At 39.5% G+C, this 1,153,433-nt stretch overlaps 1 protein-coding gene and 1 pseudogene across 3 annotated transcripts; both read right to left on the reverse strand.

Moving 5' to 3' along the window:
• Positions 1-23,754: 23,754 nt before the first annotated feature.
• On the reverse strand, positions 23,755-969,967 carry GRM7 (glutamate metabotropic receptor 7). 3 transcript variants are annotated; one of them, XM_044934327.2, is made up of 11 exons: positions 969,093-969,966; positions 675,467-675,683; positions 496,847-496,988; positions 489,709-489,863; positions 383,501-383,641; positions 341,568-341,768; positions 328,039-328,178; positions 224,917-225,852; positions 77,791-78,037; positions 72,086-72,177; positions 24,815-24,943 (listed from the first exon to the last, which is right to left on the reverse strand). In XM_044934327.2, the coding sequence occupies exons 1-10, from the start codon at positions 969,609-969,611 to the stop codon at positions 72,107-72,109; spliced, it is 2,769 nt and encodes a 922-aa protein (XP_044790262.2). In that variant the 5' UTR covers positions 969,612-969,966; the 3' UTR covers positions 24,815-24,943; positions 72,086-72,106. The 3 variants fall into 3 exon arrangements, with proteins under 3 accessions (XP_044790263.2, XP_025128611.3, XP_044790262.2); XM_025272826.3 differs by lacking the exon at positions 72,086-72,177 and having other exon boundaries at positions 24,745-24,943; positions 969,093-969,965; XM_044934328.2 differs by lacking the exons at positions 72,086-72,177; positions 77,791-78,037 and having other exon boundaries at positions 23,755-24,943; positions 969,093-969,967.
• Positions 530,156-530,684, reverse strand: LOC102392258 (annotated as a pseudogene).
• Positions 969,968-1,153,433: the final 183,466 nt, after the last annotated feature.

A 1,153,433-nucleotide genomic window follows, 5' to 3' on the forward strand; every position in this document is an offset into this window, starting at 1 on the left:
AACAGAGCAGACCCTGGCAGGAGAGAGAGGGGCCCACAAATAGCACAAGCACAGGTCTGGTAGGTCTCCTCAGAGAGGCCCTTTCTATGACCCCAAGAATTTTAAATACAGAAAAGAAGTGTCCAACAGAGAGGGAAGAAAGGAAAAGAACAAAAGGAGACAAGGGAGCACATTTTGCCTTAAGATACAAGATAGCAAGCTCCTGTTGGCATTTTGAGAGAGAATTGTAGCTTGGGTTTGTCATAAAAGATTCATTCACATTTCAGTTCTCAACCTCCTCTGTCATAGGCAACTTTGAGCAGGTTTTTAATTTTATTCTTAATTTTAATAACAGTGTCAGACTTTATTTTTTTGGGCTCCAAAATCACTGCAGATGGTGATTGCAGCCATGAAATTAAAAGATGCTTGCTTACTCCTTGGAAGGAAAGTTATGACCAACCTAGATAGCATATTCAAAAGCAGAGACATTACTTTGCCAACAAAGGTACATCTAGTCAAGGCTATGGTTTTCCCAGTGGTCATGTATGGATGTGACAGTTGGACTGTGAAGAAGGCTGAGCACCAAAGAATTGATGCTTTGGAACTGTGGTGTTGGAGAAGACTCTTGCGAGTCCCTTGGACTGCAAGGAGATCCAACCAGTCCATTCTAAAGGAGATCAGCCCTGGGATTTCTTTGGAAGGAATGATGCTAAAGCTGAAACTCCAGTACTTTGGCCACCTCATGCGAAGTTGACTCATTGGAAAAGACTCTGATGCTGGGAGGGATTGGGGGCAGGAGGAGAAGGGGACGACAGAGGATGAGATGGTTGGATGGCATCACTGACTCGACGGACGTGAGTTTGAGTGAACTCCGGGAGTTGGTGATGGACAGGGAGGCCTGGCATGCTGTGATTCATGGGATTGCAAAGAGTCAGACATGACTGAGCGACTGAACTGAACTGAACTGAACTGAAGAAGTCATCAGGTTTTTAAGGCTATGTTTCTTTTGATTTAGTTCAACTGCCATTGACCATAGATACAAACTGAGTCATCATCTACAAAGCTGAATACAGATTCATGGAATTATATGATCTGAAGGTGCCCCCCCGGAACCCCATTTGGGAATGTGCTCATGCAATAGTGGCTGCCCTGTTGTGCTCTCACAGCCTATTGCTACTTCCCATAGAAATGATCTACATTTATTAAAAAAAAATTTTTATTGAGGTATTGTTGCTTTACAATGTTAGTTTCTGCTGTACAGCAAAGTGAATCAGCTATACATACACATATATCCCTTCTTCCTTGAATTTCCTTCCCGTTCAGGTCACCACAGAACACTGAAGAGAGTTCCCTGTATACAGTCTGTTCTCATTCAGTCGCTCAGTCACGTCTGACTCTTCACAACCCCATGGACTGCAGCACGCCAGGCCTCCCTGTCCATCACCAACTCCTGGAGTTTACTCAAAGCCATGTCCATTGAGTCGGTGATGCCATCCAACCATCTCATCCTCTGTTGTCTCCATTTCCTCCTGCCTTCAATCTTTCCCAGCAACAGGGTCTTTTCAAATGAGTCAGTTCTTCACGTCAGGTGGCCAAAGTTTTGGGGTTTCAGCTTCAACATCAGTCCTTCCAATGAACATTCAGGACCGATCTCCTTTAGGATGGACTGGTTGGATCTCCTTGCAGTCCAGGGGACTCTCAAGAGTCTTCTCCAACACCACAGTTCAAAATCATCAATTTTTTGGTGCTCAGCTTTCTTTATAGTCCAACTCTCACATCCATACATGACTACTGGAAAAACCATAGCCTTGACGAGACAGACCTTTGTTGGCAAAGTAATGTCTCTGCTTTTTAATATGCTATCTAGGTTGGTCATAACTTTCCTTCCAAGGAGTAAGTGTCTTTTAATGTTCTCATTAGTTATCTATTTTATACATAGCAGTGTATTTATTGTCAATCCCAATCTCCCAATTCATGCCTACCACCACTCCTTCCCTCCTTGGTGACCTTATATTTGTTCTCTGGTATTTGTCTCTATTTCTGCTTTGCAAATAGGTCCACCTATGCCATTTTTCTAGATTCCACATAGGAATGTAACATTTAAATGTTTGTCTTAGAAATTGCATTCACTGGTATTTATGGCATAAAAAGGAGAGATTAAACTGTTCAATAGTTTAAAAATCTGTGTGTCCAGCTTTGCAAACAACACAGTTAAAGGGGTGAGGTATTCATGAGAGATGAGAGGAAGGCCTATTCCCAGGTAGATAGAAAATCTCACTGGCTAATCTGGGATCAAGGAGGACAGAGACCAAGAACCTGTGAATCCCATGCACACTGATGCAGTTTCCAATTTTTGTTCTGCATTTGTTCACTTTTGGGTGCAATCCTTTGGAAAAATGGGAATGAACAGAGTAGGGAGAAGAATCAGACTGAGTCTTAGGAGTGATTTGTCACTCACTAGTTGTGTACAGCCTGGGTTCAGGGACATACCGCTTACTAGTGGCAGAACTGGAATTAGGTTTTGTCTGAGTCTCCCATTGCCTATATGGAAAATATATATCATGTGGGAGTTGGACCAGCCAGTGTGTGCGTGCTAAGTTGCTTCAGTCATGCCCAGCTATTTGTGACCCAACAGAATATAACCCGCCAGGCTCCTCTGTCCATGGGATTCTCCAGGCAAGAATACTGAAGTGGATTACTATGCCCTCTTCCAGGGGATCTTCCTGATCCAGGGATCAAACCTGCATCTCGTCTCCTACATTGGCAGGCATGTTATTTACCACTAGCACCATTTCTTCAGTATTTATTGTAACAAACTGATCTCCCTGACTTTTGTCTCCTATCCTTTTAATCTCTTCTGGTTTTAAAACAATCTATGGGATGATATTCATGAAGCTCTGTCAGCTAGCTTTTGAAGAGTTTTAGATACTCTCCAACTTTGATCGTTGCCCGAGTGTTATGGGTGCTCCTGGCTCAGGCACCAGTGCTGTATTTGTGTGTGAAGCCAAGGTGCCTGCAGACTAGGAGAGCGTGGCTGGCTTTGCAGACTCTCCTTGGCCCCGAGAGCTTGTCGCGTACTGCCTGGGGTGCTGCCATAGGTGGGGACCAAGCACGCCTGCATGAAAGGAAATGCGCTGGATTTCTTAAGGAAGAGGGGGCCTTTGTGGAGTTGGATAGCTTCCAGGAACTCGATCATGTTGAAAGGATGAAACAAGGTTTTTAGAAAGAAGTGATATCGTTAACATGAATGGGATGGTAGCAGTGGGGACCAGCATGAAGAGACAAAGCCGGCCAGAGCTGGGAAGACAAACTTGTGATCTTAGCATTTCTGACTGCCTGTTAGAGGCTCCCACCCGGACTTCACCCCGTATATTGAATTATAAATTCATTTCTCCTCTTGCCTCACCTCAAAGATTTTACCTCTCACCATCCAGCTCCTCAGTACATGCCTAGATTCCTGAGTGAATGTTAATGTCTCTCTTCACAGCTCTTCTGGAGTCCCACATGCTGTCTGGAGGCAGGCAGACCTCATGTTGAACTCCCACTCTGCTGCTGGGAAGTTTTTACCTGTTTTTCAATTTCTTCATTCATAAAGAGGAAGAGAAGTCAATTGTAAGGATGATCCTAGAAGAGGATGCCATTTATTAAATGCAATAATTTAGAGTGAGCAGGGCACAAAGATTACCATTTTATTTATTAAAAAAAAAAAAAACAAACCCAAAACTGTGTGGTCGTAGACAGCATTATCTGCCTCTTATAGATGAGGAAATTTGAGGTTTACTACACCCCAAGTAATTTACACACATAATTACAGAGCTGGGATGGAGACCCTGGTTCCATAGGGCTTTAGAACCTGATTTTTGGATGTTGTATTAGCTTCCTATGGCTGCTATAACAAAGAACCCCAAAATGGGTGTTTTTCTGGGCAACAGAAATTTGTCCTCTCTCTTTATTCTGGGGGCTGGAAGTTCAAAACCAAGATGTCAGCAGGACCAGGCTTCTTCTGAAACCTAAAGGGAGAGTTTTCTCTGCCTCTTCCAGCCTCTGGTGTTTCTTGGCTTGGAGATGGATGGCTCCAGACTCCGATTTCCTCATCACATGTCTATCTTCTCCTTTTGTGTCTGTCTTATTGTAAGGGCAACAGCAGTCCTTTTGGATGAAGGGGCTGCCCATCCTACCCTAGTACAACCTTGTTTTAACTAATCACATCTGCAGTGACCCTCTTTCCAAATAAGATCCCACTGAAGTGGTGAGAGTGAAGATTTCAACACAGCCTTTTGGGGGATATGATTCAACCTGTTCCAGTTATTATACTGTGGAAATAAACCCCATGTCATGGGAAAGAAATTAAAGAATGCACATGAAGTATCTGACGTGTAGTAGATGCCAGGAAATGCTATTTTCCCTAATAAGGTTATTTTAGGAGATAATACCTTAATCCCATGTGTATATATACACATTATATATACATCATATATATATACACACACACACACACATTATATATACATTATACATATACACATTATTGTGTATTATATATACATTATATATATGTAATATATAATATATAAGTATGTTGCTATTAGTTGCTAAGTCGTGTCCGACTCTTTGCGACTCCAAGGTCTGTAGTCCATCAGGCTCCTCTGTCCATGGGATTTCTCAGGCAAGAATACTGAATGAGTTGCCATTTCCCTCTCCAGGGGGATCTTCCTGACCCAGGGATTGAACCCAAGTCTCCTGCATTGGCAGGCAGATTCTTTACCACTGAGGTACCATATATGGGCTTATATATTATAGAATTTTAGATATCTATTGTTTTTCAAAATGTGGGAATAAGAGGTTAGATGAGTAGACATTGAGGAAACATTTTGAGGGTATGGAGCTTTTTGGATCACTTTAAAATACAATTACACCAGGAAGGCAATAGCCTATTTGATCTTCACTTTTTAAAAATAAACTTCAGACACTGTAACTATTGAACCACAAGTCCATTTCTCATGTTTCCTTCAGCAGTATTCTTGGCAAAATTAAAAAAAAAAAAAAAAAGAGTAAAAGCAAAGGTGTGAACACTTTTCTTCCACCAGAAGATGAATTGAAATGGAGGCATTCTATAAAGGGCACATATATAAAAGTTAGAGATGCGTGTGGTTCAGGTTGAGTTCTGCCATGGTCAAGGAAGCATGGACCAAAGACCAAAGGACTATTCCAAAATAATTGAAAAATTTCACCTGCGATTCTGACTTATTAAGAAAGAGGGAAATAGTCCATTGCGCTATTTCTTAGAATTTCCGTTAATTCCCCTTACAGCCCAGAACTGTCTGTCCCTTTCTCTCTCAGCTCCTGTCATTTCCTTCCCTGCGCACTGGCCTGATGTCTCCTGTCCCCACCCCTCTGCCTTTCCAATTTTGTCATTTTCTTTTGTGACTCCACGTCACAAACTCTAAAAAGTTCAATCTGATGATGGCAGAAACCTGAGTGAAAGTTCTGGTTTTCACTAGAAACAAATTGGGTGACATTTACAAGCTTTTTGAATAAGCAGAAGAAAGGAAGCTTGGCAATAATCAGGCTTGTTTTGTCTCCTTGCACATTGAGTTATCGTGAAGTGGAGATCATGTTCAACTTGATTCATGTATCAGTTGTGCTAATTTCCCTGGAGGCAAGAAATAGAGGACTATGTGGAGCACCACTTTGCAGGCTGTTGGAGTGTTTGCTCTGTGCAAGGCACTGTGCCAATCACTGGGGAATGTTGTGTACTTTATACCCCTTCACAGCTGCTCATCAAGTTCAAGGCTTGCACACACAGTGGGTTTCCAGAGCCTCCTGGGCATGCAAGTCCTCAAGGCCAGCTCAGAGCAATAGGAACCGGGAGGCAAATGTTGAGGTTGGGTAGATCATTGTACACAAGATTCACTGTTTAACTTGCAGAGATGTTCTTTATGTGTGTGTCACAGGCTCTTGGATAGAGTTCATGAATCACAAATTGAGATAAATTTTGAGAGAATTATTTAAAAGGTACAAGAATCAGATTCTAAAATAATTTTAACTGCCTGGAATAATTGGTCTAATGCAAGACTAAATTTAGGAGGGATGACTGTAATTTCTTGAGTCCAAAGAAAACTTGGTCCAAAGAAAACTTTTAAGTGCCACGTCCTGGGAACAGGATGGGGAGCATCCGTTAGAAGCAGCGCACTGAACCACGGTGTGAGCTTTCAATTTGCAGTTGGTTCAGTAATGTTTATTCATTGGTGTCATGGCAGCACACGTGTCAATATGATCTGAGGCATCCTTGGTACTCACAGGATGGATCAGCTACTTCTGGGATGTTTTGTTCTCTTTGTGCTTTATTATTATTTTTTAATTAATTAATTTTAATTGGAGGATAATTACATTAATAATATTGTGATTTTTTTTTTTTTTTGCCATATGTCAACATGAATTGTACATAGGTATACATGCATTGGAGAAGGAAATGGCAACCCACTCCAGTGTTCTTGCCTGGAGAACCCCAGGGACAGGTGGGCTGCTGTCTCTGGGGTCGCACAGAGTCGGACACGACTGACGCGACTTAGCAGCAGCAGCAGCAGCATACAGGTGTCCCCTCCATCCTGAACCCCACTTCCCACCTCTCTACCTGCTTTATCCCTCTGGGTTGTCCTGGAACACTGGCTTTGGGTATGCTGCTTTATGCATTGAACTTGTACTGGTCATCTGTTTTACATATGGTAATGTACACGTTTCAGCACTATTCTCTCAAATCATCCCACCCTTGCCTTCTCCCACTGCATCCAAAAATCTGTTCTTTTTTTTAAAAAAAATAATGTATTTATTTTAATTGGAGGCTAATTACTTTACAGTATTATAGTGGTTTTTGCCATACATTGATATGAATCAGTCATGAGTGTACATGTGTTCCCCATCCTGAAGCCCCCTCCCACCTCCTTCCCCATCCCATCCCTTAGGGTCATCCCAGTGCACTGGCCCTGAGTGCCCTGTCTCATGCATTGAACATGAACTGGTGATCTGTTTCACATATGGTAATATACATGTTTCAATGCTATTCTCTCAAATCATCCCACCTTCACCTCCCACAGAGTCCAAAAGTCTGTTCTTTATCTCTGTGTCTCTGGTCAACCACTTGTAAAAAAATGAAACTAGAACACTTTCTAACACCATACACAAAAATAAACTCAAAATGACTTAAAGATCTAAAATAAGACCAGAAACTATAAAACTCCTAGAGGAAAACATAGGCTAGAATGAAACTAGAACACTTTCTAACACCATACACAAAAATAAACTCAAAATGGATTAAAGATCTAAATGTAAGACCAGAAACTATAAAACACCTAGAGGAAAACATAGGCAAAGCACTCTCTGACATAAATCACAGTAGGATCCTCTATGACCCACCTCCCAGAGTAATGGAAATAAAAGCAAAAATAAACAAATGGGACTGAATTAAACTTAAAAGCTTTTGCACAACAAAGGAAACTATAAGCAAGGTGAAAAGACAGCCTTCAGAATAGGAGAAAATAATAGCAAATGAAGCAACTGACAAATAATTAATCTAAAAAATATACAAGCAGCTCAATGCCAGAAAAATAAACGATCCAATCAAAAAATGGGCCAAAGAGCTAAACAGACATTTCTCCAAAGAAGACACACAGATGGCTAACAAACACATGAAAAGTCTTTTCTTTTTGTCTGTGTCTCCTTTGCTGCCCTGCATATAGGATCATAGATAACATCTTTCTAAATTCCATATATATGCATTGATATACAGTATTTGTCTTTGTCTTTCTGGCATATTTCGCTTTGTGTAATAGGCTCCAGGTTCATCCATCTCATTAGAGCTGACTCAAATGGGTTCCTTTTTATAGCTGAATAATATTCCATTGTGTATATGCGCCACTACTTCCTTACCCATTCATCTGCTGATGGGCACCTAGATTGCTTCCATGTCCTAGCTATTGGAAAGAGTGCTGCAGTGAACACTGGGGTACATGTGTCTCTTTCAGTTCTGATTTCCTTGGGGTGTATGCCTAGCAGTGGGATTGCTGGGTCATACAGCATTTCTATTCCCAGATTCCCAATTTTTTAAGGAATCTCCACACTGTTCTCCATAGGGACTGGACCAGTTTGCATTCCTACCAACAGTGTAAGAGGTTCCTTTTTCTCCACACCCTCTCTAGCATTTATTGTTTGTAGACTTTTTGATGATGGCCATTCTGACCCGTGTGAGATGATACCTCATTTTGGTTTTGATTTTCGTTTCTCTGGTGTTGAGTGATGTTGAGTATCTTTTCATGTGTTTATTAGCCATCCTTTTGTCTTCTTTGGAGAAGTGTCTGTTTAGGTCATTTGCCTTTTTTGATTGGACTGTTCATTTTTCTGGTATAGAGCTGCATGAGCTGCTTATATATGTTGGAGATTAATTATTTGTCCGTTGTTTTGTTGCCATTATTTTCTCCCATTCTGAGGGCTGTCTTTTCACTTTGCTTATGGTTTTCTTTGTTGTGCAAAAGTTTTTAAGTTTAATTAGGTCCTATTTGTTTATTTTATTTTTTTTATTTCCATTAAATAAATTGAAATATGTAGTTTGTCTGCTGGACAGGAAGCTCAGTGTCAAGAGACAAAGCTGAGTCTCTAGTGAGAGAGGCCAGCTTTACCTGGAGAGAGAAGGCCGTCTGTTGGGTGGCCATGGTCAGAGGGCATATTCTGGCTTCCTGTGGGTCCAAAGGAAAGGACTAGGCTAAATGGTAGACAACATGATAAAATTTCAGTTCAGAAGGTCACTTACCAATGTGACTTGTATCACAACTAAGATCTTCCTGCCAGTTCAGATGTTGGGAGCTGTTCCTCCACCTGTGGAAATGTGATGTTCTCCTTGAATTTGTATACATGTATTCCTCTGGTTCCAGACAGTTCTCTTACTAGACTTTTATAATCATAAATGACTTATGATTGATAATGATGAAGATATTTATACCGCAGCATTTAAAATATACTTAAAGTTCAGTTTTACCTATTTCTGTTTTTCACTGTTCCTCAGTCACTTCCACTGCTGAGAGCCCAATACTCCACCAATTTTTTCAGCATTCTTTTCTTCCCTATTCTGGCTCATCCTCTTTCTCTCTCATGTAGAACTATCTAGCTGTGTCTTTTCTTATCTTGTCTCCCAACAGATCCTGTCTACAGGTTCCCTCTCCTCACATAACAGGCTTATCAAGTGTCTAAGTCCATTTGTGCTGCTATGAGTGCTGGAAGGCTGAGTGGCTTATAAATAGCAAACATTTATTTCTCAGGGTTCTGGAGCCTGGGAAGTCTAAGATCAAAGTGCTGGCAGATTTGGTGTCTGATGAGGACCAGCTTCCTAATTCATAGGAAGCCACTTTGTCTGTAAGCTCACAGGGTGGCAGAGGTGAGGAAACCCTGTCATCTTATTCCCAGGGTTTCCCTGGTGGCTCAGAGGTAGGTAGAGAATGGCCTGCTATGCAGGAGCTGTGAGTTCTATTCCTGGCTCGGGAAGATCCCCTGGAGAAGAAATTGGCAACCCACCCCAATATTCTTGCGTCGGAAATCCCATGGACAGAGGAGCCTGATGGGCTACAGTCCGTGGGGTCACAAAAGAGTCAGACGCAGCTTAACAGCTAAACGATAGCAGCAGCAACCTCATTCCTGAGGGTTCTACTCTCATGGTCTAAGCCCTGGGTAGTGTCCCTCATGACCATTTGTTCTGACAGACTGTTATTCTCTCATGCGCACTGCACTGTGAATGGTCTCATAAGAGCTCAGTGTGGACCCAGCCACTTGACTGGGGCCACTGTTAATGCGATTTGCATTATTCACTTAACAAGTATGTGTTGATGCTTCCTGTGTGTCTTCATGGGGGTTGGGATGTGATTCAGGGCATAATAAGATAACACACATTCCTCATGGAAATATGTATACTAAACGTGTGCTATTGTTCAGTCAGTAAGATGTCTCTGACTCTTTGTGACCCCATGGACTTGCAGCACACCAGGGCTTCCCTGTCCTTCACTGTCTCCTGGAATTTGCTCACACTCATGTTCATTGAGTCCATGATGCCATCCAACCATCTCATCCTTTGTTGCCCCCTTCTCCTCCTGCCCCCCTCAATCGTTCCCAGCATCAGGGTCTTTTCCAGTGAGTTGGCTCTTCACATCAGGTGGCCAAAGTAATGGACCTTCAGCTTCAGCCTCAGTCCTTCCAATGACTATTCAGAACTGATTTCCTTTAGGATGGACTGGTTGGATATTCTTGCAGTCCAAGGGACTGACTTTTCCAGCACCACAGTTGAAAAGCATCAATCCTTCAGTGCTCAGCCTTCTTTATGGTCCAACTCTCACATGTGTGCATGACTACTGGCAAAAGCATCACTTTGACTATATGGGCCTTTGTCTGAAAAGTGATATTTCTGTTTTCAATATGCTGACTAGGTTTATCATAGCTTTCCTTCCAAGGAGCAAGTGTCTTTTAATTTCATGGCTATAGTTGCCATCCACGGTGATTTTGGACCCCAAGAAAATAAAGTCTGTCACACACTGAACATGTGTTTCCCCCCACAAATCCATATGTTAAATCCTCACCCTCGGTATGACCGTGTTTAGAGATGGGTCCTTTGGGAGGTGATCAGGTGATGAGGGTAGAGTCCTTATGAATGGGATTAATGCTCTTATAAAAGAGACTCCAGAGTTCTCCCTTGTCTAGCAGAGCAAATAGCAGCCATCTATGAATTGGGAAATGGGTCCCCACCAGATACCATATCTGCCAGCACTTTGATCTTAGGCTCAGAGCCTCCAGAACTGTGAGCAATTCCTTTTGTTGATAAGCAGCCTGGTTACTAGTATGTTTGTTAGATTGCCCCAAACAGACTCAGACAGCATATGTCAACGGAGCTGTTCATTGTGCGTCTTTAAGAAAGGCCTGTGGTGGATGGTGGGTATTTGGTGAAAAAGAAATTTAGTGGACACTTTGCCTTATTCCATGGAAGGATCCAGACTTAGGCGATTTGAAGCATTGCCCCTTAAAGATATGTGTGTCTATATTCCTTTTCTTCCCTGGTGGGTCATAGCATTAAGACCACACTGGTTAATGTATCTCAGTGCTTTGGTATCCTGCTGGTGTTCTGCTCTGTGGCTATTTGGTGATTATGCTTTCATGTTGTTTAATTAATTACTGACAGCATTCATGCTCACAGAGCCTGCAGGAGATCTCAAGAAAGCTTGATGATTCCCAGACCTTACTTTTCCAGGAGAAAAGGCAAGCAAAGCAGAAATATGGCTCTCAATTGTATTTTCCAGTTATTGTTATGCAGTGCCCCCTCTACGGCAAGAGACAATACTAGAGATTATAACTCTGGTAAACTAGAGTTACACTAGTTTTCTTTTGGTTGGCCATTCTCCACTTGCATTTGTTTCTTAGAGCATCTGTAAGACATTAACACAGATGTAGTTTCTTAAAAGGCTTCCCTGGTGGCTCAGAGGTTAAAGCGTCTGCCTGGAATGCGGGAGACCTAAATTTATTGTCTCACTGCTGTGGATCCCAGAAGTCTGAAACCCCTGGCTGAATCAAGGTGTCAGCAGGGTTGAACTCCCCCAAGAGGCTTTAGGAGGAGAATCCCTCCCAGATCCTGGTGGCTGCCAGCATCCCTTGGCTCGTGGCTGTATCACTCCAGCTCCTGCCTCCTGATCTCACAGCTTTCTCCTAGTCTGTGTATCAAACACTCCTCAGTGTCCCTCTTACAAGTATACATGTGATGGCCTTTAGGTCTCACTTAGATAATCCAGGATAATCTCCATATCCAAGGATCCTTAATTCATCTACATCTGCAAAAACTGTTTTTCCACATAAGGTAACAGTTCAGATCCCAGAGATGGGGACCTGATGTCTTTGGAGCCACCATTCAGCCCAGTCTATTAGACTTTTTTTCCCTTTTTTCTTTCTTTCTTCTTCTTTTTTTTTTTTTTAAACCATATATCCATTGATGACTTTGTAAAAAATATTTATTTTTATTTTAGCTGCGTTGTGTCTTAGTGGAGGCACACAGGATCTTCATTGTGGCATGTAGGATCTTTCATTGCAGCTCTTGGGCTTCTCTCTAGTTGTGTCACATGGGCTTAGTTGCTCCATGGCAAGTGGATCTTAGTTCCCCCACCAGGGATTGAACCTATGTCTCCTGCATTGCAAGGCAGAATCTTAACCACTGGACTACCAAAAAAAGTGTCTCCCTTAGTCAGCAACCTTTCTGTGCTTTGAATTTAAGGAATATCTCTTGTAAGCAACTTAGTTTTTCTTTAAAAAAAAAAAAAAGTCTGACAGTTTCTGTCTTTTAATTGGCATATTTAGCTCATTTATATTCAATAAAAGTGCCCATTGAGGTATAAAGCAACCATCTGACTAGTTGTTTTCTGTTTGTCCTACCATTTTATTTTTTCCTCTCCTTTCTTGCTGCCTTCTGGATGAATAAATTATTTTTTATTATTCACTACATTTCCTTGTCAAAATCCCCTGTGTGTGCCTTTGGAGAGTGAAAACTAATTTAGATCCAAAGTCATAGTTGCAAGGGCATCTGGGAAATGTATCTAGCTTTTCCTCCCATTTAGAAGTTTGGAAGGGACTTGAGAGAGGAATTCCATAGTAATCAACACACAGATTGGGCTGACAGGGGTGTGACACTCTGACTTTCCCTGTCATCATTACACAGCAAGAGTCACTCTGTGTGTTCAGAGTCTTCCCAGAATGGGACAGGTGCTTGGAGGTGATGGATGGATGACTATAAGCCTGGGAATTGAACTTGCCAATGAGTAAACATTAGCATTAGGATACCTTTGTATTTTTTACAATATGCCAGTAGTGTGCTGAGTGGGCTGAACTATTGAAATGACTGTATGGCTTCTGTTTTGATTTTGAAGGCATGTCAGGATGTCTAGTCTAGTGAGGTAATTAAGTGGGAAGAGGGAACACAAGTCAGCAAAAGAAACTGAAAAAATCTTTTCAATCAGTAGGTAATCTGGGCAAAGGCTTTTAAAAGGTATCAGTCTGATATCTGATACCTCCCGTTCACTACTGATTTGATGGGGTTGAAAATACACTTTCTTTATTGTATCTGGGATGAGTTCTGCCTCCAGTTTGGATGGAAACAACATACCTCCACAAGTTGGAAATGCACTTAATTTTGGTATATGGCAGATGAGAGTGGACTAAAGCAGGGAGGGGAAGAATTAGATCCAGGCTCGGTTCTGTTCCAAGACCGCTTGGCACTGAAATTGCAGCCTGATATGGAGCTTCTCATTGTGATTCCTCATGTGCAAGCAAAGGAGTCTGGCTGAATAGATAATTTGCCTTCAAACACAGCCCAGAATGAGAACGAATATGCGGACAGTTGCTGCTACCCAGAGAGCAAGCAGGCTTCTGAAACAGCCTAATGAGCTATGCAAAATGGATCTGAGTGGTCCTCGCCAGCCCTGGTATTTCCCACGGTGAGTTTTAGTTAAACAGCTCTCAGGGTGGCACGCAGTTAAGGAAGCTTCCAAACACAGATTTGTGGAATGCCGCCCACCTGGATCCTCTGCTCTACGGAATTCTCAGTGAGGCAGTCCCCCATCCAAATTGACACACAAGTCTCTCCTTACCCTAAACTTCAACATTTGGGGTAGGTTTTTTAGAATTTGATGTTATTTGAAGATTTTCTGGGCTTCCCTGGTGGTTCAGAAGGTAAAGAATCTGCCTGCAATGCAGGAGACCCAGGTTAAATACCTGGGTCAGGAACATCCCCTGGAGAAGGGAATGGCAACTTACTCTAGTATTCTTGCCTGGGAAATTCCTACGTTTGTCTTATTGGTCGTAGTGATTTTGTGTCCTTAATAGTTGTCACTACTATTTTATGAGATGTTGCTAGAAGTAGGGAGAGTTTATATAACATTTCCCAGGACATAAGCTTGACAGATCCTGTTTTCTCAGTCAAAATGCATTCCCAGTCACTTACTCCTGTTCTCTATTCTGTATGTTGGAAGAGCCCACGTTTCAGAGGGGGGCTAAGTGGTATGTTTCTGGCCAAGAGATTGTAAGGACTCTTGGAGAAAAGTTTCACTTACTGAATAAAAGGCAAATCTCAAAAACTTTATAGCTTTTCTGTTTTTACTGCTTAGAGAGTATGTGTATTGTCCAGAGATGTAGTAGCCATTTTGTGACTATGTGGATTAAAGTTACACACATCAGGAACGCAAAGCAGGAAAAGGAAAAGAACTCTGGTTCTTAACATCATTTTTGACCAACTGCAGCAGACCTCAACTGTTTACCTAAATAATTTGGTTTCTTACAAAATAAATCTATATATGTTGAGTTTTCTGTTGGTTGTAGCCAAATGCAGTCCTGTTTCATCCAGTTTGTTGAGTATTTTAAACTTTTTTTGTATTCCACCTCTTTCATGTGGAGAGTCCATCAGTGACAAAGCTCCTCGTCCATTTTCTCCCATACATCTCACTTGCACACACATACACACATGGGCACATGGACCCATTGACAGATCAGTCCCCAACCCTTACCATCCCAGGGCTTAAAATATTTTAAAATGTGTATCAGGCATATGTTATTTATGTAGTCCCTTAAAACATTTTGGGGAAAAGTATAATACATTTAAGATCAAAGAGTTTTGGGGTCATGCTAGATAGGACTCAAAAATTGGAAATGAGATTGGGTATTACTTTTTTAGTATGATATTTTGAAGCATACACAACTGGAAACATTATACAGTGACCTCCCATTTACTACTTCATAAAATCATCCACTTAGATTTTGCTTCATCATATAACTATTACCGCTTGAGAGCTAGGATCATGTCCCATGTGCCATTTCCAACAATGGAATATAGAATCCTGTGCTAGTGAGTATTAAGGAATCTTTGAGAGAGAGTGATGTGAAGCTATGCCAAGCTCCCTACAAACATATAGACTTCTGTTACCAAGTCCAAGCTCGCTCTGCTTATCACACTACAGGCCAGTGAATCCAAGAGGCAAGGTGTTGAGGCAAGGAAAATGACTTTATTTGGAAAGCCACCTGACTGAGAAGATGGCAGACTAATGTCTCAGAGTAACCATCTTGTCATGGTCTGGATGCCAGTTTCTCTTGTGGAGTCAGAGAGAAAAAAACAAGGAGGAATTAAAGTCAAAAGGCAGAATAGAGAGGAAGAGGCAGTGGGGAAGCAAAGTGAAAGGGTCTTCAATCTTGAAAAACATCACCTCACCAGCCTTTGGAAGGATTATGTTAATCTCTTCTATTCACAGGTGGGCAGGGTCAGATTATCTCTCTTTGAGCTGAGCAAAGGCACTTTAGTTTACAGTCAGGCAGAGTGGCAGGTCCTTTGAGGCAAGCCATTCTGCATGATTATAATAACAAAAGCAATGAAAAGCAACTCAAAGAAAGTTTTCAACATGGAGTCAGATTTGGCTTCTTTGCCACACTTGGACTTGTCTGGGTGTGGGAACAACTGAGTTTAGAGATGGATGTGGCTTTCCTGTGTTCCTGCCCCACGTGTTTCCATAGTCCTTCTAAAGCCCTGTGCTCTAAGTGTGGTTCTTCCAGAGCAGGATCAGCTGGACTTGCAGATTCTCAGGTTCCATTCCAGCATATCAGAGATGCTGCAAGTGAGCCCTCCAATCTGCCTTTAGCTAGCCTTCCTGGAGGGGTTGATTGTAGTTAGACACCTAGTATTCTTAAAAAACCAACCAAACAATATCAGGTGGTAGTGACTCAGAGGGCAATGGCAACCCACTCAAGTACTCTTGCCTGGAGAATCCCATGGACGCAGGAGCCTGGTGGGCTGCTGTCTATGGGGTCGCACAGAGTCCGAACGACTGAAGTGACTTAGCAGCAGCAGTGGCTGAGAACTTATATTATGTATTCCTTCTTATAATTTGACTTGAGATAGACTGTGCACATTTGTTCTGCTAAAAGCAGAATCATGGAGGATAGTTTATGGCATACCACTAAAAAAGGAAAGTGCAGTCCTATGGGGGGGCCAGAGGATCTGTTGTAGACAATGTTCAACTCGACTGTCAGGTCTTCTTGAGTGTCGATTGCCATCATGAGTGTAATTGTGCTGGTTGTCTCATAAAATGAAAAGCAGCAGACTTGCTAAATTAATATTTACCTCTGCTACCTCTGCACTGCTGATGAGCTGGCAACGAGTGTGGCATTCTACTCTATATGTGACAATTGAGGGGAATTCTTGTTTACATATCATTTGTCTTTCTCACTTTTTAGTTTCTTTCCAAAGAGAATGAGGAAATGAACTGTGTGTAATTCTAGAAGTCAGTTCAGTTCAGTCGCTCAGTCGTGTCCGACTCTTTGCGACCCCATGAATCGCAGCACGCCAGGTCTCCCTGTCCATCACCAACTCCCGGAGTTCACTCAGACTCTCATCCATCAAGTCAGTGATGCCATCCAGCCATCTCATCCTCTGTCGTCCCCTTCTCCTCCTGCCCCCAATCCCTCCCAGCATCAGAGTTTTTCCAATGAGTCAACTCTTCACATGAGGTGGCCAAAGTACTGGAGTTTCAGCTTTAGCATCATTCTTTCCAAAGAAACCCCAGGGTTGATCTCCTTCAGAATGGACTGGTTGGATCTCCTTGCAGTCCAGGGGACTCTCAAGAGTCTTCTCCAACACCACAGTTCAAAAGCATCAATTCAAAAAAAAAAAAAAAAAAAAAGCATCAATTCTTCGGCGCTCAGCTTTCTTCACAGTCCAACTCTCACATCCATACATGACCACAGGAAAAGCCATAGCCTTGACTAGACGGACCTTTGTTGGCAAAGTAATGTCTCTGCTTTTGAATATGCTATCTAGGTTGGTCATAACTTTCCTTCCAAGGAGTAAGCGTCTTTTAATTTCATGGCTGCAGTCACCATCTGCAGTGATTTTGGAGCCCCCCAAAATAAAGTCTGACACTGTTTCCACTGTTTCCCCATCTATTTCCCATGAAGTGATGGGATCGGATGCCATGATCTTCGTTTTCTGAATGTTGAGCTTTAAGCCAACTTTTTCACTTCCACGGTAAGAAGTCAGTAATATCCTCATTCCAAATGTTTGAAAGTCAGACACTTTGGCCCAGAACATTTTGTTCAAGGAAGGTGTATGTATCCCAATAAGTCATACAAGTCATTTTTAAATCGAAATGAGGGTTTTTGTATGGAGAAAACATACAGATGAGTGGTAACATGAGTTGTTGTTTAGTTGCTAAGTTGTATCCGACTGTTTGCGACCCTATGGACTGTAGCACTCCAGGCTTCCCTGTCCTTCACCATCTCCCAGAGCCTGCTCAAACTCATGTCCATTGAGTCAGTGGTGCCATCCAACCGCTCATCTTCTGTTCCCCCCTCTCCTCCTGCCTTCAATCTTTCCTACCATCAGGGTCTTTTCCAGTGAGTAAGCTCTTTGCATCAGGTAGCCAAAGAATTAGAGTTTCAGCTTCAGCATCAGTCTTTCCAATTAATATCCAGGATTGATTTCCTTTAGAACTGATGGGTTTGATCTCCTTGCTGTCTCAAGAGTCTTCCCTAGCACCACAGTTCAAAAGTATCCATTCTTCAGCATTCAGCATTCTTTATTGTCCAACTCTCACATCCGTACATGACTAGTGGAAAAACCATAACTTGAACTATACAGACCTTTGTCAGCAAAGTGATCCCTCTGTTTTTTAAAATGTTTTCTAGGTTTTTCATAGCTTTTTTCCCAAGGAGCAAGTGTCTTTTAATTTCATGGCTGCAGTCACCTTCTGCAGTGATTTTGGAGCCCAAGAAAATAAAACCTGTCACTGTTTCTATTTGCCTTGAAGTGATGGGACCAGATGCCATGATCTTAGTTTTTTGAATGTTGAGTTTTAAGCCAGTTTTTTTCACTCTTCTCTTTCACCCTCATCAAGAGGCTGTTTAGTTCCCCTTCACTTTCTACCATTAGGGAAGTATCCTCTGCATATATGAGGTTATTGATATTTATCCTGGCAATCTTGATTCCAGCTTGTGCTTCATCCAGCCTGGAATTTCTTATGATGTACTTTGCATATAAGTTAAATAAGCAGGATGACAATATATAACCTTGTTGTACACCTTTCCCAATTTTGAAACAGTTAGTTGTTCCATGTCTGGTTCTAACTGTGGCTTCCTCATTGGCATGCGTAGCATTAAGAAATCTTAATGCTAGGTTTATACATAGCTCTGTCAAGTTCCCTCTGGAAATATACACATGACCTTACCCAAGTATGAAATCTGAGAGTTATTCTGACCTATGGTCAAGATTTCTTCTGTTGAAGAAGGAAGGAGCAGGAGGCCAGTAATATCAGAATTAAATGACTTGCTCAGAATTACTATTTAATAGAATCAACCATCTCAATTTCCCTGAGATGGGGCTTCCCAGGTGGTGCTAGTGATAAAAAAATCTGCCTGCCAATGCAGCAGATGTAAGAGACCTGGGTTTGATCCCTGGACCAGGAAGATCTCCTAGAGTAGGAAATGGCACCCCACACCAGTGTTCTTGCTTGGGAAATCCCAGGTACAGAGGAGCCTGGCAGGCTACAGTTCATGGGGTCGCAGAGTCAAACACGACTGAGTGCACGTGCATCTGCACACACGCATACATAGCCCATATTCACACACACTATGTCTCCTACATGTGAATGAGTTTCATTCCAGAAGTTCATTCTTAAGTCCAATTTGTTCATAAGTCCAATTAAGTTAGCCTAGGTATCCAGCTAACACATTTAGCTATATATCACCATACTGTAATAGGTGTATAATACTTTTCACATAAATAATACATTAAAAAACAGACAAACATAAAAAATAAAGGTTATTTCTCTTATAGTTCCTTGAAAAGTGGAGTAGCACAGTACAACAGTCAGCACATTCATAGCTTTCAAAATTCACAACTTGAAGGTTCATGTGTAGGTTCCTTAGTGTAGTCGAGGGCTTCCCTGGCATCTCAGTGGTAAAAAATCTGCCTGCCAATGCAAGGGATGCAAGGTCGATCCCTGGGGTGGGAAGATCTCTGGGTGAAGGAAATGGCAACCCCCTCCAGGATTCTTGTCTGAGAAATCTCATGCACAGAGAAGCCTGGTAGGTCACAGTCCATGGGGTCGCAAAGAGTCAGATATGACTTTGTGACGAAACCAGCTTCTCTAATTTATGGAGGGATGGTCAGGACCTACGCTTAACCCCACCCTCTTGTTGCAGTGACTAGTTCATCAACAGGTATCTTTTTCATTTCATCCAGTCATAGTGAAGGTTAAGACCTTTATTTGATTGTTGTTGCTGTTCAGTTGCTCAGTCATGTCGACTCCTTGCAACCCCATGGACTGTGTCATATCAAGCTTCCCTGTCCTTTACCATCTCCCAGAGCTTGCTCAAACTCATGTCCATTGAGTCAGTAGTGCCATCCAACCATGCCATCCTGTCGCCCCATTCTCCTTCTGCCCTCAGTCTTTCTCAGCATCAGGGTCTTTTCAAATGAGTTGGCTTTGCACATCAGGTGGCCAAAGAATTGGAGCTTCAGCATCGGTCTTTCCAATGAATATATTTCTCATATATACCTTGTGTATATGTAGATGTATTCCTAATATATACTTATAATATTAATCCTTTGTTGGTGTATGTATTGTGAATACCTTCTTACAGATAGTAGATTGCTTGAACTTGCTTTAAAGTGTTTTTTAATGAATAGTACTCAATTTTAATATAATAAAAAGGAATTGTTCCTTTCACACTGATCCTTCTTTCTGTCTTCTATAAGAAAATGTTTTCTACACCCAAGGACAGAAGTATACTCCTCCAAATTTTTTTTCTATAGGCCTTTAAAAATTTTTTTTGACATTTTTATCCTTAATCACTCTGGAATTGATTGTGTAAGATATGGGTGAGTGTACTGTTTTTGTAAAATTTTGTCTGTGAGAAAGATCCATATGCACAACTCCATATCTGGACCCTCACTCTGGCCCATTGGGGTGTTGGCTTTTCTGTTCAGTAATCCATGCTAGGGGACCATGGGAGGTGAGTGATGTGGTGGGTGGGGACAGTTCATCATTCAGAATTCCTAGTATCCATTCAAGTCCTTATCCCTCATATCCACAGTTTTCTTAAAACTATGTGTGGGGAGATTTAAAAACTACATCAATGTCTAAGTCTTCCTCCAAAATTTCTGTTTTAATCAGCCTGGGGTAGAGGCTGCAAATCAGTATTTTTCAAAAGTCCCAGGAAATTCTAACATCAGTGCAGAGTCCAGAAGAGGTGCTGTAGAATTTACATCCAGAGATGATTTTAAGTATGAAGCCAGGACATGCTGTGCTAGCTTGCCATCTTAGCAGAAATCCACAGGATGGTTTTAAAATTAGCATTTCCCGCTGATTTATAAATGTAGTGTGTGTGCATTGCAAAGGAAACAACAAGTACAGGAAAAACAAATTGAGTAAAAAATAATCATTCATATTTGCCTAGTTCATTTTGTATATTTTGTTCAATTTACCTTGGCATATGAATGTGTATTGATATAGTTAGAATTGTATTGAAAATAACTGTATGGGCATTTTTCTATAACATTCTTAATTACTATAAATACTGTTTTAAGAATCTATCCTTATAGTAATTATTATAGTGTATATTTCATACAAATACTTATCTTGTAAAATCTTATTGTAGTTAGAGATTTATTATTTTATTTAGGGTGATTGTACTTGCTGTTTCAGGGAGAACAGGACAGCATGTTCTGGGCATTACAATAGAATGTTTTGTAGTATTGGGTCCAGAGTCAGTGAGATCTGGCTTCTAGTCCCAGCTTTGTGTGAGTGTGTGCTAGGTCACTTCAGTCATGTCTGACTAGTTGTGACCCTCTATGGACTGTAGCCCTCCAGGCTCCTCTGTCCATGGGATTCCCAGGCAAGAATACTGGAGTGGATTGCCCTTCTCCAGGGGATCTTCCCAATCCAGGGATTGAACCCATTTCTCTCATGTCTCCTGCTTTGGCAGGCAGGTTTTCTAGCACTAGCACCACCTGGGAAGCCCTCCAGTCCCAGCTTTGCTACTTATCAACGGTAGGGGAATCATTCTCATTTTTACTCTTGAAAATGAGCATAATATTAATCTCTCCCACATAGAGCTGTTTTTAAGATTAAGTGGGATGAATAAAAATCAGTTAACACAGTTCTAAGCCCATACCAAGTACCTGATGAATTTATGCATGAAATGTCCAGGCAATAGCAAAGGCAGCCCGCCTCCCTTGGCTCAAGGGCCAGTACGGTTTGCCTGACCAGTTTCTCTGGTAGTAAATGTTCACTGGAGGGGTGACAGTCACTGTGACGGGCTCTGTCATTGTCCTGCTCAGTAGCCAGTGCAGAACTTGCTGGAAAGCCCTGCTTGTTTGAAGAAGGTAAACAGTAATGTGCCAATTACTCTAATAGTGGATGTAGCTTGCTGACTCACTCAAAGTTAGAATAATCATTCCCTGGGATTTCCTTTTCTTGTCCTAAATAGATCTCTGCAGTTGACAGGCAAATGCAGTTTCTCAGCTTTGGAACCAGGTGTGTACATGGCTGGGCATCTTCCTCCTTGGCTCTCCATGTGCTCTTGGAGCCCACAGGGTAACAAACACAAAGGAACAGCAAGCAGAATAAAGAATTGGCATGGTCTGACTTTCTAAGTAGAAGTGAGGGGGCTGTGGAGAAAAAGAAGAAACTCAGTGGAGGAAGAGAAAAAGCTCACTGAGGAAAGGCCAGCTCTAAATTTGTGTATTTCTACAGTGAATCTTACTGTAGTGTCTCTTCTAACAAGATCACCTCCGGGTCAAAGTGCCGTGCTGTGCTGTGCTTAGTCGTTCAGTCGTATCTGACTCTTTGCGACCCCATGGACTGTAGCTTGCCAGGCTCTTCTGTCCATGGGATTGTCCAGGCAAGAATACTGGAGTGGGTTTCCATGCCCTCCTCCAGGGGATCTTCCCAACCCAGGGATCGAATTCAGATCTCTCTCATTGAAGGCGGATTCTTTACCGTCTGAGCCACCAGGGAAGCTCGGGGTCAAAGAGCAGCATCCAAGAAATGCTTGGTAATCAATGCAAGCTTTTTGAGGGCAAGGGGTGTGACTTCCTGTCTAAATGCTGTTTCCCTAAGAATATAGAACAGTGTCTGATACACAGTAGGCGCTCAAATCATTTGTTGACTGAATGCTCTACCACTGCCTTCACACCCAAGGGGGTGCTGAAGAGAAGATAAGTGTTTCTTGAACCTGATGATTCGGACCGGCAAGGAGGACCTGGTCAAAAGGAAGCTTAGGGGAAAACACCAGTATCATCTGGGCTCTGGAGTCTGGGGCAGAAGCCTGCATGTAGCCTGGTGGCCACATGAGACTTCGGAAAGACAGATTCCAAAAAGTTAAAATATGGTAATAAGCCTGAGACTGGAAACAAAAAGATGGCAATTCCAAGAGCAGGGGGAGACACTTAAGAATAGAATTCTGAGTTGTCCGGTCCTGACTCCAGAAAAAGAGAGGAAAACAATTTAAACAGACCCAAGTGGGTACATAGAAAACTTTGCCTGAAGTTGATTTTAAAGAATTCTAGGGAGCAAGAACACAGATGTCCATGAAACAATGATGGGAACCTACAACCATAACCCTTAGTCCAGAATGAGTGAAGGTTTGCAAAATGGCAAAATTTGAAGGGTGTTTGAGGGATAGGAGAACCTGGGGGGTAGATTAGTTTTTTTCAGCTGATAGTGAAATGAGTTTTCTATTCTTTGCATGTACCTTACTTGGGCCGAGAGAGCTAAGGGGTGGCAGGAAGAGGTCAGAAGATGCCAAAGGTGGATTAGGTGTGGGTTTTATTAATCAAAGTTGAAAAGGAGTTACACTTAGATGCACAGTGGTTTCTTGAAATTCACTTGATTTTGCGGTCTAATCCTGAGTTCTAAGGACCAGTATCACTCTCTGCAAAGGGACGTTATTTTGTGCTCTGAAACCCAAGATACTACAAATTGATCTATGAGGCCATTCCCTCTTGTTGAACTTTGGTAACCCCAAATCTTAATCTTATCATCTGCATGGCCAACCTATTTATTTGAAAATAAAGACAAATGCTGTATACTAGTTATCTTTATTTACTTCTTTGGTTAAGTTTTGGGGATATGTTTATCATTTTACTCCATTGACCTAGACTGCTGTTTATTGAAGCTTGTGTTCCTTCTTTATTTTTCTCTTCTCTCTCGCATTCTTGCTATTTTGGATAGATAACTCTCTAAGAAAGTGTCTGAGATGGTTAGGTCTCAACTTCAATTATGAAGAAATGGAATGTGTGGGCTTAGAAGCAGCTTTTCTGTGAGAGAATTTAGCACCTTTGGGTTAATATATGGGCTTCTCTGGTGGCTCAGGGGTAAAGAATCCAACTGCCAGAAAGATGTGGGTTTGATACATGGGTAGAGAAGATCCCCTGGAGAAGGAAATGATCCACCTGCTCCAGTATTCCTTCCTGCGAAATCCCATGGACAGAGGTCCCTGGTTGGGTACAGTCCATGGGGTCGCAGAAGAGTCAGACACAACTTAGGGACTTAAATGATGACAACGGGTTAATAAATGTCTGTCAGCTATATCTTCATTTGTGGGCTCAGATATGAGGTTTTAACAGGCTTGGCTGTCCATGTGGTTCCCTAACTTAAAATAAGTATGGAAGCAGCTGTCACTAAAAAGGGATAAACAACTAAAAATATTTATTGCAGGAAATAAAAAAGTTAACCAAAGTATTTTATTGATACATTCTTGGACAATATCACAGAATTGAAAGAGAATGGAAAGGGGGATTTTTCAGCAAGGGTGTTTCTCCACTAAATTGGCACATGAGCAGCAGGATTAACGAAAGTACTTCTTACAAACAGTAAAAAACATACATGCTCTTTTTTTTAAAGTCCTTATCACACTGATCAGTCATAGGGGGGCATGAACCAAACCTCAAGACATGAAAAATCCATATTCTTTCCTTCAAATAGTTTAATCATTGTTAAAATTATTGCAAAATACCCATATCCTAATTAAAGTAACAAAAGGGAACACAAATACAAATATTGAACATAAATGAGTAACGTGTACTGTAAAATACATTACTGGCATGCATTCCCAAGATCAAGACCTCTATTCCGTTCAGCCAATACCTTTTTCCCTTGTGACCTATCTCATACCAAAGACAGGTAGGGTATACTTTTCTCAGCACAGTTTTTGGTCTTTAAATATCTTTTTTTTTTTTGTCTTAAAAAAAAAAAAACATGATTTGCAGCGGTACTATAATCATAATTATACAGTCATGTACACACATTTTTCCTTTTTGTCTGCCGAGAGCCTTTTAAAATTTTAATCGTTTCAAAGTTTTTCCCAAAGATCCCGCTGTCTGAAAGAATAGGGTTCTATGAAAACAGGGCATTCGAAAACAAACAGTGAACCGAGGTACAACATGGATGGCAAAGTGCAAAAGTCCTCACAAACTGTACAGAAAATTTCAAAACCTTGCAGCCTGGAAGTACAGACGTAGAAAGACTGGGCAGCCCCAAAAACGGTCATTGAGGCTCTCAAGGGGTTCGCCCTCAAGAGCCTGAGTGGGACTTGAGTCTCAATGCTCCCTTTGGTAGGGAAAGTCCAGAGTTGCAGCCGAGTTGGCAGTGCTGATGCCAGTGACTTATTAAGCCAAGATAAAGTAAGAATATTTCATAAAGCAGCTGTGTAGGACACTTGGATCCTCTACCGTTGGTCTCCTGGCCGGGGATGCTCCTCCGATGATGGGCAGCAGGCTGGACCAAAAGAGTCCAATGCCAGGTTGGGTGACAAAAGAACTGAGGGTCGTCCTCCTCCATTGTTCCATGGAATGGAACAGGTTAGATAACCAGGTTATTATAACTGACATACTTCTTTTTTGCAGCAGGGCCTGAAAGATAAATGTGAAAGAATCAGTTGTGACAGCGACTCTATATACAAGGGTAGAAGCAGAATTAGATCTGTGATGACTTTGGGTGTCAAGTCAAGAGGGGACTGTGCAAATGGCGCTGGATTCCTCTGCCTAATTGTAGGATTTTATCTGCTAGAATCTGCTATGCCCAGCAATTCTGAAACCAGCTGGGTTCTCTAGTCTGACCTATTTCCAACCTTTTTTATGGTTAACACCATTAGTAAATTTATCAGTGGGTCTCATGCTTTCCAATTAGCTTAAAGGACCCACCCATGTTGTAGTAAATTTCCTTTTGTGATCTTCTCCCAGACCTTCTCATAAGAAATGGCTCTTGCTTGGCAAAGGTCTGTCCTGGGTCATTGGAATTAATTTAAATTGACAGGAGGCTAGACCAACCAGAGTGCCTTCTCTGGTTTTGATTTACACAATCAAATTACTATAGATTGACTTTTATAGTGTTCTCATTAGTAAGTTGTAAATGGTAATTTGCAGGATTGTTTCCATCAAGGTTTGAAGCTTACTTAAAATCTGCCAGGAATCTCAACGTGCATAGACTACTTGGTTTTCCTTAAATGTAGACTACATTCTTTTTGTATTTGGTGCAGTGAATTTAGGACTCATCTTCACTAATTCACTCATTCAGTTAGTTATTCATTTTTTTCAGTAGGTATGCGTCTGTTGCCTACCATACGGCAGACAAGAGGCAAGGCACTGGGGAGCAGCTGATGAGCAAGTCAGACTCTTTCCTGTCCTCCTGATGGAAACAAAGACACTGAGATCCCAAGGTATGTCTCTGCTCTATATTCTAGTTCCCAATATCAAGTCATACACATTGCTGTCAACTGATATGGTCTTTATTCATTAAATCTTTGTGGTTTTGCATCAGCTTCTGCTGGACACAAGATAACAACCATGTAGCATTTACTGATGACTTTACTTCCTGTTCTTAAGTTGTAAATCTTTTGCTCATTTAACACAAACGTGTAGCAAGAATTCTTCCAGAACTTCGTTGTTGTTATTGGAGTATAACTGTTTTACAATGCTGTGTTAGTTTCTGCTGTACAGTGGCGTGAGCCAGCTGTACGTATACATATATCCCTAGCCCCACCCCACCTATCTAGGCCATCATGGAGCACTGAGCTGAGCTTCCTGTGCTTTATAGTGAGTAGGGATTTATGTGTGGATTCAGAGGCAAGGAAGAGCCACAGTGACATACCAAAAGAGACTCTGTACTTTGAGTAAGGCAGTCAGTATGTTACAGAAGTATATACGCTCATGTACAGCCTACAACGAAGCTGATCTTAGGTTCTGGATTAAATATTGAGAGTCTCTTGACAAATTCTGGTTTGAAGACACAGGCTTATTTCCCTATTAAATCATGTTGCATTTATTAACTAAAACTAGAGGGAAAAGTATTATGTTGCTATATATAATAAAGATTTTCAATGTAATTATATGAAATTGGGGATCCCCCAGAATCGGGTCATGAGGCTGGTCGTTGTGCATCTTCAGTCAATAAATGCATGACTCCATTAATGCCTCAGTCTTCTAAAAATGTTCCTATTGTTATCACGGCCTTCACTGTCTTCAACAGTTCTTGGTTTGCGGTCTCATAGGAAAACTTTCTAAATATATGCATATATGTATATACATATATATATTTTAAAACTCTGAAGCTTATTTACAGTGTTGCATCTAGAAAACCCCAGCTTACAGTTGCAAGAAATAGCGACAGCATGCCTTGTCAAACGCCCACATTGTAATCATCCTCAAGACAAAGGGAAGAAAAAGAAACAGGAAGCCCAGAAACTGATCCTGACCTAGATACCTGAGACTACTTCTTTGCATGGATAATTAAGATTGTTTTCTGCATAACTGTAGCCGTCTAGTGGAAAAAGCCCAACATATTTGAAATTCCTCAAGCTTTTTACTATAAAATGCACATTATTCAGGAGGAATATTCATTGTAAGAGTCTTAGTACAAAGAGTAAGTAGGCTAGAAGGTATTGTCCATGAGTTGCAAATCTGAGCATTCATTTGCATTTAAAGATGAGGTCATAGTAAAAAAAAAAAACAAAAAACAAACAAAAAAAATCAAACATTAAAAAAACCCAGAAGTGAGAATGATCATGGGAATTCACTGTTGCCTGGAGTGGATTGTCTGTTGTGTTCTCTAGTAACCTTGAGATGAGGGCTCCTGATGCTGCGTTGGGCTCACCTGACCCAGGGTCTGATTGAGCTCTAGCCCTTACTCGAGGTATAACTTAGACCTGTCCCATGACACACTGAACTTCTCCAAGCCTTTGGAAAGTAGGTAGAATAATTATCACCCTGCAGGTTGTTAATGGCACAAATGTATGAAATATTCCAGTTTCTTGTCTGATAACATAATACGTAACTGTCTCTTTAAATTGCAAAGTTCCGTACATATGCTTAGTACCCATGCATGCTTTCTCTGCAGAACAGCTTAGAAACTTGGCAGCAAAATCATAGAGTTGTGTAGATCCTACCATGAGTATTTTTTAATTTTATTTAAACTTTTTGTTTTATATTGAAGTATAGCCGATTCACAGTGTTGTGAGAGTTTCAGGTGCACAGCAGAGCCACTCAGCCATACATATACATGTATCCATTCTGCCCTAAGGTCCCCTCCCATCCAGGCTGCCCTATAACATGTAGAAGAGTTCCCTGTACTGTACAGTAGATCCTTGTTGGTTATGCATTTTAAATATAGCAGTGTGTACATGTCTATCCCAAACTCCCTAACTATACCTTCTCCCCATCCTTCCCTTCTGATAACCATGAATTCATTCTCTAAGTCTGTGAGTTTGTTTCTGTTTTGTAAGGAACTTCATTTGTAACATTATTTTTGATTCCACATCTAAGTGGTATGATATTTGTCTTTGTCTAACATTGCTCAGTATGACGATTTCTAGGTCCTTCCATGTTGCTGCAAATGGCAGTTTCATTAGCTTGTGCTCACAAACCTTAAACTCCTAGAATGACAATTTCTGTACTTTTCAGAGCACTGTCCAATTATTAGAATGTTTATTTTTAAGCCATTCTAGCCTTATAAGTAAATAAAATAAGTGCCTATGGTATCTGATAATTCCATTTATTTGAATAGCAATGTGGTTTATGGCCTAGGAAAGAAAATTGCTTAGTTCAAAATAGTCATGCAGTGAAGTACTCAGTAAGGAAGTATGCTTTTTATTGTTAAATAAGAATTTTTTTTCTTTTATAAGATTATGAGTTTGAAGGAACAATGAGTATTAGGCATGGTCCCTATGGAATTTTTAAAGCCATCTGTATCAGAAGTTCTGAAAGCAAGAGAACCTTTAGGAGCTGGTATTCACAGTGAGACAGTGCTGCAGACACTGGTTTGGGAATGAATTACTAATTCACTTTTGCTAGTTAAGCAAGCTCAGACATCCCAACTTACTCTTGGTGTTCTGTCAAAATCAAGTTCAATTAACTTCAGTGAACTAGTTGTTTTCTTTTTAATTTTCTCTGAGCCTTTTTGTCCCACAAAAATTTCTCAAAGTGTTTTCTGTGAAATGTTTGTCACTCAGACTATAGGAGATAAAGGATAAGGGACAAAAATGGAGAAGACATAATCTAATGGATATAATAGGAACCAATGAATTATGGGAAACAGGGAGTAAGTAAAATTAAATAGAGTTGTTTTCTCTCGTTGACATTTAATTTCTTATTTTTCTTAAATAACAAGCAGTTCAATATGTTAGTAACAAAGACCATGTGTTTTACTGAGCACTTTAAAAAAAATTCAAATGTGTGTGTAGATGTACGTACCTGTCACTGTCAGGAAGGTAGAGACCTTCTCTTCCAAGTGCCTAGGAAACGGGACATCCAACATCACTGGTCCATGTTTACTAATGTGTGTAATAATGTATGTATTACTTAATGTGTGTTGTTATAGAAGGGCCTCTGCTCTCTGAAGTCCCTGTCAGCTCTGGGAGGATCTTAGGGGAAAATGGAGCACAAAAAAATACGTGGAAACCTCATGGACTTGGCCACCATTTTTCTTTTCCTCCCCACAGCGTCCCTGTGGTGGTGTTATATACAAAGCTAACCGTTGTTCCAGCTCCTCAGATTTCATTTCTAAGTTAAACCATAGCACTCTTTTTCCCCACTTAGCATCCAAGAAGGGCCAAAATAGCCCAGCTAAAATTGAGAAATCGATTTCCAATTCTGACATGAAAGGAGTCAATGAACATTTTAGTGTTTCTTTGGAAAAACCTAATTGGTAACTTTAAGATGTAGAATGTCGAGTACAGGTTTACACAGTTCTTAAAATGTGCATTTAAGGTGAAATATACAAAGTCTCTGTTTTGAAACAGGTTTTTGCTTAGTAAAGCTGATATCTAGGTAATTTGATTGAGGCCAAATATGTTTGGCCTTGGAAAAGAAAGATGCACTGAAATGCTGCATCACAGATTTCTACTTTTTCATAGGCACTTTGCCCACGCAGTGAGCTCCTTTTGTGTATTGGCGGTTTCAGTATATCCTGGATCCCAGAATTTTGGAGCATGATTTGAATGCAGTGCAGTGATGTGTCGAAGACTGAAGATGTGCATTAAAGCCCTTCTTAAGGGTACCATTACAAATAAGGCGATAGTGATAAAATAGTAGCAGAATAGTACTAGTGATCCTGGATGAAAAGCTGGACCTAAAATCCAGGCCTTACTCTTTGGGGACAGTAGTTTCACAAGTCTATTTATCCATCCCTTTATTTCATCAGCTGTTACCAAAAGTTCAACTGTGATAGTGGTTTGGCTAAAAACTGGTGGCACAGAGGCAGAGAAGAGTAGTCTCTGTTCTGAAATAGTTTGTGGTTCAGTGCAATTCAGCACACATTTAAGGAGCGCCTGCTGTGTGTGGGACACTGTTACAGGCAGGGACAATATAGATGCGTTATGCTGAGGTGCACTCTCTCCTTTGAGAGAGGCACTTACAGTCTACCGCAGGAAGGCAGATTTTTTTTTACAAAAAATAGATACAGCCAATTCTTGTTAATGGCAGTTGTATCCTGTGAAGTTACTGTAAACATTGAGTTTGTAATCCATGCCTGAACAAAGCTTACCTAACATGTTTCTTTTTCCCTAGAACGCACATCAAACCTTCCCTTACTTAAGGAACCCTAGACAGCACTTCCGGCTTCCCTGGTGGCTTAGATGGGTTGGGAAGATCCCCTGGAGGAGGGCAGGGTAACACATTCCAGTATTCTTGCCTGGAGAATCCCATGGACAGAGGAGCCTGGCGGGCTACAGTCTGTGGGATCGCAACAATCAAAGGGGTAACAAAGAGTCTGAGCAACCTTCACTTTTCTCAGACAGCACTTTACTCTGCTCAGTGAAACAGTAAAACCACCCAAAACAGTACAAATACATAAAGTATAGGCATTCAATAGACCAGGAGCACACTGTTTTTTGGTGGTTTTTTTTTTTTTTTTTTCACATTAGAGCTGAAAAAAGGTAAAATATCGTCCTGTTGACCTACTCTGAGACTTCATATGTTCGGTGACAAATATCCCCCTGCCCTGCACAAACACTTGCAAAAACACTGCAGTGTTGCTTTCGGTCTTACAATCAGTTTCAGCAAATAGTCGAGTCTGCAAATGGGGGATCCATGAATACTGAGACTCAAATACCATGATAAGGTCAGGTGATCTCAAACACCAGGGAAAAGGTGGCCAAAGTGAGTAGAGAGGGATTCGGGCAAAGACCCCTGCCTGTCCTCGGAAAGGTGGCCGTTGAGATTCAGAGGGGGTTGTCATTTGAGCAGAGTTTGAAAGGAGATGAGAGAGGAGCTATGCAGATATTTGGGCCACAGAGTGATGGCAGGGGCAAAGCCCTGAGCGAAGCTGGCAGCTGACAGGCCAGGGTGGCTGGAACAAAGAGTGAAACGTGCGTGGAGAATTCCAACCCTGCCAGGAGGTGACATCACTAATGTGTGCACCGAGGAAAGTGGAAAATCTTGCCTGAGACACTCGAGAGAGGTTTCAAAGTAGAGGGAATACGGAATTGTGTCTTGAACAGTGAACTAGAGATATTTCCCTGCCTGGAGACATGGGTGTCAGGGCATTCTACCTGGAGGGTGCCACATTAGTTTTTTCTGTGAAAAAGCTCAGGGTTTTGAGAGAAGAGAAAAAAATTTGAGGAGTTTGAGGAGTTTGGCGAGGGTTCACCAAGAGAAGAAAGAATGCTGGGAGAAAGATGGAAGGGAAGTTAATCTGATTGCCAAGAGCATTTTATGCTGGGTATAAGGTTCTGGATTTTTGGATAAACTGTGAGCATCTTACCCATATTTGACAGAAGGAGAGAGGTGAAAGATGGGAAGTGCAGGAAGGGAGATCAGCTTGGAGTTGACAGAGAGATGAGGATTGTGTTTGTAGTGAGTGGGATTCCAAGATGAAACCACAGTGGGGCCATCTGTGAGCAAGCAGCTCCTAGGCCCACCTGTGCCCTCAGCAGCACCATGCTATCCTGGGGATGAGGACGTAGGCGAGAGCTTGTTTGGTCACTGTGGTGGGGAAGTATCCTTGAGGCCAGAGCTGTGCTGTTTGTTTTAATTTGGGAGTGGCTATATGTGACATGACAATCAAGTTCTGTTGTGTTTGGTTCAGCTGACTTGTTTGGCAGTGGCAGATCTTAGAGGACCAGTGTGCTCAAAGGAGGGGAAACCAGAGAAGACTCTTAGTCTTGGCAAAGGAAAGAGACAAAGGAAGCCTTCACTTTTCTTCCTTCCTTGGAATCCAACTCAGCTTAACCTGTGGGTAAAAAGCAGGGCTTGACAACTGAAGCTCTGTACAGGTGGGAGCATCCCCTGGACTGTATATCTGGATCCTGGCTTTGGAAGGTGGAAGGATTAGATTCTCTTTCAGGTGACAGAAGTCAGGCAGAGCTTCAGTTTACAGTAAATGCAAAGCACATGTCTGCTAGGTGTTAAACACGGGCTGCCTGGGATGCAGAGGGACTAAGACATGCCCCTGTCCTCAAGGAGTCAGGTAGACCAGGTGCCCCTTAGTATGTACACACATACATTTATCACAGGATGACTAAAGATGATAGGTCTCTGGTTGGGGTCAGTTGAAACTGATGACAAGGGGCCTATTCACATCTGTTTGATAGCCCTTAAAACTTCTGCTTTTGGCTTTAGACTTTCTGCCAGGCTTTTTTCTCCTTCTTTCTGAGATAATAGGGATCAGGAACCTGGTAGCCCTGACCCAGTTTGTTCCCTGCAGCATGAAAGTCCTCTGATCTTCATAGCTATTGGGCAGTCATTCTAGTCCCCCAGTCAGAGGAAACTGAAGGGTTGTTTATTACAGAGCATGATCAAGAGAAATCACAAGTATTAGTTGAGGGAAGAGAAAAGAGACTTTGTGGTCACATAAAAGATGGATGGAGCAAACCCCTAACCATCCTTTCTCTGAATACAGACAGGGGCTCCTATTGACGAAATGGAAGGAATGCACTGGAATTTGGTCATGGTTGGGGTCTAATGATAGTGAGCCTGGTTCTCTAACTGTGGACTCCCATTACCAATCATAACCACACAAACTGTGCTTAACTACAGTGCTTCCAGATTTTCTACCTTCTTTGCTCTGTGTAAAAGTGCTTTCTCTCCTCTCCTTTTCTTAAACACATTGCAAATCTGTTCATTTGAATAGGGTGAATTGCAATTGGCATTGAAGTTTAACCCCTTCAGGATCAAGGTATATGAATATATTTAACAATCCCTTGGGATTTTTCAAATTATCAAATTCCTAATTTTAAATGGATGGTTTACAGTCTTTCCTTCAATGTATTCTGTTTGCCCTGAGGCTGTCTAATGGATCTGTCCACAGTGCCTGTTCCTCTTTGAAGTCTTGGTTAGAGCACTTGGGGTATAACTTGATTGATTCTGATAGGAGACCAAAATTTCCTTTACTAGAAGTCAGTAGGGGTTTGTGGAAGTGGACACTGAGTTGGATTCAAAGCACTGGGTCTGGAGAGACTTGATGTGGAAGCTGAAAAGTTGCTTGCTATCAGGAGGGATAAAGAGACTGAAGCTAGAAGACCAGGCACTGAGCGTTAGATGCTATTAGAGAATCATGTTGAACTTGGTTAGATGTGATAATGAGGTAATGGTAGAGTTGGAGAATGTCTGCATTTTGTAATAAGCTAAAATATTTTGGAGTAATGTCTCATGATATCTGATAACCAACTTTCAAATGGTTCAAGGCAGAGATAGATAGATATGCATGAATCAAAAATGGTAAAATATTAACAGCAACTATCTCAGTAGTGGATTATACCACCACTCTTTCAACTTTTCTGAATGTTTGAGAAGTTTCATGTTCAAAGCAAAATGTATGCTTTAGCACTTTGCTCAGAGATAGTTCTACCTTTATCTTATAATATCTGCCACTGAGAATTAATACTCTTGACAAAGTCATGTATCTCAGAGAAAAAATAAAAATAATTGCAGTAGTGTCCATGGCCTGGTGTAGAATTCTGTTGGTCATAATTCAAGAGTGATCATGAAAACCCCTACCAGAGTAAAAGAACAGTGGGAAAATGTAAGGACATAAGAAGTACAAGGATAGCCATTGATCAAGTATGACCTTGGGCAAGGGACTATCATCTCTGTGGCGTAGTTTCCTCTTCTGGAAAATGGACCTAACAATAGTATCAACCTCTAGGGTCCTTAGGAAGATTGAAGGTGGTAACATATGTAAGACACTCAGAATGGGGTCACATGTAATTTTACCATGTGTAGCTGTAATTAGTCTTCTCTCTGAGTGCATGTAGAGAATTCCTCTCGCATAGATAACACTGACTTGTGTGTGCATATTCTTTCTTGGAAGAAAGAATCCCTCCAAAGCAGGTCAGGCTGCCTGTACAATGAGACTAAACTCACTGATGACTGGATGCTTGTTAGGGTGCTCACAGCAATCCCTGAGGAGGTTTGATGAGTGGTCAGAGCACCTGTAGATTTCATCTGTTCATTGGGAAAGTGATCTGTCAAGTCATTGTCAACACGTTGCCACTTCCATCCGTTCGCACCCCTGTCACCAGCCAGCATTTCATCTCTGAAGAAGTGTGATATTGAAATCCTGAGCTATGAGAGGTTTTGTGGGTCACCTGGAGGGCATGGTGTTTTCTATTGTGGCAGCAGTGACGGGTTTTTACTGTGCCAGACAGACATGTACACCTAATCAACGGTTGTTGCTACTCCTACAGACAGTCTCTGTGTGCAGTATTGGAGCTGGTAATCATTGATTCCAGGGACACTTATTGCTGGGTTTTTGGCAAAATCAATTGCTGGAATTTTTAAACTGTGCATCTGTTTATATATACACCATTTTTCCATGTTGATTGAAAAAATTGGATATCTACTGATGAGTGTCTTAAGACTGTCAGTTAGATTAGTTGAGATGAGTTCTCCTTTATTTATTCACTGCTCAGATTTGCAGTTTGGAATTGAGCTATGTCTGCATTGATAAAGCGAAGATTGGATCAAGAATCAAGCCAATTCTATCAGAGAGACTGAGACCAAAACTATCCTCGGGTGACCGTGACATATGAATGTTTGTGACCTCTGGGTCCATGTTACCCAGGTTAGTTATGAAACAGACTGAGCTGTTATCACTCCATCACATTTTTTTCCAGGCAGCTTTTATGTATGCAATACCACAAGTGACCTATAATATCCCAAAGGGCATTCCAACTGAGTTGACTAAAAAGGGAGTGGGGTGAGTCCTTGTGGAAACAATCAATACTGCTGAGTTGACGGGACATGAACATTTTTTTCTCTTGATAGTTCTTCTTTCCAAGAAGTTGAGAAACATATGATTCTTGGACAAGGCATCAATGAGTCCAAACTTGGGCTCTGAATGTAGTAGCATTTGTTAAACATGTAATATGTTCAAAAAAATCTCAAGCACCTAATATTTGCAAACTCTTTAATCCTTCCAGCCAGCCATATGAGGCAGGTACCAATATTATCCCGACTTTACTAAAAGGCTGATGCTGGGAAAGACTGAAGGCAGGAGGAGAAGAGGATGACAGAGGATAAGATGGTTGGAAGGCATCACTGACTTGATGGACATGAGTTTGAGCAAGCTCCAGGAGTTGGTGATAGACAGGGAAGCCTGGCATGCTGCAGTCCATGGGGTCACAAAGAATTGGACACGGCTGAGTGACTGCAGATGGTGACTGCAGCCATGAAATTAAAAGACGCTTACTCCTTGGAAGGAAAGTTATGACCAACCTAGACAGCATATTAAAAAGCAGAGACATGACTTTGCCAACAAAGTTCTGTCTAGTCAAGGCTATGGTTTTTCCAGTGGTCATGTATGGATGTGAGTGTTGGACTGTGAAGAAGGCTGAGCGCCAAAGAATCGGTGCTTTTTAACTGTGGTGTTGGAGAAGACTCTTGAGAGTCCCTTGGACTGCAAGGAGATCCAGCCACTCCATTCTAAAGGAGATCAGTCCTGGGTGTTCATTGGAAGGAATGATGCTAAAGCTGAAACTCCAATACTTTGGCCACCTCATGTGAAGAGTTGACTCATTGGAAAAGACCTTGATGCTGGGAGGGATAGGGGGCAGGAGGAGAAGGGGACGACAGGGGATGAGATGGCTGGATGGCATCACCAACTCGATGGACATGGGTTTGAGTAAACTCTAGGAGCTGGTGATGGACAGGGAAGCCTTGCGTGCTACGATTCATGGGGTTGCAAAGAGTCAGACACGACTGAGTGACTGAACTGAACTGAGTGACTGAACTGAACTTACAAAAGACATCACAAGTTAGGGAGACTAACGAACACATCCTGTACCCCCACCTTTTTTGAACTTTAGTTATTGATAGGGTGAGAGAGGTGAAACTGACATCAGGGGTCATAGATCTTTCTCACTCAAATGTTTACCAACTATCTCCTTTCTACCAGGCAGAGCTGGACAGGAAGTTCCAAGGAAACTTCTCTGCAGCTCACTGCTTTCTGATCTTCAGCATCCACCACCCCTTGATTTCTTTCCTGAAATTCCATGCCCCAATTCCCATGAGTGTTCTGCCTGTTGTAGGAGGCAGTGACTCTTGCAGGAGGTCTCGGTAATGACTGAATAGGCATTCTGGATACATAGATTTCAGGAGACTGAGAAGTATTCCTTTAAGCAGTGAGGGACTCTTGACAGCAAAGCCTGGTGGGCGAGGTTGTTCAGTAGCCCCCTCCTTCTCCCCAAGGAAGCCAGTGCAGAACAGATGTTTTGAAAAAAAGAAATGGGATATTTGTTCAGGCTTAGAGGGAAGGTTTGAAATAGACGTTGTGATCACAGATCCCTCTTTAAATTCAGGGAATAGACAATGACTGAGGACAAATGCTGAAGATCATGCGGACTTTGCCTTCCTCCAAAGATGAGAAAGATCCACTTAGTGGTGTGGGAGGTGATGTGAAGTTGGGGTTAACAAGACGACTCTCATGTCCGAGTTCTGGGACTGAAATCCCAGCTGTGCTCTATAAGCTGTGATCTTGTGACAGGTCTCTAAGCCTCAGATTCCTTGCCTTTCAATTGTTTACAAAATCAAGATGGTGATACTGACGATGTTTGGAGGATCAGATGTCATGTGTTCATTAGCACATGTTGGACCTTAAAGAAAACGCAATTGTCACCACGAGCACCACTACCATCCCCTCCATTGCTCAACGATCTTAAGATCAGCACTGAAAGCTAGTCAGCTCTACACGATAATGAATTCAGGAAAACGGTCATATCTAAACTCAGCTGGTGTCCTGTATTTCATAGGGTAAACTTCCTTCATAGGATGTCATTTAAACAAGAAATTGATGTGACACTTGGAATTGCCCACTGTGCTGTTATGTACTAGAGAGCTTTAAACTCTGAACTCAGTCTTCATTTCAAACCCTTAGACCCTTGGGGAGGTAGCTTTCTGAGTCTGTTTTACACTGTGCAGGAGACTGTATTGTTGCAAAGAAGACACAGAAACACAGCAGGTAGATTTTCACATCATTTCAGAAAACAACAGTGGGCCCTGAGAGATAGGGTTAGGCTAAAGAACTATTTTAATTTCTAGGATATTCCTTTACTTCTGGCGACAGCAACACAGGAAATTCTTAAAATCTAGGCTGCTGCATTGCTAAGGAGAACAGAACTCTTTTTTTTTTTTTTTTTCCTGACAAGTATTTCCTGTTAACTGTTCTCTGCTGCTGCTGCTGCTAAGTCGCTTCAGTCGTGTCTGACTCTGTGCGACCCCATAGACAGCAGCCCACCAGGCTCCCCTATCCCTGGGATTCTCTAGGCATCTGTTCCCTGGGAGATGTCACCTCAAACTACCGTGACAGTCACACTATTGCGCCACCAGGACTACCTGTCTCTTTGGGATAAAACAGCAATTGGTCGATAAACATTTCCCAGATTCCTAATGTGAGCCATATTTCATTCTAGGTTCTAGGACGGTGATGGTGTACTGGCATAGAAGGAATCCCCATAACCTTCAAAGAATGTCTGCTTTGGCAGAAAATCTAAACTATGTAGGCACATGCCAAGGCTGGAGACTTAAGCAAAATGGTCGCCAAAGACTCCACTGCTCTGAAAGCCGTCACTTGCCATTAATCTGTCCTCCGTGACTTTCTACTCATGGCGTTGTTTCCTGGAGCAGATGTAAGCACCAGCCTGTCAACCTGGAGGTCCAGACCATTGATGTGGTCAATAGGCCTTGCTCAAATTTCCACCCCGGGTCTTTTATGTGGGTGACTCCGGGCTTTTCTTGTCCCCCTCCAGTCTTGGTATGCTGGTGGTATATTGTCTTAGTTTTCAAATCCCCAGTGTCTACGTGAATCATTTCTTTCTTTTTTGGCTACCTTCCATGAATGCCATGTGCTCATGTCTGAGGTCTCCTGGAAGCTTAGGATAACTGTTTCCTACTCTTTTTAGTGTTGTCTTATGCTAAGGCCTTCTCTTGTTACCTGCCACTCCCTTACAGTGATCAATCAGAACCAGTTAACTATTAGGATTAAGGCTCTTTTGTCAGTTGTGAGAAAAGTGGACAGGGAGGGAAAGTATGGGATGGAGTTGAACAAGAGTCATAAGCTGTTAGACATTGGAGTGAAGGGATAATTTGAAATGGTTAATTAACGATAATTTGTTTAATCAGTGGTAATGGTTAATATTTGTAGAGTGCTTGCTGTGCCCAGCTCATCACATGAGTGGTCTGAGAAGGTGCTTTCTTTCTTCCCATTTTTCAGATGGGAGAAAAGAGGTAAAGTAGGACTCCACAACCATAGGGCTAGCTAAGCCAGGCCATCTGACTCCAGAGTCCATGTCTGAAGCACTGTGAACCTCCTCTTGTGATGGGCTTTGTTCTTGCTCACCTACTTCTAGAAAATTCTAAGAAATGGAAATATTATAAAGCTGGAGAGTGGAGAAAATGAATGATCAGGGTTCGGTGACAGGTCAGGCCCCTCCAGCTGGCCTGCTTTAGCATCTCTATAGTTCCCCCATAAAAGAGAACTGAGAAAATGTAGCAGGTTTTGAAAAGTGGAGAGCAAGATTCTGTTCCTAATGGGCAGAATTTGCCATTCTAAATACTCTTATCCTTTCTCCTGCTTCTGAAAAAGCTCATGCCTGGAAATGGAATCTCATTTCTGTCCAGCACCGAGGCTTCTCCCTTGCTGGTGGTAATGAGCCATTGTATCTGGTGAGCTACAGGTTGCCAGCAGATGTCCAGAAGCAAAGACATATCAGTTTTCAATGGGACAAGTGTTTGATTTGTCTCAGGCCCTTGTATTTGAATCCAAGTTTCTAGCTTGTTATAATTTCTGCATTGGGATAATCTATCTGTTGCCTCTCTGAAGACCAGTTCAGAAAGGTCATGGACTGAAACTCTATGATAGGAAAAACCTTTGGCTGAATGGCTGACTCTTTTTGGTCTCTCCCAGGGTGGGGTGGGGGGACAATAAATATACCAGCAGTTGCTGTACATTCTATCACTGGCTGTAAATTTTCCAATCAACCTGATCCTTCCAAATCTGCAGCCAGCAAGAATGCTGTGCTTTGCATTTATCTACTAGGAAAGACGTTAGTCTTATTTCAATTATATTTTTAAGATCAAAGTTTTGGAAGTATTTTCTATACATTTTTCTGATGATTTCAAAATGAAAACTCAAATTGGCCCACTTCTAGTTCATCCATTTTTAGATAGGGAAGAAGAAAACAGTCTTCAACCAGCATTTTGAAAAGAGTGATAGAAAAGAACGATCCATTTTCAAGAAATTAAGAGAATTCCAGGAAGATAACCAATGTTCTGAATTTCTACACTTTCAGTCTTTCTACAGTTAGCACCAGCAATCTGAAAAATGAACCCAAAGCCCTTTCAGAACTCCCATCTGAGCAGAAAAAGATTAAATCATGCTCAACATGCTTCACCAAATAAACAGAATGAAGTGATATATTTTTGAAAATAAGAATTTCAACGGTAAGGGATGAAACAAAGAGTGGTTACCAGGTAACCCCATCAAACCAGAAAATTCAATAAGCCTTGCGCACCCCTTCCCTTGCCCACTACTTAATCAGAGTGTTACTGGAATCAGTTTGAATGAATCTACTTACTTTTAAACTGGCTGTTTTGATGTCCTGTAAATACAGCCTAAATATCCATTTCTGCAACAGAACTGACCATAAAAAACGAAATCATTCAACCCATGGGATTAGGGTATCCAAATTAACTATATTATGTATTCAGCTTGGACGGGGGCTGTTTATTTCATTGCATCTCAGTGTCCTCGGCGGCACTGCATGAGCAAACTTGGCTCTGTCCATGCCCCCTCTATTCCCTTTTCCATAAAAGCTTACAGATGTTCTCCTCTTCTTAATGTACACCCTGGGCCTTGAGATGTTGACATATGAAGTCCTAAATATTAGTATCACTTTTGTGGGAAATGGTAGTGGATAATGGTCAATTTCCAGGCCCCCGTTCATATTCTGAAAAGCATTATTTTCTCTGTAGGCAGAAGAAATGGAAATGAGGGCAATCAGTGCATCCTAGCCCTTGGGTGGTTATGGAATGATTGTGGGGAATTGTTGGCCAGAGGAGCAGGCATTTTAGAATGGATCATAAAGAGGAGACAGCTTGTGGGCCATCAGTGGGATGAGAATGGGCGGGGTGGGGAGTGGGGAGGTGTGTGTCTCCATTCCTCACATCTCTGAATTAGGAAGACGTCCCCCACAGCATGTTGGAAAGCTCTCTACTGGACTTTTGAACTAAATCTTGAGGTTTTGCTTGTACTCTAGCACACAGGGTAGGTTCAGTGGAAGGGCAGGGACAAGTGGGTCAAGGGGAGATACTGGTGAAGAATTAGGTGGGAGGAATAACACTGAGGAGGAGAGCCTGGCCCAGGGCAGTCCCCTGAAGTCCTTCAGTGTGTTTGTAGGAGGAGGTAGAGATGAGCAAATGGAAAGGGCACACATGTGTGTGCTCGCTCAGTCAGTCGTGTCCGACTCTCTGCAACCCCATGGACTGCAGCCCACCAGGCTCCTCTGTCCATGGGATTCTCCAGGCAAGAACTCTGGAGTGGGTTGCCATTGCCTCCTCCATGGGATCTTCCCCACCCAGGGATCAAACCTGTGTCTCTTACATCTCCTGCATTGGCAGGCAAGTTCTTTACCACTAGCGCCACCTGGGAGCTCCAGGTGTGTACACACACACACACACACACACACACACACACACACAACATGGTGAGAGATGATGAAAAAATAGAGAAGATTGTGATTAAAAAATTAAAAGAGAGCTGAATTTGTAATCTCTCGCGTCCTCTCTTCTTTCTCTCGGCATGTATAGGAGGGACGAGGTAGTAACTGAGACTCTGAAATGGGACTGGGAGTCTGAATCCTTGCTCTGCCACTTCCTGTGTGATGTCGGGCAGTTCAGTTCACCTCTCTGTGCTTTAGTTTACTTAACTGATCACTAGGAATACCAACAGAAGCTATTCATTGAGGGGTTCTAAGGATCACATAACACTGGCACTTAGGAATCATTGAAAAAGCATTCGCTATTAGTATTTTATCAGTTCCTGATGAACAGGCAAGTAGACTTCTGTCTCCTTCATTTCAGCTGGAAACATAGTATAGAAATACATTACTTCAATCATAAGAGACAGGCTGCTCATTTAGTAGGAATTGTGTAATGAATTCCTTTGTAAACTCATTTTGGAGCCATAAGCGATTCCGAAGTTCAGGTTTGCTTACTAAGGGACTAGATGTAGCTTTCGGTTCTGGACTGTTCTTTACTTGTGTCCCCAGCCTTTGGCATGTGTGGCGTTTCACTTGGCAAGTTAAAGTGCAGAGAGTGGTATGGGTTGTTCTGCTTGGGCAGCCGAAGTGCGTCTCTGGAGCGTCCTCCCTACAGATGCTCTGAGGGTTGTGTGTTGTTAGAGCAATGCGAATGTTTATTCAGATTTAACAGGGAGCATTTGTTGAGGACCATGCTGTTGGGTTTGACCTCTGTAAGTAGCCCTCTGTTCCTCTCCGTTTGCTCTCAATACTACCAACCTCCCCAGGAAGACTGGTACCATTTCTGGGCCTTGCACAGACCCACCACCCAGGGGGTAGAGCTTCCAGAGGCTATTTCAAGATCATTCACTGGGAAGGTGGCAGTTTCGATTTTTCTCTTCCCACAGACCCAGAGGCAGGAACCCAGGTTCATCTTCCCTGCTCTGTGGCTTGTCTTACTCTTCCTCCATGGGGCCCAGAGAAACCAGACCAGGGGCTGCTGCCCAGGGAGTGCAGCAGAGCCAGTTCTTAGAAGACACACCTCACTGATCTGTTTTCCTCACCACCATCTTTGATAAAAGGAATCTCCCTTGTGTCTTGACCTCAGTTCCAACATAAGACTTGGTGATGAAGACCCAGCTGTGTCAACAAGCCACTGCCCTGCTGTTCTGGTGAGCTCTAAATACTTACTTCCCTCAGCGACCTCTCAGGGAGTCTAGGTGATCCTCACGTGGCCTCCATCTTTTTCACTAGCCATCACTCCTTTTTCATTCAGAGGTAACAAATATATTTTCCTTACTCTAAAAGATCTTATTGTCAGTCAGTAATCTTTAATCATTCTTATTTATTCATGGTCAACTAAGTCATTATCCCTATAGCAAAAACAGTCTTTTCTTGTCACAGTCCCTTAAGCTGAATAGCACGCCGTGCCACCTCTGAGTACCAGGAACACCAACACTGAATGTGTGGTGTATCAGGCTCCTAGAACATTAAGATGCTTCCTTAGAAATGGGTATCAACCGTATTTTGTGTGCTGTAATCATTCCATGGATATAGCCACTTCACTACTTTTACAAATTACATAATGGCTCTCCTTAAGTCTCCTTAAGACTCTTCCACCTAAGAAAGTATTTACCGCCGCACAGAGCAGTTGGGTCCCAAGTAACGCTTACAGCTGAAGCAATGTATGTATCTTCAGAATTGAGTAGACATTCCCCAAAAGATTTCAAAGGAGAAGGGTATGCAATGTCTTTCTGATTCCCTGAGGTAAAGACTTACTGTCTAACCCGCCCCCGCCCCACTGCCCCTCCTCTAAACACACAGTTTCCTTTAGTTTACAAGGAACTTTTTTTTTTTAATTTTATTTTATTTTACAAGGAACTTTTTTAAAAAAAAGAAATAGTCTTCTTATAAGCATGTTTTAAATTTGAAAACTTTTTTTTTTTCTCAAAACGATTGTATAAATTAGTGAGAAAAATATAGAATGGAAAGGGCAGGACTGACTACAGAAGAAATGGATAAAAATCACAAGAAGCGCTGAAAGCCACACTAACTGATGGATCCTGTGCGTTCTAGTCAGCCTGCTGGCTGTTGGGGTGTAAAATTTGAAAGTCCATGTTCTACCGCTCCAGTCCTTAGGAAACAGAATACTGCTGTGGGGGAGGCGTGGTATGTGATATCTATTTATTTCACCATAATCCAGTTTGGGCTGAAACAAGTTCTTTTCCCACTGAAGTGGAACAAGGAATCAGCACATTGGGAATCATACTGTCTTTAATTTGTAGGTGCTCTTGTTTCTTAGGGCTGTTTACATCAACTTCTACAAGTGAGAGTATCAGCTTAGTCCATGGAAAAGTGTCCAGTCTCTACAGATTAGATGTGAAACATTTTGACCCTTGAATGTCCGGATCACACTCGGCTTGAAATATTGTCAGCGAGGGTGACAAAATTCCTGGTTGGGACGTTCAGCGATGGTCTCTTCAAAACCCACAGCAGCAGCAGGTGCGAGGAGTGGGTCATTTCTCTCTGAAATGGAGAGGCATGTTTGTGGTCCTGTGAGAGCCTGGAATGCCCATGATTTTGGCAAGGAGAAGCCTGTTTTCAGCCGGTGCTTTGGCCAGAAACAGAAGCCACCAGCTGGGTAGCTGTTCCTCTGCTCTTGGCTTGGAACCAAGACTGATGTAGTGTTTTTCCACCTGCACGTCTCATCGGTGGGAGCTAAGCCAGGCAGCACCGTTACCTCTGCTGGACAGTGTTGGCTCTGACTGGTGATGGGGTCTCTCTGGACTTGGGAATGAATGGACTCAGTTATAGCCTTTCAGGATCCAAGCAGCTCTTCACCAGGGGAGTTTCTGCACAGAGGGAAGGATGTGTTGGTGGCCCTCGGTTGATGCAGCCAGGCTGCAGGTTAGATAAACAAACAAATACACACACACATGTACATGAGCATGAGGCGGACTGGGCAAGCAGACTGGTGTCAGAGAGCACTTTTCATATTGTATTGTGCCTGTGAACCCCGTGGAGATCTTGTTAGACTGCAGATTCCAGCCTAGTTAACGTGGGATGCAGCCTCAGTGTATGCGTTTCTAGCAAGCCTGAGGTGATGCTGCTGTTGTTGGCCCACCACCAGACATTTCTGGAAATGTACAGCCCTGTCAAGTTCTGTTTATCAGGCTTGACCTTGATGGCACATGTAATTAAAAGGAGAACTTGCCTTTCACACCAGACTGTGCAATTCATAAAAGTTGGTAGATCAGACATGGGACCCAGGTCAGATTTCAGTCTTAAGTTTGAGGTACCAAAATGGTTGCCACAATTCTCTATTCTTTGCTTCATATGTTTAAAGAGAAGCTGTGCCATCATCCCATCCCCAAGTCTCCTTGGTTTGGTACAGCATTCAGGATGAGTCCAAGTTTTCTGCAGGGCTCAGGTTCTAAGATGCTTTGTGCTGCTTTCCGACTTCATTCACATGGGGAGTTGGGAGAGATGAGACAGGCTGATATCTTACAAGGATTTTGCCATCCCAAGCTGATGAGGCTGGACAAACATATCTTACTCAGTGGAGAAGAAGCCTGAGTCGGGGAAAGAAAGAGCCCAGAATCTTCTACTAAGCGTTGCTTGTCTTGTAGGACCAACACCCCAGATTCCACCCTGTCATTTAGGGAGATGTTGTCTGCTCTGGAATATCCAGGTTTATCCTTTGGGTCTGGGGCTCTGACTGGCATCCTGAATTATTCCTTGTGGTGCCATCTGGCAAGGACCCAGGAACATGAGTGACCAGGTGAAATGCAGCACCCTGAAATTACCTTTAATGAAAATGACGTGTAATCTCCAGCGATTGCTGTGTTGGTGAGTGTCAGGGTTGTACTGGGTGCAAAACCTTTCACTGCAGCAAAATGCATCCTGGGAAGTTCTCAAGTCAGAGAGTCTTTTTTTTTTTTTTTTTTTTTAATGAAAATAGCTCAGATCTGTGCCATTAGGCATTGTTTTGCCCAGATAATGAGGCTAATTATGGTTATTTAAATGTACTTCATAAGGAGGTACACTGAACCTCTTTGAAAAATGTATGCCTAAGTTAGAAATGAATGCAATAATATGATTCTTATACTTCAGTGCAGCTGGTCAGCATTTAGAATCCAGGGGTCCCATCCTACGGTTTGTCTGGATTCTTAGAACAACCACAGGTGACAGAAAAAAGGAGCTTGGGGCAGGCAGAAGGGAGTAGCTAATGTGCATCCCAAGGCTGAAATATGGAGAGTGAGAGTAGAACCCAGAATAGTCCAGTGGTCCATCTGCACTGACCTATTTACCGCCCTCTGTGGACACCAGCTCCCTCTTATGGGGAAAAGGGGTTCAGAAATTATAGGGTGAGTGCCTGCTCAGTCACTTCAGTCATGTCCGACTCTTTGTGACCCCATGGACTGTAGCCCACCAAGCTCCTCTGTCCATGGAATTCTCCAGGCAAGAATACTGGAGTGGTTCCCATGCCCTTCTCTAGGGGATCTTCCCACCCAGGGATCGAACCTGCATCTCTATGTCTCCTACATTGACAGGCAAGTTCCACTAGCGCCACCTGGGAATCCCAGAACCCCTCAAATAAGTGTCTCTAAACCAATGCAGGGAGTTTGAGAAACACTGAGCTGCTTATTGAAATCACAAGCTTTCAAACTTGTTTAGAATCCTAACTCAAATGAATCCTACCTGGGAAGCCAAAAACAAACAATGACAACAAATATGTATACACACACACACACACACACATATGTATATCAGAAGATGGAGAAGTTGCTCTGGTTGATACAGAGGGAGAGGGGCCCATGCAGCAATCTCCACCCCCCACTGCCTTACTCTCTGGCTACTTCCTGATGACCCAAGGCCATGTTTAAAACATGATTTGCAATGTTAAAATTAGATGTTTTTTATATATATCATAAAATACATAAATAATAGACAATATAAATTATATGTAATGTTTTCCTTGAGAAAGAAAGCTCAACCCGATGTACCCTGTGCTAGGCACACCTGGTCCCAGGTACCCTTCTTAGGTCCACTGGAGGTTGCTGAATAAGCTGGGGAATATTGTCCAACCATAGGACATCAGATGTCACGTAGATGAATGTTTTCCAACCATTACTACTGACCTCAAAGCCTTCATCCCAGTTAACCCTCTAGGTGGACTCCTTTCCTTCAAGGAACAAGTGTCTTTTAATCTCGTGGCAGCAGTCACCATCTGCAGTGATTTTGGAGCCCAAGAAAATAAAGTCTGTCACTGTTTCCACTTTTTCCCCATCTATTTGCCATGAATTGATGGGATGGATGCCATAATCTTAGTTTTTTTAATACTGAGTTTTAAGCCAGCTTTTTCATTCTCCTCTTTCACTCTAATCAAGAGGCTCTTTAGTTTATATTCACTTTCTGCCATTAGAGTGGTATCATTCTCCATATCTGAGGTTGTTGATATTTCTCTTGGCAGTCTTGATTCCAGCTTGTGATTCCTCCATCCTGGCATTTCGCATGATGTATTCTTCATAGAAGTTAAATAAGCAGAGTGACAATATACATCCTTGACATACTCCTTTCCCAATTTGGAACCAGTCCATTGTTCCCTGTCGGGTTCTAACTGTTGTTTCATGACCTGCATATGTAGGTTTCTAAGGAGATAGGTAAGGTGGTCTGGTATTCCCAGCTCTTTAGAATTTTCCCGAGTTTGTTGTGATCAACACTGTCAAAGGCTTTAGTGTAGTCAACAAAGCAGAAGTAGATGTTTTTTTTCTGTAATTCCCTTGCTTTCTCTATGACCCAACAAATGTTGGTAATTTAATCTCTGGTTCCTTTGCCTTTTCTAGATCTAGCTTGTGCATCTGGAAGTTCTCTGTTCCCATACTGCTGAAGACCAGCTTCAAGAATTTTGAGCGTTACCTTATTAGCATGTGAAACGAGTGCAACTGCACAGTAGTCTGAACATTCTTTGGCATTGCCCTTCTTTGGGATTGGAGTGAACACTGACCTTTTCCAGTCCTGTGGCCACTGCTGAGTTTTCCAAATTTGCTGACATATGGAGCATAGCACTTTCACAGCATTGTCTTTTAGAATTTGAAATAGCTCACTTGGTAGTCCATCACCTCCACTAGCTTTGTTCATAGTAATGCTCCCTAAGGCTCACTTGACCACACCATCGTGGCTTTCTGGGTCATTAAGATCTTTTTCGTATAGTTGCTCTGTGTATTCTTGCCACCTCTTTTTAATCTCTTCTGCTTCTTAGTTAGGTCTTTACTGTTTCTGTCCTTTATTGTACCCATCCTTACGTGCAATGTTCCCTTGATCTCTCCAATTTCCTTGGAGTTCTCTAGTCCTTCCCATTCTATTGTTTCCTCTGCTTCTTTGCATTCTTCACTTAAGAAGGCCTTCTTATCTCTACTAGTTATTCTCCAGAACTCTGCATTTAGTTGTATGTATTGTTCCCTTTCTCCCTTGATTTTACCTTCTCTTCTTTCCTCAGCTATTTATAAGCCTCCTCAGACAACCATTTTGCCTTCTTGCATTTCTTTTTCTTGGGGATGGTTTAGGTCACGACATCCTGTACAATGTTACGAACCTCCATCCATAGTTCTTCAGGCACCCTGTATACTAGATCTAATCCCTTGAATCCTTTTGTCACGTCCACTGTATAATCATAAGGTCATACATAAATGGCCTAGTGGTTTTCCCTACTTACTTCAATTTAAGCCTGAGTTTTTCAATAAGCAGCTCATGATCTGAACCAAAGTCAACTCTAGGTCTTATTTTTGCCAACTGTATAGAGCTTCTCCATCTTCCCCTGCAAAGAATATAACCAATCTGATTTTGGTATTGACCATCTGGGGATGTCCAGTCCTCTCTTGTGTAGTTCGACAAGGGTGTTTGCTATGACCACAGACAGCTTGCTGTCTGTGACCAGTTTGCTATGACCAGTTCTTCATAGATCAGTTCAACTTCAGCTTCTTCAGCACTATTGGTTGGGGCATAGACTTGGATTACGGTGATGTTGAATGGATGCCTTGGAAATGAACCAAGATCATTCTGTCATTTTTGAGACTGCACCCAAGTACTGCATTTCAGACTCTCTTGTTAACTATGGAGGGCTACTCCATTTCTTCTAAGGGATTCTTGACCACAGTAGTAGATACAATGGTCATTTGAATTAAATTTGCCCATTTCTCTCCATTTTAGTTCACTGACTGCTAAGATGTTGATGTTTACTCTTGCCATCTCCTGTTTGACCACTTCCAGTTTACCTTGATTTGTGGACTTCACATTCCATGTTAAGAGATAGCAAGTGTCAGAGTACTTACAAGGCATGCTCTGGAGGCATCTGGCCTAAATGGTTCTGGAAACTTCTGGTGGCCATAATGGTTCCACCATCTGCTGGTATCTTGTAAATAACATTTTCATCCTTCTTTAAAATTGATGATGTCAATTAAACAAATGAGATCGAGTATCAGTGACTGTGCCAACTTACTGTGGAAACTGTTGGATGTTACTTAGTGGCAAAGTGTCTGCAGTAGTCCTTCTAAATAGGAAACCATCCTGTCTCTCTGTTTCCCTGTGGTTTTTCCTCAGCCATTGAAGGAAAGACCTTAGAATCTGGCCCATTAACCGATACAATAAGCAAGAAATGACTAAATCAAGAAACTCAGAATTTGGAGAAATAAGATAAAAATGCTAAAATGGACTTCCCTTTTCAGCGATTTAAAAAACTGCACTTTCCCTAGTTGGCCACAGGAAGTAGGATTTTGAGGTCAGTAAAGAAAAACAGAGAAATTCTTATGGGAAGCTTTCTAACAGATAACAAAACTCATTCTGGGTAACGTGGGATCTAACCTTGGTTTGTGTAGTCTACTTTTTATAAGAAAAAGAGCATATTTCTACAAGTTTATCCTCTCATTTCAATGCAATATTAACTTGAACTACTTTTCTACTGCTAGTGGCGTAAATCATTAGCTTTAGATGTTATTCACATGTGATAAACAATTAAGCCTTTCCAAAAAGAGAGGTCTGACCTTTTGTTATTGGATCCTGGGATGAAACCTTTATTTGCCTGGATGCCTCAGGCTATCCAGATAGTAACAATGTGATTTAGGGAACCTTGGGTCATATTAGTTGACCTGGAGACTGAGTTCAACCCTACAGTCAGTCACAGTCATTCAGATAGAAGGGAGCCCTAACTGAAACTCTGAGGCTGGAGTGAACATCTTTTGTTGTGATTGTGGTACATTCATGCATCTTGACTCCATCAGGGAGAGGACAGTGAAAGCTTCCTGTGTGGCTTGTCTCCTGGACTCTGTGCTATGCACTTCTTCTCTTGCCTGATTTTAACCTGTGTCCTTTTCACGTAATAAACCATAACTGTGAGTCTAACAGCTTTCAGCAAGGCTTTCTAGCAAATTAACAAGTCTCAGGGTGGTTTGGGGATACTCCAGGATTGCATTTTGTGTAAGAGCAGGAGCAGTTTTGAGGACTGCTCCCCCTAAACATTGTAACTGACCTAAACTCTTCACAAATATAAAGTAGTGCATAGAGTCATGCATATAATATACAGAGGCAAACATAAAGATATTTTCATAAAGTTCTTGAAACAACTGGCCTTATGAATTGGGGAGATTACCCTCCACTTCAAAGCACAGTTAAGTGATAACAAATCCAACCAACTGAATCCAGGCACTGCGTTCTGTGAATATGGCACCAGCCCACTTTGTGGACGCATGTCCGGGGCTGCAGCAGTCAGTGTGTGAGTTAGCACTGGAGTGCAAGTCAGTGGAATTTCTTACAGGCGAAGAAGTGGAGTTGAAAGCCAACTAATCTTCAAGTCTTGTTGCTTTCACTTTTGAAGCATTATCTCCCATTACTTTAATCTCCATCACCACCTCTATAATCAAAGCTAACATCATCACCTCAATCAATGAAATTATCTCCAAACCAAATTCTAGATGTCTACATGTACCTATTACTTCACACACTTACTGAAGTGATTTATATTAAAAAGATATAATCTTTTTAGTCTTTTAAGTCTACAAGTAATAAATGCTGGAGAGGGTGTGGAGAAAAGGGAACCCTCTTACACTGTTGGTGGGAATGCAAACTAGTACAGCCACTATGGAGAACAGTGTGCAGATTCCTTAAAAAACTGGAAATAGACCTGCCTTATGATCCAGCAATCCCACTGCTGGGCATACACACTGAGGAAACCAGAAGGGAAAGAGACACGAGTACCCCAATGTTTATCACAGCACTGTTTATAATAGCCAGGACATGGAAGCAACCTAGATGTCCATCAGCAGATGAATGGATAAGAAAGCTGTGGTACATATACACAATGGAGTATTATTCAGCCATTAAAAAGAATACATTTGAATCAGTTCTAATGAGGTGGATGAAACTGGAGCCTACTATACAGAGTGAAGTAAGCCAGAAAGAAAAACACCAATACAGTATACTAACGCATATACATGGAATTTAGAAAGATGGTAACAATAACCCTGTGTACGAGACAGCAAAAGAGACACTGATGTATAGAACAGTCTTATGGACTCTGTGGGAGAGGGAGAGGGTGGGAAGATTTGGGAGAATGGCATTGAAACATGTAAAATATCATGTATGAAATGAGTTGCCAGTCCAGGTTCGATGCACGATACTGGATGCTTGGGGCTGGTGCACTGGGACGACCCAGAGGGATGGAATGGGGAGGGAGGAGGGAGGAGGGTTCAGGATGGGGAACACATGTATACCTGTGGCGGATTCATTTTGATATTTGGCAAAACTAATACAGTTATGTAAAGTTTAAAAATAAAATTAAAAAAAAAAAAAAGATAAACTGCATTATCTGCTCTTTGTATTCTCACTTCCTTTGCTTAAAACTTTTCAAGGATTCTGCAGCAATTTTAGACCGAAGACTGATGTTTCTAATTTGTTCTACACATTTCTGTGTGACTTGACAATTATTCAAGGATCTTTATCAAGAACTACATTTGCCCTTGATCTTTTCCTTCTAGTCACACTGACCTTGGTTCAGTCTTTTGTATTTGCCATGCTTCTACCACAGGGCCTTTGCACATGTTCTTCTCTTTGCCTGGAGGCCTTTCCCATCACTTTGTGTTACCAATGCCTACACATCCTTCATGTGCACATGTGTGCTCAGGAGGCTGACTCTTCTGTGACCCCATGGACTGTAGCCCATGAGGCTCCTTTGTCCATAGCATTTCCCAGGCAAGAATACTGGAGTGGGTTGCCACTTCCTCCTCCAGGGGATCTTCCTGACCCATATCTCCTGCATCTCTTGCATTGGCAGGTGGATACTTTACCACTGAGCCACCTGGGAAGTCCACACATCCCTTAACCAAGCCTTAAAAAAGCTACTGTAAGAAAGTTGTGGTACATATACATAATGGAACATTACTCAACTATGTAAAAGAATGCATTTGAATCAGTTCTAATGAGGTGGATGAAACTGGAGCCTATTATACAGAGTGAAGTAAGTCAGAAAGAAAAACACCACTGTAGTATATTAATGCATATATATGGAATTTAGAAAGAAGGTAATGATGACCCTAAATGCAAGACAGCAAAAGAGACACAGATATAAAGAACAGACTTTTGGACTCTGTGGGAGAAGGTGAGGGTGGGATGATTTGTGAGAATAGCATTGAAACATGTATATTACCATATGTGAAATAGATCAGCAGTTGAAGTTCTGTGCATGAAACATGGTGCTCAAAGCTGGTGCACTGGGACAACTCAGAGGCATGGGATGGGGAGGGAGGTAGGAGGGGGTTCGGGAGCAGGGGACACATGTACACCCGTGGCTGATTCATGTCAATGTATGGCAAAACCCACAGACTTCCCTGTAGCTCAAACGGTAAAGATCTGCCTGTGACACAGGAGACCAGGGTTCGATCCTGGATTGTGAAGTTCCTCTGGAGAAGGGAATGGAAATCCACTCCAGTATTCTTGCCTGGAGAATTCCATGGACAGAGAAGCCTGGTGGGCTACAGTCCATGGGGTCACAAAGAGTTGGACATGACTGAGCAACTAACACACATAATACATACATGGCAAAAACCACCACAATATTGTAATTAGCCTCCAATTAAAATAAATAATTTAAATGAGAAAAAAAAGCTACTGTTGATCTGTGTAGCTAGTACTCCTTGATCTTCCTTAGTTCCCTGTACTTCATGTTAGCAAAGTATTCTCATAGTTGTAGTTTCATATCTATTAGCCATAAGTTGATCATCTGCATCCCCAGCTAGACTGGGTAATTTGAATTTGGGTGTACCTATGGGTCTGAACTTTTAGGAAGAGCTTCAGGTCACTTTGAGGCAGGTGGGCTTCAGACCGAGCTTTATTCAGATAGTGATGGTGAGGCAGGATGCTTGCAGCAGTCCTTTGGGGACAAATATTAGTCGGCAAGAGTTGATGGTATAATAACATAGCCATCCGAGATCATGGTTTGCACCTGGCAGGTGCTTTCATGTGTTCTCCTCCTAGTGGATTTTTCCTGAGTCATTCCTTTCAGTAAAATGCGCTTGATGTCCAAGGATGACATGGGTAGGACAGCTGACCAAGGTGTTGCCATCTTGGGCTCCAGAAATGCAGTGTCATGATGCAATACTCCCTTTTGCAGCAGCTAGCTGAGGCCTGGGATAACCAGTAAAGTGTATCAAGCCAAGGACAGGAAACCTGTCTGGGAGTCAGGGGTGTCCTTTAAGGCTTTCTGAACAGAGAAGGAAATGTGACTTGTCTCAGGTTCCCAAAGGTGAAGCGTGAAGTAAATGAGTAACAGTGCTCCCCATTCTTCCAGGAGGCTTGGCCAGGGTGCTCCCCTACCTGGATATAAGGTTCACTGTATCATGTGCCACTTCCTGGGGAGGGCAGGAGCCCATAGAGCTCCGAGAGGGGGTCACTGTTGATGTGCCCAGGGAACCATGCATTGGGATCGACCGAGCACCATGGTTGGTGGGCCTCCTTGTAGGTCCACATCCGTATATTCGACCCCTTTATTTGCATTCACACATGCATCAATACTTCCGTCCATTTGTGACTGATGCACATGTTTGGAGGCATGCCTACGTGGTAACTGCTCTAACCATACAAGTGCATCAAAGAATTAAAACATCATGATTATTTAAAACACGTGAGAGGAAAAACGCGTGAACTGAATTCAAAATGTGTTCACAGTATTGTTTGCAAATAATGTGTTCACAAAATGTGAACACATTATTGTGTTCACAAGACATTTTAGTATTACTTTTTTTAAATTAAGAAGCAATTGTAGTCTTTAAATATAGATTTGACTGTTACACAATTCTGAATTCTTGTAAAAAAAATGCTTTCAAACTTTCTATCATCTCCTTATACAAAGTTTTTCATTTATATTCTCTATTAAGAATTTGAAGAGATCATCATCAAAGTCTTAACTGGGAATTGTTCATAGCCATTTTGTGTATTTAAGTTGCTAGGAACTATCTTTTCATGAAAGGAAGCCCCAAATTTCATTTAAAAAATGGAAAATGTTGGGTTTTCAAATTTGATATAAATTCAGTATTTAACCTCTTCTTTAAAGCTTTTGATTGTTGAATAATATACTTATAAATAATATGGATTTTTAAATAAGTTTTATACAGATTCCCCCAAATCTTCTTCAGTTTACCAAATATGCCTTATGAATATTATCTTTTTTTACATGTGCCAACAAGACATGGACAAGTATCATTCTAATGTATACATGGAATGTGTGAATAGTCTACTAATAGTCTTGCTGTTTTGTGTGCTGATCAATTGAACCCAGCAGGGATAAGAGTCCTAGATACAGGGTATGACGAGCAAAGGACCTGCCTGAAATGCAAGAGACCTGGGTTCGATTCCTGGGTCGGGAAGATCCTCTGGAGAAGGAAATGGCAGTCCACTCCAATTTTCTCGCCTAGAGAATCCCATGGACAGAGGAGACTGGCTGGCTACGTACAGTCCATGGGGTCACAAGAGTCAGACACGACTTAGCGACTAAACCACCACCAGCAAAGGATATTTATTTTGGAGACAAGAGAATGGAAAGCATCGGTTTGATTTTCTAACAGCAGCTTTTAAGTTATTGGGGCTGAAAAATGAACTTTCTATGTGTTCTCAAGACAAAGAATTTGGTGTCTGTTTTGTAAGAAACCACATGACCCTCGCATATCTCAAAACCTCCCTGAAATGCATCTCGTACAGGGGTCAAATTCAGATTACAGCATTCATCGTGAGAGACCATGGCCAAGTGTAAATGAGTCATCTTTGTAAATACGTTAAGTAGAGAGTGTGTACCTCGTGAGCATCAGAAGATGAATAGGAGTAGACTGGATGCTGGCAAGTTTCTTATCATAAAAGTATTCAAGCCTGTTATACAAGATCATATTTTAGGGGTAACATCAGATCAGATCAGTCGCTCAGTTGTGTCTGACTCTTTACGACCCCATGCATTGCAGCATGCCAGGCCTCCCTGTCCATCACCAACTCCTGGAGTTCACTGAGACTCACGTCCATTGAGTCAGATAGTAGCCATTAAATCTTTAATTAAGTGACTTTAGGTTTCCTTCCTTTACTGAGACTCCCAGACTGGGGGTGGTGGTACCCTCTCTGGAATTAACACCAGAGCCCAGGCTGTAAGCTATCCAGCAGGGAGGTCTCTATGTGAGATACTTCAGCGGCCCCACATAAGAATCTCTGGGTGAGAAGCACAGGGCCCTCAGAATTCTCAGGGAGAAACTTCCAGGAGCATGCACCAGACTCACCCTAAGAACAGGTCGGAGTGCAGATGGATGGGCCCCAAGCCTAGGACCTCTGCTGCGGCAGGTCCAGGGTGAGGCCAAGAATGTGCACTTGGCCTGCATCCCCAGGTGATGCGGATCTTGCTGGTTGGGGACCACAATGGAGACATTCTACAAGAGAGCAAGGGTCTCTGCCCCGGCTGCCAGTAGACTCATTGGGGGAGATGTTTAACTCTAGCTGCCTGCACCACATCCTAATGCAACAACCTAGAACCCGGGGTGGTGGGGTCCAGGCATGGGTGTAGGTTAAAAGGTCTCCAGGTGCTTCCAGGGGACAGCCAGTGCTAAGAACCAAAGCGTCAGAACATCTGTATTTCAGCCAGGGATCATCTGAGCCCCCTTTCCTCGACTTTGATCTTGGACTAATATTTGCATTCACATTGTTATTACTGTCTTTCTCTGCTGAATTTTTTTTAATGTCATAGTGACATTTGAAAAAAACAAAAGTGTTTTCATACTCTGCTCCAACGATGATAAGTCTTCCTCTTCCTAATTATTCCAGAGCTGACTTACTATTAGCAATTAGAAAATGTGCAGTCTGTAATTAAGATCAGTATATAAGACAGTACAGATGGGTCTTGAATATGCTATTATTTATCTTTTTATTACTTTAGCTGCAAGTGCCATTATCCATGAGAGATTAACCTCAAACACCTTGTAAGTGAAATTACAACTTGCCATATTTTTATGTTTTCTGCTGAGAGAGACAGAAACACTTTCACGTAACAATAGCCAGTTGAATGACACCAAGTTTTCACATTCACTATTTAATTTAATTATAAGGTGACTCCATGAGGCTAGATTAAATGCTGGTGTCTAGTGGACTCACATCTTTCATAAGAGTTAGGCTTTAAAGTCAGCATGTTTGGGGAAATTTGGGCATGATCGGCATTTTCCTTCAGCATCCCTTCAGCCCACGCAATCCCAAATGCAGTCCAAAGACCTTCACTGAGGGTACCGCCCAGGAGCTTGTTAGACACGTGCTGAGCTGATGCATCTCTGTAGCTGCAACTTCACAGTATCCTTGGGTGATCGCATAGACATTAGAGTTTGAGAAGCTCTTCCATTATTCCTTAACTGCTAGGACCTGGGACTGCACAAGCAGAAGTGTCCAGAATGAGTTACTTGGATTCTCTTTGCATTTTTGCTGAGGCTTCACTTTCCCCTCAGAGCAGAAGCTTGGCTCCCAGTTAAATAGGAAGAACAAGAAAAAAGTTTTTTCCTTCTCTTCCTCTTCTGCTCTTACCCTCTGCTTCTACAGAATCCACGGGGTGGTGTTAATGTTAGTTGAAAGTACTCGCGTCACCACGCCTGGTGTGTTTTATATATTAGTTCTAAAAGTGGACAGCCCAGCTACCACCTGCCAGAGACAGTGCTCAGCGGGGAACATGCAGCAACAAGAAGGAAGAGAAGAGCTCCTATCACCATAAAGCTCAGCATCTGGAACTCTTTAACCAGAGATGGTAATTAGCAGACTGGGTTTTCATGAATCGTTCTGTGCTCTGTTCAACCTAGGGTTTGATTTCTGATGCACAAGGAGGCCTGGTGTGCTGCGGTTCATGGGGTCACAAAGAGTCGGACATGACTGAGCGACTGAACTGAACTGTTCTCTTTTCAACCTAGGGTTTGATTTCTGAACAATTCTAGTGAAAAGCATCTTCCTTTAGGGATCCCTGTTCACTGACCATTCACTCTTCAGGCTAAGAGGCAGCTTGCTGAATGAAGTTCATACCACTGGTTGGATTATACTCCTCCTCTAACTGTTATTGAGACCAGAAGGGATGATGTGAAATAGAGACAAACATATGTCATGTATCTTCTGTGTGAGCTCCTAGGCCAAGGAGGAGCCTTGGTGTTGAGAAGGAAAAGCATCTTCAGGGCAAGGCTGGGCAGCATGCCAACAAATGTCGCAACTGTGCTCTGCCTAAGCCCCTCACTACTGCACAGCCCTAAGCACGCAAGCCCCACCCCACACCCAGCAACCGAGTCCCCAGATGGTCTGAACAATTTCACGCTCCTGTTTCTCTGGAGGAGATGGGGTTGGGGAGCCTCATTTTTACTGCCCTCTCGGGAGTTTATCCATTGCTCTTTCTGGCAGCTTGCCTTCTGTTCTGTTAACATCTGTCTTAGAGAAGAAGAAAGTGTTTTCATTTTTGAAGCAAAGGAAGAAGTCACCTATGAAATGAGGGCTGATCCCCTAATCCTGTGATCTGAATTTCTTCCTGACATCTTAAAACTGCTTACACTCACACCAGCTATCTGCTGCCCTTAAAATGTCACGAGGCATCACACAGTGTCGCCTTTCCCAACAGGGCCTTGCAGATGTTTGAGTTTTGATGTCTTTACATGCCTTTCATCAGTACAGAAGCTAAACTTCTTGGTAACTGTTTTTCCGTTACAATGGCTGCTGTGTAGTAATTTATCCTGTTTAATTGGAAATTTCAATTTGACTCCAAATAAAAGGAACAAAGCACATATTGCAGGGTATTTATGATTAAACCTATTTAATACTTATGAAGAATCTAAAAGCTTAGCATTTTTACTCAAAGACAAACTGTAAAGCTTGAAATTTAAAATTTCAAAGTATTAGTCTAATGCCTGAACTTGACTTCACCATTCTACCTGAGAATCTTTTTTTTTTTTTTTTTTTTTTAAACAAAGCTGTTGAAGAGATAGCATTCTCTATTACATCTTTTTCCACTATAGTGCAAGCCAGGAGTCTGAGATTATTCCTGGGAGCACTGGTATTGAGAGAGAGGCTTGGATCTCACAATTCCAGCATCTCACTGGGACCAAAGTGAGATGGGTTGTGGGGGCAGTTTTATGCCTTAACCTGTGAGAGGTTCACAAAGTAACTGGGATGTGCTCTTATAGAAGGTAGGTCATTTCCTTATCTCCAAGAAACACAAGAAACATCTCCAAGAGATTGCAAGGTTGGTGTGATCTCCCAAAGTCCTAAATGATTCTCTTATAAGTTCTGGATCAGAAGGGATACCTAGGACTGAACGTTAGCTGTACTCCTGATCATATAGTTCAGGCCAGCCACCTCATGCAGACTTGAAAGAACCTGATTAATGAAGTTATTCACATCCCTGCATTGCCAGATAAGACAGCTGAGATGGGAAGATGTTAGCCTCAAAGTTATGCCATGTCTGATTCCAAAGCCCTGGGCCCTGACCCTCGGATGGCTTTCTGTCAGAGATGTGCTGTTGGCTGTCTTAGAGATTGGGTTACTTTTCTTTAGGCAATCAAGTTATTTTTTCCCCAAGAGAATTCCATCTTCAAAACTATGAAGTAAGCCAGAAGCCTGCAACTATACTAGGTTCAAAACGGTCATTGCAGCTTTGTAAAGAGGGCTAAGAAAATACTTCTGTATAATCCTTCCCAATGACATGAAAAAGAACTCACTAGAAATCAAAACAGGTAATAGAAAAGAAGGAGGCTTGAGGAATGGATGTAATTGTTTAATTAGGTGGGTGTTTATCATGAAGTACAATTCTGAGTTAGATCATTTTAAAACCATCTTTGGCTTTACAAAAGTAGTATGTTTATTGTAGAATATTTAGAAGGTTCATACCTTTTATTCCTGTTTATAAAATTGCTGTTCTGATCATAAAAATCCTTGGTTTGCAATTGTGTGGCGCTAGTGGTAAAGAAACCCGCCTATCAGTGCAGGAGACATAAGAGACATATGTTCAATCCCTAGGTTGGGAAGATCCCCTGGAGAAGGAAATGGTAACTCACTCCAGTAGTCTTGCCTGGAGAATCCCATGGACAGAGGAGCCTGGCGGGCTATAGTCCATGGGACCTCAAAGAGTCCGACATGACTGAAATGGTTTAGCACACATAGAAACTTGGGGAGAAAATGTTTCCATTTTTTTTCCCATGGTGGCCAAGTGTCCAGTAAATATTTATGCAAAAATGTACTCTCTGAATCTGACAGAACCACAACTGTGTTCACACTTATATAGTGCCATGGGATCTGACATTGCAGCCTCTTAGGAAAACTGAGTGGTTAGTTTTTCTTTTTCCTCCCAGATCCAGGAGCTTTCTTACCTAAAATGAAACTTGGAGTTCTGAGGTTTCGGGTCAGAGATTGGCTGCATTCCAGGGACCAGTGGGTGAAATGACTGTCTGGACTTGTCCTCTGTTCTTGTATATTATCCTTTGCTATCTTTAGCTTTAGGATTTTTGAACATATAATTTATAAAGCCTGAGAACACATCCTGCTCCTAACCTGAGAAGTCAGAAGTCTGTATTGACTCCCACAGGACCTCCTGCCCTGATGCTTTGCAAGTTCTATCTTTTCTGTAGCTCCTCACTTACTATACCCCAGGTGGCACCTTTCCTTCTGTAGTCTGCATTCGCACAGCCTTCAGCATAGACCTGGAGGATATTCACAGTGGGGCTCTGATAACGTTTTCCTGCCTCTCTCGGATCTCACACATCATACGTCTGTCCAGTGATTCTTAACTGGGGCAGCTGTGCCCCTGAGAACACTGGGCAGTGTCTGGAGGTATCGCTGATGTGCACAACTGCAGGATGGAGATGCCACAGGCATCTTTGTCTAGTGGACAAAGGCCAGGGATGCTGCTAAACCTTCTACGAACATCGCCCCTGACAGACAGCCCCCCGCCACAAAGAGCTGTCCAATCCCAAATGTCACTGGTGCCAGGGTTGAGAAGCTCTGCAATCTAACTGAACTGGAAAATGGATCTTCCTCAAACACACCACATACCTATCCCTGGAAGGCACCGCATTGGTCAGAATCATAGCCCCGGGGCCCAGACGGCTGAGCTTGTAACCGAATTCTCTACTTCCTGGTGGCTTTGGGGAAGTTACTTAACATGTCTGTGCCTTACTTCCCTGATCTGTAAAACAGGCCTAGTGATGCCTATCTGAGGAGGTTCTTACGATTAAATGAGCTAATAGATGTTAAGTATTTGGAACATTGGTGGGTCCATGGAAAACATTCAAGGTCTGTTACCACAGCACTGCTGATAATACTGCTACCATTTCATCACTTGTCTGTCATTTCCATTTCCCCTCCCTCTGTCTGGAACACCCTCTCCCATACTGCCCCATTCTTTAAGCCACAGGGAAAATGTCCTCCTGTCCCCCTCATGAAAGCCAAGGGCCACTTTGAGCCCTCTTTTAATATTTATTTATTTGGCTGCAGGTCTTGGTTGCAGCACACAGGATCTTTACTTGGGGCATGTGGGGTCTAGTTCACAGCCTTCAGTTCACTGACCAGGAATTGAACCCAGGTCCTGCCTTGGGAACCTGGACTCTTAGCCCCTGGACCACTGGAGAAGTCCCTAGCCCTTTTCACACACTTCTATCATGCATCTGTGTATCGTGTTTAATAAGGCTAGCTGTTCTCCCTTCTCCTGTGGACGATATAAATTCCTGGAGGAGTGGCAGCTTGCTGTGTCTCCACTATATGCACCCAGACCCTGACAGCAGTAAGCACTCCATAAATCATGTGGGGTGGATTCAGTCAGGCTCCATTAGAATCAAGATTAGTCGATGCCAAAAAGTGGAAATGTCTCCCTTTCTTTTCAGACTTAATTTAATCTCTTTAATCAGCCTCACAAGGCTATTTGATTAAATATAAGACCCTTGGATTTAAATTGGGCTTCTGCGGTGTCTTTATCACCCATGTAGTAACTGCATCGAAAGGTACCAGCTAAAATAGTGCCAACAGAACCCTGTTTCCTCCCATCACACACAGTACACGCATCTCCAGCCGTTCCAGCCTCCTGGCCTTGGAGAGATAAACGACCTGCATTTTTATCTGGTGTTAATAATTCTCTCCTCCTCCTATAGCCATCCATCTTTATTCTCCATCCTGGCTGAGCTATATACCTTTTTGTAGATAAGGTGACCCAATGGCTACTCAGAGCTGGTGATTATCTACAGGAAAAACAAATTTTTTTTCCAGATTGCACTATAATCTAAATCTTCTATAATGAGGGATTTCTCTCTCTCTCTCTTTTGCTTAAAGATGAACTTGTCAGTCCTAAGGTATTGCACTTCTTTAATGAAAGGATGCAGGGGTGTTATGGGGTCAGAATGGCTTCTAACGCCTCTTCCATCAGTAACACCTTGGCCAAGTTTTGTAACCCCCGGACCCGTTGTTTATGCACCTGTACGTGAGGGTGAGGCCACCTGCTGCATTGTGCCGCCTGGATAATGAAATAAGATGCTGTCTGTGTAAGCGCATGTTAAAACCCAACTATGAAATGCTGAAATGTCATATAAGCATGAGCTGAATGTAAGCATTAGTTGTTGATGTGATTTCAATTGTGTGGATTTTAAAAAATCTTTTTCTGAAACATAGACGCATTGATACTCTTCTATTGAGAGTATTTAGTTACCCGTAGTATCAATTTTATTTTGTTTTGCTTTATTGGATTGGCTAAAAAGCTCATTTGGGTTTTTGTATGATGTTACAGGAAATCTGAATGAACTTTTTGGCCAATGCAATTTAGAAAATTCAAAAATAGGAAGGGAAAGATTTTGCTTTCCCTCTCCCTATGCCGCCCTTTTATATCTTGAGGTCTGGAAGAGCATTGGAAATACTGGGACACGTTTCTCTGCAGTAGAGCTGTAGTGTATTCAACCAGTTTGATAGAACTGGCCTGAGATTAAGGACATTTCACTGGCTATTGTTCCTAACTTCCCAAGCTAGTTTTATAGTAGAAGTTCTCCCAAAATATAAACCGGCAGCAAAGACTCCTCTGGGTCATGTATAACATCACTAACTGTCCATGATGCACATAAAACTTTTACTTGTTAGAAATGTTGGACATCTTTTGCTTTGCCTATGTTTTTCTCTCACTCTCAAACATTCACAAAGCACCTTCCAGGCAATGATATCAGGGCCTAACCAGACATAGGACAAACAAGACATGGCAGTTTGACTCTAAGGAAAAGGACCAAGCATTTTCCAGCCAACATTAGAATCCACAATTGACCATTCACCAATGAAACTTGCTTCCTGAGATGGGAGCGAAGGCCTGTGTCTCCATCTCTAAATATTTAGCTTTGCTTCTCTTTCCGAGCAGCACTGACCTGACAGGTAAACATTCCCATCAGTCCCCTCTGAGTGGTGGTGAAGAAAATCATCCTCTCCAGTAGCCACGGGGTTCTACTGCAAGACATGCAATGGCCATGAAGTTGCCACCTGACCTGCTTTTCGAGAAGTATGTGCAACTGTAGAATTAACAGATACAGCAATTAAAAGAGTGTATGAAAGGACTGGGGAACTGTGCCAACTGAGAGAGAACCGTTTTAAGTAAACTTTTTTTTTTTTTTTAAACTGACAATGATGATTGCATATTTCACACTGGAAACCACTCTTGACTAGATGCTACAAAAAAATCAGCCCCACTGCTCCCAGAGAGTCTGAAGACTGCACAGTCAACAGAGACTGCTGAGAACAACATATCTCTCTCCTGTAAAGGAAGATCTTCTCCTCTATTTTTCCTGAGCTATGGCTCAGCTGTCCAGTAGACTTCTGTGATGATTTCAGTGTACCGCATCTTTGCTCTCCAGCAGAGTAGACACTAGGTCACAGGTACTCACTGAGCACTTAGAATGTGCCATTGCAACTGAAGAACAAGTTTTTCAACTTATTTACTTCAAGTTAATTCATTAGCCACAGGTAGCCAATGGCTACTGTATAAACTGAGCAGTTATTGTTTCATTGGTGATGCTCATAATAAGAATATCAACTAATTATTTGGCCATTATATACCAAACATTGTGTTAAACATAGGAACTAATTTAATCCTAATAACAACCCTACATGTATGAGGTAGTTAATAATATTATACCCATTTTGAAGATGAGAAAACTGATGCACAGAGAGTTAAGCAATCTAGAACAGGGCAAAGTAGGGTTTAGCATCTAGGCTGCCACTCCATAAAATCACGGTGCATTTTTAACAGCAATGGCCATTGTAACAGTGGTTATTCTGACAGTTTTCACTTCCTGATCGGGTAAGAAGGCATGAAAAACATCAAGAAAAGTTTGAAAATAGTTTATCTCTTTGAGGACCTCCCAGCTACACAAAATCAGAGTTGCCCTGCTGAGCAGTTTGAAAGGATTGCATAAGGATGTATCAATTCATTTTGCCCATGAAGGGCATGACCTGTGTCTCATTAAGTGCAGGAAAGATGACTGTTAACCCAGCTTCTTATCTGCTGTTGTCATGGAGACTCAGCCTTAAACAAAGATGGTGCTATGTTTTCTGCTCCAATAATAGAGCTCAGCAATTAGCTTCATCTTTATTTAGTCTGTGGTACCAGTCTGGAAGAGTCTCTTGAGAGAAGACCTTGAAATAGCTTCTCACTGTGCTAGCAGACGGCTAGAGATGACTCCTGGGAACGCACGTGGTGGATGCTGCTGGTGTGATAAACCTGAATATATGTGTGTGTGTGTGTATATATATATATATATATATGTTTTTAATTAGTCTTTTTAATATTCTGGAAAACACTCCGCTCTGTAAGTGTCACCATGGCACCAGCGCCACATTGCACATGTTGATTATAAGAAGGGATTAAAAAAGGAGAGTTCCCAAACCTGAATGTGTATCAGAGTCCCCGGGGAGGACTTTTAAATACAGGTGACATTTGATGAGCACCAGGTTAGGGAAGAAAAGATTTAAATTGGAAGCATAAACTAAAATGCATTTCAGATCTCTTAACGGCAGATTTTCTGTTATACACTAGATATTTAAATTGGTCCCTGGTATTTTCTTAAATATCTATCTGAGTATTAACAGGTGGTATTATCAATGTAAACACCGCTGCAATGGTGACCGTGTTGAATGCATTTATGCCAAAAGTTGGGAAGTAGTTTCTCTGTTATGAAATGAAATGAAACTAAGTGTGTTTGAATGTCCATTCCCAGGTAGCTCCTCTGGTCTCTGATAGTGCAGTGAAATTTTGGCTTTAAGGCACAGTTGCTCATTAAACAGTCAATACTAAATATGACAAGAGAAGATGTGGCTTGATAGCGCAGTCGGAAAATCTGGCAGGTTTTTCCAAATAAACATCAGACACACGTGGATTATTTGACGGTCTTGAATTTTATTGTGTTGGTGTACAGAGGGAGAGGGGTACAAGAGATCACAGGGGAGAGGATCAGATTGAAATCTCCAAGTTCTTTCCTAGAGGGAAGACACAGAGAAAAGTTCAGTTAATTGTAGGTAATGTAATAACACTCATGGCTAACTTTCCAACAGAGCTGACCATGGTGCCAACGCTGTTCTCAGTGCTTTACTATCTATGAGGGCTCCCCTGGTGGTTCAGTGGTAAAGAGTGCATCTGCCAATGCCGGAGACGGCGGGTTTGATCCCCGGGTTGAGAAGAGCCCCTGGAGAAGGAGATGGCAACCCACTCCAGTATTCTTGCCTGGTTAATCCCGTGGACACAGGAGCCCGGTGGGCTACAGGCCACGGGGTCAAAAAGAGTTGGACATGACTGAGCGACTAAACCAGACCGACTGTCGTATGCAGGCGTATGTTACAATGACAAAACGGAGGCAGAGATAACCTTTTCCGAAGATCATCTTTGCCTGCTTGGCATAAATGCCTCCCTTTTGTCATTTATCTTGCCTCCTCCGGGAGTTGGGATGATGCCCCACTGACACTACCATCCCTGCTTCTAGAACACAGAAGGCAGAGCATCCAGCCCCCAGGAGGAGACTGGCTTCCTTGGTAATTGATAACAGTAACTCACGGTAGGGATCTTTCCTACTTAATGGCACTGATGTCTCCCCTAAATAAAGCCCCATGATGTGATCCTAGTAGGCCAAGATCCCAACTTCCATTTATGATAATTTCCCCTTATTTGGGAATGTCAAGAGGACTGGTTAGTATGTAGTGAGGACCACCCAGGACCAAGATGGTTCTGGAAACTGGACAGAGTCTCTTCCACTCATTAAATGCATTGGCGGGCTAGGTGGCGAAGCTCCCTGGGGACCCTCAGAAGTAGGCAGCAAATACTTGCCTTGGCCAGTTGCCTGACTGAGTGCCACTGCAGATGCTCCACTGTGGTCAGACTTTTCACCTGAACAGAAACAACAGCTCAAGTCTCAGTCTGGACTTTGGCAAACCACGGGAAATTAAAATGCAAATGAAGTTTGCAAACATGACAGAATCAAGGGAAAGAAGAATTAAGCTTCGAGCATGAAAATCTAACATTTCTCATGCTAACCCTAGGAAGCCAGCTTAATCAGATTTTCAGCTAACACGGACGGTAATGACCCTGGTGGCCCACTTCTTTGTAGAGCTTTGTGGTGGCAGAAGCAGAAGAGAGAAGGAGCAGGTGATGAAGCTGGGGAGGGAATTAGCTCTACACCTTTGTGAGCCAGGAAAGTGCCATTTTTTTAATGCTAGCAAATCCTTTTCTGAGTTTAATTTCCTTCACTTAGGTTCCCATGCCAAACTCGATCACCTGATACAGAGGTAGAGTCTGCTTATAGTCATCAAAATACATGACCTGTGATTTTTACTCTGAACAGACTGCGTCCTGCCCAAGTATGTTATTCTGTGGAGTTTGATGCAGTCTTAAGAGTTAGACATTTCTAACTCCAGAAGGCCATGTTCTTTGAGGCAGAAATAATAGTCTTTAACTTTTTTTCAGACCACCAGAAGAATTCAGTAGTAGGAGACATGACATCAAGAAGCCTTATTATTCAAAGTACCATTAAGGAAAAAAACAAACCAAAACAAAACACATCTTATTCTAAAATGGCCCTGGAAACAGATTATGATATCTGCCCTGAAGGGCCTCTCTCATCTTCAGGAAGTTGAAGACTTCTAGAATCAACTAATGAGAACAATACATGCTCATTTGATAGATTATGGTAGACTGAAACATTCTGTCCTACTCCACTCAATTTTAGAAAACTTTATGAAAAAGAATTCTGGCCAGGAAAGCCAAGTTCAGGCACATATTCATGGTGTGTGAGTCACTTGAAATTGCTTTATGGTTCTGAGTCTCAGTTTCCTCATTTGAGGCTCCCCATGTTAAGTGGGGACAGTAAGACCTGTCTCACTGGATCACCGAGCACTTTGTAAGTCTATAGGCATAACATGGTGCAGTTATAGCAACCATCAGAATGGATATTATTGTTATTGCTTTGAAGCACAATTCTAGGCCCTTTGATAATGAGATGAATGAGCCTGGCCCTTTGGGTCAGTTTTGTATTTGATGTAAGCTTGATAAATACCAAAGTATCAATGGAGATCCTAGAGATCTTATTAATTGATGTTGTTGTAATATCTCAGCCTAGAAAGGAAACCAGATGTGTTTCACAAGTGAAGACTGAGTGATTCTGTTCCACTCAGCCATTAGTCTATCACTCAAGACATACCCAGAAGTATTGTTTGTACTTAAAATGCACTTCAGCTTGCCAGTCGGCCTGGAGTGACCTGTCAGAGTTAATCACGTAGAGTGGTTCTTATATCAGGTGGTATGAGCCCAGCTGTCCCACAGCAGTCTTGCTGAGTGACTGATCGCCTTCTCTGTCAATTTCACCTAACCCAAAGACTATTAATAACCCATCAGAGACCACCGTGACCCATCTCAAAAACAGAGCTTATGGTACTTAGAGAAAAGGTTCCTGACTTCATAGTAATCTAGATGTCATTCCTTCCAACTCTGATGGTTCACAGCAGACCAAAAAAAAAAAAAAAAAAAAAAATGTAACTATGAAAGAAGAGGGGAAAGAAAAGCCAATTACGGTGACACAGAGAGATGATCACAGACCAAAAATGCTGCCTTATACATGCACAGCCCTTCATAAAGGAAGGTTTTCATGTACATGGTTCCATGCCATCTCCATAGTGTCTCAGCAGGGAAAGCTTCCTCCTGTTTCACAGAAGAGGAGACTGAAGGTGATAAAGGACATGACTTATTCAAGGTCACAGGGGTCCATGAGGTGATGAAGCTTATGCCACTCAGAGTATCAGGGCCATGGTTAGGACCCTGGTGTGCAGGTTTCCTTATTCTTAGCCACAGAAAAGAAACAGCACACACAAGGTCATAAGTGATATCAGGACCACAACTTACAGAGAATGGGATGGCTGACTCCTGTTATGTCCTCTAAATGCTTGGATCAGCTCAACAAGAAGAGGCTTTGGAGTGATCTTCTCAATCCTCTTTGAGCAAGCTGGGGTCTCCAGAGGTTACTCTGAAAGAGCACAGAGATATAAAAGGAACTGAAAAATAATCTTATATTTGAAAAGGAAAAAAAAAAAGACAATGATAATATTCATGTGGATCATAAAAAGAAATAATGATTACCTTTGATTCCTAGAGAAAGTTAATTTAAAATGCATCCGAATTCCATTGTACAGCCAAAAAAAAAAAAAAAAAAAAAATCTGCGGAGCTGAGACATGTCTTTAGTAGCAGAAACCAGAGTCACCATCAGCTTGTGTCCTGAGAAGATGCTCATTCACAGTAATTGGAAGGAAGAAAGATTGTAGAGATTAACTGACCTTGGTTTAGGACATGCTGTTTTCTTTTCAAATGCAAATTAAATGGGGGGGTCTAAAACACAAACTCTGTCCTGAATGCCAGTCTCTAAGAAAATGCACTGAATATTTAGAAGAAAAAAAAAAATTACATTGATCATGTTTCTGTTTTTACCAAATTAGAAGCTATAACCATTTAACTCAAGCACTTTAGGATTCATTTCCAGAGATAACTTTGTTTTCTGTTTATTTTATTTTTATTATTATTTTTTAAATATAAATTTATTTTGAAGTTGATGTTCCCTTCCAATGAAAACTGGTCTCCGCAGTCCATACAAGGAAACAAATGGGCATAAAACTTGGCTGGTTTCATCCACAGGGTAGCTCATCAGTAGGAACGGTATTTATGCAAGTGTGGGTATAGCGCTGACCATCAGTTTTAAGGGTTATCAATAAAAACAGTGTTTTGAGACCTGTGACAACAAGGTCAAATACTACCTTCTGTGACTTTAGAAATTTTATCTGGAAGACTACACCTCTGCTTGCTGAAGCTGTAGACTTGGTGCTTTCTTATTGTTAATAACTCCTTTATGCTGTTCTCAGTCAGGGCTGACTCTTTGCGACCCTATGGACTGTAGCTTGCCAGGCTCCTCTGTCCATGGGGATTCTCTAGGCAAGAATAAGGGTTGCCATGCCTTCCTCCAAGGGATCTTCCCGGCCCAGAGATTGAACCCAGGTCTCCCACATTGCAGGCAGATTCTTTACCATCTGAGCCACCAGGGAAGTCTAAGAATACTGGAGTGCCCCTTCTCCAGGGGATCTTCCTGACCTAGGAATTGAACTGGGGTCTCCTGCATTGCAGGTAGATTCTTTATCAGCTGAGCTACAAGGGAAGTGCCACTTGGTAGGTATTTACTGTTGCCTATTGCATCCTGGGTGAGGCTGGGAGCCTTTGATATGTGATATATATTACACTCCATTCATGCCACAGACATTTTCTGAGGCCTCAGTGTTTGCAGGCACCGTATTCACAGCACAGAGATAAACAAGTTTCAGTCCCTCTCTACACAGCTTCTGTCATCCTCAAAACCCTCTGCCTCAGGACACAGTAGTAGCGCAGTCTCGCAGAACTGTGATACCACCCCATGACCCAGCACGTTCTTTGTATCTCAGCTTGTTTGTGCTTCCTTGTTTCCTGCCTCCAGCCTTTTCTTTATGGCTGCCTGGAGGCCTTCATCTAAGAGCAGCTCAAACAAACCCCCCTGGGTGATGCTCTCCACACTCCCTCCTGCTACTTTCTCCTAAGATCCCCCATCACCCTGAATTGAAAATGCTTACCTGCAAGTCTTGTTAGATCTGAGGTCCCTGAGGGTACTGTCTGCTTCTCTCCCCCATTCCTAGTCAGTTTAGGCTGACTCAGGGGACCGGTGCTTGACAAACACTTTTCTGACTGACCCAACTTAAAAACACTCTTCTGTTTCACAGACTCTGGCCAGACGGTGTGGTGCCAGATTTCAATGTAAAAGTTGACATAGTTTTCAGGACTCGGGGGAATGACGTATATGTTCCTTTGATGTCATGAACTAGTAGACATCCTGGCCATGTGGACTTTTCATTTCATTCTTTAAGTCCAACCAAAGTTACAGAATGGGGAGGGCAGATATTAATTGGTTTTTGAGGATGCCGAGATCAAACCCTGATGAGAGAAACAGGGGTACTTCACAGAGCACTTAGGCAGAAAGAAATATGCTGGCAAGATTTATAGCTGCATTTATTTCTAAGGTGGTTCTATGTCAAAGGCCAGGAAACATATATTCCTTGCTAAGCTGTACTTATAGAGTGTTCTTAAATGGAATTTCAGTTGAAGGCATCTTCAGTTAACTCAGGGTTACTGCCTTGAATGTCAAAGAGGAAGGGGGCATCTCAACACATTACAAAAACTGAGATTGCACACTTCTGAAAAGCTGAAAAATGTGAAACAACCCCAATGCAGAAATGATAGACAAGAAATTATAAAAAACATAAATGATGTACAATACCATATAATACATTAGTGAACTGTCCATAATATTATAACCAATGTACTTGCTCAGAACCTGGACAAATACCTGGACAAAACAGGATTCAGTACTGTTTAAGCAGACTGTAAAATCAGACTTGGGACTGTCCATATTTGCAAGGCTGAATTCAACTCAAAGTTTTCCAATCAGAAAAACCATCCTGTGGTATGAAAATACACCTCCTAACACAACAACCTGTTTCCTGATCTGGTGATGATGCCAGATTAATGGAGGATTTTTATTTATATGTGATCAGTTTTTGTTTGTTTTTTGCTTCAATGAAGTTTAAAATAAATATCACTGGATTGATAACACTGCAGAATTTCAAAATTTAACACCATTCAGACAAGAGATGGAGGCAGTGCTGAATCAGGTGATATCTAATCTACTGTATCTGTCAAAGGAGAGTGGGTTTCAGGGAAAGTGGTTTCAAATCGGGTTATTCTGTTCTGTCTTAATTTGAACCTGCTTCCTCTAAATTCCCCAAAAGCAGATGTTTGATTTGCTCAGTATCATCTGCCTTTGTTGGGGCATGGTGGCCTACACTGAAGTTTTACAGAATTACACTCTAGAATTGATAGGTTTTTCTTTACTGTTTTGTGGCCCCGAAAATAGGCACAGAGATGGATTTGAAGGAGCAACATGACAGGCCTTCTTTCACTCTTTGCCCAAGCTGTCCAATCTCACTGGAACTTGAACGTGGTCATATACTCCCCTCTTTGAATACCTGTAACTTAGACCAACTTCCGTTCTCAATTATTTTTAAGTAACTGTGTAAGATGTTTATCATTAATTTATGAAGCCACTTCTATAATCTTTTAATATTCTTTCTTTTTTAGTTTTTAAATTATGAAACTATGATAACACATTTACAGAAGATTTGGAAAATACAGAACAAAGTTACATATAGTTCTACTATGTATTACAGTTATTTTAAAGTAGATGAATATTTTTGGTTGGAGTTTTAGTATCAAGGTCTCAAAAATTAATAGAATGAATAGATAGAAAAGTAGAAGGATGTAGTAGACCTGAAAAGCACTGTTAACCAATTCAACCTAATTAAGGTTTATACACTTTTAAATTGGCAGAAAAGGTGAGCACCTAATCAAACTCTTTGAAACAAGAAAATCCTAGAAAAAAGTTTGTTTCTAAGCAGCAGATCCTAAAAGTACTTTTTAACCGGAAGGTTGACTTAAAACATTTTCATCTTGCACCCTTTAAACCAAAAGGCATCAACTGAGAATGGAGCTAGGGAGAATTTTTAATGGATTTGGATTAAATCTATCATTTTTACCCAGGGAAACTTTCTTCCCGTTTATGCTCAGGCAGTTTCATGTAAGAGGACTATTAAAGTGATGAGCTGCAGTGTTTTGACAAGCCCTTGTACTGGAAAACTTGAAATCTCACTGGAATACAGTTATAAATTCACTGGGACAAAAGAATGCCCTATTTAAAAACTAGGACAGACCGTGTTGATATGGAAAAAGGGAATAGCTATGTGAACAATACATCTCAAATTAAAGACTGAGTTGCTGGCATCCATCTAAATCAACAGTAAATGTAATTACACTTTGAAAGTACTCTTGTCCTGTCTTACAGTTCTAAATGGATTAAAAGGAAAAAAAATATTATTTGTACTCAGAATACCATTATAAAAACAAAGATGGAAAGAAGCATAGCAATGATCTGACAAAATGGTCCTCGTTAGGAAAGAGGAAGACTAGCCCACATTATGACGCAATATTTCCCCCTCCTGTGTCTGCTCTCTTACTTGATATCTCTAGAGAGAAGTGCTTCTGTTGATTTTATAAGTATAGTAGGAGGTTTAGAGGAAAACAAAAGGGGGCCTTTTATTCACAGCCACCCCCTGAATTTAATGACACTATTCCATGTTTTCTATTTGTTTTCCTTCAGTATGAATTGCCCTGACCAGTTGGACAAGGATGCTTGCCAAAGCAAGTGTTACTTTTCACTATTCTATCATATTGCTTAGGTTGAAACAGGGAGGTACTATTACTACTACTTCTACTATTTCATAGCATATATACTTTAGTAAGGGCTCAAAGTGATACATTGGTCTGGGCAAAAAGTTTGTTCAAGTGTTTTCCATAAGATGTTACAGAAAAGCCAGAATGAACTTTTTGGCCAACCCAACATAATCATCAGTGGTGAGTCAGTAACAACTCTCAGAGCAGACCATTCCCATTCCTGTTCACACATCACACAATTGACCATTTGTTCTAGGGTATAAGTTTGAATACCTGAGGTATTTATTGGTATTTCTTGCATTTGACTAATGTTGAAATTTATCTTTAGACTCTTTAGGTCTTTCACTGAACCTCTCCCTGCTTTCTCAGATAAGTGAAGGTGGTTCCTTGTTTCTCTTAGGCAGAATTATGAGTCCCATATCCTCTTTAATTCATCATCAAGCCCAGCCAGCCAATCTTTTCTATTTCTTTGTTGCAAAAAAGGTACCATGACCATTTTGGGTTTGAGATGGTAGAGTCATTCATTGATATTTCTCAGTATATATTTAATAAAAAAGTAAACCAGGACAAACATTTTTACTAAGCTTTACCTTCTCATCCAAGTTTTCCATATTGTCTTCTCAAACCAGAGTATGAACAAATACATATAAAAATAAGCTCTCACCATTGAGACTTTTAAAGTAGAGTGACCAGCACCAAATCTGCCATTACTGAATCTGGTTCAGGAAAGACACATATGCACACACCCAATCACCTGTTCTCCAGAAAATAAACCAGGCACGTGACCCACAGCAGCCATCTACACTAAACTTAGCAAACATCATCTTTGAAAATGTATTTCTTTGTGTACATAGATTTTGAGGTCATCATGCACAGTTTTCATGGAAACATTTCTAATTCTCAGTGGAGACAAGAACACACAAATAAACAAAAAGTAGATTGTTTCTTACCTTTTGGAAAGCAGGCAAAAGCTATACTGTTGGTGGAATAGTGTACCAAGTAACAGACTTTTGTACACTCTTTCTTACTGGTGGTATACAGTCTACAGGAAAAGTAAATATATAGGTATGTATAAAATAAATGTGCACACAATATTCATTTTTATTCTTTTTTCTCTCCTTTTGGAGAAGAGGCTGCGATAGAGACCACAGACATTATGCCCACTCTCTCAGTGGGTTCAGTAGCTTTTGGTAGACCAGTTGACCACAATTCAGGTACCTCTGAACATGGGAGTATGGGTGTCTTATGGTTTAAAGCATTTGGACTTTATTTGAAGTGAAGCAGGTGAGGGAACCAGCTCCAAAATAATGTATCTACCTGCTCAGAAGGTTATTTTTCTTCTTGTTGATATCCTATTTTTGACTCAGCCTAGACCTTTCATGCTGACCTGCATGATTAGTCCAGAAGAATGAGACAAGTAACATAATGTAGAGAATGTCAGGGATCCAGACAAATGAACAAGCAAAACAAAACAAAAGCCATCACTAATTGACACAGCACAGGAACATGTTCCAGAATTTTCTTGGCATTGTTACTTGGGAAGATTGTGGTCCCCTCATCCATTTTCTAGCAGTTGAGGGATTTATTGAGCAGCACAAGTTTTTATTTATATATTTTCCTTAAGTATATGCAAAATGGTAATTTTCAACAAAGGACCAGAATACAAACTTATATTTAAAATCTTATTATTGATTTTCTGTTTTGGTGGTAAAAGGCCATTCTTCTAAAATGTGCTTCATCACAATATGCTCACTGTCTTAAACTAGTCTTTTGCACAGTGTGTGTCCAGCTCCTCTCTCCAAGCCAGTTTATCAGTCATATTGCCCCATGTCCAAAAAGGCGGTGTGCTCCAGCTGTCCACATTCCTGCCATCTCTAATCGCTAGGAAGGTCCAGAGTAAACTATTTGTAACCAGTCCGGGTACTTGAGCAGCTTCTCTGCGCTGGCTGGGGCACTGGCTTAGAAAATGGATGGTTGTTTAGAACCAGGTAGCTTAGGGCTGCTCATTCTATTCACTGCAATCCTTTACAAGGAAAGCATCTGATCAGAGGATAATTCACAGAGCATCTTCTGGTTCTGACCATGCCAGGCGAGGAAGGTAGCAGTTCCTACCCACCATCTCAAGAAAGCCATGCTGCCTCGGTTCATATTATTCATCCAACTGGAAAAAGGTCTTGGTGGCCATAGATAAGCCAAGAGCCAAGTCTTCCAGTTGATCAGCATCTTCAAGTTTGCCATGAACATACATCTGCCCAGTCAACAAGAGATTGGGAGAAACGAGCCTAACTCAGGACGCAGGTGCGAGAACCAGTGGTTGAGGTGCCCTTCTTTGTAGAGAAGGAGTGTGGAGAAGTCTTCAAGGTGGCCAGATCTAAAGCTCCCCACATTAGGTCAGGCACTTGTGGTCCTCTAGCAGCAGAACTATGGTTTGTATAAATCAAAATACAGTAAGTGGCAGAGCTACACCCTTAGACCCCCTGCTGTTTTTCATCTGAGCTCAGAAACCAACCAGCATCGACCCATTTCTGGATATTCAATATGGCAGCAATACAGAGATGCATGACCATTTTTGAGATTTACTTTTTGTTGAATCCATGCAGAAATAACTTTTTCTTTCAAGCAATGAAATTTGAACTGAAGAGGCAACCTAAGAGGAAAACCAAACTTCTTGGGGAAAAAAATCAAGCAGTGCAGGGGGCAGCTTTAATTTCTGCCCATATTATGCCAACAAATTCATTTTTATATGGATGTATGCTTGCTGTATGGAGTTGGATGATTAGAAGTGAGCATGCACCAGATGATACACTGCAATGATTAAAAATGAAAACAGTGGAGACTGAAATACACTGAGACTAAGTGTTTAGGGAAACAAGAAGGTAGCTCATCCTATAAATTCAACATCCTTCCAGACACATTCCCTCTGAGAACAGGAGGCAGAACTCTCCCTTTGGAGAGAGTCCTTCTTCAGGCCCATGGTCTGTGCTTTTACTTGTTTCTTTTTAACCAGAAAGTTTCCTTTCAGCCAGTAATTTATTTGTCTCTGTTACCAAAGTTCAGAAGTTTGACATGACTTGGAGCTACATATTGTATTAAGTAATGCAATAATAATATTCTCTCTCATCAAAACAGCCTTGTCTGTTTTCATTGATTGAATTTTCACTACTCTTCTTTCTCTATATATACTCATTTTTCTATTACTAGGGACTGGTTTTCCGGATATAATGGCTATCTATAATGTCACCATTTCCATCTTAGTGGCTCCTTAGGGCTCATTTAAAATAACTATAGGTTTGCATTTTTGTCTTACCTCACATATTTCATTCTGTTAAGTTGACTTTGTCCCAGTTCAGCATCATTGCTAAAACCTTGGGAGGTATTTCCAGAATGGGCTCAAACTGAGTGTCCCAGGGTGAAATCCTTGCTTTTATGATCTCTGGCTCTGCTCTCCGATGGAGTCCTCGGAGTCATGGATAGCTATTTAAATTTATTTAAAATGAAGTAAAAATTTCAAGTGTATTTCATCAGTTAAGTAGCCATATTTCAAGTTCTGAATCACCACATGTGACCAGTGGTTTCTACAGTGGACAACACAGATAGAGAACATTTCCATCATTGCAGAAAACTCTAATGGACAGATTTTGTGCAGAAAAGGTCTTCTGACTTTTCTTAGGGACCTTTGAGAGCTGGGTGATCAGAAACCCCAATGTTTGGAGGTACATGAATCTCCTCCTATAATTCAGATGATATCTGGGCACATTATTGATGGTTACTTTCAGGGAGTGTCTACACAAAGCCAAAATAACTAAAATAAGTTTTAAAACATCTTTTGGATTTATTGTGAGACAAAGGCTCTTTTGGATTTCATCTCTTTTTTTTTCCCCTCCTTGAACTATTTATCTTTGTTCTGTGTAGACACCAAAATATCAACAATGACAAAACCCAACAAAACTTTTTCAAGGGGAAGGCATCAGATGAATCCCAAATAGAACGATTGTCGTGACTGACACAGGTAATTACGATACTTGGATTTTTGAGTTGTCAGATGAGGCCTCTACCCAGGCAGCCTTCTTTGAGCTCCTGTCTTTGCAGACAACACAGCAAACAGCGATGCATGTCACAGCACATTTCACCAGAGTTGGCCACCAGACATCATTATATTCTGTATATGCAAGCTGGAGTACCAAACAGAGAAGCCCAAAGAGGAATTTCTGCGTTAGGATTATCACATATCAATCATGTTGTGGGAAACAGAGCGGCAGAGAGCAGCAAGCATGGGTTTGGGATCAGACCTGGGTTTCAGACCAAGCTGCCCTGCTATGTGGTGTAGGACTTTGGTGATAGTCCCTGATCTTCCTGAGCCTAGGGTTCTTCAGTAAAAGGACAACAATGGTCACTGGCCTACAGAGTTATCAGGAAGAGTAAGAGAGATCTCCCACCCAGAGCATTCTATTTAATGTCTATCTCAAAGGATAGCAGATGTGTTTTTGTTATTATCAGGGTCATGTGAATATAAACATTTTAACAGCCAGTAGCATACTCCACACAGCCTCAACAAGGGTAGACCCTCATCATTAAAGCTAGAAACAGTAGAAATGTTGTTTGAAAGCTAGTTATTTTTAAGTAGCGCAGTATTAGATTAATTATCTCAATTCAAAGTTGCTAATTTGATCATTAATTTTCAATACATATAGACTTTTGATCATGTTTTCTTTTTATCGGTATTGGCCATATGTTGTTAAATGTGTATGTCTGCACAAATATAAATGTAACACTGCTATTAGAACATCTTCAGGGTAAGGGTTTTGTACAATGCAAATCCTGCAAGGGGTCCTAGAATCAAATGCTATAGACGTATAACCATGTAGTATATTTAACAATACATATAAATAGATGCATAAATATGTTCACAGAAGTATGTTTATTGGCCAGTTTCATCTACCTTGTGGTGTTTGGTATGCCTTTAACCTTTTTACCTGTTCAGAAGTGGAAGAAAATTAACATGCAATTGACATACATATCTCTAGATGCCTGAGACATGATGATATGCATATGACCTAGATAGTATTATCTCCATTTAATACATGAGCATGCTGAGCTTGAGGAAAACTCAGTGATTGTCAAAGCCACACAGCTGGTGAGTGGAGTGGCTGGGCTTTGAACTGAGTTCTGTCTCAATCTGAAGTCTTCCTATACCACAGTGATTGTCACGGTGATTCTCTCTCTATCCCCCTTCCTGGAACTGACCATTTGTTCTGCACACATAAGAACAGAGCCTGTACCTCCATGGTTTCTCCCTCCTCTCACTTGTCCCCAAATCTCTTATATTGAAACATCTAAGTGAAGCCCATGTTGGTAATGGGCCTTTGTTTCCTTGTCTACAGACTCTCAAGCATTCACTGTATTTATTCAGCTAACTCTTGAGAAATGGATTGGGCTTAGATCATGGATCTTTGAACAGCTATTGTCAAAAGCTATCAGGGCCAAACTCAGTTGTTTGCTGGTTTTTAAAGATCTCAGTTGTAGAGCATCAAGGAGTACTTCAGAGTATCCAGAACAGGAATTGCTTTCTGCTTGGCAGTAAATCTTTGGGTACAACAAAATCAGGTCATAACTGGACAGTGAGTCTTGAATGGCTTAATGGCTAGCCCGAATCCTCCTCTACATAAAACAGGAAACATCATGAACATACCAATCTGCTTCATTCTATACGCACTAAGTTGGTTCAGCTGTGTCCAACTCTTTGCAGCCCTATGAAGTGTTGTCTTGGAAAACAAATCCTGGAAGTGGTATGTTTAATCTGCAATTCAATCTTACCACCATAGTACTAGTAAAGTTAGCAACTGGGAATTTTAAGCATTTAAATCCGGCTAAAATTGTCTTTCTTTTTTCTTTTCTTTTTTTTTTAAACAAACTAGTGTCTTTATGTCCATCTTCTTTGCAGTCTTTGTAGGAATGGCTAAAGGCCATGCAGGATTTGCAGACAGGCCACAAAGATCAAATCTGGCATTTCATCCTTAATCTCACCTCTAATACTTTATTTTTCATGGGCTAAAATTCCTCTGCAGTGATCTGGTAGATGCTTTTCCACATGGGGAGGCCATTAGCATGGTGGTGTCTGGGCCTGTGTACCTGGATGGAAGTTTGCCTGTTCTATTAAATATCTGATGTGCTTTTTGTTTCTAAAAGGCTTCCTTAGTAAAGAATCCTAAGTTTCTCCACATTCATGCTCCAGTGGAAAGAAGTTATGCTTCCATAGTTCTTGAATATTTCAACTTCATCTCTATTGCTACAGTTCCATGGGGTGTCCAGGGTTCCCTAGCAAGAAGTTGATCCCCTAAGAGGAAAGGAACAAGGAAGGTGGCTCAACAGCTGTGCTGATATCAGCTGGAGGGCTTGGGACCAAAGGATAAGAAGCCAGGGATGGGGGAGATTTCACACATCTGAAGCAGAGCCTCTGAAAGCTGCTTCCCGACAGGGAGCAAAAAGGAGGTGGTGAGCACACTCTTAGGAGCAAACGGCAGCATTCACCAAGGCAACCCAGCCCAGAAGACAAGAGCGCGCACGGCCTTTCTCCAAAGAAAGGCAAGCATACACCACATCTGCCAGAGCTTCCAGATGCAGGATGAGGAGACGGAAGGAAAGGAGAGGTACTTACTGTTTGGGTCTACGTTTTCACAAAGCTCTGTCTTGGCCTCACCGTTGGGTCTGTCACTGGGCTTGTGCGACAGCCGTGATGACATGGTGGCTGCCGTGACCACTGCCTTGAAACTTCGCTTCCGTTTCTGGACATTGAGTTCAGGGTGGAAAATGATGATGTACACTTTCGGCATGTATAGCATCCCCAGGGCCACTGATGCACTTAGGTTCATGGAGATTGTAAGCGTGGTGGTTTGTATGTAGAGCTAGGAGACATAACACACAAGACACTATTACAAATAAAATGACTGCAGAGGGAGGCCGAACACCTAACATGATGCCAAGCACGACCATGACAGGGAGAGGAAGCATAAACCCTGGGGAGACAGAATGGCTCTGCACATTTCTTGGTGAGTTTACACATAAATATCATTGACTTAAAGTCATAGGGTAGCTCTGAGTGCAGATCTATCCTGGAAAGTCTGCTTCATAGAGGTTCAGCATCAACCTTGCATCAGATCTGAAGTACCTTTATTCAGAATGGCAACTGGATATGAAACCAGGAAGGTCATATTTGCAATCTCGAGTAAAGGGTAGTTTTTTCCTACCCCCCATACATTCACAAAACAATGAACATTACATGATCTCTTACTGCACAGATACCCTGGGACCTTATTTGAAAAAGTCATTATGTCAACACATGTATCTTTCTGTATTTTTTTTTTTTTTGAAAGGATTCACCTTCATCATGCCTACAGAGTAGTGAGCTGAGTTTCCTTGGAAAGTAAGCCCTTCTTGCTTCATTCTGGTTTACAAAGCATCAATGGGCAAGAGACCAAGACCTAGTGATGTTGGCTTATACAGTTGCTAAGGGGCTACAAAACCTTGCCCTGACATGTGTTATGTGTAGTTCAGATGGTGCTCACAGCTGTCCATGTGTCCTTTTGCATCTTAAGAAATCAGCAGAGCCACCCATTCACTCATTCTTCACTGTGTTAAAGCATTGTCTTGCCTAAAGTGGAAAAGATGAGGGTTGAAGCCCGTGAGGAAGAGTAAGATCAGTAAGGGGAAAGCTACAGACAGCTTGACTTGGTCCGTTTGCATTTATGAAGTGCCTTGTCATGATTCATAGCCCACCATTCACTTAGATATGTCTGTGGTTTTCATGACTTCTAAAGCCTAGACTCACTGTGAGGTGATGGGTGTGTTCCTTAACTTGATTGTGGAAATTATGTCACAATATCTACATATGTATATTACATCATCACAGTGTACCTCTTAAAAAATGTTATATAACCTAAATATATGCAATTTGTATTAATCAGTGATAACCTCAGTAAAGCTGAACATAAATGAATAAATAAATAAACAGGTAAAAAATAGGTAGGTAAATAAATTAGTACATTTCAAGTACATTTAAAAAGAAAAGTTCAAGTGACCAGTTCCTATAGCCTTTTACATCAGTGAAAAACCTAGCCTCTTGACAATGCATTTGATCATGGTTTTCCACAATGATGTCTTCCTATGTGTTTGAGGATAAAATCCCCATCTTTAATGGGTTTTACAAGGGCCCACGTGGTCTTTCCCCTTGTCTGGTTTCTCAGACTAATTGTCCACCACACTCCTCACCTCTCTCCTTCCTCTCTCCCTAGGATTTCATCCACATGGCCCTCCTTAAGTTCTTGAAGATGCTATGCTTATTCAACCACAGACTTTTCTACAGGCAGGTGTGTGACTTTTATTTATTATTGTTTCCTTCTGTGTGGAATGTTCCTCTACATTTTAGAACATCCATTCCAGCCTGCCTCCCCCACGACCTTAACTCTCAGCCAGCTTCTTTAACGACATTTGTTGTTCAGTCACTAAGTCATTTCCAACTCTTTGTGACCCCATGGACTGCAGCACGCCAGGCTTCCTGGTCCTTCACTATCTCTTGGGGTTTACGCAAGTTCATGTCCATTGAGTCGGTGATGCTACCTAACCATCTTGTCCTCTGCTGCCCTCTTCTACATACAGGCCCTCAAAACACTGTTGTTTTTAGGTCATGGCTGCCTGTTTGTAATCCTCTACCCACTAACCTGATCGTCTGAACACCCATCTCCCAGCCACAAGTTCAGTGAAGGCAGTGATGTTGTGTACTGGTGTCACTGTGTCTGCGGTGCTGACGGACAGTAGGCACTTAAGAAGCACAGAGTGGATGAGCTCATGTGTTTGGATAAGGGGCACCTTCTTCCTCCTGATGACTCAGTGGTCAGACAGCCTTTCTCTAAATATACAGGGACTGCCATCAGATCTATTAGCTGCCTGGCCATTTCTGACTTTAGTTCTTCAATCTGGGTCTCTGGAGAAGAAATTAAAAGAGACTTTGCTTTTCATCTGGAAGGAATACTGTTTTCCAGCAAACATTAATTTGAATGTGCGTGTTTCTGAATGCTTTACAGGAGCTGGCAGCCGCTAACTGTATAATGCATAATAAATGTATGTAAAATATAAAGACAAAACAATATTGAATTAATGATCCTTTTGGTTGTGAACTAGACCATATGTTTAAAGCTCATCTTTTCCTATTAGAATACCTTTAGACTTTCATCTCCATTCTACCTTGCTGCCCACCCTGTCCAAGAAAGTCTTAGCCTGAAGCCAAGGTTTATGAACTTAGACGCTGTCATTTTGTCCTCCATGGTCACTGCCATCATCCTGCTAATGAGGGCTTTGCCAACCATGGATTAGCCAGTCCAAGAAAGAAAGGGATCTAAACTGACCCATGGGATCTTAAGCTTTCCTTCTATTTCTCCACTCAAAAGCAAATTTTGCAGTTGAAGAAACCATCTGTAGTTTATTGAGTTTATGATTTATATACATACTTTGTATACTTTGTGCATATGTAAATATTTGTGCTGGTCTGTGTATACATACATGCTTTTTCTCAAGAAAGACAACTTAGTCATTTAGGACTCTAGTAGCAAAGTTGCTTATTTTATGGAGTCTGTAATTTTGTTCTTGTCAAGCTAGAATCTATCAAGACTTTGATACTTGTTTTGACATTTTTGTAATTTTGGGGGACATTTCAGGAATCTGTGAAAACCAACAGGAACATCATTGACCATTAAGGGACAAATTTCTGTCCCTTAATCCTTTATGTTGCAGAGTGGTTAGGAATGAAGACTCCAGAGCTAATCTGAGTTCAGTTCCTGTTTACTAGCTTTGTGACCTGAGACAAATTATTTTGCCTCTGTCTGCCTTAGCTTCCACATCTATAAATGGGGATGATAACATGAGCCCCCCTACCTCATGATGTTGTTGTGATGATTAAATGAGTATTTGTAAAGTAGGATAGGACCTAGCATGTAGTAAGTATTATGAAAGGATTTTTAAATAAGTTACATACGTAGAAAGACAGGAAGACCCCAGTCTGCAGAGAACCCAGAGGTACTTGTTCATGGGGATACAACCCAGCTCAGCCCCAGGAAGGGAACTCAGTTGCTCTCTTCTTGGCCTTTGGTGGGATGCTTGCTTTTTGACTCTGAGTTTTCACCCTAGCAGCCCTTTTAGTACAATATTTTTTTTTAGCAAATTCCAACAGTTAATTTATTTTTGATTAGAGGATAATTGCTTTACAATATGTTGTGTTGGCTTCTGCCAAACAACTATGTGAATCAGTCATAAGTACATATATGTCCCCTCTCTTGAACCTCCCCCTGCCCCTCACTCCCCACTTGAGTGAGGTGGATGAATCTAGAGTCTCTTATACAGAGTGAAGTTAGTCAGAAAAAGAAAAACAAATATCATATATTAATATGTATTTATGGAATCTAGAAAGATGGTACTGGTGAGCCTATTTGCAGGGCAGGAACAGAGACGCAGACATGGAGAACAGACTTGTGGGGAAGGAGAAGGTGAGATGAATTGAAAGATCAGCAGTGAGACATAAACATGACTGTATGTAAAACAGGTAGCTAGTGAAAAGTTGCTGTATGAGGCAGGGAGCCCAGCGTGGTAATCTGTGGCGGATTACAACATATTTATTTTTTAGTCTCAAGGCTATTCCTGTTTTATCCAATGCTTATTGTCAAATGAGCAATGTGGATTGTAGAATTACCCTGTTTGATTTTGGATATTTTATATCATTTTATCTTCCTTTATAATTTCTTGAGAGATGTAAAGGTGTTAGTGGTTGATTTTGGTCTCTCTTACCAGCACATAGGGGTCTGGCACATACAGCTTTACTGGGGTCAGCTCCTCCCCCCGACTCTGTCCCAGACTGCCCTTGTCCCATCTTGCTGTCTGAGGCTCATTGCCTCACCATGGTCCATCCTTGATGGCCTGAGCTGGTGGGAAAGATGCTCCCTGCCTTGCAATGTTGGGATACTTAAGCCTGAATTTTATTATCAACTTCAATACATTTCCAGAATTCAGTTTCTTTCCCTTGGTTGAATGTGGCTTTCCTCCCAAGCATCATGTGTAACCCAGCTTGTACAACTAAGGAAAATGTGGGCAAAGGGTTCCAAGTCAGGTGGTGGTTTGCGCATTACTCTACCAAGCAGTTTTCTTCAAGTCTGATAAACAGAACCTCTGGCTCTCAGTTTCCTTATTTGCAACCTGAAGATAACAATAGTTTAGGGTTCAAATGCTGACTCTGATGACCTAATTAATTTTATATATGGAAAGTGCTTAGTACAATGCCTGGGAAACACGTATATGTGAAATATGAGCTGCTAATATTTATATTCTGCTGAATATTTATAGCAGGATACTGGTATGTAGACCTAAGATAAGTCTTCTTAGTATTTGCTGTCATATATTTTAAACTTTTAATGTACGTCTTAGTAATTAACTAGAATATAGGGTCTAAAAAGCCAGGCCTATTCATGTCTGGTCTGATTGACATGTGCCAGCAAGTATACCATTAGAGACACAGCTTTGTGCTGAGTTCAGGGCCAGGCAAAGCCCAGCTAAATCTGCCCCGTGCATTTTCTCATCTTGGTCTAAAAGTTCATTGTCACATAAATGTGACTGCAAAGCCCCAAGAGATGTCATTGTTGCTTTATAAATAGATGTGGCACTAAGGGTTATTGGAGTTCTCCTTCTGTAAGTATTGATTGCTAAAATACTAAGAAATTCAAAAAGTCTAGATTGCTCCTGAACAAATTTTGAAAGTTGCCAACTCTTGCATCAAAGTTTCAGAATCAGTTTAATTGAAGATGGTTTTGAGAGATTCCAGGGCAAGTTGTTAATGACCACATGCCATAAATACACCGGTAGCTGTATTTTCCCGATAGGCTATGTGAGAGAGACTTTTCTTTTCCAGTGTTGGTACATCATCCACTTAGCACTGGCATTTTCAGTGAGATTAGTCACCCTCGGCATCCATGAGGGATTGATACCCAGACCTCCTGAGGATATGAAAATCTAAGGATGCCCAGGTCCCTTATATAAAATGATGCAGTATTTACATATGTGTTACTCTCATATACTGTAAATCGTCTCTAGATTAATTATAATACCTGATGCAGTGTAAATGCCATGCCACACCTGCTGCTCAGTCATGTCCAACTCTTTGCAATCCCATAGATTGTAGCCCAGTAGGCTCCTCTGCCCATGGGGTTTTCTAGGCAAGAATACTGGAGTGGGTTGCCCTTTTCTTCTCCAGGAGATCTTCCTGACCCAGAGAAAGAACCTGTATCTCTTGCATCTCCTCCATTGAGGTGGATTCTTTACCACTGTCCCACCTGGGAAGCCCAAATGCTATGTAAATACTCATAAATACTATGTTGCTGCTGCTGCTAAGTCACGTCAGTTGTGTCGGACTCTGTGCAACCCCATAGACTGCAGAATCCCTAGGATTCTCCAGGCAAGAACACTGGAGTGGGTTGCCATTTCCTTCTCCAATGCACGAAAGTGAAAAGTAAAAGTGAAGTCGCTCAGTCGTGTCCAACTCTTAGCGATCCCATGGACTGCAGCCTACCAGGCTCCTCTACCCATGGGATTTTCCAGGCAAGAGTACTGGAGTGGGTTGAAATACCATGTAAATGCTATGTAAATAGTTGCCAACATGCTGAAAATTCAAAGTTTGCTTTTTGGAGCTTTCTGGAAAATTTTTTTCCCAAATATTTCTCACCTGCAGTTTGCTGAATCCATGGATGTGAAACCCATAGATACAGAGGTATCCACAGTGGTGAATAGCGCTAGGCCACTACCAAGTAGCCACACAGAGCGCTGTGACAGTGGCGGAGCATTCTTTCTGCAGTCAGGGAGCCACATTCCAGTGGCAGAAGGAACACAGCCTAGAATCAAATATGCAAGGTGTCGACACTGCTCACCAGTCCTTTTTCCCACAGTGTGTACTCGGCCTGCCTGCTTGTCCCCTGGGCATGTCCTTTGTTCACCTGTTTCACCTCTGATTCCCTGTTTTGCATTTGATGTTCAGTCCAAAGTCTCCTTGTACTTAAAGCGTCCCTATAACCCAGTTTCCCCCATAAATCTAGTACTTTCATTGTGCAATTTTGCATAGCATGATGACGTCTAAGAATGCATAAGTCATATTATAGCAGAGCTGATTGGATAATAAACTCACTGCCTGCACTTCACTAAATTCTGGTTGCACAGTAAGTTCTACACTTGAAGCAAGTGTTGGATATTAGAAATAGCCTTGGCATTCATGGAGGATTGTTCTAAGGAAAGCGATTATCTGTAGTCTGTTAATCATCATCATCGTCGTCGTTGTTTTGCTATTACGTGCGGGTCTCTACGGAGAAGGCAATGGCACCCCACTCCAGTACTCTTGCCTGGAAAATCCCATGGATGGAGGAGCCTGGTAGGCTGCAGTCCATGGGGTCACTAGGAGTCGGACACGACTGAGCGACTTCACTTTCATTTTTCACTTTCATGCATTGGAGAAGGAAATGGCAACCCACTCCAGTGTTCTTGCCTGAAGAATCCCTGGGACGGGGGAGCCTGGTGGGCTGCCATCTCTGGGGTTGCACAGAGTCAGACATGACTGAAGTGACTTAGCAGCAGTGGGTCTCTAGCTCTTTATTTCTAGAGTTGAGGCCGTAATGCTAGCTGTCTTATAAGGTTGTTGGGATCGAATTGGTGGGCCATTGTGAAATACATAGGAGGGTGCCTAGCATGTAGGAACCACTCAACCAAGGCTGTCAGTATCGGTGATTGATTTATTAGCTATAACATAAAATGACTTGTTTTCTATGTTGTTCTCTTTCATATCATTTTAGTATTAATACACTTTGAAATGACCATCTTTCTTATGGAATCCACTGAATGACAACCTATTTTAGGGAAAAACATCTCATTAAGTTTGCTTCTATTTTGTTTGAAAGTCTGTTCAAACCCCTATCCTGTCATTGACTATTATGAGAAATAACCAATTAAATACATTCCCAGGTGACCACTGAAAACTGGGACAAGGAGGCTTTCATAGGGTCTTTGGTAGGATGGGAGAAGTTTCACAGTTCTCATGACATCCCAAAGTCTGTACAACAAAAGTGAAAACTGTGTCTGATGTAAGCAGAGTAGAGATAAAGCATGCATTATTATCTGACAAATGTCTGGAACACCCATGTGTCTAAATTTAAATGCAAGTTCTTAGCAGTTAAGACCAGTGTTCTTGATCCTTGCCACCTGGACCCCTTGGTTCCTAATCAGAGTCACCGTATTTGTGAGAAATAATAATGACACATGGCTGGAAATGAGACAGGGTGTTTCCAGTAAGACTTCCTCAGTTGTCCAGAGGGTCAACATGCTGAAGGCTTTTGCACAGTAATGAAATAATGCCTGATGATAAAAGAATTCAGTATAATGATGAGGAAAAATACTTGCATCTTCTGGAGGGATGGTGTAATGGGAAAACAAGATCTTTCTTGTTAGAAGTGATTTCAAACTCGGCCTTGGATTATTGGTTTGTGACTGTGGGCAAACTACTTCACCTCTGACAAACCAGTCAAAATTCAAACCAAAGAAATTTGTTACCAGAGTGTCTGATATAAAAACTCTCATTCTACCATGACCATAGAGACCTTCTGACCATTTGGAATATTAAAAGATAGTATACTGCCTGGTGGCATGCACAAAAAATGGAAAAGTCTTTATTAGAGCACATGGCCCCATCTTTGGCAGATGATTTTCATGCTGTTCCATTCAAACCTGTTATCTTTGAATAGGCAATTTGTAAAGAGTAACAGACAATATCTATAAAAGAATACAGACACACATTCCAAATATTTTGGGACACACTCTGTGGACGGGTGTATGGCGTGAAATTATAAATAATGGAAGCAACTGGATGGTTATTCAGAAAACGAAGATCATGGCATCTGGTCCCATCACTTCATGGGAAATAGATGGGGAAACAGTGGAAACAGTGACAGACTTCATTCTTTTGGGCTCCCAAATCACTGTAGATGGTGACTGCAGCCATGAAATTAAAAGATGCTTACTCCTTGGAAGGAAAGTTATGACCAACCTAGATAGCATATTGCAAAGCAGAGACATTACTTTGCCAAGAAAGGTCCATTTAGTCAAGGCTATGGTTTTTCCAGTGGTCATGTATGGATGTGAGAGTTGGACTGTGAAGAAGGCTGACCACTGAAGAATTGATGCTTCTGAACTGTGGTGTTGGAGAAGACTCTTGAGAGTCCTTTGGACTGCAAGGAGATCCAACCAGTCCATTCTAAAGGAGATCGGTCCTGGGTGTTCTTTGGAAGGAATGATGCTAAAGCTGAAACTCCAGTACTTTGGCCACCTCATGCGAAGAGTTGACCCATTGGAAAAGACTCTGATGCTGGGAGGGATTGGGGGCAGGAGGAGAAGGGGACGACAGAGGATGAGATGGCTGGATGGCATCACCGACTCGATGGACGTGAGTTTGAGTGAACTCCGGGAGTTGGTGATGGACAGGGAGGCCTGGCGTGCTACAATTCATGGGGTTGCAAAGAGTTGGACACGACTGACTGAACTGAACTGAACTGAACTGGATGATTATTGGACAAGACCTCATTTGACTGTTTTGTTTTTCTCATTTAGTATCTCCAGGCAGACATGATAAGTCGACACACAATCACAATATTTTTTTGGAGGGACATAAGGACACACACTCCAGGTGAATGCAAATCAATTCCTGGAGCATGAAATAAGTGATTATGTCATGCTTGAAATCACCTACATCTCAGTTCTCTGCTCTCCTGATCAAAAGCCTGATGCTTTGTCTATTCCTGTGTCACATCATCAGAGAGATGCTGTTATTCCAGTTGACCACATCCTTGGGAAGACCGGGGTTTCACTCCCCATGTCATCCTAACGAGCTGTGGGTCGTCCTCATAGCTAATTCTTCCAGGCAGTCACTTCTGATTTTGCTGGGCACCTATGAGCACAGCCTACACACACTGATACACAGGATTTTTCCCCCCTCACTGGCCCTGCAATCCCTCAATTTTGATTTCAAGCTTTTTTCCTCCTCCAGCTACAAGGCAGGAGTTTCACTCTTATATAGCCAACACTGGCTCTGTCTGCTCTGTTGTGTTATCTAGAAGGTTATTTACCATTCCTGCTGGTTCAAGAGCCCCACAAATGTTAGGTCCCCGCCTTGTTGTGATTTAACATACAAAGGTGAACCCCTTCACCCTCCCCCACCCTGCTGTCAGCCTGCAGAGACACATTTCTGCCAGATTCCCTGGCTCTCCAGGAACCCTTGGCCGTATTCTTCAAGACTGAACCTAGCAGCATTTTGTAGGAGGCAGTGTCGGATCCTGTCTTATAATAAGAAAGTACTGACATGTACCTCACTGGGGAACACATTAGGTAACATAGGATGATGTTCTGTATCACTCTGCAAGTAAACCAGGGCATTAAAAAGAAACATCTGAACTTAATATATTCCACTTCTAAAGCTGTCATTTGAAATATTCCACTTATAGAAGTGCAAAGCTGTCTCATCTTGCCAACTTTTAAAGTCATCTTTCGGGTTCTTGTGAACATAAAAAAGACAGGAATCCAATGAAAATACTGATGCTGAATTAATGGCTGAGAGAGAGAGACAGTTTTGGCATCTCTTGGGAATAGTTCACGTGTTTTAAATTGGGCTTGTAAAGTGTTCATTGAGACCGGCCTGGAGTGTCACTGACAAGAAGACAGTGTCGGATCCTTATAAAAAGAGGGGTCTTCTCTCAGTTTTCAGAGACATTGGCAATGACTTTCTGATGAACTTTGGCAGGTTTTGATCATCATCCAGCAGCTGTCTTTCCTCCTCTTAGTTCTAGCTGTTAATTTTGTCTGTCTTCCTCTGTCCGCTCTGGACTGTACCTTCCCCATCTTACTGCTGACCTGTGGCAGCTCCCTTCCTTCCCTTCAGATTCGCCCTTCCCCTTGCATTAGCTCATACTTTTTTATGTATCATTTTTGCTTCCCTGCTTTTCCACTGTCCCTGGTGCAGCACTGTGGGTGTGGACAGGCACAGGCTCCTCAACTTCTCTCCTGACTCAGTGGGCCCCACTGTGTGCTGTGGGACCCATTCAGCCAACAGTGGCCATGGCTGATGGGCAGAGCGGCCAACAGCTAGACCTCAGGGCCAGAATTGCCCACCCAGCGGTAACTTGTGCTCTGAACTCCTCAGCGAGGACCTCAGCTGAGGTTTAGTTTAAATCCAACAGGAGAAAATAACTACAATCCAGCTGCTCAGAAAATTGTAGATAAAAAGTTGCTCAGCCTGTGCCCTTTATTGAAATGGTGAGGGCTCTGAGATGGGGGCAGAGAAATAACACTCATCCTGTAGGAAGAAACAGAACAAGAGGGAGTGAGGAAGGCTGAAGAGGAGTGGCCCACTGGTTCATGCTTTGATCTTACTGTCACCAGATCCATGTTCCTTTCTTGTTGTTTCTGAGGTCCTGGATCATGGATCTCAAAAGTATAGTTTCTTACCCACTAACTCCTGAGGGCCTAGAGTCTTGCCTCCGTCTCTACCTCCTGAATCTGCCCTCTGAACCTGCCCACACTTCTTAGCAGAGCTAAGAGGGATTTTTAAAGGCCTCATTCCTCTTTAAAACTCAATGCTGAGGCCTATAGTGTTGGGGGCTCCAGCTGTCTTACTGCATTAACTCAACCCTCCATGACACTTTGGATGAAGAGACAGTGCTTCTGGCCCCAGGAACTCTGCAGGGTCCTCCTTCCACCTTCCCTCACCTTATCTAAGTGCTTCCAGTGCACTGTCCATCTGCAAGATTTTTTCACATGCTGTTCCCTCTGCTTCACATGCTGTTCCCTCTCATCTTTTCCTGGCTCCCTCCTATCTGCCTTTTGGGTCTCAGTCTCACTTCCTTGAAGAGGGCTTCTCTGACCCTCAAATGGAAACTATGTCCTTCCTCTTCTGCCTGCTCATAGAACATACTATCGCCCTTCATCACATCAATCACAAATTAGGATTATTCACTTGAGTGTCTATTTAATAAATAAGTATCCCCTCAATAGACTATCCTCATGATAGCACAGACCATATATTTTGACCTACTCTACAGAGCTCCTGGAACTTAGAAGTACTCAGTTCATAGCAGCTGGACAGATGAGTGAATACAATCTAGGACATATACACTGTGCAGCCAAGAGCAGTGAGACATAGGACAAGTGCACTCACACTGGAGTCAAAAGTTCTGGGTCTGGAGGCAGGATCTGCCACTTACTAACTCCCGCAGTTTCTCAAGTAGCTCACGTAGCATTTGCAAGTGTGGATAGTGATGCCCCATGAGGTCATGATGGGCTCACTTCCCAGAGCGGTGGCAGAGGAGATGACTTATAAGTGGGCCTACCTCTTAAACCCTGAACCCATGGTCTAAATGCCACCCCGGTACAGTTTATGTGCACTGGATGGTGTACCCACATCCAGAGGCTGTTTGCTTCCAAACAGCTGCCTTTCTTCCCATCTTTCCAGATAATTTTTCCTCTAGCAGTTGCATTAGCTTCCTGTCTTCCCCAGTCCTATAACTAGAGGCATCCTCTGATCCAGTCAAAGCATTCAAAGCTAATAAACAGAAGATGTAAAGCACAGAGATAAGTTGTCCCCTACGCTAGGAACAGAACCAGAATACTTTGTGCATGTCAGGGAGGGAGAGAGCATTCAGAAGTGAGCAATTGAGGGCAGGGGACTATGTTTTAATTTATCTTGGCATCCTCATGCCTGGTACAGGGAACAAGTTGCATATATGATGAATGAGATGGTCTTCACTCATTTGCCAAATCCAAGCCCAAATCAATGTCATGGACACCCGTCTCCATGTCACAGTTCATCATATGCCCCCAGCCACACTGGCCTCTTTCACTTCTCTGAATCTGCCCTGCTCTCTCCTGCCAGAGTGTGTGAGTGTCCGTTGCTCAGTCATGTCCGACCCTGCCACCCCATGGACTGGAGCCCACCAGGCTCCTCTGCCTGTGGGATTTCCCAGGCAAAGATACTAGAGTGGGTTGCCATTTCCTCCTCTAGAGCATCGTCCTGACCCAGGAATTGAACCCAGGTCTCCTCCCCTGAAGGAGGATTCTTCACCACTGGGTCAACAGGGAGGCCCATCTCCTGCAACAGGGCCTTTGCATGTATGGATCCCTTTCCCTGCAGTGTTTCCCACACTGCCTCCCTCATCTGTTCATTCTTCAGCTCGCCACTCCAGCATCAGTTTCTTATCCAAGACTCTTCTATCCAGGACCAGGTCTTTCCATCCTGTTACAGGCTCCCAAAGCAATCTCAGTAATTCACATCTAAACACGTGTGTGTGTGTGTGTGTGTGTGTGTGTGTGTGTGTGTGTGTGTGTTTGTATGTGTGATTAGCATCTATTTCTGCCACCAGGAAGCATCTGCTTAGCTCACTGTCGTATCCCCAGTACCTAGCACTGTGGGTGGCAAATTCAAGGGGCATCATTGATACTGGTAAGGAAGGAAATATGGGGGACACAACGATAAGAGGTTATATTTGTGGTCTTTGGCTTTGTCTCTGGGTGATCCCAGAGAACAGACTCAGAAGGGTACCTGACAGAAAGAAGTAAATGTGCAATGTTCCTGTGGATTCCCTGTAAAGGGGGTTCTTCTCATTTGGCCAAGGGGAAGGATGGACTGTGTTGTCCTGGGGCGCTGGTACTTAACCTCTTTACTCCCATCATGTATTCACTAGACAAGAAAGTGTAACTATCAAGAGTGACCCTTTTAGAGCCTGAAGCAACACTAAAAATCAACAACCCTGCCCTTCTGGAAGGATGGGAGCTTTTTTTTTCAAAAAGCATAGGCTAATGCTTAGGTCAGCACCCAATTGTCTCCTCACAATAGAAAAAAAAAAAAAAAAATGAAATGGTTGCCATGACAACCCAATGAAGTGTTCAAGCATTGAGTTTTGCTTTTTTTCTTTTGACCAAAAAATGCTGACTTTGACTTAACTACTAATGTATATGCATTTTGTTTGTTCAATTCAGATCCCTCCTGGAGCTTTTCTGAATCATCAATAAGCATCACTTTAAAAATTAACCTTTAGAAAGTGGAATGGCTCAGATTAGGATAATAGTGATCAGGGGGGCTGAAGGAGACAAATGAGAGCTACGTTGAGAGAAAAAAATAAAAGAACATGTGGATGGACTGGACTGGGAAGAAAGAAAAGTAAGGGGAAAACCAAGGACTCACTTTCTTAATATTCTACCTCATTTTATGCAAACCCAGAGCAGGTTTGAGCTCTTTTAAAAAAATAAATGTGGTCTCCCTTTTCCAAGCAAGGGTGACCTGACTACAAATATTTGCAAAGGCTTTCAATTGATATCAGCACAGTTCAATCCTGCTACTCTTGTGGAGTGCAAGGCACCAGAAATTTATGCCAGCTTCATCTCCTCCAACCTTCATGAGCTCATATCCTAATCTAATCCCAATCACCCAAAGCTAATCCTTCACCATAATTTACATCTATGGTTAAGAGTCTCTTTCCAAGCTTCAACCCTGCATTTATTCCTACTTGGAATTCTCAACCTTCCCTTCTTAAGAAAATAAGCCTACTTTCTCTAGAAAGTGCTAAAGAGATCCACAAAATGATTAAATGGCAGGCATGCAAGTAGATTCTCTCAACAGAAACTGCCCAGGCTCATGTATCGAACCATTATAACTTATGAAAAAAAGAGGTCTATTGTTTCATCTGACTCTTGAAACCATGTCAAACTTTGATATAAACTAAGAAAAATGCATGAATGAGTCTTAAAAAATAATTTTAATGGCAAATTTTCTATTCCATCTTGACTTATGAAATCACCATACATTATTTATGGGAAAAAGATAAAGCATGAAAGGTCTTCATGGTGTGGGAGTACTATCTACATAGAGTCCAGGCCCACAGAGCAGAGTGCCCTTAAGAAGTTTCTATAAAGGTTATTCTCAGTTATGTGCAGGTACATAATTATCATCTTTAATGCAAGGCTTATCATCTTCATCAACTTCATAGGGCTGCTGCCACAATCAAATCAGCATCTCAAACCATGTTGAAAGTGGAGATTTTCTTGCAAAACCTGGCTTTGTACTTATACTCTTTTTTAAATTTACTGAAGTGTCATTGATTTACAGTGTTGTACAAATTTCTGCTATACAACAAATGATTCTTTAATGTTCTTTTCCATTATGGTTCATTGCAGGATACTGAATGTAGTTCCTTGTGCTCAACAGTAGAACCTTGCTGTTTATCCATTATATATAGAGTAGTTTACGTCTGCTAATCCCAAACTCCTGGTCCATCCCGTCCCCATTTTTCCCCTCCCTGTAACCACAAGTCTGCTCTCTGATGTCTGTGAGTCTGTTTCTGCTTTGCAGATAAGCTCATTTGTGTTGTATTTTAGATTCCACGTGTAAGTGATACCATATGGTATTTGTTTTTTTCTGGCTTACTTCACTTAGTATGATAATCTCTAGGTACATCCATGTTGCTGTAAATGACATTATTTCACTCTCTTTTATAGCTGAGTAGTATTCCCTTGTTGTGTATGTATGTATACAGGTAGGTAGATAGATATAAATATGTACATAAATAATACTAATATTCTTTATCTCAGGATTGTGACTTCCATCTACTTGGTTGCACAGATTGGAACTTTTAAGGGTCGTTTTTAAAAACCTGCTGTTCCTTCACATTTTCCCTTTATATGTAGTCTATTACTCCATTAGCTAGTATTATCTGTAAAATACTTATGGAATCTATTCTCTTCCCACTGCCCCAGCCCTTGTCTTAAGTATGATTAACCAGTTAACACACTTAAGCACAGAGGACAGAGGGTACTATTTGTAAGTTCTCAGGTGGGAGCTGTTCATGGTTGATGAAGATGACGGTGATGGTGAAGATAATGATGCACTTGGACACTGTTCCTAGGGTGCTATTGTGGCATCCCATCTGGTTTCATTTCTTCCATTTCTTGCCTCCCTCTAAGCAGGACTCTTCAGAGTAACCAAGATGATCTCTATAAAAACTGAAAAATCAGACAACCTGGTCCCCTCTAAACAGTCTTTCAAAGATTTCCCACTGCCCTATAGTCTCTGGACCAGCTGCAATTCTAGCCTCTTGGTTAGTCTCTTGACTAAGATTTATCTGTGCTGGCTTCTTGGGTGCTTTAAGTTTATTTCCAACAAAGGGACTTAGCACACACCATACATACCAGTCTGTCTGCCCACAAGGGTATTTTGCCTGAGTTCTTCATCCAAATGACTCCTGTCCCATCTTTGAGGTTAACTTCATGTATTTTCTTGAACAGACTTTCTATGGCCACACCACTGCTCCACCAATTTCAATTTTCTCCTTCCATGATTCTCTCACATAGCAGCCTGTTTATTATTATTATTATTATTCATAGTGCATGTTACAATCAGTGATCAGCAACATAATCATGGATTCATTTATCTCAACAGTTTCTCTCCTACAGGAATTTAAGGTTATGATGGCAGGAATAGACCTGTAACAAATGACCTCAAAAATATTATTTTAACTAATAAGGGTAACAGTCCAGAAAGTAATTTTAAAGTGATGTACAAATAGAAGCATCCCAATGAGTAAAACTCTCTTTCTGAGCCATAAATACATTTTGAGTAGAAGTTGGTTCTTAGAGTGAGTACATTCAGAGAATGTTAAGTTGAAATCCTGAGTTAGCAGAGCGCTCACATGACTTGTGCAGGGTCACAGTAATCAGGAACAAAGCTAAGATGTAAGTTGAATCCTTTTGATTCTGCAGCTTATTTTACTACACTGATTTTCACATTCAACTAAAAAGCCTATCTAATAAAAGAGCAAATCACACAACTGTTTAATTTTTCATTCTCCGAGGCTTTAATTGCCAATGCTTAGAAAAACAAACAGCTCTAACTATTTCTAAAGGGAACTGACAGAAAATTCCCTTTCTTGACCACAGATTGCATATTTGTGTAAGTATGTTTTCTATTTAAGTCTATATTCCCTACTAAGAATAATGAGCAAACACCCTCTGCACACGATTGAAACTGTGTCCAATTTACTTGCCAAATCCAGCTGCTTGTCAAGAGGATTCAGTGTTGCTATCTTTTCCCCAAAGGTACACAGACTTACACCAAGGCAGATGCCCCAATAATAAAAGTGTGCTTGAGCAGGCAGAAAAAAAAGGACAAAAATAAGTAATACATAGATGGAATGTAGATATTGTCTGAAGCATGAACGGGTTGCAGTGTCTGATGGTTCTGTCAAAGTGTTTATGAGATGATTACTGACTGACTGGAGAAAGTCAAGGGTAGACCAAAGATACTAGGTGTAGGGGAGGAGGGGGGATTAAGCCTCACTGGGAAGGTACATTGAGATTCTGTGATTTGCCAGTAAACATCGACTACCCCGGTGTCCTTTTCTTTGTGTGGTGAGACAGTACTCTGTCTCCCTCCATCCACCTTCTAGCTGTTTAGCTAATACAGAACATGGGATGATAAAGGACACTTGGCAATTCCTCTCCAGGAAGAGACTCTTTGTGCATAATACCCATAAAGAGACAGGCTGAAAGGAGATCCATCCTTGCAGTGGGAAAGGTCTAATCCTTTTTTGGATGATCAGAACAGATGGAAAATGCGGACCTCACAGACTAGGGGATGAGGCCCAGAACTAGCACCCTGTGGAAGGTGATCCAAGTCAAGGAAGAGGACCAAAGGGGGTTCATTCTCCAGTGACCACGAGAGAGAGACAGCCTTGGGGGTGGCTTCATATGCAAACACCTCTGCCCGTCAAGGAGCTGGGGGGATTAGCTGGCCAGGGGAGAGGAGACTCTGTTCAGACTTGGAAAATAGCTGTAACCATAAGGAACTGAGCAGTTATACATCTTCCTGGACTCTGGGAGGCTTGGCTTACAGGGTGTTACAGGGCAGACTATTCCACTTGTTCCTCCACTAGAAAGCCTCAGTGTGGAGCTAATACCCACCCAGCAGTGATGTTTCAGGACAAGCTTCCCTTGTGGTCGGAAATGTGATGCTGTCTGTGTCACTATTAGGACTAAGACAGACATTAATTGTGTAGCGATGAGGTCACTGGACTCAGGTATCCAGAAACCCGAATTTTCATTTTTCTCTTCCACTTCATGGTTGTGGAATTTGGGCAAGGCCATTTGTAAAGACATTTGTGACAATGTATTGCAGTCTTTACCCTTGAACCCCAGAAAGTGCCTACTTTCTCCAGCTAACAACAGGTAAGGAAAATAAAACCTATATTCTCCATTTTATGACATGAATTGAGGAAAGTTAAGACATGACTTGAATAAAATTTAAATTTTGAAATCAGTATACCACAACGTATAGAAGTGGTTGGATAATTATTCATCAGTTCACAAGCATTGTGAACATCCAGTCCTGTGCAACTTGTACAAGTATGAACAACAGATACAAGAGCTGGGGGTGGGGGCAGGGTGTTAGGGATGTCACACTGTCCTGTAGCAGGATCCCCTTTCAGGATCAGTGGGAATCTGGATTTATTCCCCCAGATGCTGGGGATTCTGCTCTCAGCTGGTGGCCCTCAGTGGGAATTGCCTTGTCTGAGGAGACTCCTGCTGCCTAAGGCTCACCCCCTTCTCCTTCAACTGAGACCCTGTTGAGTCTGCATCACAGCACCACCTCTCCCTTGGCCCGGACCTCTTTCCTTCTGCTGGTTGGTGTTGATACTCCTGAATAAACTTGCACCTGTGCTCCTAAGAGGCCAAGCTGAGACTCGGTGTATCACTTAGAACTGTAAAAACGCATCTCAGTTCTGATGCAATCAAGAACATTTGTAATGCAACTCAGTCTGTAATTCCTTTTGCAGCATACACCCTCAAAGACCCACTGAGAACCCTACAACATTCATAGTACATACTATCTCACACAAGACCCAACTCTCTCCCCAGAGCAGTTTCTCCAGATTCTCTGTTGACTTTTTCTTTCTTTTCTTTTTTTTTTTTTAATTTAGTATAACTGCTTTACAATGCTGTGTTAGTTTCTGACGTACAACCAACTGAATCAGTTATATGTATACATATATCCTCTCCCTCTTTAACCTCCCCACTGTGCAACCCCTCTTGTCATGACCTGTAAACAGGTTCATCTGTACTATTTTCCTAGGTTTCACATCTATGCATTAATATATGATTATTGCTTTTCTGACTTACTTCACTCGTATAATAGATTCTAGGTCCATCCACAGCTCTACAAATGACCCAATTTCATTCTTTTTTATGGCTGAGTAATATCTTTTTGGACTATCTATTGACTGAAACTTTTCCCTCTTTCTCATCCAGATACAATGTAAGCACATACACTACACATATTTCCCCCCAATTTTAAAAACTTACAAATGTTCAGAAACTAGGACAAGAATGAAGAACATCTGTACAGTCCCCACTGAGATCCCACCACAGTGTTTTTTACTTTCTCTCTCTCTGCTAAACAATTTCAAAGCCATATACATTGTATTTTTTCTCTTTTTTATTTCTGTTCAGTTCAGTTGCTCAGTCGTGTCTGACTCGGCGAATCACCAAAAATTGGGTATTTTACTGTATAACTACAATACTGTTACCACACTTAAGAAATCTGAAAGTAATTCCATAGTGTTATCAAATACACAAAAGTCAAGTTCCCCAATTAAAAAAAAATGTTTCATATGATTTTTCTCCAGTTGAAAATTCAACCTAGGCTCATGCAGTACAGTGGGTTATATTTTGTTAGATTTTTCCAGAGTGGTCCTCATCCTTTTAGTCTTTAAATAGCTTTATTGATGTAAATAATAAACTTCACATATTTAAAGAGCAAAATTTGATGTTCAGATACATACAGCCAGTGAAATCATTGCTATGATCAAGATAATGAACACACACATGATCTCCAAAAGCTTCCTTGTTGCCGATGTTTAATCTGTCCTCTTAACCCCTCCACACCCAGCCCCATCTTCAAACTACCACCGATCTGTTGTTTAGTCACTGTGAATTAATTGTATTTTCTAGAACTTCATATAAAGAGCATCATAATATGTACTCTGGTATGTTGAGCTTCTTTAATTCAGCATCATTGAGATTCAACCATATTGTTGAAAGTTGAAGTCTAGTGCTTTTTAATCCTGAGTTGTATCCACTGTATGGAAGTACTGCATTTATTTAACAATTCATTTGTCCATGGACACTTGGGTTGTTTTCAGTGTGGGGCTACTATAAATAAGGCCCTTATGAACATCATACATAAGACTTCATAAGGGCATACGTTCATTTGATTTTGCATGAACACCTAGGAGAAGGGCTTCTCAGGTGGCACTAGTGGTAAAGAATCTGTTTATCAGTGCAGGAGACGTGAGGGACTCGGGTTCAATCCCTAGGTCAGGAAGATCCCCTGGAGAAGGAAACAGCAAGCCACTCCAGTATTCTTGCCTGGAAAATCCCATGGACAGAGGAGGCTGGTGGGCTGCAGTCCATGTGGTCGCAAACTCAGACGTGACTGCACGCACGCGCGTGTGCACACACACACACACACCCCCTAGGAGAGAAGGGGCTGGACCATATAGTAGGTATAAAATTAACTCTTTAAGAAACTTCCAAAGTATATTCTCAAGTGGCAGTATCGTTTTAGATTCTTAGCAGACAATGAGACTTTCAGTTCCTTTAGACCTTCTCTGACACTTGGTATAGTCAGTCTTCTTAAATTTTAGCCTTTATAATACATAAAGGACAGAAATGGTATGCACCTAACAGAAGCAGAAGATATTAAGAAGAGGTGGCAAGAATACACAGAAGAACTGTACAAAAAAGATCTTCATGACCAAGATAATCACGATGGTGTGATCACTCACCTAGAGCCAGACATCCTGGAATGTGAAGTCAAGCGGGCCTTAGGAAGCATCACTATGAACAAAGCTAGTGGAGGTGATGGAATTCCAGTTGAGCTATTCCAAATCCTGAAAGATGATGCTATGAAAGTGCTGCACTCAATATGCCAGCAAATTTGGAAAACTCAGCAGTGGCCACAGGACTGGAAAAGGTCAGTTTTCATTCCAATCCCAAAGAAAGGCAATGCCAAAGAATGTTCAAACTATCACACAATTGCACTCATCTCACACGCTACCAAAGTAATGCTCAAAATTCTCCAAGCCAGGCTTCAGCAGTACAGGAACTGTGAACTTCCAGATGTTCTAGCTGGTTTTAGGAAAGGCAGAGGAACCAGAGATCAAATTGCCAACACCTGCTGGATCATAGAAAAAGCAAGAGAGTTCCAGAAAAACATCTATTTCTGCTGTATTGACTATGCCAAAGCCTTTGACTGTGTGGATCACAATAAACTGTGGACAATTCTGAAAGAGATGGGAATACCAGACCACCTGATCTGCCTCTTGAGAAATCTGTACGTAGGTCAAGAAGCAACAGTTAAAACTGGACATGGAACAACAGACTGGTTGCAAATAGGAAAAGGAGTACATCAAGGCTGTATATTGTCACCCTGCTTATTTAACTTCTATGCAGAGTACATCATGAGAAACGCTGGGCTGGAAGAAGCACAAGCTAGAATCAAGATTGCCAGGAGAAATATCAATAACCTCAGATATGCAGATGACACCACCCTTATGGCAGAAAGTGAAGAGGAACTCCAAAGCCTCTTGATGAAAGTGAAAGAGGAGAGTTAAAAAGTTGGCTTAGAGCTCAACATTCAGAAAACGAAGATCATGGCCTCTGGTCCCATCACTTGATGGGAAATAGATGGGGAAACAGTGGAAACAGTGTCAGACTTTATTTTTGGGATTCCAAAATCACTGCAGATGGTGATTGTAGCCATGAAATTAAAAGACGCTTACTCCTTGGAAGGAAAGTTATGACCAACCTAGATAGCATATTCACAAGCAGAGACATTACTTTGCCAACAAAGGTCCGTCTAGTCAAGGCTATGGTTTTTCCAGTGGTCATGTATGGATGTAAGAGTTGGACTGTCAAGAAAGCTGAGTGCCGAAGAATTGATGCTTTTGAACTGTGGTGTTGGAGAAGACTCTTGAGAGTCCCTTGGACTGCAAGGAGATCCACCCAGTCCATTCTAAAGGAGATCAGTCCTGGGTGTTCTTTGGGAGGAATGATGCTAAAGCTGAAACTCCAGTACTTTGGCCACCTCATGTGAAGAGTTGATGGAAAAGACTCTGATGCTGGGAGGGATTGGGGGCAGGAGGAGAAGGGGACGACAGAGGATGAGATGGCTGGATGGCATCACCGACTCGATGGACATGAGTTTGAGTGAACTCCAGGGGTTGGTGATGGACAGGGAGGCCTGGTGTGCTGCGATTCATGGAGTCGCAAAGAGTCAGACATGACTGAGCGACTGAACTGAACTGAACTGAATAGGTGTGTAGTAAAATCTCATTGTACTTTTCATTTGTAATTTGCTAATAACTAGTGACACAGATTCATGGGTAATTTTTCATTTGTATATCTTCCTTGGTGACATCTGTTCATATCTTTTACCCATTTTATTATTGTCTTGTTTTCCTGTTGCTAATACTTGAAAGCTTTGAAATCTAAATCTAAGACCTTTACCACACACATACTTTTCAAAGAGTTTTCTACTGCTCTATGGCTTTTCATTCTCCTGATGCTGTCTTTTGAATAGAAGTTTTTAATGATGGTGAAGTCCAAATTGTTATTTGGTTCATTTATAGATTGTGCTTTTATGTGGTATTTAAGAAATATGTTTCTAGGCTAAGGCCACAGATATTTTCTCCTATGTATTTTAGAAGTTTTATAGTTTTCAATTTTATGTTTATGCCTATAATTTAGTTTGCATTATTTTTTCTTTTTGGATATGACTGTCATGCTAGCGTAGTTTGTTCAAATGGCTCTCATTTCTCTGCTGCCTTACCTTCATACTTGTGTAAAAATCAGTTGTCCATACATGTGTGGATTTATTCATGGACTCTCTGTTTGGTTCTATTGATCTGTCTTTACACCAATATCACCCTTTAGTTTTACAACAATTTTTAAAATCAGATGGAGCTACCTCTCCAAGTTTGTTCTCTTTCAGAGTTTTAGGTGTTCTAGAGTCTTTGCACTCCCATATGGATTTTAGAATCAACCTGCCAATGTCTATAAGAAGTCTCTTGAAAGTCTGAGTAGAGTTGCATTGAATTTATAGCATAATTCAGGGAGAACTGACATCTTGACAATATTGAATCTTCTGTCCCATCAACAATGTATATTTCCCAATTATTTCAGTCTCCTTTAATTTCTCTCAGGAATATTTTGTAGTTTTCAATATACAGGCCAGTCATACGTTGTTGTTTTTCAAGACAATGACTTTTGGGAAAGCCCACCCCGACATTTTATAAAACACCCCATGTTTTGGTTTATTTTTCTTTAACCAAGTTCAGGTCAGATGTAGCCGCAAGGAATACTTCAAGCTGGTGCTGTAGGCAAGGGAGTGCGCCTGCTCAGGGGGTCCCTGTTGTCAGGCTGTCCTGCCACTGGTGATGATGTCTGATCCCACAGTTCAGACACCTGGTATCACCATTATACAAGTGCAGTTGACCTCTGTAACTGGAAAACTGTCTAGGAGTGTACACTGGGACAGATGTTTGCTATGCTATGCTAAGTCACTTCAGTTGTGTCTGACTCTGTGCGACCCCATAGACGGCACCCCACCAGGCTCCCCTGTCCCAGGGATTCTCCAGGCAAGAACACTGGAGTGGGTAGTTTTTCAAAAAAGCTCAACCATAAAGTTTTATACTCATCCCTCAGTATCTGCAGAAAGTTGTTTTCAGGACTCCCACAGATACCAAAACCTATGGATGATCAAATTTCTTAGGTAAAGTGGCATCGTACAGTCAACCCTCTGCATCTCATGGCAGCACCATGAAGGACAGACATTTTATATTGTATTTAATACTTTGGCTCTGATGTGATGTTTTATCTGTATTGTTTCTTGGTGAACCAGAATTCCAATATTCTCTTTAGATTAGAAAGAAGATGCTAATAGTTCCCTTACCTTTATTCCCTAAGATGATACACCACTAGGATAACTCCACCGCTAGGAAATGTTACCCTCACTCTAGTAGCAAACACTATGTGATTGATTAGGGGTGTGGGTTAGTCTGGAGGAAACCTGGGGTGAGCCCTCAGGACATCAGGATACAGGAAATGGAAACTTTCACTCTTTTTGAACTGCCCCTCAAAATACAATATATGTTCAGTTCTGATCTCAGGAAGATGGCATTGTTATGGAGTTGGCTGTTGCTTAGTTTTATAGGTTTGTGAGCTGTGACCTAATCTGTTTTATTGGCCCCCAGTCCTCATTAAATGCTGGGGACTGTCTGTGAGTAGATAGGGCTTCCAATAGGTGATCAGTTTCTCTCCAGACAGGATGAAATTTACACTCTCTGAGATCTGTGGGGAACTCATGTCTGGTACTCTTCGCCAGGTTTTGTGCTGTGGGACATTACATATGTGATTGTCTTTAAAAATTAAAAAAAAAAGAAAGAAAAAAAAACCAGTCACAAACTGGCTGTTGCTGAAGTCACAGAGGAATTCTTTGACTGGACATTGGACCCATCTTCCTCGCTCCTCGGACATCATGCCCCATGGCTGAAAAGTCCATTTCTGCAGCTAGTCTGTTCTCAAACTGCATGCTACACAGTGTTCCCAGCACACAGCATTTCATCCTTTTCATCCATGAAGACCTGAGTCAACAGCTGTACTGAAAATTGTGGGGAAGCTGTAATATTTATTTTTTGCTCATGGGGAAAATTGCCAAGATTCAGCAAGTGACGGCTATTGTTCACCTCATTTGACTTGAATCAGAGCAGGTCTTGAAGGGCGACAGCTAGACAGAATTATGAACAATTCAGACAAGAGAGAGGAATTCAGTTACTGGATTGATGAATAGAAATTCCTTTGACTATTTAAAAATTTCAGTTCGTAGAAATTTAAAAATCTTTGCTATCAAGTATACACCAATGTTATATTTATAGACAATGTGAGTGTGAATGTTTGTAAAAACTTTTTAAAAACTTGCATGCCTTATTATCTTTTCATGAATTAATAAACAGCACTAGGAAAAAGCTAAAATGAATGTAAATAGAAAATAGATGGTAGTGCTGGAAGAATTGAAAGACTCAAATAGATCTAGGTCACATATTTTATAGTAACTGATGATTTCAGTTTATTTTTTGGTGTTTGCCATTCTGTGGACTATATGATAAACAATGATATGGATTTTCCTAAGATATGTTAAAACTGTTTACAGACTCCTTTTTCACCCCATAATACTCTTAAATTGTTTAGGCAGCATGTACCACAGAAGATATCATTAACTTTCTTTATATTAGCTCTCTCTCCAAAAATTGACTGTGAGTCAGTTTCACTGGATTTCATACATTCCTACTGCTGGGAACTCTCACTGTGGCTAGGTTTTTTATTGAATGTCACAGATTGAATAAGTTGACAAGATAAGATGAAGCAAACCAAAATTATTGCCAACTTCTATCCGGGCAAAAGGCTACCACATAATGGCATGGAGGCAATCTTTCATTTCCTAAAAGTGAAGAGTCCTGGGGTCTTACAATCAAGTGTTTTCCTCTCCTACTCTTTAGAATATTGTCTACTTAAAAGATGTATGTGTGCACGCGTGCTCAGTCATGTCTGACTGTGACTCTCTGGACTGTAGCCAGTCAGGCTCCTCTGTCTGAGGGATCCTCAGGCAAGAACACTGGAGTGGGGTGCCATTTCCTACGCTAGGGGACCTTCCCAACCGAGGGATCAACCTGGTCTCCTGCATTAGTAGGCGGATTCTGTACCTCTGAGCTACCTGGAAAACCCATAAAAGATATATAGTGAGCATTTATTGGGGGGTGGGGTCCTTAATACCATGCTGTCTAAATTCATTAGGAATTGACTAGTTTCACACTCTGAGACCAAGCAAGACGTAACACTCCAGAGATTCACTTAAAGGTTCAGTTCAGTTCACTTCAGTTCAGTCACTCAGTTGTGTCCAACTTTTTGCGACCCCATGGACTGCAGCACGCCAGGCCTCCCTGTCCATCGCCAACTCCTGGAGTTTACCCAAACTCATGTCCATCGATGGTGATGCCATCCAACCATCCATCCTCTGTCGTCCCCTGTTCCTCCTGCCCCCAATTCCTCCCAGCATCAGGTCTTTTCCAGTGAGTCAGCTCTGATACGGATGGTGCACACCTGCCCATTCTTATTTCATGCAGTGATGAGGAATGCCTTTGATGCACATGGGCTTGAGAATGGCAGAGAAACATCAGGAGTGTTATTTGGCCTGAGCATCTCTGGCTCAGTCATCATTCTGTGGTTAAAGTCCTCGGAAATCTCGCAGGTGGATGAGGAGCAGCATGCTTTCCCCAAGTCTCCCTTAGCTGTTGAGCTGGAGAGATGCCTGGAGAAAGAGTCTGCTGTAACTGCCGACCTGGCCTGTGTATTGAGGCCAGGCTCTTAGTGGTCAGGGTGTCCTCAAGGACCAGATAATGTCAAGATTTTCCAACTGTCCCACAGAGTAAGGTGTTACCTCTCCTGTAGTTACTGGACGGAGCAGTTGATGTCTTGGTCTCTCCTCCCCTCCACCACCACCCTGGACTTCAAGGCTTTCTGAAGCATGAAATCTTCATTCTGAAATTTATCCCTTTACATTAGTGACTAGCAAGGTAGTGGATACTATGTATTTATTTGAAAAAAAATGGAGGAAATTCTTATCTTTTTCTTTGCCTTGATATTTCACAACTCCACCCTTCCTCAATAGAAATTACATTGAGTGAAACCCCTTTTCCTCTTCCAAGAGCATGTTCCAGCTACTTGAAAAATTTCTTTTGCTATCAACTGAGTACAGAGCAACATATGACATCACTAGTGACCCTGCCCATGGGTTATACCTACGTTTACACGTGATGGGAGATTTGTCATGCCCGTTGGTTTCTGCTCAAGGATGACCCTGCCCATGGGTTATACCTACGTTTACACGTGATGGGAGATTTGTCATGCACGTTGGTTTCTGCTCAAGGTATTCTGATATCACAAAGGCATGACCCAAATAGTCACTTTTTTGGGAACACCATATTTGCCCCAATTCTTTCTATTTTCCTTTCTACTTTCAGAACATGTATTTCTCATGTGTGGGAGTCTAGTGATAGTAGAATGGGGCAATTCCAGAATAACACTACCCCTGCAAGGGGACTTTGATTTGTAAATAACACATTCTGTTAACACAGCAGGAAGCATGGAAAATGGGTTTACTTCCCTAAACACAGACATAGCTCTTGCTGGGCAGCCATTACCTGGTTAAGTACATTCGTTCCCATAAAAACACTGTAGATCTTCCTCTGTCAATTTCAAAATAACCTTGTACTTCACCCAAAGTAAATACTTACTATGTTTTCACAACCACAAGTGTTCAAATGCATTAGTCAATGCACATTCATTTATCAGCTCAATCACTAGAGAATTATGCCCATTTTAGAGCATCTGTTACTTCAGTTGCCATCCTGATATTTTAGGGTAGAGTCTGAAGGCCCCCAATTATTTTGTGTTTCTAGAACCTCTTCTAGACCATTATTTTTTATGCTTCACTTTTTCAAGAAAAAATTTACTTTGCCTTCAAACATGGTATTATTCTCATACTATGGATTATAAGTTGAGGTTCTTGATGTAACACAGGTATGGTCAGATAGTATGTATATATAACCCAGATCTGTGTTGCCCATCGTTCCTTTATAAGGAAACCATGCAAATGGATGCATTTAGTTTTGGACCTCTGCACATGTCCAGATGTTCTGGAAAGGGCAAAGGTGAGTGTACTTCTGTTGAGGGTGAAAAGTTGTCCCTCTGGTTAGAATTCATATGGTGCTTTGGAAAAGCAGAAGTTCATTCCTAGACTCTTTCCTGTTACAAAATCCTTAGTATCTGATAGTCAGGGCAACTGGCAAACCTAAACTGAGGTGGAAACAGGAGGGAAGTCTTACCCCTAAATCCTACCCCATTGGTACTGCCCTGTCTTAGTGAGGCTGAAGGCAGAAATGTGCACTCTGTAACCAACCAAAAAGTCAGTTGGAAGTGGCCAGGCCAGTGGACTGAATTGTGTCCTACCCCCAAATAAGGATGTACTTGAAACTTTAATGTTCACCTGATTTGGAAATGATCATTAATGATCATTTAATGAATGTTAACCTGATTTGGAAAAAAGGTCTTTGCCCATGTTAACATCAAGGATCTCAAGATGTGGACCCTAAATCCAATGGCGAGTGTTCTTAGAAGAGAATACACAGGGATTCTGTTAATATGAAAGCAGAGATTGGGGTGATATGTCTACAAGTCTTGGATTCAAAGAGGGCTGGTGGCCTTCAGAAGCTGGGGAGGGGTCAGAAACAGACCCTTCCTTGAGCTTCTAAAAGGAACCAGCCCTGCCAGCACCTTGATTTAGAACATCTGGCCTCCCAACTGTGGGAGAGTACATTGCTGTTTCTATTAAGCCACCAAATTCCTGATAATTTGGTGGCAGCTCCTTCATTTCAGACTTCCCTGGTGGCTCAGACCATAAAGAATCTGCCTGCAGCGTGGGAGACCTGGGTTCAATCCCTGGGTTGGGAAGATCCCCTGGAGGAGAGCATGGCAATCCACTCCAGTATTCTTGCCTGGAGAAGCTTGGACAGAGGAGCCTGGTGGGCTATAGTCCATGGGGTTGCAAAGAATTGGACACAACTGAGTGTACATACAACCATGCTAGGAAACTAACACAGCTGACCTGGGGACTTATGCAAACCACAAGGGTCTCCATGGACACCATGGCCCTGGGACAGATTTCTCTTCCTCCTCCTTCTTGGTGCCTTTCCCTTTCCTTTATTTTCTCTTCCCTCTCCTTCTTTTTTCTTTGCCATAACAATACCACCAATTGGGTGGCTTAAACAAAAGAAATGTATTTATCAGAGTTTGAAGGCTGAAAAGGTGCTGGCATCCAAATTGAGGTGCTGGCATATAGGTTTCATTCTTAGACCTTTTGTCTTGGCTCACGTGGGAGTTCAGGTCCCCTGTTCTCTGTGCAGGTAGGGAGCGAGAGCAAGCTGTCTTCTGTAATCCCATCATGATGGCCCCGCTCTTGAGAAGTCACCTACCCCAAAGGCCCTCATTTCTAAATACCATGACACTGGGGGTCAGGGCTTCAACATGTAAATTTTGGGAGAAAGCACAGATACTCCAAACTCATTTTCCTTCCTACATCCTTCATTTTTCATCTTTGGGTCAACTCCATTGAGATATAATTATATACAGTAAAAATCACCAATTTCAACTGTATAATTGGATGGGTTTTCACGTGTGCATGCAGCCATGTACTCCCACTACAACCAATATTTTCATCATCCCAGAAAGTTCCTCTGTGCCTGACTGAAGTCAGTTCTCTCTCTCTCCCTACACCCTGGGAAATGTCAATTTGCTTTTTTATCTCTGCAGTTTTGTCTATGCTCTGATTTCATATAAACAGGATCACGTAGCCTGCTGGTTTTGGTGTCTGGCTCCTTTGGTTCAGCATAATGCCTTTGAGATTCATCCATTTGCTTGTATGGATCAATAGTTACTTTTATGGCAGATTAGTATTCCATTGTAGGGGTAGACCACCATTTGTCTATTCATCCACCAATTGGTGAACATTTGGGATATTTAGATTTTGGTGATTTTACATAAATCTGCTATGACCGTCTACGTGTAATTTTGTGTGGACATATGTTTTCATTTGTCCCTTTAGTCTGGCGGGTCTGGAATTTTAACAGTTCCTGTAATATCTAGGCTGATGGCCCTTTGGCTGTATTTTGAAAGAAGCTTGCCTAAATCCTCTCAAGCTTATTCTAACTTTGATATTCTGTGAAGAACATTAAATGATCTTGATCTGGTATGCAGACTTTCCTCAGTTTGTCAATAATAGGTGTCTACTAAATATAGGCTGACAGATATCATTGATGAGAAATCAGTGTGAGAAAATCATTCCTGCTCTTGGATCAGGGCAGCCATCCCCAGGAAACCAGCCCCACAGTATGCATAAAGTGCGAGGCTGCTGTGTCTTTGGAGTCCAGCTCTCCAATTTCCGTTAAGCATGACAACATGCCTTTCACTGAGCTCCACCACTCTGCTGCTGTTGGGCCTTGGCCATGTGACTTAATTCCTCTGAGCCTCATTTTCATAAAATGGGGGTGATGGTAACTCTGCTAGGATTGTTGTGTGTGAAATAAGACATGATTGAAGTGATGCATATGATGGGTGGGTGAATACATCAGTTGGCATTTAGAAAATGGTTCACATACAGGGGATCTTGTTGTTATTATTTGAGGGAAGGGTGATCTCTCTCTTCCCTTAGCTGTTCCTGCTTCCTTCCCCTCTTTTCCTCCTGCCCCCGCTGCATGGACTATACACAGACAAAAGAGAAGACTCAATGGAGTCTGCAAAATACCACAGCTTTGGGAGTTCAGAGGGGAGGAAACCAAGCTTGCCTGCTAATGCTGCAGGCCCACGTCTGTGAAATTTACTCTTTGGTAGTTCAGCTGTCAGCCAACAGGGTGGTGGTTCATTAGAGAAGTTCAAGAAACAGGCATGGTCTTTCCAGTTTGGAAGATGTTGATGAAAATTTCCTGCTCTTCTGCATCAAAGTTAACTATATATCTCATTCAGGTTTTTGACAACAATGAACCTCCTACACACACAAACACACACACACACACACACACACACACACAATATATTTATTTTTGTGTATGTGTGAAATTTTAGCATCCATCTACTGGTTTTTCTACATTACTTTGAAAGAACCTACCCTGTATGTTCTTGGGATGAGAAGGGTCCAAACTTGGCTTAAGCTGGGTCTTTAGCCATTTCATTTTACTTAAATAGGTTCATTCACAGAAACAGAAGTAGGAACAACTGAAGCAGTGGATAAGAATGTCCCTATTTAAGCCCATTGACTTCCATCTACGCTGTAAGAAGAAACGAGAGCGACAAAAGTGGGGAAAGGAAGTACATTTCTGGTCTTCTCAATCAGTAGAGAAGATCACAATGAACATAAATGAAGGCAGTCCGGTGGGATTATTTTCTACTACTGAATCAGGAATAAAGTAATGGACAATATTTCATAGGAACAACAAATAGTTTGTGGCTATAATATTTGAGCACTTACAGGGCTGTGCTCTGCATAGTGTATAATAATGTATATATTAGCTCATTTCAGTACCAGCAAATCAGCCTCAGATGTTTGATCCCCATTCCTATATTGAGACCTATAAACTCAGTAGGGGGACCAAGCCAAGCTCTCCATTTCCAAAGCCCTTTCAGCCTCTTTACTTGGAGGCAAACCAAAATGAGAAAAAACAGTGTCATACCTGTAACTCATCCACAAACAAACAAACAAACAAACAAACAAAAACCTTCTGGTTCCCTCCAATAGACACCTTATTAATTTAAAAAAAAAAAAGGTTTCTGGGGCCATTCATTCATAAGGTAAAGACAGAAGAGAGAAATAATGATTGGCGTTGGTGATGCTGTAATTACAGAGATTGCACAAGGACGCAACATAACTGCAGCAGCTGTGGGAGTGATGGATGGAGCTGGTTCCACCGTCCTTTGTCATTCTTGTGTCGAGGAGGCAAGTTTGTTGAAAGGACAGACCCAAGTCTGTCCTGTGGCAGTCTTATAGTATTAATTATCTTGCAACTTATTTATGCGTTCCCTCTATTTCCACAAAGGTCTTTTTCAAAGATATTTTTCAGGGGCTTACCATAAAACTATGTAACCTTAGAGGGAAAAGCCCAGAACACATCAAAATAGAGAATGGGAGGAGATGGTGAGAAGGAACCAAAGTCAAATGGAGGTAAAGTTGTGAATTGTTGGAGAAATATTGGTGACACCACCTATCCAAAGGGCCATGGGAAGTAGTGGCTTAAAATGTAACTATTATTTAGCTCTATTTTTGCTATATTATTTGTAACATTTTGGTACTATTTATGTTATTTTTAAAACATGTAGATTTCAGAAGCTATTGTGAAATGATCTGGGTTCTCATCAGCCCCGCTCCTTGAGCTGAGCCCGGGGAGGGTGTGTGCTGTATCAGCACTGAGGCTACAAGATGGGGGAGATGATGCGTGTGATCCCCAAGAATGCCAAGTTGAGAAGACACTGTTTTGAAAAAGGATTCATCACCATGTCTCTGTTTTGCTGTTTTGGGAATATAAAATGTGATAAAAGTGCGGCAGCCATGAATTTGCAGAAGTAACTTTATTTGTGTGCAAGCCAACCACACACAGTGCCACATGTGCATATTCCCAAGGCTGGTGTGCACACACCGCTGGGTCTTTGGGCACCATCACTGGACACACCTAGAATCATCTCACCATCATCTTTCCCCTTGTTTTTCTCTATTGTTTCTTTATCTTCTTTCCTTTTGCCTTTGTTTGTATCTCATCCTTGAACACCTCACACACTCCCGTTCTTCATAGAAACAACAAAAAGAGAGACAGAAAAGAAGCCTAAGGAAGGATAGGCACAAGCGATGAGCGTTAGAGCACAATTCTGAGTTTCTGGGCACAGAAGAGAATGAGGGAAGCCAGGAGTGATGTCACGTCAGGAAGATTTAAGGCTTATTATCCCCCCCCCCAAATGTTGATCAAAGTGTGCTATTAAGATCTTGTCCAATTCCAAAGGGACGTGAGGCAGGCAGAGGCAGACAGGCTATGCCAAATATTTACCAGTGCAGGCCGGGGCTCACCGGTTGAGGAATATGCTGGGCGAGTGTGCTGCTCAGAGGAAAGAGTCCTCTCTCAACCCCGAGTCCCACTCGTGTGGGCTGGAGATGAACTTGCCACGTGATCATCTCCTCCGTCTGAGTTGCTATTTCTTCTTTGAAGTGAAGGGTTAAGCTCTGTTATCTCAGCCTCCCACATGTTCACAGTGGCAGCCCATGGAATGGACACCTCTTTGGACCAAATGTGCTTGGTTGAAATTCCCTCTGTGGAAGCAAGTAAGCATTCTTCACACAGAGCCAGAGCCAGGACTGGATATTCTTTCCTGAGGAGGTCTAATGAAATGTATGTAAATAATTCTCCCCCACCCACCCTCTCTGGCACTGGCCTCAATTATGCAATGGGAGCCTTGCCAGTTCTCCCAGTTTCTAGAAATCCACCTCTCCAGTCCAGTAAGACAAACAGTAAGAAGCCTATAAATAATCATCTTATTCCCACGTGTCCATAATAGCAGAGAAGCTGCTGTTACAAGCATATAAACTGGCAGTTCATAGACAATGCAAATGAATATTGAAGGATGTAGCTTGCATGATGCCTTGGGAAGCAAAGGAAGTATTTAATTTCTTTCTTTCTTTCTTTCTTTTTTATTTTTGGAGGATTCAAAGGATTCCTGCCTCACTCCCCACCTTCCTTCTTGTTGTGGCTGTAATTCCTTTCCCAGCACAAGATCCATGGCTAGATTTCTCTTTTTCATGTACTTGAAGGTAAACTCCATTAGAGAGAAGGAAACCCTCTGGGTCTCTCCGCTGTGGGATCCTGTCATTTATCCAGAGTAGACCTGAGCTGTAGGAACACCCTGTGCTATTTGAACTTCGTGTGTTGAATGAAAAAGAAGCTACTTTTTTTCCTTCCCAGTTTTCTTTCAAAAAATAGGAACTCCAGCTGGAGTTGGGGTGAGATCAGAAGACCCTGGCTTTCAATTTTTTGGCATCCCTGCTACAATATTTTAAGGACCCCCCAACTTTGTTTTCATGATGAATATTAATACGGACTTTGCATTTTCTCAGTCTGTTCTTAGAAAGTGGCTTCTGCTCAGTCTCTGTGAAATGGAAATGAGTGCCACACATCACCAGCAGCGCTATAGTCGTTAATATTGTTACATGTTTGAAACCAAATTAAGGCCAGGGCCTCAGCAGGTGACCAGGCGAACACCTTCTGCAGGGTGAAAGAGGTATTTTCTTTGTTGGCACAAAGAATTATGGTGACGTCGCCTATGGTCTGATGTGAAGAACTGTCAGCTTTCTTGTGTAATAACCAACAGGCTCAGTGTGGTGTGCACTGTGTCACACTTAAACTCTGCACCGCTTGGGAGATGGGCAGCTGGGGCCTGTTAGTACCACCAGAGGTCAGAGGAGAGAGGGAGGCTCAGAGAAGTCAGATCCTAATGGAAGGGCCTGTAGCCAAGGAGTGGCAGACCCAGAGCCACATGGGAGTCTTCACTCCATAGCCTGCGTGCAAGGGAGGTCCTGAGAAACACTGATAGTTGCTTAGGGTCACTGGCTTCAAAATATGAAAACATTTTTCAAACTGCCATATTTTCCTTATGCAGGGTAAAAGGTTCCTCTCCTTATTGAATAAGCAGGATATGCAGACGTAAGCATTCAAATCAAAATAATGTAGGAGCAAACATAACAACAAATAACTCTCCTCACATTTTCTGGCTGAAGCCTGGATAATGATGTGCTGTAATTATTATAAAAATAACAATCTATTAGCACCACTATGAAATCAGTGGCGATAACAGAATTCATCTTGGCTTGGAACATCTCTCCTTGTTAAGGTAGCGCTCCCTCATCCCCACTCCCCCTTTATTTTTTTTAACCAGTAGAAGAAATAAAGTTGTGCGGAAAATTACATAGGCCATATTATATGATTAGCGATAGTTTGGGGCAGGAAGAATGTCTGCAGTCTTTTTTGTTTAATTGAAGTAGAATTGATTTGCAAAGTTGTGATAGTTTCGTATATACAGAAAAGTGATATTATATGTATATACATATCATGTATATGTATGTATGATATAGATATATAGATATATCAATAGTTATTTTTTACCTAAATAGCAATGCTGCTTATTTCCCCATAGAAGGGCAAACTGACTGTATGAAAAACGTGATGGTGTAAAATAGTCATTTCATGCAGCTAAGCAAGGGGCCGGTGTGTGTGGGGTAATACTGCAGTGCGCACACACTCACTGCGTTGGTATTTCTCTGCCCCTCTGAACCTCTTAACAACAAGCGTCCTCCACAAGAAGGCAGGCATTTTGTGTCTACTGAAAACTTTACAAGAAAGGTTGATTTTCCCACGATAGTCTAATGAAAGGCAGGGTAAGCTGAAGAGCATCTTGATTTCTTCAAGAAGGTTACCTTCTCTGTAGATGGAGCCTGGCGCTGTCAGACAGACACATGATCCTGAGTGGTTGGGGTGAAAGGAAATTAACCAGAGACCCAGGCCCCTCTGGCTTCAGTTCTCAAAACCCTGGGACAAGAATGAGCAAAACCCACGGCAATCCACTTGTCTGTGGACACCACACTCTGGCATGCACATCTCCCAGGAGACCTAGTTTTTGTGGTGTCTCTAAGCCTGTCACCTTGGAAGAAAGCATGCTTTGTGCACAGCTTAGCTGAGCTGAATCTGAAAACCTTTTTGATATCTTCACAGGAGGAAACTTCTGTGCCCCGACTGTGAAGGGAAACAGCCTCTTCTTGATCCTTATTGTGTCCTGGATCTCTCTGCCTTTCTTTTCTCTATTAAGTTTTTTTCCCCCCTCTTTTCTATCCCTCCCCACCAAAACAACTCTCTTTTCTGGTACAGGCATCAGAAGTAAAGCTACACATAGTTAATAATTTACACTTATAGTCACACTAAAAATAAGTTAAAGGGTTTTCTCTTTCTTTTCTTTGTCAGAACCTCCTCTGGGAGCTCTAAACACACTTAGACTCAAAGGATAGAGAAAGATTACACATGGCTTTGGATTTCCTGCCATATAAATAAGTCGTGTCCTATTTTATTTCTCAGCTGGCTGGTGAGCCAAGCTCATAAACTTATAAAATGGAGGTTAGGCCTAGTGAGCCTCAAAAGCCAGAGAACTCCCCTCTTGCTGAAATCCTCTATTTGCAGGGCTACATAGATAATAGGAATACACATTATATGAATAACATAAATGATTAAAATCCCAAATAGATTTGGAGACTTCCAATCTGTCCCCGCTCCCAGACCCATTTCTTCCTTAGTCTGCCACTTCTCCTTCAACAGCGAGATCATCTGTTAAAGCCAGTCATGGTCCGTCCATCTTCCCTTCTCTTTCCTCACCCCCTTCACCATCCAGCAGCTTGTTCTGTGATTCCAGACCCATATCTCTGTCCACTTAATTCTGTCTCCACTTGCCACCATCATATCCTGGAAGACTCCTGAGGGGTTTCCATCTTCATTCTTGCTTCCTCTATGATGCAGGGGGAGGTTGTTTATTATTATTATTAAATTATGTAACCCTTACACTTAAAATCCTTCACCTTTCCATTGTGATTGAGTTAAATTCCAGAGACCTCAGTAGGGTCTGCATCATGCAGCCTGGCCCCTTCCTTCTCTTTGCCTGCGTGTCTCAACACACTGTCCTCCATGTTTGTGTCCCTAAAGAGTCCTTCTCTTCTCTGGTTGAGTTAGTTGGACAGGGAGGCTCAGGTGGATGTGCTGTGTCAGTGGGCAAGGTTAGCAGCAGTAGAAAACCGCTTTCTGAATAATGGGAGGGAAGCAAAGGGAGGGGTATGCACCCACTCTCCCTAAGGTCAAGGATGGGGCTTTTCCAGAACTGACTGAGTAGGAGGCCAAGGTCAGTCAGGGACCCCATGATCTAGGAGCAGGAGGAAAAAGAAGAGGTTTGCCCGGCTGTTCTGAGGGGACCCATGTCCACACCCACCTCATCACACAGATTTAGGTTCTTCTTTCTTTCCGTCTATGTAGTCATCTGTCCATGTGTGTGGCCAACTCTCATAAGGCAGTGACTATGGGTGGATGAAGTGAAATAGCAAGGAAACAGTGAGACAAAAGAAAGAGGCAGAGGAAGAGCACTTGGGCTGGAAACCCAGCTCACCTCTACAAGCATCAGCTAAGAATGCAGGGACACGGGCTCTTTTCCTGCCTCACCCCTTAAAATGAACTCTGGAATATAGACTTCCCATGGCTCCCCAAGGAAACCCCACTCTGATTAATGAAACAGTTTGGCTGTGCAATTATATGACTGTAGCCTAAGAAAGTGTCCTTCTGACCAGAAACGGGGTTTCAATCCACAGCTATTTACTGTCATTAGAGATTCTGAGACCCCCCTTCTTCTGATAGATACACATACACACAGACTCATCTCCCCCACCAAAAAAAAAAAAAATCATTCTGAAGCAGAGAGAACTCTGCACGCGGCTTTGTTGGGCTTGGGAAATAAGGCAGAAGAGGTTGACGGAAAATTACTACCATGTGTTTGGCCCCAAGTGTCCTGCATGGCACTAACAGGGCCTGTCAAGAAACTGGATATTGGATCTGACAGGGCTAACTGCCAGGTGATGCCTTGAAAATGGACTGTGGCCCACCCAAGCAAACACATGTGGAGACAGGAAAAGCAACCAGTGTGAGAGCTGGGGCTCAGGGACCCTGCATCGCTACAAAGACTTCTCTTTTCTCATTAGATTGGAACCTGCTCATTAGATTTAAGTCCAAAAGCAAGAAAGAAAAATGAAGATGTAATATTCTGATAGCTCTTTAACAGGGTTTATAAGGACTTTAGCAAAAAAACCCTAGGATTTAGAACAACCAGTTAGATACTTCCCAGACATTGGCAAAAAAAAAGAAAAGCTTCCTTAGGCAGGAACTGAGGTTGTTAAAATCTGCCTCAATGTCCTCCTGAATAGCAGGAGGCTTTGGACACTGAAAGGAAAATTGAGGTCAAACTGGGGAGGATGACCACCCATAGAGCTACTGAGCTCATCAAGGAGTCCAGGAGGGTTCAAGTTCAGGGCTGTCTCCCAGCAGCACACACCACCACAGGGGCTGCTTCCAACATGGCACTCTGAGAGCCAAGTTAAGACTGCATGTCTTACAACCCTGCCTTGTAGAGATCGGCTTGTCCATTGGGTTTCCAGGGTCTAGAAGACAGAGAATGTAGACTGGTCAATTTTATTTCATTTTTCTGGGGGCTGACAGCAGGGGATCCAATTTCTTTGGAATTAGCTTTGATTCCTATTCCTCAGGTCAGGAAAGTGTGAGGCACAGGGAAGCAGTCAGTGGTTCCCAAGGCCATGCCTCAGTTATTCCTTCTGCCTAACAGGACGCAAGGGTCATTTAGGGGAGAGAGAGCTGGACTTAGTGTGAGGAGCTCAGCCTTCGGGGGATGGAATCTCCCTCCCTTTCGTACCCCAGTTCCAGGCTGAATCAACATGCAGAATGAGGCTTCTGCAGAAAGGCATGCCTGATGAGAATGATGCTGAGGGGACTTAGACTGGAGTCTGGCTAGAAATCCAGGCAGGAGGTGGACATGTATGGAACTTGGCCAAGACTAAGCAGATGTTTCTTCCCTCTGGACCCGACCCAGAGGGAGTAGTTCAGTCACTCAGTTGTGTCTGACTCTTTGCAACCCCATGGCCTGCAGCACATTGGGCTTCTCCGTCCTTCACTGTCTCCCAGAGTTTGCTGAAACTCATGTCCAATGAGTTAGTGATGCCATCCAACCATCTCATCCTCTCTTGTCCCCTTCTCCTCCTGCCTTCTATCTTTCTCAGCATCAGGGTCTTTTCCAATGAGTCAGCTTTTCACACCAGGTGACCAGAGTATTGGCGCTTCAGCATCAGTTCTTCAAATAAATATTCAAGGTTGATTTCCTTTAAGATTGACTGGGTTGATCTCCTTGATGTCCAAGGGACTCTCAAGAGTCTTATCCAGTACCACAATTCAAAAGCATCAATTCTTCGATGCTTAGCCTTCTATAGGGTCCAGCTCTCACATCTGTGCATGACTATTGGAAAAACCATAGCTTTGACTAGATGGACCTTTGTCAGCAAAGTGATGTCTCTGCTTTTTAATACACTGTCTAGGTTTGTTACAGCTTTCCTTCCAAGCAGCAAGCATCTTTTAATTTTGTGGCTGCAGGAGAGTGGAAGCCAAGCCATTTCCTCTGGGGGAAACAAGAAACCATTTTCTCGTAAACCAACAAAATTATATAGACCACTTGGGGACTGGCAAAGTGTTAGGGCAATTTCCCAGATAACATGGGACTAAAGATTTACCTGGAGAAATCCAGATCATTGAGAGCAAGGGAATTTCTATGGTAAATGATGATGATGTGGTTCACACTGTCACCGTCTCCTGCTGGCGTTCTAATGACTGTCCTTTCAGAGAGTGTGCGGTGAAGTGTCATTTTAGATTGTACAGCATCGGGAGGGATAAAGACTTAGGAGTAAAGAATGTTCCTCAGTTTCCATGTCTGTTAATATTCTGGGAACAAGTCTGGAAGGCAATTCAATTATTTAGCTAGCTTGACAAAAAGAATTAAGAAAAATCATGTTACTCTTTGACATAATATATATCAAATGGTGACCGGGAGATAAGGGAGGGATTGAGTCTGTGCTATTAAGACCATTTCTGCAGATTATAGTGTCAGTGGATCTGTAGTCATGGAAACATGTTCAGGCATGTCTATTGCTGTATCCTCATTCTTTCTGTCTTCTATTGCTATCTCAGTCATGACATATACTTAACTGTACTTACAGCCATGATGAGGGTCATGTATATATGTATCTATACATTATATATATGTGTGTGTGTGTATGTAGGAAAAATTTCTCTCCAAGGCCAGATTCTGAATCACCAAGACCAAGGAATGGCACTGCCCATTAGATGACTATCCAGTCACTCCTTACACAGGAAGAAGCTGATAAGGGGAGGGATATACAGCACCTGTTCTCAGTGGGTAGATGGTCTTGAAAAAGAAATCTCACTCTCTCTCCTCCTCAATGTGTAAAAGACTTAGACATGGAGGTGCAATGATGGTCATGATGATACTGATATTAATAGCTTCTTACTTTTATGCTTTATGCAGTTTAAAGTGCTTCCCACTCACATTATCTGACCCCTGCCACACAATCCTTCATGGTGTTATTAGCCTTTTTTGACAGTTAAAAAGATAGACAAAAGAGCAAAGCTTTAAGAGAGAGTACGTAAGCCAGCGGACAGATCCTGACCCAGAGAGCTGCATGCAGTGTGCTGAAGAGTTGTGAATGAATTACAAACATTTAAAAGTCTCATTTTCGTGTAAAGCTCTGGATTTCCAATCTCTCCTTAAAAAATTCAAGGCCAAGCCACCACTTCTCTGGAGCTAGGTAAGGGTGACTTCTTCTAAGCAGGGCACGTGTGTGCTAGCTTATCACAGCCCCACTGTACCCCACCCTTTCTTAAGCTCTGTGCCCAATTCCTGTGATCACTAGAGTTTGTCACCAGTTCTCTAGAAGGACAACACATCTACTTAAGATCAAATGGCCAATTAATGGTAGAAGTGAAAATTGAAATCAGAACTCTGGTACCAAGTCCATCTCTACTTCTGTCCCTATGGAGTAGGTCTCAGAATGACCTGGAATCTAAGAATTCTACGTATGAGGTCTGAAAATCTGCCTTTTGAACAATGACCCAGGTTGCAATGTGACTCAAACACTAGACTGTTTGAAAATACCCAGGGCCCTGTCGAAGGAGTCTGAGACCTAGGGTCCCCTTGGTCCTTTGATTAAACTAGTCTGCCTCTCTGTTATTGAACCCTCAAGTCTCAGTCACACAGAAAGCACTCTGCTTTCTGACTCTGGGTGGGGTAACATTTTGGGGACCCTAGCTTCATTCACTCTCTGTGAAATGGTTGATGATCATTATATTCTCTATGCCACTTGGGTACTGTGAAAAATACCCTGTTTATTTATTCATCAAACATTTATTCTTTTTTAAATTTTGTATTTTGTATTGGAATATAGCTGATTGGCCTTCCCTGATAGCTCAGTTGGTAAAGAATCTGCCTGCAATGCAGGAGACTCGGTTCAATTCCTGGGTCAGGAAGATCCTCTGGAGAAGGGATAGGCTACCCACTCCAATATTCCTGGGCTTCCCTTGTGGCTCAGCTGGTAAAGAATCTGCCTGCAATGCAGGAGACCTGGGTTCTTTCCCTTGGTTGGGAAGATCCCCTGGAGAAGGGAAAGACTACCCATTCCAGTATTCTGGCCTAGAGAATTCCATGGACTGTATATTCCGTGGGGTTGCAAAGAGTTGGACATAACTAAACAACTTTCACTTCCCTTCACATAGCCAATTAACAGTGTTGTGATAGTTCCAGGTGAACAGCAAAGGGACCCAGCCATACACAAACACGCATCCATTCTCCCCCAAACTCCCCTCCCATCCAGGCTGGCACATAAACTTGACCAGAGTTCCCTGTGGTATGCAGTAGGACCTTGTTGGTTATCCATTTTTAATATAGCAGTGTGCACATGTCAATCCCAGAGTCCCTAAATATCCCTTCCCCCATCCTTCTCCCTTGGCAACTGTTAAGTTCATTCACTGTCTGTGAGTCTGTTTCTGCTTGGTAAATAAGTTCATTTGTGTATTTTTTTTTAGATTCTGCATATTAGGGACATCATACAATATTTCTCCTCCTTTGACTGACTTCACTCAGTATGACAATGTCTAGATCTATCCATGGTGCTGCAAATGGCTGAGTAATATTCCATTATATATATTCTTCTTTCTAATGGCTGAGTAATATTCCATTATATATATGCATCACATCTTCTTTATCCATTCATCTGTCAGTGGACATTTAGGTTGCCTCCATGACTTAGCTGTAACAGTGCTGCTATGAACGCTGAGGTGTGTGTGTCCTTTTGAACCATGTTTTCCTCTGGATATAAGCACAGGAGTGGGATTGAAGGGTCATATGGTAGCTTTATTTGTAGTTTTTTAAAGAACCTCCAAACTCTTCTTCATAATGGCTGCATCAATTTACATTCCCTCCAACAGAGGAAGAGGGTTCCATTCTTTCCTCACCCTCTCCAGCATTTATTATTTGTGTATTTGTAGATGATGGCCATTCTGATTGGTGTGAGGTGATACCACATTGTAGTTTTGATTTGCATTTGTCTAATAATTAGCGACATTGAACATCTTTTCATGTGCCTCTTGGCCGTCTGTATATCCTCTTTGGAGAAATGTATATTTAGGTCTTCTGCCCAGTTTTTGATTGGGTTGTTTGTTTTGATGATGTTAAACCACAAGGACTGTAATGCTTGCCTTAGTCTCTAGAGTATAAAGATGCATGTACCTAAGTTAGGTTGTATGTACGTGCTCAGTTGCTCAGTCATGTGTCTTTGCAGCCCCATGGACTGTAGCCCGCCAGGCTCTTCTGTCCATGGGATTTCCCAGGCAAAAATACTGGTTGCCATGCCCTCCTCCAGGGAATCTTCCCGATGCAGGGATCGAACCCACATCTCTTAATTATGTCTCCTGCATTGGCAGGCGAGTTCTTTACCAGTGAGCCACCTAGGAAACCCAAGTTAGCTTGTATGTATACTGCCCCTATTTATTTGAAATCCTTAGGGAAACAAAAGGTATACATAAACTCTAGCACTCTGTAAAATTTTTTAAAGATAACTAAGTACTAGATACTCAAAATGTGGTCCCAGGACCAAGTGTATCAGTCAGTACTTTCAAGGTGTTTGCTCATAATATAGTTTCTCAGGCTCAAAGCTACACTCAACAAGATCCCCAGGTTACTTCCACGCACATGGATGTCTGAAAAGCCCTGAGTAAGATTTTGTGTTACCAGTCCCAGTGAACCTTCTTGTGGTCATCATTTCCATATATGTACTTAAGTTGTCACACTGTACAACTTCAGCTTACAAACTGTTATGTCTGTTACATCTCAAAATGGGGTTGGTGATGGAGGGCATGTCCCAAGATGTGTCTGATTTGGTTTATGGGTTTATATCATAAGGATCTTCAGATGCAAATGAGCTTGGAAGTAGGGAATATAAAGTATTTGGGATATCTACACGATGGCCTGCTTGGAAAATGTTGGTGTTTTTAATGACATTTTCCCCCATCTTGATTTAAAATAAACACAGTGGGGAAGTGGTAGAGTGTGGGCACGTATAAAAGTTTTTAAAAATGCAAAACATGTTGTCTTCTGCCGATTCTTTATGCAGTAAGGACGTTAACACTTTGTCTTTTACATGTGCTGTCAGTATTTCCCTGGTTTTTGTACTGTTTATAAAAATCTTCTTGTTTTTATGTAGTCAAGTTGTTGATTATTATTTTCTTTATGTTCTGATTATGCTGAGAGCAGTGAACAGTGATCCTCAACTTTGATTACACTTGGGAATCACCTGGAAAGCCTCGAAAACTACTGATGCTTGAGTTTCCCCCTTTTCTCTACCCACAGGTACCCTGATTTGATTAGTCTGGTGTCCTACAAAGGCATCAGGGTTTTCAAAAGCTCCCTGGGTGATTCGACTGTGACATCAGAGTTGAGTACTACTGCTTCAGAAAGGCCTTCCCTGTAGCAAGATCAGATGACATTCACATTCACCCATATGAGCTTCTAACTGTTTCATGGTTTTATTCTATATCTGTTTCTTTAGTTTATGATACAATCTTGGGGTCAAACCAGGATATATTTGAACTCTTTGAATAATACTCTCAGCTCACCTTTCTCTTCTATTTTTTTTCCTTTTAATTCCAATAGATAATTTGGTCTCACAGGCAAACTCAAGATGACTTTTCACTGTAGTCATTAAGGGTCAGAAAGTAACACCAGAGAAGTAATATATTCTGGCCTCACAGTTTGAGGAGGAAGCAGGAAGAATTGGATTTAGAACTGCATTTACTGCTTCATTTGCAAACAGGCACTGTTGGAAACTTAGCTTTTCACTGACTAAACTGGTGAATATAACCGAGTAAATTACTCAGTTTAGAGAGACTCAATGACAGTCTTGATAATAATCACCCAAATGGCCCAGAGGTAATGTCCTTCTCTCCAGAGCCTCTAAGAATCTATTCTTGAACATTTGCTCTATAACTGATTCCTCTCCTGAGTCTAAGGTGGTTTATGAATGGACAGAGGGGCTATCACCAGCGGAGGCATCTCGTGTAGCCATTGTCATGCTCTACTTGAGAGGCAGACGTCTTGACCGTGCATTATGGAGTCCTGACTTCAGCTTGGAGACAAAGTAATATGCCCTTTGTCCATGAAAGCAGATGGCGTCACTGCAGAAGGCTTTTAAGCCTTTGCAAAAGTTCTCTTGTTTTCTTTGTCCCATTACATTGCCACTCCCTCCTAAGACTTGAGTAGCTTGAAATCCCAGGCTCTAGCTATTGCTATAAATAATACCTCTGCCTCCCTTTAGGTTCACTGTCTACACAGACTAAAAGGGCAAACAATATATTTCCTTTCTGAATATTTGTTTGAGTGGCATTCAGACTTTAAATTCTTGAACTTCATCATATTCTACTATTTGAGAATAAGGAGAATTTTGGACATTTTAGTTTCAAATTTGTGATTGTAATATAGAACTTCCCTGGTGGCTCAGACAGTAAATAATCTGCCTATGATGTGGGAGTCCTGGATTTGATCCCTGGGTTGGGAAGATCCCTTGGAAAAGGAAATGGCAACCCACTGCAGTATTCTTGCCTGGAAAATTCCATGGACAGAGGAGCCTGCTGGGCTACAGTCCATGGGGTCGCTATGAGTCAGACACAACTGAAGCAACTTAGCATACAATACCCACAGAATCCAGGGCATGGTAACTTCTCTCAGGCATACGGTCATGTCACAACACAGAATTTCATTGCATGAGGTGTTGAGGCTTTGCTCTCAGTTCTGACCGAATGTGATAAAGTGCTTCAGATATTGCTTCGCCTCCGTCTTCACATCATGCTTAGTAAACCCATCATCTCTATAAAATAGCTCTCCAGTGGTTTATTGTTTCACAATAGGACATGCTATTCTGCTTAGATGTGATCCTTTCTGCTGAAGTGATCTGGCAACCCAATAAAGGAATTGATCATTTACTCAGTTTCATTCAAGAAATATGTATTGGGCATCCAATATACCTCAGAACCCAGTGTGGGTATTGTGGGAGACAAAAGATAAACTGGTTGAAAACACTGCCTATAAAGGGGTAATTTGTTAGCAATGGGACAAAAAGGATGAAGGAAGGTGAGGGTTTCTTAGAAGATGTGGCAGCAAGGTGCCCTAGGAGTTCAGACCCAGATACATAAACAACGACAAGATGAAATCTCAAAAAAAAAAAAAAAAAAAATTCTGGGGGGTTAAGAGAGACTAGACATCAAAGAGTACGTATGGTATAATTGCATTTGTATGTTCAAAAATATGCAGAATGAATATGTAAGTCAGAATACTAGTTATTTAGGTAGGGTGCTAACTAGAAAGAGGGCTTCCCTGGTGGCTCAGATGGTAAAGAATCTGCCTGCAATGCAGGAGACATGGATTCAATCTTTGGGTTGGGGAGCTCCCGCTGGAGAAGGGAATGGCTACCCACTTCAGTATTCTTAACAGAAGAATTCCATGGACAGAGGAGTCTGGTGGCCTGTGGCCTACAGCCCATGGGGTCACAAAGCACTGGACACAACTGAGTGACTAACACAGTGAAACTGCAAAATAACTGCAAAGAGACAAAGGGATTTTCTTGGTTCTAAAGTCTCTAGCTTGCTGTGAATGAGTGTCCACATATGTGAAGTTCAGTTCAGTGCAGTTGCTCAGTCGTGTCTGACTCTCTGCAACCGCATGGACTGCAGCACGCCAGGCTTCCCTGTCCATCACCAACTCCTAGAGTTTACTCATGCTCATGTCCACTGAGTTGGTGATGCCATCCAGCCATCTCATCCCCTTCTCCTCTCACCCTCAGTCTTTCCCAGCGTCAGGGTCTTGTCAAATGAGTCAGCTCTTTGCATCAGGTGGCCAAAGTATTGGAGTCCCAGCTTCAGCATCAGTTCTTCCAAAGAACACCCAGGACTGGTCTCCTTTAGGATGGACTGGTTGGATCTCCTTGCAGTCCAAGGGACTTGCAAGAGGCTTCTCCAACACCACAGTTCAAAAGCATCAATTCTTCGGAGCTCAACTTTCTTCACAGTCCAACTCTCACATCTATACATGACCACTGGAAAAACCATAGCATTGACTAGATGGTCTTTTGTTGGCAAAGTAGTGTCTCTGCTTTTTAATATGCTTTCTAGGTTGGTCATAACTTTTCTTCCAAGGAGCAAGCGTCTTTTAATTTCATGGCTGCAATCACCATCTGCAGTGATTTTGGAGCCCCCCAAATTAAGTCTCTCGCTGTTTTCAGTGTTTCCCCATCTATTTGCCATGAAGTGATGGGACCAGATGCCATGACCTTAGTTTTCTGAATGTTGAGCTTAAAGCCAACTTTTTCACGCTCCTCTTTTACTTTCATCAAGAGGCTCTTTAGTTCTTCTTTGCTTTCTGCCATAAGAGTGGTATTGACTCCATATCTAAGGTTATTGATATTTCTCCCAGCAGTCTTGATTGCAGCTTGTGCTTCCTCCAGCCCAGCGTTTCTCATGATGTACTCTGCATATAAGTTAAATAAGCAGGGTGACAAGATACAGCCTTGACGTACTCCTTTTCCTATTTGGAACCAGTCTGTTGTTCCATGTCCAGTTCTAACTGTTGCTTCCTGACCTGCATACAGGTTTCTCAAGAAGCAGGTCAGGTGGTCTGGTATTCCCAACTCTTGAAGAGTTTTCCACAGTTTGTTGTGAACCACACAGTCAAAGGCTTTGGCATATATGAAAATTCATCCCCAATACACTTAAAACTTGTGTATTTCACTTTGGTGTGTGTGTTTATGTGTATAATCATTCCTTTAAAAACAGCGCTATAGCAGTTTGAAGGCAGGAGAAGTGGTAAACTTGCAAAGACTTAGGAGGCAGTGACACTGAGATGGGCCAGAAAAGGAATAGCGTTTAAGAAGATCACTTCCATGGGATGACGCAGAGAACCACTCAGGGAGTGTCCATGGAAGCCTCAGCAGTTCAGTGAGTCTTGTGAGCACAGGGCGGTTGTTAAAGTAATATTTGCAGTCGAGTTGTGGGAGCTGTCTGTCAGGTCAACGGAGTGCCGTTACCTCTTTGCAGGCAGCAGAGAGATGTGACTCTATCTGCGCTTGGGCATGATGAGTCAGGCCCCAGGGTGTCCCACGGCTGGGAGGAGGGTGAGGAGGTTGATAAAAATGAGTGAAGAGGCTGCTAGAGTTTCTGAATAAGCAAAGGTTAGTGCTGCACCTGTTTAATGAGAACTAACTGCACGGAGAGAAGGAACAAGTGTAATATGCTGGCATAGGGGCTGTCTCTGAGTTGTCTGATTGTGGGAGGTCAGGGAGACAGGTCAAAGGTTTACAAGTCGCTGGAAGGAGGCATCAGCAAATGAGTAACACAGGAAGAAAAAGAGGTCAGAGAGGAACTGCTGGGCATCTTAAGTAAGAGAAAAGCCAGGGCTGATGAATAATTACATTAAAAAAAAAAGATGGATAATTCTCATTGAATATTGTTAGTTTCAGGTGTTCAACATAGTGACTGGATAGCTGTGTGCCCTGTGAAAGGCTCACCACAGCAAGTCTAACTAACATCAGTCTACTGGTTGCTGTGTTTTTTTTTTCCCTTATGAATAGAACTTCTAAGATGGACTCTCTTATCAACTTTCCACTGTGTACTTCAGTATTAGTAAGCATGTTTTGAATACACAGTCAGTTGTCAGCAAAGTTGAGCAGCTCAGACCAGAGGCTCCTAGGAGATTCTGCCACATATTTTGCTCTCTTGTTCCTTGGAATTCTTTGGACTTAAATTCCTTCACTGAGCCCTTGGATACAACTGATCTAAGAAGCAAATACAGCTGCATCTGTTGTTTCAACATTATCTTTCTGTGCTGCGCTCCTTCTGATATCCTGAGGACTCAGCTTTTAAACTCTTCTGGGTGATATGAATGTTCCTTCAAAGATCATCCCCTGAAACGGGCCTCCACCTTGATGATGAAGGCAGTCCCAACTCAGTGATGATGGCATGATGATCTCAAAAACTTGAGACACCCAAACACCGGGTTCATCCTTCACCAGAAAAAAAAAGGGGCTTCACTTCCTGGGAAGCCTCACTGTTTTGAGGCCGGGGGAGGGGTGTTTTGATGGGAGTGGGGGAGTTGTGTGGGAGGAACTTCAAGAATCGAGGCCACTGATCTTTATCATCGTCAGATTGTGATCTTAGGAAAATCTTTCCATCTGGGCTTTAGCTTCCTCTTCTGACAGAGATAACAATGTCCACCTTAAAGAGTTATTTTGAGTATCATCTAATTAGTGTCAAAATGCATTATAAACCCCAAACCATGGAAGAGGTTGAATACTTGCTATCCTGTTTCATCATGACTAAGTCCTTGTATTTTGTGGTGCCGCTACTTCCTCTATCACTGAGTGGGTTCCCAGGACAACAAGGCAGGTTAGTCTTTTGCCAAGATGAAATTTGTGAATCTGGAACTTGACCTCACCTTCCACCGAAAGGGCCTTAGTAGAGTGAGGAAGTGTGGAAATGAGTGGGAGAGAAGTGGATAACTGTTGAACTCATAATCAGATACACTTTGGGGGTGGGGGTTTCTTTCTCTGGGCTTCTTATACTGTGGCTGAGTTCTTTGAGATTTTCCTGGGAGAAGTCATCGGGCTTTGCTCAGGGGGACATTCAGCAGCTGTACACTGCAGCGCTGTCAGGGGCAAACACAGCTTTACAAGTCTGATGAAGTTGATGTCAGAATTGTCAGATCAGGTTCTGTGAATAAAGACTGCCCTGAAAGCAGTTCCCCGGGGGAGAAGCTACTCAGAAACGCAGCCCGTCAGTCTGTGCCTTTGAGTGTCACTGCCGGTCTTGTAGTAGCTGTTTGCTGTCACTAGGACTTCAGGTTCACATGCCGCAGTGACAGGGCAACACTGCTGCTCAGGCTGGCCAACCCTGTCGCCTCAGCAAGCGGGCCACGGAGGGCGTCCCCACCCCTTTAGGTGTATTTATGTCAATGAACTTCCAGGCATGTTTGAAAAGCCAAGGCAAAACCATACCAGAGACAATTTCCGTGAACTGAGTTCTGTCTTTGTGGGTTTTCTTTGGAATTTGAGAGAGGCATCATGTCTAACTTATTTGCTTTTTTATTAAAGTATAGTCATCTATAGGGCTTCCCTGGTAGCTCAGCTAGTAAAGAATCCGCCTGCAATGCAGGAGATCCCGGTTCCATTCCTGGGTTGGGAAGATACACTGCAGAAGGGATAGGCCACCCACTCCAGTATTCTTGGGCTTCCCTGGTGGCTCAGCTGGTAAAGAATCTGCCTGCAATGTGGAAGATCTGGGTTCGATCCCTGGGTTGGAAAGATCCCCTGGAGAAGAGAAAGGGTAGCCACTCCAGTACTCTGGCCTAGAGAATTCCACAGACTGTATAGTCCATGGGGTCGCAAAGAGTCGGACATGACTGAGTTACTTTTACTTTCACTGGAATATGGCTGACTTAAAATGTTGCAGTAGCTTCAGGTGTACAGCTCAGGGAATCAGTTATACATATATCCATTCTTTTGCAGATTGTCTTCCCATATAGTTTATTACAGAATATTTGGTAGAGTTCCCTGTGCTATCCAGTAGTGCTTATTAGTTATCTATTTTATCTGGAGTGGTGTGTATATGTTAATCCCAATCTCCTAATTTAGCCTTCCCAAAAGTTTTCCCCTTTGGTGACCATAAGTTTGATTTTGAGATCTGTGAGTCTGTTTGGTAAATAAATTCATTTGTATCGTTTTTATTAGATTCCACATTCAGTTCAGTTCAGTTCAGTCTCTCAGTCATCTCCGACTCTTTGCGACCCCATGAATCTCAACACGCCAGGCCTCCCTGTCCATCACCAATTCCCAGAGTTCACCCAAATTCATGTCCATTGAGTTGGTGATGCCATCCAGCCATCTTATCCTCTGTCGTCTCCTTCTCCTCCTGCCCCCAATCCCTCCCAGCATCAGAGTCTTTTCCAATGAGTCAACTCTTCGCATGAGGGACCAAAGTATTGGAATTTCAGCCTCAGCATCAGTCCTTCCAATGAACATCCGGGACTGATCTCCTTCAGAATGGACTGGTTGGATCTCCTTGCAGTCCAAGGGACTCTCAAGAGTCTTCTCCAACACCACAGTTCCAAAGCATCAATTCTTCGGCGCTCAGCCTTCTTGACAGTCCAACTCTCACATCCATACATGACCACTGGAAAAACCATAGCCTTGACTTGATGGACCTTTGTTGGCAAAGTAATGTCTCTGCTTTTGAATATGCTATCTAGGTTGGTCATAACTTTCCTTCCAAGGAATAAGCATCTCTTAATTTCATGGCTGCAATCACCATCTATAGTGATTTTGGAGCCCCCCAAAATAAAGTCTGACATTGTTTCCACTGTTTCCCCATCTATTTCCCATGAAGTGATGGGACTGGATGCCATGATCTTCGTTTTCTGAATGTTGAGCTTTAAGCCAACTTTTTCACTCTCCTCTTTCACTTTCATCAAGAGGCTCTTTAGTTCTTCTTTGCTTTCTGCCATAAGGGTGGTGTCATCTACATATCTGAGGTTATTGATATTTCTCCAGGCAATCTTGATTCCAGTTTGTGCTTCTTCCAGCCCAGCGTTTCTCATGATATACTCTGCATATAAGTTAAATAAGCAGGATGACAATATACAGCCTTGATGGACTCCTTTTCCTATTTGGAACCAGTTTGTTGTTTCACATCCAGTTCTAACTGTTGCTTCCTGACCTGCATATAGGTTTCTCAAGAGGCAGATCAGGTGGTCTGGTATTCTCATCTCTTTCAGAATTTTCCAGTTTATTGTGATCCACACAGTCAATGGCTTTGGCATAAGTGATATCGTATCTCAGTTCCCTTAGTATGACCATCTTTCAGTCCATCCATGTTGTTGTAAATAGCATTATTTCATTCTTTTTTATGACAGAGTAATAATTTCATGGTATACATGTACCACATCTTCTTTATCCATTCATCCATTCATCCTTTGAATGGACAGTTCAGCTATTTCCATGTCGTGAATATTGTAAATAGTACTACAGTGAACAGTGGGGTGCGTGTGTCATCTTGAATTATGGATTTCTCTGGACATATGCCCAGGAGTGGGATTGCTGCATCATATAGTAGTTCTATTTTTAGTTTTTTAAGTAATCTCCATAATGTTCTCTACAGTGACTGTACTAATTTACATTTCCACCAACAGTGTAGAAGGGTTCCCCTTTCTCCATGCCCTTTCCAGCATTTATTGTTTGTAGACTTTTTTTTATGCTTCATATTTCATTTAATGCTGTTTCTTCTTCTGACCTTTTCTTTATACAGTGTAAATTTTAACCTCGAGTCTACTTTTTTACATGATTAAAAAAAAATTAATTGGAGTAGAATTCCTTTACGATATTGTGATGGTTTCTGTCATACATCAGCATGAGTCAGCTATAGGTATACATATGTCCCGTCCCTCATGAACCTCCCACCCCCACCCCATCCTACCACTCTAGGTCATCACAGAGCACAAGGTCGCACACTCTGCATCATACAGAAAATCCCTACTGGCTATCTGTTTTATATATGGTAATGTTTCAATACTACTCTCTCAGTTCATCCCACCCTCTCCTTACCCCACTGTGTCCACAGTCTATTCTCCCTGTCTGCGTCTCTATTCCTGCCCTGCAAAAAGGTTCCTCAGAACCACTTTCCTAAATTCCATATACCTGCATTAATATGGATATAATATGGATAACTTATAGCTATCCTTACAGCTCAGTTGGTAAAGAATCCACCTGCAATGCAGGAGACCACAGTTCAATCCCTGGGTTGGGAAGAACTCCTGGAGAAGAGATAGGCTACCCAATCCAGTACTCTGGCCTGGAAAATTCCATGGACTATATAATCCATGGGGTCGCAAAAAGCCAGACACAACTGAGTGACTTTTACTTCACTCCATGCATTAATATACAATACTTGTTTTTCTGATTTACTTCACTCTGTATAACAGGCTGTAGCTTCATCCACTCCACTAGAACCAATTCAAATTCATTTCTTTTTATGGCTGAATAATAATTGGAAAAGACTCTGATGCTGGGAGGGATTGGGGGCAGGAGAAGAGGACGACAGAGGATGAGATGGCTGGATGGCATCACTGACTCGATGGACGTGAGTCTGAGTGAACTCTGGGAGTTGGTGATGGACAGGGAGGCCTGGCATGATGCGATTCACGGGGTTGCAAAGAGTCAGACATGACTGAGCGACTGCACTGAACTGAACTGAATAATTGCACTGTATATATGTACCACAGCTTCTTTAGCCATCTGTTGCTGCACATCTAGGTTGCTTCCATTCTAGCTTTATTTAAGAGTGCTGCAGTGAGCACTGGGTCTTGTTGAATTACGGTTTTCTCAGGGTATATGCGCAGTACTGGGATTGCCGAGTCATATGGTAGTTTTATTTCTAGTTTTTTAAGGACCCTCCATACTGTTCTCCACAGCAGCTGTGTCAGTTTATATTCTTACCAACAGTGCAAGAGGGTTCCCTTTTCTCCACATCCTCTCTAGCATTGTTTGTAGACTTTTTTTTCTTTTACAAATTATTTTAATTGGAGGATAATTACTGTACAATATTGTGATGGTTTTTGCCATACAAAAATGAATCAGCCACAGGTATACATGTGTCCTGCCCCCCATCCTGAAACCCCCTCCCACCTCCTTCCCCACCCTATCCCTCTGGATTGTCTTTTTGATGATGGTTATTCTGACCAGTGTGAAATGATAACCTCATGGTAGTTTCTATTTGCATTTCTCTAATAATTAGTGAGGTTGAACATCTTTTCATGTGCTTCTTGGCCATCTGTATGTCTTCTCTGGAGAAATGTCTGTTTAGATCTTCTGCCCAGTTTCTGACTGGGTTGTTTGTTTGTTTGTTTTTGATATTGAGCTGCATGCGCTGTCTGTCTATTCTAGAGATTAATCCCTTGTCAGTTGCATCATTTAAAAATATTTTGTCTCATTTTGTGGGTTGTCTTTTCATATTGTTTATGGTTTCCTTCGCTATGCAAAAGCTTTTAAGTTTAATTAGATTTCATTTATTTTTGCTTTTAATTACTGGAGGAGGTGGATCCAAAAACATATTGTTACAATTTATGTCAGAGAATGTTCAGCCTGTGTTTTCCTCTAAGCATTACACTATCCAACCTTCCATTTAAGTCTTAATGCATTGTAAGTTTATTTTTGTGTGTGTATACCACATCTTCTTTATCCATTCATCTGCTGATGGACATCTGGGTTGCTTCCATGTATTGACTATCATATATAATGCTGCTATAAACATCTGCTGGTGTTGTTCAGTCACTAAGTCATGTCTGATTCTTTGTGACCCCAAGGACTACAGCACGCCAGGCTTCCCTGCCCTTCACTATTTCCTGGAGTTTGATCAAACTCACGTCCATTGAGTTGGTGATGCCATCCAAGCATCTCAGCCTCTGTTGTCCCCTTCTCCCCCTGCCCTCAATCTTTCCCAGCATCAGAGTCTTTTCCAGTGAGTCAGCTCTTCACATCAGGTGGCCATAACTATTGGAGCTTCAGCTTTAGCATTAGTCCTTCCAATGAATATTCAGGGTTGATTTCCTTTAGGATTGACTGGTTTGCTCTCCTTGCTTCCCAAGGGACTCTCAAGAGTCTTCTCCAACACTACAGTTGGAAAGTGTCAATTCTTTGATGCTCAGCCTTCTTTAGGGTCCAACTCTCATATCCATACATGACTACTGGACAATCCATAGCTTTGACTACACAGACCTTTGCTGTCAAAGCAATGTCTCTGCTTTTTAACATGCTGTTTGTGTTTGTCATAACTTTTATTCCAAGGAGCAAGTGTCTTTTAATTTCATGGCTGCAACCACCATCTGAAGTGATTTTGGAGCCCAAGAAAAGAAACTCTGTCACTACTTCCACTTTTCTGTTTCTGTTTGCCGTGAAGGCAGGGACTGGATGCCATGATCTTAGTTTTTAGAATGTCGAGTGCTAAGCCAGCTTTTTCACTTTCCTGTTTTACCTTCGGAGAAGGCAATGGCACCCCACTCCAGTACTCTTGCCTGGAAAATCCCATGGCCAGAGGAGCCTGGTCGGCTGCAGTCCAAGCGGTCATGAAGGGTCGGACATGACTGAGCGACTTCACTTTCACTTTTCACTTTCCTGCATTGGAGAAGGAAATGGTGACCCACTCCAGTGTTCTTGCCTGGAGAATCCCAGGGACAGGGGAGCCTGGTGGGCTGCCGTCTACGGGGTTGCACAGAGTCGGACATGACTTAGTCATGTGACTAAGTCACTGAAGTGACTTAGCAGCAACAACAGCAGCAATTAGTGATGCTCAGCATCTTTTCATGTGCCTGCTATTCATCTGTATGTCTACTTTTGAAAAATGTCTTTTCACATCTTCTGCCCATTGTAAACAACAAAATTTTTTAAATAATTATTTTTGAGTTTTTTTATATTAACAGAGTTATATGAGCTCTTTATATATATTTGTTTATATGTCCAACAACATATCAACCTCTTGTTGGACACGCCATTTGCAAACATTTTCTCCCATTCTGTAGGCTATCTTTTCATGTTTTAAATGGTTTCCTTTGCTGTGCAAAACTTTTAAGTTTAATTAGGTCCCATTTCTTTATTTTTGCTTTTATTTTTTTGGCCTTTAGGAGACATCCAAAATGTATTGGTACAATTTGTCAAAAGAGTGGTCTGCCTATGTTCTGTTCCATGAGTTTCATGGGTTTTAGATCTTTCATATAGGTCTTTGATATATTTTGAATTTATTTTTGTAGATGGTGTGAGGAAATGCTTGTTGGGTTGTTCTGTATGGAACTGTCTAGCTTTTTTACCACCACTTAATTACTGGAGAGACTGTGTTTTCTCCACTGTATAGTCTTGCCTCCTTTGTTGTAGATTAATTGACCATAAGTGTGTGGGCTTATTTCTAGACTATGATTTTTGTGTGTGTTAGTATGGTTGTTTTGATTACTATAGTAATGTTGCATAATTTGAAATCTAGGAGGGTCATACCTCCAGCTTTGTTCCTTTTTCTCAATTTTTTTTTTTTTTTTGGCACTTTGGGGTATTTGGAGTTCTGTATGATTTTAGGATTATTTGTTCTTGATCTGTGGGAAACATATTGGGTATTTTGATAGGGATCACATTAAATATCTAGATAACTTTGCATGGTGTATCCATTGTTAACAATATTCTTCTAATCCAAGAGCATGATTTAACTTTCCATTTCTTTCTGTCATTTTCAATTTCCTTTATCAGTGTTAACATGCTTTTCAGAGTATAAGTCTTTCCCCCTCCTTGGTTAAGTTTATTCCTGGTATTTTATGATGATGTTATTTTAAACTGAATTTTATTTTTACTTTCTTGTTCTGATAGTTTATTATTAGTGTATAGAAGAGCAACAAAGTTCTGTATAGTAATCATGTATCTTGCCCATTTGCTAAATTCATTTATTAGTTCTGATAGTTTGCTACTGGGAACTTTAGGGTTTTCTATGTATAATAGCATGTCACCTTCTTTTCTTGTCTGATTGCTGGGGCTAGGACTCTCAATATGATGTTAAATAGAAGTAGCAAAAGTGTACCTCCTTGTCTTAATTCAGAGTTTAAAGGAAAGACATTCAGCTTTTTCACTGTTTAATATGATGTTAGCTGTGGGTCTGTCATACACGGCTTTTACATAGGCATGTACCCTCTATATCAATTTTAATAAGTTTTTATCATGAATGGATGTTGTATTTTGTCAAATGCTTTCACTGAGTCTATTGAGATGATAATGTGGTTTTTATACTTCTATTAATGTGGTGTATTACATTCATTGATTTGAACCAATTGATTTTGAAACGCCCTGCACCCCTGGAATACATCCCAATTGATTCAGGTATATGACTCTTTTATGTATTATTGAATTTAGTTTGCTAATATTTAGGACTTTTGCATATGTATTCATCATAGATTTGACCTGTAATTTTTTTGGTAGCATCTTTGTGTGGTTTTGATGTCAGTGTAATGGTGGCAGCATAGAATGGATTTGGAAGTATTCTAGCCTATTTACATTTTTGGATTGATTTGAGAAGGACAAGTGTTCATTCCTTTTTCATATGTTTCGTAGAATTACCCTGTGAAGCTATCCACACCTGTACTTTTGTTTGCTGGGAGGTGTGTGTGTGTGTGTGTGTACACCAAATTCAAGTTGTTACTAGTGATTGGTATGTTCCAATTGTCTAGTGCTACTTCAGTCTCAGCAGGTGGTATATTTCTAGAAATCTGTCCATTTCTTCTAGGCTGTCCAATTTGTTGGCTGTCTTTTAGGTTGTTTGGCATATAACTAAAATTAGTATTCTTTTAAAATTTTTTGTAACTCTGTGGTATCAGTTACTTCTCTCCTTTCATTTCTTAATTTGTTTTTTTGGAGCCTCTCTCTTTTCTTCTTGGTGAGCCTGGCTACAGTTTGATCACCTGTAGTTATCTTTTTACTCTACCGGCTCTTGGTTTCTTTGCTCTGTTCTATTATTTCCTTCTGCTGACTTTGGGATTTTTATGCTCTTCTTTTTCAAATCCCTTTAGGTGGTAGGTTAAATTGTTTGAGATTCTTCTTGTTTCTTGAAGAAGGGCTCTACTGCTATAAACTTTTCTCTTAGAACTGCTTTGCTGCATCCCACAGATTTTAGACTGTAGTATTTCCATTTTTCTTGAGGTATTTTCTGACTTCCTTATTGATTTCTTCATCAACCCATTGGGTTTTTAGTAGCACATTGTTTAGTCTTTTCGTATTTGTTCTCTTTCCATTTTTCCTTTCTGTAATTGAATGTTACTTTCATATTACTGTGGTTAGAAAACCTGCTTAATATCATTTCTGTCATCTTCAGTTGTTAAGGCTTAGTTTGGCCTAGCATGTGATATATCCTAGAGAATGTTCCCTGTGCACTTGAAGCCAATGTGCATTGCTTTTTTTGGATTGATTTTTTTTTTATATTTAAAAAAATATTGCTTGTGGTGCCTGGCACTTTAGAGTTGCTATTCTCAGGGACAGCTGCGCAACAAAGGAAACCAGACATTCCTTGACCAAGTGGCTGGTGGTGTATGATCATTTTTTTACAGGATATCCTATCAAGAACCTTTCTAATACATCTCTTTTAGGAGATTAGGTCTTCTTGTTTTTTTGTTTTGTTTTTGGGGGGGGGGCGCAGATACTTTATTCATAATCTCTGTAGCCCCTTTACACATGGATTTCTGCTCACCATTCTTTTGTAGTAGCTATTTGAAAAACAAGGGATCAAAAATTTGGTGTGCCTCAATTCATCTGGAATATTGTGCTGTGACCACCAACTTAAAGGCTGTTTCCATATCAAGGCAAAGGAGCATTTCAGAGTATGCTCTTTAAGGAAATTATTGTATCTTCTAGAAAACATTGGTTTTAGGAAAAAAACCACTACAATATTGTAAAGTAATTAGCCTCCAATTAAAATAAATTAATTAATTTAAAAAAGGCATCCAGAATCTATCTTGAATGCCAAGGGTCTACTGCATATTTTTTAAAGGCAAAGCTCCTCAAGACCATTTATAAAAACCTGCCTGGTCTATCTTTCCAGTTGATGACTTTGATATATAGACAAGCAGATGTCTACTTATCATCTTGACTGAGACCTGACCCTTGAAATTGTTCTATCATTTCTCATGGCATTTTTCTCAAGCAATTGTTTATGTAACTTTTAGAGTAAATGTGTATTAATCTGCCATACATTTAGAGTGTGTTTATTGTGCCCAAGCACCACTGGGTTATAAGGAAAACAAAGATAAATATGACAGAGACCTTGGCTTCATGTAGTTGAAGTACAGTGACAAAAAATGTAACCCCTGCATCCCTGCCATCTCATCATGATTGAGAAAAAGTCTAGGAACTGGGGAGTGAGGCAAGAAAAGATGATACTAAATAAGTGAGGCTCAAGTTAAATACTGAAGGATGGATAGGAATTAGCCAAGTGGACACGATAAGGAAGGGCATTTCAAGCACAAGTTAAACATGCATCAAGATGAACCTATAGTTAAAATTTTCTGGGTGTGATAGTGTAGTATATATTCAGAATGATAAAGTTGTCAGATGTACTTTGTGGCAGAGTGAATTAGCTCATACATATCTGTAGCACCACTGGCCTTGGATCAGGACGCTGTTAGAGGATTCTTCTGGGCCTTAGATCAATCCGCATGAACAACTCCCAAAAAGGATCTGAGTAATTATCTTCTAAAGATGCTCCATCGAAAGGCAGCTAGGAAATCTATAGGTTTCAGCTGAGAAATAAGGAATCTCATCCTAAACACTAATGACAGTATCATCTGGGAGAGTTAACTGAAGATGCCATTTCATTAAAGTGTGATGGCCCCATGCCTCAAAGTTCTTGATGAAACAGACACAGTGCCTAACATTTGTCAAGTAAGTTCTGCTTGACTCCAGCCAAAGTTTTCTTTAGTAATTTCAGAGACTGAATCTATGTATATCTGCCGAAGTAATTTCTCAGGCTTTCCAAGTCCCATTACTCGTTGCCAGTTGTTTTAGGATTTACGAATTCCTGGCTTCTTCCTTTCACTTTTATTCCAAGAAACTATCTATAGCTGGGCAGTCCTATATGGTAGCCACTACACAGATGTGCTGTTTAAGCTTAAAAATTCAGTATTTTATTCCACCGATCACATTCTAAGTGCTCAATAGGCATTTGAGTCTATGGCTACCATACTGGACAATTCATTTGTAGAAAATTTCCATCTTCATGCTTGTATGCTCAGTTGCTCAGTCCAGCTCAGTTGTCCAGCTCTTTGCAACCCCATGGACTGTAGCTTACCAGGCTCCTCCAGGCAAGAATATGGAAGTGGGTTGCCATTTCCTTCTTCAAGGGATCTTCCCAACCCAGGCATCGAACCCATGTCTCCTGCATTGGCAGGCAGATTCTTTACCACTGAGCCACTTGGGAATCCCACCTACCCATATCATAAGTGAAGTATGTTATGCACTTCAAGAGATCATCTATATTGATTTTCGTGGCTAGTATATTCAAACGCCTGGACAATTCACCAGTTACCTTGCCAGATAGCAGATTCTGGGGCAGGGGGGAAGTACAACATTGGATCCCAACAATTCTCACCCTTCATGAAAATCTGACAGTATGTTTTAATAGCATATTCTTTCACTCTGCAATGGCAAAAAGACTGGAGTGTCAATATTTTCTTTGCTGTTGTTGAGGACACAGGTTCCCAACTGACCTAGGGAAGAATAAGTTGATATGTGACAATTTAGTATATTATAAGCAGTTGTTGGTGAAAAAAAAATTTTGATAAACTACCTGGTGTAGAATAAGATTAAACAGTTCTGAGCTGAAACCTAATGTTTTCTTAAGATTACTATTACATTATTGACCAAGTCATCCAAATGTCACTCTACACTCAAAGGGAAACGGACCTCTGAGTATGATACCATATATGCTAAACACAATGTTGGAGTTTCCAATATATGATTTTATTCCAGATGAAATGAAGTTTACAAGGCTTTTTGAACACTAAATTAACAGCAGCATCTTTGTGAATGAAAAGGAAGCATAAGATGAACTGGGATATTTTTTTCTTAGGCTGCTGGCAATATCTATTGTTATGCATATACCCCAAGGTCAAGGAGGAGGACAAAGCTAATTAAGAAAGAGCCCTACTTATTGAGGTGTAATTGAGTTGGTGAGAATGAGCTGTAATGAAAGAAGAAGAAAAAAAATGAAGAAGAAAAGGTCAGCCCAAAAGGGTCTTGTTGGTAAACCTTGGGGATCCATAGAAAAAAAGAAAGAAAGAATGATGCCTTGTGGGGAAAAGTGCATCAAGCATCATTTTGGAATTTTTTGTTAGCATTTGCTAATAGGCTACTGTGCTTAGAATGGAACTAGTTCTGTCTTGCTTTCAGAAACTAAGCAGTGGAGAAGCAGAAGGGGCTTCAGTATCTGGGGCACCAGCAATTCTGGTTGTAGCCTTCCCTCCCCCTAAGCACTAAATTGACTAGGTCTTCAGGCCCAGTGTATGTTTCTCTCTCACCTGTTTTCCTAATTTGCAGATGTGTGTGTGTATATATATATATATATATATATTTCTAATTATTTTTTGTTTGAGTATAGCTGATTTATGTTGTGTTAGTTTCAAGTCTTATGCAAAGTGAATCAGATATACATACTCCTATTTATTTACTCAGTCTCTTTCAGCTTCTCTTCTCATATAGGTTACTTAGTAGAGTTCCCTGTGTTATGCAGTAGGTCCTTGTTAGTTGTCTAATTTTACATTGGTTTTCTTGGAGTATAGTTGCTTTGCTATGTTGTGTTAGTTTCTGCAGTACAGCAAAGTGAATCAGCTGGTATGTACACATATATCCCCTCTTGGGATTTCCTTCCCATTTAGGTCACCACGGAGCACAGAACAGATTTCCCTGAGGTATACAATAGATTCTATTTTGTACATGGTATCAGTGGTGTATATATGTCAATCCCAGTGCCCCAGTCCATCCCACTCCCACTCTTTCCCCCCTTGGTGTCCATACATTTGTTCTCTATGTCTTTGTTCTCTATGTCTCTATCTCTATTTCTTTTTGCAAATAAGATCATCTGTACCATTTTGCTAGATTCCACATATATGCATTAACATATGATATTTGTTTTTCTCTTTCTTTTTCACTCTGTATGATAGACTCTAGGTCCATCCACATCTCTACAAATGAACCAATTCCATTTCTTTTTATGGCTGAGTACTATTCCACTGTATCTTGTACCATATCTTCTGTATTTATTCGTCTGCAGATGTGCATTTAGGTTATTTCCATGTCCTGGCTATTGTATTTAAGCAGTTCTGTGACAGGCATTGGGGTGTGTGTGTCTTTTTGAATTATGGTTTTCTAAGAGTATGTAACTAGTGGTGGGATTTCTGGGCATATGGCCGTTTCTATTTTTAGTTTTTTAAAGGAAACTCCATACTGCACTCCATAGTGGCTGTATCAATTTACATTCCCACCCACAGGGTAGGAGGGTTCCCTTTTCTCCATACACAGTCTCAACTATTTATCGTCTGTAGATTTTTTAAATGATGGTCATTCTGACTGGAGTGAGGTGATGTCTCATTGTAGTTTAGTATTTAGTCATGTTCAGCATCTTTTCATGTGTTAGTTGGCCATCTGCATGTCTTCTTTGAAGAAATGTCTATTTATGTCTTCCACCCATTTTTTGATTGGGTTCTTTGTTTTTTGGATATTGAGCTACATGAGCTCTTTGTATATTTTGGAGACTAATCCTGAGGGTTGTCTTTCCATCTTGTTTATGGTTTCCTTGGCTGTGCAGAAACTTTTAAGTTTAATTAGGTCTCTCTTGTTTAGTTTTGCTTTTCATTAGGTAGGGCAAGAAATATCCTGCTGCCACTTATGTTAAAGTGTTCTGCCTATATTTTTGTCTAAGAGTTTTATAGTGTCTGCCCCTACATGTAGGTCTTTTCTGCATTTTGAGTGTGTTTTTGTGTATGGTGTTAGGGACTGTCCTTTCACGCTCTCACAAGTAGCTGTTCAGGTTCCCCTGCACCACATATTGAAGAGACTGTCTTTTTTCCATTGTACGTTCTTGCCTGCTTTGTCATAGATTAGGTGACCAAAGGTATGTGGGTTTATCTCTGCAGCAGTGTATTATAATGGTTATGATATTAAGATACTGACTCTGAAAGAAACTTCTTAATTTTCAGTCCTGATTCACTGTGTAGCTTTGGACACATGACTAAATCTTTCGAAGTCATCAGTTTCCTCTTCTATAAACTGATACCTACTCCATCAGGTTCTTATGAGTATTACATGAATAAGAGCATAATTATGACTATTCTTAGGCACACAGTAAGTGCTGTATTTGTATATGTCCTCATCAGGAAAGCCTGGCAGTACTTTGAATCCTGGTGATCATTATGTATACATGTGCCTCCTGCACTTTTGTACTGGTCTGGACCATTCTAGACATCGATGCCCATCTTACCCCAAGATCTGGCAAGTAGCCCCTTCAGAGTAGCCATCAGTCCAGCTTTGTGGATGAATGACTGCTTGGTTCCCTGGGTGATCCATCAGGACACAGTTTGGTCCTGATTCTGTTTCTGTCAAAGTATAATGCCCTTTTCTACGTGGGGGTGTAATTAGGTTCATCTGTAAAACTCAAGACTGGGTATCAATGCTATGATATTGAGAAGCCAGATTGTTCTGCTGCAGGGTTTTCTTTTATTTATATATATATATATATATATATATATATATATATATACAACTTACTATGTAGTCTCTTTAAAAAAAAGTTTAAAATGTGTTTCATGCAAACTTCCATGATTAAGTCCAGGTTGAGGAAGGGAAAGATGGTGGTCAATAGAGCAGATGAATTTGAGAAATATGTAGGAAATACAATATTCACTTGTAAGAAGTTGTTTAAAAAAAACAAAAACAGTCCCATTAAGCTCCACACTTAACTGTGTTAGTTTTAGCCCTCCCAGAAACAGAATTTTATACCAGAGAATTGGGCATCTCTGGACCAGCACTAGTTAGGTCAGCTGCCAGACAGACCCCTGCCATCCCCTAAAGGAGAGCAACCTCGCAATAGCTGGCCTACTTTTCTGCCTAGTATAACGTCTTTGTTCTTGCTCCTTTCTGCCTTCAGAAGTCTTTCATTTTCTATAGCTCCTTGGAGATCCTTTTATCTTCTAGACTAGATGCTGCCTGATTCTTGAATTATTGAATAAAGCCAATAAGAGCTGTAAAGTTTACCTAGTTGAATTTTGTTTGTTTACAGTTTGATGGCAGTGGTTGAATCTGAAGAAGACTACCAATGGCTCTGAGGACAATGGGAGGCACAGACGTCTGTCCCCATGAACCTTTCAACTTCGCTGGCTTCTCATCATTCCTAAGTGCACTGTGTGAGTTCCCCTGAGGTCTGAGCTCCTTATGCAACTGGCCTTCCAGTCCTGGGTCAGTCTGGACAGGCTGTAGCAGAGTGCTAGTCCTCAGCCCTTGTCAGTCCACAGTCACATCAGTTCCCAGTTATACTTGGCAGCCGATGTTGGTGCACACCTCAGGCCTACTCTTGGCCAGTCCCCAGGACCACCTCACTGGTGACTGCTGGTATCCACACTTGAATTTCCTCAGCTACTACTGGATTTTGTTAATGTGTACATGCAGGAAGGGAATAGTCCTCCTGCTAATGGGAATCTTAGAAGGCAGAGCTGCAAAACCAGTGGGCATGGATTGAGCACTAAAAAGCCATTAGAGTGCTTGCCACCCAACTCGGACTCGCATCCTAGGGTCAGGTGTTCACAGAATGACTTAGAGTGACGATACATCACCCTAACTTCAAAGAGACTTTCATGCGACCAGGTACACTTTATTTATCCCAGCTGCCTTCCCCTCTTGGTATCCACACATTCATTCTCTATGTATGTCTCTCATTTCTCTTTTTCAAATAAGATAGTCGATGGTGTTTCTGGCTTTCCTGGTGGGTCCGATGGTAAAGAATCCACCTGCAATGCAGGAATGTGTGTGTGTGTGTTAGTCACTCAGTTGTGTGTGTCTCCATGGACTGTAACCCACCAGGCTCCTCTGCCCATGGGATTCTCCAGGCAAAAATACTGGAGTGAGTTGCCATTCCCTTCTCCAGGAAACCTTCCTGACCCAGGGATCGAACCTGAGTCTCTCACATTGCAGGCAGATTCTTTACCATCTGAGTCACTAGGGAAGCCCCCACACACATCGTTTTCCACACTCCACATATATGTGTTAATATACAATATTTGTTTCAATGTTTCTGACTTACTTCACTCTGTGACAGAATCTAGGTCCATCCATATCTCCACAAGTGATCTAATTTTGTTCTTTTTATGACTAATACTCCATCGTATATAGTATATATCTTCTTTATCCTTTCTTCTGTTGATGAACATTTAAAACATCATACCCTTTATAATCCCAAACACAGGAGCATTAATTGGGTATTAATTTGGCTCTAGTAGAACCCAGGCTTAGGCAAAGAAGTGAGATCCACACATTTCAAATAATTGAGTGCACCCCCTTTGGGCACAACGGCTTATTATTTTACATCTAAGAACTGAGGTCCTAGAAGTTGTGAGTATCTACAAAGATGGTAAAACCTTCCTGACACAACCTAGAATTACAGTGGCCATGCTGATGAATGTTCCGGGTCAACACCACCATTCACTTAAGTGCTCCTGAAAGCAAAGACTCCCAAGTAAGTCAGGCAGGATGGGGTACTTGTTTTGATTGTCTTGCAGAGGTCTCCAGAAGACTAGTGAGAAATCAAAGATGCAAGAGTACCTAGAACAAAGGGCGGGAAGACTAACATGACTCCTGCTTTCCTCTCTAGGCTCCTTACCTGAGCGTTCGCAATCTGCTCATCTTCCACCTGGACTGACTTTCCACTCTGAAGAGGCTCCAAGACTGAAACCAAAGTCCTCCAAGTAAGTGGCCGCATGGACATCCCCACATCAACCCTGGAAGGAGGGTCCCTTCCAGGGGTGATGGGACTCTGAGGGATTCTCAAGTAAACCGCTACCAATTGCACCTTTAAAAACCTAATGGAAAACTAACATTAGTGGACAATCTTGTAAAATTCTGGTAGATATTGGGGCTATGCTCTCTGCTTTAAATCTCAGTCATCTGGAGCTACAGATAGGGGCCTAGGAAAACTGACAGAAGCCAAGCATCCTTACTAGGGTCTTCTCTCCTGAATGTGTGCAGTGGCCAGTTGAGGGAGCAAGGAGAAATTTCACCTGTCCCTTTCTCTCTAAATCTTGGTTATCACATCTATATACATAAACACACAATGCAAACCAAGATCTTAGTAGATTTTGTTGTACAGTTTTAGCCATGAGGTAGGTGTGATACTGTAAAATTCATTAGTTTATAAAAAAACAGTTGGATACATATCTTCCCTCTTGTTTGTCTAATTTCCTGTCCTGAGAACATGGCAACTGTCAGGTTGGAGCCCTGGAAAGTAAGATCAGACAAAATATGGGTTGTGCTCCATTTTTGGTCGGGGCCTACTCATCATTGCCAGCCCTCAGGGGAACTCAGTCTTGCTTTTCTTTGGTTATCTATGGGAGTGGCTCTGAAACCAAAGTTCTAGACCCTGGTGGGCTTCCCAGGTGGCGCTAGTGGTACAGAACCTGCCTGGCAATGCAGGAGACATTAGAGACATGGGTTCAATCCCTGGGTCAAGAAGATCCCCTGGAGAAGGAAATGGCAACCCACTGTGGTATTCTTGCCTGGAGAATCCCATGGACAGAGGAACTTGGCAGGCTACAATCCGTGGGGTTGCAGAGAGTCAGACATGACTGAAGTGACTTAGCACACAGCACTGGGTCTTGGGAGGGTGGTGTCTTCTGAACACTTCTGGGGGACACCCCTCATGTCCTCGGGGTGGGATCAGTACTGCCGGGGATACCTACTGTTTGTCCCAGCTGAAACCTGACAAACATATTTGAAAGGTTTCTATTTTTAAGCAGCTTCTTTGATCAGAAGTTGCCAAATTGGAAGCTGGTATCAGAGTTAGTATTCTTGCCTGCAGAATCCCCATGGACAGAGGAGCCTGGCAGGCTGCAGTCCATGGGGTCACAGAGAGTCGGACATGACTGAGTGACTAAACATATACACACACACACACACCAGAGTCAGAGGAAAATGCTTTTTAGGCCCTCTCCCCTAAGCCAGAATGAACCTAAGTACCTCGAGGGAAAGAAATCATTCCAAAAACAAGCAGCTCTAAGTCTAGAATACAAGTGTTTTTTTTTTTTTTTTTTGCTTGTTTGTTTGCTTTGTTTTTCCTTCTTAGTTGAAGGTCTTCTCCAGGATACTCAGAGGTGATTTGAAGATAATGTAGTTGGGTGGGTGGGTCAGCCTAGGATGTCATTCAGGCTGCAATCCCAGGTCTATGAAGAATTAAAAAACGACTGTTCTTAAGTCTTTACAACAACAGAAATGCAGTTCTAAAAGCACTTCAAGGGCCACCCATCCTCCTTACCAATCCCCAAACCTCCCCTAGCCATGGGGATGCACAGAGCCAGAAGGCCTGTGGAGACTGTAAAAGATCTGGACTTAGGAGCCAGGCCTTCTCAGGGGGACTTACGTCCTTTCCCTGTGCCTTCTGAGATGCGGATGTTTTACCTGGTCTTCTCTAGGAAGGAAGATACTTCTCATCAGAAAGAAAAAAGAAAAAAAAAAAACAACTCGAAGAAATAATAGTAGAACAAGAGCTATTTGAAACCTAGGCCTGGTAGAAAATCTTTGATTAGTGAAAAGGCTTTATCATCTGAGTACATAACCTTACTTTACTCCATCTGCTAAATCCAGAATTTGTATCTAATTGTTTTTTTATAAACTAGTGACTTTTGAATGATCATACCTGCCTCATGGCTAAAATTGTAAAACAAAATCTATTAAGTTTTCTGTCTGCATCCATCTGTGTGTGTATGTTATGTGCTCAGTCGTGTCTGACTCTGTGCGACCCCATGGACTGTAGCCCACCAGGCTCCTCTGTCCATGGGTTTCTCCACTTGCCATCTTCCCAACCCAGGGATTGAAGCCAGGTCTCCTGCATTGCAGGTGGGTTCTTTACTCTCTGAGCCACCAGGAAAGCCCATGTATGCTATAGATGTGTGATATTTTCCTACATGCAGATGGTATTACCAATGTTAATATGTAAAGAGCTCTGCTGAATTGGCCTAAAGACAAACACACATTCTATTAATCAAATATACTTCCAGAAATATAAAAACTCACACAAACACTTTCCAAGATCATGTGATCTAGGATAATCTTCAATAAACAAGCTAGTTTAAGCTTGTTGATTTAATTAAAACAAGCATGCTTTACAGTTACCAGTATTAAATATAATACTTTTATTCTACCTAGGCTTACTAAAAGTCCAATAAGCTCATGTAATGTATTATGGAATTTTTTTTGCAAGAAAGGTAACTTAAGGTGATAGTTAGCTGTTTAATGTCTCATGAACTTTTCATCAGTATCTAAATGTAATTAAACAGAAATTTATAAATACACTTTTCAACAGTAACTATGCTTTATGGTCTTTTCCAAGGTCTTTTCTGATAACTTGGAACCCTAAAGTTGTATTGAAATAAGTCAAATGATGGATATTTATTTAATATCTAGATTATTTTCAAATACCATAAAATACTGAAACTATTACTGAACATAAGTTTATCAAACTTATTTTTGGCTTCCTTTTACTGAGGAACTAAAGATATTTGGATCTAGTAGTAAACACCACATTGAAAAATGTATTATGATAAATATACTTCGGGAAATTATGAAATGTTACACCAATCCCCATAATGCTTGTTTGACAGTCTACAATTGCTCACTTCTTAGTTTATACCAGGAAGGAAGGATTCTAAAGGATAAGACTTCTAATCACTATATGGAATTATAATGACTTAGTAATAATAAGTATGAAAGGAAAAAACTGGTTGTTCCCAACTGAAAAAAAAATAGGACACAATTTGAATGAACACAAGAAAAACTGTAGAAGGTTTGCAGAAAAGAACTCTTGGGAAAGGAATTTTATGTGTGGTCAAGCTAGTTTGGAATGGATTAAGTTCACTGTAGAAAAATCAGAATTTGGTTTCCTCTCCATTAAAATAGCAAAGTGTTGTACTCTTGGTCTTCTTTTTATAAAGACTATGAAAATTTACCTTTTAAAAGTAATCTGCCTGGACTGAAAAGTTTTATATTTGACCAAATTAACTGACTGTGCTTCATGTTATCTCTATTAGGTCTTGAATTCCTTAAGAAAACTCAACCTTCTTAATATTAAAAGAGGAGGGTTTTGCTTATAACTACATAATTGTTTTTACCTTTACCATCTTTTATTGTAACTTCAGCTAAGTAGATAATGACTAAAGCATTATCTAATAATGATCTGTGATCCTATTTAATCAAATGTTCAAACTTTCTGATATTTTCCCCAAATCAAATTTTATGTACAGTCTTTTTGACCTCAAACTAACTTTGATATTTCCCAGAGGATTCCTGGGAAATGCCAAGGGATTTGTTTCTCCTATGGTAAGATGTTAAAATAAATTAGGTTTATTTGGTATGTTAAATTATGCAGGAAGCATTATCAAATAAGAAGTGATGCTAAACCTTCTTAGGTTATATTTGTATGGGTGCATGCAGGAGAAGGGGACGACAGAGGATGAGATGGTTGGATGGCATCACCGACTCAATGGACATGGGTTTGGGTGGACTCTGGGAGCTGGTGATGGCCCGGGAGGCCTGGCATGCTGTGGTTCATGGGGTTGCAAAAAGTCAGACACGATTGAGCGACTGAACTGAATTGAACTGATGCTGTTGATATTAATGTCCTGAAACTGTGTAATGTCCTAGAAATTTGATGTGTTCTTATATAATAATGTTATCATATTTTCCCAGCAATTATCTTGATTAACCATGGACATTTTTATATCTTCCCTGGTGGTCTAGTGGTTAGGATTTGGCACTTTCACCACCACAGCCCATGTGCATTTCCCGGTAAGGGCTTCCTTGCTAGCCCAGTGATAAGAGACATAAGAGATGTAGGTTCGATCCCTGGGTTGGGAAGATCCCCTGGAGGAGGGCACAGCAACCCAGCCCAGTGTTCTTGCCTGGAAAATCCCACAGACAGAGGAGCCTGGAGGGCTACAGACCATGGGGTCACAAAGAATCAGACATGATTGAAGTGACTTAGGATGCATGCAATGCAACCATGGACATTTTTAAGTCTATTTTCATTTCACTCTGTGTTTGCAAAAGTCAACTTCATGAAAAGGATCCTACCGTGTACTCTTGATCACTGACACCACTTGCCAAATTACTAGCTATTGAAACTTGGGTGCATTTTCACAGGTGATGTAGGCTCTACCTGACATCTGGTCCTGTGCCAACATGGAGACCTCAAAAATCACAGTGAGAAGAAAGAGAATTAGCTGACATAGAGGTAAGAAGTCAGATCAAGAATGTTTAATTTCTCCTTCCTCCTCTGATCATCCTTTTCCTACATCTTACATTATGAAGGTCTTTACGATTCTTTTGTCTACTTTTATTGCCTGGCTCTGGCCTGGAAAGATAATGCCATTGGTCCTGTATCTCAGCCCATTACTAGGGTGAAGAGGATATTAATCCAGCCTTCAAACAACTGCCGGATTTGCCAGGATTCTGGTACTTCTGTAATTCCGTCAAAGCCTCAGGTTTCTCAAAGAAACAAACTCACCCTCTTTATCTTTCATGTTAGACTCCCAAGCCTGGAGAACTTTGCATCTAGGCTCTGTACAAAGAAAGGGACACGAGGCAAGGAGAAGCACAATAAATCCACCTGCCGTTTCACAGACCCTTATGCTTCACTGGCCTCCATGGCTGTCATCTTTCCAGTCCAGAGCCACAGACTCAAATGGGAATGACCAGGATGCCTTCATGAATCCAACTTGACTTCCTTCAGCAGATTCCTACTAAACAGACTAGTATGCTTACCTTTACTGCAAATGAGGCTATGATCAGAAACTGTTCCTTGCTCTTGGAGAGATGACAGAATCTGCTGCTAAAGCAAGAGCTGCCTGACAGAAATTCCCAGATTTCTCTGCTCAAAGTTGTTCTTGATAATGAGACAGCCTTTCATTACTTCTTAACTAACCAAGGTGTCCATGCCATGGGACATGAACACCGCTTGCTATTGGTGAATTGACACTTTGAGGAAGTTGCGACTCAGCTCCATAACTGGGGTCTGTCTTTGGCTTTCTCTGATAGGTTTGGGACTTGGGGAGCATGTCTCTGCAGTGCATAGACACTGGGTATTCTGCTGATAGTCACAGTGGTCTCCCTAGTGAGATGTACTCTCAAAAGCTTTTACATGCATGTTCACAGCTGATAACCACCACACAAATGATCACCCTGAGACTGGAACATGAGGAAAGGATCGAAGAGCCTGAGCAACATCAAGAATGCGGATCTGACCTTGTGACCTCCGAATGCCACGGAGATTCAGCAAAACACTGTAAGAGCCATCACTGGTGGGGGTGGGGGGGAGTGCTGAAACCTTAAATTTTTATCACATCTCTCAGACTGAGAGTCTGATTTCAAAGGGGGAAGTAGTTAAATACAAGAAAACAGGCACACAGTGGAGTTTCTTACGCTAAGTTCCACTTCAGCAAACCAAGACCTAACCTAAGGAAGGTTTTGACTCTCCTAGAAATGAATCTTCTTCAACAAGTCCATCAGGAATTGCTGGATCCACTAGTTAGGTCATCTGCCTGACTGACCCCTGCCAACCTCTAGAGGAAAGGAACCCCGCAATAATGAACCCACTTTTTTGCCTAGTGTAAACTGCCTTCTTCCCACGCCCTTCCACCTATAACATCTTTCATTCTATTCTTACTTTTCTGAGGAACCCTTCATGCTGTTTTCCATAGTGGCTCCACATTCCCAGCCACAGTGTAGGAGGCTTCCCTTTTTTCCACATCTTCTCTAGCATTTGTTACAGACCTTTTAATAATGGCCACTCTGACCAGTGCGAGATGGTGCCTAATTATAGTTTTGATTTGCAATAACTGTAATTCAAAAAGATGTGTTCACAGCAGCACTATTCACAACAGCCAAGGCATAGAAACAACCCAAATGTCCATCAACGGATGGATGAAGATGATGAGATGTGTACGTATAGATACACATAAAACTACAATGAAGTATCACCTCACACCAGTCAGAATGGTCATCATCAAAAAGTCTACAAATAACTGCTGCAGAGAGTGTGGAGAGGTGGGGGATGTAAGTTGTTGCAGCCACTATGGAGGAGAACAGCATAAAGGTTCTTTAAAAAAAAACTAAACATAGACTTACCAACTGATCCTGCAGTACCACTCTTGGGCATATATCCAGAGAAAACCACAACTAAAAAAAAATACACACACCCATGCATTCCTAGTAGCACTATTTACAACAGCCAAGCTATATAAATGACCTAAATGCAGATTGATAGATGAATGAATAAAGAAGAGTGGTACATATATACAATGGAATTATTACTCAGCCATAAAAAAGAAGGAAATAATGCCACTTGTAGCAACATGGCTGGACCTAGAGAGGATCATACTAAGTGAAGTAAGTTGAAAGAGAAAGACAAATGCCATAGGGTATCACTTATGTATGGAATCTAAAATATGGCACAAATGAACCCATCTCTGAAACAGAAATGGAATCACAGACAAAGAACTTGTGGTTACCAAGAGGGAGGGGCTGGGAGTTTGGGGTTAGCAGATACAAACTATTACATTCAGGATGGATAAGCAACCAGGTCCTGCTGTATACAGCGCAGGGAGCTATATTAAATATCCTGCAATAAACCACAATGGAAAAGAATATAACAATTATGTATATGGGTGAATAACTGAGTCACTTTGCTGTACCCCTGAGACTAACCACCCCAACATTGTACACTGACTCTCTGTCACTGAAAAAGTCACCGTGTACAGCTCCTCACAGTTCCTTCCCATCTTATTAGACTGGATGCTGCATGATTCAGAATCACTGAATAAAACCAGTAAGATCTTAAAATTCACTGGGATAAATTTTAAACAGGATTAATGTTAAATTGTTCTCATGGGCATAATTACTTCAATTACTGTTATTAACTGCCATTTGAGGGATTCCCTTCTGTCACTGGAATAAAGCTTGACTGACCTCAGTCTTCACTGGTACATGTGTAATCTCTGTCCCTTATTGATGAGGTTCTTCCAGATTGTTCCTGGTCCTATTCCTTTACGCTCTCCACCCACAAGCACCAAACTTAAGAGAAACTTCACACAATAGAATGAGAATGACGATGGTGACTTACCCTCTATCCTACTTCATCCCTGCCAGATATATATGACATCACAGAAGAAAACCATCGCTTATAAGTTCCGTCATCTCTCTCCCTTGCTCAAAATTCTCCAAAGCCTTCCCACTACACTTACAATAAAAGACAAGTTCCCACCGTGGTCCACACGGCCCCTGTGGCTCCCTCTAGAATCTCCATGTGCACCCACCTGCTCTGGTTCCCTGAACAGATCGGGCTCTGTCCTCTGCAGGGTTTCCCCACTGTTCTTTCTCTGGAACACACCAATGTTATTCACCGTTACCTTCCTGAAGGTCTTCCCTTAAATATTATTTCCTTAAAGATGTGGTCCCTAACCAGCTAAACAGCATCAAAGCCCATTCTTTGCATTTCTCTATCAACTAGTGCCACTTTGTTTCCTTTGTGGTACTAATTATCACTTAAAATATACATATAAAACATGTGTATATATAATTATTTATTTTTTATATTTTAGCCTAGTTATACCTACCCACAACTGGATTCAGGGGACATGGGATGGTATTTGGCCATGTCCGGAGACAGTTTTGGTTGGTATGACCAGGTAAAGGGGGATGCTAATGGCAAATACTGGGTACAAGCCAGGGATGTTTCTACATATCCTGTAATGCACAGGACACCTCTCCCCCTCACAAACCTATAAAAGTATTATCCAACATAAAATGTCAATATTGCAAAAGCTGAGAAACCTTGGTCTAGTTTTACCACTGTATTGAAATGCTTCATGAAGGCAGTGCCTTCCCTAGCTTATTTATCTGTGGTCCCAGAACCTAGAAAATACCCGCTTGGATGCATGAATGGATAATATCAAGGAGAAAAAGGTAAATGAAGTCCCTCAGAGCAGAAACTATCCGAACACAGAGACCTCACATTTTACCTGGAATCCCATTCTGTTGGGATGGGCTCCGTCAAAATAAGCATCCTTGCCCTAGATTCTCCAGTTCTCCCCTTTGAAGTATACTTATACCTGAAGCACCAAGTATTCCTCTGTTGGAATCCTTGTCATGTACAAAACTAGAGACCTACAGCAAAAACAGACTTAGCCAAAGGTGAGGACTGTCGGGCACAAAGCACGGTGGGTACCAGCCTGCTGACTGCCCCCTAGTGGTCCGATGCAGCAGTGCAGCACTGTGTCACCGGAGGGGCCAATTGTATTCATACTGCCTGGCCCCCACAGCTGAAAACACGAAACATCTCTGACTTAGCCGCCAGCATTCGCCTATGAAACAGACTATGGATCCAGAGGTGACCCAGATGAGAGCTTCACAGTCATTTCCCCTTCTGTACTATCTCAGGATTTCAGTGGCGATTATATATGGCATTTCTGCAGAAATCACATCATTAAAAAACAAAATTCCTCTAGAACAAAAGTTTAAAAAATTTTTATGAAAACACAAATGATCCTGGATAGCCAATGCAATCCTGATAAAGAAAAATGGATCTGGAGGAAGCAGGCTCCGTGATTTCAGTCTATACTACAAAGCTATAGTATTGGCCCAACAAGAACAGAAATATAGAGCAAAAGAACAGGATAGGAAACCCAGAGACAAATCCATGCACCTATGGGTCCCTTAATCTACCAAAAGAGGCAAGACAGTCTGTTCAAAAATGATGCTGGGAAAACTGGCTAGCTACATATTAAAGAATGAAATTAGAACACTCCCTAACACAGTACACAAAAATAAACTCAAAATGGATTAAAGACCTGAAGGCCAGAGACTATAAAGTTCTTAGGGGAAAACATAGGCAGAAAACTCTTTGACAAAAATGGCAGCAAGATTTTTTTTTTGGATCCAACACCCAGAATAATACAAATAAAAGCGAAAATAAACAGGACCTAAGTAAACTTAAATGCACAGCAAAAGAAACCATAAACAACACGAAAAGACAACCTACAAAATGGAAGAACACATTTGCCAATGAAACTATGAACAAGAGATTAATCTCCAAAATATACAAACAACTCATGCAGCTCAATATCAAAGATAAACAACCCAACACAAACTGGGCAGAAGATCTAAATAGACATTTCTCCCAAGAAGACATACAGATGGCCAAAACGCACACAAAAAGATGCTCAACATCACTAATTACTAGAAAAATCAAAAATACAGTGCAGTATCACCTCACACAGGTCAGAATGGCCAATATCAAACAGTCTAACAAACAATACATGCTGGAGAAGGTGGAGAAAGGGGAACCCCTCTACACTGTTTTGGGAATGTAAATTTGTGCAAGACACTAAGGAGAATAGTATGGCGGTTCCTTAAAATAAAAGTAGAATTACCATATGATGCCATATGAAGCAAATCAGACAAATATCATATGATAACACTTATATGTGTAATCTAAAAAGAAAAATGTATGTGTGTGTATATATATATATATATATATACACACACACACACACAGATGAACTTATCTACAAAACAGAAAAGAATCACAGACCTAGAAAACTTATATTAACAGTTATCAAAAGGGAAATGTAGGAGGAAGGGATAAATTAGGAGTTTGGGAGTACTATATACAGTCTAACACATATAAAATAGATCATCATTAAGGATCTACTGCAGAGCACAGGGAACACTGCAGAACACTGCTATAACCTATATGGGAAAAGAATATGAGATGGAATAGATATATGTATATGTGTAACTAATTCACTTTGCTGTACACTTGAAACTAATATTGTAAGTCAAACTATCCTCCAGTGAAAATTAAACTAAAAAAACCTCAATTAGAAGCAAACCCTCCTCCTTCACCTCCTGGACTGTGCATTTGGTGGCAACATAGATGACAGGACAGAGATTAAAAAGGAAATGACATACATCACATACCCCTGGCTGCCAAGTAACAGTGAATGTGAGGTGCCCCCTCAGGGTCAACAGGATTCACCCAAACTTGCAAGTCTATGAAATTCAGAAAGGGGACATGTACTTAACTCTTCTTAGAAAGTGTCCTGCTCTCCTTTCTATAAGGAGATCACTTGGCTTTCATGATAATGTCAACAATTCTCAAAGGACGCAGAGGTCAGCTTCCCAAACTGGAGAGTTAGGATGGGCCCACCATCTACTATATTCTAAGGGACAAGGCACATTTGCCTTCCCAGTTCCAAGTGATTTGTAAACATCATCAGCAAAATGAAAGAGAGGACATTGTTGTCAAAGGAGCAGCCCCTGTTCCCCCAGCTTCTGCGCTCTGGTCAGGAGGATGTGTAGCTAGTTCTGGCAGTGTGAGGGGAGGTTCACCCGAGATGCAGGTCATCACTGAAGTATGGCTGGACGGTCAGCAGTCTTTGTAAACTGGTGTGGATTTGGTCAGATGCTGAAAATGCTGCGGCAGACCAGCCCATTCTATTGTCACACCTCCTTGTGGCTGAGCAAACATCCCGGGAGGATTCCTTAGCTTGAAGAAGAGGTGGAAAACCCTCCACTCTGTCGTCTGTGTTCCTGAGGGGCCTGTTCATGTGTCTCCCCTCACCCTCAAATTATTAACCTTGAGCTTGGAAATCATCCTTGTCATCTAAAATTTGGGGGACAAAAATTAGGCAGACTATCAGGCTTATGTATGACTGCGCACCTCAGGCTACACGTTCCATGTCAGATTATACTAACAATATAACTTACTTTAAATACCACTTCATTTCTAACTCTGAAGAGAGTCTAATGATTAATTCAAATTAAACTACTCCAAAGCCAAAGTGGTATGTGTTATAAAACACGAAAGTGAGCTGGCTGAAAATTTTAATTTTCCCTACTTATTAGCTTTCTGCTCTGGGAATAAATTGAAGGTGTTAATTTCCTGGGTTTCAGATCTATTTTAAAATGCACCAGGCTGAGAGAGAGGCAGGGGGTGGGGGTGGGGTGGATGGAATGTAGAATAATTTTCTCATCTTTGAGAGAGAATTAAGAAACTTGGTTATCTTTTCAAAATTGGCTTCTGAGAGACTATTTTAGACTTTAGATGATGCGCTCTGGTTACCTGGTCCATATGGTACTTAACACAAGGCAGATGCTTACAGCTCTATCAGTTTTCTTTGGACTGAAGTGGACACATACTCCAAAAATTCATAGGCTGAAGATCTAACTGCCACCCTCCGCCCCCCTGCACTGTGACTGGATTTGGCGATAGAGCCTTTAAGGGGTAGTTAAAGATAAATGAAGTCATAAAGGTGGGTCCTAATCAGATAGGGATGGTGCCCTTATAGGGAAAGGAGGAGAGGGCACACAACTCTCTCTTGATGAGCAGAGGAAAGGCCACGTGAAAACACAGCAAGAAAAGAGAACCCATTGGAAGTTATCCCTGCTGGAATCCTGAGCTCAGAATCCTAGCTCCCAGAACTGTGAGAAAATACATGTCTGTTGTTTAAGCCACTCTTCCGGTATTTTGTCCTGACAGCTTGAGCATATTATACACAACTCTACCAATTTCTCTTATATTAAACAGAAGAGACACTACTTTGCCAACAAAGGTCTCTCTAGTCAAAGCCATGGTTTTTCCAGTAGTCACATATGAATGTGAGAGTTGGACTATAAAGAAAGTAGAGAGCCAAAGAATTGATGCTTTTGAACTGTGTGTGGTATTGGAGAAGACTCTTGAGGAGACTCCTTTGGACTGCAAGGAGATCAAACCAGTCAATCCTAAAGGAAATCAGTTCTGAATATTCATTGGAAGGACTGATCTGAAGCTGAAGCTGCAATACTCTGGCTGCCTGATGTGACGAGCCGACTCATTAGAAAGATGCTGGGAAAGATTGAAGGCAGGAGGAGAAGGGGACGACAGAGGACGAGATGGTTGGATGGCATCACCGACTCGATGGACATGAGTTTGAGCAAGCTCCAGGAGATGGTGAAGGACAGGGAAGCCTGGTGTGCTCCAGTCCATGGGGTCGCAAAGAGTCGGATGTGACTGAGTGACTGAACAACAACCTACTTCTCTGGTTTGATCAGATAAGCACTGCACCATATAGGGCAGTGAAATCTCATTTACAGGATTAAATAATGAAAACAGTCATCCCCAAATCCACATATTTTAAGCTGTTAGAGTCAAGTCTCTTTCCTCCATAACAGAGACTTCATAAGTAACATTATCTATTAGCCTACTAGAATCACTGTTTTTTCTAGATTGTTGCTATTTCTAGGTATAGGGTTGCTGGAGATGCAGACTATACATCCTCGTGTCTACTCGAAACAGGACAGCAGTTGAGGGTAAACACACACACACAAAACACTAAGTAAAGGCCGGTAATCGAACGAATCAGTGGAGATGCACAACCAAGTGGTCAGTGTATAGCTGGAATGACGCCTCTGCCTCTTTCTAGAGGTGAGCAGTGATCTTTAGTGGCTCAGTCGTGTCTCACTGTTAGGGACCCCCTGCACTGTAGCCCACCAGGCTCCTCTGTCCATGGGATTTCTCAGGCAAAAATACTGTAGTGGGTTGCCATTTCCTTCTTCAGGGGATCTTCCCGGCCCAGGGACGGAACCCACATCTCTTGCACTGGCAGGTGGCTTCTCTACTGCTGCGCGACCAGGGAAGCCCCGTGTCGTACCCTTCCCTCCTCATGAATTCTCACTTCACTGCGGTCAGTGTGGGACGTTTCGCAGCATCCCCGGCTTCTCCTCCCTGGGTGGGCAATCCTGCCCCATGTGTGACAGCTAGAAGTGTCTCCTGTGCTTGTGTGCTTGGCTGCGTCTGACTCTCTGCGACTCCACGGACTGTAGCCCGCCAGGCTCCTCCATCCATGGGATTCTCCAGGCAGGAGTACTGGAGTGGGGTGCCATTTCCTCCTCCAGGGAATCTTCCTGACTTGGGCTCAAATACCAGCAAGGTGGGGTGGTGGGTCAAGCTCTAGGAGCTCACTGGGACCACTGTCACTCCTGATCCTGCCACCGCACAGAGTGCCCCACAACCAACTCGCGCTAACATGTGGGGGTGGATCACGAGCGCCTCCTCCTCCAAGACTCGATTCTACACACTTGAGATAAACATAGGATTATTGAGTTGCACGTGCACTTAGAGATTTCTGATCCAAATGACATTATTGTACAGCTGAAAAATGTAAGGTGAATGAGTTCACAGGACCGGGACTCCCAGTCCACACTTTACCTCTGCACATTAAAATATTTACACCCGGAATAATTTTAATATGTACCTGAAAGGAGAAGAGCCAGTTGGTGATAAGTACTGAGTGCCAAGCACCGAGGATAGGGAGAGGGAGAAGAAATAGGTCCAGTTCTTTGTAAAATCATGGCCTCAGCAAGTTGTGAAACACCCCGGAGGCAATTGGAGTAAGGACTAGATTTGAAGTTGCTGGTACACAGTAGGCCTTCAGGAAAAGTGTGTTGGCTACTTCAGCTCATACCTATACTATAATGGATGTATGTGCTAAGTCGCTTCAGTCGTGTCTGACTCTTTGTGACCCCATGGACTGTAGCCCACCAGGCTCCTTTGTCTATAGGATCCTCCAGGCAAAAATACTGGAGCCGGTTGCCATTTCCTTCTCCAATAATGGATGTATACCCCACCTATTTTTAAGAGGAAGGAACAGCAACCCTTGATATTTCGAGGAAAAGTTGCCTCCATTCATTTAAAAAAAAAAAAATCTTGGGAGGTGTGCTTTGGGGTTCTAAAGTAAAATGGCAGATATATTCTGCCTGAGAGGAGGACATGAATTTGGAGGGGACAGAGGGCTGAGTGTTATTGCCTGAATTGTACTCCCCCAAATTTACATGCTGAAATCCCAACCCACAATAGATCCAAAAAGTGACTGTATTTGGAAAAAAGGTTATTAGAGAACTAATTAAGTTACAACGAGGTCAGTAGAGTGGCCCTCATCCAATATGATGGGTCTCCTTAAGTGGAGGAAATCTGGGGACAGACATACACATAAAAAGAGAGAAGACCATGTGAAGATAAAGGGAGAAGATGGCCTTCTGCCAGCCAAGGAGAGAGACCTCAGAAGGAACCAACCCCACACCTTCCTTTCCGATCTCCAGCATCCAGGTCTGTGAGACGATGCATTTCTGATGATGAAGCCCCACCCCACCCATAACTTGAGACACAAGTGTTTCCAGCAAGTTACCTCAACAAGCTTCTGCCTCCGACTAGTTGAGATCTTGTGGTTTTAACACTGTGTGTAGATCTATCATGCTGACCTTTCTCACCTCAAAAGGAACATTTCTCACTGTCTTGACTATGAGCTGCTACTCTTCCAATAAAGAACAATTATTTCCTAAGATATCTAACTTTAAGGAACTAACCATTTGAAACAGAGGACATGATCCCTGATCCACATCCTCTGAAAGCCAGAGCATTCATTTGTATTCCAGGTAACGTTTTTGAGATGAACTTGCCACCTTAGGTGTGTGCGTGACTTCAAACATACTTTGACCAATGTGAGAAAAAATTGAAAAGACCAGATTTCATCTTGGTTTTGTATGCATTAACTGTAAGTGCCAAAAATAACATGGAGTATGCTTTATCGCTTTTCCAATCTGTGCACTTGATTTGATCTGAACCACAACACTCAGACTTGGAAGGATGAATTTCCAATTTATAGACAAGAACGCTGAGGCTCAAAAGGTTACTCAAAACTGAAGAGCCTGGTAACAGCTGAGATAGAAGAGTAGTCCAATGATGCTTCTCTCCCACTCAACCACTGACCCTTTTAAACCAGCCAACGGCAGGCAACAGAGTTATTACTTCAGAGTGTCTAGAAAAGGCAAACTAGAAGAACTTCTTGCTTAGGCCCTTGGACTTGGTTACTGTAAGACATTAGTAAGGTTAGATCCTGATATGACCAACTATTTGATTGTTCTTATGGACTGAACTGCATGCACCCCAATCCACACACTGAAGTCTGAACCCTCTGATGCCTCAGAATGTGATCTTCTTTAGAAAGAGGACCATTGTGGATGTAATTAGTTATGATGCAGTCATCCTGGAGTGGGTGGGCCTGTAATTCAGTAGGACTAGTGCAATGGCACCCCACTCCAGTGCTCTCGCCTGGAAAATCCCAGGGACGGAGGAGCCTGGTAGGCTGCAGTCCATGGGGTCGCTGAGAGTCGGGCACGACTGAGCGACTTCACTTTCACTTTTCACTTGCATGCACTGGAGAAGGAAATGGCAACCCACTCCAGTGTTCTTGCCTGGAGAATCCCGGGGACGGGGGAGCCTGGTGGGCTGCCATCTATGGGGTCACACAATCCCTGGGTCGGGAAGGTCCCCTGGAGAAGGAAATGGCAACCCACTCCCATATTCTTGCCTGGAGAATTCCATGGACAGAGGAGCCTGATGGGATACAGTCCACGGGTCTCAAAGAATCAGACAAGACTTAGCCATGTGCACAAGTGCCCTCATGCCAAGGGGGCATCTGCACACAGTCACGCATACAGACAGGATGCCAGGTGAAGAGGAGGCAGAGGGTAGAGTGTTGCTTCTACAAAGAACACCAAAGACTGTCAGCAAAATCTCGGAAGCTGGGGGAGCGGCAATGAGCAGTGCCTGCCCTGGAGCTCAGAGGACCCAGCCCCGCCCACACTGTGGGCCCCCCGCCTCTGGGCTGTGACGCAGCACACTTCTGTGGTTTAAGCCACCTAGTCTGTGCTCCTTTGATTCAGTGTCCTTGCAAATGATACAGTCCTCATACCAAGGATCCTCAGATAATGGTGTTAGAACTGATAGAGGGGGTCTGCCTTCTGGACATTTCATCCTGGAGGATCCAGTCTGTCCACTTACCTCACAGAACTACTTTTTGCTACCAAACAGGATGGCTTGCTTCCACCCAGTACAATTAGGGAGCCACATGTCAGGTAAGGCCTGGAAGCGAGGGGCCCAGGGTGATACTAGAGGAGTCCCAGAAGAGAGAGCTGCCAGAGAAACTGGCCTCTGAAATGGGCCTCCTTCCTCTCCTGTGACAAGATCTCTGGATCTCTTGCTCTCCTAAAATAGCTCCCCTTCTCCCCAGAGAACAGCTCTACGATGACCAACAGCACGTGCCCCTTGAAATGACCCTTCTTTGGGCTCTAACAATATATAACCTGCACATCCTCTGCCTTCTTGTTCTCTTTTAACTCTGTCTTTGCTCACCTTTTCTCTCCTCTCCCCTTTGCTGATATTGTTCGTGAAGTGCCTTGATGCCAACAGGTAGAAAATATCTATATCTATCTAACCCCTGTACTTGTTGCCCTGTTTTATGCTAGAATTTCATCATTTTCTCTGGCCCTCCAGATGTGGAATTTGGGATTCTTCTCATTCCTACTTTCTCCAACAAATCTTGTTCGTTCTTTGAAAGGTCCCTTGCATGGACGTGACTCAGCATTCCCAAGGCGCCACTTCAGAGCCCGCCCTCAGCACAATGGGTGGCTACTAGAGGATTGGAAAGAGTCCTCCTGTCCTGGAAGTGTTCCCACTGCCACTGTCCGCACTGATGTGTCTAAATAGGCCTTCCTAAAGCCCGACTTTCCCTTCCTGCTCCAATCTTCCCAGGGTTGTTAGCCAGGGGAAATACAGACTTTGAAAAGACAAAGAAGAACAGTCGGAAGGTTATAACTCAACCTATCTGCAGTAAGAAAAAAAAAATTTAAGATACACTCATGTTCACTGAGGCCCCCAAACTTTTCAGACCCTGAGTTAGGTGCTCTCCATACATGATTTCATTAAAACCTCATGACAATTCGAAAATAGTAGGTTACATCACTGTTGAAGTGAAGTGAAGTGAAGCGAAGCGAAGTGAAGTAAAAGTCACTCAGCTGTGTTCAACTCTTTGCGACCCCATGGGCTAAACAGTCCATGGACTTCTCCAGGCCAGAATACTGGAGTGGGTAGCCTTTCCTTTCCCCAGGGGATCTTGTCAACCCAGGGATCGAACCCAGGTCTCTACAGATAAATTGCTAATAGCTTAAGTGGAAAACCTGCAAGCTACTATAAAGCACTTTCTAGACATTAATTTTTTTAATAATTAAATTTATTTTTAATTGAAGGATAATTGCTCTACAATATTGTGTTGTGTTCTGCCAAACATCAACATGAGTCAGCCATAGTTGTACATTAAAATTTTATAATGTGCGAAAAAGCATTCTGTAAACTGAACTCCACTTGTAGGTTTTGCCCGTGTTCTTAGCAGTTCTTACAGGATACTAGGGTTATCACAACCAAGTGTAACGGCATTGTTATTCCAAAGCCAGACATGAGAGATCTGCAGTTTTGCAGTTGCTGAGTGTGTAGGCACAATTACGGTTTTCTGTGCAGGTCCTACTTCACACCCCAAGTCGCTGACCCTCACATGGCATGACTCAGAGCGGCAGTCCTCAGCCCACGTGTGAAACAGCAACCCTCCGCTCTGATCTCTCACCTGCTTTACTCTTCCTCACAGCAATCGCCGTCAGCTCACTTTTTGCATTTTTGTCAAATGTGAACTCTGATGAGTTTGGTGTGTTGCTGTATCTAATTCTCAGAGTCTTGTTTATTGGACTTGATTACATCTCCTTATAAAGGGCTGCAACTCAGAGGGGTTTGTGCCTGTCCTGGGGGCTTTGGGTTTTCAGCATCAAGTTCCTGTCTTACTGACACTGCTTCGCCAGCTCCCACAGCCCCTAGTGGTTCTGCCGCTCTTGCTGAGCCTGCACTAGTTTGCTTTCAGATTTCACCTCCATCCTTGCTCAAACTGGGTCAGTTGCACCCTGCTTTGTGCCCCAGAACATCACATCCATCGCCATAGCATTTATCATCACTGTAATTTTCCACTTATTTGTGGGATGACAAAAAGAACCTCTGCGTCCTCTACCTTCCCACAGTTCCTGACAACAAGGGCCATGTCCATTTTGCTCACAGCGGGACCCTTCCTCAGGGTGTGCATTCAATGGATATTTGTGGAAAGTACGAGTGAGAAAGCACATGTACAAAGCCAAGGTGCCCTCCTGCACTTTGAAAGAAAGGGTGGCATGGCACAGGCAGGATGATGTGGGTGGGCACGTTTCATGCCTAGATTTTGCTCAGCTTTCTACCCCATGTGCCTACCACAGAGCAGGTGCTTAATGAATATGATCACTGAATGACTGAACAAGCTGACGCCCTAAAATCCATCCCTGAGCTATTTATGATTCTCTGCTTTGCAGTTTTCAGGACAGGAATGATTCTGGTGTCTGATTTGGGGTTACTCCTTTCCAGGCTTCAGCTCTTTTGTCTGAAAAATGGATATTACCTAAATGGGTAAAGGAGATGTGGTACATTTTTTTTTTTACAATGGAATGCTACTCAGCAATAAAAAGGAGCAAAAAGGGGTTATTTGTAGTGATGTGGATGGACCTTGAGTGTCATACAGAGAGAAGTCAGAAAGAGAAAAACAAGTAGTGTATACTATCACATATACATGGAATATAGAAAAATGGTACAGATGCACCTATTTGCAGGGTAGGAATAGAAACACATGTAGAGAACAGAGGTGAGAACAGGGAGGAGGGGAGGGTGGGGCAAATAGGGAGATTAGGACTGACATATATCCACTATCGTATGTAAAACGGATAGCTAGTGGGAACCTGCTCAGCACAGGCTGCTCAGCTTGGGGCTCTGGGCTGACCCAGAGGGGTGGAATAGTGGGGTGAAGGGAGGCTCCAGAGGGAGGGGATATATGTACATGTAGCTGATTCATCTGCAGTAGAGTAGAAACTGTACACAGCGTTGTAAAGCAATTATACTCCAATAAAACAAATAAATGGAGGTTATCATACCTTTTTTCTAGAACTGCACATATTAAGTGACATAATGGATCCAGACATAAACTTACAAAGTCTGATGAGGAGAGAGGGCTGCCATTCTAGGCTCTCCCCCTGACTCATCAGCAGAATTTAACCCCCTCTGCTGCCGTCTATGGGGTCACACAGAGTCGGACACGACTGAAGCGACTTAGCAGTAGCAGCAGCACACCCCTTTATCTTGAATTCAACTATCATGTCCCGGCTTCTCTTGGTGAAAAGTCCACTGGGCTTCCCCTGATGTCAGCACATAGCAGGCTGCCACAGTTAGGCCTCCGTCAGCTTTTTCCATTATAAACTCCTGTTTTCAGGAGCTCAGTGTGCTAGTGGAGACTCTCTGGCTTCATCATTTTCTGTAATTGCTGTGAGCTGTCACCTTCCAACACGTGAATGAAATCTCACATATTTCCTTGGTCTGAGCAGCCACAACCAAGAAACCATGTTTCATTGATATGAGCTGTTGTCTTTCATTTGAGAAGGCATTATAAAACTAAATGATGAAGAGAGTCCTGTGACGGCATATGGGTAAGAAAGGCATGTTTTGAATATCCAAGTACATCCCCTCCCTCTCACCCTCAGCTGCCAGGACTAATGTGATACACATTTTACAGGTACATGCAGGTGGACATGAATTTCATCCATAATTCTGGCAGAGTCCACGTCCTGTGTTTAATTAACTAAATGACTTGAGCCATCCAATCCTTGTTTCTACTCATGTATCACAATTAGAGCAAACGGTAGCCATGGAAACCATTGGCTCCATCATAATTCTTAAAACGAGGATGGCTTTATTTTGGAGCCCATCAAGCACACAACTCTGCACAGCATGTGTTTATGGTTATTGCTAAATGGGGATTTGGTCATTTTCAAATGAAACGGGAAGCTCCTCATTTCTGACACATGTCATTAAAAGGAGTCTTTCATTTCACTCAGGTTTGCCAAGTTCTAATCATTTCCAGGTCCTTCCTATTTATGTTCAATTAGAGAGATATTGAAGTTCATAAAAATAGATCTGAATTCACCATGGGGATGGTGAAATGAATCCCTATTCTATGGTCTAACAAGGAGAAGATAAAAATGTGTTAGGCTAGCGCTGTGACAACCAGGAAATTAATTATTCACCTGCTTCCTTGAGATGGGTTGTTCTCCTTATTCCTGTGAGGCAAGAATATTCATTTTGGTCATTTTACCACCAGAGTCTGCTCCACTGCTGGAAACACAGGCACACTATTTGAATTCTGGAAAGGCTGCTGTAACGCAACTGGCAAGAAGATGGAATCTGTTTCCTGAACAGGAATTGCTAAATGGGAGTTTTTACCTTTTGGGTCATTTTAAAGCAATTTCTGTGCTCAATAACTGGATATCAGAATGAAGAGAAAAGTAACAGGCCACATGCCTCCACCAGCATATAAAAGTCATTTTAGGACCAACGTCACATACATACGGGGATGGGGAGCATTTATAATACTGGTGCTGGGCCCATGTGACAGTACGCTGCCTGCTCTGATACAGACATCCGTCTTGAGGAAGCCCTCCACACACTCAGTGCTGCCTACGTAGGCACATCATCTACAGCTAGAACGGTGTCTTAAACATCAATCCCTGGATAACATCCATGTTTCAGTGCTTTGGCTCAGAAGACATGGCCAGCACAGTGGCTGACAATGAACCCCTGCTGGATGGGTCCCTCTGGAGTGGCTTCTGGAGTCACACCTCACACTCTCGCTCTGTTCTAAAACCAACCCCCTTTACTCTACTAAGTCACACTGGGTGACACGTAGACCCTTGATATCTTGCTTTTTGTCTTCTTCATCCGACATCCTGAAACCAGGTGGCTCTTTCCATGCAAAGGCCAATGTTTTCTGAAATCCACCCCTTTCTCCCTTCCATGTAAGTGCCCACAGGCAGACTCTGCCACGGTGTTGCACAGTCTAATTCAGACATTTACTGACACCTGACATTTGGTGACCGAGAGCGCCAGGCTGCGACAGCACAGGAGCGGCTGAGAGGAGCTACCCCACGTCCAAGGTCAGGGGTGGTAGCAGAGAGGAGCTACCCTATGTCCGAGGTCAGGGGCAGCAGCTGAGAGGACTCCACACGTCCAAGGATCAGTGGTTGTGCAGGCAAAGGAGGGCCGAGAGGAGCTACTCCATGTTCAAGGTCAGGAGGGGGCGGCTGTGAGGAGATACCCCTCATCCAAGGTAAGGAGCAGCGGCTGCACTTTGCTGGAGCAGCCGTGAAGAGATACCCCACGTCCAAGGTAAGAGAAACCCAAGTAAGATGGTAGGCGTTGCGAGAGGGCATCAGACAGCAGACGCACTGAAACCATAATCACAGAAAACTAGCCAATCTGATCACATGGACCACAGCCTTGTCTAACTCAATGAAAGTAAGCCATGCCGTGTGGGGCCACCCAAGACGGGAGGGTCATGGTGGACAGGTCTGACAGAATATGGTCCACTGGAGAAAGCAATGGCAAACCACTTCAGTTTTCTTGCCTTGAAAACCCATGAACAGTATGAAAAGGCAAAATGATAGGATACTGAAAGAGGAACTTCCCGGCTCGGTAGATCTACTGGAGATCAGTGGAGAAATAACTCCAGAAAGAATGAAGGGATGGAGCCAAAGCAAAAACAATACCCAGTTGTGGATGTGACTGGTGATAGAAGCAAGGTCCAATGCTGTAAAGAGCAATATTGCATAGGAACCTGGAATGTCAGGTCCATGAATTAAGGCAAATTGGAAGTGGTCAAACAGGAGATGGCAAGAGTGAACATCGACATTCTAGTAATCAGCGAACTAAGACGGACTGGAATGGGTGAATTTAACTCAGATGACCATTATATCTACTACTGTGGGCAGGGATCCCTTAGAAGAAATGGAGTAGCCATCATGGTCAACAAAAGAGTCTGAAATGCAGTACTTGGATGCAATCTCAAAAATGACAGAATGATCTCTGTTCATTTCCAAGGCAAACCATTCAATATCACGGTAATCCAAGCCTATGTCCAACCAGTAATGCTGAAGAAGCTGAAGTTGAATGGTTCTATGAAGACCTACAAGACGGTTTAGAACTAACACCCAAAAAAAGATGTCCTTTTCATTATAGAGGACTGGAATGCAAAAGTAGGAAGTCAAGAGCTACCTGGAGTAACAGGCAAATTTGGCCTTGGAGTACGGAATGAAGCAGGGCAAAGGCTAATAGAGTTTTGTCAAGAGAATGCACTGGTCATAGCAAACACCCTCTTCCAACAACACAAGAGATGACTCTACATGGGGACATCACCAGATGGTCAACACCAAAATCAGATTGATGATATTCTTTGCAGCCAAAGATGGAGAAGCTCTATATAGTCAGCAAAAAAACAAGACTGGGAGCTGACTGTGGTTCAGATCATGAACTTCTTATTGCCAAATTCAGACCTAAATTGAAGAAAGTGGGGAAAACCACTAGACCATTCAGGTATGACCTAAATCAAATCCCTTATGATTATACAGTGGAAGTGAGAAATAGATTTAAGGGACTAATCTGATAGAGTGCCTGATGAACTATGGATGGAGGTTTATGACATTGTACAGGAGACAGGGATCAAGATCATCCCCATGGAAAAGAAATGCAAAAAAGCAAAATGGCTGTCTGAGGAGGCCTTACAAATAGCTGTGAAAAGAAGAGAAGTGAAAAACAAAGGAGAAAAAGAAAGATATAAGCATCTGAATGCAGAGTTCCAAAGAATAGCAAGGAGAGATAAGAAAGCCTTCCTCAGCTATCAATGCAAAGAAATATAGGAAAACAACAGAATGGGAAAGACTAGAGATCTCTTCAAGAAAACTAGAGATACCAAGAGAACATTTCATGCAAAGATGGGCTCCATAAAGGACAGAAATGATATGGACCTAATAGAAGCAGAAGATATTAAGAAGAGTTGGCAGGAATACACAGAAAAACTGTACAAAAAAGATCTTCATGACCAAGATAATCATGATGGTGTGATCGCTCACCTAGAGCCAGACATCCTGGAATGTGAAGTCAAGTGGGCCTTAGAAAGCATCACTACGAACAAAGCTAGTGGAGGTGATGGAATTCCAGTTGAACTATTCCAAATCCTGAAAGATGATGTTATGAAAGTGCTGCACTCAATATGCCAGCAAATTTGGAAAACTCAGCAGTGGCCATGGGACTGGAAAAGGTCAGTTTTCATTCTAATCCCAAAGAAAGGCAATGCCAAAGAATGCTCAAACTACCGCACAATTGCACTCATCTCACTTGCTAGTAAAGAAATGCTCTAAATTCTGCAAGCCAGGCTTCAGCAGTACATGAACCGTGAAATTCCAGACGTTCAAGCTGGTTTTATAAAAGGCAGAGGAACCAGAGATCAAATTGCCAACATCCGCTGGATCATGGAAAATCAAGAGAGTTCTAGAAAAACATCTATTTCTGCTTTATTGACTATGCCAAAGCCTTTGACTGTGTGGATCACAGTAAACTGTGGAAAATTCTGAAAGAGATGGGAATACCAGACCACCTGACCTGCCTCTTGAGAAACCTATATGCAGGTCAGGAAGCAACAGTTAGAATTGGACATGGAACAACAGACTGGTTCCAAATAGGAAAAGGAGTACGTCAAGGCTGTATATTGTCACCCTGCTTATTTAACTTCTATGCAGAGTACATCATGAGAAACGCTGGGCTGGAAGAAGCACAAGCTGGAATCAAGATTGCCAGGAGGAATATCAGTAATCTCAGATATGCAGATGACACCACCCTTATGGCAGAAAGTGAAGAGGAACTGAAAAGCCTCTTGATGAAAGTGAAAGAGGAGAGTGAAAAAGTTGGCTTAAAGCTCAACATCAGAAAATGAAGATCATGGCATCTGGTCCCATCACTCCATGGCAGATATATGGGGAAACACTGCAAACAGTGTCAGACTTTATTTTTCGGGGCTCCAAAATCACTGCAGATGGTGATTGCAGCCATGAAATTAAAAGACGCTTACTCCTTGAAAGGAAAGTTATGACCAACCTAGATAGCATATTCAAAAACAAAGATATTACTTTGCCAACAAAGGTCTGTCTAGTCAAGGCTATGGTTTTTCCAGTGGTCATGTATGGATGTGAGAGTTGGACTGTGAAGAAAGCTGAGTGCCGAAGAATTGATGCATTTGAACTGTGGTGTTGGAGAAGACTCTTGAGAGTCCCTTGGACTGCAAGTAGATCCAACCAGTCCATTCTAAGGAGATCAGTGCTGGGTGTTCATTGGAAGGACTGATGGTGAAGCTGAAACTCCAGTACTTTGGCCACCTCATGCGAAGAGTTGACTCATTGGTAAAGACCCTGATGCTGGGAGGGATTGGGGGCAGGAGGAGAAGAGGACGACAGAAGTTGAGATGGCTGGATGGCATCACCGACTTGATGGACATGGGTTTGAGTGAACTTCGGGAGTTGGTGATGGACAGGGAGGCCTGGCGTGCTGTGATTCATGGGGTTGCAAAGAGTCGGACATGACTGAGTGACTGAACTGAACTGATCTGACATTTGAGTGTCATTCTGACTCCTCAATTTAACCGTTAGGGCCAATTTAGCCTTCACATTAGGTCAATAACCTAAACTGTTAGCAGGAGCTGCATCACAGCACTCAAGAGGAAAAATATTTGCCTTCAAATTATGTTTAATTACCTTCATTATGCGTAATAGCATTGCATGGCACGTGTTTCCAAAGTAGGCAGACTAAGCTAGTGCATCTCATTTCCTGAACATCCTGGGCTTTCTCGTGCCTCTGCTTTGTCACCTTGTCCTCACTAGCATTAGGGTTCAAGGAAAAATCATCCACATACTCTCCAGTCTGATACATGACCAATTTCTGAAAATACGGTCTCTGGACCGCCAGAGATGAACTTTTTACCAAGCACCATTCATTATAGGTTTGCATTCTCCAGCTGAACGTGGGCAATTTCTTCTTGTAGATTGTTGCCCATGGTCAGGAGGACCGAACCTTCCAATGGCTTTTCTATGTTAATATCATGAAGGAGCTGTGGACATGCCTGTCCCACTGTGACTGACACCCGTCAAGGTGTGTTGGTCTACAAAAGTGAGTGGATGGAGCAGTTGCTGACAGCTCCCTTGAAAGGTGTGAGGATCTGTGTTGGTGAGTTATGCAAGGGATTCTAGGTTACAATCAAAATAGACTCTGGAAAATAATGTTCATCCTGATTCAACAGTCTACTCTTACTCTATATGCAATATTTAACTGGGCTCATTAAGTCACTTTGGAAACAGAAGAGCTTAGAGATTATCACACTCAGTGAGCTTGTCAGAAAAAGACAAATATCATATGATATTACATGTGGAATATAGAAAATGATACAAATGAACTTATTTATAAAGCAGAAATAGACTCACAGGTGTAGAAAACAAACTTCTCGTTACTAAAGGGGAAAATGGGAGAGGGATAAATTAGGAGTTTGGTATTAATATATACACTCTACTGTATACAAAATAGATCATCAAGAAGGACCTACTGTATAGCATAGGGAATTCTACTCAACATTCTGTAATAACCTGTATGGGAAAAGAATCTGAAAAAGAATGGGTATTATGATATATAGCTGAATCACTTTGTTGTACACCTGAAGCTAATACAATATTTTATTTTTCCCCAACTTTAAACTTTTTATTTTGTATTGGGGGTATAACTGATTAACAATGTTGTGGTAGTTTGAGGTGAACAGCGAAGGGACTCAGCCATACATATGCATGTATTCATTCTCCCCCAACACCGCTCCCCATCCAGGCTGCCACATAACACTGAAGAGTTCCATGTGCTACTCAGTAGGTCCTTGCTGCCTATCAATTTTAAATATGTGTACATGACTATCCCAAAGTCTCTAACTATCACCTCCCCATCAACAGCCGTAAGTTTGTTTTCTAAGCCTGCTAACACAATATTTTAAATCGACTATATTCCAATATAAAAATTAAAAAGAAAAGAACCTACTTGGACCTACTAACAACAATAAAATCAAAAAACAAAAGCCTTGCTCCCCTGTCCCTACTACTTTGAAAATGGTAACTAAGTGTTAAATTTCCTAACTGTTCCCTTTGACATTTAACCACACAGCCTTTGCTACAGTTATTTTTGGCTAGCTAGAGCCAGCATTTTTCTTTGAACAAAAGGCAGATACACAGAGCAGATATATGGGCACAGAGTGGGAAGGGAAGGGTAGGATGAACTGGGAGAATAGCACTCACATATGTACACTACCGTGCGTGAAACAGCTAGTGGGAAGCTGCTGTGTAACACAGGGAGCTCAGCTCAGTGCTCAGGGATGTCCTACAGGCATGAGGGGCGTGGAAGGGAGGTCATAGAGGGAGGGCATGTATATATACTTACAGCTGATTCACTTCCTTGTACAACAGAATGTTCCTAATGCAACATTGTAAAGCAATTACACTCTAATAAAACAAACAACAAAAAAAAACTTAAATAGGATCTAAGGAATGCTATGGCAGTTCCAAAACGAAAGTGCTTTCTCAGTTCAGTTCAGTTCAGTCACTCAGTCGTATCCAACTCTTGGCGACCCCATGAATCGCAGCACACCAGGCCTCCCTGTCCATCACCAACTCACGGAGTTCACTCAAACTCATGTCCATCGAGTGGGTGATGCCATCCAGCCATCTCATCCTCTGTCATCCCCTTCTCCTCCTGCCCCCAATCCCTCCCAGGATCAGGGTCTTTTCCAATGAGTCAACTCTTCGCATGAGGTGGCCAAAGTACTGGAGTTTCAGCTTTAGCATCATTCTTTCCAAAGAACACCCAGGATTCTAAGTATTATTTAATGATCATGGAACCCTACTTATGCAAACAGATACCAGTTTCTCCATTTTACAGATGAAGGAACTGAGGCCAGAAAGGTAAACGATTCACTCTAAATTATTTCTACTTCTTTCAGGCAGAGATGGGGCTTGATTTTTGGCAGTATATAAAATTAAACAAAGGAAAGGTAATAACCATATCAGCCAACAATTACAATGCACGCACTGTGTGCCTGTCACCAAGATAAGCATCCTGCGCTACAAGTGTTCCCCCCGCCCCCTCCACTGTGCACCTAGTGGGGCCCAGTGGGCGTTCAGGGATTGCCCAGGGTCTAATTCTGCATCCAGCACAGCAGGGTAGGACCAGCACTCTTAACACCAACACTTGGACCCCCTCCCCTGTCCTGCCACCACTGTGCCCCCACCTACTGGGGTATTTGTTACTGAATTGAAATGCTTTTGATTTACTTTTAAAAATCCATATCCTTTAATAAAGGGTGAATATCTGAAATTGTTTGCCCAGAAGATTTCCCCTCAAATCTCTCCAAGATCTCGATTTCCAGTAAGTTTGTATCTTACTGATCTTCCGTCATTTTGTTCTTCTGACTTTACTGAGCCTGTCTGCTCTGTCTCAGAGTTGTTTTATGTTTCATTTTTTTCCTCTCCTTGATTTATGTTTTTTCCTTACTTACATATATATGGTTTATGTAGATGTATGTATGTGTGTGTATATCTACGTACAGCTTCTTGATTATTGCTTTTCTGATAAAGTTACTGCCTTCAAATATTTCTCAAATTTATTATATTTATAAATTTTTTCTTTTAAATTTTAGCTGCTTTATTTATCTAGAGTTTCTTTTTTGTATAAGACATGAAATATGGGTTGAAATATTTTCCCTTTCATAATGGATATTTTAGCTCACTTCACAGTTTGTACTGAGCAGAATATCCTAACTTCATGATATGCAATGACACTTTTATTATAAAACAGATTTTCCCATAAACATGAGTCTCTTTCTGGGCTCTCTATTATGTTCATGTGAACTATTTATCACTCTTACAATAATACCACAACAGTTTAATTACATCTGCTTGGATGTATACCCTGACATGTGATATGTAAGTCACTAACACTCATTTTTCCAAAATTATCTTTCTTATTTTTTTCCAGATTGTCTTTAAATCAGTTTACCTAATTCATTTACAATTATCATCAGAATTACATTGAATCTATAGGTGAATTTGGAACGAATAATCAGTTCTGCTTTCCCTCCAAAAGCTTCTCTCTCGATTCATAAGGCATCTTTTTAAGTTTCCCCTCCTGAAGTCATTCATTATAGCAATAAAACAGAACATAAATATTGTCTAAGGCAGGGTTTCTGAGCTAATCAGTGCCTTTAATTAGTAATTTTAGGCTTCCCATTGTGATGATCAAAACATTTTTGAGGTTCTCTTGTGTGTCCTATCTATTCCTTAAGAATTTTATTACACATACGTAGGAGAAACCAGATGTACGTATTTTCTAAGAAAATAGAAACATACAAGAAGAAGCTGCAGGATGCAGGAGTTCACGAGTGCTGGCCTGTTGTGTGAGGTGAGTTCAGTGTGGCTGGAGTCCCAGTGGGACTTGGCAGAGGTGGGGAAAGGAGCTCAGTCCTTACAGACCTGCTGCAAATCTGGAGCAGCCTGTGCCGTCAAGGCATTAGCTCCCACATGCACAGGGAACTCTGGTTTAGCATCCCAGGCTTTAAGGTTTCGGGAAGGATGGTGTATGTTGTGTGTAACAAGCATACAATACACAGATTTCTATACTTGAAAATACTCTAAGTCATGAAGAAAACTTTTTTTTTTTGGTGGGGGTGGTCTTTAGAGTTCAAAGAGCTCTGTGCTTTTCACTTTAGAAATTTAAAAAAATGTGTGCAAATTGTTGCCAGTGGTAAAGTCTGTTAGTGCAAGATATTACATTTTCTACATAGAAAGTAAACTTCTAAAATTTTATCATAAATTAAAATAATATCCAAGTAGAATACCATTAAAAATTTAATTTTGGGACATTTCTGCTAATGGCTTACAACCTACTTCAGAGCAACCCTTCCACTGAGGACACAGAAAAAAATGAAAAAATTAAATATATTTTTACCCGTCTATCTCTCTAAGATATATCTAAATATATTATCTAGTCAGTTTTAAGCACTGAAGAGCTAACAAGGCAGATAAGAATCCCAGGTGGATTATTTGAAGCCAGAAAAAAAAAAAATCATAGTGAAGCAATCGTGGTATTGGGGCTGCCTTTCTCCCCTTTCTATTTTGCTTTTTCTCAACAAGGGTATGCTTATTCTGGAAAATCCTCCGGTACATCCAGGCTTTAGTTTGAGACCTCTTAGTGTCATAAGGATGCCTAGGGAATCAGCTTAGCAGTGCTTAAAAGCAAAAGTCAGTGTTCTCTGGATAAAGTATTAGTATCTACTATGTCAACCTATCTATACAATTTCTTCCATACAGTGTCAGCAGGCAGGCATTGATTATTAGGTATCCAAGGTCAAGGTAACGGGATTGAAAAGGGATGACAACAATTTTAGAGCTTTTTCGGAATTTAGTGCATTAGAACAGAGCTCAAGAGAAAACAGACTTAGAAGATTTGTCAGAAGAAAATAACCAAAAGCAGAAAATTATGAAAAAGAATGGTTGCATTAAATCATTCTAAGTTACTTAGAATTTCAGTATTAATTAAAAATGAGCATGGGGAAGACATAATACGTAATTAGATAATGGGTCAGAATGTACAAAACTGATAACATGATGGAGACAAGTGATACACAGATTTAAAAAGTGCTGCAGAACTCTATGGCAGGATGGCAACACATACCCACACACATGCTGCACGCACACACAACACACAATCGATGAAAGCCAAAGAGGACATCTTAAAAACAGAAAAAAATTAATGCATATTACTTTCAAAAAGGAGAAACTATGGCTGACTTCTCAACAAAAACAATATAATTTATATATCATAAAACACTATCTTTAAAGTGGAACTAATAAATATCATAGGATGTCATTTACATGTAGAACCTAAAAAATAAAAATGGTACAAATGAACTTATTTACAAAACAGAAACAAACTCACAGACATAGAAAACAATCTTATGGTTACCAAAGGGGAAAAGGGGGAGGGATAAATTAGGGGTTTGGGATTAACATATACACACTATTATACAGGGACCTTGAGACCCATAGCACAGGGAATGGTACACAATACTCTGTAATACTCTATATGGGAAAAGAATCTGAAAAAGAATAGAGGTATAATGGATAACATAGTAAGTCATGTGTATTTCCGTAGAATTAAAAAAAAATAAAGTGGAATTAAATTTCTCAACAAAAACTGAACTGTCCAATAGTATGACACAGACAAAAGGAAGAATGAGTTCAGATCATCATTCAGAGATTTAAGAAGAAAAGAAATGCCAGAAAGAATACATAAATTGGAAGGTATAAATGAATCTTAAATCTAGTATACAACAATATTGACTTTTGTGGTATAAAATGCATGACAACAGTGACCTATAAATAAGGACAGGAGTTTATGTAATTAGTTCATGTAACTAGTCCAAGACACAGCAGTATGAGAAAAAAAAATGGTAAAGGTAATTATTTCTATTAGAATTTGACTCAAGATTGCCTGTTGTACTTTTAGCGGTCACTGAAAACCTGCATAACAGATTAATGCAGGAGAGGGTGATGAAAAAAGTATACATCTGTTTTATGTTCCTTTCTTGCTTTCCTCTGGATTAATCAAGCGTGACAGAGTAAAAGATCAAGCCTGCTAGATTAAGTAATAAAATAAAATCCAGTGATACACTGATACTTTAAATGCAAGAGGACAGAAAGTTGAAAGTAAAAGGGGAGAAGAGATATTCCTCTTGAACTTGGCCATTTACTCTAAGCCCCCTGAGAAGGGGCTAAGATTGGGGATTCTGGGTTTTTACCTTCCACCAGCTTCTTCAGTTTCTGCCATCACTACGTCTACTAAGGAGTGAGTGACAGAAAGGGGGGGACAAAAGGGATTTTTAAATGCTGATAATTAATCTGATTACCTATTTGGGCCAGGGTTATCTGTAAGTACTCATTTCATGAACATTCTTTGAGATGTCCCTATATGGTTCAGGCACTTTCTTTAATCAGCTTGTTGATTTTCTTTTTTTAATTAGGGCTTTCCACAAGTTAAATAATCTTATCAGAACTTCTAATACTAAAAAAATTTTTCCCAGACTTTTCCTGTACTAGAACCTATGTAGGGTGTGTAGATTAATCAAAATTCCAACACGGGATATTCATGTCACAAGTTAAGACTGAATATAACCATCTTCTGCTGTTCATGCTGTTTCAGATCAGATCAGTTGCTCAGTCATGTCCGACTCTTTGCAACCCCATGAATTGCAGCACGCCAGGCCACCCTGTCCATCACCAACTTCCGGAGTTAACTGAGACTCACGTCCATCAAGTCGGTGATGCCATCCTGCCATCTCATCCTCTGTCGTTCCCTTCTCCTCCTGCCCACAATGCCTCCCAGCATCAGAGTCTGTTCCAATGAGTCAACTCTTCGCATGAGGTGGCCAAAGTACTGGAGTTTCAACTTTAGTATCATTCCTTCCAAAGAAATCCCAGGGCTGATCTCCTTCAGAAAGGACTGGTTGGATCTCCTTGCAGTCCAAGGGACTCTCAAGAGTCTTCTCCAACACCACAGTTCAAATGCATCAATTCTTTGGTGCTCAGCCTTCTTCACAATCCAACTCTCACATCCATACATGACCACAGGAAAAACCATAGCCTTGACTAGACGAACCTTTGTTGGCAAAGTAATGTCTCTGCTTTTCAATATGCTATCTAGGTTGGTCATAATTTTCCTTCCAAGGAGTAAGCGTCTTTTAATTTCACGGCTGCAGTCACCATCTGTGGTGATTTTGGAGCCCAGAAAAATAAAGTCTGACACTGTTTCCACTGTTTCCCCATCTATTTCCCATGAAGTGGTGGGACCAGATGCCATGATCTTCGTTTTCTGAATGTTGAGCTTTAAGCCAACTTTTTCACTCTCCACTTTCACTTTCATCAAGAGGCTTTTGAGTTCCTCTTCACTTTCTGCCATAAGGGTGGTGTCATCTGCATGTCTGAGGTTATTGATATTTCTCCCTGCAATCTTGATTCCAGCTTGTGCTTCTTCCAGCCCAGCGTTTCTCATGATGTACTCTGCATATAAGTTAAATAAACAGGGTGACAATATACAGCCTTGATGAACTCCTTTTCCTATTTGGAACCAGTCTGTTGTTCCATGTCCAGTTCTAACTGTTGCTTCCTGACCTGCATACAAATTTCTCAAGAGGCAGATCAGGTGGTCTGGTATTCCCATCTCTTTCAGAATTTTCCACAGTTTATTGTGATCCACACAGTCAAAGGCTTTGGCATAGTCAATAAAACAGAAATAGATGTTTTTCTGGAACTCTCTTGCTTTTTCCATGATCCAGCGGATGTTGGCAATTTGATCTCTGGTTCCTCTGCCTTTTCTAAAACCAGCTTGAACATCAGGAAGTTCACAGTTCGCATATTGCTGAAGCCTGGCTTGGAAAATTATGAGCATTACTTTACTAGCATGTAAGATGAGTGCAATTGTGCGGTAGTTTGAGCATTCTTTGGCATTGCCTTTCTTTGGGATTGGAATGAAAACTGACCTTTTCCAGTCCTGTGGCCACTGCTGAGTTTTCCAAATTTGCTGGCATATTGAGTGCAGCACTTTCACAGCATCATCTTTCAGGATTTGGAATAGTTCAACTGGAATTCCATCACCTCCACTAGCTTTGTTCGTAGTGATGTTTTCTAAGGCCCACTTGACTTCACATTCCAGGATGTCTGGCTCTAGGTCAGTCATCACACCATCATGATTATCTGGGTCATGAAGATCTTTTTTGTACAGTTTTTCTGTGTATTCTTGCCATCTCTTAATATCTTCTGCTTCTGTTAGGTCCATACCATTTCTGTCCTTTATCGAGCTCATCTTTGCATGAAATGTTCCTTTGGTATCTCTGATTTTCTTGAAGAGATCCCTAGTCTTTCCCATTCTGTTGTTTTCCTCTATTTCTTTGCATTGATCGCTAAAGAAGGCTTTCTTATCTCTTCTTGCTATTCTTTGGAACTCTGCATTCAGATGTTTATATCTTTCCTTTTCTCCTTTGCTTTTCACTTCTCTTCTTTTCACAGCTATTTGTAAGGCCTCCCCAGACAGCCATTTTGCTTTTTTGCATTTCTTTTTCATGGGGATGATCTTGATCCCCGTCTTCTGTACAATGTCACGAACCTCATTCCATAGCTCATCAGGCACTCTATCTATTAGATCTAGGCCCTTAAATCTATTTCTCACTTCCACTGTCTAATCATAAGGGATTTAATTTAGGTCATACCTGAATGGTCTAGTGGTTTTCCCTACTTTCTTCAATTTCAGCCTGAATTTGGCAATAAAGAGTTCATGGTCTGAGCCACAGTCAGCTCCTGGTCTTGTTTTTGCTGACTGTATAGAGCTTCTCCATCTTTGGCTGCAAAGAATATAATCAATCTGATTTCGGTGCTGATCATCTGGTGATGTCCATGTATAGAGTCTTCTCTTGTGTTGTTGGAAGAGGGTGTTTGTTATGACCAGTGCATTTTCTTGGCAAAACTCTATTAGTCTTTGCCCTGCTTCATTCCGTATTCCAAGGCCAAATTTGCCTGTTACTCCAGGTGTTTCTTGACTTCCTACGTTTGCATTCCAGTCCCCTATAGTGAAAAGGACATCTTTTTTGGTGTTAGTTCTAAAAGATCTTGTAGGTCTTCATAGAACCGTTCAACTTCAGCTTCCTCAGCGTTACTGGTTGGGGCATAGACTTAGATTACTGTGATATTGAATGGTTTGCCTTGGAAACAAACAGAGATCATTCTGCCGTTTTTGAGATTGCATCCAAGTACTGCATTTCGGACTCTTTTGTTGACCATGATGGCCACTCCATTTCTTCTGAGAAGGAGCCATAGAGAAGAAACCCAGGGTGGGTCATTTACTTCCCCAGTCACAAATCACACATCCTGGGGAAAACATTTAAGAATGTCCTCCCTTGTTAAAGTTTCTATAAAAAATGCTGAGTGCCAAAAAATTGATGCTTTTGAACTGTAGTGTTGGAGAAGACTCTCAAGAGTCCCTTGGACTGCAAGGAGATCCAACCAGTCCATCCTCAAGGAGATCAGTCCTGGGTGTTCATTGGAAGGACTGATGCTGAAGCTGAAACTCCAATACTTTGGCCACTTGATGTGAAGAACTGACCAATTGGAAAAGATCCTGATGCTAGGCAAGACTGAAGGCAGGAGGAGAAGGGGATGACAGAGGTTGAGATGGTTGGATGTCATCACCGACTCAATGGACATGAGTTTGAGCAACCCCTGGGAGTTGGTGATGGACAGGGAAGGCTGGCGTGCTGTAGTCCATGGGGTCACAAAAAGTTGGACATGAATAAGCAACTGAACTGAACTAAACTCTTTAATTAAAAAGCCAAAATCATTCTGCAACTCCTAGAGAAAAACAGCAACTCTGTACATTTGGAAGAGGAGGACCTTTTTCTTCTCTGCTTCCCTGCCCCGGGAGAAATGCTGGCCTTATGTTTATTTTCTGAGTGTCAGGGATGAATAATGCCACATATTGGGAGTGTTCATCAAATGCCCAGTCACCATCTGGGCTGAATTTTAGCTGCCTTTACAAATGTTTTGTCAGCTATAATTGAATCCTATTGAAATATGCCTGACATGTGGATGCTCTCTGCTCAGGACAATGACTGCATAGGCTGAATGCTCTCCAGAAGGTGAAGGACAAGAGTCAGGGCAGGTCTTTCATGGTCAAGTTAACCAAACGCCTTCACTGTCTAAGCAGACTCTCTCGCATCCTGTAGCCCTCGATTTCAAATCCACATTCATTCTGACGAAGCAAAACTGGCAGAATTCAACACCGCTGATAAAAAGTATTCTCCAGGCAAACTGAAAGGGTAAATACATTGGGAGATTGTTTATAAGGTCTTTACATCACATAAATATGTGAGAAAAGACTTTGAAGCAGTAATTATATATTCATATTGCTGATAATTATATGTTCATATTATCTGTTCATTAAAGCAGCTCATTAATTTGCTCTGAAAGAGTAATTGGTTCAAGTTACTGTGCATATTTGAAAAGAAATGAAATTCTTCTTCCTTGAAGATAAGCAATGGATCTTTTACTGAATCTCATTGGTCCTCTCCACGAACTCATTCAAATTCATGCAGTTTTACTGAAGTTGTCTTCAAGATTCTTCCTTGGTGCCCAAATAAAATAGCATTCTCTCCTCTAAATCTAAGCCTTCCCAGGTATTAACAAATCTGAACAGCTATTTCCCAGATCTTTCATAGTCACCCATCCACAACTGCTTCCACCTTTTATCTTCATTCTGCACTTTGATGCCACAGGGACAAATCTGAGCCTCTGCTCCCTGAAAACCCGCTGTCTATTTTAAGAAAGCTATTATGTCTCTTTGGCTGAGTTAAATATATCCTATTTCCTCCCTGAGTTAGAGCTTAGTTTTTCAGTGATCCTCTTAAACTCGGTCATTCACTTTAACCCAGCCTTAACCTGAGTCCAACCTACCCAAGGAGTTTCAGCTTGGAGTTTCCTGCTCAAAAGCAGGGGCTTCTCTTCACTTCTGATCACCTTAACTTAGCTCAGGACCTGGCATGTGAAACACATGTATTTCAATGGTTTTAAATGCTTAGTAAACACTAATTTAATTCTGAAAACAGATTCTAGGAAGTAGCTACTGTTGTTAACACACCCAATTTACAGACAAAAATACTGAGACACAAAGTGGTTAAAGAAACCTGAGTAAGGGCATATAACCCAACAGTGGTAAGCGAGTATCAGGGTGTTTGAGGTATGACTCTGGAGTCCAGGCTTTTTGCTGCTAAGCTACTCTCTAATCATCTTATTATCCTATACTCTTAGTACCATGAATATAGAATTATAATCCAAGTCTTTCAGAAGGCTATTAGAAAGCATCAAGCAAAGCCACATGGGTAAAGGAGTGATTCTAAGAGAGGTCAAGGGACTTTAAGGTAAAAAAAAAAAAGTTAGGATCAAAATTCCAGGCTTTTAGGCTGAAACTCTTTCTATAAAAGTCTTCATGAGAATTGTGAATATCTAAGAAAAATATTGTCCATTGCTTTTAAAAATTATTATGTATGATTGAGTATTCTCCAAGCCTAAAGAGCAGATAGTAAAGAATCTGCTGGCAATGTGGGAGACCTGGGTTTGATCCCTCAGTCAGGACAATCCCCTGGAGAAGGAATAGCAACCCACTCCAGTATTCTTGCCTAGAGAATCCCATGGACAGAGGAGCCTGGTGGGCTATAGTCCATGGGGTCAGAGTCAGGAGTCAGGCTTGACTGAGTGTCTGACACTTTCAAGCCTAAATTATCAATAGTTCCTTTAAAATCAGCAAGAGAAAATCAAAGTGTTACCTAGAGAGGGACAAGCATGATAGCAGATTTCTTGTTGGAAATGATACAACTGAGAGGATAGTAGAGAAACCAGAGTGCTATATGCAGAAACTAAGGCAAAAATATTTTTAAGTAAACATACACAGAAAAAAAATTAAATCACCAGAATGTCCATACTATAGAAAAAGTATTTTTTGAGAAAATTCTCTTAGCCATATGCTAATGATTTGTGTCCTTCCACGGTTCACATGGAAGTGTGAAGGACAGGGAGGCCTGGCATGCTGCAGTCCATGGGGTCACAAAGAGCCGGACATGACTGAGCAGCTGAACAACAACAGCGGTCCACATGTCTAGACCTCTCAGGGCCTAGACCACAGAACTGTGCTTTTGTGCCTTTCAGGGGCACATGCAGATTCTGATGCAGCAAGTCTGGAGCCAGGCCTGAGATTCTTCATTTCTCCCAGGTTCTCAGAGGATGCCAAGGCTTTGGGTCCATGGGTCTACTTTAATAAGCAAGGACACAGCTGTCTAGTCCTGTGGGCTCCATTTCCATTTCCACCTGTTGGGAGGCTGGGCCTCAGGAATCATGAAGACCCTGTCCAGCCTTCCTAAGTCTATGACATCTTCTTTCTCTTTGGCCTTTTTTTTTTTTTTTTTCTTTTGGTTGACTCTTTGGTATGTTAGGTGTGATTCCAATAAGTGTGTTAGGGATGAAAAAGGCCTTAGAAATGGGGACATCCCCAACCCTGTTTGCCTTCTCTATAAACACAAGTAATCCCTAATCTACACTGGGTGGCCGAAAGGATCCCATGGGTGGTTTTTACACTTTGACCCATTGTAGAAATTCAACAGATGCTAGTTTCTGTCCCCTCCTCACTGACACCACTCTCAAGTAAATTACAGGTTCAAGCACATAACCTGCCTTCTCAAAAGTTATTTAGAGCTTACCAGCATCATTTTTCAATCCCACTGTAACCGTTATTATTATTACATGGAAGTATATAGAGTCTTCTCTCACTACTATCCCCAAAATAAGATGCTTCTCTTCAATCTTTAAGCCCACCATAAGGGATAAGTATATGCAAAGCCACCTTAGAAAGAGAAGACCAAGCCTAGAAGTCTAAGGCCAAAGATGACATGAGGCCAAAAGACCCTTAGGGAATAAGTGAGGGGGTTGGTCCACCAGGTCAACTTAGAGACAGTACCATCTAAGAGCCAGGTACTGACAGGTGTGTCCAGTTCTCTCCGCAAGAGTATCTGGACTGAGGAGAGAGTTACTAGGTTAACTCAGCTGAAGCCCTTAACCATTCAGCCATCTGCTGCCACATTATTTGACTATAAGAAAAAGGACTCTTCATATTGAGCTGGACGTGCTGGTTTCCATGACAATTCTGTTTGACATTGCAAACTAATAGTCTGCTAGTTCTGTTTTTATACATCAGTCTCCTGAGCTAGGATAATTAGAGTGGACTTATTATAGAGGTGGGAATTGAATCAGATGGTCCCACAACTGACACGAGTGAGCCTAATTACACCCACTGATGAGTCCTGTGGAGATGACTAAACACAACCATGACCTACAGGGACCCGGGAGGCCCTGACCGTGGGAGAAGGAGAGCCATTCTCCACAGCGCAGCCATGGAGGGCTTCTCTGAGGAGCAGGCCTTCGTGTTTAGCCTGGAGGTATGACAGCAGCTGAAGAAAGCAGGTTCTGTACTTATCAGGAGGTGGTACAGAAGTAGTCAAAGTATAATAGGGAATGAGCATCATGTGTCCCAAGAAATGGAAAGAGAAAGCTTGGGGATGAAGAAAGTGAAGGCTTTGACAAGACAGTGGGTGAGCTTGGTTAGAACGGAGATACCATGTGTCCTTTTGGTCTTTGAAATTCTAGACTTTCTACAAAGAATAGTGGATGCCTGAGAAGCCATTAGAAAATTGTACCTGGGTAAAAACATAATCTCTTGTGTTAAATTAAAAAAAAAAAATCTCTCTCACTCTTTTGTGGAGAAGAGAGGATGTTAGGATGCAAATGGAGCTCCCAGTCCAGAGGGTGTCATCAGTCATGGGGAAATGGCAGTGCATATTCAGGTGGTTGCAGTGGACATAGGAAGAACAGTGGGATTACAGACACAGATTTCAGAAAGGACTTTATTAGAGGCTATTTCACTGTCCTCAAAGGACCTTCTGCATCCCCATGGGTCCTTCCCAACTTCCTGTTTCCTCCTCATCACACAGATGGCTTTCATCTACATATCACAGCACAATGATCTCACACCCACCCTTCTCTACAAAGTAAGAGACTCCTTGGTACAGTAAAGGAACAGTTTCCTGTAATTACTATTAGCACTCATTATTGGCCAGGCACTGTTTCAAGGAATTTGGGTGGACTGATTCATTTAATCCCAGCAACAGGCCAAGAAGATAAGTACAATTAGCATCTCTACTTGATAGATGAGGAATACAAGGTTCAGCAAGCTTAAGTAACATAAACATTGTAGAATTAAACTGGGTGTGGCCTATGAGGAAATGTACAAGTCCTTTCTACATAGTATCTAGGATGCTTTGCATTCAAATGCTATCTGAATATGTGAGAGTTGACAGTACTCCTTTGGCTCAGCTATGTCTAGGGAACAGAACACTATCCTTGCATATTAAAAGTCTTTTTAATAAAACACTGGTGAAAGAAATCAAAGAGGACACTAACAGATGGAGAAATATACCATGTTCATGGATTGGAAGAATCAATATAGTGAAAATGAGTATACTACCCAAAGCAATCTATGGATTCAATGCAATCCCTATCAAGCTACCAACGGTATTTTTCACAGAGCTAGAACAAATAATTTCACAATTTGTATGGAAATATAAAAAACCTCAAATAGCCAAAGCACTATTGAGAAAGAAGAATGGAACTGGAGGAATCAACCTACCTGACTTCAGGGTCTACCACAAAGCCACAGTCATCAAGACAGTATGGTCCTAGCACAAAGACAGAAATATAGATCAATGGAACAAAATAGAAAGCCCAGAGATAAATCCACGCACCTATGGACACCTTATCTTTGACAAAGGAGGCAAGAATATACAATGGAGAAAAGACAATCTCTTTAACAAGTGGTGCTGGGAAAACTGGTCAACCACTTGTAAAAGAATGAAACTAGAACACTTTCTAACACCATACACAAAAATAAACTCAAAATGGATTAAAGATCTAAACCCAAGGCTAGAAACTATAAAACTCCTAGAGGAGAACATAGGCAAAACACTCTCCGACATAAATCATAGCAGGATCCTCTATGACCCACCTCCCAGAATATTGGAAATAAAAGCAGAAATAAACAAATGGGACCTAATCAACTTAAAAGCTTCTGCACAACAAAGGAAACTCTAAGCAAGGTGAAAAGACAGCCTTCAGAATGGGAGAAAGTAATAGCAAATGAAGCAACTGAAAAACAACTAATCTCAAAAATATACAAACAACTCCTAAAGCTCAATTCCAGAAAAATAAATGACCCACTCAAAAAATGGGCCAAACAACTAAACAGATATTTCTCCAAAGAAGACATACAGATTGCTAACAAACACATGAAAGGATGTTCAACATCACTCATTATCAGAGAAATGCAAATCAAAATCACAATGAGGTACCATTTCACGCCAGTCAGAATGGCTGCAATCCAAAAGTCTACAAGCAATAAATGATGGAGAGGGTGTGGAGAAAAGGGAACCTTCTTATACTGTTGGTGGGAATGCAAACTAGTACAGCCACTATGGAGAACAGTGTGGCGATTCCTTAAAAAACTGGAAATAGAACTGCCTTATGATCCAGCAATCACACTGCTGGGCATACACACTGAGGAAACCAGAATTGAAAGAGACATGTGTACCCCGATGTTCATTGCAGCACTGTTTATAATAGCCAGGACATGGAAGCAACCTAGACGTCCATCAGCAGATGAATGGATAAGAAAGCAGTGGTACATATACACAATGGAGTATTACTCAGCCATTAAAAAGAATACATTTAAATCAGTTCTAATGAGGTGGATGAAACTTGAGCCTATTATACAGAGTGAAGTAAGCCAGAAAGTAAAACACCAATACAGTATACTAATGCATATATATGGAATTTAGAAAGATGGTAATGATAACCCTGTATGCAAGACAGCAAAAGAGACACAGATGTATAGAACAGTCTTTTGGACTCTGTGGGAGAGGGAGGGGGTATGGTTTGGGAGAATGGCATTGAAACATGTATAATATCATATATGAAATGAGTCGCCAGTCCAGGTTCGATGCATGATACTGGATGCTTGGGGCTTGTGCACTGGGACGACCCAGAGGGATGGTACAGGGAGGGAGGGGGGTTCAGGATGGGGAACACGGGTATACCCGTGGCGGATTCATGTTGATGTATGGCAAAACCAATACAATATTGTAAAGTAATTAAGCTCCAATTAAAATAAATAAATTTTTATTTAAAAAAGTCTTTTTACTGATATTTGTTTTTTGTATTGTTTTCAGAGCAGGATGGTCCAAGAACTGTTTCTGCTAACGATATCCTATTGGTTATAATTTTCCACTACACCAAATAATGTGATGCCTATAGGAGAAACCAAAAAACAAAACCCAAAATCCTTCACATCTAAGAACATGTAGCCTTGGGGAGGATCTGGAGGTTGTGGGAGACTAAAGTTTAAATTTCTACAAAGACAACAGCATAGACCAGACCTGAATCATGAAAATAAGAAACAAAATTTAAAGATGCTTCTTCTGGACTCACACCTCATCCACTTTGTCTCCTTTGCAATAGCTGTTTTGCATTTTTCTAGTGTACTTCTTTTTGGTTAGGCCAACCACCCACTGAAAACTAAAAAAAATTCCCCAAATACAGAACAGATCATTTAATTCTAAGTACTAGTTTCATGGCCATTGCTGTGTATTTTAATAGAAATTAGAACATAAAAGAAAATGCCTTATGACATTGGAGAGATTAAAAACATACTATCTGATTGTTTCATCTGCAAGGTAATTGCTTCATTTGACTAGATTAAACCAGTATCAGCACGGCTGTTGGAAATTCCTGGTAATGAACCGACATGTCAACTGGCATTCCCATGGAGGGGGTTCAAATTACTTGGAAAAGCGTCTTTGTTATAGTTAATTCTTTATTCAGTAGACAATTCATGAGTGACTTTGCACATTTTTAAAGAATTATTCCTAGAGCTAACTACCACTTTGAGGCATTAGAATCCTACGCTATTGTAGACTTAAAATTCAAGCTCAAGGCAGTTAGCCAAGAACTTGTCAAAGTGCCTTTTATTCAGTGAGAGAAATGCCCAGTCACACTTGCTGGATGATCACCTCTCTTCTCATAAAGGTAAAATATATGCACCAGGCATAGGACAGCAGTACCGAGTCTATCTTGTATAAGTAAAACCAAAGTCAACTGAGGACCAGTGTTAACAGACTAGGAATCTTGTGGTGTGAACACATAGGTATAAATGGGCCACTTATATTCTGAACGTGATTCCTTCTGGCATCAGTTATTTAGTATTCCTGGTTTAAGGGAGGTGTTCTTCAAGTGGATTCCCCAAGTTGGCTGTTTTTACTTGAAATTCAACACTAACAACTCTACGGTGTTCTGGACATGACCCAACCATCAGATTGTATTGCTGGTGCTAGGCGTTCCAATTCCCTTGACCATTTTATATACTGTCCCCTCTCCTTAAGACCTCAGCACCTCCACCCCTAGCCTTCATCCTCATCTGATGACTTTTCATTCTAGTTCACAGGATGTGAAGTTGCTCAGTCGTGTCCACCTCTTTGTGACCCTGTGGACTGTAGCCTTTCAGGCTCCTCCGTCCATAGGATTCCCCAGGCAAGAATACTGGAGTGGGTTGACATGATAGATGCCACCAAAAAGAAATTTCCACCATCTTCCAAGTCCACATTTACTCAGTGATATACATCTGTGCCCACAGACACTGCCTCCCTCCTGGCGACAGGATGGCCCATCTATCCTCAGTTCAGTTAATTGTTCCACTGGTGCTCCGGGGCTCATCTACTCTCCCCTACTCAAGGAAATATTTCTGGCAATTTCCACTACCCCCCTCCACCCAGCCTGCCTCAACATCACTTTTCATCTGTCCACTAAATCTCCCCATCCACATACATATATGCCAATTCCCTCACTGCCTAAAATACCATTTCCCAGCCTCTCTGGAGTTTTGGATATCTAGATCATTTCTAATAGAGAACACTGTACTGCTAACTTAATTATGTTTGCTTCCTACTCAGAGACTCTATTTTCAAGGGAAGTGGAAAATCACTTTTTTGTTGTTGGTTTTGTCTCCTTTAGACTCTAAACTTTACACTCTGTACACACCATCTACTCTTACATTCTTAAAACTTACTGAAGACTCAAAGGAGGTTTTATTTGTAGATTGAAAATATCAATATTTGCCATGTTGGAAATGTAAAGGAAACCATTTTTACAAAGCTTATATAATGATTCAGGTGATGATACCACATATGACAACACTGTGTATTAAAAACATCTTAGGGATAATATACAGTTAGTTCTGACCTCATGGACCTTTTGAGATCTGTCCTAAAATGAAGTGTTGGTTTATCCAGAATGACAAAGAGCATGATTGACACTACTTGGAGGATAACTGTATTTGCCCTTGTTTATGAGATCTGAATCTAAAAAGCTATAAATGTATTCAAATATTAATAAATTTCTTCAGCTATGGTGCACTACTTTTTTTTTCATGTACTGATTAACTCAATAAGCTGCAATATGAAGACTTACATTTTTCCTGTCTAATCTACCTAGGTAACAAATATTTCATTTTGCAAGACTTTCTATGCTTTCTGATGACCTTATTATGCCTTTGAAAGAAAGTGAAAGTGTTTGTTGCTCAGTTGTGTCTGACTCTTTGTGACTCCATGGATTATAGCCTCCACCAGGCTCCTCTGTCCATGGGATTTTCCAGGAAGAATACTGAGGTGGGTTGCCATTCCCTTCTCCAGGGGATCTTCCTGACTCAGGGATCAAACCCATGTCTCCTGTATTGCAGACACATTCATTAATGTCTGAGCCACCAGGGAAACCCTAGTATGCCTTGATTATTAAGAAAACAAAGCTTTCTCGCTTTTATAAAGACGCTATATTTCTTTACAAGTGGTATCAGTTTGTATGCTTACCTTGTGCTTTACTGTCACATCAAGAGTGCAAATCATCTCTAACAAAAAAAAAAAAGAAAAATTTTCCACAAGTGAGATTCTTAATGTAGGAAAAAGAGTAAAGCTCTCAGGTTATCTTTTATGCCTAAAACTATCTCTGAGACTTCATACAGAGCATCTAGAATCACAGAGATTTGCTCTCTCACCTTGTAAAAAGAGAGGAGCTAGAAACAGATCCATTTGCTGTGTTACTATTTATGAGTCGCATGGGGGAAAGTTAACTTAGAAAAGCTGATGAGCCTTCCCCAGATGAAATTTGTATGAGGTCAATGTTACAAATATAAATAATCAGAAATTACATGGTTTGTGGGCATTTCCTAGAGAGTCACCAGTGTCTTCACTCTGTCTGTTTCTTTTCTTCAGACTTTTGCTTTCTCTGATGATAGCTTTCTCTGATTATAGCAGGCAAAAACAGCACAGGACAGACACTGGTCAACAATAGCCCACTGCCTGTTTTTATAAACAAAGTCTTACTGGAACATAGACAAGCTCATTTGTTGACATACTGTCTATGGCTGCTTCTGCACTATTATAGCAAAGTTGAGTAGTCGGCAGCCACAGAGAACTTATACCCCACCTGCAAAAAGATGTACCAATTGACCTTCTACCAAAAACGTGTGCAATTTCCTTGTACAGTGTTACCTTCCATAATTTCATTTATTAATCAAAAGGCTTAGTTGGCCACAGCATCACTTCTTTCATTTAAATCTAGCATTTTCTAGAACAATGGATTTTAATTAGGGATAAACAGTAACCTTACCTAAGGAGTTTTATAAAAGTGTAGACATCTATGACCTACTTCAGAACTACTGAATCTCATTAGTTGCCATCCCTGCCATATTCTTGGTACATCATTGGTATCGTATGTAAATGAGGTCTCAAAATTATTATGTTATGCATTCACATTGTTTCCTCTGTAAAAATTATTTTCATTTATTGTATATGAAAGATAGGCACCGCAGCCATTCTCTTCTTTAGGAGTAGCCTTAACCATGATTCTTAGAGATATCCTGTCTAAAACTTTTCCAGGATTAGCTTTTTCATCTGGCTTTACATGATACAGGAACAACCACATTTCCTTGCAAGTTGCATTATTTTTGATTGAACTTTCAGTGGACCTTCAGGTTAACCACAGCTACTATAAGTCTCTTCATTTCTTTCTGCCTTTTCCCTGAAGGCTTTGTAATCAGCTACAGACCTTTTCAGAACCCCGAGGGAAAGGGCTCTATCTGACCTGGACAGTATCATCAGCACAACTTTCAGACCTTATCAAGATTTCCAGAATTCATCAATTACAAAAAAAAAAAAAAAAAAGAGGCAGCTTCTTAAAGGTCTTACCCAACAGTCCAAATGGAATAAAAATTAATTATCTAGGACTGAATGGACCAATGAGATAAACTGTATTGTTACTTGCTTGATGTGGCCTAAAGTCCTACTTTTTGAATAGATAAGGTGACTCTTTCTTCTTCCTTAAGCTATCTGTAACTCAGAACAGATTCAGTAGGTTCTGCTTTTGTAAACGGAAATGAAACATTTGAACTGCTCTCTGAGTTGTGCTTCTTTACTGACTCTCCCATCCCCAGTTCAGAAACTTACTGAATTTACATAACTGTATCATTATTTGTATAGATTAAATAAGAGTCTGTGCCCCTTTTTTCCCCAAAATATATAGGAAATCCTAGTTTTGCAACCAACACCTTGCCTAGTATATTATACTTGAGGATAATACTTGTTTAATCGAGTAGGGCGAGCCACATTTAAGGAAATAACACTGACTTTTCTGGAGTCCTGGGGCTTCCCTGGTAGCTCAGACAGTAAAGAATCTGCCTGCAATGCAGGAGACCTGGGTTTGAACCACGCAGAGGGAAGATCCCCTGGAGAAGGAATTGGCAACCCACTCCAGTATTCTTCGGAGAAGGCAATAGCACCCTACTCCAGTACTCTTGCCTGGAAAATCCCATGGATGGAGGAGCCTGGTAGGCTGCAGTCCATGGGGTCGCTAAGAGTCGGACACGACTGAGCGACTTCACTTTCACTTTTCATTTTCATGCATTGGAGAAGGAAATGGCAACCCACTCCAGTGTTCTTGCCTGGAAAATCCCAGGGATGGGGGAGCCTGGTGGGCTGCCGTCTATGGGGTCGCACAGAGTCGGACACAACTGAAGCGACTTAGCAGCAGCAGCAGCCAGTATTCTTGCCTGGAGAATCCCATGGACAGAGGAGCCTGGTGGGGGACACTCCATGGGGTCACAGAGAGTCAGACAAGACTGAACAACTATCACTCTCATTTCTCTGGAGCCCTCACAAGAAAAAGAGTTTGGTATCTGGCTTTAGGGGTCTCAGCACTGCAAGTGATAAGGAATGTCACTTTCTGGCAGGCCAAGAGTCCTGGAATAATTCAGGAAACTCAAGAAGAGATAAGCTTACCCAAATTTATAAATACTGAAGGGGAAATCTGGCAGGCTTCCTCTGCAGTATCGGAGCTGGCCTTCTGGCCTCAGAATGGTGAATGGTAGAGCCTTTCAAGGTCCAATCTTGGATTCCTTACAAAGACTTCCAACAGAGCAAACTTAAGCTGTTGCAGACAGTAAATTAACACTAGCTGCACCTATGTCAAAAACCAGGCCAAGTCTCATGAGCCCAGGCTTATTTGCAGTCAAGAAAAATTGGATAAACGGCAAGGTCCTCCTATGTAGCGCAGGGAACTATAGTCAGTATCGTATGATAAACCATAATGGATAAGAATATTTTAAAATAACATACGTATATAGGTATACCTGAATCACTTTCTTATACAGCAGAAATTAACACAACATTGTAATTCAACTATACTATTTTTTTTTAAGAATGAATTTTGAGATTTCTGTGATCCAAAGGGAAGAAGACTAAGAAAACTGAGATTATGCAAAATGATGACAAACTATGGAAATGTAGTGGAAAACTATGCATTTTTAGAGCAAGCCTTTCTGGTCACCTGGTGTGGCCTTTCATTGCCTTTCAGGTACCGTACACTCCATAACTTATAGTTAACTCACTAATGTAAAATAGTTCTTGTTTACAGACAAGGAGATAAGTCTGTGCAGTATTTCCAGGAGTGAAATTGACTTTTTCCAACCACCCTCACCCCGACCCTAAAGCAAAAGCCAATTTTGGATCTATTTATACATTCATATCAAGTTGTCTTTACTCCATACAAATTTGTGCTTCTTTGGTTTTCTCTTTTCAGTTGCTTATGCTATCTGGGTGGAGCAGCTATACAATAAAATAAGAAGCATACACAGGAATGTTTGTTGGAAATTGCTGGCAAAGTTGGGCTTTTTTTCAAAAGTATCAAATTAACTTCCATCCCACCTTCGTGCTTGATTAAAACATATGACAAATATGATAATCAGGTGGAAAATAGACAAAATCCTTTCACTATAACTTACACTCTAAAAGAGGGACAGGAACAATGAATAAAGTAAGTATGTAAGTCCGATAGTGCATTTGAATGTGACAGTACCGTAAGGAAAATACAAGATGCCACTGCCATGAACTGCTATTCTGGAAACAACTCAACTGCACAGTTTTATTCTCTGGGAGGCACCAAAATTCAGAAGGATGACTCTTTCATTCTAGTGCTATTTCTGCCCTATTAGGGATCCTGGTCTCTGTGACACGTATTATGTTTCTCTTGTTGTTTAGTCGCTCATTCATGTCCGACTCTTTGTGACCCCATGGACTGTAGCCTGCCTGGCTCCTCTGTCCATGGGATCTCCCAGGCAAGAGTACTGGAGTGGGTTGCCTTTCCCTCCTCCAGGGGACCTTTCCTACCCAGGGATCAAACCCGAGTCTCATGCCTTGGCTGGCGGGTTCTTCACCCGTCACCTGGGAAGTCGACATGTATCATAAAATAATATAAATTTGGCAGCAGAGGGCAGCTAGAAAAACAAATAGGCAACAACTACAACTTCCATTAAATGGCACACCGCAGTAACCAGCAACGACCTGCCTTTTCCCAGGTTACAAAAGGCAGTTTCAGGCTTGTGGATTCAACATCTGACTGGACAGATTCCCACCCCCACCCCATTAAATAAGTAAAGGTTTGCACTTGAGCAAGGCGTATGTCTGGGTCTTCAGGAAAGAGATTTAAACTCTTGTGTATTAACTGAAAATAGACAAGTTTGATTAAAAGGTACACATCTCGGCATTGGGATTCCCAGGTGGCTCAGGATCTACCTGCCAGTGCAGCAGCCACAGGAGATCCCCTGGAGAAGGAAATGGCAACCCACTCCAGGATTCTTGCCTGGAGAAGCTCAAGGACAGAGGAGCCTGGCAGGCTACAGTCCACGGGGTGGCAAAGAGGCGGACACAACTTAGTGCCTGAACAACAACAGCAACCTGAGCATTACTGCCATATTCAACAGTAGTTGTATCAGAAAGTTTCTTTCTGAGGTACGCATCTTTTTTTAAAGGAAATTGGATGCCTGTGATTTTATGTCTCATTTCCTACTATAAAAATTTCACAAGATAACCCCTCTTTTGACAGTAGACGCTTTGCTTGTCAGAGAACCTAAAACTTACCAGCTTAACTCACTCATTCATACCCGGCTGCCAACAAGCCTCTGGAAATAGTATATAGGTGGCTGGAATAATTACTCATAGTTGGCAACGATAGCAGAATACCGATTTTCTACCAAAAAAAATATCAAAGCACAAAACTTGCAAGCTTCAAAGAATTTCACACTGACTACCAGCCTACCTTAGAGAATTCTAGCCTATAAAAGCATAATGTCTCCCGAAGTACCTTTCTTTATTATGAAACAGTAGCAGGCAAATTACCTACAATGGCATCTTTATAAAGATTTCTACTCCAAGAGTGGAAATTTCAGGAAATCAATGGAAGGCTAATTATGCATGAGTCATTCCCTGATGCTGAATGCCAGGATGCAGGGGACAAGACTGGAGACATGAGAATGGTCACTTCACATGTGAAACAGCATCTCCCCTTCAGGGGGCAGGCCTGCAAATCTGTAGGTCATTATGGGGAGGAGCATGCTGCCTTTCAGACTGGCTCTCCCTGTATTGTCCTTGACAAAAATGAGAGTTGAACATACATAGAATGGCAGGGTTTTTTTTTTTTTTGTTTTTGGCCTGCTAGTATGTGTTCTCTGATGAGCCTTCCTGAAGAGTTATGAGTCTCTGACTCTGCCTGTTGCCCACCCAACCTGTCTCCTTTCCTCCTTCCTACATGCCCTATTGTTTCTTTCCTTAATCTCCCCATCTCGGCTGCCATGCTGGGTTCTGTGTGGTCTTACCCAACTGACATGTGACATTCCCCTGGCAGCTACTGTTGGTCCAGGGAATGGCATGAATTCTACATTAGCTTCACAAGACTGATGGGAGAATGTATTTCCTGTAAATGGGATGAGGATCTCTCTTTGCTACTGGACACAAACAAAGAAGCTGTCACCTGCAGCATCCTGTGATCTAGAATGCAGAGAGCAGCACACAAACATGGACAGAAGCTGCACTCTCGATGGCCTGTGGAGACACTGACCACATTCTACCTGAAGCCTGGCCACCTCTGGACTCATGAACACACATCTCTGGTTTTCTAGGCAGCTTGAGTCAGGTTTCTGTTCTTTGTGGCCTAACCATTTTAAATATACAAAAGGCTTAATGTACCTTTTCTCCAAGAATTAAACTTCAGCAAGTTAAATCAGGGCTTCCCTGATAGCTCAGCTAATAAAGAATCCACCTGCAATGCAGGAGATCCCAGTCTGACTCCTGGGTCAGGAAGATCCGCTGGAGAAGGGATAGGCTACCCACTCCAGTATTCTTGGGCTTCCTTTGAGGCTCAGCGGGTAAAGAATCTGCCTGCAATGCGGGAGACCTGGGTTTGATCCCTGGGTTGGGAAGATCCGCTGGAGAAGGGAAAGGCTACCCACTCCAGTATTCTGGCCTGGAGAATTCCATGGACTGTATAGTCCATGGGATCGCAAAGAGTCGGACTTGACCGAGCAACTTTCAGAGGTTATATCAAATAACTAAATCTCTGAATACTTTTCTTCTCCAACCTTCTATCTCTGCCTTTTTTTTTTCTTTTTTTTTCTTTTTTTAACTCAGTATGCAATTATTTAGCACCAGTAGTCTGCCAAAAACTTTGATGCATGGAGCCAGACACAACTCCCACTCTCCCTAACTTCTGGACTCATACAGATTTTCTTCAGCTTTGAGGTACCCAAAGGCCTCTTTGGCAACCTGGGGAAACCTGTGGACCTTTTCTCCTAATACTGATTTTAGATGCATAGGATATGATACAGGGCATTACAAAGGAAGAAGATATGTTAAAGTTAGGAAAGTGCTTCTAAAACTGTGATATTATCATATACATGCTTCCCTATCAATGCCTTGAATAATAAGATCATGGTGGAGGGTTTAATAGCCAGAAGAATTACAAAGCAGTGATGAACATCAGTGATACACTTAGGTAGCTGTAATGAGTATAATGTGATCTGAATATGTCTGTGAGTTTTTAACATGTGCAAAGACCCTGTGGCAGGGCGAAACGTGGCGAGTACTGGGGATTGAGGACGGAGTAACAGGATAACAGAAAAACAGCAAAAGGTGATAAATGAAGTTGCATCAGTGAAGATGGGTTGCTCCTCTCTGTCCCTCTCATTCACATACACACACTCGTGTGCGTGCACACACACAGAGTCATGCACACATGCACACTTAAATAACTATAATAAGGAAATAGCATAAGAATTGGCTGAAATAGGACAGGAAATGACAACGAAATAATTATAGAAAGGAAACTGCAGATGCAGCCTTAGAAATGAATGGGTCTATTCATCAATTCAGTTAAACACCAATTTTCCCAGAGTCACTATAATCTATAGTCAATTATCGTCAAAAAACCTTGATTGAGATGATATGGGCAAATTAGAAGACATTTTCTCCATTAACTTAAGAATCTGAGACTTAAGATGATGGCAAAATCAATTTAATGAATGGGGAAACTGATGCCCCGAGAAGAGAGATCAGTTGCTGGAGGCGACACAGGTAGACCAATGCAGAGCCGGCTCGAGGCCCTGGGCCTTTAATTCATTGTATTCTGCTGCTTCTGAACACCCAGTTCAACAGGAAAGGAATAACTAGGTCATTTGTGTTGCTAACTAAGACTTTTTATTGACAACTAAGAGCTCTAAGGAGAAATTCAAACAGAATTATCAAAATTTCAACTCGTCCTCCTGTCAGGTCCATCTCCCCACCTCAGCCCCTGGGATGGAGAATGAGAGTTTTATTTGGTGTGTCTCTCATCTAGTCTACGCTTTGCTCTGTGATAAAGAAAATCCATTTCCCACTAAATTAAAATTGCTTTTTCATCCTAACCAACACTATACCCTTGGTACACACCAGAATAAAAATAAATTGATTTTTAAGTATCCATTGGAAGAAAAAAACAATAAGAAGCATAAAAATCATGGTGCCGTTGTGTGCCTTTTGAACAATTTAACTATGAGAACGAATTCCTTTCCTGGAGACAGCCGTTGTATCTCTACGGTGGCAACATTTCTGGGCAGTTCATCAGCTTCAGTAAAAACTTGAGTTGTCCAGATATGTATTTTGTATGACCAATGCTAAGTGACCTATTTGCTTGAACTGTTGCTAAGGTGGCAAAACAGTGGATGAAATATACCACTCTATCATTCAAAAACAAACAAAAAAAACCAGGAGGAACTTCCAAAGGGTCGGAACAACCTTTAACTTCTCACTAGAAACACATATCCCTAATCATATATGTCAGGGTCTAAAAACCCAGCCTCCAACTGTGTGACCCTGAAATCATAGCAGGTAGGTGAGAACCTTACCTAGGGCTGCACAGGTTCAAGGTGCCAGTAATCTACCGGAACTTCGAGACACCAAGATCCCTTGTCAGTTGCTCCCATGTGTCCTTCAGACAATCCCTTCCCAGCTTTCCCAGTCATGTAAAGACTGCTTCTCCATGTGGCGCTCCGCTAGTCACTGAGCCTGCATTTTCCTTCTGATACTGAAGCAAGCAGAGATGTCCCTGTGCCAGCCACCGTGTAGAGGAGAAGAGCAGGCTCCCAACTACGAGAACCCACACACCAGGTGTCAGTGCAAGAACTGAATGACAGTCTTTCGAGGACCAGATTTTTCATCACTCATTCAGGATACAGGGACTAAGGTGTAAACATATGCCCATAATACATCCTCAAGTGATGCTCTGAACCACTCTGGGCAGGTACAATAGCTAGTAGGAAGTAAATGTGTTAAAATACATGTATTTGTATTAATAAATATATTATTATTAAAACACATGTACATTGTATTAATACATTTGTATTACCTTACATAAGGTATTAATTAATACATTATATTAATATAAATGTATTAAAGTACTCAGAGAAGGCGATGGCACCCCACTCCAGTACTCTGGCCTGGAAAATCCCATGGACGGAGGAGCCTGGTGGGCTGCAGTCTATAGGATCCCTAAGAGTCGGACACGACTGAGCGGCTTCACTTTCACTTTTCACTTTCCTGCATTGGAGAAGGAAACGGCAACCCACTCCAGTGTTCTTGCCTGGAGAATCCCAGGGACAGGGGAGCCTGGTGGGCTGCCATCTATGGGGTTGCACAGAGTTGGGCATGACTGAAGCGACTTAGCAGCAGCATTAAAGTACTAAGGTTTCACAGTAAAAAGAAAAATAACAAAAGACTATAGAATTTCCAGTGTTTAATTTTTAGGGCAAACATTCAGTTCAGTTCAGTCGCTTAGTCGTGTCCGACTCTTTGCGACCCCATGAACCGAAGCACACCAGGCCTCCCCATCCATCACCAACTCCTGGAGTTTACCCAAACTCATGTCCATTGAGTCGGTGATGCCCTCTAACCATCTCATCCTCTTTTGTCCCCTTCTCCTCCTGCCTTCAATCTTTCCCAACATCCAGGTCTTTTCAAATGAGTCAGCTCTTTGCCTCAGGTGGCCAAAATACTGGAGTTTCAGCTTCAACATCAGTCCTTCTAATGAACACCCAGGACTGATTTCCTTTAGGATGGACTGGTTGGATCTCCTTGCAGTCCAAGGAACTCTCAAGAGTCTTATCCAACACCACAGTTCAAAAGCATCAATTCTTTGGTGCTTAGCTTTCTTTATAGTTCAACTCTTACTCCATACATGACTACTGGAAAAACCATAGCCTTGACTAGACAGACCTTTGTTAACAAAGGGATGTCTCTGCTTCTTAATATGCTGTCTATGTTGGTCATAACTTTCCTTCCATGGAGTAAGCGTCTTTTAATTTCATGGCTGCAATCACCATTTGCAGTGATTCTGGAGCCCAAAAAAGTAAAGTCAGCCACTGTTTCCACTGTTTCCCCATCTATTTCCCATGAAGTGATGGAACCAGATGCCATGGTCTTAGTTTTCTGAATGTTGAGCTTTAAGCCAACTTTTTCACTCTCCTTTTTCACTTTCATCAAGAGGCTCTTTAATTGTTCTTCACTTTCTGCCATAAGGGTGGTGTCATCTGCATATCTGAGGTTATTGATATTTCTCCCAGCAGTCTTTATTCCAGCTTGTGCTTCTTCCAGCCCAGCGTTTCTCATGATATACTCTGCATATAAGTTAAATAAACAGGGTGACAATATACAGCCTTGATGTACTCCTTTTCCTATTTGGAACTAGCCTGTTGTTCCATGTCCAGTTCTAACTGTTGCTTCCTGACCTGCATGCAGATTTCTCAAGAGGCAGGTCAGGTGGTCTGGTATTCCCATCTCTTTCAGAATTTTCCACAGTTTATTGTGACCCACGCAGTCAAAGCTTTGGCATAGTCAATAAAGCAGAAATAGATGTTTTTCTGGAACTCTCTTGCTTTTTCGATGATCCAGCGAATGTTGGCAATTTGATATCTCGTTCCTCTGCCTTTTCTAAAACCAGCTTGAACATCAGGAAGTTCACGGTTCATGTATTGCTGAAGCCGGCTTGGAGAATTTTGAGCGTTACTTTACCAGCGTGTGAGATGAGTGCAATTGTGTGGTAGTTTGAGCATTCTTTGGCATTGCCTTTCTTTGGGATTGGAATGAAAACTGACCTTTTCCAGTCCTGTGGCCACTGCTGAGTTTTCGAAATTTGCAGGCAGATTGAGTGAAGCACTTTCACAGCATCATCTTTTAGGATTTGAAATAGCTCAACTGGAATTCAATCACCTCCACTAGCTTTATTTGCAGTGATACTTCCTAAGGTCCACTTGACTTCACATTCAGGGATGTCTGGCTCTAGGTGAGTGATCACACCATCCTGATTATATGGGTCATGAAATCCTATTTTTTGTATAGTTCTTCTGCCACCTCTTCTTAATATTTTCTGCTTCTATTAGGTCCATATCATTTCTGTCCTTTATTGTGCCCATCTTTGCATGAAATGTTCCCTTGGTATCTCCACTTTTCTCGAAGAGATCTCTAGTCTTTTCAATTGTTTTCCTCTATTTCTTTGCATTGATGGAAGAGGAAGGCTTTCTTATCTCTCCTTGCTTTTCTTTGGAACTTTGCATTCAAATAGGTATATCTTTCCTTTTCTCATTTGCTTTTGGCTTCTCTTCTTTTCACAGCTATTTGTAAGGCCTCCTCAGACAGCCATTTTGCTTTTTTGCATTTCTTTTTCTTGGGGATGGTCTTGATCCCTGTCTCCTGTACAATGTCAGGAACCTCTGTCCATCATTCATCAGGCCTCTGTCTACCAGATCTAGTGCTTTAAATCTATTTCTCACTTCCACTGTATAATTATAAGGGATTTGATTTAGGTCAAATGGCAAACATAACTTCTATAATAAATAAAATCAAGAATGATTTCTAAAAATGATGAAAAAGGCCATTAGTAAAGATATTGAGGTGTTCTCAGTGCATTATGGGAAAGATAATTTACATGAGCCCCAGTTAGATGAAATCAAGGGTGCCAATGTTGATGGGACCCTTGGACAGGTCATTTCCAATCTGAGTTTCTGTCCTCAGATCTGTAGAGACTAAAATAACTGCACCGGATTAGATCTATATTTCCTTCCAGTTCAAATATCCTGTGAGTGAGAATTCTTTTCCAAGACGCAAATATGAAGATTTAAGAAAAAAAGCCCGTGCATTCCTGTCCTTTGCTTTCATTAACTCTAGATATCTTCATTATATTCAAACTGGTAGTTCTTCTGGAAAATCAAATGCACATTTCAAGTCATCGCTGATCCATTTTTAATACACCAAAGTCAATTACTGATTATTTCACTATTGATGCAAATACGTATTTTTTTCAGCACGGAGCAACTCTTCCACCCTGTCAGGAAGTACGTGTGTCCAGATCACTTTGAAGTATGCCTGATTAACTACAGAACCGCCAACAGAATTTTCAGAAACTTGAACAAAGGTCACAACTTCTAAAATTAACTTTACAGTTGTTCCAAGGATTAAAAAGTTCTAGTTGGTATAGTGTCTTCTGAAGGACAACCTCTTGCTCAACTTTCTGAAAATCCTATTAGCGGGATGGGGGGTGGTTGGGAGGGAGGTCCAAGAGGGAGGGAATATATGTTTAGATACAGCTGACTCACCTCACTGTACAACAGACACTAACACACATCGTTAAGCAATTATACTCCTATTTAGAAAGACCCCGTAATCAAAGTTCATAAGCAAGAGACTCCTTCGATGGTACCATTAAAATGTTTGAAAGAAAGTATCTTTCTTCTGTTGGAAGGCTTGGGGGCACTGTGTCTTCACTGAGGATGCTGGATAAGTGGGTGGGGAATATGACCGAATTGTACCTGTGACAGGTGGGGGTGACAGCACATCCTGGCGGCAGAGCTGCAGCTTGCCCAGTTCCCAGGTCCTCCCTTGCACCTCCCAGACTCGCCATGACCCTCCCCTGCTACTGCAACCTCTGAAGTCACGTGTTCTAGAAAGCATCCCTAGAGGATAGAGAGTCTCTGCCTAACCTTTATCAAACCTGACCTCGTCACCAGCCACTGGGATGTGTGGATTGGTCTTCATTCCCTAGGCTGGATTGACTAGGTCTTTACATCTTTACATTAGATATTGATGACTGTAGAAGAGAATCTTGAGATCTAGAGAAGGTCCTGATATGCATGCAGATTTTACTGTTCATGAGGCTAAAACACCTGGCGTCAATGGTCAAGAGGCCTGTGTCCTCTGGCCTTCCTGACAATGAAGCTCTCTCTCACTCGCCAGCTGTTGGGAGAGTAGGAGGCAGAAAGAGAAGGGAGATCCCTACTGTCTCGGATACAATAAGGGCTCTGTCATCCATCCCAGAACTTGCCCTTTTCCTTATCTGTGAACGTCCTGGGCAACCAGAGCGTGTGCTGCTTCCATCCTCGCTGTCCTCCTTCCCTGGCTTTGGCCAGCGCTATGGGATCAGTTTATTGACAGCTGCAATTTTAACTTCTAGTGATGGACATCGTTCCAGCACATAACACAGTGGAAAAATCTCATCCTCAGGGAAACACAAAAAACGAGCCATATCGAGAAACAAAGCGATCTGAAGCCTTACTATGAACACTGTCTAATGCAGAGGTCCCCAGCCTTTTTGGCACCAGGGACTGGTTTTGGGGAAGACAATTTTTCCATGGAAGGGGGCAAGGGGGTGAAGGTAGATGGTTTCAGGATGATTCCAGCACATCACATTCATTGTGCACTAATTTCGTTGTTTAGTTGCTAAGTCCTGTTCAACTTTTTTGCAACCCCAGGGACTGCAGCCTACCAGACTCCTCTGTCCATGTGATTTTCCAGGCAAGAATACCAGAGTGGGTTGCCATTTCCTTCTCCAGGGATTGTATATTAGATTTCTAATCCAACACCGCTGCTGATCTGACAGGAGGTACTCGGCAGTGGCTTGGAGTTTGAAGACCCCTCCACACATAGAAGTAATGTGCTAAAACCAGAGTATCTAGTTCCAGTCAAGGAAGATAACTCACTAGTCCACTGGATTGCAGGGGTCGGCAAACCATGGCTCATGGGCCAAATGTGACCTGTACACCTAGCCTGTTTTTGTATGACCTGAAAACTGTAAAAACATTTTTTAAACACGTTTACAAGATTGTAAATAACAAATAAGCAAATGACAACAATCATGTCAGTCTTATAATGGTCCCCTCGCTCTTCTGTTCTTCTCAGTTTTCTCTCTCTGCAAGATCATTGTCTTTTCCACACAAACATTCAAAGACACCCTCCCCTTCAAGCCTACCCCATTCTCCACCCACCATTTGGGTCTTTACAACTATCCTTGGATGTTCTATGGAATCATTGCAGTAAGGCCCTTTCATAGCATTTACTACGCTCACTGATGTAACTCTGTCTTCCCATTCTCCCTTGCATCTACTCTAACTTTTCATTTCTGCTACTCCATCAGACCACTCTCTGAGGTCTCCATCGATGACCCCACTGTTCAATCCAATGGGTGAATCTTGGTTTCTATCTTACTCCACTTCTCCACAGTATCTGACCTTTGACTCCTCTTCCTGATCATTTCCTGTCCCTTGGCCTCTGGCAGATGGTTCTCACCCAGTTCTCTTCGCCTCTACCTGGATGTTCTTGTTCTGCTACCTCCTCCCCCTCCTCATCTTCCTTAGTTGTAAATATCAGCACATCTTCAGGATCATTCCTCTGACCTTTCTGCCTAGACTCACACCTAAATGATCTCATGGAGGTCTCAAGGTTTAATGCATCATTGGTAATTCGATAACCCCCAGCATCTCTCCTGGATTTCAGAATCGTATATCCCGCCCTTCCTGACACTGTCACCATTTTTCGTGGGCATCTCACATGTCCAAGGGCACCCCACACTCACCACGTCCACCCCTCCCCTAGTTGCTTCCATTTTAGAAAGTGACACTGCCATTTACCCAGCTCTTCACACTGGCAGCCACACAGCCATCTGGATTTCTCCCTTTTGCTCATTCCCCATACAAAACCAGGGGCTTCCCTGGTGGCTCAGATGGTAAAGCATCTGTCTGCCTGCAATGTGGGAGACCCAGGTTTGATCCCTGGGTTGGGAAGATCCCCTGGAGAAGGGAATGGCTACCCACTCCAGTATTCTTGCCTGGAGAATTCCATGGACAGAGGAGCCTGGCAGGTTATAGTCCATGGGGTCACAAAGAGTCGGGCAGGACAAGTGACTAAGGCCTAAAACCAATCACCAAATTCTGTCTGGTTCATCTTCACATCTCCCCATCAAATGAAATTTTGTCAGCTCTTCCAGTTTTCCTCCAGAACCAGGTTCCTGTCATCTCTCACCTGAATTATAGTAATTGCTTCCTCATCTTCCTACCTCATCTCTCTGCTTCTACTTTTACCTCTAGAGTCTGTTCTCTTTACAACAGTCAGATGGTCTGTGTAAAATGTAAGTCAGGTCACATCATGTCCTTACTCAATATTTTCCAGTGACTTCCACACCATGTAGAATAAAATCAGACTTTCTCACCATGGCCCATACAGTTAAACCATCTGGTTCCTGCCCCTCTTGGGCCCTTCCTGCCCTCTCTGCCTCTTTGCTCCTCCTCTAGGAAGTGATGCTCCTGTCTCAGCTCTTGAGCTTGCATTTGCTCATTCGTCTCCCCCACCTCCATCCTCTGCCCTCCACATCCAGGAATATTCATAGTTTCTTCCCCTGCCTTTTTCTCTGCTCAAATGTAACCCTTCCCCCCCACCAAGGCCTCTCCTCTCTCAAGCCCATCATATCACAGTATTTAAGCAACTGGCATTATATTACATATTCATTTGCTAAATTTAATATGTTTCTCCTGCTCTAGAACTGAAATACCATGAGAACAGGTAATATAACTCTTTAACTCTTTTATGCCATAAAGTAGATGCCCAATGAATATTTAGTGAACAAAGGAAACAAGGGTATGGGGGGGGAGGTGGGCGGCAGGGAAGGATAAAGGAAAGTATTTGGTTCCTTAGTGTGAGTAAGCTGAATAGATCATGTTTACCCTCTGGACCTTCTCATCACTGATTCATCTTAAATATCAGGGCTCCTCTGTGAAGCCTTCCATGGCCATCAAATCTGAAGTTGCACTGCTCTCTCTATTCCCCCTTTATCTGTTTTACTTCTTCAGAATACCCAAGACTCTCTGAAATGGTATGTTAAGCTTTCTCTCTCACTAGAATGTAAGTTTTGTGAAAACATGAGCCTTGTCAATTTTGATCACTGTTCCCACAGCCTAGACAGTGCCAGGCACAAAAGTGACGTTCCTAAATACATAGTGAAAGAAGGGATGGATAAATGAATGAATGAACCAACTGACTGAACAGATCATTTCTTTGTAATAAAAGGCACCAGAGCACGTAAGATGAGAAAATGAGGACTACATCAGAAACACACATGTATACACACACAAACACACACACACACACACACAGAGAAAGGTCCACAAATAGATGGCAACTTTACCCCTCCTCCCACAATGATGTTGAGTTGACGCTTTTAACCCCCGAGAGAGATGAGGCAACTCGCCATCTGCTGGTTTCTCCTAGATCATATATCTCATCTTGTTCGTGGTGGGAGGGCCCTGAGCATTGAGGAGAGACTGCAGATGCTCCAGCAGAGGCCCAGATGGTGCTCAGGGATGTGTCTGGAATCTCCAATCAGCCAGGCTGAAGCTCACCTCTGCTACCTGCTTTGATATGACACGCTTATGATGGGTTTCCAGGCCTGTCTAGGAGACAGGTTGGGGAGTTCATTTTTTGGGAAATGCACCCTGCTGCTAGTCCAGCCACTCCTATATTTACATAAAAGACATTTATAGGGACTTCCCTGGTGGTCCAGTGGGTAAGAATCCACCTGCCAACGCAGGGGACATGGGTTCGATCCCTGGTCCGGGAAGATAAAATATGTTGCAGAACAACTAAGCCCATGCACCTCAACTCCTGAAGTCTGTGTGCCCTAGAGCCTGTGCTCTGCAACAAGAGAAGCCACTGCAATGAGAAGCTTGCGCAACGCAACTAGAGAAAGCTCACATGCCACGACGAAGAGCCAGCACAGCGAAAAATAAATAAATAAAAAGATTTTAAATGTTGATAAGTGAACTCATTAGAAAGTCAATACTGTGTAACCCCTAGGAAGAGAAAAGATGATGTCTTTGGTCAACTCTGTTCTCTCTGCCTAGCACAGAGGCAGGACGCGGAGAACTGCTGGGCAGGCTGCTCACTGTGCAAGTCCACAGAAGCCTCCTCACAGGCTGTGTGAACGGCAGCCCTGGGCATGCGCGGGAGGCAGTCACATGCCCCCTCCTTGTGGTCCTGATTCATGGCCAGCAGCTGCACTAGAAAATGTGCTGAATCGGCTTCGTGGCAGGAAACCCTGGGAGGCTCCCCTGCTTTCTTGGAACTATCTCAGGTGGCTCTGTGCAGGTGGGAGGGCCTGCAATACTTGCATCTTTTTTTTTTTTTTTAATTTTATTTTATTTTTAAACTTTACATAACTGTATTAGTTTTGCCAAATATCAAAATGAATCCACCACAGGTATACGTGTGTTCCCCATCCTGAACCCTCCTCCCTCCTCCCTCCCCATTCCATCCCTCTGGGTCGTCCCAGTGCACCAGCCCCAAGCATCCAGTATCGTGCATCGAACCTGGACTGGCAACTCATTTCATACATGATATTTTACATGTTTCAATGCCATTCTCCCCAATCTTCCCACCCTCTCCCTCTCCCACAGAGTCCATAAGACTGTTCTATACATCAGTGTCTCTTTTGCTGTCTCCTACACAGGGTTATTGTTACCATCTTTCTAAATTCCATATATGCGTTAGTATACTGTATTGGTGTTTTTATTTCTGGCTTACTTCACTCTGTATAATAGGCTCCAGTTTCATCCACCTCATTAGAACTGATTCAAATGTATTCTTTTTAATGGCTGAATAATACTCCATTGTGTATATGTACCACAGCTTTCTTATCCATTCATCTGCTGATGGACATCTAGGTTGCTTCCATGTCCTGGCTATTATAAACAGTGCTGCGATGAACATTGGGGTACACGTGTCTCTTTCCCTTCTGGTTTCCTCAGTGTGTATGCCAAGCAGTGGGATTGCTGGATCATAAGGCAGGTCTATTTCCAGTTTTTTAAGGAATCTCCACACTGTTCTCCATAGTGGCTGTACTAGTTTGCATTCCCACCAACAGTGTAAGAGGGTTCCCTTTTCTCCACACCCTCTCCAGCATTTATTACTTGTAGACTTTTGGATCGCAGCCATTCTGACTCAGAGAAGTGAGAGGGTAACAGGTAGGAAGGCCAGAGGTCTCCAAGTGGCAGGAGGAAATAAACTGCAAGTGGCAGACTTTTTTTCTTTTTTTTTCTCTACACAAAATTAAAAGAGACTTCTTTTATTTGTGTTGACACAACTGGTTCTGCCTTGAACTAACCAATGTGTTTTTCGTGTGGAAATGTTTCTCTTAAGCTATGTTAATGAACCTATGTATTTGCTTTGGAATCTGCCTTTCTTCAAAATGGCTCCTCCTAGGACTAACTTGTTTTCTTTTCTCAAACCTTAGGCTGATAATGGCTCAACAAACCTGTATTCATGTCAATTGTTTTAAGGCTGGGGATGACACACCTCCTGCCATTTTATCTCAAAAATGCATATTGTGGGAGAGGGGCCTGGTGAAGCTCCCTCAGCCTTGAGGTGTCTCTCTTATCTGATTAATAGCTTGCTAACAGACATAAAACATCTTGCTAAAAACTAGCAAGGGGGTATTCTTTCTGCCCCCTTCTGATGTCTGTATCAGAAGGTTTCTCTCTCTTATACTTTAATAAAATTCTGTTATACAAAAAGCTCCAGTGGTCAAGCCTGGTTTCTGACCCTAGATCAAAATCCTCTCCTCTGGAGGTCACAAATCCCAGGGTAGCACAGGACTCGAATTGGCAACCTTTCAGAAGGGAGGACCAATTAGGGTCAGGAACCCTGGGAAACTGCCCACAGGATTTACGACTTGAGGGAAGCTGTAGAACCTTGCCTGCCTGATTGTGCTGATAAAAATGGGATCCCCAAAGGTAGGAATGTGTGATGCTTATGTTGTAGGTGGATCACTGTCTTTATTCATTCCATGGATTGTGTTAAGGGTATGATTTCAAAAGTTCTATCAAATGTGCAGGTGATTATGAAACCTCTGTCTGGCCTCTCTGATCCTCTCCTTTCCCCTCTACAGGCAGTAAAAGTTGTCTTTCTACAACACACATCAGACAACATACTCTGAGGCCTCCTGTTGTTAGCCGTCCTGCTCTGAATGGATTCTAAAGTCCCAGCGCTCTCCCTGACTCTGCCTCTTACATTCATCCTCTAAACCCCCCATTCTATTTTTCAAGCCAAGTCCCTCTCCTCTGAGGGACCCTGTCTATGCTGTCCCCTCTATTATTTCATTTCATGCAGGTTGGAAAGTACCTCCTCCAAGAAGCACTCCCTGATCAGTCCTACCTAAAACAGAGTTCTTGAAAAGTCTATTCCAACCTCTCCTGTGTTTCTCCAATTTTCTTCTCATCATCATCCATTTGTTTGTTTGTGGACTTTCTTACTATTCCACCAGAATGTAATTTCCATGAGGCCAGAGAATAGTCTTGTTTTCTGTTTTATTCCCCCAACACCTGGAAAAGTTACCTGCCACATAGTAGGCATTCAATAAATATGTGTGGGATGGATGAATGAGTAATGTTGGAAACTGGAAACGGTCAAAAGCAGCAGAGTGAATAAACAGAAAATCACAGGAAAACACGGCTGTGGATTTGGAACCATTCTCTCACTATAGCTACCTGATGAAGCTACACTTAACAAAAGGCCAAAGGAGAAATACAGTGGGGCAGTTGCCAGAGCAATGATTGCATCAAAACAGTATTTGAAATGCCAAATTCTTATTGTCAGATCAAAGCTGTAGAGATGAATGCGTTGTAAAAAGACTCTCCAAGCTGTTACACTGTATTCAAATTACTGCATGATTACACGTAGGAGCCCCAGTGCCTGGTCCTAGGAATGAAGTCACCAGTCTGCCCAGCTTCATTTGGGTTTAACTGCTTCTAGGCTGAGTTCCTGGGCAGGGCTGGTGCAAGAATTCGGTGTCTTGTGTTTCCCACCCACATTTGCTTTTCACCCACCATGGTGGGACCATGGTGTGAGTATAGGTGTGTAAGGGAATAAGGGAAGATGAAGGTTTTCTTATTAAAAAATAAAAATGTATATGTGTATGTATATGTGTGTGTGTGTGTGTGTGTGTGTGTGTGTGGCTCTTGGTAAATTTTAGAAAATGTATTCAAGCTAGATGCTGCTGCTGCTGATGATGACTCTAATTCTTCAACAAAAATATCTAAATTTTATGGGGCATATTAAGAAGAGGTAGCAAGAATACACAGAAGAACTATACAAAAAAGATCTTTATGACCCAGATAAGCACGATGGTGTGATCACTCACCTAGAGCCAGACATCCTGGAATGTGAAGTCAAGTGGGTCTTAGAAAGCATCACTATGAACAAAGCTAGTGGAGGTGATGGAATTCCAGCTGAGCTATTTCAAATCCTAAAAGATGATGCTGTGAAAGTGTTGCACTCAATAGGCCAGCAAATTTGAAAACTCAGCAGTGGCCACAGGACTGGAAAAGGTCAGTTTTCATTCCAATCCCAAGGAAAGGCAATGCCAAAGAATGCTCAAACTATTGCACAATTGTACTCATCTCACACGCTAGCAAAGTAATGCTCAAAATTCTCCAAGCCAGGCTTCAACAGTGTGGGATCTGAGAACTTCCAGATGTTCAAGCTGGATTTAGAAAAGGCAGATGGATAAGAGATCAAATTGCCAACATCAGCTGGATCACTGAAAAAGCAAGAAAGTTCCAGCAAAACATCTAGTACTGCTTTATGAACTATGCCAAAGCCTTTGACTGTGTGGATCACAACAAACTGGAAAATTCTTAAAGAGATGGAATACCAGACCACCTTACCTGCCTCCTGAGAAATCTGTATGTAGGTCAAGAAGCAACAGTTAGAACTGGATATGGAACAACAAACTGGTTCCAAATTGGGAAAGGAGTATGTAAAAGTTGTATATTTAACTTATATGCAAAATACATCATGAGAAATGCTGGGATGGATGAAGCACAAGCTGGAATCAAGATTTCAGGGAGAAATATCAATTACCTCAGATATGCAGATGACACCATGCTTATGGAAGAAAGCAAATAAGAACTAAAGAGCCTCTTGATGAAAGTTTCTGAAAGAGGAGAGTGAAAAAGCTGGCTTAAAACTCAACATTCAGAAAACTAAGATAATGGCATCCAGTCCCATCACTTCATGGCAAATAGATGGGGAAATAGTGGAAACAGTGACAGACTTCATTCTTTTGGGCTCCAAAATCACTGCAGATGGTGACTGCAGCCATGAAATTAAAAGACGCTTGCTCTTTGGAAGAAAAGTTATGGCCAACCTAGACAGCATATTAAAAAGCAGAGACATTACTTTGCCAAAAAAGTCCATCTAGTCAAAGCTATGGTTTTTCCAGTAGTCATGTATGGATGTGAGACTTGGATTATAAAGAAAGCTGAGCATTGAAGAATTGATGCTTCTGAACTGTGGTATTGGAGAAGACTCTTGAGAGTCCCTTGGACTGCAAGGAGATCCATCCAGTCCATCCTAATGGAAATCTTTCTGAATATTAATTGGAAGGATTGATGCTGAAGCTGAAACTCCAACACTTTGGCCACCTGATGCACAGAACTGACTCACTGGAAAAGATCCTGATACTGGGAAAGATTGAAGGCAGGAGGAGAAGGGGATGACAGAGGATGAGATGGGTGGATGGCATCAGCGACTCGATGGATATGAGTTTGAGCAAGCTCCAGGAGTTGGTAAAGACAGGGAAGCATGGAGTCCATGGGGTCACAAAGAGTCGGACACGACTGGGTGACTGAAATGAATTGATGGAGCATTTAATCTACTTAATATGTACCAGGCCATGACTGCATTTCACAGAAAATAAAATGGATGTCAGACTGATCCTTTAAAAATCTAAGTGAAATGAATTTGCTCTCATACAAGACCCTCTAAGATTTTCCCATTGTTTTGCAACCTGATTCCCACAGGAGTCAGTGCTGTGTTCTCAGTCCTTCTGTGCACGTCTCCTACTATTCACCTCCTTACAGCTACTGTCCTCCCTGTTCTCTCAAACATTCCTGACCTCCTTCTGCCTCAGGTCTGTGCAATGTTCCTCCCTCAACCTGGAATGTTCTTCTCCCAGATCTCATAGATTGCTTCCTGCTCCCAGTTCATCTTCCTGGTAAGGCCTTCTTTGAGTTGTTGTTGTCCAGTCACCCAGTTATGTCCAACTCTTTGTGACCCTATGGACTGCAGTACACCTGGCTTCCCTGTCCCTCACCATCTCCCAGAGTTTGCTCAAGTTCATGTCCATTGCATCTGTGATGCCATCCAACCATCTCATTCCCTGATGCCCTCTTCTCCTTCTACCCTCAATCTTTCCCAGCATTAGGGACTTTTCCAATGAATTAGCTGTTCCCATCAGGTGACCAAAATACTGGAGCTTCAGCTTCAGTATCAGTCTTTCTAAAGAGTATTTGGGGTTGATTTTGAGTACCTATGTAAAATCTCAAATACTGCCCCTCCCCTGATTCTGGCACTTACTTTCCCCTTTACTTTGTTCCATATTACCTGCCAAAGTCTGACATTTTCTACATGTTTCTTATATTTATTCAAAGTCTTTCTTCCATGCATTGGAATGTAGACTGATAAATTAATCTCTTCTGTTTCCTGCTATTTCCTCACCATATACAACCATATCTGGTGTGTGTATGTGTGTGTATATATGTATACATACACACACACACACACATATATATATGTATATCCCATATATATGGAATGCATATATGACATACACATACATATATGAAGCTCTAATACTTTGGCCACCTGATGTGAAGATCTGACTCATTGGAAAAGACCCTGATGCTGGGAAAGATTGAGGGCAGGAAGAGAAGGGGGCAATAGAAGATGAGATGGTTGGATGGCATCATCGACATGACAGACATGAGTTTGAGCAAACTCCAGAAGATAGAGAAGAACAGCGAAACCTCGTGTGGTGAAGTCCATGGGATTGCAAAGAGTCAAAGATGACTTAGAGACTGAACAACAAAATACACATATAAAATGAGTTAACCAATTCAATCCTCCTGATAATCTTTTAATATAAATATTATTGACATTCTCATTTTATAAATAAAGGAGTTGATACAGAAAATGGTTAAGTAATTAAACCAGGGTAAGGATCATAAGAGACTACTATGAACAAGTACATACCAATAAATTAGACAGCCTGGAAAAAATGGAAAATGCCTACAAACATACAACCTACCAACAACAAATCAGGAAGAAATACAAAACCTTAAAGGATAGATTACTGGTAAGGATATGACATCAATAATCAGAAACATCACAACAAAGAAAATTTCAGGTCCGTATGACTTCATTGCTGAATTCTACCTAACATTTAAAGAAGAAGTAATACAAATCCTTTTCAAACTCCTCAAAAAAACTGAAAGAGTAAACACTTCCAAGCTCATTTTACAAGGCCAGCATTACTCTGATGCAAAAGCCAGACAAGGACACAACAAGTAAAGAAATTGTAGGCCGATATCCCTGACGAACCTAAGTGCAAACATTTTCAACAAAATTTTAGCAACCTATATTCAACAGTATGTGAAAAGGATCACATACCACGATTAACTGGGATGCAGAAATCAATCAATGTGATATATACCACAGAGACAAAATGAAAAATAAATATTGTATTATTATCTCAATAGGTGTTAGAAAAAGTATGTGACAAACCATATTTGACATCCACTTATGATAAAAACTCTCACCAAACTAGGTGAGAGAAAACATCTCTCAACATAACAAAGGCCACAGTGACAAGTCCACAACTAACATAGAGAAAAAGCTACAAGTTTTTCCTCTAAGATCAGAAACAAGACAAGGATGTCCACTCACCACACTGTTATCCAACACAGTATGGGAAGACTTGCCAAGCACTTAGGCCAATGAATAAAAGGAATTCAATTTGGAAACAAAGAAGTAACTGTGTCTATATGCAGATGACATTATATTATAGAAAATTCTAAAGACTTCAACATAAAAACTATTAGAATAAACTAATTTAGTAAAGTTACAAGATACAAAATCAATATAGAAAAAATTGGTTGTGTTTCTATACACCACCATCAAACTGTCAGAAATAGACATTAAGAAAACAATCCATTTATAATTGCTGGGGGAGAAAAAAAATAAAGAAATACCTTTGGATGAATGTTACCAAGCACATAAAAATCTGTACATGGAAAATTTCTTCAGCTTAGAAAGCCTTTCTCTGTCCAACAATGCCTGGTCATCTTTGAAGATTTGCTTTGTCTTCATGCATATATTCCTTCAGTGAGGCTGATTTCTCTCATTTCTATCTATAAACCAACTTTCCTATGGTTTTATATTTTAGCACTTCTCATAGACATTAGTTTACATGACTTTCCCTACTTTAAAACAGTTTACTGAGGTCAGGACTGTATCTTTCTTCAAAAGAGATTCATTCCTTTGATTGGTTATTCATTCATTCAACACACAGAGATTCACTGATTGCTTACTAGGGCTAGTTACTGCCTGGGGTCCCAGGGATTCAGAGAAAAACTGGACAAACCAAGCATTTGGGTGAAAAACACATAAACAAAACAATAACCGACAGCAGGTAGTGATGAGTGCCAGGAAGAAACAGAATATATCTGGGATAGAGAGGACTTGAACTTGGATGGAGGAGAGTTGAAAGACCCCTCTGATATGTCTATAAACTGAGAGATGAGTGATTAAAAAGGCAGCGTGAGAAGGTCCCGGTGACAGCATCTGAGACAGAGGGAACACCTGAGCAAAGGTCCTGGGAAGGAAATGGTCTCAGAATGTTGAGGAGAAGAAATAATATCAGCAAGACCAAAGGGATTGGAAACCACTACGGGTATTCCTTTAAAAAAAAAAAAACCTAGGAGTAAAACTACCATATGACCCAGGAATCCTACTACTGGGCATATAAGCTGAGGAAACCATGATTCTAAAAGACATGTGTACCCCAATGTTCACTGCAGGACTATTTACAACTGCCAAGACATGGAAGCAGCCTAGATGTCCAACGACAGATGAATGGATAAAGAAAAGTGGTACACATATACAATAGTGTATTACTGAGCTGTAAAAAGGAACAGATTTGAATCAGTTGTAGTGAGGTGGATGAACCTAGAGCCTGTTATACAGAGTGAAGTAAGTCAGAAAGAGAAAAACAAGTATTGTATATTGACACACATATATATGGAATCTAGAAAAATAATACTGATGAACCTGTTTACAGGGAAGGAATGGAGATGCAGACATAGAAAACAGACATGTGGACACAGAGGGGAAAGGAGGGGGCAGAATGAATCAAGAGAGTAGCATTGGCATATGTACAGTATCGTGAGTAAAATAACTAGCTAGTGGAAAGCAGCTGTATAGCACAGGGAGCCCAGCCTGGTGTTCTGTGATGACCTAGAGGGGTAGGGTTGGAGGGCAGAGGGAGGCTTATGAGGGAGGCGATACATATATATAATTATGGCTGATTCACATTTTTGGACAGCAGAAAGCAACACAACATTGTAAAGCAATTACCCTCCAATCGAAAAAAGAAAAAGTCAATGAGCATGAAACGCGTAGGACACAAGGATCAGAGAAATACGAAGGCACGAGATTATCTAAGTCAGAGACACAAAATGTTTTGGTTAATAAATCAGATTACAAAGATTTTTGGCTTTGCAGACATACTAACTCTGCCACATCTACTCAAGTCTGCCCTTGCAGCATGAAAGCAGTCATAGGGAATATGTAAATTAATGAACACGGTTGTGTTCCAATAAAACTTTATTTATAAGAACAAGCAGCTGGTTGGATTTGGCTCATGGGCCATAGTTTATGGCCCTTGATTTAAGTCTCATAGGCTCTAAGGAAGTGCTTAAATACTATTCTAATTCTGATAGTGGTAGGGAGGCAGTAATAATAATTACTGTAATTATTATTATTATTATTATCAATGAGAAGCCACTGAATATATATATATATATATTTAAAGGAGGTATATGATCCTCAGTTGTTGAGGTCTCTGGGCCTTTCATGTTATAGGCACTTAAATTAATTGTTAAGTAACAAGGGACATTGTAAAAGAAAAGGAAACCACTTTAAAGTTCTCTCTCCTACAATATCTAGCTCAGAAGTAGTAGGCATGGAGGGAAAAAAAAAATGGTGCCACTGTTGGGGGAAAAAAAGAAAAACAACACCAAAACAACAACTTTCGTATTTTCTGGTTTCAGTACATCTACTAAACTGTTTTTTTCAGACCTGTGCAGTGGGAGGCATTGCATCCAAAAACTGACTGTTGGTTACAAGCCAAGCATTCAACTGGAACATACAGCTGAATGGAATGCACAGACACATTAGAGACACAATTTTCAATTTTAGGTACCTGAGGACCCGTTACAGATACCGATGCTTCTGTATCAGGCAGACCGATTGCCAGCATCACCATTAAAAAATCATTTTCTTACATTTTCTTTTTGTAGTGTGAAACTGGATTTCTATGACAAAATTATAGTCCCTTCCATTCCCCAATGCTTTTTTATTAGGATTGAAAATTGAACGAGCTTTCTTACAAATCTTCTGCACAGCTCATAATCCTGAAATTAGATGGTGATGACTCCTCCTCTTACATGGGTATTCCTAGAGTGTCCAGTTCAATTCCTGCCCTTTTTCTTCATAAGCTCTTGTGCCCTATTTTCACTAATGGAAAATCTGAAGATTTTGAGCCCATGTCCCACTACAATATAACTGAGTAATGTCTCAATTTCAAAACATACGAAAATACCAAAGTCCTATACACTAATCTCTACTCCTAAATTAAATTTTTAATTTTTTTCTACTCAAAACATGTGGGTGGTTCCTTGCCTCTAGTTAAATTTCTTAAAATAGAAAAAAATTGCACAACATACTTCTAAATCTCAAGATCTAGAATGTTAAACAAGGAGATAATTATGTGATTACTGGGTTAAAACTAAGCAACTCATTCATCTGGCATGAGGGTCAGCACCGGCAGCAGCCCTCACCACATCTACAGAGCAGTCTGGCCATGGTACTCCAATCTAGTCACTTTGACGCGGCACTGGGAAGGTTGCTGGAGAAACCCAACAGAATTGATAGAACTGGAAGGTAGATTTAGCTAGCCTACATATCCGATCTTGGAGGTGAAAACCCAATCACCACAAACTGATTTGGGGCTTTGAGTCTGTTAGCCAGAATCTCCCAGCTGTGAAAAACTGACTCCTTATATATAAATCAAGCCTCTTTGGAAACAGTTTTTAGCTTCTTGCAAGAGAGAAATCAGAAAAGTTAGATGACTGTGTCTACATTCACAGTGAAGAATGAATACAGAAAAGAAGATAGGATTTTATGTTTCATTATTCAGCTGTCCACCAAATGATTTTTACTGATGATCTATTGTGTCTGAGGTTCTTCCTTCACATATAAAAAGGCTTTTTTTTTTTTTTCTTTTTTCCCCTGTTGGAGTACAATTGCTTTATAATGGGTAAAGTTTAAGTTTTGTGTAAGTTGCCACTATACAATGAAATGAATCAGCTATACATACATCCCCTCCCTCATGGACCTCCCTCCCACCTCCTCCTCCCACCCTTCGAGGTCACCACAGAGAACTGAGCTCCCTGTGCTATACAGCAGTTTCCCACTAGCTATCTGTTTTACACATGGTAGTGTATATATGCCAATTCTTATCTCCCAAGTCATCCCCCACTCCCCTTCCCCCACAACGACCCCAGATCTGTTCTCTATGCCTGTGTATTTAGACTTTTGAAAACCTCACGGGACTGCTAATTGAGAGGCACGTACTTGTCCTTTAAATTCCTTGCCACAGCATACTCTCAGCCTTGCCCCCAAATTTCTCTTTGACTATTTGCGGCCCTCCTCCCTTCTCTAATACCTGTATCTGCCTGAGACTCAAATGGTGAAATGTGACTTTTGTTCAATCAGAGGTGAGAAATTCCACATGAGCTTCTTTGAAGTCTATAAGTGGTATGTCATTTGAGACTATTTGCTTCTTGATGCACTGACTTCCCAATGGTTTTATGTCCAAACCCAGTCAGACCTAGAGACTCAAGTGCAGAGCTGAGCTGGGGGAGGGGGCAACCAAAGGCATAGGATAATAAGCTGCACAATCAGAGGGTGTGTAACTCCACCCTGATTCTCAAGACACAGGGCCAATCAGCTGAGGACAGCTTTATTCATTAGGAACCACTGCTTACTGAATCTGTTCAAAACCCATAGAACCATTATCTTCAGAAGAAAACAGAGTAGTGGCAACATGCAGACAGTATTTCTAGTATGTAGATACTCTTCAAAATAAACTCTTACTAATGCCCGAAATATGTATCAGCTACCATTAGGCTTCCCTGGTGGCTCAGTTGGTAAAGAATATGTCTGCAATGGAGAAAGCCCGGGTTTGATCCCTACATCAGGAAGATCCCCTGGAGAAGGGAATTGCAACCCACTTCAGTATTTTTGCCTGGAAAATTTCATGGACAGCAGAGCATGGCAGGCTACAGTCCATGGGGTTGCAAAGAGTCAGACACAACTAAAGTGACTGAGTGTGGCACAAGGCACGTGCCATAAATGGAAAGAAGATCAAATATGTATTTCATTTTATAAATCACCATATTACAACTATCATGCAAACTACTACTCACAAGCCATGAGTAATCGCTCTAAAATATAAATCCAACAAGGTCACAGCTCTGTCCTAAAAATCACTGAAGCACACCTCCCTCTTCCCTAGAAAACAAGGTCAAGCGTATAGGATCCTTTAAGATTTCAGCTCTACCCACGTCTCCTGAGTTAATTCTTGATTTCCCTCTAATCCACACAACGGCCTCTACTTACAGTTTCCCCAAATACATGACTATTTTACCTAGGTTCACCCTCCTGCCTTGACTTAAACAGAAATTTTTGCTACGGGGAGCCAAGCATGGGAGGACACAGTTGTTCTTTATTGAGTACTTATCATAGAGTGTTAAAGTGCTCTCTATACTCTTATTTATATAATTCTAGTTTTATTTCCAATGCAATTTCTAGTGTTGGCACTGGGAAAAAAGGCCAATAGGTCTACAGGCCAATATCACTGATGAACATAGATGCAAAAATCCTTAACAAAATTCTAGCAAACAGAATCCAACAACACATTAAAAAGATCATACATCACAACCAAGTAGGCTTTATCCCAGGGATGCAAGGATTCTTCAATATCCGCAAATCAATCAATGTAATACAGCACATTAACAAATTGAAAAATAAAAGCCATATGATTATCTCAATAGATGCAGAGAAAGCCTTTGACAAAATTCAACATCCATTTATAATAAAAACCCTCTAGAAAGTAGGAATAGAAGAAACATACCTCGACATAATAAAAGCTATATATGACAAACCCACAGCAAACATTATTCTCAATGGTAAAAAATTGAAAGCATTTCCCCTAAAGTCAGGAACAAGACAAGGGTGCCCACTCTCACCACTACTATTCAACATAGTTTTGGAAGTTTTGGCCACAGCAATCAGAGCAGAAAAAGAAATAAAAGGAATCCAAATTGGAAAAGAAAAAGTAAAACTCTCACTTTTTGCAGATGACATGATCCTCTACATAGAAAACCCTAAAGACTCCACCAGAAAATTTACTAGAGCTAATCAATGAATATAGTAAACTTGCAGGATATAAAATCAACACACAGAAATCCCTGGCATTCCTATACACTAATAATGAGAAAATAGAAAGAGAAATTAAGGAAACAATTCCATTCACCACTGCAATGAAAAAAATAAAATACTTAGGAATATATCTACCTAAAGAAACAAAAGACCTATATATAGAAAATTATAAAACACTGGTGAAAGAAATCAAAGAGGACACTAATAGGTGAAGAAATATACCATGTTCATGGATCGGAAGAATAAATACAGTGAAAATGAGTATACTACCCAAAGCAATCTATAGATTCAATGCAATCCCTATCAAGCTACCAAGGGCATTTGTCATAGAGCTAGAGCAAATAATTGCACAATTAGTATGGAAATACAAAAAACCTCGAATAGCCAAAGCAATCTTGAGAGAGAAGAATGGAACTGGAGGAATCAACCTGCCTGACTTTAGGCTCTACTACAAAGCCACAGTCATCAAGACAGTATGGTCCTGGCACAAAGACAGAAATATAGATCAATGGAACAAAATAGAAAGCCTGGAGATAAACCCACGCACCTATGGACACCTTATCTTTGACAAAGGAGGCAAGAATATACAATGGAGAAAAGACAATCTCTTTAACAAGTGGTACTGGGAAAACTGGTCAACCACTTGTAAAAGAATGAAACCAGAACACTTTCTAACACCATACACAAAAATAAACTGAGAATGGATTAAAGATCTAAACGTAAGACCAGAAACTATAAAACTCCTAGAGGAGAACATAGGCAAAACACTCTCCGACATAAATCATAGCAGGATCTTCTATGACCCACCTCCCAGAATATTGGAAATAAAAGCAAAAATAAACAAATGGGACCTAATTAACATTAAAATCTTCTGCACAACAAAGGAAACTCTAAGCAAGGTGAAAAGACAGCCTTCAGAATGGGAGAAAATAATAGCAAATGAAGCAACTGACAAACAACTAATCTCAAAAATATACAAGCAACTCCCGCAGCTCAATTCCTGAAAAATAAATGACCCAATCAAAAAATGGGCCAAAGAACTAAACAGACATTTCTCCAAAGAAGACATACAGATGGCTAACAAACACATGAAAAGATGCTCAACATCACTCATTATTAGAGAAATGCAAATCAAAACCACCATGAGGTACCATTTCACGCCAGTCAGAATGGCTGCAATCCAAAAGTCTACAATCAATAAATGCTGGAGGGGGTGTGGAGAAAAGGGAACCCTCTTACACTGTTGGTGGGAATGCAAACTAGTACAGCCACTATGGAGAACAGTGTGGAGATTCCTTAAAAAACTGGAAATAGAACTGCCATATGACCCAGCAATCTCACAGCTGGGCATACACACAGAGGAAACCAGAAGGGAAAGAGACACATGTACCCCAGTGTTCATCGCAGCACTGTTTATAATAGCCAGGACATGGAAGCAACCTAGATGTTCATCAGCAGATGAATGGATAAGAAAGCAGTGGTACATATACACAATGGAGTATTACTCAGCCATTAAAAAGAATACATTTGAATCAGTTCTAATGAGGTGGATGAAACTGGCCTATTATACAGAGTGAAGTAAGCCAGAAAGAAAAATACCAATACAGTATAATAACACATATATATGGAATTTAGAAAGATGGTAATGATAACCCTGTATGTGAGACAGCAAAAGAGACACAGATGTATAGAATAGTTTTTTGGACTCTGTGGGAGAGGGCGAGGCTGGGATGATTTGGGAGAATGGCATTGAAACATGTATATTATCATATGTGAGACGAATCGCCAGTCCAGGTTCGATGCATGATTCAGGATGCTCAGGGCTGATGCACTGGGATGACCCAGAGGGATGGGATGGGGAGGGAGGTGGGAGGGGGATTCAGGATGGGGAACACATGTACACCCATAGCGGATTCATGTTGATGTATGGCAAAAACCACTACAATATTGTAAAGTAATTAGCCTCCAATTAAAATAAATAAATTTATATTAAAATAATAAAAAAAGAAAAAAACAACTATTACATTTGGAGATAAAGAAGGAAAAGGAGAGGCAGAAAAGGGTTTCTGTGCAAAGCATTTTTAAAGGCTTTATTGATATATAAGGACAGCAAGGAGATCAAACCAGTCATTCCTATAGGAAATCAGTCCTGAATATCCACTGGAAGGACTGATGCTGAAGCTGAAGCTCCAATACTTGGGCCACCTGATGCAAAGAACTGACTCATTGGAAAAGACCCTGATGCTGGGAAAGATTGAAGGTGGAAGGAGAAGGGGAGAACAGAGGATGAGATGGTTGGAAGGCATCACTGACTAAATGGACATGAGTTTGAGCAAGCTGCAGGCGTTGGTGAAGAACAGGGAAGCCTGGAGTGCTGCAATCCACAGGGCTGCAAAGAGTTGGACATGACTGAGCCAGTTAACAATGAACTGTTGCATAATAAACTGCACACATTTTAAGGATGCAATTTTATGAACTTTCACACACACACACTAAACCATCAGCATAATCAAGAGATGAACACATACATCACCCTTCAAGTTTCCTCGTGCTTCTGGTAATTCTTCAGTACCATCCTCACCCCCAGCCCACAACTGATCTGTTATTACTATAGATTCATTTGTATATTAAAAAGAAGTTGATATAAATGGAATCATGAATATGTATTCTTTTTTTAGTCTGCCTTCTTTCACTTGGCATAATTATTTCAGATTTGTACATGGTGCTGGATGTATCAACTGCCCAATGCTTTTTACTGAAGAGTAGTATTCTATCTTATGGATAGAGAGTAATTTGCTTATCAATTCACCTCCTGATGTTTACTTGAATTGTCTTCAATTTTGAACAATAAAAAATAAATCTACAAAACCATTCACTTGAACATCTTTGTATACTTATTCATTCATGCCTCATGGGTGAAAACAGGAGAAATGGCTAGGAGTATGGTTGGTGCATGCTTTCCATTTTAAGAACCCGCCAAACTGTTTCCCAAAGTGATTATCCTATTGTTGACACTCCCACCAGCAGAGTATGAGAGTTCCTGCCCCACAGCCTCACTAGTATCTGGTCTCTTCAGCCTTTTGAATGTTTTGCTCATTTGGTCTTAAACAAACCTCGGAGCAGAAATAATTATACCCATTGTGCAGATGATAAACCCTAGGACCAGAAAGGTTAAATGACACACCTCCAGATGTGTGATGATTAGATTCAGAGACCCACAGGAGGATTGAGTAGGGAGGAACGGTCTTTCAGGATCAGAGGGCAACTGGGAATTGAAAGAAACCCTAATGGGACCAGTAGTATGATCTACGGTACGGGGACCTCAGGCCCCCAAGGCTGGATTTGGCAATGCTCTGACTGTTCATGAGTAGACCATGCTTCGTTGAGATTTCCAACAAAAAAGAGTTGGAAGAGTTGCTTTGAGAAGAGTTGTTTGTAAAAATGGTAAGTGGTCTGTGACATTTTTAGATTTGCCTAAGAACAGAGATTTGTCTGATTCTCTTGATCCTAGTTATAAAGATGAGGCCTTGGTCTCTGTTACCAAGTGTTTCAGTGGCTGAGGTCTCAAAATGAAAGACTTCTAATGGGGAAACTAGGCTCTAGGGAGCATACTATGGGGAGGAGCAGATTCAAGACTCTTGCTGAGTCATCTTTTCAGCAGAAATGTTTTTCTTGAGTAAAACAAGGTTTGGACGCTGTGTTCAAACCTTCAACAATTGGGGCCTTTGTTTTAATGTACTAAGTTATTTCTTTATTAGTTCTAGCTCAGTTCAGTTTTACACAGGCTCTTGGGTTTTACCTGTCAAATGACCTTTTCTGGCTAAAGGAAAGGACGAAGATGGTGAAGGCACCGAGTGTCCTACCTTTCTGCTCTTGAAATTAGCTGATGCGTCATGAAGGGAGACAAGAGGACTGTCCTATCCCATGCTGTTGGTACTATCAGATGTGCAAACAGCCGGCTTCAGAGGACTGTTAGGAGAGAAGCTCAGCTACCACCAAGGTCACAGTAGGAAGCAGAGAAGAGATGGTTTCACAAGCTTTTGATAAAGATTTGAATGGACAAGACTAAAGGGCAGAAGTAACATCACGACCATGAGTATCCATGCCCATCACAGTGTGGGTGGACGAAGAGAGGGCCTCAGCATTGTCTGTTCCCTAGGATAGTTCCCTCCACTGTGTTTGGATGTGAGGTGAAGGTATTAGTGAGCATTTCAGAAGGGAAAATAATAACTTTTATTTTAAAATGTGTGTGTGTGGGCGGGGGAGTGTACTCATACATCTAGAGGTAGAGCCATTAGGCTGTTGACAATGATTGTCTCTAGAGGGCTGGATGGTAAGAGCCCTTTGTTTCCTCACTTAGTTGCTATTTGAAAAGATTAAAAGTGGGCAATGTTATTTGCAAAAACCTACATACACAAAAAAGTCCATATCTCTTATTTCAGCAATAAAGCAGAATAACACAAAAAGAAAGATAAAATAAAGCCTATTTACATATTCTTTTAATGTTCAAACCATTCAAAACAGCTTTTAGACCTGCTCTATCTTTTCTAGTCCTTCAGGCTTCCTTCAAGGCAATGCCATCTTTTTATCCATGCATGACAATAGCTACTTACCTAGTCACCTAGTCGCCTCACCTTGGTTCATCCTCCAGTACTATTGCTGGGATTTACTTTCCAAGATATCCTATGCTCACATTCCTCCCACACTTGGAAACTTTTGATGGATCTCCATAGCTTTAAGGACAAGGTCCAAACACGGCCCTTCACAGTTTGGATTTCTGAATCTTCCACTTCATCATTATCTCTGTTTCAGAGTTTAGGCCCCCCAAACTGGAGAAGAAGGTGGTGGTTGCATCACAGGGAACAAGTGTTAGTCACTCAGTCATTCATGTCTGACTCTTTGCAACGCAATGGACTGTAGCCCACCAGGCTCCTCTGTCCATGGAATTCTCCAGGCAAGAATACTGGAGTGGGTTGCTATTCCCTTCTTCAGGGGATTTTCCAAAGTCAGGGATCGAATGCAGGTCTCTTATATTGCAGGCAGATTCTTTACCATCTGAGCCACCGGGGAAGCCCCACATCACAGGGAAGACCATGCCTAACTCAACATATGCATAAGGGAGTATTTCATCCTAAGAAAGAACACTGGGGGTTTCAGTTTACATGCTATAGTATTTAAAATTCACTTGGCCCACCCAAAAGATGTGATTCTTGCCAAAAGCTTGATATGAGAAGGAAACATGGGATTCACATCGCATCAAACTTTGCCCATATGATGAGGTTTTAATTAAATTTTATTATTACACCCTCTCAGATTTGCAAAGTCAAAATATCCTAAATGCAGTCTTAATTCCTCACTCCACAGACCATATGTTGAAAGCAGCTTCCTTTTATTTATTCACACTGGATATAATTTCTTACTGGATTGTCTTAGCATTTCCTCTGCTTGTTAACTTCTGGTTCTTGATTGCATTTTTCCTGACATGTAACTGGAGGTCCCTTTCTCTGTGTCCATCTTGTACTTTTTGTGTGATAACTATAGTTTATCCTACACTAGGTGATGTGTTTTAGAGGCCTGTGTGGACCACTAGCTTCCCGTTCCCATCCTACAAGGATGGTGTCGTCTTTACATCTGCATCAGAGACCTTCACAGAGCACTAGGGACATACTAGGTATTTCATAATAGTTCTTTCAATTGCTTAAAGACCAGGAGAAGTTTTTAATCAATTCAAATAGCGTTGAAGCATAAAGTGATATATTACTTTCCAAGAGAACTAGGTCTTTTCCTTCCTGCATGGCACTAGGCAATTAAAAAAAAAGAGATGTATGATCAGAGACAAAAGGAAGACTAATTAAAGCACATCCCATTTCCCTGACTATTCTTTGCCTTTAATCAGATTAATCTTAATGAAAACTGTTCAATGTCTTTAGCACAGTAACAACAAACAGCTCGATGGGAAGAGGTATCAGCAGTCATTCGTTGGAACCCAACACTAAGTCAGAAATAGCACATGGATGTCAAGTTCCTTCCAGTTCAGATGCATTGGTAGTGGTTGCCTAAACACTGTAACGATAAGGACTTTAAGACCACTCCAGGGTTTCAGGGGAAGCGTGCCATGATTGATTAGTGATGTCTGCCTTGGGCATAGATTAGGGGATGATTACCTCCCTGCCTAATATTTCTGATCCTGGGCTGGTCTTGCTTTGTGTTCAGATTCTGGGGTGTTATCTGCTATCAATGAAAGATCAGAAGGTCTGTTGTGTAGTCCCAGTCCTTCAGGAAATACTCCTGGGGAACACACCTCTCTGCCTGCTCTCTTGTTATCTCTGGTTCAGAGCCAGTGCCTTGGGCGTAGCTTTTAAGAGCTCCAGTCCAAACTATGACGTTGATGCTTTACTCAGACCTTCTGACTCTATACTTTGTCTCTGACCATGGATAGTATCTTTCTGACCTTTTGGTTCTTTGATGGAACCCCCATTTCTTTGGCATGATAATTAATTTATTCCCAAAGGTGCTTAAATTAGAAATCAGGACATATTTAGAAAGTGTCATTTGTTTAGTTCAGTTCAGTCGCTCAGTCGTGTCTGACTCTTTGCAACCCCATGAAGCGCAGCATGCCAGGCCTCCCTCTCTATCACCGGAGCTCACCCAAACCCATGTCCATTGAGTCGGTGATGCCATTCAGCCATCTCATCCTCTGTCGTCCTCTTCTCCTCCTGCCCTCAATCTTTCCCAGCATCAGGGTCTTTTCAAATGAGTCAGTTCTTCGCATCAGGTGGCCAAAGTATTGGAGTTTCAGCTTCAACATCAGTCCTTCCAATGAACACCCAGGACTTATTTCCTTTAGGATGGACTGACTGGATCTCCTTGCAATCCAAGGGACTCTCTTATTGCCTTTGTAGAGCCAATGGGTACAAAACTTGTCTTCTTGACCATGTGTAAGAAACGAAATATTGGCTTACCTAGAAAGTTCTCCAGACAACTGGCTAAAAACCCCAGATAAACACACCATCTATAGGGTTTCCCAGATTTGGGCAGGGTAACCTGTATTCTCCGTCCCTGGGTGCACACACAAGTTTTTGTAAAGATATGCCCACAAGCCAAGCCTGTTTTCCATGAATCTGTGAGACTGCTCTCACAGATTGTACCAGTGTGCAACAACAGGATATCAGAGCACTTCTCTAGACAAGCTAGCTCTTGCTGTGCTATTGTTCTACCATTTACAGTGTTTCCTTGAATCATTTCAGTCACATAAATTTAATCCTTAGATAAGGAAACGTTATTTTATGGCTAGAGTTTCCCTCTTCCATCCCTGGCCACGTCACAAGATCCTCATTCTAGAAGTCACAAGGTTAGCAAGGATAAGAGAAGACAATGATCATATTCTGTGCCCTCCTTAACAAAAGCAAAAATCAAATTCATGAGGGCTGATGTTTTGCAAGACAATACTTCTCATATTGTGCTAATGTACGTACTCGTACTTGATGCTGTGCTAATGAACTCAACTGATGAGAAGTTTCACAAAGATGTCGTTAATCAAAACAAATTCAATTTCCTGAAAGAGTAAACAGTTATTACTGAGCTCATTGCTTAATCTGTCTTTTTTTGTGTGTCTTATAACAATGGAATTCTTCTATTCTTCTATGAAATACTTCAACTCTTAAATCTAAACAAAAATGGAAGGACTGTGATTTTGTATGTTTTAGGTTGGCAATAATGCCTTCAGTGTGATATCTTTTTGCATTTTGCAATGTGCTGCCTTCCACAACTCAAATTTCATGGTTTCATTTACAGAAGAAAAATATTTTTAATTGATCACTCATGCTTCTCTAGCCATATGCCTACCACAAAGGCATGCACATTTTCATACAAAATTCACTGGTTCCATTTGGCAATTGAGTACCTTTAACTGTGTGAATCGACAATGCAAAACATCATAGTCCATTGAGAATACACTAATAGAAATATATGCCTTCTAAACCCTGGTGTACAAAGCACATTGCTTAAAGCCAGCTTAATTATTCCTGTAATCCTGTTCTCCCAATGCAATGTCTTTTAGAACACTTAGAATCAGTGAATTCAAATCCTGAAAACTTCTATACTTCTCAAGTTTTTTTTTTTTTATTTTTATTTTTTATTTTATTTTATTTTTAGACTTTACATAACTGTATTAGTTTTGCCAAATATCAAAATGAATCCGCCACAGGTATACATGTGTTCCCCATCCTGAACCCTCCTCCTTCCTCCCTCCCCATTCCATCGCTCTGGGTCGTCCCAGTCACCAGCCCCACGCATGCAGTATCGTGCATCGAACCTGGACTGGCACTCGTTTCATACATGATATTTTACATGTTTCAATGCCATTCTCCCAAATCTTCCCACCCTCTCCCTCTCTCACAGAGCCCATAAGACTGTTCTATACATCAGTGTCTCTTTTGCTGTCTCGTACACAGGGTTATTGTTACCATCTTTCTAAATTCCATATATATGCGTTAGTATACTGTATTGGTGTTTTCTTTCTGGCTTACTTCACTCTGTATAATAGGCTCCAGTTTCATCCACCTCATTATAACTGATTCAAATGTATTCTTTTTAATGGCTGAGTAATACTCCATTGTGTATATGTACCACAGCTATACTTCTCAAGTTTTTAAGTGGGTAAATTATACCCCTGATCTTAACTGACAAGATTCAAAGTCATGACCAGAAATAATAAATGAAATGGTAGAGACCTATATTGCCAAATATTCATTAAAACAAGGCTCATCTATAGAACAATTGCAATGATGCCTGCCTTTCACATTTCTCAAGCATAAATTTCCAAGAAAAAGATTTCATGTTTTTAAGCTGTTGCATGGGTAATAATTATCACGTCCATAGACTTTGATGCTGCACATCATTCCCCATGAACATGTCCATGGTTATCAACTTACTGGCATACACTGCATTTCACTACTCCAACTGGCATGTCACTATTCCTCTGGCCCAAGGATAGATAAAGTAATGAAATGATATTCAAGTTGGTTTCACAGTACACATGTGTTATGAATTTGAAACACATTTCTGACACATACTATGCTCCTTGAGCATATATTTTAGAAGAACTTACTCTAAGGACTTCCTTTTATGACTCAAATCATAATCTGGAACCATTCACAGTCCTTGGTTTTAGAATACTATGTGGTTTCATTTTCATTTTAAAGACAGCCCAAACTTCTAGCTGCTGAATCAAACCATTTAGGGGAAAGACATATTTTCAGTTGGAAAACTAGCCAAAGTCCACTAATCCCTTCTATGATTATACAGAGAACAGAAGTAACAATGTAAGCAGTCAGATTCAACTAATTTGAGAAGCAAGGATATGTAAATTTGTAGACATTTCGACTTCAGTCCTTGTTTTCCCCATTTAGGGCACGAAGTCCTTGAATGTTTAATAGACTTCTCCAAAGTAGCATGGAATCAGGCTCCACATCTGATGTGCTGACCTCTCATCAAGCTACACTTGCACTCTCTCTCTAGAGCATGCCAGTGAGGGCTTAGTCCCAGTTCTGGTTTCAGCTGTACCAGCCAATCAGAGCCAACGTCAGTGAGGAAAGGACAAGACAGCTCATTAAGATCAACCTGTTAGGACTGCCCAATTTGCATATACCCACAACCATACAGGGGTAAGCACAGAACTCAGATATATATAAATCACGTTCAGAATCAACACTGTAGCACTGCATGATCTGCCCACATTCAGATCTCCAGATAGACACACACTGATTGCATTAAGATTCAACATATTACAACTGCTAAACTTACTGACCCATATAAAACATGTAACTATATGATGGGAGCATGTATACCAAACATACCTTGGACCAATATAGTAAAGCCCAATCATTTTGAAAACTTTGAACTTTTATGGCTGAATATAGCTAATCCAGCTACATTAATTCCATCATTTGAGACAATTAATATACATCCAGCTGTTAGGAGCCTAGAGTAGAATCAACATCAAAGTTCTCCTATATCCACCAATTTAGAGATCCATGTAAATATACATGTTGTATAGCTCACATACATGACCTAATCCACAAGGAGTGCCTACACAGCTGCTACGAAGAAAGAGAGCTGGCAACGATCACCCTCATCCTTGGGAATAATGGACTATGTCCCTCCTCTCTTATCCTGAGGAAATAGGTATGAAAGAAGAGGGAGTGGGTAATGAATGAATACGAAGGCTTAGTTGAGACAGATTATTTTATGCTGGATAATCTCTTGCTACAATGAATCACTCTAATAAATTAACTTGAAAAGACTTACCTTTGGTTGGTTTCCAGTGGAATGAACGTAGCTCAGCTCAATGCAGGTTTTAGACTTCTGCAGCATCCATCTGTACTAATTCAGGATTTGTCTAGGCTTGGGAATATCATTCTACATTCTAAAACCTCTCGCTCTATACATTCAATCTGGTTTCAATATTTACAAAAAGAAACACGTCTTTGAAACGTGTGGTGTGGTGTGCATTTTCACTTACCTTTTCCGCTGATTGAGCGGTGCCAAAAAAAATTGGAATGAAGGCAAGCCAAACTATACATGTCGTGTACATGGTGAATCCGATGGGCTTGGCTTCATTAAAGTTCTCTGGGACACCCCGAGTCTTGATGGCATACACAGTGCACGTGACCATGAGAAGGATGCTATATCCCAAGGAGCAGATGATCTGTAGGTCCGTAATGTCACACTTGAGAACCCCCCGGGCCTGCTCGGGGTTCATTGTCTTATGTTCATCATAGTCTATGATGATATTAGGTGGGTCAACACCGAACCATATGAAAACGCCGAGAAGCTGAACTGATATTAAACTGGAAGTGATAGCCAGCTGTGACGTTGGGCTTATGAGTCTGGGGGCTGTCACTGATTTCTTGCCCTGTTCAAATATGCGATAAATCCGATTGGTTTTGGTCAAGAGGGCTGCGTAACTGATGCACATACCCAAGCCCAAGAACACTCTCCGGAAAGAACACACTGCCACGTCGGGTTTGGCTATCATCAGGAAGGTGATGATGTAGCAGAGAAAGATGCCCGTCAACAGAACGTAGCTCAGTTCCCGCCCAGACGCCCGAACGATGGGAGTGTCATTGTAGCGGATGAAAGTGGCCATGACGAATATGGTGGCGATGATTCCCAACATGGCAAGAAAGACGGGGATGACAGCCCAAGGCGAGTGCCACTCCAGTTTGATGATGGGGATATCCTGGCAGCCAGTTCGGTTTTCATTGGGCCGCTGGTCGTAGGGGCAATGCTGGCATGTCATCTCATCAAACTGGTACTGGTAGCCGTCACAGGGCTCACAGGTCCAGCAGCAAGGAGTTCCCTTCTGTGTCTTCTTTCTTTGCCCGGGCTTGCAGGGCATCGTACACACAGAGGCGGGGATCTCCCGGACTCCTTTACCCCACTGCATGTCCTCTATCTGTAGCAAGAAATAAGGAGGTGAAACAGGTAGGTTAGTTAAGAGGAAAAAACAACCAGCAATTACAGCAACATATGAGACCTGACGAGGTAAACTAATCCCAGCTGGTAGAAGATACAACTAAGATTCGACCCCTACCATTCACTGTAGCATCCTCATTCTTCCCGACCCAGGGATCGAACCCGGGTCTTCAGCATTGCAGGCAGATGTTTTTCCGTCTGAGCCACTAGGGAAGTCCTCCTAATTACTATAGAGTGTGCCGAACATGCCTGATTATAAGAATCCCTGTGGTAGCTTTCAGAAGTACAAATTTCCCGTTCTCACCTAGAACCCCAAAATAAGAATATCCTGAAAAGGAGCCTTTGGAGCTTTATTTTCAAGTACTCAGAAGATTCTTAAAATTAGTCAGTGATTACTGACACGCTCTCTACTGCCGTCTCCTGGATAAGAAGTGCAAATGTCCCAAGTTAAGTTAAAAATCTTTTATATGAAATGCTACATTCATTTCCTTTATTAGATGCTTTAAAAAAAAAGTGTTTTTCAGTTCTTTTGGAAGATATGTCAGAGCTGGCCACTTTTTCTAAAATTCTGTAAGCACCACTGCCATTTCATTGAGAAGTTTCGAACTGAATGAACCTATTCTATTTCCCACAGAGGAGTGATAAGGTTCATTATCAAAAGTTTTAATTGTAGCTCTGGAAGCATTTGATAAGAAAATAATACAGTCTGGAAACCTCTAAAGATTAGCCATGTACCTATTTGAAGATGAAATTTAAACTGAAACACTATATCCTAGAGGAAGATGAAAGTATGCTTACTTAATTAGAATACTGGCTTTCTGGAGGGGAATTCATAATTAAAAGTCTTCTGAAAAGTAAAGGCATTAGATACAAATAAGAGCTTTATCGCTGGGATGACATCTCATCTTTTCCAGCACAGCTTCTATTATTTTTATTTTCCTGATATCAGTCCTCTGAATTTCATCCCCACCACATGCTTACTGTGAGATATTGGGAAGTTCTTTGACAATTACCTGGAGGGGTTTTTACAACCCAGTATGCTGAGCCTGCTGCACTCAATATGCCAGCAAATTTGGAAAACTCAGCAGTGGCCACAGGACTGGAAAAGGTCAGTTTTCATTCCAGTCCCAAAGAAAAGGCAATGCCAAAGAATGCTCAAACTACTGCACAATTGCACTCATCTCACATGCTTGCAAAGTAATGCTCAAAATTCTCCAAGCCAGGCTTCAGCAAGTTGTAAACCGTGAACTTCCTGAAGTTCAACCTGGTTTTAGAAAAGGCAGAGGAACCAGAGATCAAATTGCCAACATCCGCTGGATCATGGAAAAAGCAAGAGAGTTCCAGAAAAACATCTATTTCTGCTTTATTGGCTATGCCAAAGCCTTTGACTGTGTGGGTCACAATAAACTGTGGAAAATTCTGAAAGAGATGGGAATACCAGACCGCCTGACCTGCCTCTTGAGAAACCTGTATGCAGGTCAGGAAGCAACAGTTAGAAGTGGACATGGAACAACAGACTGGTTCCAAATAGGAAAATGAGTCCGTCAAGGCTGTATATTGTCACCCTGCTTATTTAACTTCTGTGCAGAGTACATCATGAGAAACGCTGAACTGGAAGGGGCACAAGCTGCAATCAAGACTGCTGGGAGAAATATCAGTAACCTCAGATATGCAGATGACACCACCCTTATGGCAGAAAGTGAAGAAGAACTAAAGAGCCTCTTGATGAAAGTGAAAGAGGAGAGTGAAAAAGTTGGCTTAAAGCTCAACATCAGAAAATGAAGATCATGGCATCTGGCCCCATTACTTCATGGGAAATAGATGGGGAAATAGTGGAAACAGTGTCAGACTTTATTTTTGGGGGCTCCAAAATCACTACAGATGGTGACCGCAGCCATGAAACTAAAAGACGCTTACTCCTTGGAAGGAAAGTTATGACCAACCTAGACAGCATATTCAAAAGCAGAGACATTACTTTGCCAACAAAGGTCTGTCTAGTCAAGGCTATGGTTTTTCCAGTGGTCATGTATGGATGTGAGAGTTGGACTGTGAAGAAAGCTGAGCGCTGAAGAATTGATGCTTTTGAACTGTGGTGTTGGAGAAGACTCTCGAGAGTCCCTTGGACTGCAAGAAGATCCAACCAGTCCATTCTAAAGGAGATCAGTCCTGGGTATTCTTTGGAAGGACTGATGCTGAAGCTGAAACTCCAATACTTTGGCCACCTCATGTGAAGAGTTGACTCATTGGAAGAGACTCTGATGCTGGGAGGGATTGGGGGCAGGAGGAGAAGGGGATGACAGAGGATGAGATGGCTGGATGGCATCACTGAGAGTTTGGGTGAATTCCAGGAGTTGGTGATGGACAGGGACACCTGGCGTGCTGCAGTTCATGGGGTCACAAAGAGTTGGACAGGACTGACTGGCTGAACTGAACTGATGCTGAGCCCCACTCTCGTATTTTCTGATTCACTGGGACTAGGAGGGGACTTGAGAGTATGTATTTCTAACAAAATCTCAGATGGTATAGCTAGAGATTCTCTATCTGTCACATCTTGTAAACACTGACATGTTCCAACCTCCCAGTCACAGAGACTGCATCAGGAATGGGGTCATTATGGCATGATGCAGAATTTAACTTTGTTACTTTTACAGAGATTACATAGGACAAAAATCTTTGCTTTTGCTGGACTTGCAGTTTCCAGGATATATGGATGTGGTGTGCATGGCTACAAGAAGAAAGGCATTTGTCAGAGAAGGAAGCCAATGTAAAGGAAAGCAGAGCAGAGAGTTGAAGAGGACTCTCTATCCATGAGCTTGCTTAGGCTCCTGGATATAGCTGTGCCTGAAGCAGGTTTTCCATACATTGTGTCATTATGTGAGCCAGGAAATTCTGTGATGCTTAAATACTTTAAATTGCATTTATATTACTTATCACCAAACGTCCTGACTCCAGGAGTTGGTGAGGGACAGGGAAGCCTGGCATGCTCCCGTCCATGGGGTCGCAGAGAGTTGGATGTGACTGAACTGAACTGAAGGGTCTTGAAGAATATACCAACTAATAACTTCAGTATCTGTAATCTGCAAAAAAGATTCACTTAAAAGAGAAAAATACAGAATAAATTCCAATGAAAAAATTTGGCTGATAATCCCCATATCTAGTTAATTAAATTTTTATGATATTTGAACTAAAATATAGATTAGAAAGATACTGGAAAGTCTGAGACTTTTTAAAAAAATGCCTACTTTTAAGAGATAAGGGGGGGTTACTAATTTATTGCACAGTGAAATTCCATTGCTGTGTTAAAACAGGATGCAGTGTATAGCAGGGTGTGATATTTCCATCAAAACTTGAATGAGAACTACATTTAACATCCAAATCAAATGTAGTTAACTCTGGAAAAAAAGAATGGTTCAAACATTAAACTTTATAAAATATAACCTTCTAGTGGTTGAATTTAAACTTTAATCAGAGACCCAAGAATCTTCCGATGACTTCTATGAACTCATTTGCATGAACACAAAGCCCAAGTCAGCACTAATAAATCTAACTAAATTTAAAACGTAATCATTTCTTTCTCAACATCATCATTTTTGAGCCAGTCAGTCACTGGCAGCTGTCCCAAAATCATAAAATTAAGGAAATAATTTGTAATAAGAGAGAATGAGACATGCATTAACTTTATAAATGTCCAATTTCAAGAAGTGGGAGCCTAAAAAAATTGCTATTATTAATACAAATGTTTCCAAATGTCAAAGTAAAAGGCCCTACTCATGATCAGTAAGAAATATTAACAACAACAACAAAAAACTTACAAATAAATTTCGTTAGCTAAGCTTGAGATGGCCTGATTCCAACATGAGTGAAAACTAAAATGTCATATGATTAAACTTGATCTATGGAACAGATGTAGGGCTCAAATATAAAAACAAATTATCATTATATGTAATATTTTAAAGCCAATTTCAAGTGTTGCCAGCTTGCAACCCCCTCCTCCTTTCAAACAAAATGGTCAGCAAAGTTGAACAGATTTTCTTCCCTCAGACTTAACCAAATATATACAAAAGCTATAACCACAAACATTACATTGACTGATTACTTAATTTGTTTTCAATTTTCATTTAAAGTAGATCTCCATTCAATTTAATTGTATATATTAAAGCAGCAAAGTTGCCTCTTGCTCCAAATGAACAAAAGTCTAATTTACTTGCTTTGACAACAAGAATCATTATTGAAAATATAATCTATGTTCCATAAATGGACTGACTAACCTTTAAGAACTCCAGTAAGTGAGAATTTTGTTAAAGCAATACACATGATTTGTCTATATCTCTACCTATCCACACAAATTCAGAGCCTTGTTTAATAAGAATAAACAGCTGCAAATGGCATGGGCACCTATTTAAAAGAGAATAATAATTTAGGGCTATGGATTTGTTGTTGTTCAGTCACTCAGTCATGTCCAACTATTTGCAACCCCATGGACTGCAGCACACCAGGCTTCCCTGTCCTTCACTATTTCCTGGAGTTTGTTCAACTCATCTCCACTGAGCTGGTGATGCCATCCAGCCATCTCATCCTTTGTCAAATACTCGACTATAATGACAATTGACTTTGTCAAAAGGCTAGCAAGAATGCAAATTTGAAGTTTGCTCTGAACTATGCAACAAAACTGTGTTTCAGTTAGCCAGAAAGCAAAATAAAATTGTAGAAAGATGAGAAAAAAAAAGAAAATAGAAATCTCAAAGAGTGCCAGGTGACCAAAAAGGGAGGATTCCAAGCCCGGTGCCCACAGATGAACTCAAAAGGAGGAAGACTTCTCTTCCCTGGCAAGGACTCAGCCAATGAAGAGCCAAGGACCCTTTGCCCTCCAACTTCCTTTTCCCCACCGTAAAAGTATTCTCCTTCCCTTGCTGTGTGGGGTCTTGCATGTGGCTTGCCATAGTTTCAGATTTCAAATTATAATTCCCTTGTTCAAATAAACCCATCTTTGCTGGAACAATGTATATCAGTCTATTTCAGGTTGACAAAGACTAGAAAAAATGTTAGGATGGTCACCATTATCTTCTGTAGAAGACAGTTCTAAATTCCCTGATAAGGATGCATCTCCTTCCTGGGCACCCAAAGTTTATGGTTAATGGAGACTGGACCAGCTCAGTAGCTGGCTCACGGAGAAGGCCTGCTGAGATCTCAGTTCTTGGCAAGAGAGCTTGCTGTAGAGCTAGTACCATTAATTAGCACCATGCGTGGCACATAGATTTTTATAAATAAGCAAATCAAAAGTTTAATAAAGAGAAAGTTAGGCAATTCTGGCTAATGAAAGCAAAAATAAGTCTTTTGTGGTGTCCAAGCAAAGTGTTCTTTACTCTTTAAAGAAGAGACACGAAAAACTGACATGGTGTCATCAGTCTTTGATGTGTACAGATGTGAAACATGGAGCTGAAGCAGCCGTTTTGGCACCACAAAGACACAAACTGAAGGAACAAAGCCAACATGCTGAGGCTAGTAAAAGAAACCAAAATGGAATTTGTATCTTTGATGGGGTTGAAATAACTTTCTAGGGTCAACATGGAGCCACTCCTCTATGGGGTGTCATGCTAGTAAGCCAACACTTACACAACTTTCACATTCCTATAAACAAGCTTCATTCAGCCAGGAATGCAGTATGTCCACTTAGCCATTAGCCAATCTTCAAAGGCTGAGTGAATTCAGGAGCTTCTCACCCCAAAAAGACTATGTAGGCTGATCAGATAATTTTTATATGTCTTTTCCTTGTTCTTCATTTTTTATCCTATAGGAGCTTTCTGCTTTCCACTCCATTTTTCAGTTCTCTGAAAGAAGACTGTCCACAAAGTGTTAAGTGAAGTGTGCTGGTACCACCTAAATTGTCTTCTTTAATCATTTTTTAACAGTGGCATCATGATGTCAACCAAATGAACCAATACTGGTACCACCCAACCCTGAATTGTAAACATGAAATGATCAACTTCCCTTGGTTAACCAATACCTCATGGGTACCCCACTCCTTACAGTCAAACACTCTAACTAATACACTCTTTCTTATTTCTGCATCTGGTATGTGAAGGCCTGAGACTAGTGGACAGTTAGCCAATAATTCAAGCTCTTGCATGAGTAGTAGAGAGTTCCAGAAGAAAAGCAAACTGTAATTCGTGTGAATTACACGAAATCAGAAACACTTGGTTTTGTCTCCTGAAAGCACTCAGAAAAGAGGGTGGGGAAGACCTGGACTCAGAAAATCAGCTGTGACCCCACTGCTTCTGGCTCATACAGAGACAATGAAAAAGCACCTGTCAGCTGAAGTTTCTTAGCACGTGTGCTGGCAAAGAAAAAAAGGGTCTGGCTCTATACTCCATAGGGGGTGCAGAAACCTTATAATCACTGGAATTTTAAAATAAAACCCAATGAGTTTCTGTCTTACTGCCAAATGCAGGAATCAAACTGAGAGGATTTTTATAAACACTGTTCAGTGCATCCATTTTTATCTAGAAGAGATCTGTTCCTTTCCCCATACAGACGTTTTCTCTTTGAAAGAAAATTGTGTCACTCCAGAGATATTTTCTTCGGTGAAATTCCATTTGCATCTTTCCAGCGCATACTCGGTAGAGCAGGCTGGCTGGTGCTTTTATTGCACAATTCCCTGCAATATTATTTTTGCTTATTAAAACTGTAACAGAATGAGCTAATTTAAAAAAGAGCTTTCTATTAAAACTCCATTTGTTCATTAAAATATATTTGTCCCGGCTAATTTACGGGAAAATCTTTTCAGGAAAAATGCACAGGAATGTGGAACACTTAACACTAGAAAAGAACCAGCTTTAGGTTCCAGTGTGGAGTGGGTAAGGGGGAATGGCTTTACAGGGAGTTTTGTAGCATGTTTATGCCTTTTTTTTTTTTTTTTTTTTTTGAGACTCAGTCCTGATTGTTAAACCTTAGGCAGCACGACTGGACTATAAAACAGAATTTCAGGACTGCTATAAACACACTTAATTCGGATACTACGTATTCGAAATGTGTAATTACTTGTACAATTCATCATTTTTAATGTACTCAAGGAAGAAAGTACCATACACTTGCTTCATAAAACTGTACATAAAAGATTAATACATAAAAGAGTATGAAAAGATTGGCTTTTAACTACAGTAGTCACTGGGCATCCACAGAGGGACTCAGAGCTTCATCTCACTATCGGGTCCCTTGAGCTCTGAGATGTAGATAGTTCTGTATTGTTACTGAGACATTTTTTTGTGATGTTGTTCCCAAGCTTGCTTGTACATATGAATCACTTGGGGATCTTCTTGGGGCAGCATTGTGTTTAAAAGCTCCTTTGATAATATGTAGACAAGTTTGGGAACTGATGAACTATACTCTCTGAAGGGCTGGGGTTTGGAAGAAAATATTTGTGTTGTTTAGAGAACCTAGTGACCGCAGGCTTCTATTCTTGACCTTACGATGCCCTCGCTCTTTTAATGCACTTTTAATGAAAGTCTGAGAAGGTCGCCTAAAATGTACAGTTATGCTCTTTTTATGATTTAATGGGAAAGTATGGAGCTGTAGTGGAATTACAAATTTCCCCAGTTCAGAAAGGTCTCCAGACTTATGTTTCATAATGTTACTGGCCAAATAACAGAAAATGCCTACAGAGGCCCAGCACATAAACAAACGATGTGGGTGGGAGTAAGAAATAATTCTTGCTCCAAAAAACAAAGGCTAAAGGAACACAAATCAAATTATATGTCCATATAAATATATATATTAAATTACCCATCAAGAACAGATTTCATAACAATTCTGCCTAAATGATCTGCATTTACTGTTTCAGTGCCTGCATTTTCCTTAAACACAATGGAAAATGGGGTAGTTCTTGTTACATTTGCATAATTAAAAGCTCCCAGACTGACTGAACAGTCTACCCCTACAGTAACTGTAGATTTCTCTTTCTTCATCAAACCTTTCTATCCCTCTAATTACAAAGGGTTGACTTGACTTGGCTTGAGAACTTCCTTTTATTTATCTTTTCCCCAGAAGAATCAGCTTTCTGTGGAACCTCCAAGTTTTCACAATGTTGACATGCTTCAAAAATATCATACACTCAGATGGCCACACTGAGCTGACACTGGTCAGCTATCTCTTTTGGAAACAATACTGCCAGGAGAGGAGCCATTTCCTTATAATTTACATGCTAACCACAAATCATTTCTTATTTAGTCCCTCTCTGGGGACACAGTTCTCTAAATGATGCTTACCAATAAACATTAGGCATTTAATCGTGCTTTATTTATTAAAAACAACTGAAAGCAGTTTATTTTTTTTTTTAAAGCATAGACTTAAGGATAATGTATAAGACAAACATATTCACATATATGCCTCAAAAATACCTCAAACAAGCTTGGTCAAAACTGAACTCATGATCTGCACCAGGGACTGGCCAGCTATGGCCCCAGTGAGCCAAATCCTGCCCACCATCTGGTTTCATGAGTAATTCTATCGGACCCCTGTCACTACACTGTTCATTTACATATTATCTATGGCTGACTGTACGCTACAATGAGAATGGAGGAGCTGTGAATGCAAGGCCTGTAAAACCCAACTTATTTACTATCTGGTCTTTTGCAGAAAACACTGGCTGACTCAGAGGAAATGAAAAGAGAAGAACAAAGCCCTAGCACATTGCAGATTTATCAATCCATAAATCAGGAGTGGTGTCATCCTAGACCTCTTCCCTTCCTTTACTCCCCCTCCCATATCCAAGTGACCAACAACCTGTGCTGGATTTATCTCTTGTCATCACGTACATTAATTAGTTTATCCAACAAACTGTATAGTAAGTAAGCTTCCTGGGTCAGGACCAAAGGAGTCAAAAATGAACACTTTCGAGAAATGAATTCTCTTTTCTCACCTTTGTTATCACACTTCCTCTGCAAAAGCATTCTGTGGGGTTTCTTGGCCTCCCTTTCCTGCTGGCATTTTCTAATCCCATCCTCTGACTACAGCTAGACGGATTTATGTGGAGATCTGACCAGGTCATCTTTTTGTTTATTCCTCAGTGACTTCTTCTTGCTCTTAGACCTGCTAGCGAGTGTTGTCTGTCAGGGACACACAGTAGGTGGCTTCTCCCGGCTGGCTACGTGAGTCCCAGGAAGCATCCTGTCCCACAGAGCCCCTTCTGCTGTCACGGGATGTTCAGCAACTCCTCGACCCCCTCAACTCTTGCTCAGGACACCCACCCGCACTGGGTTGATTCCTCCTTTTATAACCCCTCATGGATCCCTCTTCAAAGACTCTAGCACCATTTGTAATTATGCAAATATGCGACTCATTAAAGTCTGTCCCCCAACTCCTCTGTAAACTCCATGAGGTCAGAGCTTCTGTCCATTTATTCAGTGATGGATGCTCAGTATCTGAGAGTGGACTCAAGGGCCCTGGCAGGTGAAAGAGGTGAGAGGAAAGATTGACCCCTCCTCTAGAAGGGATTTTTCCCCAGCCAAAATTGCAATTTTATGCACTTTTATTGTAATTAGACTTGATGAAAGGATCCATAAGGACTTATGTGAGTCTCATCTATTTTTTGTTCATTTAATACACACACATCTATAGAGTGTACATTTATACTTGAAATGTCCTTGGCATTTTGAGGGAAGAAAGGGAATTAAATCTGGAGAACTGAGTTGCTAGGTAGTGGAACATAATTAATACACCATGGAGAGTGAAAACAAAAACAAAAACAAAAACAGCCTGCATACAAGGACACAACTGGGTTTCAATAGGTCGCTGACTGTTCTCTGTACATTCTCCTCTGGTAAACTTTGCTACAGCTCAAAATAGAAAGAACAGGAGCTACGAAGTCAGCCTTTTCTGGGTTCAAAGGCAGGCTTCGTCTCTCCAGACACTGACCAAAGGCAAGTCAACAACTTGGAGCATCCATTGCCCAACCTTATTTGTTATGACTGAGACATTTGTTATAAAAGAGATAACATGTGCAAGGCAAGTGCCTGAGTAGCTTTCTAAATAATTATTATTTTTACTGGAATGTTATGGCTATGATATTTTGGTTTCAATGATCAACTTAATCTAGGCAAAACCTTCAAGATGGCCACTATCAGGCCTCACCTCTCTCTTGAGCTCTTATTCTTACAGTCACATAGTATCAGCAATTAATGTAATAATGGCATTTCAGACCTTGTAAGTATTGCCTTCCTTCTCATTTTCCAAATCTTACCACACACGCCTTGGACTCCAACAGACATGGGTTCAAATCCTAGCAGAGTGACACTGGTCAAGCCATTTGAGCTTTCTGAACCTTATTTTTTTCATCTGTGAAACACAGTTTTGATTTGTTCTTGTTCTTCAGTCAAGGCTGTATATTGTTACCCTGCTTATTTAACTTACATGCAGAGTACATCATAAGAAATGTTGGACTGGATGAAGTACAGGTTGGAATTAAGATTGCCAGGAGAAATATGCAGATGACACCACCCTTACGGCAGAAAGTGAAGAAGAACTAAACCTCTTGATGAAAGTGAAAGAGGGGAGTGAAAAAGCTGGCTTAAAGCTCAACATTCAGAAAACTAAGACCATGGCATCTGGTCTCATCACTTAATGGCAAATAGACAGGGAAACAGTGGAAACAGTGAGAGACTCTATCTTTTTGGGCTCCAAAATCACTGCAGATGGTGACTGAAGCCATGGAATTAAAAGACACTTGCTCCCTGGAAGAAGTTATAACCAACCTAGACAGCATATTAAAAAGTAGAGGCATTACTTTGCCAACAAAGATCCATCTAGTCAAGGCTATGGTTTTTCCAGTAGTCATGTATGGATGTGAGAGTTGGACTATAAAGAAAGCTGAGTGCTGAATAATTGATGCTTTTGAAATGAGGTGTTGCAGAAGACTCTTAAGAGTCCCTTAGACTGCAAGGAGATCCAACCAGTCCATCCTAAAGGAAATCAGTCCTGAATATTCATTGGAAGGACTGATGCTGAAGCTGAAGCTCCAATACTTTGGCCACCTGATGTGAAGAACTGACTCATTGGAAAGGCTCTAATGCTGGGAAAGATTGAAGGCAGGAGAAGGGGACAACAGAGGATGAGATGGTTGGATGGCATCACCGACTTGATGGATATGACTTCGAGTAAGTTCTGGGAGATGGTGATGGACAGGGAGGCCTGGCATGCTCCAGTCCATGGGGTCACAAAGAGTCAGACACCACTCAGCAACTGAACTAAACTATTCTTCAGTCACATGGTCCTGTCCAACTCTTTGTGACCCCATGAACTACCTCCTAGAGTTGAAACTGAGGATGACTCTATGGGGTCCTGGAAAGAAAAGCCTTTCTGTGTCCGTTCCCTGAAATCCAAAGGGCAGATTCAGATTATAAATAGGGAAGGGACACATTGCAGAGATATGGGAGCAAAGAATAGCATAATGACTTGCCTGGTGGCAAAACATGGTAAAACATCTGACTACAATGTGGGAGACCTGGGCTCAATCCCTGGGTCGGGAAGCTCTCCTGGAGAAGGAAATGGCAACCCACTCCAGTATTCTTGCCTGGAGAATCCCATGGATGGAGGAGCCTGGCAGGCTACAGTCCATGGGGGTTGCAAAGAGTCGGACACGACTGAGCGACTTCACTCACTCACTCACTAGGACAGCATCCTGGTTTCTCCTCAAGGGATACACCTAACAATCTCTTGAGCTCTTCTGCAGAACTAAATGTGAACATGAACGTGAAGTCGCTCAGTCGTGTCTGACTCTTTGCAACCCCATGGACACCAGGCTCCTCTGTCCATGGGATTTTCTAGGCAAGAGTACTGGAGTGGGTTGCCATTTCCTTCTCCAGGGAATCTTCCTGACCCAGGGATTGAACCCAGGTGTCCTGCATTGTAGACAGATGCTTTACTGTCTGAGCCACCAGGGAAGTCCTCAGAACTAAAACCCCCACCAAATGGAAAGTGTTGACTACCTGATGAAACTCCATTCATTCCAGAGAAAGTTCCAGTTCATGCATCATCATCTGAAGCCAGAAGATTTCCTGATTGAAGGTATTCAGGCCCTTCAGGCACCTTAATTTTTATCAACAACCCTGCCCTTTGACTACAAAATTCCTCACGCCATTCCCCTCACCCCCATTAGGACACACAGTTTTGAGGGTACTAGCCCGCTCTGCCCCTTTTTACCTGGCAAATCAATAAATCTATTCTTTTATACTTCATCCAAAACTGTCTTTTAGAATTAATTTGGTATTGGATTTGGCTTCAGAATTAATGATAAAAGTAATATATAAGCACACAGTATGGGCCAAAGTAAAAAGCTGAATGAGTTACATCTACCACAATTATTATTAGTGACTACACTGTCATCTTTGACACCCTTTCCACCTTGCTCCCCTGAAAAAATAGCATAAGTTGTTCCAATTTATTTCCATAAACCCCTTTCCTCTTTGTCCTTAAATGCTGCTCTATTAAAGTTACATTATTGTCTTCTCTTAATTACTCTCTGAGACAGTGCAGATGCCTCATTTTAGCCTTCAAGTTACTGCAGAGCAAACCCCTAACCCTTTCCTCCAGCCTCATCAGTCTCCAGCCCACAACATCCATTTTTCTTCTAGTAAAGGGTTATGTTTGTGCTTCTCTTCAAGACCCCATGGCTCCCCTATTGGCATTATTTAGTTTATATGCATCGTTTTATCTGTCATGTTTTTCCCCTAATTCTGCAACCATTCAAATAACCTGAGTCTTCTCTGATGCCTCCAAGCTGATGTCCTCTCTGATGTCCTTCTCTGATGTCCTCACTTTCTTTTGAAATCTCTTGGCATTTTATCTATACTATTCTACCTCTTCTACTTCCACTGGGATAATAGGGCTACTATGCTTTTTTTAAAATCTCCTATAGAGCCTGAAAGGTGGAGTGGAACTTGGACAAATTCTATTCCAAGAAAGATATAACGACATAAATCCTTAGGAGAGGATGCCTCCTTTTATTGCCGTTGAATGCTCTTTATTCTTCCTTTTTGTTTGAGCCTCCCAACTCTGACTTGCTTAAATATGACAAACTATACATGCAAGAACAAAAGAAGTCCTCCTATTCCTGCTACTAAATCTTCTTTTCTATCCAGCTCAGCCATTCATCGTAGGTTTCACACTCCAGACAACTTGCAAATTGCTTTTCACCCACTCACCTGGGCTGAGTCATGCTCTCTGTCAGGTAAGTGGGGAAGCATGCTGATCAGTTAAGTTTACCCACGGAGACAGGAAGAGCATTTGATTTCCTGTTTTCTTTTCCCTCCTTTCTAGTTTCTCCCCCCGCCCCTCCCCCCTCCGCCAAGCCTCTGAATCTCTTGGTTCCATTTTCTGAACTAGAGGATAGAAACTGTTTTTATACAGATTATTTAGCACCATTATCCTGTATTTCATTCTGATGAATACGAGCACTGAAACATTATCTTTTGAACATAGAAAACCACACGGTTCAATATCATAATGTCAGGGGAGCCACAATGCATATTAGTTTATTAAAGACCCTGAGAAGTAATGCTATTAAGGAGAGAACGTGCTTTGATTTAAGACAGTGCTTTCTATTCACTGGAGTCCAGACCAAATAATTTAGTCCCCTCTTGTAACATTTATTATCTCCACACACTGCAGAATCTGCACCCCTCCAGTAAGACTGTAGGAAACAGTGACATTGGTTAAGTAATATGTTGATTGGGATTCTAGCATTGCCTTTCAGATCTTCATTATAAGACAAAGAAGATCTTATTTCACGTGGCTTTCAGATTTCTCTTGCATAACGTCTCCATGCCTAGGTTCATGAAACCCTTACTCACTGGCATGGCCTCTCCCCTACTCAGTTCATCAAGACTAAGCTAAATATGTCTCCAGGTGAACACCAAGTGAAGTCAAACTAAAAAGACTACCTCTGTACTACAGAGACCTGGGTACCACTCCCTAAAGACTGAGTATAAGCTCACAAGTTTTGTTTCAGGGCACATACCGTCCAATGAAGAGCTGAACAGTCATCTGTTTGACACCTCCATGTTAATCTAAGGAAACAACACAAATAGTCGGACTCTTATGCTCAGTTGCCAGCTCAGAAGATGTGGTGGATGTGACATATTTGGGTGGGTGATTCTTTGCTACCCTTCATACTGCATCTAAGTAAGTAGTCACATACTGTTCCTGAATTCTTTCCATGCCCTAAGCAGTTCTGCAGAAAGCTCTTGAGATGTATGTGTGTTGATGTCTATATCCACAGGTATACCAACAACATTAGGCTATTTCAGAAATTGAGTCTACTCTCTCATACACTTAGTAGTCCACAAGCTAAGAGACAAGTGGCTTCTACCAAACAGCACATACTATGGACTGAATGTCTGTGTTGGGGGTGGGGGGTGCTGTTAGGAGGTGATTAGGTTGTAAGAGTGGAGCCCTCATGAATAGGATTCATACCCTTAGAAAGGGACCCCAGAGAGTCCCTGTATCAGTTAGGGAAGAGGGAGAATACAGACACCCATGAACCAAGTAGCAGGCTTCACCAGACACCAAATCTGCTGGGGTCTTGATTTTGGACATTTGAGCCTCCAGAACTGTGTGAAATCCGTTTATTTTATAGTAAGTCACAAAGCCTATGGCATTGGGTTCTAATAGCTTGAATGGTCTAAGACAGCCTATTGGCTTTTTTTTACATTGAGAAGTTAAGTTTTCTTTGGAAAGTGAGACAAATGAAGTGTTTATTTGATTCAGCTTCTATTTCCAGGACTGCTAGAAGACGAGGGAGATGAAAAGTACTTTTTCATCAAGAAAAGTCCACATGAGACCACAGGGACTATTCTCTTCCTTTTATGCCAGGATTTTGAAGTTGACACAGGTGGGCTTTCTTTCTACCACCCTTCTCACATCCTCTTATATTTCTCCTGGCTCATGATTCAAAGGCCATTTACTGAGCCATTCCTGTGTCTCATGCACTACATTAAGCAGTGACAATACAGATATGACAGACAATGATTCCATTTCCCCCTAGAGGATCTTGGTGCCATAGTAAAATATGCATGCAAACCCACTAAACTTCAGTATAATTCAAAATACAATTGTGGCCCAAATGATCCTTAAGCTGTCTTTTCTAGAATATTGGAGCAGAGTCTCTGAGGATGATTAAGTGTCCTTTAGTGGGAGTAGATGGGGAAAATCATTCAGGAAGAGTGAGCAGCTTAAGGAAATCCAAGAAGGCACTTGATTCAGTGATGGGGACGAGGATGAGGGGCTATAGGTAGTTTAAGTTGAGAGCAAGAAAGGAATAAAGAAGATTATGTTAGAGATGCAGGTGGGTACCAAATCATGGACTATCAGTTGACTCATTTTGAGACAACAACTGTTCACTGCCCACCCAATACACCAAGTGATATTCATTAGGAGACAGCTTATAAACAGGTTGCTTAAGACTTCTGACCTCAAGGAATTGAATTAGAATTGGTGGGACAGCTGAAGCAACAATACAACAAATTAATAAAATGTATATTGTAACAAGTGTTCAGCTTCAGCATCAGTCCTTCCAATGAGTATTCAGGGTTGATTTTCCTTAGGATTGATTGGTTTGGTCAATGATGCTGAAGCTCCAATAGTTTGGCCACCTGATGTGAAGAGCCAACTCACTGGAAAAGACCCTGATGCTGGGAAAGACAAAAGGCAAAAGAAGAAGAGCATGGCAGAGGATGAGATGATTGGAAGGAAACACTGATTCAGTGGAAAATGAACCTGGGCAAACTCCAAGAGTTGGTGAGGGACAGGGAAACCTGGTCTGCTGCAGGCCATGGGGTCGCAAAGAGCTGGATATGACTTAGCAACTGAACAACAACTAGTTTTCAGCAGGAATGCAAGTGCTAGAGTAACACTGGTGCATTTACTTTAAAGAGAAGACAAGAGAAGCAAAAAAGGTGATTTTTAAGTTGTGACCCTGAAAGGTGAGGACACAGGGCAGGTGTAAAGGCCCTGAGGCAGGGTAGACCTTGGGTGTTAGAACTGTGCTTCTCAAACTTGAATGTGCCAGCAAATCCCTTGAAAACCTTGCTAAAATGCAATTTCTGATTTACTCAGCCTGGGGTGGGCTTGAGAGTCTGAATTTTAAACAAGTTCCCAGGTGATGGTCCAGGTCTGGGAACCACACTTTAGGGCCAAAGTTGTTAGAGGAAACAAGTCACAGGGTTTGTCTGGAGCTTCGTGGTAATGGAAACAACACTCTCCAGGAGAGTGTCAGGATGCATAAGGTTAGCTCAAGACTGGCAAATGCCCCATTTGAAAGGATGTGTTTAGAAGAAGGCTTATGTTTTGTCCTCCTCCTTTCTTGGGGCAAGTGTGCAGTGAATGTGGGAGGATCTTCCAGAAACATAAAAGAAAGGTCGCTTGATCAAATGTCCATGGAGACCTTTGCTAACAACAGATCTCATGGAGAACAAACAACTGGTGTATTTTAACTTGAGATTTTGTATCTATGGAATGCTTTTAGCAGGATGTATGTAGTAGTCTGTCTGGGATGGATTTTGATAAATAAATCCAGAGTCAGTCAATTTATAGCATATGAGTCCCTGGAAAACATCATGAAGCTGTGTACCTAAGTTTAAAATAATAATGTTTCACGACTACAACAGTTCTCACTTTTGTATACAGACCCATACATTACTTAAAAATTTAATTTATTATCCTGGGCCAAAGTATGAACTTAGGCAAGAAAGGACTTGGGGAGTGATACTGATACTTCTGGACCTCTCCCAAATTTGCCTGTATCTACAATTACTTTCAATTCTGAAATTAGGAGTAACATTAATTACTGCGAAGGATTGAAGAGTGCCCTCCTCAAATTCCTACGTTGCAGCTCTAACCCTGCAAAACAACTAGAGACAGAGGCTTTAAGGTGATGCCTCCAGAACGATGAGAAAACAAATGTTTGTTATCGAAGCCACCCTGTCCATGTATTCTGTTACAGCAGTCCCAGCTGACTGGTACACTGGGTAAGATCACCAATGCAAATCACATTTGACAATCTAATCCTTTGTGCTCACTCACCTATGCAGACGAGCTGAGAAATGATCCCAGAAATGATGGATGGCTTAAAGCAATGGTCCTCTGCCCAGGACTTGCTGGGAACTTTAGAAACATATCCATGCCCAGCCTCCACCCAGAGGGATTCTGATTTAATTGCTTAGGGATGCGTCCCAGCCATTAGGCATATTCACAGATTGATGGTGATAGCAGTTTGCCATCTTTCTGGCATTATAAGAGCGAACCCCAGATTGCAATCTTTGAAATCTCACCCATGGAGCAGACACGCTGCCTGGGACTCTTTCCCAGCTGGGACTCCAGCTGTGCTATGACACAGGACTTCCCAGCGCCACTTAAATCTGGATGTTGGTCAAGACCCAATTTGGTGATGTATTCTCTGCTCTCTCTCTTTTCTTTTAACGTTAGTATATTGAAAGTAAGCTAGATAATTCTCTAATACATATTTGTATCATTTATTTGTATATAACACGTGGCTTATTGTGTTAACAAATCCTTTGAGACGAAAGTGAAAACTTTCCTCAAAACACACACACATCCACACACATGATTCTTAAATGCATTAAGAAGTCTGAAACAATGGGTTAAATTATGTTTTTAAAGATGCTTCTGGAGAACCCAGAGGGACAGTAAGTATGATGTCTATAAATAAAAGTGGGACATGAACCTTGGATTTGTCCTTCTTCAGGCTTGATAGGTGATAAATAAGAAGTAAAGCTTCCCTTTCCTTCAAACTTCCCAGTGTCCACTGTCAAAGCATCTGACTTTGCCTTGGATGAGGAGCCAAGCACTCTGTAAGGGCCACAGGATCCTATTAAGGCTCTGAGCACCAGGCCCCTTGGTAATTGCCCATTTGAATGCAAAAAGTAACTGTTAATAAATGGGAGTTACTGAAAGGCACTCTCCAAGCTTTTTTGCCAACCTACACATTTCTATGATAAGCTATTTGTTCACAGCTCAATTATTTTGTGATGTTTGATTAAACAAAATCAGCCCCCAAATAACTCTATTAGGGTTAATTGACATCTTCTCACAGGAAAATTAACCACTTTTCTGGTCATGCTTTTAATAACAAGCCTCCCAGATTGCAGTGGTCATATCTGAACACAATGCTTGAGGACTGCTTCAAAGATCGAAGGCAACCTTTCAGATTGCTTCTGCAAAAGAGTTACCGTGTCAGCAGATCAAACAATTATTCAGCCTTATAGACAGTGCTGCCATATTCATAAGACTTGGCAGCTAGGATTTAACTATTAAAGCGTTGTAATTAGTTTCTTAATCCGGGGCTTGAAAATGATAATAGTTTAATGCTCAGAGTATGTCAATAACATTGAAGCAACACAATTCACTGAAATATATGAACGCCTAATTCTCTTACTAAATACATGAGATGGAGATGAAATTAGGTTGGGCCTGTGTCAGATAAATAAGTCTTCTGGGCATAATAATGGGCCATTAATAACAATAACAGTAATGGCTATTGTTATTATTTTGTTGTCTTCCCTCCCAGCAGGTTAATTGCACTGAAATTGTGGAATTCTCCCATCACTCAGAAGCACTACATCAAAGCCAGGTGCCCTTTTTTTTTCCTTTCTGAACCAGATCAGTATTGCGACCTGCAAAACCTCTTGAGACCTAAAACTTAGCCAAAGAATGGTTTATTTAGCTACAAATTATCAAAAAGACTTGCATTTGTCAGTAGTAAAATCTTTATGATTGAACATTCACTCTGTGCCAGGTATTAAATACACTCTATCCCTAAACCTCATTAAAAACCATGCAATGGGGGCTTCCTTGGTGGCTCAGTGGTAAAGAATCTGCCTGCCAATGCAGGAGACATGGGTTTGTTCCCTGATCAGGGAAGATCCCACAGCAACTAAGCCTGCACAGCACAACTGCCTAGCCTGTGTGCTCTAGAGCCTGGCAACCGCAACTACCAAGCTCTGCGCTACAACTACAGAATGAAGCCCATGTGCTCCAGAGCCCTCGCTCCACAAAAACACAAGCCACTGCAATGAGAAGCCCATGCACTGCGACCAGAGAGTACCCCTGCTTGCCACAACTAGAGAAAAGCCCGCACAACAATGAAGACTCAGCACAGCCGAAAATGAATAAATAAACTTCACACACACACACACACACACACACACACACACACACACGAAACAACATGCAAGGTAAGAATTATTTCCTGTACTCTGTGAATAAGGAAACTCGGGCTCAGGTAGTATGACTCTGAGTCCATAACCTTTTTATTTACATCTTGGTGCCTTTCAAGCCACAAACATAATGGACTTTTAAAAGTGTATTTCGTTACTCGTCTTCTAAAAACTTAAGAGGTACATAATCACAGACAATGAAAAGCTGGTCGCCTTTCCATTCTTACAACCAACTTTGTGGAGGCAAATGCTATTAGCAGTCTCCTATATGTGTTTTAGTGGGTTTGTGAAAATATCTGCATTAATTGCATTGCTTATGTTAATGTGTGTGTGTGTGTGTGTGTGTGTGTGTGTGTGTGTGTTTTCCAGGAGATACAAGAAGAAAAATAAAGAAGAGCTCTGAGGGGTTCAAAATGGTAATCATTAAATCCAGCTTCTTTGTAAGAATTGTTTTCTTCCTCACCCAGCTCTGTGGCCCTCTGAGGTTATGTGCAAATAGGAAGAGAGTGGCTGGGTTTGGAAATTGCCGGCTTAAGGGAACACAAAGGAATTTTGCATATTCATGACCCTGTTCAGAATTCTTCTTAATATTACTAATTATAAATTATTTGAAGACTGTTAAGGAGTTCAAGTCTCTTACTGTTACCAAGTCTGTTTAATTTTGACTTTTGGTTACTGAGTTCATGGGCAAAATTAAGTTTCTCAATATAGCTAAGAGTTTTCACTACTCAGATATGTGTTTATATACTCTCTCCTCTCCGTTTCCCTTCTCTTCATCTCCCCTTCATCAATCTCTCCAGCCTGTATAGGCCAGAGCACATCTGAAGCTCTATATGTTCTTGCCCCTGGTCAGAGTAAATATCTTGTTCAGACACAGCTCAGATCCCGTCCCGTGCACATCGCAGTCCCAAAACTCTTCCTCCATAAACCCAAGACGTCTTGTTTCATCCACCACTGTGGGATTATAACCAACACCTTCCTAGGTGATCACTGTAAATTTCTCAAGAGCCAGAATTCCATGCTGTTTCTCAGAAAACCAACATCAAGTAGATACAGATGAAATATTTTGTGCTGGAAAAGCCTGTAGAAGATTGTGGTTTCACAAAAACCTGTGATCAAAACCATATTTTTCTTATCATTAATTGTATGTTCTCAGGGCTTCACCGATAGCTCAGTTGGTAAATAATCCAAAGGCAATGTAGGAGACCATAGTTCGATTCCTGGGCCTGAAAAAGGGGTAGGGTATCCACTCCAGAATTCTTGGGCTTCCCTGGTGGCTCAGTCAGTAAAGAATCTGCCTGCAATGTGGGAGACCTGGGTTGGATCCCTGGGTTGGGAAGATCCCCTTGGGGATGGCATGACAACCCACTCCAGTATTCTTGCCTGGAGACTCCCATAGAGAGAGAAGCCTGGCAGGCTAACTGCATGGAGTCACAAAGAGTCAGTAATCACTGAGCAACTAAGCATAGCATAGCACAGGCCAGTCAGCAGATTTTTCAGGACCTTTTTCTGAGCTGATAGATGAGTGTGGTGTCTGCCTTACAAGGCTACTAGAAAGATAAACCAAGACACATTAAAAGCACTCCAAATGTAGGAGATGGTGAAGACATAGTAATTTATTTCCTTTTCTTTCTTTCCACAATATATTTTTATATGAATTGACAAATGATGGCATATGATGGCATATGTTTTAAACTTCAAACTACTCCGTGCTATCCCTCACCAGATTTGGCACCATGTCTGTGGATGGAAAGGCTTTCCATGCCTGTGGATGGCAAGGCTTTCTATGCACATCAGGAAGTCAGAATCCTTGGAGAGTCTCATTGGACACTCCCTCCTTCTCGTCTTCCACATGTGATCCATTGTCAAGTCCTGTAGATTTCACCATCCAAGTACCTGCCAGAGCTGCCTACATTTCTCATTGTCTACCTCCATCCCCCAGACACTGAGCTCTCTTCATTTCTCATGAAGCCCTGACAATAGAAGAACCTCTCCTCTGGTCCACACACATCCACTCCACCCTCAAGACCCAGCAATCTTCTCTAGAGGCAAATCTGACCTAGTCACAGTAGTCCTGCACTTCTCTGCTCAAAAGTCCTTACGTGGGTTTTCATTGCTCTGTAGTGAAAGTCCATAATTCACATGGCGGCCTCCAGCAGCACCTGCCCTTCTGGCCTCACCCATATACCACAGTCCCCTGGTGTTCAGTCACTCAGTCGTGTCCGACTCTTTGTGACCCCATGAACTGCAGCACGCCAGGCCTCCCTGTCCATCACCAATTCCTGGAGTTTACCCAAACTCATGTCCAAGAGTCGATGATGCCATCTAACCATCTCATCCTCTGTCGTCCCCTTCTCCTCCTGCCCTCAAACTTTCCCAACGTCAGGGTCTTTTCAAATAAGTCAGCTCTTTGCATCAGGTGGCCAAAATACTGGAGTTTTGGCTCCAACATCAGTCCTTCCAATGAACACCCAGGACTGATCTCCTTTAGGATGGACTGATTGGATCTCCTTCCAGTCCAAGGGACTCTTAAGAGTCTTCTCCAACACCACAGTTCACAAAAGAGACACTGATGTATAGAACAGTCTTATGGACTCTGTGAGAGAGGGAGAGGGTGGGAAGATTTGGGAGAATGGCATTGAAACATGTAAAATATCATGTATGAAACGAGTTGCCAGTCCAGGTTCGATGCACGATACTGGATGCTTGGGGCTGGTGCACTGGGACGACCCAGAGGGATGGAATGGGGAGGGAGGAGGGAGGGGGTTCGGGATGGGGAACACATGTATACCTGTGGCGGATTCATTTTGATATTTGGCAAAACTAATACAGTTATGTAAAGTTTAAAAATAAAATAAAATAAAATTAAAAAAAAAAAAAGAGTCTTCTCCAACACCACAGTTCAAAAGCATCAATTCTTCAGCGCTCAGCTTTCTTCACAGTCCAACTCTCACATCCATACATGACCACTGGAAAAACCATAGCCTTGACTAGACGGATCTTTGTTTGGCAAAGTAATGTCTCTGCTTTTTAATATGCTATCTAGGTTGGTCATAACTTTCCTTCCAAGAACTAAGCGTCTTTTAATTTCATGGCTGCATGAAATCACCATCTGCAGTGATTTTGGAGCCCAAAAGAATGAAGTCTGTCACTGTTTCCACTGTTTCCCCATCTATTTCCCATGAAGTGATAGGACCAGATGCCATGATCTTCGTTTTCTGAATGTTGAGCTTTAAGCTGACTTTTTCACTCTCCTCTTTCACTTTCATCAAGAGGCTCTTTAGTTCTTCTTCTCTTTCTGCCATAAGGGTGGTGTCATCTGCATATCTGAGGTTATTGACATTTCTTCTGGCAATCTTGATTCCAGCTTGTGCTTCATCCATCCCAGCATTTCTCATGATGTACTCTGCATACAAGTTAAATAAGCAGGGTGACAATATACAGCCTTGACATACTTCTTTTCCTATTTGGAACCAACCTGTTGTTCCATGTCCAGTTCTAACTGTTGCTTCTTGACATGCACACAGGTTTCTAAAGAGGCAGGTCAGGTGGTCTGGTTTTTAGAATTTTCTCTTTTAGAATTTTCCACAGTTTACTGTGATCCACACATTCAAAGGCTTTGGCATAGTCAATAAAGCAGAAATAGATGTTTTTCTGGAACTCCCTTGCTTTTTCGATGATTCAGTGAATGTTGGCAATTTGATCTCTGGTTCCTCTTCCTTTTCTAAAACAATCTTGAACATCTGGAAGTTACCAGTTCACGGTATTGCTGAAGCCTGGCTTGGAGAATTTTGAGCATTACTTTATTGTGTGTTAGATGAGTGAAATTGTGTGGTAGTTTGAGCATTCTTTGGCATTGCCTTTCTTTGACTGGAATGAAAATTGACCTTTTCCAGTCCTGTGGCCACTGCTGAGTTTTCCAAATTTGCTGACATATTGAGTGTAGCACTTTCACAGCATCATTTAGGATTTAAAATAGCTCAACTGGAATTTCATCATCTCCACAAGCTTTGTTCATAGTGATATGTGCTAAGGCCCACTTGACTTCACATTCCAGGATGTCTGGCTCTAGGTGAGTGATCACACCTGATTGTCTGGGTCTTGAAGATCTTTTTTGTATAGTTTTCTGTGTATTCTTGCCACCTCTTCTTAATATCTTCTGCTTCTGTTAGGTCCCCTGAGCTTTCTTCAAAGGCTGACCCACATTTGAGTCCTTTGAGCACATTCTGCTCCCTCTGATGGACGGCCTTCCTTCCCCTTGTGCCTGGATAACTCCTGCTCCATCATTCAGCTGTCAGCTCCTGGGCCACCTCTTCAAGGAAGGTATTCCTCATCAGCCATGTCAGTGAAATTGCCTTGCAATGGACACTTACAGCCTCATTCATTGTTATGATGCCATTATATACTGTATATGAGTTAGCATTTGACCGTCATCTGTTCTTCCTGCCACGTGGTAGGTTCACTGAGGGCAGGGACAGTGTTTATTTCATCAAATGTCCTCATCAGCCAGCACAGTGCTGGGCATGAAACAGACAGCCAATAAAGACAAAAGTGAACCCTACATCATAGAGGTGAAGAAAATTCCAACATACAGCCTAGCCTATGATGTCTCAAATGCCAATGCTGCTTTAAGCACTTAATCTAGAGTTTAATTTTATAAAGTTTAACAATACTCCTGGCCCTTGCAGATTGTGCCTTTCATGCAGGTAGAAGGGGCAGTCTTCTGACTACATGGAGGCCCAGCTACTCGAGTGACAGGAGTCTAAGCTGGTTCTACTGAGCACAAAAGGGAAATGTTTAGCAGACTGATGACTTGAGGGGAAGCTAGTCATCCCACTGTGATAAGTCTCGATTCTACTCAACTCTTGGTGTGGTGTTTGCCTCCAATCTAAGTGCCAGTCCAGGAAACTATTTGCCCATTTAAGATTCCTACTGCCAAACACAAGACCTGGAATCCAGACAGTCATCATAATGTTTTAATTTCCTATGACAAGTTACACAGATTGTTAGTACAAAATGGAACCTTGGAGAAAAGTGAGTTGGAGACACTTTAAAGAGGGTAAAGAAACAACAAAATGAGCCAAATTTGAGTTAAAATTAAAACCATACATCTACCTGGATCCAGAGTGCTAGTTCAGAGCCAGGCATGGGGAACCTGATATAACCAGAGAAATTACCAGAAGGGAGGAGACTGTAGGCTTTTCCAGTACTAGTTAGCAAAGCGCCAGGTGAGGAGGGAATGGAGGGTATGACACCAAAGAGTTAGACCACAGTATTTTCTGCCGCACGGGCTTAACATTCTAATGCCTTCAGGTTTTGCCTTACCATTACTAATGATGACCACAATAATAATTTAACTGTACCAGTGTACTTAGAATAAATCAATGCACTAACTCTGTGCTAAATGTTCTTGAAGTACATGGGTTATTTCATTTGCTTTCTCAGAACTCTCTATTATTTTTGCCCACATTTCATAGGTGACAAGAGTGAAGCATAATTTACTGCCAAACTAAACACAAGGTCTCCAGCTGGCAAGTGGAAGAGCCAGGAGGGGACTCAGGCAGTATGCCTCCAGAATCTGGGGTCTTAACAAAGACTCTTTGGGCAATGACATCCCTAACCACCTGGTTCTCTCCTGCCATCTCCTCTGTGTCAGAAAACAACTAGTTTCTTCTAGGCACCTGGGTGGACCATGTTTCCGAGCCTCTCTTGAATTTACAATGTAAACTGTAGCAGAGTGAGCCACCGGCAGGCTTGTCTGCCGGCTGGACACAGAGAAGGGTACGGATTAGAGCAAGAGTCCAGATCCTGAAAAGATTGAAGTAGGACAAGAGGCCCTTCCATACCCACTTCAACCCAATTCCCCACTGTCGAACCACACTGGACTGTGACATAAGCAAGAGACACACTTTCATGATGCTCAGCTGCTGAGATTCGCAAGTGGGTTCCTTAACTCAGGCCTCCTTGCAGCTTCTAGAACCATGCCCTCCATTCAAAGCCATCGTGAATCAACAGTGCTGATCTCCTCCAGCAATCATCAGTTACAATCTTATTTCATTAGTATGTTACTTACTTAGTGGTGCTTTCTTTGCTCAGTTTTAAGCTCCCTGAGGGCAGGGGCCAAGTCTCTTTCCTCCACCACTGTAGCTAGAACATAGAAAAAGCCCAGCCTCTGGCAAACATGTGATCAGATTTTTCAGATCAAGGTTGGGAGACTAAGGAGTGACTGCAAGTGATCAGGGACACTGGGTCACAAAGCGCTTCCTCCCGCATGACATGTGACTGCATGGAACAGAACGTAGTTCAAGAATCAAGAGTGCTAGTGTCTGTGAACATTTACTTAAATGGAAACCTTAGGTTCAAAGAGAGAATATTCTTCTCGGAGAGGGGAATTTGTATGGAATTAGAACACAGCACCAAGGGCTGTCCCTAGATCTGGCAAAACTCTGTCTGGTGTGATTCACGACGGCTTTGAATGGAGGGCACAGTCCTAGCAAGCTGCAAGGAGGCCTGAGGTCCCTGTCCCCACCCTGTGGGGCCACCTTCCTTCAGCTGAGTTTTGGAAAAGAGATTAAGAACTAAATCCACCTTCAAGGTGGGTCTGCGGTCCCTTCCTGCTATTATAGCCTCCCTGATATGATACAATATATGAATAAAAAGAAAAATCTTGTGCCTGAAAGCCTACTGTGGGCCAGACATTATGCTAGTATTATTTACCTTAGTCCCCAGTCAATCATCTGAGATTATCTTAACATTAATAACAGGGAAAATACTAAGGCAAGCTCACATTTATTGTATAACTGTTATGAATGAGGCAAAGGCATCGTCCTATGTGCTTTATACATTTTTACATTTAATTATTACAACAGATCTATGAAGTAAATGTCAAGAAGCATAAAGCTTCTGGGATTTGACACTACCTGCTATCAAGTTAGCCTGCCACGGTCTTGTGGACACTGGCAGAAGATACTTGACCCCTGGGTTACGTCTTTACAAAGGCCGTTTACTATTCACAGTCATAGCAAGAGCTAGAGTCACATCATTTGCGCTGGTTTCCCAAGCCCCACTCCCACAGGGCAAGGTGTAGACAGCCTGATGGATGCTGCACATGCTCTGGATTGCATTCCAAGCACAGAACCCTAATTTCAGGAAACTCCAGTGTCTTACAGGGCTGACACACAAACCTGTTCAAACTCTGCCATGGACAGAGATGTTATTTTCATTATCTGGGGCAGAAAACAAATCCATCCCATGTTCCATATAAGGAGACTCTTATCACTACCTTCTAGAGTGTTTTCTATATAAATATCCTTGAAAAAAATAGTCTGAAACAAAGCTGAATTTATCTGTTCACAAAATGTGCTGAAATGTGAGAGATCCATGGAGATCTGTTTCAACCATTTCACAAATGTGTTAACAGGACCAGTGTCATTAAATAATTCACCCAGCCGACTAACTCATAACTAGGAAGATGATAAGGGATTTCAACCATGGTCAGACTAGCTCTACATGTCACACTCCTAGCCACTAAGCAACATTGCTTCCAGGTTTTTTTGAGCAGGAGACTAAGAATTAGAGGAACTGAGGTGTAAGTAGATGAAGGTTTTAAGTGTATGAGTGAACTGAGATTTGATCCACAGCATCCACCTTGAGACCAGGTCATCTCCCCCTCAAACCACAGCTACTGACCAAACACCAGACCCTCCATGAGTTTGTTGGGAGACCCAGGGCATTTCAAGAGAAGCAAAGAAAGTGAAGAAAGGCATGGAGAGAACAGGAAGCACCATTTGCTAAGATGAAGGGGGAAGGCCCTGTGTTGGAGGAAGTAGAGGAACACCAGGAGAGGGATGGATGGATGGATAGAGGGAGGGAGGGAGGGAAGGAGTAGCCAGAGCTGACTTTGGAGGCTGATTTTAACTTTATTATCTTCAGGCCCTGAGCAGTCATCCGATTCAAAATGGAGGTATCCAAATGGACAGACATTTTGGGGAGGGACCTGCCTCCTGTTCTCAGATTAGCTAACCTGCCTGCACCACACCACACTGTGACTGCCTCCCCTCCATCCATTTGAGAGCAGAGCATGATGGAAGAGCAACACAGATTAGATGGCGCCAGCCATCAGATACAGGCTCTGTCCTAGTAGACTTGTGAGGTGATGTCTACAGGCTTTCTAATGAATCAAACAACTCCCACAATGGACTTAAAACTCAACATTCAAGAGGTCATGACATCTGGCCCCATCACTTCACAGCAAGTAGAAGGGGAAAAAGTGGAAACAGTGATAGATTTCTTTCTTTGTGAGTTCCAAAAGCCTGTGGATGGTGACTGCAGTCATGAAATTAAAAGACACTTGCTCCTTGGAAGAAAAGCTATGACAAACTTAGTGTATTAAAAAGCAGAGATATCACTTTGCTGACAAAGGTCCATCTAGTCAAAGCTATGGATTTCCAGTAGTCATGTATGGATGTGAGAGCTGGACCATAAAGAAGGCTGAGCCCTGAAGAATTGATTCTTTCAAATTGTGGTGTTGGAGAAGACCCTTGAGAGTCCCTTGGACAGCAAGGAGATCAAAGCAGTCCATCCTAAAGGAAATCAACCTGAATATTCATTGGAAGGACTGATGTTGAAGCTGAAGCTCCAATACTTTGGCCACCTGATGAGGAGCACTGACTCATTCAAAAACACCCTGATGCTGGGAAAGATTGAAGCCAAAAGGAGAAGGACATGGAAGAGGATGAGACAGTTAGATAGCATCACTGACTCAATGGATATGAATTTGAGCAAATTATAGGAGATAGTAAAGGACAGGGACATCTAGGGTGCTGCAGTCCATGGTGTCATAAAGAGCTGGGCATGAATTGGAGACTAAACAACAGCAACAACACAAAGGAAAATGAGCAAAGGGTAGGAACAGATAACACATTGAGAATACATATATAAAGCAAGCCAGACAAAGAGAGATGAGAATGGCTACTGAACATATGAAAAGAGCTCCCTGACACTCAGAATGAAGGGAACTAGGAATTAAATCCCCTGGATACACCATTGTTCAGCTCTCAGATTGGCAAAACCCCAATCTCTGACCACTCATTCACTATGCTGGATTGTGAGGAAACAGGCACCCCTTAGGCTGCCAACATTATAAAAAGTTAGCTATCATTGTACTATGCAATAGCAGAAGACTGGATATAATCCCGGATCAACAACTAAGCAACTGATTAAATAAATTAGAGCTCATATGGTTAATGGGACACTATCCAGCTATTATTTTAAAAAATGAAGGAGCTCTGTATGCACTCATATGGGAAGGTAACCAAAAACTATTATTAATGGAAAAATAGAAAGATATTGAAGAGTCAGTATATCACTTGACAATTTGTGTAATAAGGGAAAGGATGACAGTCATCAAAATCTATGTTTATATTACTTATATGTGCAAAAAAAGAACCTGAAAGTATGTATAAAAAGAACAGGAACGATACTACTGGTGGGGATATTAGAAAGATGGCAGACACATTCATAATTTTCTATAAGCTCTGATTGTTTGGGCCACCTTAATACATTTCTTCTAAAGGTTACATTTAAAAATGCAAACACTAAAAATTTATGATCAAGGATTATCTGTTCTGTAAGATCAAGTCTCAGCATTTGAGAAAGCTGGTCTTCACTAGGCAACTGCAAAATTCTCTGGCATCATCACTCATGGAAACAGATTGATTTTGCCATTTGAAAGTAGAGTGTGGATTCCGCAGCTCGTTGTTGGATTTCTTTTCTCGTCTGGCCTTTTTAAAGTAAGGGGCTAAGGTTTTTTTTCACCGCCCCCCCTCTCTCTACTTGGTTTTCTAGACAACTTTGGGGAAAATCTTCCTCAAAGTTCTAACTTATGACTGTGCTTCCTAAAAATAGCAAAGATGCTTCAGCTGTACCTAAGCCTTCCTTTCCTCCCACACTTGCCTTTCCCTGGAGGTGTGCCTGCATGTTTCTGATAAGCTTTCGGAGGGAAACACCTCAGTTTGTAGTATTTGATGATTTCTATGCTATAAATAGACAGTCTCACTTTGCTAATATGATGCCATGAGGTGGCATAGCATACCCTTAAATAGTATTTCCACTATTCAGATGATATAAACAGTCCCAAGCACAGAGATAATGGTAAATGTAGTGAAATAACTAGAAATTATAAATTTAAGTATTTGTTATTTTTATTATAATTAATTGGAGAAGGAAATGGCAACCCAGTCCAGTATTCTTGCCTGGAGAATCCCATGGACTGCAGCCAGGGGTTGCAAGAGTCGAACACAACTTACTGACTAAACCACCACCACCATCACCACCAATTGAAAGTCTGTGTTAAGTTTAATAATGGTTGTTTAAAAACTAACCCACTAATTAGTAGAGAAATGCAAATCAAAAGTAGAATGAGGTATCACTTCACACCAGTCAGAATGGCCATCACTAAAAGGTCTACAAATAATATGTGCCTGAGAGGGTGTGGAGAAAGAGGAACCCTCCCACACTGTTGGTGGGAATGCAAATTGATATAGCCACTATGGAGAACAGTATGAAGATTCCTGAAAAACAAAACAAAACAAACTAGGAATAAAACCACCATATGACCCAGCAATCCTGCTGCTGGGCTATACCCTGAGGAAACCACAATTGAAGAAGACACATGTACCCCAATGTTCATTGCAGCACTATTTACAACAGCCAAGATTTGGAAGAAACCTAAGTGTCCATGGAAACAAATGGATAAAGAAGTGGAAACATACAGACAATGGAATATTACTCAGCCATAAAAAAGAATAAAATAATACTATTTGTAGCATATAAGCCTAGAGATTATCATACTAAGTTAAGTCAGACAGAGAAGAACAAATATATGATATTTCTTATGCATGTAATCTAAAACTTGATCTAAATTAACTTATTTACAAAACAGAAATAAACTCACAGAAATAGGAAACAAACTTATGGTTACCAAAGGGAAAAGGGAGAAGTGGGATAAATTAGCAGTTAGAGATTAAAATACACATACTACTATATATGAAACAAGTAACCAAGAAGGACCTATTGTACAGCACAGGGAACTACACTCAATATCTTGTAATAACCTATAATGGAAAAGAATCTGAAAAGAACATATAAAAACAAACTCACTAATATCCTAGAAATTTAATAGGCAGCCCTCATGAGCTGTTACAAGATGGTAAGAATAAGGTCTCCCATGCAACCGACCAGAGATCTCAAGGGCACGTGCTCTTTCTACACTCAGCTCACAAAGCGAACTTTGAAAATACTAAGACACCCACACAAGCTGACTGGATGATAGCCATCATCCTCATGTACCGAGTCCCACAAAGTTCTAGACACTGAGAAGTGCTTTTGGTCACGATTTCATTTTACCTTCACATTAACTGTGCAAACTTTCATCTCCGGGTTCCCCACACAAAAATGGGGAGGGCGTGGGGGTGGCATGGTTCTTTGGAAGGTGAACACCCAGCACTGCAGCCCAAGCCAGACGCAAGCCTGTTCTTAACTCTCCCGTTCTGCTTCTCCAGAAGGTCTTCAAGGTGTGATTTAAATTGAGGTGGACAAATGAGAGGTAATTCCAGGTGGTCAAGGTAGAGAGAAGAGTCAAAAAAATCTCAGACTGAGCAACAGCTAGCCTTGCTTCCCACACTCCCCAGAAAACACATTAAAAAAATTATGTAAAATATTTTTGCCTCAATTTTCCCATTTAGATAAAACCTAGATTTATTTTGGAATATTTCTCTGTCACGCTATGGCGTGCTGGTTGTGCTGGCTGGAATCACTTAGAATTCCAACTCGACACATCTTTACCTGTGCTGTTTCCCTCCTTCTTGCCACTTCCACCCATCTCCAGCACTGTCCTTTCCTGGGGTTTCCTTTTGGGAGCCACAGTCTGCCCTTTTTTCCCCTTCCAAACTAGCTCTTGAAGAAAAGATCTCCGGCTATCCAAATGACTAGGCTGATTGCAAGTCACCTGCATTTTCAAAAGCCAAAGGAAGGGCGCTTCTTACACTATGTATGTGCCTAGGGGGGCATTTATGCCTGTATTTGTTTGTTTTCATTACTGTATTTTTCCTTTGGGTACATGGGGGAACAGATGAAGGAGGAGGATCAGCTCCCAGGCCAGCATTTGACAAACTCTGCTATACTTGGGAAGCATTTGGGGGTCTCTAAGAGTCGGACACGACTGAGCGACTTCCCTTTCACTTTTCACTTTCATGCATTGGAGAAGAAAATGGCAACCCACTCCAGTGTTCTTGCCTGGAGAATCCCAGGGACGGGGGAGCCTGGTGGGCTTCTGTCTACGGGGTCACACAGAGTCGGACGCTACTGAAGCGACTTAGCAGCAGCAGCAGCAGCAGCAACAAACAGTGATGCCTGCCAACAGAGAAGGATCTTAGGGGCATCATGCCAAGTAAAACAGGTTAGAAAGAGAAAGACAAAAACGCTTATGGTCTCACTGACATGCAGAATTAAAAAAATAATAATAAATAAAAATGAACTTGCAGAGAACAGATTGGCAGTTGTCTAAGGTGAGGGGTGAGCAAAATGGGTGAAGAGAGTCCAAAGGAACAAACTTGAGTTATAAAGTAAACAAGTCCCAGGCATACAGTGTAGAACATGGTGACTATTGTCAATAACACTGTACGGTATATTTGAACATTGCTAAGACAATAAATCTGAAGAGTTCTCCTCAAAAGAAAAAATAGTTTGTAACTCCGTGTGAAGACAGCTGTTAACAAGGCTTACATGATGATCGTTCTGCAATATAGACAAATATCAAGGCATGTTGGACACTTGAAACTAATACAATGTCATATGCCCATTATATTATAAATAAAATAATACTAATACTGGGTTCCCACCCTTGAATTTCAGATTTAATTGGTAGGAAGTGGGGCCTGGGCATTGGGATGTTCTGAAATTCTCTTGGTGATTCTTCTGTGCAGCAAAATTTGGCAAACACTGTTCTAGTTATTGAAACTTCAGCCTGTGGACGTCTACGTTGGAAACAGCCCTCTCCTACGGGCTTTCTCATCAACTTCAGAAGGATAGACTCATTAGTTAACCCTTCAATTAATCAGACTTTCATGGAGCCCCCCCTTACTACCTGAGGTTTCATGGATTCACGAGGATTCAGATGTGTGAGATTCAGTCTGATTAAGTTTCCCAACAGCTCCCTGTTTTTAAACAAAATAAACAACCTTCCCCAAAAAAGAGTTGCTTTCTAAATAGCATATAACTCAGTTGGCAAAGCAGGATGTTTTTCAACGGCATATTAAGTTACTCTAACAGAGGCATTTACATGCAAATAATTAATGGACCAATTACAAATTATTTGTATTTGTTCATTAAGGCAGAACCACAATTTATTAAAGCAGAAACCCAAACAAATGCTCTTACTGTACAAATGATCCATAGTCATTATAGAAAAATTAGAATACAGAAACTCAGCATGTCTGTGGTGAGAAAAATAATGCTAGGTTTTTCAGTATTCATTCAGTGGAAAATATGCCTCATTCAAGGTCAGTGTTAATTCATGAATTCAGAAGTTCCTGGGGAGAATTTACTTCTTGGGCCGCTTAGCCAAGCCAAGGTCAGCCGAAGGCTTTGTTTCTGTGGAGGATACAGTAGCCTTGAAGCCGTGTTACCTCCATTTCCCAAAGCAAGCTCTTTTGCTTCTGTACTGCTGAGAGGTTTGGGTGGAAAGACCTGAATTATTCAATGCCACCACATGGGTAAGTTTATCCGGGACATAACCTGAACCCAGTGCATTGTTTTCCATACTAAATTTCCCTGGCTGTCTCCACCCCAGGGCCCTGGTCTGGTCTCTGCCAAAAGAAGCCCAATTACGGTCCAAGGGAAGGGCAGATAGATGGCTACATGAAAGAGCAAATCCAGTAAAATGTTGAGTATGAAAAGTCTATGCAAGTCCACTGTACTGTTCTTTCAATTTTTATGTGTGTTTGAAAATTTTTGTGATGGACTGCTGAAGAGAAAGAAAAACCTCATCTTACCCCGTTTCTGTATTTCGACCCTTCCCGCACGTGAATTAACAGTGATTGACACTTGTGATGTGGTCTCAATAAATTTGCGCTAAATGAATAATGATAATGGATACAAATGAATTAATAGTAACAAATAAACAAGGAACCAGACACCAGACACTCTGTTGACTGATTTGTATTCTGTTTCATTCAATCCTCACATCAAACCTGTGAGGGAGGTGCTGGCATATTCTGTGTTATAAAGAAGGAAACTGAAGCTCGGGGAAGAAAGTTCAGTTCAGCGCAGTCACTCAGTCATTTCCGACTCCCTGTGACCTCATGGACTGCAGCACACCAAGCCTCCCTGTCCATCACCAACTCCCGGAGTTTACCCAAACTCATGTCCATCAAGTCAGTGATGCCATCTAACCATCTTATCCTCTGCTGTCCGCTTCTCCTCCCACTCTCAATCTTTCCCAGCATCAGGGTCTTTTCAAATGAATCAGTTCTTTGCATCAGGTGGCCAAAGTATTGGAGTTTCAGCTTCAGCATCAGTCCTTCCAAAGAACACTCAGGACTCATCTCCTTTAGGAAGGACTGGTTGGATCTCCTTGCAGTCCAAGGGACTCTCAAGAGTCTTCTCCAACACCACAGTTCAAAAGCATCAATTCTTCAGTGCTCAGCTTTCTTTATAGTCCAATTTTCACATCCATACATGACCATTGGAAAAAACCATAGCCTTGACTAGACAGACCTTGGTTGGCAAAGTAATATCTCTGCTTTTGAATATGCTGTCTAGGTTGGTCATAACTTTCCTTTTAAGGAGTAAGCATCTTTTAATTTCTTGGCTGCAGTCACCATCTGTGGTGATTTTGGAGCCCCCAAAAATAAAGTCAGCCACTGTTTACACTGTTTCCCCATCTATTTGCCATGAAGTGATGGGGCCGGATGCCATGATCTTTGTTTTCTGAATGTTGAGCTTTAAGCCAACTTTTTCACTTTCCTCTTTCACTTTCATCAAGAGGCTCTTTAGTTCTTCTTCACTTTCTGCCATAGGGGTGGTGTCCTCTGCATATCTGAGGTTCCACTCCTTGGCCAGTGCAGAGGTCACCAGACTCAGAACTGGTCCAACCAAGGATGAGATGAGTGCTACTTTTCCATTCTTACTTGCATGTATTCACTTATCAAACAGTGAACAGATGAGGCAGGTGATACAGAGCAATAGGCAATTAATAGAGGCCCTCAACATTATCAGTAGGAGGGTTAGGCATTAACTCATAAAAATAAAGATCGGATGTGATTTTGATCAGGGTTATTAGAAGGTTCAGACTGGATTTTAGCAGAAGGAGCAAATATATGCATTTGTTACTTACTATGTAGCTGATATAAGACTAAGCATTTTCTTGACATTCTTCTCAATTAATCTTTTTGTCCATTTATTGACTCACACCTCCTCCCCATCCAATAAATCTCACTGTGCATTTCTTATGTGTCATGTGCTGAGGAAACTTGTACATAAGACATATATTTCTTGCTGATTTCTAGCTTACAATCTGAGGCACACGTTCTCAACAGGGGGCAATATTGCCCCCAAGGGGACAAGAATAGACTTAAAGGGGTTGGATTGATAAATCTTAGAAAGTTTCATGGCCTTTCAAAGGACCACAGTGTACAAACTGATATACAGAATACCTGTGGTATTAAAATATCATGGGGAAGAGAGAGTACGATTAGGGAAAAAAAGAAAAAGTCAAAAATACTCCATAATGGGTGGTTGTGAAAAACAGAGACACATATAGGCTAGGGGAGAAGACAGCAATAAAACTAAATCATGCAAATTAGAACAGAAGCCATCCAGGGGCCCCAAGAAGAACAAACTCTTAAGTCCTCATAAGTGGAGATGTGGACGTGATCTCAGGTTGCCACCTAAAGGGATTCTTGGAGCAATTATCATCTTCTGATCTACAAATGAGATACTGTGCTCACTTAGGTTTCTAATCGTCTAAGATTACTTCACTTCAGTTTCAGTTCAGTTCAGTCGCTCAATCGTGTCCGACTCTTTGCGACCCCATGAATCGCAGCAAGCCAGGCCTCCCTGTCCATCACCAACTCCCAGAGTTCACTGAGACCCACGTCCATCGAGTCAGTGATGCCATCCAGCCATCTCATCCTCTGTCATCCCCTTCTCCTCTTGCCCCCAATCCCTCCCAGCATCAGAGTCTTTTCCAATGAGTCAACTCTTTGCATGAGGTGGCCAAAGTACTGGAGTTTCAGCTTTAGCATCATTCCTTCCAAAGAACACCCAGGACTGATCGCCTTTAGAATGGACAGGTTGGATCTCCTTGCAGTCCAAGGGACTCTCATGAGTCTTCTCCAACACCACAGTTCAAAAGCATCAATTCCTCGGTGCTCAGCCTTCTTCACAGTCCAACTCTCACATCCATACATGACCATTGGAAAAACCATAGCCTTGACTAGACGGTCCCACCCGGTAAGCAAGCTGATCTGATTTCATGCCAGTTTCTCTTTTTAACTGATTTAAGCTCAAGTGAGCATTTGTTCTCCGGTCTTACAAGGGACAGATCTGGAATTCTATCTCAAGTCTGTCTTCTCTGGACACCAAACATTGACTTTACTCCATCCTGCCTGTAATCATCTAAGAACTTCATGTCTAGGTACCTTTTAGATGTAACCATAGAATTTATATGATTGGTCGTGAAAAGCTCTGATTTAAGGAACAGCTAAGATCCTTGCTAAAGAGCGCACAGAGACTCAGCTCTTACTGGGTCACTGGAAGGAATCTGTGCCTTTCATTTAAAGGGATCTCTAATAATGAGTGATGTTGAGCGTCTTTTCATGTGTTTGTTAGTCTTCTGTATGTCTTCTTTGGAGAAATGTCTATTTAGTTCTTTGGCCCATTTTTTGATTGGGTCATTTATTTTTTTGGAAGTGAGCTGTAGGAGTTGCTTGTATATTTTTGAGATTAGTTGTTTGTCAGTTGCTTCATTTGCTATTATTTTCTCCCATTTTGAAGGCTGTCTTTTCACCTTGCTTATAGTTTCCTTTGTTGTGCAGAAGCTTTAAGTTTAATTAGGTCCCATTTGTTTTCTTTTGCTTTTATTTCCAATATTCTGGGAGGTGGGTCATACAGGATCCTGCTGTGATGTATGTCGGAGAGTGTTTTGCCTATGTTCTCCTCTAGGAGTTTTATAGTTTCTGGTCTTACGTTTAGATCTTTAATCCATTTTGAGTTTATTTTTGTGTATGGTGTTAGAAAGTGCTCTAGTTTCATTCTTTTTACAAGATTCCTTAAAAAACTGGAAATAGAACTGCCTTATGACCCAGCAATCCCACTGCTGGGCATACACACTGAGGAAACCAGAAGGGAAAGAGACACGTGTACCCCAATGTTCATCGCAGCACTGTTTATAATAGCCAGGACATGGAAGCAACCTAGATGTCCATCAACAGATGAATGGATAAGAAAGCTGTGGTACATATACATAATGGAGTATTACTCAGCCATTAAAAAGAATACATTTGAATCAGTTCTAATGAGGTGGATGAAACTGGAGCCTATTATACAGAGTGAAGTAAGACAGAAAGAAAAACACCAATACAGTATACTAACACATATATATGGAATTTAGAAAGATGGTAACAATAACCATGTATACGAGACAGCAAAAGAGACACTGATGTATAGAATAGTCTTTTGCACTCTGTGGGAGAGGGAGAGGGTGGGATGATTTGGGAGAATGGCATTGAAATACGTAAAATATCATATATGGAATGAGTCGCCAGTCCAGGTTCGATGCACGATACTGGATGCTTGGGGCTGGTGCACTGGGACGACCCAGAGAGATGGTATGGGGAGGGAGGAGAGAGGAGTGTTCAGGATGGGAAACACATGTATACCTGTGGCGGATTCATTTTGATATTTGGCAAAACCAATACAATATTGTAAAGTTTAAAAATAAAATTAAAAAAAATAAAATAATAATAATAAATAAATAAATAAAGGGATCTCTAGTGCAGAGCCATCCCCAGACCTGCATTTTATCTCCTGTGCCCCGGGGCAAGTGCTCTCCCTTGGTTGCAGACTTTTGTGGTGTTTTATTGCCTCTCCAAGGTGTATCCAGGGCTTCCCTGGTGGCTCAGTGGTAAAGAATCTGCCTGCAATGTAGGAGCCACAGGAGATGTGAGTTCGATCCCCAGGCCCAGAAGATCCCCTGGAGGAGGTAATGGCAACCCGCTCCAGTATTCTTGCCAGGAAAATCCTGTGGAGAGAGAGGCAGGCTACAGTTTATGGGGTCTCAAAGAGCAGGACACAACTGAAGGGACTGAGCACACACCGACAAACGTGTACGCATAGAATCCCTTTCTTGTATTAAATCCTGGCTAATGTTCCCTTCATAGCCTCTTTTTTTTTTTCCTTCATACTATCAGAAGTATATGTAACTTTTCCAGTTCCTGGACTCCCATCTTCCTGCTTCAAGGATGTGAACTATCATCTGTGATGGATGGATTGCCAGACCTGCCAGCCTGATGGCAAAATTGTTGAAAAACCAAACAGCCGAAATGTGCCAGCAAAAGTGAAATGCACACACAAAGTAGCCTCAAGATAATTCTCTCTTCCAGATTTCTGGAGCAGGTGCATGACCTGAGGGAGACAGGACTGCTCCTTTGGGAGCTTCTGGGCTGGCTATGACTTACATCTCTGCTTTCTGATAAATTCCTCAAATCGTCCTTCCACCATTACCTCCTCCATCACCTATGTCCCCGCTACTCCTCCTGCTCCTTATTTATTGAGCTGAGTAGGTACTGTGATCAACCTTGCTCTCTGGACAATATAACAGAGACCTATGGAAAAGTCAGGGTCATATAGTAAGTGGTAGAAATGACAAGTCTGTCTCATTTTAACCTCGCTGCTCTGAACCTTTTATATAAAACTGACTTCCCAATAGAGCTATGTGTTTCAGAGAAGACCAACTATACTTGCTTGGTATAGTATGCAAATATATACTTGCATGCTATATACAAACTACTTGGTATTTATATACTATACTATGCACACTATACTTGTTTAGTATAGTATGCAAGTACCATATACAAACTAAATACAAACTTATTCATTTACTTATTTGTTCACTCACTGATTCACTCAAATAGACAAACAACAACAAAAACTGAAATTCTCATTGTGTGCCAAGCAGAGAGCTACAATCAAGAACCAAAGACTCAAGATTTCTGCCCTTCATAGCATTTATATTTGGGAGGAGAGGGGCAAGGAGCAGAAAATAAGCAGTAAATATTAAATATTTATAAACTGTTTTTAGTTGTAACTGACGTAAACTGTCAGAGAATATAGATAAATGGAATGATAAAGAGGAATAAGGGTCTGCTTAAGAGAGAGAGTAGAGCAGAAAACACATCTTAGAGGAGCTGTTATTTAAAACTAAGACCTAAAGATGGAGAACAAGAAAGTCAAGAAAAGCTGAGGGAATATATTCCAGGCTGAGAGTAGCAAATGCAAAGATCCTGGAGTAGAAACTAGTTTGGGTGGTCTAGGAAGTGAAAGATCAGTGCAGTACCATACTGGGGAGATGGGCACTGGGTCTTAGAAGACCACTGATATAGGTTGAATTGTGTCCTCCATAACCTTATATGGAACCTGAGAATGTGCCCTTATTTGGAAATGAGGTCTTAAGATCAAATTAGGATGAAGTCACACTTGATTAGGGTGCATGCATGATGAGTCGCTTGAGTTATGTCTGACTCTCTGCGACCCTGTGGACTGTAGCCTGCCCGACTCCTCTGTTCATGGGATTCTCCAGGCAAGAATACTGGAGTGGGTTGCTGTGCCCTCCTCCAGGGGATCTTCTTGACTCAGGGATTGAACCTGGGTCTCTTCTGTCTCCTGCACTGCTAAGTGAGTTCTTTACTGTGGTAGAAGCCCAAGGACAAAAGAACAGAACAGAACAAAACAAAACAAGGAGGGCCTTGGAATGCAGGAATGGAAAAAACCAGTCCCTTATTGTCCTTACCCCTCACCCCCGCACCCCTGTTGTAACTATTAACGATTTTTCAGGTCCTCCGGAGCAACATACCCTGTCTCCTCCTCCTACCCCATAGAGAGAAGGTATTTGCCCTACTCTTCCCCCACCCAGTATACATGCCTCATCCAATCAGCAAATGACCTGCAAGATCCCTAACCTGCCCCTTGTACGCTGGGTATAAAAATGGACTAAAGACCCCTGTTCAACGTCGGCTGTCCCTTGAGCCGGCCCGCGGTTCTAACAGCGTCTCCCATTCTAATAAACTTTGTTTTTCTCTCATCCTGCCTTATGTCTGTAAATTCTTTTCCAACCTGTGCACAGGCCATGACATTTACCACTAGTGCCATCTGGGAAGCTCCCAAATTTTTTATTTGGCTGTGCTGGGTCTTAGTTATGGCAAATGGGATTTAGTTCCTTGACCAGGGACTGAACCCTGGCCCCTTGCACTGAGAGCTTAGAATCTTAACCACTGCACCACCTGGGAAGCCCAGTATTTGGGCCTTCAGTAGTAAAGACTCAGTAGTAAAGACTCTGCCTGCCAATGCAGCAAACATGGATTTGAACCCTGGGTTGGGAAGATACCCTGGAGAATGAAATGGTAACCCACTCCAGTATTCTTGCCTGGGAAATTCCATGGACAGAGGAACCTGATTATAGTCCATGGAGTTGCAAAAGAATCAGACATAACTTAGTGACTGAACAATGACAATTAATCAAATATGATCCATGTCCTATGAAATGAAAATATCTCCTGCCATATCTATAAGCAAGAAATGTCACTGCTGCTGCTGCCGCGTTGCTTCAGTCGTGTCTGACTCTGTGCGACCCCATAGACAGCAGCCCACCAGGCTCCCCTGTCCCTGGGATTCTCCAGGCAAGAACACTGGAGTGGGTTGCCATTTCCTGCTCCAATGCGTGAAAGTGAAAAGTGAAAGGGAAGTCGCTCAGTCACGACCCCATGGACTGCAGCCCACCAGGCTCCCCCGTCCCTGGGATTCTCCAGGCAAGAGTGCTGGAGTGGGTGCCACTGCCTTCTCCAAATGTCACAGCTAACAGCAATTTCTGGCCTCCAAATGTGAATGAGGCCTCCCCAAACTGAGATCCAACAGATGCTGCCCCCGCCCCCACAAATGAATTCAGTGAGCCCAGAGGCTTGCATCTTCCCATACAAAGAATGCTAAATTCCTTAACTTGATACCTGATTTTTGATGTCCAGACTGCCTGCTCCCTTTGTTACAAACTAGTATATAGTTGGACTTCTCCTCCTGCCTTCTTGGAGCAGTGAGTGTCTCAGAACTAACTGAGGTGCTGCCTCCCAGGCTGCAGCCCTCATTTTGCCTCAAATAAAACTTAACTCATAACTCTCAAGTTGTGCATATATTTTAGTTGACATATTTTTTTAAAAAAAGATACAGGACAGACATACAACAAGAATGTCATGAAAGAGGCAGAGATTGGAAGGATGTAGCCACAAGCCAAGGGATGCTGAGAATTTCCAGCTGCTACCAGAAGCTATAAAGCAGCAAAGAAGATTCCACCCAGAGAGATAGAGAATGGCCCTGCTGACACCTTGATTTAGAACTTCTAGGTCCCGGAACAGTAAGAGATTACATTTCTGTTGTTGTTATATTAAGCCCTCCAGTGGCACTTTGTTATGGAAGCCCTACGAAACAAACACCAACTCAGAGATGCCAGGAAGGAATTCAGATTTTATTCTGTGTGACTGAAGACAGGACAAAAAGGCAGTGGGGAATACTGGAGACTTGCAGTAGCTGAGAGAAAAAAAAAAATGATGGTGCCTTGTTTGTTACATTAAAAATGGAAAGGGCTAGCTCGTTCGTTTGTTTGTTTTAATTGGAGCCTGTAGTTCTATGTTGGACTTCAGTAAAAACCTAGGATAATTCAAGAGGACACATACACCCCGATGTTCACTGTAGCCCTGCTTAGAATAGCCAGGACATGGAAACAACCTACACATTCATCAGCAGAGGAATGGATAAAGAAGAGGTAGGATATACAACATGTTACTACTCAGACACAAAAAGGAAAGAAATCTGGTTATTTGCAGAAATGAGGATGGACCTACAGACTGTCATATGGAGTGAAGCAAGTAAGAAAGAAAAAAACAAGTATCTTCTATTAACGTGTATATATGGAACCTGAAAAAGCTGGTACAGATGATCTTATTTACAAAGCAGAAATAGAGACACATAGAGAACAAATATATAACTACCGAGGGGGAAAGGCAGGGTGGGATGAAATGGGAGACTGGGAATGACATATACATACTGTTGATACTATGTATAAAATAAACTAATGAGAACCCACTGTATAGCACAAGGAACTCTACCCAATGCTCTGAGGTGACCTAAATGGGAAGGAAATCCATAAAAGAGGGGATTTACGTATAGGTAAAAGCAGAGACATTACTTTGCCAACAAAGGTCCATCTAGTCAAGGCTATGGTTTTTCCTGTGGTCATGTATGGATGTGAGAGTTGGACTGTGAAGAAAGCTAAGTGTCGAAGAATTGATGCTTTTGAACTGTGGTGTTGGAGAAGACTCTTGAGAGTCCCTTGGACTGCAAGGAGATCCAACCAGTCCATTCTGAAGGAGATCAGCCCTGGGATTTCTTTGGAGGGAATGATGCTGAAGCTGAAACTCCAATACTTTGGCCACCTCATGCGAAGAGTTGACTCATTGGAAAAGACTCTGATGCTGGGAGGGATTGAGGGCAGGAGGAGAAGGGGACGACAGAGGATGAGATGGCTGAATGGCATCACTGACTCGATGGATGTGAGTCTGAGTGAACTCCGGGAGTTGGTGATGGACAGGGAGGCCTGGCGTGCTGTGATTCATGGGGTTGCAAAAAGTCAGACACGACTGAGAGACTGAACTGAACTGGACTGATACCTGAATCACTTCACCATATAGTAGAAACAAACACAACACTGTAAAGCGACTATACTTCAAAACAAACAAACAAAAACATAGGAACTAGCACTCCAAATCACTTTGGATAAGTTCTTAAAACTGATCCACGGTTTTACCTGTGAAATATGAATAACAGACTTTCTATGAAAGTTTACTCAGTGCCTGGCACATAATAAGCGCCTAATAAAAAGTTGACTGTTCTTGCTAATGTTAACATTATTTCATCAGAACCTAACAAAGTCTGGTACAAAACTTAACCCCCAAAAGTGTTCAGTTCAGTTGCTCAGCTGTGTCCGACTCTCTGTGACCCCATGAATCGCAGCACGCCATGCCTCCCTGTACATCACCAACTCCTGTTGTTTACCCAAACTCATGTCCATCGAGTTGGTGATGCCATCCAACCATCTCATCCTCTGTCGTCCCCTTCTCCTCCTGCCCCCAATCCTTCCCAGCATTAGGGTCTTTTCCAATGAGTCAACTGTTCGCATGAGGTGGCCAAATTATTGGAGTTTCAGCTTCAACATCAGTCCTTTCAATGAACACCCAGGACTGATCTCCTTTAGGATAGACTGGTTGGATCTCCTTGCAGTCCAAGGGACTCTCAAGAGTCTTCTCCAACACCACAGTTCAAAAGCATCAATTCTTCGACACTTAGCTTTCTTCACAGTCCAACTCTCACATCCATACATGACTACTGGAAAAACCATAGCCTTGACTAGACGGACTTTTTTGGCAAAGTAACATCTCTGCTTTTAAATATGCTATCTAGGTTGGTCATAACTTTCCTTCCAAGGAGTAAGCGTCTTTTAGTTTCATGGCTGCAATCACCATCTGCAGTGTATACTAAGTTAAATTTAGGATCAGAATGTTTGAGCCCAAATTAGTATTCTCCTCTTTACATTTATTGTAAAAAACTGTATTTTATGAAATTGTTGATATTTAATCATTTTTGGATCAGTATCATTTCTTTTTATTGTCAAACAATATTCTATTGAATGGAAAGACCACATTTATCCACTCATCAGTTGATAACAATTGCACTGTTTCTATAACATCCATACTGTAATGAACAACAGTACTCTGAATATTCATGTACAAGTATATTTGTAGACACAAGTTTTTAACTCTCTTGAATATGTACCTAGGAGTGGGGATGCTGGGCCATCTGGTAAACCCATTGCTAACCTTTGCAGAAAATGCCAAACTATTTTCCAAAGCAGTTGCTTCAGTTTACATTCCCACCAGCAATATATGTGGTTTGTAATTTTTCCACATCCTTGCCAACACCTGTTACCATCCTGTCTTTTGATTACAGAGAGCTTTGTGTTTTTTAAATAGGGGTATAATAAGAAAATCCACTTTGCAAAGTTATTAAGAAGAGCAAATATGATAATAGATATGAAAATGCTTTCTAAATTGATAGTTGTCCTTATTACACCAATAGAAGCAAGGAGAGGAAAGAAAATACAGGGAGTATTTCTTGCCTGTGCTACAGAGACACACACGATATTTTAATAACTAAATAAGACAAGTGATCTTTGAAATTCAATTCAGTGCCAATGTTATTTACAATTCTAATGAACTCTTAAGGCTGAAAGAGCCCTAGCAATTTAAGCTTTTAACCTCTCCTCCATTTCTGTGGTCTGCCTTTCCCAGGCTATCAGTGACTGATGAGGGACTGGGTTTAAAAAAAATAAAAAATGTTCAGTAAGATGTTTAGAGGAACTTCCTGTAAGTTGTAAGATGAAAGATGTATTTTGTTTTTCATGGAAATGTGCACATTATCCATTCTAGGATTTTTTTTTCCCCTAGAAACTTGCATCAAACTCTGCCAGAGGCCAGGGAATAAATGTCAAGATTTGGGTTGAGTGGAGAGTCATGTGGCCTGCCCTTTTATCATGCCACTCATTTCTCTGCTGACCTGGACACAATGAATGACCTCAGCAGATACTTTTGACAACCTCTGTGTATTTAGAATCCCAGAGCTCATCTATAAGAATCAACCATCTGAAAGTTAATTTTAGAGGTCCATGAAGAGGAACCAAATTCTGCATCATTTGATGAAGGGACACTTAAATTGAGGGTGGAGGCTGCTATGCATTCTTCTCCAAAAAACAAAGGCACAGCACAGTGAAAATTCAGTTTTTCCTTCTACTAGCTGCAGGCATCTTTCAGTGTTATATCTTTTTGCCTTTTCATACTGTTCATGGGGTTCTCAAGGCAAGAATACTGAAGTGGTTTGTTATTCCCTTCTCCAGTGGACCACATTGTGTCAGAACTCTCCATCATGACCCATCCATCTTGAGTGGACCTACATGGTTTGGCTTATAGTTTCATTCAGTTAGACAAGGCTGTGGCCCACGTGATCAGTTTGATTAGTTTTCTGTAACTGTGCTTTTCATTCTGCCTGCCCTCTGATGGATAAGGATAACAGGTTTCTGGAAGCTTCCTGATGGGAGAGACTGACTGGGGGGAAACTGGGTCCTGTTCTGATGGGCAGGGCCATGCTCAGTAAATCTTTAATTTAATTTAATTTTCTGCTGATGGGCAGGGCTGTATTCCCTCCCTGTTGTTTGACCTGAGACTAAATTTTGGTGGAGGTAATGAAAATAATGGTGACCTCCTTCAAAAGGTCTTGTGCACCCACTGCCACACTCAGTACCCCGGACCCTGCAGCAGGCCACCACTGACCCATGCCTCTGCTGGAGACTCCTTTCTCCTGGGTCCTGGTGCACACAAGCTTTTGTTTGTGACCTCTAAGAGTCTGTTTCCCCAGTCTTGTGTAAGTTCTGGTGGCTCTGTGGTGGGGTTAATGGCGACCTCCTCCAAGAAGGCTTATGCCACACCCAGGTCTGCAGCACTCAGAGCCTCTGCCCCTGCAGTAGGAAACTGCTGACCTGTACTTCCACAGGAGACACTCAACCACTCAAAGGCAGATCTTGCTCAGTATGAAAATGCAAAAAGATATGACAATGAAAGATGAACTCCCCAGGTCAGTAGGTGCCCAATATGCTACTGGAGAAGAGTGGAGAAATAACTCCAAAAAGAATGAAGAAACTGAACCAAAACTAAAACAATGCCCAGTTCTGGATGTGACTGGTGATAGAAGTAAAGTTCAATGCTCTAAAGAACAATATTGCATAGGAACCTGGAATGTTAGGTCCCTGAATCGAGGGAAATTAGCAGTCAAACAAGAGATGGCAAGAGTGAACATTGACATTTTAGGAATCAGTGAATTAAAATGGACTGGAATGGGCAAATTTAACTCAGATGACCATTGTATCTACTACCGTGGGCAAGAATCCTTTAGCAGAAATGGAGTAGCCCTCATAATCAACAAAAGAGTCCAAAATGCACTTTTTGGATGCAATCTCAAAAATGACCGAATGATCTCTGTTCATTTCCAAGGCAAACCATTCAATATCACAGTGATCCAAGTCTATGCCCCTACCAGTAATGCTGAAGAAGCTGAAGTTGAATGATTCTATGAAGATGTACAAGCCCTTCTAGAACTAACACCCCAAAAAAAGATGTCCTTTTCATCATAGGGGACTGGAATGCAAAAGTAGGAAGCCAAGAGATACCTGGAGTAACAGGCAAATTTGGCCTTAGAGTACAAAATAAAGCAGGGCAAAGGTGAACAGAGTTTTGCCAAGAGAATGCACTGGTCATAGAAAACACCCTCTTCCAATAGCACAAGAGAAGACTCTACACATGGAAATCACCAGATGGTCAATACCGAAATCAGATTGATTATATTATTTGCAGCCAAAGATGGAGAAACTCTATACAGTCAGCCAAAACAAGACTGGGAGCTGACTGTGGCTCAGATTGTGAACTCCTTATTGCCAAATTCAGACTTAAATTGAAGAAATCAGGGAAAACCAGTAGACCATTCCAGTATAACCTAAATAAAATCCCTTATGATTACACAGTGGAAAGGACAAATAGATTCAAGAGATTGGATCTGATAGAAGGAGTGCCTGATGAACTATGGACAGAGGTTCATAACACTGTACAGGAGGTAGTGATCAAGAACATCCATCCCCAAGAAAAAGATACGTAAAAAGACAAAATGGTTGTCTGAGGAGGCCTTACAAATAGCTGTGAAAAGAAGAGAAGTGAAAGGCAAAGGAGAAAAGGAAAGATATACCCATTTGAATGCAGAATTCCAAAGAACTGTAAGGAGAGATAAACAAGCCTTCCTCAGTGGAAGGCAAAGAAATAGAGGAAAACAATAGAAAGGGAAAGACCAGAGATCTCTTCAAGAAAATTAAAGATACCAAAGGAACATTTCATGCAATGATGGGCACAATAAAGGACAGAAATGTTATGGACCTAACAGAAGCAGAAGATATTAAGAAAAGGTGGCAAGAACACACAGAGGAAGTATACATAAAAGATCTTCATGACCCAGATAACCACAATGGTGTCATCAGCCACCTAGAGCCAGACATCCTTTAATGTGAAGTCAAGTGGGTTTTAAGAAGCATAACTGCTAACAAAGTTAGTGGAGGTGATGGAATACCAGTTGAGCTATTTTAAATCCTAAAAGATGATGCTATGAAAGTGCTGCACACAATATGCCAGCAAATTTGGAAAACTCATCAGTGGCCACAGGACTGGAAAAAGTCAGTTTTCATTCTAATCCCAAAGAAAGGCAATGCCACAGAATGTTCAAACTACTGCACAATTGCACTCATCTCACACAGTAGTAACGTAAAGCTCAAAGTTCTCCAAGTCAGGCTTCAACAGTAAGTGATCTGAGAACTTCCAAATGTACAAGCTTGATTTAGAAAAGGCAGAGGAACCAGAGATCGAATTGCCAACATCTGCTGGAACATTGAAAAATTAAGAGAGTTCCAGAAAAACATCTACTTCTGCTTTACTGGCTACACTGAAGCCTTTGACTGTGTGGATCACAATAAACTGTGGAAAATTCTTAACGAGATGGAATATCAGACCACCTGACCTGCCTCCTGAGAAATCTGTATGCAGGTCAAGAAGCAACAGGTAGAACTGGACATGGAACAACAGACTGGTTCCAAATTGGGAAAGGAGTATGTCATGGCTGATATTGTCACCCTGATTATTTAACTTATATGCAGAGTACATCAGGCGAAATGCTGGCCTGGGTGAAGCACAAGCTTCAGTCAAGATTGCTGGGAGAAATATCAGTAACCTCAGATATGCAGATGACACTACCCTTATGGGAGAAAGTGAAGAAGAACTAAAGAGTCTCTTGAAGAAAGTGAAAGAGGAGAGTGAAAAAGCTGGCTTAAAACATTCAAAAAATTAAGATCATGGCATCTGGTCCCATCACTTCATGGCAAATAGATGGAGAAACAATGGAAATAGTGACAGACTTTATTTTGGGGGGCTCCAAAATCATGTAGATGGTGATTGCAGCCATGAAATTAAAAGACACTTGCTCCTTGGAAGAAAAGCTATGACCAACCTGGACAGCATATTGAAAGGCAGACATTACTTTGCAAACAAAGGCCCATCTAGTCAAGGCTATGGTTTTTCCAGTAGTCATGTATGGATGTGAAAGTTGGACTCTAAAGAAAGCTGAGCGCCGAAGAATTGATGCTTTTGAACTGTGGTGTTGGAGAAGACTCTTGAGAGTCCCTTGAACTGCAAGGAGATCAAACCAGTCAATCCGAAATGAAATCAGTCCTGAATATTCGTTGGAAGGACTGATGCTGCTGAAGCTGAAACTCCAATACTTTGGCCACCTGATGTGAAGGGCTGACTCATTTGAAAAGACACTGATGCTGGGAAAGATTGAAGGCAGGAGGAAAAGGGGATGGCAGAGGATGAGACAGTTGGATGCCATCACTGACTCTATGGACATGAGTTTGAGTAAGCTCCTGGAGTTGGTGAAGGACAGGTGAGCCTGGCATGCTGCAGGCTATGGGGTCACAAAGAGTCGGACGCAACTGAGCAACTGAACTGAACTGAGCTGCAGTCAAGCATAAAATCACATCTGATCTGCCAAGTCCCTGTTCTGGCAACCTGCTTCATAACGTAGGTTTATCCTGCATTTATTCAGTTGATTTTGTTAGGAAAAGAGGAAAAACAAAAGGAAAAACAAAATCTGTATGTAATGCTCCTCAAACAGTCAATAGTCCTTCTGAATCCTTCAAAAACTATTGTGCTGTGTGTAATTATATGTTCTTTCTGTCACATTTCTTTTTTTTCCCTATTTCTAGTTGCTACAGAGCCCTCAATCTGACATCTAGCTGCCACTATCTAACAGTTCCTTATTTGAATGTAAGTTTACCAATACTTCAAAAACTGCCAACACACTAATACGCTTTTACCAATCAACAAAGCTGACTCAATTCAACCTGGATACTTTTCAGACTTGTGGAAAGAGGGCATTTACTGACACAGTTCCTCAGGTCTGGCCTATGAGCTCCTAGCCCAGAGGCAACAGTAGCCAAACTGGGCCAGAGAAAATCTCCTAAATCAAAATGCATCACCCACATAGGCACAAACCCCTGTGTGAGTCATGCAAACAGCAGAAACAAGGAAACGATAAGCTTAAACACAGCTCAACTTTGGATGCTGCCACTGGGCACATTCTTTTGAAATACTCTTTTCATCTTGCCACGACTCTTCAAAAAAAATTAAAGCTCTGCAGAAGTTTTATTTTATGTTATGTTGATCCAAATTGTAGACAATACTGCCCTAGATCAGTGGTTCTTACACTTGGATGGGGGTCCTTAACATAATCTGTCAAAAGCAGTAGACTTTCTCTCTTAAATACGGACATCTACACCCTCAGGCGAAGCATTTATTTGAAACCGATCACCTCTGGGCCCCCTTCCCCACCAGCCTGCATTTCAGACAGGAGGAAGCTTCTGCAATCCATCTCTGGGGAGTAATCCTGCTCATGCATTGTCTGCATCTATCAGGCCTCCAGCACTTTCTATGGGGCTGACCTGAGGTCTGAGCCATGAGACAACTGTTTCCTGGTGGTTCAGACGGTAAAGCATCTGTCTACAATGCGGGAGGCCTGGGTTTGATCCCTGGTTCCGGAAGATTCCCTGAAGAAGGAAATGGCAACCCACTCCAGTAATCTTGCTTGGAAAATCCCAAGGACAGAGGAGCCTAGTAGGCTACAGTCCACAGGATCGCAAAGAGTCAGACATGACTGAGCGACTTCACTTCACTTCACAAGAAAAGCAAGGGCCTGAGGGCATTTGCATTGAGATCAAATGCAAGCAATCCACCTGCCTTTTTCATCTATTGTTTAATTTGTTGGAGAGTTACTCCCTTTGTCCTCCCAGTTCTCCAGCATCTGCCCTGGTGTACCTGGCTGCTTGCCTCAAGCCACAGAATCACACACTCAGTTCACAAACAGCTTTCTTTAGAGCTGACATCCACCTTCAGTCTGCATAGGTAGCTCTTCAGGGCTGGACTCAGCTGAGAGTCAAGAACCCTAGCTTTTGTCAAGAAAGTGGATGCTATCAGAAATCAATCTGTCAAGGATTAAATAGTCAGAGAAAAGAAAAGGAGAGGGAGGGGAAAGGGACATGCCAGAGTAGCTGGCAGAAAGTGGAGAGAAAGCTGAAGCTCAGAGGTATGAAGGTCACACTCCAGTTTGCACAGCTGACCTGCCTGTGTGCTGCCCTTACAAGTCCCCCAAAAGGCAGAGGTGCTTGTCGTCTCTATGGCCCCAAGCTTCCCTCTGACCTCTCTTGACATTCCCAAAGCCAGTAACAGTCATCCCACAAGGTCCTACAACTACCATGTGACCATCTCAGGTTTATTACTAAAAAAAAGCTATACTGTCCCCTTCCGGTGCTCCGAAACTTTCCCCTACTTTGTTTCAAACAGAATTTTCATTTTTCTTTCCAATATCCATCCTCCTCCAGTTATCTCAGTACTGGTCCACAAGTCCTCTAAGTCAGTACTATTGTCCCATTTCTTGAGACACTAATAGTTGGGAGTAAGTACTTCTGGCTGAAGAGGCTCTGGGGTCTCAGGGAGACACCCAGGAAAGGTTTTGTCACTCTTGAAAAAGAGACAATGGGAAGGGATGGCATGTGATCCATTTGTGGTCATTTCTGAATGGAACGCCTAATACTCACACAATGACCCTGAAACAATAAAGGAATCAGTGGGAAGACAAATGACAAAACAAAGGTGGAAAAGCAGAAAGGCGGAAAGAGCCTGTATCTGCATCTTAACAATACTGAGATGCAGAATGAATTCCCCCGGCCCACTTGCCTATGGTCTTTACATTACACTGCGAAGAAATGCATCTCCTATGCATTGAGTCAGCCTGAGTCATGGATTTCTGTTTCTTGCAGCCAGAGGCAGCTGATGAATTCACCACCTGAGCCATGTCTGGGTTCCCACATACTGCGTATTGTTTCCACTTCTCATATGGATGTCAAGTAGATCATACATTCTGTAAGGACAAGGACCATGTCTTCAACTTTATAGTCCCCACAGGAGTGAGTGTAGAGCCGTGTTCACTGTAGCTCCTTAATAAACAGGACAAATGGGACACTTGATATTTAACTTGTACTTCAAAGGAATGGACTTTCAAAAGTGAAGGACCAATTAACTAGCTCTGTGTGGCCTACAAAGTCATCTCTAAGACTCAGTTTCCTCGTCTGTAAAATGGGTGATAGCAAAGAATGGTGTTAAACACCCATGATGAGCAATTAGCCAGACATAGGCTCAAACATAAGCTCTGCGATATTCAGGGCAACTTTCTTTACCTCTCTGTGCCTCAGTTTCCTCCTCTGTAGACTCAGATAATAACATTTACCTCAGAGTGCAGCAGTGAGACTTAACTGAGATGGTGTATTTAAGGTACTAAATGCTAAGTCAACAAATCCCTTGTGGGAGTTATTGTGTGGGTGCAGTAAAATTGTATTCATAATGCCTGACACATACCAGGAAAGTAATAAATCACTAAGGAAGAAAGCACAGGGATAACTCTTGGGTATGAGGTGGAGATGGACCATCTCCTATTATCCTTTGTAGCTGGGGGAAGTTGGCAGCTGAATGTAGACCATGGAAGTATCTCTTACCTGTGGGAATTAACTATTGATTTCATCTTCACTTCATTAAGTCTCCTATTGATTTCAACCAGGCCAAGGGGAAGATGGCAGTCAACCCCTAAACAGATACTCAGTGCATATCAGGAAAGTTTGCTCTTCCTTCAGGATTGGGGTCTCCTCCAGGTTGCCAGGAAGGGCTTCCCAGTGGTAAAGAATGTGCCTGCAAGGCAGGAGATGGGATTCAATCCCTGGGTTGAGGAGATCCCCTGGAGAAGGAAATGGCAACCCACTCGGGTATTCTTGCCTAGATAATTCCATGGACAGAGGAGCCTTGTGGGCTACAGTCCACGGGGTCACAAGGAGTTGGACACAACTGAGTGACTGAGCATGCACGACACACTAGGTTGTAAGAGCCCTTTGGTGAAGCTATATAGATTGCTTGAGAGCCTGGCTTACCCGCTGTGTTGGGGTCAGTTTCAGTTGACTGTGGGCTTTAGATGCATTTTATCTTAATGGACAGATAATGGTCACTTGAATTTGGGACATTAATAGGATGGAATTTAAGAGAACTAAGTGATATACAAGGAAGATCAGAAGTCAGGAGGATTAATAAATGTAAGACCAGACATATACCTAGTGGACCACAAAAGTGGTTCTTAAACCTGTTAATTCAGTAGAAATGTATCTGCCTCTTTGCTGTGGTCTTGCCTTTCCTGCAGGGTTCTAACACCATGGAAAATTGATGACCCAGCTGTTATGGAAAGATGATGTGTCCCAAAGACAGCCCATCACAGAAGCTCTTCTTACTATATGACTGGCATCTTCTCCCTCAAGTAGTGAGATCTTTGTCCCCTCTTCCTGGATACTGGTCAGGGAATGGGATTGCCCAAGATGACAGTTCAGCGCGGTTGCTCAGTTTTGTCTGACTCTTTGCAACCCCACGGACTGCAGAATGCCAGGCTTTCCTATCCATCACCAACTCCCAGAGCTTGCTCAAACTCAGGTCCATCAAGTTGGTGATGCCATCCAACCATCTCATCCTCTGTCATTCCCTTTTCCCTCTGCCTTCCATTCTTTCCCACCATCAGAGTCTTTTCCAATGAGTCAGTTCTTCACATCAGGTGGCCAAAGTATTGGAGCTTCAACTTCAGCATCAGTCCTTCCAATGAATATTTAGCACTGATTTCCTTTAGGATTGACTGTTTGTATCTTCATGCTGTCCAAAGGACTCTCAAGAGTCTTCTATAACACCACAGTTCAAAAGCATCAGTTCTTCAGTGCTAATCTTTCTTCTAGATGACAGAGTATAGTGGAAATGGTGCTATACTTTTTTTCTCAAGGCTGGGTCCTTGGACTATAGCTTCCACCTGTCTCTCTCAATATCACTCTTAGGATGTTTTTCCTCAGTAACCAGCAACCAAACTGTAAGGAAGCAAAACCTAGCCACAGATAGATGACATGGACAAGCCCATGTGGAGCAGAACTGAGGCCCTCAAGCAACAGCCAGCATCAAAGAACACCCAAGCGAGTGAATGAGGCTTCAGAAGAGTCCAATGCTCAGGCTCTGAGCTACCCCAGCTGATGCAAAGTAGAGCAGAGATGAACTAGCCCCTGCAAACTCTGCTCAAACTACAGATTCATGAGCAAATTAAATGTATCTTGCTTTGAACCATGAAGTTTCAGAGTAATTTCTTATATTGCTTAGAGGTAATTTACTGATGAATAGGTCTCTTCCAAAATGGGGAGAAATATATCTCTGTTGTTTGAGCCATCCATTCTACAAATTCTATTATAGAAACCCAAGCCAACAAATGCAGGTGCCTAATATTACTCAGGCACAAAAAGGTACTAATAAATTGATCCCTGGCTCATCCAGAAATGATCCTATTTTTGCTTCATTGGTAACTTGGAATTATCTATGATCTTTGACCTCTGACCCTTCTGCCCCAATTAACCATATACTGTTAATTGAATACTGTTATCTGAATTGGATATTAAAGTTAACATCAAGTCCCACCCAACAACAAAGGCTCTAGACCCAGACTACATGATGGATGAACATAGTGATTTTCATAAAGGATATAATGGCAAAATTATAGTAAACCAGGTTTACTAATGCAAGGAAATACTATTAAGCTCTACTGAGAAGCCACTTGATCTCATGAAGAGTAGTACATCTACAGAGAGAAAAAGATGGGTTGAAATGTTTACAGTGTCATTTTCTAGCTGAGCAAGTCCCTTAATGTATCCAGACCTCAGTTTCCTGAAATTCAAATTGGGTTGAGAATAATGTCTCATAGCAAAGTTCCTGTGAAAATTTAATTAAGTGGGTTAATAGAGAGAAAAGTGCTCAAAATTATTACATGAATGAGAATTATGAGAGTTATTTCAAGAGATTTTTTTTTAGAAAAGGATTAATGTTAAAGATAGCCAGCTAAATTTTAGCATAGTCAGAGGTCTCGTTTTCACTGAGGGAAATTAAGGACTTACTTCATTAACCTATGTTCAGAGGTATTACATGACACTTATTTTCCATTTACTGATAACCGTCTTATTCATTTGTATTTAGGCAGCTATTATTTTAAATTCCCCTGGGTTCTCAGAGTTTGATGGGCTGATGTTAGGTTTTTAGTCAAAACATAAGCTACAGGAAACCAGGGCTGGTGGCTGCAGGATTGTAATTTCTACGTTTGATTAATCCAACTGGTTCAGAGGTATTTTACTTAGCATTTTAAAGTCAGTGAGTTAAAGGCTTAGTGAAAGGAGCCAGGTAAAATTAGGAAGGGCAGTCTTAGATATGGAATCTTTTCCTAGGAAGAGAGGAAAGATCAATGTGGCTAGTATCTTTCTGTACTCTTGTTTGAAGCTGATCATGCCTGAATTACACTATCTGACGGGAGCCATCTAGCTCTGACAGGCAGACTATCTCCTGGGGTCATCAGCCACCTGAAATCTGCCCTTTGGACAGCAGTCAGATCCCACCTCTGTCACAAAACCTCTGGGTACTTCACTTAAAACTTGGGGATAAAAGAAGTTCTGGGACTTCTATTTAGTCTAGAAGTTGACTAGAAGTCAGTCAACTTCTATGGGGACTTCTATGCAGTCTAGAAATCAGCATTCCAGTGCAGGGGGCTTGGGTTTGATCACTGGTTAGGGAACCAAGATCCTACATGCTGAGTGCTCCCCACACCCCACCCCCAAAAAAGACAAGAAGTTCTGATTCATTGGACCATTATGTACATGAATTAGGATAGTCCATGCAAAATGTGATTCACTGGGCCACATAAGCCCTAAAAAGAACCAGCACCTAATATCACTAAGTAATAACCAATGTTATAACAGTCCTACCAAACATTTGTTAATGGAGGCAAATAGCATTTATTACTCATTCCATCAATATTTATTAATGTTTCATAACTACATGTGAAGTGAGAATGAAACAACTTCTGTGCAGTTAACACAAAACAAAACAAAAAACAAGAATAACAAATTCCAGGCTCCCACCTCAAAGCTTTACCACCACGGAAGGCAAGGGCACAGCTGGGGTCTCAGTGTGATTCACACAGCCTGGCTAGTCCGCTGTCTCCCTTCTCAACATGTCCTGTGACTGTGATGCAAAGAGAGTCACAGAGTGAGAAAGCTATCATGGCCCCACTTGCAACAGAAATTTTGGATGGGACTGGCATACTTTGGGGAGGCTGTGGTTTTCCAGGTGGTAGGTGGAAGAGGGGATCTAGAAAGAAGTGCCTCCTAGAAACTTGGAATTAAGTTTCTCCAATAAAAACACATTAGATTCCTATAGAGATTCACAAAATTGTCTCAATGCAAATAACAAGGCATTAAGTCTAATAGGATAGGATTAAACCTTAGTGAAAAAATGTTGAAGTGGAAGGAGGACCATGGAAGCAGAGGAAGAGTCAGATGGCTGAGGCGGTGTCAGCTATACCCATCAAAGAACTTACAAGTGCCTCACGGGTAAACAGCCCCATCGAGGGATAGATTCATCAGGTTCCTACGTCTGGGTGCCACCCAACATCCCGGGCTTCTTACAGGCAGCTTTGGCTTTCCCTGCGACTATTTTAGGCATCAACTGCGCTGTGCACAGTAAGTTGAATGAAGCTATTCCTGACAGTTGCAGTTCTCTCTCCAGAGCAATGAAACAACCATCTTACTGCTATATCAGCCTCATGCCAGGGTCATCGCTCCCTAGTTTGTGCAATGAGAGACACCCAGCCCTAGTTCCCTAAGATCCAGGACATGAGAAAGTCTGAGGGCATGGCCTTTCAAGGCTGAGAATCTAGTCCTTTGCTGTGGCTAAGTCATTGATTGCTTGTGAGTCCTCCGGGGGATGAACTTGGATTCCTTTGCTACATCCTAATATCTCTACGAGTGTTCCACTGACATCCTGTGAGGAGAGACCAGGGACGCTACTAAACCTCCTACAATGCAAAGGACAGCTTCCGTCATCCCTGCCCCCCCTGCCCCTCGCCACCCCACAACAAACACATAAACAATTATCTTGCTCACGATGTCATAGTCCTGAAGTTGGGAAACCATTAGTTAAGAGAGAATGTTTTTCTCTTTTTTTGTCTTCTAACACTACTCCTGGGTTTCAGAACAAAAAAACTACCACCTCTGGGACTCTGCAAGGGTAGCAAGTACTTTTACATGTATTCTTAAGTCTCACAAGGTGCTTTGAGGTATCCATCAGCATTCCCATTTTATACATGGGGTGATTGAGGGTCAGAAAGGTTGAAGAACTTGCCTGAAGTCACAGAAGAACAAAATTCAAACCCAGATTTGTTTGATACACTAGATATCCTCTTTGAATTCAGATTCCTAATTCAAAATCAGGAAAAAAATATCCAGCTAATTCTCAAATGCCAATTTAGTTTTAGCGGTATTAGAATCTGAGCAAAGTTTCAGTGAGAAGGACTCTGGAGGATGAACTCAAGTGCTAGTGACTTATGAAAAGTACTCCACTGGGATGCAGTGGGAGAAGGGCCACAATGTCTCCTTCAATTGCAGTTCATACTCAGAGCAAAGCTGGGCTCACCCTGGACTGAGATCGTACCATGCCATTATGTATGTTCATTATTACATTCTACAAATGACCTGGTCTGATAGTTGTGACAGGAAAGTCCTAGGAGCAGTGTCCCAAAGCTTCAGGAGACTATCTGAGAAATCAATTATCCTCAGGGGAGTGGGCAGAAACCAATTAGGATGCTGACTGGCTATAGCCATCTCAACCGAGGGCCCTTTGATGAGAAAACAAATTGGCCCCTGTCATAGCCAGCACTCGGGTTTCACCTCTTAGTAAATTCATGGCTCATCATTTTTCATTGACAAAAATCTCCAAATTTAGCTTTCATCAGAATGACCTGGGTAGCTTATGAAAAATCCAAGTATTTTGGGGTCCCGTTTCAGGGATTCCTATTCAATAGGAATCGACAACGTTAACAAGTACCTCAGGTAGTTCTGTCGCAAGAAGCTCTTATAATTATTGCTTTCAGCCCATACTGAGCATCTCTTACAGTGAGCCTCTGTCTCCAACCTCTTATTTTTGTCCTTTCCTGGAATTTTTCAATAGGAAAATTATACATTTTTGTATGTAGTGGAATCCAAATATTTCTTCAAAGAAAAGGGACAAGAAGATAACTGAGCTGGTCTCTACATGCTCAGTCATGGAAGGGATGGTTTTGGCCCCCCACATGAAGTGGTAAACATTTTGTGAATCTGGGTGCTGGGTATGTGGTCATCCATTCCACCATTCTTAAGGTAGACACAGCACAGGAAGTAGAAGAAGGTGGATGAGGGGAAAGATAAGCCTTGAGTACATGCAACAGTTTTAACCTAGTGACCACTGGGGGAGGCCATGCTGGTTGCTTCTGTGATTTTTAATCCACGTGGAGACATAACTATTTCTGGGGGCTCGGTCCTCCTATAGAAACACCAGGCCGCAGGTGAGAACGTGCAAATCGATGATACCACGGACTGCAGGGTCCTAATGGAAACACCATTTTTCAGACTTTATAGGTAATCTGTTTTCTGGGCAATAACCGTCTTACGCAGAATTCTCGAACGGCTTCTCTGCAATACTCCCAAGAACTGAAAGCAATTCCCTACTCCCCAGACTCATTTATCTTCTCCAGGTACTGCCTGGCAGCCATCTGTAACTGTAAACAATAGTTCCATTTGGGACAATTAAAATTGATTTTCTATTATGCTCAAAACACTTAATTAGTATTCCTGCCTCTGTCACATTGATGAATTTTTTAAACATGGTGACCGCAGCTACTGTCTAGGTGGGGAAGGACGGCCCCAGGGTCCAGACCGACCAGTCCCATGCTCCCCATCCTGCCTCATCTCCATCCTCCCCAAGAATGTCTATCTTAGCTTCTCCCTCTCAGAGCAACAGTTGCTGGGGTTGCTCCCAAGTGAGCTCCTGGTTGGGTTAAAATGTTGTCCACAGCATCAATGGAAGGCATTTTAATAGAAACTGATGTCATTTAGTATCTTTGACTTGCAGGAAGTATACCCACCAGCACTTTGAAATTCTCTCCAAACCCTCAAATTCCCAAAAGACTCCTCAGTTCCAAAAACAATAAATGAATAAAAAAGAAAAAGATAAACACTACCTCCCTTCCTGCATATCCACTTCCTCCCAAAAAAGACTCCTCAAAACAGGTCTCTTCCTCTGGATCCCAGGAAGAAGGAAAATAAAGATTGAGTCACAACACGTTCATGTCAAGGCCATGGGAAAATGTCAAATATTTCACATCATTATATACAACACACACACATTCAGGCTCATTTTCTCTAACAACTTCACATCGGCTCTACAGAAGTTGAGTTTCTTTCAGAGAAACTTTGACTCTTATGCTGCTGCTGCTGCTAAGTCGCTTCAGTCGTGTCTGACGCTGTGCGACCCCATAGACAGCAGCCCATCAGGCTCCTCTGTCCCTGGGATTCTCCAGGCAAGAATAATGGAGTGGGCTGCCATTTCCTTCTCCAATGCATGTATGCATGCTAAGTTGCTTCAGTCATGTTCGACTCTGCTGACTCTTATACTGGAAGGTAATTATCAAACTCTCATCTTTCTATCACATTTAATATTTTTAATAAAACTTAATTTTTACATTCAAATTCAAGCCTGATTTTTTCAGGCTTGGAAGTAACCTACATCTCCTATCCTGTTTAACATGAGTCTCTGAGAAAGAACAAAAATAAAATGTTTTTTGCACTGAGACCTGTTGCTTATAATAAGCCTTTCCATGGTCACTGATTGGATGCTTTTAAACTTCATGTTACTAACTCCTGAGCGGGTAGGCTGGACACACACCAAAGACAGGATGCTGAGTAGGCCTATGCTTCCCAGTCTGCCTTCCTTTCACCTCTTGGGACAAGCACTGATGCCTCTGTGGTCTCATTTAGACATTGCCAGTTTAGCTCCATTCAAAACTGATTGAAAGCAGTTTTGAAATTTGGTTGAAAATCAAAAGAAATCTTTAAAACTGAAGTCCAGTGCCTGCCATGGTGCTGGGCTACGTTGGCATGAGATGGTGCATCTCTGGGTATGATCAGCTTGAACAGCACACAGCTGAAGAGATGGAAATTGACATTGTGATGAATGGGAACACACTCCATAATGAGGAGTCCACTCAATCTTAATGACAAGAGGTCACGGTGTCAGGTATGTACCCACCACCGCTCAGCAGCCTCTGAATGTGACCAGGTAGCAAATAGCTACTGTTTATCTTTGGAAGCAGAAGGCAACAGGCTTAGCTATGATTTTATCTTGCTGTCGCTGTTCAAGTAGTGAACATCTGCTCTTTTTGCTAAGTCTCTTGATGGGGATATTAACCAAGGTTCCCTCTATCCTCATCCCTATAGTCAAGGAGTGGGCGTGGACCCTAAGCCACACAAACCCAGCTCCCTCTTACTGGAATTTGAGATCTGAATGGAATAAAGTTGGGGGTGAACAGATTTCCTCTGATGGTGTCAATGCAACAGACACCATCTGTTCCTTTCTGCCACTTAAATTCCCAACAGTATTCTGGTTTCTGAATTCCCTGAGCTCTGACTGCCTGGCTTGAATTCCATAGGCTAACTTTGGAATCAGCAGACTTCTTTTGAAAATGACCAAGAAGAGGCTATTTTGAGCTTTGTTGGCCATAAGGTCTCAGTCACCACTACTCTGCTCTGCTATCACAATGCAGATACAGTCCCAGAAATCCATCGACAGAAGGCATGGCTGTGTCAAAATAAAACTTTAGTTAGGGACACTTGAATTTGACTTGTGTGTACTTGTCACGCTGTCAGAAAATTGTTTTTATTTTGATTTGCTTCAACTATTTGCAAATGTAAAAACTATCCTTAGCTTGTGGGCTATAAAAACAGGTAGAGGAACTGACTTGACCTGACCCCTAACTCCCTCTGAGCCAAGGCACTTCCCTCTACTAACTCCCTTCATTTTACCTAATCTAACTGCAGTCAGTTTCTCTTGCCTTCAAGGGAAGAAGTGTGACTATAATGTGCACTGAATTCATCTGGATCTAAAGAACATTGGCTACAAGGTTCCCCAGTGAATACTATTCAGTTCCTTCTTTGTTCATTCATGCATTCAATCTGTGTTGAGAACCTTTTATGCTCCAGGGACTCTATGTAGCAGGCACTGAAAATACAGCCATGATTTAGGGCAACACCATCCTGTCTTCCTCAGGGAGTTTTCTATACCACAGGCAGGGACCATCCTGATGGGAAACAAAGGTAGGGGTTTAAATTATCACCTGTGGCTGCACAGGACACTCCCTGGGGAGCTTGGATGTTCTAAAGGCATGTTCAGAGGGGGAAAAATTACAAAGTTTTAAATGGCAAGAGAAAGCCCAGATAATTGAGCTTCTAGAAATAGAAACAAGGTAAAGTCTACCAAAGAGGGACTTTGAAACACTAGTGAGAAGGTAAAGGAATAAACAATCAAAATTTCAAAAATCAATGTAAACAAATGCATTCAATTTAAGACATTTTTTAATAGTTAACCAAAGAAATAATATTAACAATTATAATAATATTTGACTAAATAAATATTAGTGATCACACTGGCTTACTTTCATGGTTTGCCAGGTGTGGACAGAATCACATATAATAAAGGGATCTTATCTAACTCTCTTCCAAGATGATATACAATTAAACAAGCAGAACCAAGGTTTTGGTTTTTCAAGTCCTTATTGATGGCTCCATATCTTTCACATTTTTTAATTTTATCCCTTGATATTTAGCTTTGGGAACATCTTCTTAATACTAAAGATAATCTCACCAGCTGAAGATATAAGCCTAGGCCCACTTGCCACATACTCAGAGGAAATGAATTGCAGCTGCCTTTTCTATCAAGCTGTTCTGAAGTACAACTAAAGACTGCTGCCGGGTTGACCTTAAGACATGGTAAACTAGATGATAAACATAAGCTAGATAAACATAAACATAAACTGCAAATTCCCATTGGCTATCTAGTTTACACATGATAATGTATGTTTCCATGCTACTATCTCTATGCCTCCCCCCCTTCCCCCTCCTCCACCAGCCAGGTCCACAAGTCTGTCTCAATGTCTGTGTCTCCATTGCTGCCCTGCAGATAGATTCATCAGTACCATCTTCCCAGATTCCATATATACGCATTAGTATAAGACCATTGTTTTTCTCTTTCTGACTTATTTCACTCTGTATAATAGGCTCTAGGTTCATCCACCTCATTAGGACTGACTCAAATGTGTTTGTTTATATGGCTGATTAATATTCCATTGTATATATGTACCACTGCTTCTTTATCCATCTGTTGATGGACATCTAGAATGGATGTCCATTCTAGATGTTTCCATGTTCCAGCTATTGTAAACAGAGCTGCAATCAGCATTGGGTGACATGTGTCTTTTTCAATTTTGGTTTTCTTAGGGTATATGCCCAGTAGTGGGATTGCTGGGTCATATGGTGGTTTTATTCCTAGTTTTTTAAGGAATCTCCATACCATCCTCCATAGTGGCTGTATAAATTTACATTTCCCACCAACAGTGCAAGAGGGTCCCTTTTCTCCACACCCTCTCCAGCATTTATTGTTTGTAGATTTTTTGATGATGGCCATTCTGACCAGTGTGAGGTGATATTTCATTGAAGTTTCAATTTGCATTTCTCTAATAATGAGCAATGTTAAGCATCTTTTCGTGTGTTTATTAGCCATCTGTATATCTTCTTCAGAGAAATATCTGTTTTGTTTTTTTGCCCATTTTTTGACTGGGTTGTTTGTTTTTCTGGTATTTGTTTTCTGGTCATACAAGGTATTGACTTGGATGAGCTGCTTGTATATCACATTTAAATAAAAGAAAAAAAACCACTATTTGAAGTAACATTAAAGTTACACAACTTTGTGGAGCAGATCTGTGTTTTCTCCCCAATATCTCAACCATTATTTACCACTCCCTAGTTTAATCCTCACTTTCCTTCTGTATTTCCAACAGGGCTTATTAAAAATGTGATTTCTACTTCTAGTGCTATTTTATCACTCACAGGCTAACATACATATTCTGATTTTGACAGTCTCACTACAGTTATATCCCTTACCACCTCCATTCACAATGATCAATTATTTGACTTTTTACTTAAGTATAAGAAATTAGTAATGCATTAATTAAATATCTGAGAAGGAAAAAATGCAGCCCAGTGTTTTCAGTGCCCAGACATTCATAGTATCACTTTGGTCTTTAATATACTTGATAAGCATATAATACATAAGGCATTTTTCTGCTTTCAGATACTACAAATCTACTCTTGGAAAGAGGATATGGGAAGAGGAGTGATTGCTCAGATTAAAAATCAACATACTATTACCAGAAGAATGCAAATAGGCATTGAATAAGCAAATGGTAACCAGAAATTATCTCCTTTCCAACCAAATTGAGACATAAAAATATTACAAATTATACCTTTTTTGAAGTACAGCCAAATGCTGCATGATCTATTATGAAATCATTAAAAGAGAAATAAAGTACAAAGAAGTCTGAACATAAACAGTGTTTCCAAGAATCAGAACACATTAGCGACTGAACAACAAGCCTTGTCTCTATTTTAATTAGTAATATTAGTTGCTCAGTTGTGTCTGACTCTTTGCGACCTCATGGATCCTCCATCCATGGAATTCTCCAGACAAGAATGCTGGAGTGGGTTGCCATTTCCCTCTCCAGGGGATCTTCCCAACCCAAGGATCAAACCCAGGTCTCCTGCATTGCAGGCAGACTCTTTACTGTCTAAGCCACTAGGGAGACCAAATAATAGTCAGTTCAAGCTTTACTCCATCTATCCTATGTAAAGTTAGTGGAATCAGTTTTCCAGTTGGACTCTACATTAAGAGAGGATGTGGCCTCAGCTTTCATCTGCTGCCAGGTTAACTGGCTTTCATTAGCATGTGCACCTTATTAGAACCATGGTAGTCCCTTTAGCCTGACAAATCTTTGGAATATAGCCAGTGTTTTCCCAGAAGCAACTTTCCCTAAAATACAGACACACAGGGTCGGAGCTGCTCTCTCTCAGGACTTTGTTTGATTCCTATCTCCTCAAACTTCTCAATGTAGAAACACAAATCTATGCATGTTCAAAGTTAAAACATGTGGTTGGTGTTTACAAACTCCAACAGCTGTGCCCTGAGCAGATGCTCCTTGCTGAGCCCTCTACGTAGTTCCTGCCTCTTAGTCCTTAAGACTGAGCTGTTTACTGCCTGTTTCCAAGCCTGGTTCTCCAACCTTACAAGAGAAAACACCATTTAATTCTCTTTTGCTTCAACTAACCAGAGTCTGTGTCTACTGCTAACAATAGAATGCTCCTAGCTGACAAACCATTTCTTCCACTAATTTTTTTTTTTAAATGCCCACATCTGTCTGGTGCTTTTGATTCACTGATGGGCAAACATTAGGTCTCTGCTCACAGAAGCACACAGCCTAGAGGAGGTGATTATGAAAATGGTGGTGAGGGCTGACTGGTAAAAGACAAGGGGTAGAAGACAAGGAAGAACAGCATGTCCCTTTGGATAGGGTGATGGAGAGATGAACCTGTGGGGGTAATGGTAGAGTTCAGACCCAACCATAGAAAGGGAGGCAGCCATGTGAATAGCTGGGACAACAAGAATCCATATGAAGGGTAGAATAACTATTAAATACAAAGACAGGAGGAAAGAAGTTGGCAATTTCCAGGTGAGAGGATGAAGGGTTTGATCCAGTCAATGGGCCCGGATTTCTCCAGTCTGCCCCTGTAATCACCCGAGGCAATAAAATGCCTGGGGGCAAACCCCACTCCAAAGAAACATCTCCTTTTCTCTAAAATTATTTTAACACATTTTTATTTATTCTAAACTTGTTAGATACACTTGAGGCTTGTTGCTTAGTAAAAATTATAAGCCTTTTCAGAGCTTGGGAGATGTCAGACTCTTTGTTTATATCCCACACATTGTGGTCATGGTAGGTGTCCCATAAAACGGGAGCAACTGAGATGCCAAGCACCCCTCCAGGCCATATCATTGCTAGTCTGTCACCACGTGTGGCAATGAAGCTATAAAGACGCTGCAGTGTTTCCCTCTATGGGTGGCCTCATCTCTGCATTCATTAATTAAAGCAATTAGGATGGAGATTCTTTATATATCCAATCTAGCCTAGAAAGGCTGACAGTTCAATTGGATTCATCAGCTAAGTCCCTAAAGTTACAATCTCTTATAATTAGCCATTGACCTCACAGTATTTAGCTAACAATGACAAACACACAGATCCTTCCAATCTCGGCTAACACCCAGAAATAACCACATTTAATACACTGCATTAGCACCAGACACAGAGGGTGTATGTAAAATACTACCAAGTGGAGGGTCCCCCTATAAGAGATGATTAAAAGATAATGTTTCCAGCACAACTGATTTTTTTTTTTTTTAAGGAATAATCAATAGAGATATGCCAAAGGGTGTGTAAGTGATTTGTCTGGTATGCTTCTAGAAAGTGATGGAACTCAGATTGCATATGATGTAATATACAAGGATGTCTCAGGCAAATCCTGGAAAATGTCTCTCTTTTTCCTCTTGGTGTGGAGGCCACAGTAGAGGAAAATGAGGGAGATGAACATTATCTTCATTTGTTAATGAATTTTAAGAATTCTTTAGGCTGTTTGACCTTGTTAGATATATTGATATGGGGGATGTCTTTACCCTAGGAAAGCAACCTTGCCACCCAGGATGATTCTCACCCTCCCTGCTTTTTAATGACAGGAACAGTAATATTCTACAGAACCAAATGGGCTTCCTTGGTGGTTGAGTGGTAAAGAACCCTCCTGCCAATGGAGGAGACATAAGAAACATGGGTTCAATCCCTGGGTCAGGAAGACCCTGGGAGAAGGAAATGGCAATCCACTCCTGTTTTCTCACCTGAGAAATCCCATGGACAGAAGAGCCTGTCAGTCTATAGTCTATGGGGTTGCAAAGAGTTGGATATGACTTAGTAACTGAGCTTGGGCATACAGAATGAGTTACATACATCAGTTATTACTAAGTCTACATATGGACAAAGAAACAGCAGGAATGTAAGGATCACAAGTCATAATTTAGTATAAAATTGAATGGAAACCACCTAGTTACGTGTTCTCTCTGAGTTTCATCATCTGTGAAACAGGATTTATCACACTTCAAGAGCTGCCTCAGAATTCAAATGGATATTGATGAATATTCAAACCACCACCACTTCAGCAAACAAAAAAATCTTGTATTTTGCTTTTGATTTATTGCAACCAAGATCCTCACCCACTTGGGTAGCAGCAGCTATTTAGTGAGCAGAAGAGAAGCATTTTTCTGGAGAAATACCAACATACCATACATTTCCTCAGAGCCTCTTGGGGCACAAAACATTTCACGAGACAGAGATAACAGTGAACCTATTAAAAAAGACCAATTGGAAGCATTCAGCCATGCATACATATACACAAAAACATGAGAATCAATATTCACTCAGATTTCCTCTTTGAATCATACATTTTGGTTTATTACTTGGTTTGGTTTTGTTCTATAGCCAGAAGGATCCCAAAGTTGACCTAATCCAAATGTTTTAATGTCAAAGAACTGAGGTCCCAGGAGAGGAACAGACTTGATAACTGCTTGGTGTCCACACACCCACTGCTGAAAATCAACTAGAAAAAGGTGTTCACTTTTGTAATGTTTTTAGGAGTAATGCCTTCAAATGAGGATATATTCCAATGAGAACAATCCAGACGGTGAGTGGCCTGGACAAAATTCCCTCAGAGACAATAGAGATTATTCATATACAATTTCTTGATTGTTTACTGGGGGCAGTCTTTGACCTAGGAGCTTTAGCACATTTCCACACTTCACTCTACAGCAATATGAGATGTGCTCTACATTTAAAGTTGCAGAGATAAAAGATGGTGAGGTTTAGCAAGGCGAGGTAATTTGCCCAAGTTCTTAGGTAGAAGCAGAACCAGTGTGAGCTTTCTCAATGGCTCAGTGGATAAAGAATCCACTTGCAATGCAGGAAACACAGGTTTGATCCCTGAGTTGGGGAGATCCTCTGGAGGAGGAAATGGCAACCCACTCTAGAAATCCTATGGAGAGAGGAGCCTGGTGGTCTGTGGTTCACGGGGTTGCAAAGAGTAGGACACAATTGAGCAACTAAACACACACACAGAGCCATTGGAAGCAGCTTTTGGCAGGAAAAAGCTATTTGCATGAAAGGGGTCTCTGCAAGAGGCGCCGCTTTGTCATGTCACTAACCTTCAACCAGGTACCCCCATGCTCTACTTATCTATGGCCCTAGCACACTTTTCACATCATTTGATCCGATAATACTCTGCCTAACTTCTTTCCATAGATCAAAGAAGTAGAAATGAAAAGTAAGTAAGCAATAGATGACAGATCTCTTCCTTAGCTTCCCCTTCAGTAATCTAGCAAACAAACCTTGTGAACAAATAGCATCTAAACACAGAGCACGAGGCATCGGCAAGCCTGCACACAGAGGTTGATGGCAAAGACTCCAAGCCCTTATCTCAGTGATAAAGTGAGTTGACTTCCCTGCTTCCTTTAAAAAGCTTTCATGGCTGAACAGAATCTTCAGAGGTGGCTTTTGGGGAAACACTGAGTCCACCACCTCCCTAGATTGTTAGCACTCTGTTTATTGGCACTTTTCTGTTCCACCAACATCTGTGGGTAGTGATTTTGTAAACTGGTGAGCAGTGGGACCAACTTGATAACACTAGAATTTATGTCCAGGGCCTGGCACAAAATATATTCTCAATAATTATCTGTGTAAGGAAAATTTGCAAAATAAGTTAATCATTTAAACAAAACTGTAACATTGATACAGAGAAATCATTGTGAGCAAGGTGGTAAATCATGCAGCAAAAAAATAGTTACTGTACTAGTTTTTGTTGTTCAGTCACTGATTTATGCCCAACTATTGGCAACACCATGGGTGGCAGCACACCAGGCTCCTCTGTCCTTCACCCTCTCCCAGCTTCACTATCTCCCAGAGTTTGGTCAAACTCATGTCCATTGAGTCAGTGATGTTATTAAACCATCTCATCCTCTGTTGCCCCCTTCTGCTTTCGTCTTTAATTGTTCCCAGAATCAGAGTCTTTTCCAATGAGCTGACTCTTTGCATCAAGTAGCCAAAGTATTATTGGAGCTTCAGCATCAGTTCTTCCAATGAATATTCAGGGTTGATTTTCTTTAGGATTGACTGGCTTGATCTCCTTTCTGTCCAATGGATTCTCAAAAGTCTTCTCCAGCACCTCAATTTGAAAGCATCAATTCTTTGGCACTCAGCCTTCTTTATGATCCAGCTCTCACATCTGTACATGGCTCCTGGAAACTCGTAGCAGTGACTATATGAACCTTTGTCAGCAAAGTGATGTCTCTGTTTTTTAATATGCTGTCTAGGTTTGTTGGAGCTTTTCCAAGGAGCAAACATCTTTTAATTTCATGGCTTCAATCACTGTTTAAGTGATTTTTGGAGCCTGAGATAATAAAATCCACTATGCTTCTACTTTTCCCCCTTCTATTTTCCAAGAAGTGATGGGACTGGTTGTCAGGATCTTGTATTTTTTAATGTTGAGTTTTAAGCCAGCTTTTTCACTCTCCTCTTTCACCTTCACCAAGAGGCTCCTTAGTTCCTCTTCACTTTCTGCCATTAGAGTGGCATCATCTGCATATCTGAGACTGTTGATATGTCTCCTGGCAACCTTGATTCCAGCTTGTGATTCATGCAGCCTGGCATTTTGCATGACAAATTCTTCATATCAATTAAATAAGCAGGGTGACCACATACAGCCTTGACATACTCCTTTTCCTATTTGGAACCAGTCTGTTGTTCCACGTCAAGTTCTAACTGTTGCTTCCTGACCCACATACAGGGTTCAGTTTCTCAGGAGACAGGTATGGTGGTCTGGGATTCCCATCTCTTTAAGACGTTTCCACAGTTTGTTGTGATTCACACAGTTGAAAGCTTTAGCATAGTCAATGAAGCAGGAGTAGATGTTTTTTTTCTGAAATTTTCTTGCTTTCTCTATGATCCAATGACGGTTGGCTACTAATAGGTAGCTAGTCTATTAGATAAGAATTTGGGCCTGTATTTGAGTTCCATTTTAGTTACCTATGGGCTTCCCTGAAAGCTCAGTTGGTAAAGAATCTGCCTGCAATGCAGGAGACTCCGGTTCAATTTCCAGGTCAGGAAGATCCCCTGGAGAAGGGAACAGCTAACCCACTCCCGTATTCTGGCCTGGAGAATTCCATGCACTGTATAGTCCATGGGGTGGAAAAGAGTCAGACAGAACTGAGTGAATTTCACTTTCACTTTTCACTTCAGTTATCTACAATTTGTGAGACTAAGTATATTACATAACCTCTCTGAACTTCAATTGTCCAGCTATAATACAGAAGGATAAAGGTTAGCAACCCCAGATGGCTACTGTGGGTTCATGAATATGATCAAAGCATCCACTCTGACACAAGCAATCAATAAACAGCAGTCTTGATCACTGCTCTTTTACCAGCTATGCCTATGACAGTGATTTGCTGAATGACTCTTCCAGGACCTTTTCTTACAAGGCTTATGCTGTCAATGTTCCCTAAGAATTTCAGAAGCGTTTGCTTTTCTGATCTTAAGAAGGATTCCCAAAACCCACTTTGTTTCCTTGTTCAAAAGTGAAAGTTCTGATGAACTATTTTTATGATTTTTATCAAAGGAAAAGTCTTCACTAAGACTAACACAGACATAATGATATTAACTGCTTTATAGACTTGTTTGAGAATTAGTGAATGACAGGCTTGGGTGGTGCCTGACACCACACCTTACATACTAAGACCAATTTTAAAAGAGCCAACACTTTATATTAAGACCCTGACGTACCAAGTCCAGTGTGTGGGGGGTTTTCTCTACACTCCCAAGCAATGTTTGACACCAGCTGGGAGTCCTACAACTCAATTCTGACACTCCCTACTTGGATAAATCATCAGATCCCACAGGTTAAGGACTCAGTCTTCAAAACTACCCCCATATTAGCTTCAGATGCCAATTGTAAGGTCAGATTATTCCCTGAATTTCTGATCACAGAGCTATAGATCTGGGGCTCCCATGACCTTGACTCTGTTTGGGTTCAATTAATTTGCTGGAGTGGCTAATAGAACTTAGAGAAACATTTTACTCACTCATGTTATTTGTCTATTATAAAAGGATGTAACTCAAGAACAGTCATATGGAAGAGATGCACAGAGCAAGGTACAGGGAATGGGGGAGGGGCTTGCATGCTCTCCAGAATCTCCAGGTGTTTCCTAACCCAGAAACTCTCTGAACTCTTTTGGGGTCTTTAAAGTGACTTAATTATATAGGCCTGACTGATTAAATCCTCCCTGGAGACTGGGTTTTGGAGGTTGGGTGGAGTAGGACTGAGAATTCAAACCCTCTAATCACATGCTTGACAGCTGGCAACCAGCCCCCAATCTTTGGTGCTTTCCAAAAGTCACCTCTTTAACATAACCAAAGGCACTTTTATTGGTCTCCTCACATGGGATTCCCTAATAGCTCAGTTGGTAAAGAATCTGCCTGCAATGCAGGAGATCCCTATTTGATTTCTGGGTTGGGAAGATCTGCTGGAGAAGGGATAGGCTACGCACTCCGGTATTCTTGGGCTTCCCTTGTGGCTCAGCTGGTAAAGAATCCACCTGCAATGAGGGAGACATGGGTTTGATCCCTGGATTGGGACAATCCCCTGGAGAAGGGAAAGGCTACCCATTCCAATATTCTGGCATGGAGAATTCAATGGACTATAGTTCATGGGGTCGCAAAGAGTTGGACACAACTGAGCGACTTTCACTTTCTTCACTTCACTTAGGAAGTTCCCAGGGCTTTAGATTCTCTGTGCCAGAAAGAAAGGGAAACCAAATATAAATGTATACTTCTTATTTTAAATCACATCACAACTATTTAGTTCCTAAAATGTTAATTGGTACATCAGTTATCTTCTGCTTCATTTATTCTATGAAAAAGAAGCTAAAAGAGAAATTCCTCAGTGGTTTACAATAACCAATATTTTCTTACTCTTATGGATCTGCAGGTTGACCGATTTGGTTGAGGTTGGCTGGCCTCAGCTGGGCAACTCCATTTCATGAAATGGGATGGCTGGACTTGGATGTAGGCTGTAGGCTGAGTCTGAAATTGATCTGTGTTTTTCTCATCCTCCTTTACCAGTGGATCCCCAACACATGTTTATCTTATTGTGAATTTCAGGAGTGTAGTCATTAGCCAAATCATGCCTCAGTCTAGTGACCACAGCAAGTCACGTGGCCCAAAGCAAGATGGTGGATAAGAGAGGTATATCTGCCTGAAGGGGTGAGGGATGGGAATGAAGATCTGATAACTACTCATCAAATTCATGATGGTTGGATTCCAAGCATTCACAAATTGGATAGACCAATGTAATCACTATCATCCAGTATCAAGTGAACTTCCCTCCAGGTCTCCAGACAGCTAAACCTTTAGGATTTGGAGGACTGGATAAGGGCAGGTTGAATTCCTCTCTAAAGCTTTTCCTGCAGGCTAAGTTGAAGAAAACTGACCTTCTGGCAGCCAGGATGCATTTGAAACTCCAATTAAGGAAAGTCAGAGCTTAGGGCACTGCACAGTGAAGGAAATGCCAATTCCCAACCCTGATTACCATCTAAGAGATGACACTTTCAATCTACCTCAAAACAAAACCCATTTCTTTCCAGATCAGATGACAGGAGATATAGGAATACCGTGAAATTGATTCAATAGACTGTTTAATATACAATAGACCAAAAGGAGGCCTAAACCCAAAAAGACACGAACTCACATGAGTTTCAGAGTGAATTTAAGGGGGCACCTTACCCTAGCTTGCCAAAATAGGTTTGCAAAAATAGCTCATAAGAAATAATGTGAGAGTGAAAGGGTGTGAGGTATAGGGAAGTGAGAAAGCACAGTGTCTAGCGCCTACTCTGTAATTAAAGTGTCCTATTTTGACTGGTGGCTGATTTCTCAGGCTCAGCAGTTTTACCTTTGCAGTGGTCAAGACTTGAGCTTTAATTCCTAACTGTGATCGTGATGTATGATCCTTTTAAAGTAATGTTGAATTTGGTTTGCTAACATTTTGTTGTGGATTTTTGCATCTCTGCTCATCAGAGATACTGACCTGTAATTTCTTTTTTTGTGGTCTTCTTTTCTGGCTTTGGTATCAGGGTGATGCTGACTTCAGAGAATGAGTTTAGAAGTAATTCTTCCTAGTCAATGTTTTGGAAAAGTTTGAAAAGGCTCGGTGTTAACTCTTCTTTAAATATTTGGTGAGAATTCACCTATGAATTCTTGTCCTGGACTGCTATATGGTGGGAGGTTTTTGAAAATGACTGATTCATTAGTCTGTTTATATTTTCCATTTCTTCCTGATTTTGTTATAGGGGAGTGCATGTTTCTTGGCAAAACTCTATTAGTCTTTGCCCTGCTTCATTCCATATTCCAAGGCCAAATTTACCATAGACCAATAAGAGGCAGTATTTGAGCCATCTCCCTTTGAATCTGGTGGGTCTGTGACTTAGAGGAACAGAACATTTTGGAAGCTCCAGGTAACTCTTGAGGCAATACAAGGTACAGCCTGCAGCTTCTGCTAGTTTCTGGTTGGGGTGCTGTCTCTGGGAAGTGCCAGGTGCCATGTAAAAAGCCCAGAGATCTTAAGGCAGCCACACAGAAAGGCCACATCCCAAGACCTTACAGAGAGTAAGAGATGCTCTAAGTGACCAGCTTTTTCATCCATACCCAGAATCAGACTTGGAGCAAAGAAGACTTCAATGTCTGCCAGGCCCAGGCACCATCTGACTGTAACTATATGGAGGAATCTGGAGACCTGTCTTACCAGACCTAGTCAACTTTAGATTCAGGGGCAAAGTCAATGATTTTTTGTTTTAAGTCACTGCTTCCCCATGATGCGTCATGGACCAACAGACCCAGATGAGATGGCAGTGATCCTATAGCCACTACAGCGGAAGAAAAGGGCCAGAGTGGCCACAGTGGGTGGGGTTCTGATTGACTCTATGTCAGTTAGGATACCTGGATTTCCTGCACTCGAATTCTCTGTTGCTGTTGTTCAGTTGCTAAGTCGTGTCTGACTCTTTGCACCTCCATGGACAGGCTTCCCTGTCTCTCACCATCTCCCAGAGTTTCGAATTATTTATACATTTGTTTTTCATTTTAAGGAAACAAGGCTTCTACTGATCAAAGAAAATGTGTGAAAGCTATTGAAGCCAGTAATACTTCCAATATTTTCTAGATTCACAGTTTCAAAATTGAAATTCACATTGAGTAATAGCAATGCCCGAATCTGAAGCTACACACAGAGTGCAAAGTGTTTTCTGGACAATGAATCATTATGTGTTCACCATCCCACCATCCCAAGATAAATCCACTGCAGAACAGAGGCAGGATCTGAACCCAGATATCCTGATCTCAGGGCCCACACTTCCAATTAGAATAACACAACAACACTCCTGGAGTGAACTATACTGCCTACCAAGTGACAGTGTTCATGCCGCTTAAGGACAACTGTGAACGAAGGCCACGTCCACTTGTAAGTTGAGAGGCTACTACATGATCCATCTGGCTTCTAAAATACTTCCCAATTCATAGAAAAGGGAACCCTCATACACCATTGATGGGAATGTAAATTGGTGCAGCCACCATGGAAAATAGTAGAGTGCTTCCTCAAAAAACTAAAAATAACTTTGCCATATGATCCAGAAATCCCACTCCTGGGATGACGTCTGGACAAAACTGTAATTCAAAAAGATACATGCACCCCTATGCTCATTGTGACACTATTTACAATGGCCAAGACAAGGAAACAACTTATGTCTATCAACAGATGAACAGATAAAGGAGATGTGGTGCACATACGCAATGGAATACTACTCAACCATAAAAAAGAATAAAATAATGCCATTTGCAACAACACAGATGGGTCTAGAGACCATTATACTAGGTGAAGTCTGTCAGAAGAGAAAGATAGATATAATGGCATCACTTACGTGTGGAATCTAAAATACAACTCAAAAGACTTAACTTTGAAACAGAAATAGACTCACAGAGAACAGACTTGTGGTTGCCAAAGGGGAAGAAGGATAAGGGAGGGATGGATTGGGAGTTTGGGATTAGTAGATGCAAACTATTATATATAGAGTTGATAAACAACAAGATCCTACTGTATAGCACAGAGAACTATACATATATACATCTACATATAGACATGTGTGTGTATGTATATAGATATATACACATAAATACATATATATACATGTTCTGTATCAATATCTTGTAATAAACCATAATGGAAAATAGTATACATATATATTATATATAATGCATATAAAGAATGAAAAAGAATATATATACTATGATTATACATAAGAATTATATATAAGAATATATATATTAATATATACAAAACACTTTAGTCTTCCATTTGATTTTTTTTTAGATGCAAAAGAAAATCATTTAACAAGGAGTATGTGGATATGCTCTGTATACTGAGTGCTACATGTAATCTGTAAAAAAAACATGATCCTGAGACCAAAAGATAAATCTAGATAAGCACTAAAATCTACAGACAATGGCTACATAGAGAGCAATCTAAGAATCAAAAGCAGCTGGGAGGAAGGAAAGATTCATGAGGCCTAACAGATCTTGACAAGTGGCTTCAGGCTCCACGAGAGACCTGTACGTGGTTTCTGATACACTGTGAGAAACCCCTGTCACGTTTCTTACTTATGGACTCATGTCATGGCTTGGCTGTGATTTGCTGTGTCTGGACAGCTTTGAAGCACCTCAGGGTTTATCTACTGAGGCGACATAAATTTCACACACCACTAAAAATAGTTCATACCACACTGTTAAACTTATATAAAAGTTGAAAAAAACAATGCAGAAAAACTTCAGATACTTTCCCACCAACTTTTAATATTTTGTCAAATTCTTCATCATATCCCTCATAGATTCATAGTAAGATTTAATAACTGAAACAAAAATTATAACACTGCCTGACATACAAGTCAATGATGTTTAAAAGTGAGGAAGATAAAGAGACCTAAACAGAAGTGAGACCTCCAAAATTCACTCAAAGGGGTAAATTGTTGATTCTAGTAAACTATAATAAGTCATGTATGTAAAATGGCAGAATGAAGCACTAATATATCAATAATTATCCTTAGTGTAAATGGCTTAAATATGCCAATCAAAAGATGGAGATTGGCAGAATAGATAAAAATATGACCAAAACATATGCTGCTTAAAAGAAACTCACTTCAAATTCTATTACATATGCAGACTGAAATTAAAAGGGGGGAAAATATAACAAGCAATGATTATTAAAAAATTGCTATATTAATATCTGATAAAGCAGACTTCAGAACAAAAATAGTTACTACAAAGGAGAATGTTATAACAATAATGAAAGAATCAGTCCACCAGGAAGACACAATGATCTGAAATGTACTATCATCAAAAAAAAATAGAGTATCAAAATACATGAAAAAAATATTGATATGGCAGAAAAGTGTTGCAGATAAATCCACAATTACAGCTGGGGGTTTCAACACTTCCTTCTCAGCAACTGGTTAAATAAGTAGACGAAAAAGCAGCAAGGATATTGAACATAGCAAAAATAAAGTCAATGAGAAGGATCCAGTTGACATGAATAGAATATTCAACAAGAGAAAAACAAATTTTTTTAAAAGTGTCACCAGAATATTCACCAAGGTAGGCAATATCCTGTGTCATTAAACAAGTGTCAATAAATTAAGAATTAAAATCAGAAAGAGAGTTCTAGAACAACAATGGAATCAGAGAAGAAAGCAATAAGAGAAAGACAAGAGGAAAATCTCTAAACATGTAAAAAATTAAACAATCCACTTCTAAACAATTCATGAGTTGAGGGGAAAATCTCAAAGAAAATTTTAAAATATCTAAGAAATGAATGGACATAAACCTGACATATCAAAATATTTAGGACATAGCTAAAACATTGCCAAGAGAGAAATCTGTAACACTAAATGCTTACTTTAGAAATGAAAAAAGTTCCAACTGCAAGGAACTATTAAAAAAAAAAAGAGCAAAATCAATACAAACCAAGCAGAAAGAAGAAGTAATATGAGTAGAAATGATTGGAAAATAGGGAATCTATAGAAACAAATCCATGAAACAGAAATCTGACTCTTCAAAAAAATCAATAAGGCTGATCAACTTTTAGCAAGAGTGATGAAAATGAAGGGAAAATGCAAGTTAACAACATCAGAAATTAAATAAGATATATAACAACAGATCTTGCAGTCATTAAAACAATAAGTGAAGACAACCAACAACTTTACATTCCTAAATTCAGCTACTTAAAAGAAATAGACCAATTCTTAGAAAACTATAAACTACCTAAGTTCAATTAAGATGAAATAGACAATCTGAATAGTGCTATAACCATCAAATAAATTGAATCTGTAACTTAAAATCTCCTGAACAAAGCAATCTTCAGGCCTGGATGGCTTCACTGAACAATTCTACCAAACATATAAATAAGAATTAACACCAATTTAATCTAATCTCTTCTAGAAAAAAGAAAGAAACACTTCCCAGCTCATCTTATAAAGTCAACATTGCTCTGATAACAAAATCCTGCAAAGGCAATACAAAAAACAAGAATTACAGACCACTATCTCTCATTAATTATGAGACCATGAATTGTTGTCAGTATCTTTGTATATGTCTTCAGTGGTCCCCAGCTCTTTTGGCACCAGGGACTGGTTTCATGGAAGATAATTTTTCCTTGGACCAGAGAGGTAGGAGGATGGTTTTGGAATGATTCAAGAATGTTACCTTTGGTATGCACTTTATTTCTATTATTATTACATCAGTTTCACCCCAGCTCATCCAGGATTAGATCCTGGAGGCTGGGGTCCCCTATATTTAAATACCATCCAAGTTTATGTTTCAGTTGGTCTATGTCGTTTCTTTTCCCCCCACCTCTGGACAAGTGGAACAGTTTCTATATTAGGCGTCTGTTTTGTGATTGCTGCCTTCTAATGGAGTACATCAAGGATGTATATTGTCACCCAGCTTATTTAACTTATATGCAGAGTACATCATGAGAAACACTGGACTAGAAGAAGCACAAGCTGGAATCAAGATTGCCGGGAGAAATATCAATAACCTCAGATATGCAGATGACACCATCCTTATGGCAGAAAGTGAAGAGGAACTCAAAAGCCTCTTGATGAAAGTGAAAGTGGAGAGTGAAAAAGTTGGCTTAAAGCTCAACATTCAGAAAATGAAGATCATGGCATCCGGTCCCATCACTTCATGGAAAATATATGGGGGAACAGTGGAAACATTGTCAGGCTTAATTTTTTTGGGCTCCAAAATCACTGCAGATGGTGACTGCAGCCATGAAATTAAAAGACGCTTACTCCTTGGAAGGAAAGTTATGACCAACCTAGATAGCATATTCAAAAGCAGAGACATTACTTTGCCAGCAAAGGTCCATCTAGTCAAGGCTATGGTTTTTCCAGTGGTCGTGTATGGATGTGAGAGTTGGACTGTGAAGAAGGCTGAGCACTGAAGAATTGATGCTTTTGAACTGTGGTGTTGGATAAGACTCTTGAGAGTCCCTTGGACTGCAAGGAGATCCAACCAGTCCATGCTGAAGGAGATCAGTCCGGGGATTTCTTTGGAAGGAATGATGCTAAAGCTCAAACTCCAGTACTTTGGCCATCTCATGCAAAGAGTTGACTCATTGGAAAAGACTCTGATGCTGGGAGGGATTGGGGGCAAGAGGAGAAGGGGACGACAGAGGATGAGATGGCTGGATGGTATCACTGACTCGATGGACGTGAGTCTGAGTGAACTCCGGGAGTTGGTGATGGACAGGGAGGCCTGGCGTGCTGCGATTCATGGGGTCGCAAAGAGTTGGACACGACTGAGTGACTGAACTGAACTGAATTCCTTCTTTTATATTTCTAAGGTCCTTGTTTATGTGCTTTGATGTAGGCTTCATGTAAAATGATAATCTCTAGATCCATTCATGTTGCTGCAAATGGCATTACTCCATTCTTTTATGACTTCATAGTATTCTTCTGTATATGCATACCACATCTTTCCAGCCATTCATTTGTTGATGGACATTTAGGATACTTCCATGTCTTGCCTGTTATAAATGGGGCTGCTATGAACATTGGGAGGCATGTATATTTTGAATTAGAAAATATTTTTCTGTGGGTGTGTTTGTGTGCTAGTAAGAGTATGTATGTGTTTGAGTTATGATGTAAGATATGTTTCTTACTGTGTACCAAAGTAAAAAAAAAAAAAAGCCTCCAAAAATATATCTGTGGAGACACTTTGATACTTTGAGGATGGTATCAGTATCTACTTCATATGGTTGTTTCTAAATGTTAAACAGCTAAAGTACTTGAACCAACACCTGCACAAGGTGAGCACCTGTTGCAGGTTAACAATTACTAGTTATTAGTTATTGTTGGTATCAGTGTTACTGTCCTTCTGTCTCCAAAAATGAGAAAGTGAAAGTCGCTCAGTCGCATCTGACTCTTTGTGACCCCATGGACAATACAATTCATGGAATTCTCCAGGCCAGAATACTGGAGTGGGTAACCGATCCTTTCTCCAGGGGATCTTCCCAACCCAGGGATCAAACCCAGGTCTCCGGCATTGTGGGCAAATTCTTTACCAGCTGAGCCACCAGGGAAGCCCAAGAATACTAGAGTGGGTAGCCCGTCCCTTCTCCCGGGATCTTTCTGACCCAGGAATTGAACCAGGGTCTCCTGCATTGCAGGCGGATTCTTTACCAGCTGAGTTACCTGGGAAGACCCCCATCTATGTGAGGAGTGTTATCTGATGTGACTCTAACTCCATTTGTCTACCACCGATGCCTCATTTTAGAGTAAAAAACAAAGATCTTTCTAGATCAGTGGTTTCCAGAATGTAGAACAACAAATGGTAGGGAGAGGAGTCTGAAAAAAAAACAACTAACTTCCTATTTTTCCAAGGGCATAAAAACAATTAAGACAGCCTATCATCACCATCATTACCATCATCATTTCTTAAGAAACAAGAAAATGTCACAAATAAAACGGGGAAAAAAAAACTAATAAAGTTAACCAGATACACTAAAATCGATGAAAATCTTATGTATTACTTGTATTTCATTAGAGCAGAGTGAACCATATTCTTAGATCAGGGTCAGATCAAGAAGCAACATTTAAAATCCACATTTTCACCTTGTTCTTGAACTCTCTCAAAAAGCTTAAAGCGTTTGCTTAAACTCTATGAAACTCTGCCTCTAGAAACTTTCTGGAGGATTTGATCGCATGTACCATATATATGTTTATACACATATGCACTTACTTATACATCTGTTGCTGCTGCTGCTAAGTCACTTCAGTTGTGTCCGACTCTGTGCGACCCCATAGATGGCAGCCCACTAGGCACCTCCGTCCCTGGGATTCTCCAGGCAAGAACACTGGAGTGGATTGCCATTTCCTTCTCCAATGCATGAAAGTGAAAAGTGAAAGTGAAGTCGTTCAGTTGTGCCTGACTCTTAGCGACCCCATGGACTGCAGCCTACCAGGCTCTTCCATCCATGGGATTTTCCAGGCAAGAGTACTGGAGTAGGGTGCCATTGTCTTCTCCGACTTATACATCTACTTACATCAAGATGTTAAAGGTGCCTCAAGTTATAGCTTCTATTAGCAGTTATTTGTGAATTGCTGGAGAAAAGCCAAATATTTAAGTATTTCCAATTCTCAGCTTCATTCTTACACACAGACCGTCTATGAACATGGGTTAATAATCTATGCCATTAACTTCTTACACAGAGGCACCAGAAGTTCTCTTGGTGTTGTACCGAGACAAGTGATATGAAATGACAAATACAATCTGAACAAATCTATCTCCCAGAAACTTAAGGACAGGCGATCTTAGAACTAAGCTCCTTCATCCTGCTGTATAGCATACTTCCCCAACGAGATGGATCTAATTGATGTGCCCTGGGCACTAGGTAAACTGAGAAGCTCATTAAGGAATATTTTGTTGGTAAGTTCTAATCCTCCTGAGAGTGTATGCATTAAAAGAATGAAGGTAAAGGAGGCTTATTAGTTATACCTTCTGCTGTAACAGAGCACCTCAACATTTCCTGACCTAACACAACAAATATCTATTTTGCCACATCTTCTGTGGGTTAGAAATTTGGACCCAGCTTAATTGGGTCCTCTGGCTCAGAGTCTGCTACACTGACTGCTACACCTGACAACTGGGATGTCTCTTCTGGAGTCTCAGATAGGGGTGGTCTTCCAAGCTCATTACGTGGCTGCTGACAGTACATGCTGTTGAACTGAGGGCCTCAGTTCTTTCCTGATTGTCAGCGGGAAGGCTCAGCTCCTTGTCATGTGTGTCTCTTCACAGCACAACTCACAACCTAGCAGCTAACTTCTCTCGGAGTAAGCGAGGGAGAGCGTGAGACAGAACACCCGAGGCAGATGCCAGAGTCATTATGTAACCACATCTCAGAAATGAACATCCACCCCTTTGTCTATTTTATCTGTTAGAAGTGAGTCTCTAGTTTTGGCTGATGCACACAGGGAAGGGAGTGCTCAAGAGCGTGAATCCAGGAGGTGAGGACCACTCAGTGTCACTGGAGAAGCCCTGCCACAAGAGACTGGAAGGCGCTATCTAATCCTAAATTTTTCAGCATTAGAGATCAGTGAAGTTGAGTTATAAGGAAATTGTATACACATATTACACGTGGGACTATTTCTCTTCTGTTTTGATCCTACTGAATCTCAGTTCTAAGCACAGTGCCTGACACATAACTTGAAGAAGCAATGCATGGAGGATGTTCCAAGCCATGCCTCCTGTCTGGGCCTCCCTTTAATCATCTTCACATCTAGGGGTTTGGAGTGTGTAATCCCTATTCTATGATTCTTCCAGATCTGGGCATTGGAGGAGATGTATTTTCACACATTATGAGAACTGCCGTGTATTCTACTTAGTATACTGACATTATTCAATGTAAAGTAAGCCTCACAATATGGACAAATGGATTCAAATGGGACCTTGGACTGAATAAAAATATTACTACTAGACAATTGAACATTAAGATAATACCACAACTGTCACATTTTTAAAATTCCTTCTTCAGTGCCATTTATGCCTGCAATGCAGGAGACCTGGGGTCGATCCCTGGGTTGGGAAGATCCCCTGGAGAAGGGAAAGGCTGCCCACTCCAGTATTCTGGCCTGGAGAATTCCATGCATGAGTCCATGGGGTCGCAAAGAGTTGGACATGACCAAGCGGCTTTCACATTCACTTTTCAGTGCCATTGAAGTGTATAAAATATTCTGATCCAATTAGATTGGACGAAGTTCACACATAAAAATCAAACATAGCAGGAAGGCAATCAAAAGTAAAGATTGCTCCACTACTGTTAGTAACACACTAAAGCCGACGCACGTCACATTTACTACTGCTTCTTTATGAAGTGCTTTCTCATAAAGAAATTATTCACTATTCAAAAGCAACTTTGGAAATAAACTGATTTAAGAGCCAGGTCTCTCAATCTCTTGATCAGAAGGTATTAAACCAAATACTGACTTTTTCAAAGGATGGAGCACATTCCATTATATTGAAAGCTGGTCAGTTGTGTCCACCTCTTTGTGACCCCATGGACTGTAGCTCACCAGGCTCCTCTGTCCATGGAATTCTCCAGGCCAAAATACAGGAGTGGGTAACCGTTCCCTTCTCCAGGGGATCTTCCCAACACAGGGATCGAACCCAGGTCTCCCACACTGCAAGTGGATTCTTTACCCTCTGGGCCACCAGTGCTTTTAATAAGATTTTAGCAAGAGTGATTTTTTATTTTTAAAACAATAAATTATTTAAAATGTTTCTTTCCTCTTTAGCAGTTTCCTAATATTTATTTTGTGTTTTATAATTTCTAAATAACATTATGGTACTTAATATATAATTTATTTTATACATATATGTTATATTATGTACATCTATATGCATATAATATATATATATTATATATACACATACTGATATATTAATATATGTGTGTAGACATAAGCATATACTGATATGTCTTTGTCTACCTACCTACCTATATAGAGAAAAAGATAGGATAAACTGAGAATGTTAAAAGATATTTCTGCTTCTTGGGATTTCCAGTTTAAAGTCATTATAAATCATTGTCTCACCTGGAATAATAAAAACCAAGTGGCCTAAATACCTTTCCTACTTCTGTTCTCTACTTAGTCTCAGTCTCCAAACCAGTGATAGAATCCTAATTAAAAACCTTATGACTTCCCACTGTACTTTGATGCAAGTATAGATACTTCCTCCCAGGATGCAAGACACACTGGTCCTTGACAACCACTGACCCTGTCACCTGTCCCTCTCCCTCCTGTTCACCTTCCACCAGCCCAGTGGCTACTTCAGCTCCCAGGACCCACCAGGGTCTGGCCTCCTTGAGAGTTCTGTTGCTTTCTCTTTCTTCCATCAAGTCTGCTCTGTACCCACATCAGTGTCTTCGCTTCTTTTCACTCCCATGTCAACTCACCTGTCATCTCCTCAAAGACATCTGCCTTCCACTCTGAAGTATTCCTCTGTGTTGGATCACCCCATTTTATTGCTTTACGGTGTCTATGGTGAACTTTTAATGTATTTACTGCTTTACTGCCATATCCTGCACATCGGACTTCCCAGGTGGCTTCAGTGGTAAAGAATACACCTGCCAATGCAGAAGATGTAAGAGACGCGAGTTCAATTCCTGGGTCAGGAATATTCTCCCGAACAGGAAGTGGAAACCCTTGCCTGGGAAATTCCATGGGCAGAGGAGCCTGGTGGGCTCCAGTTCATGGGGTTGCAAAGAGTCGGACATAAATGAGCAACTAATTTCTCTGACACACACACCTGCACACCAATGCTGTGTTGTTCACGACCAGAAACCTACTCCCTCCTGTTTAAGGTAGAACGCTCAGTATTTAGAATCTTGCTTAACAGGTATTCAATGAATATCTAGTGAGTGAATGGATGAATCAGTGAATATGCTGGGAAGGGATTCATATCATTCATTTTCTTATTGCTCATTTCCTTATTTAAGAACTGGGAAGTCAGGAAATGCATACTTCTTAACTTTGTTGGGAACACTGAGATGATTTAAGTAAATTTTCAATGGGAAGCCTAACACACAGTATGCATACAATAAATGTTAGTTCTTCCTTTTCTCTTCTGAAAGAATCCATCATTTGCTTAACGTCAGTTGTTTCAAAAAACATCCTCTGATAAGAGGGAACACAGGGATACTCAGAAACAGAGGAATCACGTCCTTAATATGTCCCCAGAGCACTTCTGGGAGCTTGCTGGTTAACCTCTCACTAGTAAAGGCTGCTCGTTCTGTCTGCCATTTTTCTCACTTAAATGTCCTCTATTCCTAGATCAACTTTCTACCAGAGAAGAATCCAGTCACCCTAATTGCTATAAATGGTCTTCACAGTTGTACTTTATTGTTGGCCTATACAGGGCACAGTCTCCTTGGCATCCTCGGCCTCTCTGATCACTGCCTCTCCCTCAAATCAGGGAGTACTTCATGACCGCCTAAGGACATGCTGTTCCCTTCTGGCACTGTCTTTCTTTAGGCCCTAACTCACATCTGTTCAGTTCAGTCGCTCAGTCGTGTCTGACTCTGTGACCCCATGGACCGCAGCACACCAGGACACTGACTCTCAATGACCTTTCCCAGTTTCTCCAGGCAGAGTCAAATTGCTGGTACCAACTCTCAATTTCTTCTCCTATTCGCAGTTCAACAAGGTGGCATGTGATGATACTTGGAGGCAGTCAAGTGGCAGATATTTTGTCTAGAGCAGTGTCTATGAGATTGAGACACATTTAATCAAACTCACTGGGTTCACAGGACCCAACTCACCTGCCATGGTGTGAAATATTAATTTCTAATTAGCAAAATGCTTTGACCTCTGAAGTGCATTCACAGCTCCAGTGCTTTCTGCAGCTCACAGCAGGGCAGTCTGCATGGCAGCAGCCTATACTCAGGCCAGAGACACTGAAAATCTTGCTTTCGGATTCTCTGAGAGCCTTGAGCAGGTAGTATGCATGGTCAATATCCACTGTAATAGACATAAGTCCTTTTCTCCCTCTGACAAAGCTTTCTGCTGCCAAATAATACTGAGAGCTTAGTCACAGTGATAACAATGATCATTAATCCTTTAAACAACCCTATTAGCTAGATATTATTCCCTCTTTCTCAACTGAGGAATCTAAGGCCCAGAGAGGCCATAAAAGTTGCTTAAGGCTTTGTAGTCATTATTTGACAAATCTAGGATTCCCAGTCCATCTCACTAGCTGCCTATCATATGCACTGAATTAAGGATGACTTTGAACTTGATTTGAAAAAGAAAAAGACTGATGCAACCCGTGGCCTTCTCTCAAGCTTACCCACCCACTCACACCCTTTGCACTACTCTAATCTAGGTAACCATTCTGGACCCTAATAGACATAGTCCCATTTTAAAATGTGTCTCCTTTTCTAAATCCATTTTTTAAATTTACATAAGTAAGTAGTTATTTGACATTATATTATGTGGGCCAGTGTTTCTCAAAGCGTGGGCCACAGCTCATCTACCTCTGAATTATCTCCATCACTAAATGATGTTGCTTTTAGTGAGTCAGAATTTTGAAGGTGGTTGTGGCCTCTGGTAAACTCGATTTCAACATTCATCCCATTCATTCACTCCCAGCAGCATGTATGGCAAAAATGGAAACTCTAAGACTCCCCTGGTGGTTCAGTAGAAAAGAATCCACCTGCCATTGCAGGAGACATGGGTTCAGTCCCTTGTCGAGGAAGAGCCCACAGGCTGTGGAGCAACTAAGGCTGTGAGCGACAACTCCTGAGCCTGTGCTTTAAAGACTGTGCTCTGCAGCAAGAGGAACCAGAGCTATCAGAAACCCCCACTCATCACAACTACAGAAAGCCTGTGCACAGCAGCGAAGATCCAGCACAACCAAAATAATAATAATAACTGAAACTCTAAACTCTACGTTTAACATCTCCTATACCCAACCAGCAATAAGTCTTCAACACTCACAGTGAATCACTACTTCCAGAGTGCAAGCAAGGGAAGAAACTAACATTGATGGACCACCATTTTGTGGGGTAGTTCTTTAGTTAACAATGCAACACATCGGTGAGTTGAATATTACTGGGCCAATTTCATACTTTGAAGCTCAATCTAAGAGTGGTTAAGTTGCTGTTAATACAGCTCTAAATCTAAAGCCCAGCTTAATGCCACTCACTGGGAGGCCTGATTATATGTAACTGCTTTCTTTACTGGGTATGAAGAGGCAGGCCCTTCCATTTTCCATACCCAACTCTCTGATTCCTTTTTCTATTATGTGGCTTGAAATCTGTATTTTCACCAGCTGGACCTTGGGGGAGACATTGCAGGGCAGGAGAAGAACCCAATTCTGCTACCTTGAGAGGCCTGGCTGAACTGCCTGTTTAGTTTTCAATTCTGCCACCCAGGGAGGTATCTGGGCATGTTTACTGGCCTGTTAGCCTCTGTGATGGATGATCCTATCTCCCCCACCCCGTCTGTGACTCCTCACAGTCCTGGCAACCACACTCTGCACACAGGAGACCTGAAGTAAATGCTCCTGACTAATGATGGCCTCTGTGTACCACAAGTCCAGTAGCCACTGTGTCATGCGAATGAAAGGGCCTGGTCCAAGTTCAGAAAAGTGCCAAGATCTTTATCCTAGAGGTCTGCTCCTGGGGTCATACACATTTCCTGAGCAGCAAAATAGGGGTAAGGTAAGAGTAAATTAACATTTGTGTGAATCTAAAGCTCTTTTTCAACCAATTTTTGTTTTCCTCTTACTCACAGACAGACCATGTACAACAGCGGTTATGAGTGCAGACTATGAAACCAGAAGGCCTGGTGTGCGTATCACTTTCGTTAATCACCCAGGCAACATTGACCGACAATGTAGTTGAAGATCTGGGGCTCCTCATCTGTAAAATGGCGATAAAAAAGTACCTACCTAATAAATTATCCCTGAGAGTTAAACGAGCGAGCACACAGCACAGTGGTCAGCATACAGTCAGTAATCAAAATGTTTCCTGTATGACTAATTGTTATTAATCTAAGATCTCATGATCCTATGTGGTAGACATGGAGCTAGCTCCTTTGCACAGATTATCACAGAAACTCTACAAAGGAGGTAATCATCGAGGAGTTGCTTGTTATTGGCCCACATCATCAGTCCCTGGTGGACAGTCCTGGTACACGCCAACTGCTCTGCCAACCAGCTGACCCTGGCATTGCTTGTCGCCTGCATGATGGTGGTTTCTGGCCACGAGTAGCTGGAAATGCTGGGCAGACAGTGTCCATGGAGCATCCCTCGGCCTGCAAGGCACGGGAGTTTGCAGAGGAAGTTCCCCAGCTTCCTCACTGTGATTCTAAGAATGTTCTAGACACTCTCTCAGAGTCTCCAGTGAGCTTTGGCTCCAGGCACTCGCAATGGTAGCCTGTCTGTGAACGCACTCTGTCTGGCCCCCCTTCCTCACCTATCCTCTTGCAAGTTTACTGCCATCATCTTCTCAACGCTTCACCCAAACCCTTGTCTCATAATCTGCCTCTGGGGGAAGTAGCTCAGGACAGGATTGTTGTCCCCACTTTCCAGGTGTATCCACTGAGGCCCAGAGAGGTTAACTGCCTTCCAGAGGCCATACTCTTTTCTCCTCCATGATGGAACTGTTCTCTGGTTCTGGGCATATGCCTTCAGTCATGGTTACAGTGCTCTGGGGATGCTGAGTAGAATAAGCTGGGAATTAAGGAAGGTTCTGCAGAGAGAGTGATGTTGGATCCACACATGCAAGGACATATAAGCAACAACATGCCTGGAGGAGGCAGGTTGAGACAGGACTCACATGTAATCAGATACACAGGAATGATCTTGTGAGTTGTTAAAATACAAACATGCCCTCTCCCAAGTTGGTGAACAGCACTGCCCTCCTCCCTCCAGGGTCCCCCTTCCTCCAGGGCTTTGCTAGGTCTGCCCATGATCCAGCGGCTTAAGGGTTAACAGCAGTAAGCAGCTCCCAGGACTCCTGTCCGGCAAGGACTGGTGACTACTGGTCTACTTCACTCATTACTCAATATTTGCAGTCGATGTTCCTGGAAGAAGGAGGAGCACAGGCAAAGACATTTACTGGTTAAACCCCCTGTTTCTTCCCCTCCTTTTCCTTTTCAAGGCCCCATTCATCCCACAGCTGAAAAATAAATGTCTGTGTGATACGTTGGCCAACATAAATTTTTAATGCCATGAGCAATTACCCAGTCAGAGCCTTCCCCGTAGCACGAGAGCTGATGAAACACAGCCCAGTGCTTAGCTGTGAAGACTTCCACCTAAGATGGCAGAAACATATGGTGTTTCAACAGGTCAGTAACTCCCAGATTTCCCTCCAGTTGGCCTGCGAAAGACTAAGCCTGAAAATTCACAGTTACTGAAAGGCGCTATCAGTGTGAGGCTCGGTGATCTGAGCAAAGGAAAATGACTGCAAGGGAAGCACCAGCAGAACAGATAAACAACAGCAGCCAAGTTCACGTTGAGACTTGGATCCAGCCCTATTTTTCACGTTAATAAAGTCACCTTTCCTGACACTTTGAGCTTGCTCTTCTGGGGGAAGGAACGAGGGCTTGTGATTAAAGACCAACACTTCCTTTGGATGCAACAACTGGACATCAGAACCCCTTTCATATCATGCTGTAGCTTAGAAACTGATATGTACTGAAGTCTCTTGAATATATTCATATGTGATTTCACTTTTTAATGGGAAGATACAGACTTTGCAGGGAGAAAGGGAAATTAGCAATCCCATGAGAAATGGCTGCAAAATAGGAGTCAAAGACGTTTAAATTAAATTTCAAAAGGCATCTTTTAGAAAGAAACCCGGGATGACTCTTCTTTGTGTCGATCACAGTGAAGAGGAGAACAGAAATAATGAAGATACACATCTCAGAGAGAAACGATCAACACGTGCAGCAGGCTGATGGGAGCCCCAGAGCTATGCCTCTGTGGAGGGTTTTTCATGCCTAAAGAAGTTATCAAACACAGCTCAGTCTATTATCTCTGGCCACATATACACGGGTGTCTTTCGAAAATAGCCACTTTGGATAGTAACTGGTCTCCACTGACTCATTCTGAAAGCCAGGTGGAATCGGGGAATTAAAGAGGTAAGATGTCTAAAGTATACCCCAGGGTTAGGAAGGATGGGGGAAGGGTAATTAACATTACCTGAGTCTCTGTCTATGGAAAAATTTCCTGTCCCCACTCAGCTGTCTCTTGGGGTGACATTGTGCTCTGAGGCTCTGGGAGCTGCATTTTTCAGGGCAGCTGGGCACCTTACTCTGTTGGGTGCATTTTATGAATAAACTTAGGCTCAAGGCACTTCAGCCTGCTCCAATATCCTTTCTCCCTACACTGCAACTGCAAAGTTCTCTGAAATGAAGCAAGTTGCTTCCAGAGAAGAGATCCAAGGTTGGACTATTTGATCATTGTGCAACTTAATTTGTAAGCATCGGTTCGGTGTCTAACATGTGCTGGGTGCTGGGAGGGCCAGGACCTCTGAGAACTTCATGGAGGAGGTAAAAGAAATGAAGCTGCCATAGGGAGAGGGGAAGCCCCTCTTGGGAGGAAAAGGTAGAGAAAATGTTTGATGCAGGTCTTTCCAAGGAAGCCGGAATGTCCTCCAGGGCCAGTGTTCAGTTTAGCAGTGGATTATGGCATTTTGACGGATGTGACAAGATATAGAAAGGTCAGAGAGCATGTGACAGATTCAAGACGCTTTAGGGTGGGCTGTGTGACGGGAGCACGGGGGCTGGGGGAGACAAAGGCCACAGGGGGAGAAGGCAGGAGGTGAGAGGAGGACCCTCCATGATCCCGGAGGAAAGGGAGACAGGCGGGGATGTTACCACCAAGGAGAAACAAGGTCAATCCAGGTTTTAAGAAAAGCAGTAACAAATACAACAGCAGTCCACACAAACACCAAGTTGGCAAAAAGTTTGGGTTATGTTATTGCATCAGTCATCATCCTAACCACTTTTCAGGTACTTGATTCTCACAACAGTCCTATGGGACAGGTCCCTATGAGTCCCGTTTTACAGACAGGGCAAGGGAGGCAAATTAAGTGAAGTGAAGCAAGTTGGATGGTGGCACTAGAGAGTGGTGAAGCTTGGGACTGACAAAGAGGCAGCCTGCTTCCCCAACCCTTGTGTTTTAACACTGTGTCATACCACCTCTTCAGAGATGACCTGTGTCAGCAGATATCATATCCGTTAACATTAGCCTACTAAATTCCTCTCCATTTTTCAGAAGGGAAAATTAAGGCAGAGAAAGCAGGTATGAGCCTAGAAAGGTCACACAGAGAAGCCCTAGTATTTTCTGTTTACAAATAACCCTCTCATCCACTTTAGCTCTACTTATCTCTAACGACAAATTTAAAGTCGAAAGAAAGAAAAGAAAGTGAAGTCACTTAGTTTTGTCCGGCTCTTTGCGACCCCATGGACTGTAGCCTACCAGGCTCCTCCATCCATGGAATTTTCTAGGCAAGAGTACTACAGTGGGTTGCCATTTCCTTCTCCAAGGGATCTTCCCAACGTAGGGATAGAACCTGGGGCTCCTGCACTGCAGGCAGACGCTTTACTGTCTGAGCCACCAGGGAATCCCCTGGTGGAATTTCAAGATTTCAAGTCGGGACAAATTAAAAAAACAAAAAACAAAAAAACTACAACAGACAATCCCTAAATCCTGAATAGTCCATTATCAAAATGCTCATAATATTGGTTATTCCTAGTAAGATGCTTGACGGTGAAAATTTGCGAGGCTTTCAGGGAATCTTCAATGGTTTCACTATAAAATGCAAGCTAATGGCTACAAAGCAGATCAGTTAGTCTTCTGCAGACAGTCACATCAAGTGGGATGACACTCATTTGTCTAACAATAACAGTGATGAGAGAGAAGAGCTACTGGTTCCACCCCTTCTTGCCAGACTCCTGTTATTATAATCTGGCACTCTTGATTGAATCCTGTAAACTGTCATTTATAGTCAAGGTGATCTATACTTTTAATAGAAAAAAAAATTAACTATCAGGAAATATACACACAAATCATGCAACTGACTATTTACCAACTTTGGTGCGAGCTAGCTTCTTGTTGGAGCATAAATGATTTCAGGGCAATTTCAAAGAACCACTTACCTTTCCCATGCATATCCATCACTGTGTTAAAGCTCGCTTCCACGGTGTGATTTCAAATGGAAGACATCATGTTCCTTGCTAAGATAAAGACCTTCGTGTCCCATTCAGTTACTGTGAAGGCTCTGTTATACTATTGCCACATGATAAATCAAGAATGCCTTTGTTATTTATGAGAAGTTTTGCCTTCTTGGTATTTTCCCACTGCATCTTTTCTGTCTTTCTTGCTCTCTGCTTGTTATTTCTTCCTCACTGTCATAGCTAAAAGGACTGTTAAGTAGGGAAATGAAAACACCCCCTACATTGATGAGTGGATGAATGTTTGTTCAGGAGGTTGTAAGGAATGAACACTTATTGACCAGAAAGCTTGTCTGAATAGCGGGTGAGATGATTCTGAGACATGAGACAGAGGGTGTGGTGAGATAACTACTTCTCCTAGGCTCCCCTCACCCCATTTTCCAAGGACAGAGATTTCTCTTTGGGCTCCAGAATCAATCAAATGAGAGAGGGTAAATTCTGGGGTCAGAAGTTCACTGAAGCCACTTTTATTCTTAACAATGGGGAACTGGTTGTGCAGCTGTGTAAAGACCAGCCAGATCCTGTTTCCAGGCATGGGAAACACACTCACGAATTTGTCCAACTGAAGGATGCATGGGGGTGGGGTGGGGGGATGCTGCTCATTTAGATTTTAGGGAATTGTTTACTACTCTCAAGTGAAGAATCTTTTGGAGAAGTTGTCTGTAGACAGGATCCTATCAAATTCATGACATTTAAAGATGGCGTGAGCAAAACATCCCCAGGAATGGCAGGGCTCACCTGAGAAAACTAGGGGTGGGGCCTTCCAGGTGCAGTAACCAGAAAAATGAATTCCCTTAGACGAAGGCCTCTACTTAGGACAGACAATGCAATGTAAACAGGAAGGCCGTAATAGCATCGATTACGGGGCTGGCTTGCTTAAGTAGCTGGAGTAGTTTAGGATGACATGTGCTCAGTGGTTGTGCTATTTTGGTTCTGAAGGGTGGGGGACAGTAGAAAAGGGAGAGAAGTTTCACTTTTCATTATGGCCCAAGACATTGGAACAAGAATGAACCTTGATGGTGGGGAAAAATGATGCCACCAAGTAGCCCACCACAAAGTGTCCCAGACCTCCATCGGGGATGACTCTGAACGCAGATGGTTTATCAGAGACTAAAGGATTCTAACTCTGTCTACCTCCTCAGAACAGATTGCCTGCAACTACCCAGCTTAAAAGAATCAAGGAAAGTAAAACTGTCTATGCTAATGTGATTTTACAAACTAAGAAATTCTTATTCAGGAAGATAAAAGTTACAAATATGTATTTTTTAAGGTTTGTTTTAGGAATTCCCTGAAAATCCATCCATATGCACAATATATCACTCCAAAAAGAATAAACTTCCATCAGGGTAAATAGCTCATTTTCAGGATCAATTATCACTCAATTGGGATATATTCTCTCATCAAACAAGAGTTTATGCTAAAAGACTTGCTTTAAAACCCTCCTCGCTGGATCTAATACAAAACAAAAATATCTTGGACTTTGCTCAATTCTGATCAAACCTCTGCCACTGAAAGAAGTGCCTTATTCCAGACCCCCAAAATTCAAAAGTATCTGCCCTTGACCTCCCTCTCCTGACACTCTACCAAGACTCTTTGGAGATGGTGGCCCCCTTACTGAGTAAACTACAAACTCAACTTTGCATTATCAATAGACAACTTTGGTAGCCATGTCAGGGAGTCAGCAGTCAACAGCTTCCAAATTCCAGGCTATTTACTATGATGTTCTACTGTTCCATGACCTTTAATACAGACCAGAGAAGGTCAGAACAAGGTATACATCCAAGAGTGGAATTTCTAGTTCATACAGCAATTTTATGTTTAACTGTTTCAGGAACTGTCAATCTATTCTCTTTCCCTGCATTTCTGCTTTGTCATTTAGAGAAATAATGCAATGGAAGCAAAATGCTCAGGACTGTGGAGGCTAAGCTAGGACAAGGCTGGAGGTTTAGCTAAGCCTCCTACGGTGTTACTCTTTTGTTCCTCTTCAATCCTGACTCATCACTTGAGAGGGATTATGTCTGTTTATCATTAATTTAGGATTCTTAATTCAGGGTTCTTCTCTAGGCTTTTCTAGGTATATGATTAGAACATTTATCAAACAGATTAGCTCAATTAGCTACTAAGTGTTAGTAGCTCAGTCGTGTCCTACTCTTTGCGACCCTGTGGACTGTAGCACGCCGGACTCCTCTGACCATGGAATTTTCCAGGCAAGAGTACTGGAGAGGGTTGCCATTCCCTTCTCCAAGAGGATCTTCCCAACCCAGGGATAGAATACTGGTCTCCTGCATTGCAGACAGATTTTTTTTTTACCATCTGAGCCACCAAGGAAGTCAAGATAGATACTAAAGATGCTTAAGAAAATCTCATACAAATCTTATCTGTTTACACAACTATATTATCTATTTTAGATAGGCTTAACAATACATTTATAACATGGGGAATACAGGCAACATTTTTAATAACTATAATTGGAAAGTAACCTTTCACTGCACAAAAATATTTAATTAAAATATGACAATGATAGAGGCATATTGAATTAAAGAAAATAAAAATAAAAAATTAAAAGAACAATGAAAATGTGTTGCAAAGACCTGATTCACTGGAAAAGACTCCGATGCTGCAAAAGATTAAAGGCGAAAGGAGAAGGGGCAGCAGCGATGGCTGGATGGCATTACTGACTCAATGAACAAGAATATGAGCAAATTTGGGGAGACAGTGAGGGGCAGGGAAGCCTGGTGTGCTGCACTCCATGGGGGTCACAAAGAGTTGGACATGTCTTAGTGACTGAACGACAATATGGATTTTATAGATTTCATAGAAAAACTAAGTTAGGTAGTAAAGAACAGTACTTAGGCAAAATAATCTGCCCCCTTTACCTTTCTCCCCAACAAAGATTTCCATATCTTAATTTCTTCATTTATCAATATGTTACAGCAAAAGAGACTTTGCACATGGGACAGATTACAGACTAAAAATAAGAAGATTATTCTGGATTATCTGAATGAGCCAAGGATAATCACAGTGGCCTTTGGAGTAGAGGAGGAAGGCAGAAGAGTCAGTGGGAGATACAACTATGGAGAGGAGGCAGGAAACAGTGGAAGCATGAGAGGGACTCAACCCACCATTGCCAGCTTGGAAGATGGAGATGTGGACACCAGCCAATGCACCAAGGTGGCCTCGAGAAGCCAGGGTCAATCCATGGCTGACATCAAAGAATCAGAGATCTTGGTCCCACAACCAAAAGGAACTAAATAATGTCAAGGACCAGAACGAGCAGGACACACACTCTCTCCTAGAGTATCCAGAAACAACTCTGTTGACACCTGGATATCAGCCCAGTGGGATCCCTATGGGACCTGTGACCCTCAGAGCTATAAGAAAAGAAAGGTGTGGTGTTTTACACAACCAAGTTTTTGGTAATTATTTATGGCAGCAAGAAATACGACAAGAAGTATGACCATGAATCCCATATGCTTACTTCTATCAGGAAGATTATAGCAATTCATTTTCAAAGTGTCCTTGTGAAGTAGCTGTTTTGCTTGGCTTGATTAGATTTTAAATAGACAAGGGGCTGAGGTTCAAGGATAGTGTATGTTTTGCTTTAGCCACAAGTGGCTGAGAACGTAGGACTCAAACTTGGGCTTTCTGATGCTATCCCACTTTATAAGACTATCTCACAGCATGTTGAAAACATTTCTAACCTAATCCCTACATTTCCATGTTAACATCATCATGTCACCCTTGGATTTTTGGCTTCCCAGAGCAAATGGTTAGGCAGAGGGTGCATAAGCTCATCTTTTCCCTTTTCTAATTTTGGATTGGCAATAGCAAGTGAGAATCCCTGTTATAACATCTGAGCTCTCTAAACTCCTCCTTATTACTTCTTCTTTCAAATGTATTTTGCCTGAGCTCCAAACATAGTAAGTAATGAAATTCAACAATTTCCCCACATAACATAGTTGTATATTAATAAACAAAAGTGATTTGCTGGAATACCTACAATGCAAACAAGAAATAATGGGGGTTCAGGCTTCTGTAATGCACATGCTTATGAAAACATATTGATAATTATAAATACTATGCATCTTCTAGACATTCATAGACAGAACACAATTATACACCATTGGTTACAAGAAGAAATGCTCATGACAAAGGGTTCTCTTGGTTTCTTTCATTTTTGGTATATTTCAAATTTGCACAAATACATGTCTCCAAACAAAAGCACTGTCTTCATTAAAGCAGTTCTCTTTAGAAGGCTGTACTTACTGACCATTTTTTAAAAAAAGCTGTTACATTCTTACAGCTGTTTTGAGTCACTGACGCTATTAGTATATTATTGAAGACTTTGAAAAACAATTCCTAGAGATCATTTATAAAAAGTCAACTATATCTGGAAACCAAATTAGTGGAAATAAGTTGAAATCTACATCTAGATTTAGTGAATGAAATGAGATGCCTATGGGCATAAGGAAACAGGTGAGGGAGCAGAGATCGGAGAGGGGGGTCAGGCAATGGGGGAGAGAGGGGTCTGTGGAGACACAGAGAAGTGGGAAGCCTTTCCTGAGATCCAACTAGCTATTATAGCATCGAATAAAGGCACATTACTGCCTGATCTGATTTTGAAAAGAAAAGCCAAAAAGTTATTCTTGAAAAATTTCTTGATTCTTAAAATATGAGCAAGGTATTACGTTTTTAAACACTCCTGCTGTTTGTATTCAGTTTGGGATCTGTAGTCTCAGGCTGCATCTCAACTGGAAAGCAGTATTACTGTACTGGATTTGTACATGTCCTGTGTAAAATGCCACACATTCAGAGATATTGACACATGGAAATAACTCTTGGCCCTCCGGTCTCAGGGTAAATGCCATTTTGTCAGAGAGGCCATTCTTGTCCTGGTTCACAGACCAAGGATCTGGGCCCAGCCATGAGAGCCATGATCCTAAATCCTTTGCTGTTTTGACTCTTCCTCCAATGAGACATTAAAAACTAGATAGGTAGGTGGTGGATGGAACCAGTTTCAGTGGTGTGATTATCAATTCATTTTCACTAACACAAATGTAGCCATTCACACCCTGACACAATCCCTCAAGAACAGTGGGACCCTGTGTTCTCAAATAGCAACAGGTCGGTTTCTAAAATGAAATATCAATTGGAAAAAATTAAAACCAATTCTTATATTCCTTTTCATCCCTCCCCGCCCTGCCCCATCATTCAGAGACTGAAAGAATCTATCTCTGCAATGTGAACTGGCTTACAGACCACATATACAATTCTTAAGAAACCTGTCTGGTGAACCAAGGTCTTAAGTGGATCCCTGAATTGTACAGAATTGCTGACTGCAGTAGATTTCTGGGTACATCTTCTCATCCATTCATGCAATAGGCACTGGGGATTCTAAATCAAAAAAGACCCCCTTATTCCTAAGTAATTTATAATATAACCCAACTGTTTGTCTCCTCATCCACTCATCTATTTCATATAGAACAATCATTTTATAAGCATCTCACTAGGTGCAGGGGGATAAAGAAAACAAAATGCAGTGGAGCACTAGAAACTGACATTTTCAACAGTTATGTGATAAACTAAGGATATTAAATTATTATTACTTTTGCTATTATAGCTAACATTTGTTGAATATTTACAATGTGCCAGGTACTGTTTTAAGTTTGTTACATATATTACTACATTTAATTCTAGCAATAACCTTATGAAACTGGTACTTCTGCAATCCTCTACAGCTCATAACTGGTGGAGCGAAGACTCAGTTCCCATTTAATCAGATCAGCTACAAAGCCTGTAGCCCTGGTTACTAATAACAAAACTATACATTATAAGATATGAGTCATTCATGATGATGATCAGTGGGGTAATTTCATAAAAGCAGCCTTTAAACTGAAGTTAAAGAAGTACTAGATTTTGACAACTTACACATTTTTCTCTTTGGCAACATTACTTTGATTATGGCTATCCATTACCCCATATCTCATGTAATACTTTGTAAATTATAAGCATGATTAGACTTCTAAAACATTTTTACTGCTGCAATTATGAAACAATAGAGTGATTAGGAGTTTTATAGGCAGTATAAGTAAGTATTGATTTGGGAAGAGATAATTTGATTCAACAGTGATTGCTGCAATCAACCATACTTTTTGTCTTTAAATGCCAGTGAAAGACAAAATTCTAACCGGGGTGAAAGATTCAAATATTTAACAAAATTACAATTTTTAAAATTAATTTTTAATCACCTTAGTTTAATGAAATTTAAAAAATTCTGCTTATTAAGTGTAGACTGACATTTTATTTACCCAAGTTTGGGTGTATTAAAACAAAAACTTTTTTTTTAAAATTTTTGATTGTTGTAAGTAGAAAAGTAAGACACTTAAGTTTCCTTCAGTTACTGATAAGGGAACAATCCAGAGAGCACTATAAATGCCTTCCAGGGCTTCCCAAGCGGCAGTAGTGGTAAAGAACCTGCCTGCCAATGCAGGAGACTTAAGAGACATAACAGGTGCAGGTTTGATCACTGGGTTGGAAAGATCCCTTGGAGGAGGGCATGACAACCCACTCCAGTACTCTTGCCTGGAGAATCCCATGGACAGAGGAGCCTGTCAGGATACAGTCCATTGAGTCACAAAGAGCTGGCGTGACTGAAGCGACTTAGCATGCATGCAAAGGTTTCCTAGGGCTTAAAGGATGTCGCCTCCAGCCTAGGTGCTCTAAGCTCTGCCTCCTTTTCCTTGGAGCTCCTGCTCTGTGGCCTCCAAATGTGTGCCTGTGGCTCCTGAGAGGCACATCCGCTTCCTCTAAGAGGTGGTGGAGTCTCAGATTGGCTGACAGGCATCCAGTGGTTCATCCTAACTGGATAGTTTACTGCCCGTCATCACTATGAACATGGGTGATGGGTTTAGGCTAAATCCAGTCTTGCCTCTGGATTTAGGAACTGTGCAAGGCAGACCACATGACTTAAGAGGACGCTTGGGTGCTCTTCCCAGAGGGAAGAAGTGTGGTTGCCTGTCGCAGAAAATGTCTACCATTAAAGAGATCATATTAATCTTACCACGGTTTTATATAGTAACAACAGTGACAAACACAAATGCTTGGTGAGTGTCAGGTAGTATGCTAGTAATTGTACAAAAAATAATTAAAACATGGATTCTATCTTTTAGGAGATTTCAGTCTCTAGTTAGAAAGTAAATTTAATGGGGAACAAATTTCTTAAAAAGCCCCCCATACACCTCAGAAGAGTATAAAGGTGGACTACCCTGTAGAGTGACTGACGACTAAGGTGCCAGTAAAGGTTAAGTGATATTTACTCAGTCTTCCATTTAAGAGTGTGTGCAGTTCACTATAGGAAGTTGCCTATTAAGGGTAGTTCCTAAAAAAAAAAAAAAAACCAACATTTTTTGATTTTAAAGAATTTAAGTTAATTAGAAAAATTTACATTGCAGGCATATCTAAATGTCCTACTAACTGCAAATAACCGAAAGATGACAGAAATTTTGTTTCTAATGTGCAAAATAATTGTGGAGCTTAATCACATCATAAATGTATAGCTTTTATAACTCTCTACCTTTCATATTATGCCCTTATCCCCAACATATTTCCATCCTAGTTTCTACATAGGATTGCATTATTCATTCTAAAACACTTTTTTTCTTCACCATCTTGGGAACTATGACTTATCCTTCAAATTCCAGTTCAAGTATATGTCAGTGCCTTAAATCAGCGCCTATCTAAACCCTGTAAATGTTGCAGTATGACCCAGGGAGCGCAAGCCTAGTGCTCCGTGACTACCTAGAGGGGTGGGATGGAGTGGGCGATGGGATGGAGGTTCAACATGGAGGGGACATGTGTCTACCTATGGCTGATTCATGTTGATGTATGACAGAAGCCAACACAAAGTTGGAAAGCAATTATCCTCCAATTAAAAAAAAAATATATATATATATTTAAAGTGGAAATAAATAAAATAAACCCTGAGATGGAGTTTATCTATTACAGAGCCCTGACCCTATCCTGGGAATTCCAAGTGCAGGGACATGTCCCCTTGTTTCTTCCAACATCTCCAGTAGTTCCATCCTTCCTGATACCCTGTCGGTAAGCAATGGATATTTACTGCATTATTCCCTTGCCTGTTTCTCTGCAAGGAATAACATTTTCCAGAATCTCTGCATGGTACTACACAAACCTGAGGCAAAAAGCAGAGTTCTTTCTGTAGGGGTGGCAAGTGGGAGAATGAATGGCTTTCTTCCTAATGACTTTCTTCTGATGAATTCTTGTTGGAGAAGGAACATTCAAATAGCAAACCCTGTGGTCATCTGTTGCCCAAGAAGAAGCAGGGCCTAGAGCTGTTACTCCAGCAGTGGGGACTCAGGGTGGCATTCTGTAACAGACCGGGCACTCTCAGACACCTAAATTCCAGAGGATCGGATACAGAATGCCAGGCAGTCTGGTCTATAACCCTGGGATCATGAGACTCTAAAATGTTCACCTCCTAGCTAAGAAATGTATTTGCAATTACTGACCACAGAGAAAGCTCTCCTGAAAACTCCATTTCCTTGAGATGATCTCACTGGGGCCTGAAACACTACTCTGTAGTCTTTCTAAATGATAAGCATACATGTTACTTAAAATACTTGTTTTATCTCATTGACTAGGAGCAAGAAAACCTACCAAACTAAGTTTGCGGAAAGTCCACTCTCACTAAACTTGGAGGTGAATCAGAATAATTAGAGCAGAAGTAACATCGAGAGCAGGATGGCCCTGAATGGACAGGACATGCACCATGGACAGACTAGCAGCTACGGCCTGGGGCTCCAGGTGAGATGGGTAGAGTACCCTCTGGGGACTGCATGCAAGTCTTTTCTTCGTGATTCCAATTAGATTTTACAGTATCTTAAGGAGTCTATAAAAGACATCAACAGGGTAACCTCTTTGCAAGGCCGGTTATCTCAGTGGTCACCCTCTGAATTAACTCGGCCTTTCAGGGGTCCAAAAACAGTCCTGCCCCTGGCTCAGCCATTCATAGTTTTAAGGTGCATGCAATAGCAAGCATCAGTCACTGGGTTCAGCTGAGGAATCGTGGTCCTGTCCGCTCTTCCTACCATAACCTCTCAGCATGACAAGGAAGAATCAAAGCTGTTCCTCTTTAGTGCTAAATCAAGCATATATGCCTGTCTGGCTTCCATAAACAAAAATAAAAATTCAAAGAATACAGCTTGGCCCAACTTTCCAGGCAAATGAGACAGACTCTTTTAAGTTGGGTGTTATTTGGAGTAGTTGGATTGGAATTGTGACACTTTCTATGAGGTTTTCAAGGCCTTGGGTTCTCTGCTATTACATTTGCTCTCTTTCTCTAATGCATTTCAAGGCCATTTATAGGTTAACAACTGCTTTTCTTTCTTTCTTTTTTTTTTTTTTTAAAAAACTATAGCCCAAAACTCTTTTCTGAGCTTCAGACTTATATCCATTTCATTTTGGTCCTCATGGATTTGGAAAGACTCAATCAGTGTTCTCAATCTTCCCCTCCTGTTCCAAGCTGTCTCCCTACTCTCTTGTTAGAGCATCCACAAGGTTCCTTAAGCTATAAACCTGGGATTCACTCTTGATTATTTTCCTCCAATCCCAGTATTACTCTTCCTTTGCCTCCAGTACTAAATCCCAATTATGTTATTCTTCCTGTAAGAAATGTAATTATAGCTGTATATGCATATACATACTATATATATATATATATATATATAGTACACATATAAATGTTTCCACTCATTTAATTGTATCTCTGCTAGTACCACATTCTCTAAACCAGTGGTTCTCCACGTACTATCAGCATAGCACAGGTACTCCTTCAAAAGACAAATATTTGGGCCCCCTTGCACTCCCAGATGTCCTGAATCAGAATCCCTGGGAGTGGGCCCAGCAGACGTGTTTCTACAAGCCCTCCAGATGGTTTCCGTTGCACACTGAGGTGGAGAACCCTTCACTAAGCCACCCTACTTTAGCTCAACAACTGCAGTATAGTCTTCATTAGTCTTTCTACTCCCATGCTTGCCCTTTACTATTCATCACCTTCTCAGTAGACAAAGCAATATTTTATTCCTAATTCTGAGCCAGCCACTCCTTTGTTTAATATTTCTTCATGGTTTTTAAATGTACTCAGAATAGAATCTTTAAAATATTTATCATGGTCTACGAGGGATGGCTCTGGCTCTTACCTACTGCCCTAAATTCTCTTCTCATCCCTCCTTCCCATCCTCTCCCTTAGCTACACCATCACTGTGTCTACTTCTAATCTGCTCTGTGGATCATTCATTCTCTCCCCATCATCTGCTCTTCATCTGCAAGGCCTCTCTTCAACTCCTCTCTTCACCTCCATCATTCTTTCTCCTGCCATGCCTCTTACCACACTTTGGAATTTCCACACCCATATCTCTTGTTTACCATGTGATGCTATTCAAGATCTTCAATTACGTACAAACAAGAACTATGTTTGTCTTGATTTCCATTATGCGCCCACTGCCTTGTACAATGCTTATTGCAGGGCAGGTACTTAAAAATACAAAAAACAAAACAAAGACTGGTTGAATGGCTGATAAACACAATTTGTATTAAAATACAAACCAAAGAACAACCTTCCCATCAGCTCACTGGGAAGGTGGACCTAGAGAGGGAAAGAACTGAACAGATACAAGCAGAACCAGGTGGGACAATGTTCAAAGGATGTAAATGGCCTATCATGGCTTGACCAACCCATCTCACGCACAATCCTCTCTTCTAAAAACCATAACCCAAGCTGTACCAGCCCCAAGACGTCCATTCTGTGTTTTATGGTCAAAAACCCATAGTCTCAATCATTTCCAAAGTGCCTCCTAAGGTCTACACAAGGAAAGGCTAATGGCATCATTTCCAGGTTTGGAAGAGACATTAGAAGGACTTCCCTGGGACAGAGCCTGTGATGGTTCATTTTAAGTGTCAACCTGAATGGGCTATGGGTGCCCTGGTATGTGGTTACAAACAGCAAGGGTGTTCCTGGCTGAGATGCACATTTGAACTGTTAACTGACTCAAGCAGATTGTCCTCCCCAATGTGTGTGTGCCTTAAACAACCTGTTGAAGAGCTGAACAGAACTGAAAGCCTGAGCCTGAGAGAACCCTTTCTCTCTGCCTATCTTTGATCTGGGACATCAGTCTTCTGCTGCCTTTGGACTCAGACTGGATCTTAAGCCATTGAGTCTTCTGGATCTCTGGCTTGGCAACTGCACATCTTTGGACCTCTCAGCATTTATGATAAATGTAAGCCAATTTCTACAACATATCTATTTATCTATCTATCTATCTACTTACCAGCCTATCCTATTGGTTGCTTCTCTGGAGAACTCATAGTAATACAGGGCTTGTAAGACAATCATGCATTGTATATATTACTATTTCAAAGTAGATCTCTGGAACTAAGGAGCCCTACCTGATTCATAAGCCCAACCCAAAGTACTTGTCCACAGCATCCCAGGTGAACATTATATGCGAGCTCAAGGCCACATCGAGGGATCTGCTGTAGAACTTCTTGAAGTACAACCCCCAGTTGACACATCTCAGAAAAAGAGGCCCTACAGCATCCCTGCCACAGCCCCCAGGCTCCAGGACCCCAGCCACCAGGCTTAGGCCTGGACAGTTTACATCCTGTCCCAGCAGGGGAGAAAGAGGAGCTGTACTGGGCCCAGCCAGGGTAGAAGGATCCTGGCCCAAGTGTTCGTTACTCCTCAGGAAGACAAGCATATTCATTTAGACTAAACGTTAACTTCAAATAGGGCATTGTAAGAATTATTATAAGCACATTATTGAATGTTGAACCTGAAATAGTAAGAAATTAAAACATAAATAAATAAAAAAAGGGGCTGAAGAGTTGTCAGTTAATACCTAGGCAGGCATCTTTCAAACTTCAGAAGAATATAAATGCTAACCAGACGAGGCCACCCCATGACTATGGGAGAACAAGACAAAGCAAGGCCACTCAGACATCATGTGTGAAACTAGATACACAGGACACTCTGCAGCTACAAAAATATCTAGACATCTCCTTTTCCAGTTCACATGAGGTCTAACCATTCCTTTGTTAGTGACCATTCTTACCCAGCTCTTATCCTCCCACCTCCTAGTTCAAAATCACCAAGACACCAATCATTATATTGGTCTCTACTTCCTAAGAATGGCCCAACCCAAAACTGGTCCTTGCTCCCCAAAACCTCCTTAGAATTCCCAACTCAACAAATCTCATCTGAATTCCTCCACCCTGAAGAAGAGGAGTGCTGGCAGGAGTTTGTTTTTCATGTAATGAGGTAAATAAACCTTACTGTGTTTGAGTACAGGTGAGTTCCTGATGGGCTGTGCCTGGTGAAGTCTGACATAACCTTGCACAAATAACTGGTTACTCACTCAAGGTCATGCTTTACAGAATGAAAGAGAGGTTATGGAAATTAACCAACACTGATATTACCCAGAGAACCTCAGTGTAAGTCAAAGTGACTCAGTAAAATGAATTAAAAGAAAAAAAAATCTATGAGCAAATAAAGGAAGGAAGGAAGGAAAATAATTTGAGCATGAGAAAGATCTCATGAAAGTAGTGAAGTATTAGCTGGTACCTTGTTGGTTAAGCAACTCAAGCCTCAGTTTAGATGAGATGATGCACAGATTTGCCCAGTTCACAGTCAGGCATGAACTCCACACACATGCCCATCACCACCATCATCATCAGTGCTCTCACTGTTGCATTATGATGGTTATCAGTCCCTACTGATGCTCTTAACAAGCTGCAAGTGCACTTGCAGATACTCATAAACATATCTGCCTCATGGAGCATATTAAAAACCTGCTCACTCATTTCACAGGCAAAGGAAGAGGGACCAGCAAAACTCACATTGAGCTGAAGTTCATCCGTCCACTGTCCAATCAGTCGGTAGCCGGGGTTGGTGGTGTTCGTGGTCTGATACTGGAAGATGTCGTAACGCCCAGGGGCATCCCCGTTCTTGTTAAACATGACTGGGGTGCCCGCGCTACCTGGGGAAGACAAGACAGTGACAGATTTTATAGTTAAACAAGATTCCGTCGATCTCTTGTGCCCTGGGGAATAGTCTGAAGACCTGGTGATGAGCCAGGTAGCCTAGAGGTAGCCCTGTTGTTTAACAGGTTCCCCCAGCACGCTCCCTGAAACTCCTGGACAAGTCATCACTATGCTCTGTGAATGATCAGTAGATAAAGTGGGAAAACAATTTGTTTCCTCCTTGGAACAGCTCAATTCTTTAACGTCTTAAAGCATTTTATTCTACTTTGTCTTCTCTTGTAAGGAATAAAAATTAAATGCATTATTTTTCAGAGAAAATCTTAAGCTTTATTGTTGTTGTTACTATTATTATTTTAGTTTCTACCAAAAACTAAATTGTGCTCAATAAAGAATCAAGACATAATAAATATATTTTTAAAATGAAATACAAGAGAAGTGAAAAACAAGCTCAAAAGTTCACTTAAATACATAGTTGAATACTGATTGCATTTAAAAGTATTTTTGGCTGATTATTTCTAATTGGCTTTAAACGATAAGCAGCTGAAATGCTTAGCAGTTTGCCTGGTGAATGCTTAACAAACAATGGATTCTTTCACAATTTTCTATTTGGGTCTTATTTAAAATGTCTATCTTAAGACTGTAAACAATTAGATAGTGAAGCCAATTTCAAAAGACTAATGCATTGTTTTGAAAAAACATATAACTTAAAAGTTGGATATGACTGAAAAGTTCCTTAATATTAACCATATGGAACAAGAGGCAAACCACATACAAAGTATAAAAGATGTGAATTTTAGTTACCTTACCAACAGTTAAAGAAGAATCACCAGAAGTTTATAACTGAGCATTATTTCACTCATGATCTCTGAGAAATAGGAAAAATATCACTGGCTTCAGGGTATGTGACTTCAGGGTATGTCTGCTCTGCCTATAAGTTAATACATGATCTATATTTCCAACAGAAAACAGTGCTCTATTTCCTGCTGTTTACAAGGAAGTTCATAGATCAATTACAGGCTGAAACAGAATCACTGAGAACATTTTGCTATTTTTAGGGGGAGGGGCCAAGTAAATCTTAGGTAAAGAGATGAAACACTTTCGATAATTCTCATTAAAAATTTTAAGATGCTGATGGTGGCAGAGCTTTGCATATGGCTAGTAGTCGTTAGCTTCTACAGAACTTGGGCCAACATGGTATTTGAATTAATGACATGGATGAAAGAACTAAGGCATGTTAACTGAAGAGGAGAGAGAATGCTTAATCCAGTATGAAAGGATGTCTTCTTCAGGAAGGGCTTCCCAGGTGGTGCAATGGTAAAGAATCCACCTGCCAATGAAGGAGATGCAGGAGACTTGGGTGTAATCTCCGAGTCGGGAAGATACCCTGGACTAGGAAATGGCAACCCACTCCAGTATTCTTGCCTGGAGAATCCCATGGACAGAGGAGCCTAGAAGACTATGTAGAGTCCATGGGATTGCAAAGAGTCGGACACGAATGAGCACACACACGTGTGTACACACACTTCAGGGAGCAAGCATGATGCTTAGAATGATTCTACACAAACGATCAATCAACACAACAATTAAGTTTAAAACAGTGTCCAGAAAGTAGGACAATATACCCGGTGACAAGAGGTATACAGAACTGCAATCTGGGCCTGCCAGTTACCCCTGCTGGAAGAGACGGTCCAGCTTGTAGACAGGGTACAGAGGCAACTAAAAGGAACTCTACACTATCCGACAAGTGTCAGGCACAGACTTTTATAATGCTTCTGCTTATTACAAAAAAAAAAAAAAAAAAAATCAGAGCTTGTGACAGGATGTATAATGGTCCCCAGGCAGGTCCAAGTTCTAACCCCTAGAACCTGTGAATGTCACCATACCTGGCAATGAGATCTTGCAGGTGTGATTACATGAAGGATCAGGAGATGGGAGGGATTAACCTAGATAATCTGGGTGGGCCCAGTCTAATCACAGTGGCCCTTTTAAGTAAAGCAGCTGTTGCTGCTAAGTCGCTTCAGTTGTGTCCGACTCTGTGCGACCCCAGAGACGGCAGCCCACCAGGCTCCTCCATCCATGGGATTTTCCAGGCAAGAGTACTGGAGTGGGGTGCCATCGCCTTCTTCAGCAGGAGTCAAAAGAGAAAGGAGGTGTGAGGATGAGAACAAGAGGTTGGGAGGACGCAAGGAAGGACTCCTGAGTCCAGGAGAGCAGGTGGACTTCAGAAGCTAGAAAAACCGAGGGAGCAGATACTCAGAGCCTCTAAAAGGATCCAGCCCTGTCTTCACCATAACCGAAGCTTAGTGGGATCTGCATCAGACTTCCAAACTACAGAACTGTAAGGCAATAAATATGTGCCATTTAAGCTGTTAATACCAAATATATGTCTTGAGTTTGAGCACACTCCGGGAGATGGTGAAGGACAGGGAATCCTGGCGTGCTGCAGAACATGGGGTCGCAAAGAGTTGAACACAACTTAGAGACTGGACAACTACAATCAAATATGTGGTAGGTTTTAATGGTAGCAATAGGAAACCAATATAGACGTGGAGGACACAGAACAATAAACTTCCTAACTTTACAGGTGAGGAAGGCTACTTTAGGTTCAGAGAGGGCAATTCACTTGCCCCAGGTCCACTGAGCTCATTAAACTAGAAGAGTACACAACAACTGGCCTTGGAATCCACCAGAAAGGCTGTAAATCCCAGGTCTAACACTTCCTATATGTGTGACTTGAATCAAGCTATTCATACTCCCTCTACTTCTTATTGTAAGTAATAACACCTTTGCCTACCAGGCTCCTCCGTCCATGGTATTCTCCAGGCAAAAATACTGGAATGGGTTGCCATCATTTCTTTCTCCAGGGGATCTTCCTAACCCAGGGATTGAACCTGGGTCTCCCGTATTGGAGGCAGACGCTTTAACCTCTGAGCCACCAGGGAAGCCCTCAAGAGGTTAGAGAGAATTAAATGTAATAATGTGCACAAGGTGCTTAATCTTATGCCCTAAATGCTCAATAGATGGTCATTTTTAAAAATAGCTTTCACTTTTATTATCATTTACTTTGCTGAAATGCATACAGACATGTGACTAATAATCTTTTGTGTGTGTATATATATATTATATATGTATGTGTGTGTGTGTGTGTATGTGTGTGTGTGTGTGTGTGTGTGTGTGTATATATATATTTGGCTGCACTGGGTCTTAGCTGTGGCACGTGAGATCTTCTATCTTTGCTGTGGTATGTGGAATTTTTTAGTTGCAGCCCGTGGGATCTAGTTCCCTGACCAGGGATTGAACCTGGGCCCCCTGTATTGGGAGCATGGAGTCTTAGCCACTGGACCACTAGGGAAGTCCTCCCAGACTAATCACTTTTCCCAATGCATCAAAGTTGTCTCTTCTAACTGGTATTTAATTTAAATTTCTCCATTGGTGTAAACATTTAAAAAAAAAAATCTTCCAAACAGCAGGCTAGAATCCATTCTGGGAATGGGTGTTCATCTATGAGTAACACTGATTTGGTCCTAATAACTTGAATCAGTGGCTGAATCTGTGTGTGGCCAAGGGCTCCATTTCAATGTGTTTCTTCTCTGCTTCACCTAGACACTAGCCCCACAGTCCACAGAGACACCCCCCAAGCCCTCCCTGTGTAGGAATCAATAGAAGTCTTTCTTATTATTTTTCAGAAAGACATTACTATTCAGATACAGCTCTTTTCTTTCACATTGGATACTAGGATTCATGTTGTGCTTTGCTATAATTCTGCAGCTTCTACTCATTAAATAATAGGATGGGAGCTTTTCAGAGTCTGTGAGAGGACAGAGGAAGAATATCAGAGGCCTGGGGCTCCAAAGGATCTCAGCCTACCCGGTAAATATTCATGAAAAAGGTACAGACTTCCTCATCTCTCTCCCTCCTTACAATCCTTTTGAGGAGAAATGATTCTTGTAGTGCCCTTTCCATGCTCATTAAAGATCATTCTTAAAAAAAAATATAAGGCAGAAGAGCTGAATATGTTGCCTAAGTGAGGTGTAATGTATGGTGTGGCTCTGACCTTTTTGATGGATTCTACAATGCAACTGGCATTTTTTTTTTTACAGTCCCCCCTCACCCTGCCCTCTCACACACAAAACTCCTTTTTAATATCACCCCTGAACTGTTTGAAAGAGAAAAAAGGAGATTTGTGTTCAATGAAATCTGTATCAAAAAAAAAAAAGGATCAAACAATTGCAGAGGAAATTTATTTGATCAATAAATTATCAAAGGACAAGTGATTCCCTACAGAAATGTCTACAAGGTATCAAGGCCAGAAAAGAAGTGTCCTAAGGTAAAGGAAGCAGGGACGCTTGATCAGGTGGGAGGCTGAAAGGAGAGAATAGGTGACAGAACACATGCAAGGAGGAAATCTTCCCAATGAGAGCATCAGAGTGAAACTTTTCTTTTTTTTTCTTGGATGGAGAATGATTTGGGATGTAGGCTGCTTCAGTGACAAAACAGCCTTTTGGCATCAAAGCACTGACCTGATAGGCTCTCTTCTCTTTTTGCCAACCCATACACAGGTTTCAAGCATCACTATGAACAAAGCTAGTGGAGGTGATGGAATTCCTGTTGAGCTATTTCAAATCCTGAAAGATGATGCTGTGAAAGTGCTGCACTCAATATGCCAGCAAATTTGGAAAACTCAGCAGTGGCCACAGGACTGGAAAAGGTCAGTTTTCATTCCAATCCCAAAGAAAGGCAATGCCAAAGAATGCTCAAACTACTGCACAACTGCACTCATCTCACACGCTAGTAAAGTAATGCTCAAAATTCTCCAAGCCAGGCTTCAGCAATACGTGAACCGTGAACTTCCAGATGTTCAAGCTGGTTTTAAAAAAGGCAGAGGAACCAGAGATCAAATTGCCAACATCTGCTGGATCATTGAAAAAGCAAGAGAGTTCCTGAAAAACATCTATTTCCGCTTTATTGACTATGCCAAAGCCTTTGACTGTGTGGATCACAATAAACTGTGGAAAATTCTGAAAGAGATGGGAATACCAGACCACCTGACCTGCCTCTTGAGAAACCTATATGCAGGTCAGAAAGCAACAGTTAGAACTGGACATGGAACAACAGACTGGTTCCAAGTAGGAAAAGGAGTACGTCAAGGCTGTATATTATCACCCTGCTTATTTAACTTCTATGCAGAGTACATCATGAGAAACGCTGGGCTGGAGAAGCACAAGCTGGAATCAAGATTGCCAGGAGAAATATCAATAACCTCAGATATGCAGATGACACCACCCTTATGGCAGAAAGTGAAGAGGAACTAAAAACCCTCTAGATGAAAGTGAAGGAGGAGAGTGAAAAAGTTGGCTTAAAGCTCAACATTCAGAAAACGAAGATCATGGCATCTGGTCCCATCATTTCATGGGAAATAGATGGAGAAACAGTGGAAACAGCGTCAGACTTTATTTTTTGGGGCTCCAAAATCACTGCAGATGGTGACTGCAGCCATGAAATTAAAAGACGCTTACTCCTTGGAAGGAAAGTTATGACCTAGATAGCATATTCAAAAGCAGAGACATTACTTTGCCAACAAAGGTCCGTCTAGTCAAGGCTATGGTTTTTCCAGTAGTCATGTATGGACATGAGAGTTGGACTATGAAGAAAGCTGAGGGCTGAAGAATTGATGCTTTTGAACTGTGGTGTTGGAGAAGACTCTTGCGAGTCCCTTGGACTGCAAGGAAATCCAACCAGTCCATTCTGAAGGAGATCATCCCTGGGTGTTCTTTGGAAGGAATAATGCTAAAGCTGAAACTCCAGTACTTTGGCCACCTCATGGGAAGAATTGACCTATTGGAAAAAACTCAGATGCTGGGAGGGATTGGGGGCAGGAGGAGAAGGGGATGACAGAGGGTGAGATGGCTGGATGGTATCACCGACTCGATGGATGTAAGTCTGAGTGAACTCCGGGAGTTGGTGATGGACAGGGAGGCCTGGCGTGCTGCGATTCATGAGGTTGCAAAGAGTCGGACACGACTGAGCGACTGAACTGAACTGAACTGAACTGAATATAGGTTTCAGAAACACTGCACTGATTTCTGTTCATTACCTTTTACTGCTCAACAAACCATCCTAACAGGGAGTGCTGAAAAAAGGACAATGTGTATTTTGCAATTTGGGCAGGGCTTGGCACAAAAAGGGCCTCTCTGGGGGCTTCTCTGGTGGCTCAGTGGTAAAGAGATCATCTGCCAGCACAGGTGACACAGTTTCGACCCCTGATCCCAGAGGATCACACTTGCTGTGGAGCAACTAAGCCTGCGCACCACAACTATTGAGCCTGTGCTCTACAGCCCAGGAGCTGCAACAAAAGGTGCCACCACAGTGAGAAGCCCGTGCACCATAAGTGGAGAGCAGTCCCCGCTCACTGCAACCAGAGAATAGCCTGCACAGCAATGAAGATCCAGCACAGCCAAAAACAAATAAAATTATTTAAAAAAAAAGAAAAAAGAAAAAAGGGTCGCTCTGTTTTACTCACATCAGCTGGGGCAGCTTGAAGGTCACATGGTTAAAGGCTGATGTTGACTATCAGCTGTAACCTCAGCTGGAGCCATGAAAGGAACAGTCACATGCAGCCTCTTTCTTAGCTTCTAGGCTTCCTCCTAACTTGCTAGCTGTGTTTGTAACACAGAAGTCACAAAAGAACCATGCAACGGCCCTATGACAGTTTATGGCTTAAAATTCAGACTGCAACTTTTGTATTAGACACAAGCTCACTCAGGTTCAAGGAGAGGGGACACAGATTTCACCCTTGATGAAGGAAAGGTAATTACATATTTCAAGACAATGACAAGAGATGCATCATCTTTACAAAATTTACCACTACCCAGTTTGTTTTCTGGAAAGTAATAACTAACTCTAGGTACCGACATACTTCAGATTAAATACTTCGCAATAGAGCAATTATCTATGATCATGTACCCATGAGAACAAATTTGGTAAATTTACAAATACTGACATCTGGTTGGATAAGCAAACGTTGAGATAACTAAAATTTAGGCTCAGGTCACTGCATTCATGAGGGATGCAGGAAAGATGGCTAGAAGTCATAAAGACAAAATCAGCCATCTTTTCTGTTGGTACACAAGAGGAGGTTAAGTGCTTGGTGAAGATGTAGCAATATTTTAGAGCATTCTATTATCACTTCCTAAATTGATGTTTCTGTAAATGTGAAGGTTGAGGTTATTAAACTGTACTGCAACAAAACTCCCAGGGGTATGAAAAATTCTGTACTGAAGTAACAGAAGAGCACAATTAAGCTTACTATGATCAAGAAACATCAATATTTTTCTAAAATATGCAAAAGGGAGGTGACCTTTTTCACAAAAAAGAATCTTAACTTATAGGTCTGTCTCTGTCATTTGCTAGCTGTGAAGTGTTGGACAAATATTTTCTCCTCCCTAGAATCTGATTTATTTGTCTAAAAATCAGGACACTGAATGAGTACAAAAAGTCAAATTTCTTTTCACCCTAATAATTGCTCAATTAAAGTGACATGAAAGCCACTTAACTAAATCTAACAGGTTTTTTTTTTTGTTTTTTTTTTTTTTCCTGCTTCATAAAACCGTTGAGCCCTGCTATTAACAAATGTCACACAGCCCTGGAAGTCTCCTGCCTGTCCATGTGGCAGAAAGAATTTCCTCAGAGAAAGGAGATTATGTTGACATCAGAGCATGATTACAATGACCACAGAGAAAGGGAACGAATTGGCCCTGTCTGTGCTCTCCCACAGAGTCCGTGTTCCAAGATGGAATAGCAGGAATAAGCCATTTCTCTCAAAGACTTAGTAAAAGTCAAGAAAGCAGGCCACGGAGTTAGGTACCCGAGGTAACAATAACAGCATGATCACTACAAAACCACGTGGCTTTAAACACCAAGATTCTTAGTTTCTCTATGAAGTAGTTTATCTGTTTAAAAAAAAAAAAAAAGAAGGAAAATAACCATACCTAAGCCATCTGGGATTATAAATATTAAAGAAGCCAGTATACAAAAAAGTACTTAGAACAGTTTCTGGCACATAGTATTTATCTGGGACATAGACCCTGAGTCCAGTCAGTAACGCAGCAATTCTGGCTCATCAGCGGGTAAGACCATCTTAACTAAATGAGTCTACAAGCACTCTACGGAAGAAGAATCAGATGAGAATCACCGAAAATATTCTCAAAATGACCTATTTTTTTTTTTGGTTACTGGCCTCTGAATGGTGATGTTTATCTATGGACCAGAATACAAAGCCCAGAAAATGACCCCAGGATATATGATGAAATTTATATGTACCTGGTTCTGGGAAAATTATATATTTTAGGAGATTCTGTATGATGAGCAAGAAAACTACAAAAAGAAGGTGATTTGTAGTTGAACTATTTTTGTGGTTGTATTCACAGTCAATTTTGTCTCCATCTCAGCTTGGAAACTGTTGGTTCCCAAACTGGATATGATTTTTCTTCACCCTGATGCTAAGTAACTCCTGAAAGATTGATCCAATATTGTGGGTTTAAATGGGTTATTATTTAAAAGAAGCAAGAAGATTTTTTAAACCATAATTATCTAAACCAGGAAATTAACATTGTTATCATGCTATTTAAAACTAATCCACAGATGTTCTTAAAATAACTGTCCCATTCATATCTTTTTTTGGTTTAAGATCAATGTTTCCACATAGCATTTAATAGTAATGTCTCCTAAATTCCTTCCAGTCTGGAACAATTCATCCATCTGTCTTTTTCCTGACCTGGACACTTTTGAAGGGTATGAGCCAGTTATGTTTTAAAATACCCTTCAATTTGGATGTCTGATGTTCCTTCATGATTAAATGGAGGTTATATATTTTTGGCAATAAGACCTCAGAAGTGATGCTGTAACCTTCTCAGGGTATCTTTTTAAAATTAATTTATTTTTGTTAAAGTATAGTTGATTTACAATGTAGTGTTAGTTTCAGGTATACAGCAAAGTGACTCAGATTTATATACATAGCTTTTTCCTCATATGCTGCTGCTACTGCTGCTAAGTCACTTCAGTCATGTCTGACTCTGTGCGACCCCATAGATGGCAGCCCACCAGGCTCCCCCGTCCCTGGGATTCTCCAGGCAAGAACACTGGAGTGGGTTGCCATTTCCTTCTCCAATGCATGAAAGTGAAAAGTGAAAGTGAAGTCGCTCAGTCGTGTCCAACTCTTAGCGACCCCATGGACTGCAGCCTACCAGGCTCCTCCGCCTAGGGGATTTTCCAGGCAAGAGGACTGGAGTGGGGTGCCATTGCCTTCTCCATATAGATAATTACAAAATACTTAGTTCCCTGTGCTATAGTAAGTCATTGTTCATTATCTATTTTATATATAGTAATATGTGTATATTATTCCCAAATTCCTAATTTATCCCCTCCATCACCTTTCCGCTTCAGAAACCATAAGTTTTCAAAGTCTGTCTCTGTTTTATAAATAAGTTCATTTGTATCATTATTTTTAGATTCCACATACAAGTGATATCATATGATATTTGTCTTTCTTTGTCTCATTTGCTTCACTTTATATAATAATCCCTAGGTCTATCCATGTTGCTGCAAATGGAATGGTTGCACTTTTAGAGCTGAGTGATATTCCATTGTACATATCAATATATCTACCATGTCTTCTTTATCCATTCACCTGCTGATGGGCATTCAGGTTGCTTCCATGTCTTAGCACTCTAACAGTGCTGCAATAAATGTTTGTGTGCATGTATCTTTTCAAATTATGGTCCATCTAGTCAAGGCTATGGTTTTTTCTGTGGTCATGTATGGATGTGAGAGTTGGACTGTGAAGAAGGCTGAGCACCGAAGAAGTGCTGCTTTTGAACTGTGGTGTTGGAGAAGACTCTTGAGAGTCCCTTGGACTGCAAGGAGATCCACCCAGTCCATTCTGAAGGAGATCAGCCCTGGGATTTCTTTGGAGGGAATGATGCTAAAGCTGAAACTCCAGTACTTTGGCCACCTCATGTGAAGAGTTGACTCATTGGAAAAGACTGATGCTGGGAGGGATTGGGGGCAGGAGGAGAAGGGGACGACAGAGGATGAGATGGCTGGATGGCATCACTGACTCGATGGACATGAGTCTGAGTGAACTCCGGGAGTTGGTGATGGACAGGGAGGCCTGGAGTGCTGCGATTCATGGGGTCGCAAAGAGTCAGACACGACTGAGCGACTGAACTGACTGACTGGATACATGCCCAGGAGTGGGATTGATGGATCATATATTATAGTAGCACAATTTTAAGTTTTTTAAGGAACTTTCATACTGTTCTGCACAGTAACTGCACCAATTTACATTCTCACCAACAGTGTAGGAGGATTCTGTTTTCTCCAAAAACTCTCCAGCATTTATTATTAGCAGACTTTTTGATAATGATCATTCTGACTAGTGTGAAGTGGTACTTACTGAAGTTTTGATTTATATATCTCTAATGATTAGCAGCATGTGATGCTGTTAAGTCTCATTGGTGACATTAACCTAGATGACTTGGTTAAATACTGTGTTCCAGGTTTTTCTACTTCAAAGTTGCTCTTTTCCCTTTTGTAATTAATATGTTCCATGATGAATGACACTTTGATGCTATGAAAATATCTTATTTCTCATCTTACTCTAGCCCCAGAATTTTAGCATCCATTGATGATTCTTACCTTAAGTAATTATTACTGAGGTCTTTGGTGAATTTCATATCTCCATTTTTGCATCCTCCCATCATGTTGTCCCTTCTCCTGCATGTGTGTGTTCAATTATTTATTTCTGTGAGCATGAACTCATTGATATTTATTATATCAGTTAAATCCATTATTGGTCTAGAATTGGCTGATGGGATCTTTAAGCTGGTTCCTTTGCCCCTTTGACATGGTCCCATCAATTTTTGAGCACTTTCTTACTTTGTGGCACAACACGTTTTCAAGCTCATCTTCTACTTGCCCTGCTCTGGCCCCCGAATTAAGAGTTCCACTAGAGATCCCTAGCTCTATTTCATTGGAGAATGGTATTTATAAATAAGATGTGAATGAAGGTGCAGTTATTTCTATCAGGATGTCATCACTCCTAGGCACTCTCAGTGGACAGAACTAACAGTAGAGATTTGTACGCATACAGACATAACCCTATCCATTTCTGTATCTCTCCAACTGTGTGAGTATACTGCATGTTGGTATAGTCAACACAGTGTTACTTTAATTTTCTCCCATCCTTACTAGTCATTTCTCTCCCTGACAATGAGAGACCTGATGCTCATTATCTGCAGTATCTTTTATTAAATCTCTCAGTTCTCTTATGCACATAAATAAGCCTCAGAATTGTGGGGAAAAAACATACTAACTTCTAGCTACTGAGCACTATCTGTGTACTGCTCTTCATATCTTCAGACTGACAGTGTACAGTGGAATACTGTCTTCAAAATTTACTTGCATTCTTTTTTTCCCTCACTCCCTGCAGTATGGTTACATTATTCATATGCAATATATTAGGTTTATTACTGTATAAAATTTTGCATTATCCCATGTCGAGATTACTTTTTTAATCAAGATATAATTGACGTTCAAGATGGTTAATTTTATGTGTCAGCTTGACTGCAGAAGCCCTGACAGCTGGCAAAACTTGATTTCTGTGTATATATGAGGTTGTTCCTGGAAGAACGGTTAAAGTGAACAAAGAATTGTTGAATTGCTGAACAGAATGAAGCAGGTGACCCTCCCCAATGTGGGCTGGTGCCACCCAATCCCTAGAAAGTATGACAGAAGGCAGAAGAAGGGCAAATTCACTCTCTCTGCTTGAGCAGACACCCATCCTCTCCTGCCTTCAGACATTGGTGCTCCTAGTTCTCTGGCTTTCAGAAGCAGATCAGAACTTACACCCCTGACCCTCTGACCCCAAGGCCTGTGCACTTGGACTAAAGCACCCCGCTGGTTCTCTGGTTCTCCAGCTTATAGGTGGCAGGTTGTGGGGGCATGTCAGTCTCCAAAACTGTGTCAGCCAATGCTCATAATAAATCTCCTATTATATTCCCCACCTATCTCTACTCATTTATTTTAGGTAACCTATTAATTTCTGGGCTTCCCCGGTGGCTCAGAGGGTAAAGCGTCTGCCTGCAATGCAGGAGACCTGGGTTCGATCCCTGGGTCAGGAATATCCCCTGGAGAAGGAAATGGCAACCCATTCCAATACTCTTGCCTGGAAAATCCCATGGACAGATAAGCCTGGTACACTACAGTCCATGGGATCGCAAAGAGTTGGACACAATTGAGCGACTTCACTTTCTTTCTTTATTAATTTCTACCAAAGTATTATACCTTGAGAAATAAGTTTCTAATATGAGATTTTGGTGTTACAGAAAATCATAATCATTATTTCATTTAACATGAGTACGTAGAGCAACTGGCCCTTCCTTTTCCTCTTATTCACTCCCATTCCTAGTGACGTTCACCAAGGAAAACTTTGGCAAAAAAAAAAAACAAAAACAAAAAACAAACTTATGTTTTAAGAAAAAGAGGCTAAACCATGAAAGTGAACGTGAAGTCGCACAGTCATGTCTGACTCTTATCAACCCCATGGACTGTAGCCTTACAGGCTCCTCTGTCCGTGGGGATTCTCCAGGCAAGAATACTGGAGTGGGTTACCATTTCTTTCTCCAGGGGATCTTCCTGATTCAGGGATCGAACCTGGGCCTCCCACATTACAGGCTGACTCTCTACCCTTTGAGCCACCAGGACAGCCATGGGTAAACTATAACCCTCCCCAATTTATTTATTCATCTGCTCACTCACTGCTAAATAATACATTTAGCATTTATACAATCGTTTGAAATGATATAATCCACATACTCAAGAGTAAACTGTAATCTGACTACTTAACCAATGAAACCAGAATATCAGCATTTAGGATTCCAAAAGAGACTGGAATAGAGACGTTTAAATATTTTTAATGAGCGCAAGCAAAATATATCACATGATCAAGATATTGGAATTTTGAAATATTTGTTTAAAAATATACCAGTTGATTATGACAAATTTCTGTCTTGCCAAAAGACTTAAATACCACCAAGTTATGTATCACCCAGAATTATACTATTGGATGTTCTGGTTATCTGGTTTACCACATGTCAGCATATTAGAATATTGGTAAATATATAAGAGCATTAAAATCATACTTGCCATAATGTGACTTCTTAGATTCATAAAGTACTTTGGTATCAATGCTTCACTGTCATTATGAGCAGTTTTACATATAATACTTTAGACATACTAGAGTGGCATGGCATTCTCTAGGTGTTGTTTTTCTAAAACATAAACTCCCCATGTCAGCCTGAGGGGGATAAAAAAACACGGAGACTCACCATTGAAATTCACATTGCGGATATACTTCAACAACTTCTTGCCCCCAGCTTGCTCCATCTCTGGACAGACACCCCGGTAGTCAGCACAGAGATCCTTGTTCATGTGGTGAAGGGCGTGAGCCATGGCATACACTGCGTCAATCACAAACTGAACTTTGCCCTCCTGCTCATAGTTGGAGTCTTTCCCAATTCTCTCCTGTCCTGCACATGGAAACAAGAAACACACACAAACTCTGGTGTTGAGGAGAATGTTTCAATTTGCATTTACCTTCAACTCTGCTTAAAGAAAGCAATGCTTTGAGGAACACAGTCCTGCAGGCCACATATCTACATTTGGCTACCATGTTAGGTTGCTTTGATGGTTTGGGGTGTTTGACTTTGGACTTCATTCCTGGATATTTGTTCATTACTGGAGTTCATTACTGGGAGTTCATTTCTGATACATTTGATAGATCTCAGAAGCAGCACTTCTAATGATCACAATCACAACCTTTGTAATAAGCCAACATTCTTTCCAAAACACAGTGGTCCCAGAGAGTCAAGGGATTAATGGGATTAGAAGCTGGGCCACCACATTCAAATCTTCAAAGCTCACTTATTCTAGAAGGGGATGGACCAGAAAAAAGTAAGAGAAAACTAACTAAATACTACCCCTGAAATCACTACCTTCTTCTATATACCTGCCCTTCTTCCTATGTTGTCTGTCTCAGGTTTTGGTATTACTGGCAACTCAGATGCTCAGGCTGGAAACCCTGATGTCTTTTTTTTTTTTTTTTTAATTCTTTCTTGTCTTTCAGTCCACCTTCCTACATACATATATCTAATGAATAGCCAAAAATCTCTTAAAAAGTGAACAGTTTTGGCCACACTACAAATGTCCCATTTATGCTTCCTCATCTCCAATCAGGACACAATGCCAGGTGTCCCTCTTCATTCACTCATTCTTCCATGTTCATATTTCCAAACCACAGAGCTAATCACTTCACCCTCATGCTCAGAATTCTGCAATGGTTCTTCACTGCCTGTGAAATGAAATCCAAATACTTTCCCTTGACAATGGAGGATATTCATCGCTTTGTTCCTCTCTGCCTATAACAGTAAGAACAAGCAGCGATTAAAAGCCCTCCACTGTGCTGAAAGCTTTATATACATGATTTTTTATTTTATCCCCACTTTGTGACTTAAATATCATTAGTCCTCACTATACAGATGGGAAAGCTGAGCCTCACAGAAATGAAATCACCTTCCCAAGGTCATGTATGGGAATAGCAATGATAAACCACCCTCCTTCCAGAACCCAGAAGCAACATTTCTCTGACTTCATTGGCCCTACCTCACCCTCTTCCTAGAATTCACAATCACACACACACACATTTTGGGAAGATTCCCTGAAGGAGGGTGTGGCAACCAACCCCAGTATTCTTGCCTGGAGAATCCCATGGACAGAGGAGCCTGGCGGGCTACAGTCCATAAGGTTGCAGAGTCGGACACGACTGAAGCAACTTAGCATGCAGGCATGCACACATATATTTTTTGCTCCAGACAAGTATGGCTATTTTTCCTGTAAACATCAACTCTAATATTAAGTTATCTTTGCTCAAGCTGTTTGCTTTGCCAGAAATGTCCCTCCTTGCTTTTGCTCATCATAATTTAATTCTCACTCCACAGCATAGTACAATTGTTGCTTATACTTAGCTTCTTGATCACAAAGATCTTCATAAAATGTTTCAAATCTTTATAATCAAATTAATAGTATCACTGCATTTTAATGCTTTACCAGACTTTCCTTTCCTTTTCACACCCGTTACATTCCCGGCACTGAACACAGAATTTATATCTGATAGATTCTAAACAACACTTGTATTAGTCATTTGTTAAGTACATGATAATACCAGGAACTCTCTTTAGACCTCCCGAACTTCTACGACAAATAGTTAACCACAGACTGAGTTTCACTTTCACAGCAGCACTGCCCAGACTATTTTCAATGACACACTTGTGTAGGAATGAAACAACAGGGATTCTACAATCCCAGTCCATTCCCCTACAAAACAGAGTGTTTCCCACAGCCACTGTGTTCAACGTTACTCGATTTCTTTACTGAGAGATTGTTTCAGAGTATTTAACATAAAGTATAATTTCCGAAGAGGAAGTTCAGAATTTCCCTAAATTATGTGAATTTATATTTTTCCTTTACAGAGCACACGTTAGTATCTCAAATGGCAGACACTTTTGTGTTTCATATGTATACCATTCAAGTACCAATCAACCTTGTGCTCACTGCTCTTCACTGGGTCTAGACCTGTGCAGTGTGTTTAGAGCAGGGATCTGTTTTGGAGAAGATAAAATCTGTCATGAATCCGCACTGCTCCCTCCAATTCAAATTCTGGACCACAGGGTTTTTGCTTATCTCGACACCCTTACACGTCTGCCTCTTTTTTTTTTTTTTTTTAATGAGGAAAATCCTGGTTCTTAATGACACCATTACAACTATTTATTTCCTCAATTCTGTAATAAACAGGTAACATTCTTAGAATAATAATCATGCTAACCAACAGTCTAAAAATGTAGTGCAATGAACAGCCTTGGAAAATGTGTGTTTCTCAGTTCTTATCTGAATATTTTGGTCATTTAGTCTGAGAAAGGCGATTGCTGTGCTCAAGAGTTTCTTGCTAAATATTGGCAAATTCCCCTCTAATGGGGTTGCACTAATTTGCTCTCCCACTAGCAAAAGGTGAGAGTTCATTTCCCAACAACTTGACAACTGAACATGTCCTCAAACTTGGATTTCCGTCATATAGGTGAGAAATGCTGTAACAGTATATTTTTATTTGCATTTTTCTTACTACAGGGGAGGTTGACTATATTTGCATATAGTACAAAGCTATTGTATTTATTTTATGCTATATGTTTTAATTAGTAGTTGGTAATTTTCTTCTGTTTTAAAAAATAGTTTATTAATAAAGTTATATTCATTCTTTCAGATTAATTTGCAAATATTTTTCCTAGTTTGTCATTTTTCTTTTACTCACTTTAGGTATTTTCTGCATAAAATTATATTAGATAAAAACACTTTTTCTTAAAAAAATCAATTTATTTTCTTATTACTGCCTCTGGATTTTCAATCATAGCTAGAAAAAATGCCCCACTCCCAGAGTACAGAATGCTTTTTATCCATGCTTTCTTCTAGCACTTATATAATTTTATTTTTTTAAACTTAGATGTTTCATCCACCTGGAATATATTCTGGTGTGCAATGTGCAGAATTAAAATTTTATCTTTTTTCATATAACTAGTTATTGTAACATACGTCAGTTCAACTTTTCTCACTGATATGAAGTGTATCCTTTATTATATACTGTTTCCATGTGTAATTAGATATATTTCTGGATTTTTAACATTTATTTCACTGTTTGATTTGTTTATTCATGAGCCAACACTACAGTTTCAGTTATAAAGTCTTTATAATGTATTTTAATAACTGGTAGATTTAACCTCTCTCTCACTATAATTATTATTCCTCCCCCTCCCCAAATGTTCTGGTAGTTTTTGTTTATGTACTCAAATGAGTTTTACTAACTACTTACCTATCTTGAGAAGAGGAAAAAAAATTGATATTACATTTACTGGGTTTACATTGTATTTATATATGCTGTAGCACTTAGCTAGAACAAAATTCTCTACAAAGGTGAGAATGCCCATTTGTGACTTTCCATTTGCTTCTCTATTTTTGTTTCCTTTAATGCTGTTTTAAAAATTTTTTTTTCAGATATAGATTTTTAATTTATTTAGGAAAGTGATGGTATAAGATGGATTAGAGTCAATCGTGATTCCCCTGTATTCCAACCATCTGATCTTTTTTTTTTAATTTTATTTTATTTTTAAACTTTACATAATTGTATTAGTTTTGCCAAATATCAAAATGAATCCGCCACAGGTATACATGTGTTCCCCACCCTGAACCTTCCTCCCTCCTCCTTTCCCATACCATCCCTCTGGGTCATCCCAGTGCACTAGCCCCAAGCATCCAGTATCGTGCATCGAACCTGGACTGGCAACTCGTTTCATACATGATATTTTACATGTTTCAATGCCATTCTCCCAAATCTTCCCACCCTCTCCCTCTCCCACAGAGTCCAAAAGACTGTTCTATACATCAGTGTCTCTTTTGCTGTCTCATACACAGGGTTATTGTTACCATCTTTCTAAATTCCATATATATGCATTAGTATACTGTATTGGTGTTTTTCTTTCTGGCTTACTTCACTCTGTATAATAGGCTCCAGTTTCATCCACCTCATTAGAACTGATTCAAATGTATTCTTTTTAATGGCTGAGTAATACTCCATTGTGTATATGTACCACAGCTTTCTTATCCATTCATCTGCTGATGGACATCTAGGTTGCTTCCATGTCCTGGCTATTATAAACAGTGCTGCGATGAACATTGGGGTACACATGTCTCTTTCCCTTCTGGTTTCCTCAGTGTGTATGCCCAGCAGTGGGATTGCTGGGTCATAAGGCAGTTCTATTTCCAGTTTTTTAAGGAATCTCCACACTGTTCTCCATAGTGGCTGTACTAGTTTGCATTCCCACCAACAGTGTAAGAGGGTTCCCTTTTCTCCACACCCTCTCCAGCATTTATTACTTGGAGACTTTTGGATTGCAGCCATTCTGACTGGTGTGAAATGGTACCTCATAGTGGTTTTGATTTGCATTTCTCTGATAATGAGTGATGTTGAGCATCTTTTCATGTGTTTGTTAGCCATCTGTATGTCTTCTTTGGAGAAATGTCTTATTTAGTTCTTTGGCCCATTTTTTGATTGGGTCATTTATTTTTCTGGAGTTGAGCTGTAGGAGTTGCTTGTATATTTTTGAGACTAGTTGTTTGTCAGTTGCTTCATTTGCTATTATTTTCTCCCATTCTGAAGGCTGTCTTTTCACCTTGCTAATAGTTTCCTTTGATGTGCAGAAGCTTTTAAGGTTAATTAGGTCCCATTTGTTTATTTTCGCTTTTATTTCCAATATTCTGGGAGGTGGGTCATAGAGGATCCTGCTGTGATGTATGTTGGAGAGTGTTTTGCCTATGTTCTCCTCTAGGAGTTTTATGGTTTCTGGTCTTATGTTGAGATCTTTAATCCATTTTGAGTTTATTTTTGTGTATGGTGTTAGAAAGTGTTCTAGCTTCATTCTTTTACAAGTGGTTGACCAGATTTCCCAGCACCACTTGTTAAAGAGATTGTCTTTAATCCATTGCATATTCTTGCCTCCTTTGTCAAAGATAAGGTGTCCATATGTGCGTGGATTTATCTCTGGGCTTTCTATTTTGTTCCATTGATCTATATTTCTGTCTTTGTGCCAGTACCATACTGTCTTGATAACTGTGGCTTTGTAGTAGAGCCTGAAGTCAGGTAGGTTGATTCCTCCAGTTCCATTCTTCTTTCTCAAGATAGCTTTGGCTATTCGAGGTTTTTTTGTATTTCCATACAAATTGTGAAATTATTTGTTCTAGCTCTGTGAAGAATACCGTTGGTAGCTTGATAGAGATTGCATTGAATCTATAAATTGCTTTGGGTAGTATACTCATTTTCACTATATTGAGTCTTCCAATCCATGAACATGGTATATTTCTCCATCTATTAGTGTCCTCTTTGATTTCTTTCACCAGTGTTTTATAGTTTTCTATATATAGGTCTTTAGTTTCTTTAGGTAGATATATTCCTAAGTATTTTATTCTTTCCGTTGCAATGGTGAATGGAATTGTTTCCTTAATTTCTCTTTCTGTTTTCTCATTATTAGTGTATAGGAATGCAAGGGATTTCTGGGTGTTGATTTTATATCCTGCAACTTTACTATAGTCATTGATTAGTTCTAGTAATTTTCTGGTGGAGTCTTTAGGGTTTTCTATGTAGAGGATCATGTCATCTGCAAACAGTGAGAGTTTTACTTCTTCTTTTCCAATTTGGATTCCTTTTCTCACATGAGTTTTGAGTGTTTTGTGGAAAGTTAGCATTTGGTATTTTACTTAGTTTTGCAATTATAAATATGGATTTCTTTCCTAAGTACTTCCACTGGTTTATGGTTGCATACAAAAAAATTATTCCTTGTTTTGCTGTGGTTGTTTATTATTTTCCAACTTTCTGTCATGGAAAAATTTAAATGTAGAGCAAGGATGAAAGAATTTTACAGTGAACTCACTAGGTTCTCATATTAACATTTTACTATACTTACAGATATAAGGCAATTCATTTTCTAATATTACTTTTATAACCTGCTACTTTACAAATTTCTCTTATTTTTTATAGTACTTAGAAAGGCAATCTTGAAGGTGTTATGACCATTACAAAATATACATTATGAAACAGGTTCAGACTAGTAATTCAAGACAGCAGTTTTTCAACTACTTTTATAAAGACATTCATATCGGATGGAATGCCTTGAAAAATAATTGCAATATTTTAAATAATGAAATACTTTATTATGTGTGAAACATTATAGGCTTTATCCCTCTTTTGAACAGTCACCAGAGAGATATATTAGCTTATTAAAGGCTGTGAGAAAAAGGTATACATTTGTCTTTGGGGCCACTAGGAGTTGAAAAATGTAGCCTCATAATGAAACTGTATACGGCCCCTGTGTCTTTATCTTCTTAAGTAAAATGCTAGCTGAAGAGTTAATGTTTGGTAAATGTGAAGATGTAGAAACAAAGAGTTGCTGTTGGCTGGAGAACTGGTAAGAATTTAGACTATAACTTTGCCACATGACAGAATCACTGAACTCCCAGTTACCCAAAAGATATTGACAAAGGTCTAAGCTGTTTTACAGGAAGCAGACCCCCTCCAGGGGAAAACTGCTGACCACAAGTACATAGACCCTAGACAGTTGAAATCAGAAGAACGAGGATGCTTGAAACTCCACCTTGATGCCAACCAGTCCGAGAATGATCCTCCTGCTGACCACGCCCTGTTTCTTGAACACTATAAAACTCCTCACAACCCCTTCACATGGTCTTGAGGGCATTAGCTCGCTGTGGCCCCCTCTGCCAGGCAAAGCGATAAAAGCTACTCTTTTCTACTTCACCCAAAACTCTGTGTCTGCATTTCTGTTCAGAACCAGTGATCAGAGGCTGCGTTTCGGCAACAACATCAAGTTCATTAACAACAACAAAAGGCTAACTTTATTTCCCCTACCGTAGTAAATGCAACTGTGCACCAAGTTCAGAGTCTCTGGTTTTTCATCTACCACCCTACTCCTCCTCCCCTAACTGAAACCTGGTCTCTTCTGGTTCCGGCGGCCACTGCAGGAGGACGGGCTTCTGGACATTTCCTGAGCCTCACTGACTCAATCCTCATTTATCTAAGACAACTCAATTTCCTCCTCAGCAAGCACTAATTTAGGAACAGGCCAGGGTTACAATTCTACATGATGAGATGTAAGAAAAGAGTTTATTGGTTCCACATATAAAATAACAAAAATGAACTTATTTACAAAACAAAAATCAACCCATAGACACAGATAACAAATTTATGGTTACCAAAGGGGAAAGTCAGGCAAATGAAGAGTTTGGGATTAAGTGACACATATTTCTCTATATAAAATAGGTAAACAACAAGGACCTACTGTAGAGCACAATTATGTATATATAACTGAATTGACTGTCGTATACCTGAAAATAACACAAAACTGTAAATCAACTATATGTCAATAAAAATGTTAAGTATATAGGGGAATTCCTAAGAAAGTTCATTTGCTCTCAAAGAGAGATGGAACTCAATTGTATCAGACGTTTCACACATCCCCAACACATACACATATACAGGCATGCACATATCTGCACATACACTTTCTGCAATTACTCTAGTCATTTTGTGGTCCTGAGCCAATTACCCAGCATACAAATAACAGCAGAATAAAAATGGGGTAATGATGTGAAAATACTACTGAGCTGTGAGTTAGCCAAGCCAAGAAATACTGTACACTTTTTTCTAAGTGACACATTCAATAGCTTATCTATTTTACTAAAAAGCTTGATAATCAATGTTTCCCAGGCTTTTTTGAACACTGCACTTCTTATCCATGTACCATTTTACAACATCTCAAGGGACAAGCATAAGAATGCTTTCTCCCCAACAAAATTGCAAAGAAGGGTAGTTTCAAGAAATATTTTTAACAATTTAGATTAAAATAGAAAAAAAAGAAAGCATTTTCAATCAGTTCACAGTTAACACCTCATTCTTAGGCTTTCTGATGAACTGAGATGTCGTTATATTCTTTTCTTGAATGAAGCTCATCCTTTTCATCACATTTCCCAGGAAAGGGTTTGAGGTTTAGATAAAATGAGGAGAACTCTAAAGCACTAATTATTTTTTTATTTCCCCAGCATGCAAAGAAGCTTTCCTTTTAAAATCTCCTGATTTTCTGATGTATTTTTATTTTTACCCAAACAGTCCAGTATTTATCTTTAAATGCACACTCCTGTAAGCTTTTGTTGAATAAACTGTCAGCTGCTCTACACAAACTCTCTCACAGCAGAATTTCTAGTGTTCTGCTAGTGAGGTCTTCTCTCTTTGAAAGACCTGCTTATCTTGCCGATTTTAATATACTATTTTCTCAGGATATATGCCTTAGGTAATCTGTAAGAGCAAACTATTAGGGAGAAGAAAAGAATAGAATATGTAAGAAGTTATGGATCTGAAATTATTAATAGAAACAATCCTATTGCAAAATTAAACTAAAAGAAAGAGGGGTTTGGGCTTAAGCAGAAAACAAACCAAAGATACTTGCCAGTGTGAACTGAGAAACCTACCCAAAAGCAGATATGAACAACTGGCCGAGTGTTTATCCTGTGTTTCTAGGGGATTCATAAATTATAATTATTATTTTGATTTCACATATTAGTGGCAGTCATTTGCATCAGAAAGACCTCTTGGAAGTAGACACGCTCGTGCAGACTGTGCTTCTAAACCCTGCACTATGCAAATACATTTTATTGACTGTAAAGCCACAAACTTAAAAATTTCTTGAGGCTAAAGTCCTTAGTGGTACTGTATATAATTAACTAAAATACTAATGCTTGGGTAGCTTGCAAATGATAAATGCTTTAACAGAAACAAGAAAAAGATATGTCACAGAGAGAGTCGGGGCATATTCAAGTGGTGACAGAACCGCTAGATGCTGGGTAAAGAGGACGTAGGGAACGCAGGGTGGGTATCCCAGAGCACTAGAAAATGCTGCAGGTTCTCAAAATACTACAGTGACCAGGCAAGCCTTATGAAAATGCTACTGTACTCCCTCCCATAATTTAAAAATATGTAAATAACTACCTCAGAGAGATTTTTTTTTCTCTCCCATGGGTACAGCTTTCTAAGATGAATGTCAATGGTAAAATAAAACTCTATTTTATGCAAATTTCTTTTGTGGCTTTTTTTTTTTTTTAACAATGACCTCCCCATTCATAGAATCTGGTAACAAATCATGCCAAAAAACACCAGTAGAAGAAAAGTCAGAAGTTCCGGATTGAGACCAAAGGCCTTCACTGCCACTATGCCTCTGTTTGGAGCTGAGGCTAAGTAAGAACTGAATGAGTCAAGCAACTTGTGCAAAGAACAATGGTGGTTTTTGTCATAGTGCAATAGGCAGCCTGCACCTACTATGCTCTTCCTGGGCAACAGCTCTGTGCTAAGCACTTTTCACAGTTTCACGCTAAAACGTCCCAGTGCTTTCGTGGGTACCATTTCCTATCCCTCTTACTTCATTTAGAGACCGTTCACTAAATGGTTCCGTCCACAGCTGCACATGGAAAAGCAACGAACCTGGAGCTTTCCCTTTGCTTATTTCTATTTCCAACTTGAGTTTAGAGCCACAAATAATCTCAAAGTTCATGCTAGCCTTGAGTTTTACATCCTCATACTCCAATGAATGTCTCACTTGAGCTTCCTGAAAGGAGAAAATGGACAGCTTGTCAACAACCATCATAGTTTCCCCTGACCTTTTCTTGAGTGGAAAAGTTAATGCCCAGAGACATTGCCAAAAAGCTGGCAGAGGAAGAGCAACAAAAGAACACAATAAAATAACTGATCCTCCACTTTGATGACTAAATTGTGACTCAAACCACGAACAGTATGTTCTGCAGTGAACTCAGTGAGTACCCTGCTATAGATGCAAAAACAACTCTGCTGCTGCTGCTAAGTCACTTCAGTCGTGTCTGACTCTGTGCAACCCCATAGACAGCAGCCCACCAGGCTCCACTGTCCCTGGGATTCTCCAGGCAAGAACACTGGAGTGGGTTGCCATTTCCTTCTCCAATGCATGAAAGTGAAAAGTGAAAGTGAAGTCGCTCAGTCGTGTCTGACCCTCAGCGACCCCATGGACCGCAGCCTAACCAGGCTCCTCCATCCATGGGATTTTCCAGGCAAGAGTACTGGAGTGGGGTTCCATTGCAAAACAACTCTAGCAAAGAATAAAAGAATGTCTGACCACAAACCCTCATTTCTTACCATTTTCCATGGAGAATGCTTCCCAGAAGACCACTTAATTGGCACAGCTGAGTTTTTCTCTGCACTTCCATTTTTTATTTCAAGATGGGTGCAGGCAATGATACATGCAGTGAGTCAACATGTTTTAGCAGGGGTATGTTTTATACAATGCATAGAAAGCGAAAGCAAAGTCACTTAGTCATGTCCAACTCTTTGCGACCCCATGGGCTATAGCCAGCCTACCAGGCTCCTCTGTCCATGGGATTTTCCAGGCAATAGTCCTGGAATGGATTGCCATTTCCTTCTCCAGGGGATCTTCCCAACCCAGGGATTGAACCCGGGTCTCCCGCATTGTAGACAGATGCTTTACTGTCTGAGCCACCAGGGAAGAACCTATATATACCTATTATACAATGCATACAAGGCACCAAATTGGAAGGAACTATAGTTCAGACCCAAGTTTCACCCACCCTCAATGTGTAGAAGGTGTTCTGAGAGACTCAATCAAGGACTTGACTTCCAAGAGAAGTCTGTTGTAGGTACTGCCAGCCAATTGAGCACAGGGAAGAACAGTGCTTCTGAAACTCGCATAAGAAACCTTGATATCCCAAACAAGAAGATGGGGCTTCTTACAGTGCACAGATTTAGTTTCTGCTTCTCACCTAGATTTCCTTTGTCACCTAGATTTCTGATTTCTTAGGCTAAGTTTCTGTTTATATGGGTTAGGCTGATTCTTCTACACAAACAGTAAATTTATTGGTGAAACAATCTTTCTGACAATGACTACAAGAGTAAGAAAAAGACACATATAGATGCCTTGTCTGCTAACTGACCCCTCAGCAGGAACCCCTTCATTAATGACATTCTACTTCTCTGAAATTCTGTTTATGCCATTCCAAGAATTATATTTAGGTTGAAATTTTAGAATACTAGTCAACTTATTAGAAATTTGTTTAAACATCAGGTGAAATACTGGGTCTCTACTATCATCACCAATAGCTACTAAAACCCTGAGGTGGCAGGCTGATGAGAACTTTAGAGACAGGAGGTCAGGGGGATGATGCTGGAACTATTGCTAATCTTTCCCTTTCTTCTTGTCCTCTTCCTTCTCTTCCACCATCCTCTTCTTTGTTTGTTTTAGAAATTATAAGTTATTTGCCTTAATTTAGACAATGACATTGTATATGTGAGTCTGCATAAGTGTATACAAAAATATAAATTTTCAGAGTAAAAATTAAACATCAATTTAGCTTCTTTGCCCCCAGTATTTGTTCCTCCCTAAATAGAAACATTTTCATTTGTGATCTTCACATCTCACAAAATTAAAGGCAGATATCTGTCTTTGGATATGAGGCAATGGTAAATGTACAGTACCAACTGGTAAATGTTTTGTCAGATCAATAAACAGATTCCCACACAAAGAAAGGGGAAAAGGGGGCAGGGTAGGGAGGAAGGAAAGTAAGGAAGAAGAGAGAAAAAGTATGAAAGAAAGAGGAAATAAAAAGAAAAGGAGAGGAGAGGAAAATAAAGAGAAAGAAAGAACAGCATGAACCCTGACTAAGCTTTTGGAGGTATTAACTAATTTACAGGAAGTACAGAAAATACACATGCAAGTCAACATTGCAGAGATGAAAGCAAAATCCAAATGTAAGAAATTCTACAAAAATAGTAAATAATCTATTTTTTTCAACAGTAAATTGCAAAAGTTAAAAAAAGAGTGGAAAAAACATTTTAAAAATTTTAAGAAGACTTCAAGAGAAAAAGGAGAGCCAATGGGATGATTGTGGGGAACTACTGTGTGTGTTTGTGTGTTATATTAAGAGTATCTCTTAGAAAACATACTGAAGTATAAAAAAAAAAAAAAATCTCTGGGTTTACTTTGAAATGGCCAGAGGTGAGAGAAAAACATGTGGAGTACATGTGAATATACACTGGCTGTATATTGACTATTGTTGCGATTCTGTGATGAATACACAGGGATTTACTGCAGTATCCCCTCTGTTTTTTATGTTTATTTGAAAGATCACATGATATTTACAAAAATAACAAGAGGAGAAGAGAAAAGCAGAGAGAGTAGGAAGAGGAGAAACAAAAGAGAAGGAGAGGAAAGGGGGAGACGGGGGTAAGAAAGAGGAAGACAAGGAGGGAAAAGAAGAGGATGGATAAGGAGATGGGAAGAAGAGGAGGAGAAGGAAAAAGAAGACAGTTGGGTTGAAGAAAAGGGGAAACAGGGAGAAAACAGAGGCGGTGAAGTCAGCTGCCTGGAATTATGTGCCAAACACCCAAGAGAGCCAAGGGACACAGACATGAACACAAAACCCTCTCCTGCTCTCCCTGTTCACAGCTCCACTCTGGTGTTTCTGCTGAAATGCGGAGCTTCCAGCTCTCACCTCAGGGCTAAGAGTATGACTCTGCTCCACAGGTATATAGGGAGGAGCACACAGAACCTGCCTGCAGTGCAGGTGGACGTAAGAGACGCAGGTGCGATCCCTGAGTCGGGAAGATACCCCTGAAGAGGGCATGGCAACCCACTCCATTATTCTTGCCTAGAGAATCCCATAGACAGAGGAGCTGGGCGGGCTACAGTCCACGGAGTCACAAGGAGTTGGACACGACTGAAGCAACTTAGCACACACACACGCATACACAGTACAGATACAAGCAGGGTCCTAGGGTCCAAAGTCATTTCCTGAAGCAAGGTAAACATGCTGTAGGGATGGAATGATTTCATCTCACTGGCATAATGCCTCTTTGCCTTGAGAGATGCAGAGAAAGGGCATAAGGGAATTGATCCCACTAGGGGATTTGAAAGGACTTGTGGGATCATCAGTCCAATTAAAGTATAAGTAAAAAGAAAGAGCCATGGCTTAGCTCCATTTGAGTTCCATATCCAGTTATGGTGACTATAAATAAAAAGGAAAAATGTATATATGTATGTGGAACTCCCCAAAAGCAAGTCTGATTTTTAAGCATTATTATATACCCAGAACTCCAAAAAAGGGCCTGGGGTATAGTGGGCATCCAGAAAGGAGGAAAGGATGAGTGAATATAATGGCAAGGAAAGGGAAATAATAAGAAAGTAACTTTTGTAAAAAGGTAGAAAACAAAGATTATAATCATTCACCATGGATAGCCAATGACTGAGAAGGAATACCTTATTTAGGTGAGTAGATGGCTGCAGACAAAGACGCTGAGAAACCAGGAGGTCACTGAACCCTGATATTTGGGATCTTTCTCTTAAACAGGGTTCTTAGTGCCTAAAAACTCTACTTATCACTGTTCTCACTGGTTTCAATTAAGTTATTCAAGTGACCATGATAAAAAAAATATTGAGTTAGCTTTCTTCAAGGCAAGATTGATTTTACACTGTTTTATACATATGTACACATACCTTATAATATATTCTATTGACCATTTAATCGTTATCATTCAGAAATGAAATAGATAGGTTTCTTCCTACTGAACCCTAACAACATTCATAACAGAAATAAAGTCGATACAGTTCTCAACTTGGCAGTTCTCAGCTTCTCAGACAAAGGCTCTGAGCTTCTAGGAATATCACATGTCATCTGTAATAAAAAACAAATATAGAACAGCTAAACTGGCAAGGAAAAAAAATCTTAACCAAGGAATAACTAGAAGCCTGAAACTGACAGTTTAATAGCCAGAACACACAGGGTGATTTGGCTGAGGAGCAACTAGCTACGTATCCATGCTATGGTGGAAGGAACTTAAGTAATGTTGGACGACACCCCTCCGTGGGCCAGTGAAGAGGAGGTTCTTGATGTAAAATCTAGAAATTCAGGCATAGTTTAAAACACATGTAGCCAGTATGATTTAATGAGAAAAAAGTTCTTCAAAAATCTCAATATTTTGAAACCAAAGTGATGGTACTTCCATCTCTCCTATCTTCAGACCAGCCATGGCAAGAGTTAGGAACATGCAGGCTGATATCAGGCATATCTGGGTTGCGATTCTGCCTCTGCAGGCATTGTGTCTGTGACTAAAGCATAGTTATATAACTCTTTATCAGACTACTTTACAAAGTTCAAGTTGTCTGGTATTTATAGAGAGTACTGCAATGAAAAACAATAGCTAAAGTTCATTATTTTCTATTCTCCAAAAACTATTCTAAGCACTCTACATGCATTAGCTCATTTAATTCTCATAATCACACAATGATGAAGATGCTGTTGTTATATTGCTGTTTACAGGTAAGAAAACTGAAGCTTTATTTAAATAACTTATCCCCAGAATTACACAGATAACAAGTGTCTAGTAAAGAGCTGAGTGCAGTTGTCTGACTCTCAGTTCAAACTGTGATATTTCTAATGGTCATACATTCTGAATATAGTGAAACACTGGGTCATAAATGAACTGTTTAATCAAATTGGACAAATGTGAAGCCCTATACAGAATGTTTTCCTCACTCAAGAAAGTTATCCTGTGTCCCTTTACAATAAACCCTTCTCCCTCCTCTATAAAGCAACCATTGACCTGTAACCTAAGTTAATTTTGCCTATGCTAGAATTTCATATAAAGACTATACAATATGCATTTTTCTCTCTCCTTTCTCTCACCCAGAATAGTAGTTTTCATATTTATTCAGGTTGTGGCGGGTATCAAAAACTCATTCTTTTTATTGCTAAGTACCATTATACTGAATGGACATATTAGAGTTTAATTATCCATTTTCCTCTGGATGGACATCTGGGCTATCTTTAGCTTGGGGCTTGTCAAGCCCTATGGAGGGTCTGAGAGTTTATTCTATGTGTAAGAGTTTAGCCTGCTACAGTTGTGTGGATACTGGCTGAAGACGCGAGGCCCCTGGTTCAGAGCTAGGTACAGTAAGAACATAACGTGTTCTCAGAGTCCTCTCCTTACCACCTCAAGTCCAAGGTGGTGTCAGAGCACAGTCCAGGTAGATGCTGCACGTACAATGAGCTTACAGTAACACTTTCAATCCCTGAGCTTAGGGAGTCTGAATCTTTTATAAAGGACTTCAAGCAAAGCTACCTGACCTTTTTTCCAGAGGAAGATATTATCTTCATATACTGAATAGTAAACAAACCATCCCTATGCTTCTTGATGATACGCTATCTGTATCTTCCAAGGCCATTTACTATATAAAAATACCTTGGAAAGATAATCAGTCCCTCTGCCCTCTGTATAGCAAAGGACACCAATAGAAGACTGTCCCCCAAAAGGTCAATTAAGAATAAAGCTTCTATGAGTATTTCAGCACAAGAGTTTTGTGGTTATATGTTGTGACTGTTCTTGAGTAAATATTTAGAGATATTTAGGAATAAGTGTTGCTATATTAGAAGCTCATGTTTAACATTTAAAGGTGTCACCATGTTCTAAAGAACTTATACCACTGTATTTTAATAGCAATGCAGGCTTCTCCATATCTTCTCCGACATTTGATGCTATCAGTCTTTTCCATGTTATCTGTGTGAATTAGAACCTCATTGTGGTTTAAAGCATTTCTAATGAGTAATGAGGAACTTCAATTTCTTTATATGCCTCTGACCATTTGTATTAGACATAACAGTTTCATGTTCTAAGTGTCTTAGAAGTTCAGCATCGCAGGCTATGCAGATTCTCTATCAGAGTAGTACAACAGTCCAGGAGAGCACAGGGTTAATGCCTGAATGATGGTTAAATGGTATTATTTAAGAAGAAGGTGTAGCCAAAATGCTTAAATAAGAAGACCCTGAACTCACTTCTTCCTATAAGAACACTAAAATGATTAGCTATTTACAGAACAATTATCAGTAAGGACAATCTGAAGATTAGCAGAAAATATTTTCTACAACTAAAGATATAAAGAAGGAATCACAATGAGACAGGTATTAGGGGTGGAGACAATAAGCGGGGTCAAGACACATATCCATCGGGAGGCAGCCTACAAATGGGAGGATAATCATAATTGCCTGGCATGCCACAGTCCATGGGGTTGCAAAGAGGTGGACACGACTGAGTGACTGAACAACAACAAATCATAACTGCAGAAAATTTTCACAAGGAGTAATAAGTCTGAGCCCCACATTGAGCTCCCCAGCCCAGGGGTCAGGAGGAAAAGCAAAGGCCCCCAGGGCATATGGCTCTGACGTTCAATGGACCTGGTGTATGGGAAAGCCAGAGGACTATAGGAAACATAGACTCTGCTCTCAAAGGCTGTGCACCAAACTCACACACTCCACGACCCTGTACAGACACAGTAACTTGAAAGGAGCCTTGATCAGAACCACTTACCGATTTTGGAAAGCCTCCAGGAGAGACTGGAGGTAAATGCAACTTTCCCAGGGATACACATGTTAGAAGGAGCCATTTTGGGCAGATGATTTTACCATGAGGCCATTTGGAATCCTGTTCTTGAACCTACTAGTGCTGGGGGATTACTTGTCTAGCAGCTAGTAGGTACCAGTCCTGGAATTCCTCAGACCAAGCAACCAGTGGTGTGGGGATCTGGCACCAGTAACTAGTGGGCCAACACCAGCCCCAGAACCCCAGACCTCACAGCTAGCCACCCTGGGACCCAAGCCACCAATGGCCTGCACCCAGCCTGGGATCCCCAGACACACAGTCCATTGCACTGGGGCCCAGTCTCATCCACCATCAGGGCAGTAGTCTCCACATGAAGCAGTTCCTGACAGCCAACCAGGTCAGGCTAGCCCTGCCCAACAGCATACTAATGGTAGTCAGCTCTTCCACAACAGAGAGGCCACCCAGTTCATACAATGGGCACCCTGAGAGCCCTGGTGACTAGAGGGGAGAGTGTAGCTCAATCCTAAAGAACATCTCCTACATGAGGCAACCTAGCCTAACATCAAAAGGATCTAGAAAAACAACCACAAACAAAACTCAGTCAGTAGAGGGAAAAAAATAATTAAGATCAGGGCATAAATAAGTAAAATATACATTTAAAAAGTCAATGAGGAATCTCCACACTGTTCTCCATAGTGGCTGTACTAGTTTGCATTCCCACCAACAGTGTAAGAGGGTTCCCTTTTCTCCACACCCTCTTCAGCATTTATTGCTTATAGACTTTTGGATCGCAGCCATTCTGACTGGCATGAAATGGTACCTCATTGTGGTTTTGATTTGCATATCTCTGATAATGAGTGATGTTAAGCATCTTTTCATGTGTTTGTTAGCCATCTGTATGTCTTCTTTGGAGAAATGTCTATTTATTTCCTTGGCCCATTTTTTGATTGGGTCATTTATTTTTCTGAAAAACTGGAAATAGAACTGCCTTATGAGCCAGCAATCCCACTGCTGGGCATGTGGAAACCAGAATTGAAAGAGACACATGTACCCCAATGTTCATCGCAGCACTGTTTATAATAGCCAGGACATGGAAGCAACCTAGATGTCCATCAGGAGATGAATGGATAAGAAAGCTGTGGTACATATACACAATGGAGTATTACTCAGCCATTAAAAAGAATACATTTGAATCAGTTCTAATGAGGTGGATGAAACTGGAGCCGATTATACAGAGTGAAGTAAGCCAAAAGAAAAACACCAATACAGTATACTAATGCATATATATGGAATTTAGAAAGACAGTAACGATAACCCTGTATGAAAGACAGCAAAAGAGACACAGATGTATAGAACAGTCTTTTGGACTCTGTGGGAGAGGGAGAGGGTGGGATGATTTGGGAGAATGGCATTGAAACATGTATAATATCATATAAGAAACAAATTGCCAGCCCAGGTTTGATGCAGGACACAGGATGCTTCCGGCTGGTGCACTGGGATGACCCAGAGGGATGGTATGGGGAGGGACGTGGGAGGGGGGTTCAGGATGGGGAACATGTGTACACCCCTGGCTGATTCATGTTGATGTATGGCAAAACCAATACAATATTGCAAAATAAAAAACAATAATAATAAATAAATGATAAATGGTTAAAAAAAATCAATGAGACTAAGAGCTAGATTTTTTAAAAGATCAGATTGATAAACCTTCGGCCATACTCATTAGGATAAAAAGAGAGCCCAAAGAAATAAAATCAGAAGTGAAATAGAAGTTAAAGCTGACACCACAGAGATATGAAGGTCATTACAGATTGCTATGAACAACTGTTTACCAATAAAAGGGACAACCTAGAAGAAATGGATAAATTGCTAGAAATATACAATTACACATGGCTGAATCAAGAAGAAATAGAAAATATGATGCAATGAAAATGCATCAGTAATTTTTAAAAACTCTTCCCACAACAAAAATATCAGGACTGGACTACAAAGATGAGTTCTACCAACATTTAAAGGAAACTTCACACCTAATCTTCTCAAACTTTTCCAAAACACTGAAGAGGAAGAAATGCTTCTGAATTAATTCTATGATTTATACATCACCTAGATACCAAAATCAGACAAAAGACACCACACATACACACAAAATAAATAAATAATAATAAGAAATTTATAGGCCAATATCACTGATAGACACAGAGGCAAAAATCCTTAACAAAATGTTAGCAAATGGAATTCAGCAATGCATTCTAAGGATCATATACCATCCTCAAGTGGGAATTATTCCATTGATGCAAGGATGGCTCAATATCCACAAGTTGATCAATGTTACATCCCACATTAACTAATTGAAAAATAAAAATCATCTGATCATCTCAATAGATGATGAAAAAGCTTTTGACAAAATTCACCATTTATGATAAAAATTTTTCAATAAAGTGGGTGCAGAGGGAACACATATCTCAACATGATAAAGCCCATTTATGATAAACCCACAGCTAACATAACATTCAATGGTGAAAAGTTGAAAGTATTTCCTGTAAGATCAGGAACAAAATAAGGATGATGGCCACCATCGCCTCTTTTATTAACACAGGAATTAGAAGTTCTAATCACAACAATCAGATAAAAATAGTAATAATAATAAAAGGGAGTAAAAGGAATTCAAGTAGGAAGGGAATAAGTAAAACTGTCACTGTTTGCAGAAGACACAATGCTGCAAATAGAAAATTCTAAAGATGCCATCAAGAACTTCTGTAACTAAAAGAATGAATTCAGTAAAATTGCAGGAGACTAAATTACTATAAAGAACTTTGTTTTGCTTCTTACACTAACAACGAGCCATGAGAAAGAAAAATTAATAAACAATTCCATTTATTATTGCATCAGAAAGAATAAAATACCTAGAAATAAATCTAATGAAAGAGGCAATGACTTGTACTAGGAAATCCATGATATTGATAAAAGAAACTGAAGATGACACAAACAAATGATAAGATACACCATGTTAATGGAATGAAAAAAAATAATATTGTGAAAGTCATCATACTACCCAAGGCTATCTACATCATCTGTGCAATCCCTATCAAAATAGCAATGGACTTTTTCACAAAACTAGAAGAAATAATTCTAAAATTTGTATCAAAATACAAAAGACCCCAAATAGGCAAAGCTATCTTGAAAAAGAAAAACACAGCTGGAGATATAACACTCTGATTTCAAGGTATACTTTAAAGTTACTATACCTTAAAACTATCAATTAAAACAGCATGGTACTAACAACAACAACATATAAATAGATCAATGGAACAAAATAGAGAGCCCAGACATAAACCTATGCTTATACAGGCAATTAATCTACAACAAAGAAAGCAAGAGCATACAATGTGGAAAAAATAAACTTTTCTATAAATGATGTTAAGAAAACTGGATAGCTGCATGTAAAAGAATTAAACTGCACTACTCTTTACACATATATAAAACTAAACTTAAATATATTAAACTCTTGAAAGTAAGACCTGAAATTAGAAAAGTCCTAGAATAAAATATTGGCAATACGCTAACTCTTTGACATTGTTTAGGAGCATTAGGAGCATTTTTTTGGATATACCACTCCAGGAAAATGAAACAAACCCCAAACTAAACAAATGATGCTGCATCAAACTATAAAATTGTTTTGCACAGTGAAGGAAACTGTTAAAAAGAAAAGGCCACCTACCAAATGGAGCAAAAATATATTTGCAAATAATATGTCTGATAAGGGGTTAATATTAAAAAAAAAAAAAACTCATACAGTTCATCAAAAACAAACAACCTGATTAAAAAATGGGCAGAAGACCTGAATAGATATTATTCCATAAAGACATACAGAGGGTCAATAGAATCATGAAAAGATGCTTAACCTGGCTAATCACAAGCATAATGAGGGATCACCTCATATCTATCAGAATGTTTATTATCAAAAGACAACAAATGCTAAGTGTTGACAAGGAAGTATGGAAAAGGGAATCCTAGTGTAAGGCTGGAAGGAAAGTAATTTGGCACAGCCACTACTATGGATAACAATATGGAGGTTCCTCAAAAATGATTCCCCTTGTAATGCAGGGACCACTGGTTCGATCCCTGGTCTGAGAGGGCCCCAAATGCCACGGGGCAATGAAGCCTGTGAGATGCAGCTGCTGAGTTCACATTCCAGGGCCCATGTGCCACAACTATTGAAGCCCACATACCCTATAGCCCACGCTCAGGAACAAGAGAAGCCACCACAGTGAGAAGCCCACACACCACAACTAGAGAGTGGCCCCCACTTGCTGCAATTAGAGAAAGCCGAAATGAAGACCTAGTCCAAAAAAAAAGTACACATTTGTTTAAACATATATATACATATACGTTTAAATACACACACATACATACACACACACAGAGGACTATTACATGATCTAACAATTCCACTTTGGGGTACTTTTCTGAAAAAAACAAAAACACTAATTTGAATACATATATGTACCCCTCCATGTTCATTGCATTTTTTTTTTACAATAGCAAAGATATGGAAGCAACGTAAGTGTCCATTGATAGATGAGTGAAGAAGATGTGATATATACACATACAAACAGGCACAGCCACACACAATGGAATACCATTTAGCCACAAACAAGAATGAAATCTTGCCATTTGCAACAACATGGATAAACCTACTAGATATTATATTAGTCAGACAGAGAAAGAAGATTAGTATATGATATCCCTTATATGTGGAATCTAAAAAACAATGAAACAGACATTACTAAACAGAAACAGACTCATAGATACATATCACAAACGTGGCTGTGAGAGGGGTGGGGGTATAGGGTAAATAGATGAGAGAGATTAAGAGGTATGAACTTCCAATTACAAAATAAATGTTTGTTGGGGGTGAAATCTCTAACTTGAGGAATAGAGTCAATAACACAATAACACTGTAATAACTTCATATGGTGACAGACGGTAACTAGACTTATGATGATCATTTTGTAGAGTATACAGATATCAAAGCATTATACACTTGGAACTAACATAGTGGTGTAAGTCAATTATAATAATTCAATTTAGGTATATGTATATAATTTGTTTTAAAATTATAATAAACTGCAGCCATTAAATTATACTTTGCAAGACCACAGTAACCTTCAAGTTCTAAATGTGATCCTTTGCCACTTCATACATCTTTCAAGGAGTCAGTTAGAATGTCAAGTCTCTATAAAGCAGCTTACAGGTTGTTTAAATCATATTTTCCTAAGGTCATAAACTTTTTACAGGAAAAAGTTATGCATAGTTTACGTTTGTTTTTTTTTTTTTTACCCCATTTTTTCAATGAAATGTTAGTCCTTTCATGCCAGGAGGTGCCACTTCTTGAGTCATTGTTTTCAAGAGTAAAGCAAAATGCTTTGGTTCAAATCCCAGTACTGCTAGACACTAGCCAAGTGACTTGGAGAAAACCACTCATCAGACCTTTATGAACTTTGCTTTTATCTTCCCTTTCACTTGACTATAAATATTACCAGCTCTGCCAACTCTGCTGAGTTGTAGGGATGATCAAATGACACAGGAGATACTAAAACAATTTAAAGACTCTAAAGTGCATCTCATAAAAAAGATAAATCAGTACCCACAGAGATGGAAAAAAAATATTTCACCTTGCAAGTTTTCCAAGAAAGGCAAACCAAAACAGAGGCAATATTTCAGTAGTTTTGCCAGTGGCTAAATAAATAAGTACAGTGCTTTCAAAAAAAATTTTTTTAACTACACTTCAATTGTTCAAAATTTTTTCTACTCTCAATCTGCAATGATAAAAATAGTATTTTCATTATTTACTATTGATATTATTAAACATACATTTACTATTGCTTGTCTAATGCTTCCTATATGTCGGGCATTGTACTAAACACTCTACTTGGACAGGTGACCCTTGAACCATGTGGGGACTAGGGGTGCCAACCCATCATGCAGTTGAAAATCTGCCTGTAGCTTACAGTCAACTCTCTGCATCCATGGTTCCTTGTTATCCTCTCATTCAACCAACCACACATCGTGTAGTACCATGGTATCTACTCCTGAAAAAAATCTCCATGTAAGTGGACCTGTGTAGTTCAAACAGGTCTTCAGCAAGGGTTAAATGTACAAGCTCATTTAGAACTTCTCCTCAAAACACAAAACAAAACTCTATTAAGTTCTTATTATCATTTACATGTTACAAATTAGGAAACAGGGCACAGAGATGCAAGCTCATGAGTGCTAGGCTTCATAGCTATTGAGCTGGCCAAAAAGTTTGCGTTTTTCTGTGACATATTACAGAAAAACCCAAATGAACTTTTTTGGCCAATCCAACAGAATGGGGGCAAGAAACACAATTGATTTAAGGTGATTTAGTTTCAAAGTCCTCATTCTTTACTACTCCATTTAATGATTTTTATAAATTCATCCTCAGAAAGTAATCCAAAAGAAGAAAAGAACAAGAGGTCTTAGAGATATTTATGAATGTGTTTTGTATATACTTGCCAATTTTGGAGAGCTTCCCAGGTGGCTCTACTGGTAAAGAATCCACTGAATCAATGAAAATGATTGAAATCCTCCAGAATCAATGCAGGAGATGTGAGAGATGCAGGTTTGATCCCTTGGTCGGGAAGATCCCCTGGAGGAGGGCATGGCAACCCACTCCAGTATTCTTGCCTGGAGAATCCCATGGACAGAGGAGCCTGGCAAGCTACAGTTCATGGAGTCACAAAGAGTTAGATGCAACTGAAGCACATACACACACCAATTTTGGGTGAGTGAGTGAGTGATATGAGTAAAGTGATGTGAGTAAAGTGATGTGAGTAAAGATTCAGCAAATTATGGCAAATCAAATCACTTGACTATTACATGATACTTAAAATAATCAAGAAAACTACCAATAAGTACAGTATTTATGATCCATACTTTTTTAAATTCAGATCAGATGAGTCGCTCAGTCGTGTCCGACTCTGCAACCCCATGAATCACAGCACGCCAGGCCTCCCTGTCCATCACCAATTCCCAGAGTTCACTCAGACTCATGTCCATTGAGTCAGTGATGCCATCCAGCCAACTCATCCTCTGTCGTCCTCTTCTCCTCCTGCCCCCAATCCCTCCCAGCCTCAGAGTCTTTTCCAATGAGTCAACTCTTTGCATGAGGTGGCCAAAGTACTGGAGTTTCAGCTTTAGCATCATTCCTTTCAAAGAAATCCCAGGGCTGATCTCCTTCAGAATGGACTGGTTGGATCTCCTTGCAGTCCAAGGGACTCTCAAGAGTCTTCTCCAACACCACAGTTCAAAAGCATCAATTCTTCAGCACTCAGCCTTCTTCACAATCCAACTCTCACATCCATACATGACCACAGGAAAAACCATAGTCTTGACTTTAATTCAAAGTTACATCAATTTCTTATCATCAGCATGTTAAGATTACAAGATTGCCAGAATTTCTAGTCCTGCCCATGCCAGTATTCCAAGTGTTCTCAAGGACTATAAAGGCCTCTTTCCTACAAATGACAAATCCAGGTCAGGAAGCCCAGCAACATCATCCCAAAGTCTTTCTTTCTATGAATGCCAATGAATAAGACAGAGCCAATGAGACAGAATTCACTATTTTAATAAAAGCTTACACATTCTTGTGTTAACATCAGAAGAAAGTCAGATATAAGTGAACAGTTAGATATGCTGTCCCCAGAGAAAGGAAGAAAGTTCTTATCAGAACACAAGCCTGGAGTTTATTTCACTGCAATCTGTCTCCATCAGAGGAGGGAACCTCTCTTTCAAGGACAATGGCTTTTCCTTTGGCCATGCCCTTTCCCTACTTATGTGTAGAAAAGTGGCTCAGGGATTTAAAGGTAGGCAGACAGACCTCTCTCATTTGGCTAAATTGACAAAAGACAAACCTGGGGACCAGAGCTCCTTTCAGACACCCAAGTTTAGAACAGACACTCAAGAAGCAAACAAACAAACAAAAAGCCCAGAAGCCTGGAGTCAGCCGGGTCACCCTTCTTCGCTGCCACAGTGGTAGCCCCTCCTGGGCTCTGAATGCTGTGGCATTACAACATATTCACCATGAAGTGCCTCTGCCCTGGAGGTTGGCACAGGACAGCAGAAACAAATATTGACAAAGCCTTTTCAGATGGCCAGACCTGGGTTTGCATTCTTTCTGACTGAATGACCCAGAGCTGAAGGCAGAATGGAGCTCCCTAAGCCTGGGCCGCCACTTCCTGCCATGTGAGCTTGGGCAAAGAGCAGCACCTCTGCCTGCCTCCATTTTCTCATTTATAAAACAGTGAAAAATGAAAACCCTAGCTATGCTAGAGAGTCATTGTGAGGGATAAAAGAGTTAATATGTGTTTCACTTTCATCAACTAAAAGTTGAGGATAGGGAAAAGACAGTCTCTTCAGCAAATGGTTTTGGAAAAGCTGGACAGCCTCATGCAAATCAATGAAACCAGAAGATATCCTCACCATGCACAGAAATAAGCTCAAAATGGCTTAAAGACTTAAATATAAGATAAGACACCATAAAACTCCTAGAAGAGAACAGCAGCAAAACATTCTCTGAAATAAGCAGTACCAATGTTTTCTTAGGTCAGTCTCCCAAAGCAATAGAAATAAAATCAAAACAAACAAATGGAAGCCACTCAAACCTAAAAGCTTCTGTACAGAAAACCATCATCAAAATGAAAAAAGCTATAGACTGAGAGAAAACACTTGCCAATGATGCAACCAACAAGGGCTTAATCTACAAAATATACAAACAGCTCATGCAACTCAATAACAACAACAACAGAAACAAAACAGCCCTGCAGGGAAAAGGGCAGGAGACCTAAACAGATATTTCTCCAAAGACAGCATAGAGATGGTCCACAGTCACATGAAAAGATGTTCAACACTGCTCACTATTATAAAAATGCAAACCAAAACTACAATGAGGTACCATCTCATACCAGTCAGAACGGTCACTATTAAAAAGTCTACAAATAATAAATGTTGGAGAGGGTGTGGGAAAAAAAGGAGTCTTTTTACACTGTTGGAAGGAATGTAAATTTGTACAGCTACCATGGAAAACAGTATGGAGGTTTTTTTTAAAAAAAACTAGAGTTGTTATATGAACCTACAATCTTATTCCTGGGTATATATCCAGGGAAAACCATAATTTGAAAAGATATATGCATCCCAACATACAGTGCAGCACTTACAATAGCCAAGATGCAGAAGCAACCAAAATGTCCACTGAGGGGTGAATGAATAAAGATGCGGCACATATGCACCATGGAATTACTCACTCATAAAAAAGAACAAAATAATGCCATTTGCAGCAACATGGATGGGCCTAGAGATGAACATACTAAAGGGACTAAGACAGAGAAAGACAAGTATGATATGACACTAATTATAAGTGGAATCCAAAATATGGCACAAATGAACATATCTATGAAACTGACACAAAGTCACAGAGAGAGAACAGACGTGGGTGCCACGGGTGGGGATATGGGAAAAGATGGATCGGCAGTTTGGGATTAGCAGATGCAAATTTAGGATGGACATAAACAGCAAATTCATGAACTGATCCATATTTTCTGGCTTCCCTCATAGCTCAGTTTGTAAAGAATCCGCCTGCAATGCAAGAGACCCCAGTTTAATTCCTGGGTCGGGAAGATCCGCTGGAGAAGAGATAGGCTACTCACTCCAGTATTCTTGGGCTTCCCTTGGGGCTCAGCTGGTAAAGAATCCACCTGCAATGTGGGAGACCTGGGTTCGATCCCTGGGTCGGGAAGATCCCCTGGAGAAGAGAAAGGCTACCCACTCCAGTATTCTGGCCTGGAGAATTTCATGGACTGTATAGTCCATGGGGTTGCAAAGAGTCAGACACGACTGAGCAACTTTCATTTTCATAAACAACAAAGTCCTCTTGTATAGCACAAGGAACTATATTCAATATCCTGTGATAAGCCACAATGGAAAATAATGTGAGAAAAGAATATATGTGTATGTGTGTATATACACACACACACACACATATACACACACACACTGAATCACTTCACTGTACATCTGAAACTAACACAATATTGTAAACCGATTCTACTTCAATAAAATTTTAATTAAAAAAGTGAGGCTAAAAATATAATTCCCATTTTGAGGATCATTATTATCTATGTCAAGTGCTTGGTCTGGCAGCTGGCATTTGGCAAGCATTCAATAAATATTAGTTACTATATTACTTGTAAGTTAAATAAAATAAAATTAAAAAAAAAGACTCAAAATGAAAATCTTAAGTGTAACACTTGCAAAAAGCTGAAGGTTTTTGTTCATTTAGATTTGTATTCATCTACTTTTTCTTTTTTTTGCAGGATGAGACTGTCATTTAAGTAAATACCTAATAAGCATTGATTATTTTGTAATTTTTATTACTAAAGTTTTAGTCCTAGATCTAATTTCTTCCTCATAGGATGTAAAATGTAACAATTCTTCATTTATGAGAATAACAATAATTAATAGAGGGAAGGATATGGTCAAACCTGGGAGGCTGATGCATTCCTTAGTCCTCTGTTCCTGTGATTCTTTTTTCTTTTAAGGCAGGGATGGCTTATACATCATATTTTATTGAATTTGGGGAATTTCTCATTTTTTTACTTAAAATGGAGCACGTCAACTCAAATAAATGCAGATCTTGCATTTTTTTTTCAGTGTCGTGTAAAAACCAACATAATGGAGTTATGAAACATTTAACATGTGCAGCACAATAAATCCTACAGAGCCCCCGATTCAATACATTTGCCCAGGTTGATTCTCAAACCAGAGATTCTGTTTCAGTACTTGAAAGGGGCAGCAAGCTGAGCACCTTCCGGAAAACACAGGGACATACCACCTGCCCCTCCTCTCCCAACCTAATCAACTGAATTGATAGGTTTTGTGCAGATTTTTAAGCACAGCAAGTAAAATTAATTCCTCAACACTGACTTATTAAACTTCTACTCTATGCCTGACCTGAGCTGGATATTAGGAAAAAAAAAAGTGTGTCCGGTGTCACTGAACCTGCAGCAGAGTACAGGAGAGAGGTGTTCACCACAAACTCACACTAAGGAGGATAACATCACAAACTGAGGCCAGTGACCTTCAGAAGGAAAGAAAGTGGGGAGAAGAGACAGCAGACTGACTTGATCATGGAAGGGAGCATCAGTGGAGTCTTACTGAAGGGGTGACACTCTGAGATGTGAAGTGTGAGTAGGTATTAACTAATCAAGCCTTGTATTGAGGAAAACCAGTTCTGGGCAGATGGAACAGCATGTACAAAGGCCCTGTGGTAGCAAGAATTCAGGAGCATTTACAGAAATAAAGGAAGGTCAGACCTGTAGCAACAGGAGATGGGGCCCTAGAGACATGCTCAGAGCTTGTTTTCTTCCTGTGAACGATGTATGAACAATGACATGTCTTACATATTGGCAGTAGCAGGATTAGTTCTGCATGCTAAAAATAGCCCTGATTTAGGTTTTGAGCCCTTCTTGAAATTCAATAACACTTCTGCAATCTCAAAACTTGTCCAAGGAAAGAGAATCTGTTGAAATATAGTCCATGCCTGAGGCATGATTAATGCAGTCAAATTAACAGGCGGGCTGTCAGACATTTGAAGTCCAATAACTATTTGTCCTAATGATTTTTGTACACTTGTATCCACAGAAAGAGAACCACTTCCGCTTCGCTCTTGGCATAGTTTTCCTTTGATTCTTTGGTGGTTTAAAATTTCATTCTAAAATGCAGCCATTTGTTACAAACTTGCCTGAAACTTGCTTGTGACAGTTGCATTTTTCTCAAATGAAAAAAAGCAACAGCATCTCGTGATTCCGACATTTTCCTACCATAGTAAATTGCCCATTCCTGCCAGAGCATCAGACCACTTTGGTAGCTCAATTTATAACTGCTACTCTGATATTGGTATGCTTTTCCTTAAAGGTATTATTTTGTACTTTATACGGTTTCTCATGATTTCAGTCTCCACCATCTGTTTTCATAAGGTGGCAGGACTGTTCGCCCCATCCTAAAAGGACAGAGAGTCCCACCGGGATGAGACACGTTCAGAGAGAACTTCATAGTTCAGGCTGCAATTCCCTGTTGTGTGATTAAGCTGCCTATGAGACAGGGCAAGGGTATTTGTGTCTTTTTCTTGGTACAAGCTACTAACTTTTCATCAACATAACAAAGTTTGAGCACAAACCGTAAAGCATTGCCCTGCTTTGAGCTCAGGAGAGGAGAGAAGAAACCAGGTCAACTCATTTCTTCATCACAGCCATTTCTAAGTGAGGACCAGAGGGATTCATCCAGGATCATGATCAGAGGCATTCTACTGAAGATCCTTTATGGGCTCTGTGTCAGCAATGAGGAAAATGCTGCATTAACAAAACCAAAAACTGATTCCCAAAGGAGAATGTGCCTATTTACATCCTAATGGTCTAGGAAGGCAATTAGGTATCAGAGGAAAAAGAGCACAGGGAGATATCAGCTGCATTTATTATGTGGTTGATCCCTTTGACCCATGCCTTCTTCGTCGGTATAATGGGAATAGTAACCTCTTACAAACAGTCAGGGCTGTGGCAATGGTTTCTGCCAACTATTTAAGTCGGCAGAACTTAAACACCCTTAAACACCAAGGGGTGTTTAAAGTTTCTTGGAACAATTCTTAACTGTTGTTTTCTAATTTAACCTCTTATTTATTTCTTTCACTGCACAAATCATAACTTGCAATGATTTTATTCATCTGCTTTTGGTTTTCCACCTGCCTGCTGGACTGGAATAGAAGCTCCCTGAGGGCAGAGCCTGTATCTTGCTTCCAGCTCAGTTGCTCACCCTATGCAGGTACCTGACACATATTTGCCAAGTGAATGAATGAGGGATAGAATGTGAGAGAAAATGAGTGTGTGTCACCAGTTACTGGGATTTTTTTTCTCATTAGCAAACAGGTTCTCAGATAGGTCACAGAATTGCTCCAAGGTTCACTTCTGTTTTAATCTGTAAAAGGAGGGTGATGCACATCTTGTTTATTTCACCAGGCTGATGGGGCACCACTCTGGAGGATATACACACATAAAGGTATACTGACCTGTGCATGCTACTGCCGCTGCTAGCCGCTTTAGTCGTGTCCGACTCTGTGCGGCCCCACAGACGGCAGCCTACCAGGGTCCCCCGTCCCTCGGATTCTCCAGGCAAGAGTACGGGAGTGGGGTGCCATTGCCTTCTCTGACCTGTGCATGCTGCATGCTGCTGCTAAGTCACCTCATTCATGTCCGACTCTGTGCGACCCCATAGACAGCAGCCCGCCAGGCTCCACCGTCCCTGGGATTCTCCAGGCAAGAACACTGGAGTGGGTTGCCATTTCCTTCTCCAATGCATGAAAGTGAAAAGTGAAAGTGAAGTCGCTCAGTCGTGTCTGACTCTTCGTGACCCCATGGACTGCAGCCTACTAGGCTCCTCCGTCCATGGGATTCTCCAGGCAAGAGTACTGGAGTGGGGTGCCATTGCCTTCTCCAACCTGTGCAAAGTGCTTTACAAGACCAAGGGTGTTTAACGTCAAGAGAGAAATAACACTGGGTATGAACATTAAAAAGGACAGGGGATTTCAGTCATGGGGGAGATGCTTTTTATAAAAACAAAGCCAAAGGTAACTTCAGTCACCACCATCCACCACAATAATGGCATATAAACCCACTGCACATAAACTATTCCCACCGGGCATCATTCTATTAAATCCTGGCAAGTGAGACCATGTGGCAGGGACTACTGTTGTCCCCATTTTACAGCTGAGGAAACATGGGGCTGAGACGGCCTCAGTGATGAGCCCATGGTTACACAGTATGGGAGAGAGCTGGGGCTCACACCTGGCACTGGGACTCTTCAGGTCTCAACCGTTTTTCGTGCGTCAATTAGTGTAACTATATCAGGCAGCTTGAATACTGTGTTTCTACATAACAGAGCTCTATGCACCAGGAGGGCAAACACACACTATTTGAGGATGAGGAAATGGGAAGCCTCCCCATGTGTTCACCAGATACCTGACCAGGTGTGGTTGGAAACACTAAACCAAAGTTAGAAGTACCCCTGGACAGTTCTATCTGGGTTAATATAAAGGGTAGATGTTTATTTTGTGAGCACAGTTTTTATTCTCTAGAAAAAATGAATATGATGCTGTACACATTGTAAAAGCCTAAAATGCTTTTAGTACCAATATTTCTCTTTGGAAGGAGTAAAAGGGTTGGGGGGGGGAGGGAGGAAAACTTGTATTACTAGAAATGCTTCCAAAGGAAAACTATATTCCAGTCTAACTTTCTTGATGATACTTGATAAGTCATGCAACAGCCCTTTCTTATACCTACTAGAATGAGTCTAAGCAGCCAATTTATAATACTTCTATTGCTTAGAAGAGGCTCTTTGTTTACAAGGACTGTTGCTGAGATGACACCGATGCATTAATTCCCCTCATTCGGGAATTCCTTCTCATTAACTGCGTAGCCTGACAGAGTTTACAAAATGTGGCAAGGCCACAACTCCAGTTTTTAAAGCCATCGCCTATGGAAGCTAATGAGAAAGAAATGACACACATTTAATTTCGAATAATTACCCCTTCTACCATTTATGGAAATGGTTTTTGCCTGGATCCCCCTGGGCTTTCAATATGGTGTTCCACGATCCGCCTGATTCTGCACAGAATTCAACCTGGCGCCGTCGATCCCATGGTGAGTCGTATGCCCTAAAGTACAATGGTGTGTGCTGGAGAACCCTTTTCATGCTTTGGAGGATCAGCAGCAGAAAGAAGAATCCATTTTTCTGCAGAGTCCATCTTTACATGTCTATTTGAGAAGGCTGAAGGCAGCTAGCCTCTACCTTACACATCTGGTCAAGACGTGGGAAAATGAGCTTTAAGAATTTAGTGCTACACCCGCACTGTTTAAACACAAGGGCCTGGCTTGCCATCCATGACTCTTCTAACTTTGCTTGTATGGATATAGTGCTCTCCAGGAATATTCTTGCTAAGGTAGGGGCTCAGCAGTAAAGAATCTGCCTATAATGCAGGACATGCAGGTTCGATCCCTGGGTCAGGAAGATGCCCTGGAGGAGGGCATGGTAACCCACTTCAGTATTCTTGCCTGGAGTGAGGAGCCTGGCAGTAATATCCTTATATATTTATATGTCATTGTAAGCTCCAAAGCTCTTATCCCTTGCTTTTAAGACGTTTATAACAGAACATGGAAAAAAAAACAAAAAGATTGATTTGAGTTTGCATCAAGTGGTCAATAGAAAGCTCTGAGCTTCAGAGGTTGGAGTCCTGGAGGGTTCAAGACATACAGGGTTGCCACATGCTAAAGAATTACAAGGACATGGCTGGACCTAAGTTAGCATTCTCTCTCAGCCTCTACTAAAGACAGTCAGGAATAGAAGATGAAAAGGAAGAGACTGAGTGGAAGCCTCTAAGTTTAAGGGGGTTGTGCACCCCTGGAAAGAGTCCTCGGCTCCATGCCTTCCCACCTCGCAGCCTCAGGAGAGCTGGACAAGCCATCATGATCAGAGGTGAGTCCGGAGAAGCCCTGAGGCGGGGCCAAGAGACCATGCTGTGCTCACCACCACAACTCCACTCCTGAGAGACAGTACCACGTTCCTGGGGATGGACTCCTGGGCAGGCGGGAGTCACAGGGAAATGTCAAAGGCCCAGAGCAAAGGGACCTCACAAACAACTCCAGTGCCCCCACCTTCATAGAGCCCTCTGTAACTAAGTCTCAACCACACTGATACGAAGGAAGGAGGGACTCTAAAAAGACTGGTTAAACTTTTACACATCACTGGAATGGAGGTGCAAAAACAAAATGATAGAAAACAATCAAAAGTGGCATTTTCTGCACTACTGGTTTTGTGGCCCTGAGTTGTGTTTTCTGTAACTTAGCTGGAGGAGAGGGTGCAGGGATCACCGCTCTCAGAAGCAGCCTCACCACGTGTCACTTATCTTCTTTCAAATTTGTCCAGCGGCGTAACTGACATATTTGATGAAAGATGTCCACTGAAATCAGGCTACCCTTTTCGTTCTAAAGTTCCTTTAGAAAGATAAACTTTTGTATCTAATTGAATTAACAGTAAAGCCACAGAATCAGGATGGCCTTTCATATGATTTAATGCTCCGCTGAAGTCTTTCTGTCACCTAGTACATACAGGGATCCAAAGTCATACCTATAATCATCTTTTATGAACGTGGGATTTTTATTCAACACTTCTATTCCAAAAAGTATTGAAAATATGTTTTCCAAGAACAATGATGACTTCAGATGTCACATTCAGGTAATTCTAATTTGGGTAATACTATAATGATTACCATTTCATCTAGCTAAATTTTATTAGTTAATTCACCCATAGAGTTGCTAAAAAATGCTGTCCTATATCCACAAAGCCATTCTGAGATGATTCTGAGACATTTAATACATATTTAATATTCATTTTAACAACAATGACAACATATAAAAATTATAATAATCTGGTTCATACTTCCAGTTTCCACACAGATAGAAACCAATCACTGTGGAGGGAGGTAGGGGAAGACTTAGGGGTGATGGTAGCAAGACAGACATCAAACAAGATGTTGATGTTCAGAGAAGAGGAAGAGAATTAAAAATTTAACAAAGAACCATATTAACACACAATCCAATCCATAATGGATGTTCTATGCAGATTAAATCACAATTAATCTGCATCGAACCTTAGTTTAACAAAGCAAAAGGGAATAAAAATACATTTTACTTTACTTATCATCAAAATGGCTTCAAAAAGTCTTAGAGCGACAAAGAGTAAGACTATTTGTCTATAGCATTTTGATGTGGATTCCTTAATGATGCTGAATAAATGAGGAATCACAATATAACATCTATATAACTATTAAAGGTCAATTCAGAATAGAATAATAAAATGACAGGGAAAACTAAGTAGTAGAGTGAAATCCTTCCTCTCCCCACGCCCATATGCTGCTGCTGCTAAGTCGCTTCAGTCATGTCCGACACTTCAGTCATGTGACCCCATAGACGGCAGCCCACCAGGCTCCCCCGTCCCTGGGATTCTCCAGGCAAGAACACTGGAGTGGGTTGCCATTTCCTTCTCCAATGCATGAAAGTGAAAAGTGAAAGTGAAGTCGCTCAGTTGTGTCTGACTCTTCGTGATCCCATGGACTGCAGCCTACCAGGCTCCTCCGTCCATGGGGTTTTCCAGGCAAGCGTACTGGAGTGGGGTGCCATCGCCTTCTCCGCCATGCCTGTATAGTCTCAGAGAATTTAACTTACTTTAGCGTAACTCCTTTGTCCTGATAGTTAACAAATTATATAGGCTCTCCTGGGCCCGGGTCTCAGGTAAAAACAAAAGACTTGAGAAATGCTTGCTTTGTTCTCACTAATAGCATTTTTTTTAACACGTGGGAAGAAAATTTTATTTTTTAAACTTTTTATTTTGTATTGGAATAGGCTTCCCTGGTGGCTCAGACAGCAAAGAATCTGCCAACAATGCAGGAGGCCTGGGTTTGATTCCTGGGCTGGGAAGATCCCCTGGAGAAGGGAATGGTTACCCACTCCAGTATTTTTTTTTTTTAATTGGAGGCTAATTTCTTTACAACATTGTAGTGGTTTTTGCCATACACTGACATGAATCAGCCATGGGTGTACATGTGTCCCCCGTCCTGAAACCCCTTCCCACCTCCTCCCCATCCCATCCCTCAGGGTTGTCCCAGTGCACCAGCTTTGAGTGCCCTGTTTCATGCATCAAACTTGGACTGGTGATCTATTTCACATATGGTAATATGCATGGTTCAATGCTATTCTCTAAAATAATTCCACCCTTGCCTTCTCCCCCAGAGTCCAAAAGACTGTTCTTTATATCTGTGATTCTTTTGCTTTCTTGCATATAGGGTCATCGTTACCATTTTTCTGAATTCCATATATATGCATTAGTACACTGTATTGGTGTTTTTCTTTCTAACTTGCTTCACTCTGTATAATAGGCCCCAGTTTCATCCATCTCGTTAGAACTGACTCAAATACATTCTTTTTAATAGCTGAGTAATATTCCATTGTGTATATGTACTACGGCTTTCTTATCCATTCGTCTGCCAATGGACATCTAGGTTGCTTCCATGTCATGGCTATTATAAACAGTGCTACGATGAACATTGGAGTACATGTATCTCTTTCAATTATGGTTTCCTCAGTGTGTATGCCCAATAGGAGGATTGCTGGGTCGTATGGCAGTTCTATTTCCAGTTCTTTAAGGAATCTCCACACTGTTCTCCATAGTGGCTGAACTAGTTTGCATTCCCACCAATGGTGTAAGAAGGTTCCCTTTTCTCTGCACCCTTTCCAGCATTTATTGTTTGTAGACTTTTGGATAGCAGCCATCCTGACTGGCATGAGATGGTACCTCATTGTGGTTTTGATTTGCATTTCTCTGATAATGAATGATGTTGAGCTTCTTTTCATGTGTTTGTTAGCCATCTGTGTGTCTTCTTTGGAGAAATGTCTGCTTGGTTCTTTGGCCCATTTTTTGATTGGGTCGTTTATTTTTCTGGTATTGAGCTACATGAGCTGCTTGTATATTTTTGAGATTAATTCTTTGTCAGTTGCTTCATTTGCTATTATTTTCTTCCATTCTGAAGGCTGTCTTTTCACCTTGCTTATAGTTTCCTTTGTTGTGCAAAAGCTTTTAAGTTTAATCAGGCCCCATTTGTTTATTTTTGCTTTTATTTCCATTACTCTGGGAGGTGGGTCATAGAGGATCCTGCTGTGATTTATGTCAGTGAGTGTTTTGCCTATGTTTTCCTGTAGGAGTTTTTGATCTTACATTTAGACCTTTAATCCATTTTCACTAACAGCACTTCTTACTAGGGTTTTGCCACCTCCCACTCCCAATAGAGTGGCCTTTACTTAAACTATTAATTTTGACAAGTAAGGTGTAAACACAGCTTAAGGATACTGACCTCCCAAAACGTGGACATTTACCAAAGGATACTCTCTGGCCCCTGATATACGTCCACAGTAAATATTGGTTGATTAGTGCCTCAGATCAAAACTGAATTTGCCTATTGTGTGACTTGAAAATGTGTGTGTGGGCTAAGTTGCTGCAGTCATGTCCAACTGAATTCCAGACATGGAATTGGAATACATTTCAATTGTATTCCAACTGAAATTGGAATACATTGTATTTTTGCCACAAAACAAAACAAAAAATATGTCACCAATTTATTCTTCCTCTGTCATCTCAAAAGAAGAACAAATCTCTGAAAGTCAAATTATCCCTTCATGGGATGATGGATTTCTAAATGCTGAGTTCCTTCTTTTCAACAAAGAGATAATTCTGATGAATCAGTATTTACAAAGTGACATTTGGCAGGACGATAATGTTAGTTAGACAAATGTCTGTGTGAGCCTTAAAATATGGCACAGTGATAATTTTTATGGACTGCCACAGGCAAGCACATTCAGATTTTCAGGACCTTCTGACTTTAAATAATGGGTTTAAAAGCAAAGACCTTGGGGATGCTACTAGCCACATAGGGATATGGTGCATCAGGGATAAATGGTACAGAAGTTGAGGCAGGAGGTGTTCAGCAAGTCCAAAGTCCAAAAATGGTTGGGGACACTCTACAGTTAGAGTGTGTGTGTGTGTTAGTCACTCAGTCATGTCTGACTCTTTGCAACCCAATGGACTGTAACCCTCCAGGCTCCTTTGTCCATGGAATTCTCCAGGCAAGAATACTGGAGTGGGTTGCCATTCCCATCTCCAGGGGAATCTTCCCAACCCAGGGAATGAACCCGAGTGTCCTTCATTGAAGGTAGATTCTTCCCTGAGTCACCAGGGAAGTCCTTCTAGCGCTGAAATTACATAATCTTTGAGCCTCATTCCATCATTCCATTTGTAACAAAGTTTAATGTTGCCTGCCTACAAACTGTTCAATGCCTCTGTACATCGCTGTGCAATGTGCACTCCAGTGAGAATCTCCTGTGTATACATACATGCTTATTCAAATCCTTGAGTTTATTTTCCTGTTAGAATTTTATATACACACTGATTTTCCATAGGACTGACATAAGGCAATAGGATCTTCATGACCCACCACCCCTACATCCCAGGTAACTGCTTTCAGCCCAGAACAGCAGACACTTGCCATTATTAAGCTATTACTATGTAATGATATCATTTTAGATCGCCTGTTTGAGTGATCTAATTTAATCCCCACAATAACTTTGGATGTAAACTTTTCTTATTCCCATTTCAAAGATGAGGAAAGGCTTTGAGAGGTTAAGCAATATTTTCCAATCACCCACAGGGATATGAAGATACAGCCCTGGAACACAGTCCTAGCCTCTTTCATGACAGACAGTTTCACAACCATTTTGGTAGAGTGATTTTTCTGATGTCAAGATGGCCTCAATCTCTTCTGCAGACACATCACTTTATGTTTTTTCCTACTTCCTTTGACCTTGGTATCTCCGCAAAAACATACTATTCCCAAAGAGATCATACGCTGGCTTAGTCTCTATGTCAGCAACATACTGGCGAGCATTAAGGGTGAACACTTACCCAGTGGGGCGGGGGTGGCAGAGTACACATTTAACCTGAAAAACATATCACATCTGCTCTTTCTTTTCACATGTGGCACATAATCTATAATGAACTATCTAAAACGACTTCCTCTATGACGTATGTAGCTGCCACTGCATGCATAAGGAGACGGAACTCTTCCACGAAGCAGCGTGAATGGCATTAGTGCCTGTCAGGTAGAGTTTGTGCTTTCTGTGACAGCTTAAAACACCAGCAAATCTCCTCAAGGACATGACCCCTTGGGGAAGGGCAGCCAAGACAACCAGCAAGCAGCATGGGTCCCTGGAGAATCTTAATTTATATCAGTAACAATTAGGCAACCTCCGGGGAAGGCGGCATGAAGAATGTCCAGTTCTCAGGGTTGAGAGATCGTGGAACTGGGTATCAGGGGGAAAGTTGGGATTTGTTAAAACACTGAGGAATGTGGTAGCTTTCCTTGTTTGAAGGTGACTTTAAGTGCATACGGAAAATTTACAGGAATAGAAATTATATGGTTGTTCACGTAAGTTCCTATAAGAATCTATGCACAAGTAATGCCACATTAAATTATAAAGCATACACAGTTTTTTTAATGATAATTTCTTGTTTAACAATTATTCTCCTTTTTGTGACTTTGTACCATCTTGGGTTTTTTAGAGCTCACTGTTTTCCCCTGATCTCAGTGACTTGCTCTCTCTAAATAGTTATGGATACCATACCTCATCTTTAAAACTCATCTGACCAGATAACTTATGTAATGATCTTGAATGATCCAAGACTACTTGGAACTAATAGATAATAAGTAGCTCATGATGGCTAAAGGAGATCAGTCCTGGGTGTTCTTTGGAAGCACTGATGCTAAAGCTGAAACTCCAATACTTTGGCCACCTCATGCGAAGAGTTGACTCATTGGAAAAGACTCTGATGCTGGGAGGGATTGGGGGCAGGAGGAGAAGGGGATGACAGAGGATGAGATGGCTGGATGGCATCACCGACTCGATGGACATGAGTTTGAGTGAACTCCCGGAGTTGGTGATGGACAGGGAGACCTGGCATGCTGTGATTCATGGGGTCACAAAAAGTTGGACACAACTGAGCGACTGAACTGAACTGATGGCTAAAGAGAATATATATAAAATATATTAAAAAAATTTATATATATAAAAAAATATATATATTATATATATATAAATTTATATATATATAATATATATAATATATATTATATATATTATATATATAATATATATAATATATATTATATATATATTTTATATATATATAAAATTTTTATATTTATTTATTTTTTATTTTTATTATATTTATATATATATTTTACATATATATTTTATATATATTATATATATATATTTTATTATATTTATATATAAAATTTATATATATATAAATTTATATTATATATATTTATATTATATTATATATATATTATTTATATTTATATTATATATTATATTTATATTATATTATATATAATATAATATATAATTATATATATTATATATAATTATATATTATATATTATATATTATTATATATATAATTATTAAATATATATAATTATATATATTATAATATATAATATATATTATATATATTATACATATATAATATATATATTTATATATATATAAAATTTATATATATATAAAAAGAGAATATATATAAAATATATATAAAAAAAAGGTGTGCATGCTAGTTTGTGTCCGAATACTAGGAATGGATATTTCAAGACTTTCTTCTTTTTCAGCAGAGACCAGTCACACACAGATATGCGAAGGGGGCTGTTTTCTGCAGTCCTCAGGTCAAGACATCTACTAACTACACTCTCTGCACTGCCAGATGATTCAGCCTGCCTCCACCTCTGGTTGCTTCCCCACGTGCCGATTCTCTTGATGCTTCAAAATCTGATACCAACACAAGTTTTGCCTCACATCTCCCCATATCCTTAAGTGCACCAATGGCTTCCTTCTCCCATCCACTCTTTTCTTTAATTAAAACAATTTCTCAATGCAAGAATTCTCATGAATACATTTATTATGTCATTTCTCTCCATGTTTTCTTTCCCTGTGATCTAGCAAATCTCAGTCTGTCCTTTCCCCCATTTTTCCAAGTTCCAAAGTGTCAGGATTTTTGAAATAGTATTTTGGGGATACTTTCAAAGAAAATACAAGTGTAGTTGAATTTGGGCAAAGAAAGTATAAGAAATAATAACAAGCACAGACCAGCCATGTTCTTATAGCCAATAATGGGAAGAACGAAAGCCACACTGATAGTGGTAGCATCTACCTTCAGGCAGGATGGCAGCTGCAAGGGAAGTGGGAAGTGAGAAAAGAGAAGGTATTTACATAATTTGGGGTCACAGGTAATTTAGCAGATGTGATCATGGACTCTTCGCATGGAGGAAGCATGATATGAAAACACAAACACTGCTGTTTGTATTTCTGAAGGTAGTGGTTTGGATAATGAGCTTGAACGTTTTTATAAACTTAAACTCTCGATAATCAGCACCAAAATATGACTGCAGACAAAACAGTCTGGTTAGAGTATCTACACAGACTGGAGATGGGCCTGAGAATGGTCCTAATGGCCATTAGAGCGTTCAGTCCCCCTTTCAGACTCTACAAATCATCAAATGTCAGAAAGAGCCAGAAACTGTCATCAATCATTTAGATACTTCCAGCACATTTGGATGTCCCCTGTCACAGAGACAAATTATCCACATGTCAAACTAATTTTTCGGTTTCCACTTGAAAGCTTTGTGTCACCTAGGTCTAGTCAACATTGAATTAATTTTTTTTTTCTCCCCAGCCCCTACAACGTTATAAGGATCCTATTACTGACAACACTGTTGTTATATACTATGGTCTAGAGAATGTGGTTAATCTAATATTCTAGGTAATGGAGTCACACGTCCTGTTGTGTATTATACAGATTTTTCAAATCATTATTGTAACTCATGTCTCTTTATATCTTATCTCCCCTTCTTCACACACATACACACACACACACACACACACACACACACACACACACAAACAACACTCCTTGAAGTAAAGGTCTAAATTTCAGCATCCTCACACCATTCATGGTATTTTAGTACTGTGCTCAATATACATTACTCTTCATTAACAGATGTTTGCTGAATGGGCAAATCTATAGTATCTGGATGGCCAATATTCAAAGACCTACATTGCAGAGAAAGACTACTCATGAGTGTATACAATATGAATGTCTCTTTCTTGATCATACTAAAGACATTTCAGTGTTTGTGCTACCTCAAGGTCATCACTGCAAATGTTGACACCCACTTAAGCATAAAATCGGTGAATGTTATGTAATAGAGGGCTAGGTGGTAAGATGGCAGGATAGGCTACACCCTGGTGCAAGATCTCCCCCGATTTCCAGTATCCGAAGGATAAAGACCCAAATCCACACATGTCCCATTACAGCTTATTCCTTTGTCCATATCTTTATACATCCAGCTTTGACTCACACATGCATCCTATTCTCTTGAGAGCATGTTTTTCTGCTTTTCAAGTCCTCTGAGGCACCATCATTTTTCCTGCTATGAGCCCTGCACCATGCTCTTCCTCTCTCAGAAACTCTCCAGTCTGTTCTTCTCCATTCCTAACCAGCCAGTGTCTACTCATCTTTTGAGAGAGCTTTTACCTTTAAGATGAGTAAAATTCCTTGATTATTATGCCCATACACCCTCAGAATATTTATTACAGTTTATAATTATGTATTCATAGAAAGGTCACTGGAATAATGTAGATTTCCCCCCCTACTTTCTCTAGCAGCATTAAAGCATGGTTTACTTACTTGGTTTACTCCCCATTGGATCAGGAGTACCTGGCACAGTGATGAGTAGAAAGGGGTCACTCAATACGTATTTATGAATGAATCCATGAATAAATATGTGATTCTGCTTTCTGATTATGGACTACACATAAATAAATGGTAAACACTTGTGTTTATTATTTAGAATACTTATATAAGGTTGTATATGAGGCTTAGTATCTTGAAGCATATTTTAAATAGCAGGTAACTCAATTTGGACATTATGAAAATCCACTGAAATCCTCATTACTCTGACCCCAACACACATTTTGTTTCCTTCATCAAATATGTTATTTTAGCATTTTTAGTCATGTCTCTGCTGACCATTCATTCTGATGCTGATATGGAATTGGTAAGAGATTTAAGCCTCTGTGAAAATGACTTTATACTCCTGGCTACAACATGAACTAATATTTATCAGTGAGAGCGTTCAAGGCAACATGACCCCTTTTGAATTCAAAGAATCAATGAAAATGTCAATTATCACTAGATGGAAAGGCAGAAAAGAATACATTCTTGTCTGTAGTGTTTTTGTCCTGCAAGACTCATGCTCCTGTTCCATTTTCTGAATAATCTAGTAAAATTCAATTTACTTTTTCAATTTGTCTCCAGCCAAGCTTCCTTCTGTCAGCTCTACAGAAATTTCAATGCTGGCCACGTAGAGTAACAGGAGAAGGACAACGAGAATGAGATTACCTGTGCATTTGCGATCTGTGTCTTCTTTCTTTGACCCACTAATCGTCAGCTTGCAGTTGAAGTTTTCCTCCCAGTATTCGGCAAACCATACGTTTCTTCGGTTGTTTTCAAGTGTGCGGGATGTAAAATAGGCATCGAACCCTAAACAGAGTTAAATGAAAAGGTCATTGCTTGTGGGGCACTAATGGAACATTTGGAAATAAAAATACCAGTAATAGTTTTTCTTTGTTTTAGTGGACTGGATGCTTGCTCTTTTGTGTCAATCAAAAAAAAAAAAAAAAGAATAAGAAAAAGGTAAAAAATTCTAATGCCAACACACATGGCTAAATCTTTACTTCATTCTGTCAGGCAGATGTGTGGCAGACAAATGACATTTCACAGTGAAATCTGAGTTACAGATCTTAGCGATAATATGATGACCACAGCATCCCTTGTGCCTCTTGGGAACTAGACCAGGGACAAAGCATCTTTATCATCACCAAGATAATAAGTGATCATTTCCGTACTTACTATGGACCAGACTCTGCTTGACATAGGTTCTTTCTTTCATTCACTGGGAAAGGAAAGGTCGTTCTTTCTTAACAACCTGTGTGGCAGCTGCTACCACTTCCATTATGCCAGTGAAAAAACAGAGCCTTAGAAGAAATAGGGGTTTCCCTGGTGGCTCAGATGGTGAAGAATCTACCTGTAATAGAAGACTAGGGATTCAATCCCTGGGTTGGTAAGATCTCCTAGAGGAGGGAATGGGAACCCACTCCAGTATTCTTGCCTGGAGAAGCCCATGGACAGAGGTGCCTGGCAGGCTATAGTGCATGGAGTCACAAAGAGTCAAACGTGACTTAGCAACTTAATACAGTCATATGAGAAGAAATAGCACCATGCCTAAGGTCAATCATTATGCCATATTCTGCATCCCTAATCATGTGAGTTATGACCTGCGATTATCATTCTAAGAACCTTCCTGCATTTAGTAAGGATCCATTATGAAACTGACTTTCCACTCAAAAAGTAAGTTTATGTAGAGATCATAGGTAAACTGACCCTAACATAAGTGTAAAGCTGTTTATGAAGAGCATTAGATGAACAGACTTGAGAGTATAAGTTCCTAGGAAATCTTTAGCTACCTCTTTAGTATGGTTCAGCCTTAAATGATCCAATGGTCCTTCAAGAATCAAATTGGACTCAGGATCAGAAGAGCGGGCATTGAATTCCAACTCTACAAATCTCAGTAAGTCATGGAAACATGAACAAGTACAGGCTGGAGTGGTCTTATTTCCCTTTCATTTACTTGTAGGATGAAAACCGCACTACCTGTTTCCCTCACAGCATCTATTTTCTAGCCATGGCAAGACTTTGGAAACTCACTGATTTTAAGATCAAGAACCACAGAAGGTGGATTTATTTTCACATTAATTAAATCATGCAAAGTTAAACTTATTTAAAGCCCTAAGGTGGGGGGGGGGGAGCTCCCAACTAAATTTCACAAGAGGAGCACATTGATTGAATTTTATCCACCACTATCTTCCTGGCTCAATACATAGTAACCCTACTATAAGTGGAAAACTTGAAATAAGTAAATGAGACAAAGAAACAGCAAAGAAAAAAGGAGACTGCATAATATTTTAGGAAAAATAAAAAGAATAGTCTACATCTCTTGCTTCTTTTCTAGGGTGTTGTCAGAACACGATCCTTGACCCAATATCTAGTCTTTCTATGCTCCTGACTTCATTGATTTGATGTAATCAAGCTATAGCGTCTGATCTCACCCTGACCTTGGTACTGACAGACTCATGAGTCTGCTGGAAGTCCCCTCCTGCCTCACTGTTCTCCCATAACCCTGAGACCAAATGACTGTTCAGTAAAATGACAATTCCTACATAAAAGGAATCTCTGTGGAAAACACAGGTGAGTCCCCCAAAGTTTCCAGGAATACTGCACATACACCCTTGGTCATGTAAATACACACATCCACTCACACAGGTGACTAAACTTTCATTTCTCTTTCCATCTTTGCCCCTCCATCCGAGAGAGGGGAGCAACAGTGGCCCTGGGGGCCCCGCAGACCATACTTCCTAAGCTCCATGCCCTGTGACATCCCCTCTTGTGGAGGTGGCTTTTTTGTTCATGCGCCGTTGGCATGTGTGATGCAAATAGTCTGGAAAACCCTTTCCTCCCTGCGTCCCTTCCTTGTGAGTCTCCTGCTTGGAATCCAGCTACCAGGCTCTAACAGGAATGCCTGGGGGACAGGAAACCATGTGCAAAGAGAGGAGCCCAGCCAGACCCCAACCCTCTCAGCCCAGCCTCTGTGGACTTCGCACCCCTGCTGCTGATGGTGGCAGAACCACTTGGCCGAGACCAGCCCTGGCTGCAGAACTGGGGTGACTCGTCTTCTCAATCACTGATAGTTGAGGTGTTTTATTTCTGCAGCCACAGACAAAGTGAAATGCTCCTGCCTAGGCACAGCACCCTGAGGCCTGAACAACACACCCTTAAGGAAGACACAGCCTCAAAAGAACACACATAGAAATAAACTCTCTGGCCACATGCCACAGGTCTGAGCCTCAAACCAGACTCAGAAGAGCAGCTTCTAAAATGGCTCAAATCATTGCATCCATACCTACATTCCCCAGCTCAGAAGAAAACATCTTCAGAGGAATCCTCATCACTGAAAAAGTCCATCACTTCAAAACACCTCTCTCTTCAGCCTGTTATCTGCTGGAAATGCAAAGACATGCTGGGTCAGGAAGGACCAAGGGGCAGCTAGCGAACATGCTGGCGAGTGTGAGAAAGCAGCAGGTCCCTCCCTCTAGAACCAACGATTCCCAGAAAGCCTGCACTCTAACAGAAAGAGGACAAGTAGCAGGCTTCCCTGGTCACAACCGCCATCCTTTCCTCACACACCAAGTTCACTCTCAGCTTCCTTCTCACAGCAGGGACTCACCTGTAGGCTGAATTTGGCTTTCATGCCCCCCCAGGAATGAGTGACCAACTTTGCTGGGCATTTCATAAGATGAGGAGGTTCTGGGTGAAACCAGAGAGGCTGTGATTTTAACAAGCCCCAGGTGGCTGTGCATGAAGCTCAGGTTTTGAGAAGCAGGGCTTCTCCAATCCTGGGTTTTTAACAAGCTCCAGGTGTTGCTTTTGTTGCCCAGATTGTGAGAAGCAGGGCTCAAGAGCAACTCCAGAGTCTCCACAGCTGGGATTCAAGTGGGTTCAGCCCAATTTGTTAACTCTCAGCATTGTTACCTTCTCAACCTTGAATGTTTGCCCTGGTTCAGATGCCAGAGTCTTCATTTTGCAGTTGAGACTTCTGCTTCGCACCAAACCTTGCTCAGCATTGCAGGAGCCCTGCTTTGCCTCCCGTGGGCTGCAGATGGCTAGGGGGAGGTGGAGGGTGCTGGGTGACCTATGAGTGAATTTTCCTACTGTCTTTGCTCCATTGCTGCCTGGAGCTCCTTTACAGCCTCAAAAACTGTGTTCCTTACCCTTGTCTCCAGTTAATGCCCTGGACTACCCACCTCAGGAATTTTCATCCTGGTGCAGTGTTTTAGTGATTCTCAGAAGCTAACCTGAAATAGCCTTGTGCCTTTGAAATGGAGCAGGACCCTATGGTTCTTCTCACCTCATGTCCTCTGCCTGCTTTTGCCTATAGAAGAACTTTACCCAAAGAGTAAGTTTAATCAGAGAAGTGAGAAAATGCAGAAGGAAAGGAAAAGAGTCAAGCAGGACAAAATAATAATAGTTTAGGCATTAAACAAAGTCAAGAGCCTTTAGTTCCTCCTTAAGGGTTACAGATAATATTCTGAGCCATGTCCTGTGAGCTGTCTTGTAGATACTGAAACCCCCACCATGTGGAAGAAGTTAATTACATGATGACCAGAGTGTAGCCATGACATACTCTGCCACAATTCTGAGAACTGGCCTCAACAAAGTGGGATCACATTGACCCTGGAACTAAAGGTTAACTGTACTCAAAACAGCTGAGATGACACTCTCAGACCATGGCATGATCAACTTGAGGATGACTGTCAGAGCTGGCTGTGCTGTTTCTACATGTAGCCCCTCCTCTGCCTGTGCACCCCTGAAAGTCCCCTTTAAAAGCTCTTGCCCGCTGATTGTCAGTGGAGGAGTTGACCTTTGGACACAAGTCTACCCTTGGCCCTGGTTGCTGACCTCTGAAATAAAGCAAACTTTTCTTTTCACCAGTTGCGCCTCTTTATTGGCTTTTGAGTGGCAAGCAGCCAGACCCCAATTTTGGTCACATGTTAATTACCTTTTCTGAAGGCCCATCGCCTTCAAGGAAAACTCAGAGCCCTTAGCCAGGTACCAACCTAGCATAAACTGGCTTTTGGATGGTTTTCTAGAGACTGGAACTGCTGACCCGTAGGAGACCTGCTACGGATCTGGGGGTCTTTACAATCCACTATGTGTCAAGCACTCAGCACTGTGCCTGCTCCAGTAAAATACGAACTGTTCTTCAGTAAACACACTCATCCATTAAACATTTATGGAGCACCTACCCTGTGACAGGAACTCTTCTCTGTACTCACAGACCTTGGGATTAAAACATACATGGCCCTTCATGAGATTAAGAGCCAGTCTGATGGAGAAGATAGACGTAACAAGCACCGTTTAAATAAATATAAAATTACAACTATGATGGCTTCTATGAAAGAAGGTACATGATGTTTGGGGAGCACAGAGACAGAACTGTGTTAGGGAGTCAGAGAGGGCTTGCTGGAGAGAGTAGATACGTAGGTAGGAAAAAAAAAAAAGGAAAACCAGGGAGCAGATAAGAGCAGAGATAGGACATTCATTCACATGGAAAGCTATGCCTTAGGAATATCCCCTTCATGGATCACTGCCTTGTCATGGCGAAGGGCTTGTGTAACTCAATGAAGTTATGAGTCATGCTGTGTAGGGCCATCCAAGACAGACGGGTCATAGTGGAGAGTTCTGACAAAACATGATTCACTGGAGGAGGGAATGGCAAACCACTCCAGTATACTAAACATGAGAACTCAATGAACTGTATAAAAAGGTAAAAAGATCTAACACTGAAAGATGAGCCCCCTAGATTGGAAGGTGTCCAATAAGCTACTGAAAAGAGTGGAGGAGAGTTACCAATAGCCCCAAAATGAAGTGGCTGGGCTAAAGCGGAAACAATGTTCAATTGTGGATGTGTCTGGTGATGAAAGTAAAATCCGATGCTGTAAAAACAATATTGCATAGGGACCTGGAATGCTAGGTCCATGAATCAAGGTAAATTGGGTGTGGTCAAGCAGGAGATGGCAAAAGTAAATAATTGACACCTTAGGAATCAGTGAACTAAAATGGATGGAAAATAGTGAATTTAATTCATTATGTCTACTACTGTGGGCAAGAATCCCATAGAAGAAATGGAGTAGCCTTCATAATCAAAAGAAGCATCTGAAATGCAGTACTTAGGTGCAACCTTAAAAATGACAGAATGATCTTAGTTCATTTCCAAGGCAAACCATTCAATATCACAGTAATCCAAGTCTATGGCCCAACCACCAATGCCAAAGAAGCTGAAGGTGATGAGTTCTATGAAGACCTAGAAGACTTCCTAGAACTAGCATCAAAAAATGATGTTCTATTCATCATAGGAGATTGGAATGCAGAGGCAGGAAGTCAAGATACCTGGGGTAACAGGCAAGTTTGGTCCTGGAGTACAAGATGAAGCAGGGTAAAGGCTAACAGATTTCTGCCAAGAGAATGCCCTGGTCATAGCAAACACTCTCTCCCAACAACACAAGAGACAACTTTACACATGGATATCACTAAATTGTCAATACCAAAATCTGATTGACTACATTCTTTGTTGCTGATGGTGTAGCAATACAGTCAGTAAAAACAAGACCTGGGGTTGACTGTGGCTCAGATCATAGGCTTCATAGCAAGATTCAGGCTTAAACTAAAGAAACTGGGGAAGACCACTAAACCAGTCAAGTACAACTTAAATCAAATTCCCTATGAATATACAGTGGAGGCAACAAATAGATTCAAGGGGTTAGATCTAGTAAACAGAGTGCCTGAAGAAATATAGACAGAGGTCCATAATACTGTACTGCTGCCTCTGCTAAGTCGCTTCAGTCGTGTCCGACTCTGTGCAACCCCATAGACAGCAGCCCACCAGGCTCCCCCGTCCCTGGGATTCTCCAGGAAAGAACACTGGAGTGGGTTGCCATTTCCTTCTCCAACGCATGAAAGTGAAGAATGAAAGTGAAGTCGCTCAGTCGTGTCCGACTCTTAGTGACCCCATGGACTGCAGCCTTCCAGGCTCCTCTGTCCATGGGATTTTCCAGGCAAAAGTACTGGAGTGGGGTGCCATTGCCTTCTCCAATAATACTGTACTGTACAGGGAGCAGCAAACAAAACCATCCCAAAGAAAAAGAAAAGGAAGGAGACAAAGTGTTTGTCTGGGGAGGGTTTACAAAAAGCTGAGGAAAGAAGAGAAGCACAAAGCAAAGATGAAAGGCGAAGGTACACCCAACTAAAGGCAGAGTTCCAGAGAATAGCAAGGAAAGACAAGAAGGCCTTCTTCAATGAACAATGCAAAGAAATAGAGGAAAACAATAGAAAGAGTAAGACTAGAGATCTCTTCAAGAAAATTGGAAATATCAAAGGAACATTTTATCCAATGACGGGCACAATAAAGGACAGAAATAGTAAAGACCTAAATGAAGCAGAAGAAATCAAGAAGAGATGAAAAGAATACACAGAAGAACTGTATAAAAAAAGATCTTAATGATCTGGATAACCATGACGAAGTAGTCTTTCACTTCGAGCCAGACATTCTGGAGTGTGAAGTCAAGTGGGCCTTAGAAAGCACTAATGCCAATAAAGCTAGTGGAGGTGATGGGATCCTAAGACATAATACTATTAAAGTGCTTGACTAAATATGTCAGCATATTTGGAAAACCCAGAAGTGACCACAGGACTGGAAAAGGTCAATCCCTATCCCAATTTCCAAGAAGGGCAATACTAAAGAATGTTCAAACCACCAGACAATTTCACTCATCTCCCATGCTAGTAAGGTTATGCTCAAAATTCAGCAAGCTAGGCTTCAGCATTACATGAACTGAGAATTTCCAGATGTTCAAGCTGGGTTTAGAAAAGTCAGAGGAACCTGAAATCAAATTGCCAATGTTTGCTGGATCACAGAGAAAACGAGGGAATTCCAGAAAAATATCTACCTCTGTTTCATTGACTACGCTAAACCTTTTGACTGTGTGGATCATAATAAACTGGGGGAAATTCTTAGAGAGATGTGAATACCAGACCATATTACCCATCTATTGAGAAACCTGTATGCGGGTCAAGAAGCAACAGTTAGAATCTTGTATGGAAAAACTGACTGGTTCAGGACTGAGAAAGGAATACAACAAGGTTGTTTATTGTTACCTTGTTTATTTAATTTATACACAGCACATCCTGCAAAATGCTGGACTGGATGAATTACAAGCTGGAATCAAGATCACCAGGAGAAATATCAACAACCTCAGACATGCCTATGATACCACTCTAAGGCAGAAAGTGAAGAGGAAATAATGAGTCTCTTGATGAGGGTGAAGGAGGTGAGTAAAAAAGCCAGCTTAGAATGCAATATTAAAAAATACACACACAAACAAAAACTAAAAGCATGGCATTTTGTCCCATCACTTCAAGGCAAGTAGTAGGGGAAAAGATGGAAACAGGGGCATATTTCCTCTTCTTGGGCTCTAAAATCACTGCAGATGGTTACTGTAGCCATGAAATTAGAAGATCATTGATCCTTGGCAGGAAAGAAGTGTGTTAAAAAGCAAATACATCACTTTGCTGACAAAAGGTCCATATAGTCAAGGCTCTGGTCTCTCCAGTAGTCATGTACAGATGTGAGAGCTGGATCATAAAGAAGGCAGAGCATTGAAGAATTCATGCTTTTGAGCTGTGGTGCTGGAGAAGACCCTTGTGAGTCCTTTGGACAGCAAGGAGATCCAACCAGTCCATATAAAAGAAATCAACCATGAATACTCTTTGGAAGGACTGATGCTGAAGCTCCAATACTTTGGCCACCTGATGCAAAGAAAACTTGACTCATTGAAAAAGATCCTGATGCTGGGAAAGACTGAAGACAGAAGAAGAAGAGGGTGACAGAGGTTGAGATGGTTGGATGGTATCACAGATTCAATGGATACGAACTTGGGAAAACTCCAGGAGAGGGTGAGGGACAGGAAAGCCTGGCGTGTTGCAGTCCATGGGGTTGCAAAGAGTCAGACACAACTTGGTGGCTGAACAACAACAACAGGAATATCAAAGTCACTCTCACATTACACAACACCCCAGGACAGCTGGCCTCAAAATCAACACATTAAAAATGGACCATCTTCTATGTATATGCTATCTAGTATTGCTACTAAATTCTAATAAACCAAGGCATAAATGTTTATCTAATGAATAAATATATGAATAAGTCTCCCAAGTAGTTGTTAAAAATCCTGATGTCACACAGATTTATATTTGTTTATATAGAAAGTTGTACCAATAGTTATAATTAGAAAAATAATAAGTATTATATTTTTTTTTCATTAAGTGTCACATAAATCCTAGAAACTAGGTACTAAATTTAGGTTATTTATACTTGAGAGATAGAAACTAAGGCTCAGAGGGGAATTTGGGGTCCAAGTCTGGCTAATACCAGACCCTGGTGTTTCTTCTCATGTAGAGCAGTGAATCACTATTCATTATATGAATGAATTATATGAATCATGAATTATATAAATCACTATTCATATAATTGGGTGGGTCTCACAATCACCCTGATGCTGGGAAAGACTGAAGACAAAGAAAGAGGCAGCAGTGGTTGAGATGGTTAGAGAGCATCACCAACTCAACGGGCAAGAATATGAGCAAACTGTGGGAGATAGTTGGGCTTCCCAGGTGGCACAGTGGGGAAATATTGGCCTGCCAAAATAGGAGATGCAAGTTTGATCCCTGGGTCAGGAAGATCCCCTGGAGGAGGAAATGGCAACCCACTCCAATACTCTTGACTGGAGAAGCCCACGGACAGAAGAGCCTGGCAGTCTACAGTCCATGGGGTAGCAAGAGTCTAACTGACTCAGCAACTAAACAATAACAACAACAACTGGAGAGCTGATAACACAGAGGTCAGGCTCAGTGAAGGTCAGATTTGGTCTTTATTTTATTTTTTCCCCCCTCAAGTTCATCACAGATCACTAAATTCACTGCAGAATTCCATGGACAGAGGAGCCTGACAGGCTACAGTCCATGGGGTCACAAAGAGTCAGACACGACTGAGCGACTAACCACTTTCACACTTTCATTACAATTACTACAGTCTCGCCATTTAACTTATATTTTTATTTGTTTATTTTTTTGCTTTTTACCATTGTCGAAGTATAATTGATTTATGATGCTGTGCTGATTTCTGCTGTAGTGCAAAATGACTCAGTTCAGTCACTCAGTCATGTCTGACTATTTGCAATGCCATGGACTGTAGCACACCAAGCTTTGCTGTCCATCAACAACTCCCGGAACCTACTCAGACTCATGTCTATCATGTCAGTGATGCCATTCAGTCATCTCATCCTCTGTCATCCCCTTCTCCTCCCGCCTTCAATCTTTCCCAGCATCAGGGTCTTTTCCAATGAGTCGGTTCTTTATATCAGATGGCCAAAGTATTGGAGATTCAGCTATAGCATCAGTCCTGCCAATGAACATTCAGGACTGATGTCCTTTAGGATGGACTAGTTGGACCTACTTGCAGTCTAAGGGACTCTCAAGAGTCTTCTCCAACACCACAGTCCAAAAACATCAATTCTGTGCTCAGCTTTCTTTATAGTCCAACTCTCACATCCATACATGACTACTGGAAAAACCATAGCTTTGACTAGACGGACCTTTGTTGGTAAAGTAATGTCTCAGCCAAATAAGCTGTCTAGGTTGGTCATAGCTTTTCTTACAAGGAGGAAGTGTCTTTTAATTTCATGGCTGCAGTCACCATCTGCAGTGATTTTGGAGTCCAAGAAAATAAAGTCTGTCACTGTTTCCATTGTTCCCTCATCTATTTGCCATTAAGTGATGGGGCTGGATGCCACAATCTTAGTTTTTTGAGTAATGAGTTTTAAGCCAGCTTTTTCACTCTACTCTTTTACTTTCATCAAGAGGCTCTTTAGTTCTTTGCTTTCTGCCATAAGGGAGGTGTCATCTGCATATGTGAAGTTATTGATATTTCTCCTGGCAATCTTGATTCCAGCTTGTGCTTCATCCAGCCTGGCATTCCGCATGATGTACTCTGCATATAAGTTAAATAAGCAGGGTGACAAGCCTTGGCCTACTCCTTTCCCATTTTTGAAAATGATTCTGTGGAACTTATATACACTTTTTATATTATTTTCCTATATTTTTTAAAGAACAGACTACTTAAGGGTAGTCACCATAGTTACCAAGGTGCAACAGAGATTCAGGAATTGAAGCAGAAATTAGAATAATTATAATCTAATAATATATGCATATTGATGTGTATCTGTGTGAATAACAGTCAATTGATATTTTCTTCTCATTTTCTGAAAGCTCAGAATAAAAGTGATCTGGACAGATATCCCTTTATTATTAGTAAAATTACCTGAATTTTAAAAGATTATGATTTCAGTTCACAGAAAACACAGTAAAATTATATTCAGGAAGAAAGGTCATCTTTTATGTGGAGTTGATGAAATGTTTTATATTAAATTCTTCTTTTGTTAGACAGACAATTTTAATTTCAGAAATTAAATCTGCAGGTGATGCCAAAGCAAATATCCCATTGGGTACATGGTGAACAATATTCCTATAATGCTGGAAGTAAACTAAGATCAGCATAGACATAATGAGCAAGGTTTTAGCTAGTATTACAAAACTACCTTTATCTGATTCTTTGTTCTTTTAACAGGGGTGCTGCCCTTAAACTCCTGGAATTTGCAGTCGAGACAAGAGTGTGCAAATCAATAGACACATAATTCATCCCAGGCAGTATGTTTGGGAGGTGACCTTTCCAGCTGAGAAGGAAGAAAGCTCTCACAAATGTGTAGATGAAAGGAAAACTATCAGTGTCAAGAGGGGGTCAGAGGACACAGCTGCCAGCTCAGCCAGGGTGAAGCTGAGCTTGTCAGGTACTAATGGAGCTTCACGAGGCATCAGAAAGTGACCAATAGCCTTGATTGCTGCCTTATCTACACAGCTCATGAACTGCAGGCTAGAATATCCCTGTTAGTCTACTTGGCAGGGAGGACCCAAAGCTTCCTATGCAGGAACCTGTAAACAACAGGTGCTTAGCTCTTCCTGGTCTGCCTCTGACTCAGGAAGGACATGGTCATGATTCAGAAACACCTTTCCTAGCACATCATAGGGACACAGCATTAAGAGAAGAATGAATTGCAAATAAAAAGAAGAGGAGAAAAGACAGATGGAGACAGAAAGAGAGAGAGGAGAGGAAGGAGAGAAAGAAAGAAAAGTGAGCAAGTAGAAGCAAGGGCAGGAAGTAGAGGATGAAGGATGGAATTCTTGAAGGATGAAGGATGGAGACATTGACAAGGAAAAACAGCAGGGAACTCACATTCTCTCCTGAGAGGATCAATCAGAATGATATATTCTGAAAACAAGTATTTGTTTTATACCTTCTTCTATTTCTATAACCCACTGTGTATTGCACATAGGTGTGCTATTGCTCAGCACTGTCCTACTCTTTGCAACCCTGTGGATTGTAGCCTGCCAGGCTCCTCTGTTCATGGGATTCTCCAGACAAGAACACTGGAGTGGGTAGCCATTCCCTTCTCCAGGGGATCTTCCCAACCCAGGGATCAAACCTGCGTCTCCTTTATCTCTTGCATTTGCAGGTGGATTCTTTACCTCTGAGCCACCAGGGGTTACATAATTCACTGTAGTATGTTAAACTGTGGACCCCAAAAGATATGTCCACTTATTAACCTCCTGAACTTGTGAGTATGACCTTATTTGGAAAGCATTTGGATAATGTCTACCTAACAAGAAGTTATACTACAAATGGAGTTAAGACTCTCGAGATGAGGTCATCCTGGATTATCTGTGTTGGCCCTGAAACCCATGACAAGTATCCTCAACAGAGACACACAGAGCAGACACCAACAGAGAGAAGGGCCATGGAGAAGACTGTGTGGGGATGGAGAAAGACTGAAATTATGCAGAGATGGAAGTGATGCAGAGACCGAAGTGATGCAGAGACTGAAGTGATGTGGCCAAAAGTCAAGCGATGCTTGGAGCCACCAGAAGCTGGAAAGGCAAGAAAAGATCATTTTCCAGAGCCTTCAGAGGAGGATTTGACCCTGTCAACACCTTAATTTTGGACATCTAGCCTCCAGAATTGTAATAGAATGAATTTCTCTTATTTTAACCAACAAGTTTGTGGTCACTTGTTTTGGCAACCCCAGGAAATTAATACAACTATTTGTTGCTTTTCACTTATCCAGTCATGTCTGACTCTTCGCGAACTTGCGGACTGCAGCATGGAAGGCCTCCCTGTCCCTCATCATCTCTCAAAGTTTGGCCAAGTTCATGTCTTTTGCATTGGTGATGCCATCCAGCTATCTCATCCTCTGACTCCCTCTTCTCCTTCTTTCCTCAATCTTTCCTAGTATCAGGGACTTTTCCAATGAGTCAGCTGTTCGCATGAGATGACCAAAATACTGAAGCTTCAACTTCAGTATCAGTCCTTCCAGCGAGTATTCAGGGTTGATTTCCCTTACGATTGACTGGTTTGATCTCCTTGCTGTCCAAGGGACTCTCAGGAGTCTTCTCCACCACCACAGTTCGAAGGCATCCATTCTTTGGTGTTCTGCCTTCTTCATGGTCCAGCTCTCATATGGTCATATGTGACCACTAGAAAGATCATAGCCTTGACTATATGGACCTTTGTGGTCAGAATACAACCATCAGACCAGATCAGATCAGTCACTCAGTCATGTCTGACTCTGCGACCCCATGAATCACAGCATGCCAGGCCTCCCTGTCCATCACCAACTCCCAGAGTTCACTGAGACTCATGTCCATCGAGTCAGTGATGCCATCCAGCCATCTCACCCTCTGTCATCCCTTTTTTCTCTTGCCCCCAATCCCTCCCAGCATCAGAGTCTTTTCCAATGAGTCAACCCTTCGCATGAGGTGGCCAAAGTACTGGAGTTTCAGCTTTAGCATCATTTCTTCCAAAGAAATCCCGGGGCTGATCTCCTTCAGAATGGACTGGTTGGATCTCCTTGCAGTCCAAGGGGCTCGCAAGAGTCTTCTCCAACACCACAGTTCAAAAGCATCAATTCTTCAGCGCTCAGCCTTCTTCACAGTCCAACTCTCACATCCATACATGACCACAGGAAAAAACCATAGCCTTGACTAGACGAACCTTTGTTGGCAAAGTAATGTCTCTGCTTTTGAATATGCTATCTAGGTTGGTCATAACTTTCCTTCCAAGGAATAAGCGTCTTTTAATTTCATGGCTGCAGTCACCATCTGTAGTGATTTTGGAGCCCAGAAAAATAAAGTCTGACACTGTTTCCACTGTTTCCCCATCTACTTCCCATGAAATGATGGGACCAGATGCCATGATCTTCGTTTTCTGAATGTTGAGCTTTAAGCCAACTTTTTCACTCTCCACTTTCACTTTCATCAAGAGGCTTTTGAGTTCCTCTTCACTTTCTGCCATAAGGGTGGTGTCATCTGCATATCTGAGGTTATTGATATTTCTCCCAGCAATCTTGATTCCAGCTTGTGTTTCTTCCACTCCAGCGTTTCTCATGATGTAGTCTGCATATAAGTTAAATAAACAGGGTGACAATATACAGCCTTGATGAACTCCTTTTCCTATTTGGAACCAGTCTGTTGTTCCATGTCCAGTTCTAACTGTTGCTTCCTGACCTGCATACAAATTTTTCAAGAGACAGATCAGGTGGTCTGGTATTCCCATCTCTTTCAGAATTTTCCACAGTTTATTGTGATCCACACAGTCAAAGGCTTTGGCATAGTCAATAAAGCAGAAATAGATGTTTTCTGGAACTCTCTTGCTTTTTCTATGATCCAGCGGATGTTGGCAATTTGATCTCTGGTTCCTCTGCCTTTTCTAAAACCAGCTTGAACATCAGGAAGTCCACGGTTCACATATTGCTGAAGCCTGGCTTGGAGAATTTTGAGCATGACTTTACTAGCGTGTGAGATGAGTGCAAATACAACCATAACAAGTCAAAAATCCCATCTATCATTCCTTCCAACTTCTCTCTCATCTGAATGACATCATTTGTTTCCCAAATATGATACACTGAAGGCTTGTGGAATATATTTAACTTGTAGACATGTCCTTTCTATTTTGCCTCAGAGTATTTTTAAAGCCAACTAGAGAATCAGGAGAGTTATTTTTTAAGTCCAGATTTCCAGCTTTCCTTGAAAAGACAGACAGTCTGGGAACACAGATCCCATTCCTACAGTGGCAGCTGTCAGCTAGTGGTGAAGAACATCTATACCTTCAGGTGGCCTGAGTTCTTCAGCTCACAGTATCTGTTCCCCCATCATTACCACCTCTGATGGTGTCTACCTGAGTCTCTTTTATCATAAGTAGGATGAGTGTGGTTTGGTAGACACTGAGTTTTCCACCACCAAGAAAAGCATCTCTCTCTAACACACATTGGCTGAAACTTCAGCAATATACAAACTCCACTGAAATTAGAAACATTATCTCAAGGATACATCCTTGAAAAAGCTACTATTGAGTAAGGAAAGCTGGAAAAGCATCAGGATATAAAATTGAGAGATTATTTTCATATACACAAAGAAAACCACTAACAAGGTGTGTCAGAGAGAACCACCACTAAAATAGCTACAAAAAAATCACCTATCCAAGAATAAGTGTATCTTTTCATTTAATTAGGTTGACTTTTGTCTTTTATTAGAATTTTAAAATTTCCCTTATGTCTACTCCCTTGAAGCTAATTTGTAAGTTTTCTGTCATCTTAATAGAAAAGATTCACATTTACTTTTTCTAGAGCTAGATAAGCTGCTTTTAGCATTTGTATGGAGAAAATATAAAAACCAAGAGAACTCTGAAAAAGAAGAGCAAATATGCATGAGTGTTTGGGGAAGCTGATGAATGGAGGTGAAGTAGAGGAAGACAAAGCCTACCAGGTATGATATTGTGACAGCAGATTATAAATATCCAGGAAGAAAAATAATGAATTTGATACAAGACCAAGGAGATCAATGGACTATTGGAATAAAACAGAAAGTTCAGAAATAGACCCAGTTGCATATGAAAATTTCCTATAATAAAAAATAAAGGTAGTAATTCAAATCACCACAGACAGAGTAACCTTTTAATAATAATGTAACAAACATCAACCTGTAGGATATTTGTTGGTTTATAAACTTGGGAGTTCCCTGGGTGAAATTTGAAACTGGCCCCTGTATATAGAGGACAAGGAGAGACCAAAGAAAGAGACAGAGCACTTCTGATGGGTAGGTGGCAGCTTTAATAAGCCAAGGAACTTATAGACGAGGCTAGTCTTGGGTGTCCACCTGCCGGAATCTTAAAAGTTGAGATACCGGCCTTTATACCATTCAGATGGTCTCAATTATGCCTTTCCTTCTCAAGTCTGCTTCCTGGAAAATGGCTCCCACTGTGGGAATGATAGGTCCAGCCTGAGGGTCAATCGAAGGTCAAATCCTCCAAGTAACCTCCTCCAACATAATTGTATAAGGATCACATTGGACCCCAGGCAGACATTTAGCACTGCATTAATCCATAAGAAATATGGGAAGCAGTGTATGGATTTAACCATGGTCAGTGAATGTGGAGTTTCCAGTCTTCACAAGAGGAGGACTTTTGCACAGTTGTATACACTGGGGATCCTTCACCCTTGGTTTGAGGTCACCTACTGCAGGATGTCTGCAGCGGGTTTCTGTACATGTGGTGTGTTCTTGGATACTCTCTGCACTGGCCCTGCTGGTACTGGGCCAGTGCTGTGGGCAGACAGCTCTTTGTCCTTTTCTCCCAGAAACTCGAAGTTCCTGGCAGACAAAAGACTGTGCCCTGCTTATCTCTGCCTCCCCGATTCAAGTTTTTGTAAACATTTACTGAAGTAAATTGAAGTTGGAGACATGTAAATCAGTTTGGCAAGAAAATCATTACTGATCTATTGGGACAAATTTAGACTCTCAGCAGCGCCCACAAATTTGCCGGCTGTATCTACTGATGAGAGTGCTAGAAACCAGCCATTATTTTTGAGAAAACAAATAAGAATTATTGCAATGGAAATTATTCCACAAAGAACACAAATCCCATGGGGAGCATTTATGGATGAGGTGGAGGGAATAATGTTTGCAATATTATCTCACAAAATGCCTCCAATGGGCTTCTGCATATTATTTCATGAGAGAATGCCTGCCATCTTTCATTCCTTTAAACTGCCTGGCAAACAGAAAGGCAATGTATATAATCTGAGTATACTTATATGAGAAAAAATATGGATGTAAACAGCACATGTTAAATTGATATTTTAATAGTTAAAATGATTAAAAGCAGATTCTGGAACTAGAATTTTAGGGTTCAGTTCCTGACTTTGTTACTTGCTAGCTAGACGGCCTTGAGCAAGTAACTTGATCGGTCTAAGTTTCTCCACCTATAATATGGATGATGATGGCATCTACTCCACAGGTGGACGGCAGGCTTCCGCGTGGGGATGTATACAGTGTTTACAACAAAGCACACTCATGGTGCAGAGTAGGAGTATAAATGTTAACTAAGATAATAGAAAATTAACACGTATATGCACACAGAAAAGGTGGTAATGGACAAGAAGAGGAAAATTAGAATTAAACACTAGGGACTATGCATGACATACTCAATTATCATGCATAGACCTGGCTTTGAAGTCACATAGACCTGAGTTTGAATCCTGGCTCTGTCAAATAAATTATTTTCTTTAACTTATCTTATACAAATTTAATCACTCAGGTTTCTATGACTTGTTCTTTGATGATGAATTCTATATTTGTTCACTTAGTTATTTTTTTCTTTCATTCATTCCAGAAAAGACTTTAAGCGACACTTCCATTTTCTCATGTATAAAAACGAGGATGGTAGTACTTTCTTTACAGATAGATGTAAAGATTGAAAAATATTAAGTCAAAAACCACTAACACTTTTGTGGTTGCAGAGTAAATGATGTTCATTAAATGATGGTAAATGATGGTTCATTTTCTCTTGTTAATTTGTACAGTTTTTTTTTTTAATTGAAGTATAGTTGGTTATACTGTGCTAATTTCAGGTGTACAGCAAAATGAATCAATTATGTAATTTTTTAATATTCTTTTCCATTGTAGGTTACAAATTATTGAATACAGTCCCCTATGCTACATGGTAGGTCACTGTTGCTTATCAATTTTATGTATAGTAGCATTTATCTGTTATTCCCAAACTCCTGATTTACCCTCCTCTCCCTTTTCTTTCCCCTTTGGCAACTATATATTTGTGTTTTCTAAGTCTGCAGTTTTAGTATCAGTCATAGACAACTAGAAAGTAAAGTCCCTCATTGTTCTCCTATGCCATGTGCAGTCATGTCAACTTCAAAACATGAGCATCTGTTGCTTTCGGGGCAGCTCAGGATGCACAGGTCAGTAGAGATGAAAGGTACAAGGGCATCCCTCTGGCAGATCCTTTAGGAAGTAAGAGTTGAAGAGGCCAGCTCCAGGAGCCACAAGCTGCTTCTGCAGTGTGTGAAATGAGTGGTGAGTCAGGGCATGTTAGAAGATCCTTGCTCTTCTTTCTGCTACCCAACCCGTACTATGAAGCTCAACTTGAAACCCTAACTTCACCATTTCAATATTCTGTACAGAACCCTGTTAAAGAACCTGACTCAGAAGCACCAGTCACTAAGATTACAGCATTACTCTTTGGTTTGGGTATTTATTGTCATTGTTGTAATTTCCTGCCTTCCTCCCATTCTGTCTTCCTCATCTTCTCCTTCCTACATCCATATTATTTTATTTTCAAGATGTCCCAAATTTCCATATCTTTCTTTCCTCCCCAGTAACAATGAATATCAGAGGTGTGACACTACCTTTGAGCAATCTTGACTGCATCAATCCTTACCATGACAGATACTGATACTACTTATCAAAAGTCATAAAAAGGTGCAAACTCTTTGCTCTAGCAATTTTACTTCAAGATACTATGCTCATAGAATGCATTTTTTTTTTTCAGAAAAAAATGTGTCAAGTACTGGGTGAATTAAGGAATTTTTAATTTTTTCAGGTGTGATATGTAGCATGGTGATTATAGTATTCTTATCAATTAGAAATGCATTCTGAAATATTTTAGGTAAGGAGATATAATGTCTGAAATTCAATCTGGTAAGAAGATATAATATCTGAAATTCAAATTCAATTGTCCCTTCACAATAAAAGTTCAGAGGAGACAGTTATACCTGATTTGCAGGATACTGATGGCATTTACAACTGGGTTATCAGTTCATGGGAGGTTATTTACACAATTTTCTATACTTGTATGTATATTTGATAAATTCTATAATAGAATATTTTAAAATTGCTATGAAAATGAGGATTTGCACACTGTTAATAACAATGAAAACTTAGAATCGTCACAAATACTCTGAAGACATGACAAAACAGTATTTATATGATGCAAGTATATGTAGGCATTAGAATTTGATGACAGGAAAGTATTAGGTTGGTGCAAAAGTAATTGCGGTTTTGTATTGTTGACCTTTGCCTTTTTATACAGGAATACATTCTTAAATAAATGTAGTTATATTATACATCATTTCAATGCCTATTTTTCACTTTATGTTTATTTTGCTAATGACTTATTACTTGCTATCTGTTAGTCACTCAGTCATATCAGACTCTCTGTGACCCCATTGGCTACTGTAGCCCTCCAAGCTTCTCTGTCTATGGAATTCTCCAGGTAGAAATACTGGAGTGGGTTGCCATTCCCTTCTCCAAGGGATCTTCCCAACCCAGGGATCAAACCTGGGTCTCCTGCATTGCAGGTGGTTTCTTTACTGACTGAGCCACCAGGGAAGCCCGTTTGCTGTTTATTTTATATTTATTTTGGACTAGGGAAATGATGTTAGATGAAAATCAAATTTCAGTGATTTTCATATTTGAGTTCAAAATGTGTCATAAAGCAGTGGTGGGTCACAACATCAACAACACATTTGGATGAGGAACTGCTAACGAACATAGAGTGTAGGGCTGGTTCAAGAAGATTTGCAAAGCAGATGAGAGCCTTGAAGATGAGCAGTGCAGTGGCTGGCCATCAGAAGTTGACAGTGACCAAGTGAGAGCCATCACTGAAGCTGATCCTCTTACAAGTACATGAGAAGTGGCCAAAGAACTCAATGTAGAGCATTCTATGGTCATCCAACATTTGAAGATAATTTGAAAAGTGAAAAAAGCCCAATAAGTATGAGCTGACTGCAAATTTTTTAAAAAAGTCATTTTTGATCAGATTGTGATGTGCGGCAAAAAGTGGATTTTATATAACAACTAGCGATGACCAACCAGCTCAGTGGCTGGGCCAAAAAGAAGCTCCAAAGCACTTCCCAAAGCCAAACATACACCAAAAAAAGGTCATAGTCACTGTTTGGTGGTCTGCTGCCTGGCTGATCCAATACAGCTTTCTGAAACCCAGTGAGGCCATTATATCTGAGAAGTATGCTCAGCAAATCAGTGAGATGCACCAAAAACAGCCAAGCCTGCAGACGGCATTGGCCAACAGAAAGGGCCCAATTCTTCTCCATGACAATGCCCAACTGCACTTCACAAAACCAATGCTACAAAAGTTGAACAAACTGGGCTACGGAGTTTTGCCTCATCTACCATATTCACCTGGCCTCTTGCCAACCAGCTAGCACTTCTTCAAGCATCTTAACAACTTTTTTTTTTTGAAGAGAAAACACTTCCATAACCAGCAGAAGGCAAAAAATGCTTTCCAAAAGTTCACTGAATCCTGAAGCATGGATTTTTAATCTACAGGAATAAACAAATATTTCTTGCTAGCAAAAATGCATTGATTGTAATGGTTCCTATTTTGATTAATAAAGATGTGTTTGAGCCTAGTTATAATGATTTAAAATTCAGTCTAAAACCACAATTACTTTTTCACCAACCTAATATAATTTGAAGAGTATACCTAGGAACCAAAAATTAAACTTAGTGTGCTATATTAAAATTTTAAAAATAATTTGATAGTATGGCTATTTTTCATATGTAATACTCATCAAATATCAATAGTTGGTTATTAACTGGAGAGCAGATGATGTTTATTTTACTTTAGCTCAACCATGTTTTCCATTTCTTTATATATTATGATACATTATATATATAAATAAAAACATACACACATATAAAAACATATATATACACATATATGTATATATACACATATACATATACTTTATAAATATATATTATCAGAATATTAATATACACCCATTCCCCATACTATTCAGTTTCCTGCAAGAAATAATACTTTGCAGAAGAACAGCTTTCCTCCAAGGTAAGTTAATTTCTGCTTCCATATATATCAGATTTTCACAAGTACAATTTATGAATCTGTTATTTATGACTTTATGTAAAGTATGCATAGTAAATATATTCATGTCATCATTTCCTGCATCTACAACCATAGCAGACATCACCAATCAATCATGATAATCAGTCATAAGGAACCTGGTCTCCAACTCCTACAGTCAGTGCTTCAGAAAGCTAATGTTTATCAGGCTTTTTATAAGACAAATTTATGTGCCATCCTTGATGAAGTGAAGTGAAATGAAGTGAAAGTCGCTCAGTCATGTCCGACTCATTGTGACCCCATGGACTATTCGGTTCATGGAATTCTCCAGGCCAAAATACTGGAGTGGGTAGACTTTCCCTTCTCCAGGGGATCTTCCTGACCCAGGGATTGAAGCCAGGTCTCCCACACTGCAAGCAGATTCTTTACCAGCTGAGCCACAAGGGAAGCCCAAGAATACTGGAGTGGGTAGCCAATCTCTTCTCCAGTATATCTTCCCAACCCAAGAAATGAACCAGGGTCTCCTACATTGCAGGTGGATTCTTTACCAACTGAGCTCTCAGGGAAGCCTGATATCCTTGATATGATTGTATATTTTCAAGCAATTGTTCCTGGAAATTTACTGTATATCAGTCTATTTTTCTTATATATGGATATTTAAATAAATTAATGATAATACAATCTAATACTTAATAGTTGACTACAATTCTAGAAGTTTTAGCCTGAGTACCTTGTATAGATTTCACATATTGGACATCACATAAAAAACATCATTATTTGCTCTCAAAGAGCTCTTAGTCCAATAATATATCTTAGAAAATACTAAGGAAAACCATATGGTGCTTTTGCCAAATATAATCTGCTAAGTACATTCACAAAATCAATGTGGCAGATTGTAGAGATTGTCTTTATGGAAAAACAAGAATGGTAGGGTGTGTTGCAAACATTGTTTATTGATTAGTCAGTGTCTTAGATTTGATTTTATTGTTTGCATTATAAAGGTGATTTTTTTTTCCTTATAGCTCTTCAAAGAGTTTAGATTTCCTATGAGTTTCTACTAGGTCCCAATAGGCTTTGTGGTAGGAGAGAAGAATTAGGTTGAATGTTTCTAAATTTTAAAGAACACATAACTAGATATTCTATCTCTGTTGCCATCAACATTGAAGACCTGCCTTATGATTATTAGATCTCAGGGAAGTTCCTTCTTTACCTTTTTTTCAAAAAGCAAATCTTCAAGAATCTACCAGAGTTCCTTGTCTGTCTCCTAAACTCAAAGACCCTGTCTTAATTTCTATACTTTCTCAATATTCAGGAAGAAACTGGAAAGTAAGTTCTCACAGAGGCGGTTGGCCCTATAACCTAGCTAGAGAGGATCCTATGAAATCAAAGACAATCACGAAGGATCTGCTAGAAAAGTTCCTGAATTAGATCCATCTTTCATAGAGGACAGCCTTTAAATTGGAAGAGCAGTGTTCGCCAGGACCTGAGGCTACAGACACATCCACCTTGGACTGACAACAACGCACAGATCCTTTGGCATTGCTCCTCTTTCCAGGAACTGCCCTCTGTTCTAAATGAGTGCTTGCAGAGTGTTTTATGTCTAGAACAGAATTCATATACCTGGCTATACAGTGGAACTCTACTTGGAGTCCAAGTCAGACCAACTAAATCAGAGTATCTATTAGTGGGCTTAGGCACTGACTTTCTAACTCCCCAGGTAACTCTTATGTGCAGTCTGGGTTGACAAAACCTGCTCTAGAATATTATCTGATTTGATCACTCAGATGTCCATTTTTACACACAGCCTCAGAAGAGTGGTCCAAGGGATACCAGAAACAGAAGACAAGGTACTTTGAGTGTATCCATTTTTGCTATATGTATCAAGATTACATGCTCAAATGTCTACAGAAACATCAAATAAGTATTGAAGCATGTTGCCATAATTGACTGCATCTCAGTGCCAGTCTTTGAAAAGTATACATTATATGAAAGGTTTCCAAGATTTTAATCAACAATACCTTGATATATAAGGAATATACATATGTTTAATCAAACTTCAAAATATTCTAATGAATGCAAGATCACGTTTGTTTCCATAGTAAATTTTGTGAACATTTGTCAAGCATATATGTATATATAATTATATATATATTTTAAATTATTAATTTTTTGCACTACATATATAGTACAGAAATGTTTAAGAATTTTCTGAGTCACACTAAATTGCCATGCTTACATTCATGTACATATGTATGATTTTCCAAAAATCATGACCTTAAATAATAAATTTAACCCAGATAAAGCAATGCAGAGTTCAACAAATGGAATTTCTACCTATTTTTCCAGCCAATGACAAAGCAAAAACCAGGCAAAGTTGTCAGAAAATTATTCTGCATCGTGGAAGCTTCACATTTTATTTTTAATAACCGTACAAGAACCACGTTGCCTGGTTACCATCTTCATTTTGTACTTTGATCTAAAAATGTCTCAGCAGCCAGAAGTTTTCGGTGAGCTCCACACCTAAACTTATATAATCAAACATCTATAACAATGCAGAAGGAATTTTATTCAAAATGATATTCCATTTTCTTCCTAGTCATAGATTTAGCCACTGACTAAACATTAAGTGAAAGAAAAAGGAAAAAAAAAACATTTTGAAGGAAGGCTTTAGTTATGCTGATTGGAGAGACAGGAAAAAAAAGAAAAGATGAAAATAAGGAAGAGAAAACCTGGTGGAATAATCATTCTAGTGTCCCAAATATGTGACCGTTACTAGTTGAATTATTTGGAATATAAATCAAAAGGAGAAGAAAACATATAGACCAAGAAAAGCTTACTACTTAAAATATTACCTAATAATTCATGACATAGGTGACTTTTATTTGGGGGTACTTTTCAGGTTTTAGTAAAACTGTTCAATATCTTCATTTTTTTATTTCTACCTTAGCAGCTCCGAATGCCTGCTATTTTGATGTATATTTTCTGTGTGTTATTTACCATACTAATAAAGACATCATACTTTCAGAAATGTAAAAACAACCTGAGAATAGCTGTCCCATGTGAATAAATGTCTTCATGAAGAGATTGAGTTCAGGAAGCAGATTCAGGTCGTTTTATCCTTTCACCACCCATTACCAAGGTATTTCTGAGATGGAGACACTGCATGAGTTACTACAATAAGAATGGTTATTTGTTCTGAACTCTGCTCTCCTCTGCTTTGGGGTTATATCCTATTTCTAGGAATCTACTTACACATTCATATGGTTATACTACATGTCCACTAACTGAGTTATGGTTGAGTGTCTAACTCAATCAGGGTCAGTCAACTTCCCTTTCTTAGGAACTCAAAATTGGAAAAGATAAAATTTCAGTGTCAACCCAGACTCCTTTAATAGTAGGAGGCAAACTCAGATACGTTCCTGACAGCAACCGAATAGACTGGACGGTTGAAACAGTTGGTTTGCTTTGCGAGAGCAAAATGAGTCCATCAGAGGCCAAGAGAGAAGAGACATGGAGATTAAAAAAAAGAATGTCAGGACTTCGTTGATGGTCCAGTGGATAAGACTCCACACTTCCAACAGAGGATGCCAGGGTTCGAAACCTGGTTGGGGAACTAGAGTTCAACTAAGAGTTCATTTGCCACAACTAAAGAACTGCATACCACAGGAAGATGGAAGATCCCACGTGCCACAACCAAGACCCAGCACAGCCAAGTAAAATAAATATTTTTTTAATTTAATTTTATTTTTAAACTTTACATAATTGTATTAGTTTTGCCAAATATCAAAATGAATCCACCACAGGTATACCTGTGTTCCCCATCCTGAACCCTCCTCCCTCCTCCCTCCCCATACCATCCCTCTGTGTCGTCCCAGTGCACCAGCCCCAAGCATCCAGTATTGTGCATCGAACCTGGACTGGCAACTTGTTTCATACATGATATTTTACATGTTTCAATGCCATTCTCCCAAATCTTCCCACCCTCTCCCTCTCCCACAGAGTCCATAAGACTGTTCTATACATCAGTGTCTCTTTTGCTGTGTCTTGCATTTTCTACAGGGCTCAAATATGTGCTTCTAATCTGTTTCTAATACCTAGATATATTCTTTTCCCTTGGGTTCTATAAGATACCTCTTTACAATAAATCATCCCACTTCCTTTGTGCTTGGACAAATCCCAATGGGTATCTTCCATCGATTGCCAATTACCAGGGTTGTAACTAATATTGATGTAGGGATAAGTCAGATATGGATCTTGTTCTCAAGGAGATTGCCAAGCAGGAGGATATACACAGATAATTTTAATCAAAGGGAGACAGTTTCAAAAGTTATAGAGATGAGATGATAGATAATTTCACAAGAACAAGCAAACATTCTGGCTCTGGTAAAGGTAGATCAGGAAAGTTTTTTAGCACAGTGATATCTAATCAATGTCTAGAACATGTCTAGAATGATAACAAACACTTTTTCCTTTCAGTTTTTTTCCTAGGTAAGTGGTGTTGCAGGAGTACAAGTTCAGTTTTCTGCCTTTTGGTTGAGGCATAGAAACTCTTGCTTTTCCTCCCACTGTGGAACACTGCTGGAGGGAGGGCCTCATGCTCTGCAGTTTAGCGTAGCAATGGAATGGACTTGGTATTCAAACCATATGGCAATATAATAAACATGGTGTCACCTTGAACATGATGCTTCCCACAACTAAGTATGGTCAGCACTGTTTGTACCAGAGCCCTGCTGAGGGCTTTCCCCTCCTCTAAGGAGCAGGCAGCACGCTGAGTGCTATGGGAGAGTTTTGTGACCATTACAGGCAAAGCCTGTGCTTGCTAACCCAGGTCTGCAGCATTATCCAAAGGAATATCTCCCCATTTTGGTTACCAGGGATTGCTCTTTTGTTATCTGAACTTCAAATGTGTCTTGGATGAAATCCGAAAATAGCATAATAGAGCAATTAATCACAGCAGACATTAATTAAAGCAAAAGGCCCCACAGCAGAGAAATTATGAAAACATACAATACACAATCTTCACCCCCAAGTCACTTTCAGTCTTTGAAAGTAGATAAGAAAATACAAACAACAATACCAGTAATACTGAGTAATGTTTACCAAAAAACTATAAACCATTATCCTGGGCTTAGTGTTAAATGTGTTACTTTAATCCTCACAAACACTGTATGAGTTCAGTTCAGTTCAGTTCAGTTGCTCAGTCGTGTCTAACTCTTTGCAACCCCATGAATCGCAGGCCTCCCTGTCCATCACCAACTCCCAGAGTTCACTCAGACTCACGTCCATCGGGTCAGTGATGGCATCCAGCCATCTCATCCTCTGTCGTCCCCCCTTATCCTCCTGCCCCTAATCCCTCCCAGCATCAGTCTTTTCTAATGAGTCAACCCTTCGCATGAGGTGGCCAAAGTACTGGAGTTTCAGCCTTAGCATCATCCCTTCCAAAGAACACCCAGGACTGATCTTCTTTAGAATGGACTGGTTGGACCTCCTTGCAGTCCAAGGGACTCTCAAGAGTCTTCTCCAACACCACAGTTCAAAAGCATCAATTCTTCGGCGCTCAGCTTTCTTCACAGTCCAACTCTCACATCCATACATGACTACTGGAAAAACCATAGCCTTGACTAGACGGACCTTTGTTGGCAAAGTAATGTCTCTGCTTTTGAATATTCTATCTAGGTTGGTCATAACTTTTCTTCCAAGGAGTAAGCGTCTTTTAATTTCATGGCTGCAATCACCATCTGCAGTGATTTTGGAGCCCCCCAAAATAAAGTCTGACACTGTTTCCACTGTTTCCCCATCTATTTCCCATTAAGTGATGGAACCAGATGCCATGATATTAGTTTTCTGAATGTTGAGATTTATGCCAACTTTTTCACTCTCCTCTGTATGAATTAGCCACCATTATTATACCCATTTTGTGAATGAATACACTGAAACTTACATAGTGTAAATAAGTTGCCCAAAGGTTCATATCTAATGAGCAGAACCTGAACACAATCTGCCTCATTCCGAAGGGTAAACTCCCAGCCACGATGCAAGAAGAAATGAGAAAAGAAATCCATATAAAATTTTGAAAAGTGCTCTATTAATGTTACAGGAATTCAGGGACAGAAGGGGAATGCCAGACTAGAGTTATCTGTATTTATACCATGGAGGAACTGTTATCTAAGTCCCACCTTGAAGATGCAGACTCATATACATGGGAAGGACTACAGATGGCAGAGGATAAAAACAATAATAAAGAGGTGAGATGGTTGTATCGTACATGTTTCTGGGTGATGAACAGACCAATTTGACCATAATGAAGGCTTTATGCTTTATGAATCTTACATAAAGATGCTATGGAATCAGATGCTGGAGGGTCATAAAGCCAAGGGATTGGATGTTATCTCACAAGCATTGTGAAGTCATTGAGGGTTGGTTCTTAAAGAGTGGATACCACGATAACAGAAGGACTTGAGGAGAACTAGCCAGAGCAGGAGAAGGGTTCTTATTTGTTGTGACAATGTGACAGAAGATTCATATGAGAGGTCTACCATAACTCTTGTCATACCCTGGAATGTAGAAACTATCATGTCCGTACTTGGATGTCAGGGAAGATGCCTCTTTTGAGGTCATCAAATGGCAAAGGTAGACACAATATTGTAGTCCTAGCCTGTTTACTTGAAAACCTAGACTCTTACTTAACTATTCAATGTGGAAAACACTAAGCAAAGAGACATTAGAAATCTGTAATAAAAATTAACACTGATGAGCATTTACCATTTCTAGGTTCTATGTGACATACATGAAATTATGTATTTAAATCTTCACAAACACCTGACATATGAACTGAATTAACCACCTTTTTCAGATGAGAAAAGTGAAGCAGAGATAGCTTGGGTCATTCGCCCATGGAGATGGGCAAAACATTCTATCATTTCTGGAGGAAATGGGGTTTCATCTAGATTCTCTGGTTCTAGAGTTTGTGCTCATTGTTCTCCTATGAGCCTTTCAATTACAGAGGCAACTGACCAACTATTGAGCATGTCAACTAGAGTAGAAAAATCTGATGGGTATAGATGGAAAACAAGAACCTGAAAGGAAGAAAAAACAGACACTTGGTAATTCAATCTAGAGTTTGGAAAAAAAATGGTTGAGGTTGAGCATAGCTTCAAGAATGACTTGAGAAAATAATTGGTTGGTTGGTTGATTGAGGATTTTTTTTTTTTTTTTAGAAAGATGGTGTGATTTCCAAATCACTGTGCTTTAGGTGATGGTTGAACCATGAAGGGAAATGCACTGAAGCTTAAAGCTATAGATTCAGAAGTCAAACAAATGCACATGATGCTTGGAACTGAGAGAAAGAATATGTTTAAGAATTAAAAAAAAAAAAAATGTATAAAGAAAGGAGAGCGGCATATGAAGAAAAGGAGCCATGAGAAAGGCCTGTGCTTAAGATCATCAAAGAGAAACACAGGAACCATCAATGCAGATCAAAGGAAATTGTCAGAAACAAGCCGAGGCCCTGCAGTACTTGTAGAATCTCACAGCTGAGTAAGATCCGGGGTCATCTTCATGAGTGTGTGATCTGCCACTCACGTAGGACTTCAAGTTTAGAAAGGCTCAGTGCTTCAATTTAATGCATGTGTCAGTTCAGTCAGTTAGTTGTGTCTGACTCTTTGCAACCCCATGGACTGCAGCACGCCAGGCTTCCCTGTCCATCACCAACTCCTGGAGCCTACTCAAAGTCATGTCCATCACGTTGGTGATGCCATCCAACAATCTCAACTTCTGTCGTCCCCTTCTACTTCTGCTTCAATCTTTCCTAGCATCGGGGTCTTTTCCAATGAGTTGGTTCTTTGCATTAGGTGGCCAAAATATTGGAGTTTCAGCTTCAGCATCAGTCCTTCCAATGAATATTCAGGATTGATCTCCCTTAGGATGGACTGATTGGATCTCCTTGCAGTCCAAGGGACTCTCAAGAGTCTTCTACAACACCAGAGTTCAAAAGCGTCAATTCTTCGGCACTCAGCTTTCTTTCTCATATGTCACCATCTTGAAATTCTATATAATTTTTGAACAAGGGTCCTGTTCTTACTTTACACTGGAGCCCACAAAAATATGTAGCCAATCCTAGGAAGATCTCAGGTCTGATCTTTTCCAATTCTCAGTCAATAAATTTTTCTTTAAAATTTTCCCATCTATGGGCTATCAAATTTCTCTATTAATATATCCATTCACAAGGAACTTGCTATATCTTGGGGCTAGCTCCTTGCTGAGTGGATTCTTGGGCTTATAGGAACCTTTTTCTGTATTCCTATATACTTCTTTTGGTAATCTAAAATTTGTTTCTCTATAATATGTATACAGTTGTCTTGGTCCTACATTGGAAGAAACAAAGTATAAGTTTGAATTGCATTGCTGTGTCACTTCTTTAGTGATTTACCTGATTTCAAACATTGTGCCCCATAAACACTCTATAATCTTTCCTGCCAACTGCCAAGAATGTGGTTAGCACATAGTAGGCACTCTGTAAATACTAATGAATGGAAGTGGTTCTGAACCACTTAGATGGTTTCTCAATGTATTAATATTTATGAGTCAAGCCATCCAACTTAACATTTCTGAATATGCATCATTTTAAATTGGAATTAATCTCCACATGGCAACCCCAAACGTTATTAGAAGGGCAATGGTCATTTTTACACAGAATCTTCTCATTTTCTTCAACTTTCTCTAAAATGACAAGGCAGGGAGATTTTCCATCACTCAGGTCATTTGTAACTTGGGTGTGTGCCACATATTTGAGGTCCCATCTAACTAGGGGGGGCTGTCCCGTGCATCGCAGGATGGTGAGCACCATCCCAGGCTTCCTACCCATGACATGCCAGCAGCATCTTCTCCACCATAAAGTGACAAACAGATGTCTCCAGGCATCGTCAGATGTTTCCTGGGGGCAGAATCACTGTTGGATGAGAGCCGCTGATTAAAACAAAACAGCTTTACACAATGTCTTTAATAGATATACAGTATTTGCTTCACTGAATTACAGGTTTCTTTAAATCATCTTAAAAATGAATGTAAAAAAATGTGTCTAGTGTATGACATCATGTCTCTTAAGTTACATATGAATTTTATGATGCATGGAAGGATGGTAATTAAAATTTCAATATGGTAAACCTCCCTGAATAGGGTGAGCTTCAGTTTCCTCTTTATACTTTTTGTTTGGGGGGGGAGGGGAGTTATTCCTTATTTACATTTTCCATGCTCTTTAAGTTGTTAATAAGAAAAAAGTTCTATAATCAGAGAAAAAAAAAGGTGTTTGAATTTTGAAATAAAAAAATAAACATGTGGATGGGAAGGGGGTAAAGCCTGACACATTCAAGGCAGATTAACAAGACAGATTCTTGTGTGACTCTGTGGTTCCCCTTTGTTTACAAAGAACTCACATCCTATAGTTTATAGGAGAGGGTCTATGAAGATCATAGATAAGGAGGAAACATGATGTTTTGGGTTTAATCTTTTTTTTTTTTAACTAGGTGAAAAAATGAGGAAAAGAAGAGATGCTGAATTAAACTCTGTACTTGACTTGGAAGAGAAAAAAACAAGCAAGAAAAGTTACTTTAAATATATTTTAAGAACAAACATGGACCGTATTTGGTGAATATGATGTGATTCAAATAAAAGAAAAGTAAATGAGGCTGTACAAAGTCTATTTTGACTTTGTTTTTTTCATTCAAAGAAAATTATACTTAGAGTAGAAATATATATACATATACATATACATATACATATAATGGGAACTAAATCTCCAAACAGCTGAGGACAGACTAAGAGGGTGTCCTGTCACTTTTAATGAGTTCAAATTTAGGTCCAGACCAATTATACTATGAATATGCTGGTAGGATTGAAGGAAGACTTCCAGAAATTGATGACAACTCTAAGAATTTGAGAGTTGCCATCTCAGACAGAAAAAAGAAAATATTTCCCCTGTCTTAAAAAGGATAGGATAAAGAAAAATGAATTGTAGAAAAAAAATGATGCCATTCTTTGGACAATTTCTACACTTAAATAACAAGTGATAGGTAAACATAATAAAATAATTTAATGGATCTTGACAAAAACAAGGTGCATGGACTTTCTCTTTCAGTGACCAGGCAAGATATGCAGGAAAAACATGTAGAACATTTTATGTGTCCTCATTGGGCATGTTCATTTCATTACCATCTTTTACAGATCCCACGAACAGACAAAAGAAATGCTGTGTAGATGCAAACTATTACACAAGACGGATAAACAACATTCTACTATATAGTTCAGGGAACTGTACTCAATACTCTGTGTTAAACCATAAGGGAGAAGAATATGAAAAACAATGTGTGTGCACATGTGTGTGTGTGTGTGTGTAACTGATTCACTTTGCTAACACAAAACTGTAATTCAACTATACTGAAATTAAAAAAAAAAAAGTAAAAAAATGCTGTGTAAATCTACCATGTGGAGAGATGTGAGTAGGTTGATTTACAGATGACTGAACTAAACACTATTTGTTGAATAATGATTCAAAACAGAGCACTAAGGCAAAGCGGTAGAAAGGACACAGCTTTTGCAATCAGGCAAATCTGGGTTCACGTTCAGGTTCTATTCCCTCAGAGCCCTGTGACCTTGGGGATGTTGTTTAAATTTTTCTAAGCCCGGGTTTAGCTCTAAGGTAAGGATAGCAATAATGACTTGGGATTTAAAACAACAACACTTGTCATTATATAAAATGGTACTGTAAAATATGTAGTGTCGAAGCTGAGGGAAATCTACCATTTGATTATTGCTCTAATTATCATTACTGATACTGAGTATTACCACTACCACTACATCTGAGGAGAGGTAGCTAAACGGTATGTTACTGCGACCTCTCCCTGGTCTCGATCTTTTCATGGTTCTCATCAATAGCTGACTGAATTAAGACTGAGTTCATACATTGAATGTATTCTTCTGCAGTTGGAAATGTAGAAGAAAGTGAAGTGTGTGCTAGGAGACACACAGAGTCAGAAATGAATGGGATGAAATTCAGTGGAACAAATATGCATACTCAAAAAGCCATTTTAATTGTATAATGCACATGAAGAAAACTGCATAAAACTTAACTGCATGGTAGAATGAATACTTATAAACCAAGCATCTGTGCAACCAACAAGCAGGTCAAGGAGGATAATGCTGCTCGCCCCCAGGAGCTGTCCCCTTACCATTGCATTCCATGTTTTTCTTTATCATTTTAGCCTACAGTACACACCAGGTACAATGTAGAAATGCAGGATAATATTTTGAACTTGATATAAATGAAGTATACTGCATGCACATGGTATTTTGCATCTTTTGATCAATATTTTGTTACAATATGAACAGTCATTCCTATAGATGCATTCCATCATGGCTCATTTATTTTTATTATATAGTTTCTAGGATAAGCATGTATCACAGTGTTTTTATCCTTTCTGTCACTGTAAATGATTTAAGTTGCTTCCAATCTTTGTCTTTTGGTGACAAGAATGCTATGGATATTTTTGTTCAGGTCTTACAGTGCATTTGTGTGCATGTGGAAGAATAATCATAAAAGTATATTACAGCTGTTCTTTAAATTATTTTCTATTTTCCATTGCCAAGACATACAACCTAAATCATGCAAGTTAAACCTATTCTTTTGACACCTCTGTATATAAAGATATACATAGAAAAATGATTCAAAAACTTTAATGATAACAGCTGAACATATTTTATATGAACTCAGGTTTACCAATATATCTTGACCACAAATAAGTTCTTTTATTTTAAAATCAATATATCTAATACATTCCTTTCAAAAAAAACATAAATTATATTAAAATAAAGTCACATTCTATATGATCAAATGGAACTCATTTTAATTTCCCAGAAATATTTTTTTCCTTACTTTGATACAGGACTTTTAGGGTATTTTTGCATTTTTAAAAGGTGTCTTTAATTTCCTTCTTTACTCCTGAGGGGAAATGTGAGCACTGAATATTAGTTTGAGGTTTTACAGATGCAACAGTTTCTATTTAAAGGAAGTTTACAAAGGAAGGTTAAACATTGTCTTTTAAAGTAATTATTAGTAGAATGCATTATTAAAATATATTTGTAAGATATTTGATTTCTGTAGTAAATTCCTTTCTGATGCTTACTGGAAAAAAAGAGAAGGAAAGTGAAGTCGCTCAGTCATGTCTGACTCTTTGTGACCCCATGGACTGTAGCCTGCCAGGCTCCTCTGTCCATGGGATTTTCCAGGCAATAGTACTGGAGTGAATTTCCATTTCCTTCTCCAGGGGATCTTCCAAGCCCAGGGATTGAACCCACCCACATTGTAGACAGACACTTTACCATCTGAGCCACCAGGGAAGTCCTAAGGGAAGGGCAATGAAAAGCTTTGATCAGGCAAAGGTGATACCCTCCTAAATGATCCCTTATATTCCAAAAGGCAGTGAGACTTTAGCTGTTTGCTGGCTGTGCAAACACCTGCACCATCCATCTAGGTAGCCACCCAACAACTGTGGCTATTGGTGGTTGAGCAATAATAATATGGCAAGAGAAGCTTAGGTGTGCTGTAAATAGAAAATGCATTCAAGATTCTGAAGACTTAGTTTGTTATATGTTAAGATGATCCTATTTTGATATATATGGGTTAAATAAAATGTATTATTAGAGATAATTTAGTTTTTACTTTTCTTAATGCTATAAAATTACATATATGCTTGTATTATATTTTTACTGAACAGCACTGGTAGAGGGAAAATAAAATATTCTAAAACTTCATAGTTCTTTCCCCATTCATATATTTATTTCATTATATTCCTCAAATGAATATAAATGTATTATTATTTTTATACTTACAGTAAGGTCTAGGTAGTTAACTTATTCCTAGTGAAAAGTCTTTATATGTCTAGGTATAAAAAAGAAACTCCACAAAGCTAAAGAGAGGCTAGGGAAATTATAGTTCCACTTAAAAAGGTAAACATTAAGGTTAATTAAAATAAATCTTGAGGTAGACTCCTCTATTCCCATTGTGGTATGGGTCTACTTACGTCTATTTCACTGGGCTAATTTTGGATGACTTAAATGCAGATCTGTTTCTGTTTGAATATCTTTGTCTTCCAATGTAGTGAAGAAAGCCAAGAGAGTCACTAAATAGTCTCTGGGGAAATCTATGACATTTCACATTGAACTGCTTCTTGATGGTTTATCTCAAATCTGTGTACTAAAGAGAAAACTTTGTTGGATTTCTAAACATTTTTATTTCACAGGTAAATACTACTCTACAATAATTCAGTAGGAAAGAAAGTGTATTTGAGTGAGTGAATTTGTATCATTTTAGTATGGTTATGTACACAAGGTGTTATTTTTTAATAGCATGGAAGTGGCTTAAAAGCTCATTTTTCACTTTTCCCTATTTGGATCATAAAGTTTATAGTTTCAACTCCTCCCCACACCATCATCCTGTCATTCCTATTTTTCCTATGTCCTCTTCACTACCACAGCTCTGCAAACCAGCCAAAGAAGCAGATGGAAAAAGAGACACAGCCAGCTATTCATCAGTCTGAGCAACTCTTAGGTGTCCAGAACTTTGCCACAAGTTGCAGGCATCTAGCTTTTTGTATATATATAAATTAATCACCTTAAATTATTTTTCATGGAAAATCACAAAGAAAAAGGGGATATGATATCTGTTTTAGGATTGATGCCTTGATAACCAATAGCTTCATGCTGAAATTTGGGGCACAATAACCTTGCTTATTTAACTTCTATGCAGAGTACATCATGAGAAACGCTGGACTAGAAGAAACACAAGCTGGAATCAAGATTGCTGGGAGAAATATCAATAACCTCAGATATGCAGATGACACCACTCTTGTGGCAGAAAGTGAAGAGGAACTAAAAAGCCTCTTGATGAAAGTGAAAGAGGAGAGTGAAAAAGTTGGCTTAAAGCTCAACATTCAGAAAACAAAGATCATGGCATCCGGTCCCATCACTTCATGGGAAATAGACGGGGAAACAGTGTCAGACTTTATTTTTCTGGGCTCCAAAATCACGGCAGATGGTGACTGCAGCCATGAAATTAAAAGACACTTACTCTTTGGAAGGAAAGTTATGTCCAACCTAGATAGCATATTGAAAAGCAGAGACATTACTTTGCCAACAAAGGTCTGTCTAGTCAAGGCTATGGTTTTTCCTGTGGTCATGTATGGATGTGAGAGTTGGACTGTGAAGAAGGCTGAGCACCGAAGAATTGATGCTTTTGAACTGTGGTGTTGGAGAAGACTCTTGAGAGTCCCTTGGACTGCAAGGAGATCCAACCAGTCCATTCTGAAGGAGATCAGCCCTGGGGTTTCTTTGGAAGGAATGATGCTGAAGCTGAAACTCCAGTACTTTGGCCACCTTATGCAAAGAGATGACTCATTGGAAAAGACTCTGATACTGGGAGGGATTGGGGGCAGGAGGAGAAGGGGACAACAGAGGATGAGATGGCTGGATGGCATCACTGACTTGATGGATGTGAGTCTGAGTGAATCCTGGGAGTTGGGGATGGACAGGGAGGCCTGGCGTGCTGCAATTCATGGGGTCGCCAAGAGTCGGACACGACTGAGCAACTGAAATGAACTGAACTGAACTGAGTCCTTGACATTGTATTTGGGTTGTTCTGATATGCAAGACCAGAACAAAACAGAGAACAGCACAACAGAAATCACTGCAAACCTATCACCGACTCAGCAGGGATAAAAATCCCAGTTAAGTTACTTTCCTTGAGACATGGTCTGTGTGTCGTAAGGGCAGGGCTTCAGTGTGTGAAATGAATAGTAAGTGATCTCTCCAAAGTCCTAGAGTATGCATTATAGTTTGGTTACTTAGACTTAAAGAATCCTGGAAGTGAAAAAGTGACAGTGTTGTTGCTCAGTCGTGTCTGACTCTTTGTGACCCCATGTTCTGTAGCCTGCCAGGTTCTTCTGTCCATGGAATTCTCTAGGCAATAATACTGGAGTAGGTAGCTATTACCTTCTCCAGGGGATCTTCACAACCCAGGGATCGAACTCGTGTCTCCTGCATTGCTGGTGGATTCTTTACCGTCTTCAAAGTCTGATTCCTTCACATAACTGAGAGGGAAGTCTTCCCAACCTTCAGCTAATGTTATTTTAAGCTGCCCACTTCTAAACTAAAGAAGCCATGGTGGTTCAGATAGTGAAGAATCTGCCTGCAATGCAGGAGACCCAAGTTCCAATCCCTGGGTTGGGAAGATCTCCTGGAAAAGGGAATGGCAACCCACTCCAGTATTCTTGCCTGGATAATCCCATGGCAGTTCATGGGGTCACAAAGAGTCGGACACGACTGAGCGACTAACACAACAATAACAAAACTAAAGAACTAAAGAAATACGGACAAATATCCATTCTTAGATCAGTTTGTTCTTTGCTATTCTGCTCTTGCTTTTGGTTCCCCTTTTTTATTTAAGAAACTTTTGATGTATGGCAAAACCATACAATATTGTAAAGTAATTAGCCTCCAATTAAAATACATAAATTTATATTAAAAAATAATAAAAATAAGATTGTAATAAAAAAAAGAAACTTTTGAGGGTCTTCTATGTGACACTATTCACAGTGAACGCAAATATTAGGGAATGAGACAGATGAACATTTTTGCCTCATAGCGTTTACATTCTTCTTAAGGATCCCAAAACAGGTTTTGTTGCTTGTAATAAGTTCTGAAGGTTGGATGAGGGATAAGGAAAGTTCAAGAGTAAGGCAAACGGACACAGCACCACGCCCTCCTCTGCACCACAACGAGTAACTTCTCTACCACAAGGAAAGAAGAAAAGGAAACCAGAGACAGACAGATTAGAAAGAAAGATACAAACGTATCATACTTTGCATCCAAAATACCTTCATACACGGAAATCCATGGTGATCTAGAGGTAATAAGAGTTCACAACAGTGCTTGGTAAATATGAACAAGTTGAAATTAACAACTTTCATTCATATCATAAGAACAAGGTAGAAATCTCAATAAATATCCCATTTTAAACAATAAAAGAAACTGTGAGTAACCGGGTTGTGGGGGGTGGGGGGCAGTACTTTAAAAAAAGAGAGAGAGATGAAGGATAATTAGGGAACATTTCACAAAACACTATTGAAAAATGTGTCTTGGTTTTCTTATCTAAGGACTTGATGGTCAATGATTTTTATTTTGAGTTGTAGATTAAAAAAATTGATATAACCTATGGATCATCATCCTAGAAATAAATGGACATACACAAAGTTCTATGGTATCTGATCACAGTGGTCTCTTCTGAGGTCCACTTATTCTCAACTGTATTACGTCAAATGTTCCTCTAACTCTGAAATTATTCTATTATTTCAATATGAATAGAATACAATAAAAATTGCCGCAGTACTGAACATTTATGTTAATAAGATCCTACTCTTCTAGGCATTATGCTAAACACTTTCTCCACAGTATCACATTAATCCTCACAACAAACACACACTCTAGTAACTCTTACTGGTTCCACCTTATGGATGAGAACACTGAGGCCTAATGAAATCAAGTAATTCAAGTAATTAAGTATGGTCAGGCTCTTTGGAAATACTTTCACAGAACCAACTTATTTATCATTTGCTTTTCTTCTATCTAGAGATTTTGTCTCAATTTATACTTATACCTCTTTGTATGATAAATTTATGCTTGCCTCCCCAATGGACTATAATCTCCAAGAACAGAGACCTTAGCTAATTTTGTTCACCACTGAAACCCCACTGTTTATACACTATGTAGGACTGAGCGACTTCTCTTTCACTTTTCACTTTCATGCATTGAAGAAGGAAATGGCAACCCACTCCAGTGTTCTTGCCTGGAGAATCCCAGGGACGGGGGAGCCTGGTGGGCTGCCATCTCTGGGGTCACACAGAGTTGGACATGACTGAAGCAACTTAGCAGCAGGACTTAGCTATCACTCAATAAATATTGGCAAAATAAATTAATGAATAGGTAAAAGAAGGAATGAATTAGGAGTGAGTCTGTCCAAATTTGCATAGCTTTTGAGTAGGAAAGCCTGGATTCCTATCCAGGTCTACTTGATCCCAGGGCCACAGATACTGCAGATGAAACAACAAAACACATATATAAACTTTAAAATATATAATATTTTAAGAGTAATGAGGTTGAGCATTAAAAAGAAATACACTAAATAATAGAATGAAACCAGGGAAGGAGACAGATGAAATACAAAAAAGTATGAGAGGCAAGTGAAATTGGCTCTGCATTTCCACTGGCCAGAGCTGTGAGAGGAAAATGAATCCTGCTTCCAAATCTGAGTTTTTCTGTCACCTTATCCCTCCTCAATTATAATGTGCCATTTTTGAACACCTTATCTTATGACCTCAAAACACACAGCCTTCCTTTCATATTCTTCGCCTTAACACATCTCTTTTCACAGAAATTTTCAATGTTACAATGGAAAAATACCAGTTTCCCAAAGGTTATACACTGCGAAGAGGAACAGAACAGACGGAGCAGAAACCTACCTGGCTGAGCAGTTCCGATGGGATGTAGAGAAATTCTGACCCCTGGGATTGAACCTTCATGGGCTAGATCAGTGCAGGGGGCACACATATTTAGTTGCATTCCCCTCCACTATCTTCAAGTTGAATTAGCATGGTCACAACTGAGCAGAACTCAAAAGACTGAATGTTACCACCTGACTAGGCTAGAAGGGGCCAGAGGTCCTTTGTACTTATCTTGGTACAACATCTCAGACCCAGACAGTTAATAATTCACTGACTTACCAAGTAGATGTTTATACTATCCATGTGGGATGGATCGTAAGCCAGAGAAAAAGGAATAGAGACATCAAGAGAGAATAAATGTGCAGGGCATCAACATCAGGGTATTCATCCATCAATATTTCAACTCTAGTCAATGCCTATCTGATACAGAATATCTTCTGAATAGAATATAACATGTTCTGAACAGAATATAATATGCATGGTACAAATTCTCTCTTTTCCTCTTGTTACTGACCTCCTAGCCTCAAGAGCACAGAGCTTCCACAGCAGGATGTTAAGACTGTGTCCAAAGTAGATCATTCAAAGCACTGCCTACATTCATGTGGGACACATCTAACACGCCTCTGAACAATACCATATTTTTCTCAAAGGGCAACCCACATTCATCTTTTTATCTGTGAATATGAACTCTCACATTTCAAGCCATGCCAGCCTTCCCTGCTTATTGCTCAAGTTTCTTTCACTAGTTTTGAAACCTCATTTAGAGCTGGTGTGGAACCAAAGTTAGGTGCAAGCTAACTTTGCACTGCTTTCTCTCAGTAGGCAAAAAATAAGGGGAGAAGAAGCCTTAGAGAACTGGAGACCCAGGGAGATGACAGAAGGGGAGGCAGCAGTGTGTGAGGTTGCACTGAGGAAACAGATGAGGAAGAAGACTCTGTATCAGCCTCTATGGAAACACTGAATCCCACACAGCTAAGGATGCAGAGAGCCAGAAAGGGCCAACTGGGAGACGCCGAACTAAAGATCATAGATTTTTCTGCAAATACAAAACTGTATTATTTAGTTAACTAAGTGGAAACTTCTGATGTCTTTGAGACTCTAAAGGCAAGATTTCTGTATTCCATGAACACAACTAGTGTTCAGTATTTTTAACTCTTATATAATTTCTTGTTATGTAAGTATTTCTATTTGGTCTTTTAGAGTAGCTGCTAGAATAATTGGACTATGTCTTGCATCAAAAGACCTAGTTCACAACTTGCAAGGGACAGAAACACACAAGCATGGCAGGGATTCCAACATCTGAAGCTCCTTTAATGGTTTTCAATCCTAACACATTACAGTTTTAATGTTTATTTCTGTGGCTCCAGGTGGTGCATGCAAGGACTAGTTTCTTCTGGCTCGCCTTCCCTCCTTCTTCTCCCTGCCTGTTCCTTCTTCCCCACACCACTCCCACCTTTCTTATCACTGCTACCCCTTGAGTGCCAGGCATTGTCTTAATGAGGCAGGAGGTAGATGGACCTCCTCAGAGTAAACTGATTGGAGATCCATTCCGTTTGGACTGAAACTCCAAGAAGAGCAGGATGGTTAAGAGAAGATGCTGGGCCTTGCCCAGACCACATATTTCTCATTCTCAAAGTCATAAGACCTACCAACCATACATGCACAGAAAAGCTCCTTGGAGGTCAAAGGGGTAGCAATGTCAAAGGATGCTTTACCCATATGCCTTTGCATTAGAATCCATCTTGGCTAAGAGCTGCAGGCACATACACAGGAGGATCCTGAGGTATACCAAATATGGACTGTGGACCAGGCAAATCAAAATAACTGGCCAAAGGATACACAGAAGAAATGCCCCATAAAAGCAAGTCAAACTGCTGCGAGGGAGTGACTCAGCGACTCTGAGTCTGCCCGTGTGTGTCTATCCATACATAGTATACTCTTTCTCCTCATAATAACACTTTACTTGTTTCACCATGTTCCATCTTTGTGGAAATTCTTTTCTGCAAAGGCAAAGCACCAGGGCCCTTGTCACTGAGCACCGGTCTAGTGGCTGGAATCCGGTGCTTTCACCGCCATGACCCGACCTCAGCCCCTGGCTGGAAACCCAAGCCCCACTTTAAGCCGTTGCAGGCCAAGGCCACCCGGGATCACAAAGTGCTTTATAAAAACTTGATCTCATGTAATTCTAGTAACATTTGACAAATGAGGAAATTCAGGTTCAGAGAAACAAAGCGAACTGCCCCGATTTGGACAGTCGGTGTGTTGAAAAGCCTCAGGCTCAAACTCAGTTTTTTTAGGTGTCACAGGCTGTGCTCCACACCCTGTGGCCAGGCTGCCAGTGCACACAGACTGCTTATCTTAAACTTCTGCTTGAAGGACAGTAATAGGGACCAGATTAGAAAAATCTCAGAGTTTTTCCTCTCTTGACCAGGCAAATAGGAAGATATTGCCCTAGGTCAGTAGGATCTGCATAATGAATTTGCCAAAGGAAAGAAAGAATGTGGTATACCTGACTTCTTTACATTTTTAAATGGATGATTTGCCCTTTCTGCTAAAATATATTTGGGTTAACTTATTCTAGAGCAGTGTTTCTCAATTGGGAGGCACTTGTCCTACCAGGAGGCATTTAGCAAAAACTAGAGAAGGAAATTGGAGAAGGAAATGGCAACCCACTCCAGTACTCTTGCCTGGAGAATCCCATGGGCAGAGGAGCCTGGCAGGCTACAGTCCATGGGGTCGCAGGAGTCGGACAAGACTTAGTGACTAAACCAATCAATCAGAGAAGGAAATGGCAACCCACTTCAGTATTGCCATTCCCACTTCAGTGTTCTTGCCTGAAAAAGCCCACGGACAGAGGAACCTGGTGAGCTACAGTCCATGGGATCCCAAAGATTCCACATGACTGAGCACACAAGCAAAGGAGACACTTTTAGCTGTCATACATGGGGTGGGGTTGTCCATCTAGTAAGTTATAAGCCAGGGATGCTACCAAACATCCATCCCACACTGAACAAGACCACCTCCACATCAAAAAACTATCTTGCCCCAAGTGGCAATATTTCTGAGGTTAAGAACTACTGCTTCAGCATCTATACATTAACCATGAATTATCTGAAAAGGAAATAAAGAAAATGATTCCATTTGCAGTGGCATCAAAAACAATAAAATACTCAGGAATAAATTTAACCACAGAAGTAAAAGACCTCTACAGAGAGTTCCTGGTTACAGCTCAGACGGTAAAAAAAAAAACCTGCCTGTGATATGGGAGACTCTAGTTTGATCCCTCAGTCAGGAAGATCCCCTGGAGAAGGCAAAGCAACCCACTCCAGTATTCTTCCCTGGAGAATTCCATGGACAGAAGGGCCTGGTGGGATACAGTCCAAAGGTCGGAAAGAGTCAGACATGACTGAAGTGACTGAGTGCAAACACATAATCAAAACAGTATGGTACCGGCATAAAAACAAACTCATAGCGATCAATGAGACATTATCGAGATCCTTGAAATAAATCCATGCAATATTAATATATGACAAGGGGAGTCAAGAATATATAATGGAGAAAAGATAGCATCTTTAACAAATGATACCAGGAAAAATGGATTCTCATAAGTAAAAGAATGAAACTAGACCCCCATTTCACATCACTTATAAAAATTAACTTGAAATAGATTAAAGACTTAAATGTGAGACCAGAAACCATAACATTACTAGAAAGACGATATAGAAAAAACATCTCCTTGACATGGATCTTTGATAATTATTTTCTGGATATGACACCTAAAGCAAAAGCGAATAAAATAGAAAATAATTAAGACAGACTACATCAAACTAAAAAGCTTCTACATGGAAAATAAATGATAAACAAAATGACAAAAAGACAACTTATGAAATGGGAAGATATAATTGCAAATCATATATTCAATAAGAGGTCAATATCTAAAATATATAAAGAACTCATGACTGAATAGTAAAAAACAAACCAATTAAAATGAGCAAAGACACTAAACAGATGTTTATCCAAGGAACAAGATGCTTAACATCACTAATCATAAGGTAAATGCAAAGCAAAACCACAATGAGATATCACTTTATTCCTATTATTATAGAACACCTATCATCAGAAAGACAAGAGATAAGAGATGCTGGAAAAGATGTAGTGATAAGGGAACTCTTATGCAGTGCTGGTGGTTCTTTGAGGTGATACAGCCACTAGAAAGAACAGTATGGAGATTCCTCAAAACATTAAAAATACATCACCATCAGTTTGGTTCAGTTCAGTCTCTCAGTCGTGTCCCACTCTTCGGGACCCCATGGACTGCAGCACGCCAGGCTTCCCTGTCCATCACCAACTCCTGGAGCTTGCTCAAATTCATGTCCATTAAGTCAGTGATGTCATCTAACCATCTCATCTTCTGTAGTCCCCTTCTCCTCCCATCTTCAATCCTTCTAAGCATCAGGGTCTTTTCCAATGAGTCAGTTCTTCACATCAGGTGGCCAAAATATTGGAGCTTCAGCTTCAGCATCAGTCCTTCCAAAGTATATTCAGGACTGATTTCCTTTAGGATGGACTAGTTGGATCTCCTTGCAGTCCAAGGGACTCTCAAGAGTCTTCTCCAACACCGTAGTTCAAGAACATCAATTTTTCAGTGCTCAGCCTTCTTTATGGTTCAACTCTCACATCCATTCATGGCTACTGGCAAAACCATAGCTTTGACTAGACAGACCTTTGTCGGCAAAGTAATGTCTCTGCTTTTTAATGTGCTGTCTAGGTTGGTCATAGTTTTTCTTCGGAGGAGCAAGCAATTTTAATTCCATGGCTGCAGTCACCATCTGCAGTGATTTTGGACCCCAAGAAAATAAAGTCTATGATACAGCAGTTCCCTTCTGAGAATATATCCAAAGGAAGCAAACACACTACTATGAAGAAATCTGCAACCCCATGTTCACAGCAGCATTATTAACAATAGCCAAGACATGGAAACACTTAAGATAAATGGATGAGAATTGTGATATGAACATATACACATGACTATTATTCAGCCATTTAAAAAAAAAAAAAAAAAAGAAGGAAGTCCTAGTATTTGTGACAATGTAAATGGGCCTTGAGGGCATTATGTTAATCAAGGTAAGTAAGACAGAGAACTGCAGATGCCATATGATCTCATTTACCTGTGGAACCTAAAAACAAAGGAACTCAAAGAGATCAGATTTGTGGTTAGGGATTTGATGGGGCTGGGGATGGGAGTTTAGGGATGGATAATTGGATTAAGGTGGTCAAAATCTACAAACCTCCAGTTATACAATGAATAAGTATTAGAGATGTACATGACCACTCTAGTTAACACTGTTGTATGGTATATATGAAGTTATGATAGTAAATCCTAAAAGCTTTCATTACAGGGAAATCTTTTTTTTTCTTTCTCTTTTTTTCTTTTTTTGTTTCTGTATGAGATGAAGTATGCTAACCAATCTTATCGTGGTGATCAATTCACAATATACACAAGTCAAATCATTATGTTGCATACCTTAAATATACTTATCTGAATGTCAGTTATATCTCAATAAAACTGAAAAAAAATAAGCTTAAAAAATAACCTGCTTTAAAACAGAAGTCAGGTCTTTTTTTTTTTTTTTTTTTCCTGTGAAGAGCTACACAGTAAGCATTTCAGGCCTTGCAGGTCATATAGTTTGTTAAGCTCAACTAGCTGTTAGCTCAACTATTTAAGTAAACCTCTGTGGTGTGAAAGCAACCAGAGACGATCCATAAACAAATGGACATGGCTATGTTCCAATAAAGCTTCACCATGCATACAGGCATACAAAGAAATGGGTGAGGTTTGTCCTGAGAGTCATACATTACCAATCTCTAGTCAAGAGGGGTTCTGAAGCTGCCTAACCTGGACTCAAAGGTGGCTGAAGGTCTACCTATTACACATATTCTCAGGAAGACTATTTTCCAGTAAGCAATCAATCCAACTCACAGTATCAGGGAATCCTAGCTTTTTGGAAATACTTCATTATGTTCTCCTTAAGAAACTCATGGCTGTTTTGTACAGGAGGAGGAAATATGTACCTGGCATGTATTAGGGACACAGCCTGGTTTGAGGATTCCAGCATTTATGAGTGGACAATAAACAAGAGTACTTGCAGCAATGGGCCATGAGGTAGCAAGTGAGAAGCAGAGGGCATTTCTGTTTGAAATGGAGTTGTCTGGCCCACCTGGTGAGAAACATTCAGACAGCTGGAACCATGAGGGGTGAGCTCTTGACTTGTGATAAAGCTGGTCAGCAGGAGACAGACACCAAGTCAGTGGGACCGTTTAATTAAAACAGTCCCACCTTTTATCTTTGGCATGCTTTGCCATTTTGAAAATGCTTCCACCTGCATTATTCCACAGCATCCCTGGGACAATCTCATCTCCTCAATAAACCTTTCTGAGCTAGAACTAACACATATTTAGGTTACAAAGGCCAGTGAGCATTGAGATTCTTTCAGGAAGATTTTGATCTCAGAGGGAAGAGAGAGAGAGAACAACGGTGTGTGTTCAGTCCAAGAGTCCTTCATCTGGAAGAAAATGAGGATGCTGCCTGGTTTGGGGGTGAGGGTTAGGGAAGATGGGGTCGCAGGGTTTTGGGCAGGTTGTCTTGCTTGAGTTGAGTGCTAAATTAGTGCATGAGAAGTCAATCAAAAGTGAGGGGTGCTGATGGCGGCAGAGAGAAGGAGGACTTTGCAGGCACAGGGACAGCAAAACCAGGGGTGAGAAACGGCAGGCCATGTGGTGTGTGATAGGAGCATGAAAGGAGGTCAGGAAGCCCAAGATTCCCTTTGGGCAAGGAAATAAAATAAAGAATGGATGTTTACATGAGAGCCAGTTCCTGGTTTGTCTTCTGTTGCCATTTGTAAGGGAACACACTTGAATCTTTAGATGAGGGACAGCACAGAGGTCAAATCTCAAAGCTCACGTCACAGTACAAAATTGGAATCTGAGGAGAGTGGAGGCAAGGAGGCCAGGGAGGAGACTGCTGTGTCCTCCACACAAGAGAGGAGACAGGGGTGGATGAAAGGAGGGACGGGAACAGATTCAGTGAAGGCAGGCGGCAACAATTTCAGGACCTAGAGATCCTCTCAAATAGGCAGGGCAGGAATTATCAACTCACTGAATTAAATAAGAGATGACAACCTCTGAAAATTTTACTTATTAATTACTATCTCAAATATAGATGCTGAGGTTGAATTCAGGTCCTCTATCTCATGCTCTCCTTTTTCTATTTGTAAATGACTATTTCCAGAGTGTCTTCATGTGCTGGATCTTCATGTATTATACCCATGTTGTGAGTGACTTATCTCATGCAAGGAAATGTTTTTACGTGGACTCTTTCCAGCAAGGAATTTGAGGTTCAGAGACACATGTGACATGCCTAAAACCCCAGAGATAATAACAAGAAAAGGCTGGATTCCAATCTACCACGCTGCTTCTCCTGAAGAGCATGCCACGAGATAACTACTTTTCAAAGTGCATTTCCCTAGCATGACAGCCACTGGGCACATGTGGCTATTTCAATTTAAATGGCCTAAAATAAATAAAATTGAAAAATGCAGCCCCTCACTCTTATAAGCAGCATTTCAGGTGCTCTGTAGCCACACATGACAAGTGGAGACCAAATGGTACAACAGAGAGAGAAGACACTTCATCCTGGCAGAAAGTTCTATTATTAATAAATAGTGGGGCTCCTCTGGAGTATGACATTCTAAAGATGCATGCCTCATTTAAGATTGTTAAAGGAGAAGATTCAAAGCAGACTTCTGATGTCAAAAGCCAGATCCAAGGGGCATTGGGTGCCATTTCATTTTCTGTCTCCGTCAGCAGCAGAGACCCATCTGTGGATATGAGCTCTACAGTAAAACAAGGGAAAGCAGAGTATGAATGAGAGAAAGGAGTTTAGGCAAAGATGTTCTGGGATTTTCTTATAAAGGTCCCGCTTCTTGGTGCTATGTTTATTAATGCTTTTTAAGGGAAACTGGAGATTAACTAAAGAAGATGGATAAAGAAGGTCTACCTAACAGACACTATATGGGGGGTTAAAGCTTAGTCTAAGTATTCACCTAATCTGATTTCTTTATATTAATATACCCATGTGTATAGAATAAAATAAAACTGGCCAAATGAACATCATTTGAGATAATATCACAAACAAACTCAAGCTAACCAAATCAGGCAGTCTTGGAAAGAAAATTAATGACCCATTTTCTGGGTACCAAGAATAAAAGCTACTTGTGATATTGAAAGAAAAACTTGGCAAACAGGATTTAGAAAGCAAGGTATCAGTAGTAACCAAGATAAGGTATCACAAATAATTAAGGTATTAAGCAGATAGAGGGAGCTTTCTTTTGAACTATGAGACTATTCAAAGTGTCCTTGAGAGAAAATGAAACAGTTTGAGTGCCTTCAGATTTCTTATATGGCTGGATCATAACTCCAAATTCCAGAAAGATTTCAAATATGCTGATCTAATTATGCTTTCCAAATGGCAATTTGAATTATGTTGGCTTAGTGGTACATTATATAAGGCTTTTCTTTTTTCAAGCAAAGTACATTAGAAGGAGAAAGTATCTTGCAACTGTCCTCCACTGCCAAGGACATGTTTCCTTGAAAATTAAAAAAAAAAGGGGGGGGGGCTTTCTGCTCTCTTCTTTTCTGTCCTGTCCTCCACTCTTAACACACTCCTCTCACATGCATCGTAGGTGTAATTTGATGTACATCAAAACTGCTGTGGGAAGACAGGGCATGCTGAAGATTCCAAGTATCAATAGTTATCTGTTTTGTATCAAAGTGCTGAATTCAGAAAGACCTGCTCCTCCTGGGGAGCTCTCATCCTGAGTCATTCTGATACAGGGTACAAGGATGATTAATTGTGGAAATATTACAGCCTCTAAACTGGGAGCAGAGTGAATGGCCGACAATGAAGGGCACGAGGGTGTCCAGTAGAGTTAAAGCCTCAAAGATAGGCTGGGGTCTGATGCATGCAGACTGCTTCCTACAATTCTGGTTCTAAGACCATGAGCCTTAAAGATAGGACTTCACTCCTGACTCCATACCTGGATTTCTCAACATATGTTCAATGTCAACAGCGTGTGAACAAGCTGAGGATACAAGGTGAATATTTCCAGCACCAGGAGTGTCTGAAATGCTTTAAGGGGCTTGAGAAATTCCACATATACATACATCTTTACATTACTGCCTTGCTAATATTTGAAACCCAACAAATTCTAATGTGAATCCTATCTTCTGCCCCCCAGTATGCTTTTTTCCTTAGTTATCCCTCACTCTCCTCAGCAGCAGCACCTCGCTCCTACAGCGCCTGTGCTTCTGCCCATCAGACGTGCCGATGGCTAAAGCTTCTACGGCATTAGGTGAGACCCCACCTACAGTGACAGAGTCTCTGAGTGGGTATCTCCTCCTTCAGACTCAGACATCGCCCCACACCTCCCCACCTCTGGCAGGTCCAATGACTTCTCTCTTCTTTCTGAGCATCTCTTACTTCTTTAGGATCATCTCCAACTGAAATCTTCAGGGCCTTCCACTCTAGAACACTGGTTGATATACAGCAAGCCCACTAACTCACTGATTTATACCTTGGTTGATTCTGTTTGCTAAGTCTCAGTAACATCATCCCTTTTCAAAACTCAATTCTTTAAACAAAGCATTATAGCAAAGAGGTTAAGTCCATGGACAGCTGACCTGAGTGTAAATCCAAGATCTACTGTGCGTGTGTGTGTGTGTATGCACACACTGAAGGTGGGATGAGGCAGAGAGAGAGAAATAGAGATGGAAACAGAGAGGGACAATGACAGAGGCCGAGAAATGTCCATTTCTCCTGTACAACACTGGGCTACCAGTAGCTGCCAGCTCCTTATGCATTGCTGAGAATTAAATGACCCAATACATGTAAAGAGAGCTTAATCTAGTCCCCAGCATACCATAAGCAATTAAGAATTATTAGCTACTACCATTAATCACATCTAGCTTAACAAGCCTCTATCTTGAAACACTCTTTCATGCTCAGGTCAAGGGTTATAAGCCACTTACCGAAATTATTATCTCTCTTAGTTATGAATTAATTATGGCTGTCTCTCACCAAGTTGTCAGCAACTGGAGAGGAGAAAAACAATTTCTCTGTTCCCAAGATCAGTGCTTTCAAAGTGTAGTCTGTCTGTGAACTGCTTGCTACTGAGGTCCACAGTGAGAGGGCTTCAAAATTCAAGAGAGCTTTCAGAAGCTACTTCAGTTCAGTTCAATCACTCAGTCGTGTCTGACTCTTTGTGACCCATGGACTGCAGCACGCCAGGCTTCTCTATCTATAACCAACTCCTGGAGCCTGCTCAAACTCATATCCATCAAGTTGGTGATGCCATCCAACCATCTCATCTTCTGTCCTCCCCTTCTCATCCAGCCTTCAATCTTTCCCAGCATCAGGGTCTTTTCCAATGAGTCAGTTCTTTGCATCAGGTGGCCAAACTATTGGGAGTTTCAGCTTCAGCATCAGTCCTTCCAAAGAATATTCAAGACTGATTTCCTTTAGGATTGACTGGTTGGATCTCCCTGCAGTCTAAGGAACTCTCAAGAGTCTTCTCCAACACCACAGTTCAAAAGCACCAGTTCTTTGGAACTCAGTTTTCTTTATGGTCCAACTCTCACATCCATACAAGACTACTGGAAAAACCATAGCTTTGACTAGACAGACCTTTGTTGGCAAAGTAATGTCTCTGTTTTTAATATGCTATCTAGGTTGGTCATAGCTTTTCTCCGTCATAGCCCATTGGAACAAGACCCAGTTTCCCCCACAGTCAGTCTTCCATCAGGAAGCTTCCATAAGACTCTTATCCTTATTAATCAGAGGGCAGACAGAAGCTACCTATAGTACTTTACTTCTATTTCACAGGAAACAGTAGTCTGCAATGGATTAAATTACTAAAAAAAAAAAAAAAATAGAGCTTTACTGAAGATTTGAGTTGCACTGTCCTAGACTATGTACATTCCACAGACAGATCTACAGTAGATGCTCACTGAATACTCACTAGGTTCTGAGTGAAGGAAAATTATTTAAAATAGTGCTTTACTTATAATCTCTGTTGTTGCTCAAGTTAGCAGCATACACAGATAAACAATGAGTCAGACTTCTGAAATCAAATTCAAGACTTGAGATTTAAACTTGGATTAATTTATTGGGTCCTGAATTTCAGAACCTTTTTTTTTAATTTTTAATTTTTTTTAATTTTATTTTATTTAACTTTACAATATTGTATTGGTTTTGCCATATACCAAAATGAACCTGCCACAGGTATACATGTGTTCCCCATCCTGAACCCTCCTCCCTCTTCCCTCCCCATACCATCCCTCTGGGTCATCCCAGTGCACCAGCCCCAAGCATCCAGTATCGTGCTTTGAACCTGGACTGGTGACTTGTTTCATATATGATATTATACATATTTCAATGCCATTCTCCCAAATCATCCCACCCTCTCCCTCTCCCACAGAGTCCAAAAGACTGTTCTATCCTTTTAAAAAATTAATTTAAAAACATCTTTGACCATGCGTAAGACACACTACCACACCACTACCTGAAGAATGAAAGAGGAATTACAAACTCTGATTTTAATGTTTGTAATATCAAACACATTCCCTGAAGTGCCAATCCTAATATTAACAGGCACCACACCTTCCATGAGGGAAAGTGAGCTAAGAAGGCAAAAAGGGATAAGACGGATTATTTCTGGCTTCATTTATAGCCATTTAGCTATTTGCCCCTCAGGTGCTGGGTTTTTCTGGGGACATCTTTAACCCTTTCCCTTCCTCCAACTTGGATTCAAATCACCCAAGCTTGAGATATATGTGGATCTGAGGAATGAGTTGCTGCTGCTGCTGCTGCTGCTAAGTCTCTTCAGTTGTGTCCGACTCTGTGCAATCCCCTAGATGCAGCCCACCAGGCTCCCCCATCCCAGGGATTCTCCAGGCAAGAACAATGGAGTGGGTTGCCATTTCCTTCTCCAATTCATGAAAGTGAAAAGTGAAAGTGAACTCGCTCAGTCGTGTCTGACTCTTCGAGACCCCATGGACTGCAGCCTACCAGGCTCCTCCACCCATGGGATTTTCCAGGCAAGAGTACTGGAGTGGAGTGCCATTGCCTTCTCTAGGAATGAGTTGAGGGAGATGTTATACTAACATATGACACTAATGGACATTGGGCAATTTATTATAGAACTTTCCATTGACTAATTTGGAGGGGGAAAAAAAATCCCTCATTATCAGCTATTTAAGTCTTGGCTTCAGATACCAAAATATCTTTCAGTTCTCTGAAAGAGCTAAAACATTTTTTTTTTTTTAACTCAGGAAAGTAGACCTTTTCACCAGAATTCATTTAATACATTATGTAGTCACCCCATAGACTATGCTAGGCACAGTGTCTATAATCAAATTTTGCCTTGTTGCTATTTCTCACAGAGAAATTTCCTATGAGGGATTTTCAGCTATTTCCTTTATCTACAGGATCCCTGATTAGTTCAAAATACACACAAGAAAAATGTGAGAACAGTTGTGCTATTCCATATGTATACTCTTTACCACATATTTCTGTAAGATGTACCTTGATCTTGGGATTGAGCACATATTGTGGAGTGGAAACTATAATCAGTATTAGTGATAAAATGATAGAGAAAGGAAGCATATTCCTTTTCTTCAAAACCTCCAAACTGTAGCAGGATACAATGGAACAAGATGAATTGACAACTTTTTAGGAAAAATGTGATGTAAGGGGGGAATTATAAAATTTCCTCTGGGAATGACTGAAAATTTTACCCTGACATCCATCCCCCACCGTTTATTAACAGATTTCCCATGTTGTGACTACAGACATGTCTACCCAGCTACATACTCTACTTCCCAGCTTCCCCTGTAATTGACTGTGGCTGTATAAAAAAGTTTCATCCAAGGGGATGTAAAAAGAAGTAAAGGTTGCCACTCTGGAAAGGAATGCACACATGCCCTTCTTGTCTGGACCTCTTTCCTCCTTCCTCCTCACTAAATACAAGAAGGGCCCATACATGAAAACACATGTTGACTACACCTGAGTCATTCACCAGACCTGACTCACTCACTTCTATCCAGCTATATAAAGGACAGAGAGCTTATCTTGTTTAAGCTATCTCTTTATGGGGTCTCTTTATTATAGCAGCTTAAAATATACCTTAACTAATATAAAGCCTGGGTCAGCTTTCTGGGTCTATTTAGTGTAAAGGATAATAGAGCATGCAGAAGCTTGTGGTGAAAGAGGAGATGGAAGTATGAGATAGGAACTGGGCCATATTGGATCCTAAAGCTATGTAAGACGTTAGGATGTCATCTTAAGATCAGTGTGCAACATCACTACTCATGTCCCTTAGAAAGAACTCTCCAGTTGAATTGTGGAATATGGGGGGAGCTCTAGGACAGATAAGTAAAAATAAGTGAGCACTAAAGATGCTTGGTACTTAGCAGAATTTTTGAAAATGGAAAAATAAGTTGGTGGATTAAGGGAAAACATGGAAAAAACTGATTATTAACATTATTTATTTATTTATTTATTTTGTATTCAAGAAATTTTTACCAGACTAAGCTATGCTAAACTCTGTGTTTGATGTTAGAAGTATAACTGGAATCAAGACTAGACACAGTCCCTGAGAGCAAAGGCTATACTTTTGCTACCAGAATAGTTCTCTTCCATGCACAGCCCATCTGATCCTTGAAAACACTGGTGAAAGAAATCAAAGAGGACACTAATAGATGGAGAAATATACCATGTTCATGGATTGGAAGACTCAATATAGTGAAAATGAGTATACTACCCAAAGCAATTTATAGATTCAATGCAATCCCTATCAAGCTACCAATGGTATTCTTCACAGAGCTAGAACAAATAATTTCACAATTTGTATGGAAATACAAAAAAACCTCAAATAGCCAAAGCAATCTTGAGAAAGAAGAATGGAACTGGAGGAATCAACCTGCCTGACTTCAGGCTCTACTACAAAGCCACAGTCATCAAGACAGTATGGTCCTGGAACAAAGACAGAAATATAGATCAATGGAACAAAATAGAAAGCCCAGAGATAAATCCACACACCTATGGACACCGTATCTTTGACAAAGGAGGCAAGAATATACAATGGGATAAAGACAATCTCTTTAACAAGTGGTGCTGGGAAAACTGGTCAACCACTTGTAAAAGAATGAAACTAGACCACTTTCTAACACCATACACAAAAATAAACTCAAAATGGATTAAAGATCTAAACATAACACCAGAAACTATAAAACTCCTAGAGGAGAACATAGGCAAAACACTCTCCGACATACATCACAGCAGGAACTTCTATGAACCACCTTCCAGAATATTGGAAATAAAAGCAAACATAAACAAATGGGACCTAATTAAACTTAAAAGCTTATGCACATCAAAGGAAACTACAAGCAAGGTGAAAAGACAGCCTTCAGAATGGGATAAAATAATAGCAAATGAAGCAACTGACAAAGAACTAATCTCAAAAATATACAAGCAACTCCTACAGCTCAATTCCAGAAAAATAAATGACTCAATCAAAAAATGGGCCAAAGAACTAAATAGACATTTCTCCAAAGAAGACATACAGATGGCTAACAAACACATGAAAAGATGCTCAACATCACTCATTATCAGAGAAATGCAAATCAAAACCACAATAAGATACCATTTCACGCCAGTCAGAATGGCTGTGATCCAAAAGTCTACAAGCAATAAATGCTGGAGAGGGTGTGGAGAAAAGGGAACCCTCTTACCCTGATGGTGGGAATGCAAACTAGTACAGCCACTATGGAGAACAGTGTGGAGATTCCTTAAAAAACTGGAAATAGACCTGCCTTATGAACCAGCAATCCCACTGCTTGGCATACACACTGAGGAAACCAGAATTGAAAGAGACACGTGTACCTCAATGTTCATCGCAGCACTGTTTATAATAGCCAGGACATGGAAGCAACCTAGATGTCCATCAGCAGATGAATGAATAAGAAAGCAGTGGTACATATACACAATGGAGTATTACTCAGCCATTAAAAAGAATACATTTGAGTCAGTTCTAATGAGGTGGATGAAACTGGAGCCTATTATACAGAGTGAAGTAAGCCAGAAAGAAAAACACCAACACAGTATACTAACACATATATTGACTATGCCAAAGCCTTTGACTGTGTGGATGACCATAAACTGTGGAAAATTCTGAAAGAGATGGGAATACCAGACCACCTGATCTGCCTCTTGAGAAATTTGTATGCAGGTCAGGAAGCAACAGTTAGAACTGGACATGGAACAACAGACTGGTTCCAAATAGGAAAAGGAGTTCATCAAGGCTGTATATTGTCACCCTGTTTATTTAACTTATATGCAGAGTACATCATGAGAAACGCTGGACCAGAAGAAACACAAGCTGGAATCAAGATTGCCGGGAGAAATATCAATAACCTCAGATATACAGATGACACCACCCTTATGGCAGAAAGTAAAGAGGAACTAAAAAGCCTCTTGATGGAAGTGAAAGTGGAGACTGAAAAAGTTGGCTTAAAGCTCAACATTCAGAAAACGAAGATCATGGCATCCGGTCGCATCACTTCATGGGAAATAGATGGGGAAACAGTGAAAACAGTATTAGACTTTATTTTTCTGGGCTCCAAAATCACTACACATGGTGACTGCAGCCATGAAATTAAGACGCTTACTCCTTGGAAGGAAAGTTATGACCAACCTAGATAGCATATTGAAAAGCAGAGATATTACTTTGCCAACAAAGTTTCATCTAGTCAAGGCTATGGTTTTTCCTGTGGTCATGTATGGATGTGAGAGTTGGACTGTGAAGAAGGCTGAGCGCCGAAGATTTGATGCTTTTGAACTGTGGTGTTGGAGAAGACTCTTGAGAGTCCCTTGGACTGCAAGGATATCCAACCAGTCCATTCTGAAGGAGATCAGCCCTGGGATTTCTTTGGAAGGAATGATGCTAAAGCTGAAACTCCAGTACTTTGGCCACCTCATGCGAAGAGTTGACTCACTGGAAAAGACTCTGATGCTGGGAAGGATTGGGGGCAAGAGGTGAAGGGGACGACAGAGGATGAGATGGCTTGATGGCATCACTGACTCGATGGACGTGGGTCTCAGTGAACTCTGGGAGTTGGTGATGGACAGGGAGGCCTGGCGTGCTGCGATTCATGGGGTCGCAAAGAGTCGGACACAACTGAGTGACTGATCTGATCTGATCTGAACGCATATATATGGAATTTAGAAAGATGGTAACAATAACCGTGTATACGAGACAGCAAAAGAGACACTAATGTATAGAACAGTCTTTTGGACTCTGTGGGAGAGGGAGAGGGTGGTATGATTTGGGAGAATAGCATTGAAACATGTATACTATCATATATGAAATGGGTCACCAGTCCAGGTTTGATGCACGCTACTGGATGCTTGGTGCTGGTGCACTGGGACGACCCAGAGGGATGGTACAGGGAGGGAGGAGGGAGGAGGGTTCAGGATGGGGAACATGTGTATACCTGTGGTGGATTCATGTTGATATATGGCAAAATGAATACAATATTGTAAAGTTAAAAAATAAAATTAAAAAAAAATAAAACACCAGACTGCATGGCTTATAACCATCACACGTTTACAGGTTAGAAGGACAAATCTCAGAGGATTTTTAAGTACCCTGAACCAAATTTGGCTTGCTTGTTGCTAAAGCCCGTACTTTCACAAACTAAATCATGCAACTCCCCATGGAATAACATGAGGCAAAGTAGGAGCTAGGTAATTCCTATTTTCCAACAGTAAATGATGAAGCAACCCAAAGGCATGTGCCTTATGAATGGAAAAGAATTAAAGTAAATGATCCATTACTACCAATAAAAAAAAAAAAAAAAACTATTACAGAGTTCCACTTTACCTGTTTCTAACAAACAAACTCTATTAACTTAACAAAATTAAAAAAAATACAAAAATAAACCCTATATAAAGAAAAATAATTTGCTTTGTGAAGTGTTGAGGAATATAATCATGTGTCACTCTAGCTTTGCAAATCACTTCCATTTTTTAATTAGTGGCATAATTATAAGTTGTAGCTTGACAAGCTCACTATTATATTCCAGGGAGCAGAACTCCCATAAACGTCTTCTTACTCTTCTTAAGCACACCTCCAGGAAGGTGAGAAACCCACTCAGGTAAAACATTTCCTTAAAGAGTGATGGTCTTCCATCTGATGTGAATCTCTTACACTTGTTCTACTTTCTACAAGTAGACATTATTTCCAAGTAGACATGAATCAAGGTAAACTGGAAGTGGTCAAACAGGAGATGGCAAGAGTGAACATCTACATTTTAGGAATCAGTGAACTAAATTGGACTGGATGGGCAAGTTTAAATCAGATGACCATTATATCTACTACTGTGAGCAAGAATCCCTTAGAAGTAATGGAGTAGCCCTTGTAGTCAACAAAAGAGTCCAAAATGCAGTACTTGGGTGGAATCTCAAAAATGGCAATATCCATTCATTTCCAAGGTAAACCATTCTCTATGACAGTAATCCAAGTCTATGCCCCAACCACTAAGGCTGAAGAATTGAAGTTAAACAGTTCTGTGAAAACCTACATGACCTTCTAGAACTAACACCAAAAAAATATATCCTTTTAATCATAGGGGACTGGAATGTCAAAGAGGGAAGTCAAGAGATACCTGGAGTAACAGGCAAGTTTGGCCTTGGAGTACAAAATGAAGCAGGGCAAAGGCTAACAAAGTTTTTCCAAGAGAACACCCTGGTCATAACAAACACCCTCTTCCAAAAACACAGGATATGACTCTACACATGGACATCACCAAATGGTCAATACTGAAATCAGATTGATTTGTATTCTTTGCAGCCAAAGATGGAGAAGCTCTAAACAGTTAGCAAAAACAAGACCAGGAGCTGACTGTGGCTCAGTTAATGAACTCCTTATTGCCAAACTCAGACTTAAATTGAAGAAAATAGGGAAAACCACTAGGCCACTCAGGCATGACATAAAGCAAATCCCTTACAATTATACAGTGGAAGTGACCGATAGATTCAAGGGATTAGATCTGATAGACAGAGTGCCTGAAGAACTATGGACAGATCTTTGTAACATTGTACAGGAGGCAGTGATCAAAACCCTCCCCAAGAAAAAGAAATACAAAAAGGCAAAATGGTTGTCTGAAGAGGACTTACAAATGGCTGAAAAAGATGAGAAGTGAGGAGAGATTAGAAAGCCTTCCTAAGTGATCAATGCAAAGAAATAGAGGAAAACAATAGAATGGGAAAGACTAGAGATCTCTTCAAGAAAATCAGAGATACCAAGGGAACATTTCATGCAAAGATGGGCACAATAAAGGACAGAAAGTGTATGGACTTAACAGAAGCACAAGATATTAGAAGAGGTAGCAAGAATACACAGAAGGACTATATAAAAAAAGATCTTAACAACCCAGATAACCACGATGGTGTGATCACTCACCCAGAGCCACACATCTTGGAATGCAAAGTCAAGTTGGCCTTAGGAAGCATCACTATGAACAAAGCTAGTGGAGGTGATGGAATTCCAGCTGAACTATTTCAAATCCTAAAAGGCAATGCTGTTGAAGTGCTGCACTCAGTATGCCAGCACATATGGAATACTTAGCAGTGGCCACAGGACTGGAAAAGGTCAGCTTTCATTCCAATCCCAAAGAAAGGCAATGCCAACAAATGTTCAGACCACTGCACAATTGTACTCATTTCACACGCTAACAAAGCAACGCTCAACATTCTCCAAGCTAGGCTTCAACAATATATGAACTGAGAACTTTCACATGCTCAGGCTGGATTTAGAAAAGGCAGAGAAACCAAATCAAATTGCCAATATCCATTGGATCATAGAAAAAGCAAGAGAATTCCATTAAAAAAAAATACTTCTGCTTCATTGACTATGCCAAAGCCTTTGACTGTGTTCAGTTCAGTTCAGTTCAGTCGCTCAGTCGTGTCTGACTCTTTGCGACCCCATGAATCGTAGCACCCCAGGCCTCCCTGTCCATCATCAACTCCCAGAGTTCACTCAGACTCATGTCCATCGAGTCAGTGATGCCATCCAGCCATCTCATCCTCTGTCGTCCCTTTCTCCTCCTGCCCCCAGTCCCTCCCAGCATCACAGTCTTTTCCAATGAGTCAACTCTTCACATGAGGTGGCCAAAGTACTGGAGTTTCAGCTTTAGCATCAGTCCTTCCAAAGAAATCCCAGGGCTGATCTCCTTCAGAATGGACTGGTTGGATCTCCTTGCAGTCCAAGGGACTCTCAAGAGTCTTCTCCAACACCACAGTTCAAAAGCATCAAATCTTCGGCGCTCAGCTTTCTTCACAGTCCAACTCTCACATCCATACATGACCACTGGATCACAACAAATATAAACTGTGGGAAATTCTTCAAGATATGGCAATACCAGACCACCTTACCTGCTTCCTGAGAAACCTGTATGCAAGTTAAGAAGCAACAGAACCAGACATGGAACAAAGGACTGGTTCCATATTGGGAAAAAGGAATATGTCAAGGCTGTATACTGCTTATTTAACTTATATGCAGAGTACATCATGTGAAATGTCAGGCAGGATAAAGCACAAACAGGAATCATAATTGCCAGGAGAAATAACAATAACCTCAGATATGCAGATGATACCACCCTTATGGCAGAAAGCAAAGAAGAACTAAAGAATCTCTTGATGAAAGTGAAAGAGGAAAGTAAAAAAGCTGGCTTAAAACTCAACATTCAAAAAACTAAGATCATGACATCAAGTCCTATCACTTCATAGCAAATAGATGGGGAAACAATGAAAACAGTGACAGACCTTATTTTCTTGGGCTCCAAAATCACTTCAGATGGTGACTGCAGCCATGGAATTAAAAGATGCTTGCTCCTTGGAAGAAAAGCTATGACAAACCTAGACAGTGTATTAAAAAGCAGAGATATTACTTTGCCAACAAAGATCCATATAGTCAAAGCCATGGTTTTTCCAGTAGTCATGTATGGATGTGAGAGTTGGACCATAAGGAGGTGAGAGTTGGATCATAGAGAAGGCTGAGCACTGAAGAATCAATGTTTTTGAACTGTGGTATTGGAGAAGACTGGAGAGTCCCTTGGACAGCAAGGAGATCCAACCAGTCCATCTTAAAGGAAATCTATTCTGAATATTCTTTGTGAGAACTGATGCTGAAGCTGAAGCTCCAATACTTTGGCCACCTCATGCAAAGAGCTGGCTCATTAGAAAAGACCCTGATACTGGGAAAGACAGAAGGCAGGAGGAGAAAGAGAAACAGAGGATGAGATAGTTGGATGGCATCACTGACTCAATGAACATGAGTTCGAGCAAGCTCTGGAAGATAGTGATGGACAGGGAAGCCTGGCATGTTGCAGTTCATGGGTTCACATAGAGTTGGGCATGGCTGAGTGACTGAAGAATAATAAAGATATTATTTCCTTGATTCTCTTAAGCCTTTTCATAATTCTTAATCTACTTCTTGTTTATTTCTCTCTGTGTTTGAGAATTGATGCTCTTTTATCATTAAGGGGCAGGTTTAAGGAATAATTAAGGCAAATAATGTAGAAAGTGAATTTTTGAAGAAAGGTTTGGATCAGCTACCAATAGGAACAATTCTATATGCCTGATTATCCTGACTCTCTTTAGAACTTTTTCAACTGTGAGTCTACTTTTTTGGTTTGCTTTTCCTCTCTTTTAGAACAATCATTCCATACTCTATGGTTAAAATACACTTGCATTTTGAGAAGCTAATGGAAGTGTTTTTTTTTTTTTAACTCAGGTATAATATTTATTCAGGGCCATCCCCCAATCCCACGCTTATTCTCCTGTAGGTTTCAACTTCTTCTAAAGAAAATACAGAATGGAAAGTTAGTGTAAAGATTAATAGCAGTCATACTGTAGTAAACACATTAAAACACTGTTCTAGTATTTTGTCAGGAATTCTCAATATTTTCAGTAATGGAGTTGGCATATAAAATAAATTGATTCTTGTTGCATTCAGGTTTTAGATCAATACTATTCTTATGAATAAAAATATCCTCCAAAAAGAGCTCAATAATACCAAAATCCATTTTCAAGATAAACTGTGAACAACAAATGTCTTTGGATACATAGCAGTGGTGTTGTGCATGCTGGGAAAAAAAAAGTTCAAAAAACAGAATGTCATGAAGGGGGAAAAAGAGTAATGCGTTATAATCCTAACTCTTCTTCAGTAAGATTATTCTTATCTAGAAAGCATATCGAATAAGCATGTCAACACTCTTGGAGTAAGAATAGACTCACGTAAAAATGGATGGACACACCCTAGGAAACCTTAAGTAGCACAACTGTAGAGAGCACCTACATGTCACTTTGAACATAATTTTATTATATTCCTACAAGAATCCTTAGGGAGATTCAGAGTAAAAGTAGGAAAACATACTTCCAAGATAATTTTGAAGTTAATTAGAAAAACTCATTAAATGTATAACATAACCAAGCACTATAATTTATCTGACCAGTTCCTATTACTATTTACTTTGATTAAATAGAAATCTTAATTTCCCATGGCTTTTGCTAATATCACTTTTAGAGGAAAGACTGAAATGATAAGACAGTCTTATGATATACAGAAATTCTAGTCAATGTGATTCAGAACCCATGCAGCCATCTTCTCTTGTAGCTTTCTCAATCTTTTCTTCCATTTTATACAGTAAGATTATGTCACAAATGATATATCTTAGATTATGCAAGGTCCTTCAACACCAGAGAAAGACTTAAGTATTATTAAATGGCATGCATTTATAGAAAAATAAAGAGAACGATTGTTGATAATTTCTATTCAGGCTAACATAGAACATGTTGAGAAAATTCAATTTCCCCAATTCATTACTTGTGTCTAAGCTAATTAAGAATGCTCTTTACTCAAAAAGTCTTTATGACAATGTGTTTGTGACATTGAAAAGAACTACTCCTATTTCTAGCAACATGGTGAGCTTGCAAAACAACCACTGAAAAGTATTTAGATAGTTTTTCTTTTTTTTTTACAACCATTACCTACTTTTCAGTAGTTGTAAAAACAAAACAAAACAAAAAAACAGTGTGGATGATATAAAACTTTACATTTTTCAGTTACATTGATGATTTTGATAAAGACAAAGTGACCATATGTCAAAAATATATAGAAAATTGAAGACAGACCTATAAAGCCACAGAGGCCAGAGTAGAGAGGCAGAGGAAGGTAATAGCAGCCAGATATAGGCCATGCTACTAAAGTCCTCTTGGGAATGAAGCTATGACTTTGGTCAACAGGAGGCAACAGATTACTGCATAGAGATAGAACTTGGAAAAGGTAGTTCCATATACTCAAGTAAAAGGAAACACAATTGGCCTCTCCAGTCCAGAAAAGTAACAAAAGTAAAATTTATCAAGCTTGTATCATGTACTATTTTGTAGCTTACATTCACTCTACTGATGGACTGTGAGATTCTCACACTGAGTATTTAACATTAAAACTGGTCCTAGACTGCTGATATTCCCAGATCCCTGGCAACTTACATACTAATCTGTTCTGTAGCCACTCTTTCATAGAGCAAGTTATCCAGAATCTCTGCACTTTGTGCATAGATTATCTAGCAAAAATGATAAACCATGTAAGAGAATGAGAATTGATGGAGAAGGCAAACAGTTACACTAGTCCTTCATGAATCACGTAATATAGTCATGTGAAACAGACTATAACATACTGAGCCTGCAAAGAACTAAATAGACATTTCTCCAAAGAAGACATACAGATGGCTAACAAACACATGAAAAGATGCTCAACATCACTCATTATCAGAGAAATGCAAATCAAAACCACCATGAGGTGCCATTTCACGCCAGTCAGAATGGCTGTGATCCAAAAGTCTACAAGCAATAAATGCTGGAGAGGGTATGGAGAAAAGGGAACCCTCTTCCACTGTTGGTGGGAATGCAAACTAGTACAGCCACTATGGAGAACAGTGTGGAGATTCCTTAAAAGACTGGAAATAGAACTGCCTTATGATCCAGCAATCCCATTGCTGGGCATACACACTGAGGAAACCAGAAGGGAAAGAGACATGTGTACCCCAATGTTCATCGCAGCACTGTTTATAATAGCCAGGACATGGAAGCAACCTAGATGTCCATCAGGAGACGGATGGATAAGAAAGCACTGGTACATATACACAATGGAGTATTACTCAGCCATTAAAAAGAATACATTTGAATCAGTTCTAATGAGGTGGATGAAACTGGAGCCTATTATACAGAGTGAAGTAAGCCAAAAAGAGAAACCCCAATACAGTATACTAACACATATATATGGAATTTAGAAAGATGGTAACAATAACCCTGTGTACGAGACAGCAAAAGAGACACTGATGTATAGAACAGTCTTATGGACTCTGTGGGAGAGGGAGAGGGTGGGAAGATTTGGGAGAATGGCATTGAAACATGTATAATATCATGTATGAAACGAATTGCCAGTCCAGGTTCGATGCACGATACTGGATGCTTGGGGCTGGTGCACTGGGACGGCCCAGAGGGATGGTATGGGGAGGGAGGAGGGAGGAGGGTTCAGGATGAGGAACATATGTATACCTGTGGCGGATTCATTTTGATATTTGGCAAAACTAATACAATATTGTAAAGTTTAAAAATAAAATAAAATTAAAAAAAAAACATACTGAGCCTGAACTATTAATGAGATAAAATACTCATTATTTTATTGGACTCATGTCCAACTTTTTGCGACCCCGTGGACTGTAGCCCATAAGGCTCCTCCATCCATGGGATTCTCCAGGCAAGAATACTGGAGTGGGTTGCCATTTCCTTCTCCAGGGGATCTTCCCGACCCAGGGATCGAACCTAGGTCTCTTGCATTGCAGGCAGATGCTTTAACCTCTGAGCCACCAGAGAAGCCCAAAATACAGATATACAATTAAAAACAAACACAAAACAGAACACTGTGGTGAACAAGAAAGACAGAATAGAGAGTGACAAGCAGATTATCTGAGATGACAATGAAAAATAGAGAAAATAATTTGAATAAATTTGAATAAAGCAACATATAATGAAGGGTTAAATATCAGATTGATGCAGAAAAAGAGATAATACACTAACTAGAAAACAGTTTGAGAAAACTTCATGGAATTTAGCACAATGAAATGAACAGAAGAAAAAAATGAAAGTAATGTTACCAGGCATGGGGATGGAAACACTATGAAGGACTTCCATAAGAAGAAACTAGGAAGAGTACAGAACCAATAGTCTAAGAGGAAATGACTAAGAGTTTCCTTAACTTTATGAAATATGTCAACTTCAATTTCAAAGAGCACACTCATTTATACATGTAAACTACTTATGCATTTATCCAAGAGAAATAACTCTAGGAAAACAAAGGGATAGGGTGTGCCTCAAAAAATAAAAAAGAAAAGCAGATTACTTCAATTTGAAAAAGAATTTGACAGGCAGCAAACCAATCACCATGTATACAACCAAAGAACTATAGAATTTTATCTCCAACGATGTGAAGAGGCAAACATTACCAATTGTTAATTTCTTTCTATATCTAACTAAATTATCCATCAAGGCATAGGAAAAGTAGGGGGGAACCAAGACAAAAATTACCATTCTGTTACCTTTACTGAAATAAATAAAAACTATACTTAAGGAAGAAAAAAAAAATGAGTGAAGTACGTGAGCAAGGAGGATGCAAAAGAAAAGATGAGAAAGGAATTTTCTCAGTTCAGTTTAGTTACTCAGTCATGTCCAACTCTTTGCTACCCCATAGACTGCAGCATGCCAGGCTTCCTGTCTATCACCAACTCCCAGAGCTTACTCAAGCTCATGTCCATTGCGTCAGTGATACCACCCAACCATCTTATCCTCTGTCGCCCCCTTTCCCTCCCAGCATCAGTGTCTTTTCAAATGAGTCAGTTCTTTGCATCAGGTGGCCAAAGTATTGGGAGTTTCAGCTTCAGCATCAGTCCTTCCAATGAATATTCAGGACTGATTTCCTTTAGGATGGACTGGTTGGATCTCCTTGCACTTCAAGGGACTCTCAAGAGTCTTCTCCAACACCACAGTTCAAAAGCATCAATTCTTCAATGGTCAGCTTTCTTTATAGTCTAACTCTCACATCCATATGTGACTACTTGAAAAATCATAGCTTTGACTAGATGGACCTTTGTGGGCAAAGTAATGTCTCTGCTTTTTAATATGCTGTCTAGGTTGGTCATAGCTTTTCTTCCAAGGAGTAAGCGTCTTTTAATTTCATGGCTGCAGTCACCATCTTCAGTGATTTTGGAGCCCCCCCAAATAAAGTCTCTCACTGTTTCCATTGTTTCCTCATTTATTTGCCATGAAGTGATAGGACTAGATGCCATGATTATATAAAAGGAATTTTCTATCATATGTTAATCAAAATTTTGGTTATAAATAACACTAGTCACAATAAAGGACATACATTAAGAGATTTATAAGCACTGGAATGTAACAGAAGTGGACATCGAGCATGGACTATGAAACTAGGTGGGCAGGTTACAGTCTTCAAAATATCTAGTATTATTTGATAGGAGAAAAGACGTAGCAAATGATTTAAAATTTTTAAACCAACATGTAGTTTCAGAGTAATCAGTAAAGAAAAAGAAATATAATGTATAACTTTCTAAAAGAGAAAAGGAAAAGGAATTGAGAAAAATGTTAATTCCAGTAGGAGTAGAAAAAGATAAAAAGACATATAAACTTTTGACTATAGAAAACACAAATAAAATAGTAGAAATTAAATCCAATAATCACAATAAAACGAGCCCAGTTAAATTTTCTACTAAAAGGACAGAGATGCCCAAGCTAACTTTTAGAAATCTAGATAGCTGTGGCTTAGCAGAGACCTACAGTAAACATAATATTGAACACAAAACTGAGAGAGCCTATATAAGGGACAAAACAAAATTTAAGGCAAAAATAGTTACCAAAACTAAAATTATTAAAGTGATATGAAAGGAAAGTTTACAAGGAAGAACAAATGTTCTCTCTCTCTTAGGTAATACTGATATGATTACATAGAGAAATTAAAACACACACACACACACACACACACACACAATCACAATGGATCATTTTACCACATCTTTCTCAGAAACACAGAGATTACATAAATGTACCTATTGGGGGAAAGAAAGTTTGAGTGGCATAATTAACAAGCTCTATCCAGAGTATATGTAGAACCCAACTTTTAACAATATTGGGATAATACCTTTCTTTTCAGTCATGAATGGGAAAAATGGTTTAGCAGATCTCATTTGTTTGCCTAGGAGATTATTGCTCCCAATGGACTGGAATTCCTGAAGCCGAGGTAAAGAACGGAACTGAATAATAAAGATACTGATGAGTAGCAATATTAGGAAAATATTTAAATATCACTGACTCCCCAAACCACTATTCTGTACAACTTTGGAAACAATTTATATAATTTTTACGATAATCCCAAATATTTTTCCCTGATACATTAAAGTGTATTTTAAAAGGTTCATTCTTTGTCATGTTTTATTTCTAAGAGTATATTTGTATATTTTATGATTGTTTACTAATTTTAATTGCCCTTTTTTCAGATAACCTAAATGTAGAGGATTTTTAAAGTGTAAATTCCAGGGTTTATTTTCTGAGTATTTGCTAATATCACTCTCTTTTGTGGTACAAATGATTTGTGAAGAAACATGTACAGGTTGATCCAAAGACGTATATCAAGTCATGGATCTACACTCTCTCTACATTCTGTCCCCCACTCCCCCATGCCACACACACACACATACTACAAAGGCATTCTCATCCTTGCCAATACTACACAATTGAAAGTTAAAGATAAAATTGAGTTTCTCCCCATGTCAGAGTGGAACACTGATCACTGTAAAACAGATCTCTAATAACAGCCAGATTTTTACTGGCAATTGATGTCTGCTAAAAACCTCAGTGACGGATAAAGACCTTATTTGCCTTGCCTACTAACTCACTTCTCATTGATTAGAAGAAACCGAGAAGGAGAATGCTGTTTGAGCCTGAATTCTGAAAAAGACGGAAATGGTAACTAATAGGCAAATGGCAAGAATCATGGGAATAAAAGCCTTACTTATCATGAGATTTATAATCTACTCTGAGTAGTTACACAAACGTTTTCTTCATGTCTATCATGGATCATGAGCTGTACTCATTTATGAGATGAGGATGCAAAGTCAACTTTAAAAATTGGGTTACAAAAAAAAAAAAAAAGTAACCAGAGAAGAGATGAGTATATTCCCTGGATAAAGACATTTAGTAAGAATGCTACTAAATATTTACTTCAGTTATTTTCCAGGAAATGTCTAATAAAAAGGAAAACTTGAGTAACAAACTGCAACACACACATACACAAGCATGCAGAAACACATACACACACACACACACACACACACACACACACACACACACACACAGGTAAAATGGTAAAAGCAAAGTCCCTACATGTAAGGAACTGCTCTAAAATTTATAAAACACCTGTACAATGTAGTAAAAGACAAGTTCATAAATAAAAAGAAGTGGCAAAAGGGATGGTCACCCATAAATACAATCTGTATTCAATAGAAATACATCACAAAAGGCATTATGTGGAACTTAAAGTCTGTAAGAAGTTAAAAAAAAAATTTGCATAGAAGAGTTCTATGCCAAAACAAGGTTTGAAAATAGGTTAAAGTTAATTTTTTTTTAATTACAGGACCTTTCAGAGTCTTTGCAGTTTTAAAATCTATTATGAATCTTCCAGAAAAAATAAAAAGTAAATACCTATTTTCCAAATTATTTTGACCAGGGAATTTTTAGAGCAGAGTTTTGAACACTAGAGCTTTATGAAAGACATTTAGGAAACTCTGGTCCACAGGATCACTGAATCCCTTCAACTTTTAAGAATAGTTGTTATTAATGAAATGATGAAGTCCTGAGACTCCATTCATGCATTCTTGTGTGTGGTCCTAACTAACTAGATTTCTGCTAATAATCTCAAGTCTGTCCTTCCTTACTTTAACATCATAGGGACTCTAGAATCATAATCTTCCACATGTGAAAGGTCCTTCCTTTTACTCCTGGAGGTCTTTATAGATTTGTCCCTTTCCCCAAATTCTCCAAAGGGCATCCCAAAGTGCTAATTTGGTGTTCAACTTCCAGCCCTGAGGAGTTTGTAATGTGTCATCTTGGAATGGGTTGAAGGAAGACTGATCCATGGAGGATGGGGACGAAGAAAGAGGGGAGGGATGGAGCAAAACATTATATAGATCTATATTTGAGGTTCTATTTTCATGTCTACAGGGCCCATGCAGGAAACCAACATGAGGTAAGCAGTCTGAACATTGACTTCTTGGATTGAAAGTGCTTTTTTTCCCTAGCCACAAACAGCTAATTTGCTTATTACCTGCAATCCTCCAAACTTCAAACCTCCAAAGTCACAAATGGTGACAGCCATGAAATTAAAAGACACTTGCTCTTTGGAAGAAAAGCTCTGACCAACCTAGACAGCTTATTAAAAAGCAGAGACATTGCTTTGCCTACAAAGGTCCATCTAGTCATGGCTATGGTTTTTCCAGTGGTCATGTATGGATGTGAGAATTGGACTATAAAGAAAGCTCAGTGCCGAAGAATTGATGCTTTTGAACTGTGGTGTTGGAGAAGACTCTTGAGAGTCCCTTGGACTGCAAGAAGATCCAATAAGTCAATCCTAAGGGAAATCAGTCCTGAATATTCATTGGAAGGATTGAGTCTGAAGCTGAAGCTCCAATACTTTGGCCACCTGATGCAAAGAACTGACTCATTGGAAAAGACCCTGCTGCTGGGAAAGATTGAAGGTGGGAGGGGAAGGGGGTGACAGAGGATGAGATGTTTGGATGGCATCACAGACATGATGGACATGAGTTTGTGTAGGCTCCAGTAGTTGGTGATGGACAGGGAAGCCTGGTGAGCTGCAGTCCATGGGCTTGCATAGTGGGACACAACTGAGTGACTGAACTGCACTAAAGTGCAATCTCCTTGGTCAGATTTACAATTTCCCATTTTTGATAAAGACATGAACACTGAAAAACGTTTCCTTATTGTAGGGGAACGTGAGAGTGCAAAATCTGGGACACCCAGTGACCAGTCAGCTTGAGCATGAGAAGGAATAAAAATGACTGGGTTTCTGATGCTCTGGTGGCACAGGCCTTGACCAAAGATGCTATTCTTAGCAGCAGGAAGCTATCCGGCTCTGTCACCAGCCAGGAAAACAGGCAGTGCAGCAAGCCATTCTTATTTGATTCTCAGAGATGCCAGGCATTCAGATGCTATAAGAAATCTCTGGCTTTTAAATATTGCCTCAATATTTTTGTAGCACCCTGGGAAAGAAAACATGTCTTCTCTAAGATTGAGATTTCAGGGTAAGGAAAAGATGAGAGGAGAAATATGTCTTAAGAGATGGAGAGGAATGGCAATTTTGGAAAAGTCTTTGTAATTAAGAAGTTCTGAAGTGTTTCGGGATGAAAGAAAACTGCAAGAATGGAAGCCAAGTGGTGTCACTGAGCTTCGTGAACTGCCTCCCCTTTTGTATTCTTCAAGGACTCTGTAAAAAGCATCAAATTCCTTGTTGCTTATGTTTGCCTTTCGGACTGTGTGAGTCACAGCTTCAGTGGGGGTTCCTAAAAGGCATACATGTTATTTTTATGATGATGGAGAGGACCTAGTTCAGTTTATAAAGGAGCTGAGGGGAAGCTGGGGAAAGGGTCCTTAACATGTCATGAAAACTGCATGTAGTCCATGGGATGGTTTGAGCTTCCTGGGACAGAAGATCAATGTCTTCTGTAAGCTCTGATATCCAAAGACAACCACACTATCCTATCACTATCCTCTGATGGAAGCAAGGAGCCTGTTCCCATTAAAACCTCCTTTCTCTGAGAAGAAGAAATAAATCTCATGCTCTTTAGAGTGAGACCAACCAGAGTTTGAGTCCTGGCTTCATTATTTACTGACTGGGAACTGTGAAAATCACTTAAGTTTCAGCATCCTCCTAACAGACAGGAAGATAAATGTAAATCTCATATGGCCGATAAGAATAAATGGGGTGATGTGTCTTCAATGATGAGGATTTAGTGCGATATCCTACAGATCTCTGGAGAAGGCAATGGCACCCCACTCCAGTACTCTTGCCTGGAAAATCCCATGGACGGAGGAGCCTGGTGGGCTGCAGTCCATGGGGTCGCTAAGAGTCGGACACGACTGAACGACTTCACTTTCACTTTTCACTTTCATGCATTGGAGAAAGAAATGGCAACCCACTCCAGTGTTCTTGCCTGGAGAATCCCAGGGACGGGGGAGCCTGGTGGGCTCCCGTCTATGGGGCCGCACAGGGTCAGACATGACTGAAATGACTTAGCAGCAGCAGCAGCAGCCTACAGATCTCAGAGATTATCCCTTAATCATTTGATCATAATTATATATATATATATATATATATTTACTTTTATGCTTTAAACTAGATGGAAATTGCTTATAATTGAATCCATATAAATCATTCATATAATTGTGCATTCTCTGGTTTATTTTGGAATGGCAGAACACCATCAGGGAAAAGTCTAACATGCAATAATATTAATGACAGTTTAGCGTATTATCAAGCTGCATGTAAAACAAAGAAGGCTTCCCTGGTGGCTCCATGGTAAAGAATCCACCTGCCAATGCAGGACACATAGGTTTGACTCCTGGTCCAGGAAGATCCCACCTGCTGCAGAGCAGCTAAGCCCATGCGCCAGAACTACTGATCCTGGGCTTGAGAGCCCAGAAACCTCATCTACTGAGCCCATGTGCCACAACGACTGGAGCGCTCACAACCAAGACCCTGCGCTCCACAGCAAGAGAAGTCACTGCAATGAGAAGCCCACATACCTCAGTAGAGTCGAGTCTCCTCTCTCTGCAGCTACAGCAAAGCCCACACAGCAACAAAGACCCAGGACAGTCAACAATAAAACAAGTAAATTTTTTTTTTAAAAGAAGAGCCAAAGAAGTGTAGTAGATAATTATGGATTACTCTTGGTGGGATGAATTATAAAGTGATATGTATTAGCAACCTTAAAAAGAACCTTTTCAAAGTCATTATAGAACACAATAGCACATGGTTATATTGCAAAGGAACATCAGAAACACTTGGAGTAAACTCTGAACAACACAAAACCACAGAGTCCTTATGTTTTATGGTTGACTATTTGTACCATGATCAATGGCCCAGCAACAGATTCATACGCTGATTGATTTAGGATGGTATTTTTGACAACACAGGTGGAAGTAAAGATAGCATGCTCTGGAAAACTGTAAGATGTTTAAAAAAGCCGCTCTAGAGAGGACAAGGAAATTGAACAAAAGATGTTCAGGAAACATTTGAACATAATTATGAAAAGAACAAGAAGAGTATGTGTGTACTAATAATATATTATACGTAGATTAAATACATATAGAGAACAAAGTCAGTAGATTAAAGTGTATAAATAGATATTTGATTAATTCCATCTATTCTTGACATTTACATATATAATTAGCAAAAAAATAATTTTTTGAATTGTGTTCTAGGGAACACAGAAGGGTATGTGTTATTAGGGGATTAATTACATATCTGATTTTGTGACGGGGTCATCCCCTAAGCCATTAAATGCTTTCTGTAGGCCACACCTAGTCACAGAAATGAACTAGACTTACCGCACAGAGCCAGAACGCACAAAAATATCGTGCTTCCTCTACTTTGATACTGTGAGTTAAAAAATGCCCTCTCTTGTCAATGAATACCTTCAGGACCTGAAAGGCAGTGAGACTCCATGTAGAACATGTGTGGAAAAGACAAATTCAAAATGAGAACCACCGCCCCTGTGCTTGAGGAGCTTATCGCCTCGTCCCCGAGTTCTGCAACACAAGCTCACCAGCTGGACCACTTTATGCTGACAGAAAATAAGCTGATGTGTCCCCACAACCTGCAGTGGGAAAGTTTGCAGTGGCTGGCCCATTGATGAATAGAGAAAATTTATGTCAAGCTTTCAGCAAGGATATGATTAAGCAAATCAAGCTACAGCAAAAAGGAATAAAAACATTCATTGTGAGGAACTAAGCTGAAGAAAACCCTGAAACAGACTTTAGCAGCCTGTCAGAAGGCATTCTGAGGGGGTGCTTTATGAAAATCAAGGGATAGAAGACAGTTTTTTTTTTTTTTTTTTAAAGGACCACACTCACATTTGTCCACCTGTATGTGACTAAGATGAGAGCTACAGGGATCGCATTTCCCATCTCACTTGCATTATGAAGGGCCATTTAATTAGCACTCACCAGTAAGACATGAAAGCAAGTGATGTGTATTGTTCCCGAGACAACACTTATAAGCAGCATGTATATCTTGTCCCCATTTTCTGAATTTCCACAGGCTGGATACAGATGGCTATGAGGCTGGACAGTAACGATTCTCAGACTTGACTGTGTATTAGAATCTCCTGGAGGGTTGTGCAAACAAAAAATGCTGGGCCTGTTCTCCATAGCTTCTGGTGTAGTAGATCTAAGATGCAGTGTTATAATGTGCATCTCTGTAAGTTTCCAGGTGATGTGGATGTTGCTGGCATGAGGACCACTATCTGAGGGCTGGAGGAGCCATGTGATGGTAAGAGGAGTCTGGGTCCTTGAGTACCTGCATCAACAAAACCACCTGCTGATCATGGACATATGTTTCTATTATACTTGCAACTTTATACACTGATAAAGCAGTCACTACCACTCTAAACAATATAGCAAGTGAATAAGGAATGTCCAAGCATGGTGTTCATATTTAACTGGGACTTGAGGTAAATAAGCAAGAGAAGATATTTCTAGGAAGAACAAATATAAGCAAAAAAAAAAAAATCAATGATGGGGGTGGTAAAAAAGGAGTGACTGACAGGTGACAAGGGCTTCCCTTGTGGCTCAGCTGGTAAAGAATCCGTCTGCAATGCAGGAGACCTGGGTTCAATCCCTGGGTTGGGAAGATCCTCTGGGGAAGGGAAAGGCTACCCACTCCAGTATTCTGGCCTGGAGAATTCCATGGACTGTATAGTCCATGGGGTTGCAAAGAGTTGGACATGACTGAGCAATTTTCACTCAATTTTCACTTCACTTCAACAGGAGACAATGGAAATGGAGGTCCTGGAATGGTTGGGACATGTCAACAAAGAGCGTGACTCTGCTGAAGAAAACAATTTGCATTAACAAGTGATGAGTATCTAAGTCTCCAGATATAAACTAGAGTCCTTGGTAATATAGCCTAGAAAGTCATAAATAGGAAATTTAACTCAAAAGAAGGAATGAAAAGAAATTTATAAGGAAATAGTTCAACCAGGCTGTTAAAAATTACTGTTTAGAAGAATAATGTCCTGAAGTTTAGATTAAAGGGCTGAGGATGGAGAGCTCAGTGGGCCATGTAGAAGCCCATTACCATGACTCAGAGCCATTCAGATTTACTAGCAGGGTGACTTTGTGACAAGATCACTTGCCATTCAGATTCACTAGAAGGGTGACTTTGTGACAAGATCCCTTGATCAATTAGAGCCTCAATTTCCTCTTCTGTAAAATAAGAAAATGGCCTTTCAGGGTTGTTTCAAGGATTAAATGCAAATGTGTATGAAAAACGTCTGGCACAAATGTTTTGCTGTGAACCTACAATAACTATGAGCTATAAGGCCAGAATTCAGATGAAAGAAATGGAAAGAATAAATTCAATATCAAAGCAGCATTTTGAGGATTCTATAACCAACTGCATGTTGGAGAAGGGATAACTGGGACACAGATTAAAATTTTTAACCTAGGATGCCTACAAAGAATATGATAAATGATAGAAAAGCTGAAGATGCAAAGATGGGAGGATGCAAAACAATGACCTATTGCATTTTTGTTTGTTTGTTTCTTTTTTTTATTCCTTTATCTATTGTTCGCATTTGGTCAAAAGTGGATTGGTAGACACCCCTGAACTTGGGATGTTTGTATTAAATATATTACACACCTCCAAACATCCATAGCCAAAACAGGCCATGGCTGGCATACTTACTTGGAAAAAGAACTCACTGCATGGTATTTGGATTAACAGATAATCACAGGCCTACCTTGTGCTTCCCTTGTAGTTCAGCCAGTAAAGAATCTGCCTGCAGTGCAGGAGACCCAGGTTCAATCCCTGGGTTGGGAAGATCCCCTGGAGAAGGAAATGGCAACCCACTCCAGTATCCTTGCCTGGAGAATCTCATGGACAGAGGAGCCTGGTGGGCTGCAGTCCATGGGGTCACAAAGAGTCGGGCACGACTGAGCGACTAACACTTACTTACTTACCTATGATAAAAGATTTACTCCAAATTTCACTCAGGGCACTGGAGAGAATATTTTCCACATTAAGATGACTCATTCCCAAGCATATGTTGTTGGCACATCAGCAGATTCTCAAGTAACCCAAGAAGGGTTCAGAAAGTGGGCATATCCACTGTGAGGTTACTGTGTGGTATACAGGAAGATCCAAATATCCATTTACACAGGAATCTGGCAGGTGGGACAGAAGTCCAGGCATGTTGTCATAAACTCAAAACTACTCTCAGGAGCAGCCGTGGAATATTTCCAAATGTGGGGTGATCACACTGTGGCAATAACACTCCATTTAAATTTCAGAGCCATCCTTCTCTCTAAACATACTTGAAGGCTTCTTTGGAACTGTGATGACATCTTATCGATTTCACTAAGTGACCTGGATTGATTGAAAACTTGGAGAAGCTTTAAACACTAAAAGTTCCTCAAGGGCGTTTTTCCCTGGTGGATGTCCTATTTGTTTTCAATGCAGTGTTTTTCTTCCATAGCCCATCTGCCTGATCATTTTGTCCATCTGGTTTCTTTCTAAAAGAGTATAGGCGTTGCAAGGGATCTCACTAAATCTGAAGTCAAAAGTCCCAAGGTAGGAGTTAGGAGCTGTCATTCAGGTTTAAGATTTCATGTTTTAAGATGGACAGTCTTTCTTGGTGCCAGAGCACAACTAGAATCCCCCATCTTAAAAGAAAGTATCATATTAGATACAAAGGATACAGCTTAAATGATAAAATTACAAAAATCGGGAAAGCTATTTTTAAAAAGGAAGTATATCCTGTGTCATTTGCTCACTGGCAATACATACCAGTGGGTGCCTTTATGGCTCACTTAATAACAGAACAAGAATAGGAAGATGAAGAAAAATACAACTCTTATAATTACCCATTTCCAGAGGAGTAATAAATGAAAACCCAGTACTTTTTTTTTTTGCCTTCTCTCCCACACCACTGCACCTGTATCTAGACATTCCAGGGAGTCATTGTTCTTTTTGCATCACTGCAGAATATGATTTTTCTCACAAGAAAATGATTCACTGGAGAAATCAAACTAGCCATCCTAGGGCAATTCATGGGATTTTTGTTAGTATTTCAACTCCTGGCTTAGTTTGAAAAATGAGAGTCATGTCATCTACTTTCTACACAAATTGAAACCCGAAGGTCTGATCACTCTTGAAATTCATGAAATCCCACATTGAGAAAACTGAGGCGGATTCTCAGAGCTGCTACAGCGGCACGTGGCAGTGGATATGGTAAAGGCTAGCTGCAGACAAATAAACCATCACCATCTGAAATCAGCGCTTCCACAGTATTGAAATTATGGAGGCACAGAGACCATCAGTGATAGAAAAGCATTATGAGAATGTTCCTCCCTCAACTATGGTCGCCGTCGTTTAATTCAAATAGAACATAATGAAGGTCTTTGCTGCATATTGCTATGTGTATAAATGGCTAGATTAGTGGCCAACCGATAATTAGTAGCTTTTGCAAAATGTGGTCAATCTACTTGTGGGAGAGGAATATGGCTTGATTTATAGTTTATAATTACTTCTCTATATTGATATTGCTAATTCTAATGTGTTTATATTCTGCTTAAAAGCAGCAACTGTACCTTGCATTAATACATCAATATTTTTAAGGTTTAAAACATCTTCCAACACTCTTTGACATAAATTGCAGCAATAATTTCTTGGCTTTTTCTCCTAAAGTAAAGGAAATAAAACCAAAAATAAACAAATGAGGCCTAATGAAACTCAAAAGCTTTATGAACAAAATGAAAAGACAACCTACTGAATGGGAGAAAATATTTACAAATCATATAACTTATATAGGATTAATACTCAACATATAAGAACAGCTGATACAACTTAACATCAAAAAAAAAAAAAACCAAAAAACAAAAAAAAACACCCAATTAAAAAATGGGCAGATAGACATTTTTCCAAAGAGAAAATGCAGATGCTCAACAGGTACAGTAAAAGATGCTCAACACTGCTTTTCCTCATGGAAATGCACATCAAAACCACAATGAGATACCACCTCATACCTATCAGAATTTGTTGCTATTTAGTTGCCAAGTTGTGTGTGACTCTTTTGTGACTCCACCAGGCTCTTGTCTCCTTGGGATTTCCCAGGCAGGTATACTGGGGTGGGTTGCCACTTCCTGCTTCAAGGGATCTTCCTGATCTGCTTCTTATATAGCGATCAATTTCTTTCTACAACAATCGTACATTCTAGATTCTTCATCACTTTCCATTTTATGCATTTTCTTTTCTTTTTTCTTAGTAAACATAATTTGGTAAACATACAACTACAGTTATGTATACATATAAAACCTCACAAGTCAGAGAAAAGAAGCTTTTGCTTATTTGTGTGTTCTGATTTTAGGTTCAGACAGTCACCCTTTCAGCTGCAGCCTCTGCATCAGGGCAGTAAATCCCCAAGTCTTTCATTCCCCGCCTGCTGTTGTTTGCCATTTGTAGCTGAGCAGCTTAAAAGGAGTATCATGGCCACTGCATCACTGTGGACACATAAGGAATGATGAAAAGAGCAAAGGATTTCAGATGACAGATTTCAATCAACATCATGAGAAGTGCCAGTCATAAAACAATGGTTTGGTTATTTTTTTTTTTTTTTTGTGACAACACAATTATTTTCAAGCTCTCCCACCATTTCTGAAAAGAAATATCCTGCTCTGCTTTTAACAAGAGGGCAGCATGGGAGAAGTTTCAGCAGTTTACTTTGTCTTCTTTACAACAAGTGCTTGCCTTTTTTTTTTTTTTTTTCTGAGCATCAATAACTTCCTCTCTTTGCCAATCAACTTCATAATCAAAAAACTCAAACAATGGGTAATGTAGTCTGTGAATTAACATTTCAAGCAAAAATAATCTCCTAAAATAGCTGTAAACTATGGTAACCTCTTAAATCTTAGTGTCCCCTGTGGCTGAAAGAAGCCAGATATCAAATGCATTTTCCTTGGAAGGAATGTTAATTCCCATAAACTGAGCATCTGAGTAAATGCCAAGTGCATTAACCACCATGAATAAATAATACTAGCTGACATATTTTAATGAACCTGTTAAGCCCCAGTCTCTTTAAAGCACTTAACATATTTGAACTCACTTAATTCCTACAATAACCCCATGGGGGACATTATTATTACCACATTTTACCTCTGAGGGATTTCAGGCACCCTGAAGCCTGATAGCTTGACCAAAGCCTCACACCTCGTAAGTGGTGGGGCTGGCAATGAAGCAAGTAATCTGGCTCTGGAGCCCATGACCTCAACCCTGATAATCCTAATTAAATAGCAATGGTCCTCACAGTGTGATATCTGGCCAAGAAACATCAGCAAAACCTGGTAACTTGTTGGAATCAGGAATTCTTTTGGCTCCAGCCCAGACATACAGTCAGGCAGAGTCCAAGCAGGTAATCTTGAGACAGGGTAACCAGTTGAGAAAAGACCTTGATGTGGGGAAAGACTTGATGCTGGGAAGGCAAAACGAGAAGAGGGTGGCAGAGGATGAGATAATCATAAGATAGCACCATCAATACAATGGACATGAGTTTGAGCAAACTGGGAGATCGTGAGGGACAGGGAAGCTGGGCGTGCTGCAGTCCATGGGGTCAGGATGTTTGGCTGTTGGTGAATGAACACACCATCATAGTTATCTGGGTCATAGGACCTTTTTTTGTATAGTTCTTCTGTGTATTCTTGCCACCTCCTCTTACTCTCTTCTGTTATGTTCTTACTTAACAGGTCAGAGATTGGCAGTTACTAAATCTATTGTTCATCATGCATGTTTACATTTCCCGTCTCCAGGATAAAACAATGTAAATGGTTGACCTAAAACTGACATAATATTGTGGTTGAAGGCAAGGGCTTTCACTTGTGAGGATGTCCTCCTCCTAACCAGGAGGAAATAAGAATTCACAGTAACAGATGTTTATGGAAAATGTAGAATATTCAAGTAGATTGAACTGACTTGGCATGCTGTTAAGACATCCAAAAAAGATGAGTGTAATGCCATTCTTTCTCAGAAGTAAGAGCTTATTATTTTACAGAAGGAAGATCAAAAGTTATCCCAGTGACTGTAATGTTAGACCGCTTATTCAACATATAAGGAGTTTGTCTTGAATGTTTGAATATCAGAAGAAATATAATCATATTACTTTTGTCCTGCATATTTAAAATTATATTTAGGAAAGTTATATCTCAGCTTCACAAAGATCCAGACTTTTGGATAACAATCTTTGAGCCAAAAATATACTGTTTTTTGGCTTCTGTCGTTCTTCTTTTGCTGTCCAAATGGACGTAAGCCGTCAGCTGTCACTGGAGGTGTTGTATACTTGATAGAACATGTTCTTCGAGGTAGCTGAACAAACTTGACTCCCTAGTTATTTAGGGAAAACAGTCCATAGGTCATTTTTCCAAACACCTTGGAAGTTCTCAGCAAAGCTCATCAATTCATCTTTCCCATCCTTGCTGAGATATGACTGACCTTGTTCCTTTCCATGAGGTAGCTCAATTTTCCTTTAAGTCAATTCCTCTGAAACATGGAAACTGTACACTAGGTAAGCTAATCTTATAGATGCCATAAACTATTGTTCCAGTTGATTCTAAAAGCCTAAGATGATAGAACTCAGAGAGGCCATCTTAAAATTCTGACAGAGCCCTCCAGAAATTAACATTACCCTAACTCCACAGCAGACGTTATAGATTCTATCAGAGACCGGTAAGCCTAAGACACCATATTTATGTGAAATGCCTATTTCACTGAAAGCTTATACCCTGTGGACAATTGCTATAATTACTGAAGAGATACCTTCCCCGTATGTCTCAAGCTTGCTTGGTAAAGGGAAAAGGTGGCAAGTCAGAAATGGAGTCTAAGTTGGCACCTACTAACTGTCTTGATCTTTGTCCTTTTTACTGGTTTCCAATCTGTTATAAGTCTAGAGGCTACTTGAGTGACTTCTGAACATTCACTATTACTCTAAAATTTCATAATAGTTGAAATGGATTTTTCCAGTGCTTTTTCTCAGAGATTCCAAGTATTTATATCTCTGCCTGGTGCATGTTAGAGATACAGCTCTTATGATCTACTGTGGATTATCAAACTATGATTTAAACACAATTTTCTGTGCCTTAAGGATTTTTTATTTTTAAAATGTTACTTTGTAAATTCTGATGTTTTTCTGACTTATAGAGATGTGGTGTATGGATGTGAGAGTTGCACCATAAAGAAAGCTGAGCACCTAAAAATTGATGCTTTTGAACTTTGGTTTGGAGAAGACTCTTGAGAGTCCCTTGGACTGCTAGGAGATCAAACTAGTCAATCCTAAAGGAAATGAGTCTTGAATATTCATTGGGAAGACTGATGCTGCTTCAATAATTTGGTAACCTGATGCGAAGAACTAACTCACTGGAAAAGACCCTGAAGCTGGGACAGATTGAAGGCAGGAGGAGAAGGGGATGACAGAGGATGAGAGGGTTGGATGGCCTCACCGACTCAATGGGCATGGGTTTGCATAGACTCTGGGTGTTGGTGATGGACAGGGAAGCCTGGCATGCTGCAGTCCATGGGGTCGCAAAGAGTGGGACATGACTGAGTGACTGAATCAAACCGATAGAGATTTGAAAAGATAATAGTATGGGGTGTTGATTATGGGGAGCTTTTCTGGCCTGGAGAAGAGTCTATGAAATGATGGCAAGATTGGTGTTCAGCTAGTGGAAGGTCAAGCTTCTAGGCCAAATTTTATTTCTACACTGATGAAAACAAACAGAGACAATTTGCTGGTTTTGATACTCAACTTTACAGTTGTGTTCGAGGGATGATGAACAATCATTCCCATGGTTATGTTCTCAAATGGAGAGTTTGCTAATTTTAACACCCATGGAACAGTGACTCCAAGCGATACTCATGCTTTTATAAAGCATTCATGATCATGAAATTAAAAGGTCACTGTTCTCTGGGTAGTCATAAGATGCTGTTCAGATTTCCTGAGTACCAACTACTGTGAAGATTCATGTGGAAGAAATGTATCCTTACTTGAAGGAAAGGATCTTTCAAAACTTTGTTGTTATTGATTCAGTTACAGATTCACAGATGACCCTGAGGGGAAATAGACAAAGACATAAATCTACAATTTCAAAGTGTATGTATGTTACTTAGAAAAGCTATTTGATATAGTGAAGATAGACTATTGCTTGTCTCAAGATGGATTATCTTTGACTATAACATATCTCCTTCTGCCCTAAGTCAATATGACTGATATAAAGGGACAGATTGCAGAAGGCTAGAAGATGAGAATGGAGGTCAGCTTATAATCCTCACAAATCAACACAGAAACTTGGGTGGTTTTTTGAGTAAAACAGAGGTCACTGGAGGGTTTCATGCAAGCTCTCCATTGTATTATTACAGAATCACTGGAGACATAAAGTGCATCTTGGACATTTGTTGTGCCTCTGACAGGACTAAGACAAGGCTGAAAAACAGTACAAATTCAATACATATTTGACAAAATGTAACATGAAATTTCCTGGAGAAGGCAATGGCAACCCACTCCAGTACTCTTGCCTGGGAAATCCCATGGACAGAGGAGCCTGGTGGGCTACAGTCCATGGGGTTGCAAAGAGTTGGACACGACTGAGTGACTGAACATAATATGACATTTATGAGACATTTGGGGGTTCATTTAAGAAGGACTGCATCTATCTAAAGTGGCTATTTCACGTCTCAATTTATGTGATTGGGTAATGTTAAAATTATCTTCTGTGTTGCATAATTACATTTCCTTTTCCTCAGTGGTATTCTTAGGGTTAATATTGGTTCTATCTTGTGTTTCCCAAACAGTATCATTCATGGACCTAAATTCATGTATCATCTGTACCATTGATTGATACATTTTTCTAAAACAAACCTCTTATTCAAATAAGCCTATTTTAAAGGAAATACATACATACATGTACATGTGTATATGTACATTCACACATACTCACACACATATAATCATGTGTTAAAGGGAAACAAACCATGCATAGATGCAAATACACTACTGAATATCTATGGAATCAGGAATGTAATATGCTCAATTCAGTGCAGTCGCTCAGTTGTGTCCGACTCTTTGCGACCCCATGGACTGCAGCATGCCAGGCCTCCCTGTCCATCACCAATTCCCAGAGCTTACTCAAACTCATGTCCATTGAGTCGGTGATGCCATCCAACCATCTCATCCTCTGTCGTCCCCTTCTCTTCTGGCCTTCAATCTTTCCAAGCATCAGGGTCATTTCAAATGAGTCAGTTCTTTGCATCAGGTGGCCAAACTATTGGAGTTTCAGCTTCAGCATCAGTCCTTCCAATGAATATTCAGGACTGATCTCCTTTAGGATGGACTGGTTGGATCTCCTTGCAGTCCAAAGGACTCTCAAGAGTCTTCTCCAACACCACAGTTCAAAACCATCAATTCTTCCATGCTCAGCTTTCTTTATAGTCTAACTATCACATCCATACAAGACTACTGGAAAAACCATAGCTTTGACTAGATTGACCTTTGTTGGCAAAGTAATGTCTCTGCTTTTTAATATGCTGTCTATGTGATATGCTAGATATATCTTAAACCACATAAAATGCATGTGTTTAAAACTTTTTAAACCTTCATTTATGTACACCTAAAATCATTTTATTGAAGATACACATTGTCCTTTCCGAAGCTATGGTGTGAATTGATTCACCTGGCTTTATTCTGAAAACCTGTCTCAATTCCTCAAAGCAGGACAAAAAAAAGAGTAGCTGACCTGTAAGGGGCTGTACATACTCAGAATAAATCAGACTGCAACTCCTCAATTACTGGCGGTACAGTTCCACGCATCCTGGGTCAAGTAGCCTCCGCAAGGTCCAATGATAGAGGGTGGCAGGTTATAGCACCTTATGGGGAAGCAGGGCTGAAGGGACCTATGTGTTGAATGATGGATGGAGCAGCTTTCTGTCTTGCAGGCTTACTTGCAATGAGCATCTGGGGAATCTGTTCCTCTCCTTGCAGAAGCAGTAGCCAAGTAACCAAGTCCAAGGGAGAATTTGTCATCAGAATGTTCCTCTAGTGACTCGTGGCTTTGGTTCGGATATTTTGATGATGTCTTTGGTGGCGGAAGACAGGATATGATTAATAGTAATGTCATGCAGCTAGCATCCTTAACACAGGCCAGGTTATAAATATAAGGGGGCCTGGGATCTGGTTTTAAGTTCTTTATCGACGCTAACTCCCAGTAAACTTTAATTTATGTTCTGAAGGAAGAGACTCTACAGAGAGACTAGCAGGCCCAGTGCATACGAGGCAGACACACTGAAACATCAAACAGGCACGACACATACCATCCCCACAAAAAAAATCTGCAGTGTTCCTACCACGTGGAAACCACAATCTGAGACACTGTAGAAATAAATCAGAAACGTGACCTATGAGGGGCTTACCATGTGGCTTTCTATATCTAATAAAATTCACATCAGAGAGAAATGCATTTAGCTAAAAGGCATAGAATAAATGGCTAAGAGGGCCATAAAAAGACAGCAGACTTTTTTTTTTTTCCTAACAAATATTCTGAAAACTTAAGTCTTAGGCCTGTGTTAAGGATCAACGATGTCATCAGAGATGGAGGTTTATTTAAATTTCTACTCTGCTGTCTTTACCACGTTGGCTTAAGGACTCACAGGAGAAAGATGGCAGGACTAGGCATCACGTCCATGTGTAAGGCATGGAGGCAGCTCAAGGTACAAAGGGCTGTGCTACTCACGTCTCCAGGAAAAACCTAGTTACCTGGTACCTCTATGCAGCATGGAAGCTAAAATATTTAGACGTGGCCTAACTGGGAGAGACTGGCAGTGATCTGGGGCACACAAGTCAATAGTTTCTGCAAAATTAAATCCTTCTTCAGGGATTTCTCAACTAGGCCAAATGATCAGGGTATGCATAGTGTCAACAGTATTTTTCTTTTTTTGAACTCGATCTGTTTTTTTTTTTAACTTTTTTTATTTTTTATTTGTTGTTGTTGAAGGATAATTGCTTTACAGAATTTTGTTGTTTTCTGTCACACCTCAACATGAATCAGCCAAAGGTATACATATATCCCCTCCCTTTTGAAACTCCCTCTCATCTCCTGCCACATCCCACCTCTCTAGATTGATACAGAGCCCCTGTTTAAAAACCACAGGATACAAAATCATGAAAGGGAGTTAGTAAATTTTTCCTAATTTGTTATCTTTGGTAAGTTGACCATGTACAATACAAGTCATCCCACAGGGAAATTTCTATTAACCCTAGAGTTTAATTCCATGATTGTGGTTTAGACTGGATTTTAGGAGGCAATGCTGGGGTGTGATAGAAAACTGGGGGTTTCAGCATTTCAGAGCCCTGGGTTCAAACCCTGTCACTGGCAGCTAACAGCCCTGACCAAAAATCACAGCCTCTCAAAGTCCTGTTTTGTGCATCTATAAGATACCACCTTCTTTTCATAGCTTTCCTGTAGGACTTACATGGTTCTTATACATTATTTAGAACACTGTCCAGCTCAAAACAGATGCTCGTTAAATGACTGCTTCTGGAAATAGATGTGAGTTTAAAATCAGTTTGAATACACATGAGGATGACCTGATAGATTTGTTTTAATGCAAATATTTATCACACTATATATATATATATACACACACACACACACACACACACACACATATAATAGTTAAAAAGAATGAAATAATGCCATTTGCAGCAACATGGGTGGACCTAGACACGATCACACTAAGTGAAGGAAGTCAGACAGAGAAAGACAAGTATCATATGGCATCACTTAAAATGGAATCTAATTTTTAAAATGATACAAATGACCTTATTTACAAAACAGAAACAGAAAACAAACATGATTACCAAAGGGGAAGGGTGAGGGAGGGATGTATTAGCAGTTTGCTATTAGCAGATACGAACTACTAAATATAAAATAGGTAAATAACAAGATCTTACTGTATAGCACAGGGAACTGAAAAACCTCAGATATACAGATGACACCATCCTTATGGCAGAAAGTGAAGAGGAACTCAAAAGCCTCTTGATGAAAGTGAAAGTGGAGAGTGAAAAAGTTGGCTTAAAGCTCAACATTCAGAAAACGAAGATCATGGCACCCGGTCCCACCACTTCATGGGAAATAGATGGGGAAACAGTGGAAACAGTGTCAGACTTTATTTTGGGGGGCTCCAAAATCACTGCAGATGGTGACTCCAGCCATAAAATTAAAAGACGCTTACTCCTTCGAAGGAAAGTTGTGACCAACCTAGATGGCATATTCAAAAGCAGAGACATCACTTTGCCAACAAAGGTTCATCTAGTCAAGGCTATGGTTTTTCCTGTGGTCACGTATGGATGTGAGAGTTGGACTGTGAAGAAGGCTGAGCGCCGAAGAATTGATGCTTTTGAACTGTGGTGTTGGAGAAGACTCTTGAGAGTCCCTTGGACTGCAAGGAGATCCAACCAGTCCATTCTGAAGGAGATCAGCCCTGGGATTTCTTTGGAAGGACTGATGCTAAAGCTGAAAGTCCAGTACTTTGGCCACCTCATGCGAAGAGTTGATTCATTGGAAAAGACTCTGATGCTGGGAGGGATTGGGGGCAGGAGTAGAAGGGGACAACAGAGGATGAGATGGCTAGATGGCCTCACTGACTCGATGGATGTGAGTCTGAGTGAACTCCGGGAGTTGGTGATTGACAGGGAGGCCTGGTGTGCTGTGATTCATGGGGTCGCAAAGAGTCGGACACGACTGAGCGACTGATCTGATCTGATGGTGGAAAATAATCTGAAAAAGATCATTTTATATATATATATATATATATATATATGTACATTTAAACACTTTGAATTAATTTGCTATACAGCAGAAACCAATATCATACTGTAAATCAACTATGTTTCAATAAAAAATAAAGAATCAATTATTATGAAACCTCTTTATCTAGTCAATCAGATAGGGATCAGGCATGTTTATTTTATAATAAGCTACAATGGAGATTAAAGCACAAAGCTTGATGTGAAAAATCAAAGAGGTCCAACTGTCTTTTCATTGTAAGAGTATTTTTAATGAGCGAATAGCAAGATGAGCTTTGGGGTTAAATGCAGAAAGAGAATTCTGCACTTAGATGACATTAAGGTCAAAGTTTCAATGAAGAAAGAAATAAAAATATGAATGTTATCCTGAAGGTATAATATTTATCATGTAGACCCAAAGTGAATTTTTCATCATTGAATTATATTCAATCTGAGGGGAAAGGTCCATAATAATGTTCTTTTTCTTCCTTCTTTTCATCCTTCCTTCCTTCTTTCTTTTTCCCTTTCTCTCTCCCTCTATCCCTCCTTTCCCTTCTTCTTTACTCTTTTTTTTTTCTTTCTTCCCTCCTCCCTTACTTCTTTCTCTCTGTTTCTTTTTCTGAAGGCAGAGGGGAGTTACCAGTATCTTTGATTGGTAAAATAGTAAGGGGGAAATGCACACCCAGGGGCTTCCCAAGTGGTGCAGTGGTAAAGAATCTGCCTGCCAAGGCAGGAGACATACAGATGCGGGTTTGATCCCTGGGTTAGGAAGATCCCCTGGAGGAGGCCATGGCCACCTACTCCAGTATTTTTGCCTGGAGAATCCCATGGGCAGAGGAGCCTGGTGGACTACAGTCCACGGGGTTGCAAAGAGTTGGATACCACTGAAGAGACTTAGCAGGCAGGCATGGACACTCAAGGTCTGGCAATGAGATACTCAATGCAATAATTTTTTCCCTCAATAATTTTTTTTTCCTTTTTGATAAAATGCAATTTAAGCAATTAACAATGAATTCACAAGCATGTTCAAGATTATTATGTTTTGGCCAAGAGGTATCAGAAAAGCACTTTAATTAATTAATTAAACGGTTTCTTAAGCACTTACTACGTACCAGGCCCCATGTTGGGAGTGAACAAGAAAGACCAATATGTATTCTCCTGAAGCTTCAACTCTAGCACAGAGAGTCAGTCAACAAATGTTTACACAGACAAGTCCTTAAATATAATGGAAACCACTATTGTGGTGAAGCAAAGCACAGGTTCCTTAGAGATACATCAAAGAGGGGTGGGCAAATGAGCTGTTAGAAACACTGGAGGCACAGGGAACACATGGACCAATGCTAAACACATTGACCAAGGCTAAATTGTAAATGTGTGAATATTAAAGATGAGCTGTCCTGGAACTTGGAAACACTTGCAACCTCGAGGGAAGGTCAGCACACCTGGAATTCTGTAATCCCAAGGGATGGGGCCAGATGTGGCCCAGAAGGAGGCAGGTCAAGTCATCCAGAGCTCTTGTGGCCTCAGGTAAGAAGGAGCCAAAATCTGACACCTCTCTTCTCAGTGACTTTCATGTCCCAATCAAATGTCATACAAATTATGGAAATTAATAAAAAAAAATTTTGCTTTTGCAGAAGGCAAAAAAAATGGCAAAGACTTCCCATCATTGAAAGTGCAAAGTGCATTTTAAATACTATTTATTTTGTGTGAATAGGTGGATACATGCTAGAAGGTCAGCTAGAAAGACAGAGCAGAGACAAATGAAGGGTCTTCAATCAGATACGAAGACATGCAGAGAAATGAAGGCTGAGCAACGATGGTGCGTGCTTGGTGTGTAGATAAGCGGCTGTAGAGATAAAATGGTGTAGTAACAACTTAGATAGTCCTGGTAACTGCAACAATAAAAAATTTACATTTGAATATTTAACATGTGCTAGGCACTACTCTTGCCTGGAAAATCCCATGGATGGAGGAGCCTGGTGGGCTGCAGTCCATGGGGTCGCTGAGTCGGACACGACTGAGCGACTTCACTTTCACTTTTCGCTTTCATGCATTGGAGAAGGAAATGGCAACCCACTCCAGTGTTCTTGCCTGGAGAATCCCAGGGATGGGGGAGCCTGGTGGGCTGCCGTCTATGGGGTCAACTGAAGTGACTTAGCAGCAGCAGCAGCAGGCACTATGACAAACTTAGTGTATTAAAAAGCAGAGACATTACTTTGCTGACAAAGGTCTGTATAGTCAAAGCTATGGTTTATCCAGTTGTCATCTATGGATGTGAGAGTTGGACCATAAAAAAAGCTGAGCACCAAAGAATTGATGCTTTTGAACTGTGGTGCTGGAGGACTCCTGAAAGTCCCTTGGACAGCAAGGAGATCAAAACAGTCAGTCTTAAAGGAAATCAACCCTGAATATTCATTGGAAAGACTGATGCTGAAGCTCCAATATTTTCGCCTCCTAATGCAAAGAGCTGATTTGTTGGAAAAGACTCTGATTGATGCTGGAAAAGATTGAAGGCAAAAGGAGAAGAGGATGACAGAGGATGAGATGGATGGTTGGGTGGCATCACTGACTCAGTGGACATGAGTTTGAGCAAACTCTGGGAGATAATGAAGTACAGGGAAGCCTGGAGTGCTGCAGTCCATGGGGTTGCGAACAGTCAGACATGACTGAGCAACTGAACAACAAGGCACTTTCTCAAGCAATTTACATGTATGAACTATAAGCATTTTAAATTAAAAAGCTACAATAAACAGGCTGTCACTGTAGGCAGGTAAGAGAAACTACTAATATTTCCAAAGTCCCCTCCGTCCCCCAAGTAGTAGGTCACAGTATTGCTTCTGCATAGCCGCCCAGAGGAGCCCCTCTCTCTGCATAATTAGGGACTATGCCCCTTCTCAGCTGGTGCACCGTGGTGCTGCTCTCACTGAAGACCATTGCAAAGCGCAGGACCCGGTCAAATGAGGGTCGCTTACGATAAGGCAAGGACCTGAGATGGAGAGTCACATGATCTTAGCCTCCCCAAGCAAGTTCCACAGTAACCAGGAAGGACTGGATTCAACATGAAAAGATAAAAATAAACATTCTGTTGCCACTCCAGTGGTTTGCCTTTGTTGAAAATGTTGCTCTGTGACTGGCTGTATAATGTATATTCACCTGGAAAGCTCCTCCTTCTTTCAAAGCAGACTTACACACACAACTCTCTTCCCTCCATCCCCAATCCCCACCCCATGTAATCTTGACCACAAGGTCATGAATCTGGAGCTTGTCTTAACTTTTTCTCTTTTATTTTCCCCATAGGTCTGTCTGCCTGTTTCTTTCTCCACATGTATCTGTCCAATTCCTCTCTCTATATTTGTTTCCATCTCCCCTTTGATCACCATTCAACCTCTTGTTTTCTCAACCCCTCTCAGTTACCCTGTTACCCAGACCTCAGTCCCAACTCCTCTTTCTAAATGTACTTTACTTCTCTCCAATGTCTCTCCCTTTCTCTCTTGATACACAGACCACTTAATTAAACCTCATTAACAATACAGCTATTTGAGCTATTTAAAATCCTGAAAGACGATGCTGTGAAAGTGCTGCACTCAATATGCCAGCAAATTTGGAAAACTCAGCAGTGGCCACAGGACTGGAAAAGGTCAGTTTTTATTCCAATCCCAAAGAAAGGCAATGCCAAAGAATGCTCAAACTACCACACAATTGCACTCATCTCACATGCTAGTAAAGTAATGTGCAAAATTCTCCAAGCCAGGCTTCAGCAATACGTTAACTGTGAACTTCCAGATGTTCAAGCTGGTTTTAGAAAAGGCAGAGGAACCAGAGATCAAATTGCCAACATCCGCTGGATCATGGAAAAAGCAAGAGAGTTCCAGAAAAACATCTATTTCTGCTTTATTGACTATGCCAAAACTTTTGACTGTGTGGATCACAATAAACTGTGGAAAATTCTTCAAGAGAATGGGAATACCAGACCACCTGACCTGCCTCTTGAGAAACCTATAGGCAGGTCAGGAAGCAACAGTTAGAACTGGACATGGAACAACAGACTGGTTCCAAATAGGAAAAGGAGTACATCAAGTCTGTATATATTGTCACCCTGCCTATTTAACTTATACGCAGAGTACATCATGAGAAATGCTGGGCTGGAAGAAGCACAAGCTGGAATCAAGATTGCCGGAAGAAATATCAATAACCTCAGATATGCAGATGACACTACCCTTATGGCAGAAAGTGAAGAGGAACTCAAAAGCCTCTTGATGAAAGTGAAAGTGGAGAGTGAAAAAGTTGGCTTAAAGCTCAACACTCAGAAAACGAAGATCATGGCATGTGGTCCCATCACTTTATGGGAAATAGATGGGGAAACAGTGGAAACAGTGTCAGACTTTATTTTTGGGGGCTCCAAAATCACTGCAGATGGTGATTGCAGCCATGAAATTAAAAGACGCTTACTCCTTGGAAGAAAAGTTATGACCAACCTAGATAGCATATTGAAAAGCAGAGACATTACTTTGCCAACAAAGGTCCGTCTTGTCAAGGCTATGGTTTTTCCTGTGGTCACGTATGGATGTGAGAGTTGGACTGTGAAGAAAGCTGAGCGCCGAAGATTTGATGCTTTTGAACTGTGGTGTTGGAGAAGACTCTTGAGAGTCCCTTGGACTGCAAGGAGATCCAACCAGTCCATTCTGAAGGAGATCAGCCCTGGGATTTCTTTGGAAGGAATGATGCTAAAGCTGAAAGTCCAGTACTTTGGCCACCTCATGCAAAGAGTTGATTCATTGGAAAAGACTCTGATGCTGGGAGGGATTGGGGGCAGGAGGAGCAGGGGACGACAGAGGATGAGATGGCTGGATGGCATCACTGACTCAATGGACGTGAGTCTGAGTGAACTCCGGGAGTTGGTGATGGACAGGGAGGCCTGGCGTGCTGCGATTCATGGGGTCGCAAAGAGTCGGACACGACTGAGTGACTGAACTGAACTGAACTGAACAATACAGCCAATAACTAACAAAAACATCCTCTGGAAACACTTTGCTGTTGAGCCCTTTGAAGAAAAAAGGCTAGAGTCACTGTGACATATCACCATTCCCAGGTAAAAAGACTATATTAGCAATTCACCTGCAGATACACTGAATAAGTATTCATAACAAAATTAGCCCAACATTGAAAGAAAGAGACTCTTATCTAATAACTATCATTTTAAATTTTAAGTAGACCTTCTTGTATAAAACTGCATGATTAAGCTCTTATTTTCCTTTCAAAAACAGTGAAAAAAGACTGGAGGGTCTTATTCAACAGCCTTCCCTGTGGCTCAGTGGTAAAGAACCCCTCTGCCAATGTAGGAAACTCAGATGATGCAGACTTGATCTGCAGAGTGGGGAGATTCCCTGGAGGAGGGCATGGCAATCCAGTCCAGTATTCTTGCCTGGGAAATCCCATGGACAGAAGAGCCTGGTGGGCTACAGTACATGGATCGCAGAGAGTCAGACACAACTGAAGTGACTCAGCTTGCACACACTGTTGTTCAACAGATGTTGGAACCCTTATAACTGTGGATGTCACTGAAATCTAATTTAAAAATTCTTTTCAGTGGTCTAATACTCTTGCCTGGAAAATCCCATGGATGGAGGAGCCTGGAAGGCTGCAGTCCATGGGGTCGCTGAGGGTCAGGCACGACTGAGCGACTTCACTTTCACTTTTCACTTTCATGCATTGGAGAAGGAAATGGCAACCCACTCCAGTGTTCTTGCCTGGAGAATCCCAGGGACGGGGGAGCCTGGTGGGCTGCCGTCTATGGGGTCGCACAGAGTCGGACACGACTGAAGAGACTTAGAGCAGCAGCAGCAGGGAGAATATAAGCACTAGTCTAGGGAGAATATAAGGGGTTGCTTGTTTTCCTTAGACAATGTAGATTTCATTTTACAAAAGATACAGTGAGCTGTCTGTACCCATGAGTTCTGCATCTGCAGATTCAACATGGTGTTGGATGTGAAGGGTTAACTGTACTCCTTTAAGCAATGATGCATTAGGATGTGGCACATGCTCCAGTCTGGTTTCTGTGTGGTTTCTCACCCATTAATTGGTTGAGGGAAATATTTCTTCATGGCCAAGAGAGAAAAAAAAAAATACATGTGTATATATATATATATATATATAAACTAAAGAAGTGAAAAGAAAGCCCACAAACACCAAAGCTTTCATTGCTACATCATTTGGAAGGATAAGAGTATCCATATTAATTTTTTATGCTACAAATATTTAAACGACTCAATATGTAGTGATTCTTACAGAAATGCAGACATTGTCTTATTTAGCTTGGAGCAAGTTATGTAACCCACACATCTATTGTCTTGATCTATAAGATGCAGATAAAAGCAGTTCATACTTTCAAGATTGTATTTCATAGCACCTGGCATATTACAAGGGTTTAAGAGGTGTACTAATGCCATTCCTGTTATCATCATCATCATTGTCACTGTTCAACTCTTGGCGACCCCCTGGACTGCAGGCTACCAGGCTCCTCTGTCCATGGGATTTTCCAGGCAAGAGTGCTGGAGTGGGGTGCCATTGCCTTCTCCAGGAGAGTGTTAAACTATGTACTAAAATGGGAAAAGAAAAATAAAGACAGAAAATAATATAAAACAGAGAGATCACAAGAACAAAAAAATGTTTTTCTAAGAAGGAAATTATTCCACCTTAAGTACTTATCAGAGGTTAGTTTCTATAGTCATCAAATAATTGAACTCTCTACTTAATGTACATTTGCTATGTATATACACAAGTCATGAGGCAAGTGAGTTTATACATATAACTACAAACAGAAATTCATCTGAACTTAAAACCTCTTAATTTTATCATTAATATCAGAAACTTATGAACTCCATAATACTTGTGAGACAACTCAGGCTTAGATCATAAATAATCTTTTTCTAATACAGCTTGCATTATATAGCTACCTCTCTCTGCATTCTCTGACTTCCCCATGATTTTCCATCCATCTGAATTGCTTTTCTTTGTAGCTTTTTTTATGACTGCATCAAAAGCTCATCAAGGGTGCTCAATGACAGTGAGACATAAGATGATGGAAAAAAGCAGTGGGATACTTTGTTAAAATGGTATCTTAGCTGAAAAATGTGCAAGAATATGGATTTACCCAGTAAGACATGTTCTTCAAAATTAATAAAACAGGGATATTTGTTTCTTAATACAGTCTTTCAGCTTGAAATAGGAAATATCAGGAATGACACTGGCAGAGCACCATCAAACAAATGTTTATGATGTATCAAGCCATAAACACTCTGTGCTATATTCATATACTGGAATATTCCACAGCAATAAAAAGAAGAAGCTACTATTATATATAATAGAAAAGATGCATTTCTAAAGCATTATACTGAGTGAAGGAACTCATGTACACGTGTACATGTACACAAAACACACATACAAAGTCTGATTCCATTTGAATATATGTGATTCAGTGAAGTTCAAAATTAGGCAAAATTGATCTTCTGTACGATAAATAGGGCTTCCCTGGGGACTCAGCTGCTAAAGAATCCACCTGCAATGTGGGAGACCTGGGTTCAATCCCTGGCTTGGGAAGATTCCCTGGAGAAGGGAACGGCTATCCACTCCAGTACTGTGGCCTGGAGAATTTCATGGACTGTATAGTCCATGGGGTCACAAAGAGTCAGATACAACTGAGCAACTTCACTTTCACTTTTCAAGATAAATAATTCTATTTACATTAAGTAAAAGAGAAGACAAAGTTAATCTATTAGTCATAGGAAATGGAAACAAGAGGATTTATCTTGTGTGACAAATATTTTTTTTGTTTTGATTTATGTGGTGGTTACCTTCATATGTGTACCCACATATATATACACACACACATATATTCACACACATGTAGCTGTGTGTGTAAAATCATTGAGTGGTACATTTAAGATCTACATATTTTCATCTATGCATATTATAATTCTATAAAAAGGTTAAAAAAATAAGCCAACAGGATAGAAAGATAAATTAGTTTTTATAGGAAGTGCACCTAGAGAACACAAGAAACATTCTTGTGAGAACACAAGAATGTTTATTATAGGTTAACTTGGTCACTTTAACTTATCTTTAGCTTATTGACTTTTGTGTAGAATTTACTAGTAGTTTTGGAAAGGCTGGACCTAGATACTTCCAAGTAGCAAGTCACTCTTGGAGCCTTTTGCTCCATCATAGGCATCCTGGTTATCTTAGGATATATTCTGGTATCCATTAGAAATCAAAGGAAAGACTAGTCTCAGCTCTACCTTGATATCAAGTCCTAGAATCAAAATTCTGAAGGCTCAGGTCAGTCCCTGTGCTCCCAGGAGAGCATGTTCAGAGCTGTTTATGATTCAGTTCCTGCCAGTCTCTCCACCACTCACCCAAACTCCTTCACAACCTCCAGCTCTTTTTAATATGTCGACATGCCATTTGCTGCTTTGAGACCTTTGTAAATTGTAAATTCTGCTCTCGCTAAATGCAACACCTCAACTGCTTCTTTACTAGGTCAACTACTATTAGTCCTTTAAGGATTAATTCCAGTGTCACCTATTTTTGTCAGATAATGCCCTCTACTTGTTAGTGTTCACAGAAACCCCTATTATCACAATTCATCCCCTGACATTATTGAGGTAGGAGATGGATGGGCCCCTGGGCTGGACAGCTGGTGTTTGTCGAGTGTAGTAAAACTGAAGCTTTGTTTTCCCAAGACACTTCAAGGACAAAGCTAATGGCAAGAGCTGAGCTCTGCTGAGGTAGAGATAAGAGGACCACTTGAAAGGTCAAAGAAAACTTTCCTGATTACACATGTGCAGGAAGGCTCCTTGGGGGTCAAAAAGGGGGTGGCAACGCTCCATAATAGGTGATGTCAAGCCCCCCATAGGTCTCTGCACTGGAATCCATCTTGGTGAAAAGATACGCTTGAAAATGGAGAAGGATCCTCGTACAGGTTGGATGTGGGAAAAGAAACAAGATAATTGGCTAAAGGTAAACAAAGACCTGGAAGAATTGCCCCATGTAAGTGATTTATCCGCCTCTTTACTGTGCTCCTTGTCATTAGAGGATGTCCACACACTTTCTCTCTGGGCTTGTATTTCTGCCTTGTTTCAATCTTAAAACTGTTTCTCTGTGTGCTCCCTGACTTGTGTCTCTAATAATAAACTGTGTACCTGTTTTGGTTTGTGTGTTTGCTTGGTTTTTTTTTTTTTTTTTTTTCCTCCCTTGAAACATTCTTGCTTTCAAATGGAAGCAAGAGCCAGGGCCACTCTGCTTCTAGCCTCCAACCCCTAGATTAGTGGTTAGAATTTCTGGTTTTCATTCAGGCTACCCAGGTTCAATTCCTGGGCAGGGAATTCAGCTCACTTACTTCAGGATTGCTCAATCTCTCTGCAAGATTATTCTGATAATCTGATTTTTTTTTTAAATTCTGATTTCCCAAATATACCAGGGATACTTTCACTATGGGGGTGGCATCTTATCTCTTATCACTAGCACTTATTAAGATTTCTGGGCTGTATTCAGCTGAAGTGTGTTGAATTTATGTTAAGTAATAACATGTTGTCTTGTTCCCAAAGCTCCTCGAATCCAAAAGACAAACTGGTATTTCTGTCTAAAATGTGAATTTTAAGGAAAAAAAAAAGATAATTTTAGCAATTTTAAAAGGCACAGGGTGTTAAGAGGTTAGAGAAGCAATTTTCTAAGTCAAGTGACAAGTGTGAAAAGTCTTCTTTTACAATTGATTAAGAGAAGAAAAAAGTCTCTATGTAAATTTGGAAGGAGGTAATTTTAACTTTAAAATCTTATTTAACATAATAGCACATACCTAACATCAAGAACATGCTGAACTGGAGAAAAAAATAAAGGATCTCTGCTCCTCTTCTTATCCAAGAAAGAAGAAATTATCAAACATCTAGTTTTTGTTAAAGAACATGAAAGAAGCCTCTTCAGTCTTCTAATTTCTTTAAATGATTTTTCTTCCAGCCACCCTTATGGCTAAGTTAATGGCCCTTTGAATTCTCACCACAGATTTGCTTTCATAGTTCTGCCTTTAATAGTTTCAAGGGCTTCTGTCTTACTATTAACACTTACTCAAACTAATGACATTTTTAACTACTGTAGACGCAGTTCTTCACAGACCACAGGTGAGTTTGTGGGCTCCTGGGATAACCCCTCCTCCCACCCCCACCCCCCAGGCACAAAGAAGGGAAATCTTATTCTCAGTCCATGGTAATAGAAGGAGGTAATGGATCAAGTCCATGTTCTCACAAATGGTGATGTACACCTATGGTGAATTCATATTCATGGATGACAGAAAGCAAACCAATATTGTAATGCAATCATCAATCAATTAAAAATAAATATAACAAAAATAAAGTATAAAAGATCATATACACATATAAGGATAATTTGAAAAAATAAAAATTGTTTCTTTTTCCTTGTGGTAAGGGGAAAAAAAGCAGTTAAAAATAGCTCTGAAAGGAGAAGAAAATTATGTATTAGCTTCATCAATTTCAAAGATAGGCTTTTCAAACTGTTAAGGTATTTGTGATTTTCTGCCCCTCCACTCAATTTATATATATCTGGGCTTCTCTGATGGCTCAGACGGTAAAGAATCTCTCTGAAATGTAGGAGACCTGGGTTTAATCCCTGGGTCGGGAAGATCCCCTGGAGAAGGAAATGGCCACCCACTCCAATATTCTTCCCTGGAGAATTCCATGGACAGGGGAACTTGGTGGACTACAGCCCACAGGTTGTAAAGAGCTGGACACGACTGAGCAACTTAATACTTTCCCTTTTCCTTACTCTCAGCTTCTGATTTTACAGTTTACCTCTCCCTGATGACTTTTCTGTTTTACTTCTTCTTCTTCAACTTTTCCTCTATTCATTTCATTGTTTTTTAACTGTCTTGTACTTGAATAAAACTCAGATGATGTTAGTTGCTTCGTTGTGTCCCAGTCTTTGCAATGCCATGGACTGTAGCTGACCAGGTTCCTGTGTTCTTGGCAAGGCAAGAATGCTAGAGTGGGCTTCCTTTTCCTTCTCCAGGGGAACATTCTGACCCAGGGATCAAACCTGAGTCTCCTGCATTACAGGCGGATTCTTTACCATCTGAGTCACCAGGAAAGCCTAGATGGGTACTTTAATTTTGTTTCTATCTATTTTACTTCTGTCCCTAGTGCTTTTCTTTACTTGTGATTTCCTCTCTTTCTTATTTTCCCTATTCCTCTCAGCAACACTCTTGCCTTCATTATCTTTAACTACATCACACACACATACACACACACACGTACTTTTTTTCAATAGCTTATAAGAGAAAACTAGAGCTGTAACATTTCTCACCAATCATTTTAATACTATCCACTCATTTTCAACGTGAGAAAACTGGACTGGCAGAAAAAAATTTCCCAGGCTACGTAGCTCCCTACCTTGATGGTGGTGAAATGTAACAATTGATGTTGGTCAGATTCATATGTAAATTCATTATCTCTGTATCTAGCGATACAGTTGGTGATGATTAAACCACATACACACCCCATATTTTCTATAAGCCAAAATATAATCAAATTCTGCAGTATGAAACAAATGCCTAGAAGGACACTGCATCATGTTGCTAGAACAGAAAAAATACATGCCTTAGGAAGTTCCCCTAAGGCTTTCACTCTATATGTCATGTCATAACCTCACGTCCAAAACCAGCTTGATATTCTGGAGGACAGGATTATTACTTGTCCTGTACAGTTATGCTTTTCTGTCATTTACCATGAAATATCCTTTGAAGATACTCAAAAGATCTGGGTGACCATGTCTTCCTTCCTTGAGGTCTATGGTATGCAAACTGGGAGATGGTAGTAGGAGTTTAAGGGGATGATACTTAACTATGAATACACTCCTCCAATTCTCTCTTAAACCAGGTTTTTGTTAACACCATTCAGATGAAACAGTTTGCAAAAAAAAAACATCACAATGAGCTCCACGCTGCCAGGTTAAATGATCAATTCTCCATAGTTCTACCCAACTATGCAGTAGTATTTTGGTGATGCTGATGAAAATCCCTATATTTTGAAGTATTTCCTTAGCCTGGTTCCAAGGAAACAGGCTTATGTTATTATCGTTTGATCTCACTGGTCAATCTACTTTCTTCTCTTTCCAACCTCTTAATGCTGAAATCTCAGAGCAACCGCTCTTTGGTTCCCTATTATTCTGTATATTACTTCTTTCAGTGCCATCTCTACGTCAATGACTCCAAGAAAATAATTCTATTTCTAAAAGCCTCTTATAAATTTGAGACTCACATTCTCAATAGTCTACTTCATTTCTCCACTTGGTTATCTAGTAAATATTTTCAGTTCAACACATCCAAATTTTTTTTTGTGGAGCTAAAATGGCTCTGCTGTCAGTTTTTCCATCACCTAATGACAATTTCATTCTTCCAGTTGCTCATGTAAAGAACATGCAATCATTCTTGACTCATATATTTTTTTATGTCCAAAATTCTGTTGACTTTATTTTCAAATTGTATTTTAAGCCCATACACTTCTCATAATCTTCAGTGCTACCTCCCTGTTTCACTCCATTATCATCTCTCACTTAGTTTATTTTAATAGCATCAGAACCATTCTCCTAGACTTCATCCTCATTCTCCTATATTTTAAAGTCAACCTAAGAGCCAGTACTGATAATCACAATGGTGTGATCACTCACCTGGAGCCAGACATACTGGAATGTGAAGTCAAGTGGGCCTTAGAAAGCATTACTAAGAACAAAGATAGTGGAGGTGATGGAATTCCAGTTGAGTTATTTCAAATCCTGAAAGATGATGCTGTTAAAGTGTTGCACTCAATATGCCAGCAAATTTAGAAAACTCAGCAGTGGCCACAGGACTGGAAAAGGTCAGTTTTCATTCCAATCCCAAAGAAAGGCAATGCCAAAGAATGCTCAAATTACCGCACAATTGCACTCATCTCACATGCTAGTCGGAGAAGGAAATAACACCCCACTCCAGTACTCTTGCCTGGAAAATCCCATGGATGGAGGAGCCTGGTGGGCTGCAGTTCATGGGGTTGCTAGGAGTCGGACACAACTGAGTGACTTCACTTTCCCCTTTCACTTTTATGCACTGGAGAAGGAAATGGCAACCCATTCCAGTGTTCTTGCCTGGAGAATCCCAGGGACAGGGGAACCTGATGGGCTGCCGTTTCTTGGGTCGCACAGAATCGGACATGACTAAAGTGACTTAGCAGCAGTAGCAGCACATGCTAGTAAAGTAAGGCTCAAAATTCTCCAAGCCAGGCTTCAGCAATACGTGAACTGTGAACTTCCAGATGTTCAAGCTGGTTTTAGAAAAGGCAGAGGAACCAGAGATCAAATTGCCAACATCTGCTGGATCATGGAAAAAGCAAGAGAGTTCCAGAAAAACATCTATTTCTGCTTTATTGACTATGCCAAAACCTTTGACTGTGTGGATCACAATAAAGTGTGGAAAATTCTTCAAGAGATGGGAATACCAGACCACCTGACCTGCCTCTTGAGAAACCTATATGCAGGTCAGGAAGCAACAGTTAGAACTGGACATGGAACAACAGACTGGTTCCAAATCAGGAAAGCAGTACATCAGGGCTGTATATTGTTATCCTGCTTATTTAACTTATATGCAGAGTACATCATGTGAGAAATGCTGGGCTGGAAGAAGCACAAGCTGGAATCAAGATTGCTGGGAGAAATATCAATAACCTCAGATATGCAGATAACACCACCCTTATGGCAGAAAGTGAAGAGGAACTAAAGAGTCTCTTGATGACAGTGAAAGAGGAGAGTGAAAAAGTTGGCTTAAAGCTCAACATTCAGAAAATGAAGATCATGGCATGTGGTCCCATCACTTCATTGGAAATAGATGCGGAAACAGTGGGAAAAGTGTCAGACTTTATTTTTGGCGGCTCTAAAATCACTGCTGATGGTGATTGCAGCCATGAAATTAAAAGACACTTATTCCTTGGAAGGAAAGTTATGACCAACCTAGATGGCATATTCCAAAGCAGAGACACTACTTTGCCAAAAAAGGTCCGTCTAGTCAAGGCTATGGTTTTTCCAGTATCATGTATGGATGTGAGAGTTGGACTGTGAAAAAAGCTGAGCACTGAAGAATTGTTCCTTTTGAACTGTGGTGTTGGAGAAGACTCTTGAGAGTCCTTTGGACTGCAAGGAGATCCAACCAGTCCATCCTAAAGGAGATCAGTCCTGGGTGTTCTTTGGAAGGAATGATGCTAAAGCTGAAACTCCAGTACTTTGGCCACCTCATGCGAAGAGTTGACTCATTGGAAAAGACTCTGATGCTGGGAGGGATTGAGGGCAGGAGGAGAAGGGGATGACAGAGGATGAGATGGCTGGATGGCATCACCGACTCGATGGACGTGAGTTTGAGTGAACTCCAGGAGTTGGTGATGGACAGGGAGGCCTGGCATGCTGCAATTCATGGGGTCACAAAGAGTTGCACACGACTGAGCGACTGAACTGAACTGAAGAGCAAGTATTATTCTTTTTAACATATTGGACAATACAAGCTATTCCTGTGCTTTAGTGCTGAAAAGATCTTCTACTTTAATCCTATAAAGTGATAACATTTTTTAATGGCCTTCAAGGTCCTATGTGACCCAACTCTCCCATTATCTCTTGTTGTAATTTAGATTAGATATTGGAGCTAGATATTGGAGTATAGCTTATTTAGAACACTGCATTCATTTCAGGTGTACAACAAAGTGATTCAGTTATATACACACATATATCAATTCTTTTTCAGATTCTTTTCCCATATACATTATTACAGAATATGGAATAGAGTTTCCCATGTTATATAGTATATCCTTGCTGATAATCAATTTTATATATAGTAATACATAAACATCAACCCCACACTTCAGATTTCTTTCTCTGTTCCAGCCTCATAAGCATCTTTGTTCCTTACACATACTAGAGATTCTCCAGTCCTAGCACTGCTTTCTATACTCTGTATAATCTTCACCCAGGTATTAACTTGGATGGTCCCTTCACTTAAGTCATTTACCAAATGTCATCGTGTTAATAAGGCTCATCCTGACCAGTCTATTTAACACTGCAGTGCTCCCACCACCACTGATGAGCCCCTTAGTCTTCTCTATTTTTTCTTTCTTTGTAGCACTTGCCAGGTGTGATGTGAGCAAAGGGGCAGAGTGGGCAGCTCCTAACTCCTGTCCCTCAATTCAAAAACTGAAAACAACGGAAACTGTCAAAAGCAATTTTGCCATAACTCTGGAAGATGATCAAAGTTTTACAGCAAACAGTGCTGAATGCTAAATTAAGAAAAAGACCAGCTTGAAAATGGTAGAAAAGCTTTGTGGATTTTTTTTTCTTTTTCCAACCCCTACCTTCTCTCAGTGGCAGTCTTGAAGACCACACCACAGCCCACATTCTTGGGGGAGACCCTAGTACATACCAGAGAGTGCACAGCAGACTTTATTAGCAAAGTATTGTTTTTCTCTATTGTGATCTTTCTGGAGACTACCTGAAGGATGGGTACAACATACTTCTCTCTGTTTTACCTAACCTGGGACTCATTCAGAGAGAGAAAAAGGCAGACATTGTTTATACACATTATAAAGTGATTGAACAACCTACAGTCACCTGGAGCAAACGATTATTATGGAAACATACAAGTGACACCTGAAACCCTGGGAGGAAAATCTGAAAGAGTATTTCCTTGGGAAATTAGGGCATTAGCAAATGCCTGTGTATGCTAGAGGAGGTGGGTTTTAGAAAGCCACATTCATACCCAGGGCAGGATGGAGGCTGAGAAAACTCATGAGAAGACTTTGATCTTTGATTAATCCCGAGGATCAGCACAAGCAGGTAGTGAAGGTTAAGGCAAAATTGCAAATAACCTAGCTAAGTGTTAAAGGCATGTTTCAGAACAGAGCCAAACCACCAAGACTGAGTGTTATATATTAAGTCTATCTCAAAATTCGTATGTTGAAGTCCAAAACCCCAGTACCTCAAATGTGACCTTGTTCAGAAATGGGGCCATGATGAATGTAATTAGTAAAGTCAGGGTGAAGTCTTCAGAGTGGATCTAACCCAACATGAACAGCATCCTTATAAGAAGGAAAAATCAGAACACAGAGAAAGAACATCATGTGATGATGAAGGCAACCCAAGGGATGCCAAGCTTGCCAGCAAATTGTCAGAAGATAGGCAGGAGGCAAAGAACAGATATACTTTCATGCCCTGAGAAGGAATAACCCTGTTAACACTTGCATCTTGGACTTCTAGCCTTTCAACCTGCGGAAAAAAACACACTTCTGTTGTCTAAGTCACCTAGTCTGTACTTTGTTATGGAAGCCCTAACTAATCAGGGCTGTGAAGGGCATTTGTTGTTGTTGTTGTTGTTGTTTTTGTTTATCTTGTTTTGATTTAGCTCCTGGCATTTAAGGAGATTTTTGTCAAAATGCTAACTGAATACAAGCTAACAGAGCAGGCACTTCAGTGACGACACAAATGATAAGGAATCGTGTCTTTTTAAGTTTGGAGAAATCTCTGAACAAACCAACAACTTCAGCCTTCCACAAACAGGCACATCAAACCCTGGCAAGTGGGGAATCTTAGTTCCAGAGTTCCCACAGTACAATATTCAAATGCCCAGTTATCAACAAAAGAATCAAAAGGTGTACAATAAAATAGGTAAGTCCAGTCCACTTCAAGGGAAAAAAATGATACAAACTATCCATTAGTATGACCTAATGTATGCCCTAATTAGTAAGATGCTGGACTTACCAGATAAAGACCTTAAATCAACATCTTAAATATACTCAAATATTTAAAGAAAATAATAAGCAAGGAACTAAACACTAGGAAAATGATGAATATATGGAATGAGAATATTCATAAAGAGATAGAATTTATACTGTTTACCAACAGTTAACACTACTATTTACTTATTTCTTATGCCTATTAATAATAATAAAAAATTATTATTATTACTCTCCTTTTGCTGTGCTTTAATCTCCACGAGGAGAGGAATTTTTGTTTCCTGGTTACCAGTACCTAATCAGTGCTTGACAGATAGGAGGCAGTCAACCTTTGTTAACTGATTGACAATAAATGGTCTTTTCCACATTAAACAGCCCATTATCTATAGTTCTCTGATACAAAGAAACATTAACTTTGATGTGGTGACAGTAAATACAACTTTGGAGTAGGTAGGTAAAAGAAAGAGGGAAGGATATTTATAAAGTGAAAGTTTCTGAATGTGATGAGGTACAGAGCGAGGCTGAGGTGATGAGGGAAGGACCAAACACATCAAAGGGTAGGGGAAACGGACATGAGACTGATGGTGAGACTTGAAGAATGTATAGTTTTTCTTAGAAGAGGGATACATAAGACAGGCAAAGGAAGAGAGGGGCATCTCTGTGAAGTAAATGACACTTGGAAAGAATGCAACTCAGACAAGATAAAGGGTGAAACAAGATGGCTACAAGAAAGTGAGAGTGTTAGTCACTCAGTCATGTTTGACTCTTTGTGACCCCACGGACTGTAGCCCGCCAGGCTCCTCTGTCCATGGGATTCTCCAAGAAGGGATACTGGCGTGGGTTGCCATTTCCTTCTCCAGGGGATCTTCCTGACCCAGAGATCAAACCTGTGTCTCCTGCACTGCAGGCAGATTTTTTACTGTCTGAGCTACCAGGGGTTATAAGAAGGACATCCTAATATTCAACCATATCCGTCAAGTCATATATATGCTAGGTCTATTAGTAAATGCCAAAGTTTCAGGAAAAAAAAAAAAAAAAGGATGGATAATCCCGTGGAACCCATGGGTCTCATACACTGCCCTGAAGGATCAGATTCCAGTTGGGTGTGAAGCCCGAGAGTATAATCTGTGTTGCCATAAGGGGGTATGTGATACCTTTTAAACTGCAGGAGTATTGCTTGGTTTTGCAGGGTAGGTTAATTCTGAAAAAAAAGGAGAAATTCTTTCAAAAAAAAAAAATTAATGATTTGATCTCTCACACACATACACAAAATACCTGTATTTTCCAGATCAACAAGAAATGGTAAAATGGGAAGCTCTGACATATTGTAGGCAGTGAAAGGATCTGATATGAATGTGTGCCAGGAATCGAGAACAGGTTAGAGAGGCTTGAGCTGCTGACCTCCCTACACATCCTCCAAATTGATATTTTTTCAGCCTGCATGGTATACTGGTGCTTTGTCTCTCTTCTTTCTTTGCCATCTGTATCTCTGATTTACAAGTTGGTTCTTAAGGAAATGCACTTGATAGTAATTATTCTAGTATGATATTTTCTTATTTACATTTTTATCACCTGTCACCTCCACATTAAGAGGGCAATTTCAGGAGTGCAGGGGTGTGATCTGATTGTCATCTGCTATATATCTCAGTTTTTAGATCAAGGGCTGATTACTGTGCTAAAGCTTATAAACATTTATGACAGATTTAATGAAAAACTTTGTCATAACACTGAACATGCAATATTCTCACTTCTCTTTCATCAAACAAGGTTATAGGTCTATTATTAATTATAGCATTGCTTAGAAATACTATTGTGGTTTAAGGTGATATTTTATTTCTTCGCATTTTCTGTCATTCCCCTAACAAAACTCTGTGATGTGTGTGGAACATTTCAGGTAATCAGAAAGACTAAAGTAGGGTATATATATATTGAAGCCAGAAATATTTTCATTCAGCTCTTCATAGCTTTGATCTCCGGTTTTGAGAAAAATATAGAATGTCTTTCTATCTTGAGTAAAAAAAAAATAAATGCATGAAATAACCAACTTTTTCATGCCAGATCTACAGCACTTTTTGTCTTTTCTTACACACATCACTGATTTAATTCAAGAACCAAGCTGTGCTATAGACCCACTGGAAAATCATCACCAATAGTCAGAGCTGTCAGAGTTGTCTTTGAAAATTCATCCTTTATTATGTTCTCTCCCTGATGCTAATGATTATGTCAGAGACAAAAAGAGCCTGGCCAATGATCCTTGCTGGCTATAATTAGAGGATGTTTAGGACAGCCTACTCTCAAAGAAGCTGAGCACCCTAAACGGCAGAGTCCATGGCGATTTGGCCATTTTGCTTTGAGGACTTGTTGAGGGCTGGAGAGGATGACTGGGGGACCCTACTAATGGGACAACAGAAAATAGAAAGATGCTAGGGACCCCTTGGCTCATCAGACAATACAGAAAGATTAAAAATCATGGAGCTGTTTTGGCTCAGGAGCTGGAGAAGTGCTGCCAAATCGAGAGACATTCTTTTATATCCCATGTAGAGAGCAGCCAAAGGGGCCAAGAGCTGACCTTTCCTGGGCACAGTTGCTATCATTGTCTCATTCAAAATAGGGGAAATGACCCCCTGGGCTGGCAAGCACTGAGGCCCTGTTTTCTATAAATGGAGAATAAATACAAATAGAAGACAAAAGTTGATGAACATGATTTTCACAGGACCCATGCCCTTGCTAGCCTTTTGGCCTAAGGCAATTTACTATTAATTGTTCATGCAAATATAGAGATGATGAGCCAAAAGTATAGATGTTTGCTAAATGTGTTTCAAATATGGATCTAAAGGGAAAAAAATCATGTTGATTATTGACTGGCTTTTTCTTATTTCCATTTGAAGGTACAACATTATACAACACAGTCAAAGATTAAAAGCGATGCAATAGTGTTCTGAGTATTTGGATAATGCTCCATTCCAGTAGAGTCCACTATGGAACATCCCCAAAATGAAAAAAAGATAAAAAGTAGGAGAGGAAAACATACGTGCCCATATGGAATATGCTCTGTAGTTTCATTTCATATATTTCACAGCTGTGTTTAGAAACCTTAATTCAACTGAAGGCATTTTTTTTTTCATTTCCTTAGGAGTGTGACACCAAATAAACAGCCACAATCCTGTGATCCCATCCTCTATATTAATGAACAAATCTCCACTCTGTATCAATGCATAAGACAACATGGGTAGACAAAAGCCACACAAGTCTTAAAGAACAAAATGAAAAGCCTCGTGTTCTTTCTGGGTAGCCATGCAGAATTTTGCATGAAGAGATGCTGTTTTGCCACATTTCAAAAGTACTTTCATTGATAACAGCATTTCCTCACCATCTTGCTTTTGAGGCCACATTTCTTGCTTAGCAGATTCAGGATGCTATCTTGTGTCTACTTTCACAACTTTGAGTATCCCTAGAAACATATGAAAATGTATTTTGTTTCAATAATTTGTATTAAGCTACTTAGTCATTTACTAAGACATGTTGAACCTGGGTCTTGCAACCATGGAGTTACTAATACGCCTATGACGTGTCTACAGCTTGGGAAGAGAGGACCTTGGCACAGACCCTGTAATGTGCTCTGCTTTGGTCCTCACCTAAATCTGACACTTCATCCCTCTACAGAGTCATCTGAGTGAGCTTCCTCATTCCCTTTTACAACATCCCATTTTCATCCTCAGACGCTGCCTAGACTTCAGAGTAATATACAAATTCCTCAGTGTAGTTTACAAGACCTTTCATGATCCAACCCTGGCCCACTTCTCAGCCATTTGTGCCAGGTCCTTATGTGGTATGTATTTCCTCCATCCAGCCAGGCATCCAACCACTTGAAAACCAATTTGATCACCTTCCAGTCCAGGCCAAGATCAAGGCATTTGTGGTTCGATGGCATGTAAAGGATAAGTCTCCAGAAAGAGACAAGTAAAGAGATGTTACAATGGTAGGAGCTATGGGAAGGTGCCATAAGAGCAACAGATGGAACCCCTAACCAGACCTGGCTGGAGTGCAATGGCTGTAGATGGCTTCCAAGGAAAAATAATATCTAATCAGAGACACGCATGTTAGAAAGGAGTTAATCAGGCAAACAGTGCAGTGACCACAACTGTAGGAGAGGGAAGAGCTTTCCCAACGAACATCAGTGAGAACATTTTTGGAGAGCTGGAAGAAGTTTAGGATGGCTACAAAGAAGGTGTGGGTTGCCGAATGAATGATTTAATGTTACCCAGTACGCCCTGCTCCATTGCTCCTGTTCCCACCACTTGGGTTGAGCGTAGAGGAGCTTCTCATGGTCCGATGAGCATTAGCACATCATTTTGTTCCATCTCTCAGGTGTCCTCCACAACCACAGCATCACCATCCTAGACAAGCTGGCACATTACCTTACCTAAACCATCTATTCTAAACTGTGTTTATAGTATTTCTATTACACGGTCAACAACTACATTCTGATACATTTACTCAGCTGTGTTTGCTTTGAGGGTGGGATTTTTGTCCTTATTTTTCCAACTTAGCACAAAGCAAAGCACACAGTAAATACTTAAATTTTTGAGTGAAAAGGAATGGAAATAGTTAAACTGTCTTTTGTTTTTGCAGCTCATCTGCAGATGTACTGGTCTGGTTTGGAAGATGGGCAATCTTCTTTGGACTTGTACTGCAATTAATTCAAAGGCTCTCCATGACCACATGAGTGACTTATAGGATTTTTATCTCCCCGAGATAACACAGAAAGGGAACAGTGACAAAACCATAACGTGGCTTGTTTAAAAAGCCCACATAGACCATGCAGCCTTCTAGGGAGAATAATTAATTAGATTGGGGTAGAGACAGAATAGAAAGAAAGACAAATATTTGATCTTTTTTGAGTGAGTGGATAGAGTTCTTTTAACATGCAAAGCATGCTTTATGAAATCTTCGGAGACCTGGCCCATCAGAAAAGGAAGACAAAGACCCAAAACCAGCAGAGGAGTTCCTTTTCTTTACAGTATCTTCTTTCAGAAGTAACTTATCTTCAAATTAAAGGAGAACATAAACTGTAATCAGCAACTTTTATTACATCAGAAAGATGCCAATAAATGCTCTCTCCTCCTTCTACCTCTCAAAGAATCTTTGTAGCTACAAGGAAGGCAAAGGGAAAGAAAAGGGGCAGGAAGCTTAAGAGAAAAAGAATGCAAGGACAAAAGAGACCCAGGAAGGAAAAATGATGGTGATGCCTGGGACAGGTGGTATGCCATATGATCCTGGGGACTGGAGGAGACCCCGAGAGGTAATGGGGGAAAGAATCCAGAGCCTAAGGCTCCAGGCTTCCTTTGCAGGGGGCCCAGGCTTGATCCCTGGCCAGGGAACTAGATCCCATATGCCACAGCTGAGAGTTCACATGCCACAGCTTAAGATCCTACATGCCACAAGTCAAAGATGCTGCATGTGGCAACTAAGATATGGCACAATCAAATAAGTAAATGCATTAAAAAAAAAAAGGTGTCCTGCTATGGAAGCAATGACAAATTACAAAGGGAAAATATTCTCTCAGAAAAAAATGCACCTCACTTACGCATACTTGGACTGTGTTATTATTTCACCTCTTATTAAAGATAATGATCTCACAGAAAGCTCTTGCAGCATAATAAAACAAAGATAAATGCTAATGGTGATATTATTATGAGAATAACATGATCTTTTCAAGAGAAGACTATCAACTAAAATAACAGACCAGATATAGGGCTTCATTTGTATTTCACAGCTGGAAGTTTGAACAGATCCTGCATAAATTATGTAAAAACACCCAACCCTCAAGGAGACTCATGCCCCAGCCACTCTCTCAGCAAATCCTACTACTGACAAAACTCATACCTTCCACAGTTGCTCGTTTGGGCTGAATGGTGATGGCTCCTTCTGCAATATCTTCATGCTGGTACAGCGGGTTGATTTTGGATCCCCAGCTGTCTGATCCCACCCAGAGAAAGTGGCCTACTTGGTCAGCTCTTTTGGCTGCTGCAAGGATCTGCCTGTGGAGAGGAACATTAAAAAGATATGTTAATGATAAAGAGCAGCTATTGTACATAGACATATTTGGAATCAAGCAGAAGGAAAACAAGCTACTATTTCTCAAAAAGCAAATAACTGGTAGTAAGCCAAAGGATTTTCATTCTTAGTATATATAGACTGTAAGCCAATAAAAAAATTCAAGGCAGCTTGAGGAAAATAGGCAGAGTATTCAAAGTCAAAAGATAAAAGGGGAAATATAATTAAGTAATAAGCTGCTTATTCACATATATTAAAAAGGAGGAAAATGTGAATGAGAACAATCTATCAAATTCACTCCTTATTTTGGCCAAAATGTTTGTTTGGTTTTATTTTGTGTCGTGAGTTTTGACATGAGGCTGGAGACGTGAGCACTCTCATTCACTGCTGGTGGTACATATCATTTCTGGAAAGCAACGTATCAGTCTATAGGAAGCATCTTAAATTACTTATTAAAATAAGCAGAGCTTCACATTAAGCTTGAAAAATGTACAATCCATATTTATAAATTAAAATAGTATATAAATAGCAAGGGCAAGAAAAAAAAAGGAGGAATTTTAAAAAAAAAAAAAAAGGAAATTGATTATTCATGAAGAAAAATTTTACCTCTGCTTACAGAATTCTAGAAATCAGGAGTGTGTTGCCCCAGGCAGAAAACAACTTTTCTGGAAAAATCTGAACTACCCTATGAAAAAGATTCTAGATACTGACATAGAGACATTTTCTAAGAGAATGGACACCTAGATACCTGACTGGCCCACTGAGAGGCCTATAAGCTGACAAGTTTTGCCCATGTATGTAGAATTTTCTTGTGTCTTACTCAAATGGGAACTGCCCGAAATGACCCATCATTGTGGAAAATCCACAATATAAAACAGAAACCAAATAAATAAGAAAAAGGAAATTGGTATGAGATATGGAGAAGAAATTATACCAAAAAAAAAAATGTAGCTAAATGAGAATCAGGATCTCTATTATCAAGAACAAGAAAGATTATCAAGAAAAAGAAACAAACAACAATAAAAAAGAGATCTTAGTTATTAAAAGTATGAAATTAAAATTATGTTAGAAGAGATAAAGTATAAAGTGAAGAAATATTTTCAGAAAGCAAAACAATAGCAAAAAGGTATAGTATATACAAGAAAAGTTGAGTATCTTAAAGAAAGAAACACAGAAGGACTTACATCCAACTAACAATATTTCAAGAACAAATATAACGAGAAATTAAAGTAATTTTTAAAATAATTCTTAATGAAAAAAAATCCAAGGAACTGAAAGTATGACTTCCCAAATTAAAGGGACTTACTCCAGTATTCTTGCCTGCAGGATCCCATGGACAGAGGTGCCTGGTAGGCTACAGTCCATGGGTTGCAAAGAGTCGGACACAACTGAGTGACTAAACCACACACACACACATCCAGCAAATTAATAGGGAAAAACCAAATGTCACAGAATTACAATTTCTGGATAAAGTGAGAATAAAGCTTTCAAGGGACAATTGGGACTCTTGGAAAGTAATAAGAAGCAGAATATTACCAACCTCTCCAGAGAGAGGAAAAAATTAAAAAGGATGATGGAGTAATGCCTTCCAAATTATGAGGAAAAAAAATTTGTAATCTAGAATTCTAATATTTAACACATATAGAATCTCTATGCAAATAGAGAATCTCTATACAAATAGAACTGGCATCTAGATAGATGGGTATGGATGGAGAGAGGGAGGGATAGATGGATGGATGGATGGATAGATAGATATCCAGGGGATATTAAAGATTTTTCTATCCAAACTCAGAATCTCAAATTCCTTGTAAGTTATGAGTTCTGTAACTTATTAGTCCCCATAGATAGTTGCTATAAATCATTTATTTGCCTGGGATGATGTATTTAAAAATAAATATGTGACCACACCTTACATATCCAACTAGTAATTAAGTATGGAGGCAGGTGAAGAATATTTTTAGTCATAAACACAAAAAATGTTTTTCTTTAATTCATCCTTTACTAGAAAATTACTGGAGGGTACATTCTAGCCCCTCCCCCCCCCAAAAAAGAAACTAAATGATGAATAAAAATAAAAGAAATGGAAAGAGAAAGAAAACAAAAAAGTTAAAATAATAAAGACCAGCCTAGTTTAAAACAGAAAGATGGAGTGGGAGGGAAATGTACAGAAAAACAATGGAACTCAGAGATTATTTTTTAAATATATATATATGTGTATAAACATATGAGAAAAGTGATAGACCTAGGACATTAATAATAAAATACTAAAGATAACCATGCAAGTAAAAAATCTGTCATATTAACTTGATGAACAAAAAAAGCTACCTGTAAAATCACATCATGGAAAAAATACTGCTGTAGTACATAATATTTACATGCTCATAATGTCAACTCTGATTTTTACTAAATGGAAATCTGATAGTATAATGCTAGGAAGATAAAGGAGGTATGAGACAAGTTCTAAATAACATAAGAGGAATTCATAGACAATATTTTAAATTAATGATTCCAAAATAGCAATACAGGCACATTTCGAGAAGACCTAAAGAATTAGTTTCAAGAATCAAAATAATTGCTCAAGAAGAACAGAACCAGAGAGTGGGATGGAATGGGAAAGGATACTAGGGCTTTGCATAAAAAGTATTTTAATTACATTTTTGTTCCTCTTAAATTATGTGCATTTATTATTTTCACACAATCAATCATTTGTACTCTTGAGTTAGAGATACCATCTCTATTAATCTAACCAAAGGGTATGATCACTGATGCTGTCAAAATCATATGTGCATTACTGGAGACCACCTAAATGCAGAGCAGCAGGGAAGTGGTTCAAGAAATGGTAGTGAATCTAAAGGATGCATCAGAGGCCAATGAAAAACACATGGAGTTGGATTTCTGCAGGGTACTGTTAAGAACAAAAAAAGTCAAATTAAAAATACTGCAAATGATTAGTCATTTCTTACAATAATGAAAACTGGCCTGCATAAATGAATAGATGCATATTAACATTCCATGAAAAAAAAAGTATAGGGTTGTATGAGAGCACAGAAAAATATGGATAATAGGTAATTCATTGTTAATGACAATTCATTGAGAACCTGCTGATGAAGTATGAACAGGATGCGGAGAATCCAACTGAAACAAAGTAAGAAAGACAAACCCATATAAAAAGAAAAAAAAATTCACCTTAATATGCTTACATAAAAATGTGGGTTAATTTATTAAGAGAAATAAGATTAAACTGTTTAAACATATTATAGTATTGAAAGTGAGATGTGAACTGCAAAAAATAGAATATCAAACTCTGTGTGAATCTGAATCTACTAGGGAAAATGTTTAGAATAAAATAACTGCAAATGTTAAACAGGAATTTTATTAGTGGTTATCTCCGAGTGTTAAGATATTAAGTGTTATAGGGGGTTACTTACAGTCATGGTTTGTGATTATTCTCTCTAACCTTTCATTTTTTTAGATAATCAGGGGGCAGAGTAAAGGTAAGAATTCCTTTTATTAAAGTGCAACAACAAAAATATTTCCATTATTTTCCAATGGAGTAAAATAGCCACGTAATATTCCTTTTATAATCAGAAAAAAAAGTATCTCAGGAACAGAATACACTCTTGTCTAACATTCAAATTATCAATACCCATAACAATTGAGCATTTATCTTAGCTTCAAAATCTAGATATTAATGTCTTCTCACTGGTATTCTCCAGCAAAGTATTTGAAGTTAATGTTCTAAGAAATCTCAAAATTTCCCATCTACAGTGTAAATCTTCTGAGAAAAGAAATAACACAGCATTGTGGGTTATCAGACATCAGGGGGCTTAAGCTCACGTTTTGGAAGATATGCACTTGATTTGTATTACTGTAGCCCAGCGCTATTACTATCACTTCTGTAAATCATAGTACACAATGGTTCCAACACACAAATCCCCATGCAAAAAATGATAAGCACAGCTATTGAGCTGACTATATACCTTTTAACACTGCCAATTAAAACCTCACACAATCTGCAAATCAAGGATATTACGACCAATTAGGCATCATAGGTATTAGTAACAAATTTTTAAGTGCCATGTACATGAAAATGAACATGGGGCCACCTTTATCAACATATGACATATTTTAAAATGTACAAAATATGTATGAAAATCATAGATGATTAAGAGAAGTATGAGTTGACAAATCTGGAGCAAAAAAAAAAAATAAAGTCATATTATAAAAACAAAGTGCCTTGAATAACTAAATCACAAAGTGTGGAAGAAAATGCCCTAAGAGCAACAGAATCAGTGTTTTGTAAGGAGACAAATACACATTTAAGGGGTGACAGAAATAGTTTCACAGAAAAGGGCATGTCTGAAAAACAGACAGAATTTCAACAGGTAGAGAAGGAAAGAAGAAACATCATGAGCCAAGACTGTGATGGAGGAGCTGTCAGGGTACACTGACGTGTCAGTCATGCATCTTAGGTGGAGAACTGGGTGCATGAAGGTGGGGTCTACATGCAAAAACAGGACCGTATTTTAAAGCATCACGAAGTTCAGAGAGAGAGGCTTGTACTTCAATAGCGGACACTGCACTGGGCATTTCATACATTCATTCAGTGATGTGTACTGAGCGTCCATCACTAACCGAGCAATGTGCTAGGGGCTAAGGATATGAAAGGAAGTCAGAAGGGGCATCACCTCCATCTTAATGATGCATGCAGACTAGTGGAGAATATAGACTCCAACTACATGATCCAAGAGTACAAAATGCCCTGAGTGACATTAACCATGCAACCAAGCTGTTATGACAAATTTTCCAAAGCTACACTGTTTGGAGACGTCTTTCAGAAGCAACGCTACCGACAGCACTGGGATGACGACGTGGGGAAGGGAAGCTCCAGCAAGCGGGGAGAGAGTGAGCAAAGGCCTGGGAAGGAAGACACACAAGGGCCCCCTCACCTGCACACACAGACCATGAGGGGGGCATGGAATGAAATGACGTTAGCAAAGTAGAAGTCCAGATTATCATAGAAAGAGTGCAAATGGATCTACTGATGAGAAAACTGAGACCTTAAAGAGCTGGAGAAATAGGGTGTAGGATGGGACTTGCCCAAGGTGAGACAGTGGTCATAGCAAAACAAAAAACAAAAAAAAAAAAGAAAACCTCAGGTGTCTTGACTTGAAGTTTAATGCTCTTCTCATTTAGTAGTCCTGCCACCCACGGTCAGAGCTCAGGGCTGGGAAGATGGGTGGACTCAGGGGCAGCATGGGGAACACACAACGAAGGGAGACACAGGACTGGCCGGACTGGTGGGGGGTTGGTAATGGCCTGGACCCTTCAACTTTGCCCTTGATATAAGATGCTCACTTTCAAATTAAATGAGTTATTATTTGAACTATAAGACAAAAAGTTAAAAAACCCAAACAGAGCTTTTCCATCTGCAGAGGTGTAAAGTGACACCACCTCTTTGGAAGACAATATTCACATTTAAGAAAGCACACATCTTTGTCCTGGAAGCTCCTTTTCCAGGAATTTATGTTTTAAATAGTTATTAATATAAAAAGTAATATATTCATGTATTATTATTTGCATTATGTTAATGCATCCATACATTGTAAAGGATGTGTACATTAATGTCATATTGTGGCACACACAGATTTGTGGAAAACAAAGGTTACCACAAGGTAATTTATAATTGCACAAGAAGAAGTAAAAGTGAAGTCACTCAGTCGTGTCTGACTCTTTGTGACCCCATGGACTGTTTAGCCTACAAGGCTTCTCTGTCCATGGAATTTTCCAGGCAAGAGTACTGGAGTGGGTTGCCATTTCCTTCTCCAGGGGATCTTCCTGACCCAGGGATCGAACCCGGGTCTCCTGCATTGTAGGCAGACACTTAACCATCTGAACCACCAGAGAAGCCCCTGAAAATCACACAAGTCTGTAACCAAATGTCAATCAGTAAGAGAGAGGTTATATAAATTACAGCAAATACATAAAATGAAATTCTGTGTGGTGGTTGAAAAGTACTGACGTTCGGAGACCTCCATGATGAAAGAGTAAGCCAAGGTGAGAGCAGGGGTAGAACAAGACAATACACAGTGTTCTACCATTTGTGTAAAAATGTATACACTGCTTCTAGAAAAAGACACAAATATTACAAAATACACAGTTGCATTACAAAATACAAAAATTACAAAATATACAGTTATTATTAGCATCTGGAAAGGAGAACCTGTTAGCTAGAGCTCAAAATGAATCCAACTTTTTTTTCATTTCTAGATTTCTCAACACTTTTTGATTTTTTAAATCAGTGGTAATTACTGTTTGTTCTAAAAAAAAAAAAAAATGTTAAGGATTTGGGACCGAGGCAGCAGTGGTCAGGAAATAACACAGGGCAAATCTGTATTCTATAAACAATTTCAAAGGTTAGCACCCCATGGCTTGGCCAAGAATGCAAGTCATGAGCTAAAAGGGAAAGTCAAGGTTGTACTCAGATTTTTTACATCAAAGAGCATCAAGGTAAAGAGACAGAAGAAAAAGTGGACTGGAGAATGCAGACACATGACCAGCTTGGCTTTGAACACACAAAGTCCAAAGCAGAAGCAATACTTCCAGAAATATAAGGCATTTTTCTTTTACATTAGAAGAACTATTCTTTAGATAAAAGACTGTCGCATGTGTATATATATTTTTAGCAAAAGAACCTTTGAAAGGTCCAGTGGTTTTCTCCCTTTACAAGTAACTGAAAGCAGTTCTTCAGCAAATATGAGGGGGAAATTCATGGCAGCAACAGGCTGCTGCTTCCACGGTTCGCTCTGACTTCTTCTGTAGGGGTAGAAAGCACGAACGGACCTTGCCACCGTGTAATTAGCAATTTGATTCTATGCTATCTTCTCCCTTTCTGTGCCAGCACTCTGATCTTTCTGTCTCCTAAACTACAACATGCATATTAAGGAATTTCACCAGGCAGCCTTACTTGATATCCTCATCGTTGGCAAAGAGGACGACGGCCCTGGAGTTGGGGGTGTCCAGGAGCTGCTTGATAATTTTGTCAAAGTCAATGGTCCTGTCTTTGCGTTCCTGGGGGATTCTCACGGACTGGGCAATGCAGAGCCCACCTGTTCAAGAAAAGAAAGCAGAATGTCAATTAAGTTCCTGAAGAGATACCAAAGGAACCAGGGAAAGTAGACAGGGAGGAGGGAATTATGAATCCTGAGTACACAGCTCTTCCTTGGTGATCTTGCTGAATGAGGAAGGCTTAGGCTAGTAAGCTGAGTCCTGAGCGGTCATTCATACTTGGCATGCTTTCCATGGTATGGCATAGCCTCAAGGCACTTGGAAACAGCCAGGTATGCCCAGGAATACCAACGATAGTGATTCTGGGGAGGTAGGTCTAGGGAGACAAACTGGATGAGAGGCCTTTAAAATGAACGTTATATGCTACAAGAAAACCATAGTCAGCTACAATATATATATTAAAGAAAAGTACTCAAAGAGATAAAACTCATGTCAATTTCTATTACTTTTCTGGTGTTTGCAGTCTCATAATTTTCTTCCTTCATATCCATCTCAACTTTTCAAGCTCACAGACAATGGAATAAATCAAAAAAATAAAACAACAATAAGAATAAGATCGACTATTATAAATCACAGTAATGAATTTTTTTGACTACATGCTATATACTCAGCCTACAAATAATGTGCTTTATGTATGTTACCTGATCTTAAAAACCTTAAAGGAAGTTAGCATTGCCCATTTCATGTTGGAAGAGAAGGGGATTAAATAAATAAATTGATGTATTTACTGCAGACTTCTCAAGGCTGTCATGCTATTAATTGGCTTATGATACACAGCCATTTATGAAGCAACTGATATCCTCCTCACTACCCCAACACTTGCTTAGTAGTTACTCCCTGATGTAGTGTTTTATAAAATACACCTTAGGAAAGGCTGGTATAGGCAAAAGGGGTAGAGCCTCAAAGGTCATCCAATGGGCAGAAGGCCTAGGGGCAGAGACAAGAGGAAAACTTTGTTCTCTTTGTAACCTGGAGATGCCCATAACCAACGAGCTTATATCCAAAGCATGGACAGCTGTGTGGATGCTCCCGGGTTTCCATAAATATAGAAAAACATAAACTCTAATCCAGAAGTGAGTGTCCATTACATTTTAATCCATTGTACTTAATCAGTGTCAGCTCTCTGTAAGTGGCTCTCAACCTTCAGTGTGCTTGAAGTCACCAATGGTCCTATAAAGTACAGCAACACTGTCAGCCAACTTGATCTAATTGACATTTACAGAATAATCCCCAGGACAACAGAAGAATACACATTATTTTCAAGTGAAAATGGAACATTCATTAAGCTGGACCATGTTCTGGGTCATAAAAGAGAAAAATACCCTCAAATTTAAAAGAACCTTATGACCTCAGACCATAAGAGAATCAAACTAGAAACGAATAACACAGAGATAACAGGAAAATCTCCAGACACTTGGAAATTAAACAGCACACATTTAAATAACCCATGGGTCAAAGAGGAAGTACCAAGAAATTTTAAAATATCTCTAAATGAAAACTAAACTGTAACATCTCAGAATGCATAGATTATAGCTAGACTGATGTTTACAGGAAAATATATATAATTAAACACTTAAGTTAGGAAAGAAGAAACACACAGAATCAGTAACCTAAGCTTCCACTTTAATAAATAAGACAAAGAGGAGCTAAATAACTCACCTCCCAAAAGGCAGAAAAGGCCACAATGGTATATTATTACATAACTAGTAAAATATCTTTTAAAAATAATGAAAATTTCAAATTCTGGAGAAGATGCAGAGCAACAGAAATGCTCATTCATCACTGGTAGAAACACACAAGGGTACAAATAGTCTGGAAAACAGTTGGCATTAAATGTTAAATATAGAGTTAACATATAAAGCAGTGGTTCCGATGCTAGGTGTTTTTCCAAGTGAACTGAAAAGTTATGTTCACACAAATGTGCTCAAAATGTTTGTAGAAACTTCATTCCTAATCACTAAAACTGAAAACAAGTAAGACATCTGTTAACAGGTGAATGGATAAATGAACCATAGTCCATGCAGGTGATAGGAAATTTTTGAGCAACAAAAGGGAACTACTGATTCTCAGAAGAACATGAATGGTTCAAAAATGCATTTTGCTAAGTGAAAAGGTCAAACCAAAAAGAGTACATATTATATAATTCTACTCATATGATATTCCGGGGTGGGGGGGAACAAATCATAGGGCTGGGAAACAGATTAGTGGACGTCAAGATTTAGGGGAGAGAGGAGGGGTTGACCACAAAGGGACCGCACAAGGGCAGCTGGGCAGTGCATGCGGTCTGTATGGTATGTAATGTAGAAATCTACTCTATCCACTTGTTAAAACCCGAAGAACAACGTGTCACAATAACCAGACTTTACTGTATGCAAAATCAACCAAGATATTACGAGATGTGGACTGTGACAAATGAGATGAATGGCATTAAGAATGTTCCAGAGCATTTCACTGAAGGGGATGGGTGGAAGGGGAGTTGGCCTAAGTAACTTTTTAAAATAGTGTACAACCAGCAACTAAGGATAAAGACAAGAAGAACTGCACATAAAATGGTACTTGGATTTGTAAAATTTTCACAGGAGTTAGCAATACTGGAACAGCTTTCCGTACTCAAGGTGAACAAAACAGGAAATGAATTGTAGCTAAGGGGAGGCAGGTTTCTCAGAGAGAGATAAAGAATTTATATATAAACAAGAGTGTGGCAAGAATGGACCATGTGGTGTGAGGAAGAGTCAGAGATAGTGTAAACTTATGGTTTATAGCGAGATCCTTCCACGGGTGGGTCATTTTATACATAAATTCATGTACACATGGGTTATATACATACATACACATGGACCCTACCACTATCCACTGAGAGAGTCTAGAAATAATGATACTCCACAGCAACAAACACACCTGGTGATACTGGTTTTAAAATACCATCTTTCAACCAAAGGTCTTTTGGAGAAATGGGTGATTCTCAACTTGAGGGGAAGCATATAAAAGACAATGTCAGGCAATAAGAAGTTCACAAAAGAGAAAAAATAAACAGTAAATGGGGAGTGGTCAATAGGACATAGGAGCCAACTTAAAAGAGATCCCAGTGAACAAAGCTAGAATAATATTAGCAACAAAATGAATTAGGATGGTAATGAATGACAATCCAAAAACTACAATACATGCTCGGCAATCCATACTATTAAAAATGACCAAGTCAATCAATAAATCGGAAAGATGGGATGAATCTTCTTCACAGAAAACTCCAAACTAACAAATGTTGAAGGATAAGGAGAATAGGATAAGGAGGATAGACTATCACTGTTAGAGCATTAGAGGAAAAACTGCTGCATGCAAAGTCCACTGATGAATGCTAAAATAAGGATGAGAAACTCTAAGAAGACAGTGAACATTTATACAGCTTAAAAGAATCTTGCTCCAAATCTTTACCAGTCATTCAGGTGGTTTAAACATATGCCTACAACTTCTTTGATACTCTTCCTTTGAAGAGGTGGAGAATAATGTTTTTGCCCTTAAATGTAGTCTGGACTTAGTGGCTCACTTCTTAAGAATATGGCAAAGGAAAAAGAATAACTGAATAGTGGAGAAACCCACTGTAATGGTCCACTAAGTTAACATCACTAGTGCTAAGTCACCCTGAGAGGGTGTGATAAGGGTGCCCCCACTAGAATGTCATTCTTCCCCCAAATCCATAACTTTCATCTACCCATGAGAAAATGTCAGGAAAATCCAAATTGAGGAGCATTCTACTTTTCAAAATTCCTGACTTGTACTTTTCAAAATTGTCAAGGTCACAAAACACAAGACTTAGACATGGGAAACTGGATTGGATCCTTGGACAGAAAAAAGACATTCGTACAAAAACTGGTGAAATTTAAATAATGCCTGTAGTTAGGAGTATTTTTGCATTGTTGATTTCTCAGTTGTGATAAACTAGTTATTTAAAGTATTAACATTTGTGAGATGCGTCTGTGGGAATTTTCTTTATAACTCTTCTATAAATTTAAAATTATTTCAAAGTAAAACTTAAATTTACATATATATGTGTGTGTGTGTGTGTGTGTGTGTGTGCGCGCGCGCGCGCGTGAGCATGTCCCCTTCATGGATCACTGCCTTGTCGTGGTGAAGGGGCTTACATAATTCAATGAAGCTATGAGTCATGCCATGCAGAGTCACCCAAGATGGACAGGTCATAGCAGAGGGTTCTGACAAAACGTGATCCTCTGGAGGAGGGAACGGCAAACCACCCTAGTATACTTGCCATGAGAACCTCATGGACTGTATAAAAAAGCCAAAAAGATATGACACCAAACAATGAGTCCCCCAGGTCTGAAGGTGTTTACTATGCTACTGGGGAAGAGCAGAGGAGAATTACCAATAGCCCCAGAATGAATGAAGCAGCTGGGCCAAAGTGGATACAACCCTCAGTCATGGATGTATCTGGTGATGAAACAAAAGTCTATTGCTGCAAAGAACAGTAGTGTATAGAACTGGAATGTTAGGTCCACGAATCAAGGAAAATTGGACATGGTCAAGCAGGAGATGGCAAGAATAAACATCAACATCCTAGGAATCAGCAAACTAAAAAGGATGGGCATGGTCAAATTTAATTCAGATGAAGATTATATCTACCACTGTGGGCAAGAATACCATAGGAGAAACAAAGTAGCCCTCATAATCAACAAAAGAGTCTAAAATACAGTACTGGAGTGCAACCTCAAAAATGACAGGATGATCTTGGTTTATTTCCAATACAAGCCATTCAAAACCACAGTAATCCAAGTCTATGCCCCTACCACCGATGCCGAAGTAGCTGAAGGTGATCAGTTCTATCAAGACCTAGAAGACCTCCTAGAACTAACACCTAAAAAAGATATTCTTTTTATCATCAGGGATTGAAATGCAAAAGTAGGAAGTCAAGACGTACCTGGAGTAATGGGCAAGTCTGGCCTTTTAGAACAAAATGAACTAGGCAAAGGTTAACTGAATTCTGCTAAAAGAATGCACTGGTCATAGCAAACACTGTTTTTCAACAACATGAGAGACGACTTTATACATGGACATTACCTAATGGTCAATACCAAAATCAAATTGATTATATTCTTGGCAGCCAAAGATGCAGAAGCTGTATACAGTCAGCAAAAACAAGACCTGAAGGTGACGGTGGCTCAGATCATCAGCTTCTCATAGCAAAATTCAGGCTTAGACCAAAGAAAACCAGGGAAAACAATAGGCCAGCCAGGTATGACTTAAATAAAATCCTGTATGAATTTGCAGCAGAGGTAATGAATAGGTTCAAGGGACTAGATCTAGTTAACAGTTTGCCTGAAGAACTATGGACAGAGGTCCATAATAATGCACAGGAGGAGGTGAATAAAGCCATCCCAAAGGAAAAGCAAAGCAAGAAGGCAGAGTGGTTATCTGAGGAGTGGAAGAACAAAGAGAAGCAAAAAGCAAGGGAGAGAGGGAAAAATACCTCCAATTAAATGCAGAGTTCCAAAACTTAGCTATAAGAGACACAAAAGCCTTCTTCAATGAACAATGCTTAATAATAGAAGAAAACAGCAAAAGGCAAAGACTAGAGATCTCCTCAGGAAAATTGGAAACATCAAGAAAGCATTGCACACAAAGATGGACGCAATAAAGGATAAAAACTGTAGAGACCTAGTAGACGCTGAACAGATCAAGAAGAGATGGAAAGAATATACACAGGAACTGTATAAAGAAGATCTTAATGAACTGGATTACTACGATGGTGTGGTTAGTCACACAGAGCCAGACATTCTGGAGTGCAAAGCCAAGTGGGCCTTAAGAAGCACTGCTGTTAATACAGCTAGTGGATGCGATGAAATTCCAGCAGAATTATTCAGATCCTTAAAGAAGGATGCCATCAAGGTTTTGCATTCATTATGTCAGCAAATCTGGAAGACCCAGCAGTGGCCACAGGATTCGAAAAGGTCAATCCTCATTCCAATTCCCAAGAAGGGTAGTACCAAGGAATGCACTAACCATCAGACAATTGCACTCATCTCCCAAGCTAGTTAAGTCATTCTTAAAATCTTGCATGTTAGGCTTCAGCATTATGTGAGCCAAGAACTTCCAGATGTTCAAGCTAGATTTAGAAAAGGAAGAGGAACCAGAGATCACATTGTTAACATTGGCTGGATTATAGAGAAAGCAAGACAATTTCAGAAAAATGTCTATCTCTGTTTTATCAACTATGCTAAAGACTTTGACTGTGTGGGTCATGACAAATTATGGAAAACTCTTAGAGAGATGGGAATACCAGACCATCTAACTTGTCTCCTGGGTCAAGAAGCAACAGTTAGAACCCTGTATGGAACAACTGATTGGTTCAAGATCAAGAAAGGAATACAACAGGGCTGTCTGCTATCACCCTGTTTATTTAACCTATACACTGAGCACATCATGAGAAATGCTGGGCTGGATGACTTACAAGCTGGACTCAAGACAAGCAGGAGAAACATCAACAACCTCAGATATGCAGATGATACCACTCTAATGGCAGAAAGTGAAAAGGCATTAAAGAGCCTCTTGATGAGGGTGAAGGAGGAGAGTGAAAAAGCCGGCTTAAGACTAAATATTAAAACACACACACACAAAACAAAGCCAAACACTAAGATCATGGCATCCAGCCTCATTACCTCATGGCAAATGAAGGGGACAAGGTGGAAGTAGAGACAGATATCCTCTTCTTGGGCTCCAAACTCACTGCGGATGGTGACTGCAGCCATGAAATCAGAAGAGGATTGCATCTTGATGGGAAAGCAATGACAAACCTAGACAATATGTTGAAAAGCAGAGACATTACTCTGCCAACAAAGGTCCATATTGTCAAGTGGACAATTTGGTCATCCCAGTGGTCATGTATAGTTTTGAGATCTGGGCCATAAAGAAGGCAGACCACCAAAGAATTGATGCCTTTGAACTGTGGTGCTGGAGAAAACACTCAATATTCCCCTGGACAGCAAGGAGATCAAACCAGTCAATTTTAAGGGAGGTCAAACTTGAATGTTCACTGGAAGTACTGATGCTTAAGTGCCAGTAGTTTTGGTCATCTGATGCAAACAGATGACTCACTGGAAAAGTCCCTGATGTTGGGAAAGATTGAGGGCAGAAGGAGAAGAAGGTGTCAGAGGATGAGATGGTTGGACGGCATCACCAATGCAAAGAACATGAACTTGGACAAACTCCAGGAGATCGTGAGGGACAGGGAGGCCTGGCGTGCTGCAGTCCATGGGGTCACAGAGAGTCGGACATGACTGGGCGACTAAACAACAACAAGTGTGTGTGTGTGTGTGTGTGTGTGTGTATCATCTGTTTATCTAACCAATCTATACCTACCTGACTGTCCATTCTTCTCTATAATGAATACTTATTTAGTAAGTAGTGAACCAGATGCAGGAATCTGAATTTTAAACTAGAGCTTTATCATGCTGGCTCAGATAGTAAAGAAACTGCCTGTTATGCAGGAGACGTGGGTTCAATCCCTGGGTCGGGAAGATCCCCTAGAGGAGGAAATGGCAACCCACTTCAGCACACTTGCCTGGAGAATCCCACGGACAGAGGAAGCTTGCAGGCTACAGTCCATGTGGTCACAAAAAGTCAGACACAACTGAGCAACTAACACACTTAGCTCAATGATTCCCATGTATCATTCACCTCCAGAGGTTCTCATCAGCAGGTTTGGGTGAGGCCTGTGAATGTGCATTTCTAACAAGTGCCCAGGTGATACTGATACTGCAGGTCAGGGACCATATTTTGAGATCACTGTTCTAGGTGACATGGCTGCAGGTAGCCAGGGGATCAGATTCTGAGAAATATTCTCTTCAGTTCAGTTCAGTTCAGTCGCTCAGTCGTGTCTGACTCTTTGTGACCCCATGGACCCTCCAGACTCCTCTGTCGATGAGGTTCTCCAGGCAAGAATACCGGAGTGGGCTGCCATTTCCTTCTCCAGGTCGCTTGGTGTTCAGTTCAGTCACTCAGTCGTGTCCAACTCTTTGTGACCCCATGAATCGCAGCACGCCAGGCCTCCCTGTCCATCACCAACTCCTGGAGTTCACTCAAACTCATGTCCATCGAGTCGGTGATGCCATCCAGACATCTTATCCTCTGTCGTCCCCTTCTCCTCCTGCCCCCAATCCCTCCCAGCATCAGAGTCTTTTCCAATGAGTCAACTCTTCGCGTGAGGTGGCCAAAGTACTGGAGTTTCAGCTTTAGCATCATTCCTTCCAAAGAACACCCAGGACGGATCTCCTTTAGAATGGACTGGTTGGATCTCCTCTTAGGTATCTCCCAATTGGTTGTAGCCAGTTTAGATAGAAGAAGAATTTATGCATGGGTATCCTCACCAAAAATTTTTAGGGAACTCTTAGGGTTTCCCTGGTGGCTCTCATGGTAAAGAAATTTGCCTGCAATGCAGGAGACCTGGGTTTGATCCCTGAGTAGGAAAGATTCCCAGGAGAAGGGAATGCCAATCCACCCCACTATTCTGGCCTCGGAAATCCCATGGACAGAGGAGCCTGGCAAGCTACAGTCCCTGGGGTCTCAAAGAGCAGGACATGACTGAATGACTAACACTTACTTACTTAGGATAGTGAGACAGAAAGAAGGGAGGGATGGATTGTTGCACTTTATCATAATGTTTCCACTGATGCAGAGAGAGAACTAGAGAAGTGTCCCTGGGTAATGGCGACTACAGTCTCAAGGCTGTAATGGCTCCAAATCTGGAAAATATCAGGCAGTAGAGATGGATGAAACCACCAGCAAAGTGTTCTGGGGCTGCTGTGGAGAAGAAATGGCCACTTTACCACCTTTTCGGCAGGAGAAGGGGAATAATTCTGGATGGAAACTCAGCTTCTCATCAGGATTCATTTATAGCTGAGTGATTAAGCAAATCAGAGCAAACTCCATTTGGCACCATGATTAGCAGAGGGGCGGTCTGCACTTGTGGGTTTTGGGCTCAGCCAATTCACACTAGGGGAACCCATGCATGGAGTTTCGTGACTACAGAATTGAGAGGCTCACCCTGTGGTACAGAAAACTGCCCACAGTGAGTAAAATCAAACAACTCAATAGAGGAGAGACACTGGCTATTAACGTGGTAATGAGAATGGATGTGTTCATAAAGCTAAAATGTAAAAGGCAAGGGAAATGGAAAAACAGAGGATGAGAGAGAGACATGCTGTTTTGATCATCTTCTCTTGGAAGACTTGAATGGTACCTGCTAGAAAAACAGTCATTTCATTTGCTCAGACCCACAAGAGAATGCGGCAGGATGAAAAATGTATGTATATCACACATAGATGACTTAAAGCAAGCACTCAATTCAGACCAACCATGCCCTGCCAGAAATGGGCCACTTGGAGAAAACAATTCAGGTCTTGTGTGTCTGCCAGCAAGAAAGGAAGTGGTCTAACACACAGGCACACACACGCACACACACATGCACTTCCGGTGTTTGAATATCAGTTACTTTATTTCTCATTCATGGTGATAACTCAGCACCCTACACTCTCCTGTGACATGTAGCCAACTTTTTCATCTTAAGCTACCGCCCTATTGGATGCGAACTTTCTATGGTTTGTGTTCTAGCTTGGTCGCTCACAGTGGATTCAGATTTCTCTCTCTTTCATACCTGATGTTAGTCACCACAGTACATAAGCAATCTATAGCTGAGAAAATATTGGTTCAGCACCTTGAGTTTAAGAATCTAGCATTTGAAGGATAGTTCATTTGTGTGTAAAGAGCACTTGGAATTTGGCAGTGCTGGGTGGCATTGCAACTGCCAATTCACATTTGTGGAGGGAACAAAGGTGTGGGGGAAATTGGACAGTATCATCATACATGTTGCAAATAGAGAGACATGTCACAGCCAGGACAGCTCCCTTCTTGACAAGTCAGCTCTGACTGAATAAGCCCACTGTCAGGAGCTTGAGGACTACAAGCCGTTGAGGTCATGGAAATAATTCCAGCATCCCAGGAATCAATCTGCTTCTCAATTTGGAGCTGCAAAAACTGGTCAGTTTTCTGTCTGCCTGCGGTAGCAAGTAATCTATAACTGCAAGAGAAACTTCAGGAGTCAGGCCAAAAAGTGGTTCCATTAAAAATAGTTTTCTCTCCCAAATGATTATAGATTCTCTCCCATCTAATAAGCAGAAGCAATAGGAAAGCATTTAAAGTTTGCAATTCAATCCTGTCAGAGCTTCCACATCATACAATCCCACTGAGGATTTGGCCTGCTATTTAGATATGCCAATCCAACTTAGCAAATATTTATTGAGACTCTACTCTGTGAAGGGTCCTCTAGGAATTATTTTTCTGAAGGAATATATAAAAGCAATACAAACAGACTTAGAAATGACCTTGTCCCATTCTCTATTACAAACAGGGAAGCTGAGGTCCATAGAGTTTGATAGCAATGGTATTGGTCACAGCAGGGGGACTGTCACTCACTGGGTCCTGTGTACGTGGCAGATGCCATCCTAAGTGCTTTTTCTCATACCAGCTGGTCATATAACCCTATGAGGCAGGTGTGCTAACATTCCCACTCGGACAGGTGGAAACAGACGCATTCTGATGTTACTCATCCCAAGTTACGGATTCAACAACAGAGGAGTGCGAGGATGTTCATCTTTCAAAATATACCTCACAAATTATGGAGAGAGGATGACAAATATCATACAAGCAGAAAAAGACATACCTGACACATCGAATTAGAGGAATCACCAGAGGTGTAATGGAAGAAATTTAGTCTCAGTTGGGAGTTTTCACATCTGTGCAGGGGGTCAGTGGAAGGACACTTAATGGAGGGAAGACAAAAGTCAAATTGGAAAAGTCATCATGGATAAGGTCACCCAGCCTTCCCTTGCTTTTTGGCTCACAGATTCCTGGTTTTGCTCAGGGTGGAGAGATGTCTGGTCCCAAGTAACAGTTCATCACAGATTATACATAAATGGGCAGTTCTGCTCCCTAATTTGCCAGCCTCTTCTTAAGGTAGAAATGACCATGAAATGCAGGTAGGGGTTGCTGAGGACAGCTCTGGGAAAAAGTTGCTCATTTTGAAAAGGAGAGAGAAAAAAAAGGCTGACATTCCTCCTCCTCCAGCCTTTAGGAGTTATGTCTAGAGCTCTTACTGCCTTCTTGACACCATCCAGCCACAAGGAGAATAATGAACAGCGATGCACTAAAAACAGTAAACCAGAAAGAACGAAAGAACTAGAGTCCCTGATCTTATGCATGGTTGAGCAGAAGCCATGCTGCCAGAAGTCACTGACCTCTGATATGTGAGAAAACAAAGCACGTTCTCATTTAATTACTAGCATTCTGTTTCCTGTTACTTGCAGCTGAACACAGTCCTAATTTATCCTTGCCTTTAAAGAACTTCCAGCCCATTAAAAAGGACAGAAAATTCCTGGCGGTGCAAAAGAGTCAAATAAAGGGAAGAGGCAGAATAAAGGCCAGGAATCACAGTGTGGTGGCGGGGGATGCTGTGGCAAAGGTTTGACTGGCACCTGCATGGATCTCTGGGCAAGAGGAAGACAAAGTGGAAGAAAGTAAGCTGCCACATGGAAAAATGAAATGGTACCCAGGGTCAGAGGAAGAGAGGGCAACAAGTTTGATGACAGGGACACATTTATTGGAAGCCTGAGAATAACAAGTTCAGGGTTCTTGATTTTTAAAAGTCACTAACTGTGTGCATAATCTTTCACATACACATATTCCTTTCTAGATTGAGAGGGGAGAGGATGGAAAGCAGGAAGCAAGGATACTCAAATAAAATACTCAGCAGCCAGAATGTAAGGAATATTGGGGGAGCTTGGATAGATGAGCTTGCCTGTAGCAAAGTGGAATGAAAATCAGTGGTTAGACTAATGGAGTTGGGGAGGGACTGCACAAGACTTCATGAGACAAACCAGAAGAAAATATATGCTTGGGTGAAAAATCTCTGTCGCTGTCAGGGAGCACTACGTGTCTGGCTGAGAGCAGAACTCACGTGGTGTCTGCACAAGATAATGACAGGTTAATTCATCATATCTTTCAGCCAAGAAATGTCAGACCTCAAATCTCACTTAAACATGTTCAGCAATTTCAGGAGCATCGTTGTACCTGAGAAGAATTTGCATCTTACTTTGGGAGACACTGGGATTTAAAGCAAACTTGAATGCAGTCATGCATATTCTAGTTGGCTTGATCTGAGAACCTAGGAGATTTAATGACACTTAGTACAACCCTCTGGACAAGGCGATGGCACCCTACTCCAGTACTCTTGCCTGGAAAATCCCATGGACAGAGGAGCCTGGTGGGCTGCATTCCATGGGGTCACTAGGAGTTGGATACGACTGAGCGACTTCACTTTCACTTTTCACTTTCATGCATTGGAGAAGGAAATGGCAACCCACTCCAGTGTTCTTGCCTGGATAATCCCAGGGATGGTGGAACCTGGTGGACTGCCATCTATGGGGTCACACAGAGTTGGACACGACTGAAGCGACTTAGCAGCAGCAGCAGCAGCAGCAGTACAACCCTCTCATTTTAAAAATGGTGACAAGGTCTGGAAAGGGCAGCTGAGCGGGCAACTTGGCAACAGAACTGATGCTCTGAGAGCAATGTGCTTTTCTTCTTAAATTTCAGATTTGACCCTCTCTCAGCTGGTGATATTACCCTTCGAGTTACCCTCTTTGCCATTTTATAGCCACACATTCACTCTTTAACAGAAAATTCACCAAGCACCTGCCTTGTGTGTACATCTTACTTTAAGTTGCTAGGGATAAAGAAATAAACATAAAAGACAAACATCCTATTCATTCTCATGGGGATGCATACAAATAAGACCACTTTTCTTCTTAATTCTCTTTCAAAACTGATGGCCTCTGAGAATGCTCTGAGTTTCATTAATAGCCAGTATGAAACATCAAGTTATTCTCCTCAACAGCTGGTACCTTGGCAGGTTGTGAACAGGTTAATCAAGAATGTGCTCTGATTCAGGAAGCCTTTGGAAGGCAAGCTGTTCCTTTCCCCAAACAAGAACTAAGAAATTGGCTGATTTTTTGCAGTCACTGGTTTTCCCTGTGGCTTGAAGAGCCTGGGCCGTCTGAAGCAATTGTCACTTGTCTCCAAGCAGTGACTCTGTGAGGCTGGCCCAGTACACATCCCTGGACAGTAAAAAGGAGGTCAGCCATGGATTTCAAACAGGACTGGTATTTCCAAACCACTGGTAGCATTTATCCAAGTTCTCACTTGGCTGTGTGTAGGGGAAATGGAGCAGACCCATTTTGTGATTCATTTTAAATCTTGAAAATTAGGGGATAATCAGATATTGTATCTCTGTGGAAATCCATCCAGAAAATTCAAATTCAGTGGGAATTTAGGGCATATATATATATATATATATATATATACACACACACACACACACACACACATATATGTGTGTGTAAATGCATATATATATATATATGTATATAAACTATTTTACTATTTCATTATATAACTAGGGCAGTGGTTCTAAAGATATGCTCTTACTTTTGTGAATTCTCTAGTAATCTGCGTGTGCATTTCTTGCAGAACTCTATTAGAGTGATTTTTAAAATAATCTCCACACTACTAGTTTTCAGAATAAACTAATAATTGATTTCTGTCTTCCGAGTCTTCATTGGTTCTTTCACTAAAGTAGTATATGTCCCCATAATGACTCCCTTTATTGGTTCCAAAGCCTTTTTAATTTTTCCATTCTTTTTATTAAGATATGGTTGATTTACAATATTGAGTTAGTTTCAGGTTTACAGAAAAGTGATTTACTTGACATACATACATATATATGTCTAAATACATCTATTCTTTTTCAGATTATTTTTCATATAGGTTATTACAGAGTGTTGAGTAGGGTTCCCTGTGCTATACTGTAGGTTCTTATTGACTACCTATTATAGGTATATTACTGCATATATATTAACCCCAAACTCCTAATTTATCCCTACCCCTTTCCCCATTTGGAAACCTCATTTGAACACTTTTGCTATTGTTCAGTCGCTAAGTCATTTCTGACTCTTGAACACCCCATGAATTGTAGCACACTAGGCTCCTCTGTCCTCAACTATCTCCCAGAGTTTGCTCAGATTCATGTCTGTTGATTCAGCGATGCCATCAACCATCTCATTCTCTGCCACCTCCTTCTTTTGCCTTCAAGCTTTCCCAGCATCAAGGTCTTTTCCAGTGAGTCCACTTTTTGTATCAGGTGGCCAAAGTTTTGGCTTCAGCATCAGTCTTTCCAATGAATATTCAGAGTTGATTTCCTTTAGTATTGACTGGTATGATATCCTTGCTGTCCTCAAGGAGGATTCTCAAGAGTCTTCTCCAGCACCACAGTTTGAAAGCATCAATTCTTCAGCACTCAGCCTTCTTTATGGTTCAACTCTCACATCAGTGCATGACCACTGGAAAAACTATAGCTTTGACTCTATGGATCTTTGGCAGCAAAATGATGTCTCTGCTTTTTTAATATGATGTCTAGGTTTGTCATAGCTTTCTTTCCAAGGAGCAGGTATCCTGCATTGCAGGCAGATTCTTTGCCATCTGAGCCACCAGGGAAGTCCTTGCAAGGAGCAAGTGTCTTTTAATTTCATTGCTGCACTTAGACAGTGAACAGTGATTTCAGAGCCCAAGAAAATAAAATCTGTCACTGCTTCCATTTTTTCCCCATCTATTCGCCAAGAAGTGATGGAATTGGATGCCATGATCTTAGTTTTTTGAATGCTGAGTTTTAAGCCAGCTTCTTCACTCTCCTCTTTCACCCTCATCAAGTTCCTCTTCACTTTCTGCCATCAGAGTGGTATCATCTGTGTATCTGAGGTTGCTGGTAGTTCTCCCAGCAATTTGATTCCAGCTTGTGATTCATTCAGCTCAGCATTCGGCATGGTGTATTCTGCATAATAGTTAAATAAGCAGGGTGACAATATATAGCCTTGTCATACTCCTCCCACAAGTTGGAACCAGTTCATTGTTTAATGTCTGGTTCTAACTGTTGCTTCTTAATCTGCATAAAGGTTTCTCAGGAAACAGGTAAGGTGGTCTGGTACTCTCATCTCTCTTTAATAGTTTTCCATAGATTTTGTTATCCACAAGTCAAAGGCTTTAGCATAGTCAGTGAAACAGAAGTAGGTTTTTTTCTTTTTCTGAAATTCCCTTGCTTTCTCCATGATCCAGCAAATGTTGGCAATTTGATTTCTGGTTCCTCTGCCTCTTCAAAACCAGCTTGTATGTCTTGATGTTCTGGGTCCACATATTGCTGAAGCATAGCTTAAAGGATTTTGAGCATAACCTTGCTAGCATGTGAAATGAGAGCAACTGTAGTTTTCTTCTAAGGCATTCTTGCCCACAGCTGTAGATATAATGGTCATCTGATAAATTCACCCATTCCCATCCATTTTAGTTCACTGATTCCTAAGATGTCAATGTTCAATCTTGCTATCTCCTGCTTGACCACATCTGATTTAACTTGAGTCATGGACCTAACATTCCAGGTTCTTATGCAATAGTTTTCTTTACAGCAACAGACTTTACTTTTACCACCAGACATCTACAACTGAGCTCCATTTCTGCTTTGGCCCAGCTCCGTCATTCTTTCTGGAGCTATTAGTAATTGCCCTCTGCTCTTCCCCAGGAGTATACTGGACACCTTCTGACCTGGAGTGCTCATCTTCTGATGTCCTATCTTTTGCCTTTTCATACTGTTCATGGGGTTCTCCAGGCAAGAATACTGGAGTGGGTTGTGATTTCCCCCTCCAGTGGACCATGTTTTGTCAGAATTCTTCACTCTGAACCATCTATCTTGGGCAGGTCTGCACAGCATGGTTCACAGCTTCACTGAGCTACACAAACTCCTTCACCACAACAAGGCTGTGATCCATGAAGGAGATTTGAACACTACCAAGTACTGAAAGAAGTGGGGAAATGTGGGGGCACTCATACATTTTATAGATGAGAGGACAGAAGCTTGGAAATTGATTTGTCCAACCCTGCATAGCTAAAATCAGTGCTGGGACAAAAACCAAGGTCAGCTGATCCTTAGTCCTGCTGTGTCCCCACCAGCTCTCAGTATTCTGATGAGATGAGGGTCTCCCCACTGCTCCGACCCTTACTCTTTCCTCCATCATATTTCTCTAAATGAATCAAAAAACCAGCACAGATGGAACACTTGTAACCCCCTTGACCTAGCCCATCAAACTTCTCTATACAGTGAACATTTCTGTTAAACCTTTTATAAGAGTGTCTCTTCATTTAATGAATCAGTGCCTGAGATTTTAACTCAATCCCTACCCCTTCCCCCCAAAAAAACCACATGTTTATTTGTATATCCTTAGAGGATAAAATTGATTGAGTCTTCATCCTCTCCATCGGAAAGGGATAATTGTACTCAGATCTCAAGGCTCATTCAACATTGCTGATGGAATATTTAAATACATGGAGTTTATCTTTATAAAACATAAAGAAATCATCAATTTCATATGATTAACTATCAATTTGGATAACAGTTTGCCATGGTGAATATCAAAATTAGACTTCTCTCATATGACCAGCTGTCATTGAAACTGTGACCTCTGCATGCAAAAAATGAAATTCAACTGAACTTTTAGTATTCTGCTATTTCTCAACATCTTTTTCTGTAGTTCTCTTCCCCATCCCCCTTTGGTGTCTCTGCTAAGATAGATTAGATTTGCAGCAAAATATTATTCTCTTGAGACTTGAAAGAGTACACATATCAATAAAAGACATTTTTGAAGAATGCGAGCATTTATCATTGTTAAAGGAACCTTGTTATTTATCAGTGTGTATGTCTGAAACCAAAGAAGTGGAAACAAATGGATCCTGCATTTAATGGCTTTAGAAATATGTCACTCCCACCATTTTTCACATACTCAGAAGAAAGTCTTCCCCTCCCTCACTGAGGAGTGTATATTTAAGGCTTTATGCCAGATAATGCTTCTTAAAAAAAAAAAAAATTGCAGTAGAGTTGATTTACAACGTTGTGTTAGTTTCAGGTATGTAGCAAAGCGACTCAGTTATTTGTATATGTCTTCTCTTTCAAATTCTTTTCCCCTGTAGGTTGTTACAAAATATTGAGTATATTTCCCTGTGCTCCACAGTAGGTCTCTGTTGGTGATCTATTCTATCAGGATTAACGTGCACACAGATAATGTTTCTTTAAGCACAAGACATAAGCAGGATGCTGGGTCACATGAGGGTTTTCATCTATGTGGCTAAAGCAGGTGGCTTTGTGTAAATGCTTCTCATGTCCCAAGAGATGACCGAATTATTAACAGTAAAGTAGTAAAGTGTTCATTGAGTTTTCCAAGGGCCTTGGGTAGAACAAGACATGTGAAGTGAATTCCTCCATCTTCCAATTTACTAGTCTGCTCTTGGAGAAATCCTGTTTGCATTCAATTTTCTTTAGAGCATTCTCACAAGAAGTCAAGTCACAAACTAGTCCATCAAGTGTGGGAAATCAGTACTTCCTGAGTTCTCAGGTCACTTAAAAATGTGAAGAATTTACTGCAATAAATCTCTCCCGATAGGTCAGTCTACCATTTGCAAATGAAATATGAGTTTATTGACAAGATTATTTTGACATATCTAATTCACCACCTTCCACATTATCAACCACTCTAGCTTTGATGGGGTGCAAGGCTTCCATCAGGAGTCAAGAAACAGATCCTTCTATAACCATTTCATAAGCTTTAGTCAAAGTTGTACCAGATAAAGCCTAGGTCCTGTTCTAAGACAGGGCTGTTAGTATTAAACCAGGATGACATTTCTTTTTCCTTCAATGCCTTTGCAAACATACTTGTTTTTAGTGACATATTCATTTTTTATTGTGATTTGATAACAGAAATGAACAATTTTTCATTCTTAAAGACAGAATATATTCAAAAGCTGCTGCTGCTACTGCTAAGTCGCTTCAGTCATGTCCGATTCTGTGCGACCCCATAGATGGCAGCCCACCAGGCTCCCCTGTCCCCGGGATTCTCCAGGCAAGAACACTGGAGTGGGTTGCCATTTCCTTCTCCAACGCATGAAAGTGAAAAGTGAAAGTGAATTCTTTCAGTCGTGTCCGACTCTTAGCAACGCCATGGACTGCAGCCTACCAGGCTTCTCCGTCCATGGGATTTTCCAGGCAAGAGTACTGGAGTGGGGTGCCATTGCCTTCTCCAGAAAGAGATATGAGTGACTAAATAAAACATGACCAGTTTTTAACATGACCGGATTTATGTTTTGGGTCACAAAGTGGAGAAAAAATGAGTAAGAGAGGATGAGGCATCACAGCCACCTATTATTGCATATGCAAAGGGCTACTGAAATTAAACAAATGAAATAATTAATGAGAAGTTTATGTTTCATGCATAAAAATAAAACTGAGGTTTTTGAAGCAGCTGGGCCTGCAATGTGATTGCTTTTGGTAGGCAGAGCTACAGGTGAGTGTTAGAGCAACACCCACAAGGAAAGAATGTAAGAGAACAAATGTTTCCACCCAGAGCATAGTAAGTCAGCAATCACACAAACCTCAAGTTTACTGATTGTCCCAACAATGCCAAATTACATCTTGAAATGTGATTATACAAAATACAGTGCAATCAACCAGTGTTTCGAAAAATATTAAGAAAATGCATGTAATCTTGTAACAATGAATAGGGATTTTAATTTAGGCTGAACCAAGCAATCACCTTTGTGATGATGTGAGCTCCAAGCTTTGAGCTAGCTCTATTAAATTTCCTTCCTTTAAGGGGAAGGTACATGCTGTATGTCACTCATATACCTTAATTAGAGACTAGGGTCAGATCTAGATTGCTACTTTTTTGACAGTGTTGAGAATTAGAATGGAATGAATGCACAGATCATTTGTATCTAAAGAGATGTTCTATATTCATACATAATGTGGATTCAACTCATGTTACTTGTGAACGACACATAGAGACTTCAGTTTTGAACCCTGTATCCCCACTGAAATCAACTGCAAGCTTCAGGAATTACTCAAAGAGATAAATTGGAAGAAGAAAATTCCATGAAACAAGATGATAAATAGAAGAGTGGCAAGACATTAAAAAAAAAATCAAGAATCTTCTTTCCTTTCAAACCAAAGTTTGAGTTGTCTTATCAAAAAGGGGTTAGGACTGACATATATACACTGATATATTTAAGACAGATAGCCAATAAGCACCTACTGTATAGCACAGGGACCTCTTCAGTATTCTGTAATAACCTAAATGGGGAAATAATTAGAAAAATAATAGATACATGTATATGAATAACTGAATCACTTTGCTGTGCACCTGAAACTAACATGATATTGTAAATCAACTATAGTTCAATATGAAATACAGATTAAAAAACAAAAGACGGTTGACATCACACTTCAACTTTAAAAAGCAGTGGACTGTGTGGAAGCTGCACATGTGCTCAGTTGCTCAGTACTGTCTGACTCTTTCTGACCCACTGGGCTGAGTAGCCCACCAGGTTCCTCAGATCATGGGATTTTTCAGGCAAGAACACTGGAGTGGGTTGCCATTTCCTCCTCCAGGGGATCTTATCCCTGGGTCTCCTCTGTCTCCTGTAGTGGCAGGCAAATTCTTTACCACAGAGCCACCCGGGAAGCCCCAGGTGGAAGTGAGGGTGATCTAAAATTTCAGCCGCTATCCAACATACACTGCGTCCTGCCTGGCCCTCAGGGATATAGGATTTACCTGGATGTTGTAAGCATATGTGCACTGCGCCTTACAACATTTCACCCCAAATTCTGCTACTATCTGTACATTTTTAGGCTCTCTCTCCTTATAATTTACAGTCATGTACTTTTGCAAGGGAAAGCACACTAATAATCCTAGGAGGTTTGCTATGCATTAGACCCTACTTGGTGTTTAGGTATGATCTTCATTCAATAAAATAACCCAAGAATACTACAGGATGAATCAAAGGAATACTGAAATGGGGTGGTACAAATGGTCAGGCAATAAGAGATTCACTATTTGTAGGGAATCTCAACAAGAAATAACTACAAGTTATCTGTTTGCCTTTTTTTTTTTTTTTACAACCTTGGGCTAGCAATTGTAAACAATAGCAGGAAAAATATGCTCCCCTCCAAAAACTTTGGTCAATCTAAACCAGGATCTGTCAAACTTTTTTTGTTAAAGGTCAGATAGTAAATATTTCAGACCATGTAGATCACGTGATCTCTGTTGCAGTTACTCAATTCTACTCAATTTAGCATAAAAGCAGCCATTTTCCCTAGACAAGATGTTAAAAAAAATGGTAATTTAAAAAATAATTATAAAAATAGACATCTGAAAAACTTTAACCCAAAGGTTGAAGTTTACTGACCACTCTTGGTCTAAGTTCTACACACTGCAGTAACTGTTGAGTTTTGGTAATATATACATAAGCTTCAAATGAGTGCAACTTTTATCATTTACTCTTTTTAACAAACATTGCCTACATAGAACTGAACTCAGAGAATCCTAAATTATGCATCCGCTCTGGACATAACGCAGATTCAGTCACACTTACACATACACATTTCAAGAATAAGTTCATTATAGCCAGGAATCAACCAAGTCACATTAGGCATAGTTCATGCCTCCAATTCCTCTGAAATGAAGTGAAAGTTGCTCAGTCATGTCCAACTCTTTACAACCCCATGGACTATACAGTCCATGGAATATACAGTCCATGGAATTCTCCAGGCCAGAATACTGGAGTGCATAGCTTTTCCCTTCTCTAGGGGATCTTCCCAACCCAGGGACTGAACCCAGGTCTCCTGCACTGCAGGTGGATTCTTTACCAGCTGAGCCACAAGTGAAGCCCAAGAACACTGGAGTGGGTAGTCTATCCCTTCTCCAGAGAATCCTCCCGGCCCAGGAATCAAACTGGGGTCTCCTGCATTGCAGGCAGATTCTTTACCAACTGAGCTATCAGGGAAACCCTCCAATTCCTCTAGCATTGCATATTCTCAGATTTAAAAAGTACATTTGTAATAATAACCGCATGATGATTGCAGACAGGAAGAACACTTAATACTTCAATTCTGTTAATTGTTGTAAAGCAATGGATTAATGTCAATGACTTATCAGTCACCATTTTATCTAATTTTATAGAAACAAAATTTCAGAAAGTGTTACAAAATATGAGATACATTAATGATTTGTTTTTGCAAACATATTTCAGGGGAAAACCCCCAAATGTGGAAACATTTGAAAAATTCATATCAAAGAAGTACAGACACTGATGTTCTGACAACTTATAGAATTTCATGAAGTTTGCATTTTATGATTATCTGTAAGAGTTTTGCTAGTTGTGTATTTATTGCTTCTTGTGGGGGAAAAATTCTTTTTGAAATAAAATGAGTAAAAAGGGCTCTCTGATCAACTGTGAACAAATTTAGATTAACAAATATGGTTAAGCTGTCTAATGAACATGAATATGCAAAAAGATCAACTTTTACAAAATAGTTAAATTCACCAAAGTTAAATCCTGCAAACAGAAACTGGGATGTTATCTGTTACTGCGATAGGCCAACAGATATGGACATTTAGGATTTTTCCTTTTAGTAAAAAAGATGATACATTTAAATTTTATCTTCTCTTACTGTTTTTCTATTCTATACTGTAAATTTATTTGTATATTTATTACAAGCCTGTGTAGACATATGATCTGCAATAAGTTAAGATTTTTACTGCTAGAATTTTTAAATTATTACTATTATTCATTTCATTTCATGATGAGTATTGAAAATAATTTTGTCATGTAGAGGAAAAAGTCATTAGAAATTTTGTGACAGTGTCAAATAGGCTAAGAACACCAAAGGTAAATGGCATGTTTCTTTCAAAAATGGGGGAAAAGATGAGAAAGTGATTTTTCCAAGAGTAGCTATGAGGTAAATTAAGTCTGATTTCAAAAGTAAGTTTATAGGTACTTGAAAAGATACTCAACATTGGTAATTATTAGAGTAATGCAAATCAAAATGCAACAAGGTACGGCCTCACACTGGTCAGAATGGCCATCATTAAAAAGTCCACAGATGACAAATGCTGGAGAGAATGTGGAGAAAAGGGAACCCCTCTTTACTATTGGTGGGAATTTAAGTTGTTACAGTCACTTTGCAGAACAGTATGGAGGTTCCTTAGGAAACTAAAAATAGAATTACAACATGATCCAGTGATACCACTCCTGGGCATAAATCTGAACAAAACCATACTTTGAAAATACATATACACCAAGACACAGAAATAACTGAAATGTCCACTGACTGATGAATGGGTGAAGAAGATGTGGCATAGTACATACAATGGAATATTACTCAGCCTTAAAAGAGAATGAAAATATGCCATTTGCAGCTACATGGTTGGACCTAGAGATGGTCAGAAAGAGAAAGCCAATACCATATGATAACACTTACATGGGAATCTAAACTATGACACAAATGAATTTATCTATGAAATAGAAACAGTCTTACAGACATAGAGAACAGACTTGCAGTTGCCAAGGTCAGGGATGTGGGGGGAAGGTTGAATTGGGAGTTTGGGACTAGCAGATGCAAACTATTATTTATGGAACAGATAAACAATGAGCTCCTATTGTAAAGCAGAGATAACTATGTTCAATATTTTATAATGAACCATAATGGAAAAAAAGTAGGTCTAACTATATAACATAATATCCCACTACATCATAAACAGACTATAAACAGAATATAACAACAGCTATGACTTGGAGCAAACCTGAGTTATAACATGGAAAGCCAGCCCTAGGTTTCCTAGCCAGTGCTCTACTGAGACTTGATTAAATATGAATTGCAATAAAGAGACAGAAAGAGGTCACAACTTATAAATTCACCTAGTCCAGCCTTTCCCAAACTACATCTCCCTATTCAAAGCAGATGACATAGCACTTCCTATTAATTACATAATACAGTACTGAGTTTTCAAAAATCTGTCCATTTTGACTGTTAGCATCAGTTCTATGCACTAGGGTGCCGATCTGAGTACACACACACACACACACACACACATGACATACCCACAAACACATATCACATACATGTACCACATACAATACACATCACACATATACACACACAGATATCACAAGTGCACACCTATATATCTCTCTCTCACACACACACACCACACATACTACACAAATATACATCACACACCATGACCACACACACACCACACATTCTCACTCCTGAAGCCAAATATTCTGGTATTTTGGTAATCAGTATTTCACGACTATGTGTATCTGTGATTATGAGTTTTGTGATTTCTACTTAGCTAATTAAACCTAGGGAAATTAGTGTGTTTCTCTCAATTTCCTTCAAAGTTCATTTTTCTATCACAACTTAAATGAGTTATTAGGCTGCAATAGAGACAAATTAAGATTTCCGATTATGTTCTCCTTTTTCAGAAAGATACTGACACCGTAGTTCCAGTTATATTTGAAACTGTCACTTTACAAAGGTATATACAGCACTTTTAATTACAAGACCTAATCTTCTGAATCGGTTTGATTTGTATGTTGCTGGAATCAGCTTTCATGTAAAATTGGTTTTATAGAATTTTAAAATAAAATATCATGTCAGGAACCCTATTTATTTCTTTTAGAAAAACTGCTGAAGTGGTTTATGTATGTCAATAATTCTCTTTCTGAAATTTTTAACTTCCAGGAAAAATCCATGTGTACAATTTTGAAGAATCTTTCAGTGATTTGGGCTCCAATAAGTTACATTTGTGTAGATACTGCTCTGGAATGATACTCTTGATAAAAGTATTTCTGCCAACTAATGTCCCAAAGCCTTTAAACTCAATTCTTATTTATACAATGAAATGCCTTTCCAAACTCTTCTCCCTGGTTGGTTTGCATTTAACAGTAAAGCTTAACTTCAAATTCTTTCTTATTTTAAAGAGTCAAAAGTGCTCTTTCATATCCATTAAATCAAGATCCCACAAACATGGGGTTTGTCCTTCTTATACTATAGTTTGCATACAACTTTGGTGTTTGTCTTTATTTCCTATTAATATTAATAATAATAACTGAAAAATAAGATCCTCATCCAAACTTGAACTGAGAACTTAGTGTGTGCTAAGCTTTGCATCTAGCATTTCATGGGCACTGTCTATGTTAAATTCACATTTTTATGAGGCTGACACCACTCTTGCCTTCATTTAACAGATGTGAAAACTGAAGCACAAAGAAGTTAAAGAAAAAGACTCTTTTTCTGTGTTGTAGTCTACAGTATTAACATCTAACCCCAGCTGTCTGACCCTAGGACCCATGCTCTTGACATTTCCCACAACTCAGAAGCTGGAATTAGAATAAAATCAAGGCCGCAAAAAGTAAATGGTAGGTCGAAGATGTGAATACAAGTTTTCCAATAAACCAATCAAAACTGGAACAGAAGAGTAAGCTAACTTGCCTACAATTTGAGATCAGATCCAGTGATGAAAACAGTCTAAAACTCCAAGCCCTCTGTCTGCTGGTTAATCCTTGGACAGGATAGAAAGGAAGAAGGGAAATTCCTTTGGTCCAGATTTCCCAAGTGACGCTCCCTCTTCTGGGAGATGTGAACAAAAGAGTAATTTGGCAAACGCATTTGGGGATTATTGCACAATATTTGTCACTCTCAGTGTTTCATAATGTGACTTTAATATTACAAAGATTTTGACAAGTCCTGCATAAAAGACACCTTCTTAATTATGTTTAATCAAATGTTGCTCAGATTTACTAGTTCACAAATCCTATTTGCGTAGGTAGCACAATGATGCCCCAAAGATGTTCAATGCTTACATCTCAGAAATGTTGATTAGGTTAGATTTTATGGAAGGGAAAGTATAAGACTGTAGATGGAATTACGACTGTTAGGTAACTGACTTTGACATGAGATTATCCAGTGGGCTCATCCTGGGCCACTGTATGAGAGAAAGAAGAAGAGTCAGAGAGAGTTTGAAACACGCTACACTATTTGCTTTGAAGATGGACCATGAACCAAGGGACGGAGTCAACCTCTAGAATCCAGAAAATGGAAGGAATCAAGTTCTTCTTCAAATTTCAGAAGGAAGACAGACTTGCAGACACCTTGGTTTTAGACACCTGAGACACCTTTTGGACCTTGGACCTTCAGTACTACAAGATAATGCATCTTGTTTTATATTGTTTTAAGCCGTTGCTGTTAAGGTAATTTGCTACAGTGATACACAGGAAACGAATACACCATTCTCCTTGCAACACCTAATGTCAAACTTAATTTTGGAAATACAGACCTAGTCCATTATCCTGGCTTGATGAGACACATCTTAAAAGCTTGTGGAAAATGGAATCCTGACATTTCAACGTAGTTTCTCTAAAATGTTAACGTGAACATGAATTGTGTGGGTGTGTTTTACAAATACAGATTCTGATTCTATAGGTCTAGGGTGGGACCTAAAATTTTGCATTTCTGAAAACCTCCCAGGTGATACTGGTGTTGATGCTGCTGGTTGATATTCACATTTAGAGCAGCAAAGTTAAAAGTGTATACCCCACCCCACCCCCAAAAAAAGAAAGAAAGAAAGAAAGAAACAAACCCAAAACAACTCTAGCCTTCTGAGGAAAACTTTGGTAAAAGGAATCCCATGAAGTTTCAAACAGAAAATGCCTACCTGAAGATAAACAATCAAGGAAATAGATTTGTAAGTATTGCTTCATCCATCAATGTTTATGACACAGAAAAATTTCTACACAAAGGGGGCAGAAGAGAAATGTCACAATTCACTGGTGTCTCCTATTTCTAACAATTTAGAAACAATCTGCATCACTAATAAGACAGAAGAAGCATGAGACACAAGAGGAGGTCTTATGAAATATTCTCAATTTGACCACAAAGCCACCTAAAATAATTGTTTAGCACTGTAAAAAGAATTAGAGTCACACAGAATAAAATAAATTATAAAATAAGACTCTGGAAATTTCTGCCTTATTCTCTTAAAAACTGTACTTTAAAACAAATTTTATTCCCGATGTTTCATCCTTGCTTTAGAAACACCCAAGAGGATGGAACCAGAAAGCCTCATCAATTATCTCACCTCTTACCTGCCTGGGGGAGGAAAAAGGGCTTAAGTAATAGAGAGGATGCCAAAGAGAACCATTCTCTGCTACCTTGCCAGCACAAAAAGAACAGATGCTTTTTTTCTCTTTTCTTTTCAGAGTAAATTTAGTGTCCATGAAAGGTGCCAAGTTAAAATCCCTAGAAATGAATGCATTCTCCTTACCTGCAAGTCTGGCAATGGTGATAAAAGCTTTTTCATAAAACTGCCCAGTCCCACAGGAGAGCTCATTTCTGGACCATTTGTACTTAACTGGTCTTTATATAAGGAGATAGAAATTACAAGCTCAACCATTAGCAAGCTGTCGATTGTAGGTAGTTTAAAGATTAACTCAAAATACATTGTTCCATGACTCGAGACACCTTTGTTTCAACATTACCACATGTGTACAGCACTGTAGAATTTACAAAGCACTCTATAATAGTCAACACTTACTGGAAACAATTTTCTGAGCTCTTGCTACGTGCCAGGCATGCTGAGGCTTTGTATCAGGGCTTTACATATTTTATCATATTTACATTTTGTGACAGTCTATAAATAGGTATCACCACAATTTTAACTTCGTAGATGCACAAGCCAAAACACAGAGTCACCATATCCATCACCACATATGTTGCCTATGGTCACACAGCTAACCAGCAGAGGAGCCAGGACTTTAATCCAGGATACGGTTCCAGAGAGAACTCGTTTCATAATTATATAACTGTTGTCACAATTAAAAAAGACACAAAGTTGTCTAAATGATGAAACTGATACATAGGGAGCATGGCATGCCAAATGTCATACACAGGAAGTCATATTTAAAGGCAGCGTTCTGCCTTTCAGAGACCAAGGACTTTCCAACTGTTCCAGATACAGTGAGTCAGCAGGCTACCTTTCACTGAGTTTTGCTGGTGTAGATAGGTTCAACTTTTGCCCATAAAAATAAGAAACGCTATGACTGGAAAAGGTCAATTTTCATTCCAATCCCAAAGAAAGGCAATGCCAAAGAATGCTCAAACTACCGCACAATTGCACTCATCTCACACTCTAGTAAAGTAATGCTCAAAATTTTCCAAGCCAGGCTTCAGCAATATGTGAACCGTGAACTACCTGATGTTCAAGCTGGTTTTAGAAAAGGCAGAGGAACCAGAGATCAAATTGCCAACATTCACTGGATCATAGAAAAAGCAAGAGAGTTCCAGAAAAACATCTATTTCTGCTTTATTGACTATGCCAAAGCCTTTGACTGTGTGGATCACAATAAACTGTGGAAAATTCTGAAAGAGATGGGAATACCAGACCACCTGATCTGCCTCTTGAGAAATTTGTATGCAGGCAGGAAGCAACAGTTAGAACTGGACATGGAACAACAGACTGGTTCCAAATACGAAAAGGAGTTTGTCAAGGCTGTATATTGTCACCCTGCTTATTTAACTTATATGCAGAGTACATCATGAGAAACGCTGGGCTGGGAGAAACACAGGTTGGAATCAAGATTGCCGGGAGAAATATCAATAACCTCAGATATGCAGATGACACCACCCTTATGGCAGAAAGTGAAGAGGAACTCAAAAGCCTCTTGATGAAAGTGAAAGTGGAGAGTGAAAAAGTTGGCTTAAAGCTCAACATTCAGAAAACGAAGATCATGGCATCTTGTCCCACCACTTCATGGGAAATAGATGAGGAAACAGTGGAAACAGTGTCAGACTTTATTTTTCTGGGCTCCAAAATCACTACAGATGGTGACTGCAGACATGAAATTAAAAGATGCTTACTCCTTGGAAGGAAAGTTATGACCATCCTAGATAGCATATTCAAAAGCAGAGACATTACTTTGCCAACAAAGGTCCGTTTAGTCAAGGCTATGGTTTTTCCTGTGGTCATGTATGGATGTGAGAGTTGGACTGTGAAGAAGGCTGAGCGCCAAAGAATTGATGCTTTTGAACTGTGGTGTTGGAGAAGACTCTTGTGAGTCCCTTGGACTGCAAAGAGATCCAACCAGTCCATTCTGAAGGAGATCAGCCCTGGGATTTCTTTGGAAGGAATGATGCTAAAGCTGAAACTCTACCTCATGTGAAGAGTTGACTCATTGGAAAAGACTCAGATGCTGGGAGGGATTGGGGGCAGGAGGAGAAGGGGATGACAGAGGATGAGAGGGCTGGATGGCATCACTGACTCGATGGACGTGAGTCTCAGTGAACTCCGGGAGTTAGTGATGGACAGGGAGGCCTGGCGTGCTGCGATTCATGGGGTTGCAAAGAGTCGGACATGACTGAGTGACTGATCTGATCTGATGACAAACCTAGACAGCGTATTATTTGGCAAAACTAATACAATTTTGTAAAGTTTAAAAATAAAATAAAATTTTAAAAAATAAATAAATAAAAAGCAGAGACATTCCTCTGCCAACAAAGGTCCATATAGTCAAAGCTACATTTTTTCCGGTAGTCATACATGGATGTTAAGAGTTGGACCATAAAGATGGCTGAGTGCCAAAGAATCAATGCTTTCGAACTGTGGTGCTGTGCTGTAGAAGACTCTTGAGAGTCCCCTGGACAGTGTGGAGATCAAACCAGTCAATTCTAAAGGAAGTCAACTCTGAAGATTCATTGGAGGGACTGATGATGAAGCTGAAGCTCCAGTACTTTGGCCACCTGATGTGAAAAACTGACTCACTGGAAAAAACCCTGATGCTGGCAAGGATTGAAGGCAGGAGGAGAAGGGGATGACAGAGGATGAGATGGTTGGATGGCATCACCGGCTCAATGGATGTGAGTTTGAGCAAGCTCCGGGAGACTGTGGACAGGGAAGCCTAGTGTGCTGCTGTCCAAAGTGCTGGACACAACTGAGTACCTGAACAACAATATCAACAAGCCTTTTTAGAATTAATGAGTATACAAAGTGTTAAATGTTTCTGACTTTCCAATTAGACAATAAATTAAGTTTTATTTTAACAGAGGAAACACATCTATTTCTGATGGGACCATCCATGCCTTGGAAGAAACTCAGGCTGGTGAAGTTCCCTTGTGGTCATGAGGTCCCCTTCATGGCACTGAACTAAGAGAGAAGTTTATAGGGAAGAACATGGGCCATGGTTTTCAGGACCAAGATAAACAGTCCAGATGTGACCATTTATTTCATAAAACTGATTCCCAGCAGGAAAAACCATAACCACAATTCAACAGGCATTTCATAGAAGCAGTTCTTTGGGTTCAATGAATATAAACCAACTAAAGCTTGCTTTTCCACTTACATACACCAGCACAGACACACACATCAGGAAGTATGAAGTCCTGGAGAAGCATTCACACCATGGAAATGGTGTTTAGCTGAGTTTTACAGGAGTGGAGCTAAAAAGGCATGAAGTCAAGAGTGGACACTCCCCACTTTCTCTTTGGGGCACACCTTACAGCTGTTTGATGCCTTACCTTTCTACCTTCTTTCAACTTTATACTCCTACCTCCACAGAGAACTTTCTCTGCTTTATCATGGTTTCTGGTCCCTCATAACATGAGCTTTCACTCTTCCACAGAAGGCACTTGGCCTTCTTTAGGGTCCTACTCTCTATATATAGTCATATAGCTTTGACTATTCCTTAGTCTTCCCAAAAAACTAAATGACAACTCTGTTTGATACATCTTATTTATTTTGAAATGACTCAGTTTATATTCAACTCATTCAGCAAAGACCTGAGAATTCCCTGTTTTCTAATTATATCTTTTCTCCTAACATTCTTGCCAATTCAACCTTATACTTCATCATGGCACATGCCATACACGCTCTGAGCTTGCTCATATACTTGTCTTACCAACTGGATAGTTGCCATATTATACCAGCTGTCACAACTTACTCATCATATGTCCTTAACACCAAGTAAATGCCTATGTAAATTGGTGTTCAATAGATGCTTGTCAGATCAATAGTAAATGAATCCAAAAGTCTATATATTAAATAATCAATAAGTAAGTTAGAAAGAATAGAAAAAAGGAAATGAGATGGTCCTTTAAGAAGCTTAACAAGATGAATTAAAGCAATGATGTCACTCACTTTTTAAACATAAAATACTATTCATTTAATAATTATATATATATTTTTAAATTTATCTGAACACTGGTTTGCTCAGGTAAGACAAATTGTAGTCTGGGGTTTATCAAATTTTCATTTTTATCTTATATTTAGTTTAACCATGATAAAATTAAAGATAACAAAATCAAACCAAGAGCCTAATACTGCTTAATTAACAATTTTTATTTGGAAATTGCTTTAGGGCATCTTCTATTAAACATGACCTTATCACTTTGAGCATATCTTAAATATAGCATTTATCAGAGAAGGCTATGGCACCCCACTCCAGTACTCTTGCCTGGAAAATCCCATGGATAGAGGAGCCTGGAAGGCTGCAATCCATGGGGTCGCTGAGGGTCAGACATGACTGAGCGACTTCACTTTCACTTTTCACTTTCATGCATTGGAGAAGGAAATGGCAACCCACTCCAGTGTTCTTGCCTGGAGAATCCCAGGGAAGGGGCATCCTGGTGGGCTGCCGTCTATGGGGTTGCAGAGTTGGACACGACTGAAGTGACTCAGCAGCAGCATAGCATTTATGCATCTTTTCACTGCTAACAATGTTTTTGCTAAGTAAATCAAATTCCCCATAATATATAAATGCTATTGTAAACTTAATTTAGAAATCAAAATGCTATTCAATAACAACTGAAAAGCAAATACTAAAAAGACAAGATATCAAAGAAAAAAGTGTTTGTCCTCACAATAATATATTACTTAGAATTCTTAATATCTTGAAAAATCATCAATTATTATTTTGTCTTATAATAGCCTAGGGGAAAAAAAGAGATTCAAATATATGTATCACAATCATCTTTCTTAGCTAGAAACTAAAAAAAATGCAAAACATGCCAATATCTTCCTGTCCATTTTCTTTCCTCTTCATCTTATTCTCTCTCAACTTATTCTTTTTTAAAGTCTTATTAAAAGAAAACCATAATAACATAGACAATGCAATGAAAATATTTAAAATGTATAGGACCAACTATTTCTTCTTAATGAACAGATATAGATCCAGACAGCTAGATTCATACCATTTGAACATTTACCCCAGGCCACTACTGACTGTTTCAGAATATCCATTCTGATCAAATGTGGCCAATAAGAGATACTCATCTTTTACAAAATAATGTGGATAGTAAATAGAAATAGATTCTGTTTTAAATGGTCATGGCAAAATAAAGCATTGGAAATCTCCTTCTAGCTCACACTTTTGTTCTGTTAGAAAACGGTCTGGTTCATGAAACCTAACATTCCAGAAGTCACTTATCCAGATTAGGGTGGCAAACCAAAGACTTTATGTGGGAGAAAACATGAGGATAAAATTGCACTCTAGGGTTGTAATGGTTCCTTTTATGTGTCAAATTGACTGGGCCCTGGGGTGCCAAGATTAAATATTGTAACACACACACGTGTATGTGCAGTGCTGTGTCTATATATTCACTGAAGCCCAAGCAAGCAGAGTTTGATCACGTGGTAGATTAAGCATCCTTCCTTTGACTGGACTGACTACGAATTGTAATATTGTTTTTCATTGGTTCAAGTTCAAACCAAACAACCCTCATAACAAAACCTAACTGTAAGCTAAGCTGGCAAGTTGCTGCACTTTTGTAAGGGAGCAGGACCCTATGGCCCTTGCCCCCCATCATGTCCTCTGCCTGCCTTTTGTCTGTGGAAAACCTTAGTGGAAGAATAAGTTTAATCCGAGAAGAGAGTAATGCAGGAAAAGAGGAAAACAGTGAAAGGAGACTCAATAATAATGTAGTCATTAAGCATGGTCAAGGACCTTTAGTTCTTTCTCAGGGTTACAGATAATATTCTGAGCCACATCCCTTGAGCTGTCTTACAGATACTAAAACACCAGGGGGAGAAGTTAACTACGTGATGACCAGAGTGTACCCAGGACATGAGCTGCCACAATTCTGAGATTCGGCCTCAGACAAATGCTGACTGTGCGGCCTCTGCTTGTAACATGCGCTCCCCCCCTTCCCACCCTCCCCAGCTCTATAAAAGCTCTTGCCCACTGGTTGCCAGCACAGGGGCTTGAGTGTTGGTCTTTGGACAAATGTCTGCCCCTCCCCGCCTAGTTGCCTGCATCTGAAATAAAGCAAACTTTCCTTTCCATCAACCTAGCCTGTTTATTGGCTTTTGAGCAGAGAGCAGCCAAACCCCACACTCCTTTTGGCAACACTTTTACAATAAACCAGTGATCCTTGAGCATAACGACAATATTACAACAATAATAATAACATATGCCACATTACTATACCAACAAAGTATTTTTCTATACTTTATACTGTATATGTGGTTCTCGCTGTACAATAAAAAAAAAAAGTCAAAAATACTTAGGCATTTATAAATCAAAAGGGCTAGGGCTAGATTTCAGTGGGTCAAAACGATGAGTAACTGATCATGTGGCCTCATTTTTGGTTTGAGCTAGTCTGAAATATAACCCATAAAGAACTTGACAATTAGAACTCTAAGGGTATATTCTAGCCCTGTATCTTAGCAATTGATCCTGCAGCAATTTTCATTTCAGATAGTTATGAAGCATGCACTAAGTCCTTCGTCAGACCAGGAGTCAGAGTACATTAAAGATTAAGTCTAGCATACAAAGAGGCTCCCACCTAGGGGAGCCTGACACAGGATACTCTTTTAGAAGTGCATCTTGGCAGGGAATCAAGGGAAAAAAAACAAACAAATTAGCCTTTTGTAATTAACTGTGTTGGGATGGAAGTCACACTTTTGTAAGGGAGATACTAAAATTTAGAGGTTGTTCATTTTCTCTTATATCAAGGCAATGTGTTTACAATAAAGAGAAAGGCATTTTTATACAGATATTTCATTAAAGAGGTAGTGGTTAAAATGAGAAATTTAGTAGTGTGGTAGTGCATCATCTTCTGCAATCACCTAAAACATGCCCTCCAATACAGTCCTACGACATAAGGTTACATTCTCAGTGGCAACTCATGGGAAGTTTAGATCAAACTCTTTTTTTTTTTTTTTCTGGCTACAGGTTTATTCAACACAAAACAATCCCTTTCAACTTTACTGAGGTGGCTGACCACGTCCTCAACCAAATCCGCCTCTAAACTGGAATTCAGTTGCTGACCCAACCCCAGCCTTGGGTTTCTTGTCGGTATCAGGGGGCATGGCGCTTTGCAGGTGTCTCTGTTGACCTCCCCTTGTGTGAGTCTTGCAGGATGTTCTCCCTCCAGACCTTTGGGCCATGGCCAGCCAGTCTCAGGACGGCTGTGGTGCAGGGTGGCAGGCACAATCTCAGGGGGGCGGGTGGAGGTAATTGCGGAGATACTGGATGCACTCATAGGTGAGCTACCAGTAGGGTCTCCAGGCAAACTGTTCCTTCACATGGCCTCGTGATTTAAAAGACTGCATGGCTTTCATGACATGAAGATTGGGCATGTTCTTGTCTGCCAGTTTGGGGTGCTTGGGCAGGTGGATATCCGTCTTGGTCACCATCACCCCCTCCTTAAAAAGAAGTTCATAAATGGCAATCTGGTTCTTCTTGGGCACCAACATTGTGATGACTGCTGTGTCCGGGGCTGGAGCTTGAAAGGACTAGGTCAAACTCATGATGTCCAGATAGTGCATCAGAAGGTTGCATCATTCTAGCCGTAGTTACTCAAGTGGAAATTGATTATGTGTGTTCTCTGGCCTATGTCATTTGGAAGTTGAGACTCCAAATGCATTGCTTTACATTATAAAATAATGTAAAAATGTCTGAGAATATGAGAGGAAAAAGAAAAAAGGTCATGGAGGGGAGAGAGGAAAGAGGTGGGGAAGAAGGACCAAAAAGATGACAGTGGAGAAATAAGATGAATCTGGGGTGTAAGAATAATGATTGTATCCTAACCAGTCAGAGATGGCTTTCTTCCGTAAAATGTGTATATGATTTAAAGCTCTCTATGTCTGTCTTCTCCATGAATCTGTCACAATATTTAAGAGTTCTGCTTCCTTAATTCTTTTAGATGGGGCTGAGAAAGACCCTGTTAAAACAGGAACACAGATCTCTCAGGAAGGATACATGAAGCAGTTATCAGCTGCCAAGAGTGCAGCACAAATGTGGTAAGATTCGAAAGGCACTCAGCCAAGACGGCCCTGAAAACAAAGGAAGCAACTAGCTCAAGAGGCTTTGTTTTGTTTTGTTTTAATACTAATACAGGGTAGACTGAGGATGCATTTAAGCTGATAAGAGTGTTTCTTGAATTTGGAAGTGTGGTCCTCTGTACTGCTCAGCTGGGGATTTTAATATAGTGTGATTTAGATTCGGGGAGCCCAGGGTGAGGTCTGAGATTCTGAATTTCCAACAAATACCAGGTGATGAGGAAGCTGTGAAGCTCTGAGGATAAAGAACATGCAACTTGGAGAGGGAACCATTTTTAAACCAAGCTGAGGTGTCATAGCTTATCTCTGAATAGATAAGAAGCCATGTAATAAACTGAGAATTGGAAAAAAGTAACTCAAAGAAAATGAGGAAGTGCTGGGAAAAACTGATGTCTTAAGATAACTGCTTCTTAAGCATTCATGTTTACCCACCAATGTCTTTTTTGTCCATGCTTCAGTACACACACTAAAGATACTATGGTCCCCAAAAGACCATCTTTGATCACAAGAGGCACAGTCTAGCTAAACGCCAGTGGAGAGCTAATTCAGTTTTCAAACCTTCAATGAAGAAATCACAACAAGTTAAGATTTAATGCAGTGGTTCTGAGCTTACGGTTCCATATAAGCAACATCAGCATCACACAGGAACTTGTCAGTGATGCAACTTTTTCTGGCTTTATCCCACATCTACTGGATCTGAAAATCTTGGGGTGAGACCCAGGGGTACGCACATTAAAAGCCTTTCAAGTGATTCCGAGGCATGCTACAGTTTGTGAAATATTAGCCTAAAGGAACGGTAGGAGTTAATCTGCAAAAGACCGAGTGGAGGGGAGGGAAGGTTAGAAAGAAAGAGGGGAGAAGATGTTTCACAGCAAGAGGACTTGGATCAGGAAAGAGCAGCCCAAAGGCTGATTTTGCTCTTATCCCTTTAGGCAGCAGAAAACTCAACTTTATTTTGAGAAGGAGAAGCAGGTCTTCTTCATGCATTTTCATCATCAGCCTGGTCCCTAAATGCATTTGGTTTTGCAACTTTGGCTAACTCATCACAGGAGAAACAGTTGAGAAATGGTACTCAACTCTTTAAGGAAGTAGTTCTCAGCCTGCTCACATATTACAAGTACCCTAGGAGCTCTAAACAGATGCAGGGGGTGAACAAAGAACAATTAAACTGGATATCTGGGGCTGGGTCCAGGCATCAGGTTTTTCTAAAGCTCCTCAGATGATTCTAATGAACAGCAAGGGTTGACTGATGCACCGTTTAGTTCAAAAGAATAAGAGTCAGCAAAGTTATGCTTCTGGTAGAATATCTTTGCTGTTGCTTAAGGCTATAAACAAAAGAAGAGGGTGGCTGACAATAAGATAGCTAGATAGCTTCACTGACTCAATTGACATGAATTTGACCAAACTCTAGGAGATAAGTGAAGGACAGAGGAGCCTGGCAGGCTTGCAGGCCATGGGGTCGCAAAGAGTAGGACAAGACTGAGCAAGTGAATAACAACAAAAAGGCAAAAAAGAATACACGAGTGTCCATTTTGGCTTTCTTGTTCAGATCCTTTCTTTTCACACTGGGAAAAGTTTTCTGTTAAACTCTAGGTGTATCTTCATGAGCAGAATGAATCATGGATCCCACCATAAAACTGTAGTATAAACCATATGCTTCCATGGAACACAGCCTAGTTGAGAGAACATCCTTCCTTCTAGGTCATCTGCTTCTGATTATACAGGGGTTTTGTGCTTTCATTTCTTTTGAGATAGGTCGCAATCTCAAATTGTAGATAACTGATGGCAATAGGAAATAATAATCTAGTCCATAAGACTGTTCTATACATCAGTGTCTCTTTTGCTGTCTCGTACACAGGGTTATTGTTACCATCTTTCTAAATTCCATATATATGCGTTAGTATACTGTATCAGTATAGAACAGTCTTATGGACTCTGTGAGAGAGGGAGAGGGTGGGAAGATTTGGGAGAATGGCATTGAAACATGTAAAATATCATGTATGAAACGAGTTGCCAGTCCAGGTTCGATGCACGATACTGGATGCTTGGGGCTTGTGCACTGAGACGACCCAGAGGGATGGAATGGGGAGGGAGGAGGGAGAAGGGTTCAGGATGGGGAACACATGTATACCTGTGGCGGATTCATTTTGATATTTGGCAAAACTAATACAATTATGTAAAGTTTAAAAATAAAAAAAAATTAAAAAAAAACAAAAACAAAAACAAAAAAATATATATTATCTTGTACTATCATAAAAAAAAAAAATAATCTAGTCCAAAGACATGCGAATATATGGACATTTTATCTGCTGGAAGTTTTATTGACTACCCCGCCCCCTAGTCAATTTTGCATCCATGTGCAAGTGTGTTTCAGTATTCCTAATCTCTAAATGTGTCTGTTCTTTGGTTCTCCTCTGAACTGGTTGTAACATCACCCAGGGTCGTCTGTTAATACTTAAATAAAAACTTCAGTGGGCTCATTTTAAATCTGTATGAGACTCATGATTTCACCATTATTGCAGGATTATATTTAAACACGACTGACTCTAAATTAGGGGTGAAAACATTTGAGAGACATGGGCTCATGAGGAGTCTCTATGGGGTCCAATGGAAAGCCTCAAGGGGTATTTATAACCAACGGGCCAGTGTCTATTTCTTTCTTTCCCAGACTCTGCAAAACTAAGCTCTCATAACAATACAATTTTAACCCCTTGCCTCTGGATTTCTCATTAGAATATCAACTGATACAATTTTCTCATTAACCCATTCTACACTTTAACATTTCAAGGCCTTGTGGTAACAGCATGGTTTCATTATGGGAGACAGAATATTCTTCCTGAATTTTTTTGCTAATAGAGAAAGAAAAACAAGGAAAACTTCAGCTTTCTTGTCTCCTTGCTAACCAAAGGTAGTGAGGTTGGCCTAATCAATAGTTACCAAAATCAGCGTGGGCCTTTTAAGTTCCTATAACCAGTATCGATCAGTGCATTTCAGTTTTCCACAAAGAAGCAATTTCCAACCTTTTTTTTTTTCCCTCAAAAAAAGGAAAAAATACAATTAACAAATTTCAGAGCACAATAAGTGTTATGAGTTTCCCTGAAACAACAGACAAAAGCACCAGAGAACAATACCCAATTTCAGCAAATACCTCCCCTCTGTTTGGAAAACTACCAACTGCTATTACAAAACTAATTAAATGGCCAGTTAAGACACTAAACGGGCCTCATACAATTCCAAAGTCAAAGGATCAGTTCAGGGGATGTAAAATAAGCTCAAGTTACATTTGGATATTGAATAAAACTTGTTTTCAGAAGAGTTAGTTACCTCTGTTGAAAAAAAAATGAATTATTCAAGTTTAAAAAGCGAATGTGGTTTTATGATTGGAGGTTCAAGTACATTCAGCAACTTGAAAGTGATACAATGCATGATTTCTGTTTAGACTGTCATAAAATAGATACATTTTTTCTGGGTTTCAGAGTTCATGCCAAAAATCCTGAGCTGAATATTTTCTGCTGGATTGAAAAAATGGAATAAAATAGAAATCATTTTGTTTGGTAAAAAAAAAAAAATAAGTAAGTAGGCACATTGTTTTCCTTACATAAGGTTTGCAAGGGTGAGTAATAACAATGTTCAAGCATTTCTAATTCACAGAGATTTGTTTATTGCATGTAATTTCTGGGTGCAACTCTGGTCACACACAAACAATCCTTTCTGATGTCACTTGGGCTTCCTTGCAAAAAGCAATTTCCAGCAGCCTCTGTCCCCACTGAGAAACTCCATGTTCCATGACATGGTTTTATTGTTCAAGACCAGTTCTTGTAATTTCATGCAGTAATTTAGGTGATTGTCAAGCATGGTGTATTCAAACTAAATGCTTCCTTTTGAAAAGTAACACTTTGCTGTACTGAATTTTTCAATTTTTAGCCAGAAAAAAGTGAGTTTTAATAGCACTGCCTTTAACTTGTATTTTAGATTCTGTTTTTCCTCTTGAACAACAGACTAGTATTTTTCATTCTTCTGGTGTATTATTATACCTATCACACCTTCCTTTGGTCATTTCATCATGGTGAGATATATCAGAGCTTCCTTCTCTCCCCACCCCTGTCTCTTTTTCTTTTCTATTTTTTTAGAACCATTTTTAACTTTTCACTTCATTGTTGTGGAGACAAAGGGCTCAGAGGGTTACCCAGTGGCCCTGGAGTCAGGATGGAAACAATGCCCCATACGTGGCACTGACCACTGTCTAGCTCAGGGGGTCCTAAAGCAACATCAGATGGCTGAATACCCTTCCCTGTAACCTCACCTGGCCTCCCGGAGCATTTCTTAGGCTCCAAAATCACTGTGGACTGACTGTAGACATGAAATTAAAAGATGGATAACATGTGAATAATAATAATAATATCCATCTAACAGGATTATCATCTAACAGGCATATGTCAAGGCTGTATATTGTCACTCTACTTATTTAACTTATATGCACACTACATCATGAGAAATGCTGGGCTAGATGAAGCACAAGCCGGAATTAAGATTGCCGGGAGAAATATCAATAACCTCAGATATGCAGATGACACCACACTTACGGCAGAAAGTGAAGAAGAACTAAAAAGACTCTTGATGAAAGTAAAAGAGGAGAGTGAAAAAGCTGGCTTAAAGCTCAACATTCAGAACACTAAGATCATGGCATCTGGTCCCATCAATTCATGTCAAATAGAGGGGGGTGTGGAAACTGATAGACTTTATTTTTTGGGCTCCAAAAATCACTGCAGATGATGACTGCAGCTATGAAATTAAAAGACGTTTACTCCTTGGAAGAAAAGTCATGAGCAACCTAGACAGCATATTAAAAATCAGAGACATTACTTTGCCAACAAAGGTCCGTCTAGTCAAAGCTGTGGTTTTTCCAGTGATCATGTATGGATATGAGAGTTGAACTATAAAGAAAGCTGAGCACCGAAGAATTGATGCTTTTGAACTGTGGTGTTGGAGAAGACTCTTGAGAGTCCTTTGGACTGCAAGGAGATCAAACCAGTCAATCCTAAAGGAAATCAGTCCTGAATATTCAATGGAAGGACTGATATTGAAGCTGAAACTCCAATACTTTGGCCACCTGATGTGAAGAACTGACTCATTTGAAAAGACCTTGATGCTGGGAAAGATTGAAGGCAGGAGGAGAAGGGGATGACAGAGGATGGGATGATTGGATGGCATCACCAACTCAATGGACATCAGTTTGAGTAAATGCCGGGAGTTGGTGATGGACAGGGAGGCCTGGCGTGCTACAGTCCATGGGGTCGCAAAGAGTTGGACATGACTGAGTGACTGAACTGAACAGAATTATTATGAGTTATGATTGTAGAAGAAGAGTCTGGCAGATTATAAACATTGTTTCTATTTTTTAATAAGTAAATCACAAATAGACTGTTGTTGTTTAGTCACTAAGTTATGTCCGACTCTTATGACCCCATTTGGAACGTAGCCCGCCAGGCTCCTCTGTCCATGGGTTTTCCCAGGCAAGAATACTGGAGTGGGTTACCGTTTCTTTCTCCAGATCATATAGGTACTTCCTTTAAAGGTCTGCCCTTAATTTAACCTGAAGTGAATTGAAAAATCCAGACTAAAATGGTTTCCATTCCAAATATGCCCAGAAATAGCTAGGGTGTTATATCCTAGCACAAAGGCAGCTGGGCTGTATCATTTCTGATCCCCTATCTAGCATAGGATTTATGTGAATGTGGCCTGAGTTCTTGGGAAAGAATTCACAAATACCCAACTGCCCATTCTCCTGGAAAAGGAAAAGGTGTCTGCTGAAATGCATACCAGTGATTTGAAAATTAAATTTGAACAACTGTCTCTTCACCAGTCACTACATGAATATTCTCAATACATACTGGGAAAAATACATACAGATCCAACAAAAAGCAAAAAAAAAAAAAATTAACTGTTCACTAATAATCAAGTAAACATTCACTGACTCTCAATTCACTGGCAGGTTTAATGCAAGCTGCCTTAAATACACTCACCACTTTGGGCTACCTTTACTTGACAGTCAGGGAACTGAGCCCCAAAGAGTGACTCTAATATGTTTTGACACATCTAGTGCCAAGAGCTTTTCATTTATTCACACACTTAGTCATCACAGTAACCCTCAGTTTATAGAGCTGTGCACTCAACTTCAAGAAGTCACTGAGCTAGAAGCTAGCCGAGTCTGGATTTTAGCCTCAGAGGCTCCACTGCTTATGGTATCCATAATCAGAGCAGACCCTTAGCCCCAGCCTTTGGGATGCAGAGAACAAGATGCAGCCTCTGTTCATGGAGACTCAGTTCATCTCCAAGTCTCACGTCTCCATCAGCAAAATGAGAGGAGCATGGTGGAGCATCTCAAGGGGCTTTTGTGCGGTTAACGTTCTGTGACTGCTGAAAATCAGAACTGCTGACCAGAGCTCTCCCCACAAAAAACAGTGAAGGATCAGTGCTGTTGACTACCTCCAATGACCACCTCCCTATAGATTTCCAGCCACAACCTTTCTCCAGGATTCCCCTTTCATTTCTAACATCCTATGAAGCATAAGGCTCCTCCATGTGGCTTGGGTGTTTCCAAGACATCTGTTTCACAAAAAAAGTAACATTCTTTAAAAAGTGCCAAATGTATCAAGCAACCAAGGTGGTCTTTAGAATTCCAATTAAGCAGTGCCTGCAATGGCAATCCACTCCAGTACTCTTGCCTGGAAAATCCCATGGACGGAGGAGCCTGGTAGGCTTCAGTCCATGGGGTTGCAAAGAGTCAGACATGACTGAGCAACTTCACTTTTACTTTTCACTTTCATGCACTGGAGAAGGAAATGGCAACCCACTCCAGTGTTCTTGCCTGGAGAATCCCAGGGACGGCAGAGCCTGGTGGGCTGCCATCTCTGGGGTCGCACAGAGTCGGACACGACTGAAGTGACTTAGCTTAGCTGCTATCCAAATGCTCTAGCAGAAAAGAGGTAAAAAAGAGATTCCAAATGAGTGGATGAAGAGCTGTGACCACAAATGGATCATTTACACTGTCAGCTTTGTCTGCTCTATCTGGCTCCAGCCTAGCAAAGACCAGTGCCAATACTATTTATCTGGAACCTGCTGCAGGGCACACTCATTCATTTCCACACATACCCTAAGTGAGTCTGGTAAAGTACTTTTACAAAACCCTTGGGGATTTCAGTCTTCACCTTGGATTACCATATTTCCATATCTTTATTTTCTGTTCTCTCAGCACCTGTGTCCAAGATCCAGACTCTCCTTACCCCTCAACGACCCTTTTGTCATATTCCTTTCCTTCTGACTCTTTCTAAGCTCTTAGAGTAGCAACAAAACACTCAACGTACAACACAGATTTCCTTGAAATGAAATAGGAGGATACAAGGAATGACGGCAAACATCCCTAGTCTTAGAGTATATAAAGGGGTAAACTAGGAGTTCACAGCCTAAGCTTAGGCTGCATGAATTTTTTGTTTATACTTTGTCTTCACAGATTCAAATTAGTGGTCACAACATCAAAAACTGGAATGTTCTTGGACAAATCTGGATTTATGGTTCTTCCTGGAGAATGAGAGGACTTAGCCAATGGGTCCCTTTGTCCAAGGGTGAATAGGAGTTTCATTTCTAACAAGGATGTGGACCCTCCAGCTGCCCTTGTTCACACTATTTCCCACTGCTTTCATTCTCTGTCTGCTTTTCTTGGCAGTATTATCTATTTAGATTCTAGGCCTTTACATTTTTGAATTTTTGCATAAAGCCTACTTTCTCAACCTGATCACCTGTTCCTTGGTCCTCTACACTCTAGGTTTAAGCATGCTTCTCTCCAACCTCCAGTGATGCTAGAAGACACAATACAAATGGATTGAGTAGAGAGAGCTACCTAAGAAACAGGGAAGTGCAAAGACAGAGCAAGAGAATAAGCTGGCAAGGAAATACTGTGTTAAATAATGGTTTAACAAAATTAAGTAAATAAAAGTGGTTAAATAATGGGCTTTGAATCAGGCCACCATGTCACTCACTGCATGTGCCTGAATACTATATTTTCTGGGCCTGAGTAGCCTCAACTGGAAAAATATATGATGCAAATGTGCACTACCTCACTTTTAGGGATAAACTGTAAGGGTTAAATAAAAGGTTTTGCACAACACTCAATACATGGATGACTCAATCATCAGAAACTAAAAAATGCAGAAGAGCAAGAAGGTAGCTGGATAATAGTCCTTGTGATTTCCTAAGAGAAGTCACTCAATTACAAAAAAGAAGAGGGGAAAGAATGAAATTATGTAGAGTATAAACTTTTCTTTTTTTAATTTAATTTTATTTTTTAATTTATTTTTATTATTATTACTATTTTTTTTTTTTTTTACTTTACAATATTGTATTGGTTTTGCCATACATCTGGAAATCCCTTGTATGGGTCAATGAATGACACTTAAAAGTTCACAGAACTGTGATGGGCTCTATGGAAGAGGCTACAGGTGGACATGTGAAATCCAATTAATACTAACATGAATGGTTTTGCAAAAGCATTGATTACCTTAGTTAATTTTTAGGTACAAAATTGGTTTCCTACTGCTGGGTTTTTATCTAGGCTTATTTGGATTTGAATAAATAAGCTCATGGAATAGATGTGAGACAACTATATTCATGACTCAATTCTTTATATTTTTTTAAGTGAAGTATAGTAGATTTATAATCCTTGTGTTAAGTTTCAGGTGTACCACAAAGTGATTCAGTTATATTGTGTGTGTGTGTGTGTGTGTGTGTGTATGTTTGTATGTGTGTATATATATATATATACACATATATGTATGATTATGCCAAAGCCTTTGACTGTGTGGATCACAATAAACTGTGGAAAATTCTGAAAGAGATGGGAATACCAGACCACCTGATCTGCCTCTTGAGAAATCTGTATGCAGGTCAAGAAGCAACAGTTAGAACTGGACATGTAACAACAGACTGGTTCCAAATACGAAAAGGAGTTCATCAAGGCTGTGTATTGTTACCCTGCTTATTTAACTTATATGCAGAGTACATCATGAGAAATGCTGGACTGGAAGAAACACAAGCTGGAATCAAGATTGCCGGGAGAAATATCAATAACCTCAGATAGGCAGATGACACCACCCTTATGGCAGAAAGTGAAGAAGAACTAAAAAGCCTCTTAATGAAAGTGAGAGTGGAGAGTGAAAAAGTTGGCTTAAAGCTCAACATTCAGAAAACGAAGATCATGGCATCTGGTCCCATCACTTCATGGCACATAGATGGGGAAACAGTGGAAACAGTGTCAGACTTTATTTTGGGGGGCTCCAAAATCACTGCAGATGGTGACTACAGCCATGAAATTAAAAGATGCTTACTCCTTGGAAGGAAAGTTATGACCAATCTAGATGGCATATTCAAAAACAGAGACATCACTTTGCCAACAAAGGTCTGTCTAGTAAAGGCTATGGTTTTTCCTGTGGTCATGTATGGATGTGAGAGTTGGACTGTGAAGAAGGCTCAGCGCCAAAGAATTGATGCTTTTGAACTGTGATGTTGGAGAAGACTCTTGAGAGTCCCTTGGACTGCAAGGAGATCCAACCAGTCCATTCTGAAGGAGATCAGCCCTGGGATTTCTTTGGAGGGAATGATGCTGAAGCTGAAGCTCCAGTACTTTGGCCACCTCATGCGAAGAGTCGACTCATTGGAAAAGACTCTGATGCTGGGAGGGATTGGGGGCAGGAGGAGAAGGGGATGACAGAGGATGAGAGGGCTGGATGGCATCACTGACTCAATGGATGTGAGTCTGAGTGAACTCCGGGAGTTGGTGATGGACAGAATGGCCTGGTGTGCTGCGATTCATGGGGTTGCAGAGTCAGACACGACTGAGCGACTGAACTGAACTGAAGTGAGCGTGTATATGCTACTAACTCTTAATTTATCCCTCCCTTCCTTTCCACTTTAGTAACCAAAAGTTCGTTTCGTACATTTGTGTTCATTGCTCAGTTCTTATTCTTGTGGGGGAAGGAGAAAGGAGTGGAAGCTAAATTGGAGCAAACACAGATTTACTCTCCAGATACTAGCATTCATGTGAGGTATTGAGCTTCCTAAATTTTTTGACAAGCAGTAAGCACATTTTAGTTGCCATTTATAGGAATTTGGTCTGGTAGTTAAAATACTAGGTTACTCTTGACCAGGAAGATTCTTAATCTCACTCGGTCAAGATATCCTCAGAAAATGCCTTTATGGATAAGACTGAAGATAAAATAAACACCATGCAGATGATATATTAATAATGAAATGGACATGGTCTCTTAAGAACACACTCTTGATAGCAGAGAGGCCGTCCATAAAAAACCATATAGGCCCCTCACACAACCTGCCCCTATCTCAAGGGCCTCCCTCATTTAGGACTTCCAAAAAAGAATCTGATAACTAATGAAGGAGTGACTTGCATTACTCGGTAGCCAGAACCTTAATATAAGACATGGGAAAAGGGGGAAATAATATCATGCACAATCCACTTCCACACTTCCAAGCCTTTGCTTATGCAGATACTCTGAAATCACACCCTCATCTTTTCTGGCAAAACCTACTGTTGAGGTCTAGTTATCTAGTTAAGGCTTCTCAAATTCCCTGAGAAATGTAATCACTCTATCTTAGATTATCTTGGCAACTTTTAGCAATCTTCACCAGAAATTTATCAAAGTAATACTGATTTATTGAATTGTCTCTAAACTAGATGATAAATTCTTCAAGGATAACTGTCACACTTATTCAGCTTTGCATTTCCAGAGCCTAGAATATTCCTTAGGACATGGTAGGTGTTCAGCAAATGGTTCCTGGGAACTTTCTTTAGGAACTTGATGTCTCTTATTGAGTGTGTGTGTGTGTGTGTGTGTGTGTGTGTGTGTAGAAAGTCTACAGTCTCAAAGACAAAACAACCATCATATTACATCAAGTGGGTCACCTCACTATAAAAACTTCCCAAACTTCTAACTAGAGAAAACCACAGAGGCACTCCAGTTATCACCAAACATTTTTCTCTGATACTGAAGTGATAAAATGGTGAGCAGGTAAGCTTTTCCACTTGTTTAAAAGTGTTCCTTTAAACAAACTCCAAACAGAAATAATTCTTATTCTTTCATTTATCCACTCAAAACATATGTATTTACTGTACACTTACCATGTATCGGGAAGTGATCGAGGGACTAAACAGGACAGTCTTTTTTTATGGTGATTTCCCTCTAACAGACGAAACTATACATTAATGAATGAAACAGAGAATTTCCTAGAGTAGTAAGTGTGATCTGATGTTTGAGCTTATCCCTGGAGAGTAACAAGGAGGCAAGCATGCAAAGATCTGGGAAAATACTGTTCTAGACGGAGGAACCAGCCAGGCAGGGGCCGTGGAAGCAGATAAACATGGCACGCTGGGGGAACAGAGAAGAGGTCAGTACACAAAGTGAGGGGCAGAAAGAATGAGGCAGGAACATCCATATTAGGCCTGTGACCTGGTGAGGGATGCACATTTTTGTGTGTTAATGGAGCAACTTACCCAGGGGAGCAGCATGCTTTGATCTGCAGTTTTATAAGATGACTTGTACAGCTCTGTAGAGAAACAGACTGTAGGGAAACAAGAGTGTAAACTCAGAAACCGCACAGGGGAAATCTGTGGTAAGTCATTTGGGGATAACATTTTATAACTGGTTGGTGTGCTTTGTGGAGTCCAGATAGAAGCTGACTTAATTCTTAAAAAAAAAAAAAAAAAAATTAAGCTCTCATCAACATTGTCTTTAAGGGGAAAATCAAGCTATTACTGCTAGAAATTTCACCCAACCAACTTCTCTCCATTATCTTTTGTATTTGAAAATTTATGGTTTAAACATGTTGAATGAGTATATAACTCAGTTTTGAAACCATTTGTGGTTCTGTTCTTTGAAAATATTGAAACAAAAAAACAGTGTTGCCAAAGCATGTAGTTTAAATGGAGACATTCCTGAGCACCCTCTTATAAAATACTAGCCCTAATTTAAAGTCATACTTGAATAGTCAAGGTAATGTGTTGATTTCTTATTTTCTACATGAAGAATCTGACAAACGAGAAGGAAGTGAGTAGACTATTTACTCCCAGAGCTGAAAAGGCAGTGGCCCCTCTGAGAGTTAAATGAATGTCACAGAATAGAGACTAGCGGAGACAGAATTTAAAACCAAATGTAGTTCCCGAGTCTAAGTGCTTAATGTCTACATTATTGTACCTCTTCCATTTCAAAAAGGGCCTTGGACACTTTTCTAGTGCGGCCCCTTCTTTAACTGGTGAGAAACTGAGATTCAAAGACAGTAGGCCTCCTGCATAGAAAAAAGGAGGTCTTTTTCTCCTCACTGACTAGTTCCAGTAAGCATGGATGCCTTATGAAGACCAAACTTATTACTTCCTCACCATGAAAAATTTTGCCGAGGAAAGTGGAGATAGGCTACTTCCTTGGAATAACTAACAGAATATTTGTTCTTCCCTCAAAACTGATCCAGGAAAGGATCAGATGAAATTGAGTCTCATCTGTTTATCATCTGTAGAATGTGTAGAGTTTTGAAGGCAAACCCATTAATAGCAATGATTATTATTATTTTTTTAATTTATTTTTATTTTTAAACTTTACAACATTGTATTAGTTTTGCCAAATATCAAAATGAATCCACCACAGGTATACATGTGTTCCCCATCCTGAACCCTCCTCCCTCCTCCCTCCGCATACCATCCCTCTGGGTCATCCCAGTGCACTAGCCCCAAGCATCCAGTATCGTGCATCGAACCTGGACTGGCAACTTGTTTCATACATGATATTATACATGTTTCAATGCCATTCTCCCCAAATCTTCCCACCCTCTCCCTCTCCCACAGAGTCCATAAGACTGTTCTATACATCAGTGTCTCTTTTGCTGTCTCATACACAGGGTTATTGTTACCATCTTTCTAAATTCCATATATATGCGTTAGTATACTGTATTGGTGTTTTTCTTTCTGGCTTACTTCACTCTGTATAATAGGCTCCAGTTTCATCCACCTCATTAGAACTGATTCAAATGTATTCTTTTTAATGGCTGAGTAATATTCCATTGTGTATATGTACCACTAGCTTTCTTATCCATTCATCTGCTGATGGACATCTAGGTTGCTTCCATGTCCTGGCTATTATAAACAGTGCTGCGATGAACATTGGGGTACATGTGTCTCTTTCCCTTCTGGTTTCCTCAGTGTGTATGCCCAGCAGTGGGATTGCTGGATCATAAGGCAGTTCTATTTCCAGTTTTTTAAGGAATCTCCACACTGTTCTCCATAGTGGCTGTACTAGTTTGCATTCCCACCAACAGTGTAAGAGGTTTTCCCTTTTCTCCACACCCTCTCCAGCATTTATTACTTGTAGACTTTTGGATCGCAGCCATTCTGACTGGTGTGCAATGGTACCTCATAGTGGTTTTGATTTGCATTTCTCTGATAATGAGTGATGTTGAGCATCTTTTCATGTGTTTGTTAGCCATCTGTATGTCTTCTTTGGAGAAATGTCTATTTAGTTCTTTGGCCCATTTTTTGGTTGGGTCCTTTTTTTTTTCTGGAGTTGAGCTGTAGGAGTTGCTTGTAAATTTTTGAGATTAGTTGTTTGTCAGTTGCTTCATTTTATTTCCATGTGTTGAGCTAGGCTTGGTGCCTTTTATACATGACTTCAATTTAATCCTCACAACCACCTCATGAAGAAAGTACTCTTATTATCCCAATTTTACAAAAAAATAAAGCTCAGAGAGGTTAAACAACTACCCCAGAGTCATAGAGTACATGGCATCATTAGAGTCAGAATCTGAGCAGTCTGACTCTACAGCAGAGCTCAGCTAACTAAGCCTGTTGACCACATCCAGCCTACTACTGCTGCTGCTGCTGCTGCTAAGTCCCTTCAGTTGTGTCCGACTCTGTGCGACCCCATAGACGGCAGCCCACCAGGCTCCCCCATCCCTGGGATTCTCCATGCAAGAACACTGGAGTGGGTTGCCATTTCCTTCTCCAATGCATGAAAGTGAAAAGTGAAAGTGAAGTTGCTCAGTCAGGTCCGAATCGTAGCGACCCCATGGACTGCAGCCTACCAGGCTCCTCTGTCCATGGGATTTTCCAGGCAAGAGTACTGGAGTGGGGTGCCATTGCCTTCCACTATCTACTAATCAACAGATACAGTTTGGGACACAGCTGAGCTCACCTCTTCCTTTGCTCTCAGGCTGCTTTTCGAGCTACAGTGGCTTAGTTGTGGAATTGCAACAGAGATCATATTGCTGCTGAGGCCAAGATATTCACTATCTTGCCTTTCACAGAAAACATTTGCTGAACTGGAGCGTGTACTCTGAACATTCTTTAAGAATGTCCATTGGCTGCTTACAGTGTGGGGGCACAATTCTGGGTGCTTTGGAAGTTCAGTAAACAGATGGATAAAGCTCCCTGCCTTTGGGAAGTGATACCCTAAGACCTACTGCCTCTTGATCAGATCTGCCTACAGAATTTGTGGAGCGCAGTACAAAATGAAAATGGAGACCTTAAAGAAAAAAAACAAAACAAAACATATTTATAGGTTCCAAATGGCAACAGCAGAGCCTTAAAGCAACCATGGGGCCCGGTGGGATGAAGACGGCCCTGCTCCATATACAGCCTTGATAATATCATCTGTGAAACTACTGTGCCCAAGAGAGCCTGGCATGGTGCTCTCCATGATTAAGGAAGGGACGTGATTCTTTCCCACACCTTCAGTGCTGGGTGAGCTACTGGGATGGGGGAGAAGGCCATCCATAATGGTCACATACCATAAGGGGTCACAATAGCAATGCCATGTTCCTTATACTCGGCAGTGCTCACTCACTGATCATCTCCCTTTTTAAAGCAATACTTACGTAGCCATCATTTGTCAGATTACATAAATGATGAACAATTTTGGTTTCACATTCTGATCCAGTCAACTGTCTTATAATAGGGGAATGAAATAACTCAATTTCCAGTTTCCATAATTGTCTATTTCATGATGAACTTTATGAGAGGCCTTTAACCCACTGCCCAAGAAATACATGTGGGGGGTCCCTCAAAAGGCTGGGGGCACTTCAGTCTAGTCTGAATGGTCAGCAAAATTATTAGAACAGTTTTAAAGCCCTACCTCTGGAGTCTAACGCCTGCACCTGAATCCTTACTCTTCCACATCTCAACACTGTGACCTTAGGCAAGGTCCTTAACTTTTGTGTCTCAGTTTCCTCAGCTGTAAAGTGGGATTCAAAATACAACTGACTCATAGGGATGCCTTAAAGGATTAAATGAACTTAAATGTGTACAGTTCTTACAATAACATCTGGCAAATGTTGAATACTACCGAAGTATTCATCACCACCACCATCCTCACCCTCCTCCTCATCATTTCCTGCAGCTGGAACTAAAAGCAAGAGATTATAAACTAAAATATCTACCTTAAATCAATAAGGTATGAATGCAAATAAATGAAGTTGGTACTTTAAAAATAGAATGGCAGGCAATGCTTATAATGAATAAAGCATATCTTCTGAAGGATCATCAACCACTCAGCTTTATAGCCAGTGAGACCAACTCTCTTTTTTCCTAGAAAGCCAGACATCTAGATATTTGCAGGAAATCTCCCAAGGAAATCTCCAACATTTCAATGTTGACAATGAATTCAATTTCATTTAAATACCCTAGGCAGGTCAAACATCTAACCTCATCCTCTAGTCAAACATTTTGCAAGCTTTGCTGTGTAACATCCATCATATTCTCAAAGGGGTGTAAGCTCTAGAAAAGAGTGAGAACTCCAACTCTAGAGCATCATTGGACCCTCAGCATTTCTCAGCCCAGGGAAAACTGTTCTAACTTAGAAGACCTTCTGAGATGGTGTGGAGCTCTACATCCAGAAGGACTCCAGGGCAATGGGGGAACCAGGTGAGAAGGAAAATACAACTTGTTCTCTATAATACAGTCATTTCTACTAGAAACATCAAAACCCTCTCAAACTAGCTTTAGCATCAGGGGGCTTCCTTTCTACTACACATTCTGTTTTCTCTGCCTGATTTCATACACATAATCTTTTCTTCTCTCTTTCAGTATCAAAAGTCAACTGAGGAAAGAGCTATAATTTAATCTGAATATAAGTCAGACATCTTGCATTGATTTTTATTTTGTGGGATGGAGGCAGAAAGCAGATTCCCTGTGCTTCCACCCTCAGTTTAAATATTTACTTCTGATAATTGGGGGGGAAAAAAAAGCCCTCTGTCCTTTGGCTAAGGGAAATTATTCATCCATTTTGGGCCTCTCACTTCTAGCAACAGAAATGGAATAGTAATAAATCTCTTTGATAATTCATTCTTGAAGGCAGGTTATTCATATGACTTTTGATACATACAAGGGGGTTAAAGGTCTTAAATCTTAGTCCAGGGATATTGTGAGGGAGTCACTCTACTTGCAGGATCTATTAGAGGATCAGGCATACGAATTGAGTTCATGGAATAAAAAAGTGAATGTCTTGGGAGTGAATTCAACTAGTGGCCAGTTTGCTCTGAATATTATTGTGCTGCTACCATCTAAACCAAATAGTGGCCTACAGTGGTTCTCTATTTCACAACAAGGTATCACAATTAAAAGGACCATAGTAGCCTAACACTACTTTAACCTAAACATCTATTTGCTCTATTATGATTATATTTAAATGATCAAAGCATATAAGATTTGAATCCCATTTAGTATTTTTTCCCATACTTGTATGCATATTGTCATTCTATTGCCACGCTGTCTTTGTGAAAAGCATAACAATACCCTCACATTGACACTGAAACCCTAAAAAAAAAAAAAAAAGGAGATGATTTAAGGTCAGGCTTTGAGAGAATAATCATTCTCCTGACTCCTAGCTAAGTACACTTTTCTCAGTAAATGAATCACATTCCTTTTACCCTTTCTTTGGAAGCATTAAAATTCTCCTGGCTTCTTACAATTTTAATAGCCCCTTGTTGAACTCCATCAACCCTGCCTAACTCCCTCTCAGTATATCATTAGCGAAGACCTAATAACATAACATTTACCTTATGTCTCCCAATTGCCTACAGAATAATATTCAAATTTCCTACTAAGCTTTGGAAGGTACTTCACAATCCAACCTGAGTCAACCTCTTTACCATAATAGTCTCCAACATTTTGCTTTCAAGTTCCTTCCAATCGTGCCATATTGATTTTCTCTCCATCTTTCTCTTTCTTAAGCTTCCCTAATTGGACTCCCTTACTTGTAATCAAGTGTATCATCTAATATGTTCATAAGTACTAGACTTACTCCAACTTCCAAAGTGCATATCATGAAAGGGTTTCCATTTCTTTTTCCAGTCTTCCAAATTGTTGTTTTTTTTTTTTAATTTTTTCTGAATATCAGCAAATGTTTAGTGTTTACATAAATGCTTATTTCTACAGTTAGTTTTAGAAGATAAGTTCATTCTTTTAACTACTTTTAAGTGCTTCCTGTCAAAATACAAAAGTAAAAGTATATCCTCTGGTTCCTGATCACAGTCATTACCAATTATAAGGAATGATATAATCCTTTGAAAGAATCAGCATAAAGGAAAAAAGAGTGTTCTGATTTTTTATTTGTAGCTGTAATTCTTTAGGGATATTTAGTTTCAGTGTATTGTTCCATCAGTATCCACTCTCTTTTTCTCTGTAGAATATTTAGCTGAACCCTTGACAAAAAAGAATAATGTGACTAACTTTTGGCCAAGATATACGAGCATGATGATGCCCATAATCTCCGGCCATGTCATTAAAGGGAAAGAGTATTCTTTTTCCTTCTCATTTCCTCCTTCCTGGCTGGAATGCAGACATGTGGTGTGCCATCCTGATTCTTGCTCGTTTGGGCAATGCCCTTGGTATAGTAAACAAGGAAGAAATAGAATGAGTCCTTAATGACTTGTACACAGAGCCACTCAGACAGCAGCGAGACAGAAATATACCTCTCTCTCTCGTGTTTATTATGTTATTTTTGAACTCTCTCACATACAGTTGTATTTATAACAAATACAGAAATACCAGTCCTTGAGTATTTCCACATATTTTTCACATGGAAAATTCAGGAGGGAGCAACCACATTCTAATGTCTGTAACAATACTTTTAATTTTGGTGATTAAGAAGTGATATGTTCAGTCATGCTCTTTTCTGCTTTTAAATCTATTTATATTTCCCTTATCAGAATTGGTTTCTATTTTATTAAACCATATTTAAGTTTTAATATCATAAAACACTATGATTTTGCAGATAAGCATTCAAAAATGTCCCCTACCCACACTTTCTAATTGTCTATATGTGTGTGGCTGATAACACATAGGCTTATTCTGTCCATAATAATATTGAGATACCTTTCTCTCTCCCTGCTCATTTACCTTCACTCCAATAAATGATGGGTAACTGTAAAAGCTAAATGGAGCCCAAGAAACATATGTGAGGAGGTCTGCAGGTGAAAAACTAACTGTTATTCTCCAGAGTCTTTCTGCCTTTATTTTCAAGAAGGCTGGGGGGAAGGGACGTTAGGGAGTTTAACATCAACATGTACACACTGCTGTATTTAAAATGGATCATCAACAAGGACTTACTCTACAGCACAGGGAACTCTGCTCAGTGTTATGTGGCAGCCTGGATGGGAGGGGTTTGGGGGAGAATGGATGCATGCATATGTATGGCTGAGTGGCTCTGCTGTGCACCTGAAACTCTCACAAGACTGTGAATCGGTTATACCCCAATATAAAATTATTTTTTTAAGCTGGATAACTACTTGGAATAAAATAACCTAATGACAGGTAATTCCATGAATACATATAATTTACCTTTTAGTGGAGGTCACAAAACCTCTTTGAAAATTTCAACAAAGCTATGGAAGTTCTATCTCTGCAAAAGTACATATCAATACACACATGCACTTAACATTTAATTTCTTAAAGTCACTTCACAGACTTGTAGAAGACCAGATGTGAATTCCAGAGTAAACATCTAGACTGACATTTATTTAAGTATCTGTATCTCTATTTTTATCACGAACTATATATTTGTCTCCTAGATTTTTAATAACTTAGTGCTTAATAAACTATTGTGTTCTCCTTCTGATCTTCACTTACATATGATGATAAAGGTGATAAAAGCAATAAGAGGAGCAAAGCTATCAGTACTGATGACCTCCTATGCCCTAGGTACTAAGTACATCTTATCTTATTTGACCTTCAAAATAAATATCTTATGTAGTTAATTTACACACAGTGTATGTGAAGCATAGATCATTTCTATCACTGGTCAAAGCCTTCACACTACAAAAAGTGACATATTTGAAACTAAAATCATTTAATATGGAGCCAGAATTCAAAACCCCCTTATCATGTTGGATAAAATTAACCTTACTGGTTAATTGTATGTCAAAAAACTTTTCTTAATTGAATGATTTCCATGTTATGTGATGTACAGAATTGTAAGTTTCAACAGGTTTTGACAAACATAATCAAGACCAGGAGCATTTCTATCAATCTCCCAAATCATCTTTATACCCACTTCCTCCTCCAAAGTCAGGTATTAACACAACTTTAATCACCACATTTTGGGTTTCTCTGTTCAGGAATGTAATAGAAATGAAATTATTCAGTATGCCTTTTTTATGTCTGACTTCCTTTATCCCACAGGTTTTCAAGATCCATCCATCTGGATGAATATATTGGGAGTCTGTTCCTTTCTACTGCTAAATATTATTTCCATGTACGAGTATAGCACAATCCTTACTGTCTTTTTTTTCTTAATGAACATTTGACTAACATCTAATTTTGATGATTAAGAGGGTGGGAAGATTTGGGGAGAATGGCATTGAAACATGTGTAATATCATGTATGAAATGAGTTGCCAGTCCAGGTTCGATGCACGATACTGGATGCTTGGGGCTAGTGCACTGGGACGACCCAGAGGGATGGTATGGGGAGGGAGGAGGGAGGAGGGTTCAGGATGGGGAACACATGTATACCTGTGGCGGATTCATTTTGATATTTGGCAAAACTAATACAATTATGTAAAGTTTAAAAATAAAATAAAATTAAAAAAAAAAAAGAGTAAACCAGCTAGCAGCATCTTATGTTCAAGTCTTTAAGTGAACACAGGCTTTTGTTTTTTAAAAAAAACATAAACCAGCAGTGACACAGCTGGGTTATAGACCAGGTATTTAACTTTGAAAGAAAGTGCCAGACATATTTCTAACACAGCTATACCATTTTATATCCCCACCAGTTATACATGAGTGTTCCAGTTTGATATTGTCAGAACTGTTTTTAGTATTAGTTTTACTATTAGCCATCCTGGTGGTAGCAAGGTGGCATCTCACACAGTTTTATTGGCCTTCCCCTGATGATAATGACATTGTGGGTGCTTTTCACATGCTTATTTCCCTTTTGTATATTTTCTTTTGTGAAGTTTTCAAACTTTTCTCTGGATTATGTCTTTTTTTATAGATTTGCAGGCATTTGTTCTTCCTAAGACACAATATAGACAAGATATTAATACACAAGATTTCCTCCTAATTTGTGATTTGCCTTTCTGTTGATCAGAACTTTCAGCTTTGACAAAGTCAAATTTATCTATTCTTTCTTTTCTTTTATAATTAGTGTTTTTTATATCCTAAGAAATATTTGCTTACCCTTAGGTCATGCATGTGGTTTTTTTTTTTTTTTTCCTTTGTTTCAAAGAGCTTAATAATTTTAATGTTTTTGCTTCTGTTTAATTTTTATGTATGTTGAGAAGTTAAGAGTTGAAGGTCATTTTAAAAATATATAGAGATACATAGTTTTTCAAGCAATATAGGTTGAAAAGACTTTCCTAACCCTACTGAACTATCTTGGGGCCTTTGTAGAAAATCTATTGACATATATGAGTAATGGCAATTTCTGGACTCTATTTCATTGATCTCTTTTTCTATCTGTATGTCAATGTGATAGTCTTTCAATTACTGTAGCTTTATAATAGGTCTTGATGTCTGGGATTGTAACTCTTCCAAGAATATTTTCCCTTGTTAAGAATGTTTTGGCTACTGGCTGTTGTAGTCCACTTGCATTTTTATATAAATTGTAGAATCCGTTTTACAATCTCTGCACAAGAAAGTCCTTCTGGGAATTCAACTGGGATTGCACTGAATCTATAGATGACTAGAAAGTTGACAGTGATATATACCAGGAAGGATTTAATGTCTCATCTGTGTCTCATTCAGACTCATATGGTCCAAACTGGCCACACCTGTTACCAGTCTATGAGAAAGGATTTAGATTAGGTAAGAACTTGTCAGCAGGGTATAGTTCTGTTCAAAGTAGAACTTAATGTCTGTTTAAATAGCCATCCAGGAATGACTGTCTTTGATCTACAAAGTGATGACAGCTGGGGTGAAAGGAGACACAATCCCCACTGTGGACGTGAGGTTCACTTTCCTTAGAAGCTCTAAGCACACAGGAGCCAATGTCTCTTGTAATAACTTCATAGACACAGTATCTAGGGCTCCTTCCAGAGATATGCCACTCACTAAAGGAAGTCCATTCTGAAGGAGATCAGCCCTGGGATTTCTTTGGAAGGAATGATGCTAAAGCTGAAACTCCAGTACTTTGGCCACCTCATGCGAAGAGTTGACACATTGGAAAAGACTCTGATACTGGGAGGGATTGGGGGCAGAAGGAGAAGGGGACGACAGAGGATGAGATGGCTGGATGGCATCACTAACTCGATGGACGTGAGTCTGGGTGAACTCCGGGAGTTGGTGATGGACAGGGAGGCCTGGAGTGCTGCGATTCATGGGGTCGCAAAGAGTCGGACACGACTGAGCAACTGAATTGAACTGAAAGGAAGTCCAAAGTTAAGGCTTTCCTGCAGCAATTTATAATACTTCTTGGGTAGAGGCAATAAGCTAATTGCTTGGGGTTACAATTATCAAAAACAGTCGCTGGTGGCTCAGATGGTAAAGAACCTGCCTGCAGTGTAGGAGACCTGGATTCAAGTCCTGGGTTGGGAAGATCCCCTGGAGGCAGAAATGGCAACCCACTCCAGTATTCCTGCCTGGAGAATTCCATGGACAGAGGAACCTGATGGGCTACAGTTCATGGGGTCACAAAGAGTCAGACACAACTGAGCAACCAACACTTTAACGTTCATAATCATCATATCACCGGTGCTTCAACTCTTCCACATTTCCAAGAGAGAAGAGCTAGAAAACTGCAGAAATCTCATAATTTTTTGTATTTCTAATAAAGTTTCATTGTGGTTAGATACATGCTCTGTTTTGAGAACAAATGTAGGTTTTAACACAGGAGAAAGGATTTTACTTAAAATGCATTCAAGGGCACATGAATAATATTAAGTCTTTCTAACAATGAGCGACTTCAATTTCTCCAGTCATTTATAGTTTCTTCCATTTCTTTCAGCAATGTTTGAAATCTTCAGGGTAAAAGTCACACACATAATGTGTTCAATTTATTACTAAGTAGTTTATTATTTTGATGATATTTCAGAGGACACTAACAATTTAAGAAACTCACAAGTGAACAATTTACTACCACTGCCATTTGTATCTGCCCATATATCAGAAGCCCCTAAACAACTGCTATCAATTTTGTTTTCAATAATTAATTGTAAAGAATTTAAGAATATAACAAAATCATAATTTTTATCACTGTTTACATTTTTAGTGTTCTTCACTCCTTTCCAAAGATCAAACTTTCTATTAGGCATTATTCTCCTAATGCTTATAGAATTTCCTTTGTCATATCCTCTGGTGCAAGTTTGTTGAGATTAATTCTCCAAGTTCCCATGTTTATTTTTAAAGTACACTGTATTAGCCAGGGTCCTCCAGAGAAACAGATCAATATGATATGTGTACATATATGAGACATATATACATATATAGACGTGTACATATATGATGGACTGGCTTATGCAATTAGGGAAGCTAAGAAATTCCATCATTTGTCATCTATGAACTGGAGGCCCAGAAAAATCTGGTGTTGGAATTATAATCCCAACCTGTAGTCCTGAGAACCAGGGGAGCCCAGCTCAAGTCCAAAGGCTTGAGAACCTAGTGAGGCTAATAGTTTAAGTCCCAGTTCAAGGGCAAAGGCCTCAGAAATATGAGCACCAATTTTTGAGGAAAGAAGACAGATACTTCAGATCACGAAGGGAGCATAGTGCCCTCTCCGCACTTTTCTGTTCTTTCTGGGTGCTCTTGGAACTGTGTGATGCCCACCTGTGCTCAGGGTTGTCACCATTACTCAGTCGACTGATCCAAATGCTAGTATCTTCCAGAAAACCCTCAGGGTCACACCCAGAAATCACATTTTATCAGTTTTCTGAGCATCCCCTAGCCCAGTCAAGTTGACACATAAAATTAACCATCAAAGATATTTCTTCTGGATCTAGGAATCAAGGTTTATGGGTTTTCTAACATTTTTAAATTTTATTTCCAATTCAACATTTTAAGGATGTTTTATTATTCCTCACAAGAAGTCAGGCATCACTGATCATGTCTTCTTTTTTTTCTCTCATGTCTCTCTTCTCTCTCTCTGTCTACTTTCAATATCCTCTTCTTTGGTTTTCAGCAAGTGACCATGATATGCTTAGATATTATTTTCTTCTTCTTATCCTGCTTGAGGGTCAGTAAGAGTCTTTGATGTGGAAGGTATTGTTTTCTTCATTTTAAAACATCTTTGGCATTATTTATTTTGATATATCTTCAACCTCTTTTTATCTCTCCTCCCATTTTGGAAATCTAAACAGATATACATTATGCAACTGGATATTATCTCATAGCTTTTTAAGGTTTTATTCAGCTGTTTGGTTTTTTTTTTTTTTTCAATCATTTGAGCTTCCATTAGTTGACTGCTGTTTGCATTTTTTTAAAGCTCGTTGAACAAAAGATCTATTAAGTCCAACATTCTGCTAATCTCATCTAATAAATTTATGACTTTAAATATTGAATTTTTCAGGTCTAGGTTCTCATTTAGTTATTTTAATTGTTTTGTATTTCTCCTGATTATAATACAAAGTTTAAGTGATAAAGAAATCTGAAAATCCAGGTTTCAGACTACAGAGAATATCTGTTATTTTTAGCAACCATCCACTTCTTCTTCTTTGGGGCACTGTAGTTTTGCTTTGAAAAATTATTTTCCCGTTTGAGTCAGGCTCACACTGTCTCAAAAGGCAGTCATTCACTCTCTGAGCACACTGATTGATTTAGGGCTGGGCTCATGTTCCATACAGAACCAATGAGATATGAGATTTTCTATAGGAATCCTGGGAAGGAGCTTCTCATTCTTGTGGAAGTTTAACCTAGGAGTCTGAAAAGTCTGGAACTGCTGATGCCACTTTGCTGCCATCAGGACACTATCGACCTCCTGAGAATACAGCCAACAGATGGCTGGCACACTAGACAGGAACCAGTGCAATTAAGGACTAAAGATGTTCCAAGGGAAGTTGGATACACAGCACAAGTCTCAACTTGATCTATGTTACATGAGGCAATGCTGCTGTTGCTGCTAAGCCCCTTCAGTCGTGTCCGACTCTGTGCGACCCCATAGATGGCAGCCCACCAGGCTCCATCCATGGGATTTTCCAGGCAAGAGTACTGGAGTGGGTTGCCATTTCCTTCTCCAATGTATGAAAGTGAAAAGTGAAAGTGAAGTCACTCAGTCATGTCCCACTCTTCGTGACCCCATGGACTGCAGCCTACCAGGCTCCATCCATGGGATTTTCCAGGCAAGAGTACTGGAGTGGGTTGCCATTGCCTTCTCCGGCATGAGGCAATAAATGCCATTTTAACCTAAGCCAATAGACACTAGCCTACTGGTAGCTTTGTTACCAGGCGAATTTAGGTCAGAGCTTTGCGAATGAAACATTATGAAGTGTTAGTTGCTCAGTCATGTCCAATTCTTTGCAACCACATTGACTGCAGCTCACCGGGCTCCTCTGTCCGTGGAATTCTCCAGGCAAGAAAACTGGGTGGGCTGTCATTCCCTTCTCCAGGGGATCTTCCTGACCAAAGGATCAAACCCAGGTCTCCTGCATTGTAAGCAGATTCTTTATCATCTGAGCCACCAGGGAAGCCCAATGTATTATGAAATGTGTCATAAATGAGTGAAAACTATGCTTAATATTAATCTTTCCACCTGTAGGAAGGCCAGAAAAGACTTTCAGTCACTGGAGGCCCTGGGCTGGTCAGTTTTAGCCACTAATAGTCTCAAAAGGTTGTTCAGTTTTCTCATATGCATATCATTATCTTCTGTCTGCGCACTGCTATGAAAATGTTTATAAAGCACTGCCTTAAGCAAACTGTTTAGTGTATCTAACTTCACTTTTATAATATGAAAAATGAGAAAGAGCTCTTTAATGGATTTTTAATCTATACCATTTTGTGACTCCACATTGTCAGCTCTGTCTGCAAAATTCCAAGGGCAAAGTCTGAAGACATATTGTACAAGCATGAAGGGAAAGGGGTTATGTCAACACTGAAAGAAACAAATTAAAAGGCATAATTAACAAATGGAAAGACATTTAACATGCAACCCTGGAACACTCAGGGGGACTAGAGATTGAGTTTGCAGAAAAATAATTTCTATAACGTATCGGTGTCTTTCAGCTGAAACCTAGATGATCTGTGGCAGAGTCCAGGTTCGAGAAAATCCTACACCCCAAAGTCTTAAACTTGCCAAAAGTAGATACTCAGTCTAAAGCCCAGTGAACACTAAGGTTTCCATCATTGAATAATACTCACCATTTTTTAAATAATTGCATTACCATGTGTAAAACAATTGCAAAAATAAAGGCAACAGCATTCAAATAGTCTACTGCATAGGGCAAGGCATAGTTTGAAGGTGGTCATATCAAATTTCATGGAGAAAAACCCACTGCATGATGTGGGAAGAGATTTTAACCTATACGCTTACTCAACTCTGTCATTTTAAAGATGAGAAGGGCCATTCGCAATCTGATCATTTTCTGATGCACCATATAGGTTCCCTGGCCACGTTACCCTCACCACGGCTGTCATACACATCCTGTAAGAGATTCCATATTGTGAGCAGAGGGGTTCCTTGGGAAGTAAACAGCATGTCCTATTTCTCTGGACTGTTTAGCTCTAGCCAGTCAGAGAATCATGATTTAAGTTGACATCTTTGTTTAATCTTCTTCTGATGCTAAGATATATCCAGCAGGGAATCAGATAAAAAGATCAAGCACAAAAAGGGGTTATAACAGCTCAGCTGGTGGTACCAGTGTCTGTTCACTTTTCTCAGAAATAAGGACATTGTTTCCATCCCATTACACTGAAGCTATAAAAAAGTTCCATAAGTAAAAACTAGGGATTTCAGCAGGGGATTTAGGGGAAAAAAAACAGGCATAGTGATTGCCGCTGTAAGCCAGCACTGCTGAGAAACTTGCTCCCAAAGGCACGATGATAGAGCTGGGACCCTTAAAAGCCGACAGATCTCGGAAATGTTCTAACATGTAGCACATGCATCTGTGCCTACACAGGAGTCAGGAGAGATGCCCTGGAAAGCTGGTTAGAAAAACCACATGACTTACTCAGCTGGCAAATCTGAAGTACCACCAGCTTCCTACATCTCCCATTTTTCATACTGACAGAAGATTGGAACAACTTTAGAAATTCAAGATCTGCTTACACCTTCAATAACCAGCTCATAAAACTGTGTAGTCTGGTATTTATTCCAGCATCCAGCTCAGAGTAGGTAAATAATGTATCTTCATTGAGTATATTTAACACAAAAGTAAATAGTCTTGCCTTTAAGTTTTCCTTTTCCTTGCTTTATCTCAGGCTTATGGGATGGTCTTATACAATAATTTCACAGTTTATAAAAATTCCTAAATTGAACTTAAAAAAGCAGCTTCCTATATAGGTAGTTATTGTATAGGTAACCTTATCGTATAGGTTACCAATTGTACAGGAGACAGGGATTAAGACCATCCCCATAGAAAAGAAATGTAAAAAAGCAAAATGGCTGTCTGGGGGTGGGGGGCTTACAAATAGCTATGAAAAGAAGAGAAGCAAAAAGCAAAGGAGAAATGGAAAGATATAAACATCTGAATGCAGAGTTCCAAAGAATAGCAAGAAGAGATAAGAAAGCCTTCCTCAGCGATCAATGCAAAGAAATAGAGGAAAACAACAGAATGGGAAAGACTAGGGATCTCTTCAAGAAAATTAGAGATACTAAGGGAACATTTCATGCAAAGATGGGCTCGATGAAGGACAGAAATGGTATGGCCCTAACAGAAGCAGAAGATATTAAGAAGAGGTGGCAAGAATACACAGAAGAACTGTACTTAAAAGATCTTCATGACCCAGATAATCACGATGGTGTGATCACTGACCTAGAGCCAGATATCCTGGAATGTGAAGTCAAGTGGGACTTAGAAAGGATTACTACTAACAAAGCCAGTGGAGGTGATGGAATTCCAGTTGAGCTCTTTCAAATCCTGAAAGATGATGCTGTGAAAGTGCTGCACTCAATATGCCAGCAAATTTTGAAAACTCAGCAGTGGCCACAGGACTGGAAAAGGTCAGTTTTCATTCCAATCCCAAAGAAAGGCAATGCCAAAGAATGCTCAAACTACCGCACAATTGCACTCATCTCACACACTAGTAAAGTAATGCTCAAGATTCTCCAAGCCAGGCTTCAGCAGTACGTGAACCGTGAACTTCCAGATGTTCTAGCTGGTTTTAGAAAAGGCAGAGGAACCAGAGATCAAATTGCCAACATCCGCTGGATCATGGAAAAAGCAAGAGAGTTCCAGAAAAACATCTATTTCTGCTTTATTGACTATGCCAAAGGCTTTGACTGTGTGGATCACAAGAAACTGTGGAGGATTCTGAGAGAGATGGGAATGCCAGACCACCTGACCTGCCTCTTGAGAAACCTATATGCAAGTCAGGAAGCAACAGTTAGAACCGGACATGGAATAACAGACTGGTTCCAAATAGGAAAAGGAGTTTGTCAAGGCTGTATATTGTCACCCTGCTTATTTAATTTATATGCAGAGTACATCATGAGAAATGCTGGGCTGGAAGAAACACAAGCTGGAATCAAGATTGCTGGGAGAAATATCAATAACCTCTGATATGAAGATGACACCACCCTTATGACAGAAAGTGAAGAGGAACTAAAAAGCCTCTTGATGAAATTGAAAGAAGAGAGTGAAAAATTTGGCTTAAAGCTCAACATTCAGAAAACTAAGATCATGGCAGCTGGTCCCATCACTTCATGGCACATAGATGGGGAAACAGTGGAAACAGTGTCAGACTTTATTTTTTGGGGGTCTCCAAAATCACTGCAGATGGTGATTGCAGCCATGAAATTAAAATACACTTACTCCTTGGAAGGAAAGTTATGACCAACCTAGATAGCATATTCAAAAGTAGAGACATTACTTTGCCAACAAAGGCCTGTCTAGTCAAGGCTATGGTTTTTCCAGTAGTCATGTATGGATGTGAGAGTTGGACTGTGAAGAAAGCTGAGCACCAAAGAATTGATGCTTTTGAACTGTGGTGCTGGAGAAGACTCTTGAGAGTGCCTTGGACTGCAGGGAGATCCATCCAGTCCATTCTAAAGGAGATCAGTCCTGGGTGTTCTTTGGAAGGGATGATGCTAAAGCTCAAAGTCCAGTACTTTGGCCACCTCATGCGAAGAGATGACTCACTGGAAAAGACTCTGATGCTGGGAGCGATTGGGGGCAGGAGGAGAAGGGGACAACAGAGGATGAGATGGCTGGATGGTATCACCGACTTGATGGACATGAGTTTGAGTGAACTCCGGGAGTTGGTGATGGACAGGGAAGCCTGGCATGCTGCGATTCATGGGGTTGCAAAGTCAGACACGACTGAGCAACTGGACTGAACTGAACTGAAATGCCATTTATGAGTATTACATTAACTGATATGTGTAAATCAATCAAATAGTGCATGACACATATATAAGCATAAATAATTATTATAATCACAATTATTATTGACAGTACTATTATTATTATTCATGTTTGTAATTCATATAGATACCTTCATTCACAAACCACACAGAAATCAAAGCAAACCTTTCTGATCAAATGAAGTCATGTGCTATGTCATTCATTGATTAAGGTCCTCTCAAATTTGAAATCAAATAAGGAAAGTCAACATTAAGCAAACCTTGGCTGAATTAAATTTTAATGAATTCAATAACCATATACTGATTACTTATGTTCTAGACACTGTGCTAAGAACCATTTGAGAAAGAATGAGTGAAGGACTAAGCAGTATGAGATGAGACTGAAGTTTTCTAGAAAAGTACTGGGAAAAGGTAAAATGTTTTTTATTTGTTTAACATCCTGTATCAACACCAGAAGTGGGAGACTTAGGTATTTTAGGTTTGAGAGCTGAATGAGATATATTGTCCTTCTAACAAGCTAGACCTTCAGTATATGCCAACATTTAACCATATATTAATAGTTACGTATAATTAATTATTATATATAATTCCATCATCCATATTTCAAACTACTGCAATGTCTTCTTGCAAATAAATATTTTTTGAGGTTGGAGACTATAAATCGTAGGTTAAATTTACTCCCAACAGATATATTTATTTGGTGCATCTTAAAATTGGGAGCTTTAAGATTTAAAAATAATAACCTAAATGTCCATCCACAGAGGAATTGATAAAGAAGATACAGAACATATAGACAATGGGATACTACTCATCCACACAAAGCAACAAATCTGTGTCACTTGCAGAGATGTGGATGAACCTAGAGACTGTCATACAGAGTGAAGTAAGTCAGAAAGAGTAAAACAGATATTGTACAATATTGTTTATATATGGAATTTATAAAAATGTTCCAGTTGAACTTATCCACAAAGCAGAAAGAGAGACACAGAAGTAGAGAAAAAGCTTAATGGATACGAAGTGGGGAAGAAGGGGTGGGATGAACTGGGAGATTGGGACTGACATATGTACCCTACTGATACTACGTGTAAAATATGTAACTAATGAGAACCTACTGTATAGCACAGGGAACTCTACTCAGTGCTGTGTAGTGACCTAAATGGAAAGGAAATCTAAAAATGAGTGGATATATGTGTAGGTATAGTTGATTCTGCCTTCAATCATTCTTCAGTCTTCAAGACTGAAGGCAGGAGGAGAAGGGGACAACAGAGGATGAGATGGTTGGATGGCATCACTGACTTGATGGACATGAGTTTGAGCAAATTCCGGGAGTTGGTGATGGACAGGAAAGCCTGGCGTGCTGCAGTCCATGGGGTCTCAAAGATTCGGACATGACTGAGCGACTGAACTGAACTGATAGCTGATTCACTTTGCTGTATAGCAGAAACTAACAACATCATAAAGCAACTGTACTTCAATTAAAAAAAATTAATTAAAAAAATATGTCTAGATGCTTTAAAAAAAATTCCAGGATGTGGCAGTAGAGGGCTTGCATGGCCACAATCAGCTGAAGGGGAATTTTTGTCATTGTTTAGTTGCTAAGTTGTGTCCAAATCTATTGCAATCCCACAGACTGACTGTAGCCCTCAGGCTCCTTTGTCCATGGAATTTCCCAGGCAAGAATACTGGAGTGGGTTGGCATTTCCTTCTCCAGGGGAATCCTCCCAACCCAGGGATTGAACCTGCACCCCTTGTGTCTCCTGCATTGGCAGGTGTACTCCTTACCACTGAGCCACTAGGGAAGCCCTGAAGAGGACTAGCAGCCCCCTTATTTAGAAAAGGTTTGTCCTCTACAGGGTGTCAGAGCCCTACCGCTCCCCCCATGAATGTGCATACACTGAGCTCATTTCACTGTCTTATATTACTTGTTCAGCCCATCCAAACATCAGAGACTGTGATCTCTGCCCTATATCCATAGATTTCTACTACCCACCTCGATGACCATGATGCAATGCAAAGTTAACGAATGTTCAGTGCAGGGCTTCTCACTAACACAGATCCTTGCAAGGTCCTACACCTCATTTTATATCTGTGTCCATATCACTATCAGCATTTATTTTTTGAGGCCTCCCACCACCAGAACTAAGTTTCAGTTCCATACCACCAATATCTGCCTCTGCTGTCTCTAAAAGATTGTCAGACTAGAATGAAAAACTCACCACCACCAACAACAAAAAAAAACCCATGCTAAAAGATTGCTGCCCCTCCTACCTCACAGATGTTTGATGGAAATCCACTGGGAAGAGTGGATATCTGCTCTTATTAGGCACTATCTCTAGTAGGGTATGGAGAATTAATTGATAAAATGATAGTGTCTTTACTAAGGATGCTTGTTAAAATCTGGGTGATTGCTTGAAGCAAAAAGTAATTGAAAATGTGATCAAAAGTTACAGTCAGGCTACTTGGTACTGTGTGTGATGCTCTGATTTCAGAAGAAGGGCAGAACTAACTTGTGAATTGAAGCCTTGAGAGAAAGCCTCATGCTGGAAGAAGTAGCACAAAGCCTTAACCCCTGTGTTTCTTGCTCTCAGACATTGGCTTTTGAAAACCAGTTAAATGAACAGTATCTCTTAAGAGTCCTCAGGAAAATTCTCTAGATTAAAAAAAAAAAATGTTCTCCTCTACCTATAACACTCAGGGTCAGAAATTATGTTCTTAAGAGATGGTGGTGTGACTTATAGATATTTAGGAGGATGTTTGTAGAAAATTCAAGGGCTAAGAAGGGAGACTCCTAGAGTAGAAATTAACCTAGAGGGTTAAGTCTCAGGAAGGTTCTGCCTCTGTTGAACTCCACAAAACCTAGAACCAAGCCAAAGAAGAAAAAGCCAAAATAAAGGCAGAACTGATACAAAACGTAACACAGACTTCAGATCAGGGGTTCAGCAAACCATGGCCCATAGAGTCTTGTCTGGATTCTGTATATAATGTTTTCTTGGCACAGCAACATCCATTCATTTAGATATAGACCATGGCTATATTTGCACTGCGACAGCACACTCTGGTAGCTGTTACAGAAGTTGTGTGACCCTTTGAGATGAAGTCTGCCCACACAAACTCCTATTCAGATCACTGCTGCACTTAAATTTGGACAGGTATGAGAAGAATAGCATGGAGAGATAAGAAAGCTTTCCTAAGCGATCAATGCAAAGAAATAGAAGAAAACAACAGACTGGGTAAGACTAGAGATCTCTTCAAGAAAATCAGAGATACCAAGGGAACATTTCACACAAAGATGGGCTCAATAAAGGTCAGAAATGGTATGGACCTAGCAGAAGCAGAAGATATTCAGAAGAGGTGGCAAGAATACACGGCAGAACTATATAAAAAAAGATCTTAATGACCCAGAAAACCATGATGGTGTGATCACTCACCAGACATCCTGGAGTGTGAAGTCAAGTGGGTCTTAGGAAGCATCACCACAAACAAAGCTAGTGGAGGTGATGAAATTCTAACTGAGCTATTTCAAATCCTAAAAGATGATGCTGTGAAAGTGCTGCACTCGATATGCCAGGAAATTTGGAGAACTCAGCGGTGGCCACAGGACTGGAAAGGTCAGTTTTCATTCCAATCCCAAAGAAAGGCAATGTCAAAGAATGTTCAAACTGCTGCACAATTGCACTTATCTCACACACTAGCAAATTAATTCTCAAATTTCTCCAAGCTAGGCTTCAACAGTATGTGATCTGAGAACTTCCAGATGTTCAAGTTGGATTTAGAAAAGGCAGAGGAACCAGAGAGTTCCAGAAAGACATCTACTTATGCTTTATTGACTACACCAAAGCCTTTGACTGTGTGGATCACAACAAACTGTGGAAAATTCTTAAAGAGATGGGAATACCAGACACCTTACCTGCCTCCAGAGAAATCTATATGCAGGTCAAGAATCAACAGTTAGAACGGGACATGGAACAACAGACTGGTTCCAAATTGGGAAAAGAGTATGTCAAGGCTGTATATTGTCACCCTGCTTATTTAATTTATATGCAAAGTACATCACGCAAAATGCCAGGCTGGTAGAAGCACAAGCTGGAATCAAGATTGCCAGGAGAGATATCAATAACCTCAGATATGCAGATGAAACCACCCTTATGGCAGAAACCGAAGAAGAACTAAACAGCCTCTTGATGAAAGTAAAAGAGGAGAGTGAAAAAGTTGGCTTAAAACTCAACATTCAAAAAACTAAGATCATGGCATCTGGTCCCATCACTTCATGGCAAATAGACAGGGAAACAATGGAAACAGTGAGAGACTTTATTTTCTTGGGCTCCAAAATCACTGCAATGGTGACTGCAGCCATGAAATTAAAAGGCACTTGGTCCTTGGAAGAAAAGCTATGACCAACCTAGACAACATACTAAAGAGCAGAGACATTATTTTGCCAACAAAGGTCCATCCAGTCAAAGCTATGGTTTTTCCAGTAGCCATGTATGGATATGAGAGTTGGACCATCAAGAAACCCTGTGTACGAGACAGCAAAAGAGACACTGATGTATAGATCAGTCTTATGGACTCTGTGGGAGAGGGAGAGGGTGGGGAGATTTGGGAGAATGACATTGAAACATGTATAATATCATGTATGAAACGAGTCACCAGTCCAGGTTCGATGCACGATACTGGATGCTTGGGGCTGGTGCACTGGGACGACCCAGAGGGAGGGTATGGGGAGGGAGGAGGGAGGAGGGTTCAGGATGGGGAACACAGGTATACCTGTGGCGGATTCATTTCAATATTTGGCAAAACTAATACAATATTGTAAAGTTTAAAAATAAAATAAAATTTAAAAAAATAAAAAAAAAAGAAAGCTGAGCATCAAAGAACAGATGCTTTTGAAGTTTGGTGTTAGATTAGACTCTTGCAAGGCCCTTGGACTGCAAGGAGGTCAAACCAGTCAATCCTAAAGGAAATCAGTCCTGAATATTCATTGGAAGGAATGATGCTAAAGCTGAAGCTCCAATACTCTGGCTACCTAATGAGAGGAACTGACTCACTGGAAAAGACTCTGATGTTGGGAAAGATTGAAGGCAGCAGGAAAAGGGGACAACAGAGGATGAAATTGTTGGATGGCATCACCGACTCGATGGACATGAGTTTGAGTAAGCTCCGGGAGTTGGTGATGGACAGGAAAGTCTGGCGTGCTGCAGTCCACGGGTTGCAATGAGCTGGACATGACTAAGTGACTGAACTAAACTGACAAGGAACAGTGATAGGAGAAATTTCCCTTATTCAGAGCCTATCATATTTTGGATACTGGGCTACATGCCAGATGAGAGTTATTCATTTCATATTTACAATCAGTCTATAAGGTAGGATTGGAGAAGGAAATGGCAACCCACTCCAGTGTTCTTGCCTGGAGAATCCCAGGGACGGGGGAGCCTGGTGGGCTGTCATCTCTGGGGTTGCACAGAGTCGGACAGGACTGAAGCGACTTAGCAGCAGCAGCAGCAGCAGCAGTCATATTGATATTTTATAGAGGAGCAAACTACCATACCCAGAAAAAGAAACTTTCCACACAATTTGAAGAATGCTGTGTTGGACATCATTTTGATCCACTTCTGTAGTGTGAGCAATATATCCTTTAATACTGTAGGGTTGGATTTTCAAGAGAAGAAATGGAGTTTTATGTTTTGGGTTTTTCCCCTACCACCTGGAGTGGCCCCAAATTGCAAAGGACAGAAAAAAAAAGAGTAATTGTCTACCAGACATTCTGTGGAATCCCCAGCAAAGACATTTCTTAAGACAACTGCTAAACATCAACATCAGAAAGGGATTGCGGACAAGAGACGTGTCAAAAGGGAAAGGACAGGGGCCTCAGGATTCTGCTTAAATTCAAGCACTGCCCCTAATGACCCAGTGACTGGGGCAAGAGGCCTCCTCTGATCGTGAATGGAGATAAAATACTGTTCTCTGACATTCACTGAGGAACAAATGGGTAAACTTTGGTCCTCACAGGCTTATACATGAATAAGCCCTTAATTATTCCTTTTTAAAAATTAACAGCATTGATGCCATGTGTGGCTGAGAAGGAAGAATTAAAGGATGAGAGCTCCCTGTATCAGAGAGCTGTTGCTGTGTAATGAGCCACCCCAAAGCTAAGCGGTTTGAAACGACAGGCATTTATAGTTGCTCAGGAATCTGTGAGTGGTTTTGCCAATCTGGGTCGGGCATGGCTGCCCTTTTAGGGCTGGCACATGGGTCTATAGTCAGCAGATACAGGCTGGGACTGGATGTTCTAGGAAAGGTATGGCTCATCTGCCTGGTGGGTGGCTGGCTCTTGTCCTGACAAGTGTAGTAAGTGAGCTTTGGATCTCTTATCATCTAAAAGGCCCATCTATGCTGCTAAGGCATCTGGGCAGAGTTCAAAGACAGAAAGTGAAAGAAGGCACTGCCTCTTGCTAGCACTGGAAACTAGCATAATGTCTATATTTCCAACATACTCTAACGGTCAAAGCAGATCACCAGGGCAGCCCATATTCAAGCAGTGGGGAAAAGTCTCTCTCGATAAGAGTTGCTATCGAGTCGCATTGCCTGAGGCATGGCCAGGGGAAGGACAAAATATTATAACTACAATCAATCCTCCACACCTCCTCTTTTTCCTTCTTTTGAAAAAGGAAAATGCTAATATCCATCCACATCTGTAGTAAGGATAAAATGAGACAAGATATTTAAAAGATCTAAGTACTGTGTGGCACATTCTAGGCACCCAGTAAGGAAATCTTGCTGCCTTTGCTGTATCGATCTAATTTATGCACTATGATTCATTCAAACATTTTCTAAGTAGGTTGTATTTTTCTTTTCAAAGAAATTCTGAGCTCCAGATAGAGTTAATTCTGGGTGAGGAACAAATTATATGTATATTCTTCTCACCTAGTTGAGAAATGATGACTATTATCTGTGTAGGCAGCTCAAAAATAGGCTGTGTTTCCACTGAGAGCTGAATGCATTTGCATCTCTCCTGTGACACTGGTATGCAGAGCAGCAAGATGGGAATGCAAGATCAGGAACGCACTGTGCCTTGCTGGGAAGGGTCTGCTTGGCGGCTGAGGTCGAATGTCTGGAGGCGCGGGTGTAACTCTGTGTCACAGTCCTTGAGGACTGGAGACGAAGCGCGGTCAATACTTGAGCAGCATGGACAGCCGGGGAGTGCTGACCGGCACTGCCATCTACGTAGGTGGTGGCCAAGTTACTAGCATAAATGTTTCTTCAGAGAAGCTTAAGAAGCAAAAGAGTCTGTACCCGCCCATGTACAGAGAATGCTGTCTCAAATATACTGAGCGACTTGGCTTACATATTAGGAGCTGAAAAACACTATTTACAGGAGCAGAAAATTACAGAAGCACAATGCATGAAGGACTATTACAAATACCCAGGACATCCACATTTAAATAGAAGGGAAGAAAAGCACTGGCTGTTCCTGCTGTTCACTGCCTAGTTGATTAGTAGCAACAAGCCAGGTAACATCAGTTTAAAGCAAAAGGCTTTAAAACCTGGTTATCTAACTTAAAGACTGAAAATTGTATTCTAATAACTGAGGTGCTTAGATACTAATTAGGTATCAACATGGATTTAGAGTAGGGTCACATAAATGAATATTATGAGGAGTGCAGTCTCATTATAGGTAGTACAAAGAAAGATGAATGTCATATTGCAGGGGCCGGGCCTCAGACGGGTTTAAAAGAAAAAAAAAAAACTTCTATGAGTTTAATGAAAGAATCTTTGATCTGACTTCTTTCAAGAATATTAAAGAGGAAAGCAAAACATCGTTTCTAATGGAGAGTATATATGGAAACAGGTCACAAACCTTTTTCTTATCTGTTAGGTTAACAGTTACCCCTCCATAATTATTTTAGGATTTTTTGAAAATCCCAATGGTTGCACTATTTTGCAACCAGAGTGTCTGTAACCTAATGTTTAATTTCCTCAAAACATAAAGAAAATATCATCTTTTAGTGTTGCCAGGAAAAAAAAAATGTGGAAAAAAGTATTTTCCCCCGAGAAAGGTTATCACAATCTGTCATATAAAGAATCAATCTTAGATACTTGATACATGTGTCATTAATGGACATTTGTTAAAGGATGATTTTATTGAGTGTGGTCTTATGGACTAGGTCCAATGTTAAGTATTTTATGAGCATTATCTTATCACAATCATACAAGGATTCTATGATATGATACTGAGGCCCAGAGACATAAGTAACTCATCAGAAGAGGTGCTGATGGTAAATGGTAGAGAGGGGAACCCAAACCAGGCAGTCAGAATCCACTTTAACCACTAAACTTTTTTTTTTTTTTTTTTACATTTTAATTTTATACTGGAGTATAGTTGATTATGGGCTTCCCAGGTGGCACAGTGGTAAAGAATCTGCCTGTCAATGCAGGAGATGCAAGAGACCTGCGTAGGTTAGATTCCTGGGTCAGGAAGATCCCCCGGAGTATGAAACATCAACCCACTCCCATATTCTTGCCTGGAGAATTCCATGGACAGAGGAGCCTCGTAGTTTACCTACAGTCTATAGGGTCACAAAGAATCAGACATTACTGAGTGACTAATACACACACACACACACACACACACACATACACACAGTACATTTATAGGATAAACTTCTGGAAATGGAATTAGTGGGTCATCCTGTGTGTGCAGTTGCAGTTTTAATAGATATTGATGAACTGCCTTGCAAAGAGCTTGTGTGATTTACTCTCCCCATCCACAGTGTTTGATGATGCCTGTTCTTCTAAATCTGGCCAACACTGTGACATTAACCTCTTTGATCTTTGCTAACTTACAATAAGCACCAAATGGTAACTTCACGTGTATTTTTGAATTATGGATCACATAAGCATCGAATTCACATGCCTGTGTCCTCAGTTGTATTTGACCCTTTGCGACCCTGTGGACTATAGCCCACCGGGCTCCTCTGTCCATGGGATTTCCCAGCAAGAATACTGGAGTGGGTTACCATTTCCTACTCCAAGGGATCTTCCTGATTCAGAGATCAAACTCATGTTTCCTGCATCTCCTGCACTGGCAGGCAGACTCTTTAACACTTGAGCCACCTGGGAAGCCCATGAACATCTAAACCAATAATTGAAAGCCACTTAAAAAAAAAAATGTGTAACAAATACTAAACTATGGTGAAACTAAAATTAGGACCCGCAGGGAGCAATTGCAGGAAGAACACTTCAGTTCAGTTCAGTTCAGTCGCTCAGTCGTGTCCGTCTCTTTGCCACCCCATGAATCGCAGCACGCCAGGCTTCCTTGTCCATCACCAACTCCCGGAGTTCACTCAAACTCATGTCCATCGAGTTGGTGATGCCATCCAGTCATCTCATCCTCTGTCGTCCCCTTCTCCTCCTGCCCCCAATCCCTCCCAGCATCAGAGTCTTTGCCAATGAGTCAACACTTCGCATCAGGTGGCCAAAGTACTGGACTTAGCATCATTCTCTCCAAAGAAATCCCAGGGCTGATCTCCTTCAGAATGGACTGGTTGGATCTCCTTGCAGTCCAAGGGACTCTCGAGAGTCTTCTCCAACACCACAGTTCAAAAGCATCAATTCTTCAGTGCTCAGCTTTCTTCACAGTCTAACTCTCACATCCATACATGACCACTGGAAAAACCATAGCCTTGACTAGACGGACCTTTGTTGGCAAAGTAATGTCTCTGCTTTTGAATATGCTATCTAGGTTGGTCATAACTTTCCTTCCAAGGAGTAAGCGTCTTTTAATTTCACAGCTGCAGTCACCATCTGCAGTGATTTTTGAGCCCCCAAAAATAAAGTCTGACACTGTTTCCCCATCTACTTCCCATGAAGTGATGGGACCAGATGCCATGATCTTCGTTTTCTGAATGTTGAGCTTTAAGCCAAGTTTTTCACTCTCCACTTTCACTTTCATCAAGAGGCTTTTTAGTTCCTCTTCACTTTCCTTAAAAGTATCACGAACCACTTTAGGATATGATAAATTGCTCATGGTGCAAAGTATTCAAGAAAAGACGACGTAGTTGCCCAAAAGGAATGTTGAAGATAAGAAGATATTAAATAATAGTAGGAAGGGATTTGATGGCTTCCCTTCAGCCAAGATATTCCGTGGAAATCCCATCATTGGGTTTACTCACTGCAGTTTGGAGTCATTTTGTAAAAGGAAGGTTCTGACTTGATCAAAAGTCATGATACTTGTGAAAACTTAACAGAGCAGTTTAGCCATTTCACACTTTTCTTTCCTCCAGGAAAATGTCTCCCACATAATGGATATTCATTAAGTACCCATTGCTCTATTGCTTATAGTTTGTACAATTACAAAAAGATCATAGAGTCTTTCAAAACTCCTATTACAAATTTTTATTCTCCTTGCACAGATTAAATAAGGTGGAAGACTTTAAGAAACTTTAATTACAATAGCTGGTACAATCTGATATCATAATCATAACTATATTTTTCTCCAAATTCTATCCACACATTTTCCAGCAATTATGGCAGTGCTTCCTTCCCCCTGTATTAGAGAATTAGTCATTGATGTTTAATCAGGGGAAGGATCATAATTAATCAAAGTGCCCATTTAGAAGAACTTGCCAGTGGTCAGGAAGACTTTTTAGCCTTCCGACAAATCTTATCTTGGAAAGCTGAAATAAGCAGATTAAATAAATTGCGCTTTCTCAATTCAAAATGTAATTCTCTAACTTCAATTACAAAGTTTTCCAGAATTCTAAACTAGGACATATATATTCTAGTCTCTATTTCAAGACACATAATCAGATTCTGAAGCAAAAAAAAAAAGTCAGAACCAAAACTTGGTAACAGCTTTATATTTGTTCAACACAGAATTATTTTAACATTACTCTCCCTATAGTTGTGAAAATAAGAATCTATATTCAGACAAGCTCTTAATTTACTGAGTAATCCCATTAGGGTACTCATATTCCTCCATAAATATCCAGATTCCACTATCATCTGAAGATTCACAGAAAGGAGTCACCTAGAAAGGACTGTGATAATGCTAAGTCAGGAGGCTGAAAGTCCATCCTAAGCAACCAAAATTGAGTCCATCAGGCCTCAAGTTAGAATCTTAACTTGGTTTCTTAGTGGTTATAGAGTCTTCATCTGCAAACTGTCTAATAAAAGTAGCTACTGCAGTCAGGTAGGTGAGCAAGTAGATTGAACTTTAATAATTATAAGTGACAAACCACTCAACATAGTGTTTGGCACATGGCAAATGCCTCCACATACTAGTTTTTCACCATATCACTGTAAAAGAGTCCCACTTACATCTCTCAGGAATTGCAAGAGCTTCAAAATGACTGATTCATATCCCTTTCAAACAAACTGACTCTGAGAAATCCTTCCCTCTTTACTTCTCCTCCTACCCTCTGATACTTCAATCCACTTTCTTCCACTTGCATCTAGATTACTGTCATCTGGTCTGGTCTAGAAAAAGTCTATAGTAGGCAAAGGGAAGGTAAATGCTCAGACTTTATCTCCCTACTTTTTAATCATATCTCTGCTCCAACTTCTATGATAAAAAGCTTACTCTGTTATGATGAATATATGTCAGTATGCATTTGTTCAAACTCATAGATTGTACAGTATTAGAATGAATGAATCATCATGTAAACTATGGACTTGGGGTGATTATAATGTGTCATTGTAAGTTCATCAATTGTAAAAAGCATACCACTCTGGCTAGGGATGTTGATAATTGAAGAGGCTACTCATGTATAAGAGCAGGGGGTAGATGGGGAAATTACCTCTTCTCAGTTTTGCTGTGAACCTAAAACTTGTCTTTATAAAGTCTAAAATAATTTAAAGCACTAATCAAATAAGAAAAAAAGCTCAGTCTGACTTGGGAAAGTTGCCCTATGTTTTGTGAAAAATTGATGCATATTTTGGTTCAATCCAGAGCCAACATTGTGAATTTGGCATTTTTTTAAAAACAAGATCTAAGTGAGAAAAGATGTTGGAAGAGTGAGAAAAGATGTTGGAAGAGACTCTCCCCATGTTCAGGAGAGAGCTTTCTCATGTCTCTGCACTGTGCCCATATGCTTATGTCTCCCTTCTGTATCATCACTTCTTGAACGTCTTACTTGTGCATCAAAAGCATCTCAAATACAACCACATGCAGAAAGTCTTTCCTTTCCTGCTTCCTTACAGTCAATCACTTACTCCTCTGTCTGACTTGATTATCTATGATACACTTCTGTTCAGTGGTGCTGTAGTTATCGGCTCACATCTGTCTCGCCCAGCAGCTCACAGGGGCTTGGGGTTCTTTTCCGTCATGGGCACCCGGTGCAGCATGTCTGGTATAGACTGGGTCCTGATAAATGGTGAACTGAGGCACTGCCCCACTAGAGGGCAGTATTAAGGGGGGGTGGTGCAGATTTAGAACCTGACTGTTGCTTACATCCAAATCTGCCTCTTCCTAATTGTGGAATCTTGGGTAGTTACTCAAATACCAAATGCCTTGGTTTTCCCTTCTGTAAACAGATGATCGTATCTGTCTCACAGACAGGTTGTAGGATTAAATAATGAGTGCACGGAGAGTCCTCAGCTCAGTGCCGTCCACGTGTAAGTGTTCAGTATACGCTGGAGAGTCCTCGGCTCAGTGCCGTCCACGTGTAAGTGTTCAGTATACGCTGGAGAGTCCTCGGCTCAGTGCCGTCCACGTGTAAGTGTTCAGTATACGCTGGAGAGTCCTCGGCTCAGTGCCGTCCACGTGTAAGTGTTCAGTATACGCTGGAGAGTCCTCCGCTCAGTGCCGTCCACGTGTAAGTGTTCAGTATACGCTGGAGAGTCCTCGGCTCAGTGCCGTCCACGTGTAAGTGTTCAGTATACGCTGGCGAGTCCTCAGCTCAGTGCCGTCCACGTGTAAGTATTCAGTATACGCCACCTGCTATGGTGACTGCGGTCGCTGCAGTCGTTACGGTGATTCGCCTCTACAGATCCTCACGTCGCTGCCCAGGAAGATCCCAGCAAAGATGCTTTCATTGGTGAGCCTTGGAACTTGGCCAATACACAAGGTGTTCCAGAAGGGAAAAAAAAATACACTCCCAATTAAAAAATGACTTCAGATAAAAATATTTTAGAATGCCATCTGTTCATATGCTCATATGGCCAATTTGATGAAATTCTAAGGAAATATTTAAGTGCTGATATTGTATTATGAAACACCTTTCGATTGGTTGCTGAGCTTATCTGAACAATTTTTGTAGGGCACATGTTCTTTGGATGGGTTATGTATGGAACAAGAAAACTGACTGAAAGCCAAGAATCACTAATCCACTTGCCAAATGCTTAATTCAGGCCTCACTCCTAGAATCTTCCAAAAGAAGGGGCAACATCCAGACATTTTCTTTTTCCTTTCAGTACTACCGACCAGAGTCCTCCTCTTCTCCTCCGTCTTCCCTCACCCCATTGCCCTCCCCATACTACATACACAATTTGTGACAGGTCCGTGTTGAAGCCTATTGCTGGGAAGGTCTGCAGTGCTGATGCTCATAAGGAATGAATGGGTGGGTATAAGTACTATTTTGTGTAGTCCAGTTGAGGTGGTAATGACCCATATCACCATCTCCCCACTAAGAGATTCATAAATGGACCACAAGGGTCTTGAGCAATAGCCATGTCCCAGAATTACTCCTACATTCACAGCCTTGTTCACTCCATTATTTTTTTCCCCTGAGGCATGCTTAATGCTGTCTGTAAAAATTTTTAACACATATTTTAAGTTCTTTCAGACTACTGTCTATTCACAAATGCTGTTCAGAATATATATATATATATATATATATATATATATATATATATGTGTGTGTGTGTGTGTGTGTGTGTGTGTTCTTACATAAACAAAATCTCTTTGAAAGTTCCTTCAAGCACTGGCCCATATCCAACTTCTATTGTATGATTGAGTTTTTCCTTACCTTCCACTGCTCTCATTAACTTCAGAGGAATCTTGAACATTTACAAGAGAAGAACCAAAATTATACCAAGTGCCTCCTACTGAAAAATGAACCTTAACTCAGAGCTGAACACTAAAGAGCAGTTCTGGCACATACTTAATCAGATGACAATGATTCATGCAACTTCTACAGAAAAGCAACCTGGTGACCTCTGAAAGAGGATGCAAAAAAAAAAAAAAAAAACCTGCATTATATGATCTTTGCTGCTCTTAAGATATGTATTACTTTAAAATGATAAGCATCTTCATGGTGCCTTTTCTATATTAATTTTTAATTCAAGTGCTGGGTATAACATTGTGCTTGTTTTGGTTATTAAATCTGTGAACCTGTATTTATATCATTATTAATTTAATCAGTTTGAGTAGGTAATTTCTTTGCTACATAAGGGTAGAAGGTGGGAAACTGCTGATACATGGAGTCTAGAAACATAAAGAAGCATTAAACATCTGTCAACCAGAGAAAAAGTGTGTCTAAGGGGAAGCTGAGTGGGGAATGGGAAGACGCTCATTTGTTTTCTCTCTTTCTCCCACTGCTATTGTTCTTCTCCAGAGAGAATTTCCCATTAAAATTCATCCACTCTTCATTATTTTTTGCTATATTCAAGCCACCTCAACATCTTACAAAAATCCCATTGAGTCTACTAGTCAGTATAGTGGATAAATGATCAGTATTTTCGCATGTAGATGGATGACTGTTTACAGAATACTTATTGAGTGTTTGGGTTTGAACCCTACTTTGCCACTTCTACATGGAAGAAGCTGGACAATTTTATTAACTCTCTGTGTCTCAGTTTCCTCAGTTCTAACAAGGAAATGATGAGTCTACCTCATATGGTCATTATGAAGACTGAACGAATTAATACATGTACATGTTTAAATGAATATCTCTTAGTCAATGCTCAAAAGGCTATCTATGGTGAAAATATTGATAGTTCTATACAGTAACCTGTCTCTCATTTGTCTGTTTCACTGTCATAAATTTTAAGGCTAGAAGGTAAATACAAGACCATGCATTCTCCCACACCACCCCTCAGATTAATAATTGAGCCCAGGGATATTATGAGACCTCTTCTAAGGGGTCATATGAAGTGAAGGGCTAGTCACTCAGTCATGTTCAACTCTTTGTTACCCCATGGACTGTGGCCCTCCAGGCTCCTCTCTCCATGGAATTCTCCAGGCAAGAACACTGGAGTACGTTGCCATTCCCTTCTCCAGGGAATCTTTCCAACCCAAGGATGGAACCTGGGTCTCCTGCATTGCAGGCAGATTCTTTACCATCTGAACCACCAGGGGGTCATATAGCTGATCACAATCTACCTCAGGGAAATCATTCAATCTACTCATTCTCACCCCATGGATCCTTCCAGTGAATGATGCTATGAAGCTAAAAGAAGATTCTGATTTCTATTCCTTTGGTGTAAAAATACACATTCATTACTATGTCAACATTGTCAAATTTTTAGATAAAAGTGTTAATCTGTGTGCTTTGTGCTTTATCACTCAGCTGTGTCCAACTCTTTGTGACCCCAAGGACTGTAGCCTGCCAGGCACCTCTGTCCATTGGGATTCTCCAGACAGGAATACTAGATTGGGCTGCCATGCCCTCCTCAAATTATTAATATATCACCCTAGTCAACAGGGGGTTGACCACATCTTCATCATTATCAAAGCTACTATCATTTCCTGTTCTAGATATTCAAATCATAGATATCAATACCATCCACACCGAGAAAGCCAAAATATAGAGATATTAAGTGATACAACATACTTTGTAGCAGAGCCATGATTAAAAGCCAGAATATATGATTGTAAATTCCTTGAGCATCTTGTGGAAATGACTCCACCATGAGAGTGGAGAACATGGCTATGGAGTCCTCTGTTATTCTTGCCTGTCAAGTGTCCGTTTTCACTTTTTTTGGGAAAAGCCCATTCGATTATGATTTGGGAAACTCCCCCCTCCTTGTGGAAACATTCTTAGTGCAGTCAATGCTGGGCATGGTGGCCTCACAACGACCTCCACTGCTGTGCAAAGGATGGGAATATGATCCAAGCTGGGTGAATCATTCACACTTGCCCAATAATTTAATTTTTTTATTTCAACAATGCAAGATTTAGAGGACATTCTCCTTAAACAAGGGCTCAAGACTGGATTCCTGAAAATGCTGAAATTCCTAAATCCTGTTTACCCACTAATAAATTAAGTTTTTGCTAGTGTTAATTAGAATCAATATCTATTTCTTACTGCCAAAACCCCTGTAACTTATATATATACCTGGGCATTTACCTTAAACATAGCTATAATGAATGTCTGCTGTGTTATTTATTGATATAATATCCAGCATTAACCCTTTCTCCCTCAGGTTATCAGCACTTCTCCTCATCTATTCTTGGTCCATGTGCTTCAGCTATGAGATCAGTGATGGAAATATGACATAAATTTGTAACATCAGAGTTAAAGACAAGTATTTTTTTAAGAAACATATTAGGAAGGAATACCTTTCTGCTTATTGTGGTAAACGGAGTAACTGTGACTAAGTGAAGACTACTTATTGTAAAGTATATTCAAGACAATGGAAGAGACCTAAATCTGGCAAAGTATTTGAGCCCAGAGGTCCAACAATCCCTAAAACAAGGAACCACCTTGGATTTTTGTATTTTCTAAGAAATTATATTCCCTGTCTTTTTTTGTGAGTTGTATTTATGTCACTTACAACCAAAAGAGTCTTATCTGATGATAGCCAGTGAAAATTTCTTTCACGATTTGGTTCCGATGATAACACGTGGCAGTGATGCTGCCTTTTAGGAATAACTGTGACTTAAAAAAAAACAGCTCCCGTTTGTTGAGTTCTTTGTATTTTTTCAGTGATAGGCACTTTATTTTGACATTTCACTTTAAGAGCAGTCACATCTGCAGGAAGAAGGTAGTATTACTATTCCCATGATGTATGTATTACTATTCCCATGAGACTTTCAAAGGAGAGAATAGTATTTTACTTAAAGTTGTACTGAAAGAGGTGGGCACAATCCTAGGTCTCTGTGATCTCAATGACTGTACTTTCTGAGGGACAACATAGTGAATTAAATGAAAAAATGAAAAAGATGTCAGACACACGAGGGGAGGCACTCCAGAGGCAACAGCTAGCTATACCACTGTCTGCTAGAACTCCAACAACCATGTTGTACAGAGTTGCCCGATTATTCTAGAATGAATGACTGTCCTTTGCTTCAAGTGCCTGAATTATAAACATTCACTCACATAAACTGAATTTTCATGATTTCCCATGGATTAGTATAAGTGGTAAAATCACAAATGGCAAAATGTAACTCGAAAAGAAATCATTATATCTAATACAGAAAATGATTAATACATGACTAAATAAGACTTCTACAGTTAAATAGGCTAAATATTGTAAGATACACCTTAATAAATATTAAAATAATTTAAATAAAAATTACAACCAAATACTACAGTTGGAATCTATTTTCTTCTAAGAATGGATAGGTAATTCGTTAACTTCCAGCAAGTCTTAGTTAAATCAAAATGACCTTGAGAGTGCCCTTTGAGTATGCTTAATGATAAGTGAAATTTATTTATGGGAACAAATTAAAGCAATGCCACTCTTAGGCTTTGTATGGTTTGATCCTGAAACAAATGTTTGTGATGAAATAATAAAAACCCTTAAAATAGAGTTTTATTATCATGCAAATTCCCCAAGTACAGACTCAAGAGTGTAACACAGCAGGAGGACTTTCACAAAAACAAAGTAGATAAATGAGAGAATCAATTGAACATAAAGAAGATCAGGGCGGGAGGCTCTTGTTTTATATAATTTCAAAGAGAAAAATTCAAACTCTCTTGATTACCTTCTGTTTTGGATACACACTAAGGTGACCTGATGATATGAAACCTTGTATAACCACTTCCCCTTGAGTGCAGAGAGAGAATTTTAATCGCTGGACTAGGGCACAGGTACTGGGCATATCTCGCCTATGTTTACATATTATGGGACTCCTTCTTAGCACACTGGAGTGAGCGAGTCTCTTCAGCTGGCCTTGAAGAAGTAATATCCATGGAGAGATCAACATGGGAGGGAACTGTCATGAGTCTTAGACTATGGTGGCCTCCATCTGACAGCCAGTACAAAGCCAGGACACTTAGTCACAAAGCAACAAGGAAATGAATTCTGGCATCAACTTCAGTGAGCTTGGAATTGCCTTCTTCCCCAGTCAAGCCTCAGATGACACTCCAGCCTAGGCCGGCAGCTTGAATGCAGACATGTAATTTGCCCTGACTTGTAACTTACAGTATCTGTGAGGTAATAAGCGTGTGTTGCTAAATTTATGGTAATTTGTGACACAGTGACAGAAAACTGACCTACATTCTGTTCTGAAATTTGTGTTGTTTTATAGGCTGCATGAGTCTGAAGACCTGACATATAATGGGTACACAGCAAATATTTAACAAGTGAATGTCATTTTTTTTGAAGCCATAATTGAGAATACAACCTTACCAAGAGAAGGCACTGGTACTCTTCATTTCAAAAAAGTCCATGAAGATCTTAGGGCATGATATAAACTTTCTAAACTGCTTACCAGTGATTTTGCTATTCTCATAGAGAGCCATATAAATAGTTATTACAAGTGGATTATCAGATGAAGCTGATGTTCTAGGTACCATTTGTAAACTACTGTTTGAGCTCCAGAAATTCAGAATCTCCCTTCAAATAGTTCATGGGACATCACTAGCACATAAATGAGATAATTAAATATATGTATTAATTTTTAAAAACTATTCTATATACGTTTAATCTACCAGCAAACTTATAATAAGCTAAGAAAATAATCACCTTGCCAATTTGGACATGTCCATTTCTTGCTAATTGATTCAGTTAACATATAGAAGACATTACACCAGATGCTGCTAAGTTTGAGTAGAAAGCATGGTTACATATTGCTAAAGATGTTGCATAAATAAACTGGTAGAAATATCTTGAAAAGCAATTTGAAAAGTATGAGTGAAGAATCCGATAGTAAAATTACATTATAATACATTAACCCTACTCCTTCTTAAAATATTTGTGAATAAAAAAGCCAAAAGTAACATTAAAATGAAAATATTGTTCGTTCCCGGGTTTTGGCACCAAAAAAAAATAAAACCAAAAAAAAAAAAAAGAAAATATTAATTTCAGTATTTCCTATTAATGCAAAGAGTAAACTATAATGAGTTAGCAAGGAAGCAATTTATATATTATGGTGCACAAACTACCGGAATATTATATTAAATGGCTATAAAATTATAATTATCAAAACTAAAAAAAAATTAACATTTTAGTACACAATTTGTAATATACAAAGCATAACAGAAGGACACATAAGGCTGAGCAAAACTACTGAGCATGGGATATATGAAATGTTTGATATTTGGGAATAAGTGGTGACTTAGGTGTATGTGCCCACCCCTCTGCATGACTTGTCCCCTACCTCCCACACTATACACACTGCATCAAATTCACATCTACCACACTGTCAAAACTCTATAAACATGCTTCCCAGGTGGCATTAGTGGTAAATGATCTGACTGCCAATGCAGGAGATGTAAGAGTTGCGGGTTCAGTCCTGGGTTGGGAAGATCCCCTGGAGGATGAAATGGCAACCCACTTTAGTATTCTTCCCTGGAGAATCTCATGGACAGAGGAGCCTAGCAAGTTGCAAAGAGTCGGACACAACTGAAGTGACTTAGCACACATGCATGAACAGAAAAAAAAGTTCCTCCATAATTGCTGGCACTGAAAACATATCCACAGATTTTGAGGTACTTTGCTAGGATCAGTGGTTTAGAGAACTAAAGAAATATAATTTCCTTAATAAACACACTCAGTAGTCTCTCTTCTTCTCTTCCATTTCTTAAATAGGAAACAAACAAACACTGGTCAATAGGATTAGCTGTGGAATCCACAAGGGACCACTACCCTGCAATTATCTCCTATTCTCAAACAGCAATTTTTGAATGTAGTTGCTCTAGGATGATCCAAGCCAAGAAAGATATCAAAGAGAAAGCCAAGAAATATTCCCTGAGACAAAAATAAAAGCAACAATAAAGAGATAATGACTAGCCATACTCTATAAAATAATGAAGACCCGGTTAAAAATAAAGGTATAAAAAATAGATAATAGAGTAACTTTACTAACTTAAAGAAGAAACCATGAAGAGATCAAATTCCTTTGCACAGTAACCTGCAGCTGCCTCCTCAGTCTCCCAGCTAGAAATCTCCTACAATGGCCATATGTATTTCTATTATCGGTCTCTCCATATTAAGTTGCAACAATAACAACAAAAATTCAAGAGTGTCCTTGTGGGCAATGATACAGAAAAAGGGAGTTTTCTTGCCATGTTTATAGAGAAGATCAGACCAGAATAGACTTCTCCATGTACAGAAGAATAAACCAAAAATATCCAAACCACGAAAAGCTTCTGTAAAAAGGGATGACTATATATAACTCAAGAAAGAGAAATTTATTTTTGAAAAAACAATTCCTTATGGGGAAAAAGAATATTACAGAGACTATACCCTGTGATTACAATAAAATTAGAAGATAGAGCATGAAATGAGAGATGAACCATGGGACAAAATCTGCTGATACTTTGCAGAACTAAAAGTAGTAGCCCTGGAAGCAGTGAAGAAAATAAGCAATATGGTGGTGGAGATGTAAGCTTAAGCATTCATCCAGTTCCATCCAGAAGGAAAAAAGACAAGGGCCCATAAAATAAGAGTTATGAAACTGAAGTATGAACATCAGAAGAAAACAAAAATTGAGATGTTGGCAGTCCTCAAAGACTAAATAAAAGGAAGTCAGATAATCATTAATGAATAATACAAAACATTTTCTGAGTATAGATGCAAATTGGAAATATTAATAGCAAAAAGTCATATATACAATTATATCAGCATTATTTTGAAGAACAAGTATCTAAATAGACAAATACCATAGATGATAGGGAAAAATAAGTTGTTTCCCCTCCAACATTAGTTTAATAATAGGAACAAAATTATGAGAAAGAAACTGACTCCAAAATTCACTGTCCAGATACGCTGTCATTTATGTTGATGGCAAGAAATAAATATTCGTACATGTACACATCCAAGTGCTAAGAAAACAAACTGGGTAAAATTACTGAAAGACTGGCAATGAACCCAGAAATAATTTAAAAATAAAACGAATTCTAATTAACACTTGTGAAATGAAATGCAAATTGCAAGATCACACCAACAGATCTAGGCTGGAGTAGTGTGGAGAAGGAAACTGAGATCAAGCTAATTCACTGCCTGCTGTATTAATTTCCTATTGCTGCCACAATAAACAATCACAAATTTAGCATTTTAAAACAATATCCCTTTATTATCTCCTAGTTCTGTAGGTCAGGAGGCTGGTGGCCTGCACTAGTTTGTCTGTTTTGAGTCACACAGGCTGAAATCCAAGTGTCAGCAAGGCTGGCATTCCTTTACGGAGAGTCTGGGGATGACTCTCCTGCAAGGATGTTGGCAGAATTTGGTTGTAAGACTGTGGTCCTGCTTCCACGTTGGTGTCAACTGGGGGGTCAGTCTTAGCTTCTGGAACTGCCATATTTCTTAGGTTATGGACCCTCTCTCCATCTTCAAAACCTTGAGCTGAATTGAGTCCTTCTCATTCTTCCCTCATAGCTCAGATGGTAAAGAATCTGCCTGCAGTGCAGGAGACCCAGGTTCGATCCCTGGGTCGGGAAGATGCCCTGGAGAAGAAAATGGCAATCCACTCCAGTATTCTTGCCTGGAAAATCCCATGGACAGAGGAACCTGGTGGGCTTCAGTCCATGGGGTCATAAAGAGTTGGGCCCGACTAAGCGACTAACACACACACATCCTTCAGATACTCTCCGATCTATTTTAAAGATTTCCCTTCTGTCTCATCTCTTCTCTTCTTCCAGACATGTCTCCCTGACTAACTCTTCTGCCTTCCTCTTCCGTATGTAAGGGCTCACATAGATACATGGGACCTCTTCAGATAATCTTTGACCATCTACCTAGTTTAATATCAACTCATGTCATTTGCAAAATCTCTTTACAGCACCACTTAGTGTTTGAATGATCAGAGGACAAGAATCTTGATGGGGGAGGCGGCAGTAGCTTGAAATCCTGCCGATCACATCTAGTAAAGGAAGTATTCAGATGTATTATCATATTGTTGGTGATGATTCAAAAATATAACTTCAAGATTTTTTTTAACTTAAAGGTAATTATTATGAAATTTAAAAATAGGATGTGTCTCCTTCAAATCATTGAAGAGAAATGAGAAAGCAAACCAGATACCAACATAGATAAAGGAGAACAGAAGGAAGTAAATGTGTAACAAAAACATTAGAAAGAAATAAAATTTAGTATTAGAGACAATGTATGAAAATAAGTGCAGAATATAAATATAAAAATACTAGATGAAAATGTGGAAGGCTATTTAAATAACCACAGAGTGAGAAGCACTTATGATATAAAATACAGAACCCATGTAAACGGAGATTGGCTATGCCAACTAAATAAAGAGAAAACATCTACATATCAAGAAACAAAAATAAAAGACACAGTGGAAAACTATTTGTTGCATGGTTCCTACAAATCCAAAGGGGGAAAAAGAAACTCAGTGGAAAAATAAGCAAAGGAAATGGATGGAGCATTGACAGAAAAACATACAAAAATTTTTTTAAACATTTAAACAGCTGTTCAGCTTTGCTCATTAGAAGAAAAATAAAGTTTGAACCAGAGATTCTATCTTTAGCCTGTCAGAATAGTGAAATGAAAAATGCCTGATGTGTATTTTGTAAAGGAAATATCTCTTACATTGCTGCTGGGAGTTAAGATGCATAAAACCTCAGAGCAGGCTGACTGAGCAATCTCTCTCTCTCTTTTTTCTCTTTTTAAAAGAAACTATTTTAGAGCAGTTCTGAACTTATAGAAAAGTTGTGAAAACGTCTGCAGACACCTCTCACCTGATTTCCCCTGTTATTAGTATCTTATATAAGTATGGTTCATGCATCACAACTAATGAACCAGTATTGATGCACTGATGGAAGTCCACACCACACATTATTAAGATTTCCTTATTTTGTCTAACATCCTTTTTTCTGTTCTAGATGTATCAGCTAACAATTTTAGTTAGTCAGCATGCCTCCTTAGGCTTCTCCTGGCTATGGTGTTTTCTTAAAACTTTCCTGGTTTTTGATGACTTTGGCAATGCTGAAGAGTACTGAACAGGTATTTTGCATAAAGCCCCTCAGTAGGGACTTGCATTTTTTTTTTTTTAATTATTAGTCTGGGTATGCATTTTTGGAAAGATGATTGTGAAGGCAAGAAGTGTCATTCTCATGATCTCATATTAAGGGAATGTACTATGAACACAACTTACTACTGCTTTTCACCTCAATCACCTGACTGAAATAGTTGGTCAGGTTTCTCCACTATGAGTTACTCTTTCCCCTCCTTGTCATACTGTGTTTTTTAAAAGAAAGTCACTTTATGCTGCCCATATTAAGGAATGGAGACTGATGCTCTTAACTCCTTAAAGATGGAGTAGTTATAGAAAGTACTGCATTTGGAATTCTTTAGTGTGGGAGACTTTTCTATTCTTTTCCATTTTCTTATTTAGTAAGCCATTTATTTACATCAGTACAGACTGATGGATATTCATTGTACACTTCAGGTTATAATTTGATACTGCTTTATTCATTGTATTGATAAGATGTTTACAAATTTGGCCATTGAGAACTCTCTTCACTGGTTCCTATGTCCCATTTATATACTCCTATCATTGCAGCTTTTTAAAATTTTGAGCACTTTTTTAAATTTTTACTTTCTAAAACTATAAAATGATTCAGACTCATTTCATATATTTTCTGCCCAATCATAAAATCAGCTATTTTCCCAAGGAGGCTTGGCTCTATTTATTGGAGAATGGTATGGAAACCAAGACTTGGGTGCCAGGTACATTGATGCTACCGTTTTGGGAAGCACATGGATTGAAACCGCCCACCCTGGCCAGGCACCATAGTAACCATTTGCATGAGTTGTTTTACGACAGGAGGTCCTGCTAAGGAACAGGGAACTAATAAGCCTCCACCAACCAGAAGAGTTTGGGAAAGGTCAAAAGGAGACACCACCTGTCTGACCAACTCCCAGAATCCCTCTCTCTGGCATCCATCTTGGCTGAACAAGGCGTGTACCAACAGGAAGGACTCTGAGTCAGAATGATTGGCTAAGGACAACCCGGAAACTAATCCCATCACCATAAAACCCAAGACTGCAAGCCATGTGACAGAGCAGTTCTCCTGGGCTCCCTTACCCTCCTGCTTTCCCAATAAAATCCCTTGCTTTGTCAGCACATGTGTCTCCTTGGAAATTCATTTCTGAGTGTTAGATAAGAGCCTAGTTTTGGGCCCTGGAAGGGGTCCCCCTTCCTACAACACTACTGAGGTGTAGTTGTTTCCAGGTCCTCTCAGTTGACACGAACACTAACTCACATGTATAAAAATACCTGTAAATATTTCTACGTGTAACCATCTGTGACTACAGTAAACTAAACATGAATTTATACTGATGTCTCCAACTGTACTCAGTTATCATGTTATTTACCATAACATCCTATTTTATCAGTGACAACAATGCCATTTAAAAATAAATACATATCCAACAATTTCAGTCATACAGACCGATTCATACATGTACAAATGACATGCAAAAACACACTGCCTGTGGCACTGTGATAACAGTCAAGATGTGAAAATAAGAAATATTTTTAATTTCAGTAGAAATCAAAATAATGCTAATTGAGGCAGTATCTTGTGTTACCTAAGACATTTTTGAGGCTGAAAAACACGGATAATACTCAGTAAACTGATGTTATCTGTGCTGTTCAGACTGTAAGTCCATAAGAGACTTCTGTAGGAATGTGAAAATGTACATCAAATATTTAAACATACATATGCTTTTCAATCAACAACTGAATTTCTAGGAATTTATGTTAAGGAATAATCTGGGGGTTTTGAAGGCTTACCTATAAAACTAACTGCTACAAAGTCAGTCACATCTCAGTCACACATGGTCACAATAAGATACAACCTTGGGTTCAACAATAGGATTTGGCTAAATATATCCTGGTAAAGCCATATAATAGGTGTAATACTATGGTACTTAAATCACAATTTTTAAAGAAATACAAATCTTGGATAAGAAGGATATCAGAGGATGACTGCATTATTCTAAGTCCTAAGAGAAACATAATTACATAATGTAGGGTTTATTTTATTTGTAAAAAAAAGTATATGTTTTATATATACACATACATACATACACACACACCTACATATATATCCCTATGTACATATGAACAACCATTACCTTTAAGTTTAGGAGTTATAAGTCATTTTAAATATGAAATATAATTTTATGTTATAAAGTATTTTTTCATCTTATAGATACTTGTTTATAAATTTTTAAAGATTTCATCATGTGCACATATTACTTTTGCAATGGGAATACCAGACCACCTGATCTGCCTCTTGAGAAATTTGTATGCAGGTCAGGAAGCAACAGTTAGAACTGGACATGGAACAACAGACTGGTTCCAAATAGGAAAAGGAGTTCGTCAAGGCTGTATATTGTCACCCTGTTTATTTAACTTATATGCAGAGTACATCATGAGAAACGCTGGACTGGGAGAAACACAAACTGGAATCAAGATTGCTGGGAGAAATATCAATAACCTCAGATATGCAGATGACACCACCCTTATGGCAGAAAGTGAAGAGGACTCAAAAGCCTCTTGATGAAAGTGAAAGTGGAGAGTGAAAAACTTGGCTTAAAGCTCAACATTCAGAAAACGAAAATCATGGCATCCGGTCCCACCACTTCATGGGAAATAGATGGGGAAACAGTGTCAGACTTTATTTTTCTGGGCTCCAAAATCACTACAGATGGTGACTGCAGCCATGAAATTAAAAGACGCTTACTCCTTGGAAGGAAAGTTATGACCAACCTAGATAGCATATTCAAAAGCAGAGACATTACTTTGCCAACAAAGGTTCGTCTAGTCAAGGCTATGGTTTTTCCTGTGGTCATGTATGGATGTGAGAGTTGGACTGTGAAGAAGGCTGAGTGCCGAAGAATTGATGCTTTTGAACTGTGGTGTTGGAGAAGACTCTTGAGAGTCCCTTGGACTGCAAGGAGATCCAACCAGTCCATTCTGAAGGAGATCAGCCCTGGGATTTCTTTGGAAGAAATTATGCTAAAGCTGAAACTCCAGTACTTTGGCCACCTCATGCGAAGAGTTGACTCACTGGAAAAGACTGATGCTGGGAGGGATTGGGGGCAGGAGGAGAAGGGGATGACAGAGGATGAGATGGCTGGATGGCATCACTGACTCGATGGACATGAGTCTGAGTGAACTCCGGGGGTTGGTGATGGACAGGGAGGCCTGGCGTGCTGCAATTCATGGGGTTGCAAAGAGTCGGACATGACTGAGCGACTGATCTGATCTGATGTGTAAAGAAGAAAATCCTCAATAAAACATAAATAAAGGACTATGAGTGATTATGGTTTTCACAATTCTATTTTTATTTCAATGTCTTTTAAAGGAAATAAAAAAGTATAACAGCCTTGGTGATTTATAATTTTTCCTTCAAATTTTAGGTTTGGATAATCATTTCCATTTTAAAAAGTCTGTAGTAAGAACCTGAACCTGAATGGAAAAATCAGTTGCAGGAAATAAGGCTGAAGAGGACAACCAGGAAGCCATAGGGAAACAGTCATAACTCCATACTCTGCCAGCTGAGTGGGAATTAGGTCAGTCAGCACACACGCAAGTCAATACTCCATTGGAGCAAAAATCTAACTTGCCAGAATCCCATCAGCAGGCTCACTGGTGGCCCCTTTGTAATGCTGTAGAGCCTCTTTGCTTCCTATCTCAGTCTGGCATCTCAGTCCCTCATTTCTCTTTCAAATGAGCTCTCTTTTGTTAAGAAAGGCATTTTGACTTTTTATTTTTCCTTTTTTTCCTTTTTTTTCTCAATTTCAGCAACAGGAAAGCAGACAAATGACCCTAGGTATACCAGCTTGCCTAAAGAGAGGGAACCATTCCCTCAGGATGCAAAAAGTAAAGGATGTGACTATATAAATTACTAAAAACATCATTCCATCTAACAGGCTACAGGGATGCCTGAATCATGTATCAAAGATTGATGTCTGCAATGACATGAATATCCTAACACGTGGTGATGGAGCAGAGTTTAGTAGTGGTATATCTGATACCTTCTCTAAAGCTGTCAGTTGGGTCACACACACACACACACCCTTAAACATACCCCTAAAGTTGAAAGATGCAGACTTTCAACTTTAGCAGAAACATTTGTTATCAAATTTCTGCAAGAATAGGGAGCATTTTGTTTTGGGTATTATTGGTATTAGTACTGCATATAAAAGAATGTGGCCACAAAAAGATATGTTATTTTTTAATTCTCAACAGGACTTTCAAGCAATCTCAAATTCTATGTATCATTCAGAACTGAGGCAATCTCATCCCTTCACAGTGTTGGCAAGGACAGCATTAAAATACTCTGTCTTCAGTTGTGGTGTCTACTTATTTTAGAGAAATAATATTTTTAAAATTCTACACTCAAAAGTCTATCAGATACACATGCACACATCCATACACACACACACGTTGGTTTCCTATTACTAACAGTACCCTTGTTATTGCCAGGAGAAATATCAATAACCTTAGATGTGCAGACAACGACAACCTAATGGCAGAAAGTGAAGAGGAACTAAAGAGCCTCTTGATGAAGGTGAAAGAGGAGAGTGAAAAAGCTGGCTTAAAATTCAACGTTAAAACACTAAGATCATGACCTCTGGTCCCATCACTTCATTACAGACTTTATTTTCTTGGGGTCCAAAATCACTGCAGATGGTGACTGCAGCCATGAAATTAAAAGATGATTTCTCCATGGAAGAAAAACTATGACAAACCTAGACAGCATATTAAAAAGCAGAGACATCACTTTTCTGACACAGGTCTGTATAGACAAAGCTACGGCTTTTCCAGTGGTCATGTATGGATGTGAGAGTTAGAACATCAAGAAGGCTGAGCACCAAAAAATTGATGTTTTCATACTGTGGTGTTGGAGAAGACTCTTGAGAGTCCTTTGGACACCAAGGAGATCAAACAGGTCAACCCTAATGGAAATCAACCCTGAATATTCATTGGAAGGACTGATGATAAAGTTAAAGCTCCAATATTTTGGCCACCTGATGTGAAGAGTCAACTCACTGGAAAAGACTCTGATGCAGGGAAAGACTGAGGGTATGAGGAGAAGGGGACGACAGAGGATGAGACAACTGGATGGCACCATTGACTCAATGGACATGAGTTTGAACAAGTTCCAGGATATAGTGAAGCACAGGGAGGCCTGGAGTGCTGCAGTCCATGGGGTCATAAAGAGTCAGACAGGACTGAGTGACTGAACTGAGCTGATGCTAACATATGATAATAGTGCGAAAACAGAAAAATCACACCTTGTGCTTTTCCCAGCTTCTAAATGACAAACATTGGCACTCAACCACCCATTAAATAAGTTGTGTTTCTACAAAGTGAATAGATTAGCAGAAAGAGATAAGTTTCCAAGGCCTTCCTAAAACCTTTTGGAAATAAAAACAGAATCAGAGCAGATCAGGGAAAATACTCACTTTGTTATTTTAAAGAGATCAGAAAAATTTTAAACCTTTACACAGACATAGGGCTAAACTTGTTTTTTTTTTCTTTAAATGGTGACTATTTGACAATTCTTATTCTTGTCCCGTGATATGGGATATCTTTGCAAGGTTTTCCAAAAAAAGACAACTGGATGGGAATCTCCCAGTTGATATTAGACATTCACTTGGTGGGAAAGTTGAGCTTTGGCTAATTTTGCAACAGCTGTGTTGAGGGTGAGTTAGAAGCATCATGTCTAGTTCTTTAGCACTTCATTCACAGGGTCATATGCGTAGTTTTTAAGGTTTATAAAACACTTCTATGCATACTCACATCTTAAATATATGCTAACAAACTTCCAAGAGTAGAAAAGACATTTAACATTAATATCACTTCAAACACATCGAGGAAATGGAGGCACGTGTAAGCTCCTGGCTGGGGCTTGCCTGGAGCCAGGAAATAAGCATCAGAGTCAGGACACAGGCTTCACTTTTGACATTAAAGAATCTGTTCTTTCCAATGTATTAAACAATTCTGAATGCTCAGCAATGAATGATTACAAGGTCTTGCCCAACTTTTAAAATCAGAGCTTTAGGGTAAAATCTTAGGGAAATATGTATTTAATTAATTTTACAAGGGGGCTTATATAAGACTAAGCACGTTACCATGTGATAAAATCATTTGTCTTTTTTTTTTTTTGCAGAGGTCTTTTTAAAAACACATAAAACATGAGTTTATGAAAGAGCAAATATGTTTACTCACTTTGAAAGAAGTTCCAATGGGGGCATATTTTATAATCATTGACAAATGTGGCTTCTAGGTCTTTCTGAACACTAATGTCAGACAAGTCCTGGGATGTACAAGAAATTTAATGTTACAAACTCTGAAACCTTCTCAGGTAAAGTCTGTAGGCGTTTGAATAACTATGTCAAGAAAATGAGAACAAACAAACAAAAAATATCAAAGCCAAGATTTCTTATTTCAATGACTAGCAAATCATACTCTTTTCTTCTGCATGGATTTTTCAAACCTGGCAGCATTTCCTTTCCTTCTAGTCCACCTCAGGATGATTTATGAGATGTCTGAAATCTGGGTCAAGATGAAATACTTGTTGGGCAATTAAATATTTAGAAGTGTGAAGAAGTTTGAAGCTCAGGTACTTGTCTACACGTGTAGAAGAGCTTGTGACTCATTTCATTTAACTTGTTTCGTTCAACAAACATTTACATGCCAGACACAAACTCAGGCATTTGAGATATAAAGAAAAATGGAACACAGCTCCATCCTTCAGAAATTCACAACACAGGGCAAGACATGTAAAAACACATAGAATGACCTATAAGAGTGGAGGTTCTAAGGGCAGGGACTTTGACTTTGCTTGCTGCTGAATCTTGGAACCTAGAGCAGCACCAGGAACAGAGAGGGGCTCAACAAAGATTTGTGGGATTAAGACTTTGAGAAACAGTAATTTCTTGTCCAATTATCTTTTTAAAGTGAGATAAGCTTTTCTCACTTTCCTGTATGGTGTATACTTTTGACCTCTACATTCATTGTAGAGCCTTGTAGGTGAATTTCCAAAATGCAGTTCAAATAGCGTTTGACTCTTTTGACTGTGGGCTCCTATCCCCAATAACTATCACTAAGTGTTTCTTCCTCCTCTTTCATATGATCTTTATGAACATCACAAACTATTACTGTATGAGGTTTTCAGGCAAATGGATCTTCTTCAAATAGTACTCTTTATTTAAAAGACAAGAATGGAGATATTGCCCAGTAATGGGACACTTAACTAAGGAATCAATTATAGGCTTTTTGCTTCTCTTTACTGGAAGATAAAGTGATGAAATTATGCTCATCCTGTATGATGGATGCTGTAGTGAGCCTCCTAGATTCCTTTCAGGACCAAGACTCTCATTCCTCCAGTGGCCAGAACTGTTGGAAACTCATGGCATTCCTAGAATTGTCCTTGTCCAAGGTCATGTCCGCTCCCCAGAGACAGCCCACACTTTGTTGCTTGTACATGCATTAAGTTGGTGCAAAAGTAATTTCAGTTTTGCATTGCTGAACTTTTCCATTTGATATTTGAATACATTCTTAAATAAATGTGGTTATGTTATATATAATTTTAATGCATATTTCTTGCTTTATTTTTTTTGCTAATAAGTTATTACTTGCTGTTTATTTTATATGTATTTTAGACTATGGAAACGATATTAAACAAAAGGCAAATTTTGATATTAGATGATATGAAAAACAATTTTCTTTTTCAAGTTCAAAATGGGTCCTAAAGTAGCAGAGACAACTTGCAACATTAACAGTGCATTTGGCCCAGGAATTTCTAATGAACTTACAGTGCATTAGTGGTTCAAGAAATTTTGCAAAGGAGACATGAGCCCTGAAAATGAGGAGCACAGTGGCTGGGCCATTGGAAGTTGACAACAATCAACTGAGAGCAATCACTGAAGCGAATCCTCTTACAACTACATGAGACGCTGTCCAAGAATTCAATGTCAACTATATTATGGTCATTAGCATTTGAAGCAAACTGGAAAGGTGAAAACTTTCCATACATGGTTGCCTCATGAGCTGACTGCAAAACAAAAAACCTTGTCATTTTAAAGTGTCATCTTCTCTTATGCTGTGTAACAGCAACAAACCGTTTCTCGATCAGATAGTGACATGAAATGAAAAGTGGATTTTATAAGACAGCCAGAGACAGCCAGCTCAGTGGTTGGACTGAGAAGAAGCTCCAAAGTACTTCCTAAAGTCACACTTGCACCAAAAGGTCACAGTCCCTATTTGGTGGTTTGCTGTAGCTCTGATCCACTACAGCTTTCTGAATCCCAGCAAAACCATTACATCTGAGAAGTATGCTCAGCAAATTAATGAGACACTGAAAACTGCAATGCCTGAAGCTAGCATTGGTCAACAGAAAGGGCCCAATTCTTCTCCAAGACAACGCCCGACCACATGTTGCACATCCAATTCTTCAAAAGTTGAATGAATCGGGCTATAGAGTTTTGCCTCCTCTTCCACATTCACCTGTCCTCTCACCATCACTTCTTCAAACATATTGACAACTTTTGGCAAGGAAAATGCTTCCACAACCAGCAGGATGCAGAAAATGCTTTCCAAGAGTTTGTCAAATCCTGAAGCATGGATTTTTATGCTACCGGAATAAACAAACTTATTTCTCATTGCCAAAAATGCTTTATTGTATTGGTCCCTATTTTGATTAATAAAGATGTGCCTGAGTCTAGTTAGAATAATTTAAAATCCAGGATCTGAAACTATAATTATTTTTGCACCAATCTAAGACCTCAAGGTAGGATGTCTTTGAAGGGCCATCCTTGCCCAGAGCCCACTGTGGGACCATATGAGGCTTTTACTGGGACTGCATGGATGCTCAACCTCTTCCTCTACCCTCCTGTTCCCTTCACTTCCTCACAAGTGTTCCAAAGAGTTCTTCCCAATAAACCTCCTGCACACACATCTGTAGGTATCCCATACCTACATCCCAGACAATCCAACCTTGTATTAAGGTTGTATATGGTTTTTGTATAACTATAATGAAGTCACTTTATACCCCTGGACTTGGATTTTATTCTAGGTGTAACAAGAAAAGATTGAAGTGGGTGAACTACAAGGACTTCCCTACCCATACAGTTTTATGAGTCTACCATTCAATAATGTTATTATGAGACAAATGAGTGGTAAAGTCCATAGACTTTTTGGAAGAAAGAAATCATGATTATTATCAATCTTGTAGGGGAGGGAATATTTGGCTAATACTGTTCAAATCCAATTTTCATATCAAGATGACACAAAAAATACCTCAAAAAGACAATCCTCTAACAATTTCATTTCTGATTTGTTGAGCTGATATATAAAGGAGATTTCCTTGACTTGAGCAAGAAATGACGGAACTGGCTAGTAAGTATCTCACTTGCAGCTTAGCGAAAGCATGGGGAAACAAACATGTAAAAATGAAACAGAATCAAATGGTGAAAATCCTAAAAGTCCTCTAAACAGTTAAATGCTTTGGACCAAATTGTGCAATGTAACTGCAATTATCGCTGTTATAATGCCACCAACAGTCTGCTCACCCCCAACTATCTTTCACTGGACAAGCACTATGTACTAGGCACTACTGAGTCCTACTTAATCATGAAAAATAACTTGGCAAGCTTGTTTTCTTCTCCATTTTTGAAGGTGATAAAAAGGGAGTCGGAGAGGTTCAGTCACTGGCCCAAGGGTCCATGACAAGTGACTGCTTGAGCTAGGATTTAAGTTGAATCTGTCTCCATGACTTGTTCTCTTTTCTCTTAGCTGTGCCACTTCCTGGAGGGCAGCGTCTAAGCCAAGGAAATATACTGAGAGACAAGTAAGTACCAAAGTAAAAATACCATGTCACAGAGGATCCTAAAGGGATTCATTTAACCAAAAATACTGGAATCTCAGTAATCAAATACTATAGTCTGGTTGGGATAAGCTATGACAGCCCTTTTAGACAGTTTAGGTTGGATACACTACAGACTTCATAAGATCTTCATCAGAGAAAAGGTGGTGTGTCCCTGCAGGGATACACATGTGTGCATGAGGAATGGAAACTCAACCTGCAGTATCTTCTCAGTGCCTGGCATGTAATAGATATATGGTAAATAGTGATTGAATTGTTGAAGGTATGGCTTACCACTGAATCTCCAGGTATTAGCACCATAAAGATATTTACCCAAATAATGGTTTCTACTTGACTGATGAAGGAATGGATAAATAAAAACACAACACTGTAGAATGTTCTTTAATCGTTCATACTCAACTTTAGCCAGGTAAGTTCTCCTTGTCTTTTGGTCAGAAAGTATCTTTCTCAGAAATATCCTCCTTCATCCCTTCCTGAACTCTCAGGAGATCAGGTTATTCATTCATGGATTCCATAGCATTCTGGACATTTGTCAGTGCTCAAAGTTTGCAATTATATATTTGAGTCAATATTTCACTAAACTTTTAATCTTTAAAGTTCCTTTAAAGGCTGCACACACCATTCTCTTTTACCCATTATATCTCTGGAAATGAGCACAATTTCTATCACATAGATTGCACTTAAATATTTATTGAATAGTGTATGGATGGGTGTATAAGTACTGAGTGGATACATGGAGAAAGACAGAAAGAGACAGAAAGGAGGAGGAAATGAAGAAAGAGGGGAAAAAAGAAGAAGAAGAAGAAGAAGAAGGGAGAAGAATCAGGGAAACCAAGCAGGCCTATTGCTTTTCTTACCACTTGGTAAAAATGAAAAAGTTGGAAAGGATCTAAATCTCAGTGTAAAAAATAAATAGATAAAATAAAACAAAACACAGAAAGAAGATGCAAGACAATGAAAGAGGACAAAGAGGAGTTTGGAAAATGATGCTTCATTGAGAAAGGGGGGATTAATTTCATTGTTTGATATACAAGAATGCTTCTTCAGTTGGGAACCTACATAATTTGGGAAGTCAAGATTATGGGCTTCCCAGGTGGCGCAGTGATAAAGAATCCACCTGCCAATGCAGGAGATGCAAGAGACATAGGTTCAATCCCTGGGTCTGGAAGATCCCGTGGAGAAGAAGATGGCAACCCACGCCAGTGCTCTTGCCTGGGAATTCCCATGGACAGAGGACCCTGGTGGGCTACAGTCTGTAGGGTCACAAAAAAGTCAGACATGACTGAGCAGCTGAGTATGCATGCACAAAGTCAAGTCTAGGGAGGTGGTTTAGAAGGGGATGTGCCTGCCTGTAATAGTGGATCCTGTTCACAAACAAATGCTGATGTGGAGGGACTGACATTTGTTAATTTGGAAAGAACAGTTGCCAGCCCCCCAAAAGAAGTTAGTCAAAAAATGGTCAGAGATCCAGGGAGGCTAAAGAACAGTCAGGGAAGCCAAGAGTGGGAGAGTTTTAATGAAAGCAGCCATGCTTAGTGATGGCAAACGCAAGAGCGGGGTCAGGAAGAAGAGCCGGCTCCCTCACATTCCTCATTAATCATGTCTGCTATTAAATTCAATGGGAAGCCTAAAATGCAAAACGAGTTTTTGCCCATATTTATTTTGTATAGCTATTCCCAGCTGATATGCAAAATCATATCATATTTTCTCCTGGGTGCCTTTTTTTTTTTTTTTTTTTTTTTTTTCAGAAATTCAGAAGGCTAATTTGGAATACTGGGAATTTATTGGCCCTCTTTAAAGGTTTCCATAAAATTCAGTCTTCAAAATAGATCCTACCTCTGACACTCACAGGTGGTGGATTTACCTTACTCTGCCTGGAAAGAACTACAGCCAGGCTTTACCAGTTATGGGTTCAAGGCTCTAGAAGTTCCACTCAGAAACACACAATTATCATCACCAAACCCAGTTTCTCTCAGTGTCTGTTTTTCTTCCAACCTGCATCAGAATTCCAGAGGGACTGGGCCTTCCTGGCAAAGAATCTGAATGGGAAGTCCAATCGGAGCTTCTGCAAACACAATAAGCACCCCAGGAGCTCTGCATGTGCATTGCAGTTTGCAAAACCACAATCGGCTTTATGCAGAACTCACATTTGTGCGTTTCCCTTTTAGAAAGCTTCATCAAATCATACACGTATTTTATCAAAGGTGAGGTGCTCTCATCAATTGTCTAGGAATAAGGAAAAGTCTACTTTTTTCCTTATTCATGCTAAATACCATACCGTGTAAAAGCCTGAACACCTCAATAATGAGTACAAATAAGCACCTAGTGGATCATGTATTTTTTTGTGGAGCTGCCTTTTCACTTGGGAGTAAAACTGGTGAATAATATTTCTGTCCTGATTCAGCACCACCAGGGGCAAGAAACTTTTCCATTTAATACTGGAATGGTTTCCATTTTTAATATTGTATGGCCTCAATTTTATTTACTACTTATTCAATTATTCATCACATCAGCCTTCCACCAAAGTAACAATGGTTTAAACTTTGTAAGGTACAAAATGGAACTGAACACTGTAATTCCTCAAAAACACCAATGCACAACATGTGCATAACTGTCTATCAGCTGTATCACTGTGTCTTGTCACATCACACTCCTGGAATGTGTGAGCCCAAAGCAGAGTGGTCACGGAAGGCTTTTGTGGTGATTATGGTCCTCAAGTTTCACTTTGATGCTGAGATATTCAGATACTTCATTTTATACTATATTTCTTGAATACTCCTTTTATTTTTGGAGAGTAGGATTTTAAATTAGAAGGGAAGTTCCATTAAAATCCCATCTGGGGTGCTTTCAGCAATTTTGTTCTTGCTTCTTAAAAACATATTTGTTCCGTAACACCTGGCCTATGCTTCCACATCCCTACATTTCCTAAAGCTTATCAGTTAAAGAACATGTATATAAATATGTGTGTGTGTATAAGGGCTCTACATTCTTGATAACAAATCCTCTGAAGATAACCCAAGCCTCATTTGTATGCTGAATGGCACACTAAGGTTTATAAGACAGTGGTGGGAGTACTTTTTTGGATACATTTCTAATGGCTGTGAAGCTACCACAGCTAAGAGATGAGAACAGAGCAAATCCTCCATTTGTTTAAGCTGATAATACTTGTGCTGCCTCGGTGCAGCCAAAGCTCATTGAGACATTTCTTAGCTAGGATTCCTTGACTCAGCACCCAAGCCACTTCTAATTATCTCCAAGAATGTGGCAATAGTTTAATGCAAAGAGGTGTTGGATGTGATCGGACAGTGAATGGCCTGATGAAGAACAGGCTCCTGAGTAGCCTGAAAGGAAACACTTCATCAGCATGCCTAAAGGATCCTCTCTACAAAGATAGGAGTGAGTTAGTACACATGAGGCCATCTTGCTGAGAAGTTTTACTCTCTGGGTCTTTTCGCTTCACTCCTCTCATCCTTGTTCCTTAAAGTGAGATGACACGTCTCTCCTGCCAAGTTTAAACTACTGTTTCTCTGTCCTCCTGCAAAGCAGTAAAATGAGCATTATCCTTTCAGTCTCATGCCAAGCAATTATACCTTCCTCTGTCGGAGAAGGCAATGGCACCCCAATCCAGTACTCTTGCCTGGAAAATCCCATGGACGGAGGAGCCTGGTGTACTGCAGTCCATGGGGTCACACAGAGTCAGACACGACTGAGCTACTTCACTTTCACTTTTCACTTTCATGCATTGGAGAAGGAAATGGCAGCCCACTCCAGTTTTCTTGCCTGGAGAATCCCAGGGACGGTGGAGCCTGGTGGGCTGCCGTCTATGGGGTCACACAGAGTCGGACACGACTGAAGCGACTTAGCAGCAGCAGCAGCTGTTTCCCCATCTCATCTCCTGCCCTGTATTACAGTTCTTGGCTCATCTCTTTCCCAGTTCCATGTTCCCTGAACATGTTACATCTGGTTCATACTCTGCCTCTTCAATCCTGAACACTCACTCCCAGATGACTTCTGTCTGCCTTTAAATTACCCAGTCAAGAGGCAGTTCTTTAGTACTATAGATTTTTTTTTCTTGTACATAAAACATTGGCTATACATGCCACAGTGCAGTCACTAATTGGCTTTTGATATTTTTTCAGCTTCAAATAAAACACCTAGACCTCTGACAACCAGCTTCATGTTCTCCAGCTTTCGAACTCCCTCGCTTACAGCATACTGACTCTGGAGGTCAAACCCCTCCCCTCATGTCGTACTCTTTTATCTACCCCACTTAGGCCCCTTATTTGATTCATTTACTCATTCAACCAATTCTTTCCATCCTAGTGTTTGCCAGACATCACTCACCCCTGGGAACCCAGTAGTAAGTAGCATAGATAAGATACCTCAACTTGCAGAAGGTACATTCCACCATGATAATGTAGAATCCTGGAATCACTTGATTTCTATCTATCACATCCTCCTGGAAAAAAAAAAAATTTATCCAAGACTATGCTGAACATTTGTTCTTTGTTTCCAACCCTGATGCCTGAGTGCTGTTAGAGAAGACACACTTCAGAGCAGTATGGAGTGAGGTCACCATTTGGTTAAACAAAATCAAAGAAAATAATTTGTCTAGTAGGACTGTCATAGGATATAACAGTAATCACCCGTGATGTCCTGAATCCCTCAAAAGAGTCCTGAGATGATATAATGATGGTGGTTTGTATTCATTTCAGTGAGAATTGTGTAACAGATGCCCTGTGGGCAAGGTTCCCTGTTGCTATGCCCTTCTGTGTCTCCCTCACCTAGCACCATGCCCGGCACCCAGAAGGCGCTAATGGACACTTGATAAATAAATCTGTACCTCACAGATGAGAAAACTGAACCAGAGAGAAGCTCAGTAACTCTCCCAAGACCACACACTAGCAAGGACAAGCCAGCAACCTGAGGACTGGAGTTCTAGACCACCTTGGCCTTCGGGCCACTGTCCTGAGTTCGTGTTTCTGCATCACCTCATCACAGCCACCACTGAGAAGGACGGGAAGCCCAGGGAAGCCCAGGGCTGTGTGAACTTTGCTCTTTTCTAGTATCACTACCATTTGAAAGGAAAGAAAAAAGAGTAAAGGAGTGAACCAATAAATAACATGAACAACTGAATCTCTGGAGAGAGTGAAAATGGGGAAGGAGTATTAATTCTCCCCAATTCTGAGGAGTAATTGTGGCTAAATTATCTGCCCTCCAAGGCCAATGCCCTGTTCTGAGTGTTTTCTCTATCTTGCCACATTTTAAGGCAGTTGTACTAAGCATAGGACTTCCCTGGTGGCTCAGACGGTAAAGCGTCTGCCTGCAATGCGGGAGACCCAGGTTCAATCCCTGGGTTGGGAAGATCTCCTAGAGAAGGAAATGACAACCCACTCCAGTATTCTTGCCTGGAAAATCCCATGGACGGAGGAGCCTGGTAGGCTACAGTCCATGGGGTCGCAAAGAGTCGGACACGACTGGGTGACTTCACTTTCACTTTCTTTCACTAAGCATAGAAGGTCCAATATATCTAAATGACCCACTTAAGAGCACTTATCCTTTGTGTTTTAGATATTTCTATAAGAAAGAAACACGTTTTGAGTAAATAAATAACCCATTTTTATGGTTATAATTGCAGAGACATCTGAAAGATAAAATGTGCAATTTTCATTGTGTTTTTGAAGAGACACAGCAAAGCTGGTGTGATCTGGAAAGAGAGCAACATAATCTGAAATGTATGCTATGAATGTCTTAAAAATGTTAAATATCCTCTATAATTCTACTGCTTCAAATTACAGAGTTTAACGTCCTACACATTTAGTGTTCAAAGCTGAAGCCAAGGAGACAGAAGTCTCAACCTGAGGTAGAAGCCTCAATTTATGGAGATGCTGTTATAAAGAATTTGCTTCTTGAATTTGGGTGTTAGAATATTTTATCAGTTTATGTGGGTCCGTGATGTGGCTGAGGTGATGTGCGCAAAGAGGATAATGGACAGGATATAAAAAGGAAGCCTGTGGATGGAAAGGAAAGTGTGGTCAGAGAAGAAGGCGTGAAATGAAATCTTCATTTTTCAGAGCAAGAGTTGGCCAGCTTAGCTATATATTACATCCACCTGGGCCACTGCAAAAACTCCAGATAAACAAGCCCTGCCCTAGGCTTGTGACTGCTGAACACAGACTCTCTAGGAGTGGGGCCCAGTCATTAGTATATTATCAAACTCCCCAGGAAATGTCAGAGTTAAGCCAAGGTTGAGCCCCACTGTTCCGGCACCTCTAATGGAGACGGCTGTTAGAGAGTGGGGGTTACAGGAGCTCATTTATGCAGTGATGAATGTATTCTTGCATCTTCTGCATGCTCCCTAGACAACCTTTTGTTCTCCCTTACTTTCTTCTATTTCTCTTTCAGGTTACATTTAATTTGCTCACGCTCACTTTCTTCATCGGTTTTACTCTCTCTCCATGCAAACAGTCCATATGGAAATGATTTCTAAGCCGAAATTTCTACTTCACTTTACATAGGATCTTGTCCAGATTTTCAACCAAAAAAAACTTCTCTGGCACTTCCTCTACTGAAGCCTTTCCTGGCACCTGGGGCTTCTGATTCTATTACAAAGCCAGCTGTTTGGAAGCAAGCATCCATTAGAGCACATCAAATGATAAAAGAAGGCTGAAATAGCTTCAAATTTCCTTTACATCACCTTGTTCTTGAAACCAATTACAGTCACACTATCACAAGCTGGGCCCTGAAATCTACCAATAGTTATGAATTTTCTCTGATGCTATCTCTCCCTTTTCTTTTCTTGCAAAGGTTTAGCAGATATATAGACTCTCTTGTCTTGCTCCTCAGAATCTACAGGGTTATTTTTCTTTTTCTGGTCCAAGATGATTCACCGTCACCATTATTGGCACTTGTTATACATGCCAGGGAATAAAAGAGGTTGGCTTTGCCAGGTCATGAACCTTGTTTTATGAAATCTATGGCTTATTAACTATATAAAACTTGATTTCTTTTCCAGGAAAAAATTTTAACCATGGGCAGAGAGAAAGTACACATGATGTAATTTAGTTGTGCAATAAATTAAGTTGGCTTAATTCAATGATCAATTATTAATGAATTAGTAACAGATAAATACATTCCATAGATTATCCCTAAGCTTCCTTTTAGCTAATAATGATAGCGTCTTTCCTACTGAACATTTTATACGAGCTGCTAACAAGTTGCCAAATTAGCAGATTTAAGTTTCATTACCTTTTGATTTCCCTATCTGCCTTGTAATGAGAGATCTAACGAGCAAAGAAGTGGCCAGGAGTAGGCAGTGAGAAAGAGAAGGAAAATAGAGCAAAAAAGACTAAGGAACATAGAAGAAAGTACATTCCAAGCCCCACAAGCCAAGTTACACCAATGAGGACTATGTCGCAGCCTTCTCTCTTTATTAAAAGACTTCAGTGTATATTCCCCTCATGAACCAAGACAATGATGTCTGATACACTAAGGGAGCTAGGGGAAATTTAAGAAGGATTTAAAGATACATAACATAACTCTAGCCATTCTTACTTTCACCAGGATGTTTAAATAAACAAAACAAACAAAAAATGTAGGTCCTTCAAATGAGTCTTCAATGCGGTGAAAATGAGCAGATTATCATTTTACTTCCCTTTGCAGAAATCATCCTTATGGCCAATTTACTAGCCCTACATGAAAATCACAATCACTACTCTGTGCTCATACCTTGGTTTGTCCTTCTCTGCTTCCCTGCAATGGGTCACCATACTCACGTAATTAACCACACACCATGCTGGTTGGCTTTGTTGTATTTTCAAATACTGAAGTCATCCTCAAAGATTTACCATTTTAGAGAACATTAAAGTCAATGAGTCTTGTTATTGGGAAGCAATTTAAGAACAGAAAAAAAAAAAAAGAAACATGATGTAAAAGTATTGCATAAAAATAGCACAGCTTACCAGTCCCACTTAGTGTCTGGCACCTGATGAATTATGTGTCCCTGAACTAGGAAGCATCCCTCAGGGCTGACTCTCCATTCCCTAATGGCACTAGGAGGGTATGTTAACTGGTTAACCTAGCTATGAAGTTGAAGTGAACAATTTTATGGCCCTATTTAAAGATCTTTCCAAAATTATTAATTCAAAATTATAAACTGCACTGGAAAACGCTGACAATAAACTGAACGTAACATTTGCAACCTAAGAGTCTCAGATCAGGCCCTTTGAAATGATTACACTATTATTTTTAATATGTTTCTGAAGACCACAACCAATTCACCCACTTTGTATGAGCATTGATGTTAACTCAGAAAGATAGAACATGGTGTTTGCAAACAGCTATTTTACACAGTTGGGCTTCCCAGGTGGCACAGTGGTAAAGAAACCAATGCAGGAGATGCAAGAGACGTGGGTTCGATCCTTGGGTTGAGAAGATCTCATGGACTAGAAAATGGAAACCCACTCCAGTACTCTGGCTTGGAAAATTCCATGGACAGAGCAGTCTGGTGGACTACAGTCCATGGGGTTGCAAAGAGTTGGACATAAGTGAGCACATGCACACACACACACACACACACACACACCCCTTACAGAGGTAACACAATAACAACAAAAAAGAGAAATTAACACTGTTGGGAGTCTAAAACCCTAGTTTCATATTCTCGTGACTTAATCTGAATATACAGAACATACATCAACATCCTTCCACACTACTTTCTTCTTCCTATGTTTAACTTTAAAGACAATATTTAAATAAATCACCCAGAAAGCAAGCTGATTATTAATTATTTACTTATCAAGAGCCAAACCTTTTTGATTTTCACTGAATTAGTTATTCACAGATGAAAAATGCCTCAGACATCCCCAACATATTGACCCAGAACATACATTTCATATATTTTCCCTCTTATAAACTTAGATTTAATATGAGTAATTATTAATGAATTCATTTATAAATGGCATAAGAAACACTGCTCTACAATTAATGCAGCACTAGATGTAGTATTTTTCCATTTCTATTAAAAAGCAAGGGAGCTTCCAGCAATGGAGAAGTCAGTTTATGATGTATGATGCAACCAAGAAGACTTCTGACTTGGCCAAGTCCTCGATACTGGTTATATCTTCCTGGAGCCCATTTCTCCATGTTTTCATGTATGTGTCCATCCTTCCTTGTGAGGTAGTCTGCACACTTTAGGGAGACCTGCCCTGATATTCTGACCTGATAAGGCTAAGGGCATCCTTTTCCCGTTGCCAGCAATGGGATGCAGAGCTAAGCCAATGGATTTCATGAAATTTTCCTGGCTAAGGGGACTGGTTAAATAATTGGCAGGCAATCCAATATTGGCCAATATAACTTACTGAACTTTTGCTCCAAGCACTGAAGAATACATCTCCTTGTTCCTAAGAGAGAACTGTTGGGAGTGACCATCTCCTCTCAACTTTGTCTCCTGGCATGAGGCCCAGATATTTGAACTTCTTCCTTTAACTGAAACAATATATTCCCTATATTGGGTGAGTCTGAACCTTCTTCTTTCCCACCATTCATAACCCAAACACTGATACCCTGCCTTCCTCTAAAATTAAAAAGCCTGGACCTTAACAACTGCATATTTCTTTCAGCACAGTTCAATTTCATCCATCCAAGCAAGTCCCCCTGCTTGTCCTGAAATCAATATAACATCCAGTATAAAAATTTACAGTGGTAAGAATAAGAGCACACAACAGCATCCATTTCCTGTGTATGAGTACACAATATTTGGTTTATTATATAATGCCTAATATATTAGATGGTATTACTATATTAACTTTTTTAAAGTCTGGACTCAAAAAGGAATGCATTTTGAAAAAAAAAATTAGTAAGAATCGCTTCTAAAATGCCACTAGCCTTCTAAAAAATTGCAGCTCAAACCCAGATTGTGGAAACAGAGATTAATGTACAAGCTCAAAGTTCCATAAAGCTTCAAAACAATTTTCTAAATCTTTTTTATGAAGATTTTGATTCAAAAGGTCTCAGATATGTTTAGGATGGTGATTATATCTTTGATGTCACTGAGAATCAGAAGTTATATTTTTTATAAAAGCAGCAAAATAAACTTTACATGTGTGTTTTTGTCTTAAAATGTTGTATTTTGACTTGGGAATATGGACCTGACAAATGACAACAGCAAAAGTCTGTCTGAAACTTCACCTGTGTGCAGGTATTAAGTAGAAGAGGGTAGCATATAGCCAGGAAAACATTCACCTCCTACATAATCAGAGAGTGGAGAGCAGGATAACCCTGAAAACTATGTGACTTGACACAAAATGACTATGAACTTACTTAACTAACTGTGCCAACAAGTTTAAAAGCACTACTGAAAAACACACATCCTCAAAATCTCACTCCTAATATCAGGGTAGGAAGAATATATGAACATATTAGGAAAGACTAGTACAACAAGAAAAACAGATGCTTGTATCTTATCTCTTATCCATCTACCAGTTAGCCTATTAGTTATGCATTAGACCAGGTGAAAAATTTTGACTTTGATATCATTAGATTAATATTATTACTGATATTGATATTATTAACAACTAGCTATAGATTCCTAGGCAAGTATCTTAAACTTGGCATGCCTTCATTTTCCCATCTATTCAATGGGGATAATAAGTGCATATGAAGGGATTATCTAGTGTATCATCTTAGACAGCACTGGCAAGAGACTGACATAATGTCTTCACAGCAAAAATTCAAGAAAGTTGAATTGCAGTCATTATTCTTAATGCCTTGTTTCTAAACTGGCAGCAGCATCCCACTTGTAGCTGCTACAGAGAATCTAGGTACAAAAAACTGAGTGACTGCCCCAGGGAGAAAACATCCTTCCTAAGACAGGACTTCTGGTTCTAGTATATAAGCCATGGACACCTTTGATAAGCATAAAAATGTCCTCTACTGTTTTAATAGTTTCTGATATTTCAAAATAAGTTCAGAATGGGAATTAGATGCAAATTAAACCACTTATAAAATCATACGCATTTTTCCAAAATACCCATGCTCCTCCTTCAAACTCTAGATATTCTAACATCCCTCTGAAGTGTGGTCCTCTATTACAAATACTAGAATCACTCCAGGTGAAGCACCTTATTAAAATGTGAATTATTTCATTTCTTCTGAAGGAAGATATATAGTATGACATGGGGAGAGTTCTGAGAAACTTCAGTGTTTGTAGTCACTTAGGTAAAACTTTATACACACTTAGATGTGGTAAATAATAATCTGGGGCATTGGTTCTCAAAGTTTCATTCCTGGCCCAGTGGTATTAGCATCATGTAGAAACTTACTGAAATTACGAATTCTTGGGCCCCATCTCAAACCTGCAGAATCAAATTCTAGGGGCAAATCCAGCAGTGCCTACTTTCCAGGTGATCCTAAAGTTTGAGGAAAGCTAAAATTTTGAGAACCACTGCTCCAGGGTCTTCTTATGCAAAGTGTGGTCCAAAAGTAATGCTTGGGCATCACTTGGGAGATTTTTAGATATCAGAAATTTGGGCTTCATCTCAGTCCAAGGAAATCAGATTCTACAATTTAACAAAATGCCCAGATTTTTTTCTACACACATTGAAATCTGAGAAATCGGGGACTAAGGCAATGTTTTTTTTTTTTTTTTTAAACTTCCATTAAAGTAAAAATATATATAACTTCCCAAGTCCCTTCCCTAGAGATTCTGGTTCTGAAAGTCTGGGATGATTTTAAATTATATACAACATTAATACCAGATAATTATATAAGAAATGTTTAAAAAAATATAGCTTTAGAGAAAAATTCCTGGGCACTACCTAAGTGATGAATCATTGCTCTGCATCAAGACTTCTCAAGCTTCACACTGTAATGACTTTGAGCTAGGGAATTCTTTGTTGTGGGGATATTCTGAGCTGTGTAGGAAGTTTAGTGATGTTCCTGGCCTCCTCCAACTAGGTGTTGGTAACAGCCTTTCCAGTTATGACCACTAAGAAGGTTTTCAGACATTGACAGATGTCCCCTTGAGGACAAAATCCCCTCATCCTCCATTGAGAGCCACTGTTCTAGAAGAAAATGGTGGCATTTATCTATTACTGTGTGATACTCTACTCCAAAGCTTAGGAACTTAACAACCATGCACTTGTTCCTGTGGGTCAGGAGTTCAGTAAAGGGATGGCTGAGTGGCTCTTCTCTTCCATGTGGCATCAGCCCCCAACACTCCCTCCGTTGCCTTCTAATAACAGCTGAACTGGAAGATGCATGAATACCTCATGCACACATTGGGTCTCTCAGAGCTCTCTCTGTCCACGTGATGCCTCAGCATTTGTCAGTGTAAATGAGATTGCTTTCTAGCACCACGGACAGATCTCCCAAGAGACTAGAAGGTTCCAGCTCTCTTAATGGTTAGGCATGGAATTCTCACAGTGTCTACACTCATCATCAGCTCTACTGGTTCTCTACTACTTTCAAACTAAATCCATGGCTAGCCTCCACAATATCATACCAATCTATTTTTAAAATCTTACATTGCTCAACAAACAGAATACTCAACTGGGTCTCCCATAATCTTCAGCTTTCACCAAATTTTCATTTTCATTCAGCCTCCCTGGGTCTTAGAATGGAGAAACTGATTTCCATGGTCCTGAGTTGGTTGGGCTTTCGATTCTGAGTTTTTAAAACTTCAGTGACTATATATTCTGTTAGCTGATTAGTAAAGAAATCATAACACAAGAAAGTTCATGTTGTTTCTTGCTAATCTGGAAGAAACACTGAGGTATAAAGTATTTTCTCTTGAGGTAGAGGTATTACCTCAATTACAAGCAGGGATTTTGAAAACATAAAACTCGACTGAGATTTCAAAGATATAAACTGATTCACTTCAGTTCAGTTCAGTCGCTTAGTCGTGTCCAACTCTTTGCGACCCCATGAATCGCAGCACGCCAGGCCTCCCTGTCTATCACCAACTCCTGGAGTTCACTCAAACTCATGTCCATCGAGTCGGTGATGCCATCTAGCCATCTCATCCTCTGTTGTCCCCCTCTCCTCCTGTCCCCAACCCCTCCCAGCATCAGAGTCTTTTACAATGAGTCAACTCTTCACGTGAGGTGATTAGGAACAAGTCAAAGAGCAGAAGTCAAGGGGAAAAAATACTAAACAGAGGTCACTATGAATGGGACTACATTACCTTGAAGAAACTCTCATTCTTCTATATTAGGAATACCTCAAGAAAAAGAGTACTGCTTAAGTCTCGTAATTACAGCTTTGGATGAACCATGTATTAAAGAACTGAAGAAATAAGAGAAGGTTAAGGGTCCAGAAAGGAGCAATCATCATTGAGGTAAGTGTAAAATCTTATTTTGAACATGAAGAAATAGAGGCAATTAGAGATGTTTTTAATTATTTGAAAGTATGCTCTCCATGTGCTCCCATCACCAGTGGTGGGAATCGGCCTGACTTAAAATTTGCTCTAATAACATATCTTCTCAGGCAGGTGGCGCTAGTGGTAAAGAACCTGCCTGCCGGTGCAGGAGACATGAGAGACCTGAGTTCGATCTCTGGGTCAGGAAGATCCCCTGGAAAAGTGTATAGCAATCCACTCCAGTATTCTTGCTTGGGGAATCCCATGGACAAAGGAGACTCGTGGACTACAGTCCATAGGGTTGCACACAGTTGGACACGACTGAAGTGACTTAGCATGCATGGACACTAATAACATAGTTCCCAGATGCTGGTCATCATTACCCCTACCATTGTTTGGCCTCAGGCTAAACTACAGGGAGGGAACACAGCCCCACCCATGAGCAGAAAATTGGATTAAAGACTTACTGAGCATGGCCCTGCCCACCACAGCAAGACCCAGTTTTATCCACAGTCACTTCCACCAGGAAGCTTCCACAAGCTCTTATCCTTCAAAAGGCATACAAAATGAAAACCACAATCACAGAAAACTAACCAATCTGGTCACATGGACCACAGCCTTGCCTAACTCAATGAAACTAAGAGCCATGCCATGTAGGGCCACCCAAGATGGATGGGTCATAGTGGAGAGTCCTGACAAAACATGGTCCACTGGAGAAGGGAATGGCAAACCACTTCAGTATTCTTGTCTTGAAAAACCCATGAACAGTATGAAAAGGAAAAAAAGATAGGAAACTGAGAGATGAACTCCCCATGTTGGGAGGTGTCCAACATATTACTGAGGAAGAGCAGAGAAATAGCTCCAGAAGGAATGAAATGGCTAAGCCAAAGCAGAAACAATGCCCAGTTGTGAATGTGTCTGGTGGTGAAAGTTAAGTCTGATGCTGTAAAGAACAACGCTGCACAGGAACCTGAGATGGTAGGTCCATGAATCAAGGAAAATCGGAAGTGATCAACAGGAGATGGCAAGAGTCAACATTGACATTTTAGGAATCAGTAAATTAAATGGACAGGAATGGGTGAATTTAACTCAGATAACCATTATATCTACTACTGTGGGCAAGAATCCCTTAGAAGAAATGGAGTAGCCCTCACAGTCAACAAGAGTCCAAAAAGTGGTACTTAGGTGCATTCTCAAAAATGACAGAATGATTGATCTCTGTTTGTTTCCAAAGCAAACCATTCAATATCACAGTAATCCAACTCTATGCCCCAAACAGTAATGCCAGAGAAGCTGAAGCTGAACGGTTCTATGAAGACCTACAAGACATTCTAGAACTAACAGGAAAAAAATATATCCTTTTCATCATAGGAGACTGGAATGCAAAAGTAGGCAGTCAAGAGATACCTGGAGTAACACGCAAGTTTGGCCTTAGAGTACAAAATGAAGCAGGGCAAAGCCTCACAGAGTTTCACCAAGAGAACACACTGGTCATAGCAAACACTGTCTTCTAACAACACAAGAGATGACTCTACATATGGACATCACCAGATGGCCAATACTGAAATTAGATTGATTATATTCTTTGTGGTCAAAGATGGAGAAGCTCTATACAGTCAGCAAAAACAAGACTGGGAGCTGACTGTGCCTCAGATCATGAACACCTTATTGCAAAATCCAGATTTAAATTGAAGAAAGTAGGGAAAATCACCAGGCCATTCAGGTATGACCTAAATCAAATTTCTTATAATTATACAATGGAAGTGACAAATAGATTAAAGGGATTAGGTATAATAGACAGAGGGCCTGAAGAACTATGGATAGAGGTTTGTAATATTGTACAGAAGGCAGTGATAAAAAACATCCCTAAGGGGAAAAAATGCAAAAAGGGGAAAATGGCTGTTTGAGGAGGCCTTACAAATAGCTGAGAAAAGAAGAGAAGTGAAAGGCAAAGGAAAAAAGGAAAGATATACCCATCTAAAAGCAGAGTTCTAAAGAATAGCAAGGAGAGATAAGAAAGCTTTCCTTAGTGATCAATGCAAAGAAATAGAGGAAAACAACAGAATGGGAAAGACTAATCTCTTCCAAGAAAATTAGAGCTATCAAGGGAACATTTCATGCAAAGATTAGCACAATAAAAGACAGAAAAGTTATGGCCCAAAGAGAAGCAGAGGATATTAAGAAGAGGTGGCAAAAATACAAAGAAGAACTATACCAAAAAGATCTTCATGACCCAGATAATCATGATGGTGTAATCACTCAATTAGAGCCAGCCATCTTGGAGTGTGGAGTCAAGTGGGCCTTAGCAAGCATCCCTGCAAACAAAGCTAGTGGAGGTGATCGAATTCCAGTTGATCTATTTCAAATCCTAAAAGATGATGCTGTTGAAGTGCTGTACTCAACACACCAGCAAATATGGAAAACACAGCAGTGGCCACAGGACTGGAAAAGGTCAGTTTTCATGGCAATGCCAAAGAATGTTCAAACTACTGCACACCTGCAATCATTTCACGTGCTAGCAAAGTAATATGCAAAATTTTCCAAGCCAGGCTTCAGCAGTATGTGAACCGAGAACTTCCAGATGTTCAAGCTGGATTTATAAAAGGCTGAGGAACCAGAGATCAAATTGCCAATATCCACTGGATCATAGAAAAGGCCAGATAATTCCAGAAAAAATTGACTATGCCTAAACCTTTGACTGTGCAGATCACACAAACTGTGGAAAATTCTTCAAGAGATGGGAATACCAGACCACCTTACCTGTCTCCTGAGAAATCTTTATGTAGGCCAAGAAGCAATAGTTAGGCCCAAACATGGAACAATGGACTGGTTCAAAATTGAGAAAGGAGTACATCAAGGCTGCACATTGTAACCTTGCTTATTTAACTTACATGCAGAGTACAACATGCAAAATGCTGGGCTGGATGAAGCACAAGCTGGAATCAAGATTTCTGGGAGAAATATCAAATAACCTCACTTATGCAGATGATATGTCATATGCCATCCTTATGGCAGAAAGTGAAGAGAAACTAAAGAGCTTCTTGATGAAAGTGAAAGAGGATAATGAAAAGGTGGCTTAAAACTCAACATTCAAAAAACTAAGAAGATCATGGCACCCAGTCCCATCCCTTCATGGCAAACAGATGGGGTAACAATAGAAAGAGGGACAGACTTTATTTTCTTGGGCTCCAAAAACACTGCAGATGGTGACTGCAGCCATGAAGTTAAAAGACGCTCCATGGAAGAAAAGCTATGACAAACAAGGATAGCATATTAAAAAGCAGAGACATTACTTTGCCAAAAAAGGTCTGTCTGGTCAAAGCCTTTGACTATGTGGATCACAATAAACTGTGGAAAATTCTTAAGGAGATGGGAGTACTAGACCACCTGACCTGACTCTTGAGAAACCAGTATGCAGGTCAAGAAGCAACAGTTAGAACTGGACATGGAACAACAGACTGGTTCCAAATACGAAAAGGAGTATGTTAAGGCTGTACATTGTCACCATGCTTATTTAACTTATATGCAGAGTACATCATGAGAAACGCTGGACTGGAAGAAGCACAAGCTGGAATCAAGAGTGCCGGGAGAAATATCAATAACCTCAGATATGCAGATGACACCATCCTTATGGCAGAAAGTGAAGAAGAACTAAAGAGCCTCTTGATGAAAGTGAAAGAGGAGAGTGAAGAAGTTGGCCTAAAGCTCAACATTCACAAAAATAAGATTATGGCATCCAGTCCCATCACTTCATGGCAAATAGATGGGGAAACAGTGGAAACAGTGGCTGACTTTATTTTGGGGGGCTTCAAAATCACTGCAGATGGTGACTGCAGTCATGAAATTAAAAGATGCTTACTCCTTGGAAAGAAAGTTATGACCAACCTAGATAGCATATTAAAAAGCAGAGACATTACTTTGCCAACAAAGGTCCATCTAGTCAAGGCTACGGTTTTTCCAGTAGTCATGTATGGATGTGAGACTATAAAGAAAACTGAGTGCTTATGAATTGATGGTTTTGAACTGTGGTGTTGGAAAAGACTCTTGAGAGTCCCTTGGACTGCAAGGAGATCCAACCATTCCATCCTAAAGGAGACCAGACCTGGGTGTTCATTGGAAGGACTGATGTTGAAGCTGAAACTCCAATACTTTGGCCACCTCATGCGAAGAGTTGACTCATTTGAAAAGACTCTGATGCTGGGAGGAATTGGGGGCAGGAGGAGAAGGGGACGGCAGAGGATGAGATGGTTGGATGGCATCACCAACTCAATGGACATTGATTTGTGTAGACTCTGGGAGCTGGTGATGGACAGGGAGGCCTGGCGTGCTGCAGTTTATGGGGTCTCAAAGAGTTGGACATGACTGATGGGCCAAACTGTACTAAGTCAAAGCTATGGTTTTTTCAGTAGTCAAATATTGATGTGAGAGTTGGACCATCAAGAAAGCTGAACATGTAAGATTGATGCTTTTGAACTATGGTGTTGGAGAAGACTCCTGAGAGTCCCTTGGACTACAAGTAGATCAAACCAGTCAATCCTAAAGGAAATCAGTCCTGAATGTTCATCAGAAGGACTAATACTGAAACTGAAGCTCCAATACTTTGGCCACCTGATGCGAAGAGCCGACTCATTAGAAAAGACCCTGATGCTGGGAAAGATTGAGGGCAGGAGGAGAAGGGGACGACAGAGGACAAGGTGACAGGAGGGCATCACTGACTCCATGGACATCAGTCTGAGCGAGCTCCAGGAGATGGTGATGGACAGGGAGCCTGGCTGCTGTAGTCCCCGGGGTCGCAAAGACTCGGACATGACTGAGAGACTGAACAAGAGATGCTGGTATATTAACTAGAAACATCAGTGACTTGGGCCTCTTTTACAAAGCAAGATTCTCTAGTTCTACCTCATAATCTACCCACACATATGGGGCGTGGTTCTAAAGAATATGCTTTGTTTTGTTTTTTAAGCAAGGGTCTGCTGCTGCTGCTAAGTCGCTTCAGTCCTGTCCAACTCTGTGTGACCCCACAGAAGGCAGCCCACCAGGCTCCCCTGTCCCTGAGATTCTCCAGGCAAGAACACTGGAGTGGGTTGCCATTTCCTTCTCCAATGCATGAAAGTGAAAAGTGAAAGTGAAGTCGCTCAGTTATGTCCGACTCCTGGCGACCCCATGGACTGCAGCCTACCAGGCTCCTCCGTCTAAGACCTCTCTTATTTCAAGAAATACCTACATCTTAAGGTGAAAAGCTACATGAAAATGCTTGTAATTATAAATATGACTATGATAAGTGTAATGAGAAAAGTATGAGGCTTAAAGTGAAGATCTTAATAAAATCAAGAACATCTCCACTAAATAAATGCCATTTATGCTGAGACTGAAGTACAGGGAGGGGCTTTCCAGGCCACAAGTAGGATGAAGAGCATTTTTAACAAAAAGAAGAGCATGTAAGGAGGCCCCAGAGTGGGGAGAAGAAATGTGTTTGTGAGGAACTGAAAGAAGGCCCTTGTGTCTGAAGCAGATGACTGATCCCAGAAGAGAGTCAGCAAGGAACCACACCATGCTCTGGGTGATGGTTAATTTCATGCATCAACTTGTCTGAGCCAGAGTTCCCAGGTATGTGGTTCAACATTATTCTGATATTTCTGTGAGAATGTTCTGGTGAGATTAATTTAAATAAGTGGGTCTGAAGCAAAAGAGACTGTTCTCCACAATGTGGGTCAGCCTCGTTCAATAGGTTGAAGACCTAAATAGAGCAAAAGCCTGACTCCATTTAGCAAGAGAGAGCTTGGTCAGAAGGCCTTTGGCTTGAACTGCAATGCCGGCCCTTCCCTGGATCTCCACTCCACTGACTTACCCTTTAGATATGAGACCTACCAGACTTTTATATTGTATATACATATATCTTATCAGTCCTGCTTCTCTAGAGAACTCTAATACAGTAAGACTTAAGATTCGAATTGGGAGCCATTGCAGACAAATGCTGTTAGCAAATACTGACCATCACATATTTAGTCTTCACACGTTTTTTTATCCTAGTATATCAGAACAGAGTTCTAGAAAGGACTGCCAGATTCACAGCCTTCCCAAAGTCCCTTTATCCCTTTAATATTCTCTGGTATGCCCTTTATAGCTTCGCACCTTCCTATTATTTAATAAAGTCCAATCTCAAAGTTTCTGCAGCTGCCTGCTTTAAAGCTTTTACTGGACAAATCACAAAAATACAGCTGCTTTGAAGCCAATTTAATTCCATTGCCCCCAGCATACCAACTACACAGTTTCCAAATTCCAAATTTCTTTTTTTCCAGAGTTTGTATGCAGAGTATAGTGGAATGGCAAGAAAAATTCAGTCCAGGTCCTCGAGTTAAGACAAACATCAATTTATTTTCCTACTAGAAATAAATCTGTAAAGAACTTTCTTTGAATTAGGGTACACAGTGGGGGGTTTTCTTGTAATTTCTTTTCCTGGCTCCCATCCAAGGGAAGCCACCAAACTAAATGAAGTGTGATAAAGGTAGCCCCTCTGGCTCATTGGAGCATGGAGGGAGGTCAGGATTCTTCTCAAAGAATCCACACAATTCAAATAGTAATAATGTCACTCAATTTTCTTACTATACAATGCCTGCATGACTTCTACTAAAGAAAAGAAAAAAAAAGACAGCATTTAAATGTTATCATCATCCAGTGTATTTTGATAACCTACTCTTCACAATGTGCCAGGCCAGATACTAGGGACTGAGTGACTGATTATGTACACCACTCCTTCATTCATTTCACAAAGACATGAGGGATGTGAAGTCCCATGCAAGACTCTGGGGACAGAGCAGTGAAGGAGGAGAGATGAAGCATGAATCTTTCCCTCTTTCACTGGCTCCTCTTTTTTTTTTTTTTTTCTGGAGGGGTGTAGGAGACTATAATATGATAACTGAGCAAGGTAATTTCAGAAAGCAAAGAGTACTGTGATTGTGATGATAAAAAGAACAAACACTTAACAACAATTTGTGCCAGAAACTGTACTAAGCAATTTGCTCATATGAACTCATTTTACTCTCATCACACGCCACGAGACAGGTACTATTAGTACCTTTGTTCAACAGATTAGGGCACTAAGTCAATAGGAGGTAAGTAAATTTGGCTGAAACTAGGTAGAGCCGGGATCCGCTTTCTGGCTCCACAGCGTGTGATCCTCACTCTCATGCTCCACTGAGTGCTGTGAGAGGAGGATACTGGGGTACCACATTAGATAGGATAACCAGAAAAGTCCCCCTAAGGACTGAGACATGATTAGTATGGAGGATCCAAGGACTGAAAATGCCCAAGATGTTAAATAGACACCTGCCATCAATAACATCACCTATCATTTTTGTAATGCTCCCTATAAGCCAAACTCTGTGGTAAGCTCACCAGTAGGCTCCAGCCTATCCTATCTCACACCATTCCTACCAGGCAGTTCCACCTCTCCTCTCCCCGTTCTCATGAGGAGAAAAGAGAGACTCACAGAAACACTGAGAGCCTGTTGTGAATCAGCAGAAGATAAGGACTGATTTTACTTACAGACTCTGGAAAAGTCTGAAGACTATATAAGGGAGTGAACTGAAGACTACAGATCAGAAAAGGCAAAGTCACTTAAATGAACAGAAAACATATTTAATACACAGAATTAATTTCTCCATTAAATAACAGGGATGAAATGGTTGGCCTACATGAGGATGTTTAAAGCAGAGAGAACTTCTCTTTTTGAAAAGGAATAAAAGAGAACAGAACCAAACATTTTTTGAGTATCTATTCTATATTAGGTACTGTGTTCCATGCTTTCTGGAGACAATGGATTGTAACTTTGAAACTTCAAATAGTCAAGACATCCACTAGCAGATCGAGGTCCTGAGGTTGAATTCACATTCATGGTTATCTCACCAATCCCTGGTTCTATGAAGTTTCTTCTAATTGTCACAAGACTAGTCTCTTGTTTCACATGCATTTGTGTGTCAAAATTCCTACATTTTTGTCATAACTTATATTTTAAGTCCTTCTGAAAATATTGCTCCTTAGTTTATAAATTACCCCAACATATCCCTGTAAGTCTATGTGAGTGAATGAGAGAGAGAGAGAGAACAAGAAATAGAGTATAAGAGCAAGAGAGAGGGAATAAGAGAAAGAAGGGAGGGGATCTCATACACACACACACACACACACACACACACACACACACAGAATGGATATGAATGGGTATGTCACAAAGTATCTTAGCCATTGGGGATGTTTCAAAGATGCAATACCCATATATTACCATTTGTTTGCCCCATTAATTCATAGCTTTATTGTCGTCATTAATTTGTAATGACAATCAGGTCTTTGGAAGAAAATAGAAGGAATGAGAGGTCCACTGAATTCTTGACCTTCCCAAAGTGTCCAGTGATCAACAAGGTTTTAGGTTCCATCACAGAGCTTCCGAAATAAACATAATGTAATGTCCTAATTATCCCTAAGTGCTGATAAAATAATTAATTAAAGCAAATAAGCAACTTAAAGTTTGTCTCTGCCTATAAATAAACTCACACAATCAGATATCAGTAACCTATTTCATTGAAAGAGACCCTGATTCTGAAAAAGATTGAAGAAAGAAGGAGAAGGGGATGACAGAGAGGGTTGGAGATGGTTGGAGGCTTCCCTGACTCAATGACATGAATCTGAGCAAACTCTGGGAGATAGTGAAGGACAGGGAAGCCTGGCATGCTACAGTCCATGGGGTCCCAAAGAGTCAGACATGACTGAGCAACTGAACAACAAATTTCCTTTTTCTGTGATGTTTCTTTAGTTCACTATATTCATTCCATTATCAACCCACCCAGGAAGTTGCCCATTTATTCTCTAAACCAACTCTCACTAAGCACCTATTCATTCCAGGCCTATAATCTTAACCAGAAGTACAGTTATAGGACTCATGAGCTTGTAGGTGGTGGCTGAGGTCATGGGCCTGGAAGCAATTTCCCAAAGAAAAATAATCCAGTTTAAAAAATGATGAGGGTCTAAGACAAAACCCTGAATAATGCAGACACTGAAGTGTAAAGAATTGTGAGATAGAGAAGAAAAACTAGAATAAACAGACAGAAAATTAGAAGAACAGAAAAGGTGTAACATTTTTAATAAGAAAGGAGAACTAGGTAAGATGCAGTCAGATGAAAACTGGATTGGTCCAGAAGATTAGGTACCCAGGAGGTTATTGGAAGGTTTTACCTGTGACATCTCAGTGCAAGGCTGGAGATAAAAGCTTGATTACGATGGGTTGAAAAGTGAAGGGCAAACACTCAATAGACACTGTAATCAGAGATTATCTACTTGAAGAGTCTGGCTGTGAAGAAAAACAGAAAGGGCGAGCAGTAAAGGATATTTCAAGTCAAACGAGAGTGGATAGTGTAAGACAGAAGTGACCTGAACACATGCATAGACGGTGAAGGGGGAGAGATTGGAGGTGCAGGAGAGAGAGAGTAGGGGATCAAGAGGCACTCAGATCAAGAGTGCAGAGGCAGAAACATGTATGCTCTGAAGGTGAGACACACTCTTTCTTGGGTACTGAAAACAGGATGGAATTACATGTAATCCCCTACATTATTATTATTTTTTAAGTATAAGAACAGGAAGGTGAAGAAGAGCTCATCTCAAAATGCTGTTTTTCCAGGTGGCAAAGGCAAGATTTAAGCAATTACTCAGGAGAGTGAGGTACAGGCTTCCCTGGTGGCTCAGATGGTAAAGAATCTGCCCACAATGCACAAGTTCTGGTTTTGATCCCTGGGTTGGGAAGATCCCCTGGAGGAGGGCATGGCAACCCACTCCAGTATTCTTGCCTGGGAAATCCCATGGACAGAGGAGCCTGGTGGGCTACAGTCCATGGGGTTGCCAAGAGTCAGACACGGCTGAGCGACTAGCATACACAGGAGAGTCGGGTAGAAAATTTGAAGAGGCTGGGGCACGTATGACAGACCTACGCTGGAGAATGGGAGAGAGGGCCAAACAAGGATACTGAGAATTACTGAGAAGACACAACAGAACCAGCTGAGTTGGACATTTCTTTGATAGCACTGAGCTAGACTGGCAGTTCTCAAGGTGTGTTCACACACCTCCTGAGCTGGATCCTCCCTGAGTCCTTGCTCATAATGCTGACGTACATGTGCCATTCCAGACCATATTAGGTTTTCTCACTGAAGTTTGAAACACTAACCTCGAGCAATTCTCAAACTTTCTCACTCCCCAGAATCACCCAGGCACTGGTTACAGTGTAGATTCTTGACCTTCAGACAGATCTACGAGTCACCATCCTCAGCAGAGTTCTGGGGTCTGTACTGTTAACGAGAGGTCCAGATATTTCTGATGATCAGTCAAGTTTAAGAACACTGAGCTAAAGTTTAGATATGATGGAGCCTGTTTAGGAATATTACCTGTGCCATATGAGTTCACAAAAGGTATTTTCATTGTATTGTTTTAATTGATACATAGAAAAATTGGCACGTATTAATGTTAGCTCATTCATAAATTTTTATAGTCACAACTACAACAGTTCTATCAGCCTCCATCCCCATAAAAAGCTAAATTTCACTTTGTAGTCAAATTCTCCCCTAATCATGAACTTCTGATAATAGATCTGTTTTCCATTTCTATACTCTCGCCTTTTTAAAAATGTCATATAAATGAATCCTAAGGTATAAGCTTTTGAGACTGACTTGTTTCACCAGTATAATGCTTTTGAGAGTCAGATAAGTTTTTGCTCCTGTCAATATATTTCCTTTGTATTGCTGTGTGTGTTAGGCCCTCAGTTATGTCTGACTCTTTGTGATGCTATGGACTATACACTGCCAGACTCCTCTGTCCATGGGATTCTCCAGGCAAGAATACTGGAATGGGTAGTCATTCCTTTCTCCAGAGCATCTTTCCAACTCAGGGATCAAACCAGGGTTTCCTGCATTCCAGGAAGATTATTTACCATCTGAGCCACCATGTTTGATCTGACTAGTATACTAGTCAGACAAATACTTGTCTGATGACTCACTAGTATTCACATATATGTAGGTACATCACAATTTGTTTATTCATTTACCAATTGATGGACATTTCAATTGTTATCAGCTTTTATGATTATGAAAAATGCTGCAATGAACACCTGTGTAGATTTTTGTATAAACATGAGCTTTTATTCCTTTAGCATAAATATCCAGGAGTGAGATTTCTACAAAGATGATGTCTTTTTTCATTAGCAAATGATTACTGAATCACTGTTGTGTATAAAATGAAGTTTTAACTGTCTAGATATAGAGGACTTATCACAAAGTTGAAAAAGATGCAGAACGTCCTTCAAAACAAAGTGGGAGATATAGACATACACACAGTTATTACAAAATATTGAAGGAAGGGTTGAGAGGCAGTGGCTCAAGATGGAAGTTATGCCTATGGGTTGAATATCAAGATATTCAACTTCAAGGCCGGTGTGATCATATGGAAGCACCATCTTCTGTTCTCATATAGTTGACACTATAGGACCATGTAGACTCTAAAGCAATAACCAATCTGAATCAAGTAAAAATAAAATTTAAAAAAATAACTTCATAGAGATATTTTTTTGTTCACAACTGTATCAAAAGATTATCATATAATATGCAGTCAGTGAAGGCTTGGTAAAGAATAAAGAAGATTATATATAAAATAAATACATATCTCAGGCATCAGAGGGCATGCCTATTTCAAAAGAGGTGGGAAGGTAGCAATGAAAGCTGTTTGTCATTAATGCTGTAGGAAGTGAGATCAGGTGCACTTTCATCATTTTTATGAAGTGAAATCATGGTTTGGGGATGATGGGAAATAGATTCCCACACAGGGCCCAGCTTTTGCCAGATGTCTGTCTGATCTCTGGCAAGGGTGAGCCAGGAGCTGCACCTGTCCTTCCCCAAGTCTAACAGAATGCTTCACTCAACAGCATGTGTTACTTGCGAACCCCACCCTGTCTTTGTGTGAGGCATGGGGATTCCCATGGGAAAAAAGAACCATAAGTAATCTTCTTGCAGGAGAGGCAGCCACCAATCAGTAACAAGCTTGCAAAATGGTGATTCCTAGTCTTGCCTCACACCAGAAATCAGAACTGGCACAAAAAAGCATTGTGTTAGTATGAGTGGAGCTCTCCATAAACAACTCAACAAAATAAAGCAAATGTGTTTAGGAAGTAAGAGGGAAGGAACCATGGTCTGTCAGATCTTGTTCCCACACTGGAGAAAACAAGAGAGTTCAGAATTTCCCTTGGCTTTAAAAATAGGCCCAGGAATCCATGTGTCTAAAAACAGCAGGTGTCTGTTTTGAAATCTGCTTCTGAGTCTTTATTTTTGATAAGAAAACATCCGCTTGGGATTGTTACCAGAAGGCATATTGTATGTGGAGAATAACTATTGGAAAGACTTAAGTTGGTCAAGGAATAAACTGGTTTACATGAAATGAGGCTGAAGACCTGCTTTCCTCTGATCAACATGCTTCTAAAAATTGTACACACTGGAGAGGACCACAAAGGATGCATAAAGGATATTTGCAAAAATCACTCATGGACTTGTTAATTGACTAGAGCGTAATCACAATCAGGACCACGGCTTCTGGTTTAGGACAGAAGACAGGACCAATACAGACAGGAGGACTCTATCAACATTCAACAACCTCTCAGAAAAGAAAAAAAAAAAACAAGTTGCTTATCATGAAAACTGTGAAACATGTGTGTGCGTGTGTATAAAATACTCAGTGTGATAGCAAAAGAGGCACTATTTAGTCATTCTAATATGGTGCTGGAGCAAGCACTATTTATTCCTTATTCCTCAATGTGACATTTCTGCGATGTTTTATGTTTGATTCATGACCATTAAATTCCAGAGTCCCTGAGAAGCACATAGGTGCACAAATTATTTTCATTACCCTTTCTGCCTGACTGATAGACACATATTTCAGATTCACCCAGAATACCAGCTCTTCCCATCTTCCCTGCTATTTATCCCATCATATAAGACAAAATATCGAGGCCATTGTGCTTCTTGTCTCTCTTCCATCCATCCATAGCCAGCTGTTGATAAGCCCCATAAATGTTCCTTAGGATATTTTAAGGTAATCACAACATAAATAGTGATACTATAGCAGCAGCAGACAGCTTTTACTGAGCATTTACTATTTGGCCAGGCAGTGATCTTAAAGCTTCATAGCAGTAACCTTCACTAAAAGCCAAGAGCTACATAATCCTCATTCGGGGAAAAGTACATGAGACAGGATAACACACTGCTCAGTATCGTAACTGGAATTTAGGAAAGTCACAAGTTCCAAGAAAAGTGAAAGAAATACAGAAAATAGACAGCAGAAAGTAGGAGAGATCCAGGCTTTTAGTTTCCAACCCACCCTCATTCATCACCTCCCCATTTATACATGTGTATGTGTGTGTACCTAAGGCATACTTGTGTATAATTACATATATAAATGTGCATACACACACACACACACACACACACAGACATGATCTATATGCCACTCTATGGCTCTGGGTTTACTGTTATGGGAAACAATCACCTCCCAGCTGAGTTAACTGACACAACCACCTCCCACCCCGAGAGAAAGGACAAGCACAGAGCTAAAGATAGAGATAGATCTATCTATCTAGATAGATAGCCAAACACAGATCAGTGGCTGACCCCCCATTTTACTCAGCCAAGAAGTAAAAGTTCCGAGGCTTTTATTTCTAGGTGAGGCTCCACAACCAGTTATTGTTAATGAAAAGTAAATAAAAGGGATATGGGTCAGCTTACAACAAGGTTTTTAATAAGCAGGTATGTCTGTTACTCTATTTTTCTTTTCACTATTTGGATACAATAATGATGAGATCCTACAGAACCTAAGAGCCACAGGAAGAAAGGAGCCTGGCTATCGAAATCACCACAAAGGAGGAAACCACCCACCAAAAAACATGCGTGAGAGAGAAACTACTGTGTTTAGCTGCTGAAACAGACTGCTCCATGTGTTACTGCTATCTTTCCTGCCCTAACACATTCAAGTAAACCCTTTACTCCAGTATCTTTACTCATCACTCCCTACCTCTTTCACCTGCAGAGACCAGGAAATCCTTTTCTGGTCAGATAATATTTTAGGCCTTGAGAGCCACAAAAGTTCAGTGTTTTATATTCTATTTTTAATTACCCTTTAACAATGCGGAAAAAAAAAAAAATCTTCCCTTGAGGGCCCCGCAAAAAGAGGCTGTGCATTGGATTTGGCCTGCAGGCCATAGCTTGCCAACCCCTGACTTAGAATATGCTGCCACACTAAAAGTTAAATTACAAATTATACTGCAAATTATACTGCATACCACTTGCAAAGTTCTTTGGACATATGCTTTCTGTTTCTCAGCTGTAAAGTTTTCTCCCAGATTTTTGGCTCTTGCTCAGGCTGGTAATGAAGACTTCCCCATTTTACTTCCAGTTACCCCCCAAAACAAGTCATCTCTTCATTCCCTGCTACAAACAAATCTCTTTTCCACTACAAACAAATCTCTTGTTCCTAGGTTAGACTTCCCCTGGACAACACATATCTAAGCTTCTGCCCATGTTCAATGCCAAATACAACAGCTGCTCAGGCAATGTCCAGGCCATGTCTTTGCCACTATAAACCTTCACCAGGAAACTCTGATCCTTCTATTTTTGTTTTTCTTCTAAGTTAATGAGAGAGCAGCCCTGCATCACACTGTTTAGCACCTAACTTTATTCTTGGGAATCTACTCTGTACATTATCGATTGAGACTACAGCAATGCATGTGCCACAGCCCTTGCCTTTGAGAAATGAATGAAGAACCAGAAAAACCAAACAAGCTGTTTCTGTTGTTTAGTCGCCAAGTTATGTCTGACTCTTTCACGACCCGCTGGACTGTAGCCAGCTGGGCTCCTCTGTCCATGGAATTTTCCAGGGAAGAATACTAGAGTAGGTTGCCACTTCTTTCTCTAGGGGATCTTCCTGACCCAGGGGCTGAACCAATGTTTCCTGCATTGGCAGGTGGATTTTTACCACTGAACCCCAGGGAAACCCATAGGAAGACCAGAAGGCAATGATCATACAGGATTGTAAGAGATGACAATGGGAATCAGAGAGTAGCCTGAGAAGTATACAGGTAATAGTTTTCTCTCCTGCCATGTCTGTCTGATTTCAAAGACACATCTTGGTCCTAGCTAGAGAAAAGAAGATGGTGTGTGCATGAGTGTATGCATGGATGTGTGTGTGTGTGTTCTCCTCTCTTGCTGAGGGAACGAGAAGCATTCAGTTGATGGAGATACAAGAATTCAGACCAAATCAGTGGTTAATTGTGGCTTACTTATATGAAGGCTGTCTTACACACATTGGTATCCTGGAATAAAATAAAACATTATTTATAATTACACTAGTTCCAGGAAAAGTTTGAGATTACTAACAACAGAAGACTAATTAACATCAGGATCATTAAAGTAAAAATGGAAACATAATATAGTCCAAGGGAAACTGTGATTATCTCAGAAAGATGAACTAAAGAAGGTTATTACAATAGTGTATTAAATATTTCCCTAAGCTAGACAGTAACTAACACAAAATACATGAAAATACACAATAGAGAACAAGAGATAGATAACATTGTCTGATAAAAGAAAGAGAATCAGTTAACTAGAATGGCTGAAATACTTGGTGAGATTGTTTTTTTTTTTTTAATAACTATGCCATGGACTTACAGATTTTAATCAATCTCACTAAAATTTATTTAATGAACAATTAGGATTGACATCAAGGTATTCAGTTCACACTTCTCCTGGCAGTAAACTTTCAACAGAACTTATTACCTGGATTCGATTCTCATACAAACACAAATAAAATGTTCATATATAATATTTAAAAGGACAACTCTAGAATATAGCATATTTTGAAGTACCTATCTGTACTTGAATTCCCTAAGGAAAAAAGAAAGAAACAAACAAACAAAAAAGCACATGTCTCAAGCACTTGACTTTCTGTTGGCTTTAAATGACAGAGTGTTAGACCAAAAAGATAAACACACAATCTGAACTGTGGATGATTATTGAACCCGTTACTCTGCTTCGGCATCACTCTGAATGCTGACAGATCTAGGGAGGCTTCTGGCAGAAGCCACATAGTTGTAGAGAGTCTGTTCTCCACAGAATGACTGGAAAACAGGCTCTGTCTCCTGGTGTACAGAAGACACATCCTGCTCCAGCAGAAACTAGCAAAATGTTAGTAGGAAAATTCCAGATCTTGACTTGTAGTTTTAGTTAGACCGTATAACTTCCACCAGAAAAAGTGAGAAAGGACAGGCCAAAATATCCTCAGAGACACAATTTTCTCAATTTCCTGGAAAGGTATTTGGCTCTGGCCCCAGAGATACGAGTGTTTGCACGATTTGGGACTTTGAAGAGCAGGTACCCCCAGTTAGTGACATCGGGCATAATGCACGGGATCTCATGTGTTGGCAGTATCAGAATTTCCTAGGGAGTTTAGTAAATCAGATCACTGAGCTCCATTCCCAGAGTTCCTACATTAGTGGGTGAGATGTGAACCCCAAGAATGTTGCATGTCTCACAGGACATCAGTGAGGTAGATGCTCAGGGACCATACCCAAGAGCTATCTCAATAGTACAGTCCGAGGATGCCTGGACAGCATCTCCTATGAAAAACACTGCTTTTTAATGAGCTCACTCTTAGTGGGTAGCAGCAAAACAGCTATGGAAGCCTAACTAAAATGTTCAAATAGCACTGCATAGTAGGATCGACTGAACACTGAGGAAACCTAGCCAAGATGATTTTTTTCTATGGGGCATAAATTGTCTTCAGTTCTTCCCTGAGGTTTTTAATTAGCTAGCAGGCTCAGACAAACTTCTGGACATAATAACAACTGTGGCCAAAAAAGTCATTTCTCAACTCCCTTTGTGCACTGTGACATATAACCAGCCCTTCCAAAATCCCTGAGAAAGTGCTGAGGTCTATTTTGGGAGAGGTGAATATCAAAGGATAAAAGTAGAAGCTATTTTCCTCACCCTCATTATAATACGGTCTAATAATTAAGGCCACTGTACCTGCATTCAAAGAGACCAGAGTTCAAATATTTGCTTCAGCATTTACTGAATATGTCAACTTGGGCAAGCCTTTTTAAATTTCCTAAGCCTCTGTTTCCTTATCTGTAAGATACTGGTAATAACCACTTAACTCATAAAAATAATACGAAATTGCATGTCTTTTAAAGAGAACTATAAGAAAGCCACAGACGGGGAGAAAATTTTGGTAAAAGACACATCTCAGGAAGGACTGGTATCCAAATATCAAAATAACACTTAAAACTGAAAAATAAGAAAATAAGCCAGATGATTTACAAACGGGCCAGAGACCTTAACAAACATCTCACCAAAGATAATAAACAGATGGCAAATAAACACAGGAAAAGATGCTCCACACCATACGCCAAATGCAAACTGAAACAATGATGAGATGAGGTACTGCTGTACTCCTATTAGAAGGGTCAAAATCCGGAACACCAACAATACCAAGTGTTGTTAAGGATGCTGAGTTAACAGGAACTCCCATTTATTGCTGGTGGGAATGCAGTTTGACAACTTCTAATAACACTTAAAAAATCTTTACAGTGATTCAGCAGTTGCATTCCTTGGTATTTACCTGAAGGAGTTGAAAGCTTAAGTCCCCACAAAATCCTGCACAGTAATGTTCATAGCAGCTTTATTCATAATTGGCCCAAACTTGGAAGCAAGATGCCCCTCAGCAGGTGAATGGGTAAACTGCAGCACATCCTATGAGTTATCAAGCCACAAAAAACATGGAGGAGATGCACATGTGTATTACAAGAGAGAGAAGCCAAAGTAAAAGGTTACATACAGTATGTTTCCAACTATATGACATACTGGAAATAATAAAACTATGGAGACAGCAAAAAAGATCAGTGGTTGTCAAGGGTTGAGGTGGGAGGACAGATGAATTTGCAGAAAGACAGGATTTTTAGGGTACTGACCGTACTCTGTATGATACCATAATGATAGATACATGCCATTTATATATTTGTCCAAACCCATAGAATATACAAAACACCAAGAGTAAACTTTGGGTGATTATGATGTATCAATGTAAGTACAGCAATTATAACAAAGGTACAGCTCTGTTGGGGAATGCTAATAAGAGGGAGGCTGTGTATGTGGGGGTAAGGGACTCATACCTTCCCTTCAGTTTTGCTGTGAAACTAAAACTACTCTAACAATATCTTACTTAAAAACATAGACAATGTGTTAAAACACTCAGTACAGTGCCTGAGACACTAAATACTCAACATTTTTCTGTTTATTACTACTATTGTTGACAATTGGGTGAGCACAGAACATCAGTAAGTAGAAACACAAAGTGAAATAAAAATGGATCAACAATAAGAGCTAAAAAGGCAGAATAGGACTGGAAATGAATAATGTAATGGGTGTATATCACAACATGGTTTGTAAAAACAAATATATTTGAATATATAAATATTCATCATGAATAGACTATTTAAATGTATCAGCATTCATGAGGTGAAATAGCATATGGTCATTAAAAATGATAATGTAGTTTTAATTTATTTATATGTAAAAATACTATGATGCATTGAGTGGGAAAAAAAGAGCGTACAAAATAGAGGAAGAGATGCACACAGGAAGTCAGAGAATTATATTAGAATGTAGTTATACTCCACAATGGTAATAATATTTATCACTGAACAACAGGATAATTAACATATTTTACATTATCATATGGATATTTTTCCTTTGCAATATAAAGGTAAAAGTATATATAGTATATTCCATCATATACACACATATGTGTATATATTTTATGACTGTGGTTCACTGTTTTTATTAGGCTAAAACAATAAAATTACTTCTATTTTGGAAATTGATACATAAAACCAATTAATTCAGCTAATACAAGGAGCTATATAAAAAGACAGAGATCGCAGTAGGGGAATAGTTCTTTAGAACAGGATATATGTAGACAGCCACAAGTTTTTTCTTTGCTTTTTACTTTTTCAAAAATGGGACAAGATTGTTTTCCATTTAAAGCTGCATCTTCTACTATAAACCTGTGCTACTGAGTATGTTGTACCCCTAATACAATGGTCTGCCTCTAGTCTCTCTCATTCTACTTTATATTCCATCTTCTCATCTTCCCTCCCTTATTATCTCTCCCCACTGTCATAAGATTAATCACCTAAAAACACAAATCTGATGTCACATTTTTTGCCATATATGTTTATTAGTTTTATTTCTTTTGCATGCATGTAAAGTTAATTTTTATTGATATGTATTTAATATATAACATTGTAACTTTAAGGTAAAGAACATGCTGATTTTCCACATTTATAAACTGTAAACGGTCGCTACTGTAGAGATAGTCGGGACCTCTCTAATGTCATGTTATTCTCATTTCTTGTCTGTAGTATGGTAATTAAGATCTAGTCTCCTAGAAAGTTTGAGGATTATAATATTGTCTCTATTCACTGCACTGTGCATTAGATCTCTAGGACTTCTTTACTACTAGTTGAAAGTTTATACCCTTAAGAAACATTCTTTTCCCTGTCTCCCTGCCCTTGACAACAACCAGTCAACTGTTTTTTTTTAAGTTTGGCTTTCTTATATTCCAGATGAAAGTCATGCTATACAGTTTTTCTCTTTCTCTGTCTTATCTGTCTTCCTTAGCACAACATCCTCAAGGTCCATCCACGTTGTCAAACATGGCAAGGTTTCCTTCTTTCTCGTTGCTAAATGATATCCCATTGGGAAAAAAATACACACACACATATACATCTTCTTTATCCATTCATCTGTTGACAGATGTTAATTGTTCTAAGTGGTATCTTCCAGCAGGGCCATATTTCTAAACGTGACATTCAGGACAACCCATTCTCTGTCTTCAGAGTATTATTTTTCCCATCAGTTCAACTCAATGCATTGTCTGAAATTCATATTAAATTTCTCTTCCTTCCTAAAGACTATCTCAATTTCTCCACCCTGAACTGTTTTGTTTCTTTGAGTTTTTATCACATTGCACGTGTGTGTACTCACATCATCTTTGTTAATGGCACCCGCAATAACCACATTAAAAACAATGGTACAAATAAAAATTAACAGTAAGTGAACACTTACTTATTTCCAGGGCTTCCTTTATAACTCAGCTGGTAAAGAATCCACCTGGAAAGCAGGAGACCCTGGTTCGATCCCTGCGTCAGGAAGATCCCCTGGAAAAGCGAACAGCTACCCATTCCAGTATTCTGGCCTGGAGAATTCCATGGACTGTATAGTCCATAGGGTCACAAAGAGTTGGACACAACTGAGTGATGTTCACTTTCACTTTACATAGTTCCAGCCCCAAGATGAGACCTTTCTATGCATCACTACTTCTTCAATTTCCATTAAAATATAAAACTTCAGGTATTAAAGGCATGAAGTATTTTTCTCCCTGGTACACAATTAGGAAGTGCAATACATAAGACTTAGCTATGGATTTTTCTTCGACCAATGTCTTGGTCTTTGACATCAAGACACTTGATTTGACATCACTGACACTTATCCTTGAATGCTCATTGGATTTACATGAGGAACTTTAAAAACTATGGTGCTCAGGTACAACTTAGAACTAGAGAACAAGAATCTCTTGGAATAAGGCAAATATATATATATAGATAGATAGATAGATAATAGATCGATCTGTCTACCTATCTACAGAGAGAGTTAATGAAACACTTTAATAGCTTTATTTGATTGATGAGAATTTTTAATCAGATGATTCATATCACCCACACTTCCCCTTTTGAGCTATCATTTTATTCATCTATTTTTTTTACTATTATTAAGACTTAATTTTTTAGAGTAGTTTTACATTCACTACAAAGTTAAAAGTAAGACACAGAGATTTACCATATATAGCTGGAGATTACCCTCGCAGAACCTCCTTCCTAATCAGCATTCCCCTCCAGAGGGGTACATTTGTTACAACTGATGAATTTACATGGACACATCATAATTATCCAAAGCCTATAGTTACATTAGAGTTCACTCTTGGTAACATATAGTCTATGGGTTTAGAAAAATGATAAGATATATACCATACATACCATTACAACATATGAAGTATGTCCACTGTCCTAAAAATGCTCTGTTTCACCTATCCATCCCTTTCTTACCCCAAGAATATATATTTTAAAGGTTTATAATTCACTTTGACCCAGCTTGTTTGAAAGTCACCGTCACCATGCTATTCTGCTATACTTAACAAGATGTGATGTTATTGGTTGAATTATACTCTCCTTGAAAACAACTTAGAGTTCAAAACCACTGTTTTCTTATCTTTTTAACATATTTCCCACCCCTGTACCTAATACCTAGCACAAAATAGGGTCACAAAAAAAGCTACTACATAAAATCATACATGATTTCATAAAATAGTCTATTTCCCTGTGGACATCAGCAATGGAAGACATTATCAATGAAAAAATTCCATCGAATTTAGAGAGAATTCCTTTACCTTGAACACGACTTCTTACTATTGGTGAGATTACAGAACATTGTTTCTTCAGGAAAAAAAAAAATCGTTACAATTAAGTGAACCTTTCCTACTTGAGGAATTGGAAATACAAAGCGACTTTGAAGAAGTTGGTGCCATTTCTGAACTTTATGTTTAACAAGAGCTACAAGCAGAACACAAACTGCTAGATTTATTCGGTTGCAACTTCCTCCATTTTTTTCCCCTGAGATCTTTCTTCCTTTATTATTGAGAAACTAAAGGTAAAAATAAATAAATAAACACACTTAAAACAAAAGCAATCTTGTCCAAAAGATTTTTATTGAAGCAATAATGTTTAAAAGGTATCCAAAAAGATACCAAAGGGAGGAAAATCTGCAAGCTATGACAAAATAGCTAATTGCAGGGTAGCTAGTTTTACAATGCTTGGATAATGGCACATTAAGGGGTGAAAAGCTTTAGGCTATCTAAAGGGTAAAATATATTAAAATGCTCTTTTATTTAAATAGGGTGATTTTTGCATTATCGGTACATTCTGAGAAGCTTTTTTATTACCTACATAATTCTCTAACTTGAAAACTGAAGGTATGTAAAAACAAGGACAATGAAGTAAGTGGGCAAAAGATGTAAACATTGAGAATAGTCATAAGCAGAATAGAACCACACCACTTTGGGCCTGGGCCATCTCTAGCTGTGAACTCAGATAAGAAAATAATAGATTGATAGCATATCACTTCAGTCCCTTAGACTAAATGCTTATAGTTTTTCTTAAGTTTTGTGTGATTTAACATTGCTTTAAAAGCTGGGGCCAAAGATATTTTCCCTATAAGGAATGTCAAACACAGCTTAGAAAAGAATTTTTTTTTTTTTTTCGCTGTTGTTGCTACTTTCAACACTTTTTAAGAAACACAAGAAAAGAGGAAATTAACAACTTTCCAGGTAATTAGGGCCAAAGATCTGGAATCTGGATTTTGAAGCCTTGGTTAAAGCTCCAAAACAATGGGCATTCAGGGAAAGAAAACATTTAACGCCTGGGAAAAATGGATCTATGCTAAAGAGAGACAAATCTAACTGAGGGGGTCTCTCAACTGAAAGGAAAAGTGTAGGGGGAACACAGCATGACAAATGTAAGAATGCAGTGCGTCCAATCATTATGGAGGCCACCAGGTACGGTAAGAAGAGAGAGGAGCACCAGCTTAAGATGTCTATGGCAATTTACAATGGAGGACTGGAAAGAAATTTGAAACCATATTTAATATCTTTGATTGAATATTTCTGCTCAAAACATAGATAATAAGTAGGGACTAAGACTGGGCTCCAAAATCACTACAGATGGTGACTACAGCCATGAAATTAAAAGACGCTTACTCCTTGGAAGGAAAGTTATGACCAACCTAGATAGCATATGCAAAAGCAGAGACATTACTTTGCCAACAAAGGTTCGTCTAGTCAAGGCTATGGTTTTTCCTGTGGTCATGTATGGATGTGAGAGTCGGACTGTGAAGAAGGCTGAGTGCCGAAGAATTGATGCTTTTGAACTGTGGTGTTGGAGAAGACTCTTGCGAGTCCCTTGGACTGCAAGGAGATCCAACCAGTCCATTCTGAAGGAGATCAGCCCTGGGATTTCTTTGGAAGGAATGATGCTAAAGCTGAAACTCCAGTACTTTGGCCACCTCATGCGAAGAGTTGACTCATTGGAAAAGACTCTGATGCTGGGAGGGATTGGGGGCCAGAGGAGAAGGGGACGACAGAGGATGAGATGGCTGGATGGCATCACTGACTTGATGGACGTGAGTCTGAGTGAACTCCGGGAGATGGTGATAGACAGGGAGGCCTGGCGTGCTGCGATTCATGGGGTCGCAAAGAGTCGGACACGACTGAGCGACTGATCTGATCTGATCTGAAAACTGGAACAGGGGGAAATAATTCAGCAATTACTGAGGCTTTGGTTAATCAGATTCATTTATTAAAAAATGATCATGGGGGACTTCCCTGGTGGTTCAGCAGCTATGATTCTGTGCCCTCAGTGCAAAGGGCCCAGGTTCCATCCCTGGTTGGGGAACTAGATCTCACATGCTCTGACTAAGACCCAGCAAAGTCAAATAATAAATATTTTTTTTAAATTATCATGGCATGTTTTGCTCAGTTAAAAACAAAATGACTTGTTAGAAACAGAACTTAAGTAGCAGATGCATTAAGGAAAATATAGACTGGCTTAAAATTAAAAATTCAAAGGTAACAAATAGGAAAGAAAAGTTCCATTAACTAGAAGCAAAAAGGTATTAGATGCAGACTCCTAACTTCCCTGGTGGCTCAGAGGGTAAAGCGTCTGCCTACAATGCAGAAGACCCGGGTTCGATCCCTGGGTCAGGAAGATCCTCTGGAGAAGGAAATGGCAACCCACTCCAGTACTCTTGCCTGGAGAATCCCATGGATGGAGGAGCATGGTAGGCTATAGTCCACGGGGTTGGAAAGAGTCGGACATGACTGAGCGACTTCACTCACCTAGTCAGATGGGATATGTCTTAACTCAATGACAGGCACAGAAAACATATTCAAGAGTAATGGGAGACATAAGTTTGACAGCCATCTGCTAGAGGGTTTCCTTGTTAAAAACAAGCATCTGTAAATCCTTGGCTTGACTCGTGGTCTACTGGAAAAAAGAATCTGAAATTTGTGGTCAGAATTTAGGGTTCTAGATTTGAACTCTAGCTCTTCAAACTAGAAGCTGTGATGGGAATGAATTACATCTATGAGAGGTAACTGTGTCATGGGTCTGACTTGCGTGCATGCTCAGTCTTGTCTGACTCTTTGTGATCCCACGGACTATAGCCCACCAGGTCCTCTGTCCACGGGATTTCCCAGGTAAGAATACTGGAGTGGGTTGCCATTTCCTTCTGCAGGGGATCTGCCTGACCCAGGGATCGAACCCACATCTCCTGCACAATCAGGTGATTCTTTACCACTGAGCCATCAGGGAAGACCCTAATCATTAGGGAAACACAACTCAAAACCAAAGTGAGATATCAATGCAAAAGTTATCTACTCAAGGCTTCTTAAAGCTGCTAATAAAGAAATGTACAGTGAATCTCTGAGTTGTGAATAAGGTATTAAAGACTCCTCAAAGTTTTGTTTCTTGGGTAAAGCAAGAAAAAAAATACAGAAGTAAAACTGTTTTTTTCCTCTATAACTTGGTTGTGTCTGCATGAACTGAACTAAATCCCTAGCTAGATCTGTTCTCCCTTTAATGTGACAGAGCTTGTGTTATGTATAAAGTTTAAGATGAGCCTTACACATCTTACTCAGCCCTAGATATATTAGAACTCCCAAGTCACCAAAAGGAGACAAGAAGAAGGCAAGTTACCTGGTGTCTACAGGGAAGAAGAGTTCAACCAACTCTTGTTAAATTCAAACAAGTCACTTCAGTTTAACAAGTTAGTAGATAAAATTGATCATCTTTCTTCAGGGATATGAGGTTTCTTCAACTCCAGTGACTGTTTTGAATTTAAAATACAGAGTAGAAAAGAGAACCAGTGGTTAATCTCTCTAATCTACAAGAGGCTATTGTGAAGAAAACCAATACATAGGCAAGCTGGGATTGTCCACACAGAAAACCCAGATTTAGTCTTCTACTATAGTTCAGATATAGTAGAGTCACCTCAATGAATTAAGTTTGTTTGTTGAAACAAACAAAGATAATTAGGAGGAGGGAAATTAAATATGGCAGGTGCTTCCAGTTGCTTATACCCTGTGGTGAATGTTTCCTGTGAGTATCCATGGGGCTAGGGATGAGGAAGCCATGACTGGCATTCCCTCCACAGACTTCAGATACTGAGCTTCTCTGACCATAGTGAGCTGTCTTAAGTTAGATTCTAGTGTATCAAGGTATTTTTTAGCTATTATCCCTGAAACAAACCAAGCACAGTTAATTGTTATTCCACTGGATAATAGGTATCTGTTTTAGTGTTAAGGTAAAAAAAAAATTGTGTTAGACCAACTGAAAGATGGGTCCATCTGAAACTTTTGTCCTTCTGTAGGGGATTCTCAAGGATAATTTTGGCAGTATACAATTCCTGCCTCATGGGCTAACTCCTGACCTAACCATTTCACTCGGCTTATCTGCCTGTACAAACCCCTCTCTTTAGAGGAGAGGAATCAGAGCTGGGGCTGTGGTGTGCTCATGGGCTAAGCACTGAGATATTCTTATTACACAGCTAATGTGTAGCTAGTGATCTACATGGATAGGGTGTATTTAAGGCAGAGCAGGACCACTTGGCCATTTAAATCCAAAGTGCAGAAAAGAAGGAAAAGTTTGGTAACACGATGTAAAATAAATGATGTATAATAAGTCAGGAAGACAATGGCAGGAATTAGGTCCTGATGAAGACTAAAAAGGTTTCTAAATCAATTTTTATCTTGGTCTTTGCCCAATACATCAGAAGTGTTGCCTTGGGTAATTTCAATTAACTAGTAAATGTTCTTAGACGTTCTGTCTAGACTTTCTGATGCCGCAATATGACTTTGGTTTCAATAAAACACAGACAAATTATGCTCTAAGAAATCCTGCTTTCACATTAGCTGAAAGACTCACTTACACAAAATGTTAAATTTATTAGAGACATCTGCTAATAAGGAAGGCAATTAATCAACAAACCTGAGCAAAACAAGAAAGAAATTAAGCTAAAAAGCAAACTAACATTTAACACAAGACTGTATATTTTGAACAAGATGTAAAAGGAATTATTTCTGGGAGGAAAGGACATAACTACTAGAATGAAAATTTTTACTTTAAAGCTTTTTTAAAAGTTTCTTCATTTGTGACAGAATTTAATCAAACTTGGGAACTTAACTAATAATGAATTATAGGTAATGATAAGAAAGTGTCACTTTTGAGTCCTAAGAGCATACATGAACACAAGTGGTTTAATAAGCAGTAGGATTAAAAACACATTATATGACCATATTCTCAAAATGTAAAAACAAAAACATTATTTCTCTTTTTTCTTTCCTTCTTTCTCTCCTTCCCTCCTTTTCTCTTTTCTTTCTCCTTCCTTCAACTAATAATCACACACTATTAATGGGATACCCAGAGAAATCAGTCATTGGTCTTTGTCATTATAAATGTAGGGGCTAAATAAATACCAAGATGACAAACATAATTACTATATTTTCAAACGGGGAACATGTGTATACCTGTGGCAGACTCATTTTGATATATGGCAAAACCAATACAATATTGTAAAGTTAAATAAAATGAAATTAAAAAAAAAAAAAGCTCATATTCAGGACGTAGAATAAAACCAGTACCTAAGATAAATAGAAAAGGTACCTATCATTTTAGAAAAACAGAAAACATGCCCTGGTTGTTCTGAAGGAATAGATGTTACTTCCACCTTGATATTTCAACTTCCAAGAGCCCTAATGCTATGCAATTGGGGGGCCTATGTAAACAATGAGAAAGCCAAAGCTGCAGAGGTTAAATAGCCTGCTCAATGGTCTTCAAACAAACAAACAAAAAGCAGCACTGAGATCAGAATTAGGGAATTCTAGCTTAAGAATCCCTAGTCCTTCCAACATTGACTCCTCAGGACTTGAAGAATTGGTTGAATCCTCACTTGTAGAGATTAGAAGTTAAGAAGGAAGAGAACCGAATAAGCACAGAGAAGTCTTCAGAAAACTTTGGGGTCTGTATGGAGAAGAATGACAAATTCACACTCAAATGCTAGGTAAGAAGTTAGGGACAAGAATAAACAAAGCTTGATCACAAAATTAGCTTCTATGTTTCTTTAGGCAATACTGAGTCACAGAACTTTAAGTGACATGAATAAAGATGATTCACTAAGTCACGAATGCAAAATGGAAAACTGGTTGAGCTAATTGGCTATTAGTTGAGGTAAGGACATGAGTAAACATAGACAGAGTGGAGATAGAGGGATGGAGTGTGACCAAGATATAATTAACTCAAAGTTTTGACCAGTAAAACAGCTCAAAGAAACAAGGAAGTAACACAGGTGGAAAAATAACTGCAAGGTTTTCAGTTTGAGTACTTGGAAAGGTAATTTTTAACTATCCTATTTTTCTAGGAGTCATTAAAATCGCTTAATATTTAATAACTCTTTAAAAGAAGAGTTTGGTTTTGCAGATAAATTTAGCTTGGTTTTGCAGATAAATTTAGCAGGTCAATTCCGTTTGTTTTCTTCTTTGAAAGATAAAGATGAAAGGATGAGCTTGTAAAATTGCAACATGAAGTATCACATTTTGTAGCTTTATTTGATTTTTTAAAATCTAGTCTACAAATGCAAATCCGTTTTTCTAAGCTTTCCATGTCACAGGATATCATCTTAGTCAAGCCAATGTCAAAATCTAAAAACACATAGAAAAGATTATAACTAATAATGCAAGTATAACATTTCAAATGCATGTATTAATATATGAATGATTAAATGATAGAGTAGGTAGATTGGATAGATGGATGGATATACAGATAGATGAAAAGAGACATCAACAAAGACTGGCCAAAAATGAAGATACTTCTTCTACTTTTACGGATTTTGTGTTGACTTCTCAGGCGGGAATTTGGTATATGGTTCAGGAAACTCAAACAGGGGCTATGTATCAACCTAGAGGAATTTTGTTTTACTTGTGACGATATTTACTGATAAAATTTCAAGTTGATTTACAGAGTTATCCATTATTAAATTGTTTTCATATTTTTTCAAATGATATGGTCTTCTCTAGTGGCTCAGCGGTAAAGAATCTGCCTGTCAATGCAGGAGATGTGGATTTGGTTCCTGGATCAGGAAGATTCCCCTGGAGTAGGAAATGGCAACCCACTCTAGTATTCATAGGGAAAATTCATAGACAGAGAAATTCATAGACAGAGGAGCCTGGTAGGCTACAGTCCATGGTGTCTCAGAAGAGTCAGATACAACTTAGCCACTAAACAACAACAGCAAGAAGTGATATAATCACCTCTTCCATGTTACAAGCAAAGTCCAATAATGTTTGTTTCACTGAGACACTAAACAGTATCAATGAATCTTTAAAAATAAATTAAAATTGCTAATGATCATAGAATCCTGGCAATCTTTGAACACTGGGCTAACGGTAGATGTAGGACTATGATATTTGCATAGAATAGGACTGCTGAGAGCAGCTGCTGGCTGCATTGCAGAGCTGTCTCTAGCTGAATACAGGAAAGTTATCATTTTCATTCAAGTTCTCAAGAGTTTAAATATATGTTCCAAAAAGCAAAACTGAAAACATCAATTAAGAACCAAGTTTAACACACACTTTTCCTGGTTTCTTCCCAGGCCTTTCCTTTTCCAGTCTCTTCAGTGGCATTTAGTCCCTGATCTTTCCCCTTAATCAAAGGAGTGGATCATTTATATTCTTAACACTATGCTTGGACATTTCATATATAATATACCACTGTTTTTCTTTATGACTCTATATATTAGATATTATTCACATCCTCATTTTACTGAAAAAGAAGTTGTGGCTTAGAGTACACAGCAAAATTGGCTGACTGCTTGTCAAAATTTCAAATTCCTCTTTACACAGGAGTTGTCCAAATGGCATCTAGCCAGTCAACAAGTATATCTGCATCCAGGTATGACCGTGTGACAAGTTTTCACCCACTGAAGGTAAAGATAAAACTTCGAAGAAGCAAGCAGATCGCCTTCTCTACCCCACTGTGCCAGCTGAACACCTCAATCTCTTAGAAGACTGCACAACGTCAGATGAAAGGAATGAAGACTAAGGAATAGTTACCAAGGACTTCCATATTGGACAACAGCTAGAAATTAACTTACACTGTACTTTTATTATATACAGAGACTTCAGGATTTGTTTGATAGAAAAGCCAATGCCCTAACTAATACAGGTCTTCAGTATAATTTCCAAGGTCAAAGAGCAAGTAAAGATGAGAACTGGGATTGAAACATAATATATCTGATTATAAGACTTTAAATTTTAAGCACATTCCTAGCAAATAGTTCTCCCTAAATCACCGTGTTATCAGTCCCATCCTTAATATTTGTAGTGGTTTCTCATTATTTATAGAATAAATGTACGACTCAACTCTCTGATTTGACCTAAGCGAACTTTTCAAAATCATGGGCTACTTGTCATTTCTCACGCTGCATTCAAATAAATCTACACTATTCAACATCTTTAAACACTGTGTTTTTTTATCACTAACATTTTCAAGTGATTTCTGTTTCCTAGAAAGACTTCTTCTCCACTCCTAACCTTAGCCTTATTTAGATCCTAGTCACCCTTCAAAATGGAGATTAAATGTGACTTCCCAATGCTGCTTTCTACTTGCCTCAATAGAAATAGTTTTCTTACTCTGGTCCTTCAATAGAAATTCAACAGTTCAACCATGAAAGACTGTACATTATTTACAATGGCTGCAGCAGGAAACAAAAGAGAAGACCATTCTTAAGTTATGAGTTTACATTTTACAGGGGAGAGACATCAGACAAAATAAACCATGACTTGATATCAACTGACATAAAGGGGAGTGTAGGTTTCTAAGTCAACTGATTAAATGGAGGCCTGACTCAGTCTGGAGTAAGAAATCAGACTTCCATGGGGTCATGAAATTTGAGCCAAGCTGTGAAGCATGGGTAGAATTTATTTGGCAAATGCATAATTGATGATGCTGGGGGAACTGGGGGGAAAATCTAGGCAGAGAGAATAAGATATATTTAATCCTAAAGTCTAAAATAGCATGGCGCATCTGAGGAATGAAAAAGGCCAGTGTGATGAGGACACAAATAAGCAACACAGGAACACATGACACTGTGCTAAGCCAGGTGGCGGTCAGATCACTAAAGGGCCTTGCAAACATGAAGATTTTGATCTTCATCCAGGGAGGATTGGTAATTCACTGGACAGGTTTAGGAAAGAATGATGTATGCAACGTGTTGTATAAGGCTGTTACAGGTGCCATATGGATCAGTGAGACTAAGTAAGGAGGTAGAGAAAGTAGCTGGTAAGCTTTTGCTGTGGTCCCCTGTAATGATCTCAGGCATTACATTGATCTGGACCAGGGAAGTGGCAGCAGAAATGGAAAGAAGTGGTTGAATCTAAGAAGACTGTAAGTAGTAAAGGCAAGATAGATAACTTGATGATTAATTTAAATGTAGTTAGTTAGATTCACCAGTGACTTAGTAACACTTCTGGGTGAAACAGCAATTTAAGGCAGGAGCTCAGAAGCCAAACTAACAGCCACTGTTCAAATATTGGCTCTGTCACTTGCTAGCTCTGTGATCTTGGACAAGTGATGATACCCCAGTAGCTTCACCTGGAAGACAAGGAAAATAGAACCCACCTTAAAGACTGTTTAGGATACATATCTTCTATATGAACTCAGTTCAGTTCAGTCACTCAGTCGTGTCTGACTCCTTGCGACCCCATGAATCACAGCACGCCAGGCCTCCCTGTCCATCACCATCTCCCGGAGTTCACTCAGACTCACGTCCATTGAGTTGGTGATGCCATCCAGCCATCTCATCCTCTGTCGTCCCCTTGTCCTCCTGCCCCCAATCCCTCCCAGCATCAGAGTCTTATCCAATGAGTCAACTCTTCTCATGAGGTGGCCAAAGTACTGGACTTTCAGCTTTAGCATCATTCCTTCCAAAGAACACCCAGGGCTGATCTCCTTTAGGATAGACTGGTTGGATCTCCTTGCAGTCCAAGGGACTCTCAGGAGTCTTCTCCAACACCACAGTTCAAAAACATCAATTCTTTGGCGCTCAGCTTTCTTTATAGTCCAACTCTCACATCCATACATGACCACTGGAAAAACCATAGCCTTGACTAGATGGACCTTGTTGGCAAAGTAATGTCTCTGCTTTTTAATATGATGTCTAATACATATATATGTTTATATGTGCATATTTGTTATTATTTTTACTATGATACTGTAGGTGTGTATATATTTATCCTCCCCTGGCAAAATGCTTATCTTCTTAAGGATGGGACTACCATAGAAATATTTTCTGACTCTTAACAGAGAATCAATAGAGATAGATTAAAAACCTACAGTTTATTATACACATCCTTTTTCTAAAATTTAGTCTAATGGTACCACTGGGTTTAATCCTTCAAAGGAAGCTTCTATTTTCCCAGAGAACTCAAAATTCTTACTATCATGCCACCAAATACTCAGAATGTGTTCTTCCCAAAATTATAACACTAGAAATTAAGTTTATTGCCATGGATACAATGCCCAATGATGTCCTGCTGTGATAAATATGTAACACTGTACTATATTATGGGGGGTAGAAGACTACATTATGATTATCATGGTGGTCTGGGGACTGTGAGCTGCAGAAGATGTGAGCGTTGTTTTGAAAGCACAGAGGATGAGATGGCTGGATGGCATCACCGACTCGATGGACATGAGTCTGAGTGAACTCCGGGAGTTGGTGATGGACAGGGAGGCCTGGCGTGCTGCACACTGACAATTTCAAGTACCAGCATGGAAGTCCTTTTCCCACCTAAGAGCTGAAAGATACATATTTCTACCAAGAATGTACTCTAAACCTACCGCTGCAGCGGGAGTGAGTGCACAGGAGACACTGAATACTTTTTCCACTTCATTGCTGATGGACTGTTTCTGAGGGGAAGCTGCATAGAGAAGCTTTAAACTGTGAAGCTTTCCTGACTGCACATGACCCTCACTTGGCAACATATGATGCACTTGGCACTGACTTGATGCTGGTTTCCAAGGAGGAGGTGCTGTTTCCACTTCCTAACCCAGAGTTCTCAACAAGTCAGGCTGCTGTGGCTCATGGAGCACATGACCAGGACCAAACAGCTGAGCCTGGCATGCAGTCTCTTCCCTTTTGTTCATTTACCACATACCCTCTAGCACCTCTGAGGTGCAGACCTTGTGTTCTTAGGGAGGATGATCCAGTGGGAGATAGACAAACACATCACTGCATAAGTAACAACATTATAAGTGCAATGTGTTCTAGAATTAGAACTCCATGGTGTATGACACCTATTGGTAAGGCTTGAATAGTGCCCTGCAGGTAAGGATCTGTTGGAGTTCTAACCCACAGTCCCCCAAAATGTGACCTTATTTAGAGACAGGCTCTTTATAGAGGTGTTGTTACTGTTGTTCTTCAGAAACTAAGTCGTGTCTGACTCTTTGTGACAGCCATGTACTGCAGCACACTAGGCTTTCCTGTCCTTCACTATCTCCCAGAGTTTGCTCAGATTCATGTCCATTGAGTTGGTGATGCCATCCAACCATCTCATCCTCTGCTGCCCCCTTCTTCTTTTGCCTTCAATCTTTCCCAACACCAGGGTATTTTTCAATGAGTCAGCTCTTATAGAGGTAATCGAGTTAAAATGAGGTCATAAAGGTGGGCCCTAGTCCCATAAGACCAGTGTCCTTATGAAAAAGAGAAGCTGGGCCACAGGCACATGTACACACGTTACAGGGGAGACAATGTGAAGAGATGCAGAACGAAGGCAAGTATCTCTGAGTCAGAGGGGCCTGAAGCAGACTCTCCCCTCATAGCCCTCAGAAGGAATCAATCCTGCCAACACCTTGATTTTGGACTTCCAGTCTTCAGAACACTGAGACGATACACATCTGCTGTTTAAGCCTCCCAGTCTGTGGCACTGCATTATGGCATAACACAGGTCCGGCCCCCAAGGATAGGAAACAGATAGAAAACAATTACTCCAGGGGCAGGGAACAGAATTCAACTAAATTGGCTGAGCTTTGGAAAAAATAAGCAAAGATTATTGGAATTACGGTTCTATGAATTAAAGTCACAGTGTCACAGAAATATGACTGGAAAATCACCAAGTTCATTTCTGTATCTCTAGAACAACTACAGGTAATGTATAAATGACAGAGGACTGTAAATCCAGTGATTTCTTTTAAGAATTTTAAGTGCCTACCTTATCACTTTGCTAATCCTACCCCCTCCCAGAAGGATGGGAATGGGAGTATTTCTGCACATATAAGACTCTGAAGGACAGTCAGCCCTTCTGGAGTTTAAGGACCAGGGGAAAATGAAAGGAAAAAAGATGTGGGAAATGGGTGCTGAAGCCAGATCATGAAGGGCTATGAAGGACTCACTAAGGATTCTCTTTGGAGCTCTATCTTTTTCTTGCATTTTCTCTCAGTCTATAAAACAGGCCATCCTTAACCTTCTCTACTAAGCAGAAGCAGTCAAATTTCCATAACACTTCCCTGAAGTGGACATGTTTTCTGTATGCTGCTAACTTGCTTCAGGTGTGTATGACACTTTGTGACCCCATGGACTGTAGGCTGCCAGGCTGCTCCTGGAGTCCATGGGGTTCTCCAGGCAAGAATACTAGAGTGGGCTGCCATTTCCTCCTCCAGGGGCTCTTCCTGGCGTAGGGATCAAACCTGAGTCTCCTGCAGCTCCTCTATTGCAGGTGGATTCCTTACCATTTTCCATATGCTCAGTCCCATTTGTATAATCCTGCTATGTTTGAAGATCAGAGAAGGTGATGGCACCCCACTCCAGTACTCTTGCCTGGAAAATCCCATGGATGGAGGAGCCTGGTAGGCTGCAGTCCATGGGGTCGCCAAGAGTCGGACACGACTGAGTGACTTCACTTTCACTTTTCACTTTCATGCATTGGAGAAGGAAATGGCAACCCACTCCACTGTTCTTGCCTGGAGAATCCCAGGGATGGCAGAGCCTGGTGGGCTGCCGTCTATGGGGTTGCACAAAGTCAGACACGACTGAAGTGACTTAGCAGCTATGTGTGAAGATAGGTCTAGGCTGGTTACAGTGTCACTTCCCCAGCTTCCTTCACATCTAATGTCTATGTATATGACAAGGATCCACCAATTAGGTTCAACTCTGTGACAATTAGTCTCAGATAAAGCAAGGTGGGGGGGAAGAAACCTCCACCCAGAATCCAAGAGTGAGGAAAACGCTCTGGCATCTGGCACTCAGGGATGCTAGCAGTTTTAAGAAGTGATCTCCACATTGGCAAAACCACAAGTGCCGGGGAGCGATGCCCCTGGCAGTTCTGAAGCTGCAGCCATAACCTTTGCTCAGGTCTTGTGGGCCAGTTAGTCATCAGACCGCTTGCCTGGTGTGGTTTGGTGCACCGTTCCTAGAGAGCTGGCCTCCAAGCTGATTCCCAATGAACCGCCTGGTATCTATTTAATCTTCCTTCTACCAAAAACAGCTACAATCTGCTTTATATAACCAAGAACCTTAATAACTGACTTGCTCTCCTAGTTGCCCCAGGGTGGGGAGGACAGACCTCCAATCATGCCTACATAGGTTCTCATGTCATTGGTTCTCAGAGCTTGGTCCTCAGACCAGAAACATCCAGGAAGGACTTACACACAGAAATTCTCAGGCACAACCCTGAACCAACTGAATCAGAAACTCTAGGGATGGGGCCCTGAAATATTTGCTTTAACAAGTTGTTAGGTGATTCTGATACAAACTAAAAGTCACAAAACATTGTCCTTTATATCCTCCCATTTTAAATACTATTTTTGGGTATTAAAAATGTCTTCCTTCCTATCAGACTCCAAGCTTCCTGGAGGAACCCCTGTCTTATACATATATCCTCAGTGTTTAGAGTCAACTGGCACAATTGTTTAATGATTGGCAAAGAAACATTTCTCTTATTCTTTGTGCCAAAATGAGCAAATCACTGCCTCAGGAATCCTGTCTACCATGTTTGTATCATAAGTGGATGCATGACAATAGACCCTTATCCTAAGAACAATGTATAAAATAATAGTACATGGATCAAATACATTATGCAAGACAAAACTAAAGTATAGTTTTACCTGACATTCCACTTATGTTCATTGCTATTTACTGCCTCATTTACCTTTCAAAGCTCAGATAACATAACTCTTTACATCTCACTCAAGGATATAATTTTAGACTTCTTCACACTACCTCACACCCAATTTTCTTTTTCTTTTTTTGAAATTTAGTTGGTCTGGAAGTTTAAGGACTCAATTTAAGTAAATACTGTTTCCACCCAGCAACGCCAAGATGGAACCACGTAGTTGAAGCTGGGAGCTCCTCATAACATGAAGGCATGAGGTGGGCAACAGCTGGAGTCACAGTGTTGACTGGAATGAGGAACCTTTATTAACACAGAGACTAACGGGGACTTCTGCAAAATGGATGCCATGTGGTATTGGACAGAATCCCAGGGAAAACCTACAGTGGCTGTGTACTTCCGCTTCCAGGGAGAAAGGCTTCCAACGAATAATCCCACCCCTATACAGACAAGACTCTCTACAAAAGGGAAGCTCTGATGGGGATACACTCTAGGCAAAGAAAGAGAAAGGAATCAGTTTAAAGGGAAAGCAGGAGAGGTCCTGGCAGGGATGTGGCAGGGAGCTGAAGTCCTGAATACAGGATGTAGCTTTACAAGTGGTTTATAAAGCCTCTGAATATATACAGGCATCTAGACAAAAATGAAGGTATGTGAGAATATTCATGCACATGAAGAATGAAAATACTGTTTCTTTTCTGTTCTCATTCTTTCTCTCTAGGTAACACAAAGGTGATTATATTAGACCTCAGTCCACTATATGCTAATATCAAAACAAGATGAAATCCTACCATGAAGCAGTCGCTTATTAACCTGAGGAAGTTATTCCATAACATCACTTCTGAATGTAGTCATTCAGTACCACTGTGCATTTTCTCCCATTGGAAAAAGGCAAATAAATGTTTAATGTTGTATACACATTGAAATTATGTTAACAGGAATGCATTTAAATGGGGTCAATAAGCCACAAAAATAAAGATCATATAACAATCACCAAAATAACAATGGAAACCTAATTGCATATTTATAAAGTGCTAGGTGCTATAATGGAGAAGGCAATGGCACCCCACTCCACTACTCTTGCCTGGAAAATCCCATGGACGGAGGACCCTGGTGGGCCGCAGTCCATGGGGTCGCTCAGAGTCGGACACAACTGAGCGACTTCACTTTCACTTTTCACTTTTATGCACTGGAGAAAGAAATGGCAACCCACTCCAGTGTTCTTGCCTGGAGAATCCCAGGGACGGGGGAGCCTGGTAGGCTGCTGTCTATGGGGTCGCACAAAGTAGGACATGACTGAAGCGACTTAGCAGCAGCAGCAGCAGGTGCTATAATAAATGTTTTATATAAAAAGGAGGTGCTTATATATTCTCAGAATCTACTGGGGTGGAACATAGGAGGCACTCTTGGGTAGATCACACTAACCTCCTTTTCTCTCAGAACTACCACCATGATCCTGATTTGAAAAAGAGTATCAGATTTTAATTGGCCCAGTGTCTTAGGGATTTGGATTTTTTTTTTTCCCCTTGAGTATGACAGACTCAGTCATTTTTCCTGATGTGATAAGATTCTAAAAAGAAGACTCCTGAACACCTACTGCTAGAGGTCCTGATGTGTTTTGATCTTATCCTTCCAGGAGCCACTTATTCTAATCTGCCTTGATTACTATGACATAGGCAAGTATTCTTTCAATAAATTCAACATTTTCCTTAAGTTGGTAAAAATCAATCTCTGTTATTTGCAACCAAAGAACTCTTTTTTTTTTTTTTTGGCTGCACCACATGTGACATGTGGGATCTGACTTCCCAGACCCGGGATCAAACCTGCACCTCATGAATTAGAAGTGCAGAATCTTAACCACTGGACCTCTAGGAAGTCCCAAAGGACTCTTAACTAAGCACAAAATGGCACGCTGCAAAGACACAGTAGGGATATTTGAAAAACTGCGACTTTAATGTCAGTAAGGCTTAGAAAAAGTACAGCTATCGTCAACTGTATACTGATTAGAGATGGATGTCAGCAGCAGCAGAAGAAACTAACAAGTTTCAAAACTGAATGCTTACTGTGTGGCTAATGCAAATTACACTTATTAGGGATGCCATTTCTTACTTGGACAATATTTTTTAAAGAACAGAGACTACTATAGTATTTTTGCTTAGAGTGGTGACTGGAAATATTTGACTGAAAACAAAATCATGTTCTTAAGATTCCATTAACAACAGAATAGTGAATACTACAACACAAAGAGTCATGTTGTCTGTTATTAAAAAACTGTTCTTTTATCAGTTTCTTTGAGGTATAATGAGCTTCCCTCCCATTCAGCTGGCCAGAGCTTACTTTATTCTGTAATAAATGAAATAGAGTAAAATGCAGAGGTTGCCGTGATTTACAAGGCATTTCATTTAAACACAAAGAGTCAAATTTTATTCACTTCCTCAAGTCAGATAAATGCCAAGGCAACATGGGCATTCATTATTAATAAAGCAAAATGCAGGAATCCTGGGATGATGTTCACAATGGTGACTTCTGCACTGCCCAGGGACTGGTTCACGCAGAATCATTTTCTCTGATGGATGTCAATGCCATCGAATGACATCTGTTTGTTAATAAGCAGCTGCCCTGGAATTGGCTTAGAAAATGCATGGATTTGGTGTCCATGCTCTAGTGGTTAGAACAGCAGGCTGAGTCCACATTTCTGGGCTAGAGTCCCAGGTCTGTTACTGTCACTTCAGTCTGCCTTGGAATGCAAGTCTTTACGACACTAAAAACGCCTCCTAATTTGCGCAGAGGCAGTGACTGGAGAAGGGCAAGGGAGGGGTCACACCCCTTTGTCATCCCAGAGAAAATGTCTCCTGTTAACTATTGGATTACTCATTCATCAGCTAATGTGGGAGTGGGCAACAAAAATACATCAATGGCTCTTATTCAAAATGTTTTTAAGGCTACTGGCTCAACTGGGAACACAATTCCTTGGTCCTCAAAAATATTACAATGATAAAGGCATAACATATGCACAGGGAAAAATAACTCACCAATGCCTCTATTAGACATGAAAGAAAAATGTTTTCCTATTTATACACACGGATAACTCATTTTCTTAGAGGAAAAATGTTGTAATATTCTACAAATTCTAATACCAGGTCCAGTAACTTGTCCCTCAGTGTGGAAAGACTGCTAAGTATAAAATTATACAAAATTTCTCTGCCTCAGTTTCTCTTACTCTTAAAATGGGTGATAACCTTTAGCCAAATCAATGAGCTTTCCAAATAACATATTAAGAATAACTGCAAGATAAAGCAAAGTTAACTTTTATATGGATCAAAACCAAGTTTTCCTCCTTTCTTGACATCTTTAAATACTTCAAAATTTAAAACTACTTTAAAAGCAAAATTGAATTTGCAATTACTGTGAAAATTCATGGAAATGAAAAATTAATTGGCAAAGCCAAATAAATAATATAAATGTTGGCATTAGAATATAAATTTGGAAAGCTAGATGGCTCAAATGAAATTTTAAACATTTCATTTAGAGCTTTAAGGGAGTTTATCATTAATATATGTTTTTTAAATAACAATTCCTAAAGAGACTGTTGTAACCAATACTTTCCCCCTAATGTTATGATCATAAGTACCTAAGTTCTTGTATTGTGTTAAGTATAGCTACTGAATTTAATAAGTGTCAGTTCAGTTCAGTCGCTCAGTCATGTCTGAATCTTTGTGACCCCATGAACTGCAGCACACCAGGCCTCCCTGTCCATCACCAACTCCCAGAGTTTTTCCAAACTCAGGTCCATTGAGTCGGTGATGCCATCCAACCATCTCATCCTCTGTCATCCCCTTCTCCTCCTGCCCTCAGTCTATCCCAGCATCAGGGTCTTTTCAAATGAGTCAGTTCTTCACATCAGGTAGCCAAAATATTGGAGTTTCAGCTTCAACATCAATCCTTCCAATGAATACCCAGGACTGATTTCCTTTAGGATGGACTGGTTGGATCTCCTTGCAGTCCAAGGGACTCTCAAGAGTCTTCTCCAAAACCACAGTTCAAAAGCATCAATTCTTCAGCACTCAGCTTTCTTTATAGTCCAACTCTCACCTCCATACATGACTACTGGAAAAACGATAGCCTTGACTAGATGGACCTTTGTTGGCAAAGTAATGTCTCTGCTTTTGAATATGCTATCTAGGTTGGTCATAACTTTCCTTCCAAGGAGTAAGCGTCTTTTAATTTCATGGCTACAATCACCATCTGCAGTGATTTTGGAGCCCCAAAAAATAAAGTCAGCCACTGTCCCCACTGTTTTCCCATCTATTTGCCATGAAGTGATGGAATTGGATGCCATGATATTATTTTTCTGAATGTTGAGCTTTAAGCCAACTTTTTCACTCTCCTCTTTCACTTTCATCAAGAGGCTCTTTAGTTCTTCTTCACTTTCTGCCATAAGGGTGGTTTCATCTGCATATATACTGAAATTATCCAATATGTACTGCAATTCTACTGTTAGTTTATATTAATGAAAGATTTTATTCTTCTCACGTGTATCTTGAGTCCATTATTGTTCAAAACTTCATGAAAGTTGAACCAAAAGTATAAACTGAGCACAGACTAATACATTAAAATATATTTATATATTTAAATGGTATAGTGAATTGAACATAGAAAATACAGCATTTGATTCAAATTACTCTGATAGTTTAAACTTTTTTTTTTCATATTATACATGATTCTACCAGAAAGCCAGAGACTTGTCTTCTATGACCAAATCTGGCTTATGACTGCTCTATACAGAATACTTAATCTTGAAATCACTAAAGGTGTCTAAACAAGAAATGTGGTTGTTGGTAGTGTGCATAGTTCATTGGACAGCCGAGTCAGGGATAGTGAGCAAGGTGGGAAGAATAAAAGCATTCTAGGAAATGCTACCTCAGTGTCTCAAGTGAGGGCTAATAAAAATCTAAAATGGATACCTGGTATATTTGCTTTCTGGATTCATTCCCATCTCTAGTGGCATCCTGATAACATCTATGGGAAAATACACAGTATTAGTAAAGCAATAAATACAAATGTCTATCTTCCCACTATGGGAACAGCATGGCTCCTAGAGACTTATTTTTCTGTCTTTGTCTTTCTTTCTTTGTTTTTCAACTGGTTCTCATTACACTCCTATCACCCGATCATGGGCAAGGGGCCCAGTGGACCCAACTGAAGCCTTCTTTCCTAGAACTGCCTTGGAATCACCAAGTGTTAGAAGGACTGAAGAAGTGGAAATTTATTCATTCCAATAGCAAAGCCAGTAGGAAGTGGGTGACTCTTACTAAAACTTTCAGGTTCTCATCAGGTACTTTACTCTTGCTAATTTCAATACACTTTTTTTATAGTTAAATCAGTGACAGTTTGGTTCTATTGTTTGCAACCAAAGAATTCTGAATCCTATGGCAACATCAATGGAAAAGAATAACATCGAGCAACTAATGGGAGTGCAAAGGAAGAGGTGAAAATGTGACTGTTACTGGAGATGCTGGATGCAGGCTTAGGGATGTGTGAGACTGATGGCCTGGGGCGTGGGTGATAACTGACTGCATAAATGCACTTTTGAGGAAAGTCTCACCATTCTCAGTTGCTTCACTCTCATAAGTGCCCAGAGGTATATGGAGACTAAATCTGAGTCTATACTGAGATTTTATTTTCTGATAAGCAATGAAAGGGGATGATCTCAGAGGTGGCCAGTGAAGTTTAACTATAGAGGCTGTAAGGGAGTGCATCCGACAGGGAAGCTGCCAAGAGGACTTGTGAACTGGAAAGGAGGTTATACTAGTACCTCAGGAGTTAGCCTTTTGTTTCAAAGATGCTATAAAGATTTTAGGAAAGGATCAAATGAACGTTTGAAGGAATGGCAGATGCATGATCTCAACTAAATCATTCCACACAATGAAATCCTTTCTTTGGAGGTGTAAGACATGTATGGATGTGAGAGTTGGACTGTAAAAGGAAGCTGAGTGCCGAAGAATTGATGCTTTTGAACTGCGGAGTTGGAGAAGACTCTTGAAAGTCCCTTGGACTGCAAAGAGATTCAACCAGTCCATCCTAAAGGAGATCAGGCCTGAGTGTTCACTGGAAGGACTGATGTTGAAGCTGAAGCTCCAATACTTTGGCCACCTGAGGCAAAGAACTGAAAAGACCCTAATGCTGGGAAAGATTGAAGGTAGGAGGAGAAGGGGATGACAGAGGATGAGATGGTTGGATGGCAACACCGATTAAATGGACATGAGTTTGAATAAACTCTGGAATTTGGTGATGGACAAGGAGGCCTGATGCTCTGCAGTCCATGGGGTCACAAAGAATTGGACACAATTGAGTGACTGAACTGAACTGAAGACATTCCTACCTCAAGCTCTTTAAACACTGTTGTTTCTTCCACCTAGAATAATCTCTCCCTAATTTTAAAATGGCTCAGTTCTTCACTTTATTCATCTATTGTTCAAACGTCTCTTTAGAGAGGATTTTCCAACCATTCTATGCAAAATAACATCTTACACAGACTCCTTTTCCTTTTTCCCTTGAATCTCTTTTATCTGCTTATTGTTATCTTCACCTAGTAAAATAAAATCCATGAGGATAATGACTATTTAACATGGATAACTCAAGAACTCTAACAGTGATGAGCACAGAGCAGACATTCACTAATCATTTGATGAATAAATATAATGGAAAGTTATACTTTCAGTTCTATACTTGTTCAAGAGAAAGGAGGGGCTGCTGGTTACACCTTCTGAACAAGACTCTTATGTTTCCATTTAACTATGATCAGGAAGAAAACATTCCTTAATACTACTGGAGACAAATACCCAGGCTGCAACTTTTGTTGAGCTTATCTAGCCATCCCTGAAAGCCCGCCCTAGAGCAGGATACCCTGTGATACCATTCACATGGATTGGACTTGGGCAATGAGTAATTGAGAGACAGGCCCAGTCATTTCATATGTGTATCCTTAGTCTACCATAATTCAGAGCAGCAGAATTTTGGAACAGGGAGAAGATAAGGAAAAAAGGAAGGATGAAAGGAGTGTTTTTGTGTGTGTTGGGGGGAGATTAGAAGAATGGGAAGAATAAACATGGGATTAACAGAACAGGAAGTAAATGTAAAAAAACAAAATGACTCCAAAAATGTCTTCTTAGACCCCTCACAACTCAGCTTTCTCATTTCTTTTATGATACTCCTTTGTTAAACTCTCTCTTCAGTTTGTCCAATGTAATCTCCTCTCATTCTTTACTGAACTTATGCTACTGAAGTTTGTCTTCACCTTCTAACCAGTACCTCTCTTTCAAAGCCAATGATGACCTCCGCGTTCATAAATCCAGTCATCAATTCTCAGGTCTGGTCTTGTCTGATTTTCAGTTCCTCGATCTTTGCTTCTTGGAAACACTTTAAACTTGGTATCTGGGGCACCAAACTTCCTGGCGTTCTTTCTACCTCTTCAGGCACTTCTGAGTCCATTGTGCTGGATCCATCCCAATTCTAGACTTGTAACTATTATACTGGCTCAGTCCTTCAGTGTCTTCTATGCTAAAGTGATTACATCCCGTCTTGTAGCATTAAATACCATTTATACCCTCGTGAATTCTCAAAATGAGATCTCTATTGTGAACCTCTCCTCTTAGTTCTAAATTTGTACAATCAAATTCTCACTCAGCTTTCCCACATGGATACATAGAAGGCATTTGAAATTTTACAAGAACAAAATAGGGCTCTAATTTTCTCTCTTCTTCCCAAACTTGCTTCCGACACCTCAGTAAAAAGGCACCAATTAGTGTCAACATCCAATTAGCTGCATACAACAAACACCTCTGATTCATACTGAATGTCATTCAAACACCGTATCCCAGTGATTAATGAGTACTATTAGCTCTACCTTGAACCAAGTGCTTGTCACCATCTCAAACCGTTTACCCTCTCTAAAGCCATCTGGGTCCCCCATTATAATGTAAGCATCAAAAGTGAAAAGACATTACCAAATTCACTGTTGTAGCAAATAACTTTCATAACTTCCAAGGAGTGATCCTATTTGAATATTTTGCAGTATTTGCAACAACTGCACTGTGTTACCTGTATTAACGGTTACAAAGTCACAAGAACTTCTCCATGGCGGATTCATGTTGATGATTGGCAAAACCAATACCATATTGTAAAGTAAAAAAAAAGTAAATAAAATAAAAACAAACAAACAAAAAAAGAACTTCTCCTATTCTATAGTCAGTTGTCCACATTTATAATCAAATGAAACCCCAAATTTCAGTTAGGGGCTCACTGAAACAAAGAGGCAAGAAAAAAAAAATGAATGAATTCTGTCTTTGTTTCTCACTGATCTATCCCCAACAAATAATTACATGTTTACTTTTTTCTCATCTCTCTAGAATGTACAGGAAAGGTCTAGTTCTTTCTTACCTCTGACATCCAGAACCATGCTTGACAATCAATAGACACCCAACAAATACACAGGTATCCACATATTTCATTTTCACATGAAATATGTGAAAAATAGAAGTAAAAGACAAGGATTATCATTATTATTTTTCTCCTTATGATTCAGTTCAGTTCAGTTCAGTCGCTCAGTCGTATCCGAATCTTTGCAACCCCATGGACTGCAGTATGACAGGCCTCCCTGTGCATCACTAACTCCTGGAGTTTACCCAAACCTATGTCCATCGAGTTGGTGATGCCATCCAGCCATCTCATCCTCTGTTGTCCCCTTCTCCTGCCCTCAATCTTTCCCAGCATCAGGGTCTTTTCAAATGAGCCAGTTCTTCTCATCAGGTGGCCAAAGTATTGGAGTTTCAGCTTCAGCATCAGTCCTTCCAATGAACATCCAGGACTGATCTCCTTTAGGATTGACCAGTTGGATCAATTCTTCGGCGCTCAGCTTTCTTTATAGTCCAACTTTATGATTATAATTATATAATTATAAGCATAATCTTCGGAGAAGGTAGTGGCACCCCACTCCAGTACTCTTGCCTGGAGACTCCCATGGACGGAGGAGCCTGGTGGGCTGCAGTCCATGGGGTCACGAGGAGTCTGACATGGCTGAGCGACTTCACTTTGACTTTTTACTTTCATGCATTGGAGAAGGAAATGGCAACCCACTCCAGTGTTCTTGCCTGGAGAATCCCAGGGACGGGGGAGCCTTGTGGACTGCCGTCTATGGGGTCGCACAGAGTTGGACACAACTGAAGCGACTTAGCAGCAGCAAGCATAATCTTTATGATTAGGATTATCATTATAGCAGCTAATGTTTATAGGACATCTACTCTATGATGGATACCACTGCAAGCTATTTTACACATTGGATTAGCTCACTTATTCTGCATAAAAGCCTCTGAAAGAACGAACTAGTATTATTTCTGTTTTATAAACAAGGAAATGGATCCTTTATGAGGATAAGTGACTCACACATTTCACTAATGAGCAAAGTTAGATTTTCAATGTAGTTACATCTCACTTTGAACCATGCTCTTAACCATTATAAAACAAGAATATGTGAGTGTTGTATCCATGTTTGGGCACATGATGGAAAATGCGGGAAGGAGGGAGAGAAGGATGTAAGAATAGGGGCCAAGTATTGAGTATTTCCCCATCTCCTTGTAGCAGTCTCTTTATTCCTCCAAAGAACTAGACCAAAGAACTAGAATGAAATTTGATTTTTCTCCCTGACTAAGCCCCCTCCTCTTTGGAAGAAAATAAATAAAAGAGAAATTAGTATCACCCCCTTCCCTTTTCTGATGAGTCTACTTAGAATCTGAATCCTGCAAAAGCTAAAGCAAGTTGATCTTGAATCAGGTACTAGTTCTGCCCTATGAGATAGAGATTTCACCTGAAGCTTAGTTATTTTTGTTTCTCATGGTAAATTTTTTCTTCTTAATTTAGAGAAAAAATATTTACTTTTTGATCTCCCAACTTAATAGAATCAATGTGCTGTTAATTATCTTGCTTCCAAACATGTATCATTTGTCTCTCTATTTTACTCTTAACCTTTCTGTGACACACACACACACACACACACACACACACACACACACATACAAATCTACAAAAATCTACTTCATGTACTGAATATATTAAAAAAAAAAAAAAAAAACTCTTTAGTCCATGGGCAGAATTAGTTTAAATTTCAATTTAAAACATAACTAAATTAGGTCTTGCTTCAAAAAAAAAAAAACAACTCAACAACACTTATTAAAAAAAAATTCACTAATTTTACAATCTTTAAATTATAGTAAAATTCTGGCATCTAAAATCCATAAATATCTTTGCCCTTTTCATTCAAATCTTCTGTAAATCTCACCTCTCCAGAGAGCCTTTCATCCCACCTGGTGTAATATTAGGGACAAGCTGCCATGGCAATCTGGTAGAGAAACATGTATTCCCTCATTTCTTAAGGCTGGTTTAGCTGAGAGTTTATGATGAATTAGAAAATGTATACAATGTTAACACTAGGTTTAAACAAGTGTTTATTTAGTATTTAACATTTTTCTTTTTTTTTATTTTATTTTTAAACTTTACAATATCATATTACTTTTGCCAAATATCGAAATGAATCCGCCACAGGTATACATGTGTTCCCCATCCTGAACCCTCCTCCCTCCTCCCTCCCCATACCAGCCCTCTGGGTCGTCCCAGTGCACCAGCCCCAAGCATCCAGTATCGTGCATCGAACCTGGACTGGCAACTCGTTTCATACATGATATTATACATGTTTCAATGCCATTCTCCCAAATCTTCCCACCCTCTCCCTCTCTCTCAGAGTCCATAAGACTGTTCTATACATCAGTGTCTCTTTTGCTGTCTCATACACAGGGTTATTGTTACCATCTTTCTAAATTCCATATATATGCGTTAGTATACTGTATTGGTGTTTTTCTTTCTGGCTTACTTCACTCTGTATAATAGGCTCCAGTTTCATCCACCTCATTAGAACTGACTCAAATGTATTCTTTTTAATGGCTGAGTAATATTCCATTGTGTATATGTACCACTGCTTTCTTATCCATTCATCTCCTGATGGACATCTAGGTTGCTTCCATGTCCTGGCTATTATAAACAGTGCTGCGATGAACATTGGGGTACACGTGTCTCTTTCCCTTCTGGTTTCCTCAGTGTGTATGCCCAGCAGTGGGATTGCTGGATCATAAGGCAGTTCTATTTCCAGTTTTTTAAGGAATCTCCACACTGTTCTCCATAGTGGCTGTACTAGTTTGCATTCCCACCAACAGTGTAAGAGGGTTCCCTTTTCTCCACACCCTCTCCAGCATTTAACATTTTTCATGGCATGGTGTTAGAAGCTCTGGTCAGCATATGGACTGAGGGAAACACCCAAGAATTTTCATTTCTTCTTTATCATTTTTAGTATCTGTAGCTTCCCTTGAGGAGTTCATAATCTTTTGTATCCTAATAGTGACAACATGAAATAAGTATTGCTACACGTATGTGTCTAAGCACCAGGAACAAAACACAGGAGAAGAGATGAGCAGAAAAGAACATACTTAAGAAACTTCACTGAGGGATTTTGCCAGTCACCTAAGCTTGGTGGGGGTGGGTATTCCAGGCAGAAGAAACTGGCTGAGTCAAAGCCTAGAGGGATGCAATATTTGGTGTTTGGGGACAGGCTTGTCCAGGGAAAATAAAGGACAAAGGAAAAACTAAGCCAGTGGCCAAAATAAGCTGAGAGAAGGGGAAATAAATTTAAACCAGAAGAAAAGAGTGTCGGTCTTCTTTCTCTGCATCATCCCATGCACTGAACTTTGTTTTGTAACAGAATAACTCACACCTAAGTGTTTGCATTTCAATTCTATACATGCTTTTCAGATCTTGGAAAAGTAGTCATGTGTTTTAAATACTCCTCTTTCCCATAGCATTTTCTCAACTGAGCAATTAAAGGTAGGTTCTATAAAGCTAGTTTTAGTATAGCCACTATGGAGAACAGTGTGGAGATTCCATAAACTTTTTCTGTCTGTAATTGTCTTTCATGGTTTTTGAAAAGTGATTGATTAGGTTTCATACCAAACACAACCAGAAGTCTCTCATCCCTATACCAGCATGCAGTGGGTCCTGTCATTTCCTTTTCAACAAGTCTCATTCCTCCTGGGCTTCAATGTTCAGAATGTTCAGCCACCTTATTAAATTCATCTCCCTACAGGGAAGAACTTAGGAATGAGCCCTGTCTGTTGGTACTTCTACATTTCAAAGAAAGTTTATTTATTCCCATTATCAAAAACCTACAGCCACAAAGATTGGCTTGGAGGAAATCTGCAATTGTAAAAAAAATGAAATAGCATTTCTTTTTCCAAGCTGCTCAGCATAAATGAGAAAAAAACATTCTTATCATGTAAAAATGCTCTTCTTGACCTTTACCATTAGAATGAGTGCTCAGATACTGTGGGACTTTCCAGCAGCGGTGAAAAATTGCCCCCTACTCATATTTCTTATACCTCAAGCCATGGGGTAAAGGCAGCTAATTGGATCACCAGATGATTGGGATCTGACTCTCAATGAATGCTGTCGCAGATGTAAAGCTTGGAAAATTGCATTCTCTATGTCTTTAGAAAGCCAGTAGTTTGGGGAATTCTCTACAAATATTTAAGTAGTTAATGATTTCTCTTGAGGATCTGTTTAAAGGAAAAGGAAAACACTTGTATTTCAGAAATTTAACAGAACTGCTTCCACGAGAACTTTCTATAATATGTATGGTAAGACATTACCATATCATATATGGCACTGTGCCTTTGTCACAAGCCCCCTACTAGTTACTGCTTGGATATTCAGATCTGATGTTTACCTTAGATGTCTATAATAACTTCAAAAAACTGTCTGGCAGAACTGTCAATCAACTGCAATGGAATGGGCACATGATCAACAGCAGAGCCCTGCTTTCTCGTCTTCTTGGAAGCTGAGTTTGGAGAATAGGACTGATGGCTTAAACTGAGCTGGAGTTGATTCACCCTGTTGGTGGTTCCCCAAAGAGATCATCATCTCCTTTTTTTTTTTTTTTTTTTTGAGCTATTAGAGTAGCCTTTTACTTGTCTGTTTTAAGCTTAATTCCTTGTTCTTTCCTCTAATTCCTTCAGTTGCTGCATAACCTTCCAGATAGATCCATCTTTCTCTTTTGCATTTATCATTAGTTTATGTTGCTTATACTTAGCTTTTTTTTTGATAATTCTCAAAAATTTTTGACCAAATTATTTAAATAATAATAAACAAATAAAAACAGCAACAATGAAACCACAATGATTAAAAACAACTTTCAAAATAACTAGAAATCCTACTGTTATGACTCATGGCACCAGCTCTGTCTCTGTGGAGCTTAATACAAGGTCATGATATAAAAATGGAAACACTCAGTATTTCACTGTGAAGTAATGCATGCATTTTACACTTAGGAGGATGACTTCAAGGCTAAAGTTGTTTTTTGTACACACTCAAATGTAAATAAGGTTTTATGTTTTCACATAATAGATGTGAATAGAGGATAAGTTCCACTTTTAAAGGAGTGGATACAAGCCAGCTAGCAAATAATAATTATCAGTCAAAAGCTGGTCAAACTGGAAATCAGACAGCTCAGTAGAAATGTCTTATATTATTCATACAGGTTGCCACCCAAAACCATTACTCTAATATGAATGCAGTATTCTAAGGCTGAGAGAATTTGTTTAGAGAAAGCAAGCTACTGTTAAACCTTAGTTTACAATGTATAAGAAAACTGAAACTTTGCTTTGTTCAATAATATTAAGGGAGCACCTAGGAAACCACTGTACTCCAAGGAGAACACTAGAAGAAGAGAAGGGGTTTATTACCAGGGCCCTTTATCTCCTGATTATTCCATACTCCATACCCTTCCTCCTCATTTTCAGTATCTTTACTCTAGTAATTTTCATCACTAATGCTTAACCTCCAACCAGCATCTTCTGTCTGCCTTTCTGTCTGTCTAATCAATAAGAAATTCTATTTAGAAATTTTAAGATGTTTGGGATAGAGTACTACAACTTGGTTGAGTGACCTATACTGATTTAGCAAAACATACAGAATAATGGTGAAACATGTGAAAGTTGATCCAGTAAAAATTCAAAAAAACAGTCACTTGCATTGACATACATATTTTTATTAAAAAAATATGCTTGTTCTAGCTTTTCCTTTCAATTTAGACTTAGGATACCCAAGTAAAACTCATATTCAATTCTTTAAAAATATAGGAGGAGTGATGTTAGCAACATGGGTGAGACACCCCACATCATATCCCTCCCTCAGTAAAAACAGTTTGCCATCTATCCACAGACAAAAGTGTCTTTGTCAGTGGGATCCAGCACAACACATCAAGGGACTCAGGGACCACTCATGCAATGAGGAATAAGGGTACAGACCTTGGCCATGAACTCTACAGTGGCCCATTAACTGAAGACAGCTCCCCTTGGCCATGGCCCATGAGCCCCTGGAGAACACTGTCTTAGACAAGCTGCCACAGACAACTGAGGCCTTGCTGGAAGTTCAGATTTTCAGTGGAGAAGTTCCCACATAGTGGTGGAGTGACAAAGTATGTTTAGATGCACTGGAGAAGGCAACAGAAACAGTTCTACTTTACTCACATCAACTGTCCTTCATGGAGGTTCAACTCAGAGCCAGAGGAAAGCTTCTTGGCCCATGGTTTCTCCCAGAGGGGAGGGAGAGGAGTGAGTACCCAGATCACTACATGCGACATTTCTAAAGAGGCCCTCTCCTATCCCACTCTATCCCAAGTACTGAGTTTCAAGACTGGGAGGATAAAAATACACTGGGAAAGAAGTATATGGGACTCTCAAAAGGCATTAAAGGGATACAGGTCCTGCTAAGTGCATCACAGACACCATCAAGAAGTCTACCCATGAATTGCTGGGGACAACTTGCCTACAGATCCTCTTTATTGGCTCATGGGCACTCCCCAGTGCTTCTTGTAGCTCATCCCACAAACCCCCAAACAGAGAATGGCTCTCTATCTGTGCTCCTGATGATAGCAAGTGTGATCTTTGGCAGATTATCTAGTGAACTTCCGTACAAAACTCATAAAAATCTGTGACCAGGGATAGACCACAAACTTGAGCTTATGCTCCACCCTTAGGAAAGCAAAAGGGAGGTAGCCAGCACCCAGCAGCCTGTGTTGAAGGAGGAAAAAAGACTATAAGCTTAAGAATTCTGCCACAAGAGGGAGCAAGAAGCATGGAGCAGAGGGACTGAAAAGGTTCAGACTTCCTATCAGGACTGATGGAAGGTATTTCTTCCCTGAAGTCAGTCAGCAATGACTAGAGGAGTTACTGCTACAACAAATGCAAATACAGCACTGTAAGACTTCAAGAAATGTATAAAATAAAGGAAAGATGACACTATTAAAGGATCACACTAATCTTCCAATAACCAATCCCAAAGACATGGAGAGCTACAACTCATCCACTAAAGAATCCATAGTAGCTGTTTTGATGAAGATCAGTGAGCTACAGGAAAACACAGTTTGATGAAACAAAACAAACAAAAAAACACAGGAACAAAATGAGAAGCCTAATAAAGAGAAATCATAAGAAAGAACCAAATAAAATCTAAAGCTAAATAACACAATGAATGAAATAAAAAATGCAACTGAAAACATCAATAGCAGAATAAATCAACCAGAAATAACAATCTATAGACTAGAAGACAGGGACTTTGAAATTATTCAGTTTATAATTGAATAAAGAATAAAGAGTGAGGAATAAACAGAATAAAGAATGAGGAAAGCCTATGTGATCAATCTATCAGATACCATCAAAAGAAGCAATATATGAATCACTGGAGTGTCAGACGATAAAAAGTGGAGAAGAGGGTAAAGAGCTTATTTTAAAAATAATGACTCAGAACCTCCCAAATCTGGAAAGGGATTTGGATATCCATGTTTGTAAAGTTCATAGGTTGCCAAACAATTCAACTTGAAGGATCTTCTCCAAGACACATTATAATAAAACTGTCAAAATCAAAGAATTTTGACAAGGAAAGAATCTTAGAGAGAATAAAGTTTGTAACTTACAAGGGAACCCCCAGAAGATTATTGTCATATTTTTCAGCAGAAGAGATTAAGAGGACAGGTTCAAAGAGATGGGAGGGAAAAAAAAAAAAAAAAAGGCAAACCAAGAATGTTCTATCCAGCAAAACAATCTTTCAGAAATGAAGAAGCGATAAAACCTTTCCTATGTAACCAAAATCTGAGGGACTACTTAACCACCAGAACTGTCTTACAAGAAATGATGAAAGGAATTCTCAAACCTAAAATTAAAGGAAGCTAATATTAAAATATATAAAAATATACAACATACTAGTAAAGGTAAGGAATTAAATTAAAGTATATAGTCAAATTTAGAATACTTAATACTGCAATGTGGTGGTGTTTAAATGTCTAACTCTAGTAGAAAGGTCAAAATTAAAAAAAAGTAAAAACTATTGCTGTAATAATAGGTTAATAAATACATGATATAAAATAGGTAAATTATGTCATCAAAATATAAAAGAGCGAGGAAGTAAAAGGTAGAGTTTTATATGCAATTAAAGTTGTGTTGCTATCAGCCTAAAAAGACTGCTATATTTATAAGATGCTTTATATAAACCTCATGGTAGCCACAAAACAAAAACCTACTGTAGACAGACAAAAGATAAACTAAAGAATCAAAGCTACTATGGAAAACCAGCAAATGAGGAAGGTAGTGAGGGAAAAAGGAATGAGGAAACTATAAAACACCCAGAAAACACTCAATAAAATGAAATTAGTAGTCTTTCAGTTCAGTTCAGTTCAGTTTGGTCGCTCAGTTGCGTCCGACTCTTTGCGACCTCATGAACTGCAGCACGCCAGGCCTCCCTGTTCATCACCAACACTCTCCCGGAGTTCCCTCAGACTCACGTCCATTGAGTCAGTAATGCCATCCAGCCATCTCATCCTCTGTCATCCCCTTCTCCTCCTGTCCCTGGTCCACCCCAGCATCAGAGTCTTTTCCAATGAGTCAACTCTTTGCATGAGGTGGCCAAAGTACTGGACTTTCAGTTTTAGCATCATTCCTTCCAAAGAAATCCCAGGACTGATCTCCTTTAGAATGGACTGGTTGGATCTCCTTGCAGTCTTTACCTATCAATAATTACTATTAATGTAAATAGATTAAATTATCTATTCAAAAGGCAAAATGAACAAAATGAAATGGCAACCTACAAAAGTTGAAGTCATTATCAGGATTAAAATCCAAAATATTTATATGAAAGTCATATAACTCAATAACAAACATACAAACCAAGAAAAAAAAAAAGTCTGATTAAAATATGGATAGAAGAGCTGAATTTGTATTTTTCCAAAAAAGATAAACAAATGGCCACCAGGTACATGAAATGATGTTCAACATCACTAATCATCAGGGAAATGAAAATTAAAACCACAATGAGATAGTATCTCACATCTGTTAGAAAAGCTATTATCAAAAAGAGTAAGCGATAACAAGTGTTGACAGGAATGCGGTGCAAAAAGGAACTTCTGTGCACTGCTGGCGGGTATATAATTGGTACAACCACTATGGGAAACAGTAGGAATGCTCCCCAAGAAATTAAAAATAGAACTACTACATGATCCAGCAATTAAATTTCTGGGTATATGTTCAAAGCAAATAAAATCAGGATCTCAAAGAGATATCTGCACTCTCATGTTTACTGAGCATTACTCACAAGAGCTAAGATAAAGAAGCAACCTAAATGTCCATATAGGGATGAATGAATAAAGAAAATGTGCTATAATCACATACACACAAACAATGGACTAATGCTCCATCATGGGAAAGAAGGGAATCCTGACTTTTGCAACAATCATTGATGGAACTTGGAAGCATTATGATAAATAAAATAAGTTAGAGAAATACGATTACTAAATGATATCACTTGTACGTGGAAGCTTATAAGGTTGAACCCAAAGAAACAGAAAGTAGAATGGTAGTTTCCAGGGGATAGGGAGGAGGTAATCAGGAGATGTCTGTCAAATGGTACACACTTTTGGTTATTATATAAATAAATTTTAGGAATCTAAAGTACAGCAAGATGATTATAGTCAATAATACTTTATTACACACTTGAAAGCTGCTGAGAGAGTAAGACTTGATGTTTTCACCACAGAAAGAAATGGTCATTGGGTGAGGTGACAGATGTTGACTAGCCCAACTGTGGCAATCATTTTGAAATACTAAGTGTCAAATCATCAGGTTGTCCACCTTAAACTTGAACAACATTAAATGTCAATTATATTTCAAGAAGGCTGGGGGAAAATAGAGTGGGATCCCAAGAGATAAATGATGGAACACCTAAAGCAAGATGCCATCTGTGAGTCTACTGTAAGCCATTATAATTTCTACTTCCGATCTTAATTATCAGTAACTGTTGAACAAAGCACCCATAAGAACAGACTGACAACACAATTTACATCAGTTAATCAAAAGTGTGCAGTAGAATTTGTACTAAGTGCAACACCATATATCAGGTTTTTAGAAAATAACACGTGTGATCCTTTTAGAGAGCTAAGTATTAAGTACTTTCAGCCCAAAAAAAAAAAAAAAAAAATTAGCCCAGAGGAATCTATGATTTCTGTAGCCTCTAGGATTAAGACATTGGTAATAACATATTTCTATATAATTAGTCACCAAACACCAAAAGTTCTATAGTTTTAATTCTGACAATTTCAACAGAATTAAAACCAAGGGAATTTGTCTTCATTAAAAAATATACCAGTATGTCACTGTGATGTTCATTTTTTAAACTTTCATATTTAAATCCAAAAGATCACCAACACTCTAGGAAAATTAACCTTTTTTTTTTACATGTTGACATGTTTAGTAGATGCCATCTATTTTTAAGTCCTTTTAATAAATACCTTGAATTTTTATTGAGACCTTTATCGTTATTATGATGACTTCACTTTTAATATTTGCCCCTTTATGGAAATCCTATGCTTTAGTCTCTGTACTAGTCTTTCAAAGGATCATCCTGGTACTATGGCTTGTACACTGTGATGATATCCCAGTAATACCAACCTATAAAGAGCCTACTTGATAATTCATGCTGACTCTAACATATTAATGCATTCGGTGGAATAATATCATCTAATGATTGTTTGGGAAAAATGTTTTAAGTGCTTGCTATTTATAGGTAACAAGAAATGTGAAGAATTGGGAATAGGCAAATTTGGAGCTATATGTGGCCCCGGACCTCAGTCAGTCAGTGCGGTACCTCTTTAGGATGGCTACTATTACTGCTGAGATATTGATCATCTAGCTGCCTTCAGTTTGGGGAGCAGTAATGCAACTGATATGGGGCTTTGTAGAATTTCCTATAATCTCCTGAAAGATTTAACAGCAGGGGTCTCTTTGCCAAATAACAGGTAAACAGATCCCTCTGTGCAGGTCCCAAAGAAATTACATTACAGGCATCAAGTTGTTCAAATCACAAAATAATTTAGGAAAGACTGAACTCCAGTAAATAGATATTTTTCAAGGAACGATTCATCAATTTAATATTTCTTGGGCTGGAGTATCCATCTATTATTCAGAACTATCCATTTGATCTGCTGAATCATTGAAAAAGCAAGAGAGTTCCAGAAAAACATCTATTTCTGTTTTATTGACTATGCCTAAGCCTTTGACTGGGTGGATCACAATCAACTGTGGAAAATTCTGAAAGAGATGGGAATACCAGACCACCTGACCTGCCTCTTGAGAAACCTGTATGCAGGTCAGGAAGCAACAGTTAGAACTGGACAGGGAACAACAAACTGGTTCCACATAGGAAAAGGAGTACATCAAGGCGGTATACCGCCACCCTGCTTATTTAACTTCTATGCAGAGTACATCATGAGAAACGCTGGGCTGGAGGAAGCACAAGTGGAATCAAGATTGCCAGGAGAAATATCAATAACCTCAGATATGCAGATGACACCATCCTTATGGCAGAAAGTGAAGAAGAACTAAAGAGCCTCTTGATGAAAGTGAAAGAGGAAAGTGAAAAAGTTGACTTAAAGCTCAACATTCAGAAAACGAAGATCATGGCATCCAGTCCCATAACTTCATGGCAAATAGATGGGGATACAGTGGAAACAGTGGCTGACTTTATTTTTCTGGGCTGCAAAATCACTGCACATGGTGATTGCAACCATGAAATTAAAAGACGCTTACTCCTTGGAAGGAAAGTCATGACCAACCTAGATAGCATATAAAAAAGCAGAGACATTACTTTGCCAACAAAGGTCCATCTAGTCAAGGCTATAGTTTTTCCAGTGGTCATGTATGGACATGAGAGTTGGACTATAAAGAAAGCTGAGTGCCGAAGAATTGATGCTTTTGAACTGTGGTGTTGGAGAAGACTCTTGAGAGTCCCTTGGACTGCAAGGAGATAGAACCAGTCCATCTTAAAGGAGATCAGTCCTGGGTGTTCATTGGAAGGACTGATGTTGAAGCTGAAACTCCAATACTTTGGCCATCTGATGCAAAGAGCTGACTCATTTGAAAAGACCCTGATGCTGGAAGGGATTGAGGGCAGGAGGAGAATGGGACAATAGATGAGATGGTTGGATGGCATCACCGACTCAATGGACATGGGTTTGGGTGGACTCCAGGAGTTGGTGATGGACAGGGAGGCCTGGTGTGCTGCCATTCATGGGGTCGCAAAGAGTTGGAGACGACTGAGCAACTGAACTGACATTGATTCATTTGACTAATTCCAGGACCCCCTCCTTGCCTCTGTTTTGCTAAGCATTGCTATTTTTCCACATGGGTGTGTGTACTTGCCTATTCCAATGTAGAGGAACACTCTGGCAAAGACAACCAAAAAGACAGCATTGTTTAGACTCCAACCACCCCAAGTTTCAGTTAGAGCACTGAAATGACAATGGAAATAACTTTTCCTTGCTGTGTATAGTCTTATATGTGTGTTAGTTGCTCAGTTGTGTCTGACTCTTTGTGGCCCCATGGACTCTAGCTTGCCCGGCTCCTCTGTCCATGGAGTTCTCTGGAGTGGGTTGCTATGTAGTCTTAGTGGGACTCAAAATCAAAATGTCATACTTTCCCACAAGCAAAGCATAGGTATGCCCCATAAGCACTCGGGTTTTATATAGCTTCCTCCTATTCTATAAGCTAACTAATATTCTTCCAATACTTTCTCTCTCTTGCTGACATTTATCAAAACCTATGGGATTCAAAACTGGAGTCTCATGCAATGAGCATTTTTGTAAAGACTGGGAAAAGAAAAGTTCACTTGAATGCTAAATGCAGTGTCACTCAACAGGGGCAATAAGTCCAATGTTCTGCCTCTGAAATTCAGTGGTATGATGATAACTACTACAGAAGCACGATTCTCTTTCCCTCTACTCAAATGACCAAAAAATTCTACTATTCAAAAGAATTTTCTATATTTGAGTCTCCATTCCTATATTAAAAGATGACCTATATGCCTCTTCACTGCATCTTTAACTTTGATGCCAGAATCCTATGTCCCTTTTCTCCTCAGCACATGAAACTTATGGTAACCATACTTAAGTCAATGAATAAAAGAGGGGTTCATTTCGTATTCATATCTTTTCACATTCCTCCATGTTGCTCAGCTGCAATGAAGGTAGGTGGAAGACATGAGGAGGACTTGCTGAGATACACTTTTTCACTGTATTTCTACATGCAGTGAAGATACTGTTATCATCCACCTTCGTCCCACATCAACAATAATGGTCTATTGCCCAGAGGAAACATATCTTTTTCAATCAAGGTGGATCAGAAATCTCTGAACCAAGAGAGGCTACTTTGCACAATGAATAGGTGATGACTTTGCAAACCAAAGCAGCAAGATGCTGGCTCTCAGTTACCAAAACTGTTAGGGCTGGAAGCACAAGTTCTTAACCCCAGAGCCCAAGCATTTTCTGCAGTACTGTTTATGTTGAGAGAAAGAGCACTCTCCATTTAGAAATCTGAGTCAAAATTCTTTCAAAGTGATTCTGTTTCATTTGAAACATTTAAAATGTTAAATGCCATTAAACAATTTTCTCTTGGGGTTTTTTTACATGACAACCTCTCCTAAAATGTCACTCACTACCACATTTAGGGCAGCCTTAGGGCAGTCTTATCTGCTAACTCCTATTTACTCATAGTGTACATTACCCAAAGAAAGTATTCAGACATGCACTGTATAAGACATACCACCAGATGCTTTACCCCATTTTTCTCTTCTCACAAGTTTATTATAGCATATTAATGATAACCTTGAAAGCTAAAATCGGAAGAAACTTCCAACTACAACCTAGGAGTTATACTATTATATACTATTATATTATTTTACTATACTCTTACACTCTCAAAACAGTATACTCTTACACTATTATATTTTTAAATTCAGTGTACATATACTGAGCCTAATCTCTGTTGGACATTATCCTAGATATAGAGTACCAAAAGTCAAACACAACATAATTCCTACCTTCAGTAAACTTACGTTCTAAAATAAATGAGTCACAGATATGCAATGTACAGTGTGGGGAAGACAGTAATCTGTAATATCTTTGTGTGGTGACATGCTATATGTAGCTAGACTTGTCATGATGACCATTTTGAAATGTACAGAAACACTGAATCACCACATCATATGATAGGAACTAACACAGTGTTGTAGCTCAACTACACTTCAAAAACAAACTCACAGAAAAACAGGTCAAACTTCTAGTTACCAGAGATAAGGGACCGAAGGAGGGGGAACTGGATGAAGGTGGTCAACAAGTACAGACTTCCAGTTATAAGATAAATAAGTATCAGAGTTGTAATATACAACATGAGAAACACAATTAACACTGGTATATATTATACATGAGACTTGATAAGAGATTAAATTCTAAGAGTTCTCATCACAATTAATGTTTTTTCTATATCTTCAATTCTGAATCTATATGAGATGATGGATGCTCACTATACTTATTGTGATAATCATTTTGTGACATATAAAAGTCAAATCTTCATGCTAAGAAAAAATAAAAAATAAACTCATATTCAAACGGGAGAGGATTAGATAGATTATAATGATTAAATGACATGGAACAAATACCATGATAGTTATGCACAAAGTGTTACAGAACTCTTAGAAGCAATACTCAATTACATTTATGAAGATGGAAGCCAAATAACATAAGTAAAGTCTTTCTAGATTAAGTAGTAAAATATTGATTGAAATTATTCTAGATAATCTCCAGAATCACTGGGGAGACCAAGGAACCAAAGTCAAAAGATGAAGCAAAGGATAACTAGGCTGTTAGAATCAAAGGTAAAAAAATAATAATAATAATAATAATAGTGTACCACAGGGCCAAGTTCGCTTGGGCCCTGCTGCTGCTACTCTTGGAAATGGGAAGTAGAAGATTCTGCTACCACTACCATTTCATGCTAGATAGCACATCTACCCCTGGATCCTGGATACTACTGCTGCTGCTGTCAATAAAATGGAATTCCACTGTCCCTCCTTTGCATCTCTAGCTCTTGATCGACCTATGGCAAGTATGCTTGAGTATGTCTGATTCGCCAAGACTGGGTGACATCGCTGTGTCCTAACTTCAAGGGAGGCTGGAACAAGAATTGCTGGCCTTTTGGCTCTACCATGATATGCACCCTCATTGTCTCATCATGACTTGGCGATTGGTCTATCCCATGACTTTATTCATGGAGAGGGACTTTACAGTGCTGTGCTATTAAAAAAAGACACATGTACACACTGGGATCCAAAACAGGACCATGAAGGGAGACTAAGTCAGGGGTAACTTTTTTCAAGGTATTATGTTTTGGGAAAAGACTTAGCTCACAGTCGAGGCAGAAAGCAAAGGATTAGCAAAGGCACAGAATAACCTGACACCACAGAAGGCTGACTGGAGTAGGACAAGAAATGCATATATGGGGGCTTGAAGTAGGAATCAAAGATTACAGGCATAGTATGGAGTAAGACTGGTGACTACATAAGGTACCAGGTCAGAAATAACCCATACTCCAGACTAGGCATCTTTTGCTTAATCCTATGGAGTAAGGGTCTGAATTTGGCAATAAGGTGTTCATGATCTGAGCCACAGTCAGCTCCCGGCCTTGTTCTTGCTGATTGTATAGAACTTCTCCATCTTTGGCTGCTGCTGCTGCTGCTAAGTCACTTCCGTCTTCCAACTCTGTGCAACCCCATGGATGGAAGCCTACCAGGTTCCCCCATCCCTGGGATTCTCCAGGCAAGAGTACTGGAGTGGGTTGCAATTTCCTTCTCCAGTGCGTAAAACTGAAAAGTGAAAGGGAAGTCGCTCTGTCGTGTCTGACTCCCAGCGACCCCATGGACTGTAGCCAACCAGGCTCTGCCATCCACGGGATTTTCCAGGCAAGAGTACCAGAGTGGGGTGCCATTGCCTTCTCCGCCATCTTTGGCTACAAAGGATATACTTAATCTGATTTCAGTGTTGACCATCTGGTGATGTCCATGTGTAGGGTCTTCTCTTGTGTTTTTGGAAGAGGGTGTTTGCTATGAACAGTGCATTCTCTTGGCAAAACTCTATTAGCCTTTGCCCTGCTTCATTCCATACTCCAAGGCCAAATTTGCCTGTTACTCCAGGTGTTTCTTGACTTCCTACTTTTGTATTCCAGTCCCCTATAATGAAAATGACATCTTTTTTGGGTGTTAGTTCTAAAAGGTCTTATAGGTCTTCATAGAACCATTCAACTTCAGCTTCTTCAGTGTTACTGGTTGGGGCATAGGCTTGGATTACTGTGATACTGAATGGTTTGCCTTGGAAACGAACAGAGATCATTCTGTCATTTTTGAGATTGCATCCAAGTACTGCATTTTGGCTTCCCTGGTGGCTCAGACGTTAAAGTGTCTGCCTCCAATGCGGGAGACCTGGGTTCAATCCCTGAGTCGGGAAGATCCCCTGGAGAAGGAAATGGTAACCCACTCTAGTATTCTTGCCTGGAGAATCCCATGGTCGGAGAATCCTGGTAGGCTACAGTCCACGGGGTAACAAAGAGTCGGACATGACTGAGCGACTTCACTTTCACTTTCTTTCACTGCATTTTGGACTCTTTTGTTGACCATGATGGCTGCTCCATTTCTTCTAAGGGATTCCTGCCCACAGTAGTAGATATAATGGTCATCTGACTTAAATTCACCCTTTCCAATCCATTTTAGTTTGCTGATTTCTAGAATGTCAATGTTCACTCTTGCCATCTTCTGTTTGACCACTTCCAATTTGCCTTGATTCATGGACCTGACATTCCAGGTTCCTATACAATACTGCTCTTTACAGCTTTGGACCTTGCTTCTATCACCAGTCACATCCACAACTGTGTATTGTTTTTTCTTTGGTTCCATCCCTTGATTCTTTCTGAATTCTTTCTGAATTCTTTAGGGAAAACCACTAGACCATTCAGGTATGACCCAAATCAAATCCCTTATGATTATACAGTGGAAGTGAGAAATAGGTTTAAGGGACTAGATCTGAGAGACAGAGTGCCTGATGAACTATGGGCGGAGGTTTGTGACATTGTACAGGAGACAGGAATCAAGACCATTCCCATGGAAAAGAAATGCAATAAAGCAAAATGGCTGTCTGAGGAGGCCTCACAAATAGCTGTGAAAAGAAGAGAAGCCAAAAGCAAAGGAGAAAAGGAAAGATATAAGCATCTGAATGCAGAGTTCCAAAGAATAGCAAGGAGAGATAAGAAAGCCTTCCTCAGCGATCAATGAAAAGAAATAGAGGAACACAATAGAATGAGAAAGACTAGAGATCTCTTCAAGAAAATTAGAGATACCAAGGGAACATTTCATGCAAAGATGGGCTCGATAAAGGACAGAAATGGTATGGACCTAACAGAAGCAGAAGATATTAAGAAGAGGTGGCAGGAATACACAGAAGAACTGTACAAAAAAGAGCTTCTCGACACAGATAATCATGATGGTGTGATCACTCACCTAGGGCCAGACATCCTGGAATGTGAAGTCAAGTGGGCCTTAGAAAGCATCACTACGAACAAAGCTAGTGATGGAATTCCAGTTGAGCTATTTCAAATCCTGAAAGATGATGCTGTGAAAGTGCTGCACTCAATATGCCAGCAAATTTGGAAAACTCAGCAGTGGCCACGGGATTGGAAAAGGTCAGTTTTCATTCCAATCCCAAAGAAAGGCAATGCCAAAGAATGTTCAAACTACCGCACAATTGCACTCATCTCACACACTAGTAAAGTAATGCTCAAAATTCTCCAAGCCAGGCTTTAGCAATACCCTGAACTGTGAACTTCCAGATATTCAAGCTGGTTTTAGAAAAGGCATAGGAACCAGAGATTAAATTGCCAACATCTGCTGGATCATCGAAAAAGCAAGAGAGGTCCAGAAAAACATCTATTTCTGCTTTATTGACTATGCCAAAGCCTTTGACTGGGTGGATCATAATAAACTGTGGAAAATTCTGAAAGAGATGGGAATACCAGACCACCTGACCTGCCTCTTGAGAAACCTATATGCAGGTCAGGAAGCAACAGTTAGAACTGGAAATGGAACAATAGACTAACCGGTTCCAAATAGGAAAAGGAGTACGTCAAGGCTGTATATTGTCACCCTGTTTATTTAACTTATATGCAGAGTACATCATGAGAAACACTGGGCTGGAAGAAGCACAAGCTGGAATCAAGATTGCTGGGAGAAGTATCAGTAACCTCAGATATGCAGATGACACCACCCTATGGCAGAAAGTGAAGAGAAGCTAAAGAGCCTCTTGATGAAAGTGAAAGAGGAGAGTGAAAAGGTTGCCTTAAAGTTCAACATTCAGAAAACGAAGATCATGGCATCTGGTCCCATCACTTCATGGGAAGTTAATGGGGAAACAGTGGAAGCAGTGTCAGACTTTATTCTTTTGGGCTCCAAAATCACTGCAGATGGTGATTGTAGCCATGAAATTAAAAGACAATTACTCCTTGGAAGGAAAGTCATGACCAACCTTGATAGCATATTAAAAAGCAGAGACATTACTTTGTCAACAAAGATCCGTCTAGTCAAGGCTATGGTTTTTCCAGTGGTCATGTATGGATGTGAGAGTTGGACTGTGAAGAAAGCTGAATGCCGAAGAATTGATGCTTTAGAACTGTGGTGTTGGAGAAGACTCTAGAGAGTCCCTTGGACTGCAAGGACATCCAACCAGTTCATCCTAAAGCAGATCACTCCTGGGTGTTCATTGGAAGGACTGATGCTAAAGCTGAAACTCCAATACTTTGGCCACCTCATGTGAAGAGTTGACTCATTGGAAAAGGCTCTGATGCTGGGAGGGGTTGGGGACAGGAGGAGAAGGGGATGACAGAGGATGAGATGACTGGATGGCATCACTGACTCAATGGACATGAGTTTGAGTAAACTCTGGGAGTTGGTGATGGACAGGGAGGCCTGGAGTGCTGCGATTCATGGGGTCGCAAAGAGTTGGACATGACTGAGAGACTGAACTGAACTGAACTGATGGAGTAAGGGAAGCCTGGGACAGATAACGTAATTTCTGTATTTGTTTTTTGAAAAGATGATCATCTTAGTTAAACAGATCCTATATTGGAAGAGCTGACCTGGAGGCATGGATAACTGAAGCTATGAATCATTAAGAATAAAGTGGGGCTCAGAACTAAAGTAACTGTAATGATAGTTGGGGATAAGGGATATACCCAAGATGTGGTAACAAATTGGGTGTGGGTTAAAATCTGAAGTATTGTGTTAACTGCTGAAGGTCCAAAAATTAAAATAATAAAGTTTCTTCTTGAGGAAGTTAGTTTCATTTTAATCACAACTGAAAATAAATGATATCATGAGAGTGCTTGTGATTTTGTGTTTTGAAATTAAGTCTTTATTCAACACCTGTAATTTAAAATGGGATCACTGAACAGTTCATTAAGGAAACACTCCAAGCAGATATTAAACTGTCTCAGAGTTTTCTATATTCACCATGATATAGACAGAGGAAAAACAAAGTTGGAAAATCCTGAAAGTTAGCATAGAAATATAGATGGGAATATTGTGAATTATAGCCCTGTTGCATCATACTGCTGTAACTTTTGTGTGGGGATGGTAACAGGGAAGAAAGGAGTAGATTTAGGGTGGGGGTAACTGTGACAAATCTAAGCAAACGGATCTAGGATATAATTTATGTGACTCACAAATCAAATATTTATATATTCTAAAAATTATATATCATAAGGTTTTCCTCTGTGTGCCATTTTACCCCCAATAAAGGCAAGCAGAAAATACAACTGTTCATTCTTTTCTCTTTCCTTAGCAAATATTTACTGAATGATTTCTATATGTCAAAAATTAGGCTAGATGATAGGGTTCCGAGGCAAAGCCCTTGACCTCATAGAGGTTACAGTCAGGTGGGGAAGATCGATAACACAGCCCATGAAAGAAAGCATTGCATCTGTGAGGGAGGGCAGAGCAAGGGATCCTCTAATGATAACCAAATCCTACAATGAACAAACCCAACTTGTTCTTGAAGTAAAAAAAAAAAACAAAAACCTGAAGGCTGAATAATAGTTTACTAATAGGCAGTTAAATCTTCTAGTTATTCTAGGTAAAACTATTCTAGGTCAAGAGAAAGTTCTAAATTAAAAAGTCTAGAAGGCAATGGCACCCAACTCCAGTACTCTTGCCTGGAAAATCCCATGGAAGGAGGAGCCTGGTAGGCTGCAGTCCATGGGGTCACTAGAGTGACACGCCTGAGCGACTTCACTTTCACTTTTCACTTACATGCTTTGGAGAAGGAAATGGCAACCCACTCCAGTGTTCTTGCCTGGAGAATCCCAGGGAAGGGGAAGCCTGGTGGGCTGCTGTCTATGGGGTCGCACAGAGTTGGACACGATTGAAGCGACTTAGCAGCAGCAGAGTTTACCTAATAATTATAAGACCAGCTGAAATAGTTAAGTGATTAGTATGAACTACCAAAGGATAGTTCAAATATTCTTTCTGGTTTTGAAAAGTTGATGTGTCTCATGACACCATGGCAATAATGAAGCGTGACTATTTCTGTCACATTATGAAGCAGTGGTCATGAGATTCCCCTGAAAATTGTGACAAACTAGAGTAGTTATATGTGATGTCCTTACTCTCATAATCCTTGACCCAAATTTGGTTCAAAAGCTCTGGACTATATTACTGCCTTACACGATCATAAGCACTTCTTTCGACCCTCACTTAGAAAAGAAGTCTTCATTTCTAATTTACACTACTTATTTTATTATGCTGACCTGAATTTTAAAGCACACTGGGAGTGAATAGGCTCTCATTCTGTGTGATATTAAGCAATAAATTGCTTTTGTTGATATTGCATGTGCAGCCATTCAAATAAACAGGGCAATTTATGCAAATATAACTGTTTTACAAAAATCTCATCATCTGAGAAAATCATGTTACAGTCCTCTCTGAAAGTTCAACAAGGAGCAGCTTCCATGCATATTTAAATATCCCATGACTATACATGAGAGGACAATTATTAAGGTCTTCTCTGGCAGCTTAGAGAAACTGTATATAAACTTTCATGTCCCAGACAAATTAGATGGCCCCTTGTTGAAGGACAGCTTTCTTTTCTGACATCACTGTCTTGAATTGTTCTATCAGTCTAACAAAGGAGCACATACCCGATGAGCTAAGCCTACATGCATGGTGAAGATCCTTTAGGATCCAGTTTTATAAGTAGCCTTTGCTTAAAGACTTAAGCCTAAAGTTTGGAACTGAAACACTTCAAAACCATGCAACTTTTACAGACACTTATAAAGAAGAACCACAATATTCAAACTGTTTGAAAGAATGGAAGTAACTCCTGGGAATCTTCCAGCAGAACACAGAAACATTATCCTTGAGCTTACGCTTGCTCTCTCCACTTAGCCTCACATACACACAAATACACACACCTACCACATGAATAGGTCAACCTGAATAGCTCACTTCCTTTTCTTGGTATGCTTCTTATACAATGAAAGCATGTTAGTAAGAATAGCAACTCAGCTGTATTTTATACACACACAGACACATATACACACACACACATACATACATACATAACCTTTGAGTTATGACCAAAGGGAAGTGTTATCACGCCAGTTATTTTCAATCTTTTCAAACTCAAGAATAACTTCAATAACTTCACTGATTTATAAGAAACTAGTGTGGAACACTAATAATTAGGCATCATTGGGTATTGTGTTTCCCATACAGGATTTAATTTATCTTATTCTTATTAATCTCATTCTCTATAACAGGAATCTGAGACTTGGAAAGTTCAATTACGTGTCAAACATTACACAGAATACAACTGATGGAAATCATTATCCAAATCCATGTCTTTCTGATACCTTTGCATTAGCTTATCATTAGTGGTAGTATGCCACACGACCTCTCCTTACATGCACCTTGACTTGTGTCTTTCTAGAGGATCAAGTTCTAGAACTAGCACAGAAAACAAGTAAACACTGAAAATTACCCTTGAAAGTTACCTAAAATTCCCTAAGGATGTATACTTTCCTGAAGTTTCAATAGGGCAAATTTTTATAATCCTTTTTCTTTTACTCTGAATTAGAATATGTTGTTGTTCCTCTGAATGCCAGAGAAGGTAGCTGGAGTCGTCTTATAAGTCGTGGAAATGAATATTTACCTCTATACACTGGAGTCACCTTTGGGCTGGCAACATGCTCACAATATAAGCAGCCCACAGAAGTGACACCCACCTAAGAAATGATGGAATCATGCTTCCCATCTCACGTTTTTTCCCCAAGAAATACACATACTGAGTGAGCAGGCTTATCACACACCACTTCAATTATAAGTTTCCCTCCTCTTTTTTCCTCCTTTCTTGGGGAGAAAGGAGGGAGTTGAATGCTGGGGTGTCTGTTAAGCACACAAATGAATTTACTTAAATTCATTGTACATATGGTATGGTTCCAATGAAATTTAATATAAATGCATGTCAACTGTCATAATGAAGAAGAACTTAGTGCAAGACATTACTTGAACTCACAGTATTTTCTGGCATTTCTGCAGCTGGCTTTTTAGTTACCCTCATACCCAAAACCAAAGGCTTTCAGATTGAAGGGTTTTATCCCAAATGGCTGCCAATAATTTTATTTTGAGCTGGGTCAATGTATGATTAGCTAAAATTATAAGCTGGGGAGTTCAGGTCATATTACAAGGTCCTTTCCTTTTTGAAGAGTCAGATAGAGCAGACTTTGTATATGTAAAGTTTTCACCAAGTGACACCAAGTATAAACAACCATTGGAAACTCAGCACTGACCTGACTATAGAATACAGACTTTTATAAAGGCCAACATTTGTCTTGATCCTGTCCTTTACTAAACAATCAACATGATTTTGGCCTTTTGAACACTGCACATTTTGCAGCAAAGTGGGTAGTACCCTTTGCTTTGTCCAGTACAAAGTTCAGTATTAAATTTGAGATTCACCTGTGGAAATTCTGTAGAACAAGATGGTATCTGAACTTTATTTCTGAGCTTTATCTTACTACTTTACCCATATTTTCTCTTAATTTTATTCTACCTATTGGTTATTATGCCCATATTTTAGATATGCCTTTAAGTCAGCCTTTAACATTATTTTCGTTAAAGCAGAAGTCAAAGAAACAAAGAAATAAATAAATGCATAGTTATCAAAAGTGGTTAGGCTGTTCTCTAAAGAGTCATGAATTCAGCTGTTAATGAGTCTTAAAAGTCACAGCATGGAAGACACAAGGCCAGAGTTAAGACTTATTTCTTAATCAGAAAGTTTCCCACTGAATCACTCCAGAAATGTTTCCCTTAGAAACAGCGTAGCTGGGAGTACAACAGTGACTCAGAAAGACACGTTCTCTCTTAGAGTGTATGCGGCAAGAGAGAAAATGACAGCAACAACAAGTTATGCTAACCGGTGATAACTGATGTGGAAGAGGTCACTAGAAACACAAGACCAAGCTGACGGAACCCAGAAGCTTTTGTATACACGTGTGTATGGACCTAGAAATGGCATTGGGGACGAACCCTGTAAATCATTAGGAGCTATGCAGTCAAAGGCGCTAAGAGTAGCAGGATTTCAGCCAGAAGGAAGAGTGTAAGAATAACCCAGCCCTCCAGTGACATTTTCAGATGAGACATAATGATAAGGGTCTGAGTAAGAAGCACAAGATTCATAAAGAAGTCATGGCTCCCTTCTTTCAGCAGCCATGTACAGACACACCATCCACATGCTGGAGCATCGTATATCTGAGGACATAGACTGAAAGTCAAATGCTCCAAGCCATGTCTTCAGGATTTATGGCATCTATCCTCATGAAAAGAACCTGTTTCTACTGCTCTGTTTGTTGGCCTTACAGTTAGTTAACTATTCTGATAAATGACAGTTTGCATAATATCCTTACCACAAAAACCGAGGACCAGACTTTAGCCTAAAAACTTTTTAGGAATATCGAAGCATGCAATTTAAAAAAAAAAATCTATATTTACTAGAGTCAACATTTCCATATGGGGAAGCCAGCAGATGCATTGTCAGGATTCTTAAGTTTGAAGATTACGTCTCATTTTTACAAAATCTGTCAAACATTTGAACCCATTACCTTCCATTTTGAGTTTAATAAGCAAACATAAAAGAACCTTCTCCAAATGCTTTCCAATAGAACTGTCTCAAAAGAATCTACAGTTTCAAAGGATATCTAAGTACACTCTACTGCCTGGATAATTCACTTAATTTGTTTTGGCCAAGTCATTCAGAGCCCTCACCATCACTCACCTTCAAAGCCCAGTGTGACTATAGTTGGGTTTTCATAATTTAAGCAAGTCTCTTCATTTTGGAGAGGGGCAAAGAGCAAGGACACATGAAGAGGCATATTCAGCCACATTTGCTTATTTTCCTTAGAGATAATGTAATCCACACTACCAGCTATTGCACAGAAATCAGCAATTTTAGTACCTGTTATTTTCTCTCTACTTCTTCCAATTTTAAGGCATTTCAGTTTCACATCTTTGAAAATATTATCTTCCAAATCACAATGTGCTATAAATGAGGACTCTTTAGATTCACTTCACAGGCAATGGGGAATGTGAAGGTAGGAACAGGGTTATGGTCAACAGTGTTCACTAATGATGCAAAGAAGCCTAAAGCCACAGACATTTAGAGAGGGTCATCTTGATCACTGTGATCTCATCCTACCTGCCTCTTTGGAAATCTGGGTGAAGGATTCCACACCTTTCTCTCCGTAACTTCCTTCCGATGCGAGAGTAGACACGTAATTCCAACCCAGGGCCTTCACGATGTCTACCATGGCCTGGGCTTGAAAGGAATCGGGAGGGACCACACGAGAGAAGAAGTCATAGCGCCGGTCATCACTTAACTCGGGTGCCGTTGATGCATAACTAATCTGGGGGATCTGAAAAGACAAGAAAGCACTACATGAGAGCACCATCAAGATGGGAGAGTTTCATTTGTACTTATGACAATTTACTTAAAATACAGGTCTTGAGCTCCAAAGAGGATGTGTGTTTGCCAAACACTGCATGAAAGTGTGAACCACCTAAATGCAACCAAATGCATCTATTTTTGTGTTGTGACCTTTTATTTTTCTCCTCTTGGAGAAAGGAATGGGAATGGAGTGGGAATTACTTACATCATGGTGGTTAGGAGAAAAAAATATATAACCATTCTAACATTGTGAATAATGCTTTAGTTACTATACACTAATACAAACAAAAGACAGGACAGCCTATCTGGTATATAAAGGTTGATTTATTTGACACATCTTGAGAATGTTTGTGGATGTAATTAGCTATCTAACATTGACTGAGTGCTGATCACCTGTGAGGAAATATCTAAGCAAGCTTCATGCATTATTTATTTTTCATAAGAACATTATGAAGTAGATCACTAATGCCCTAAGACCAAGGCAAGAGGGTTCCCTGCCCCACCATCACTTCAATGGCTTATGCACTTTGGAAGGCCTTTCTCAAAATTTTCTTAGCTTCCATTTGGATGCTGAGAGAGGCTGACAGTCTTGATTGAATGACAGTGACTTCTGATTCCTATTTTTTTCCCTTTGCAGAATTATCTGACCCTCAGCTTCACATGTGATTAACCAAATGCCTCAAGAATTCTAGAACTTGTGTCTATATGGGTCATCCTATACCAAGACCCCGGTTCCAAGAGTTCAGTCTAATGAACAGAATACTCCTCTTGGCTGGCAAAGTATTTATGTCCCAGGATCATGTGAGATTGCAATACCTGAGTAGTCCTGATATAGTGACCTTAGTTAAAGCCAATTATGCATATAGAAAGAAGCCTAGAAAAAAAAAATGTTTACCTGGGATCACAAATACACTAGGGAAAGACCCGAAGCAGCCATAGATGAGGAACATAGCTTAGGGTCTAACTCCAGGACCTCTAGGCTAGTTGTTTTTACAATGCAATACACTGCAGTTCTTTCTCTTAACAATAGCATGCAGTAGACCATGAGAGGTACAATTTACCTACCTGTAAGAATGACCAACTTCTACAAACCTCTACTTGTAACTCTCCTAGGATCTATCCCTGCTGTAGCATAAGGTTATCTCATGTATCTAAAAACCGGTTTCGATATTTGCTCAGACAAAGACCAACAGTCCAATTCTTTGCCCCAAAGACATCAAAGCTATACTCAAGTTAATTCTTTGAGCCCTGAAAATTCTACCCAGTACTAATGTATTTCTCTCCTTTGAGGGCATTTGGCCTAAAGCTTACCCATTTGCCATTGTTTAAATCTGGTTATCACTTCTATAAAGCAAATTTCTCCACCAACCTCTCTAGGTTAGCATTGTAGTCAGGTCTTGTCAGAGAAGGCGATGGCACCCCATTCCAGTACTCTTGCCTGGAAAATCCCATGGATGGAGGAGCCTGGTAGGCTGCAGCCCATGGGGTCGCGAAGAGTCAGACATGACTGAGCAACTTCACTTTCACTTTTCACTTTCCTGCATTGGAGAAGGAAATGGCAACCCACTCCAGTGTTCTTGCCTGGAGAATCCCAGGGGCAGGGAATCCCAGTGGGTTGCCATCTATGGGGTCACACAGAGTCGGACACGACTGAAGTGACTTAGCAGGTCTCGTGGTCCTAACAGTATTGCATGACTGATCAGTCACTAAGTCATGTCTGACTCTTTGAGACCCTATGGACTGTAGCCCTTCAGGCTCCTCTGTCCATGGGATTTTCCAGGCAAGAATACAGGAGTGGGGTGCCATTTCCTACACCAGGGGATCTTCACTACTCAGGGATTAAACCTGTGTCTCCTGCATAGGCAGGTGGATTTTTTACCACTGAGCAACCTGGGATGGTGCCTGCAGCCATGAAATTAGAATACGCTTACTCTTTGGAAGGAAAGTTATGATCAACCTAGACAGCATATTAAAAAGCAGAGACATTACTTTGCCAACAAAGGTCCATCTAGTCAAAGCTATGGTTTTTCCAGTAGTCATATATGGATATTAGAGTTGGACCATAAAGAAAGCTGACTGCCAAAGATTTGATGCTTTTGAACTGTGGTGTTGGAGAAGACTCTTGAGAGTCCCTTGGACTGCAAGGAGATCCAACCAGTCCATCATAAAGGAGATCAGTCCTGAGTGTTCATTGGAAGGACTGATATTGAAGCTGAAACTCCAATACTTTGGCCACATGATGCAAAGAACTGCCTCATTGGAAAAGAGCCCAATGCTGGGAAACATTGAAGGTGTGAGGAGAAAGGGACAACAGAGAATGAGATGATTGGATGGCATAACCGACTCAATGGACATGCTGCTGCTGCTGCTGCTAAGTCGCTTCAGTTGTGTCTGACTCTGTGCAACCCCAGAGATGGAGGCCCACCGGGCTCCGCCGTCCCTGGTATTCTCCAGGCAAGAACACTGGAGTGGGTTGCCATTTCCTTCTACAATGCATGAAAATGAAAAGTGAAAGTGAAGTTGCTCAGCTGTGTCCAACTCTTAGCGACCCCATGGACTACAGCCTACCAGGCTCCTCCATCCATGGGATTTTCCAGGCAAGAGTACTGGAGTGGGGTGCCATTGCAGTCTGGGTAAACTCCGGGAGTTGGTGATGGACAGGGAGGCCTGGTGTGCTGTGATTCATGGGGTTGCAAAGAGTCGGACACAACTGAGCGACTGTACTGAACTGAACTTTCCCATGCAGCCCGTCCCTGATGCAGTTCTGATTTATGGCCACTAGGAGAAGGCTCTCCATTTCTGCCTCAAAATCCAAAGCCAGTTTTGAGGAAGTCTCCAAGTCTCCTGATGGTCTTCATTTGAGTAATTTTCAATTACAGTGGGAATGAAGGGCAATGGAAAGAAAATGGGATTTTGTATTTAGAATATATGGAATAGAAGCCTGATGTTTCTCTTCACTTGTGTTTACTGGGTATTTCACTTCATTGAGTTGGTTACATTATTAATTAGAAAAAGATTGTATTGGAATAACAAATGGGGATTGCTTAGTGTGATTCCTGGAACAGTGTGGGCACTTAATACATGGGGTATCAACAATAAAAATAGAGAAAATCATGTGTTTTCTTAATATATTTACCCATTTTCTACATTTGACTTCCCATTTTCTCTGTGACACACTAGCAAAAGCATTTCACTTACTGTCCTAAAAAATGTTTACATATTCCTAGTATTATTGCTTTAGAAATAATATTTACTATTTATTTAAATCTTCATCATGTAGCAGGAATATTCTAAAAGTTTAGAGAGGGATTTTGTTTTATTCATTTTTTTTGTTGAAATATAGCTTATTTACAATATCATGTTAGTTTCATATGTGTGAAGTGAATGTCACTCAGTTGTGTCTGATTCTTTGCAATCCCATGAACTATACAATCCATGGAATTCTCAGGGCCAGAATACTGGAGTGGGTAGCCTTTCCCTTCTCCAGGGGATCTTCCCAACCCAGGGATCAAATCCAGGTCTCCTGCATTGCAGGTGGATTCTTCACAGCACAGTAGTTCAGATACACACACACACACACACACCTATGTGTGCATATGCAGGGTTTCCCTGTTGGCTCAGACAGTAAAGAATCTGCGTGCAATGCAGGAGACCATGGTTCAATTCCTGGGTCAGGAAGATGCCCTGGAGAAGGTAATGGCAACCCACTCCATTATTCTTTCCTGGAGAAATCTATGAACAGAAGATCCTGGCAGGCTAAAGTCCATGGGATATACACACATAAATATATTCCTTTTCAGATTCTTTTCCCTTACAGATTAACACAAAATATTGAGTATAGCTCCCTGTGCTATACAATAGGTCTTTTTTGGTTATCGCTGAAAGTTCTATATGCATCCCCTTATCTAACCATCAGTAAACATTCTTCATTATACTTTTTATACTACACTAGGGCTTCCCTGGTGGCTCAGATGGTAAAGAATCTGCCTGCAATGCAGGAGATCTGGGTTTGATCCCTGGGTTAGGTTAGGCAGATCTCTTGCAGAAGGAAATGCCTACTCGCTCTAGTATTCTTGCCTGGAGAATCCTGTAGGACAGAGGAGACAGTCTATGGTGTTGCAAAAAGTCCAATACGACTGAGTGACTAACATTTTCACTACATGTCATACAATTATTAAATCATTTTATGAAAGAGGAAATTGAGCCTTAAAAATAGAATATAAGCTTGCTTCAGGTCACAAAGTTGTAAGAGAGAGCCATATTCAAACTCAACATAACCCAGTGCAAACTTCTGAACTCTTAACTATGATACTTTGCTAAATTACTGCTAAAACTTATTAATAATAAGCATAAAAGAAGAAAGAGTAGTATATTAGTGGAGTGTCAGTCACGTTTCTTGCACAGCACTTACTCTAGAGCCACTGAAAATAATCTTACAGGTCACTCTTAGACTGTTGTTCAAACATTTTATTTAGGTGTCTTATTAAAGTTTATACAGATATGTAAATAGATTGAGTATCCTATGTTTCGTTCAGGGGTTATAAATTTTAAGTGGAAAAAAAATATCAACTGAATAAAGGCTTTGGGCAAAAATTAAAGGGAAGAAGGGAAGCAGCAATAAAAATACTTTTCTTACAAGAAATAAAAAGAAAAGAAGCCAAGCATGGCAGTACAATTCCATCAATTTCAACTTGGGGAAATGCAAAATCTTTGTGTGGCTGCACAGATGACTTCCTTGCCAAAATCCCTTTCTACCTTTGAAGGAGGACTAATAAAGATACATCCACTCTCTACTTAAATTTGCATTTATGTAGCTGCTGTAAAACATTGCAGCTGTGAAAGGCCTCCAACACAAATGCATTTTCTAAACTACACCCCAAATTTTAGTAATGACAATCCTAGGGTAGCAGATTTATTTCCTCAATACCCTTTGAAAATGGTTGCTGTCTGTGGTTTATCCCTTCCATTACAAATAAGAAACAACTACTGGCTTAAGACTCACAGGGTTCCTTTACGATCACACACACACATCTTGTATTTAGTTATACTTATTTATATATTATACATATAATGATGCTAGAATAAGGAATGAATGAATAAACAGATTTCATTTCTGAGATAAAAATATGGCCATATAAAGAAATTCCTGGCAGCAATAAGAGATGAAGAACAGTAAGAATGTATGTAACCTATAAAATACACTATTACTTATCAACTGTTATTCTGTATATGTAATTACCTGTTTTCAAACAAATGTTTAAGCCTACAAGATGTTTGAAGTGCTTATTATAACTGGTAGCTGAAACTGACCAAATTCTTACTAGTCATCTTTAGTGATTAACTGACACACTCCACTTGGTAAGATATACTTTCTTTTTCTGCTATAGAAACTCTACCCTGTTGCCAGTCTCCTTTAGAAATGCATAACTAATCTTTTGATGAAGACAATTTAGTATAATCACACTTCTGCTATATAAAAATAATCCCATCTCCCTTTGAGCTTTCCTTTCTCTGATTTAAAAACCAAAAACACTTTTCATCTTTATCATAGAACTACATTTTCATCTCATTGTTATTCTTTACTTTTAATAAAAATTTGTCCATCACACAAAAATGGTTTTATTAATGATGAATGCCAAATCAGGTTAAAATCATCTCATACCTCAAAGTTGTCATTCAAAAATCTATGTAGAAGTCAATTTTCCTGACCCTTTTTAAACAGTTAAAGCCAAACAGTAAAAGAAATAAAAACCATAATCCCTCAAGTCATCACATGTAAAATTTCTCCAGTTTGTGTATTATTCTTAAAGGAGGATAAAAAAGGCCGAATTCACTCTATTTAACTTTTGAAATATTTATGCACATTTAAGGATTTCTATGATGGCTTCCCTCATGGCTCACACAGTAGAGAATCCGTCTGCAATGCAGGAGACCGGGGTTCGTTCCTTGGGTTGGGAAAATCCCATGGAGAAGGGACTGGCAACCCACTCCAGTATTCTTCCCTGGAGAATCCCCATGGACAGAGGAGTCTAGCAGGCTACAGTCCATCGGGTTGCAAAAGTTGGACACAACTGAGTGACTAACACACACCAAGAATATCTATAAATCTAAGAGAAATAGGTTAAGGGAAAAATACTTTCAAGATAGTTAAAATGGATATATAGATAACTTACATCTTCTCCACACTGTAAAAAACTTTCAATTCATCAATATTTGTATTTCACCAACACAAGTGATTGGACTGCAAGGAGATCCAACCAGTCCATCCTAAAGGAAATCAGTCCTGAATATTCATTGGAAGGACTGATGCTGAAGCTGAAACTCCAATACTTTGGCCACCTGATGCAAAGAACTGACTCATTGGAAAAGACTCTGATGCTGGGAAAGATTGTAGGCGGGAGGAAAAGGGGACTACAGAGGATGAGATGGTTGGATGGCATCACTGACTTGATGGACATGAGTTTGGGTAAACTCCGGGAGTTAGTGATGGACAGGGATCTGCAGTCCCTGGGGTTGCAAAGAGTCAGACATGACTGAGCAACTTAACTGAAGTAACTGAATACAAGTGATTATGTTGACTGAATTATTTAGGTAGACTAAAGGTGGAATCAAGTTTGCCAGGAGAAATATCAATAACCTCTGATATGCAGATGATACCACCCTTATGGCAGAAGTGAAGAGGAACTAAAAAGCCTCTTGATGAAAGTGAAAGAGGAGAGTGAAAAAGTTGGCTTAAAGCTCAACATTCGAAAAACTAAGATCATGACATCCAGTCCCATCACTTCATGGCAAACAGATGGGGAAACAGAGTAAATAGTGGCAGACTTTATTTTCTTGGGCTCCAAAATCACTGTAGCCATGAAATTAGAAGACGCTTGCTCCTTGGAAGAAAAGCTATGACCAACCTAGACAGCATATTAAAAAGCAGAGACATTACTTTGCCAACAAAGGTCCATCTAGTCAAAGCTATGGTTTTTCCAGTAGTCACATATGGATATTAGAGTTGGACCATAAAGAAAGCTGACTGCCAAAGATTTGATGCTTTTGAACTGTGGTGTTGGAGAAGACTCTTGAGAGTCCCTTGGACTGCAAGGAGATCCAACCAGTCCATCCTAAAGGAAATCAGTCCTGAATATTCATTCGAAGGACTGAAGCTCCAATACTTTGGCCACCTGATTCAAAGAACTGACTCATTGGAAAAGACTCTGATGCTGGGAAAGACTGAAGGAAGGAGGAGAAGTGGACGACAGAGGATGAGATGGCTGGATGGCATCACTGCCTCGATGGACATGAGTTTGAGCAAGCTCCAGGAGTTGGTGATGGAGAAGACTCTTGAGAGTCCCTTGGACTGCAAGGAGATCCATCCAGTCCATTCTGAAGGAGATCAGCCCTGGGATCTCTTTGGAATGAATGATGCTAAAGCTGAAACTCCAGTACCTTGGCCACCTCATGCGAAGAGTTGACTCATTGGAAAAGACTCTGATGCTGGGAGGGATTGGGGGCAAGAGGAGAAGGGGATGACAGAGGATGAGATGGCTGGATGGCATCACTGACTCGATGGACATAAGTCTGAGTGAACTCCGGGAGCTGGTGATGGACAGGGAGGCCTGGCATGCTGCGATTCATGGGGTCGCAAAGAGTCGGACCCAACTGAGCAACTGATCTGATCTGATCTGAGCAACTGAACTGAAGGAATCTTCCAAAGTTAAATTCTATCCAGTCAGTGGCACACACCAGTCACTAAGCAGTGCTCAAGGCTCCCTCCTAATCTCTCTCATATTTGCCCTAGAAAGCATGAGTCAACTGATGGGTTATCTTAGAGCACTAGTTTTCTTTGATAACAAGTGTCACAACTTATTAAAATTATCTGTTTGTTGTTCGCATCTTTCCTGGAGTGTACTGGCCCCTGTGGAGGGTAAAGACCTTGTTCATCATTTTATCACTACTAGATACACTGCACTGGGTATAGAATATGAACCTTATCATTATTTACTGAATGAAAGGGAAAGCCAGGAAAGTAATGAATGGAATAATCCGGAGGGAAGAGAGTCATTCATGCATAGGGTTGGTACGGCCATAGGGACCCTCAACACTTGTGAGTGGCCCTTGCCTGCAAGCAGTGGCTTTCATGGGCAACGACAGTTACAGCAGCAAGCACTGTTCTTACTCTTTCTTTTTCTTGGCACATTTCCCCCTTGGATTCCCTTCTTCATCACTGGAATGTAGGATATGCTGACACAGACAGGGTTCAAAGATAAAGAGACCTAGGGAGTCACTTAGGGACTGTTCATTCTGGTTTTTTTTTTCCTCCTCTTACGGCTGAGACTGGACAACTCCAAGCAACATATACCACAGTACCCAGAGTTCAGGTTAACTCTGCAAGACAACCTTGCTGTGAAGCACTTTCACTTTCCAAGTGTTGTCAAGATAGACTCCTTCTAAATTTAGTTTTATTCCATAATCACTCTAAAGGCAAAGGGATCCCGTGGGCTTGGAAATACAATCCGGCAGTTATCATCTTACTCTCAACATCTGTCAAAAACCCAAATCCAGATGTGGACCAGATTACAATAATATAAATACTTTAAACATCCAAATTCTTCCTGCCAGTATTCTGACACAAACTTGATTGCCATCAAAAAAGTAAATGCCTAAGTATTTATAAAAATGAAAGAACCATTTCATTTACACAGAAAGAAATCAAAGATCTGAAATTGTTTCACATATTTTGAGCTTCTTCTTGTTTATGCTATAAGGGAAGTGCTTACAACAAAGTCACCTGGGAACTTCTTCCTTTTGGAAAAGTAAATGAGGTTTATGGTTCCATGTTCCTGGGGAATTTGCACAGTAAAGAAAGGCAATCCAAAATGTACTAACACTTGTTCCAGAGGGCAGTTTCCACAAAACTTGTAAAAGGCAATTTTTGGAAGTATCATGAGCAATTAAGATAATGCTTCAGTGTACCTATTGAGATATTAATGAACTCCCAGTGGGGCACTATTAAATTCACAGTCAGCAGTAATTCTACTCTTAGTTCTTATTAAGCTTTATTGATATGGATCCCCCTGAAAAGGAAGAAATGGTGAAATAATCCTTTCAGGTTCATTCTTTGAAGCATCACTCTCCATGATTTATATGTATATCATCCCTAGATAACACCTCTGCTCACATTAGGATGGGTGGGTTTCAATTCTGATTTTTGATAGTGTTTCTTTATTTCAAAGTACTGAGGAATGACTAATACTTTTGAATGCATTTAAAGTCTGGAATCTCACTCAACTTTAAATTACTCATGACAGAGATTATCATCAAATATTACAGCTCTTTTTCCTTTGCCTTTTATTTCTTTAATTGCATGACACCAAATAGCTTCAATATTCTATAAGTGGTAGTAACCATCTTCTTGGAACCAAGTAAATTTATGCATAGATTGCAAGGCAAATAAGTCTAATGCATATTTCAATGGAGAAGGCAATGGCACCCCACTCCAGTACTCTTGCCTGGAAAATCCCATGAATGGAGGAGCCTGGTGGGCTACAGTCCATGGGGTCGCTAAGAGTCGAACACGACTGAGCGACTTCACTTTCACTTTTCACTTCCATGCATTGGAGAAGGAAATGGCAACCTGCTCCAATGTCCTTGTCTGGAGAATCCCAGGGACGGGGGAGCCTGGTGGGTTGCCGTCTATGCTGTCTATGGGGTCGCACAGAGTCAGACATGACTGAAGTGACTTAGCAGCAGCAGCATATTTCAAAGAATGTTATTTTTATTATAGATTGATTAAATATCTGTTTACCAGGCTTTTGGGTATGCAATACTTTACATATAGAATTCCATGGAATTCTGCAACACCCTATAATAGACATGTGCTTCCTAGGTGGCACAGTGGTAAAGAACCCACTGGCCAAGCAGGAGATGGGAGTTTGATCCCTGTGTCGGGAAGATCTCCTGGAGAAGAAAATGGCAACCCACTGCAGTATTCTTGCCTAGAGAATCCCATGAACAGAGGAGCCTGGCAGGCTACAGTCCAGGTCGTCCAGTTCGGGTCTTCCCGTTCTGGTCATAAGAGTCAGACATGACTTAGTGACTAAGCAATGTAACAGATACACATATTACCACAAATAGTGACTATTTTGCCTTCCACATCACTGAGTTCCTGTAGCTTGCATAGAGATGATGGTACAGAAGGGTCCACATGCTTTGTGTGGCAAGAGCTGATCAACAAAAACACAGGATTCCTTTAGCTACATGGTTGATAGAGGGAATCACACATGATCCAGACCAAGGTGAATGAACATGAGAGATGCAGTATTGAGGCAAGGTCAGAATTAACAGACAAAAGAAACATTCTTACCAAAATGAGAGATAATAATCTAATCCTGTGGTTAGTGATGACAATGAAGATGATTTTGCTGGGGAAAGGAGGAAAGCCTCCACATCTCACAGGTGGCAAATCTTAGAAACAAGACTGGAGATAAAACTTGTCTCTCCCCATTTCAAACACAAGATCAAGAGAAAACTGTAATTCCAGGGTGGTTTATAGCAGCCAAAACAGAAACACCTGGATCTGCCATCAGGTCAGACAAACTCTTCAGGATTATTTCTCTATCCATAAAATGAAGTTAATCAGACGGACCCAAGATGTACCTCAGGGAAAACATGAATTATTTCCAAATGAAAATGGTACATATCATAGTCACATACAGGGCTGTTCTGTCCGGTGCTATCTACTTAGATAGGCACTCTGGTTACAAGTGTGTGAGGTGTTGCACGTGTGTGTGTGTGTGTGTGTGTGTGTGTGTATGCAGCATGTAAACGGGCTTTCTGAGGCCTTCTGTAGATTAGAGAAACACTTCTACCTATCTTTCCATAACATAAAATGACAATGGACAAAGCAAAATTTCCCTCCCAACATGGCACCACAGAAATCACTAGCATATATTTGAAGCAAAAAGAGAAGAAAAGCGCAGAAATAACTGTTACGACCTTTCAGGGTTCATACCAATCTTACATGTCTATGAAATATTTCTTTCTGTCCAGTATGCCTATACACAATCATATATTAAGAAACAAAAAGTAATCAACATAAATATTTCTTTCAGCATTTCTTAATACATTAGAAATGATCGTAGGTCTCTTTCAGCCTCTGAGGTTCAGATTTACACCTAGAGGTTTGGTTTCAAACCCAAAGGGCTGACTTTTTTTTAATTAATTATTTTAACTGGAGGGTAATTACTTTACATATTGTGATGGGTTTTGTCATATATCAACATGAATCTGCCAAGGGTGCGCATGTGTTCCCCCATCCTGAGCCCCCCTCCCACATCTCTCCCTAGCTTATCCCTCTAGGTTGTCCCAGAGCATTGACTTTGGGTGCCCTGCTTCATGCATCAAACTTTTACTGGCCATCTATTTTACATATGGTAATGTACCTGTTTCAATGCTAATCTCTCAAATCATCTCACCCTCGCCTTCTCCCACAGAGTCCCAAAGTCTGTTCTTTACATCTGTGTTTCTTTTGCTGCCTTGCATATAGGATCATGGTTACTGTCTTTCTAAATTATATATATATATATATATATATATATATATATATATATATACTGTGTGTGTGTGTGTTAATATACAGTATTTGTGTTTCTCTTCTGACTTACTTCACTCTGTATAATAGGCTCCACTTTCATCCACCTCATTAGAATTGACTCACATGCATTCCTTTTTATAGCTCAGTAATATTCTATTGTGCATATGTACCATAGTTTCCTTATCCATTCCTCTGACGATGGACATCTGGGTTGCTTCCATGCCCTAGCTATTTTAAGGTGTTTCTCCAACAGATAAATGTCAAATCTCTACAGAGTGACATCTCTTGACCTTGGTACTACTGATGTCAGGGTCAGATAATTCTTTGTGTGGCAGGAAGAAGGGCCATCATGTGCAGTGGAGGCTATTCAGAAGTATCCCTGACCTCTGTCCCCAGATAATAGTAGTGTATCTAGCAGTTTTCATAATCAGAAATGACTGCAGACAATGCAAAGTATCCGTGTGTGTGCGTGTGTGTGTGTGTGTGCGGCATTGGGGAGCAGAGAGCAGTTCAAAACTGCAGTGGTTGACCACTGGGCATGAGGTTTGTCGGGACAAAGGGACCGCCACAGTCACAGCAACGTGGTCACAAAGTGAAAATAAAAGGAGATCTTTTTTTTTGTCTTGTGGCCTCTCTATCTCATCTGTTTTTCTTTTCTACCTGCCAACTTTCCCACTTATCAAAGGTCAGTGTGTTCCCAGCCACCTCAGTCATCTGGTCTCTAGGAAGAGAGCACAATGACAATGCTACCAAAAAGCTCAGTCCTTTACAGGGATGCAGCCGGGAAACCCTAAAAGTGAAGACAGTGCTTTTCAGGAGAGGATGAAATTAAATCCAAACTTATTTTCTGTTTGAGAACCATTGCCACCTTCCTGAGTACATTATAGTTAAAAAAAAAAAAAACTTGATTATTATGGATGGTTGAAAATGAAGCATTATAGTTAATTGAATATTTTAGCAAACTATGAGCTAGCCTTTGTGTGAATTCCAGTTGTGAAAAAGCAAGAGCGTAATAAAATGCACTGTGAAATGCTCCTGAACATGATGCAATCTTCTCTCAACGATTCTGAAACCACTTTCAGGGTCAGGGTCTGGCAGGGCGGCAGGCACTCTGACTCTCATTTTATAAGACTACAGATGCAGACATTCCAGAAGGTGAAGTCAAATCTGCGCTGATCCTTTGATTCCCTGAAAGAGGCTTACTTGACAAACATTTCTTATTTACTTTTTCCCCCTCACAAAAAAAAAGAGGAAAACTATGCTGCCTGTTTTAGCTTTCTTATGGCTCAAATTTCAAGTAAACAAGAATTTGATGACTATGCGTTAATGCAAAAAAGATAATTCACAAGAGTTTTGCACAGTAAATAATTCCTATTATTTAATTCAGATAATGCAAAACTACAGAAGACGCATATGACCATTTTTTAGCTGTAAAGTTTAGAAGCTATACACATAATAAAGGAGATAAACCAGTTTTACATGTCTGACAACCTAATACATAAACATATAAGTACCTCGCATACATATATATATATATATACACACACACACACACACACACGTGTGTGTGTTTACATACAAATATATATGCAACCATAAAAGTACCCAGACATACACATGCTTATAATACACACACACACACAGAGACATACACAGCATATTATACACACACACACACACACACACACACACAGATACAGACTATGAAGAAAACAAAATGGTTAAATAAGAAAATAGGGTGGAGGAGCCAAGATGGCGGAGGAGTAGGATGGGGAGAACACTTTCTCCCCCACAAATTCATCAAAAGAGCATTTAAACGTCAAGTAAATTCCACAAAACAACTTCTGAATGCCGGCAGAGGACATCAGGCACCCAGAAAAGCAACCCAACTCTTTGAAAGGAGGTAGGAAAAAATATAAAAGACAAAAAAAGAGACAAAAGAGGGAGGGACGGAGTTCCTTCCCGTGAAGGGAGTCTTAAAAAGAAAGAAGTTTCCAAACACCAGGAAACCTTCTTACTGCCGAATCTGTGCCGAGCTTTGGAAGCACAGAGGGCAACATACAGGGAGAAAAAAATAAACAAACAATTAAAAATCGCAGATTGCGAGCCCTACGGTAACTCCCCAGCGGAGAAGCAGCGCAGACGCCTGCACACGGCATTAGCAAGCGGGGGCTGGGCAGGGAAGTGCGGCGCGGGCTGCGTCGCTTAGAGTAAGAATCTGGCCTGAATGTCCTGAGCGCTATCTGAGCGAAATAATTTGGGCTAGCAAACCAGACTGTGGGATATCTACCACACGAAAAGCCAGCCCTAACCTAAGACACCGCCAGGCCCGTGCACGGAACAAAGGACTGAACAGAGATAGCCAGCTGCAGACCTTCCCCCTCTGGTGACAGGCAGCCAGAGCCGGAAGGGGGCAATTGCAGCCCAAGAGAGACACTATCTATAAAACTGTAAGCAGGCTTCTTTGCTAACTAAAACTTCTTGCGGGTCTGGACGGTCAACATCTGCCTGAGAAGGTGCACCGGTTTTACACCCAGATAACCAAGTGGCGGGGAGGCGATAAGTCACAGCATTGGCGCTCGCCGAACACCTCATCACCTGAGCTGCTCGGACCTGGGAAGAGCACAAAACGCAGGCCCAACCGAGTCTGCACCTCTGAGGACTACCCGAGTGCCTGAACCTGAGCGGCTTGGACCTGGGAGCTCAGCCCAGGGCCGGCCTCTGATTGTTCCCGGCGGAACAACCTAGAGCCCGAGCAGTGTGGGCAGGGAGGCTACACGCGCTGTGAGTGGGGGCAGACCCAGTGTGGCTGAGGCACTGAGAGCGCACGCCAGTGTTATTTGTTTGCAGCATCCCTCCCTCCCTCCCCACAGCGCAACTGAACAAGTGAGCCTAAATTAAAAAAAAAAAAAAAAGTGTCCTCCACCGTCCCCTTTGTGTCAGGGCGGAAACCAGACACTGAAGAGACCAGCAAACAGAAGAAGCTATAACAGAGGGAAACGCCTTGGAAGCTACAGGCCATAGATTAAAACCCTGTGGTTACTACGGACTACATAGGAAGGGGCCTATAGATCTTGAGAAATATAAGTCAGACCAAGGAACTAGCCAAAAATGAACTGAACCCACAATACTCACAACAAAACCAGAGAAAGACCTAGATATATTTTTACTATTTTTACGATCAATCTTTCTTTTTTTTTTAATTTAAAAAAAATTTTTTAAGTCCTCTATTGTCCTTTAATTTTCACTTTTATAACCTATTATTTTGCAAAAAAAAAGACCCTATTTTTTTTCTTCTTCAGCAAACTTCATATATATATTTTATAATTTTTTGACCGTGTTTTGTTTTTTTTTTCTTTTTCTTCTTTTCTTTAACATTGTATTTTTGAAATTCCAAACTCTACTCTAGATTTTTAATTTTAGCCTTTTGGTATATGTTATCAATTTTGTACCTATAGTTTTTTTTATAATTTCAGTGACTTTTTTTTTTCCCCTCTGTTTCTTTCTCTTCTTCTTTTATATAACATCATATATCTGCAATTCCAAACTCTACTCAAGATTTTTAATTTATGCTTTTTGGTATTTGATATCAATTTTGTACCTGTATTTTCTTTATAATTTTTGCGACATTGTTTTTGTTGGTTTGTTTGTTTTCTCTCTTTATTTTTCTTCTTCTTTTTTTTAACATTGTATTTTTGAAATTCCAAACTCTACTCTAGATTTTTAATTTTTGCTTTTTGGTATTAGTTATCAATTTTGTACCTGTAGTTTCTTTATAATTTTCGTGACCTTGTTTGTTATTCTTTGTTCGTTTTTTCTCTCTTTCTTTTCCTTCTTCTTTCCATTAACATTGTATTTTTGAAATTCCAAACTCTACTCTAGATTTTTAATTTTTGCTTTTATGTATTTGTTACCAATTTTGTACCTTTAAGAACCCAATCTTCAGGACCCATTTTTCACTAGGGAGCGAGATTACTGGCTTGACTGCTCTCTCTCCCTTTGGACTCTCCGTTTTCTCCACCAGGTCGCCTGTATCTCCTCCATAACCCCTCTCTTCTCTACCCAACTCTGTGAATTTCTGTGTGTTGCAGACGGTGGAGAACACTTAGGGAACTGATTACTGGCTGGATCTGTCTCCCTCCTTTTCATTTCCCCCTTTTATCCTTCTGGCCACCTCTGTGCCCTTCCTCCTTCTCTTCTCTGTATAACTCCGTGAACATCTCTGAGCGGTCCAGTTGTGGAGTGCACATAAGGAAGTGACTACTGGCTAGCCCACTCTCTCCACTATTGATTCCACCTCATCTCATTTGGGTCACCTCTAACTCCCTCCGCCCTCTTCTCTTCTCCATGTAACGCTGTGAACCTCTCTGAGTGACCCTCACAGTAGAGAAACTTTTCATCTTTAACGTAGATGTTTTATCAATGGTGCTGTATAGAAGGAGAAGTTTTGAAACTACTGTAAAAATAAGACCGATAACTGGAAGTAGGAGGCTTAAGTCCAAACCCTGACTCCAGGGAACTCCTGTCTCCAAGGAACATTAATTGACAGGAGCTCATCAAACGCCTCCATACCAACACTGAAACCAAGCACCACACAAGGGCCAACAAGTTCCAGGGCAAGACATACCAAGCAAATTCTCCAGCAACAAAGGAACACAGCCCTGAGCTTCAAGATACAGGCTGCCCAAAGTCACCCCAAAACCACAGACATCTCATAACTCATTACTGCACATTTCATTACACTCCAGAGAGAAGAAATACAGCTCCATCCACCAGAACATCGACACAAGCTTCCCTAACCAGGAAACCTTGACAAGCCACCTGTACAAACCCACACACAGCGAGGAAACACCACAATAAAGAGAACTCCACAAACTGCCAGAATACAGAAAGGACACCCCAAACTCAGCAATTTAAACAAGATGAAGTGACAGAGGAATACTCAGCAGATAAAGGAACAGGATAAATGCCCACCAAACCAAACAAAAGAGGAAGAGATAGGGAATCTACCTGATAAAGAATTCAGAATAATGAGAGTGAAATTGATCCAAAATCTTGAAATTAAAATGGAATCACAGATAAATAGCCTGGAGGCAAGGATTGAGAAGATGCAAGAAAGGTTTAACAAGGACTTAGAAGAAATAAAAAAGAGTCAATATATAATGAATAATGCAATAAGTGAAATTAAAAACACCCTGGAGGCAACAAATAGTAGAATAACAGAGGCAGAAGATAGGATTAGTGAATTAGAAGATAGAATGGTAGAAATAAATGAATCAGAGAGGATAAAAGAAAAACAAATTAAAAGAAATGAGGACAATCTCAGAGACCTCCGGGACAATATTAAACGCTACAACATTCGAATCATAGGGGTCCCAGAAGAAGAAGACAAAAAGAAAGACCATGAGAAAATACTTGAAGAGATAATAGTTGAAAACTTCCCTAAAATGGGGAAGGAAAACATCACCCAAGTCCAAGAAACCCAGAGAGTCCCAAATAGGATAAACCCAAGGCGAAACACCCCAAGACACAGATTAATCAAATTAACAAAGATCAAACACAAAGAACAAATATTAAAAGCAGCAAGGGAAAAACAACAAATAACACACAAGGGAATTCCCATAAGGATAACAGCTGACCTTTCAATAGAAACTCTTCAAGCCAGGAGAGAATGGCAAGACATACTTAAAATGATGAAAGAAAATAACCTACAGCCCAGATTATTGTACCCAGCAAGGATCTCATTCAAGTATGAAGGAGAAATCAAAAGCTTTTCAGACAAGCAAAAGCTGAGAGAATTCTGCACCACCAAACCAGCACTCCAACAAATACTAAAGGATATTCTCTAGACAGGAAACACAAAAATGGTGTATAAATTCGAACCCAAAACAATAAAGTAAATGGCAACGGGATCATACTTATCAGTAATTACCTTAAACGTAAATGGGTTGAATGCCCCAACCAAAAGACAAAGACTGGCTGAATGGATACAAAAACAAGACCCCTACATATGTTGTCTACAAGAGACCCACCTCAAAACAGGGGACACATATAGACTGAAAGTGAAGGGCTGGAAAAAGATTTTCCATGTAAATAGGGACCAAAAGAAAGCAGGAGTAGCAATACTCATATCAGATAAAATAGACTTTAAAACAAAGGCTGTGAAAAGAGACAAAGAAGGTCACTACATAATGATCAAAGGATCAATCCAAGAAGAAGATATAACAATTATAAATATATATGCACCCAACACAGGAGCACCGCAGTATGTAAGACAAATGCTAACAAGTATGAAAGGAGAAATTAACAATAACACAATAATAGTGGGAGACTTTAATACCCCACTCACACCTATGGATAGATCAACTAAACAGAAAATTAACAAGGAAACACAAACTTTAAACAATACAATAGACCAGTTAGACCTAATTGATATCTATAGGACATTTCATCCCAAAACAATGAATTTCACCTTTTTCTAAAGTGCACATGGAACCTTCTCCAGGATAGATCACATCCTGGGCCATAAAGCTAGCCTTGGTAAATTCAAAAAAATAGAAATCATTCCAAGCATCTTTTCTGACCACAGTGCAGTAAGATGAGATCTCAATTACAGGGGAAAAACTATTAAAAATTCCAACATATGGAGGCTGAACAACACGCTGCTGAATAACCAACAAATCACAGAAGAAATCAAAAAAGAAATCAAAATTTGCATAGAAACGAATGAAAATGAAAACACAACAACCCAAAACCTGTGGGACACGGTAAAAGCAGTCCTAAGGGGAAAGTTCATAGCAATACAGGCACACCTCAAGAAACAAGAAAAAAGTCAAATAAATAACCTAACTCTACACCTAAAGCAACTAGAAAAGGAAGAAATGAAGAACCCCAGGGTTAGTAGAAGGAGAGAAATCTTAAAACTTAAAGCAGAAATAAATGCAAAAGAAACAAAAGAGATCATAGCAAAAATCAACAAAACCAAAAGCTGGTTTTTTGAAAGGATAAATAAAATTGACAAACCATTAGCCAGACTCAACAAGAAACAAAGGGAGAAAAATCAAATCAATAAAATTTGAAATGAAAATGGAGAGATCACAACAAACAACACAGAAATACAAAGGATCATACGAGAGTACTATCAACAATTATATGCCAATAAAATGGACAATGTGGAAGAAATGGACAAATTCTTAGAAAAGTACAACTCTCCAAAACTCGACCAGGAAGAAATAGAAAATCTTAACAGACCCATCACAAGCACGGAAATGGAAACTGTAATCAAAAATCTTCCAGCAAACAAAAGCCCAGGTCCAGACGGCTTCACAGCTGAATTCTACCAAAAATTTAGAGAAGAGCTAACACCTATCCTGCTCAAACTCTTCCAGAAAATTGCAGAGGAAGGTAAACTTCCAAACTCATTCTATGAGGCCACCATCACCCTAATTCCAAAACCTGACAAAGATCCCACAAAAAAAGAAAACTGCAGGCCAATATCACTGATGAACATAGATGCAAAAATCCTTAACAAAATTCTAGCAATCAGAATCCAACAACACATTAAAAAGATCATACACCATGACCAAGTGGGCTTTATCCCAGGGATGCAAGGATTCTTCAATATCCGCAAATCAATCAATGTAATACACCACATTAACAAATTGAAAAATAAAAACCATATGATTATCTCAATAGATGCAGAGAAAGCCTTTGACAAAATTCAACATCCATTTATGATAAAAACTCTCCAGAAAGCAGGAATAGAAGGAACATACCTCAACATAATCAAAGCTATATATGACAAACCCACAGCAAACATTATCCTCAATGGGGAAAAATTGAAAGCATTTCCTCTAAAGTCAGGAACAAGACAAGGGTGCCCACTTTCACCATTACTATTCAACATAGTTTTGGAAGTTTTGGCCACAGCAATCAGAGCAGAAAAAGAAATAAAAGGAATCCAAATTGGAAAAGAAGAAGTAAAGCTCTCACTGTTTGCAGATGACATGATCCTCTACATAGAAAACCCTAAAGACTCCACCAGAAAATTACTAGAGCTAATCAATGACTATAGTAAAGTTGCAGGATATAAAATCAACACACAGAAATCCCTTGCATTCCTATACACTAATAATGAGAAAACAGAAAGAGAAATTAAGGAAACAATTCCATTCACCATTGCAACGGAAAGAATAAAATACTTAGGAATATATCTACCTAAAGAAACTAAAGACCTATATATAGAAAACTATAAAACACTGGTGAAAGAAATCAAAGAAGACACTAACAGATGGAGAAATATACCATGTTCATGGATTGGAAGAATCAATATAGTGAAAATGAGTATACTACCCAAAGCAATTTATAGATTCAATGCAATCCCCATCAAGCTACCAACAGTATTCTTCACAGAGCTAGAACAAATAATTTCACAATTTGTATGGAAATACAAAAAACCTCCAATAGCCAAAGCAATCTTGAGAAAGAAGAATGGAACTGGAGGAATCAACCTACCTGACTTCAGGCTCTACTACAAAGCCACAGTTATCAAGACAGTATGGTACTGGCACAAAGACAGAAATATAGATCAATGGGACAAAATAGAAAGCCCAGAGAGAAATCCACACACATATGGACACCTTATCTTTGACAAAGGAGGCAAGAATATACAATGGATTAAAGACAATCTCTTTAACAAGTGGTGCTGGGAAATCTGGTCAACCACTTGTAAAAGAATGAAACTAGAACACTTTCTAACACCATACACATAAATAAACTCAAAATGGATTAAAGATCTCAACGTAAGACCAGAAACTATAAAACTCCTAGAGGAGAACATAGGCAAAACACTCTCTGACATACATCACAGCAGGATCCTCTATGACCCACCTCCCAGAATATTGGAAATAAAAGCAAAAATAAACAAATGGGACCTAATTAACCTTAAAAGCTTCTGCACATCAAAGGAAACTATTAGCAAGGTGAAAAGACAGCCTTCAGAATGGGAGAAGATAATAGCAAATGAAGCAACTGACAAACAACTAATTCGAGAATATACAAGCAACTCCTACAGCTCAACTCCAGAAAAATAAACGACCCAATCAAAAAATGGGCCAAAGAACTAAATAGACATTTCTCCAAAGAAGACATACAGATGGCTAACAAACACATGAAAAGATGGTTAACATCACTCATTATCAGAGAAATGCAAATCAAAACCACTATGAGGTACCATTTCACACCAGTCAGAATGGCTGCGATCCAAAAGTCTACAAGTAATAAATGCTGGAGAGGGTGTGGAGAAAAGGGAACCCTCTTACACTGTTGGTGGGAACGCAAACTAGTACAGCCACTATGGAGAACAGTGTGGAGATTCCTTAAAAAACTGGAAATAGAACTGCCTTATGATCCAGCAATCCCACTGCTGGGCATACACACTGAGGAAACCAGAAGGGAAAGAGACACGTGCACCCCAATGTTCATCGCAGCACTGTTTATAATAGCCAGGACATGGAAGCAACCTAGATGCCCATCAGCAGATGAATGGATAAGAAAGCAGTGGTACATATACACAATGGAGTATTACTCAGCCATTAAAAAGAATACATTTGAATCAGTTCTAATGAGGTGGATGAAACTGGAGCCTATTATACAGAGTGAAGTAAGCCAGAAAGAGAAACACCAATACAGTATACTAACGCATATATATGGAATTTAGAAAGATGGTAACAATAACCCTGTGTACAAGACAGCAAAAGAGACACTGAAGGAGGGAGAGGGTGGGAAGATTTGGGAGAATGGCATTGAAACATATAAAATATCATGTATGAAACGAGTTGCCAGTCCAGGTTCGATGCACGATACTGGATGCTTGGGGCTGGTGCACTGGGACGACCCAGAGGGATGGTATGGGGAGGGAAGAGGGAGGAGGGTTCAGGATGGGGAACACATGTATACCTGTGGCGGATTCATTTTGATATTTGGCAAAACTAATACAATTATGTAAAGTTTAAAAATAAAATAAAATTAAAAAAAATAAGAAAATAACTTGGAGTGGTACCATAGAAAGGGAGAAAGAAGGTAAAATTTGAGCTAAGTAGCATTTTAAAGCCTCCAAAGTGTCCTAAAGCATAGACAGACAGACAGAGACACACTCACAGAAAACATCCAAGTTATTCCTAAATACATATGTAATTAAGTTTATCAGACCAGATACATTTTTCAGGCCACTTTACAGACCATTTACAGTAAATACATTTATTTACCACTTTACAGACTAATGCACTTACTTCGCTGTGGCCTTCTCTTATTTAAATATAAGCTTATGTACAGGTCTGAAATAACTGCCTCCTATCTTTGCTTATTTAAATCCTAATACTGCTTCAAGAGGCAGATGTATTATATACAAACCGCTTTGTGGAATTTTCCCTGATCTTCTCCAGCGAAGCAAGGAGTTCTCTCTTGGGTCCGCCATCACTTTCTGCTGTTACTCAACTCTCATCCCATTTTTATTATTACCATTGTTGCATGCTACGAGATTCCATGAGGAAAGAAACTATGTTTGCTTTTATGTATCTTATCAGACCACATCATGTACAATATAAAATGTGCAGAAATATTGAAGTGTCATTGGTACCTGAAAGTCACTCGTGAGGATACTTTGGGCTACAAGTAGCCTTATAGTGACGTACATTACTCAATTACTAGTGAGTTAAAACCAACAGGGACTTACTGTAGAGCATAGGGAACTATACTCAATATTTTGTAATTACCTATAAGGAGAAAGAATCTGAAAAGAAAAAATAGATACATATATATGTATAACTGAATCACTTTGTGCATACCTGAAACTAAAACAGCACTGTAAGTCAACTATACTTCAATAAATAAATAAGCAGTGACTTAGAAAATAAAATCACAAAATAAATCTGGATGTACCTGGTTTTCAGATTGTTTAGTGATTCAACCATGCCAGGGAATTATATTTTTTCACTGAAGTTCTCTTCACCTTTGTGTCAGATTCATAAGGTGATTCCTGATGCTTTAGGCATCACACTTCACATGACATTAAGATAAGGAAGGGAGGTAGGACTTTTCTGGTGGCCCAGCAGTTAGAAGTCCACCTAACAATGCACAGGACGTGGGTTCGATCCCTGGTCTGGGAAGATTCCACATGACAAGGAGAAACTGAGCCCCATGCTGCAATTACTGAAGCCCACACGTTCTAGAGCCTATGCTCTGCAGTGAGAGAAGCTGCCACAGTGAGAAGCCTGTGCACCACAGTGAAGAACAGCCCTGCTCACCATGACTAGAGGAAGCCCAAAGGCAGCAGCAAAGATCCAGTGCAGCAACACCCCCCCCCCACCAATTAATAATAACAACAACAATAGAGAAGGAAGGGAGAGCTCTGGTAGACAAAGCCTTTCGCTTTTATCTATCTGATTTCTGACCAAGGAGATTTTATTTTGGAATGTTCCTCTCCTCATGATCTTTTCCTCATATCTCATTGGCTGAAACTTCATCATATTATCATCCCTCCTCTAAGCGATGACTGACTTATGATTCATCCCCTGAGGATGGGTTTCCTCTTTCTACGGGGAAAGTCTGGATTCTCTTCACAGGAAAGAAGATAGATAAGTGAATATTTGGCAAATTAATAATTGTGTCTCATGGCAAGAGACACAAAAATTAACTTGAATTTGACATACTTGCAGCATGCAAGAATTTTTTTTTTTTGAAGAATGCATAAAGAATTCCCTGAATGCATTCACACATTGTTACTCATATATGACGGAATATACTGTGTGACTTTTACATTTGGTCTACCATCCTTTTGTTCCACAGAATCATTAGATTAGTCTTGTTCCCTAGAAACCACTTTGGTGGGGGAAACTGGTCTAAATCAAATACTTAAGGGTCACTAAGGTGAGAACAACCCTGAGAAACTGGAATTTGGAGAAGACATGACCAAGAGATGTTGAAGCTAAGTGGAGGACAGAAGGCAGTTTTTCCCGGCAAAGAAGCAAAGAAAAGCCTACTCTGGAGAAGAGGAGGATAAAGACAAATGTAGAGTGTAATGAAGGGCAGGCTTCTTCTTAAGAAAATAGAGAAACTTGTATGGCTTGATGGTAGAATCCATAATTCCACTTAATTTATAGAAAAGGATAAGATAAGATGATGAAGTAAACTTAATGTCTACTTAAATTTATTTTGTATCTTCTCTTATTACAGTAATTATTCTTACAGGCTAAGAAAACATGAAACATCTTTGTAACATCAGTGATGGCACTCTCAGGAGAACAGTTAGGTGACACAGAAACAGAAATTCCAAGAGTTATTACTAAGTCCTAAATACCTCCACGGTAATAATTAAGAGGCGCGTTCACTCAAATACCTGCATCTTCTTAACATGGATACAATCAGGGAAAATGTCAGTGATTCTTCAACGAGGTCTCTGGGATGAAAGGTTCACATGGCTCATTTGGTATCAGAAGCAGGCCATTCCCTGCTTTAGGGGCAATAAGGAATCTGCTGATTTTGTTCATAAGGAACTCCAGTGCCTGCAGATCACAGGGAATGGTGGAAGAAGCAAAGCTGAACATTTGTCTATTTTCTCTCAGTCCATCTTCCTAGTCCCTGGATGGACACAGAAGATATAAGGGAAAACAAACAGTAAAGGTTTGGAATGGTCATGCTTTAACCAGACATCCAAAATATTGGTGACATTCATCCAGGATTAACAGAACTTGATATAACTGCTGTTAAATATTTGAATTTATATTAAACAGAATGCAAACAGCAAGCCAGTGGGCTTGTAATGGTTTCTGTTCTCATGTCTTTCATTGGCCCAAACACCTCTCTCTAGAAATAAAATTATTTAACCCATCCCTATTTTAGCTGCAGCTTTTAGAACCTAGAATTAGGAGACTGTTTCTCAGTTAAATATGTATGTAACAAAGTACTTACTGTAAAATTCTCAAGATATTGTTCAGGGTGTAGTAGCCTGGTAGGTTCTCTTCACAGCACATTGTCAGAAATATGTATTTGTTTCAGAATTTACCATTTTTAAGAATCCTTCCCTATATCCTGTAGCTTCTGCTATCACATTACCTGCTACCATATCATCTTCTAATTACCATGATTGCATATTTTTACATGTAATTTGAGGTTGACTGCTGCCTGTGGAGATTGAGGATGAGAAAGAGAATGTCATCAATGGAGCTCTACTAGGTGGATGTTAGTTAATGCAGCTGCTTCTGGAAAGAGAGATGGAACTGTTAATCCCCTCCACACTGCATGGATTCCCAGTAGAGGCAAGCTTTGGCTAGACTTCGGCATTTTGTCCTCTTCCTGATCTTTTCTTTAGAAGTCAGGCTGCAAGGACAATGTTTCTCAAATGGTCAAGAATACGATCTTAGTGCTAATGGATTCAGATCTCTACTTTTACAGAAGGAAATGATACTCAGAGAGGGACAGTAATTTATCAAAACACACACTGTCATACAGTGACCGGGAAAGGACTAAAATCTTTGTTTGACTAGGTCCTATAGTGATGCTTCTAAAATTTTCTACTGTTTCAAGTGTTCAGTCCCTCTCTGTATTATATTTCAGAGTTAGTGTGACATTTTGATTTTTAAGCAGTACGAATTAGAAACCAATTTGAGTGTAAAAATAGAAAATCCCACATAACAGTTGTTCAACATTTATTTCTCTCACAGGAAGTTGACAGGTAAAGGTCCAGAGCTGGCCTGACAGTCCCATGGTTGCCAGGGACTCAAGCTCTTTATACTTCTCTGTTCCAGCATCCTCTCAAGTTATTGCCATACTCAAGGCCACTTAGGGTCCTGAACACTGTCAAAGCTCCAACAGCCATAGATTCATTCTCGACAGCAAGATGGGATATATGAAAAAAGACAAAAGGGCACCTTTTGCAATTGGGTAAAGTCCTTCAATGGCATCTTCCAAGCTTTGCACACGACACTTCCATTTGTACACCAGTGTCCAAAATAGTTTCATGGTAAACCTTATTGCTGGAAAATGTTTTTGAAAAAAAATGTAGTCATTTATTTGTGCACATTGTCTTCCCAAATAAAACTGAGGTTAAGGCAATGGCACCCCACTCTAGTACTCTTGCCTGGAAAATCCCATGGACAGAGGAGCCTGGTAGGCTGCAGTCCATGGGGTCGCTAAGAGTCAGACACGACTGAGCGACTTCACTTTGACTTTTCACTTTATGCATTGGAGAAGGAAATGGCAACCCACTCCAGTATTCTTGCCTGGAGAATCCCAGGGATGGGGGAGCCTGGTAGGCTGCCATCTATGGGGTCGCACAGAGTCGGACACGACTGAAGCGACTTAGCAGCAGCACCAGTATCCCTAAGGAAGTAGAATTAATAGGAAGAGAGTGACTATGGCTTGCCACAATCTTGAAGGATGGATGAGTTGGCCATGTGTGGCTCTAGGGCAGGAACTATTAAGTAGATACAGCTGACAATTTAGATATGATTAAATCAATCTTTAAACAATTATTTACAAGGCAAAGAAAACAATCAACAGTCAATAATTCCCTAATAGGGTACTCACCATATATCAACCACAGGTGATACATAATGATGGCAGCCCTACCATTAGGATTAGCTTACAAATAATCCCCATGCAGTACTCCTATTTACATATTTCCAGGCACTAAATTTGTGTGCATCTAATGGCATGACCGACTCAATGGACATGAGTTTGAGCAGGCTCTGGGAGTTGGTGATGGACAAGGAAGCCTGGCGTGCTACAGTCCATGGGGTCACAAAGAGTCGGACACAACTGAGTGACAGAACTGAACTGAATGGCATGACCTTTATTTATAAGTCCCCATTTCTTCTGTTATGAACATCCATGATGTTAATAAAAGTGTTCAAGCTTCTACCACCTGAGACTGTTTTAAAAAATGTTATGATATGGGAAGTTTAATTTTATATATATTTGTTTTTTCAAACTTCAACTTATCACAACTTGGTGATAATTCAGTCAAGTTTCTGGTTCTTTCCAGCAATAATGTCCCTCTATGGATTGGAAAGATAGCTCCCTTAACCTTCACCACTTTGAGCAATTAAGCTGCAACTCTTGATTTCTTCACTACCAGTGGCAGGAAAACACTTAAAGCTATAAAACATAATCCCAAATAAAAGATCCATGACATCTGGTTATCATTATGATCACGCCATACATCCTGTAGCAATGAGCTACAAGGTGTTGGGTACCTCTGTTAGGTGCCCCATGCCTATGGGTGTTGGGTACCTCTGTTAGGTGCCCCATGCCTATGGGTGTTGGGTACCTCTGTTAGGTGCCCCATGCCTATGGGTGTTGGGTACCTCTGTTAGGTGCCCCATGCCTATGGGTGTTAGGTATCTGGTTTCCAGCAGTGAGACTCATGTTTACATTAAGGCACAGAAAATAAAATAGAAATAAAATATAATTTTCCTGCTAAAATATCAAAGCTATAAAGACATATCTCATTTCTTACAGGGAATGGATGTACTTTTTTTTTTTTAAGTCACAAATCTTAAATGGTCTCAAGATCAATAACTTTTAAGTAACTTTTTCCAAGTTAAAGAACTATGATGGCAGGTAGAGAATTTTTTCTAATTTCTATTCAATACTTGTCATCTTGTTTTATATCTGCCAGATTTTTTAAACAAAGGATCACATACATTTATTTAATTTTGAACTTTTCTAGTCTTCCCTTAGCCATCGTTTAACTTTATCTGTCTAATATTGCATTGTATGTGCTTCCTACTTAAAAGAATCCTATTTACCCAGGCTGGCTCTATTATACCTCAGAGAAAAGGGTTCACTTTTCATTCTGATCTTAATCTACTGCCACAGTAAAATCAATAAGCATATTAAGGAATGCTGACTTCTCTGCTTCTGACAGATAATTCACCTAAAACTTTCCAAATCTGAAAACTGACCACTGGAGTTTGGCAAATAATATTCTAAATAAAACGAACGTGAGAAAATTTCCACACTAGTCGCTCTTAGGTTTTGAAATATTTGTACATATCCCATGTGTATGTTGGAGAAGGCAATGGCACCCCACTCCAGTACTCTTGCCTGGAAAATACATGGATGGAGGAGCCTGGTGGCTGCAATCCATGGGGTCTCTAAGAGTCGGGCACGACTGAGCGACTTCACTTTCACTTTTCACTGTCGTGCATTGGAGAAGGAAATGGCAGCCCACTCCAGTGTTCTTGCCTGGAGAGTCCCAGGGACTGAGGAACCTCGTGGGCTGCCGTCTATGGGGTCGCACAGAGTCGGACACGACTGAAGCGACTCAGCAGCAGCAGCAGTTAGCAGCATGTGTAGGTGTGTGTGTGCTTGTGTCTGTAATGTAATATTTACTACCTTTCTATTTTACTATTACATAATTCAGAGTTTATGTCTTCCTAGTTAGTATAAGAAAATAAACCTAAAAACCCACTTACACTCTAAGGAATATTTTAACTAAAAGCTTTTCTAAAGAACATTAATAGTGGAAGGAAGCCATGAACAAAATGAAATGACAACCCACAGAATGGGAGAAAATATTTAAAAACAATGTGACTGACAAGGGATTAATCTCCAAAATATACAAACAGCTCATGTAGCTCAGTATCAAAAAAAGAAACAAGCCAATCAAAAATGGGCAGAAGATCTAATTAGACATTTCTCCAAAGAAGACATACAGATGGCCAAAAATCATATGCAAAGAAGCTCAACATCACCAAGTACTAGAGAGATGAAAGTCAAACCACAAGAAGGTATCATCTCACCGGTCAGAATGATCACCATTAAAAAGGCTACAAACAATGTATGCTGAAGAGGATGTGGAGGGAAGGGAACACTCCTACACTGTTGGTGGGAATGTAAATTGCTACAGTCACTATGGAGAACAGTATGGAGTTGGTTAAAAACTAAAAACAGAGCTATCACGTGATTCAATAACCCCACTCCTGGGGATAAAATATCCAGATAAAACCGTATCTTGAAACATGCACCCCAATGTTCACTGCAGAATTATTAACAATAGCGAAGACATAGAGGCAACCTAAATATCCATCAACAGATGAATGGGTGAAGAATATATGGTGTATGTATATATACACACAGAAATAAATACATAAAATGGAATATTATTCAGCCATAGGAAAGAATGAAATAATAATGCCTTTTCTAGCAACATGGTTGGACCTAGAGATTATCATACTGAGTGGTCAGACAGCAAGACAAATATTATATGATATCCCTTATATCAATATGTGAAATCTAAAAAAATAAGATACAAATGAACTTATATACAAAACAGAGGCAGACTCCCAGATATAGAAAACAAGCTTATGGTTACCATAGAGGGAAGGTGAGGTAGTAAATTAGGAGTCTGAAATTAACAAATATACACTATTCCATATAAAACAGATAACCAACATGGACCTATTGTAAAGCACAGGGAACTCTACTCAATATTCTGTAATAATGCACATGGGGAAAGAATCTGATAATGAATGAATATATGTATATAAACAGAGTTTGCTATATACCTGAAACTAACCCAACACTGTAAATCTACATATTCCAGTATAAAATAAAAATTTTAAAAAGTGAAATAGGAAGCAATCATCTTGAATTTAGCAGTTGGCAGTATAAAAAATGTGGAAACATTAGCTGTAATTTGTGTGAGATGATACAGCATTGTTGTTTGACCTGGAAGCTCTAATCCATTTTCTCTGTAAGTAAGTAAGTGTTAGTCACTCAGTTGTGCCCGACTCTTTGCAACCCCATGGACCGCAGCCCACCAGGCTCTTCTGTCCATGAGATTTTCCAGGCAAGGATACTGGAGTGGGTTGCCATTTGCTTCTCCCGGGGATCTTCCCAACCCAGGGATCGAACCCTGGTCTCCTGCACTGCGGGCAGATTCTGTACCAACTGAGCTGTGAGGGTGAATCCAGCCACAGTGACTGGTTTGATCCTTTCTCTGATCAGCTCTCGTCACTGAACACTTCACTGGAGCCATTGTGTGGACAATATGAGGGACACCAAGAGCTGTGATCTCTCTTTAGGGGAGAGAGAGCTATGACAATGCAAAAATATATGAAAGATGTCTCTAAATACAAAACGGAGAGTCTCTCTCCAAATATCTTCTTCGACCTTCCCAGTAGAACACCAGAATTCCAGATAATTCCACAAGTGGCAGCATTTTTCAGGGAAGTGATGAACTCTTTGAAGACAAGCACCATGTCAGTCTGGAGTAGTCTGCAGCTTCTGCCCACTGCCTACCTTTGCATGACTCTTCTGAAGCAAAAGGTTTAGATAACTGAGACTTACTCAGCCTGTTAGAAGAGGCTTATGTGCATCTTGCTTCCAATATCTCAGAGTCAAGGTGTACAAATGCATTAAAAAAACAAACTACAAATTCTATGACCATGAGAACAAATAAGGGAAAGTCATAGAGGGGAGAGAGAGAGAGTGGAAAATGGAGAGCTTAATAATGGATAAAGAAACAGAAAGACTGAGAAAGAGACATGGAAGAGGGAGAAAAAGAGAGAGGAGGAGGAGAGTAACTCAAACAGTTTCTTAAAAAGACAATGACTTTTATCTTGGGAGGTTTAATATTTTGTAAATTAAGTATCCTTTCAAGTTCCCCATGCTGTAAGCAGAAATTAACTCACTTACCCTCCAAACCTCACATGGTCCTGGAAACACTGAAAAGTTATAAATGAAACAAGAACTGGAAAACAAGATACTCAGGCATTTATAAGCCTGATCTTTCTTTCAACCACCAAATCATGACTCCATCAAAGCTGACAAACTGTCACACTTCCTATGTGACTGGTGGGTTCTTATAGCCATTTAAAAAACAACCTATGCTGTCTAGAGCCTGGCAGTGGACATGTCCAGGGTTATTTTGAATTCACTGCTCTCTGAGTGTTGCACATTTGACCTCTACTGACTATTTAAAAGTGGGAGTTTGAGTGCAAAGTTATAGTAATAGATGGCCCTTTCAAAAAGGCAATCTCAAATCTTAACAAACTACCAGAGCACCAGCCTATTTTGAGACAGAAATCACTGAGCCCATCACTAGTCAAGTTCAGGTAAGAGTAGAGGCAATCGGAGCCACCTGAGTAACCTTCCCAAGTAGCACATCTTCACAACCAGCCAGCATCTTGGAGCTATTTCCAGTCACTTTCCTTGGCTCCCAGGCTGTCCTGATCTTGTTCACTTTGCAACAAAGAGATTCTGTTTTTCTATTCTTGGGTTCCCTGACACTGCACAGAACAAATTATAATTAGGAAACCACCTGAAGGGAAGGTGACAATTCGGTTGTCAGTTGTCATGGATAAACCCCACTTCTATCCATGCAAGCAAGGCAAGCCTCTCACCTTCAAAACAGATACAGTGCGGATGCTGTCGTTAGCTGGTTCACTGCCCTGAGAAGGAAGCAGTCACAAAGATGACAGCAAGTACAACAGCGGAAAACGTGAACAAAGAGAGGACTCCCTCGCCGTAAGTAATTTTCCTGCCGGTCTGACTCTAATATGGTATGGAGTGACGTGAAAGCCACTGCAGCAAGTGGCCCTTATAAGGCTAGCTCGGAGCTGTCATGCCAGCGCGCTGGACACAGAGATAAATGAGAGCTACCCTTCAAAAGACACAAAACAAACAAGCAGGTAGCTTGTGGTGGGAACACGTTACAGCTCAGCTGCAGTATGAGATTGTAGCTCAGAATGGATTAAGGAGACCTTATAGCTTTCTTATCTTTAGTCATTTGGATACAAGCTAAAAATCTGTTAGCCTGAGAGATTTTTTTAAATCTCAGATTATTTTTGCCCACAATGGGCATTCTTTGTTCTATGCATGCTCTATGAAAAGCCCAGAGAGTAAAGTACATATGTGAGGATTGGGATGAGACAAAAATAAAGGAAATACTGTAAGTAAAACAGATAATATTCACTTTAGGCCAGCATGCTGCTGCTGCTGCTAAGTTGCTTCAGTTTGTCCAACTCTGTGCGACCCCATAGACAGCAGCCCACCGGGCTCCCCTGTTCCTGGGATTCTCCAGGCAAGAACACTGGAGTGGGTTGCCATTTCCTTCTCCAACGCCTGAAAGTGAAAAGTGAAAGTGAAGTCACTCAGTCACGTTCGAATCTAAGCGACCCCATGGACTGCAGCCCACCAGGCTCCTGCGTCCATGGGATTTTCCAGGCAAGAGTACTGGAGTGGGGTGCCATCGCCTTCTCCGAAATAGTTTCTTTCTTGGATCTGTTTTCTTTCTAAAAGTTGTTCTTTTGAGGAGAAACAGCCCTGGATTGAAGTCAGTCTATGAACAAATGTCGGAACCACCGCTCTGTTATTAAACAAAAGCATAGTTGGTATAATCCAAGAAACTGAAAACAAGCTAAATTTTGCTCCTAGTAATACTTATCCTGAAAAATAAATGAGTTTTTTATTATTAGATAATTTAATCAAAATGATTCTGGGCTAGCCAGGTTCTAGATCTTGTCTCTAATATACCTCCCTTTCCAAGTCTTAATTTTTCCTCATTTATGGATTCTCTAGAGCTCTCATTTAAAAATATTAATAAAAGGGCATGCATTCCCACATTTCTTCAAGTCTAAGGATTCTATACTTCACTTGTAACTTCCCTGAAGTCAGGCTGCTTCTTCAACTACAACGTTGTCAAAATCAAGGTGTACACTTACAGGTCAGAGGTATAACTTCTGATTTAATAATACCTTTTATTTCAACTATACTGATAAACACCATAAAAAACAACCATATTCTTGGTAGCTCCATCACAGGTAATTATATATTATACTACAGGGTAAGCAGTAGCATATTAGGGGTGAGGAGAAAGGGGAGAAATACCCTCAAAAATGCTAAGATTAGAACAGACAATAGGTCAAGACAAGGGTGGGACATGAAGGCATAGGGATGGGTCCAGGCAGGAATAAAAACAGAAGTATAGTGAAACGGAGACACCCCAATGCACAGACAGTAGGGCAGGACAGGGAACTGATCCACAGGAACTGATGGCTGGATCAAAGTCCCAGCAGACAAGACCTAAGCGGCCAAGATTTTTTTCCCCGCCATGAGGCAGAGGCATTGACACTGTTCTTTTAAAGACAAACACAGGCCCATAAAACACTGAGATCCAAGGGTGATGACTGCATTATTAAGGAGCCTGCACTAGAGTGGCCAGTGAGGGAGTCACAAGGATAATTCCCGAGGTAGTGTATTTCCGAACAGAGAGGCATCCCACTTGCTTAACAAGGGTGGACAATGGACAGTCAGGTATGGTGCCTGATTGTCACTGTTTACACACATCAATTTCCCCAACTCCATTTTTCCCCAAGTCATTGGTCATCCTCATCTAAGCAGGCAAAAGAATAGAAGAATGCATTCACAAATTTTTGGCAAATCTGCCTTTGCTGATAAAGAAAAGTGAATCAGAATAGAGGAGGAGAAAGAAAGAGGGTAAAAGAATACACGATGGGCAAATTATGTGTGTGAATCGTGTATTCACCACTGACACATTCAAAGATGAGCTGTTTATTACAGTAATTTCAATTTACCAATTTCACTTTGAGCAAGGGTGCATAATTCCCATATGTTTCTCAACAGGGAAAATGGAACCCTTTCAAAAATTACCAGGGCTGCTTTTTTTTATAGCTACTGGGTTGATCCTACTGCTGACATTCAAGGTTAAACAGATGCCCCTCCTCACAATAACATCCTCGCTAACAGCTTATTAGTTGCTTTCACTCTTTGATTTACCTGAGACTTAAAAGCTAACTATTATTTTTGAAAACTAATTTGTATCTAATGGCAGGAATCTATCCTGACAGATGTTTGCTAAATAACATGTGCTAGATGCAGAAAACGTTCTCTTACTATAAGCTTCAATAATTTAAAATGTTAGCAGTGAAATATCTTTTGCTCCTAAGTATTTTCAAAGCAGAATAAAAGTTAGATAATTACTGTATAGGTAAGTTAGCCAGAGTTTTCAAAGCATTTTTACCACCATTTTCTGCAAAAGTCATCTTGGTGAAATATGTAGTTTTACCAAATTATTTTGCACAGTTTAAAGAGCTAACCATACTAATCACATATAACAATATTTTGACTAATTCTTAATATGTATATTAGTCATTTTGTCCTTTGGAGAAAGGGTTTCTAATCTGTTTTGACAGCTTACCAGTTTATTATACACAGTATTCAGTGAATTTTGAATAATCACTTTGTACAATGCACACATTTTGTTCTTTATGGTTATTACTTCTTTAGACAGGTTTCCCTTGTGTGAGACAGTAAAGAATCTGCCTGCAATACAGGCAAAGCAGTCTTTAGGATAAAGAACTCAATATTTTGGCAAAATATAGTAAATATAAGACTGTACTGCCTACTAACATGGCTGCAGATGGACTGCTAAACCTCACCTTCCCAAGCAGGGACACCCACAGCTACCCGTGCTACGTCTCTGCCCAAGCTTGGGTTTGGCCAGCACGTGTTGCTATCATTTTAAGCATCATCCGTAAATTCCATCTCTGCTCCCTCATTGGTCTTTACCTTCTAGTAGTTTCATGTGTCCTTATATCTACAGATGTTCAGTATATGTCCAGTTGCTCTATGAGGATCCTTTCACGGGGACTGAGTGGGAGACTGAAAAGAATCAGAAGTAGGAGGAAGTGGGGGCTCAAATCAGAGCCTGGTTGTAAGGGTATCTAGGGAAGAGAATCCACACCTGAATATTTTCAACAGACTGAATTTTTTTTATTCTCCTCTCCCCATATGTTGAAATCCTAACCAACAGAGTTTGAGGAGTTTGGGCCTTTGAGAGTAACTAGGTCATGAGAGAAGAGCCCTCATGAGTGGGATTAGTCGTTTAAGAGAGAGACCCAGGAAGACCCCTTGTCCCATCAGCCATGACCACTGAAAAGATGGTCATCTGTGAGCCAGGAAGCGAGCCCTCCCCGCACACCAAACCTACCAGCACCTCCATCTGGAACTTAGCCTCCAAAACCGTGAGAAATGAATTTGTTTTTTGTAGGTTACCTAGTCCATGGTCTGGAGAAGGAAATGGCAACCCGTTCCAGTGTTCTTGCCTGGAAAACCCCATGGACAGAGGGGCCTGGCTGTCTAAGGTCCATGGGGTCACAAACAGTCAGACACAACTGAGCAACAGACACACACCGAGTCTATGGTTTTCTGTTACAGCAGCCTGAACTAAGGTGATACTTAGATACACCAGAATGGGGCATAGATTTAAGAGAGAGTGCATCATAAAAACTTCAAGAAGGCAGTCACACATTTATCAATAAACCTACACCATAACAGGCAAAGTAACATAAACATCATTCTTTAAAATGGATTAATGGGTAGATGGGAAATGACAGAAACCACACAAGAAACTAAAACTAGAGCAAAATTCAAATGGTCTGGCTTTCTATACGTGGCAGCTGGGGCTAGAGGCCATTTAGTCACTCCCTCTTAATGTAATCTGTCATAAGATACCTTGAGTTCGGGGGCCAAGTCCAAAAGAATATCCCTGGTAGCAGTGGAAGGACCTTATGATGCTATTTTCACCTAGGGTTCACTCCGTAAATACTGATTGAGCTCTGTATGAGTCAGGAACCCTGCTAGGACTGGGAGCGTGTAACAGCTAAGGAGATTAATATGTGGATTTGGAGAGAGAAGGGGAAGAAAAAGTCACAATAATGGAACATGATGAGTGCTGAGATCTAGTAAAGTACAGGATGTTAACGAGGGCAAGATGGAGGGCAAATAAGCTTTGATGGAGCTCAGTGACAATTTAAGATTCTCTGCTGCTTGAGTTTTATCATCCCAACTGTCCTAAGAAAAGTTATTTTTCTAGGAAGTTATAAAGGTAACCTTATTGAGGGCTAAGTATAAAACTGGCTCCAGGCATGTAGAATATTATATGGGTTTTAAGGTTATTGGTCAAATGAATACTTTTGATCCAAGAAGCTAATGGATTTATGGTTTTGGTTGATATTAGAAATAGCAAAAAGTCTTTGATCCACACATGTGGTTGAAAATTTTGGCATATTTAATGTTAAATATATATATATATATATATATATACACACACATTTGTTGATATAGATATATGGGACAACATATATATATGTATAGACTATAAATATACATATATATGCATATCACATTTACAATACTTGCAATACATCTAAATACATGCAGTAGAATCAAGGCGTAATCTTATAAAATTATCTACTAAAGTCAACTGCTACACAATCTTATCATGTTCCCACAAAACTATAAGTGTCTGATAGAAAATCTTTAGTCCCTAGGGGTATTAGGCACTTCTATAGCAAGAGCAGTATGCTGTGTGATCCTTGGAGAAACATTAAATTAATATTGATGATAATGATGGTAGAGCATGAGCATTAAAAATCTCCCCAGCTTTTCACCACTTAAACATGTTAGCTACCCTAAGGTAAACTTTGACAACTACCTACCGTTCAAGTGTGAATTTGGGAGGCTGAGATCTTAGACATTCAGAACTCTAGTCTCCCATACAAAAATTTCAATTTTTCCACACTTGACCCAGGGTTTTGTTTGTTTGTTTGTTTGTTTGTTTTTCCTTGTGGTAGGCTTTCTGATATATGAATATCATCAGGATATTCCAGCCTTTTTTGTCTGGTTACCCCTTTCTTCTTAGCTCTGTCCACCAGAGACAAAAATCTCAAAAGTCTTCAGTGCCGTTAAATATTACTGGAAACTTTTTGTGCATGCTTATGTTATTTCTCACTCTCTTGGGATTTATTTGCAAGAAAGACTGGAGAAAAAAAAAAGTCATCATTTGCTACCTTAATGAGAGATTGTCCTCTCTAGAACACTTACAAGGAAAAACCACATTAAATCAAAACAAAACAAATGTCATGTAAACACATTTTACAATGGGAGGAAATGAGCTATGTAAATCAGAGCTCCCATCAGAGTGAAAGGGGAGCTGAAGTCATCTTCTAATATAGGAACCCAATTTTGCTCTACTTGGAATAAATCTAATCTGAATTCATCTACAAAAGAGTGAAACTTTTTCCTGATTCAAAGTAGAACAGTGGAAAAGCTGACAGGAACAATTAGACTAATCATTTAATACCCAGGATTTGGTGTAATGTGAGTGGCCACATGGAAATATCCATTTCCAGATTATAGATGTTAAAGCGTGTTTCAAATGATCCACCTAGAATATTCACTGTGTATCCCAAATATCTAATAATGCTTAAAACAGCAAAGTAAATTTGAGAGTCAGCTATTTTTCTTCTGTCCAGGCACCTTCCCAGATTTCTAAGGTGCACGCACTGCAAGCCTAATGGTCTGTGACATCTCAGGAAGGCACAAAGGACTTCTTACCTAGCAGGTGTACGAGTTTATAGAAGAGGTTCAGTAAAATCATCATTCAATGTTTTTAAGGGTCCAGTTTTGAAAAGTTCTAGGGAGGCAAAAAGAAACGATGGACCAAATCCATCCCTAAAAATGTGAATGTATCATATGGGAAAATGATAATAGAGAATTTTAAAGAAAATGGGGGAGCATGTTATGCAGAAGTCTATATGGCATTGGGACACTAGAATGATATACCTGGTCATAAACATGCAACAGCACACACATACATACAATTTCTAATAAGGGAAGAAACAACAAAGAATGGCTGGGAAATTCAACTCTTTTTTTTTTTTTAATTTAACAAAACTCTATAGGAAAGGGTGTTGCTAGATCTTAAAGCCAAGAAACTGGAAAACTCCCAATGATTTAAAAGAGGAGAAAGACAGATTAATTATTGCTTTAAGGCAGGCCAAGATATGATTATAAATGTTACACTTCTAAGATGTAAGTGTAACTTCCCAATGTAGTATGCAACACAGATGTACGAAGATTTGGGAAGGTGAGCATGTTGATGTTCTTACGATCAACAAAAAAAAAAAAAAACAAAGAAAAAGCTTTCTGGTTCTCAGTGTTTTAGGAACACATGTATACCTGTGGCAGATTCATTTCAATATTTGGCAAAACAAATACAATATTGTAAAGTTTAAAAATAAAATAAAATTAAAAAAAAAAAAAGCCAAAGAGTATCTTTAGCAAGTTTCCAAAGGTGCTAGCTTATCATCTGCAGGTACAGTGTCACAAAAACCACACAGAACGATAGCATTTTTATCTCATCATTAGAAAGGAGGAATATGTTTTTTTTTTTCCTTCATCCTCTTGTTACTTTTTTCTTTTTTATAGGATTTGGAAGGGAAGAGCTAGTCCAACACCCAAATCAACCACATATAATGCCATTTGATAATAAATCAAAATAAAACAAGTGTTTCCTACAATTTTTTTTATGTGCCACAGCAAAAGGAAAGACTAGATTAAATCATATTCCTTATCTCAAAAAGGTTTACTATACTGATAAAAGTTCTTAGCTTTTACAGAAAATTCTATATTTGGAAAGTATTTTTCCTTTGATGGAAATTTCTATTTTTTGTAGTGTGTGATTATTAAGTTTCTTTCCTATACATACAAGGCCCTGGCCTTCTGAAATCTAACAGAAGATAAATCAAAATGGTCCTATAGGTATGTCGATGGCAAAAAACAGGGTTTTAGCTTTAGTAAGTAAAAGAAGGAGGAGGAAAGAACTTAATCCTGGGTGATTTCTATGAGCCAAGTGTTTGGAGAAACCTCATTCACTCTCGAGTGCAAACTTGTGAGTGGTCTCTGATGTTCCAGTTTATAGTGACATCACTGAGGCCTATAGTGACCAAGGATTTGCCCAACCTCACACAGTTATAAGGGTGGAATTGGGGATTTTAAACTAGATTTTCTTAAATGAACGATCACATTCTTTCTTCCTTGAACTATGGAGTGACTGAGGAACTAAGTGGGGAAGATAAGGGCAGTGGAGGGGCAATGTACTCAACTCCAGGTCTTCTTACACCAGGGAGGATACAGCTTCAGGATATTACATCAGGCACCCCGATGAAGAAATTAGATGCCACCCTCTACTGAGAGCAAGTTCTACAAAGGAAAGGTCCACGCAGCATCATAGATACAAGTGGTCCCTGTGTGCTTCCAATGAAAAGAACAGAAGATGAAATGCTAGGTTCAGAATTTTACTGAAACCAAAGGCCTTTGGAGCAAGAACTGCATTGTTATTTCCTCTTTTCAGACACTGTTAGAAAAGGAGGAGAAGATAAAAAGATCAGGCATTTTGATCTGGACTTGTTTTTTCCACCCTGAATCCCATGATGATGGAGATCCCAGAGGAAACAATACCGCACCAGGTTGAACACTGTGATCCTTTTCCCTGCAATGCTCTCCTGGTGGTGCTCCTCCACCTCCTCGAGTGGACTCAAAGCTTCAAGACTGGGACTGATTTCTTCCTGTATCCCCAAAGGTGATCAGGTTGCCTGTGCTGAAAGGTGTTGTCATCTCCTACTAATTCCTTCTTATAATTTCACCTTTATGCAAAATCACATTGCCAAAGCCAAAGGTTTACTATCCAACTTGGGTTCAAGCCCTAAACTTAATATATTAACTGATAAAATATTGAGGACTTCCTTGGTGGCTCAACAGTAAAGTATCCACCTGCGAATGCAGGAGATGTGGGTTCAATTCCCGGGTAGGGAAGATCCCCTGGAGAAGGAAATAGCAACTCACTCTAGTATTCTTGCCTGGGAAATCCCTATGGACAGAGAATTCTGGTGGGCTACAGTTCATGGTCATCTGAGTTACATTCACCCATTCCAGTCCATTTTAGTTTGCTGATTCCTAGAATGTCGACGTTTACTCTTGCCATCTCTTGTTTGACCACTTACAATTTGTCTTGATTCATGGACCTGACATTCCAGGTTCCTATGCAATATTGCTCTTTATAGTATTGGACCTTGCTTCCATCACCAGTCACATCCACAACTGGGTATTGTTTTTGCTTTGGTTTCAACCCTTCATTCTTTTTGGAGTTATTTCTCCACTGATCTCCAGTAGCATATTGGGCACCTACTGACCTATGGAGTTCCTCTTTCAGTATCCTATCATTTTGCCTTTTCATACTGTTCATGGGATTCTCAAGGCAAGAATATTGAAGTGGTTTGCCATTCCCTTCTCCAGTGGACCACAAAACAGTTCATGGGATCGCAAACACTCAGACATGACTCAGCGACTAAACAACAATTGCTGGGTACAGTAAATAATCCATTTCCACAATCACAAGTCATTGAAATACTGAATAGTTAGGAAGGGCCCATTTACTTTCCAATTGCTTTTTCAAAAGTCATCCAAATTATGAGTACTGTGTTGTGTTGATGAAATTGTTTTACAGCAAAATGAAAATCAGTGAGTTATCAAGTGAAAGTCGCTCAGTCATGTGCGTCTCTTTGAGACCCCACGGACTACAGACTACACCGTCCATGGAATTCTCCAGGCCAGAATACTGGAGTGGGTAGTGGTTCTCTTCTCCAGGGGATCTTCCCAACTCAAAGACAGAGCCCAGGTCTCCCGCATTGGCACTGGCAATTCTTTACCAACATTGGCATTATATAAAAAGAAGTAGCAAACTAGAGGATCATCTGAAGAAAGGAGGTTTAGATTTTCCTCCCAAAGACCAACATCTGTACAGTAACTGTGGTGTAGAATTATTTTTTATTGTTACCACTTCAAGTCATTGCTTTTCTATTTTATCAAGAAGCTACTGCATTCTTGTAAGGGCAAAGTAATCATATGAGTTCCATTTAGTCTCATCCTCTGTTGTCCACTTCTCCTCCTTCCTTCAATCTTTCTCAGCATCAGCGTCTTTTCCAATCAGTCAACTCTTCACATGAGGTGGCCAAAGTACTGGAGTTTCAGCTTCAGCATCAGTCCTTCCAATGACTATTCAGGATTGATTTCCTTTAGGATTGACTGATTGGATCTCTTTTCAGTCCAAGGGACTCTCAAGAGACTTCTCCAACACCACAGTTCAAAAGCGTAAATCCTTTGGCACTCAGCTTTCTTTATAGGCCAACTCTCATGTCCATACATGACTACTGGAAAAATCATGGCTTTGACTATACAGACACTTGTCAGCAAAGTAATGTGTCTGCTTTTTAATAGGCTGTATAGGTTGGTCATAGCTTTTCTTCCAAGGAGCAAGTGTCTTCTAATTTCATGGCTGCAGTCATCATCTGCAGTGATTTTAGAGCCCAAGAAAATAAAATCTCTCACTGTTTCCATTGTATCCCCATCTATTTGCCATGATGTAATGGGACCCGATGCCATGATCTTAGTTTTCTAAATGTTAAGTTTTAAGCCAACTTTTTCACTCTCCTCTTTTATTTTCATCTTTAGTTCTTCTTCACTTTCAGCCACCATGATGATGTCATCTGTGTAGCTGAGGTATTGATATTTTTCCCCGAAGTCTTGATTCCAGCTTGTGCTTCATCCAGCCAGCATTTCACATGATGTACTCTGCATATAAGTTAAATAAGCAGTGTGACAACATACAGCCTTTATGTACTCCTTTCCCGATTTGGAGCCAGTCTGTTGTTCCATGTCTAGTTCTAACTATCGCTTCTTGACCTGCACACAGATTTCTCAGAAGGCAGGTAAGGTGGTCTGCTATTCCCATCTCTTGAAGAATTTTATACAGTTTGTTGTAATCCACATAGTCAGAGGCTTTGGCATAGTCAATAAAGCAGAAGTAGATGTTTTTGTGGAACTTTCTTGCTTGTTTTGATGATTGAACAGATGTTGGCAATTTGATCTCTGGTTCCTTTGCCTTTTCTAAATCCAGCTTGAACATGTGGAAGTTCACAGTTCACACACTGTTGAAGCCTGGCTTGGAGAATTTTGAGCATTACTTTGCTAGTGTGTGAGAGGAGTGCAATTGTGTGGTAGTTTGAGCATTCTTTGGCATTGCTCTTCTTTGGGATTGGAATGAAAACTGACCTTTTCCAGTCCTGTGGCCACTGCTGAGTTTTCCAAATTTGCTGGCATATTGAGTGCAGCACTTTCACAGCATCATCTTTCAGGATTTGAAATGTCACTTATTTGCGAATACAAGGCAGTTCACTCTTAAAGGTATGAATAGAGACAGACAGTGAGAGATGGTGAGGGGCAGGGCTAAGTTTCAGAGTCAGATCACTCTATGCAAAGTTGTGGTTTTCTACTTATTAACTGTGTTTTCTACACCCCAGTTTCCTCATCTGCATAAGGGCCATGATGACAGGCTGTGTATATTCAAGGAAGTAAATATAAGTCGAGTATCTAAAGGTGCCTAACAAACAATAAAGCCTTGGATCAATGCTAGTTGCTCCTCAGTTATCACTACAATTTGGGATTTTAAGCTGAAGGTAAAACTGACTGCCCCTCAAGTAAACTATCCATTCTAAATGAGAAGAATTCTTTTTGCCACCATTCTGTTCAGACTGTCCAAGTATCTGCATCAAACACAAGAAGCATGCACCTGTGGAATATACTGATAAGAGGTCTAGGAAAGAACCCTCACAACTCTTAAGACCTTAAAATCCTTACTTTCACAGTTGAAGTTGTATTGCCAGGAGCCCTGTATAATAGCCCTCTGGAGTGGCCATGATCAGACACTTAAAAGACAATGGATAAACAACATAATTTCTTAGTCCTTTTTGTGGTCGAAGGAAGTCATGCCAGGTTATTAATTTACATGAGTTAGATGTTTCTAGGAGGTTGAAAGACTCATTTCAATCCTGGCAATTTACATTACTGATTCAAGTTTTCTCTTACCAGCCTTTCCATTTGTTTAGAATTATCAGGAATATTTCTAGAAAAGGGTAAATGCATTGCATTCCATTCTGGGCACTCTCTTGAGTAGTCAGAGCCTAGACATCATTTCACTAGGTGATCTAAATGACACTGCTACAGGGACCTGTCCTGAGCAACTTTCCATAACAGTCTCCAAGAAAGACCAACATTTGTAATAGATTAGCCCTTCTGAGGAATTGATACTTTTGAACTGTAGTGCTGGAAAAGACTCTTTCGAGTCCATTGGATAGCAAGGAGATCAAACCAGTCAGTCAATCCTAAAGGAATCAACTCTGAATATTCATTGGAAGGACTGATACTGAAGCTGAAGCTCCAATACTTTGGCCACCTGATGCAAAGAGCCGACTCATTAGAAAAGACTGATGCTGGCAAAGACTAAAAGCAGGAGGAGAAGGCAACTACAGAGGATGAAATGGTTGGATGGCGTCATTGATTGTTAGGGAAATTAAATAAATATTCTTGTTTAGGCTTCAGAGACAAAGCAGAACAGGCCTCTGACCTTGCTTATAACCTGCCTGGACACTGCCCTGACAGGGAGTGATTGTGAGTCACTGTCTGCTGTGAGTGGAAGACTTGCAGCACCACAGACATGATGGGGGAGGAATCTAGTGATTGTTCGGCCCCTGCAGGGGGCCTGGGCAACCCAGCCCCAGGCTTAGCAACATTCCAAGTTTTACAACCCTTATGGTAGAAAGCTAAGAACTAAAGAGCCTCTTGATGAAAGTGAGAGAGGAGAGTGAAAAAGCTGGCTTAAAACTCAACATTCAGAAAATTAAGATCATGACATCCTGTCCCATCACTTCATGGCAAACAGATGGGGAAACAATGGAAACAGTGAGAGATTTTATTTTCTTGGGCTCTAAAATCACTGCAGATGGTGACTGCAGCCATGAAATTAGAAGACGCGTGCTCCTTGGAAGAATAGCTATTCAACCTAGACATCGTATTAAAAAACAGAGACATTACTTTGCCGACAAAGGTCTCTATAGTCAAAAGTATTGTTTTTTCAGTAGTCATGTATGGATGTGAGAGTTGGATCATAACGAAGGCTGAGTGCCAAAGAACTGATGCTTTTGAACTGTGGTGTTGGAGAAGACTCTTGAAAGTCCCTTGGAGTACAAGGAGATCAAACCAGTGAATTCTAGAGGAAATCAATCCTGAATATTCACTGGAAGGACTGATGCTAAAGCTGAAGCTCCAGTATTTTGCCACCTGATGTGAAGAAATGACTCATTGGAAAAGACCCTGATGCTGGGAAAGATTGAAGGCAGGAGGAGAAGGGGACGACAGAGAATGAGATGGTTAGATGGCATCACAGACTTGATGGACATGAGTTGGAACAAGATCCGGGAGTTGGTGGTGGACAGGGAAGCCTGGTGTGCTGCAGTCCATGGAGTTACATAGAGTCAGACACAACTGAATGAATGAACTGAAGTTTTACAAGACAAAACAAACAACATTAACAGGAAACCAGGCTTGCAATTTGGTCACAGATTGATGATTGTGTTAGTTTGTGTCTGTCCTGGGATTATAGGTGGGAACCCTGAACTGCAATCCTTGAAGTCTTACCCATGGAACAGATGTGCTGACTGGGACCCTTTCCCAACTGGGACTCTAGATGTGCTGTGACATAGGACTTCCCAGCACTGATTAAGTCTGGATGTTGGTCAAAACCCAATTTGGTTGCATTCTCTGTGCTATTTCTCTTTTCTTTAATTATCTGATAAATATTTGTATTATTTCTTTGTATATAATGAGTGGCTTATTTTGTTAAGAAATCCTTTGAGCCTGAGACAAAAGTGAAAACTTTCACCAAAACATTGATTCAATGGATATGAGTCTGAGTAAACCCTAGAAGACTGTGAAGGATAGGGAAGCCTGGCATGCTGCAATCCACGGGGTTGCAAAGAGTTGGACACGACTAAGCGAATGAACATAAACAGGCTGGAAAACAGATATAAGCTCATCATCCATGGGCCTTTTATAGATCCTAACCTGAGAAAAGGGCTCTAGGAAATATTCCTTGGCATCCATCTATCAGCTCACTGTTGGCACAAGGCACAAAAATGCCTAAAATTTGAAGATGGTAAGTTTCTGCTCAGAACTATACCGGAGTAAAGGGACTTGAGAGATGCTGACATGTACTGAGCAACTAAAATATTTCAGGCACTGACTCAGTTGTTTGGCACACGCTGTCATAAACATTCTTTACAAAACTTCAGCAAATCTGTCAATGTGAGTTTCATGGATATGGAAGTCACAGAGTAGAAAGATTAAGCAATTTGCACAGGGATGTGGAGCAAGAAGCTGAAGTAGACTATGAACCAAGACTGTCCAATCCTCCTCAAGTCCATGAATCCTAAAATCTAACACATGACTTTGGATCAACAACACAGACCCTCTGTGACTTGGGATCACATTTGTGGGAGGTGAGATAACAAAGAAGACTCATGCTACATGCTGTCTCTCAGCACTTGGCACAAAGCCAGTGCTCATCAAGTGGTAGCTTTCACCACCTCATCCATCCTCCTCCTCATGAACAGCCAATTACAGGGAGACCTGGGGAGATGGGCATGCCATTACCAGGAGAGCGTGAAACATGAGCTGGGGGCAATGATGCTCGCCAGCTGGGCCTGAGACCAGAAATGGTCAGATCACCCCGAGACAGGCACTGGAAACTGATGAAACGTGGTCCAGGCCTGATTCTGACTTTTTCCTGACTCTCAGCCTTCTACTCACAACTGATTAATTAGTGATACACTCACAGCTTCCCCAAAGTGCAGAGTTTTTAGGCATGCCAATGACACAAGTTCTGGGATGATTCCAGCAGAACCAGGTAAATTTGGGGGGTGTAGTTATCAATTAGCCCTTTTTGTTTACACCAAGACAGATTAATTAGCTTGGTTGATACTATTTCTGGCTTTATTAGAAAAGAAATCCTTTTCTCTTGCAGAAGGAGACTGCATTTTCTAGATGTACACCTTTATTTTATTCATATGAATTAATTTATACAAAATAAATCTGTCAGTTTTATTTATATACAATTATATAAACTTTATTATATATATATATATATCTCAGATCAGTCGCTCAGTTGTGTCCGACTCTTTGCGACCCCATGAATCGCAGCACGCCAGGCCTCCCTGTCCATCACCAACTCCCGGAGTTAAGAGTGAGACAAAGATTTCCACTTCTAGTAGTTATGTGTTACTGTTCACATCTGAACTTCAGTAACCAAAACACTACAACAACAACAAAAAAAATCCTTGAACTCCTAAAGTTTTTTCCCAGATTTGAAGCTTTATTTCCAATAAGTTGGATTCTTACAATATTTTCTATGACATAGCTGGTTAGAAAAGATTCTGGTCTCTACTTGTCTAAGAGACAATATGCATAGTTACTAAATTCAAGGCTTTTAAAATAAGACAGATATGGGTTGAAAATCCAAACCCAAAGATCTAGTGTATCTTTGAGAAGGTACTTAATCTATAAAAGGAGTATAAAAAGATATCTTATAGAGATGCTATTATTAAAATTAATATATGCAAACCACTTATTAGAATATCTAATGAATACTAAGTACTCAAATGCCAACTGCTATCTTTCCTTTGGGCTTCCCAGGTGGCAAAGTGGTAAAGAACCCACCTGAGAATGCAGGAGACTCAAGAGATATGGGTTTGACCTCCGAGCTGGGAAGATACCCTGGAGGAGGACATGGCAAACCACTCCAGTATTCTTGTCTGAAGAATTCCACAGACAGAGGAGCCTAGTGGGCTACAGTCCATGGGGTCACACAGAGTCGGACACAGCTGAGTACACACACATCTTCCCTTTAGCCATCATCATGGAATGGCCAACTGTTAATAGCTTGCACAGGATCCTGGTGATGGCTTATGAGCTGGACGGGTGGGAGACTTACTGTAACTCCTCACATGTAGTTCCATCCCCTGTAAGATGCACCATTGTCCTTTAATACACCACTCAGCAGTGGCCACAGGACTGGAAAAGGTCAGTTTTCATCCCAATCCCAAAGAAAGGCAATGCCAAAGAATGCTCAAACTACCGCACAATTGCACTCATCTCACACACTAGTAAAGTAATGCTCAAAATTCTCCAAGGCAGGCTTCAGCAATATGTGAACCGTGAACTTCCTGACGTTCAAGCTGGTTTTATAAAAGGCAGAGGAACCAGATATCAAATTGCCAACATCCGCTGGATCATGGAAAAAGCAAGAGAGTTCCAGAAAAACATCTATTTCTGCTTTATTGACTATGCCAAAGCCTTTGATTGTGTGGATCACAATCAACTGTGGAAAATTCTGAAAGAGATGGGAATACCAGACCACCTGACCTGCCTCTTGAGAAACCTGTATGCAGGTCAGGAAGCAACAGTTAGAACTGGACAGGGAACAACAGACTGGTTCCAAATAGGAAAAGGAGTACGTCAAGGCTGTATATTGTCACCCTGCTTATTTAACTTAAATGCAAAGAATATAATGAGAAACACGGGGCTGGAAGAAGCACAAGCTGGAATCAAGATTTCCCGGAGAAATATCAATCACCTCAGATATGCAGATGACACCACCCTTATGGCAGAAAGTGAAGAGGAACTAAAAAGCCTCTTGATGAAAGTGAAAGTGGGGAGTGAAAAAGTTGGCTTAAAGCTCAACATTCAGAAAACGAAGATCATGGCATCTGGTCCCATCACTTCATGGGAAATACATGGGGATACAGTGGAAACAGTGTCAGATTTTATTTTGGGGGGCTCCAAAATCACTGCAGATGGTGACTGCAGCCATGAAATTAAAAGACGCTTACTCCTTGGAAGAAAAGTTATGACCAACCTAGATAGCATATTGAAAAGCAGAAGCATTACTTTGCCAACAAAGGTCCGTCTAGTCAAGGCTATGGTTTTTCCTGTGGTCATGTATGGATGTGAGAGTTGGACTGTGAAGAAGGCTGAGTGCTGAAGAATTGATGCTTTTGAACTGTGGTGTTGGAGAATACTCTTGAGAGTCCCTTGGACTGCAAGGAGATCCAACCAGTCCATTCTGAAGGAGATCAGCCCTGGGATTTCTTTGGAAGGAATGATGCTAACGCTGAAACTCCAGTACTTTGGCCACCTCATGCAAAGAGTTGCCTCATTGGAAAAGACTCTGATGCTGGGAGGGATTGGGGGCAGGAGGAGAAGGGGACGACAGAGGATGAGATGGCTGGATGGCATCACTGACTCGATGGACGTGAGTCTGAATGAACTCCGGGAGTTGGTGATGGACAGGGAGGCCTGGCGTGCTGCGATTCATGGGATCGCAAAGAGTCGGACACGACTGAGTGACTGAACGGAACTGTACTGAAGAACGGAATTCCCCTCAATGCAGGAGACCTGGGTTTAATCCCTTGGTTGGGAAGATCCCCTGGAGAAGGGAAAGGCTACCCACTCCAGTATTCTGGCCTGGAGAATTCCATGGACAGTCCATGGGGTCGCAAAGAGTAGGACACGACTGAGAGACTTTCACATGAACAATAATAATATAAAATGCTACAAATAGGCTATGACACATGTTCTTATTACTTAGAATTATTTTGCATTTATATGCAGTCTTATTTCACTTAGTGAAACATATTTTAATCACATACTTTTTTTTAGTGTATGGCTTAAAAGTGAAAAAAATGAAGTGGTTAAGGTATTTCTAAATGGATAAAAAGATTTTATCCATATGAAAAAGGTAAATTGGAATATTTTACATATGTAAAATGGAATATTAATCAGTCATAAAAAGAATGAAATAATGCCATTTGCAGTGACATAGATGACTCTAGAGATCATGATACTAAGTGAAATCAGAGAAAGACAAATATTATATGATATTGCTTACATGTGGAGTCTAAAAAAAAAGAGTACAAATGAATTTACAAAAAAAACAGGGTCACAGATGTAAAAACTTATAGTTACCAAGTGGTAAAGGGGGGAGAGGGATAAATTGGGAGATTGGAATTGACATATACATTACTATTTATAAAATAGGTACCTAGTATGAACCTGCTGTGTAGCACAGGGAACTCAACTCAGCACTCTATAATGACCTGTATGGGAAAAGAATCTAAAGAGAAGTGGATATACGTGTATGTATAACTGATTCAGTTTGCTGTACAACAGAAACTAACACAGCATTGTAAATCAACTATACTTCAATACAAATTAATTTATAACATTCCATCACATGCAAGATCCAGCTCTTCTCTATCACTTTTCCCCTGGGAACCATCAATATCTGTGCTCTACTATATTCTACAGACTTTTCATCTAAGCTCATTTTAAGTGTTGCTGCTAGCACTCTCCAACCTGACCAAATTCAGTTTTGTCTCTTTCTCTAATGAATCAGCCACTGGTGTTCCCAGTGGCTCATCAGTAAAAGAATCCACCTGCCAACACAGGAGAAGCAGGTTTGATCTCTGGGTCAGGAAGATCCCCTAGAGAATGGAATGGCTACCCACTCCAGTACTCTTGCCTGGAAAATCCCATGAACAGAGGAGCCTGGAGGGCACAATACTTTGGGGCACAAAGACTTGGATAAGAAAGTGAGCACAAGCACACACACAACCTAGTGAGTCAGAGGCCACTGCAAGTGAGGCAGCTTCTGCTCAAAGATGGTACTATTGTTCCAGGTGTTCCCAGCAGTCCTGCTGAAACGGTCACACCAGTCAATGGTGACTTTGACATTCCTTTCCTCTATGTGAGAAGTGGAACCATCTCTCCTGCTTTTGGTGGCACTACTCAGCACGTGGCACCAACATATGCGGCACCAGCCATGCACACAACTCAGCTGAGCTGGCGACAGTGAGAGCTCAGCCTGGCCGCAAGCACAGGAGGCAGGCAACTGAGTGACAGTTGCTACCTACAGGCCAATGGCCAGAACCTAGGAGGCAGCTGTAGGACACATTTCATTGTCAGAGATTTAAAAAAATCAAAAATGTATTTTAAAAACTGATAAAATATGAAATTAAACTGGCAGACTATTAACAGGGAGCATATCCCCCTCCATAAAAATGACCTCCTGTTATTGTCATGTACAAACTGCATGACCCTCACTTCCTCTGAGATCCACCCTTTGCCCCATATAGTATTAACAGCTTCCATAAATCCCCTGCCTTTTGCCCTCCTACCAACTTAAATTTCAATCTCATCAATGTTAGCCCCTTGCCAAAAATACTGGGCAAAGTGAGCAACATGCTTTTTACAGAAAGTCAGTCTCAGGCTTATCTTTAAAAAGCCCTGAAATGGGGCTTTCTAGAGGACAGATAATCTTTTTTGCTTCTTAATCCAAGGTGCTATTTACATACCTATGCTCACTTTGGAAAAAAAAAAAAAAAAAAGGAGCTGTGTACCAATCTTAATTTTTCAGTTCAATGTTTTTCACATAGTGAAAACCATTATGTAGTGATGATACATGTACTTTTCTGAACACATATTATAATTTAATTAAAATCTAAAAAGGTCTTGAAATATTCTGAAGAAAAATACAGGGAAAATATAGCAATAATCAAATATATATTTATTTTTCCTATTTAATAATAACAGATATAGTTAAAACTATAATGATTCTTTCAACTGAACCTCTTGCTCATTCAAATCTAAAGTGAGGGGTAAGACCACCTCTCAGCCACTCCTATTAGAAATGGGTTACTGATACTTTCTTCCATTCTCTCTCTTCTCCTTGTCTTGAATCAATTATCAAGTCTCACTGATTTGATTTCATAAATGCATCTTGACTTGGTCTTTGACTTTATCCCTAGTATCAGGCCCTCATAGTTTCCTCCCTGGACCTCTGTAACAGAATAACTTGAAAGCATTCTGGGCTCTAGTCTTGTCTACTTGCAAGCCATTGAGTCGCCATGTACCCTGAAGGAATCAATTCAATTGCATGCCAGGCCCTGCTTAACAAGCTACTTTGGGGACCCGTCCATGGGGCAAGATCAGCACTGAGCTTGAGAGACAAAAACCTTTATCAGGGCATGGCCAGCCTCTGAAACTTCTCAACATCACCCCTTGCCTTGCAGTTTAACCTCAAATATATGAAGCTTCCCTTATACCAGGCCATTTAGCTATCCTGTGGCTCCACTCCAGCTGCTGTACTGACTCGAAACAGGATTCTTTTCCTCACCCCAACTCCTCTCCCCACCCGCTACCCACATCCCTACTTCTCAGGCTCACTGCTTGTACTTCAGCTAGTATCTCAGACATCATCTTCTGGAAGAATCTTTCAAGGACTTTCACCACCCATGCTGGGCTGAATGTGCCTCATCTATGTTCACTTTCAGAGTGTGTACACTTCTGTGGATCTTGTCCTCACTTGTTGTTTATTTATACTTCCTCCCCTGCTCCACCCCCAGAATAGTCAACAAGTATTTCTATACATCTTGTTCACTCTGTCACTCTCAGTCTAGCATCTGGCACTTAGTAGGTGATCTATTAATGCTTTATGAACTGAAATGAACACCAGAAGATTCACTGAAATGGGAGGCTGCCTCTAGCAAGAATTAAATTGCAATAATTAACCTAAGTCTAAGCAAGTTAATTTAATTAGCTCATTCCATGTGTTTGTGAGATTTTGAGGCATGTTTTTTATTCATTTCTACAAATTGGTGCTATATTTTACATCAGAGTTTCCTATAAGGAATACTATATAATCAATATGCCTATAGTATGAATTGGTTGAATATCATGCACTGAAGTCTTTAAAAAGTTTTTGCCATCAGCAAAACCTGTTGGAAATTTAGGTACAGTATTAAATTACTTGGCCACTAAATGATTTTCCACAATCAATGGATTGAAGTTTTGCAGCTTCAATGTATCAAAATAAATAATGAGATTTAGTCTCCAGGGTGAAAAACCCTCATGTCCCATAGAATTTTTTTTTTTAAATACTGCTATTTACAGTCAGAGGAGCAATGAAATCCATTTGTAGATAGAACAGTTTGGCTTTGATTTTTGTTCATCTAATTTAAGGGAAGCTAAACAGATTTAATTTAAAAGTGAGAGATAAAAACATGAGAAAAGAAAAATCCATTCTAGATGAGAAGATTGCATTTATAATGGGATCATGGACATGCTCCTCATGATGGTGGGTAGAAGGGGGAAATTGTCATAATTACATGCAATGGTGTTGTCTTTCTGTAAATTAGTATTACCTGCATCCATTTCCAAAAAGATTAAATAAATACACTGATGGAAGTTTCCTTTTACTGGCAAGTGAATTGATTCATTTGTATAGCAAGCCTTTATTTTTAGCATGTAAAACTGAATATAGCAGACAAAATGAAAAAGCGTCCAACCTCCTCCGTGCTGAATTGAAACAGCAGAGAAGAATGGCAGAGAATGTTCTGAGGAGCATCATATGTGGGCCATTGTCTGTCTATTCCTGAACAGTAGGCTTATGGCAGTGATTCTTTTTCCTATAGATAATCACATGTCTCAGCAAAATACAACCAACAAAACAGCTAGACTTAAAAACGTATGAGACTGACTTTAAATTTATATTGTGGACAGTAGTTTGGCAGAGTGGAGGGAGGCGGCAAAACATTCAGAGATGGCACAGAATTTGGTTAAATTAATAGCTTTATATCAACAATATAACAACATAAAGTATACAAATTTAACACAGGGAATGGCTTCCTTGGTGTCTCAGTGGTAAAGAATCCATTTGAAAATGCAGGAGACGTGGGTTCGATCCCTGAGTCAGAAAGATTCCCTGGAGAAAGAAATGGCAACACATTTCAGAATTCTTGCCTGGGAAATCCCATGAATACAGGAGCCTGGTGGCCTACACTCCACATGGTGGCGAGACAGACATGACTTAGCAACTAAACAACAATAAAACAGAGAATAATCTTTGGCTTCTGATTTTTCTAAGTATAGCTCTCTCCTCATAGCTTTTCTTGATGATCAAACTTCAAAGTAACCACTTTCTTGAACTCATTTGGGAAAAAAAATTTAAGAATGTAGGCACCTCCCCATTCTCTATCAGCCCGTCTTGTCCCCAGGGCATGGTCACAGATGTTTACTTGGGAGTCTGTCTACTCAGACCTTCATCACTTATCAGTCCCTGAGATACTTTTCTAAATTAAAAAAATAAGACTTAACATTACTCTTGGGGAAAGATACTGCATGAAATCTCCAATAGTGTGTTACCTTTGAGAAAAATTTACTCATGAATTCTGCTACTATTATGTTGAGTCAAATCGTGGTATAGAAAACGGGGGAGATTCATCTACATTGAATCTACGTGACATGACTGGCAAGCTCCTTCCAAGACTAATACACTGGGACATTCATTCCACCGAAGTGGTCTGCTTTGTGTAGAATGTGCTTCTATCACTTCAGCCATAATGAACTGGACCAGGAAACTACCTGCTGGCCCAAGGCAGATGTCAGAGCCCAGAATCCTCTGTCTACTTGGCATTAGAAATCCAAAGGGGAGAGTCTGTAATGGATGGGGCGTGACAGCACCCATCTTTCCTCTGCTGTCACCGTGAACACAAGATGTAGAGAAAAGACAGCACAGTAATAGAGAGGCAGAGATCTTGAGAGGACAAGAAAGAAAGAAAAATCAGAAAATACAGTTGAGTCTGAGGTGCAGAAAAGTCACAGCAAACTCTGTTTCTAATGGAAGATAAGATCACTTTTTCCTCAGAATCAGAGGAGCAGGTCTATAGTCTATGACAAATCAGCAACGTTCCAGGTTTCCACAGAACCTAGCTGTACTTGCTCTAAGACTCCTTCATAACCCCCGTCACTTAAGGCCACCAGGCCATATCACTCCGTTTTTGCAGTCAGAGAGCCTAACACAGTTCCCTTATATGCTTGCTGACAATCAATTTTTACTCTGAAATATAGATTGTAGAAGACTCAATGGTTTGCTGAACACTATATCAACCAGCACCTACTTATAAAGTTAAACCAGCTCCAACCATTGTACAAAACCATTTCCACTAAAAATGGTACTGCCCGAGCAAACAACCATATTGCTTGGAACAGTGAATAACAAAAGGAAAATAACTCTCCCCCAAAGGCTCACATGTACCTCTTCTCGACCTGCACACAAATTGTTGTTCTCTCTGCCTACCTCACTTTCACTGTCAAGCATCCTATAATATTCAAAAACATGTCCTGTTTTTGTTTTATTTCAGTTCTTTGAAATTGAGTCTTTGGCAATATCCAGCCACTTAAACCAGCATAGTAACAGGCCAAGTAACTCCTAGCTTGCCAAGTCTAGTGTTCTGTTTTTTTTTTTTTTAATAATTTTTTATTGAAATAGAGTTGATTAAAAATGTTGTGTTAGTTTCAAGTATACAGAAAAGTGATTCAGTGACACACATATATAAATGTAAAGATCATTTTTTATATTATCTTTCAATATAGGTTACTGGATAGTGGCGTTATTGATAGGTTATTGAATACTAGAGTGGGTAGCCTGTTCCTTCTCTAACGGGTTCAATTCTGACCCAGGAATTGAACCAGGGTCTCCTGCATTGCAGGTGGATTCTTTATCAACTGAGATATGAGGGAAGCCCATATAGGTTATTAGAAGATATTAAGTATATTTCCCTGTGCTATACAGCAGGTCCTTGTTGGTTATCTCTTCTATATATAGCAGTGTGTATATTTTAATCCCAAACCTAGTTTTTCGCTTTTAGATACTATCTTGCCTGTCCTTCTGGTAGTATGGTGAAAATGACCACCTTTTCCTTTCTGAAATTCTTCAATAACTGTTAACTTCTTGTAAAGATGTCTTGCCAACCTATCTGCAATTAACTGCATGATGAACAACACTTTACTGACAACTATTTTATCAGTATACCTCCTGAAAATATAAAATGTCAAAGCTACTGGCTCTACTAGAACTTAGCCCAGCATCTGTTCCATAATATTCATGCGTGATTAGTGCTGTTTCACAGGATATTTTTCCAGGGTTGAACTCTACCGTGGCAAATGTCTATTATATATCTTTGGTATCTCACTTAGCACAAAGTACATTGATATGCACGTGGATATGATAATTGACATCTTTGCTGTTCTCAGGAAACTCCTCCTTAAAAATATATCCACTCAAATAATAGATTTATGGGACAGGACCACTTGGGAAAACCAGTGTAGACTTTACTACAAAGTCTATTACAGTTAAAATATTGGAATATTTGCTGCATATTCACTCAGCAAACATTTACTAAGCTCCTACTGGGCAGCAGACACCTATCTAACTACTGAACAAAATAGACTATATCATCCAAGAATGAACAGGAACAAGGAATGTCTGTTTATCTCTATACCATTTGCTCAGTGGCTAAGAGAGGACCTCCATTCCAAAGGGCACTCAGTAATGCTCAGTTAAATGAAAGAAAATAAACACAACATGATCTAAGTCTGTCTTGTCCCATCAACACTGTCAGGCTAGCATGCCCCTCAATCCGTATGTCATGATCCCCTGCGCCTAACTTCAGTTTAAAAAGGTAACTCCTTCCAAGCTTAGTGCCTTAACGACAGTTGGTTTTGGTCACTATTACCTCCCTAGGAAACCATCAGACTTTGCACTAAACATTGAATCATTTGTTCAGTGAACAGAGTGATTTTCTCTAGACATTTGCTGAGTGTTGTCTTAGGCAGACAATACTGCTAGAGACTTGCTTATTACCTGTGAGTTACACATAATCTGTCTCCTCGTAGCCATTCAGTAAATGGCTGAATAGAAAACACAATATGTGTTCGCCTTAGTCCAGATTACCATTCCGATTTCATTCCACAAATAGTTTGTCAAGTGTCTAAAAGTAGCAATGACAAATGCAGGTGGAACTAGGTCACTAGCAGAAATCAAATGTGTTCCAAATAACAGAACTGAAATGGACCTAGTGCCAAATTAATCCAATTGTAGCCTTTGCTTCAGCTGGATCATCCTGTGTGTGTTCCAACTCAGCTGTTGCCATTATTCATTTGTTGATTACTGGCCCATTCTTGGAAATGCATAGGCATCCCATTCATTTGGAGCTTTGTTTTCCTGAAAATTATCATCTGCATTTGGATTTTTTTTTTTTTGATAGTTGCCTAACATAGAAATGTCCAAGCAGTTTGAAAACTCAGGCATTTGATGAAAAAACAAATGGACCAAAAGTGTGGCTGGTAAGGAAACTGAATGGCTTCAAAAAAGAACAAAAATAAGAAAAACATCTTAATTACTATATTAAATATTTAATATAATATTTAATTTTTATTAAATTTATAAATTAAATTTATTTAATATTTATTAAATTTATTAAATATTTAATATAATATACCTCCAATTTCTTTTAATTTCTCAAAGATTTAAATTTTGCACAAAATACCTATTTCTATTTTAGATTTAAGTCACTAGTTTTAGTTTAAAAGCATGTCATTTGGTGAATATTAACTGAGTGAATGAATGAACAGAAAAGTAGGAATGAGTTGACTGGGGAACATAAAACCTATGTATATTTTCCAAATAAGGTTTTTGAGAAATTAATGACTTTCCAGGCAGAATTGTACTATGTAATTTGAATTAAAGAGAAAATGTCAATAAAGACCACTATTAATTTCAAACAAGGGACATTTGAAATTAAATTCAAGCTATGCTAATATTACTGCTAAGTAAAAGAAAGTTGCAATATTGATTTTTAACATATTATCATGAACATTGAATAGTAATCAAAATTCTCTATTTAAAAAAATCTCAAATATTATATCTAAAAAATCATATAAGTTATTCCTCCCACTCCATTCTAAAAGTTTGCCCTAACTTTATTATTCCACTATCTCACCAAATATGTGAAATAATTTAAAGCAAACAAAGGAAATGAAGGTATAGTAGATGTGATAGCTGACAAAATCAATGAATGAGATTTTATCAACATTTCCAAGATCTCAAAAAAAATTTTTTTTTGTTTTTTAGTAAGTGAAGAAAGAATAGTTTCCATAACATAAATCTCTGAAAGATTTAAGAGAGAGCTTGTTGGTCTCTAACACTGCAGATGTCTAGTCAATTTAGTCAATTGAATGAGTCTAGAAAAACCAACAAAAAACATGGAGAATGGACCAACAGTTCTAAAAGTAACTCCTACAGGAGGGACCTGGAAAACTTGCTGTAATACGACTTGGGTCATGGCACCACCACCCGTGCTCTAAAATGAGAGAGAGGGAGTTCAGAGCCGGGAGGATGACCTCAAAGGAGGCAAAACCGAAACCAGGTCAACATTGCAGCTGGATCTCTGGGTAGATATGTGGTTACAGATGCAGGACATCAATGATTTTCATTCACTCTAGATAACCAAATTTGCCAATTAGTTCTAGGCCAACAACCCATACCTGGTCATCCTAAACTATGGAAAATCTTCAGTTTCTATACATGTTAAGATTTTTATTTTTATTACATCACTGTGACAAATACTAAACAATATGTCAGGATTTAAAGTCTGAATATCTCAGAAATATGGAAAATGAAACATATAAGCATCTATTGATAATCCCTTATGCCTACTTGGCAAGAGCAAGATAATAACTTCATGCATATGGAACAAACTATGAAATCACAAACTATTAAATGACAATATGTTAGGCACTTACAGTAGTATCCAGAACATAATGTCATAGGAATATATTTTTTAAACAATTTTTATTTGTGCTAAAATATTCCTAACAAAATTTATCATCCTAACAAATTTTTAAGTGTTACTTCAGTGGTGTTAAGTTGCACACGGTCGTGCAACCAATCTCGAGAACTCTTTTGATCTTGAAACAAACATTCTATACTTATTAAATAATAACTCCTCCTTCCTTGCTCCCTCTAACCCCTGGTAACCACCATTCTACTCCCTATCTTCATGAAATTGACTATTCTAGGCACTTAATTTAACTGGAACCATTGATTATTTTTTTCCTTTTTATGTCTAGATTACTTTGCTTAGCATAATGTTCTCAAATTCAAGCCACAATGTAGCATGTGTCAGAATCTCATCTCTTTTAAGGAGGCAATGTATGGCATAATCAATCATTGGGAAAACCACCAATTCCTGGTAACTGGCAACTAACCTTTTTAAAATTCAAAGGATGGTGAAACAGTCTTACTTTACTCTTCCTTCTAGTAGCCTTTCAATCCAACTTATATTCATTGGATGCACAAGAAACAAATTGTATAGCTTTGAGATTTGAAGTCACCAAGATTTGAGAATTGTTTTTGCAGTGGTAGTCAATGGAACGCGATTCATACAGTAACTTTTATACATAGGAAAAAAAATAAAGGCAAACAAATTTTGAAAGTGCAGTGTATTATTCAGTGCCAACTGCCAAAGCAAAATACCTCACTCTGGGTGGCTAAAAAAACAGAAATGTATTTCTTCACAGTTCTAGAGGCTTAAAGTCTGGGATCAGAGTGCCAGTGTGTTCAAGTTCTGATGAGAGCTCTCCTCTTACCTTGCAGACAGACACAGTCTCACTGTATGCTCACATAGCAGAGAGAAACAGCAGGCTCTCCGGTGTCTCTTCTTATGAGGGCACTTATCTCACCATAAAGCCTCCACCCTTTTGACCTTATCTAAACCTAATTACCTTCCAAAGCCTCCATCTCCAAATATTAACACAATAGGTAATAGGATCTCAATATATGAATCCTAGAGACAGAATTCAACCCATAGTATACTACAGGAGAATTTATGAAGCTACTGAAAGGTAAGAAACCAATGTTGAAATTTTAAACATCTGTAACAATAAACCATAATGGCCATTGAGTGGGTATATTGAAAACACTGGCACAAACAATTTTAATTTGGTGGGCTCTGGATTTCAGGAAGTATTCATGAGATTTACATCACAGAAGTGAAGAACAGGAGAAAGAAAAAGAAATCAAAGGCTAAGGAGCAGCCCATAAGCATGGTGTGTAAAAGATACGCAATGAAACATAAAAACATGTTTGATTGAGGAGGCATGGCATAGAAGGCTGAATACAGAGAGAAAGTCTGGCCTGTTTTATCCCTGTTCCCTAAACGAATGCATTGTTTTAGGCCTGCTCATCATCGACTTGAGGCATAGGCTCCAGGCCACTGAATGTTTACGGGCAATCATGAGCTTGCCTCTGTTGAAATCTCTGCCTCTCTAATCTTTTTTTTTTCTTTTTAATTTCCTTCATTTTTTCATGATCCCACTTTGATTTATTATCAATAGTATTTTTTTCCCCTGACTAAAGATCTTTTCATTCTCAAAGCATAGTTTGATTTGCTTTAAAAAAACAAATAAGAGATTATGGAATTATTTTACTTGTTAACATTCAATGCTGAATGAAGTTTGAGTTGGCAGGCAGCAACTACAGGATAGTGCTCTCTGTTTACCCATTGTCTCCCCAATAAGATAAAGAATGTTAAGAAGATAAAGAAATGAGTTCACAGGCTAACTGCAGGGCACATATCAGCAACCAATTTCTAGAAGGACTAATGTATTAGGACCCTCATAAGGCTAGTTCAATTGTAATTGTATGTCCACAAATTCATTCCTTGAAGGAGATATGTATACAATGTCTGAAGCATCCACGATAATAGCAAAGACTTGAAAAGAAAAAACCCTAGGAGATCTCAAAAAACTGAAATTAGAGTGAGGTTCATGACGGAGACACTGCACCTTGAAAAGTTCAATCTCTAGGTTAGGGCTTCAGAAAAACAACTGTACAAAAACATTAATTGCAACAAATTTGCATTTGCATAATTTAATCTTAAACAGCTGTTAAGGATTTGTCAGATGACAAAGCTGAGGCTTAAAAATTTTCACTTTCAAAAATATTTCAGTAGTGGAAGACTTCTCACACGTATTTGACTAAAACTCCACAGGTAACAATTATCACATGTGGTCAAAACATTAAGGACAAAATGCTCGACTATACTGGAAATTTAAACAGTACGTGGATTTCCAGATGTTCAAGCTGGATTTAGAAAAGGCAGAGCAACCAAAGATCAACTTGTCAACATCCACTGGATCATTGAAAAGGCAAGAGTTCCAGAAAAACATCTACTTCTGCTTTATTGACTATGCCAAAGCCTTTGACTGTGTGGACCACAACAAACTCTGGAAAATTCTTAGAGATTGGAATACCAGACCACTTGACCTGCCTCTTGAGAAATCTGTATGCAGGTCAGGAAGCAACAGTTAGAACTGGACATGCAACAACAGACTGGTTCCAAATAGGGAAAGGAGTACATCAAGGCTGTATATTGTCACCCTGTTTATTTAACTTATATGCAGAGTACATCATGAGAAATGCTGAGCTGGATGAAGCACAAGCTGGAATCAAGATTGCCAGGAGAAATATCAATAACCTCAGATATGCAGATGACACCATCCTTATGGCAGAAAGCGAAGAACTAAAGAGCCCCTTGATAAAAGTGAAAGAGGAGAGTGAAAAAGCTGGCTTAAAACTCAACATTCAGAAAACTAAAGTCATGGCATCTGGTCCCATCACTTCATGGCAAATAGATGCAGAAACAATGGAAAGAGTGAGAGATTTTATTTTTTGGAGGCTCTAAAATCACTGCAGATAGTGACTACAGCCATGAAATTAGAAGACACTTGCTGCTTGGAAGAAAACTTATGACCAACCTAGACAGCATATTAAAAAGCAGAGGTGTTACTTTGCCAAGAAAAGTCTGCAAAGTCAAAGCTATGGTTTTTCCAGTAGTCATGTATGGATGTGAGAGTTGGACTATAAAGAAAGCTTTGCACCGAAGAATTGATGCTTTCAAACTGTGGTGTTGGAGAAGACTCTTGAGAGTCCCTTGGATGGACTGCAAGGAGATTCAACCAGTCCATCCTAAAGGAAATCAGTCCTGAATATTTACTGGAAGGATTGACGCTGAAGCTGAAACTCCAATACTTTGGCCACCTGATGTGAAGAGCTGACTCACTGGAAAAGACCCTTATGTTGGGAAAGACTGAAGACAGGAGGAGAAGGGGACGACAGAGGATGAGATGGTTGGATGACATCACTGACTCAATGGACATGAGTTTGAGTAAACTCGAGGTTTGGCGATAGACAGGGAGGCCTGGCGTGCTGCTGTCCACGGGGTCACAAAGAGTCAGACATGACTGAGTGACTGGACTGAACTGAACTGATACTGGAAAGTGACTAACACCAGGTAGGAACTGGAGATTCTAGAAGAAAAGAACTACTCTGGTTGCGGTCAACTGTCCATTTGGTTTATCACATGGGGACACTGCCCAGTTTATAGGGAGGAATATCTACAGGTGTCAGAATGCCTGGAAAATGAGGAGAAAGGAAGTTTCTTGAAAAAGGTCTCCACTTTTTATCTATGCATTACAGCTAAAAGAGCCTCCCATTCTATATAATTTTATAACATAAGGAAAGAAGAAAGAAATCAGATTATGGACATGAATTTAAGAAAATATAAGAAGTCAGACAAATAGAACTCAGTGTTGGAATCCAAATATCTGCAGTATCCAGGCCAGAAAGGTGCAGTGTCCAAGTGTACTGAAAACGCAGGCCACAAAAACTTTACTTTGGCAAACTCAAATCCCTGCTGACCCCTAAACTGGACTTAGTGACTTACAGGACAAACTAAAATCATCAGATAATCAGACATATGCAAAATTGGAGTCTCAAAAAGAAAGGAGTGAGAAAAACGCATAGAAAACATATTTAAGGAAACACTAGCCATGTATTTCCCAAATCGTTAAGAAAAACACCTTAACCATTAGATTCAAGAAGTTTGATAAATTCCAAGCATGATTAAAAAAAAAAAGAAAATCATACTTAGGTACATCATAGTCAAAGTTCAGCAAACCAAAAATGCAAAAGAAAATATCAAAAGCAGTCAGAGAAAAATAGCACATTATATAGGAATGAATACTGAGTTTCGAAGAAACATTGCCTTCTCTTCAGACAACGGCAGCCAGAGTATACGGAATAGACTTGTTAAAGTCTTAAAAAAAGAACATTTAACTAAAATCCCATATTCAGAAATTAAAAAAAAATCATCCATATGAAGGCAAAACATACACAAACAACAGCAACAACCACCAAAATAAAACATTATCAGACAAACAAAAGCTAATACATTTGGTTGGCAGCAGAATTGTATAAAAGAAATTCAAGGTTTTTTTCAGGCTGAATGCAACAAGGAAAGAACAGAAACAGAAATTGTAAATATGTGAGAAAGGAAAGACTATTTTTATTTAGTTTCTGTAAAAGATAACTGTTGAATGCAAAAATTTTAACATTGTATTATGGGATATATAATATATGTGGATGTGAAATAGCTTGCAGAAATTTCACAAAGGATAGGGGCAAGTTAAGGGAATGTATAATTTAGAAAGGCTTTTTTATTTTATATGAAGTTATACAATACCATCTCTAAATGGACTGATAAATTAAGGATGTAGACAGCCAGTTCAGTTGCTCAGTCGTGTCTGAATCTTTCTGACCCCATGGACTGCAGCACGCTAGGCTTCCCTGTCCATCACCATCACCTGGAATTTGCTCAGACTCATGTCCAACAGGTTGGTGATGCCATCCATGTCATCCTCTGTCAGCCCCTCCTCCTCCTACCTTCAGTCTTGCCCAGCATCAAGGTCTTTTCCAATGAGTCAGTTCTTCGATTCAGGTGGCTAAACTATTGCAGTTTCAGCCTCAGCATCAGCCCTTCCAATGAATATTCAAGACTGATTTCCTTTAGGATGGACTAGTTTGATCTCCTTGCAGTCCAAGGGACTCTCAAGAGTCTTCTCCAACACCACAGTTTGAAAGCATCAATTCTTTGGTGCAAAGCTTTCTTTATAGTCCAACTCTCACATCCATACATGACTACTGGAAAACTACTTTGACTTTGCAGACCTTTGTTGGCAAAGTAATGCCTCTGCTTTTTAATATGCTGTCTAGGTTGATCATAAGTTTTCTTCCAAGCAGCAAGTGTCTTCTAATTTCATGGCTGTAGTCACTATCTGCAGTGATTTTGGAGCCTCCAAAAAATAAAATCTCTCACTGTTTCCATTGTTTCTGCATCTATTTGCCATGAAGTGATGGAACCAGATGCCATGATCTTACTTTTCTGAATGTTGAGTTTTCAGCAATCTTTTTCACTCTCCTCTTTCACTTTTATCAAGAGGCTCTTTAGTTCTTCGCTTTCTGTCATAAGGGTGGTGTCATATTTCTCCCAGCAATCTTGATTCCAGCTTGTCTTTCATCCAGCCTGGCATTTCGCATTCTACTCTGATTATAAGTTAAACAAACAGGGTGACAATATACAGTCTTGACGTACTCCTTTCCCAAGTTGGAACCAGTCTGTTGTTCCTTGTCCAGTTACAACTGCTGCCTCTTGACCTGCATACAGGTTTCTCAGGAAGCAGGTCAGGTGTTCTGCTATTCCCATCTCTTAGAATTTTGCAGTTTGTTGTGATCCACACAGAGGCTTTAGCATAGTCAATAAAGCAGAAGTAGATGCTTTTCTGGAACTTTATTTTTCTATGATCCAATGGATGCTTTCAATTCAATCTCTGCTTCTTCTGCCTTTTCTAAATCCAGCTTGAACACCTGGAAGTTCACAGTTCATGTACTGCTGAAGCCTGGCTTGGAGAATCTGGAGCATTACTTTGCTAGCATGTGAGATGAGTGCAAGTGTGCAGTAGTTTGAACATTCTTTGGCATTGCCTTTCTTTGTGACTGGAATGAAAACTGACCTTTTCCATTTGCTAGTCATAAAAAAAAATCACTAAATAACAACAAAAATTCATAGCCAAAAGCCATGAAAACAAGCCATTAGATATTTAACTGATCCAACAGCAGGTGTGAAAGGAGGAAAAGTTCAACTTAAGAAAGAAATAGGATAAAAATACTGCGAAAATGGTAGATTCAACAATATTGATGCTTATATCACATGGAACTGTACTTAATATTCAAGTGAATAAGTACAAAACACAGCCACAATTATATACTGTCTAACAGGGGTCCCCAACCTTTTTGGCAACAAGTACTAGTTTCGTGGAGTATAGTTTTCCATGGACTGGGGTGGGGGTGATGGTTTGGGGATGATTGAAGCACATCACATTTATTTTGCACTTCGTTTCTATTCCTCTTTTCCCTCCTTTACATCAGCGAAGAAATGTAAACTATCAGGATGGTTGGCGAGCTGAACAACCAGCGTCCCCACCTCTAGAGGTTTCGGAGGAGCACGTTTCTTTTCTCGCTTGCTGGAGTCTCTCTTTGGTAAATATGTTCCACCGTGTCCTCCTTTACAGCACACATGTGGATGACGGCGACAGGACCTCCCGTCCCCCAGGCTGGCCTCGGGGGTCCCTGACCAGGAGCAGCTGCCGGAGTCGGACGTCACTGTGGGGCCCCTGCACTCACGTTTTCCTCTGAGCGGCAATTTCAGAGCCCACTTCTGCTCCCCGTCCAATTCCTCTGAACATAATGCTGGGAAGTCGCATTTTCAGTCACCAGAAACAGGCCCCGGAGACATGACATTTGAGTCACCTGAGTTTTTTATGAATAAGTGATGGGGAAAATCGTAGCGTCCTCTCTGGATATTGACTCAGCTCTAGCAGGTTTCCAAAAGAAGTTAGAGGCAAGGATTGTTCAGATTTTTAGACTAGAAACTAAAGGGAGCTCTACTCTGATGCTTCACGGTGAGAATTTTTAGATGGAAACTTTCCCACAATGGATGGGCAGGCAGAAGGAAGAAAGGACTCACTGGGCTCTGAAACAGGAAAGGAACGTTGGAGGAGATGCATTTTAGGAAGTTCCTGTCCTGGGTTTTTGGGACCACCGCGGCCCCACCAGCCCCGCACTGACTCACGTGCTCTCAACTCTGCTCTCACCCTGTCCAACTTCACTCGGGCTGACCATCTTAGTTTTCTTAGGCCAATGATTATTTACAAGGTTTAAATGCCAGAGAAGGAAATGGCAACCCACTCCAGTATTCTTGCCTGGAAAATCCCATGGACAGAGGAGCCTAGTAGGCTACAGTCCATGGGGTCCAAAGAGTCGGACACGACTGAGCGACTTCACTTCACTTTTGTTTCTATTATCATTACATAAGTTCCACTTCAGAGAATCAGACAAAAGATCCCTGAGGTTGGAGACCCCTGGATAAGACCTGCACTTTAAATAGAAGGACAATAAGAAGTGGGAAAAGATAAATCATGCAAATAGTGAGCACAAGAAAGCTGATAGTCTATATTCACATCTGACAAGTCTACAAACAGAGAAATGCAAATTAAAACCAAAATAAGATACAAATATACATCAATCAGAAAGGCTAAAATTTAAAAGACTGGCAATATCAAAAGTTGAAGTAGCTATGAAACAATTGGAACTCTCACCCACTATTTGTTGGAATCAAAAAAATGGGACAACCACTTTGGATGATAGTTTGGCAGGTTTTTTTTTCCCTTTAAATGATGCTACCATATACCCTAGTAATTTCACTCCTGATTATCCAAAAGGATGAAAACACTGTCCACAAAAAGACTTATACAGAAGACATAGAATGGCTTTTTTCATAATAACCCAAAACTAAAATCAACATAAATGTCCATCAACTGCAGAATGACTAGATAAACTGTGGGCTATTTGTAAGATGGCATATGACTCAGCAATGGAAATAAACTCCTAAAGCACACAACAATATAGACAAATCTCAAAAACCTATACTAAGAGAAGAGAAAAAAAAAAAAAAAAAAACAACTACATGAAGCAAAATAGCCTAGATGCAAAAGAGTGCATAGTATATTATTACCTTTATGTAACTTTAAATAATAGGCAAAACAAATATACTTCCATAAAAATCAAAATATGACTTGCTTTTAGGGGTAGGGATTGGTCCGAAGACACAAAAGATGCCCTTTGTGTTGAACAGGATGTTCTAAATCTTGGTAGGTGTAGTGGTTCTGCATCTTGGTAAGACAAATGGTCAAATGCTTATGTGGGAACAGACATTTATGAAAACACACATTATTTTACTCTTAAGACCTGAGAATTAAAAAAAAAAAAAAAGATCTGAGAATTTCACTGTATGTAAATTTTTCTAAAATGAGAAAAATCATGTTTCTGAATCATGATAGAACTGAAATTTTAAAGCTCATCTAAATTCAAGCCTCATACTTTTTTTCACTTTTCCACATTGCACTTGCTAACATTACATGGAGCCAGGGATTTTATTCTACAATTTAGGCTGGTATTTTTGGCTTATCAAAGAATTTCCTAGTTTCTGTTTAACAGCAACATCTTCCTTTCATGCATTTTGTTTTCCCATGGAGGTGGGGGTGCGGGGGAAGAAGTGATCCCTTGGGAAACTGCATCAGGTTTTTTAAAACTACAGGGATGCCAATTAACACAGTTTCAAGAAATGCCTGAATTTCGATTCCAGAGCTAGATGTTCAGTTCCCATATTACCAAGGATGCAGTCCATGAACACCAAGTAATTTTCTAAAGCTCGTACTTCAGTAGTCATCAAAAGAAATGAAAAGTGCACAGGAATATGTTAGCATGTTATAAAAGTTTAGGTTCTTCAACTCTTCCATTTTCCTATTACCTCTACTGAAAATTTAAGTGAGTTAGTGCCTATGACATTCTGTGGAGAAATTAAAGACTGCATATGTTTCTTTTTGTAATTAAACCTGTGAACTTTTCTGGTCTTAATGCCTTTCTTCATTCCTTGTGCATGTATTTATTCATTCATTCAATCACAACAGTTGCCAAACTATTACAACAAAAGAATATTAGGGTAAAACAAGTTCAAGAAAAAAGAAGATACAGATCCTGGCCTTAACAAACTCAGAGTCCAATAACAGTTAACTGTAATTAAATAAAGATGTTAAAACTTTTTAATAAGTGCTGGAAGAAAGAAAGCTTCCTGAGTATCAGAGAACATATTTCACAGCTACTTAAGCATGCCTGTGTTTGAACACTATTACTCAAGGGAAGAAATAAAGTACTATTCATCTAACATGTATATATGTCAAGTCTCATCTCTTCCTCAAATGAAAAGTACACCATATACATAGCCAAACACCATAATGAGCTCAAACAGACTTTGACACCTTCTTGCAGTACAATGCCCATCCTATGGTTATTACCCATCTTTGTTGTTATTGTTCAGAGGCTAAGTCACGTCTGACTGTTTGAGACCCCTTAGACTGTAGCACACCAGTCTTCTCTATCACTATATCCCTGAGTTTGCTTAAACTCATGTCTATTGAGTCAGTGATGCCATTCAACCATCTCATCCTCTGTCACTCCCTTCTCCTCTTGCCCTCAATTTTTCCCAGCATCAGGGTCTTTTCCAATGAGTCAGCTCTTCCCATCAGTCTATTACCCATCTTAGATGTTTGTTTTTGTTCAATTTCACCTAAAAATATTTAACAGCTTTCACCACCAGATCTACAATTATAGTCTCATTGAAGAGTAAAACCAAAAATGAAGGACACAATTTCACCCTGAAGTTCTTCTTCAGTTGTCTTCCCTGCTTTTTAGTGGACCATATAAATATGTGGAACACAATATATGAAATTAACTCACAGGTAAGAATAAAACATCTGATTCTAAATTTTAGGATTGGTGGACATTTCTTAATAACATCATTATTTGTTTAACAGGTTAGAAGTGAACCTAGATGGTGCTAGTTTATCCACAGAATTATGTAATACAAAACAGTGGATTAGATTTTCAAGGTAGTCTAATCCATCTTTCTACAGATTTGGGTTTTACTGTTATTATTTTAACATAAGAAGGACTCAACAAATAACTGTCCACTAGATTTGAAATTCATATATTCACCCAATCACTCTAAGTGCTCTGGATTACACTTCCTGGCATACCGTTTCAACATTCATGACACACGAAGTTGAATCACCAGAAGACGGAAACAGCTATTACTAGGGAAATAAGGGAATTCTGTAAAGAATTTAAAAATCATTCTGGGGATTCAGTTTCAATTTTGAAAATTAACAGCTACTTTGAAAACACAAAATGCATACATTTCAGTCTTTATTTTGCTTTTGTCCCATAGCCACTTCAATGTTTGTCATCGGGGTATAATAGCAGAGATTATATAATACATTGGGCTTTCATCAGTTACCCATCTCCTCAAAGAGATTCAGTGGTTTCCTATGAACTTCTACATGCCAGAGGAACAGCAAATTCAAAGAATGCTGGGTAATGACTAAAACAGGAAAATGTTCTAAGAAGAAAAGGGTGATTACAAGTGTTAAATGAGGCAGAGGAGTCATTAATTTTTACATGTAGACTAAGCCACGGAATTTTCCAATTGAGAAGTTCCAGTGACTTGTCTTCTGGAGTTATTTCTCCACTGGTCTCCAGTAGCATATTGGGCACCTACCAACCCGGGGAGTTCCTCTTTCAGTGTCCTATTATTTTGCGTTTTCATACTGTTTATGGGGTTCTCAAGGCAGGAATACTGAAGTGGTTTGCCATTCCCTTCTCCAGTGGACCACATTTTGTCAGAACTCTCCACCATGACCTGTCCATCTTGGCTGGCCCTACACGACATGGCTAATAGTTACATTGAGTTAGACAAGGCTGTGGTCCATGTGATTAGATAGGTTAGTTTTCTGTGATGGTGGTTTTCAGTCTGTCTGCCCTCTGATGGAGAAGGATAAGAGGCTTATGAAAGCTTCCTAATGGGAGAGACTGACTGAGGGGATACTGGGTCTTGTTCTCATGGGTGGGGCCATGCTCAGTAAATCTTTACTGTGGATGTGACTGGTGATGGAAGCAAGATCTGATGCTGTAAAGAGTAATGTTGCATAGGAACCTGGAATGTTAGGTCCATGAATCAAGGCAAATTGGAGGTGATCACACAGGAGATGGCAAGAGTGAACGTCTACATTTTAGGAATCAGCAAACTAAAATGGACTGGAAAGGGTGAATTTAACTCAGATGACCATTATATCTACTACTGCGGGCAGGAATCCCTTAGAAGAAATGGAGTAGCCATCATGGTCAACAAAAGAGTCTGAAATGCAGTACTTGGATACAATCTCAAAAATGACAGAATGATCTCTGTTCATATCCAGGGCAAACCATTCAATATCATGGTTATCCAAGTCTATGCCCTGACTAGTAATACTGCAAAAGTGGAAATGGAACAGTTTGTAGGAAATTGAAGTTGTTTGCCATTCCCTTCTCCAGTGGACTACATTGGTCTTCATTGGAAGTGGACTACACTGGAAGTCTCCAGTGGACTTCACAATGGTGAAGACATACAAGACCTTCTAGAACTAACACCCAAAAAAGATGTCCTTTTTATTATAGGGGACTGGAATGCAAAAGTAGGAAGTCAAGAAACACCTGGAGTAACAGGCAAATTTGGCCTTGGAGTACAGAATGAAGCAGGGCAACGGCTAATAGTTTTGCCAAGAGAATGCACTGGTCAAAGCAAACATCCTCTTCCAACCACACAAGAGAAGACTCTACACATGGACATCACCTGATGGTCAACACCAAAATCAGATTGATTATATCCTTTGCAGCCAAAGACAAAGAGACTCTATACAGTCAGCAAAAACAAGACCGGGAGCTGATTGTGGCTCAGATCAAGAAATCCTTATTGCCAAATTCAGACTTAAATTGAAGAAAGTAGGGAAAACTACTAGACCATCTAGGTATCACCTAAATCAAATCCCAAATGATTATACACTGGAAGTAAGAAATAGATTTAAGGGACTACATCTGATAGACAGAGTGCCTGATGAACTATGAACAGAAGTTTGTACAGCCACTATGGAGAACAGTGTGGAGATTCCTTAAAAAATTGGAACTAGAACTGCCTTATGATCCAGCAATCCCACTGCTGGGCATACACACTGAGGAAACCAGAAGGGAAAGAGACACGTGTATCCCAATGTTCATCGCAGCACTGTTTATAATAGCCAGGACATGGAAGCAACCTAGATGTCCATCAGCAGATGAATGGATAAGAAAGCTGTGGTACATATACACAATGGAGTATTACTCAGCCATTAAAAAGAATACATTTGAATCAGTTCTAATGAGGTGGATGAAACTGGAGCCTATTATACAGAGTGAAGTAAGCCAGAAAGAAAAACACCAATACAGTATACTAACGCATATATGTGGAATTTAGAAAGATGGTAACAATAACCCTGTGTACGAGACAGCAAAAGAGACACTGATGTATAGAACAGTCTTATGGATTCTGTGAGAGAGGGAGAGGGTGGGAAGATTTGGGAGAATGGCATTGAAACATGTAAAATATCATGTATGAAACGAGTTGCCAGTCCAGGTTCAATGCACGATACTGGATGCTTGGGGCTGGTGCACTGGGACGACCCAGAGGGACGGAATGGGGAGGGAGGAGGGAGGAGGGTTCAGGATGGGGAACACATGTATACCTGTGGCGGATTCATTTTGATATTTGGCAAAACTAATACAATTATGTAAAGTTTAAAAATAAAATAAAATTAAAAAAAAAAAGAGGTTTGTGACATTGTACAAGAGATAGGGAGTAAGATCATCCCCAAGAAAAAGAAATGCAAAAAAGCAAAATGACTGTCTGAGGATGCCTTACAAATAGCTATGAAAAGAAGAGAAGCCAAAAGCAAAGGATAAAGGAAAGATATATCCATTTGAATGCAGAGTTCCAAAGAATAGCAAGGAGAGAATAAGAATAGCAAGCCTTCCTCAGTGATCAGTGCAAAGAAACAGAGGAAAAGAAAAAAGAATGGGAAAGACTAGAGATCTCTTCAAGAAAATTAGAGATACCAAGGAAACATTTCATGCAAAGATGGGCTCGATAAAGGACAGAAATGGTATCAACCTAACAGAAGCAGAAGATATTCAGAAGAGGTGGCAAGAATACACAGAAGAACTGTACAAAAAAGATCTACATGACCCAGATGATCACAATGGTGTAATCACTGACCTAGAGCCAGACATCCTGGAATGTGAAGTCAAGTGGCCCTTAGGAAGCATCACTACAAACAAAGCTAGTGGAGGTGATGGAATTCCAGTTGAGCTATTTCAAATCCTGAAAGATGATGCTGTGAAAGTGTTGCACTCAATAGTCCAGCCAATTTGGAAATCTCAGCAGTGGCCACAGGACTGGAAAAGGTCGGTTTTCATTCCAATCCCAAAGAAAGGCAATGCCAAAGAATGTTCAAACTCCCACACAATTGCACTCATCTCACACACCAGCAAAGTAATGCTCAAAATTCTCCAAGCCAGGCTTGAACAATATGTGAACCATGAACTTCCAGATGTTCAAGCTGGTTTTAGAAAAGGCAGGGAACCAAAGATCAAATTGCCAACATCCACTGGATCATCAAAAAAGCAAGGGAGTTCCAGAAAAAACATTTATTTCTGCTTTATTGACTATGCCAAAGCCTTTGACTGTATGGACCACAATGAACTCTGGAAAATTCTTGGAGATTGGAATACCAGATCAGCTGACCTGCCTCTTGAGAAATTTGTATGCAGGTCAGGAAGCAACAGTTAGAACTGGACATGGAACAACAGGCTGGTTCCAAATAGGGAAAGGTGTATGTCAAGGCTGTATATTGTCACCCTGCTTATTTAACTCATATGCAAAGTACATCATGAGAAAAGCTGGGCTGGAAGAAGATTGGAATCAAGATTGCCAGGAGAAATATCAATAACCTCAGATACACAGATGACACCACTCTTACGGAAGAAAGTGAAGAAGAACTAAAGAGCTTCTTGATGAAAGTGAAAGAGGAGAGTGAAAAAGTTGGCTTAAAGCTCAACATTCAGAAAAATTAAGATCATGGCATCTGGTCCCATCACTTCATGGGAAATAGATGGAAAAGAAGTGGAAATAGTCACAGACTTTATTTTCTTCGGCTCCAAAATCACTGCAGATGGTGACTGCAGCCATGAAATTAGAAGACACTTACTCCTTGAAAGGAAAGTTATGACCAACCTAGATAGCATATTAAAAAGCACAGATATTACTTTGCCACCAAAGGTCCATCTAGTCAAAGCTATGGTTTTTTCCAGTAGTCATGTATAGATGTTTGAGAGTTGGACTATATAAAAAAGCAGAGCACTGAATAATTGATGCTTTTGAACTGTGGTGTTGGAGAAGACTCTTGAGAGTCCCTTGGACTACAAGGAGATCCAACTAGTCCATCCTAAAGGAAATCAGTCCTGGGTGTTCATTGGAAGGACTGATGCTGAAGCCGAAACTCCAATACTTTGGCCACCTGATGCAAAGAACTGACTCATTGGAAAAGACCCTGATGGTGGAAAAGATTGAAGGCAGAATTAAAAGGGGATGGCAGAGGATGAGATGATTGGATGGCATCACCAACTCAGTGGACATGAGTTTGAGTAAACTCCGGGAGTTGGTGATGGACAGGGAGGCCTGGCGTGCCATAGTCCATGGGGTCACAAAGAGTTGGACACAACTGAGCAACTGAGCTGAGCTAATTGACTTATCAGAAGAATTTCTAAGTAGTGTCAAGAGTATGGAGACCAAACTAGCAAGCATGACAACAGAAGGGAAGTAGTGGAAAGTATTTTATTTATTCACAGTGTTATGTAGAGTGAACTGGAGATTCTTTATTCCAGTTATCCTAATTCTTTCATATTCCATACCTCTCTACTGACACTTTATTGTTAGTGGATGAGTTCAATGCTGTCCTCAAGGTTTCACTGATTGAAGGACACTGAGACACCACTCCCTAGGCAAAAGAAATGTTTCAGGGACTGTTTACAGTTTTCCATAAAACACTCCTTTCAGGCCAATGTTGTGGGAACAGTTAATCTGATTGGAAAAAGGGACTAGTATCTGAAGGTTCATATTTTTCACCAGAGTAGATTGTTACCTCACTGGAAAACACAGCCGTAGCCACTTTTGCTTCACTAATTGCTTCACATGCTCTTAAACATGACAACGTGTAGGCACACTTTTCACTTTATCAGTCTTTCTAAAAGGTGAGGGGATCAGGTTCTCAACATCTGGGTTGGCTCTATCTGCCATTCTTCTTCATCCATAAGTGGGTAAAAGAAAAGGTTTCCTTTGTCCTGCAAGCATTATGGCTTCAATATAACAGTGAGGTTGTGGGAACGTTCCCTTAGGCCCTAGATCCAGACTGCATTGTCATTTGCTCCACATTCAAGTCTTTTGTATTTGTTATTGATTAATTACATAATTCAGATGGAAGGAAAGGTCATAGAAGGATGCTCCACAATTGTGTCAATACTCACTTGTTTTTGCCTTCATTTCCCAATTACTGGAAATTTTGATTACAAATATCTTTAGTATAATAAATAATGTACCTGGTCTTTGTCCATGGTTTCTAGCAAAAGCATTAAAAACCATTGGCACTTCCTGAATGATGGAGGCATGTCTGTTGTGCAAATGAATGACCTACAATAGACCCCTAGCCAGTTTCAGGATGGAGGTTCATCAACTGAAAGATAGGAGTCAAGCACTGGAAGTTTGGACCATCTCAACCTCTTGGAAAAGAGATGGAGTTTGGAGATTTAGTTTAATCCTGTGGCCAATAATTTATTCAGTTATTCTTATGCAACAAAACTTCAATAAAATCTGAACATCAGGACTCAGTGGAGGTTCTTAGTTGGTGAACACACTGTTATTCCTGGAGGTTGATGTACCTTGGCCCCCAGGGCAGAGAGCATGGAAACCCTGTGCCCCTTCCAGCCCTCACCCTGCATGAAATCCTTTAAAATAACTGTGATCACGGAGTATAACTCTGTCTTGAGTTCTGTGAGTCACCCTAGAAATCTGAACCTGATGGGAGTATGGGATTTACTTATTTACTGGGGTATCTCAGAACTGTGGAAGATTTGGAGGCCCTCCACATGCTGCGGGCATCTGAAGGAAGAGCAGTCTTGTGGAAGACTGAGCCCTTAACTGAAGAGGTCTGTGCTTACTTCTGGTGTTAGCATCAGAATCATATTGCTGTACACCTAGTTGATGTTAGCCAACGGGGCTAGAACAGAATAGCACCTGAAGAAACCAGCTGGCTTAGATATCTTTAGGATAGAGGAGACCAGACTATTTTTGAAGACATGATAAGCAAGTTTATACAAAAGATATTTGAAATATATCCATAAAATAACTGATTCACATAACTACAAAGTTAATACATTATTTTCAAGAGCCTTGGTTTCAAGTAATGGAAAGCATATGTGTGTTATATGTGCATATAAACACACAAATACTTTATATATAGTGTAGGTATATTTTACTATATATTATGTGTAAATATATATATGTGTGTGTAAAATATATATGTGTGTATATACTTATATATACATGTACATGTTTTTGCATACTTATATACATGTGCATGCATGCTAAGTCACTTCAGTGATGTCTGACTCTCTGCAACCCTATGGACTGTAGCATGCCAGGCTCCTCTGTCCATGGGATTCTCCAGGCAAGAATACTAGAGTGGATTTCCATGCCCTTCTCAGGGGATCTTCCCAACCCAGGGAATGAACCTATGTCCTTTTTTATCTCCTGCATTGGCAGGAGGGTTCTTTACCACTAGCACTGCCTGGGAAGCCACATATATACACACAAGAGCTCAATCCCCTATGTGCATATATATATTTATCTTTTAATATAAATATATATGTATACATGTATATATGTTTATAAATATATATGTATATGCAACTACATGTATAGACACACATACATACACCCATACATATACATACATAAAATAGGTACACACACACACATATTCTCAAAGGGTAGAAGATATTAAGTAGTTTTTTCCAGAAATGACAGGAAAGCCAGAAAGCAGGTGTAAAAATTGGCCTGAACCTTGTCAAAATAGGGATAAATTAATGTCATAAGGAAATAACGTCTGTTGCTAGAATCACCACCAGCATAGGATATGGATGCCTGTTACTATAACCACAACACTCCTTGGAAATTGGTTGTTGCAGCTAAAAATGAGTTCAACACTGTGGTTTTGATTCATGAACTTCCAATTCAAAGCTTGAGATCAAATGAGCCTCATGGACTGAGCTTTGAACTCATGTTCATAAATTGCAAAGGTCTTTAACCAAACTACAAGCGAAGCAATTTTGGCTTCTTTGGTGGAAGTCAGACTTTGCCTTCCAACAATACTCAAGTGGTTTAGAATTTCCTAAACATAGATGAGTGTTTATCTGCCAAACAGCCAAATATCACAAATCTTCATTTTCTTTACAGTTCAATGTATTCTGTGTGCTAAGTTGCTTCAGTTGTGTCCGACCCTGTGTGACATTATGGTCTACAGACCTGCCAGGCTCCTCTGTCCATGGGATCCTCCAGGCAAGAATACTGGACTGAATTGTCAAGCCCTCCTCCAGGGGATCTTCCTGACCCAGAGATCAAACCTGCATCTCTTATGTCTCCTGCATTGACAGGTGGGTTGGGTTCTTTACCACCAGCACCACCTGAGATTTGAAATAGATAGCTTCTGAATCCAAAGTTCACTTGAAACGCAACCCCTTGAAAGTCCTCAGCTCTTCAACTTTGTTCCAAATACTTTCAGTATTTTTATAGACATTTTCAAACAAGTATCAAAGTTTAAAAATATTTACTGAGAACACCCATGTTATTTATTATCTGTTTCTATCACTGGCATTTTATCATATTCCCTATCACAAACTTGTTCCTCTATCCATCCATCAATCTAAGTTACTTTTCATGTTTTCAGAGTAACCTATACATGTCAGAATACTTTCCTCTAAATACTTCAAAATGCACATAATTACCTAGTTTCAATATTTTTTAAAATTTGTGTAACATTCGCATATACTGTAAAGCACAAATTCTGAGTGATGTTTGTCAAGTTCTGACAAATTCATACACCTAATATGATTCAAGAGATATATAACGTTATAATCAACTAACATTATAATCCTCTTCCCAAAGCTCCAGGAACAATTATTATTCAATTTTTCCACTATACTTTAATTTTGACTATTTTAGAATTTGATGCAAAAAGTAATTATGCACTATTTATTATTTTAAGGTAAGACCTTTTTTTTAACTAGTATTTTTGGTTTTTAATAAGTCTGCTACTTTCCTTGAGAAAATGAACATCTTAGAGGATCCAAAGAGAAGTTGGTAAAGAAATTAAACCAGCAGCCAGAAATAAATATGGCCAAGTATACACAAAAAAGAACATTTCCTCTGAAACCAAAATGTTGACCCCATTCATTAGGACATTTTGTACTTTTATTTCATCTCTGTGTTCCTTGATATATTCTATATGAAATGAAGTTTTTTATTGCCAATAAAACAGAAAACATTGACTTACATTCCAAGCAATCAGTAGAAAAGGATGCTGTTTTGCCTCTCCCAAAATCTGAGGCTCCCCAAAATGGGTACAACCAATGTGAATAAATTCTTATTTTACAAACAAAAGTAGGCAAATATTCAAATATTCAAAGCAAGCAAAATGACAGACATTAAACTTGGTCATTTCTTTAAAAGGGGTATCAATTTTGTGATAAATTCCTCACTAAGGACTGCTACGAAAAAGAAAGTGCCAAGTATCAAGTTAATGAGTTTATAGATGAACTAAAGCCACTTAGTAATCTAAGCAAAAGAGCAGAGTCTAGGGACTCATTGCTTCTATTTCTCCATCTGTCACACAATTAAAGTTATTTACCTTTTTTGAGAGATTTAGAGATGATGAATTAATTTCTTGAAATATGCTGAAGGTGAATATTTTTCCTTTCAGCAATTCTCTTCCTTCTGCTTATGAGATAGGGCATTTCCATAAATTAACACTAGAGACTGGAGAGATTCCACTAAGGCAACCCAAGAGCATATTACAGGGGACAAGTAACTAAAACAAAAGGGATGGAAAAGACTCTCCAGATTAAAAAAAAAGTGTTCAGTCTCAATTGAAGTAGCACTTTTCTATCTTATTCATCAAACATTAATAAATGTTCTTCCTGCACTAAACACTGCAATGCATTAATTAATTAGGAGACTCGTGATTAAATAAAGTTCTAATATTTTTTAACATTTATTTTATTCTAGACTATGTGCAAAGTGACTTACATGTATGAACTCATTTAATTTCCACAATTTATAGTGCTTCTAATACATTTTATTATTCCCATTTTACAAATTATAAAATGGAGCCTCAACAAGTTTAATTATTTTGCCCCAATTCATATAGCTAAGTAGCAGAGCCAAAGTATAAACTCCATAGCCTAAAATTTTAATTATACTTCCTACAAAGCTATTTAAACTTTTTCCATGTGATAATTAAGTTTAGGCAAAAGTGTAGCCCAGATGGGAGTCCATCTGGTACAAGGAAAAGAGTATTATATCTGGGAGAAAGGCGATATATTTTAAGCCCAGTTCTGCCATTACCTACCTCTTCGGTTTTGGTCAAGTTAATTCTTAGTTATCTATCTGTGAACTAAGAAAATGGCCTAGGAGATTTCCTAAGTCTTTACTTGTTCTGAGTCATCCTTGAGATAAAAGCCATTTCCTGCATAAAATGATTTTGTGTCATAATTTGGCCTAAACCTGCTATATGCATAAAGTAGTTTGTGTGGTCAGTTATGTAGACAGGATGCAGACAACTCAATAAGATAATGTGTGTCACGCTTGCTCTTTGCCTTAAGGAATCCTGCATTTCTTAGCCTGTTTTACTTGTCTACAGACCATCTCTACTACCGGACATTAAATTAGTCATCTGTTTATTTACTGGCTCTTTCACTAAAATGAAAGCTCTCTGAAGGCAGTGGGCTTATTTATATTAGCTCCTTCTGTATCTCTAGCATCTAGAATAGTGTTGGTTGACATTTACTAAGCAGTTGCTGAATGAATAAGTCAACCAGAGTGAATGATTAAAGAATTCAATATCAAGATAAACTAGTAGTATATAGCAAGAAAAAAAAAAATATATATATATATATTTTAAACTCCTACACTTGGGCTAGTTTGTTCTCTGATTGTTAGTCTCTAACCACATTATACTAAGTGGGATGGCACAGAAGCCAATAACTCTAATAGTTCATGGTACACAGTAGGTACTCAATAGAGGTTCCCTGCAGCTTAGCATAAAACTCTACCTGGTTCCAATATCTCAAATTTTAAAAAGCAAAACAGCTACTTAAGCAAAGAGTATAAGAATCCTCTCTTTTCTCCCAATATACACACACACACACACTCACTCTTTCTCTCTCTCTCTCACTCCCAGGCCATAGACCTAGTATTATTTAACTTCTCTATCTTTGACTATATAACTTTGGAAAGTCAATCAACCAAACTGAGTGTTAGTTGCCTCACTGAAAAACTAAAATTATTTTAATCACCTCAAGTTTCTAAGTGAAAGAGCATAAACGGCAATGTTCTATGCAGCCCTCCTAAATCAGAGTTTAAAGATTCAGTAAGTTCTTTACGTTTAATATTGGGAGAAACTATAGAGGGCCCACCTTTCTGCTTAGCCCCAAATACTCCAGTGGAACTTTTATAAACTTGACTGCCATATTTCTTACAAACTACCCTAATCTTCAGTCCTGGGCACAGTAATTATCAGAGCCCTGGGATTCTTCAGAATCTCAAGTGATTTATGAAGGTATTGAATGCCCACATGCAAAGAAGAGTATAAGAGCTGAAAACATCCACACAGATAATAAGGAAAAGGAACTTATTTGAGTTTGCATGCTCACTAAGTGTCAGTCCGCATTCAGCCATTAATACAGATGATCTTACTGGAAACTTCCAATAAATTATTTTATAGAAAAATAAACAGAAGTACAAAATGGTAATCAATTGTCTAAAAACACAGAACTAGGAACTAGTGAATTCCAGAATGAATCATCAAATTGCAGCTAAAACTTCTGCTCTTAGGACTATGAGCAGAACAATAAATCTGTCTAATTTAAAATCAACTAAAACTATATTAAGTATTCTGTCCTGAAGGTGACTAATTTAGGCTCAGAAAAACTTGATTCGGACACTTGTAACTAGATACTGAACTGTTTTATCATTGTCTCATTGATTCCTTTACTCTATGGCTTCAACAAATCTTTACTTTTCAATGTATTCTTCCATTTTACCAATGAGAAAATCGAAGTTCCAAGTAGCAAAGTGACCCCATGTAACTGGTCAGGGGTTGATAATTGCAAAATTCATCAGGAAAGAGCTTGCCTACATTGTGCTAAGGCAAAAAAAAAAAAAAAAAAAACAACTTGCCTAACGTATAAAGTAGCATAAGTAGCTATTGGATCATTCAGAGCTTCTAAAATTATTCTGAGTTGTTAAACTCAGCCTGTACCACACTGTCAAAAACACTCACTCTTGACATTAAAGGCCTGACTTTAATTAAGTTATTTATATAGGTTTTATTCCAAATGTGTTTGTCGAAAAGGCAGAACATATCAAAAACAAATTGTGAGATTTTGCTATTCACCACTGCATCTCTCCTCCTGCACATAAATGATTTAATGAGATAATGGGACTCTAGATGAGAGTGCAAATCCAAAAGGGAGCAGATGCTGCCAAAAAGGTCATTTCTTGATGCCTGTAGCACAGGGAAGTGTTCAAAATGGACTAGCATCAGCTCACCAGGAGGTACTTCATAATGTGCTGTGCAGCCACTTATAAGATGTTTTATGTGTTGTGTTTGACGAAGATAATAAACATCTTCTATCAAATGGCAGAAATAACGTCCTGTGCTCTGCTACCTGCTGTGGTATCCTTTTATGTTGCTACAGGACCTTGAGGATGTTTAAGTCCCAAGAGTTACCTTTAGTTATCAGCACTGAACAAATTCATCGGCTACTCCATCACAGGTACCTTCTGGCAGGTCACCACTGGACCCAGAGATGGATCCTTTGATACTTACTGGGACGACCCAGGGGGATGGTATGGGGAGGGAGGAGGGAGGAGGGTTCAGGATGGGGAACACATGTATACCTGTGGCAGATTCATTTTGATATATGGTAAAACCAATACAATATTGTAAAGTTAAATAAAATTAAATTAAAAAAAAAAGAAATTGCACGCATCCTCTATCTTTCTGAACAGCTGAATGAATTACTTTTTACATAATATAAATTCCACAGGATGTTCCAAAATAGGAAACATACAATGTCAGTATCTTGGGATAAATAATTACAGGTATATTTAGTATTTTAATCATTTTAAGAGTCAAATTTTCATGTTCATCTCAACATGTCCATATTATTCTAATATATTTCTTAACCTCCATGCTATTTTCTTAAGTTATTGCTTGAAAAAGCTCTGTATTATCCCATAATAGTTTGTTTCTCTTTTTTTTTTGCAAGAAGCTAAATTCATTTTCCTTAGAACTTTAAAGGCTTATTGCTGACCCTGAGTTAGAAGCTACCATATGCTAAAGAATCACTTTCTCAATCTAAGAATTTATTGTCTTTTCTTTTTTTACTTTATTACCTATCACTAGTTACTAGACTGAGTTCCTTAAAGACAACAGATGGTATAAATAAGAGTTCTCTGTCTATAGAATAAAGAAATCCTTTTTTTTTAGTCTTTGATTTGGAATACTATCAATTCCCTATGGCCACAGTGGAATGAAAGAGAATCCAAAAAAAAAGAAAAAGAAATATATATGGGCTTCCCACATGGCACAGTGGTAAAGAATGCAGCTGCCAATGCAGGAGATGCAAGAGATGTGTGTATACACACACACACACACACACACACGCACACATCTACACAGACAGCCGAATCACTTTGGTGTACATCTGAAATTACCACATTTTAAATCAACTGTATTTCAATAAAAATTTTAAGAAATTAAAAAAAATCAATATTAAGAAAAAAGCATACCTGCCTATAGACATGATAATGATAATCATACAGTATCAATGAATTAATTAGTTATCAGAGCTGAGTGGCTGTAGGTCAAAGTCTTCAGTTTAGAAAGAGGTGGGTGCCTGGGACGACCCAGAGGGATGGTATGGGGAGGGAGGAGGGAGGAGGGAGGAGGGTTCAGGATGGGGAACACATGTATGTATACCTGTGGCGGATTCATTTTGATATTTGGCAAAACTAATACAATTATGTAAAATTTTAAAATAAAATTAAATTAAAAAAAAAAAAAAGAGGTGGGTGGAGTCTCCTAGCAGCGTCACAGTTGAGAACAGTCTTGCATTCTGAATCAACACCACGTTCTGGAAACTTTCTTGTTTCCTACATCCACCCCTGTTCCATTTCCAACAGCACTTCACTAAAGCCATGATTACACCTATACAGCCTCCTAACAATGCTCTGTGTCCACTAAGCTGTCCACAGTTCACCAGTAAATATTTCAGACCATCCTCCTCACTGGCTGCCTGCCCATTGTTCACACACAAAAACAACCCAAGTCCTCATGACATCATTGCCATACACCAATCCCACTCATCACGTGCCTATCCACTAAAAAAAAAACAAAAAACAAAAAAACACTATACTCCTTATAATTCATGTAATTTCAATATTAATAGAAGCATTTGGCTTTGTCTTCCATAACTGCTCTAGTCAGGCCTATCTCAGCACTCCTTGAAATACAGTTATTTTCCAACTTTTTGATGTTGTATCTTCTTCTTTCTCTGACAATTCCAACACAAGGTCTTTGAAGATGTAGTATAGGTTCCAAATTTTCAAACAAAATTTAGAAGTCAATTCATAGTCCCACCCTCATTCCTGACTATGTCATTAAATTTTGAGATTATTTATTTTGCTTCTCACTTACTGCCTTCTCACAGCTCACAGTCAGCATTAGCTGAACCAATACTATTCAGTAAGAATGAATATGTTTGGAGAACTGTGAAAGAAACACAAACAGCTTTCAAAAGAAGTGGATACACAAAACAGCTTATTATGTGGAACTCACAGCTGATTCAAGAAAATTATATAATAAGTCTATACTTTTACCTTTCTCATTGATTTTATGACTTGATGTTTTCTTTATAATATTTCTTTATCCTATTTTCTCTTCTACAGATTTTATGCTATGCCTGGTAGTACTGAATTCTGTGAGGCATTAGGTGAATACTCTGAAATAACTCTAGCAAGTGAAATTAGAATTTCCCAAAAGATATACTTTTTATCAAAATCACTAAGAAACTGAGAGTTTATACCAAAAGCAATGAAAAGTTCACACAATTTCTGTAATTGACATTTCCTTTGGGTTGTGGATAGCTGACCTTTTATTTCTGAGCAAGAGCAGTAACAAGTCGGCAAATGTGTAAGTTCTTACTTTTACCAGTGGTATGTGCACACAAATACATCATCTCAAGATGTTATCTTCACCAAATAATAAGTTTAGGGCATTTAGAAAAGTCTTAACTAAGTTTTTTTTTTTTTTTAATTGTTTAAAACAGAAAAACCTTTTTTCATCCTCTACAGGTAGCTCTAAAAAGTAGCTTCCCATTCTCCAATCTTTCGATCAGAAGGATGCCAGGATGGAGGGGATCAACTGGCACCACTGGGGCTCCTATGGGATGAGAAGTCAGCAAAACTGCTGGATCCACCATGGCTTTGGGTGACTTTTAGAGATGGAGAAAAGGAAAAAAGGGGTTCTCTCAACAGCTCACACTCAGAGTTTAAGGGTAGAAACTGTAACCATGAGTTTTCCAAGCCACATACTTAGATAACTGTGATTCATATTATCGCTGGCACAATGGTAGCCATTAAACAAAACCCCCAAACCCATCTACTGTAGGTAAACATCATTTATAATGTACCCGCTTCTGCCACTTTCAATTCCATGTAAATCTCAAATTCTTGACTTCATAATCCATTTTAGATCCCTACTGAAAGATGTTTTAAAGATTCTCTTAGCTTCTCCTTCAAGATATATTTCAGCACTGTCTTCCCTGAAGTCAGATTCTGGCGAGAAGAAAGGATGGACATCCATAAAGAAAGGATGGACTGACTTGTTCTTCCATCCTGAGGCCCCTCTGTAGGGAAGCTCAGGTCTATGTGCCAGGAGTGGGATAATGGTGCGGAACCCTTATCAAATGGACTGAGTAATGGAAATTAATGGGTAAGTTCTGTGGACCACTTACAGGTTTACTACTAGTTACTATACAGTAGTCTTCTTAGTATGACCATTACCTAAGGTTTGACATTATTATTTTATCAGATCATGAAAGAAAAGTGAGGTTCAAAGATGTCAAGTACTTTGCCCAAGGGCATATAGTTAGGAAGCAGTAAAGAAATCAGGCCTCTCTCACTACAAAACGTATGGCTCATCCAGCTGTTGTGTCCAGGAAACCATGTTGTATCTCTGATAAGTCTTAGCTGATGTGGCCAAATAGTAGAGTGTTTTTATAGCAATATTAACCAGGTCATGTACAACCTTTTTCATAGGTAGGCGAGGTATCATTCCTTTGCTACAGATATATTAATGTGAGAAACCCCAGTGCTACGGAGTTCTTGCACTGCCTCTGTTATGCATCTTCCCTAGGCAGCTCTTAGCTCTGAGATCATTCATTCCTCATTTAACCTCTTTCATCAAAAGAGTATTGACTTAAAATAATATTTAAAATTTTGGTGATTTTGGACAAATTGCCAGAGAATAAAAAATATTGAAAAAATTCCTATCTTTCTTTACCCTCAATTGTCTCTCTCAGGTTCCTACATAATGAAAGTTTTCTTCTCTCAGCTGTAAATGAGCTTGTCTTTGTACTAACTATCCATTGGGAAAAGGTCATGCTGGCTATAAATAATCTTTTATTTAGGTTGAAAAAAACTGAGTCTTTTCCAACATAGAAGATATACAATCACTTAGCAGAGAGCTTGGCCCTCATCAGATAGAACCATCAGTCACATCCAAAAACTTAATGAAATTAAGAGAACTGTTTACTCAGAAGACAGAAGGGATACATTCCACAAAATTTAACCTCTCAGGAAGGTTATTTTATCTAGAAAACTTGGAAAAACTCTCTTGGTTAACAAAATCTCTTAATCATTAAAAAGATCTCTTAGGTTTAAAAATAAAAAGGAATGCCTATCCATCAGATATTTGGCAGTGATTTTTTTATGGCCCCTAAATTTACAAAGCAGGGTTTTCCACTTCTATTTACTTTCATTCTGGCCTTCTGTAATGTCTTCCTTTATTTAGCATTCATTGCCTCATCCAGGAAATGTGCCTGTTTCATGTCCTTATTTATTTTCAGAAAGAAGACCCAGGATAGCAGCTACACCAACTGGAATCGTGATAAGCTATAATTCTGAAACAGGAGCCCAGGCTCCCCCATCACAGCCAGAGGGGGTTTCCCCAGGAAGCAAAGTTTCCTGTCCTGAGTTCTTGAGCCTGGATTTCCTCTTTCTATTATCTAGGAGCTGCTTACCACATAAAGCTGCAAAGGGCCTAGCATGTGTCAGAGAACTGAAAGGAATAAGGAGTTAGCCTCATATTTGTCCTTTCCCTTCAGTTCTCTGACACATGCTAGGCCCTTTGCAGCTTTATGTGGTAAGCAGCTCCTAGATCTCCTGGGCGCGTCTCATTTTGAAGAATGAACAAAGTGCTGAGTAGATGAGTTAATATCCAGTTGTGAGCAAGGTAATACTTAAAATCCTACAAGTCAGGGTTCAACAGTACATGAATGAAGAACTTCCAGGTATACAAGCTGGATTTAGAAAAGGGAGAGGAACCAGAAATCAAGCTGCCAACATCCTTAGGACAACAGAAAAAGCAAGGGAATTTCAGAAAAAAAAAAATCTCCTTCTGCTTTAAAGTCTTTGACTGTGTGAATCACAACAAACTGTGGAAAATTCTGAAAGAGATGGAAATAACACAACACATTATCTGCTCTTGAGAAATCTGTGTGCAGGCCAAGAAGCAACAGTTAAAACTGGATATGAACAACAGACTGGTTTAAAATTGGGAAAGGAGTACATCAAGGCTGTATATTGTCACCCTGCTTATTTAACTTATATGCAGAGTACATCATGTGAAATGCTGGACTGGATGACGCACAAACTGGAATCAAGATTGCCAGGAGAAGTATCAACAACCTTAGATATACAGATGATACCACTGTATTGGCAGTAAGCAAAGAGGAACTAAAGAGCCTCTTGATGAAAGTGAAAGAGGAGAGTGAACAAGCTGGCTTAAAACTCAACATTCAAAAAACTAAGATCATGACATCTGGTCCCATCACTTCATGGCAAATAGGTGGGGGAAAAGTGGAAACAATGACAGATTTATTTTCTTGGGTTCCGAAATCACTGGACAGTGACTGCAGCCATGAAATTAAAAGATGCTTGCTCCTTGGAAGAAAAGCTATAACAAACATAAGCAGCAGCATATTTAAATCAGAGCCATCACTTTGCCAACAAAGGTCCATACAATCTAAGATATAGTGTTTCCAGTAGTCAAGTACAGAAGTGAGAGTTCCACCATGAAGAAGAGTAAGCACTGAAGAATTGATGCTTTCAAACTGTGGTGTTGGAGAAGATTCTTGAGAATCCCTTGGACAGCAAGGAGATCAGACCAGTCAATCATAAAGGAAATCAGTCCTGAATACTCATTGGAAGGACTGGTGCTAAAGTGGAAGCTTCAATACTTTGACCACCTGATGCGCAGAGCTGACTCACTGGAAAAGAACCTGATGCTGAGAAAGACTGAGGGCAGGAGGAGAAGAGGGTAACAGGATGAGATGGTTGGATGACATCACCAACTCGATGGACATGAGTTTGAGCAAACTCCCGGATATAGTGAAGGGCAGAGAAGCCTGGTGTGCTGTAGTTCAAGGGGCTACAAAGAGTCAGACATGACTTAGCAACTGAACAACAATCCGATTGTGCCCAAGTCCTTCCAATCAAGAGTTATCTGCACCGGAGTCAAAGGTGCAGGGTACCAGGCAACTATCACAAAGGACAAGAAATATTTCTTTGGAAATACTTCCTTTATTTATCCCTCACTTTTACCTTCTAGAAATCCAATGTTCTCATGTAGTTCTTCACTTTAACAGAAGTTCTGAATGCTGAAATTCAATATAGCAGGATTGATTCATGTTTAAGAAGAACATGAACTTGTGCTTCTAAAAGGCTTTGTAAGTCTTAACATTTATAAACACATATAGATTTACACACATACACCCTCACATGCATATTTATTGATCCTTATAAAGCACCACTTTGGAAGGCCATCCTAAATAAATTCAAAACCCAGCCAGTCACAAATAGCAAGATATCTATAGACACAGCATGGTTCCAGGGAGCAGAACTAGGAGTGGAGTTAAAAAGGCTGCATTGGTTCAATATAATAGTCTGGAAGGTTGTCTTACATTTCTGAGATTCTACAATCTTTCTGGATTTTCCTAATAACTAACATAATTAGAGCAGAGATTTTTTTAGTACATGTGAAGAAAGAGTTTAACAACAATAGCAATAGATCCGAATTTTACAATGGTGAAATTAAAACTCAGTTCCAATTCCTCATGCTTCTCCAAAAATATCACACAGCCCTTTACTGCTTTGCCCAGTAAAAACTAACATATTCATTGTTCAACTAAATGTTAAAAACACAATGCTTGTAAAGATAACTGATACTATGTTTGTCCTCCCAGGGGACATTTGTAGTTTTAAAAAGGATTATAACAATGTAAACTACACATACTGAGAGATAAAATGTGAAGAGCAATAAGGAAACACCATCTGCACCAGAAAAGAAATCACTCAAATTTTAAACAGATCCTCTCTTTTCATTATGATCTCAAATTTAATAAAATGTTTCTAGCCAACTCAACTATATACAGTCAGCACACGTGCACATGTACATTATATGTATATATGATAGAATATACATATGATTAATTTCTATCTATAATATTTGTTTAGCTAAGGTTGTGTTTTAAAAGATATACAAATATATGGAAACTTAGAGGGTAAAGAATCTGTCTACAATGCAGGAGACTCAGGTTCGATCCCCGGGTAGGGAAGATCCCCTGGAGAAGGGAATGGCAGTTCATTCTAGTATTTTGTCTGGAGAATTCCATAGATAGAGGAGCCTGGCTGGCTACAATCCATGAGGTCACAAAGAGTCGGACACAACTGAGTAACTAATATACGTGTGTGTGTGTGTGTGTGTGTGTGTGTGTGTGTATATAATTTTATTACACGTATATAAATAGATTTATGCATTTATTACTTCCACTAAAGATTCATGAAACAGTTTTATTTTAAGCATCTACTTGTGCCTTCAACATTGTCGCCTTTGTTTTCACTAGAGCACGTGTTGTAATATATTTTCTTAAAGTAAATTATCTTTCTTTTTTGTTAAGATGATTTTTATTCAATTTGAGTATAATACTATTCCTAAAAATGTTATCCCAAGATAAAACATGGAGTTCCATAATATTAGAATGTACCATTTTTTTTTCAACTGAACCATAAGTATATAATCATTATTGCTACAAGGTAACTACTTACTACTTTGTAAAGTGAATTTGAAGACATGTTTGTAATGACACCAAATACCTATAGCTGTGAGGTAATATTTTCACAAGTAGATATCAAATCTATCTAAATTTTCTTTTTAACTTTTCTCTGTGCTTGTTACATAACTGGGTAAGTACCCAAAACGAGCATTGATTCGGGTTCTTTTGGGCTCCCTTGTGTTCTTTAAGCAGTGTAATATTCCCCTAAATAAATAAATCAAGAGGGAGCCTTACATTGTAGGAGTTTGTAAGGAATTCAATATGAGCTATGACCTTTATTTCAGGGTTTATTATTAGAAGGATTATTATTTTGAAACCTCATCAGACAAATTGGTATTGTAATAGCTGTAAAACAGCAGAAAATCACCACAGTCTCTTATCTGGGCTAGACAATTTCCAGCCAAAACTGCAGAGGGCAATATCCTGTCATCTTACTTTGAAAACAAAACACCCCTGCCACAACCCCTGGTCATATTTCCAACTAAACTTGAAAGAGAACCTTTGCACGTCCAGAGAGGAGACCATGGAAGAGGTGTGCAAAACATACCCATCAGGGAAAGCATGCTCACAAACATCATTTCTGAGTCTCTCCACACACTGAACAACAGAACAGAGTCACCTCACAAAGCCAGAGCAGCAGCAAGGAAGGGCAAGTCAGCGCACTGCATGAACGCCTGCTGCACTACAAGCAGCTGATGTCAAGGTGAAGCAGCTAAGAGCTAAGCCAGGCGTGAATGGAAAAGTTACAGGGCACAGAGAAATGCCGCTGCAGAATACATGAGGATAAGCAGGAACATCCATGAGCACACAGAGCTAGCAGTTATTAGATACATAGGATTAATGGGTCTTTCCTCAAAGAATCAATTTCAGCAAACTTTTAACCCAGGAAGGAACTTTATCCTTACCAACTTAAAGCCAAGTCATTACAGCTCAAAGTTTGCTGTAACAATTTTTATCACGTACTTTATCTTCTTAATTATGCACACCACATATTGTTTTATATCTGACTCATAAATTTGCATCTTTAAAGTATGCTGACATTTCTATTGGGTCTGAATAGCCTTTAATGACTGTTAAAAACTGAACAAGATCCATGTTTCCAGACTGGGTCATTTCCACTTCTAGATGAGAAGGTAGATATTTTCTGGCCATTGACACGGTTCCTCAGTAAGAGACTGAGAGGACCACTGAAGCCCGCCCCCCAACCCCCCCCCAGAGATTTTTAACTTAATAGTTACCACCTAGTATGACAACCACTTAGCACATACTTTCAGATCAGATCAGATCAGTTGCTCAGTCGTGTCCGACTCTTTGCGACCCCATGAATCGCAGCACGCCAGGCCTCCCTGTCCATCACCAGCTCCCAGAGTTCACTCAGACTCAAGTCCATTGAGTCAGTGATACCATCCAGCCATCTCATCCTCTGTCGTCCCCTTCTCCTCCTGCCCCCAATCCCTCCCAGCATCAGAGTCTTTTCCAATGAGTCAACTCTTCGCATGAGGTGGCCAAATACTGGAGTTCATCTTTAGCATCATTCCTTCCAAAGAAATCCCAGGGCTGATCTCCTTCAGAATGGACTGGTTGGATCTCCTTGCAGTCCAAGGGACTCTCAAGAGTCTTCTCCAACACCATAGTTCAAAAGCATCAATTTTTCGGTGCTCAGCCTTCTTCACAGTCCAACTCTCACATCCATACATGACCACAGGAAAAACCATAGCCTTGACTAGACGAACCTTTGTTGGCAAAGTAATGTCTCTGCTTTTGAATATGCTATCTAGGTTGGTCATAACTTTCCTTCCAAGGAGTAAGCGTCTTTTAATTTCATGGCTGCAGTCACCATCTCCAGTGATTTTGGAGCCCAGAAAAATAAAGTCTGACACTGTTTCCACTGTTTCCCCATCTATTTCCCATGAAGTGGTGGGACCGGATGCCATGATTTTCGTTTTCTGAATGTTGAGCTTTAAGCCAACTTTTCACTCTCCACTTTCTCTTTCATCAAGAGGCTTTTGAGTTCCTCTTCACTTTCTGCCATAAGGGTGATGTCATCTGCATATCTGAGGTTATTGATATTTCTCCCGGCAATCTTGATTCCAGTTTGTGTTTCTTCCAGTCCAGCGTTTCTCATGATGTACTCTGCATATAACTTAAATAAACAGGGTGACAATATACAGCCTTGACGAACTCCTTTTCCTATTTGGAACCAGTCTGTTGTTCCATGTCCAGCTCATACTTTGGGACTCAGCAAAAAAGCTAGTTGACAAACAAGGACCTACTGTATAGCACAAGGAACCATACTCAATATCTTATAATAATCTATAATGGAAAAAAAAACCTGAAAAGGAATACATGTGTGAATGTGTGTCTATGTATGTAACTGAACCACTTCACAGTACTCTTGAAACTAACACATCATTGCAAATTAACTACACTTCAATTAAAAATAGAAAAATTTTTTAAAAGCTAGCTGCACTGAATACATCTTTGTTCAATTTTCAAGACACCAAAAATATTTAGTTTGAGCTTTTACTCTATTTTCCAACACTTCCTTCTAAATTTGCCACTTTTGAAATTCTGGAGCATCAAAATATGTCAGAACCATAATTCAGGGCAGAACTATGCAAGTACTCTTGCTTACACTTAGGTAGATAATAATGTCATGAGTTTAGATTCTTAATTCTGCAACAAGTTTTAATACAATCATTCTATTATAAATTTAGGCATATGGTGAGTTAAAAAATAAAAACATTCAATTCTTTCAGGATAAAGAAAATCTACTGTATTTTAAACAAAGAGGAAATTGGATAGCACAATACATAATTTGGGTATGTGAATTTTGTAAAAAAAGAAATTATGTATTACTATCTAATATAACTTTGAACCTGGGATGTTCAAAATTAAATTGATTGGTGCAAATTAGGCCTGAAGATTTTGAAAAGATCTAATGTGAAACAGACTTCACAGACGATTAAGATCCTTGGTAGGATCTACATAAAAATGCCACACTATGGACTTCTAAAGCAACCCAGCCCCTCAGCAAGCTATTAAATCAGATACATAGTGCTACCAAAGGATATGAAATGTTCATGACACCTTTGTCTTTCAAAGTAATCATGGAATGATTTTCATTTCCGGGCTCATTAAAACACACTTACACATTTAAGGGACTCTATTAGGTGATCCACAGCATATGACAAGTTGAAGGAATTCGTCTCAGGAGAAATTTCAGAATTCACTTTTCCTTTTGAGCTAATTTTAAAAATGCTGCCCTAGATAGTTCTTTAATCTCTGTAGGTCCTCTTCTAGTTTCACTTCTTGAATTAAAAAATTCCAGAATAGCAATCTATCGGTCTCCACATAACAACTTACTCAGATTTATTAAGAGAAACAGAACTCCAGACTTCAATATCCATCTGCCTACTCAAAAACTGCACTTGAATGTCTAACGGATACATTGAAATGAATACAGCCATAACTAAAGTGATCCCATTCCAAATGTTCCTCGAGGGTCTCCTCTCATCATGTGGTGGCTCAATTCTACCAGTTACTTCATTCAAAAACCACATAATCACCCATTTCTCACACATACTTTACAGAAAATCAGTCAATTCAATCAGCTCTACATTCAACATATCAGGAATCTGACCACTTTTTAACTGCTTTTAAAGACATTAATGACCAGGAGCAGGGGTTCCCCACTGTTGCTGAGCATCTCCTGGGAGGGTAGTTACAACACAGATTCTTGGGCCTCACCAACCTCTAGAGTCTCTGCAGTTCAGAAAGTTGGGCCCAGGTGATGTTGATGCTGCTCTGGGATACACCCTTGAGAAAGACCATCATAGACTAAATCGCCATTATCTTCTACCTAGACTGACAGACACCTCTCTGCTTTCCCTTTTCAGCCCCTGTTCTGCCAACTTTTCCCTCCAGAAAGTAGTCCAGATGATCTGCTTTAAATCCAAGTCAAATTATGTGACTTCTCTTCTTAAAAATCAACCCATGACTCCTATCTCAGAGAGAAATCTGGAGTTTCTATAATGACCTAGATTATAGATCCCTATACAGCACCGAGGCCCCCTCCTACCTCTCACCACTGAATCCTCTCCAGCTGTACTGGGAGATGCTCTGGGAATATCCAAATGCCTTCCCATCTCAGTGCTGCTCAATTTGCCGGTGGTTCTGCCTGCAATCCTCACCCTCTGTATTTTGGCAGGCTGCTTTCCCTGGGAATGTGCAAATGGCACCTTGCTGCTGCTGCTGCTGCTAAGTCGCTTCAGTCCTGTCCGACTCTGTGCGACCCCATAGATGGCAGCCCATCAGGCTCCACTCCACTGTCCTCCAGGCAAGAGTACTGGAGTGGGATGCCACACTGCCTTCTCCAAATGGCACCCTACCAGAATGGTTTTCCTATTTCCTCTTAGCATTCCCAGAGAAAGTATTTAAAACTTAGTAAATGTATTTAATTATTTCCTGTCTCCCCACATGAAAATATAAGTAAACACAAGAGTAGAGACGTGGCCCATTTTGTTTATTGCTGGATCCTCAGCATCTGGAACAGCATCTTCTTACACATAGTGGCTGCTCATACATTATGGGAACAAATAGTGAAAAAATAAATAGATATAGCCCTAGAAAAGGAGTGATGGATTAATGTGTATTTACTTTGCATTGTATCAAACACCATGATGGATACTTCCCTTATGGCATTATTTACAGCCTTACAAGAACCATGGACTGTAGGTGTTTTTATGAATAGTACTAAGAGTATAAGAGGAAAAGAGGTTTTTCCAGTAGTTATGTATGGATGTGAGAATTGAACCATAAAGCTGAGCACCAAAAAATTGACACTTTTGAACTATGGTGTTGGAGAACACTCTCAAGAGTTCCTTAGACTGCAAGGAGATCAAACTAGTCTATCCTAAAGGAAATCAGTCCTGAATATTCATTGGAAGGACTGGTGCTGAAGCTCCAATCCTTTGGCCACCTGATGCAAAGAACTGACTCTTTAGAAAAGACCATGATCCTGGGAAAGATTGAAGGCAGGAGGAAGAGGGGACGACAGAGGATGAGATGGTCGGAGGGCATCACTGACTCGATGAGATGAGTTTGAGGAAGCTCCAGGAGTTGGTGATGAACAGGGAAGCCTGGCATGCTGCGGTCCATGGGGTTGCAAAGAGTCAGACACGACTGAGTGACTGAAATGAACTGAACTGAAGAGGATAAGAGGAGGACTCAGGAAAGACACATAATTACTTTAAAAAAAAACAAAGGCATGAGGCGGAGCCTAGGATCCTGAGTCAAGTCTGTGTGCCTCTGTGGCTTAGACTATGCTTTTTTCATTGAACCAGATTAATTCATTCAGTGAATATTTTGAGTGTCAAATGTGAATACTTATCTAGGTATAGGGCATGTAAGGATAATAGAAAAGGAAGAGGAGAAGGAAGAGAGTAGGAAAGGAAGGGCAGGAGGAGCGGGAGGAAGAGAAGGAGGAGGGGAAGGTTGTTTCCATTTTCAGTCTGGTAGAGGGGAAAGACCACATAGTCACCATGTATTTTGAGGTCTAATCACAGGATGAGATGAAGCTAATGGAATACTATAGTCTAGGAGAGTACATTATCTAACAAAGATGACTATGCCATATTCAGGAATGTAGATTGGACTTGTTACAGTCTAGTTGCCTAGGAAACAGCTAACAAGAGATGCCAAATAAGTAGGATTATCTGTTAGTGTGAAGTCAGAGTGAAAACCAGCTGACAGCCTCCCTGTTGAACTTGTCATAGGTTAGTTAATAACTTCATGGTTACAAATGACATTTCCAAAGCAAAGTGTACAGTGAGCAGAGGACCAAGCGTGACAAAGGGAAAGTCGAGGATTACAAAGCCCGCAGGAAAAGTGCTTCATGAACCGAAAAATCCTTGAGTGTTGAAAATACTGACTGACTTAATATGACCAATCTTTGACCTTAAAAACACCAAAGTGATTGGGGACCACTTTTTCTGATGGAGTTTTGGGAAGGAAAGAGCAGTTTAGAGAAGTTTGTGGAGTGAATGGGAGGGAAGAAATGGAGACACTATAAATACTAGAAAACAGGTGACAAAGAGTCTGCATAGGGATGTTGCTGAGTAGGTGTTTTTAGAAGCTTGCCTGTAAGGGGTAGAAAGAGTAAAGGTGGCTACATTAAGAAAATCCACAACTCCTTCTTTCACATAAATACCATTTGTCAAATAAACTGACATCAGGCTTTCTATGTATAATAACAAATAAATTTTTTTTTTTTTTTGAGTTCTTGCTCTGTATCATCTATTAACTCAAGTTATCACAAGCATGCAATGAAAAAAAAAAAAATCTCAGGATTCCAAGAGGGTTTAAAAAATGCCAATAGGGAGTAGGCCTAGCTTTTCCCATTCATAGAAACCATTTACTTGCTCACTGTTGAAAGTGCAGCTATGTTTGCTTAAACCTGCGCATATGTACAGTGACCCTCCTAAGCTGTAGCCTTATCACTGCAGGACTAAATACTACTCATCATGTGTATGTGTGGTCAGTCGCTGCCATCGTGTCTGACTCTGCGACCCTGCTGACAACAGCCCATCAGGCTCTTCTGTCTATGTGACTTTCCAGGCAAGAATACTGGAGAGGGTTGCCATGACCTCCTTCACGGGACCTTTCTAGCCCAGGGAATGAACCTGTGTCTCCTGCATTGCAGGTGGATTCTTTACCCCTGTACCACTGGGGAAACCCAAATCCTACTCATCATTCAAGGGCAGTTTGATAACATACCTTTCTATATTCCACTAGACTCTAAGCTCTCTGAGAAGTCCTAACATCGTCACCATGAGCAACCATCGCAGGAGAGATTGTTTCAGTCCTAGCCTTGCTGGAAGTCCTTTAAGAATATCATCTCAACTAACCACAGCTAAGCAGTCCTAGTCAGCAGGTATTCTCACCATCACCATCACTGACCCCAGGGATTCTCCGACTAGAAAGTACAAACTAATACCCTGAGGAGCTTGTTCAAAGGCGGATTCTGAATCTATAGACCTTGGGCAAGGCCTGAGATTCTGCACTTCTATTTCCTAGGTGACACCCAGGGGGTTCTCACCGAGGCGTTAAACCAAGGCTCAGGGTGTTTACATAACTGGCACGTTTCCACACACCTGCATTGATTCCAGAGTTCATCACCCAGTATGATTCCAAAGCCTGCACTCTTCAGCAGGATTCAGTACACTGGAGTCCGCAGGCAGGACTGGAACACAGCCAGATCCTGCTACTGAAGCGTTACCTGTGGCTGTGTTCACTGATGCTGCAGATTGGCAGAGTTGAGTTGGCTGAGACCAAGACAACACAGCCTGCAAAACCTAAAATATTTACTAGCAGGTCCCTTCTTTTGAAAGAGTATTCTAACTTCTGCTCTTAAGCATCACCCTCTATCACGTTAATTTTGTTTTATAAATACTCAGAACCAGATGTATAGAGAGTGTTTTAAAACAAATGGTTACAATCCATTCAGTTTAACCTAATAGCTCTCAACTGATCACTTCATATCATTTTATTGAAAACTATTACGATATATAGTTTTCTACTTTGTGATAAATTTATCTAGCATCTGTATGATCATCTCTGAGTCGTGGTCTTTACAGTGGCATAGACTTGCCTAAGCAGTGGTCCAGATGGTTCACTGGGGTACAAGAAGAAAACAATGGACTTTCTTTATTTTGTCTTATTCTATTTAAATTGGTGTATTCATATACACTTTAGGATTATCCCTACTGTGTATTACAGTGGCCTCCTCAATAAGTACTGAATGAGTAACTGATGTATATTTGCATTCTCCTCCTGCCCAGCAGATGGCCTTGTACAGAGAAGAAACAGTAAATTTTCACAAAGTATTCATTCATTTAATAAAGGTTTTCCTTTCTTTTTTACTTTAAAACCCAAGACGCAATTACTTTCATTAAGGTTTCAGAATCTGGGATGGAAGAAGACAGCCAGAATATAAAGTCATTTTGAAGCATAGGAGGGAAAATTCTCTCTTCTAGACATGTGGCACAGACAACTGCTAAAATAGGTTTGCAGTGGGACCAGAATGCTCAATGAAAGATTCTAGAATATTCTGTGAAAAGTCATGTAGCAATTCAGACCTTTGAAGCGGGATGATTGGTAGTGAGAAAAGAGATCAAGGGAAAACCATCCATGTGGAGTGAAGGAGAGTAGAGAATGGGCCTCAGAGGCACAGAAGTCAAAGGGAAGATGATCTCAGCAGAATGGTACCTGAGGCTGACATCCCTGAAGGCAACAGCTGAGTAACATCCTTACTTTACTGTTCAAAATCTTCCCCTCACTGCCTTGGTGGGGGTGGGGGGGGCGCATTCTGGGCACCTACTGAGCATGAGGGAAATCCCTCCGACAGCTGGTCCCTCCAGCTCCAGTCCTCATCCTAAAGCAGCAATTTTCACTGCAAACTACTGCAGAAGATGCTTCTGGGTCCTTCTTGACTCCAGATTCTTTGCAAATTCTTTTTGCATAAATCTCTGACTGGTGCCTTTTTCATCTCATTTGCCTCTTTCCCCTGGGATCAAATTACAGAAACAGCCTGGCTGAAGGAGGATCTGCCAGAGAGGAGTTTCTGCTTCAGTTCCCCTCCTGCAGCCACGGTGCTCTCTCCACTGAGCCGCAATGAAAATGCTGATGAGCAACTCTTGGTTTTCGTTCTTATGGTGACACGTTTAGTTTAGTGAGCATTGATCGAAATAACCTACCTTCTGCAAAACAGCATGTTAAAAGCTGCTAATTTGCTCATGCTCTTAAATTCTGTAACAATATTGCTAGGTAGACATTAAATCCACTGAAAGAATAATATAGACTAATTGAAACCAGGATGGTCTTTATACTACGCTGGTGGTATTCAGATGATATACCATAAAATACCAGTTTTTAACAAGAATTTCTCCTAAATGTTATCAATCATAACTTGTATAACACATTAAAAAATAAAGCCCTAGAAATATGAAATAAAAAAATATAAAATAAATTTTAGATGTTTTAAAATTATTAGTAGATTCAACAGGCATAAAATTACTGTCAAATTGTCATTACAATTGAAATATTGATTCCTTTTTCTTTAATCGTAGTAAAGTTGATTTACAATATTGTGTTAGTTTCACGTGTATAGTAAAGTGATTTGTTTATGACTGAAGTGACTTAGCATAGCATAGCAATCATATTATGTATCTATATTCTTTTTTATTTCTATTTCATTATATGTTAATATAATATATTAAGTATATTTCCCTGCAGTGTACAGTGGGTCACTGTTTTTCTATTTTATATATTGCAGTGTGTATCTATTAATCCAGTACTGCTAATTTATCCCACCTCTTTCTCCTTTGGTAACCATAAGTTTGTTTTCTATGTCTGTGAGTCCATTTATGTTTTGTAAATAAGTTCATTTGTACTATTTTTTTTAGATTTCACATATAAATTATATATATAATGTACATATATATATGTATCATATAATACTTCTCTCTCATTTACTTCACTTATTATGATGATCTCTAGGTCCAGCACTGCAATTACGTAACAGTAACAAACACCACTGGCACAAGTCCATGAAGCACACTCCAAGTGGTGCTCCCTGCATCACACAGATCTGAAAACAATGTTCCACATACTGCATCTGACAAAGGACAAAGAATGCTTCCACTCTTAGCTCCTACTGGTCACCTCTCTGTGCCTTGTGATTCAAACAGAATGATTTAACCTCATGTTGATGGTTGTAAGACTAATTGGATCTGAATGTGAGCTCTAACACTCACCACTGGGGCAACTTCAGGCAAGTGCATCAAATTCTAAGCCCCATTTCATTCTGGCTGCAAAACTGGGATAATGACAGAACAAACTCCAGAGCATTATTCTAAAGACTGAATGATCCAATGAAAGTAAAATGCTTAGAATACAATTTAGTACACTGGAAACATTCAGAATGTGATTTTTGCTACAATATTAACTGTAACAACAGTTCTTCCTCATCCCTCTCCTCTTGCCGCCTGTATGGCCCTCGCAGTGCTGCTTTACATGTCAACACTATCTGGTGATCTTTCTCTTTAAATTGCCACAACGTGTATTTTTATTTTATCTTTATGATTTAGAAAAAATCCAACAGTAAAGGAACATTTATGAAATGCTTCATCTCAATAACCTTTCTCTTGTACCTCCTTCAGAGCACTGAGACAGCTCTTGTCTAAGGCAGGGCACAGTCTCTATTTAGCCAGTCTATTTCTTACAGATGAGAGCAAGAAACCATGAGGGCATCTTCCTCATCTTAATCAGGACTGCCTCATCTATCCTAAAGCTAGTCAGAGCTCAGTAAATACTTACTAAAGTAAAGTCCCAATAACCTATCAAACTTGGAAATTGTAGCATAATCTACCTACAAGGGACTAACATGTACGTTTGACAGAACTCAAGTGTCTTGCATTAAATGAACACGGAGACTTTGTTTCTTTTTCTATAATGAACCTTTAAAGTATCCCACAGTCACTTGGGTATCAAAGATTTCTTGAAACCTGGCCAGCAATCATGAAGGGAGGATTATAATTGCTTTGTTGTTCAAATAAACAAGAAGATGGTCTACTTGTTTGTAGAACTAAGGTCTAGAGCTGCCTTGGAACAAGGGGCTTAACCACTCACTTGTCATGAATACTTTCCAGCTATGGGGATTTAATGGGATATGAACCATTATTTTCAAACTGTATTGCCATTAGCTAATCAGCACCCATTTTGACAAGATAACAGGTGTAGCACAGAGATGCATCACTTTGAGATATAAGAGGCAAAGTATTCAAAGCGCTTTCTTCATATCACAGATCCATTTAACTATTTCATCATCTTATCAATCTGAAAGGATCCTTACCACATTGCTTATGCATTTTGTATATTTGTTATTACAGTAGTGGTTCTTGACGTGGAATAAAAAGAAGTATAAAAGATAAAAAATATTTTTGTAGTCCTTGCTACCATGTAAAAATATATCTCATTAGCTATCTTAAGGTTTACTTACTAGAGGAATCTCCTCGTTTGACCCCTTATATCCTTCTTAAAGGCCCCCACAAAAATCAGAGGAAAGCACTCACATTGAGGGTGTTCAGTATCATGATCTAAATTTAGTCAGACTTCAGCCAGGGTGATATGATTCAAAAACCCAGCAGGCCCTCAAACAAAGATACACATTTTGAAATCCTAAGAGTATCAGTATCTTTCACAGTTTTTTGGTGCATAGTATTAAAGGACATTTTCAACTTGAGTAACTTGAGGTGAGACCTTTAGGTACAACACAGTCCACCAGATACATGAACTCATAGACGATAACTTACCAAAAATACTAAAGGGTTGATGGACTTAGAGAATCGCCCCTATGACAGATGCTTAAGTTTAGGATCATGAACAAAGCAGCGGGGGAAGGGATTACCCTGACACCAGACCCACATACAAGAGATGCTATAGGTTATTTCCAAACAGAAACCTCACCTCATAGGAACTGAGCATCTTACTGTCACCTAGAGTGACCCGGGACTACTAGCAGGAGGAAATCTTAAGATAAAATGGGAATTTATCCATGAAAGGGGCAGACAGATGTCTTCTTTTCCTCACAGTTGTCATGGTAACAGTGGGGCTGAATTTAACATTTCACTCAATTACTTTTTTCTTAGTTCTCTGGATTAAGCAACACTGAGTAAATACTAAGCATTATTATAAATCAGTAGTGATGCTTCTGTAGGTTTAACATGACCAAATGGAATTCATTCCCATAAGAATTTGACAATAACTTCATGCATCAGCTTACTGCAGAGGCAGCTTCTTTAGTCACTGACTGATACCAAAAATAATCCAATTGTTGTCAAAACAGTAAATCTTGACTGGTATGATTCCAAATCGATAAAAATTGTACATACTTAAAGCAAAGGACCTGGTCTTTGTTTTATGGTTCCTTTTGTGATGGATCTTTCTATCCACAGGGGGAGGAACAAGAGGTTTTCATCTATTTCTTAGACATAGCTCATTCTAATGCAAAGGCAGTGAGTCATGAAACCATTCCAACATTTGAGGAGAAAACACTGAGAAACCTAACAATGTTTAGGAAATAGAGGAAAATGTTCCCTCACCTCTGCAGGGGTTAGAATACCTTTCCTCCCCAATAAGGAGGACAGAAGTAGGAAGTTTTGTCCAGATGAAACTTGTTGGATCGCTCAAGTCCTAGATGTTCCTTTGAGACGTGTGAAAATGTTATTTTAACAGTGACAGAAAAATGCCACCTATTTGATTCCCATCAACTTTTTCTGACTCTTTTCCCCTAAGACAGAAATACTCTACTGGAAAATGGGAAGCATCTGTAAAAAATACTCAGAAAGATAAATGGGTCTAGGTAAGAATCTAAGAGAAAAAAAAAAAAAAAATCCACCATCACTTGCTAACAGTTAACTCAAGTGGGACCCACTAACTGTTTAGCTCACTGCAGAACGTGAAGCTGAGTTTTTTAAATGAACACACTATTTTTGTGTAGAAGGAACATTTTGTCTCACCAGAGGATCTAAAATGGAAAACTCTCAGCACTCTTGAAATGGTAAGTCATGGACAATAATTTCAAAGGCAAATTAAAAAAAAACAGTCATTTGAGTGTTGGTAACCTAGATGACCTGGGGAAGGTGACCCACTCCAGTACTCTTCCTGGAAAATCCCATGGATGGAGGAGCCTGGTAGTTTGCGATCCATGGGGTCGCGAAGAGTCAGACACAACTGAGGAACTTCACTTTCACTTTTTACTTTCATGCATTGGAGAAGGAAATGGCAACCTACTCCAGTATTCTTGCCTGGAGAATCCCAGGGACAGGGGAGCCTGGTGGGCTGCCATCTATGGGGTCGTACAGAGTCAGACACGACTGAAGCAACTTAGCAGCAGCAGCAGCAGCAACACAGTTCACCAGTAAATTTGGAAAACTCAGCAGTGGCCACAGGACTGGAAAAGGTCAGTTTTCATTCCAATCCCCAAGAAAGGCAATGCCAAAGAATGCTCAAACTACCACATAATTGCACTCATCTCACACACTAGTAAAGTAATGCTCAAAATTCTCCAAGCCAGGCTTCAGCAATACGTGAACTGTGAACTTCCAGATGTTCAAGCTGGTTTTAGAAAAGTCAGAGGAACCAGAGATCAAATTGTGAACATCTGCTGGATCATCAAAAAAGCAAGAGAGTTCCAGAAAAACATCTATTTCTGCTTTATTGACTATGCCAAAGCCTTTGACTGTGTGGATCACAATAACTTGTGGAAAATTCTGAAAGAGATGGGAATACCAGACCACCTGACCTGCCTCTTGAGAAATCTGTATGCAGGTCAGGAAGCAACAGTTAGAACTGGACATGGAACAACAGACTGGTTTCAAATAGGAAAAGGAGTACATCAAGACTGTATATTGTCACCCTGCTTATTTAACTTATATGCAGAGTACATCATGAGAAATGCTGGACTGGAGGAAGCACAAGCTGGAATCAAGATTGCTGGGAGAAATATCAATAACCTCAGATATGCAGATGACACTACCCTTATGGCAGAAAGTGAAGAGGACCTAAAAAGCCTATTGATGAAAGTGAAAGAGGAGAGTGAAAAAGTTGGCTTAAAGCTCAACATTCAGAAAATTACGATCATGGCATCTGGTCCTATCACTTCATGGGAAATAGATGGGGAAACAGTGGAAACAGTGTCAGACTTTATTTTTGGGGGCTCCAAAATCACTGCAGATGGTGACTGCAGCCATGAAATTAAAAGATGCTTACTCCTTGGAAGGAAAGTTATGACCAACCTAGATAGCATATTCAAAAGCAGAGACATTACTTTGCCAACAAAATTCTGTCTAGTCAAGGCTATGGTTTTTCCAGTGGTCATGTATGGATATGAGAGTTGGACTGTGAAGAAGGCTGAGTGCCAAAGAATTGATGCTTTTCAACTGTGGTGTTGGAGAAGACTCTTGAGAGTCCCTTGGACTGCAAGGAGATCCAACCAGTCCATTCTGAAGGAGATCAGCCCTGGGATTTCTTTGGAAGGAATGATGCTAAAGCTGAAACTCCAGTACTTTGGCCCCCTCATGTGAAGAGTTGACTCATTGGAAAAGACTCTGATGCTGGGAGGGATTGGGGGCAGGAGGAGAAGGGGACGACAGAGGATGAGATGGCTGGATGGCATCACCGACTCAATGGACGTGAGTTTGAGTGAACTCTGGGAGTTGGTGATGGACAGGGAGGCCTGGCATGGTGGGATTCATGGCGTCGCAAAGAGTTGGACACGACTGAGCAACTGAAATGAACTGAACCCAGTTGACCATTGATAAGCCCAGTGTCATACTAGTACTCTTAAGGGGGGGAAAAAAATATATATATATATATATTTAAGTCAATAGTCCTCTATTTGATGTGCAAAATTTTCATTAGTGCTGTCTATATCTCTCAGTTCTTCTATCCCTCAATCATTTAAACTTGCATCCCCACAATATTAAAAAAGAATTATGAGCAACTGTCTGTACTAAGTCATTCAGAAGCTCTCTCAAGGTACAAATTACCATTGGAAAAGGGAGAAAAATCAGGTTGATGTTGATTATATTCCCACAGTTTTTTTAATTGATTTTTGTTATGTGTCTGACTATTTCCATCAAACCAAAGAACAGATTTTACTTGAAAAACAACTTATGTACTCAGATTGGGATAGTATTTACATACTATTGTATTTTTCTGTAGCACTGACTATAAAATATATTGATAGCAAATCAATTTAACTTCTAGCATTTATTTGGAATTTAAACAAATGTTTATTCCATAAGGACAAAGTGCTAAGCATTTGGAGTGTGGATTTAGGCACTACCTAGTCTAAAATGGAGAAGGCAATGGAACCCCACTCCAGTACTCTGGCCTGGAAAATCCCATGGATGGAGGAGCCTGTTAGGCTGCAATCCATGGGGTCGCTAAGAGTCGGACACGACTGAACGACTTCACTTTCACTTTTCACTTTCATGCATTGGAGGAGGAAATGGCAACCCACTCCAGAATTCTTGCCTGGAGAATCCCAGGGACGGGGGAGCCTGGTGGGCTGCCGTCTATGGGGTCTCACAGAGTCAGACACGACTGAAGCGACTTAGCAGCAGCAGCAGTAGCAGCAGTCTAAAACAGGTGAGTTTCCCTTTTCCTCAGCTATCTAGGGAATTTTAAACAATACAGTTTGGAAATGATTACTCTTGTAATATATATAGTTCCCCATTTTCTAAAACATTTATTAACAAGATTTTATTCCAATGTTGTATTAGACTTTGAGGATATAAATATTTATTGAGTTATGAGAAAGCGTGCTCTTCCTCCATCTCCATACATTTTCCCAAAGGAGACTTCACTCGTCTTCCCAAAGGAAAATACTGTGAGTGATGTACACCCTTCACCCTCAGTATCCACTCCTCTTCCTTCTCTGTAGAAAAGCGAATCATCAGACTGTTATGAATGCAAAATACTTGAGCTCTGCTGGGGTAAGTCACCTGTGGGAGAAAACTGGTGTCTCAAGACCTAACACAGGGTCTACCATGTCGCTCTCCTGTGTTATCAGCTTCTTGAATCCACAGACGAGTTTTATTTGAAAGTTCCTCCACCATCTACGAGCTTTCAGCCGGTTTGTTAGCCACTCTATCCAGACACCATACTGACAGAGGCATGGGACCAGAGCACCAGATCTCCATTGCCACGTGTGTGGATGTGTGGTCCACACAGAGCCAATGAGAAGTATTCCTAAAAATCACACATACCCGCTGGAAGAAAAACCACCTTTTTCTCCAGTGTCTAACCTGGGCATGTTAGACAGTCTCTTTTTCCCCTTCAATACTTAATCCTCACCCTGCTCTATACCCTTGGAAGCTGACCTCTACAGCCTGCACCAACTGGATTCTCTTACATTCAGGTGGGTTTGGCACATGCGAGGCACTAGAAGATTAGAGGGAATGAAGAAAGAGGCTGGACTCTCCACTCGGTTCTCTCTCCCTGAACTGCAGGTTGGGGGTGGCTGTGTTTTTCTACTGAAGTCTGCAGCTGCGGTTTGGTGGCCTTCTCTTGTAACTGCAGCACTGGATGGTTCTGGTAACCCAATCTACCATTCACTCCTTCAGTCTGTGACTGCAAACATTCTCACCCCCACCACCCCACACTGCCCCACCACCCCTAGTAGCCATCTGTGAATCTGCCTGAAACTTGCAAACCCGCTTCCTCATTTAAGTCTCTTTAACTATCACTTTGACCATGCCATTTCTTTCCTGTAGCTTTCCTGTATTCTAGACTGATATGTATGTGTATATGTGTGTGTGTGTGTATACATACACATATATGCATGCATGTATGACAGACATTATGAAAAAAGGCCTTAGTCTGAAAATGCAGACTTCATCCACCTTACATAAAAAGCTTGCATTCAAGCTAAAATCGAGCTGAGAGAAGTCCAGCTAAGGGATGGAAAAAAAGTGATAAATACCTAAAAACTGTTTTTTAAGCATGGGTACAGGTATGTCTGAACTCAGGTAAACCCCTGAGCATTCCAGTCATGTGATTTTGTACATTTCCACTTTCTCTGAAGTTAATTTTTGATTGGGTTTGTGGAACTGGCAACTGAAAAGAATATAATGGAATGCATGCAGTGCTGAGAACTTCATACTCTGCAACATCAATAAAAATTACACGGTTTATGAGCAAAAGGAGGTCTGAGGGCAAAGCATTCAAAACCTATACAATTATAACTCTGTGTCTCACTCACAAGCAAAAATAATCCTAATAAAACACCACCTCATTTTTTAAAAATACACTGTACTTTCAATATAAATAAACTGAGGTAAGCGATGTTGCACAAAATATTATCAAGATGGAGTATATGGGTGCTTCCCTGTTGGTTCCATGATCAAGACTGTGCTCCTAATTCAAGGGGCTCTAGGTTTGATCCCTCCCTGGTCAAGGAACTAGATCCTGCAAGCCAGAACAAGACCTGGTATAGCCAAATAAATAAATAAACATTGCTTTAATAAAAGAGCATATAATCAAAACTGGTCCTCAGATAAGTCTATAATATGCACTGGGTATACAGGACAGTACCGTGCCCCACTGTGTACTGTAAGCAGCTCTGCTAGTATACTTTCTGTTTAGCTACTGCTGCTAGATGGCAAAAGTCTTTAACAAGCTGGGGGAAAAGTGTATAAATCGAGGTGACTTCCATATTGTGCTGTCATCTTTTTCCTGTTTACAAATAACTTATGGGTTAATTCACATCTCAGGAGCACGTGTTGTACCAGAACAGACTGTAACTCTACAGAGCTATCATTTTTTTCCTTTGCTCAGTTGTTCTGCTGGTGATGTAGCACATACATTACATTTAGTCTATCAGTAATTACTTTTAAGTATTTTAAAAGCACACCTGAATTTGTTTTTCATTTCCATGCAATCTCCCAGTCTTTGATGATTTGTCCTAAAGACTTCTTCTTTCAGCATCATAAATGCAATATCCTGATGCATCATGAATGAAAGTGAAAAGTGAAAGTGAAGTCACTAAGTCATGTCCGACTCTTTGCGACCCCATGGACTGTAGCCTATCATGCTCCTCTGTCCATGGGATTTTCCAGGCAAGAGTACTGGAGTGGGGTGCCATTTCCTTCTCCAGATGATCTTCCCAACCCAGGGATGGAACCCGGGTCTACCACATTGTAGACAGATGCTCTACTATCAGAGCCACCAGGGAAGTCTTCATGAATGAAAATATATCTAAAATGTTCTATTCCCTATAACAACTACATCACCAGGTAGCAGTTGCTACAAATAGGCTGAGGTGCGGGTCAAACTGTTCCTTTACTTTAAATGAAAGATGATATATTTATATCATAATTATTATATTTCATTGTAACCAAGATGGATAATAGAAGTTGAGATATCATGGCACAAACCCATTTTTCCCTTTCTTTCTAGGCACAGAACTAGGCTTACATGCAATAAGGTATGACCCTATGATTAAATTCTGGCCCATGGAATTTGGACACAAATAGTGTGTCATCCTTCCAGACTTGAACCACGGATGCCTCTTTCTGGCCCCCATGCTTTTTTCCCCTTCTCTCTTTGCTGTCTGCTGACAATCAGAGTATTCTAGGGAGTCATATATTAAATATGGCAGACTCTCTGTCAGCTTAGTCCCCTGAATGACTGGCTGGGTAAGAGGCTCTGAACCTATGGACCCACCATTTTTTATTCTATATGAGTTAGAAACCAGTTCTCATTGCTTTAAATCATAGAGACTTCCAGATTCATCTAACACCTTTTGGTGCCTTAACTAATATGCACAGCTTCTGTTGGATTTCATTAGGTTTGTATTCAAAAACTGAAAACTCAAATGGAGACCCAAAAGGTAACTTTAAAAAATTTTTGTGTTAATTAGCATGTAATCCAGCACTTAAGTGCATGAGGAACAATCTGGGGGCTCATCCAGCAGGGAGTTTCAGCTACTTGCCAACAGGTTTCTTTCTTCAGTTGATGTGTTTTAACCAAGACACTTTTGCTTATAAGGATCATAAATCTTTCCAAATTATTTCACAAAAAAGGAATCATTTTAAAGTATATAGAGTCTTACTAAATTTATGGATAATGAACTTTGTGCAAAGAAATCAGGATATGTCAGGAACTGAAAGATCTATTGCATATTAGGTGCAGCTATTATTTTTTTTTCCTGCTTTTCCCACATGTCAACCCAGTCATTTCTCCAACCACTACCTTCCCCTGCTTACTCACCAGGCTTATGGTCCAATATGGTATAGGGGAACAACATTTACCACCCTAAAATATATTTTTTTGGCATGATTATTTCGGGCTGATTACTTTTAAGAAACAGAAGACCATGAAGTTTTTATTTTTACCTTCCCCTTAACTGCCTAAAGGAATTTAGGAAAAGGGCCTTTTCCAGGAAGCAAACTATAGACAGAAGTAACTATGGGCATATATCTAGAGAAAACTAATTTCAAAATATGCATGCACCCCAGGGTTTACGGCAGCACTATTTATAATACCCAAGACATGGAAGCAATCTAAGTGTCCACTGACAGATGAATGGATAAATATATGGTACATATATATAATGGAGTATAACCCAGCCATCAAAAATAATGAAAAAATGTCATTTTCAGCAACATAGATGAACCTAGAGATTATCATACTAAGTGGACTGTCATACACAGAAAGACCAATATGCCATCACTTATATGTGGAATCTAGAAATAAATGATACAAATGGACTTATTTACAAAACGGAAATATCCCCACAGACTCAGAAAACAAACTCACGGTTACCCAAGTGGAAACAGTGGGGGTAGGGGCTAATTAGGAGTTTGGGATTAAAATGTACTCACAACTACATATAAAATAAACAACAAGGACCTTCTGTAAGGCACAAGGAACTACACTCAGTATCTTATAATAACCTATAATGGAAAAGACACTAAAAAAGAATATATATCTAATACATGAAGATTATCTCTGATTCAGTGCCCTGTATACCAAGCCTTATTCAGGTCTTATTGCCCTACTGATGTGTTACTTTATCGACCAACTGGTCTTGGCAGGAGAGGGCTAGCCCACAAGATAGCTACACATCAGGGAGTGTGTGCAGGATAAGAAACAGTAGACGAAGGCAGCCTTATGAACTAAATTGTGTTTGTGCTACTTTGCGAAGGGGAGACAGGAAACAGATGCTTCACAGCGCTCTTTTCTTGGTATGACCCTGGTGTTCATGGCTCCCCAGAACACCGACAGAAATCAGATGGCCCCTCAGACAATCACTACTTATCTCAGTTACAGTTTTAGTACAATTTTTCAAGGGACATGGCTAACCATAAGTTACTCCTCTTATAGAACTATTCCTCTATGAAAAGGCACAAAAAAAATAAGTATTTTGCAAATCCCTCTTATGTACTATGTTTGGCACATTACCTAAATTTAAGTTTGTTGATGATAACTAATATTGATAGAGATTCTGTTTTTGAACAGATTGACAATTTCATAGAATTGAGATCTGAGAATACAGCTTCAGACACATGTGCTAAAAGTATACTTTGTACTTGAAATTTTCTGTTGTTTATTACCATTATCAAATTATGCCTTGTTGTCCCATTATCTGGGTCACATTCTTCAAAATGGAAAACTCTCTGGATTGATTGGCACAATTAAAGGTGATGAATTACAGAAACCACATTTTATACTTCTATTTTTTTCTAAAACTTAGTGTAATATTGTACATATAGTAGATACTGTAATGAAACTCTATGGCCCTACTCTGACTAAAATGGTACAGTATTTTCTTCATATTCACTGAAAAAAATATATATACACACACACATACATATACAGTGTGTGTTCAATGATGTACACGTGTTCATATATACTCAATATAAAGCTTTCTCCTGTCCCTTAAGTACCCATCTCCTGATTCCCATGCTTTTTCTCCCTCATTGTCTAAAATCCTTCTAAGCTGCTTGATTCTTACCATGTTAATTTCTGTAAGCGTTCACATACCATTCTCCTTCCTGGAAAGCCCATTTAACACACTATATAGATAACAGTGTGGGAAATTTGCTATTACTGTTTTAAAAGGCTAAGTTCAAATCTCATCTCTTACATTTACTCTTAGATTGGTAAGAAATTTACTTAACTTCCTTGAGCTTCAGGTACCTTGCTTCAAAACTCAATAGCAGAAACAATGCTGGGTTTTTTGTTGTTTTTTTGTTTTTTTTTTTTTTCTGGTGGCTGGGATAGTAAATGAGATTTGGACATGTAAAGAATCCCATATAATAGTTCCTGTTCCTCTCATTCTCTGTCAAATAGTGTTTATACCAGCCAGCATTAGGGTCAAATGCAGAGCTTCTAATTAAATCGATGCTTTATCATTTTTTTTGCTGAGAAATCTAATTCATGTGCAGTCCTGGCTGTTCCCATAAAGGAAGAGTGAGATATAAACTTTTATTCTTTCCTATCACAATTTCCAGGTCTTAACTGGGAGGTAGTGTAATGTGATGAGTAACAATGACCAATCTTAAGTTTGAACATCAGCTTACTATCTGCAGAGACTTACACAAGTTACTTCAAGTCTTGATCCCTACTTTATTCATCTGTAAATGTGCAGAATGTTAGTGACATTTTCTATGAAAAATTAAATGTTAATTATATGTTATAAACTTTGAACGGTATCTGACACATAGCTAAAGCTCTAAGAAGGCTAGCTATTATTACTGTAACTGCTAGTAAAATTATTATTGTGATGTTTTATAGCCAACAGCAGTCACTCTATAAGTACTAAAGAACAATTCAACCAATATAAAAGGGATGCATCCATATCATGTTGATTTTTCATGTAAAGCCTTATGAGATTTATCTTACATACCCCAAATGCTCGTATGAGGGATGTGATTTTTCAGGAGTCTGGCCTGCATATAAATCTTAGTATTTTTATGAAAGCACATCACAAAACGCCTGTAGTAACACGACAGTGAATTCCAAATAGAGCTTAAAGGGCATTATACTACATTCACAGAAAGAGCTTTGGAGAAGTCTTATGGATTCCATGGCAATGTGTTGTATATATTAGTCACCCAGTATGCCAGCAGGCGCTGTGAAGGGGGATGATGCCTCTCATGTGATATGGGAAAACTGCTTGAGAGATAAACAATGATACACCTTATAAATATAAACATATGCTTCAAAGACATAGCCTTTATGATTCCCCGTACGATTTTTGTTCTTCCCTACTTTTCACAATAAAAATAAGGCTATTCTTTCATTTATAGACACAGGGAAATATATCCAGGCAGTAAAGAAATAGGCATATTATTTTTCTTTGACATGATTAATCCAAAAAGGCATGTTTGAGTCACTGGAATGTCAGTGGCTGTATCAAACAAACTCCTAAACTGGAGCAGCTTAACAAAACCAAGGTTTGTTTCTCATTCTTGTAACAGCTCATTAAGGATGTTCTTGATTCACAGGCAGCTCTCGTCCCCAAAGGGATTGCTTCTACTGTTAGACTGGTGACTCCCACAACCACAGCCTCCTCTGGGCTCAGTCAACAAAGGAAGGGAAGGGAGAAAACACACATTTGTTTCTCACATCTTGTCCCTACATTGCTGTATCCTTCCACCCCTACTCAGGTAGCAGAAATTAGTTACACAGTCTCCCTGAAAAGCAAGGATGCTGTGATGTGACAGTGGGGGCAGCTGTACAGTCAGTCCCTCTGGACAGCCATTCTCAATGGTTTTATTCAAACCACAGCACAGGAACCACAGTCTTGGAACCTTGGTATCTCGGTCTCCTGCCACCCATAGACCAGCTAAATGCTCTAAAGGAGACACTTGCAGTTTTGAGTCCAAGGGTTCTGCCAACAGTTTAAAGGCAACAAAAGGAAAGAAATTAAGTCCACGTGGAAGAGACCTCGTAAGAAACTTAGTTCCCTCTTCTTAGATGCTGTCCTTCTTTCCCTCAAATAACTGTAGAATACAGGGAAAGAACTGAGGCTGGGTTTTGCCAAGCATATGAACACTGTCCACTTTTAAGAAAAGAAACTATTTTAGCAAGATTCAGGTTACATTTAGAGAACTCTAGCAATCTTCTGGGGAATATTCAATACTAGTCATGATCAATGACCAGTGATCATAACTAATATAGACAAACCTCTTAATCTCTGGGATCTCCTTTTTCTTATATCACAGTGAAAAAATCGAATAAGTTTTCTAAAGACCTTTTCCAATTATAATCATCTGTAAGTTGAACAGTAGTAGGAAATTAAGGAGGAGAGTGTATAAAAAGAGGCAGCCTATATTCACTCTTTAGGCTCAGCTCAGAGATATGAACCATTTTGCTGTGGAACATTCAAAAATTAAACTCAGTCTCAATCATGTTTGGATTCACTCTGTCCTTCTTAAATCATGTAATACTAAAATACTAGTAAATGTAAAACCGAATAAATGACAACATTGGCAACAATCAAAACCCTAGATTCATAAGCACCTAAAGGCATTATTGCATGATAAAAAACAAAAAAACTTCAGTGGAACCAAAGAGAGCCAAGCCTTTCCAAACCTCACATTCGGTATTGATCAATGCAATATCCTAAATTACGCAATTCACATGGAACCAAAAGCTTTAATGTCTCTGTTGACCTCTTCCAAATGTAAAATGCACAGAATATAAATCTATAAATAAAAAAATATTTAGTTGACATTTTCTATAGTTAGTTTGTAAACATTTGTATAGATGGTTACCTAGAAGTACAGGAAGCTCAAAGAACAATTGATATAATCAATCATCTCACAAAGGCCAAGCTTCTGGATTTCAATGAAAGGGGATCTGAATTTACAAAATACAGAATGCTCAATGTGGTTATACTCATAAAATTTAAGATCCGAATGATTCACTCTACTTCAAAGGAGGCTATCACAATATGCCAGAACATCTTGTTGAGACTCAATTTCTCCAACTGGAAAATTCAAACTAGAAAAAAAGATTATCCATCAGTTCATCTAACTGAATCATCCCAGTCTTCTAAAGCATACATGCTGTAAATCATATATTCTCTAGAAATAACACAGTATATTTTTCTTTGTGAAAAGCAATGACTTGCCAAAATTCAATTATTAAAAGGAAAATGATTTGTTAGAGAAAAAGTTTTTGGGCATTTTCATCTACAATGTGGATGAGAATTAATTATTTAGAGAAAAGGTGACTAAATGTATCAAAAAACAGTCAAACAACAGCTAAAAAAGAAAGTTAATCATCCATATTTACACATTAGAGATAACCACTGTATTACATTTGTACTATACTAACTTCAAATGAAAAGTGAAAGTGAAAGCTGCTCAATTGTATCTGACTCTTTGGAACCCCATGGACTACACACAGTTCATGGAATTCTCCAGGCCAGAATACTGGAGTGGGTGGCCTTTCCCTTCTCCAGGGGATCTTCCCAACCTGCAGATCAACCCTCGTCTCCCAAACTCAAGGTGGTTTCTTTACCAGCTGAGCCACAAGGGAAACCCAAGAATACTGGAGTGGGTAGCCTGTCACTTCTCCAGCGAATCTTCCAAGCCCAGGAATCAAACTGGGGTCTCCTGCATTGCAGGCAGATTCTTTACCAACTGAGCTATCAGGGAATCCCAGCTTCAAATAGGTTATTTGAAATGAAGGATCATCTATAAAACAAAAGATATGTATAAATACAGGGGTAAACAGATTTCAGAGGTAATACTCAGAACTACTGTAATTAAATGAACTTTTCAAACATTCCCTTAAGCACTTGAGAAACCTTTATTTGCATAGAAACAACCCATATGTTAATTGAAAAATCATTCCAATCTACTAATTCAAACACGTTTCCTAGGGAATCTATCAAGACAACGCTTACTTCATCAGTATAGCTTTTCATACCAAATGGTCTTGAAATGAACCGAACTGAATTCCTTTAATATTTTCATTAATTCACATAATTATACAGACTTCTGAAAGTCAAATTAGTATATTTAATTTAGTGTAGAAAATTAAATCAGATTAAAAAAAAGAAAATGGCATTTTCAAAACCTATAACAAATAAGGACATCTACAGGGCTACAGTGAAATCAAGCACTAAAATATATGAATATAATAACTCAAATTCAAGCTGATGATGTAACAAAATATATTAATTTTAGAGAAAAATAATTGATTTGTGTCTCTTTGTTACCTCACTATTTGAAAAGTGATACCAAATTTCAAAAAAATATCTTGGTGTCATATCTAATACAAACAGATAACATGGCACACAGAAAGTTTTCTTTAGAGATCCCATAGTGATTGAGTTGGGGTAGAAAACAGACCACAAAGAAAAAAAACAGTCGTTTTCCAGAGCTGCTTCAAAGTCAATCTACTCTTGAGCTGCTTCTCTCTTGAACAACTGGGCATAGTTATTCCAAGGTGAGTAGTGGTGGGGACCTTATTTTTTTTATCCAAACTTTAAACATTTTATTTTGTATTGGGGCATAGCTGATTAACAATGTTGTGGCAGTTTCAGGTGAGCAGTGAAGGGCCCTTATTCAACAAAGCCTAATGACTCTCCTGGTCAATAATAAGAGGACCAAGAGTGTGTGCAAATGCAGAATACATATACTTAATTTCCTGGTTTTAATGTGTAAAGATGATAGTCATTAAGCATGAATTCAAGATAATGGCACCACCTATAAAATAAATGATTTAAATAAGGATGCAGCCAGCTTGTTTGGCAATCTAAAAGTAATTGTTGGCATTAAAAAGGGTTATGGGAAACAGGTATCGAAAACTAACAACCCTGCCCTGATGAAAGGAAGGAAGGAAGGGAAAGAGGGAAAAAGAAAATTCCAACATATTATTAGATATCTTAACTATAATACTAGAGAATGAATTGAAATATCATTCAGAAACTATAGACAATTTGCATTTGGTCCAAGCAAGAAACAGACAAACAAAAATGGGAAAGGCAAAAAAAAAAAAAAAAAAAAAGATTGATAGAAAACCAATAACTGAACTATTACTTTGGGATCTAATGGGATAACAGAAACCAGATTTACACATTGTATACTCACATGAGGCAACAGGAAAACGGGACTATGTATTTATAATTCATATGACTAGATGTGAAAATAAATATTTTTATGAATATATACACATATACATATAATACATATGTGTATATATATTCATATATTATATATACATATACATAAGAGGTCAACTTTAAGAGAATAAAAGGCCTTTCAAGTAATTTAACTGCACCAGAATACAATCCTAAATAATGAAAAGAATGACATTTTCCCCAGGAATAGAATAAACTATCCTAAAATTTGTATTAAACACAAAAGACTCCAGATAACCAAGGAAATATTAAGAAAGAGGAACAAAGCTGGAGGCATCAACTCTCCTGATTTCAAACTACATTTCAAGGCTACTGCTGCTGCTGCTGCTGCTAAGTCGCTTCAGTCGTGTCCGACTCTGTGCAACCCCATAGACGGCAGCCCACCAGGCTCCCCCGTCCCTGGGATTCTCCAGGCAAGAATACTGGAGTGGGTTGCCTTTTCCTTCTCCACACATTTCAAGGCCAGAGTAACCAAAATAGTATGATATTGGCATAACAACAAGGACATTGACCAATTGAGCAGAATACAGAGCCCAGAAGTAATCCTATACAATAATGCTGTGAGGAAGGTACATTTTCTTCAATAAAGTGTCAGAAAACTGGATAGCCACATGCAAAAAGAAAAGAAAAAACTAGATCGACATGTTACACCACATAACAATCAACTCAAAATGGTTTTAAAATGTGTACGTAAGACCTGACTGTGTGGATCAAAACAAACTGTGGAAAATTCTTCAAGAGATGGGAATACCAGACCACCTGACCTACCTCTTGAGAAATCTGTATGCAGGTCAAGAAGAAACAGTTAGAACTGGACATGAAACAACAGGCTAGCTCCAAATAGAGAAAGCAGTACGTCAAGGCTGTATACTGTTTCTCTGCTTATTTAACTTATATGCAGAGTACATCATGCAAAATGCTGGGCTGGATGAAGCACAAGCTGGACTCAAGACTGCTGGGAGAAACATCAATAACCTCAGATATGCAGATAATACCATCCTTATGGCAGAAAGCGAAGAAGAAGTAAAGAGCCTTTTGATGAAAGTGAAAGAGGAGAGTGAAAAAGTTGCCTTAAAACTCAACATTCAGAAAACTAAGATCACGGCATCCAGTCCTTTAACTTCATGTTAAATACAATGGAAACAGTGACAGACTTTAGTTTCATAGCTCTATAAGCACTGAAGATGGTGACTGCTGCTGCTGGTGCTGCTAAGTCACTTCAGTCGTGTCCAACTCTGTGCAATCCCATAGACGGCAGCCCACCAGGCTCCGCCATCTCTGGGAGTCTCCATGCAAGAACACTGGAGTGGGTTGCCGTTTCCTTCTGCAGATGGTGACTGCAGCCATGAAATTAAAACACACTTGCTCCTTGGAAGAAAAGCTATGACCAACCTAGAGAGCATATTAAAGAGCAGAGACATTGCTTTGCCAACAAACGTCCATCTAGTCAAAGCTGTGGTTTCTCCAGTAGTCATGTAGGGATGTGAGAGTTAAGACTATAAAGAAAATTGAGTGCCAAAGTATTGATGCTTTCAAACTGTGGTGTTGGAGAAGACTCTTGAGAGTCCCTTGGACTGCAAGAAGATCCAACCAGTCCATCCTACAGGAAATCAGTTCTGAATATTCATTGGAAAGACTGATGCTGAAGCTGAAATTCCAATACTTTGGCCACCTGATGTGAAGAACTGACTTATTAGAAAAGACCCTGATGCTGGAAAACAGTGAAGGCTGGAGAAAGGGATGACAGAGGATGAGATGGTTGGAAGGCATCACTGACTTGATAGACCTGAGTTTGAGTAAGCTCCGGGAGTTGGTGATGAACAGGGAAGCCTGGCACACTGCAGTCCACGGGGTTGCAAAAAGTCAGATATGACTGAGTGACTGAAGACCTATAACCACAAAACTCCTGGGGAAAAAACATAGGCAATAAGTCGACATAGGTCTTGGCATTGAAATTTTAGAGCTGATTCCAAAAGAAAGGCAACACAAGAATCAGTAAGTGGGACTACATCAAATTGAAAAGCTTCTGCACAGCAAAGTAGTGAAAGTGAAAGTGAAGTCGCTCAGTCGTGTCCAACACCTCACGACCCCATGGACTGTAGCCTACTGGGCTCCTCCATCCATGGGATTTTCCAGGCAAGAGTACTGGAGTGGGTTGCCATTTCCTTCTCCAGGGGATCTTCCCAATCCAGGAATCGAACCGGGCCTCCTGCATTGCAGGCAGATTCTTTACCAACTGAGCTATGAGGGATCAAAAAATGAAATGGCAACACATGCAATGGGAGAAAATCTCAAAAATCATATACACATCCCAATAAACCCATAATAAATTGAAAATAACCTACATCAAACATGCATGTGATACACCTAGTCTATCAAACATTTTAGCTTAGCCTCATCTACCTTAAACATTCTCAGAACAGAGTGTCATACTGCATATCAGTGGCCAGGAATATATAAAAATTCAGAGTATGGTTTCTACTCAATGCGTATTGCCTTCTCACCATCACTAAGTCAAAACGTCGTAAGCTGAACCACCGACTGTAAGTAGGAAACCATCTATATATGATAAGGGGTTAATATACAAAATATAAAGAACTCATACAGCTTAAATTAAAAAAAAATCCAAATTAAAAAATGGGCAGAATAGACATTTTTCCAAAGGTGACACCTTAATGGCCAACAGGTATATGAAAAGGTGCACAGTGTTATTATTAATGAGATAAATACAAATCAAAACCACAATGAAACATCATTTCACAACTGTTAAAATTGTTATGATCAAAAGACAAGTATTTTTGAAAAGGGAACCCTTGTGAACTTTTCGGTGGGCATCTAAATTGGCGTGGCCATCACAGAAAATAGTATGAAAGTTCCTGAAAAAAATTAAAAATAAAACTACCATATGATACAGCAGTCCCACTTCTGAGTAGGATATCCGATGGAAATGACAACAGGATATTAAGAGAGATTGACACTTCTATGTTCATTATAGCATTATTCACAGTAGTAAAGATATGGGAAGCACTTAAGTGTACATTAATAAACAGATGGATGAAGAACATGTAAGGCATACTTTACAGCCATAAGAAAGAAGAAAATCTTGCCATTTGCAACCACACAGATTGATTTTTAGGTTATCAGGTTAAGTGAAATAAGCTACACAGAGAAAGGTATATGTTGAGTGGTATCATCCATAGTATTCCTTATATGCAGAATCTATAAACAAAAGAAAAAGTCAAACTCATCAAAACAGAAAGTAGAGAAGTGGTTATCAGTAGTTTTGAGATAGGGGAAAATACGTAAAAGTTGGTAACAGAATATAAGCCCACATCTATAAGATGAAAAAGCTTAGGATCTTATGTAAACATGGTGACATAGTTAATAACACTGTTTTGTAACTGAAATTTGCTAAAAGAGTATACTAAAATGTTCTCAGTAAAACCAAATAAATAAAACATAAATATGAGATAATAAATGTGTTAATTTACTTCATGGGGAATTCTTTCATTATATATATAAATATATATATATATAATAACAACAATGTACACTTTAAATATCTTACACTTTTATTCACCAATTATACCTCTATAAAGTTGAAATTTTGAAAACTGTCACTGTTTGCAGATGACATGATATTACACACAGAAAATCCTAAAGATGCTACCAGAAAACTACTAGAGCTCATCAATATATTCGCTAAAGCTGCATGATACAGAATCTCTTGCACTCCAATATACTTAAAATGAAAGATCAGAAAGAAAAATTAAGAAAACAATCCCATTTACCACTGCATCAAAAATAATAAAATATCTAGGAACAAACCTACCTAAAGAGGCAGAAGACCTGTACTCTGAAAACTATATGACGCTGATGAAAGAAGAGATGGATGGAAAGACATACCATGTTCTTGGAAGAATCAATACTATCAAAATGACTATACTACCCAAGGCAATCTACAGATTGAAGGCAATCTATAGATTGAAAGCAATCCCTACCAAATAACCAATGGCATTTTTCACAGAACTCCAACAAAAACATTTTAAATTTGTATGGAGACACAAAAGACTCTGAATAGTGAAAGCAATTTTGAGAAAGAAATACAGAGCTGGAGGAACCAGGCTTCCCAACTTCAGACTATACTACAAAGCTACTGTTATCCAAACAGTATGGTACTGACACAAAAATAGTAATATCAGATCAGATCAGATCAGTCGCTCAGTTGTTTCTGACTCTTTGCGACCCCATGAATTGCGGCACGCCAGGCCTCCCCAATGGAATAGGATAGAAAGCCCAGAAACAAACCCACACACCTATGGTCAATTAGTTTATGGCAAAGGGGGCAAGACTACACAATGTTGGAAAGACAGTCTCTTCAACAAATGGTGCTGGGAAAGCTGGAAAGCTATATATTAAAAAAAATGAAATTCGATCATTCTTTAGCACAATACATAAACATGAGCTCAAAATGGATTAAAGAACTAAGTGTGAGACTGGACACTATAAAACTCCTAGAGGAAAATATAGGTAGAACACTCTCTGACATAAATTGCAGCAATATCTTTTTTGATCTGTCTTCCATAATAATAGAAATAAAAACAAAAATAAACAAATGGGACCTACTTAAACTCAAAAACTTTTGCACAGCAAAGGAAAATAAACAAAACAGATAACCCACAGATGGAAAAAATAGTTGCAAATGATGTGACCAACAAGGGATTAGTCTCCAAAATCTACAAATCGCTCATGAAGCTCAACATCATCAAAACAAACTTTACAATTGAAAAATGGGCAGAAGATCTAAATAGAAATTTCTCCAGAGAAGACATACAGAAGGCCAAGAGGCACGTGAAAATATGTTCAACATTGCTAATTATTAGAGAAATGCAGATCAAACTACAATGAGATATCTCACACCAGTCAAAATAGTTATCATTAAAAAAATCCACAAACAATAAATGCTGGAGAGGGTGTGGAGAAAAGGGAACCCTCCTACACTGTTGGTGGGAGTGTAAATTGGTACAGCCACTATGGAGTGCTGTATGCAGGTTCCTTAAAAAACTAAAGATAGAACTACCATATGACTCTGCAAGCCCACACTTGGACATATATTCAGAGAAAAACATGGTTCAAAAGAATGCAGGCAGTCCAATGTTCATGGCAGCCCTGTTTGCAATAGCCAAGACATGGAAGCAACCTACATGTCCATCAACAGATGAATGGATAAAGAATATGTGGTACATATATACAGTGGATATCACCCAGAGCCACCAAACAGAATGAAATAATGTCATTTGCAGTAACATGGATGAACCTAGAGATAGTCATACGGAGTGAAGTCAGACAGAGAAGCAGAAACATCGTATGACATCTCTTACATGTGGAATCTAAAAAGACATGATACAAATGATCTTATTTACAAAACAGAAACACACTCACAGATTTAGAGATCCAAATTATGGTCACCGGGGGAAGGGCGGGAGAAGGGACAGTTAGGGAGTTTGGGATGGACAGGTACACACTGCTATATTTAAAATGGGTAACCAACAAGTGCCTACTATATAGCACAGGGAACTCTGCCTAACATTATGTGACAGAAATGCTAGAAAACATATGCCTAAGTGATAGAAGCCAATCTGAAAGGCAGCCGGGATGGAAGGGGAGTTTGGGGGAGAATGGATACATGTATGTATGGCTGAGTCCCTTTGCTGTCCACCAGAATCTATCACGACATTGATAATTGGCCATATTCCAATACAAAATAAAAAGTTTAATAAAAAAAATAAAGAAAATTAAAGAAAAAAATGTGATTTAAAAATTGGCCAAAGACCTTAATAGATACCCCAGCAAAGAAAATGGCAAATAAGCATATGAATATATGGTCCATGAGGGAAATGTAAATTAAAACAACCATGAGATATTACTATACCCCTATTAGTGTGAGGCCAAAATCTGAAACTGACAGCACCAAATGCTGGTGAGGGTCTGGAAGAGCTGCAGGGTCTCTCTTTCATTTTCAATGGGAATGCAAAATGGTAGGCACACTTTGGAAGGTAGCTGGGAGGTTTCTTAGAAAACCAAACATACTCTTATTATATGATCCAGGAATTCCACTCCTTGGTGTTCACCCAATGAAGGTACATATGTATGTTCACACAAAAACCTGTATAAGGACATTTACAGGAGCATTACTCACAATTGCCCAAACTTAGAAGCAACCAAGATATCTTTTAGTAGGTAAACAGATACACTGTGGTGCATCTAGACAATAGAATATTTGATACTATAAAGAAATGAGCTATAAAGGCCATGATAAATACGGAAGAACCTTAAATGCATATGGCTAAGTGATAGAAGCCAATCTGAAACGCATGCCATTCTGAAAAAGGTAAAACTGTGAAGACAGTAGAAAGATTTATGAATGGCAAATAAGAACATGAAAAGATTCTTAACATAATTAAGCCTTATGAAAATGCAAATGAAAACTTCAGTGAAATACCACAACACACCATCTAGAATGACTAAAATTAAAAAAAGAAAATTCAAGTGTCATTGAGGATACAGAAAAATGGTTACTCATAAGATACTGGTTGGGATGCAAAATGACATAGCCAATTTGGAAAACAGTTTAGTTTAACACTCTTGTAAGAGTGCATGCACACTTAACATAAAACTTAGCTAGCAATATGCAGCTAGGTATTTAGCCAAGAGAAAGTAAGACATAGGTCCACTCAAAGACTTGTTCAAAAGCATTTACAACAGCTATATTCTTAATATTCAACTGGAAAGAATCCAAATATCCATCATGTAGTGAACACGAGTACCCACAAACCATGATGTCTCTAAACAATGCAATACCACTCAGAAAAAGAGAAAGCTTCATGGTTACCTAATTCCTTTGGACAGTTCAAGGCTGCAAAGCCATGGGGAGGTCTGTGCTGACTGACCTGTGCAATAGGATGTCTCGTCACACTCCACACTTTTCTAACTATGCTATTTTCCATGAACTAACTTTTTCAAAATACTGTTTTATTTCATTTATGGAGGAGGATCAACTATAGGAATAGAAAGCAGACCAGTGTTTGCTAGGGTCTGGGGGTGGGAGAAGGGAACTGAATTTAGAGAGATGTCAACACAAAGAAATTTGGAGGATGATGGAAAAGTTCTATATTTTGACTGGGGTGGGGATTTAGATTTTCAAAACTTACAGAATTATACACTAAAGCTGATGATTTTATATGTAAATTATACTATGATTAAACCAATGAAAATATGAAAATAGAAGAAAAAAGTCAATGAAAGTTAAATTTTAAATACTTAGATTTGGACAATTCTCAAAGAGTCCAACAGGTAAAGTATAATATGGAACTTTTTTTGGTACTTTTCTCAAGCAGAGAACTAAGCAAGATGGATAAACAGTTTTGACCAGCATGGTATTTCAGGTAATGAAGATGTCAGATTAAAAATCAAGGCAATCAAACTCCAAGGTAAACAATCATTTGCAACAATCATTAATTAAAAAAAAAATACATTTTTGGACAAAATATTCTGTGACTTCTTCATAACTGGGAAGCTCCAAAATTAGCCCCATGGAGCAAAGTATAAGAGGAAAGAGAATTTATAAAGCAGTGAGATCACTCTTCCCTAACATGGTTAACTAATTTATTAGGTTAAGCCTCTGCTTCTGTGAAGGGGGTGGGGAGCATCATCTGGCACAAAGAATTAAAAATTAATTCACATAAATATCTTTTACAGCTGAGCAAGTTAATTAGATTAGATTTATTTAGTTCCTAAACTATTAAATAAAGTTGCAGGTTGATGTTGAGATTATAGGTTGATCTAGCAGGTCAGCATCCCTTCCTGTTTTCATTATCTACTCTGAATCCTTCTAGAAATATTGTTCTGGCCAAAATCAATAGGAACCACTGCAGAACACAAGACATGCTCTTGCATTAAAAAGGTATTTTAAGTTGCTGACTTCATCTTAATCTCTAAAAAACTGAAATCAATCTGTTAAACTTGGGCACAAGGAGGTGGGAGAAAAAGAGAAAGCATCATGGTTACCTAATTCCTTTGGACACTTCAAGGCTGCAAGGCCATGGGGAGGTCTGTGCTGACCGACCTGTGCAGCGGGAGTCTCTTCACACTCCATACATTTCTAACTATGGAATTTTCCATGAACCAACTTTCTCAAAGAATTTTCTTTAGCAGTAGCTTCAGTTAAAAGGAAAAACTCATTTAAGACTCAAATGCTTATGTGTTTCACAGCTAAACTCTTCAAAACATCCAGATTTTCACATCTGGAGATGTGTGCTCTGAGGGCCTGGAAGATAGAAGGGAAAGTACTCATAGATCACTATCTTGGCTCCAGCTTCACTTTATCTTCCCTTAAAATTCATTGGAAACTTTACACTCACGTTGAGCTTGAGCAGGAATTTATGCACTTCTGCTCACTAGACATGAACCACCCTGGTTCATGAAATTCAGGCCAACCATTATTTTCAATGACCAAATCAATCTCACAGGGCTGGAGTAAATACCAAATGAGAAAAGTGAGCATTTTTGGAAAGTTTAAAGGATTTTTGATAAGGAATTTTCCTCTCCAAGATGATGCTTTTGATTCTGCATACTTTTTAAACTCCATGTTTCCTCAAAGGCAAACACAATCAGATTTTTACCTTAAATTAGCCATCTTCAAACTCTAAGAACACCTGTGTATGTACATGTATACATGTGTAAAGGTATGTAGTTTCTACATATATAGGACATTTTATAAATGGGGAAAATTAAGTTCTAATACTTTTTTACCCACACTTTCCTGAGGCCCTTTCACATGTAGACACATTTAACCCAAAATAAAACAAAGAGAGTCCTCACTTCAAAACAACTGAAAGTTTCTTCCAACTGGCATCTAATTGATGAAGAATTAAACACTGTGGAGAAAGGAGAAACATCATTTAATTCTACTGTAACAACAAGACATTCTGGGTGCTTTTCTATTCTAAATTCTGGCAGAAGAACACATTACATAAGCAATATTCAGTATAAAAACACTTCTGTACAAATTACCAGAGAGTACACTGAAATGAAGTTCTATGGATTTCCTCCCTGCATTTTTTTAGGTTATGATTTAATTTGCCCCTGAGGTTCTTTGCTGTACCTTGGGGGGAAAAAATGTGGATTAACTTTCCAGAACTTTATTAGATTCTACTAAAGAATCTATTTGGTCACTGATCCCTATTCAAGTATTTACATTAAGGGAGGAATCTGAGGTGACTAAATTGGGGAAAAAATGGGTTTAGAAATAAAACTATCATGGATTTAAATTTCAATCCCAAGCTAAAGAAGCTATGTGACTTTGAGAGTCCCTGAAGATTTTCTAAAGCATGATTTCTTCTTAAGAAGAATGGAACTCCCTTATGAAATGTGAAGCTGGCATTTAACAGTTCGATGCATGGAGGCTTTTGGTTCAGAGCCGACCTTTGCATCAGTTTTCTCCTTTCTTCATTAGCAGAAGTCTTCTGTTTCACAAAAAACCCACCTGCATGAGGTCCACAGAAAACCCTAATAGTCTTGAAGGAGTGGAGCATGAAGCGACATCCCCTTGCATATATCACTCAGCACACACCTCCCATGACCTTCCACCCTCACCCCTGTTCTAATTCAGTACCACCCTAGCAGCAGGAGAGGCATTTACACTCTAAAACATCACCATGGGACTTCTCTGATCAAACCTTCCAATGGTTGTGATCCTTAAGAGACAAAACTCTGTAGCAAGATGGTATCTCTACTTTCTGTGTCCACAGCTTCTCACACTGAACTAGGCTGGTCTTCATTTTCTGGACAAGTCAGAGATCTGCCTCCTCTGTAAAGGAATCTCTATACAAGCAGCTTACTCTGCATGGGGCACTAGTTGACCCTTGAACCATCCTCCCCTTAATTAACACCTTACTTATCCGTTAGCTTTCAGCTCAGTAAAATCTGAAAACAGGAAGGGGCCCTGAATACCTAGTCTGCCCAGTTTTCTGTGCATGCTCTTTCCTCTACACGTTTCTCAGGCTATAATCCTATGGTAACTTCTATGGGATGACTTTAGTAATAGCCGCCTCCCTCACTGTGTATGTTCCATGCTGTGTGAGAACAGCGGCATCTGGCTGGGTCACCGTTCACGTCAGGTGACCACCAGAGGCTGGGAACAGAGTGAACTCTAAATCAACACTTGTTTAACGAGTGAGTGTGAAAAGAATACATGGATGTGGATGAGGGAGAGGCTTCATTTCGAGATTTTAGTATGTGTATAATCCCTGAATTATCACATTATAATAATTCACTTATACAACTTCCAGAAACACTCTTCGCTTTATCTGAGGAACAGAATTCTTAAGAGAAATAAATTGTACAGGAGAATTAAAGCTTGTCTTTTTAAATCTACAAATCTTATTTAATTCTAAGTAAGTTAATACACCCCAAAGCTGCTGCTGCCACCTTTTTTTTCCCTTTAAACTGATAACCTGAATCTATTTTGGTCAGCAAAACAAAAACACAAGCATCAATTCAGCATAAATTTCAATGAACTCTCATTTAATGAGAACACATCAGACACTGATTTTAATGACAAGGTATTGAATTTTGTGTACATCTCGTATAAACAATATCACAATAAACAAGGAAGAAAAAACTATGCCATTCTCCATTGGCAGATGCTAACCCAACTCTGAGCTATAGGCTTTGACATATAAAAAGACAATGATTCAGTTATGCTTGGATCAGGAGCGAGAAAATTTGGAATGTAATCTGTTACTTTGCTTATCTCTTCTGCTTGACAATGTAAGTCGGAGATAATTAAAAATATAGGAAATCAAACTTTTGTGGAGGACTTTAATATTCCAAGAACTCGATGCACACATTCAGCTGTGTTCCATTTCATTGAATGTTGAACTCAAAATAAAGATCATTAATTATGTTCGTGTCAGAGGAAGTTATTTAGCATCCAAATCTTCACATTGCCAATACTTAGCATCAAGAAAGTGCAACTGAAAAGAAATATAATTAAGCAGCAAGGGTCTGAATTACATTGGTAGAACTGAGAATTTGAAGTCTCATAGAAATTTTCAAAATAAAGATAGAGATTTTTAAGAGCAAAATCATCTTTGGAAGCAATACAGATATTCTGTGAAAGATCACTCAAGGTTTATGATAATGGTGACCCAAAAGTTCTTTCCAGAATCTTTACTAAATAATAACTCTACATTACAGTGAGGTCTTTCTATTATTTCTAAAGATTAAATCATCTTTAGGTAGAATCCAGAATATAGCATTCCACTAAGCATCTGCTCTCTAATCGGTGAAATTTTTACTAAATAAGAGAGACCATTTATTCATTTATAATGTGACTGCAGCCATGAAATTAAAAGACACTTGCTCTTTGGATGAAAACGTATGATCACCCTAGACAGCATATTAAAAAGTAGAGACATTATTACTTTGCCAACAAAGGCATGTCTAGTCAAAGTTATGGTTTTTCCAGTAGTCACGTATGGATGTGATAGTTGGGCTATATAGAAAGCTAAGTGCAGAAGAATTGATGCTTTTGAATTATGGTATTGGTGAAGACTCTTGAGAGTCTCTTAGAATTCAATGAGATCAAACCAGTCAATCCTAAAGGAAATCAGTCCTGAATATTCATTGGAAGGACTGGCTGAAGCTGAAACTCCAATACTTTGGCCACCTGATAATGAAGAATTGACTCATTTGAAAAGATCCAGATGCAGGAAAAGATTGAAGGCAGGAGTAGAAGGGGATGACAGAGAATGAAATTGTTGGATGGCATCACCGACTCAATGGACATGAGTTTGAGCAAGCTCCAGGAGTTGGTGATGGACAGGGAAGCCTGGAGTGCTGCAGTCCATGGGGTTGCAAAGAGTCAGACACAACTGAGCAACTAAACTGATACACCTTCTTTATCAACATCTGAAAAAAGTTCTGGCTGAAAATGTAGAGGCCTGGAGGTTTATTCTGACTTTGTCACTTACTAGCTGTGACCTTGGGCAAGTCAGTTCATCTTTCTTGCTCTTGGTTTTATACTGGCAGGAGAGATGGAGGTTGGATTGAACACTCGAACAAACCGCCAAGCTCTTTTTAAAGTCAGACACCTATTTCCCAGTTGCATGGAAGCCCTGACCATTCACACTGGATTTGAGTAGCAACAATTCTCTAGTACTTATATGTTTATTGTGTATTATAGTGTTGACAAACTTTTCCTGTAAAATACCAGATAGTAAATACTTTCAGCTTTGTAGGCTACAGAGTCTCTGTGTAATAATTACTCAATTCTACCATTGTAGAGTAAAAGTAGCAATTAAAATACATTAGTGAGTTGTTTTCCAATAAAACTTTATTTACAAAAATAGGTGGTGGAACAGATACGACCCATATAGTAGATTTTTCCAGTCTCTGATATATACCATAGCAACTACAATGATGGATTTGCAGATAAAAAACCTCAATTCCATCCTTGGACCTGCCCAAATGGTTCAGACATATGTAATCAATATTTCTATATCTCTTTTCAGAGTTCATTTCCTTATCCTTCACTCATTCTTTGTTTATATACTATTCTATCTTTCTCTTTCTTTATAAAAACCACTTCACTGCCCCTACAGATTTACTTCCCAGAATTTATTAGAACACAGTTTGTAACAAAAATGCAATACTTTCTGGCAATGATGGATCCAAAGGCTTCCATGTCAGATTATTCTTTCCAGGATCTAAATTTCATCAATCAGATAAGGTTTTGCCTCTGAACTCTTGCAAAAGAATCCATTCCTTCTCTCTTCAATCATCTGCATCTAGATTCGCCCACTTACCTGACTTTATCGCTCAGAATAAATCTTTAGGACAGGACAGCTAGTTAGTTACCCATATAAACTCCACCTCTTCAAGAGGAGTGCAATGTGCAAAATATCCTGGAAATGACAAAACTGCAAACCAGAATATGCAACAAACCTGGCTGTTGCTAAAGTTTGAAAATGACAGCAAGCAAAGGCAAAATCTGAAAAAAAAAATCCATCTTCCCATCATATCAACCTTCCACTGCAAGCAAAATGCTAATAACTTTATGTAGTTCCTCATGTTGAAGAAACACTGATATTTGACAGAAGTGATAAATAGTGTGACATGCAAATTATTTGGAATGAGTCTAGCTGCAGCTCTCCATAATCTAACTCTGCTAGCTACTCACACTCATGACCTCAAATTCACCTTAGGGCCCTGTTGAAGAAAGTCTACAAACAGAGCAACTAGCAACAGTTTCAAATCCTAATGGGATGCTCAAAAGCAAGATCTCCTGCAACACTCTTACTGAGGGGCAGCAGAAAGGAAAAGGAAAAAGAGGGAATCTATCCAGTTTTTTCAGAGCATTGTGTGTGTGTGTGTGTGTGTGTGTGTCTGTGTGTCTGTGTGCACTCACGCACACACTCAGCCACTCAGTTGTATCCAACTCTTTGCAACCCTATGGGCTATAGCTGGCCAGGTTCCTCTGCTCATGGAATTTCCCAGGCCATAATATGGAAGTGGATTGCCATTTCCTCCTTCAGGGGATCTTCCCTGACCCAGGGATTGAAGCTGCATCTCCTGCATTGGCAGGCAGACTCTTCACCACTGTGCCAGAGAGGATTACTCATCAAACACTTGAGTGAGTTTCTTTGAGTTGTTAAGGCCTGCTCTATCCTAAGACACACACCACAGGCTCAGGAGTCAGACAAATGTGATAGAGAGGATAACACAATGCTTTGTCCACTCACCAAACTGAGAAGGGACATTAATAGACAAGTGAGGTAAAAACCCCATGAGACCAGTGCCCAGCCACATCAGAGTAATGCTGACTTTTACTATGCAGTGCAGGAATGGAGTAGCAAGTATAACCAAAAAAAAAAAAAAAAAAAAAAAATGAGCATGTTAGAAACTCTTAGCAGTGTGGTAAATAGTGAGAGCAGTCTAAAACACCTCCTCTTCTGTGACTGCATCTGGCTAGCTCACTGATTCCTCTTTCCTCCTCATGGTCTTAAAGAAGAGCTCCAAGTTCTCCTCCATGCAAGCAAGGTAAAGCCTTGAAATGTGAGGTTTCTTGCATTCTTTCTTTTTGCCCATACAGATGCAGAAGATTCAGGAGGAGGTCCTGTAAGACGTCAATATCACCAGATGGAAGGCACCTTACATTGCAGGCTGTCTATCGATACATCTGATTAGAACGTATATGCTTAGATGTTACATCATGGAGATTTTTGAGGTTAGCAGTTATAACATAAAACTTAGGAAATTCAACCTTGTAACATTTCTCAGTAATGAACAAGGACAGATCACACATCAAAAGCACATCACCTTTTCCCACATTAACACATGGCATTAGTGGTCACAAGTGCACTTGAGAATAGTTTTTATAAAACTTCATTTATTTGTATGTTTGATAGTTGAACTTTCATACTAAAACCTAAAACTAGAAAGAAAAATTGGCCAGTGATGCAATGATAAGTATCAATGGAATGGAAATTAAATGCTTCAACTTATTTCATGGCAAAACTCTGTCAAGACATAAGAATAATAAATGACCTGCAAATTGGGCTTTATAAAAGAAATATCAATGCAAGTTCACTAAAGAGATAGGAAAAAATCTTTATGAACGTGAGTGATCTTTATCAGATAAAGTTCATTCTGGAACTTTTTGAGAACTTAAGAGTTGAAATTGCTCATTCTCATTCAGTGTAACTTAAGGAATTTAGTTCTCTGCTAGCCAATATGAAAAACCTCACAACTCATGATCACTGGATAGAATACTCAGAAGAATGTTTTTTCTCATCAGTGGAGGAGCAAGTATCTCTTTACTTAACATTGATCCAGTTCCACCTGTCAAAGCTTAAAAGAAAGATGAAAAAAGAATCATACTGGCTCCAGGCAACTTAAGTACCTCCTAGAACAAAGCTCATAACATTTATAAAAGCATAAAAAGATCCAGAACTCAGTAAGATAAATCCACAAGTTTGGATAATCAATCAAAAATTACCAGATAAAGGACATATATACTAAGCCTCAAACTAGCATCATACTCTATGTTGAAAAACTGAAAACTTTCCTCCAAGATAAGGAACAAGACAAGGATACCCACTCTTCCATTTTACTCATATAGTACTAGAGTCCAAATCAGAGCAGTTAGAAAACAAAAATAAATAAAAGGTATCCAAAATAAACTATCTCTAATGGCAGATGACATGATTATATATATATATATATATATAATAAAGACTGTCAAAAAATGATAGAAAACTAAACAAACTTAATAAAGTTGCAAAGTACAAAATCAATATACAAAAACTGTCAGCATTTCTATACACTAATAATGAACTATCAGAAAGAGAAATTAAGGAAACAGTCTTGTTAAAATTGCATCAAAAAGAATAAAGCACTTAGGAATAAATTTAACTAAGAAGGTGAAAGATGTGTATACTGAAAACTAAAAGACATTAATGAAAGAAATTGAAGACACAAATAAGTGCAAAGCTGTTCTGTGCCCATAGATTGGAAGAATTAATATTGTTAAAATGTCCATATTACTAAAAGCAATTCATAGATTCAAGGCAATCCTTGTAAATAATTTGAATGCCATTTTTTTGCAGAAAAAGACCAAAAAAAAAAAAAAAAAAGCCCTGACATCTGTGTGGGTCCACAAAAATCTCAACTAGCCAAAGCAATCTTGAGGAAGAAGAACAAAGCAGGAGTCTTCACACTCCCTGATTTCAAACTATGTTACAAAGCTATAATACTCAAAACAGCAAAATAACCATCATAAACAGGGACACAGTGATCAATGAAACAGAACAGAAAGCCTGAAAGAAACCCAAACATATATGGTTAAATAACTTACAAGCAAGGAGCTAAGAATATACAATGGGAAAAGGATAGTCTCTTCAATAAATGGTGCTGGGAAAACTGGATAGTCTCATGCAAAAAAAAAAAAAAAAATGAAGGTAGTCCACTATCTTACACCAAACCCCAAAATCAACTCAAAATGAATTAAAGACTTGAACATAAGACCTAAAGACATAAAACTCTCAGAAGAAAATATAGGAGGGTAAGTTCTTTGACAAAGACTTGGTAAAGATTCCAAAAGCAAAGTAAACAAAATCAAAAATAAACAAGTGGGTTGAAAATGATCATTTATACCTAAAGAAAATTTATACATATATATATATATATATATAATTTTGATCTACAAAGAGGAGGAAAACCAATCAACTGGAATCAACCCAGGGATGATACAAATGATAGAATTAGCAGACAAGTTTATTAAAACAATTACTATAACTATATTCCATATGTTCAAGAAGCTAGAAGAAGGACTATTCATTTTAAGTAGAGACTTGGGAGACTGGAGAAAAAGATGCACACAATACTTCTAAAAATGAAAACTATGGTGTCCAACACGAAAAAATACACTGGATAAAATTTAAAGTAGACTAGAGACCTCTGAAGAGAATGTTTGAAGACTTCTTAAAATGACAATTCTGAGTCACGGGTTTGGAATGTACCTGAGACTCCTATGCATCTCTTAACATGTGCCTGATGCAAACCATGTTGCTGGTCTCAGGACAATCCTTGAAGCAGCAAGGGACCAGAGTCGTATTTGGTGCCCTAGACAACAGAACTAGGCAACAAGGTTAGGATTATAGGGTGGCAGAGAGAAGGTAGTATCATGAAACACACTCCTCAATGGAGCAGTGAGGTTTTTGTTAGAGGTGTTGAAAAAGTCATCAGTATTCAGTCATGTTGTAGAGATGATGGAACTACAATATTTCTGAGCTTCCTTGCAATGCTAAAATTAGATGATTCAATAAACTGAAACATCAAAAAATATGTTTTATAAACTCTCAGTATTGGAAGGTGGCCATAGAAAGGCTGTATTGGCCTAGTGAAAACAACACAAGGGCTGGCCACAGGCAAGGGAATAACTTCACAGACGAAGGCAGCAGCATCCATCTACCCAACAGATATTTATTAAATTGTCGCTGTGTGCCTGGTACTGGAGCTAAAGTAACAAATATGACTAGCATTCCAGAACTTGGCAAATCCATCATTTTTAAAATGCCATGCATGGATAGGACCAGGAAAACTGGATATGCTTTCCTACCCATAAACACTGCAAAACATTAAATATCAAAGGAAATACCAGTTTTCATATTCACAAGAGCCACTCAGCTACAAAAGACAGATGAGCAACAACAGATCAAATCCACAGTTGGGGGAACAGATTGTAGTTTCTCTAGGAATTCTCAAAGAGGTTTTTTTTTTTTTTTTTTTTTTTTTTCCCTAGTTACTCTGTCAGAATAACAGAAGAATGACATTTCTCCTGAACTAAATGTCAACTTTGTATTGATTGACACTTCCTAGGTGTAAATTATCTTTTTTGCTTTCTCCTATCACAGCACATCCAATGTTATACATGTAACATGCATTTGCTATATCGTCATCTTTGCAAGTAAAAGGATGCCACTATAGATTTATTAGCATATGTATTGCTCTAATTCCCTGAAAGGAAATAAGCTGTCACAAATGCTCAGGATAAGGAAGGTTACTTTTTTACTTCAGTGCACTTCATTAGAGAAATAAAGACATAAGTGGAAATTCTTGATCCATATAATACCTGTCACAAAACATAAAAAAAATACTTTCTCATTTGAGATTAAGTCAATTTTCCCCATGTCATCTGCCTTCCTTTATGGTTAGGATCATAAGTTGCATGCCACCACATGACAGGAATTTGGGAAATGTGGAAGTCTTGGGTTTACCCCAAGTCTTTCTTAACAACTTGTTCCTTCTTCAAAGGAACCGCACAAATTCCATAATTACAAGCTTAGAAGAAACCCAACAAGCTCAGCTGTCATTTTCTGATACTTGAACCAAGAGATTTTTTTTAAACAGTGAGGCAATGGAGCATAAAGCAGTAGTCTGTACTCTTCGCATGCATCATAACCACCTGGAAAACATGTTGAGTCACAGATGGCTGGGCTTTCACACCCAGAGATTCTAATTCAGAAGGTCCGGGATGGAGCCTGGGAGTCTGCATTTCTAATTTCCTGGTCATGCTGCTGATGCCTTCTGGAGACTCTACTTTGAGAAGAACTGGCATAAAACTTAAGAACATGGGTGTTGGACTAAAACAAAACAGTTTGGGTATTTATTAACCACCTTATGATCTTCCTCCAAACCCCAGTGCAAGTACTGGCTAAGCCTCAGCTTCCTCATCAATAAAATAAACATAATAATTGTATTAATGCCTTTCTGATGAGAGAATTATAAAGAAAAATGCTTGTAACAAATTTATCATTGCATGGCAGGATGGAGGCATGAATAAATGTTAGCCAACCCATCATCATTCACTGCAGTTAATCACATAGATACTAGCTACGCAGCCTCTAGGGAATGAGAGCCTCGGTCTCTGAGCCAGGTGAGTCATTTCCCAGCTCCTTACTGTATGAAGCTCTTCCCTTCCTACCCATGAGCTCTGACTCTCAAAGCTAAGCCTTTTCTTGGGTAGCAGCCAGTCAATGAGCTTTGCTTTTCTTTCATCTGTTTGTAAAAATCTTTTTGAGTTCAAGGACATAAGAAAGGGAAAGGAGAATTGGGCAAATCTGTCCATAGTTTGCAGGATAGTAAGGTTGAGTGCAGAGGGAGAATCCATATTCTTAAGAAGACTGATCTCTTAGGCTGTGCGCTGATGAATGCCTTGGAGCCTGCTTTCCAGGCTGGCTATAGAGTGGAAGTTGGTTGGGATAGTTTTTCCGAATATTACTCAAGAGAGTTAAAGTTTATATAGGGGCACTAGGAATTGGATAGGGCTTCCCAGGTGGCTCTGTGATAAGGGATCTGCCTGCAATGCAGGAAATGTAATTTCTATTACTGGGTAAGAAGATTCCCTGGAGGTGGAAATGGCAACCAACTCCAGTATTCTTGCCTGGAGAATTCCATGGACAGAGGCACCTAGCAGGCTACAGTCCATGGAGTAGCAAAGAGCGGGACACGATGGAGCATGCACACACTCAGGCATTGGACATCGTGGTCCCTGAGGACAGAGCTACCAAAAGCTGAAGTGGATCAACCCATCTTCAGTCAACATATGGGTTTTGAAATGTGAGGAGAAAACTTATTAGTTTGAAACAATTTTCTTATTGACTGAAATAACATTTCTTGTATTTCATCAGCATAAGAGTAGCAGGCTAAAAAAAAAAAGGCTATCTCTTTAATGTGGAAAACAATTAAGAGTTTAGTCAAATTAGTGTAAGAAAGCTTGAGTACTTTACATTTAGAATACATTTCCATGTTTATGAGGTCTGAGTGTATTATTTAATAACTAGAGACTTGAAACTCTGCTTAGAATATAATTTCCCCTCTGTGGTTTCTATGACTACTCTCTTTTATCTTATGAACTCATTGTAGTCAGATGTGTGACTGTGTCTGCAGTAACAGCATCTATTTCTTGAGGAAATTAGAATATTTGCATCAAGTAAAACTTTCCTGTTCCTACAGGCATTCAGCACAGTATCAAATACACTGCACGGTTTTTGGTTCCTTTTTTTCAATCAGATATGTTGTGTTTCAAGTTCTTTTCAGTTTTTTAAGAAGTGTGGTAAAGATTGTATGTCTCTGTAGAAGGGCACCCTGGTTCCAATTGAGGTGAGAAAAGTAAAGAGCTTATGCTGATCCAGCACCTCCTGTGTGCCAGGCGCTATTCTGAACACTTCATGTGCATGAACTCTCTTAAAACAAGACCAGGATATAGTTTCATTATTCTTGTTTTCAAGATGAGGCAACTGAGACAGGAGCAGGTTAAATAATTTACCCGAAGATTTACTGGTAATAAGTGACGAAGCTACTAAAACCCATGGAGTCTGGTATCCTGATTCCTCACAACTTAGTAAAGCACAGAGCAGATGTCTTCTAACCTGATAAGCACAACTTTGTTCTTAATATAGGTAACATAAAGTCCACCAGAGGCTCATCAGTTGAGTCAGCCAGTAAACTCCAAGTAAAATATTCATGTCTTTTCATCTGGTTGGGGAAAAAACTCATATGGCTATTTAAATATTTCTAGGTATTTATCCAAGGCCAAAGGTATCCCTGCTGCTGCGGCTGCTACGTCGCTCCAGTCGTGTCCGAGTCTGTGCAACCCGACAGATGGCAGCCCACCAGGCTCCCCCGTCCCTGGGATTCTCCAGGCAAGAACACTGGAGTGGGTTGCCATTTCCTTCTCCAATGCATGAAAGTGAAAAGTGAAAGTGAAGTCACTCAGTCATGTCTGACTCTTCGCGACCCCATGGACTGCAGCCTACCAGGCTCCTCCATCCATGGGATTTTCCATGCAAGAGTACTGGAGTGGGGTGCCAATGCCTTCTCCAAAAGGTATCCCTAGGTACTTGATAAAGCATCATTGTAACTATTAATAAACATTGCAACACCCTAAGCCATCCATCTACTGATTACTCACAGTGCCGTGCCATCTTCATTTCAGGTAATTCAGGGGGCTCACTGGTGAGACTGTTTCACATTTGGAGAAAATTGACACTCAAGATAGACCCACTCATGCATGGCTCTCTCATTCTCTCACCCTCCCTCGTTTCATAAATTTCAAGGAACTTTTTGGCCAGAGCATTGTAGATGGAGGGATTTGAAACATGGGACAGTTCAGGATTTACCTGAATCTTATTCAAAATTGTTAACTGCTATTCACTCTGCTAAGAAAAAGCAATAAAGATGTTTCTATGTCTTAGAAAAACAATGGTTTAAACTGCAAAATTATGACACTATCGAAGAAAATAAAGTTTGATGTCATTACTGTATTAAATGGAAATTCTTTCTAGTCATTTAGTAAAGTGAAAGTATAGAAGAGTTTAACAAAAAAGCTATCCAAATAAAATGTCTGTTTTATAGTTTAATTAACTATTTGTTAAACTCTAATTGTATTTTGCTTTACCTCTCCCCCTTTCCCACAGGAAATTCTTAGCGAATCAGATACACAAGGTAGAGATTCCATGATCATCTCCTAGAATGGTTATCTGGATGCTGTCCTGAAGAGTATGACCTCCGGAGCTCTTCTCACTTTCAAAATTATCATTCAGACAGTGTTCAAGCAACATGAGGCATGTTCTAACCCCAAAAGACAAGCAAGTTCACTTTCATAAATAAAATCAGCCATGGAAATTACATCTAAATGTCCTTATGCTATAACGTTCTTATTTTCTGCTTTTCTTTTCAATTCTACTCTAAACCAATGGCCACAACTCAGTTATCAGCCTCTTCTTTATCACCCCTTTTCAGAGATATTTCTTGTACAAACTACAAATCATAATACAATAGCCTCTACAACGTGGGCTACACAACAGTTGACTTGGAGTTTGGTCAACCTAGATTTATGTCCTTCTCTGGCTTTCTGACCTCAGACAAGTCAATTCGGCTCTCCCACTCTTAGTCTCATCTTTAAAATGGGAGTAACAAAAACACTATCATTTGTGGTTAAGAATAAGCAAAATGATGCAAGTTAAAGGGAACAGAACATGCCACCCCAACATGGGACTGTAGTCATAACTTTAGCAACAGAGTCTAGTATGTAGTACATACTCAATGAAATGTTAACACATATAAAAAATCAGTGCAAGCTTAAGTCACATATGTCTTCTTCCTGGAATTAAAGAAACCATGAAGATTTCAAGACAAGGAAGCTGAAAAGGTGGCTCTGGGACTAGTCTCTGAAAGTCTCTCATACCTTTGACACTTCCTCACTTTCACATGTCTATAGGCTCATGAGAAGGCAGATCATAGTCATGATAACTCCTCTTAAATTAGGTCTAAAAGAAAACGTGATATTTGGGTTGTTCCTTGCAGACAGTACTTTTCTTATGCAGCTCTTTGTATGGACCATGAAACAACATTTTCCATTCTTGTCCTCTTCTGAAGGTGATTGCATTTTGTTCCAATGGGATTCTAAGTTACTGGATAAAGATGCTGCAATGTCATCTTGCCTAACTGAGCAGCCAGAAACTCTAACTAGACTCTTCTGATTTCTTTTTTTTTTTTTTCTGCATCTATTTCAGTGGTCCAGAGTTCTGGTGTTTTAGGCACTGTGCATCCATGATGTCAGAGAGGAATTTTCTATTGACAAGTAATGCTATCCTTCCTGCTGTAGGGTAAGCCCACAGTCCCTCAGAGGGTGCTGTTGCTCAGTCCCAAAAAGGTGGCCAGTGCTAGGACTCATACGTCCACATGCTCTTCCAACTGCATACCCAGGGGCCTCCCCATGAACCAAGCGAAGATCACCATCCATGAAGCTGTGTTCTCTGCACAAGCCTGGTTCAGGTCTGTATCCTCCGGCTCCTTCCTTTCTCTGGATGCCTCATACTTCCTGAACAACGGAGAGGCCTCCCTCCATACCTCCACGCTGTCTCTCAGCCACGTCACAATACTGTCTCCTACCTTAGGAGAGGGTAGGAGATCAACGCAGACATCAACTGTCCACCTGAAATGGACTAGGCCAGTCATGCTATAGCTGCATTGGATACTGCTTACTGTACACAGATGATCAGACTTTTTATTGTCTTTCATTGCAGACATATGTTCCTGGGCTCTGAGATTACAATTTTTAAAACTGAGGAGAGAGTACCACTCATGATAAACCTAGGGTTCTCAAATTACATGGCTACTAAACTCTAGAATAAGCCATAATATTCAACTTTTATTATTATTTTTATGCTTTATTCTAAAATAGCTGTAAATCAAGTAGAAATATTTCTATTTGTGAGAGTTATCTGTTCAGTCAATGCTTTGGGGTTCTTTTTTGATAATTCAAATGTAAGTCAAATATTTCAGTGATTTAATTGTTCTTCTCAAATTTCTTTGATTATCAGAAGTACCTGTGGCAGCTTCTGATACACAGATTTCTAATCCCTACCAGAGACTTATTAAACTTCTGGAGATGGGATCAGAAAAAAAATCCCCCCCCCAAAGATGTTTCCCCAAGTGACATGGGTAATGAGTCCAATTTAGGAACAAATGAGCAATGATGAATGAGATAATTCAAGGCACTTAGCAAAATCTTACCCAGAGGAAAATCACCCCCTTGGCCCTACCCTTGGCAGTGGGAGATGCCTTTCAGAAGCATTTATAAATGGCTGAGCTGTGAACAAAGTAGCTTTCAAGGATAAACCTGAGAATATATATGTTAAGCATGAGAGGAACTTAGATTTGAAGTTATATGTTTAAAGTGTTTACATAAATAGTATTGCTTTTGATATTTATGACTAAGTAGCAGCACAAAACAGTGAAAACTTGACTTTTAACTCTTTCTTTTCTTTAACAGGTCATAATAACTTTCTGTATTTTGTGAGTTGAAAAGCATATTCCCAGATTCATATCCATTCTGAAACCTCAGAAAGTGACCTTATTTGGAGTTAGGCTCTTTCCAGATACAATTAGTTAAGATGAAGTGTTACTAGATTAAAGTAGGCCCTAAACTCAATGACTGGTGACCCTGTAAGAGGAGAGACAGAGACATGGACGCAAAGACAGGAGAAGTCCATGTGGAGAGAGAGGCAGAGACTGGAGGGATGTGTCTTCAAGCCAAGGAATGTGGAGGACTGTTAGCAAATGCCCGAAGCAGGCAGAGAGGGATGGGATGGACCCTCCCCGGTGCCCTCCAGAGGGAACCAGCCCTGCTAACACCTTCATTTCAGGCTTCCAGCCTCTGAAGCCATGAGAGAATGAATCTCTACCCAGTTGTGATAATTCCTTATGTCAGCCCTTGCAAAGTAACTGGCTGTAGAAGTGGATATGTTGAAGGGCACTGGAAAGACCACTGCAGTGAGGAAACGGAGTCTAAATTTTAATCCCAGTATTGTCCAGTATTGTCTTTGGCTCACTTTTTTTTTTTTTTGTTTAATACTTTGAACACGTTACTTACTGGGTTCTAATTGCCTCACTTGCAAAATGAGAAAATGGAGTAGAACGAGATGATTTTCAAAGAATTTCCTCCAACCCCTCGTAATTCACGATCTGAGAGAATCTTTTAGCTATTTTTGTATTACTATTCTGTCACTAGGTTTACCAGTCACTCTCTACTCAACACAAACAAGTTTCTCAGAACAAATAACTTTAAATTCAAGATGTCTATCTGCTCCTGCTTTAAAACACACTCCGGGAAATCTGACTGAAAACACACTTGGGAAGAAGATTTTCACCTGCTGGAAGGAGACAGCATCTGTCTCCAAGTGTATTTCTGGTCAACTTTCTCCTAAGCAAGGGAGTAATAATAATAATGAACATCTATTGAGTACTTACTAGGTTTTAATCTCTTAAGTGCTTTGTTCATATTATCCTCTTTAATTGTCCACAGTCATATGGAATTGAAATGAAATATTATAGAGGTGGGGCTTCCCTGGTGACTCAGTGGTAAAAAAAGAATCTGCCTGCAATGCAGGAACTGGAGGAGATACGGGTTCTATCCCAGGGGGTCAGGACGATCCCTTAGAGGAGGGCACGGCAACCCACCCCAGTATTACTGCCTGAAGAATCCCATGGACAGAGGTGTCTGGCAGGCTACAGTCCATGCTGCTGCTGCTGCTAAGTCGCTTCAGTCGTGTCCGACTCTGTGCGATCCTATAGATGGCAGCCCACCAGGCTCCTCCGTCCCTGGGATTCTCCAGGCAAGAACACTGGAGCGGGTTGCCATTTCCTTCTCCAATGCATGAAAGTGAAAAGTGAAAGTGAAGTCGCTCAGTCGTGTCCAACTCTTAGTGACCCCATGGACTGCAGCCTACCAGGCTCCTCCATTCATGGGATTTTCCAGGCAAGAGTACTGGAATGGGGTGCCATTGCCTTCTCCGGCTACAGTCCATAGAGCTGTAAAGAATCGGACATGACTCAAGTGACTAAGCATGCACAAATTATGGCCTATTCATATGTAACCAATTAACTCACAGGATAAATTCCAGAGCATATAAGCATAGTTCAGCCTTAAAGTCACATGTGTCCACAGCTATTTAATCAGTCATGTTTCAGGATGAAGTATAGATTCTACATTCCTCTCCAGCAGAAGGCCTACATATATTTTAGACAGCAAAATCATAATTTAAACCATAAGAACATATTGTTCCACAAGCTGATTTCCCCAGTTGACTCCTAGCTGACATCTATGTGAGATGTCTCCTAAAACATATTTTAGGAGATCAGATACTTCCAATGCAATATTCATCTGTAAACCTTTCCCTTAGAAAGAGAAGCACTGTTACCATTTCCCTGAATTCATGTTAAGAGTCCAGGGGTATTGACAGAGAAGGCATAAGTCAGAAGGTCCTTGGCCAAGTCACTAAATTTCTCCATGCCTCTGTTTCACTGATTGACTTCCATCCTATATTTACCAGATGCTTATTTGTGCTAGGCCTGGTGCTATATACCAGGGATAAATTAGTGAGCAAAATGGAAACAGAACGTCTGGTATACTGGGGAAACAAAAATTAAATAAAGTTATCTACTAATATATTAACACATCAACACATAAATAGCACATGATATTAACAATATCAAGGACTATAAAGAAAAAGTGTATGGGGTAACATTCTAAAAGAGAGTCCAGATTTCAATGGAATTCAAGGAAGGTCACTCTGAGGACATGAAAATAACATGCAAGTTAAGTGAACAGGAGGAAAGGTTTGCAGGAGTCTTATGTGGGAAGGGACTTAGTGTTTTGAAGGACGCTAAATCAAGCAAGCGCAGCAAAGTTAAAAGCAATGAAGAGGGAGACATGGGATGAAGTGACTGCATTTTTATCCTGAGTTTAATTTACAGATATTGAAATTTTTACAACTATAAAATGAGCAGAGTGGCATTTATTTTATTGTTTATATCCTACATAAGGAATAATGCATAGTGTTTATGAATATGCATTTTATATATATATCATACAAAAGAAGGTATTTCTTGCTATAAGTGTATTTTTCTGGTAAGTACAACATAGAGTCTCCTCTTTCTTCTGTACCATGAACTTCCAAAGAGAGCCAAGAGAGAAAGATGCTTTAACACTACACTTCAAGAGAGCTAGAATACTTGGTAAACCTGATTCTGAATCATTTGCTTCTAAATAATAGATACTAGACAATTTTATGACAGGCATATTAATTATTCATTTGGATAATTTAAATTGATTTCAAATTATACTATACCATTTTCTATTAAATTTCAATAAGTCTGCAAGAGATCCATTAAATTATAAATCGTTATCATTAATTTTCATTAAGATGCATGGACACCAAATATATTCCATCTCTTAAAGTCAATGATTTCCAGTATTAGTTTGATCAAATTACTGTGACTATGAGCCAGGCCTTGGCTCTGCCCTTCACAAATAACGGTGGCTTTTGGATCAGAAGGTAAGCCTTCTGAAACATCCAACAGATGTATCCAATAGGATGGCTATTATGTTAGACTTACTATTTAACACCCTTTATTAGGTACAACAGAAAAATAACACATATTTAAAGTGTTCAACTTGGTGTTTTATGACATAGTATATAAGTATTAGAAAACCACCATAATGACCACTATTCATAATGGCCAAAAGTGGCAACAACCCAAATATCCTATGAAATGAAGAGAAAAGCATAATGTGGAGTCTGAAATTCATACACCTGCTGCAATGGGGATAAACTTTGAAGCATGATGCTATGTAAAATAAGCCAGATACAGAAGGACAATATCCATCACTTCTTATAATTTCCTAGTTGCTCTTTGGGAACCCATCTTGCCTTGCTACCCTGCCCGCTCGGTCCTCCCTATCACTCACAAACCCACAGGCCATAGCTGATCTGCTTTCTGTCGCTAGAGACTCAACTGCATTTTCTAAAGTTTTATGCAAATAACATCATAGATTGTATGCCTGACTTCTTTCACTCAACAATTACTTTGTTACTCATTATCAGTGTGTGCTTGAGAGTTCATTCATGTTTAACAGCTTAGCATTATTTTACTGTGCATATAACACAATTTTTTAATCCATTTACCTGTGGGTGTATACTTGGATTGTCCCCGGTGTTGTGGCCAGAAGTAAAACACTAAGAACATCTACGTACAAGTCTTTGTAGAGATGTATGCTTTCTTTTCTCTTGGGTGAAAACCCAGGAATGGAATGGCTGGGTCATATTGTAAGTCAATGCCTAACTTTATTATTGCAGTAAAGCATACAAAACAAAAAATTATCATTTTAAGTATTTTAGGTGTAAAATTCAATGGCATTAAGTACATTCACATTGTTTTGCAACCATCACCACCATTTATCTTCATAACTTTATCTTCTCAAACTGAAATTCTGTACCCATTAAAAATATCTCCCACACCCTAGAAATCACCATCATACTCACCCCATAAATGTCACTATTCTATGTACCTTATATAACTGGAATCAGGCACTATCTGTCCTTGTGTGACTGGTTTATTTCACTTAACCTAATGCTACAAGGTTCATTAACAGTGGCAGGCGTCAGAATTTCATACACATTTTATTCATACTTCAAAAGACATTTGGGCTGTTTCCACTTCTGGCTATTGTGAATAGTGCTGCACTCAATGTTGGTGTAAAATATCTGTTTGAGTTTTAGCCTTCAATTCCAGAAGTGGAACTTATGGACCATAGGGCAATTCTATGTTCAGTTTTTTGAGGAACTGCCATCCTGTTTTCAACGAAGGCTGTACCATTTTACATTCCTGCCAGCAATGTGAAAGAGTTCCCATTTCTTTCTGAATGTCTAACTTTTTAAGAAACCACCAAGCTGTTTTCTAAAGTGGTTGCATTACTACACATCCCATCTAGCACTTCCTACTTCTCTGTGTCACTGCAAACACTTTATATGATCAGTCTTTTTCATTTTAAAGATTCTCATGGGTGTGTAGCGCTATTTCATGGTGTTTTTATTTTAATTTGCATTTACCTAATGACTCACTGTGTGGAGCATCATTTTCTGCATTTACTTGTGCAGTTAGCTGACATGACCACAGGGATCACACCTTGCTTCCCACCCCTCAGGAAGATCTGTTCTTACCTGCCTGATTTTCAGTGTCTTAAAAAGAATTATTTTATTATATATAGTTTCTTTTTCTTAACCATTGTTTCAGACGAGGGCATAAATCTGGTACCTGGTACTCCATCTTGGCCAGAAGTGGAAGTCTGGATTGACTATTTTTGAGCCAAGGCTGTTACTATATGAACATTTTTAAGCTAACATAACGAGTACATTTCCTCACCCTGGCCTTTTAAATCAACTCTTGAATCAATCTATAAACTTATTGTCAAATGTATCATAAATACTATAAAGAACTAATTCCTTTTTATTTTTAGTGCTTTCAAAATTATCAGCAAAGGCAGGTATCCATTTACAAGAGGCTTAGAAACTCACTGGGCAGAAAAACGAGAAAGTTTTTATATGACACTGTAAGTTAGAAGTCAGAAAGATAAGAAATATTCAGTAAGCTGACTTTTTAACTTACCACCCACCTAGGTTTGCTCTGCTTTGTGCTAAGCAGAGGGACAACCAAAATGAAAAAAAGACAAGTTCTCCGCCCTCCAGGAGCTTACATTCCAGTGGAAGGAATCAGGAAATACTTACACATGATCATGTTACATAGCAACAGAAGAAAATAAGGTAGGATAATGGGGGAAATAAGATTTGGGAGGAATAAGAGTGACTCTTTAGTCAAATAATTCCTAAGACCTAAATGGTGAGAAGGAACCAGGAAGTCAAGATTGGGAAGTGAAAGTGTTAGTCGCCCCAGTCGTCTGACTCTTTGAGACCCCATGCACTGTAGCCTACCAGGCTCCTCTCTCCGTGGAATTCTCCAGGCAAGAATGTTGGATTAGGTAGTCATTCCCTTCTCCAGGGGATCGCCTCAAATCACTAATCATTAGGGAAATGCAAAAAAAAAAAAAAAAAGAAAACCACTATGAAATATTACCTCAATATCTGTTAGAATGGCTATCACAAAGAAGAAAGGAAATAAGTGCTTGTGAGATTACGGAGGAAAGGAAATTCCTGTGCACTGTTGGGAATGTAAACTGGTGGAGCCACCATGAAAAACTACCCTAATATGGTGGTTCTTAAAAAGTTAAAACCAGAACTAGCTTATGATCCAGCAATTCAACTTCTGGATATTTAACCAACAAAAATGAAAGCACTAACTGGAAAAGATATATACACTCCCATGTTCATTGAAACACTGTTTTACAATAGCCAAGACGTGGAAAGAACCTATCAACAGATGAACACACACACGCACACCCAATGGAGTATGATTCAGTCCCATTTTTGACAACATAGCTGTCCCTTGAGGGCTTTATGCTAAGTGAAATAAGTCAGAGGAAGACAAACACTGTATAATCTCACCTCTATGTGGAATCTGAAAATAAACTCATTGCAAACAGATCAGATTTGTGGTTACTAGAGCAGAGAGCCACGGTGAGGTATACGGGAAGGGGTGGAAGAATTAGATGAAGGCGGTCAAAACACACAAGATAAATAAGTACTGGGGTCATATTGTCTAATATGATGACTATAAGTTTACACTTCTGGATGGGTGTATATATAAAACGTGCTAAAGAGTAAACCCTAGAAGTTCTTCTCACAAGGAAAAATTTTTGAGTGTATCCATATGAGATGATGGATGTTAATTTATCTTTTTGTGTTGATATGTGTTGATTCTTTTATAATATATGTAAGTCAAGTTATTCTCCTGTATACCTTAAACTCACACAATGCTGCATGTCAATTATAACTCAGTAAAACTGAAAAAAAGATTTGGAGAAAAAACAAACATGTTAGGAGGAACAATTTGATATATTCAAGGAAGAGGAAGAAAGACAATATTGTTGAAGTGACTGAGAGAGGCGTCTCCAGTGAGACCCTCATATTCCTCTCCAAGGCTGTCATAGGAATATGAAAATTTCTCTAAGTCAACAGAAAATCTCTGGGGTTTGGGAGAGGCTAACCAATAAAGTGATGACAATCTTTTAGGTACTTTTTGTCTCCTTGCGCTTTTAAAAAGATGATCCCACCTTCTTCATGAATGGCCAACAGTAGGGAGGAAGAATAGTAAATAAAAGAAAAAAACAGAAACAAGGGTAAAAGCCAGTTTGTGTGTTAATGCAGAGTGCTGGGGGGATAATGAAAGAACTTAAGTGAGTGAAGATGGCCAGATAAAACTAAAAGGTAATGGTGTGATCTTTAGCAAACTGAAGAATACACTCCTAGCCACAGAGAATGGTTGCCACTTCATTCTGGTTAATTACGGACACTTTAAATAGACCCAATATTGCCAACTACTCTAATGCTTCAAGGGTCCAGACACCCAGATTTTTAAGACATTCTAATTCTGGAATACCTTATGGAATGCCTCAAAATGTTTGTATGAGAGGACAGTATTATGGGCCAACAGTTTGTGGTCCCTGGTATCAACTGATAATACAAAAGAATTTGAAGGCTGGATATAGATATCTGGGAAAAGAAAGACTGAAGTCTGTGTTGTGAATTTTGCAGATTAAAAGGTGATCATGAGATAGATGATGGGGCTAAGGAATGGCTCTATGGAAGAGGTGGAATTTGCAGTGACCCTTGAAGGCTATGTGTGCTGAAGTGGCAGAATGTCATGGGGAGGGCATTTTAGACAGAAGCCACAGTTAGTGCCAAATCAATGAGTTTCGAAAACCCAAGAGTTGTTGGGATTAAGATGAGTTAACAGGTCAGAATGAGGAGTTTGATAATAGAGTACAAGTAAATCAAACTGGAAAGGTAGGTCAAATACATGAATTCGGGTAGCTATGGAACTCAATGCAGACATGCTATAAACTGATCCTATATTTTCCCATGAGATAGAGTCAGGGAATAGTGACTCAACAATTATGCTATCTTAGCAACTGTTGTATTAGACATTTAAATCAACTGAATGAAGGGCAAGAGAGAACTTGCTGGAGAAAAACTGAGTTGATATGATCAATGATTACTTTCACACGAGCATAAGTTCTGAGCATGCATTTTCATAAATGAGAGATTTCTCTCCCCTCTTCTAAGTGCCAGGAGGAAGTTTCTCTTTTAGATAGGCGTCATGGTGATAAATACTCCAAACTGTGATTAAAGGCACACTTAATCTCTTTTTCAAAAACAGCAAACTCCCAGGGCTAGAAAAGCCCTTGAACCTTCAATGCCATGAATCCTCTGGCCCTACAGTATTTGTAAGCAGGAGACACTACAGGAACCTCAAAGAGGCCTTTGATTTAGGATTCAGCCATCCTCCTTTGAAAGAGAAGCCTAATGCTATCCATGGTGTGGTTATTTCTCCCAAACGGAGTGGATCTGCCAAGTACTGAGCCGTCACTCCTGATCCTACCACCCAAGGTGCCTGACCCTGAGAGGTAATGACTTCAGCTGTTGCCTAGAGTGCACCCCAGCTTGCTTCAGACAGCGAGGCTGCAAGAGTCATGTTCCCCAAACCACCAGGCTGCGTCAGGTCTTGTCATGCTCTCCAATAGGACGGCTGTGACGCTGCCATAATCCAGTCCTTCTGCCTCCACCTGCTTTTGTTTGGAGTATGAAGTAGGTAATCACCCCTGAGAAAATGCAGGTTAGTCACTGTCAGGGAGTAGGGGGATGAAAAAGAATCACAAGGACCACCTAGCTGTATCTTCTTAGTCATACAAGGCTTTGCAAGCTAGGTACTGTGAGCTATATAAGGGGGTTAAATACATTAGTGCATTAATCCTGGTGCCAGAGACTCCTGCTGCTTGTAACTAAACGGTAGATCCCCATGCAGGGTAGGATTTGCCAAATGAAGATGCTACAAATGCCATTCTCCCAGTCATGGTCACTTGCTAATTCCCTCTAACTAGATCTCTGGGTAATGAGGCTTCTAGAAGAGCACAGGAGGCTGCTGTTAGAATAAGATGTAAGCAGAGCAAGCACACCTGTAGGAAGGTGAGAAACAGAAAAACCAGGGAAGATACAGAAGAGAGAAAGAGGGCAGAGGGGTGCACCTATAATCCTGTTCTGAAAACATACTCACAGGAACAAAGGCGTGACTCAGGGAGATGATGGCCCAGCCTTCAAAGAGATGACTGGGAGGAGTTCAGGGGATGCTGCGATGTCATTTAAAGATTTGTACCAGCTCTGTGTACACGGGGAACTTTCTGGTGAAAAGAATATAGTCCTCTTCCAGAGGGGACCATGCCCTAATCCCTGGAGCCCAAGGACACATCTGTCAATAGCAAGGGGAATTAAGATTGTAGATGAAACTGAGGATGTTACTAGGCTGACCTTAAAGGAGGGAGATATTCTGGATGATCCTGGTGGGTTTACCGTATTCACCAGGGCCGCCTAAGTGGAATAGCAAGGCAGAAGAAAGTAACCTAGTGATACAATGCGAGACAGACTGGGGCAGCCATTGGCGGCTTTGAAGACAAACACGGGCCATGAATAGAGGTAGTTAGTCTTCAGAAGCTGGAAAGGTAAGAAAACAGATTCCTCCCCAGAGCCTCTTGAAAGGAGCACAGCCCTGCCAATACCTTAACCCAATGCAATTCACTTCAATTTGTGGTGTTCAGATGATAAAATAATTTACGTGGTTCTAAGCCTGTAAGTTCATGGTTATTACTTAGAGCAGCCATGGAAAATGCCCCATGAGCAACTGCAATATCACTTTTATGTAGTGAGATTCCTGGAACAGAGATAGTTCTACAGAGAAATGTTCAATAGCTCCCCAAATAGGGTAATGGTAAAACGATGCTTAATGGACAGTCCTCTCTGGGCTCAGCTCTTGCTCTGTGCCCCCACACTCTTAGTCCTGTGGCCACAATGGACTGTCGTTTTGTGAATCTGTCATCTGTTGTCACCCTGGGGTCTCTGTTCATGCTGTGGGCTCTGCCTGGGATCCTCTCCCCACTGGCTTGTCCCTGAAGTTCTCTCTCTGTGCCCGGCAGTCCTCAATTTCTCACCATCTCCTCTACGAGGCCTTTATGCCCCCTGTCTTCCTGCTCAGAAAAAAGGAACTCTCTCTCTCCTCTGTGGCATGATGGTGATATCAGGGTATAACTGATTAGTTTGTTTTACTCGGGAACCAAAATGACTCTTTGGTTTGGTGGGTTTGGGTTGGTTGCTGTTTCTTTGCCAACTAGCAAGAAGGTTTCTATTACCCCTCCCTCCTGGAGAAGGTTTAAACATTAAGAATTCTCTGACCTACGTAAGAGGAAATAGCTTTTCCATGACTAAACTTTCAGTTAAATAGGTCTCTTGTTAATAAGACAGGAGGAAGATGTGAGGAAAGATCACCTCTGAAAGAAATAGGAAGAGGTGGTAAGATATTCTGAGAACAAAAAAGAACCTGGAGGAGAGACATTATCTGAGCTATTTGAACAGACTGTCCAGCAAGGAAGTGGGCCTGCTGCTCTGGGATAAAGGCCTGTGTGGTCTAGTTACTAGAGGATCACAGAGCTGACAGGGGACAAGAGGCTGGGCTTCTGTCACCAACACGTCCCATGATGACTTTTACCAGCATCTCACTGCTCTGCCTTCAGGAGGGTACCACCCATTCTGTTTGGTGCCCTTCCGATTACCCCATGGAAACAATTTTAGGGCCAGCCCTAATCCAATATGACCGGTCCTTATAAGAAGAGGAAAATGGATAAAAGCATACAGGGAGAAGATCATGTGATGACAAGCAAATACTGAGATGCTGCAGCTGTAAACCAAGGAAGTCAAGTACTACCAGTTGTCACCAGAAGCTGGAAGACAGACATGAAATGGACTGACACTCAGAAGGTTACCAATACCTGCATTCGGACTTCTAGGCTCCAGAACTGTGAAACAACAGCTTTCTGTTGTCTGGAGCCACCCAGTCTGTGGTCCTTTTTATAGTAGATCTAGGAAACGAATAGTCTTCAGAAGGAAGCCTGTAAGTCAAAAAAGAAGAGATCCCCAGACACCGAGTGAGGCCCTGTTTTTGCTGCTATGGCTGCACAATGTCCTTCATGGGGTCAAGTTACTTTTGCTTGCCTGGGTCTCTTCCTTTACAAAAAAAAAAAAAAAAAAAAAAAAATGTATTTTACAACTGCATTGGTATGGCGATTAATGTATTAAGATCATATATTCAACCATTTTCTTTAACCTAGAAGTTCAATTTCTTCCTGTGGATCTTATTTTATTGGGCTCCTAGATGTATGCAGCCTCTGCCCCAGGACTGATTGAAGTGAAATGTTGGTCACTCAGTCGACTCTCTTTGCAACCCCATGAACTGTAGTCCAAAAGTCGCCTCTGTCCATGGAATTCTAGCGTGTTACCATACCTTTCCCCAGGGGTTCTTCCCAACCCAGGGATTGAACCCAGATCTCCTGCATTGCAGGCAGATTCTTTATTGCTGAACCACCAGAGAAGCCTGTTGAAAAATTCAGTACATCCTGCGCAACCCGACAAAATCGGAACTCTTTGAGCTGGGACAGTGGTTCATGACATCACCACACAGTTCACAGTGTCCATACATCTTTTTTAGAGTTTTCTTTCAGCTAGGACTACATTTGGTTAACTACATAGCTGGCAGTGTGTGAAATGCATTTCTATACGAAAGGCTCTTAGTGCTATAACACAGTGGGCAATGCTGAGGTCACACCAAGTTTCCAGCAGTGTGATGTACTACAGAAACAACATACAGCAAATGGCAAGCATTCCACAAATTATCTTTAACAAGCAGAAAGATAAGAACACTTAAATTAAACAAAACTTGTCTTAAAACCTTTAAAACCAAGGTTCCCTCTAAGAGTTCCTAGACAAAGGTCACCTCTGGTTCATTCATCAGAACTGTTCTTCCTCCCCAGAGACCTGTGTAGAACTGAGACAGTTTCTGGAGGTTCAGCCTGCACTCCACTGACAATTTCCACACATGTGACTATTTCTAGGTAAGAGGACACTGCTGTAACTCAAAGACTAGTAAGTTTAAGTTCATTTGCTTAAGGTTTTGATATACTAAATGGATAATTGTGAGCAGGCTATACCTATCCCCACCCTGAGAAAGAAAAAAGGCATCAGTTAAAATAGTGGCTTTTTCTCCATTAGACAAAATTGCTTCTCAGTGTATTATAAGAAGATATTTTTGAATTAGTTGGACAATCTGTGCATTTATATACTTTCCCTAAATGCTACTGGGAACATACAAGGGAAATAGAGAATTCATCACCTTAAGGACTATATAGTTGTTTGAGAAGAGAGAGAAAATGTAAATATTTAATAGCTTGAAAATAATGACTTGGTAATTATTATCACATTTATATTCCTATGATCAATGAATCAATAAAAATTTGTATCTGGAAAACACATAATTTGGCAGAGTTTATTATGGTGATCTGACCTAACCATTTTGCACGTATCATTTTAAAAAGAAATCTGGTCCACTTTCCCACTAAACAACTTTATCCAGAGTTATAGCTGGGATGTTCTCTCCATGACTCTCAGAAGTTTCCATTATATAACTTGGCCATCAGCAAGCTAATGAAAATCTATGCTCTGTCAACCAAACTGAGCATTTTTAGACAAGAGATAATATTTTATCATGAGTTTCCCAGCATCTAAGCAGAGTTTTGCACGTAGTAGACACTCAGAAAAGAATACATCAAAAAGCATCAATATACTAAAATTCCATATTTACATACAAGGTAATCAGGATGATATTTATGATGTTGTATTTAGCCTAAAAGGGGGACTTTAGGCAATAGATTTCATAATTACATTCCTTTGGATTATAGTTCTCAAACTTTAATGGATGCATTATTTGTATAGGTAGCTGGTTTTAAATGCAGGCTTCATGAGAAATTATGATTTCATAGCTATAAGGTATGAGGCAGGGATCTTTGAACACAGAAGTCTACTCTCTGATAAACAATTTAAGAAACATTATTGGAAACAGTGAGGTCTTCTTTGGTGAATCTGATTGTACATCCAGGTTATGATTTACTTTTTAGAAACATACCTACTTTCTACACCGAAAGAATGATGATAAGAGCATCATAAAACTTAATTCAGCAAATCATGTAGCAGTACAGTGCTTCTGAAGCTTTACCGTGCACATAATTACCAGGTATCTTGTTAAAATGCAGATTCTCACTGAGTCTGAGGTGAGCTTGGAATTCCGCATTCCGAAAACCCCCCAGTTATGCCCCTTAAGGTGATGAATTCTCTATTTCCCTTGTATGTTCCCAGGAGCATTTAGGCAATGTACATAAACACATGCGGAGGATGCCGGTTCCATGGAAGGCACACCTTGAGTAGCAAAGATGTACAGGATGTCTCTAAAATGTGATACATGATATACTAGTCTTACAAGACACATCTCACCAAAAGTGTTCCTTGGATGAATGAACACTTTCAGGACTGTATGCTACAACTCACTCTTGGAGATATGGTAATATCCACTGTAATGTTATACATTAAAAGTGGTAAAGTTATACAATGCATTGTCACAATTTTAACTTCACAAAATTCTAACCATTAACTGCCCAGAAACTGGCATTGTCTAGAACATGGGACATCTCTTGTGCCACTCAGAGCTGCTCAGTCCCACCCCTACTCCAACCGCAGCTGCAACAACGATTTCCTCTCGGCTCCCAGTCTGTCACGAGCTCACTGACTGCACATCGCATTGTTCCTGCACCACGTTTCTGCTTACGTCCTGCCCAGGGTGTGTGCTGCCCAAAGGCTCCACCAAAGGACCCAGTGGAACCAGCTTGTCCCATAGGCAACCCAGACGTGCAGGCCATCCTTGCCCAGGGGATGATGGATAAGACTTTTCTCTGTTCACCCCAAGGTACAAAATTTTCAGGCATATTTAGCAAGATTCCTCAGAAGGTTCCATGAGGTAAACACCAGAGAGCCTGTAGGTGCTGCCAATTTGGTAATGCATTTTCCCCCCTTCTCTTTAATTCTACCCTTTCCTCACTCCAACTCTATGCAATCATTTCCCAAATAAACTGGCATGAAATACATCTAGTCCAAATTCAGTTGAGCTCTAAATATAAAATACACATCTGATTTCAAAGATTTTGGTATAAAAAAGGACAGAAATGCCTTCTTAATAACATTATATTGATTACATGTTGAAATGCTTTTTGGAATATATTCAATTGTGATATTGTGATTTACAGTAAGAAATGTATATTTGGTCTTCATCCTCATTCTTGTCACAGAGCTCTTAAAACCCTCGGGATTCCCTAAGTGCTAAGGGTGATAAAGGTAAAAAATGTGACTTTTGTTACTGAAGCTCCCCTTCAATCCCATCTGGAGTTTACGTTAATGAGGTGACCCAGAACAGTCTCCTAAGGGGGCTGGCTATCAGGGGAACCAACCAGGTAAGTAGAGGTTTTGAAATTTCAACTTCCCTGGTGTCCACAACCCCTCAAAGGGGAGGGTTTTAGACACTGAGTTCCGTTACCAATGTCAAAAGCTTTAATCAGTCATGCCTATGTAATGAAGCCTCCATGAAAATCCCTGAAGTACAGGGTTAGGGAGCCTCTGGGCTGCTGAACACATCAGGGTGTGGGAGGGTGGCACACCAGAAGGACAGATGGAAAGCCACACCCCTCCCCCAATACCCTGTCCTATGCCCCTCTTCCATCTGGCTATTCCTGGGTTCTTTCACTTTATAATAAACTGATAATCTAGGAAGTACACTCTTTTTGTGACTTCTTTAAGCCATTCTAGCAAATTATTAAACCTGAGCAGAGAGTTTGGGAACCTCCCACCTGCAGCCTGTCATCAGAAGCACAGATGACAACTTGGACTTTTGAGGCAGTTCAGTGAACAGGTGGAGACCAGTCTTCTGGGACTGAAACCTTAACCTGTGGAGTCTGTGCTAAGCCCACGTAGTGAACAGGTTGGAGAACTGCTTGATGTTGGAAAAGCTCACACACATCTGATATCAGAAGTACTGAGAGTAGAGTAGAAAATGGAAATAGAGGGCTTTTAAAATGATAATTTTATCAGCTAAATAAAATACATGATTAGTCTTACCTGGTTGTTTTTACTCTTTTTTTTTGTTTTTTTTTTTTCCTCTTAAAGAGCATGCCTCCTAGACACTTAACATTGGATATGTGGTTCTCATTTATGTTGGCTAGCGCTACTATCAGCCTTGTGGACCATCCCACACCCTTCCAGAAAACTGCCTCTTTATTAACTCACAGGTAGTTATTAGGGTGCTTGGAACCAAAGGACCCAGCCAATAAATCTACCAGGACAAGGGATAAGAGATGATTATGTAACTTTTCATTTTATCTCCATTTCTGCCCATTCAACCAGCATTAACCCAGCCATCAGGAAGAACAAAGACAAATCATCCTTCTCAGTCATTCTCTAAGTCAAAAATTCTGGTTGCAAATTAGACTATGTGAGCAGCTTTTGGAAATATTCTGATAAGCGGAACTCACTGAAGACCAAATAAGTCAGGATCTCTGGGGGATGAGCCCAGGCATCAGTGTTTTTAGGAACTTCCCATGTGGTTATAATGTGTAGCCGGTGAAGAATCAGTGGCAAAGCCTGTCTAGACAACTTATCTTATCCACACTGGATGTGGGAAATATGACTATGAAGGACAGACTCTAGGAACACCATCACCTTTCCTGTGGTTACTTATGAACATCAAATGCTCTGAAACTTTTCTCAATTCCTATAAGATTCTGTTCAATATTAACTAGCAAAATTGACTTGCATGAACATTTTTTAAACCATTACTGTGAAATGCTAAGCACTGTAAAGGGGCCTCAGATCCTCCTCATTAGAACACCTTTGTCTGAAGGACGTCTAAATGCTTTCTGGCATCAATCAACCCAGCTCCAGCTAGCAGACTAGACAACTAACAGTTTCTAGTAGTCTGTAGGTGTTTGTGCTTAGGCAACTTAAACAAAAGTTTTCATTCTCTTCTGGGTATGAAGACAGAATTTTCCCAATCTCTTGTCTTATGTATTGTATAATTATTAAAGTATAATATCAAATTGTTATCTCTTTATAAAGGCTAAATGTTGCTTCTTAATTTTGTTAATTGTCTGGAAAGATGTGAAAACATCAATACTCTTACTGTATTAATGTATCTAAAGTTTCATTTTTTAATTTATTTATCTTTCACAATGTACAGAATCTAGAATTATATTTATGACTGGAAGTTTCCATACCCTGGACCAGTCACTCAATCTCTATGTGTCTTATCTCCTCCCCTCAAAAACAAAACAGAAGTAACTGCCAAGAAGATAGAAAGATACTTCACTTAGAGTGCTATGATATTATTGACATGTAACTAGTGATATTATTATTATTACTTTTATGTGCATGTGCTCAGTCATTTAGTCATGTTCGACTCTTTGTGACCCCCCTGGACTAGCCTACCAGGCTCCTCTCTCCATGGGATTTCCCAGGCAAGAATACTGGAGGGGGTTGCCATTTCCTTCTCCGTATTACTATTACAGTCAAGTTCAATTCTGTAATTTTTCAGCAGTCAAAATTATGACCAAAAGAAGGAAAATAATTTGCCTAAGGTCACACATTTAGCTTCTAATGAGCTAGTCTGTATTTCAACTCAGATTTCAAACCCTAAATTCACTGCTCTCTCCTCTTCAGTGATATCTCATTCACTTCCATGGAAACTATGAGATAATAATTCTTATGGTTTTAAGCTGCTAAGTATTTCTGTTAATTTGTTGAGCAGCAAGAGATAACTGATACATTATTATTCATCTGTGTTCTCTAATAGACTGAAAGCAAAGGATCTAAAAGAGGATGTATTAATATATTCATTCAATGACTTAGTCATTCTCACATCCATCCATTTCTCAAACGTTTATTGAGAACCTACATTTCAGGTGGTTTCCAGATGTTGGGGATATGATAGTGAAATACAATGCAGACCCTCTCCTTATGGCGCTTACAGTCAAGGTAAGTAAAGCAGTAACTATACAATAAATATCTGATAAATTACTTGAGGTAAAACATGGTAAAGTAAATTTTGGCTTATATTAAGATTTTTACAGATATGCTAATGTCATGGATTTAGTCACACTGGTACACACTGAACTGATTTTCTTCCCAGGTTCAAAAAAAGCAAGAAAACCTAGAGCAGAGTCAGAAGCTGGTGCTGACAGTACCCAGGGCTTTAGTTTGTTTGTTTTAATACCCTTGTATACTAACACTTAGGCAATTGTGATCAAGAGATGTAACATTACTGAAACACAGGCATTCAGACCCCACATGTATGCAAATTGAAGTATATAAAAGACCACTATGGCTGTACACATATTCGTTAAAAAAACAGAATGATAAAAATTTTATATATAATTATCAATATTCTAAAGTACAAGGAGGATCAAACATGTAAACATCACAAGAAGAAAAATCCAAACTGTGGAAAAATAATGCAATTTCTTCCACTAATTAATATCAAGAAAAATAAGAAAACCTATATTGATAGGTTAAAATTTTTTCACTTATAATATATACCAACCAATTACAATGCATTGCTTTTATTTAGCTCTCAAAAAAAAAAAAAAAAAAAAAAGGAAGAAAGAAAGAAAAACTCTTAGAAGGGAAAAAAGATACATATTTAAAACTAAGGAAAATTATGAAACCACTATGAAAATTTGAACACTGAGTATATATTTGATGATGTTTAGGGATCATAATGTTTTGACCAACTTTTTAAAAAGTACCTGACATTTAGAGACATCTACTGAAATTATTACAGATGGAGTAATATGATAGCTGAACTTTGCCTCAAAACAATCAAGTAGAATGAAGAACAGGGACAAGAAAGACCAGGGACTGACAAATTTGGAAGCTCGGTGATGAGTAAATGGAGTTTCATTAAATGTTGTTTCCTGCTTTTTTTAGTTCATGAGACTTAATATCATCAAAACAATCCAATTAAAAAAAAAAAAAATTGGGCAGAAGACCTAAGCCAAGAGGCACATGAAAATATGTTCAACATCCCTAATTATTAAAGAAATGCAAACCAAAACTACAATGACGTATTAGTAAGATCACCTCACATTGGTCAAAAGGGTTATCATCAAAAAGTCTACAAACAGTAAATGCTGAGAGAGGGTGTGGAGAAAAGGGAACCTTCCAACCCTGATGGTGGGAATGTAAATTGATACAGCCGCTGTGGAGAAGAGAATGGAGGCTCCTTATAAAACTAAAAGCAGAAAGCAGTCATACTAAGTGAAGTAAATCAGAGAAATATTGTATGTTATCCCTTATATGGAGTATCTAAAAAGAAATGATACAAATGAGCTTATTTACAAAACAGAAATAGACTCACAGACTTACAGAAGGAACTTATGCTTGTGGGGGTGAGGAAGGATAGGGGAAAGGGATAGTTAAGGATCAACAAGTACACGCTGCTGTATTTAAAATGGAAAGCCAACAGGAACCTTCTGTATAGCACAGGGAACGCTGCTCAATGTTATGTGGCAGCCTGGATGGGAGGGGAATCCAGGGGAGAAGGGATACACGTGTATGTATGTCTGAGTCCTTTTGTTAGGGGAAGCACACTGACTGGAACCACCCACCCTGGCCAGATACCGCAGTCTGCTTGCATGAGTTGTTTTCGACAGGAGGTCCTGGGAAGGAATAGGAAACTAATAAGCCACCACCAACCGGAAGCGTTAGGGAAAGGTCAAAAGGAGACACCACATGTCCGACCACCTCCTAGAATCCTTCTTGCTCGCATCCATCTTGGCTGAACAAGGTGTGCACCACCAGGAAGGACCCTGCATCAGAATGATTGGCTAAAGAAAACCTAGAAACTAGTCCCATCACCATAAAACCCAAGATTGCCAGCCACGTGGCAGAGCAGTTCTCCTGGGTTCCCTTACCCTACTGCTCGCCACCCAGGCACCCTTTCCCAATAAAATCTCTTGCTTTGTCAGCACATATGTCTCCTCGGACAATTCATTCCTGAGTGTTAGACAAGAGCCCCGTTTCGGGCCCTGGAAAGGGGCCCAGTTTGCAGCCCCCTTCCTGCAACACCTTTCCAGTTCACCTGAAGCGATCACAGCATTGTTAACCGGCTACACTGCAGTACAAAATTAAAAAATTAAAAGACTAAATACTGTTTTCTGTTTTTATATGTGTTTGGGATAATAATGAATCTTTTTTTTTTTAATAGGGTATTTCCACTAAAACTCTGGTTTTCAAATCCTCTTAAAAGATATTCAAGGATCAGACAATGAGGAATTGGACCTGAGACCTGAGAGATCTCTTCTTCACATAGAACTGTCTCAGGTTGACCATGACCTCATTGCTTCCTGTGCCTTTGCTGCACCAGCTTCACTGCTGTTTGTTATATTTCTGGGCAGTAAGTGTATTTGATCTCTAGGAAAACTAGACATTCCTGCAGCACCACCTTGGAAACCAAAGCTGTAATTTGGTGCTCTAGTGGCCAGGAAGGAGAATGCAGCCCAAGACATAACTCACAGGCAGGGTTAATCTGATTTCAACATTTTAACCTCTTCTTGAGGTTAATTCAAAAGCTTTATTTTAGAGGAAAGCTCTCTTCGAGTAACCTTTATTTGCAAGACAAAGGACAGAATAAAAATGAACCATCAGACATTCAAATGGCTGATTTGCTATTTCCTAAGGCTTTTGTAGGAGCTAAAATATAAAATGATACCTTTCCTACTGTTTCTATTACAGATTCACTTAACATTTTAAAATCTCTTTTTAAACCTTCAGGACTGAAGAAAAGAGACTCCAATGATAATACCAGGGCTCTTAGTACAGGAAACTCTGCCTTTTTCTGTTTCTAGGTTTGCTTTCAATTGTTAGTCAATTATAGGAATAAGTTTTTGATGTTTTTAAATGGATGTCATTTTAGATAAAACACATTTTTCTCTGTAAAAATCACTGGCATTGAGTAAGTGAAAAATAGGAAGTAATTACCCTGTCTGTTCTCTTCATTAAACTGGGGGAAAATGGATTCAAAGACTAAAACTGGTCCCAAAAAAGCATCTCATGGTGGTCATATACCACTGTATAAAAAGCTCATTTAAAAATTAAGATATTTAGTGGAACAATGTATAAACGCTTTTAAAGAGAAAACTCGACACTAAGAACACCAGAGACCAATTAGCTAAAGATAACAAAGTTTTTATTTTCTTGTATTTGCAGAAAGTTCTTTTATATATTGTTCTCCAGGGGATCATCTCAACCCAGGGATTGGACTTGTGTCTCCTGCTTGGCAGGCTGATTCTTTACCACTGAGCCACCAGGAAAGCCTCCTCTTACGTAAAAGAGGAGGGGGTATAGGGGTTTCAATTATGTCCATGCTAATACTATTATTTATAATTATTAATAATAATAACATTAATATATATGCCAGGTACCATTCTAGCTGCATGTATGAATCATGTATTTCACATAACAATTTTACAGATTAATTATGGTTATTAACCTCTCTACCTGAACATTTACGTCAGATAAGAGAACCAAGGTTTTGGGTATAAAATCTTTATAAACTGTAGAGTTAATCAGGAAGAAAAACAGGATACAACCTAAGACTATGACTTGACATTCTAACCATTCTGACATTCTTGGCCTATGTGCACCACTCTATTTTTCTTAAACTAAGTTATCAACCATGTGATTCAAAGGATGTGGAAAACCCTTCACCCCTGACTCTGCTTCTGTGGTCCTTCTGCTGATGGGGCAGTGTTGCAGGAAAATTTTGTGTTTGTATTTCCTGATTGTTCTATGGTCTCACATATCCATAATTTTGCCCAGTAAATTCTCTGCAAAGAGACTGAACCCTGAAAGATGTTTGCTGCCCCTCCCCACTGACTCCCCATCTCCTGCTGCAGGTGCAGCTTTGCAGGTGTAGCTGGAAAGCCCATTGTTTTTAACGCTGAATTTAGAGAAAGGGTTTCCTTTGATAAAGATCCAAGCAGTTAGAGGTAATTTAGAATACGGCTCTGGGTCCTAGTCTTTTGGAGTTGAGTCTAAGAATCCATAAGCTGCTCAACTACCAAAACAATTGCATCCAATCCATAGATTTATCAGACTCCCAGAGCCCACCTGAGGGCTCTCCTAGACTCTTGGGTAAGAACTCTTGCTCTTGTGACTACCCCACATGCAGTGTCAAAAACATATTAATCCTTTCTACCAACTGAAAAGCAGGCAGTACACACAGGATCAGGCACACAGGACGGGTATGCACCTGGCTCTGCCACCTACCAGCTCTATGACCTTGACAAGCTGTCTACAAACTCCAATCCCCTCATCTCTAAAGTTGTCTTAATTCTAGTTACCATATCACAGTTGTTGGAGTGTTAATTATATAATGTGGTTTAATGCTTAACACAGTAAATACTCATGAAATACTTATGAAAATGGTGAAGACAGGATGATACAGATGTTTTTATCACTACGACATGATGAACCCTAATAAAACCAAGGAAAGGCTAAGGAGGCACCAGTTATTTCGTTTCTGGGGACAGAAAAGTAGAAACTGGCTTAAATGAATAAAGCAGCAACTATTTGCTTTGGAATAAACAAAGGCCTTCATGATGGCAATGATGAATTAATATTGATATTATTCCTTTAAAGAAGTCACTAGATGCTAATAATAAAGACTCACAGTTTTGGAGATGGTCCTTTCATATTCTTTGTTTAATTCAATCCTCACATAAATTTTCTGATAGTTATTATCATCACTGGCATTTTACAGATAAGAAAACCTGAGTTTGAAAGAAGTCAGGTGTTTTATTGACATTCATACTACTGATAGGCAGCGCAGACAGAATTGGGATCTTATCCATTAGTTCTGAGCTCATTCTGAGAGAGGAAGAGAGAACAGGACCACAAAGGAGATCAGAGGCTAAGGTGACCTGAGCTCCCTAAAATGGGATAAAAACTCAACACTTCATTTTATTTATTTTTTTTTCAGTTTTTTTAATTTAATTTAATTTTATTTTATTTATTTATTTATTTTTGGGTTTTTTAAGTTTCTTTTTTTAATTTTATTTTATTTTTAAACTTTACATAATTGTAAACTTTACATAATTGTATTAGTTTTGCCAAACATCAAAATGAATACGCCACAGGTATACATGTGTTCCCCATGCTGAACCCTCCTCCCTCCTCCCTCCCCATACCATCCCTCTGGGTCGTCCCAGTGCACCAGCCCCAAGCATCCAGTATCATGCATCGAACCTGGACTGGCAACTCGTTTCATACATGATATTTTACATGTTTCAATGCCATTCTCCCACATCTTCCCACCCTCTCCCTCTCCCACAGAGCAACACTTCATTTTAAATTGGAAGTACAACCTAGTATTTGAGGGGAACAACTTCATCATCCAGTAGATTTTTTTTCTCTCTGCAAATCATTTTTCTTTAACAAGATGGTATTTTAATTTTGTTTCCTTTTGTTTGTCTGTTGGAGGGGATGCAAATTTCTAAACAATTAAGCTTCTCATTCATCAGCTTTCTCCTGGTTGAGAAGAGTTCTCCTAATTAAATGTAAACACATTTGGCAAATCTGTGTAGTGGTGTCCAAAGGTCTCCCATGATGATGTGAGCTGTCATCAGAGTCCCCCCAAGTGTTTGCTTTGAATACCAAGTGAGTTCCGCAAAGCCCAGACCCTACACAAGGATGAGCTTGAATATAATCAACTAACTAGTCCATTCTTGACAAAGACAATAGACAGTTGCAAATTTTGGCTTCCGCTGAGGTGTCAGGGTATTGTGTAGATATTTCAAAGCCAATTAGTCCTACAATGACTTCTGGATTAGAGATACCTTGTCAAAAGGAGAGAATCCATCTACTATAAAGAGACCAAAGGATACCTGTATTTATTTTTTCCCTTTTAATTGAAGTATAACTAATGTCTTTTTGTACAGCAAAGCGACACAGTTATATACATATACACATTGGTTTTAATATTATTTTCCATTATGGTTTATCCCAGGAGACTGAATGTAGTTCCCTGTGCTATACAGTAGGATTTTACTCTATCCATTCAATTGCATTTATCAACTCCAAACTCCCAATCATTCCTTCTCTAGCCCCACTCGCCCTTGGCAACCTCGAGTCTGATCTCTATGTCTGTGAGTCTGTTTTCTAGATAAGTTCATTGGTGCCATATTGCGGATTCCATATATAAGTACAGTACTTGCCTTTCTTTTTCTGACTTACTTCACTTAGTATGAGGATCTCCAGTTGTATCCATGCTGCTGCAAATGACATTATTTCATTCTTTTTATGGCTGAGTAGTATTTCATTGTGGGACTTACTCAACAGCAGCTTTTGCACAGCAAAAGAAACCACAAAAAAATGAAAAGACGACCTATGGAATGGGAGAGAGTATTTGCAAATGATACAGTCAACAAGGACTTAATCTCCACAATATATAAACAACTCATACAACTCAACAAAAATAACAAAACCAACCCAGTCGAAAATAGGCAGAAGACCTTAATAGGCATTTCTCCAAAGAAGACATACAGATAGTCAGCAGGCATGTGAAAAGATGATCAACATCACTAATTATTAGAGAAATGCAAATCAAAACTACAAAGAGTACTTCCTCACACTGGTCAAAATAGCCATCTTTTAAAAGTCTATGAATAACAAATTATGGGGAGGGTGTGGAGAACCCTCCTACACTGTTGGTAGGACTGCAAGATGGTGCAGCCACTATGGAAAACAGTATGAAGGTTCCTCAGAAAACTAAACATAGAGTTACCATATTATCCAGCAATCCCACTCCTCCACATCAGTTCAGTTCAGTCGCTCAGTTGTGTCCGACTCTTTGCTACCCCATGAATCGCAGCACGCCAGGCCTCCCTGTTCATTGCCAACTCCCAGAGTTTATCCAAACTCATGTCCATCGAGTCGGTGATGCCATGCAGCCATCTCATCCTCTGTTGTCCCCTTCTCCTCCTGCCCCCAATCCCTCCCAGCATCGGGGCCTTTTCCAATGAGTCAACTCTTTGCATGAGGTGGCCAAAGTACTGGAGTTTCAGCTTTAGCATCATTCCTTCCAATGAACACCCGGGACTGATCTCCTTTAGGATGGACTGGTTGGATCTCCTTGCAGTCCAAGGGACTCTCAAGAGTCTTCTCCAACACCACAGGTCAAAAGCATCAATTCTTCAGTGCTCAGCTTTATTCACAGTCCAACTCTCACATCCATACATGACCACTGGAAAAACCATAGCCTTGACTAGATGGGCCTTTGTTGGCACAGTAGTACTCCTAGACATATACCCAGATAAAACTGTAACTCAAAAAGATGCATGTACTCCTATGTCCACAGCAGCACTATTCAAATGTCCATGAACATTTAGGTTAAATGTCAGATGTATAAATAAGAGTTTACTTATTTTTTCAGTTGCATTCTTTTTTTAAAAAAACTAATTAATTTATTTTAATTGGAGGCTAATTACTTTACAATATTATAGTGATTTTTGCCATACATTGACATGAATCAGCCATGGGGGTACACGTGTCCCCCATCCTGAACTGCTCTCCCACTTCCCTCCCCATCCCATCCCTCAGAGTTGTCCCAGTTCACCGAGCCTGAGCCCCCTGTCTCATGCATTGAACCTGGACTGGAGATCTATTTCACATATAGTAATATATATATATATGTTTCAATGCTATTCTGTCAAATCATCCCACCCTTGCCTTCTCCCACAGAGTCCAAAATCTGTTCTTTATCTCTGTGTCTCTTTTGCTGCCTCACACATACGGTCATTGTTACCATCTTTCTAAATTCCATATATATGCATTAATAAACTCTATTGGTATTTTTCTTTCTGACTTATTTCACTCTGTATAATAGGCTCCAGTTTCATCCACCTCATTAGAACTGATTCAAATGCATTCTTTTTAATAGCTGAATAATATTCCATTGTGTATAAGTACCACAACTTTCTTATCCACTTGTCTGTCGATGGACAATTAGGTTGCTTCCATGTCCTAGCTATTATAAACAGTGCTGCGATGAACACTGGGGTACATGCATCTCTTTCAATTCTGCTTTCCTCAGTGTGTATGCCCAGCAGTGGGATTTCTGGGTCATACGAAAGTTCTCTTTCCAGTTTCTGTTAAAGAAAATCCCCACACTGTTCTCCATAGTGGCTGTACTAGTTTGCATTCCCACCAAAAGTGTAAGAGGGTTCCCTTTCTTCGCACCCTCTCCAGCATTTATTGTTTGAAGACATTTTGATAGCAGCCATTCTGACCGGTGTGAGATAGTACCCCATGGTTTTGATTTGCATTTCTCTGATAATGAGTGATGTTGAGCATCTTTTCAAGTGTTTGTTAGCTATCTGTATGTCTTCTTTGGAGAAATGTCTGTTTAGTTATTTGGCCCATTTTTTGATTGGGTCATTTATTTTTCTGGTATTGAGCTGCATGTGGTATATTTTTGAGATTCTTTGCCAGTTGCTTCATTTCCTATTATTTTCTCCCATTCTGTCTTTTCACCTTGCTTATAGTTTCCTTCATTGTGCAAAAGCTTTTAAGTTTAATTAGGTTCCATTTGTTTATTTTTGCTTTTATTTCCACTTCTCTGGGAAGTGGGTCATAGAGGATCCAACTGTGATTTATGTCAGAGAGTGTTTTGCCTATGTTTCCCTTTAGGAGTTTTATGGTTTCTGGTCTTACATTTAGATTTTTAATCCATTTTGAGTTTCTTTTTGTGTAGGTGTTAGAAAGTGTTTTAGTTTCATTCTTTTACAAGTGGTTGACCAGTTTTCCCAGCATCACTTGTTAAAGAGATTGTCTTTTCTCCATTGTATATTCCTGCCTCGTTTGTCAAAGATAAGGTGTCCTTAGGCACGTGAATTTTTCTCTGGGCTTTCTATTTTGTTCCATTGATCTGTATTTCTGTCTTTGTGTTAGTACTGTATTGTCTTGATGACTGTGGCTTTGTAGTAGAGCCTGAAGTCAGGCAGGTTGATTCCTCCAGCTGCATTCTTCTTTTTCAAGATTGCTTTGGCTATTCAAGGTTTTTTGTATTTCCATACAAATTGTGAAATTATTTGTTCTAGTTCTGTGAAAAATACCATTGGTATCTTGATAGGGATTGCACTGAATCTATAGATTGCTTTGGATTGTATATTCATTTTCACTATATTGATTCTTCCAATGCATGAACATGTTATATTTCTCCATCAATTTGTGTCATCTTTGATTTCTTTCAGTTATATTGTTATTGTAATTTGTAGATGTCATTCAAGCAAACATTGTTCCATCTAGCTATGACACATGGTAAGGCTGTGACATCTTTCTTTTCCTTGTTATATCATGAACGTTTGGCCTCAAAAAAAAAAAAAAAAAAAGATAATTTACCTTAATTTGAATGCAGGACAGGAAGAGAGGGAGTGTTTTGACCATTTCTTGTATTCCTAGTTCTGAAGGGACAATTGAGTCAAGGACGAAATGTCCTCAGTGTGAACTATCCGTTAATGAGTAAATGGATTCCTCCCCAATATTGAAACTTGTTAAACCTGCAGTTTCAGTTTGGATTTAATTTGAAGCCAGTGTCAACTACTGTATGTAACTTAGTGTTTTCTGTCTCAAGAAAGGAAGAATCAATGCATGAACTCGAACTTTTGTGGGTCATCAGAAAATTTAAAACCTTTTCACATGCTGGGAAAGACTGAAGGTAGGAGGAGAAGGGGATGACAGAGATGAGATGGCTGGATGGCATCAGTAATTCAATGATTTTCAGTAAACTCCAGGAGTTGGCGATGGCCAGGGAGGCCTGGCTTGCTGCAGTCTATGGGGTCACAAAGAGTTAGACACAACTGAGCGACTGAACTGAACAAGTAATATCAAAATTTCTAGTAAGAGGAAAATGCACGCCAAATTTTTCAGAGCAAACTCAGACAGGGGTTGGTAATTGCAAACTTTTTATTTTAAGCCATGTGGCTACCTTAAGCCATGAGGTGCAATGGCAGGAACTGGGAAAGTAAAGACAGTGTGGGATAACTAGTGCTTAGGGACTTTGAATTATTTCAAATATTGAGAGAGATTTGCTATTAGACTTGGGTCTCTGAGTAAGTTAACAGATATTATCTCTATTTTGGGTGTATAATATCAGCTACAGAAGAGTTAAAATTATAGGGTATATCTCAAAGACCAATAATATCAATAACCAATATTTCTATTAATGCTTATGCTGTTTTATGTAAACTATGCCATCAAATCTTTGCAGTCACCCTACAGAGTAGGTGCAGATATGGTTTGATTTATGGGAAACAGAAGCTTAAAGAGCCAAAGAAACCTGATGAGGGACACACAGCTGCTTTAAATGGCAGAGCCAAGAGTCAAGGGAAGGTCACCTGCCCCAGATATGAGCCCTCTCATCACTGGCCACACTGTCACTAAATCATTTAAGAAATCTCATTTAAGCTGCAGACCCAAGCTGAAATACCTTGGTGCAGTATATTCAATCTATCCAGAAATAATTGTCACGTTAGCTCTATCAAGTTGTCTGTTAAGATTTATTGCTATTCTTAATAAATGGACCCTCATATACACCTTGAGAGAGTCTGCATGGTTTGCAGTTATTTACACAGGTCTTTGGTGGTTGGAGAAGGCAATGGCACCCCACTCCAGTACTCTTGCCTGGAAAATCCCATGGACAGAGCCTGATAGGCTGCAGTCCATGGGATCGCTAAGAGTTGGACATGACTGAGCGACTTCACTTTCACTTTTCACTTTTATGCATTGGAGAAGGAAATGGCAACCCACTCCAGTGTTCTTGCCTGGAGAATCCCAGGGACAGAGGAGCCTAATGGGCTGCTGTCTATGGGGTCGCACAGAGTCAGACATGACTGAAGCGACTTAGCAGCAGCAGCAACAACACCTAGTAGGTGCTAAGCAAGAGCTTGTTTAACTAAATTCACTAGAAATACTTGTAGTTAATGAAGTAAAATCAATGCCCCTTTTGCCTTTTTGTTGTAAATATATATATATATTCACATGTGTATAGGCATTTTTTATAAATTATTTTTCTAGTTATGAAACTTAATGAGTATTTCCAAATTTCTCCTCTGAATATGATTTACTGTGTTTTCTATTATTATTATAATATGAGACACTGAATAACAAAGTTATGATGAAAGGCAGAGAAGATATAACAGCTACAGAGACTATAGCTACTAGTGTGGCAAGACAATAACTTTCCCTTTGACCTTCCTTGCATCTAGAGTAAAAAGGCTAAGACAATTAGATAAGCAATCTCTTTGATCTGAAGGAAAGATGCACATCAAGTCATGAAGAAATGATATTAACAGGGATTCATCCAGTGGACATTCATGCTGAGTAACACAGTTTCTGAGATGATGGTTCACAGCAGATAGAGCCATGCTCTTCACACACTTTTTGCTGATCTAATTGGTGTGACTTTGAAGCTCAGGCTATCGATTCAGCTTCAGTAAAAATTAATGATCCACTTAGTTTTCTGTTATCCTATCTATCTAGAAATTATAAAGGCTACAGTATACAGTAGACCAGTGGTTTCTAAATTCCTGGGGAACTCTTTCAAAATGAAGATCCAAATCCTACTCCTCTAAAATTCATATTAGCTGATATAATGGATTTGGAGGGCAGGGTTGGGGAGAGTGGGAGGGTCGCCAAGTATCTATTTTTTCTGATTACACCATTTCATGTTTCCTTTGAGGAATCCTGCCTCTCCTGTGGGGCTTCCTGGATGGTTCAGCGGGTAAAGAATCCACCTGCAATGCAGGAGACATGAGTTTGATCCCTGGGTCGGGAAGATGCCCTAGAGGAGGAAATGGCCACCCACTCCAGTATTCTTGCCTGGAAAATCCCATGGACAGAGAAGCCTGGCAGGCTATATTCCATGGAGTCACAGTCAGATATAACTTAGCAACTAAGCACTCCTTCTCCTGCATCTCAGTGATGTAGTTTGGATGGAACTGACTCTCTACTTTTCATTACAAGAGTGGGCACATGGGACAGCTCTGGCCAGCTAGAGCACTGCTCTGTAATGACCACATTGCATGGCTCAGCAGTAAGAAAATGAGACTTAGTAGTGAGCTCCTCGTGGGAGCTGTTAGGAAACAGACACCCTCTTTAGTCTAAGCACAGTGTGAACATAGGAAATAAGCCTGCTGCTGCCTATAAGATGAGACAGCAGAGTTCCAGCAAATATTCTGGTATCATTTTTGATCCTCCTGGATTGTCCTACATCTGAAGTAATCCTGGACTTTTACATTTAAATTCATTTTTGGATACTTACTAGTACAACAGTCATAAATAACAATGCCTAAAATCATCAGTTTTTAAAAACCATACAAACCTTCCTAGTTGAGTTTCATCATCAGCCAAGTTAGAAAACCACTGTATGAAATATTTTAAAGGAGCATATCTTAATGTATCTTCAAACACTCAAATTAGCATATTAAGAATGAGTATACGTTTATTCATAAAATGCAGTATGACTGAAAGCTTTGAGACACTTCCAGAACTTTAAAGATGTCAGAATTGGATTACAGAAAAAAATTAATTTATCAGACTCTTAACATGACGACAGAGGATGAGATGGTTGGATGGCATCACCGACTTGATGGACATGAGTTTGAGTAAGCTCTCAGAGTTGGTGATGGACAGGGAAGCCTGGCGTGCTGTAGTCCATGGGTTTGCAAAGAGTCGGACACGACTGAGTGACTGTACTAACATGTTGCATGAGCATCATAAATAACTCTGTCAAAGGATGTGGATTCCGTTCTCTTGGGTGGAAGTAAAATCAACCAATGTCTAGTTGGTTGGATCTCCCAGGACAGCCTCTTCCACCTGTGAGGAGATTCTTTAGGTTTACACAGAGGAAATACTGAGTAAGACTGTAAAGCCCTTGGTCCTTACTGGCAGTGGGAACGATGAACCACATCTAGTCTTCGCTGCTTCACTATGATGTGGAAATTTGGCAAACATCATGAACTACCACCTGAACATCAATCTCAACAGCCAACTGACTGTAAAATGTGGGCCTCCCCATGTGCATAAGGTGTACAATCAGACTTATAGTGTCGAGCACGCAGTCTTGTGTAAGTCATAGAGGGGACTATACCAGGGTATGGCAAACAAGGTTATTCTGTTTGTTATTCTCTGCTATTCACAACTCCAGTCAGCTGCCTGAAATTCAAGTATAGTGATTTGTATATTATATATTTGTATATTGTATAACTGTATATTGATTTGTCTGTCCACTTTCTGATGTATTTTTTAGAGGCATTTTTCTGATTAAAAAAAAATAGGCATCCAAACCTGTTGTTACATCCCTAATCCAACAACACAATGCATTTTGTAAATTAGAGCTTCATCATTATTTTGAAACACTAGACTTGGAAAAAATGTGACTGGATTGTAAATCCATCCACATTATCAAAACAAATTGAAAAGAAAGAGCTGTTATAATCTTTAAACGTAATTTGATATAATTCTTAAATGGGTATAAGACGAATTTGATTCTTTTATTATCTACTCCTGTGAATGAAGTTTCTTGTTAAAGATGCTTATCAAGAATGTGAAGAGATTATCATAAAAAAGTCTTGATCAGAAATTTCATGTAACCATTTCAAGCATTAATCTAGTTCTTAAAAATAGTTTTGTCCTCAAAGGACAGTTCAAGTTTTTCATTACTAATAAGTTAAATGATTTTATTTTAAAAAATTACCTTTTCAGTATTATATATCTGTCCTATTACTTTTTATTCTACAAGTTATACTTAAAAAAGGATATTTTCACCAACCTCACTTGTATTTTCAGACCCTTCCAGTTAACTCCAGTACCCTGGAAATACACACCCTGGGTTTTCATTTTTTACTGTTATAGTCAGTCTCTTACTATGTGTCCCAGTTATCCTCAGGTCTTATTGTTCATTTACTCATTCTTTCATTATGTCACCTCCTTTATCACCTATGGCTGTATGTATCACTATGGGATACTGCATAAATGACTTCTAAGGCTGGATCATAAAACTCTATGTGGCTTCTGCCATGAGCCCTTTGGAATTACTTATTCTGGGGGAATCCAGCTGCCATGATGTTAAGATGTTCAAACTTCCCTTTGGTGCGGTCCAGGTAGCAAAGAATTGAAGCCTCTCTCCTGCAACCAGCACTAACCTGCCAGGCATGTGAACGTAGCATCTAGTAAGTGGCCCTTCCAATTCCAACCAGATCTTCAGCCTCAGTTGACAACTTGACTAAAGCCTTTTAAGAGACCCTGAATCAGTTAAGCAACTTTAACAACTCCTAACTCACAGAAAGTACATGAAATAATAATGTGTATTTACTGGTGCTTTAAGCTACTACTTTTAAGGGGGAGATTGTTATGCAGGAACAGATACATACACCAGTGCCTTGGATCATTATTATAGTACTACACTACATCAATTATTGCTATAATAGCAATCAGTCTGCACTTATTTAAAATTGCAAAAGAAAACAAAATTGAAGCATCTGCTTGACAGAGACCTAGAGTCAATCACTAGTTCAGACATTCATTTCTACATATTGGTCTTACAATGAGAAAATTCATAGTGGTTTTCCAGCAACATCTCAGACTTTTGTATATTACAATTCTCTGAGGCCTATCCAAAAATGTTAGATCACTGTTTAGAGTTTTATGCAAAGAAATGTCTATCTACTGTATATGTTTAATGCAGAGCACTGTAATTTTTAATGCCCCTTCCGTTAGGCTAGGCATCACTGATGATTTTTCACATCTCTCTTATCTTTAAGCAGCTAATAGAGTGCTCTTGATAAAGTCAGTATTTAATAATGCCCTTTCATTTATGTACTCAAAATATATTTAAGCATTTTACAGGTGTGTATTAGTGATTCTTTGTTAGTAATCTGTATGTCCAAACATCATGCCTTATGTTAAATGGTGGATAGTATAAAGGTTATGATTTAATGACTGACACTGCGTCACTGGGAAGCATGGCGTGCTGCAGTCCATGGGGCCGCAAAGAGTCAGAAATGATTGAGTGACTGAACAGCAACAACCTGCCAGGCACAGGAGTTCTAATTTAATTATCAGAGCAAAGCTATCGTTTTACTGTTTTTCACAAGAGGAAACTGAGTTTAATCAAGACTATGCAAACTTTCCCAAACACAAATCTGGAGAGTAGTAGAGTGAGATCAGAAATGAGGCAGGTCTGTCTGATTACAGGTCCGTGCTTCTAACCACTAAACTGCCAAGGTATGAGTCTTTCTTCGGAATGCTTTTCACACATGTACTTTTTAAAACTAAAACAAAAGATATGTAAGCCAGGTTCTCAAACTGTCAAAAATGTTTCCCATTAATTAAAATGGGATATTAAGGATGTAATTTAAGAATATTCCCAACATTAATCAAAAAACGCATAAGATTAAAATTAATTATCTCAAAGAAGTTACTGGTTTGGAGGACTCAGTGCATACTGTGGTAACTGTCCATGCAATATGAGTCCAATGCCAATGGAGCTTTTACCTGCCAGGAGACTACAGTTCATGTTTATTACAGAGAAAACTTTGAGGCAGGGCTATAAATGTGAAAACTTAAGTTTTAAAATAATTGTTTTTTATTCAAAACAGTTGGTCAAAAGACAAGTTAATATATGAAACTTTCATTGAGCATAATTTGTTAAAAAATAAATTAATTTCAAAGCCCTTAATTCAGTTTTTAAAAGTGAAACCATTCTAGTAACTCAATTTATCTGTAACTTATACTTTTTTAAACTCAATTTAAAAGTTAATCTGATTATATTTTAAACTCTGAAACAAGCTATTCTTTATATATGGGAAAAGCCTGTTGGCTGATTTATATATATATATATTAATTTGGTCTTAAAAGATCCACAGATAAATTCATAATTAACTAGCTCATGTATAAGTTATACATAGATAAAAGTAACATATGTGCCCCCCTTCAAACCACATCATATTTATAGGTACACAAATATAGCTTTTATAAACCTTTACATGACTGTAAATTCTCCCATAGTTTTTTGTTTGTTTGTTTTATTATATATTTCTTCATTTTGAGTTATGTTGGCTGGGGTATCAGTTACCATCACCTTTTGATTAGAACTTTATGAAAAAGGCCATTACTGCATTACTCATTACTGCATTGAGTATTGCCTAATTGATAACACCATGGGGCATATTATATTATTTCCCATTATTGATTCACCTTTTCGTCTTCATTAACATATCCTCTTCATTAACCCGCACTGGCCAATGGAATGTGAGCAGAGGTGTCATAGGTCATGTTCCAGCAAAAGTTTGGCTCTGTCCCTTGCTTTCCGTACTCCATGGAAAAATGCCACCCCAAACACTACATGAGCCTAAGTTCCAAGAAAAAGATCTGGAAATGTGTTAAGTCAGTACAAAGCTGCTGGCCTATTCTGGGTGTGAGGCCAGAAGACCTCTGGGTGTAAGCCACCAGCATTTCAGGACTGTTATTTAAAGCAGTTGATTGAAACAATCATTTTCCAATAGGGCTATTGTGCAACTTAAAGGAGATATAATCTTTGGAAGACAAGAGACAGGACCATGTATTGAATGTACACTACCCCATTTGTTTCAGACAAAACTACATGAGGTAGGAATCTGTATTTGTTATACACATAACGGAACTGATGTTCAGAGAAACTAAGTTGTTCCAAACCACAGAGTAAACAAGTAGTACAGATGGAAATTAAACTTAGTTCTAGTGTTCTTGCCTGGAGAATCCCAGGGACGGGGGACCCTGGTGGGCTGCCGTCTATGGGGTCGCACAGAGCCGGACACGACTGAAGTGACTTAGCAGCAGCTAGTTACTTCTACTTTTAGGTCATGCTTCTCCTGTTACAGTTAGGAACTTCAACATGTGCTTTGTAAAATGTCAAACTCTGCATCATTATTTTTGAAAATATTCATATTGATGAAAAATTATTATAAAAACTTCAATATGAGAAAATAGATCTTGAAAAATACTATGTAAGCCACTCTGCTATGTTCATATAGTGCATAATGAATTCAATGTAGTTTATTACTGAAAATGTATGCTATGTTCCAAAGTTTAATTTAAAAGCAAAATTAACACATCTTTTATTTCAAATAATGTAATCATATTAACTTATGCTATCAAGATAGTAAGCCAAAGTTTCTATTAAAAGGAGATGAAATAAATTATCCCTGTAGAAAAGCAACCTCATTCATGGCACAGGACTAAGAAAACACTAATTGTCCAATATGGCTAATAAAACCAGGTTTAAAACAAAAAAAGACAGAATATGACATCTATGGAATGATGAATTAACTATGGACATAGTCAAATTTTTATTGTTACATATAGTGAGCAAAATATAATTAAAAACAGGATTCTAAAATTAATGGCATATGTTTTTGTTTTTAATCAGAATTTCCTACTTACTATATTCCAGATATATGATAGATATATACACATATACATATATTTTATTGTGAAGCCATTTTATCTGGATTCAGACTGTTTGTGGGCCAGACAATTAAGTGCATAATTTTCCTTCCTCATTGCCTCTGTGCTTGCCTCTTTCCCTGGATCTATTTGCCATGGATTTTGATTCTGCTGAATAAGACCTTCTAGCTCCCATTAGGAATCCTTGGCTCAGACTTCCGTTTGCAAGAAGCAAGAAATCAGCCACATAAATGACAGGAGATAAGACATAATGGCTGAAGGGAAGAAGATACCCTTGGCCTTTATATCAGAAAATGTGAGGAATGGAACAAATTTGGCTGACATGACTCTCACTGTTAATGTAAGGAGAATATCCAATGCATTTTTCTCACCAAAAAGATATCCAATAGTTGAAAGGTTGACTAAGGGAAGTTGTTTTTTTGTTTTTGTTTTTTTTTAATAAGGCAGTTTGGGAGCCAGTTCACAAATGCAGCATCACCCAGCATCACCACTGATTAGTTCACAGAAAGCTGAAGTTTACTGACATGACAATCACACTATACAAATCACTCAAAACCAGATTGTGCATTTATTATATAATCCTTCAGAAATAATTTGTCTTACTTCACTTCGTTAAATAATTCATTATAAATTTTACTGAAGTATACTAAGTGCAGAAAAGGACATTTGTGGCAACTATGCAGGTATATGCCTTTTTACAAAGAGAGCACAACTATACAATTGACAATGAATGCAACAAACAGAAAGTTACTAGTGTCCCTGAAGCCTACTGGGGGCTCTTTGTGGACCTCAAAAATTATCATGTGAACTCAAATTTCATTTTTAATAGGGTTTAAGTGAAATGGAAGAAGTGAGAAAACCTCCTTTTGACCCCTGGTTGAACATAACTTTTTCCCCTAGGTGCTATTCTCTCACCTTCACTGTATCTTCTCAGAGAGGCGTTCTTTTGGTGTTCTCTTCTGTGTGTTTTATTTTGATGAAAATTTCTAAATGTTTGTACCACTTAAAAATTAGCTCTTCCATGCAATTTTTATGTCACTATTTCTTTGATTCCAGATATGACTCAGATTAAGCAAAGATCTAAACCCAAATCAATTGTGCATGGTGCCTTAAAAAAAAAAAGTCTCATAGAGAAACACAAATTACCACTGTATTTCTTCAGATCTCAAAAAGAATTCCTTTGATACAGCAGTATCATATCAGACAGTATAGCCTAGGTTATATGCTGCTATAACAAACTCAAGAACTCAGTGGCTTATAGCACATGTTATTAAAATATGGTCTACAGGATGGATTTGGCTGCTGCCCACAACAGAACCATGCTCCTTTTTTTGGGGGGGGGGGGAGGGGTGCTTATTCTCCCTAACTACTTTTTTTGCTACAATGGCAGAGTTGCATAGTTGTGGCAGAGACTGTAGGACCTAAAAAGAGTCAAAAACATTTTCTTTCCTGTCTTCTTCAGAAAACATTTGGTAACCTATGCTTATAGTAACAAAGTTTATCACTTAGGTTTCATGAAGAACACAGGCTGAAGGTCATTCAGGGTGCTAGGATGAGTGACTCTCCAGCCTTCTGATGCCCAACATGGATTAGCCAAAGGAGAACAGAGCATGGGGAGGTGTACCAAGTCTTAAATGCATCTCTTTTACTTAATTTTCATTAGCCAAAGCAACTCATGTGACCCTGACTGACTTCAAGACAGCAGGAAGTGTAACCTGAGTGCTCTGGGTAGAGACAACTGAAAGAATAACTGCACATCCTTAAAAATCTACTTTTAAACATACAAATGCAAAACTCAGCGATCGAGACACACAATTTCACTATGAAAGAGCTCAGAAAAATACTAAAAGGTATTTTTTAAGCATCTACCATATGATCATTAAAAGGGTGGCAGAAAATACTTTATGTCACCATCACTGGTCAAAATCCACAAAAATAAAAATCATACTCTGCAAGAAGCTGACTTTTCAAAAAAATTGTGATGTTTCAGAGAAAAAGACTGTATATCCAGGAAAAACATGCTACTGGTGTCCTTTAAAGAATTTCTTTTAAAATTTTCAACAACAACAAAAAAAGAACTTTAGCTTTCCACTTTAAAAATTGGGGTATTATGGCAATTTAATTACTCATTGAAAGTCGCTCAGTCATGTCCAACTTTTTGCACCCCCATGGACTGCAGCATGCCGGGCTCCTGTGTCCATGGAATTCTCCAGGCAAGTATACTGGAGTGGGTTCCCTTCTCCAGAGGATCTTCCCCACTCAGGAATCGAACCGGGGTCTCCTGCATTGCAGGTGGTTTTTTTTTACCAGTAGAGCTACTAGGGAAGCCCCAATTACTCATTGGGTCATTTTAAAAAACTAGTGTCTCCATCTTATGGACTTTTAGCATATTGTTCGGAGAAGGCAATGGCACCCCACTCCAGTACTCTTGCCTGGAAAATCCCATGGATGGAGGAGCCTGGTGGGCTGCAGTCCATGGGGTTGCTAAGAGTCAGACATGACTGAGCGACTTCACTTTCAATTTTCACTTTCATGCACTGGAGAAGGAAATGGCAACCCACTCCAGTGTTCTTGCCTGGAGAATCCCAGGGACGGGGGAGCCTGGTGGGCTACCATCCATGGGGTCACACAGAGTCGAACACGACTGAAGTGACTTAGCAGCAGCAGCAGCATATCGTTAATAAATTCTATTAAAGAAAACAAACACTGTTTCATTTACACAAAAGCAGGCAGAAAACATGAGACCAGCAGAATCACTTCCCCTCTCCCTGTAAACAGGCTCATATCTCCTTTAGCAGAAAAACAAAACCACATTCCTTCTGTCACCTCCCCACATTTGATCTCTGCTAATGCTGATTCTTGACCATCAAAGTCTCTGGAAGAGTAATTTACAGAACAACCCAACCCAACAGTCTCTTGCCTGTCAGAGAAAATAACACTCAGAAATATTTTACCTTGAAAAATACCTCTTTTAATGTACTCTAAAGGCCCAATATGTATCCCCCATTCTTCTTTTACCTTAAAATAATTGTCTACATCCTTTATTAAACTCTTTTAAATAATTATATTTACTAAGATGTTACTCACTAAATTTCCTCTAATAAAACTTAATGTTATTGTCTATTCTTGATAACCCTTTTCATTTTAGGCAATTACCATCTCTATGCGATTGACTCCCAAATCTGCAACTTCATGCTGCAACCCATTTCCAAATTACCATCCCCCATCAAGTAACACAAAATGAATTCACTGCTGCCTTCCTCAGTCTGACTTCTTGCTGACTTCCTTCCTTGTGTTAGGGTATTACACAGATCACCCAGGTTCAAAGCCTTTATTCCTACATCTCCTTCCATGTCTAACCCATTGCTAAGCCTTGTTGGTTCCAGACCCATAATTTCCTGTTTTATTCCCTTTTCCAATACCTTTTTAGGACCAACATAATTGCAAATTTTGAACACTGCAATATACTCCTGCCTGGTTTTTCCATGTAGAGTCTCTACAGCACCAAGCTATCCTTTGTGACACTAGATTACTTCTTCCAACATGCTATTATTTTAGGTCAAAACTATTCGACTAGTAACCACAATACAAACCGTCTGGCTAGACATCTAAGGCTTCCTCCCTCCATCTCTTCTCCAGACCACTTACCCAACACATGCCATATATTTTATATTGCATATATTAGCCAATTTGAATTATTGTCTCTTGATTTTCTACTCCCTTGCCTCTCCTCAATCTGTTCATGGCCCTGGGAATGCCCTTCCCTGATACCAACCATGTCATTAAGTGCCAAGGCTTGTATCATCATGAGACCTGCTCCTTTTTGATACCTCTATCTTCTTCCTCATCCTTAGTTTGCTCTTCTATCTTTCCCTGTTCTGCTCTGTGTCCCAGAAAGCTGACCTCACTCACTGCATTATCCAACTTCCCACAGCAGCCGAGTGTGAGTTGGCCTTGGCCAGTGGGATGAGGCAGCAAGAAATGAGAAGGTGGGAAGAGAGACAGTTGGAGATACTTCTCCCTCTCTCTTTGTTTGAGGCCATGTTTTCAGGCAGTGCCTGCTTTTCCTGATGACGCCAGCTCCTGTGGGGCAGGTCTCCACGCCTCTCTCCTCACCTGGCTTTAGGAAACCATTTCCTCTCCTGGCCGCTTTAGGGCTAATAGCTTCCCGTGATTGCTACTTCTGCAACCTCAACATCCCTTTTTAGCTCCCTTGAACCCATCCAGACCTCTAAAAATAGTTTCTTCATTAAAGTTTTTTGAATCATTGAGTTGGATTCTGTTCCCTGTTGGCAGCCTTATTGATACGAAGTGGTGACATAACCCACTTATGAGCCACCAAAGGCAATTTCTTCCCATTTTGGTAACCTATGGAGTTCTGCATTGCATTTCTGTCATATGTATGTGCAAAGTATCTCTTCCATTTGACTGTAAGTGGTTTCTAGTTAAATATTTATCTTTGAGACTCCAAATAATCAACAGACTGTCTGGCACATACAGAGACTCAATAAATACTTGTTAAGCTGAGTTTACTGAATAGTAGTAAATTATGTCACAGAACACACAGCACAATAGACAAGGCCTGGAAAGAATATTACGAGCAATTTTTTGACAAATGCCCATTTTCAAAACTAACATGCATCTGTTAGTCGCTACACTCGTAATCTCCCAATATCCTGTCTTTCCACTTCTGCCTTTGTTTCAGTGACAATACCTCCTTCTCCATCTTCCTGTTTCCATCTCTCTGAATCCTCTTTGTTTCCCCTTAAATGCCAAAATTAAGGAAACAAAATGTTTATTAACATGTCTATATTCCCCACTAGTAACTTTGAAAACTGGGATAATAGTAGTCACTTTTACATGTCTTGGATGTCTGGCATTTGGAAGAAAAAAGAACAAATATATATGTATTTTTTTCTATGTAATTCTTAACTACAGTCTCCTCATCCAGAATTAATGGACCTTAACAAGTAAAATTTACTCATTTTTGGATTACCACCCCCACCCTGAAAGAATATGTGAAATTGTACCATTAGATTTGTTTGCTTGCTTTGAATGTATTTTCTCCTCATGAAACTTTTAAATATTAAGGAAGCAAAGGACTAAAGTATATGGCTAGGTGACCTCCATCATTCACAGATTTTGGCAAAATAAAGATCAAATCCTAAATCGCGCCACCTGCCTTCAGTTTCCAAGGAATTCAAGATAAAAGAGGAAGCTGGGAAGGGCTTGCCTGCATCTGGCTCCCAGTCCAGGTTCGATGCATGATACTGGATGCTTGGGGCTGGTGCACTGAGACGACCCAGAGGGATGGTATGGGGAGGGAGGAGGCAGGGGGGTTCAGGATGGGGAACACGTGTATACCCGTGGCAGATTCATATTGATGTATGGAAAAACTAATACAATATTGTAAAGTAAAAAAAAATTAATAATAATAATAAATAAATGAGTAAAAAAAAAAAAGAAAACATAAAAAAAAAAACTTAAAAAAAAAAAAAAAAAAGAAATCCAAGGGATGCCCCCTACTGGCATAAACAATTAACTGCTCTGTTAAGATACAGCTTGTTAGGAATAAAGGAATATAGGTAATCAAAGAGGAAGTGGGAAAGTCAGCTGGCATCATGTGCTCTAGGAAATCACAGAAAAAGAGCAACCTAGGGATGAGACTCTCTTAAGATAATGGAAACAACTGCTATTCACATTTCTGAATGTTTAGCCAGTGTTCCAGGAGAAGACACATTAGCACATCTGAGTCTTCCTCTTTTATCCTGAAAGTTGTATTTCTGGTCATGCATCCCAAGAGAACATTAGCTTTTCTCACGGCTCTTTTACACGAATGACTCATATTGGGTGAGTGATCAATAAGAGCCCAGCGTTCCTCTAGCCAATAACACTCCTAAAGTCATGAGTTATTGACTTGTTGAACTTAAATTTTGGAACTTCTACCTATCTGCATTCACTCCTGGCTTCTTTGGTTTGGACAATTCCCTTTACAGTACTTTGTGGTTTTAGATAACTTATGTATTTGTCAATATAATTGTTAACAGGTGTATGATCCAGAGTAATAATTTGGGAAAAGGAAGAGACGTCCTAACAGGAGGAAGGAAGTCTGAGATAAGTTTAAGTCTTTCACTCATTTATGGCGGACACCAACATAGCAGAATAAGGAATAAAATACTGGGTCCTTCCCCTAACCAGCTGCCACCTCAGGAAATTCACCTCATCTAATGACCCTGAGTTTTCTCATTTATAAACATAATACAGTAGCCTTTAAAATTTTTCATGTTGTGGAGTTACTATTCTATGTTGATCTAAGTAGTATTAATAGCATGAGTAAATCCAGTCAAGTATATGAAGTGTATTAAACGTTGAAACGATATTTCTTCTGGTCTAAAGAATAATCTTCCAAACTGCTTTTGGAACATATAAACACCTTCAAATGATGTTCCTTATGTGTATTCCACAGACCACTACCTCTAGAAGCTTTGTGTAGACGGGCTATTTTGTTGATTTACTTTGAGAAATATGGTACCTTCTCCCCACCTCATGCCCACTTTGAGAGCTTCACAGCATGTCTCATTTAAGAAATCCCTTCCTGAAGAAGTAGATTTCAGTTAAACTATCATTTTAAAAAATGACAGGAAATCAGGAGCTTTATTTGGCAATAATATATATTAATACCTCAAGAATCAACTTGAGTCTTTGAGAAATGCTGCCTTAGGAACATTTATTTACATGGTCTAACAACAACCTTTCATGTACATGGAATGAAAACATTGCCAACTTTCTTGATAATTTGCAATTCAAAAGACAGAAAATATAAATGATTTGGAACTCACAGTCCAAATGAAAAATTTGGCACAGTATGAGAATTTCCTGTTTGGAAGATCTGCAAATTAAAATTATAATACCTCAATCTCTAACACTGTTGTATGAAATAGAAAAAAAAATGATATGAAACATTATAAAGTTCTGTATGGAAAAAACACAGTAAGTATATGTTATTCTGTATACTGAGCTAGAGTTGAGAAGTGCTGATTCTTTTACAGTTAATAATTACAAGAATAACATTTAGACCTGTCATTAGGAGACTCAGTAAGTAGGAAAAGAAGCATAGTGCTTTAAGAAAGTTAATACCTTCAGTGACTGGACAGTTCTCAGAGAACACTGGGTTTATCTGGTGCTTGCTGGAACTTCTGATGATCATTCAAGAAGGTCCAACTGCTACTTCCTAAAAGAGTGGTCCAGAATGACCACGATGACTGATGAAAGCTTGAATTCCTGTAGCTCCCCTAAGTGCCAGACTGATTCTCTGGGCTAATTCACGAAGGAAAGCAGTCTAACTATGGGCCTTGAAGGTTACACTGTTCTTCTGAAAAGAAGCAAAGATACCAAAAAGATGATCTCTGTTTCCACAGTTACCAACCTGGTTCAGACCACTTTCAGGTCTTCCCTGGACCATGTCCACAGCCTTCTTCCAGTCTCTCTTCTACCAGAAATCTTCCCACATTGGGCCCTAATACTCTACTCTTCATATAGCACTCACTGCTACATTTTAAACATGGTTATCTGATCATGCCACTTTCTTGTGAAAATCTACCAGCCTCCCATTGCACTTAAGAAACAGTGGTACAAGGCACAAGGCACTCGCTTTGTGCTCTCAAACGTTCCCTTGGTGTCCGTCCACTTCTTTGTTTTCTGCTCCTCGAATACCTCCAGCTCACTCAAGTTTCAACTCAGCTGGCTCGATCTTAGAGAAGTCTTCCCTGCCCACCTGTTGCAGGGAGGAAGCCAATTCTGATTTCGTGTTGGAACTGTTTTTCGACTTGCTTTTTGTTGATTTTGTTATTATAATCATACAGAATGGCCTGCCTCAGAGAATTCTGCCCCTCTGCCTGTTAAACTAGAGTGCCTTTGTTCAGAACCCTGTCCACCTGTGGATGGCAGGAAGGAAGAAATTAATACCATCCCCTGCCTGAGGCTTGCCATTCCAGGATATGTTTGAAGATTAATGGCCTTTTCACTTTGCTTCCGTACCTCCCTCATCTCTGATCTATAACAGAACCTGGCATCCAGACCCCATATGATGGTTATTTTGAGGTGCTAGCCTGACATCTTCTTGGTCTTCCAGCTCCCCAATTAAAGTGTCTTCCTTGCCTAAAACCTTGTTTCTCGGAATATTGGCCTATTGTGCAATGAGCAGAGCAAGGTTGGACTCTGTAACACACCTTGTTTAAGGTAATGTCAGCTATTTTCAATAAATTTATCAAATTTGAGTTTCTTTGCAGCAGTGACAAATTTTAAAACTATTTTCTTTTTACTATTTGCCTGTTGTCTGTCTCCCCGATCACTAGAATGTTAGTGCCCTAAATGTCGGGAAATTGTCTGCATTTTTCACCATTTTGCTTTGGGAACTCTTGTGTGTCCTTACCACATAGCAAGTACCCAGAAGCAATTGTCCATAAGGTAGAAAGGAAGGCTAGAAGGAAGGAGGGGAAAAGGCAAATAGGGAGGGAGGTGAAAGGAAAGGTAGGGAAGTGACAGAGGTGAAAAATAAACTGGAAAAAAAAAAAGGTTTAAGAGGGATGGGGAGGAGACAAAACTGTATCTGAATGGGTGAAGAACTAAGTAACAGAGGTCAGGATTAAACTTGGAAAAATACATCATGTATTAATTAATTTAGCATTTATTAAGTGCTTACAAAGTAACAGGACTTATGCTAAGAATTGTAAGTACGGAGATGAAAGACCTGATACTCCTGGTCTAGGAGCTCACTCACTCACTAGAGAGGGAAAAAAGAGGTGAATGACAGAGGGGTGAAGAGTGCTAAGATGGAAACACGAAAAGAATGGCTGTGATACTCAGAAGAGGACCTCCGACCCTCACAAAGTTCATGAAGCCAGGGCCGGCTTCCTGAAAAATGGCATTCTAATGAGCACACAGATGTTAGTCATGTGAAAAACAGCAAGGGTCTATTCCAGACAGGGGTTCAGAGGAGCAGAAGCAAAGAGTGCTTAGAAAATCATCACAGCTAATTCCATGATCATGAAATAACTAGTCAGGTGGGAGGCAGAAGCCAGGTATGAACCTCAACAAGGCCCCATAGCAAGTGAGGAAAACAAGTAATGAGTTTTGGGAATTAAATAAATGCTTATGGTGGGATTACAGGGCGTTTTGAAAGTCCCTAACTAGGTGAAGAAAGCTGAGCGCCAAAGAATCGATGTTTTTGAACTGTGGTGTTGGAGAAGACTCTTGAGGGTCCCTTGGACTGCAAGGAGATCCATTCTAAAGGAGATCAGTCCTGGGTGTTCTTTGGAAGGAATGATGCTAAAGCTGAAACTCCAGTACTTTGGCCACCTCATGTGAAGAGTTGACTCATTGGAAAAGACCCTGATGCTGGGAGGGATTGGGGGCAGGAGGAGAAGGGGACGACAGAGGATGAGATGGCTGGATGGCATCACCAACTCAATGGGCATGAGTCCGAGTGAACTCTGGGAGCTGGTGATGGACAGGGAGGCCTGGCGTGCTGTGATTCATGGGGTCGCAAAGAGTCGGACACAACTGAGCGACTGAACTGAACTGAACTAGGTGAACGTGAGTCTTAGTGACATCTCTAGAGAGGCTCTTCTCACACATTATTTTAGAAAAATATTGAGGTACCACATGTATCTTTATAAATGTACCCCATTGGTGTCAAGCTCCTTCCCAGAGTTGGCACTTGTCCTTGGTACATAGAGACCAAAGGGCTTGTGCCAGGACCTGCATCCCTTTCCTTCCACTTCAGCTGTGGAAGAGTGGAAAGGGACATGGAGCTCAATGGGCAAACAGGGACCCATGGTCTACCTTTTATGAGCCCTGTGACACTGGGCAAGTCATGTAACCCTTCAGTTTCTTCATCTATACCACAGAACCCATAAGATACACCTACAAGCATGTGGTAGGGATTAAACAACGTGATGCTTGTGGAAATGGTTTGGAAATGTACCCTGACAAAGTGATGAATGACAGAAAAACAAAGGGAGGTGTGAGCCTTGCCTCCAGCAGTGCCCCAGCCTCTGTGGTCTGTCTGAAGCTGAAAAAAAGATGAGGAACTGAAAAGGGCTGCTTTTCCTCCATAAACATATACACAAACTGTTTGGCACATGCAGACCCATCATCATGAAGTGCATTAAGTCATCAGCCTACTTTCTAGGTCTCAACAGGGAAAGGCTTAATTCCAGTCCAGAAACAGCTTCTCAACAGTCTATGGCCTCACTTTTCTTGCACTTTATTTTCTGGCAAACTCTGACCTCAGAACCATCATCAGAATGTGCAGTGTACCAGAAGGGCGGTCTGACAATTTCCCACCATAAAGGTTAAAGAAAACATTCAGGGTGACTGCAGTATGCAGAAGAATGTCTGTTCTACCACAAAATAGATGAAGATGTGTTCTCAGTGGGTATGGGATGTGTGTGGGGGAATGAAAGGAGCTTTGGGAAGAAAAAAATTAATGTCTGTATCACAGATACATTACTTTTTACTATGATTACTATGAAATGCCTGGCAATCAATTGTTAATGAAAATAATTATGGATGAGTTCAATAAATGTTGATGGGATGAAATCTATCTATTCCTTAATAAGGACTGTCATTTTAACACATCAACTTTTAAAAGAATTAGGGGAATACATATGAGATAGCAGGATTATCAATGGAAGAGATTTTAATTGTACTGATGAAATAGTATTCCTTTTCCCCACTCTGCTTTTTGTCATTAAAGAGGTTCTTGGACAGCAAGGAGATCAAACCAGTCAATTCTAAAAAGGACTGATGCTGAAGCTTCAATACTCTGGCCACCTGATGCAAAGAACTGACTCACTGGAAAAGACCCTGATGCTGGGAAAGATTGAAGGCAGGAGGAGAAGGGGACAACAGAGGATGAGATGGGTGGATGACATCACCAACTCAATGGACATGAGTTTGAGCAAGCTTCGGGAGCTGGTGATGGACAGGGAAGCTTGGTGTGCTGCAGTCCATGGAGTTTTAGAGTCGAATACAACTGAGGGACTGAACTGAAACTGGTGAAATAGTAATAATAATATAGGTACATTCATTGAGTGATTGGATTTATAAATCACTTTCTTAACTATAAGGGTATACTGTCCCCAAGACAAGGTACCAATTTTAGCCAGGTTCATTGGAGATAATTGTTTAAAGAATATATAAAGGTCCTTAAATACCAAATGTGGCAGAGAAGCAAGAGAAATATTTTTAACAGGTGAGCTTTGATTTGTCCTTCAAGTTATGCCATGAAAGTGTCCACCTGTCATTGTCCTATGCTGGTAGAAGGTCTTTGTTCTATAAGAAAACAAACCATGCAAGGATGATTTTGGTAGTTTTATGGATTAAATGAGGCAGTCTTTTTCATAAAATCAATTTTTGGCACTGAGAAAACAAAACAAAAAAGTCATTTGAGAGTAGAATTGTAGATAGAGTTTAATGTATTTAAATCTTCCAACAGTAATTTTACAAAAGTGGGATTCTTTCACAATGTTTAACTTGTACATGAAATGCACTGTTCACAATGTCAAGCCAGAAAAAAGAAATACTCTACAATGATTTACAGGTTTGTAACGCTCCACTGAAACATGAAACTTTGTTGTTTTTTTAATAAACCTTGAGCTCATTTTACATATGACAATTATGTTAAACAATGAGACCCTCAGTAAACACCTAATTCACAAAGTGTCACTGATGTGTCCCTTTAGGACTCTTGACAAATCAACTTTCTGAAACCATTAAGCAGGGTAAACCCTTCCTTCTACCAACCCACAAAGATTCCTAACCACAGAAACCCTGAAAGTTTTCCTTGGTGGGTTTATGTCAGTTTCTGTTCTACTCCAGTATGGTAATGCCAGATTTAATTTGCCATAAAAATTAAACTATTATCCTGAAAATGAACTATTCATAACTTATCATTTCCCCTTTTTATTAATTAACTTGGCAACTTTTCTTCCCAAATACTCTTGAATAGTCAGAGACATATACCACGTTTTATGGTTTCTGCTTGGGCCTAAATTTTCTAGCAATCCTATTACTTCTGCAATCCTTCATGTTTGCATATTCATGGCAAGGATAAAAATCAATAAAAGTAGAATTTCTAAAAGAGGAGTAGAGATGACTTGATAATGAAAAATAATTAAAGAATAACTTTTGCCACCAATTTGTTTTCAAAAGCCAATATGAACAATTCCATTCTTGAGTATTTACTCTAGGAAAATGAAGAAGTATATGCATACAAAATCCTGTATATAAATATCCCTAATAGCTTTATGTATAACATCGTGAAATTGGAAACAACCCAAATGTTCTTTATGGATGAATGAATAAACAAACTGTGGTATATCCTTAAATGGAATACTACTCAGCAATAATAAATAAGCTAGAAATGCACAAACTTGGATGAATCTCAAAGGCATTATGCTGAATGAAAAATGCCAGTTTCATACTGTAAGCTTCCATTGATATGAAATTTTTTATACTGATGAATAACAGCTGGGTGGTTTGCTCAAGGTCAGCAGTTGGAGGAGACTCTGACCATGCAGGGCTGGCTTGAGGGAGGATTTTCCTGGAGGGTAACAGAATTGTTTTGTTTCCTGACTGATGTTTCCACTGATCTATACATGTTATCAAGTTCAAAGAACTATATACACGAAAATCAGTTTCACTGTGCCATAATTTAAAAAGGAAAGTTAGAGGGGAAAAATGTCTGATAGTTGGTTTTAACATGGTATGTTCTATTTTCTCCCCACCGACTTCCTTGTAGCATGTATCCTGACAGATCAAAATATAATTTCAATAAAAAAATACACAGTCCTCTCCTGTAGTCTAGCAAACCTGAGGCTATCAATCTGAGGGAGATCAAGTGACCAGAGAATCACATGAGAGGGAGATGATTTCCCTCCACAAAGGAGAACAATTAATGCTCCAAGTAATTATCCTGCAACGCAGTTTTCACACCCAAGACAGACCAACACCAGCCTTTGGAAATAAACAATTATTTATAAAAGGAACAAAGGACACTTCTGGAGCCTCATTTAAATAATTTTGGGCAGGGATGGGAAGATACCATTGTCTTCTTCCAAGGCCCTTATTCACCTTCAACAAAGAAAGTGCTGGAGGAAAACACCCACAGTGGGGAAAAAAAGCCCAGAAATTGTGGTGAATTACATAATATGCTTAAATTTAGCCTGTGCATGTAACTATATTAGATTTTTAAAGCCAAGATATTTTCCCCTAAAAGAACACATCTGAATTATAAATGAATCACACATTTATTATTTAAATATCAAAAATATTTAATCCAGAAGTCAGCTGGGTCCTAACATCCTTCAGAGTTTTGGTGAAACTAACTGAGCTCCATTCCATGACTTTCCCAAATTCCTGCTAAGACTCCCTGTCTGTCTTCACCTCCGTATCCATTGTTTCTAACTTAGTTTTGTTCTAAGGCAGGTTAAAGTTCAGCTCAAGCAAAGCTTTGCATCAGGGAAAAATCCCTTCCTAAGATAGCATTTTGTTACTTCAGTAATTTCACCAGCTTACACTGCACATGTCATGAAGAGGGGCCATGTCCCCAAGTCTATAGCCTTTTTCCAACTCTCCAGCTTCAAGTTTTCTCTCCATGTTCTCTTACTTCTTTTCCAGGGTAACAACCAACTCCTATTTTCTGTTTCCAGTAGGGAAACTCACTCAGAACCTATATTCTTGGTGGAACTTACATGGGAGAAGCCACTATGGAGAAAAGTATGGAGATTCCTTAAAAAAAAACAAAAACAGAACTATCATATGACCCTGCAATTCCATTCTTGGGCATATATCTGGATAAAACCATTAATCTGAAAAGATATTTGCATCCCAGTGTTCATTGTAGCACTCTTTATAACAGTCCGGACATTAAAGCAACCTAAATGTCCTTCAAAAGAAGAATGGATAAAGAAGATGTGATACATATACACTATGGAAGTATTACCCAGCCATTAAAAAAAATAAAATAATGCCATTTGCAGTGACATGGATGGACCTAGAGACTGTCATACTAAGTGTATCAGACTTAGAGACCGTCATACTAAGTATGTCAGACAGAGAAAGACAAGTATGATATCATTTATATGTGAAATCTAAAAAATAGTAAAATGAACCTGTTTACAAAATAGAAATTGAGTCACAGGTGTAGAAAACAAACTAAGAGTTATGGGGGGGGTGATAAATTGGGAGACTGGGATTGACATATACACACTACTATATATAAAATAGGTAACTAATAAGAACCTACTGCATAGCACAGGGAACTCTACTGAATACTCTAGTGACCTATATGGGAAAAGAATCCCAAAGAGAGGGGTATGTATGTACATATGCATGTGTATGTGTATACACACACACATATATATATATGATTCACTTTGTTGTTCACTAAAAACTAACACAACATTTTAAATCAACTACACTCCAATAAAAGATAACTTTAAAGAAAGTGAAGTGGATACGTAAATTGGGGTGTATTCATAAAAGTTATTCACTTTATGAATTAATGCTATTCAAGAATAACAATAATAATACACCCACCACAATAAAACACAAAGCATTTTTATGTACCACAATAGCATCTGCAAAGCCTCATTTCTGCCTTTCCACCACTCTCAATGGTTGATGTACATTATGCTCCATTTTACAAAGGAGGAAAGTAAGGCTCCAGATGCCAGGACCAGGACATAGAGAAACCAAAACTGGAAACGCCGTCCTCTGGCTCTGCGTCCAGTCTCAGCTCCCCCCGGAATATTTCACCAGTACACCACCCTGTTGCAGATGCAGACTTGCCATTCAGTTGCCCCTTCAAGAAGTAATTTGCTGTCCAAGTGCAAGGGCTGTGATTTGCTAACAGCCTCTTTGTTGGCTTCATCAGGATCCCCCTCAGCTTTTGAGCTGAGTTCAAGCTATTCTAGATGCAAACGACTGTACAAGGGGGTGGTACAAGGACATCCCCATTTCTGCTGGGCATAAGATGCTTCCGGACACCTGCCTCTGCTCCAGGGCTGCCCAGACTGGCACAGACGCCTCTAATCTAAGACCTGGCCTGAGGGCTCCCCTGCCCATTTTGACTCCTTTCTTTTAGTCCCGCAGGTTCCTCTATAATAGACCTTTTGCACTACTATCTTCATCTCAGCATCCACCTTTCAGAAAATCCAAACCAGCACATGCCAACAGATGATACCCAACGGACCCGAGGGGTGGCACTGTGTGGAAAGTAAGTGAAAGCAAGGGACCTCACCAGATATGCTGTATCATATATTTCTGAACAACTCTGCAAGAATGACAGTTTTTTTTTTTTTTCCCTTCTTCACCTCATCTTCTGCCTTCTTTCAGAAGACTTAGGGACAAAGAAAATCAGAACTCTCTCACTGTGGAAAGAGCTTTCCATAAGGCTGAAGAAGTTTGAGGAAGAGGCTACACAATCAAAATCTAATTCAGAGAAAAGTCACAGGAGTATTTTAATAACTGAGTGCCTTTCTGCCTTGGGATTCCAAAAACACTTCAAAAGGGAATGGTACTACATGTTCTGACATCAGTGAGGTGAGAAAAACATCATTTAATGCAACCCACATAACTGTTGGAAGTTTGTGCTGGTAGTAAAAATCTCCTTTAAAAATTTAGCTGGAAAAGATGACAAACATATTCAGATGCCTCAAATATAAAACAGAGACAATAACAATAACACCTGCTTAGTTATGTGAGGATTAAATAAGAAAATATATTGTAAAAAGGTTGGTACAATGTTCAATAAGCATTAGTTGCTATTATCATTTTTACACTAAAGAAGTGCAATAAAAACTGTCCTTTAAAAATCTAATTTCTAGGTTTTATTTTAGTTTGAGTAAAATGTCTGTGATGACATCTTTAGAAGTTTATACTTTTGTTTTATTCAATAGGACTTTTCCCTTCATTTCTTAAAAGGGTTTCTTAATACACATCCTATCTCCATTAAATGAGTGAACGAATGAATTAAAATACATAGTAAAAAAAGAAGAATATGGAGCTAAGTATACATAAACACAAGCATATATGGAAGCTAGTATTCATATGTCTAAAATGTTTTGAAGTTAAATATTTTGCAATGTATAATCTTGAACTAACTTTTTTTCCCCCTGTAAGAGACACCTTTGGAATAATGAGTTGGGCCTGAGGATTAAACACCAGTAATGTAGCAAATGCCAATATCTTTATTTTGATAGTGATGCTGAGCTTTTGTAAGAGAAATGTTCTTGTGTGTGAGATCTAAAAATATTCATGGCTCAGCTGGACAATAAAAAAGGCTGAGCACCAAAGAATCAATGCCTTCAAACTGTGATGCTGGAATAGACTCTTTAGAGTTCCTTGGACTGCACGGAGATCAAACCAGTCAATCCTAAAGGAAATTAACCCTGAATCTTCATTGGAAGGACTGATGCTGAAGCTGAAGCTCCAATACTTTGGCCACCTGACACAAAGAGCCAACTCATTGGAAAAGACCCTGATGCTGGGAAAGATTGAAAGCAGGAGAAGGGGATGACAGAGGATAAGATGATTAGATGGCATCACCGGCTCAATGGATATGAATGTGAACAAAATCCAGGAGTAGTGATAGACAGGGAAGTCTGGCATGCTGCAGTCCATAGGTTCGCAAACAATCAGACATGACTGAGCAATTGAACAACAACAACATGGGCATTAGGAGGCAAACTACTTTGCAAATGGTTCTCAATAAAAATTATTACTTTAAACCTTTTATGTTTGCAATTGTTTCAAAATAATAAAAGGCTAAAATATCCACTACATTTTTACTTCTTTTTTGTTGATGCACATGGCTTGAAGCCAATGTTTTTAAAATATGCATACTGATTAGGATCTATTAAAAAAGCGTTTTATTGTTGTTTTTGATGTTTATTTGTTTTAAACTCAAGAAATTACGTTTGAAGACAAAATAAGAAGTTTGAACCCAGTGATTTACCTGGGAGGCCTGGCTAACTCTGGTTTGACAGATAAACAGCCCCTAATTATACTGCAGTGATTTTGACATTAGATCCAGTCTGTAGATGATCAGAAAGCAAAGTCTTGGAGCTGCTTCAGGGGGTGAGGCTGTCTTTCTGAGGCTGAAACATGCCTTGATTGCTTGCTTCGTAGGGACCAGGTAGAATGCAGGAAATATCTCTTTTCCTGTATAAGGAGTAATGGGGATATCATAGATTGTGTAAGACCTGTTTTTCTGACCTAGCAAAGTTAAGTCATGCGTGAATTAATGAATGAGTTGGATAAAAAGAATTGTCATTTTACCAAAAGAGGTACCTTCTAGCCTAGTTCTATTCTCAGTGTGGAGCGAGTTGGGGGGTTGTCCACTGCACTTCTTACTTTCCTCGGGAGGAAACTTCTCCCACTTCTTAGGAAAGGATATTTGTGTTTCTGCTTTACACCATCTGAAGGTGGCTTGGAGAAAGTGAGAGCTGACATTCCAGTCATAGCCAGTATTTGCTCTTGCTGGTAACTTCCTGGTGCTCTAGGAAATGCCATGTGGATAATCTGTTTGAGGATGGGGACCTACTATGCCCTCAACTAATGATCACTATCTTGTTCTGAGGTCTCAGTATGGGTTGGAATTGCAAACTTCCCAAGAAAAGGAATGGACAGGGTAAAATCATGGTGGTGTTTCATAGATTCCCCAGGAACTCTCAAGAACTGATGAATTTCCTTTTATCCAACTAATTCATTAATTCACACATGACTTATTTTGCTAGGTCAGAAAAACAGGTCTTACACAATCTACGATATCCCCATTATTCCTTCAGATCAGATCAGATCAGATCAGTCGCTCAGTTGTGTCAGACTATGCGACCCCATGAATCGCAGCACGCCAGGCCTCCCTGTCCATCACCAACTCCCGGAGTTCACTCAGACTCACGTCCATAGAGTCAGTGATGCCATCCAGCCGTCTCATCCTCTGTTGTCCCTTGCTCCTCCTGCCCCCAATCCCTCCCAGCATCAGAGTCTTTTCCAATGAGTCAACTCTTCGCATCAGGTGGCCAAAGTACTGGAGTTTCAGCTTTAAAATCATTCTCTTCCAAAGAAATCCCAGGGCTGATCTCCTTCAGAATGGACTGGTTGGATCTCCTTGCAGTCCAAGGGACTCTCAAGACGCTTCTCCAACACCACAGTTTAAAAGCATCAATTCTTCGGCACTCAGCCTTCTTCACAGTCCAACTCTCACATCCATACATGACCACAGGAAAAACCATAGCCTTGACTAGACGGACCTTGGTTGGCAAAGTAATGTCTCTGCTTTTGAATATGCTATCTAGGTTGGTCATAACTTTCCTTCCAAGGAGTAAGCGTCTTTTAATTTCATGGCTGCAGTCACCATCTGCAGCGATTTTGGAGCCCAGAAAAATAAAGTCTGACACCGTTTCCACTGTTTCCCCATCTATTTCCCATGAAGTGGTGGGACCGGATGCCATGATATTCGTTTTTTGAATGCTGAGCTTTAAGCCAACTTTTTCACTCTCCACTTTCACTTTCATCAAGAGGCTTTTGAGTGGCCTCTTCACTTTCTGCCATAAGGGTGGTGTCATCTGCATATCTGAGGTTATTGATATTTCTCCTGGCAATCTTGATTCCAGCTTGTGTTTCTTCCAGTCCAGTGTTTCTCATGATGTACTCTGCATATAAGTTAAATAAACAGGGTGACAATATACAGCCTTGACGTACTCCTTTTCCTAGTTGGAACCAGTCTGCTGTTCCATGTCCAGTTCTAACTGTTGCTTCCTGACTGGCATACAAATTTCTCAAGAGGCAGATCAGGTGTCTGGTATTCCCATCTCTTTCAGAATTTTCCACAGTTTACTGTGATCCACACAGTCAAAGGCTTTGGCATAGTCAATAAAGCAGAAATAGATGTTTTTTTGGAACTCTCTTGCTTTTTCCATGATCCAGCGGATGTTGGCAATTTGATCTCTGGTTCCTCGGACTTTTCTAAAACCAGCTTGAACACATGTATACCTTTGGCGGATTCATTTTGATATTTGGCAAAACTAATACAATTATGTAAAGTTTAAAAATAAAATAAAATTTAAAAAAAATTAAAAAAAAATAAAATAAATGATACCTGCTGCAAAAAATAAATAAATAAATAAAAATAAAACCAGCTTGAACATCAGGAAGGTCACGGTTCACATATTGCTGAAGCCTGGCTTGGAGCATTTTGAGCATTACTTTACTAGTGTGTGCTGCTGCTACTGCTGCTAAGTCACTTCAGTCATGTCTGACTCTGTGCAACCCCACAGACGGCAGCCAACCAGGCTCTCCCGTCCCTGGGATTCTCCAGGCAAGAACACTGGAGTGGGAGAAGCCATTTCCTTCTCCAATGCATGAAAGTGAAAAGTGAAAGTCAAGTCACTCAGTCGAGTCCGACTCTTGGCGACCCCATGACAGCCTACCAGGCTCCTCCATCCATGGGATTTTCCAGGCAAGAGTACTGGAGTGGGGTGCCATTGCCTTCTCCCTAGCGTGTGAGATAAGTGCAATTGTGCAGTAGTTGAGCATTCCTTGGCCTTGCCTTTCTTTGGACTGGAATGAAAATTGACCTTTTCCAGTCCTGTGGCCACTGCTGAGTTTTCCAAATGTGCTGGCATACTGAGTGCAGCACTTTCACAGCATCATCTTTCAGGATTTGGAATAGCTCAACTGGAATTCTATCACCTGCACTAGCTTTCTTCATAGTGATGCTTTCTAAGGCCCACTTGACTTCACATTCCAGGATGTCTGGCTCTAGGTCAGTGATCACACCATCATGATTATCTGGGTCGTGAAGCTCTTTTTTGTACAGTTTTTCTGTGTATTCTTGCCACCTCTTCTTAATATCTTCTGCTTCTGTTAGATCCATACCATTTCTGTCCTTTATCGAGCCCATCTTTGCATGAAATGTTCCTTTGGTATCTCTGATACTCCTTATAATGTCCTAAATGAGATGAGCCACAGAGGGTGGATTTAGAAGTCTTGAGTTTGAGTCTATGTTCATGAATTCGCTAACCTTTCACTAACTGTGTGACGTCAGGAAATTTCATAAACCTCCTTGTGCAGTTAGTGTCTTCATCTACATAATGGAGTTAATAGTGATCATCTCCCATGGCTATTTTGAAGATGAAAAGACATTATGTGTACAAATATTTCTCCAAACTGTCAAGGGCCATACTTATTTAAAACATGGCCTACTTTAGGCAGGTATATATAATTCTTATGACATTATTATGACGTACTACCTACCCTGCCCTGATGGGGCCAACTTTTAAAACTACAAATTTCAGAAAAAAAAAAAAAAAAAAAAACAACCCACCACAACAAAAGGGCTGTTCTTTAAACATTAATTATCAGGTCACCTAGAAACCAAAACCCTCTGGCTTGCGGTGTTTACTGATTTCAGTGGTTTAAGTACACCTATCACAATCAATTTCAAGCTACCAACATGACATCATTGACACTGGAGTTTAGAAGAGATGGAAGTAATTGCTAACACTTGATCTTTGGTAGCTTTCATATACAAATTGGATTTTTTGGAGTACTCAAGTAAATTGACAGCATGGCCTATATCTCACCTAACGGTAATCATTTCCTGGTAAACGTGTGGCATGTGTAGCAGGATTCGGCTTTCTCCTCCGGGACACTTTTCATGATGGCTCAAAAGACAGAAGAACATTTTCAGTCAGCTGGCACCTCTTAACTACAATACAAACCTCCCCTGAGCCAAAGCAACTCATAAGTCTTGGCTATTTCTTTAAAAAGAGAAGAGGACCGAGTAAATAATGAGAACAAAATATCACAATAAATGATCCCGACAATGTAGCTAACATTAGAATTGCTTATTTTTAGCTAGATGCTATGGCCAGCATACTAATGATCCAATTTCATTCTATTAACAAGACAGTGAAAGAGGTATGGTTATTATCTCCATGTTCCAGAGGCATCCCCTGTGTTATGGGCTGAACACCAAACCCATAACATTAAGTCCTCACCAAACAGTAAGTCCTAACCCCAATACCAGAGAATGTGACTGTGCTTAGCAATATGGTCTTGAAAAAGGAAATAAGATGCAAAAAAAAAAAAAAAGGTCATTAGGGTTGGTCCTGATTCACTATGACTGGTAACCCTATACAATGAGGAAATTTGGACACAGAGACAGACAGGTGTGTAAGGAAGATGACTGAAAAGACACGAGGAGGAGGTGATGGCCAAGGAACACCTAACACTACCAGAAGACAGGAGAAAAGCATGAAACAGATATATTTTTCTAGGACCTTCAGAGGAAGCTCTTTGTCTGCCTGCCAGTACTTTCATTTTATTTAGATTTCTGGGTTCCAAAACATGAGGCGATATATTTCTGGTATTCTAATCCCCACAGTTTGCAGGGCTTTGTTAAGGCAGCCCCAGGAAACAAATACATTAAGTTTCACAGAGGATACACAGATGACCTTAACGCATATAGCTATCAAATTCTTAACCTGACATGAATTTGTTTTTTTAACAAGTAGCAATGCTCAGATCTTCTTACCATCCCCCTTTCTCACCCAGACATTGATTTAATCACCTGGGGTGGCACCCTAACAGGGGATTCTGAGGTACAGCCAGGATTGAGAACCACGGTATGAAGTGACAGACTGCAGATCCCAACCCAGGTCTGTCTGGCCTCCACACCTGCCATCAAGATAATGCACTACATCACACATTTATATAGGAAACACAAGTTTTTTCTTTTAAATTTGTTCTACATCAGTATCAAACACCGTCCATTCCAACTGATTACATAGCTAAAATACCCAACCCCAAAACAGTATCCCTCTCCAAGAACACCCCAAATACAACAATTTCTATGGTATAGCTATATAAACTCATTTCAACTTCAAAAGTGAAGAAGTACAAAAGTGAGAAGAAGACACGTATCTAACAATAGAATCATCCAACTACAGGAAGTCAGAGGGAGCTCACTATGGTTTAGCATATGAGTCTGAGTGAACTCCGGGAGTTGGTGAGAGACAGGGAGGCCTGGCGTGCTGGGACTCATGGTGTCGCAAAGGGTTGGACATGACTGAGCGACTGATCTGATCTGATGGTGATTACTAGTATTGGTTGAAAGCAAGTAAAATGCTCTAGTCACCATGCTACAACACACTCACGTACTTGATACTATTTAATCAATTTTAATTTTCATCATAATTTTGCAAGCTTTTATCATTCCTCCTTAGGGGTGAGACTCCTGAAGCTGAAAATGGTTACGCCTCATCGCCAAGGGCCACGTAAGTTATAAATGCCAAAGCCAACACTGATGCCCCAGTGAAACTCCTGCTCTGGCTACAACATCTGGGTTCTGTGTATTTTGTTTATTAACAATTACAGAAACTTCTGCTTTACTGATCAGTTACTGCCACCATTTCAATATCTGACTTTAAAAATTTCACCTTCCTCTCTGACAAAGTTTGGAACTTTCTAATAGACACACTGATTTATCACATATCTTGAAGTTAAAAATGGGTTTCAATCTTAAAAGGTGTCTTTGCAGAGTGAGGATAGGAAGAAAGGGAAATGGTTGTACAAACCCATTTTTTAAAATTCAAGTATAGTCAAATTATAATAATGTGGTACTTTCAGGTGTACAAACTCTTGACTGAACCCAATCTAATGAGCAATCTCTGGAAAGGCCAACGGTCAGTAGAATCTGGCTCTGCGCTCCTTGGACAAAAAATGCAAACTCCAAAAACAAAGGATTGTCCATGCATAGCTGGAGCCCCCAGAAAACACCCTAGCTTAGAAACTCTCTATGTTGCTAGTCCGACCTTACATCCTTACATCTTTCTCCCACTATTTAAGGTTATTCTATTTTGACCTGCAAAACAGTATAGCCAGTTGAGAAGGAAGATTATATTGTCACAACTCTTTCACCTTCTACCTACTCTTAATTATGTGGCCTGATCAGTTCAGTTTAGTTGCTCAGTCGTGTCCAACTCCTTGTGACCTCATGCTGCAGCACGCCAGGCCTCCCTGTGCATCACCAACTCTCGGAGTTCACTCAAACTCATGTCCACTGAGTCAGTGATGCCATCCAACCATCTCATCCTCTGTTGTCCTCTTCTCCTCCTGCCTTCAATCTTTCCCAGATTCACGGTCTTTTCAAATGCATTTAACTTAATTTTAATATGACTTAAATTGACTATTACATGAAATATCTGAAAATCCAGAGAAGAAAAATATTAAAAATAATTTGATCACTGTGAATATTATATATAAATGCACATATTTTAGACAAACACAAGTACAAATGCATACACAATACAAATATCATATTATAGATAATTTAATAATATTTTTATGAAATTAATAACATTCATAAAATATTCCCAAACCAATATAGATGTACATCATGATTTCTAATGACTCAGTTGTATTTCATTATAGGAATTAAGTTAACCAACCTCCCTTTTCAGGCTCTCGGGCTTTATAAAATGGAATTAACATCATAAAATGGAATGGAATACTATGCAACAATTAGAAATGTTCCCTTTTTTGGACTAGGTTTTAGAAAATAAAATTAATTTGATATAATGGAACATTAAACAACAATTAGAAATACAACTGACATTCGATTGCATATAATTTATCATAGCATTTAATATATTGCCTTTAAACAAAAAGGAATGTTTAAGGGTATATAGCTCTTGAAGGATTATTATGGTAGTCATCCAAAAAGCCACATTTAATGTGAATTAATTTATTAGTCACTTCACTCAATGCCACTTAGATAAGAATTAGTTCATAATCGAATTAGAGTATATATGAGGCCAAGGATAAAGGGAGTAATTCTGAAGGAGAGAGGAGGGATGAAGTTTACTTTACTGGTGGTGCAGTTAATGAAAAAATATGTCAACAAAGAGTCTTTTATAAGGGTCTTGAACAGGTAAAAAATGAATAATAAAGTTTCTCTGTTTCACAATTCTCAAAGGACAAGGTTCTAAATTAGAAACAGTAAAATTAGAAGTCAGATTAATGTCTTTCACATATATTAACTGAGAAGATCTTTACAGCACCTTTACAAAGTAGGTATGGCAGGCTTTATCATCTCCGTTTTTAAGATAAATTAAATGAGACTTAATTGTGATATATATACATATATACATACAGAGAGAGAGAGAGAGAGAGAGAGAGAGAAAGAATATATACTGGAATATCATTCAGCCTTAAAAAAAAAGGAAACCTTGCCATTTGCAACACCATGAATGAACCTGGATGACATTATGCTAAATGAAACAGACAAAGCATACAAAGGCCAATACTGCATGATCTCATTTATTTTTGGAACTTAAAACAATCAAACTAATAAAAACAGGACAGAATAGTGGTTACCAAGGGCTGAGGTAAATGGAGGAATTGGGGAGATGTTGATCAAAGGCTAAAACATTTTAGTTTCAAGATGAGTAAGTTCTGGAGACATAAAATTACGGCATGGTAACTACAGCTAATAATAATGTACTGTAACCTTAAATCTGCTGAGAGTAGATCTTAAGTACTCTCATCATAAAAATAGAAAGGTAACCATATGAAGTGATGGATTAATTCTATTAATATTGTATTAAGTTGATTTTAGTTATTATTTCACAATGTATGTCAAAATACCATGCTGTACAGGCAATGGCACCCCACTCCAGTACTCCTGCCTGGAAAATCCCATGGACAGAGGAGCCTGGTAGGCTGCAATCCATGGGGTCACTGAGGGTTGGACATGACTGAGCGACTTCACTTTCACTTTTCACTTTCATGCATTGGAGAAGGAAATGGCAACCCACTCCAGTGTTCTTGTCTGGAGAATCCCAGGGACGGGGAGCCTGGTGGGCTGCCGTCTATGGGGTCGCACAGAGTCGGACACGACTGAAGTGACTTAGCAGCAGCAGCAACAGACACCTTAAATGTATCAATTCTAACCTGTCAATTATATCTCAATAAAGCTGGATAAAAATTAAGTGAGGTGCAGCTGAAATAATATTAGAATTCTAGTTTGCATGTGACATTGAACCTCATGTCTATGACTACAGAGTTCTTTTCACAAATTTGTCTCAAAACTTTTTTAAAGTTGTCTGAAATCCTGAAAGGGCTTGAAACAGAGAAGATATTGAGATTTTAAACATTCATGTTGGCATCTAGAAAATTAAAAAAGAAGTGGCTTTAGCAGGATTGAGGAAGCAAGAGAAGTGGTGAAATCCCTGTGGTGTTTAGGGTTCAACCCTCCTCTGACTCAGGACTGAAGTCTGATAACCATCTGCACATGTATTTTTCTGCTTTCATCTGTACCTGGAACAAAACTCATCATGGTTCTTTCTCATCAGCTCATCCTCCAGACTTCTTGGTATATGAAAACAATTTCATCATCTCTCTCCCGGTCTCCCAGGTATCCTTACTCTTTGCGGGTTATCATGGAACAATTCAATCCAATTCAATTTGACAAATGGTGTTGAGTGACTCCTGTATGCCAAACATGGAGCTTGGGCTTTGACCTCTACAGGTACCCAATCTAGTGAAGGTCAAGGTAGAAAGCGCCATGGTACTTCTCTGGTACTCAGATTTCCCTCAAGGATGAATTGATCAGAAGCATGAATTTTGGGTCAGAGTGGTGGCAACTAAAGTAGACGAAGGCCAGATAAAACAGACATTTGCAAGAAAGCATCTGTGGCACCCAGTGAATAATCCAACATAAGATCAAATAAAAGGAAAAAGTGGCAATCAAGATTGACACTGAGGTAGGGAGAATGATGCTGCTGCGGTCAGATCCCAAGAGGTCTGGATGGGAAGCCTATGTAAAAGAACCACAATGAGTTCAATTTTCAGCTGATGCAAAAGCATAAAAAAAAGTTGAAAATGGTCATCAGACAGACACCATGACTCAAGAGAGGGAATGACAGAAACAAATCTTTTAGGATTATTAACATAGAGAATACAGATGAAGATGGAAAATGTGTTGATTTTGGAAGGACGAGCAGAGAGTTGAAGACTGAATCTTTTATATATATACACATATATACACACACACATATAAAATGTATATAAGTAAATTATATACAAATATTATACATATAATCTACAGAATATATAGATTATATATAATATACATTATATATAAAAAGTATACACATACTATACACTATATATAAAGATTATACATATACTATGCATTGCATAAATTATACATACAATATACATCATATATAAAGATATACAAAGATTATACATAAAGATATACAAAAATTATATATAATCTGCATTATATATAAAGATATACAAAAATTATTAGCTATATATTTTTGAGAGAAGCTTCTGTTGACTAAAAGAGGGCTACTGATTTGGATTAAACACTGAATTTTAGGACACATCTTTGTTATGTGTTAGAAGTAGTCAGCAAAGGACAGACCTGACATGTTGGAGAAGTAGGGCAAGTAACCATGGGAGGCAAGAGGAAGTTTGAAGAGAAGGGGATGCTTAGCAGTGTCAAAAGCTATCAAGAGACTTTTAAATTTGGTGTTTAAGAGGCTATTGCTGGCCTTGAAGTGGGCAGTTTCATTTGAGCCTTGAGTAAGGAAGTGGGCGTAGGGCTGGTAAGTCGTGATGACAACTGGGAAGCAACAATTGTTGAAGGTCTTCATAGAAATCAAATGATGAAATGAAGGCAGTTGCTTGAAGGAACGAAGTGCCACGAACAAATGAGTACAAAGTAGAAAAAATGCCAACAGAACTACAGCTTGGCAAAATCTGATGTACACATTGTAAATTTTAAAAAAGGAAGCTAATTCATCTGAGTGTATTCTTGATATCAGTGTTTATTTCATTGAAATTAGGACGCTACCCATGTAGATCATATCATTCTCTTACAAAAGAAACAAAATTTCTACCAATTAAATTACAGTCCTTATCAATTGTAAGCTATGCCCTGACTTCAGAAATGCCCTAGCGTGTGTGTGTGTGTGTGTGCGTATGTTTGAATTTTAGGGCTATCACTTTTATTTTCCAGTTTATGACTCATTAGCAGGGACATATCTTTTTGGGCAGTAGTCTACCTGTATATTCTTGTATTTCTACCCATCCAGAAAAATCTGGATTCTGACAACACTATTATGCAGATGTTTTTAATTATAAAGTAGGTACTTGGGGTTGCTGAGCTCAAAAAAGCTGAATATCTGTCAGTAAAAGTTCTTAAGAACCTTCAACTTTTGAGTTTTCCACATGGCCCTCTTTTGGAAAATCATTTACCTCTCCTGGCAAAACTGCAATGCTGAGACAGCAGTTATACCCACTTTGCAGAACACTGGCCATCTGAAAAACATCCCCAAAGAAAATAAGGACTCCCAAAGTCTGAATAGGCCTTTGTTTAACCTTATTTAGAAAAGCTGTAATTATACACTGCAGAAGAAGGAACTGAACACGGGTCCTCTGGCAGTCTTCCAGAGATGAAGGCGGTTTCCCCTGCATTTAACCTTGAAGCACACTTCCTCACAATCACTTCAGGATTGATAATAGCGGGAGACAAGCAAGCAAGTTATATTTTAAAAAGTAAAATGATTACCATATTCATTTTTTTTAAGGAACAAATTCTCTCTGCTTTATCCAGTTGTTAGTCTTCTTAATGAAACCTCCTCCACTACTTCGGGGATGTAACTCACTCTGCATTATGACACAATTAAGAGCATGAACACCAGTCAGTTCTGGGTCTGAACCCCAGTCTTGGCACCACTGATCTTGTGAATCTAGTCAAATTACTTGTGCTTAATTAAACCTTTTCAGAGACATTACTTTGCCAACAAAGGTCCATCTAGTCAAGGCTATGGTTTTTCCAGTAGCCATGTATGGATGTGAGAGTTGGACTGCGAAGAAAGCTGAGCGCTGAAGAATTGATGCTTTTGAACTATGGTGTTGGAGAAGACTCTTGCTAGTCCCTTGGACTGCAAGGAGATCCAACCAGTCCATCCTAAAGGAGATCAGTCCTGGGTGTTCATTGGAAGGACTGATGCTGAAGCTGAAACTCCAGTACTTTGGCCACCTCATGCGAACAGTTGACTCATTGCAAAAGACCCAGATGCTGGGAGGGATTGGGGACAGGAGGAGAAGGGGACAACAGAGGATGAGATGGCTGGATGGCATCACCGACTCGATGGACATGAGTTTGAGTGAACTCCGTGAGTTGGTGATGGACAGGGAGGCCTGGCGTGCTGCAATTCATGGGGTCACAAAGAGTCAGACACGACTGAGCAACTTAACTGAACTGAACTGAGTCTTCTTAATGAAACCTCCTTCACTACTTTGCGGATGTAACTCACTCTGCATTATGATGCAATGATTAAGAGCAAGAACACCAGTCAGTTCTGGGTTTGAATCCCAGTCTTGGCACCACTGGTCTTGTGAACCTAGTCAAATTACTTGTGCTTAACTAAACCTTTTCAAGTTAAAACTCTTTTCACTTATATATTAAATGGGTCAATTGGATGAGAATGAATATATGTCACCATTACTAATCATTACAAGTTCTGTCTCCACAGACTGTTTAAAGGTGTTTTAATATAATCTTGTTTCTCAGGTTTGAGACAAGGGAGAAAGGAAGAGGGAAGAAAAAGTGGAGAGGGAAGAAAGAGAGGAGGAAGAGGAAGAAGGATGGATGGTATAGATGGGATGGACATATAAGCAGAGAGGAGAAGGTGTGATTGACAGAGGGTAAGAGGCAGGAATTCCAGTCAGTGGGGAGGTCCACTGAGACACCAGTGTGAGACCAGTCTGAACTCTTGTGAATTTTTCTCAACATGTATTCAGGTGTCTAACATATGAAGAGTTAGAACAGAGTTGCCAGGAAAGTAGAATCTATGGAAAAGAAGTAAAGGAATGAAAGGTATGATTAAGACAGTGATTATTAGGAGGGTTGTAGCTACTGAACTGCAGAAGGAGGAACTGATGTGGATGGGTCATTAGGGATCTGAAGCAAAGTAGAAGAGTGAGCTTATTTGTGTGATACTGAAAGAGAGGGAGCTGTGAGAATGAGAGATGCAAGCAAGAGGAGATTTGAGAAATGCACTCCTACCCATGATGACAGGTACATCCAAAATAAAAAAAAAATGTCTCAAGGCTGGTGGAAGAGAGGATCATCAAATGTGCAGAGGCCAAGGAACTGAGAGAATGGGGTTTGGAGCAGATAAGCTGGGCACATTGTGAAATCTCCAAAAACAATGACAAGAATAGTGACAGAAAGATAGGACGCTACAGGCAAAAACATCCAGAGGAGATGTTGAGGAGAAAAGAATGAGATTTAATAGATGATTATGGCAGCCAGGATAGTACAGTTTGTTGGCACATAGTTCACATAAGCTCAGTTTTTTTTTCTTTTTTATAATTAGAAAAATGTCTTAGAAGATTACTGGAGGAGAAAGAGAATGACAATCCAGTCTCTAAGCTCTACAACAGAGTTATCCTTCTCTTAGGAGACCTAAGAGAAGGAAAGCTGTGTCATCTGAGGAAGTCGGTTTTTTATTCAAGCCAGAAGATGAAGAAAATACTGAAGATTAGGAATTTTGGTAATGGCAAACTATATATTCCAAAGGATACATAAGAAACTATTTGGAGAGTGAGGAATTGGAAAGAGATGGGAAATTAGATCAGATCAAAATGTTTAAGGGGCTATGGAGATAAAATTCAGTATTTAAATATCTTGAATGCTTGGACTCTTGGTAGTTACAAAGTAAAACAGAAATAAAAGAATGGTGAGAGTAATCCTGTTGGTCTTCTGGGGGAAGATGAATGAGTGGTGAAAACAGAGAGAGAGAGAAGCTGATGTGTACTGGTGGGAAGTGTTGTTTATGCACCATACTGGTTGGCTTTAGAAATGCTTAAGAAAGCTGAGGTCGTGGCCGGGGAAGAGAAAGTTTATATCTACTTGGACCACAGAACCCAGGTTGGGGGGCACTTTATTAAATCCAAGAGCATAAATGTATCAAAAAGTGTGGAAGACAGCAGTTAGACAGTGTGAAGAGGCTGGGAGAGGAGGAATGGATTGGGTGTGGGTTGTCTTTGAGTCATTGACTGGAGGTGAACATGTCTTAGAAGACAGAGCACGGGGGAAAAAAAGACAGAGCCGGGGAGTATAGACTTACTTAATGCAAGGCTGGAATTAATTACTTGAGGTAAAATCTGTTTAGGAGCATAGGAGTCTATCACTCAGGAGTGTGGAAAAAAATTAATTTCCCAGTAGAGACACTGCATTTCAAACTTGCCATAAGGGAGAGGAGTGTTGATGGGGTCTGTATGATCATGGGCTGATGATCCGTAACATGTATAGTCATGAAGATAAATGGGTTCTAAATGGATCTGGTGATAGATTCTATCTACACTTCTGGTGCTTCTGATCGAAATGGCTGCAAACTCATTTGAGCGATGTATGTTCTTTCCAATTAAAGATGAAAACCAGGCCCTTTAATGAGCCCTTATGGAGTGATACATTGTCTTGTAGCAGCGTCATGCTATTGCCACTTTTCAGGAAGCACTGTCTGCTAGAATCTTTTTGTAATTTTACAGATAGTCGTTAAGTGTAATCATGAGAAAGCATTTAGAGAAAAACTTCATTTATTTGGCATGATTGGGAAGTAAATGTTCCTACCTTATTAGTTAAGTCAAACATACCCCCGGAGAATCCAAATTTTGAAGAAAATGATCTGTTTCAATAGACTTCTTTTACACTTTGTTGTTTCTTTAAATAAGGCAAAAGAACATAATTTAATCATTTCTTGATTACTTAGACTAAGCAGGCTAGAATCATGTCTGAAAGCTAGGAAATGAAGGCCAAGATATTTAACTTCCCTAGACTTTTTCTATAAAATCAATACCAATTTTATAGGGTCCTTATGAGAATATGAGGAGATAATGTAAAAAAAGCTTAACTCCAATTCTGTCACACAGAACACAATCAAAGGTACCTATGATTATCAGTAGCTTATCAGATCAGTATTTTAATTAGTAACATCAAAATTTGCCTCCACTCTAATTACATGATGACATCACATCATTTGAACCTGGACAAAATGACACTAGACTGAAGTTTTAAACTGCAGCTTCATGTTTTTTTCAGGATCTTCACTCTCTGCTGCAGCATCTGTGCCTATACACATCTGCATTAATTTTTTTCTCTTCAACCACTGGATTTTCTGCTTCTAATATATTCAAGTATAAGAAACTTAATACCTGATTTACAAGGACAGTGTGAACTAAGGAGAAAATAAATTTTGAATGAGAGCCCCAGGGACTCTCTTATAAGCAAAGTCATGGATGCTAGTATATGAAACTGGTGACATTCATGATGGTTATTTTGAAACATTTCTTGAACTTCATTAATCTCAACTTTTCAAATGGTTGTCAGGTTATCTGTTATATAAAGCCTAGATCATTGTCATAACCACTCATTTAATGATCAAATGTGCTAGAGCACTTAATTTGTTTAAGACATGCTGCTGTACTAAGTATTAGGAATGCAGTATTAATGAGTTAGGTCCTATTTTTAATTATGGAGGCTGACCAGAATCTCCACCATTGTAATAGCTTAAGATTGGCACAGAGAATCAAGCTTAAGTTATTTTACTTAGATGGGAGCTTTCCAGGGGGAAATGATATTCTAATAAGAGTTAGACATACAAGTGAAGAGAAAGAAAGGGACATTGAGAGTGCCAAGGTCCAGAGGTAATAAAGAACTTTGGAAAAGTTGATGACTGTAGGTGAAACAGAAAATGGAACAGGAGGAAAATACTGAGTCATAACGCTGAGTGTATACATTAAGCAAGGACATGGGTATGCAGGCTGTGTAAACCATGGTGAAGATTCTGGGTTTTTTCCTAAGGATTATAGAGGGCTATTGAAAATTTAATCTGTGACGTGATATGCCCAGGTTTATACTGTGTATATCATGGTTGGAAGGTCATTTTTATCCTAGCCACAGGAAATGGGTGGAGAATATAAGCCAAGGGAAGCGGGGGCGGGGGCAGTGAGCCCATTGCACACTGGCCAAGGGACCAGGTCACAGTGACCCATACTTGAGCATGGGCAGTACCAATGGTAGAGATTTTCAGGAGGGAAAAATGGTAGGACTTGACCAACAGAATAATGGGAGTGAAAGAGAGGCAGGTGCCAGGGCTGATTTTGTGTTGCCCAACTTCCCAGATAAGGGACCATATTAGAAAGAGAAAGTTGAGAACTGAGACTCAAAACTTGCCAAATTTGAAGTACATTAGAACTAGTTATCCATGAAGGGACCCTAGAGTTGAGTCAACTCTCCTTCTGCAAACACCCAATATTGTATGTGCCCCAACCTCTTAATGCTGCTGCATCAGTCCAAAGTCCTGAAAGTATGTCCCAACAATCCCACTCCTAAATTCTTCACCAAGGTGAAATGAAAGTATACCATCCAAAGACTTGTAGACAAATATTTATATGAAAGTGAAAGTGAAGTCGCTCAGTTGTGTCGGACTCTTTGCGACTCCATGGACTATAGCCCACCAGGCTCCTGTGTCCATGGAGTTCTCCAGGCAAGAATACTGGAGTGGGTTGCCATTTCCTTCTCCAGGGGATCTTCCTGACCCAGGGATTGAACCTGGGTCTCCCGCATTAGAGGCAGATGCTTTACCATCTGAGCCACAGGGAAGCCCAATATTTATATAGATTTATAAATAAATAGAATCTACTAGCAATATGTACAATATGGGTAAACCTCACAATCATGCTGAGTAAAATAACCCAGAATAGGAAAAAAGAGCATGAGGTCATTTTTATAAAATTCCAGATGTGACCTAACATAGAGTGAGCAAAGCATAGAGAGAAGGAATTGCAAAGCTGCACAAGAAAGCATTTGGAATGATATAATTTGTATTTTGATTGCAATGATGAGTTTGTGGGTCTACACAATTATTAAACCTCACACTGTTTAGTATGAAATGAATGATGTATATAAATTAAACCTCAATAAAGGTATTAAAAAGTCAAACTGATCACCTACTTACAACCAGGTTGGCTCTCAGTTCCTGTTCTATGTTCATCATAAATTTGTTAAATCGTTAGCAGCATATCTGCTTGCTTAATGTCCTTCTATCCGTATGGATTGCCAGCTACATGCCAAAAGAGATTAGGCCCCTTCTGCTCCCCGTGTTTTATACAAACCCAACTCACTGAATGAAAAGATGAAGCATGATGGTCTCAGTTAAGTATCCGGGAGAGTCCCCTCCTGTCAAATCAGGTTCTTTAAGGAGAGGGCAACAGAAGGTAGATGTGGGGAAAGGTGTCTGCTACTGTGCTCCAGTGTGCAAGGGAGGGGTGGGAGCAGACAGGAGAGGGCGTGAGGTAGGTAGGAAGTAATGCTTTAACTTGAGACACTTGCAGAAACCAGTTTTTAAAAAAGAAGAATCTACATGGTGGTGGAATACAATCTAAAAAACAACTGTGCAAGTTGTGCTACCTACGGGACAGCAAAGAACAAAGTTCACGTTTTAGAAATGGTATTGAAGTGCAAGTTCAGAGGGAGGTTCTGTGCATGTGTTAGATATGGCCCTCAGGGAACACCCATTCTGGAATGAAGTGACATCACATCACTTTGGGATTTCATGGTCATCCAGTTATGCTCTGAGCTCACTGCTCTCAGGAAGCTAGCAGGTTAGACACTTTAATCAAGAAGGGAGAGCTCTGAGTCCTGGGAGATATTCCTGTAGCTCAGAGATTAATTTTAACTAAATGGAAATGTCTCGTGAAATAAAAGCAAGATTGAGCCTTTATGGAAAATTTTAGAACTGTACATGGCAGCAATCCCAAGATGAAACACCAGGGTCCAAAGGTAATCTTAAAGAGATGCTTCTAGGGTCACTCAAGGCAGCTGCAATGACCTATCATGAAAAATAAAGTCCTAATGTGCAAATCTTTGTGCTATATCTATATATACAAATGGAGGGTTAAATACTTACCTAGCTATTTTTAGATGTTCAATTTGATGAAAATGATGTTATTCTTAACATTTTTGTAAAGCCATCAAAATTTTGTAAATGCATAGTATTTTAACTGAATCAATGTTTATTTAGCCATTGTGTTCCATACCATGGAGTTGCAAATTGTAATTTAAGACATAATCAATTCCTGCCTTCAGGGATTGGCCTCTCCCTTCAAAGAAAGTAGCCTCTGTGTTATCTGAATAAAACATAGTAACCCACTTAAATGATTGGAATTCTGTGATTTAACACTCAGCTAAAAGATACAAATAGTGCTTCAAGGGGATAAGAAGAATACAGACCTACGTAAACAGTACAGAACAAGTAACTCTGCATAGAAGCAATGGGCTTTGAGGTTATTCTTGAAGGGTTCTTAAACCGGGAAAGGGATATAAGACAGAGAAGGGCATCCATACAGGAGAACAGGAGAAGGAGCACAAGAGAGACACAAAAGAAACCTCTCAAGTTTCTCTACTTGTAAAAAAAAAAAAAAAAATCTTACGGTGCCTGAGTTTGTCCTAAGTCTGAGAAAAATACCTGGGCATAGCACAGCTTCTCTCTAATGGTGCAATGATTTAACCTGGATTAGAAACCACCCGAGGACACAGGGAGGGTAAAAGGGCACCAGCTCCTCACCATCGGCCAATACCCACTGCATACATTGTTCGTGGATTACAGTCCCTTTTGACTGTGGACCTCACACTTGGGCTCCCCAGGAACATGGTGTTCCATAACACATGTTATGTGCTATAGGCTAGTGCTATTCTGGATTTTTATGCTAATTTTAAACGTCAGTAGCTAGAGATTCTCTAGCAGGGTACTAAACATTAAAATGGAATGACTCTTTACTAATGACTTTAAAATTAACTTGGGGTAAGGATTATAAAATTATAACTATTTCCCTATTGTGTGATGAAAGCAATCCATATCACACCATGTGTTAACAAAATATCACACAAATTCCAAGATTATTTTCCTCCATAATTCCAATGGCCAAATCCTTCAGGAAGAGAATGCCATCCTCTTCTTAAATAAAAATGCTATATATAGTACTATTCTTCACATTTGCTTAAGGATTTATTTCCTTGTTTCATCTTTTAAGGTTAAATGTAACAGACCAAGTAGGAGGCATAATCAATATGAGAGGAAGATCAACTTGTCTAGGACCACAGATACTACAAACAAAAAGAACTGCAACACATATTTACTATTTTACAGGTTGTAGGCAGGATTCCATGTACTTTCACATACCTTACAATCACTAGATCAACTGTGTGAAGGGATTATAAGCCCCATTTTATGGATGAGGAGACTGAGGTTCAGTAAGATTAAAAACAGGACATGGATGTAAACTCAAGTTATCTGACCCTAATCTCAATATTCTGTTTCTTCTTTATAATCATGGTGACTAAAGTAATCTTTATTAGGTACATGCTGTATGTCATCTTCCCTGCAAAGTGTTTTATATACATGTCATTTCATTCCTGCCATAATGTCCCTTCAAAGGAAAATCACTGGCTAACATCCACAGGTTCAGAAACAAGTTTATCAAGGTCACACAGTTGGTAAGTAATGCACAAAGAACTTAAATTCCAAGTTTAGAACCAATACTCTATTAATATACTTTGGTGCCTCTTAAAGGCAGCATCTTTCATCCAATAGTGAAATCCTAAAAGGGAATTCAGTTACAAGTAGTCAGACCTTAATCTATGTGATAAGGGAGAAAATCCATTTTCTTGGGTATCAGACAGCTAGATTTAAATCTTACACATTTAAATCTTACTACAAATTAGTTACAAAAAATAATACAGGTTTAAGTTTTTCAATATATCACCCCCCTCCACAAGCAGGACACTTCCATTTCAGCTTAATATCCTAACCTTAATTAGCAATGACAAAAGCCTCAGTTATGGATTGCTTTCTATATATGCCTGAGGTCCTGCTTAGCACTTGATATAAAATATCTCATTTAATCCTCACAACCAGATACCATGAAGCCTATGATGTCTTCCTGCAAGTCAACCCCAACAGGTGCTAATCAATCTCTTAAGGGGAGCAGAGAAAATTCTGGCCCACAAACATGTTGGAAGCAAATCATCTCTTCCTTTCACATAGAAGCCACATTTCTGAGATTATTCTGCAATCACCTGGACAGATGTAATGTGTGGCTTTGATACGAATGTGGGAAATTGGCTATAAAAATAAACCCAATGCGCCTTGCTTGCTGTGCCAAAGAGACCTTCCTTGACAGCACCAGTGGATAAAATATTGAAGACATAGTTAGACTGCTGCCCATGATTAGAGTTGGAGGGATGGAAAAAAATAATTTTATGAATCATGTATGTCAGAAGGGGGTAAAAGGCCAGAGCTCCTTACTTTTGCCAAGAGATGGTAAGCAACACAGCACAGAGCTCGCTTGCCTTCCCTTGTTTAAAACTGTTTCCAGACATTAGCTTGTTAGAGCTGCATGTCCCAGCACTTCCTACACCTAGCCCTTGTGAACGGCATGTGAGCGAAGGTCATGAATGCCACTTCTGGATTGAGGTGATGAAGAGCAGAGCCTCTAGAGCCTTTTGTCCTCTGTCTTCCAACGAACTATATTCCAAAGGCTGGAGGCCCTAGGAAATAGCAGAATCAAGACAGAGAAGAAGACTGGATTCTTGCTTCACTTCATAGAGAAAAGTTGTCAGCAAATCTAAAACACCATGTTGGATTGTTATGTGAACAAGAAATAAGCCTTTTTAATGTTAGGGTACTAACAGATAGAGATTTGTTATTAAGCAGCTCATATAACCCTCACCAATTTAATACAGAAATGTGAAAAGTCTTTATTTCATTAAGAACAGATGTTGTATTGTGCAGTCAATTATCCATTGGCATCAGAATTTTGCATCATGACTACACTGGGAAAAGGGAACTGTGAAACTTCATTTTAGCCATGAATATGTTGGTAATAGAGCAATATAGGACAGACAGGCATATGTTCCTGTTAACTCAATTGTGTATGCTCTCATATGCCTGATCCTAGCTAAGATGGAATATGGGAACTGCATTTGCACTTCCTATCTGAAACAAAGAAAAGAAAGCCAAAACATTTAAAGCAAATTCTTCAGGAAACTGGATATCTATCAGGCTGTAGGTTCACGATCCCTAAGAAGGAGGACACAAATGTGGCGAGTCCAGTGACTGCACCAGCTTGCTGCACTGATAGATGACCTCAGAGCAGGGAAGGGAAGACAGGGAGAGCCTGGCAGGCTTTTAGAGTTGAGAAGATAAAGCTGAGAGCCTGAAGAGATCAAAGGCATTACAGCTGATAGAATAGAAAATCAGAAAGGAGAAAACTCCAGGGATAGGCCCACATTTCTCCCCAAACATTTAGAAGAATACTGACTGGAACATGCCTGTGAAGAAGACATCAGAAAGCACAGAGAGAACAGTGTAAAAGAATTAGTGGCAACAGAGCCAGATGCACACAAGGCCTGAAACGGCCAGTTCTTACTATCCAGAGAAAGATTCAGAAGGGCCTGGCCTCATTTGTCTGTGAAAATTAGCCCTGAATCAAATTTAGGGCTAGATCTTTCCCAGAACTTTTAAAAGCAACACCAGAAAGAATGGAAGTATCCTGTGTAACATAAATTCATTCCAGAAAAAGGCTCAAGAATATTGGAAACCAAAGAAAGAACAGACTGGAGCAACAGAAAACACATCAGAGACTTAAATTTAATAATTAATAACAGACTTAAACCTATATTCATAATAATTCATAAAGCAAGCTGAGGGGCTATAGTGAGATCAGTCCAAGTGGATTTCAGAGCTCAGAATATTACCAGGAATAAAACTCACTTCATAATAATAAAGGAATCAATTTATCAACAGGACATAATAGTCCTAAATGTCAACAGCACACACAAAGAAAAACCCACAGAGCTACAAAATGCATGAAGCAAAATAATCAGAAGAAGATAGAAAAATCAATAAGGACATATTAGACTTTTACAACACTTTCAACTAGTTAACCTAATTGACATTTATAGAAATATTTACCCAACAATAGTAGAACACACATATATAAACTTGAAACATTTATCAAGATAGACAATATTCTGGGCCACAAAACAAGCCTAAGGAAGTTTAAAAAGGATTAAAGTTCTACAAATTAGAAATCAGTGACAGAATGGCCTCTGAAATAAATCTCTAAATATTTGTAAATTTTAGCACACTTCTCAGAGAAGGCGATGGCACCCCACTCCAGTACTCTTTCTGGCAAATCCAATGGACAGAGGAGCCTGGTAGACTGCAGTCCATGGGGTCGCTAGGAGTCCAACACGACTGAGAGACTTCACTTTCACTTTCCACTTTCATGCATTGGAGAAGGAAATGGCAACCCACTCCAGTGTTCTTGCCTGGAGAATCCCAGGCACGGGGGAGCCTGGTGGGCTGCCGTCTATGGGGTCGCACAGAGTCAGACACAACGGAAGCGACTTAGCAGCAGCAGCAGCAGCACACTTCTAAATGAACCATTGATGAAAGAAGAAATCAAAACAGAAATTAAAAACTATTTTGAGCTAAATATCAATAAAGACACAGTCCACCCAGGCTTGTGGAATGCCACTAGAGCGGTACTTAAGAGGAAACGTGCAGCAGTGATGCCCTTATTGGAAAAGAAAAATATCAAATCAAAGACCTCAGCTTTCACATGAAGGGACCAGAAAAAGAAGGGAAGATTACACTCAAAGTCAGCTTAAGAAAGAGGCTGATAAAGATCAGAGTGAAACCAATAATACAGAAAACAAAACAAACAAAAAAAATGTTAATATCCATGTGACCACAAATCGAATTTGGTTGGGGGGGAAATCAATAAAATTGGTAAGCTTCTAGTCAGACTGAGTGTAGAAAAAAGAGGGAAGATGTAACTAACCAATATCAGAAATGAGAAGTAATGTAGATTCTACAGATTTTAAAAGGATAATAGGATAATAATGGCGTATTATGAATATATTTTGCCAATAAATTGATACCTCAGATAAAAGTTACATGTTACCAAAGCTCCCTCAAGAAATAGAAAGTCTGAACAGGTATGTATCTGCTACAGTCATCAAACCTGTGGAGGAAAAAAATCTCACAATAAAAACTCCAGGTCAGATAAATTGATAAATTCTTCATTGATTTAGCTCATTCAGCTAAACTGATAATTCATTCAGCTTCACTGATAAATTATACCAAGTAAATATTTAAAACAGAGTCAGTACCAATTATACACAAAGTCCAGAAAACTGAAGAGGAGGAATGTTTTTCAACTCATTCTGTGAAACCAGTGTTACCCTACCCTGATACCAAAATCAGGAGGGAAAGAAAGTACAACTACACTTTCATTACAAGAAATGAAAACTACACATCAACCCCTCTCATACATACAGTAAAATTCTATACCAAATTTTAGAAAATAAAATCTAACAGTATTTTAAAAAACACCAGTTATCATGAAAAAAAATTCATGCATTTTTATTCTGAAAACATATGGTTGGTTTAGCATTCAAAAAGAAAACAACACTGTACTTATATCAACAAACAGAAAGAAGAGCCATAAAATTATCTCAATAGATGTAAAAATCAATTAACAATACTAACACACACTCCTAATAAAAGTTTTTAGAAAATTAAGAGTAGGTAGGCCCTATGGAAAACTTACAGCAAACATCATACTTAATGATTTAAGACTAAATGTTTGTTTTGCCTCCTAAGTTCAGAGAAAAGACAATGATATGATCCTTTACTACTTGTTTTCAACACTGTTCTAGAGATTCTAGTCACTAATAAGCTAAGAGAATAATTAAGAGATATCCACGGTAAAAATAAAACTAACATAAATTAAAAAGTTTAAAAGCTGTAAAGTTTAAAAATAAAATAAAATTAAAAAAAAATAAAAATAAAAGCTACTTTCATAAGATGTAAAAGTTACTTCCATACAATGTTTCTTCCATAGGATGTAAAAAGTTATTCCCATAGTACATAGCAGTTACAAGGAATAAACTATTGATACCTGCAATAGCCTGGATGAGTCTCAATTATTCTGAGTAAAAGAAGCCAGACAAATAACTGTGTCAGTCCTTTCTTTTAACATTTTAGAAAATCTACAGTAATAAAAAATGTTTAAGCAAGCTTTTGTGGGTGTCTAGAGGATTACAAAATGAATCTACAGTAACACACAAAAATAAGGAAATTTTGTGGGTGTTGGATATTGCTGTGACAGGTTTCACAGATTTAGTCACAAGTCCAAACTTACCATAGTGTTTATTTAAATTATGTGCAATTTATTCTATGCTAGTTCTACTTCAAAAAGCTGTTAAAAACCAGGCATCATTTTTTGAAAACCTCATAACCTTACTGTTAGTAACTGTGGTAGTTTTGCCTCTTTACAAAAATAAAACCCACACTTCTGGGGAAGGGGAAAGTAGGGAGGAAGCCTAAGAAAGAGCTAAACATAGACTAGAATTAATAGCATGAGCAGTACCTGATGCAACACAGGTAAATAAGGTGATAAAAACACGGATTGTATCCTTAAAAGCACAACCTCTGTTATGCAAATATCCATATTGGGCAGGTAAACACTCAAATATATAATAAGAAAGGAGAAAACATTTTTCTCCTGATTATTCTGCTCACAAGACCAAAGTGATACTTGCTCAACTGTATAATAATGATGTGTTAACCTCTATGACTCCCCTCAAGACTGGGAGAGCCTCTAACATAGTAACAATGACTTCACCTTTTCAGCTCAGCACCCAGATCAATACCAAGTACAGAATCCACAGCAATAAGTATTTTGTGAATATATGAAACAGTATGTAAATAGATGAATACATGAACACAGGTATGAATAAATGAGTGGAGAGACTAGAGTATACAGAGAATAAAATGACTATTTTCATATCAATACCACATAGATTACTCTCCATTTGACTTGAGAATACAGTTTTGAACTTATATTTAAATGTAGGCATGCCTAAATCAATTTAAAATCATTCAAATAAGAGAATTAAGTCAAACCATTAAGGTTAAAGAAAAAAGCTTCTCTATTTCATTCTTCATCCTCCAATTCTCTCCATAAACCTTTCTTGCTTAGACAAAGCACCAACCTAATTTGAACTGTCCTTTTTCACTCAAAATTGTGTTCCCTTTCTGTCGTCTCAAGCAAAAGATAAAGAATAAATACTTTTTCCACTCCTGAGAAGCTGCAGGTTTAATCTCAATGAAGAAAGGGTAAAATAGAGAAGTTTGCCATATTGGGTACTACTTTCAAGGTTCTTCAAGGCTGTTTTAAATCACATAACTAAACCAGAAGGTCCCAAGCAGCCTGATTAGGTATACAGTTTTCAGTCTAATTCTGTAATTGGGACATAAAATGATGACTCGCTCAACCCTTGGGGCTCCCCAGTGAAGCCTGGGCTACCTGGAACCCTTGAACTATTCACATCAGCCACGAGTAAGCCTTTCTTGGATTTCCCAGGAAGGTTATGCAATAGAGACAAAGTCAGAAGGTCAAAAGTGGTCTCGGATGAAAGACACAGTGAGAAACTCCACACCCATGGGTCCAAAGTTCGCCCCTCATCCAATCAGTGGGCATCAATTTCCACAACAGTAGTAGTGAGGATGCCTGTCTGATGGTGAACACAGGATTTCTAGAACTGCTAAAGTTCCACAGCACAGATTCAGCAGCTCAGAGGTGGGAGTTCAGGGAGACCTTATCAGCGTGGGTTTAGGTAGTCACCCTCTGTCCCTGTCTTCAGGTAAAGATATGACTTCCTAGTGGATGTGGAATCTCTACCATAGCCTGTGCCTTCTACCATCCTTATTGGGAAATACTCATGAGTGCAACCACAAACTTGGATAGAATTCAATCTCATCCACATTATCTGATGATTCTGCAATGAGTCTTCATGTGGCAAGGAAATAAGAGAGAAACTAGATTCTTTTAAAAACATGATCATGTTTGAATGATTGTAAAATTAAAATTTTCTTATCTAATGTGGCCATCAAAAATTGAAAACATTTTTATTAGAACTGTAGTCACCAGTTGAAGAGTAAGAGCTGGTAGAAAAACTTATGTTCGTGGAAGCAAGCACAAGTTTCTCACTAAAAATCCTGACATTACAGTATTTGAAAATTTTATGCAAATTATTTGATATCTTCCCCAACAGCTTATACTTTATTATAGCTGATTATTTTACATTTTTATTTATATTAGGCTTCTTTTATCATTGTTTTAATATAAAGGATATACAATTTTTACAAACCTCCATTAGATCCCCTCCAGTTTATCCTACTACAGCATACAAGTATCATTTTATAGGAGTTCCGTGAAGTGAAAATAGTAAGTCGTAGTACCCTACTACGGAGAAGGCAATGGCACCCCACTCCAGTACTCTTGCCTGGAAAATCCCATGGACGAAGGAGCCTGGTAGGCTGCAGTCCATGGGGTCGCTAAGAGTCGGACAGGACTGAGTGACTTCACTTTCACTTTTCACTTTCCTGCATTGGAGAAGGAAACGGCAACCCACTCCAGTGTTCTTGCCTGGAGAATCCCAGGGACAGGGGAGCCTGGTGGGCTGCCCTCTACGGGATCCCACAGAGTCGGACAAACTGAAGCGACTTAGCAGCAGCAGCAGTACCCTACTATATAAGCAACATGTTAATATTCACAATTAGATCATGTGTTCTAGATTTGAAGGGGCCAGAACTCAGAAGATACCCCTAACCTACTGATTAGGTAAATATTCAATTCAAGGTTATATACTCCCTAGACCACACAAATAAAAAATAAATACCAGTTTAATGATAAGATTTGAAATCTATAATTTCATCTGGCAATGTAGTCTTTAAGGCAGCAATCGCTGGTGTTTCATGCATTAATTACCTACCACAGAGCTTTTCAACATAGAATAGAAATTAATCTCATACAGCTCACTATTGTAAAACATTTCAATGACACATGCAGAATCTGAAGATTTATAAATATGGAGTAGATATGCTTTCCATTTAAATGTGGCATCAATCTATTGTTCTGAGTCAAAAATAACAATGCAAACAACTCTGGTTAGAAAACAAAAATCCCATATGTACTTAATTTTTGCTGCTTGTTCCTTTGTCTAAGTGTTTTGTTTTTTTTTTAATCTTGCTATATAAAGCCAAGTCAAAGTGTTCCTTATTCAAAGAATTAGATTTTTTGATTGATGGTGAGGTAGAGGGATAAGAATATAGGAAACTGGACAACTGGATATTTCTGATTACAACTCTTTTGCTTCTTTTTGTTTGTTTGTTTTGGTTGAGCATGGAACAAGTCACTTCTTATTTGAGCTGGAGTTTCCTTATCACTAGAATGATGGTTTGAATTATTTCTTGAGTGGTCCTTAGAGCATCATGTGACTCCGTGATTCTCACTTGTACAAAAACAGATATTTAAATGTAAGAGTATAAGATTTAAGTATTTATACTAGTCATAAGTTCAAACACAAGGAAGGGATTTTATACACTGAATTATCCTGATTTTATGCCATGCTGCCACTAATAAACAGCAAGTTTCCTGATAGGGATTCTATATTACTGGATAGCAATGCAGTAATTTTGGGATTGGGAGGCAGGTTTGACCTGCCCCTGTCTAAGGACCCAACTTTCTGATGAGGCACCTTCTTTGTCTCCTGTTCATCTTTCCATCAGGCTTTTTAAATATTAAGCAAAAACCTCATGGTACACAGCTTCCCAGAAGTGGCCCACATTTGAATGGTAGAATTCCAATTAAGAAACTTGAAAATGGACCATACACTGCATACCCTGCGGACATGTTCCTCTCCTCACGTTCCTTGTTTTCTCACCGCCTGGTGATTGAAGTGATTTTTATCAATGGTGTCAAAGCCTGACTCCTAGGCTGTCTTATTATTTTTAATCCCTGACAAGCCCACCATAGTTATCCAACTCTTGTCTAGATTTGCAGGTCCTTAACTTCAGACCCCAGGATGAGTGGGAGACACAGCAGCTAGCCTGGAAGAAACTGTACAGAAACCACAGACTTTTATTTATGCAGCTCTGTGCATTCATTCTGGACAAGCTTCTGACAGCATGTCATACATGTGAATTTTTTCAGTGTGGTGATGGTTGGGGAGAGGCTGGTAATAGTTATGCTAGGCCAAATGCATTATAAAAATCAGGTTAATCAATTGAATTCAGTTCAAATTGGTCAATGGGGGGGGAATTCAGTCACTCAACTTGATAATTCTACGTGAAACAGTAAGTCAGACACTTCACTGAAATGAGAGCAAAAGGAGTTGAAAGATGTAGAAAAAGGTTTTATTTAAGGCCCACTTGTGTTTTCCTTTAGCTCCTAAATGTGGGAAGCAGTCAAGCATGGTGCTCAGGGCACTGCAACTCACCTGATCTTGGAGTCAGGCAGCTAATTTGCACCCTGGCTGAACAGATGGATAACTTATCATAGACAAACTCTTAACTTTCCTTTTCCTCAGTGTCTTCATCTGTAAAACGGGGATATTTTTGGTACTTACTTCTTGAGAGCTTTGTGAGGATTAACCAAACTAATCCATGAACAAGAGACATGTTGTCTACACAATAGGCACCCAGCGAGTGACAGGGACTCTGTTTTTTTATGATGAACATGACAATGATGCCATGTGTCTATTCTTTATCATTATATTGTGATTACACATCACATATAATACATATCCTTGTTCTGAGACTAACATAGCCTCTTTTGGAAACTGCCAAGTGGCTCTACAAGTATTGGTGGGAAACATCTGTGAGGAACTCAGAAACAAACACGGAATTAAGATGACTGCTTCCAGGAGCAGTCTCTGAAGCATGTCTGACTCACTAGTAGAAGGGATGCCCCCATGCACTTCCCACTGGGAGAGAACTTTCCATGGTTGCCAATAGGGATCATTGTCTATTGGTTCAAGTTAACCTGAAAGATCCTCAGCAGTTTAGATCTTCTTAGCTCAATATTTCAGATTGTTTATACCTGTGATGTAGTTACGTCAAAAAAACAAAAAAGAAAAAAAAAAAAAAAAAAAAACAGCCAGTGACCAGGGACTTCGGATTTCTGGTTGAAGCTACAGGAAATCAATCAAGCTCAATGTGCTTAAGACATTTACGTTGAGTCTGCTCTGTAAGAGCATTCTCTCCCAAGAACAACCTGGATATTCCAAATCATTTACTTCTTTCCCATTTATCATTCTTTTCAAGAGGTGGATTCCCCAATTGTAAACACAAAGAAAGCATTTGATCAGAGGCAGCTAGCAGTGATTGGTGATAACTGGCATTTAATGGCTCAATCTCAAACTTAATTTCAGTTGTGTTACTAGAGAGATTTTTTTTTTCAGATTCCTGCTTTTAGAGTTTGGCAGAAGACAATAAAAACCATGACTTTCTCACTTTTTTTTCTGATGTTTTATTATGACACTAAGTAATATGTTCAGTATTTTCCTAGAAATATATAAGGCACTTTAAGTGGTATATTTGTCATTTTTCTCTGACTAAAATGACCAAATGACTGATAGTTAATAGTAAGACATCCACTGTTGATAGGAGCAAAGGATGTGTACTGAGATGTTCACTAAAGCATTGTCTACAATTGTGAAAATGAAAACGCATACATTATAAACTGTATAACAATATGCATGAAGTATTTACTACTACATGGACTACTATTAAACCATTAAAGTAATGATGTAGAAACAAAAAATGTGGAAAAGGGGGTTTATGATACTTTTAAAGCAGTACATGCACTATTATTAGATTAGGGGATTTAGTTGTTATTCTGGGTCCAACCAGAAGTGGGGGGAAAAAAACACACATAGTAATTTGAGCATGGAAAGTGGGAAAGTGTAACGATAAAACTATTAATTATTAAAGAGGCTTAGAATAAGAAATGATTAGCAACAAGAGCATTCCAAAACACACAGACTTTGAAGTAAGAAGGAGAGGGCTTCCCTGATGGTCCAGTGGTTAAGAATCTGCCAGTCAATGCAGGAGATAATGGCTCTATCCCTGGTCTGGGAAGTACATTCCGCGGAGCAACTAAGTCCTTGCTCCACAACAGTACTGAGCCTGCACACTAGGGCCTCTGCTCCGCAACCAGAGAGCAGCCCCTGCTCGCTACAGCTAGAACCCATGTCCAGCAAGGAAGACCCAGTGCAGCGGAAAGTTAATAACTAAAAATCGCAAATAAATAATTTTTAAAAAGAAAGAAAACAGAAGAGCCACTAACCCCCGAGCTGAGAAAGAAGACCTCCTCCCTGCCCGGACTGAAGTCCAGACATGGTTGAAGACAGCAGGACTATGGCTCACTGGAAGGTAAAGAAGTTGCCCTGGTGGAACTTTCTGGAAATATGCCCTCTGTAACTTGCTGGAAATCCAGCATCTAGGATTCAAAAAAAAGCTATTCATGACGAGATTTCTCACCTGAGCTCCTGCTGCTAAGTCACTTCAGTCGTGTTCGACTCTGTGCGACCCCATAGACGGCAGCTGAGACACTACTCCAAAACCGCTTGATAGGAGTGGCGGAAGGAAGCTGTTGTCCGGGGCTGGCCGCTGAAGCCGCCTACTGGAGAAGTCCTGAGCCCGGGAGCAGAAGAGGCTCCCGAGTCTGCAGGAGTGGACGCTGGAGACGCCACCAGGGGCCTTCCCAGCAAACACCGGGGCGGCATGCAGCGGCACCTTTCTCTGCAAAGCTCCTCAGGTGCAGGCTATTAGTAAAGGCCAACGTCACACCAGCTGGGAAAGGAAAAGCTTTTTAAAGGGCCCTATCAAATTTCACATAGCAAGTAAAAAAAAGAAAGAAACTGAATTTCAAAATGAGGCTAAATAAATAAAAAGATTTGAAACAGAGTATTGTACACATGAAACATACACTGTTGATACCAGATCAGATCAGATCAGATCAGTCGCTCAGTCGTGTCCGACTCTGTGCAACCCCATGAATCACAGCACGTCAGGCCTCCCTGTCCATCACCAACTCCTGGAGTCCACTCAGACTCATGTCCAGCGAGTCAGTGATGCCAGCCAGCCCTCTCATCCTCTGTCGTTCCCTTCTCCTCTTGCCCCCCAATCCCTTCCAGCATCAGAGTCTTTTCCAATGAGTCAACTCTTCGCATGAGGTGCCCAAAGTACTGGAGTTTCAGCTTTAGCATCATTCCTTCCAAAGAAATCCCAGGGCTGATCTCCTTCAGAATGGACTGGTTGGATCTCCTTGCAGTCCAAGGGACTCTCAAGACTCTTCTCCAACACCACAGTTCAAAAGCATCAGTTCTTCAGTGCTCAGCCTTCTTCACAGTCCAACTCTCACATCCATACATGACCACAGGAAAAACCATAGCCTTGACTAGACAAACCTTTGTTGGCAAAGTAATGTCTCTACTTTTGAATATGCTATCTAGGTTGGTCATAAGTTTCCTTCCAAGGAGTAAGCATCTGTCTAATTTCATGGCTGCAGTCACCATCTGCAGTGATTTTGGAGCCCAGAAAAATAAAATCTGACACTGTTTCCACTGTTTCCCCATCTATTTCCCATGAAGTGGTGGGACCAGATGCCATGATCTTCCTTTTCTGAATGTTGAGCTTTAAGCCAACTTTTTCACTCTCCACTTTCACTTTCATCAAGAGGCTTTTTAGTTCCTCTTCATTTTCTGCCATAAGGGTGGTGTCATCTGCATATCTGAGGTTATTGATATTTCTCTCCGCAATCTTGATTCCAGCTTGTGTTTCTTCCAGTCCAGCGTTTCTCATGATGTTCTCTGCATATAAATTAAATAAACAGGGTGACAATATACAGCTTTGACATACTCCTTTTCCTATTTGGAACCAGTCTGTTGTTCCATGTCCAGTTCTAACTGTTGCTTCCTGACCTGCATACAGATTTCTCAAGAGGCAGATCAGGTGGTCTGGTATTTCCGTCTCCTGAAGAATTGTCCACAGTTTATTGTGATCCACACAGTCAAAGGCTTTGGCATAGCCAATAAAGCAGAAATATATGTTTTTCTGGAACTCTCTTGCTTTTTCTATGATCCAGCGGATGTTGGCAATTTGATCTCTGGTTCCTCTGCCTTTTCTAAAACTAGCTTGAACATCGGGAAGTTCACAGTTCACATTTTGCTGAAGCCTGGCTTGGAGAATTTTGAGCATTTCTTTACTAGCGTGTGAGATGAATGCAATTGTGCGGTAGTTTGAGCATTCTCTGGCATTGCCTTCCTTTGGGATTGGAATGAAAACTGACCTTTTCCAGTCCTGTGGCCACTCCTGAGTTTTCCAAATTTGCTGGCATATTGAGTGCAGCACTTTCACAGCATCATCTTTCAGGATTTGGAATAGCTCAACTGGAATTCTATCACCTCCACTAGCTTTGTTTGTAGTGACGCTTTCTACCAAGACTACCTCAATAAAATTAAATTATAACAGTTTTATCACATACTTAACTAGGGAAATGCAAAGCCAAGCAATAAAATGCCATTTTTGACCAAAAAAAGACACAAAGTGTATATAGTATTAAAATATTGACAATGGCTCTCTTTGGGTAGGAGATTACCAGTTCATTTCTCATTTTTATTGGAGCATTGACATAACCAGCAATGTAAATATAAATAGATTTCCTATGCACAAAAATAAAATACAATAATCAACTGAGCTCCCCGATAAACTTAATATTCACTCAATAACTTTTACTCTACATATACTTACAATGCAAAGTTTAAGTACAAATGCAATGTGGATGTTGCCTATTAAAGGAATTAGATCAGCCTTACTCATTTCGTGGAATCAAGAAAAAGGATGATTCAAGTGTCTCAATCAATTTCTCTTTCATTCTACCTAAAGCTCTCTCTCACTGGAGGAATAACGTTGATCACACTCTAGTCATCCAACTCAACACTTACAATATATCTTATAGGGGTATTAATTAGTGCATTGTTATGTGTGGAGGGGTGGCAGGTACAGGTGAAATAAGTTTAGTAAATGATCAATGAACCAAAGCAGAACAGGGTTACATATTACTGATTCTGCCTGTACGTGTCACACACGTTTGTACAGAATTGCAATCATGTTTGGATCCAGCTAGAGCATGGGTATAGTTCTGCTTTATCAACCCAACAAAGAAATTGTTCTGCGTTCATGATTGAATCAAGGCAAATGAACGTATCTGGGGGAAATGTTAAAGTCCTACACAAAGCACCACAGCTCTCTCAAGTACTATAATATAATTACAAAAGCTTTTTTTTTTTTTTTAATTTTACTATTGCCTTTCAGTCTACCTTCTTGTATTTTATTACACTCTACGTTATTTTACATGTGATTTAAGGAAGTGTTTTGCTCCATACTTCCTTGATCTATCCCTCCTATTCTTCTCCCTTATCTTATAAAAGAATAAACAAATATTTCTGCCAAAAAATTTTCCAGCTTATTTGTAAATAGCTTTAACCTTAAGGGGACATGTTACCTCCTTCTACCATCAATATAATACCTAACAATATCCCTGATGCTGTAAGAAAGTTAGAGTTTTACCTAAAACCATCTTTTATTTGAAAAATCCCTTGTTGTACTATAATACTTTTTCTTTTATTATCCCCAAGTCCTATCTTTAAACCTAAAAAGACAAACCCAATTTTACTTCTCTAAATTAGTCTACTGTAACCACATGTACTTTAACTGTAGGAGATGCTTGAGCAATTTTCTACTTAAAATTCTGAAAGACTCTCGTTCATAATCCCCAATGACCCTTTTGCAAAAGACAAGAACTTTATCAAGGCCACTAAATCAGAACAATTAGAGGACATGTCAAGTAAAAAGCAATACAAAGGGTTAACACTAAGACTGTCCTTGAGAGAAAAGCTCAGTTGAGTGCCTTTGTAGGTAAGATATGCAGTATATTTCCTTTAAAACGTTTTTAGGGCTATACTACAAATACAAAATATACCTTGCTTGATTAAAAAACAAAACTTTAATGGTGCTAGTGCTAAGTCACTTCAGTCGTGTCCAACTCTTTGTGACCCCGTGAACTGTAGTCAGGGTCCTCTGTCCATGGGCTTCTCCAGGCAAGAATACTGGAGTGGGTTGCCGTGCCCTTCTCCAAACTTTAATGATCAAAAAGATCAGATTCAAATAGCACAAGTTGCAGTGTTTGATTCTCCTTAAAAGTCTGTGTTTACATTTTCTTACTTTTCAGTCTTGACATCTTTTCTGGAATGCTTCCCCAACAGCTGTCTCCTGATCCAAGCAGTAAAATTTCCTTATATCTGTATTTCTTTTTTTTTCACATGGCATCATAATCATTTATTTAATCAACTTTCTCCTTCACTAGGATATGAGTTCTGTGAAGCCAGGATACATGTTTTATTAAGTTTAAATCTCCAAAGTTTAGTAGATTTGCTGTTTCAACAAAGTGAAAGTCAATGTCGTTTAGTCGTGTCTGACTCTTTGCGACCCCATGGACTATATGGTCCATGGAATTCTCCAGGCCAGAAGACTGGAGTGGGTAGCCTTTCCCTTCTCCAGGGGATCTTCCCAACCCAAGGATTGAACCCTGCTCCCACATTGTGGGCAGATTCTTTACCAGCTGAGCCACAAGGCAAGCCCAAGAGCACTGGAGTGGATAGCCTATCCCTCCTCCAGTGGATATTCCTGACTTAGGAATTGAACCAGGGTCTCCTGCATTGCAGGCAGATTCTTTACTAACTGTGCTATCAGGGAAGCCCTATCTGAACAAATATATATTAAATGTCTACACTCTCCTAGATATGTGTGCTGGGTATAAGATGGCTTGTCAGAAAGAGAGATGTGGTTCTTGACCTCACAAAATTTAGGGTTCAGTGAGGGAAACAGTAAAGTCACAAATAAACATTCTAACAAATAATTACAAATTCATACGAGTTCTATAGCATAAAGGAGAATGATGCTGCAATATATACTAATCTAGGGCAATTTCTTAGGATAAACAGGACAAGGCCTCCCTGCAGAAGTTTTTTAGAGTATATGAGGTTCAGCATAAGGGAACAGAGTGTGTGAAGTTTCTAAGTCAAGGAGGAGTAAGTTTCTAAGTCAGCAGGAGTAAGTGGATGAGTGAAGAAATAAATAAATGATTTGGAAATGAACACTGCTGCAACATGATGGGAAGTTGAAACATTATTCGTGTCTCTAAGTAGCTTATAAAAAACAAGGAAACTGAGCCTAAGGATCACCACCCCTTAAGTCCTGCATGTAACTCATTCTATTTCTATTCTGTCTTCAAGGCAGACACTGTGAATCAGTCATGGCATTCTTTTCCTACAAAGCCTGGACAGAGTGGACAGAGCCTTAAAATGTTTTCTTAATTCAGTGCTCTGGCAGCCACTACCAATCATTCAAAATGGACACTCAGTATGATACTCTTTTGCCCTTCCTTATTTAAATGGTTAATACCACTTTCACCCAATGAATAAGCAGTCTGATATCAGCTTGAGGGGAACAAGAGCCAGCAAACTGAGCTAATATATGTATGTGTGTATATAAAAGCAGTGACGATTGTAAATGGATAAGAAGACTGGCTCATTCTAGGTGTTGAATTGATAGAGGTGATTATAATGAATGTGATGACATGATGATGAAGGTAACGATGGTGGGAAAATATAGGGCATCCTAGTAACTAGTGGGAGCAAGCATTTGAGGCTACTCCTGAGGGCGAGAGAAATGACCGAGCATAAAGATACTGCTTTCCCTTTGTTTCTGAGAACATTTTAGCTGTGATGCCCCAAGAATAAACTGTAACATGTGAAAGTGATTTCTTATACATGAAAGTGATTTATTTCACGACGTCATAGTTTTTACTTGGGACAACACAACTAACATGTTCTCAAAAACAAAGGGAAAGCAGTATCTTTACGCTACAACAATAAAAGATCATCAGAAAAGGTATGTGTGATTGGAAACGAGTATCTTGACCTAATTCTAGTTCACTTAGAGGTTCAATGTACGATACTGGATGCTTGGGGCTGGTGCACTGGGACGACCCAGAGGGATGGAATGGGGAAGGAGGAGGGAGGGGGGTTCGGGATGGGGAACACATGTATACCTGTGGCGGATTCATTTTGATATTTTGCAAAACTAATACAGTTATGTAAAGTTTAAAAATAAAATAAAATAAATAAAAAAAAAGAAATGAACACTCATTAGCTTTACTGACTTCACCACTGAATCTATGTACCAGAACTCCAGCAAGTCAGAGTCAGTCAGTCAAATACACGTTGCTTTCTTTCCCCCTACCTGCACTGAGAGAACCACGCATCTCAGGTATAAAATGAAAGCATTTATAATTTAGCAAGAGCTAAATTCAGGAGTACTCTAATGCATTATTAAGGTTGAAAAATCAAACACTTAGAAACCAAAGAGATACAAAGGTTTAGTTCATATGATGACATTAAGTGGAAATGCATTGCTTCCACTACATGTTGAGAATCTTCTTGGATATGAATTGATACACTGAGACCTAGCCACAGGATACAGCCACCAATTCACTGAACCCTTGCCCACTTACAAGTTCTTCTGAATAAGATTTTATTATATATTGTTTCCGTTTAGGACTGTCTACATTGGGCAGAGTAGTATTCCTGAGTTATAGTAATAATCACCACTTTGTCTGTTTTATGTCAGTTCTGTGCTTGGCCTTTTACATATGTTATTCATAATACATACAACAACCCAGTAAGGACTGACCCGATTTCCACCTCACAGATGAGGCAACTGCAGTTCAGAGAATTTAAGGAACTTGTTCAATTTACATAACAAAAAATGACAGGGTTGGGATTTTAATGCAGTTCTGTCTTCCTCCAGAGAGAGCATTCCAGAGCTCATGTCATTTTCGCTACCCTTCGTTTGCCTGCACATTAGTTTTATTTCATTCCACAGCCGCACGTGAATTAGGGAGAACGAGAGGATCACCCCAGACACCACATTTGTAGGGGCCTGCCTTTCAGAAGGGGGAGAGTGGGTTGTCTGCAGGGGACAGACTTGCTCCCATTGGATGCTACTAAGACCTAGGGCTCGATGAGCCTCCACCAGCCCCAGAATCTCTCTGACAGCACCTGAGCAATGTGTGTGATCAACACTTCCCATCCTCCCTGTGGCTACATATGTTGATTAATTTTTCTTCGTATATAAATGCACTTGTTGTAAACAGGACCAGATGTAGGGTCCATTTCCTGCCCCAGCCAATTTATTGAAGCCAAATACCCCCATCCATATTCTCACCGAGATTTATCTCACAATTATAGACAATATGCACCGTGAGTCTCAAGCATGAATAGATTGACATAAATGCATTATCTCTTCTCTGGGGAAAAAAAAAAAAAACTTGCTGGGTGATAATATGGCAGGAAGTAGGCTGTATCATCTTTAGAAACAGGGTACCAAGGTATAATTATTCAATTTTAGCTATGTCCCCTGTCACTGCTTTCCTGATTCTCATTTTGTTCTGTGCTGTTCATGAAAGACGGATTCATTTTTACAGAGATGAGGCCCTGCATCTCCATGCCATCTCTGGTAGTCACTCCAGAGTAACTACAGAGATGAGCAGCTGTGAAGCAGGGGGAGGCAGTCAGGGAGGCAGGGAGACTGAAACAGATGAATAATGGGGACAAGGAAGGAGGACAGAAACTTGGTGCCTGATTAAAGATAAAATGGGCCCTTGTGCCAACCAGATGCACCGTCCTTATGTAACTGGAATGACCCCTTTTCCCACACCTCCCTCTACGACACAGAATGCTCTAACTCTCTTATTGACAGCTCAGCGGGTGCTGTAACAGACAGCGCCATCCCACTTCAGTGTTTCTTGGCTTTCCAAGCCGGCTGTGGGTGTCCTACGTCACTCTCCTCTTCTAGCAGAGCCTAAGTGTTGCAGACATTAACTACTCACCTAAACGAGGCTCCTAGTGAAACAGGGCAGGACCCTACAGTCATTCCCACCCCTAAGGCCTCCGCTTGCCTTTTGTCTGGAAAAACGTTAGCCAAAGAATAAGTTTAATCAGAGAAGTGAGAAAATGAGAAAAACGCAGAAGCAAGGAAAAAAAAAGAAACTGGACAAAATAATACTAGTTTAGGCAGTAAGCAAAATCAAGGCCCTTTAGTTCCTCCTCAGTGGCTATAGGTAATATTCTGAGCCATATTCTGTGAGCTGTTGGAAACTCCCACCAGGTTGAGAAGTTAACTATATGACGACCAAGACTGTAGCCATGAGGTAGGTGCCACAGTTCCAAGTTAAGTTCAATTCAGTTCAGTCGCTTATTTGAGACCCCATGAATCGCAGCACGCCAGGCCTCCCTGTCCATCACCAACTCCCGGAGTTCACTCAAACTCACGTCCATCAAGTCTGGCCTCAAAGAAACAGGAACAAACCAATCCTGGACTGAAGCCTAACTGTACAATGATCAAGATGACGCTGGTCAGACCACTGATGACCAACTTCAAGACGGCTGTCAGAACTGACTGTGCTGTTTCTGAGGTAGCCCCTCCCTCAACATATAGCAGTTCTTGTCCTCGACTGTTGTGGGTGGGAGTTGACCGTTGTACAGGCGGATACCTTCCCCACAGGTTGCTGGCACCTAAAATAAAGCAAACTTTCCATTCCACAAAACTTGTCTTTTCATTGGTTTTTGAGTGAGGAGCAGCTGGACCTCACTGCTGCGATTCATGGGGTCGCAAAGAGTCGGACACAACTGAGCAACTGAACTGAATTAAACAGGAAAAACAGACAGAAAAAAAAATGATTTTAAAATACAATAACTAGCATTTTATGTACCAGTTCAAATAAGGGGAACCTAATCACTGTGAATGATAAACATGTTTGTGACAAACCCACCACTTATTAGCACAGCCTGCTCCATTTAAAAGGGAATTTTCTAATGGTAAATATAGCAGAAGGCTACAATTACAAACTTTCAATGACTGCGATCTATGGAAAAGCCAGTTAGTGATAAATTGGAGGGTAAGAGAAGATTATCACCTGTTTAACTAAGCTTCCATTGATTCTATCAAGTTGTTTGCCTGGCAGAATCTGGGTTATGATGCAAACGTTGACAAGAATTCATTTTTCCCCTATCTAAATACTTTTAATTGCAAGCATTCATTTTGAAAGGTATGTGGCACTTTGACTGGCAGAAAAGGATCTGCTTGACAACTACTAATTATATTTAATAATAAATAATATTTATCATTTACATAATCATTTTCATATTTAAATCATTTCACAGATTTTGTTTACTCATATGCTGTGATGTATATATGGAATATCAATGCAACTTGACTGCAAATAATGTTATAATATTTCTGTGAAACAAGCCCCAAATAGCAAGTTTTCATTAGAAAACTATGGGCCTTAATCTTATTTATATTGACATATGTGAACAAATCATTAGAATTTCATTTTTCAGTCCCTGAGGAGGGGGGCAGTATTGAGCAACTATCAGAGGAAAATTGAACTGACATTTTGGCAAAACACCCAGTTAACATCAAAACTGCAAAAATATTTAGAAGAGACAAAGGTGTGAGGCAACGATATTAATGAAAGATGTATTAAAATAAACATCTATCTATCTGCCTACCTATCAACAAGGTGAAAACAAGACAGCAAAACAAATGTAATAGAAACAATCAATATAGTTGTGAATATAAAGGTCTGAGTGTAGTTTTTTTTTTTTATTGAAGGATGATTGCTTTACAAAATTTTGTTGTTTGCTGTCAAACCTCAATATGAATCAGCCATAGGTATACATATATCCCCTCCTTTTGAACCTCCCTCCCATCTCCTGCCCCATCCCACCCCTCTAGGTTGATACAGAGCCCCTGTTTGAGTTTCCTGAGCCATGCAGCAAATTCCCGTTGGCTATCTATTTTACATATGGTAATGTAAGTTTCCTTCTTACTCTTTCCATACCTCTCACCCTCTCCTTCCCTCTCCCCATGTCCATAAGTCTATTCTCTATGTCTGTTTCTCCATTGCTGCTCTGTAAGTAAATTCTTCAGTACCATTTTTCTAAATCATATATATGTGTTAGAATATGATATTTATCTTTCTCTTTCTGACTTACTTCACTCTGTATAATAGGTTCTAGGTTCATCCATATCATTAGAACTGACTCAAAGTCATTCCTTTTTATGGCTGGGTAATATTCCATTGTGTATAGGTACCAAAACTCCTGTATCCACTCATCTATATTTGTATTTCTGCATTGTCTGTTGTAACCTCTAATTTTGTTGATGTGATTCTTCTCTCTTTTTTTCTTATGAGTCTGGCTAAAGTCTTGTCAATTTTGTTTATCTTCTCAAAGAACCAGCTTTTAGTTTTATTAATCTTAACTGTTGTTTCTTTCATTTCTTTTTATTTCTTCTTGGATTCTTATGGTTTCTTTCCTTCTACTAATTTTGCTTTTTTTGTTGTTGTTGTTCTTCTTCTTCTTATTTCCCAGGTGTTTTAGGTGTAAAGTTAGGTTGTCTATTAGATGTTTTTCTTGTTCCTTGAGGTAGGATTGTATTGCTATAAACTTCCCTCTTAGAACTGCTTTTGCACATCACATAGGTTTTGAGTTGTTGTGTTTTCATTGTCTTTTGTTTCTAGAAATTTTTTGATTTCCTTTTTGATTTCTTCAGTAACCTGTTGGTTATTTAGAAACATATTATTTAATCTCCATGTGTTTGTGTTTCTTACAGTATTTTTCCTGTAACTGATATCTAGTCTCATAGCGTTGTGGTTGGAAAAGATGCTTGATACAGTTTCAATTTTCTTAAATTTACTGAGGTTTGATTAGTGACCCAAGATGTGGTCTATCCTGGAGAATGTTCCATGTGCACTTGAGAAGACAGTGTATTCTTCTGCATTTGGATGGAATCACCTGAAGATATCAATGAGATACATCTCATCTAATATATCATATAAGACTTGTGTTTCCCTATTAATTTTCTGTTTTGTTGATCTGTCCATTGGTGTGAGTGGGGTGTTAAAGTCTCCTACTATAATTGCATTACTGTCAATTTCTCCTTTTATGTATATTAGAGTTTGTCTTATGTATTGAGGTGCTCCTATGTTGGGTGCCTAGATCTTTACAATTGTTATGTTTTCCTCTTGGATTGAGCCCTTGATCATTATGTAGTGTCCTTCCTTATCACCTGTAATCTTTATTTTAAGGTCTATTTTGTCTGATATGAGGATTGCTACTCCAGCTTTCTTTTGCTTCCCATTTTCATGGAATATATTTTTCCATCCTCTCACTTTCAGTCTATATGTGTCTTTAGGTCTGAAGTAGGTTTCTTGTAGACAGCATATTTATGGGTCTTGTTTTTCTATCCATTTAGCCAGTCTGTGTCTTTTGATTGGAGCATTTGATCCATTTACATTTAAAGTAATTACTGATATATATGTTCCTATTGACATTTTTTTAATTGTTTGGAGTTGATTTTGTAGATCTTTTTCCTTCTCTTGTATTTCTTGACTATATAAGTCCATTTAACATTTGTTGTAAAGCTGGTTTGTTGGTACTGAATTCTCCTAACTTTTGCTTGTCAGAAAAGCTTTTTATTTCTCCATCAATTTTGAATGAAGTCCTTGCCAGGTACAGTAATCTTGGTTGTAGATTTTTCCGTTTTGGACTTTAAATATATCCTGCCATTCCCTTCTGGCCTGCAGAGTTTCTGCTGAAAGATCACCTGTTAAATGTATGGGCTTTCCCTTGTATGTTACTTGTTGCTTCTCCCTTGCTACTTTTAATATTATTTCTTTGTGTTTAGTCTTTGTTAGATTAATATGTGTCTTGGCATGTTTCTCCTTGGATTCATCCTGTATGGGACTCTTTGTGCCTCTTGGACTTGCTTGACTATTTTGTTTCCCATGTTGGAGAAATTTTCAACTATAATCTCTTCAAAAATTGTCTCATACCCTTTCTTTTTCTCTTCTTTTTCTGACCACTATAATTCAAATGTTGGTGTGTTTGATATTGCCCTAGAGGTCTCAGAGACTATCCTCAGCTTTTTTTCATTCTTTTTACTTTATTCTGCTCTTCAGAAGTTATTTCCACAATTTTATCTTCCAGCTCACTGATTCGTTCTTCTGCTTCAGATATTCTGCTCTTGATTACTTCCAGAGTATTTTTAACTTCAGTAATTGTATTGTTGTCTCTGTATGTTTATTCTTTAATTCTTTTAGATCTTTGTTAATTGATTCCTGCATTTTGTTTTCAAGGTTTTTGATCATCTTGACTATACTTTTTCAGGTAGTTTCCCTATTTTCTCTTCATTTATTTGTACTTCTGTGCTTCTAATTTGTTCCTTCATTTGTGCAGTATTTCTCTGCCTTTTCATTATTTTTTTTTAACTTATTGTGTTTGAGGTCTCCTTTTCCCAGGCTTCAAGGTTTAATTCTTTCTTCCTTTTGGTTTCTGCCCTCCTAAGGTTGGTTCATATAGGGTGAGATTTGTGTTGGGCTTTTTGTTTGTTTGTTTGTTTTTCCTCTGATGGGCAAGACTGAGTGAGGTGGTAATCCTGTCTGTTGATGATTTGGTTTGTATTTTTGTTTTGTCTGTTGTTAGATGAGGCAACTTCCCTGGTGGTTCAGATGGCAAAGCGTCTGCCTATAATGCGGGAGACCTGGGTTTGATCCCTTGGTTGAGAAGATCCTCTGCGGAAGGAAATGGCAACACACTCAAGTACTCTTGCCTGGAAAATCCCATGGATGGACGAGTGTGGTGGCTTACAGTCCATGGGGTGGCAAAGAGCTACATGACTGAGCAACTTCACTTTCTTTCTTTCTTTCCTTCCTGCACAAGGTGCTACTGGTGGTTGGGTGATGCTGGGTCTTATATTCAAGTGCTTTCTTTAGTGTGGATGCTCACTATTTTATACTCCCAAAGGTTAGTTCTCTTGAAGTCTAGGGTCTTGGAGTTTGTGCTCCAACTCCAAAGGCTTAGAGCTTGATCTCTGAGAATGAGTCCGAAGGTCTCAGCTCCAAGTCACTGCTGCTTCTTACTTGCTTTGGGATTTGGATAAATTAAGGTCTTAGTTTCTTCTTCTGTGAAATGGATTGTTCATGTCTTGTCTTTCAGGGCCTCCAACCTCGCTGCTCGCTCAGGGGATGGGGGGGAATCAAAGTTGTCACAGTATCTCCCCACAGGGGCCTCTCACCTCCCAGACTGAGGCACCACGTGGAGATGGGAGGGCTGCTGCACTCGTGCCTGCATCCATCCTGCCCATGCTCTCCTACGCCTCTTCTTTTCTCTATATTATCTTCTGCTTAGAGGGATGGGTGGGGGCGGGAGGCTTAGGAAGTGGGGAGACATTTGCAACTTTTCTTCACTCTTTCTCTGCCCCCTCAACCCCCATCAACCTTGAAAAAACACTGTTGAAGGGGGTGAGGAGGGGAGGTGCAGGGAGGGGGAACACAGAGGGAATCTGGAGAGGTGATGATAGTCCTTTGGAAAAATGATCAGAGAACACACACCCCCGTCTGCCCCAAACAAAGCTATCCAGAAAGAGGGGGAAAGGCATGGGGTGGGGTGGGGGGTTTGGGGGAAAAAGAAGAAAGAGTCCTTGGTCAGGAAACTTCAAGCACAGATCTGAATGTAGATTTTTAAAAACATTTTCTATATGAGTACAAGTTGGATATTTGACCTAGTGAGTACATATGTAGCAATGTATTCTAAGGATTTCACAGAAATCTAGGTACCATGACATTTACTGGAACACTATCTATTAAAAAAGGAAAAACTTGGAAATAATTTGTTTCCAACAATAGCACATTATTTAAACTGATATCATACATTGAAATATTAAATAACTTTTAAATTATCTAGATGAGGAATGTTAGATCATGTGGGAAACTGTTATGATAACATTAGGAGAAGATGTAATAGAAGTAAAAATTATGTAAATAGTTCATTTTAGTATTATTAATAAATGGGCATAAATATAAGTATATATAAATACATATATAAATATATATGCATATATAAGTGGGCAAATGCAAACATAGAAAAGATAATAATTATCTCTGTGATGACCTAAGGGGTGGGATGTGGGTTGGGAGGGGAGGTTCAAGGAAGAGGGGATATATATATATATACTTATGGCTTATTGAATTTGTAAAGCAGTTATCCTCCAATTTAAAATAAATTAAAAAAATAATTACCCCAAAGTTCTGCAGGTGCATACTTTTTTACATTGGATGAAGTGTTAGAAGCGTTGACATCAACTTCTAAAATTGAGATCATATTTCCCTTTTAGACCTAACTCAAGTGACCCTTAGGAAGCATCACTATGAACAAAGCTAGTGGAGGCAATGGAATTCCAGTTGAGCTTTTTCAAATCCTAAAAGATGATGCTGTGAAAGTGCTGCACTCAATATGCCAGCAAATTTGGAAAATTTAGCAGTGGCCACAGGACTGGAAAATGTCAGTTTTCATTTCAATCCCAAAGAAAGGCAATGCCAAAGAATGCTCAAACTACGACACAGTTGCACTCATCTCACACGCTAGTAAAGTAATGCTCAAAATTCTCCACGCCAGGCTTCAGCAAAATGTGAACTGTGAACTTCCAGACGTTCAAGCTGGATTTAGAAAAGGCAGAGGAACCAGAGATCAAATTGCCAACATCTGCTGGATCATGGAAAAAGCAAGAGAGTTCCAGAAAAACATCTATTTCTGCTTTATTGACTATGCCAAAGCCTTTGACTGTGTGGATCACAATCAACTGTGGAAAATTCTGAAAGCGATGGAAATACCAGACCACCTGACCTGGCTCTTGAAAAACCTATATGCAGGTCAGGAAGCAACAGTTAGAACTGGACATGGAACAACAGACAGGTTCCAAATAGGAAATGGAGTATGTCAAGGCTGTATATTGTCACCCTGGTTATTTAACCTTATGCAGATTACATCATGAGAAACGCTGGGGTGGAAGAAGAACAAGCTGGAATCAAGATCTCTGGGAGAAATATCAATAACCTCAGATATGTAGATGACACCACCCTTATGGCAGAAAGTGAAGAGGAGCTAAAAAGCCTCTTGATGAAAGTGAGAGAGTGAAAAAGTTGGCTTAAAGCTCAACATTCAGAAAACGAAGATCATGGCATCTAGTCCCATCACTTCATGGTGAATAGATGGGGAAACAGTGGAAATAGTGTCAGACTTTATTTTTTTTGGCTCCAAAATCACTGCAGATGGTGGCTGCAGCCATGAAATTAAAAGACGCTTACTCCTTGGAAGGAAAGTTATGACCAATCTAGACAGCATATTAAAAAGCAGAGATATCACTTTGTCAACAAAGGTCCATCTAGTCAAGGCTATGGTTTTTCCAGTGGTCATGTATGGATGTGAGAGTTGAACTATAAAGAAAGCTTAGTGCCGAAGAATTGATGCTTTTGAACTGTGGTGTTGGAGAAGACTCTTGAGAGTCCCTTGGACTGCAAGGAGATCCAACCAGTCCATTCTAAAGGAGATCAGTCCTGGGTGTTCATTGGAAGGACTGATGTTGAAGCTGAAACTCCAATACTTTGGCCACCTGATGTGAAGAGCTGACTCATCTGAAAAGACCCTGATGCTGGGAAAGATTGAGGGTGATGCTGGGAAAGATTGAGGGTGGGAGGAGACGGGGACGAAAGAGGATGAGATGGTTGGATGGCATCACCGACTCAATGGACATGAGTTTGGGTAAACTCCGGGAGTTGGTGATGGACGGGGAGGCCCAGTGTGCTGCAGTTCATGGTGTCGCAAAGAGTCAGACACTACTGAGCAACTGAACTGAACTGAATTGATATGTACATATATATATATATATATATATATATAATTGCTTTAACATATGTAATTGAAATTAAACATATGCTAAGTATTAAATATACTTGTATATTATATATATGCTGGAGAATTAGGAAAGCCAGTGGTATAATTTTGAGAACTGGAGGGCCAGTGTGTGAGTCACAGTCAAATGGCAGGAGATATGAACAAGCACTCAGGCGGAGAGAGCCAGTTCTCCTTTTTTCTGACATTTTATTTTTTTCAGCCTCCCAATAGATTAGATGAGGCTCACCTACACTGTGGAAGGAAATCTGCTTTACTCCAGCTACTATTTGAAATGCTACTCTCATCTGGCAACACCCTCAGAGACTCACCCAGAAATAATGTTTACCAAAATATCTGTGTATGCCATGATCCAGTCAAGCTGACACATGAATTAACCATCACATTCTCCAAACCTTAAAATTTACCATTATCTCAGTTCAACTCCAAGAAATTCATATTTAATTGGTACAAATTACAGACTGGGCTTTAAGATGATAAAAAGCGCCATGATGATGATAATGAATCACCAAGAGGTAAGAACCATTCACATAACAACATGTATCTCCTAAGGAGAAATAAACATGCTTCTCACTTTATTTTAGTTGTTGATGTTCTAGAAGGTATTGGTGTACCTCTTTAAAGTGACTTCAGAGTATCCCACTGTACCCCATGTAGTCAGTATTTTCAAACAAGTCATTGTAAACATGTGCCTCCAAATTTGATGAAACTCAATCCAATTATTTTTGTCCAAAATGGTAGCAGATGGGTAGAATTTATTTTATGTTCATCATGTTGAATGGTAAGCCTAATAATTCCCATGTAGAAGGTGAATTGAGATTCAGAGGAAAATAGGTGTGGACACTGCCACAAAGGAAGCAAATCTAAAAAGCAGGGAAAGGTCAAGTTTTCTGATCTAGTTTAAATAAATGGTATTTATTGTTATTTTATTTACTCCACAGTGATACTATTGGGGATGAGCAGGAAAAAAGTAAATGACTCAAAATGTAGTGGGTTTATGAACAGGAAGGTTAGCTAGCATCCTTCACACAAAAGACGTTATATATATTCAGCCATTGGAGAGGTTTAGTCAGCTGTGTTTACAGTCCCACAAATGGAAAGAAACATCATGACAAAAGGAAATTCTATGAATCCAGGGAAAAACACATCAAATTAAATAAATAATTCATAGGAAGAGCAAAGATCACAGAGTTGGCTCTGATAACAAAATATCTAAAATAACTGTTGATGTGTTTCTCCAACCACTCAGGCTGCCAGTCCAGGTGCAAAGGAAAATAAATAAAACTATTATAGATCTAGTAAAAGTTAAACAGACAATAAAAACCAACAATGGAGTTGAATTTTAAGTTGGTGATTCTTTGAACAATCCTCAGATGATTTCATTTGCTCTGTTAATGCAATATCAAAGCCATTTTAGAAATAAAAGAACATTTTTCTACTTGCTAGAGTTTAGGCATAAATCCTTGAACTGTATTAAATCTTTAATTCTAGAATTATAGAACTATAATCAAAGAAATCATTACAATCATTTCTTAATTTTACAGGTAAGAAAACCAAGGTGGTAAATGATTGTGTGATGGGTTTAAAGTCCACATGTCATTGGCCAAGACAAGATTAGAATACAAATCTCCCTTCTCATCTTCACTTTATTATTCAACAGTCTACCCATCTGAGCACAACTAATGAACTACTGTTTGAAACCTGACCATTCCAATGGCAATCAAAATGCCATATTTCAATAGCACTTCCATTGTTTTGAGAACAGAATATTAAATATTAAAGTCATGTTCTGAGCTTCTTTCCAGATGAATTGTATGTTAAGCTCTATTTCAATATTGATTTGTAATATACTTTCAAGCATGTTAATCTTCCTGTGGTCTCATTTTAAAGTTCTGAGCTACACACTTGCTGTGTGCTGTGTGTGTATGTGTGCAGAGTTGTATCTGAGTTTTTGAGACCCCATGGACTATAGCCTACCAAGCTCCTCTCTCCATGGGATTTCCCAGACAAGAATACTGGAGTGGGGTGCCATTTCCTTCTCCAGGGGATCTTCCCAACCCAGGGATTGAATGAGGGTCTCCTGCGCCTCCTGCATTGGCAGGTGGATTCTTTACCACTGAGCCACCTGGGAAGCTCCATGATTCCTAAAATTTGTGATTTTCTGAAGGATACAGCTGTCTCTACCATATCCACCAACTCAACTACCACCTCTGTTTGTTGCTAGAAAGAGAAAAAATAGTTGATAAACTTACAAGTGAAATCCTGTGTTCATTTTTTTCTATTTTTTTTAAACTTAATTTTTTTTATTTTTTAAATTTTATTTTATTTTTAGACTTTACAAAATTGTATTAGTTATGCCAAATATCATAATGAATCCGCCACAGGTAACAGAAACCTATTTGATTTAGAATCTGAACTCTAGAAATATACATAGGGCTTACATAGATGATTCCTCTTTGGAATATTATGGCTGGAGAAATCTTGTCTAACCAATGGAAGCACAACCTTAGTTACTCAGTACCCTAAAAAGGTGGAGGACATCACTTAAAAGAAGCAAGTGACTATCCTAGATAATGGAAACAGAAATGGATTTCCAGCTTATTTGCCATTGTTTATTTCTATCCTGTACACTGATCTGTTTATCAGGACATCGGCGTAAAAGGCAAATGGGTAGGTGAGAAGGATAAGTGGTATGATAAAGAGGTTAAGAGCATGAGCTACATGACATGGACAAGTTACTCAGCCTTTCGAATCTACCATGGGCACCTCTGCAAAATGGAGAATAAAACATATTATCAACAGATTTGCTTCTCCTTCCACCATGCTTTGGTCTTCACATGTTTGGGAAGGAACAGGAGATTCAGTGACTTCCCCCTCCATCCTATTCTTAGAAGAGGAATTGCTAACATTATTGATCAATAACCAGAACATCTATGGAGCAATGAGAATTGTCACATTTGAAAGTGACAAACCTGTCACACGGTTCTGTCCCAGAAGCTCAGCCTATGATTCAAACGATAAGACATATTAGCTTAGGCTTGTCCCAAGACCTACTCATCCATGACTTGGGGGTAATAAAAAGAGAGAAGGAAACCCTCATTTAGAATTCCAAAATGAGGTTCAGAGGTTAGCTCATTAATAATAAATAATACTTCAATCTTTTCTGACTGTTTTTTCCTTGTGCATGGAGCTCTTGGCAGGAACCTTAAACATCCACTTCAGAGGTCTGTTATGAAATAAGATATGGCATACAAAGTGCACAGTGCAGTGTCTCATGTGCAATAAGACGTCAAAGGATATTATCTAGATAACCTTGGATTTGCATTTAAACATTTGTTATTAAATCAGTTTGTATGGGACTAGCATCCTGAGCCTCAGGATAAAGTAGATCCATGTGGGTTAATAAAGGAAAGTTCTTTGAATTTCTAGATGGCAGGTCATGCTAACTCAGATAAGTAGAAGCTGGTGGCTGGGCATTCCCTCAGGACACAAGTATTGACAGAAGGAGGACTCGGGGTATAGAAACCAGCATGGCAGTGGATAGTAAACCATCACCCAGCACATGCCGCCACTTGTTAAGCAGAAAGCTCTCATGCAAATTGTTTTCTGAATCATTAGCTGTCATCTACCACATCTCTCCTCCTGCAGCTGTTCTTTCTGATTTTGCCTGCAAACTTTTCACATCGGGCAGGCTCCCAAGCCAAACAAGTTGCCTCTCGGCAGCCTTTGTTCCTAGGGGCTAGAACTGAACCACACAGATAAGTCAAAGTAAGGATGCAGCATGGACTAATACACGCTGAAGTAATAGAATCCTTCAAGCTAAGGTGATGAATGCTTTTGAAAGTAATTTTCATGGTGGTTCCTCTGAGAATGTCAGCCAGTATCCAGAAGTTATACACTGCAATTTTAAAATGATCTGCCTCCATAGACTTTTCTAAAGCTTCTATCAGGTAAGAAGTATCCTTTTTAAAAAAATAAGAAAATCTTTTAATGCAATTTTTAAAGGCTGCTTTCCATTTACAGTTATCACAAAATATTGGTTATATTCCCTGTTACAAAATACATCCTTGAGCCTCTCTTACACCCATAGTGTGTACCCCCCACTCCTCCACTCTGACTCCCACATTGCCCTTCTCCCCCAACCCCACTGGTAATCACTAGTTCCTTCTCTATATCTGTGAGTCTGCTTCTTTTATGTTGTATTCACTAGTTTTGTTTTTTACATTCCACATTTAAGTGGTATTACACAATATTATCTTCCTCTGTCTGACTTCACTTAGCAAAATGCCCTCCAGGTCCATCTATGTTGTTACAAATGACAAAATTAATTTCATTCATTTTTGTGACTAACATTCCATTATATATGTGTGTGTATTCATATATGTTATATATATTATATATGTTAAACATGTTATATATATTATGTACTTGATATACACATATTATATACATTTTTGTGACTAACATTCCATTATATATGTGTGTGTATTCATATATGTTATATATATTATATATGCTAAACATGTTATATATATTATGTACTTGATATACACATATTATATACATATAATATATGGCTTCCCTGCTGGCTCAGATGGTAAAGAACCTGCCTGCAATGCAGAAGCCCTGGGTTCGATCCCTGGGTTGGGAAGATCCCCTGGAGGAAGATGGCAACCCACTCCAGTATTCCTGCCTGGTGAATCCCTATGGACAGAGGAGCCTGTTGGGTTACAGTCTATGGAGTCACAAAGAGTTGGACACGAGTGACTAAGCACATAGCAAACACACACACACACACAAACAAACATCTGTTGATGGGCATTCAGGTCATTTCCATGTCTTGGCAATTGTAGATATTATTGCTATTAACATTGGAATGCGCATATCCTTTCAAATTAGTGTTCTTTTTTTTTTATATATATATAACCAGGAGTGAAATTGCTGTGTCATATGGTAGTTCTATTTTTGGTTTATTGAGAAACTTCTATATTGTTTTCTACAGTGACTGCATCAGTTTACATTCCCACCAGAAGAGTGTGTGGGTAATCTCTGTACCTTCTGTCCAATTTTATTGTGAAACTAAAACCTAATTAATTATTTCTCAGTAACATCAGCAAAAAAGACCATGTATTTAAAAATAATTTTAAGGCATAGTAAATATTTGCTAAAAAAATTCAGAAATTCACACTCTCATTTGAGTAGATTAAATCAGCAGAAACTAAGCTTCACCTTAGGGAGATTAGATTTTAGCAACTTAACTGGCTGAGAAATTAAAGGCAGAATAGTCAAAAGTCCTCTCTGAACAAGATAAGGTACAAGGAAAGGAAGGATGGATATTTTAGGCAAATCCCAATTCTCTATCCTGGCTGAATATAGTTCAGGAATTAAATAACTTGAAATTGTATAAAAAGTGCCTCAATTCGTAGTGCCCCTCTAAAGCTGAAGGTGAGCTGAATCTAAATCAAGCAGGCAGAGGCTCTCACTATCTCATATATGAAATCAAAATGTTAATGTGTTTTCTTCAGAATCCCTCTTGCCTGGGTGCAGAAGTCACTGATCAGTGCACCCAAAGGTAAAACAAAAAATATGGAAAGAATGTTTTCCCATAATTCTGAACTTAAAATCTGAATTGTATTTCTTTAAAATTCTCCTTTATTTTAACTCACATGCCTTCAAAACAAAATTAAAATTATATTAGAGCAGAGGGGCCAAAAATTCTAACCAATCAAAAGGTTAAGGGGTGCCTCATACGCTGGTTGAATAAAGTTACAAATCCATATCCAGACTCAGCCTGAAGATTTAAGAGTACTGTGATCAGCTGCTATAGAGAGGGGTCCTGGCAGTTGATTTTATTTATACACACTTTCGTATATAATAATTTACCAAATTTGCCCTGTGCCACTTTCCATGCTCATTTAATCTCTATTGAATGAATACTATGAGACATGTTTAATCATCATTCCCAATTCTAAGATGTGGAAACTGAGGAAGGAATTGGGGTACATCCCAAGTCACAAGTTTTGTCACCCCAAATGTCTCCAGGTCTATCTCTCTAAGCTGGATAAGAGTATTTTTTTTTCCAATTTTCCTTGCCATGTGAGCCTTTCATCCTCAACCTCTGTTGACCTCTACTATGCCCTGAACAATGCCTTCTGACATTCTAGAAGCTTCACCATTCTTAGTAGAGTACTTGGCATCTAACAGGTGCTTTGTTAAGTGAATAAGTTAACAAACATATAAGAGAGCATTAAAATTGCCATTTAATGGATGGAGAAACAGTCTCTGAAAGTTAAGAAACGTCCTTCATGTAAGGGATGAAGCTGGAATTCAATTCTAAAAGTGCATGAGACCAGTCTCAGGATGATCTAAGTTATCTCCATCAGGATACAATATGCTAAGACTGAACCTCTCACTAGACTCTAATGCACTTCATTTGGGGTAAATTTTCCATTTATGCAAAAATGCTGGTGTAAAGATGGACTAAAGGCTTAAGCTTTCTCTGCTGGATTCCCTGCTGAACTGCGAGTATTCCTGTGATGAAAATTTGCCTACCTCACTGAATGACCTTGAGCAAGCAGCTTTGCTTTACAGCCTCCGTTTTCTCTTCCGCAAAGTACCACTGGCAGGAGGTGTGCCACGTGCCTCACAGAAATGCATTTATAAAGCACTTTGGAAAGTATGAAGCTTTCTTCAAAAGCAAGCAAATGTTATTGCTACTGGACTCCTTAAAAGAAGCCTTTCTATGGTGAAGAGAAACCTTAGCTTATCTACTGTGCAACTCAATCATAGAAAATTTAAGGCAGAATATATATGATACAATAATTCCAAGTAAACCCTTCGAATAATTAAGTAAAGTAGTCAAAATTCTTTTCTGGACTCTTTTGATTTCGTGTGAAAGGAATCCTTTTAGAAGGTGTCAAAGTTCAGATATGGAGCCTCAAACTCTAGATTGCGACGTGACATTTTTTTCTTTAACTTCTGCTGCCGGTCTTCCTATCAGTTCAGTGGCAGTGTAATATATTACTGCATTTCATTTCTAGGCAAGAACATTATTTACTCACAGGAGAAATACTTTCCTGAGGAAAGATTGTCTTTGGGAACTTTCAAGGACATTTGAGAAATGCTTCAGCCCAAGCCACAAAATTATGAGCATTTGTTTGTGCCTCTCTGTTCCCAGGGAACCATTTTTAAAAATCTTTCATTTAAGTTTATTGCAACCATCCATCTTCCCTTTCCAAAAAAAAAAAGCAATTAACACAACTTCATTGACTTTCAGTTTGCCTAAGTGTCATTTTATAATGCATATATTTTAAACAGTTCATATCATCATTTCCCCCCTCTTTCAAGATTTTCTTTGTTTTTTCTCTACCTGAAATTTGACCTTGTATGGAAAGTTTTATGTGTCACTTGCATCTTCCTTTGAATAAATCTGCTATCAATATTCAATATTATTGAATTATTTTTATTTTTGTCAGTTTTTCTAATTTAGCAAACTATGGGTAAAAATGCCATGTAATTATATACAATATCTAATATTTATATAGAGACCATGTAGTGAACATAAAAATCTTACCAAATCCTTACCAGACCCTAGAAGGTAGGTATAATCAACTTTATCATTTGATAGCTGAGAAAACTGAGACATTAAGCCGGTAAGTAACCTGCCTGAAGTGATACAGCTAGGGATTAGCATAGCTGTGATCCTTTTGGATAGAGTCACTAGGAATACATGAAACTCCTCAGTCAAAAGGAGACAACTAGGTCTAAACTCGGGCAAACCCTAAGAGCTCCTTAAACTGGTTACCTAAAATCAGCCCTATCTTGCAACATTCCCTTTCTCCACCCAGCTACCACTTTTTTTTTTAATCATTACTTTTTTTTTTCCTTACATTTCAAGGCTGAAAATAATATAGACTCATCAGTTCAGTTCAGTCGCTCAGTCGTGTCCGACTCTTTGCGACCCCATGAATTGCAGCACGCCAGGCCTCCTTGACCATCACCAACTCCCAGAATTCACCAAAACTCTTGTTCATCAAGTCGGTGATGCTATCCAGCCATCTCATCCTCTGTCGTTTCCTTCTCCTCCTGTCCTCAATCCCTCCGAGCATCAGGGTCTCTTCCAATGAGTCAACTCTTCACGTGAGATGGCCAAAATATTGGAGTTTCAGCTTTAGCATCAGTCCTTCCAATGAACACCCAGGACTGATCTCCTTTAGAATGGACTGGTTGGATCTCCTTGCAGTCCAAGGGACTCTCAAGAGTCTTCTCCAACACCACAGTTCAAAAGCATCAATTCTTCAGGGCTCAGCTTTCTTCACAGTCCAACTCTCACGTCCATACATGACCACTGGAAAAACTATAGCCTTGACTAGATGGACCTTTGTTGACAAAGTAATGTCTGCTTTTTATTATGCTATGTAGTTTGGCCATAACTTTCCTTCCAAGGAGTAAGTGTCTTAATTTCATGGCTGCAGTCACCATCTGCAGTGATTTTGGAAGCACCAAAAATAAAGTCTGACACTGTTTCCACTGTTTCCCCATCTATTTCCCATGAAGTGACAGGATCTGATGCCATGATCTTAGTTTTCTGAATGTTGAGCTTTAAGCCAACCTTTTCGCTCTCCTCTTTCACTTTCAACAAGAGGCTTTTTAGTTCCTCTTCACTTTCTGCCATAAGGGTGGTGTCATCTGCATATCTGAGGTTATTGATATTTCTCCCGGAGATTTTGATTCCAGCTTGTGCTTCTTCTACCCCAGCATTTCTCATGATGTACTCTGCATATAAGTTAAATAACCAGGGTGACAATATACGGCCTTGACGTACTCCTTTTCCTATTTGGAACCAGTCTGTTGTTCCATGCCCAGTTCTAACTGTTGCTTCCTGACCTGCATACAAATTTTTCAAGAGACAGATCAGGTGGTCTGGTATTCCCATCGCTTTCAGAATTTTCCACAGTTGATTGTGATCCACACAGTCAAAGGCTTTGGCATAGTCAGTAAAGCAGACATAGATGTTTTTCTGGAACTCTCTTGCTTTTGCGATGATCCAGCGGATGTTGGCAATTTGAACTCTGGTTCCTCTGCCTTTTCTAAAACCAGCTTGAACATCAGGAAGTTCACGGTTCACATATTGCTGAAGCCTGGCTTGGAGAATTTTGAGCATTACTTTACTAGCGTGTGAGATGAGTGCAATTGTGCAGTAGTTTGAGCATGCTTTGGCATTGCCTTCCTTTGGGATTGGAATGAAAACTGACCTTTTCCAGTCCTGTGGCCACTGCTGAGTTTTCCAAATTTGTTGGCATATTGAGTGCAGCACTTTCACAGCATCATCTTTCAGGATTTGAAATAGCTCAACTGGAATTCCATCACCTCCACTACCTTTGTAGTGATGCTTCCTAAGGCCCACTTGACTTCACATTCCAGAATGTCTGGCTCTAGGTGAGTGATCACACCATCGTCATTATCTGGGTCGTGAAGATCTTTTTTGTACAGTTCTTCTATGTATTCTTGGCATGCTGCTAAGTCACTTCAGTCGTGTCTAACTCTGTGCGACCCCAGAGACGGCAGCCCACCAGGCTCCCCCGCCCCTGGGATTCTCCAGGCAAGAACACTGGAGTGGGTATTAGGTTATAAATGAATGAATATGTGAATTAATAAAGTTTCATCTTCCTGTACTTTCCCCATCACCACCATCATTTAGTAATGCAACCCTTCTATCTGAGTTTGAATTGTATGGACACAGAAGTCTCTCTTTGAGCTCCCAAAATTACTAGTTCTCCTTTGCTTTAACAGCATCATATGTTCATTATTCATTTCACACATTTGTGTGATTATCTAACTATATATTTAAACCTATTCTCTCTAAAGGTAACTCTAGTCCTAGTTGTGCTTTCTAAATGATAAAATCCATGACTACATGGCCTATGTCTGTTTTGCTCATAACTATAGTTTCAGTATTTGGTACATGGTAAGTATGCAGGAAGTGAACTGAATGAATGAATATAGGACTTTGTAAGAATAAATAAATGATTGGATCAATGAATTTGGTTCATCATAACATAAACAACAGTGCCATGTTAAATTTTTTTTCTGTGTCTATAAGAGAAACTCTTCTCACACAAGATTCCTGTTTCCTGACTACACCCCAGCTGGAACAGAGAAAAACCAATCACGGTCTGACTTTGTCATTATGTACAGGCAGGCTGAAGCTGATGGGTTAGGTTGAAAAACAGGATTAGTTAGGAATAATTTTGCTTCTGGATGAACTACATGTAGGACCAAGTCTTAGGTAAAAACAGTCTACTTTTAATACATTTGGGCAAAGAAAATGGGATGATCAAGCCCATTAATTATGATATTTAACTCTATTGTCCCATTTCGACATTAATTTCCATAAATTTGGATGGCTTTATGCCAAGTTCACCCAAACATTTACACCACCATGAAGAATAGTGAAATATCAATGGATATTTGAAATTTCCCAAATTTAGCATAGACCACACTAGCATGAACTTGTAAACTTAACATTCAAGTTCATTGGCATGCACAGAACCCAGTGACTTTTGTTAGGTTGGAAATTTTATGACTATATGAGGAGATGAACACTGAGAAAGTGCTTCCTATTTTAAAATCAGGACATTAGAAATATTTTAATGAATCACATTTTTTGCATATCTGCCATCTAGTCGACAGTAAAATTCAATATTTACACATGAGATTTTAAAAATATTGTGCATGTATACTGTATAGTACTATAGAATATAAGTTGCCCCAATATCTCCAAGATACAATATGGGATTAAACAAACAGAACAACAAGAAAAAATCAACTGTAATATTTTGACTCCTCTTAACTGTAAAATAATTGTTATGTTCAGAAAAATTAAAAAAAATTGTATTCTTAAAGGTATTTAAAATATTAATGGCTATTTTACATACAATTCATCACAAAATCAGAAAAGTGCAAATCCATTGTATATGTTTAAGGAAGTATTCATGATGCTGACTATGGACCTCATATGACTGTGCTTACTGGCTTCCATCTTGAAACATACAGATTTTTTTTTTCCTTGAATTTCTATCAAACACAACTACCCAGCTGCCATAAACAAGTAATGTGAAAAGAAAGAGGGGGCCCACACTCATAGGATAAGGTAGGACTAGGAAAAATTTTATTCATTCTGTACAATGTTAAAGTCATATTTATTGAACATGCACTAAGTGTAAAACACTAAAAGATTGAAAAAAATGTATAACATATACTTTAAGGCTTCAAAGAGGTTTTACTGTCACAGGGACATTAAAACATGAAAGTAACTAGCACAATGAAGAACACTATATTATCATTTTAGATAACAGTATGTCAAATCTGTGAATTAAAATATACTTCTTTGGAATCAATATAAGTTGCTATTATTAAAGATTGACAACTATTTTGTATTGAGAATTTTGTTGAAGCAACCTATGAACTTATTAACAGTTATTGATTGATTGACTTATCTTGGAAAGCAAACATTTTCTTAAAGTTCAGTAGTAAAGGTAGAAAAGTGAAGACCACCTAGAATTTAGGATTGTGAAGAATCTGAAGGGACTTCCTAGGCAGACAAAACCAGGATACATCAGAATATAAGAGAAGTAAAAGAACTTGTACTCCAGATAACTGACTGCAATTGGGTAAGTGGATATTTGCTGTATGAAAGAAAGAAGTGGGGGAGAACTACCAGAAGTAGATTTGGAGGGATTAGTATATAAGTATGTTCCATGCCAAGCTAGGGGATTGAGATTTTATTTGGCAGGATGATTTGGAAGGATGGCATGCCTGGGGAAGCCAGGGTTGAGAAGTTAATTGGTAGTTATACTCGGGGACTCAATCATTCAGTCTGGATGTGTAATGTTTCTATTGCAGGCTGGGTGGAAGACTGTGACTGGCCAAAGACAACTTGCCCTTGCCACCTAAATTACTACAACCCTAAACTGTTAGTGGCACGATCTTCTGGCTTGACTAGACCACCACTCAACAAATAAAGGGTGAAACCAAAAGGTTCCTCAAACCCGAACCTAGAAGTGGGGAGAAGGGTGGGAAGGCTGAAAATAGTCAACAATTTAATATTGAAAGGAGAACTAAGGACTCCAGAACTAATATTTGAAGAAAAGATAAGAATAGAAAGGATAAGACTGGAGACAATTAGTGTCCCTATGTTTTCACATAACAGAGCTTTTTGTCATCCAACTATTCATTATCTACATCCTAATTTCAAGACATCCATAGATTCCAGCCCTTCTAAGTTAGCAACCTGTTCATTTTGTTTCAGCAAATTAGCCACTGAAGGATTCACAACATAAACATTAACACCATATAATGACAATAAAATTCAAATCAACTGTAAAGTGAAATGCTAAATTTCAAAGATGTAATATTATGAAGCCATTGTAAATAATACCAGAGCTCCACTGTAATAAACAGACAAACCCATTGATAAATGAGGATGTATAGTTAATGATTTAAAAAAGAAAGAGATACAATAAAAGTAAAAAATAAATAAATAAAAGAGTATTAAGTACTTGAGAAATGACCTTGGAAAAATTGATGAATTTTACCAAAATTAGCCTGACTGTGCTGCTAACATTAAGTATGCAGTGAAGAGCAAGGTGGTGTTCCACAACTCAATTTTGTTGAAGTAATCACTCTAAAAAATATTAAAAAAAAATCTATCAATTACACTTTAACTTAAATTTTATTGGCTATAAAGAGAAAATGTACTGGATTTATTTATATAAAAACATATTGACATAAGTTTCAAATTAAAATTATTTTAAAATGTATTTGTCAATAATTCTGTGGTCACAATTTACAGATGATTTCAATTATCTGGCTTTTTTTTTTTTTTTTCATGTACCAATCATCCTTGAAAAATAAGGATTCTTTTACTTATGTAGGATTTATTCTTAATCCAATTATCAGATCTAGGTCCAGTAGACAAAATTTTAAAATATTTTCTAATGGTAAAAGGCACTTAAAAAGTTAAAAATTCTTAACAGACTAGCAGTCCGACTATAAAATCAGCTGATTTATGGGTAGTGAGCATTTTCTTATCAAAATACTCATGTACAGCAGAGTGAGCCTATAGCATGGATACAGTGTAGATTTCCATACAGGAAATTGGATAAGCTTGCTTGTGGGCCTGTTTCCAAGGGCTGAGATTTCAACGGCTTAACTGAGACTAGGACAGCATTTACCGAAGTTGCTAGAAACAAGAGTATTTAAAATGTTCCAGTGACAAAGGGCTGTAGAGCCAAATAAAGTTAAAAAACACTTCACTTAACAAGGAAATTTACAGTTCATATTATGGCTCATTCCACATCTCAAAAGTCCTCCAATCATGAAACATGCTTAAATTTACAGAACCCAGCATTTCTCAAATTTATTCTACTCCAAAATTCTTTTTCTTTTCTTTCCCTCCTCCCCTTTTTTCCATTTTTGTTCACATCACATTCACTAATGTCCCACAGAAACCTTGGTGATATTCAAGATATTTTGAGACCTTTAAATGAAGGCACTAAACAATCAGAAGGCTATGGACTTCCCTGGTGGCTCAGACAGTAAAGTGTCTGCCTACAATGTGGGAGACCCAGGTTCAATCCCTAGGTTGGGAAGATCTCCTGGAGAAGGAAATGGCAACCCACTCCAGTATTCTTGCCTGGAAAATCGCATGGATGGAGGAGCCTGGTGGGCTACAGTCCATGGTGTCACAGAGTCTGACAGGACTGAGCAACTTCAGTCATTCATAAAACTAGAGTTATTTGGGTTGCTATTTAGAGGAAAAAATCTGGTTTAAAACTGAGATCTTAATAATCTAATGTCATCAATTTAAAAAATTGTCTTAATTATCAGTTTTGTTTTTCTTTATTGATTACTGTTGCTGTATAGCTGATATAATGCAAATCAATTCAAAAAGGTCTTATGCATGATGTCACATGTTCTCTTTCACCATATTCATTTCACTAAGTCTAAAAGAATCTTTAAGAAAGGCAATAATTTTTAACCTTGGAAGGTTCAGTTCTAACCTCAAAAAAACTTAAAGAGAATTTTCAAAACTAAACTGAAAAAATAAATAAGAAGTAGAAATAGGCCAAGAGCTAAACTAGGAAACAGGCTTTCCTAGTGGCTCAGTGGTAAAGAATTCACCTGCGAATGCAGGAGACGAGGGTTTGATCCCTGGGTGGGAAAGATCCCCTGGAGAAGGAAGTGACAATGCTCTTAAATATTCTTGCCTGGGAAATCCCATGGACAGAGAAGCTCGGAGGGCTACAGTCCATGGAATTGTGAGAGTCAGACACAACATAGCAACTAAACAACAACAAAAGTAGGAGACATTTTCATTCGCCATTAAAAATCTCTTCTTAAATCTGATTCTAAAAAATTAATAGAAAAGACACAATTAACTTATTTTCCTTAGTGACCACTGCCTATTTGGGGTGTACAAACATTTACCTAGATAACTGTGATTTATGATTTATAATAAGAAATATTCTTGATCCCTGTCCCTGTTTCTGCCCTACAGCTCCTAAAATCCTTGGGATTTCCTAAGTGATGAGATCATACTAGAGGCTTTTGTTATGTTCATCCAGTGACCTTCGGAAAGTACCTCTGGATGGGAGCTGGTAGCCAGTAGAGCCAACCTTATATTTAGAGAGTCCACTCCCTTGACTTCAAGATAGGGAAGAGCAGCAGAAGATAGATTTCAATTACCAGTGGCCAGGGATTTACTCAATCTTGTTTATGTACCAATCAAGTCGGTGATTCACCAACCCAATGGACATGAGTTTGAGCAAGCTCTGGGAGTTGGTGATGGACAGGGAAACATGGTGTGCTGAAGTCCATGGGGTCACAAAGAGTAGGACATAACTGAGCGACTGAACTGTGTACCAAAGCCTCCATAAATCCCTGTAGGACAGGGTTCAGGGAGCCTCCCAGTTGCTGAGCACATGGAGATTCATGGGGAGTTGGCTCCATACTTTCTCCCCATACTGCATCCTATACATTTCTTCTATCTGGCCATTGCTGAGTTTTATCATTTTATAATAAACCAGTTAATCTAGTTATTAATAGTAAAATGTTTCTGTGAGCTCTCTGAGGCACTTGAGCAAATTAATTAAAGCTAAGAAGTGGGTTTGGGGAACTTCTGATCTACAGTGCATGGGTCAGAAGCACAATACATAACTTGTACTTGGTGACTGGCATCTGAAGTGTGTGTGTGTATATGCATTTCTGTGGGTGCATGCATGCTAAGCCACTTCAGTCATGTCTGACTCTTTGCCACTCCATGAACTGTAGCCATGGAATTCTCCAGGCAAGAATACTGGAGTGGGTCACCATACCCTCCTTCAGCTTGTCTGTGGGACTGAACCCTTAACCTGTGAGATCCGATGCTATCTGCATGGAGATGGTGCCAGAATTGAATTGAATTACAAGATACCCAGCTGTCTGAGCATTGCTTGGTGGTGTGAGGAAATCTCCACACTCTCTCATTGGAAATGGAGTGCTCAGGACCACTTAATAACTTTTTCCAGTTGCTGGATTCTTTAAATTCATGCTACAATACCCTTTGAAGCATACATATGTACCTTTTCCTATGTCCATAGAAAACTTCTGATATTCACATGAGAAATTAATAAAAGTTGCTAATAAAGGGGGTACGAGATCTAAAATTGGCTGGATAAGGGGACAAAAAAGTCCCAGAAGGAATTACTACTATTTATCTTTGTGTAGTATGTGATTTTTTAATGTCATCTCATTAGATTTTCCTAATACAGATAAACCAAATAACTGTCCTTTTTCAAAAACAGGCTGAAGAAAATGTAGTTGTATATACGTCAGGAAAAAAAAATAAAAACCGAGGGAGAATTTGATTATAATGTTCAGTATGCCAAGAAATTTGAAGAAGCATAGAATTATTATGAAGTGGCCAGGAAAATTATTTAGGAGACATTTGCTGATTAGCAGAATAGGAATTCTTGTCCATTTCCTTTTTTTTTTTTTTTGGTCGAGAATGGTTAGCAGTTCCCACAAGAGGGCTAAAAGGGGTCTAGTGTCCACATCAAGTGCAGAGCTCAGATCCTGATACCAACTCCTGGAACTTACCCAGGGCCCAGGAAAGAAGGACTGGTAGGTTGCAGTTGCTGGCACCGTGCTTAGTAGGTATAAATATTTGTTGGTCTACTAAATAAATGATAAGACTATAATTCTTATTATATTGCACACAAACAGAATGGGTAAATTCTCAGTGAATGATTTAATTTATTACCATTCAGAATTTAGATGAGACAGTTGTCCTTAATGATTAAAGAATCAATCTTCCTCAGTCTTCATGCATCACCATCTGTATACACTGCTCTCTGTCACAGATTACCTGCCTTCAGCTACAGATGAGACGATGAGATGCATTTCATTCCCCTCTTCCTGGACACATAGGACAATTACCTTTTCTAACCTCCCTTAGAGCTAGGTAGATGTCGTATTTTCACATTCTTGTTCAAAGGTTTGCTGTAATTTAGGTAGTCATGTACTCAAGACAACACCTCAAGGTGGAGGGGGCATTGGTTCCTGAAATTGGTTCCTGAAAGTTCACTACTTGAAAGCAATCTGCTAAGAAAGAACTACCTAATTCACACTGGTCTCTGACATGAGAACTAAACATTTATTGAGTTAAGAAATTTGAATTTAAGGAGTGTTTATTATAGTATCTAGCATCATTTGCCTCGATTAATTCATTGCTAAATTAGTACGCTGGTAATAGCCATGGACTGGGCTTCCCTAGCAACTCAGATGGTACACAATGCAGGAGACCCAGGTTCAATCCCTGGGTTGGAAGATCCTATGGAGAAGGGAATGGCAAACCACTCCAGTATTCTTGCCTGGAGAATTCCATGGACAGAGGAGCCTGGTGGGCTACAGTCCATGGGGTCACAAAGAGTTGGACACAACTGAGCAACTAACACACACAATAATCACAGACTAGTGATGAGTCTACTTAATTCCAATCCTCTCTATTTCTCATTGTTGATTTATTCTACTTATCATAAGTTATTTTTCATAAGAATTCTTGGTGACTATGAGAACCTAGAATTACCTGTTTTACCTCTATCTCTATCTCTTTCTCTAATCCACCTTCCCAGTAAGGAAGCTGCCATTATCCCTCTCTACAGATATGATCATGGTGGATCAGGTCCCAAAGAGATCATATCTAGAAAGGCTCTATTTTGCAAGGTGTATGGTTCGTTTTGCTACATCTTGGATCCATAAGATGGTTTAAAATAAAAATTTACATGCCTTTTCAAGGATGAAGCTGAGTGGTTGAACCAAATTTCTATAATCAAGTTGACAAATATCTCTCCCTGAGTCTTTACTAGGTTATTTCTTAAAAATTATTTTTTTATATCCTGTAAATCTGTATGTTTATATAAACACTAGCTATTATTCCCGATGTCTATGTTTTGGATGGAAAATAGGATTCTTCTTGTGGCCCAACTCAAATCAAACAGCAATGCAGCCTTTGTGTTGTACAAGGTTTATATTGCAGTCCTATTTATATCCTACAAGGATCCTGAGGTCATGTCTAGATCCAATGGGAAAAAATGTCATAATAAATTGGTAAGGACTGAAATGAAGATGGAAGGGAAAAGTGGTGGCATATGTGCTAGGCATTTATTCTCCTGCCTGAAGTCATTTCCTCGTATTGTACAGTGAAAAATCACAATGTTAGGTAGTTGCTTATGTGCTGCAAACCACTGACCATCCATCCACTCATCTAACATTTTTGAGGCTTTAATCTGTGCCAAGGATTCTGCTATTTTCCTGTTAAGCAAGTGAAAAATACAATCCCAGGTCTTTTCTGAAGGAGCACGAAAAAGATCCTTGAATAGTAAGTGACACAAGATAATGGCCAAATAGGTGGCTTCCTTTATTGGGCATATGAGGGATGGAAAGCAAAGAGAAAAATAGAGTTGGATAGTAATAGTATCATTGATTTTCGATTTGAAAGTGAAAAGTGAAAGTCACTCAGTCGTGTCTGATTCTTTGTGAGCCATGGACTATATAGTCCATGGGATTCTCCAGACCAGAATACTGGAGTGGGTAGCCTTTCCCTTCTACAAGGGCTCTTCCCAACCCAGGGATCGAACCCAGGTCTCCCGTATTGCAGTCAGAGTCTTTACCAGCTGAGCCACAAATTAAAGGACAGGCTTAGCAGCTAGAAATAAGGATCTCATTAGATGACTACAAGAGCCAGACACTTTCAAAACTTTCCCCTAAACTCTCAGTTCCACTTTCATTTTGTGGAGAGATAGCTTGGTAAGTCGGAGGTCATTCTCTTGTATGTCCACAACAGGGATGATTTAAGGTACTGGGAAGCTCCCTCTGGGCTGCCACCTAATGTCATAAGATTGTGAATCATAAGGACTTGGGCAACTTTCTTTCTTGCAAATATGTACAAGATGGATGATGAATAGTATTGAAGTATAATATATGGTGCCGATCATGAATTTAAATTCTCTCAGAAATGGAGGAGAAACAATTAGCAAAGGGCATTCTTGACTTAGTTGAGCAGCAATGCATATCTGACTCCCGAGACACTCATTTTTAGCAGTCAGGCCACAAGATGTATCTTTAATTTCTGCAAAATCGAGTTCTAGCTAGAACTAATGGGAACATGATCTTAATGGATGTCTCATGTTTCTCATGAAGTGTGGCTGCAGAATTTTATGGGACAGCATCAACAGAAAAGATGAGTCCTCTTTTATAGCATTTTTGTATCTGGTCAGTCTTCTCATTATCATAGTGCCCTAGTATAAGGACACTTTAAGGACTGTGTGAGGCCTGGTACAGTACATTTTTACAATCAGAGTGGATCAGCAAATGGAGAATCACATGAGAGAAAATAAGAGGCTAGGGGTGCTGCTTCTGGCTCTGGCATCACCTCAGAGAATGACCTTGGCAGAATCACTTTAACCTCTTTGAACCTCAGTTTTCTCATCTGTGAAATGAGGGAAGAACATCTGCCTCTTTGCTTCTTCTCAGGATTGTTGGAAATTAAACAGATCAGGGCTGTAAACTGAAGTACATTGAGCTCATGAGGGGAAAAAAAGAAGACATCACTTAAGTATATAATATTCTTTTTAATCATTACTAATTTCCAAATGTGAAGATAACCTTGTTACAAAAAAAAAAAAAATAAATAAATAAATAAAACCTATGTAAGCTGATTGTTTTTTTGGAAACAAAAGCTCAACTAGCAACCCTGCATTAAAAAAGAGAACTTAAAATTCACATTCCAAACTCCTTCCAGACAGAAAGACTCCCAAATTCCTTCCAGTTTCCTAAGATTTTTCACTGGAATATTTTCTAGTTATCATTATAGTTATATTATTTATAAAATATTAGTTACATTTGAGACTTTCTATTGCATAATTTGGAGAAGGCAATGGCAACCCACTCTAGTACTCTTGCCTGGAAAATCCCATGGACGGAGGAGCCTGGTAGGCTGCAATCCATGGGGTCTCGAAGCGTAGGACACGACTGAGCAACTTCACTTTCACTTTTCACTTTCATGCATTGGAGAAGGAAATGGCAACCCACTCCAGTGTTCTTGCCTGGAGAATCCCAGGGACGGGGGAGCCTGGTGGGCTGCCGTCTATGGGGTGGCACAGAGTCGGACACGACTGAAGTGACTTAGCAGCAGCATTGCATTGCATTGCATAATTTAGCAAATACAAGGAAACCTTCTTTCCAATTCACTAACAGAAAGACAGTAAGGAAGAGAAGGAGAAAGAGAAGGAAAGAGGGAGGAGTAAATAGAGAACAAATCCACATGACTAAAAGAAACTGATCTGAAAAGAGAAAACAATTTCATAATTCAAAATACTATATAATACAAATGAAGTAAAAGATGTGTTTGCCCTGGATACTGATGTGATTTCCTGGATGCTGTCCTATAGTTCCCTATTTTAATGAGACAACCAGTCATAGAACGGCTCTATCTACCAGCAAACTATGAGGTAAATAATCTTCATTTCTCCATTAGTTTTTAAAACTAAATTGGCCTTATCCCTTCTTATTTCTCTCAAACTCTGTTCTTCAACATAGAAAATAGCATCTGGAATGACAGAATTAGAGATCATTCACTAATTCATGATTTTCAGGTTCTTCATTTGAAAGATATGAATTTGGATCCAGTAACCTTAAATTTTTCTATAGTTCTATTAGGCCATGGTGCTAGAGCACTGTTTATACTTCTTGCCAACAATTTTTAAATTAGAGATCAAACTGAAGAAAAATATCATACCAAATAGAGATAATAGAAAAAAGATTACGATCAAAATTCCCCTGTTAAAAATAAAAGTAAAGAAAACCTAAATACAATATTATTCAACAGAGTTTTAAGGTATATTAAAATATTATGATAGGATGTTTCAAAAATGATAGTATAATCCCCTTTTGAAACCCTCAATCCTAGGTCATCACTTCAAAATGACTGGGGCTTTGGCATACTTGACCCAGATGATGAAATAATTGCAAATGAGCATGACTGCTTAGTTGCCATGGACTAGCCTACTTGGTTCTGAAGACAAGTGGACCAGGTGCTCCCATTGGTCAAGCCAACCACCAAACACATATGAGTGAGACTTTCTATGACCAGCACTCACTCAGCTGATTTATCAGCTGGCTAAAGCTGTATAAATGAGCCCAGATAAAACCAAAAGTAAACACTACCTATTTGGGACAGGATGGATACAGTCCCAAATTACCAAGTAATTGTGATTTTAAGCCACTAAGTTTTGAGGTAGTTTGTAATACAGCAAAAGTTAACCTATACAGTAATATGATATAGTCAAGTGGGTTTATCCTCAAGAATGCAAGGTTGGTTCAGTATCAGCAAATCAGTTTAAGTGATTCATGTATTAGTTAACTAAAGGGAGAAATCATACGAACATTTTTTTTTAGATAGAGGGGATAAAAAGCATCCCATGAAGTTCAAAGTCTATTGGATAAGGTAAATTGTATAAAACTAGATCCAGATAATAACTATCTTTCCTTGATAAAGGTTATATACTAAAAGTACATGGCACATGTACACATTAACAAAAATTATTATACTCCTAGCTTTTTTCTTTAATATTAGCAATTCTTTCAATGAGAGAATTGAGATAAATGTTTCTAATGTTACTGATCTATTGGAACTGACCTTTCGGAACCTTGCAAAATAATGATATGTGTATTGAGAAAAAAACAGAAAGATAGAAAGTTTAGGTGAGTATAAATTAGAATGCCGTATTTGTAGATTGTTTTGATCATGTATTTAATTGGGAACACAGGAAAATCACTAAGCTATTACAGCTAAAAAAGAGCTCAACATACGAGCTGCAAAAAATTAATACACCAAAATCAATTGTGTTCCTCATTAACATCAATAACTAGATATAATAAAAGGTGCATTTACCATAGAGTATGGGGCTTCACCTAAAAAATTATGCAAAAAATCTTTAACTATTTTAATATTTAACTTAAATCTTTAACTATTTATTAATCTAAAGTAAATATTTAACATGGTGAAAATTTTAACTCATGAGTAAAAGAAATATATACCATAGGTGTGAAAGAGATGATTTACTATAATAATATAAATTTTCTTATATTAATCTATAAATATAACTAATAAATGACTAACCTCTTTTTTTTCTTGATGAGCAGCATAAAAAAGTGATTCTAAAATGTATCTGAAAGAATTAAGTTATCCAAAGCCTAAGGTAGTTTTGGAAAGTAAGCTCAGAATGGAGAACATGCCCTACACATTAAGATATATTGGGAAGTCATGATGGATAAAAACTGTGATAACCCTTGTGAGAAATGGCAAATAAGAAAACACAGCCAAACAGGTAGCCTAGAAACAGAGCTACACACAGATGAGAAATTGGCACATGGAAGAAATGGCAACATAGTCCTGTGGAGAAAGTTGAATTACAGCTTTTGGAGAAATAATGTCATTATATAAAGAGATATGAGATTGGATCCTAACCTAATGATATCACTTAGGTTGTGCCCAGTACTACAGAACTCATTTAATTTTCATTAAAAAAAAAAAAAACTTTAAAGTATAAACTATTATTCTCATTTTAAAGGTGAGAAAACTGCCTAAGAAGTTCATGATGAAGCTGAAACTTAAACCCCCTGAGTGTGTCCTCAGAGATTATCCTTTAACCATTATGTTATACAATTCTGGAGAAGGAAAATGGCAATCCACTCCTGTGCTCTTGGCTGAAGAATCCCATGGATGGAGGAGCCTGGTAGGCTACAGTCCATGGGGTCGCAAAGAGTTGGACACAACTGAGTGACTTCACTCACTCACTCACTCACTCTATACAATTCTACCCTATATACAAAACTAAAATACAAAAGTTTTAATATCTAAATGTGAAAGATAAAAACCTAGAGAAAATAAAACAAATTACAATGTAACATATATATGATTTCAGGATAAGAAGTGAAATATATATTTGAACAAACAGAAGCACATACAGTATAAAGCAAAAGTAATGAACTTAACCAAATTAAAATTAGATATTTATAAATATTAAAAAATCGGATTAAAAATGGGCAGACGACCTGAATAGACTTTTCCAAAGAAAACATATTGATGGCCAATAATAGAGCTCAATATCACTAATTATCAGGGGAATGCAAATAAAAACAATGAGATATCACCTGTCAGAATAGCTATCATAAAAAAAGAACACAAATAATAAATCCTGGTGAAGATGTGGAGAAAAGGGAACCCGGCAGCACTGTTGTGGGAATGTAAGCTGATGCAGCCACTTTGGGAAACAGTATAGGGGCTCCTCAAAAATTAAAAATAAAACAAGCACTTCCACTCCTGGGTATATATTTGAAGAAAAAAAAAAAAACACTAATTCAAAAAGATGTAAGCACCCACCCACTGTTCACAGCAGCATTGTTTACAGTAGTCAAGATATGGAAGCAACCTGGGTGTCCATCAAAAGTGGAATGAATAAAGAATATGTGGCATTTATACAGGGCTTCCCAGGTGGCGCTAGTGGTAAAGAACCTGCCTGCCAATACAGGAACCATAAGAGATGAGGGTTCGATCCCTGGGTCAGGAAGATCCCCTGGAAGAGGGCATGGGAGCTCACTCCAGTAATCATGCCTGAAGAATCCTATGGACAGAGGAGCCTGTGGGCTCTGGTTCATAGGGTGGCAAAGAGTCAGACACGACTAAAGTCACTTAGCACACACATACAATATATATACACAATGGAATACTGTTCAGCCATAGAAAATGGTTAAATTTTGCCATTTGCAACAACATAAATGGCCCGAGAGGGTACTATGCTTAGTGAAATAAGTCAGACCGAGAAAGGTACTGAATGATATCACTTACAGGTAGACTCTAAAAAAATAAAACAAATGAATGAAAACAACAAAACACAAACACATTCACAGATACAGAAAACAAACTAGTGGTTACTAGTGAAGAGAGGGAAGTGGGAGGGGCAAGATATGGACTGGGGATTAGGAAGTACACCCTAATAGCATAAAATGAATGAGATATACAGGTCTATTGTAGAGTACGGGGAATACAGTGAATATTGTTTAATAACTTTAAATGGAATACAATCTATAAAAATATTAAATCACTACATGTACAGCTGAAATTAACACAATAGTGTGAATAAATTATACTTTAATAAAGAACTAGAAATTTATGTACAGTAAAGGATACCAAGCAGATTCAAAAACACCTGCTGCATAGGAGACATATACATTATAATAAAAACAAATGACTGAATATCTGAATACAAAAACTTCCACATCTTTAAATAAAGACACAGGACATTCAACAGAAAAATGAACAAAGCTCTTGAATAAGCAATTCATAGAATTCAGAGGCAATTCATAGGAAAACATGAATAGCAAGGAAGTATATGAAGATAACTTTTCTAGAATAGGAGAAATGCAGAATTAAAACACCTTATTTCATATTAATCCACACATGCCAAATTTCAAGAGTTAAAATGCAAATTAACATCATGTGGTAATGAAGGATATGTAGAGAGAAACTGCAAGTATTGCTGGTGAGACAAAAACAGCACAGCTATTCTGGGGAGGAATCTGTGAAATAAGGCATATATATTACACTCATGTCTAAGTGAAATCCCTAGAGAAACTGCATGGTTGCTCAGGGCGACATGTGGAAAGACTGTGTTAATACTTTAGGGTTCACATAAAGTGTTGAAAACAATCTAAGTATGTATCACCAGGGAAGGATAACCAAAACTTGGTATTGACATATGGTGAAGAATTAGACAGTGGCCAGAGCAATAACTTATATGGAGTGACACAGATAAATTTTAAAATGATAATTTTGTATAGAAAGAAATGAACAATAGGATGTGATTTGTAGTCAATACTACTTTTGCAAAAATTAGAAAATACAAAACAATTAAGTTTTTCAAATATATACATATGTTTAAAATAAATATGAAAGATGAATGGCCCAAATGGTGTTATAAAGGGAGGGAGAAAAGAAATAAATCTGGCTGAAGAATGTGAGGACCAAAACAAATGTTAAGATACTGGAAAATAGAGTAATTATACACATTGATGATAAAGTAACATGTACTGAAGTAATGGTATGTTTTGTACAAATGCCTTAAAAACAACTAAAAATAATATTGTAAGATTTATAAGTATTGCACAAATACTTAGCATTATTGCAGTAGGTAGTAGAAACATATAACCTTTCAACCTAAATATAAGACTGATAAAATATCATCATTGTTCCCATGTCAACCATGCTAAGGAAGCAGTGAGAAATCAACTTTTAAGATAGATTTTTTACAATGAAATATGAACAAAGAAACAAAAAAAAACCCAACTGCTTATAACATGAAAGGAGAAAAATCAATTGGAAAAGTCACAGGAAAACTCTCTGGGATCAATACTTAACATTAATTTTTTCAAAAACAGAAATTTAAGAAGCACTTTTGATTTGTTCATATAATTTCTAATTAGCATGTGGAGGAAATATTGGGTCCATCTTAATCCAGAAGCAAATAAAAAATTCTGACTCTTAAAATTCTAAGCTCTAGAATTCAAGTGTGTGCTGGTGTGCTGGTGTATATGTGTGTGTGTATGCATGTTTGCATGTGTTTTCAATAAACTCAAGAGTACATATGATGCATGTTAGTACATCATAACAATTCTTGAGCAATCTAACTGAAGGTCAGAGCAATAGATGCCACTTGGGTGGGCCTCCAAACTCTCAAGTAATGTGCAGATCTGGCTTGGCAATCATGTTCTGCTTTTAGACATAATACATTTTTATATTCTTGTTAGTAGCACTGAAATACTAACAAATATTTTGCAGCTGCTAAAATGGACAATGGGCAGTAACCTATAATTTGAAAAAGACTGCCCAAGTATTCAGGGGAATAAAATTTTAGTTCTGGGTTTAACCTGGATTTTAGTTCTAACTGAACTTGGGTTTTCAGCAACTTGATTTTTTTCCCCCTGTAAAAAAATTTATACTCTGCAGGTATATACCACTATAATCCTAAAAACTTATGACTTTGTGCTTCAGGGGTCTAACCTTTCTCTCTACGTGACTGAAAGTTACAACTAGATTCTGCTGCTGCTGCTAAGTCGCTTCAGTCATGTCCAACTCTGTGCTACCCCACAGACAGCAGCCCACCAGGTTCCCCCATCCCTGGGATTCTCCAGGCAAGAACACTGGAGTGAGTTGCCATTTCCTTCTCCAATGCATGAAAGTGAAAAGTGAAAGCGAAGTCACTCAGTCGTATCTGACTCTTCGCGACCCCATGGACTGCAGCCCACCAGGCTCTACCATCCATGGGATTTTCCAGGCAAGAGTACTGGAGTGGGGTGCCATTGCCTTCTCCGACATCTGACTCTTCACGACCCCATGGACTGCAGCCCACCAGGCTCTACCATCCATGGGATTTTCCAGGCAAGAGTACTGGAGTGGGGTGCCATTGCCTTCTCCGACAACTAGATTCTAGACCTACCTAAAAACTGTCCTTTTCTGTCTTCAGATAGAAGACATCAGCTTGCTTTTTGGATGGTTGTCATTTAAAAAAAAAAATGTGCAAAAAGCTAATGCCTTTTGCTAGAAGATAAAACAATTTCCCCTGGACATGCAATAATAGGAGGCAATACCATGTATTGGAAGTATGTTATGATGGATATCTGGAGGTTAACAGCTAGGTGCTCTGGTTGAAGTATATAGGTTATTCCATACATACATATATAATGTTAACTCACTTTGTAACAAAGTCTTAAACATGTCATATGCAAATTTATTTTTCTGTCTAGTTTAAGCCTGAGGAAATCCCCATAAATCTTGTCTCCAAAGAGAAGATATAAAAAATTCATAAGATGAAGAAGTTTTTATCAAGTATGTAAAAACTAGAAATGTACTAACTAGACAAGAAAGTAGATGTCTAAGAGAATGTCTAACAAGTAGAAAATTAAGAGGACTACAGTGAGATTACAGTGAGAAAAATAAATTATTTCTAAATGAAAAAATAAACGGAGATAGCACAGATTAAAGCCAGAGGGAAAAAAAATTAAGACATACAAAAATACGAGTCAATACAAAGTTAAAAATCCATTAATTTCACATTATTACCAAAGGCTTCACAAACGATCTCATAAATAATCACAAGTTAAAATAAAACAAAAGCCTGAATCATCGTTTTCCCCAAATTGTACTACTAACTGCTTACTGCTTCAGTGGTAAGAAGAAAAATTATCTTCAAATAGTTAAACTGCATGCCTATCTACAATTTAACTCTTTGGTGGATCTAGTTATATAATATATATGACTTTTTTTTTAAAGAAAACGTGTTTGTTAAGTGTTTATTTTGGCATCTGTCAGGCAATTCTTATTTAATCAAATAAACTACCTTAGATAATTTCCAAATAAAAATAGATGCAAATACACTATATTTCAAGTCATTAATTTTAGACTTCTAAGAGTTAGAAAACCTCTACCTGGAGAATAAACTTTACTTTTATTGAGTGAATAAAACTCTTTTCCAGTTTAGGAGAGGAGGAATTACCCCATTTTAGTAGAGGAAACAATCAGGAAGATACAAACGGAATTATCTTTGCCTAGTGCTAAGGCCAGAACCACTGTGAATATTCCACCAGATCATGTAAAAGCTGTCACCGTGCTGGCATTCACAAGCCTGGGCCATGGTGTGTTAAATAATAATGTATACCTTGCCCTGATGGAATGCCTTTGGATCAAAAAGCTTTCACTTGCATTATTCCATTAACCTCACTGCATTGTTATTGGAAATGTGTTTATTTTTCAAAATGACATTGAAATATATCCTTAAAAGAACACTTTAGGTCCCAACAAGATTCTCTTCTTTTTCAGCCAACCCATTACCTTTTAGAAATCAATAGTCTACTTTTCATCATCTCGTTACAAAACCGTACCAGCTAATAAATGTTGATGTAATTTTTCCAAAACTGCTGTCTCCCTAAATTTCTATGCTGTCTTCTTCATCCTGCCTTCTCAAGGTAAAGGTTATCTTTCCAGTCTTTTTAGGAGTGTCAGGATTATGGATTTTGTTCATTGTTAAAGTGGTATTTATGATCATAAACTAATGTAAATGCAAAAATATCTCATATTATTCACCAGCTGGTTGAATTAAATCACTTGCTTTTAAAACACCTTTAGTGTCTCCAATCAGTTCAAATACACAGAAATATAAATTTAGGATGATACGGCTTTTCTGCAATGCTTTCTTTTCAGGCTGCAGCCTACAAGAAACCTTATATTGAATCCTTGCTGCTGTTGTTGTTCAATCTATAAAATCTCTCTTGAAGGCCCCCCAAACTACTTGTAATTTAAACTTTTACTTTTCGTGACTCACTGTTTTTAAATTGCTATCTTTGACTATATCTCCCTTCCAGGGGAATTTATGCAGACTCTTAACCAATAATTGCTTACTCTTTACCTCTGTTTATGGATTCTCATATGAACTGTTTCCTCGGTATTCTTCATTGCTCAAAATATTTTGTTCTTAGGAACTTTTCCTGAAAGTAAGTCCATGCTATTTCTGACAGGCAAACTCTGGACTTCTGAAAGAATACTTATGAAAGTGGGTTTATAAACCAAATGCAGCACTAAAAGTCTTTGTGACCTTGCATAAAAGACCCTTACCATTACAGGTGATCTCTTTCCTTAACTCCAAAGTGAACTGATTAAAACTATGAGCATCTAGGTGTGATGTACTTCTGTACCAGTTTGGTTAATGAAACTCTCAAAAATCCATCAGATTTTCATTATTTTTATCATTGGCTTGTTTGTATAAAATAAATTATCATTTATAAAGGCAGCATGCTAAGTATAAAATGCGAGTGTTTCCAAATAGCTCAGTCATGTCCAACTCTTTGCAAGCCCATGGACTATAGCCCACCTTGCTCCTCTGTCCATGGGATTCTCCAGGCAAGAATACTGGAGCGGGTTGCTGTGCCCTCCTCCAGGGGATCTTCCCAACTGAGGGATTGAAACTGGGTCTCCTGCATTGCAGGCAGATTCTTTACCACTGAGCCACCAGGGAAGCCCCATGAAGCCAGAGTTCTCCTTTATTCCAGCATCTAATCCTTGTAAATATTACTCACTGACTCATTCTTTGAAGGCCTATGAGTGGCCTGGCCTCTTACTGATCCTCCACTTTGGAATCTTCCTAGCTAGGCTTCCCCAGTAGCTTTCAGAGAGTGTTGCCCCTTTCCTGGTCTTCTTTTTGACTTCTAGAGACCATAGAACTTTCAAAAGATATACCAATACTAATGGTACCACATACCCTCCAAAAAGCTCCAAGTTCTCCATGGCTATTCATTAATACTTTATCAAAATGTGTTCAGTGGGATACTTTCAGACATTTTACACATTTTAATAGAGACATGCCCTGTTTAAGACTGGCAGAATCATTAAGGATTAAGTTCCCGGCACATTTTCCCTCTGACATTTCCCTCACAACTGAGCCATCAGCTATCTCTTCCCTATAGAAAGGTAGATAAGAGAAAAGAAAGGTAAGTGAGAAGAGGTAGTAAATGGACCAGCACAGTACTGGACTCGTAATAAGTATTCAATAAATGGTAGCAAGTATTTGTCTCCTTATCATCATCACGTTAGTTTATATGTATTACAAACTGATTACTGGACTCAACTCTTATTTGCATTTCTCATTAGATCCTCAGAGCCACCTCAGGGGAAACCACACTTTACCTCATTTCACCGATTGGGAGATTGCAGCCTAGAAAGTTTAAGTATTTTAAATTGAAATCATGTAGTCAAGAAATGGGGAGAAGGAAATGGCAACCCACTCCAGTATTCTTGCCTAGAGAATCCTGTGGACAGAAGAGCCTTGGTGGGCTGCTGTCCATAGGGTTGCAGAGTCAGACACAACTAAAGTGACTTAGCATGCATGCATGCATTGGAGAAGGAAATGGAAACCCACTCCAGTATTCTTGCCTGGAGAGTCCCAGGGACAGAGGAGCCTGGTGGGCTGCCGTCTATGGGGTTACACAGAGTCGGATACGACTGAAGTGACTTAGCAGCAGCAGCAGTCAAGAGATGAACCTGTATTTGTCACAATCGCTTGCCCATGCTTTGATATGATAACACAACCCATTGTTTACCCAGCTTCACCAAGATATTACAATTTTTTTTTACTCTTATTCTTCTCTCTCTTTATTATACTGCCAGTGTCACCAACCCAGTCAAATTTACTTTTAATTTTTCAGTCTTAACAAAGGGAGTAGAAGGTGGGAATTGAGGTTCAAGGAGGAAGGTTTAATGCTATTCAAGGACTAACCTCATCTTAACTTCCAACTGTCATCTACCCATTATCTAGAGTATCTGATACTTCTTCCATTTACTTGACTTTTCGTGTCTTTTTGCCATTTACAATGAATTTCTCCATTTTCCTTGGCTCTTCACCAGTGCTTACTTCATATTCTCCATGGAAATTCAAATCTACCTTTGAAGCCCAACTCAAATACCAGTTTTGCCCTCAAGTTTCCTGGATCTGCCAAGTCAGAACTAACTACTTGTTCCTCCATGCTCCTGCAATGGCAATGAGGTTAGAATGGCCAGTGATTTTACAGTTCACTAACCACATGTGGGGAATATAGCCTATTTGCCCCTCCAGATCCTTTCTCCATCCAACTCCATGCTCTGGATGGCATGCATGACCTGTCTTATTATGTGTCCTTGTTCTGGCTTCTGTTGGGGCTCACCAATGAACGGTTCCAATAAGAGACTGTAGGGAATGAAGGAGGGGAGTGAAGTCAGGGTATGAATTCTTGCCACATTGCTGGGAGTTGGCTGCACCCCATCAACTAACATACAGAGCTTCTCTGTGAGGTACCACAGCACCTTTGGGGAGGCAAGACTTCCTTTCTCTTTCCCCTCCTTTAAAATAGCCACAGTTTTACTGAATCCAGGGCGCTACACTATCTCTTGATTCTTTACATTCAGCTCAATTTATTCTTACTGAGGTACCTCTTATTTCCTGCTGAGAGTCTGATGAACTTCATAATATGCACTTCTAAATTGTTAATTTTACAAACCGTGTTATTACATTTATTAGAAGAATGTCTTCAAGGTTGTGTCAGTAAGCTCTCATTGATGCCAATGGTAACAGCTAGAATTTATGAAACACGTGGTATGTTTTGGTCACTCCTTTGAGCATACTGTGTGCATTATTCTACTTAATTAAATTGCTATTAGCTAAGCAAGCAGCACAGATGATAAAAAGTTACCAGAAGTAACTTGCTCATGGTCACTCCACTGTCTTAGTGGAGTTTAGGACTCAGATCTGTCCAAAGTCTACACCTTAAGTTCTAGGTCGGAGCAGTGGTTCTGAAACTTGAGCATGCATGAGCATCACTGGGAGAGCTGGCTGAAACAGCTACTGGGCTGCACTCCAGAAGCTCCAACTCTGTAGGTCTGGAGCAGGGCACAAGACTTTCCATTTCTAACAAATTCTTAGATGCTGCTGATATGCTGGACACACATCTTTCTCTTTGTAGGGAGGTAAGAAATTCAGCCTTAAAGAGTCCATCATGGGACTAAGTATTTAAGAAAGAAGAGTTGTTCTCCAGGAAGACAGGAGGAAATGGACATTCTAAGTACAGGAAATGCCCTTTTATGAACCTTGCAAAGGGAACTGAAAAATAACAGTAAGATTTGGTTATCCCATGCATACAGAATATATATGGGATAGTCTGCGTGCCCAGTGGGGTCTGAATCTTTGAGATCCCATGGACGATAGACTGCCAGGCTCCTCTGTTCATGGAATTTCTCAGGGAAGAATACTGGAGTGGTTTCCTATTTCCTTCTCCAGGGTATCTTCCCAATCCAGGGATAGAAACCTCGTCTCCTGCATCTCCTGCATTGGCAGGAGGATTCTTTGCCATTGAGCCACCTAGGATGAACTCTAAAATGGGAAGCCAACATTTGCTCACCACAGACACACCTTATTCAGTACACGTGCTTATTGGGCATCTTCTAAAAGCTAACACTAAGCATCAGAGCTACCCTGATACAGGTGTCAATAAAGAGCCTGGTCTCATGCTTCAGATAGTGTACATCAGCTAGACAGACTGAATTACAGATAATATATTGGTTTTACACTGTCTCAGGAAAAAAATATATTCACAAAAGTGAGCCAGAGGTCAAATGGCAAAAGACCTAACCTCAAACTCAGTGTTAATTTCATTAAATGTTAGGTAAAAAATATTTTACATGCCGAGATAGCCTCTGCTTAAAAGATATAATATTCCTCCAAATGTACTGTATGAGCCAGCTTATAAACCTGTGACTTTTTCTAGAAGAAATGTTGCTGTCTTTCCCAAGAAGGTAGAAGTAGGGGTCAGGGGTGGAAATCATTTCATCAAAGGCAAATCTCATTCCTACTGCTCAGCTCCAATTCACAACCTTCTGAATGGTTTCCAAACTAAGTAATTTAGCAAAGTGATGATGAAAAAATGGCCCATTAATCTTATGCTGAGTGTTATAATTTAACTCTGGGTTTAGCATAAGAAAAAATATTATTTGCATTGATTAGAAATATGCTTTACGGCTGCATACATTATATACTCAGAACATTTTAAAAGTATTGGCTGGGCTGACATGATGAACTGCACAGGAGTATTTCTAGATGGCATCTCAATGTCACCTGTTACTCACATCATATAGGTCTAGGAATAAATATGCATTTTACTCAGTGTGAGATCTTGTTCCACACACCAAAATATTTTTGTTTTTATTCAGTTTTTATAACCACAAAACTATCAGCTAAGCATCATTTAGAAAGTTCAATGAAAGTAAATTAATGCACTAACTATCCAAATATTATGCCATTCCTTCACTTAACTGAACTTATTATAATGATCTGGCTACCCTAGGAGAATTTATTCATTAATTCACTCAAATGTTCTGAGTTTATTTTGAAGGACTTAAATGATGGCCTGTTTTGTAGGATCCAACATAAAGGGTGCAAATTTATCTCCTACAAGCTGTGTGACCTTGCCTGAGTGATTTAGTATCTCCGAGCCTCACTATACTGATCTGTAACATGGAAACAATAATAGACCCCATGTTGTAGAGCTGAAGGGGAAAAAAAGTAATATGGTAATGTACTTTGGCACAAGAGAACAGTTAAACTGATGATCATTATTTGTGATTATGATGGCTAAGATTATTGAAAACCTGTTGTGTGTGAGGTGCTGTTCCAGGACTAGAATGTTAAGACTGTTCTCCACCTTTATTCCAGTTTTACCTCTATCCTGCCATGCACTGGAAAAACATACTGTAATTTCTAGGAAAAGGGACCACTCCAGTGACATTTTTGTTGTACCAAGTGTATAAAGTATACAAAAGTTACAGGGTATCTTTTGGACTTCTAGTTATAGGGAGTCTTTAAGACCTCTAGTTACCTTTCACTAGAATGACTCTAGTAGATATTACTATCTGCTAGATATCTGAAACAAGGTCAGGTCAGTGATGTTGGTACCCTCTCTGGCTCATGAGCCTAGGGTGGAAACACAAGAAGAGAGGTCTTCCTTCTCCACTCCTGTTAATAAGAACCCTCTAGAATAATGACAGTCTTAAACAGATTACTATGTTGGTGCATGTTACAGAGTCAAAGCAGTGTACAAAGCAAAGAACACTGGCCTCTGTTATACTTGTGAGAATATACTCACAAATGGTAAGCACAAATATGAATAGACACACTATACAAATCATTTAAAAATACATGTATATTTGATAATAATTTTTCATATAAATGTACACAACTGCATATTTAATAGTGAGATAAGTGAACTACGTTTGTTTCTGAAAACTTGCTAAGAAGGATGGCTATAAAAAACTACTATTTGAACCTAAAACAATGTATTTTGTTCATTGATCCCCCCTCCTGAGCAGTTTTAAGACAGAAAAATAAATAGATGTATATATTTATTCTCTGCCATAATATGACATCACTTAAATGTTATTTTATTAGCTAGAAATGAAATTTGCTTTCTAGATTTTTTCCCTCCTGTGACTTTGATAGCATCCTCATCTTTGGAGATTCAGATCAAACGTCATATTAATGTCCTAGGCTTCTTACTATGTGAATTTACTGTACATTGTAATGTCAATAGCAAAAGGAAAGGCAAAAAAGCAGAGGGAAATGAAACAGGTGTTCTCAATGCCTCTCTTTATAATGACATTTCTCAGAATTCAGTGGGAAGTTATATCTATAAGTGGAAAGATTTTCAGGGTGAAATTTTCATAAAGAATTTTTTTTCATTATAGAGGAAAAAAATATGTTTGATCTTACCATAACTGAAAAGAAGTTGTAGTAGAAGTTTCTGCTTCTTAGATTTGCCCTAAGACTACTATTTACCTAATGGAAGTCGCATGGAAGGGAAAAAATGCACAATTTAAAGGAAAAGCTAAAAGAGTAATATTAAGATAGCTCCTCATTCCACCAATGAAAAGATACACACAGATTTTCCACTTTACACCTTAACTTCTGCCTTATTTTCTTGATTCTGAAAGGAATATGTAGGGTCTGATGAGTTTGTCAATAGTCTATAATTACTAGTGTTCTTAAAATAGAGTATAAATAATAGGTCATATGCAAAAATTCTGTGTGAATATACTGCTATACCACAGAAATCACAAATAAGTGAATGTTAGGAAACACTAAGAGGGATTAACAACACAAAGGATATATAAAAATGATGACAAGTGTTTCATATTTGTGTGTCTTTTTTCTACCTCACTCTCACTGAATTCCTAAATAATTAAGGGAATATACTCACAAATGGTAAGCATGTTTGGATGTTTAACTTGTATTTGTGGGAAACAGCAAAGAAAACTGAATCCATCAGGTCAAATATTATACAAGAGATGAATGAGATTAGAAAAGAGATTGGAATTTGTGTTAGTTACTCAATAGCTAACCTATCTCAGGTAGGACAGCATAGTGCAGTGTGAAAATATACTTTTAAACAACTTCTCTTAAGTTACAGTACTATCTATAAGGACGATCACACTCAACTACTCTGCACTTAACTCCAGAGCTTCTGAAGAAGTGGTCAGAAATTGACACATGTTTCTCCTTTGGCAACATTTACATGGCTCTGCAGCTTCCCAGGTGATCCAGAGGTAAAGCGTCTGCCTGTCAAGCAGGACACAAGGGTTCTATCCCTGGGTCGGGAAGATCCCCTGGAGAAGGAAATGGCAACCCACTCCAGTATTCTTGCCTGGGAAATCCCAAGGACAGAGGAGCCTGGTAGGCTACAGGTCATGGGATCACAAGAGTCAGACATGCCTTAGTGACTGAGCACACATGTAAATGGCTCTGCATCAGGCAATACAACTCCCAAGATCACAGTCTGGGGATTTCAGGAAGAGGTCTGTTTTTTCTACCACCCAACTGTGGATAAATTCTTTTTTTTTTTTTTTTAAACCTGAAGATACTGGAATAGTATTTCCTACTTCATGAGGTTATCATGGGGATAAAACATCATTAGGATAATGGGCCTTTTGCCCAGAAGACACTACTGATGTTGCCACCACCACCACCATCAACATGACTGATCAGGAACATACGGCCACACGGAAGTTCAGCACGGCCTGGGCCATACACAACTTTCCTAAGGACTCATATTCTACGTCGGGTCTTAACACCATCAAATAACAGGAAATATATGTCCTTAGGCCTTTTATTCTGTAGCTAATTTTGGCATCTTTCACCTCTACCCACTTAAATCTTTGTTTAGCATATTCTTGTCACCCAAAAGAAAAGCTGCTTTCCAAAGAGAGGAACAGCATGTCAATATCATAGACAATGAGTGAAGTCTTTCACATCCTGGACTGTCCACTGTACAGCTCTGCAGGCCTCTGGGCTCGAAGGCCCTGGTCTACTTTACTGATCTACAATAGGTGAAGGGATGTGGTCCTTAGCATGTGGTCTGTGAAACAGAGGCAGCTGCAGGTAAAATTATAACAGAAGTAGAACTGGCTTCAATTCTTCCTTCTTAGGTCTTCTGCTTCTTGTTCAGATGTACAAAGAACTTTCCTGCCCTCTGTCCCTGCCAAGGCGATGTTATATATCTGCCCTGATAAGTAGGTCACCACTGTATATCAGGAAGGGTCTTATTAGTAAACATCAGGAACCAGATATGACTGACTAGATCAGAAAAGGAAACTTTTGGAAGTTCACTGGTTAAGTCTTAGTAACTAGAAGCAGACTAAATAATAGGAAGCCAAGGCTAGGCTACTGCAATTATAGGATCAGGCCAGAGTGATGTCATAACTTCCAACTGGTTTTGCTTACCCAAGAGGAACATGATACAAAAGGCTGACCCAGCACTGCCGTCCTTGATTCTTCACACCATGTATTTCTAATTCAAAATCCAGGACAGGGATACAACTGGTCAACCTGAGGTCACCTGACTATTTTCCATCTTTAAGTGAGTCTGAGCTTGAGAATAAACAGTGCATCTGACATTTTCAGCTTGTATAACAGGAAGAAAGCTCTGTTTCTCACCAAGAGTCACAAAGTGGAAAAATACCCCAAATAAAGAAAGGAATTTTAGATCAGATGCTTGGAAAGTTAAAAACAACAACCACAGACAAATGCAGATGTGGCATTAAAGACATGGAATTGTTAAGAACCTATATTTAGACCTGAGTTCATGTCTTGAGAAAACTACTGAATCTTGCTGAACTTCAATTTTCTCTAGAGGAAAAAAATGCGGAAGATGATATCCACATGTAACTTGTGGTACAAAGGAAGGAGTACAGCCCATGAAAAATACCTGGCACATCCTAAGCATTTTATAAAGCTATTAATAGTATTGCTATTACTGTTACTTATTACATAATTTATTATAAAATTGACAGTAAGAGTATTAATGAATGTTAATGTCATGCTAAGTGTAACACTTAAGATCTCAAACAATTATTTGCTGATTCAACATGCATTCCATGTGTCAGAAAATAACCTGGCAGTATATTTTTTTAAATGGGAAAAAATATCTGAGACTTAGAAAGTATAAACAATGTACTAAAAGTCACTCACTTATGAGGTAATGGAATATTATTAAGCCTTAAAAAATGAAGGAGTTCCTGTCATTTGTGACAATATAGATGAAACTGGAGCGCTTTTGGCTCCAAAATCACTGCAGATGGTGATTGCAGCCATGAAATTAAAAGATGCTTACTCCTTGGAAGGAAAGTTATGATCAACTTAGACAGCATATTAAAAAGCGACATTACTTTGCCAACAAAGTTCTGTCTAGTCAAGGCTACGGTTTTTCCAGTAGTCATGTATGGATGTGAGAGTTGGACTGTAAAGAAAGCTGAGCATGAAAGAATTGATGCTTTTGAATTGTGGTGTTGGAGAAGACTTGAGAGTCCCTTGGACTGCAAGGAGATCCAGCCAGTCCATCCTAAAGGAAATCAGTCCTGAATATTCATTGGAAGGACTGATGCTGAAGGTGAAACTCCAATACTTTGGCCACCTGATGAGAAGAACTGACTTATTTGAAAAGTCCCTGATGCTGGGAAAGATTGAAGGCAGGAGGAGAAGGGGACAACAGAGGATGAGATGGTTGGATGGCATCACCGACTCAATGGACATGAGTTTCGGTAGGCTCTGGGAGTTGGTGATGGACAAGGAGGCCTGGAGTGCTGTGGTCCATGGGGTCGCAAAGAGTTGGACACAACTGAGCAACTAACTGAACTGAGATGAAACTGGAGGCCATTATGCTAATGAAATAAGCCAGGCAAAGATAAATCCTGAATGATAAATATATGTGGAATCTAAAAGGAAAAGAGTAAAGCTCACAGAAAGAGAGAGTAGAAAAGTGGTTGCCAGGGGCTGGGAGGTGGGGAAAATAGGGAGAGATTGGTAAAAGGATAGCAACTTTCAGCTGTAGGATGAATACAGTCTGAGGATCTACTGTATAATGTGTGACTGCAGTCAGTACTACTGCATTGTATAAGTGAAATTTGCTTAGAAAGTAGAAACTCAGTTCTCATTAAAAAAGAAAAAAAAAAGATGAGGTACCAAATGTATTAACTAACATGATGCAAAGGATCCTTTTGCACTGCATATATCAAATCATCATGATAAATACTTTGAATCTCTTACAACTTTGTCAATTATACCACAATAAAACAGAAAAAAAGAGGTAATAAAGGTGAAATACTAACCCAGAATTATCTAGCTCAAAACACTATACTCTTAATCACTACAATATTGTATCCCTCAATATGTTGTAACTATAAGATGCTTAACCCAAACAAAACAAATAAATGGTATTTATTCTAACTCCAGCCCTTACTAGATACTAATTATGTAGTATACTTTACTTCTAACTACAATGGTATAAGGTGTAAATTCTTGCTAGAGAACATAAAAGTTCCTGTGGGCATCTGTAGGATAAACAAGGCAGGAAATGAAATCTCTTACCTCCCAACCCAGAGTTGAATTCTCCTTTGCTTTTGAGTTGGTTATCCTTTATTTCCTCAATAATGTAGGAATAACACCTTTTCCACACTCGCACTGGGCATGGAAACCTATATTTCCCTGTGTCTACTGAACCTCCACCTAGCTTCTCATCACCCTGGAATCACCATGCCAAAGATCATTTATTCCATTAATATAAATGATGTAGAGATGGACGTAAGGGATATATGGAGAATACTGGAGGAGTCCAGACAACTTTCTGAGTTGCCTAAGGCCTCCACTCTCAGAATAAATTTTAGATTTCCAAAAATAAAGAGCAATGTTTGGAAATAAAATTAAAAATGAAGCTAACAACATCTTCAATTAACCAAGTAGTTATTATGGTCCAGACTATCTACTAGGCATGTGATGAACATTGGTGATCAACTTTCTGCAGTCCTTCAAAGCATGTAATATTATTTCTATTTCATATAAAGGTTACTGACTTGCCCAAGATCACACAGGTAGTCTACAAGAAAATGAGGCCAAGTTTCAATAGTCAAAATGGTAAGGGATATTATAATTAGAAGATTATGGCTAATCAAATAAAAATATTCAAAACTGTCCTAATATAATGTTAGGATTTCTTTAGAGTAACTTGGATGCTCTATGAATACAATAATTGTAGACCTTATAATCTCTTTAACTGTTAATAATACAAATCTACTTTACTATTCTTGGTGACAAGGAGCTAACCACTGATGATGCAGCTTCTTCAGTTTTTTAACAGCTCCAGGGGTGAAATGCAGGAACACCTTGCAGCCTGCAATGTCATCTAGTTCCAACTGGGGATATAAAGCAGTGCAAGTAGCCACTGTTCTTGACAAACGGATACAATTTCAGTTTTTCAAAATATGAGTGTCAGATTCATTCATTGTACCAGATAGATCTGTCAAGTGGCTTTGCCCACTTACTAATGGATGGCACAGTGCAGACACATGCTGGGTCACTGAAAGGACTCATTGTCACCTCATTGATACTGTCATTAGGATCATTGGTATTGGCATTTTGTCTCACCATGACTTTGAGGACTATGTGGGGATATCCAAGTCTCCAGAGCACAGATCGATCACCTCTGTTCATCCCCAGAGGGGACCAAGGATGAATTCCTGGACTTCTGAGTCTACTTATCCTCCCTGGAAACACATACTAGACAGGCTTACTGGGTCAAGTAGGAGCCCCAGAGTTTAAATTTCTAGTTGTTTTTGAGGAAACAGAGGCTGTGCCTCACTCCCATAAACCCTCACTTTTTGCTGTCAGCCTATCCTGGCCTTTTCTTGCTGATATTAGTATTTCATGCTAAAAATTAATTTTGTTTATCTGACGGTGGTCACACAACCTCAAATGCCATATTTTTATAAATTAGGCAACCACCAGAGGAGTGTAATGTAAGGCCTTTTCTTCTGCAGATCCCACCTACCCTATAAAATCTTCCATTTTTGCATCATGGAGACTATCGTCCCTTTTCAAGGGGATGGATTCTTTCCAACCACAAGGTGAAGTAAGGACTGACATTTCCATCCTGCCCAGAAGGAAATACATTGATTACGAAATGCAAGAGAATGACTGATTCTGCACATTTGTTGTTTTCATTAAAGGGTTTTTGAACAGACTCGAAAATGCTAAAGTTCAACACACACAAAATAAAAGTTAGTAAGTTAAAGGAAAAAAAACTGCATTTATAACAAACAAAATCAACACACTGATATGTAAAAGATTGTTATAAATCAATGATGAAAAATGGATAAAAGTCTTGCTGCTGCTGCTAAGTCACTTCAGTCGTGCCCGACTCTTAGCGACCCCATGGACTGCAGCCTACCAGGCTCCTCCGTCCATGGGATTTTCCAGGCAAGAGTACTGGAGTGGGGTGCCATTGCCTTCTCCAATAAAAGTCCTAACAGCCAATAAAGATATAAAAGCATGTTCAATCTTGCTATTATCAGTCAAAGAAACATAATAAAATATTTCAGGTGTCATATTTTACTCACTAGAATGACAAATTTTTTAATTGATAATAATATTGATATTGGTATCAGTATTGATACATGGAAACAAAAGGCAAGGTAACCATTCTGGAAGGCCATACTTTGGTATGCACCAGAACTGACAAGCAGCCATTCTAGTTCTAGAAGTCCATTCTAAGGGAATAAATAAACAAATGCTCAAAGACAAATGAACAAAGATGCTTCTCTCATTATTTAGCAAAGCAAAACATGAATAATCTAAATTTTGAGAAGGTCTTGTAGAATAAATAATAGAATGCTGCTTAACCATTAAAAATATGATGCAGATTTCTATTAGGTGATATGGAATCATGAGTATAATATATTACTAAATAAATATATGTTATTTAGAACCAATTTGTAGTTTGACATAATAATTAAAGATAGTTTATGCTTGAATTGTATTTATATGCACACTTGTTATAAGAAACCTGAAAAGATAACCTCAAAAATGTTACAGAGATGATTTATCAGAAATGGGATTGAGTTTACTTTTCTTTTCTTTAAATCTTTCAATTTGGGGGTTTATGCAATGAATTTATATTATTTTTACAATTAAAAATATTTAAATTTACACCAAGAGGATTTAAATTCCTCCAATATTCCATTTATGTTGCACCTTGGCTCTGGGTATTTATGTAAAATATATATATATATCAGCTCATTTTTTCTTTGTATCAATCTAAATTACTTTTCATAAATTAACCATTTTAGGTTGGCAAAAGTTTCACATAGTAAAATTGTCAGGGTTTGAGTATTCTATTATTAAAAGCATTGGAAACTTAGAAATAATTTCTTTCATAATTTTCATGTGATACTGAAAGGTGAGGATGAACTAGCAGGATGAAAGGAAATACTAGTAGTCATTGTGAACCAGGAAAGAGAGGCAGTTTGTATTTCTTTTACAAGGCAGAAGCCTCAAGTGTCAGCTCATACTAATGCAGCTATGTGCTGCTGAGTCACTTCAGTCGTGTCCGACTCTGTGCGACCCCAAAGACGGCAGCCCACCAGGCTCCCCCATCCCTGGGATTCTCCAGGCAAGAACACTGGAGTGGGTTGCCATTTCCTTCTCCAATGCATGAAAGTGAAAAGTGAAAGTGAAGTCGCTCAGTCATGTCTGACCCTCAGTGACCCCATGGACTGCATCCTACCAGGCTCCTCTGTCCATGTGATTTTCCAGGCAAGAGTACTGGAGTGGGGTGCCATTGCCTTGTACATGTACACATGCATACATATATGTTTGCATGTAGTACATGTATATACACCACACACATACTTAATCCAGCCTCAGACCAATCCCTCATTGTGGTAGAAACCACCAGCTGTTGACTACATCTTAGCCAGCTCCTCTAGATTGGCGAGGCATCACTAGGACCAAGCCAGGACCAATATTCTCCATGTTCACTTGCATCTGGGTATAGTTTTGTTCCAAAGAATGTGACCAGAGGTGACATGCAGAGTTTATATCTGAAGGGCAATGAGTTGATAAGTGTAGCTTGCAACTTCCTGTCTCCTTTCCCTTTTAGGACAAATGTAGAGCTACATGATAAAGGTGGTGAGTCCCTGAAAACACTGAGCAGAAAACTGACCCTCAGACCACTGAAGTCCATATTGAACTTCTGAATGAATAAGAAATGAACTTTTGATGTGTTGCTCCACTGAGGTCTAAGGTTTATTACTTAGTTTAACTAATGCATTTTTTCTTTAAACCTCATTTGCCTGTAAAATATCTGTAAAATAAAATAAGTTTCTTCCAGTGCTTATTCTCTTGGTTGTGTAATTCTCAGAAAGATTGGATGTATTTTACCTTTTTAGTTAGTAATTTTTTTTTTCCCACAAAGACTGGTTCTTCAAGATATGGAGAAGTCATAGCAGGCCAGTTGCTTTAGTTTCAGATGGCTGAGTTCACATATGAGATGAGAAGAAGGGTGAGGACCCAGAGAACACTTCTGACCAAAGAGAGAGTGAGAGACGATGTGCTGAAGAATGTTTAGTAATAACGAATTCAGATGAGAGAAATGGATGGCACTGGAAAGGAAATTTTGTAAAAATATATAGCAAAGATGTGAAATGCCTTTTTGTCCCTAAATGGATTTTATTTCAAAGAGATGCATATCACTTGTACGTGTACCATAAAACTTCTCTGTCCACTTCTAGAATTTTCTAAATCCCGACAGGACATCTGCAGAAAGAGGCTGTTAATCCAAGATAATCAACTCCGAGTTACTAAATTAAGATAGAAATGTCCTTTACCTTGAACAGTTTTCAAAGAGATTTTAGAAGAAAGGAGCTCTCCAGGGGGTGTGTAATTATATAACTGTACCCTTTCTAAGAGGCTATTTACAGATAAGTAATGTTTCCTCTCCTTTCTTTAAAGTAAAATATATGAAAAAAATAGTTTGGGGATAATATTTGTTTGAGGGAGGAAATCTGTGCAGACACTGCTAATCAATGCCACTCTTCTCTTATTCCTCAGTATCAGAGTCCTGGTTTAGGAGACCCCATTACCCTTAAGGCTACGGTGGCCATTTAAAGCCCTAGCTGATATATCTCTAAGAGAAAGTCTGCTGATCATTTGTGGCAAGTAATTTGCTCCCTGATTTAGACACTCCCTTTTTTTTTTTTAATATTACTTAATTTCTTTTTCACTTTTCTTTCTTCCTGCTCAGATGGTTGGAACACTCTTAGAGATTCTGGAGTCCCTTTGAAACTATGTGGACCACAGGGACGTGCTAGAGATGTGGGAGCTGGAATATCCAAGCAACTCAGTCCCCTGGTGACATTCCTCAGCAGCTGGACAAACACTATAGGGACTGTATCCAAACTCCCAGCTACACGTAGAAAGTAAGACAAGTCATTCATCCGCTTTCTGTTAGTTACAAACTGATAGGGAATTCTAACCTTGGGTGTCTAGAACCCTTCTCAGTACCCCACAGTCATACTCCTGTTCCAGACTCCTGATAAGTAGACTTGCTTAGAGTAGATGTGTGGGGAGGGCTCATTCTTCTAGAAGTCCCGATGCTTCCTCCCCCCACTGCTGCCACACACACACACACACACACACACACACACACACACACAAATGATAGTATTTATGTCCACTCGTCCTTCTATCTACACTCAGAGACCAGTGTCCCAGGAAGCCTTCAGTGACAACATTTTACCACTCTCTACATGCAGAACAGTTAAGGGTGTGGGCTCTGGAATCAGACTTCCTAGACTTGAATTCTTAACCTGTTACTTACCGGTTTAGGACTCGGGCAAAATAATTGCCTCCTCTGGATTCTCTAATAAACAGGAACACTAAGTAGCACCTATGTGCTTTAGTGAAAGGATTAAATGAGCAAATGCAGATAAAATTCTGATAACTTTTCTTGGGTCTACCAATTCTAGCTACTGATTTTACCTTTGGCTAATTTGGAGCAAAGCCCCTCTGCTCTCCTGTGGTTCTCTGTGCCTGTCTCATTCACAACACATACCATCCCATACTGCGGAGTTTTGAAAGGTGGTTCTCAATATGTGCCCCCTGGGCCAATAATATCAGCCCCATCCAGAAACTGGTTAGAACTCTGGCACTGGACCTCAGCAATCTGTGTCATGATAACACTCTCAGGTGAATTTGATACACACCGAAGGTTGATGACAACTGAGAACATCTGTCCGAGACTCTCCCAAATGCATTCACCAAAAGGAGAGTTATGGGACTTTACACCTGATCAGTTGGAGAAGGAGTCTTATAATTTCCCTGGTTAACATGCCTGTTATGACTTTTCAGCACGTTAATGTTTGAGAATTGCTGCCATTTTGAACGTGTGATTCACTTGTTTTCCTCCCTGCCCCTGGTGACTTTACTTCCTTGCAAGAAAGGTTTGTGAATGCTTTTTGCTGTTATCTGCATTATTGTTTTTATTATGCTAATTCTAGAATCTCTAGTGTATAGAGCAATTTCAGGCACAGAGTAGTGGCTCATTAAACAATCTTAGTAGAACTTAAAGTCTTAGTAGAACTTAAAGATGAATTCCTTCAGGGAGAGGGAAAATTGTCATTATATGCAGATAATATGGTACATATACAGAAAACCCTAAATACACCACACAAAAAGTATAAGAACTGATGACTGATTTCAGCAAGGTAAAAGGATACAAGATTAATATACAGAAATAGGTTGCATTTCTTTGCACCAACAATTAAATATCAGAAAAGGGATGTAAATGTAAAGAAATGATATCTTTTAAAATCACAACCCCAGAAATAAAATACCAATGAGGTGAACGATTTATATGCTGAAAACTATAAAACATTAATAAAGGAAATTGAAAATGATTCAAAGAAACAGAAAGACATCCCATGCTCTTGGATTGGAAGAATTAATATTGTTAAAATGGCCATACTACCCAAAGTAATCTACAGATTTAATGTAATCCCTATCAAATCACCCATGACATTTTCACAGAACTAGAATAAATAATCCTAAGAGTAATACGGAATCATAAAAGGCCTATAATTGCCAAAGTAATCCTGAAGAAAAAGAACAAGGCAGAAGGCATCACCAGCCCAGACTTCAGACAATACTACAAAGCTACACTAATCAAAACAGTGTAGCATTAGCACAAAAATAGACATAAATAAACCAGAAATGAACTCACACACCCACAGCCAATTAATCTTCAACAAAGGAGGTAAGAAGATACAATGGGAAAAAGATGGTCTCTTCAGCAAGTGGTGTTGAAAAAGTTGTAAATCAATGAAGTTAGAATACACACTTTCACCATGAATGAAAATAAACTCAAAATGGCTTAAAGACTTAAACATAAGACATGAAATCATAAAACTCATTGAAGAGAACATAGGCAAAATATTTTCTAACATAAATTGCACCAATGTTTTCTTGGGTCAGTCTCACAGGGCAATAGAAATAAAAACGAAAATAAACAAATGAAAAAAAAGGGACATAATGAAGCTTACAAGTTTTTGCATAGCAAAGAAAACTGCAAACAAAACTAAAAGACAACCTAAGTAATGGGAGAAAATATTTGCAAACAATGCAACTGATAAGGCTTAATTTTCAAAATACACAAATAGCTCATACACCTTGACAACATAAAAACAAAACCCAATTAAAAAATGAGCAGAAGACCTAAATAGACATTTCTTCTCTAAAGAGGAATAAAGATGAAAACATGCTCAGCATCATTAATTATCAGGGAAATGCAAATCAAAACTACAATGTGGTACCACCCTACAGCAGTCAGAACGGCCATGATTAAAAAGTCTACAAATAACAAATGCTGGAAAGGGTGTGGAGAAACGGAAACCCTCCTACACTGTTGTAGAATGGTAAGTTGGTGCAACCACTGTGGAAAACAGTATGGAGATTCCTCATAAAACTAAAAATAGAGTTGCCATATGAATCAGCAATCTCACCCCTGGGCATGTACCCAGAAAAAAGTCTATCTGAAAAGATAACCTGCACCCATGCTCATAGCAGCACTATTCACAACAGCCAAGATATGGAAGCAACCTAAATGTCTACTGACAAATGAACGTAGAAAGAGTATGCGGTACATATATGCAACGGAATACTACTCAGCCATAAAAAGAATGACATAATCCCACTTGTAGGAACAAAGATGCAATGAGATTATCATACTAAGTGAAGTAAATCAGAAAGAGAAGGACAAACACTATATGGTATTACTTATATGTGGAATCTAAAATATAACAAATTAACCTCTCTATGAAACAGAATCAGGGATATGGAGAGCAGACTGTTGGTTGCCAAGGGGGAGGGTCATGGGGGAAGGATGGATTGGGAGTTTGGGATTAGCTTTTGCAAACTATTATATATAGGATGGATAAACAACAAGGCCCTACTGTAGAGCACAGGGAACTAACTCTATTCATATCCTATGATAAAACATAATAGAAAATAATAGGAAAAAGAATGTGTGTATATATATATATATATATATATATATATATATATATATAGCTGAGTCACTTTATATCAGTAATTAACACATTATACCGGAGAAGGCAATGGCACCCAACTCCAGTACTCTTGCCTGGAAAATCCATGGACGAAGGAGCCTGGTAGGCTGCAGTCCATGGGGTCGCTAGGAGTCGGACACACCTGAGCGACTTCAGTTTCACCTTTTACTTTCATGCATTGGAGAAGAAAATGGCAACCCACTCCAGTATTCTTGCCTGGAGAACCCCAGGGACAGAGGAGCCTAATGGGCTGCTGTCTATGGGGTCGCAGAGAGTCAGACATGACTGAAGCGACTTAGCAGCAGCAGCAACACATTATACATCAATAAAAATAAATTAAATTTTAAAAAGATTAATTTCTTCAGAAGTACTATAGATTCATAAAAAAGCACCATTGTAAAATTTAAAATTTTGAATGTCTTCATCACTTCCTTAGATTTGATCATCTTAAATAACATATTTTAATATTGACTTTTTAAAAGAAAATTTGTTTTTCTAGTTGCTATCCTTAGAAATAGATAATACAATTAAATATTTATTTTTCAGAAGTCTCAAAAATATAAGGGAAATGAAGCTAATTATACCTTTACATGGTTTTGGGGGCATGTTTCTAATTCTATTACTTCTGATGATATTAAATATCAAAACTGTACTAAGACATTTGAGACACACTGTATCCATATTAAATGATTTTAATTTTGTGTAAAAGCAGTAGAAATATTTTCTTCAGAAAACATATTATATATATAATAACCACAACCATGAATTTACCAAAAAAAGCAACCTATTAAATTAAATCTGATAGGTTATTTCCCTGCTGCATGAATCTGCTAATAATTTCATTTACTACCTGCTAACAGCAGAACATAGAAATATATCCTCAAAATTTAAATGTAAATATATCTTCAATTTTAAATCATTCATATGTATGAACAAGTATATACACATATATAACAATTGCTCATATATATATATGGACAATCATAAATTAAAAAATGTGTACCTGGTGGCATTTTCCCCCAAGATTTCTGAAGAATGCCACTGTCTACTATAGGCAGTGGTATGTCAGTCTATTTTAAAGGTGGTTTAATTAGCATATTTGAGAAACCATTGGTTAGCCAATGATATATTTATTGGGGGATGCTCTAGTAACTATATATATATATATACACACACATATATATATATACATTATATATATATATATATATACACACACACTGTTAAATATATTGTCAAGAGCTTATCCATAGCAGAGATAAGAATGTATCTGTTTGGTCTGTGAAAAGTATTAGTGGTGGCTGGCAGGTAGCTGCGGGCTGATAACATATGATGCCTATATACATGTATAACCAACAAGCCCACGATTGCATCCACTTCTATATCCAAAGCCTTCATATCATTAATTGCAGGCAAAATGGTAAGGTTCATTTGTCCTGTTACACCATGGGGTCAAGAGGCCTGTGAACTAATGTGAGTATGTCTTAGTTGTATCAGTGGGGGACAAACCAGGCTTCCATCACCAAGCCCCCATCTGTACATGGCAAAACAGTGCAAGGCTTCTCTGAAGCTGTTGGAGAGTCTATAGAAGGGGCGCTCACTCCACTGTGAGGCCTAAAATGGCTTTGCACAGAGAGAATATCCAATATACCCTGAGGGAATGAATGAGTGAATTGGTGTCATAAAACAGGCTTATTTAAGGAAAATTCCATTCAACAGGCTGGTATTTCTCCTACCCGTCTTAACTGTTAAGACTGTAAATCATATGAAAATTTAATTCTAAAAACTTAGAGGTGAGGAAATTTTAGAAGCTATCTACTCTCAGAGTTTAACAACTTTAATTTAGTGGTAAAAATCACTAGAAGAGCTTTAGAAGTCAGAGACCCAACTCCAAATTCCATATTTTAATGAGCAAATAACTGTTGCTGAGTCTAGGCTCCATGCATGTGCTCTATAAGATACCATAATAATACATACTTTCATTGAATGACTACCAGGGGATTAAATGATACAATCCATTAGCAATGGTCAACTAGGTAATTTTCACCTAGTAACCATTCAAGACCTTAGACCACATGCATAGGGGAGAGATGAAAACAATACTCAGGCACTGACTCATTTCCTTGTGGCCTCAGTGGTCATAATGACTTTCTTCCATTCAGTTTATTCTCTTCTCACTAAGACTAAGAAGGAGGAGGTGAACAAATTAGGATAAACATTTTGAAATTGGTTTTATACTCCTTGAAAGAATGGAATTATAGAATTTAAAAAAATGTCATGAGTTCTGCAGAATATGATAAAACGTTAGTTCTTTATGTTAGTTCTCTACAAAACCAATTCATGGCCTTAAGATGTGCTTTCCCACTCAACCCCATCAATACCAGGCTCGAATATCATTGTAAGTGGAAAAGTCAACAAGATGCAACCAAAAAGCTAAGTTATAAGCCAGTGAAGCCACACAGGTTTGATAGAGAAAATTCAGATGTATCATTCTATGTAAAAATAAGGTGATATGAAGAACTTAATCTATAAGATATTACCTGAAGATCCATAACCTTTATAATAATCCTATAAAAAGTAACCATCTAGAAATTTATTTAGATGGCTTTTCTGACAGGAAAGTACTTTCTATATAACTTCTAATGTAGTATTGATGAGAACAATTCAACAAAATTCAAACAAATATCTGCAGATGTCCTTCAAGAAGAAAAGCACAGAGTGAGATGTTACAGGGGTGTAATTGGGCTTCAGGATGAGTAAGACCCTATACTTGACGTCGATAAACTAGCATTAGGTAGAGTGGACGAGTCATGTACAGAATGTCAGAATTCAAAAAGGCCAACGTAAATACCAAAAGGAACACGTGGGGATTCTTAAGAAGGAAAGAAACTATTGGTTAGTTCATTCTGGAAAGGCAGAAAGAGACTAGGTTGCCTTTGTCTTTGAAGAGGTCGCTTCTCCCTACTAGTCCTGAGGTCACAGTGGCATGGGCAATAGAGGAATATGGGGATTGAGAGTTGTTTCTACACTAACTACAGTGGAGGGAAGCAGATTTTCTTCACCAGATGTAGTATTGATAGTAAACTAATATTTAAGGGTTCTTGAAGTCAGAGAGAAAGAGATTTGAATTCCTTGCCTCCATCTCTTGCTGTGGGTCAAGTGTCTTACATTTCCAACACCTCAGTGTCTTTATCTGAAAACTGGGGATGATGTCTCCTGAGCTGAGAACAACACGATATAGTGTACACGGAGGGCTGAACGTGGTGCCCAGCACACAGAAAGCACTCGGAAAGGGAGTCCACAGCAGCGGCAGTGATGGTGGAGGCAGCGCTGCGTTGATTCCATCTCCAAAACACGCTCTGACTGGGAGAGTGTTAGAAGCACCTTTGGATTCATGAGGGTTTCTATAAAAGCAACACTTGATAAATGTTAGCTGGTTGTCCAAGTGTTTATGTGCAATTAAGAAAAGAATGGGCCTAGGATTGGGTCAGCTACTTAGCAATATTAGGAGTGGTAGTAGTCAATGAAGTTACAACTTACTAAGTTCTTACTAGATGCAAAACAGTGTACTGAACACTTTAAAAAGGATTTTTCACTTATTACAACAAGGCTATATGATAGGTCCTGATAATGTCACTGCTCTCTTTCAGATTGAAGCTCAGGCTTATAGGACTTACAAAAGCACCTAAGGTCCCACCGCCAGCCTAATGGAAGTGAGTTTAAACCCAGCCTGTCTGACTTGTTCTTAATCACTACAGTAGGAAATTAAGCAGGCCCTTTGCCTGATTCCCCGTCTGAATCCTGAATATTCCCCTTAGCCCCTGAGTGAAGATGTCCTGAATATTTCTCTCTCTTTGACCTCACTTGGCTTCAACATCCAACTTCTCAAAACAGGGATTGTTTCAATGAACAGCAATGAATGCAGGGTCGAGGTTCAGTCACCTTGATGACTAGGGGTCAGAATCAGTGAAAGAAAATGCTCTGTGACAAGCCTACCTTCATACAGAAACAAGAAAGGAATGAAGGGGGACAGAAGATAACAGAATAAGAGTATAGGAAAAATAGTACCTGGCATTGTGATAATAATAATAATATTTATAATAACAATAATAACAACTTTAGTGTGCTCCAGGCATTGTATTAAGTGCTTGGCATAGGTAACTTCACTCTAAACTTGAAAACCATCCTATCATGATGGAATGTTATTACCATCATTTTATAAATGGGGATACCGAGGTTCAGGTAATCAGGTAAATTTCCCAAGCTCATACGGTTAGTAAGTGGAAAGTCAGGATCTGAACTAACATCTACATTCTTAACCATCATGCTATAACCATTGTTCATAACCCAAAATTCCAATAATACTCCCCCATAACCTACTGCTACACTCCAGACTTAAACAATCCAAGATCAAGAAAGAGGACAGTTGGAGTTACCACTGTTAAGTGCATTTCAATCTTTTCAAAACAATGTAGTTACTCACAAGATGCAGTCCCTGTGATAATCTTCTCAATCAATCATCAAGAAACAGGAAGCAAAGATTCGAGTAACAGTATGTTCCTACTTACGAGGACAATGGGACAGTATGGTTGACGCTGGGCTTAACTGTTCCAGAAAATGTGATCAAAGTAGGCACAAATGCTGATACATCTTCCCCACTCACCAAAGCCAACAGCGAAATTTCATTTCCATATTGTGCTTCGTAGTTTAACCCTACTTGTGCCTGTCATTCATCCTCTGGCCTCTTCCTGTCTCCATTTCTGTACAAAAAGCTGCTACATTGCTGCTCTCCGATATGAAAAGGGTGTGTTAGGAGAGGGAGCCATGGTACCTCAATGTCTATTTTTTTTTTTCATCTTAATTCTATTATGCCAACTCCACTGAACTTAATTATAGTGAATACAGAATTAGACAATTACCCTCTGTTCTATTCTTCAGATGGTATATTTTGATAAAATTTACTACATTCTGTTCTCTCCTTGAACACTAGATGAACACTAGAAATGGATGTGTTGATGTAAAATTTGTTATAATTACAATTAAAATATAGCTTACATAATGATAGTGTTAACATAAAATTATAGATGTGTAGAGACAACGTGGTCATGCATTTTTTAGTATAAGTACATGCCTAGACCAATAGCTGCTAGTGGAATGAATATGGAAGAGAATTTTGGTTAAGCCACAAAGTTGGTTTAAGGATTTGCAGATAGCTAACGGGAACCCAGAGAGGCCTGGCGTGCTGCAGTCCGTGAGGTCGCAAAGATCAGACGTGACTGGGCGACCAAACAACAACAATAAGTGGAACTCAAAACCAGTAAGATAATATTTCCCCTGTCATGTTTCAATTGCACAGTGAAGGGAAAATGTGCAATGTCTGGCAAAATTGTTCAAAGTAGGGACCCAAATGGAAATGACAAATACAATTTTCCCTTGAATATATGAGTAAATGCTTAAATTCTTATTTATCAGTGATACAAATTTTCAAGTGAGTTTGATGAATCATAAAACAATAATTATATATAAGGGTATATAAGACTGCATTGATCTAGATAGCTCAGAATTACTTCTATTTAAAGAGGTACTCTATCACAACTAACTTGAATGTTACAAGACACAGTTTCAAGTACACAGGCAGTGAAAATTTGGAGACTGAAAGGTTTATTCTAAACCTTTGTAGTCATGGTGTCTTAACTAAAACAACTGTGTCACAAATATTATTACTAATAAAATAACTGTGACAACATTTTATTCAGTTTTACTGCAAAAACAAACAACAAAACCTATAGGTATTTCATTTCAGACTGCTATTTTAGCTAAGAGTTGTTAAAAGTGTTGAGAAGACAGTGTTAACTACATCACTTCATTTTATCTTTAAAATAGCGCTTCCATGTAATTGTTCTTAATATCTCCATTTTAGTAAAATGTATTTCTAGCTTAGACCTTTCATGAGAACTGTAGACTTGTGTATCTGACTCTGTGTTCAGCATCTCTACTTGGGTGTCAAGAAAAATATTGTCTTACACCTCCAAAACCTTTAATCCCCTAATGTATGCTCTACCTAAACTTTTTCCATTTTATGTGATAGTAACCACACCTTTCTAGTTGTGCAGGCACTAAATCTTGATTTCACCCTTGACCCCTTTTTCTCCACTCTCACATTTAATCTACCAGGAAATGCTGCCACAATCTTCCCGATGCACCACTTCTGAGAACACTGGCCATCAACATCCCGGCACATGGACCTCGTGGAGGCCATAATCGCCTCCTGAGAGGCTCCCTGATTCCGCTCTCTCCCTCTTCCTCAAGACCACAGATAGAGTTATGCTTGTCAAACAAGAGACAGATCATGTCACACCTTTGCTAAAATCCTGCCTCTGGCTGCCTATGTTTAGAGTAAAAGACAAAATGCATGTGATGGTCTCCCAGGACTTACTCAGTTCGTTGATCTGACCTCAAGTCCTCCTGCTGCGCCGTCCTCCCCACTGACTAAGTCAGCGGGGCGGCCTCCTTGATATTCCTCCAACCTGCCAGGCATATTTATGCCTCAGAGTTTGGGCACCGGCTGTTCCCACTTCCAGGGAATGCCCCCACCCTAATCCATTCTGACAACTCCCTCACTTCAAGTCTTGCCTCAAATGTCAACTTATGAAATCCAGCCTGACTACCCTATTTAAAAATAGAACCCACCTGTACACCCCTCTAGCATTCCCAACCAAGGCTCTTCAGTGGCTTCAAATTCTTTTCTTTATCCCATAGAACCCATCAACTTGTGACAAAGCATAGAATGTATTTATAACATCCATCTGTTATCAACAAAGAGCACAAGAAAAGAAAGGTGGGGGGGAGAGAGAGAAACGCATAAAGGCTCTTGTCTAATTTACTCATTTACTACGTCTAAGCATGTAGAACACTGCACGAGGAAGATGCTTAGTAAGTATTTCTGGAAAATATATAGGTGGGGAAACTAGTAAGTAGTAAAGCTCAAAAAGTTTAAGTGATTTCCTCAAGGTTCTACAGCTAGAAAAGGGTCACCATGGAATTCACGCTTGGGGACGGCTGACTTCAAATCTGTTAGTCTCCCTGCTAAGTACACCAAGTCCATGCAATGAATGATACGTTTTAACCAGCACCATGGAAATTCTCAGTCCACTGAGTAGTACTGATAAAATGTTCTCTCTCTCCCTCTCTCTCTCTCTCTCTCTCTATATATATATATATATATACACACAGATAGATAGAAATTGATTTAAACAAAGGAAACAGAAGAGTAGAATTCATCATGGATTATTATTGTAATTTTACAGTAGACTTAACAATAATGACATTTAAGTAACAATGATATTTAATTACAGCATAATAATAATAATAAAACAATAGCACTTAAATGTATTAAACACGAATCACAAGCTGACCTCGATGCTAAACTATTTCCAAGTGTATCTTGTGCCATCTGTATGATTATTCTTTCAGACATGCTTTATGCGTAACTCCATGAGCCACACTTCTCTTGTTCCCATTTCAAAGATAAGGAAATTAAAGAGAGATGTTGTATCTGTTTGATCAAGATGAGGCTGGTAATAAGTCATGAGTATGAATTTAAATTCAGGTCTATCTAACTCTAGAATTTGATTCTTAATCTCTACATGAAAATTCTGATAATTTCTTTGATAAAAGCATGTTTTCTCCTGGAAAACATCTCCCATTATGTCTGCCTGTGCTAATCCCTTCAGAACACAGTCAAGTTTAAAACATGATAAAAATGTTTAAACAGCGCTTTAACAAATAGAAGTATTTTCAACTGAAGAATAACACAAAAAGGTAGGCTGAGCCCTCTGAAGTGGCTCCATTGCTATCTTCCATCCAGAATAAGAAAAGGAATCAACAGCCTCAGAGCAAAGAAAGCACAAAACCCAGAGATGGAAGACTCTGTAAATGACCAATTATAAGACTATTAAGGTGCAGCACTTTCATAGACAAAATAATCCATTAGACTGAAAACTCTCCTACCCTTCATTTCACGGCCCACACAAACATTAATGTTGCATTTATTAGGATATACTTCCCGTGCTCTATCAACCTGACTTCCAGAAATTGTATTAATACAGTCCTCTCGCATTGCACATATATCTGAATGATGGATTCCCTCACTTGAGGTTTATAGAAAGAGTGGAGTGAATGAAATAAAGTTTAGGAAGAACTATCATAATCCATAATGAATGGGCACTGAATCAGGACAAGAAGAAACATCTTTTCTCATTTATTTGTATGAAAAGTCTACTATATATTTATTGCCTCTGCACAGGGCTACCTGTTGAATAATGGAAAACAAGCATGTTTTCTTTGGAGATAAGGATTTGTGTGCTTAAGTTTCTATGGGTGCACAGAATTAATCTTGCTAAAGAAATGAAATAAAATGTTAGATTTGGCTAAGCAATTAGCAACTCTGATATCTTTAAATCAGTACAGTTTCAGGGTAGGCAAATCTATGATTATTTTAAGCACTTCTTGGTGCAACAGTTGAGCAGTGCTCATAGCCACTAACAAGCAATGCCCTGTCAGACAAATCTAAGATGAATCTAGACTTTGCCACTTACTAGCTATGTGACTTTGGACTATGAGAATCACTTTCTTCAGACTTACAGTGTGATTATATGTCCTTTGCAGAACTACAGTCAGAACTAAATGTACATGACACAGTGGCTCACAGTAAGAACGCCAATGTGGTCACTGTGGTCACTGCTAGTAATATTGAAAAGAAATTAGAACTTCTCATAAAGTGAGATATGTTTCCTTTATCATTGTAATTTCATATCATTTTACTTTTGACTTTATAACTTAATAACTTGATCCAAGAAACATTTGGCAGTAAATATAACTGAAAGAAAATTACTTGTCAAGCATGAAATACTATAACATTAAGTGTGCAGGCACAATACTCTTCTCAGGTAATTATTTAGCCTGCAAAAATAGGTTATTGTCTTCTTTTTAATTAAGTACATTGAACATATATATTTGCTGTGCCAATTGGCAAAAGGTTCATTACTTTATTAGTCTAACTACATGTTGCATAAATGTCTTCTAAACATAATCACATGTGTGCTTTAGTTGTTGGGAAAATGTATTTGAGAGTGTTCTTTTTTTGACTATTTAATTTAAAACAGGGTGAGAAGCAGAGCAGACTTAATGTACTTGGTACTCTAGTATGCCATGAAAATGCTTCTGTGCTCTGAAGACATACACAAAAGATCTGCTTAAATGATAAGAATCAACTATTGTTCTAAAGCTTCTAAACAGGAGGGCTTACATCAGAAGTATTTGCTCTCTTTCTCAGCTGCATCAAGATGAGAAATACATGGTCACAGATGCTTAAAAGTGAAGTTGCTCAGTCGTGTCTGACTCTTTGCAACACCAGGGACTGTAGCCTACCAGGTTCCTCCGTCCATGGGATTTTCCAGGCAAGGGTACTGGAGTGGGGTGCCATTTCCTTCTCCATAAATGCTTAAAGGTAAAACAATAAATGTTGGATAGAGTGGGGGAGGATGCAAAGTTTCATATATCTCAAACCTGGGCTATAAGGATTTTCCTGAAACAAAATATCAGTTATTATTTTTTGCCTAAGGAATGTCAATAAGCAAACTTGACATTAATGAAGATTAGCTCTTTTAGGTATGATGCTTTCAGCTGAACACGGCTGAAAACAAACTCAAAATCATCAAAGGAAATTTGAAAACAGAAACAAACAAGAACAACCTCAAGGGACAAGTACTGGAAATTCAGGGGTGCTGCCAAATATTCAGACAAAGTTGGATTTGGGAGTTCCAGAGTATCAACAGAATTCCAGCTTTCTCTCCATCACTCAGCCCTGCTTACCTCTGCAACACTTTATGTTATAGAAAGTCTCTTCTTGTGCTGGATGATCACTGGGAGTCCCAGAGACAAGGCTCCTTAGCTTAGAAATTCCACAGAGAAAAAACTTTTTTTCCTCATCCTTCTTTGAGAGAAATCTCAAGGAGGAGTCTGAGAGACTTAGATGCCCACACATGAACCAATCACCTGCTGTGACTCATCCCCAGGGCCAGAGAGGAGGCAGGATGTCATTATCTGGCAGTTCTCCAAGAAAAGCCTGCTGTTTTTGCAAGATGAAAGGGGAGAGGACGTGGATAATGAAAACTGTATCAGCTTCTGTAAAATCCACAGTCCCCACTCCCTGCCCTGTGTCATATGACCACGTAGGAAGCTGACCCAGGAGGCAATTTTCCTTGCAATAGCCTTGATACGTATGACTAAGGCACACACTGGTAGAAGAACACAAGAAAAAGTTTGAGTGGTGAAATCAGCTAGACTAATATTAGCTAAAATAGCTGTGTGAAAAGATCATTAAAAAGTTGCCCCAAACTCACTCAAAGTTCAAAGCTGGAGCTGGAAATACGACATCATGGAGCTTGGACAAGAACAGATTTTCTCCAAACTAAACTGTGACACAGAGATTAGAAACTTCAGTACATTTTTTAAAAATAAGAAATATCCGATGAGAAAAATGAGGCCTGGAAAAACTGAATGACCTAAGGTAACACAGCTAATTAATGGCAGGATTGAGACTAGAGTACACTTTGTGTAATTGACTGTGGTCTTTTAAATCCATGATACAACTTCTATATGTAACAAAGAGAGCATTTACAATCTGCTAAATCCTAAATGTTTGTGAAATTGAAGTAAGCCATTATCTCAGTAATTCTTGAAGAAAAAAAAATATCCAAAGACTTTTTAATTGTATAAGTATATATATGCATGTATATGTGTGTTTATATATATATGTATATGTGTGTGTGTGTGTATATATATATATATATATATATATATATACATACATAAAATACTTGTGGAGGTATCTTCAGATATAGTATGTGCCTGTCTTTATGCCTTCCCTTTATACATAAAATATATACATAAAATACTTGTGTATATATACATAAAATACTTGTGGAGGTATCTTCAGATATAGTATGTGCCTGTCTCTATTCATTCCCTTTCTGCTCTTTTAAAAAATGCCCCTTTAAAAATTGCCCACTCACCATCTGTTAGGTAAATTTGCCGAAACACAGTAAATGTGGAGACAGAAATTGTTATAGAGACTCTTCCAAATGGCACTGACACCTATATCTGTGAATTTTTTTAAAGAGTAAGAGTTTTTTTTTTATTCCCACTATAGTAACACTACATTATCCTAGGTGCCCAGTTCTATCAATTACATAAGCTGCAGAAAGAGAGAGAGAAAGAAAGAAGCAAGAAAACCTTGTACTTATGTATAAAATGCTGCCCCCAAAGTTTGAGATTATATTCAAGCATCAATGAGCAGAAGGAAAACACAAATTTACAAATGCATTTCATTTATGGTACCAGGGCCACAGGTTTAGATTTGCAATATGCTTCCACAAGGGTCAAGTTGACCACTTTGTTCTATCTAGTTGCTCCTGAGAGGACAAAACAACTGAAACAGATGCCATTCAATTCCAAGTCTATAGCTTAGACCATGTCACTGAACATGAAATATTGTTCATTCAGTCAGGACGTAGCAAGAGTAATTTATACTCTCAGAGTGTTTGCTCTCAAGTCAATAGCAGAGAAGCCTTGAATAAAAACGTTCCCATTACTTTCCACTATAATATATCTTACTTATAGCCCATGAAACAGTGGTCAGGGGAGATTTATTTTTTGGACATCACATTATGTAAGCTCTTCACTTTTAAGCCATCCCCCACTCTGTGATCATTTTTTAAAAATATGTTACTCATAGTCAATATTAATTTACGTTTAATCTTTCTTAGCATTAGGAGAGTATTATTTTGTACAGGCTCAGAAACAAATCTCTAGAAATGCCTCCCTGATGCTTCTTTCAGGCTGAAAATGCATTGCAGGGCTGTTGCAGTGACTTAATTCTAGTTGGCAGAGCCCTGGCCACACACTAATTTCATTAGCCTCAAATTCCTGGATTTGAAAGATCTACTGGGTTTGATTCCTGTGCTCTGACATGTCACTGACTAACCAACAAAGTGTGCATACAGAGGAGAGAGAGCACTCAGCTCTGGCCCACCAGCAGGCAGATGAGGATTCCAAGTCAGAGACACTATTTACATCTGAGTACTCAATCTTGCCCTGGTCCTCATTTTCATGAAAGAACTTCATTCCAGGCTTTGCTGGCAGCTGCAACATTTGTTACATCTATTACTATCTTCTTACTCCTTCCCCCAACCCTCAGTGCTTAGCATCCCCATTTAAGTCACTAAGTATTCCTTCCCCCCACCTAGAAGTTTATCTCACCATAAATTTTTATCTCAAGTGATCGGTTTGGCATATTCCCCACAGCAACCCACAGTGACCAGGCAAAAGAAAACTTGAATCTCTGGAGAACTAAGAATTCAATCATTTAGAGGAGTTTCTTTTATATAGGACAATCTTACTTGAGCTGAACTCTGCAATCCCAGAGAAGACCGCACCTGCCATTCTTGTCCTCTCTCCCCAAAGTGACTGTGCCTTTGAACAATGGGTCTGTGTTCCATTGTTTTCTCTATTCATTTTGCAGTTTTACAGAGGCTGGGAAACTGGGGATTGGACTTGCACGCCATGAGTTTCTAAGATCACATGCAAGAAAAAAAAAAAAAAAGGCTACTGGAAGAGACTGTCGAAATCTATCTCTATATATTTAAACATGGGCAATGGTTAACTGGGATGGCCACACCAACGCTTATACCAAGCTCACAGCACAAGCTACAAGTTGCTGCGTCCCTCCTACTATCAGCCTCTTCTCAATAAATACAGGTGAAAACTGGGGGTTCTTTTCCCTCTGCTGTTTAGTCCAACATGAATAGCTGCAATTTGCAAATTAGAGGAAAATGACAGTGTTTTCTCTGAATGGTTTTGGTCCCAACCCACACTGCTAACACTGGCATTCAGTTCCTTTCCTTCCCAGCCCAGGGAATGGGGGAACTAAGCACAAGGCAAGCATTTTCTTTTCTTGCAACTGCCTCAGGTCCACACACCAGAGAAGGAATCAGCTCCCCCTGGAATCTTTTTCAGCAAACACAATCCGTGAGCCTAGTCTGCAAGCTCTCTCTTGACTTTAAGATTTCACTCTGTTTTAGACATGCAGGCCCATCTGCAGTACTGCCCAAGCTCTGAGGGAAGAGAGAAACAGGCAGTAAAATAATTAATAAAAGAAAAAAATGTCAAACAGCAAATGGGCCTTCAACTCCCAGAGCTCCAGTTAAAATTCTGTGAGTCACCTCTGTGGTTTTCAGGCGACCTCTGGCCTCATCCTCCTTACAGGACTGCCTCCTCAGGTTCTCTGGCTTAACCTCAGAGGTAAAGGAATTGCTTCTGGGTTTTGCTTACAACAATCCAGGCTCTTCTTGAACGCATCAACTCAAAGTGAAGGCTTCCTCCCCAAGCACTTTAGGGTTTGCAAACATCTAGAGATCTTTGTGATGGCATCCTGGGGAGGGACTAAGGATGCTCACAGGATCAGAGGGTCCATACCAGGCTGCAGCTTTGGACAGGCACCCCTCTTACTGGCACAAACACAAACTTCATACTCCTGGGAGCAGACGGGGGTGATGGCTGCACTCTCACCCAGAGTCCCCTCCAGAAACCCAACACCCTTAGGGAAAGGCATTTGAGAGGGAGCCAACTCTCTAGACAGGGTGAGCATAAGGGTCAGACAGAAGATCTTCAGAAGGGATTGAGGGAGTTTGGATACTACCAGGCAGGGAGAGAGCTGTGCATTAAAAAGAAAATGTCACTTCCAGATAGAGATGAACAACGACAACAACAAACCTTGGAAATAAAGGTAGAGAAAGAGAAGAGAGGCAGAAATTGAAAGGGGGAATTAAAAATAGAGGAGGGGGAAAAAAAGCACGGAAAAAGAGACACGAGGACAGAAAGAGAGACAGTGAGAAAGACAGAGAAACAAGGAAAAGGGAACCCATAGTCACGCGGACCCTGAAATTCAATTTTTTAATTCACAGCCATCCATTTATACCCAGTGCAGCGCACGAGCCCTGGGGCTAGGGCTCCGGGAGCAGGCGGCGAGAAAGAGCACTGCAGTAGACTAACCAACCCATCGCTCAGCTGCCCCATCCGCCTTCTCCCATTTTCGCCGTCGCCCTCTTGCACCCCAGCAGGAGGAACGCCCAGCCTTGCTCATCGCACCCTACTGCCTCCCTCCAGGTGCCTTCTCGCCTGCCTCGGAGAATCGTTCTCAAAGCCCAGGATTGGGTTGGGGGGTTGCGTTAGGGAGGTCGTGGGAAAGGATGGGCGGAGGGAGGAGACAGAGAAAGCTATTTTGTTTCGCAGTTAGCATGAGCTCATCTCTGGGCTCCGAAAGGCAAGAGTAGAAAGCTGATCGCCCAGCTCCTGCCAGTGGCTGGATTGCAAATGCAATTTAGACGGTGCAAACTGCCCAGAGCAAATCACTTGGGGGTCACGTCTGTGGGTGGCCTCTCCCCACTTGGGGGCCGTCCCCCTCGTCTTCTGCCCCATGCCTTCTCAAAGACAGGCTACAGGTCGGGAAATCCGACCTGGGAGAAATGGGCAATTAACATTCAGATGTAGGTGAAGACCTAGCCCTCGGTCTAAGAAGTGCCTCCCTAATCTTTTCTCGACATTTTCCTGGGGAGCTGCGTCTTGCCGGGTGGCATGGGACTGGGAAGCTGGGAGTTGAGAAATGCCCAGTTTCGAGGCGTCTTCTCATCTTTAAAATTCCTTGCGCTTAACCGGCTCTCACAGGAGCCTGGCACTTTTACGAGCCAGTTTTTGAACCATATTTCACTCTAATGCAAACCCATTTAAATCATCGCCTTGTTTTTCGCAGATTGCTTCTTGTAAATGGGGCCATAAATCCAGGATGTCAAGCCGGATGGAGTGGAGCGCGGACAGGGGAGAGACGAAAGGGAAATGAACGCAAGGGGGAAAGTACCTCCTCGCGTGGGGCGGGAGGGATTCGGCAGGATCTCCAGGGTGGCAATGAACGAAGGCTGACCTGACCCCGCGCCCCTCAAGTCCAAGCCAGTGGTTTTTTTAGGATTAAGAGCGCGGGGAGCTACAGCGCGCTCTGCCCCAGTGGGAGCGCCCCCCTACCTGGAAAAGCCTCAGGATGTTGGCTACCATGATGGAGACCGAACTCCCCGAAGCCCCAATCACTCCAACTACTTTCTCAGGCTTGACGAAAACTGGAGGCTCGCCGTTGGTGCAGCGCACGTCGGAGGTGTCCTTCTGGATGAGCGCCTGGACGAAAGTGAGCGACTGTTCGAGCGCGTAAGTGTCCCTGGAACAAGTGTCCAGGATCCGCGCGCCCAGCGTCACGTTGGGCAGCAGGTTGGGATCGCTGTTGATCTGGTCCAGGGCGTAGAGCATCGCTTCCAGCCTGTGGATCCCGTTCTCCCTCTTGATGTCGCCGCAGGGCACTCCGCTGGGACCCTTCGCGTGCACCGGGAACAGCCCCCCGAGGGTGACGTCCCCCTCGATCCGGATGGAGTGCGGGGCGTACATCTCCTGGCCGCGCGCCGCCGCCGCCAGCGCGCACAGGAGCACCTCCAGCACGCAGCAGGGGAACTTCATCAAAGTCAGGACGCGGAGCAGCTTCCCCAGCTGGACCATGCTGCTCCAGCGGCTGCGGCGGCGCTGGAGGGGACGGTGGCGGGCTCGCCGGGATTCGGGCTCCTTGGGGTGAGCTCCTCGTGGGAAGCCCAGGAGCTCCTGCTGGCGAGGACGGTGGGGGCGCCCGGGGAGGGGCAGCCGACGAGGGTAGGGGGTCCCGCGGAGCCTGCCAGCTTGGGGTGCCGTGCGCTCTGGGGTTCCCCGGCCGGCGCGCCGCGCTCGCGCTCGCGCTCCGCGGTTTGCAGCTCGAGCTCTCCAACAGCCCAGCACTAGGGAGAGGGCACGGATTGCTATCGCTTTAAATGGTCGTTCGGCTCCCTCTCCTCCTCCTCCCACTCCCTCCCACCCTCGCTCGCTCTCCGGCTCTCCCCACCCTTCTCAGAGCCCGCCCTCCCCACTGGTTTGCATCATCACGCAGGGAGGGGCTGCGTGAGGAGGTAAAGGGGGGAATGGGTGGGCGGCTTGGAGCGGGGCGGGGGGGCTGCCTCCGATTGGGAGTTTCGCGGTCCCCAGGGAATCTGGGGATTGCAGATCGCAAGCGAAAGCTGAATTTCTGCTCCTGTCTCAGTGTAGAAGCCTCTGGCTTGCCCTCCTTCACTGACACACACATTCGAGGCACTTATGGCATCGGCCCCGGGACAGGGCGGTGCTGTCTGGGGCTGACTGCTCTCAACCCTGAGGTCGGAGCCAGAGCTGTGAGCTCCGGGAGAATGAAAGGTAGTTCAAGATGCTGTGGTCGAGGGTGAAGAGAAGTAGGGAGACCCTAGTCTCTACTGCTAATCCGTCTGTACCAGTTTTGTGTAAGAAAAACACACATACACACAGGAACCTGATTTATGACGTAAAGAACCTTTAACCAGAGACTTCTCTGGAGCCATGCACTGGGCTAGCCTGTAAGGAAAGACAACGAGAAACGCTGGGAATGGAAGTGCAGCCTTGGTCTACAGGGGTTACTGTGACCGGAGCTGGACGAACTAACTAACCCTGATCTCCAGCAAATCTGTGGCGGATTTACTCCTTTTCTTCCTCTCATTGCAAGAGATGGAACAACTGAGAACTCCTCAGAGCGCACCTTCTCCTCTAGCGTTGACAGGTGGAAGGCTCCCTCCTACCCACTTCCAGAGATACTTTTGGGCTGGAGTCAGGTTTTCGAGGACAGAAAATAGCAAGGAAGAGGTGACAGTCGGAGGAAGAAAGAGGGTTAGACAGAAATCTCCCCATCAATCCAGTATGCTATTCTTTTTTTTTTTTTTTTTTTCCTGACTGAAGATGTGCGGGGAGGGGAAAGAAACAGGATGCCAGAGCAGTTTTTGGTGCAGTTAGGAAGCTGTTTTTCAAAGGTGTTCCCTCCTTCAGGTCCAACCCAAACTTGGCCCCTTAAAGCAACAAGTGGCCCTAGACATTGCCTTTCCTGCTTACAGAAAGGTAATGTCTCTGTCCGTGGTACCAAAGTGTACTCCATATGGTGAACTCAACTCTTTCTGTGGCTTACTGTTGGAGTGCAGCAAAACCATCTTACATTGAATCGAGGGTGGAGATAAAACCAAAAACAAGACTATCTTTTTATTTTAATGTTAATGTTCTAAAGAAAAATGTCCTTGTACAAAATACACACACACACAACACATAAACCTAAAAAGTCAGAACATGAGCAGCTGTATCTTCCATCAGCCACCTGTGTTACCTTGGCATGTCTGTTCCTGTGTCTCGGTTTTAGTTTCTCCGTCAATAAAATAAGGAAACCGAATTGAATGTTCTACAACTTATCTTTTAACTCTCAAATCCTCTGTTAAAAATAGGCCACGCCCCTTTGGCCATGGTAGTGTTTTTAGACCAATATCCTCTGTTCCTTTATGGGTCACAACACCTGTTTTCTGATGGCCAAACAACATTTCCTGATACAGAGGACTTATTTTTTTCCTTTTAATCACCTACTTATCTTCCTTCTAGGGACAGTCCAGTCCATTAATTTCTTTTCAGATATTGCCCCTGCAGGTTTCAGTATTTAAAGTTTGAGGAGGAAAAACAAAAAACCTTCTGGTTACAGTGATGAATTCAAGGATGTAAACAGAGGCCAACCATAGTCATGCATAGCTAATCCTTGGACTCCTGGTGGAACAACTTGGATAGCCACACAGAACTACCATGGTCCAATAGACACTGTGCCAGAGTTAGAAGAAAAAGGGGTCCCTTTCCTGAAATTGCTTTTTGCATATTTTTCGGACAATGTTATACTATTTGATTTTGTACATTTTACTGCCATTTTCAAGGAAACAGTACTATAATAAATAATGAATATAAGAATCTACCCCTGTACACAGTGTGATTATCCATCATTCATAGATGTGATGCTCTGCTACATAAAGTGTACATAAGTGCCACCTTATGCTGCCTGCGATGGCCCCACCTCCTTCCAGCCACCCTGGAGCTGTGAGGCTATAAGCCTGTAGCTGTACTAGAAGCTGCTACATAGACGGAGATATATGAATCCTCTAATGAGAGATACCAGAGAGGTGAAAAGGAAGAGAGAAGAAGGGCTGGGGAAGACAGAGATAGGGGCCTGATTAAAACATGTGAACTCTTGGATCCGCACATTCCTTTTTTTCCCAGTTATGTAATATTTTCTTTTGGTTGTTTGAAGTTAAAAATCCTCTTGCAATTCACCTATTCTACTATATAGGAACAAGAAGGGTGGAACAGGTAGACTAGGTATCCTATTAAGGTAGAATTAGCTAATTTGGAAAGGGGGAAAAAGCAAAGCAATAGAAAGGCATACTTGGGAACATAAAAATGGTGCTCCTAGAATTTAGGCGTCAGTACCTCAGGCTATACTTGACAGAGGCTATATCCTCATTGAGTTTTTAATTTAAGGCTATATATTGGGAACTTGGTGCCAAAAATACATTTGGAGAGCTGTGTTACAAGTAATATCACTTGATTTTTTCAGTTGCCCATGTGAATATCTATGTTCTCCTCTTCCATTTCCAGCTCACATCTTGCAACTGTTCAACAAATAGTTCTTGGCTGACTATTGAATGTTGCCTTATTCTGTGCTGTCTCTTTGCTCTGCTCAGTCTCCCCAAACATCTGGCAGTAATCATTATCTTCTTTTATTGCAGTCATCTATATGCATGTTTTATTTCCCTTGCCAAATTGTAAGATCCTTGAGGGTAAGGGCTGGGTATTATTTATCTTTTCATCCAGGGCAATGTTCAGAATGGTGTTTTGTACCTAAGAAGTACTCATGTGTTGAATGAATCAGAACTGGTTTTTGCCATTTCCCACTGCTTTTCTATCACAGTGACAGAAACATACAGTGGGCACAGCAGAAATGATGGCAGATAAATTGTTGTCCTCTTAGTCACAGAATGTACTTTCTAGAATTTAAAGGATAATTAGTAGATTTTGAAATAATTTTGTTTTACAAAAATTGCATAAGATTGAAATGCTACAATTTTATGGCTCTTGATCAACTGTAAGGCAGGCTTTAATTGGTTCTTCCTGAATCAAGTGTTTATAGCTGGCCCAATAACAGCGGCCATCGTCATTGTCATAAGCTGGTTGAGGATGGTCAGGACCTGAACAGAAGATTAAGGGTGACTGCTCCAGACAAACAAGAAAGTGATGCTGAGCTCGCAAAATCTTTCTATCTTCAGCCACAGTGAGTGCATAGGGTCTGGAACTTGGCAGGTGATATAGAATTTGTTTTCTTTTGTTTGAGATTATATAAATGGAAAATCTTTGTGTAAGAGTGATTAAAACTTGGCCATTCATTGTTTTAGTGTAACATTCAATTAAAGAAGAATCTGGTTTTAAGCACAATGATCATAATTATAAAGTGTGTCCACGGGCTTGGATTTGTGTAGTCACTTATCTATCTTCACCGAGAGATTAATAAAAATGAAAGTTAAGGACTCAGTCCTAACTTACATTCTTACCATTGTATTTTGTCAATAATCTCTTTTATTTATTTTCTTTGTTGTTCTCCATGCCCATCATCTTCTGTAGAAAATAATGCCTCCATTTTCAATTCCTTCTCTATTTAAATCTAATTTGTAGTTTACAAAGTCTTCCTTCTTAAGTGCTGCTACTCTTGCTACTGCTGCTAAAGTACTCTGGCTATTCTTCTATTCTTCCATCCTTCATGTATGTCTCCATTCATAGCTTTTTATAAAAATACAGTTCAGTTCAGTTCAGCCACTCAGTCATGTCCAACTCTTTGCGACCCCATGAATCGCAGCACGCCAGGCCTCCCTGTCCATCACCACCTCCCGGAGTTCACCCAGACTCACTTCCATCGAGTCAGTGATGCCATCCAGTCATCTCATCCTCTGTCCTCCCCTTCTCCTCCTGCCCCCAATTCCTCCCAGCATCAGAGTCTTTTCCAATGAGTCAACTCTTCACATGAGGTGGCCAAAGTACTGGAGTTTCAGCTTTAGCATCATTCCTTCCAAAGAAATCCCAGGGCTGATCTCCTTCAGAATGGACTGGTTGGATCTCCTTGCAGTCCAAGGGACTCTCAAGAGTCTTCTCCAACACCACAGTTCAAAAGCATCAATTCTTTGGCGCTCAGCTTTCTTCACAGTCCAACTCTCACATCCATACATGACCACAGGAAAAACCATAGCCTTGACTAGACGGACCTTTGTTGGCAAAGTAATGTCTCTACTTTTCAATATGCTATCTATAGAAATACAATCTTACATTTTTATTGCATTACTAGGTCAAGGTCACCTTTTTTTTTTTCTTGGAGAGAGGGAAAGAGAGAGAGAGAAACAGAAAAAATTCTATTTTAACTGTTTTACTTCCCTATCATATTTACTTGTAGTAGACATCTGTATCACTGATTTCATCTATTTCCCAATTCCATCTTGTTAAGGAGCTTTAGTTTTGTACATTTCCCTAAGTTGATAGGGGCTGGAATATTCCTTATGTTCCTTTAGTAACCTCATGAGCTATTTCTCTGGTAAAGTATTCCTCCAGGTCTCTATGAGCTGAGGTGGAGCTATCAACTTTAATACCTCATGCACTCCACTCCAGTACTCTTGCCTGGAAAATCCCATGGATGGGGAAGTCTGGTGGGCTGCACTCCATGGGGTCGCTAAGAGTCGGACACGACTGAGCAACTTCACTTTCACTTTTCACTCTCATGCATTGGAGAAGGAAATGGCAACCCACTCCAGTGTTCTTGCCTGGAGAATCCCAGGGACGGCGGAGCCTGGTGGGCTGCCGTCTATGGGGTCGCACAGAGTTGGACACGACTGATGTGACTTAGCAGCAGCAGCAGCAGTATCCAAACTCAGGTGTGGGCACACATCTAGTGTTGGTAAAACTGAGTCCTCTCTCCCCTTGCTGAAGAGTTTGAGGATAGGTAAAGGACCTGAGATTTGCCAATACTTAGACAAGGCAGATCAATTCCTTTTGACTTCTTACTTATGAAGATAGAAATGGGAGCTTCCAGTAGCTGTCTTTTCCATCACATGGATAAAGCTCATCTAAGAATAAAATCCACCCATAAAAAGAAGAACATCAAAGATACAGAGAAAAAAGGGGAATCTTGATGAGTCATCTGAGACTCTGGATCTGGCAATGCCTGAAGCTGTATTTGTCTTGAAAAGTCCATTTGTTCACCAGTATATTCCACCCCTCACTTAAGCTAGTGATTCACTCAAGTTGAGTCTCTCAAAATTGAGAACACTAATTTAGGTTGCCATTGATTAAAAATAAGCAGATAATTAATAAATTGCTGCTGATTCTTAGAATCCTGTGAGAATGAACTATAGAAAGTTTAAATCTCTACAATATGGAGTGTGTAGTGGTCTTAGAACCACCTCTTAACATGAATCCAGGCCTTAAGTATATGATATAAAAGTTGATATGGCAGTGACTTCAAATGACCAGTTAAGTGGGAATTAAGATTAAAAGTTAAGAAGGCTTCAGTATAATGGGTGAGTTTTTAAATTATCTTAAAATCACAATTTATGTTCATCTCATAATCAAATGAAAACAGAAAAACAATGATGCAAAGTCTATGGGATTCAACAAAAGCAGTAATAATAGAGAAGTTTATAGTAATACAATCTATTGTAGAAACATGAAAAATCTTAAATGAACACCGTAACCTTACAATTAAAGGAACAAGAAAAAGAAGAATAAAACCCACAGTTAGTAGAAGGAAAGAAATACTAAAAAACAGAGAAGAAATAAAATAAAGACTAAAAATAGAAAGATCAGTAGAACTAAGACCTGGTTCTCTGAAAATATAAAATCATTAAGAAAATGATTTAGCCAAAATCATTAAGAAAAAAAGAAAAACAAAAGTAGACCAAAATAAATAACAAATGAAAGAGAAGTTACAACTAACACTACTAATACAAAGAATCATGAGATTACTACAAACAATTATACCCCAATACACTGGACACTCTAGAAGAAGTGGACAGATTTCTAGAAATGTTACAATCTCTTAAGATTAAACTAGGAATAGAAAATATGTACAGGCCAATCACCAGTAATGACACAAAATAAGTAATAAAACACTCCCAGCTAACATAAGTCTAGGACCAGAGAGCTTTCCAAGGTGAACTATTTTAAAGAAGACTTAATGCCCACCCTTCTCAAACTATTCCAAAAAACTGCAGAAGAAACACTCTGAAATAATTCTCTAAGGCTAGTTTCACACTGCTACCAGACCAGGCAAAGAAACCACAAAGAAAGAAAATTATAAGCCAATGACACCAATGAACATAGATGCAAAGTTCCTCAACAAAATATTAGCAAATTGAATTCAGAAATACATTTAAAGCGTCAGAAACATTAATCAAATGAGATTTATCCTGAGGATACAAGGATGGTTCAGTATCAGTAAATCAATCAATGAGATATACCACATAAACAAAGCAAAGATAAAAATCATATTACCATCTCTACTGTAAGATACTGAGATTCCTTGGTAGCTCAGCTGGTAAAGAATCTGCCTGCAGTGTGGGAGACCTGGGTTCGATTCCTGGGTTGGGAAGTTCCCCTGGAGGAGAGCATGGCAACCCACTCCAGTATTCTTGCCTGGAGAATCCCCATGGACAGAGGAGCCTGGTGGGCTTCAGTCCATGGGGTTGCAAAGAGTCAAATATGACTGAGTGACTAAGCATAGCACAGCACAGCACTGTGAGATAGATAAGTATTGTTTTTAAGTCACTAAATGTGTGGTGGTTTGTGACACAGCAACAGGAAATAAATATAAACAGCTAGTGTAAAGATCTTCAAACATTTGAGGGAAACATGAATGCATGGAGAGAAGTGAAAAATATATAGATAAGTGGAACGTCTAGAGCTGAAAAATACATTATTTGTAATTCACTGCATGTGTGTAACAGCAGTTATACACTGCAAAAGATAAGAAAGATGAACTTGAACACTGTTCAAGATAGACCATATATTGTTCTATAAACAAGTCTCAATACACTTAAAATGATTGAACTCATTCTCATAACAATGGCATTAACTAGAAAATCAGTATCAAAATGATATCTAGAAAATACTTTGATATTTAAACAACACATTTAAAATGAAATTTAACTCACATTTTTTAAAATCCAGATAAATTAGAATATATTTTTAAATGATTGATGACAAAAAAGCCTGTCAAAATCTGTTTACCATAGCTAAGGCAGGTCTTAAAGAGAGATTTATAGCTTAAAGTCTGATAGTAGAAAAGAAAACATATATTTAATTCAATCTTCTAAACTGCATTAGATAATAGAAAACTAAAATAAATTAGATATAATTAAAAAGAAAGAATAAAGAGTATAAATCAGAAACAGAAAAGAGCAAAAAGAGAGAAACCAGTAATACCAAAAGTCGCTCTTTGTAAAGACCAGTAAACTGAATATTTCTAAGCTGGATAGATTAAGAAAAAAGAAAGAAGAGAGAATCAACCAATGTAAATAGAAAAGGCATCACTCTAGATCTTAGACTCATGAAAAAAAATGTAAGGAAATTTCATGAAAATTTTTATATCAAAAAATGATGTGAAATGGGGAATTGAAAGATGTAACTCACCAAGATTGACTCAAAAAGTAAGAAAAAATCTAAAAGCTTTACGTTTGTTAAATTTCCTTTACAGTGGAAAACCTTCCCATGTCTGGGACTGGTGGTCTAAATGGGGATTAACTGGAAATGGGCATGATAGATGTTATTAGGGAAATAAAAATATTCTAAAACAGATATAGTAATACGTTAATGTTTGTATAATTCAGTAGTTACTAGAAATGACTAAATTTTACCCTTGAAATCAGTAGATTTTATAAATAAAATGTATCTCAACAAAGCTGTTTGAATAAGATAAACAAAATAAAGTAACATATAAAAAACACTTCTTGCAAAAATTCTAGGTTCAGATGGCTTCCCCTGATGAATTTGATCAACAGTTTAAGGAAAAATGTCAATCTTACATAGACTTTCAAAAAATAGAGAAGGAGGAATTAGAAATGAAGAAAATTGCACAAAACATATATTTCATAAGGAACTTGTGCACAAGAAGATTGTATAATACACACACATACAGATAAAGAACATAGAAGTTCACTAAAGAAAATATGCAGAAGGCAGTAGGCACATAGAAGATGTTCAACACCATTCATTTTTAGGGATAAGCAAATTAAAACCATAATGAGATCCCACTACCTATTAGAAAGGTTAAAATTAAAAAGACTGATCGTTTTGAGCATTGGAAAGGACAGAGCCGAACTAGCACTTTCACACGCTGTCAGAATGCAAAATGGCACAGCAACTTCAGATAAGGTGTTCTCAGCCTCTTATAAAGGCAAACACGCTCATCGTTCAGCCCCACATTTCCACGTCTACCCAAGGAAATGACCGTGTATGTCCACACTATTTCTGTATAAATGTTTATAGTCACCTTATTCAAAATAACTCTAAAATGAAAAAAAAAAAAAAACAAAAAAACAAATTTCCATCAAAACATTAACTACAAGTGGTATGCCCATACAATGGAATGCTACTCAGCTATAAAAAGGAACAAACTAATATTTATAACAGACATATCTCAAAAATGTTAAAGCAAGTAAAAGAAGAAAGACAAAAGGGAGTGTCTGCAATATGAAACATTTTATATGAAATTCTAGAAAAGTCAAAATTAATGTGCAGTGATAGCAGATCAGCCTGGGTCTGAGAAAAGGGGGTGGACTGAGTCAATAGGAATATAAAATACCTTTGCAGGGTGATGGAAGTGTTATACATCTTTATTTGTGGTGGTTTTTCTTACATAAAGTTTTATGCTTAGTTTATATAATTATAAACTCACCAATCTATATATTTAATAAGTATATACTTTTGTTTATCTAAATTATACCTCAATAAAGTTTATATAAAAGGTTAAAATCCCATTATCTAGGCAAATTTTTCAACTCATCCATTTTTGTCATCTATAAACTGAAGAATTGCATTTTATTTTTTTTGCTCTCTGACTTTTAACATTTCTCTTAGTATGAACTATGTGCCATGATTTTTATAATTATTGATAAAATATAAACTTGCATAATGTTTCCTCATGAACTTTTATACTTATATTTACATTGCTTCTTGCAAAACATTTCCCTACAAATCTAACAGTGATTAATATTATAACTAACACTTTAAAAAGGAATTCATAAAAATTCATTAGAAATCTCTTTCAAATATTATAACATCTTACTCAGGATGTTAAGACCATACCTGTCTCGCTCCTACTTCAGGTCTGCTCTTAGAAATCTTTGAATATAAAATGCCATTTTGTTCTCTTGCTTTGCATTCTTACTCTTTGGAAGATGGTATCCCATGATTTTATCCACAATAGTATTCTCCAAGTCAACTTTGTCACATCATGTCAGCCTTTGTCACATCTTGTCACACTCTTAGCTGTCATAAAGGCAGCTATTGGTTCCTTGTGATTTTTTGGCAAATCTTCCTTTCTTAGTTTTGTTCACCCTTGTGTTCTTACTTATGGGTCAAAGTTTCAAGTCCATGGGATGGTAAAGTCTGCATTACCTAATTAATCCAGTCAGGAAAGATATGTGGAGAGAGAGCCAATCAATAAAAAGTAACCTGGTACATTTGACAGAACTAATACAATTTTGTAAAGTTTAAAAATAAAATTAAAAAAAAATAAAATTGTTCTAAAAAATAAAAAAAAAAAAGAACTGTAAAAAAAAAGTAGAGTCAAGCATAGTTAACAATCTGGTTGTTTATTTCCAGAGCAGCTCAAAATTGTGTATGACTGATAGAGTTGGGGCACTTTTGAGTCAGTGGTAACTGAAAGGATTCTTTAGGGACTCTATGAAATCAAAAGATTAAATTAAGACAAAACAACTTTAGAGGACTGATGGAAATGGTCTCTATCTTGATAGGGATAGTGGTTACATGGTTAAATATATCTGTCAAGAGTCATGAATTCACACACAAAATGTGTGCATGTTCTCCATGAAAAGGTTGGTAACTGCTTTACAAGAGTAACTTGACAATGGAGAAACAGGTCAAACACTACCTCGGCCAGGTGATCAAGGTTACTATCAATACTGATAGGCCACATTAATAGTACATACCTTTGATGTTGAAGGCTATGGTTTTTCCTGTGGTCATGTATGGATGTGAGAATTGGACTGTGAAGAAGGCTGAGCACCGAAGAATTGATGCTTTTGAACTGCGGTGTTGGAGAAGAGTCTTGAGAGTCCCTTGGACTGCAAGGAGATCCAACCAGTCCATTCTGAAGGAGATCAGCCCTGGGATTTCTTTGGAAGGAATGATGCTAAAGCTGAAACTCCAGTACTTTGGCCACCTCATGCAAAGACTTGACTCATTGGAAAAGACTCTGATGCTGGGAGGGATTGGGGGCAGGAGGAGAAGGGGACGACAGAGGATAAGAAGGCTGGATGGCATCACTGACTCGATGGACGTGAGTCTGAGTGAACTCTGGGAGTTGGTGATGGACAGGGAGGCCTGGCGTGCTGCGATTCATGGGGTCGCAAAGAGTCGGACATGACTGAGTGACTGATCTGATCTGATCTGATCTGATAAATTTGGGACTTGACTTCTGTGATCTCTTCCCCCAAAGCCATAACCCCATTCTAATTGTGAGGAAAATATCAGAGAAATCCCAGTTGAGAGACATTCTACAAAACACCTGGCCAGTCCTTCTCAAAGGAGTCCATGTCATCAAAAACAAGGAAAGCCTGAGAAACTGTCACAGTTACAAGTAACCTAAGGAGACATGAAAAGTAAGTACAGTGTAATACCCAACTTGATACCCTGGCTGGGATCATGTAACAGAAAAAAATACAATTAAAAAGTAAAAACTAAATAAACATGAATAAAGCATGAACTGTAGTTAATAATAATGTATTGATGTCATTTGTTGTGACAAATTAATATGAAATGCTGATAATAAGGGACAATGAATGTGGGATTTCATAACTTTCTTTACTATCTTTGCAACTTCTCTGTAAACCTGAAGCTCTTCTCTTAAAATAAAAAGTTATTAAAATCATTTTGAATGAAAGGCAAGTATATAAAAATACATAGGAATTAAAACATATCCATGAAGAAGGCAGTGTTGTTGTGATCATATAATTTATTGTGAAAATCTGAACATGTTTTGAAGTAGAAGAGGATGCTATTAATAATTGTATCAGTACAAGAGGCATAAACTGAGATGTATGGTCCCATCTTAGTTTAATACAACTAAGTATACAAAGTTGTATTAAATATCCAAGTTCTTGTTTCACACTTCCTGTATTTCAATCCAATCTGCCACTTGCTAGTTGAGTAAATTATTTCACCTCACTGAGCATTATTTGCAATTTGAGAAAGAGAGTAATATTTACCTTATAAAATTTGGGAGAATTAAAAGAAATGATCAAATTAAAGAGCTTACTTAGCAAATACCTGGCACATAATCAGTACTCAATAAATGGTAGATGACATTTGAGTATAATTGGACATCAGTGAATTTTGCTAAGGCATGCCTGCATAATTATACCAAATCCTCTCTACTAATGTATCCTCCTTTTTTTTTCCATCCTAACTGAATAGTGGTCACACAAATATTTACTCTGTAATAGTTAGCTCAGATGTGCTTTGACAACTTCAGGGTCCCGCCCAGGATGTGTTAGGAGACTGAATGACATTTACAGTCATAATGATAAAGATTACCATCATCACTATCATCATTATCTTTTCCTTTAAGAAACTCTCACTTCTCCTTATCTTGGTGGGTCTGTCAGTATCATGGCTCCAGCACCCAGCTGCTCAAGTAGTACATTGGACAAAGCTGAGGCACGTTCTCTAAGATACGGAGATTGCTCCAGAAATGGTCTAAGACCAAAGCAGAGTCAATCAATGTCATGTGGGGGAAAGAGGTAAATTTACCTTTGGAATCATGACTTCTAACGATGTTAATGTAGATCTGCTAATGGTCTTCTTTGCAACAACATGAAAAGACATTCCCTGAAGATAAAGCCAACTCAGAAGCAAACACAATTAAGAGGTAAAGAGGAAGACAGAGTTCGGGGGGCCATGGTTTGGACTCTTGAGTCCAGCTGTGCCTGAATGCCTCCCTCAGGCAATTTTTTTTTCCTGCTTAAGCTAATTTGATGGAGAAGGCAATGGCACCCCACTCCAGTACTCTTGCCTGGAAAATCCCATGGATGGAGGAGCCTGGTAGGCTACAGTCCATGGGGTCGTTAAAAGTCGGACACGACTGAAGTGACTTAGCAGCAGCAGCAAGTTAGTTTGAACTGTCTGTTCTGTCACTTAGAGTGAAGAAGCCATAAGTAATAGAGTGAATTTTCGGTTACATTCTACACTTGCCTACAATATAATAGCTTTCATACTGTTCACGGTTTCTAGAATTGTTTATCATTTTCCCCAGTAGAACGACATCTTAAATAAAGACTGAGGTTCAGAGACTTGGTGTTTAGCAGGTTAGAATCCTCCCTTCTTGGTTGATAATTTGCCAATGTTGGCTGAATAAATAAATTATATAGTTTTTACACAGTTGAGCTGAATTATTGGCCCTTCATCATTAGAATTTGCAAGCAGTAGGTGAAGAGAAGGACACAGCCTCTAGCTTGATTCTGGACATTTTCTTCCTCCATTATCATCTCTGTTTCAATCTGTTACGAGGTCATTTTTCTCTGATGCCTTACTTGTCCTTGAGGAATAGGTCTTGCAAGATAGCACATACCTACTCTTTATTTGTTCATTATTCTTGCATTAAAGTTCAGGGGGCTTTCCTTGTTGTTCTGTATTAGTCTTTCATCTGTGTAGCTGTCACTTTATTTCCTTGAGTTTATGATTCCTTGCCCAAATTTCCCCAGTGGGAATATTCTCCATACTTGGTAGATCTCTTTCAGTTGTAAGTGATGGAATCCTAACACAAACTAGATGAAGCAAAAACAAACAAACAAACAAAGATGACTTTGTTGACTTATGTTGCTGGACGTTAACAGGCAACCTGAGGTTTAGATATGGCTGGATCCAGGTGTTTAAAGAAGTCTTGAGGCTCTTTATCTTTCAGGGTCTGTTTGCCTTTGTATCTTTCTCTTGGTGACTTAATTCTCTCCTGTTGTAGCCAGGCTCTTTGCATTGGAAGGCAAGAAAATCAGTGTCCCAGCTACTTTACTACATCATTACAGGTCAAAACCCTAAGGAAACAGATATCTCTATGCCAATGACCAAAGAACAAATATAAAAACTAAAAGAGTAATCTTGTTGGGCAGAACTTAGTCATGCTTTATACCAGGAAGTAACCAGTCACTATGGTTGAGAGACTCTACAGAACTATGTGGGTCACAGAGGAACAATTCCACACTGGGATTAATAGTTGTTCACTAAATACAAAGTAAAAGAAAACAACCAAGAATTAATTCCCTTTTATTGTAACTTAGGGAAGCTGATTTACAGCTGTCCTTGGTTTTTGGTGGGGCTTCCCTGGTGGCTCAGATGGTGAAGAATCTGCCTGAAATGTGGAAGATCTGGTTCAAGCCCTGGGTCAGGAAGATCCCCTGGAGAAGGAAATGGCAACACACTCCAGTATCCTTGCCTGGAGAATTCCATGGAAAGAGGGGACTGGTGGTCTAGAGTCCATAGAGTTGCAAAAAGTTGGATACAACTGAGCGACTAACAATTTGACATTTGGTTTTGGTAGTAAAGGAGTAGGTTAAGAACAGAAGCTATATAGAATGCTATAGATCACTTCTCAAGATAGCCCTTTCTTCATGACATTTTCCATCTTCCATTCCAAGACACATCCGGGCATCAAAGTGGCAGGCTTAAAAACACCATTACCAGTGGTCCAGTGGTTAAGACTTCAAGCTCCCAATGCAGGAGGCCTGGGTTTAATCACTGGTCAGGGAACTAGATCTCATACGCCACAACTAAGAGTTTGCATGCCTCAACTAAAAGATCCTACATGCTGCAACTAACACCCTGCATAGCCACATAAAATAAACTAATGCTGAAAAAAATCACCATCACCACGCTTTCCTTTAGAGTTTGACTACCTTGTCCAGACATCAAAGAAAAACATGTAACTCTTCTGCTTATTACTTATAGGGTCACATAAAAAAAAAAAGTTAACAAGAACTGTGTTCTATTAATTAGAATATTAAATATTTTTGACTCATCATACTCACCAAGCATACAGTCAACTCTCATGTAGCCCACTTCATCTCCTTGCATTAAGGTTTGATTCCCACACCCGCCTCACTTTTTAACAGCCATGATTGTTTTCCTTAGAATTTCTAAAATACCTCAATGTACTGCTTAAAATCTTGCAACAAATGTCTACACACAATAACTAACATACAGTAAGATTATCTGCAGCCTGGTGTCTCAGCTGTGATCTGGACTGTACACTATTTGGAGCAATGGTTCTCAACCAGGGGTAATATTGCTCCCTGGTGGAGATTTGGCATTGTCTGAGACATTTCTGATTATCATGACAGAGTAAAAGACTGTTGTGTCTTCTTGAATCTGGAGGATTGAGGCCAAAGATGTTGCTAAACATTCTACAATACATAGAACAGCAAACAACAAAACAAATGTGTCAGTCCAAAATTTTAGTGCTGAGGTTGAGAAAGCCTGAGCTAGATGAATAGATTTTGGAGAAAATTTTATTTCCTTACTTAAATTTTTTATCATGTCCAACATGCAGAATATAAACAGGTAAAGAAATACTTACTTGAGGGAAAAATACAGTAGCAAGAGTAATTATTGATGACTGTAATTTTCTTTCTTTTTTTTTTTTTGTAATTTTCTTTATAGCTCTTTTCTTTCATCCTTTCTATTTTTTCAAGCCATCATGTCCTATTATGGAATTTCAGTTGGGTTCTTAGATCTGTAATAGAACAGAAAAGTGAAATAAAAATCAGAAAGCATTAAAATACAAGAAACCATAATCCCTAGTTCTTATTATATCTTTTAGTAGAGTCATGACTTGGGAGAATCATTTAATCCCCTAGAAACATTTTTTCTGACTTTTCAATATGAAATATTTATATTTAATTATTATTTTAAAATAAAACGTTCATCTACTAACGAGTAACACAATGTAAAAAGAAACCCAAAGACACGCTACGAGGGGAGAAAATGGAGAAACCAGAAACTCTACTATTTTAGCTTACCTTCTTGCTCCACAATGATACTGAAAGTGGGATTCTTCTAGATTTATTTTACTAATTACAGAAATCAATGGATTATATTTTCCTTTCCAGATCTAATGTTTAATTACTAAATAAATCAAGCTTTATCTGTCATATTAATATTTTATAATATTTTGTTATCTATTAAGAATTAAAGTTTGACCTAATAAAATAACCAAATATATCCTCTTAGAAACCATCAGGTAGTAACATTTCTGAGATAAACAGAGAGGAATCTTGGCTGCTGCTACTGCTAACTTGCTTCAGTCATGGCCGACTCTGTGCAATCCTATGGGCAGCAGCCCACCAGGCTCCCCTGACCACGGGATTCTGTAGGCAAGAACACTGGAGTGGGTTGCCATTTCCCTCTCCAGGGAATCTTGGAGTGTTATTCTAATACTGAAAATCTCAATAAAAATGCCCATCTAGTGCAGGTGACATTTTACATGAGGGTGCCATTTTGTTTCTGCCAAATTATGTGAAAAGGTGGCTTATTCAAGACTTACCTAAAAGGGACAGTTCCAAAATGCCAAGCCATAGAGCAAACCATGTTCCAGAAACAGGGACAAGTGATGGAAGATCACTCCCTATAGCATTTGCTTGATAGAAGAAAAAAGAATGTCTCACAGAAAAATACTTCTGAATTGAAAAGAAAATTTAAATTATGAAACAAAATTTTATTTGTTAACCAGTGGATTCCCCTAAGTATGTTTATGCCAAAACTTTCAAATAGGATTTTAGAGTACCAGAAAATGAGCAGGAATATAGGACCAGTAGAAGTACCTACTATGAATTTGTTCATCCAGTATTTCATCTCTTCTAGTTTGTTGGATATAATTGTTCATAGTTATTTCTTATATTCCTTTCCATTTGTGTGGCATCAGTTGTAATGTGCCCTCTTTCATTTATAATTTTATTTATTTGAATCCTTTTTTTTTCTTGATCAGTCTAGCTAAATATTTGTGTACTTTTTATCTTTTCAAAAAATTCAGCTTTCAGAGATCTTGTGTATTTTCCTGTGAGCCTCTCATTAATTCATTTTTGCTCTGATCTTTATTTCTTTCCTCCCAGTAACTTTGGTTCTAGTTTGTTCTTCTTTTTCTAGTTCCTTTAGGTATAAAATTAGTTGTTTATTTCAGATCTTTCTTTTTTCTTCATGTAGATGTTTATTACTAAAATCTTCCCTCTTAGAACTGCTTTAGATATATTCCATAAATGTTAGTATATTGTAGTTTCATTTTTGTCTCAAGAAATGTTTTTGATTTCTTTTTGACCCACTGGTTGTTCATTAGCATGCTGTTTAATCTCCACATATTTGTTAAATTTTTTTCAGTTTTCTTCTTGGTAAACTAGGAAAAGCTACAGAACTGGGAAAATGTCTATTTTTATGCAATTGCGGGTCCAAAAAGGCATTTGATATGACTTCAATCTTTTTTTTTTTTTTCAAAGAAGACAGTCAAACAGATACATGAAAAGGTCCTCAATGTCTCTAATCACTGGAAAAAATGCAAAACCACAATGAGACACCATCTCCTACCTGTCAGAATGGCTACTATCAAAAAGGAACAAGTGTTGGCAAGCGTGTAGACAAAAGGAACTCTCCTGCACCATTGGTGGGAATGTAAATTGGTGCAGACACTATTGAAAATTAAGTGGGTTCCTCAAAACCTTAAAAACAGAACTACTATGTGGTCCAGCACTATCGTTTCCGGGTATACATGCAAAAGGAATGAAAACAGGATCTTGGAAAAGTGTCTGCAGTTTCATGTTCACTGAAGCATTATTCACAGCAGTTAAGATAAAGAAACAACTTAAGTATCCTCAACAGATGAATGGATACCAATGATGTGAGGTGTGTGCGTATATGTGTACAGTATGGTGATTTTAGCTAATAACACAGGTTAATATACTTGAAATTTCTTAGACCTTAAATGTTCTCACCACAAAAAGTAAAGGCACTATGTGACATGATGGAGGTGTCAGCTAGTACTATGGTAGTAAACATTTTGCAATATATAAATCTATTAAATCAACACACTTAAACTTTATGTCAATTATACCTCAATAAAGCCTGGGAATTATTTTAATTTCCTGCTCTTTCTTTCCCTTCTTTATTTTTCTATTAGTGTTAAATAGAACACTATTGGTTATTTCTTTTTATTCCAAAAGAAAACCTCCCAAGTGATTAATATAGAATATTAATATCAAAACTGTTCTTTTTTTTTCTTTTTTTAAAGAAAATAGATGACCAAGTATACCTTCTTGTGAATATTCTCCATTCACATTTACCAAATAAATTTTCTGAAATCCTGCAGCAAAATTAACTTTTTAAATGTTCTCATGATATCTCACAACTGAGCTCTCCCCCAAACTTCTCCTTTATATTTTTCAAGTAATAGCAATTAAAACCTGTAAAGCTAGCAGAACGCATTCTGGAATATTGTGGACTTCTGTTTATTTATTTATCTCTTTTCCTCCTTTTCCCTTCTTTTCAAAATTCTTTGCAGTCTTCAGTGTGGCTCATAATATGTTACCTCCTTTGTGGCAAGGCACTTTTGCAACAATCCCCAATGATTCTGAATGTCTGATTTTACTGACATCTTTTAAGTCATATTTTAAGTTTTCTGCAGTATACCTGAAACTTTCCATCACTTACTACCTGGTTCTGTGTGTCCCTCAATTTTCAAGGACCCATTTATCATCTTCCCTGGTGGCTCAGACGGTAAAGCGTCTGCCTGCAATGCAGGACACCAGGGTTTGATTCCTGGGTTGGGAAGATCCCCTGGAGAAGGTAAATGGCAATCCACTCCAGCACTCTTGCCTGGAAAATCCCCTGGACGGAGGATCCTGATAGGCTACAGTCCATGGGGTCGCAAAGAGTCAAATACGACTGAGTGACTTCACTTTCACTTTCACTTTCTATTTATCATCTGATTCTCATTTCTTTTTTTGTGTCTTTTTTCAATACTCTTTGTTTCATCTTATAAATACGTCTTCATCAGGACTCCATTGTTAGTTGTATTATTTCTTTTATCTCCTTTTCTTGTGTGATCTCAAATCACTGCATGCCTTCAGTTATAACTACTGTATACTGCTGCTGCTGCTAAGTCGCTTCAGTCGTGTCCGACTCTGTGTGATCCCATAGACCGCAGGCCACCAGTATCCGCCCGCCCTGGGATTCTCCAGGCAAGAACACTGGAGTGGGTTGCCATTTCCTTCTCCAACGCATGAAAGTGAAAAGTGAAAGGGAAGTCACTTAGTCGTGTCCGACTCCCAGCAACCCCATGGACTGCATGCAGCCCACCAGGCTCCTCCGTCCATGGGATTTTCCAGGCAAGAGTCCATGGGATTTTCCAGGCAAGAGTACTGGAGTGGGGTGCCATTGCCTTTTCTGCGACTGTTATACTAATGCCTCTCAAATCAGTATCTCCACCCCAGACTCCAGTCCTGAGCCTAAGAATCAAATGTCAGTGGTTCCCAAATACTAGTATGGCTCTTGCAGGCTTTGGGGAGGAATTTTGTATTTCATTTTTTTAAGCTTAGCACTCATTAGTGTGCCTTTATCACTACACACACTTAATATGTTAGTTAAATAAAAACTTTCAGCCAAATTAGCTACATGGTTTAATAATATATTTGAAAGCTTAAAGTTGATTTAGCTTGCCATTGGTTAAATAACTTAATTTCTTTGGCTGTCAGCTTCATCTGAAAATTGTAGAAGATAGATGAGATAATTGCTATGGTGCCTATTAGCATTACCTTTCTGTTTCTATCTCTATTATGTATTTTAAAACAGGGAAAAAAAATCTTGTTAAAAACACACCTACAAGAGAAGCCTTAACTAAGCAGTTATGTTATTTCAGTTTGAATGATTTCATTTAATAAACTTTTCTGAGTGCAAAATATTAGTATGTGTCAGGTACCTGGCTTGCAATTTTATTAAGATGAATAAGTAATACTAGGTATAAGCAGAAAGATAATTCTAAAGAATGTGAGCTAATTTCCATTTTCGGCCTTATATTTTCTTGCGAATGAGTTAAAAAAGTATTCCCCAAAACTTAATTGCAACAAAAAGTAGTTTCGATACTGGATGCTTGGGGCTAGTGCACTGGGATGACCCAGAGGGATGGTATGGGGAGGGAGGAGGGAGGAGGGTTCAGGGTGGGGAACACATGTATACCTGTGGTGGATTCATTTTGATATTTGGCAAAACTAATACAATTATGTAAAGTTTTAAAAATAAAAAAAATTAAAAAAAAAAGTAGTTTGGAAAGTGAACAAAAAAACTCATAAATTCATTGTTAATGATTCATTAACAATGAACTCATAAATTCATTGTTAAAAGCTAAAGAAATATGTATACTAAAATATGTTCACAATTTTGAAATGTAATAAAATTGACTCTAGTTACAAAGTCTTAAAAGACATTCTTGTACTATGTTAAACATTAAATATTTTATTTTGTGTTTGCTATAAATTTCAAAAAGATAGAGGGAAATCACAGAAAATATTGGCTTAATATTGAGCAGAAGTGCCAGAAGGCAAAATAATGACATCTATTCATTATCAGAGTTAAGAGATGTTATGAATGGGCCATTTGGCACACAACAGTTCATAAGCGGGGAAAAAAAAAAAAAAAAAGAATCCATAAAAGCATTGGATGCCATCCTGCTCACAGTATTTCAGAGCTTTATATATATGAATCAAAACTCTCAGAAGACTGAGAAATATTTAAATTTAACCCTCCAAACACTGTAGTGAAGGACATTAAAAAAAAAAAAATAGCAGCTGATGTAGACTGACAATTAGTGATAAGGACACATACTTTAATCCAGATATTTTTACATCTTTAAACATACCCTAAACTATGCAGTAAAATTTTACATAAAATCCTGAAGAAAAACTGGCATAAAAATAAATGACATACGAGAGGAAGTTTGGGGGAGAATGGATACATGTATATGTGTATATATATATATATGTATGGCTGAGTCCTTTGCTGTCCACCTGAAATGATCATAACACTGTTAACTGGCTATACTCCAATACAAAATAAAAAGTTTAATTAAAAAATAAAATAAATAAGAAGATTATTGAGTAGGGGATTCCTTAGAAAAGCAAAATCAATGACATGGGGGCCTATTTTTAATAGGTGAAACCCAGTGCTTTTTCACTGGCTCAGTGATCTGGGGGGCCAGTGCCCAAGGAGTCTTGCTTGGGCTACCATGGTGGCTCAGACAGTAAAGAATCTGCCTGCAGTGCTAAAGACCGGGGGACGATCCCTGGATTGGGAAGATCCCCTGGAGAAGGAAATGGCAACCCACTCCAGTAGTCTTGCCTGGGAAATCCCATGGACAGAGGAGCCTGGAGGGCTACAGTCCATGGGTCGCAAGAGTCTAAACCACCACCAGGCGCTTTTAGTCTTTGTGCTTGGTGGGATTTACCACATGAAATATGGATGCTTGTTTGCCATCCCTCTTCTAGACCCTTGTTGCATTCAGGTTCCAGTCATTATTCACTTTGGTCTACCCAACACATAGCTGAGAAGGTGTCCAGGAAGAAGGGGCTTCAGAAAGCTACTGGATTCAGTCAAGCTAAAAGAAAACAGAAAAGAAATATAAATACATGCATGATTGATATTATAATGCAAAAATGTTTGTAAATATGGGAGAAGCCCTCATAACTGGCCTCAATTTAACTAAACACTTGGATTAACTAAGAATCCCAGTTTTCTTCGCAAAACTTATAATTTACATTCATCAACCAAGGACTGCTCTAGGATACCAAATGATTCTCTAATACTCTCCCATTCCTGTTACTACCAGATAAGCTGCATGCTTACCAAGAATAATTTGTGTTTCTTCTTAAATGTTCCCCAGGTGTTTTTTTTTAAATTATTATTATTGCTTCTCTTATTTATATAATATCATGGAAAATGACCATGGAAAGAGTAGTTCTTTTGAAATCTATGCTTAAAGGTTTCAGAATTCTTAAGCAAGTTACAAAGTCTTGAATTATGTATAGAAAAACATAAATTAAAAAAATCAGGCAGTGGAATATAAAATCTATGAGGATTAGTGTTTTGGGTCATTTCACAAATATGTTTGCATTCTCATTTCACTTAAAAAAGACAAACAACCTGGAAATTAAAGATAATGTATTATAAATATAGTTTATACAAGATAAGTAAATTCACGTTTAAAAAACAAAAACAAACAATAGTAAAAAACAACAAACAACAGTAAATGCAGCCCTAATTCAAATGATTGTAAAATGAACAATAGTTAACTTTATACATCTATACTGAACATTTTTAAATGACTCCGTCTTTAAATTATTTCTATCATTAATTGACCAATGAGGCCAATCAGAGTAAATAGGAGACTTCTGTTCAAACTAAGCATAATATATGATACGAGATATCTATTTTTAAAACACCTTTCTAGTACTTCTTACTGGTAAGCTGATTTCTTTCTTTGTATCCATTCTACCATGAAGGCTTGGCCATGAAGTATATTACCTGAGGTAAAAATAGAGCAAGTTCAGCCCAGAATATCACAGTTGCTGTTCAGCTTCAAGTATCAATGTTGATTTTTTTTCCTATTGGAAAAAATATTCATACCCTAATTATGTTAACAGTAATTTCAGAATCTCAAAATTCCAAGGGATCTTGTACCTAGCAAGGCAGAAGCTAGTATTGGATTAAAAAATATTAATTAGGTATGGATTTTAGTTAGTGGTCTCACAGTTATTTATATACAACCTTTTAAAAAACCTCTTCTTGCAAGAAAGGTATCTAGAAAATTATTTTGCTTCAGAGACCTACTTTTTAAACTGTATGGTGATGCCTCTTCACTTGCCAACTACCCCGAAAGTTCTTCCCTCTGAAAAGGATTTGCTGCCTGTCATTTTCACCTGAGAGAGTGGCTCGATATGTTTATGATGGGATTAGAGATGAGAAGCTCTCAGGTCTGCACAGAATGGGAGAGAGATCTAGCAGACCCGGTACAACCCAGTGGAACTGCTGAGGACTGAGAGACAAGATTGCCAGGAGGTTAGGACCAGCATGCTGAGGGAGCAGGTAGCTTTAGGATGAATGCTTGACATGAACAGTCTATGCCAGGATCTGAAAGGCAAGCATTTCTGAAAGTCAGAAGATCTGAAGCAAAGGAAAATCAAGATGGAGCCAGTTTACTGGGGAAAGGGAAACACTGTGTTTTGAACAGACTATGAGTTATACCAGCCTTAAGATTCTTCTGCAGCAGGTAGAGCAAGACGTGAAACCATGGCTTAGAGTCTAGTTAAGATCACTTATGGGTCATCTAGAATATATTATGTCAGGAAAAGAAGAACATGTAGATACAAGATGCTTTCACCAAATCTATGGGCACAAATAGGTAGGTCTGCTCACCTAGAGTGGGTCTACATGGGGAAGGGAATGACGGAACACCTATGAGATAAGATCAACAACCTTGATAGTAAGTGTGAACTATGACTCACTGAGTATTCACCCCATAATGAGTTACATTCCTTAGAAAGTTTAAGGTTTCCTGAAGTATACTTATGGAAAATTAGCAGTGTTATATTTTGTTCTTTCCACATTTGAGTGGAAGCAAAATACACATATACACACACACTTAAAGATACATACATACACATTCAAACATATAAACATACAAATCTAAGAACAGAACATAAAAGTATCTGAGGAAAACCATTTTGACTTCTTTGCAGAGGAAAAAAGAATATTTACTGCATTAATTCTATGGAAATGTGCATGAATGAAAATGTGGAGTTTTTATTTTTGTTTTACTTATTAAAATGATTCATGAGCCAGTTTTGAAAACTAGAAACTCTTTAGAATATACCTTCAAAATGTTTTTAAACAGTAATAAAAATTTACATCCCAGAATTAATTATTCTGATATATGTAAATATCAATAGCCTAAAAACATATGGCAGTATTAGAGTTGTGGAGAATTATTTTATGTTTGAGGTTAATTTTGGTCTCATTTTCTCATTTTTCAAAGCTCATGGCTTGTGAATCAGGCCAATGAATTCAATAAGAATTACACCATGTCATAGCGAGGCATATTATTGAAAAATTCTATTTTTGATAAAATAGGTAGCATGCTCCAAATAAATTGGACTATCTTCATGAGAGCATAAAAGAATATTTTAAAGAATCAAATGTTTAGGAAATCAATATATTCCTCATTACCAAAAAAAATTTTGATTTTTCCCCACAAAAATGATTACCTGAAAGAAAAAGTTAAAAAAAATAATATTCTAATCTGAGTGGAATAGAATCATCTATGTGCAAGTTCCCAACTTTGCTATCTTTTTTCTTAAGTTACCCATTGTTTTAAAAAAAATTCCATTTGATGCTGTCAGGGAAATATAGCAGTGAACTTGAAACAAATTCAAAAAATGTAAATATGCTCTTTTTTAAGAAGAATATTTTGGCTCTGATCACTTTCTCCTCATAGTCTTCAATTTAATGGTGCTTGTCTGTTTTTTTTTTTTTAGAATATATATAATGTTAAGTTATATCTTATTAGGTTAAAGTAAGAATTCAAGGGGCTTCCCAGGTGCCCCATGGGTAAAATCTGCCTGCAATGTGGGAGATGCAGGTTTGATCCCTGGGCTGGGAAGATCCTCTGGAGAAAGGCATGGCAACCCATTCCAGTATTCTTGCCTGAAGAATCACATGGACAGAGGAGCCTGGCAGACTATAGTCCACAGGGTCGCAAAGAACATGACATGACTGAAGTGACCAAGCATGCATGCATTCCAGGCTAATTCCAAAACAATCAAAAAGGAATATAGTAATTTCAAGAAAGTTAATTTTGCTAGAATGATTTTTTTTTTAACTTTTTTACATTCTCATCAATCTTTCTAGACAACAGATACAACATTCTCTAGTTGAAATTTTACTTTCTTCCGAAATACATTTTATTCCCTGACTTAATGTGGAAATAAAGGCTTATTTTTTCACTAATACTACATGGGGACTTCCCTTATAGTTCAGTTGGGAAAGAATCTGCCTGCAATGCAGGAGACCTGGGTTCGATTCCTGGGTCAGGAAGATCTCCTGGAGAAGGAAATGGCAACCCACTCCAGTATTCTTGCCTGAAGAATCTCATGGACAGCGGAGCCTTGTGGGCTACAGTCCACGGGGTCACAAGAGCTGGACACGACTTAGTAACTAAACCACCACCACCACATTTTCCAAGCAGTCATGGTCTTCTATGAGGTCAGTAGAATAGTTCAGAAGTAGAGCATGTTGTACTGACTTGGTCCTCATTATAGCTATTAAATTCAATCATCTTCCACCCCCACCTCAGAAGTTATGTATTCAAATTTTACTAGGTATTAGCAATTAGATCTTGAATAAAATGGAAACCATTCCGGTTCCCATGGAGCAGAGTGACAAAAAGAAGAGCACAATTAAAAACAACAACAACAACAAAAATCTTATTTTAATAGTTCTTAGATGAAAATGGGATATTGAGGCTATTAATATCTGAGGGTAAGATGGGGGGACCCATTTCAGATGAGGTGCACAGGGAAGCATCTCCAAGTAAGAGACACGTCAGGCAGGACATAAACATGAAAAGGGACTAAATTACAAAATAGGCTGTGGAGGTAGAATAAACAAAAAGAAAAGAAAAAGGAAGACAAAGAAAGGCTGATATGAAGGCATGCAGGTAAAGAAAGAAAAAAAAAGAAGAAGGAAGGGAGGGAGGAAAGAAAGAGAATGATGTTGCATCTGAGGGAAAGTGTGATGCTAGGTGTTGGAAAAGAGATCGGAGCACAGAACTAAAATAAAAACAGATCTGCAAGTGATGAGCAAGGGGGAAGTGATACCAGATGACTCTGGAACACCAGTCAGCAACAACGACATGGTAGTCATGAGGAGGCCTTGCTGCGAAAATGTAAGAGCTGCTCATTTTTGAAATATCAAATGTCTGAGAGCGCAAAAAGAAGTGAGTTCTTTGTCATGATTTAAGACTTCTGTGGTCACAGCCTTCTAATGTATTAGAATCCTTTCTAGCACAAACACTTCTCTGCTCTGTCTAGCTTTGATCCTCTCCCTACCATGAATTCCTAATAACAAATGCCACTGTACAAGCACGGTAGAGTGTGTATGTGGGGGGGAGGGTGCAGTTCAGAAAATAACAATGTCTTTGTTTGTTCGTTTGTTTGTTTGCCCAATAGGAACAAGAATGTTCTGAGGTTCAAGGATCCAGGCACATACAGTTCAACAGATTTTCTTTGGATCACAGGGCAGGCCTACCATCTACATCTACTTCATGGTTCTCCTATTTGTGGTCCAGAATAGCCACAGGCCATGAATTTTAACAGCTGTGTTTTCCTCCTATAGTTATATAATGACTGCTTCCACAATTGTTCCTCTTCTCTGAAAAACTCTGAATCCACAGTCTAATCTCCCACCCTCCTTGGGGTCAACTAACAAACATAGTTTATACTCTATTAATAATTTTTACTTTTTTCCCCCCATTTTTCCAAATATCACTTTTCTAAAGAAGAGACGCTAAAGGCAAAGGAGAAAAGGAAAGATATTTGAATGCAGAGTTCCAAAGAATAGCAAAGAGAGATAAGAAAGCCTTTCTCAGTGATCAAGGCAAAGTAGTAGAGGAAAACAATAGAATGGGAAAGACTAGAGATCTCTTCAAGAAAATTAGAGATGCCAAGGGAACATTTCATATAAAGATGGGCACAATAAAGGACAGAAACGATATGGACCTAACAGAAGCAGACAATATTAAGAAGAGGTGGCAAGAATACACAGAAGAACTATACAAAAAAGATCTTCATGACCCAGATAATCAAGATGGTATGACCACTCACCTAGAGTCAGACATCCTGGAGTCTGAAGTCAAGTGGACTTTAGGAAGCATCACTACAAACAAAGCTAGTGGAGGTGAAGGAATTCCAGTTGAGCTATTTAAAATCCAAAAAGATGATACTGTTAAAGTGTTTCACTCAATATGTCAGCAAATTTGGAAAACGCAGCAGTGGCCACAGGACTGGAAATGGTCAGTTTTCATTCCAATCCCAAAGAAATGAAAAGTCAAAGAATGCTCAAAATACCACACAGCTGCACTCATCTCACACACTAGCAATGGCACCCCACTCCAGTACTTTGCCTGGAAAATCCCATGGATGGAGGAGCCTGGTGGGCTGCAGTCCATCGGGTCGCGAAGAGTCGGACACGACTGAGCGACTTCCCTTTCACGTTTCACTTTCATGCATTGGAGAAGGAAATGGCAACCCACTCCAGTGTTCTTGCCTGGAGAATCCCAGGGACCGGGGAGCCTGGTGGCTGCCGTCTGTGGGATCACACAGAGTCGGACACGACTGAAATAACTTAGCAGCAGCAGCACACACTAGCAAAGTAATGCTCAAAATTCTCCAAGCCAGGCTTCAAAAGTATGTGAATCAAGAACTTCCAGATGTTCAAGCTGGATGTAGAAAAGGCAGAGGAACCTGAGATCAAATTGCCAACATCTGTTGGATCGTCGAAAAAGCAAGAGAATTCCAGGAAAACATCTACTTCTGCTTTATTGACTATGCCAATGCCTTTGACTGTGTAGATCACAAAAAACTGTGCAAAATTCTTAAAGAGAGGAATACTAGACCACCTTACTTGCCTCCTGAGAAATCTGTATGCAGGCCAAGAACCAACAGTTAAAACCGGACATGGAACAACAGACTGGTTCTAAATTGGTAAAGGAGTACATCAAGGTTGTATATTGTCACCCTGTTTATTTATTTAACTTATGTGAAGAATACAACATGCAAAATGCCGGGCTGGATGAAGCACAAGCTGGAATCAAGATTGCCAGGAGAAATATCAATAACCTTAAATACCTCAGATGACCCACTCTTATGGCAGAAAGCGAAAACAAACTAAAGAGCCTCTTGATGAAAGTGAAAGAGGAGAGTGAAAAGGCTGGCTTAAAATTCAACATTCAACTAAGATCATGTCATCTGGTCCCATTATTCCATGGCAAATAAATAGAGAAACAGTGGAAACAGTGACAGACTTTATCTTCTTGGGCTCCAAAATCACTGCAGATGGTGACTTCAGCCATGAAATTAAAAGACACTTGCTCCTTGGAAGAAAAGCTATGACCAACCTAGACAGCATATTAAAAAGCAGAAACGTTACTTTCCTGACAAAGGTCTGTCTAGTAAAAGCTATGGTTTTTCCAGTAGTCATGTATGGATGTGAGAGTTGGACTGTAAAGAAAGCCGGCCACTGAAGAATTGATGCTTTTGAACTGTGGTGTTGGAGAAGCCTCTTGAGAGTCCCTTGGGCTGCAAGGAGATCCAAACAGTCCATCCTAAAGGAAATTAGTCCTGAATGTTCTTTGGAAGGACTGATGCTGAAGCTGAAACTCCAATACTTTGGCCGCCTGACTTGAAGAACTGACTCATTGGAAAAGACCCTGATGCTGGGAAAGATTGAAGGCAGGAGGAGAAGAGGATGACAGAGGATGAGATGGTTGGATGGCATCACTGACTTGATGGTCTTGAGTTTTAGCCAGCTCCAGGAGTTGGTAACAGACAGGGAGGCCTAGTGTGCTACAGTCCATGAGGTCGCAAAGAGTTGGATACGACTGAGCGACTGAACTGAACTGAACTGAAAGCAGAGATTATTAAATAAACTATTTCCAAGAACACTCAGAAATGATTGTATTATCAGAAACTTTGAAGGGAATTCATTTTTGAGAAATGTATGAATTCTGGAAGGGGTCAAATCATGATGAGTTCCTAATTATGGCATTTGAAAAATTTGGCATTTAATAAAATAAATTAGAGGCTCAACCTGTTTTTGGAGAAAAAGAAAACAAAACAAAACACAGTTACTGCAAGCACTATAAACTGGTACAATTAATAAAAGTTCAATCATTCAAGGCTTTTTTTTATCTTTATTTTATTACTATTATAAATAATTATAATGTGCTATGAAGTTTCTTTGTATTCATGAATTGTATTTACACTTAATAACCACTGGAGTTCAGCAATATTTCATTAGATTATTTTTCATTTTGTTAGGTCAGATTTCAGTATCTAAAAGATGAGTACCGTAACTGTAATTTCTACTAATGAAGACATTTAATTTTTGGAGACCTGTTGTCTCCCCCATTTTCCTTCCAGTGCTTTTCTTAAGCTATTTCCCACATAAGATAAGTTTTTTCAAAGCCTGAATTGGGGTAAATTTTATACAAACAAAAATTTCATTTCAGATACACAGTGAAGAATATGTTCTTAAAATTGTCAGCAGCAATAAATGAAATGCAATCAGAGCAAACAGCACGCTGAGTTTGCCTGTGCTTTGTGTGCGGGGTTTTCATCTTTCCCACAGTCTATAGTTGTCTCTACAGAGGCTCCAAATAAATCATAATGTAGTCTTAGTATTCCAAAAACTACAAGGAGTGAGGAATTATCGATGTCAAGATTTTTTTTTTTTTTAACTGCATAAGAACCAAAGGCTGATACAGTCTCTCTCTCTGAACGTGGTTCCCAACAGGAAGTCAATGTGTAGTTCATGCCTAGGCTTGATCTAAGCAATTACCTCTTGGCTGGATTCGGGATGAGCAGATATTCAGGTCTCATGGCTACATGACACTGAGAATAGAGTGGCACTTGGTGACTGAATCAAGCAAAACATTTATCTTCGATTCATGGTTTTGTCATGTATCCTGGGATGAGTTAAGAAATTAGTGTGCTCCCTTTCATTGTTGAAAGGGTGGGTGAAATCTCCGTGGGTGATTGTTTCTTTAGGAACTGGAGAATTCACTACACCAGAAATGTGGCAGCCATCCTAAATTGTTTATAAGATAAATTAACTTGGACAATATCATTGAAACTTCTGCCTCAGATGATCCAAAAGTAATGACAATTTGGATCAGAAAGTATAAATCCAAATGTATTTGAGTTAAGAGGCCTCATAACCACTAATAGAAACTTCAAAAATATTTTATTCATGCAAGAAAGGTGTCTAAAAGATTTTATGTTTCTTTCTAATCAGGTTGTAATGCCCCTTCTCCTGTTAAATACTCTGAAAGTGATATGCTAGCAGCCATTTACACCTTGTAATTAATCAGAGTCATCATGTCTTCCCGCCAAGGGATTATAGGCTTCTATTGAGAATGCATGAAGAATTTGTCTCCTAATGAGGAAACCATAGAAAATGGACAACAAAAAGTAGAATGGAAAAAAGAAATGAAAAAAAAAAAAGAAAAGAAAGAAGGAACATGGAGGTGGAAGGGTAAAAGTACTTCGGGGTAATAAAAACAATTTTTTTTTTTTTTGAGCATGCAATCAGTGGCAAGAGTGGTGCTATTGACTTGCATGTCGTAATGCCCTTTCATTCCTGAGTCTCAGTCAGGGTCGCAGATCAATTCTAAGATGTGTCCTGAAACTTCTACTCTGAATTTTCTTGTTCCCTTGGGATCCTTCATCATTTGCATCACCAAAAGATACAGAATTAGAGGTTCAACTGATAATATCAAGGTAGCTAGAACATCAACACATACTTTTGAGCTCCCCAGTACTTTTGTGATTCCATTGCACAAACAGTAACTTTCAGAGAAAAGACTTTGTGAACCAAGTATTAAATTCCTGTTATAAACAGGAGACTTAGAATGTTAACCTATTTTGCTTTAAACACCAGAACAATAGAACAAGAAGTCCTTTTTAGTTCTAACTATCATTAGAATTAGTTCCTGGATTGGATTTTATGCTGATAAATGAACTGTCCTCTAGCCCTGTGCCCACCCTCAGGCAGGAAGGGGGTGGAATAATGTGAAAATAAGATTTATCATTTAACAGCACAAGCTATTATTAATTATAATAACATTTTAGGTTGTCCTTGATTTCAGTCTGCATAAAAACTGCATTTCCATTAATAAGCAATTATACTAAAAAATGTCATTTATTTGTACTATGATGCATTTAGAAATTATGGATATAATTATAAGGGAAACATAAGGATATTTATAATATTTTTTCATTTGAGAATTCTGAACTACATTATAAATTATTGCTATTGTCCAATGTAAAACAATACAAACTAAAAGGATTATAACTAATTCATCTAAGTCATATTCTCAAGTTGGAAATTAAAATCTTCTCAAGTTAGAAACACCTAACTTGAAAAAATTCAAAACATTTTCTAAATAACATTATTTGCCTTCATAGCACACTTGCGAAATTTTCATCTTCTTTTTTACAAGAAAAAAGTGCTCTCATTTCTATAGTGAATTTTACTCACTTCTATTATCTAATTTTATCTTCATAACATCCACATGCTAGACTGAACAGGCATTAATATTTCCATTGTATATGGATTAAAAAGAGGCTAACGGTGTGCTCTTCTCAAAGGCACATGAGAAACTGGAAGATTCACATTTAGATTGTGGATCTCCATCTCTAAGGCCAAAGTTTGGTTTTTCGTTTTTTTATTCAAATCATAAAACACAGAAGGCTATATGACTTGCTCAAGACAGTGTCAGAGCAAGAACAAGGAAACAACATTTCAGGATTCCGACTTAAGTATGCATAACAATCACTGAGTTCTGATCAAAAATGCAACTTGCCAAGCTTTATTCCCAGGGATTCCAATTTGACAGTTTTGCTTGAGGCCTAGGAATCTGCCTATTTAACAAGATTCAACACCTTCTGATAGTGACGGACTATAGACTGCAAGCTGAGAGACAAAGGGCCCTGCCACCAAAGTCACAGCTTATAGTTTATGAATCAGAGAAGCAAATTTGGTATGAACCCCTGAAAGTTTCTATGGTTGCCCTACAGAATTTACTCCACAGAGGATTTTCTTCCTGTAAGGTATCTACATTTGTATCATTTCTGTATATCAATGACAATCTATCTTACTGCTAAATAAATCTTACCTATTGTAACATATATATGCAATAAATATATCAAACATGTATTATAAATTATATTTTAGATATAAATGTGTTAAAATATTTTTATAAATATATTTCATTCATAAATGTATATTTCTATATGTATTTATTTTATTACTTTTTACTTTTAATATATTTACCTCCTAGAGAAGGAAATGCCAACCCACTCCAGTATTCTTGCCTGGGAAATCCCCAGGCAGGCTATAGTCCATGGAGTCACAAAGAGTAGGACATGACTGAGCAACTAAACAATAGTATATTTATAATAATTTCATATTATATATTGTTGAAAGCTGATAATGCTTTCTTTTGAGAGATACAAGTTAATATGTTCTGAATACTCTGTGCTTCATAAACATTTTGCACTATATACAAATGTTTTCAGTATTTAATTCTAAGCACAGACCCTCTAAGGTCTGTGCTGACACTATCCTCATTTTTCAGATGAGGACACCAATGCACAGAAAGTCTAAATGACTTGCCCAGGCTTCCACAGCTTGATACTGGGGGAGTTGAGATTAAAGCCAAACAGCTTAGTTGTTAGGAGTAAAATGGTGTTTATACAGACCTAATAAAGTGTCGATAAAATGCAAGAAGTTATAGTAAAAGAGGAAAACTCCATGTATCAGAAATATTTCTACTTAAGATTCACTTTATATTGAAATGAATAGGGACTATTCTTTGCCCTTTGGCTTATATTGAGTTTACTGCTCTGCTGCTGCTGCTGCTAAGTCACTTCAGTCGTGTCCGACTCTGTGCGACTCCATAGATGGCAGCCCACCAGGCTCCCCCGACCCTGGGATTCTCCAGGCAAGAACACTGGAGTGGGTTGCCATTGCCTTCTCCAATGCATGAAAGTGAAAAGTGAAAGTGAAGTCGCTCAGTCGTGTCTGACTCCCAGCGACCCCATGGACTGCAGCCCACCAGGCTCCTCTGTCCGTGGGATCTTCCAGGCAAGAGTACTGGAGTGGGGTGCCATTGTCTTCTCCGAATTACTGCACTACTATGTAGGAGCAAATGCAAACAAACAAACAAACAAACAAAAAAACCTGATAAATGTACACTGCATTTCAAGAGTTAAATAACGCCAATTTTTTTTTTTTAACTTAGAAATTCGACAAGGCTGAAATTTTCACCTCTTCCAAAGAGGTGAGAGTGAAATACCTATTTCATTTTCATAAAGAGGTAGAAAGTGCTCTGGACTTGAAGTCAAAGCTATGGTTCCCCATACCCTTGTTTGCCAGATTTATGCACTACAGTAAGACATATTTATTTCTTTGTGTCTCATAAATGTGAGTTTTAAGCACATTTATACTAGATTTGGGTACTGGTTGAAATAACACATATAAAATTTCTGGACAGAGCTCATGTTCCACAAGTGCTTCATAATGCTGATTTCTACCCTAGGATTCCATTGACTAAAAAGTTAGCTTTCAGGAGTACAGAAAATTTCTTTGGATGTAGAAGATAATGTTCCAAGGTAGACCTTTTCCGCAGAGCAGATTTTGTCTGAAATAAAAATTTGTAATCCATTGTTTACAAAACAAAGTTGGTGTTTACTTTTCATTTTCTCTTAAATTTGTAAGACTCTTGATTTCTTTCAAGAATTCCTTTGGTTTGTAGGGACTGTATGCAGCTCTATTTCTGCTACCAGATATAGCACTTTCAACCTGACAATCATCAGATCACCTCACTCTCACTATAACCTTGTGAGATAATTACTACTATTCCAATTTTCATAGTTTAAAAAACTGAGATTCAGGAAAGAAAAGTGACATTCTGCCATCAAATTCTGTTCTTCCCACTATCCCATAACCCAGGGTTCCGAAATCCATGCTGCAGAAATCTTTTCTGGTTAAATAAATGGAACATGATTTCTTAAGAGGCCCTTGGGTATCTTCCAGGACTTCTAGGATGTTGGCAATTCAGGCCAGTGACCGTCATACCAAGAGTGATATCTAAAGTCAGTCAGCCCTTCCCGTAGCTGACGAAAAGGCTGGGAAAGCTAGAGTCTGTGTATTTTCGCTGCAGTAGTGAAGGGCAGGCTTCCCTGGTGGCCAAGTGTGAAGAAATCATCTGCAATGCAGGAGACCCAGATTTCATCACTGGGTCGGGAAGATCCCCTGGAGGAGGGCATGGCAACTCACTCCAGTATTCTTGCCTGGAGCATCCCATGGACAGAGAAGCCTGGAGGACTATAGTCCATAGGGTGGCACAGAATCAGACATGACTGAAGTGACTTAGCATGTATGCATGCATGCAGGGCAGGCTCTGCCTAATAAGATAGGTGATATACCTAACTCCAGAAAGCAGGTTTAGATGCTGGATATCCAAAAACTGATAAGATGCACTATATATTATATTTGAAACTAAGCTTATGTGCAAAGATGAAAGAAATTAATGCAAGATGTTTACATTAATGATTTTTCCTTCTACATTTAAATATTGTTGTTGTTCAGTGGCTCAGTAGTGTCCAACTCTTTGTGACCCCATAAACTGTAGCATACCAGGCTTCCCTGTCCTTCACTATCTCCCAGAGTTTGCTCAAACTCATGTCCATTGAATCGATAAGGCCACCCAACCATTTCATCCTCTGTTGCCCCCTTCTCCTCTTGCCTTCAATCTTTCCCAGCATCAGGGTCATTTCCAGTGAGCCAGCTTTTTGCATCAGGTGGCCAAAGTACAGGAGCTTCAACCTCAGCGCCAGTCTTTCCAATGAATATTCAGGGTTGATTTCCTTTAGGATTGATCGGTTTATTTCCTTGCTGTCCAAGGGACTCTTGAGAGTCTTCTCCAACACCACAGTTCAAAAGCATCTATTCTTCAGCATTCAGTCTTCTTTATAGTCCAACTCTCACCTCTATACATGACTACTGGAAAAACCATAGCTTTGACTGTACAGACCTTTGCTGGCAAAGTGATGTCTCGGCTTTTTAATACACTGTCTAGGTTTGTCATAGCTATTCTTCCAAGTAGCTAGTCTCTTCTAATTTTGTGGCTGCAGTCACCATCTGCAGTGATTTTGGAGCCCAATTAAATGAAATCTGACACTGTTTCCACATTTTCTCCATCTATTTGCCATGAAGTGATAGGACCAGATGCCTATAAATATTAAAGTCATTTATATACAATAATTAACTATATTTGTGTGCTTATTCTAGTGTACATATGTATATGTATATATATGTACAAAATATCAGTGTCTAGCCATTTCCCAGCTATTGGTTAAATACATAAAGATTATGACAAAGCAAACATAGTTTGGCGTTTAAAGACTGAGGTTTAAGTACTGACACGTGCACTTGCTCTGTGCTCTTGTTCAGGTTACCAGATCTCTCTAAGATTTGGTTTCCATGTATAAAATGGAGATGTAAATGCATTAATCAAAGGGAGTTATAAGGATAAAACTACAGGGCCTCAATGCATAGTACATAAGGTGTTCAATATTTGGAAGCTTAAAAGAATAAAGCAAAGAGGACAATGTATTATTTTCAGCAGACAAATGTATATAAATATAATAATTGGAGCACTATCACATTCAAAATGCTTTGTGAGAAGAGGAAATGATTAGGGAAAACTCTACTGAAAAGGAAAATTGATATTTGGGATCAATCTGGAAAGACGATTGATAAAATTGTTAATAGATTTTGAAACATGTGCCAAGTGTGGAAAGACTTAAGAAGACTTGGAACACTGCCCCCTTTCTGTGTGCTTTCTAGCTCTCAAACAGGAAATAGAACTTGAGACATTATAACTTCTAGGTCCATTCCAACTCTGACCTCCTGTTATTACTATTTAGTCTTAGGCTTTAGATCATCTACCTTTGACACCTTAAATCTGTAAAATTTTACTTTCAGGCCAGAAATAAGTATCCAATGGCTAATGTGGCCATTCGGGTTTATTTTTATAATGTTGAAGTTCCTTCTGTCACCTGTACAGCACCAAGAGAGATGGCTGCCTTTTCTTAGCATCATAAGCATCCTTTCTCCTCCCAGTATGACTTCTGGTAATGTTGCATGGTCACCATGCAGTAAATGTTTACTGAGAATTGCATGAATGCTTTTTTTTTTTTTTTCCAAACAAATCATGAATTTGAGAGACCTTATTAAATATGTAGTTCATCCTGTGGAAAATGCATGGCACTCATAGTCAGTCAACAAGTGACAGCTGATTAAATGAATGAATATGTTGATTTAAGTGTGGGACAAAGTTGGACACAGATCAGTGTACCAATTCCTGGATGAGTGACACGAAAAAAATCATTCTTTGCTATAAACAGTCTCTCTTGCTTCCTAAAAGGACATAGATTTTATATTTCTGAATGGAGTGAGGATGAGAATCCTGACTGAAGAAGCTAAGAGAGATGATTTGTTTAAGGATAGGCAGTGTGTGTGTGTGTGTGTGTGTGTGTGTGTGTGTTTCGGGGGAGGAGAGAGCTAGGAGGGTAAAGAAAGCTGCAACCAGCTACACTGACTGCAAAGGCTGCAGAGAAAGGAAATAGAAAAAAAACTGTTTGTGTAAAGGTGAGGTAAATAGAGGAGACTTGAAGAAAATTAGGATAATTTCGTAAAGTCTGGCCATATGGTGTCTGATATAGATTGCTTTTCATGGATCTTCATGGAATAGTCAGTAAAAATATCAATCCTATTTAATACAATGTTGCATTGGCTCTTCCTAGGATATGTCAAAATGCTTAGGTTTGCTTCTCAGAAGGCAAGGAGGGCAGAGGTTGACACATTCAGGATATGGATGCTAACAGCGTTATTTGCTCCAGGCAATCCCACAGACACCAAGCTCATGTGCCTTTTATATCAGCCTTTTTGATTTTTAATGTTATTCAACTGCAAACTAAAAAGTACTAAATTACCCTGCCCCTCACACCTGCCTCTCTCCTTCCACACAGACACACAAGTCTCACCACACCATAATACTTAACCAGTGCATCCCTAGAGGGGCCATGCTGGTCAGAGACCAGAGAGAGCTTTCACCTAAAATCTCTTGAATGTCAAAGAAGCTTTAAATAAAAGGAGATGGAAGTGGGAGAGAACCATCTGAAGGGAGTGTTTACTTTGAGATTTGCACTCATATTTTAAGCTTTTTGCATGTGTCAACAAATATTACAGCTATCTGACTTGGAATCGGAATGTTTTACTGAAGAAAGGATGAGTAGTTTACACATTTTTAAAACAAAATGTGTACTGGAAAGAGAGTTGCAATAAATATTTAAAAATACTAGATTTAAGCATGTGTGAATCAGCAGCTTAAAGACAGAATGTTAATATAGCTACAATAAATTCAAATTAAGTCCACCTGTATATTTGCTAACTGATGGTCAAAGTGGTTAAACATTCCAAATTGTTTTAAAAAAATCTAAAATGGAATGGATGACATTTAAGATTCAAGATAAGAATGAAAGATTTTTTTAAAAGCACATTTATTGGATAATCTATGAGAATCTCACTCCATTGAAACAAATGTACAAGCATATTTCTGCATGCAAGCTATACATTTTGAGAAAGAGAATCTTTGGGGTGACAGTGTTAGCTTTGCTGCATTTATACAAACTTAAATAAAACGATTTATTTGAAAAATATATTTTAGCTCAACCTTTCCAGTTATTCAGATTCACCCTGTCTTCTTCCTAAATAACTCAAATTAGTGATATCCTACTATTCCTTTTATTTATTTGTTCATCAAATATGTATCTATGTGGTACTGCTGAAGCATTTTTCATAGCACCAATATCACACAAACAAATAGATCAAACTCTCTTTCCTCTTAAACTCACTAGATACCAGGACAGATGAAAATGAAAATAAAATACACGCAAATGAATATTTACCTAATACCTTCTACGTGCCTGATACTATTATACATACTAAAGGTACTGAAACACAAATGCCCCGTCCTTCATAACCTTTTATTAAAGAGGGTTTGTTAAGTCCTAGAATGTAAATTCATGGAATGCATTATGAAAAACAAAAATAAAAAATGCTTTACTTTCTATGTAAAATATTACTGAATCCCAACTGAAATTCTTCAACAACTTATGTTGTTGCTATCGTATCCCAAAGGATATTGTACAGTGCACCAGAAAAGATGCCAATCAAGAGTCAGAGGTCACCTCTGACAGGGGATTAGGCTGTGCCATTGAGGTGAAAGTGTGAGTCGCTCAGTCGTGTCCAACTCTTTGCACACCATGAGTAGCCCACCAGGCTACTTTTTTAATGGAATTCTCTGGGCAAAAATGCTGGAGCAGGTTGTTACTTCCTATTCCAGGGGATCTTTCTGACCCAGGGATCCAAACCCAGTCTCACTTTGTGAGCAGATTCGTTACCATCTGAGCCACCAGGGAAGTCTTTGTGCAATTAGGTCAGTGATTTAACATACTAGGCCCAACTTTATTCATCAGTTTTATCTGTAATGTGAGAGGATGGGTCAAATATTATCTAAGATCTCTCTAATACCAAAGTCAGTGTTTCTGAAATGATAGCCTACATCCAATTCAAACTTGTAAGTTTAAACTTGTAAGTTGGGATAACTTCAAACACTAAGCGAGCCACCAAGATCTGAGGAATTCTGTTAACACAACATAACTGAACCATCCTAAATGACATGGGGACTGTATTGGCAAAATAACTGTCTTGCCAATAGGTCTGTTCTTGTCTTCATTCTTTCCATGTAAAGCTCAAAAGATTTACTCTCACTAATTTATGGCTATTACCAAAAAAAGAGAGATTTGATCTTTTTCTATACATAATTTGCTTGCACTTCTTAAGATTTTCAAGTTGAAAATTGTGCTTTTATCTTTCACTCTTCTACTAAATTTGGTTGATTTGGGTAAATTTTTTGAACAGTATCATTTAAACATATTTACTCAAAGGGTGGGCTTACCTGGTGTCTTAGCAATAAGAATCCATCAGCCAAGTAGGAGACATGGGTTCGATCCCTGGGTCAGGAAGATAACCTAGAGTAGGAAAAGGCAAGCAGCTCCAGTATTCTTGTCCGGGAAATCCCATGACAGAGGATCCTGGTGGGCTACAGACACTGGGATTGCAGAGCTGGACACAACTTAGCAAATAAACAACAACAATAGCAACTCAAAGGGTGCAGTAGCAAGGGTTGTAAAAACTCAGCAGAGATTAACTAGAGATGCTGGACCTAGCATTCCTGTTTTGATTCCCCTTTCTTGCCATGAAGACTATGTCACCTCTTTTTAACACCTTTCAGACCTATCACACATCCTTCTAGATGTAATAATTCCAAAGTCCTTGAGTGTTAGAGTTGTCAAGTCATTATTATCTTCCAGAAGTATCCTCCACCACGTGAAAATGCCAAGCCTGGATCAGGCTGACTCATTCAGAACCTGTCTGTTCATAAACCACCCACCCCTAACATGTGGAACTCCAACACCAAGCTGGAGGCTCCCACACATCAGACTCTGGTTAACAAAATCCAACCCACAATGTAACACTTGCCAGTGACAATATTATGACTGTAACTCACGCTCTTTAAGTGCTGACCACAGCACAATGAGATCTTACTTTGTGATATTTTTATGACTGATTCTGATGCCTAGGTGAGGGAAGCAACAGAGAACCAGGGATGGTCACGAATTGCTGGTAACTGGCCTTTTCTGATCTGCTTCCAGTGTCAGACCTGAGACACAATTCCCTAACCTGTATGGAAAGAAGTAATGATCCCATTCATTGCGGCTGCTGCTAAGTCACTTCAGTCATGTCTGACTGTGTGCGACCCCATAGACGGCAGCCCACCAGGCTCCCCTGTCCCTGGGATTCTCCAGGTAAGAACATTCATTAGTTCTAAGTAATAATTCATAAGTCTGAACTATGTTACTGATCATGTGTATTTTTTATGCCAGCTTTATTTCTGCTGGTAACTAACAATCCATTTAATTATAGAAATAAATTTGCTATGCCATCACCATGAACTTGAAAGTGATAAAAAAATGTTTAATAAAATAAAATAAACCCCAGAAATAGACACTCAATTAGATGGCATTCTTTGGCTTCACCACTGCTTTATTTTAGTTCTTAAAAGACCTTCTGACCCCCTGAACATGGCTGCCTAGTGGAGATAATTGCTAGTCCTTCATATTAGCAGTTACCTTTCTGAGATGTCTTTGTTACAACTAATTTCTTATTAGTTCCAGGCTCTTTGTCAGGCAGCCTGAACTCTTGTCTGTATTGTATATTCTTTTCTCTTTCTTCTGCCATTCCCCTCCCCCTTTTTCTGCTATGATCTTCCTGTCCTAGAAAAGGTAATTTCACACATACTGAATTACTGCAATTTAGGTCAGAGAGACCAGGCACCATGAAAATAAGATCTTTATTTAGAAAAAAAAAGTTTCTGATCTATTTCTCCTGTTAAGCTTGTGAGTGTCTCACCTTCTCTTCTGTTATATTGTGAAAAAGACACTTTTAAAAACTCCTGAGAGGCACAAATATGCTAGCGTCTTTCCATAATCTGTTTAGGGTAAGAACATATCTTAGCAAACAAAAGTTTCTGATTTGGAGCCTTCTTTTCAGGTCATTAGGGCTTCCCAGGTGGCCCAGTGGTAAAGAATCTGCCTGTCAATACAGGGGATGCAGGAGACATGAATTTGATCCCTGGGTCAGGATGATTCCTTGGAGGAGGAAATGGCAACCCACTCCAGCATTCTTTCCTGGAAAATTCCATGGACAGAGGAGCCTGGTGGGCTACAGTCCATGGGGTCACAAAAAGTCAGATTTAGTAACTGAGCTGTGACTTGGTTCAAACCAGATCTGATCTTTTACCTTTATATGCTAAAGTCAATAGGAGTGGGACAGTTAGTGCGCTATAATTATTTTGGTTTTCCAAGTTTGTCAAGGGAATTATGTTCAATGGTTAAGCTTTATTTTGCTTTTGTTCATGAATATCCATTTATTATCTGTGGGAGGGTATGTATATATCCTCATTCACTGTGCTGACATTCTTCTAAGAGCTTTGCAAAGATTATATCATTTTGTCAAACACAACAATCTTATTTTATAAATGAATAAACTGAGATTTTGAAAGATCAAGCAACTTGCCGAAGATTACACAGCTCAAAAGGGCTACCGTCAGCACTAATCCTCAGGGTGGACAGTAGAAGGTTCCAACTCCATCACCGCTTGTTTTGTCCACCTCTACCACTACCCGCCACCGAATGACTAAGCAGTGTGACTGAGTCCAAGTCCACAAACACTGCTGAAGGCCCTTGGTGGACAGACTGCAAGAACAGAAGCTGTAGGGCATGCAGAGGGGGATAAAAAGAAACTCACCAGAGGCAAAATTCTCTAAAGAGAGAAAAAAGAAGTGAACAGAGAAGGCCATTTCCTGCTTTCTGACTGACAGCCTGGTCCAGGAAGTGTTTACTCTTTACCCTGGAGGGACATGCCGCTAACTGACAGATGAGGTGGTTTGTTCCATTTTATTTTTTACAAGACTTTAGTCATATCCTTCCAGCAGATGCCTCAAGACTCCATCAAGGACTTTACAGTATGCGAGTCACCTCAAGATATTAAAGTTAAGATAGTTAGATGAGCAACATCTCTACAGGACATGTGAAAATAAGATGTAAAGAAGGAAACAGATCTTGAATTAAATGCATATGACTGTGTTGCCTGAGAGGAGGCAGTGCTGATGATATCACATATATCTGAGTGTAGACTGGGACTCTAAAACTTACGCCTGTTGGTGATCCGGATGCTGCTCTGATTAAGGTTAAATGAGAAAACTCTTTCCCAAAATGGCATATTTTACCCTTTAATGCAAATTAACTGAAGTGCCTATTCTATGTGATGTCCTATCCTAAGTACCAGAGGTTCAGAGGGAAACACAAATTATTGACTATCCATAGTCTTTCCATCAAGGGTCTTTCATGCATGAGGGAGATGGATAATAAGTATATTAATGCACAAATGCAAATTTAACTATAGGTGATGCTTAGGACTATACTGAAAGGTGTTAGTGGGAAGTGAGGAGGTGGTGAGAATGAAGAAGCGAAACCACTTTAGGTGGGCGAGTCACTGTCTCATTTGCAGTCACAGCCGGAATTTTCTGTCCCTTTTATCTGACCATCTTAACATACACTAGTGATGTTTGCTGTGTTTTGAAGGCATACCTGGTGTATTTGTCTGTGACCTTCCTGATCTGCTATAAGTGTTTGCCCTATCTGGAAACTCTGTTACTAGGTCAAGGGTTCAGGAACCAGCCTGCTTCAGATCCCTTGATCTGAGTTACTAAGGAGCCAATGATGCTATTTACTTTATAATTCTGATATATCTATCTACAGTAAAACCAAATTAATGTTCAGTTTAGCCAGAAACATCAACTCAAGCATACTTTAAAGTTTATGAGAACTTTTAAAGAATGTCTTTGACTATTCAGCCTTTGAATTTAACACAGATTATATTTTAAAATTGTCATAGCAAATCTGAACTTGTATCAAGAATATTCTAAGTATTTTTTAAAGCCAGTGATAACATTATGATGTCCAAATCTTGTATCGTTCATATGTAAATCAATATAAGTGTAATTACATGAAGTACATTTTCTGGCAAACCCATTCAGTTACAACACATATTTATTGTAATACAGTGAAATAAGAAAAAAAATAAAAGGAATTGTTGATCATTGCCACTCTGAGAGTGGGCACATGGGAAGTTCAGTCAGAAGATATGGGATACTGCTTTCCAGTTAATTAATGACACTCAGAAGCCTGATAGCTAAATCCCTGTGTATGTGACTCTTTTCCTATAATATAATTTTCGAAAAGGTTGAAAATAAGGGAATAAATAAATACTTTTTAAAGGATTAAAGTTGGGTAAATGTCAACATTTTAGAAGAATCCAAGAAACATTTGATAAAATAATCGAGTGACATAATCAACACTCTTTTTTTGTTCTAAAGTTTGAGGGGTTCCACTTATTAATCAAATTACACAAATTCTTTTCTATCTTTTCATTAAAAATAAAAATAACCATGGATGATACAGAGGAGAAATTTACAGTCTCTAACATCCTAAGTTACACAGTTCAAGTTGCAATTGTCAGCTCTGAATATATTTTACAATAAAGGCACAGAGTTAAAATCTTAATAGATGATACTATATCAGGTTGTTATGGACCAAGAATAAGACATTTCCACTATGACTTCTGAAAATAGCCATTCTATTGGTGGTCCTCTCCATACCCCACTATTAATCAGAAATTACTGCTTGATGTTTGCTACAGCTTTAGACAGGGAGACAGAATCTTTTAAATTCATGATTCAATGTTCAACATTGTCGTTGATTATTTTAATCACATCACACACAGAAGCGCTTCAGTCATCCAGTATTTCCCAGGAGACACAGCCTCAATTGCTGTCTCTAATCTTTTTAGAGCACCCTCTTTGCTGCTGTTCATTAATTAAACATAGTTTTGCTGATGCTTCTTTCGGCTGCTGTTCCTCCAGAAACACCCGATCTCTTGCCATCCCATCGTTTCCTTCATTGCAACCATACTGGTTCATCATCAATTATTTTTCTCTTTCAGAACTATTTTCTTCTCTTGTAATATTCTTTGATGACTTAATAAATCTTTACAATCAAATTCCACCTCATTTATTCAAATTACCGTCCTTCAAAAGCACTACTGATATTTCTTTGTAGTCATTTCCTTATTCCCCAAAGGAGTTTAAGGCTCCAACACCAACTGTAGACATATAAATAAGTGCCCAGATTCAAGAGCAAAATTTCAAGCCAAGAGACGTGTTCATATCAATATCAGTATCATCCAGAAAGTGTCAGGAGCTACGGTAATTATACTAGTTTATTCATTTATTTTCATTCACTGAATGTATTCATTCAATGAGCAAAGATGTACTAAGTACCAGTGTTATGTCAGCATGACTCTGGACACTCTGGTGGGCAAAACAGGAACGGCAGTTTTAGCAGATTGTGTTTTTTAACAGTGTCACACCTACGTGTACTTCTCATCATGAAACTTTGACATTTCCACTACAGAGAGATGAGGGTGTATGTTCTTTCCCCTGAATCTTCATTTGCTGGCAGCTGTGGCATAAGTAACGTTATTTGACTCTTGAAGCTAGATTTACACAGCCACACAGTCTCTGCCTGGTACTTCTGTGATGCTCGCCAGTGAAACTAACCTACTATGTAAGTGGTCTGAATGCTCTGAGGTGGTGTCCATGCTGTGAACAAGCCCAAATAAGCAAGAAATGAGCACACCAGTTTTGGTTGAGTTCACTACCAGCCATGTGAGCAGGCCATCTTGAAAGTGGATCCCCTGTCTCAACTGGAGATGACCTGGCTATGGTGTACGGAGCAAAAGCAATCATCCCGACTGAGCCCTGTCCAACATGCAGACTCAATAACCATTGCTGTTTTAGTCACTAAATCCTGGAGTAGCTTGTTACTCAGCAGTAGATAACTGATACATCCTAGACTTCAGAATACTTGCAGCTTATACTGGAAGCCAGAAAATGCTACCAACTTACAACATCTGTCTAACATATTTTGATATACACAATGTTTTCATGTAGTTCATTGTGTTTGGGTCACTGGGATAAGAACAAACACCCTGAGAAATTATGTTTCCAACTGAAACTCCCTTTCTGTGTGAAACAGAAAGAGCTGTTTGTTCCTCAGAAACTTCACTATTATTTACTGGAACACATGACATATAAACCTAAGATAACCATGAGCATGAGAGTTATATTTGTAATTCAGTTATGGCTCTGACAAAAACCTTGACATTCAGAAAGCTCCACAAAGTCAGAGAAACCAGCAAATAATTTAACCCTTTTGCCAGAACACTCTTCCTAAGCCTAAACACAGTCATAGTCTATCAATCCTACTGCTGGGAAGCTTTCTTTTAACTTCCACACCTGAACTCTGTAATAATGATGATTATATTACTACTGTACTGTAACTACTACTAACAATGATACATTTATTGATCAGTTGTTGTTGTTCAGTCACCCACTTGTGTCTGACTCTTTGTGACCCCATGAACTGCCGCACCCCAGGCCTCCCTGTACCTCAGCATTTCCCGAAATTTGCCCAAGTTCATGTCCTTTGCATCAGCGATGCCATCCACCCATCTCATCCCCTGATGCTCTCTTCTCCTGCCCTCAATCTTTTGCAGCATCAGGGACTTTTCCAATGAGTTGACTGCTCCCATAAGGTGACCAAAATACTGGAGCTTCAGCTTCCACATCAGTCCTTCCAACGAGTATTCAGGGTTGATATCCCTTAAGATTGACCGGTTTGATGTCCTTGCTGTCCAAGGGACTTTCAGGATTCTTCTCCACCACCACAGTCTGAAGGCATCAGTTCTCTGGTGCTCTGCCTTCTTTATGGTCCAGCTCTCATAACTGTACATGAGCACTGGGAAGACTATAGCCTTGATTACATTGATCAGTTACTAACTACTAAATATTTTACTAAGCACTGTTTGTATAATTTCTCACTTCATCATTAAGAAAGCCTATATAAGATAAATGCTAGTGTTATCAACATTTCATGCAAAAGGAAATTGAAACATAGTAAAGTGAACTCAGTTGCCCAAGGCCATCCAGTCTGTGAGCAGCGGCACATGTTAAAACTCAGATCACTTCAACCTGCAACCTGTACTCTGAACCACTGTGTGCCTTCTCCTCTTTTGTACTATGGCAATACCATTCTAAGTTTACTCATCTTGGCTGCCCAATTGATGGCTAGTTCCTGAGGGCAACAATAAAGACTTGGTCACTATTTTATCTGTATAACCAATAGTGAAGTGCATGGCACAAGAACGGTTGGTGTTGTGTAGAAAGACATTACATAAATGCACGATAAGATGAATTGTATATGTTTTTTCTCCTTCCTGGAGAAATCCTCATCAGGAAGATGAGGATGTTACATTAGGTGGTCAGAAATATCCCTTTCAGCCCTGAAATTTGATTACTCTTTGACTTGTACTATCTTTATGTGAAACAGGAACTGAGTATTTTTATTGCCTTATCCCTAGAGTAGAAAATAATATGTTTCATAGGATTGTACTGGCCTCTCCTCTTAGCACTGGGATTTCCTGTGCTACTTTAATGAAAGGAATCATTCCTTGAAGATCCTTAAGAGGTAGCCAGTTGAAAGAGATACCTTTGTTCCTGGAGATTGGGGAGAAATAGAAAAATCCTCAAGGCCCATCGGGCTTGGCAGTTCCCAGGGCAGACAGAGGTCAAGGTTGGGATACCATTATCATTGTCACTTTGGGTCTCTGTGGTCCTCAGGAACAACACATCTAGGCCTCCTCATCACAAGGTAAGAGAAATGAGAAGCTGAAGCTCCTTTTGCAAGGTGGCAAAATGAAGTACACATTTTATAGTCTAGCTCTTGGAATCTGATATATAAAGGCTATGGAATGCTGAGTTGGCTTTAGCGGGGAGATGATCTAGTTCTGTTACCTAGTCTAATTTTGCTTTTTTTTTTTTTTTTTTTGGAGGGAAGAGGAGGCAGGTATTAAGTTCATTGCAAGCAAAATTGCTCAGCAAAACCTTCCCTGTTTGAGCTCTCACAAATGAGAGGCGTGGATCTCTGCCCCAGATTCTCTGCTCTATTTAGGTGTCCTAGTCATCACATCAAAGTCTTTATTTTTCCCTCTCAGAAATGCTCATGTTTGCCCCTTGGCCATCAGTGGACTACTCCCCCATATAATTTACCTGGGACTTCCTGGGTTGTTATGCTTTGGGTTGTTATGCTTTACTATCTCCCTAGCAATGACTTCAGAAAATGATTTTGTATCTACAAGATACAGTTCATGCCCTCCTTTTCTTATTTTATATTCGTGCCAAGTTGTCTGTAAAATGAGTCATTTCCCTTACTCACTAACATGGTAAAATGAAAATTGTCATCTTTGAGGGAAAGGAAAATAGCCTAAATGAGGAGAAACTGTATATGACTAAAGGGTTAATATCAACATATGACAGTTTGACACTATAGATATGTAAGCATTTTCCCTTCGTGTACCCACAACTATTATATAGTATTAAACTCCTATTAGATCTGCCTACTGTACTATTTGACTCTCTTCTTTTGCGGTCTCAAACATACATTCGTTTTATTGCTAACAGTTTGGCCAGCTCCTGGAATGTGCACCTGTGCTACGAGCCTCACTGCTCTGGGATTTCCTGGGACCTCTCCTAGACTTATCTTACGACACATCCTAGTGGGCCCTTGTAAATACTGACCCTTGGTATCTGTCATGACAGTGATGACAGACAGAAGGGCTTTTGCAGAGCCTGCCAAGACAACTCATTCTCCCAGCGTTACCCGGCTTCCTGGCTCACATTAAACTTTGGATGTTGGCCACTTTCCTCCAAACGAATGTGAGAGTATCAGACTTCCTTTTTTGTTCCCCCTTTGTTCTTTGACAAAATCATCTAATGATCACATTGTCCCTCCTCTCTTTCCATGCCTAGTAACCCTGAGGTCGCTTTGACTCAGATTCTTTCTCTGAGATGAACATTAGTCAGCCTGTTAGGAATTCATGTATGTATAACTTTGCACAGAGATTTATAGAAAACTGGAATGACAGTCACACACTGTCCTGAGACTGCTTTCCCTTCCTGCTTTACTGCTTTCAGTCTGTCTCACTGTGTGGAAACACTGAGCTTCCTGCTTCTTTGTAAGCTTCAATGCTTTGGTATCTTCGATTGCTTAGTCTCGTTATAAGATCTGAATCCACAAATCTCATTTACACCTGTCATGCAGAATTACAGAATTTTTGAAACATGTGAACAGTCTCTTTACTGCTTGGCCTCCTTCCAAACTGCTATCTTCCTTTCTTCCATTTATTCATTAGACATTTATTGAACACTTATTATGAATTGGTATTGTTACAGATACTATGGCTAATTTGTTCAACAAAAGAAATGAGATTCTTGGTATTTGTATTTCTGGAAGGCATGGAGAGGAGGAGACAGAAAAGAATAAACTATAAACAAGATAACCATTGAAGGAATGAATGATCTAACAGCAATTGTAAAGGATAAATGTAACAGAGAGTGACTGGGGGCAGTAGAACGATTGGAAAAGACTTCAGAGTTGAGTTGAAATGAGTGTGAGAAAGAAGGGAGTTCCATATTTTAAAGGTGCTAAGGCAGTAAATCTTAAAAGTTTTCACCACAAGGAAAAAAATTTTGTAACTTTGCATGGTGACAGATAATAACTAGACTTACTGCAGTAATCACATGGCAGTGTATACAAATTCTGAATTATTATGTTACATACTTGAAACTAACATTATATGTCAGCTTTATCTCAATAAAAAAATGAGTTAGTCATGCAACCAATACTTTATAATAAGAACATATTCCAGGCAAAGGGAGCAGCATATGCTGTGATGGGAAGAACTTGGCTAGAGAAAAGAAGAAAATAATACAATGAAAACGAGAAAACCAAACTTAAGAGAAGAAAGGCACTGCATCTCTTCCATGTTGTGAAGTGAAGTCGCTCAGTTGTGTCCGACTCTTTGTGATCCCATGGACTGTAGTCCACCAGGCTCCTCCATCCATGGGATTTTCCAGGCAAGAGTACTGGAGTGGGGTGCCATTTCCTTTTCCAGAGGATCTTACCGACCCAGGGATCGAACCCGGGTCTCCTGCATTGTAGGCAGACACTTTACCATCTGAGCCAAGAACTTGGCTAGAGAAAAGAAGAATATAATACAATGAAAATGAGAAAACCAAACTTAAGAGCAGAAAGGCACTGCATCTCTTCCATGTTACCAAAGGTTAAAGAATTAGTAATCATACACTAAAGAGGACACTGCTCATCTATTTTTCCTATTCATTTGTTTCATCAAGATACTTGATGGAACTCAACTTAACCCATTAAATACTGAACCAAAAATCTGTGAGATTGCAATCAGGTAACAAGTTTCGTATATATAGTTCTATTATGTTTCCTCAGCATTTCCTTCCTTTTGAACTTTCTTTAATAAGAATATATCTTTGATTTCTGCAGAAGCATGAGCATGTGATACAGCATAACTAACACCAGATTTTGAGAATTAGGAGATAGATCAGTCAAATGACCAAATGCCATTTATTCTAAAATGGAGTTATACAGTAGAAAACATTGTGATATATTTAAACAATGGAATGAAAATGGCCAAGGTAATGCTATAAAAAAGAATATGAATGACTATCACAAATGGTGAACTGTTAAAAGAAGAAAGATATAAAACCATACACACTATTACCATTCAGTTTATTTGAAGTTAAAAGTAGACTTAACACATAATTTTCAAACACATATGAATGTGGTAAAACTATATTGTGCTCAGTTGCTAAATCACATCCAACTCTTTGCAACCCCATGGACTGTAGCCCTCCAGGCCCTGTCCATGGGATTCTCCAGGCAAGAATAATGGAGTAGGTTGCCATTCCCTTCTCCAGGGGATCTTCCTGACCCAGGGACTGAACCCAGGTATCCTGCATCTCCTGCACTTGCAGGTGGATTCTTTACCACTGTACCACCTGGTAAGCCCTGGTAAAACCATAAAGAAAAGCAAAGAAATAATCAAGAAGCTTAGAGGAAGCATAGTAGGGAGGGGAAAAGGAATGGAGTCAGAAGTGGGCTGGGTTAGTCAGCGTTTCTGGGAAGCAGGCAATTACCCATCTGTTGCCCTGAGTGGCAGGTTCATGGCTGTTCTTTTCTTTTTTATACAAATCACTGACCTGCATATCTTTTATAGCAGATTCATCTTTAATGATTCCAATTTTCACAATAAAAATTGGTTAAAACAGAGAATAACACACTTCTTAGCACACAATAAATATTTCATTTCTTAAAACAGATGGTATTACTCGTTTGAAAATGCGTTTCTCCTCATTGTGAAGGGAAGGATTAAGTGAAATGTTTAACCTACTGAGTCTACACATGTACTCTGGACACAGTTTTCTGAGTATAACATGAAATCCATACTTATCTTTATCCAAACTAACATTTGGAAATAATCATACATTTAAAAAAATGCTAGAGTAGTTTAGATCTTAGTATGTGTTCCACAGCCACCAAATTGAATTTATATTTTGCATTTCTTTACATGGGCATAACTAACAGACTCACCAAAATAGTTTGAGCTGTGTCTGTTTTCTCTGCTTGTCTAACACTGGAATGGAAGCAGGGCCCTTTCTTGTCCTGAAGACTGTGGAACCCTGGAATCTGCAGAGCTACATGGCATACAGCAAGCAGTCAAGAATGTTTGTGGTTCTACTGACTGAAGTCATCCTATTACGGGGCTCTTGGTACTTTTATATTAATAAGTTAAAAGCAAGAACAACTGTTGGAATAGACACATTCAAATTCTCAGATCAGATCAGTCGCTCAGTCGTGTCCAACTCTTTGTGACCCCATGAACCGCAGCACGTCAGGCCTCCCTGTCCATCACCAACTCCCGGAGTTCACTCAGACTCATGTTCATCGAGTCAGTGATGCCATCCAGCCATCTCATCCTCTGTCGTCCCCTTCTCCTCTTGCCCCCAATCCCTCCCAGCATCAGAGTCTTTTCCAATGAGTCAACACTTCGCATCAGGTGGCCAAAGTACTGGAGTTTCAGCTTTAGCATCATTCCTTCCAAAGAAATCCCAGGGCTGATCTCCTTCAGAATGGACTGGTTGGATCTCCTTGCAGTCCAAGGGACTCGCAAGAGTCTTCTCCAACACCACAGTTCAAAGCATCAATTCTTCGGTGCTCAGCCTTCTTCACAGTCCAACTCTCACATCCATACGTGACCACAGGAAAAACCATAGCCTTGACTTGACGAACCTTTGTTGGCAAAGTAATGTCTCTGCTTTTGAATATGCTATCTAGGTTGGTCATAACTTTCCTTCCAAGGAGTAAGCGTCTTTTAATTTCATGGCGGCAGTCACCATCTGTAGTGATTTTGGAGCCCAGAAAAATAAAGTCTGACACTGTTTTCACTGTTTCCCCATCTATTTCCCATGAAGTGATGGGACCAGATGCCATAATCTTCGTTTTCTGAATGTTGGGCTTTAAGCCAACTTTTTCACTCTCCACTTTCACCTTCATCAAGAGGCTTTTGAGTTCCTCTTCGCTTTCTGCCATGAGGGTGGTATCATCTGCATATCTGAGGTTATTGATATTTCTCCCCGCAACCTTGATTCCAGTTTGTGTTTCTTCCAGTCCAGCGTTTCTCATGATGTACTCTGCATAGAAGTTAAATAAACAGGGTGACAATATACAGCCTTGACGTACTCCTTTTCCTATTTGGAACCAGTCTGTTGTTCCATGTCCAGTTCTAACTGTTGCTTCCTGACCTGCATACAAATTTCTCAAGAGGCAGATCAGGTGGTCTGGTATTCCCATCTCTTTCAGAATTTTCCACAGTTAATTGTGATCCACACAGTCAAAGGCTTTGGCATAGTAAATAAAGCAGAAATAGATGTTTTTCTGGAACTCTCTTGCTTTTTCCATGATCCAGCAGATGTTGGCAATTTGATCTCTGGTTCCTCTGCCTTTTCTAAAACCAGCTTGAACATGAGGAAGTTCACGGTTCACATATTGCTGAAGCCTGGCTTGGAGAATTTTGAGCATTACTTTACTAGCGTGTGAGATGAGTGCAATTGTGTGGTAGTTTGAGCATTCTTTGGCATTGCCTTTCTTTGGGATTGGAATGAAAACTGACCTTTTCCAGTCCTGTGGCCACTGCTGAGTTTTCCAAATTTGCTGGCATATTGAGTTGCAGCACTTTCACAGCATCATCTTTCAGGATTTGAAATAGCTCAACTGGAATTCTATCACCTCCACTAGCTTTGTTCGTAGTGATGCTTTCTAAGGCCCACTTGACTTCACATTCCAGGATGTCTGGCTCTAGGTCAGTGATCACACCATCATGATTATCTGGGTCGTGAAGATCTTTTTTGTACAGTTCTTCTGTGTATTCTTGCCATCTCTTCTTAATATCTTCTGCTTCTGTTAGGTCCATACCATTTCTGTCCTTTATCGAGCCCATCTTTGTGTGAAATGTTCCTTTGGTATCTCTGATTTTCTTGAAGAGATCTCTAGTCCTTCCCATTCTGTTGTTTTCCTCTATTTCTTTGCATTGATCGCTGAAGAAGGCTTTCTTATCTCTTCTTGCTACTCTTTGGAACACTGCATTCAGATGTTTATATCTTTCCTTTTCTCCTTTGCTTTTGCTTCTCTTCTTTTCACAGCTATTTGTAAGGCCTCCCCAGACAGCCATTTTGCTTTTTTGCATTTCCTTTCCATGGGGATGGTCTTGATCCCTGTCTCCTGTACAAGGTCACAAACCTCATTCCATAGCTCATCAGGCACTCTATCTATCAGATCTAGGCCCTTAAATCTATTTCTCACTTCCACTGTATAATCATAGGGGATTTGATTTAGGTCATACCTGAATGGTCTAGTGGTTTTCCCTACTTTCTTCAATTTAAGTCTGAATTTGGCAATAAGAAGTTCATGGTCTGAGCCACAGTCAGCTCCTGGTCTTGTTTTTGCTGACTGTATAGAGCTTCTCCATCTTTGGCTGCAGAGAATATAATCAATCTGATTTCGGTGTTGACCATCTGGTGATGTCCACGTATAGAATCTTCTCTTGTGTTGTTGGAAGAGGGTATTTGTTATGTCCAGTGCATTTTCTTGGCAAAACTCTATTAGTCTTTTCCCTGCTTCATTCTGTATTCCAAGGCCAAATTTGCCTGTTACTCCAGATGTTTCTTGACTTCCTACTTTTGCATTCCAGTCCCCTATAATGAAGGACATCTTTTTTGGGTGTTAGTTCTAAAAGGTCTTGTAGGTCTTCATAGAACCATTCAAATTCAGCTTCTTCAGCGTTACTGGTTGGGGCATAGACTTGGATTACCGTGATATTGAATGGTTTGCCTTGGAAGTGAACAGAGATCATTCTGTCGTTTTTGAGATTGCATCCAAGTACTGCATTTCGGACTCTCTTGTTAACCATGATGGCTACTCCATTTCTTCTGAGGGATTCCTGCCCGCAGTAGTAGATACAATGGTCATCTGAGTTAAATTCACCCATTCCAGTCCATTTCAGTTCGCTGATTCCTAGAATGTCGACATTCACTCTTGCCATCTCTTGTTTGACCACTTCCAATTTGCCTTGATTCATGGACCTGACATTCCAGGTTCCTATGCAATATTGCTCTTTACAGCATTGGACCTTGCTTCTATCACCAGTCACATCCACAGCTGGGTATTGTTTTTGCTTTGGCTCCATCCCTTCCTTCTTTCTGGAGTTATTTCTCCACTGATGTCCAGTAGCATATTGGGTACCTACTGACCTGGGGAGTTTCTCTTTCAGTATCCTATCATTTTGCCTTTTCATACTGTTCATGGGGTTCTCAAGGCAAGAATACTGAAGTGGTTTGCCATTCCCTTCTCCAGTGGACCACATTCTGTCAGATCTCTCCACCATGACCCGCCCATCTTGGGTTGCCCCACGGGCATGGCTTAGTTTCATTGAGTTAGACAAGGCTGTGGTCCTAGTGTGATTAGATTGACAGTTTTCTGTGAGTATGGTTTCAGTGTGTCTGCCCTCTGATGCCCTCTGATGCCCTCTTGCAACACCTACCATCTTACTTGGGTTTCTCTTACCTTGGGCGTGGGTATCTCTTCACGGCTGCTCCAGCAAAGCGCTACTGGCAGGGACTGGAACAGTGGTGCTCCTATGAGGCCAATAAAGATGGGGGCACAATTAGATGTCACAACAGAGCCTCCTTCATCTGTAACCATGCAGAGCACCACTGTTACAGATCCTACCAACAAAATCATGTTTAATAGCTTGGCTGAGCCTGAAGAAACTTATTCACTTTTTTTCATCCAGCCTATACACCCTTCCCCACTAGAAAGTAGGTGAAGGAAAGAGACTGAACTGGCATTTGAAAGAGTTTTACTTTTCTCCTTTCTAAGTCATCCTTTAGTGTGACCATTATCAGTGAATACTTTGTGTTATGAAACCAGAGAGTTGTTTATCAGAGTAAAGAAACATGTAATTTATGTTTTTGCTTAGTTTTGAGGGCCTAGATGCATGCGCACGCACACACACACACACACACACACACAGAATGAGAGAGAGAGAGAGGACTTGTTAGAGTTTTTAGAGAATTTCTTAAAACAGTCAACATTTCAAACAGATAATAATCTTGCTGGAAAACTAATATTGATTGTCGCATAGTGCTGGGTAAATGTGAAATTATAACTTCAACTCCTTGATTTGCATCAATAAAGAGATACTTCCAAGAACCTTTCTTTCATATCAAAACCTTAATTTGTCAAAGCAAACAATACCATCTTTTTGCAAATGCTTATTACATTTTGGACTATTCCTAAACCATATGTTCTGTCTTAATAAAAGCCAGCTATAGACATGTTGGCCATTCAAGACAGGAGATTTTTAAAATTTTAGTATTGTCAGAAGAGTGTGTAATTTCCTCGGTTCTGTCTCACAACAGCAAAGATTTAAAACAGCGGACCAGTGTTACAGCTCAGTTACAGCTCAGAGTTTTATTTGGCAAAGGATAGTACACCCTTGAGGCGTGAAGGTGGGCAAATCCCAAAGGAGAGGCCTCAATCCACCTTGGCTTCCTCTTTTTATAGGTTCTGTCTCCTCCCCCCTGAGCATGCCCGATGCACATTGGGCTATCCAGGTAGGGGGCTTGTTTGTTTCACCTGAGGTTCTCACTCTGGTCCATGGATTCTCTTTTGTTCGTTTTGTGTGTGTGTGTGTGTGTGTGTGCTTTTTCCTTTCTTTGTCTTTTAGCCACCACCATTTGGACCCTTTTTTCCTATTCTAACTACCTAGCAGTATCCTATAAGGTTACCTCAAAGTGCTTAATCATCACCAAGAACTGGAAGTGGTGGATATTCTGCCTCTGTGATTCAAACTAGAGCTCAGGCAACCTTTGACATAATCAATAGATAAAATTACGCTGGGGTGGTTTAAACATGGAAAAACTGGTACAGGTAATGTGGTTTAGTGGAGAAGGCAATGGCAACCCACTCCAGTACTCTTGCCTGGAAAATCCCATGGACGGAGGAGCCTGGTAGGCTGCAGTCCATGGGGTCACACAAAGTAGGACACGACTGAAGTGACTAAGCAGCAACAGCAATGTGGTTTAGAATCAAATCACTGAAGTACTGAAGATTCAACAGAGTTAATGAATACCATGCTGCGGTCTCCATAAAGGAGCCAACAAATATGCAGCAAAATCCTGAACTGCAGCTTTGAAATAAAGAGCTTAATGTAATTCAATGCTTATTGGTTGCCTAGAAACTAACTTGGAAGCAGTTTGGGAAGGGAGGACTACAAAACATGAAAGGTTCATAGGTTTAATAAGGAAATTATTAACTCTGAACTGTATGGCGATGTGAGATATATGTTCTCCAGTGTTCTCTCCCACGAGCCCCTTAGTATATTAAAGGGCAAGGTCAAAGGGTGTGCAGAAGAGGCTGCTACAGAGTGACAGAGCAGTGGTTAGGGCTCCAGGCAGTCTCTGATAGCAAGTATCATCATATTCAAAGCTGCCGTCACAGCAACCAGAGATTATCTCCCTTTCTTTTGACAAACTGCATCAGGGGGTAAAGCTTGCTTATTTAATTTTCCTAAAATGTCTTTCTAGAAATATATCACTTAGGACTTGGTTATTACATGAAAAGTGTAACCATTTAACTAGATTACTAAGGATGTTAAGCATTTAGAAAAGGACAGGAAGGGGTGAGAAGAGTGAGTCAGAAGACAGCTGAATAGATTTTACATTAAGAAAATTGAACAGGCTGTGAAATGGGGATAGTTTTTAATTTTTAATTGAAAACCACAACATGTTAAGGAGTCATTGAGATCACTCATGTCGTTGTTCACTCATGTTGTTAGTTCGGCTTCCTGTTTTTATTTACATATAGAAACTGAGGAGCTGATGCCCAGGCGGCAATTGAAGAGGTGTAATTTTAGCATTTCCTCTAAAATCATTAATAAATAGCCCTCTCACTTTAGCATAGTATATACACAGGAGATACAACGCTTCAGGATCTTGGCTTGAAAGAGTTGCTCAGGGAGGATATATTTTACCCTAATTATTTTTGACAGGAATTAGGTCAGATTAATTAGTTTAAAATTCAGCTGAACAACAGTGTCTTTGCCAACTACTTTAGGGTGTATACATAATTCACTTACAACAGGGTAAAAAGGAAAATACTAGGGGGGGAATGCAAACCCTGACCCCTTTGGTGGACAACTCATTAAAAAAGGTGTCTTTATGACCTAAAAGATCACAAAGGGAGCAGAGAGTATTTAGAGCATTTAAGTCATTAAGTCATTAAGTCCTCATTAAGTATGAGGACAAAGGTTTCTTTATAGAAATAACCATATTTATATATTTTAAAGATCAAACCAGTCAATCCTAAAGGAAATTAACCCTGAATATTTACTGAAAGGACTGATGCTGAAGCTCTAATACTTTGGTCACCTGATGTGAAGAGCAGACTCATTGGAAAAAACCCTGATGCTGAGAAAGACTGAAGGTAAAAGGAGAAGGGGGCATGGCAGAGGATGATATGGTTTTATATAATCACTGACTCAATAGACATGAATTTGAGAAAACTCCGGGAGATAATGGAGAAGGAAATGGCAACCCATTCCATTATTCTTGCCTGGAGAAGCCCGTGGACAGAGGACCCTGGTGGGCTGCTGTCCATGGGGTCTCACAGAGGTGGACATGACTGAAGCGACTTAGCAGCAGCAGCAGCAGCTGGGAGATAATGGAGGACAGGGAAGCCAGGCATGCTGCAGTCCATGGGGTTGCAAAGTGTCAGATACAACTTAGCGACTGAACAGCAACATGTTTTAAGGAAGCAATAGTTAATATATTTTAAAATATGCACTTAAAATAGTTTAGAATATATGTGCCAGATAGTGAGTGGTTAAGAACATGAATTTTAAAGAAAAGATTTTCCAAGCTCAGCCCCTTGCAAGCTCAGACTCGGAGCAATGTACATACCTCTTGAAGGTTCACATTGTCCTTGTTAAACTAATAATAGCATTTAGCACCTACTTTATGGCTTGTTGTCAGACTTAAAATACGAGCTATGTAAGCCACAGCAACTGACAAAGAGTAAGTAATATTTATTAGGTATTATAATTTCTATAGTAACATGGGAAATTAAATGTTTTCCTACACACTTTGAAGCTAGTCCTAAAAATACATTTAAAATGAATTATGTCATTTGGCTTGGACTGCATTAGAAAAACCCCTTTAAATTTAGGTTCAGATTTCTACAGGGAAAGATGTAGATTAAATATACATTGATATTAAGCAAAAGTCAAAGTTGTCCAGGGGCACTCAAGCTGATAGGAGAACAGTGTGTATCACTTGTCCAGAGTCCTATTCCAGTCACAGGAAGCATTTCTAAACCTTTGATTTGTGAGAGAAACCCAAATGAAGATTTTTTAAATTAAATCTCCTGAAATTTAAACACTTTCTCACAGAAATTTTTTTATTAATAATCATATGAGACAAACTTATTCTCACACCAGTTTTTATTAACTGGAGTATTCTAGAATAAATTAGGGATTTGAGGACTCCTAATCCAGCACTCAGAAACATGTAAACTGAACACTAATTTTGTTGACAAAACAAACTAGTTTCAGCCTCTGTTACAGAGGATCACTTTGACTTTCTTTTTAAGAGCTTAAAAATTATATGGAGTAGAAGCCATTAAGATTGACGACATTGAAGGAAATAGTAGAAATATTTTCAAAATGTTGATCCAACCTGAAAAAATACAACTTGTAACACCATCTGCATCAGCACCATCTATTTTGTTGCCTAACATATATGTTAACATGATTGTCACTAATTTAATTTACACATCTTTCTTGAAAAACAACTGAGGAGAATCCATGCCTTGCCAGACATGTGAGGCATAAGTCTGGATGGCACTGATCATATTTGGCCAAGAAGATGCTTTCTTATTTCCCATAAAGGAACCACACAGTCTGAATCCTATCACTCATCTACATGGGCCAAAGGTCAATAGAATCCTCTGACTAGTGTAGGATAAAACTCAGCTATTAAAGTGAAAAAAGGAAATAAGTGTGGTTTGCGTGGAGCAGTAAAAAGAATGCAACTTAAATCACCAAGTGGCTGATTGTAATAATCATTAGACACTGGCCATTCTCAGTCTCATCTCTTCTCTTTACCAGAGTAACAAAAGCTTATGAGGTACTGAGTCTGAGAAAATCATAGATTCTCATAGATCTTCATAGATTCTCATAGATGCTCTCATTTCTCCTCATTGAAGAGCTACCTAAGTTGGTTGGATGTGAATGAAATACACAGAAACATAATAATTAAAATAACAACAGGAGCACTATTATCTTTGGGAAAATAAAGGAGGCAAATAGATGTTTGCTCATTTTGCTTTTGTTTCTCAGAGGGTAAATAAGTGGTAGCTTGCTTTTGGAAAGAGCTAGCTTTCTTGAGCAAACAGGCTCACCCATGAGAAGGCTAACCTTTTCAGTAAAAATAAGATGTAAACTTCTATTCCTTCATAATTTAATGCTTTTGTTAAACTATGTTACAGTACATAGGTCCCAAAATAATTATGGGTTGAGCCATAGAAGCAGAAGGGATAATAGTTCAAGGTTATCAGAGTGTTTTCTCATGTTAATGATGGATTAATATCATTGTTATGACATGTATATTTACCTTGTGTTATGACTAATACATAGAGTGTAATGTGACCCTATATGACAATAAGGATGCTACTGACCAGGAAAAAGATGATATTACTACAAATAGTTCTCTGATTAAGCAGATTGCTGGGGGCACAGATAGGTTTGTAAAATTTACTTGTAGTCATCATGCCACCATTAGCGGAAGAAGCATTTGTAGGTCATGGACTAAAATTATATTTTGGCTATGAATGTTGGTAATTTGAATTAGCCAGGCAAAATGATATATTAATAGATGATATGAAGCTGTGGGAACTTATTAGGACAGTAGTTCCCATGTAACTTCAAGGTGTTTGGGTAAGGATAGCTACTATGACAGGTGCCATCTGGCTAACGGAGGAGCATGTGATAAATGATTTTAAGTTGGTTTGGTGCAAAGAAATTGAGCTTGCAATAATTATTCCTCATAAAGACAATGTAAGGTTACTTGGTTATGGGGCTCACAACATATTGTGACTCATCATAGCTTACCACAGCCGTCAAATTCGAGTAGCAGGACGGCAAGAATCATGGATCAGGTAATAAGGGCTTCTACATGCAATTTTGGCATCATAGGTACAACACACAAAGGGACATTTTACCCATATTTGCTTTTAATATTTTACACTCCAATCTTGTGAAAATATTAGATCAAGAGTTAGGTATTTTGGGGGCTCAGTACTGTATTGTGAAAATGTTTAGTGAGCCTAGAGTGTTTTGGATGACACTAAGTGAGACTAGAAGTGTGAGGGATGCTACTAGTGTGTAAAATAAAATAGAAGAGTCTTGTATTAAGTCATTCTGCCTGGTATCCTCAAGAGGTAATAATAACTAATGTTGGGACTAGTGTTACTCCAAAAAAGATGTATAATAGAATTAGTTTCATGGCCTTGATTGTTAAGATTAGAAATATATGTAGTGAAATTAACATAGTGGGGCTTCCCAGGTGGCTCAGATAGTCAAGAATCCACCTGCAATGCAGGAGACCTGGGTTTGATCCCTGGGTTGGGAAGATCCCCTGGAAAGGGGAATGGCTACCCACTTCAGTATTCTGGTCTGGAGAATTCCATGGACAAAGGAGCCTGGCAGTCTACCATCCTTGGGGTCGCAAAGAGTAGGACATGACTGAGCAAGTTTCACTTGCTTTATACAGCTGTTTTGTTTTGCTTTTTCTCTGAGCCAGTGATTCTTTACACAGATGTAATTGGCTAGCTCTGAGTATAAGTGGTAAGTTGTTACACTTAGTAAAGTTGATGACAGAGAGTCAGAGATGACTCAAGAAAAGTTAAGGCTGTTGTCATTAAATTGGTTAGGAAGGTGAAAGTGAAAGTGTTAGTTGCTCAGTCATGTCCAACTCTTTGTGACCCCATAGACCGTAGCCTGCCAGCATCCTCTGTCCATGGAATTCTTCAGGCAAGAACACTGGAGTGGGTTGCCATTCCCTTTTCCAGTGTATCTTCCTGACCCAGGATTGAACCTGGGTCTCCTGCATTGCAGGCAGAATATTTTACCATCTGAGCCACCAGGGAAGGTTAAAAGGGAAAGACTAACAAAATTAATTAGTAAGTTGTAAGTTGTGATGTTAATTCAAATTATATTGGTTTTTGATAAACATGTTAGCGGCATCAATATAATAGTTGAGATAATAATTTTTAACATTGGAGAAGGTTGAGATTTTGTAATCAATGCTGTAGGTGTTTGATAATGTTTCTAGCAGGGAAAGGTCAGTTTTCATTCCAGTACCAAAGAATGGTCAAGCTACTGTACAACTGTGCTCATTTCACATGTTAGCAAAGTAATGCTCAAAATCCTTCAAGCTAGGCTTCAGCAGTATGTGAACCGAGAACTTCCAGATGTACCAGCTGAATTTAGTAAAAGGCAGAGAAAACAAAGATGAAATTACCAACACTCACAGGATCCTAGAAAAAGAAAGGGAATTCCAGAAAAACATCTACTTCTGCTATACTGACTACACTAAAGCCTTTGACTGTGTGGATCACAACAAACTGCGGAAAAACTTAAAGAGACAGGAACACCAGACTACCTTGCCTGTCTCCTGAGAAACCTGTATACAGTCAAGAAACTTCTGTTAGAAGCGGACATGGAACAACAGACTGGTTCGAAATTGGGAAAGGAGTAAGACAAAACTGTATACTGTCACCCTGCTTATTTAACTTCTATGCAGAGTATATCACATGAACTAATAAGCCAAATGAAGCACAAGCTGGAATCAAGAATGCTGGGAGAAATATCAATAACCTCAGCTATGCAGATGATATCACTCTAATGACAGAAAGTGAAGAAGAACTAAAGAGCCTCTTGATGAGGGTGAAAGAGAAGAGTGAAAAACTTGGCTTAAAACTCCACATTCAAAAAAGATCATGGCATCTGGTCCCATCACTTCATGGCAAATAGATGGGGAATGGAATCTGTGAGAGAATGGAATGGAAACAATGAGAGACTTTATTTTCTTGGGCTCCAAAGTCACTGTGGATGATGACAGCAGCCATGAATTTAAAAAACACTTGCTCCTTGGAAGAAAAGCTATGACAAACCCAGGCAGCATATTAACAAGGCAGAGACATCATTTTGCTGGCAAAGATCTGTATAGTCAAATCTATGGTTTTTCCAGTAGTCATGTACAGATGTGAGAGTTGGACCACAAAGAAACCTGAGAGCCAAAGAATTGCTGCTTTCGAATTGTGGTGTTGGAAAAGACTCTTGAGAGTCCCTTGGACAGCAAGGAGATCAAATCAGTCAACCCTAAAGGAAATCAACCCTGAATAAATATTGGAAGGCCTGATGCTGATACTTTGGTCACCTGATGTGAACCGAAAAGACCTGGATGCGGGAAAGATTTAGGGCAGAAGGAAAAGGAAATGACAGAGGATGAGATGGTTGGATGGCATCACTGATTCAATGCACATGTGTTTGGGCAAACTCTGGGAGATAGTGAAGGATAGGGAAGCCTGGCATACTTCAGTCCATGGGGTTGCAAACAGTTGGACATGACTTAGTGACTGAACAACAACAACAGGTCTTCCCTGGTGCCTTAGTGGTAAAGAATCCACCTGCAAGGCAGGAGATGCATGTTCCATCCCTGGGTCAGGAAGATCCCCTGAAGGAGGGCATGACAACCCATTCTGGTATACTTTCCTGGAGAATCCAATGGACAGAAGACCCTGGCAGTCTGCAGTCCATAGGGTTGCAAAGAGTTGGACATGATTGAAGCGACTGAGAATGCACACATGCGTGCAGACGTAGTAGAAGTGAAGTGAAGTCGCTCAGTCGAGTCTGACTCTTTGTGACCCCATGGACGGTAGCCTGTCAGGCTCTGCCATCCATGGCATTTTCCAGGCAAGACATAGTAGAAAAGATATTAAGTGGGATTGACAGCCATGAAATTAAAAGACGCTTACTCCTTGGAAGGAAAGTTATGACCAACCTAGATAGCATATTCAAAAGCAGAGACATTATTTTGCCAACAAAGGTTCGTCTATTCAAGGCTATGGTTTTTCCTGTGGTCATGTATGGATGTGAGAGTTGGACTGTGAAGAAGGCTGAGCACTGAAGAATTGATGCTTTTGAACTGTGGTGTTGGAGAAGACTCTTGAGAGTCCCCTGGACTGCAAGGAGATCCAACCAGTCCATTCTGAAGGAGATCAGCCCTTAGATTTCTTTGGAAGGAATGATGCTAAAGCTGAAACTCCAGTACTTTGGCCACCTCATGCGAAGACTTGACTCATTGGAAAAGACTCTGACGTTGGGAGGGATTGGGGGCAGGAAGAGAAGGGGACGACAGAGGATGAGATGGCTGGATGGCATCACTGACTCGATGGACGTGAGTCTGAGTGAACTCCGGGAGTTGGTGATGGACAGGGAGGCCTGGTGTGCTGCAATTCATGGGGTCACAAAGAGTCGGACATGACTGAGCGACTGATCTGATCTGATCTGATCTGATAAGAAAAACTGTGAATGCTGGAATAGCATTTATGTAGACAACAGATACTCAGTAATTATGAATTTAATCATAATGAGTCAAAATCATTTGTTTTAATTTAAAGTAATTATCCTATTTGGTTCATTCTGATCCCTTTTGAGTTCACTCACGAGCTATACTTACTGCTAGTAGTGAAATTAGGCTTAGTGGTATGATGAGTATTGTTTTTAGGTTGATAGTTTGGGCTGCTCAGGGCAGGGGCAGAAGGGGGACAATTTCTCAATCAAGGAGAGAAATGTAATGGCTACCAGGACAATCTTTATGGAAAATCCTTTTGGGGTCAAATCACATTTGTAAGGACTTGATTTTTTTGTATGTCTTTAGTTCTTTTGCCTGGAAAATCCCATGGGTGGAGGAGCCTGGTAGGCTGCAGTCCATGGGGTCGCTAAGAGTCAGACACGACTGAGTGACTTCACTTTCACTTTTCACTTTCATGCATTGGAGAAGGAAATGGCAACCCACTCCAGTGTTCTTGCCTGGAGAATCCCAGGGCCGGGGGAGCCTGGTGGGCTGCTGTCTATGGGGTTGCACAGAGTCAGACACGACTGAAGTGACTTAGCAGCAGCAGCAGTTGGGAAGTCAGAATTTGCTAAGTACAAGTATTAAAGCTGGTTAATACTTTAATACCTTAAAGCATGTTTCTGGTTAATGCTAATATAAGGCTTATTATTCTTTTCAGATTACACCAAAACTGATTGGAAGTCAACTGTACTAATTGATACTAAAAGAATAGGACCCTCATCAATTAATGGAGATGTATAGAAATAGCCATACTACATCTACAAAATATCAGTATCAGGCAGAGGCTTCAAATATGAAATTATTTGAAATTTTATTTGTCACAGGCAGCAGACAATTAGGGAAAGTAGAGTCAATGATCATTTGTAGGCCTTGGAGGACTTTGGTCATGAAAACGGTTGACCCATATATTCCGTCTGAGATTTTACAGTTGTTTGATAATACTCGGAGGCTTGCAGTAGCTAGAGAAACATGCATAATTTCCTCCTATCCAGCTGTCCTGAGATCAGGTAATAGATGCTCCAGAGGCAGTAAGACAGGTGTTGAGAAGTAGTATATCTAGCGGGTTTAGGGAGTGAATGCCTGTCAGGGGTCAGCAACTTCCTAGCTCAAGTATAGGGGCAAGACTTGAGAGATGAAAACCTCAGAAGAAGCCAGTAAAAAAAGGGAAACTCTGACATAATAGAATTATGCCATGTCGACATCCTTTTTTGAATTAAAGTTGTGACAGCCTTGAAAAGTGCATTCCCGGGTGATGTCTCGTCATCACTGATATACTGTTTAGACACTACTTAGCCCAAAGATAATTAAAAATTTGAGTTAAAATGGACTCATATGATTAGATTGGATGTTAGGAGAAGGGCTGAGAGTGCTCCTGTAAGAGATCTGGGACAAGGTTTTACTATTAATCCATGACACTCATGGATTTTGTGAGTCATTATGTGCTTTTTGTGTAGGTAGAGGCTTACTGTCGGGGTGAGCATGTAAGCTAGAATAATGACTACTGCATGTTCAAGAACAGTGAGAAGAACAAGACTAATAAATGTAACGAGGGCTGTGGGAGGGCTAACGCTTACTAGAGCCGAGTACGCTCCTCTGATTAGGTGAATTGACAGGTGACTGGCTGTGATACTCTCCACTTAGTTGTAGGGTAAAGGCTTTGATTGGATAAATAAGCTACTAGTTTCAATAATTACTAGCATAGGGATAAGAGGGATTGGTGTCCCATGTGCTAGAAATGGGGATAGACATGCTCTTGATTTATGGCAGAAGCTGGTGATTACAGTGCCCTGCTCAAAATGAACCACTGGGCCTAAGGTAATTGAAAACTGCATAGTGGGTATAGATGAGTCCGGTAAGAGACCAAGTAAGTTTGTTGAGCCAATTAATAAGTGATATAAGTACTAATATTCTTGTTTGTTCTTTATAGCTCTGGATGAACATTATTTGTTCTGATATAAGCTGAACTAGTCATTGCTGAAGAGAAATTATGTGGTTGTCAGTCAATCAGTTGAGTGTGGGGGAAAATGCCTGGAAACATAATAATTCAAATAAAAACAGTCATACCTAGTATTGTTGGGGTAATGAAAGAAGCTAATAGATTTTTGTTCATTTTGTTTTTGCTTCTCAAGGGGTAAATACAAGGCATTTTTTCCTCCACCAAGCTCTCTGGAGAGGAAAAGCTGAAAGAGGAGAAAGCTAGTTTTCTCACTATCAGTATCAGTATCAATACTTTGTACCCAGTCTTTGTACTTCTCAGTATCAACCAATTGTAACTGATATTATAGTTGCCACTGGCAAGGTCAACACAGCCGAGTTCAAGATGTGGAGTCTGAGTGAGAAAGATACAGATGAAAATCTCTTCTTCAACACAGACCATTTGAGACCTTTGCCTACCTCATAAAACTTTTCAGCATTAAATTTTACATAAGAAGTATTTCAGCAAATGCCTTGATACAATGTTACTCTAAAATAATGAAGGATGTTATTGCTGATATGAGTGTGGCTTTTATCTGTATCAAATAAAATGATCTAATTCTAAATTTGAAGAGCTTCCGTATACCTGTGGCGGATTCATTTTGATATTTGGCAAAACTAATACAATTATGTAAAGTTTAAAAATAAAATAAAATTTAAAAATAAATAAATAAATTTGAAGAGCTTCCAATTGAAGTAGAGAATACTAACATAGAATATGAGCAAGTGAAAACCAGAAAAAACAAATATTGTTAATAAACTTTGCATTGTAATATTTGACTACATTCCTGATTGCTTTTATAGTTAAGAAATATGAACACATGCTGTTTCTTGAATGTGAAATCTGAGTTGAACTATGTTAGGTGCTTTATATACACAATCTCTTTATATACACATTTAATCATCATAGCATCCCCCTAAGGTAGCTATTACTAAAATCTTCATGGTAAATATGAGGAAATTGAGCTTAAAGGAGTTCAGTATTATTCTCAAAGTCCTCCGGATGGAGATGCTTAAGCAGTGATAGCAGATACTGATCTCAAGCAGATTCCAGGATGTAGCGACTTACATCCTTCTGCCCCACTGGAACCCACAGTATGCCATCTAAATTTGTCTGGGCGTGTTTAAACCAGCTGCCTTACTGTTATGCACTGGCAAGAAAGGACAGAAGTGAAGCGGCAGCTCATGTGATGGAAAGCGTAGGAAAAGCTCATTTGTAAATGTGGCCCCATGGATCTGGGCCACCACTAGAGGGCAGGCTAACACTCAGGCATATTTCAGTATTTTTAGCATAACCATAATGCACAGAACATAAAGCAGTACCTTAATTTGCCCCCTTCCTCATATCCAAATGTAAAACAGAATAGCTCTTTGGAAAAGTATTTGTTAGTTTCTTAGAAATTTCTTAATAAACATAAACTTAAAACACAATCCATTCTTTTTATTCCTGAATTGTACTGTATCTTCATTCAAAAGTTGATAGATGAAACACTTCAAAAAATCTTCAAAAAATTCGAGATCGGAGCATGTCAAGGGTGATATAAGACGTTTACTCAAGATGCTTCCTTCCTAAAACATTCACCCCTACCCACATTCTGCTGTAGCCACCTCCACCCCTTCCAACTTCTTTTAAAAGATTTGTCTCTGCTTCATGTCTCTTCATCCTCATCTCATATTCAACTCTCAACCCACTGCAATCTGGCTTCAGCCCACATTATTCTACTGAAACTATTCTTGACAGTTTGTTATGACCTCGTTTTTTGTTACATGTACTAGATGTATTCCAGCCTTCATCTTTACTTTCTTTCTCAACACTTTTGACCCTGTTGACAATTCCTTCTCTTATGTCCATTCTCTTTACATATAATTTGTGATATTTTATGCTTTAATTTTCCTTCCACGCATGTGGTTACTTTTTCATAGTCTTCTTTCTGGGTTCCTTCGCCTCTGTCCATCTTTTATGTGTTGATACTACTTAGGCTTCTATGTCAGATTCTCTTTTCCTTTTACTTGAAAGTGGGGCTGGCCAGAGAACTATCTACATAAAAATCATCGGATGGGATTCTACTTGTAAAATATGCAGATTTGTGAGCTACATCCTATACCCACTCAATAAGACTCTGAAATTGGTACCCAGGATTCTGAATTTTATCGTGTCTCCTGGGTCATCGGACCCCAAAGTTTGAGAATTTTTTCAGAATCTTCCTTGGGTAATATCACCTATTTCCATATGTTCAATTACCATCTACCTGATAAAAATTATAAAATTTTTATCTCTAGGTAATTTGTGAGCCTCAAAACCCATAGATCCAAACTTCTGATAGTCATTTCAGTGGGAAGCATAAAACCTTTTATACCCCCAGATGATTTTCTTCACTTGCAAACTTCTCCTCTGGTTTCTATCTTTGGAAGCGGAACCAGCCACCACTGCTAAAGATTCTAGAAATCTAATTAGCTTTCCTGACCTCATACTCTCACTCTTCTCTATTTATAAATAATTATGAAGCCCTCTCAATTTAATCTTCTGAAAAACCGATGATTCCATCTCCCCTTAGTGGTATCCAAGTTGAGGCTGAGAGTGTCTCTCACCTGGAACCATGACAGCAGATTCCAAAAAAGTCCCTCAGCCTCCAGACTTAGGCTCACCTGTCCGTGATTTTTTCTTCACATTGAAATGACTTTTCTAGAATGTGAACCTGGCCAGGCAACTTCCTTATTTAAAACCTTATTACAAAACTAATACAATTATGTAAAGTTTAAAAATAAAATAAAATTGAAGAACAACAACAACAAAAAAAAACCTTATTACAGAATCCCAAAGCTCTTAGAAGGATGGTCATGCTTCCATGATACAACCTCAGCTTACTGCTTCAGTCTTCTTTATTATCTCCAGTTTCTGTTTTATCTTTTTAAAAATTGTGACTTTTAAGTCAAATTGAGCTTCCCTTACTTTGTCAAACACCAAATCCTCTTTTTGCCTCCATACTTTCACATGTTATGCTCACGGCGACTGAAAGTTTCCTCTCCATCCTTTTGCCTTGGCTGACTTCTACTAAGACTTCAGGTATCACCTTCCACGTCACTTTCCCACGGAACTCTCTCTGCCCACACTTTCCTCAATTCAGACAAGAGGATGCTGAAATGTGTGACTTTAATATGCTGCACTGCCCCCATTATAGGACTTAAAACTCTGCATTTAAGTTCCAATTTCTTAACCTTTCCTCCACTAGACTATAAGTCTACTGGAGGCTGGAATCACATGACCACAACTTAGACCATGCCACTGTGTCTCTACTGAATAATTCAACAGGTGAATTGCTTTTTAAAAAGTAACCACAATCTAAAAAAAGTGTTATAATCTTATATTTTTAGCTTTGATATAATTGGAATTAAAAATCAAGGCTGAGAAATTATATTCTAGATTTTCAAATGATAGTATAGACATTATTTTAATATAATATTAAAATTTTTAAGACTGAATAAATATCAATTTATTAATATTTTAGGGAGAAGTATTAGGCAGTGTTCACAATTTCAGAGTCACCTCAGTATGAGCCATAATAAATTATATAAAATTCTTTCACACATTTGGATGTAAGAAATATCACTATAAATTTTAAGCTATTTAATATTGTATTCCTATTTAATAGTACAACAAATTGAAAAAAGTTTTTAAAATAGACATGAAAAAGAGTCTTGTTCAAGGTTTTTTGTCCCTGTTGATTCACCTTCTCTAAATGAATGGCACTTTAAAAGCTGTAATATCCATTCTCTTATTTGAAAACACAGTTTCCTCTTCTAAAACCAATGTTTTCTTTGTGTGTTTGTGTGTGTGTGTGTGTTTAACCTCTGTAGATTTCATGATGACCTCTTCACTGGCAATTTCAAGGTACTTCACTTATTTTTTCATGTGGGGTTTTCAAATATAACTAGACTTCTTTGAACTTTTGTATTTGAAATCCAGAAAGCAAATTCTCCTAGGGTTGCACATTAGGATTCTTCAACTAGAAGCTTAGACTGGATATGCATAAAATCAAATATTCAAACCCTAAAAGTCTGTTTTCATGCTTCCTCCCTCAGTGGCCCCTCCGAGGCAAGCTTAGTTCTGGACAGCTCCTTCAGAAAATGGCCAAGGTGGGGGAATTCATCAGAAATCCAGCACAAAGTGTCATTACATTGCCACATCTTGACAAGTCAGAGCTACACAACTTCAGAGGACATTGGTATATCCACTGAGATATAGAAATCGACGATATAACTGCAAAGTTAATTTCTGCCTTTGCATAAGTGCTGAACAATTGAAAATGCAAATAATGGAGTTTGGAAGACTAGTCCCTTCACTTTCTAGCTGTGTGACCCTAAATCAAGGAAGATAATGTATATTTTTTAATAAGCATATATCAAACTAAAAGTTAAGTGTGACTTAAATATAGTACAAATGACATCACCCAGTCTAAAATTGAGTTATTTTGAAGAGCTGGTTTGTGAATTATGTAAGAACGTGAGATACAGTTCAATATATTAGCATTCTCCCCAGTATTGTACACTGTTCTGGTTAGCACCAAAGGCTCCCAATGGCAGGACACTGCACAGCCTAGAAGAAAGTGTCATAATATCAAACAATAGGGCAGAATTCCACCAAGTAATACTGAATGTTTTTATTGAGGAAACAGAAAAAGAAAATATGAAGTAGTAGCAGTTTCTTTGCACAGAAGCTGAGTAAAAATTGTTACCCTCAGGGTAAAAAAGTTTGCTGAATTGGGAAATCATACCCCGAGCTGAGAGTTTGGGACATTTGTTCACAAACCTATTAACTTTTCTATAGCTTTACATTAAACATCACAAGTAGTTTACTCCCTTACCGTCTGGGCCAGTAGGCCAAATTCTGCCCTGAATTTTTCATTCCTATATTCCCTTTGGCTGTTTTCACTGATCTGTATGCCCTTTCTCAACAAAGAGTGGCTTTATTCTCCCCTTTCTAATTTTCAGAAACATCTCTGTGATCCTTGCGACCTTTCAGTGAGGGAGGTTCAGCCCAAAGGGGGAGAAATAACTATGTGAAAGGACCTTTGTGATGGTTGGCGGAGGATATAGGAGCTCGTATCTGTGCCCGTGGGTGATTGTGTACCCACTGGGGCACCAGGTTTGTCATCTGCTCATCTGTGAAACCAGGATGGTGATAATAATGAAGTAACCTCCATTTACAATATCTGATTTAATCCTTTTCACATCCTTATATCCCTATGAGGAAGATAACATACCCTGCAACATTTCGTAGTGGTATTATAGAAATCTGCGGAGGTGAATATGAATCATTGAACCAGTCAAAAAGTCATTTAAGACTGGAGAAAAAAAAATTAGCATGCAACAAATATTTCCTGGGCAATAACCATATGTTTACCACCATATCTACACATTCAGATCAGTCGCTCAGTCGTGTCCGACTCTTTGCCCGTGAATCGCAGCACGCCAGGCCTCCCTGTCCATCACCAACTCCTGGAGCTCACTCAGACTCATGAGTCTGTGATGGCATCGAGTCAGTGATTCCATCCAGCCATCTCATCCTCTGTCGTCCCCTTTTCCTCTTGTCCCCAATCCCTCTCAGCATCAGAGTCTTTTCCAATGAGTCAACTCTTCGCATGAGGTGGCCAAAGTACTGGAGTTTCACCTTTAGCATCATTCCTTCCAAAGAACTCCCAGGGCTGATCTCCTTCAGAATGGACTGGTTGGATCTCCTTGCAGTCCAGGGGACCCTCAAGAGTCTTCTCCAACACCACAGTTCAAAAGCATCAATTCTTCGGTGCTCAGCCTTCTTCACAGTCCAACTCTCACATCCATACATGACCACAGGAAAAACCATAGCCTTGACTAGACGGACCTTCGTTGGCAAAGTAATATCTCTGCTTTTTAATATGCTATCTAGGTTGGTCATAACTTTCCTTCCAAGAGTAAGCATCTTTTAATTTCATGGCTGCAATCACCATCTGCAGTGATTTTGGAGCCCAGAAAAATAAAGTCTGACATTGTTTCCACTGTTTCCCCATCTATTTCCCATGAAGTGATGGGACCGGATGCCATGATCTTCATTTTCTGAATGTTGAGCTTTAAGCCAACTTTTTCACTCTCCACTTTCACCTTCATCAAGATGCTTTTTAGTTCCTCTTCACTTTCTGCCATAAGGATCCAGTAATGAACAAGCTATCATAGAACACACTTCTGTTCTTAGCAAGTTGACATATGAATGAGGCTGGAGAAAGACATACAAAGTGGGAAACCAAATAATAAACTAGATGATATAGAGAAGGACATGGCACCATGAAGATGATAAAACAGGGCAGTGGGATGCAAATGCACCGGGGTGTCTTAGATACACCAGAATGATTAGGGAAAGCCTTTCTTAGGTAACGTTTGTTCTCTATCCTGAATGATTAGAGGTTGGAGATATGTGGAATTCTAAGATAGGTGACTTGTATCGATACAAGTATAGTTGTATATATGTATAGTTTCTATAGAACTTTAGAAACATATAGAAACATCTGATCTTTCTGATGGAGAGAATGACATTTGAAGGAGTTAGACAGGAGCCAGTTCATATAGGATCTTGTGAACCAAGTTAAATTCAGATTTTTATTCAAACTGCTTGTAATCAATAATTGGAAAGTTACATAGGAGTAACAGGATCTAAGTTGTTTTCTAAAACATGTCACTTTGTGAGCTTTGTATGTCAATATGGACTCCCTGGGGGCAAATGTAGCAATGCAGAGAAGCCACTTAGGTAAACTACTAGAGTTCAGGTGAAAATTATGGTATTATAGCCTAAGATGGCTGCCATGGAGGCAAATATTCAGTTCCAGTATACAAGTAAGATATGGCTTATGGAAAGCTGTGCAGGATGGAGAAAAGAAACATATTACAAAGTGCCTGCTGCTGCTGCTGCTGCTGCTAAGTCGCTTCAGTCGTGTCCGACTCTGTGCGACCCCATAGGCGGCAGCCCATCAGGCTGCCCTGTCCCTGGGATTTCCAGGCAAGAACACTGGAGTGGGTTGCCATTTCCTTATATTTATGGAATCTTGTCACCTTAGGATTGAAAGAGAGCTTAGAATTTAGGTAGTCCTACCTCTTTACATTGCATGAAGAAGCTGAAGTTCAGAAGCCAAAAGTGATGAATTATTTTGCAATACACAACTAGATAAGGCCATAACTAGTGACTAGGTATATTTATTACATACCAACCTCAGGCATCTTCTTTTATAAAAAAATAAACTTTAGTTAATTAACAATATTGTGTAAATTTCCCTAACCCTAACCCTAAGGTCTATAGTAAAGTGATTCAGATATATATATATATATCTGATATATATATAATATATTGGAGAAGGCAATGGCACCCCACTCCAGTACTCTGCCTGGAAAATCCCATGGATGGAGGAGCCTAGTGGGCTGCAATCCATGGGGTCACTAAGAGTCAGACACGACTGAGCGACTTCACTTTCACTTTTCACTTTCATGCATTGGAGAAGGAAATGGCAACCCACTCCAGTGTTCTTGCCTGGAGAATGAATCCCAGGCACGGGGGAGCCTGGTGGGCTGCCGTCTATGGGGTCGCACAGAGTCGGACATGACTGAAGCGACTTAGCAGTATATTATATATAAATATAATTTTTCCGATTTTTTCTATTATAGGTTATTACAAGACACTGAATATTGTTCCCTGTCCTATAGAGTAAATTCTTGTTGCTTGTCTATTTTATATGTAATGGTGTGTATGTGTAATCTCATACTCGAAATTTATCCTCACTTTTCTCCCTTTGATAACCATGTTTGCTTTCTATGTTGTAAATAAGTCAATTTGCATTAATTTTTAGGTTCTACATATAAGCGATATCATATAATATTTGTCTATATCTGACTTACTTCACTTAGTATAATAGTCTTTAGGGCCATCTATGTTGTTGCAAATGGCAGTATTTCATTCTTTGTATGGTTGAATAATATTTTACTGTATATACATACCACATCTTTTTATCCATTCAACTACTGATGGACACTCAGGCTGTTTCCATGGCTTAGTTATTATAAATAATGTTGCTATGAACACTGGGATGCATGCATCCTTCTGAATTAGAGTTTTCATCTTTTCTGAAGTTATGCCCAGGAGTGGGATTGTTTTATCATATGGTAGCTCTATTTTTACTTTTTAAGGGAACCTCCATACTGTTCTCCACAGCAGCTGCACTAATTCATATTCCCGCAGCAGTGTAGGCGGATTACTTTTTCTCCACACACTCTCCAGCGTTTATTATTTGTAGACTTTTTGATTATGACCATACTGACTGGCGTGAGGTGATAACTGCTTGTAGCGTTGACTTGGATCTCTCTAATAATTAGCAAAGCTGAGCATCTTTTCATGTGCCTGTCATCGGCATGTCCTCCTATCGTTCTTTGTATCACATTTAATTTAAAAGCCTTAATTGCAACATACACAAAAGACAGGTTTTAACTTGGTAGTATGTATTTATATATAAGTATACAGACATTTACACATATATTCCTTTACTCAGATATAAATAAACATTGCTTGAGAGTATTAAAATAATCTTAGTCATTCACGTGGGTCCAAAACTCAGTCTCACTATTTAACATGTGGTTTTTAGGTTAAAATATAGACTAAGTTTGTGCTGTGTGCTGTGCTTAGTCGCTCAGTCATGTTCGACTCCTTGCAACCCCATGGACTATAGCCCGCCAGGCTCTGCTGTCCATGGGGATTCTCCAGACAAAAACACCGGATTGGGTTGCCATGCCCTCCAGGAGACTGTCTATTCTCCCACAAATATAGAATATAGAACAATAATTTTCTATTATTATATAATAATTTTCATTCTTATAAATATTCAAATGACTATCTTTTACTTTTGTACATATTTCACTGGATTATTTTAAACATTCTTCATCACTTGTAAAAGCTCTATATATGTTAAACTCATTACCATTTGTCACACACATTGCCCTACATATTACAACCAAGATAATTTTTAACAAAATCTCAAAACAAAATTTAATTATGTGCTATCTTCTCATATCCTTCAAATTTATCCCAGATATTCTATATGATTTAAACTTCTTGGATTTTTATCAATCTGGATCAAATATTTAAATTTGGTAGAACAACATTGAGGCCAAAGTAGTGAGTACTAGACATGACTTTCAAAAACTTCAGAAGAAACTCCTAATCTTAGGCAAATACCACACCAGGGTTCACCTTGCTTTCCTGAAAATGGTGATTATGGCCTCAGACAGTTAAATCCACTGGTAGAAAGATACTCATTGCATAAGTCTTCTTCTTCCAATTGGGCCTACGTCATCTTTGCAAACAGAAGATGACATATTATTAATGAAAACTAGTGAGGAAAACATTCTTAACACTACAAGGTTATTAACTTCCGAGCCTAAACTAAAATTCATGAGAGGTTGTCAAAGGCATGTTATTTACATGATTATATAACTCTTTATGAACAGCAAAGCTAATTGTGTTGAAGAATTATCAGACCAAAATATAAAGTTTTCAACTTAATAAGACTCTGGACTTAAAATGAAGAAGCCCTCCTTCAAAACTAAATCTGCATGTTGAATTGTTATTCTCTATGTTTAAGAAGTATTAAAGTATGTATATACATATATATTTTAAGAAACTCTGATAATGAGGAATGGTTCTGTCATTTCCTAACAATTTTTGTGTAAATTTCATATACTAGCAAATCTCAATACATCTGCTATTAAAAGCACAAGTGTGCCCCCTTCTGAATAAATGAAATATTGTGTCCTATATTTGCTCTTAAAATAACAACCACCCTCCTTTCTGGACCAAACTGAATAAATGAACTTGGGCAAATACCAGCAGCAAGTTTTAAGACTATGTTTTTCTAGAAATATTTACTGGAGTCACTCTAAAAAATATTTCCTTGATGTCTGCTTTGTCTGTTTATATTTGTTTGTCCTTTTCCATAGCTGAAATCTAAAATAAAACACCCCGCTAAAATTAAACACATTTTAATCTTGTTCTGGACAGAGAATGAAAGGCTAGATTGTTATAACTCAGAATGGAGTTGAAAGAGTTGGGTAGAGTTGGCATCCCTTTTAGAAACTGAAATACTGATACAGATGTCAGTAGAAGTGCATTCTACTGTAACAATTCCATTTTGGTTTGAAAGAGACAGGCTACATAAGCTAAGTATTCATGTTGACTTTAGGTTCTACTCTGTTCTCTCAGTTTGCAACTGGGGAAATAAAGACTCAGAATGACTACATGGTTTTTGGAAAATCATTTAATGAACAAGTCATTCTTTCCTCCTCAATCTAACATTCTACCTATGGTAAAACAGTGACCCAAATTAACTATTCTCTTAGTTAAACATATGTGATGGATTCCATCTTTAAATTCCTTCATCTCAATTTAGATTCTCCTTCTATCTCTCTTCCAATAGATTCAGAGCCTAAAATAATTTCTGGTAAAAATATGGCAACATGTTTGAGTATTGATATGTGTAGTGTGCTACTTGACTATTATAAAATGCTATGGAAATAAAATGATGATGTCAATGACAACAGCAATAGTTATAATAAAATGATAATAAAATGAAATGTTATGATCAAGTCCTAACATTATTAGAAGATGACAGTTAAATGATATCTTAAATTATATTTATCAGTTCAGTTCAGTTCAGTCGCTCAGTCATGTCCAACTCTTTGCGACCCCATGAATTGCAGCATGCCAGGCCTCCCTGTCCATCACCAACTCCTGGAGTTCACCCAAACTCATGTCCATCGAGTCGGTGATGTCATCCAGCCATCTCATCCTCTGTTGTCCCCTTCGCCTCCTGCCCCCGTCTTAAATCACTTAAATGAGTGCATAAACTTCAAATTAAGTTCTTCAATTCTTAGTCAGGAAATATGGTCCTCTGTCTTATTTCTCCATTATAGCAGCAAAAATAGCTTGCCTCCTTTTAAATACAGAGGTGGGCTGATTAAGCCTATAGCTACTGTGAACAGGTTTCAGTGGAATGGGTAGGTAAATCAATTATCTTCCTTTCAATATCCTATCATCTCAACACATTATAAAACAGACAGATATTGATGAAATTTACATAAATATATAAGATTTTCTCTTTTCAGCAAACTTCTAATTTCTTGGCTATTTGACATAGGTTGAATATAGTTTTTCACATAGCATGTGAAAATCTATATCCTCTATGTCAATATATTCTTATTTTTCCAATGTATTTCAGAAATAAGCAACTACAGAATTTTGGATGAAATAAACATAGATCCTTGAATGGAATAAATGTGATCTATCATCAGCTCAAATTCTTTTCTAACACTATTCTTCCATGAGACTACAAAGATCCTACATGGTAGAATCTTTCCACCAATATATTTGTTACTAAGCGAAGTCTTAGTATTATAAACATTTATAGAATACTGAATCTTTAAATTGTTGTCCTCTGTGATGTCCTCAGTGAATAAAACTGACTGATAAAAACATATTTGTAAATGTCTTATGCCATATGGCATACATTTTTGTTAATAATCAATCCCAAGATAAAATCAATTGTTGGACAACTATCATTATAAAACCATGAAATGTTTACAATGACTCCCTTATTTTCTCCCAAACTCACATCACTAACTTGTGCCAATATTTATGCACATTTAACCCATGCTCACTCCTTCTTCCTGCAAGATTCAAACTCATCAATTTAGATTCAGAGTGACAACCTATTACTTGGCCAATCAATTAATTTTCAAAGAACACATCAAATCAACATATATAAAAAGCTTTTTGATTGAATTAATAGGCATTGTACATTCATTTCCAAAATTATGTTCTCAACTAAAACATACACTATGATGATCATCAACTCATAGTCATTACTGATTGTTCATAATTGTGCAATGAACCATCTTGTAAACAGCAAACATAGTTCTTATTTAGAGAAACTTTAAAATATTCAGACTAGTAATTACGTTGAATAATAGCTTAATTTAAATCATAAAAGACCTCTAGTGGATTATTCCTTCTCCACTATGTGATGTTTCACACAGAAAGGAGCTATACATTCTCATGAATAAATATGTGCATCAAATAATTAATACTGAAAATAAATGTATTGAAGATAACAGTGAAAATAAGCTGAACATATATTGCAGAAATTGAGTCCAATATTCCCGTTGCCACTTATCCCCACTTCCACCCCATACAGACACCACTTATTTCCTGGACCTTTGAGAACTGTTGAAATACGAACACTTTGAATACTTCTTCTAATACCATTAAATTTTTATCAGGATGTTTCATTGATTGTTTGAGGGTATATGCTGTATTGATCAGTATGACACCTCTTCTCTTTTTAGGTAACTGCAAATCATTTTTCTTTTTTGAATTTGGTAACTACAAATCATTACATATCCTTGTGGTCTCTGCTTGAGTGATCAGGTCTGATACAAAAACCTGAATAATCAACTTATTCCATTCCTTTGATTATAGAGATTGGTTCAAGCATGCACACCAATTAAACCGGTCAAATCTCATTAGGGCATTCCAAATTAAAACAGCAGGACATCTCTACACATTTTTTAAAATAGCTAAAATCTCAAACAATGAAACAACAGCTCATGGCCAGGATGTGGAAAACAGGAACTCTCATTCATTGGTAGTAGCAATACAAAATTATATAGCCACTCGGAAAACAGTCTAGCAGCTCTTTCAAAGTTAACCACGGCCTTACCACACCATGGAAACTACATGCCCCTTAGTGCTTATCCATATGATGTGAAGTTTACATCCACGCAGAGTCTCACACAAAGGTTTATAGCAACCTTATTCATAACTGCCAAAACTTGTTTAGTCGCTAAGTCGTATCAGACTCTTTTGCAACCCCCTTGACTGTAGCCCCCCAGGCTCCTCTGTCGAGGCGATTCTCCAAGCAAGATGACTGGAGTGGGTTGTCATTTCCTTCTCCAGGGGATCTTCCCAACCCAGGGATACAGCCTGTGTCATCTGCATTGGCAGGCAGATTCTTTACCACTGAACCACCAAGGGAGCCACAACTTGGAAGCATTCAAGGTGTTCTTCCAAAGGTGAATGGATAAATTGTGGTATTTCCATACAACGGAATATTATTCAGGAATAAAAACAAATGGACAAAAAGACATGGAACAAACTTAAACACATATGGCTAAATGACACAAATCAGCCTGAAAAAATTAAATAATTTTCAATTACAATTACATGATATTCTGTAAAAAGCAAAGCTATCACTGGTTGCCACAGGTTCAGTAGGAGGGAGGGAAGGACAATGAAGAGGTAGGGCTTTTAGGGCAGTGAAGCTATTCCTCATGACACTGGAATGGTGAATACATGACGTGCTACATTTGTCAAAATCCATACAACTGTAAAATACAAAGAGTGGACACCTATAAACTATGCACATTAGTTAACAGTAATATATCAATACTGAATCATCAATTATAATAAATGTACCACATTAACACAAAATGTTAATAGGAGACACTGTGTAGGGACAATATATGAGAACTCTATATTCTCTACTCACGTTATCTGTGAATCTAAAAACGGCTTGAAGAGAAGGCTTGTTAATTAAAAATAGCAAATGGTACCAATGAGTCACCATTTTAAAAATGGAGTTATCATTATTGGAAAAGTCCACTAAGGACTATGTAGGTGGATTTCCCTGGTGGTCCAGTGGTTAAGAATCTGCCTGCCAATGCAGGGGATGCAAGTTCAACCCCTGATCTGGGAGGGTTTCACAGGCCTCAAGGCAACTAAGCCCATGCATCACAACTACTGAGTGCTCTGCAACAAGAGGTCACTGCAATGAGAAGCCTGTACACCACAACTAGAGAAAGCCTGTGCACAGCAACATAGACCCAGTACAGCTCAGTTCAGTTCAGTCGCTCAGTCATGTCTGGCTCTTTGTGACCCCATGGACTGCAGCACACCAGGCCTCCCTGCCCATCAACAACTCCCAAAGTTTACTTGAACTCACGTCCATTGAGTTGGTGATGCCATCCAACCATCTCATCCTCTGTCGTCCCCTTCTCCTCCCACCTTCAATCCCTCCCAGCATCAGGGTCTTTTCAAATGAGTCAGCTCTTCAAATCAGGTGGCCAAAGTACTGGAGTTTCAGCTTTAGCATCAGTCCCTCCAATGAACACCCAGGACTGATCTCCTTTAGGATGGACTGTTCGGATCTCGTTGCAGTCCAAGGGACTCTCGAGAGTTTTCTCCAACACCACAGTTCAAAAGCATCAATTCTTTGATGCTCAGCTTTCTTTATAGTCCAACTCTCACACCCATATACATGACTACTGGAAAAACCATAGGCTTGACTAGACAGACCTTTGTTGGCAAAATAATGTCTCTGCTTTTTAATATGCTGCCTAGGTTGGCCATAAGTTTTCTTTCAAGGAGCAAGTGTCTTTTAATTTCATGGGTACAGTCAACATCTGCAGTGATTTTGGAGCCCCCCAAAAATAAAGTCTGTAACTGATTATCCATCTATTTTACATGAAGTGATGGGACCAGATACCATGATCTTAGTTTTCTGAATGTTTAACTTAAAGCCAACTTTTTCACTCTCCTCTTTCACTTTCATCAAGAGGCTCTTTAATTCTTCTTCACTTTCTGCCATAAGGGTGGTTTCATTTGCATATCTGAGATTATTGATATTTCTCCCTGCAATCTTGATTCCAGCGTGTGCTTCATCCAGTCCAGAATTTCTCATGATGGACTCTGAATATAAGTTAAATAAGAAGGAGCTATTTAAAATCCTAAAAGATGATGCTGTGAAAGTGCTGCACTCAACATGCCAGCAAATTTGGAAAACTCAGCAGTGGCCACAGGACTGGAAAATATCAGTTTTCATTCCAATCCCTAGGAAAGGCAATGCCAAAGAATGCTCAAACTACCGCACAATTGCACTCATCTCACACACTGGTAAAATAATGCTCAAAATTCTCCAAGCCAGACTTCAACAGTACGTGAACTGTTGACTTCCAGAAGTTCAAGCTGGATTTAGAAAAGGCAGAAGAATCAGAGATCAAATTGCCAACTTTCACTGGATTATCAAAAAGCAAGAAAGTTCCAGAAAAAAAATCTACTTCTGCTTTATTGACTATGCCAAAGCCTTTGACTGTGTGGATCACAACAAACTGATGAAAATTCTTAAAGAGATGGGAATACCAGACCACCTGACCTGCCTCTTGAGAAATCTGTATGCAGGTTGCTCAGTTTTGTCTGACTCTTTGCAACCCCATGGACTGTAGCTGCAAGGCTACTCTGTCCATGGAATTCTCCAGGCAAAAATACTGGAGTGGATAGCCATTCCCTTTTCCAGGGGATCTTCCTAATCCAGGGATAGAACCCAGGTCTCCCACAGTGCAGGCAGATTTTTTTTTTTTTTACCACCTGAGCCACCAGGGAAGCCTCTGCTAGCCCTCAGCTCTTCAATTATGTCAGCCAATAATCCACTTTATGTCAGATTGAGGTGGATTTTCTGGCACTTGCAGCCAAAGGATTCCTGAATAATACAAATTCTATGGGCACTGATCAATATCATAGTGCTAGCTTTAGATTATGAGTTAGAATCCAGAGATTATTTTTAGAGTGGGAAAAAGAACAATTTCCAATATCATGATGAGAGACCTGCAGAAACTGACTTAAAGACAATGAAACAGATTTTTGTCTAAGCAGTGTTTCTAACACTGGACATGGCAGAGCCCGAGATGGTCGATGGATCTGCCTCAGTGACTGCTGTGGACAAGAGAAGGCAACAGGTGGATGGAGAAAAGGATTAGACAAGGCTCAAAACTCAGCAACGAGACTACTTATTTATTTACTGAGTCTTTGCAAGTACCTCTTTGAACAAAGGTTGAAAACCATTAGTTTTGGAACATGAATAGCTCCCAAATTCAGGCCATACTCAGTTCTAGGAAAGGCCTCCAAGGGAACTGGCAGTCAGTGCTGAAACACCTGAATAAGAACCAGAAAACTGATTTACTGATCATTTTTTATTTACTGATAATTTATTGTCACTGGGTGCATCAGAAAACTTGACAACCTTCTTGGAAGAGATAATCAGTCTCTACAGGGAGAAGGGAACATAGCATCTTGGAAGATCCATTCTGATGTCACCAAACAGCAGAAAAAGAGAGAAGAGATATCTCTGCAGAAATGTTATGTGAGCAAGGACCAAACAACACTGATCTCAGTGTTCGCCTTGTAGACCAGGACTCTGATTTTATGAAGGATCACTTAAGGTGGCCTATCCAAACTGTTTCTTTCTAGCATATTTTATCCCATGGTACTTCACAGAGCAGCTGAATGTATGTGTGGAGCCCTGGAGTTGTTCAAACCAGTAACCTTGCTGCCGTCACACTGACATCATACTTCAGTCTACACATCATCAGTCTACACAATACCATCGCAGGCGGGTACTGCAGTCTCAGTGCTGTGCGGGTAAAATGACCTCCTAGCAAAATAACACTCACAGTCATCTTAGAAATCCTCAGAATCACAGGACATCATTTTCCAGTCTTCCTTCAAGTCATCATTTCCTGCACTCCAAATCTTCTCTGAAAACATTCTGAAATGTTTATTTATTTATTTATTTCTTAAATTTGGAGGTTTGTTACTGTTCAACAAAATTCTTGTTTTCTGAAAAACTATTTTTGTGTTTGTTGAAAGACTTGCACGTGGCTATAAGACTATAATAATAATAATCTTCATCATCACCATAACTCACTGTTGTGCTCTGGTGTACTTCCTAAATATGTGATCCCATTTCATAGGAGTTTCTAATTTCTGAATAGAACATTGATTGATTTCTCTAAGGTATCCTGAGGATCTGTCCTCCAAATAGCTGTCTACTTATCAGGTACAACGGGCAATTCTGCCAACTGGGATTCCTGCTGCTAAGTGGTTTCCCATATTGTTGTGTAGGAAGCAATCGTGACACCAACTTCTGAGCTAACCATGGAAATAGCAGATCTCACACACACCCACTCTCCACAATTCATCACGGACAGTTTCCCTCTTTCATTTTTATATATATAAAAAAAAGGGAACAGATGATTCGCGTTACTTGAGGAGGTGGAGATAAAAATTCTCCAGTTATTTCTCGTACATCACAGCCATGCAAAAGGTTTCAAGAAAGACTGGAAGCAGAAATGAATAATTTTGGACTTAGATCTTGCCTCTACTGCTTTCTCAAGAAGTGCACATAATAAGAATGTTTTTCCTTTCATCTCAGAGTTCTGGCAAATGCTTCAGAAACTGAGGATTAATCCAATTGCTAAGAAACAGTTTTTAGTCATAAGAAACACAGAAAGCAAATTTTATGAGCATTCTGAATGATTTTTTTGATGTTGATAATATTGAAGATGGAAAAAAATGGCAAGCTAAATCTCTTTCTTAGTAATTAGCTACATTTAAAGGCCAATGCGCTTTTTATAGAAGGATGCATTCTTTGATAACTGCACATCTTTCAAAGAATAGTTTCTGATAGATTGAACTGTGTGATAATTCTGCCACAGAAGTCCTTTCTCACTAACATATTCATGAACATGCTTATTCATCATTATTCCTAAATCTAATCCACACTGTAGCTCAGTTTTCATGCATAAGATTTCAGCTTTTAACATAATCATTTGCAAGTTTAAATAAAGCCTTGTACAAACCTTAAAAGAAAATGCAAGTAGTCAGTTTGGGCTGTGCCACATGTTGGATTTAAATTCTATATGCTTATAACCTTCATGCTCACACAAATGATTCAAATGCACTCCTTTATAGATGGACACTGGTACTTTAACTGTTGGATGGGAACATTAACATATTATAAGAGATGCCTAGACATGAAGTCAGGGGCTCGTGTTGTGACTGTATGAAATACAAGAGTCTAACCTTAAAGAGAGGGATATGGTGGTCCGGATGATATCAAATAAACCAAGGCTAATTGTGAAGCAGAAATGGGTGTTTCTTTTTACTAACTAAAGTAGCTTCAGCGTCTGGAGGGTACAGCCAGTTCCCAGTGGAGTTCAATCACCAGATTTGACTGATAAGATTCTTTAGGGGAATTTTCCTTGTTCAAATGTTATACATAAAGTAAGACTATGTCAATATCCATAAGTAGCTCACTGTTTTAAATTTGCTTGGCTAAATTTATAAAAGTGAGGTTGTACCAAAAGACAGATTGAGGTGTCCAGCACATGGAAGATTCTCTCATACAGTAAGTGACCTTTCTGTAGCCAACCCCCTCCATGTTCTGGGACACTGATTCCCCTGTACACATTATTACGTAGAAGCAGAAATAATTTGTACTAGAAAATATTATATTTTTTGCCCTTGACCCTACTAACTCATTTAATTTATCCTTTTGGTATCAGGTCAACTAAGTGAGATCCCTGTGGAGATTTCTGAAAGAGATGGGAATACCAGACCACCTGACCTGCCTCCTGAGAAACCTATATGCGGGTCAGGAAGCCACAGTTAGAACTGGACATGAAACAACAGTCTGGTTCCAAATATGAAAAGGAGTACGTCAACACTGTATATTGTCACCCTGCTTATTTAACTTATATGAAGAGTACATCATGAGAAACGCTGGGCTGGAGGAAGCACAAGCTGGAATCAAGATTGCCAGGAGAAATATCAATAATCTCAGATATGCAGATGACACCACACTTATGGCAGAAAGTGAAGAATTAAAGAGCTTCTTGATGAAAGTGAAAGAGAAAAGTGAAAAAGTTGGCTTAAAGCTCAACATTCAGAAAACTAAGATCATGGCATCCGGTCCCACCACTTCATGGGAAATCGATGGGAAACACTGGAAATAGTGGCTGACTTTATTTTTTGGGCTCCAAAATCACTGCAGATGGTGATTGCAGCCATGGAATTAAAAGACGCTTACTCCTTGGAAGGAAAGTTATGACCAAACTAGATAGCATATTAAAAAGCAGAGACATTACTTTGTCAACAAAGGTCCCTCTAGTCAAGGCTATGTTTTTTCCAGTGGTCATGTATGGATGTGAGAGTTGGACTATCATTTTGATGTTTGGCAAAACTAATACAATTATGTAAAATTTAAAAATAAAATTAAATTAAATTAAAAAAATTTAGATAAAAATAAATGTGTTTAAACTACTAAGTATGTGATTTGTACCCTCATATGTATTTTAAACAAATAATTTACTATTCAACATAGTTTTGGAAGTTTTGGCCACAGCAATCAGAACAGAAAAAGAAATAAAAGGAATCCAAATTGGAAAAGAAGAAGTAAAGCTCTCACTGTTTGCAGATGACATGATCCTCTACATAGAAAACCCTAAAGACTCCACCAGAAAATTACTAGAACTAATCAATGACTATAGTAAAGTTGCAGGATATAAAATCAACACACAGAAATCCCTTGCATTCCTATACACTAATAATGAGAAAACAGAAAGAGAAATTAAGGAAACAATTCCATTCACCATTGCAACGGAAAGAATAAAATACTTAGGAATATATCTACCTAAAGAATCTAAAGACCTATATATAGAAAACTATAAAACACTGGTGAAAGAAATCAAAGAGGACACTAACAGATGGAGAAATATACCATGTTCATGGATTGGAAGAATCAATATAGTGAAAATGAGTATACTACCCAAAGCAATCTATAGATTCAATGCAATCCCTATCAAGCTACCAACAGCATTCTTCACAGAGCTAGAACAAATAATTTCACAATTTGTATGGAAACACAAAAAACCTCGAATAGCCAAAGCGATCTTGAGAAAGAAGAATGGAACTGGAGGAATCAACCTACCTGACTTCAGGCTCTACTACAAAGCCACAGTTATCGAGATAGTATGGTACTGGCACAAAGACAGAAATATAGATCAATGGAACAAAATAGAAAGCCCAGAGATAAATCCACGCACATATGGACACCTTATCTTTGACAAAGGAGGCAAGAATATACAATGGATTAAAGACAATCTCTTTAACAAGTGGTGCTGGGAACTCTGGTCAACCACTTGTAAAAGAATGAAACTAGAACACTTTCTAGCACCATACACAAAAATAAACTCAAAATGGATTAAAGATCTCAACGTAAGACCAGAAACTATAAAACTCCTAGAGGAGAACATAGGCAAAACACTCTCTGACATACATCACAGCAGGATCCTCTATGACCCACCTCCCAGAATATTGGAAATAAAAGCAAAAATAAACAAATGGGACCTAATTAACCTTAAAAGCTTCTGCACATCAAAGGAAACTATTAGCAAGGTGAAAAGACAGCCTTCAGAATGGGAGAAGATAATAGCAAATGAAGCAACTGACAAACAACTAATCTCGAGAATATACAAGCAACTCCTACAGCTCAACTCCAGAAAAATAAATGACCCAATCAAAAAATGGGCCAAAGAACTAAATAGACATTTCTCCAAAGAAGACATACAGATGGCTAACAAACACATGAAAAGATGCTCAACATCACTCATTATCAGAGAAATGCAAATCAAAACCACTATGAGGTACCATTTCACACCAGTCAGAATGGCTGCGATCCAAAAGTCTACAAGTAATAAATGCTGGAGAGGGTGTGGAGAAAAGGGAACCCTCTTCCACTGTTGGTGGGAATGCAAACTAGTCCAGCCACTATGGAGAACAGTGTGGAGATTCCTTAAAAAACTGGAAATAGACCTGCCTTATGATCCAGCAATCCCACTGCTGGGCATACACACTGAGGAAACCAGAAGGGAAAGGGACACGTGTACCCCAATGTTCATCGCAGCACTGTTTATAATAGCCAGGACATGGAAGCAACCTAGATGTCCCTCAGCAGATGAATGGATAAGAAAGCAGTGGTACATATACACAATGGAGTATTACTCAGCCATTAAAAAGAATACATTTGAATCAGTTCTAATGAGGTGGATGAAACTGGAGCCTATTATACAGAGTGATGTAAGCCAGAAAGAAAAATACCAATACAGTATACTAACGCATATATATGGAATTTAGAAAGATGGTAACAATAACCCTGTGTACGAGACAGCAAAAGAGACACTGATGTATAGAACAGTCTTATGGACTCTGTGAGAGAGGGAGAGGGTGGGAAGATTTGGGAGAATGGCATTGAAACATGTAAAATATCATGTATAAAACGAGTTGCCAGTCCAGGTTCGATGCACGATACTGGATGCTTGGGGCTGGTGCACTGGGACGACCCAGAGGGATGGAATGGGGAGGGAGGAGGGAGGAGGGTTCAGGATGGGGAACACATGTATACCTGTGGCGGATTCATTTTGATATTTGGCAAAACTAATACAGTTATGTAAAGTTTAAAAATAAAATAAAATTTAAAAAAAAATAATAATTTAAACTTTTTCTGATCCTTTTCTAGACTCATACCTTTATTCCTATTTTGCATGTTGCAACATTGACTAGAGCTTTCAGATCTATATTAAAATTTAGATTAAAATCTATTTACGCCTTAAAAAAAAAAAAGAAAGAAAGCTGAGCACAGAAGAACTGATGCTTTTGAACTGTGGTGTTGGAGAAGACTCTTGAGAGTCCCTTGGACTGCAAGGAGATCCAACCAGCCCATCCTAAAGGAGATCAGTCCTGGTGTTCATTGGAGGGACTGATGCTAAAGCTGAAACTCCAGTACTTTGGCCACCTGATTTGAAGAGCTGACTCATTTGAAAAGACCCTGATGCTGGGAAAGATTGAGGGCAGGAGGAGAAGGGGACGACAGAGGATGAGATGGCTGGATGGCATCACTGACTCGATGGATGTGAGTCTGGGTGAACTCCGGGAGTTGGTGATGGACAGGGAGGCCTGGCATGCTGCGATTCATGGGGTCGCAAAGAGTCGGAGATGACTGAGCGACTGAACTGACCTGAACTGAAGTGAGATCCACACAGAGCAGATATCTAATATTATTCCTGTGCTTCTAAATGGATGGAATGGAAGAACTTCCATTTATGAGAGAAGCTCTTCAGATTCCATATTTCACACTTTAGTTTTCAAGAATGTCTCTAGTTTTACGCATTCAGAATTTGCCTAAAAGAGGCATGAAGAATGAACGAACCCTATGACATTTCCTTTGGAGTATTGTCGGGCTGTGTGGAAAGATCTCAGAGATTACATCATGTAGTCCATTCAGTTTTACAACTGAAGTTTCTTTGGCCCAAAGAGGTGGACTTAATCATCCTCCAAAGTTTCTAATCCTGTAGGCTAGAGCCCAGTATACTGAATCCTTAACTCTGAACAGTGAATCATAGTATGTGCCATTCTGCATGGTTATTTATTAACTGGAGGTCACTGTATGAGGCTCAAAACAAGATGTAGTAAACAAAGAGCAAATTTGTTTATAGTTCTTTTGGTTAAGATATTCAGAACACCCCAGTTTATAACCTAGCTCTGCCACTTATGTGCTGAACAAGTTTACTTAACTGAATTGTGCATCTATTTCCTTATCTATAAAATGGAGAATTTAGAACCAACTTCCTAGAGTGTGTGGTGTGAGGGATAAGTAAGGATAAACATGAAAGATTTAGCATAGAAAATAAAAAATGTTTATCCGTTGTGACTAGTATTATAATTATTAGTTCAGTCTATTAATAGATAGTCGCTCAGTTGTGTCCGACCCTTTGTAGCCCTGTGGACCATAGCCCACCAGGCTCCTCCATCCATGGGATTCTCCAGGCAAGAATAGTGGAGTGGGTTGCCATTTCCTTCTCCAGGGGATCTTCCCGACCAAGGGATCGAACCTGGGTCTCCGGCATTACAGGCAGACGCTTTACCCTCTGAGCCCCCAGGGAAGCCCATTAATAAATAAATATACTATAGCAGAACTTTCTTGAAAACCTTTGTGCCCTTTATGTAACTTCCTATCTTTATTCCATTCCCTTTCTACTCCATAATAAAAAATGTAATCTGAAAATATATTATCTGTCTAAATTGCATGGGCCTAAACAGTGTAAAAATTTCTAAGAAATGTGCATGAGGATTTAATTGTATAACATCTTATAAAACCCACAAAAGAGAATAAAGCAGCAATGTAATGGGGGGAAGTGTACTCAAAAAGAGGTGACCAAAATATTTCCTTCAAGCTTGATACTGATTTTTTTTTTTAAATCAAATGGCTCCTGAGTCTAGAAAAGTCACAGCAAATGCCTCTATTGATGACTATTTAAATTCCCTCTACAATAGAAATACTAAATGATAAGGCTATTGAAGCCCTCTAGGGAAACTATTTCCTACAGAAAAAGATGGCTTGATGAAAATCTTAAGCATGAATTCAATCAACAAAATGCATACCTCTACAAAGTAATAATTATGAAGCTGCTAATGAACTTATCTTTGCAAATAAAACTAGAATAGCTGTAAATCTAGGGGACTTCACTGGTGGTCCAGTGGTTAAACATCTACCTTCTAATGCAGGAGACATGGGTGTGACCCCAGTCAGGGAACTAAGATCTCACATACCTAAGATCTCACGTAACTAAGATCTCATGGGGGCAACAAAGCCTTCATGCTGCAACTAGAGAAAAACGCATGTACCAAAACAAAGATCCAGAACAGCCAAAAAAAACAAATTAAAATAATGCCAGTCTGCATAACATGTGGTACAAAATCTTTTCAGGTCACGAAAATTAAATGTAAGCAATATAATGTGTTTTATACCACACTTTAGTACCATACCTCAGCCCATGCTGTCTGTTCCAGGTAGCACAGTGGTAAAGAACCCACCTGCCAATGCAGAAGACACAGGAGACATGGGTTCAATCCCTGAGTCAGAAAGATCCCCTGGAGAAGGGAAAAGGCAACCCACTCCAGTATTCTGGCCTGGAGATTTCCCAGGCAATCGACAATCGGCAGTGTCTCCAGATGGTGTTAAATATCCCATGGGAAAAACACCCTTAACCGAGAACCACTGCTGTGAATCCTATGTTTTAGAATTAGAAAATCAGTTCTACCCAGTTTTTGACCATGGCAGGCATTCAATAATAAGCTGTGAAAATTATGGTTGAAATATATAAAAACCATTTCACCTCTTCAGTCCTTATTTTCCTGGTCTCTAATGTGAGAAAAATGAAGTACTTATTTTTGAGTTGTTTGTATGGTCTTTAATGGGATTTAAACAGATAATAATGTTAGATACTGGATTTAGTTTGGGTATCTGAAGTAGAAATTAGATGGGATTGAACTTCCAAGAATTTATCTGGGTGAAAAGCCTTGTGAGAGACACAAGGTCAGGACCTGAGAAACTGAGGCCATTGTCCATGGTGCAAGTGTGACTCAGGAAGGATGGCTGGGCAAAAGTGCCCTTCATTGCCATACGGTCTCGAAGGTCTAGCAAGACTGAGGGGGTGTCCAGAAGCCACAGTCAGCCCTTATAGGAGCCCCGCCTGCCTCTGAACCCCTCCTGCGCCCAGTCTTCACTGGGAGTCGTCCATTTTGGTGGTTGATGCCACCACCATAACGGATATAAAAGCTCAGAAGCTGGGGTCCTTGATAAGTTACGCTCCTTGTAACTGGAGGTCTGGCAGGGGCATGCTCATGGATGTCACGTACTTTGCACAATTCTTCAAGTAGAGTTAAGACCTTATTATTACCATTCTTAATTACCATTTTCATTACTATCACTAGTCTTACTCATTTGCCAATGACACTATGCGGCAGCCCCAGTGTCCCCAGCCCTCTTTTGAAATTCTGTAGCACATATTGTTCAAATCACTTTCCTGGCATTCATTAGATATCGCTATAAGGATGTTTAGTATTGACATATCCAAGATTAATTAATTAATTAATCCTAAATTAACATTCCGCAAATCGCACACTCTCAATCCCCCCTACCCTGGCCCAACTGCTTCTTTCCCAGTCATTACCAGTTCATAAATGGGCCCCATCACACATCCAGTTGTTCAAACCAAAACTTAAAGATTCATCTTTGGCTCCTCTTACAGGACACCCCCTATTCATAAGTGAATCTAGTCACTTGGCCTTTAAAATAGAGCCTAAATCCAACTGCTTCTCTATTCCCCATGTTCAATCTTTCATTCCTTCTTCCAATGATCATTCTCTCCCTCTCCTTTCCAAAGTAAAAACTTGCATGGATGATAAATAAATCATTTAATAAATGATTAAACTGCTTGGGTGGAAGGCCTAATATTGTGACCTAAGCCAGAAACTGGCAAACTTTTTCTTAAAGGGCTACATAGTAAGTATGTTCTTCTCAGGTCAACAGGCAAAATCAAAGAAACTATGTAGCTACTTCTATAAACATTTAAAATGTAACCATTTAAAAACGCGAAAATAAGATTTGGTTGTGGGCCACCATTCGCCAACCACTCGCCTAAACCATCATCTCTCAACAAATAGGTCATCTCACTTCCTCCTTGAGCTCCAGCAGTATAATCCAGCGAAGAGCCACATGATTCTTTTGTAATGTAAAGAAAATAATGTCACCGCATTCAATCTTCCATAACCTCCCGCGGCAGTTGGTATAAACTCTGAAACCCTTACCTTGGCCTGCGGGGCTCCGTAGGTTTGTCTCCACTTCACTGCCTCACTCCGCTTTCTTTCCCCGCCGCACTGCCGCCTGATCGTCATCCCGCAGGCATGCTGGGGCTGAGGGTTCTCAAGGCTGCGCACATGTGCTGTCTCAGGGCTTTTCGTCTGGTGCTTTCCTCTGCTCTTCTCTGATAGAGCCACCTCACACCTGGCTCTGCTAAAAGAGAAGCTTCTCCTTAATGCGCTATCCAAAATGTCCCTCCTCTTTCACCTTCTCTCCTCTTCCTCTGCAATGCATTTCTTCATAACACTTATTATTGCCAGGTAATATGTTCATTTATTAGCAGTCTGGCTCTTCCACTAGATTTTAGCTGCAAAATAGGAGAATTTGATAGTTCAGAGGACATATCCATGTCGACAATGACCTGAGAGTGCTCCAATATTTTTTGAATAACCTAATAATGAGGGTTTTATGACTTTTTAATAATTCGCTGCAATATATAGGGTAATTCCAAGTACCTTAGGGGTTTGAGTCCCATCTTTCATTTCTCTCTATTCTGTTACTATTCAGTGTTTATCATCACTGATCCCATAGAATATACCTCACAGTTCTTTTCTTTCTTTCAGTAAAATAGATATATTTCTCTCTTTTCCTGTCAATAGAAAAACAAGCCTTGACTATTTCCTTCTGATAATAAAACCAGTGATTACTGAGGAGAAAATGTATAAAAATAAAATATGGAATAATTAAAAATTCCCTAAAATCCCATTCAAAGATATAATCACTGAAATGGTTGATCTAGTCCTATAGTGTTTTTCTATGCATAAATTATATCATTTTATTTGAATAAGAATGAGATTATACTCTCCATAATTCCTTAATACATTCTGGACTTTCTTTTTAGTTAACACCAGGTCTTTCACATTTTTCCTTGCTAAGAGCTTAGAATTTGAGATTTTTGCCTTGAAAAATAAGCAAGGAAATACAGAAGAGTCATTAATTAGGATGCATTTAGATTAAGATAGTGCAGAGGTGACAAGCATGGCATTTTTAGTGAGCAAAAGCAGATGACATTTGGGAGCATGCATGGGTAGATAGTGAAGTCTAGATGAAGTTGAGAGAAAAATGTCATCTGTAGGTTAATAGACCACCTAAAAGATGCAGATTAACAGTCTGAATTTCACATGAGTAGAAATGAGATCAAGCAATATAATAAAAAGAAGCCGCAAAATTACAACAGAACAGTCAAATGGATATGCTTTTTGGCAATAATTGTGAAAGGTCTGGAAATGAGAAAATGGGAACAGCTAGTGGCTGCTACATAAAGAGAAAATAAACAAGATTAAACAGCTCAAGTTAGAGCATGATGACTTCTTTAACAATCTGGAAAGTGTTTTGAGGAACATTTAACCAAAGACAGATACTTTATGTGCAAAATTAAGGTTAGAAAACTTATTCTCTGGTTAATGTGAAGATACACATTTCAAATGCAATGTTATTGCACTGTACAACCTAAATTATTATTGCTATTATCATCTTTTCTAGGATCCTTAATTTTTAGTTAGAGATGTCAAACATTTTCACAGAACAGACGTGATGCACTAACAAAATTAAATAATATAAAAAGATTTGCACTCTTTTTTTTTAAACGGGGTTGTTCAATTGGAATAATTTCTTGTATGGGGTTATTAGGGTTTATACTGACCAATCTTCTTGCTGTGCATTTTCTTTAAAATTTCATTTGCTTTCTGCTAAGATGTTTAGTCTTTAACTAGATTTTATCTCTGTTCAGTTGTGATTCTGAGTGATTCTAGTGTAATCCTTTGAGCCAAAAGCTACTGCTGTTAAGGCAGTACTTATGATATGCTGATAATCCCCATTTCAGGTGTGGCTTCTTTTTATTTATTCCCTCCTTATCTGTTGGAGCTGTGCTGAAACATTCTGAGTCTCTTTAAGTGAAGGTATGCTCATGTGTGGAACCACACATCAATCTCTTCAGCATAGACGTATCCAGAGGAGGCTTTAGGATTTATGACATGACATCTCATGTGTGTGTGTGTATGTGTGTTCAGTTACTTAATTGTGTCTGACTCTTTGTGACCGCATGGGCTATAGCCCACCAGGTTCCTCTGTCCATGGGATTCTCCAAGCAATAATTCTGGAGTGGATTGCCATCTCCTACTCCAGGGCATCTTCCTGACCCAGGGAATCAACCCCACATCTCCTGCCACTTGTGCATTGGCAAGTAGATTCTTTACTACTGGGCCACTCCACCTGGGAAGCACTATGATGTCTTACAAAGCTATTGATTTCCCTAAATTCATTCTGGTTACTTTGAAATTCAAATATGTTCTCAGTGAATAATCAAAATGAGTTTGAGGGTAAAGTAAAGTCAAAATATACTAACTAGCTTAGCATTTATATATGTAAGACATCCTCACCCTGCAACCCTTATATTTCTCAATGGCAGTGACTGCTTTTTTGGGGGGATTATCCCCTGAATTTCAGTAACCTGAGTTACATGGAATTTGATTTTGTGTGGAATTTTCACCTTTGGCTATATATGGTAACTATAACTTACACTGCACCGAGTGTAGATGAGACACTATTTAAGCACTCTACAATTATTAATTTAAGTTCTTTTTTTTTTAATTTATTTTATTTTTAAACTTTACATAACTGTATTAGTTTTGCCAAATATCTAAATGAATCCACCACAGGTATACATGCGTTCCCCATCCTGAACCCTCCTCCCTCCTCCCTCCCCATTCCATCCCTCTGGGTCTTAGAACAGAAATAGATACTGTGAGGAAGCTGAGACTCAAAGAAGTTAAGTAACAGGCTCAAAACCATATAGGCAGCAAATGGCAGAACCCACAAATGAATAAGACAGTCTGGCTCTACTGTCCATTCTCTTAGTCATTATGCTCTATTGTTTCTTATTAAATTATAATAATTGATCTTACTGGTCATTGACACCTCAGCTGCTTTAAGACTTAAGGTGTAGCAAGGGCTTCCCTGGTGGCTCAGAGGTTAAAGCGTCTGCCTCCAATGCGGGAAACCCGGGTTCCATCCGTTGGTTGGGAGAAGGAAATGGCAACCCACTCCAGTATTCTTGCCTGAAGAATCCCATGGATGGAGGAACTTGGTTGGGAAGATCCCCTGGAGAAGGAAATGGCAACCCATTCCAGTATTCTTGCCTGAAGAATCCCATGGAGGGAGGAGCTTGGTAGGCTACAGTCCACTGGGTCGCAAAGAGTCGGACACGACTGAGTGACTTCACTTTCACTTTCAAGGGGAAATAGAAATTGACCCCAGAAATTAGAAATTTTAGAAGTTTTCTAAAATCTTAGACATTTTCTCAAGGCATCAAATGTTAGTTTCCTTGAGGCAAAAACTGTGTTGAATATTATTGGTGCCTGGCCCATGGGAGGAACTCATTTAAAGGAGAATGAATCCATTCAGTTTACAAATATGCAGTAAGTGCCTGGTATGATTAAGCATAGTGCCCAGATGTCAAATTAAGCCAAAGATGTTCTTATCCTTGAGGAGTTTATACCCCAGCAAGAGACCAACAATAAATATAGGAAAAAAAAAAGTTCACAATGTAATATTGGATTGTTATTATCTCTATGAATAAAATAAATAAGAGGGATTATCTGAGAGGGTTGGATATGATTTAAAAGAGAATACTCAGAAATGGCTTCTTGGAAGAGAAGCTTTTGAGAAGCCTTGCTCAGATCCTGAGCAAAGATCTGAATAGTAAAGAAGCAGTCTTACTGAAGGAAGGGAAGAGGATCTCGGGCTTTAAAGAGGGGATCCTTTTCCTTTCCCAAGGAAAGGAAAGAAGGAACAAATGAAAGAAGCAAGATTTAATTGAAAAAAAAGGAAGATGCAATCAATGTTCACAGTATGATTTTTATGAATCATGATAATTATTTTCTCATTTTTTATTTCTAAATAGCTGTGCTTCATTTAAAAATTTACTGTTACTCTTAAAGACTCTATGTCTCAGTTTCTCTTTTTCACCTAAAACATGGGAAAACAACATAAGTTTTCTGTGTTATATGGGTTGTATGGGGATTGCAGAAATTATTAGAAAACATAAATGTGGCTATAGAAAGCATAGCAGCAAAACCAATCATGAATAAGGACTACTCACGCTTTTCACAGTCCTAAAATGGTCTCTTATCACTTTTCATCCCAATATCTGGGAAGATATGGTCCAGAAGAACAAGATCTTTTTGAGTTAATGTATCTCCTACAAAGGTTAGCGATCCTGATAACTGACAATGATGAGAATAGATGCTTTCCCAACGTGATTCAAAAGAAGTCTCTTAGAGACCACTGATTTCATTTCATATTGTCACTTAGTCTCAGTAGTATGTCCCTTTATCCATCAACTTCCTTGATATGCCATGACAACAGAATAATTTACAGCAACCCTTTGTCTGACTCACAATGAATTCAAATTCACTGGATGCATTCAATTTGTGCTCTTGTCAAAATGCTTCTGGAAACAGCACCATCTCCACCTGACCCCCAAATCTTTATGTGCCATTACCTTACGAATGACACTTTAATGCTCTTAACTGTTGCAAAGCAGTTTCAGATTCTTCGATTTATTTGTTCAACTCAAGAAAGGCTTGCAATGTGCAAAGCACAGAGCTGAGGGTGGGGGAAACAAGGAAGAAGGTATGGTCCTGCTTAACAGGTATCTAACCAGAAAAGGCTGAGGCAGAAGTACTGAGCAGTGGTATTGACAATAATTCTTAAAGCGCAATCCTCACATTTTGTGGATCATGGCAACTTAAAATTATATCATTTAATTAAAGAATGGATGTTGGGAAATCAAGCTAGAGAGTGGACATCATTCTCTCTAAGGCAATGACGAAAAGATAGCAGGGAAAAGCTGCTTAGGCAAAGCAGATATGCTGGGAAAAGCTGTTTACACAACATTCTTTTACCAATACTACCAGAACCTCACCTTGTGTCAGGAGATGTAGTGGATACTGGGGGTACTGATAGTCTAATTCAATGTAATTCAGACACAGAATACTATGGGAATGATCTAAGCTGCCTGAAAATGTTGGGCTGGTCAGAAAAAGTGTCCCAAGGGAGTGAAAATCGAAGGAGTCGTATGTGCTGGATAAAGGTTGTGTTTAGCACTGCCTCATATTCAGTACTTTTCTGTCTACTTCTCAAAGATGTATAGGAGAGCATGGTTACTAATTTTCACAGTTTGGAAATGTCCCTTCAAATTCATACTTGTTAAAATCTTCTTAATTAAAGAGCAGACAAGCAACTCTAGTGTATGTATTGTTTTAAACACCTAATATGTGCCAAAGTCAGTGTAAGCAGCTTTAATATATTTTCTGACTTGGCATCCATTGATACAAAGGTTTATAAGGTGAAAGTTGAATACATTTCTGCCTTAGTAAATAAATATTCACAGTGAACATGTTTTGTTGATGACTAACCAACATACATAGCCTGATGTTTGTTATGGCCACATTTAATTTTTGTTTTACATATAGAAGTAGCAAAATGCCAACAAGGAAAGGAAATGGGGAAACTAGATTCTAGCCTAAGACCTATACAGGACTGTGTGACCTTGTGCAAGAACTTCCTGCTCTGGGTTCCAGAGTTCTCTTTCGTAAAAGGAGGAACCTATAATTTCAAAGTATTCTTTCAGCAGTATGTCATTATACATGACAAGGCATGAAATAGATGTCACATTTGATGATTTATAAACAGAGAGTTAATGTTTCTTCTTTCCTTCCCTCTTAGCCTTGATTCTTCCTTCCCTACCAAAAAAAAAAAACAAAAAACAAAAACCAAAAACCAAAAACCAAAAAAAAAACCCACAAAAATTATCATCTAAACTTACAGATTTTGGATAGTGTTTTAGAAAAAAATACCAGCTAGTTGAAAGTTATAACCACTTAGGCTTTTTCCACATTCATTTTTTAAAAAAAATATTGATCATAAAATATTTATTTCAGGAGTTTTTCTCTTCAAACAGAAGATTGTAAGAGGTGGTATAACAGAAAAGCAAGTGGATGTTGTAGTAACATAACAACACACACACACACATAAGTTGCATGAACACACACATTCCTGGGCACAAATGCAGCAGCTGTCTGCTAAACGGGGAGAAAAGAACAGGGGCATCTTCCACAAGCGTAATTGTCATGTGATAATGGTCAATTACTACAAAGACAGCGTACAATGTCCTGTGCCCGAGTGGTGACTCAGCTCCTACCTACATAGTTTTATCTTCAGATGAAAAGCAACAACACAAAAAAGCAAACTTAAATCAAGAGGCAATGTTTCAGCAAAACATATTGCTTTCTAAAATCCTTCAAACAATAGTTTAATCTTATTGTCTGTTTCAACTCTTCCAAAATCATTTAGTCTTCCTTCTGGGCTTGTCCACGAGACTGCACAATGAAGGAAAGAAGTCTTTGGAAGGGAGAGATAACTAATTTCTGACTTCTAAATGTTGAACACTGACACATTTTTAAACTATTTCCCATATCTTCTTACATTTTCACCTGTATATCTTTTCCAAAATACTGTCTTTGAAGAGAATGGCAGTCAGTAAAGGGATTAAATAGCACATTTCTTTCAGACTACTGGTGCCCATGTCAGTAAGAGACTACAGAGTACAATATAAATCAGCTGATGCTATGAGTTATGGGAAAGAACTGGTCTAGTTTATGTATCTGGGATATCAATAAAATGATCAAAAAAGAGGCAAACAAAGTCAATATTACAGTGATAATATATTTGCCAAAGTCTAGTCTCCAATCTCCATGCTATCTTCTTGCCTTTTTATACTAACAAATTGGTAAACAAAACACAAATAAAACCTCTGAAGCTACAAAGTTGCTTACATGTCTCCCCTCCCCAGCCATCAATCCTACTCCAGCTCTCACAACATGAGCCCTGGGAAGACACCCAGAATCTAACAAAGAGAACCAAGAGAAAAGGAGATTTATGTTTAAGGTAGACAACCACAAAATAACTGCAGACACTGAAACAGAACCATTTAAAAAACACAGCAAATGAGAAATTCCCCACTCAGCTTTCATAGAATCTTACACTGGGTGAAAGGAAAGGTCGAGAAGAGGCGAAAGTAAGCATATTTCTTTGATAAGCCAGCTTTACTCCTTCAGGCTAGTTTAAAAGGGTAGAAATTACCGCTGGGAACTAAAGCCCCTCGTCGACTATACAGCGATAAATACCAGAAAACTGTTTCAAATTTTGATTGACCAGTTTACACATCGTCTTTATTTTTACCAAGTCTTTTTTAAACCATGTCCATTCCTTATAGAACTGACTTCAATAAAATCAAAGACACTTCAAATTTTTGTACACTTGATTAGTATAAAGCAAAACCTGTATGGCAAGTCATAAGTGAAAGACAATTATAAAATTAAAGGCAATGAAAGGAAAATGGTGTTCGGTCTACTGCCCACAGCAGGCTCAGGCCCTGGTCATTGAAGAGAGGTTGGCCCTCCTTCGCCTTTCAACAGAGACCTACTGGGTGAAGCTTAGCAACTGCCTGAGTCCTACCATAGCCAAGTTGGAGCTTCCAAGGTGATGTTACTAAACATAAATGAGAGGCCATGCAAGCAGTCGGCTCTTGTGATATTTAGAAAGCAGCTTCAGTATACCGCTGCCTTGAAGTAATCAAAAGTGTAGAAAGATAACTGGACCAGGAACATTTCCCTTATTATCTGTTTCTATGTAATTTAATCCTATTCATGATACTACTGGGGGCGTTGGATCATGCCCCCAGTTGTATTACTCTATCACCAGTGGTCTGAATGCACTTTGGAAAAAAATAAGTCTTAGGTCACCTCTTATTTCAAGGCCTGATTTCTCAAGTACAGTTGCATATGATGCTTGGTCTACTTTCTCTGTTATACTAAATTTGATCTATCTGCAGAGAGTATACAACAAACAAAGATATGAATGTTGCAGGAATAAACATCCATTTTAACTTGGTGAATACAACATAAACATAAACTGAAAGAAAAAACTACACTAACATCTTTAATCTGAACTCTTCCTCTATGGAAAGGAAATGGGACTTTGTTCTCTGAATTTATCAGAAATTTTTAAAAATGTTGGCATGAGACAAAGTTTGCAGATAAAAAAAATGTACATAGTTTATTCTTGTTTGGTTCCCCCACTTATATTGTGCATCTTCTTTAGACTTCTTTGTACCCTTCCAGCTACTTTTCCTATTGTTTTTAGACAGAAAGTAAATTTTAAGAGAGTTTTGTTTATTTTGATGAATCCTGATGGCATTTTCAGGCAGCAGAGATACAGGCCCCAAACGACACAGCTGAGAATAATGAAGCTCTTACATTAAATCAAAAGGCTCATGATTTCATCTCAACAATGCAGATTCAGCAACTAAGACCTTGAAAGCATCTCTATAGAATTCAAATGAGCAAAAGCAGAGATGGGAAACGTCCTGAATTTCTTCAGAATGCCACATCAAATCAAATAAGATGAAAATTACCAAAATTTTAAGATTCTGATGTTCTTTTAAAGGATAAAGATTCAACAGCATCCAAAAATGAGATGTGAACATTCAGAATATAGTAGGGTAAAACTTTGCCCTGTCACTTTCATTGTATGAATTTATGTAGAGATTAAATTATTATAGCTTGCTTCAGCTCCCAACCAGTTCCTCAGGAATAGGGGAGAACTGTAAGGGTGATTTAAGGAAGCATTTACATCGACAGAGAGAAGGCATAATTCGTCAGGGGAGACTCTTATACTTTCTTATTCTACGTAACGCTCAACTGAGCTGACATTTTAGCAAGTTGAAAGGCTTGGCTGTTTAAAGAAAGGCTCTGCATTTCAAAAAATGGGGAAAGGGATGGTGAATAATGCCTTTTAGCTCTTCTCCCTCATCCTCATCTTCCCTGACCACAGATGTCATCTGCTGCTGATAACCATAAAAACCTCCCCTCAGGCTGAGGTCCAGGGGACCCATGCTTCTTTCTTTCTGCCCAGAATAGAAAACAGGTCATCCACTCCCCCTTGATAATATTAGCAGTTAAATATTTCTTCTATTTCTTGTGTCCTCTCTATTTTCTAGTATCATACCTTTAGTCAGACCTTTATCACTTCTTGCCTAAGCTAGTTAGTTCACTGCCGTTGCATGACCACAGACTCCCACCGTGATACCTCTGAACGCCGAGCTGAGTCTGACTGTAGCATTCTCCTGCAGAGAGGACCTCCACAACAGCTCGATTTTCAAGTGCCTAAAGATGACGCACAAGACCAGGGTGAACCCGTCCCTGCCTGCCTCTCCAGCGTCATGTCTTACCATTCCTCCCTTGAACTCCATCCTACAAGAGGGCTGGTTTTCCGGCCTCTGCCTTTGTTCCTATGCTCTCTTTTCTGTGAGCCTTTCCCCCTCCCCCTCTACCCTAATTAGCAATAAGCATAAGGAAATAGTTTATATCAATACTGTTCTTACTATGCTCCATGGACTGTTCAAAACATTTAATATTCAATCAACACTGACATGCGTGAACTATTTTAAACAAACAAAAAAAAGCAATAAAAAATAAAGTATTATGAAATCTTAAAAAAAAAAAAAAACACACCATTAAAAGCACACATTTAAAAATGACCATTTTAAACAAAGAGTTAAAGTAACTTGCCTGTGGTCCTGTGGCTAGTAAGCTTTAGATTCTGAGCTTCAGTACAAGGGCTCCAGCACTCTGCAGCAGTGTGTCTTCACCCTAGATAAGTTCAGTCCAGCTCTTCTGACTCAGAGTCACCATCTCCACCCAGCAAGGTCCCCCCTTTTCCACTCTCCAGAGGGAGGTATATGTTCTTCCTCTTTGTTCATGCAAGTCTTTCTATAAATTCATTTGCCACATTGTGTTATCTTTAATCATTCATGCATCTCTCTACCCTTCAAGATCATCATTGACCATGGCTCATTTATTTTTTGTATCCCAATGTCTGTCATTCAATAAATGAAAGTTGAATGTAAATATACATAAATATTTTACATTAAACAAAAATATCTGAGGATTACAAGGTACTTCAGAACATGACATTTACATGTAATTCTCTCTTCCACTATTTTCTATACAAATACTCCCTCTATTGGCATAGATCCAAATCTTAAGCCAATATCTGTTGAGTGAATAAAAAGGTCCATGATGAGGTTTTAATGAAAACTGCAGTCTTTGCAGTAAATATTTAGTCCATTCTAAAATAAATAAAATATCAAATTAAATCCGGGTAGACCAGAGCCTCTGGGTTAGATATATCTTGTGTACAAATTAAATATTTGGAGGATTTATAAGCTGACCTATGTAAATAGGCAAATTCAAAAGTCCTGCTTCAAATATAGACAGGTAAGCCTTCAGGAAATCATGATCTAATAACTGCAGTTTAGAAAAAAAAGATTCTATTATAAATGCAATATTCCCTACCACTTTAAAATATAGTTGTATGAATAAGCTATGCTGCTGCTGCTGCTGCTGCTAAGTCGCTTCAGTCATGTCTGACTCTGTGTGACCCCATAGACGGCCTCCCACCAAGCTCCTCTGTCCCTGGGATTCTCCAGGCAAGAACACTGGAGTGGGTTGCCATTTCCTTCTCCAATGCATGAAAGTGAAAAGTGAAAGTGAAGTCGCTCAGTCGTGTCTGACTCTTAGCGACCTCATGGACTCCAGCCTCATGGACTGCAGCCTACCAGGCGCCTCCATCCATGGGATTTTCCAGGCAAGAGTACTGGAGTGGGGTGCCATTGCTTTCTTCATGAATAAGCTATAGATTTTTGTATATTAATTTTGCCCCCCAGTCATCATTCTGAGTCCTTTTTTTGGTGTAATATGTTCCAAACAGAATTTCTTTCATCTTTTTACTCTGCTAGATCTTTTGCAAATAAACATTGCAAAAAAACATTATCTGGTTCTTTACAATGTTTAATGCCATGTTTATATTTTTGACAATGGACACTTTTTTGTCCATTGTATAGCTTCAATGGAAAGTTATAATATCTTCCCACTAGGTCAAATATAGGCATTGAAGGAATACATAATACTTATGCATATATTGGACTTCCCTGGAGGCTCAGATGGTAAAGCATCTGCCTATAATGCGGGAGACCCAGGTTCAATCCCTGGGTCGGGAAGATCTCCTGGAGAAGGAAATGGTAACCCACTCCAGTATTCTTGCCTGGAAAATCCCAAGGACGGAGAAGCCTGGGTAGACTACACTCCATGGGGTCACAAAGAGTCAGACATGACTGAGCAACTTCACTCACTCATGCATATATTAATTTTCTATATTTTGTATCCAAAGCAGTGACTTTCATTTCATCTGTTTATAATACAATCATTTAAGGTATATATATTTTCTCTGGGCACTCTTTTAATTGTATGTCATAAGTTCCCTTATATAATTTTTTTACATATCCTGACTTATTTTTTTTTATTTCTTTGCTGATTTAAATTAAGAAAACACACTCTCCTGATCTCTTTCTCTCCATCCATCAATACCTATCTGCCTATACTATTTCTCTCTCTCTTTCTTGTTCTCTCTCATTTATTTTACCAGGTGGTCACCCATTATTTCTAATTTTGATCTTCATTTCTAGCTTCATTATACTGGGGTTAGACATAGTTGCCTATAATAGGTCTATTCTTAGAATTTCTTCTTTTGGGATTAGTATTTAATTGGCACAGGCAAATGAGGTACACTTTCCTTCAGAGTCTAGTTACTGTTATATTTAAATTATATCAACTTTACCAATTTGTCATTTAGTCTTCTATGTACTTAACTTTCGTACACTTGATCTTTCATGGCCAGAGAGTTAAATGATTGCCTCTTATAAGCAAATTTGTTTAATTTTCATTCCTTTGCTGTACATTTTTGTTCATGAACTACACTAATTGGAGTTTTGCTTCCTTTGTGTATTATCACCCTTCTTAGGGCTGTCCTAACAAAAGTAGCACAAACTCGTTTATTTAGAACAACATTAACTTATTGTGTTTCAATTTGGAAGGCTAGAAGTCCAAAAGCAAGGTGTCCACAAAGCTATGTTCTCTCTGAAGACTCTAGGGGAGGAGCCATCACTGCTTCGTCCTAATTTCTGGCAGGTGTTAGCAGACTCTAGTGCTCCTTGGCTTCTGTTAGTTTAACAAACTCTCCCTCCATCTTCATATATCCATCTCCCTCCATCTGTGTCTTTGTCCAAGGGTCTCCCTTATAAGAACACCGGTCACTGGTCCATATAGTCAAAAGCTATGGTTTTTCCAGTAGTCATGTATGGATGTGAGAGTTGGATTATATAGAAGGCTGAGTGTTTAAGAATTGATGCTTTCAAACTGTAGTGTTGGAGAAGACTCTTGAGAGTTCCCTGGACAACAAGGAAATCAAACCAGTCAATCCTAAGGGAAATCAACCCTGAATATTCCTTGGAAGGACTGATGCTGAAGCTGAAGCTCCAATACTTTGCCACATGATGCGAAGAGCTGACTCACTGGAAAAGACCCTGATGCTGGGAGAGATTGAGGGCAAGGGGAGAAGGAGGCGACAGAGGATGAGATGGTAGGATGGCATCACTGATTCAATGGACATAAGTTTGAGCAAACTTCAGGAGATACTGAAGGACAGGGAAGCCTGGTGTGCTGCAGTTCATGGGGTTGCAGAATCAGATACAACTCAGCAATTGAAAAACAACACTGTATCAGAGCCCACCTTAAGCCAGTATGACCTTATCTTAAATTGATTACATCTGCTAGACCCTATTCCCAAATAAGATCACATTCACAGGGAGAGGATTAGGACTTAAATATATCCTCTCTGTGGGCACAATACAATTTACAAGACCTTCTCTGTCACAATCAATGCTTTCTGCTCTGAGTTATCTTTGTCAATATTAAACCTTGCTTTTCAAATGTGTAAGCTTACTATGGTGTTACAATCCTTTTAATCTTTCTGATTTAGATTTATCACACATATACAACATTCTTGAGTTTTGCTTTGTAGTAGACTGAGGTTCTTTTCTTTTAATAAATATACGCCATTTAGATTAAAATATATGATTTATATTCATTCCAGCACCACATGTTACGTTTCCTCCTTTATTGCTTTATTTATTTATTTTTTTCTAAGTTCTGTACAGTTCTTTGCCTTTTTGTGTGTTGGGTAGCTCACTATGCTTCAAAAAGTTTCCATCTTGTTTGGGGACATATTAGTATTTTATTTCACAACTATAACATTATTTTTTATGTGTAAACCTTCTATTTTGTATACACTAGGGGCAATGATGGTCTAATAAATCTCCAATTCTCCAACATCAGCTTAGTGGTACTACTGTAAGTCTTATTTCTTCTAATTCTTATTACACCTTAAAAGATACTCAATCCCAATTGTTCAAATTATCAGATATAAATGAGACTTTAAGATTTCTGATTATAATAGATTAAATACCAATATTCTTTCACCACCATCTAATTCCCCTCCCAACTTTCATTAGTTATGCTGCTGCTGCTGCTAAGTCACTTCAGTCGTGTCTGACTCTGTGCGACCCCATAGACGGCAGCTCACCAGACTTCCCGTCCCTGGGATTCTCCAGGCAAGAACACTGGAGTGGGTTGCCATTTCCTTCTCCAATGCATGAAAGTGAAAAGTGAAAGTGAAGTCACTCAGTCGTGTCCGACTCTAGCAACCCCATGGACTGCAGCCTACCAGGCTCCTCCTTCCATGGGGTTTTCTAGGCAAAAGTACTGGAGTGGGGTGCCATTGCCTTCTCTGTCATTAGTTATAGTGTTTATTTATTGCCATTTATTCACATTATAGACCAGAAATGTGATTCCAGGAGTTGTTTCTTCTTTATTTTTCAAGTTACACAAATTTTAGGTTCACTTCTCTCCTTCCATTATGGTGTCTCTATTCACTTGTGTTCAACTGAGGTTTATCTTTTCACTGTTTCTTTAAGGTGTGTATATAGGAAATCCATTCTCATAATGCCTGCATGATCAAAAGTACCTGACGTTGCCTTTCTAGCTCAACTGTCTGTCTAGATATTGCTCACTCTTTGTTTCCTGCAGGGCTGTAAGTTTATCTCTCCACTGCTTTCTAATGATATATATTGTTGTGAGCACTAAGGCCAGCGTGATATTTCTCCCTTATAAGTTATTTGGCCTTTTTGCTGGAATGCCCAACAAGTTATACCCTTATCTTTAAAACTGATAACTTTACTAGGTTGTATTTCAGTTTTAACCATACCTTATTGGTTTTTGTTAAGGCATGATATGGTTTCAAATCTTTTGTTTATAAAATGTCTTCTTGAATGATATTCTAGAAGATGATTTCAGTTTTAATCTTGGTCGGAGGGTATTTTTTTATTCAAAGAAACAAAATGTACATTGGCACTCCTTTGTTTTCAGTATCTATCCTTTTTTTCCCTATAACCCTGTTTAATATATTATCAGTTTCCAGTCTGTGCGTTCACTGTCTTGGCTTCCATAATTTTCACTGTCCTTTAAACTGTGCGCACTGTACCCGAGATTTTTTTGTTTGCTTGATTTTGTTTTGCTTTTTTAAATAGGTCTCCATTTATGTGATGGTTTTCTATTTTTCTTCCCACTCCTTCCCAAACTCTACCAATTCTGTTTTCATCTGTTTATACTGGAACATGATAATAATTTCTTCCCTGAAATCAAACCCTTGTATCAAAATTTTTAAACAGCTTTTCAGACATTGGAGATATCACAGGTTTGGTTCTAGACCAAAGTAATAAAGTTAATATCTCAATAAAGCCAGCCACACAAATATTTTTGGTTCCCCAGTGCATATACGGAGAAGGCAATGGCACCCCACTCCAGTACTCTTGCCTGGAAAATCCCATGGATGGAGGAACCTGGAAGGCTGCAGTCCACGGAGTTGCTGAGGGTTGGACACAACTGAAAGACTTCACTTTCACTTTTCACTTTCATGCATTGGAGAAGGAAATGGCAACCCACTCCAGTGTTCTTGCCTGGAGAATCCCAGGGACAGGAGAGCCTGGTGGGCTGCTGTCTATGGGGTCGCACAGAGTCGGACACGACTGAAGCGACTTAGCAGTAGTAGCAGCAGCAGTGCATATAAAGGTTGTGCTGCTTATACTATACTGTGATCTGTTAAGTAAGCAATAGCATTATGTTTTAAAAATGATGTGTGTACTTTAATTAAAAAACACTTTATTGGTAACCATCCTCAGAGTTTTAAGCAAGTTGTCATCTTTTTGCTGGTGGAAGGTCTTGCCTTGATGTTGATGGCTGCTGACTGGCCAGGGTAGTGGTTGCTGAAGGGTGGGGGAGCTGTGGCAATTTCTTAAAATAAGATAACAGTGAAGTTTGCCGTATCAATCACTCTTCGTTTCGTAAGTGATTTCTTTGTAGCTTGCAATGCTATTTGATAGCATGTTCCCCATATAGAGCTTCTTACAAAACTGGAGTCAATCATATTAAACCCTGCCATTGCTTTATCTCTAAGTTGATATCATATTCTAAATCTTTTATTGTCATTTCAGCATTCTTCATGGTCTCTATACCAGGAGTATATCCATCTCAAAAACACAATTTTCTTTGCTCATTCATAAGAAACAACTTTCTATCCATTAAAGTTTTATCATGGGATGGTAGCAATTCAGTCACATCTGCAAGCTCCACCTGTTTTTCATTTCCCTGTTATTTCCATCACATCTGTAGTGTCTTCCTCCATAAAGTCTTGAACCCCTCAAAGTCATCCATAGGTTCAAATCATCTTGATGATTTTGACCTCTTTCCATGAATCACAAATATTCTTAACAGCATCTAGGAAGGTGAATACTTTCCGGAATTTTTTCAACTGATATATATATATATTTTTTTTTTGCAAATTCATCAGATGAATCCACTATCCACAGCAGTTATAGCCTTACAACAGTATTTCTTGAATAATAAGACTTGAAAGTCAAAATTACTCCTTGACATGGGCTACAGAATAGATGTCATGTTAGCAGAATGAAAACAGCACGGATCTTGTACATCTGTCTTCTTCAGAGCTCTCCAGTGATCAGGTGCACTCTTAATGAGCAGCAATATTTTGAAACTTTCAGTAAACCATGGTGTCGACAGATGTCCAGTGACCTACACTTTGTTGTTCCATTTACAGAGCACAGGCAGAGTTTATTTAGCATAATTCTTAACAGTCCTAGGATTTTTGAAGTGGCAAATGAGAACTGACTTCAGCTTAAAGTCAGCAGCTGCATTAGCCCCTAACAAGAGAGTCAAGCAGTCCTTTGAAGCTTTGAAGCGAAGCACTGACTTCTCTTCTCTAACTATGAAAGCTCTCAGTAGCATCTTTCTCCAATATAAGGCTGTTTGTCTTCACTGAACATTTTCTGTTTAGTGAAGACATCTTAATTAATTACCTTAGCCAGATCTTTTGGATAACTTGCTATCGTTTCTATATCATCACTTGCTGTTTCACTTTGTATTTCTACATTATGGAGATGGTTTTATTTCCTTCATTCTTATCAGACACCATCAGATAGCTTCAAACTCTTCTGTGGCTTCCTCATCTCTTTCATCTTTCATGGAATTAAAGAGAGTTAAGTCTTGGTGGCTCAGATGGTAAATAATCTTCCTTCAATGCAGGAGACCCATGTTTGATCCCAAGGTCAGGAAGATCCCCTGGAGAAGGGAATGGCTACCCACTCCAGTATTCTTACATGGAGAAACCCATGGACAGAGCCTGGCAGGCTACAGTCCAGGGAATCTCAGCGAGTCAGACATGACTGAGTGCGCGCGTGCACACACACACACGCACACACACACACACACACACACGTCTTTTTCTGGATTAGGCTTTAGTTTAAGGGAATGTTGTGGCTGGTTTGGTCTTCTATTCTGACCCCTAAAACTTTCTACAAATCAGCAATAAGGCTGTTTCACCTTCTCATCTTTTGTGTCACTAGACTAAGCACTTTTAATATCCTTCAGGAACTTTTCTCTTCTATTTACACTTGACTGTTCGAAGAAACTTAGCTTCTAACCTGTCTCAACTTTGGCATTCTTTCCTCACTAAGGTTAATCATCTCTTGCTTTTGACTTACAGGCACAGACATGTCAATCTTCTTCTCAGTTCAACACTTAGTGGTCATTGTAGGGTTATTATGTGGCCTAATTTCTATATAGTGTCTCAGGGACTGGCAAAGCCTGAGGAGAAGAAGATGGGCAATGGCTGGTGAGTGGAACAGTCAGAACACACACATTTACCAATTAAGTTTGCCTTCTTATCCAGATATGGTTAGTGATGCCTCACAATAATACTAACACAAAATTCACTGATCACAGATCACCATAACAAATATAATAATAGCAAAAAAAAGTTTGAAATATTGTGAGAATTACTAAAACGTTCAGAAAAACACAAAGTAAGCCAATACTATCGGAAAAAAAATGGCAACAATAAACTTGCTCAATGCAGGGTTGCCACAAAACTTCAATTTGTAAAAAATACAGTACGTGCAAAGTGCAATAAAGTGAAGTGAAATCAAACTGTTATGCCTGTATTCGAGTCCATAGTCATATATTTGGTCACAGGATTCATTGTGCCCATTACAATATTTTTCTGATGTGTGTTCTCTGCCTTTTTCTTTCTGCCCTCTTCAACCAAAATATCTTTACATAGATATGCTGGTTCTTTTGAAATATTGTTTACTCTGAATTAGGTCAGTCCTTCCTAGATCAGCTATTTCCCGGATTTTATATTACAGAGAGGCCAAGGCTGCAATGTCTCTGGTTTAGAGTGGAGTTTATTATGGCAAGAGAGAGAAAGAGAGTGAGCGCCAGAGTGAGAGCAAGACAGAGAGAAAGAGGAAGTTTAGCCTTTACTTCCCCCATCTTTCTTCTACAACTTAGCTCACATATAGACTACTCCCAGTAAAAATGACATGGGCTACCTGATTCAACAACCCCTACTCTCCAGTCCCTGACATTCTGTGGTATCAAGTTTATAAACCAGGATGCTTTGCAGCAAATTGTACATCCCGATCTTTTGTTATAAAATATTGCTCTTTTGGCCCCTTGGCATCCACTGGATTTGGGAACTGCTGCTGAAACACTGCTTCCCTTTAGTGCCTTCCTGTCCCTATCAGAGCCTTTCTTCCCATTGCACTTCTTAATAATCATTCTGGGATTTTTGTGATATGAGGTGTTCAGGTACCTGCTACTTCGTGGTTTTGTCTCTTTCATTTTCCGAGTTTGTTTGTTTGTTTTTCTGTATTAAAAGGATGGAGGTATCTCCATTTTGCCATTGTCTGCATTACCTTATTGATATGTTCTGTGTCCAATTTTCAACACATTTACTTAGAGCCTACTCAAAGCCAGGCACTGCTTTAACTGCTGGTAGCAAAGTAGTAGAAAAAAACAAACCAAAAAACAAATATGCCTCACCCATTTCCCTGACCCCATGAACTAAGAATGACTAACATAAATAACACAATAATTTAAATACATGACACTCTCTGTCCTTCATGTATTTGACTTGACCTAAATAAAATATAACTTCAATAGAGAAAAATTCACAGGCACACTCATACCAAGACTAGGGTACCCAAATACCCTAACAGCCTCCAAATGAATATCCCTGACACCTTGGTCAACCACAATCATCCTTGAAACAGGCAGAGACATATTATCAGATAACTCATTTCTCTGCTTAAAAATAAACTTCAAATAATTTTGAAAACTATGTTATTTCTTCCTGAGGGGAAAGTTATGAAATAGAAGGTAAGTAAAAGATAAATAATGCTTTTAGAAAAAGAAGTATTCAGTCATCTTGTTTCTAAATAGTTACAAGATATACCTTCTAGATTGTTCATAGGAGATAATATGCACTTTATTGATTTGTCATCTATAAAAGCCCCAGGATACAAAGACTCAGTGCAGATTCCCCTATGATAATTTCACAAGGGTTTGGCTCTTACTGTTTTTTTTTTTTTTCCTGCCAGTTAAAAAGTGCTGGCTGGAACTCAGACTGTTGAGCCTTCTGGCATCTCTAGAAATTTTCTTGTAGTTCCCTGTGCCTCTGGATCCTTACTGGGGGTCAAGCCAGACCCAGGCATCTGAGAAGAGGGTAAATATAATCAGATGATTAATCTTTCTAATCTACTCCTGCCATTTTCCCTTTAAAGAACACTCAAGGTGATCTGTTTGTTTGCTTTTGTTTGAGAGCAGTGTAGCAGCAGTGACTCTTGAAATGCAATCCCTTTTTAATTGAAATTAAACAAAAAGGTAGGGGGGAGTAATTTCTGACAGGAAATGATGCCATTTGAAAGTTTGCCCTGGACAGTAGATGATGATGGAGGATTTTTCTCCCATCAATGATGTGACCTTAAAACTGTACTATATAAATTGACAGGGCACTTCAATTATTTGTTTTCTGTTTATTTTCATTATCATCATACAAAGCTAATAGTAATGGGGATAATATTTATTACTATTTTTATATTAGCTTTTATTATTTATCTGTATATTTTTTATCTTTAAATAATCTATTATTATTAACTGACTGTGAAAGGCAGTCAGTTGTGTCCGATTCTTTGCGACCCCATGGACTATATGATCCGTGGAATTCTTCAGGCCAGAATACTGGAATGGGTAGCCATTCCTTTTTCCAGGGGATCTTCCCAACCCAGGGATCAAATCCAGGTCTCCCGCACTGCAGGTGGATTCTTTACCAGCTCAGCCACCATTATGATACTCGAGTGCTTACATGCGCCTACGTGTGGTGCTGCGTGCTACATAAGCATCGTTTCATCCACCCTCACAACTGAAATAATTAGCCTCATTTTAGAGATAACAAGGCAAAGCTGAGAGGGAACACACGCATTCTTCAAAGCTGAACCGTTACAGTTTCTCATGGCAAAAGTGTATTCACGTCCATGTCTGTCAAATCTCAGCCAGCCTCCCTCAGCTGTTACTTTGTACCACCTCTGTTTTAGTTCCAGAGGTTCTCATTCTGGACACTTGGAATACTTGGGCCCATTTTCAGGATTTCTACACAGTAGGCTGGGATAAAGCCAGGAACCTGTACCCTCCAGACTCTGTTCTGACAAGTTTCAGAATCACTGTTTAAGAAATCTCTTCAGTAAAATAAAAATTATAATTAAAGTTTTGTATTGTCTTTACTAAACTTATTTTTAAGGTAAAATATTTTATTTAAAATATAAAACAAGGCAGAAAAATTTCAGAAAATGAACTATTTCTCTTCTCACCAATTAATGCCAGCTATTTTTTTCATATGTGGATGTTTCCTTCTGTTCTACATACAAGTATATACTTTTCTGGTTGCTGTCTCTCTTTGGCCGTCTGTAACAATGCTCCACATAAGATGTTATAGAATAATTTTAACATTTACTGTTCTATGGTAAGTAGTTTTAATTTTATCATATAGGTCCTTATAAAGCTTGCATCAGTCAGAATACTCCAGTTGCAAGAAAACAAAAACTCAAACTGGCTCTTACGAAAATGAGGATCTATTGGTTAATATATTAACCAATAAATATTTAATAGTCAATAAATTAAATGAGGATTTATTTGTTAATAACTGAGAACAGAGTGAAACTGGATTCAGAGACAGAATCCCATCAGGCCTTTCTCTCTCTGTCTTGTCTCTCTGCCCTCCATCTCCCTGATTCTGGCTAGCCTCCTTTATTAACTGCTTCTTGCACTCTTTTGGATTTTCTCAGGTTCTCAGGCTGCCTGTTCTCATGATTTCCATGTGGCAAGAACCATAGGCTCCTACATTAAGAATGCAAGGCATGGAGCAGAAATAGATATCTCGTGCTTATTCCATTATGAAAAACCTTTTAGACTTTGTCTTGGGTGGTGTGCCCATACCCTGGGCCAACCCTGGTGGCATAGCCACCAAAGGTAAAGTTTTGTGATTTACACAACCTGGACTCATACGTACTCTTGAGGCCAGGAGATAATATGCTATCATTGTGATCCTCCAAAACCATGAAACTTGAGGATAATTCACGGCTTAAACTTTTCCACACGTAAATAAAATGAAAATATATGTATGCTGACAGAAGTAAAACAGCTAAACCAAAGAGTTAAGAAATTTTAAGGATTTCATATAGCTCTTACTTGTTTACAAAAAATAGTCTACCAATATATACTGTTACAAACACAGAGGGTACTGTTTTTACCACCCCCCTGCCATTCTTCACTATTTTCTTTTAATACCTTAAAGTAAATCATCTGGTAAACTGTTAAAAGAGTGCCCAGTCATTATAGCAGTCAAAATGTTTAAAAGACCATGTAGTTTAGTTATTAGATAATTCCTATGTATATTCTTGGAGAAGGCAATGGCAACCCACTCCAGTACTCTTGCCTGGAAAATCCCATGGTCAGAGGAGCCTGGTAGGCTTCAGTCCATGGGGACGCGAAGAGTCAGACATGACTGAGCGACTTCCCTTTCACTTTTCACTTTCATGCATTGGAGAAGGAAATGGCAACCCACTCCAGTGTTCTTGCCTGGAGAATCCCAGGGATGGCAGAGCCTGGTGGGCTGCCATCTATGGGGTCGCACAGAGTTGGACACGACTGAAGTGACTTATCAGCAGCAGCATGTATATTCTACTTGTGATTTTTATATTCATATTTCTTTTCTTCTAACTCTAAAATGCTATATTTATTGTATATTCATTAGTGACATTACATACGGCATAACTAAAATTCAATTGTGAATTTTAGAAAATAACTGTTTCTAAAATTATAAGTAAACTGTATTTATTTATTTCATAGGATGTATTATTTAACAGTATGACTTCTGTGACATAATATATATGATTATATATAATGTATGCAAATAGATTATATATAACAGCAGAGAAATCTGACCAGAAAAAGAGATAAAAAGGATTAAAGAACCTGGTAAGGTTTAAATAGGGCTTCCCTGGTGGCTCAGATGGTAAAGAATCTGCCTGGAATGTAGGAGACCAGTGTTTGATTCCTGGTTTGGGAAGATCTCCTGGAGGGCATGGTAACCCACTCCAGTATTCTGGCCTGGAGAATCCCATGGACAGAGGAGTGTGGCGGGCTATAGTCCATGGGGGTCACAAAGAGTTGGACACGCCTGAGTGAATATGCACAAGGTTGGGATAAATTAACAATATCAGTATGTACTCAGGCTGTGAAATATAAACAAGAAAAATATAATTTTCCTTTTGTCATTAATTTGTTAGAAGTCCCTATGCTATCTTCCTCAGTGCCCAGTGGAAATGATATAATACACATATGTAAGCAGAGATCAAAATCTGTATACTAATAACTAGTTAAAAAAATGAAGACTCTGAGAAAACTGAAGGATTTAGGAAAATTCAAGGACTCACTACAAGTTATGAATATTAAACAAAAGTGACTTAAAAACATATATGGAAATAGTGGTTTTTTTAAAAAAGGAAGGAATCAACTTGAAAAATGGCTTTCATTCTCCAAATATTGGCAATAAAAATAAATAAATAATAATAATTATAATCAACTGACATGAGTCAGATTTGTAAAAACCTTTCTATGATAATATACAAAAGGAGAACATGGTATTAAATGTAACTCATGCACAAGTTACCAATAATATTCACACATACCTAAACTGCAAAAATTAAGTAAGTTCTACTTCAGTTTTTGGTCAAAACTTGAACTGGCAGTTACAGGTGGTTTATATCAAAAAATTAAATAATTTTTAAAAATAAATAGAAACTATGATACTATAAAGGTGCTATTGAAATATAGTCTTTGATATTTTAATACTTTTATTAAATTTTATTTTAATAATCTTATTTATGTCTAGTATACATTTACAAATGGAGTCATCTTAAAACTGGGATTAAAATTTGCTGGACAATCATCAGTACAAAAGATAAAGAACAAAACATCAAAATCAGTAGGGAAATAAGTTACTAATATGAACACACAGACATGCAGACATGGACACACACAGAGACATACACACAACCACTGCTTCAGGATGTTGCTTCATAACTGTGAATTCCTAAAACCTTTTTAAGTATAGAGGTCAAGTTTGGACAATGATCATACTGGATCACATCACTCAATTGGAACAGTCAAGCTGCCTAAATCTAGTTGGTTCTCTGATTCTGGCTATTCCCCCCTCCAAAAATGCCTGAGTAAAAACCACTTAAGTAGCAAATTATATAACAATACTCATCAAAATATTAAAATTGTATTCAGAGTATACAGAAAAAAATTTAAAAACTAAAAAAAGAGTAAATCAAAAGACTGCATATGGCAGTCATTTACTGATCAATTGCATAATCCATTAATCAGAATAAAGTTAAAATATCTTATTTGGCAATATGTAACTTCTACAAAATAGAATATCACAGAAATTAAAATTTGAGCAATTCAAGCAATAAGGAAATAAATTGCATATATTACTAATAAAACTGAAATGGAAGTTCCTGACTACAAGATGTTAATGTGATAGAAAACTTTAAATTCTAGTAATTTTTTTAAATTTAATTTTATTTGTTAACTTTACAATATTGTATTGGTTTTGCCATATATTGAAATGAATCCACCACAGGTTATATTGTATACTAGGGTCCTCTCTGGACTGCTATCACCAAATTTGAAGTGTGAAGTGAATGACCAACCACCAGCCACCCACTTTTTTGCCTTTAATAGATGAAACAAAATATTAATATTATAATTGTTTGATTCTGTCTTCCTAATGATGGAAAAAAGGAAACAATTGTTCCTAAGATAAGTTTTTAAAAGTTCTTTTAAAAAGATTTCCTTTTTAAAAACGTTAGTTTCCACGTCACATTTTTTTTCTAGTCTCTAAAAAAATAAAAAAAAACACCTAATTTGTTAACCTTGCTTTAATTGGTCCTAGTAGACTGGGGAAGGCCAAAACTTGTATGAGGGGCACTGAGAAACAAAGGAGGGGTGAGTTGAGGAGACACAGTAGGTACAGACATTTTCAAGGATTTTTATCATAAAGCAAAACAGAGAAATGGGAGAGTAGTCAGAAAAGATTGTGGGGCCTAGAATGGAATTTAATTTTAAATAGGTGAGCTAGTTTATGTTTTTATTGTTAGGAGTAGAAAAAGGAGTCAAGAATGAGAGGCCACAGCATTCCTGGAATAAGCACAATGAAACAGAGACTGGCTTTACTTAGAAAATGCAAGAAGTGCACTGCTAAGTTAGGTAAAGGGATGAGGAATTCATGGAGGAAGTGACACAGAAGATGGGCTGAGTATTTCTCTATCAAAGTGAGAACAGAAGGAGGAGAGAGGACTTAAGTGTGTCCTCTCATACAGCAGGTAATTATCAGAAAACTGTGATAAGGACCAAGTTAAGATCCACTGGTAGAAATTTAAATGGCATCAGTCAGTCAAGCTGTTCAGCCATGTTCACTGATCAGATGTAGACATGAAATGAGGAGAAATTTTGATGTAAGGAGAGTTGCGATGTTGCTAGGAGAGCACACTAGAGAATGAGGTATAAGGGAACAGCGGGTATATGCCAAATAAATGCTGTGATGGGGCATTAATCTACACCAGAAAAGGAGAGAAGAACATGAAGACCAAGTGCTAAAACCTTCACTGAAATGCTGGGGAGATGGAGCAGATGCTATTGACAGGTGCAGTTCAGTTCAGTTGCTCAGTCCTGTCCAGCTCTTTGCCACCCTATGGACAGCAGCACGTCAGGCTTCCCTGTCCATCACCAACTCCTAGAGCTTACTCAAATTCATGTCCATTGAGTTGGTGGTGCCATCCGACCATCTCATCCTCTGTCGTCCCCTTCTCCTCTCGCCCTCAATCTTTCCCAGCATCAGGATCAAATGAGTCAGTTTTTTTGCATCAGGTGGCCTAAGTATTGGAGTTTCAGCTTCAGCATGTCCTTCCAGTGAATATTCAGGACTGATTTCCTTTAGGATGGATCGGTTGGATCTTCTTGCAGTCCAAGGGACTCTCAAGAGTCTTCTCCAACACCACAGTTCAAAAGCATCGATTCTTCTATGCTCAGCTTTCTTTATAGTCAAACTCTCACATCCATACATGATTATTGGAAAAACCATACCTTTGACTACATGGACCTTTGTTGGCAAAGTAATGTCTCTGCTTTTTAATATGCTGTCTAGATTGGTTATAGCTTTTCTTTCAAGGAGCAAGTGTCTTTTAATTTCATGGCTGCTGTCACCATCTACAGTGATTTTGGAGCCCGCAAAATAAAGTCTGTCACTATGCTATTAACAGATTTAGTTCAGTTCAGTTGCTCAGTCATGTATGACTCTTTGTGATGGTTATATTCCCTTAATAAAAAAAAAAAAAAGAGAGAGAGAGAGCGAGAGAAGCTGGAGTTCTGAGAAGGAAACATGGTCCAGCTGCAATGAGAAACAAGGAGGATATCTATCCATCCCACTTCTGATTCTGTGCAGTGAAAGATATGAGAAGAAAATCATTACCTGGAAGGACTGATCAAACTCCAATACTTGAGCCACCTGATGCTAAAAACTGACTCATTTCAGAAGACCCTGATGCGGGGAAAGATTGAAGGCAGGAGGAGAAGGGGACAACAGAGGATGAGATGGTTGATGGCACCACCAACTCAAAAAGAAAAATAGCCACCACCCCTTAGGTCTACAGAGGAAGCAGAGAAACCTAGGAGAAAGTCATTTTCAGGTAGAGTGGGTATGGCTGACAAAAAAGGCAAATTTGCTAATGATGAACATTGGGTCCCAGGGTGCAGAGTGGGAGAGACTAGGGGTTTCCAGATTGGATCTGAAAAATGATATTAACAGTTTAAAATATTTTTCAGGGAAGTTGCAAAAAGAATTCTGCACATGTCCTTAAATTTCATTTTAAGCAACAGATGCAATTAGGAATAATTCTTTCAAGGTTTCTATGAGAACTCTGGGTTCATAAACAATGCCATTTTACTGTTGAATGCTTCTAAGGGTCAGAGAAGGACCTGTCTATTGGAGCTGCCTTAAGTGAACTAATGAATGAACATTTGTTTAAAAGTCCCCAGTTCCTCCCCTTTTGTACACAAATAGCCACTGAGCACAACATGATTCTTAGTGAAAAAGAGATTAAGATCTGATAGAATGTGTGTGGTGGGAATTTCACAGACGTGTATAAAAGAAGTATTATCTTTAAAGAACAAAGGCATAATATACTGACCACCAGCTGTATTTTCTTAGCCTTTTGTTTTCTGATTTTTTTTTAACAAAACATTAAACCTTAATAAGAAGTTACTTATGATTTTTGGAAAGTGCCTGTGTGCTAAGTCACTTCAGCTGTGTCTGACTGTTGGGACCCTATGCATTGTAGCCCTCCAGGCTCCTCTGTCTATGGGATTCTCCAGGCAAGAATATTGGAGTGGGTTGTCATGCCCTTTTCCAGGGGATCTTCTCAACCCAGGGATCGAACCCCCATCTCTTATGTTTCCTGCATTGGCAGGTGGGTTCCTTACTACTAGTGCCACCTTGTAAAGTGCCTAGTATAAGTCTTATTGTTTAAAAATATTAGAAATTCTTTCTTCCCAAGTGTTATAAACAGTAAGTAAAATTCCCGTGGGGCAACCCAAGACTGGCGGGTCATGGTGGAGAGATCTGACAGAATGTGGTCCACTGGAGAAGGGAATGGCAAACCACTTCAGTATTCTTGCCTTGAGAACCCCATGAACAGTATGAAAAGGCAAAATGATAGGATACTGAAAGAGAAACTCCCCAGGTCAGTAGGTGCCCAATATGCTACTGGAGATCAGTGGAGAAATAACTCCAGAAAGAAGGAAGGGATGGAGCCAAAGCAAAAACAATACCCAGCTGTGGATGTGACTGGTGATGGAAGCAAGGTCCGATGCTGTAAAGAGCAATATTGCATAGGAACCTGGAATGTCCGGTCCATGAATCATGGCAAATTGGAAGTGGTCAAACGAGATGGCAAGAGTGAATGTCGACATTCTAGGAATCAGTGAACTGAAATGGACTGGAATGGGTGAATTTAACTCAGATGACCATTATATCTACTACTGCGGGAAGGAATCCCTCAGAAGAAATGGAGTGGCCATCATGGTCAACAAAAGAGTCCGAAATGCAGTACTTGGATGCAATCTCAAAAAGGACAGAATGATCTCTGTTTGTTTCCAAGGCAAACCATTCAATATCACAGTAATCCAAGTCTATGCCCCAACCAGTAATGCTGAAGAAGCTGAGGTCGAACGGTTCTACGAAGACCTACAAGACCTTTTAGAACTAACACCCAAAAAGATGTCCTTTTCATTATAAGGGACTGAAATGCAAAAATAGGAAGTCAAGAAACACCTGGAGTAACAGGCAAATTTGGCCTTGGAATACAGAATGAAGCAGGGCAAAAACTAATAGAGTTTTGCCAAGAAAATGCACTGGTCATAGCAAACACAAGAGAAGACTCTACACATGGACATCACCATATGGTCAACACCGAAATCAGATTGATTATACTCTTTGCAGCCAAAGATGGAGAAGCTCTATACAGTCAGCAAAAACAAGACCGGGAACTGACTGTGGCTCAGACCATGAACTTCTTATTGCCAAATTCAGACTTAAATTGAAGAAAGTAGGGAAAACCACTAGACCATTCAGGTATGACCTAAATCAAATCCCCTATGATTATACAGTGGAAGTGAGAAATAGATTTAAGGGCCTAGATCTGATAGATAGAGTGCCTGATGAACTATGGAATGAGGTTCATGACATTGTACAGGAGACAGGGATCAAGACCATTCCCATGGAAAGGAAATGCAAAAAAGCAAAATGGCTGTCTGGGGAGGCCTTACAAATAGCTGTGAAAAGAAGAGAAGCAAAAAGCAAAGGAGAAAAGGAAAGATATAAACATCTGAATGCAGAGTTCCAAAGAATAGCAAGAAGAGATAAGAAAGCCTTCTTCAGCGATCAATGCAAAGAAATAGAGGAAAACAACAGAATGGGAAAGACTAGGGATCTCTTCAAGAAAATCAGAGATACCAAAGGAACATTTCACGCAAAGATGGGCTCGATAAAGGATAGAAATGGTATGGACCTAAGAGAAGCAGAAGATATTAAGAAGAGATGGCAAGAATACACAGAAGAACTGTACAAAAAAGATCTTCACGACCCAGATAATCACGGTGCTATGATCATTGACCTAGACCCAGACATCCTGGAATATGAAGTCAAGTGGGCCTTAGAAAGCATCACTATGAACAAAGCTAGTGGAGGTGATGGAATTCCAGTTGAGCTATTCCAAATCCTGAAAGATGATGCTGTGAAACTGCTGCACTCAATATGCCAGAAAATTTGGAAAAGTCAGCAGTGGCCACAGGACTGGAAAAGGTCAGTTTTCATTCCAATCCCCAAAGAAAGGCAATGCAAAAGAATGCTCAAACTACCACACAATTGCACTCATCTCACACGCTAGTAAAGTAATGCTCAAAATTCTCCAAGCCAGGCTTCAGCAATATGTGAACCGTGAACTTCCTCATGTTCAAGCTGGTTTTAGAAAGGGCAGAGGAACCAGAGATCAAATTGCCAACATCTGCTGGATCATCAAAAAAGCAAGAGAGTTCCAGAAAAACATCTATTTCTGCTTTATTGACTATGCCAAAGCCTTTGACTGTGTGGATCACAATAAACTGTGGAAAATTCTTAGAGAGATGGGAATACCAGACCACCTGATCTGCTTCTTGAGAAATCTGTATGCAGGTCAGGAAGCAACAGGTAGAACTGGACATGGAACAACAGACTGGTTCCAAATAGGAAAAGGAGTACGTCAAGGCTGTATATTGTCACCCTGTTTATTTAACTTCTATGCAGAGTACATCATGAGAAATGCTGGACTGGAAGAAACACAAGCTGGAATCCAGATTGCTGGTAGAAATATCAATAACCTCAGATATGCAGATGACACCACCCTTATGGCAGAAAGTGAAGAGGCCACTCAAAAGCCTCTTGATGAAAATGAAAGTGGAGAGTGAAAAAGTTGGCTTAAAGCTCAACATTCAGAAAACAAAGATCATGGCATCCGGTCCCACCACTTCATGGGAAATAGATGGGGAAACAGTGGAAACAGTGTCAGACTTTATTTTTCTGGGCTCCAAAATCACTGCAGATGGTGACTGCAGCCATGAAATTAAAAGACGCTTACTCCTTGGAAGGAAAGTTATGACCAACCTAGATAGCATATTCAAAAGCAGAGACATTACTTTGTCAACAAAGGTTCGTCTAGTCAAGGCTATGGTTTTTCCTGTGGTCATGTATGGATGTGAGAGTTGGACTGTGAGGAAGGCTGAGCACCGAAGAATTGATGCTTTTGAACTGTGGTGTTGGAGAAGACTCTTGAGAGTCCCTTGGACTGCAAGGAGATCCAACCAGTCCATTCTGAAGGAGATCAGCCCCGGGATTTCTTTGCAAGGAATGATGCTAAAGCTGAAACTTCAGTACTTTGGCCACCTCATGTGAATAGTTGACTCATTGGAAAAGTCTCTGATGCTGAGAGGGATTGGGGGCAAGAGGAGAAGTGGACGACAGAGGATGAGATGGCTGGATGGCATCACCAACTCGATGGACGTGAGTCTGAGTGAACTCTGGGAGTTGGTGATGGACAGGGAGGCCTGGCATGCTGCAATTCATGGGGTTGCAAAGAGTCGGACACGACTAAGCAACTGATCTGATCTGAAGTAAAATTCACCCTTAAATCTACCAGCCTTTCATATCACTACTATCATTTTGGAATGAATTTTTATCATTTTTTCTTCTGCATAAAGATAATGTTTTTCAAATTGCCATTATAACTGTAGACAGCTTCATTTTTCATATTTTAGTTTGTTGTTTTATGTTATATTTTATAACTTGACTTTGTACACCTTTCCCCACGTCATTTCTTAACATCGAACTCATCATTATTTTGTAAGGACTGTGGAACTTATTATGGGAAATCATTTTCCTGTTATTTGATAGTTTGACTGTTTCCCATGTTTTTGCTATTATAAAAAAGGCCACAAGGAACTTCTTAATACTCTTGTTAAACTGATTATTCTTTCAGATTTTAAATTCCTAGAATTGGAATTCTGAGGTCATAGGAGAAAAGATTTGTTGTAAATATGAATATTTCCCCCTCAAAGCTTTATCTATTTTTAAAGTCAGCCATTGTTTTAAAGCAGGTCACTGTTATTTATGGCTCTTTATTCTAGCTAAGAAGCAGTGCCTTAACTGGAAAGTATTTCCATAAGGGCCTTACAATTAGACCTACAAATATATCTATTAAATTTATAAATAGTCTCATTTCAGCAGCTCCTAAACGTCAGAAGAATCATGCTCTGTCTCCAAAGAGTTCAGAGGCCATTGAAAAACTTGTCCTACCTGCCCCTCCCCGCCCCCCAAAAAAGCTAGGATTTAATTCAAATAAAAATGGAAGCTTTATTGCATTTATGCAACCTGACAGCTAACCTCAAAATATTATTTCCTTTGGTGTCTGCAATTTTATTTTTTACAACAAAGCTTTTGGTTTTAGGACACAAATAAGACATTGCAATTTATTGCAGAAGTAACCATTTACCTGGTGTCAGTAGGCTGGGCCCAATTTCAAAAGGAAATTAATGATAAACCTCAATTTGAGGCAAGTCAAAGCTACATATATATTATGGAGCTCATTTCAAAAAATGACACAAAATTAAAATGAAATAGCCTCTAAAATTTGAGAACCCTTGGGCACAGTAAATCTTAGTTATAGGAGAAAATGAAACATCCTCTGATAAGATCTGGTCTGATAAGATGTAATAAAAACATGAGGCATGATACGTAAGGTCAGAAGGATCAATATAAAATGTGAAATGAATGCACAAATTGCCTAGTCCTAGACACCCAAAGTGTTTGGAAGTGACAGGGGAATTAAATCGTAAGTAAGGCTGAATATTAAATGAGATTGAATGTGCAATATATCATTCTTAAATCTACCTAGGTATTCCTAAAATGTGTGTCACTTTTTTCCCCTGGAAATAACTAAGATCTAAGCCAAGGTTAAATAAAAAATAAAGTGAGAACATGGTCATCATGAAATTTAAACAGTGATACTGTGTATATGTGAGGGGAAGGAGATGAAAAAATATGATGTCTGGTAGCTGTAAAATACAGTTAAGAGAACCACAGATATTTATTCTTGTAAAACACAGTCTAACTTACTGACTTACTCTTAATACCTAACCTTGAAAGTGTTATGGAAAAATCTGCAGGAACTGGAACTGCCAAACACCTACTGAAATAAAACCATAGAGCAGCCTGACATTTATCCCACACAGACCTCTGACTTACATGACTCTTTAACGAGCAAGAAGGTACATTTAAAATTTTTCAAAACACATTCTCTTTGTAGTACAAAGTGCCATGGAAAGAGAAATAGCCTAAGCTTGTCCTGGGTGGCATTCAACTCTGTCTTTGCTGCTTGCTAGCATATAAACTGAAATCATTTCCAGATTCCTTTGAGCTTCGGTTTCCTCATTTGTGAAATGGAAATGAGTCTCATAAATGCTGACCAAGTGAAAACATGAAATGTTATTACTGGATAGCTTTCAAAACCCATTCATTTCTTTCCCCCCTGCCACTCCCTAACCTCTAGTGACTGCAGAAATATGAACTGATCTTAATTGAGCTGTTCCTACCTCTAATTTGTGGTTAAAATCAGTCTTTGAGATGAAATACAAAAGGGAAATGGAGGTGACTAAAGATATGATTAATGGTACAGACTTTTAAATGCTGCTTTTCAGGTTCTCTGAAGAGATAGAAGGGTGTTATTATACACTTTTCTTTATATAAAATCTGAGGCTCTGGGTGACAATGACTTTGAAATCCACGTTCTTCTCATGTTAATACTGCATCTTATATGGTCTATAAGAATAAGGAGGTGATGTTTAAAAGTTCTTTAATATTTATTTCACTTTTTATAGCACCTGGCTTTCACCTTATTTCCAGTCTTTTCTAGCTATTTGTCTGGTTAATAGAATTTACTATAGAAGAAATGCAAAAAGGAAAATACTTCTACTGACATTCACATTTCAGTAGGACAATGGCCTTGAAAACCAAGCTATTGTCCCCATAAAAGATTTGCTAAACTACTTTCTCTCTTCTTTCCACTTCCTGTGACTGACCTAGTTAGACTCATTGCAAGAATCCCTCATTGTATAGATATAGAGGCCTCCAAGTTGCACAACTCCAGGAGGGATCATCCTCATGATATTCACTGGTTTTCTTCAGAGGATGCCATCTCATGAAATAAAATCTGAATAATGTGCAAGGACATACTTCTGTACCCCATTAGGGTTAGCTGGAGTCAAGAAGATGAGAAGGAAATAAAAGGAAAACAATTTTCGCTGCTCACTTAGGTGGGGTCATGGGGAGTCGAGGGGAGAGGAAGGCATGAATGGATCAGATGTGGGTGTCCCAGCAAGGGAAGCACTCTCTATAGTTTGGGAAACCGTGGAGGCCAGGGACTCTTGCTTTCACCTACTTTTTAATCTGGGAGGATTAATAGGCTGCTGTCATATCTATGTGGAAAGTAGAAACATGAAAGCCGAGGGCTGCAGATGGTTAGTTTCCTAGATTCTCTGCCCTTGGGTCAGTTGTGGAGAAGGCATAGCCAAAGCAGCTGAACATGAAGCTGGGACACTGGGCAGAGGAGGCCACCTCGGTTCTTGCTCCTAGAGCTACAGGCTACATGGGATTCACAGTCAGACAATCAGATGGTGGGCAGCACCATTAAGAGCTCGAGTGACGCTGCGGTAGTCAGAAAACATCGCACGGCCCCGTCTACATCCAGAGAAAAGGTGCTGACTGCATCCCCGAATGCCAACAGGGCTGACAGCTCCAAGAGGACCAGGGGCACTGCTCGAGAGGCCAGAGAAAGGGAAGAATGGCAAGAGGAAGCAGAAGCAGATCCTCCCCTCAGACCTGGACACCATCTTTAGGAAAGAGTTAGGGATGTTTAGGGTAGAACAGTCTTTGAGAGAGAGCAGGGAATAAAATTTAAATACCCTAGCAACTTGAAAATATCTTAGATTACATATTGGATACATTTTTTATTAATAACCAGAAGATCAAGTTGTAGGAGACAAATACAAATAGTTACAATATAGGAACACTGCATTTTTCCTTCCTATACCTAAGCTGAGTAAGAACTGTATGAGAAATGCTACTCCCTATAAGGTGTTCACAGTTTACATTTATACAACTCCTAGAGTTTATAAAACATCTGCAAGTAAGTTTGATTTTAGAATCAGATTATCAAGCTAAAAACTATGTGGATTTCGCCAAGTGATCTGAGATTTCATAAGGCAAGAAAAGCGGGAAGGAAAGATAAAATTTTGAGGTTATTTAAAATAATCTTGACATGGCAGCATAACGGCCGAGATCTTGCCTTACTACATATGGAAGCATGTCATGAAGCTGCTGGAATCGTATCTGTACAGCACTGAGGTGGAAATGTGACATCAGGGAACTGGAGTCAGATTCTGGAATGAATATACTCATATATACTTATACATATACATATATGTGTATATGTAGGTGTGTGTGGAGAAGGCAATGGCACCCCACTCCAGTTCTCTTGCCTGGAAAATCCCATGGATGGCGAAGCCTGGTAGGCTGCAGTCCATGGGGTCGCTACGAGTAGGACGCGACTGAGCGACTTCACTTTCACTTTTCACTTTCATGCATTGGAGAAGGAAATGGCGACCTACTCCAGTGTTCTTGCCTGGAGAATCCCAGGGACGGGGGAGCCTGGTGGGCTGCCGTCTCTGGGGTCGCACAGAGTCGGACACGACTGAAGCGACTTAGCAGCAGCAGGTGTGTGTATACACACACACACGTACACATACATAAATATATATGTGTATATATACATATATATATATATTACTACGATTATATATACATTTTTCACATACATAAACATTCTTGAGTAAAAAATATATAATTCAAAATCAGAAGGCAGAGGATAGACGTATTCAATAGGATGAATATTGACAATACGCTTACCATTTTGTGTGGGAAAAGACATTAGATGCTTAACATATCCCTCTTTCCCTCATGCACACATTCCAAATGAATTCAAGATAAGAAAATAAAATGTAGAATACATATATGATTAGAAGAAAGTGTTCCTCTTTAAGAATGAAACAAAAACGAGAAGTGATGAACAAATTAAATAAAATTAAATGTATTCAATTTTAATGTAATTAAAACCCAGAATTTTTAAGTTAAAAAAAAACCCAAAACTCCTATATGGCAAATAAACACCATAAACGACTTAAGATAAAATACAAATTGGCAAATGTTTTATAAATACAAAAGCTAGAATTTGTTGGAATATATATTAGTGCAACCTGTTACAAGGCAATTTGCTTTTAACAATCAACATTTTGACTGAGGATACATAAGTTGCATCCATGCACTTACACCAAGACAATATTTTGAGAAAGAAACAGGGATTTTAGTGAGGAAGGTACGAAACTAGGGATCTGCATTCAAGAGAGGCCAATTTTTCATAAATGCACTGGTTTATTGATTTAAATATTTCTTACTAATAAGCAAGTCCATTATTAGCTTATCACCTGGATGAAATATCCCTACAAATGCATAAGGAGATGCACAATGACAAGGAGTGAAGGACTGTTTAATAGGAAAAATAGCTTTCACCTGTTAGCTACAAAAATTGAGGTAGATCTCTATCCTCAAATGTTGACAGAGTTCAGTAACATGTCCCTATATCAAAGGAAGCAAGTTGTAGAAATACATATGTGGTATAAACAAGCTTCATTAAAAAGGAGAATACAAAAGCCATCATATACAAATACCCTGATGGCTCAGATGGTAAAAAATCTGCGTACAATGCAGGAGACCCAGGTTCAATCGCTGGGCTGGGAAGAGCCCCTGGAGAAGGGAATGGCAACCAAATCTAGTATTCTTGCCTGGAGAATTCAATGGACAGAGGAACCTGGTGGGCTACAGTCTGTGGGGTCACAAAGAGTTAGACACAACTGAGCGAGCATCTAACACTTGCACTTTCATATACACACACATACATATGTGTGCTGCATATGCATATAAAATTTAGAATAATCTTCACCAAGCTTTTAACAGTGGTTACATGTGGGAAGTTAAAAATGGAAAGGAGAAGTTTCTATTTTAATCCTGACTTCTTTCCTTTCATTGTTCTCCTTACTCTTTATTTTTTTCTTCCTTCCTTTCTTCATTTTTCGTTTGTAATTTAAAATATGAAAGGGGTTGCTATTTATTTTAAAATATAGTAAACAGTCAAACATATTTGTACAACAAAGCATGGTATATCCTGTATGTTGATTAGAATCACAATTTAATTTCAGCAAAATTAGTAAACACATTCAAAGATTTAGTCTCAGTTGAAGGTAGAAGTGGGGGAAGTTTGGAGAGAAAGTTGTCAAAATATGAATAGCAGCTAAAATGAAGCATTTAATTTACTTCATTTGATTTGTAACTCAATAACTAATGTGACTTCTTTTATTATCCAAAATAAATTTGTTAAAATGAACAAAAACATAACTCATCTGCCTATTTTTAAATCTCTCTCTTTGTACCTATTACCTTGGCAATTCTGAATTGAAAACCAAGTTTATGTTTCAGCAAGCAGAAAAGAAGTTATCTGTCTTAGATTGGGTTCCCTAGAAGCAGACTCCGAGACTAGGATGTGATTCTGGTGAATGTGATTTACTTATTGAAGAAGTGCTCCCAAGGGAGATTGGTAAGGGATTGTGCAAGGCCAGCAGAACAGCAAAGAGAGGGAAGCCCAACAAAGATGGAACTGTAGGCAAAGTCTCTCAGAGTTTGCATGTCCACTCCTGCAAGGGCTGCAGGGCATTAAATTAAACTCAGTTATCCAACTCCAGGCAAAAGTGCCTGGGCTTTCAGTTATTCGTTGACTAAGGGCCCCTGCTTGAGGAAGGGTCTGGGAAGGAGGGGAGTTAGTTCCCAGTAACTCTGTAGCATGTGGGTAAAGTAATTTCAGGAACCTGAGGGAAACAGTCCTAACAGAAGTGCAGGTACAAGCAAAGCAAAGTCAAGACAGAAGGATGCATCCAAAAAGAAACGAGTATCCAAGGAGATCTGGACAGAACACCCATAGTACTCACTCCAAAAGGGATTTTATTTTATTCGCAAATACGTATCCATTTGTTCAAAATATTGAGTTGATGAAAGTCATCTCCTGTTCTCACACTATAGGGTAAAAAAAAAAAATCAAGCTGAAGAAAGCTGCAGAAGCAGTGATTCTAGTTCAGGGAGGTTTCTAAGAATTCCCAGGAAGGCACAATAATTTAACAGCTCCAATTTAGTCAGACCAAAGTTTAAAGTTCTTAATATTTTATGGATTTAGACTTTTCAGTTCTAAGATAAAAAGAGCAATTCAGCTTCCTGTTATTACTTTCCTTCAAGATATTTTATTTTTCAAATTTTATCATTCTTTTCAAAACTCTGGGAAACAGTACAGAAAGAGTACACTTTTTGAAAAAGAAAACTAAATAATTCACAGAGGTAATTCCAGTTATATACTCTTTAATTATTCTAATGTGTCTCTGGACACTAGGAGAAATGAATCCTTTCACGTTGATCTTACACAAAATACAAGTTATAAGGCTAAGGAAACAACTCAAAACAAGCTCCATCCAAAGATGGAGATTAAGTACTCAGAGCCCCCATGAACAAGCTGTGGTATCATTTAAACTTGGCCTCATTTTCTCCACAGAATCCTGATATTCTTATGCACTTCTCCTTTGTAGCCTTCAGCAAGTTTCCTAAGCTCTCTTAGCCTCAGTTTCCCTCTTGGTTTTCTGGTAGGGCTCCAGCACACAGTAGGCCTTCAGGAAATACGTGCTGAATGAGTAGATGGAGAATATATCAACCCTATTTTAATCTCTGTACCTTAGTGTCTATGGTTCTATATATCTAAAATAAATTCACATTTTTTCTATCCACCTGTTACTAGTTTTCAATTGCAAACGTGGTGGCTTAAAGCAACACATATCTACTACCTCACGGTTTCTGTGGGTCAGTGGTCTACACAAGGCTTAGCTGAATCCTCTATCAGGATTTCACAAGGCTACAATCAAAGGCCCAGCTGGGCTGCACCCCTTTCTGGCGCTCAGGCTCCTTTTCCAAGTTCACGTGGTTCTTGGCAGAATTCAGTTCCAGGCAACAGTGGCACTTAGGTCTCTGTTTTCTTGTTGTTTATTGGCTGGATGCCGCTCCCAGCTCCTATAGACCACTCACAGTTCCCTACCATGTGGCTGCTTTAACAGGCCCTCCCTCAACATGGCAGCTCACTTCTTCAGAGCCAGCAAGACAGAGACTCATCCCACAATCTCATATCTCACTCCAAGCTACTCTGCTCAAAACTGCACACACACACACACACACACACACACACACACACACACGTCTATATGGTGAGAATGACATCCTATTGCTTTTCCTATATTCAGTGGGTTAGAAGCAAGAAGGCCACAGGTTCTGCCCACACTCAAGGGAAAGGATCACACAAGAAGGGTTCACCTTCATTTATTGGGGGTCATCTTGTGGAGCATTTGCCAAACTATGCACAACACATTGACTTCAATGTAAAATTCAAGTCACAACATTCTTCTTTGATCACCAAGCACTGGAATCTAAATAAGACAGAACTAAGCATTTATGTATGGTGATATTTTTCACCATTTGTCATGTTCTCTCTCTCTTTCACACACACATCACATTATATGTGTGCATGCATGCTAAGCCTCCTCAGTCGTGTCCAACCCTTTGTGACCCAATCGACTGTAACCTGACAGGCTCCTCTGTCCATGAGATTTTCCAGGCAAGAATACTAGAGTGGCTTGTCATTCCCTTCTCCAGGGGATCTTCCCAACTTAGGGACCAAAATAGAACCCCAAGTCTCATGTCTTGTGCATTGCCAGGTGGGTTCTTCACCACTAGCGCCACCTGGGAAGCCTATCTCATCATACATTTAGGACTAAATGCTTAATGGGAATTACTCGAGATTCCTTTAACCTGGAAGATTGGAGATATTTGTAATCTTTATACACCTTTGCTTATACTATCCAAACATCAGCAAATGATGCTAAATTTTCTGAACACATAGAATCCTTACTTTTTCCCCATTTATAGTCTTCACTCTATTTCAAACCTCAAACATGTCTGAGAAATGCTTCAAGGTTTTGCTTCATGCTTCTAGTCTCTGCCAAGTAGAGGAAAGCCAACCCACATTGTGTGTTAGTCGCTCAGTCGTGTCCAGTTCTTTGAGACCCTGTGGACTTTAGCCCACCAGGCCTCTCTGTCCATGGAATTCTCTGGGCAAGAATACTGGAGTGGGTTGCCATTTCCTTTTCCAGGGGATCTTCCTGACCCAGGAATCAAACCCTGGTTTCCTGCATTGCAGGCAGATTCTTTACCATCTGAGCCATGAGGGGAGCCCTCCCTGGCAATATTACCACACAGTGATCTCAAGTGACCTACACATAGCTCAGGACAGATGCTTTCTTCACAGGGAACATCTTAAAGCACTTATCAGATCAGTCGCTCTTAATCATCTCATATTTTGACCAGCAGATGTATAAAGACTAAAAATAATTTATGTAATATGTTTTGTTTAGGTAACAGATAAACTAAAATAACATTTATAAAAAGTCAAACAAAACATAAAGTGCCAAGTACACATTAGAAAAGGCAAATTTTATGATGAACTAAGAGAAGTACATAAAACTTGGTTTTTAAGACATAAATACAAGATTAATTTGAAGTTGCTTTTTTAAAAATTTTATTAAAATTAATATGTGTAAGAAAACACATATTTTTATAGATGAGTGTGTAGAACATGAAAATTGCTAAACAACTATGTGTTATCTATAATCTGCTGTGGTCTAAATGGATAAATGGTTCTACTTGGTGTGCTGGTTTGTAAGGCTGTCTGTTGAGTCTGACACAACTCAAGTCAGTCCTTCACATTAAAGCAGCTCAACCTAGATACTGCTGTTACAACATACTATAGTTAGAATGCTAAAATTAAATTCAGAAAGGGGAAAAAAATACCACAGCACCTGTATAACACCTATGGCCAAGACCTACACAACTGGACACAGTGAACAGAGCCTGTTGTTTTCTTTCATCCGTGTCACAAGCATTAGGCTTAAACTGAGGTTTTTAAACATGCAAGAAATCTACATGTTGCTAACTTCACAGATTTGAAACATAAGGAGCTATTTATTCTCCTCTTTACTTAACAATATTGGGCTATCCTGGTGCCTTGCTGAGTTTTGGGAAGTCAAGCAGGGAAGTTTAATATTCTGATGATTCCCAAAGATCCACTTGGTGACTAAATTTTATTTAAAGCTAAAATGATAAAGAGGTAAATTTGTTAACAAAGTAGAATATCTTGCCCAAGGAACAATACAGAAATAGAATAATCGATTCTCACTCTTCCATAGTTTAAACATCTCCTTTATAAACATTGATTATTAAGTACTCCAAATTACTGATGATTGAATGGTGTTTTAACATATGAATGTAGCAGCATTGCTTTCCTATGATTACAGAAAAATCATCTTCCAGACGTGCTATAGAACTGCAGCTTAATCATTCTGGATAGTTGAAAGTGTTCTTTAATAATCAGGAAATATCTATGTGCAGGTCAAAATGAGGCACCTGATGACATATCCTAACAACTCTTCATGTGTTCATTCTGTTTAGTTTTGTTTACTATATCATGAGTGATGCTGACTATACTTAGTATAGCAAAAGCAATACTTCTGTGACTTATAAGGCCCATTTTTAGACTAACGTTTGCTTTAGTTAAATATAAAAATGTTTTAAAGGAAGTTCCCAAAATTCTCTTTAGATGTTTCCTCTGACTGCATGATTAACTCAGTGCCTGATTCAATTTACTTTCTAGGTTCTAATATCCAAGCCGCAACAAGAATCAGCAATTATTCTCTTCAGTAGAACTGCTGCCATAAATAAACTACTAAAATGCCAGACAAACAGAAGTCATGGCATCCACGAGTACTATCACCAACCTACACATGTCAGCGTGCTTGCTCTAGCCACACAGATTTTCTGGGACACTGCTCTGCCCATCCCCCCTCACACTTCACAGCCACATTTTATACCTTCTGATGCAGCCTGCTCCTTGGCCTCAGCCACACAGCTGAGGTGAGCAGTCAACAAAAGATGAGCTCTCTGTAGAGTGACTGGCATCTCAAAGACATGAGGTAGGCTGATTCAATCACCTCCTCAGAACTTTGAACTAAGAAATACAAAGAACTGGGAACAAGAGGCCAGGGCATAAAGGAAGAGGACAAAACAGAAAAGTTGCTGCAAAAGGAAAAAAAAAAAGAAAGAAAGAAAAATTCCAAGGAAGCCATGTTATGTAGGTAGTATGTAATAAAACAGAGAAACAACACTAAAAGAGTCCGTGTGTGTTCCAGGAAAAAAAGGAAAAGAAGAGCCAGTTCATGGATTTGCCAGTTCCTGAAGCTTCTCACTTATGGGTAACTTCATAGTAATTATTTCTCCTCCTTTGAAATTTTTTGAATGTCTCTGTTTTACATAACAAAAACAATAACAAGAATTTATTTTAATACTAAAGTGTTGGTGCTATATATAATCAGTGCAACAGGGGTAGTAACCAACCTGAATGACTGCTGAATGTAAAATCCCCTGCTGGCACATCCTGGCTTAGTCAGTCTGATAATACCACATAATATGTGCATCTCTAAGTCAGAATAGGTGAAAGTGAAAGTCACTTAGTTGTGTCTGACTCTTTGTGACCCCACGGACAATATATAGTCCATGGAATTATCTAGCAAGAATACTGGAGTGGGTAGACTTTCCCTTCTCCAGGGGATCTTCCCAACCCAGAGATCAAACCCAGGTCTCCCACATTGCAGGTGGATTCTTTACCAGCTGAGCCACCAGGGAAGCCCATGAATACTGGAGTGGGTAGCCTATCCCTTCTCCAGCAGATCTTCCCAGCCCAGGAAGCAAACTGGGGTCTCCTGCATTACAGGCGGATTATCTACCAACAGAGCTATCAGGGAAGCCCAATAGGTAACATTATACAATGTAGGTAACATTACACAAACCATCCCATATTCAACTTTGCCTTTGCAATCAATGCAAAAATGATCTTAAGTTCAAAAGTACCAGCAGGATTCCAACCTAGAGCACTTTGATTTTAATGTGATATTAATTCTAATTGGAGATTAGATTATAAAACAACTAGCTGACATTTATGGAGTGCCTAACAAATGCCAAATACTTCATTTAGTCTTTACAGCAATTCCATTAAAAAAAAAAATCTATTATGGGTTCCCTGTAGAGTTGAAGAAACTGACAGTTTGAACAACTGGTTCATGGTCATTCTGTGACTGATATATTTTGAAGTCAAGTTTTAGTGACAGTCTAACTCTTCAGTTACCACTTTCAACTATGACACTACATGGCCCGCCACTATGAGGTAACACTCACAATATCACCTCCAAAAAGTCTGACACAATGCAGGCAGTTGGACAATTACATATCCTCACAGTGGCCACACAGAATTCTCAGGGAAGTGAGGCCCTGTTCACATCAGTTGACTGCTCTTCTGAGATCAAGAATAAATAGTAAGTGCCAAGTTCATTGTGAACCTAACTTGAAGTTGCTACTTGTAGGCTGATGCCTGTGGTTTGTGGGACATAATGTTAAGACATAATGTGACAAGAGGGCTCAGCTGCCCCTGCAGTCTCAGAAACTGAGAGTCATTAGCAACCATAAATCACCTGGACTATTTCTGAATCATGAGTCGAGGGAGGGCAGCGAGTACAGATCAGTTCAGTTCACTTCAGTTCAGTTCAGTCGCTCAGTCATGTCTGACTCTTTGCAACCCCCTGGACTGCAGCACATCAGGCCTCCTTGTCCATCACCAAATCCCGGAGTTACTCATATTCATATCCACTGAGTCGGTGATGGCATCCAACCATCTCATCCTCTGTCATCCCCTTCTCCTTCTTCCTTCAATCTTTCCCAGCATCAGGGTCTTTTGATATGAGTCAGTTCTTAACATCAGGTGGCCAAAGTATTGAAGTTTCAGCTTCAGCATCAGTACTTCCAGTGATTTGCTTTAGATTGGACTCGTTGGATCCCTTTCCACTCCAAGGGACTCTCAAGAGTCTTCTCCATCACCAGAGTTTGAAAGCATCAGTTCTTTGGTGCTCAACTTTCTTTATAGTCCAACTCTCACATCCATACATGACTGCTGGAAAAACCATAGCTTTGACTAGATGGACCTTTGTTGGCAAAGTAATACCTCTGCTTTAAAATATGCCATCTAGGTTGGTCATAACTTTCCTTCCTAGGAGCCAGCATCTTTTAATTTCATGGCCGCTGTCATCATCTTTGGTGATTTTGGAACCCCCAAAATAAAGTCTCTCACTGTTTCCACTGTTTCCTCATCTATTTGCTATGAAGTGATGGGACCAGATGCCATGATCTTAGTTTTCTGAATGTTGAGTTTTAAGCTAACTTTTTCACTCTCCTCTTTCATTTTCATCAAGAGGCTCTTTAATTCTTCTTCACTTTCTGCCACAAGGGTTGTGTCATCTGCATATCTGAGGTTATTGATATTTCTCCTGGCAATCTTGATTCCAATCTTGTGCCTCATCCAGTCCAGCACTTCTCATGATGTACTCTGCAGTTAAGTTAAATAAGCAGGGTGACAATATACAGCCTTGATGTACTCCTTTCCCAATTTGGAACCAGTCTGTTGTTCCAGTCCAGTTATAACTGTTGCTTCTTTTTGTTTTTGTGTTTTTTTGAACTGTTGCTTCTTGATCTGCATACAGATTTCTCAAGAGGCAAGTCAGGTGGTCTTATATTCCCATCTCTTTAAGAATTTTCCACAGTTTATTGTGATCTACACAGTCAAAGGCTTTGGCATAGTCAATAAAGCAGAAATAGATGTTTTCCTGGAACTCTCTTGCTTTTTCGATGGTCCAGTGGATTTTGGCAATTTGATCACTGGTTCCTCTGCCTTTTCTAAATCCAGCTTGAACTTCTGGAAGTTCACGGTTCACATACTGTTGAAGCCTGCCTTGGAGAAATTGAGCATTACTTTTCTAGCGTGTGAGATGAGTGCACTTGTGTGGTAGTTTGAGCATTCTTTGGCATTGCCTTTCTTTGGGATTGGAATGAAAACTGATGTTTTCCAGTCCTATGGCCATTGCAGAGGTTTCCAAATTTGCCGGCATATTGAGTGCAGCACTTTCACAGCATCATCTTTTAGGATTTGAAATAACCAACTGGAATTCCATCAACACTAGCTTTGTTTGTAGTGATGCTTCCTAAGGCCCACTTGACGTCACATTCCAGGATATGTGTCTCTAGATGAGTGATCACATCATCATGATTATCTGGGTAGAAAGATCTTTTTCTATAGTTCTTTTTTTTTTTTTTTGCCACCTCTTCTTAATATTTTCTGCTTCTGTTAGGTCCATAATGTTTCCGTCCTTTATTGTGCCAATCTTTGCATGAAAATCCCCTTGGTATCTCTACTTTTCTTGAAGATATCTCCAGTCTTTCCCATTCAATTTTCCCCTCTATTTCTTTGCACTGATCACTGAGGAAGGCTTTCTTATCTCTCCTTGCTATTCTTTGGAACTCTTCATTCAAATGAGTATATCTTTCCTTTTCTCCTTTGCCTTTCACTCCTCTTCTTTTCATAGCAATTTTAAGGCCTACTCTGACAGCCATTTTGCCTTTTTGCATTTCTTTTTCTTGGGGACAGTCCTGATCACTGCCTCCTGTACAATGTCATGAACCTCTGTTGATACCTTTTCAAGCACTCTATCAGAACCAATCCCTTGAATCTATTTGTCACTTCCACTGTATAATTCTAAGGGATTTGATTTAGGTCATACCTGAATGATCTAGTGGTTTTCCCTACTTTCCTCAATTTAAGACTGAATTTGGCAATAAGGTGTTTGTGAGTTAAGCCAGTCAGCTCCTGATCTTGTTTTTGCTGACTGTATGGAACTTCTCCATTTTGGCTGCAAAGGATACAATAAATCTGATTTCAGTATTGACCATATGGTGATGTCCATGTGTAGAGTCTTCTCTTGTGTTGTTGGAAGAGGGTATTTTCTATGACCAGTGCATTCTCTTGGGAAAACTTTATTAGCCTTTGCTCTGCTTCATTTTGTACTCCAAGGCCAAATATGCCTGTTACTCCAGATATTTCTTGATTTCCTACTTTTGCATTCCAGTCCCCTATAATGAAAAGGACATTTTTGGGGGTGTTAGTTCTAGAAGGTCTTGTAGGTCTTATAGAACCATTCAACTTCAGCTTCTTCAGCATTACTGGTCGGGACATAGACTTGAATTACTGTGATATTGAATGGTTTGCCTTGTAAACAAACGGAACAAACAAATTATATCATTTTTGAGATTGCATCCAAGTACTGCATTTTGGACTTTTTTGTTGACTGTAATGGCTACTCCATTTCTTCTAAGGGATTCCTGCCCAAAGTAGTAGATATAATGGTCATCTTTGTTAAATTCACCCATTCCAGTCCATTTTAGTTCGCTGATTCTTAGAATGTCGATGTTCACTCTTGCCATCTCTTGTTTGACCAATTCCAATTTGCCTTGATTCATGGACGTAACATTACAGCTTCCTATGCAATATTCTTTACAGCATTGAACTTTACTTCCATTACCAGTCACATCTACAACTGTGTGGTGTTTTTGCTTTGGCTCAGTCTCTTCATTCTTTTTGTTTTTAGTCCTCCACTGACCTCCAGTAGCATATTAGGCACCTACTGACCTGGAGAGTTCATCTTTAAGTGTCCTACCCTTTTGCCTTTTAATACTGTTCATGGGGTTCCCAAGGCAAGAATACTGAAGTGGTTTGCCATTCCCTTCTCCAGGGACCACATTTTATCACAACTCTTCACCATGACCCATCTGTCTTGGGTGGCCCTACATGGCATGGCTCATAGTTTCTTTCAGTTAGACAAGGCTGTGGGCCATGTGATCAGATTGGTTAGTTTTCTGTGATTGTGATTTTCAGTCTGTCTGCCCTCTGATGGAGAAGGATAAGAGGCTTATGGAAGCTTCCTGATGGGAGAGACTGACTGAGGGGGAAATCGGGTCTTGTTCTGATGGGCAGGGCCATGCTCAGTAAATCTTTTTTCCAGTTTTCTGTTGAAGTGCAGGGCTGTGTTCCCTCCCTCTTATATGACCTGAGGCCAAATTATGGTGGAGGTACTGAAGGTAATGGCAACCTCCTCCAAAAGGTCTTATGCAGGCACAGTTGCATTCAGTGTCCCCAACCCTGAGGCAGGCCATCACCGACCCATGCCTCTGCCAGACACTCCTGGACACTCCTGAGCAAGTCTGGGTCAGTCTCTTGTGGGGTCGCTGCTCCTTTCTTCTGGGTCCTGGTGCACACAAGGTTCTGTTTGTGCCCTTCAGGAGTCTGTTTCTCCAGTCTTGTGTAAGTTCTGGGTTAATGGCGACCTCCTCCAAGAGGGCTTATGCCATACCCAGGTCTACTGCACCCAGAGCCCCTGCCCCCGCAGCAGTCCACTGCTGACCTGTTCCTCCTCAGGAGACAGCTAAACACAGTTATGTCTCAGTCTCTGTTGGATTTCTGTGTCCTGGTGCCCATAAGGTAGGCTTGAGCCCTCTGAGCATCTCTGGAGGGTATGGGGTTTGATTCTAAATGCGATTTTTCCCCTCCTATCTTCTTGCTGGGGCTTTCCCTTTACTCTTGGACGTGGGGTATCTCCAGAAAGTTGCTCCAGTGCCTCACAGCCACTGCTCCAGTGCCAGTGAGTGCAGAGCACAGACTAAAGAAGCTATTACAAAACTGCATTTTTTTTTCAGTAAGTTGTTTCCACAGTTTTATGAATAAATGCACTGACTTTCACAGAGTTGAAACAAAGATGGTCAGAAGATAAATATCTATGATGTACTAGATACATTCTATACTGCTTAACTAATAATAGGAATTTGCTCAGATAACTTAAATATATAATGACACTCTTGTATCTAATATTATTCTTAAAACTCATTAAGGAAAAAGAACGTTATTTTCCTTCCAATTTAACATCCTATGGTCCCTGAACCTATTACGTTGGAGAAGAATCAGATAAGCTCCTACTCTCTATGCAGCAATATGCTAAGTGCCCAGGAAAATGCAGAAATAGTAACAGGCAGCATGCTTGCCTTGCAAAGCTTACATCGACCCACTGTTAGTGATAGCTTACGGTGAACCGTGTCGGATTCTTGATCTCCGAAGAAGATTTAGCTTTGGGGACCAGGGACTAGGCTCGATCATGCAAGAGATTTTGTGTAACACAGCTTTATTAAAAAGCATAAAAAGGGACAGAGAAAGCTTCTGACACAGACATCAGAAGGGTGACAGAGAGTGCCCCACTCACTAGTCTTATCAAGGGAACTATATGCTTTTCAAAATTAGTTATTACAATAAAGCAAAAGAATGTCTCAATGTTGTAAAGACTACCAGACCCACTCCCACAATTTACATTTCAAGACAACAGGATTAGAACTTAACAATAGAAACATTTTACCAGACCTACTATGAACCATCACTATGAACTAACATCACTATGACCAAAGCTAGAGGAGGTGCTGGGATTTCAGTTGAGCTATTTTCAAATCCTAAAAGATGATGCTGTGAAAGTTCTGCACTCAACATGTCAACAAATTTGGAAAACTCAGCAATGGCCACAGGACTGGAAAAGGTCAGTTTTCATTCCAATCCCAAAGAAAGGCAATGCCAAAGAATGCTCAAACTACCTCACAATTTCAATCATCTCACATGCTAGAAAAGTAATGCTCAAAATTCTTCAGGCCAGGTTTCAACAGTATGTGAACTGTGAAATTCCAGATGTTCAAGCTGGTTTTAGAAAAGGCAGAGGAACCAGAGATCAAATTGCCAACATCTATTGGATCATCGAAAAAGCAAGAGAGTTCCAGAAAAAAACATCTACTTCTGCTTTCTGACTATGCCAAAGCCTTTTACTGTGTAGATCACAAAAAACTGTGGAAAATTCTTAACAAGATGGGACTATCAGACCACCTGACTTGCCTCTTGAGAAATCTGTATGCAGGTCAAGAAGCAACAGTTAGAACTGGACATGGAACAACAGACTGGTTCCAAATTGGGAAAGGAGTATGTCAAGACTGTGTATTGTCATCCTGCTTATTTAACTTATACGTAGAGTATATCATGGGAAATGCTGGGCTGGATGAGGCACAAGCTGGAATCAAGATTGCCAGGGGAAATATCAATAACCTCAGATATGCAGATGACACCACCCTTATGTCAGAAAGTGAAGAAGAGCTAAAGAGCCTCTTGATGAAAGTGAAAGAGGAGAGTGAAAAAGTTGGCTTAAAGCTCAACATTCAGAAAACGAAGATCATGGCATCTAGTCCCATCACTTCATGGCAAATAGATGGGGAAACGATGGAAACAGTGGCAAACTTTATTTTGGGGGCTCCAAAATCACTGCAGATGATGACAGCAGCCATGAAATTAAAAGACGCTTCCTCCTTGGAAGGAAAGCTCTCACCAACCTAGGCATAATATTAAAAAGCAGAGACGTTACTTTGCCAACAAAGGTCCATCACAATGTCCATCAAAAACCAAATTCAAAACTATGTTTTTTCCAGTAGTCATGTATGGATGTGAGAGTTTGAATATAAAGAAAGCTGAGTGCTGACAAATTGATGCCTTTGAACTGTGGTGCTAGAGAAAACTCTTTTTGTTTTTAAATTTAATTTAATTTAATTTTTTAACTTTACAATATTGTATTGGTTTTGCCATATATCAACATGAATCCACCAGTCCCTTGGACTGCAAGGAGATCCAACCAGTCCATCCTAAAGGAAATTAGTCCTGAGTATTCATTTGAAGGACTAATGCTGAAGCTGAAACTCCAATATTTTGGCCACCTGATGCAAAGAACTGACTCATTTGAAAAGACCCTGATGCTGGGAAAGATTAAAGGCAGAAGGAGAAGGGGATGACAGATGATAAGGTGGTTGGATGCTGTCAGCAACTCAATGCACTTGAGTTTGAGTAAGCTCTAGGAGTCGGTGATGGACAGGGAAGCCTGGCATGGTGCAGTCTGTGGGGTCACAAAGAGTCAGACAGGACTGAGGGTTGAACTGAACTGAACTGAACCAGATCCACTCCCATAATATACATTTCAAGATGACAGGATTAATCAGATTTTCAAGGAGAAACTGCTCTCAAGCAGGATACATTGTTGTTATATAAAATCCTTAGTACAGAGTTTAAACTGAATTGTTTTGTTGTGTAATCATCAGCTCTGGGCTTAAAAGAAAAAAAAAAAGTTTTATGTGACTAAGACTAAGAAATGTATGAAAAAAAAAAAAAAGTTTGTCCTTTCCTCCTCCTTGAGAATTCCAGACCCTTATCTCCTCCTTGAGAGCCCCAGACCCCTTTCTCCCCTCAGGGACCCCGGACTTCTTATCAACTTGCCTAGGAATAGACTCTCTCATTACTACTCACAGCTGCTCTTAGGAACGTATTGCCAACAGAGTTCACTCATTTATTCACTCTTTCAACAGTTTGTGAGTATCTCCTTTGTACTACAAGCAATGCTGGAATTTAAAGCAAAACTCAAATTAAAAAAAGAAGAATTGACAAGTCAGTGAAATGTATAGAAGTGTCAATGAAATATCTAGAAAGTCTAAAATGAGATCTCTGTTTTCCTAGGCTGACAAAAATGAGAACTTATCCAGATTAAGGGAAGTCCATCAAGGAGCCTTTATAATAGGGGGATTCTCTCTTTCACATGAGTATCTGGTCTACTGTGGGAGATGATATAGTTAGTCTATATGCTTGTTCTCTTTGAAGCAAGGACCTCCTATTGAAATAGTAAATTTAGACTAGTTAGGTTCGATGAGGACACTAAAAACAACTGCTACCATCTTCCACAATTAATAACAGAAATGTCATTGAAACTTGGGGTATGTTAATAGTGGTGAGAAACTACTAGTCTGCCAATGATTGCATTAGATGGTTTACAGTGTCTATTTGATAAAATAATATTCTAGTTCTTCACAGTGACATAGAAATAGCCCCATTAATTTTGTTCAGTCTGGTTAATTTGACTTTGTCTCTCATTCTCCTGTTCTAATCAAGTAGATCTTGCTATTATCCCTATTTTCCTAAGGAATTGTCAGCAATGAGAGACTAAACTTTTCCTTTTTCCTGGAACTGAATGCTCATTCCTGTTCCTTAATTATAGCTCTCTCCATCCTTCTTTCAAGTTTAAATCCTACTTAAAAAAAAAAAGGATTCCCCAAGTCACTCTAGGTTATGTCAGTCTCATTGTGTCTTCCTGGGTTGATTGTCATTATAAAACATTTTTAGATTGGCCATACAAAGATAAACATAGTAGCTGTTTTGAACTGAATGCTTGCATTTCCTTCAAAATTCATATGTTGAAATCCTAATCCAAATTTGCCCTCACTATTAGGAGGTAGAGCTTTGGAGGATTAATTAGGTCTTGAGAGTGGAGCCCCCATGAATGGGATCAGCATCCTTAAAAGAAAAGATATGACTGCTTGCTTTCTCTCTCTACTCTACTTCATGTGGGGATATAAGAAGACAGCCATCTGCAAACCCAGAAACAGGCCTTCACCAGACACCAGATCTGCTGGTACTGTGATCTTGGTCATCCACACTTACAGAACAGTGAGAAGCAATTTCATTGTTTTGTATGTTTAACCCGCCCTATCTATGGTATTTTTGTTTCAGGAGCCTGGACTAATTAAGACAGTAGCATACTTTTTTTTAATGTGCATACTTTTTTTTAATGTGTTTATATCTTCCTGCCACAACTAACTGACTATAAGTTACCAGAAAGCATTAAGGCTCATATTTATTTTCTTACACTCTTTGTGCTCATGTATACATACAAAAAATATCACAAAATGTGGTCACCTGTGCTACTGTATAAACTTCTCATGATCTGGAGGAATGTTATTAAATTACTCAGTCAGCCTTCTCTTTAGGTTGAAAACACAAATTGTGATGACATTTCTACCTAGCTCTTTCTTTCCAGGGATGATCTAAGTTATAACTTTCTTACCAATTAGTAGGAAATAGATTCTGAGGCTCTCAAAAATGATTTAGGGGAAAAATGTCTTAGCAACAGAATATGCCACTGGGATAGTAATAACAACAGTGCCTAAGGAAGAATGGAAAGAACTTTCAAGGTAGACAATTTTTGTAAAATTAAACTCACACCTGTTTTTACTTTGGCCTGAAGATAAATATTCTCTACTCATTTAACTTTCGAAAGAACTCATTAGATTACAAAGGCAAAGCACCAGTTGAGGAGAAATGAATGTATGTTACAGTAACTTCTGCCATTTACTCTTTATAGGATCTAATCAGGAACCTTTTTAATAATTACAGAATGTCAGAACTGCAGTACACAATCTCTATGATTCTTTTCCCTCTCGAAATTTAATGACAAAGTAGTTCCAACTGTTAGATCTCATATATCTATGGTTACATGGGGGGAAAAAAAAACAGAAAAATAATATTATTGATTTTTCATATTGATCTCCATTCACAATTTTTTTAATGTAGTAAGAACATCTAACATACAATCTACCCTCCTGAAAATTTTTTAAGTACACAAGCAATGTTAACTATAGGCATAATGTGCTACAGTTGATCTCTAGATCCATTTTGTATAACTGAAACTATATATCCACTGAAAAGCACCTCCCCAAACCCCTCTTTCCCCAACCTCTGATAACCACCAACCCACTTCCTGTTTCTTTGAATTTGCCTATTTTAGATACCTAATATAAGTGGAATTATGCTCTATTTTTCCTTCTGTGACTGGCTTATTTTACTGAACCCATAATGTCCTTGTGGTTCATCAATGTTGTTGCATATGGCAGAATTTACTTCTTTTTAAGGCTCAATAATATACCACTATATGCATATATCACATTTCCTTTATATGACCATTGGTCAATGAACATGGAAGTTTATTTATATTCTTTGGTCTTGTAAATAATGCCATAAGAAACATGGGAATACCAATATCACTTTAAGATCCTGATATCAGTTCTTTTGGATCTATAACCTGAAGTGGGATTACTGAATTATATGATAGTTCTATTTTTAACTTTTTTAGGAATCCCCATATTGCTTTCCATAGTAGTTTAGTGATTTTACATTCCCAAGAACAGCATACAGCATTCTAATTTCTCCACAATCTTGCCAATACTATTGTTTGTTTTACAGAATCTCTGATTAGCAAAATCCTTAACTGGCATTTAAAATCTTAAAGGACAGCTTTCTACCATTTGACTTCTTTTGGGCCAGCTTCCCTTTTAATACATATGTTTAATGAATGAAAGGAGTTTAGCTGACTTGTTTCTTCAAAATACTTCTTTCAGTAACAATCTCTATGATTTCTCCCACATTGTAGAGTCCTGACCTGTGGCTCTTAAGCTCATTCTAAACCCAGAACTGGAGAAGGCAATGGTACCCCACTCCAGTACTCTTGCCTGGAAAATCCTATGGACGGAGGAGCCTGGAAGGCTGCAGTCCATGGGGTCGCTAAGAGTCGGATACGACTGAGTGACTTCACTTTCACTTTTCACTTTCATGCATTGGAAAAGGAAAGGGCAACCCACTCCAGTGTTTTTGCCTGGAGAATCCCAGGGATGGGGGAGCCTGGTGGGCTGCCATCTATGGGGTCGCACAGAGTCAGACACGACTGAAGTGACTTAGTAGTAGTAGTAGTAAACCCAGAACAAATTCCATTCTCTGGGGAAAAAAAAAAAAAAGACAAAACACTGAATTAATATCTTGGATATTCAATATTAAAATGGTTGAATGCATCTTGCTTTCTAACATGGAATCCAAACTCTGTACAAACCTTTTTTCTTTAAAGGAGTTGTGAGATTGACTTATGGGAAGCTGAGGTCCACCTGGTCAAGGACAGCTTCAGCAGGCAGTGTCCCTTTCTCCATGTGATCTCTTGTCCTGCAGCAAGCTATGCTGGACTTTTTCATCTGGTAGCTTGCAGGTATCCAAGACAGCAAGAGAAAGATGGCAAAGTCTTCTAATGCCGTGGCTTAGAACAGGCCCCCTGCCACTTCAGCCATATTCAATTGGCCAAAGCAGGTGTCAAGCCACAACACCAGCCTGATTTATGAGATGGGGAAATAGATTCCTTGATGGAAGAAATGAAGATTTACACCGAAGATAGCATAGATAGAAGGAAATAATTGACCATTTTTATAATCAGTCTCCTACATGGCACTTTTTCTCATTCTATTTCACACATAAACTCCTATCTTGATACTATATTCTGAGAGATTAGTACTCTTGCAAAGTTTTCCTGACTCACTCTAAATATAAAAGTCTAACCTCTGAACTCAAGTCTCCATGGTTTGCTTCTTATGACTTAAGCCAGAGCTTGCTGATTATTTTTTGGTTTTCACCTGATCTTTTCCCATTGCTGTGTTCTTCACTAACTGTGCTCCACATGCCCATTCGGTCTGTAAGAACTAGGTCCAGTGATATCCTCTACCAGAGTAACCAGTTATTTTCTTGGTTTCAGTCATGTCTTGTGACGAGTCTCTATTATGGTAGTAGCAAAACCATCAGCAAGGTAAACAATTTTAAAGTGGCACTGACACAAAAAATACAGGGCAGTGATAGGTAAAGGAGTTAAATTGAAGACAAAACCAACAAAGCGTGATAACAGGGTAAATTCCAAGTAGAATCTGCACTAGTAAGTCCCTGAGATGGAAAGAAAGCATAAGATAGTTATGCTGATGTCACTACTGCCAACCACTATTTCCACAATCTAACATGTGAGGAGGGAAAGAACCTTGTGATCTGATTCCTTAAGAAACCCTCAAGTCAAGACTGAGGTAAGATAAAACAGAGGGACCTGGAAGAAAGAATCAAATTAGCCTTCGTAAGTGCCAAGCCAGTGATGATGCTTAGTGCAGTCTTTCTTTGGTCCTAGCCCCAAAGAATAACTGCTACTGAAAACTGGAAATTTCATTTTTAAATTGTGGAGCAGCTGTCAATTCCAATATGGAAAGGTAGATGACTGGGAGCAGTGAAAAGCAACTATTTTATATTTACGGATGGTTCAGGAGTCTGAACAAACTGGGTCTAGTTATGTTTTCATCATGGACTCACTTTATCAGAAACTTGTGACCTGAAATATGCCTGCCTAACGGTTTTATCATGGTGAAACAGAAAGTCATTTTCAGCTGGACTAGAGAATCACTGATCTGAACTTCAAGGATGCAAGTGGGTTTAATGACATTTATTATGCAAAGAAGAAAATATTTATAGACAACACATTAAAGAAGGAATTTGATAAAGGGAGGAGCTTCAGTGTTTTTTGGGGCAATGATGACTGGGTGACTTGGTAACAATTCAAGGGTTGAAAACAGAAAAATGAGACTACTAAATGAAGACCCTGTCAGGATCAAGATAATCAAGATGATGTAGCCAGGTTACAGTAAGGACGATGGAGGTCAAGTGGGAAAATGGGGAAGACAGAAACCAGGAGGAGAGGCCAGAGAAAACGCAGGCTTCACAGACCTCCAGCACAGAAACAAGCACTGACCAGTCGCAAATACTTCATGGTCACTAAAAGTCAGGGCCAACACTTTGCCTGCCCTGAACTCTTGAACACTTACAGTAGGGACATTGGCAACTTGGGAAATCTGCAAAGCCATCTAAACACCGACTATCAAAGGCACAAATATATTTAAATCAAGAACAAATGAGATTCTAAATAAAGATATGATATGTAAAAATGTTTAGAGCTTATTCATTCATATTTTTTAAACACAGCTGATTTAAAATGATGCAACTTTTGGTTAACGCTTTTCTAAATCATTCATAGTTTTTCATACAAATTATTTTGCTTTTCAGTTAATAACAAATTATGTAAGAAAGCCCCAAGATTTGCAGAGAAATGAGACTTCCTCCGTTGCCTATTCTTTAAAAAGTGCCTTTTTACTACTATGACAACAGTATTCCCTATTCTCTTTCCATTTTATAACATATGAGAATTTCTACCTCAAGATTTTTTTCTGTCTAGAACATCTGTTATTTCAGAAAGAACATTATAGAACAAAATTACTCAAGCCAAACCCATTCCCAACTCAGTAACAATACACTATGACTCTTAGGGAAAAAATATTTTCAGCAGTCCATGGAATAATCCAATGACATTTTAAAAAGTCTTAACACAATTTAAATTTCTAACAGTCCAATCCATTTGTGTATGTGTACTAAATGATTATAATCACTTTCCAGATCTTAATTTATTTCACTGTTTGATTAAACACTGTGTGATGCTGATAACCTTCAAAAAGTGATTTTCTGGTCTTTTAAGGAATAATTGGTATCAGTGTGTGATTAAAATATGCATAAGCAGAGAGGAGTATGATTGGGAAAAGGTTCTGAATATGCTTTCACTTGAAATATTTCTCATCATCATCTGTAAATTAATATATGTCTTTCTTATTCTTGGTTCTTTGTCTGAAACTGAGAAACATATCCACTGCAAAGAGTACATTTATATTTCTTTACTGGCTCAGTATTGAGTTCATGATTAAAAAGAAGAATTTATTTTCAGATCTATAACGTTCAGGTTAAAGCTTTTCAGACACATTAAGAAAAGCATGATATTCCTAGTCTTTATATATTTTTTATCAAAATGACTTAAGAGTTTATGTGTTTATGCCTAAGAACTATAAAGGAATGCATAAAACTAGAAATGATCCATGTGCCAGAACAGTGAAATTAGTGAGAGACCTTTCCTCTCTTTCATCAAATCATTTTAAGAGTTGTTGGAATACTGATTTCATATGAAAAATAAACTTTGTTTGCAATAGGACCCCCAAATCTAAAATGTCCATTCTGTATGAATTGTTTTAAAACTGCAAGCAACTATTACACAGTTAAAGAAAATGAGGAGGTCATGTTTATATTGCTAAAATAAAATGTGTAGGCTATGGGTAATGAGAAAGTAGGCAGAATTAAGTTGTTTATGTATAATTTAAGCATATTTTACAGCAAATTAGATTTCCAGAAACTTCCATACAACAAATTCCCAAACACTGAAATAAAAATTAGAAAAATGGTATAGATGATCTTATTTGCAAAGCAGAAATAGAGACACAGATGTAGGAAAATAAAGTATGGATACTAAAGAGGAAAGTGGAGGGCAGAGGGTGATGAATTGGGAGATTAGGATTGACACATATACATTACTGATAGTGAGTATAAAATAGATAACTAATGAGAACCTACTGTATAATATAGGGAATTCTACTCAGTGTTCTCTGGTGACCTAAATGGGAAGGAAATCCAAAAAAGAGGGGATATATGGCTGATTCACCTTGTTGTGCACCAGAAACTAATACAGCACTGTAAGCCAGCTATACTCCAGTAAATAAAATGAAATAAAACTGAAAAAAACCCACAAAACTCAGAGCCAAAAATCTTTCTCCAAACTTTTACGTTAAATCCGTATTCTTTCAGAGTCTACTAACTTCCCAGTAGTTTATTATTCTCAGTTAAGATTTCTTATCTAGTTGTCAAATTCACGGCAGATTAGAATCAAAGAATGGAAGAATTTGGGGAAAAAACATAAGGTGAGGGGATGGTGAAAAATGCAAGGAAAGCAATAGCTGACACAGGGGTCTGGATAGAATGGGCTATATATTAAATCATCACCATAAAAATAGCAGTTGCAATAATAACTAATTTTGCTACGTGATTCTCACATTTCTTTTATTCTGTATACTTTTATACTGTAAATTAGGCATAAGTGGTTTGCATAGGTTTTTTATTCCATTCCTCACAATAAACCTGTGAGATATATAATATAATTATTTCTACTTTATATATGAGGACTCAGACTCAGAGAAGGTAAGTAACATGCCAAAGCTTGCAGGATTAGCAAACTACAGAGCTAGAATATGAATCCAGATATTCTGACCTAAGAACCTGCCCTCAGCATATTAATGGTATAATTGTGATTAACACCTTCTGTTCAAGAAAGAATGTGAATGTCTTTACAAAATTATTTGGATTAAAAAAAGCAGTGTGAAGGGCATAAGGTTCACTTATCTAGAAAACCTACATATATAGGTGCACATATTCTAATCAGTGAAGCATTGCTGTTTCTCTTCACTAGCTCACTAATTTTTACTTCTAAGTTAAAACTGAACTCATGTTGAATAAAATTAAATGAGATTTTCAACAAAATGTACTTACAGTACCCACTATTTTTCTTTCCAGACATTTTAAATTCTTCAAAAAAAAATTTCAGAAATGGGATTACAGTTCTCTCAAGGGTTTTTAATAAAGTCTAAGTAGATGTTCTGGTATTAGCTTGTAAAATGCTGAGTCAAAGACTAAGGGTAATTTAGTCTTGAGAACTTTTAAAAGAGTTATACAGTGAAGTCACCTCAGGCCATATCCTATCTGCTAGTTCTATCTTATTATAAGCTTTTAAAAGAAAATACAGTGGGGTTTTCTCTCCTCAGCCATATTCAGAAACTGGTAATAATAAAAGTATGGTTGGCTGTGTTTGCACAGTTGAAAGTTTCTCAAACATTAAAGCTTTTGGAAGTGTACCTACCAGATGGGCCGAAGTTCTTTGTGCATTGCTCTGTTTAACTTTTAAACCCTTGAATGTAAGGAAGTGAATTATCTCACTGGAGTGGAGTAGCTTCAAACTCCACTGTGTTGAATAGGTAGTATTTCTAAGATGTCATTTGCCTGAGTTTTCTGCAATATATTCTGAAATCTTTACAACCAATTACCTGATGTCTGGTCTGAGCATCTTCAGAAGAGTGTTTGTTAAAAAAATAAACAAAAAGACAAACAAACAAACAAAAATAACTTTCCTTTATAGGTAAGAACATAACCTTAGCTCATTGCTCTCTCAATTCATTGGCACTGCTCGAATGACTTAAGGGCACGTTTTTACTGATAGAATCACTATGTTCAGAGATATAGGAGTCACTGACACACAGGCGTGTCTTATTTCAGTTGCGTCCAATATGTAATTAAAGCAGGTAGCCACAGCCAAGGAAATATAGTAGAGCCTGCCCTGAAAAGGAATGTAAACATACATGACCTGATTCCTGAGAAGGAAAAGATATGGACATAAATAACAAAATTTAGTGTGAGTAACTGAACATTTCTGAGCTTAAACTGAGTTCATCTACTTCCTCTGGTCATCAGAAGGACACAGAGACAAGATCTTACAAAGTCTGAATTTGCTGCCATCACTGACATGCATTTGAGATCAAGGTTATACATCATTACATGCATATTGTAGACAGAACTGGGCATCGGAGCCATGTGTGTGTCCTGGACCCTTCTGTGCCTCAAATAACTCATTCTGCAAACTGAGGGAATTGGACTATTTTGGTGGTTGAACTTTTTTTCTTAGAATCAGAAGCTTTTGTGTGTATACTTTGTTCATTTGTTGGTTTTTAAGGAGGCTTTTACATGGAAACATCAGAAAAATATAATTGGTTACACAGAAATGACACTGACTGAATTAGAGTGGAACTGAGGGGCTCATGCCATCTAAACACCAAGGAAGCCTCTAGAGAAATATGTGGCAAAGAGGAAAACCATGAGACTGAATAATCTCAAAGGCTTATGATTCTGAAATTAAAAGATATTTTCCTTGGAAGAAAAACAATGAAAAACCTAGACAGTGTATTAAAAAGCAGAGACATCACTTTGCCTAAAAATGTCCATACAGTCAAAGCTATGGTTTTTCTAATAGTCATGTATGGATATAAGAGTTGGACCATAAAGAAGGTTGAGTGCTGAAGAATTGATGCCTTCAAACTATGGTGCTGGAGAAGACTCTTGAGAGTCCCTTGGACAGCAAGATCAAACCAGTCAACCCTAATGGAAATCAACCCTGAATATTCATTGGAAGGGCTGATGCTGAAGCTGAAACTCCAATACTTTGGCCATCTGATGCGAAGAGGCGACTCATTGGAAAAGACCCTGATGCTGGGAAAGATTGAAAGCAAAAGGAGAAGGGGACAACAGAGGATGAGATGTTTGGATGGCATCACTGACTCAATGGACATGAGTTTGAGCAAACTCCAGGAGATGGTGAAGGACAGGGAAGCCTTGTGTGCTGCAGTCCATGGGGTTGCAAAGAGTCGGACACAACTGAGCGACTGAAAGACAAATGAGCTTTAATTGCTGTCTGTTATATCCATCTGCTCTGATTTCAAAACCAAACCTATACAAAGAAACAATACAGTTTGCCACTTGCAGCCTGGATACTAAAACAGTGATCATTTCAAGTGCCACATTTGAGGTGCTGTCGTTCTGGGATTGAACTATCCATCTAGGTTATAATCTCAATTAAAATATTTATATCTTTTTAAAAAATTAATTTATTTATTATAATTGGAGGCTAATTACTTTACAATATTGTGGGTTTTGCCATACATTGACATGAATCAGCCCCTGGTATACATGTGTCCCCTGTCCCGAAACCCTGCTCACCTCCCTCCCCATCCCATCCCTCTGGGTTGTCCCAGTGCACCAGCTTTGAGTGCCCTGTTTCATGCATTGAACATGGACTGTTCATCTATTTCATGTATGGTAATATACAGGCTTCAATGCTATTCTCTCAAATCATCCCACCCTCATCTTCTCCCACAGAGTTCAAAAGTCTGTTCTTCATATCTGTGTCTCTTTTGCTGTCTCACACATAGGGTCATTGTTACCATCTTTCTAAATTCCATATATATGCGTTAATATACTGTATTGGTGTTTTTCTTTCTGACTTACTGCACTCTGTATAATAGGCTCCAGTTTCATCCACCTCATTAGAACTGATTCCAGTGTGTTATTTTTAATAGCTGAGTAATACTCCATTGTGTATATGTACCATAACCTTTCTTATCCATTCATCTGCTGATGGACATCTAGGTTGCTTCCATGTCCTGGCTATTATAAACAGTGCTGCGATGAACATTGGGAGGCCATGTGTCTCTTTCAATTCTGGTTTCTTCAGTGTGTATGTCCAGCAGTGGGATTGCTGGGTCGTATGGCAGTTCTATTTCCAGTTTTCTGAGGAATCTCCACACTGTTCTCTATAGTGGCTGGACTAGTTTGCATTCCCACCAACAGTGTAAGAGGGTTCCCTTTTCTCCACACCCTCTCCAGCATTTATTGCTTGTAGACTTTTGGATAGCAGCCGTTCTGACTGGCGTGAAATGGTACCTCATTGTGGTTTCAATTTGCATTTCTCTGATAATGAGTGATGATGAGCATCTTTTCACGTGTTTGTTAGCCACCTGTATGTCTTCTTTGGAGAAATGTCTGTTTAGTTCTTAGGTCCATTTTTTGATTGGGTCCTTTATTTTTCTGTTTTTGAGCTACATGAGCTGCTTGTATATTTTTGAGATTAATTCTTTGTCAGTTGCTTCATTTACTATTATTTTATCCTATTCTGAAGGCTGTCTTTTCACTTTGCTTGCAGTTTCCTTCATTATGCAAAAGCTTTTAAGTTTAATTAGGTCCCATTTGTTTATTTTTATTTATATCTTTTTTAAGAGACCAATGACTTTTGTTAATTGACATCAGGACATGCTAGTAAATGGGGATGGTATGGGGAGGGAGGTGGGAGGGGGGTCAGGATGGGGAACATGTTACACCCGTGGAAGATTCATGTTGATGTATGGCAAAACCAATACAATATTGTAAAGTAATTAGACTCCAATTAAAATAAATAAATTTATATTAAAAGAATAATTCTGAGAATGTTATATATATTCTATTTTGTCAATTTTATTGACAAAAGTTTATAATCTAATGCAATTTTCCATGTTTATCACCTATTATTAATATGATGCATGTGTTATGATTAGTGTATAAGAATGGTACATGATTATTAACTAAAGCCCATGCCTAATTTAGATGTTCTTAGTTGTTACCTAACGTCCTGTCTCTGGTCCAGGAACCCATCCAGGACACCACACTGCATTCAGCTGTCATGCCTCCTTAGGCTCCTCTTGGTTGTGACAGTCTCTCAGACTTTGCTTTTTAGAGATGACTTGGACAGTTTTGAAGAGTACTGGTCAGATATTTTGGAGAATGTCCCTAAATTGAGATTTGTGTACTTTTGCTTTTGTTTTGTTTTTCCCCACATTTGGATGGAAGTTCTGGGCTTTGGGAAGGAAGACCACAGAGGTAAAGTGTCATTCTCATCACATCACATCAAGGGGATATGCCATCAACATGAGCCTACAATTGATAATGACCTTATCATTTGACTGAGGTTTATCAGGTTTCTCCACATAAAGTTACAGTTTCTTTGTTCGTTGATACCACCCTACTTTGAAGGAAGTCGCTATGTGCAGCCCCACTTATGTGGAAGATAGTGAAGTTCCCCATCCTTGAGGGGGGAATAGCTTCATAAATTATTGAGAATTCTTCTACACAGGAGATTTGCCTGTTTTCTCCCATATATTTATTTATGTATTCAATTATTTATTTCTGTTAGTATGGACTCATGGATATTTAATTTATACCTTGGGTTATGCTCCAGTACTATGTTTTTTATTTTGGTGCTCAACTTATTACAAGGTTGGCTACTGAGAGCTCTTTTATTTGTCTCCTGTGTCCCTTGTACATACTGTATCACTTTGTCTTTTTGAGCTCCAGACTTATCTTGCATATCCCTTGCCCCTAGCCTTAGAATCAACCATTTCTCTAAGAAGCCTTGTTTCCCTGCACTGGGGAATGGCATTAGAAACCATCAGTGAACTTAGTGCTCTGAGGTTTCCAAGATATTGTTGCTTCCAGGTCATCTCAAAGGACAGAGCTAGAAAATAAACACGTGTATTATTATCCTGTAAAAATACATGTATCTATATTGAAATAAACATAAATTCATACTGATGCCTCCAACTCTAATTTTATTATTCCATGGACCATTCTAGCTTTCTCACCTCTTTCTTATCTGCAAGCCTGCCACCCCTACTAGCAGTGGGAAACTTGACTGCAACCACTCACCACTTGCTTACTTCACTGTTCACTTTTGTTACGCATGCACTGAGCTTTAGCAATTGTTAACCTGCGCCTCTGTAGAAAATCACCTACTACAGTGCAGTGCTTATTATGTTCAGTTCCCATCGCTTTTAAGTCTTTTATCTCTGTTCAAATCTAAAGTTACTGTTTCCTCCACCTCCTTCTGTGTGGTTAGACATTTATAATACAGTTAGATTCTTTGTTTACAGTCTGCATTCCATCTTGGGAGTCTCTGATTTAATTGATTTTTTAAGTCTGCATACATTATATTTCAGTGTTTGAGCTGTAAACTTATGTGGGTTTTGACAAATGTATAGTGTCAAGTATCCACCATGAAAATATCATACAGAATATTTTCACAAACCTAAAAAAATAACGTGCGTGTGTGTGTGTATCTAAAAAGCTCATCAGTGTGCATACAGAATTAAGAAGCACTCGATTTTTTCTGTCAAGATCAGGTTCTGGTATATCCAAGGTCTTAGTTTCAGTGTTTTTGCATTTAGAATCTGGAAGACTAGTGTGCTTCTTTCTGAGTGACCTTGCCAAGTTAGCTTATCTCTCTGTTTATGTAAAGGATCCCTTGTTGAGCATTATAACACCTTCCTTGGAGCTATTGAAGGATTTAAATAGATTACTGACAGTAAAGCACATTTACAAAATTGGAAAGGAATAGATATGTAGTAAATGTTAGCCATTATTATATTGTTCTCATTATTGCTACTTTTATTCAAGATTTACTCCAATCTAGTTTGTCAATGATGCCCCACAGATTATTAACATGCCTATCAGAGAAAGAGATAGACACACAGAGAGAGAAACAAAGAGAGACAGAGAGATAGACAGAGAGAGTCTTCTCTCTTAACTCTTTAATTTTTAGGCATTCTAGGTCATGCATGAACTAGGTCGCTGTCCCAGAGAATCACTTGGGGTGATAGAAAACTTATGAGCTCCAGTTGGCCCCACAGTTATTAAGTTAGAATCTCTGATGGTGGTAGTGGGACAGAAAAACTGGTTTCAGGGCTGTTTAATGATCTGATGACTTCAGCGTGTTGCCAAGTTGGACAACTACTAGACAGAGTGGGAGAGTTCCTCTTACTCCAGCTCCTTCAGATTTTTCTGACTCAAGTTTGAGGGAGAAAAAACCAAAAAACAAAAAAACAAACAACAACAACAACTTCAGAATATGACCAGAAAAAGCAGCTTGGCTGAAAGTGCACATGAGTCATAAAAAAAAGTGATATTATAGCTGTGATGAGTAACTGTCCCTGATTTCCAGCTTGTTTCCAAATCCAATTCTCAGTACTGTGTTTCATTCAATTTGCTCAACATAGTTGATTGCTATGCTAATGCTATGCTAAGTCGCTTCAGTCGTGTCCGACTCTGTGCGACCCCATAGATGGCAGCCCACCAGGCTCCCCTGTCCCTGGGATTCTCCAGGCAAGAACACTGGAGTGGGCTGCCATTTCCTTCTCCAATGCGTGAAAGTGAAAAGTGAAAGTGAAGTTGCTCAGTCGTGTCTGACTCTTAGCGACCCCATGGATTGCAGCCTAATAGGCTCCTCCGGCCATGGGATTTTCCAAGCAAGAGTACTGGAGTGGGGTGCCTTTGCCTTCTGAGGGCAACCTAAATACCTGCCACCATCAGGTTTTCTGGAGCATATGTCCTGTTTTCTACCATTCCGCTGTTTCTGATTCCAGATGGTAACTATCCACCCTCCTGAGGGCATGTATTGATGCTTCAACAGTTACTGTTAAAGCATTCCACTTGATTGTGATCATTTCATTTGCCTGGGGACAAACAAATATATATTTTCTCTCTTTCTTCTCTCTCTTCCCCTTCCCTCCCTTCTTCCTTCCTTTCCTTTCTTCATTTACTTCAGCACTTCCCAAACTGCTTTGAAATAACTCATTTTAATGTAAGACACTGAGAGATTTTGAAAATCAGCACTGCCTTGGTCAAATAGCTTTCAGAAAATATCATATCTTGTCTCTAACACTTGCAGAACATGTTAGCTTACACATTTTTAAGGAACATTTAAGGAACATTTGGGGCAAGGATGAGAGAGGATGCACACTACTTATTAAAAGGCTCTGGTCCGTGATACATAGTAGCAAATAACATGAAAATGATATAAATTAAATATTGTATACACTTCTCCCCCAGTGATGCAGTTCAGTATCCCTTATAATTTGAAGCCCATTTTTTATACTCAAAACCATATTCCAACCTACTTCATAGGTTTCAGAATCAATTTATAATTAGGCAAACAAGTTTAAATCTTCATATTCAAATTTTAGCTTATAACTCCCATGTTTAGGCATTTGTATATATGCAATCTCATCAATTTCTTTACATTAACTCTGTAAAAAATAATCCTAATATAAAATGAGGGGGAAATAGACTCAAAAAATTAAAATATGAGTCTGAACCAGAGCTCTTAGCCTATAGAATTCACCAGCCAACACAGGAGACATAGAGATGGGGGTTTGCTCCTTGGGTCAGGAAGATCCCCTGGAGAAGGAAACGGCAACCCACTCCAGTATTCTTGTTTGGGAAATCCCATGGACAGAAGAGCCTGGCCGGATACAGTCCATGGAGTCGCAAAGAGCTGGACACGACTCAGGGAACTAAACAACAAGTCTCTGCTGCGGGCTGACCTTTTTGTTGAAGTATGTTCAGCAGTACCCCAGATTCTACACACCACATGCTGGTACTGCCTCCATTCCCCAGGCTCTGGAAACCAAAATGTCTCCAAATATTGCCATATATCCCCTGGAGGACAAAACTGCCCCAATAATTGAGAACCAGTGGTCTAATGCCACACAGCAAATAAAATGCCAAAGTCAGCATCTCTAGTTTTCTGTCTAGACATTTAGCTGCTTCTCAAAGATAGTGCCTTTTTAGTCCAAGACCTACGATGTGTCATTAATTGCTAAACCCTTTCTTAAAAGCCGTCATCTTATTACATGGTGTATCACCTCTTTTTGGTGAAGTTCTGCACTCAAGCACAGCTTGGCTTGGGCCATGGGAACACACAAGAGCCACCGGTTCTTGCCTTGTGAATGTGTGATGCTGATACAAACTGAAATATCCAAATGAGTCACTGACACAAGTAAAACAGATGGTAGGTCTGTAATTTCCTTTCTGGATATACAGCCCAACATTATTATTAGAGCTCTACAGGGTAACGATCTCCCAGTGTATGCGCCATGTTCCAAACTGGCTTCAAGCTTCTTTATCATTATTAAATCCTTCAAAACAATGATGATGATTAGACTTTCTTTATCTTTCTGGCACTTCGTTTTTGTCTTCTAAATGTTAGCCAGATGTCTGTTTCATAGATGCTTCTTTCTCTCAATCATGGGATTTCTCTTCATTCTGAAATCTCACTACAAGTCAGTTTCCCTAATTTCCTCATTATCTGAATCGTCTTCATCCTTCTTTTTAAAGTTGCCAGTTTGTCATTGTTGTTGAGAGAAAATCCCCATATTCATTTTTTCTTTTTACTCACAGGTATTTGTCCCATCAATAAATCACCCCCTCCTTGCCTCTGAGGAAGCTGAATACATCAGCAAGTAATAATAAATGATAGATGATAGACAGGTAGATAGATAATTTCTTCTTAATGTAATCATTTTAAAATTCTGGGCTAATACTTTCTACCAGGTAGTTTTCTTAGATAAAATTCTTAAATGGGTAGAAATATCCTGTTAAATCTCATTCAATCAAGAGGAAAAAAAAAAAAAAAACCCTCAACATTGGAAAAGGCATCTATTCCAATCCCAGTTAGAAAGAAGGCTATCTTTTACTAAATAATATCCAAGGGATTTAGAAAGTGGGCTGTTCCTCTCTTCTTGCTACTCCATAACTTCTTTAAAAACCTCCCTCTGTTGCCACTACTTATCTTCTTAAAGATTGATCCTTGCTTTTAATAAGCATTGAGATCTCAGAAGGCCATGGCAAGAGTGAAAATACATCTTTTGGGGACCGCTTTTCTTTCTCTATTTTAATTTATTTTACTGAAATATAGCTGATTTACAATATTATATTAGTTTCAGGTGTTCAACATAGTGATTAAATATTTTTTGAGATCATGCTCCCTTTAAAATTATTACAAAATAATGGTTATATTCTCTGTGCTGTACAATATATGCTTTTTGCTCACCTATTTTATACACATTAGTTTGTATCTCTGAATCCCATACCCCTGCTTTACCTCTCCTCCTTCCCTTTCCTCACTATTATCCACTAGTTTGTTTTCAATGGGCATCCCTGATAGCTCAGCTGGTAAAGAATCCGCCTGCAATGCAGGAGAATCTGGTTCGATTCCTGGGTCAGGAAGATCTGCCAGAGAAGGGATAGATGACCCACTCCAGTATTCTTGGGCTTCCCTGGTGGCAAGATGGTAAAGATCTGCCTGCAATATGAGAGACCTGGGCTCAACCCCTGGGATAGAAAGAGCCGCTGGAGAAGGGAATGGCTACCCAGTCCTATATTCTGGGTACTTTCTGGTAATATTCCAGAGAATTCCATGCACAGAGGGGCCTGGCCAGCTACAGTCCATGGGGTCACAAAGAGTTGGACACGACTGAGTGACTTTCACACTCATTTTCTATATCTGCGAATCTGCTTCTGTTCTGTTACATACATTCATTTGATTTATGTTTTAAAATCCACATATAAGCAATAACATAGATTTTTTGTTTCTCTGACTTACTTCACTGAGCTTAACGCTCTCTAGGTCCATCCACAATGTTGCAAAAGGTAGAATTCACTCTTTTTACAGCTGAATAATATTCCTTTGTGTGTGTAAATATACCACGTCTTCTTTATGCATTCATCTGTTGATGGACACTTGGCTAAGGTATCTTGGCTACTGTAAGTAATGCTGCTATGAACATCGGGGTGCATAAATCTTTTTAAATTAGTGTTTTCACTTTCTTCATGTACATAGCCAGCAGTAAAACTGCTCAATCATATGGTAGAACTATTTTTAGTGTTTTGAGAAACTTCATAATTTTATTCCTAATAGTTGCATCAATTTAAATTCCCACCAACAGTGTACAAGGTTAAATGCCCATAACAAGGGAGATTATGTCCTAGAATTATTGAATCATACAATTGAGCCAAACATAAGTCTGAAAACTTATCTCAATTAGCTTTAGCTTATTAACCAATTTATCTGTTTAGCTTCTAACCCAAGGCCAAAATCTACTGCATATCACCCTCCTTATCCCCTCTTCTGCTTCATTTTTCTCAACAGCTCTCACACTATTTGTTATACCATCTATTTCACTTGGACTTCCCAGGTGGCCCTAGTGGTAAAGAATCTGCCTGTCAATGCAAGAGACACAGGAGGTTCCATCCCTGGAGTAGGAAATGGCAACCTGCTCCAGTATTCTTGCCTGGAAAATTCCATGGACAGAGGAGTCTGGTGGCTACAGTCCATGGGGTCACAAAGAGTTGAACGTGAATGAGCACAAACTATTCTACTTATTTGCTTACTTCCCTTCTATGCCATTATATGTAAATACTATGAGGGCAAAAATTTCTGTCCAATTTGTTCATACATATCTCTAGTTACCCAGAAGATTCCTTGATATATAATAGACTCTCAATAAATATTACTGAACAAATGAGTCCCATACAAAAGAGCTGACAGCTTCAGATGCTAGTTGAACATCTTTGAGAGTGAGCTCACTGTCTCAGAAGCATGGCATTCAACTGATGATATGGTTTCTTTTGGTTGTTGTTGTTGCTTTAAGGCTCTTTTGTACTACCTCAAGGGGCAGATGAGAAGTAATATGTCCAAGTCAAGAGGAAATGTAACTACAGCTCTAGGTCTGCATATGATTTCTAACTAATCAGTGAATGATTTCTTTCATCATGGCATACATTTCTCACTGTCCCCATTTTACTGAGCAGAAGCCTCACTTAGCCACTCAGGAATCTAAATATCTGCAATATTAAGAGTCAAAGCATCGATTCTCTATAAGCAAGGGCCAGAAAGTATATTCACCACAAGTATGTGGCCCAATGACTGAAACTCAAAATAAACATTGAAAATATAACTAGATAGGAAACTCTGCCTTTCCCCACTGTTAGAGAAAAGTATTGGCATCTCACTAGCTTAGTGAAATTAACATTTATTGCTAGTCACACAAATTTAGTTGTGAAATAGATGGTCTAAAATAGATGATCTCCTTCCATCTTGTAGCTTAAAGATGTCCCTATAAAATAATGGGGTTGATATAAAAGATATCTTTTGGGTTCTTACACAGCACTCATATTTCCTACTTAATCTAGCACTATGAATTTCCATTTGTAGAGCAGCCATGTAGTTTGGTTGCTACTGGGTATACTGCCAAATGAAAGACTGGACTCTGACTAAAGTATAGAAGTGCATTCCATTTTCTTGTGATAAAAAACACAAAGTAACTCAGGACGGTAATACTGCATATAAAGAGTGGAGTAATAGAAAGTGATGCAATCCTTAAAGAGATTTTTGAACCACTAGATCAAGCCTCAGAGAAGGCAGTGGCACCCCACTCTAGTACGCTTGCCTGGAAAATCCCATGGACAGAGGAGCTTGGTAGGCTGCAGTCCATGGAGTCGCTAAGAGTTGGACATGACTGAGCGACTTCACTTTCACTTTTCACTTTCATGCATTGGAGAAGGCAATGGCAACCCACTCCAGTGTTCTTGCCTGGAGAATCCCAGGGACGGCAGGAGCCTGGTGGGCTGCTGTCTATGGGGTCGCACAGAAGTCGGACACGACTGAAGCGACTTAGCAGCAGCAGCAGCAGCAGATCAAGCCTTACCTGAAATGTGACTTATATTTGAACTATTAATTCTCAGAGACCATTAATTCCCTCTTTGCTTAAGTGAGTTTGAATAATATTTCCTGTTGCTTGCAGCAGAAAGAATACTGACACAGATGATCTAACTGACAAAACTTCCAAAGTCCCTTTCAACTCTAAAGTTCTGAACCTCTGTTTATTTGTCTTCTGATTGAGGATTACTCAGAATTAAAAGCAAAATAAATTCAAAAGTTCTGCCAAAGACAGAGCAAGAGTACTCCAGAGAGATATGGCTGGGGTGAGGAAACCTTGGCACAAAGCCTCTCTGAAGGCACATTCTTCAGAAGGGAACTGATTTATATTAGGCTGATGTCTGCAGTATTTTACCACTGCAATGGCCAATAAATAAAAATAAATTGCTTCTGTCAACTTACCACCTCTCTTATCATGAATGGGAGAAGTGGAAGTGCCTGATCGTTTAAAAATTACATACAGGTCAACTGGGGCTCCCCTCCCACCTTCTCCAAGGAGGAAAGTCATTCTGTATTTAAAGTAGGATACATCATGTTAACATCACTGAGATTCAGCGATGACCATGACTTTTAATAAGCTTAAAAATGCATTTCACTTGTACAATATGATGATGTTTACATTTTAGGCATGCAACTGGGGGACAGGAGGCACTTGTCTTTCGGTGTGCTTGAGTGCTAATGACACCATAGCACACAACTTCCTACAACACTATTATAGGCAAAACTAGATAATAACTGGATATATCTCTTTTCCTCATTTTATATGCAGATTTTTAAAGGTTTTCTTTTTTAATTGAGCCAATATGTCTTCAAACCTCATCACTAGCTCACTGCTGCATTCAATTTATAATTTTTTTTTAAATTGGATCCTGCTTGCTAAATTATTTACTTTAGTTCCAAAAGAACAATCTGAGAACCCTAAAGGAGGAACACATTGGGATAGTGTACTGTTAGACTACCAAATGCTGTGCCTAAAAATAACAAATTTTGGAGCTCATTTTCAAATACTGATTCTACTGCTTATGAGCTGCATGGCCAATGACAAGTTATTTTATCCCTTCAGTGCTATATTTTCTTTACTCATAAAACAGAAATGATAACCATAATGTCCCAAAGAGGATAAAATGTGTTAACACGAATGCTTAGAGCATTGCCTCACACAGCGATTGCTCTTTTGGCTCTTGATACCACATTTCCATTTGTGGTAGACTTTTATAAATTTACTTCACTTAGATAAAATACAATTATTGTCAGAAAAATGTACAGTGGACAATCATACAGTGGTAGGTAGAAATGAAAAAATGTCAAGTGCTATCTTGTTCGAAAAGAAAATAATAGAAAGAATACAGGGAAAGCAGAAACTGAAGAGCAAATATTAAAGAATGACATGAAAATGATGAAAAAATACATATTTTATGATTCAGGATGTAAAACATTCCAAACATGAAAAATAAGAAGTAATTCAAACCCAGGTTCATAACAGAAACTTCAGAATATTTCATGAATCTTAAAAAGAATCAGAAAAAGTGGAGTTGAACTTTAAAACACGATCACCTCAGACTGCATCATGCCTCTATCCCAGGCACTGTGTAAATCCACAAAAACCACTTCATGGTACCAGCAGCAATGAAAGCAAAGACACCAATTCAGAAAACAGTTAGAGGTAAAATATCAGGGTTTAGTGGTTCATTGTCTGGGGAGAATGAAGAAAGAAGAAGGGACCAAAGATGATTGTGAACTGTTGATCCAGCAAACTCAGGAAGCTGTTCTTCAAGACAAGAGGAGAGACAGTATATGGTTAAAAGGATCATTAGTTCTCGTACAAACTTATTAGTTTGAGGAAATCCATGAGAACCCCAAGCTAAAGTGTTTTATGAGAAGTAGAAAACTGAATCTGAAACAAAGTTGAGAAGCCAAAACTTTTTACAAAAGACTTAGTACTTATCAAAATAGACTTGCTAAGTAAAGCTGTGAGATGAAATAAAGTCACCAAGAACACCCACTGGAGATGAAGCACACCAAGAAAAAAAAAAAAAAAAAAAACCCTGGGAAAAGCCTATAAACAAATCGTGAAACACACAGAAAAAGCAGCAATTCAAGAATTAGAAAATGAGGCAAACTCAATGTCATGTAGATTTAAAGAATGAAGAGTTTAGAAAAGTGTATGGTTATATGCCAGTTAGAGTATAGGAAAAGGCAAATTCAACTTTAATCATAAGAAACTATAGAACTTGTAGATAGCTCAGTTCTGCAATCGCTTATTTAAATAGCTTAGGACTTCCCTGGTGGCACAGTGGTTAAGAATCTGCCTGCCAATACAGGGGACATGGGCTTGATTCTTGGTCCAGGAAGATCACACATGCTGTGAAACAACTAAGCCTGTGCATCAGAGCTACTGAAGACCATGCACCTACAGCCTGTGCTCTGCAACAAGAGAAGCCACCTCAATGAAAAAAAATGTGCACCACAACTAGAGAGGAGCCCCTGCTCCTGCTCGCTGATAATGGAGAAAGCCTGCGAGCAGCCACGAAGACCCAGCATAGTGACAAATACATAAATAAATAAACAAAAATAGCGTAAGATGGCAAAGATGCAAGTTTCGCAAATTTTCTACTCTGCCATCTATAGCATGTAAAAGTGACTTTCAGATGGTCTGGTTACAGATGTAACATGTATACACAATGATTCCCAATAGAAAAAGAGGCATGTTTCATTTATGTCTTTTCTGATTCACAGGAAATCCTCCCTAGAAACAGCCCTCCCAGCTGCCCACATTCAGTCTGCTTCACAGCTCACTGGTCACAACACAGTAAAATGATTTTCCCCAAACTAGTCAATGATAAGGAGAACGGATTTCACCTATGGCTAACTTAAACTGATAAAGATCCATCATCTTTCCTGGTCACATGATCTTGCAGGACTGAACCAAATTGGGATTCTGCCAAAAAATTAAGTTGGGATCAAGGGGTGGTTTTAGATAAGAACCAAGAATGTCCCCTAAAATGGTATTAAATAATACACAGTAGTTGCTGCTGCTAAGTCACTTCAGTCAGTGTCCGACTCTGTGTGATCCCACAGACGGCAGCCACCAGGGTCCCCCGTCCCTGGGATTCTCCAGGCAAGAACACTGGAGTGGGTTGCCATTTCCTTCTCCAATGCATGAAAGTGAAAAGTGAAAGTGAAGTCGCTCAGTAGTGTCCGACTCTTAGCGACCCCATGGACTGCAGCCTACCAGGCTCCTCCATCCATTGGAATTTCCAGGCAAAGTACAGGAGTGGGGTGCCATTGCCTTCTCCGACACAGTAGTTAGTAAGTTAGAAATAACAAGAGGTCATTTGCCTAATTCTTTAGACAGATGCTAATTATATTCCTTTCTATACTCTGCTAAGTCACTTCAGTCGTGTCCAACTCTGTTCGACCCCACAGATGGCAGCCCACCAGGCTCTCCCATCTCTGGGATTCTCCAGGCAGGGACACTGGAGTAGGTTGCCATTTCCCTCTCCAATGCATGAAAGTGAAAAGTGAAAGTTAAGCTGCTCAGTCATGTCCGACTCTTATCAACCCCATGGACTGCAGCCTATGAAGCTCCTCCCATGGGATTTTCCAGGCAAGTGTACTGCAGTGGGGTGCCATTGCCTTCTCCGTCTATACTCTGGGCATCTGCAAATGTATGAACTACAAAGATGAGTATAGCACAGCCCCCACCATTCAGGTGTCTCTGATTCTGAAAGACAGGTATGTAGGAAATTGATGGGATGGAAGGCCAGGTGGTAGAAATACAATCTGCTTCTTTTATCAAGAGTATTACACCACAAATATCTATAGAACAAATATCTACAGAAATGATTTTACTAAAAAATAGTATAAAAATCTATTTGTGTACATTATATCACGCAGAAAGCCAAATTTCTACATAACTATTTTTCTGGACCTAAAATATTTATGATTTGGATTAGACACATTTGATTTGGAAGAAAGGAAAATCAGATGGAAATTTCTCCTTGATTAAATGACTTGCTTGGTATATAGTACCTGCAGACAATGGAATTAAATTTGAGAATATACACCTGTAATCTCTGCAAAGTTTATTTTAGTTAAAAAATAGCTTGTTTTAATGATAGCCTAATCTTATAGGAAATCAGGGTAAGCAAACATTTTCTGGTACTGGGTTTATAGGAGAAGAAAAGGAAAGAATGTTAGCAGTCATGTGTTATGAAAAGTTTCTCAAGACCTCATACCTCTATGTCTGAATTGGTAAGTATAGATCAGAAATAACCTCTTGTTATTTCTGACTAACTGCTGTGTATTATTTAATACCACTTACCATTTTAGGGGACACTCTTGGTTCTTATCTAAAATTGAAAAAAGAATCAAGATTCACAACTTGGGATATTCTATTGTTGATGTTTTGTTCAGCCTTACAGGGTTCTCATTGTTTCAATCATTAGTAGCAAACACTTTATTGAGAAGTTAATTTTTAATCACCTATTAATTAAAAAAAAAAAGTATCCCTATTATCTTAAACCATCCAGAAATGGTTTGAGAGTAAATTTTCTGTTTTCTCCTTAAAGTTTAACATTCAGTTTACTTCTTTGCTACATTTAAACAATTCCCAATACGTTAGCACAGTCACTCAAATTTGTCAACATTTATAAGTGTGCCAAAGGTAGTCGCTCGCTCAGTCGTGTCCGACTCTTTGCGACCCCGTGGACTATAGCCCACCAGGCTCCTCCAGTCCATGGGATTCTCCAGGCAAGAATACTGGAGTGGGTTGCCGTTTCCTTCTCCAGTGCCAAAGGTAAACTATTTGGCAAATGACAATGTGGAGGAAAAAAATCAAATAAGAAAATCCTGACCTCAGCATCCAATAATGTTTGCCCTTGTTTTGTTGGATGGATACACAGAATTCTAGCTGAAGTCTCTCTGAGTGGAGAATCCATTAAGAGAATTATAAATCACTGTGGACATGGAACCACAACTAACACATCAAAGGGGAAAGAGAGCTAAAAGTCAGGTGTATGCAAATGGAAAAAGTCGCTTTCACCTTTGTAAGTCAGACTGATAAGTGTTAATCAAGTCCTAAGTATGGTCATGAGCTAGTTACTTTAAATGAGATATGTTGGCAGCTGTCCAGCCACTCTTCATCACCAAAATTCATGAATATATAACTGGGCTAAAATGTATTTAAAGGTGGATATTATTAAATCTAAAATTTCAAAAAGGAATTCCCAAGCCCTGTGCTGGAAATTCATTAATTCAGCCAATAAATATTTATTGTGGGCCTTGCTTACATTCATGTTGATACTGCTGAATTCTACACAGTGATTCCCAGTAGTGAATGGAGTTTTAGGGCAACGCTATGTAAATAATGGTCAACTGCCATTATCACCTTTGTAGAAAGAACTGGTCATATGAGTTTATGTGTAATGAGCAATGTGCAGAGGGAATGAAGTCAGTAGGCTTGTATATTCCTTCATTACTGAGAACCTTCTATGTGAAAAGCATTATGAAAACAAAATATCAATGCAAAAGGCAGTAACAGAGCAAAGTAGGCATCCAAATAACCTTCATAAGGTAAACAATAACACTGCCTAAGAGAGGTAGACAGTACATTACATCATTGGCTCCAAACTTCATGTATTTCTGAATTCACAGCCTTTCCATAGCCTCATCCTGGGGCCATATGACTTTGGGCTTTTGATTTTGCACTGACCTGTGGCCAACAGGTCAAAGGTATATGAGCAGTAATGATCATATGACCATAATGAGCATAGACTTCAGGAAGTCTTTTATGGTTCTGTTTGTCTTCTTGTGCCTCATTTAGAACCACATTTAGATAGCAGCCCAGTCATTATCATGAGAAATACATGCAGTAGTTAAGCTGATAGTGTGGGAAGCAGGAAGACCAGAACCACATGTTGTGAACTGTAGACTTGCAGTATGAAGGACTGCAAGACTGGCTGAAACCCTGCCAACCCACGGACGTCTAAGCAATAATAAATAATTATTCTAATTAGCTGAGCGTTGGGGAAATCCATTACATAGTATTATTTTCATAAAAGCTAACCAATACAGTGCACCAAAAACAAACAAAAAACTACACAGAAATTTAAAAACCAGTTACTTGACCTAGGGAGGGGAATGTAGGTGGTTTTGCTTTTAAGGATGAGCAAATAAGAACATAGCCTTTTGAAATAGGTGAGGATGGGTATTTCATGTTTGAAGAGAAGTGTGTGAGAAAACCCATGGGAAACAGACTAGGCCTCTGCAGACTCAGAAAGCAATCTGGGAATAACATGTCTCAGCATAATTCTCTGTTCAAGTTCATGAAATGAAGCTGGAAGACGAGAGAACTAAGAAGGACTTGTGATATTTCCCCCCTTTCCTCCTGCCAAGTGACCTAGAACATAGCTTTCTCTTTCCAGCATTTCAATGGGATCTGTCTTGTATCCTGGCTGGAACAGAAGTGAGTAGTTCCAAGATTAAGCTGTAGATTCATTATACTAAGAAAAAGTCTCTCAGACATTTAATGTGGAGATATGCTTCGCTGGTGGCTCAGACGGTAAAGCGTCTGTCTGCAATGCAGCAGACCTGGGTTCGATCCCTGGGTTGGGAAGATCCCCTGAAGAAGGAAATGACAGCCCACTCCAGTACTCTTGCCTGGAAAATCCCATGGACAAAGGAGCCTGGTAGGCTACAGTTCATGGGGTCGCAAAGAGTTGGACACGACTGAGCGACTTCACTATGGTATTAATGATAATTATATCATATTAAAATGGTAGTAAGATGGTGACAAAAGTCAATTTATAAAATATTTTGTAAAGACTATGAAGTTAGATATGATTCACCACCCCATTGGTCAGAAAGGATGAATAATCTTTTACTGTTTCATAATACCTGCTTCTAAGAGCCCACAAGAATCTCCACACAATTTATGTATAATTATGCCATCAAGGTGAATATGATGATAGTGGTAACACTAAATTTGAGAAAACTAACATTAACTGCTTTTACAAATAATCTTCAATTAACTTACATTGGATTTGTTTTCTTATTAGTCTAATTTTATTGACAAAATGCCTGCAAGAAGTTACCTGGTTTTAAGTTCTGTAAATGTCATAATATGATTAACACACCATTTTGTGAGTGTGTGATGTAGCACCTTTAGTGAGAATGCTGTTCAAACAAGGCCTCAGATACTCCTGTGCACATACTTATGCCCTGAAAGTAAATTAGGCAGTTTAGAAAGCGTTTCGACCCTTTTAGGTTGCTCTAGAATTTGGAAGTTTGAGGAAGCAGTCTTGTTTATTTGTGACAAGACATTAAAAAATTGGCAGATAATTTCAAATGTGTTTTTGGCCACTACTGTCAATTTTCCTCTTCTTTCTCTATGGCTCCCACATGCAGGCAATAAATACTTGATACAATTGTAGTATAAATATTTCAGATTCCCATCAACCCAACCATCAAATACAGTGGAAAAGTGCATTTTAGCTTTCCTTCTAACACATTCATTGTTCAGATTGCCCTCTCTCTCTCTGTAAACTGCTTTGGACAATATTATAGAGCAGAAAAGATAGTATGTCAGTTTCAAACCTTGGCTACAGTAAGTATTTTACAGAGGTCTTTTATTACTAAATTTACTTAGTAATTGCTTAATTTTCATTTTCATGCTATTTGTATATAACTTCTTTGGATAGTTATACATATGCTAAGGAACACTGTGTCTCTCCTTAGACACACTTTTCTTTCTTCCACAAAATTTCATGATGGCATTCAGTGACATAAAGTTACACATATGCATTATACCAAGCATGGGAGATATCAGAGGCTGGGTACTTTCCTGGATCATAGAGAAGCACTGAGAAAAGATGAAGTACAAGGACCCAACCCAATGGCTGTCTGACTGCTTGCGTATTTCTTGCCATTGGCACAACTATATGGCAACTCAAATTACAACTAGCATTTGAATGTCCCTTAAAATCAGATGAGGGTGGGATGACTTGAGAGAATAGCACTGAAACATGTACATTACCATCTGTGAAACCAGTCCAAGATCGATTCATGAAACAAGGCACTCAAAGCCGGTGCGCTGGGACAACCCAGAGGAATGGGATGGGGACGGAAGCAGAGGGGGGAGTCAGGACAGGGAGACACATGTACACGCGTGGCTGATTCATGTCAGTGTATGGCAAAAACCACCACAATATTTCAAAGCAATTAGCCTCCAAATAAAGTAAATAAAGTAAAAAAAAAAAATCTCCCTCTCTGTATTTACAGTCAGTGGCTGTGCTGCACTGGAAAAAAATGATCATTTTCAAGGGAGACTCAGAGCTAAAGCAACAACAGCAGAGAAAAAAGGGTTTTTGATGGAATAACCTTACTTTCCTCTTTGTGAAAACATTTAGGAAGGAATTAGATACCAGTATGAACTCCACTGAATGGAGTGAGCCCCTGTGCAGCTCTCAGACTTAAAGTCTTTGGCATCCCCAGGGAGGAAAGAATGGTCCATCAGTACATAGTCACAGTAACTTAGACATATAAATAATGTCACCTTATTTGTAACCAAAGATGATAAAGGAGAACATAACTATAGCAAATGCCAGCAGGTATTTCAGGGGCAATCCTTGCTGTGCAGCAAAGGAGGTAAAATAATGCAGCTTCATCTCACTAACATGTAATTTCAGCATGCATTTTACAAACATGGCAGCTATTTTTCCTGCTTCAGGAACATCCCACACCCTACACCTGAAACAGATACCACTACCACACAGAAGGAAAAATAATTTATCCTCTTGAAAAATCTGTTGTTTCAGAAGCAAAAAAAAAAAAAAAAAAAAAGGAGAAAGTGTGAACAAAGCTGGCTTCATGGAGCTTGTCCTAGATAGATCTGTGAATACACAGCAACCTTCCTACTTACTCCCTAAATACCTCCCAATCATCAACATTCCGTAAAATAATTCATCTTGTTTTGTTACTCTGAATGAAATTCCACCAAAAATAGATCATTCTGGGTTAATAAAGTGTTTCTTTAAAAAACACTTCTGAAAGCTTTGTCAAGCATTATTTACATATTTATGCCACTCACTGTAAATGCTTATTTAGAATATTGACACTTTCAGCTGCTACATAAGACAAGAGGTGACTCATTCAGATTGTTTTTCTTCTCTCTACTGCATGAAGATAAACTATTTGGTCTTGCCATTGTTTGCTTCTTGAATGCCCATGCCTAATATAAAGACAGAGATTGCATCAATTATCTAAGGCTGCATAACAAATTACCCCTACAATGTAGTAACTTCCTACATATAAGATAATATGTATTATCTTATAGTTTTGTTGGTCAGAGGTCTTGGTGTGGGTTAGTTGAGTATTTTAGCTCATGATCTCTTGCAAACGAACTCCCTGAAATCAAGGAGTTGGCTATGGCTACTGTTTCATACTAAGGCTCCTTGGGAAAGGATCTCCTTTCAATGTCCCTCACATGACTCTGGGCAGGATTCAGTTGCCTGTGGATTTTTGGACTGGCAGCTTAGGGTGCTCACTAAGCTTCTGGCTAGAGCTGCTCTCAGTTCCAAGCCCTGTGGCTTCTTCACAGGACAGCTCATATCACACCATGGCAGGTTTATTTATCAGAGCAAGCAGGTGAGATAATTCAGAAAGAGGATACCCAAGATTTAAACCATTAGGTTTTCGTAACCTAATATTTGAAGGGACATCCCACTGTTTCCCCATATTTTATTTGATAAAAGCAAGTCACTAACTCTTGGCATACATTCTAGGGTGGGTGGGGGGCAGGATCATTGACAATCATTTAAAAGCCCTTCTACTACAGAGAAAGTCTACTGTATCTGGTTTCCCTCAATGATAACTTTCACAAAACTATGGTACATTATGATAACTAGGTTAGCGACATTGACAATATTCACCAATCTTACTCAGAATTTCCCAATCTTACTCATACTAACATGTGTATTTAACTCTATACAATTTTATCACTTACGTAGGTCTGTGTATCCAACACCATAGTCAAGATGTAGAAGACATTACATAGTTCCTTCTACAGGGGGATCACTAGTGCCGCTCATTTACAACCAAAACTCTCTCCTTTCTAACCTGCCCCCAGGTCATTCCTAACTCCTGGAAATCACTAATATATTTTACCCATAAGCCAGAAAGAAAAACACCAATACAGTATACTAACGCATATATATGGAATTTAGAAAGATGGTAACAATAACCCTGTGTACGAGACAGCAAAAGAGACACTGATGTATAGAACAGTCTTATGGACTCTGTGGGAGAGGGAGAGGGTGGGAAGATTTGGGAGAATGGCATTGAAACATGTAAAATATCATGTATGAAATGAGTTGCCAGTCCAGGTTCGATGCACGATACTGGATGCTTGGGGCTGGTGCACGATACTGGATGCTTGGGGCTGGTGCACTGGGACGACCCAGAGGGATGGAATGGGGAGGGAGGAGGGAGGAGGGTTCAGGATGGGGAACACATGTATGCCTGTGGCGGATTCATTTTGATATTTGGCAAAACTAATACAGTTATGTAAAGTTTAAAAATAAAATAAAATTAAAAAAAATAAATAAATTCCACATATAAGTGAAAAAAAAAAAACATGCTGTCATTTTAAAAAACCAATACAATATTGTAAAGTAAAAAAATAAAATAAAATAAAACCCTAAAAAAAAATGTTATATAATCATACAGTATATGTTCCTGTAACCTTGAAGAACTGGCCTTTTTCTATTCATCATAATCCCCTAGAGAACCATCTAAGCTATTTGTATCAATACCTCTTTCCTTTTTATTGCTAGGTAGTTATTTGTGGAATGTATGCAGCATAGATTTCTATAACCACTCACTTGTTGAAGGACAGCTGGACAGCTTTCAATTTAAGGGTTATTATAAATTAAGCTGCTATGAATATTTGTGTACAGACTTTTTGTGAACATAAATTTTTATTTCACTGGGGTAAATGCCAGGCATAACTGTCATTAACTATAAAATCCAATTAATGGATTTTATAGTAAAATGTTTAGTTTTATAAGAAACTGACAAACTATTTCTCCGAATCGCTGTACCGTTTCTCATTTCCACCAGCAATATATGACAGATCCAGGTTCTCTGCATTCTTGTCAACATTTATTGTTGTTTATATCATTTATTGTTGCTTATATCAGTCATTTTGTTAGGTGTATAGTGTGATATTTCACTGCAGTTTTAATTGCATTACACTTCAATTTTAATTTGAATTTAATTTGATGGCTACTGATGTTAAACACCTTTTCATGTTTTTACTTGCCATCTGTATGCCCTCTTCAGTGAGTGGAATGTCTCTTGATATCTTTTTTTTTTTAATTTGAATTGTTTTGTTGTTGTTTTGTTGTGTTTTCATGTTGAGCTTTTAAGAGTTCTTTATATATTCCAGATATTAGTCTAGTGTTAGATATATGTTTTGCAAATATTTTTTCCTGGTCTTTTCATGTAACATGTCTTTTCATCCTCTTCATATAAACATTCATAGAGTAAATGTTTTTAATTTTAATAAAACCCAATTTATAAAACTTTTCTTTCATTGGCTGTGATTTTGTTGTCAAGCCTATGAACTCTCTGAAGTGAAGTGAAAGTTGTTCTGTCATGTTCGACTCTTTGTGACCCCACGAACTATTCAGTCCATGGAATTCTCTAGGCCAGAATACTGGAGTGGGAGGCCTTTCCCTTCTCCAGGGGATCTTCCCAACCCAGGGATTGATCCTAGATCTCCTGCATTGTAGGCTGATTCTTTACCAGCTGAGCCACAAGGGAAGCCCCTAGAACTCTCTGCTTAGATCTGAATCCTAAGTATTTTCTCCAGTATTTTTTTTCTAAATGATTTTATACTGTTAGTTTTATCTTTAGGTGCACCACCCATTTTTTGCTAACGTTTGTTTAAGGGAACATTCAGGTTGAGTTTTATTCTTTTGTCTGCTGCTGCTGCTGCTAAGTCGCTTCAGTCATGTCGGACTCTGTGCGACCCCATAGACGGTAGCCACCAGGCTCCACCGTCCCTGGGATTCTCCAGGTAAGAACACTGGAGTGGGTTGCCATTTCCTTCTCCAATGCATGAGAGTGAAAACTGAAAGTGGAGTCGTTCAGTCGTGTCCGACTCTTCATGATCCCATGGACTGCAGCCTACCAGGCTCCTCCGTCCATGAGATTTTCCAGGCAAGAGTACTGGAGTGGGGTGCCATCGCCTTCTCCAGTTATTTTGTCTGTGAATGTCCAATTATGCAGATGCTATATGTTTTAAAGGCTACTCATCCTCCATTGATCTGTCAAAAGTCACTTGGGCATATTTATGTGACACTATTTTTGGATTCTCTATTCTGTTCTGTTGATCTATCCATCATTCCCCTCTGCCAATACCACAGTGTTTTGAATACTGTAGTAATATAATAGCAATAAATATAGAGTGAGTCTTTGCACTCTCTTCTTCTTTCTTAAGATTGTCTTAGCTATTCTAGGACTTGTACCTTTCCATTTACATTGCAAAACAAGCTTGTCTATTCCCATTTTAAAAAATATTGAAATTGCATTAAGCCTACAGATAAACTTTGAGATAAATGACATTTTTACTATATTGAATTCCGATTCTTGAACAGAGAATGTTTCTCCATTTATTTAGGTCTTCTTTGATTTCTTTTACCAATGCGTTTTAGTAATCTGCATACAGAACCTGTACATGTTTTGAGGTAAACCTAACATTTCCTTATTCTTGGGATGAACGTAGATAGTATTACATTTTAAAATTTGGTTTCTTCATGTTTATTGATAGAAATATGATTGACTTTTATGTATTGATCTAGTGTCCTAAAACCTTACTGAGCTTACTTATTAATTCTGAGAAATTTTTTTTGTAGGTTACATTTCTACATGGGACTTCCCAGGTGGTGTTAGTGGTAAAGAACCCAAGTGCCAGTGCAGGAGACATAAGAGACCTGGTTTGATCCCTGGGTCAGGAAGATCCCCTGGAGGAGGGCATGGCAACCCACTCCAGTATTCTTGCCTGGAGAATTCCATGGAAAGGAGCCTGGTGGATTACAGTCCATAGGGTTGCAGAGTCTGGAAATGGATATGTTTATATTTCCTTTTTTGATCAGTATGCTTCTCTGCAGTGTGTAGAACCTCAAGTACTATATTGAATATGAGGAGTTAGAAAGGACATCATTGCCTTGTTCCCTGTCTTAGGGAAAGCACAGTCTTTCAACATTAAGTAAAACATTAGTGTTTTACAGTTGCTCTTAATCAAATTGAAATAATTCCTTTCTATGCCTAACTTTCTAGGAGTCTTTAACATGTATGGGTGTTGAATTTTGTCAAATAATTTTTCTGTGTCCACTAGTAAGATTGTATGATTTTTCTTCTTCAATGTACTGACATGGTGAATTATATTGATTGTTCTCCTTTTCCATATTTTCTTCTTCTTCCTCTTCCTCTATTTCTGCTTATTTATGTCTATTTAATGTTTTTCTTTTAAAAAATATTGAAGTATAGTTGATGTATAATATGTTACAGGTGTATAGTATAGTGACTCATAATTTTTAAAGGTTATATTCCATCTATAGCTATTATAAAATACCAGCTATATTCCCCATGTTGTACAACATATCCTTGTAGCTTATTTTATATAATAGTTTGAACTTCTTAATTCCTTACTACTATATTGCCCCAGAGAAGGCAATGGCAACCCACTTCAGTACTCTTGCCTGGAAAATCCCATGGACAGAGGAGCCTGGTAGGCTGCAGTCCATGGGGTTGCGAAGAGTCAGACACGACTGAGCAACTTCACTTTCACTTTTCACTTTCATCCATTGAAGAAGGAAATGGCAACCCACTCCGGTGTTCTTGCCTAGAGAATCCCAGGAACGGTGGAGCCTTGTGGGCAGTCTATGGGGTCGCATAGAGTTGGACTCGACTGAAGCGACTTAGCAGCACCAGCAACATATTGCCCCTCCCTCTCCCTACTAGTAACCACTGGTCTGTTCCATCTCTAACTCTGCTTTCTTTTTTGTTATATTCACTAGTTTATTGTAGTTTTTAGATTCCACATATAAGTGATATTATACAGTATTTGTTTTTCACTAAGTTATTTCACCCATTTTGCTGTAAGTGGCAAAATTTCATTCTTTTTTTTTTTATGGTTGAGTAGTCTTCCATTGTATTTATATATTGTCTGTGTATATATTGTGTATATATGCACACACCACATCTTTTTATCCATTCATCTGTGATGGACATTTATGATGATTTCATATCTTGGCAATTATAAATAAGATGCTATAAATATTGGAGTGCATGTATCTTTTCAAATTATAGTTTTTTTTTTTTTTATTTATCAGATATATGCCCAGTAGAATAATTGCTGGGTCATATGGCAGTTCTGCTTGTAGTTTTTTTGAGAAACCTCCATACTGTTTTCCACAGTGGCTACATCAATTTACATTCCCACCAACCAGTGTTTGAGGGCACCCTTTTCTTCACATCCTTGGCAACATTTATTATTTGTGGTCTTTTTGATGATAGCCAACTTGACATTTAACAGGGTAACAGCTCATTGTGGTTTTAATTTGCATTTCCCTGATGACTCACCCTGCTTATTTAACTTATATGCAGCGTACATCATGAGAAACACTAGGCTGGAAGAAGCACAAGCTGGAATCAAGATTGCTGGGAGAAATATCAGTAATCTCAGATATGCAGATGACACCACCCTTATGGCAGAAAGTGAAGAGGAACTAAAAGCCTCTTGATGAAGGTGAAAGAGGAGAGTGAAAAAGTTGGCTTAAAGCTCAACATTCAGAAAACGAAGATCATGGCATCTGGTCCCATCACTTCATGGCAAATAGATGGGGAAACAGTGGAAACAGTGGCAGACTTTGTTTTTTTGGGCTCCAAGATCACTGCAGATGGTGATTGCAGCCATGAAATTAAAAGATACTTACTCCTTAGAAGGAAAGTTATGACCACCCTAGATAGCATATTCAAAAGCAGAGACGTTACTTTGCCAACAAACGTCTGTCTAGTCAAGACTATGTTTTTTCCAGTGGTCATGTATGGATGTGAGAGTTGGACTGTGAAGAAAGCTGAGCACTGAAGAATTGATGCTTTTGAACTGTGGTGTTGGAGAAGACTCTTGAGAGTCCCTTGGACTGCAAGGAGATCCAACCAGTTGATTCTAAAGGACATCAGTCCTGGGTGTTCATTGGAAGGACTGATGCTAAAGCTGAAACTTCAATACTTTGGCCACCTCATGCAAAGAGTTGACTCAATGGAAAAGACCCTGATGCTGGGAGGGATTGGGGGCAGGAGGAGAAGGGGACGGCAGAGGATGAGATGGCTGGATGGCATCACCGACTCGATGGACATGAGTTTGAGTAAACTCCAGGAATTGGTGATGGACAGGGAGGCCCGGTGTGCTGCGATTCATGGGGTCGCGAAGAGTCGGACGCTACTGAACGACTGAACCGACTGACTGATGACTAAAGAGATTGAACATCTTTTCCTGTCCCTGTTAGCCATCTATATTTCCTCTTCGTAAAAATGTGCATCAGTTCTGCCCATTTTTGGTTGTTTGTTTGCTTTTTAATTTGGTGAATAATACTGCTTTGTCTTCAGGTTAACTGATTCCTCTGTTTTATTCAGTCCACTACTGTGTCTACTCAGTGAGTTTTTTATTTCTGATACAATATTTTCCTTTCTATAATCTACTTTTGTTTGTTTTAAAATAACTTTTATGTTTTTGGTGAAATTCTGTATTTTTTCATCAGTTTCCAGAGAATTTGTAACTGATTGTTGAGTAGTTCTATGACTGCTGCTTTAAAATCCTCATCAGATAATTTGAACATCTGATTCATTTCAGTTTGATGCCTGTCAGTTGATTGCCTTTTCTCATTCAAATTGTCCTTTTCTTGGTTCCCGATATGATGGATGATATTCAGTTGAATCCTGGCCATGTTTCCTATTGTGTGGCAGAGTCAGGACTCTACTTAAATCTTTCATCTGAGCAGATAACCCCCTTGTTTAGATGTAAAATGTTGCCTCTAGTGTGTTTTGTAGGATGGGTTCTTTATTATTCTAATTTTCAGATCCTTTGTGGTATTAGTTTAGTCTTACACCCGTAAGACTTCTACTGGCTCTTGCGAGTGTTTCCTAAGGAGGAAGCTAAGAGATTTATTCAGGGGGGGCAACTAGGTGTCCCCTGACAGAGGAAAAGTTAGCAAAGAGAAGAAATTCCCTAGCCAGATGCCCATTTGTGGTTGGATCCCTGTATAAAAAAATGCTGTTCTCTCTACAGCTGCCCCAGTATCTTTGCTATGGGTGGAAGGGGAGAGTTTCAGTCCCAATGTGAAAAAAAAGACCTTGTGAGTTTGACACCCTTCACGGCTAAGTCCCTCCTGCCAGTCCTGTACGTCTGCACTGGCATCACCCAGTGGGTGCAGGAAGTCTTGGCCTATAGGGGGCATGTCTGTTGAGCGTTCACTATGTTAGGATCCCCATGCTACAGAGGAACTGGAAAGCAGTCCTTGGATCAAGTGACAGAATGTGCCCCCCACTTTCTCTGGTGTCACTAGAAGAGAGTGACAAGGAGACTTCTCCAATCAGTCTGCTATTGTAGTCTCTCTTACAGATGCTATCAACAGCTTTACTATCTCTGTGGAGACAGCACTTCAAGTCTGGTGGGAAGGGGAGTGTTTTATGGGTTGCTTGTTGTTAGTGGATCTCCAAATAGATCCTTTAGCCAGTTTTACTGGTTCTTTTTCCATGGTACTCTAGTCCAGTTTGCAAGAGGAATGAGCCTACTTGTGGCTGCCTTGTTAGGCTGGGGGGTGGGGTCAGAAAATGCTGAGTCCATATTTTTTTTCCTGTTGACAGAGTGTCTGTGGCTATGTTTATCCTTTAATCCTGAGATTCCTAATCAGTTTCCCCTCTTACCACCTTTCAGAAATCTCATTTAGTTGCCTCTTATACTACTTCTAGCATTTATACTTGTATTTGTGTGTGCTCAGTCACTTCAGTCATGTCCAACTCTTTGCGACCCTATGGACTACAGTCTCCCAGGTTCCTCTGTCCATGGGATTCTCCAGACAAGACTAGTGGAGTGAGCTGCCATGCTCTCCTCCAGGGGATCTTCCTGACCCAGGGAATGAACCTGGGTCTCCTGTATTGCAGGTGGATTCATTACCACTGAGCCACTTCCTTTACCGGGGAAGCCCATAATTGTATTTAGTTGTACTTAGACTCTTGAGATTCCCTTGGACTGCAAGGAGATCAATCCAGTCAATCATAAAGGAAATCAATCCTGAATATTCATTGCAAAGACTGATGCTGAAGCTGAAGCTCCAATACTTTGACACCCTGATATGAAGAGCTGACTCATTGGAAAAGACCCTGTTTCTGGGAAAGATTGAAAGCATGAGGAGAAGGGGACGACAGGGGATGACAGAGGATGACATGGTTGGATGACATCATTGACTCAATGGTCATGAGTTTGAGCAAACTCAGGGAGACGGTTGATGGGCAGGGAATCCTGGTGTGCTGCAGTCCACGGGGTCACAAAGAGTAGGACATGACTGAGTGACTAAACAACAACAAAATTTTTAAACAAAGGAGAGAATCAGGAAGAAGCAGGTCTACTCCATCTTCCCCTGACCTTAATAAATTCATAATATGTTTTACAAACATACTTTGCCCCTCTGAAGATTGTTCTGATTATTTAAAATTGTGTCAGTAAACATGACATATAAGCTGGGTATGGAAAACCATGTAGAATCAGCTTTTCTCCCTTACCTCCATCAAACTGTAGGGTTGTCAAGACAAAGAGAATTGATATAATTAAATCCACAATGAATAATCTTAAAATTCTTTAAAAAATGGAGTTAACTTTGTTACTATGTAATTAGATGGCACCCCACTCCAGTATTCTTGCCTGGAAAATCCCAGGGACAGAGAACCCTGGTGGGCTGCCGTCTATGGGGTTGCACAGAGTTGGACACGACTGAAGCAATTTAGCAGCAGAAGCAGCAGCAGCATGTAATCATGTATAAATTTTATTTCCCTATATGTGTGAGGCAAAAAATTCTAAGAAAAGAATAGAGATTGAATAAATTTAACTGTTGTCAGGTTGCTGCTGCTGCTAAGTCACTTCAGTCGTGTCCGACTCTGTGCGACCCCATAGATGGCAGCCCACCAGGCTCCCCCGTGCCTGGGATTCTCCAGACAAGAACACTGGAGTGGGTTGCCATTTTCTTCTCCAATGCATGAAAGTGAAAAGTGAAAGTGAAGTCACTCAGTCGTGTCCGACTCTTCACGACCCCATGGACTGCAGCCCACCAGGCTCCTCCGTCCATGGGATTTTCCAGGCAAGAGTACTGGAGTGGATCAGAAAATGCTGAGTCCAGATTCTTTTTTCTGTTGAATAGGGGTCATAAGACATTCTGTAGCCATGTTTATCCTTCAGTCCTGAGATTCCTAATCAGTTTCCCTGTGTAAATAGTTAATGTGTCAAATAAAATATAGGACACTTAATGTGTATTATGCTGGCAATCCTAATTGACTCTAAAAGATGGCCACATGTAAGCAACTCTAGAAAATTTCATCTGAGAGAACTACTGTAAGAGCTACATAGAAAATATTTTTAAGAAAAATATGTAAACATTTGTGTTTCCAAATAGAGGTATGACGCCTAATGGCAAATGCAAAGGAGCTACATGCATCTGTTGATTTAAATTGATGGATGGTTTTGACCTTTCTGCTCAAGATGAAACAAAGATTTCCTCCCTGACTGCAAAGTTATCTGCAGCAGTGCAAGTGAAGTGTGGTTCAAAGGAAGTTGTTATAGCACCCAGGGAGTCTCAGGCTTTGGAAGTGGCATCCATGATGACCCTTACATACTTATATCATACGAACAAGCAAATAGTCAGGTCAGAAGCTGAACATTTCATAGAAAGCATCAGATTAGGTTGTTAAGTTGAATAGTAGGGCTCCAAAAATATCTATATCCTAATCCTAAAAGCTTTGAATATATTGCTTTACATGACACAAGGGATTTTGCAGGGCTCATGTCAAAACTCTTGAGATGGAGAGATTATCCCAGATACTTGGATGGGCCCAGCATAATCATGAGTCTTTATGATGGAGGTAGGAGAGTCAGAGTCACAGGAGATGTGACAACAGAAGCAGTGGTCAGTGTGATAAAATGAAGGGACGACAAAGCAAGGAAAGCAGGTGGCTTCTAGAAGCCAAAAAGGCAAGGAAATAAATTCTTCATCAGAGTCTCCAGAAGGAACACAGCCTTGCCATGCTTTGATTTTAGAACTGTAAGAGAGTAGATGTCTCTTGCTTCAAATCACTAAAATTGTGGCAATTTGTAACAGCAGCAATAAAGAAAACTAACAAAGCACCCCAGTAAGTTTGTCTCAACTGATGTTCAGTTGGAGTTTCATCATATCTTCCTTTCCATTCCCTTCCCCACAACCTTAATGCTCTTTGGCTCACTGACAAATGAGAAAACATATCTATATCTATATCTATATCTATATCTATCTATCTATATCTATCTATCTATATATATATATATATAGATATATAGATATATAGAATTAGTTTTGAAAACTGAATTTTGGCTGCTAAGACTTTTTCAAAGCTCCTCTGAAGAGACAAATGAGATTTTTAGATGAAGAAATTTGTATGTTTGTATGTATCTGTGAGTGCTAAATTTTCTCTACCAATTGTATATATTATGTATGCATGTGTGGTGTGTGCTCTAAGTCACTTCAATCATGTCTGATTCTGTGACCCCGTGGATTGTAACCAGCTAGTCTCTTCTGTCTGTAGAATTCTCCAGGCAAGAATACTGGAGTGGGTTGCCATGTTCTTCTCCAGGGGATCTTTCCAACCCAGGGACTGAGCCCATGTCTCCTATGTCTCTTGCATTGGCAGCTGCGTTCTATACTACTAGCACCAGCCGGGATGCCCGTATACACACAGTACACATAATACCTACATATACACTATACTTGTAAGTATAGAAGTACATATATAATTGTGTCATTATGCTTATATGCATACATAAGTACATAAAATTATTTAAATATATAAGTAAATAGGCTTAAAGTACATATATTGTTATGTTTATATAGTATATACTATTAACATGAGTTCCATGTAGGCAGGGTTTTCTTTAGTGTTCACTGCTGGGTTCTCAGCATGTGAAAGAGTGAAATTTGTTGAACAGTGAAAGATTAAGTTGAACTGAAATGCAAAGTCTTGCACTCTGTCCTGAGTTAGCAGGCATCTTCTAAGTTCAAACTCATCAGTTAAATCTAGTGCTTCATTTTTTATTATGAATTATCCTGACTTTGTATATGATTTATAACTCAAAATTATAATCTAATACATATAGTTTGGGGAGGTCTTTAAACATTTAGTTATATGGTAATTGTTGACAGCTTTCACTTGGTTGGGGATCAAAACAGAGGTGAGAGCCATACTAATGAAAACATGATGTGTACTATCCTCTACAAACATGTCAAAACAGTGGCCAGGAAGGCTGCCAGAGAGGGTGGGGTACATCCCAATGTTTTTAGGAGGGAGGGAGTAAAATTCAATATTGAATACATTATGAAAAATTGATATAGATCAAATTCCATTACATCTAAACCTTTAGGGCAAGTGAAATGTTTGCTCTGATGAAAGTCTCTCATGAAAACACAGCTGGATATCACATTCCCAGATGGAGAGAAGCTAAGATATTATCACCCTCTTTGGTGAATTTACCAACATAAAAGATTACATTTTAGCAATGTGAGGAAGAGAAGGGCTTTATACAAAAGTGTTCATTCTTTATCCCTTTCCCTTCTCCGAGTTCTTGGATCATTTTAGCAAGCCCACTGCTTTTTGCTTTGGGTGATGGAAAACCTACTACTTCTTTCCTAGATAGGTTCTTGGAATTTCAGAGATGAGGGGAAATAGGAACAGAAAGGTGAGAAGTAATCATAACTTACTGAAATACAACATGCACAGTTAAATACTATATTTAGTATATTTTCCTCATCCTCTTTTACACTGACACTAGAAGCATTTACCAAAAAAAAAAAAAAAAAAAAAAAGAAGAGAGAGAGAGAGAACCAAGTAAAAATAAAAGGCTTTTGTAGAAGTGACTAAGTCAAATAATAAAAGTATTGTAATGTCATATGTATAAACTACTTTTATGGTAGCTTTATTTAGTTCTCATTGTAATTATATATTTAAAAGAAGGAGTGCAACTACTGAGGATATAAATTCATTTATATACTCTAAAAAATCAGTTAATCAAAATACCTTGATATATAACTTAATACACATATAAAATGTTCTGAAATATCCTCCCAATTAAGATGAAAAATTTAAATAAATGTTGTATTGAATGTTATTTTGCATTAAACCTAATGTTGCAAAAGGTTGTGCCTAGAGTACGGTCAGATTGGTTTGGATTTTTCTTAAACATTATCATTATCACTTCCTCTTCCTTCCCTCCCTTTAGTGGCTTCCTGAGATGTTTAGATGAAAAAAAACAAAGACAAAGTAAAAAACAAACAAACAAAATACAATTTAACTTGCCCTTCATCAATTCACCTGCTGTCTTATTTCCTTCTTCGCTCTGTGCCTTCACTTTATCTTTCCTCCTCCTCTCTTTCTCTTTCCTTCTCTCTTTCCCTGTCTTTCCAAATAGACATTAAGTCCCTCCCATGTGGGAGGCACCATTCTAAGCCCTGATGCCACTACAGGGAGTAGGACAGCCAGGGCCTCTGCACCCAGGGAGCAGTTGTAATGAATGTTTATTATGGCATTCATTATGCCAATGAATAAATGTTTAACAGAATGAACAGTGCTAAGCTTAAGCCAACAGACACCAAATACAGAAGTTAAGAGCATGATTTCCAGAGCTGATTTCAATCTGGGCTTCATACCAAATCAAGCACTAACTTTTGATAAGTTACTGTGTCTTCCTGAGTCTATATATTTTTCAACAGTAGATAAAAATTAATAATATGATGAAGAATGACAATAGCTGACTTACAGTTTCACTGGGAAAACTGACATTGCAATTTTAACTATACAACTGGATGTTGTAAGAACTCAACAAATGTTAGCTACTATCACTACCCTTTGCTGTTACTATTGGTGTTAAAGGTTGGCTGCAATACTTTATCAATACACTGAGAACTACCAACCATCTTCCTGTGACTTGTGATAATTAACAGTTTTAACGACCAAAAATTATTCCCCTGGAATCAAACTGACTTGGAATTGGTAACCAGGATACCTGGAAATGGCCAATAGAATGATTTTTCCTCCCACTGCTCTCCTAAATTAAGGGTATGAGAATGATTTTATTATAAGTCAGTATGTGACCTCATGTGTGTGTATACAATCTGCTGAGAGAAGGGAGGAAGCAGTGCCCAGGCTGGCAGCCCACTGCTCCTCCAGGGCCATGTGGCATTCACACAGCACATGCTTTTCAGCTCCTTGTTGGCTTCTTGTCTTGTCTGCTTCTTTTCAACCTGACAGGAGTCGATAAAGCATTGCAGAGAACAAACAGGATGTGCAGAATAAGAATGGTGATGAAGAAATTGAGAATCCTGAATCATACTTCAGTCTGGTGAATAAAGGGCAGACCATTCATTCTAGGATATGTACTTATTTTAAGCTCTAATTAGTATTACTGAGTCTCATGCAAGAGGGAACATATGAAGCAAGGATTGTAACTTGGTTAATGGGACAGCGTCAATGACCCAGGGAGCAAGAACGGGGGAAATAAAGATGGCTAGTGAAGTGAGTCACTGCTCAATCTTATGCTGGTATTTCCACACAAATACTTGTCCAGATCCTTCCATACTCATTACTGAAATTATAATGAAAGATAAATGAAGGATGCCCACACAAAGAGTTCAGAATCACCATAGTTATTACTTAAAGGAAAATGATTTGCATTTCATTGTGGCAGTGTAATATTCTATTAAATCAAAAAGAAAAGGGTGAAAAAAATGTAAGTCATAGAGGAAATGACTTAGTTTGAGGAACATACAATGTAATACAAACAGTCCTCTACCAGGAATTAGGGATCTGGTGGAAGTTTCAATACATTTCTCATTGGAAATGAAACCCTAGGCCACTTATGAAAGAAAACCTCTGACCCACAGTGCCTTCATGTGTCCAGTGCGGGAAGCCTTTAAAATCTATCTCTTATTTCTCAAATGGAGTTGTGCTGATTAAAGGACAATCATATGTGGTTCTCCTCATAATCAGCCAGGAAGACATTCATAATTCACTTAACTAAATTCCATAGATGTTTTTATTTGGAAGTACACCTTTATCAAAATATAGTTTGTTTTATTTTTAATCTATAGGTCCTGACTCTTAATGGACTTGTTACTGCTCTGATTTTGTGTTGATAGAGTCACCACTTCTATCTCATTCCTCATCCTGTTTTCTTCTTTGAATGACTTTCCCTGGAAACATACTGAACTCTAAACGCCTTCTACTCTTAGTGTGCGAAGTATGAACTAAGAATGAGCAGCACTGTTATCAAGGAGAGTTTGTTAGCTATGCAGACTCCAAGGATCCTATCCAACTGTGCGGAATCAGACAATGAATCTTTCCTCTTGACAAGATTAAGTATGAGGAGACTACTCTCATGCCATTTGATGCTCCCTTGACTTTGAGCTCATCTGCTCCAGAGCTCAGTTGCTGATATAGTAGTAGAGATCCCAAAGAACACAAGCTATTAAAGCTGAAAAGGGCTTCTCCAGTGGTCCAACCCAGACATCGCATTTTACAGGGAAGGGAAAAACCTAAGGTCATGGTCTTTCTGAACCAGTGCAGATCTCAGATCTGCTGGCATGAGTCATGGGCGCTTTTCAACAACATCATGTCAGTAAAAATTTACATTGCTACTGAGCTTTTTCATTTTCTTTTTCCAGCCCTAGAAAAGTTAATCACAGGTTCCCTGGGTCACCTTTGGTCTACAGAGTCTCAGGGTTTTGTGTGCGTGTACTTATTTATAGTAGAAAGCAACCATGACCCACTCATTAGAGACCAAGGCCATCTGGGTAGTTCGAGGGGTGGCTTGACTAATTCTGAACCCTTTGCTTTTGGCTCCTCAGTTATCAAGTAGGAGATGATTCATCTCTACAAGACCTTTGACAGTCTTAGCTGAAAATAACTTCTGAGAAGTGCAAAGCATTACTGTGCCCTGCAAGTGAAACTACACCATTCTCTCAGCTCTCTCCATATCTGGAACTGAAACTAAAATTAGCAGCTGCCATTGGTCTATGCCATACAGTACCCCTAGGCTTATTCCCAGGGACACAGCCAAAACTGCTCTGCAAATTCTCCACTCTAAGCACATGGTTCTCTGTGGTAGTAACAGTATCAAGTAGAGAGAGCAATACATTTGGGGTTAGAATTTCTAGGCTCCAGCCCCAGTTTCTCCGCTTACTAGTTGTGTGTACTTGCATGCTAATCCACCACTGTGGGCTTCGTTTTCCCATTTTAAATGGCCTTACTACTACTCGAGTCCCTAGATTTTTTTTTCCCTATGTCCTTGTTATTGACATTCTGTCTTTTCCATGTGCCCTTGGCCTCAGTGCAGTGATCACTTTCCTACTTCCCCAGTTTCCATACATTGCTCCCCTTCTCAAACCACCAATTCTCCATACTAGTGCCCACGAGGCCCCTGGAAATTGACTCTACTCTTAGCTCCTCCAGAAAAATGTGTAGCCAAGTCAAGTACAAGAGCACACACATGTTACACAGAGAATTTACCTGATATCTAATCACTGTCTACACCTTCCTTGCCCTCACTCCACAGTCTAGTCTCAAAAGCCTTCCCCTTTCTTACATCTCCCCATCATGCCCAAATGTGTGAGCATATTCTTCCCTAACAGACTCTGTCTGTAACACTCTGCCCCAAACAATCACAGGACTTGTCCCCACACTTTCTTCAAGTATCTGCTTATATCTCACATTTTCACTGAGGTCTCCTCTAACCATCATAGTTAATACTGCAACCTGGTCCCACCTCACTCCCTTAGTCGTGCTGCTCTAAGTTTCTTTTTTCTTTTCTTAGCATATATTACCTTCACACGCTACAAGAAATTAACATACATGTGAATATCATGTTTATTGTACCTCTCCCCACTATAGTATAAACTCTACAGAATTAAGAGAGCTTCCTCTGTTTAGTTCTCTGGTGTATCCCCATTAACCAGAAGAAAAAATGGCACATCATAGGAACTCAATAAACATTTGTTTTATATAATCAAACAAATTAATCTCTGTGAATATTTTTTTAGATCTGGAAATTGTAAAGAAAAATATATCCTCACAAAATTTTCTATACATTAAAATCCTATTTTATTTGCCTAACAATATTTATAAAATAGTTGGTTAGTAAATGTTATTTTCCTCTCTACTCTTTATAAGCATCTTATAGGAAATTTGACAGGTTGATATCAATTATCTTTGGGAGGCTAGCTTATTCATTTCTGCCATCTTTGATATTTGGGCAACCAAAATTCCACATGATCAGGTGAATAGTATATGTTCGATCTTGCAGAAAATGTCAGTATATGATTATTTC

This window comes from Bubalus bubalis, chromosome 21 (genome assembly GCF_019923935.1).
Source record: "Bubalus bubalis isolate 160015118507 breed Murrah chromosome 21, NDDB_SH_1, whole genome shotgun sequence".
NCBI classification, from domain to species: domain Eukaryota; kingdom Metazoa; phylum Chordata; class Mammalia; order Artiodactyla; family Bovidae; genus Bubalus; species Bubalus bubalis.

What these genes read in the sequence shown, in the direction of transcription:
- GRM7 (XM_044934327.2), bottom strand. Translation starts at nt 969,611, where the DNA reads ATGGTCCAGCTGGGGAAGCTGCTCCGCGTCCTGACTTTGATGAAGTTC. An exon ending in ACATCCTGAGGCTTTTCCAG is followed by an intron (nt 675,684 to 969,092) that starts GTAGGGGGGCGC and finishes TTGTCTTTTCAG; the next exon opens with ATCCCCCAGATTAGTTATGC. An exon ending in CACAGATCGCAAATGCACAG is followed by an intron (nt 341,769 to 383,500) that starts GTAATCTCATTC and finishes TTCCATGTGCAG; the next exon opens with GACAGGAGAGAATTGGGAAA.